The sequence below is a fragment of the Colletes latitarsis genome, chromosome 14 (assembly GCF_051014445.1).
Source record: "Colletes latitarsis isolate SP2378_abdomen chromosome 14, iyColLati1, whole genome shotgun sequence".
Taxonomy (NCBI): domain Eukaryota; kingdom Metazoa; phylum Arthropoda; class Insecta; order Hymenoptera; family Colletidae; genus Colletes; species Colletes latitarsis.
In genome coordinates this window covers 21,590,657-22,596,835 of record NC_135147.1, presented here as the reverse complement: position 1 = coordinate 22,596,835, position 1,006,179 = coordinate 21,590,657, and the positions used below count along the sequence as shown (strand labels likewise).

At 39.9% G+C, this 1,006,179-nt stretch overlaps 13 protein-coding genes across 30 annotated transcripts; 7 read left to right on the top strand and 6 right to left on the bottom strand.

Moving 5' to 3' along the window:
* The first annotated feature begins 1,720 nt into the window (after positions 1–1,720).
* On the top strand, positions 1,721–10,289 carry LOC143349665 (tyrosine-protein kinase receptor torso-like). Its single transcript, XM_076781074.1, has 18 exons — positions 1,721–1,825; positions 3,597–3,642; positions 4,041–4,183; positions 4,373–4,499; positions 4,571–4,678; positions 4,812–4,882; positions 5,021–5,186; positions 5,308–5,471; positions 5,612–5,741; positions 5,975–6,111; positions 6,266–6,500; positions 6,708–6,880; positions 7,163–7,259; positions 7,362–7,427; positions 7,556–7,629; positions 7,941–8,155; positions 8,341–8,478; positions 9,960–10,289. Exons 1-18 carry the CDS (start codon positions 1,721–1,723, stop codon positions 10,129–10,131), a joined length of 2,367 nt encoding a protein of 788 aa, XP_076637189.1. The 3' UTR covers positions 10,132–10,289.
* Rme-8 (receptor mediated endocytosis 8) lies at positions 10,179–23,215 on the bottom strand. Of its 3 annotated transcripts, XM_076781597.1 has the most exons (19): positions 23,083–23,202; positions 22,817–22,895; positions 21,916–22,183; positions 20,439–21,284; positions 19,332–19,775; positions 18,544–18,954; positions 17,889–18,454; positions 16,835–17,750; positions 16,193–16,549; positions 15,915–16,106; positions 15,327–15,839; positions 14,583–15,161; positions 14,050–14,479; positions 13,690–13,972; positions 13,394–13,607; positions 13,096–13,281; positions 12,876–13,016; positions 12,488–12,728; positions 10,179–12,413 (listed from the first exon to the last, which is right to left on the bottom strand). In XM_076781597.1, exons 2-19 carry the CDS (start codon positions 22,882–22,884, stop codon positions 12,298–12,300), a joined length of 6,771 nt encoding a protein of 2,256 aa, XP_076637712.1. In that variant the 5' UTR covers positions 22,885–22,895; positions 23,083–23,202; the 3' UTR covers positions 10,179–12,297. The 3 variants fall into 3 exon arrangements, with proteins under 3 accessions (XP_076637712.1, XP_076637711.1, XP_076637713.1); XM_076781596.1 differs by having other exon boundaries at positions 22,817–23,215; XM_076781598.1 differs by having other exon boundaries at positions 19,332–19,700; positions 22,817–23,215.
* A 19-nt stretch (positions 23,216–23,234) lies between these two features.
* Positions 23,235–56,711, top strand: LOC143349940 (angiogenic factor with G patch and FHA domains 1). Of its 8 annotated transcripts, none has more exons than XM_076781618.1 (9): positions 23,235–23,374; positions 24,023–24,220; positions 24,295–24,537; positions 24,617–24,775; positions 24,959–25,118; positions 25,406–25,566; positions 25,852–26,294; positions 26,503–26,602; positions 56,526–56,711. In XM_076781618.1, the coding sequence occupies exons 2-9, from the start codon at positions 24,038–24,040 to the stop codon at positions 56,547–56,549; spliced, it is 1,473 nt and encodes a 490-aa protein (XP_076637733.1). In that variant the 5' UTR covers positions 23,235–23,374; positions 24,023–24,037; the 3' UTR covers positions 56,550–56,711. The 8 variants fall into 8 exon arrangements, with proteins under 8 accessions (XP_076637733.1, XP_076637728.1, XP_076637730.1 ...); XM_076781613.1 differs by lacking the exon at positions 56,526–56,711 and adding an exon at positions 54,107–55,481 and having other exon boundaries at positions 24,617–24,766; XM_076781615.1 differs by lacking the exons at positions 24,959–25,118; positions 56,526–56,711 and adding exons at positions 24,838–24,913; positions 54,107–55,481 and having other exon boundaries at positions 24,617–24,766.
* Positions 56,712–120,072: 63,361 nt separating this feature from the next.
* LOC143349826 (follistatin-A-like) lies at positions 120,073–185,147 on the top strand. The gene is made up of 7 exons (XM_076781392.1): positions 120,073–120,856; positions 121,285–121,646; positions 152,144–152,332; positions 153,421–153,639; positions 155,685–155,921; positions 179,671–179,967; positions 184,606–185,147. The coding sequence occupies exons 2-7, from the start codon at positions 121,412–121,414 to the stop codon at positions 184,728–184,730; spliced, it is 1,302 nt and encodes a 433-aa protein (XP_076637507.1). The 5' UTR covers positions 120,073–120,856; positions 121,285–121,411; the 3' UTR covers positions 184,731–185,147.
* Positions 185,148–196,057: 10,910 nt separating this feature from the next.
* On the top strand, positions 196,058–197,601 carry LOC143349825 (putative GPI-anchor transamidase). Its single transcript, XM_076781391.1, has 4 exons — positions 196,058–196,320; positions 196,392–196,997; positions 197,077–197,187; positions 197,258–197,601. The coding sequence occupies exons 1-4, from the start codon at positions 196,264–196,266 to the stop codon at positions 197,411–197,413; spliced, it is 930 nt and encodes a 309-aa protein (XP_076637506.1). The 5' UTR covers positions 196,058–196,263; the 3' UTR covers positions 197,414–197,601.
* Positions 197,602–217,140: 19,539 nt separating this feature from the next.
* On the bottom strand, positions 217,141–756,406 carry LOC143349937 (uncharacterized). Of its 7 annotated transcripts, none has more exons than XM_076781601.1 (19): positions 756,380–756,406; positions 756,203–756,303; positions 591,172–591,234; positions 491,784–492,042; positions 447,833–447,970; positions 374,910–375,019; positions 359,139–359,257; positions 344,840–345,143; positions 303,098–303,400; positions 247,652–247,933; positions 237,810–237,924; positions 228,819–229,090; positions 226,731–227,009; positions 223,405–224,926; positions 222,874–222,977; positions 222,131–222,511; positions 221,896–221,979; positions 220,490–220,656; positions 217,141–218,136 (listed from the first exon to the last, which is right to left on the bottom strand). In XM_076781601.1, the coding sequence occupies exons 2-19, from the start codon at positions 756,212–756,214 to the stop codon at positions 217,767–217,769; spliced, it is 4,884 nt and encodes a 1,627-aa protein (XP_076637716.1). In that variant the 5' UTR covers positions 756,215–756,303; positions 756,380–756,406; the 3' UTR covers positions 217,141–217,766. The 7 variants fall into 7 exon arrangements, with proteins under 7 accessions (XP_076637716.1, XP_076637717.1, XP_076637721.1 ...); XM_076781602.1 differs by having other exon boundaries at positions 228,819–229,087; XM_076781606.1 differs by lacking the exons at positions 756,203–756,303; positions 756,380–756,406 and adding exons at positions 524,692–524,760; positions 627,480–628,179.
* Positions 685,644–688,254, top strand: LOC143349942 (uncharacterized). The gene is made up of 4 exons (XM_076781620.1): positions 685,644–685,938; positions 686,104–686,203; positions 687,238–687,492; positions 687,936–688,254. The coding sequence occupies exons 1-4, from the start codon at positions 685,731–685,733 to the stop codon at positions 688,237–688,239; spliced, it is 867 nt and encodes a 288-aa protein (XP_076637735.1). The 5' UTR covers positions 685,644–685,730; the 3' UTR covers positions 688,240–688,254.
* A 123,114-nt stretch (positions 756,407–879,520) lies between the features above and the next one.
* On the top strand, positions 879,521–902,047 carry Atl (atlastin GTPase). 3 transcript variants are annotated; one of them, XM_076781610.1, is made up of 8 exons: positions 879,521–879,827; positions 892,403–892,480; positions 897,323–897,573; positions 897,635–898,414; positions 898,495–898,716; positions 898,808–899,022; positions 899,101–899,167; positions 900,889–902,047. In XM_076781610.1, exons 1-8 carry the CDS (start codon positions 879,773–879,775, stop codon positions 901,018–901,020), a joined length of 1,800 nt encoding a protein of 599 aa, XP_076637725.1. In that variant the 5' UTR covers positions 879,521–879,772; the 3' UTR covers positions 901,021–902,047. The 3 variants fall into 3 exon arrangements, with proteins under 3 accessions (XP_076637725.1, XP_076637724.1, XP_076637726.1); XM_076781609.1 differs by lacking the exon at positions 879,521–879,827 and adding an exon at positions 891,168–891,523; XM_076781611.1 differs by lacking the exon at positions 879,521–879,827 and adding an exon at positions 892,294–892,317.
* A 1,945-nt stretch (positions 902,048–903,992) lies between these two features.
* Positions 903,993–905,114, bottom strand: LOC143349943 (peptidyl-prolyl cis-trans isomerase FKBP4). The gene is made up of 2 exons (XM_076781621.1): positions 904,981–905,114; positions 903,993–904,901 (listed from the first exon to the last, which is right to left on the bottom strand). The coding sequence occupies exon 2, from the start codon at positions 904,877–904,879 to the stop codon at positions 904,016–904,018; it is 864 nt and encodes a 287-aa protein (XP_076637736.1). The 5' UTR covers positions 904,880–904,901; positions 904,981–905,114; the 3' UTR covers positions 903,993–904,015.
* Positions 905,115–905,744: 630 nt separating this feature from the next.
* Positions 905,745–907,469, bottom strand: LOC143349762 (retinol dehydrogenase 13). Its single transcript, XM_076781264.1, has 6 exons — positions 907,257–907,469; positions 906,918–907,083; positions 906,687–906,795; positions 906,262–906,576; positions 905,961–906,168; positions 905,745–905,897 (listed from the first exon to the last, which is right to left on the bottom strand). Exons 1-6 carry the CDS (start codon positions 907,331–907,333, stop codon positions 905,795–905,797), a joined length of 978 nt encoding a protein of 325 aa, XP_076637379.1. The 5' UTR covers positions 907,334–907,469; the 3' UTR covers positions 905,745–905,794.
* A 769-nt stretch (positions 907,470–908,238) lies between these two features.
* Positions 908,239–910,091, top strand: LOC143349964 (regulator of microtubule dynamics protein 1). Its single transcript, XM_076781651.1, has 4 exons — positions 908,239–908,562; positions 908,774–908,968; positions 909,032–909,280; positions 909,394–910,091. The coding sequence occupies exons 1-4, from the start codon at positions 908,473–908,475 to the stop codon at positions 909,751–909,753; spliced, it is 894 nt and encodes a 297-aa protein (XP_076637766.1). The 5' UTR covers positions 908,239–908,472; the 3' UTR covers positions 909,754–910,091.
* Positions 910,092–910,238: 147 nt separating this feature from the next.
* LOC143349965 (uncharacterized) lies at positions 910,239–911,236 on the bottom strand. Its single transcript, XM_076781652.1, has 2 exons — positions 911,143–911,236; positions 910,239–910,638 (listed from the first exon to the last, which is right to left on the bottom strand). The coding sequence occupies exon 2, from the start codon at positions 910,618–910,620 to the stop codon at positions 910,288–910,290; it is 333 nt and encodes a 110-aa protein (XP_076637767.1). The 5' UTR covers positions 910,621–910,638; positions 911,143–911,236; the 3' UTR covers positions 910,239–910,287.
* Positions 911,237–911,320: 84 nt separating this feature from the next.
* Positions 911,321–1,003,321, bottom strand: LOC143349963 (protein Wnt-7b). Its single transcript, XM_076781650.1, has 8 exons — positions 1,001,721–1,003,321; positions 952,196–952,416; positions 917,777–917,891; positions 916,762–916,833; positions 916,518–916,609; positions 914,296–914,471; positions 913,745–914,060; positions 911,321–913,185 (listed from the first exon to the last, which is right to left on the bottom strand). The coding sequence occupies exons 1-8, from the start codon at positions 1,001,795–1,001,797 to the stop codon at positions 913,034–913,036; spliced, it is 1,221 nt and encodes a 406-aa protein (XP_076637765.1). The 5' UTR covers positions 1,001,798–1,003,321; the 3' UTR covers positions 911,321–913,033.
* Between the last annotated feature and the right edge of the window lie 2,858 nt (positions 1,003,322–1,006,179).

Sequence of the window (1,006,179 nt, the reverse complement as noted above, 5' to 3'; positions counted from 1 at the left end):
TGACCGGAGACCCAAGGAAGATGGATGGAATTCAAGTTCCATCGATCTCCCTTTCACATTCTTAGATTATTAAACTAAGAACATAGAAGGAATCAAAGTTCCTTCGATCTCCTCGTTTAATTCTGCCAAGCAATTATTTTATCGAAGAAAACGAGGGAAGATTGCAGCAGAAGTGCAGTAGATCTCTAACTTAGGATGTCTGATAAAAAGAGAGTACCTGAGACAAGGTCGACTTCTGCTGGGGGCTACGTGTTTCCGCGGGAAGTACCATTTTCCGCGAATCAAATTACCGGTAGAAAGTATTTGACGAGATATTAATATATACAATAATTTTTTGTGACTGGGATTCAACACAGGCTGAAACGGCTCTACTTGATTATTAGAAATAGATTTGCTCATTATATAACACGAATACACACAATTTTATTAGTGTTGCGAAACATGAACATTAATTACGTTTACTTTCAAGATAGCGTTACGAATAATATGTTGTAACTTGTTATGACTTTTTAGACTACTTTTAGAACCGCGAACGATGAACATTTTTTGTATTTCCTTTCTAGGTAGTGTCGTGGATAAGTGCTTATCGTGGTTTGCATTATGTTAACTTCTCGATCTCGAGTTAACTTCTCGTTGATTTAATTGTAAGAGATTTTGTTCTAGCGTAGGAGTTCGAACGTAGATTTTAGAAACGATCTTACTGGGATTAGTTTTACTCGTGCTCAAAAGTACGTTAACATATTTTGAACGATAGCGAACGGACGGGACCGAACGACGAATTTTGAATAATGTATGCCACAGACTGAAAAAGAAGAAATATTTACATCGCTTCTTCAGAATTTCGTTCACTACTTTGATTACAATGTAAAAAATAATTTTAAATTTTAAATGATATCGTTAAATGTTGGCGATAATACATGTTTTCTGGAGACTCGGGGTCAAAATTTTAAATAACGAAAATAACAAATTTCACCCGCCATACAACCGCCAAAATCGCGAAAGTTCGGGGCTCGGTATACTCGGGGTTAAGACTGAAGTTGTTTGTCTTATATACACTAAGTCGGTGTTACAATAAATATAGGTATTGGATAGAGTATGTAAATGTTAAATGCCAAATTCAAATTAGGTTAACAGCCTGAAAGCGAACGGTGCAATGCATCTATATAAGAAATACAAGCATAAAAACCGAAGTCGATTCCAATGTTAAAAAGGCTGAAATAAATATATACTGTGTCTATAAAAACATCATAAATGCAATTATTCCAAGTAAAGAAACCATTGTGTAAATCGGTATTTTCTAAAACATGCGTCTTTCTATCGGCCACGATCAAACATAAAACATGGACGAAAGAATGGTCGAGGCGGAGTCAGCTCAGTCTGTGGTGTCCTTCCTTTTCTTACACACCATGGACGACATATAGTAGGGGACACGATCGTAGTCACCGAAAGTTGCGATCGAGAGTACTTCGGTTTCAGTAAATTGATTGTGACCAACAAGAACATAAAACTGACCTCGACGCGTTCCGCGGATTTAATTTCGAATTGCTGTTAGGCTGTAGTGATCGATCTGTAGTTATTAATTAACGAAACTTAAAGCGTTATTACTTCGCCGAATTTAATTATAAATTGTCATTGTTGAGTCGTTAAAATATCGTTTCGAGGCAAGAAACGTTTGAAAATTTATCAGTGAATTTATACACGTAGAAGTGGAATCGCAGTGATGCATGCGATATACCAATTTCTGTTGATCTGCGTAGTATTTAGCAGCGTGTTCTCTGTACAAGACACCTCGCTGCTGATCGACTGTTTGACGGCCTGTTTAGACGTGAGTACAAGAATACGCTAATAGACACAAATTTGCAATGCGAATATTCCACGTGGTTGAAGCTCGTTTAAGTAAACAGAAACGCGTTACCGAATATACGTCCGAAAACTGTCATAAAATAAAATTTTATTCGCTGAGTCGTGAAGTAGTGTTCGATGTGCCTTTTACAAATGTATTATAAAAACGAAATTCAAAAATTCTCATCGCGTACTGTGTTATCCGGGATACCCCCAATTCTTATATCGTGCTATACGAAAGATATTTGTACGCGTATAAAGTTAAAATATTAACGAAACTTTATGTTGAAGAATCTGTAAGAATCCCTGTTTGTAATTTAATAGTAACTTGCTCGAAAACGACGGCGTATTTCCTTGTCCTTCGGGTTTGATCTCAGAATAATTGGAAGATCCATAATGTGTTTGGAACGCATTACAAATTGTAGCAACGGACGATCAGATTTTCCTGCTTTCGAATACGTTTAACATAAATAAATGTATCAAATCGCAGCTAGCATTCCTCGAAGGCAATAAAGAGCGACAAAATCTTCGAATTTAGCAAGGTTTTCGTCAGATTTGTTGTATTCCACGGTTTTCCACGGTTATTTTAACTAAACGAAGTAAAAACGATGTAGGTATATTGAAAAGTAACCCTGATAAAATTAGATCGTCGATTTTGATATTGTAGATGATTTACTGCTTTCTACCTATACCATGAGATCTATAAATAAACGAATATATTACCGTACTCTTACCTCGACATCTATACAAGGTGTTGTAAGAATTCTTTTTTCATTTTTACACGCGTTTTACATCTTCGTATCGCAACATCGGGTATTCTTCTAAACATCGCTGGCCTTGTTGGAATTATTTACACTGTACTTGTCACAATAAAACACTATTGCTTCTTTTAATATTATAAAGCAATAGTAAATTATACCTGTGTATAAATAACAGATTTTCACAGACTCGCTTGCTTTGACGAATATATCTCATAGAAAATCAGTTTTGTTCCATTGCTATTTAAATAATAACAAAGTTTTCGAAGCGCGAAAGAAATAGTACGATTTACGATACGATAGTTAAGAAACAAAAGAATAATCTTACTCTTTACAATACATTTCAGAAAGGGGTTGACTATGACTTTTTTATTGCTTACAAAATAAAATTAATTTCAAATTGTTCTTATTTATATGAACATCTGTAGCTTCTATAGACAGATGCATCGTGAATGTCTTTTCAGACCTCGAAACTGGCAGGGTAGGTATAGAAGTAAAATTTCAGAATTTGATTTAAATTCTAAATGGTCACGATAAGCTGTGCGGTATACGGTTTGCATAATCTTGTCTTTGACTTTCACAAGGAATTATGAAATTGTTTTCGGTAGTCTTCTTCCGAAAGTCTTTGTATATTTGCAATTGTTATTTGCGCTACCTTCACGGATTTTTCATACAAATAACAGGTACTTTTCTTCAACAGGATTATAGGCGAGGAAAGATGATTTTGTAGTTATTTTTACTTTGAATTTCTCCTTCATGGTATTGGTAATATCTTTTGGAAGAGTTACGATATTGTTCCAAAATAAATTTTAATTGCATTATTTGGTAAACCAAGTGTTATGCAATTTGAAATTAAGTACGATCCAACGCGACTTTATTTTAAATACTTATTTGCTTCAACTTCTTACAAATCGCATACAAATTTAAGAATAGATTTTCACAGAAGATATAAATGGTAAATGTAATGTACAATAATGTTGTATATGATTTTTCCAGGAAGTGTGCCAAGATGCCTGCAACGATCACGTACACGAAATCGGTCGTAGGTTTAAATTTTTCACTAAATTAACAAAGTTTCGCAGAAATTAATATCGTTCTTTTGTACGAAAGAAACTATTAAACTGTGAAAGAAAAACTTAATTAAAAGAATTTCTTTGTTACGCGTGCAATTGAATATGTAAAACTTGCCTAACGTGTCTAACCATTTTTCTTTATTTCTACTTATTTTGGAGATCTTAGACGATGAACATAGTATGGTATTGTCTGTCTTCCGTTGCTGTGAGGGTTTTCTAATGAGTTAGAACCAGTTGAAACAAATATAATAATAACGTGTCGATATCGATGCTTACAAATATAATTGCGCGCATATTGATTCATTTAGTCATCTCTACTGTCATAAAAATGTCGAGGAATTTTCATAAAACAAACTTTCGTTAATAGTTTATTCACAGGTGGATGAAGATACCGTAGCTAATACGAGTCTTCAGTGTAGTAGTGACAATTTTATGATAATCAAGTTCAATTCTGGAAAGTATATCATCGAACAGAGAACTTCCGAATATCCTTGGAACTTTACGAAAGTGGTGAATAATATTTAATTTTTTATTACGACGTTCGTGAATTATCTTCTGAGATTTTATTTCTCAGCAAATAACTTTTAAAAATTATTGTACGAAGAATGAAAATTTCTTTTATATTTATTACTCGAAGTGCAAGTATACAGCTTGAATGTATTAAATACAATAGAGTCGTACAGTAGATATATTTTGCAGAGAAATGGTGATGTAGCAACATTTACAAATTTGAGCGTAGGTACCGATTACCAATTTCGGTTCTATAAAATAACGAAGGATGGAATTTCGCGTCCGGAAACGTCGAGTTCGTTTTCGACGTATCCAGGTGATCCACTTATTGCGAGTAATCATTTTTAAGCTACCTATCTCTAACTATATTCTATACACTTTTTTCAGCCGATTACGTGCCGTTACCCGTGAAAAATATATCATTGTTTAAAATAGAAGCGGAGACGGAAAATAAGTGTTCTCTACGAACAGATTTCACTTTTGAACCAGCAGAAGGTAATAACAGCGCGTTTGCGAATAACGAGATAGATCACGTATGCATTTTTATGCATTTTGAATTATACTTTTCTGTAAAAATTAGACATGTCTTTCTTTTTTTACATCGCCAAAGCTTATGTGACAATTTTAGATCGCAGTTGCAATTACAACATTTTAGTTTGGTCTGGAGAACACGATTTGGTCAACTATGATTTGAAAATGGTAATAATACTTATCATTAGCATAATTTTATTTTAACGAATAGAGCATTTAAAAGAAATTGCCTTATGACAACTTTGCTAGGAATAATTTAATTCTAGTTGTGAAAATGTTAATCGAATCACACTGATTGGTTCGCAGATTACGGATTTTCGGTTCGAACTAAAGCAATTATCGTTTAGTCGACAAGTCAGAATAACGATGTTTTCGGTTAACAGTGATAATACTAGAATGAGTACTGACAGATCAATGACCATGTACACACCGACTTGTTTAAACTATTATAACAACGATTTAACCATTTGCAGTGAGTATGTAAATAATTATTATTTCAAATGATGGAATTACTAATTGGTAAGAACGTAATATTTTTGTTAAAATTTGTAAACGTATTTAGCTATTTTAATACGAGTTTATATGCATTTTAGACCCGGAAGATGTAAAAGGATTGCAAGCGACGCACGTTTACCGTTATGGAGAGTTGTACGATCTTAACGTTAGCTGGGATAAGCCTGAAAAAAATCCGGACAATTACACAATACACGTCGATTTAGGAACGCAATACGAACCTCTAATTGAAGTCGTACCTGGCGTGAGCAAAATCGTTTAATTCTGATATGCTTACAATTAGTCTTTGTGTTTGACCAAAATTTGCTAATATACTACCAACCGTTATAGTTCACTGATCGTGATGTTTCAATTATAACAAACGGATGGTTGTATTTTTTACAGTATAAAACCCAGACATCCTTTTTAAAGGTGAAATTAGGATTCCAGTATGAAGTGAGTATTGTTGCTGATTCGTTGGGAGGAACAAGCTATCCATCAACGATCATCAATAATCTCAGCGATGAACACACAGGTTCATGACTTTAACATAATATTTTTAGTATTTTAGTAAAATAATACAAACACTATGTATAAATAAAAACGTTTTTTAAAAAATATCTGAACTTTCTAAGGAAAGATTTTATAGTGTAGTGTAACAACTGGTGAAAAAGTGAATGTAGCATGCATAATTATAATTGCGATTTATAGTACGACAATAATGGTAACTGTATTTCGAATTATGATTCAACACTATTTTGATTGCAGCTATAAGCACTTTCTATCCTGTGCTTATCGTCGGAGTAATTATGTTGTTCACAATTATGGTATTAGTTGGTACGGTTTATTTGCAATGCTATAAACAAAAAAAGAGGCATTTTTCAATAGAAACTAAGCCGTTCGAAGTGAGTGTAAAATACAATTTGTTACAAATACTTCTTGGATATTGATTACCATAATTAAAAAATTAGAAAATAGAATTAAAAAGAAAACAATAATTTTCACGAAAATAATGCTGCCCCGTGCGATTACAGGATCTAGATTAAAATATTTTTGCAGAGTCTCAACTCAAAGGATTCACCCAAAGAAACTATCACAAAATTGCTGGACAAAGATTACACGACTGACATTATTATGACAAATTATCCGTTTATACACGATAAATTCGAATTGCGTTCAAAATTGTTAAAACTCTATGGTGTTCTTGGTAGCGGAGCTTATGGAATTGTGAAACTAGGCTCCTTGAGTGATGAATTTGGAAACGTCAACAACGTGGCAGTTAAAATGCTCAAAGGTGAAATGAACAGAATGATCTGTTTTGTAGTATAACACTAGGTGTTATGCTATTAGTATGTATAATACTAGATTTTAAAAGTTTTTATAGAAAATTAATGTTCTTTAAACTGACGATTTTTTCATTCTATAAATTTTGTATAATACAGTTACTTTATTGTACTTTGAAAATTGTGTATTAAAGAGTAAACTGAATCTTGCATCATAGATAACCCAAGCGCAGAAGATGAACAAAATTTCTATAAAGAAATAAAGATCATGAAAATTGCCGGTCAACATCCAAATATAGTATCGTTGATCGGTTGTTGTGTTTTGTATAACAAACCAGTGCTGGTAGTGGAATATTGTTGCAAAGGAGATCTACAAACCTATTTAAGGACAGTGAGTATCGTAATGTTATGTTTCGTTTGCAAATATTTTAGCATAATTATCTTTACTATAATGTAAATCAAAATTGAGTAAAAATGTCGTTAATAAATTTCTATTAGATGTAATGTCTTATTTTGTTCGTTTGTTTAACAGGTAACAATATTTTCATATTACATTAAAATATTGAGGCGAAACGATATGTACCTATTGCAGTAATAAGAACATTGTTTTTTTAATCAATTCTACGAGATCCTTATAAGATAACTTTTAAGTGTAATTATAATGAATTTTCAGATCTGGCAAAATATGGTAAACGTTGCCATTAATCATAGAGAACGGTTCAAACGTGACGCAGATTCATTCACTATCGGTAACAGTGAACATTATACGAGTAAATCCGATATTTATTATTTGGCAATCAATAAATTACTTAATATGATAAACTAAGAAATATCTGTTTGAATATAATTTTATCTGTTTTTGTGTCAACTAGATGGAAAAGAACGAAATAATCAAAACATTAATGTAATCGCGAATCGTTTATATGATATTCAAGAAGGTAATTAACATTTATACAATGTGTCTCGCGAACTTTGTCCACTTAAATATCTTGATTATTAATAAAAAGAATACTAATATTTCAATCCATCGTTCATTCTTGTAATCATGCTTTTTGGTCTGTTGTAGATGTAGCACAATGTACGGAAACTGTTACAGTAAACGACTTATTAAACTTTACAAGGCAAATCACTATAGGAATGGTAAAAAATATATTCTTTTACATCTAGTTTATTAACTGTCGAAATCTCCTTGAAGTTACTTTCTTAGCAGCTAAAACACTGAAAAATATGATCTTGAAAAAAATGAATTGAAAATTTTTCCAATTATAAAAAGGAACAGATATTTTTATGCCTCAATCTGAATTTTGAAATGTAAATTCTGCTCGCTTCGTTTCATTAAAATATAGCTACTCCGATGTTAATTATTGTATGTTCATGGGTTTAATTTATTAAAACCAGAAATTTTTAAAAATTGTAGGGTTTCTTCAATATTTTTTGTTTCTGGTTGTCAGGAATTCCTGTCTTCAAATCGAATAATTCATCGTGATTTGGCAGCACGTAACATATTAGTATGTGAGGACGGAGTTGTAAAAATTTCAGACTTTGGCCTCAGCCGTGCTGTTTACCAAGAAAATTTGTACAGAAAAAAAGGACACGGCAAGTTACCTCTGCGGTGGATGGCAATCGAAGCATTAACACATCAACTTTACTCAACTTATAGTGACGTGTAAATTATTTTTATAGACTTTGTTGAATTAAAATCATAGAATATTTTATTCTTTATTTCGATTGAAATTTGCTCTGACAAATCATGTGTAAGTGCTTGTTAAAGTCACATTAGCAATTTGAATGGGCAATTGTTTGGACTGCAGATATGTTTCTTTTTTGTAATATAGTTACTCTTTTCTCCAGGTGGTCTTTCGGTATTTTATTGTGGGAAATTGTAACCATGGGTGCTGTTCCATACCCTGGTATTCCAAATAACGCAATTTTGGGACTTTTGAAATCCGGTTATAGGATGGAACGACCGCCAAGCTGTGGCGTAGAGTTGTGAGTTAAATACATATTTAGATTTATACAGGGTGTTCGGTCACCCTTGGGAAAAATTTTAATGGGAGATTCTAGAGGCCAAAATAAGACGAAAATCAAGAATACCAATTTGTTGATGGAGGCTTCGTTAAAAAGGTATTAACAATTAAATTAAAAAATTTCAAATCGATTTGGAAAAATTATTTTCGGTTGCGGGGGTTAATTACAATCATTTTGGATGAATACACATATCCCCGAAATCCTACCCTCCTTCGAGAAAAAAATTCGGGTAGGTGGTGAAATTTCTCGGCGAAAAAAAAATTTTTCAAATCGTTCTAAAAAAATTATTTTTAGATGCAGGTGTCAATTACAATAATTTTTGGTGAATAGATATACTCCCGAAATCCTACTCAGTTTCGAGAAAAAAATTCGAGAAGGTGTGAAATTTTTCGGCGGAAAAAAAAATTTCAAATCGTCTTGGAAAAATTATTTTTAGTTGCACGGGTCAATTGCAAGTATTTTTGGTCAACAGACATACCCCCGAAATCCTACTCAGTTTCGAGAAAAAAATTCCTTACCGAAAATCTAATTTCTGGCCAGAAATATCTGTCCGAATTTTCATGCGTATCTTTAAAACATCATAACTTCTGAACGGATTGGACGATTTTAATGTTTAAAAAAGCAAACTACGCGTATTTTGACGGAGAATATGTATAAATCACAAAAATATTCGAAAAGTTGGTCCTTGACCCCGCAAAATGAGAAAAACCCCATAAAAATGGTCCAATTTTCAAACAGCCATAACTCCTACAATTGTGAATATATTTCAATGAAACTTTTTTCTGAAGTAGAGCTCATGGATACCTACAAAAAAATATTAGACAACTTTTCTATAGGGTGTCAAATAAAATTACTAAAAATGAAAAACGAATTTTTAAGAAAAATCGACAATGGGGGTAGTAGGGTAGGTGCCTAAATTTTTCGGCGAAATTGAAAAGTTTCAAATCGTTCTGGAAAAATTATTTTCGGTTGCGGGGGTCAATTATAATCATTTTCGGTGAATAGACATACTCCCGAAATCTTACTCACTTCCGAGAAAAAAATTCAGTATTGGCGGAACTTTAAACGTTAATAACTTCTTAACGAAGCCACCATCAACAAATTGGTATTCTTGATTTTCGTCTTATTTTGGCCTCTAGAATCTCCCATTAAAATTTTTTCCAGGCTGTATACCAATAGGAGAGAAATCACAAGAATGATTTGTTAAATATATTTCAACTTTGTTTTAAAATTTAAGAATAAAATATTTCTTAACACGTTGACTTTTAGCGAGTCCTGCGCGTCCTGGCAACCATTATAATAATTTATTTTTTTTCAAATTATCTCAAAATACCTCTAAAAGAGTTGCTTAGAATTTACAATTGCAAACATTGCTCACCCGTTATTAACATGACAGTGAACGTGTTAAAAGATATTCGATCTGACATAACAATTCTTTCCAGATATAACATTATGTTGTCTTGCTGGACTGCACGACCTCAGAGTAGACCTACGTTAACTCAATTAAAACAAAGCGTGGATAAAATACTTTCCAATTATTCAGATAATAAATACCTGAACATCCAAGAAATTATTCACGATGATCAGTATCATAGTCGTGTGTTTGAAATCTAATGTTCATAGGTACAGGGACATCAATATAAATACGAACATCGTACCATGTGCAAAATCGTTTATTTTCTAATTATACGTACAATAATCTGTGGTATAACTTCTTTTATATATATATATGTGTGTATATACAATATCTTACTCTCGATCTTAAGAACTCAGGCGGAAATACATAAAAATAACTAAGGCTGTCTCGTATTTGTTCTCGATTACTTCATTGACAGTAACAATATTACACACAACACACCGGTACCATGCCGATTGTTTTTTTCCTTTCTATTACTTCTCCATTCCATGACTGATCAATTTTTTTTTTCTGATTAATTGCTCAACGTTTTTTATTCTCGAAGTAATTCGATCGACGAATCGAGCGCACGTGAACGAATAAAAATCATATTCACGCGAATTCCTGTGACCTAAGTCGGAAATTAAGGGGTCCTAAGAGGAACTCGGTTGTCCGTTTTTTATTAGAATTGTAAATATAGAAATTTATATGGTGCGTTCAACAGACACGTACGTTTACCGTCACGAAAGGAACTGTCGATGTTCTTTCTTTAATGCGCCTGGACCGCTCGACTCCTCGATCCAGAGTAGCAAAAGTGTATTACAATTGATGGATGGCAAGTGCAACGCAAGTGCGTGTTTCGTATCCTAAGTTCTACGTATGTTCAACATCATGGAATCGATCGCTCCATTAAAATACTAAAAACTGATATGAGAAAGAGGAACTCTCTACCCATGGAATCTATTCCATTCGATAGATCCTCGTTCAATATCACCGAGAAGATTTATCATTTTTTCGGTCTTAACCATTAATGAACAACAAAATACCCTTATAATACATAAACATTTTAAGAAACAAAAAAAAAAGTAATAGAAAACATATACTGTACGGAAATAACGACTAAACATCACGTTTAATGTATACATTCGATTTTTCAGTTGCGATTACGTACATATGTTTTTACAATCGATTAATTCATCAGCAGGCATCCAATATACACTCGTAAATTCTTAGTTTCCTTACAAAATTCGTTGGAAAAATAACTAGCATGAAATCACTATAAAAAAGCAACAGCAAATCGATTTTATATTATAAAATTTCGTATTTCTGAATATATGAAAAAACAGAGTCTTTATTTTTTTGTTTATATTAGACCTAAAAAGTGAAAGCATCTTGCAGTATCAAAAAATGCTATTAACACCTGAAAGTATATTATTAAATGACGTATACTATAATGCTTTTATGCAATGGCGATGGTAATAATATTTCGGTGACATATGGGACTCAGAACATTTGAAATTTGGACCAAATAGGTACTGTTTTCATTTATAGGTATTTAAAATACATATAATACAATCTTTAAAAATCTTGCAAGGAGTACTAATCACACTTGAATACAGCAATAATGATAAATATTGCATACATTATTCCTCTGTTTACTAAGAATGTGAGTTTCTGAAAACATGTTTCCTTTGCAATAAAAATAATTTATACATGTATTTTCTACAATATTCTCTTCAAAATTCATATGCTATCACAGAGAAAATTGTTACACTACGTATAAATTTTTGTATAATACGTATATTATTTTTCTCGTATTTTTAATTTCAACAAGCTGCAAATGTTTCTTCAGATTTTCAAAGGACCCATGTTTTTTCTTCACATTATTACTTTGATGGATGAATCTAACCTCTTGTATGATATTAACGAATTCTCTAAACAACGTAAATTCTGTTTTGTAATAAATATGAAAACTTGTGTTACAAGATTTGCTAAATACAAACTAAAATTTTTCTTTACAAAACTTTAGTTTCGACAAGAAAAATTCTTTTTAAAGAAATTTTTCTAGAAAAATTTATTTAATAATAGACTTTCATTGAATACTATCTTTTGCCACACGCTAACACCGCTGTAAAGAATGATATTACTTACGTAATTATATAATTTGCCTATACAGCATAATAAAGAGTATCATTATATATATATCATAATAATTTTAATATAAATGTAAATTTAACAAAAACATTATTCGATTGATAAATTCCTTATTTTAAGGAGCCGAAAATCACAGGCAATGTAGTCTTTATATCGGTAGGATCTACCGATAGGAATTTCAGGATTAGTATTTTTACTGCCCCTCGTTTTTACTTGCAATGCTACCTATATCAGATACTATCATTCCTGTTAATTAAAGTATCTTCTTTGTCAACTGGTGGTGGGCCAGTGGTTAGAGTGCTACTTGGACCAGCCGTTAAATAACCAGCAGACACCGGTGTCCCAGCTATGTAATGCACAATTTATGTTTAAATATTTTACATACAATAGCACGTTCGATATATTATATGCATATCTTACCAGTAAGATAACCAGAATTGTTAGTATTAGAAATGAACAGATCATGTCGCTGATCTTTGTATTCTGCCCACACACTTGACTTTTCCAGTATAGCATTTACTTTTTCCCCTAACAACAAACTTCTAGTCATAGCTTTCAAAGCTTTAACTATTTGAGCTTTGGTTGTTGCCGGATTTTCAATAATATCTAATCGTCCGTCCAATATATTCAATAGATAAGGTACCATTTCAGCATCCAAAGCCTAGATCATATAGTCCGAAATAAGGGCAATACATTTACCTTTACTACAGCTAACTCTCGATTACCGTGTTGATAAATTAATTTCGCGGAGTAATCGCATTTCCGATTAATTTACAAAATCACAAAAAAGGACAATATGATAACTCACCTGTTTTATAAGTCTATCTTCATTAGTCGAAAATAATCTATTTAACGTTTCGCACGCTATCGCTATCATATCACGCCTAGATTGCATAGCATGTTTTAATGGGCTTATACATTCCGTTTGACAAATTGACGATATACAAGTCTGAAAGAAGTGATACAGTTTGCATAAATTTTAGCAGATATTATCAGATATTTGATATAAAGAATGTTGTTGAACTTACTTCGCTCGTTGCTAATTGATGAAGTATTAATATTGCAGTTTTATATACAGATGGTTGATTATTTTGCATTGCCATTTGTCGGCAAAGTCTAGGTATATGGCCTAATGATGGAACTTGGTCTGCTAAACTTGGTTGTGCTTGAAGTAGACATACTAGTGCTTGAGTTGTTAATTCTAACATATCCGGCTATTTAATAAAACATTATAAAATAAGATTTCAATTTGAAAACGATTAAATACTATTGAAAAGTAGACATATTTCTTATTTGTGACAAATTAAATACCAATCTTACACTTACATCAGTTTTTTCCTTGGACATAAATGTTAACGTTGTATCCAGAAGTTCGCTTAAAAATTCTTTAGGTTTCCTCAAAGCCCATGCAGGACTGGCTATAAATAATCTGAGATATACACCGCCCACTACAGGTTCATTTGTTGCGATATCAATATTACTTTGAGTATCAGGTAACTTCAATATTGCATTCGGATTTCTCCTCTGCAATGCATAATATCTAGAAAAAATTATGCACTGCTGTAAAACCAATAAAATATGTGGAATAGTGTTGGTGATATTTTAAAATAACGTTTACATACTCCTCTTTTAATTCAGCCACAATCCTAGAAGCTCTAGCTTTGGCATTGTCGTCCCAAATTAATTCAGGATTTTCATGTTTTGTTTCAAACATATGTACACACTGTTTAGGAGCATCACGTATCGCTTCGCTAAATAATCTAGGTAAAAATTTAGATAAATCCAATTTCACTTTTGGCCCAGCTAACTTGTCAGATGACATTTTACCAAGCATTTCTGCAGCAGCCTCGCGTATTTGAGTATTATTCGAATTACAAAATAGATCGAGAACGTACACAACAGCTCCTATAAATGCACATAACTTTTGTTGTAAGGAGATAATACACAATAAGCAAGCGATCGTAAAATTTATATTCACGTACCTTTAGACAGTGCATCTTTGACGATTTTTGTCGAGCTCATTAGAGCATATAAAGTTTCTAGTATAAGAAGCTGACTCTCCTTTAAAGTATTTAAAACCAATAACAAATGTACTATAACTTCATTTGCTGCAATATCATCCACACATTCTTGATTTTTTGTAACATTGTTAATTACTTCAAGTGCGCTTTTTTGAATTAACTTGAAATTGTTGCAACTTAAAAGTCCAAATAATAATCTAAAATGTCCTATACATTGTAATTCTATTCCCGGATTATTTTTAATCACATTTCTTAACGCTTCTAGAGACATAGCAATATGATCTAATTTTTCTTGATCTTTTTTAACTAGCGCTACATTTCCCACTGATGTTAAGTATTCCCACGATCCAGATAAAAAGTCAAGTAAGTTGATTGTAAAACTTTTAGGATTCTGTAATATATTAATTTTTTAAAGTATAAATATATGTTTCTTTTCATTAACAAGATGTACATTTAAACGCAGTACTTTTTTTAAGGAAAAGAAAATACATTACCTCTATGGGAAATACAGGTTGTTCATTGTATATTTTTACAAATATCTCTCCAATAATAAGTTCATCAGCGTGAACGCTGTACTTAAAGTCACTAAAATCGTGCTCAAAACTGTCACTGCCATTTAATCTTTCTTGCCGTTTAGCTTCCAAATATTCATTCAATTCTGCTCTCGTCCCATTATCCCAAATTAAATATGGATTTGAGCAATTTGAGTTTAGGATTTTCAATATCTCCTCCGGTTTATTTTTCGCAAGTTGACGGGCAAGATAAGGCGTTAATAAACTTTCTAGGGCAGCAACTGTGACAGGATTGATAGGTGTTTCGTTTTCTTCAGTCATGTAACCGCCTAATCTAACACAAGCTCGAACTGCTAATTTAGCTAAATTATTGGCCACTTCTTGACGATTTTCATCCTGATTTCTTTCAACGCCACCTTCTTCCAATGTATAATCATAATTAAACATAAACAGCAATAAATGCCATAAAGCTCCAGATTGTAACAATTGCATTTGCAACACGCTGTCCGTAGCAAGAGAAGAAATACATTCTGTGGTCACTGAGCATAACTTTGTTAAATGCTGTAAAAAGGGTAGTTTAATATGTACTTGTAATGTTTCATTAATTCAAAATTTTTTAGTGACTTAAAGATTTACATAATTTTAATAATAATAGAAATATGTATAAGTCAATTTAATTTGAAATATTAAATTAAAATTAAATTCATATTAAATATAATAACTAACCTTGAAATGTAATATTCTACAAAGATCTTTAACTAATTGTGGTAGTTCAATAATTCTGTCTTTACAACCTCTAAACGATCCAGCAACTGAGAAACACCTAGTAATATGCATGCAGACTTGTACTGCTACATCACCATGCTTACTAGATTTATTTAAAACGGAAACACATCGTGTATAAGCCTCTAACAGAATATCTAATCCCCCTTCTCTGCGAAGCTCCTCTGCATTCAAAGCAGAACAGTGTACTGTATGATATGCAAGTTCGCTAGCAGCAGCTAGTAGTGGTGCGGATTTTGAAAATAATTGTTCGTCATCCGTTTCTAATTTGATTGTTTTGATTAATTGCGGATATCCTGCATATTTATAAGGTTGAAGTTCATCGGAATATCTATGAAAAAGAATGCTTTGTGTTCTTAAGATGAGCACTATATTATCAGGGTTTGGACCGTCGGTAGACCAACAACTTCGACTACACAAAAATTCATATGCTTGATTGACAGCCTCAAATTTATCCTATAAATAAAATTATATTTCCGTGAGATATACATTTCAATTTTTTATATTAATAGGAATTATACAATAACTTACTCTGCCTTGTGGATTTTTATCAGGATGATACATTTGTGCAAGCTTATAATAAGATTTTCTAACTTCAGCTTCATTGTGTTGCTTTCCACTAGCCAAGTGGAGGACTTTATAGGCTTCATCCACTGTCATCAGTGGTGGTTTTTTCTCTACTTCTTTTTTCCATGTGTCTAGTACGTCTTTTAATAACCGCACCTAAATATTACATGTTACTATGTCAAATGTGTTTTAGAAATTTATAGAGATATATTTCGAAGTATATTCGTTTCTTATTGACTCACAGGTTCAGGAATAGGCCATTGTGGAAATCTTACAGTATCGCAAAGGTGCCGCAAATAAAATATTTGACAGAATAATTCCTTTTCTAATTGTGGATACCTTATTGCAGGTATAGCAATATATTGATACCTAGCCATAGTATGACTTCTTAATTTTGGAGAGAAATCTGCGATATGTGTTGCTATTTTTTCAATAAGCATTCTTCTCATCTCGGCATTCCAAATAGCTTCGGGCGTATCGAAATCTCCGAGAAATATTTGCGCAAATTTCTCCGCGCCGTGATTTTCTAAATAACTAACCATTGCATCGGGTAAAAGTTGCCCAAGAATACTTCGCTGCATAATATCGGGAGTTACATTCTACAAAAAATTGTATCATAGAAAATCAATCCAATAAAAAATAGTTGAGCGAGCGTAGTTTAATATATGTTTATATTCGTCTTTTTTATACTATCATATTATTTTTTGTTTTTATTTAAGTAGTATAACAAAACTTATTGTACTGAAGAAGATCGAAAACACAAATGATCGAAACGTTCACGTGAAATTTAGTATTGTGCTTTTATATATGTATCAAAAAAAGTTACATGATAACACTGTTTTATTTCGTAAGTGATAGAAATGTGTGTTTTCGAGCATACTTACATCATCGCTTCTAAAAGCTTGTTTTGTGTGTGTTGTTTGTAAAAATCTTGCTACTGGTAAAACATTAGAACCAGTATACATTAATATGAAGTAGAAGACACCAGTAAGATAAATTTTTGAAACATCTGCATTATCCCGCATTATTTCACATAATAAAGTAGCTACTTTCTCAACTAAAACTGGGTCGAAAGTTAATAAAAGTTGAACAATATGAGGTAGGCACTGAAGATCAGATAACAACCGCTTCATTCGCGGTAGGGGTCTGATTACCGCGTCATCAACATCCCTACTTGGAAAATATTCGCACATTTTGATTAAAATATTTAGAATTAAAGTTGCCAATTCACTTTCATTTATTACTGATACTCCTTTCGCAACTAACGTCCATTTTAATTGTGGAACTTGTGAAACCATACGCCATCCATCTAATCCTGGTGCCCAAACTTTTGTTTTGTATGAAATTTGATTTGTCTGATACAGCTCTTTTAAATCTTTCAAGCTTATAGGTCCTTTTCGTTGATCTCCATCATTATAGTACCATTCTTTCTCCATAACTTGTTGCTGCTGTGGTCCTGCTTCTATCACATTAGTTTGTGTAGGTACAACTGCTCGAGATGTATGTAAATGAGCTAATGTCAACAGATCCACTAATGCGCGCACTCCATTTTGATCCATTATATCCTTCACATTCCTTCTGTGTAATATGAGTTTATTTATAAACATGACTAGTCTATCACGTTCCATTCTGTCCGTACAACGTTCCAGCATTCCTACAATATATTTTGTGTCCGAAAATGGACCAATATCTTCGTAATATCGATCATATACTATAGTCATTGCTTGCAAGCAAAGGCACTTCATTTCAACTTTTGTTGTTAATATGAATCTATGGTACAAGTCGTTAAAAAATTCATACCTATGATGAAAGTAATAATTCGTTACTTAACATGCACAAAATAATATTAGAGATAAATTGAACAAGTAAAAGTAGCACTATAATTATTTACAGAACGTTTTATTATACTAGAAAAGAAATTAAAATTGTAACACATACGATTTTCTTATGGGACTGTCTGGACTATCTTTTTCCAACAAAAGCCTTAAGTAATAATCGCCAATCTTCACTTCATCTGACAGGCACTGATACTGTACTTCAAATTCCCTATGGTTCCAGGCAATTAGAGTTCCACCTGCTAAATCTTTATCAGAACTGAATGCACGAATCTCGTTTTCAAGTGCTGTTTTCAATTCCTCTCGTGTTTTATGGTTCCAAATTAAATTCGGCAGTGAATGATCCTGATTGAATTTATAATAAAACAAATTCCAGTTTGCTTCTGATTTGATTCTCTCTCTGCGTTTTCTTAATACTATTGGACGTTCTTTAATTTTCTCTTTACGCTCAATGCCAATTCTGGCTCCCCAATGCTGAAGAGCATGCTCAACATGTTTTTCAACCATACGCATTTGGCGTTCGATAGCAATCCACTGTGGACTTTTTTTGTTTTTCGATGCATGATCTATTGCTATCTTTAAATTGTCACGATTATTTAATCTTTCTTTTTCAAGAAATGAATCGGGGACTTTTTCGTCAGAGTCTAAGTAATTTAATAAACCAACAGGCTGTACAAATGCACAATGAATACAAACTTAGATATTTTCATTTTTGTAATTAAATGAAAATAATATAACTTCAGTCAATAATAATTTACCATGATCCTTTTCAATAGACCCATAGCTGTAGGATGTCCTGTAACCCAAAGTCCTACGAGATGTCTACACAACTGTCTATGTGTTAACAGTCTACCATCAGTACCAAGAGTAAAAAGACTATTTAACAGGTGTCTTGGCAAAGCTCCCTCAGCAAGTGCAAGTTCTTGCATTTTTGCTGCAATCTCTGCTGCACCCTCTTCAATAATTGCCCTCATTATCAAGCCAGCACCTTTAACAATAGCTAGTGATGGATGCTGGAATAATTTAAAAAGTGACCTGCCTCTTGCAGCAACCATTTCTAAAAGGTTGTCGAAATGTTTACCATCAGTTGTTTCACTGTATGGTACACATAGAGCAAAAGTCAAAAGGTCAAGCATGGCAGAAACTACCAGAGCACCTGTACTATGATTCTGAAATATTAAAAAAAATATAATAGTATTGTTTTACAGATAGGTAAACAGTTATTTAAAAATATTAACCCTCCGACAGGCGCGCTTTTTATCGTAAGACGAGCGCCTTTTTTCGTAGTCCGCACACGCGGCGTTAATATTATGAAATTTTAACTTTTGGGTCAAATAAATAGAAAAACCTTCAAATGAGGAATAGGAAAAGGTCCGAAGTCGATCCGATAACGGTGAAAAAATTTTTGGCGGAAGATTAAGTCGCGGAACTAAGTTGTGTACTCTGTACACGGGCGCGCCCGCCGGAGGGCAAATTAATATGATTAATCTATACAAAAAAGTACTTCCAAAAAGAAAAACGACAAATGTAGGATTTTAACACTTACAATATGGTTAATCCACATATCAAGTAAACTTTCCAAGAATTTATTACTGCTGAGAAGACTACTTTTATTTAACTGTTCTTGTCTTAAATCACAATCATCGTGCATTGGCTGCATAAGGGCACAAATACAATCTATAGCAGCTTGTGTTATACCACAATTTTGCCTATTTAAAGCTTTTACAACTTTGTGTCCAATAGCTTCCCTGAATCCAGGAAGAGTTGTAAATGCAGTGAAACCAATTTTACTAGCAACCAATCTTCTTATAGCATGGAATTGTACTTCTATTTCACTGTTTGTTTCCAAATCTTTACTGACCAATGTATATAAAGCTCCAAGAATAAGTTTATCTTTATTTTCAGTAAAAAGACCCTGCAAGTAGTTATTCACTGTATGAACTATTTGCAGTTGCATTCTAGTTACAGTCCATTCAAGCGGTATAACATCCTGGACAAAAAGAGAAAATATACGTGTAGTTTGTTGTGCAATCTATTTATTAATATAAATAGTTATAATCTACTTTTAAATTGAATAATTCTCGAGAATACTATATGAAAAGAGTAATAATGAAATAATCTTTAAAGATGAAGTATATTATGAAAAACGCTTTATTAGAAATCATTTTGTACATGTAGTATAGATTTAACTTTTTCATCATTTATTAGATCATAATTGAATTTGATTAGCATGTTTAATAAATATATTTATGTCAATTTTTGTGAATCATCACCGCTTCAATGTACTGTACCAATATACACATTCATATAAGAACAAATACAAGGTTTTAACACTACATGTAACATACATACGTACATATATGTATAGCATTAAATACAGTAGTGCCCACTTAAGTGTCCGCGATCAGGACCAGCCGTGGTTGTTTAAGTGGGCATGGTTACTTCTCAAAATTCAACGGAAATAAGGAAAGAGAATAAGTGTGAGTGAGATACAATAGCTGGCACCCGAAACCATATATACAATGTATCGATAACGATCGGCGTCAAGTTACGCTCGACACGCTCGACGTTCGAAGCCGCTTGGCTTCCAAGAATTGATGGAGATAACCGCGGACACTTAAGTGGGCGCTACTGTACATTTAATTAATCTTACATCTTGGGTCACAGAATAATTCAGACCGCTATAGGGAATATTTGCATTAAATCTTTCCAAAATTTCAGCAAAAGTACGTCCAGTGGGTGTTTGCTGAAGAAATTTAAGATGAGATGTTTCAACTTCTTCATCAACAGGTAAATTCAGAGGTCCAAGTCTTTTTCCTCTATTTACAGGATACATTCTGACATGAACATCTCTGTTACCAGATGCTCTAACACCATCCAATAAAGATGCTAATAAGGAATCTCTATCTGTTGCAGTGTAACTGCGTGTTTGACCATTAAGGTATTGTATAGTAAATAGTTGTGGATTTTCGTTATCGCGGACCAAAGCAAATATATCTGATAAAGGTCTAAGAGTACAAACATTATATGTCTGAGGATCTCTCTCCAATAAACAAGTATCCGAAAGACAAAGAGTTCTTCTCTGAGGATCTATGTGCCTAGATGAGTATTTATGAACAGTGAATTCTGATACACTTGTTATATGTTCATCTCCACTAAACTTGCCCAATCTTTGAGCAACGAAATCGTCTAGTTTGATTGGTTCTTTCAAAACTTTTATGCTGATACCTAAATTGTTCATAGCTGATTCAAGCAGCTTTTTCTTAATTTCTTCCATATGTTGGGAAGCAAATAGGTGTAAACGTCCAAATCCACCGCACACAATTACAAATCCATTAGGATAATCTTTCATTGTAGCAATCCCTTCAAAATCTTTATAACAATAACTGGCTAATACCATGTTAGTTGCCGGATCTAATTGGTCAAGACTATATGGTGTCACTTCTAATACAACTGGTAATCTTGTATCAGACCAATGATGCTTGTAAGCTTGATACCTCTATTAAAGAAAAAAATATTATAATTTAATTATAATAAAATAATAATATTAAATTACTTAATAAATTAAAATCATAATATTCGTTCAATAATTTATTTCGAAGTAACTATTTAACCGTTTGAGTCCCGTTTTCGCACTCTTCAGATTTCACGTCGAAAAAACCCAGCGCATTTCAACAATGCGCGCGATGAAGCGCGCTCAACTTTTCAGATGCATGTCGCATTGCTACTTTTTTGTATATAAATAATTCAAGTAATACATTATGTACTTCGTTCTTATCTATCATAAATTAATAGTATATATATATATATACGTATTTCATAAAATAATAAGTTACAAATTAAAAATATAATAATAATAGCAAACATAGATTAAGACAAGCGCTATCGCGCCGCTTGGATCTTTCCGCATTTCATTCAGAAAGCGCTATTGCGCTGTTCGGCTTTTTTCGATCGTGTTTTTTTTAAAGACTTCTCGTACTCAAACGGTTAAACTTTATTCAATTGCAATGCTATACAGAACATTTTAATCAAGACATTACTGGCCATATGGCTAGGCTGATAACAACCTAGATTGAGTTTCAATTCTAAGCTTATCAGTATAAACATATCACAAAGAGTATATAACTCACCAAAATTTCTTTGGGTTTCTCAACAAATTGATTCCTATATTTAAGTGCCTCAGTTAATAAATGAACTCTATATTCTGAACTAAATTTCATATTGTCAACTTTACGTTCTTTGCGCATTGTAATACTAAATTCATGAGAACCCAATTGATTTCTGTTTATTGGCTGTACACTTATGAAATCAGAATATTCCCATCTGTTTGTGACATCTAATGTGGTGGGATTGTATGTTGTTATACCCATGGATCCGATCGAAAAAATACGTTTATACCTATATTATAAGAGATAAATATTACTTTTCTTTAATATTGATATCACAGAACAAGATTAATATTCTATAAAATATTTAGGATACAGTAATAATTTATGATAAATAACATGTACTTTATGAATGCTCAGAAATATTTTAATCTATATAATAAGGATACTTATTAAACAGAAAATTTAAAGTGACAAGAAATCATAAAAATTATTTTCAATATATTAAACTGCATTGTAGTTTTATGATGATTTATTTAATATTAAAATACATTGAGAATAGATTAGTAATATTATTCATAATATTGATGCTAACATCTTTTCATTAGAATACAAATATATGAAAGTTTTGATTAACTGTTTCTTATTATATTGTTATAGTATCGATAATAATTTAATTATATTGTTAATTATTTTATTTCTCAAGTTAAATCTTGCAGAAATTAAACATGTATATATGTGCATCTTATAACAATGATGTTGTTTTATTTTATAAATAGTTTAACAGAAAATTCCAAACCATGTGTAACTACATATGCAATTCCATTGTTTGTAATAGAGTTAATTACAAATTGTTAACACTGATTCATACAAAATCAACGAAACTTTCAACGCAACACGAAGATTAAAAGAAACGCGCACTTACTTCCCCTTCCACGAGTGTTTGGTGACAAGAAAACACGCCACATCCTGGTTACCCTTTATCGGCATCATTGTAACATGTCCTGACAATAGAACGCACGTATTATCTCGAATAATGCCTTAACAAAACACTGATTACTGTCCGTAAAAGACAAGTAACGTAGGAAGGACATTCGCATACAAATTGAAAAAGAATTATACGAAAGTCATTTTTGAAACCGTTGATACGAGAAATATCTAATATTTTTGAATCACGTGCACAATATTTACTTTTGTCTTACAAATGAATGATATTTAGGCACTGTTTGATCGCGTTTTACCCAACAAACGTCATTTTCAACGGCTCCATCAGACTGGAAGCGGCCATGATGCTTGGGGGTGTTAACTAACAGCTGTTTCCAGATGTCAGTGCAGTCGGTGTAGGAAACTTCACTTATTTACGTACATACGAAATATACGCTCCTGTTTTTCCCGCTCGTGTTATTGTACTATCTATGTAATCGTTTTCTACATTAACCATTCACAACACAGGGGATACGAATTTCAAAGAACAGCGTAAAAGGTACAAATTCATAGTGTAAAAAGAATTGCATAAGTAGAACGATTGGTTACTTATTATTAATAAATTAACACTATACTATGAATTGTAAGCTTTGTGACGACATTTATTCATTCAATGTAATCATTTAATTTTTGTGTCATGCTGTGAATGAAAGTATTTGTGTCAGATACAGTAATTCGGGCGTAAATTCAACAGATTTTGGTTTGGTTACTGAATTTTAAAGTCTGGGTTAGGTCTAGGTTACCCTACTGAGGTACCTTATCATGTAATGCATCAATATTATTTACTTAATTTGTACTCCATTTACTTTTATTTATAAGATTGGAAGTACATTATTCGTGCTTACAATTTGAATTACAACGTTATAAATTATATTTAGGTATTAGTAATTTAAAATATTCGTATTATGTTGAGGTTATATAAGAGACATCCGATAGTTTTGTTTACGAATGAATGAAAATATTATAAAACTTCGTACGTTTTATTACGTCATATGTTTTCATCGTACAAGAAAATTTTCAATTGATTTTCCGACAAATTTATTAGTTAGAAATTTTAAAATTAAAGAAAACTTTAAGATTTAAATAATATACGAAGTATGCGTGAAATATGAAATTTTGTGTGTTATAAGTATCTTATTATCTTCAGTGTATGAGGTGAAAAATGATAGATTATAATGAACCTAGTGAAAGTGATGAAGGAGAAATAAAATCAGATTTTGAAGAAGATTTTCAAGAAGAACTATGTAATGTTCCTCATGTTTTGAGATTTATTCAAAGAATGCGTGAACATATTAAAAAGCAAAATAAAAAAATTGCTAAATTAAGGAGCAAACTTAATGAACATGTAAGGATTACATTTTTTCAATGTATTTTGCATGTTTAATTCTAGATTTTGATGTATACTCACATTAATTACAGAGGAATCAGAAATTATTAAAAAATAAAACATTAATTGATTATGGAACCCAAACAAACCCTTTAGAATATGAGAAAGAGACACACCTCTTACACAATTGGAACACTAATAATGATAAAACATCAGCCAGTATTGTAGACCAAGTTAAAGAAGCAGCTGAATCTGCTCTGTTGCAAACTGGTTTTGTTTATGAGGAGACTTCAGGTCTATATTATGATTATAACAGTGGATATTATTATGATGCTGTAAGTATTTATGACACAGCTACTTTATAATGTTATTCAACCAATGATATTTAAATATTATTTAAAAAATATACTTTAGAAACAAGGTTTATATTATGATGGCAACTCAGGTACATATTATTATTACGATGAAACCAGTGGAACGTATCAGTTCCATAGTCAAGCACAAGTAGCTGTAACCGAAGCATCCACGGACTTTCAAAGCAAGAAGGAGCAGAAAACTAGAAAGGCAAATAAGGTTGAGATTTATTGTCATCTATAATATATTGACAGATCATAGATGAAAATTTTGGGTTTCAGGTTTTGGATGACATACATGAGTTAATAAACGGCCTTTCAAATATATCAATTGAAAAATACAGGCATCAAGCTTTAGGTAATTATCCTATGCTTTTAATATGCACACATGTCTCTCTTGTAGGATGAGGGGAAAAAACGCAAACTTGCAAAAAGAGAAGAACATTTGGAAGATAACGAACTTGAGGAGGGTGAATGTTCAAGCAACGATAATGACAGCAATTCTAATGACATTACTCCAGAATTATGTACTAGTAGTGACAGTGACCACGAAGAAGATCAAGGTTTATTTTTAATTTGTTTTTTCAAATGTCACTTGCTGTAAGAGTGGAGGCTTTATTTCATTGATTGACATGTTCACATAACCTAAAACAGCAATTTTTAATATTTTTTTTCAATATTTTATTAAAAGTGCCGTTTTTATCCATAATTAGATAAAAATTATATACACATTGAATGTATTATATATAACAATACAAGTATGCGTTTGCAAGTAATATTTGATACATGCTATGAAATTGCGAGCATTAGTTAGTATATGATCATACCATTAGTATTTTTTTTATTTCAGACTTAGCAAAAGTGTATCCACCGTGCATGAGAATCATCGTTAAAGAAACTAATTTGCCGAAATTAAAAGTTGGAAGTCTTTTCCTCGTTGCATATACAGGTGGCTCAATCGGTCGGGAAGGTGATCATTCAGTAGTTATACCCGATATAAACGTTAGTAAAGTAAGTAGTCAGGAATGCGTATACAGTAGTGCCCACTTAAGTGACCACGCTTGGGACCGGTCGCGGTCACTTATGTGGGCATGATTACTTCTCCATATATACAATGTATTGATAACGACCGGTGTCAAGTTACGCTCGATGTTCGAAGCCGCTTGGCTTTCAAGAATTGGTGGGAATAACCTTGGACACTTATATGGGCAAAAATGCGGTCACTTAAGTGGGCACTACTGTGATTATTAAACAGAATTTTATACAATGTAATGTGTGTTGCATTTTTTGTTTCAGCATCATGCTCGATTTTCATACGATGAGGATAAAAAAGTTTATCAAATCATAGATTTAGGATCGAGAAATGGTACGTTTTTGAACGGTAAAAGACTGTCTGTAGCTAAACAAGAATCCGATCTTCACGAAGTTTTGCACGGCTCAATTATACAAGTTGGAAGTACCAAACTATTGTGCCATATTCATAATGGAAACGAAACTTGTGGTCATTGCGAGCCTGGACTCGTTCAACATAACAGTATTATGGAAGAAAACAAAACTTCTAAGAAAGACCTTTACAAACAAGAATTGAGACGATTGAAGCACAAATTTGGGGTGGAAAAGGACAACATTGCGACTGCGAGCCAACTAGCATCGGGATATCAAGACAGAGCCCAAAACAGAAGACATTTTGTCGGTTCTTCGAATCATCACGCTAAAACCCATCAAAGTTCAACGGACGTGTAAGTATTACAAATTTTACGTTCTCAAAATTTTTAGAAGTATGCTACAGTATTTGTGTTACATCATTTGAATAATAGTTTTAAGTAAATAATGAATATCAATAAACTAATTACAATAGTAATAAAAAAAAAGTTTTTTACTTCCCTATCTATAAAATTTTAGTTTATAGCAATTCAAAATTTTTAATCATTCGTGTTTCATTCATAGATCTATTGCAAAAGACAACAGAGGATTCAAGCTCCTATTGAAGATGGGTTGGAATGAGGGTCAATCACTGGGAAAGGAAGGAAATGGCAGAACTGAACCTGTAAGTCTTTGATTCTTTATTTATTTCTAGTGTATTTTACAATGCGTATATGTATGGTTAATTGAACTAATATATACTATGACAGTAGTTGTACGCGTTTACACGAATATGATTTTTACTTTATTATATGTACGAGTATTCGACGTTTTACCGCATTATAATATCTCCGTAAAGAATAGAAAACGGAAAATTACTACTGATGAATCACAAATAGAGTCAGAAGTAGAAAAAAGTTAAGTAAACTTTTATACTGAGTCGGAAAGCTTTGATACCCAGTTAGAAATAAGAATGGTGATATGCTGAAAGATTACACGTAACTTTTGCGTAACTTCTTCTCAAGATATAAATTTTTAAAGTTGATGTGCTGTCGGCATTAGCGCTACTCGATCTACACCGCGGCGAGGTTGCGTGATTGGACTTTGTACATCATAATGGCCCTGAAAAGAGTCGATCGTGTGAGCGTCACAGTACTGATAAGCACCTTAAGATAGATCGAAACGCTTCGAAATAGAGTGTTTTCAAACATTACGGGAGCGAAACAGTTTTGTTTGCGAACCTTTTTGTATCTTCGCGTAGAAGATATACAACTTGTCCCAGATGCTGTAACATCACCCTGCGCATTATCTTGATACTTTATTGTATTTATAGATATTAATATACCGTGTTACATTTAAAGATCAATCGATCGAAAAAGTTTATGTCTTTCATTTGTCGGTCAATATAAAAAGACTGTTCGCAGGATCGCCAGATCAAATCCCATGAAATTTTCAACGAGGTAAACATTTTGCTTTTAGACGATTAGAAATTGTTTGATCTAATATTTGTCGTGGTATTTATTTTTGTAGGTCCTAATGAAAGGTCCCGTCACCCGTGTCGGGTGACGCGGGCAAATGCGACGATTAAAAATAAAAAGATACGTCGGGGATGACTTTGCGCCTTGCGAAAGAATTTGATCTCGAAGCGAAGGACTAGTGTACCGAAACGTCGACGAAGGACCCTCGAAGAATTACGGTTTCCTTGCGTAAAAGCACTGACCCAATTAGCAATCTTTTTGTTCGTGCGCGACGGACGCGTTCGTGCAGACTGTCGATTAGACTCGGGGGTCTCGTGTGTCTCGTCCCGGCGTAGCCGCGCGAGATCCACGGGTGACGTCAAGCGGCAATTGCGTGCACGGGACGTTCCTCGTTTCACGTTTTGCCGTGACTGGTCGCCGCGGAAGCTCGGTGACAGCGCGTGTGTCCAATGCAAAAGGTGCATACAAACGCGGCTGTGGCTGTGGCGGCGGCGCTCGGCCACTCATTAGCCGGACGGTCGCGCCGCTGCAATTCGCAATCCAGACTGGTTCGCCTTTTTCGCGCCGCTCTAAAAAACTTCCCGCTGCTCTCACCCCCTCTTGCTCCTCCTCCTCCTCCTCCCTCCGCCGTTGGGGTTTTCTCTTTTGCTCCTAGCCACCCTCCGACTGACCCGTCGGTTTCGCACGCACGCACACACGTGCACGTGGAAAAGCCAGACGGCACAAGCTGCTCTCTCTGGGTCCTGGGCTGCTTACCCGTCCGGCCACATCGCATTTCGACGGCGACGAAACGAGCGCCGACGGCACGAGCAGAGCATTCGTATGATAACGAGCGTAACTCTGCGAGACATGAAACGGAATAACGGGACGTGGAGAGGGGGGAGGGGGGACGATCCGGGGGCAGGAGAAACGAAAACGGGAGCAGCGTGTAGAGCCGAGCGAGAGAGGGAGGGAGAGGTGCCCCGGGGTAATGAATGCAAATGTATTGAAATCCAAATCATTATTTTGTCTAGACGCATCGTATGCTCTATTGCACGCTCCGAGCTCAAGGAGGGGGCATACGAGTCGCGGGGGTGGATTAAAGGACTGGGGGAAAGGGGACCCCGTTGTTTTCTCTCGTCTCTGTGTACCTTGAAGCGCGGCTGCTAATTTGCCTTGTACCTTTATCCCTGTGATGTCCGACGATATCTTCTTTTTTGTCTTTTTTTTTTCTCCCCGACAAATTTGTCTGCGACACCCCCTGCGTCGCAGTCCTTGTCATCGCAGACGTTGGGTCTTTTTACTGCGTGATTTTAGCTGTCGCGCCTAAACTCCTTCGTTTGGACTTTAGACAGAGACGCTGCTAACGACTTTCTATAAGGTATCTATACTTTATCGAACAGGTGCCAATTAGTGATTGTAATACCGGTAAATTGGAAAAATAGCCTTTCAGTTTTACGGGTATTCCGCTTTATATTTTTTCGTGTAAGTAATATCATCGTTCATATCTGAATCTCCATCGTTTGTCAAGATAGTGTTATTTGGAGTTAGTTGCATAAAAATTGTATTTGTTTATAAAATGAGATTACATTTTTTAGAATAAAATACAGATCAATGCTCAAAAAGATAAAATAGAGAAACTAATTAAGAAACATCGAATATTTAATTTTGATTTTCTAAACAAACGAGGCTCTGTATGGAGAAAAAAATATTACACGTATTCCGCTTGTCTTCTCGTAAAGAAACACTTCCCTTTCAATTATACAATGAATTACGCTTCACCCCGGATACGTTTATGATCCGTAAAATTGCTTCTACTGCATTTCAACACACTTGCCTAGCATTGAAGGCGGAAAACTCCGACCCATGAGAATACTAATTATTTCGCACACGTTAACACAAGAATACCATTTCTAAAGATTGATTTATGCTATCCGTTCAGACACAAAGTAGCATCGGAATGGTTCCGTTCAGACTAAAGACGCTGATTGTACTGTCAGTTCACATCCGACATAAGATCCTGTGTAGAATAGTTATTATCGTTTGATAATATTTTCCCATTTGTTTTTATTTTAATTTCATCAGTTTCTTTGAACAGTCTAACAACGCGTATTAAAAATAGTTAAACTTTACACACATGCAGCTCCGAAACTACTAGTGCTTTATCCATAATTGAGCCACCATTAGAAGCGTCAAAGCCTCCCCTTTAAAGCGGTTTTTGGTTTATGTCGATACGACTTTCCGTTTTCGAGATATCGTAATTTATATAAAGGGGTAATTTTTTTAATTTGACTATCTCTGTCTCCGTCTGACGCGTCGCGTCGGACCTCTCTCTTGCACGTGAGTCGAGACAGTCACGTGACCAGGAAGTCGTAGTATTTCCAAGAATTTACTACGCACTGTTTACTATTTACACGCGCGATTATTGACCACGCGCCGCTTTTAACAATGAAACGTAAACAAACGCTTCGAACCCTTATATCTCCGGAACTAACCACGCGATCGACTTGAAATAAAAATTGTCACATCTGTGGAACTAATTATGCTACTGACTTGTATGAACACTCGTTTTAAAGGGCACTTCTCTACAATAAGAATAACTGTAATATATTCAAGTTTAAAGATGCGACTGCATTCTTTTAGAATTAATTATTATTGTATCGCACGCATGGTCGGGTACTTTTACTCGATGTTAATTTCGTCGTTTTTCTGTTCGTGTTATTCGAATAATATACAGTCGACGGTAGTAGTTGAAGGGAATAAAAATTACGATCGAGCCAACGAATATTTACTATTAGTCGAATCTTTTTTTTTTGTAGCTAGTCGATAATAAAAGCGTTCAACTCGTGTCGAAGCACTCAAATAAATGAACCTGCCGAGATTTCATTCGGTCAGATAGAACACGCACCACCTACACCTGTTAACGGCACCTTCATACCACACGCGACAATTTTATACTTTATCGCATCCTCGTGGTTTACTGGCAATCGCCATTCGAGAGCTTTACAATGTCTGGTTTACGGACTCGAACCGAGCGCAAGTTCTCTCTCTCTCTCTATTTCTCTTCGAGCAATAACCCCTTTTCGTTTTCTTCCGTATCCAGGTTTTCACCCCTCGATTGCGAGCGTGTTTCTAGTTTACGATCTATGCATCCGCGACGCGTAAATTGTAAAAGCCAAAGGTCGATGTAAAATTGGAATAGCTGCGATGTAAAACGATTCAGCGGCCAGGGAAGCTCGAATAAATCAATCTCACAATTTTACATAACGATCGAATCGGGAAAATTATAATTCGCGAATAACGAATAAAAATGTTAGATTCGTTCGTGATTTAGTTTTTGGTTCACTCTCCAAAAAAGTTGTAGTCTCGTAACATCGTCAGGGATATTTGAAACTGTACAGAATTAAAGAAATATTTTAAATAAATCTTGGAGAGAATTAAATTTTACATAAAAAAGATTAATTATAATTATTATCTTCGATTAAAATAGTAGCTCAGTGATTTGTCGGAAAGTATAGTGATATATTCGTCTCTGCTAATTAGGATTTTCGTCGTACACAACCGTTACCAAACTTGATCGTTACTTCGAACATCTCAGTTTCTTTTTCGCATTGCGTACGTACGACATTGCTTATAAATAATGCAATAATGTTACAATTTATTTCGAACAGTAAAGTTTACGCGGCTCGTAACGTCGATCGTTAAACAATTGTGGTCGAAGTGCAATCGATGCATTGGTTACAGTGCGCTTCCATGTAAGGCGCTCTTAAACTGCATCCGGAAACTGCAACAATTTCATTTTATGGACTTTCTCGTCTATCACCGACTGTTGCGAGCCATTTCACGGATACAGTGTAAACGTTTACGGCAGTACCTTTTACGATTTACATTCATTTCCATATTGCATCTGCTTGCCCTTTACAGTTCGCCGGGGAAAAACACGACTGATTAATGACGTAATAAATAATCGAACGCGGCTCCTCGAGGGAACGAGGATTCGTCGTGTTTCCATAAAACGTTCTTTTTTCGAAAGAAAATCAGAAGTATTTCAACGAGGTGTTTTAGATATTTCTCGGAATTAATCAGAATTATAAGTAATTATAATTTCTTTCGCAAACTCTACAAAAGTAACAAATTTAATTCTCGCGAAAATCAACCCTGTCGAAACAGATATTTCTCCCCATCCGTTACCAACAACTTTCTAAGCGTGAATCAAAGATTTAGATCGTTCATAATGGCGTTCCGGCTGCAACTGTGTCGCTGATTAATTATATTTCCTGTCTGCGAGCGCACGGGTCGAAATCAGTTAAGCGAATTCCGACTCTCAAACTGAGCACGTCCAATCTGAATATTTTTCAATCTTAACGGCGCGCTACGTCCAGATATTTATCGTAATGCGTTATAGTTGGGCGGATAATCTTATTCAGAGTCCTTTAATTCTTGTAGCTATTTAGTTTCACATCCACACAATTACAAAGTAATATTAGCAAGAAAGCTAAACTTTTATTTACTTATCGGCTTAACACGTTCACTGTCCATGATCCGTATACGGGTCATAGCGCCATGCTCTTGGATAGGCCGCTAAGAGGCCGGACAGTGAACGTGTTTCAACAATTTGTGAAAAAAAAACTGGCTGATCATTTTTGTACCGATTTTCTCAAAATGGCGCCGATTACGATCGTAGGCAAAAGTTTGCCTGCGTTCGCGCATCGAGAACAGTTCCAAGGTATTCCCGAAAGGCTGAACCTTCGGTCAGCGAGATTTAATTCGCGCCACGTCCAATGGCCGTTGAAAAAAGTAGAGTCGAATAAAAGTGAATCGTAGGTCTTGACTCGCGACTCCGCCGGGGCCTCCTGTTTGTCCGCCAAAAACCTGTTGCTGGCGTCCTCCTCTCCTGCACGTTCGGCCTCTCCGCGCCTTCTATTCATCCGGCGGTACCCCTTTTCTTTTGGCGAAAGCAAAAATAGTGATAAGGGAAGAAAAAGACAGGCGGGGAATGCCGGGAGTACGCGAGCGCCGAACGGAGACGGGAAAGGTCGTAACGGAGGGGAAAAAGAACGGGCGGGGGAGTGAAAAGGGAGCGAAACGGGCAGCGTGTGTGCAAGAGTGGTGGAAACGAGGTGGGTGGGGGAACGGGTGGTGGCAGGGTTCCAAGCGGAAGTTGTACACGAAGTGTACGTGTGTAGTCCTGCCGCAGGTGGTACGATGGAACGCAAGGTCGTTTCGATATTATGTAATGCAGAGAGGCAAGAGTGTGCAAGGATACGCCGAGGATCGGCTCGACCTCCCTCGGTTGCCCCGGAGGGGCCCCCATTGTCTTTGGAATTCGGGGCAACGTTGGTAGATCGTCATCAAAAATCGAGAAAAAAACTCTCGTCTCGGGAATGTCGAGGATATTAGCCTCGTCCCGCTCGTGGATTTTCTTTGCTTGTTGCGTCGCGTTCGATTGTTTATCCGAGGGGGGGATTAAACGCTCGCGACGCCGGAGTCGCGATCCGGACATCGAACGATCCTCGTCGCGATATTCCCGCAGCTCTTACCGGATCAAATGATTTATCGTACGATAAGTAACGCGATTATCGTTAATAGTAGTGATGGAAATCATGTCGAATGATTACTATCGATACCAACCCCGTAAATTATAAGGTAGTGTCCAAGAGTTCACATACACTCGCGTCTATAAGTCACCCGGGGAACACTTGCTCATTTCGAGCAATAAATCATTTTTAGAGGCGTCGTTTTATTTTATTATACTCACGATGTCAAGGCCCGGATGTAGAATTAACGGAAGGGGAAGATCCCTTAGTGGTTGACACTTAAGACTTTTTTAAATAAGCGTTTCGTGCATCTGAAAAAAATCTGCAAAAAATGACCCCGACTAAGGGAACTTTACTCACATACATAGAATGTATGTTCAAGTACAATGCTAAAAGCTTTTCGCTAAATTGTAATTTTATCTATTTTAAAATTTACAATTCTATACTAACGATGCCAAGAATTTCTAACAGACCGATACCATGTTGTAAAGTCGTCGAAATAACTGGCAAATGCTTTTAGTTAATTTCTCATGAGACGATGTTCGTAAGATTACTATAGACGTTGTTAATACTATCGACAGTACGACAACTAAACATGTGCTTGTTGCATACCTGAAAATTTGTAGACAGTAATGTGCTCGGATGAATTATAAATATCTCTCTCTTTGTGTTATACCACGTTTTACAACCGAAAAGAAGAGAATCCTCTACGAAAAAAACAAATCGAAAATCAAGGTTAAAATTTTGTCATTTGAGGCTTCGTTTTTGAGATACCTGAATTTGAAAATTACGAGTTGTTCTGGCGCGTCTGTCCACTACTCACTGTTTCTACTTACGTTAAATTCCAAGTCGTACTCCATTGCATGCGTACGCAACGAATCCTCGGAACGAAAAAATTTTATTTCTCATTTTCGATTTGTTTTTTCACGTAGAATCGCCTCCCTCCTCGGTTATACAATACATTGTTCGTGATTAGTTACCCAGCAACAAGAACTTCTCAAACTGGTGAACGTTGCGACTAAACTGTGTTTCAACGCAACGATGAAACATTAATTATATAATAAATATCTAAAAGAACAAAGTTTCGCAAAGATCACTGCACCGAAGTTAAGAGCGGTCTTTATTTATTTTGTCTTCGATCGAGAATCGTAGTATAAACGAGCCAAGTTAATAATCTAAGTATTCCCCCCGAAGCTCCGAAATAAACGTTTCAAGCTGGTCGTGCCATCGATAGTAAAGATTTCTCTGCGCAGCGGTTTGCATACAGCGGTAAGAGATTACCTGTTCGGCTTCTACGTCGCTGAACATTTTTAGGCAATCAGTTTTATCGGGTTTCGAGAGGGGGGGACGTCTACGATCCGTGAATCGCTTCCACGCTAGTTTGTACGGCGTCGTGTCTATCGTGTTTTCGCATCGAGGACGCCCCATTGGAGTAAATACTCCGTCCACGCGTGTCCACGTGGTGCGTGATGCATGTTTCGCCGTGGATATTCCCGTCGTTGGGATCGTCGTCGCCGTCGGTCGCGGTTGAACGGCACAAAGTTATGCGAAAAATTCCCAATCTTTATCTACGATCTTCGTTCGTTGCTTATGCTGGTTTATGCAGATATGCCGATTCTTGCCGGTTCTGATCGACCTGTCTCCACACGGGGCACACACAGCGCCGTGTACTCCTCGTCTCCATGCTCCTGAGGTTTCTGTAGAGGTCTCCGACGTTCTTGGGAAAGATATCCCCCGTGCCTGTTCACGCTCGTTCGCTCCTGGAAATTCTCGTTCACGCATTCGGACACTTTCATTACGTTGGTTAATAACCCTTGGACGTTGCTCGATGGTTGGATAAATCAGCGGATTATAAGTCACAATCGTGCGCAATTAATACATCAGCCGCGATAGAGTAAAAACATCGGAGGTATAATGTTATTATCGGTAATGGCAAAGATCACCGGCGATAAATCGCGATCGTGTTCCGGTAATGCAGTAACTCATCGGTTGCGTTTCTGTTGCATTCCCCTGCACCTATCGAGCTACGCTGTTTAACCCTTTAAAGCGGCTGCGGTTCCGTAGCAAGTAGTGAATGAGATTATGTTACGCCAGTCGGCTTCAACGAGTTTATTTTATGGGATTGTTGACATGCTTATAAGCCACGTCAAACTCGGTTTTGCTCGAGGGTCAATTTGCGCTTTGCTATCGCGTCGCGGGACGCAGATGCGCGCTTAGTTTACAGTCAACATTACTTCAAAGGCCATTTTTCAGCCGTACCAAGACTATTCGTTACGTCGTTATAGCCTCGTGCACGACTCGAAGGAAAACAATCATTTTTACATGTATAAGCAATACTACTTTATATTTCCTCTCTCACGGCCCTGCGAAGATTCTCGCGGATACACATTTTATCTAATAACATTTTCTTACGTACTATATCGTACAATTTTCTTTTCTTACATATATTTACGTGGGACCCACGGTAAGCCTCGAGTAACCCACGATTAGTGTCTCGTGATAACTTCCAAGCGACCCATGGTAAACTGCATGTGACCTACGATAAATTACGGATCGACCCACGTACGCAAATTTCTGGAATTTTGTGTCTTTGTGCACGAATCGAGAACCTATTTTTTTATTGCAACGATTATAAAAGTGACACGTTAATGAGGAAAAGTGAACGATACCTAGAAAAAAAACATTAAATTGGCCATTACTGGCGGCGAAAAACGATTTTGAAATTTTATTTCGTGACGTAGCTTGGAAGATGTCTACATAAACCACCGATCACTTAGCGAAATTTATACGTTAATGCGTGTCTACTCGGAAATTATGAAAATTGCAGGATGAAATTTTTAACGCTGTTCCATAACTTCATTTTCATACACTTCCATCGATAAAGTTAATCAGTACCACTTTTAACGGGTTCATAATTACATTTTTTGTACATGCGATTCCTGGTCGTGCAGCGTACCATATATTTACAGCATTCTTTGTGTAAACTGGTTTCCTTTATTTTAGATCGTTAACGTTAAGTACGCGGTTATTACTCTTTTTATGCATGATTTGTCGTGATTATAAATTAAAATCCGATAGTAATATGTTACGATCGTTACACCGACCCAGTACTTCTTTACAAGGGATTATTTCAAGTTAATTTAAAATGAATTACACGCGAAAGTTTCTTCGAATATATAATTTATTTCTGCATGATTTAATTTGTTGCAGAAAATTACTGACGTGCATCGCGAACTGACGTTTTCATGAGTCGAGTCTTCTATTATATTTTTGCCATTTTTTTTTTGTCTGCAAATGATGTGATTTTTCTTAGAAACTTCAATTTATTCACGACCGTATATCTACTTTCTCCAGTAAGAAATTGTTGCATGTTAAAATCTATATACAAAGAAAAATGTAAAGCTGCGGCAGATGAATCTACGATATTTCGAATTTATTACTTTAGCTACGACAGAGTAATAATTATAGTAGAATAATAACGCAGAGAATATTAGTAATACAAAAAAAAATGAATATAAAATATGATAGTAAATTCTAGATAATTTTTTTTTCGACTTTAATACGACAGAAGAAGTGAAATATCGACGAAGTGTTAGTGTCAGTGTGAATTTGGAAGAATTTGACGAAAAAGGTCCCAGTTGAACACAAATCCAACTGCTACGTTTGAGAATTAAGTTTAAGAAACCTTGGAACGATGTGTAAATTATGAATTATGAAGATAACTACTGTTGAAATTGTCTGAGGAGGATCTTTACCGAGCAGTCACTCTTTTCTTTTGTCGAGTTACATAGCACCACGTCATTTTTAGATGGAATTATGACGGGAGATGAGAATTGAATATTATGTCATAATATAAGCGTAGGCGATAGTGGCTACTGAAAGAAACTGAAGATCGAAGAGTTGACATATATAATTCTGAAATATTATTTAAACGAACCAGAACCAAGAAAAATGTCGAACAGGAATTAAAAAATCCTAACAGAAGTTCTTAAAGTCAATGAGATGGAATGAAATATAGGCAACGTGAAATTATAGTACTTGATGACTGGAATAATTCTTATTAGAATTGATGCTTCGAACAACCCTGTCGGAGATCTGAAAAATGATTTAAGTTAACAAAAGTAACCCTGTCGGAAGTTTGCAAAAATTTTTTAAATAGAAAGCATGGACGATGTCGATGGAAGCAACGAATGTAATTTCTGTGAAACTAAAAAAAGGGGATTCGTAGAAGAGAAGTATTGACGAATTTAATTTAATAGGTAGGTGGTAGAATTAGTGATTGTATCTTCTGGAGATACAAAAGGATATTGAAATTATGTAAAAAACGTGCAAGAAAAAAAGAATGGATGGAAAAGTACGGCTGGATCAATACCGTTGGTATTGTACTTAGGTTTTTATGATTTCATTATGGCGAACAGATCTAACTAGTAGCCAGACTCTGCTCAGACACAAGTCACCCTCGGTATGCAGGCCTACATACGCGTGGATACGCGCGAAGTCGAGCGTACGGGTTTTTAATCTGCACACTCATTGCGTGTTGACTTAAGCATACACGAGGCAATGACATCATCGGAATCAGTTTTCCGCTAAACGATCGCTGATCGAGCGAAAGCAGAATTTATGTCGTAACGTATGAACTACCTACGTTCGTGCGTAATTGTTATTATTACATGTTAAATGAGACGAAAAAGTGACTTGCGCGATTACAAAAATGTTTGAATATGCAAATTATGCAAACACTACGAACGTGGAATATTAATTAGCATCGATCGCGATGCAATCTAAAATCTAATCAAATTTAATAACATTCTATAAACGAGCGCGTATTGCAAATACTTCGATGATAGTGATCCGAAACTATTATTAAACTACACAGTTTTCATTTTCAATTAAATGTTTATGCTCCTCGTAGTTGTTGGATAATCAACGAGTCTGACGAATAAATAATTATAATACAGAGACCGAAATATTCGCTGATTAGTTAAATATTAAATGAGAAAAACTTCGTGTTTTGTGTTGGAAAGCAAAGCAATAAAAGTTCTTTGCGATTGCTTCGGTTGGAGAATTTATATAACTGTTTGAGTCGTTTATTTTCGGGACGGTTTTAAGCGTTTAATTAGTTCTAATTGCTAGATAAATAGAGAACTAATAATATTGTACCGCCATCAATGTTTGGAAACATTAAGTAGAAACAGCGAGTGATGGACAGACACGTTAACAAAATTAGATTCAATCGCACGTGTATTTCACGAATTGAAGGGCTTAGAAGATGAATGTGCATGTAATATCATAAATATTCTTTCATAAAATATTTAATTTTACATTGTTTTATCACTACATAAAAAAATACTGAGACGATGAATATAATTTCTCTAAGCAGTGAAATATGTACTAGTTAAACACGTGCGTTATTTTTCTACGTTCTCCAGCGGACGTATTTTTGCGCCGTTTTTTTATAACGTCGAACAAAATTCATTAAGTGTCGTGGAGTATTTGTATTTTCTAAATGCAAGTTTTACAGCTTCAAAATAATTACGTATCTTGCAGAAGTGTTATCGATATTACTTAGGGGAAAGTTGGGTTATATGGTCCGTGTTGATAAATAGTTAAAATTAATATAACAACGTCATCTATTTTCGCATGTGTTTTCAACGTTGCTACGATATTATGTTATGCAGTCCACTTTCATATTGGAAAGCCCAACAGTCGATTTATTACTAGGTAAAATCTAATTTTGAAGAGTTCAATGTTGCAATTAGTAAGGTTATAACTCATAAAAAAAATCATTAAGCTTAGTAAAATTACGCGACAAAAACTTAAACAATATTTCATCTTCGTTATCGACATTCTCCAGCCAAATTAATTAGATTCAAAGTATGTTGTTCGAAGAGGGAGAGGCAAAGCGCCATGAAAATATACTAGAAGAAACGATTTTACGTATTTTAATCTATGAACTTAGGATAAGCGTACAGGTGCAAGCCCCGCGAAGTGAAAGTTTTTTACAGTAATACATGCATCGCTGTCAGAAATTAATAAGTATACAAGGCGGGGCAATTAAGGCAGGTAACCTGGATAACTCGTTTATTTTTAAAGATAGCAAATAGATTTTGTGGCAGAAGTTGTCTTATTTTATGAGTAATAGTCGACGTGACATATACAGGGTGTTCGGCCACCCCTGGGAAAAATTTTAATACAGGATTTTAGAGGCCAAAATAAGACGAAAATCAAGAATACCAATTTGTTGATGGAGGCTTCGTTAAAAAGTTATTAACAATTAAATTCAAAAATTTCAAATCGTTCTGGAAAAATTATTTTCGGTTGCGAGGGTCAATTATAATCATTTTCGGTGAATACACATACCTCCGAAATCCTATCTACTTTCGAGAAAAAAAATCGGGTAGGTGCTGAAATTTTTCGACGAAAAAAAAATTTTTCAAATCGTTCTAAAAAAATTATTTTTAGATGCAAGTGTCAATTACAATAATTTTTGGTGAATAGACATACCCCCAAATTCCTACTCAGTTTCGAGAAAAAAATTCCTTACCGAAAATATCATTTCTGGCCAGAAATGTCTGCCTGAATTTTCATGCGAATCTTTAAAACGTCATAACTTCTGAACGGATTGAACGATTTTAATGTTTAAAAAAGCAAACTACGCGTATTTTGATGGAGGATATATACAAATCGCAAAAATATTCGAAAAGTTGGTCCTTGACCCCGCAAAATGAGAAAACCCCCATAAAAGTGGGCTAATTTTCTGCTATTTCAAAGAAAACTGTGGTCAAGTTCGAATAACAGAAGTCTGAAAAAGTCGTATCGAACGAAATGCAAGCAGTACTGGCGTTAGAGCAGTCTTCTATTCTGTAGTTAGACGACGTTCGAAGCCAGGAGAAACAGTAAACCTGTACTTACCTCTTGTGTTTTGTTATCATACTCGATGTACTCTTTCTCTCGATTTCTATTAACGATTCGTTTATTTTTTCGAAAACGCGAAAATTATATATTGAAATACGATTTCTTAGAGAACCGTGCTTCAACGAGGATAAGGAACGATACCGCGTAGCGCATCCGGGTAAATTGCGTCCCGACGTCGACGTCGAAAATTTTCAAAGTCACTGACAAGGCATTCTTTGGTCTCCCCGGGGCGAGTTCTTCCGCCGTTCTCTTTTTCTTTCTCGCAATACGGGCTAATTCTCTGGGGCAGCGTGCACGTCAGTCTGCTTCACCGACGCGGTGGGTTCGAGCGTGGGCGGGTCTAGAGGGGGTGGGGAACGGTCTGTCCTCCTTTGCGCGTTGTTTTGTAACGCGACGAGAGAATGCCAGGAAGGACTGACTGAGTGAATGGAGAACGCATAGGATTTATGGTACGCTAACGGATTGGGAGGGAACGAAACGAGAAAGACCGTGGGGCGGGGGTGGTGGTGGGGTGGGAGGGGGACGAAAAAGGGGCAAGAGAGGAGGCACATGCGAGGACGTGGAAGGCGAAAGAGAGGAAGAGAGGAAGGAAAAAGGGAAAAGAGCGAAGTTGTAGCGGTGCGTTTCGTAAGGGGCGCGGGAGGCAACAGGTGGGAACCCACTGTCACAAATAAATCCAACACAAACGTCTCTGCCGTCTAGACGCCGATCCGCTGACTAACCATGGGTACCAGATTACGGCGCGCGCTTACTTTCTCTCTCCCACCCTGTTCCTTTTCCTTTCTCTGCGCGTCTTTGTTTATTTTTTGTTTTTTTTTATTTTTGTTTTTTTTTTAACCCCGACAACGACGCGGCAGTAGGCGGCCGAGAGAGTCGGGGGATGACGGTGGATGAACGGGGCCGAGCATACGCGGAATAACGATACCAGGGAGGAGAGGGAGCGTGAGAAAGATAAGAAAGCTGGCCAGATAGGGGAGGAGTGAAACGCCTCGTCCACACGACGGCATCAGAGATCGGTGCAGGCGTCGTTGCACACGCTTTCGAGCGTAAATGCACTCGCACGCAACGCGCTGGTGTGGAGATACACTCGCCACGGAAAGTATTAGGTCGTTCCTGGCGTTCGTCGTTCAGGCTGACCTGGATAAAACTCGTACCTCCGGGATAAACGAAATTTATTGGTTCAGGGATACCCAAAATTTTTAATCATAAACTTTGGCCCCGCTTGGGGCAAAATGAGGGTGGTTCACTGTGCATTTAAGGCTTTCGGTATAAAGATGTCTCAAATATGGGAAATTAATTTTTTAAATTTACCAATCTAGCTAAAGGATCAAGGGAATATGTAACATAATTATCTTTGGTTAACGTGGAATAGGAATTATAGGATCTTAAGAGGGTATACTTTATCGTAATCGGTCAAAAAAGTCGATAAAACATTTTAATCGCTGAAACTCGTTGTCGAAGCGTCAATCTCTCCGTAATAAACTGTCAGGGTTTTCGTGAATTCTTATCTTTTGTTTTTAGGGGGGAAAAATTACTCCAGCGTCTTTAATTTTTGTTTCACGAGTATAATTTTTTGTTTTGTTTACAAAATATTCATCATATTCCACCATTGCGGCGAGTGTATCTGTAATTATATCGCAGCAGAACTTTGTAGCCAATTATAAGGTCTGATCAGAATGTTCCGGGACTCCTTTTATAAACCATTTATTAACCATTTATTATTAATGGTATCGATAATTACATTCGATCACCTTCAAAGTAATCTTCTGACCGTATGCACCTTTGAAATCTTTTTTTCCAATCTTCGAAAGCTTCGTAATAAGCAGATGCCGAAATAAAGTTTAACCCTTTCTGCATTTTTGTTCCATTATCGCTGTCTCGTCTCCGGTTATGATCGATTATGAGAAATGTTCGTTTCTTTCGATGCCTTGAACTCCGCTTAAAAACGTGATTTAACTTAAACTTTTATCGTTTTTGATATTTCAAGATTCATCAAAATATTTTGAGATTAATAACATTCAATAACGAAGTTTTCTTGAAATATCATATTACGATAATTGTTTTTAATGTATGGAGAAATTCAAGGACTAGTATGAGTTTTTTTTAACGTAGAAGTAATTAAAAACAATTTTGCGAAAAGTTCCCTTAGACAAGACAAGTTGAGTAATTTGTGTTTGGGACAATGTGATATACAAAATTGATTATAGTGATCTGATATACAATTCCTCGGTCCAAAAAGCACGCTAGGTCCAAATAAAATAATAACAATACTTGTTAAATTAGTTTTTAACAGTTGTTTTGAGTTGGATATTTTTCTTGTGTCGTGAAAAAATGAAATTTTTTAAACGGGGGTATATCATGAAGGTATATCATGCTATTGTCTTTATCATGTCAACATACTTTTAGCAGCGAGTGTACTATACGAAGGTATAAAGAATGCCCCTCCAGTGATATTCATAATGCGAGATACATCCGTCTTTTCGCCCATAAAGTGCGTTTTCACGATAGTAACGCTATTAATCATTAATTTATGACACAAATAATGATGATAAATGCTCGTTTTAAAAAACAATATAGCTAGTTATTGCATAATCGAGCATAGCTTACCGTAAACGTTTCAACCATCGATTTATGGTTTCCTTCGTTATACAACGTTATCGATAAAAGTCAATCGAAAACAAAAATAAGAATATACTTCTTTCAAAGTTATCACATTAAAAATTGCTCGTTTCGTCTAATAACTAACAAATAATTTGACAAAATAGCCATACAAGCATAGTTTAGTCCCGGGCCATCTTTGGTACCAATTCAAACTTGGGCTCGAAACGTTTATAATTAACAAACTTGAACTATGCTTGCATTTGTTGAGCATCGGTGTAAGAAATCTTGTACAATAGTGAAATTTTCAAAAAATTCTGATCACTGAATCGGATATTCCATCCAGGAGCCATCCCTCGAAATTCCCCAGTGTACGTGAATCGTTCAGCATGCGGGTGCATCGTCGGGTTGGCCAATCGTTGGTCTGCGCCGTGTTGCACAGTGTTACAGATTGGCTGTTTACTCGGCAAACCTTTTCCAACCCCTCCCCGGTTTTCCACAGCTGGGGATACCCGCATATCCGTTCGGTCGCGAAACGGCGCAAATAATCGGACGTTTTTTTGGCTTTTGTTTGGCGCTGGCGATTCTTTCGGTTACCCGTGTACCTTTCAACACCTGCTATACGGATGCTGTTTGGTCGGGGACGTTGGTTTCGCACTTAATTGCTGACGCTGCCAAACACTGTTAATTTATAGAATTCGCGTACGTACCGTTTGACACCTGCTACGAATGCTGTTTAACCGGGATGGTGGATTTCACAGTTAATTAGTAGACCCAAATACTGTTGATCCATTTAATTCGTGTACGTACGTACAATTTTTCGTAGTTGTGTAAATATCTCTTATTACTATGTTTAAGTACTAAATCCATTATGCAGACTCCTAACAATAAAGAACGAACGTCTCAATGATCCAAACATCTGTGATGTGTTTATAAAAATCATTTTGTTTACGTTGCGAGGCAATGCTCTTTGAAACGTGTGCGCCTTCAAAGTCTGAACTTGTTACTCAATCTACTAGAACCAAGACTAAGCAGCATTAATAGTGGAACGTTGTAAAGTGTCTACCGTCTTGCTTAGAATCAAGAATTTTTAGTACGTTTGATAAATTCGACATTATTTTTAATATTACACCTTTGGTAATTGCTTCCCAACTGTTAAATTACACTCACGTTACTCGACTGTCACCCCCATATGGGTTAAGATTAGTTGTTAAAGAAAATAAATCCAGATAAGACCAGTTCACAAAAATAAGTCTTACGACAAATCGTGGTTAGTTTCCCAATTGTTTAAAAACAAGGTTCGTGGACAATTTGAGGGGTTTGTTGCGACAGTCATACGCGTTAAGCGATACCACTGTGGTCTAGTCGAGATCGAAGGGGTCGAACGGTATCTTTCTATTCAAAGAAAAGAATAATTCAAGGACCAAAGAGGTCAATAAGTAACCGTAATGTTAGCAAGGAACGTGGCATGGCGTTTAAAAAAGGAAAGATGGTCAGCGATGGAAAAAGTATATCCCTGTAAAATGGCGATCCGGCCAGCAACGACGACGCAGAACAGGATAAAGCCGGGCAAAAAGTAACGTGGCGGAGATTAGCGAAAAATGCCGATGTAAAAAAGGAATAATAGACGCCGAGGCTGGTGCGTCGAGTCCCAGAACGGGTCCGCCATACTACGATACCCCAGGGAGACACGTAGAGACGGAACGAAATTAACCGGAGCTCAGCCAGGAGGAACCGGACGCGAGCGCATAATGCTGTGCACACAGGAGGGCCGTACACGTGCGCGTATTAACCACGTCGTCGGTTTAACAGTCCGTCCCAACTGTGTGTACACCCACACCAGTCGGTGTGTGCGCGTGTTTTACGCGCGTCTGTGGGCGTACGTGTGCGCGTTGTACGTCCGTATGTCGACTGTCCGTAACGTTAGCTGGCTAGGAATCCAGCCAGGAGCGGTCGATCGGTCTAGACGAGGTGTGCGTATACGTCTGCCACGGCACACATTGTCCGAACAATCGGCCAGACCCGGGCATACAAATATGTACAACGAGAGATCTATTAATTACAACCAGCGCCAGCCGGCTCTGACTCGTATCGACGAGCGTGAACCGGCCGCGACCGGTGGAACGGGAACGGACGTAACGAGACAGAAAGAACATCGCTTGCGCGGGTGGCCATTAATGCGCATGATTGAAGGTTCCTTTGGCTCCTTTGATGAAATAATTGATGAAATGATTAAACGACGCGTAGCCTAGGCCAATTAAGTGCGTTTCAGCGGACGGTTACGTTCGCGTAGGATCGAACCGAAGTATTATTTAATTTACCGGGTCCGAGAATGTTGGCCAACTCGGCGCGTACGGAAGGTTAATTGGTGAAGTCGGTGGTAGCAACGGTTTCGTTACGTTCACGTTTTGGTACGCGGAATCGATTCGACGACGTTAATCGAGGGGAAACAACGCGTTCAAACGGCGCACGGAGTCCGGCTCGAATTAGCGGAGCCGGGAATCCACGGTTCGTCCGGATTTTCCCTCATCCGGATCAAACACGGTCCCATTAAACCCCGGATATGAGTTTCCCACCGGCGCGCGCGAGATCCATCGTGTTTAACGAGCCACTGTACGAATCAAGTACGTTGCGGTGTTTTACCGTCGATGAGTAAAGGTCCACGGAGGTACAGAGTAAACGTTTTGAGAAAGGGGGATCAACCGTGGAAAGATCGAGCCACACGTTGATCACCAGAATTGGCAAATCTGTCTTTACTAGTATTTTAACACTTTAATTTAATATTTTTCTATTTACATTGCAATTAATCCTGATCTTCCAACGTTGCAAACTCAACTAAAAAAAAGAATGCATAACAATTGTACATCTTTGTACTATCTTACGGTACTTAAAAATTCCGTATCCGACGATCTGTACATTTATTAAATATCGGAAGGAAGAAGGATTCGTGTCTTTTTAATTAGAAATATACACAATTTAGATCCCTTGCAATAATTTTGATTCTCAAAGAGGAATAAGATAAACGTATAGCGCGAAACGCGAAAGTAGAGGCTCCAAGATCTCCTTTGTTTTTCGATATTCGTACGGGTTTAGGCCGTTACTCGGGTAATCGGTCTTGCCATGAACGTCCTTAGCTCCTTAGCGCAGGCTGCGATAAAACGACGACGCTCGACGGTGTTCCGGCTCGGTCGCGATCAATCAGTTCGTAAATTTAAAAAGGGGCTGCCCCCTTCACCCCCTCGGGGGCGTCGGGACAGCTCTCCTGTCGCCGCGATTATTCCCCGGCTAGATACGTTATTGAAACGCCGTCTCGTCGGAGGTGCATATCCTGGCGGTGGTCGAAGTAGAACCGACGTATCGCCCACGCGCACCACACGTGATAGGTCGGTCCTCCTATCGTCGCCAGACGGCTTCCGTCTGGGTAAACACACCGACGTACCGAGCAGAGCCTGGCTGGCAGGGCTTACCGACTACGTAGGGACATCCATCACAGGATTATCGCGCGACCGTGCTCGCGCGCGGTCAGGACGCGCGGCATCTCTGTGTGTCTGGCTCTCCATAAAGCCGCCAAAGCGTGCATGTGCAGGCCACACGTAAGACCCTGCGTCTGCCCGGTTGTCTGTACGTTGGCGCGCCAATGAATCGGCGGCGTACGCGTACGCATTAAACTCGCCTGGAATTGACCGATAAAGTGGTTGAAGAGCAGTTTAAAGAGACAGGGAAAGGACAAGAAAGAGAAATCGAGAGAGGCGACGGTGAAGCGTACGCGAGAGAGCGATACGATCATCCGACAAGGGACCAGGTACCAAAGGAAGACGAAACGGAACCGGAAGAACCCGAACACGAACACGGAGAACAGGAACATCTTTTTTATTTCATAATTTTGAAATTTTGAAATTTGCGATCAATCTCACGTACGATTGATACGTCACATAATTTCAAATTTGTCAAATTTGATATATACCAATCGCGAACTTTCGAAATGAAGTTTCGAATCGCAAACGAGGGGAAGACGAGCAAAAAAAGAGTATCGAGAAAGCGAAGAAACGACGAAGAGGTGAAAAAAGAATATGCAGGAGGTAACAGGGCAGGGACATAGCAGAAACGTCGCGTCGAGTTTGGTCAGGATGCGCGGCATCTCTGTGTCTGGTCTCCGTGAAGCCGCCAAAGCGTGCATGTGCAAGACTGCGTCTGCCTATTTGTCTAATGCTCGTCTCGAACGGATACGCGCGCGCGTGTAGTCTGTGAACGAGACACGCGAACGATCAACAGCGACTGACAACGATTTGTTACCCTCGTTCAGCGAATGTTTAGTTTAATCCAACGGTAATCGTTATTTTGCTGTGTTTAATGGATCATAGCTGTTAGAGCTTCGTTTCTGTCTCGAACGAGCGGAAAGACTTCCTAAAAATTAAAGATAGGATAGGAAAACAATACTCACCACAGACGAGGTATACGAGTAGACCTTACATCCAATGTATTTTTTCGACCAATTTTTCTGGGGCTCTAGAGTTCCATTAATACGCATTGTTTGAATTTTGGATCATTAAAATCCTTCGATCCGTCCAGAACTTACGATTTTTTAAAGATACGCATGAAATTACAGTAGAATATTCCTGGTCACTGGTCAGACATTATATTTTTGGTAAAGAATTTTTTCTGGAAAGTGCACAGGATTTCGGGGGTATGTCTATTCACCAAAAATAATTTCTTCAGGATGATTTGAAATTTTTTAATGTAATTTTTTAATAACTTCTTAACGGAGGTTCAATCAAGAAATTGATATTCTCTCTTCAAACGGCTGTAACTTCGTAAATATTACGAATTAAAACAAATCTTGTTGCACGCATATTTTCAACGACATATACTTTAATGAAGTATAACAAAAAAAAAGCGTTTTTTTTAAATTGTAGACAAGAATACTCCCTTAAGGACTCGAATATGAAAAGTAAATAATAACAGCGCGATAGAGGAGAAACATGATTCCGTTTTTGTGGGTTCGTTGCGATAGTAAGGATAGAATTCCATTACTTGGAGCGCTTTCGTGGCCAGTAAATAAACGTTAACGCGGCAGCATACATTAACGCGCGCACACCTTGAAGCGACACGAGACTGGCGGTGACGAGGACGAAGGTACCTGCACCTTAGTTTATCTAGTTTAGTCTAGCAAGTCCAGAGTCTATAGACGGCCAAACACTAATTAATTCTGTGCAAACATGCCGCGGCTCGGCGAACAAGAGATCGTTGGCTCCGATGGCTGCGCGAGAACCTTCCTCCAAGAGTCGAGGAGATTCATGGAGTTTCGAGCGTTTCATTTCGGGCCTGTTTGGAGTATTTGCCAGGGAAAACATTGACCGAAAGTAATTGGCCCACATTTTCCGAGCGTGAAACTTCTGGTCTCGTAGCTTTAAGTAATTTCGGAGCACGTATTACGAGCACCGCCAGCTTAAATTCACGGCGCCCGGAGCGCAAAGTCTGTTTCGTGGACACGGTATCTCTTCGAAGCTAACGTCGAATGAATAATTACGCAGAAATTATGTTTTAACAGCTACGATCGAGAGAAATATTGATTTCGTTGTAAATTATATTTTACATTTAATTTCATGTGGTCTTAACGGAAGTTTAGAAAGAAACGTTTCGCGGTTTAATAAGAATAATTGCAAACATCCGGAGATCATTGCCCCTTTCAATGAACGAATCAACACGTAAGAGGAATGATTTTTAAAGAGCTTTTTATTACCGATGACACAACTACGCCTCCAGAATTTAAACTCCGCGAGCACAATCGTGTTTCCCATAAATTACGAAATTCGTTTCGTACTGATACTCCCATGTTTTTACCGTGAGCACCCAAAAGGTCATTTTCATCAAATTGCCAATTCAGCAGTTGTAATTTATCGATGTTAATTAACGAGTCACCGTCGATCTCGCAATATTATAGTTTGAGTAAATGCTAATAATGAACGACGATATATGTACACGAGCCTTGGTTACACCATCATGATTCTTTATTATCTGGTGTTTCGGCTACATCGGTTAGCCTCTCTTCTTCTTTTTCTCCTCTGTTCCACAGCGAGCAGGAATAAACGCTAATGTGTGCGTAACAACGTTTCAAGTTGAGGTTTAATCGATGTGGCCGGAAAGTTGGATAATAAGGAACCGTTATGGTCTAACTAAGGATCAACTTTTATACAAGGCTTTACTTTATAAATCCACCTTTGAAAAACATTTGTTCTTTATATGGATCAATTGAAATTATTCCTTAATAAACTCGATCATTCGCGTACTTGCACGCCTTCGTTTTAATACATTCCAGGAAAGCCAACTTCAATCAAAATAATAAATTTAAAATTGCTGTTGTTTTTATTTTTCATAATATTTTATTATCGAAAGTGGTATAAGTCGATTTGTTAATTGTCAACAATTTTTAACGTTTGCCAATATTTTTAAGTCGATCCAAAATGCGAACCCCCAAATGTTTTAAAGTATAAAAAAAAAATGGACTTACATTACCAGAAGATTCTAAAATTCTAAAAAATTTTGTTACCGCGAGCGGTTGATCCATATATTGGAGTGAAGAATCCCTTTCTGGGTGCTTCGGTAGTGGGGGAAATTAGAAAATAAAGAAAATATAAAATGCTTGAAATTGTTCCGAGAAGTGATTTGACACGGAACCACGATCCTCGCGTGAAATACCGTGTTTCGTGGGAGAAACGTGTCGGTGGAGGAGCGTCAGGACGGGAAAAGCGATGACGGACGGAGGCGTCGAAGGAATAAGCGGGAAAATCGCGCGAGACAGAGGAAGCGCGACGTTTATTTCGCCGGGTACGTCGACGGCGGTGGCAGACATAGTGGCGACGTTGTAAACGAGCAAAGTTTCAAACCCAATATGCTGTCTCCGGGCTCACCGGAGCCCATATTCAACCTGTTAAGGTGCGGTGCACGTGCGTCCGCGCATCGCTTCCCGGCATGCCAGACAGGCAAACCGGGACAAACTTTCGAACTGGCACAGACCGTCTGGCACCCTACCACCTACCGTCGCGGCGAACCCGCGAATTCTCAATATGTTATTGTACCACGGCACCGTTTTATCTGGATGCCGACGACCGGCATCGAACGACCGACTGCGGCGTCTGGGGGAGGCTCTCTCGACCCGGGAATTTCATTCCTCTATCGAACAATCCGAAAGTTCAATAGGTGCACACGTGCACCGGGGGAGACACACTGGGCCAGAATTCATTCGCGACAAAAACAATCGATCTCGAGTGAGAATCAAGGTAAGCGGAAGGTGTATCTTCCAACTTGTCAACGCTTACTACCCTTAATAGGATCGGTTGCCCTAATATGGAATACTTTTTTTTATACACGTGTTTCACTTGCTTGTAGAATTTTTGTAAAAGCTTAAATAGTATGAATTTATAGGAAATTTTATGCTCTTTTGACTGGTAACAGCCAAGTTTAGGAAATGTTTACTTTTTTTACCGAGGTCCTCATTTTCCATTTTATAATATAATAATATATAATAATATTTTTATTAATAGCATCACTGTAATGGGAGCTTTGTATAATAATTCGTATTTCTTATATTTTGGCATATTAAGTGCATTCTGTACTTTTTTGAGAATTAAAATTTCCCATAAATGCAACAGTCTATATATCGTTTGTAAGATAACAACAATTAAGGAGTTTTATAAGTTCTATAATTTTGGGACAATTTCTACATTACAAAGAACACGTTTTAATAACTTTTTGACTGTTCAGAAAAAAATGAGATCGTAGTAAATACAACTTTGAAAATCCAAATTTATGCATACTTGACCATTGAAAGTCAGGATCTAATGTTAAGAAGTACACGTCTATCGGGACTAAATGGACTTGGAAGGGTCGGAGAGAAACGAAATCGGAATATGAAAGAAACGAGAGAACAATAGGATGCAAATATGAAATAGGTACGAGGTCGTAGACACTGCAGTCGCCGGCGACCAGTTTACATCGTCTAATTGGTAATCACGGTGCATTGCCTCGGCTTGCCCGTGTCGTTCATCCATGCAGCTTGACCTATTTGCCTATTTTCCACCTTTTTAGCTCCCGCCTTGGCATCGAACATCGGTTTTCACCTTTTCTCGCCGGCGGTTTGACGGTTTATTGTTCGTTTTATGACCACTTTCGCGACCCCGGAGTGGCGTGCTTTTGCACAGTCCACGCCCCCTAAGCGCGAATAAGACTTTTAGTCCGCGATCGTTTCGTACCTGAGAATGTATTACCGTTGCCAACAAGTTACCTGCATATCATTTAATTTAAACTTTTTCTTTTTTTACTAAGGCCGAGGAGAAACTAGTAAATTTGTACTAATATTCTTATTTAGCGATTGAAGAGCTCGTAGAATCACTCGATATTCTTTTGTCAATAAAATTGCGAAGTGACAATTATGTCAGACTTCGAAATCCCGGTTTATTCAGTGGAATTAAATTATTTATAACCTAGTGGCTAATGTTACCGCGACCTGGCTCGAATTTAGAAAGCAGAAAATTTTGTTATAAAACAAGCACGATATCTGGGTCGCAACATTCGAGTGGCCATTGATCAGACGCGATGGAAATAATTCAATGATCGGAGGTTCCTCGGTCGACTTCGACGTCTGTGTTTCGCATTATGAAGCTCCATCGGTTCAGCCATCGATTTATATCTGTCTGCATCGTATATAAGATAACAAGTAGGTACGCTGCGCGATCGTCTCACAGACACTTTTAATCCGTTTTTAATAAGTAATCCGGGGTATCATTGTCTCGACCATCTGTCCATCGCGAGCAGCTGTGATAAGTTTAGACCCCGACGGTCGATGGCCCACGTACCGTCTCTTTAAAAGATTGGATCAAGCCAATCAATGTTTGCAAACCTCTATTAGACGCAATGGAGCGCATTCCGATCGGAGGTGGATGGACTAAATATATCACTGACTGCGTTTTGTTCTCTCGACGAACAGCATTTTTACGAGAAACAAACCACGCTTTTCTATGACTCGAGAAAATTTCATAGTTTCTTGAAGAGACTTTGGAAAAGTTATAAAAATTATTACAAGTAATTTAAAAATTTTTTAATTGCTAATCAACGATCGAACCGGTTTGAATTTTTCCACTAAACGATGAACTGTGAGTTCTATTGGTGATTCATCGTGGTACGATAACTTAAAAATGTAAGATAAATTGTTTTTCGTAATGTTTCGTATTCGAAAACAATGCTGTTTGAAAATGTCTCGCACACGTGTGCGATCGAGTACGATTTGGCTCTCGCGTCTGTTCATTACTCGCTGTTTCTACTTATACTGTCATTCAACTCGAACACTATAACGCGCAACCTGCTTCGTAGTTTTTATTCTCTCTTTTCGACTTGTTTTCTCACGATAAACCACCCCCTCGTCAGTTGTACTACGAATAACGTAACGCCCTGTACGTTTCACTATGAACAGTCGAACATCGTGGCATCTCTATCGACAGCGCAATATTAATAATTGTACGTGTGGCAAAAAAAAAAAAATATCGTCTCCGAGTGGAAACAAGTTTCGACATACCTGTTGTATAACAATCGACCCCCGGTTGTACCGCAAATATTCCAACTTCGTCGAAATGGCGTTTCGTATGCAGCAACCTAGTAATTCTATTCGAGATAACGTTCCGTCCGGGAGATTAATCATTTTCGTGACATAAATCGGGTAAAATATATTCGCGAGGTCCGTTCGGCCAGCGGAGGAAGAGAGAGAGAGGGTAGATAGAAGAAAACAGACGAGCGAGCGCCAGTTATAATATATACAAGTGGTCTAGACAGCCCAGACGGATGCATCATCATCGCCATCATCGTCGAGCGAGAAAGCGAAACTCGAGTCGAGCCGTTTTGCTCCTGAACGTCTCGCGAGCTCGTCAATCGGGTAACGAGCGCTCATTTTACGCGCACGATAACGCGTCTGTCGCTCGATCATGATCCGTTCTCGTCTTTCTTCCTCGGCTGCTCTCTTTCGTCGATCCTCCGCCCCATTGTTCCTTCTTCTTACGCCGGGAAGAAGCGCGACCGACGAAAGACGCAGCCACCAACAGCCTTTCGGCGACCAGGCGCCATTGCGTTTCACGATCGAAAACAATATTATCCGCGGTTTGCACGTAGATCGTTCGAAACGCTCGCGAACCATACAATATTTTTCCTTCGTCGGATTTACACTTAACAAATTAAAAAAAGAAAAACTATTATAAATATCGACGACAAATAATCCCGGTTATTCTTAAGTTTAAAAATTAAAAGTAATTTCGGTCGAATCGTAGGAAGCGCTGGTCGTTGCACGTATTAGAACTACGTTTATTATTATATATCGTCGGTTTCTTAGCTTTCTGTTTCTTTAATGCGCTGTTCCTGCAGTCTGACGAATTCAACGTAGGCAAAAGTAAGAACACTTGGCTCAATTAAGGCCTGAAAACTATTCGCAGTGTTGCATTCTGCAGCCACTTAAAAATTTCAAAGGAGGCTCTCTCAAGGCGTAAAAAGCGAGCAAAGGACCGTTATAAAGCGTATCTCAAGATTTTCTGAGGCGCTCGACCCTCTGCCAGTCGAGAAAAATTTCTGATAACATTTAACGGGTTATATATTGAATCACATAGACGTTTTTGCAATTTTCGTTTCTTAATTTTCGCGACTTTTTAACAATTCAACCGAATAATTACTATTCAAGAAAGACATCGATTCAATATTTAAAACATCGAGAATTTAATACTGTGCGGAAATGTTTTGGTCGCGTTTATCAATTACATCCAACGAACGCCCGTAGTCGGTCACCGCACACGATGTTTTGATCACCTTCTCATTAATTGCAAATTGAATTTGATTTGATCTTGATTTCTTCGACGCGAAAATTATTTATTTAAAGTATCATTAAATCCTGAAGCCTGTTTTTAACGTTAAAAGTGATCGTATAATACGCTGTAAGATGTATATTCTGGTGTTAGTGTTTTATTTATTAATTTTAATTCGTGGTCGCGTACGAGGCGTATAATAAAAGTACCTTTCTCGAGGCGTCTATCTCCAGCTAGATCGGGACCTTGTTTTCGCGTTCCCGCACGAAATCCTTTCCTCTTGTTTCCTTTTTACGCTCTTTCCATTCTCTCCTTTTCGTCTTTTTCCCTTTCAACCAAGTAAGTCAAGTGTCGACGACGGCCAGATAGGGCCTCATTTACAAGCCAGACGGGGGAGGCCACTTGGCCCAAATACGCCCGGGAGAGGGTATTCTGCCCAGTGGATGCGACTCAAAACTTAAAATAACCCTCTCCCGATAAGAGCGGCCGCCGAATAACGTTTCGCTTCCTCGTCCGACCTGCGCCATGTTTCTTGCATTCATTTCGCCCGGTGACGTCGAAGAATCGATCGGAACACAAACAATACGATTAAATCGAACAAACAGGATTCGCGTTTATAATTTAAACGAGGACGGTATTTTTCTTTTTTAATTTAAAATAATTTTTTTCTTTTTTACACGCGTATTTCCATGCCTCTTTCCTTCTTTCTTTTTAGATGGGCGTTTTATACTCGAGGAGCGATTCATTAGTGGATTTTTGAACGCGAAAGATGTTTATTCGCAGCGAATAAAATGAAAATTTAAAAATAACTCGATAAAGTTCGCGTTTGTTTGTGCTTCTGTTTCAGATATCGGTGACGAATAATCCCAGCAAAACCGGTCTCGGAGCACCAAGCGAATTTCCTACGATCGAAGTATATTCTACGACGGAAAAGAAGCAAGCGCTGTGGCGAAAGACTCAGCAGCGTTATAAAGAAATAACCGATCAAACGCAATAATCACTCCGTGAACGTGCGTTACGTTACGTTTCGTTAAAAATGATACTCACGAATGCTGGTAATCAGGGAACGATCGTTATGAGTTTTTAATTGATAAGAATGTTATTTATTCCGATCGTCGATCGTGCGTTCGGAACGAGTCGTTGAATTAGTACAAAGTGATACAAGCATAGTTAAGAATAATTAAGAAAACTTGACGTTTTAACAGAAAGGGAAACAACACGTGTATAATAGGATTTTAATTTGATAATATCGACACGTTTCACACTATTTACAATTGAACAATACTTCAAACACGTTTGTTGACTGACTAGATTCGTGTCTATGTTACGAATAAATTTCTTGTACATTCGTGGCTCCCCAAACACACGTCAATATTTTTGCAACAAGGAATCTGTGTTTCTTGTACGATGTAGAAATTGTGCAAGTCCATAATTGTTAAATTTTAATTATATATAAACCGATGTTAGGAATTTATCCAATTCCGAGGCATACAGAATAATTTCTTTCCATGTATTTTCTTAAAAATTAAAATTATTGTGGAATTCCAATAATTGAAAGCACAATATTGTTTTGAAACGGCTTTTCAAGTTTTATTATTTATTTTGACTGATGATCGAACGATGTACGATTTTAATGAAATCAGTTATTGGAAAATTATACGAGTATAAAATTTTTTAACGTAGATCTAAAAAAAAAAAAACTAAAGCAGATCTAGAGTGACTCTTTGACTTGTGTGATGAAAAGATGTTTGAGAACTGTAGTTCTCAGTAATAAAATTAACTTAAATTAATTTCGTTTGGTGGTATTTACTATAAGGATCGATAACATGAAGGTAATTAAATTTTTCACTTTTTCTGATTTGCTTCCCTTTTCGAGGGTTTAAATGTAGCTATTAAATTTTGATTAGGCTATGCGATATCGAGACTCGTATGAAAATATACTTGCATGCTTACTGTAACATGTAAAATAACGCTTTAGATATAAATTTGACTGTTTTATTCCTTCCTCCGGCGAAACATTATAAACTTGGCAATTTATAAGGTGAAAAGCAACCTTTTAGTATGAAAACGAACTGTAGAATTATTTGTACAGGAAGTGCCTGTACAACCGCTATACAAGTTTCCTTAAAAAGGAAAATCATGGAATTCTGTAATTGTAAATTTATATTTATGTAATAAGTTATATAATTAAAACCTCAAACAAATATTTTGAATCCTGTAAAAAAAATAGATTAAATAATTTTCATCTAATAGAAGAAATAATTTTGTTTTATTTAAAACTCTATACGTTGTGCAGAACATTTAAGATTCTGATTAATACAGTCTTTATCAACCGCAGCTCGCCTCTTTGTGCAGTCTTGCATTAAATAAAAAATAATTAACGAAGAATCTGTTTGAAAAAAACATCCCCGTATCTCCAATAGCTCTCAAGATGGCATTAAAGGGGCGAACGTTACGAGGGTGGTTTCGCCCTTTAAACTCGAGTTTCCTCGGCGAAAAAGAAATACGAGTTCCTTATATTTGGCTGCTCCGCAAACCCGCAAAGTTTCGTCAAAAATTGGCGACGGACACTTCGCGGATGTTCCTTCGCGAGTGTCTCGTCTGGAGTAGGTCTAAACCGTTCGTAGCTGACGTTCTGGTCGAAGTGGCCTGGAAATCACGAGAAATGTCGTGGCTCCGCGGCGCCATAAAAATAATGAAGATCGAGCAACGCTGGAAGTAGTTTATTATGAAAACCGCACGATGTGCCGAAGGAGTTAAGGGCTTGGCCTAAACTTACGGCTCGCTTCGTACACTTGGCGAGGTCTTTGCACCGTGAAGTTTGCTTTATAAATATCGTCGGTGCACCACAGGAGTGTCTAGAGAAACGAACCGTGGTCTTGGATGAAACGAACTGGTCTAGCTCTTTGCCTCAATCGCAACAAACTTCGTCCTCGTTTTCGATTATTTTCCAATCGACCCGGAGACTCTCGTCGAATGATAACCAGAAAGCGCGTTGTCGGTTGCACGATCGGACTTATACCTCGTGTGTGTGTGTGTGTGTGTGAGCTTGCTATACTTCAAACATCGAAGAGATCAATATACACGTGTATCTGGGTTAGTGAACAAATAAAGCGATGGAAGTTTTATTGAAAAAGAGAGATCATAGTATAAAAGGTATATTACTGATCAAGTAAGTACTGTATAAATATTGGCAGTATTCTCGTAAAAAAAAGCTACCCGGGAGTTTTTACTTAATCTAATATTTTTATATTTGTTTGTTTCAGGTAAACCATATGGGGAAGTGGTGAGTGTCCTTAGTTTCGACCTACTAGTGGACTCAATCGGTCGTGTACTTGTGAGAAATCGTGGTTCTCTACTGGCGAGTGTGAGAAGCGTCACCATAGTCTAATCAGCGTCAACGTCAGAGATTTCAACGATGGGTTTAAATTGGTTGGACGTTTTTGCATACCTTAATACGTATACATTAACTATACTAAGCAACAAATTGATTTACTTGTGTTGTTTGTCTGAAAAAGATTCTCGAAAGTGCATCTGTTTTTCAGGCCATTGCTGTGTCGTCTCTTATTTAACATCAAAACGAAGATAAGTGTTCCATAATTTATCTCACAGTAAGTGACATTATTACATTGTATTTTCTATAATACTATTCTTTCATGTGTTTCTTTAATTTGCATTTATTCCTAAGCATTTTATCCTAAGCCGAAACAGTTGAATAATAAATCTTCGTTCCGAAACGAACCATATTGGATTAAATTACCATATAATAAATCCTGTTGGTAGTCTAGAGTGTAAAAAACGGTAAAAATTATCATTTGTCGCGGTGATAATCTCAAACAGAGTGTAGGCTAAGGGCAGGATAAAATTTTTTAACGTGTCAATACCAAATCACCCAACTTGTCCACGAAAACAAAACTTTGTTTCTAGACAATTTGAAACTAGCATACCCACAATTTTTCGTACAAATATTTTTATTCTAAAATAAAATGTATACCTCCTTCGCGTCTAAATCGCCGTTTTCGAACACGCGCAGGACTCGCGGGCACGAAAACACCGACGTTCATGCATCTGGAAAAGCGAGTTCGCAATTAGCGGCGAAGTGTTTCTCGGAAATAAAGCGGTCCTGGGCCTGTCGGTAAAATATACCCGTCATACTATTCCCGGGTAATCTCGAGACGGCACCCGTGGTCTCCTAATCTTGCGTAAGAGACTTTCATGCGCTCGATAAATTCACTCCTAGTCCTACTAGCTGATCCTTCGTCCCGATAACGGGACAGGACGTTCCCGTGTTCCCGCGAAACTGTTTGTCAGAGAGAAGATACCCGGGGACGAAACTGACCGGGTTCGATGATTAAAGCGGCCAATCCATTTCTTTGCTTGTCACCGCCGTGTTTCCTGCCACGTGTCTTCGTGTTTTACGACGCTCGTACCCGCGGTTAAGCCCGTTTACGAGCTCCGCTGTGAAAACGGCGGACATACGTCGGCGCGTTCATTAATTCCGACCAGCGAGAGACCGTCGCGCGAGCATACGCGCAATTAAGAGCAACTTCGCGACAGCTGATCAAAGCCTGGAATCGGGCTCAGCATCTTCCGAGGGGCTGGCGATATTGCCCCCCGGGACAGATTCGAGCTGATTATATTCCCAACGAAAAAGTTATCGATACGAAAATTCAGAATCTGTGTGTTTGTGATTTCCTTACGACTCCTGCTGTCTTCGTTGGATCGCGATGATAGTTTTTTTAGTTGTTCTTTACGCTTCCATGGAAAGCATAGACCACTTGATTCACAAAAATACGAGCTACGATTTTTGTTATTTCAATACGAAAAACTTTGTAATAATTTGGGAACTTGAACTTATGGTCAGTACTCTCTGTGATGAAACGCCCAAATTTATAGCGAAATATTTCCTGTTCTTGGCGCTAGATAGGAAAGTTATGAAACATTGCGTGTACTTTTTGACATTTTAATAAAATAATATAATTTGGTGGTCTATTGTCTTTCGATTCTTGATTCGAAATGTCAAAGCGTACGAAGTAGCGCAATCGCAAGATAAAAAATAATTTATTACAATTTATGAGTTACAGATACCTAATAAAACCCATGTTCTTAATACGACGACGCGTAATATCCTTCTAAGCAAGTGCTAAAATTTATCGTTCATAAATTGAATTAGTCCTTAAATGCGTGTAGAAAGATATACTGCAATTGCAGCATCACGCAATTAACAATTAGCAGAGAACTATTTTATTTATTATATTCGTAGAAGTTGAGTTCTAAAAATTCTGTTAATTCACCAATATCGAATTAGTTTGTTTCATCGATTTCAAACATTTTTCTCAGCAAAAGTAGCATTTTCTTCTCTAAGCATGCACGTTCGATTAGAAAATCCACTGGATGTTTTGCTTAAATTTTCACTCTGTATTCAGAGTAATCGTTTCTTTCGGATCGTACGGTCGCGATACGGGTTTCTTAAACACTTGCAATTTTTAAACAAATATATATTATGCTTTGATTCGTGTTCGCATATCTTAATCCTGATCTGGGATATCGATTTCCTTCGGCGTAAGCCAAAGGAATGTTTTCAGTTCAGAGATACGGAGCCGCAAAGATACAGGATTCCACGGACCCTTGTGCGACTGGTGCGATAAACAAAAGTAGAGACGATCATTAAGAACAACTAATTATATATTTCTAACATACTTTTTTCATTAAAATCTACTAGTATGATACGTACATCCACCGAGTCATTACATTAGTTATTTAAACGTGTAGTGTCAATAATTTTCTAATTGGACCCGTCCGGCAGGCTTTTCTCACTGTTCTTATTTACTTGCAAATTGCTCGACTACGATATCAATACGATTATTACCTACACTAATCATAAGCTTCGTTTCAGTTTAATATTTCATATGGAAAATTTTTCTTTCGTTCCAAAGAAATGAAATTACGAAACTGGTACTAGTCAAAGCAAGCAAGACAATAATTAAGCATTTACAAATACGGTAGACAAGATTGTAATCTTCCTTGATGAGTTAATTAAAGCGAACTAAAATTGCTTTCACGCTGAATTAGTCGCGACTCTCTCGACTATAAATAAGAAAAATAAATTCACTATTTTCGAGATACTACGTTGCTTTGAATAATAAAATACATGAAAGTCATTGGTGATTAAATGACATTCAAGTTAAATTGGTTTTTCTTTTATTATGACAAAAATATTCGAACAGTGGTACGTCATAATTAATTATGTAAAAAATGTGGTATTTTTGGAACTCGTCGTTGGTGCAATCCCTTAACCAAATAAACAGAAACGCCTTGTAAATCTTCAAATTTCGTACGTCTCTCTACTTAATTACAAAATGACGAATCGCTTTAATGTCAATTTAATTGGACGACTTTCACGCATTTCTTGAACGCTGAAACTCCGAATCATAACGAGAACAATTTTACGAAAGATAATTCTCTGCTCGCATGTTCGAGTAATTTCACGTAGTTGCAAGATCAAGTTTCTTCGAATGCAAGCAAATTACCGTGATAATTAGATACACGGCAGTAAACACGAATTGTTTCGCGAAACGATGTTTCTACGGAAGATAATTTGAGAAACTGGACTCGATCGTATTTCTCCCGGTTGCATGTACGGCTCTCCTCTTCCGGTTATTCATGATTCATAGGTGCGAACAAGGATATGTTGCAAGTTTATGACCGCCAAGATAATTACGCGTGACAGACGCGAAGAAATCGAGTTTCATGTTTTCGCGGAATTAAATTTCGACTTTGACGAGAATATATCTCGTTCGGTTCGAGAGAATATTCCGCGCGTATTGAAACCAGTTCGGTGTCTGCGATCGCGTGGGTATTTCAGTCGGCGTTTAACGTTCTAGCAAAACAATAAGAAACAGCTACGATAAAAATAAATTAAAAAATCAGGTTAGAACAAAGATATCTTTGTTCGATTGTTGAAGTGATATCGGAGTAATATCGGAATTGTAAGTAATATTTAGTAAAAAGTATGTAATAAAAATAAGTACAGAGTCAGGTCGGAGTAAAAATGTCTTTATTCGATTTAATTTCCGCAGATCAATAAAGAGTTATGGAGAAATTATAAACACATAGATTTTGAATTTTATATCGATTATCTGACTCGAGAGTTAACTTTAAGACTATTGTTAATCGGACATTAAATCCATACTGTGTGAAATTAGCTTGGAGCAGTAGTCGTCGAGGGAAAGTTTTTCACGCGTTGAGCATAAATTTTTGCTGGTTGCTCATAGGTATTCATCGCATGTCACGTAGTAATCAACTGATCAACTAAGCCCTAGGGTAAATTGTCCATTATATATATCTACTTAGTTATGAATTATTGTCCGGTTACAACACCTGGGTGTGTCTACCTGATGTAACTAATGCAACCTTACATCAACGACGTTATGGTTACAGCATTTTGAAACTGTGTTTACGTTTAATGTTCAATTTGAACAGTGCTTTAGTGTTTGCAACAATAAATATATCAACTATTAGAAATATTGTATTCCATTGCTACTAATTATGTGACGTTTCATATAAGAAAGTAGTACACTTTGCATTTATATGAAACTCAAAATCTGTGTGTTTGTGAGTTCTTTGTAACTTCTACTATCTTCATCCAAACTACACGAAGTTTAACTATCGTTCGTTTAACACAAACTAAAGAAATAAAGAAAAGGTGTTCTTTAGTTCTTCCTTTGTACGTTGTTATATTTTGCAAAGATTTTTTACTACAAAGAGAGACCTGTAATGTTTATAAATCTAATCTGTAACTAGCATTTTACCCTATAGACACGCAGAGAATACGGCGAGCAATTTTGTCGAGCATCTATAGAAGCCAATAACCATCAACGAGTTAAATATAGCAACGCGGAAGTAACTACTGAAATTGCAAATGTATATGTATATGATAAAATTTTCCAACGATGTAACGAGGCGATGTCGTTCCAAGATTGCAACATGCCAATATTATAGTTATCGTCTCTTTTAATTAAAGTTACATTGATCGTTTAGAGTCTTAGATATTTTTGATATTTTTATCAGAAAATGCAATTTACTAAAATTTGTTTTAACATTATTTACAATTTGAAAGTAGTCATGGTATCTTTCGAAACACTCTTAATTTGATTTATCCTTAACCGATTTTCACTTTTCCAGTTTGTTTCATAGTTTCCTCAAAGAAAAGCGATTTAACCTTGGCGCAAAACTTTCAGGGCGACCCAACGACGTGTATCCGTCATTCTGGCATGCGAGATCGTTTCGAATTGATCGGACCGCGCGTAAGTAACGATCTAATAGGCGAATTTAATTAATATAATAAATATTTCGAGTGTAATTTCAGGCCCGACACGTGTTTCCACGATTCCACGAACGTAGAGGACATTTCAGACCGCGAAGTTAGGCTGGGGATCTGCCTCTGGCGTAAGAAGGTAAGCCCCGGGAATCAGCTTCTGAGCTCGCAGAAGCGTAGACGACTGAATTACCGCCGCCTGTGAATCATTCTCGGATTTGCTCGACGGCTGTATTAATCGGCGTCCCGTTCGTGCGTGGCTGTCGTCGTCCAACCCTGTCCTTTTCTCTCTTCCTGCCCCCTTGTGTCGTTTCTTTCCCCAAAGAAACTCACGCTCGCGAATTTACGAGGTGCACCACGGCCCACAAATCTACGGTAATAACCGTGCGTACGCGTCGCGCGCGTATATCCATCAGCCGCTCGATATGCTGTCTTGATAAGTTGATACTTGGCGCAGCAGGGACCGCTTGATGCTCGTGCTGTGGTTATCCTGGCGACACGGGGGCCTTTTCCCCGAATTCCCATTGCGCGAACGCGTTTCCAAGCATCGGCCAAACGCGCCTCGACACGCGAATCTTTTTTACAGAATAATTGGCAAAAACGAACTCGAGTACATTATAATATTAAATCGAAATAAATATCAGGAATTACTTCTTGTTGCTTCGGTGCACATTCGGTAAGCACATCTACGATTACGATATTAAAACTATAACCACGTCTGCGTGGAAACTGTCCATTACGACATTGCATGACTATCGTATCGTTTCTGTACACCACATATTCGATTTGATAAATTTCTAATTTGTTCGTCAAGTTGGAGTTTATTATTTCGTGTCTTGACCTCATCAACAGAAACTAAACATTTCTTTAATCTTAATGAGAGCTGATGTCGATTGTCAATAGAACATTATCGAATATAATATTTTCTTGAACGAACATTGCTAATGCACTGTAGTATGTCTTGCTATAGTTGAAATTACCTCGAGCATGTACGGTCGCGTTAAATTTACGAGCACGCGTCTGTGAATTATTTTAAACCGTTCCCGTCCGCATACTGCTCCGAAAAGGGTATTATCCAGTTTCTTATTCCCGCAGGAACGTTGGCGGATAATTAAAATATTGATAAATGTCGTGAGTCGCGAAAAAAAGAATGCAATTCGTGGGATCGTTACTTTGCGCTAGCTGTCGCAACAGCCTTCGAGTGGCCGTACGTTACAAGATCGTTTGTACCATCTATCCTGTAATTTTTCAATTATCGGAAAATATGTGGTGCGCGTTGACGGATACGCGGCCCGTTTCGAACGTGTTGCGCAAAATTTGATTATCAGCCTGCGCGTTTTTCATTAGCGGGAAATAAGGTATTGTTTCAAACGGAGTGATTTATTTTGCTCCAGATAACGATCGAACCGCCGTGTACCTCGCGCATAATGTCTAACGCAGTACCCGTAATTTGTGAGCGTACCGGTAAACGCGAGAATATTATTAGATGCCTCATAATAGCACGTCTCATAGAATAATGTGAATTAAGCCACGTTGCCGCCTGGCTGTTTTCAGGTGGAAAAATCGCGAGGATAATGTTAGTCCATCCATTAGACAATTTCTGTGGTCTGTTTTTATTAACGCGAGATCGCGAACCATACCAACGTAAGCGTAATTTTATTCTTCGCGCGTGTTCCCATCGTGAAAGACTACGAACGATAATTTAGCGTGAAACTCGGAGCGCTCGCTTATCGTTAAGACGCTTATTAATTAAGGAAAATTTCATTTTCATTTTTCGCTAGTGAATATAATAGGTAACTATATACTGTTATAATATTCATATTTATAGTATATATTATCTCCAAAATATTTCTCAGTCGACAAACAATTTTATATTCCTGGAATCATCAAATTTCAGTATTATAAAACGCGTCGTTTGAAGTATCGTGTACCATTGAGCGAGCATGAATTAACCGAGAATAGAAACTGTGATGCAAAGCCGAAATATTTATGGCACTTTGTTTATCATCCGTCTCGTTCTTGTGATTCGAAAATTACGCGAACCATCCATTCGCGTTTCTCGGTACGAAGTCGTAAATTCGCTCGAAAATAAAACCGAGACCAATTATTCGACGACAAAAAAATATCTTTATGAAACGATTTCTCGAAACGTATTAACGATGATGAATATGAGCGGCCTTTTTCTCTTTCTTCAACGGGTTCGAAATGTTCCTCATTAAACACGGAATCACGATCTGTTGCATTGTTTCAAAGCACCCTCTAATTGGGCACGACTCCATATTTCGATTTTCTTACCGTGTGACAATATTTTCTATTCGAGTTTCGACTATAAATAATAATTATCGGATTAGACATTAATAGCATATTTGCACGACGATTTTTAGAGATTAATTTCTTGTGCACTTCGTGTCAGAGTATACTGTAAATAGTAACCTGCACGACTAATAAAACGAGAAATGAATATGCATCGTGTTTTTAAATGAGCTTTTTGTTTTTCTGTTGCAAGTTTAGTGTTCTACCACTAGAGTTCTTTAAAATTTACGGTTTGAGACCCTAAACTCTAGAGAGCTCTGTCAGGTAAACTTAAGTCTAGAGTACTTGGTTGAGAAGCGTATAAGAGCAATTTCACGACGTAAAGCAGAAAATCTTGTATATTCTACTCTTTTCAGACGTGCCCTCGGGTATCATTTTTCTTTGGGATGAAAAATTTATAAAACACTTCAGCCGCTCTTATTAAAAATTACAAATCTATAATTATAGGTTTACAAGCGTACAATATTTTTTTTGATCGAATCGAAAATAGTTTTATTTGAAGTACATCTTCGTATAGGAATGAAATTTTGTAAATTTAGATTATATATTTGTTAAGAGTGTTTTACTTATTTAGTCTGACACTAAAAGTTAGTAATAATATTTCTGAAACACCGTGTATATTATGGATTTATTGCTATCCATTAGCGACATAAGCGCGGGCCAGTTTAGTATCAAGTGTGGCGGTGTGTGCTAGTTATTAATGAAGAAGTGGACTTAAAATAGCCTATAATGCTTAGTTTAGTTTTACGTTAGGCCATTTCTATTTCTGGTACCTCGTGTGTTCTAACAATAAAACTATTGCGGTTGAACATTAACGATCATTAACATAATTTTTAACGCGTATAATTCGAAAATTCGTGTTCTTGAAGCGTTCCACTTGCAAAATTCTCAATTCCGACTCGACATTTTCAAGTTCTTGCACATTTTTATCTTGCAGTAGGATCGTTCTCGTACTTAACTAACAAACTGATAACTATATTTCATTGAAAATACCCACACTCACAGTTTCATGTCTCTCGTACTACTTACGGTCCCAGGTTCAGGTAACAGGATCAATTAAATCTAAGAAAGTGACTCGCATTACTTACAAGCGGAACAACCTGTATCGCCATTATTTAGTTTTTACCGAAGTCTAATTAGAATGTAAATACACCACTAAACAGTGTTGGTATCTGCACGTGTCCGGAAAGTTGAATCGTCGGATAGATAACAAGACAAAAATTTTTAGGAGATTTGTCAATTTAAATGATTCGTCTAATGCATTACCAATGAACATGCAATATAACAGCTATTACACGATCGAACGGAGCACTCGAGATAGTTGATCGCTTCGCTGCATAACCATTACTATTGATAAAGTATTCTGTGAATTACAAGCATTGGATGCAAATAAAGGGCTTAACGATGGTGTTTTATATGCAACTTTTTATTTATTTACTAATTAAACTAATATCTTAAACCTTCCATCTGGCGGACATCTCCCCTCGAGTTCGAGATCTCCGCCATCTTGGTCAAATAGATAGTAAAGAAATGGATTTGGGCGATCGTGTCGCGTCGTGTGACTCTCCCCTAAATAGATTTTGGCCACGTTTTCGGGGATTTTGTCCCCAGCGTGGATCGTTAGCGTCCGGGGCACACGCCACGAATCGGAACGAACGCGCGCCACCGGTCGGAAGAGTTACGCCCGAACGCGAGACGTGATCCACTTAAACGGGGCCCCCTTTGCCCCTTTTTCAATGGGGTCCGTAATTCACGACGCAAGGAGTACGTCCAAGGATTCCGCGGGAGAGCGAACCGCGTCGAACGGAAATAAGAAGCGAAAAGGAACGAACGGGGGGTTCGGCGCGGCAACAGGGTAGGGATATCGAGGGGGGGGGGAGATACAGATAGAGAGAAAGAGAGACGGAAAGAAATTCACGCGGGGAGAAAAAAAAGATAAGCCCCGGCCACGCATACAGAAAGAGAGTGAAAGGCGCGTGGTTGCATCGGTGCATCTGCCGATAGAAGTATTTTTGGTGCCCCGGCCCCGGAAAGGAGAGAAAAAGGACACGCGAGAGGCCGGAGCGCACCGCGTCGCGTCTCAGGAATCTTCGAAAACGTCACTGACTAATTTTCGGGACGGTTGTTCCACCGTTCCCCTCCCCCTCTCGGTCCCTCTTCCCCCCCCTCGCCACCAGCCATCCCTCTCTGTCCTGACCCCTTTCTCCACACCCCCTCCTACACACGGTCAGTCCGTCTCCGTTGCTCTTGCCGCGATAAAAAGTCAATTTTATACCGGTGGGCACCTGAAGCTAATAGCGTCTACCCGCGGGCCACGTCCCGAGCGAAACGGCACGAAACTATTTTTCGACGGCCGTTCACGAACTTTATGAGCCTTATAAACATGGCACCACGCAACCAGCGCCGCAGGAGCAGGACCGACGATTGGGGTGGAGGGGGTGGGGGAGGGGTGGAGGAGATCCTGAGGAGCCGCGTGACCGACGATTCACGGCCAAAGGGGCATATCTTGTCGAGGACGAGTGAGTCACGGGGACGACCGTCCCCGACGCGATTCCTACGTTCAAATAGAAATCGTAGTTTTCGAGGAATTCCGTCTCCTCCGGGGACGACGTTCTTTATTTCTGCTTTTTATTTATCGTTCTCGCGTGCTTCTTATTTTCCACGGTTCTCGTCCCTTTGTCTCTTGTTCCGCGGTGTTTAGACCCATCGAAACTCGCCAAGATTGTTAAGTGGATATATTAGGTTGCTACGCGAGTTTCTACGCGGTCAGTTCTTGCTGGCTACGAAGTAATAAATTTGAAGGGCGACCGTACCCCAATAATCGACCGATTAAGGGGAAACAAAACTCTCTGCCTCCCCCACTCGGCCGCAATTAATTGAAACTTTTTATTTTTTTTACTTTCGCCTCCGCAACGTCTCGTTTTTACTTGGTAGTTATTTAAAGACCATTCTGACTTTTGTCATTCGAATTGTATAAACTACCGATCTTCTAATAATTCGGTACATTAATAATGTTAGTGTATCGTACGTATGGACCAAAAAATAGTTCTTCCCCTAATACTAGCGTCGCCAACGGAGGAACGAAGAAACAGAACTGGTATATTTGCGCAGGAGGTATAGGGTATATCAGATACTGCGCAGGTATAGTGATTCTATTTCATCGTTTCTTCGTTTATGGCGCTAGTAGCACCGGAACAATTATTTTAGGTCCACTGTACATACTTTCATCGGTGGTGTTTAGATTAGTTTCCTGATTATCCAATAATATATGATTCTTAAGATACTTGTCCACAGTTTCTAGTCTGTAAATAACAACAATAAGGGTGTAAAGAAAATTCTATATGCAAGTTTCGCCAAAATATATCTAAACAAATTATTAATCCCTAACTGGTATCGAGTATTCGCTTACACTTACCAAGTACTTCTACGTCTATGGGCCCAACTTATACGTTTTCATTACTTATTTTTTGTATTATAGAAAGTTTTGTCATCGAACTATATGAAAAGTAAAGATTATTCAAAATAATCATAATAATAAAGTAGGACAATTCATCTGGGTTTCAATACTCAGCACTACGTGCGCGTACAAAAATTTAGAACTATTAAATTAAAGCACCAAACACGACTCTTCCGGAAGAAAAATATTTTTTGAATATTCTAAAATATTATCAGATAAATTTTGTACAATTTTCGCGAGATCGATTATTTCGATACTTTCGTTGCGATTGGTACTCGTGCGAGAATTCCACGTCGAATATCGATCGAGATCGCTCGGTAGAAACGATAGTAATCGCACGGGGGGCTCCGTTCGAGAGCAATGCAATTCGATGCGTCACGATTGTTTCGAGTGTCTCGATCAAAACGCGCGTTCGTATTTTCGAGCCTCTCCAAAGCGACCGGCGTGTAACTATAGCTTTGTACGAGGCAATGAAGGAGTTTCTAAGAAACAAAAAATAAAAAGTTAAAAAAGAATATATACAGCATGGAGTGGGAGAGGAAGGGGAAAGGGAGAACGAGAGAGACTCCGTGAAGTCACCTGCGTACACGTTCGTAGCAGGTACTCAAATTGCATGGCAACAGCACTCGCTCAATCACTTTCTCCCCTCTCTTTCTTTTCCTTTCCTCTTGTGGCGTACCTGTCCTTTTCTCCATCTCGTAAATTCTCCCCTCGAAAGGTTTCGCGGTACGTGCAGATGCGCGCCTACTCGTGAAATCAGTCAAGGTCCTCCTGCCAACGACGAGAAGAAAGCGCCCCTAACCATTCAGGGACGTATGTAAGGGGGATGCTTCCGGACTTTGAATTTACAGAAATCACATCGCGACGCGCGATCGTTCGTCGCGGATTAACCTGTTTCCGGATCGCGTAACACCGCAGGAATTCCTTCATTGCGGTATTTTACACATGAGAACGGGGTCTCAACGTTTTTTAATAGGATATTTATATCATATTGTCTCGATACACGTGCATCGTGACGCATAGAGAGCGCGTGAAAGTCAAGTTTGGTGTTTTGAGATATCATATATTTTTTTAAATGTGTTAATCATTGCTTTAAGAGATACTTTAATTAAAATTTTGCAAAATGGTACTTGTACAATCAAAGCGTAGAGATTCAAACTTTAGTATAGAATTGGATCAAGAACAAATCAGAATGTTCGCTCGTGGACGGAATAAAAAAAATGGATAGAGACAGATAAATATGTATGTTTGAAGTGCAATAAAACTTTATTTTCTTTCGTGTCAAACATATTGCATAGGATTGGAGATCTTATCGATCGACCTTCGTATTAATATTTTTTATTCGATCTGAAAATGGCCGGTTTCTAGAGCGTATCTCGGCCCATAAACGTTTGAGAAGCCCTGTTTTCAGTCATTTATCTGCGAATAATACATTATGCTTTTAAAATATCCCCATAAAAAAAAAGTCCAAGGGATTGAAACGAGGGGATCGAAGGAGCCACGCAACTGGTCCGCCACGTCCAATCCACCTTTGACCGAACACCGTGTTTAAATGCTCTCTCGCATTACGCACAAAACGAGCCGGAGCTGGAGATGATGCATGTACCACATCGATAATCTTTCAGCGAAAGGTATATCTTCCAAGAATCGAGGTAATGCATTCACAAAGAAATTCAGATAAGCATCGCTTGAAAGCCGATTTGCTGGCATTACGGGCCCAACGGGACGATCTTCCGTATTGCCCATTCAGGCATTTAACAAAAATAACCGTCGGTGGTTTGCGCGAACAATCGCAGCTTCGTGGGTCTTTTAAGTTGAACAGTTTAGGGCGAAGAAATTGAGTCTTTTATATTTTTATATTTCTGTGCGCCGCTCCTTATTTTAGTTGTATCAAAAAAAAATCCAAATCAAATTTTAAAAAATCAAAAGAATGAGAAATAATTACTTTCACATGTTTGCAAGATTCATAGATCAGTCCGAACTTTGAACTCGAATACGTTTCGCTAAAAATTAGTTAATTTAAGGTAAAAGTCGTCGGTTTGAGAATGGTAAACGCCTACAGTTCGTCGAAAATCCCATCGAGGCGGAATTAATCAACGGGGTCAATCCTCTTAAAGGATTATCGGGCTTGGATGGAGCGAGGGTGCAAAAGCAACCGATTAATCGATTATCGAAGACAATAGCGTGGAAGGGCCGGGTGGCAGTTTCTTCGATTTCTAGGCGAAAGACAGCGAGAGACGCGCTAATGAAGTCAGCTCGGTCCCACATCCATCCTGGGCGTACGTTACACGCCGCGTTGGGAGTTCGTTTCCGTGCCCGGAAATGCATAATTGAAAGGCGAGGAGAGCATTGTAAATAACCGCACTAATTGTTTCTAGCCTCGCCAATTTCCTGCCTTCTTGCGCGTCCGTTCCCCTTCTTCGCGTTTCGCCTGCCCGTGTGCTCCTCTTTCGTCTTCGCCATTCTTTTTTTTTTCTTCCTCGAGGTTCTTTTCGCCATGCTGAAGCCACCTCACGACGCTCGTTCGCCGGTGTCTCTTTCCCCCGGCGCGTCCGCTGTCATCGTTCGGACGATTCTTTGCTCGATACTCGCCCAGGGGTAGAAATTTCCACGGTAGAACCTGTCGTCACCCTTACGCCAGAACCATAAACGCGCGATTCAAATTCCATTTAAATTTCTTGAATTTTAATTTCTATATAAGGGCACGCAAAAGATTCTGCACGTTGTCTTGTTCTCTTATATAAGTCGTTAAGATGCATCCTCGTTTGAATAATCCCCGTTCGATTGCGAAAAGCAATTAAGAGAAACGTGCATTTTATTGTATTTTTTGTCAAGCCAGTGGAACACGTTCGCGCGTTTTGGTCGTTAAATTCAACGACACCCAGTCTATTACCATATCGAATCGATAGCGTTTTCATCCTTGAAATTTGGTCCCAGAAACGGGATCCCTTAATTGTCCACGAGCTGCTAAGTCCCGGCCACATAATAATGCCATCTCCCGAAACTGAACACAATAATTTACCGCAACGATCCCGAGCAACGCGTCGCGACAGGGGCTTCAGATTATTCGAATTTTATTGTGGCGAGTCTAAAGGCAATTGGAGAATGATTCCCATCACTACTTAGAAGGGTCAAGTTGGTGATAACAAATGGCCCTCGTTTGTCCCCTGTCAGCCATTCTTCGGCCCCCTTTTACTACGTGGCCCGGACGTCGTCTGGCCTTGATGCCTCTTCTAGTCGAGAATGGAGAAGGCAGAGAATCGAGTTTCTCGTTTTTCCCTGTTTTTCTAAAACATCCCAGTCGACTGGCAATCACGACTCGATTTATTTCGACGGTTTCGTCTTCCTTAAGATTTCGACACGGAACTCCTCGCCGCTCTTCGATCGACGTGTCTATTACTCCGGCAGTTTAACGATCGAAACAGTTTAAAATCATCGTAACGTATTTTAATAATTTCTTTTGAATATTATTTATGTATTCGTAGCCGATGAAAATTTGTAACCGAAGAAAATTTGCATTTTCCGGTTACATTTTATCGAAACGCGTTAAGAAGTTAATTTTATCCCACCGTTCCAGCCAGTTTTTACGCGTGTCCGGATTCGTGAGAAACGCAATTATTAAAGTTTCCTACGATATTATACGGACACTTCGCCGGATGTCTAAGTTCGCGAAAAACTGTCGATGTAATTATAATATAAGGATTCCCGTCTCTGGAAAACATCGATCGTTTTTAAAACACCCAGCCGCCTATTCGTGGATGTCCGTTAATCAGCGGACTGAATCGTCCGCGAGTGTGTTAACGTCACGAGGAAGTGCAATGACAAGATGTTATTACTAAGTAAACGCGAAAACGGAAATCAACGATCATGGTGTTGTTGCATTGGTATCAAGCAGCGAGGCGCGTTTTTACGATCGATAAACAGTGTAATTGTGACTGGTTGTCTGACAATTAATGGCGAGACTTCGTGTTGGAGGATAAAAAAAAAAAAAATTCGTATCGTTTCCTGCGATTCCGAAGCAGTTTCTTCTGGGAAACGACGATACAGGGCGACGCAAATGTCATAAACGATTGTCTGTTCCTGAAAAATAAATCTTATGCGCGTTCGCGAGCTCGTGTATATTTTCCGTATTTAAATAAAAAAATACAATATCACGTATTGTTTGGGTTTTTCAAATCACACCGTGTAAAATTTATACGTGAACGAAAACAGACGACTACTTTTCGATCAGCCTATAAAACACAAAGTTCTGCACAAGATCGACAGTTGAACGATATTCTCAGAAATTTAAGTTCGCGTATGAAAACTAGTTTTTAAAGTAGCTAATGTTAATGTGTCCGATCATTCCTGTCACTTCCTGAATTGCTGATTTTTCCAACCTCGGTCATTTTTCTGCGGATGTCATTGGTCGTAATACTGGGCCATTATCTGGTACCAGCATCTACAATGTTGCGGATATGTAACCATTTATTCGAGTTATAGTAAATTGCTTGTGATAGTGATCTCTTTTCTTTTGAAAAAAAACAGTATGCAAAGTGAAAGTAACTGTAACGTATAAAGTTTTCTAACTAAACAATTTCATTCAATTTTCTTCTACGTTGTTTGGAACATGGGTGGATGAATTTTAGTTCGCGATTCGTTTACTTCCTCTTACTTATTTATTATTTATAATCTTAAAAAACTTGAAGAATTTGGTTTTCAACGGAGCCTGGCTAGTTGCTATTTAAAGTGAGATTTCAATCTCTCGCTGTGTATCCACACTACTTAAAAATGACTACTGTTTCCCATCAAGCTATTACAATAAGATTCCAATCTTTCGTTTGTTGTGTATTTATATTACTAACAAACGACTTTATTTTTTAGGTATTTACATCGAACACCTATTCTGTGGATTCATTGCATCAGGACCTATCATCACGATCCTATGTACCTTCCAATTTGTTTCGTCCAACGAAATTGATTTACATAAGAAAACGACTGCCTTGAGAAGACAATATACCAGGTCTCTAAACTCAGATCATCCGATTTGTTGTAGTTTACCCTAGTGAATGAAGTAAATTGTATCTTTAATATTAATATTCAACATTTGTCAAATGTGACATCCTATCAAGCTATTACAATAAGATTCCAATCTTTCGTTTGCTGAGTATATTATTAACAAATGACTTTACTTTTCAGGTTTTTACTTTTAGAATTTATAGAACGAATGTTACCATTGCCATGATCAAGCCTACCAGAGGTAACAATCGACAATTCAATAGTGTCTCCCTCGATAACGTTCATTATTAGCTCTTTGTGTACTTCTTCCCCATTTTAACACCGTTTTCCACGTTTTCGAGGAAGGTATTGTTTCATGCACGAACGTTTAATGATTCGAGGAGTCGATGAGGATGATTTGGCGAACGATATCGAGGGACAGCCGCGTACCGCGTTTTCCATTCGTTTCGTGGAGGGAAATCGATTTACATGCGAAAACGAGTGCCCCGGAGAAGACAACGTGCTTGGTCGCGGTCAGCAAACCGGATGGCGATCGCGGCGTGCCCGTTAGCTCGCGTCGAACGACGGTAGTACCAACAAAGCGGCCAGTTCTGGCTGAATAATAACGCGGCGCTGGCCTCCGGTTTACGTTTGTCCAGCGTTTGCGCGGCTCTAATGGACGATCGCGGCTGTGCCCCCGCGTACGGCCGGGCGACGTAAGCCCGGGTACGTAAGCCTAACATAATTGAAGGCTAGGAATGCGGACGCACGCATGAAGTAGCAGCCGGGCAGACAGAGCGCACAGGGGGATATATACGCTTTTGCCGTGTACCGCGTGCGTACCACGAGAACACGGACAACATTAATGCGCATGTCCCTGTTGCAGGCGAGCGTGCGTAGGCCGCGCGCACACGTTAATTAACAATACAAAAACAAGTGGTGCCCGATGCTGGCTGAATCGCCGTCGCCGACGTCGCCGCGAGCTTACTCTTTATTTTTCGTCGAAGGGAGGAAACGAAGCCGATTTCGCGTTTTCCCTCGGTTTTTTCATTCCCTGGCCCTCCTTCAACTCCTTCGCGCGTTCCTTTTCCGAAGAATCGTTTAACCAAATTTAACGAAATTTGGTATATTCTTGATGACATCATCATTTCAAACAATTATAGAAATCATAGTGTGGCGCTGCTTTGCTGCGGTTAGGAACTCGTGAGATTCGTAGGAGGACAGAAAAGGAAAGGAGGGGGCGCGTTTCGTCCAGGCCTGCTAGTAGACTTATCAGCAAGGCTTTCTAGCAGGCCCTGCCTTAGACGGCCTGGGTATTGGGAAATCGGTCGAGGAATGTATAGCAATCGAGGGGTCGGTCGAGCGCTTGTGAGAGCGCGGCCCCTCTGGTGACGAGCATGGGAGGCGACACCACACATAGCAGTTTCTTTTTCTAATCGAGAGCTAATTAAAGATATTTTTACAAACATAATTCATTTTCATCAAATTTTGTTGATAATCTAAAGTCAGTAATGTTTCTTTTCCCTCATGAAAAATTAATCGCCGCCACTGATGTCGCCACAAGCTTACTCTTTATTTATCCTCGAAGGGAGGAAACGAATCCGATCTCGCGTTTCCTCCAACCCCTTCGCGCGTTCCTTTTTCTTTTTCCCCTCCTCCAAGACCATCTTGGCAGCCAACGTCGAAGACGCGTCCCTTGCTTGCGCGCCGCGTATATGAATCTCGACCGCAATTAAGTTGGCTAGTCGGTATTAATTAGCGGGAGTAATTGACGATGCCAAAGGATATAGTTGTCGGTGTGAAATGAGTGGGTCGATGATAAGCGGAATGAGACACCCGTGGACGTTTATTTTCTCCTTTTTTTTGTCGCTCCGTCCTTCTCGCTCGTACGCGGACGGCGCGTCCGTTTGAAGTCGGCGAATGTGATCGCGATACGTTTATATGGACATCGGTATCAATTAACGTTCGCTGGAGGTATTAATTAGCATTAGCGGACGACTGTGTCGCGGAATGCGTACCTGTGGATGTATAGACGCGTATTGATTGTCGCTTCCTTTCAGACGGAACATGCCGTACGAGTGCCTCGTCGAATGGTTTTCCCAGAGTTTAAAATTATGCGTTTTGTTGCTTCTTTTTAACGCGTTCACTGCCAAGCCTAATTTTTAGATTATTGGGAATTACCGTAGATCTGTTTTCTTTAACATTTAAGCTTGGGAATTAATTTGTTTAGTTCCTCCAATTCCTATAGTGTCATTATTATCGTTGCCATCAAAATACGATATTTATTTTGTATATACTGTATTAAATATTCCCACAATAGTTCTGTTTCTCGAAATAAAATAATTTTATTGTTAACGATTTATTAGTTAAATGAATTTTCTGCACTCGTACGGCGCAATATCATACATTTAAGTTAAATGCATCTTATCGAGAGTATTTGAATATTCTGGTCCGATTACGAAGAAATTAAAGAATTTTTGGAAGTTTATGAGATAAAAAATATTTGAGACTTTGCACTGTCGTTGATACGCATTTTATGAGTGTATTTTATCGTGGAAAAATACGAAATTTTTGGTTCTTTTGGTTTTTGTTGAAAGTGTAAACAATGTCGCCAAGTTTTTTTGGGGGGATCCTCTTGAAATAGAAATGTGGATACCTCCGGGTTATTTTCTGTCCACCGACGCAATAATGGATGTTTTTTACGATACTCGAGGATCAGTGACCCTGTACACGTGGGATCTAAGTATTCTGTTTTGATGTACCAAATGTTTATACAGCTATATTCTGATGTATATTTTTTACATATGTTTTATTATTTTCGTTAAACGTTATGTATTTTTCTACCGTTCGTAGTATTAGCTACTCTGTTATTTTGAAAAAGTCCTCATATAAACTTCTCAAATCAATATATTAAATATTATTATTTCAGTAAAAAGTGAATTTCCAAACAGATACAAATTTAGAATTTTACTAAAATACAATGATTTTTAACAGAACGAATAATACGTATGTATATTTAATAGTCTGTTGACGACCAGTTACGGTTAATAGCTTGAAAAATGTGATTTGGTACACCGCCAACAAGCATAGCAATATTCCTGACATTCTGGCAAGCTTCGACTCCGGTCCACGACAATAAGATATATTTTCAAAATCGCTCTATTTTTAATCTAATTTATTCGAACGTTCTCGCACAGATCTCGCGAATATTCCAAACGTGACAACAACTTTCATTCACGAAGTACAAATTCGATCGATAATTAGAAACGAAAACTTGAAAATTATACTTGATAAAATGGTAATACATTTTTCTACCAAATTTTCTGAGTTTCAGAGCAAGTATTCTCGAATTTCATTCATAATTTTTTATACAGTCAAATATTCCTATTTTTAAAGACGAAACAGAGACAAAAATTGTTCGTGTCACAGTTTCTAATAATTTGGTCCATCTGGAATCAGAGTGTCTATCAGTGCGCGTCGACCACGGAGACGGGATATTGACGTTTGAGCAAACGGTAAGCTGTCGTCCGTCACGTGTGCGTGTTTTGTTTGTCAGATTTGGAGCGTAGTAGGAGCCACGAGTGTCGTTAAGACGTTAACTTCGCTGATCGAACGAGAAACGATGCTTTACGCGTGTCACAGCCGTTGGCAAAACAGGAAGAACCACTTGTCATAGATTGGGCAGCCCTTTCGAAGACACGCGTGGCCCTAGTCTGGCTAACAGCCGCGCAACCTACTTACTGACAAGCACCTTCGCTGCTAAGGACACGTGTACGATCAGCCACGTGGACGGTCCGTGTGAACTAGCTGGTCGTCACACCAGTGGAACAACAGGAAGAAATGTCAGTTCTAATAAAGAGATTTATATTGAAACGAATGAAACGGTGACCCGTCCGTGAAGAGGTCGCGAGAGGTGAAAGGACGCGCGTTCCCTTGAATCAGCTCCCGGAGAGATTTCGACGAGGAAAATGTTGATTTACTTGTCTTTTTAGACCGTAAATCGATATTAGCGAATATTAAAATAGCTGATAAAACGTTCACATATTCTTGTGAAATTTTATCGACTATATTTTTATGAAATTTAGAAAATTATTGATTACTGATTCCTGTGTAAAAACGTGTAAAAAAGGACTGGATAAAATGGAGAAACTAACGTAAAAAAGCGTATGTGTTTTGGTAATTAAAACGAGTTTCATTAATGAAAAATTAAATAAACATAGGGAAATGCAGTGTAATAAATAAATAAATTATATTTTGGAGCTTTTTTCTGTTGTTCTGTCGTACAATTGCATGCTTCCACTAGTCAATTCTCTGCTCGTTTCAATCGATGTTGACCCTAGAGTGACTTCTACCGAGTTTGACTTCTGGGGTCATTGACTTCGAACCATCCTTGAATTTATTTTTATCTAACCTCAATTGGATAATTGTATAGTATATATGTTTGTAAGTTGAGACTAAATAGATAGATTCTTATTCTTTCTAACATACGTTTTAGTTATTTGACAAAAGACACGTTTATTCATCTTAAGAATATTCATTTATTTATTTATTGCCTGTCGATGATTCCTGAACTATTCAATTCAAGCTTTATACAAATTCTTTGGCCTTCAATGTACTAATTTAGTAACATTTTCCTCTTGCAGATCTTCTACCGTCGAAAGCAAATGATACAAGATGGTCGAGACGCTCCGTATAATTACAAAAATTAAACCCACAAAGTCCATCGAAATAAACGACAAAGAACGCGTGTAAGTAACGTTGCACATTTTTCTTGTCCAAAGTATGTACTTATTACAAGGATCGCAATAATTTACGCCGCAATCATATTTCGTATGTTAACGGAAAAATTGTTTTTCCTTTTTCATCGTATAATTATGCAGATAATTTCCCCGATGTTTCCTCTTAGCCTACAAAGCTCGAAACTCTTATTATTCGACCGTTATTTAGAAAAAGATCGCCGATCTCTATAATAGATCGTTTATCGTATAATCCGACCGTGGTCGTAATTACAAGGAGAATAATTGTGGCAGCGAAAGAGTTCCATGCCGCCGATTAGGCGACTCTAAAGCAGAACCGAAAGGATTCCGATCAACGATTAAAGAAAGCGTCGGTAGCTCGGGCAGTAATTCTTCCATGAAAGAGCTCCTCGCGATCAATCGCGGCTGATCGAGCCTGACGGGATTTTAATGCGTTCCAGTGGGACTAGATTGCAACCCGTGATTTATAATTGCTAGACGAAACAGTTCCTCGGGAAACGGAGAATTAAGCCATCCGGGTAACGCTTATTGCCATAAATGTTGCGCCCGATCTATCGTTAAATCGGTTTTATAGACATTGTTATATCTCTCGATCTCGGCTTTTTCTTCGCTCAGACGTTTCTACAAATCTTTTTACAAACTTTCGACCTAACAAAAGGCTTGCTCGTTGCTCCAACAACATTCTTAAAATAAAAAAATAAAAAAAGCTTCTTATAATTATCATACGATTTTCACTGTTGGGATGTTCTTCGTTTCGATCTTTAAAATGGCAGTTCCAGTTGCGTACGAAATTATTAAAATTTTTAAAAGAATCTAAGACTCCCTTTCGCGAAGTTAGAATACCCCAAAACGTTGAATGCGCGGTAATTATGTAAATAGTAAACATTTCGCCGTGCAACGATCGACGTTTTGATAATCGTTCGCGTTCTTGCGACTGTTTCGCCCCCTCCTACGTGTCTTCCGTTGCACGTATCCGATCGCCGGGTCGTGCAGAACCGTTGCAATCAGAGCTGGATACGCGGAGCACAATCGATGTTCCGGTAACGCGAAGAATGCGAACCCGATCGAGGCGCGATCAAAATCCCTTCGTACGGCCACGTGTAATATCAGTTAGTTGTGTCTTTTGCGCTCGTCGAGAGACAAAACACGCGTATAGGTGTGCGCGTGTAACGCGTCCGCGGCCACAAGTGGCACCGAGAGCGGCGGCGCCTGGCCTCCGCAACAACACGCAACGCGATAAGCAGATTAATGCATCGCGATGGGGAACGGAAGGTGTTGCGCCCCGAGGCGACGAAGAAGTTGCGAGCATAAGTACTCCGTTTACGAGTACCGTCGGATTTATGGCGGTCTTCCGCGAGCGATCCCTTTTTCACCGAAGCGTTGGCACTTTTCTTTCGACCGGCCACCGATACGGGTGGAATCGCCGAATAGTAATTAAATAATCGCGGAAAATTATTTCCGAACCTGTTTTTCGCAATACATCAAGTTCTCGCTTCGTCGCGGATGTGCATCGGTGCTGTTTCCCGGCCGTGCTTTGATAAATAGCGTTGGAAAGTGGTTTCCACGCCATCGCTAACGACCATCGACTCACGAGACCTGTTTCTCCGGGTCGTTTCGAATTACAATTAGCCCGGTCGAACTGTACTTCAAACGTGCACAAATTCATTTCCCATATATAAAAAATATGTACGAATATTACGCTACGGGGAATGGCGATTTTACTAAAATTTATTTTTTCAAATTCGTTGTTTTTATCAACCACTTTTCCTCTCGTTTGAAAAATAATAATGACAACACAGGTTTTCGGGCAGCAGGACAGGGATAAATTTTAGCACACGAGCCTCAAAATTGCTGGTTATGTGATTACACAACTACAAACGTTTTCGTGTGTTTGTTGTTTCTTTAAGTAAATTCTGTTCAAGAAAAATATGCATAGACAGGCATAAGATATTAATCATCCACAACGTTGCAATCGTATGTTGCTCGGTACCTACGTATTAACTTATCGTCGCACCTTTCACTGAAATCAACCTCCCTATTTTTAATAGTCAGTCCAGTGACAGCTACAATGAATCCAAATTATTCCAGTTCTTGCTTTCTACGAATTTGTCTCGGAATAAATGATACCGTAAACTTCGTCGACGTCTCGGAGTAGCCTGCACTGCGTGTTCTCCTTTACATAACTCGAAAAGTAGATATCGTCTAACGTAAACTTTCCTTGTCTTCGGTTTAATCGTAGTATTTCCGGGATAAATGCGAAACTTTGATGCCAGAACGGTCTTCGTGGGATTTTTGTGATCGCGATGAGACTAAATACGAGACAAATTGGGTCATGTTTACTTATTAATATCGACTAAAAAAAGGCATTTCTTCCGTAAAAGAAGTAACCAAAAATTAAAAACACGTTATTCTATTATACTTGCAATCGATAGAATGGTTTTATAATAATTTCAACGCGTCCAGTAAGCGTGTATTTTTTCACAAATGTCACATGACTCGAGGAAGCGAATAACCAATATGGCCGCCACGTTTTTTCGTCAGTATACAGAATACCGAATGAGAAACTCATTTTCTCGAGATACTCTAACATAAACAATCGTCGATTTAGCACAAATGGTGATTCTAAGTGGTCCATGGTGAAAGATATTCGCGAAACGTCCCAAGAGAATCCCGTTTCACGGTCGACGTAACGAAAACATCGACGGGTGGTGAACCTGGCGAGCATCGCGCGTCTTTCCGTTAGTTCGGATGCCCGTTGTTCTTAATTAGGAAGGTTCCCCTTTGGTCTACCGAACCGAAATATCGCGTGCACCTACGATATATTTTTGTCCTCCGGTGGGGGGCAGGATCGCCCGAAGCGGGACCGTGGCTCGACTTTCTGGAACTCGTCTCATTGAGTATACCTATTTATAGGCACGACACGGAGAACGGTGATTTGACCGGCGTCCAACTGAATGAATGGTTACGTATCTGCTGGTTGGAATTATTTCACGCCATCGATCATTGCGCTTTCCCGTTCTGAGAACAGGAAAGCATTCAGGTACAAGACGGACGAAGGGCACCGTTTGCATTTATAATGCATCGGGACGAAAAGTGAGAGGGGATGAGGCCGTGGCTCTTCCTTTTTCGCGCGGTTGAATGGACGACATTGGCATCGACGGGATTCCGGTTACGCCGGACCCGATTATCCGGAATCGATCTTGGGAATCTTATTGATCTCAAGGTCGCCCAAGCTTCGTTCCAACAGAATTTTCAAAGGCAACGCGATCTTCGATTTGGTCGTTCATTTATCCGAATATGCAACGTGAAATATTTAGATGTTTTTGAAGCAACGACGACTCGTGAAAAATCAAAGCAATGAAATATTATTGTAGCTTTACGGTAACTAGAAAAATGACAACTTTGACTAAAAACTACAGCCACGACAGATAGATACGTAGAAATTTTACTTTTGTACCCTGATTTTATTGTTAATTATTTCGAGAACGACGTAACAAATTTTTAACGATTTTTAACAGGAAACGATAGCATTGTTTGTTTCTGATGCGAAAAATGTTCATTTTTCGACATCCTCTTTCCAAGTTCAAAGTTATTCGGTACCTTAACAAAATCAACGAACGAAGAAGGCCCCCCCACTCGGGGGTCCAAAGTCGAGGCCTCGTTAGCTTCGTGGCGGATCCGCCTCTGCTCGAATACCATTTTTTATGCAAATTTGAAAACTATCTTTTACGAGCTCGGGTTAATTTATCATTAGAACGAGGATCGCGCGGCTCGATTCTTTCGGTGTCGTTTGTTCCAAGCGCGTATTGCCGTGACGATGTACGCGATCGTCTTGGTGTTTTTCTCATAGATGCACGTGACGCGGGTCGATTAGTTCGACCCGCGATTTGAAGAATTTCCTAGAGCGTTAGCGTGCCACGTGTTTTGTAAGGACTGTGCACGTCGGGCATCCGGCACGGAAATTTCTACGAAGTCATTATTATTGCATTAGCCGACGACCGGGCACCGATTTGAATTACATATAAGTTTGCAAATTGGAGGAACGGATAATTACGGTGCTCACCGTTGCCCTACGCGATCGTCGTCGTTGTCGTCTTTGTTATTATAATTTAATACGGAGCCTCGTGGCTGTCCACCAACAATTTTACAAACCGATCCGCTTTGACCACGTTTGCAAATCGTTTCGACAGCTCTCTCCGCGTTCTCGATCGACCTCGATCGACGGATTTCCGCGCATCGCGATCGAGCCGCGTTTCAACGACAAGAGCGGCTTGTACTTCAACCGGGGCGAACAGGCGTCGAGGATACTTCTGCCGCGAGACGTTCAAGGATCTTCGTGTTCTTCTTCGTACGCTTTTAAAGGGCGGTGGCAGATGAGAAAATGATGATACGTTTCGTAAATTAACCATGAATTAATCATAAAGCCGTGTAATTTATACTGCTGTTCCCATAACCACCGTTTGCCTGGTATTTTTCATAGAACGGTCTTCATGTTTCGGACGAATGTAACGCGGTTTAAACACAGGGTAGCGAATCGGCGACCCGTGGCTGCGTGCACTCTTCGTCGAAACCGATAAAAAGAAGTGTTGATGAATGACCCATTCGAAAACGAACAGTTAATCACAATTTTCTCGAACCGTTTCTAATATTCTCTTCGCATCGAGGGAAGAAAGACATTTTGTCTTCACTCTCCCTGTTTTTTGCTTTTATTTTCGTTTATATATTCGTAGTGGCCTTGACCCTTTCTTTAAAACGGGGCCTGGAGGGGCAACCACCCCTTCTCCAGTAGCCACAAAGACTTAAAAAAATATATTCAATCGCTTAGTCTGGGTATCCGATGAATGCATCGATAAATAAATTATAAAGATATTTTAAATCGTGCGGGAAAAGGTGCAAAAATATATTTTACCCCACCTAACAGGATTAAAGGTGAATATACTGATAATGATAATTTATTGCACGAGTAATCCCATTTGAGTATGCGTATAATACCCAGTACAGAAAAATAAAGCAAAAATTACAAAGAAAGTATAATGTAGTCGAGAAAGTGAATACAAGGATTCGGAAAATTGCAGAAACATACTTTATTTTCAATCGAAGTTCCCTTTAATTTCACAACATTATAACTCGACCAAACTGAACCGCAAAAAGAGAAACATTTTATCCGTTTATAAAGGGTCGAAATATAAATCCAACTTTGTTATCCCCACTTTCTATCGGTACCACGAACTTTTCGACCACCCCTTCGTGTTTCGAAGAGGTTAAGAGGATCCGTGGATATTGGAAGGACGTTTGTAAAAGGGTTGTCCGCAGGTTTACCGATTCTGTTGTCGCGTTGTAACACCCTCCCCGTACCAGTCCAGTTACTCGCCGCGAGGGGTGTAATCCTGATGCGTCTAACAGGTTCGGAGGACAGAGCGTAGGATACCGCAGGACACGTCGGTTGTATCGAGAGTGAGCCGGCGAGCATCTCGCACGCACTCGCCGGCCATTAACGTGTACGTGGCATCGTGTACACACAACGCTACATTTGTGGCCGCGCTGGATTACACGCACACGCCGATCGTTCGTAGCCCCGTCTAGACAGTCGTCAGACGTATTATTGGGCTCGCGTAACTCTATGCTACATAGCTATCGCGTTACACACGTATGTTCGCGGTCGCGCTCGCTCGTGCGCCCGCGCGCCTCTCAGCGTTTGCCTACGTACGCTATGTACGCGTCGTCGCGCCTACAGCACCATTCACGAACGATTCTTGCCCCTGGTTCGTCGACGAGTATCCGTAGAAAACGATAATGTTTGCCTGAAGCAGCATTCTTGGAATTAAATACCAATTAAGTTGCATTTTTGTTGCAAAAATTTACGACCAGACTCTATTTACTCGTTTACTCTATTTACAATCTTCCACCAAACATCGTCGAACTTCTCTACATCAAGTTTGAGCAACAAACTAAATTCATATTCCAATGACATTATACAGGGTGTTCGGCCACCCCTGGGAAAAAGATTCTAGAGGTCAAAATAAGACGAAAATCAAGAATACTAATTTGTTGATGGAGGCTTCGTTAAAATGTTATTAACGTTTAAAGTTCCGTCCGTAATGAATTTTTTACTCGAAAGTGGGTAGGATTTCAGGGGTATGTCTATTCACCAAAAATGATTGTAATTGACCCCCGCAACCGAAAATAATTTTTCCAGTACGATTTGAAATTTTTTTTTTTCGTTGAAAAATTTAGGCACCTACCCCCTGTCGATTTTTCTTAAAAATTCGTTTTTCATTTGTGATAATTTTATTTGACGCCCTACAGAAAAGTTGTCTAATACTTTTTTGTAGGTACCCATGAGCTCTACTTCAGAAAAAAGTTTCATTGAAATATATTCACAATTGTAGGAGTTATGGTTGTTTGAAAATTGGACCATTTTTATGGGGTTTTTCTTATTTTGCGGGGTCAAGGACCAACTTTTCGAATATTTTTACAATTTATACATATTCTCCACTAAAATACACGTAGTTTGCTTTTTTAAACATTAAAATCGTCCAATCCGTTCAGAAGTTACGACGTTTTAAAGATTTGCATGAAATTTCGGGGAACGATTTCTGGCCAGAAATGATATTTTTGGTAAGGAATTTTTTTCTCGAAACTGAGTAGGATTTCGGGGGTATGTATAATAACCAAAAATGTTTGTAATTGACCCCTGTAACTAAATATAATTTTTTTAGTATGATTTGAAATTTTTTAATTTTGTCGAAAAATTTCACACATTCTCGAATTTTTTTCTCGAAAATGGGTGAGATTTCGATGGTATGTCTAATGACCAAAAATGATTCTAATTGACCCCCGTAACCGAAAATAATTTTTCCAGAACGATTTGAAAGTTTTGAATTTAATTGTTAATAACTTTTTAACGAATCCTCCATCAACAAATTGGTATTCTTGATTTTCGTCTTATTTTGGCCTCTAGAATCTCCCATTAAAATTTTTCCCAGGGGTAGCCGAACACCCTGTATGTATTATCAAGTACAGACTCTATTTACTCATTTACTCGAATCTTGGTAGACGTTTCAAAGATTACACGTTGCCAATTTCTACCAATCTTTCATCAAGGCTCGACCAACAAATTTCGTACGTAACATTTGTGAAAATCGTATAAAAATCTTCCTGGAGTCATTTTTATATATTGAACTATGAACTTTCCCCAAGTTGGGTTTGACGACGCGTGGAAACGTTGAGATAGCGAACGCTTGAGGGAATGAAAGTTGAGACGTTTAGGTCTCTGCGAAACGTCGATGAATTTCTGAATTTTCGAATTCAATTTTCCTGACATGGACAGAGGACGAGACAGGGGGTGGGGGGTCACGTCGATGCAGGATACACAATTCGTGGTGCACGTGGGCAGTGTCACATGACACGCGCACGCACACGCGTGTGGGGAAGACGCATCGGGCCGATTTAGCGAGGCAATCGCGCCGGCTGGTAATTAGCGACGGTTATGTCAGCTGAAACTCGTCCAGGCTCGCTACTCTAACTACAATACCGTTCACGAATAGTGTCCCACGCGAACGAGCATCGTGTAATTGGCTCTGACGCGACCAGGCTTCGAGTTCGTTCTGAAATCTTAAAAATTGCATACGAAATTAAATACAGTAATTCGCAAAATCGATCACACGATAGTATAGTTTCTAGCATTCCAGGTAATATTTAAACGAAACCATTCAAATTGTTTGTTTGCGTCTGATTAGAGTGCGTTTGACAGTGTTTGGTGTAGGTTTTATTTGTCGAATAGTTAGAAGGATGACTTTAAAGGACCTCGTAAACATTTTAAAAGGATTCTGCTTGGTATACCAAATCGTGGCTCCAATTTGAATTAATTTCTTAATAGTCAAAATGCGACCGGACTGTCTTTGATACGCATTTTTCCGTAGAAAAAGATGTCGATGACTCGATTATGGTGGAGGAGTGATTCGAAGTAGGTGGACTGGTAAAAGAACGAAGAAAAGTAGGAAATTAGTTGTAAAGGAAGACTGTAAGAAAGCATTCAAGCAACACGCCATGCCATTAGACCACCGCTTAATAGGTAGAAATGTTACTATGCAGGAAGATAACGACCTTAAGCACTGGTCTAAATTGTGTAAAGGTTTCTTGTTGCAAAAAGAAACGGATGGAGTTCTGAGGAAAATGACATAGCCAGGATAGTCACCGGAACACAATTGTGTTTTTGCGAGAAGACCTCGGTTGAAGCATCATTGCACTGTCCAACATCGAAAGCATACCTTCGGCAATTATTACAGTAATTGTGGAACGATACAAAATTAGAGACAGTCGACAAATTCATTGTCAAAACGTCAGATACAAAATTACTTTATTTGTGACTAATTTTCTTATGATCCACGGTAAATTGCAAATGACCTACAACAAATTGGAACTGATAAATAAGTTTTTAATTATATTTTCATAAACCAATTCTTCCTATTATTCGATTCAATTACAATATTAATATACATTTTCTTCATTTTACAATTTAATATTTCTTAATATTCGTACGACCCATCATTTAAGAAATATCAATTCACACACACACACCCTGTAATTTTGCTTACGGTTATAAGCAAAAGAATTTACATTCACGCTGTTTCGCGAGGAACTACGTTTCAATTTATTACTTCGTAATTAAAATTCTCCTCTCGCGTTACCTTAACAGAGAAAAGGATCAAACTACAAATTGAAAACGAAAATGTCTCTCGAGCTAATGATTATTCTGCGCGAACACTCTTACTCGCAGAAAAGGAAAAGCTCTGCATCAGCGAATATATTGAAAACCACAATATTTTTATTTACAACAAAGAAAAGAAAAAAGAGCGAATTTACACTTTGCAACCACGTATGCGCATAAATACATAATAATGACATACATATATGGAGCACCTAAGACTCGAAGATTCAGTCTGGCTGGGCGACGTAGGGCGTTCTGCATACAGGGTGGCTCGTTTACGTCGATCCGGGCGAATATTATGGAAATTATTGGCGATAGAAAAATCAACTTTAGATAGTTTATTGCTAAGTGGAAATGTTTCGTCGGATCATCAACATCGTATATTGCAATCGTATCATGCGCGATTTTTTACGTTACACCGTATCCTCGGAAACGTTGCAGCGTAATTACTTCCAAGGGAAGATGTAAAAGTCGATAATCCTTTTATGAGAACTGATCAAGCTCGGTATCCCGTTCGATAGATTATCTTGGATACATTTTGACCAAGGCTAAGAACGAAACGAGCCGCGTTATCGGAATACAAAAACGTTAAAATGAGTTCAAAGTATCGTGCATTTACGCAACTTAACGTTATCTTTTACTATTAATCTCGCCTCGCATAAATCATTCGCGATCGGCCAGGGCCTAATCAATTAAATCTGCCGTGCGCGTCGATCGGATCGTCTTTTTTTCCATATGTTTTTCGGTGTTCGATGCGTACGCGGCATCGATGCTACGCGGGTTCAGATTCGCGCAGATAAATCGATTGAAAACGCATGATCTACGGCCACGTGTTATTTCACGTGCTTATTCCAATCATTCGTTCAATTATCGATGATAGATCTGCGCGTGTTACGTTGTAAATTACGCCGCGACGGAGCTTCGTTATAGCAATACGATCGAACGATATTTTTTACTCGCGTAAATTATTTTCGATAGGAACGGTTAGGGGGTGCATGCAGATTTCGAGACGAAAGCTCTAATTTTATCGTTTAAAAGAAACTTAAATTTCTTTGCAAATGCGATGGCGCCTTCAAAAATTGTTTTCCAGCAACGGTGCAAAATAGTAATTTTATTTCTACGAGAATTCAGATTTTTTATGATATTGAATATTGAAGTTTGCAAGAGAGAAGGCACCATAAGCACCGTTCCATAATTAATCGCCTCGCGTCGACTTCCATTGATTTTCAGCATCGCCGTGAACCGATTTCGAGGCGTGTCGATTTACTCGGAATCAATTTCTGTGGGGCGGCGAATCAATTACGCATTGTGACGTTCGATTCTCGAGAAAAAATTCAGGCGTTTTGATTCTTTTGCGGGATTCGTAGCCGGACGCGCGCGATTTCTGCGCGGATTTAATTAAAATTTATGACAACACGACGCGACGACGCCCATAGCTGGATTGTAATCGTTTATCAAAATCCCTGGGTTGATTGCAGGCCTCTTCTCTAACGATTTCCTTAAATCATTGCGGGGATACTTTCTTAAAACGAACGCGATTAGGGTACTTAAAACGAACGATGTACTCGGACAGAGAAAATTACTCGGACTGCTTAGCGATTGTCGGAGCGGAACAAAGAGCGTTTGAGAAAGTTTGCTATCGTTCTCTTTGGTTTGGAACTTTTCGACGAAGTATTTTTAAATAACTCGCGTTTGTCGAAGTTTGAAGGGAAGGATGGTTGTACTAATCACGAGTGAAATTGTCTCTGAAATTTTAAACATACATAGAAAAGTTGATCTTCTGAAAGTATGAAACATTTTTAAGTTGTTCTACTTCTACCATTTTGAGAAAGTACAAGCTTCGATAATGTTGGTTTTAATTTAGAAATTTAATTAATTATCGATCATTCGATTCTATACTCTATGTATAGACGGATAGACGTATTTTCAAGAACAAAACGTTGTCGAAAGGAGAATTTAAATAACGTAGAAGTACTGCAAGTGTTAGGCTGCATCATTTAATATGAATATGTAAGCGTGTATATAACACATTTGATCGATCATTAATACTTGTAACAAACATATTTTTGGTAGTTATAAAATAAAAAATGTATAGTTTCGTTTTATTGCAGCGGTTAACCGTGATTGTGTACGAATCCTTTGATTGGCGTAACACGAATTAGCGTAACACGGCATTCTTTGGGAACACAACTATCATGTTATACGGCGGATACCTGTATTTTACTAGCACGAACATTAATTCTTACCATAGTAATTAATCAAATTGCTTATTAAGATAATATCGTGGTACATAAATCACGATAATATTACGTATGTATCTTGCTGAAATCAGAAACAAAACGAGTTCGTACTAAAGGCCGTTAATTTGATAAATAATTCAACTTCTTATCGCATGACATCCAATACGCGGCACATGTGACTATTTTATTTTATTTCACGAGCGTCGCCATTCACAGAAAACTAAGCGCGCTCGAACGTATACGAGAAATACACAAATAATTTTAATTACATGCTTATTCTGGCTTGATGTCTCGTTTAAAATTATGCAGTGATCGCAATAAATGATAAATACGCAGTAAATTCGTTCGTGTGTAAAGACGTTGAGTCACTATCAATCATTTTTATCGCTATGTTTAGACTTCTCGTTACAGGGTGCTAAAATACTTAGGTAAGAAATATCATTAGAATCGTTTCAATGTGCTATTTCTACGTACGTCTTAAAAAGTCTTTCTATATTTATATATTATTTTTAGTGAAATACTAAATGTGTATTCATAGCTTGAGGAAACAGTTATCAGATGGTACAAAACGCAAGTAGAAAGTAGACCGACGGAACTATTAACTTTGTAGAAAATATGTAATTTAGTAGCAATGGAAGATTGGGAAAGTAGATAGACCAAGAGAACCATTCAAATTACGTTTTCTAATGCAATTGCTATTTCTGAATAAAACGATATACAATAAATTTTACTATTTTCCAGTCTCTATGCAGGCTCTTAGAATTCTTGAGAATTTTGGAGGCGCAATTGTGTTCCTATAGCCATGCCCGACATTTTTTTAAATAGAATACGACATAAAAATTCGCGCGTTCATAAACGAACGATTAATTATTTGCGGACTGAAATAAGCAAAACATTGATGCTCGATACGAAGGACGATGGCGCCCGGGTCCTCTTCGATACTTGAGACCTTGTGTTTACGTTAGCGCGGTAACGAAACGAACACGACTCAGAGGATGTATTTCTCGACAGACCTAACTCAGTCCTCTAAACGTCGAGTCGTATTCTGGGTCCTGTTCAAAATTATATCGTTGTTATTTGCACGTGTTATAACGTTTTGCAATTATTCCATAACATTACGGTGTCTAAGACGAAAGAACGTCAGAAAATAAAGAAGTTCTTCACGAGCTGATAGTGAAAATAATAGTGACAGTGAAAACCCAGAACCAGAAGGTTATCAAAGTGACGAATATCATATTGAAGAATTTCGAAACTCTAACAGACAATAGACATCAGTAAAAATAATCAATTACATATAATTTGCCGTCGTCCGAGTGTTGACCAAATTAAAAACAAGTTTACAAAATTTTAATTCTCTCGATTCGCATTTGTAATATTCCCAAACACGATCGAATCGCGAACAAACGATCGTAACCACGATACTTGAATCGAAAGTGTAAACAAAACAGAATTAGTTATATTTGGTCAACAATATTAAGAACGTTTGTTTGGATACTCGTTACTTGGAAGCTTGCTAACATCCTCCGATCGGAGCGCGTAGAAATTGCCTGGCAGAAAGAAGAAAAACGCGACCGTGTATCTGCGCATAAACGAAATCCCGGAAAAGCAGGAAAAAAGAAGGATCTGGCGATACACGAGAAGCGGTATACGCCTACTTCCTCCCGGGATAATCCACGGCCTCTAGGATTGTATCAGGGTCCAACGGTAGTGAAAAAGGAACGAACCGCGAAACCAGTTCGCAGAATGAACCATGGTGGTTCTTCTTCTCACGTTACCGGATAGTCGATGGCTAGTCGTAGATAGTAATCGTAATTACACAACCGCGGACGCGGTCGAGTCGAGGCATAAACGCGGCGTCCCTTTTCGTTTCATTCAACGTCCCCCTTGTTTCTCTTGCTTTCTCTTACTCTACCCCGCCCTCGCGATGTTCCTTTTCCCCTGCATTCATTCAATATCCCCTTTTCTCCCCCTTTCCTCCTCGTCTTCGTTTCGCCTACCACTGTCTCTTGATTTCTTTTTCTCCATCCTGTACCTTTTCTTCGCTTAGAAGAAACGCGTCTTCGCGTGTCTTCGCTACTATTGGCCGGGTTCCTCTCGCATGTTCTAACTCGCGTATTTATCCGCGGCTTCTTCGTGCAAATTGCGCTTCCGCCGTCCAAGAAACGACACGGTACGATCGAGAAAACCTCGCGGGGCAACATTGTTCGTGATCATTAGCATTTAACAGTTTCCCAAGATTTATATCGATCTCGAATTTTCATAAATACGTCAATATTTTGGTCGTCTATGAGCACTGTTCTCCACCTCGACTGTAAAATTATCGTAATATTGTCTCTTATACACTAATTACTCGTATGATAAATAAATAAATAAATATTTGTTCGAAATAAATTTACTACGAAACTACGTTCATGTAAATCCGGGGACAAGCAATTTATATATACTGACATTTTTTTAACGGACAAAAATAGAGAATTTAGAGGCCTACAAAATACACTCCAACAATCTTCCGTTAATAAATAGTACAGTTAAGTATTCTGAAGGGTGGAGAAATATAATATAATGGAAGGAGACTCCAATAACATTAAAATTAAAATATCTCCTAAACAAAAAATATCAAGGTGCATCAACTGACGCCATAAAAAATATATGATTCGATACAGAAAAGTGTTGATGGCCTTCGTATGTTCTCCACACGACCACCCACGAGAAAACTAGCATCGTCAAAATGTACCCCTCTCGAAATCAATTCTCCGTGTATTTTGAATAAAATTTAAAATTGAATAGAATTTCGTAAACATAGATTTTCGAAGGCTGAAGACTAGTCAAATTTTTAAGAGAATCCCGAGAACATTGGGCAAAGAATTCGTACTTCTGGCTATTACCAACTGGCTAAGAGACTCGTCGAGGACTCGCGCGACAAACGCTCGCGAGACGCGACGAAACGCCAGTTTCGTCGAATTTAATGTCTGTCGTCCGGCCGGAAGATGCTTTCACGAGGTTTCGCGTAAAGCGTTGTTCAAAAACTGAAAGCCACTAAGGTCCGCTTCGGCGGGACAATGGACCTTTTCCTTCTCGTTCTCTCTTGGCCAGCGGCCGAAGGTTTTTTTCAGCACCCTAGTGGTCAATTTCCCACTCAGACGGAATCATTAGTCTACGGCCACCGGCACCGGGGTGCTCTCGCACTCCCTGGCGAGAGAAGTACACTCGATGAGCGCGCCCAGAACCGACCGCACGCTAAAAACCAAACTCGCAATCAGAGATCAGGAAGGGCGATATCCTGCCGCGTATATACGATCCTTGTAGCCGGGCTCTGCCCCTCCCAACCATTGGGGGACGATCGGGTTAAGTATTTTTCTGTCGCGCGAGCACTCTTTGTTTTCCCGTTTCGTGCGCGTACTCTTGGCTGGCTCGATCGCGAACACGAAAACGCGACGTGGAACCCAACTCAGTCATTTCTTTTTAAATACATTACGTTAACAGTCACGAGACGAGACAGTGTCTATTCTAGTATTTAGAGGCCGCCATACAATGTGAAAATGTCAATTTTATTTTATTTGAGGAAGAAATTTTAAGTTACTTCTTGAAAAATCCACCCTGAAAGTATCCTAACCCATTTCAAAGAGTGCTGTACGATCGATATAGCTATTAATGTTGTTAAATAAAAATGATGATTAAAACATTGTCCTATCTTCGAGGGTTAACATTTCCAAAGTATTTAATATGGGATCATACAATTATAAGTAGAACTTCTCTGTACCAAAAATTGAAAAATCGAAGGGTGGTGCATAATTTACGAAAGGACGTGGAAAATTATAGTAAAAGAAAGAGATTGGGATCAAGAAAACAACGCAAGAAGGAACGATTAGAATTTGTCAAACAACGAGTAGATAGGAAAAAGAATTTTCCGTCTATCTCTGATTATGACAATCTTTATTTTGACAGAGTAACCAGTCGTTTCTCTTGATATTCGCGCGAAGGAACGAGAATCCACGATTCTCAATTTTCTCGCCTAGACAAAGCAACGGGTCTCCGGTATCAGGGTGTTTCGTTCGGAAAAATGTAATAATTTATACGTCTCGGAAGCAGCGACGGCATTATGCTCGTGTAAACCGGTGTCCATACGGTTCACCGCGGAAAATCATATTTATTGTGACAACGTTTGCATTGTTATCGAAGAGACCATTCATTACATCTGGCGGGACTATGATTAATGGCCGGCGCGAAGATAAAATGTAGGTAATTGGGGTCCTAAGTTCAGCGCACGGCGTGGTGATGAATAGTAGAATTCACCGTAATTTATAGTCAGCTAACACCGTATCCGCACAATAACCACGACCGTGAAATAATGAGCGAGATCTAGCCTGGCGGATGCTCGACGGAGCCGCGAAAAATCGGTTGCATCGGCCTGGCGTGGTTGTTTTAAATACAGATTGGCCTTCGTAACAAATGACGACCGGCCAGTGCGTGAAACATAAACAAGTCGTAAATCACACGGAGTCCCGGAGCCAAGTGTTATTTGCCCTTTCGTCCAGGGAAGAATCTACGGGTACGGCCATTGTAAAATTTCGAGGGATGCGCTTTGTGCTTTCTATTAATCCCGTGGTAGACAATCGGTCCGTGATAGGAATCGTAACGAATCGTATTCTGATCGTAGAATGTATTCGTTTGGTTCCTAGTCCTGGGCAGGGATTCTCAACGGGGGTCGTAAGGCCTCGCCGCCCCAATTGGCCACGCAGTGGTGTACCTAAAATTCGCCCAACACCTTCGAGAACACAAAACATTCTTAACGCGAGAGGAAATTCTGTTAAGAAACTTTTGACGTTCTCGTAAAAACATTTAAGAACGCACGAGGATCTCGAACATATTTATAAGCTCGACAACCAGGGTACACTTTCGCGTTAAGAAAGTTGTAACTGGGTTTATCGTAAATAGATGCACGGGGACATTTTACAAGTAAATTATACAGAACAGAATTTACTTAAATCCTTTCGTACGTTCAGTTTCTCCAGTAAGTTTCTCTCGAAGTTGTCAATGTCGCTATTCGTCTTTCGTCGATTTCATTCGAAGTTCTGTATCCACGTAGCTAATTTCTATCTGCTATCCTATGACACGTAGCAGAGCGTAAGTAGCACGGCAAAGATTGACGACGTGGTTCGAATTTCCAAGTCCAATCAACGAAAGTCTCCGCTTCGACCTATTTGAAAATCGAAACGAAAATCGGAGTCCCAAAAAAGAGCAATGTAAAATTGGGAAAGTAGAAAGACCAAGAGAAACATTAAAATTAGATTTCCTAATGCAATTTCTATTCCTGAATAAAACGATATACAATAAATTTGACTGTTTTCCAGTCTCTACTGTCTTAGAATACTTGAGAAACCTGGTTATCGAGACCTAGTAATCGAAAAATGAAAAGTATATTGTTCGCTGCCCGGTTACGTAAAGTGCTCGTCCCCCCGTTTGGGTTCGTGCTCTGTTAGATCGTTGCTCCGCGGTGTTTTCGCGAATCCATCGATCCGCGGTCGCAGACTACGGAGACCACGGCCGAGGACACGTCTCTCGAAGGATCCTACGTATGCGCATCGTTAGAGCCAGGCTGTCAAGTTGCGCAGGTGGCCACGGCGGACGTGGATAGATGGGCCACGGCGTGGGCAGCAACGACCATGGCCCCTGGAGGCAGTCGGTCTCTCCCTCGCGCCGCCGTCCCTGTTCCTGGCTCGTTCCCTCCTCCTTCGCCTTTTCCAACGGCTCCTCCGACTACCACGTTGGCCGCCTTCTCTTCTGGCGAACTCGAAAAGGCCATTCCACCGTGCGAGTCGGAGCCCCGGAAGACTCACTCCCGGCACACGTCAGTCACTTGGGTCACCGTCGTCCCTCGTTCGCTTGCATACTCTTCTCTCCGGCTAACTCGCGCGCCTCCTGCGCTCGAATCACCTGCACGCACGCGTCCAACTCGCCTCGACGCGCACACACGCGCGCGGAAGTAAGAAAGTAACGAGGTCGAATTCGAGTAAAAATATCCCTGGACGTGCACGGTACCGCAAGAGGTCGCGAAAGGTGGTATTGGAGTCTAATGTAGACCCTGCTACTAGTAATCACCCGGCTGGGATCGCGTGTTCGTTTCGTACGCGTTAGGCCTGTCCGACCGTATCACCGTTTTTCCGAGGATCTTGCCAAGTGGTGTAATTGAACGCCATGCATCATTGTCTCGCTTTAGTTTGCGTCGAGATACGAAGAACATTCCCCGGGGGAAACGGTTCCGTGTTGCAGGGGATGGGAGCAGTCTTGGGGCTGAACGAGGACGAGAATAATTTCCCTTGAAATTTTAATTTTCCTAAACGTATTCGTCTTACTTTCATCGGTGAAAATAATTGTTAGAATCGTCGTTTGTTTCATATTTATCACGCAGAATTTTGTTTTTAATTTACACTCGAATTGTAAGCCAAACAAATTCCAAATAGCTGTCTTTGTATATTGGACACGGTGGATACTGTTCAAAGTTGGAAAGTTGTCAACGCTAGCCATCTTACCAGCTCTGTATTAAAATCTATAAAAAAGAAAAGAACACGTAATAATTTTGTGCTCAACGTGCATAAGCTGCACTGACCGTTTAGTTTCTACCACTACTAATAATTATTATTCGTTCTACTTATTGCAACACTAGAATATTTAAGTAGCAATACTTTTTCGACGACGTATCAGAATTTAATGATCGTTGGTCAAATATTCTGGCCCCCCTTTTGGAACGTTTCAAACGAAAGCGACGAAAGAGTACTCTTAAGGTGGTATACGGTACCGGAGTTCGAAAATAGAAGTAATGCAACTGTGGTGGCGAAAAATGTGTGTCAAGCGTGTGCCCGGGAACGCCATTAGCGTAAGTCAGGGCTACTTAAAAAATTTCTGGGGAACTACGGTCTCGCGCAGAGACGAGCAAAATAAAATCCGAAATTCCCAGTAACGAGTAAAAAATAAGCATTGGTTGCGAGTAGAAAGATTGGACAAACCTAAACTTAACGCAGGTGGATAATTAATAAAAATAAAATATTATACATCGAACAACGTGAAAACTAATCGATACTCGAGGGTTCATTACTCGACGCTGACTTCGTAAATTATATCGAGCTTCACACTATTTCTATCTATTCCAGTATATTTATTTATTCGTGGAATTAAATACCCATTAGTACAGAAAGAGATACAAGTATACAAAATAGTTACATAACAAAGATAAACAGAAAATTGAATGTTATGTAGTATGAGACTGAATAGTTACAAGGAGATACCAAGTGAAGATATTGTACAGAAGATGTAACAAATTATAATTGCAAACAAAGTTACTATAACAACAAGGGATGTATACTTAATTTTTTGCAAAAAAAAGCACGTATTAACGGACAGGTAACGTCAAATCTGACGATCGAGTACCGAAGTCTCGTTTTCAGGATGCGGGATCGCAAGAAACGCAGTTGAAATCTATTTCGTCGGAACGAGACGAGTTTCTTGCACGGCTCCGGGTACGACGCCGCTGAAAAACCCGATCGTTCGGAAAGCCCCGGCGTTTGCGCGGAGCTAATTAAGCCAGACCACGCAAACGATCAGCCGCGACGGCGACGAGTCAAGAAGATTAACGGAGGCCTTCCACTCTCTCTTTCTGTCGGCGCGCGCGAGTATCACCCCCGACACAGAGGGTGGCTGACAAACAGACAAACCGTAGGCGGTCGAAGCGGCGTAGGCAAGGAAGTGCATGCAGACGAGCACGCAGCCAGCCAGTCAGGACATATCGAGAACATCCACGGGAGCAGGGAACGGGAGAAGCCAGGGGTCCACCCGCGCTTGAAACAGGGTAGAAACAATGAAGATTTGAAGGGTTGACTCGGGCGGGGGGATCAAAGGTTGAACGAAGGGGTGCACGATTTCAACAGCCCCACTGAGTGGCTATTAGGCACCCCCAAGCCAAGCAAGAGCAATTTGCTATAATCATTACCATTCAGGATCTCCCAGCCGAGAGGGTCCCCGTTTCTCCGTGCGTCTCGTGCCCTCCTTGACGAAGAAACCCGTGGCTTATAACGCTGCCGTCCTCAATGCCGGAGTAATATCTGGCCAGCATTGCGCGCTCCCACTGGGAAACGTACTCTCTCTGCGGTGAAACGCTACATAGTCTTCGTTTTAACTACTTCTCGCTGGTAAACGCTATGACGTGTCGCCGCGAGAATTCGAATATCGCTCCCCGTTCTCCTCGTTTCCGTTTCAAAATTCAGACACGGGCAAACGGAAGGCTCTCTCGTCTCGTTGTCTTTTGCATCTTCGTTTTTTATAGTCTTCCTTTAGAAATAGACTCCAAACGTTTCATAGTTAAGGCATTCTCATTAAGATCTAGTATCTTCCACTATGAAACGTCGATTGGACAGATTTTTGTTGCATAAGATAGATTTATTACGGTCACTGCGAGAAGAGGACGCGACGAACTTCGAGAACTTTATTTATTTATTTTAATCGATAACTCCTGTTCGCAAAGTCTAACCCCGGCTTCCGTCGACTACTTCTAGTCATCAGATTTCGATAGTTTAAAAGAAGAACAGAAAACGTGTGAAATTTATTAGCCCACCGGTGAAGTCACGTATACGTAAGTGCGGCCGTCAGAAACTTGGATGAATTTTGTTTGCCAGCCCGGTTAATACAAATTTCGAAGCACGCTTGGAAAACAACGATAATACCAAAACGAACGAAAACAATCATCGGAGGCTACGAATTGAAAGATGAACAAAGCTGTGCCCGGACCACTTACTTCTCCAGAAGGACGTCTTTGACGCCTAACTTCTGGTAGACTCGGCCGCGCGGATCGGAATTGAGTTCGCGGGAAAGAAAATGAAAGGGAAAGGGGCGAGGAAAGGGTAAAAGGAAGCGTGAGAAAACGAGAGGAGGCAGATAAAGAGGGTGGCGGCGCAGCCACGGCGATGGAGTCGAAGACGTGAAGGGAGGGAGCGAGAGGATGCATGAATGTGCTAGCAAGAACAATTGATGAAAAACGGTGCGAGAGTGGTTGGGTTTCTTGGAAAGTCTCTCCGCGAGAGGCACGCTGCAGAATGAAGGGAGGCAGGTGCATCGCGGGTGCAGCTGGAGGCTGCATGCACCGTCGTTGCAAGATACTCTGACGTCCTCTTCTCCTCTTCTTATGCCTCGCCTCGCCTCGCCCCCTGCCTCCGGCTCCTCACCTTGATCCCTACCCCTCGTTCCGTCAGGGGCAAACCGCCGAGACAAAGCGGATCCAGGAAAATATCGCACCGGGGGGAGGGAGTGGGGGGACAGCCTGCAGGGATTTTCAACAGAACCGGGGGCCTGACCCTGGAACGGAAACGTTTTCGATTCCTGGGATTTTACGGACTGCTCCCGTCGACGATCTCGCCGATTTCGGAAATTTTTCTGAACTGGTTTCTGGTTTCGGCCCGCCACTGATCCTTTCACGGACGATTCGAACCGTCGCGATGCATTTCGAGTGTACGCAATGCCGTAATTTTCGAAACTTTACATACAAAATAGAATCTCGAGACCTTCGTGAGAACGAAATATATTTAGTCGAAAAGAAAAAAAAGTTGGAAGAACTCGGGGACCACTCTAGTAAGCTATAAAATTAACCCTTTGCTTAATTCCTTGACGTACGATTTAATTCGAAATAATTTTATAAACGCATTCAATTTCGTTTAAATTTATTCGTGCAAGGAATGGCCACGGAAAAGAATAGATTTGTTTGACAAGTATCTCGTGAATGTAAAAATGTATCGATTTTTACTCTAATCGTACCACTTGATAACGAATCATACTACGATGTGATTCTTAGTCACTTATGAGAATCATGGAAACATAACACCTATTAGTCTTTGTACATTTTGTAAATCTGATTTGTACCCGAGCTATTAAGAAATAACTTTTCAATTTTACGAACACGATTCGCACGATTTTTAAACGTATCTTCCGTTTCCTGTATTTTTGCGTAAAAAGAGAATAACATCGTGGACTTTTTGATATTTTTTTTTAACATGGCCCGATGGGTTTCGGATGGCCGACGACTGCGACTGTTTACCTCGAAGCGATTCAGAAAATTTCGTAGGTAATTCGAGACGGAAGAGAGAGAAAAAGAGGGGGTCCCGGGTCGTTTCGAATTCGTCGGAGGAACGAATCGGTATCGGCGGGGCAGGTTACGCTGGGAACACGCGAGAGAGACCGGTGTGTGCGTTCTAAGGGGAAGCAATCAAGGCTGGTCGGCTACCTGGCGCAGTCACGGTTACAAAACACGGCCGAGTCGGGGACGTTTATCGCCGTCCTAAAGGTGAATTCACTCGGTGACGTCGCGCGACCGGACCCCAAGAACTCCGGTGAGTCTAGACTGCTAGCAGACGTGGCAAAACAACGATATACAACACGGTGAGGCCCCTGGTGCTCGCCGCCCGGTACCGTGATTGGCTGCCTTTACACGAACGACCAGATACCTTGCTACCCGCCGGGCTCATCATGGCTAAAGAGGGAGGACGAGGTGGATGGGGAGAGGGGGAGGGCAGGTAGTCTATTATCATATACGTTCGCCAGACCAGGGATGCGTGGTAACAGCGAGAATCAATTACGCAATCGTCATTGAATGATGAATCCTTCGTTTCGAGCCTTTTGGCTACCTGTCTGTGCGACGGTGGCCGATCCCTGTCGAGAAGCGCCGCTACCGTTGCGAAAAATTGCTCGACGAACTTTACAAATGACCCTTCGGGACAGACTTTGCGCTGTACGATTTCGGTTTTTTATCGTTTTCGTCGTTTAACCATCGCTTGTACCTTTTGTTCTTGTCGAGACGTTATTTAGACAATTATGTATGTCGATTTTCGCCATCGAAACGAAAATTTATGGAATAATTTTCGAGTCAGGACAGTATTTGCAAGTTTTTCTGCGTTTTATGGAGGGATATATTTTTATCAGCTTCCTTTATTTATGCATCTCAAAGCATATTATTTGTATGCTTGGAAAATGTTATTCGATGAATAATTTTACTAATCAGATGGAAAGTCGAAACATTTACAAGTAAAAATTGACACAAAAGTACGTTTGGAATATTATGGAAAAAACGCTGTACCAACAAATTATTGAAACTTAATTATTTAGTAAATACTGCATTGCGACGTTCGTACGGTCGATGTTTTCAAAAATCACTTCGTAAATGTTCGTATCGATGAACTTTACGCGTTTATGAAACTTGTACATACTGACGTGAAAGAAAAGTATTTTGACCTATTACATTCTTATCTGTCTGCTCTTTCACGATTGCGTCTTTTATATTCTTCTCGTCACGTTTTATTATTCTATTCTGAACTCGTGCTTTCTCAATCGCGGGTGGTTTCATTTATTATTACAAATGTGGCTCGTGATCTTTCCTCTCTCTTTCAAATATTTCGAAAATAGTTTTCCTAAAAATCTACGAAGCCAATTTTGATACGTTAAATTTATATTGCGCGTAAATAATACAACAGACACACTTTTCGAAACGAGCTTGTCGTCGTAGACAAGACGTTAGCCAATATTAAAAATAATTATATAAATAATAAAGAAGACGTCAATTCGAATTTGCAGAACGTTTAAATATTACTGCTTAGCAACTCGCCTTGAATTAGATTGCTGTACCGATACGAACATATATCCAAATTAAAAGAAAAGCACCATTTTAAAATATGTTAAATCAATGTTCGTAGACCAAAACCCCAGTTGGGGTAATTTTCCTGTAAGAGAATCCGAGGGACTCGAATCGACGATTGTCGGAGTGTTAACAATTTCATCGATTGTTTCTCCGCGTGAAAATTGACACTGTAGTAAATGACACGGTCGCGTCGAGCGTCGAGGGTAACGATTTAAATATTCCCGCGCCGAACTATGGGAATAGCGGCGAAGTATGTAATACGAATAACAAGTGGAGTCCGCGGCTGGCAGATCCTATCGTCATCCGGTAGATAGCCGTGCAATGCAAATAAACGTGCAGTAAAGTTCCTCCAGGAATGCCCTTGACTTACATCAGATGCCAGGACGAGTTCACAGGGCCAACGGAAAGGGGAAGGATGGGCAGCATTGATTTTAAGCTAACGTGACATTGGATCTGATACGTGAAATTACGAAGGCTCGCTCTTATGCATAATGCATACCGCGCAAAGGGTAGAGGAAAGAAGAAGCGCAACAACGGCCGGAAGCATCCGAAGACAAAGAAGAAGAAGAAGAAAGTGGACACGAAAAAGAAACGTCGGGAAGAAAGATGAAAAGGAAGAAGACGAGGAAGAAGTAATAGTAACGACCCACCTTCCTCGGTATTCCGTGGTTTTCTTCTTTTCCTTCTTCGCGATTCTTCTTTTCGCGTTCTTCTTCTTGTTCGCCGAATTTATGGCACGATAGAATCACTGGGGCTCCTCTTTACACAGCCGCAGAAATGTTCGCCGTGCACGTTCCCTGGCCTCCTTCTCTTCCACTGGCGGACGGTAACATGTAAATAAGGAACACAGAGACTCTCGTAGTAAAGTTCGAAGTAGAGAACAAGACCGCGCTAACAAGTCGTTTCGAGGGAATGTTTAAGGCACGGACGATACGACCGGCGAAATATTAAATAACAATCCTCGTATGAGACTTGGGGATGTTATACCATCGCCCAAGGGAATCGAAAAGACGTCGAATAAGGTTTTGAGAAAATTATTAAACGGTTCTAATTCTGCCTATTGGCGGTAGAGACTATTCTTTATTCAATTTATTTATAAAATTTTGGTTCTTAAGAAACTAGAACCGAATATTGTGAATTTCTTACACCTTGTGCCTTAATAATTTACTGCTTCGTAACTTCGTTTTGGAAAATGGGAATAATTGCATTGGTGAAAGGGAGATTAACACCCTCTTGAACGGTCAAGATATCCAATCGTCTTGATATTATTAAAATTATTCAAATATTACATACGTATTTGTTTCCACAAACTAAAAGAAATTTTTTAATTTGACGATTCTGTTTCAAAAAGTACATTTATCGAGCTCCCTCGATCGATACCTCGTTTCTGAGTGGATCGTTTAAGATTTGTATCCAGAGGGTTGAAATATATAAAATTGATCGTGGAACGGTCGAAACGGTAAACATTAACGATCGATCGAGCGAAAGCAACGACCGCGCCCGATGATCATTTAAAGCCGATATTTCCCCCAAAGGGTTCCACAACGTAGTAAGGCCTCTCACGAAGGAACACTGTCCGACGGTGTTTGTTCCCATTCCTGAGTTTATGTCTGCACGATGCGCCTCTCTTTCTCTACACACGGTCACATCAGTAAGGTTAAGAGATTTACGTTGCACACGTGCACCAACAGTATCCGCAATGCACGTTCTCGTGCATCCCGCGTAACGAGACAACAAAACTCTTTATAAGGCACGGAATGCCGTTTTAATTTTTCACGTGGCGAAGGGGACGCAATATTCTACGTCGTGTTAAGAATATGATATTAGAGTTAAGCGACCGCCGGGTTAATATCGCGGATGCACGTGCGTTATATTAATAAACGTTACGAGGGCGGGCGTTGTAATCGTATAAACCGCGAACCGTCGACTTTTCGTGAGCGATAAAATTATTTTTCTTCGACGAAACGTCGACCACGGAGGGTGAGCACCACGCTGCTCGAAGGGAAATTATCTGGATCGCTTGGATAAAAAGACTCGTTCAACCCTTAATCGTCGATTTTAATTTTTTATCATCTTTTTTGTCTTCGTTATTTAGAAAGATATTTAATATTTCAGTTTCTTTCTCTCGCATTCTTTATCATTATATTTCTCATTTTAGATTTGTTTATTCTCGATCGTCAAAATTGCTCGAAGAAACTGTAATATTGGATTGTAACGAGAATGAGACAGTATTACGATAAATTAAACTTAAAAGCAGCAAAGTTAATACAGTTCAGTGTTTCAGAAACGTATATACGAATGTTTTATTTCTTTCTAAACTTTATTAAATATTAGAACGTGTAATTGTAAATTTCCTTTGTCTCGTGAAACGTTAAAAAAAGCAATGTACATGGTATTAGTCTAAAATTTAAAAGCGTTTGTTTTGTTGGGTCGAAAAGATACGTGGCCGAACGCAAAATATAGCACCGAAAATTATGGGATGATTTTTCATAAAAAAGTGAATCGATAATAAAGAATAAATTTTTGTTGTTGGGGGCTTCCTTTCCGACGAAATTAATTTCGAAAGTTTCTGGGGTACGCGCGCAATTTAGTACGACTTGGCGAGCATGTCTGACTATTACTGGTTATTTCTACTTGCGGTGATCTTCGTAAGCATCGATGATGATTCCGTATTACCAGTTTTTTATCAATTATTTTTTAACTGGTTAGAACCAGCTTAATCATGGACAATGTTTACAATCTCAATATTAAAATATTAAACCATATAATAGATGCAAAAGTCAGTGAACTTGCTGTTCTCCTTAGGAATTAATTTCTGTCGATCTTAATATTTTTCTTTGGATCTTTTATCTATTTTTATTCTATTTTCTCGTGTTTTCTGTTTAAATTTTTTACTATTAGAAGCGAGACAATTTGAAACGTTCGTAAATAATATGAACAGAATTTTGCAACATTTTTTATATAGATATAAGACTTACTAGAAAAAATATGCACGAGTTGGATCTTCTCTCTGCACATATTATTGGAGAACAGACAATATCATTTAGTACGAAGTTAATTCAAAGTGAATTAATTCTGAATAATTTGTGACAGAATTTCTGATCTATCCTCTGACGTAAGAGTGTGAGGAAAAGGTTGATGTACTACAGCCGGAAATCATGAGATATTATTGACACGCGTGTATCGTAAATATTCTGTGCGTTCCCCAGATTTTCATTGAAACAATTATTTACCAAAACTCGGACAATTTTTCTTAACATTTAAAGCTATCGATGACGAGTACTCTATTGCATATCACAAGTGTTCAATGTTACTTTTCATTCGCGATCCATCATTTGCGATTTAAGGAAACAAACGCCCGAGAGGTTTTGCAGCGCCGATAACCGGTTAAAAATATGCGGGAATTTGGAATTTTTCATAGCTTACGCAAGCATTTACATCACGAGCGAGTTAACATTGCCGCGGAGAATTACATGCTACGTAAGCCTTGTCTCGAAACCTATCAACGATTCGATTATACGATAAAAAAGAAAATAACGAACAAGAAAGAGACAAAGAGAAAACGTATAAAATGTTCAACGTGAAATTATTTCCAACTAAGTACCGAATAACACGAATAGCTGTCTACTTTGCCATTCATCGATACTACTCCACTATAGTATTTCCGATTCAGAGGGTCGAAAACAAATTATAAATGGATACAAGTCGTTTAAAATGAACTTAAGGATCCAATTATTTAAATTATTTAAACTGTGTCAGTTATAGAAAATTTTTTAATTTTTTAATACAGCGCGTGCAAGGTGTTTCGTAATATGTAACAATGAAAATAGTTCGCACAAACGCGTGCCCTATTTGGCCATGTTTCCGAGTTGCAGCCATTTTTGTGCTCTACTAACGCATAGTTGCTTACCTTTATAGGAAGTGCTCGAAATGGCCACCTTTAGCTTGAACGCAAGCCTGCGGTCGTTCTTCTATAGAGTTTCTCAATCTTTCAACAATTTCAGGTATCCCTAGAATCTGTAACGCAACCTTGTTACATACGCCAACTAAGCGTTTCAAAACTGGCCACGCGCGTGGAATGAACAATCCTTTACGAGCAGTTCTAAAAGTAAAAATTCTGCAAATTTAATTGGAATATAGTTCATAACGTAGACACACAATCCTTCAAAGAAATCGTAGGATCAAAAATTTGCTAGAATTTAAACCAAAGACCTCATTTCTCATTTTGTAGAGCGATGTTTTCATCCCGTTTGGCGAGTTATGATCGAACGAATCAAGACTCTCAACGTCGATTTAATTAATATTTACGAAGGTTGGTCCGAGGAACGTTGATGAAAGGTTAGGAGCCGCGTCTTGTACGAGAGAAAAATTGGTAGAAGCGAAAAAAAATGGGCCACGGTGGGGAATAGGTTGGGAAACACTGCTCCGGTCCACAATACCCTCTTCCGTTCGCTCGGTGTTTTCCAATTCCACGCGTTTAACAGCCGCGAAAAGAGCGCTTTCGCGCGGCTATGATTCCCCCCGCAGCGTTGGCGAAATAGAAAAAGAAAAACGTTGAAGTGTCGAATATAGTTATTCGAATCGGTCTCGGGCTCGAGCGTTATTCGCATATGGCTAGCCGTAGTCCCCTCGGGGATCATGTAATTACGCAACGCTATTGCCAGCACGGTAGCATAATGTTCGCCCCGGGCTACTCACGAGTCTCAGCACAGATTTGCCGATTATTCGCCGACAATTCCGTGTGCAGAGAACGCTGCCGTGTACTCGCATAAGTATATACGCAGTATACAGTGTGTCTCGAGAACTCTATACGCTTAAATAACACGACTATTTCGAACGACCCGAGAAAACGTTGCTCGCAGAAAGGTAACACAAATGGCATTCTTGCAAGTGGAAACGCAAAGGAGGTTCATTTTGGTTTTTTAAACGGAACATCCAATTTTTTCTGCTCGATTTTGACAGACTGGTGTATTCCAAGTACAAAAATACTGAGGTACGTTTCTCCTGAGACCTACCGTTTCTGAGATATTCGACTGTTTTCGCGAAGTTCAAAATGTTGGCTATCCGCAGCGCTGCAACGTTGTGGTCTTTGAACTGTCGCGTTTCTTACACCATTTATTACTGAGAGTATCTACTGTAACCTTGTAATTTGACCACATTTTTCAATGCTTCTTGCAAGAAAAAATTTTCATCGAGTGTACTGCTCACACTTACCACCGTAACAATCGAGATATTTAAGCGGACTGAGTTCGCGGGACACACTGTACGTGTCCGGCCGCGATCGAAGGTAATCGAATGCGCCGAAATACGACGCTGTACGACAAGTAGACGATCCTATTGGTCGCGAACGGAATTAAAATTAATCCTCGTCGCACTACAGCGTGAATTATTCCACGCGGACAGTCGATCCTTCGATCATTCTCGTGTAACGCGCGAAACGTCCGCTGCCAGACAGCACCGTTCGCGTGCAAAAGGTGTATTACTCGCTCGGAGCGTCGAATCAACGACCGAGAGATAGCTTTCGACCAGCAATAGTTTTTAACCCTCGCGTATAGATTTTGCAGATCCGTCGTTTCAATTTTGCTTGATGTCTTCCGGTTTGGTATGTTCAGAACGTTGTTATTAATTGTAATTCAATGTTTTCGGTCGTCACAAAAGTATTTGAACGTACAAATAAGTCTTGACTTGTTCGATATTAATATCTGGTTAATCCTTTGGCATCAATAACGTGTCTCAGCCATATTTCTGCTATTTTGTTTTTTAACATTTCCTTGAACGTTATGTCATAATTTCTGAGTTTCCTTCCAATTTCAGCCCATAGATGTTCTATGGGATTTATGTCAGGACTCTGCGGAGGAGTTTGTAGTGTAAATATGAGTTCGCTAGCAGGTCCAGGACGAAACGCTCTCCTTTCCTATTCTACCACCCTGTTATCTCGCTTATAATTCCTCCATCTATCAGAAGCACAGCGCCACAAGTGAAAAATACCGAATCACAATCTTAGACGTAAACAAAAGACTTCACCATCCATCAAATTAATTTCTCTGTTCGACTATCAGGATACAGAGAAGATCTCATCCAATACTCGAGTCCACCAATCGTCACTAACAATAATTCCAATTCTCCTCGAAATCGTCCCGAACGTAGACTTTCATCCCCACGAGGCGATCGGAGCTACGGTACATGTTCGTAACCCTTGCATCAAGCTAGGTTTAAAGACCCAATGGCAGCGTTTCGAACCGGGATACCGACTCGCGCCCCCTTTCTTTGACCAACATTCCGCAACAACAAGGTAGCGGAACGATCGCCAAGGATAATGACGCCAGTTGCAATTTCTCCGAGCAACCCTGTCATTTCCCCTCAACATTATTGCAAAATCCGTTCCCCGGGGTCTGTAATCAATCGAAATGGAACCGCAGAAATCACCCGGGGTATTTCATTCGCAAGGAAATCAACCTCCCCTCCGTCTGCCTCCCTCCCCTCATTCTACCCTTTTAGTTGTAATTTGAATCGCGATTATTATTCGAAGAGGGCAGAGAAACATGGTTGAAACGACGCGCGCGATCGCACGGCAAGAATCTAGCCCAGGCTCTCACGGTGTCGGCCCCGGAAGTGACGGGGACGCGCGAGCGCACCGGAAGCAGCGGTCGCTAAGAACGCTCGGCTCGCCAGCCTCGCTCGGGTCTAGGCAACTTCCTAGACTTTATTGCTCTTGCACGAACTGGTACAGGACCGTGTGCATGCTGCAGCTGCACCTTTTCCTCTCTCGTCCTTTCCTCCCCCTTCCTCCTCCTCCTCCCTCTCTACCAGCCCCCTCTCCATGGCCACCCCCTGGTCCCGCGCCCCGCCCATCGTCGCGGACCCGGAGAGCGGCAACGGTGCACTCGCGGCGCGCGATTGCGGCCGATGCATTTCGATGCCCTTCGAATGTCTTTGCCACGAGGGGAAAAGCCGAGGTATTTGCCGCGGATTCAATTCAACGATATCTCGTTTCAAGACCCGCGCCTTGGCTGCCACAGCCGATTCTACGGGAGGATTGTTCGTGCTCGCGCGAAAAACCTTTGCGCGTCTTTTGATACGACCTCGGCTGAGCTGAGGGCTGATCGAGGCTGAAAAGCGCGCGAAAAATCGTTTGTTCGAACACCACTTCCGTCGGACATTTTGGTACGGGTAGGATTTTTAGAAACGCGTTTGGCCATTTTAACCCCTTACCATGCAACGAGTCTAACGAGTTTTTGATGTCAAGTTTCACAATTATGAGGCTACTCGTCAAGTTTTGTAAATTAAAATCAACACATTTTTACATTCACGAGGTATTCGTAAAAGAAATCTACTCTTTTTCGTGACTATTCCTTGCACGAACTTCTTATTTCTTTCTGAACTTTATTAAATGTTATTCTGAATCGCTTGAAGAAAAAGACTCGTTCAACTTTAATTTTTAAAGATATTTAATATTTTAGTTTCTTTCTCTCACTTTCTTTATCATTATACTTCTCATTTTAGATTTGTTTATCTCGATCGTTAAAATTGCTCGAAGGGCAATTAAATGGGACAGTGTTACGATAGAAACAATAAAAAAATGAAACTTAAAAGTAACAAAATTAATACAGTACCGTGTTTCAAAAACGTATACACATGCACGAATGTTTCATTTCTTTCTAAACTTTATGAAATATTAGAACGTGTGATTGGAAGTTTACATTGTCTCGTAACACGTTTAAAAAAAGCAGCGTATTTGTTAATAGAATTAATGAAATGGAAGCTTCGATGAGTCTCAACCCCTAAATATAATAATTCGTGTCTTACTTTAAGTACTTCTTATATTTTTGCATATTAAGTGCATTCTGCAGTTTTTTTAGAATTAAAATTTCCCATAAATGCATAAATATCCGGTTGTATTCGATATTAAGTTTCAGCGATTAGTTTCGCTTTTCTATCGACAATGGCGACGAGTATGACAGCTGAGAAACGACGAGATGAAATTCTCGCGTTAAAAATGCCTTCGACTCGGGGACGTCAGCTCGCTTACGGAACACGTTTGCCAGAAGATTGTCCAAAAATACCTGTTCGTAACCCTCTGGCGACAAAAATGAAAAGAAAAAGCACAACAAGAAATCTCGCGCGAACCGTAAACGTTACGATCAACGAAACGATAAACATAACGGCATGGTGCACACCCACTGAGCTTCTGGACCCATAAAAATACCGATCGTTCGTTTTTTATTCTCCTGGGCCTCTGTCTTTTTTATCAGGCTTCCAGGAGAGCTCGCCGCGTCTCAAGAATCGTCGCCGTTGTCGTCGCGTGATCTCTTCGCTTTGGTCGATTCGATCTTCTCGGCTCGTCTGCATTTTGCGCCTGCACCATCACCATCGACGCTAGTATCGTACGATTACAAATTTCGTGAGTGCTTTATAAAATTTTTTATTACTTCCCGAGAAGCGAATAGATTTTTGAAATAGGTAATCGTAAATAAATATTTTTATTTCTTCGATCGATACAGAATACTGCTCAAATATGTATTTTAAAACTGATACAGATTAAACTGTGAGAGAATATGTAATATACATTGTTTAATGTATGCAAATTAGAAACACGGAAAGGTCCTCGAACTATGTACATTGGTTGCATTAACGTTTAAGTCGATTTTCTAATTTCTTTTGCCTATTGTGAAAACGTGAATGAAACGTTTGGTAGAAAATCTGAAGAAAAGAGCTAAGAAACAAAAGTTGGCAACGTTGTTACAGAACTGTTCTGATATTATTTTTAAACGCTCCAAATTTTCGCGCTTTCAATGGTCGAAACTTGCGACGAAGAGTATTATAGTTAAAACGTTTAATGAAAAATAGTAAATTTAAAGAAAATCAAAGCTTTGAGTCAAAAATATTAAAAGTAACATTTATTTAAACCTCAAGCCACTATGGTTCTTCGACTCTCGAGAGATAATCGGTGGGAATAAAATTTCTATAAAATTACGGCGGTCTGTGGCTAACAACTTTCGTGTCGAATCGTGGTAAAAGGAAAAAGAATCGAGCTAAAAAATTTTATTCCCAAGATTAGACGTAGAAGAAAATAAATTTAGATAAGATTCCTGAATTTTAACGAGGCTGTAAAACTAAGCTAGTTTTCCAGTGGTTTAAAAAGAAAGTTGGTGGACAATTCGAGGGGTTTGGCGTGGTATTCGGGGCCGTGGTCGCGTTACCTTATATGTTCACGTCTATCGAGAGTCTCGAAAATCAATTTCACCTTGATTCGTCGCCGTTCTAACCTTTCTTCTGGGTACGCCTAAATCGTCGTCCCACCGTGGCTCCGCGTCGCACGCCCGTTTCGTCGGTCTCGTTCCATCGAGTTTTTCCAGTTTCGTGCAGATTGACAGACCGGCTGGCTACCATATAGAGTATCTAGCCAGACGGTGCCAGGTATGAATGGAGCGCCGGTTGCTGTCGCATCAGCCCCGAGAACTCTCGCTCGACGGCACCGAGTCGCAAGAAACGTGGCCGCAAGAACGCGCCGAGGGAATCCAATAAACACGAAACGTGTACTTCGCGTATACGAAGGATCATTTTCCGTGACAACGGGTCCTTGCTCCAACAGACCTTCGAATACTCCTTTTCATTACGATCCTCTCCTCGCAAAATTCGACTTTCAATTCTTCAATTCCTCGCGTGTTATTTGAAAATTAAAACGAAGGGTCCATTTTTCATAACAACGTATCCTTGTTCGAACAGACCTTCAAATACTCCTTTTTATTACGATAAAATTCGAGAAACTGCATCCAGATCGTAGAGAGAACGTATCAATTTTTCATTTTCTCGTGTATTATTTAAACTAATATTTCAAGCAACGAAATTGTTATATTCTTTAGAGGCTGTACAAGATAGCAGCATTTACCGATAATAAAATATGTTCCATACAGTTTTTTAGACCATTTTTGAGAATGATATCACGTGTATTTTTTATTGTTGTTTTATCGTCGATGACCATATTATTCCGATGGAATATTGCAGTCTTTGAACCGCTGCGTCACGCTCACATATCATAATTTCTGGATTGATTTCAGCACGCGTTGCACACGATCCTCCGCGTCATGTTTTCCGACGTTGTTGGTCTTCTTTTGTACGCAATAACTTTCAATACTTCCAAACAGAAACAATCGAGGTACTTTAAGTCAGACAAACAAGCTGCTTCAAATAAAATTTTCCAAATCTTTCTCTATCATAATACCTCTTATGTCTAAATTTGATCTGTGTCGTAAATGGATTCCATATAACAGAATCCTCTTTCTTATGAACTTGGAAGAAAACGAGATTTTAAAATGTGACTTGCTCCAAATAAAATTTTTCAAAATCTTTTTCGATTACAATACCTCCCCATAAATTGGAAAAATGTCTTCGGAAAGGGACAGATTTTATTCGAGTACCAGAATTTGAAACTCCTCTTTCTTATGGGCTTCGAACAAAGGTTCGATAAATGTGACTTGCTCCAAATTAAACTTTTCAAAATCTTCCTCGATTACAATACCTCTCTATAAATTGGAAAGATGTCTACGAGAAGCGACAGATTTTATTCGAGTGTGAAAATTTGCCCAGTGTTATTGGTTCCATATAAGAGAATCCTTTCTCCTGAACTTGGAAGAAAACGAGATTTTAAAATGTGACTTGCTCCAAATAAAATTTTCCAAAATCTTTCTCCAGGGACAAAATGTGATGGAACATCGTTAACGGAATAAAATTTTGCCCCACTCGTGGTCAGAGAGTGTTGGTTCAGCGGAGCCTGTCTCTCGCCTAATGCCTTGGTGGCGATCCCGTGCGACTGTCGGTCGCGGCCGAACGCTCTCCTCTTCGGCGCTGGTTTTCCTCCTCCTCGTCCCTTCCGGCGTGCCAGCCGTTCGTCCATCCGTCCGTCCGTCTGCCTCAGATTCAGTCGCTGAACAGTGAATCACGTCCATTGACTGGACGCCGGCCAGACGGACTGGGCCCGACCATATACAGACTAGATTCACTCGCGTAGCATCGGTCGCGCGAGAAGTCGATGCTCTCTCTTGAAAAAGGAGAAGGATGCACGGTGGCTCTATAGCCGCTTCCTGTCTCTATGGAAGCTATGCCATTTGCGAGGTATAATGGGCCGTCGATCGTCCGGACGCCGGTCATACAGGTGTTCGATCATACGGATCCGTGTTCGAATTCCTTTTTGGGTTACTCGTAATGACCATCGAGCGGAGCTTCCTTTTCGCCGCGTTAATCTCATCGCGAGTACATTGCAATCCACGCGAGACTTTATCGTTACTCCTTCATGGATAAATAGTTCGTTTTTGATCTCCGTTCAATCTTTCACCGTCGATCTCTCAGGTAACAAAACTACCAAACTGGTCTAAATTACTCATTCGTAATTACTAGCGATTTGTAAAAATTGCCACAAATTTATTCCACTGGATTTTTGCAAATTTACAAATTACATACGTTTCTTCAAAGATCTATCAATTTCTTTGATACAAATAAATACACGATAATTGTCGGTGGTTCCAGCGTTAATCGGTCGAAGCAAGTTTATATTTAAAATTATTTTTGCGTAGATATTTTATTTTCTAGAGTTTTTTGAGCAATATTGTTATACGTAGTTTATTTATTTCGTCGTTATAAACATAACCGAAATATGAATCTTATCAAGTTTAGGAAATATACACTTGCAATATTATTTTTGTTTCGCGAGAAAATATGGAACGATGTTAGAAAATAAAGTACAAGTCGTCCCTTATTTTCTACAATAAATAGTTGATCTATACCAGTATTTTAAGTCGTGAAATTTAATTTTGTATAAGGAAGGTGTATCGAGTAAACTAAATATACCCAACGAAAAAGAGAAACACGGATCTAGGGAACGAAGAAAGTTTCTACGGAGGGTGAAATAAATTCCAAACGGCGTAACGATACTCCGCTCGGTCGAATATCGTTTTTCTTGCGCGAGTAAACAGCAACAAGGTCCGAGAAACATTAGAGACACCTCTTATTTTACGATCGACGTCTCCCGCGTGTAACACTTTCTCCTCTTTCTAAGAAGCGGGGCGATAAAAGAAGAGCGCGCCGCACGAATGGCACCGAGGGCAGGAATAATTGGAGAATCAAGCGAGCAACGGGGATACAGCGTCGCGAAGGGTACGATCGTTCGTGTAATTCGAACCTTACGTCCTCCGAGATGCTCGTGGCACTGATCGATGCACCGTGATATACAGGGTGCCGCGAAAACTGCGGCGCAATCGGAACCTGGCCAAGACTGAATCGCAATTTTAGAAATAATTGAGATGAAAACACTTGCAGCGTCTGTCTTATTGACGAGTGGATATCAAAATAATCGGAAACTCTAAAATTTGCAAATTTACTCAACGAAAGAATTACATTTATTTCTATGAGTAGACAAAAAGTTATCAACAATTAATAGAAATTTGAAAATAAATAGACATTGTGTCAAAGCTCGAAGTTTGGAATCCACACTGGCTCACTGAGCTCGAAGCCTGATTGCACGAATATTTTTATTAGCATATAATAAAATCGAACCTTGTAAGAAATAAAATACAACGATCTTTATTACTGGGTAAACAATTTGAAAATGTCAACATTTTAATGAAAAGCTGCAGTACAAAATTCCAAGATATGGAACGACCTGATAGTTGAGGTACCAATTGTGGATAATTGAAGAAGAGTGGTTCCTTGATCCAAGAAAAAAAATTATATTTATTTGTTGTGAGTAGGAAAAAGAAATTGCTATTTTACGCGTAACTATAATTGCGATTTCCAACGTGGTTATAATAATTTGCAGCTCGATCGAGGGACGACAAACAAACAGGACGAAGTTCGTTGCACCGGTACTGGACGTGGCCGAAGAAGAGCGAAGACGAGAGAGACGATTCGGATTTCCTCGTATCCGAGTAGTTGAAACCTAACTGGCTTCATTGAAGCGTATCAGAATCGCGTGCCGTAAAACCGGGGATGCACAAAGGAAAAGAGATTGCCAGAACGAGGCTAGGCCGCTGCATCCGGTCGCACAGCTGACCTTGACTTGCACGTTCTATTCTTCAACGATCGACAGTGACCACCGAACGTATCGGCTATCTAGATACCCGCCACCTGTCGTGATTCTATCGAGCCGAGGATCGACCACAACCGCGGACGATCTATTCTCTTCAGCTTCCTCCCCTTCGTTCGCTTTTTATCCCTAGGACCGCTGGAGAACATGCACCTCCGCCACGTCGGACGTTTCCGTCGCCCGGTAAATTTTTCACGCCATCGAGCGAATAAATCGATACGCCGACGGGTCCCTTCCGTTTGCATTATCGCGGTTTATATCGATTTGTTACGACACCACGCTGCGTGTACTCGTTGGTTGTTACAGGATGCGATCCGCGATCAAGTAGCCTTTTTATTCCGTTCCCAATCGAACACGGAAACGTCCTCTGGACTCGGGTCCTTTTGGACCCAAATTGTTTCCTTCCAGAGTCGCGAACCCTTCTGATTTTTTAAAAGATTGATCTACTAAGGCGAAATGATAAAATTCGGATTCGTGACGTGTATTTATAGAATTGGTAATTTCGTCCAGTCGTTGACCGTACTTTCCGTTTCTATTTTCTCGGGCCCATTTGGACCCAAAGTGTTTCCTTCCAGAGTCGCGAAGCCTTGATTTCTGCTTTTTTAAAAAATTGATCAACTAACGCGAAATGATAAAATTCGTATTCGTGATCGAGAAGTGTATTTATAAAATTGGTAATTTCGTCCAGTCGCTGACCGTAGTTTCCGTTTCAGAGTCTATTTTCCAAGAAAGTCAGAGACGAGAGAAGGTAGTCGTCCCAGATTTCGAAAATCTTGGATACGGTTAGTCTATATTGAAAAGTTGGAGACTTTTTGCCAGGCATTGGTACAGAAGACACGATGTTACGCGCCTTGCGCAGTGGAACGTATCAGGCGTGACTGGAGAGCTCTTCCGAGCGCTCGTCGAGGCGTTTGACTCCTGTTCCAAGGGTCGAGCGATTGAATTCTGCTTCCCTTTCGAAACATTCTTTTTCCAACGTGCTTTAATCCCTTTAAAAAAGTCTGCGAACGAATTTATCCCGCGGTACTTAGTCCTCTTTATTTTCCAATCGAATTAAGAGTTCACTTGAATTATTTTACATTTCAAAACAGTTGCTGCAATAGTTACTCGTTTTCTACAGATAAGCAAGGATTCTATTTCAGTTTTAAATTCGATTTAATGTTTGTGTTTTCCCTGTTATTTTGAATAATGGAAAATTCGACCCCAATAATTTTAAAAAGACGTTTACATTTTTCAAAACTCAGGTCCACTCGTCTACTTTGAGAGTTTAATGCAACGTGAAATAAAAATGAGTTGGTTCTCGAGTCTACCGGTGTCTGTATTACGTCTGCCCAATTCGCGCGTAAAACGAATTACGAAATCGAGAAATCTAGCGTGAACTAAAAAAAGGTGAGCGTCTAGACGGTAGAACGTAAAGGAAGGATTGTTTGCTTTTTCAGTGACGCATTCTTGTGAAAGAATGCACGTGAATGAGAGGAGGAAGATCGAACGAGTGGAAAAAGGATGCGGGAACGAAGGAGACAGAATCGTTTTGAGATTTCTTGAGTTTCGCAATAAAAGACAGATCGACGTTGGAAGAAGTTCGGTTCGGCTCGCGAGAATTTCATTGCACGGTACATTAAAATAATGGGTTCGTTCAACTGTGTTTACCTTCCGTGCAACTTTGTCGTAACGTCTTTCGGTTTATCTTGGCTTTATGTACGGACGCCCTTTAGACGCAATTTCAAATTGAAAGGAAAGTGGCCTCGTCGGTTTCAGAACTTTGCTACGAAAGTACTTTCGGTTAATAATTACCTTATAAACATTGTATCGCTTGAAAAACATCCAACCTATTTTTGCAATTTTTTGTTAGCTTAGGCTCTTCTAGATTTGCCACTGCACGCGTTCTCAATTATTCAACGATCAAAATTCGATTTAATTCATCGATTTTCCTAAACAATACTTGAAAGAAAAAAAATTTATCACCACCCAGAAATCGTTTTCTTCGTAACCTAAATTCTGAACACGCAAAATTGATCGAACGTGTCACGCGATAGTTCTCGATCGCCGTTAACTACATCTAAAATACACAACCAATTAGTTACATGTCGGTATGAAAAAAGGATGTAAATAAGCGAATGAAATTATTTTGTTCGAGTATTCGATCGTACTAAAAGAAATCGTATTCTAAGAAAACTTGGAACGATATTACTTTCAGATCGATTTCGCGAGTGTACGACATAAAAAAGCAAAATGATATTGTGGAATAATCGTTGAGTATTCTTGGTATTCATTTCTTATGGTCTGTAATTGATACCTTATAGGGCTTGTAATATTGTAAAATAAAAATATAAGCAATAATAATAGCAGCTGGATGGGTGCAAAGATTACGAAAAGAACTTTTTACGTTTTGGTTCGTACGAAACTCTCGAGAAATATTTATGTATTTTGTTGATTATAAGGTTCTTTTTCATTATTTTTTTAATGTTAATAAATACTCTTGGAGTATCTGTACAGCTCGTAGCTGTAGCTCATTTTCTCTTTTCAAATTATTTGCATAACAAAAGGAAAATGGTAGCAAGAATTATAAGACCTAATTTTCAAATTCAAAGTTTTAAAAGTCTGGGAAATTAGAGAATCGTTGATTTGCAACGCATCAAAAAATTATGTCCCCATTCGCTACGACATTTTCGATAAATTTTTAACAAGCAACGACCTCGAGTGAAAGCCTCCCCAAGGCGATGACCTTGCCAACGCATCCTAAAATGATTAAAATCGGTGGATGGCCCGTTATTCCACGCGGATCGTCGAAAACTACCCCTCTCGCGACGCGCGAGCGTTTATTCGCCATCCAAAATGGCCCTCTGTCTCTTCGTCGTCGACGAAGCGGGTTAAGGCAGACGCGGCGAAAGGAAACGGAGAACGGAAGGAAGGAAGGAAGGAAGGAAGGGTGTAGGAACGTGTAGTGGGGGTTCTGGTTGTACCGTTTGAAGGGGATGCGCTGCAAGAAGCGCGTGGTAGGTCCAGCTGCGAAGGTATCGTCACGTGGCCAAGGGGGCGGTACCGTTTTCTCGGCCGCCCGGTATAAAAGAGAGACGTAGCACCGGTGCATCCACCAATTACTATTGCACTTTGCCACCGGGACGGAGGCAAGGTCGGTGCACAACCCTCTCGACTCGAATTCGACGCCTGTCCGCGCGTGTCACGATCGGTCATCTTCCCGCTTCTCGGTTCATCTTCGAAGCTCCTCTGCGTCCTCCGCGTTCACTCGCGGTTTCCAATGATCGACCGGAGTTTGCCCTTTGCGCGCGTGTGATCGTCGACATCCTTCAGATCCTCGAAAATACGTTCCGGGGGTAATGTACGTCTCGATCGAGCGTCGATACACGATCCCGTAAAGAAATCGCGTCTCGTCTGCCTCGTAAAACTTATTTCCCAACGACACACCTCGGTTTTAAGGGCCCTCGGTAAGCGTTAACCCTTCGCTGGAAAGGGCGAGGTGAGACGAGAAAGGGGGAGGGCACTGTAACTTGGATTTTCTGTTCACTCTCTGCTATTTCGTTTCGAGTTTCTTGTGAATTCGAGGCTACCTTTTTCTCCTACCTCGCAACATTAACCCTACAGTGTGGAATTTTAAGAAATATTACTACGATTGGAACAATTTTTCATTTTGCAATCATTCTTGGTTCGTTTGCACGCATGATTCAAGTATTTCTTAACGTAGTCTCAGTGACCGAGAGTTTCAAGTGAACGATAAAACGTTTTTGGTTGGTCTTTCGGTTCTAATATAACTGTTGGAATACCTGACTAGTATCATCACGAAAAATACTATAAAGTTTTACGATACATAAACATTCTTTGGCTCGTTGTAACCTTTTTGGACCGAGACTATGTTAAAATATATTTCCATCAATTTTTGGTTCAGACAAATGTTAATTCAAGTACGCATCACAGTGTATTTAAGAAAAGTTGAGAAATACGAATCACTGCTCGTTAAAAACTGTGCACTATTATGCATTGAAGGATTAATTGGGTCAGGACAATTTTTATATATTTTGAAGCAATATTTAAACAACCTTTTCCGGATGTTTCGTCGTTAACCAATCGAACTAAAACTAGTGCCGGAGTAGTAATGAAGAGGGATGTATATTACTGAGAAGCTAAATCAAAAGACCAGACGATTCTTTGTTAAAATATTATTTATTAAGCTCAATATATACAAAAATTATTTTCATTCTCACGAAACAAGCTTGCACACGAATTATTAATTGCTTCGTTACTCTCGTTCAGTTTTAATCATTTTTATCTTCATTGTCGACCAATTTATTTATCTGAAAACGTTGCACAAATTAATTCTCGTTAGTCTAAACTCCTTTGACAACTGTTATTCAATTACTTTAATTCATAAAGCGAATATTAAAGTAAAACAATTTCTAGGCCCAGCTGCATTAAATACTATAAAGATACTCTTATATAAATCGAACAAAAATACGTTTCGAAGCCACTTTTTCAATGCTTTTTACAAACGTTCGTTTAAAAAATGTCTTCGTCGACGAGCAAAGAATTATTTGATTCGAACTATTTCGAAGCACGACGAAATAAAATTTAAGGTCGATTCATTATTTGACTCGAAACGAGGTTTTTCATTTTTAACGCGACGACACGATCGAAATCAACAATGGAGACGAGACGCCCGCGAAACGAAGACGGATTCGAAAAACGATCCGGTGTGCGCCGAGAACTTCGCGAGACTTGCTTGCAATTTTTGCACGAGGTCGGATCCTGTTCGCAGGCTACAAAGTTCGACGATAAAAATAGTAATGACCGTCGTTAAAACCGTTATACGAGTCAAAATGTAAGAAGGCAAACCGATCGCGAAACGACGAAACGTGAAAATAAAAGAACGGATCGAAAGAAGTGAAAGGAGAGACGACAAGATCGTACGATTTTGATCGTTCCTCCATTGTTCCCTCGAATATCGCTAAATATTCTGCATTTTCACCGCGTTTCGATGAAACTGGAGAAGAAATCGTTTCCAAAAATTCGTCGTGGCACGCGATAAAAATAATCGTCCGATTTCTCGTACGGTAAAGGTTGTACAGAAGTGTAAAATACAAAGTTATAATAATTGACCATACGTAAACATAGTGCAGATGTAAGTGTTTGTACAATTTTGACAAGCTCCATAAGTTTCGTGAGTTACAAAATTTGTTGTTTCTCACTCGTAATGAGGAAATCGGCCAATTATTTTCGTCGCTGCGTTTCTTCTTTGTCGTTCTTCTCGCGAAAAACCTCTCGCGACGTATGCATCGGAAACAAACGGCGAACGGCTCTCTATAAATACCGTGGAATCGGGCAAAAAATATTCCGGATGGCCGCGAGTGAACCGATCGTTCGACTCTTCGTCTTCGTCCAGCGGAAATAAATTGTACCGGAAGTAAACGGTGCGGATATCGCGGACGTCTCCGAAGCCCCGGGGCCCTGACAAAGGGGGTGCGTTCGCAAAAAAAAAAAAAAAAAACGGAAGGAAGAAAAACCTGGAGGGCAAGAAAGAAAGAGAAAGGAGAGATCGTTCGTTGCTCTGAAACTGGTCCCCTCCGCTTCCTTCGACGCGTGGAAAATTTTTTTATAGACGCGTTAGAAAAAATGTGTCGAGATCGAAATTAATTCGTACGGTTAAACGTCGTGAATTTGAATAATATAGCGGGGGGAAAATATTACCTGGATGGAGTAATCGTGAGACGAACGAAGGATGAAAAAGTGGAAGAAGAGTTTATTGCTTGCTGTGGGACTGGTTTTTCCTAGATCCCTCGATCCATCGGAAAACTCGTGGCCGAATTATTAAATTTAACACGATTTTATAGACACGTTGGAGAAAATGTGTCGAGGAAATGCAATGAATTTGTGAAATATAGTGGAGTAATATATCATGGGAATGATTCAAGGGGTTGATCGCGAGACCAACGAAGGAGGAAAAATCGTGAGAGTGAGACGGAAAGGAAATGAGAGAGATCGTTTATTGCTTGCTCTGAGACTGGTTCCCTTAATCCCTCGGTGATGTTAATTTTTACGATACGTGTGAAAATTTAATAAGGTAATATAGTATTTTGATGGCATATGGGGCTGATTGTAGGATCGAAAATCGTAAAAATTAAAGAAATTAAATAAATTAGAAGGACAAGAAGAAGCTATTTAATACAGAAAATTGAACAAGTGCTTCTACCAGGTTACAAAATCATTTTAAATGGGAAAGACAGAATTTTGTCATTGTTTCTCAAAGGAGATCATAAACTTAGCAAGGATAATCGAATAGGAATACATAAGAATCCATACTGTCGTTTTAAAGGAAACTAATAATATATGAAAATAATTAAATATCAAATAAGAAAAACACAGAATACAATAATTACTCCAACCAAAGAAAAACAGAATTGTATAGCTAGTTCCATCGATATCCTCCATAACGATATCTATCAAAGGTCCAAAAGGTGAAGATGAAACGTTTAATGCAACTAGTTGAAAAAGCCTAGTTCATACTATGATTTTAAAAAACGTACAAAAATGACTAAATATCGAATGAGAAGAAATGAATAACAATCATATCCAAAAAAAGAAAGGCAGATTGTTGTTATTCCTTCAATTGATAGTTATGCTTCAAAATAATAAAACAGGCTCTTCTGTCAGTTCATACAATATTTCAAACAAGGATTACAACATGCAAAAATAATTAAACACAAAAATTGAAAGAGAAAGAAAGTCAGAACGTCGTCGTTACTCCTCCAGACACCACAGCTCCGAAGCAACAATCAACCGTGAACGAGCGAAACGCGAGAAAACGTGTAACGCGGTCAACGAGGGAAGCCCTATCGGTTCGCGTGATCGTTCCTAGCGGCCGAATACGTGAAAAAATAACGCGCAACAATTACTTAAGAGAGGCCCGGTCGGAGAGACGGAAAAGAAGTCCGTGGCGAGCGAGACGTCAGAAGGAAAGCGTAGGAGGAGCATCGTGCGGAAAGTCGAAAGAACGCGCGTGTAGCACGAGGAGGAAGGAAGGAAGGCGGCCCGGGGCCGGTGAAGGGCAGGAGGACGCAAGAAGTACGAGGAGGAAGGAGTGGTGGTAGTAGTAGGAGGAGGAGGTGGCGGCGGAGGAGAAGGAGACGAAACATGCATGCATGCATGCATGCATGAGACAGGCAGGCGGACAAACAGGCAGACATAGAGGCAGGCAAGGCATAGAGAGGCGTACAGGCAGATAGGCGAGCCGCAGCCGCAGCCGCAGCCGCGATCGCGCGCGAGGAAGAAGGGAAGTGGGGACAACATAACACAGCGCGGCCGCGTGTGCACACCGCTTTTGCAGAGCTTCGCTCGGCACACAGGGAGACGTTCCGCCTTGTACTGCTGCCGCTGCTGCTGCTGCTGCTGTTGCTGCTGCTGCTGCTGCTGCTGCTGCTGCTAGCCTGCTAGCTGGCTGCTGCTGCTGCTGCCGTTGCTGCCTGCCGACTGTCGACTGCTACTCTCAGTCTGTCGGGCGGCCTCGTGCGCGCTTGGTTTCCCCATCGACACGAATCCGCGCGCCACCGAAACTACCCGCGTAGTTCGAGAGAGACGGGCCGCCTGTGCGTAGTTGCCCCGTTCGCGAGACCGTAGCGATCGGCTACGGCGAACGAGCGGCGGAGTCCGTCACTCGTTGGCGAACGATCGACGAGGATCGAGTGCGTGAGGCAGGTCGAGAGCACGGTGTTGCTCACCGTGTTACGCAGGGGCCCCGGTCGATTTCGCCATCGTCCACGTGTCTGACCGAGGAACCCGACGGACGACGATCGCGATGATGCTGGTACGCGGGTGGTGCGTCGCTGTGCCGTGCGTCGGTCGATCGTGACGGGGACGATCGGGTCCGCGGACTGGAGGACGCGTGCCTTCCCGGAGACAGCATCGAGAAAGTACGGTCGTTGGACGGTGACAGGACGCTCGACCGTTCGCCCGGAACGAGAACGAGAACGCCACGGTCTCTCTACAGGTGTTTCGAATCGATTCTCGCACGGCCACGAGGGGCCCTCCTTTGCCCGTGCAAATCCTCGTGGATGGTGTGATATGTTCAGTGAGTTTCCAAACCCCGGGCACGTGATCTTTCTCTCTCTCTCTCTCTGTCTCGTACCCCCCGGGTCTCGCGACGCCCCCCACGGTACGTGGAAAATTGAACGATATAGCGAAGAGCACGGTCGATAGGTGTGTTAGATGTTGCCGCGAGGTCGAAGCGCGACGATCGTTCCGCGTAGCGGGTGTCTCGGTCGACGGGTCACGGCGCGTCAAGCGCGGGATTTCTAGGCCTCTCGTTGGCAGCCGGTCGCGTGACTTTTCCTCGTTGAAATGCTAACCATCCTACGGTGGATTCTGTCGTGTTGTCGCGTGGCGTCGTGCCCCGTGCCTCGTGAACAATCCGATTGAAAACGCTAATTCAATCGTTTCGATAGACGATTAAGATCCATCAGTTTTGGATCGAGCGCGTGAACGATCGAACGTTTTCAGCGTGCGGTGGTGTAAATGACGAGGCTGGCGGAAGGACGTCTGGCGGACGGATACGTGGTAAATCGAGGGTGATCTCGGGGAAAAAACTGTCGTTAACGGGGTAGCGGGAATCGATCGGAGGAGGCAGATGAGATGCGAAGCACGAGGACTACGCGCCGCGGAGCTGGCGGGAACGAAGAAGGCGGAAGTTAAGAAGCCAAAGCTGCCGAAGGAGGGAGCGGGAACGGCGGAGGGTCAAGGGGGCACCTGGCGGGGGTCGCCTGAGATGACGACCCTGCGACGGGGTATCGTGACACCCCGATACAACACCTACGTCCTGGTCTCGCTGATCGGACTATTGCTTCAGACGCAGTCCGCGACGGGTGAGTGATTTTACGTTTCATTGCAATCTATCATGATCGACGACAGGGCTCCTGAATCAAGCTAACCCGCCGGTTCTTAACCTTTTCAACCCTCCAACGCGAGGCTGATCGTTCGATCTGTCATACTCTGTGTCACGTTCTAACGATTCATTTCACGTTCGTATAATTTGCATGTTTACTTATTTTTTGACGATAGACTTCCTGGTGGTCCATTAAATTTCAGATTTCGAACTTTACTTGTCAATGTTATTTATTAACGATTTACATGGAATTTTAACCCTTAAAGGGGGAGACTCGTGTAAAATGGTAAAACGAGATATTTGATCATTTTTCTACAGCAAAGGCTTACGTTTATTACGTTCTATTGAAATTTGGACGAAATAATAAATGTTAATCCTTATGTCGACGGCGTTGATCGGCGTGCAGTCTGGCATTTTTTTCTTTTGATCTAGAATAAAAAATCGAACGTCATTTTATTCATAATAGTACTATGCGTCGTATGGACTAACATCCTCCTTGAGGATGATTCTTGCAATAAATTTCATAGTTTAAATAATTATTATTATTAACATAGTTTAAATAATTATCATTATAAAGGATGTTAGTTCGTATGACGCGTAGTACTATTATGAACAAAATATCGTTCGATTTTGTATTCTAGATCAAAGACTATACGCCGATCAATACCGTTGACATAAGGAATAACATTTATTATTTCATCCAAAGTCGATGAAACGTAACGAAAAAGGAATATTTGTATCTTGAAATGTTAAAGAATATATATGGAAAGTTTCAACAAACCCTTATGCTGTAAAAAAATTATAAACTATCAATTCTCGTTTTATAAGTCTTCACCATTAAATGGACTCATAATCTCAACTGTATTATTATACTTAATGCTGATTTTTACTAAATTGATAATCAACCAATTGTATAATTCATACATTAAAATTTTGATTTTGGGACGAATTATGCTCGATCGTATACGCCATATCACGTATGCTCCGTTTGCTATATACAATTCAAATTCGTACGTATTATTAATAAAGTTACGTACGAAATTGGGTTTCGACCCATTTATTTACGAAATAAACGAACGGAGTAAACATTATTCGTTCGTTTCGACGGTTAACGGGTCGAGGCACAGTTTTGCGCACAATTTATAATAACGGGTACAAATTTTAATTGGACATAGCGGAAAGAAATTCGTGTGAGTCTAGCTGAATTACCATGATTTTATACGGGATTATAATTTATAACCAATTACAGAAGCATGTTCCTCCAGAGAAACGGTCTTATTTCATATTGTAGATAATTATTTTAACGCATAATGCAATCAGGAAGTTTTTTAAAGAACAGTTAATTATGTGAAACGGCCAGAAATATTTCGTTACTTTCTTTTTTGCTTCTATTTTTCTACACATTTATCTGTTAATTTATTTAACGGTACGGTTCCGTGCTAAAAATTATCGAGAATTTTTTAGAAGTAGAATTGTGTTTTTATTGCACTTGGATGGTTGTTTTTTAGACATCGAATCAATTTCCAAGTCTGTTTAAGTCCTTTCGAAAGGTAAACTTACCATTTTATAACTTCATTATAAAATATAAATAATATTTATTATCAGTATAGTATACGATCAAGTTATTTTGCTGTTAGAATACGACACGATGAATCACATAGATGCGATTAATTTTTGTGAAAACAAAATTTAATACGTACAACTTCATTTGTAGAAGAATATATTACAAGGGAGAAAATAATTGAGCGAGTTTACCAAGAAGATAAACTAATTATATGTCGGACGAAGCACAGTAACACCCTGCTTAACGCTCAGAATACATTTCATTGGAGCGCTAAGCAGCGTCATTTTAACGTTACATAAATAGGAATAGGTGAAAATACAAACATATTTATAGGTGATGTTGCTAAGTTTAAAGAAGCATCCACATTATTGTATCGTTCATCCGCGTCTTACCATCTTGACGCTTATAATTTGATACTCGGGGAAAATTTATTTAATTATTGTGAAGGTCTGGATCATTCGTGTGGAATATTAGGTTGTAATAACGAGGTTTTAACTTTATATCGATATTTATTAAATTTCTATAGATATTAGGAGAACTATTATGAGAATTTATTTACGAAACTATTTCAAAATTAATCCTTAATAACTGTCTGCTATCGGACATTTAAAATTTTAATTAAGAAAACAATGTCAATGTCGATTTACTAAGATCGTTTGTAATATAAATTCTTGGGATCATAAATGTGTCACGGTTGTTTGAAAATTGAAACATTATACGTAACGACTGCCTGTACTTTTCATTTTTTTTCGCCCGAAAAGGCTTTCGTTATTAAACTTTTACCTTAATAGTAATCGTCGGATCACAAAGGCCATCGCGAATTACATTTTTTTATTAAGAATAACCGCGCTCGAACTGACGGCGTTTAATGTTGCAATTAATTTCGTACTAGCACCGAAATCTTTAATAAACGTCGCGTAACAATCGTGTTTATTTATCGATACACTTTAAAGCACTTTACGCCGCGTAGTTTTATCAAACATAGTATCTGTTCTCTGGTATGGATTTATATACGCGAAACACGTTTATCAGGATTATTAATCAAACTCCTGTAATTAATATCGAGCATATCTGTAATTTGTCTTTCGCGTCGTGAGTTATTTCAACACGTTCCTACAATTATTTTTAACACAAATTTTCATGCTCACGGAATGACTGTATTCCGGCGTAAAATTTATGCAGTGCTTTCCTCATAAATAATGTATTACTCGAAGACTTTGCAGTAAGTAGATAGTTTCAAAACGACCACGGTATTTTTTTTTATCGATCCGTGACTATCATTATCGGAACTCTTTATTGGGATACAAAAAGAAAAGCATAGTATTTTCAATTTATTTTAAGAAAACATATACACATTGTACATTTTGTAAAGAACCAATTTTAGAGCTTTCCTCTGTTCATTTATATTCTTATAGTAGATAGTTTAGCTTCCACTCTATTTTCTATTTTCTCACATTATACAATTTTTGTATTATAATTCTTTATTCTCCCAGGCTGAAGATAGCTCGAAGTAAAGTTCAAACGTTCGTTCGAATTAAATTGAATTGAATATTTAATTCTAACTAGAGACTAAAAATAATGGCCAAATATTATTATTGGGTTGTACTATATTCCTTTTTAACAAAGTAGTTTTTAATATAACTCCCATTATTATTTATAAGTATTCTTCTTTAAAGGCAATTGGTTAATTTCGCCCAAATAGAATTTTCAAAATTAGAATACATTTATACCTGTCACCGAACTTTCACATTTATGACAGGTAGAGATTTTAAATTTACAGAGAAATTAATTTAAAAATAAATTCGAAAATTATTTATCTTTCGATTCGCTTAGAAACTGTGTCGATCGTACGATCCTTGTGTTTCCCACGCGCGTTGGAAGCAATAAAGAGGCGAAAAAGGTGTTAAAAACTTTTCCATTCGTTGCAATTCTAGTGTTGCGTGGATGATCGTTGCCCGAGAAGCAACAATAGTTTTTAATGTCCAAACTGGCGTCGACGTAACGCGAATCAAGGTGTGTTTCGATTGTTACCGAAGTGTAATTCTCGTTACGCAAGCAACGAGAAGAATCGATCGGCTAAACTGTTTATTTGTCGTATTTAGAGTAAAGTGTGTCATTCGTTCGAGACCACTGTAAACGATATTCGACTGCAGTTTGTGTGTTCAAGTGATTGAATATGCCAACCGTCCGCCTTGATTTTATTCCCTCATTTACAAGTTTCCGTTTAAAACGTAACAGGTAGAAGAGAGTACTTATTTTTGTTCACTTCGTTTATTTTAGCGACTGACTGCTCGCCAGTTGCGAAGAACAGCAGGCGAGGAGTTACGTCGAACATTTATACGAACGAGAAATAGTATAAAATGATCGCTTGTGCAGTTTAGGCTCTTTCAAACCAATACTGAAATTAACAAAAACGAATACATTACGATACGTTTCGACGCGACGCTTTCATTTCAATAAATAGTTATTTGTACACATTTTCATGAATATATTAATCAAAACACTGGAAGTTACAGAACTCATAAATATCATCTGTTAACAGTTTGTGCATCTTACTTAAAAAGAAGTTCATTTTTAAAATGTTTTACAGTAGAAAAATTTATAACACCTTAGTTATTATGACTATTTAAAGAACCTCGATTGTTGCAAGAAATTGGGCCTGAAAATTCTTGCAACAAGCGAGGTTCTATCGTACGTATAATTCATACACTGAAATTTTGATTTTTATTCACGGCACAAGTTGTCCACACAACTTTGCTTGGAACATAATTCATACAAGAGTAATAAATTTTTGGTTTCAAAGGCGTTTATTTGCATGGGGGCTCGTTAGTAGTAAAATAGTACAATTAAACCATAATCAAAACGGTGTTCTCGTACTTGTAACAGAGGATAATTCTTACATCACGAGTTATTCTATATCTGGCCCCATATTCTCATGAATATTAATTCAGCATAATATTAACATCAACAAACTGGTTTCCATTGGAACGTAAAAAAATTAACTTCACTGGACGATTATCATTCTACACTTCGACTTTACCGAAGCGCGATCGCAAACGTGTTAAATGTCTTTACTTTGCAATACGTCGCGTTCTTATTATTTATTTTGCACAAAATTTCAAAACGGTCAATGTCAATTCTTTATATTCCTTCGCGTTACGCAAACCGATTATTTTTTCACATTATTCTAAACGTATAAAATTTATTGCGTCCGATAATTGCATTGTTTCTAATCTTATCGTACACCAATAGTTGGGACAAGCTGTAGTTTTCTTTTAAGATAAGATACACAAAAAAAAAATACAGAGCCATCTGTTCTGTCATCTGTTGATGACATAATTTTTTTTTTACCACATAACGGTGCAAGTGCAACATGCATTTACACTTGTTTTTTTTTTCATATCGAAGTGTGCATTTCTTGTTACATAAATCGATTCGTCTCATCGTTTCGCGTATAAAAGTGTTGGGGCATGAACATTGAAAATGCAATACATTATAAAATATTTCGTAGTTTATGTTAGAATATTACTCTATCCGAACGGGCACTCAAACGTTCCGTCATCAACGTTTAAAATATTTTATTAGACGCCAGTTTACAGTTATCGTTACGTTCTTAAGTTATGCAGCAATTATACAATTAATTTTAATTTTAGTCTTCGTGTTGTCAGTTGAAACAGAATATTCAAAGTACTCGATCACGATTGTCCATTTTTGTTTCGCTTTATAAATGTACGAAACATGTCAACTTTCTTAAAAAATCGATTTATGTAAAAACCGTTCCACCAGATAAAAAGGATATTTTATTAAAATATGAATTAGTTGGACATCAACTTCTTGTTTATAAATCTTTTTAGATCTTGCACATTATACATTATTTATGTGTACGTTCGAGAACAATTTTAAAATAAATATACGCGTTAGTGAACTCTAGGATGTTTCTTTCAGGGTTCTCTATTTAAACAATAATTTATAGATACGTAACTGTCAAAAGTGACTTTTAACATTCTCGAAGAATGCGATTAGAATTCCAAGTGCATAGTTCATGATAAATTACTGGATCAAATTCGATTCTAATCGCGTCAATTGCATTTAATCACCTTTAAGAGATCGTGTAATTCTGATTTCGTGTATTACTAAATTTTTATAGCTAAATTCTATGTTACCAATTCTCTTAAAATTGAATAATTTGTTTACCTTTACTCTGAGCCCATCTTGACCCATGGAAACTGTTTACTTTAGAATCGCAGCGTTTTTACTACAATAATAGTACTACATGGACTTGTGAAAGTAAACGATAACAATAAATAGAGAATTTACAAATACGATAATACAGAAACTCAGGAAATAATACAGGAATTAAGGAAATTCATATATGGGTCAATATGGACCCGCAGTCCGTCGCGTTAATGCGATCAAACGGTATCAGAATCAGTTTCTTTTAGAATCGTAATGTTTCAGCTTTCATCGAGTAACAATACGAAATTTAGATTTGGGTCAAAATGGACCCGTGGGGGTTAATATCGCGAAAGACGGTACAAAAATTTGCTCGGAATTTTTCTGTGCATTCCGAGGTGTTTCGTTGACAAAAATAACTGCTCTTTTCGTTCGATGTGTACGCGTTCCTCGACGTTTATCGGTCGCGTGTAACACGAGCAAAGCGTGTCGCAACGCACGGCGTCTCCGGCGAGACGGCGTCGACGAGATGCAGCGAACAATCACGAACGGTGATCGGCCAATTATCGTCGCGGTGCCAATGAAATTAGTCACGTTGATACCGTGGATTAGCCGTGAAAATGCATCGCGCGGCGATCGTCGGTCGCCTTCGGACAGGCGATAAAGTGCGAATTAATTCAACGCTAATTCCACGTCTGTCGGCGGCGGAACGCCGCGGGGAAAACGCGATACGAACGAATGGCTCTCTAAAACTTCATTAGCGCGTTCGGGGGATTCCGAGTAGTCTCGCGATTATTCGAACAATTTAATATTCGAATTTTTTCCCTTCGTAATTCCCTCTTTATTTAACGACTTTGTCGAATAAAAACGGAAATGAGAAATGCACGCAGAAGAAGCGTACGAGGGTGGACGAGCAAGATTTTAGCGAACGAATAATTTTTCATAGGTGTTCGAACACTTGAGTATATTAATATTTGAATATCCCCTAAAACGGTGAAAATGTAAGGAAGAATTTTTGAAATCGAAATTTTAACTTTGAAATCCGTCGTGTTGCCGTTCGTATCGTCAATATTAACGATTTCTATTTTTTAATTTACTAATAGACCGCACGAACGTACGCAAATCTTCGGAAAAATTTATAACTCTAAGAGCAAGTTGTTCCATTTAAACGAATAAATTGTCGATCACGACGAGACAATCGTTCGTCGAATCCGCGATCTCGTTCTCCAAGTTAACCCTTTACGCCTCGGTTCACGTAACTAGAGCGCTGATAACGATCTTGGCGCCTAATTCAAATGTATGACACGCACTTATTGATCCCAGATCGACTTCTGGCAAGTTCGCCTTGTGATATCGTTTGTTACTCCTATTGCGACTAAATTTTATCAAGTTAAAATCGTATTGTTTAAATTAGATGAATCGAGGCTACGAAAACAAAAACAAACCCCATCTAAGTCAAACATACTTTTCATAGCTTCTTTACAACTAATATCGCTATATGGAGCTAATTTTGTACGTAAAAGTCAAGCTGTTTAAGAATCAAGTTATTTTAGTTCTCGTGGCCTCAATTTGTAATAGGTACGAGAGAAAAATAATAAAGTTAAACGTCCAAATAATCGATCTTTTCGTTTAAATTAGATGGAATAAAAAATCGACTCTTGGACTGAAAGAAAGAATTTTGTAATGCATCGGTGACGAAGGTGTCGTAATTTTCTAATTGCTCCAAACCATTAAAAATTGCTTCCCTGCGGGAGAGAAACATTGATTTAGACCTTTCGTCGTCCGACTTTCACCTTGCCCGTGCAATGGTGCACTTTTTAAACGTAAGATGATTCAAGAATAATGACGACGTCAAACGTGCACGCGGGAAGTTTTTTGCATGAGAAGAACCAGCATGGTATCGTCGTAGAATCCAATTGCTTTCAAAACGATGGTAGAAGACCATACATCATCGTACTTGAAATTATTTTCTTCTTACGGTTATGTCGTAACAAATAAAAAACAAACTAAGCCACCCTTGGTCGTAAGAATAATCTATTTCTTTTGCGATTTACCGATTCTAACAAAATTATTAAATTTTATTTACCGCGAATGCGACAGTTCTCATCATTTTCGATGATCAAACTAATCTAATTTATAATACTGTTTACATTCTGATATTTCAGTAGAGCGAGATATTTTATGTTTTCTAAAACTTTCTGCGACCCCACGGAATTTTAACGCGACCCTCGAAGGGATCGTATAGCTTAGGAAGCTTTACGGTAGAGAACTCTTCGCTATGATTTTTCTAGAGGCTCTCGACTTATTGTTGGACGCTGCTACCAGGTGGAAACAATCTCCTACACTCGGAGTCTCTAGATCAAATTCAATAGCGAGAGAAATCTTAAAGAATCTTGACTAGGACGAAATCGTACTACGATCTATTTACGAACTACCTTCGATTCTACGCAAGAAAACAATAAAAAATGTTCATACGAACATGGGTCCTATTTAACCTTGTTTTTTAATTATGAGGATAAAGACGAGGATAGTTGAATTAATTCCACTCAACTATTATTTGAATCTTGTATTTGAATGACTAGGTGTCAGTATATTGAAATAAGTGTGTCTAGTCGACAAATGACAGATATGCATTTTTAGTATGTGTTTATTATTATAAATAATTTCGTGAGAAACAGAGAGGGTGAGACAGCCAGTAGACCTCAGATTTATGTTTAGACGCAAGGAGGCCATTTTGAACACCTATTGCGAAAGTTAATAGGTACTATGAGTTCAAGAAGAAATTCGATGTAATTTTGCGAATTTTACTTTGACATTTTAGGGGGTCATTCTTAAAACCCCAAACATTGAAAAGTGATTTCGTCACAGTGGTTTCTTAAATTAAATGAATATAAACACGAAACACAAGCCCGTGCAACGAAATTGCAAGGGGTTCGAAACTCACAATCGCAAGAACCAGAGGCGTTCGAAGGGTCGAGGAGCAAACAATTCATAAATTAACGAACGAAAGTTTGTAGACGATATTTTCTGGGATACCCTAACGTCACAACCGTTAGGGGAACGTCGGCGTTCCGGAGGGAACGAGAGGGGGGAAAGCGCCGTTAAAGAAGAAAAAGGGACGCGAAGGAAAGCGGAGAGGGCCGGCTACCTATAAAGGCACAACCTTGCGAGAAGGTTTCGGGGTATCGCTGGTCGAGAGCGGGTTTTGGCCCGAATCTCCGGCGTCTTGACGAGGCCGATCGTTCCGCAGGGGGTTGCAGAAGCTGACACGGACGCAGGAAGGCTACTTGTAAGTAAAAGAGACGCGGCCGCGCGCCGTGGGGAAGAGCGAACGAAAGAGGAATCGAAGTGATCCGAGACAGGGGGAGACGCGGGAGAAAGAAGTCTGGAGAGGGGGAGGGGAGGAAGGAGGAGAAGAGGGGAAGGTAGAAGGGAGAGAAAAGGGTAGGGGGAGAAAGCCTTGTGTAATGGAGGAACCAGTTTGCGGGTCAGTGCTCCGCATCAGCGAGTGAAGCTTCAGCCTGTAGACGCGAGGACGATGCCACCGGGCGAAAGAAGGACGGCGACGGGGGCAGAGGGACCCTCTAGGTCCTCCGCCAAGGGAGATGAGGGAGGAACGCGAAGGGCCAGCAGACGGAGGGGGCCAGAAAGGCCTGGGCGAGTCGTGAAGCCGCTCGCTCGTCGCGCGGAGCGTTAGGGCCAGCCTGACCGGCGCGAGGGAGAGTCCACGCTTGGCGCCATTTTCCCAACAGGGAAACGAATATACCAACCAGCCAGGAGGAACTTTACGCCCTCGCGAACCCCACGGGGAGACCCTCACGCGGAGAGAAGGAGGCTCTTTTCGTCGAAGATGGTTCGGGATCTGAGACGACACCCGGGGATCCTCAGACTCTGGGGCTGCCGGAAGATGCATCGTCGCGTTTTAGGGATTTTCTTGCTTGAAAGTGTTCCACCAGTGACCATTCGCATCGTTGATATTCGCGTTCGAAGCTTTCGAGCACTTCTCTGTTTCTTAGTCTGGTCTTATTGGGCTTTGAAACGTTTCGATCCGAGTTTGATTGGTGGGCTGAATTTATTAACCCCTCACGAGTCACGAGTTCTTGATGTCCAGTTTCACAATTATAGGCTATAAGTCATCGAGTTTTACAAATTAAAATTAACACATTTTTACATTGTCGAGGTATTCGTAAAACAAATCTATTCTTTTTTGTGGCCATTCTTTGTACGAACAAATTTGAACGAAATTAAATAGTATACGTTTGAAAAATTATTTGGAATTAAATCGACCGTCAAGGGGTTAATAATTCGAGAATGTCGAATTGTAGATCACTGACTACCGAACGTAGAGCAACGAGGAGGTCCTCTTTAGAGCGATAGAAGTATCCTTAAAACCATAACTACCAAAGCAGTCAAAATAAACCATTCGTAAAATTTACTTGACAGAGTTTTTGAAAATTTACCGTAATTTTCTACAAAATAATGAATAAACACTTATTTCCATTGCATTGTACTGGGTGAATTTAACTCTTTCACTCAAAAAGTTGTTTGGTATAAAGAGGGGGAACTATTAATTTTTTGCTATATTCTTTTTTTATCAAATTCTTCTGTATACGAACGTATAGAGTTTTCAACAGAAATTTCAAGAAGTCTTTTACTATGACTCCTCGGGTGCATTAAAAGGACACTTTCTTACGAAACGCCAGTAAACGCTTGCGGTATAATGGTTCGCTCGGGACCCATCTGTGGTGAGGCCTCGTTTCATTACGACTACAGAAATTCATTTCTATGCAATGTAAATAATTGCACGTACTTTCTCGTCTTTATTTACATTTGATGAGAGGTTTTGGCGGACCATAAATTCTCGAGTGCGACGCGTACGACAACCGGTAAGGCAGAAAGGAATTAATACCTCGAAAAAATTTAATTCGCCGCATAAATCGAATATCTCACGTTAACTATAACTGTTACTTTCCAAGGTTTCAAGTCTTCGCTGGTCGGTTCCAAGTTCGTGAAGTTTGAAATATTACTGTGATTAGGGGGAACATTTTTCAATGGAAATTTTCGAATAACGATCAGTTATACAGGAGTAGATTCTACACATGAAAACAATAAAAAAAGTTCATATAAACATACGTTTTATTCGACTTTGTTTTCGAGTTATGGCAAGTTTCTTCTTTAACACACTGTATTTACACACCTTCGCAACAAATGTTCGAAATGAACTCCTTGCATCTGAACACAGGCCTGGAGACGTTTTATCATCGACTGTTACCCTTTCCATTTGTCCTGGAATTGTTTGAATTTCAAGCCTCGTACAAACCCGTCACATAAATGCATCTCAGCCATTTCATTATACGTGAAACTTTCCATTTTAAGTAACCTAGTATTCACAAGTAACACTGCTCTCCAATAATTCGTACGTTAGACAAAGAGAAAATGTTTACAGAATGCAAAGTTGAAGCAGATACTGAGCTCTATTTGCAAACAGTCAGACAAGCATACATAACTCATTAATATAGTTAAAAATAATTATAGCAACATACAATTCGTCATAGCTCGAAAACAAGGCCGAACAGGACGTATGTTTATACGAACTTTTTCTATTGTTTTCGTGTATGGAATCTAGTTCTAAATTCGAGTTCGTATGAGTTCCACGGCGAAGGTGTTCTAAGTCGTGAATCGTTGGAAGGGTTACGGCCCCGGGACGGTTACGATGAAGCAATTACAGCACAATTATCGGTGGTACGATCGTTGTAACACGTCGGGAACAGCCCCGTGGGCGTTATTGGGAACGCGGATCGGCCGAGACTCCGCGTTTCGTCTAAACTCCTTTAACGCGCGACGGCGTTAAACCGTCCGTGCATCGGCCGCATCGTTGCACCGATGCATTTACACGTCGTAAATATTTCTCGGGCCCCGGTGTTCGCGTGTATAATGTCAATTTTATTGATCGGCCAGCGCACGAGCGGGTCGCGGCCACTATCGTAACGCATTAAAATTCGCTAAGCTTTCGTGTGCCTCGCATTACTCGAGCCGACGTGTAACGTTAGATGCTTACGGAATATAATCCCGGTTCGATATTTTTAGTTAAAACGTCGGGCTTGCGTAACGCCACGGCGTTTCTTCGTCCTTTTTCCCCCGTTCGCCATTCTTTCTCGACGATTTTTCTCCCCCGGAATAGCCGCGCGAAACGCATCGGTACTCGTTTGGTCCTTTCGTTCTTCGATAATCAATGGCTACGCAATCCCTTATACTGGCCAATTTTAAATTGAACATTGGCATTTTTTAAGATATTAAATGTTAACTCGTTATAAATGTTTATACTGAATCGAGCATAAATTACGTGATATCTCGTTTTTGTTTACAATGGACTTACACCACTTTCAAAATAAACAATCGATTATTTTCCTCGGTGAAAGTAATTCAATAATATTTCCTGTGCACAGGGCGCGATATTTAAACCCCGTAGAAAGAGATTTAGGGAACCATAAGTACCGATTCGATGTTTTCAGTCGAATCGTCGTTTCTTCGCGGGGACGTTTCTCTTCTTTGTCTCTTTTCTTTCCTTCATTCCACCGACCACGGGTGTTTCGCTCTCTTACGAAAGTTAGACAGGAGGCTCGTATTATCGTTCCCGCTCGCGAAACGATAAATCACTCGCAATATCTCGGGCGGGAAAGGAAAAAGCGAATCCGAGACGGCCAGGGTATACGCGCTCTTGCGAATATTCGTTGAAACCAGTCGCGCGTTGCGTGTAAAACGCGACCGGATCGTTGGAATCGGGATCAATTATATCGGTGCGCCGGTACAATATCAGGAAATCGAATCGATCGATCGCGAAAAAATCGCGGATACGTCGTGCGTCGGAACGCGTTACGTAAAATTATCCCGCCGCGGTCTCGGAACGAATCGACAGCGATCGTGCTCGGTGAATCCGATCTAGAGGATTCACGGAGACTGTTTAACGAATTTCCGTTCGAATATAATTTTCAAATATTTAGGATACCAAGACAATTTTCCCCCCGTTTCGACAATCTTGGGAAATACTGTTCGACTAGTTTATACACGAAACGTAATCCAAATTATTCCAGATAAATTTAAAATTATTTCTTTGGTTCGCGTGCGAAATAGGTGGTATAACCGACGAGGGACGATTCTTCGTATAAAAATGAATCGATAACGTAGAATGACATTTTTCTATACGAATCTTCGTGTCCAAGAAAATTGAGTTTGAAAGTTCGCGGAGTATGCGCGCTATATGGCTGACGCGTCTGCCCATAACTCGTTATTTCTACTTGAGTTGGGGCTCGTAAATATCGACGGTGGTATTATAATACACGTTTTGTCTGTGTTACTGTCTTCTAACCCGTTGGGGTCTAGTCGAAAGAAATGACAGCGTACTAGTGCCGGTGTTCAGAAAATAGCTAGTAGAAATAGTCAGTAATGGACAGACACGCTAGGCAAGTCGTACTCGATCGCGAACATGTATCCCAGGAATCTTAAAAATCGTGTTGAAATACTGCATTTTGGTAACAGGAATAACGTATGTACTATTAGTTTTGTAAATAATCAATATAAATAAAATGTTTCTCACCAAGAAATTTCAAAAATATATTCGTATATCAGTTAACGATGTTTTTGCGAATTTCCACGCGCGTGTGCTAATGTGAAAATGATATGCAAAGCATATGTAGAATGCATTTCACAAACTAACATAACGATATTCGTATTTTGCATAAGTGCATATATTCCGTATGCATTTAGCATACGTTTTTCATTTTCATCGATGCATGAAATCCAAAGTCCAGTGATCGGAACTAGTTCTAATATATGACGAAAAATTCGAATGGGGTGTTATTCAAAGTTACAGGAAAAGAGAGAATTCTTCGAACTTTCGTGCGAATATTGCTACAATTTGGTTAGTGTTAGCTTTGGAAAAATAACGAATAAAAAAAATTCCATAATACAGCATAGCGATAATGCGAAAAAAAATTTGTGGATCATCGAAGTAGTGGGGGATGATCATTTAAAAATACCGGGACGACGTTGATGGAACAATACTCGCGCGATGGAATGCTTGGCGGTGCGTCGAAAACGGTTCGAAGCAAGGCTGACAGCAAGAAGACCAAAACTACTTGGCGATCGGTGAAAACAGAGAATTCCCTTCAAGGATAATGACATGGCCGATAAAACAATAACGAGAGCCGGGGCAACGGCGGCGATCGGGGAGCGGCGATCACGGAGGCAGCATTTCTCAAAGTTGCGGACCACCACATTTTAATGAACACCGACTGGTTCTATCCAGCGCGCATACAGACGTATCGGATTAGCACTTTGACTCGGAGGCCTTTAATATGTGAAGCGTAGCAAAAACAGACCGACATGCACGGCCGAAGGCGCAGTCTGCGGTGATGATGAGGTTGCGATAAAACACTCGAGTTATGCGCGCGCGTGCGGTTAGTTTCAAGTTCCAACAACGAGAGTGATTACTCGAAAACCCAAGCACGATAAAACCGACGCTGTATCGCGAGCGGAGTCGGAGGTAACGGCCGGTTGTTGAGAACGCTAGGTTCCCCTTTGGTTTGCCGGTCGCCGATGGGAAAACGGGATAGGCGTAAAATAGGCTGGGGTTGCTCTGCGTTCGACAATCGGTGCCCAGAACGTAAACACCGTGCCAGATAAAACGTGGCCAACCTCAAAACAACCATTTTTCTTTTTATTTCTCAATACTTTATCAATTCGTTTCGATTTATTTATCTATTTTACCGAATAGTTCTATCCTTATACTTCAGCCTATACAGGGTGTTCGGTCACCCCTGGGAAAAATTTTAATAGAGGATTCTACAGGCCAAAATAAGACGAAAATCAAAAATACCAATTTGTTGATGGAGGCTTCGTTAAAAAGTTATTAAAAATTAAATTCAAAAATTTCAAATCGTTCTGGAAAAATTATTTTCGGTTACGGGGGTCAATTAGAATCATTTTTGGTCATTAGACATACCATCGAAATCTCACCCACTTTCGAGAAAAAAATTCGAGAATGTGTGAAATTTTTCGACAAAATTAAAAAATTTCAAATCATACTAAAAAAATTATATTTAGTTACAGGGGTCAAGTACAAGCATTTTTGGTTATTATACATACCCCCGGAATCCTACGCATTTTCGAGAAAAAAATTCAGTACGGTCGGAACCTTAAACGTTAATAACTGTTTAACGAAGCCTTCATCAACAAATTGGTATTCTTGATTTTCGTTTTATTTTGGCCTCTAGAATCCTCCATTAAAATTTTTCTCAGGGGTGGCCGAACACCCTGTATATTGACTTCAGTGGCCATCTTGTATCTTCTTGAAATTCTTCCGATCAGTTGCTTCCTTTTTGCCATTTTCGTTTTTATTTTTCCAATACTTTATCAATTCGTTTCGATCTATTTATCTATTTTACCGTATAGTTTTCCCCCGTCTGAAATTTTTAATTCTGCTTTCACACTCTCTGTGAAATACCAGGATTTTCCATGTATTCGAAGGAAATTGTTTTTCTCTTTCCTATATTTAACCGTCTGTCGTTCTTTGCATAAAATCGAGAGAAAGATTACTAAATTTTTTTTCTGACGTCATTGTCGGTTGAAAAATTTGTATTAGTTGTAACCTAATCAAAGTTTCAATTTATTACTTATAAGGTGTCCCAAAAAACGTTGAAACGAATCGTTGAGTCATGGTTACTTTATTATTTGTGTTTCTGTTTTATAAACTACAAATTATTTTTCGCTTAAACGAGTTCTATATTTAGACGCGTCTTTCGTTTCGCACTAAAATCGGTTTTATGCAAAACAATGCATTTTTTTAACATTTCTATATTTGATGTTGTTTCGCCTGTTATCTCATGAATATTTATTTACTTAGTCAATGATCGAATATCATCCACAACTGGTTTTTATTTGACACGGTCGTGTGCATTAATTCTTATGTAGGCGCTCGTATAACGTGTCATATTTTCTAATATTCTCGAAATTGCAAATATTCCGGAATTTGTCGAAAGTATCAAGAATTCTGGAGATTGGATTTTGAAATTTCACGCAGACTCGAATAAAGTGCACTAAGCAAAGTAATAATTTACTTGCTTCTTTTAATTTAGAATTTTATGCTATCATGATTTTTCACTCAAAAGAAATGTCTGTAGAAGCTTACAGGTGTATTGTTTGTTTTTAGTACACGTTGAAATTAAAAAACAAATTTTCTTTCATTATTTATTCCTATTTAATAGAGTAGATAAACATCAATTTGGAGGAAAAGGGACAATAATTCGTTACATAATGCGTTAATATGAAAGAGTGAAATTTACAAAGAAGCAAGTTCACGTAGAAGCTTTATTTCCATAAATATCGAAGGGCGCTCGAAACTTTTGAGCTGCAGTGTATATTCTCTTGTATTATACGGTGCAAGAACCAGGCATCTCCTGGAGATACCTCACTCCTGCAGTACTCCCCATCGAGTGTCTCCTTGATTGTGGCGTATGTCACTTACGGTGAGAGGGAGGTGCCTGGTTTTTTTGCAGAGAATTTGCAACACGACGGTGAAGGTATCTCTATGCGCTCGCAAACGCGGCCAAATTAATGCAAACACGCAAGGAAAATCGACGCGTATTTTTAATATTTCATTTTTCATGACTTAATTACATTATCGAACTCACTCAAAATTTAAGATCGTGTCCGTAGACCATATAGTTACGTTTCTATTTAAAAAAAACCCCATTTCTCACGATTATATTTATTCGAATTACATTGGACGATACGGATAAACACCGGAATCTTGCTAATTATTAAAATATAGAATCCAATCTCGATCACCGTTTTTTTTGCACGCTTGTTTTACCACGCCGCTATTATGAAGATAATCTAAAGTTAGAGGAGCACGCGAAATAACAGAGCACAATATTAATTATAAACGTATTACGCGTACAGAAACGTGGCCGTGGTGGATGTCGAAATGCCCCGCGATGCCAATTAAACGTTAAAAGATTAATGATGCTAAATCCAAGCGCAGTTTTCGTTGCGACCAATAACACACTATAGTCATTATTTCTATTCATTTGCCCGTGACATTACAATTTCTTTGCTAAATAACATTGCATCGAAGATTCATCTTCGACGCTGACACCGATTAACGGTAAACCTTTGATAATCTGAACGAGCTTCGATCTGATCTCGAGTTTTCTGCGCCGGATGTTGCGCTCGTCGGGATTACTGCGACGGAGATTGCATCACATTTCTCAGCGACGATAAACAAGTCATTTTACGTTGTTAATTAACTGCATCAATTCTCCGTTCCCGATCGTGATATCATAATATCGCGACTTTTTCTTCGATTGCTGTTCCATTTATTCTTAATTCGCATTAAAGAGAACTCAACGAAGAACGAGGACGTTGATTAGAGCCTTCAAATGGTATTCTAATAGATAGCGGATCCAGTCAGTTGAATCCGGCTAACTTCCTGTGCTCGATTTCCCTGGTTAAACACAAGTTTATTTTAAGTATATTGTACTTGGTATATTAATAGATCCACTTATTTTATATTTTTAATAAATTTAAATACCAGGTATCGTTCAGGTAATTATGTATCGCGTTAGATTACGGAAATTATTAATCCAGTTATGGGTTGGTTGTGCAGGGATATTTCTGGGCAGGAAAAAACATTGTCGGATCGTTCAAGCCAGACGATTCTGTGTAAAAATATAACAGATGAATTTAGCTTCTTGATACTTCATTTTGTAAATTTATCTTAAAACAACCATAGACCTTGATACTCTCTCATAAATAATATAGACGTGTTCTTTAATTCTTTGTTTATAAAATATAGAAACTCAAAATAAAATTTTACAATAGTTTCAATTTGCTTCAGTTGAGAATTTTGTAACGTTATAATTAACGATTGATGTTTTTAAATTTATACAATGGAGGCTGGAAGAATATTATTGTTTAGAGTTCAGTTGAAGATTAATTCGTTATCGAATTTAATTTCTGAATCGAATCAAACCTCATACTTGCTTTGGCCAACATGAAACATAAATGCCCTTTGAATGATAGAAAACGAAACATATTTATCGCGAATAGCGTCAGGAAACAATTCTTTGCAAGATGTATTTGATTCTGTTTTTATCAGATTTTAAATTGCTCCCCAACGGAGCCAGACAGAGTACGCAGTAAACGTAGTAACTGTCAAGTCAACAACCCAACGAAACAGAGAAGAAAAGAGCAGGTTCCCGCCACCCTTGACTTAACGTCAACAACGAAGCTCCCCAAAGAGACTACTTATAATACTTAAGCACGCACAAATAGTAAAAGCTTGAAACTGAAACTAAGAATAGGGTAGCTCCGTGTAATACGGCTACAGTTGAGCTCAGCTTTCCAGATTATAAAGATAGGGACACGACATTTCTATTTACATATTATAAATAATTTTCATACAATTTAATTTGCATAAGTATCCACGGTGAATAGAAATACTGTGGCTGTGGACACTGACAAAAGTTTATTAGCATTACTGTGAACAGGAGAGGATAAAATATACGCATTTTTAATGGCTACGGTCACACTCGACGGGGAAAACAATATTTTTCGCACGTCCTGTCGCGATAGCCGTACGATTAGCGGCCGTTTTAAATTACGTGCGAAGTAGACAATAATATAACGAAAACACTAAAAACGTGACACGTCGCGAAGTGAGAACGTTTAACGCCTTTGCGATCGTGACGTCGACGAAATCGAAGTAAATATAGAACGATAATCGTTCGGCGAAGCTAATTTTCCTACATTCCGACAGAAACCAGTTCGTTAATGTTAATATTATGCTGAATTAATATTCATGAGAATATGGGGCTACATATAGAATTGCTCGTGGCGTAAGAATTATCCTTTGTTGATAGTTCGAGAACACCGTTCCGATCGAACGCCAGTCGTATCTAATATTTTCGTATGCAGAAATATGGAAAGAAACGTCGTGTTCTATCTGGAGAAAAGAAAAATGTGCATTCCATTGCACCGATCAACAAATTTATGCTATCGAAAGACAGCATAACTCTCTTCTTCTCATCAATATATCCGTCGTGGAATTCTGTCAATTAGATTCCTCTCCGATTGTAAAATTTCCCATAAATGTTTTTCTGATTTTGGACATCGCTGTCTATCCAAGCGATCCCATAATTTCTCTATGAGGTTCAAGTCGGGAGATTAGGGTGGTCATTCCATTATTTTGAACGGCAGTGTACATTTAACATTTTTAAATAAACTTCAAAATCAACAGTCACGCACAACAGTTATTTTCTGTTCTCGTAACAGTTTCGAGTCCTTTCAACCCCGTGATGGGGTTGATTTTTAACGTCGGGCCTCGAAAAACGGGCGGGCCCAAAGCGGGGAGCCGTCGACGCGTGGCAATTGCCGTTTCCCCGTCGCCGATATCGCGTAACGAAAATCTTTCCAGCCGCCGCGTCATCGCGATCGAGCGTCAGAGCGTAACGGGCGTAAAAGCGTATCCCCGCGAGCATTTTCCGGGGTAGCGATCTCGCCTGTGCGCCGATGAAACAACACGGGAGGAGTATCGCGGGATCGGGCGACAGCAGGTGGTAAAAAGATCGGTACCCGGTCGAGCAAACGCTGCGCAGGCATTCGCGACGTGCCGTAGGGAGGCGAGTTCTTGCCTCGCCAAGACGGGCACGCGGTTAGTCATCAAGGCCCAGAGATTGTTCCCGCGGACGGCGACCCGACCGGTTGACCAAAACCACAAGCTTCTCCTCCCCCTTCCTTTGCTCCGTTCGTTGTACGCTCAACGTGCTCTCCTTCTTATTATCCCTTTTCCTACTGTTTTGCTTTGCCAAGCTTGTCTCTCTCTTTCTCTCCCCCACCCCGTACAACCCTCTTCTCGCTTGCTCTATCTCTCTCTTGCTCTTTCCCGTTGACCAGCATTTCCCTCCACGTGGTAGTAGTCGCGGTCGACTCCGTCTCCAATGCCCTGCGTCCGGTCTCGACCGAGATCGGGTGGTAATCTTAGAAAGTCAACTGGGTATCAGGTATTGATGGCAACACTGTTGAACACACGTCCGTGCCCTCGGCGTCGACGTGCCCCCTCCCCGTCGAGCACCAGGTTTCCCGCCATTCGAACACCGTCGACTTTTTCGAGTCATTTATCTATTTCGTGGCAGAGGGTGGCTTTTCCGGGGTCATCCTGAGGCTCTCTTGAATAGTTTTGCAATTAATCCCTTAAGCGTTCACAGTTATTCTTGTAGGTTACATAACAATGTATTATGAAATTATTCTTACCCCTCATGAACCGTCAGATCGATTCTGGAAAAGCATATTTCTGTTGCTGACTTGTGCAGCTTCCTGTTTTGAGAGTCTAGTAGTGGACTAGCGACTAGTCGATGGAGCACTTGCGAGAGAGACGATAGCGTAGCCCTCTGGCGGCGAGCGCGGAACCTATCGTCAGAGCGTTAAGGGGTTGACCATTACACTTGGGTCATTTCTGACGTAAGGTAGATCTTCGAGACGTTTGGCATAGTTTCTTTAATACTGTGAAAACAGGTTACGTTCGACGCTATCTGCGAGATTTATACGATAATATAACGTTATTGCTTCTTACATAACCTCTGTTTCCATACATTTTTGGCACCGATGACGAAAGTGCCTCGGTTTGAAGAGCGAAGAGAAACGAATGTTATAAAACTATACGATTTTTAACACTGTTCGCTGTTTAATTTTATTTATTTCTTAAACTAAAGTGCCAGACAACTAATTATTACGAATGCTTTTATTTAAATTTACTCGTCATCGATGTCGACTTGAAATATTCGACAATTCAATAGCATATTTATCATATACATCGTTTTCTTGATCTGAAAAGGCAAATAAATATCATTTAACCGTAGCCAACTGCAACTTTTTACTTTTGCAAAGCAGTAAAGAACGATATAGAGGAGGAGGACGCAGTAAATCCTTTATTTCGGGGCACAGCACGGTCGATCTGCCTCCGTCGTGAGTTCATTTCGCCAAGGGACGGTTATCAAGTCGTAATTGTTGAAAGAGAGTCATCTGCGAGAAGGGTGGTTGGACCGAGAGCGTAGGAGCGCAGGGGCCACGAACTCGAGTGGAAAACAGTTGAAAGACAACGGGGCGAGGGAGTCGAAGGAACATTGGTGAACGCGAACATTCGTTCATTGTACGCATCCAGATCACTGGTTCGCTTTAGATTACGCGAAAACTAAGTAACATCTTATTTCAATTAACACGAAAGCGTGATATCACCGAGGACAATCTTTGGCCTAGATCTTAACAGCACGAGTTCTCAGAACTGTTCGTAGTTTGACCATTTAGGTGAATCTGTAGTCGTAACAAACTTCTTTAGAGACTCATCTTTGGAAAATCGAATTACATTTCTTAATAATTTTAACGTAACGATATTCAAGATAACTAAAAGCGGTGGAGCAGTGCTTTCTTCTCGTTTGGGTAACGACGAACAATTACCACTTTCCCGCGAGGATCATTAATGTACGTTAATACTTAACGACCCTGCGGATGCATTTGCGTCGCGTCAGCGAAAAACGCATTGAAACGAATGGCATTTATATCGACAAAAGGTCCTTTATTCCGACCGGAATCGTGTTTCTTTAAAGTTGAAATTCAACGTCGCGGGGAACTCGCAGCGAGCCGGGATAAGATTTCCTCCGCAGCGAGGGAGAGAATGTTAAACGTCGATCTTTCTATGCAAAACACTTCGGCGCATTCATAACGATAGAGTTTACGAGAGAATAGAAAGCCGCGCTTTCGAACAATTCGTCTTTAGAAAACGCATTCCGAAGCCATCAAGATATTCGTGGCGGGCCTTTTGTTCGATGTAACGGTACAACGTGCCAGACAAATGCCCAACGAACTGTGAGACACCTTGTATATTTAACTCGTTCGTGCGTTTAGGAAAGCCGCGCTTCCTGAAAAGTATAATGATCGCCGCGCGATCGGAACAGAGATAAGTGTCTTCCGGTGTTATCCCGTACAATGGGAAGACCTAAATGTGTGAACGTGGCGCAGAGAACAATGAAACGCGGACTTTTGTATGTGGGCAAGCGCATACAAACGGCCATCGTAACGCGCGTGAAATTGCAACGTACTTCACAGTTTGTGGACCCTGGAAAACAACCGTTTTCGTGGGACTTTCGCACAGCTTTGTCCTATCTTCGATGATAGGGGATAAACTCGTCAAGGTTAATAATAAATTCGCCTCTCACAGCGTAACTGTACGATAAATTCAACTATAGGACATTGGCATCACCAAGGTCTATCCTTTGAGATCTTTTACTCGATCACCAAAACAATATTTTCGTCGTTTCACAAAAATCATTTAATCGTTCAAACAATCTGATCGATTATGTCGAATAACATCTGGTCGAGACAATTTTCCATACAATAAATTCAACTGTACGACGTTGTAATTACTAAGGTGTATCCTATGAGATCGACCGCCATTTTTCAGGAATTTTTCCTCGTCCATCAAAACAATATTTTTAATGTTTCGCAAAAATACATTTATTTTTCGAATGCTCAAGTCCAACAATACCAAACCCAAACTAAGAAACGCGAAAAGTCAGAAATAAATGTCTCTATTGCTCTAATAGACTGCACTGTACGCGATAGATGACGATCAAAAACAATATAGAGTTTCAACATATATTTCTTTCCACCAAAAAATGGAAATCAGAAGTTTGTTAAGAGATTGTTTAGAAAATTCGCGGGTTTCGAAGCGCAGGGGAATGCACCGAAGCCAGCGCAGCGAAATGTGCACACCAGGAACGGATAGGCGCTTTAATCGGCAGCTTGTATCTCGCATACCGACGTGCCTGTGCAGGCTAGAGGCCTAGAGTCTGGAACCCCGAGTCTAGACCCATAAGTCTTCCACGATTTTTCCTAGTGGATCGCATTATCCTCCTGTTTACGATAAAACTGCCTGACAGGCACGGTGCTCAACCGACCGAATCTTCCATTTTGCGAAAATCTTCTTCCTCTTCGTTTCGCGGAACGAAAGGTGCTCGCTAAACGCTAGAACGGTTTATGCCGGGGGCTTAAACGACGTCGATTTGTCTGCATCTCGAGATCCAACGTAAGAACGATGGTCGAAGAATGTCATAAAAATTCATTGTGCTCGAAGACTCGAAGGATGCTGCTTGAAATATTAGACGGCCGTGTTATTTTCCACCGTGGACGTGCGATCGCGAATACTTCCGCGTATCGATGTTTTGATATTAATTTAGTTTACGTTATATTTCCACGAACGAAATGGGTCGTTGGTATTCGCAGTCTCGCGCTCCTATTTTCTCTAGCGTTCGCGAACCTTGCATTCGCTCCCATCTCCTTTAAGCGACTTAAAGCGAGGGTTTCGCGCGGCGATAAATACCAATTCGAGTAGTGATAACGCGTAGTTCGACCTTGACAATCGTTTCGATTCGAAAGAGTTATAGAGAAAGATCACAAAAAAAAGAAATTATTTTCATAGTCCAAGATGTCAATGATTAGCAACGATCAGTGCGAAGGGAGTTTGCTTTTGGCAAGAATAAGAAACGAAATCGAAAACTACCCTTAAATGGATTCTCAATCTCAACTGAATTATTTTACTTAATGTTGATTTTTACCAAATTGGTAATCAACTATCCTTTAAAGCATTTAAAAATTAATTATATTGACATATATTAAATAATTATTAGTTCAAACTTGCAGAGATGAAGACGATGGTCATGTTCGATTTATTGCCCCCAAGGCTAACAACGCGTTAAAACAAGCGACGCAACAGGTCCAGCACTTCGATCATCGTTTCGATTCCAGATAAAATCGTCTAGTTCGGGGGATATGTGGACGTCGCGAAAAGTGGTTTCCTCGATCCCGGGAACGAAAGTACGTGACATTAAAGAAAGGGGCCACAACGGTGACCCGACGAGCGCGAGTTGCGGGCTGCCGCGAAAAATACTCTCTCTAGGTCCGGCTAAGGGGGGGATGACGTAAGCAAGAGAAGCGGAAGGACTCGAGAGTGAAAGAAGACTTGGCTCAAAGTTTCGTTCATCTGGGCCAAAGCTCGCAAATAACAAACTCTAGACGATGCAGAGTCGTCGGTTCGGAGTACAGTGGGCTTGGTGGCTCTCCGCGAACTGCGAGAGGGGGCGAACAACCAGCCCGTCGGGCGGGGGAGTGGGGGCGACGGAGTGCATTACGCGAAGGGAAGGACGAGGAAAACGGGGGGATAGATGGAGAGAAAGAGAGAGAGAGGGAGAGGAAGAAGGGCGTAACTGGGCCAAACGATGGCTGTGTCGCGGTCTAGACACGCCGCGGCTGAGAATTAATGCTCCGTGTTTGCCAGACTTTCCTTTTCGCTCCGTAACAAGCTGCCGCAGTTCCGCCATTATACGTCCGTAATCCGTGACGTCCGACGCCCCTCAGGATTACTAATTATAATTCTCCCTCCTCTCGAATTTTATCGGGGAACAGGGCCGCGCGAAACGAACGCGTGCACTATTCCGGGCCAGGATCTCTTTCGGTTACGCGGGTATGAAACGCGAACGTCACCGAGCGTCCGAAGTTTGCACGTGATTCTATAATTTTAACCCTTTGCACTCCGAATTATATTTCAACGTTAACTAAAAAATAGGGCAATTCGAACGAATAGAGGAATAAACAAGTTCGATTAAATATCTGTCTTATTTACACTGTTTTATAATTTTCAAGTGTATGATATCTCTTTGGTTTGATTTTGAAAAAATGTCGAGTGGGATAAAGGAGCTCCTGAGATGAAAACTGATGTCACATTCGACATAGGAGTGCAAAGGATTAATTTTAATATTCCTGTTTAAACTACTCGCGAATTATTTTACTATGAATTAATATTCGCGGAAAGCGACAGTGTAAATTGCACGGATTTCAACGTCAACTTTGACGAGCGTTTTTTAAATAATCCAATGTTAAAGTCTCTCGCATGGTAGTAGCCGATAGATCGGAGATACGCGGTTCGTGTGGTTACGATCGTATCGATTATTATGTAAGGTGGATACACACGAGCAATAAGATCAATGCGTAATAAGAACCATCGCCGATAATTTCTATCGCGAAAAATTTTATGCTAGAATCTTCTGACACAGTGTCCACTCGTGACATCTACGATTGTGATTGTTCAATCTTGCGTGCATCACGAAAGTCCCTCATTTTGAAAAATATAATTTTTTAAAAATATCCATCGTTTCAATTTATTTCGTTGCAATATATACGTGAATTTTAATAATCGTAATTTATCGACAATACGTACCACCCTTCGATTTTTGTCGAACCCAGTACAATATCTTTCGTGCCGACTTAAACTAGCATGTATCTCTAACAAATTTTCTTTTTAGCATTTTTTAACGTTGGAATAGGTTGACAACATATTTTGCTCGTCGATTATCACCGATAAAATTTGTCTGTCGGTGAGAAATCCGAAGGTACTCGATTCGATAGAGATCGTGGGTGGAGCAAAGGCATCTCGGTCGTTCTTTGACCGATATAAAAATAGGCACCACTTGATTTTCGTGTGTGTGAAAGGCATTTCGCTCGGCATTAAGGGAGGTCAGTGGCAAAGGCGAGCTGTGAAATGAGGGTGGCCTCTTCTGAGAATTGTCACAGAAGTCTTTCGCTGGTATCTCTTCGACACATTGCTCTTTATCTGCTCCTAATTAATTCCTCGATCTTTCATTAGACAAAACAACACTCCCTTTTTACACATCACGTTCTCAAGAATTTAGAGAATTGAACTTTATCGAAATAAAGTTGTTCGTACAATTTTAATCTTTGGAATTAAAAAGCATTTTATTAATATTTACCTAAACTTAATAAATGAATAGAACGTAAATATTCAAAGTACACTGTATCGATTGATTATAAAACTATTTCTATTTTTACGCGTGACACTAACTGTTCGAATGAAAACCGTGCTGGATTTGAAAAGATCTGCTGCTATTTTAGCCAGCAACGTCATGCTTCTATCGGCTCATTCTTCTTACGGTTAACGAGATCTAGCCAAAGTTAAATTTTTGGATAGAACATGAACTTCTTCACCTGTGCTGTGAAAGCTAAGACGTCTAACTCGAAGACATATATTTGGCCTCTGTTCAAATCGTTCTACCGGCACGAAGACTCCGCGTTGCAACAGCTTCACAGCTAATTCATGGTTCAAAGTTGCTTAACAAAAAATACATAAATAACATAAAAGATAACTTTGTCTGTCTAATTATTCTATCAGATATTTTTTACTCAGAAATCAAGCATTGTAAAATAATTTCTGATTCTGTTACAATTAAAATAATATAAGCATCGTTTTGTGTAATAACATTGAATTATTGAAGGGTACGTAGTTATTCGCGAGTTTGACTATTAAATGGAAGGAAACTGAAGGAGAGTGGGCAGAATTCAATCCACTCGGTAGTTTCATACAATTAAACATCGTAATTTAACTCCGACGCATGCTTTATGGCTCGGGAATCTCGAATTTCGCTCTGTGCGGTAAAAAATTATAAGCGAAAGTCGCTCGTCGGAAAACGCAGTATAGACTCGCTTCAGTTATACGTTTGCTTCGCCAGCAATGCATATCCACTCAACTATAAGAAAACAACCTAACAAATTCTTTAAATTCTACCATAGATTATTTATTTCAATCATTGACTTTTCTAGAAACTATGCAAGTATGTCGAAGAATTTAAGTATAATATAAACCATGATAACTCTTTTACTTTTTTATTTTCTTAACTTTGTAATTTTCTAACAAGGTCTTCAGGTCACCTATTTTATCGAAACTTTGTGCTCACAAACATATAGTTTGTTATTGAATATTAAACTCAATGGTTATTGAAATATAATTACAGCTTCACCATTTGAGAAGAAAATTCTCCAATTTCCGTCTTTGTCATTTGGCCAAGCTCGTCGCAAATAAATTGTCTTCGTTCGATTTACTTCACCACTTGGGCGTTTGTTTATATTTTCTGGTGTTCATTTTTTAAGTTTATCTATCTAATCAACGAATAAAAAAGTATACAAATCTCGTGAGACTCGTAGAAACGTATATTGCAAAGGGCTTTGATCGCCAAGTCGAAAATTGTCGAATTTCCGGGCATTGTCCTTCGTCGAAGTTGGGTGAAAAGCCATCGGACGAGGCAGCGCGTACAGAGGGACGGCATCCTAGTCACGAGTTAACGGGAGTCTCGATCGGCAGACGGGAATCGATTCCGCGGCGCGTCTCGTCCCCATCGGCGAGACGTGCAACGTCCTTTGCGCGCGGTCCGCTCGAAGGACGAGGATCGAAGGAAGGAACGCGTCTGACACGTGCTGAACGGTCCCTCCGCTCGGGGCCCGATCGACGGGGTACCGAGAAACGAATAAATGCGCTTAGTCGTTGCACCGCCCAGCAGCGAGCCGCTTCTCGTCCATCTTGACGCGGAGAAAAAAAAACCAAAGACGGAGAAATCGAAAGGGGGGGAGAGAGAGAGAAAGGAAGAGGGTGAACGCGCGAAATACGAAGAAATCGAAAAAAGGAACGGACGAAGGCAGCGCTGCCAGGAAGAGGCGCGCAGAAAAAGGAACAAACGGATAGAAAAAGAGGAAAAGGTGGTCTCGAGGAAGAGCAGACGAGGAAGGACGAACGTTGGAAAGGTGGACACGGGGTAGAGAGAGAGACAAAGCTCGATGGAAGGGTTGGAGGAGGGAGGCAAAAAGGGCCACGGACGTAGTTACGTGCAGTTCGTTGCCAGACACGCTGGCCAAGCTTACGAGGAGCCACGGAGAACCGGCGGTTTCCGATTGCATTATCGCGCGGTGATTAATCGGTGCCCGAGGTGTTCCATTGTCTCTCAGGGACGTCTCGATTCTGGTTCCTCCGGCGTGTCCTGGAGTTTTTACGCCGTCGCGCAAAACCTCACCACCGGTCTCTACCTCTTTCGATCAGCCACCTACCTTTCTCTCTGCACCACCTTAAGGAACCCGTCTCGCGAAATGCCCACGTGCGCGCCGGAAGTCGTATCTTTCGACTCCTGGCCCGATCGTTCGTGCAGAGGGTGCTCGAGACACGGAGATTTTTTAACCCTTTGCACCCGTATGTATATTTGAAAAGGCTGCAAAGGGTTAAATGTCCTTCGAATCAGGAAAATTCAATTTGATTTCAAGGTTTTAAGAAACAAATTACGATTTTGCTCCTGGGAGACTCTCTTCAATTATCGTCTCGTTACGTGGACCAGCGTTCTTAATAAACGCGCACCAGATCTTAATCGACGTAACGATCGACGGTTAATCGTTAGTTGCCATACATGCTTGACGAATGAATTAGCGGCCAATCGCTCGCGACGATTGACGATTGACACGCGCATTAATGGTTCATTGTTCGTGAGCACTGACAATTAGAACAATCGTTACTCGCTAGCGTTCATCGTTGATATTTTTTTTCGCAATAACTGCTCCAGCTGCGATTCTTCACCGTGTGACTGCATAGTAAATTATACCTTGTTAAATATCTGAAATTTAGTCGATAACCACAGAAAAACATAATAAAATTATTTTAAAAAGTATGAGGAATGTTTTGAACTTGTTTACTGTTAAAAATAAAATATCAATTACTGTTCCCACTAACGACAGAATTATTTTTCGTCACTCTTTTATATTGTTTTCATCGACTCCGGAGAGACATTTTCGATTCTTTAACCAACGCTTGCCGCAACAACGAATCGGTCGGAGAATGTTTTATTTAACGTATACTTGCAATCGCGACCGGCGTTATTAAGTAATCCACTGGGACATTCCTTTATAACAACCGTTCAATGACGTTTATTATTACAGCCTCTTGCGGCCATAATCGCTTTATAAACGCGTTTTAAACACGCGCCTTTGTTACCGACGTCTGAGTTGCTCTTTAGCCGCAGTCAAAGAAAATATAAGGAAAGTAACCAGTGATCGCCTGCACTGATCTGTTGATATACGAGCACCACGCTTCAAATACAATCGACATTCCTGTACTTGTACGCGTATTGTACCCTCTAAAGCTCCTTTTGTCAGCGTGATTCATTTCCTATCCTGTTATTAAATTTTCTTGCCGCGTTCAGCCGACACTCGACGTTCGTGCTCGATGAAAAATGTAAACTCAAACTCTTTCCATGCAATGATTCTGTACTTTAAAAATTGTACCTCGAAAATTTCGTTAAATGCACATTCCCCAATGTTTATCTATTTTATTTTATTAATATATTATTAAAGTGGACAAATATCCCTTTACTATTGCACTACCATCGCGTATTCGTCGGGTTTTTTCAGACCAACGTAAACGTACGGTCGCACGTCGTGGTGTATTTTCTATGCAACGCATGCGAGCGCTATTTAAATACACACAATCGAAAGTGGAAGTAATTAGTACGTTCGCTGGCGAGTCTCATTGTGGCGCAGACGTTAGCATACCCGCTAGCTCGTCGTCTTCGAGGAATTTTACCCTAGTCGATGGAGAGTTCGGCAAACAATGTCGACTATTCCTAACTTGTAGCCAGGAATTGGACGAGGTCCGTGTGTGCTGATCACACAAGCCAAAGTACTTGCACACGGAGTTCACGCGGGACGGGTTTCCTTTACGAATTCATAGCGCAGAAAAGTACTTTACTTTTCCGTTTCTCGCGACTCGAGACCGCAAACCAAACCTCATCCCGTCGTTGACGTAGCTCGAAAATGTTTATCGTTTCAATGTTACCTCCATCATTTAATATTCTCTTATTTAGGCGATCGAATCGTGTTCATTGCATTGCTGTCGCCAACGTTCCTTTTGCAATGTTATGACACGCTCGTTAAGCTTTCTAACGAATGTCCCTCGATTTCGCGCGGTCTTCGTTCCAGTTTTTTTTTTTTAACGCGCACGTTTAGTCTTCCGTAGACGGCGTTAATTAAAAGTCCTTACAAGAATTTTCCTCGCAACGCGTCTCATTAATACGACGTTCCGGGAATACTAATACCACCGACTATCATCCATTAAAAAAGAGACGCGTGCACGCGGTCGTACGTTACACATGGAGCATAGTTATGGCTGTGATTACGCGTGCCACGGAAAAAAAGAAACAATCTCGGGGACGAATACTGACGGTTCTCGGGGCCCTCAAGGTCCCCTGCGTCCGTACGCTGGAATTTTACGCTGCGATTTTTGTGAAAGTACGCCTCACGGTGCATCCGTTGCACTCGTGCACCGTGATTGATATCTGCAACGTGACGTTTTTATTCCCAAAGAAATTGCGAAACTCCACCGTCGTGTAATTCTGTATTTTTAAACGTCCCCCTTTCTTTTCCTTAAATAGAATGCAGTTTCGACTTTGTATAACAATCTCTTTTCTTTACATTTGTTAAAAGGTTGATTAGAATTGCTCTGTTAGATTACAAATAATTTATTGGAAACATGGAACAATAATATAATATTTGCAAAGAAACGTACCCCATTCGATGGCATATAAGCGGGGAATACTATAGCAGTTTCTTGTATTTATGTGTTAGCTAGCATCAAAACGTTAAAACAAGATTGTAATATTCAATAATTATTGTATACTGGAGCAATGAAAAATGTGATGTAGGAACGTGTGCAAACGAACGTACCCCACTCGATGGCATATAAGCGGGGAATACTATAGCAGTTTCTTGTATTTACGTCTAACATTTTTCTTTTTACGGATATGTTACAGGCGGCATGTGCTGGTCTTCTATCAGCAACGGTCGCTGCAAGGAATTGTTGTCGCGACAAGTGACAAAGGAAAATTGTTGCGCGTCGAACGCAGCTGCAGCGACCGCGTACTCCGAGGAAGACCTCGATAGCGGGAAAATCTTCTTCTGGGGCGTACTCGGAGGAGGTGTGCAGTGCCGTCCTTGCAGAGGTAATCGATCAAATTCATGCGAGGACACCTACGTTCTTACGTTTTAAATCGTTCTTCTTGGATTATTCAATTGAATTTTCTCAGAGAACTAGATTTTCGAACGTATTATCAAAACTTATTATCGTTAACTTATTCGTTAACGCGTTGATTAAAACGAGATACGAAGAATATGAATTCTGAAATTGTTATTAGACCACGGAATCGTTTCTTTCCTCGTCTTTTTTGTGTGTTTCGTTGCGCACAGGCGGGCAGCAATCAGATTGATTCACTGTTTTATTGACGTACACGACCGTTTTACAAATTTCTCCCCGTTTATTCGTATTCCAGAGAGTGCAGTAACAGTTTCGCATAACGAACTATTTAGGAGAAGGATTGTTAGATTCCAAGAACGCAGAAGAGTTCCAGAAACTAATTGAATATGTTATCGTCACTGAAACTGTGAATTGTTTACATGTTATTTTAGTAGCCATTTCGCGCCTTTTCGAGACAAACAGTACGTTTTACGAATTACGAATATTTATTTCTGCCAGTATGTAATGAAAACCACTTAATTTTCAATATTACACGTTTCACAATTACTTCAATATTTTACGAAATATATAGTACTGCATGTTAGTAATTTATTTTCATGACTGTTTATAGTAAACAGTCTATGTAAAAAACAAGAAATAAGTGTGTGATTTCTTTAGTTTAAGACATTTTTAACATTTTAGAGTTTCTTCGGACATTCACGTTGATCCAATTGCAGGAGTAAAAAGATTGTCTTTAGTAAACTAAATAAATTATTGTTAATATCTTCCAGTTGCATAAAAATCTAATACCATTTAGAGTGTTTGGTAGAAAGTGAGGATCCACAATGATTACAATCGATTACCCCAGTCCATACACTAACCCTCCATCTTCATTCGAAGCGTTCTTCTAGTATTATAAAACGATTTTCCCCTAATCAGTAATGTGAACTAAAGATTGTTGTCCCGTTTCAAGCCATAGAATTTATTTCCAAAATATCCAACCGTTCGAATAGTTCTAGAGTTTCGATGCATCGTTGTCGTCGTTTTTAGAGTAATGTCGATGGTATTTCTCGACAGAAAGCTGCGCAGAGGTGAGGTGCGAGGAGGGGAAGAAGTGCGTGGTGCGCAGGGGAAGGCCAAGGTGCGTGTGCAACCCCGAGTGCAAGGCGCCAAGAGGGGGTGGTCCGGTTTGCGGGACCGACGGGAAGAGTTACAAAAATCTGTGCAGGCTGAAGAAACGCGCCTGCAAGAAGGGAAGCCACGAGCTTGCGGTCGCCTATAAGGGCCACTGCCAAAGTGAGTATGTATGAACGAGATAGAATCATTATCACGACCGCAATTGCAATTGAATCGCCGACGAGTGGGCCATTTCGGATTGATTGCACTTCGGGGAATCCGAAGAAGCGTCGCGAGGGAATTAACCCAAGACTGGTTAGACGATTGCCTGTCCCGCGAAACAGAGGGATGACGTGAGCTGGACGCGGAACAAATTAAACGCTAGATCAACTCGTTACCGGGGACCGTCAGCTGCGAAATTAATTCGAAAAGAATACTGATCTGCTGGACGATTCTGGAAACTGGGGCAAACCGCGGCTCTATTCTGAATAGAAATGGAAAGAATCGTTGATGGGCCAGGCAGTAGCTAAATATTGGTGCAAATTGTACGAAATACGACGAGTCAAATGAATAGCAAGTTAAACTTGACATCTTCTAAAATAGATGCTTTAAAGTTATTTAAGGTTCCACGCCTTGACCGCCTGGCTTTTTCTTTATTCAATCGTTAACGTGGAGATTCAAAGTAGTTTCTTCTTCATAATTGCTACACAACTTGAAAATGTAAGGAGAGTAATATTTAAGTGGTCGTAATATGTCTGACACCTGCTGGAATAAACTTCCTATTCGTTTAGACGATAACTTTGGTTTGTTCCAGTATCTAGACTCACGAGTTTTAGGTTCTCATTACCATTTTACCAGTCGAGGGTTAAATTCTTTTTATTTTTTGGTGAAATTTAAAATTGTCTAATTATACAGATATAGTGCCTTGTTAGTGTTTGCTCTTCTCTTAAGAAAACAGCAATGCAAAGTGCATTCGCGCGTAGTGAAAATCCACGATGGAATTCTCGAAAGCATTCAAATGCAAATATTATTTTAAGTACACATAATTTCTGTCTCACTATTTTCCTACCGAAAAAGTGCATAGCATTGCAGAAATGATGAGATTATGTAATTAAAAATTATCACGAGTGAAGTAACTTGTAAATTCGCTTGATTGTTTGACGCTTCTGAATGTTAGAGCTTTTCGTTTATACGAAGTATAAACTATTCCCAAACTCGGTAGAAAATAATTACCAAACTTTTCCCTTTGTAAATTGTTATAAATAATAATATTTCTATCTAATTCTTCTAGTCCGTTCTTACACGAACAAACTAAATGCACACGAATGCCGCACAAACGCTCGATCGCTTCCGACTGTTCTAGCAGTTCGTTCCTTCCCCAAATCTCGTCAAAACGTTTCTTTCAATCGATACAAATATGTTTATTAATATTTATATTGGAATAAAACATAAATCAATTAATTTACAATATCGGTATAAAATTGGGACCTTTACGTATCGTTTAATTTGATTAGTTGTGCGTGCAATAGAGCACGACTTGTAATTCAGCGTAAGTAGAAACAGTGGGTAGTGGGCAGACATACCAGACTCTTAGTCGATCGCGCGCGCATCCGACGAATCTTCAAACTCAATTATCTCGAAAACAAAGTCTCCAATGAAAAAATTTCATTCCTCATTTTTGATTTGCTTTTTCAAAATTTGTTTAGTGAAATGCAATCAATTTTTCGTACTTGAGTCACGATACGTAAATTGCTACTGAATGATGAAACAGTCTCTGTTATTTCTATATACTGGGACAATATTTCTCTTAATTTATTCTTCTATTTACCGTTTGAATTTAATTTGCCCAAATACCAAAGAAAATTTACATTTATTTTTAATTTCTCATATATTCTTTAAACACAAATAAATATATATGTATTAGAAGATCGTATCAAAAGAATTGCTCTCCATTTTCGTCTCGATTTTGCACGATGAATGACTCGCTTTCTAATAGCATCGATCCATCGGACGAATGATTTGAATATCCTTAAAAAATTTGCGAACGTCCCGTTGGATTCCTCGGGGAAGGGACGAGCGTGGCGACCGGAAGCGCGCGATGTCGTGGTGAAAATCGAACGCAAACGCAAAAAAAAAAGACACACACAAGAAGGAGAGGGAAGGCGTCGCATCTATCACGGGGGCGGTTTACGACTGTGCGTAATAACGTGTAAAGTGTCGAGCAGGTTCGTGCGCACGGGTCCGGTGCGGCCAAGGCCGGAGCTGCCTGTTGGACCAGAACCTGAGCCCGCACTGCGTGAAGTGCGCCCGCAGGTGCCCACAGCCGCCCCCGCAACAGCGAGCCGCCGCACGCCCCGTTTGCGGGGCCGACGGAAACACCTACAAGAGTGCCTGCCACCTGCGACTTGCCGCCTGCCGCGCAGGTCGCGCCATTCCCGTCGCCTATAAGGGCCACTGCAAACGTGAGTTCTCCTTTTACTCTTGCTTTCTTTCCTCGTCTTTGCTTTGTCCCCCTCCCCGCGCTCCCTTTCCCCTCCTCGTGCTCTCTTTCTTTCTCTTTCTTACGTTTTCCCTCAGCCCCTTTTGACTTTACGAGCCGTTGTTCCCCTGCCTCGGTCTTCCTCTTCCCCGTTCTGCCCCTTCTCTAGCCACTGTTTGCCTTTCCTTGGGTTTCTCTTTGGCCTCTCTTTAGCCTCTCTTTGCATTCTCCTTAGCTGTTTTTTAGTCGGTTTTTCAGCGCAGCGGTGCACAACTCGCGACGCCGTAACCCCGGTCGAATAAACCCGCGGAGAAATCGTAAATATCGAGCCCCGTGGGCCGTTGAGTTGCTGATACCGGGATTGTGTTTCGACGCGCGTGTTTGTGTGTCTGTGCGTGCGTACGTTTGCGGGGGAGGGGAGTTGCAGTCGGTCCTCGTTTCGAAGGATCCGCGAGGTAGGGGTGGAAAAGACGGAAAGGAGCGTCCGTTGATTGATCGACGACCGACGTTTCGACGCTTTTTCTTCGTGTTCGGAATTTTTACGCGCTTTTCTTTATGTGACATCGGGGTCCGGGGACGTATTTCTAATCTCGACACGTTCGACGCCGCGTCGGTCAACCGGTGACCGTCAATGAACTTTTTCATTTGCCTCACGTCGCCCAATGGCGAACGTCGTTGTTGATTTTTATTCAAATATTTATAACGCGCGAACGTTGGCAGAAACGAACTACCGAACGATTATTTTTATTGTCATCGATGGAAGAAGCAAAGTCTGTTTGTTTGCGTGCAATCTTTTGTAAAGAAGCAAGTTATTCGTTACTAGACAAAACCAGCTGTGTTTGTTTTCAAAAAACAATTTTAAGCGTGTCAAATGATTCTAGCAACTCGTCACAAATTACAGCATGGAATAGTTTACGTAAACGTTTTATTTTAATTATTTTCTGTATTCTATTCTCTGTCTTCGCACAATTTTTAAACCGTTAGTCCCTCGTAGAGAAGTCCACGTTTTTCCAACGCATTTTGTGCTTTCTTTCGAAGGCACTACCTGTTGCTCCTCGCGTGGAAGAGCGATTAAACGAAAACGGGTGGAAAATATAGGGTGCCTTTTGTGAAGATAGAATCGGTGAATACAGAGCTCCGACGTGTAAAACAAAAGCACTTCGATCTAACAAACCCGTCAGATTAAAAAATAAACGTTTCGTCGATCGATGCAAATTAATTATCTATTTAAAAGTTTTCAAAAATTTGCCTTTTTCGCCTCGTGTTTATCGCAGAGAATTCACGGATGAAGTACACCAGAATTATTTTTATTAATTGTTTTTAACGCGAACAGAAAGGATTGCAGTTTCGATGGAGAAAGGAGGTCGAAAGTTTACTCGCGGTAAACATTTCGTGAAACCGTGGATTTTGTTATTCCCTGCGGACTTTCTTGTTTGGGCATAACTCCGCGCGGTGACTTTATGGCACCTGTCAGAAGAATTCGGCACTGTGCAAACCAGACAACAATAAGGTACATTCCGATGCAAAACAGCAACAGTCTGGCTACTCGCCTGCTCACCAATGAAGTGAACTTTCCCTCTCCACCTTCCCTTTTTTTATTCTTTTCCCTCGACTACGTCCTTCACCCTTTCCTGTTCGCCTTTCTTCCATCGTGCTTCTTTTTCTCGCAGTCGAGCAACGAAGGAAACGCTATCGAAACAAATTCGACAACGATACGCACGGTTTACTTTGAAAAAATACTCGACATTAACCATATTTTGAAACAAATCTTCGCTGGTACAGTCAGAGACAAAAATGAGTCTGTGCCCCATAACAGTGAATACAGCGAAGATTAACACGAACTAATATTATCTATTACACATGTTTTAATTTTTAATTATAATCGACAAGAACTCGTGAAACTCATTTCGAGTAACTGAAACTTCAGGGACGTAGCAATTTCACGAATCTTCGTCTTCCGCGAATGAAGAATGAGACCTTCCTTCTCGGAAAATACATTCCGCCGCATTCTTTTCTGCCAGTTCCTAGCCCGTTGATGCTTCGACCGTTGCATTATCCTTTTTCCAGGGATAACAGATCTCGGTCGTGCACATATTCCGCGAACAGCCTTGTGCCTCTTTCGAACTCGCTTTCGTGGTCTTTGCCTTTTCCAGGCGTTCTGCGCCTCCGTTGCCTGCAAACGATCTCGTTGCTTTCCTATCGAGGGAAATATCGTAAAACTCCGCGGAAGAAAACGAGGGACAATCGTAAAACAGTTTGTCCACGGTCCGTGACAACAAAGTTACGCGCAAGAGTCTGTCAGCTTCGCGAGGTGTATACGCGCCTAAATAATTAGCAAAGTTCGCTTTTGTACGCAAACCCCTTTTGGATCGTAAGACGGTGCCCCAGGGGGTGGCGGCACCTACTTTAGAAGACACTGGATGCGATAGGCGGGTATAGAGTCTCGCGAAAATCCGTTAATTGGCCGGCCGTCTGGGCGTCTGCAGACGGAGAAACAAACAAACAGACGGGCACGACGTAGCTAATAAGCTGTCCTCGCGAGTTTTTAGGCGCGGCCGCGCTCGACGGTGTATCGCAGAATGCACGATTTTCGTCGGTACTCCACGCCCGGTGTCCGACATTGCGTGGATTCAAGAAGAAAGGGAGAGAAAGAAACAAAAGCGAAGGACCAAAAAAAGACACATCAGGAGGCAATCACAAGATCGTTCCAGGAAGTTCATCGACCGAGACGCGATCAGCCTGGGCTGTGAGGGAGAGCAAAACATTATAAAAAGAAGTAAGACAGACAGAGCGAGGGACAGACGATGGAAGGAAAGAGTCCGGGAGGGGGTGAGAACGGGGGGGCGAAGAGGGGAGGGAGAAAGAAGTGTCGTTTTCTGCGTATTCCCTCGGAGAAGTCGTAATAAAGCCTGTAACTTTGAGCGCAAGATCCGCGATTGCCGGAGTGGTTGGCAGTTTCTTCTCCAATATGGCGTCAATATCCCCTCGAAAAACGGTCACGCGATCCCGTTCCAATCGTTTCGCCCGATAATTATCCGTGATGTCTCTAACTCGACTGTTACGGGCTCTAGAATTTTCGTGGAGCAACTACGACACGGATCGATCGTTCGACTCCTTCGATTCTTATTCCCACGAGACTCTGGAAATTTTTACAGCAGTGTTTCCCAAAGTGGGTTCCATGAAATAATTTTGGGGTTCCGCGAGACAAGTTGTGATATAACATTAAAATAAGATTAGCTGCAATATTTTCATAGAAACGCATTAAAATATTAACAAACCATTAAATTAAACTATTAGACAAATTTCTTAAGGGTTCCACAAGAAAAGAAGTTTGGGAAACCCTGTTTTACTTGGAAACTGATCGTTTTCTCGATTAGCAATTTTGCAGTCGTCGTACAATGTATCGAAGCAGTGTATAAACATTGAATCAAAAACTCGTTAGGGCAATCAGCGCGAAAAAGTAAAAGGAAAACGGCGCGAGCATGTAACGAGTATATAACTCGAGGCCGTTTGAGGATAATCCGCGGTTTCGTCGTTGATTTATGGCGCGTGGAATGCCAAGGACGTGTAAGCCACGTTTTTCCTGTAATATCGGGTCACTCTATATTTAATGTCGTTCCTTATCTCGTTTACAGAAACAAACACGTCTCGTTTATGTTGCAACTCCTCGTGAATATTTTAAGTACGCGTTATTTTTTGAGACACTGGTCTGTTAACCCTAATTCTCGATACGACGGAAACTTTTTAGGCTCGAGAACTTCAGATTTCGGTTTTATTTTACTCGATACAAAATAATTTATGTTGCATTTGTGGACTTTATTCTCGATCTAATGTAACATTCTCTTGTATTACTTTCGTTGGAGAGGCTTGATAATTAACATGTGTGCTTTATTATAGCTCACACCTGATGCATGCTAAATTTAGTAGCCCACGTATATAAGATATGGAACGTGGTTTCTATTACATACTAATATATGGACAAACTGCTGTTTCGCTTATTGATTTTAGATTAGCCATTAACATTGTATATTATAATAATTAGAATTTCTAAATATTCTTCACCAAATTACGCGTTCTTTGCCTTTTCAAACATTAAAATCTTCCAATTCATTCGCGAGTTATAATGTTTCAAACATACGCATGAAATTTCAGGGAAACATTCCTGGTCACTGGTCAGACATTATATTTTCGATAAGGAATTTTTTTTCTCGAAAATGCGTAGGATTTCGGGGGTATGATTATTAACCAAAAATGCTTGTACTTGACCCCTGTAACTAAATATAATTTTTTTAGTATGATTTGAAATTTTTTAATTTCGTCGAAAAATTTCACACCTTCTCGAATTTTTTTCTCGAATGTGGGTAAGATTTCAGGGGTATGTTTATTGACCAAAAATGATTGTAATTGATCCCCACAACCGAAAATAATTTTTTCAGAATGATTTAAAATTTTTCATTTTCGCCGAAAAATTTGGACACCCTACCCCCTATCGATTTTTCTTAAATATTCGTTTTTCATTTCTAATAATTTTATTTTACGCCCTACAGAAAAGTTGTCTAATACTTTTTTGTAGGTACCCATGAGCTCTACTTCAGAAAAAAGTTTCATTGAAATATATTCACTATCGTAGGAGTTATAGCTGTTTGAAAATTGGACCATTTTTATGGGGTTTTTCTCATTTTGCGGGGTCAAGGACCAACTTTTCGAACATTTTTGTGATTTGTATATATTGCCCATCAAAATACGCGTAGTTTGTTTTTTTAAACATCAAAATCGTCCAATCCGTTCAGAAGTTATGACGTTTTAAAGATTCACATGAAAATTCGGGCAGACATTTCTGGCCAGAAATTATATTTTCAGTAAGAAATTTTTTTCTCGAAAATGCGTAGGATTTCGGGGGTATGTATAATAACCAAAAATGCTTGTAATTGACCCCTGAAACTAAATATAATTTTTTTAGTATGATTTGAAATTTTTTAATTTCGTCGAAGAATGTATCCACCTACTGAATTTTTGTCTCGAAAGCGGATAGGATTTCGAGGGTACGCGTGTCCACCAAAAATTATTGTAATTAATCCCCGCAGCTAGAAATAATTTTTACGCGACAAATAATTACCGAATTTCGTCCGTCAGCGATTTCCTCGCGGCTAACCAACGTTCTCTTGAACGACGCCGCGACGGTCTAATTACCGTCGGTCTTCCGGTTCGTTCGCCGGTCGCACGATAGTCCTTCCGGCGGCGGAAGCGGCACGGACGCGAAACTAGTAGCCACGCGTGCATAGTTATCGCGAAATAATAGGAGTCGTCGAGGCGCGGAAAAGGGTTGACACGCGCGCGCGTGCACGCGAGCGTGCGCGTCGCTGCGCTCGAACGTGTGTTAGGGCGTGTCCTTGTGGCGTCCTTGCCCTCCGGTCGTTCACCGTACGCACGTACGGGCGGACGCACGCACGCACGCACGCACGCACGCTGCAGAACGCGCCCACGCAACGCGTGCACGTTTGGAACCCGGTACACGCGGTCTTTTACGTTTACGACACTTACGGGCCCTCACCCTCCCCCTCTCCTCCGAGCCGCTTCGACTAAAAATAACTCCCGGCCCGAGGAATTCGGCGTGCATCGATCAGCATTTCGCCGCCGTCCTCGCGAAAATCTAATGGAATTTTATCGGACGGCCTTGGCGGGGAAATGGCCCTGGAAAACTTGGCCCACCCTCTGTCTTTGCTTTTCCTAACAATTTTACATTTTTCCCCCTAATTTTAATATTTTTCGAAACGAAGGGATTACCTTCTTACAGGTATTTAAAGTTTGTGATCCGTGGACTCGATCAGTTGTCATTTATTAGCGCAAATATAAAATAGAGCTAGACGACGTCGTAACAATATTTTGGTATTGATATCAAGCGAAATCGGAGTGATTTAATTTACAATTTTATTTTTTTTCGTCGAAAATACTGATATTTTTCTATACGAGTAGTCCAAAAATGCAAGTAGTATTTATTAGTATAATCAGGCCTGCTAGGTCGATCGTCATGCGCTATTTGGTAGACTTTTCGTTTTCGTTTAGGATTACACTGCACTCGACCTGTCCCAGAGAAATTACATTTGCAACTTCAAACGTGTCAAAGATAAATATCCAACTCCGACAAATACGTAAAATAATATTTTCTCTTCGTTTGTACACGCTGGGCGAAATCAGAATTTTCAAGCATACGAGTATCATAAAATCAGAAATCCAAAGTTTTTTGATCAATTAACTTCTTGATTACCCCGATCTCTAAAAAATTGCTCGGTCGGTGGAATGTAAATAATCTCGTTAAAATTTTTATAGGGAATTTATTTTATAAGAAATTACAAACAAATGGGCCGTATAACTTGATGATCGAAACGTGGTAATAAATTTTTATTGATGCTCAGGAGTTACTCGGTAGTACCAAAGAAGAAATACGATATGGAAAAAGATTTTCATAGAAAATCTGAATTCATAGTCTTCAGTTTGTCCAATGGTTCCACATACTCTGCCTCTCCTGTCCTTTGAACAATGTCCTGTGAGAGGATCCTTATTGCATCGATACACGATGCCCACTTCTGATGATCCTTTTAAATAGCCAAGAATACGTTTGCTTCTGCTTGTGGCAATCGTTGAAGTAGTCTCAGCGTCTTCATCGCGATGTGATACCTGTGGTTTTTGACCAACGGTGTAGAGATTGGTTTACAGTTGGTCCTTTGGAACCATTCGAGGATTTCCTCTTCAAGGAATATCTCTTTCAGTAAATGAAGTGTCCGTTTTTCTATTGACGAAACTATGTATACTGCGACTAACACCGGACCAATAAAGTCTCAAGACATTTACGAGAGGTTGCACAAAGAATTAATTAAATTCTTTCGGGAGAAATCGCTTTCTCTAGAGTTGCCACTCGTATTTTAAAACGTCAACGTGGATCATAGAAGCGTATAAATCGGCGTGAGATTGGAAAGTTTTGTTTAGAAGCGCGACAAAAACGATTGTTTGAGTTTCGTGGATCCGCTGAGAGAGGTATCGAAATTTCAAGGGGTGATTGCAATGTTCCGAGAACGTGAATAAGCAGAATTACATGAGAAGTTTAATCTGCTATGACGTAACTTGTTTTGCGGATTTTTCTCTAGAAAAAGATATGACTAACATATATCGTGACTAATCTTCCGTGGGTGGAAGGTGAGAATTTAAGAAACAAACGTATTTAAATTCGCAAATTTCCTATTTTTAAAGCCGCGCAACAAATTCTTAGAAGATCGAGGAGATCCTTTCGAACTCATTGCTCGTATCGAAATAAAATGTTCACAAATTCGATAGGTGTGATTAATTTAGAGTCAAGCCCTTTTGATAGTTTTTGATTGATTAAATTTTGTACTCGTTCGATGCAAAAGATTATTCGAAGAAAGCTACTGGTTAAACTAAATTAAATAAATTATACGATCCGAGTAATGTGATATGAAATGAAAAGTCACAAAAATGCAGACTATATATTTATATAATTTTCTTCGACTAAAAATTCATAATGGGGAGTATTCATTGCACGAAATAAGTGATATGCATGTCTGTTATCTTCGATAGAAGCCTGTGGATCGGCATTTTTTTTTTAACGCGTGTGACATGGTTCGGAAAGACCTTTATTACGATACCATTAAATATTTTTAAAGTTCTCAATGTAACTTTCAATTTCTTTAAGTGCATCCCCGCAGTTACTTTTGTTTATCGTTTAGCAGGCATCGGGGTATATTTAAGGAGCTTAATAAACAAAATTATTTCCATCAGACGTAACAAGATGTTAACAGTCTTGTACTATTTTCTGAGTAACACGTATGATTATCGAGGGAATAGTGTGTATCATCGGTGCCAGTAACGAGGAAAAACTGGAAATGCTTCTCACTTATGGAGAAGGCAAGTATAATGCTGTAATAACAGCTCTGCGTCGAACAATTTCCTGATAAAAATCATCTGTCCCGCCGCAACACCTTCGATCGGTTAGTTAAATCTTTTTTGAAAACCGGTAATGCAGAATACTTGACAGACGACATTTTGAACACAAACTGGAAATCAGTGTGCTCGATATGTAACATTAAAGATTTTCTACACTACTACTTAGTTCGTGCAAATTCACTTTTCTTGTACAAACGTTTGGTCATTTTTTTTTTTCTTTCAAACGAGAAAGAAATTCGCGTCTCGATATTCGTGCGAAATTTTTATTCGCGTCTCGATATTCGTGCGAAAGCGTACCCTGTCGGAACGTAATTTGCGGTAATTTAGTATAAAACGATCCCCAGTAATTTTGGTGCTTCACGGTTTTATATGTCGGAGCATCGTTTTATTTTGATAGGTCTAAGCAAGGAAATCTTGTATGGCCGGTTCTAGTTCTTGAAATAGCTACGTGATCTTGTCTGTTCGCATTCTATTTAGTATTTAAGCCTTTTGATTTCTTTGTGCAGAGTTATATTTCTGTCTCGAAAACAGACGAGTTTCGCTCGAATACTCTGATGAAGTGAAGGTTATCTGCCACGAACTGTGTCAATTCATACTATCATTATTACGGTTTTAGTGATTTCTTCTCATCTTTTTGCATTTTCCGAGTCTGCCAATTTTTATTCAATTCTTTCGAGTGGTTTTTCCTGTGATCAATCGTGCAATTTTCGTCCATCACTACTTATTTTATTTATCATAATACGCGTTTGTAAGGTAAATAGGAAACGTAACGATAGCTCGATAAAGCCTGAAAGCTCGACTTCTCACGTTCGTGTATTTTATTTCTCGAATCATTCCTATGCCATCGACGATCAGAGGAAGACCAGGCGCGTCCAGCGTTTCGAGAACCGCGGCGTTCGATCGATTCGCGAATTACAAGGGATCTAGACGGCTTCTTAAGTTACAAACGGGTCGGAAACTTATTTTCATTCCCCGTTTCGATAACACGCCGCGGTCTTTCCGATTTCGGCGACCCGCTCGCGGGCCAGCGTTGCCGCGATGGAACGTTACGACCATCTAAATCGGGAGCTCGCGGAACAACAAACTACATACTCCCATCCCGTTTCGTGCCGCGATGGTTTAACGCGCGACGATTCGACGAATCCTCGAGATCGAGACGGAAAAGAAAACGCGATCCCCTCTGGCGCGCGATGGACCCGACGATCGCTAGAATTCGAAACGAAACTCGCGGACGCCGGATCCAAGTTGAACTTTGCGCGGATCTTTGCGCCACAAACAGAAAAAAAACAATTAGTACCGTTCCATATATACAAGACACCATGCATATGTGCGTGCTTGCAGGTAAATGGCATTTAAAGTAAAAAACAGAGAAAGATTTCTAATTTGTGATTTTAAATAGATACAGGTTTCTAATCTGTATAACCACCTTCTGTGGATCCGCTGCAACTTCGATCCCCTATAGAAAATAATGTTTTAACCATGTTTACGATTTTGCGAATATATAAATTAACCACGTTTCTAAAGCTAGAAACAAATCGAACGTTGGTGACTATAGATCAATTTCTGTTTGGAATATCGTGCCAAAAATTGTCGAGCTTCTCTGGCAATGAATAGTACGAATTCATCAAAGTCCCATTTCCATCGGTGCTGATCTTGAAACATTTTGTACCCAATATCTTCCATGCTCGACGTTGGTTGCCAAGTCGATACAATTTACATCTACTTCAAAGAAGCCTCTGCTACCGTCGATTGTAACGTTCTACCGACTAAGTTGCATTCTGTCGACCTAACATTATCTACTTTGTTGCATGTAAATTGTCAAAATTAACAACTCGTTCCGTAAACCCGTTGCAGTGGCCTCCTTAACGTTCGCGTCTCGCTTCTTTGGCATTGAAAATTGAAAGCATAGTGCAAAGTAAAATCACGAGCAAAGTTTAGACGTTGAAGAAAATGAATCTAACGAGGCTGCGGAAATGAATTTCACGACGTTATAATATAGTTCGAAGCATATTCGATTTCCTGGAGGAACATTTCGCGAGATTGACTTTTGACTGTCGTTTGGACCGTGGTGGAAGGATGTGGGGGGTGTCCCGAAATTTGGGAAAACTGTTCCGGGCAGGAGACGAGCCATCTTTCATCTCCCGATGCCGTCTCGGGCGGACTTGATCTTTTATTCTCGAAACGACTTCCGTGATCCGGCTTGGCGGAGACAAAAGGCGACTCTATCGCCGGGATGCAAACAACACAGAGAGTCGAGCGGTCCGTTTCGCGATTCTATCTGCAGAACCATTCCGCCTTCTTCTCCATCCTCCTCCTCGTCTTCCTTCACCTCGTCTTCGACGCGACTCACCTCTACTTCGGGGGAACAGGTGGGTCGCACGAGGTCAGACGTTTACCCGTCTGAGAAGAGGGTAGAGAGGAGACCGGTAAATGCAAAGAAGGTTGAGTACCTCGCACGAGAAGGCCTCGTGGCACGACTGCACGAGGTATGCCATACGTACCGTCTTTTTCGACTGTCCGCCGGAGTGAGCGAGACGACGATACGCGGACGGAGAAAGAAAACGTCGACGACCGGGGAACCAGAAGGGAGTCCTCTATATATGCAGGGAGGAAAAAGAAGGAAGAGAAATATGGGGGAGACGGTCGGACGAGGAGGAACGAGAAGACGATGGCGAACGAGAGGAAGACGGAGGGCCACGTGAACGAGAGAGAAATAAGGTTTATCCGAGATTCCGCGCGCGAGAGATTTTGCAGAAGGCCTTTCGCGAAAGGTGGATGCGCCACGCACCCCGCTCGTTTCGATAGGGAAAATATGGATTACGCCGTAGAATCCGGAAACGAAACCGATTTATTTTCCGCGGTTGGGCGAGATAGCAAACGCTGGGAGCAGCTTGCTTATCGGAACGCAAAGTTACGATGGCCGGCGAGATTCAAACGTTAAAATAGAAATCTTTACGCGGCTGATAATGGACGAACGAGAAACGCTTGTTTTGCTCTTCGATTACTGCGCGGACCGATAAATACCCACGCGTGTAATTTGCTTCGGATTAAGAGCAACGAGAAACGCGGTGGAATTAAAAACAATAAAAAGACTGCGCGAACAAGACGTTTGTAAAATAGCCCCGACGTGCTTGAAGTTGATTTCAAATGTTACGAACGCTTCCACGAAGTATATCGTATAACACATTGTCGATTTTTTTGATAGTAAACATCGTGAGATCGTTTCAGGACCCAGAGGCCCAAGAGACACCCAATCTTATATTTAAGTTTACTACGAGTTTGAAATCACCGCCTCTCAATTTTAATACCGTTCAACGTAAACTGTAGAACATGGAGTTAACTTGCCAAATACATCGAGGCAATTTTATGTTATCATCGCTGTATAAATAAAGTAAATCTAAGATGATCAGGCAGGTAATAATCGAGCGAATTCAAGGCTCAGGATCCAATTTCTCGCTCGGAGGCCAAGCAATTGGGTCCGACGCGACCGATCCATTTACCATAGAACCGTTCATCCTAATAATGTCTAGCTTCCCGGCTGAAACAAGGTGGAGCATCATCGCGCACGAACCTCGGCCAGGCTTCACCGAGTTAACTCTTGCCCAGTGATTCCGTACAAGATTGTACCGAGATGTTCCTGTTAATCTCGCAGACAGGATGAAAGGTTGTATTCTTAACAACAATTTCTGCACGCGAGTCGGTACAAGATCGCTGTTGATGCCTCGAGCGAGCAACGCTACGGGGATACTGTTACGCGATAGAAAATGCTGTAAACTAGAAATCACGATTGTATCGAGCACGCGTGCACGTAGAGGATGGCTGATTATCCCGATATTAATTATCCAGGCACCGGGGATTGTCCGTGGTATCGATTATACGGGAATTGGATTTCTTGATTGTCGGTTATCCGGACACTCGGTGAACTGGAAACCTTGCAATTTAAGAATTTCGATTGAGCAATCGGGCACGTGTGCTGAAATTGTCATTTTCCTCGATTCAGGATTCTGAATTTATCCTTGCTTTCTACGTATTAAATTCTTACGCGCCGCTACGTTTATAGCGACTTTATTCGATGCACTACGTGACTTCGATTATGTATGCATGAATAAAATGTATTACGTACGCTGACTGAATATCTCGGATGTGGTGTTCTGCGCAAGGAACGTGACGATGATTGATAGCTTCATAAAATAAACAATCGTCGATTTTTTTATTCGAGACAAGAACACACCTTTCAGGTTATGCCTCTTTAAAATATCTGATTTTCTTGAAGAAAAATACGCGAGTCGGAACGATAAATTTTCTACAATTTCTAGAATTTTATGTCATAAACATGTCGTCAACTTGTTCTCAATCTTCCCTAAATTCCAAGAGTCTTACAGCATCAAAACGAGCGTGATTCGTAAGTTGAACGTATCTATCCCTCCCAACCGTGGAGCGACGTTCATCTTACGAATCATCGCTATGCCTGGCGAGGCGAGTCGCACCCGTTTCTTACGACAGAGACAAATGTTGAACGTTTCGCGAAATTTTTCGAGCTGCGAGGCTAAATGCAAATTCCCAACTTCTGCCTATCAAAGCCATTGTTGCTTCGTGAGCCTGACGTGCTCCTGGTGCCTCTCAAACGTCAAGAGCCTCCAGCTGAAACGTCAAACCGCTTCGTCGTGGCAGCTCCGGAGGCCCTTTTCGAAACTCTCTGTTTTCCTCGTCGAAAAGTCTTCGAGGCCTTTCTCGTCGGGAACCACTGTGCTCGTTGGCGCGGTGTCTGGTCACCGGCGAGCGGCGTGGCGTCAGTGCCAAACTCTTCTCTTTTTGCGGGACTTGTGCAAGATTTGCCGTCTCCGTTCCACCTTTCGTGCCCGCTGTTTTACCCGTCAGGTTGTTTTATTCCGTTTCTACTTTATTCCACCGTCTTCGTACGGTGTTCCTCGCAACCATATCAACGTTCGCGTCCGCGTCTCGACATCGCCATTCACCGGCGCATGCCTCCGGTTGAATGCTCTGTTCTTGTAGCCAGTGAGTCGAGCCTCCTCCTTTGCCCACGTTTTCTACCCTGTTCAGCCGCTGTGCGGTCTGCTCTTCGGATAGAGGCACAATCTTTTTCCCCGTCAGGCGTCCGCTCAACAATGTGGTACCGTCAAAGCGAGGGTCCACTTAAAATTGTCCTCCACCTTCCTCCGACACTGCTTTAAGCTTTTGACATATTAATTAGACGATTGTACGACAACGAGGGCGCAAAAACTCGATAATTTTTCGAGTTATTCGCGTTTAAAATTGAGATTTAAGGTGAACATCTCTCCGTAGATAGGAATGTTCAACTTACGAATCATTACTGTAGTACTGCGAATCCGGGCCACTAAGTTTCCCCGTGAAAATCTAAATGCGTGTGTCCCCTGTTTGTGACCCGTTTGACCCTATTTCCAAATTACAGCCACGTTTGTGCTCCAGTAATTCTTAATCGCAAACGCGAGCTGGCGTAACTGATTTCGCTAAACTGTACACAGTGTTTGGTAACTCCTTTTTATTGAGGGGATATTAAAAGGTCAGTCTCATGTCAATTTCTTGAGTAATCAATTGAATGATCTATTGGAAGAAGACCCAGTTGATGTTGTGCGTCGTATATGGTTTATGCATGACGGTACAGGACGGTAGCTGGACAGTTCTTGAACGAACGATTTTCTAACTGATGGATAAGTCGCGCAGAACGCATTGCCAAATCCAAATTGGATTTTTATTCTTTCGGGATTACTTAAAATCTTTATTCAACGCCCATTGCTAGCGTTGAAATATCTCGACGACGCATGTGGGAAGCTTGTCAATGAATTCCGCGAGGTACGTGGGATATTTTAAAGATCGCAGTAAACGGAACGGGGTACTCGAGCCAGCGCACCTGGACGATTCGTTTATGTTCAAAGATAGGAACGAATATTTAGGGCAGAAGCGTCAAGGACACCTCAAGGTCAATTACAATTTTTGCTTTACTTGGCTGTGAGAAAAATAGATTTCGAAATTCACAATTTGAAGGGTTGGAAATGATCATTGCGTGGTTACTAGTGATCAACACTAACTCTTTTTCTTGCACAAACTTGGGTTAAAACTCGGACAATTACCAACCCTTAAGGTACTTCAATGGCTCTATCTTGCCTCCAAGTACCGATCCTTAAAATGAGCTCGTGATTCGTAAGTTGAACGCGCCAACCCCGGGTCGATGTTCATTTTACGAATCATTGCTGGTTTGCTCGTAAGGATCGTTTCTCTTGGGTCTTTCTTTCCGAAGGGAGTCTTCTTTTTATCCGACAACGAGGGATCGTTTCTGGGACACGAATTACCCAGGTTGGCTTCGCGAATTTACTGTTGTAACGTCGACTGTTCTGGTTGGCCCCTCGCCGCACCCTTTCTCTTCGACCTTCCTCCTCGTCGTTCGTCCTCGTGCTGCTCAATACTGTAAACAACCGGCAAAGAGAACCTTTGCCCGTATGCAAACCGTGCACGTCGGTCCGTGACTGCGTTTTACATATCGTGGTGGTAACGGGCCGATGGGAGCTGCACTCGACCGCGTCTACCGCGAAATCGTCGAGGCCCTGGCGATTTCTAGAGCCTACGAACGCGGACGCGAGACCACGGTATCCGCAATGCTTGCGAGAGAACCGCCGTCGTTCTTGAATATTCCGATCGGGTAACTGTACACGCGCCTCCCTTTTCCGCAGAGCAGGAAAATTACGAGTAAAGGCGTGTAAACTCACTGCGTGCGCTCTCCAACGACCATCGGGCGACCGGAGTCCGATCACGAATGGGATCCTCCTCCGTGCTACGATCGTGCATAATCTAACTCAAGTAATGGTCTTTCCGATTTTCGAGTCCTTTTACACGTCCTAATATCGTCACATTTTGCGAGGATTCATTCGCAAATCCAGTCGAATTACAATTTTGAAATCGTTGGGAGTTCGCGCCATCTTGGAATTAAATGTAAAAGATTTTTAGTGTCTACTGTCTATGTATTTCGATCGATTCTTGTCTAAAAGATAAAGTTTGCACGGTAAGGAGCTAAGTTTAATAACGATGCATTGAATTAAGAGTATGATAATGCAAACGTCGTGTGGCAATATTAATCGAGTCCTTTCTGCAAACATTCCAATCCACAGCTGCTGTTACGGCACAATTCCGATGCAGTTTTCTTGTTCTTTTGAATAATTACGATGTTATTTACGTTTTCGATGCTCCATATAGATTAGACTCGCTACACAATTATTCATAGGAAAGGTTGAATTCATTCATTCAAACAATTAGAAACAACTCAGCTTGGGTCGCAGCAAGTATTTCTTTGTTTTTAAATCATTTTTAACGTAAGAACACATTTAATAGTCTCGTGTTTATTGTTCTTTTAATATTTTAGTTAAGTATCTGTTCTTATTAAAAGAAAGAAATGTTTTTTGATAGTCTAAATGTGAAAAGTATAAACAAGGGGCATTATAAACGTACAGTTACTATTGAAATTATATGTTATGGAGTGTACTTAAGTCGAGACTTAAAAACGTACAAAATGAACAGAATGAAACAAGTGGCAGAAACAGTATGTGATTATAAAACCAAGGAAGATCACGTTCCGCACGCACACTGTGCATATCTTCACTCATTGTAAGTAAATTGATGCATACAAAATTAAAAAGATCTTGTTGTTTTGCCCCGGAAGTGCTCCGCCTTAAGCAATTATTACGTATTCGAGAATCTCCTTTTAATATACGAAATAAAACGCACAGAAAGATTTTACATGAAAGGAGCCTCAAAGTGGGATAATTTTCGTATTGCGTGCGCCATTTGGCTCGTTTTTTGCGAATGCTTTATTCAATATTTCGTACCATAATTTGTAACCTTTTATCTTTACTGTCCATAAATTTTCTCGAATATTTATACGCCTCAAAATACGTACAAATTTTATTTTTCAAATTATACGATATTTTTCGCGAAACGTTTCGAGCAATTTTGTTTCGGTGTTTAATTACGGTTCGTGAAGAACATAAAATTTTACTTTATTCTTCGCACATCGACAATTAACGATGGCAAAAATATTACATTCTTTTAAGCAAGGATAAAATAAATGTTAACAAATTGGATTGATCGTCTATAATATTCGAAATAATATAAGAAATTATCAGTCAATTCTCGTCATCAACAAAAATGTGTATTGTGACTATCTTGCCACCTGTTGCCATAATTAAATATTTACTAATTGCAATTCTAAAAATAAAACGAATTGCAGAAATGCAACGACCAGTTTCCATAAACTGTATTTTAAACCAATGTCTGAACGTTTACACTTCGAGATTAAAAGCGTTGCAACCATTACACCACAATTAAGAACATCGTAAATCTGGCTCAAGAGTAACTCCGGACGTCGATAAGACCGTAATTGAAGATAAGTCGATTCCCGTAAACGGGAAAAGGTCGAAGATTAAAGTCGTAGGCGAGACAGGCAATTGGCAGAAAATTAACAATCGCGCCAATAAAAATACGTTTCTCGTCGTGTAAATACACGCACGATTTTTGGTTCTCGTGTTTTCTCGTGAAATTCCATCGGGTAAATCGCTGGTGGACGTCGAAGGACGCTAGAAACGAAACGCGACGAAGAGAATGTCCCCCCTTTTTGTCTTTGGTTCGTTATTCCATATTTTTACATAGAAATATCGATTAAAAAAATTCATAAATAAATTAGAACGAATAAAATATTTCTTTCGCGGTTTGCACCCTGTTAATCCCTTCCCGTACTTGAACGAGTCTGACTCGCGATGAAGGTTTTGGCCCAAACGTAAACATCACGAGCCAGGCTCGCGGACAGCGAATGACGATCGTGATTGAGTTTTAGTTCCTATCAGTACGCCGCAAGGGTTGGTCTGTTTAAGGCACTCGTGCTAACGGTGGTGTTCGAAAACGCTGTCTTCGCGAGAAGACAGTTCGCCAGGCGCCAAAAATGGCCACTTTTCGAGCATCGTCCTTTCAGCGAGTCGTCGGGGGCCACTCGTGCCGGGTCGAAAGGCAAAAACTCTCCTCCTCTCGAGTCGGTACAAAGAAAAAGGGTACGGGACAACCGAGAGGAACGGGTACACACCGAAGGACAGGGAAGTAAATAAGTAAATAAACCAGCCGGCTTAGCGAGGAGGTGTCGCGATGCAAATAATCGTCTCTCTCGAGGATTCGAGGCGCGAAAGTGCACGGTGTCTGTAAATATGCACACGGTGATATGCGCCGCGGAACACGTACGAGCTTTTCCCGGCCCCTCTCGTTTCGCCTCCCCCCGTCCAACCGCGGTCCGAATTCTTTAATATTCACGGACCTCTCGTGCGCGCGGTGCCATCTTCTCTCGCCAGCACGGGGCGTTAAGTAATTTGCTTATTTCTTTTTACTCGCTGCTAATAGCTCCGACACACATCGCCGCGGTTTTCTCGCGCGTCGATGCCGCCAGCGCGCACGGTTTTTGCACGCTTCGCTTCTGTCACGATGACGCAAGGGACATTGTCCGTCTGCAACGCGCGTCGATAAATTACGACCAACCGGATAATGGCCCGCCGGCGAAATACGTTTCTGTCGGACGCGGCGAATAGAACCACCGTTCGGTAACAGCCGCTTTCGAGCGACAAATTCGGGACTGCTAGGCGTCCAAACGTACCATAAAAGAATGTACCATTTATCGGAACTAAAGAGTGTCCCCAGACTCGCGTAAGATTTGAATTTTGTGCCATTTGTGCGGTAATCTGTTGACAATGGAAGGAAAAAGACAGCGTAATAAACAAAGTATTTCGAGAACAAATATAACGTAGGTACAAGAAGTAAGAGAGAGTTCTTATTCTAGATCGTCGATTGCAGGGCTAAAAAACTGGTTCCCGCTGACGCGTCCATTTAATGCCGTTACTAATTAATTATATCTGGTCTTTAAGAGAGAACCCTAGCCGTAGATCCGAGCAACGGTTCTATCCACTGCTTTGTTACGACTGGTAAAACGAGTTCCGAAAAGGATGTGCTTTGATCTTCGCCACGTTTCCTTTAGACCATCAATAACGGCATCTCATTAATTACAATCGACGCGCGCGTCCGTACGGAGTGTTTCAAGGTGCACGAGGTCGCTCGATTTATCACTTATCCGGGTTAATTATGTGACAGACCTATCGATATATTTTTTAACGTCGTGCTTCTGATATAATTCCCCTGTGTAACTTTCGATAAACAGTCGTGTTCTAAAACGATGTAAAACTTACTAATTAAAAATGAATATTTAGAAAAATACTTGATTAGTTGTAATAAAAAATCTTGATGAATACTCAAATTCATTAGTAAATATTGATAATACAGATTTGAATTCTTCTATAAAACTAAATTTATATTGTTATTTAATAAAGAAGCCTTTCTCTTATGAATTGAATGAACCTTTGGCCAAGTTAAAAATTAAAAATATTTAAAGTATCTAGCGAAACGTAACTCGTGAATTAAATTCCAAGTTCGAAACTCGAACGCAATTACGCGATTAGATAATAATGGCGCGAGTATTTCGCAGCGCTCGATTTCCATTCTTTTTCACCGAGACGGATTAATGCGAATGCACGTAAAAAAAAAAGAGGGCACCAATGGTTTTGCAAAGGGATGAAAGAATTTAGGTTACAAGGAGTTAATGCCGCGAGAATGCTTTTTGCTCGAGTGGTTTTGCAGAATACGATTTTAACCCTCGAGCATGCGCACTGTTTTAAATCATACGCGCTGCCCGCGTAGGCGTGTAAAGCGCACCACCGTAAATTACGCTTAATTTATGGAGTAAAACAAATAAATTTTGCCCGAAAGAATTCGTTTGGTAAGAGGCTATTACTTCTTCTTTAATTTACCCGCTTAATATTCATTGTCACTTGTTTCTTCGTGCTTCCTGGGAGTTTTTTTTTTATTAATTTTATGTTTCCATCGTCGCGAGTAATGAATTGTTGTGATCGTGTGCTATTTATAACTTGTTGGAACAACGCCGAGCAGAAATACATTAAGGAAATCCAGATTAACATAGTCATTGTAATTCAAATCACGTCGATGCGTTCGATACATCGGTGCATTCGTTCGAGCGTTAATAATCGAAACGTCATGAATATTTAAAAGACATTGGTTTTGGTGCTGGAAAATTTGATCAAATTCAACGTGTAAATAAAAGAATTAACAGAATAGTTTTTAATTAAGTGACTAAAATTTGAAATTTCGTAATACTTGAAGAACTATTTTCCAAAGACAAAAGATTATTCGAGAAATTAAATGAATAAGATATGACTCGATAGCGTACAGTACGCGTTGCACCATATCTGGAATAAATAAGTGCTCGAATAAGACAATGAAATGCTCGAAAGACTGAGCGTAATTCTCTTTAACGAGCACGTGCCTTACGAACATATGCCCAGTCGTAAACCACAACGCTTATACGTATACGTAATGGCTAGCTGCGTGCATTCCATCTTGCGTGACCCCCGTCAAACATATGAATCATAAATCATAGCCGTGTTACATCGCGGATTTGCAAACAGACCGTGCACGTCGAAGACGTCTTTCGTTCTTCTAAAATTTACGGCTCTATTGAAGCGTTACGTGTGACGTGTTGCAGTATTTACTTACTTGTTAGACGGGAAATCAATGTGATGTATTTGACGAACTCGTGACCGAGACTCGTGGATCGCGTTTGTCGTGGACAGAATTTGACTAATCGCTGGATAATAAATGATTTCATCAAAATTACATTCCATAGTTTCACTTTGATATCTAATAATAGTCGAAATCGTAAGTGTAATTATGTAATATTCAATTTCTATTAATCATTGATTATTATCGTGGAAAATAAATAAACTATCATTCCTCATATTTTACGAACGATAAGCAATTCTCTTTAACTCTGTTATTATAAAAGAATTTAAAAAGGTTTGTTGGAATTTTCATATCTGTACCAAGTGAAGATAATCCGATATAATTTTAAAATCACATTGCTTTTTCTATCTACAAGTGCAAATTTCTATCTCGAGTAAGTTACGAAATACAGAACGGCTTGGGAAGAAAGATTGAAATGATTAAGAATCGTACAGTAGTGAGAAAAGTATGTCTGAAACGTTCGATTCACAAATCAATCACCTCAGAATGATCTACGGCTTTCTGTTCTGGTAACACGAGTGACTCGTACAGTGTGTCGAATAAGTATGCTGTCAAATGTATATATTGTATTAATGAAGTCGATCATACGAAAAGAATTTATACGAACCCATGTCAGGAAATGTTTTATTCATAAGTTGTATGGTAATGTTTGATATTAAAACGCAACGTTCAAATTAGTGATGGGTGTTCCAACGTTGTTCCTTCTGTAAAAGACACGATCTTACATTCGTCGAATAACGGTTAAGCCCCGTCGTATTTATAATAATAAATTTGTTGTTCCTGAATCGACGATGTAAGCTGTCAATTATAACCGTGTAATAAAACATTTTACGACCGCGCGTTCGTGTATTTTACTGGAACAGAATGATTAATTTAGTCTATGAAATGGAATCTTGTCTATGATAAAAGACTAAAGCGACTTCAAAGCTTAAATACTTTTCCCTCGCTGTAAAATCGTTTACATATTGATAAATATTGAAATATTGACTTTAATCTTCTTTACTGAAATCCTCATTGCGAGTCCCAATTCGAGACTTGTGTTAATCTACGTGCAATGAAAAGAAATAAAATACTTTTGGTGATTACTTACTCCAAGAATTGCACGTCTTAATTTGTTATCTTATAAAAGAGTCTACAGTAAATAACTATAAATACGCTTGATGAACTTCCTCGTTTTTTTTACGTCTGCGTCATTACATAATACAAATATCGTGAATGATTCGTCTTAAATGTCCAACGCGAGGGATTGCTGCAATTTATCGTATCATTTGATACGTAATGACTAACAAACAGAATGTAATGTTATGCAACGCTGTGTACGAGGGTCATTGGTCATTCAACCTAGTGTAGCATTGATACAATATAGTTGCTGATTGGACTACGGAAACATGCAAGCTGACATGATTACCTTGGTATCTATGTAGCGTGTGAAAGTACACGTGTTCCACGATACTCGGCGAAAGTATTAATTTAAAGGTGCAGCTTTAACGATAGCACTCTTTGCATAATATATATGCTACTAGAAACGATAAATTATAACAGTTTGCTACTAAACAATTGCCTTAAAAAATTGGGAACTTCAAGATCCCAACAGGAAATTAAAAAATGTTATTATTCGAAGCTTCAGAGAAAAATGAATGACATTTCCTACTTTGGAGTTTGAAAATATCTCGAACGAACGATAGGAAAGAAATTATTAGAATAGAAATGTGTGCAAATTTGAACGCTGGTCTAAACATCTTAACGTAAGAGAAAGCTGTGTAATCTTCTATTTATACTCGAATGAAGATAGAACTTTCTTTGCACACACGTGTGTAATTTACACGTCAGCAAAATGTTTGTCAAATTGTACAATAGATAATGGCTATTTGCTTAAATATTTCATATAAAATTTAAAAAACTGCTATTTGGTAATTCGATTTCATATAACTTGTACATCGACACAAATTTAATCGGGTTTATGTAATATTATACGCGTAAACAATAATTCGAGAGATGGCGAAAATTTGACAAAGGATATCTTCGATCCATATCTACGCGCAATCTTCTAACAAAGATGTAACGCTGTATTCTCATTAGTATAATGCTCTCCATACTACAATTTGCGTAATGTGTCTTAATAAATTCAATTGCTCCGGCTAAGCAGATGTCTCTCGGTGTGTAATAACGTAACGCTAGTCCGTATAACAAGCAGTGAGATCAAGCATCGAGCGGTCTTCCATATTATAAAAGTACGTGCGTAGTCTAAGCATCGTGTCTAACAACAGGGATCGCATTACGGAGCGTGAATCACTTAATATTAATCTAGTAGAGCCGCGTAGCGCGACGAACATAGACTACAACTACAACCGCTAAGTACCCTAGCGCAGACTTACGCCCGCCATTATGCGTATCGGACATCCAGCCAACAAACAAATATACCTTTGACGATGCTCGATAAACTAAAAACGTGTCGTTAAACGTTTAACCGTGGCGCATGGTGCACGAATCGTTTACAAAACGAAAGCTCGACGCTTTGACGGTTGCGCGTTTCGCGCGAAAGCATCCAAACAGTTCGCGCCAGCGCGAGACGTTTAAACTCCATTTTACGATTTAGATCCGTGCTTGTAAAATTTAATAATACATAAACGGGGGTCGTACGAGCTTATGTATTCAGGGTCAGGATTCACTCTTCGCTCTATTTTCCTCAAATAAATTTTCTAAAATTAGGTGCTTCATCAAAGGACACGTTACACGGCATATTGCTGGGGGGGATCAAGAGCATCAATTTGAAAAACATTTAAACGAGACTTTTAGAATGAATTTTTTTTTAAGGATACGTTACACGACATTTTGCTGGGGGGACCAAGAGCGACAATTTAAAAAATGTTTAAACAAGGCTTTCTGTCGATTGTTTTTTTTATTTGAAATTAATTTTTCTTTTTCATTTTAAGGACACGTCTGTCCCGGGCTTGTCAGTGGTAATTCGTACGAGATATCCGGATAATGGAGTTCGCACCGTGAATGAAACTTGAAAATAGACGTCACTCGTTTGGCAGAGAGTATCAATATTCGTGCGGTTACTTCATTCTCCCATTGAAGGCTACGTGAAGTCGGTACGAGAAACGCGAAGTCAGGTTCGCTCGGTGTACCAGACGCGCCGCAGTAAGTCTGAATGAATTAGCCTCACCGCGGAAAAACGAGCGCGAAGCGTCACGAATGTAAATTCATCGTCTGCGTGGCATCGCGAGGAACGCGTGCGTTATATAATAACGAATGGTAATGAAAGGCAGCGACTATACGACGGGTAGAAGGCTACTGTGACGAGGCAGAAACGAAGAGACAGGTTCAATCGTCGAATTAGACGCGCTCTATCTTCGTCCGCTCGGTAGTTTCGTACGGTGACTCGTTCGCAGACGCGATTACTGCAATAATATGTCGTTACACCTACTTGGGTCAATGGCCCACTTCTCACGGAGGGGGCAGGGATCGCGTAATGTATTGCTCATTTTTCATTCGGCCAGTACGCGACCCGATGAAACGTTACGCAATTCGTGCTACGGTCATCCACGCGGGGATAAATAATCAACGGCGGTTACAAACCGAACAGAAATTCACGCACCCCTATTTCAAGACAGTTTCCTTCAATTTTAGAACGAAGTGTCATTCACGAAGGAACGTCGAATGCGATCTACGAACGATGGTCCCTCGAGAAATTCCGCTACGATATTCTTTAGAGAATGATAAATAGAGACATCATTTGTAAATTTGGTTCATTTACATAAGTGTGATGTATCTTTCCAGGAATACTTAATACATCAATGAACGTCGGACGTAAAATTATACAAGATTCATAGTTAAACGATGCTAATTGCTTCGCGAAAAATTACAAAATAACAGTCCTCGATTGCCATCGAAATAATTTTAGAATATAATGCAGTTTGAACTGTGGGCAATATTACAATTTCTTATTTACCTATCTGCTCAAATAAAATGTTAAATCCTTAACGACGAGAGAAAACTCTTACTGAGAAACCCAGCTCTGAAGTAGACGCGTGTGTAAAATGGAAGGATCGTCGAAAGGATGATTCGATCGTACGAAGCAGGTGTTAACCACGTGGAATCGATTTTTTTCTTTATAGAGAACGCAGACTGTACTACGATTCGTTGTCGCGAGGGGCAGACGTGTCTGTCGGAGATGAAGTCGGGCCGACCACGTTGCGTGACCTGTACCTATCGTTGTCCCCGGAAGCGGGAGCGCGTCCGGAATCGGACACACCGTGATCGAGATCCATCGGCGACCATGTTGTGCGCCACCAACAATATCACCTATCCCAGTTGGTGTCACATCGTCAAGGACGCCTGCGTTACCGGCTTTGTCCTCGAGACGCGACACGCCGGCCCCTGCAACGCCTACGACACCTCTCCTCTTTACATCGGTAAGTCCTCGACACGCGATTACCTAGATACTCTCGTAGTCAATGAATGCTGTTCGTTGTCGGCGAAACTGCTTGAATAAATAAGGTGCATAAGTTCGACCATTCGCTTATCGAACGAATCCCATCCTCCCTCGGCCGCTAGCGATCTCGTTTTCAGGCTAAAAATCGCCAGGAAATTTTATTTCTTGGAATTAGCCTCGACCAACATAGCGAAAAAAAAATATTAAGATAAAGGAATAATATTTAGTAATCCTTGTTTCGATCAGGGGGTCAACTTTGACTCCATGCTCGGAAATGGCCACGATATTTAGGAATATTTAAGAGGTAATCCTTTGCAAAGCTTCCATTTCATTTGCATAAAACTTGTACTCGATCGATCCTAAAGTCAAAGAGTAGGAATGTTTACGATAAATCGCATAATGCAAATTATTTTCACGAATGTTTTATAAACGAAGATATTATTTTATGTGTTTTTAACGAGAGTAAAACTATATGGGAAGCATCCATTTCATATGGATAGACGTGAGAAATATTGCTCTGTACTATAAAGTTTATACCTGCGCGTGAAGTATTCTAGAGATAGATTCAGGACTCGAGAGCGACAAAAAATATTTAGATAAACATGTCAGATATAATCCTGTTTGGAAGTTGCAGCCTCTCAAACAAGTCCTGTTCTATGCTTCGACAATTCGTCTAGGAAACGAAGATAGTCTTTGGATCTTATTTATCTATGGGATGCGACAGCTCGTGCAGGATTTTACTGATCTTTGAACAGTTTCCTCGTTGTAAAGATCTTTGTCTCTTATAATATCTGCGTTGGAATACTTTCGACGCTATCATCTGCGTTCAAACTAAAAGTCGTGATATATTTAACCATTGAAATAACGCGTATGCAAAATATTTTCAACATATCAAACCCCTCAAATTGGAAACTGGCATATCCGCAATTTGTCATTGATTCGTACGGCCTCGTTAAAATTAAAAATTCCTATCTGGATTTATATAAAAATCAATTTTTAAGCACCATTTTCAATTACAAAATAGTAAATTCAATAAAAAACGATAGTATCGCAATGTATGTATCTTCGCGAATATTTCAAGCTATAATAACCCATCGTTTATAGATATTAGTCTTTTTATTTTTGTCGTTTAGTCGTTTTGTCGTTTATTATCGTTTATAAACCTCGTCTGAGAAAAGAGTCTGACCGTTTTCGATAGCAAACCCAACGTTCACCCCCCGGAACAGTAACAGCGTGTCGGTCGACGCTTCCATTTCGATCCGATCTCGCGTTTAGCACGGAATCGACGACGTTCGTGGGTCCGCAGAGCGTTTCCCATACGGTGATAAAGCGGAATACGCCGTCTGGTCATTTATCTTTTTCTTTCGGAGGCGTGGACCATTCATGGAGCCGTCCGCGGAGCGAGCGATCGTCGTAATCCAGCGTGGAATTCGCCTTGTTCGAGTCGCCTCTGAGAATATACGCGCCCACGCGCTCGCTTGTCTCGACCGTTAAACACAGTCAATCGCGAAAACTCGCCGGAGAACTAGCCGTGGAATTCTAGAGTTCCGCTTGCGGGTCGTTTCTCGCCGCGTACAATCTCATTTCTCATACGCTTCCTACCATTGTCGCGTTTCGACGGCCATGGGAACGCCCGGGGACTTAACGAATTTGCTGAAACGCGTCGCGTACCACTCGCCACGTTCCCCCAGGCGTTATCCCGCGGACGCCATCGAGCGTTTTATACCAGTTGGACACCCGGCTGGACGAGGGTAGAAGCATGCTCGCGAATACGCTACCGCGCGTAAATACTTGCACGCTTCGCTCACAAACGTGTGACAAATTTTCTCTTTTTTAATTTTGGCCAACGTATTGTTCAGTGTTTTCGTACGATCTTTACTTGAAATAATTTCGTGATTGTTTCGTACATAAGTGGGTGTCCCGACCATACACTGACTGTGGAAAGATTAAGAAGCGAATTTGTCGAGCCAATCCAGTACATTCCTCCTCTTTAAGGTTTGAAAAAACATCTTTGTACTTTGATTTATTTATTCTGTATCTGTATTAAAAACTATCGAGAACGAAGAAGCGCGTACTTCGTTTGATACTTGAAGAAAAGGGGTAAATATTTTTGAAAAATTAAATAGAATTCTCCGATACAAGAATAGAATAATTTTAGGGAGTGTTTCATCGCATTAAAAAAATATAGATCCGCATGCTAAGACTTTCTTTTCTCCGGCTCTGCGCGTTTGTATAGACGTAGAAACCTGTTGCACGTCGCGCAGAAATAAGAAGCTTTATGCATCGATTTATAGCACTCTAAATTAACCATTTTCCTACTAAGTTTACAGTCCCCGTAGATCTCAACGTATACAACGCGAATAGAATTTATGGAAACCGCTAGAGCGTTTTACTTGCCACGTATATTTACGCTAACAACGGAACTATGCTAATTTTTACTGTTTTGACACGAAAAATTTATTCAGGCTGTCTCTAGAAAATTTTCGATGAAACGTACGATATATTCTGCATATATTTCCGATAACCGTCTCCTCGAACAATAATACGCAGAATGCGTGCCTTTCTCTGAATTATAATGGGTTCGAACGCGATCGAACGCGAGATCCTTTTATGCTGCAAAGCGCGCGTGTATCGTAATTACATCAGGAAACGATACAATGACAGTTCACTGTTACGCAAATTATAAAAGAGATTGTAACACGTTCCCGAACAGAAGCTTTTGAATAGTTTTATTGTCTATACGCAGTAAACCATAAAGACAGAGTAACGGTGCAACGTTTGCGTTTGCGCTAAACCCGTGTACAGATAAATTGAATTCTGCAACGCGCATTTAATGTTATCATTTATATTCAAGACGCGCGATATAAGTTCTTTCGATAATAAATAATATATTACACGGACGGCATTTATAATCTCCCGCGATAAAATTAAGAAACACGTGTATTACGGTTTACACGAACAGATATTAATAATTTTCTTACTCCCTCTTTATCACTGCAAATTGAAAACTCGATCATCATCTTGTAAGTACTAATAGGCGCGTTTAAAACACGACGAAATTAAAATCGAGAAGAAAAACAAATTGGTAAGTTCATAATTTATAATTTTAAACGTGTATATTGTGTACTACTATAATATTAAATTACATGTGTACAGTAGAACCTGAACGTTCAGCAACGAGACAAATTCGAAATTGAATTATGAAGAATAAATCTGTTTAAAGTAGTCCTGAAAAATAAATATTGAATCTCAAGCGTCACTCGATTTTCAATTAAGATAAAAGCATCAGTAGTGAGCACTATTAAGGAAATTTCTCTTCACGTAAAGTACTATGTTTCCTTTGCTTCTTGTTACTTCTTGACTAGTTGTCTTATATTCATAAATTAGAGTTTGTTTCACGAATGATTTTCTCCCCGAATGATAATAGAAAAATCCGTGTACTATTTTTTCCTCACGTTATAACACGAGAAGATAGAGTATTTCATGGCGTATGCGCAAACAGTATCTTTTTACGGGTGATGGAGAATCTGGTTGGCGCTCACTCCAGTCACGTTTCAACGTCCTAATTTATTTACGCGCGCGTTGTGACTACAAATCTAACCCTCATCAGCGCAAAGTAAAGAAATATCCTCCGAGAACATACAGTAATTCACAGAGCACGCGTATACAAGAAAAGAACGCGTATTTTCTCAAAAGGAGAAATTAAGACCGCGAAATTATTAACTTTGTGATCTATGAATGGCTTCCGAGCTCGAGTTTCAACGAGATTCATGAAATCTCGCCCGGTTTTCTGCGACTCTCGTCAACGACGACATGTTGACTAACCAGATCATGCATTTCTATCCTTTATTTCCACGCACTAATTGTAATTATCGTATCTAAATTGTAATTATTCAACTTCATTTGCAATTCCAATCGAGTAACTCATTCGTATACTTACTTTTCAGATACGATTAAATGGTTTCGGTGGTAAATATTTAATCAGTTAATTATTGTAAATAGGAACGCGGGGTCCTCGAGGATTTTTAAATTAAACTGTATCAACGTAGACTGAGATGCTACCCTTCGGAATAATAATTTATATTTAAAAAAAAACGAAGACGAATAATATCTTACAAGAAGGGGGTTGAAACGACTGAACTGCACGACACGACACTTAGCAATATTAAGTTGCAATTTACTTTCCCGTGCACCGACCATTGAATTTCCGGAGTTCGTTCTACGATTTCCTAGCATCCACATAACAGGTTATTCTGGGTACCAGGCGTGCCAGCTAGAATGTTAATAATGAAATTAATGAAACGAATTAAACGCTTCGATGGCCGGGTCACTATCTAAATCGAGCGCACTTATCTTGGTCGCGGGAGAGGGGTGGTGGGAGGGGCCAAGAAATTAAAATAATCAAGTTGACAGGGTTCGTTATTTTATCGAATCGTGCGCTGGTCGACGGAGGCAAACACGATTCGCGTTCGCCACTCTTCGCGACCATCGAGAGCAAGATAGGATCGCGTTCGCGGTCGATTCGCAGATCGAAGCGATGCGATCGCCGAAGAAACTCGAAAGTTACCGTACCGCGGGTTGATTTAATAACGATCCCTCGGTTGTCCGTTTGTTCCAGAGGAGGACAACACATCGAGCAACTATGGCGTCGATCTGGCGGACGAGGACGCGAGATTCGAGGACGCCGAATCGGAGTCCTTATCGTACAACGGCCAGACGCATCGTTCCCTGGCGTTATCGTAGCGCGCGATCGATCGAGATCGGTCGATCCACCTCGCTGCAAGATAAGTCGTAGATCTTTCTATGTCTCACTTCTCTCTCTCTGTCTATGTATCGACTGTTTAGGGGAATCCACGAAGCGTCTCGCGATTTTCGAGCCAGAATTATCGAACACGCGAGACTTCTGGGGGATCTTGAGGACAAAGAACGACGCAAAACCGGACACGTCGCGCTTCCTACAGCGGGATGCATTTCGAAAGGCACGGCCATTAATTCTCGATACGGGATAAGCTAGATTAAGGGCGGATCAGTATTCTTTTCTCCGTTCGCGGAGGAACTGAGCGTGGAAAGCTGGGCGAATCGAGACGAATCTACGCTTTCGCGGTCGCAGATCGCGTTTATTGGACCCTGGAGCCACTGGGTGTCTATTTATTATTAACGTTTCACTTGGAGTAACGATTCTTATAAACGAAGCGTGAAAAAAACGTTCGTCAGAAAGATTAAGAAGACTCGTTAAAAGAATATTTAACAAAACAAAATAAATTGCAGTGGCTCGATCACCTCGACATCTGAATATGCGTTGTCGGTGTTCCGTTAGGCGAACCGTTCGATCGCGAAAGCGTCGATATCGTCGCATGGACGCGGTTCGCGATCTTCGAGGGACTTTGAAGTTAGTTGTTCTGTGGCGTAGCGATGTACTTGTTATCACTCGACGAGCGTAGATCGGACACATTGAATCTTAGAGCCCAAAGAACATAGGACGCGTGTAAACCGTTTGCGGCAACACTCGCAGAATTAATCACGATCGCGTTTATTATACGGTGCATAGGCGAGTTTTTTTTTGAAAATTCAACGGACGTCGCACGACTGTTTAGCGTGATCGTCAGCCTGATTCTGGTAACGTGACCGTGACACGAGTACAGAGCCAGGAGTTTGCTCGAGAAACAACGAGATTCCAGCCCGTCGAAGAATTGTAAAACGAGAATGCTTGATCACTGATTCTTCGGGGGTTTGCTTGTTTATTTATTTTTAAAGTTTCTCAGCCAGCTGGAATCCGGGAGTTCTCTTCCTCTTGGAGCGTCCGGTACCGTCCAGGATAATTTCTAAAGGTAATTTCACACGAAAAGAACTCGTTTACGTAGACCTCGACCTTCCACGAGTTTGAGAAATTTACATTTTTACGTCACTCGTTCAGTAAGAAAAGGACGAAAGTCTCGTAGAATGCAAGCTAACTTCGAGAACACAAGTTTCGTACGATAGAAATTCATTTCTTTACGGTTAATAAGTTTTCCACAGCATATTCGTTTCGAGACTGGAGAGAATGAAAGACAACATTTTTCAAGATTCAGTTTCTTAAATTGCTTCACTTTTAAATAAATCGTAACGCACGAATTCCTTAAACATATTTATTGAAAGCCACGCAAGAACGAACGAAGAATTATTTATTTATTTTGGGAGTAATGTGAACGAATTATAAAAACATTTCTTTTCTAAAGACAGTTCGATTCTCTTACGTTGGGTTAGTAACGAAGGTAACGAGGTTTAATGGCGTTGACGTAAACAATCGGTGAAGCATTTTGTACGGAATGCTTTTTTGGAAGAAAATGAGTGAATTTGTTATCAAGTAATCGTCACGCGAGGCCGTCGTATTTGAGAAAAATAGCGACTAATTTTGTGCGAGTCAGTATTTATTATTCAGCGTTGCGTGATGGAGTCACGTAGATTCACGATCAACGAATAAGCTGAAACTCGATTAACCCGTCTGAATGCAATTTTTCAGGCATCAATATTTATGCACGTGTGTAAAGTATTCCGAAACTATTAAAGCGTTGTATTCTACTCGTAAAACTGTTTGAGTTAAGAAAATGAAGGAAGCCATCTTCTTTTTGTTTCACGGATTCGACTCGAGAGAAAAAAACTAAATAAACGTTCGATCGCGAAGCTTCAAAAAGATCGTACACGTTGAATAATTTATCGATACGTCGCGAACAGGTTGAGTGAGTCGATTCGTCAACGCGTTGCAGATTTGCAGTATTTCTTCCTTAACGGTGTCGAAGATTTAAAAGACGCGAGCGTGATTACCATATCAAATTTGAGATACGCGATCGAATACGAGAAACCGTTATCGATGGATCGGTACTCGCGTTCGGTGTCGATAATTTTTCATTTCCATCAGTATTTTTTTTTTTTTTTTTTTTTTTTTTACCGCGTATTTCTGTGGTTGTGCGTTGTGAAAACTATGGTGAAATTGTTTTTTCCTTTCCTTTCATATTTTATCGCATTTTTACACAGACGACACAAAATTGTCGCTACAATTCGACTTTAAGTTTTAAGGAAACGTTATCGTGTAATAAATTATTAGAACGTCGTGTGTTCATTAATTTAATCGCTTAGCATTAACGATCGATGATTGATATTAGAGTTAACGAGTTTCACAGCTCCTTTGAAATAATTTTCGTTAAGTTTTTGAGTAATCGTCGGCGTAAAACTTGATCGGTAAAACGGGCTAACGGTACGCGACACTTATTAAATAACAATCGGAATTTCACGAACGTACGCTCAATGTCTTTCACCGGCAATAACGTGTCTGGGGGAACTTTATCTGCACGAAGGGAAATATTTTATACTTAGGAATGACGCTTAACGATCGCGGGCAAAGTTATACATTCTTAAACGCGCGCAAAATATTAGACAGTCTATATCTTCGATATTAGTCTGAAAGAATTTTGATCGTTACAGTGCCTCCAGTCTGGCGCCAGTAGAATTCACATAATATTCGTACTTAATTTATTTTAGTTTTACGGCCAGCGTTAAGAGCTCCACTTATTCGCGCGCATTTTATCGACCGCAGTCACGTATCTATCATTTTTCTTCTTTGGCAATCATATTTTGTCGACGTTCTACGCGTGTCATTTCTCGCTACGCAGTTACGATGCAGGTTCGTTAAGAAGAGATCGCTTTGCAAATGAAACACCGAGAGTACGAGTAATTTATCGGGAAATGATAGACCGGACGCCGCCAGTTGTGCCGCGAAGTATACTTTATTCCCATTATTAATCTTCGACGATTCCATTAAAATCTGCGGGTAGTAATATCTTTATTAATTAAAATAAAAGTTTTATTTGGAGTTCAAGTTCCTCGTGCATTTGGGAAATACTTCGTTCGACAAATTTTTCTGTATGATTATTTTGATTACTGAATTTTTTAAATTGAAGCGATCGTGACAGGAGTGTTAGGCAATGTTCAATGCAGATTGGAAAATTTATCGAGGCTCGATCTGGAATTATATACATATATATAAAGGGTGTTCGGCCACCCCTGGGAAAAATTTTAATGGAAGATTCTGGAGGCCAAAATAAGACGAAAATCAAGAATACCAATTTGTTGATTGAGGCTCCGTTAAAAAGTTATTAACGTTCGAAGTTCCGTCTGTAGAAGGGCAATTTGTCCATCTACTCGAATTTTTTTCTCGAAAATGGTTAGGATTTCGAAGGTATGTCTATTCACCAAAAATGATTGTAATCGACCCCTGCAACTGAAAATAATTTTTTTAGAACGATTCGAAATGTTTTAATTTTGTCGAAAAATTTCACATCTTCTCGAATTTTTTTCTAGAAAGTGGGTAGGATTTCGGGGGTATGTCTATTGACCAAAAATGATTGAAATTGACCCCCCTAGATAAAAATATTATTTTTAGAACGATTTGAAATTTTTCATTTTGGTCAAAAAATTTAGGCACCTACCCCCTGTCGATTTTTCTTAAAAATTCGTTTTTCATTTCTAATAATTTTGTTTGACGCCCTACAGAAAAGTTGTCTAACACTTTTTTGTAGGTACCCACGAGCTCTACTTCAGAAAAAAGTTTCATTGAAATATATTCACAATTGTAGGAGTTATAGCTGTTTGAAAATTGGACCATTTTTATGGGGTTTTTCTCATTTTGCGGGGTCAAGGACCAACTTTTCGAATATTTTTGCGATTTGTATATATTCTCCATCAAAATACGCGTAGTTTGCTTTTTTAAACATTAAAATCGTCCAATCCGTTCAGAAGTTATGACGTTTTAAAGATTCTTAGGAAAATTCGGGCAGACATTTCTGGCCAGAAATGATATTTTCGGTAAGGAATTTTTTTCTCGAAACTGAGTAGGATTTCGGGGGTATGTATAATGACCAAAAATGCTTGTAATTGACCCCTGTAACTAAATATAATTTTTTTAGTATGATTTGAAATTTTTTAATTTTGTCGAAAAATTTCACACCTTCTCGAATTTTTTTCTCGAAAGTGGGTAGAATTTCGATGGCATGTCTAATGACCAAAAATGATTCTACTTGACCCCCGCAACCGAAAATAATTTTTCCAGAACGATTTGAAATTTTTGAATTTAATTGTTAATAACTTTTTAACGAAGCCTCCATCGACAAATTGGTATTCTTGATTTTCGTCTTATTTTGGCCTCCAGATTCCCCCATTAAAATTTTTCCCAGGGTTGGCCGAACACCTTGTATATCTTTCTCGTAAAATGATCCATCTTTCGACGAGATGCCAGATTCTATTAAAATCCGCGAAGAGTAATATCATTATTAATTAAAATTAAAATTTTGCTTGCAATTCAATTGCCTCGTGCACTGGGAAAATACTTTGTTCGACGAATTCTTCTCTATAATTATTTTGATTATTGAATTTTAAAAATTCCATCATTTTTTAAATTGAAACGATGGTGACAGGAGTGTCAGGCGACGTTCGATGCAGATTCGAAAATTTATCGAGGCTCGATCTGGAATTCTATACGTATATATATCTTTCTCGTAAAATGACCCATCTTTCGACGAGATGCCAGAGGAATTCTAAACTCTCGTTTTTTCTGTTCGCCGTCCACAATTTTTATCCGTTTCTTTCCTCGGGGGACCATGAGACTACGATTTTGCGGAATGCAAACTTCTCATGGCTGCCATCCTCGCGAAACAATTAACGTTCCTGACAGGCACAAAAGTGTTCCAAGAAAACGGGCAGACGTCGCGACACCCAGCATTGCAAAAATACAAGATTGGAATTACTTCGCAGCGGCGTAAAACCGTAACTGCGAAAAGGCAAAAAGTCGCTTTTTAATTCGCCACGATCCGTTCGTTCGCGACGACCAAATTACACGACGTGACATTTTTATTTTCTAGAATCGGGAAGATTTATAACGCGTCTCGAACGAACCGCAAGCGATCTCTTCCGTCGACAATAACGAATCGCGAAGGAACAATCGTAACACGTAAGATTTACAATTGAGTTGGGTGAATTTTTATTCTCGCGGGTAGCCCGTTAATTCTTTTTATTTTCTATTTTTTTTTTCTTTTTTTTTTTTTTATTTACGCTTGAATATTATCTTCTCGAGAGACGCAATCAAATCAATTATTTATTCGTTACTTTTTATCTGTTTCGTTGTTTTAAGTGAAGTTAGATTTTATTTTAAATGTATTCTAGCGAGTCGAAAAGTAGACGTTTGTTATTTACAAGAAGAAAAGTAAAAAAAATATTGAAAATTAAATATATACGCGAATTATGTTAAAATGTATGTAATTTTCAAATTATATGTACGGTAGTCGTGTAGCTTATAAGTTGTTTCGATTATAAACGCGTAGGATGGGGCCGTGATTCGTGGAACAAATTGATCGAGAACTTTTCGAGAAATGGGCTTGATCGTGTCTTGACGGGAACTATATGACGTATTAATTCTGCTTGTGTTCATAAAAATAAAGTGTTTATTTTATCACTTTTTCCTTTACTTGTTAATTTTGTGCTTGTTCTATTCTCGTACGTCCTTTCTATTCTATTTTCCGGTTTTCTGTATATAAATTCCTTATACATAAATTCTTTTGCAATCTCCTCGCGCAGAACCACTCTCCATTCATTCAGCTAAGTCCATTCGAGACTTTATTGTTGCACGAATTGCTAAAAATATCAGCGGATTTTTGGAATTCCAGAAACGAGAACTAATTTCAATATTCTTTCAAACTTTAATTCTCGGAATTTTACGTTATTTATTTTCGATCGAAAATCGTTTTTATCGTCTGCATACACTTTTGACCAAACGATGGCCGTTTTGTCCTCTATGCCACTCGTCTATACGAATAATTATGGTAAAAAAACTAATCCCACGTACCATGAAACAGTGTTCTACCATCGAACAAGATAATAGAAGTTACAGAAGCAGAAACGAAAATAACGAGTCGTATCAAGACACGGTCCAGTCTTCGCGAAATCTAAAATTCGATTTTCTCGAAAACGGAGCCACGCACGAAGAATTCGCAGCTTCCACGATTTCGCCACGAATCCCGCGGCAGCTTGCAAAACGACGCGCGGTACGTTCAAGGAACGATACGAAAGTTACTTGAATTGTTACAGTTTATAGGAACGAAACCCAACTCGAATCCAATCCATATATTATAGATATTTATTTTTCATTTTCGCGCGGCGACGTGCAGAGCGATACACAACGATCAGCCGCGATAAATTCATGCTCATTTCGACATTTATGCACTCGTACGGTCCAGTATTCGATATTTCTACCTATACAACATTGTCTCGTGCATTCTTTTCATCTATTCCGTGACTATAATCCGAACTAGACGCTTTAGTCGGTCGTATCTCGAGGAAATCTGACTGTCATCGTTCGGGGACGGGGCGCGTTCGCGATCGGGAAAACGCGACGGTGCCGAAAAAAAAAAAAAAATAAAAGAAAAATAAACGAAATAGAGAACAGGAATTCGCTTAGGAGCAAAAGGAAAAGAAAAAAGCGTACAGCTATAAACGGTCAAATTCATTTAGATGGAAATGCAATTGTATGCGATAATATAGTTCCTGTATTATACATAACATATATAAATTTAATATAAATTATTATATAGTAGCTTTATATTACTAATAGTAGTACGTTATTGCGAACCAAAAATTACACGTGTCACGCATTGATATCTATCGTAATTGATGTCGATTCAAGGTGTATAATCCGAGCGTTTTGGAGGTTCACTCGAGGATATTTAATTGAACGTCGAGGACGACTGAACGAGGGGGGAGAAAAGAAAATGAAAAACGTCAGATAGTGTCGATAAGGGACAATAAAGAAAACCTAGAAGATAATTATGTACGCGCTCCTTGTTTTTTTTCTCTTTTATCGGAGCTAAACGGGAATAATGGCGAAAGAGAAACGGAGACGAAGAAAATCGATGGGAATTGAGCGAAAATTCCATTCGCACGAGCGATTTCTTCGCTCCCACGTTCTGGGTACTTCGAATTTTATACCTTTGGAATGGATATTAATTAATTTATAAACCTCATCGTTTATTTTATCTGATACGTACTCGAGCTTTATCTCGTCTATTGGCGATCGAGAGAAGGATAGTTGATTTTATTTAAATTCCTGATCACCTCCGTGCATCGACGACCGGAGGAAGGACAGCGGATCTTTCACGATTTCGAACGTTTAATAAAACGTCAAATTTTTTTTAGCGAAGAGCGTAAAGTTTGTTGACGATTTGCGATAAGTGAAGACGAAAGGACTGATCGGTGATTTAACGACATTAGTGCCAATTGTAGTCACGTATATAATATGTAGGTCCAGTAATTTCAATTATTGGTGTAAATTAAACACTCGAATCCTTCGCTAAAAACGTCGTGCTCATTTTTTAAATATATTTCTACGCGTAAACGTACGTTGTTGTGTACTGTGCACAATATGAATACCATTTTATTCGTAATAACAGTAATGATATGGGGTTATTATTATATATTTAACTCGACAGACATTAAGAGAAATGTGTCGAACGATAAAACGTCTATCAATGGTTCTAAATAAAACTGCAGGATGTGGTAGAATTCGTGGTATAACAGGAAATAAAATTCAAACGTGCAACAATTTTGTATTGATTCCCAAGTTCACCGATAAATTCAATAATTTATTCCAATGTTTCGGTCGCCTGATACGGAACAATGGGAACTTTGTAAATAAAAACCGCAATTTATTTTGGGTCTTCGCACACAAAGACTCGGGCTTTCTCGTTACGTTGCAAATAAAAAGTATCTTTTCTAAATTAAATCGTAACATAAAGTTTCGCACGAGAATTCAAGTAAATTTCTAAAAGAACTCTCGCGCAACTTTGTTGTAATCTAATTCATTCCAAAGGAAACGTAGTATGTAATACATTTCTGAAAGTGTCCAATTATTTCTCATTCACCCTGTAGAATTTGTTCCCACGCTAGTTTTCTACAATTTCTGTCTTCAAATATTCAATTTAATTCTAAGTTATCGTAGACATTGTACATAATTTTGAAAAGAAACCAACAGCAATAAATATTTAATTTGAATGTTGAGATCTTTTCTCTTCTAAAGGAGCGTACTTTGAACTGAAACGTTGGATTAAATTATTTATATAAATATTAACTAAAAATCGGAATAATTACGCCGCCTATTATATAAACATATTAATTGATACTACTGAAGAAAATATACGTGGAGTGTCTCAGAACGATTATAATAATTATTTTATAAACAATTCGCGTATTCTTAAATCGTTATATTTTCATATTGCGTGCACGATTTTCGAATATTGTAATTTTGTATCTTTATCGTTGTCTTGTATTCATCATAATGTAAACATTATTTATTTTCTTTTAATATCATTTTAAGTTAGATAACAATTGAACGAAATTTTATATTTGATTCTTTACTCTCGCTTAACTTATTTAAGTAAGTGTACGCGATTAAATTATGACGTTAGTATTTATCAAGACTGTATTCTCAGTTAATTTATTTTAATACTCATTTCGACATTTGTACTATTTCCATAAACTGCGTGTCGAACAAGATAAAAAAAAAGTATGCTTTTCAAATATCTAAAGAGTACGTGCACGTGTGCAATGAATGCAAACCTTAATTGGAGAAAAATGCACCAATTAAACGAATGTAAACGAAGACAATGTCTTTTGTTTGAGAATTTAAAAAAAAAAGAAACATAAATGGGACTTCATTTTTGTGGTTAACACAATGGCTACAGGATAATTTAAATTTGTAAATTTATAGTATAGTGTTATCGCAAATTTGTGTTTACGTATGCGAAGTTCGAAAAAACTTTGATCGTAATATGTTGGATATTACGTCACAGATGGCATGATATAAAATATGTTCACGATAATACAATAAATGTAGCGCGATGCGTTGAACTTGTGATATAATGTAGAAACAAAGTAGAAATACAATAATGGCGAGTTACTACGATACAAAAATTCTTCTAATGTGCACGTTAATTTGCAGTACACGCTTGTAATTAATTGTGGTCTTAGATACGTCCGAAAATACTAACAATTATAACAATAATAAACTCTTGCATCCATTAAAAATCTATATACTAAATGTAATTTACAGAAAATACAATCTAAGCATTTTAACAACCAAGCAGAAATAAATTTATGAAAATTGTGAAAACTCACTGAACAGACAACTTCACAATGAGAAAAAGAATTCCCTCTAATTGTAAGTAGTTAAATAATATTCTAAATAACGGAAATTACTCTCAATTTCCCTTGCTCGTACGTATTTTTATTAAATTAAATTTCTAATACCATTAAAGCTGATCACGACGTTCAAAACATCGCAAGATGATGTAAGCTAAATGTAAACTTCTGGGTGGTTCCAAAAAAGAAAAACGAAACACAGAAATAAAACATCAAAATATTCCTATTGCTTTTCTTGCCACTCTTTACTATTTTTCTTCGTGAAAATTGATTCTTGGAAACACGTATGAGTATTAGAAAATGTGAAAACTAAGAAATGGGAATTCTTTGAAACGCGAACACCCTGATGTATGCAGTGGCGGATTGAAGATTGTATTTCAATCTCAGAATTTTAATCCCATTAAACGACAAATGTTGAACAATCATGGAAACTGTAACATTTCTATTTATAATTATATATTATGATATACAATTTTTAAGCGTGGGACTCTCGAATTTTTCTTCCCTTTGTTTAAGTTGTTCTAGATCCGCCACTGGATGTATGCACTGATATCCTTTCGTCTCTGCGATTGTAGCTTAAGTTCAAGGATTTACGCCATTTTCCACGATACGTATCCGACATACTGCACGACTCGTGTAAACGTTCGTACATTTACACAGCGACAGAGCGATGTAAACGCAAGAGAAGGAAAATCCGTGTAAATTAAGTGTCTCGTTAGCTTCCAAGGAACTGTAACGTTAAGTTATCGATCGACTGGAGTAAAGAGGATCGAGAAACGTAGAATAGATCGAGCAGGACGTTTAAGAGATAGAATCCGTGCACGTCGAAGTACCTACATTAAAATAATTGACACACGAATCATTGTAAAGGGTAATACAGTCGGGACGCCGTTTCTGCGAGAGACATTAAATTAATTGATCGCAAAACAGGATAGCCTATAATCTTTAATTAATTTCTAAGTTTCAAGAATGCTTTATCTAGGCGGTAACGAGATGGATTAACTTATAAATAAATGAATAAATTTATATGTATACATATTATATGTATTTGCAAGACGCGTGTCTTGTTGTATGTATATATACATATGTGTCTGTATGTGTGTATGTGGATGTATATACATACATATACATATATATCAGTAGCAACCTACTTTCAAGACTGTGGAACATCATAGGTGTATAAATGTTTAAATAAATTATTATAACGTGGCAATCAATCGTCGACGTGATTATTCCCACACCTCTCCCTCAATCTATGGAAAATATTATGCACAGCGATCTGAAGATAATAGTACAAGATTTTATAGCAAAGTAACAAAATTTAATAACATTCGACCTAAATAAAATGATCGAAAGTAGAGTAATAAATTCTATTTCTTATCGATATCAAGCTTGCATACAAGCGGAGGTACATCATTTTGAAACGAGATTTTAAAAATAGCACCTGATTTAATTAGTAACTGATTACATCTAAGAATTGAAAATATTACGAGTTACGAATTATAAATGTAAATTCTTTTCCGTACAGATTAATGTAGCATTACTAATTGTATTATTATGCAACGTAATATTCTTTATTGCTATCAAAACTATCACTGACATCGATGCGAATTCCAAGCACAAATACTGATTTAAAAATAGAAATTCAAACAGAGATCGTCATAAAAACAACTCATTAACGTTTTATGCAATAGTATTATTTTATCGCATGCGTTTTATACTTACATTATGAATGTATTCTATACTTAAATTTGAACTTAAATTTATCAAAAAATGGTGGCAGCACCTATCGATTCGATTGCATAGACATCTAACATACGTTGCTGCACCTTCTACGGTTGCATCATACGTGATATGTTCGTCGATACAGTTTGTAAACAATATATAAGAAAGTCGTGACAATAAATAATTTTATAATGAATAATGAAGGGAACGTTTTTAGATAAAATGATGAAAATAGTATTTTAAATTAAAAAATTTCATTTCTGTAGTTTATTGTCGAATGTAGCGAGCAGTAATACACTTTATACTAATTCATGCAATACGTAAATATATCGTAATGTATTTAATACTTTTTATTACTTTGTGCGTCTGCCAGATAAATTACGCTTTGGAGGTTTGTATAATCGAGTCCGTAAGATTGATCAAATGTTTAATCATGTACTGATAAGAACCTAACCTTTGCAGATGCCGGAAAAATTTGGAAAGACTGGTCATTCAAACAACTGGGCAGTGTTAGTTGATACCTCGCGGTTTTGGTTCAACTATCGACACGTTGCGAATGTATTATCGATATATCGCAGCGTTAAACGCTTGGGAATACCAGATTCGCAAATTATTCTGATGATAGCAGACGACATGGCATGCAATCCGAGAAACCCTAGGCCAGCCACTGTGTTCAATAATGTCAAGCAACATATTAACGTTTATGGAGATGACGTAGAAGTAGATTATAGAGGCTACGAAGTTACGGTAGAAAATTTTGTGAGATTGTTAACTGGAAGGTTAATGCCGGAAACACCAAGATCTAAGAAACTACTGACAGACGAAGGGTCTAACATTCTGATTTACCTTACCGGTCATGGTGGGAATGGATTCTTGAAGTTCCAAGACTCAGAGGAAATCACTAGTCAAGAACTTGGAGATGCACTGGAACAAATGTGGCAGAAACGAAGATACCATGAAATTTTATTCATAGTCGACACTTGCCAAGCAAGTTCAATGTATCAGAAGTTTTATTCTCCGAATATCTTGGCAGTTGCATCTAGTCTGGTGGGAGAAGATTCACTTTCTGTACGTAACAATACTAGTTTTATGTTTTGCCATTCATAGCTTTTAGTTATACAATATAAATATTAATTACTTCTTACAGCATCACTTGGATCCTTCTATCGGCGTTTATATTATAGATCGGTACACATATCATGTATTGAATTTTCTAGAGAACGTAGAACCTTCTAGTACCAAAACTTTAGGAGAATTTGTAAGTTCTTTGAATAAAAATTCTTGGTTTAAATGAAATTTATTATACTAATAAGTGTTCTGTATTCCAGCTCAAAGTATGTCCAAAGCATTATTGCTTATCGACAGTCGGAGTAAGAAAGGATTTATTCAGAAGGGATCCTGATAAAGTACCAGTCACAGATTTCTTTGGGTCGTTGAGGCCTGTAGAATTAACCACAAGTATAATGATCATTAAGCCTCGTTAGGTATAGATAAAATAAAACCGGCAGGAGAATATTTTTAAGCTGCACAATTTTCCGATATATCGCATTTACATACTGTCTAGAAATAAGTAATAAATTGTATAAAAGAAATTCATACTACCATTATTTTAAGAATATTTAAATAAATACATTAATACAGTACATAAAAATGATTAATATTAATAAGAGAACATATTTCCCAACTCGTCGTGATTAGTTCTTACTATGAATACGCGGGAACCCGAATCGGAAATTGTTGAGCGCGGAATCGGACACACCGTTTCCAAAGTAGCGCTCAAATTTACGATAGGAAAAAACCCCATCGAAGCAAACTCACATCTGCGAGACAGAACACGAGAATTCCTTACAAAAAATAATTCATTGTAAGTTGTAGCGGCCGCCCACCAAGCCAAGGTACATTTAAATTTTCCTACAGGTTTCATTCACTCGCTTCGCTGGCCTTTGCTGACCGCTGCTGACCACTCCTGATACTTCTGACAACGTATAATGATTACTACGAGCAACTGCCAGCCACTCCCAGCCTGTGCTGGCTTCTGCTGGCCTCTGCTGACCATCGCTTATATTTCTGCCAAAGTGTAACGATTACTACTGACTTCGGGCAGCCTCTGCTGGCCTCCACTGACCGCTGCTGGCGACACTTGATACTTCTGACAACGTGTAACGATTACGACTAGCTACGGCCACCCTATCCTAGCTTCTGCTGGCCTCTGCTGACCGCTACTGACCACTCCTGTTACTTCTGACAATGTATAACGATTACTACTGATTTCTGCCTGCCTCCGCTGGGCTCTGCTGACCGCTGCTGACCACTTCTGATACTTCTGACAACGTATAATGATTACTACGAGCAACTGCCAGCCTCTCCCAGCCTGTGCTGGTTTCTGCTGGCCTCTGCTGACCATCGCTTATATTTCTGCTAACCTACAACGACTACTACTGACTTCTGTCTGCATCCGCTGGACTCTGCTGACCGCTGCTGACCACTCCTGTTACTTCTGACAACGTATAACGATTACAACTTGCTACTGTCAGCCTCTCCCAACCTCTGCTGACCTCTGCTGACCACCCCTGATGCTTCTGGCAACGTATAACGATTACAACTTGCTACTGCTTGCCCCTGCTGGTCTCTGCATGCTCCTGCATCCCTCTGCTGACCTCTACTGGCCCCTGCTGACCACGCTGACCTTTGTTAACAACTTCTAACATGATGTACATGTATTAAAACTTTGTATAATGTAAATCTATGACAATAAATGATATAATTTCAAAGAATTCTATGTGTTCTCATCACTTCTACCTTTCTTTTCCTCTCCCCATTGTTCCCTTAGTTATAAGAAACCGTTTCTCTACTTAAAACTGGAATTCCAAAGTGCCCGGAGCGTTTTCTGAAATGCCGGTGACCTTGACCCACTTTCGAAACTGGGTCAAGGCCAAATCCTGATTCCCAAAGCGCCCGGAATTTTTCTAAGATTCGATGGCCTTGACCTACTTTCGAAATTGGGTCAAGGCCATCCGGATTTTCAAGTCGGCCGGAAGATTTCTGAAATTTCGAATGGCCTTGACCCACTTTCGAAATTGGGTCAAGGCCATCCGGATTTTCGAAGCGGCCGGAATTTTTCTGAGATTCGAATGGCCTTGACCTACTTTCGAAATTGGGTCAAGGCCATCCGGATTTCCAAGTCGGCCGGAAGATTTCTGAAATTTCGAATGGCCTTGACCCACTTTCGAAATTGGGTCAAGGCCATCCGGATTTCCAAACCGCCCAGAATTTTTCTAAGATTCGAATGGCCTTGACCCACTTTCGAAATTGGGTCAAGGCCATCCGGATTTTCGAAGCGCCCGGAATTTTTCTAAGATTCGAATGGCCTTGACCCACTTTCGAAACTGGGTCAAGGTCAAGGTCAAATTCGGATTTCCAAAGTTTCCGGAACATTTCTAAAATGCTGGAGAACTTGCGAAGAAGGTGGTACGCATCTTATAGGTAAGAGAATGATTTGGAGAGGAAAAGGACGGTAAAAAATGATGAGAACACATTGAATACTTTGAAATTATATCATTTATTGTCATAGATTTACATTATACAGAACTTTAATACATATAAACATATTATATTATATTACATCATGTCACAAGTTGTCAGCAACGGTCAGCAGTGGTCAGCGATGGTTAGCTGACGTCGGGAGATGTTGGCAGAGGCCAGCTTAGGTCGGGAGATGCTGGCAGAGGTCAGCAGAGACTGGCAGTAGCCGGTAGTAATCGTTGTACGTTGCCAGAAATATAAGCGGTGGTCAGCAGCGGTCAGCAAAGGCCAACGGAGGCCAGTAGAGGCCTGCAGAGTCATGTAGAGACCAGCAGGGACAAGCAGTAACAAGTAGTAATCGTTATACGCTGTCAGAAGCATCAGGGGTGGTCAGCGGTAGTCAGGCAGAAGTCAGTAGTAATCGTTATACGTTGTCTGAGGTATCAGGAGTGGTCAGCAGCGGTCAGCAGAGGCCATCGGAGGTTTGGAGAGGCTGGTAGTAGCTGGTCGTAGTCGTTATGCGTTGTCAGAAATATAATCGGTGGTCAGCAGAGGCCATCAGAGACTTCGAGAGGCTGGCAGTAGCTGGTCGTAGTCGTTATGCGTTGTCAGAAACATAAGCGGTTGTCAGCTGTGGTCAGCAGGGGCCAGGAAAGGCAGGCAGAGACACGTACTTGGTGGCAGAGGTCAGCAGGGGCTGGGAGAGGCTGGCAGTAGCCAGTAGTAATGGTTATACATTGCTGGATATATCAGAAGTGATATCTGAAATAATATACGTATGTACGTTAATAGATAAGAATAATAAAAAAAAAATTTCTTTTATTTCATGAATTAAAATATGATGAGGGGGTCTTAAAACGTGTATTCCCGTAAGATAAATTTCACAAACTTTTATTTTCATTATGGTACTTTGCTTATGTGGGCCTACATAGGTCGGAAAGTAATAATGCCTGGGCAGTCGAGATTCCAAATCAGTTGTTCAAGGGCGAGAAGGCAAATGTGAGCCTTCCACGAGAAAAAGAGGACATGTGTCAGTTTGCCTTGGTCGAGTTCGAATTCATTCAATTGCAGAAAATTTTATTACTCTAAGTACGCTTATACTATACCATCAGCATTCTATTGTTTATCTGGTCTAATGTGTAACACAATTATCAATATCTGCGACAATCCTGAATACGTGCAATGCCGACCAAATACCTGTCAAACGTTTAAGATGAATACTTTGGGCGCTGTGCAAAATTTTCAAGTAAAATATTTTCATTGATTCAGTAACTTATTTAAGAAATACGTCATCAGTCGGTAAGTATATGTTTCTTTCTATTATATACAAGAAACAGAATATATTCGAAGTGAGAATTACAAATAAAATTCAAAATTGTACGGGGGACAAAAAATCATTTCTTTCGCGTACAAATTGATAAATGATCAAAGTATGTACGAAAATAATATTCTCAAGATCGGTACTCGTGCAATCGATTGAACGCACAAGGGTTACAATGAATCATGATTTTATTTGTTATATAATAATATCTACAATAAAAATACCACATCGTTTGAAAAACAATTTTCGTTACAATTATACAGTAATTTTATATAATAATATAATATTTAGTTTTTCGTTCCAAATAAGATGTAGCGATGAACATACACCTCGCACCGGGGAGTGAGAAAATACATTTTTTTTTTGTTGCAAATTCCACATTGATTTCTTCACTCAGAGTTACCTTTTTTCCATTTTTTTTTTTTTGATTTTTTTTTTGTTTTTTTGATTTTTTTTTATAGTTTTTTACTTCATTTGCAATACGCAACGGGCACATTCGAAACGACGCCTGGCACCGCCGTCGCGTTTCCCGTCATCGCGCACTCTTCGCTCTTTAGTACCCGAGAAGAAAAAGTTTCCCTATCCGCCCGGGGGGGTGGTTAGGTGCGAGGGATTCGTTTCGAGTGTCTCGTTCTTTTCTTTCATTATTTTTTGTTTGTTTGTTTTTACATATTACGCGTCGCGCGCGCACCGTCTTCCATTTTTGCTTCTCCTCGTCGGTGAGATAATATAGAAATATTGGACTAGAGCGATCCAACGTTTTCCTATCTCTTCCTCGTAACGCGAGCCCTCGCTCGCCTAATTTTAACTACACTTAGTTAATAGTACCGTAATATCATCTCAATATATATATCATTGTATTAGTTGTCATAATATATAGAAAATACATATAACAATTATTTAAATGACTCACAATCAATCATTTTGTTAGAATGTACATATATGTGTATACACACGCGCACGATATGTATACATATATAAATACACGCATACACACATGTATACACACATATATTTATATATTTATATTAATCGGTGTGTGTTAATTTTACATGATATTTTTTTTTTTTTTATACACTCGTCGTACAGAGGGAGGAAAAGGATGGCAAGGATTCTGTGACGGGGGTCGTTGGAATATTCTGAGGGGGGGGCGCAGGGAACAAATAGACCTCTCATACATTTACATTGTCTTTGTCGTACTATTATTTTTAAAGTGAAACCTCTCGGGACTTAGTCGATATCTTACAAACGTTTCTCATTTTTTTGCTTTTTGTCTATCTTGTACTGTTGTACGTATCCTCGCTTTAACGAACTATCGTTTCGTCGTATCGTTTCGGACCGGCACGGAGCAGATGGGGCGTTGTCTCCCGGTTTCGTCTCAACCCTTTAAAAACGTAATCGTTTAGTTTCTCACAAGCTCCGAACACCGGGCGCGTTTCACCCGTTCTCCCACTTCGTTTTCGTTTCCGACTTCCTCGTTAACGGGACATATAAACATTTATCGTGTATATTCAATATATTTATATATCTATATATATATGTATATCTGTATATATATATATAGAAGGTTCTTCTCTGCATTCTCTCGGGCGATCCTGCTCCCTAACTTTTACGTTGAGGTTTCCAACCACGGCCGCTTCGATCTCGGTTTTTTTTTTTGGCTGGCGAGCAACGTCGAACCGTTTTCGCGCGGTTCGCGGGAAAGGCGGTCGAACGGAGTCGAATGTCGACGATCTCTGTGCAATATTGTTCACGCGTAGATCGTAACGATCCGCCCGTAGAAACTGTACTCGGCGGGAACGTTCGATCGATGGGGGATAGACGAGGATCGAAGGACTACTTCGAGCACGGAAATTTTACAGGGGAACCGTAAAAAATGCTTTCAATCGATCGGAATCGGTCGTACGAAGCATCGTGATGTTTCGACGTTTTTCCCCGGGGGCTACGAAAGCTTGCGAAAGGACGAAAGGTCCTCCTTCGTACGGTCTCTAGTAATGCGTCGGTTAAAACCTTCCCAAAACATTATTTATAGTTTCTTTTTTTTTTTTCTCTCGCCTTATTATCCGTATTGAGCAGAAAGGTATTGCTGTGCGGTTGCTCGTCAAGAAAAATTCTGTCTTTTGATATGTCTCTTTCTCCCTCTGATTCTCTCTCACTCGATTCATCTATCTGTGCTCGATTCTTCGACCGTTCCTCGGAGCCTCCGCTTCGATCTTTCGAAACTCAACGGGTTGTTCCACGAGATCTCGCGATCCTAGCGATTCTCCGCCTATCGCGAATGTGTTTCCAAATATTTTGTACACCCTCGCTTCGAACGGTCGAGAACCACTGTTTTTTTTTTTTTTTGCAGGAAACACGTACGATAGGACTGGACATCGCGTCGCTAGATCTACGATTTTGCTCTCGAAGGGTCGTCGATAAAGTACGACAAGGCGACTAAAAACATCGATCCAAGTTTACAAACGTTCCTCTCTCGTCGTAAAAGTACAGATGGACAGCTTTGACATTTATGCTCGGTATGTACAACGGGTGATAGCGGATGAGTGTATAATTAATTTAACGCACCGGTTATCGTAAGAAAATACGTGTCCAGCCCTACGAGTAGTTCGATTAGCAGAGGAATTTCGATATTTTCCTTTTCTGTGCCGTTGAAATCACCAGAGACGAAGGTGTCCGGTCGCGAACGACCCCGGTTTGTCCAGATTGTTCGCGAAGCATAGCAGTGGTCGAATATTCTACGTTCCCATGCTCGAATGAAAGACTCGAAATTTTGATCTGCGGTTTTTGATTCCACTGACTCGCCACCGGTATTCAAAATTCATTTCAACGCTCCGTTTCACGATCAGCGAATACGAATCGGGCGTGTTTTCTGCCAGCTACGTTCGATCAACATCGTTCCTTAACCCTCTATCGCATAAATTATACCTCACCTTTCAGAAAAGAAATTCCTTCATGGGTTATAGAAGTTAATATTGAAATTGTACAATAAGCGTTCGAACCGGCAAAGTTTGTAAAACCTTCCTAATTTCACGAGGATTGTTTTTACCGAGTTTTCGATAGATTTATGCAATAAAGGGTTAACACTGTCGCTTACAACAACGCTTAAATAGTACACAAAAAGTTATTTACGGAACCATCGCCACAGCAGACGCCATTATCGCTGAACGTCCTAGGGACCGACGTTCGCTTCTAGATCAGTGTATTTTGATTTACAGCTTCAGCCACGGTTATTTCGTTTACTGCGTAATATAATACCGATTTCGATTATTATCGTAAATAGTAGCTAGCGCGCGAGGAATGCACTCGAGAGCCCGCGTCATCGATGATCAATGATAAAATCGGAACACACATCGAATGCAACAGGGCTGGCCGTTTTCTAATCGTATCTTCGGCCGTGTTTTGACGAATCGGTCGCCATTTTGATTGTCAATTTTGATTCTCCGATCGACGACTTCCGAGACTAGTGATAGGACCAATCCATTGACATTACCGATACGTATCAATTCTCAATCATTATGTTGAGACGTCTAACAGATATCTACATAACTTCTCATTAGTATTAGTTATACTCGTTGAGATATACTCGTTGAGATATACTCGTTGACATTTTTTGTAGAGTGAATTTTAGCACGAATCCCTTGTTTCGATTAAAGTTTCAGGGAACAATTACAGATTGAAACGATTGCTATAAAATTAAATACGAAATAGATGGAAATATACTATATTGAATAGTTATGTTTCTTCGTGTGTCGTTCAAATTTAAAAAATACAGCAAAAGCAACGACTAGAACTTCATTAGATTCCATCTCTACCCTACTAATTATGACGTTCGTGTGACCTATCGAACGTTACAATTTATTTATATATTTCTAATAGGTCGTGAATGCAATTATAAAATTTCGTGCAATTGATAGGTACCGATACAATCAGTCGCGTGTCTCGATAAGTCTCAAAATTGTTTAAGACGTTCCATACGGGGGCCATGAATATAATAATTTATTTCACGATGAAACGTAACTCCTACTTATCGCGTAATGCGACAGGTTGTACAATAACCACAAATCAATTATTATTTGAACGATAATTATACAACTTGTCGACGAACAAGTCAACAAGCCTGGAAAATCGTGTCGACGATAATTGTATGAATAAACGTGAAAAAAATTTGCACGAGAATTAATTGAAAATTGCGAAAAATTGTTACATCTGTTTATCGAAAGCGAACGTATCGAAACGCGTCCAAGTCCCATCGCTAGATCAACTCTCGAGGACAATTGTACGTTCCGCGCTGCACCTGTTCCTTAAAGTATTCTAAATCGCGTCTGGGGGCTGCCGCGGGATCCAGCGTGGATGTCAAGAGGGGTTCGGGGATCGAGGGATCGATCAGGGTTTGTTTCTTCACGCACTCCAAGACAACACATATAAAATTCAAATTCTTTATACAGAATATTATTGCATACTACACGTTCGCCATTTCGGGCCCGGGGGCACCTCATTTTCTCGCTCAGAAGCATCAAGCGTGCACGGGGACGCGTGAAAGAGGAACGAGAGGGTTGTCGGGGGCATCGTTCCGACGAATAGGAGGAGGGAACGACGCGTCCGCGCGTTTCGAGTCGCGATTCTTTTGATTCCAAGCGCTGTTTGATTACGGAGCTTCGATCGTTCGAGAGATCGGGGCCGATGATTTTGATTACGACGATTTTTGGCACGTGTATTTATTGTTAAGCGTTTCAGTCGGAGATTTTTACGGGCCAGCACCCTGTTAGCTTCTGTTGATTTTGTCCGTTTTGATTTCGACAGCTGTCTCGAGTGATCTAAAGAAAATCGCCTGAACGTAAAGTTCGACTCGTCGATCGCCATCGGTTCGCAATACAGGAGTAAGATCGCCACGCGATAGCTATTCGTGATCAGTTTACGTTGGATCGTTTAAAAAAATTCTAATCGCTAAATCCGAATTCACAGGACTTCTCGCGGATCCGTAAGTCTGCTCGGTTGATCGTTTCGATCAAATCGAAATCTGCACGCGAAGCGGCCGGTGACTATTCGTTAGTTACGTCGTTGCGTCCCTCTCTCACGTTTCATCCAGTTACTCGTGGTTACGATCAAGCCAGTGTCTGCAAGAGATTTTTTTTAAAGAGGAAGAAGAAAACTCTCCGCAAGATCAACGCAATACGAACGGATACGAGGATCGACGGCTTAATTGTTATCCGAGTCGTATGAATTTGGACATTCTCTGTCGATTTCTTAAACTTCCGAGTTCCCGTTTCGTCGTTCGCGCCTCGTATCCGCTTCTACACCGTCTAGAAGTGTTAAGAAAAGATCGCGTGAGGAGCTAAAATGTGATCCGGGGCGCAATATACTTGGGCACCTTACGAATTAATACTTTCCATACTTCATTCGTACACAGAGACAGGACACTCGCGTATTTAAGGACTAGCTAATAGAGGATTGTCTGCTTAAGGGATTTTCTCATCCGATTCAATGCATCCATGAGGCAGCGTGTCGACCCGTGATCGCGCCGTCCGAACGTTTCGTTCTGTAAACGAATTAATTATACCGGGCGTCATGAATGCAGAGCTCCCTCGGCCACGACACTTTTCCTATCTACCGAGATCTACTATGTACATCAATTCCTTTTAGACATAGCTAATGTTTCATTCTGTATAGTTAAAAGATACATTAAGTGTAAAATCGCCGGAAAGAAACGACGCGCGTATGTGTGTGTATGTGTGTGTGTGAGGGTGTATGTGTGTGTTGCTGCTTTATATACTTTTTTTTTTTTCTCCTTTTTCACGCTTTACAATTACACACGTCAGCGTACACGCATACACGAAGACACATTCGCATCCCCACTGTTCTACCACTTTTTGTTTTGCCACCTATCGCAACACCAAACGATTCCCGCTACAAATGAAAACGAACCCTTTCGCTACGGGGTTCGGGATCTGGGGCCCGGCAGGAGCGATCAATCTGTCGTTAATCGTTAACAACAATTCGATAATCGTCGAATTCGAGCCTTCACCTTTCCGCCTTTGTGGAAATTGTACGCGACACCTCGCTTCTGACCACTTTCGTAATCACTGCTGCACGGAGTTGTGAAAGATCGGCCTTTGAGAATCCGATTTTTCGTCTGTAAAATCTGTCTCTATAAATTATTAGCATTTTTTGAGAATTCTGGTCGCTAAATTTGAATTTCATTCGGGGGCAATCTTTCCAACCCGCCAGTGTAGACTGCGGATTTTACTTATGGTACCAGTAGTTGATACTTGGCGAACACAAGATTTTTAAAATAAGTTTACAACGGTCCGAGTCGTCTGTTAGGAACTAAATATTCCGCGGGGCTAGCTAACCTAAAGGTTTCCTTAAAAGTACCTAATCATATTTGACTACCTTCGTCGTTTTAAAAATATTGCTATCTCGTTTTTGTATTATCGTTTTAAAAGTGCGAACGTCGGTTCTTCGCATTTTTAAACTCACAAGACTCGTTGCTCTTATGCTAGAGATTGTACAATAGATAAGCAGGCGAATTTTCCGTGCAGATATTGTAAAATTTTGATAATAATCATTGTGTATAACAACGTTGATTCGTAATAGTTGATGCAGGAAAATGGCAGTCGAGTGACAGGCGTGTTGCCTGATTTTCTGATTTTTGGCACGCAGAAAATATGGAACAGTGACAGTATAATAATCTTTCATCGCTAATAACTAAACTATGAATTTTTTAAATTATACGAGATAAAAGTTTATTGGATCTCTTAAATGTTCGGTAGGTATCGTGTACTAAAACATTTCTGGGCTTTCGCGGAAAATTCGATATAATAAATATGCGATGAACAGTTGGCACACGATTCTATAAATTTGACGAGACAATGAATGGAATAAAGTTTTGCGACAATGTTTTCTTAAATAGTCAACTACTGGTGCATTCATCGTAGTATAACATGGAAAACGTATGCAATATGTATATAGAATATATTTTATAAATAATTATAGTAATATTAATATTTCATTCTGAATAGGTACACATATTTCGGATACGTTTGGTATATGATTTTCACAATCGTGTTTCACGCGTCGAAGAAACATAAAATCCGCAGTCTAGTGATAACGTAATAACACGCGATAGACCGTTCAACGCCAAGGAAAATCCTGATTGCTGTCGGGACAAAATAAATTGGCTGCTCAAGGTTGCATAGATGGTTTTCTGCCTAGTTTTGAGGATAAAAAGAATTCATATTTGAAAAAATTCTTGCCTAATAATTTTCTAAACACAAATTTCAAACGTCATTCAACCTTTAGAACTCAAAATTAAGCAGACCCTTAAAAATCTGTTATAAAAAGAATTATGCATCATATTTTATTTACTCAAAATACTAAATCCCATAGAAGGTTAAAATATTATTTCAATAATCGATAACCAATAAAATTTATTTCTGATGTGCGTTTAATCGAACGATTAAATTTTTGTTCGTCCAGATTCAGGTGAAAAATCTGTACGCGAAAGTAAGAATTTTCTAGTTTAATTAGGAAACGACCCCGAGCAGTCAATCGATCTTTTCCTACCATAATCGATCAGGGCAATCAAAGCCGTGGGAGGTTAGCGAGGCTTCGAGTATCCTTCGTCGCTAATGCGATACTGTGCGAGTCACTTCATGGATTGAATGTAGGAATAAAACATTGGAGTATAGTGTACGTGGTGTTTGGTTAGTAGTGGACATATCTCAGAGGGTGAATTCATCTAAAATAATAAAAAAAAAGCTCTATTCGATTTAGCGAACGAGTCACAGTTTCTACGGTTTCATTTCCATGGGAGCCATCTTTGGATTTGAGTTCGTTGGTTACAGTTAATTACAGACGAATTTTTAGGCAATATCGATACCAACTTTTGCTCTGCGTTTCAGTGAGTTGAATTCACCCTCGAGTTTATGCAGAACGAAACGTCTAGTAGATTCGTTTTAAAAAGGAATGTGCGGTTGCTTCGAATGGAAGTGCAAAATCGATCGAGTCGAAGGATCGGTGTATTAAAAGTTAAAAAAAAAAAAGTCCAATAGATTTAAACGGATCGGTTTCAGAATAAATTTCTCGTGAAACAATAAACGCATAAATTAGTAGTTAAAATAACTCGGTATAAATATTCAAAACTGATATAGGAATATAATCACAGCACACTATTTTCGCTTCCAGGCCGACCTTGTACTGCGCTTTTCTTAGTTTAACGTCTAGAATTCTTCGATCTTCCTATACTTTCAGTTTCTTCCACGCTAACGCGAAGTTCGTTCTATCGTACAGAATTGATTACATCGAAACGCAGGGTGAACGCGTTGCAGAGATAACGGTGCCCCGTTAATACGATTCCAGGCGTAACGAGGGTCGATATTTTTCGCGGTTAAGCGGGATTTTTTTCTCGGGAAGATTGGATTATCCTAGTTAAGAGATAAATTCACGGAATGGAAGAAGGGATGGAAGAGGCGTGGGTGCACAATGGCCGTGCCAATGTGCTTTGGCACATCGTTGTACTCCGTCAGGACTCTCGGTTTACACCAGAAAAAAGAAAACATCGCGAAAGCGTAGACGACTGTGCGCTTAAATAAATTTGTCTACGTTCTTGAAATAACGCTTTTCGTGAACAATACGTCTCTGTATTATCGAAAGCCACTGCATTTTTCTTGATTTCTTTACGGGGCACCCGTTAGGCCTGCCAACGCTACGATGCTTAAAATGAAACGCTCGACAAACAGATAGACGTTCAGAACAATTAATGGAAGAAAAGAAATTCCTTTCCCACCGAAGAACACGCTTCATTTTCCCTCGAACCGACATCAAAAAGAGCTTCGATCTCGCGTTTCTTTCCTCGTCTCTCTGTCTCTCTCTCTCTCTCTTTTTTTTCTCTCTTTCTCACTTCCTCTAATATCGTAGTTAAAAGTCAACGATTAGTTACCAGAACACAAGGCACTTGGCTTACACATCATACATATTTTTTTTCTGTTATTCGCTTGCTTTTGGTATAGCTCGGTGTTGGGATAGCTTGCGCAAGACGCTCCGCACTCGCGAGACGCGAACTACGTTTGGGTGGAATTTTGTTGTCCATTTTGTAACCGCTATTCCGAAATTATGTGCGTATAGGCTGTGTGGCGTATATTCGCTGTATGCCGTACGGACAACAAAATCCTTTGCGATTTTGTGAAACGAAAGTTGGCGGTTGCAACAAAAATAAACGTATTTTGCATTCGTATTTCTAGAGTTGGAAAATTTTTAAACAAGCAAACGCACGATTTCGAAACTCTTACGTTTCTTCCGCGCTGATTACATCAATTAAATCGTTAGTATCGCGTCTCGTCGTTGATTGCAGGATGCCTTGCAGCGTATGATGGAAATAACACGCAGCAATCACTCACAATATCAATAGAAGAAAATAGTCATATGTATATATATATATTTATATAATATATATCGCCGCACATTTATATATATATACTATGTATGCAATACAGTGATCATATATACAGCGTGTACGCATATATTTATTTGTATACACGCTGTATGCGTTACCACTGTATAAGCTGTATATATATAATATATTTATTTCATATATCCAGTATTCATCATATATATTTATATATCCATTTATAAACGACAGTTAGATTATACATTACATCTGAGTATTAAAACATCTCTCTCCGTTTCACGTTGCTCTTTATTCCCCGCGACAAATTCATGGTTTTACGCTGAACACTATTCCGTGCAAACGCGAGCCAGGGTTTCCGGTAGTTCTGTTTCGTAACGCGATCGAAATGGACAGACGCCCGGATCCCGACGATCCAGGGGAAAAAAATCGTAAAGGTTAGTCGATCGAACCGTGAAACTATCGCTAACGTGAACGTTTCGTTTCCATCGACAATCCGTCTCGAAAAATCGAACCGACGCTCTGACGATACTTTCGCGAACAACGAATCGATGGCTATCGTTTTGAGTGGATCGAACACTGATGATCGCCGATGGGAAGATCGAGGACCATTACAGTGGTTCGATGCATCGAATATCGAAGTCGGTGATCGAAAACTCGACCAACGACGGACGATAGTTTCGCGAAGAACGGATCGATGCTTCGATAATCGACGGTCGAATGCTCGGCTAACGCCTGATCGGACGATCGATCGACACCTTGACGCATTGATCGATAATCGACGATCCCCTCTCGCGAGTCGCGGCGTTAAGTCTCCATTCTTTTAAAGTTCTCCCCCCCTTCGTTCCTCTCGCCGCGTATCGAAGTCCTGTCGTTCGCGATTCCGAAGCGTGAGCTTTTCTCTATCCTCGACGAACAACGTCGTTCCCTACTCCTTGCACCTATTCAGCTCCCACATACGTAAATATATATATATACGTGTACTTATGTACATATATACATATATTCCCACCTATCTATGTAATAATAATGCAGCACTCTCGCGCCCAATATGTATATATGTATATATTAAATAAAATCGTGTGTACGCAATATAATGTATAATCACTAGTCCAATGTATATTAGTATCGCCTTTCGAACGTAATACTGATGCACAGACGCTCGTCGTCCCGGCTAAGCCGATCATCGTCGCCATTTTCCTGTTCTTCCGCCTTTCTCCTCTCCCTTCGTCGATCCTTTCGTTTCGTTTCGTTGCTTTCGCCGGACCTCGAGCTCTTTGATTCTCTCCGGTCGTACTCGAGATCGCGCGATCACATTCGCCTACCATTACAAGCCATACACGCGACGATCTGTCTTTAAATGACGACAATTGCATAAATTATTCTACGAAAAATCGGTCGCGTCCGTGGCCCCCGTCACTGCCATCGCGAAGGAACGCTCCACCGTCGACGACTTTGCGAAAACGACGAAAAGTAAACGATTAAATATGGCTACCGACTACACGAAGATCGAGATATTTACGAGGCCGTGTAATCGAACCGGATCCAGCGTTCCTTCGCCCACGGCGTACGGAAGCGTTACGAGAAACGTGTCCGCGCGATTCGAGGATCGACCTTTGTGCCGTCTTCGTCGATCGAAGACCAATATGGCGGAGTCGCTCGTTTTCAGGGGGGGGGTTTCGAGGCCTCCAGTTTTTTGGGGTCTTTCGTCAGTTCTCGTTCCTCTCCTCGTCGAACGGGGAGAGGATCGACGTAACTAGGCTATCGATTAGGCTCCTGCGTTTCGTTTTGGCGACTCGGTACCACATCGCGCTTCAAATTGACTGAACTGTGTTAAATATATAGAAACGCGCGCCGCGCGGTTGCCTGGCGCGAATCGAACTAGAGAATTCAATCTCCGGTAGTGCCTTTGGATCTAGAGTAACGTTTATTCCCGTTTTCGAGCGACGATCGGGGCCCCGATCTGCTAAAAATCGCCACCGAATCGCCGATACTCGTCGTTCGACGCCGGGATTATCGCGAAGGAAAGATCGATCGAACATCGCGTAACTTAGGATCGATCTTTCGGTCGTCTCGCGAGGCAATGGCGCGACCCGCGGTTTTCCGGGCTCCTTAAATCGGGAACCTCGGCCAGCTGTAGTTGGCGCGCACGTGTCTAAACACAATTAATAATATATTGTCCATATTGCTTATGGCACCAACTTTTGAGCGATATCATTGCACGTGTGTCGAGAAAATGGGGATCCATGGGGTTTCAAGAGGGGGGCTCGTTTGATTTGCTCGTCGAAACCGGTGCTCCTAACCGCTGTTGAGCAAGACAATAAGAATCGGGACAGGTTCCAAAGGGCTAGTACGCGACGAGGATTACTAACGTACGACTACGCTTACAGGTAAGAACTATAATAGTTGAGCAGAGAAGTGGAAAAAACAACGACAGTGCGGACAGTGCGTCCCCACCGATATTGCTACCGAGCACACACGTTTCCTCTTTCACTCTATTCATTAATTATTGCGACGAACCGCGCGATAGAAAATGTCCGTGTCACATGAATACTCCTGCACCGTGGCCAAACGAGGCGTGAGAATCGATAGAACGAAGGATCATCGAGGGGCAATGAAACTCGGGATACGGCGATTAAGACAGATACGAAGGATATCCAAAACGTTTTTTTGTGCGAACGAGGCCGAAGGGTTCCAAATCGTTCGCGTTCTCTATCACTTTCGCGTGTTTCGAATCGAATCGGATCTAGTTCTCATGTGAAACGCGACATTACGTATCCGTGGCTCCCCTACAGCTGACCATGCTTCGATACATTAAAAACACTATTAACAATACAATTATTTCTTGTTTCGTTCTCGTAGTAAAAGTTAATTAGAGAATAGTATAACATCAAATAGAAGAGTATAAAGAACCATGCTTGGCGTATAGAGATAGACATTAAAGTAGGTAATAGGTAAGAGGACAATAGATTACGATATCGATAATCCATAATAACTTTTTCACTTCATTTTTTTTTTTTTTCTAAGAGTAATTCCTCGCATAAACGTTGATGATCATTTAGTAGACTTTTTTTCTCTTTAATACAGTATTTTGAGCACATTCCTCAGGTGTATAACCACGCTACACTTTCTTCACCGAGTTGTACCAATATATCCCATAATTTTTGTCCGTACCATTGCTCCCATTGGCGAACGATTATCAAGACATTTACCAACGTACGAGTTATGGGCGCGTGTACCAATTAAACAGAATATCGCGAATCGACTAGATGCAATCGATAAATAATTTTAGAAGGAAGCAGTGTATTTTGAGGAGAGCAACTACATTTTGGACAATGATTGACAAATAATATCGCGTGAGTAGCTTTCGTACGTTTTCTATCGAAATTAAATAATACTCGCTGGAAATATAGTTTTTTTTTCCCCCCGGATGAAATCAAGCACGCAGAACGAGACAACTTAATCGTAAAAATTTTGTCGATCGACGTGGACCGTGAAACTTGTACTAGGTAAACGTGCATTCCAGTTTGACTGTTAGCTTCGTCTCCATTCACACGATGTTAGCTTCAATGACTCGAATCAAATGGCAGTACAATATCGGTACAACTCACTAGTTGATGGCACGGGTCCGCCTATGTACAAATATGTAATACCATATACCACATACCATTTAAATACATCACATATTTATCATTTTTTTTTTTTTTTGTTATATATATATTCTCCATACAGATATACTCTTTTCTGTGACGTGGAGGGACTCGTTTGTACAATTCATGCATATCTTCGTTACTGTTTCATTGCTTCGTTTTGTCGTACCTTCCCTTAAGCTCTGAGCAATCAGCCTCCAGGGCGCACCTGGCGCGTTCGCGTTGCCCCAAATCCAGAGTGCCACGAGACCTTCCTCTTTCCCGGAACAGGAACGAAAAGAAACGCTTCGAGCACGCGGCCTCGTCCAAAAAACGAAAGCCAATCGTTAGCACTGCAATCCTCTCGCGCTATTTTCGGTGAAACGTAAACTCAATAACGCGCATTTCGTTCAACTAAATCGCGCCAACGATCAAAATTATACCTAGAATTTCGTATCGTCTGGATTCGACGACAACCGTAACGCCTCGACGCTTCGCTCGTTCCTCTCTTTCGTATTATTTTCCTCGTTATCACTAACTACGCCGTTTCCTTCGAATCACTAAGTCCGATTAAGAGTTAGATTACATACAATAATAATTATATTTAGTAGAAACTTAGTTTCCGTAACAAGTGTATTGTCTTAAATGATATGTCTGCTAATTTTGTTGCATTCTCGACTTGCGCGCCGAACGCCGTGTTTTTTTTTTTGGGATTCATATAACGGTTCCGCGCCCTTAAATGAACTTATTTTTAAGTCTCGACCGTCTAGGATCTTATTTAATAGTTAATATAGATTTCTAGGGGAGCCGCGCGTTCGTTGATCGCGCGCTGGAGGCTGTCGCTCAGTGTTCACAAAATCGCGTGTTCTTCTATGGTCACAAAGAAGTATTTCCACGGGGCCGTAAATATCTATGTTTAATTGAAAAATTAATTCGAGTCGATGTCTCGTCGAATGCAAACGTAACGTTCTCGTTTCCTCTCGTGGTATATGCGAAATAAATTGTCCCCGTTCGTTCCCTGCGCGTATTTCTTTCCCTTTCTCATCGATAGATAAAACGGTGCCCTTGGTCATACTCGTCTTTACGATCTTTAAAGTTCTTGCCTGTAAATGAAAGAATATCGCGAAAATGTTCGTGTGGCCGGAACGTTTTGTTGTTTAAATCGCATTACATTTTTGTAAATCGGGGCTTCGGAGGGGAAAGTGTGGGGGGCAGGAAGTGGTGAAACGTCGAAACACAAGACACACATAAAGACAGACGATTCTCGGAGTTTTTATAAACGAACGGACCTCCTCGAATGCCGAACGTCGACGGTAGTTAATCGTTCCCTTTCGCTCAATAAATTGTCTGTTGCAGAACTTTCGACATTCGCTCGCGAACGTAGTCTTTATCTCGCTGACTAAAACAAGTGGAAGATTTAAAGCCATCCATTACGTGTTTTAAAACTTGGCAGATTCTTTAAAGCATCCTCAGTCACTTGCGTTTTACACGTGAAAAGTTTAAAAAGTTAAAATGTATATTCGTGATTTATTCTTTAATTAGGTAAAAGTTAATAAGAAGAAGAGTGTTAACAATAACAATAGCTTTAAGGTAGAATTAGAGCAACCACGATAGACGACACTCTTGAACGACAAATTTAAACTCGAACAACGCTCGTACAAACCGCGAAACGTCGTTCGAAATCGTATCGACGCATCTTCCTTTTATCGTGAGCCTCGAAATTTTTTTTCCGAAACGATGTTCCTATATATAAAAAAAAAAAATAAAAAATAACAGAAACGTGGTGGAATTTGTCCACTGAATCGAATTTCCACGTACGAACTTAAACAGACGCGTTCTAAATTCCTCCGTCAAATAAACTTTAATCTTCTTCGTACTTTAATGAAAAAAAAAGAAACAAAATAAAACAACGTACCTTTGGCAGATTGAAATGGAAATTTCAACGCGAGAATTTCAAACACAGCAAACACAAATAACAATTCAAGGCACCTTACATACAGGAACATCATTGCCTCTTTGGAGAAAACTGAAAAGCAACAGAATCGAATGTCTCGCGATCCGCCATTGTTCCTCCAAGAGTTTCGCCATGTAGTCCCTAGTAAGGTAGAAAATCAAGCCAAGTATATATATTTTGTTTCTATATAGATCCCTCCTAAAACAACCTAAAACCTAGCCTACGTATTTTGCGTTAAAATTCATTTTGAATTGTACATACAGACACTGATGTTAAATATGTACAGACATGTACACCCATTATGTACATATAGAGCCGCGATCTAATGATCCGTTAGACGAATAATAATAATTATTATTTTTTTCTTTTTCATTAATAAACGTTTCTCTACTCTGTGTCTGTGTTCGGTGCACGTATGTATAATGTACTCATGGCTGTATGTATAATCACTTATGTTACATTCGGCCATCGACGAAGCTCTCGATCGTCACCGAAGCGAAACTTGAACAACTTGTCTCCTTCTAGAGAACTATTTCATCCTAAGCTACGAATTCATTTTCAATTACATCGATCTGTTTATACATATGTATAATGTGCATATATACACACAAATATATATAGTATATTTATATATATATTTATATATATATATATTAAAATTTATTCAGACGAATATAGTTAATATATTAAGTAACAGAGGTAACAAAATCAGGGAGGTTCAACAAATCTACGAACGCCTTTCCGATAAGAATCGCACACTTACCGCGATTCAAATACGCTAATGATATTTAAACTAAATAAAACTAGAGCGAACGTGCAACAAGTCGTGCCCCGTGATCGCGGGATATGCCCGCGAACCGCGTTCGCGCTTCCTGTTTCCGCGTTTCGAGAACCACCCCTACTTCCGAATTCGAATCTAACAAAGTTACACTCCCCCTCACGTGAACAAAAACAAAAAAAAAATGTCCCGCCCGGGAAGCGCGACGTCGTTTTCGCGAGCCGATCGCCGCTCGAGGATATAAATGAAAAATAGAGAACAAAGAAAGAACAATCGAAAACGTTTGAAAAGAATGATAAAGAGGCAACAGGTAACAGTAATGTCTTGTGGCACAATCTGGGAACATCTCGCGTGCGAATAGCAATTAGGTACATCGAAAACCGCGATTATCGTTTAACGTTACAGCACTCGTCGTAGGTAAAATTTCCATTTCACATTTAAATTGTCAGCCCCCCCCCCCCCTACCCAACCCCCGTCACACTGTTGTCGACGCGTCGACTAAACGCGTCCTGTGTGCTCTCGGGTCCTCCGCTCTTCTAGGCCATTTTTCTTCGTCGATGACGGGCGGTTATCCACCCCCCCCATCCCTCCCACGCGTCACGTGAAACCGTTAAATGAAAAGAAAGACGGAAAGCTTGCACGTTCGTTAATTAATTCGTCGGTTGGACGCGATTAGGGACTTCCGGTACCCTGTCTCCTCGTCGAACGGGGGCTTCGACTACGGAATCGGGTTCTCCTCGATCCTGGACGAACACGCCCGAGGTAATTGATCCTCGTTTCGTCGCGCACTGTCCCTACGATAAAGGTCGCCTACCCTCGTTCGGATCGGCGCCTAGAATCGCGTACGGTTTCTTTTTAATCATCCTTTTTTTTTTTTTTATAACTTAGTTATGGCTGGCCTGGCCGTAGAACTCGCGATCCGTCGCGCGGTTCGAGCCCATAGCGCGTACAAGAGGTATATCTCGTTTTGGAACTATCTATTCGTGGAAGCGTTCGCGTCGCTTTCGTCGAACGCTCGCCGCGCCAAGCGCCTCGGTGATCGAGGCATCGGACGACGCCTCCACGCGGGGTATCGTGCTCGACGATCCATCGACGATCGCGGTTGTATAAGTGCCTGCCTATATAGTTCGCGCGACCGTAATACTTTTTTCATTTTTTTCTTTTTCTTTTCCTATCGTACCGTTACAGCCTTCGTTAAGGTAACTTAAGTTTAACCGGTTGGGCGTTGTCCTATGGTGGCCTGAGCCGCGTCGGGTTGTGCCATAAATGCGCGGTGCTCTGAGCGCCTGGGTCGCCGTTGCTTGGAGGCAGTGGCTGCTGATTGGCGAAGTCCGTCGCCTGCGGCGAAACGCTGCTCGACTGTTGCGACTGCAACTGTTGTTGTTGTTGCTGCTGCTGCTGTTGCTGTTGTTGTTGTTGTTGTTGTTGTTGTTGTTGTGGTTGCTGACGTTGTTGCTGGCTGGACTGCTGCTGGGACTGTTGAGCTTTGGATTGCTGCTGCTGGACAGGCCGTTTAGATTCCTGACCCGTTGAATCGGGCGAGGGCACTGGCCTGTGAGATTTCATGTGCGCGCTTCTGCTTTTCACTTTGTTGAAAACTCTGCAAGACAGACCGAACGACGAGGTTAGACGAACGGTTGTCGGCTGATCGATGGGGTGGATCGGGGAGAAATGATGCTTTGGTGGGAGTCGACGATGCTTCCTACGGAAGGGTTGTTCTATTTTTTCATGTTTGTCGTGTACAGTTGGAAATGGCTTGGAGAATGTTTGGGCGATTTTTGTATTTACAACGAGCTAAATAGTGACGGATCATGCGAATGGTATACTGTGACGTTGATCGTTGATTGCATGTGCGGTATCGTTTATCTTGACGTGTTGGAAATATATTACACAACGATTCGAGAGATAGTTTAGAGAAAGATGCAATATAGAGACGAAGCGAAATAAGTAAATGAAATTTGGAAATAAAATTAATCAACAACGATGCAAACCAAATACGTTAACTATCGTAATGAAATGAAATTATAAAGTATTTGTTCCTTGAAAATACACCATTGATACTTGTTCCATGATGCACACATAAATAATGATGAATATCGTTGATTTGATATAGTCCTATCCTACAACGTGTCATTTTTAGCGATATTCTAATAATGCATCGATCAAGGGATGATTTCAAAACGTAATATTATTCGTTGTTACGTGGAGTATGAAAATATGATGTACAAGGTGATTTCTCGTAAAAAAATATGAAAAAAATTTAGAACTTTTGGGGCTCAGTTTTCGAGAAAAACTAGTTTGAAAATTCAGACACAAATAAACACTTCTGCATGATGAAACGGTTACGAAGAATGTGATGCAACATTTACGATATTTCCTGGAAAAGTATAGAAAGATTCGCAATACACAATATACAGAATAGTTCCGTTCTTTGAAAATATATCCAACTTGCTGCCACGGTATACTGTCCAGATGTTACGTCGACGAATAGTTGGCCAGCAGCGATTCAGCAGCAGCTCAGCAGCAAGTAGGATGCAAGCATCGCCATGAGTTATTTTGTAAAGGTATGTTTGTAGTACAGAGTGTTAATAAACATCAGGGATACCGTTGCAATTAACGTTTTTGGGCGTCGAAAGAACGGACTTTGAACGTGTGTACGATAATCTAGGCTAGGATGAAAGTTTCTCAAGAAAGAAATTTATGTAATACAGGGAGACATTTACTCTAGTTTCACAGAATAATGAGATAGTAGAGATATAAAATATTTCTTGCAGGAAAGGGTTATTTTTCTGAAAACCTAAGATTACCTCTAAAAACTATACATTCGAGCTCCAAGCTATACAGGGTGTTCGGCCACCCCTGAGAAAAATTTAGTGGGAGATTCTAGAGGTCAAAATAAGACGAAAAAATTTCAAACCGTTCACGGAAAAATTATTTTCGGTTGCGGGGGTCAATTACAATCATTTTTGGTGAACAGACATACCCCCGAAATCCTACGCATTTTCGAGAAAAAAATTCATTACTGAAAATATAATGTCCGACCAGACGTACATCTATTCCCCTTAAAGTCGGCGAAATTAAAAAATTTCAAATCGTTCTAAAAAAATTATTTTCAGTTGCAGGGGTCAATCACAATCATTTTTGGTGAACAGACATACCCCCGAAATCCTACGCATTTTCGAGAAAAAAATTCATTACTGAAAATATAATGTCCGACCAGATGTACATCTATTCCCCTTAAAGTCGGTGAAATTAAAAAATTTCAAATCGTTCTAAAAAAATTATTTTCAGTTGCAGGGGTCAATCACAATCATTTTTGGTGAACAGACATACCCCCGAAATCCTACGCATTTTCGAGAAAAAAATTCTCTACCAAAAATATACTGTGTAGCTAGAAATGTGTCCATAACTTTTTAACGAAGCCTCAATCAACAAATTAGTATCCTTGATTTTCGTCTTATTTTGGCCTCTAGAATCTCCCATTAAAATTTTTCCCAGGGGTGGTCGAACACCCTGTGTACAGTGTATCTCACGAACTCCGTCCATTAAAATATTTTGAAAATCGTTAAATATCGAGAAATGTTTGAAAGGAAAAGTCAAATGTTTCTTTCTTAAGTGCATAGGGGACATATAAAGGCCATTAATGTCTCTTTTTAAATGTAAAATGGTTCCGAGTATTCTGCCAGACATTTGGGTGCAGCGAACTCGTTTAAGGAACGTAACCCTGATATTTATTAACAGCCAGCATATGTGACCAAAGTCTGACGTCTACGACGGGCACTGGTTCGCTACGTGGTCCCAAGACCGTATGCAGGAAGGCTTTTCTTTCTCTCTAGAAGCGAGGTGTCTATATGTGTCGATACTTGCCGCTCGTCGCCATTAAAGGCGCGTGTGTCAGTGGCCGGCCCATCGTTTATCGAATGGATAATTTAGATTAGAGATTGGAGACTTACTTCCCGCAAATCTTGCAGGGGTAGTGAAGTGGGGTGGGCACGGGTAGTTGTTGCTCAGAACTAGTGTGAGTTTGTGAGTTGGTGTTGACTGTGGCGTGGCCGGTATTGCCGGTTTGGGCGGTTTGGGTGCTTCCGGCCATCGTTACTGTTACACTTCCGCTAAAGCTCTGACAACACAAAGAAACACAAAGCAAAAATAAACAACACAAACAAACAACAACGACGACAGATAAGTAAACGCAGTGGTCACGCACAACGCACAACACGCTCGGTCCTTGTGATAGAAAGCGTGAAGAAACGACAGGTCAACAACAAATCACATGCGACACTTAAACGTTCACACGTATGTACGCATGTAAAGTGGTTTTTCAGACGCGTAGCGCGCACGATGACGCTGGAAAGCCTGGGATCGTTCCAAAGTACCTCGCGTTTTATTGGATATAAATAAACTTCGCAGGTGAAATCTATTGAAAGAAACAAAGAATATCTAGGAAGTAATATTTCAAAGATATCCCGCGAATTTGCGGGTCAATAATTCTTGTACGGATGTATGTGTTGTGATCGATGCATGCCAACGTCTATGGCGTAGCAAAATCAATTGTGTGCCCACTATTCATTCGGTTGCCCCCACCTCTTCGTCCCTTATCTCGCGTTCTCTTGAACAGAAAGCGTAAACCTATAGGAATCCTGCAGTGGCCAATAGACTTTTTGTTGTGACTACAATAGACCTTGCAATGGGCATGTTTTATTATGGATCATTCCAGTCTCGAATATCTTTGAAATTATTAGCTTCACACCACATTTGTTAATGCACCTTTGTTTCTTTCAATTAATCCCATCAACCCTTACTATTTTTATCAATATTCTTTATGATAAAAAGTTGACCTACTTTCGAGATTCGATTTATATATTCTTTGAAAGTATTTGATAGGAATATTATTCCAGTAACGTAATAAATTATCGTTACAGGCTATATCGATGTTGCCAGTTAATTTTACGATCCCAAACTTTTGAGCTGTAGTGTAGGCCGAGTACGAACCCACTTGCTTTCAATCGATTAGAATAGTTAATAGCTTAGGAATATGTAATGGGCAGATAGTTTTGCAACGAGTTCGGGGGGAGGCTTCGTACTCGGTGTGCGTCCATAAGTAGTTAGAACGTATGCACGGTGAAAAGTACAGAAAAGTACTCGAGTAGTCTCGATAATTATCTAGAGAGTAACTATGCTTCAGTTTGAAAGAATATCAAAATGTTACAAGTTATATCGAGTAACTAATAAACGTTATTTTATCATCCTAACGGTGAAATTGCAGTTCTGTTATCGTTTAATTAAATATTGTTTCGTAAGTCGTATAAGTAAAGCTTGTAGGTAGAGTACGCAGAGTGTTGCAAACATTGGTACTCACATCTGGGCAGTCGTATGCGAATAATCTCAGCTCCCCGTCGCTGGTGGTCAGAGTAGCCGAGTTTTCTCTCTCGTTCGTCTGTAACTGAGCAACGAATAAACCGTTAAACATCCACAAAGCATATTTTAATTCGAATATTTTTCCAGCCATGGTCGACACAGTTGAAACAAATTCAACCGATTACTCGAGGCCGTATTCCAACTTTCGACGCGGGAAGTTTTATTATCACACTCACCAGAGTACGATGGAGGATCGATTTGTCTTCACCGAAGTCCATCTCCGTCACGGATGCGATAGCATCTCGAAGTTCCCTCGTGTCCTTGCAATCTTTGCTTTCTGTCTTAATCTTTGGTTTTCCATGACGGACACGCAGTCTCTTGTACTCGTCCGGGCAGAGCCTCTTCCATAGGTAATAGAATTGCACGCACTGTTTCGCGGTTTTGCCACTCACGTCGCGCGAGATCGCGGAGAAGTCCTTGTTGTACTTGAGAAGACCTTGATAGAACACGTCCATCTCCTGCGACGTCCACCTGTCCGATTCCTGGCACTCGTAACTGAGCAGCGGATGTTCCACTGGCAGCATGGGCGTTGGTCTCATCAGCTTCAGCATCGCTTCCTGAAAAAATAAACGACAACGTCATTCGCTGTAAATAATACGTTGTATCACTATGTATGTAAATTGCCCTATATAGAGAATTTGAGGGCAGAGAAATATCGATAGTCCTATTATTCAGAGAGTTCTTTATACGATGAGTATTAATTTTAAAAATTAGCCGTAAACGCTAAGAAATATACTGTGCGTCTGCGAGAAGTTGACTAGCGAAAGGAACGTGGGTCTGATTGGTTCACCACTCTACTTTAGAGTTTGGCGATTGGTCGAAACGGTGATGACGTCATCAGTAGCCAACTTCTAACGGATGCACAGTACCCTTGGAAAAGAGGATCAGAATAAAAGCGATTAAGTCGAAAGATTCTTACATGAATGTTTCCTCTGCACATGTGCAGCAGATGCAACGCGTACTCTTTGTTCCTCCCTCCGCCTGGCACCGCAGCGCAGCATGCAAATTGCAAATACATCTCCACTGCAAAGAAAAATTTGTCGTTTCAAATGCACCGAAGTCGTTTCCACTTATTTCTAGGTAACGATGAAAATTCGTAAAGTGCGTTATCTCTAGGACGACTTCTATCGAGTTTCGCTCGCGCGGGTCATTTGAGAATACAGCAAACCATTGATCTGATCGACGATTACAAATGAAAACAAGCAGAAGTAGTCCCAGAGTCAAGTCACTTGGCAATTATAATATGATATTACAGTTGATAAGCTGTTTAAGGCTTCCGGGTATAAGCGGCCTTCTGAAAGGGTGTTTTGATGTATCGCCAGCATTGCAGCTAGCTTCGTCAGAGTTCTGATGACGTACTGACACTGACACCTAACCCGGATCGTCAAAGCCTCAAATATCTTATGACATTGCATCGTACGGACGACGTTTAGGAAAAATGAACACTTACGTTCGCTGTCGGTCAGCACGTTATTTATACCAGGATCCCAGAGCAAGTGATCAGCCTCGGGTTCTCCCTTTCCTCTGTCCCCGTCGCTGCCCACCGGCGGTATCGTCGCCTGGTACCTCGTCCCGATGTTGATCCTGGGCGGTGGTCCGTCGTTTCCCTGTGAGTCGTCCGAGCTGAAGTCGGAGTCTCTCTCATACTGATGCAACCTGGCGTACAATCCGGGCCCAGGACGTGACGGGTCCAAAATCGGCGGTGGCGTGTAGCTGCTGTCCCAGTGTCGATCGCAGGCCTTCCTCAGCCTCGACGGGTACGAAAGTGACGCGCTGGCGTAGAGGCTGCCGTCCATTCGTGGCCTTTTCCTACAGTGTCGTACAGGGCTACCGGTTGGTATGCTGCTGGGATTGAGGAACACGTCCTCGTCCAGGAGTTCCTCCTTGATCTGCTCCACCGGGATCGGCAGGCTGGACGTCTTCTGTCTCATGTTACCGTTCTTGGCCGTGTTGGTCTGTATGAGAAACTTGGCGGGGTTGACCACCTGCTGCTGGTTGAACTGTCCAGCGTTGTACTGGTGGTTCGTCTGCACGTTCAGGCCGAGGTTCACGGTGACGGGCTCCACCTTGGGCGTCGCCAGGCGCATCTCCTTCTTGAAGGTCAACGCCGGGCTCAGCGAACCGGTCTGAACGAGGACGTTCGTCTTCTGCAGCCCCGCGGTCTGTATCAGCTTGAACTCGCCATTGTTGTCGACGACGATCCCGGCCAGGCTGCCGTTCCCCAGGCCGAAGTCCACCAGGTTCTGGCTGGTGATGAACTTGTACGACTGGAACTCGAACCGTCTGCGGCTGGCCGTGGTGAAGTCCTTCGGCGTAGACGAGAGCAACGGGTCCTCCGAGTTCGGCATCATCTGGCTCTGCAGAGCGTGGTGAGGCGACACGGGGAAACTGGTGCCCGTGAAGGACACTGGTCCTGGCGACGAGACGGAGGACGGCGGCAGGGAGGACAACGGCGACGGTGCCGGTGTCGCCGACAAAGGGCTTGGCAGTGGCGAGTGAGGGTTGGGCGAACCCGATCCGTAGAGGTCGGCGTCAGCGTCGGATTCCCCTGGCAACACTTCGCTGAGAGCCTCCTCCACCGCTGCCGCGGAGGACATGGTGGACGTGTAGAAGGCCGCGGAGAGAGGCGACGAGACCTGTCTCACGCTCTCCGGGTCCTCTTGCGGACTCAGCAACGGCAGACTTCCGGTCAGGAGGCCCTCTTGGCTGGCTGGCGGCGTCGGATATGTGAAACTTGGACTGTCGTGTCTGGTCAGAGGCGACGGCAGCGGGGACTGGGTGGGCAGGGTGTGCGGACTTTCCGTGTATTGTGCGCCGTATGTACTGAACTCGGCCAACGAGTCGGGCAACGGCGAGTTCACCAACGCCTGGAGGTCCGGGTTCACGGTGTGCTGAGACGAGTATCGTTCCTCCAGTGTGATGTCCTGCAGTTGTTCGGTGGTTTGCTCCTGGAGCAAGCTCGCTGTCTGAAACTGAGCGGCAACCGGGGTCTTTGGATCATTCAGTTTTAATAAAATAATTCATTTCTCTGAATATCTGATACAATTATAGCGTGTTTGCCAAGATATAAGGCTCTCTACACTCTTAGATGTGTCTTTGTAACGTTAATATTTATCTGGAATCTTTCTAACGAACGATTGCAAAATATTATTTTATACGAAACAATGGAATAAGTCCATCTCAATGGTTGTTTCACTCCAAAATTTAAACATCCTTCAATTTTTCTATACAGACATTTTATAACAGGTTTCTGAGCTCGTAGAAGTGTTTTTGTAACTTTAATATGTGGCTGGATTTTGTAAAAAATAATATAAACTGAGTTTGTTTTCCAATAATACGATGTTTTTCTTCTTTTTTTTTTATATTTTAGGATTAACCGAATAACGGAGTTTTTCGACGCGTAACAGTGGGATGGTAGAAGCGTGCCCTTCGCGTTAAATTCCATCGGGGCGATATCGATTCGTCGTCGAATCGTACCCGTGAAAAATTGAATTTGCGGAAAAGGCGGATGGATTTTGCTGAAAAGTTCGCGGAACGAAGGCGTTTCGTGATCCAACGGTAGGAGATGCAGGCATTAGGGTGGAATCTCTGGTATCCGTGGGTCAGACATTAACGAGACTACTCGACGACGAGAGGTTCGAGTCGAGAGCAGGAGGGCGGCGGGGGTGGCGGGGAGGATGCAAGATATCTCTGGCGGATAGGGTAGGGAAGAGGTGGAGGGTCCCCGGTGCTTTTCAAATGGCACAAAGTAGCATTGCAAGCATCGTTGGTGCAGTCGGTGCCAACTACTTAAATAATTCGTCTTATTAAATTTCTGCGTCGAGGGGGTCGGCGAGGCCGTGACGTAATTGAAACTAAAGCGTTTTCAGCGCTCGACGTGGAACGAATAATGAGACGCCGGGGCTAATTAGACCGTCAAAGGATCGCGAGATATTGTGTCTTAACATGACCGCCGAAAATGCAAATGCCTTCCCTCCTTTTCCATCCTTTCTTAACCCTCGCCCTTTGTCAACCGGGACGCCGGTTCCCGGATAAAGTTGTAAATTAGGAGTTCGCGTGGACGGGTACCGTGAAAAGAAACGAAGCCTCTAGACGATTCGTGGACAGTTCCCTTGCAACGCGTCTCGAATCAATACGTTAACTCTTTTTAATCTCCTTCATTTATGAAAAGTATTACTCATTGGTTCGAATTTTAATTATTCGTCTATCATTACCATTATTACTCCAAATGCCATTTGAAATTTTCTATATTCACTTATGACAACGAATTCTTATTGTATAGAGTTCCTCATGAGACTATTCTAATATCAATACCACCATTATTAAATTTAAATTATAGACATTTATACATTTTCGTAGAGAAAAGAATACTTTTTTATTCTTAGAAGTCACATCACAAAATTACAATTGACATTGCTAGTTGCTCATATTAATAAAGACTCTCGGAGTGCAAAGGGTTCAAAATAGGGAGCAATATCTACAAAATCATTTTGATACGCAGAAACCATAAAAGAATTATTTAAGAATCGATGCACACACGAAGATACAAGATTAAGTTCTTTTATTTCTTCCACAGCCCCAGTGAGTAAATTGAAATTAGATACCACGTTTCAGAGACGCATTTCTATTTTTGCTATTCACGATTCCTAGCGGAGAAGTAACGTTGCAGATAGGGTACTGGCTTTGTAGATTCGCCAATCACTGTCGCCTACATTAAGGGGTCATACCGAGCGTGCAAGATGAAATCAATAAACTTGGAGATAGGCAATGTCTCACCTGTAGAGAGTCCAATTGAGTAGCGTGAAGCAGAACGCTGTCAGGAACTGCGGTGACCTGCTGGAACACTTCGTCTTGAAGGCTTGGACTAAAGTACCCGCCGTCCTCGGAGTAACCTGTCATCGAGAAACTGTCTGTGACTGCGGGTTGAGATTGAGGCTGGTTATTTTGCTGCTGTTGTTGCTGATTGGTCGCCGATTGAACCGACGTCTGGTACGTCAAGTGCAATCTCTGCCCGGGATCGGATGTCGTCCTCTTCACAGCCATTTTAGTAGTGCCCTGAAAAAGTTTCCAGTTCGTTTCTTTATTCCGAGGAACTCTACTTTCAACAAAATACTTTCAGACCAACGAACATTGATTAAATAACTATTAAAAATACCATATTAGTCTCTAAAACCGATACATAAGAATAAACGAACCTATACTTCTTTATTATTCAGAACGAATAATAAAGGCTTCGTTAAAAAGTTATTAATAATTAAATTAAAAAATTTCAAATCGTTCTGGAAAAATTATTTTCGGGTGCGGGGGTCAATTACAATCATTTTTTATGAATACACATATCCCCGAAATCCTGCCCCCCTTCGAGAAAAAAATTCGGGTAGGTGGTGAAATTTTTCGGCGAAAAAAAAATTTTTCAAATCGTTCTAAAAAAATTATTTTCGATTGCAAGGGTCGATTATAATCATTTTTGGTGAATAGACATACCCTCGAAATCCTAACCACTTTCGAGAAAAAAATTCATTACCGAAAATTTCATGTCTGACCATAGCGTCGATATGTTTCACTGAAATTTCATGCGTATCTTTAAAGCATCATAACTTCTGAACGGATAGGACGATTTTAATGTTTAAAAAAGCAAACTACGCGTATTTTGATGGAGAATATGTACAAATCGCAAAGATATTCGAAAAGTTGGTTCTTGACCCCGCAAAATGAGAAAAACGCCATAAAAATGGTCCAATTTTCAAACAGCCATAACTCCTACAATTGTGAATATATTTCAATGAAACTTTTTTCTGAAGTAGAGTTCATGGGTACCTACAAAAAAGTATTAGACAACTTTTCTGTAGGACCTCAAACAAAATTACTAAAAATCAAAAATGAATTTTTAAGGAAAATCGACAGGGGGTAGGTGCCTAAATTTTTCGGCGAAATTGAAAAGTTTCAAATCGTTCTGAAAAAATTATTTCCAGTTGCAGGGGTCGATTACAATCACTTTTGGTTAATAAACATACCCCCGAAATCCTACCCACTTTCGAGAAAAAAATTCAGTACTGGCGGAACTTTAAACGTTAATAACTTGTTAACAAAGCCACCATCAACAAATTGGTATTCTTAATTTTCATCTTATTTTGGCCTCTAGAATCTCTCATTAAAATTTTTCCCATGGGTGGCCGAACACCCTGTATGCGATCAGGTACTTCGTACAACACGAAATACGAAAAAAATTACAAATATAAAATCTTTCTTTATTGTGGAAAAATCAAAATTCCAATTTATCCGTATTTTGTACAAGGATGTGTAGTTTCTTTGTACAAATGGAGAAAAAAAAATCATTAATATCCAACGAGAAAAATAAAAAAATGTGCTATTTTTTAACATATTGTTTAAACAAATAAAAGTTTTGCAAATCTCTTTACACCATCAAATTCGCCGTTTAAAAACATAAATCTCATCCATTCGAAGCACACCCCTATCTCTAATAGTTTCCGAGATATTCAACAATGTTTTCAACCCCCAACTTTGAGGGCTGATTTCAACCCCTTAAAGTGAATATTATCAGCTACAAAAAAATACGTGTCTAATAGATTTATGAGAAGTCCCTTGTAAGATCGATTTAACACTAGATTTACGGGCATTGATCGCACCGTATATTTATTGATACCATTCATGTTGACGATTGCTTTAAAATACGACTTTTCTTTTAATTAGAATATATATTCGTGCCATTGCATCAATTGAATTCAACGTAAGTTGTTAAAAACTAATATTTACGCGTTACCCCTAGTGTTAATCATTTACGAAACGATGCATAAACGCGAAGATGGAGGGCTGAATTTTTTAGAGTTGTCGAGAAAAAGTTACCTTCAAAATCATGTCGGCCAGCGCCTGCGCCTGTGCCTGGGTCTGTGCTTCCTGCAGTTGTTTCTGCACGGTCGCATGCCCTCCAACGGTGACGTTCGGTTGTCGGAAATGTTCGCCATCCGAGAGTCTGCGGACCTTCTCTGCGGAGGCCAATGGCGGCGGTGCTGGTACCGCGAAGTTCGTTTTTCCAACGACCTGCGACCCGCTGTCTGCCTGCGTGGTGAACACAGTGGCGTTTGTGCGTGGCTGTTGATTCGTGCTCGTATCTGCTGCTGAAATAAAATACAGAATACACTTGAAACATTACCGATCAAAATCACCGACGATTTTTAAAACGACAACAATCTTGGCGAAAAATCATATCTTATCCTCTCACATTGTATTTCTTTGTATTTCTTCCCGTACCATCATTTAACTCGACGAATTCGTCAACGCGCAGTAAACAGACCATACTGATGCTAAACTGCTGTGTAACAGAGGTTATAAGGATCGTGACCGACTCTTGTGGCGTACTGATAGGAACTAAAACTCAATCACGATCGTCATTTGCTGTCCTCGAGCCTGGCTCGTGGTGTTTACGTTTGGACCGACTTTCTGTTCGCGAGTTTGGCTCGTAATATTTATGTTCGGGCCAAAATCTTTGTCACGAGTCAGACTCGTTAAAGCACGGGAAGGGGTTAATTAATATTCTTAAAATACAGTTTTTCAAATTTATGAAAATGCTATTATGCACATCCACATTATGTTTTCGTAACCATTTATACACGTTCTAATTACCGTTGCATATTATCTTATGTTTTTAACACTAGGTGTACGGTACGCGTCAATTTGACGCATTCAGATTCTAAACTTAACGTTATAGGACTCATAAATATTATTTGTTAGCAATTTATGTTGAATTGAATTGATGTAACGATATGGATGTATACCCTAATTAAAAGAAAAAACTGCATTTCAATGCAACTGTCAACGTAGCGAATTATAATAAAAATATGCGCAACGAGTGTCCGTAAACCTAGTGTTAAGAGAGTCCAATAGCACGACGATGAAAGTATTATTACTTGTCGTGACGAAGGAAAGATAATACAAATTATTTCAGCGATAACGTTCAGAAGATAACCACCTTCACGATATAACTGTCGAATTCAATAATGACAAAATACCTACCGGAATGCAAATATTAATTTTCCCTGGTCGAACGTTAATACCGTAAGTAAGGTCGAGCGATTGATTAAACCCCTCCGTTATCATTAAACAATATTTCGATAAATTTCAATCCGAATAGGTACACCGAACTATTTATTTAGCTTCGTCCACCCACAGTTTCGTTTCCACGTAACTTTTGAATTTTGTTCGTCGATAAAACGGCGCATGCTCACCGCGATAAAATATTCCTTTAATAACAGACAAATAAAGGATTACACGTTGTTATACAGAACAATGATTTTTAAATAAACTTCAGAGTTCTCGTTCTGCAACTGAAATCTGTTAAAAACATCGTCGAGTTGAGAAAGTATTAATTGCAACGAAACCCCGTCCACGACTATTTTTAATACCAGTAGTACAGTGAGATAAATTTCTTAAACTTCGAAGACAATTTTACATTTATTTATTTACGATGAAATCATTTCAATTTTAGCTTTATTTATTAGTGATTTCTAAAAGTGGTTGGTACGATTTCATTGTTGAAATTTTTCTGTCAGAGATACAGTCTGCATCAATGCAAACGATTCGATTCGTAAAATGGCGAAACGGATTGCAAATATAGTGCATGCGAATTTAGGGACGAAGGGACCTTCTGTTGTCCAGTTCCGGAGGATCTCGATCGTCCTTCCGTCGGCGGTAGACGCGACTGGTTGGCCATTTTGAACCGTGCATCCCGCCTCGCGGCCCTTCCTCCCTTTCAGACCCTTTCCGCGCGACTAATTGGAGGGAAGAAACGGGAGCCGGATGAAAAGAGAGGGATCGGTAAATGCAGTAATGCGATTCGTCCTTTCCGACTCGTCCCGTACGTATTGGCCTCTATTATGACGTTAATATGCATTAATCGTATTGCTGGTTAAGCGAACGTCCTGGAACGTTCCGAGTTTATGGGAAATAAATTACGATGACTGCGAGGAGCTTCTTAGCGAACCTCGGTTTCCCCTGTTCGTTTGTGCGTCCCTTAATCCCTTCATTCACGATCGTACGAACCGGAACGAGAATAATCTTTCGTCGGAGCGAAAGGTTTTAATCGTGCCACTCGTAATAAGATGTTAGTAATCGTTTGGAGAAAATTCTTTCGTCCAGAGAACCGCAATTAATACACGAAACGATGGGACGAAATCATTCTTGGCGTTTTGTGGTCAAGGTACACCAAAATTTACGTATTTTATTTTCCATACCCACTTAGTAATCGTTTGGAGAAAATTCTTTCGTCCAGAGAACCGCAATTAATACATGAAACGATGGGACGAAATCATTCTTGGCTTTTTGTGGTCAAGGTACAATCAAAATTTACGTATTTTGTTTCCTGTTTCCACTAGAGTTTCTTACCTTATAATTTTGAGGGGGTCACATCCGTTTACGACGGATTTTTGCATTCAACTAGGTTGTTAATTATTGCTATTTTATATCAGTTTGTTTTTCTTCATTTCTATTCGTGAAAAGAATCACGAGCAGACCGTACTTCGACCGTACTAAAAGGAAATATAGAACAATCAGTGGAATGTATCAATGAGTGATCAGACGGGGGACAAAGTTTTTCTTTTCTACATAAATAATTTTCTGAAAGTATAATATAATAGTATAATAACGTCTTTCAATAAAATTCCGTAAGTGAAAACAAACTTCCTTGTTTTAAATAAGAAATCAGTAGAACGTGGGCATATATGGTCAGACGAGATAGAATCGATAATAAAACGCTGCAGAAAAGGAGCGCAAATAATAAAACTCGACATTTGGAGATGCTCTTTTTCTTATATATTAAAAATGTTAATAAATTAACGTATGAACAAACTCTTACGTAAAACTTGTGCAATGAAAGATGAAATTTTAAAGTAAAGATGTGACTACAAACGAATTGATATTGTTTATAATAATACCGCCCTTTGAATGGATTTTATAGTAAACGAGAGTAATGAACGAACGAAAATAAAACGCGATGGCTGTCGAGCGAGGTTAAGGGTTGAAATAAACTCTGTTCGCGCGGCGTAAGTTATTATCTTGGTATTCGAGTAAAAGAGACGAATGGTTTCATCAATATTTCCGGCCGCGTTCAAGATTGACGTTTAGTGCATCCGCGAAGAGACAGTATTGGCCGGTGAAAAATATATTTCGCGGGGCGAACCATCGTTTACGCCGGCAGCGGAACCCCGACAGATATAAATGCGTGCATATCCTGGCAGGTTGCTGGGCGCAAGAAGGAAATGGAATCCCGTCGAGTGTGCAGCTGTATCGCAACGAAACTTTTCTACGACGATTTCATGAATATCTGGCCCCGTAGCTGGCTTCCGGCCCGAGCCCCAGCCCCCCCCCCCCAGCCCCCCCGACCTTTCTCGTCTTTTTCTCCCTTTGCGTCATATTATACTGATCGTCGTCCGGCGTTCCAAGCGTTTTTACTCGTCGTCAGTCCGGCTCTGCGCCGCGCCGCTAATAAATCAACCGAAAGAAATTAATATCCGCCTCGAAGCGACCGAACTCGCTCGACCATCGCCTGTACGGAGGTAAATTGAAATCGTTGCGGACGCTTTTATTCCGGAATGGAAATAGAAATCGTGGCAAAGCGTACGATTGATTCCGACGTAATTTCTCGTACGTAATCCCGTCAGCCTTCCGGCGAACGCTACTTTCGTTTTAAGCTCACGATGTACAAATCCACTCGTCGTCCCTCCAAAATTTGTTAAAAGTCCACCAGAAACTTTCCTTCTACGCCCCTTTGGGGACTCGACAATTTTCAGAATTTTTATAATACTACGAAACGAATAAAAATGGAAATAAAAAATTTGAACCACTCGTCCTTCGTCCAAAATTTGTTAAAAGACTATCAGAAACTTTCCTTCTCCGCCCTTTTGGGGGCTCAAAAATTTTCAGAATTATTGTAATGGATACTACGAAAGGAATCAAAATGGGAATAAAAAATTTGAACCATTGTCTCGTCTAATTCGATAGGTTGGTTTTGTCGTCGTTGAAAAATACATGTTCAGGCGCGTATGGGGACAATTACAGTACCCGATTAACGAATCGATACCTGCCATCGAATCGCCGCAATTCGCGGAGCGTTCGACGAAACCCTGTTGCATTTTTCACCCGGCACTTTCGTGCATAACTTTACGCAGAGACCGCAAATCCATTTGACGAGAGCACATTTTGCACAGTCGCGTAACGACGTAAATCCGCGCAGGCGAAACCGCCGGGGATTTTTGCAAATTGCCAATCATTGATCGCGGTAAAGCAGATTGTCCCCGACGAAGTGGACGCGAGCCTGTCTCCGTGTTGTTTCCGCTTCGCGTGGCAATCGCGGTGGTTCACGTCAGGTTAAGGGCTTCCTAATAAAAGGAGCGATACGTTTATTAACGGTCGATCTACAAATAGAAAGAAAGACACCAGAGCCAAACAACAACTCTCTGTTAACGAGCAATATCATTCGAATGACTGAAAATGTTAGACAAACGTAAATAAAAGCAATGGAGGTTACTACGTTTCAATTGATTAACTGTTTCATAATTCAATTATTACCTAAATGCAGTTACGGGTTAATAAAAATTAAATTTTGTTGGGAAACGCTCGAATAAAAATGGCAACGAGCAGTTCGTAAACTTTTAAATGATTTATGCTCGATTGCCAAGGAAAGACATTTTAAAACTATTTAAGTTTGCTTTCGAAGACTGCTTTCGATGAGATACGAGTACAAATTGTAACTATCGTACGTTTTATTAGCAAATACGCGAGAGACGGTTTGAACTATTTTTATGGGACGTATTCTTCACCAGTTTACCGAACTTTCCGCGACGATCAGCAGATAACCGCGATATTTTACTGGTCCTTTATAACCAGTGCCGTCATCTTATCGTATTTTTCGTTGAATTGCACCGATGCACCCGGCATCGAGTTATGCATCGTCAGCGATAGCTCGTATTCCGCGCGGCTGCACGGTAAATTCCGAACGAATCGCCGATTCTTCTTCGAAAATTATCGTATCACTCTTTGGCATCGGAATCTGAAATAATTTGTCAGCGTCGCGCGGGCAGCTCGCGAACGTTTCGACATTCGTTTAAATTTCAACGGCACGCTCGATTCGAAATAAAACAGAAATTAAAATGAATTTTAAATTCACCGCGACCGATAAAATTAAATTGGGATTATAATCTACGCAAATTATGAGCGTTCATTACAGAATTTATTACACTCGCGGAAATTACCAATGGCCGTTGCACGGGAAACCCAATTCAGAATATTTGCATAAATTATTTATTTCTAATTAACGAACGAAATCACTGTTCGGAATTTATAATAATATACTCGATAAATTTATTATATTACTGTACTAATGATGTTAAATTTACAATTATTTCTACTACCGCGAAATCGTGGTTTTTACATTTTATTTACTTGGTGAATATATGGCTGGCGTTTTCAGTATTATTAACTAAGTACTTCGATAGAGCGTTTGAATTATCGCAAACGTGTATTAAGAATTATAGCTTGCCTAGGAAAAATAGCAAATTAAATGATAGACGATTAATAATATAAGATATAAAATTATTCAAATCGAAACGCGTAACTGTACGTTTATTGCACTTTCAGAAAGAATTCTCTAATACCGTTGATCAAACCGATAGATGGGTTAAACGAAGTTGTAATTGCAGATGTTGGAACGTTTTTTGCGAGCTATCGCGTGTGAAACTGATCGAACGAGGAATCGAACGTGCGCGTGGGTTGTTATTTTTTTGTGAATCGACCGATCGCTGCAAAACGCGACCGCAAAACGAGAGATCGATCGATAAATAATTTACTGGGATCGTTTATCGGGCGCGACTCGATTGCTGACGACGCATGGCGTCGCTTGTGCGTCGCGCTCCCCCCGTCGTCGACGCGTCGATGCAATTAGAGGAGGATTTTCGGTCGAGTTGCCCGTCGACGATGGCAAACGTTCGATATTTTTTAGCGAAACTCTCAGGAGAAACGCGAGCTGAAAGCTGTGACGACTGTTGATGTGCAAATCGCTAGTAACGGATTGAAATAGAATTCGCGACATCGCGAAATCACCGATTGTCAGAAACGATTCGCGAAAATTTATACATTGATACAACACGTTTACAAAATTTATCAATACTATTAGAATGTTTTATTTTATTTTTGTATAATCTATTTGCATAAATCTCACGAACATTCTTTCAAAGTACATATTCTCAATTTTTTCGAATCATAGAATCCTTCTTGACCCTTTTGCTTCCTCCAAAATACATTCAATCACAAGTACGTTTTCTTGTGAATTAGATCCTAGTTTCTACAGGGCAATTAGAACGTTTTATTCTATTTTTGTATAATCCATTGGCATAAATCTCACGAACATTCTTTCAAAGTACATATTCTCAATTTTTTCGAATCGTGGAATCGTTCTCGACCCTTTTGCTTCCTCCAAAATACATTCGATCGCAAGTACGTATCCTCGTGGGTCTTTCGTTCTAATTGTTACGTACAACGAGGACCAAAAAACCGAAATTCCGCAGTCTCCGGTGAGGACAAACATCGATAAAAGCAGAAACGGACCCAGCCGTCGACGACGAATTCCAGCGGGAACAAAACCGCGCCGGATGTCGGGCGTTAATTCCGACAGATTAATTCCAATATGGTGGGACCGGTCTCCGCGAAGAATCCCCGCGAAAGGAGCAATGGTTTCGTCCCCCGGCGCACTTGGCAGCGGTCGACGGCGAAATAGCGCATAAATCGCTAACGACGCACACTTTGTTACAAAAGCGCGGCTTCTGGCCCCTTCCCCACCCGTCGAGCCCCCCCCCCCCCGTTGGCCCACCCTCGCTCCACCGTGCCGCGAGACTTGATTTATGGTTCCAACGTGGACAATGCGAGAAATATTCTGGCGTGCTCGCTTCGTAAATCACGATTCTTCGGCAGTCCATAGAGCGCGGAGGAGCGATTCCTACGCCGGTCGGAATATCACGCGAGCTTCTGGCAAATGTACACGCTTCGAGGGATGGATAGACGACGAAATGGTAGGAGAAAGGGGTAGAGAGAGAATGAGAAAGCGGAGAGATATGGTCGAATTGTGATACGTCGCGGTGCGCATAAATCATCGGAATCGAGCTAGCGAGTTTTGTGTTCTCAGCGTCGCCCATCGAATTAATATTTCTACGCGGAAACGATCTTCCTCGGGCGTATCGTTAACCTTGGAAAGGCGGGGGGGGATTCTTGAAAATTTTTAGGGGCAACTATTTACTTTTTCATTAAGAAAAGCTCAGGTTATCGTTTGAACGAGGAGTTATAGTATACCAGCAGAAGACTGAAATATTTTTCCAACGTATAGACTTGGTTTTGACATTTTTATTGGAAGAGAAAAATAAAGAATGATTCGTTAAGTAATTGTATTGTTTCGAGTAAAACGTGGCGACCAATTGGCGCGCTCTAAGTCGCGTTAACTATTTCAAAGCGAATTTATAGAGTACTGAGACAGGTATCCAGTTGTCGCGCGGTTTCTGTGTAAGCAGATATTACGTCCGACTCCCGAATACATCTGAGCCAAAGTTAATGTAAGCTGACAGTTAATATAACTCGGTTCGCTCCTTATGATTATAGTTTGCAAAATGTATGAGGGTAAAAGATAGACACAGAGAACGCGCGAGGGAGAACCGAGGAGAGAGACGACCGAATCGAGATACGTTCTAGGGTACATAAATCATCGAAATTCTATTCTCATTCTACGGCTCTGCGAACTTCTATGTTCGTTACCGTTATATCAATGCCATTATTCAGCAGCTGATACGAGTACCAGTCAGGGGGAAAAAGGAGAAATGAATTTCAATATTTTTATCCGTTTCTGATCGACCTATTGTGAAACGCGCGATTTTCGTTCGACGATCAACGTGGCTTCGATAAATATTTAAACGTTTCGATCGAAGATTTCATACTAAATTACTTGTTAAATTCTTCATTTTTAATAATTTAAATAAGAAAGTTTCTACTGTCTCAGAACGGCCCAACAATGCGTATTAAAAATAGTCAAACTTTAGACGCGTGCAGTTCCGAAACTACTAGTGTTCTATCCATTATTGAGCCACTGTTAGAAGCGGTAAAGCTTCCTCTTTGAAATGGTTTTTGGTTTTTGTCGATCCGACTTTCCGTTCTCGAGATATCGTAATTTAAATGAAAGTGTAATTTTTAAGATTCCACTCTCCGCCTTAGAAACGCCTATTATTGCGTATTAAAAATAATAAAACTTTAAACGCGCGCAGTTCCGAAACTACTAGCGTTTTATTAATAATCGAACCACTGTTAGCAGCGGCAAAGCCTCCTCTTTAAAATGGCTTTTGAATTTTGTCGATCGGACTTTCCGTTTTCGAGATATCGTAATTTATGTAAAAGGTAATTTTTCTTAATTCGACTATCGCTGTCTTCGTCTGACGCGTCGTGTCGTACCTCCTTGTCGCACGTTGACCCACTGACCGAGTGACCGAGTGACGTCACGTTTACTACTTACTACGGTCACGTGCGGTCAACGACCTTGACAAGGCCGTAGTAAACAAACGCTTCGGACTGAAATTAAAATCGCCATATCTCCGGAACTAATAAAGCTATCGACTCGCACGAACGCTCATTTTAAAGGGCATTTCATCCCCTATCCGATGAGCATATCACCTACTATAATTTTTGCTATCTTCTATGTTTATTTTAAAATTAACTTTGACTCTACATACCCAAAAAAGTTTTAGCGATTCCTATCGATTATATGACCGGTGTGGTATGAAGAAGAGTAGGTTTAGCGTTAATAAAACTTACCAGTAGTCCTCTTTTGGATAATTTTTTCCTCGATAAGTGCTCTGACGCTGACAGACGCGGTTTGCAAGGGCGGCCCGACCACCTCTTTCTTCTCGCTTTTCTTATTCTCGGCATCCTGAAACAATCAAAAGCGAAGCACGTTAACGACGCTAATAGATTCCTTTTGAGAGAACTTCTTGGAAATTTAATGCTTCTAAAGTCCACCGCAAAATCGTTCGATGGACTTTCGAGTTAATTACAGTGTCCTATTTCTTTTTAAGACGCGAAACTCGAATTAAAATTACGAGCTCTTGAAACGTATTAACTTTAAAGAGACCTTCGGTCAGGGACAGTGCTACCACTAATACTGATTTTTGAGACTCGCGGTTTCGTATAAATAAATTAGAATCATTTTAAGACTAACTTTGACACAAACGGTACATGAAAATTGCCCAAAGATAATAACAATCTGGCAGAGTCTCTACTTTTTGGCGTTGAATATTGCAATTTTAATCGAAACAGTGGCTCCTATTTCTCGGAATGGTGCATATTTCAATTCCCTCGTTTCACATTTAATACTGCAATTTCAGAAAGAGAAACGTCAAGTGCATTAGACCCCGCGATCAGATTCCCTTTAATGCAGTAAAGGTTTCTATTAAGAATTGTTGAAAGATGTACGCTGAAAAGTACCGGGAATATTGTTTGATGGCCACAAAAGGATATGAACATAGCGGGCCAGGCGCGTCTCGAGCTTTTGTCGTCAAGTACCCAGCATCTCGAGACTCTCGTTAAGTAAGAATCTTGGTCAGACATCGAGGACAAAGCTTGGGTTGCGCAACAGAGGGACCTGCTTGACCCCGTCTAAAATTCACGGAGTCGTCCAGGATCTAATTTTATGGGTCTGCTTGCCGAAAGATCGATTAGAACGTCGCGCTCGAACGCACCGGGGGAGATTCAAGAGAGTGGAAAACCAGAAAAGTAGCATCAAGAGGGACGAGGAGAGAAATGGTACTGGAACGAGACAGGAGAGATCAGATACTTCAGCTAGGATTATGGAGAAGGGAAGAAGATGAGGATGACTGATGAAGGAGGACTGGCCGGAGAAAAAGAAACGATAAGACACTCAAATGTAGAAGATTAGTGGCAAACAGCTGATCGCATAATTAACAAGTTCACAATTTAATTCGAGATCCTTCATTTCTCTTTAAAATTCAGCAATTTATTTCGCGAATTTCAGCTGTTTTTACGGAATTTTAAGGCTCCACTATATCACCTGATAAAGATAATATTTCTAGATAGGTATAACTTCTACGAAAGTTGCATATTAGAGTTAATGTTACCGACTTTGAATTCAAGATTTCGTATACTTATTCTGTAAATTTTCTTCTCTTGCACACAGAAGATACTCCAAGTGTCATATTTTCCTGCAAAACTGTACCTTATTTCTATTTTCTATGGGCACTGATTACGCAGTAAGTTGATCATGCCTCGTAGCACCCCATTGGAAACGACTTGTCCGTTTCGTGGCACGAATCGTCGTCCCCGGGGTTGTAGTTCGATCGGACCCCGTGCAGATTAGTGGTCCCGATGAAACGAAGGGTTAATTGTCCCAGGGCTTCGGACGCGGCGGTAATTAGCATGCGTCCACGTCGTACGAACGATATATCTTCGTCCCATTTCGCGGATCCCCTTCGAGAAACTATGCATCACCGTTCGCCGGGGTGATACGCGCCGCTCGACGTCGTCATCTTGATCGAACCTTAATGGCCAGAGCGCCGGGGTCCCCGGTAATCGCTGATCGTCATCGTGCTCCTCAATTTCCTATCCGCTACTTCGATATGTAGCCGCGTAGAACGTCTGTACGTACGCGTATATATATCACCCTCTCACGAAATTGAACTCTGTCTTTGACGTGGCGTACCGCGCTCGGTTCATGAATATTGATCGGCGACCGTTAATGCGCGAAATTGATTGCGGAACGCTCGCCCGCTCCGACTCATCAATTCGATCCGTGTCGATTCCAGCCCCGAACCAGCCCAGTCTCTCCTCCCCCCAACGCCCGTAACGCCAACTATTTTTTTTCTCTCCCGATTTTAATTGTGAGGCCTCGATTCCACCCCCCTCCAACACGTGTACGCGGAAATTTTTTTTTTTCTTTTTTTTTTTTTTTATTTACCCGTTGCTTTTCTTTCTCGCTATTTATCCTGCCGATCGTCGATCGTTCCGACGGCGAAAGGGCGGGAAAGTAGATCACGGAACGCGATGCGTATTAGAGGCGAAACGCTCGTTTGTTTCGCGGGATTGCAGCTTCTGTAATTAAGCGCACCGCCGGGACCGTTTAATCAACGGATCGATGGAATTTCTATGCGAGTTTAACGCGCCAGTTTCGGTCAGAAAAGTGCGTTCTCGATCTAACGCATACGTACAGTTGTTCCCCAAATTTTCTAAATACAACCTTCGCCGATACTACTTTCGAAATGGTAGTATGATACGTTGTAACTGATCTGTGCACGGATCGTAACATAAACAGGCTTGGCAAGCGAATTCGAAACTGCGGAAGATTGATTACGAGAATCCCGCTAGTTTTCATACACGGAAATCTGTCATTTCATTTACGTTGATTTCGAATCAATCATTTCGTCCTGTTTTCGTCGTGTCTGTAATGTTACGCGACTCGGGGAATAAATGTAAAAAATTTAGCTTCGCAATGATCGCAAATATTCGGATGGGGAGGAGGTTTAAAAATGAAAACGAACGTCGTGAGAATTTTGTAAATTTCTAAATAAATAATTATCCCGATTAAATGAAATTAAATCCACGGTGCTCGCGTTTCGTTTGAAATTTTACTTCGCGTGTAAACTATTTACAGAGCGGCGCCCCGAGGTATTTCAAAGTTCGCGTTTTCGTCGTTCTATTTCGAAAACTAGTGATAAATTCAAATGTTCGTTTTCACGGAACTGGCCCCGGGCAATATTAGACTGAAAGCCCTGATACCGTCTACCGAGCAACTGTCTAAAATTCCACGCAACTTCTCCTATCTCCTGTTTCATGTTGTAACTGCGCCACGAGAATTACCATTACAAACTTTGACTAGAATTCCTGAAAAATACATTCCAACGTAATATAACCTCTTACGGTTTAACATAGAATCTACATACACGTAATATCTTTTCCAATTTGCAACCGTGCATTACAATCGTTTTAGTTCGATACTACTCGCTGTTGAAGGAACAAAATAGCAGAGACATTCTTTAAATTCAACCACCATTTTAAAAAAATGTTTGCAATTGACGTTAAGATAAATTCAGGAAATCTATGTTCGATCAATAGAGATATTAATTGTACCATAATACCAAGATTGTCGAATTAATAAATTTATTGTGCCCAAATAAAGAATAAAGAAAATATACCAAACGTGGAATAAGCTACCGCCGTTTTCATTCAATTCCGCGGTATTTATCTTCTAAACGCGAAACGACCCAATTCTATTTATCCGAGGATTAAGGTTTAATCGGTTCCACCGGCGCAAGAACGCCACGTTTTCAGCAAACGAGCGCGTTAAAAATATTCGCCGCGGCTGGATCCGGTCCGGCGAGCATTTTTGTATTACTTGAAACGCCAACGAATCCCTTAATCCCTTTCCCCGCGTAACGTGAACCAACAGAACCTTAAACCGCTCTCGTCCGCCGGAACAATTTCTGCCCAGAGGATTCAGACGCAGCTGTCAATTTCACCGACATGTTCCTCCAACCGAGTTATTCGATATTCGAAAGGCCCAACAATACCAATTTCTCCTCGTTTCTTCCACTGAGACCTCGAGGACAATTGGATTAGCGAAAATTAACTTACTATTTTTCGGATTTTAGCAACAGAACATTTTCGCGTTGTTTCCATTTCGAACCATTAAAATCCTTCAGTTCGTCTAGAAGTTACGATTTATTATATTCCTAGTAAAGAATTTTTTTCTCGAAAGTGGGTAAGATTTCGAGGGTATGTTTGTTCACCAAAAATGATTGTAATTGATCCCCACAACTGAAAATAATTTTTTTAGAACGATTTGAAATTTTTCAATTTCGCCGAAAAATTTAGGCACCTTTTCTAATTTTTTTCTCGAAAGTGAGTAGGAATTCGGAGGTATGTTTATTCACCAAAAATGATTGTAATTGACCCCCACAACTGAAAATAATTTTTTTAGGACGATTTGAAATTTTTCTATTTCGCCGAAATATTTAGGCACCTACCCTTTGTCGATTTTTCTTAAAAATTCGTTTTCCATTTTTAGTAATTTTGTTTGACGCCCTACAGAAAAGTTGTGTAATACTTTTTTGTAGGTATCCATGGGCTCTACTTCAGAAAAAAGTTTGATTCAAATATATTCACTATTATAGGAGTTATAGCTGTTTTAAAATTGGACCATTTTTATGGGGTTTTTCTAACATTACGGGGTCAAGGAACAACCTTTCGAATATTTTTGCGATTTGTACATATTCTCCATCAAAATACGCGTAGTTTGCTTTTTTAAACATTAAAATCGGCCAATCCGTTCAGAAGTTATGATATTTTAAAGATTCGCATGAAATATCGGGCAAACATTTCTGACCAGAAATTATATTTTTGGTAAGGAATTTTTTTCTCGAAAGTAGTTAGGATTTCGGGGGTATGTCTATTGACCAAAAATGATTGTAGTGGAGCCTCACAACTGAAAATAATTTTTTTAGAACGATTTGAAAATCTTTAATTTTGCCGAAAAATTTAAGGGGAATAGGCGTACATATGGTCAGACATCACATTTTCAGGAATGAATTTTTTTCTCGAAAACGCGTAGGAATTCGAAGGTATGCGTATCGACTAAAAATGATTGTAATTGACCCCCCTAGCTAAAAATAATTTCTTTAGAACGATTTGAAATTTTTTTTTTCAACTTCCATCCATTTTTCTTAAAACTTCATATTTGATTTTTAATAAATTTGTTTGATACTCTACGGAAATGTTGTGTAATACTTTTTTGTAGATATCGTTAAGCTCTACTTCAGAAATAAATTTCAGTGAAATACATTCAGTATTGTAGGAGTTACGCTAGGACAAGTCTTCAAAATGGGCATTTCGTCAACATTGGACGATCAACAAAGTTACAAGTTCCGAAGTTCGGAGCAAATCTTGAAACAAGTTGTCCGTGTTTTCGATGCAAACACGCGCGTGCCGCGGTTGGCCTAGTTCGTTAGACTTTATCGTGGCCGGCGAATTCTCCAGAAGCGTTCTCGAGGCTCTTCGGGTGTCCGACGTAGAAATCGATGGACGCAACTCACGCGGCAGCCGAGCCAACACGCGTGCAGGCGTCCCTGTAACAGGGTCGGGGCGCAAATGGGTGTATTCAGGAGCCGGGGCAGAAATCCGAATGCACTCACCAGCCCCATTCTCCGCCGTGAACCGTGAACGTTCACGTGTCCCTGAACGCGCGGACTTCTAATGCACGCGATCGCGAACAGGTATGGCGAACATAAAGGCAACCCGCTGCGGGCATGAATATGAATGTGTACACAGATCAGAATGAATGGATCTGGACGCAGTCGCATGAACGGAAGGCTGGACGTGAAACCGGATACGGTGGGATGCGTGGCGGACGCGACAGAGACCGACGGCGGAGGCACCCGCTGAAAACTCCACCCGACGCTGAAAACCCCCGGCCTGTAACCAGTTCAGATTCAATCTACATAATGGAGAAAGCTCGAGACAATGTTTGCACGGGCCTCTCTCATCGCTCCCAATCTTTCCGTCTCCGGTCCGCCGCGGATTGCCAGGAGGGGGAGGGATCCGGTGGAACCAAAGAGCTTGTTAATGGGTTCATTTGGATTCGATCATCGCCTTACCTTTCCATCTGCCCTCCCACACCCCCCTCCTACCGTTCGAAGCTTTCCCTCTCGTCGAGTCTTTACTCATTTACTCGTCCCCAGTCTTTGCTTTATCGACTCGCCTCCCGACTCCTGTTCCCTGTGCACCCCCGATTGGCGACGCGAAGCCAACGGGAAAGGTGGACGATCGAGAGGTGAAATTGTCGGTGATCGTGATTGGGGGTAACGTCGTGAGACGGATTAATCGCGTGTTTTCGAACCCGGAACGCTGCCTGGAAACGTTACTCGACAAGTTTATGGTCGCGAGTTGCCCAAAACTGACCCGCTTCCTACAATTTCTGCGTTTCGAACCTTCTGCGAGAAAGAAATTGGCGTCTGAGAATTTTTATGTCCACTTGTTTACGGAAATGAGATGTAATTATGGTGATAGTATCGTCCGGAGGAAATTAGAGGACGAATTTAGGTTATACTAGATTCTATTTAGCTAGTTCTTTCTGGATATTGCTGTTTCTGGGGAATAATTCTAGGAATATGTGATAATTCGTGTTAAATTAGATAATTCTATGTTGAATTAGATTCGAATTTAATTTAAATTATTTTATCAGTATAAATGGTATCAGTCAATGAGATTTGGTATCAAGACCTAGTAACTATATTTTAAACAAAAGGATCCTGGTCATAATATTGTATATCTCCTGAGGAATGACTCTAGGAATATGTAATAATTCGTGTTAGATTAGATAATTCTGTGTTGAATTAGATTCGAATTTAATTTAAATTATTTTATCAGTATAAATGGTATCAGTCAATGAGATTTGGTATCGAGACCTAGTAGCTTTATTTTGAACAAAAGGTTAGTTATAATATTGTATATTCCCTGAGGAATAACTCTAGGAATATGTGATAATTCGTGTTAGATTAGATAATTCTACGTTGAATTAGATTCGAATTTAATTTAAATTATTTTATCACTCTAAATGGTATCAGTCAATGAGATTTGATATCAAGACCTAGTAGCTCTATTTTAAACAAAAGGATAGTAGTCATAATATTCTACAAGAAATTTATTTGGTCGTCCATAACTCAAAAAAGGACATTTGTTAGTCACTTTAGTAGATTCCTCGAGTATTTACATATATTTCTGAAGCAGTGTGTCCGAACGAGCTGCAACTGTAATGTTGCATTAGGTCGTAGAGGTCTTTCGAGTACAAGTATCATCACGGGTCAGACTTGGGGTTAGTTTAGCTAGAAAACGTGGATGCTAAGGTGATGAAAGGGTCATAAAGCTCGGATAACGCGGTGGTCATAGGTATTGGTTTACGAGGAGTTCGGATGACAGAGGGCAGATGAGAAACTACGTATTTAGGGTGGATATATTACATTCTAGCAAATGTGGTGCGTTGATAAATTAATATCGAAAGGTCAACGGGGCATGCGAATTTAATGAGAGTGTTACAGAAGCTTGTACATAGATCTACGTCTACCATCCATGTATATTATATGCATATTATACATATTCTATCCATGTAGACGGTTGTTTCCGTGAGTGGGCTTTGAAGGGTTCCGATATTATGTTCTTTGATGTTCCGGCAATATTCTACGCGTGTTCTACGAGCCATTCCGGATGTTCTATCATCGCGGTGCGGATTTGTATCTTATATTAACGTTGACGTTACCGATATTATTTTTGTACGAGGCAACTGATGTCTTATCGATCAATTTCTGCGTAGCGGAGATGGATCAGTCGGTAGACAATTGATGGATGAGCTTCTTACGACTATGTTTATTTATGTATGGGGAAAGGAGCTTCTATTTTCTTATTCTCGTATTAATCTGAAACTCTGGAACATTAGTCCCCGCACAGTTGCGTTTAAAAACGTTTAACCCTAGAATTCGATATTTCAGTTTACGTAAAATGTCTTTCAACGTAAATAGATAAGTTTACTGGTATTCCAGAATTAAGAATCGTAAGCTCAAAATTCCAATCAAGCCTCGATGTCGTAGCATCGAAACGTTCGGGTAAATTGACATCTGTACCCTGTGATCCCGAAACATGTCCACCCAATTCCGAAACAGATCGTAAATAAGTGGGACGCGCTAAAACTGGAAAGAAACACCGTGGAGGGATCGATGGATATTCGATCCGCGTCGCGTTATCCGCGGCCACGCAAATTCAGTTATCGTTCCATCGAGGACTGCGAACGTTTCTGGGCCGTCGTTCAATCTCGCTGCTATCGTGATCGTGCGCGGAGGGAGGGGGGGTTGGAACGGGCGAAACTTTTCCCGGAGCGAATCTCTTTCAGCACTTTCCTATAAACGACACGCCGTTCGTTAAGACATTTTTAATCAGCGAGGGGCGGAGAGCTCCCGGGCGGAAGCCGAAGGGGGATGAAAAAAGACGGCAGAATCGCTGATCTTCCTATTCCAACTGACTGTAACAGCCAGACTCTTTCTTGACCTTATTAAGAGCCTCTCTGTTTGGACTTTCCACTCACGGGGGACGAGGAAACCGGGAAAAGATCTCTTCAGGCCTGGACCGAGGATATCTGGCGCCCTAGGGCTAGATTTCTTCATAACGTATTGATTAATAATGCACTTATTGGACTGGACACGTACAGATGAAAGAAATTAAAAAAATTCAATGATTAAATCAGGGTCCTTCCAAATGCATTGTTCGAGAAGCTAAATTCTATATTGCAATGCTCAATTGATAATAAATTTTTTAACATTCCTGTCCATTTTTATAATCAGTAGCTGTTAGATTGCAGATTCTGTTTGCAGGGTCAGAATAAATTAGCTTAGTGTCGTAACTATTAAAGGTAATAGAATTTTTCTTGTGTCTCTAAAAGAGGGGTGCGTCGTTGAGGCTCCCGGGCCAGTGTTTCACCCCTGAGGACAGAGATCCTTTTCCTTTTTCGTGAAATCGCCGGTTGATTACATTTCAGGGGCGAGATTTTCACGAAATCACGGCTTGATTACACGATCGCTCGCTGCGAGTTTCTGGGATTGCGAATTCATATGGTAATGCCGCTGAATCTTGCACGGTATATGCCCTTTGGTAAACTTTATGAAATTCTTCTCGAGAATTCAATTCTACGGTTGAAATGCAGTTTGTACTGTGTCCCGCGGAAGAGGTAAGCAAAGCTGGATTCCGTATAATTTTCATCTCCGAGACCGTCTCGCGGAGCAATCGATGAGCAGATGCGCATGCAAGAAACGCGTGACCGTTTCCATTTACCATTTACGAATGGTAACGCTTGGGAATTATTGTACTGCACGATTACTTTCACGGGGAAAGAAGCGGTTCACAAACCAGTTGCAGAAGAATGTTATTAAATAAACGTAAACTATTATATTGGTCGACGATCCGTCACGGAAGGCTATAAATAAATAAAAGGCGGCCTTCGATAACACACAGCATAATTTATCATGCATCGTCGCGAAGGGGATGGTTCACGACATCGAATTATTCTCGAATTAAAATATCAAATTTTCCGCATTTCGTTTTTTCTCATATATTACAGATCACTGCGAAATTTATTCCATTTAAAAATCGTAAATCGTTCCCGCCGTATGGCGGGTTGATTGGATTAATCATGTAAAGTCGATCAGGGAATTCGTCAATTTCTGCATGCTACTTTGGGCATTTTAATTAATTATCCGCGCAGTAATGAGAATTTTGAAATAGGACATTTACCAAAATCTGCTCGGATCCGTTTAAAGGGTATCTGTAAATTTTAATATCTCCGCGCTATGCAGTTTTCGATCGATACTAATGCATACATCTATTCAGTTTTATTATTAGTATTGATATTTCTATCTTTCCATATTTATTGCTAATTATTACTTTGCCTTGAGTCAAAAGATTGGACCAAAGCATTTCACAAGAATGGTGCTTCATCAAGAAAGAAATGTATAATGGAATTCAAGCTTTTTCAATAATTTGTTTGATGTAACCAGGATGATGTAATTTGGAATGAAATATTTTTAAAAATTTGGCGACAAAGAACCTACCTTCTTGAAGTAACCACCATGGAGTCGCATGTGGCCATTGAGGGCTGGTATATTTTTGAATTTTCGATGGCACAAATTGCACTCGACTGGTTTTGGTTCAGTCTGCGACTTGTTTGCTGTAACAGTGCCAGGGGATGCCGAATTTCCCGGCGATGGACTACTTTTCCCTACGTTTCCGCTTCCTGGCGAATTAGCTTGTGGTTGTTGTTGTTGGTGTTGCTGTTGGGGTTGCTGCTGTTGTTGCTGCTGCTGCACCTGTTGCTGAGCCTGCTGTTGTTGTTGCTGAAATCATCAAAAGACGACTCGATTATCATCTTTTCATTAACTCGGCGACAGAAGTATCCGTGGATCCTACTTTTCACATTATTTTATTATATTTTTTCATTTTACTATTATTTATTCGTAAATTAAATAAAATAGGAAACATTTAAGAGATCGTGCAAATTTACTTGCGTAAAATTGAAGATTCCAAGACGTTTGTTATTGCATTTTGACTTTACAGTATACAACGATTACTTTACAGTATACATAGTTGGTATTATTGCTAGTTTAACTTTTGCAAATGTATCTTCGAAGATAAATGTACCACGAGACGTAAGATTTAATTCTATTTAATCAATTTCAAGTGTGCCTTAAGACACGTTCGCCGTAAAATTAAATATTCGATTACAGGTTCCCCGATTGTTCGTTTTCGCCCCAACCGCGACGAAGTCCGACGAATTCTTTATGTTCCGCCTTCGGGAAAGATCGAAAGGGTAAGTTTCAGGAGAAGAAAGGATAACTTATAGTGGCTCTCTATCTGGAACTCTGGTTCTCACGCTTTATCTTACTCTTATCTTTTCGGTTCGAAAGTACGAACGTTTGAACTTTCTGTAGAAGGAATATATTTCACTTTGTTCATTCACCGATCGCTTAAATCTCTCCTCGAGCTTTCACGGACCTAAAATCTACACTGGTACATTAACCATTGCAAAAATTCTACGCGAATACACGATGGAGGTTTCGTTGAAACACGATTTACAAAAGTAAAATTTTGATTTCAGACAATTGTAAGCTACATAACTTCTTAAAATTCACAAATTCCATCCGAATTTATCTCCCTCGACATCTTAACTCGAGAATTAATTTTTCTAGCATCACAATGGTAAAACTGTTAAAATAACGAAATTGACCCGTTGAAGGTTCACTTTTGGTTCGACTTGAGCGTTTTAATTTGACTGGCGGATCCTCGCTATGGCCGTGACAGCAAAAAAATTGAAATCCTCCGAGTCGTGACGGTTCCATCGCGCGTAAACGCGTGCTGTTCGAGAATTTATCGCGCAACGTAATAAAAATTCTAATAAAAGCGTTCGTTTCTTTCACCCGTTTCTACGTTTCGCACCGCTGGCCGTTCTCCCGGGATAAACCTGAAACGATGCGTGATAATAATATGGTTACGCGTAGAACGCGGAATTCCTTCTGGCCCCTGGTTAAGTCCTCTCGAGAGCCGAGCCATTCCTCTTCCGGGTTGCTTCGAGCCGCGCGGAAACTCTGAAACTTCGCGTTAACAGGAGAATGGGGAAGAGGGAGGGAATAGCTAAGTACAGATCGAGAACGATGCACCTTGTTACGCGGCATAACGTTTCGTAATTTTCGTCTGCCTCCGCCTCGAGGCTGGGGGAACGAAATAATTCCCAGCTACGCTTTGTTCCAATTTTTCTCTATGCTGCAATACGGACGATGTATGTTAACGTCAGACCAATGGCGGGAATTTATTAAATTTATTTTATATTTGCATTTGCAATAGTTGAGAATTTATAAAAACTTTTTTTAATCGTTTAAAAGTTCAGAAATGCGTACGCCTCCACGTAGAATGCCCAGGATTCTCGTCATAATTTTTTATTCGACGAAAGGAACAGAGTTTAATAAAATTTCATTTTACATTTTCGATTTATTTTCTCAGGTAAAACACAGAGTATTCAGCCACCCCTGGGGAAAATTGTAATGGGAGATTCTAGAGGCCAAAATAGGATGAAAATCAAGAATACTAATTTGTTGATGGAGGCTTCGTTAAAAAGTTATTAACGTTTAAAGTTCCGCCAGTACTGAATTTTTTTCTCGACAACGCGTAGAAATTCGGGGGTATGTCTATTGACCGAAAATGATTGTAATTGACCCCCACAACTGAAAATAATTTTTTTAGAACGATTTGAAATTTTTCAATTTCGCCGAAAAATTTCACCACATATTCTAATTTTTTTTTCGAAAACGCGTAGAAATTCGAGGGTATGTGTATTGACCAAAAATGATTGTAATTGACTCCTGCAACTGAAAATAATTTTTTTAGAACGATTTGAAAATCTTTAATTTCGCCGAAAAATTTAAGAGGAATAGATGTACGTATGGCCAGACATTACGTTTTCAGTAATGAATTTTTTTCTCGAAAGTGGTTAGGATTTCGGGGGTATGTCTATTAACCAAACGTGATTGTAACTGACCCCCGCAATCAAAAATAATTTTTTCAGAATGATTTGAAATTTTTTTATTTAATTTTTTAATAACTTTTTAACGAAGCCTTAGTCAAGAAATTGATATTCTTGATTTTCGTCTCATTTTGACCTCTGGAATCTCTCATTAAAATTTTTCCCAGGGGTGGCCAAACACCCTGTATAAGACCTTCTGATTTTAAAATCGAAAGGTTAGTTTGGTCAACGAGTGTTACAAATTCTTATTTATTTATTACAATTTCGTTAACCGTCGAATTTACGCGACTAGTTTTTGTAGATTTCTTATTTTTTAGATTCAGATAGGCACAGTATCCAATTCAGAATAATTACCAAGAGAAATCGCCCAAAAGATTGCGACGGAAGATGAAGATGAATATATAAATTTCTACGGTAACCGTAAACGATGTTCCCGTAGCATCCCCTTCGTTTTGAAAGATAAAAACAGAATAGACGCGTCAGAACCGAGACAAATATGCTGGTCCAGGAAATCGAATCGAACGCGTCGCCGGTCACGAGTCGCTGCTGGCTCGTTGATATTCCTCCGACGATTTCGATACTTCAATAAATCATCGAACATCAAGTCCTCCCTTGCTTCGTCTGTATCCACCAGGAGGTCGAAGGGCGACGTCGAGGAGAGAAAGTCGTGACCCGGCCGAACTTCCTCGACAAGGTTCTCGTTACGTAGTCAAGTCCTCGCGGCGAAATTGCGCGCTCCAGTTTTCATTCAGCCTGCAAATCGTTCGTCCGCGCCAGTGACTCTTAACTACCGCCCGGCGAACGTTTCACGAACGATTTGAATAATTTTTACGCCGACGTGAACGCGTTCGCGATCGTTGCAACTTACGAAAGCATTAATTAAAATCGATGCTTGGAAAAACGTGACGTCCGTTCTCAAACGATTTGCTTCCAAGCTCGTTATCAAAATGTATCGTGTTTCGATGTGTCAAAATGCTCCTATCAAATTTTATTTATTTCCCGTCGTTCCAATAGCTGAACCTAGTCGTACGGGACACCCTGTAGAGAGTTAAGAACCACTGGTCGTCGGTTCTCCGGAATCGTTGCGGCTCTCTCGCCAGGAGAATCGAAGCTTCGCTCGAGAGGGACGCTCGATTTCCAACGTGCAGCCGCACGTGCGTTCTACGTGAGACGCATGCGATCGCAGCCTGGCCCGCGTTTACGGGAAAGAGTTCCGGAGAGCTTTTCTTTCGGGTCACATCTCGTCTTCGAGTAGCAACCTTCCGTGAATATCGCCGGGGCTGGCGGCTCGACGACCGGCATCGTGCGAGTCCCGCTCTTTTGTCGCTTAAGAGAACGTACTTCCGGTGAGTGGCTTCCGAGTCAACGCGGGATAAAAGGGGGTACGAGTACCCGGTGAAAGAAACACCGTCGTGGAGGAGCACGGAGAGGGCTCTTTACGAGGGGCTGATCGCTTGGTTAATTAATCGGGACGGAATCACGCAACATGGTTCACGGCGATCAAAGATTGCCCCGTCAGGGGCTCCGATAAAGCGTTTTTCCTTTTCGCGGCGACACTTTCCGCGAAACCGAGTCACAGACGCTAACGATTTTTCGTACGAGACGCGCCTGAAACGTTGAATTTTACTTTATTTAACCCTTAAGTGGGCTCTCAATCTCAACTGAATTACATAATGTTCATTTTTACCAAATTAGTAAATGGAAATCAATTTTCCTTTAAAGCATTTACAAAATAATGAACTAATGAAGGATTATGTAAATTTTTGAATAATTACATTGACATATATTAAACAATTGTAAGAGATGACAATATAGAACAGAATATTTATTGTTTCCATAGACTGATGTATTCACGCTCCAAATTCCGGTTGATTTATTTCTTGTCTCGTTACTTTTATTCCCTTGAATTTATCTCGAGCTATTTTATTATTTTAATAAGAACAAATGGTCAATTATCGTTAAAAACTAATGCATAATATATCGTTGACGATTATCACCGCTTAAAAAAAAAATACCACTCGATAAATTAAGAATTACTCCCAGTAAGTAGATAACACTCATATTAGTCAGACTCGCGTCTGACTATTCGCGCGCTCCTACTACTTAAAGATATCTCACCTTCGCTGAGAACGTCACTGTTCGCGAATGAAATTTAGCAGCTGCGTGAGGCCCTTCGAAATTCTCTCGTTTTCGCCAATTGGCGTTCCGACTTCTAATGGATTAATTAATTAAAGGAAAATTACAATATTATCTCAATTTTGTTAAAGAGCGAAGCGAACTTGCACGATAATAGTGTTTATCGTTATTTCCTTCGGTATTTCGATTCGCCAGACCGACCTTTCGTGCCGAGAGCAATCTATTCGATTATCGTCCTCCTTTTGCTTCATCAAATACATAATCCAGTCGATCGACGATAATGGCGGATCGTTTGTAGCGGCGGTGCATTGCGGGGCACGAGCGAGTTTAATTTAAGACACGACTGTCGGAGCGCCGCGACGATAAAATCCGTTTAATTCGTGCAGGTCGAACGATTATATCCTCCGCGTTTCTCTTCCCCGTTGTTCCAACAATCTGCCGCGATAAAATAACGCTCGAGTATCGATCTTGAGGCGGACGAGTCTCGAAACAATTATTGTTTGCTGTTTCCTCGATGCCATTAATCGTGCACGACGGTGCAGTTTCTGTTTGATTGTTCGTCTCATTCAGAGTCCTTAGTAATATTTTATTACGAATAAAACAGACAATTATCGAAGTAAGAAAAATTATAGTATCTCATTTTAACAATATACCTGTCAAATCGAAGCACTCGTGAATCGTGTTAATATAATAATTTCGTAAAATTATCAGCCACAGAGGTGTATTTATAGCTGGATTATTAATCCACGTTCTAATACCGAAGTTCACGCAAGATATAGTCAAATTGAAACTGGTAAAGTGAGGTTTCAACTACAAATTACGACGTTGCATTTAGAATCTGACCTTTCCCGTTATTCGTTTGTATATGCATTTTGTCATAGACAAAACGTTGTGTACGCAAACCAGATCTGCATTCGCTACGTAATCGATTACATCGCGCGAGCTATGCGGGAGCAAACAACAGCATTTGCACATTTACACTCGCCGTTATCGTTGAGTTAGCTTTTAAAGGCAGAATATTATCATCCATTGAACCGTAGGATCGTGTACGAACTCCAGAACGTTTGAACCTTTAATTACACTGTGCCCACGCATCGGTACTTCGAACGTTTTCGTATCGTCGAATATACCATACCGGAAAACGAAACACTGAATTTAGAAACTGAACTCTCGCGTTGCCAGCTTTTATATCTGTTTCGACCGTAAACAAGGCTCGTCGGTGTTTGCAAAAAGATTTTTATCCGCTGTTTAATCGACACTGCGAACTCTGCGGGAGCAAATAGCAGCACTTGCACATTTTACGCTCGCCATTAGCGTTGACTCAGCCGTTCCGTTTCGAGGGACGTAATCGTCCGCCAACGCCGTCGAGAAAAACGTCACCTTCTCGTCATTTCCGTTGCGAACGACTCGACCCGTTAAAGCACCGAATTACGAGACGTTTCCGGATGAACCGTCCACGAAACAAAAGAGAATTCGGATGTTTCTCGTCCCTCGACGGGCTTGATGCGAACCTAAATGCGTCGAAAGGCGTCGGGAACGACTGTCGGGAGGTTGATGCGTTGCAGAAGAATTAAGAGAGACCGTTGGCCAGATAAACGAAAATTTCTGCTACGAACATAATAACTTGTTCGATAAATAATCCTTTTTAATATACGTAACGATTTACTACGAGTTCATAGAGTGTTAAGTCGCTTTGTTTACTTTCTTTCAGTTGTTCAGAGTAAACAAGATGAGCTTGATAATGTATTAATAAATATTATAGAATTAGTTTAATTATTTGTTAACGATGTTTCGACTGTATGGTTCTATTTGGAGTAATGTAATCTTCAGAATAATTATAAAGAAAAAATAGTTATTCTTCGTGAAACTGTTTAAGATAATTGTTGAAACAATAATAGGCGAATATCGTATATGTGAGAATAACAAATTTCAGTGAGGAAAAAAGGGGTGAAACGAACACGAGGACAGAAAGGGTAGAGCTGAGTCGAGTAAAGATTTTCTGAGAACAAGGGATGGGGGAAGAATCCCAGTGTTAGAAACAGTGAATTGCTCATGAGGGTCGCTACAGGATTGGACCACTATCTTGGCTGTTTCTGGCATGTATAATTAAATTAGAACAATACTGGCATAACTTCTACTGCCCGTTTATTCCTCCTGTTACCCTTGTGCTACCAGTTCACCACTTCCTAAATGCTACTAGTTCAGAAATTCCTTTTATCCCTTTCTTTCCCTATTTGCTCTCTCATTCTGTACTTCTCTGATTGTTAAAGATGAAATGCTAATTTTGGAAAACGGAATATTTTTCAGGATACTTCTCAATCCTATTCATCAATTAAATCGATTTCTACTTCGAGTCTTATTTAACAGTTCAAAGAGTCTACAGGGAGTTCGGCCACCCTTGGGAAAAATTTTAATGGGAGATTCTGGAGGCCAAAATAAGACGAAAATCAAGAATACCAATTTGTTGATGGTGGCTTCGTTAAGAAGTTATTAACCTTTAAAGTTCCGCCAGTACTGAATTTTTTTTCTCGAAAGTGGGTAGGATTTCGGGGGTATGTCTGTTCACCAAAAATGATTGTAATCGACCCCTGCAACTGGAAATAATTTTTTCAGAACGATTTGAAACTTTTCGTTTTCGTCGAAAAATTTAGGCACCTACCCCCTTGTCGATTTTTCTTAAAAATTCCTTTTTCATTTTTAGTAATTTTGTTTGACGTCCTACAGAAAAATTGTCTAATACTTTTTTGTAGGTATCCATGGGCTCTACTTCAGAAAAAAGTTTCATTGAAATATATTCACTATTATAGGAGTTATGGTCGTTTGAAAATTGGACCATTTTTATGGGGTTTTTGTCATTTTGCGGAGTCAAGGATCAAATTTTCGAATATTTTTATAATTGTTACATATTCTACACTAAAATACGCGTCGTTTGGCTTTTTAAACATTAAAATCGGCCAATCCGTTCAGAAGTTATGGTGTTTTAAAGATTCGCATGAAATTTACGGGAAGCATTCCTTGTCTCAAATTATATTTTCGGTAAGGAATTTTTTTCTCGAAAATGGTTCGGATTTCGAGGGTATGTCTGTTGACCAAAAATGATTATAATCGACCCTTGCAATCGAAAATAATTTTTTTAGAACGATTCGAAAAATTTTTTTTTCGCCGAAAAATTTCACCACCTATTCTAATTTTTTTTTCGAAAATGCGTAGAAATTCGAGGGTATCTGTATTGACCAAAAATTATTGTAATTGACTCCTGCAACTGAAAATAATTTTTTTAGAACGATTTGAAATGTTTTAATTTCGCCGAAAAATTTAAGTGGAATAGGTGTATGTATGGTCAGACATTACATTTTCAGTAATGAATTTTTTTCTCGAAAGTGGGTAGGATTTCGGGGGTATGTCTATTAACCAAAAGTGATTGTAACTGACCCCCGCAACCAAAAATAATTTTTTCAGAATGATTTGAAATTTTTTTATTTAACTTTTTAATAACTTTTTAACGAAGCCTTAGTCAAGAAATTGATATTCTTGATTTTCGTCTCATTTTGACCTCTGGAATCTCTCATTAAAATTTTTCCCAGGGGTGGCCAAACACCCTGTATATTTTTTATAGGTACTCATTCTCGACGAAATAAAAACTTCGAAAGAAAGATCCTTGATTTTCCAGTACTTAAACATACTCCGTTTTCTCATCCAGAAGTTAATACTTTAAAGAAATATTTCAGAGACCATCCAACGTTATTTCAGAGCGATCGTTCAAGTATTCCGTCCTTGGACAAAAAATCTCTCGCAAGAACATTTTTCACGAAAGTGAAAAGTCGGGTGGAGGTTGCCTCCATCGCGCAGAATATTCTTCGAAGGCGTTATCGGATCAATAAACCAACTTATTCCGAATTCCATTCGAGCAGCGATCGACACCTCCGGGAACAGAAGCGCGAGATGCAAATCCACATTAATCCCACAGAGTACGAACTTGCGATATTTCACGGCTAAAACTCGCGCGAAACAATTCGAACGCTCGTAACATTTGAGCATGTCAGAATTTAACCTTTCTCGGAAGATAGATTTTGGAGGCTCGACAAGTTTTTAGAAAGGGTGTCTATGAAAATTTTGTCAAGCTTCGATGGGAAGCCACGATCGACGTTAAGCTTGGCCCGAGCGAAGGGGTTGTCCACTCAGCGAGGCTTCCATATTACTTTTTCAATTATACACCTGGCCATTAGGGCAATCCGGTGGCTGGTACGCGTTAGGGTCTATTAAAAGGGCTATCGCGTCGATACGAGGTGCGTTAGCCGCTTCGTTGCACGGAAAAATGGCAGCCTCGATAAAATTGCTGCGGCTTATATATGCATAATATACACTCCACCCCCGCGGGTGGCCCCACCCGCAAGAAAAAGCTGCCTGTCAGTAGAGGCGTCCCGGGTCTCGTAAACGAACTGCCTTCAACGGCGCCCTAAAGAGCTTCGACGGCCAGGACAGCCCTGGAAATTTAATCGTCGCGTCAAAAATAGCTTCGTTAAATTATTTTGTTGCGTTAAGTACGATGAGGCTGACGATGCTATCGATATCAGCTAATGTTCTTAATTCACCATTTTGTTCGTGTTGGATAACAATTTTATTACATTTGTTCGTTTCAAGCTACTGCTTTATTATAAATTTTGTAATATAAAATCAAAATTTTTGAAGGTGAACGCGTTTGAAATCAAACAAGGTCTGGCAGAAAATTAATGATCAATGAAAAAATGAATTATCGAGAGAATCCCACTATTTTGAACGATCGTTTTCGTACGAAGCTACTGTCAAACGAAAATTCTAAATTTTGTTAATATTTAGGTAAAATTCACGACATACGATACGAGTTACATTTGAATAAATTAGTCTCCATTTCACATTCGTCAAGTGTGTAATTCAATTAGTGTAACAAATACTTTTGCAAGCTTCTGTTCCAACTGTTCGTTGCTGGACAACGATCGACCCGGATAGGAATCCTTGGAAAATATGGCAGCGCAAGTAAACAGCAAATGGGAAAACTGTTACGATGGACGTTACTTAGCGACACGTGTTTCGACCACATTACGACGTAATTATAGGCGCGCAGAACATTGTCCCATTGCGGTAGTTAACTGAATTATGACCATAGACGCAACAGCTGCCACGATCGTTCCCCGCTGTCTAAGTTTCTGCATCTTCCGGGCGAACCATCCAGCGAATTAATTTCGTTCCTTAGAGTCTTCGGGGCCAAGTGGATGGCGTCTTACATCGACACGTTCCTGTACACGAATTTATATACTCGACGTCGGGTAGGATGGCGGCGTCGAATAGGCAGGAATGGCGGCACCAGTAATGGAAACAGAATGGGATAATTCCGCGAACCGCGGACGGACGCGGTAATTGCGAATAATTGCATTGTCTTCGAGTCGTTCGCTCGAGTCCCTCTGTCTCCCCCTCCGACTATCCTCTCGTCCCTACGGTGTTGGTCCGTTCCTCTCGCGGTCTCGGTGAATTGCTTCGGTACGAATTGAGAGTCGGTTGGTGGAAACTCTCATACCGATTAGGATATCTCGTCCCTCCGTTCCGCCTCTTTCTGTCCAGTTGGCACGGGGGGTCCGGTACCCGCGACGGTCTCTCGACGATTTCGGAATTACGTTCGACCGAGGAGACACACGAATGGCTACCGAATTTTATCTCACTGGATATTATTCGTTTTTCAAACGCCAAACGTAACTTCGGAGTCACCGAATGTTATTCAAAATCTGTGGGTCTGCGATTCGAAGAATACGAACCTTTTAGTTCGTCTTTTGTTGGCAAATATAGTCTATATAATTTCTAGAATTGTTGTATCAAATAATATTGTTCGACTCAATCGTGGATGATTAATATTTCATTAAAATTTCACTGAATAATATTTAAAATCTGTGGGGTTGTGATTTCCCTGAGACTGCTATTTTGTACAATTTTTTTAGTTCGTTTTATATTGGAAAATACAGCCTACATAATTTCTAGAATTGTTGTATCAAATAATATTGTTTAACTCAATCGTGGATGATTAATATTTCATTAAAATTTCACTGAATACTATTTAGAATCTGTGGGTTTGTGATTTCCCTGAGACTGCTATTTTGTACAATTTTTTTAATTCATCTACAGGCTACATAAATTCTAGAAATAATTAATCTTGCATCAAATAATATTATTTCACTTAATCGTGGAGGATTCCTATTTCATTGAAATATTATTCACCGACGGTAACCGAGGAAAAATGTTTTCTATTGGGAGATAAAATAAAATGTATGGAATATTCACCAATTTTTAAAATTATTTAAAAACTAATAACGCTTGTGTAAAAATTCGATGGTTGGTGGAATGTATGGCCTCTGCAGAAACCTTTCGGTGAAACTGGTCGAAACGAAGGTACTATATTAAAGGTAAAATTTATGAATAAAAAAAATATAGTACCTATAAAAATTTGCACGGATCTGGTTTGGCCCTGTGTTGAACCATGATACGGTTCGACGTATGATATTCGAAATTTGTTTTCACTACCTACTGTTTCGATACTAGGAAATATTACTCTGACTATATTAGTGTAATATTCCGTGACGTTCGTAATGAAACGCTTGCAACGACATTTAATGGATTTTTAATGAAAGGTACACGGTTTGCACATGAAACATCGCTCCAGAATTTGAAACGTACGCCCATATATTACTCGATGTCTGTCACGCGTTCAAGTTTAATCAGTAAAAACGCATCGTCCTATAATTTACTCTAACGTAAACTTGATTGTGTTAATAAAGAATTTTAGAGTGCGTTTCTTTACTGAAACTTAGATACAAGTTTCAGAAAACTTGTATATAGCCTACCAGAGTATAAATAAACATATCCACAAGTTTTCAAAACCGAAAATCACACGTCACCAAACGTTTGAGGCTCCAAATTAGACAAACTGCTCTTCCAATAGCCTCAAGTACTCAATTGATTTTCATCCAATTATAGAAACTCTTGAGTATGGCACCGCTCTGTTTCCTCACTCTTCTCTAATTCACTACTACGTTCGTGCGAATGCTTGGCAATTCACTGGTCCTAATTCTAGACGAGAAGATGGATGCAATCTAATTCCATCTACCCTCTTACTTGAGTAGTTCAAGTTGACGATTGTAGGATGCATCCAAAGGAGATCGATGGACTTTGATTGCATGAATCTACTTCCAGTACAAGTTGTCGATTGTAGAATTCACGTAAAGGGAGATCCATTAAACTTGACTCTATCTATCCTCTCTCTATGACCCACTGCTAACGACTATCTCGTCGCGATAAGCTCTGGTAATTGGTATTGTTATAGAATATTTACAAGATAAATTTTATTCCTCATGCACGGTCGAAACAACCATATAAAATACGAATATTTTACGTGACACGATCACAGACGAGATTTCTTTTTAATTTATTCGACACATAAAATGAACTTGCACCAGTTTGAAAAACAACGTCACAATTCATAAGAAACTCTCTCTTAATTTACAGTAAATCATCGTTACGGTGTACACGAGTGAAAGTAACTAGTACATATATATTTGACGTTTCTGTAAAATCGAAAAAAAAGAACATGAGAAATCAGGACCGCCAGAAAAATTGATCGCCACGCCGCGGTTAACGAGATTCTAATTTGCAACACGGTGTCAAGCTACGATAACACGACGGACGTAAACGTTAATAATTCCACGGATGCGTTGTCCCGGTCTGTGTGTCGCGCAGCAGCCGTCGTTTGTTGCTTTATCTCCGTATTTTACGTCGACTTCGCAACGAGTGCACTTCAACGACGAGAGCCGACACGTCGATGGAGCTTGAGCCCGTGTTGATATAACTCGCGGAACGAGAGCAGGAACGAAAGGAAAAGTGGAGCATTAAAAAGTCAAACAAGCATCGCATCCGGCTAATTACCATTCCTTTCTCGTTGTGTCTGTTTACGGAATAATTAGCGGCTCGTCCAGGAAAATGGTGACTCGCGGTACTCCCGACGCGCGTTTCGACTAGCAAACGATCGCGAAATCGAGACTCCTCGTTCTGTGGGACGTATTTCCGTCGAGCATATACGTTCCAGATTTTGAAAATTCGACGAGAGGAATTATAGGATAAAATATTACGAGCAAAGGATATCTCAAATAAAATTATTTAAGAATTTCTCTTTAAAAATACCTTGTATGACTTGAAAGAAGAATTTAATTTTAAGTATCTTTAGATCTAAAGAAGTATAAGTTTAGAATGGATTAAGAGTTTTGAGGAGAGATTGCATTGTAAGAAAAGTTTTTTTTAGAATTGATAGAGTGAAGTATACGTCATCGAACAACGTAAAATTCGTTAAAGATTGCTAGGATCTTGATTCCGATGTCCAGGATCGTAAAATAGCCTGTGCAAATGGCGCTGAAAGGCTCCCTGTTCGAGCGACATAAAATTATGTCGTTAATAGCGACTTGGACGATTCTAGTTTTCATGTTCCCGCGGGCGACTTGCTGCGTCACGATCTTCCAGCTCGTTGAAATTATTATCTCGCGAAACGTAAGAGGCTGAGCCAACGGGCAGAGGCTCCGACGTAACGTAAATCGCGTCCAGATGAACGACGAACACCGTCCCGACGCCGATAACGAGCGTGTCTGTGGAAATCCAGGAAAGTCGTGAAAGTCTGTCGAGAACGGGAAATTCAGTTACGATCCATTCTTATCTTCCGTTTTACCCCTCCGCGGATGCAACTCGACAAAAGGCGTCCCTTGCCTCGACAAATGCTTCCCTCTCTGTTGGAAAGAAACAACTCGCTTCGCGTAGAATTTAATATTTTACACGGCAACTTGATCTAACATGATTGGGCGAAAAAACGACCGCGAGATATAAAAATTAAATAAATTTATCGTAATAACGAAAAGAGAAGTACTTGGATCATGCATATTTCTAGTTTGTACTTTCTAGTTTTATATTTAGTGTTTTTAGATATACAATGTTTATCGTGTTTAAGTGATTACCTTTTCATGCAAAAGAGAGCAGGTTTGAATAAAATTTTTGTATATGGAAAAGCTTAATTACTGTGAAAACTGTCAATTTCTGTCAAAGGTGCTCGAAATATATGTTTCAGTCATATTTTTAAATCGGTATGATTTGCAAAATATGCGGAAAAAATTTAATAAAACGTTGCACAAATGCACCGTAAATTGAAAAGCGGAATCATGACTGGAACCTCGAAAAGTAGATGAATAAATGATCTGGTACATTCACGAACACTTTTTTCCTACGAAATATTTGACTAATACGTTTTATTCCGGGAAAGGATTCGTCAAATATTAAATCTATGATCGAGGTTTATAGAATATTCCTAGAATATTTATGAATACTAAGGATTTTAATATTTACGAATAAAATCGAGAATCAGAAATGTTACTATTATTGTACAGGAACGACGTTCTTATTAGAATTTGAGTCAGCAAATAATTAAAGCAACAATACCGCGGTAAAAAGTATGTTTTATGTAAATAGAAAATATGTAGCAAAGATGAAAGGAGAGAATCTTCAATGTCCACTATGTAGGAAGGCGTATTAAAAATAGTCAAACTTTAGACGCATGCAGTACTGAACGTACTAGTGTTCTATCTATAATTAAGACACTGTTAGAAGCGGTAAAGCTTCCTCTTTAAAATGGTTTTTGGTTTTTGGCGATCCGACTTTCCGTTGTGGAGATATCGTAATTTATATAAAGGGGTAATTTTTTTAATTTGACTATCTCTGTCTCCGTCTGACGCGTCGCGTCGTACCTCTCTTTCTCGTACGTGACTCGTGACCGAGTGGCCGAGTGACCTAGTTTCTCCGAGTCACGTGCCGGTCAACGACCTTGACGAGGCCGTAGTAAGAAAGTAAACAAATGCTTATATCCCCAAAACTAGCCACCGCATCGACTTGAAATTAAAATCGCCATATCTCCGGAACTAATAAAGCTATCGACTCGTACAAACGCTCATTTTAAAGGGCATTTCATCCCCTATCCGATGAGTACATAAACTATTATTATTTATGCTGTCTTCTATGTTTATTTTAACATTTACTTTGACTCTACATACCCAAAACAATTCTAGTAATTCCTATCGATTATATGACTGATGTGTGTGATTTCATTTAATTGAAAATATTTGCTTAGTTACTGGCCAGCATTTTTTTCGCAATTAACGATTTCCTCTGGCGAAAATAATGTTACTGTTTGCTCGAAAAAGTTTGATAACGCCTGCCAAGCGTATCGAGGAAACTAATTTCGTAAAGAGCGGTTGAAATATATTTAAATGCATCATCGGACGGGTCCGGTTGCTGCACGAGGCTGACTATTCGAGTTTAATACCACTAGAGAGGCGAAGAAATGCTCGGACGCTCTTAGCAAAGAACGGGAACAAAGCGGTCGGATATATCTCTTGATCCACCGTGACATCATGATTCATCGTGCTGGTCAAGGAGACGGAGAGCACTCGGAACGTTAACTGCAGAAGTAAACACGAGCTCCGCGAACGTTATCGGTCCACGGTGACAAATCCACCGGCAGACACACGGATCTCCTTTTCCCAGGGCGCTGCTCGAGACACGACACGGGTATTCCTGTAGTTCGGGGCTGCACATAAATTCCTCGAACACATGGCGCCTGAGCTTATGAACAATAACCACGGGCGGCTTCTCCACCTCCGCGGTCGTCGACGTTGATGCCAGCGGCACGTTAGCCGACCTCCTAGTCAGTAATTACGCCAGACCCATAAACATTCGGCTCACGGTTCAATCTCGCCCGGAAGACAAGGGACACAAGTGCCAGGCGTGGCTCCCTGGCACATGCCTCTACGCGACCGCGCTGTCGGATCATCTGCATAACGTTTTCTGCATCGCAGAACCGGCTACGTCGATTTAAACCGGCTTATTACGCCCGCGATGCACGCCATGGCCTCTCAACGATCCACCGGAACGATTCGACCCTTTCGAAATGTGCTTCGAAGAGCTCAGCTTTTTCTTCACCGTACAGTAATGCTCGCTTTGTTGATTCGATTCTGCCCCGGACAGATGCAACGGAACGATCCCCCGCCACTCGATTCTGTCTATTGTTATTACAAAATATTCGATGACATTTACTTTGTACAAAACTAAAACAAATTATCGCTCTATGTAATATATTTTAAATTCGTCGTATATTATTAAAATGGAGATATGGAATGTTTGTAGTCGATGGAACGAATACAAGTTGTGTATTTAAACTTAAAGGTTTGGGAAATTTTCTAAGTCTATGTTTTTCACTTGGGAGTCGTGTGCAGATTTGTATAAAACGAGAGCCATAGAATCACGCCGTGTGACCGGGAAGAAGGAATTCGCGAAATCCGAATGCAATGTTCAGATACGTGGCTCAAGTTCGCCTGGTCTCTTAGCTCCAAATCGCGTTACGCCGACGATAAATATGCCAGCGTCATAAATATTCGGTCCACGATTTAATCTTGCCGACGAGGCAGGCGTGCCAAACGTGGCCTGGTAGCAGATGTCCCTTATTTGACCGAGCACCGAGATCATCTACGTAATGTCCCTGGCAGAAGTAAACGATTCTGAGATTAGGTCAGGAGTTCTCCCGAACCTGCTGCTCCGTTTTCGTAATGCTCTGCAGCGCGATGTCACGTGCAGCGTGTTCTTTAAATTACCGATTGTCTCATAGATCTTCTCCATGGAGCCGTCGGTGTACTCTAAGAACTATGTGCCTACCCGAAACTCCCATAAATTTCCATTGTTCCCGCTTCAACTTCCAATTCAGCGATTTAATTCGACGTCTCAGACATCGGTGCAGTTGTAAATTTTCGTACGAGGAGCAAACGTGATATATGGAACTCTGATTTCTTTCCTCGCGTACCCATAGTTTAGCGTACTTCCTGCGACAAAGGTTGTCAAACAAAAACTACGACGAATGATTACAATTACGAACGAAACATGAAATATAAAATAATCGGCGACAAAGTAAATTTGGGTGAATAGATATTTATATACCGTCTTTCAAAATTGAAAGGATTAAAATTTATTATTGCAGACTCGCAAGGAAGGTGGGGATCACGATTTTGATGAAATTTTATAGCACGTTAAATCAGTATAAATTATTTATATATTAATATATTCATCGAGAAACAAATAATCAAATAATATCTACACTTCTATTGAATTAGGAGCATCCGAATGCATTTGTTTTCATTGCATTTTACTTAAATAAAATTTTGTTTACAAAATATTTGCAGGCCACTTGAACGAAAGTTCTATAATCCGGTATACCTAAAACGACCAGGGACGTTAGCGTAACTCGTTAATTGAACGATGCACAAAATTCTAACCAGCCCGGACGATCAACGCAGCTGCATTTCGCATGCAATTGTGCAACGGTGGATGCGTTACACCGTTTTAATGGAACAGTACACGCTGGTACACGACCAGCCGGAAAGGGATCGTTCAATTTAGCCTGAATCTTCGTGCCTTCGAATGGACGACGATCCGAGGTCTCTCGACCGGAGGCTAGAAGGACCAGCCTCTTTGTTTCGCGTCTCGAGCTCCGGTTTAACGTCTGCGCGTAAACTGAATAACGTGTCTAATTACACGCTGCGAAAGCCACCCTTATGGCTTATGGCTATGGCACACGTGAGCACGACCCCGTTCTTTTCCGACACAGACGTTTCGTTGGTCGTTGGGAACATTCCGCGCGCCTTTTAAGACCGTTTAAAAGAACATCGAGCAACCCTTTCCTCCCCTGTAGCGAATATTCCAGCGTTTCTAGGCGGATAGAGCGACTCACGGTTCTTGAGGAGGATTATTTCCTTGAGGATTAATGTTTTAACGAGCTCTCGCGTAGTCTACGCTCGCGTCTTTCGCTATACATTCATTTATAATCGCATTAACCAGCGATGTTTATCAGAGACTTGTCTTACGCTCCAATTTATTTAATATCAACTCTGTATTATTGCGAAACATCTGTTCGAACACCTTTCTCGTTCTGTTTTTAATCAACGAAGAGAATTGAAAACTAATTTTCGAATCATTACTCGAGAAGAAATTTCGAAATTAATTATCGCGCGAAACGAAGTTCTAATCCTGGTAACGCGTTGTAACAATTCTGTAGCGAGTTTATCGAGTTGTGAATCTAAATTCGTAATACTGTGATGTTGAACGGTACGCTGTATTACAAAGTAATTAAGTGCAACGGCTTAGTCGATGAGTTAGCCGATTATTAAATGTATGTATCCACGGGCTTTGTAGAGTTATGTATTCTATGTAGAATTGTTGTATTAACAGTTTACCCCAAGCACTGGGCAAAGATGGACCACGAGAATTGTTCATAATACGTTTCAACAATCTTTCGTATGTTTATACTCCGTTTATCTACGATTGAGATTAGTTTGACGTTAAAATTTCAATTTTCTTTGACTTTTTTCTCATTAGAAATTCCTAGACCTACGTTGCATTTATTAAAAATATCGCTGGAAATATTCTACTGCAGATTCAATACCTTTTCCATATTTATACTCCGTTTATCTACGATTGAGATTAGTTTGACGTTAAAATTTCAATTTACTTTGACTTTTTTCTAATCAGAAATTCCTAGACCAACGTTTTCTATATTTACACTCCATTTATCTACGATTGAGATTAGTTTGACGTTAAAATTTCAATTTTCTTTGACTTTTTTCTAATTAGAAATTCCTAGACCTACGTTGCATTTATTAAAAATGTTGCTGGGAATATTCTACTGCAGACTCGATACCTTTTCTCTCAACAATATCGATTTAAAGATTAGTGTAACGAACGAAAATGTTTTTTTTTTCTCGTTCGAGATTTTTATCTAGATAAGAGTTTTGCTCGTTTCTGGTCTCGCGACAGCGCACCGTCGACTGTAAATAATGGCGGGTATCGACGAAACGCGCGAAAAGTTTCGCTGGCGTTCGAATATCGCGCGGTATATAAAACGGATCGCTGCGCTCGAATTCTTCCCCGAGCTGCTCGATTTATAGAGTCCTATTTTGACGAGGGAAATACACGCACAAAAGAATCGCTCCGCGAATATTTGATATACACGAAAAATACTCGACCCGGCGCGGAGGCCACGGAAAAAATGTAATTTCGCAGAAAGGTTTCTCCTTTCAGCGGTCCTTTGAGTGCGAGCTGGAAAATGGCAGATGCTTCCCCCGTGCAACGGGTCGCGGAAAGTAATTTCGACGTATTAATAAAATTTTTAGATCTATCGCTGTGTAACAAGGGATTCGTAAAATATTCGGAATTTGCTTCGTGCGGACGGATAAATTTAAATAATGGAAGATTCTCACGAATCCGAAACGTACGATAAGTTACGATACGTAATTCAATTGTGATTTAAAAAATATTTTGTAAAACAGAAGCATCAGATTTGGACGTATTGAGATCGTCTGATAATAAATAAACACGAGACCAGAATAGTTGTCTTTCTTAGAAATACAGATACAATCAAGAACTTTTTAATTTTCTAATATCAAGCACTGGTATAAATTATCGATTCAATATATTTTTATTAAGTCGTTGAAAGAATTTATATTGGACAACTGCTTTTCAAATTAAATAGAGGACAGATAAATTTGAAAGAAGTCAACCAGCGTCATATTTCTGTTGAAATATAATTAAAAATTAGAAACCGTGGCTGTGATATTCGTCGAGGAAGTATAGCGTGTCGCCAACGTCACTGAGGCAGGATAGTTTCGCGAACCAGCGCGAATTCCGTACCAGTTTCCTGAATTCTTTGCTTCGTCAAACATTCCAGCAGAACGAGCCAGCCAATAGGCGACATAATATCCGAAATCACTGTCGGATCGGTCGATGTTTGACACAACTAGCAATGAATAGCGACAGGAAACTAGGCGATAACTTGCTAATGAGGAACATATATCACTTTTCCGATAGTGCAACGAACGCACATCGTTGGTGTTGAATGGTTCGAATTGCAATCTGGAAATGCTGAATCGTCTCTGCGAAGCAATGTACTGTGAACCGCCCGGTAAATCACAACACAGTCTTGGCGTGGAAGTTAGTTGTCGAGCAAGCGTGTTTGACGAGTAATGGATAACATTAATCTACGCCGAGAAATATCGGTTACTTTCGCGTTTGTATCGGCTGGGAATCTTTAACATTTCGATTACGCGGCGTTTTCGATGCTCCATCCGACGGAACGCGTACGATTCGATGCAGAGAACCCGGGCAATTAGAACCTGAAAAGTCGAATAATTTTTCCCCCACTCGATGGACTTTCAATCGTTATATTCGAATCGTTAGCTCAAATTCAAGTGTACCTAATCACGATGCTGACATCGACTCGTTTAATTGCATTAATATTATTTTCCACAGTTTGGTGAGAACGTTATGATTCGTATACAGTTTTTGGCGCTTCGATAATTCGCGTAAATTAAAAACGAATCACGTGAAAACGCATTTAGAAACAATATGTGTCGTCGACGACAGACCGGGGATACTAAGACTGATTCTCTTCGTTCGGGGGCGACGAATAACCCAGAATTTACACAGAAATAAATGTCAAATACAATGGCGACGTTGTATCGCGTGCAACATCTTGATATTCGCGACGCAGGAATCTTAACTAGCAGGCCGTTCGGACGCGACCACAATAAACTGACGAAATTCCGTAATAACGTGTGCCGTTCGCGCAGATAAATCTAAATCAAGAATAGAACAGAGACGGGGCCGGGTACCGTAAAACTCGTCGCGATGCATAAATTGAATCGCGGCCAGTAATAAAGACACCGGTCCATAAGACGCGATTTACAAGTTGACGTATACGGCGTCTAGACTCGTTGTGTTGGGGAAATTAAAACTACGGTCGAAGTGTCTGGTAAACGCGACGGTATGGGCGACGATCTTTACGACAGGTGTAGCCATTTTGTCGCTTCCGAAACGTTAATTCCTTATAATATCCATCGTGGAGGGACGTACACACAAACAGGAAACCCTCTAAACGACGTTTGGAAAAGAAAATCTTATTAAATTTAATTCGTACGATACTAATCATGTTGTATTTTGTTCCTACTTTTGTAAATTTATGAGAAAACTTCGACAAAGATTCGTTTCTCGTATTTCACTCGCAATCATGTTTAGGAAAATTTATACAGTCCAGAAATTTTCATCTTCAGATTTAAGCTAACAATGACAATTTAATTGCACACTATACTGGTGATTCGATGTAAATTTTAAAAAGCTTATTTCTTGGAAATTTAGCTTTTGAGACTGATTTAGTTTTGATATTGGAGGGTTTCGAATAAATTAAAAACGAGACTTGTCAACAGTCAAAATATCAGTTCTAGCAATTCTAGCAGGGACGAATACATGTAAAAATGCTGGAATCATTCTACAAAAAGTGGAAAATTTCGATTAACGCTAGCAAAACTGAAACAATAGTCTTTACAAGAAAACGTATAGGTACAAAAATCAAAATATGCAATAATGATATAGAAATAAAACAATCAGTAAAATATTTAAGTGTAACAATGGACTCAAAGCTAACATATACACTACATGCAAAGGCAATAATTAAAAAACTGGTATACACCACGTTGATTAGACCCATACTATTATTCTGTAAATAAACAATCTTAAAAGAGAGATTCTCGTCCGATCTACTGTTCATATTATACTCTCTCTATCGATTTTGTAATTGGACTTCACTTAGTATCAAAAGAATTCCATATTAAAATTAAAATACTAAAAAATTAATATGAAATTAATTTCGAAGAATACTTAAAAAAAAAAACCAAGTTCGTAAATAGAAGTAACACGGTCTAACAAACAAAATTTGGTAAAACTAAACACAGAAGGAATTCGTAAGAAACGAAAGTGTAACCGTACGTGTTTCCAGTAATCGAAAGTATCCACCCCAGGAAACCATATTAGATATTTAATTATGCTGTACCAAAAACTATGTTAACCCAGCAAGTGGGCCAACAAAACGATTCCCCAAACCGCGAGCTAGTATCGCAGTCACGTCCCCCGACCGGGGTGGTTTTGCATCGAGCGTTTTTCAGGACTGTTGCCCGGGGAGGAAAGTAGCAAAAGGAACTTTTTCAATTCGATACCAAACACCTCGGGAGCATTGAATTCGCGAACAGAGATCCATCGGTGGAGTTCAATTTACAAGTATGGCGTACGTGCCGCGTCGAGACCACCCGACAAAGACGGGAACGCGAGCGCGGTAATACAAAGCGACAGTTACCCTTCGCGTTTTACCCCCTCATTTTGTAGCCGTGGCCGGATCGATCCGTACGCGATCTCGACAAACGAGAAAATCCGATGAAAACCGCGGGGTACATCGAAAGCCTCCCACGCGCGGCGCGGCCAGGACGCAGAGACGTCATTGTTCCAAAGCAGGCCTTTTGTCGGTGAACGAATTACTACCGCTGTTTATCCCTCCGCCCCTCCGCCTCGCGTTTTCCCCTGTTTCCTTTCTTCCCGCCCTCTCCCGTGACACGCTGCATCCATCGCGAAACATCAACCTGTCTACCCTTATCACCCCTACCTTTTTCCTTTTTCCGACCTTCCCGCGCTCCACGCGCGTGCTCGTTAGTCTGCCTCGCTTTCTTCGCCGCCTACCAATCACTCTGCCTTTCGTTCCCCCTCCCCCCCCCTCTCGAACCGTTCCCCGGTTCGTTTTATCGTCCCTCTTCAACTCTACTTTTCATGATTTTATTTGATTTCTTCTTCTAGGCGTCGTCCCCCCCCCCCCCCTCGCCCCCCCCACTCTCGAGTTTTTTCTAAGCGTTTCGTACACGAGTTCGCTTAATTGCTTTGGTTCGGTTTCCTCTTTGTTTTCAACGATTGTTTCGTTACGTTCTTCTATTTTTCCGAGCTGGATCCTCCCTCTTCTCGGTCGTTTTAATCTCTCGTTCCCGTTTCGAAGATCTCCTTCCACCCGCGCCTAATCCCTTTTCTTCTCGAGTTCCTCCGCGATAGAGGCACGACCTCCCCGTTATTGCATCGAGATTATTTAAATAATTATTGGAAATGCTTCAACCACACATATACAGGGTGTTCGGCCACCCCTGGGAAAAATTTTAATGGGAGATTCTGGAGGCCAAAATAAGACGAAAATCAAGAATACCAATTTGTTGATGGTGGCTTCGTTAAACAGTTATTAACGTTTAAAGTTCCGCCAGTACTGAATTTTTTTCCTCGAAAGTGGGTAGGATTTCGGGGGTATGTTTGTTCACCAAAAATGATTATAATTGACCCCCGCAACCGAAAATAATTTTTCCAGAACGATTTGAAACTTTTCAATTTCGCTGAAAAATTTAAGCACCTACACCCTGTCGATTTTTCTTAAAAATTACTTTTTCATTTTTAGTAATTTTGTTTGACGACCTACAGAAAAGTTGTCTAATACTTTTTTGTAGGTACCCATGGGCTCTATTTCAGAAAAAAGTTTCATTGAAATATATTCACAATTGTAGGAGTTACGGCTCTTTGAAAATTGGACCATTTTTATGGGGTTTTTCTCATTTTGCGGGGTCAAGGACCAACTTTTCGAATATTTTTGCGATTTGTACATATTCTACACTAAAATACGCGTAGTTTGCTTTTTTAAACATTAAAATCGTCCAATCCGTTCAAAAGTTATGACGTTTTAAAGATACGCATTAAATTTCAGTGAAACATATCGACGCTATGGTCAGACATGAAATTTTCAGTAATGAATTTTTTTCTCGAAACTGAGTAGGATTTCGGGGGTATGTCTGTTGACCAAAAATGCTTGCAATTGACCCCTGTAACTAAAAATAATTTTTCCAAGACGATTTGAAATTTTTGAATTTAATTGTTAATAACTTTTTAACGAAGCCTCCCTCAACAAATTGGTATTCTTGATTTTCGTCCTATTTTGGCGTCTAGAATCTCCCATTACAATTTTTCCCAGGGGTGGCCGAACACCCTGTACATGTTTGCAGTTTTATACGAAATGACCACAGCTAGTCAACCAGTATAATAATGAAACTGTAACAGTAATATAGCAGGACCTATCAATTGGAGACAAAAATACTTATCCACTGCAAACGCCAGATTTCATGAAGTTTTTCACAAAAGAAATTAACGTATTAATCACGATAAATATGAGTGACAGCGAGATTTTTTCTATGGTATAGAATACAGAACCAACGGATGCACAGTAATCTAATTATTGGTTTATGATGGCTATGTTGATGTACCGTTTGATATAGTTCGGTGCCAACGTCCGATTCATCGGGTTATCGAGTGGTGTTTGAGCTTAATGGCATTAATATTCAAGCTGGCATTAGTGTTTACATTAGTCCATTAGGTCTCCCGCGAGCAGTTTTCGTTAGGATGTTGATCGAACGTTTTTCAATCCCATTACGAAGAACAATATTTTCGTTTGGCGGAGCTCGGTGAATTCTGGTGACTCGATTTCCTAAAGAATTTCTGTGGTACAGAAAACCTGTGTAAATAACAGGTTTAGAATGGCTATAGAATGTTTTTTGTTCTTTTTAAATGCAAGAACTTGGTCGATCAACGAGTCTGATTCGACACGAGTTCTTCATGTCAAGTTTCACAATCATTAATCGTATTCGTGATAACAAATCTATTCTTCTTCGTGACCATTGTACGAATAAATTTAACACTAGAACTACCGACAATACTAATCTATTTATTTGTACCAAAGAAACTAAAATGACAGATACGTGGAAAAATATATAACCCACTGAAAATAAGTGATAAAGTGAATTCTCAAAAATTCAGTCGAATTTTCACCAGTTGCATTAGAAATTAGAACCATTTTGACTGTTTCTATCGCTCTAGTGTTGAATGAGATTAAATAGTATGCGTTTGAAAAATAATTTCGTATTGGAACAAAGGTATCGTTGAATGTAGCAACGACTGTTGCTGGAATTCGAGCATTTTTCGAATCCCATCGATCGTTTCGCGCGCTCCTTCGCCGCGCAAAGCGTTCGTTTTACGAATCTCGGGCAACGCGGCCATTCGCGTGGATACAGGGGCTTACAGACGCCGCCGCAATTCTCCCTGGCAGTTTAACGATCACGAGCATTTCGGGGCCCCCCCTAGGAAAGCCCCGGTCCGCTTTTTCCCGCGCCGCCTGACGAGTCGTAAATCCGACGGAGCGAGATAGCGGGGGAGGGGCTGGGCGCTCGTTCGCCCCTGGAATACCATAGAGAGCATAATTTCGCGCATACGACGCGCGTAACTCACCCGCGTATCTGTACGACGCCCGATGTACGTCGCGAGCGCGTCTTTATTAGGGCTCTTTGTTCGAATTTTTACGATTGTCGATGCTCGCGGAGCAGATGGGAACCGGCGATAGCGACACGGCCCTGGGAAAATTTCTAACGATAAGCGAAAATGTTACGCGATCATCTCGAGAACGACGACGGAGGAATAGTTCATTCGTTCGACAACGAATAAAATTTTCTATATATTTTGTACGATCGATTTAATTACGAATCGTTCTACGGATATTTCATTTTTGTGAGATCTCGTGAAATAATATATTATAGATTCTTTGCAGTTATTTTTAAATTACGTGTTGTGATCTATGCGCTGACGAGAAGGAAATAAATTTTAGTTTGAAAATGTCAAGGGTGTACGAAGTAATTCTACGATTAACACGTTGACTGCCAAACTGTAAAATTTATTGCGTACCAAAACCTTGATTTTAGACAATTGTAAACTACGTAACTTAAAATCTGTCTTAGCACTTATTTTCGTGGCCTAATTAAAATTCATGAATTCCATTCAAATTTATTTCTTTTAACATTTTAACCTGAGAATTAATTGTCTTAGTTCTATAGTAAACAATTCTGTCACCCATGTATGGATGGCAGTCAAAGTGTTAAAGTTTTTTTATTTGAGTAACGCGTGGAGAGGTGTTCCTTTTTTATTTGTCGTTTGAAATTTTTATGGAAGAATTTCGCCTGTATTTGGGCTGGGAATAACCATCGAATCTTGGACGCAGAAATATTGGATTTCTCGTGATAGAGAGCGATGGTTTGGGTGTTCGGAAAATATTGCAGGAAGCTGTTGCTTCCGCTGGGTGTTCCGTGCAACTGGGTGGTGTTGCATATTTAAAATGGCTGTAGTTAACCCCCACCCTGTGTCGGCGCTGGAGGCTGCCTCCACTAATAACGATTCTTTTTTATTAAAAAAATCGATGTACATGGAAATTCACGTTGGTCGATTGTAAAATTGATAAATGAAAATATGTTTGTTTCTACTGAAAGAACAGAGAAAGATACGTAATAATTTTTTTGGGTCCTTTTAGACCCATATCTACTATTTTACTACATTCATATATTTAATTTCTTGATCTATAATACTATAGAATATTTCTTTTACCCACTTGTTGGAAGACACGATCCCAATTTTTTCCAAAATATTTTCGAGTTTTATTAAAAGAATTTTACAAGACTCTTACTCTCGAACCTTCAAGAATTGTTTCCAATATTTAAAAATTGAAAATTTCGCCTCAGAAAATATAAAAATTTTATAATTTATATTTCATTCATTTTTAATTCAGTTCGTATTACTGTAAATTAAATTTGAACCGACACAGAGTTTGCAACGAATACCAAAAACATTTTAGAAACTAGGGGAAAAGAAGGGTCTAAAAAGACCCACCAATCGCTCCAGCGAGGTTTAAACGTAACTTAGTGGCCCCGATCGGTCGATCCAAATCAAAACTGGTTCCCCAGAGTCGTGAATCTTTCCGAAAGACCGTCCGTCGCCAGGAACCACGGTTCTAAATCATGTCCGTGATAGTTCCCGCCGCGATGTTTCCGATTATTCCGACGTAACGTGATTTTCTCGTCGGCGAATCGGCGATCGCCTAATTGGATAACCTGGCAAGCCCGCCAAAATCACGACAGCGTTCAACGCGTACGCGTAATCCCAACGAGCAAGGACAAGTTCGAATCTTCGTGTCAGAAATTCGCGACAAACGGCAGGATCGTGGGAGGGAATTCCGTCGGTTCGTTCGTTGCTGGCGTTCTCTGACGGGAATCGTAACTTCGCGGATGACATCGAACGCGATAGAGGCCGCAACAGCGAGGTACACAGCCCCGAACGACCATAGGGGATAACGGAAGCATAATTTGGACCAGGTAGCGTATAAGTCTGCCAGTAGCTATCTGTCAGATAAAGGTACGCCTGGTTGCATTTCCCTCGACATCGGATACTGAACTCAGCCTCCGGAGTCTCGTGGCTCTATAATCGCGATTCGTTCCCTTTACCCGTAGTTATACGGGGCTTCCAGGCGTTCCCATTATATCCATAATACATATCCGTCCAGATAGCAATATTTCAAAGGGGACGTTATTGTTTCAGCGACGCTCGCACGGAATTATTGGGTTAATGAAAACTTAATAGCGATCTCTGTTGCCCGCGGAAAAGATGCACATAATGAACTCGGATTAATCGTATGATACGACCTTACGCAAACCACAAAATATTTTATTTTCTATTCTGTTGTGTATCTTTCGTGAAACGTCTTTTGGGGACACTCGTCGTGATCCTTTGGGAAGCTCTACCATAACTCGTTCGTTTCGTCACTGAAACGCACTCTATTTGAAACGGGAAAATAAACGATCGAGTTTTTTAAAAATAAGTTCGAAGTGATAGATAATGAGAAGTGATTCTAATTCTTAGAAAAATTTATGTTGCATAGATAGTTGATTTAACACTCAAATTAAAAGGAAAATTAAATTTTGTTTTTAGAATTTGTCATGGAATTTATTTACACGGACTCGTTAAAATTCAAGGGCCCTACCTAGCTTTATTTTCTTTTACATCTAATTTTGAGAATTAATTTTTTTAACTCCTCGGTGAAAACTCGTGTCACCCATATGTGGGTGGCAGTCAATGTGTTAATTTGTGATTCGATACGATTTAAAAAATTTGTAATGTTGTATTTGCAAAGAATTTAACCACAAAGTATTTTATTTTCTATTCTGTTGTGCATCTTTCGCGAAACGTCTTTTGTAGGCACTTCCATAGCTCTCTATTTAAAATGGGAAAATAAAAGGTCGGATTTTTCAAAAATATGTTCGAAGTGATGGATACCTAATTCTTAGAAAAGTTTATGTTACGCAGATAGTTGCTTTAAATTGTGATTCGATACGATTTAAAAAATTTGTAATTTCGTATTTGCGTAGAATTTGACCGACTGGTTAGGGGTTAAATAATTTGGCGACTGTATCGTAACATAATCGATCCACCCATCTGCGTGTTCATCTATCTATGCCCCGTTTCCGTATTTTGCTTATTCGTTCGGCTCGATACGCGGTTGTTCGTGCCCGGCGGATGCATCGAATGAACATTTACAAAATTGTTCGCGCTCACGTTCACAAACGTTGCAACATCGAGTTTGATTAATTCGCGTCTGGCGAGTGGCCTGTCCGATAAGGAATATATATGGTAGATCTCGAAAACCGTTTCCAGTATTTCATAAGACGTACTGCTACCCGTGATAAATGATCTTTCAGATTTCGGAGCAGCCTTTTCAGTTATCAAGAATTCTTGGTAGGTTTCTCAAAGTAAAATCCGTTGGAAATATTCCGATCGTATTTTCATTCTATGGACGTTGTAACACGCGCCAAACAAAATGTTATTTAATCCCATAAATGCTCGATGAGTGCACCTTGAATTAAATTGAGAGCTATTAAATGTATATTTCGAGTTCATATATTGTTACTTAATAACATCGAAATACCAAACTTAGAAATAGTTTGGAGTTATATAGTTGAAATATAAATATACGTTTTACTATTCATTCATGCAATAGTGTTAGTATTTCAAAGAACATCATTCCACCAAAATTGTTCTTCAATAAACTGTGTTTACTTTATACTAGATTTTCCTAGATCTTTCTTTCACTTCTGTAAATTACACAAGGTGACGATTCACTTTTCTCACATCAATTTTCACTTTTTATTATCTTTAGAAAATAATTTCTATTTTGCCCTAAAAATGTGTTGTCTCTGTAATAAAAATATCACGGTTTCATGTACTAATAAAGGGGTTTCACTCAGCTTGTTACTCAGATCAAATACACAGAAAAAAGTCCATATAAACTCATGCTTTATCAAAAAGACAAGCTTTCAATTATGATTCTTCGTGGCAGTTATAATTGCAACAGTTCGTAAAATTAGTGACTACGAACTCATTCAAATACATAGAAAAAAGTCCATATAAACTCATGCTTTACAAAAAGACAAGCTTTTAAAAATATTTATGATTCATCGTGGCATAATTGTAACGATTCGTTGAATTAGTGACTACGAACTCATTCAAATACATAGAAAAAAGTCCATATAAACTCATGCTTTACAAAAAGACAAGCTTTTAAAAATATTTATGATTCATCGTGGCATAATTGTAACGATTCGTAGAATTAGTGACTACGAACTCATTCAAATATTCCATCTGTATCGGAAATAATAGTAAATACATTTTGAATAAAAGTCAATCTCCTTCTATTGCATTTTTATAATATATCTTTTCAATAAAGAATAAGTTTATACGAATATTCCTCATTCATTTAATCTCAGTAACAAATAGTATAAGTTTGCACGTCCTGTATTTCAGAGTCTCAAATTAACACGAATATTTATTCACCGCAATTAAAAGTCAATCTTTTTCTATTCTATTTTTATAATGTATCCTTCCAATAAAGAATAAGTTTATACGAATATTCCTCATTCGTTTGACCTCAGTAACAAGTAGTATAAGTTTGCACATCCTGTATTTCAGAGTCCCAAATTAACACGAATATTTATTCCCTACAATTGAAAGTCAATCTTTTTCTATTGTATTTTTATAATATATCCTTCCAATAAAGAATAAGTTTATACGAATATTCCTCATTCGTTTGACCTCAGTAACAAGTAGTATAAGTTTGCACGTCCTGTATTTCCGAATCCCGAATTAACACGAATATTTGTTCGATTGTTGCTCGATTCCAACAAAATCCCCGAATTAATTCCATTTAACGTAGTCCAGGACGTCGACGCCGGGACGTCCAACGGTCGAATACAAGAAAACACGGTCTAACAAATCGTACGCGACAAGGCGAGTCGGAGCATTATTTACCTGTAACGAGAACCGATACAGATAATCCGGTGGATACTGTTGCGTATACTGATGATAGACATGATGCTGATGGGGCTGCTGATTGTACTGTTGGCCTTGCTGCGGCTGATACTGCTGCTGGTATTGCTGTTCCAGATGCGCGCAATGATGATGATGATGATGATACCAGGCATGATTATAACCATCCATATCACAACGAAGTCACGTTTACGGTCCACGGCCTTAGGCGTACGATCGACGCGAGGTGAAAAAGGGACGCGGCCGCGAACGGCAAACATATCAATCACCTGCCAATAGGGCTTGGACGTTCGATCGTCGTATTCCGAATTCTCTTTCGCGCGGAATCCCCGACATCTCGACGCGGACCAACGTATCTGTCTATTGTTTGGAGCTTCCTTTGTCCCGCTTGACGAATGGTTCGACGAATCGAGGAGAAAAATTATTGCTATCGGCGCCGATAGCTTGCCGAGGGTAGCGACAAAAACAGGGAGAAAAGGGAGAACAAACACCGGGTGAGGTCTTGTTCTACCGGGTGGGCGAAGTTCGACGAATTTTCGCGAATTTCTTTGGGAGTTTCGCGGCTGTTTCGTATTAAAGATACACTGTTCCCCGAATCGACTCGAAACGTCGCGAAGACTGTTCCAAACACGATCGTTGTTCGCAGTTTTGGTTCGCTGGTCGATAGCCGCACTGAAACTGAGCAACTGGTGTCACGATCGTGTCCCCGATTACCGCGGTACACGGGGCCACGAAGAAACTTGGCTCTCGCAACTTCGCTACTTGCACTTCCGGCGGATCTCGTATTGCACTCTAGATGATGATTGCGGGCCAACTAACTGGTCGCTCGAAATCGCCGAAATCGCGACACGTAGCCGGGCTCATTGCTACTTTTCCCCACTCTGTCGACCCCCACGGACATATTATTGTCCGTCCCTCCGCAAGGATCGTCTTCCTTCCGTTTCATTTTTCGCTCTCAGGAAGCGCAGGACCGGTCAGCGGCCCAGTTCTCGTTCCTGCTGGGGGTCTTTGGGAAAGGACCGCACCAGGAAGAGAAGGGGTTGACGATATACCTAGCGCGTCGGAATTTCTCTTTGAATCGAAAACCTGACGAGACTCTTCCCGATGGCCGCGAACAGTCCTTTTCTCGTTTTATTTTTCTCGCCAAAGGGAACGGGACCGATCGTCGGTGAAAAATTTATTCGGTTCGGTACGGCTCGCCTCTGGCGAGGGTTCGCTTTGAAGATGACCGCCGGGGAAAATTCGTTTGAAATTTCGTCGAGCTTAACGACGCGGATCCGACCGAAATAGTATTTGTAAACGCTAATTTGTTCCCCCCCTCGACTTTATGGGAATTTATCTCGTTCTTCGAATTCGATTAATGTATAATAATTTTAGGAAGCGAAAACGGACGTGAGTTTATTATACTTTGCTGAATACCTTTTGACATGGATTTTTAGCTTTCGTATCGCGGAATATGTGCACGCACTGAGCAAATCAATCCAATTCGTTTAGCAAATTTTTCAACTTTCCGCAGATGCTCGCGAAGCGTCGATTTTGACATTCAGGGGCCCCAATATGAGGAAATTGCAGAAATTTTTGTTGAAACCATTTAAAGATATTCGTGGAAATAAATATTCCAAGGGGGGAAAATTATACTTTAATATGTTGACTGCCAGTTTAAAACCTTAAAATTGTTTACGAAAACTTTGATTTTAGACAATTGTAAACTACATAACTTAAAACTTGTCGTAGTATTTACTTTCGTAACCTCACTAAAATTATGAAGCCTATTAAAATTTATTTTCTTTAACATTTCAATTTGAGAATTAATTGTTTTAGTTCCACTGTTAAAAGTTCTGTTACCTATAATATGTGTGACGTGGTAGTCAAAGTGTTAAAATATAATTTGCTGAATACGAAGAAAGATAGCACGACGATTAAATGAATATTTTTGGGGGTGCAGAAATTTTTGTTGAAGTCATTTACAAATATACATGGTGAAAATAAATATTCCAAGGGGGGAGGGGGAAATTGTAAATAGTAGTCGAAGTATAAGATCAGAAAGGACCTAGAATCTTATTATTGTAATCTACTGCAATATTGAAGAATAAAAAACTTGATAAACTGAAATTAATACCACTCAAATAAGAATAGTAATTCAATCCAGAAAATCGGGAACTTTCGACCGACACCATCGACTCGAATTTATTATTTTCGCTGAATTTCTGTTCGAAGCTGATTTAAAATGGCGATCAACGCATTACAAACAGTGACCGTAAAAATACGTAACGATTACACGTTTCTAACGTGAGCACTCGTTTCGTTTTATCGCGCGTTGATAATCATTGCCACGAATTAATTCTAGTCGTGGTCCATTACAGGACTGTAATTGCAACGCCACGATTGCCATTACCACCCATTTAGATTACATCACACGCAATTAAAACGATTCGGATAGGAATATCCTAATTAACCTCGTCAACGGTATCCATCAGGAATCTCGCGTGCGTACGTAGTGCGATGGAAACTGGCTTTTCCTTCTTCTCGTTAAACGCAAACTTGATATCTCATGATTAATTGACGATTAGCGATATATCGTGAAAGGGCCAGCGGTGCAATTATAATTGCACGGTATAATAATAATCTAAACCAAACTGATATTTGGCTACGTTCATGTTTTGCTTATACCCGAGAGCAGATAGTGTTTCGGGTTTAATCGAAGCCTGGAAGTCAAAATTTCGAATTACTATTCTCCATTTTACACAAAAAAATAAAATCTTGAATTATTCCACTAATATTCAATAACCCAAAACCCCCAATAGCAAATAGTTTTTCGGGTTTAATTGAAGCCTGCTGCTTGGGAATCAAAATTTCGAACTTCTGTTCTTTATTTTAGACAAAAAAATATTTAAAGAAACCGAATAAAATCTTGAATTATTCCACTAATATTCAATAACCCAAAACTTCCAATAGCAAATAGTTTTTCGGGTTTAATCGAAGCCTGCTGCTTGGGAATCAAAATTTCGAACTTCTGTTCTTTATTTGACACAAAAATATATTTAAAGTAATCGAATAAAATCTTGAATTATTCCACTAATATTCAATAACCCAAAACTCCCAATAGCAAATAGTTTTTTGGGTTTAATTGAAGCCTGCTGCTTGGGAATCAAAATTTCGAATTTCTGTTCTTTATTTTACACAAAAAAATATTTAAAGAAACCGAATAAAATCTTGAATTATTCCACTAATATTCAATAACTCAAAATTCCCAATGCTCCCTTCATCTCCTATATCTTTCAATTCAAAAAGTCTTGCGTAAGTACACAGAGAAAATAAAACGAGTAACCACGTTTGATCCTCTTGTACAAAAAAGGTCGAAGACAATCTTCCGTGCCTCGAGGGCGATTTCGAGCGGAAAAGCTTCGAACGAAAAAATTGTACACACACGTTTTTCCCTTATTTTTTTCTTTTTATACGTAGAATTACTCCCTTTGTGCCGCGATTTTCCAACCGCCGGTCCCCCCCGGTCGCCCGTCGACCGAAATATAATTCGAATCGACGAGATCGTGTAACGCGCTTACAAATTTGTCCACCGAAAATCCTGAAACCGTCCGTCGGATTTCAGCTGTTTTCAACTACTTAGTCGGTGGCCAGCGGATAGCAGAAACTCGACGCTTAATGTTCCGCGCGCGGCGCAGTTATTAAAGAGGATTACAACCTTTAATAATCTCGCTTTCGCAAAAATTTCGCTCGCGCGCTTAAATTACTTTTACAGAACGGACCGACCCATTCCAGCTTTCATTGTTTAGCCGGCCATTCGTTTCTGCCTCGTGTAACGCTTCGCGAAAATGGAAGCTCGTTACCGCGGCTCGTCCATTGTTCCCCCGTACCGCTGGAAAGAGCTCGTTCGAACGCACACCGAAATTCGGTTCGTCTCGAATTTTTTCTCCTTTACGCGGAATCCCATCCGACACTTGTCGCCGCGCGGCCAGCGACGTTTCGCAGGGTGTCGTGGGCCGTGCATTATTAGATTTACCCGTCCGTGCCTCGCGAAAAGGGGTTGGACGAACCGGGAACACCCCTTCTACCCCCTTGGCTCGAACAAGCACCTTTTCAGCAGCGATCCCCCGGGGGATTCGTTCTGTTGCGCCCTGTCTAACCTGTTTGCGCCACTAGCAAAGAACGCGAGAGAAAAATCGGGAGGATTTTAAAAGCGATCGGGGCGTTCGGGACGACGGGAATCTGGACCGGAAAATTTCTCTAACTATGCTTCGAGTTTAGTACGAATGACAAAAAGTTAATTCTTCGCGGTTCGAGGACGAATTGCAAGTTTTAATTTTGCTATAAATTTTATAATATTTCAGATTGAAACAAATATGGGACAAGTATTCGAGTGATATTAACGAAGAAGATGCCAAAAAGTAATCGATAGAATTTTACTGTTTGAGTTACGTTTCTCTTATAGCGTAATGAATGAATTTACTCGAGAGGGTCCAAGCAGCGAATCGAAACGTTTAAACAATAAAGAAGCTGAGCCGTGCTGGTACAGCTGACGATCATTTGTTTGCTCTATTCGAAGCAGGCAAACCTCGTTTCATTTTCCAGGTGAATTTTCATTCAAACTCCGCCTGGTTGCAGACAAAAAAGTTTATTTTTGCCGATAGCACGCGAACCACGGAACACGCTCGTTCAAACTCATCGACGTCGTTGCGAAACTTCTGAAAATTATTAAAAAGGGGAAACGCGGTACGAATAACGTACGTACGTTTGCTATCCCGTAACGATCCGCATAATAAACCCAAGCATAATTACGACCGTCCCTCGTTTCCCTTTTGTGCGGTCGGTCGAACCGCAGCGATTCGAGGCTGAAGCGAAAAAATGAGCGGAACAGACGCTAGCGTCGATAACATCATTTAAAAAAATTGACGTCAGTACGCCTCGACCTAGTTTTCCCTCGATTCTTTCGTCGGTGGTGGATAGCGTGGTTGTAAAAGTCCGACTGGGATAACACGATTGTAAGTTACACACGCTGGAAATACGACGGTACGTTCAATGGGACGAGTACAGGCTTGCGTGTGTGCGTTTGCGTGTGTGTGATATGGTTGAAATCGAAAAAAAAGGGAAGAGATGGAGAGTCAAGCAGAGAGAGATGCAAACTCGACGAGAAGGGAGAGGAAAAGGGTTATACTGTGGCGGGTGAAAGGGAGGAGAAAGTGAAAAGAGGAGAAAAATTGACAGAAAATAAAGAAAAGAAAATTACTGGTATAGTTAGAAAGAAATTTTTTAATAATACTTTCTTGACGCACACGACGCGTCAGTTAACTTTTATGATCAGCTTTTTGTAAAAGCACGTTGTAAAGAAAATAACTATACTTCTTTTCAGTGTAGAAATCATTGTCCAGTCCCACGAAACTGTATTAACGTGTATTAAAAATAATAAAACTTTAAACACGCGTAGTTCCGACACTACTAGTGTTTTATCAAAAATTGAACCACTGTTAGAAGCGGTGAAGCTTCCTCTTTAAAATGGTTTTTGGTTTTTGTCGATGGGACTTTCCGTTTTTGAGATATCATAATTTATATAAAAGCGCAATTTTTGAAATTCCGCTCGCCGTCTTACGAGAGCCCATTAAAGCGTATTAAAAATACTAAAACTTTAGACGCGTGTAGTTCCGACATTACTAGTGTTTTATCAAAAATTGAACCACTGTTAGAAGCGGTGAAGCTTCTCCTTTAAAGTGGTTTTTGGTTTTTGTCGATCGGACTTTTCGTTTTCGAGATATCGTAATTTATGTAAAAGGGTATTTTTCTTAATTCGACTATCTCTGTCTTCGTCTGACGCGTCGCGTCGTACCTCCTTGTCGCGCGTGAGTCGAGACAGTCCCGTGACCAGGAAGTAGTAGTATTTCCAAGAATTTACTACGCACTGTTTACTACTGTCGCGCGCGTGAATTCATTGATATCAATGAAACGTAAACAAACGCTCGGACGCTCGTATCTCCGAAACTAGCCACCGCATCGACTTGAAATTAAAATCCTCATATCTCCGGGACTAATTACGCTATCGACTCGCACAAACGCTCATTTTAAAGGGCATTTCATCCCCTATCCGATGAGCATATCACCTACTATAATTTTAGCTGTCTTCTATGTTTATTTTGCAATTTACTTTGACGCGATCGACTTAAAACTAAAATCTTCATATCTCCGGAACTAATTACGCTATCGACTCGCACAAACGCTCATTTTAAAGGGCATTTCATCCCCTATCCGATGAGTGCATAAACTATTATTATTTATGCTGTCTTCTATGTTTATTTTCAAATTAACTTTGACTTCACATACCCAAAAAAGTTTCAGCACTTCCTATCGATTATACAACAGATGTACAATAAAATTAGATTATAAATTTTGTATTTAATTGAAAATGAGTTTAAATTTGTATACAGGCTGTATCATTACTAGCCACTATGTTTCATAACTATGGAAGAATACAAATATTAAATATAAGTGTGTTTGAACTGTGTATGCTAATTTATAATATTCAGGCAAAGAGGATACAGATCGAAATACAATCAAGCATTAAACAAACAAAAAGAGGAAACAGGGAGTATGTGGAGGCAGGGAAACGAGTTGAACAGTGGTCGTGATATGGGTTACGCTTCGCACACGCGAGCATTTCGTCGACAAAAATTCAGGGATGCGAACGTCGAAAAACTCAGAGTATTCCACGCGAATAAAAAGTACGAGGCTCTTGAATGTCCAACGAATTTCAGATCCAGCGGATTGAACAGCGTCGATGCACGATTTTTTTTTCGTGCTCCTTCAATCATCGTGATTCGAAGAGGTCCGCGTGTACATGGTTGGAAAAAGCCATAGTGGACACTGCTCGATGAAACGAGCTTCTTTTCCAGCCCCGCGAGACTTTGAACGGTTTCCAAGATAAACTCAGAAGTTTGAAGAAGACTGTATTATATTTTAGTGAAAGAGAACATCGAAATTTATAATAATTCTTAAACTCGGAGCTTCGAAATTACGATATTTTAAAATACTAGAACCAATGAAAAAAATACTGTGTAACAATACTATATGAAAGTGAGTTATTTGCCAGGTTTCCAGCTCTTTTCAAAATAAGAAGAATAATCGGCTTCAAATAATAACCAACTGAAAATACTGGATCCCTCGATCGTAGGATATATTTCAGGGTATTTTTATACTGGACAGAATTCTTATTCTGCTATTTCGTCTTGACAAGAAATTCTCTTTGCGTTTTCCGTTTCGTTTTCTCCCTGTCGCGTTTTATATTTTTACATCTCCCGAGAAAAATTCCTTTCCAAACATTCAGAAGCCGTACGTATCGTTCCAGAATGGATTTTCCAGTTCCAGAGTTCCCGGACGAACGTGAAATGTAATCTTCCGCGAGATCGTGTTACGGTTATAATTAACAATATTCATTTTGCATATAAATATTAATTTGTACTAGAATTTTAATAAATACGGTACACGTACTATAATTCTGATAATAAAAAGAATTTTAAGTAACCAAATTTGCAGAAAATCAGTCGAAAGCTCTTTCCCTTCCTCTCTATTCGTTTCACTGTAAAATAACTTACGTATTTTCATAATACACACGGGACGGATTCACATTTAAAAACTGTGAAATAGCAACATGTTATTTTCCGCGAGACAATTTAACATTTACGGTATATTTTATAAAAGTACTTCTAAATCCCACGAAACGAATTCGTTCGCTAAGTTCTCTTTGCAGTTGCGTAATGCGAGTTACGTTTGAGGATCGAAAACAGTTCCAAGGCAAAACATCTAACTGTAAAGTATATTTCTTTTCGTGAACGGTTGAAATATAATACAGGGTGATATGTTAAGAAACGTTTCGAATTTCCCAGGTGTAACAGGAATAAAATCTGCCCGAGTCTGCTTCAAAATAATCCCCTTAAGGAGCAATACACTGATGGAGGATGGTCTTCCTGTTCCTCGAACCGGAGGTTTTCATCCTTCAGAGCATCCGCTCGGTCGATCATAGTCTTTTCAATGTTTCCAACCCCGTACAAATGGTGCTTTGGCTTTTTGCTTTTGGATCGTGCTCAAAAACCAGTGTTTCGACAAAAATCGAACCGTTTCGAAAGCGAATTAAAAGACCGATACACAAAGCGGTACAGTTTGCCTTTTGTTCCTCGGCGAGAATTTTTCTTACAAATTCCGCGTCCTTGCTTAACAAAGCCTGACAAATTTCACTCTCTCAAATTGTGCACAAAATTTGACGGCATAATAATAATTCCAACATTCAAAGCGTTCTGTAATCATCGTTTTTATTTGCTCCTCCACAAGCTATGCCTCGAGGATCTTATTAAAGTTGTTGAACTCCGCAATCGAGTTCACCGTGAATCTCTTTCGTTCCTTCTGAAGTTAATCGAAACTCAATCATCGCTTTCCATCGATCGACGTCATGGTGCATTGTGCGTCGAGTCCAACGATTCTTCAAAAGCCGCGAAATTCTTCCCGGAATATTTCAACCGCGGGTTAATAACGCGACGACGAGCGTTACAGTAATTCGTCGACGGGAACGACGCGCTAGCGAGAAGATTAAAGGATCTCCGCGCGCGTACGTATAAATTCGAAATGGAGATAATTACGATACCAGTCCGTATAACGAGTCCATAAAGCGCCGCTTGGAATTGGTTAAATTTATCGATCGTATCCCGGCGATACGCGGTCGCTTTTTATCTGCCCGATCCCCTGGTAATTCCATTTCCCCACGAATATACACCGACGCGACGAGCGTTCGCACGATGGCGTGTTGCAATCGACGTTGTTTTTGGCCCGCTGTCGAAGAAAATTCGTCCCTTTGTTCCCCTTTTTCAAACGACGCCCCAAGTCGTACCCATCAGCTGCTATAAATATTAACAACTCGAATCATATTTGGCTTCTAATCACGGGAATATATCGTAAATTTCAATGAAGACGAATCTTTAACCAATACGCACTCTGACGCGAGAAATTAAAAATTACAATGGTTGAAAAGGATGATAATAAAATGTTAAAAATTATTTTCGTGGGATCAGTTTGGCACTGGCGACTCTGACACTTTTACGAATCTGTGAATAATCGTTTTCGAGCCAATTCATCGCAGTTTTTGCAGCGTGTTTTAGCCACGAATATCTCAAAGTTGTATCTGCATAATGAATTGCTCTTTTTCCGATCGAACTACGATCACTGGAGTGGCGATGAGCTTACACGAACGCGCTATTGTACGCAGTAATTAAAAAGTGCTCAAGCATTCCCCTGTACTTACAACGTCGAGGAACGGTATTAACGCGAATGTTGCCCACCGGCGAGTAAAGATTAGAAATTTACGAGGCCGTTATAATTTTATTGGCAATACGGTCCGCGCTCATTACTCTATCCGACGTTCTCGCTAGCAACAGAAACAGTGAAGCGTTTCGACTGGAATTAGTAACCTTCGTCTCGCTAACTGCATTAGCTTCTATATATTTAACAAAGAACGAAAATTTCTCCAGGAATCTAGGTTTACATTGTTAAAAAATATAACGTCAAAATAAGGTTACATCCGCCCGATTTGCAGCCCGACGTTATCCATTACAAAATTCGCCAATTCCTGCAAGTGTGCCCTTCGCGAGCTAATTAACGTCACCGGTTCCGTTTCCAATTACTCTCCATCAGTTTCAAGATCGCGTTCGATCCCGTAGTTAGTCGGTAATTGTCAATTCCAGGTATGATTGACGGTCTTGGATGGCACGCGAGGTTTCGCGCCATTTCCAATCCTCGTCGAGGATGTTGAATCGCGCCCGGGCGATTCTTACAACGAGTCGACACTCGTGAAAGACGCCCTCTCGTCGTTTCGCTCGCTCTGTCGTTCGAGTATCCCGCGGAATCGATACGTCCGCGTTCCCGTTATCCAATATTCGCATTCTCCGTCGACCCGACAAAAATGGCAGGCTTCAAAGTCGGAGGCACTTCGTCATCGTGGCAACGAAACCTCCCCGGAGGCCTTCTATATTCCGCCATCGTCTCTGAAAGCTCCCATCCCCCCTCCCCTCGTTGTTTCCCCTGCAAATGCTAACCCTGGTTCCTCCGGTTCTCGATCCTCTCGCCTCGTATTTATGTTCTTGAGAGCAACCTGCCAATTAGTTCCTACCCTCGGCCGGGGGTTCTGTTATGCACACTTTGAACAACTAGAGACACGGCTGGTACTTGCAATTGGATACCAGTATTCACTTTCAAGAGTATTCTCGACGTGCTTTGTAGCCCACGTGCGACCCACCACCCCCCCTCCACTCACTTTGTTCCTCGTCCGCTCACGCTCTCTTCCCAATTATGTATCCGTCTCCGATGATCGTTTTCTCTTCGGCTATGCAACTCTGGCGGACCGTCCCCAAGAAATCGAATCCGCCTTCGAGTTTCTCGCGAAGCTACGGAACGATTCCCCCTTTGGATTCGTAATTGGTGGAGAGACAATAGGGGAGAGGATTTTATTTCGAGGGGAAGGGAGAAAGGTGTCCACGAATTACCAAGTAAAGACCCACTGACGAAATCCCACACTCCTATTTCTGTACTATTATGGTCAATTTTTTTTCATGGTTTATTTTCAAAGTAGTCTTTTTACTGTTTTAAAGACCATTGACGAAATCCCACACTCATGTTCGTGCACTATTATGGTCAATTTTTTTCATTCATCTCTACCAAATGTCGTTGTTTATTAACACTGGGTTACTTCTAATTCTCAAAGTTGTTTTTTCTGTTTTAATATTAACAGTCAAGTAATACCATGTAAAGATCATTGACGAAATCCCACACTCGTATTCGTACACTCTATTATGGTCAATTTTTTTCATTCATCTCTACCAAATGTTGTTGTTTATTAACACTGGGTTATTTTTATTCTCAAAGTTTTTACTGTTTCAATATTAACAGTCAAGTAATACCCAATTATAAAATCGATAGATTAATAATAAACAGTATAACAAATATATAATTACGTGTTTTTCCCCCTCAAGCGGTCACCCATCCTAAATTACTGTATTTGACTGCGCTAAATGCAGCTGCACTTCGCTGATCACACGAGACTCCGCGTTTCCAACGTGCCACGACCATTGACAATTATTATTTTTAATTTAAGCTCTCAAGTATGTCAATGTACGAACCAATGGATTTGTGAAAGTAATTTTTTTCCATTTACTGAAAAGAATTACCATTTAGGGTAGAATGAATCGTGTGCTCCAAAGATTTAAAATATGTGCACAGAGTACTTGTTTGAATTAACACTTCGCGAGCGTTTGTTACGTTTGTTAATGAATTTTATGGTTCCTTATCGTTTCCTAGCGACGGCTGGACTCGCGATTGACCGGGGATCGACGAAGTTCGAAGAAGAAATAATGGCTTTCGAGAGCACACAACGCTCGAATGCGTAATGGAAAAGGAACAATGGAAATGAGCTTCACAGACGAAATCGAGAAGTTCACTTTATTCCCACATGAAATACGCTCACGTTTGTGAACTGATTTGAATCTCTCTTTTTTCTCTCTCTCCCTCCCCCCCCCCCCTATATCAGCGTTAATCGATTGCCTCCTATTCTTCTCCAGAGCGGTATTTTCAGATTACGATGTCGCCAGGATTTTGCTCGTAAAAATCTACTAACTTTGTATTCCAAATATTCCTAAAAACGATGGTTTATTTTCTAAAGAAATAGCAATACTTTTAAATTAAATGATTTTCAATATACGAGTATCAATATATTTGTGAAGTATCATATGTGTATTCTGTTTGATATTATTCGATATCAGATTATAATTTACGGACTGCTATCGATAGTATTAATTCGATACCATTCCCATCACTAGTGTTTACATCAAATATTCGTGGCTTTGATGATAGCAACATTTCATTAACTGGAATATTATCACTACTAGATTATCTAACCACTGGACATTTTTCAACTGTTATTTTCGACAGAAACAACGCAAATAGTTAATCAGAAGATAAATGATATTGAAACGAAAATATTCTAAATACTAGTTCGACTTCTCTGGAATATTTTGCAGGATTTTTACATCTTCGAAGTAAATATATTTGTCTTTAATATATTTGTTCTCAGTGGTCTGGTTTACTAATACCTTCAGAGAATTACTCGCACTAAAAGTGGCAAATTAAATAGAATTCTGTACTTTCATACAGAGAATTGAATCTCGACATTTCGTAGCCTAGAAAATATGCATACTTCAAAATACGCCCATCATGTTATATTCAACAGGTCACTACCATGTGCTCTGCATGTTCGTTCAAGAACATCTGTGAATAATTTACATCTAACTACTACCTTGCCAACAAGAACCATACGTTTGTGACCTTTCAATAAATTCTTTTGATCACTTTAACAAAGTGCAATTTTATGTTTTTATTCAAAACTTATCTCATCGCTCTTTTCTCTGAAAGCTACATATTTTTATGATTTATTAACATTCATTTCAATTATTCTCTAGAAAAATGGAACACTTTAGCCCAAATCAAAGTGTACGACAAATTTGTAAATACGCATCCAATTTTTAATTCTATGTGTTAGAAATAAATTATTGTAATAATTTGTAATTTTTTATCCAATTTTCTTGTGACGATAAAACACCGGATAACTTGTTTACGGGCGATTATGTTTTGTTTAAAAATTTATTTCACCGTCGACAGGATGTAAAACGCGTATTTCGCGAGGCAAATCGGCTCTGCTAGGCATCCGGTTCGCGACGATCGATCCTGTTCAGACGACGACGTAAAAGCGTGCAGGACGATGCCGAAGACGAGGCTGGAACAGGAAGTTTATATAGCGTGCGGGATTATGGCGGCGGGTAGTAGCAGGATTCTTGCAATAACTCGCCGCGGCTTGGCACGGTATTGCAAACAAACACGGCGGCGAATTGAACGGAGGCGCGCCAAGTATTTTCCAATTACATCTTCCATTAACGATCATTCCTCCTGTACACGGTTCCCTCCTCGAACGATCGATCGAAGAAGCGCGGCCGCCGAGGCTGGCTTCTTTGCCGGCCCACGATCCTCCACGCGGTCCAGAAATTAATTAGCCAACACGTTCACCAACCAACGTTAAATACGATTCGTACTTTATTTGACTTAGAACTTCATGGTGCAATCTTTAGACATCGAGTCCTCAAGTATTTCAAAATTCTGAATTTTAAAAACATTCTGTTTTGGTGTTTTTGGTAGAAAGAGTAGATTATTTAGAGATCGAGCAATACATAGTGTTAATATCGCTCGATATTGGAAAATAAAAACGATTATCTTTGTACATGGAATGGTGAGTATAATGTACAAATTATACTGCCTCTATTGCGTTTATGACCGTGTAGAATTATTTGTAACTGTCTTTGGAACTTGTGAAATTTAAAAATATTCTGTCTAGGTGTTTTTTAAATTCAGTATGTTTACGAGGAAATGGTAGAAAGAGTAGATTATTCAGAGATCGAGCAATACATAGTATATAGTTGCTCGATATTGGAAAATGAAAACGATTTTGTGCATGGAATGGCGAGTATAATATAGAAATTATCGTGTAAAATCAATAGTAGTATTATAGTGTTTGTTAGAATGTGTAGAGATTAATAACTTTTCTACTATCGAACGATGAAAAGAATATCTGTTCCCGTCACAAAGGAACGTATACATTTATTTTTCATACGTTTTACGCGAACTGTAGCTTTTATTTTCGCGCCGGCGATTATATTGCTTTTTTCGAAAAAAAATTTCATTCGAACCATTTAAATAAAAACTGTTGGAACAGTTCGATAACTGTTTCGATTCGTGGTATAAATGGATTTTCCTTAAAACAAAGCCTCGAAAAAGTGTTATTCTATATTTTCGGTTTATTTTCACGCGCGAAATCAGCTTTATTGATGTTCTGCCATGATTTCGGACCACGTATGGTAAAGTTGTATCGCGAACGTCGTTGGGTAGAGGTCTATAAATAGTAACGAAAATACTTCTGAAAATAGTCCAGTGATCATTAGTGTTGCGCTAAATTCGACACGGATAAAGCAAACTGAAACGTTTGCCAAGAATTAACAAATCGACTACCAGTTCCCTGTTTAGGGATATCGACATTTTCTCAAATTCTAGCGTAACGAATATTCGAATAGCCGGTCACCGGTGACCATCGCGTTGAACATCAAAACACACACGAGGTCCTTCTCCTACTAAAAGAGCAATCACGTGGCACAGTTCCCATTCCGTACCCCAAAAAATTCAAATCGTCTCGCCGACAGGAAGTAAAACCGATCGTTCCCTTTAAATAACCCACTCCTAGTGTTATGCATACGAGTAACGTCACAAGGGCGAAAGGGGTGGCTTACCCCCAGCGACGAGGAAGACAGCAAAGTTGTACCTGGCCCCGAAAACTCCTTCGTGGTACCCAGACGTACCCTCCACAACGTATCTTCTCACAGTTTAGATCTGGTCAGACTGGTGTCACGTGCACCCTTGGACGAAAGAATTTCTCTGCTCTTCCACCCCTGAGAAGACCCCCAGTGAATCGCGACGGACCCCCAGCGAGTTCTGCTCCGTCCTTTTCCCTCCAACGATAGAAACGACCCCCCGTCGACCAATGAACGCCTCGTCTGTTGGTCGGTCCAGGAAAAATCCTCGTTTCCGACCAATGGCGCGGCGACGTTCGTCTCCAGCGATCCTCCTCGGTCCGTTGGAAGATCGGGTGGCCTTGAAAAATCGCAAGCGTTCCTCCTATCCGATTTTTATTAACGCCGTCGAACTCGAAAATCAAGACCAGCAGCTGGCCCCGTTGGCCACGCTTCGCGCCTTTTCCACTTTCGTTTCATTTTTTTTTTTTTTCTCTCTTTTATTCTCGACGTCTCTTGATCGCGGTACGTTGGACGCTTTAAAGAGACGGCCTAGCTTCCTGTTCGGTCAGCGCGTTCCTCCTTCCGCGATATATCCTCGCGGCGATTTAAATTTTAAACCGAAACGAACATGCTAATGGCCTTCGCCCCGTTCCTTTTCTGGGTCACGGAAGGACCGTTAGTATTCCAGCCCTGGGCGTCTCCGTCGGCGAACACGTACCCTCCGTTTTTCGTTTCTTACGCTACTTCTTGGCCGGAGCTACGCCGCGTGAATTCGCTACCAGCCGCGGAACTTACACCGCGGGGAATAATTGCGATTGACGCGAACGGAGTACGTTCTCAAGTTTTCGTTCGACCTGCTTTCTCCAGCTTTCCCGGAATAAATTAAGTTTACTGGCTTCTTGCTTTGCCGTTTGTTTACACCGAAATTTCATAGAGCTACTCACACTATAAATGAAAAAATTTTTGTCTTAGATCATTGTAAAATATGTGTACATACGTAACCTAATGTCTCGATTATTTTAGTAACATTGTTAAAGTTCACAAATCCTATTCAAATTTATTTCCCTCTCTAGAATAAGTAACTATTCTTAAAACTATCTTCTAAGTAGCATTAGGACTAAATTGTAGTCCTACTTATAAGATAGCCCTCTGTATATATTTACAATTATTTGTTGCCACAATAAACGTTCATTACAAAAATAAAAAAACAGCGTTGGAGATGTTGGCCCTCATACGATCACGTTCAGCTGCATTGAAAAACACGTATCGTTGATTTCTATCCTATTTAATCTTGTTACATCTCTTTATCAGTTTTGTAATTAACTATTACTAGTCCATTAATATTAAAAAACCAAAACAGAAGACGCTTCGTAAATAGAAGTATAACACAGCGTAACAAATGAAAAAAAGAAATTTGTGGTTTATCGTTTGCAACGTTTGTAATTTGCCAAATGATCAGGTCCACGGTTGTTTAACGCCGTTTGCGGACGCGTTTCATTTCCGGGGGGGAGGGTGGTCCAGGTCGCGAAAGACGAACGGAACACAATCCGTTTCGTTTAATCGCGTCGCGCGAGCAGCGTGACGGTGACGGAAAACCGGAGAGACGAGAAAGAGAGACGGGTAAATTGAGAGCGCACTTGAGTTTACCGGGCGGCAAATGGGCTGGTATATGTTCGCACGGTAATGGGAAAGGCAACAGATGCGAACGGTGGCAGTTTCGCGATGAAACTATCGTGTCGTATAAAAGGGCGAGAGGCTGGCAGAGGTTAGCCTGCAACCAACGACACGGACTTACGATAGTGCAAACGACCGAGACACGCCGGAAAACGGCACCTATTCTCTTTCTGTTCCCCACGCGTGACACGCGGGGGGTCCGTGCAACGTGTGCGTTCCAGCGAGAACGTAACGACCAACCGTAATTCTTATTCGCGCTGCTTTGCCCGTGTTTCGTTTACGCGGTCGCAGAGAACCGGGGTTCCCAACACGCGGGAGAAGCATTCTACGCGCGTTTGTTTTCTCAGATTGGCCGGCTGCCCATTCGACGATTTAAAAGAGAATCGAACGATTCCACGATGGATGGACTTCGGTACCGAATGTACTATTTGGATACTATTTAGGCCGGGGGTGGGGGATTCCTCGCGAGATGATGTACTTTCTTCTAGGTATATCGTTTTTTAATTCATGGAAAAATAAAGTCGATGACTTTTTAGAAACAAGATACAATATTTCTTTCTTATATTCTCAGAAATGTACCAGAAAATATTCTGCACTATTTTTGGCAAGCCAACGTGTTTAGTTTCTTAAGTGAAAGAATCTGTAAGAGAATTTTGTTCCAAATTGAAAAAGTGAAGAATGGAATTTTTTAATTTATGAAAAAATATAGTCGATGACTTTTTAGAAACAAGATACAATATTCCTTTCTTATATTCTCAGAAATGTACGAGAAAATATTCTGCGCCATTTTTGGTAACGTGTTTAGTTTTCTAAGTGAAAGAATCTTGTAAAAGAATTTTGTTCCAAATGGAATTTTTCTGTGAAAATCAGTTGATACGAAGTATTTCAAATTGAGAATATTTTAAAAGATTTACGACATTTCTAGTTATTAAAGTTTATAACGCAAGTTCTGTTACATTTTATTTATTTCTGAAGTTTTGAAATGGCACGTCGCGTCGTTCAAATAATATTAATGAATTTACACGGTCTCGTTCCATTAAAATAATGTCTGCTCAATAATTTTCAAAACTAAATACACGGCTGCGCCAAACGTAGATGATTCGAGTAATCTATACAGATGTTACGCTGTTGAGTCTAGCAAAGTTTAACATGGACAAATTGCTATCGTAATCCATACCTCATTTCGACCATGAGCTTTGGCGTTATTCCAATTTCGGTTCGAAATTACGTTTCGCTCTACTTAAATATGCGAATTCGATCCATTTCGATCACTGGAAAAGGATTCGAATTTCCATTCCTCTTTCGATAACGAACTTTAGAACAATTTTTACATTCGTTCTAATATTAAGAAATATTCAATTTGAAACAATTTTAATTATACAGGGTGTTCAGCCAACTCTGGGAAAAATTTGAATGGGAGATTCTAGAGAATATCAATTTGTTGATTGAGGCTTCGTTAAAAAGTTATTATCGTTTAAAGTTCCATACCGACAAATTTCTCGACAAAATTAAGAAATTTCAAATCATTCTGAAAAAATTATTTTCAGTTGCAGGGATCAATTACAATCATTTTTAGTGAAGAGACATACCTTCGAAATCCTATGCACTTTCGAGAAAAAAATTCGTGTAGGTGGACAAATTTTATTAATAGTTCTTAGCAATAATTTTGTTACGACGATTTCCTTAGAATTTTTATTTCGTCCTTGGTCCCTTCATTAGATCGTATTAATTTAATCCATACTCTCGTTGCAAACTCTATCTTACAGCCTCTCAGGTAAAATAACGTCGTCGATTCGTTCTTCGAGTTTATTCGATCTCCTCAGACACCGTTCCCCGTTGTCTTCGGACCACAATTATTTATTATTATTATGGGGGCTCTATTTACAAGCGAAACTTTCTGCAACCTCTGACCCATCCTCGACAACGGCAGAGCAGAGTGCATACATATTAATGCGACCGAACCAACGCGAAACTACCAGCTCCTCTCTCGTGCTATCCTCTGACCATTCCACCCCTTTTACGCTCTTCCGGTTTCCCTTCAACGTCGCCTTTCCTGCTAATAGTCTCATCTGCTAACGTCGATGATCTCGCGACGCTGGTGACTCGTAATTTTCAATTTTTTTTATATAAAGAAGATCTCTAAAGCGTGAAAACCATGATATCTCGCCTGTTAAAGCATCGATCCTCTTTAGGGCAATACAAGCATCCTTACAATTCATAAAAAATGAAAAAATAAATTGTTGTAATCGGACAAAATGTATTGTGGGATTTTTTAAACTTCAAAAATGGTTTCAATACAAAAGAAAAAATAATATAGAATGTCGATCGGATAACAGGAAAACGTGCTTCATAGGTTTGCTCGTGAAATTTCAAAGGCTTTGGAGCGCGTTTCACCATTATCCAGTTTAAATTTTACATGGATCGAAGTTTTATGAATTGAAATTATTTCAGAAGATGACAAATTTTACGTTACAAATAAGAACCTTAAAGGATTAACTGACAGTCTGTAATCTCTAATAAATAATCTACAAATTACTTGCTTTTAGAGAAAAATAGAACAAGAATTATTTAGTACGACTATCGAATGTTTGTACAATAATTATAGAATGGAGTTGTACAATCTATCAAGCAATAAATTGTCTATAGCTTCTAACGAGTACTATTGACACGTCAAAGACGAAACAACAAAATTTGGAAAGACATTTACGTTTCTAAAATCTACAAAAGAATTTTAGAAACATTTTTTCTTGCAATCTATGTCAGACCTGCCCCAAACGCCACCCTCTTTGTTACCGTCACTGAATTTCTGTCGCAGTCTCTGTTTATGGCAGACCATAGGCATAACCCCGGTCCCAGACTACCAGGCATTAAACCTAACATCCATGGACCAACGTTGTAGCGAGTTGGTCGAACGTCTACACGCAAGTGCCCGCTCGAAGTGGTCGTCGTTCGAGACTTGTAACTGTTATTGCCGTGCATCGATTGGAAATCTACAGCCTCAGGGCTCCGCCGTTCAAACGATCTCGCATGAATGGGCATAGTTTTTAATAAACCGTTCCATCAAAGAATTCTATCTCTATAATAAAATCCCCGAGTTATTTGTCCGTTCCCTCAGCAGTTTTATTTAAAAAATTTTTAAAATGGTCAGATACGATACAAAAAATCCCATGCTATCTTAAAATATCACATTTATCAGGAATTATGCAAAAGCAAAATTTGTATCAGGTGTCACCAACGATAGAGTTTGCATTTACTTAGCTATTATCAAGATTATAAAATAGAAAAATCGTGTTTTCTGCATTTCAATGAAATTTTATCGTATAAAAATAGAAAAATAATTTTTTTGAAATTCTATTTATATTTGTAACGATTGCCTGCATTTTTAATCGATCTGTCACATCGACGAGGGATCGTATGATCGTACGAAACGATTTAAGACGATCGAGGAACGCGTCTCCTTTTCTTTGTGACGCGAGCTAGCCACCGGCGGAATAATTTTCGAACGACTGCTCCTCGCCCTGGTTCTTTATTAATATTCCACGACGTCCAGGAGTTAGGTTCGCAGCTGTGCGCGTCGCGATTGAAAAGAGTCAGGGCAGGTGCTTTTGGAATCTGAATGGGGGAAAGGTGGCGGGACCGGGTTACTCGTGATTGCAAATCCTTTCTGATTCGATCTCGTTTCCTCCTCTCCTCGCCTTCGCGGGTCATTGTACCCGAAATTGTGTCAGGAAATCGGCACCTCGTGCGGGTATTGCGCAAATTTAGAAAATTCTCACCCTGGATCCTCGAAGTCGAGTCCATTGTAATTTGAGTGCAACGTGCACGAGTGTTGGTTATCTTTCGAAACGTGATTCCAGGTTATTCGAGTCCATACGGAACAGAGAAAAATCCAAAAAGCGAATCCAAGCTCTTGTTTACAGTCGAAAACACGAAATTCCTTAGGCGTACGATAATTTTTTTCAATTAAATTACAACGACGGGAAAGAAAAATTTAGCGAGTTCCCGTTATTTTCGTTGATACGCGAGTCGGTGAATATTTTTAAACCGAGTCGCTACTCTCGAAAATGCTTTCGAGCACATCGAGCATTTTCTTTGAAATCGAATCGATTCGTTGCACGCGTACAACAATAATCGACCGCGTTAGCGGTTTAAATATCGCGCTGAAGTAACAGGATCCGACGGGGTTTATGTTCGCGCACCACTGAATTTGTACTTTTACATTTTACGAGAATATAAAAAAGGCGTGATTACGTTTGGGAGAATACATCATCCTTGTGTCACATTGTCGCCTCGAAAGCAACGCGACGCTGAACTCGTTATTTACGAGAAAACGCAAGGGAAACATTAGTCGTAAAAGCATTCGTGCAAATCCTATAATAAAATAGAACACTATAGATTTATTGTTGCGTCACGTTTCGAGGGATATTCCCCCCTTTTTGTGCTATATTAATACTGATTTAACAAAAATTTATTATTCAAAAATTAAATCAGAAAACACGACACTGTCTATAATTTTGATTCTTTTCTTAAATTATCGTCGAGTTTACTTAACGAAACACTTTTGTTTCAATGTTCCCTTTATATAATATTAAATTCGTGTAAAAGCATTCGTGTAAACTCTATAATAAAATAGAACACTATGGATTTATTGTTGCGTCACGTTTCGAGGGATATTTCCCCCTTTTTGTGCTATATTAATACTGATTTAACAAAAATTTATTATTCAAAAATTAAATCAGAAAACACGATACTGTCTATAATTTTGATTCTTTTCTTAAATTATCGTCGAGTTTACTTACCGAAATATTTCGTTTCAGTGTTCCCTTTAGATAATATCAACCAGTTCCCGTGCCCTTTAGCTCGACGAAATCCAGGCACAAACGATAGGCGTCGACGCGAGGTAAACAGACCAGACTGATGCTAAACTGTTTCGTAACAGAGATTATAAGAATCGTGACCAACTCTTGTGGCGTCCTGGTAGGAACTGAAACTCGATCACGATCGTTTGCTGTCCTCGTGCCAGGCTCGTGATGTTTACGTTTGGGCCAAAATTTCCATCGCGAGTCGGACTCGTTCAAGTACGGGAAGAGGTGAAATTCGTGTCAAGCTTCCAGACGTGAATTCGTTCGATAATTTCTAAGTTGAAAGAACTACCAAACGTTCGAAGTTCGATGGATCGGATCGTGGGGTGGAGAGCATCTGGGGAGATTTCATTTTTATCTCGCGTTATCGAGATCCGATTCGAGATTCGAAACGCATACCGGGACCGGACGTGATTTAAAGAGGAGCGTGTTATAATAAAAAGGAGAATGCTGGCAAAGATATCGACGGCACGGAGCGAAACGCGCGCGCGGATTTGTCGTTGACACGCCGCTTGAATGGGGCCTCGGTTAAACCGAGCGTGTAAAGCTCGAACCGTTGCGTGACTGCAGCGACTATTATACCGGCGGTGGAACGCGCGCGGAGAGCAGCCCCGAATACCGATGCGTTCGCCCCCTCCCCCCCTCTGTAGCATGCCGCCAAACCCCCCTTGAAAAGCACTATTCGTGGCGGAAAGTCCGGTTGCCAGAACGGTAACTAAGAACACGTCGTTACCTTCGCAATTTGCGGCCGTCGGTTTCTCGTGTTTACTCTTTCACTTTCCCCTACCGTGGCTGGCCTAATGTTTTAGGCCAGTCGCCTACGGTCGACGCCGCGACCGAGCACGGCTATTTCCGGCGGAATTGGAGCGGCCGATTGGTCCGCGTGTTTTTCCAATTAAGGAAAACGACGGAAACATTCGCAAGGAAACCATCTACGTTTAATCGACGAAATTTACAGCGTTCGGTTTATTTTCCATATCGAATTTTCTTAATTTCAGAGTGTCTTTCGAATACTGGGTGAGTTCGAGCAATTAAATAATAAAATTGCAGGTTCGTGATACGTGTTTAGTTAGGTTAGATCGATTCTGCGCACCGATATCGCGCATCCGCGGTGGCGCCATCTAGCGTATAACCCACGCAACTAGACCCACTCTGATGCAAATACAAAAATCTATATCGAACTTTTTGTTTCTTTAAAAAACTGTATCAAATTCGTTCGAAGCAAGAAATTAATCGAAAGCCGTCCTCGGCATAATCTGATTTTCCATGGGACGTAAAATACGACAAGGACAGTCTCCCGTGGATAGAAATATAGCTAAACGTTCGACAGGTTAAATGATTTATCCTCGAGAGACGTTGGTCAGCTTTTGATCCGGTCGAAGATCGCGGAATGAAATAACGCTCGAACGGACTCCAGGCGCGTTGATTATTTCTCCCGTGGACGAAACCGCCCCCGAAAGTCCCAGAGAATCCATTCGTTCACGAATTCCTGGCCAATTACTGACGGTTCCTGGGACTGCGTCGCAGCCGCAGTTCGTCTTCGTGGGGTAACGACGATTCCAACGATTTCTTCAACCCCTCCGCCGTCACCCCGCCGCGCCGGTTCTATCGGCAAAGATCTCATACATATTAATGGCGATTCGATCGATTTCAGGCTGTGCTCGCTTCTTGCTCTGTTTAGGGACACCGACGTTTCGGCGCATAAGCCCTTCCACCGCCCACAATGGTTATTATGCCATTAACGTAATGAAGTTAGGCGGTGGTAAAGTTCCGACGGTCGGGCGCCGGGTCATTCGAGATACGAAGAACGTGATAAAATAGGGGATGGCCCATAGTATTCAGACAGCGATCCTTGCATATGTTTGTTGGTTAATTGTTCATCGTTCGATGCTCGTGCGACGACTTAATGAGAAACTAGAGACATAGAGAATCTTGCCACGCGAAATTTTCTCCTGATAACGAATTTTACTTCCGGGGGTGGTTTCAGTTTCTTTATAAATCGTTCTTTCAAATTTTCTATACAAATTACCGATCTTATAATTTATCTTCTGTTTAAAAGCTTTTGGTAATCTTTCCATTTGAATTCATTTAGGGGTAGTTTTAATTCATTTGGAACTTGGAACAACCGTCAACGAGGCTTTTATAAAAATCTATGTTCCTTTTAAGGGTGGTTTTCTGGTTTTCTTCTTGAGTTAGCATTAATTTGCTCTGCATTTTTCAATACGACGGGAGCAATTGTAACATCGAACAAGCATTTTATAAAAGCAACGCAATATATTTGGAATTTTTCATAGGAATTACTATTTCATCTAGTAATGGTATTTATGCATGCGTCGTTTTGCAATATCTCGAACAAACTGTTTCGTAACAGCAACGCAATATCCGTGCAACTTCATATCGGAATTACTATTTTGTCTAGCAGCAATTTCAATTCATTTTTTATTTTACAATATTGCAAACATTTCCTATGCAGGCTGCAATATTTTTCGGAGCTTTCCGAAAGTTTTAATTCGTTTTCCAGGTACGAGGGTAAATTTTTTATACGATCGATTCAATGTTTTCGCAACCATTCTGCAAGAATAAATGTTTCATCCTTCGGTGGTGTTCATTTTTTACTAGATGCTATAGCAAACAATTTTGTTTCGAACGGTATCTAAACAAAAATCACACGTCACGTACAGAATTCTCGAATAATTATGTTTCTTTTAAACAGAGTTTTAATTTCCTATTAACCTGAAATAAATACCAGAGGAAAATCAACCATTTTCTTAATTATTCAACCAAAGTGGATTTTTGTGAAATTCCCACACCACCGTTTCCCCGTATAATTTTAAAATTCAATACGCGTCACTAGAATTATCAAATTTAACGAGTTTCATGTTCAGCGAAAGCTTACTGAAAATTGAATTTTATATCGGCACGTTCGTAGAATAAAAATGATAAATGTCGAAATATTTGAAACCGGTGCAACGAATAAACAAATACAACACTTCATACGTTATTAAAATCACTCCCGAGTACTCTAATCAATCTATAGCGACGGAAGTTACATTTTATATTTTTTTAATTTTAAATTTCATCCCTTGCGTTCGCATTTTCGACAGAAATAATGTTTTTTAATGCAAAAATACACAATATGTAATATTGTAACGCGAATGCTGTAATATTAAAGGCCAAGTATAAACAGAATGAAAGAGAATTTTACGTTGACGTTCGATAATGCACTGCGTCTATTGTTTATTGCTCCTGCGCATAGATTGAAGCCAACGGTAAACAATTTGTCTCTTGGGTGGACTGAGCAACTACTATTAAGTCGATTAAGTCGACATACGAGGCGTGTGGTTGATATGTTTAGGTGGTTGGGAACTGAACTCCTTGTGGCAACAACGTCAGTGTTTGCCGATTGTATTTCTTGTATCAACAATTCGGGAACGTACGTCAGGGACCACAACTGCTTTTATTGCACAGGAGACCGAACTACCACACGTACAAAATCCCTCAAGCAATTTTTCTACTTTATTACAAGCGTTCAATTAAAAGCAACCTCCGCAATTCTCAGTGATATACCGGTCAGAAGGAATTTAAAGAAATTTGCTCTCATTTCGTGGCAATAATTCAAAGAATTTTTTTACGTAACAGAAATAAAAATGAAAAATTTATATTTTGTCGGTAGAGTAATAACAAGAAAATATCACATTCAATTCTTAATCTATTAATAACTGAATAAATTTCCTTTTATTTTCTTTTAATTGACCCACCCATGCAGAAGGAAATTTTTTATTTTTTTATTTCTACTATTATGTATTGTTATTGTAGCCTGTATCGATGTCGAAGAATAAATATTGTTCACATAATTACTGACAACACCCTCTAACATCCCCTAATGGTGGTTCGCAAATAATCGTGACGCGAGTTTGTCGCACAAATCGTAGCGTTCCAGTTTAGAAAGCGGAATAACAGATTAATTGTCACGACTGTCCGAAGGGGGAGCTAATGCAAATTGGCAAATTATTGCGACTGACGCCTAAAAGGAGCGCCGAAGCGAATTAGGGTGAGTAAACGCGGTTGAGTCCATAATTTAAGAGAACACGATTCACCGCCACTTTAACGGGTTACCACTGATCAATTGTAACGATGTAATATATCATTGGACACTGCGCCGCGTACTGTCTCATTAAAACGCTTACGTGACCGACACGAAATAGTGCAAACGATGCATCCACTCCGCCATACCACAATGTTCAGTGATTATTAAGTAATGGCCACTGACATATTTCTTACGAGAGGGTATCGCGACATTCGGGTCACCGATTTGGCTCAAAATCTGCATAGTTAGCGCTCACGATGTACAGGCTGAATCATGAAACGTGGACGCGTCTCGTGGTGTGACTAGACTCCTAATCGAAAATTACTAAGAATGAATATGTTCTACTATATAAAATTTAATATCTTTTATCGACATAAATTCTTACTGGGGAAATTCAAGCGATTATATAATCAAATTACATGCGTGTGGTACATATTTAGTTAGGTTAGATTGATTCTGCGCATCGATGTCGCGCAGCTGCAGTAGCGTCATCTAACGTTTAACCCTTGCAACTAAAAGTTTGTCGATAAAAGGCGCCTTTGAAAATGAATACGATTCGATGTACGCGTGTATTTAATTAATTAAATTAGAAAATATCTAGAAAATCGATAGGTATCAAACTTCAACAGTACCAACTATGCGATCAAAAACAGACGACTCACCTGCACGTGACTCCACACTTTAGGCTTTGGGCTCGATCTCGCGTTGCTGGTTGCATTCGAACTTCCAGAATTGTTGGACACGCTGCTGGACGATGTTGTGGACTTGATGGACGGTTTTTGCGTTTTTTGAATCTGAGCTGTGACTGTCGTTGACGAACTACTGCGTTGCTGTTGTTGCTGTTGCGCGGATGTTTGCTGCTGTTGTTGTTGCTGCTGCTGTTGCGTTTGTTGCATGATCTGCTGAATGAGCTCCAGCTGCTGTTTCGTGAGGCCATCGTTACTGGCGCCAGGAGAAGTGGCACTCTGTAACAAACAATTTGGTAAACGAAATTAATATAATGTACATCGAAGGTATTTACGACAGCGTTATATTTTGTAACACTAACACGAATTTGTCCACAATCCTTCTCAGCACAGTGACAAGTAAACGAATTTTGTTAACCCTAATAAAAAATAATGATAATCTTACGTTTTTTCATATATCCCACCATTTAATAACTACACAAAACACATGAGTCGATTACTAAAATGATTTATTTAAGGCTATCAAATTGTCTTCTTTACATTTATACGAACTATTATTTTCATAAAAAGATTAAACGTCTCATTTCGCGTTGTTGGTGTACTCAAACAATTACTACATTTTCCTACGATTCTTTCTATCGCGTAGGGGTGGCAATTAAGGGGGGAACTTCGATAAAAATAAAAATCTGCTCGCCTGTAGGACGCGTTCCGGCGTTCGAAAAAGTCGCGCGAACTTCCATGCACGGTGTTCTTTCGTAATTCAAAAAATGGCAGAAATATTTCAGGCAATAAATTTAGCCCGGGACGTGTCCGGTGCATAAAACAAAAATGGTAGAATCGTGGACAATAAAAAAAAGGGCAATATAGGCGGACAAAAAGAGGGGTAAAAAAGGGGCATGATGCGCGCGCAGGCGCGTGTACACGGAATAATGGTGGACGCCGGCGATGGGTTGTCCCGGACGATCGTTTTTCAACGACACTAACGAAAAAGAATGTAGACGCGCGTGCACGATCCACGGGACACGACGAATGCAAGTCATAACAAAGGGACAGGACGCGGACCGGATTTCACGATTTTTAATTAAGAGACGCTCTCATTGGATTACCGCGAGCACGCCTGGTCTGCCCATTCACGTCATCGTTTCCCGGCTCTTTCTGGATTCGGTTTCCAGCATCGTTCGGCCGTGATCGCGGAAAGACCGACCATCGAATGCCTCTGCTCCGATAGAAACGATTTGGTTATTACGAATGACATCGCGACGATAAAATCTCGGCTCAACCGGCGGAACACGCCAGCGATATACGAGACAATGAGTCTCAAAAATCATACAGGGTGTTCGGCCACCCCTGGGAAAAATTTTAATGGGAGATTCTAGAGGCCAAAATAAGACGAATATCAAGAATATCAATTTCTTGACTAAGGCTTCGTTAAAAAGTTATTAACGTTTGAAGTTCCGCCCGTACTGAATTTTTTTCTAGAAAGTGGGTAGGATTTTGGGGGTAGGTCTATTCACCAAAAATTATTGCAATTGACCCCTGCAACCGAAAATAATTTTTCCAGAACGATTTGAAATTTTTCAATTTCGTCGAAAAATTTAGGCACCTACCCCCTGTCGATTTTTCGTAAAAATTCGTTTTTCATTTTTACTAATTTTGTTTGACATCCTACAGAAAAGTTGTCTAATACTTTTTTGTAGGTACCCATGGGCTCTACTTCAGAAAAAAGTTTCATTGAAATATATTCACTATTGTAGGAGTTATGGTCGTTTGAATATTGGATCATTTTTATGGGGTTTTTCTCATTTTGCAAGGTCAAGGACCAACTTTTCGAATATTTTTACGATTCTTACATATTCTATACTAAAATACGCGTAGTTTGCTTTTTTAAACATTAAAATCGTCCAATCCGTTCAGAAGTTATGATGCTTTAAAGATACGCATGAAATTTCAGTGAAACATATCGACGCTATGGTCAGACATGCAATTTTCGGTAATGAATTTTTTTCTCGAAACTGAGTAGGATTTCGGGGGTATGTCTGTTGACCAAAAATGCTTGCAATTGACCCCTGCAACTAAAAATAATTTTTCCAAGACGATTCGAAAGTCTTTTTTTTCACCCAAAACTTTCAATACCTACTCGAATTTTTTTCTTGAAAGTGGGTAGGATTTCAGAAGTATGTGTATTCACCAAAAATGATTGTAATCGACTCTTGCAACCGAAAATAATTTTTCCTGAACGATTTTAAATTTTTGAATTTAATTGTTAATAACTTTTTATTTTGGCCTCTAGAATTCCCCATTAAAATTTTTCCCACGGGTGACCGAACACCCTGTATATTCAAAATCATATACAGTGTCGAATAAAAATTTGAAAATTAAGCTTTCGAAATCCATTCTATGATTATGAACACCATTCATTACGAACGAACAAATACAAACGTTCAAAAACCATACATTCGACTATCGATAGCGTCGAATGAAAATTTGAGAATTAATTAAGCTTTCAAAATCCATTCCATGATTAAGAATAATACCATTCATTACGAACGAACAAACACAAACGTTCGAAAAAGATTGTTTAAGTTTAAGAAATTTATATGTGGTAAAAAAGTTATTTCGATTGAGCAAATATCTCGTAAAATAACAGAATAATATCAACGAAATGCTACATAGTTTTAAAGTTGGATCGATTGTATCGACATTCGACGGTCAAATGTTTAGCTACGTTTGATCGAACGATTTTTTTGGGATTACCGTGTTTGGCCTCATTTTTCGGGATGACCCAATTTATTAAAATCATCCGATGAACGTTGAAGGAAAAAGCTGACACGAAATAATTGCACCGCGGAGCCACCCGGTAATCACTTTTACACGCATACAACGAATTCACGTACGAATTGAGGTATTCAGAGGGGTTTCCAGCATGCGACGCGAATTGGACCGTCGATTAAAATTGGATTTGTTAATTAGTGCAGGGTGTGTGGCGGCGGTCGTTCCCGATTCGACTCATACCTTATTAAACCTTCATTTCGTAATTCCCACGCTGGCGTTTGTCATTGTAGTAATCAGTAGCCAGTTGTTTTCTAGCCGCGATACCGTGCAACGCGCATACCACATTTTTGCCACTTTCCAACGAACGAAGTTTAGACAAAGTGTCACAATGATCGAACATAAAAATATTAAGTTGAACGATACGTAAATCCTTGGACATCTGTACTCGAATCTAGGCCTGATCATGAAACGCTATTAATTTATTGGTGCAACACAGACTACATCAAACATTCGCAAACACAACTCCTTCTATTATAGTCCATTAAAACAAAACGATTAAATAAAAGGAGATATTCAACGTGTCAAAGCTCAAACATGTTCAAACTAGGGTTAGAACGATATGGAATATACGCATTTATTATTTAACCCGTTCAGAGACGTATTATTTCGTTGGAAATAGACTGATGTACTCAAATTAGCGCGTAGCTTTCAAAATTTTAGCGGTCACGATGTTTGAAACGGTTTGGAAACTAGAAGCGCGCGTCGCGAATTGGTTAAACGAACTTGCCTATTTCGAACTGAAATCAGAACCGACTTACACCGCATGCAGAGTGCTATCCAAACATCTGTGATTCGATCTGCTCGCGAAAGAAGAGATTTTACGGGCAATGTTCCGCTGCAATGCTACCCAAAAACCTGTACGTCTGCGAAATCTGAAAGAACACACTCGACCTAATATTTCATGCGCCCACATTCATCCGTTTTAATTCCTTCTCCCTCGTGGCGCGGAATTTTTTTTGAAACGCGATCAAAATTCATACGATCGATACATTAACATCCAGGACACGAATATAATTAATTAGTTATTTATTCTTCTTCACAGACTACTTCTTTAAACTCGTTAAAAGATACCTTTGGGTCTTTAAAGAGCAACACGACCTTCGAAGAAAATTTTCTGAAACCTTTGACAAAGATTTGGTCAATAGAATCATTCTCTACAACTTGTCTTTACTTAAATATATACTAAACTTAATACGGTGGTATTAAACTGCTCAGGAAAGAATTAATTTAATTTCATCAGTTTCATTCAAAATAACTGAGTCCGTTTCATATAACGAGATGCAAACATCTGGAAATTTCCTCCTTCGAAATACCGATGTAACTCGATTACACGGTAATTACTGATTCATTAGATTCAAATACCCCAACATTACCTTCAAACTATTTTCAAGGTATGTTTGTTCAACGGTAAAAAAATGTTAATTCGCTGAATCTATTTTACTCCGGAAAGTTCCAGAGATCCACCCGTTTAATTATACAGAACTTTTGCATTTTTTCACATTTAATTTCACGAAAAACTTTAACAAAGTAAACCGCGGTTGTAAATTTAATTTTTTCTTTTTCCAGTGTAGGCTGAGAAATTTGCATTTGCAATAACAAACCTGTGCCGTGCAAAAGGCGTTCTATTTTAATCGACCCACGTTGAAATTACTAGCGTCGTAAATCCATTAAAATATTTTACGTATAGGACGTTTTTAAAAAATCTTTATAATATACATTCTGCAACAGGGTAATTATCCTATTCTGAAATATTTTTAAACTTTTATTCTGAGTTCTACTTTGTGTTAGTACAATTTTACACTGAAAAACAGTTTATAAAATCTTTCAGCATTATTGTTTTTATAGGACAAATTCTTTTAAATACTGTAACACAGTATTTTAAATACTATAAATTACGAACTTGTTCTAACGTAATATCGTGACTTTAGAAAAGACAAGACGAATAATCTGCATTAGTAGAGGTCACTTAAACAGATCTAATGTGAATCGATTAAAATTAGAACAGCGAAAGCTCGCATAATCTAACGTCATTAATCATTTAGTTTCGAACAGCGATCGAATTTCTAAGCTATCGTTCTTCCCACTTTTCTACGTATTCGAGGTCCAGCCTGTCATGCACGGTTACAAAGTAGCGACTATTCGTAATCATAACAAAATGGCTCCAGTCACGGTTCACGAAGAGAGCGCATTTATAACCTACCAGCTCACGGATGTTCGTTCTTCAAAACGTCTCCGAAAGTTTGGTGTTATCTCTCGTTGAACGAACGAGCTTCCCTGACAAATCGTCGCTTCCGACGATGGGAGAACCGTCGAGGAGTAATCCGGGACTCACTTTCATCCTTTTGCTACTTTCTTCATCCAATTCCTGTTCTGCATCCCACTTTATACTTTCCTTTTCCCTTGCACTAATTATTCAGAAATATCCGGGACATTTTCGCTGCGAATAACTCGCGTCGAAACGCGCACAGAATGTTTTTTAAACCTTAATTGAAAAATAGAACTGGACGAAATATCACTCAGGATTTATAACATAATATAATACTTCGCGGTTACTCTTATTTCTCTTTCAATTACTTTGCTCATTCGTAACAGAAACTATACAAAACAATGATGGACTAAGAAGTCTTCTAATTTCAATATTTTGAACTCTCAATTTTTGACACACGAGACAATATATATTTAAATGATAATACATAAGATAAAACTTCGTAGTTATTCTTAATTCTTTCTCACTTACTTTGTTCATTCATACTAGAAACTATACAAACCAATGATGGACTAAGAAGTCTTCTAATTTCAATATTTTGAACTGTCAATAAGATAGAGAGTTCATCTGACTCTCCACCAATTTTTCGAATGTTTTCAACGACCAACGAATCGCTTTATTTTGCTCCCTCCATCTCTCACGTCGTATCCACGATCGTTCGTCATCTGCTTTTCTCGCAGGCGACCCACTTTTCCCGACGCCATCTTCCTACTCGCGTTTACGATACTTTTACGTCTACGTTCTATTATTTATATGCACACGTAAGAGCGTGAACCGCGGCGAACGTGCACGCCCACTAATAAATTCATACGGATGCTCGAGGTTTTGGTAAAAGTGCGCTGCAAAATTTACGACGCTCGACATTCCTTGTTTTAATCGCTGCAGCTTCGATCGCAACAAAGCACATATACGAAAGCATATCGTTCCATTAAAGAAACAATTGCAACATAGAAAACATCGTTGCTCCTATCTGAAATATTCTTTCTATTTTAAAAAGATTGAAACTTTCTTCCCGTGCAAACGAACGTTTAAAAGAGTATCACGAATACGCGATTAACAGATTGTCACGAACTCCCCCGCAACGCGCTGCATCCTGTTTGAATAAGGGAACACGATATCCCGAGTATAATGCAAAGTTTCTCGCGGTTCCAGGAGCACGAAACGATCGAAGGAACTGCGCGAGATGAGAAATGGAAGTTTGGAAATGTATTTCAGCGTGAGTGACGCGTATGTTATTGTCGGGAGACCGGCGAACGAGCATCCGGCGTGCAGGTAAACGAGCAAAAAGAACAGATACGCGCCGGAAGATGACTGCGGGTGCGCGTTAGCGGGTTGAAAAAAAATGTTTCCCCGACAAAATTTCTGTACCCGCGACCAGGAGACACTGACGTGCCCGGTAATAGCATTGTCAGTGACTGAAAAATGAAATTCCACGCGAGAGCAAAAACGACGCTAACGCGCTTTGGGCCGATGTTTCGTCGAGCAAATTTCGTTGCCGGTAATTTTGAAAAATTAGGTCGCCAGGCTCGAGGGGTCGCGCGTACTTGGAACTACGAAAGTCGAAAGTTCGGTGATTAAGGACGCCGAAGTTCGAGCGTTCTATCGCTGGGAGCTTAAAGAAATTAATTTATTAAACTTCATCTCTGCGAGATTGGAGGGTTTCGGGGCTGTTTAGATTTTCGTGAATTTACGATTCGTAATATCCAAGAAAATAACGAGGCTTGTTTTCGTAAGGGACGTCGAAGATCGGAAATTTTCGGAAGTCGCCTCTCGTTGTCAGGTCTTTGTTCCATTTCGCTGTCGTTCTTGCGTAAACATGTTCCGCGAGCGTACATGGCGGCATGAAAGGAAAGAGGGCAGCCGGGAAAGTTACCCTTAAGTGCGTCACTTTTCGCGGAAGAGTCTTGTCGTCGTTCTCGCGAAAAAGGAGAGGGGCCATCCAGTCGCGGAGAAAACGCGAGGCGGAAGTTTCCGAAATGAAAATTGACGGCGAACGGGGAAAATATGTGGCCACGGTGAGCACGCCTTAACACCTGTCTTCGTCGGCCTCCGGGTGGGGGGTGGTGCACGCTTAAACGAATTAAAACTACCCCAACGCCGGGACTACCTTTCTCCTCCGCCTGGAAGCTAAACTTGTCCGTCTACGTGGGTCCGTATTGAAGTTTTTTTTATATCCGTCCGAGATAATCTGGCTTAATTAATTTAATTCCGGGAGAAGAAACGCCCGCCGGGGTTCTCTCCCACCCCTTCTCCATCCGCCTGATCCTCCGTCTGCTGGCACGAAACTATGGCAACCAGTTCGTTAACGAACGTTTTATTATGCGAGGCTCTCTTTCTTCTGGCCTTCCAGAAGACGTCGAACTCGCCACCGATGGGAGTTTGGATTCCATCTCCGTTGCATCGAATCTGCGTCTTGTAATTGGGTGATTTGCGTCTAGATCGCTTTCGGATTTGCGCCGTGCGTGAGCTCATTCTCCATTGATGACTGGGAAATTTTTACGCCCATTTTATCATACAATTTTACTCGTATTCGTACAATGGTGATTTGTTATAAATGAGAAGTAACTTTTGTCTTTGTTATGAATATTCCCCTTTTTCCCCATTTATTTCTATCAAATGTTATTTATTATAGTATAACTCGTATTCGTACAATGGTGATTTGCTATAAATGAGAAGTAACTTTTGTCTTTATTATGAATATTCCCCTTTTTCCCTATTTATTTCTATCAAATGTTATTTATTATAGTATAACTCGTATTCGTGCAATGGTGATTTGCTATAAATGAGAAGTTTGTTTTTCTTATGGAATTCTTTTTTATCAAATATTGTTGCTTCTGTATTTATAAAGTAGTTTTTTTGTTTTTCTTTGTTTTAACATTAAGGGGCATGTAATACTCAATTACAAACTCGATAGAGATACAAACAATGTAAACAGTATATAAAATCAACAATACATGGTGTTTTTTCTCCAGAGCGGTCACCCATCCCAAAGTACTGGGTTTGACCGCGCCCCATGCAGCTGAACGTGGATGATCGAACGAGAGCCAACGTCACCAATGTACCACGACTACTCACAAATTCTGTTTTTAATTTATTCATATACAAAATCTTCTACATCTCAATGCACGAAAAAAAGAAACAACGCCTTTTTCTATTCATAGCGAATCACCATTACAGCGTGCAAACACAAGTGGGAGTAACTGTACATCAAAAACTGCACTATTCAATAATGAAATCGTGGAACGTGTAAATTTGAAATTCAAAATCGTATTTCCTTTGATCAATTTTTCTCTTAAATTATAGAAAAGAGATTGGAGCATCCCGTAAGATTCTCGTAAAGATTTAAACGAGGTATAGAAACCTAAACGCGAACCGATAAACGCGTTTAGACTTTTGCGATAACAATTTCGAATTAACGTCGTTCGCGCGACTGGTGGAAGTAATCCCGGGTCTCGTTCTTGAAAAGTTCCTCTCGTAAAGTGGTAACGGTCCGAGGACAGCTATGGAGGGACAAGTAAAAATGGCGTGTACCTCCGCGGAACGTTTAATACCGCAGCTTATCGATTCCAGAAACTACCGTCGGGGCATCGTTTCGCTACACAAATCGTCGAGTTTCCACGGAAATCGGCGAACGGGCAAGTTCGTTTGTTGGCTCGTTCGCGAAACTTTTCCCGGAAGTTCCGCGGATGCGGTCGCGGCTACCTTTCCGTCTCTTGGTTTTTCCTTTTTCAGCCCCCCCCCCCTGTCCACCCTCCAGGCCCAGATCGATGGAGGGACCCCGGAACGATTCTACTCTTTTTAACGCGCAACCCGAGCCACCGGTAAGACTGACAGAACTTCGAGGAAGCGGCTTTCGAAGCAACCACGCAGATTAGCTCGGGGTAATTTGTTTCTGTCGGCTCGATTTTGCCTCTTAGGAACGTTCCTTCGGCTGGAAACGCTGGTAATTGATTTATCTATAATGGGGTAGGCTTCTCGCGATAGAAGCGATTCGGTGTTCTTGAATAATTGTTTCTTCCTGGCGGTGATTACTGGGAACAGACGAGCCGCTGGAGTCTGTCTCTTTCAACTTTCGATACGCCATTTTACTAACCCTTTGCACTTCTATGTCGGGCGCAGCTTTTATCTCAGCTCCTTTGTCGAGTTCTACTCGACATTTTTTCAAACTCAAATCAATTTATGTCGCGAAAGGAAACCAGGATTGCATCCTGGAAATTGTTTCAAGAGATATGAATTTGTTTGTTCCTCTATTTTTTAGTTAACGTTAAAAACGATATATTAAAGACAATTTCTGTGCACACCATTTAATTTACGATCTACACAGGAAAGCATTGTAGTCGAGACAAAATTACGAAAATACTTCTAAGACACTTTGATCGTGTTATGATTATTAAAAAATTAATTTTTTTCGAGTAAACGACTCCTATATGCAAGTTATATATTTTCTAGAATCGTTAGAATGTTCAATTTCTCTTGAATTGTAATCCCTCGTGATTTTCTGGTTTTCCAAGCTATATAGTTGTAAATTGTCTAAAATTATTGTTGTACTGATTCTACAATCTCCATATTTTTTCTCTGGTCAAAATTTCGTGGACATCGATCATCCTCGGAGGGCTTTAAAGATCTCTTTGTGATGTGTGAGGTGCCAAAGGCTGGCGCGATTAAGTTCGAAACTGATTATACGGACATCGTGAGTGCATTTCATGAATAACTTACAACGAAACCAGCGGAACACCCTGTACACTCGGTGCAACAGGGCGAGCTATGTTCGATCGACTGTCACAGGTCTAATTGCAATATCATCGGGGGGGTTGGCATTCGACGCTGGTATTAAAGTGGAATTCCGTTTCGATTGGCTACGGTGTCGAGGTGACGGTTATAGATATACAGGGTGGTCCGTTGTTGGCTGCGAATTTTCGCGACGAGATAAACCCGACAGACAAAATTTAACCAACGTTTGACCATTTCACAAAATTCAGGCGACGCTTCTAATTTTCTGAAGACTCTTTCATAAAAGACATTTCATTTTAATGTCAATCTTCTTCCAAGAAAATTTAAAAAAACTACACAAATAGATGTATCAGTATACGAAACTTAAATTTTAATGAAACAAGAAACATATTAGACTATCTTTGAAAACGAATTTTTAATTCCGTACTAAACTTGGTTCATGGTTTTTTAGAGTAAATAGAACATCGTATATTAGTCGAAAAATTAAAATATTATGTCTCAAATATGGCAAACAATATATTACAACATTCCACACACATTGCCACATCTATCATAAACTCCTGACTGAAAAATTAAGAAATACAATGATCGAAAGAAGAATTAAATTATAGACACAATTATTACGTCAAAGTTAGCATTTTCTATGGAAAACTCTCTTTAAGCTGTAATAACAGCGAAAGGTGGATCAATTTCATGCTAAACGTTTGATTAGTCCAATTAATATTGCTATCAACTAATATTAAATATACAGTATACTTTTGTGACCTACGGATATGCTACCAAATCTAATAAATTCTCTCCAACCCGGATATGAATTATTTGATTTCAATTACATTTTTACATGTTATTCTTACATAGTCCCCATACTCGATATACAGGGTGTTCAGCCACCACTGGGAAAAATTTTAATGGGAATTCTAGATGCCAAAATAAGACGAAAATCAAGAATACCAATTTGTTGATGGAGGCCTCGTTAAAAAGTTTCAAATCGTTCTGGAAAAATTATTTTCGGTTCCGGGGATCAATTACAATCATTTTTGGTCAACAGACATACCCTCAAAATCCTAATCACTTTCTAGAAAAAAATTCGAGAAGGTGTGAAATTTTTGGGTAAAAAAAAAGACTTTCGAATCGTCTTGGAAAAATTATCTTTAGTTGCAGGGGTCAATTGCAAGCATTTTTGGTCAACAGACATACCCCCGAAATCCTACTCAGTTTCGAGAAAAAAATTCATTACTGAAAATTGTATGTCTGACCATAGCGTCGATATGTTTCACTGAAATTTCATGCGTATCTTTAAAACATCATAACTTCTGAACGGATTGGACGATTTTAATGTTTAAAAAAACAAACTACGCGTATTTTGTTGGGCAATATGTACAAATCGCAAAAATATTCGAAAAGTTGGTCCTTGCCCCCTCAAAATGAGAAAAACCCCATAAAAATAGTCCAATTTTCAAACAGCCGTAACTCCTACAATTGTGAATATATTTCAATGAAACTTTTTTCTGAAGTAGAGCTCATGGGTACCTACAAAAAAGTATTAGACAACTTTTCTATAGAGCGTCAAACAAAAGTACTAAAAATGAAAAACGAATTTTTAAGAAAAATCGACAGGGTGTAGGTGCCTAAATTTTTCGACGAAAAAAAAAAGTTTCAAATCATTCTGAAAAAATTATTTTCAGTTGCGAGGGTCAATTACAATCATTTTTGTTCAATAGACATACTCCCGAAATCTTGTGCATTTTCGAGAAAAAAATTCAGTACGGTCGGAACTTTAAACGTTAATAACTGTTTAACGAAGCCTCAATCAACAAATTGGTATTCTTGATTTTCGTCTTATTTTGGCCTCTAGAATCCCTCATTAAAATTTTTCCCCGGGGTGGTCGAATACCCTGCATGCGACAGTTTAAAAATATTTACTATATTGTACACAGTTTGTGTAAATTTCAAGTAGAAATACGAAACGAATTTTATAAATCTCCCGTGAATTTCTAAAAACGTTAACAACGTTTTCTTCCACGCGAGGTAGGATTCTGACGCGAACAAAGTGGCAGGTTCGTCGGACGAAATTACAATTACCGCGACGCGGAAATTCCGACGCATCAGTGCCGCAATCAGGAACGACGGAGCCCCCGGTTTTCCAACACGCGAACGGAAACAAAGGAGCAACGTCATCAGCGGGGGGTGAAAAAAAAGTATTCGCAGACCGCGAAACGTGACGAACAATGAAAAATACATTAAACGAAACTGGTCGTCGGGGATGTCTTTGTGGCCGGGGATACATCGAGGAACTGCGTGCAAATTCCGCGTATCCGGCTCCTCTACGAGGCTTCCCTCGTCGACAGGTGAAATTCAAAAGCACGAAAACCTGATAAGATCTCGACCTGGTTACGTTACGTACGCATCGCGTTCCCTAAAGCACTCGAAACGGAAGATTTCCCCGGCTGTGAATGCGTGCTCGAAACCCGGTTTCGGTTTCCCCCTTTAACCCAAATTATTATCCGGGGGGGGAAAAGATTTCTAACGAGATATCGGGGAAAAGAACAAAACCTTAGGCAAATTTAAAAAAATACAAAGAAAATTTGAACTCTAAGTTACATTTTTATCGTCGAGATATTCTGTATTTCGATCGTAAATAACGACACAGGCGGGATTTTCCAATTTTTCGCTCGAATTCGCGAGAAAGTTCGCGACGCAAGGAAACGAACGAGATCCGAATCCGTCACGTGGCAGAAGTTATCCATCGAGACTCGAACCGCCCAAAGCTGAGAAGCAAATTTCGCGTCGCGCCCCCCCCGTTCCGGGCAGGTGGAATTCGAAAGTACGAAAACTCGATAAGGTCTGCGATTACACACCGAGTCGCCCGAAATTCACGGGACTTGGAGCTTTGTGGCTCGCTTGTGTTCTCCGGGGACAAAATCCACGGTCGAAAGCGCGCTGCACTTTTTTCGATAACCGCCCCTTTGTACGGCACGATCCACGGAACGCGACGTTTGCTTCGTTCGAAAGTCGAAATCGTTTCTATCTCGGCGACCTTCCGAGGGAATCTTGAAAAACGCGGACGTGCTTCCGCGCGTAAGCTTCTTTACGTGAAAATAAATCGCGCGCCGCGAAACTGGGGCGAACTGTATCGCGGATACGCGACGAAAAAGGGCGACAAGGGAGAATTTACTAGCTTTCGATACACGCGTTTCGTCGATCGTACTTGGTACTGATTGCTCTTACAGACGTATTCTTAAATTATTTATAATTATATCGACAGCTACGGCATGCAAAGCCTTCATTTTATATTCTGAGATATTTATGAAAACGTTTATACGAGATCACAAAATTGTATTTAGATTCAGAGCTGTTTTAATTCGCTATTTTTTATTATAACGATCAAAAGTAATGGTTGAAACGTAGAATTTGTATATTTAATGTGCACTGCTGTTTTAGATATTTTAGAAAATTCTGAGCAGAGTAAGAAGTATTCCTTTATTTAAGCAATAAGTTTCTGAGAACATTCAACAATTATATATTCGACGAGGCGCTCGGTTCTCTTAACGTTACGCAGCAGACTTTAAATTGCAAAGTGCACTCAAGATTGTAGACCAAGAGCAACATCGGTGGTCTTCTTTTTCCTGTTTTAGACTAGTAAATACCCTCGAAGATCGAACCCATCGGTTGAACGTTGGATATCCCGTTCTATCGTACACGATGCGAAACTGGGTTACTCAAACAGAGTACTACTAGACGCGATAAAAGGTAAATCTTATTTCTGAAAGCAAAAATATTATTTCAAGATTCCGACCGAACTGCTATTTTTAGGATCGATATAAGTTTTAGAACCGACGAGACTTTCAACTTCGTACGAAATATTTTTCCTCGTCTTTAGTCCGGGCCCTTACACGATCACTCTCGGGGCATGAATTCTATCGTAAAATAAAAAAAATATTAAATCGTTTATCAATTTACGTATGTACTAAATTTCACAATTTTAATTTTTATACAATCACGTTTCAAGCCTTATTTATAAGTTCTTTAAAGATTGATAGTTGTTTCGGAGAAAATACTATTTATTTATTAATTTCAGAGGAGTTTGCAATTGTTCTGATTTAGTTTTTCATTTGACTGTTTCCATTCTAAAGCATGGAATGCGTAGAAAAGGAAATGGTAAAAGTGCACGCTAATTCAGTCCCTTTTACAATACTTAATTACGGATTTGTCGTGTTTTGTTTTGCAAAGATTCAGAGTTTACAATAGAACGAACACGGATAATACATTATAGAGTCAGCCGCGGAGATGGAATTTAATCCATTGCTAATTCAAAACAAGAATTAGAAACACAAATCCGTGACATTACCATGATTATGGTAACGTAATACGATGATACGATTGTGGTCTATAAATACGCAACGAAACACACCACTTCCCTATATTCTGTTTCACAAAACACGTCACATGACGTGAATAGTTTATGGAGTTAACAATAAACCATCACATTACTGATTTTAGAATTAATATTACAACGCAAAGATTAAAAGAAATTGTGTAAAGTACTTTATCTCATGTTCTTTAAATCCCTGTATTTTTAGAAGCAACGATTATACAGTTTTGATAAAAATTTAATAAAAATCAAATATAAATTAGTTTCTTTTTTTCATTGTACGAATATTAACTCGTGAATGATACGAACTTCTTCTGGTTTTCAGAGGAATAAATTCGTATCTTGTCTTAAAAAATTAATCAAAATATTAGTTATCGTTGTAAGTGATAATGACACTTTCTATGCATATCAGTAATTATTTATTGTTCTGAAAACTAAAAAAGAAGTCTATTGCTCTTCTATATCTTGTCGATACTGTGTTAAGAAATATCATTTATAGACAATATGGAGGAACTTTATTGTACGATCTTCTATTAAAAATAATTTCTAGGTTATATCACATTCCTGGACAGATTCCCGGAGAAATTCTTCAGAGATTCCAATAAAAAACTTTAAGAACCATCGTCGGACGCGCCTTGGTTCATCCCAAATGAAGTAACACGACACAGCTTCAGAGTTGCTTTAACGAAAGAAAAAACCAAAAGATTCAATATAACATATCTTCTACTAAGCGTAGAAGTTCCAATTATATTATTACGAAACTTATTGCCTAAGACAGATGGTAAATTACTGTCAAAAAAGAGAATCTAAAAATTAATTTATCACCTAAAGAAAACTCGAGACCAAAGGTTGAAACGTAGATCTAAGAAAAATCTCCCATACTGTCCAATAAATGATTTCGAAAGCACTCTTCTATCAGAGATACGGTGCAAGAGGAGCAGACAAATTTCCGTGCACGTTCATCGTTGAACCGAACAATTCCGTTGGAACGGTTAATTGATGTACAACGACGGAGACAAAACAATCGACACCGGCGTAACAAAATGCAGGAGGAAAAACACTAATCGAATAGCACCGACGTAGACGTAACAAACAGAATAAACCCGCTCGTAGAATGGACTGGTGAAATCGCAGTAACGGACCCACTCTTCTCTTCCATTTCGTAGTTAAAAATAAAAAAGGGGGGACGGGGGGGAAAAAAAGGAGCGCGCGAATTTGCAAGAGGCACCCGGTGCTCCGCATTCGATGTAATTTCGATGTTTTGGTAGGAAAAAGGGAGGCGGGGAAATGCACGGGGGAACGTGGGTACGCTTTTTTAAAATTCCGCTATCAACGTCAGCGAATCGAATCGCGCTCCGATCCCGTTTCGTTTTTCGAGCCACGTTGGGGGAAAAAAAGAAAATTGTTTGTGTTTGTTCGACGGCTTCTCGCGGTCAGCGGTCTGCACAATCAAAACCGAAACGCGCTTCGACTTTTCCTTTTCTCTACCGAAAATACTCTGCACTTTAGCTTTTCCAGCGAGGAAAGTTTTCGTTCCGCGAGTATCTCGCAACCGTCAAATATTTTAATAGCGTTGCTTTTTCGCGCGACGCGGCTCGTTTTGCATTCGGTTTCGCGTCAGAAACGTTTTTAATGTAACATTCTTGTGGTGGTTACTGTCTCCGTAAAGTGGATGTTTCGAAAAATGTAACTGAAAATTTTTAGCTTGCGGAATTTATATAATTTGTACTTTCAAGCAAAAACTCTTTAAAAAAAAATACCAGTGATTTTTCCCAATTTTCTTGCAATTTCGAGGACGATTTAAATGCAAAATATCGCTTTGCTACTTTTAACTCGCGCTTTGAGAATCCGAGAGAACGTAAATTCAACGATATGTTGCAAACTGTCGCGTTTTATTAATCTTCTACTTTTCTGAGCGCCACGGAACGAAGTACAATGCTTCTCGAGTGAATTAAGAGAACCGTAGTCGGTGTTTTACGAAAGTCAGAACAGTTTAACAATCGCGACTGATGCACGACACACTTGCGCATAATTCCAGGTTGGTGAATGGGCAGCCGCGCGTGCATTTCCCGGATTATTCCGTAGAAGCATTTACACTAATCGCCATTCCTAGGTAGTTTGCAAATTTCATCGCAGAATACCATAATTGGACGAATGAGGCACCTGGTTATACGGATATAGACAGACGCGCCGAAATAGTTGCCCGACCACAAGTTGAAACAAATTATGTTAGGATACCAATAGTCTTCCTTGCATTCCAATTTCTACAAATTCCTAGTGAATTTATTGCTTGGATGTACTGCAGGATACACAAGACGCTTCAAGTTTCCAACTTTACCTTCTAACTTTCGCGACTCAAATAATTCTATAACCGATTCGCGTGTATATTATTTAATACACGAATAATTTTATTCCCACATGTAACTTTTATTTCTCACTTCATATTCCTCTGTCTTTAAGTTAATATTGAAGAGGACTATAACGAATTAGGCAAAAGTGTTTTGTATTTTTCTTTATTAAAGACTAAATTTATTAGATTATACTTTTATACAGGGTGTTCGGCTATTCCTGAGAAAAATTTTAACAGGGGACTCTGGAGGACAAAATAGAACGAAAATCAAGAATACCAATTTGTTGATAGAGGCTTCGTTAAAAAGTTATTAACGTTTAAAGTTCCGAACGTACTGAATTTTTTTCTCGAAAATGCACGAGATTTCGGGGGTATGTCCATTCACCAAAAATGATTGTAATTGACCCCTGCATCCAAAAATAATTTTTTTAGAACGATTTGAAATTTTTTAATTTTGTCGAAAAATTTCACATCCTCTGGAATTTATTTCTAGAAAATGGGTAGGATTTCAGGGGTATGTCTATTCACTAAAAATGATTTTTCCAAAACGATTTGAATTTTTTTAATTTAATTTTTTAATACCTTTTTAACGAAGCCTTAGTCAAGAAATTGATATTCTTGATTTTCGTCTTATTTTAGCTTCTAGAATCTCCCATTATAATTCTTCCCAGGGGTGGCTGACCACCCTGTATAGAAGCTCAACGCTTTCATTAAATGACTGCTTTTTTTTAAGATATTATTTTTTAACGTTGAAGTTTTATCTTCAATCATCGATTCCGTGAATAAACGAACGACGCTCGAAACGATTTGCTCGGTGCAAAGCGTAAATCATATGAAACAATTTGTCGATGACAAGGACCGTAGGTCGCGTAAACAATAACTAGCTGAATAAACGGTGAAATAAAATAGGGAAAGAACGACCTTTGACAGTTAACAAACGTGACAAACAGAATAAACAAACGTTAAATCTGAACGTCATCGTCAAACGCTGTTCTCTTTTTCTCTCGACAAAGTCTGGTATACATTCCCAAACCGAGGATAGAATATTCACCATTCGAGATATGTCGACGGCTTCCATTAACCGAGCGCAGCTGTAACCACAGTAAAAGATCATAAATAGACCAATGGGGGTACAGAACGCGTTACAGAATCGAATCCAAAGATAACCTTCGGTCTTTTACGGACCGTGTCGCGAAATAATGCTTTAAAAGGGGCCAAAATAAAAAGGCAAACGCAGACTTGGAAAAGTAGGGTATGAAATAATTATGGCCGAAGAATACGAACCCATAGTCTCGTTTTCGACGACTTTAACGACCCGTACAGGAACGACAATTGTAAAAAGATTTTTATTATTACGGCACAGTTAAACGCGGTAATACTCTCGAGCGACGAATGTTACTCTCTCAGCGTGATTTCATTGCCTCGTACATATTAAAATTTTTACGCTAACATCATTGATCAACTGGTAAGGACTATTTTTAATTTTACGTATTTGAGACTTTATTAATCATCGCTTATTGTAGATTAAATATTATCTATTCTCTTCGACCAAAACAGTATTACATCGACGTATTGAAATATTTCATCTCGTATTCGTAACTCTCAGGTATTTTATTCGTTCTCATTTACTCCGAGAAATCTGTATTAATATCGTGATCGCGTTTATATCAACGACACGCGTTTCAGTTTCGAAATTATTGTCGAAGTCAATGCGATTAACGCGTATCAATAGCGTTAGCAAATGGAGAATCATTTCGGTGAAGTTTGCAGGAGCTTAATAGCGCCACTTGGCGCCTAAACTCCCCGCCCCCCCGTCCGGCAACCCCTTTGCCAAGCAGTATATCTCGTTGATTGGCGTTCGCGGGGCGAGTCGCGACCGTTTCCGATTCCATCTCTCGCTTTTCGTTTCACTGGAGCGTTTCACGCGAGGCGGGGCACCCCGACGGGCCGATTTCGACGCGGATCTCACGCGTGCACGCGTGCACTACGTGTTCAGGGGGGGCACGCCCCCGCGCGTCCAGATTCCGATCTTCAATTAGCCCTATATCAAGCCGGCCGCCTGTCCGTGATTTAAATACGACCCCCCCCCCCCCCCCTGTTCCAACGAAACGCGCGAATTCGACGCGCGAAATTTACGACCGGTTTTTCCACGCGTCCCGGTATATCTTCGCGGATCGACAAATGGCTGCGTCGCGGCCCTGTAAATTCATAAAAGCCACACGAAAGCGCCTATAAGTTTCCGAAAATTCCAATTCTCGTTCGCAGTTGCTCGTCGCGATTAAACGAGGCATAACAGTGGAACTTTAACTGGAAAAATTTTAATAATTCGCCGAGAAAGGAAATACAAATTGCTGACCATTTCACGTCGCGTTGGAACGAAACGTGCACACTGTTTCCGCAGGTTTACTATACTTTTTCATAGACTGGACGATTTAAATGACGGATAGGCGTTCCAGAAATTGAACTGGTGTTATCTATCTCCGGTAGTTCGCTCGTCTGCCGCGGTTAAAGTGGGAACTTCGTTAATATAGATTCTCACTAACGAATATATACGTAACCGCTACGCACGCCTCGCCAATCATCAGTGTTTTCGTTCGATGTTGCCTTTCCTATGGAGATTCTACTCAAACGGATTAAATAAACCGAAGGTTCTACCGAATACAAACAATAAGTGTATACATTTACCGGAGTATCGTATTTTTATTGGAATTGGGTTGTGCATACACTCGCTAGCGAGTGACTGCAATAACGATGTTTCGACCTCGACTGGTAACACTGTTGCTCAAAGGTGCAACATCGTTATATCTAAGTATCACGAATATTTCAATATTTCTAAAAGACTAATATTTAAAAGGTTAGCGACCTCTGGACGACATTTCTTTCCCTTAAAATTACATACGTTACACGTCGTGAGTTCCCTTTGATTAATTTATACATATAATCTTCGGTTAATTTACGGAGCGATTCGCTTTAACAGAGTTACTTTATAAAATCGCTCGAACGTTCTGTTCGCGTGCATAGAACGTGCCGTTTTAACAACTTCCTGTTTACATTGTAATTACGGTATGTAAATGAATCTGAAATAAATCTGATCGCGAATTATCATATGCAAATACAAAAGCGAGAGAAAATACGGATACGATTCATCGAATTGCTCGCGAAAAACATGACGATCGCGTGACACCGAATAAATTACTTTTCTTTTATGCGTTCGCGCGAAACCCAACACTCCCACGAATCACAATCGCCGTTACCACACTCGATCAATTTCAATCTCGCCCTATTACTCGACGATTTTTTCCATTTTCCGAACCTTTTCGAAGATCGTTATTTTAGGCAATCGATTACCTTGTCACATTTTCAGCATTCGGCGTTGGGGACTCAATGTTCCTTGAACGAATCAATTACGGGCAATTATTAATGAAAATCGAGGCAGTATTCGTTGGCTATTTATTTCCACAAAGAAACCACTTTCTAATACAGCAATTTTACATGCTTTCACGAGAGGGATTCTCGCGATTTGCGTACCAGCAGGTCCATGGTACATTTTATGCGCTCGCATAACGATCGCGCGGCTCGTGAACTGTTTGCGCAGGCTTTCAGATTCCGATCTCCAATTAGCTGTTATATCAAGCGAACGCATTCAACCGAGCCTCTGATCGCGAGGTATTCCTGAATAAGCTAAATAAAGCTAAACGAACAGCGGTTACGTTCGCGAAAAGCGTGCCACGCGCAACGTCACGTAAAAATACTCCGCGGAAAGAGTTTCGATTACATCCGCGATCTCTTAACGGGACAAAGAGCATTCTCCTTTTTCATCCTTTGACGACGTCAATTCAGAAATTCTCTTTTTGTTCGCGACGGCTCGTTTGCTCGGCCGGTATTGTTTGAAAAATCGTATCACGTCCAATGGGCGAGTCTCTACCGTGTGCGCGCGTACACGCTCCCGCGTCATTGTCAATTAATTCGTTCTTTGTGAACTAACCGTTCTTTGTTCGTTCCTGCGTGCCCCCAAACTCGCTGACTCCCCTTTTGACCGTCTGCAATCGTTAATAAATTTTAAGAAGACTCGTGCCGATTAATGCTGATATTTCTTTCGCTTGGACACTAATATTTTCTGAAGATTAAATCGATATGCGTAAATTGAACGCTTTTGCTTCGTACCAACGATGCAACCGGGGTTACTAGAAGTATCCATTTGGTGGTCGAAGGGAGGACGCGAAAGGTAACACGCAAACGACAGCTCGAGCTTCTGCAATAAACACAGGTGTTTATGTTATGACCGTTTTACGACATCTGAGTGCAATGAGGGTAAGTTGGATGGACCCAGCATGCGATAATTGATAATTTGAAACGTTAAGAATCAAAACCTTCTCGTCGAAAATCATTATTTCAAGGGAATATTGTTTGTGTTTCAATAACCCCATGTTTGAATCTGACTCGTCACAATTTTGAATGTTAAGAGACTACTCACGAATTGAGTTTTATACAGGGTGTTCGACCACCCCTAGGAAATATAATGGGAAATTCTAGAAGCCATAATAAGACAAAAATCAAGAATAGTAATTTGTTAATTGAGGCTTTGTGAAATTTGCCCCCTACTCGAATTTTTTTCTCGAAAATGAGTAGGATTTCGGGGGTGTGTCTATTCACCAAAAATGATTGTAATTGACCCCCACAATCGAAAATAATTTTTTTAGAATGATTTGAAACTTTTCAATTTCGCATAAAAATTTAAGCACCTACCCCCTGTCAATTTTTCTTAAAACTTCGTTTTTCATTTATAGTAATTTTGTTTAACGCCCTACAGAAAAGTTGTCTAATACTTTTTTGTAGCTACCCATGAGTTCTACTTACAGATTAAATTTCAATGAGATACACCTACTATTGTAGGAGTTATGGCCGTTTGAAAATTGAACCACTTTTATGTGGTTTTTGTCATTTTACGGGGTCAAGGAACAACTTTTCGAATATTTTTGCAATTTCTACATATTCTCCATTAAAATACGCGTTGTTTGCTTTTTTAAACATTAAAATCCTTCAATCCGTTCAGAAGTTATGATGTTTTAAAGATACGCATGAAATTTCAGTGAAACATATCGACGCTATGGTCAGACATGAAATCTTCGGTAATGAATTTTTTTCTCGAAACTGAGTAGGATTTCGGGGGTATGTCTGTTGACCAAAAATGCTTGGAATTAACCCCTGCAACTAAAAATAATTTTTCCAAAACGATTCGAAAGTCTTTTTTTTCACCCAAAACTTTCAGCACTTACTCGAATTTTTTTCTCGAAAATGGTTAGGATTTCGAGGGTAAGTCTATTGACCAAAAATGACTGTAACTGACCCCTGCAGCTGAAAATAATTTTTCCACAATGCTTTGAAATTTTTTAATAACTTTTTAACGAAGCCTCAATCAAGAAATCGATATTCTTGCTTTTCGTCTTATTTTGGCCTCTAGAATCTCTCATTAAAATAAAATAGTATACGTCTAAAAAATTATTTGGAGTTAAATCGTACGTCAAGGGGTTAATTAGGAAGAAACGAACTGTATTAGAACTTTCAGAATGATACGTGTTCTTCTATCGAACAATAGATTTTTCAAAATAAGTTAGGGTCGAAATTTCTTTTCGTTCTAGCCGATTCCACCACAATTTCTGGCGTTAGGAGTGGCCACACTGTCTACACAAAGGACCCAACTTGGCCATCGCGTCGACCCGAGATTTCGATCTCTAATTAGCTGTATATCAAATGAACGCGCTCGCCCGAATCCACTCTGGCATTCAGCTACGAGAGCAGGGAACGTTACCAGCGTGCTCTAACGTTTCTGTTCCGTTCTAACGTTTGTTTTACCTTCCTCTCTCTCTCTCCCTCTAACGTCCCTTTATAAGTTCGCGCCCTACCGATCGCGAAGTACCAACGGTTCTTGCGCTCTTTCCTCTATTGCTTTTCCACCGCGCGCGCGTTTGCGTTAATATCGCTGGCGCATTAATGTGTGTTGGTTTTGCGCCGTATGAATATGTATGCGTCGACGTTGCGTAGGATTTATGCACCGGCGGCGCAGCATCGGTCTCTTTCGATCCACCCCCCCCGACTCGTCCTCCGCCCCTGCCATTCCCATATTTGTCTATACCGGCGCCTGTCTTTGTCGGTTTGCCTGTCTCCGTGCATCGGGAACGCTCAATCCCTTTCCAACGTCGCTTCTCGCGTTCCTACATCTTCGTCCAATACCGGCGACGGTGCCAGTATCTGCGCGGAATCGTGACTTTGATTTGTAACTCGCCCGTGCTGCAATCAGCGAACCGACCAATAGATGGACGGATGATGCATCGACGTCCCGAGATCGTCGGATGATTAACAGTTTTCGAGGGGAGGAGGAACGCGATTCGTGTCTCCCCCCCACGTTCGGAACAGTCGATACTGGATCGCGAAGAAGACATTTGTAATTAACACTCCGAACACTGTCGCCAAAACCAGGGATTCTCAACGCCAGTCGCATGAAAATGTCTATCATAGGAATGGATTTTAAAATTAAACGTTATTCGAGAGTTCGACTGTTATCGTTGTTAAAATCACCGACATACTTTGGAATAATATTTCCTATGGACAGAATTCAATATAATAAACCATTACCCATTAATAATGTGAAAAGAGCGAATAATCATGACAAGGCTACCTGATTGTTACCTAATGAAAAAAACTGAACTACCAACCTGTAACCTATCAATCATCTATTATTGTATAAATGTAGAAGATACGTCCAAAGACGAAAATACGAGATAACATCACCTGTAGCCTCGATGACACAGAAAATACCCTGAAATATCTAAAAGAAACCAACATCTACCACAAAATACAAAATGTATAATCACACCAAAAGAGAACCCAGCACCAAGTCGTCGCTAATGGCGTGAAACACGAATTGAAAAGAAAAATATCGTGGGAATCAGAAGCGCTCGAATTAGTAAAAATAAATCCAACCGAAGATATCCACGTGACGTTTCGATTATTAAATTTTCACGCGCAGTTAGGTACGCGATTTCAGCATCAGACGAACCGGAAACGCGCGTAATAGGAGCACGGTAATAATAATTCCGAGTCGAAAGACAAAGCTCCCCGACGTCGCGTCTCAGGGATAAACGTCGTAAGGTAGCTGGCAAGTTTTCATTACAATTCCCGGGCTCGCGGGATTTTCGTTGTTACAAAAGTACATGCGCTTGTCAGCTTCCCCGGGTGTTCACGGCGGCGAAACACAACGGTGAACCCCCGTTGCTACAACATACGGGCAAGAATCGCGCGGCTAAGGATCAGGGATATTGTGTCTGTACACTGCACGAAGCCCCGGCGTTGTATCTTCTAGGAATAGGGTTGTTACGTTAGCCGTGTACTCGATAAATGGTAAACAGTTCCGTGTTCACGATGCGCGACTATGCACGTGTAAACGAATAAACGATCCGCGCGTCGATGTCTTTCGAAATACGCCGCGTAAACTCGCGTGGCGATATCGATAAGGTAATTTGTAAAACTAATATCGCGGGAGGACAGAGCGTCGATATTTTACGCACGCTGGGGAACAAAAATTATTTCTCTAACGAATTACGAGAACCGAGGAGCGCGGATTTTTAGTCATTCGAGCATCGGAAACTCGTAAAAAGTATATTTAACGCTAAACCTACCACGAACGGTCAAACGATTTATATTTTTTTGTAAAACACCGGACAAAATATGCAAATAAGGAATATGTAGCAAGGATGAATTTTAGAAGCGTGCAGTTTCGAAGCTACCAGTGTTTTATGCATAACTGAGCCACTGCTGGAAGGAGCAAGGCCTCCCCTTTGAAATGGGTTTTGTTTTATGTCGATCCGACTTTCCGTTTTTGAGATATCGTAATTTATGTAAAAGATAATTTTTAGAATTCCGCTCTCTACCTTAGAAAAGGCTATTAACGCGTATTAAAAATACTAAAACTTTGGACGCGTGTAGTTCCGAAACTACTAGTGTTTTATTAATAATTATACCACTGTTGGCAGCGGTGAAGCTTCCCCTTTAAAATGGTTTTTGGTTTTTGTCGATCGGACTTTCCGTTTCGGAGATATCGCAATTTATGTAAAAGGTAATTTTTCTTAATTCGACTATCGCTGTCTTCGTCTGGCGCGTCGCGTCGTACCTCCTTGTCGCGCGTGAGTCGAGACAGTCCCGTGACCAGGAAGTAGTAGTATTTCCAAGAATTTACTACGCACTGTTTACTACTGTCGCGCGCGTGAATTCATTGATATCAATGAAACGTAAACAAACGCTCGGACGCTCGTATCTCCGAAACTAGCCACCGCATCGACTTGAAATTAAAATCCTCATATCTCCGGAACTAATTACGCTATCGACTCGCACAAACGCTCATTTTAAAGGGCATTTCATCCCCTATCCGATGAGCATATCACCTACTATAATTTTAGCTGTCTTCTATGTTTATTTTGCAATTTACTTTGACGCGATCGACTTAAAACTAAAATCTTCATATCTCCGGAACTAATTACGCTATCGACTCGCACAAACGCTCATTTTAAAGGGCATTTCATCCTCTACCTAATCATCATATCGCCTACTATAATTTTTGCTGTCTTCTATGTTTATTTTGCAATTTTCTTTGACTCTATGCACCCAAAGAAGTTTTAGCAATTCTTATCGATTAAAACTCGATTATAAATTATTTATTTAATTAAAAACGAATCAAAATTTGTATGCAAGGTGTGTCATTACTCTCCATTACCAGTACCAAGAATTTCTAAAATTGCCAGTTAAATTTGTAATCGAGATATCTATTTTATTTTTACCAAATATACTAAAAGAATTACACAGACAATTTTGACAAACCTTTCGATCGAATACTGGCATCAGAAATCGTTTTAACGTTCGCTCATTATGGGCCACGTAACGAAGTTTCGACGCTCGAAGGGGAAAAACGACTCGCGGAAATATTTTGCCATGCAATGGCCGACGAACGTCGTTCGCATTGCGATCGCTTCGATTTTTCCTTTATCGAGATAGACGGTGAGAGCAGCAGAGGCCCTTGGAGCCACTTCCGGTAGGACGGTGCCTCTTCTTGTTATCCACGCCCGTCGAGAGATATCACAAAAAGCTAATCGGGTTCGTGCCGAGCTTTAATCAAACGGCTGCAGTAGCTGCGCACAGCAGAATCTCGCTTCGCATTGGCTTTATCTTTGACCGAAGCACCGCAAAAGTCGTGTATCCCTTTCGAGCTGCGGAACTAATCGAGTTTCTCAAGCATCCCAACGGACAAAGTGCCCGATGAGAGCTTTAATCTAAAGTGCTCGTATACGTGTGTGTACACGCGCGAGTTTCCGTACGAATAAATGTTTGTGCCTCCGCTTAGAAACGATTTCAGTTACATATAAAAAAAATTATTTTACACAGGCTCACATTGTTTGCTCAATTATTCTTTAAATATTTCTTTTATTTTTCCCTTTTCAAAGTAAATTAAATTTTGCGAAAAATACGTCGTCGACCAAACGCAACTGCTGGCAAAATCGAGCTAGGGGACAGTTTTCTAAAACGATCGAAATTACTTCTGACCAGCATATGCTTTTTGGTTCAACGAAATGAGAGAATATAGTGTGAGACAGACTGCAATAACTGACAAGGAAAGACGTCCTCGTTAAGAATTAAATTTTGAAAGAAAAGGAATTACCCAGAAAATTGTACGCGTATCTCGATACGAATTTTCCAAACCAAACAAGAGTTCGGTGAATTATGAACCGAAGTGCACGTCTCGAAACGCTCTTCTCCGAATTCGAGAAGGCCGAACAAGCAATTCACGGTGTCGAATGAATGGCCAATTCGAGTATTTCGCGAAACTAGCGACTTCGTGCACATGCCCCCATAGATGTTTCAACAGGAAGAAGTGGAGACAAGTACGTCAGAATTTTCAACCTGCGAATCGGCTCTCCATCGAGATCGAGTCGGTCGATTCAACGATAGCGTCGATTCAACCGACTTCCATCCGCGTTTTCGCTCGATGCGTCAAAGGGTGCCTATAAATTTTTTTTTTTTTTTTTCACCGTCGAATTATTCTCCTTCACCGAATGCCGGCGGAACGGACGATGCCAATTTGCCTGGGAATTTACTTTGCACGGAACAAAAAGGCACCCTCTTTCAGCCGTACTCCGCGCGGATAAGAGAATACGGACGTTCCATAAAAATCGTACGTGAACTCCCATGGAATCGATGGACTCCCCTCGTTCGAGTGGGTACTTCGTTTTAAAAGCTCCGCGGAGCGAAATTAGAACACGTCGACTCCGGTAGAGACCGAAACGGAAATCTCGTTGCTCGTTCGATTCGAAGCGCGGATTATTATAGTCTCGCGTCGTTGGTCTCCGTTTTGCCGCCCTACCTTCTTCTTCCTCTTACACCCGAATCCTATTTCATTTACCTTCACCCTTCTGCAAGGGAACCTGCTGAAATCTCCGCGGAATAATTTAACAATCGATGAGCTCTATCCGGGGAATATGAGCCCGCGTTAGGAGGGTGTCTTCTTTTTTTCCGTGTCAGCTGTTGATGTCAGAAAACCGAGTTTTAAATTGGACGAACAGCGCAACTCCAGACCCCGTTTCGTCTTTCAATTTCTTCCCAAAGAATTTGTATCCTGCTTTCGTCGTCAGATCGCGGAATTAACTTTCCTCCAACATTTCTTGGCGATGCCAACTTTTATTCTTTGTCGTTTATTAAACTGTGCAACTGAATATCGTTTTTAACTACACCGAAACACTTCTGGTTTTCTTTCGCATCAATATTTGTATCGTTAAATTTTGTGCCATAGCTTTGAGTCGCTCACGAATTTCAAGGTGTCTCTTATATTTTTGTATGGCCACTTCTTAATCAGGACATTATAGTTTTCTCTACACCGAAACCTTGTTTATTGCAATTTACGACCATCGATCGTGCACGAGTCTAACGTTAATCTCGGCTGTGATTTTTGTGGAACATCGTTAATAGATAATGTAGAATTTAATGCTTTTTCCCCGCTTTAATTAGTCCGGTTACGCTGACACGTCGAAAGGGGGGGGATGGAAATTCGTTGGAGTTACATCGTCGATGTTTCGCGAATGCGCGACGACGGGATATGGAAATACGCTGCCGGTGAAATTTCATTTCGTTATCCTTTCGGCTACCCCCGGCGTATTAACATAAATTTCCATTGTCGCGCGTTATTTATGACTGGATGCCGCTTTTGGCGTTGTCGATTTATTTCCATATCGGCCGATACCGGTTTAATAAATTTCGCCAGAGCTCGTTTTCCCTAAACATCCGCATCGGGGACGGCCGGCAAAAGGGAATCGAAACTGTTCTCTTTGATAATGAACGATCTATTTACGCCGCGACGGCAACAAAAGGACGCTTTTGTAATAACATTTGCGCCCCGTCCCGGAAGTGTCTGCAGACGTGCCCCGCGGCCGGCGCATCGTCGCGTCCGTTTGTTCTACATTCCGAGAGAAATTCTGCAACGATGATTAACCGTTGATTCATCGACGCGTTACGGACAATGGTGAATTAGGCTCGATTTTGGAATTATAATTTCCGGATCGATACGAACGCGCGACATTCATTATACCACGCATTGCTCGGGGACAAACGTTCCCCAGCAGCGAAATTGGTTTAATATTTATGCGCGTTCAGTCTCGTATTAAACGTCGCGCAAAGCGAATAGAAAATAAAAAAGAAATCCCAGAGAAAACTTTGATACGAAATACAGAGGAATTATTAGAATAAAATTTCAAGTTGTTCTTTACATTCTAATGGAAAGTATAGGCTACTAAATTTAGAGAGAAATGATTCTTCGTATCCTGGATACGTAATGGTCGAAATCTTAAATTATACTAGGATGGTTGAATAACGAAACGCAGCACTTTGACGCGCCGCGCAATTATTTCTCTTTCGGGTACAGGACGAAAGGTGGAAAACGAATTTTCCGGGTGCCACTATTCAAATTTCCAATTTTCAATTTCAGCTCGACGAGAACAGGGAGGGCGGCGGGAATTTTCAGAGAAAATATGATGATTCGCGTCATCTTCAATCGCGTAAAAAGCACCCAGGTCTGCATAAATTCCACAAACGTCGCCAGGATTCCGGCCCGATTATTTTTGGCCCGTTATTCCGAAAGCTAATAGAACGCGAATAAAATCTCCCTTCCGAGGCGAAGGTCGCGCACGCGCCGTGGAAAATTTCATTTCACAGCCCGTCCGACTCGAGCGAGTATTATCGTAAATTTCCACCCCCCCCCCCACACGGTCGCGTATCACCTGCGATCCACCATTGCTCATCTTCGTCGTTCCTTGCTCCCTTTTGTCTCCGACGCGCGTCCTCGCGGAAACATTTCTTTCCCGCGGACCGATAAATCAACGCGGCCCATACGACACGCTGGTCATCAATAACTACGGTGCTTAGGCTTTTTCTTGGTAGCCCCCGACGACGGAATATCGAAAGCCTGCCAAGAGGTGGCGGTTACCACCCACTGTCGAGCCTGTTTCTCTATTTTCCTCGACTCGAATCGCGTCGATCCACTTTTTATTTCAACCCACTTTTCTTTCGACGCGTTGCTAACCCTTCGTGGACTTGGAAAATAAATTCTCCTAAGAAACATCGCAAATTCTACCGTCCAAAATTGAGATTATCTAATAATAGTCAATTATAAAAATACACTCGAATAGAGGTGAAATAAAAATTCTGGTACCTGCTTAACTAGTTACTTTGGATGCATTTTTCAACAAATTATGCAATTTCACTACTTTCAAATTAAGAACCAAGTTATCGTAAATTTTATTACTAAAAATCAAGATTATTTTGTCTAATAATAGACAAATATAAAAATTCACTCGAATGAAAGTCAAGCAAAAATTCTGGTAACTGCATAACTAGTTACTTTGGATACATTTCTCAAAAAATCGTGCATTTTTACTGTTTTCAAATTAAGAACCAAATTATCGTAAATTTTATTACTAAAAATCAAGATCAGTTTGTTTAATAACCGACAAATATAAAAATTGACTTGAATGAAAGCCAAACGAAGATTCTGGTATCTCCACAAGTTCCTTTGGATGCATTTTTCAGAGAATCGTGTAATTTCGCTGTTTTTACGAGCTTATTGCCCCTGTTTCTCTGGACGCGAATGGTCCGGGACTCCTTTCTCGTTCTTCTTTCGCTCCGTTTGGCAGCCGTGCGCGTGTTGTTCCACGCCCTCGAGTAACTGCGCGCGAAGATGTGTGCGCGACCTCGAAAAACTTGCGAACCGGTGCAGTTTAATGATCCGGAACAACGTTGCACCCGGTGGCAGTGGCTCGTTTATTTTTCACGAGCCAGCGAAAAGCGATGCGGATGAAAGCACGGGGCCGGGAAATCAGCGCTCGTTTTGTTTTTGCGCGAAAGTTCGAAGCGAAACTCGTGTAACACGGTCCGTGTGACTTTCAGCCACGTCCGTCTGTGTTCGAGCTTTCGTGGTTGGACTTTTCACGAAATAATTGCGGAATATTTTCGTTCCGATCTTTGTTCGTCCAGTTTCTGCAACGTGGCTGCAATCGACGTTCGATTCGAGGTCAAAGTTCGTTATAATCGACAATGTAACATACAGGTTTGTTTAAAAATAGTTTTGAACTAATTTGGGACTGTCACTCTTACTTTCGATTCTAATTCTTCATAAAATAATTAATGTAACGTTATAAATTACAGAGTATCGAAGTATTGTATCTGAAGTCTGGGTTTACTTTCGACACGATAGGTAAACAGTTCCACTCGTGGGTCAGAAACGACCCAGCCTCCAGTTCTATCACTTTTTATTAACCCTTCGATGTACGATTTAATTCCGAATAATCTTTCAAATATACATTATAGTATTACAGTATTTTCAAATATACTATTTAATTTTGTTTAACCCTTCAGTGTTAAAATTTTTGTAATCCTCCATTATTTTATTATTTTTTAAATGCTTTAAAGGAAAGTTGATTTCCATTTACCAGTTTGGTAAAATAATCTAGTTAAGATTGAGAGTCCACTTAAAGGCTAAACTCGCGAATGTAAAAATGATTTTAATACATAAAACTCGATGAAAAGCATCTGGCCTCACGATTATGAAACTCGACGATCGATTAATGTTGATTTTTAACTAGTTTCGCGTCCAGAAAGGGAACAAGCGAAAAATGTACAGTTTGCTCGAGGATCCTCAATAAATCTATAGCTATGTCGACGGTATTATAACTCCCCCTATTTATTTCACTTCCCCGATCACCTTCGAGCCGTAATCTCTGAAACGAACGACGCTCGGACGATTGCATGCAGCATCCCCGAGAGGAGAACCGTCGCGGTATAATATTGTTAGACTTCCGAAGGAACCGAAGAGCCTCTCACAGAACGAACCCGTCCGAATTGTCGCTAATCGGATACACTTTCCGATGGGGGGAGGGGATCCGTCCCGACCGATATCGAGCCACTTGCTACCTTTCCCAAAGCTCCTGCGGGGAAGTACGTCAATTTCCGTTCGCGATGGCGATTCGTCGAAATTCCGCGCGTTTAGAAACCCCGTTGCTCGACAGTCGCCCTCCCTCCCCTACCGGAAGTTCATCGCCTGCCTCCGTTTTCTCCTTCGTTTATCTTGCCCGGCGTATCGTTCGCGAGTGTCTTCCGATACTGTAGATATTTTCAGACGTAACACGCCCCGGAGTTTATAACGGATAAGACGGATCAACCGTTACGAGAAACCGTGGGAGGGTTAATGTTTTCCTAGGCCACGACGATACGAGAATTCCGCGCGTCGGAGTTATTAAATTATTCCCTGGCCTTCTTTACCTCCGCCTCCAACTCGATTACGAGACATACTTAGTCATGGCTGGGATCGACTAAATAAATAAAATAGGAATCGAAAAATCTTGTCTGTAGGGCGATTTTGAAGGGTTAATTCAGTCTGTTTTGGAGGAACATTATTCATTATTGTGGAAATGGAAATGGAAATATTGGAGGAATGTTTCGAGTAAATCTATTGGAAAGATTGACCGAGGTGTTTGGAACAGTGAGTTTAGAATGTGACATTTTCTCGGGATTTTTTCAAAAAAGAAACTATAAAACTTGTGTATCGGTTGTAGTACACGTATTTACTAACGTTTAAAGTATACAAATTATTTCTGTAAGATAATAACAATTACGCGAACTGTGTCTGGTTAAAAAAAGTATTCTAAAGAAAAAGTGTCTCGCTGATGTGCATGATTCCGACCGTTCCTCAAAGAATCAAAATGGCACCTTGTTTTGTAAAAGTATGACTATGACGTGAAGCATCAGAAATTAAAAATGACGGCACTTTGGAGTTAGAATACTGTCAACGACATATACTCTAAAGTGTAATAAAAAAACATTGATTGTTCTTGAATTCTAGACAAGAATAGCCCCTTAATTCAGAAAACGATATAGAAAACTGATTGCACGCGAATTAAGTAAACCGACACCTTCCAATGCCAAAGAGACGCCGTCGTGGCTCTTTCCTCGTTGTAACTATCAGCGTTAATCGTTCGCGGGAAAGACAGTCTTCGAAGAACTGCATTAAAAGATCCGAGAGCCGGTGGAAATGCGAGTTAACGCGACGGAAGGACCGAGGGAGCGTCTCCTTCCCGGGTCGCAATAGAGACGACTGCTCCGTCGAGTTCTCCCGGAGTTTTCATTAAAATCAGCGAGGCACGATTCTCTCGCAGCGGGGCTCCTCCGACGCTTAAAAGTTCGTTCCGTCGGACGGTAGACGATAATTACTGTGGCAATCGTCCGTTTCGATCGGCTGACGAAAAAACGAGGATAGAGATCAGTCGACCGGGCGAGGGGGAGGCTCGAGGAGAGAGCTTTCCCGCGCGGAGGCCATTACGCGGTAAGTCCGTTAAGATGGCGGCGCTGAGATACGATATATCCCGGGACGAAACGACTATTTCGCCTTGGAAATCGGAGGGAATTCGATGACGAGGACCGCGGGAATTACGAGGGGATTAATCGACAACGTCGACGCCAACCGGTCCGTGATTATGCGACGCAAAGAAGTTGTGCGCTTCTTCGTCCGGTCAGGTGTCCTCGAATTCCCGCGGAGAACTCGCCTGAACCCTTTGTGCCCGCAAGACTGAATTCCGACGGGCATTTGGATCTCTTTTGAGGGGACCAGACAGTCAGAAAATCGTTTTCTTTATTTTTGTTTTCGGAAATTAAATGCCAAAGTTTCGTGACGTTGTGGTGAAAAATAAGGAGTGACGAAAGGTTCGAAATTATTTGGATAGCTATAAACATAAACCAGCATATCCCGATGATTTAATTTTATCCATTTATGAAGACTCGAGCAATGGAAAGCTACACGAACACCTTGCTTTCGACCAAAGAAACGCCACGCATGAAAATTATCGTATAATTCTACAAATATTCGACTGTAATCTATTCCAAGGAACCCGACATTTCAGTATTTTTACTTCGACACGGGAGCAAGAGAGTTCTTCGAACCCTTGCTGCTTTCCCATCGACATTCAAGTGCATTTCGAAACGCTTTTTGCGCCGAAAGAGGACGCGAGACAGTTATCTTCGCGGACAGGTGTCTTCGCGGAAAACGGCGCTCTCTGCGATCAACGTATCTCTTTTGTCATCGAAATATGAATGGAACGAGAGCGTTTATCTCTGCAGTTGGAATACCTTAAAGAACCAACACAGAACGCTGTCTCGGCTGAAACGTTATTTGACGTTATTTACGTCTAAATGTGAATCGTTTAAATGGCCAGACGTCGGGAGTAAATTAATATTCCCGTTAAAAATATCGTTAAACGGTTTACTGAAATTTTCACCGCACGTTGGATACGTTCGTGGGAGTCTCGCGAGCATCCATGGTTCCTCGAGCGTCCCGTGGCCGACGTAGTTGATCCTGTAATTACTCCGAGCGCCGCACAAAAGACGAGCCCGATTGCGCGTTAACTTCGAGCGGGGGGGACCATGAATTCCATCCAGCGATTGACTCCGGTGCCAGGATCGCAATGTCCGCTCACGGGTGAATCCCGTGAAAGGATACGCGTGCAGAGAACGCTGGCCAACCAGCTGCGAGCCCAAACACGGTCGAACGTAATTTGCAAACTTCGAGTCGCTTCGGACCGGAGCACTCCGGGGCCACGGTTCCGATTTCGATCGAAGGGGGATTCTAAAGCCGTCGGGCACACACCCACGCTCCGCAGGAACGCACACAGAGAGGATACGTGCGCGTCCACCGGCTCTCGTTCGACCCAGTTTACGATGTCTACTTGCTAAGAAGATAATTCCCAGCCAACTGTATGCGGAACGAATCACCGGAACGTTGATCACGATCGTCGGGGTGCTGTTGGCAGTACGCTTTGAGGGATACGTCTAGTTTGGAACCGTGCAAATTTGGCGACGTGTGTGCCATTTTCTTTTCCAGGGGAAACCGTCGATCTCAATCTTGGGACGGAGAGATATAAATGCACATCGATTAAAATTACACTCGTTTATCAATTGGGCGCACGTACATGGAACGGGAATTTAAAACGCGATTCTGGGTGCAAAAAGAGACGAAAATCATTAGAGTAACATAGTTGTATTCGAGTGGTAGGTGTTAGGGGGTTATTAATTGTTCGAAAATGTGAAAAACAGAGATTTAATGTTTTCTTTAATATTCACGAATCACGAATATATACCAGAGTAACCAAAAAGGTACAAGATTTCATGGAACTACATTTAGTGGTCTTGTTTTGATGCACCATATGTAATTAGAAAATTATTTTTACTCTAAGAAAGGAAATATGAAAAAGAATGGCAGAGAAAATAATTATATGAAAGACAAGCTATGGATAATAAAAATTAAGGAAACGATGGTTGTCTATTTTTAAAATATTAACCCTTTGCCATACAACGAGGAGTCTGACTCGTTACAAATTCTTATATTTACTTAATACATATTTACTTTCACGAGGTATTCGTAAGTCAAATGTATTCTTTATCGTGGCCATTTCTTCTACGAACAAATTCTGACTTTATTCAGAATAGAAGAAGGCTTTATTAATAAATTTTTGGAATGAATTTGTGTAATGAAAACCTGAGAACGATTCTACTTATATAGATATTTTACTTATTGACACTAACAGCGTAAGAGAGAAATTCTTCGATTGACAAAAAGGGAATAAAGGTAAGTGAAAAAATACTCGTTCGTTGATAGACACTTAGCTAATGAGTATTCAGCGACGTTTGCAGAGGCGTATTTACGTGTCCGCCGTACGTAGTTCAATTCTATGACGCGGCCGTGATTCGCAAACTCGAATGAATTTCCATGAGAACGCGACCGTGTTATATGAAATTCCAGGACTCTTTGTCAATATTACCGCCGGTGAAAGAGCCGGATGCCTCAAGTTTAATATGATTAAAATCGAGTCCGAAGCGCACGGGTCCGCGATAAAACGCACGAAGCACGGGAAAAATATTTTCAACGGCAGAGGCACCAAGTGTCGATGGAATTTCAGTTTCAGTAATTAGTTAGAATCGAACGAATCGCGGGAATTCCGCAAATTGTCCTTAATCATGGACGGACGGAGAATTCGTGTACGCACGAAGTCGATGTCATCCTTAATTTTGCAAATAAATCCCGATGAATGGGAGCAGCGATGCGTTCTCGTATATTGTTCCGCCGCGATCTCTAATCCTAATTCGAGACGAGAGGGAAAATTGCGAATTAATATTCGTTGACACAAACTTAAACTTAATAGAACGTTCTCCACCACGTACGGGTCGATTTATTAATGCAACATTCTTTGGGAAGAAAATGTACATCGTAAAATAGCTCAACGAAATAAGTGTAATGAACAAACAAATCACGAAGAAAAAGAAGAATAATCCTGTTACAAACAATATATAATTTATATACTAATATTATATACTATTATATACTTGGAAACGAATATTTTCTATATAATTTTATTCTATATTCGTTATAGTCTGAGCCAGTAACCATCCAAACAGAAATTTGAAAAATTGTCATCGATTTGAGAAATTGCCAAATTACGGGGCCAGCAAAGAAGCAACCACGGTGCAAGCAACGCGTTTCTAACGTCGCATCCTGACGGTGCAACGCCTCTTTATTGTGCACCTTGGCCCTGGCTGCTTTTGTCGAGCGTGCACGCTTCCGCGAGCAAGAAAGTGATTTTCTGCCGCGATAACCGTGATTTCTAAGACACGCCGTCTTTACGACGCAATCAGAGGCCCCGGTTGAACGACCGACAAACGCCTTTTGATGTCGAATTACTTCGACATTCCCTCCCCTACCGTCCCATTCTTCCACCACTTTCGAGCGACGAGCGCCCCGTCACCTGTGTGGCACATATTACGCTCGTGCGTCACTCCCACGCACTCGAGACTGCAAATTATTCACCAAATCTCATATAGCTGTTCCCCAACCAGAGCTATCGAGTCGATGAAAGAGTTCTCTTGCAATGATTCTTAAAATGAACACCTCTATTCCTCAACGATATCACCGCGCACATCTGTTGGTGTCGAATTTCACTTCCACTGTACGAAAAATGAACGTGCTAACCCAAACGGTGTTCATTTTACGAATCATTAATCGATGACTTCAAAAATTGTACAAAAAAGCTTTGACAGGGGGCTCAGTTTGATGTTATTCTTTTGTAGGACTGTGTTTTTAACTATGTTAGTGTTTTATGGTAATATACGAGCGCAGTAGCGTTCCAGTCGTTGGGAACTTTGGCACCCAAAAGAATTTGAACCGAATAGAAATTTTCGAGATCGCTAGCCACGAATACTCTATTATTTTCTGTTATTTTTGTGCTCTCGCGAAGTATAACGCACTAAATACCGCCGTAAAAACATTCCTTTCATTTTACGTGTTTCGCGTGTGACAACGCTCGCCCCCGAAATTAGTCGCAGTTAATATTCCCCCGGGAGACTTTTAATAAGGACAGTTTAACGTTTTTACGTCGGTACATTCACGGTGCATAAAACCGACCTTTTTCTTGGCGCCCGAGTGCTGTGTTTAAAGGGCAACCTTTCCAGCTACGGGTAGTATTTTTCTACTTCGCGCGTCGGTCGTTCAGCATTCGTACCTGCCATTATGCTTCAACAAATAAAAACGGACTTTTTGGAAGTTTCAAATAAAAAACTCACTGTACGTGTTCGTGGTTCCAAATCCAGTGAAAAAGCGGAACAGAGGCGAAAGGTGGCAGAATAGCGTTTGCGTAATTTCAAACGTTAGTTGAACTCTCGTACGAACTTCTGAGTTGGGATAAACAATCGTGAGCGTGATATAAATTTGTTTTCTATTCGTTATTTTTATCGCTCCGACCACAACGTAAACCTACATAAAATTATATGTGATTGATTTAGTTTGTTAGAGTTTCGAAATTCTTTAATATGATATTCGTCACTTTGAGAATGTTCATTATTACCTTCGCTATCAGCTCGTGAAGAACTTCTTTATTTTCTGACGGTTCTTTCGTCGTAGACACCGTAATATTGTGGAATAATTGCGAAACGTTGTAACACGTTCAAATAACGACGATCTAAATTTGGACAGGGACTACGACTCGACATTTAGAGGTCTCGCGGAATACTGTCGACAATAACATCCTCTGAGCCGTGTTTGTTTCGTTATCGCGAGAAGCGAACGTTTACGTCTAGAGTGGGGATCCAGTGTTAATAGAAAGAGTACGATCACTGTCTACGTCCTTGTAAAACGTAAATAAAGTTGTATCTTGGATACTATCGATTCCATCGAAAATTTCTGTCGAACATAAAAGTTTCCAAATTCGATTTTTAACAATTCTTATTACACACATTTTCGTTGTAAAAGTAACGGTAAGCGAGATTCTAGAGGTCAAAATAAGACGAAAATCAAGGATACTAATTTGTTGATTGAGGCTTCGTTAAAAAGTTATAGAAACAATTCCGGCCACACAGTATATTTTCGGTGAAGAATTTTTTTCTCGAAAATGCGTAGGATTTCGAGGGTATGTCTATTCACCAAAAATGATTGTAATTGATCCCTGTAACCAAAAATAATTTTTTCAGGAGGATTTGAAATTTTTTAATTTCGCTGAAAAATTTCACCATCTATTCTAATTTTTTTCTCGAAAACGCGTAGAAATTCGGGGGTATATGTATTGACCAAAAATGATTGTAATTGACTCCTGCAACTGCAAATAATTTTTTTAGAACAATCAACAAATTGATATTCTTGATTTTCGTCTTATTTTGGCTTCTAGAATCTCCCATTAAAATTTTTCCCAGGTCTGGTCGAACACGTGTAAATGAAAACCATTGTAATAATTTTAAAAGTATTTCGTTAATATCTCAGAAACTAAGTTCAATCCCCTATAACATGCAAGGTAAAATTTGCTTAATACGACGCCCCTAACAACACATTTTAATTTTATTGAAATCGGTAGTGAGTTATTCTACAATTGTGGCAACTCCCGAAAACGGTGTAACGTTATAACGATCGCGCAGCTGATCGCGAAAAGCTCGATCATCGGTTCACGGTTCAAAGGTTCGGGGGACGGTACGCTGAAATATCATAAATCACGAAGTCGTTGCGTCTGAGAAGTTTTCATAGTCGGTTGGTTCGATCGGTTGCCCCTGCCCAACTATCGTCCCTCCGGTTCCCACCCCCCACCCCCTCTTTCCCCGTCTCATTCTCATTACGAAGTTCCCGGTCATCAAATTTTATTAGCCCCCGCTTCAAGGGTTCGCCTTACTTCTAACTCAATATCGTAGATTTGTAGTCTCGGTTTAACTACCCTCGCTTCATCCTCGTCCCGGTTCCCTTCGTTTCCCCGATCTCCGTCTCCCTTCCACCCTCACACGCGTTCGTACGCGTTCACCTTCCCGCCCCCGCTGTCTGTCCCTCGCCTTCCTTTTCTTTTCTTTGAGTTTTCTCCTCTCGAACCCCAGATGCAAGCGCGGCGAGCACCCGGAGCTCGAGAGACTTTGAAAGCAGCAATAATTCCGTGCTCCACAGCCGAGAACTAATTTCCACCAGGCCTGGGAAACCAGTCCCGACGATCAACGGGGAGGGTGGTTGATCCGACCTTCTCCGCCCCCGCGATTCCTTGCGTTCCGTCTTCCGCTCGCGCCGTTTCGTCGTCCGACAATGGCCAGGCACGCTGTACCGTCGTCGATGGTCGCAGCCAATGAAGATCGATCCTGGCGGATCCGGTTGGTCGATTCCGCGAAAAGACGGGGGCGGAGGAACCCCGTTACGACAAAGTCGCGGTATTTCTGGGTGCAACCACCGACTCGATGACGAATATTGCGGTTCACGGTCGGTTTACCGCTTCGTTTCCACGCCACGGAGATACTGGTGATGTCAATTTCGATCCGATAATTGCTGGTTGTCGATGAACCACGTGCTGGACGTGGACACGCGAGAGAATCCTCGGGGGAGTGTTATTTTATCGAAACTTTAGCGGTTTGGAATATTACTTATTTAATTTAGATAAACGTCTCTCAGATTGACACTTTGATTGTCAAGTCAGACATGTATGACAGGACTTTTCTCTATGGAACTGGAACAATTCTAAAGAAATGTTAAAGTTGGATAGGATTTAACGAGATTACAAAATACTAAGTTGAATTTTATCTATTGTAGTTTATGATTGTCTAAAGTCAAAGTTTTGGTCTCGTAAGAAATTGCACGATTTTGGTGAATCTTTCTCTAGAACAATTAATTCTCAAGTGGAAATGTTAAATTTGAATAGGATGTAATGAGGTTACGAAAATAATTACTATGTCGGATTTTATGTTTTGTAGTTTATGATTGTCTAAAATCAAAGTTTTGGTCTCGTAAGAAATTGCACGATTTTAACTTCTGTTTTAAAACGTTGATTAATTTCAATCTCGTACATCGAGGAAAGAATCTTTCCTAAAAAATTTCGAATTTAACGAAATATTATATCCATTACGATTTATTACACTTCGTACGGTTCGACAGAATAATAACTATCGAAAGAAGAATCGATAGAACGGAATATAACCACAGGAGGATGTTGTCCAAGAATATTTACCACAAGAACAATATCCTAGAGCGATCGTAAAGACCCTTGGAAGCTTCGAACTATTTTATTCGTAAACACGATTTTCGCAAACGTTTAAACGGAGAAGAGAATCGACGATATCGATAAGAGAATTTAATTACGACATTGTTATGTAACCGTGTTATTTCGCAGAACACGTTCGCGATGCAATGCAAACAAATTAGGGCGTGCAATTGTCAAGAATGCGGTAATGCAGCAGCCTCGACGAACAGTGTTGATATTACGGACCATTATTAACACAGTAGAAACAGGCCGTATTAGTCAGCCATCGTTTCCAGTAGTACACACTAGCGATGTCTACCAACAGTAGACGGTGTTAGCAAATAATCAGCCAGCAGTAGCATTAGTAAGAGTTTGTTGAAACCAGTCAGCAGTAGCTACAGATCATACGTCGTCGACAGTATTAAATATCACGTATTATACGATAGCTGTGTAGCTACAACATTGCGCGTAAGTAGAGAGTGGAGACCGAAGGTGTCACGTTGCACGCATTATACCGATGTACAACGATGAAACGCGAGTAATCGTGAGTAACGATGTTTAATCAGCCCTAATACGAAGAAAAATTGTCGCTTCATCCGAGTTAATAATAAAACGAGGAAACGTTGGAATCGTCAGACTTTTCAGAATGAGAAATAATTGCTCGCGAGCCCAGGAATTTAACATTTAATATTCCCAAAAGCGTATAAATCGTATAAATTCAAAATTTTCAAAAACCACTCCCTAAAAAGAAAAGAGTTTCGGAAGAAAATGAAGGGAGCTACGAAACAAGTTCGATCAACAGAAACATAATCTTACACTAGCCCCAATTTCTCGATGATTAACCACTGCAAGCGGATCAATCGCGTTCGAAACGACGTTACTTAAGAATTGCTAGCAATAACCGTAGTACTGAAAGTACCGGACCGCGGGAACAAGTATAATTCCCAGAATCCTGCCATCGAGCCGGTTCGATCCGGAACACGACAAATTGAACACTGCGAATGACGTATAAAAATTAATGAGGGCGCAGTTAGAGGTCGCGCAACATACTCGGCGATCGTCAAAGATTCACGTAATCCTCTTACGTCGTTGGATCTTCAGATCCGCGTTGACTCATCCGGCAGGTTGTGCTGTAAGCCTTTAAACCTATCTCAGACGAACCAATATCAGGGCAATTTCGAGAAAACGGTGTCACGACATATCGACTGAACCGTGGCAAGCTTTTGGATCAAATTACTCCTGGCGGATCTCCTGGCAGCGACTTGGTGTTTTGCGAACGAGAAAATCTCCTTCGTTCGGTCCCCGATACCCGACAATTAGAAAAATGCAACTTTTAAATTTTAATATAAATTGGATTGTGAGAAGGAATTAATTAAACGTACGTAATACAATAGAGACTGATTTAGAGATACAGATAATGCACATAAAGGTAAGATGTGAGCTACGAAAGAAATGGTACTCGTGAATAATTAAATGTTACGCTTTGTAAATTGGAATGAAATAATTATTCGTATGACGCAACTGATCAACAATTTATGTTACGGTAATTAAATAAATATAGCAGCCTCCGTTTAAGATACATTTATTTTATTATCGCAACATGAATTATTCATAAATTGCGTCACACGAGTAACCATCGTATTTTATTTATTGTTTTATTTTGAATCTAATCCCGTACGTTCCTCTTTACTTATTGCTCTTGATAACTTCAGACATCATCTGATCATCAAAATCATTGCATTACCATCGTGAAATATATCTCATTCATGTTACATATATTTAATTAATATTCATCGTGAAAAAGAAGAAAAATTCAAAGGGGACGAGCTCTTTTACCATGAATACTGCCATTTTTCGAAATACTTTCTAAGAGGTCACTGAACCCTACAAAATTATCAGCAATTTTATTCTACCTTACTGTTGACCAAAGTAAAATAGCGTGGGTCACAAACGACCCAGACTCGATAAAAGCCTTTCATGACGAGTCAGAGGCCCCTTTCGCGTGCTCTTCGACGCCTACGAAGAAGGAAACTAACAATAGGTAAGAAAAAACGACGTGATTTACCTTTTGCTGCTGCGTCTGCGTGGGTTCCGTGGCGAGCAGTTGCTTCAGGGCCGGATGTCCGTGGCCATTCGGCGTCGATGTTGCGCCAGGCGTGCTGGGAGTGCTGGGATTGCTTCCTGGCGTGTTCGGAGTATGAGGACCGGTCGTGGGACTGCTAGGACTAACGCTTTCGTTCACCTTGCTGCCGGCATGATGGTTTTCCGTGTGCCTTCTGAGACTCCTCGCGTCGCAATACGACTTGCCGCATCCTTCCGCTTTGCATTCGTACGGCTTCTTGTTTCGATGCGTCAGCATGTGGCCGTTCCTGGAACACGAAAGTCGTCTAATAAGAACGGAGAGACCATTTACATCTCGAAACTTTGGTTCAATAAATACCACTCTAATCGTCGAAATTAGAGAAAATATTGTCGTGTAAATCTTTCGAATTAATTTGAGACTAGTGAAATTGTAGAGCTATTGGTCGTGTGATCGAATTAAACGATATTTAACTGTAGAATATTCAGTCTTTATTCGCAACGACGATTTTTGTAACATAAGACGGTTAGGAAATTGAACAGAGACCGCTATAGTATTTGAGATAGCATCGAATTTGTCTGAGAAGCCAATTATAGAGAAATTATTTGTAAGCAGACCCACAAAATGTCCAACGTCAGGATAAACTCTAAACGGTGAAGGTTCAACAAGGATACTGCAGCGTTTTCGAATTTATGCCATGTTTTCGTCCTCCAGGAACGTTTCCCCAATGTTTGGCCGTATCTTTCGCCTACACCCTGAATATCCCGGAAATCCCGAACAACGACAAACACGTTTCGTCGTCCTATCTTACATCTAAGCTCCGTCCCTCGCGCGACAACCTTACGGCCGTTTCCACGGCTAAAGACTCCTCTCTTCACCCCATTTGCTCGATATCCGGGTGTAATGCCATCGACGGGGGCGATACGTACGTTTAACGCGACCCGTGGACCTATTTCGAGCATCCTCGAACAAGTACAGAGCGCGATGGCGTCGAAAGAAGGCGAGCTTAATGTCGAGGCGGACGAAAGAATACGCTAGAGCAACAAGTTGGCCCACGAAATTCCGTTTCTCGTGGGCTTCTGGGTACAAAACTGTCGCGATTACTTCTTTCTCTCGATTGGTTAATGTTTTGAAACACTTTTGGAAGCTCCACGCGTGCTAATTTTATTTCTGTAACAAGAAATTTCTTCTTATTTTGCAAGCAATTTATAGTTATTCTCGTATCGGTACAATGTATAATGGTGATACACTATAAATGGAAGGAATCTTATTTATTTTTACCAAATGTTGTTTTCATTAGACACTGTTACTTCTATTTACGAAGTAGTTTTTTTTTATATTAATATTCAATTATGAATCTAGTAGATAGGTTATTAAATACGGGTTTTGTAGGGGATGCTGCACTTCGCTGCACGAGAACCTTTTCTTTTCAACAACGATTTATTAGCAATATACAGGATATTCGGCCAACCCTGGGAAAAATTTTAATAGAGGATTCTAGAGGTCAAAATAAGACGAAAATCAAGAATACCAATTTGTTGATGGAGGCTTCGTTAATGAGTTATTAACAATTAAATTCAAAAATTTCAAATCGTTCTAGAAAAATTATTTTTGGTTGCAAGAATCGATTACAATCATTTTTGGTGAATACAAATACTTCCGAAATCCTACTCACTTTCGAGAAAAAAATTCGAGTATGTGCTGAAAATTTTGGGTCAAAAAAAAGACTTTCAAATCGTCTTGGAAAAATTATTTTTAGTTGCAGGGGTCAAGTGTAAGCATTTTTGGTCATTAGACATACCCGCGAAATCCTACTCAGTTTCGAGAAAAAAATTCATTACCGAAAATTGCACGTCTGACCATAGCGTCGATATGTTTCACTGAAATTTCATGCGTATCTTTAAAACATCATAACTTCTGAACGGATTGGACGATTTTTATGTTTAAAAAAGCAAACTACGCGTATTTTGATGGAGAATATATACAAATCACAAAAATATTCGAAAAGTTGATCCTTGACCCCGCAAAATGAGAAAAACCCCATAAAAATGGTCCAATTTTCAAACAGCCATAACTCCTACGATTGTGAATATATTTCAATGAAACTTTTTTCTGAAGTAGAGCTCATGGGTACCTGCAAAAAAGTATTAGACAACTTTTCTATAGGGCGTCAAACAAAATCACTAAAAATGAAAAACGAATTTTTAAGAAAAATTGACAGGGGGTAGGTGCCTAAATTTTTCGGCGAAATTGAAAAATTTCAAATCGTTCTAAAAAAATTATTTTCAGTTGCAAGCGCCAATTACAATCATTTTTAGTGAAGAGACATACCCACGAATTCCTACGCACTTTCGAGAAAAAAATTCGTGTAGATGGACAAATTTGATTTAGAATTTTGTTAATAACTGTTTAACGAAGCCTCAATCAACAAATTGGTATTCTTGATTTTCGTCTTATTTTGGCCTCTAACACCCTGTATTTGCAGTTATACATGTGTAACCTTATACAGTCTTTTCGCATATCTGATGTTTGAAAATCCCTGCCTCTGTTTGTAGTCCTAGCTTTCATTTTGGAACAGTATGGACATAGTATCCATTTTTCTTTTGAAGTTATCATAGTGTGATGTCTAAAGATATATATTTTCTATCGAAGAGATACTTTGCTTACAGGGAAAAGTGTATTAAAAAACCTATTTTTGGACACGAGAACCAATTCAACATGACATGACCCTTGACAAGTGTTTTTTTCAATTTAAACCCTTAAATATCTCAATGTATGAAACCATGAATACACAAGAGTAATTTTACCTTCGTTCAGTGAAGTGAATTACCATTGTGGGAGTAATCTATCCTTGATAGTTTCCAATATATTTCGAAATATTTCACTTTCTTCGTTTCTTAGAGCCAAACGCCAAATGGAAATTAAATTCAATAAAAAATGGAAACTTCCGTATTATCGAAATATAAAAGTCGACGACTGGTAAGTAAATTTCCTGACCACAGAAAGCAAGCGTGGAGATTCCTAGTCCGAGATTCGAGACGCAGTATTTTTCGAGTCATCGATTCCAGAGAAGGCATTTGAATGCGTTCGCGAGACGGTCTTTGGAACAGGCTGGAATAAAAGTGCGAGGACGGTCGTAAACGTTCGTCAAGCGTGGCCGAGTTAACTATTATCGCGGGCTGCGTGCCATTTTCACGACATTCTCACGAAACGCCCATCGAGACAGGAAAAAGAAGAGGAAAGAGGCCACGGAACGGGGAGCGGAAAGTGCAACAAGTTGGCGATGCGGTCTAACCGACGAATAAGAAGGGTAGCTTTATTGCTCTTAAGAAGTGTCTGATACGTTGATCTTCCCGTGGCCCACGCCGTAATTGCATTAATCCGGCAATGAGTTACACGGTGGAAACGACATCGTTAAGCGCGAAACGCCGCGGTCTATAGTCGTAACTATAATCGAGATACGAGATTCAACGCGGATAAAACGGGCCGTAAGCGACTCTGTAAATTGTTGATCCGTAAGACAAACAGGAAACATTATTCGTAGATCGTTGAACCGATAACTATTTCTGCTTTCGATCGCGTCAGAATCGTGTTTATACGAGAAAATCAGCATCTAAATAAACGAATTAAAATACAGGAAAATGGAGCTAATTTACATACGTTTACAGTTGGGTAAAATTTAGAAATCGTTACCCAATTGCATCGAGTTTGGTACCCGTCTAATTGCACTTACATTTCACGAGATATTAGAAGAAACAAATACAGTAGAGGAAACCAGAAGAGGTCGAGTATTAAATATGGTATTCCAACATTCCTCACGATTCACCGAGTCACTAAAGTAATTTTCACGGTTCGAACGGAGAAGCATATTAAAAAATACACAGTCCGTCGATGAAAACCATCGCATTAACGTATTCCGGTTTCCCTCCGTGAAACTTCCTCTTGCAACCGACGACTACCCTTCCTCTCGTATTCTGAAACTTTAACGAGGTCTCGAACATTGTCCACGTCCGTATCTTCCTGGAAGGAAGGGATTCTCCTGTGAATCGCACTAAGAAGTAGCCCGGAGTGCAGCGCGGAGGACATCGTATCCAGTAAATTTTCCAGCAGCCGTGGGAGGGAGAGGGGCGAGCTCCTCTATCGGACCAAGTTTTATAGTCTATCGATATACGAACGAATTCCCTTAAATTCTATCCCGAGGCGAAGTTCGAGTCGAGCGGGGAGAAGGTAGGGGGGTAGACAGGGTTTAATTTGTAAAAGCTAATTCGTTCAACTTTTAACGTATATCCTTTCTGGTCTGACGTCCTTGCGGGAGATCGTTCCGAGGATCGATCGAACCACCCGCGAGTCGCACTTCCGACGTTAAAAGGCGAAAAAAAAGAGACCGAGTGCTTTCAAGGGAGTCTGGGATAAAGCGTCTGATTTATTTCGTAATTTGCCTTCGAGTAATAACAGTCGATGGGTAATTTGAATAAGTAACTGCCGCGATTTACAGGGGGGCGGTTAGAACTCGCTGATTTTCGCGAACGATGCGCCATTACCGATTCTAATAGAGGCTAGGTTTCGTAATGGCGTCTTAGGTACTCTGAATTTATTTTATTTCATTTGTATATGCAACTTGTCAGTCGTTAAATGTGTATCGTGAAATTTGAAAGAAATTCTATCGAATACAATTTGTCTGAAATTTGTATTCAAGAAAAATTTATACTAAGAACGTTCGACTGTGTTACGAAGAATGCAACAGCAATTTAGAGTTTGTCATCGTACGACGTGTTTCCGTCCAAGATTTTTCATCGATTAACTTTGTGCGATCTTCGAGTGTTATGATAAAGAACGCCAACGACGGAAAGCATACTTCGATAATGTCTTCCGTTTCGCTCGCTCTTTCTCTTTGAATCCGCAACAAAGCGTTTTTAACGCAGCGAGGGGTTGGGGGGTAGGAAAATGGCACAAAGACCGTATTGAAGACGTCGAAGCGAGAAAAGAAAGCTTCGTTGTTGAAAGAGAAACAAAGGAACGAGGATATCTCGGTTCCTTTTTTTCTTTTAATGGCGATGCATCCTTTAAAGAACTGCTCTAAATATACGTTTCTGAAATGGAATCGATCCCCGGGTCTGATAACGGTTTTAAACAAACGCTAGCTTCGTAGAAAGATCTTTTCTAACACGAAGATTTGGATCGATGGATAGAAAATCGCGTCAGAAATTTGAAGGTTCGAAGATGCACTTTGCATGCGAAACGAGAAGAAAAGACCCGGGAGGAATTTATAATTTTACTTACAAATTTTTATCCAACGTTTTTATGCTTTTAAGCGTATTAATAATAATTCGATTTTGGATCTTTGTGCAAATTCATATTTTTATTAATCCTTTGCATTCGGAGACTTTTCTCTAAACACCCACTACTAACTCAAGTACACTTTCTTACGAAATGGATAGTAAATACCCCAAGCAAACATATCTTCTTTTACACTCTTAGCTATTTTGTTCTATATATTCTTTAAAACAATGATATCGTGGTGTTTCATTAGAGGGTACATCCAAATTATTTGCTGGATGTTCCTTCAGAGGGGACAGTTAATGAAACGAGAGCTTCGTAAAGGGTTGTCTCAGCCCCTAAATACACTAAGTGCATTCCGCAGTTTTTTGGGAATTAAAAATCCCCCATAAACGAATCTCGATTTTCTGAGTTTCGAGGAACGATTGAATCGTGAATTTCGCAGTTGTACCGTAGGTTTTAGAATATTTTCCGCGCTGAACGTCTCTGCCCGATCTCTACTCGTAGCCGTCAAAGTCCAAGATTAAATTCTCACCAATTATCAACTCTCCATTAATTTCCCCGGTCGCAGTCGGTCGTTGCGAAAGGAGAGTCTCCGAGGCCGTTCGCTCCGCTCTATTTTCTTTCATTTCACGGGGTCAGAGCATCCTTAATGCGAGGCGGACGAGAAGAAAGCCCAGGAACAAAGAGGGTATCGGCGATATCGAGGTGGGAAAGCAAGCCCTCTTTACAAGCGAAAGACCGAAGAAACGACGAAGCTCCCCCGCTGGCTGCATCGCCAACGACTCTTTCTGAATCCTGCTCCCCCCTACACCCCTCCACCCCTGTCCCGAAGTTGTCGCAAATCCCTTTTGGACCAAGAGACGACGACCACCCTCCATCCTCCTACACCTCTTTCTCTCTCTTTCTGTGTGTATATATATATATATATATAGCTTGGCTCTCGAAGAGCCCTCGAAGAGAATATCTCTCGAGGTATAAGCGCTTCCTTTCGTCCTTCCTTATTTCGAGGAGCAGCGTCGCCCGTTCGAGCTCGGGGGAGGAAAGGGACTACGTGGATTTACTTCGATAACAGAGATACGCCGAGGAACTTACAATGGCGGACCCGGGAACCGGTGCAAGAAAAGGGGTGAAGGCTAAGGGACGGGGACCAGGGATCGACTCGCTGCCGGACCCGTGCAGTCTCCTCTTTCCCCTGGCTCCTTCGCTGAATCGGAACAGGATGTTGCGCTTCGGGCGTCTTTTTTTTAAATTTCAATTAAACCACCCCCCGTTACGCCCTCCTTCGAATCGCTGACGCATCCCGTTCGTGACTGCGTATTAATTCGCTCGACCTCCGTCCAGACCCAAGACGTCGAATTTAGTTTGAAAAATGCCCCATCGAGAGCTACTACAAACGTGCACATTTAGAAACGTGAAAAAAGAGTTCTGAGAAACGTACATATTCAACTTTGTTTTCGAGTTATATCATAGACTGTCTTATCCTTTTTATTATTCAATGAATTTCAAATATACAACTCGTCGTAGCTAGAAAATAAGGTCGAATAGAACGTATGTTTACGCGAACTTTTTTTATCGTTTTCGATTGGTTCGTCGCGAGTAAATTTACATTAAAAAGTTACCTAATGAAAGAGTCGTACGGTTGTCTGGTTAATTTGTCCGTCAAAGGGCAGCGGCGCGGCAGCGAATGTTCGAGGGAATAAAAAAAATGTGCAAAGGATAATAATTGCGGCGACTCGGCTTACCGGCGAGAAAGGAAGTGTCCTTCGAACGTTGTCGTTCTTTCTTGTTATTTTTTTTTTTTTTTATTTCTTTTCTTTTTTTCGTACTTTCTTTTGTCTGCTTAATTACTCCTGCGTGGAACAACGAATTCCGCGCAAATTCTACGTGGCGTCCGCGAAATAAGAGGCTTTCGAGAGATAACGGGAAACAGGTTAAGTACTCCGGGACTTTTTCTTTCCACTTCGGGTGTATCGTTGCCCGCGGTTCAACCGGGGAAGCCTGTTTCGAATTCTTTCTCTTTTTATTTTTGATAATAGAACCGAGCAAAAATTCGCGGGAAACTGTGTCGCTCGCTGAGAATAGAAATGAAACGAATCGGGAGGCGAAACAGCGACCCTCGACCTGTTAACGAAAATAAAGAAATCATCTCTTCATTGTGTAAACTAATTTTCGCTCGGTTCGGTGTTTCCATGTTCGTTCCGCGATAGAGGGAATTATAATATTCGAGAACGCGCATCGAATAAAAATTTATCGTCGATTAGAGTTAACAGTCGAGGTAGTAATTTAATCTGAAGTGTCCCTTTTCAACATTACTAACGACGTTTGCTTTCATGCATTTAAATAATAGAGAGTAATTGGCATGAAAGGCTTTGTAAAACAATAAGCACGAAAAAAATACCGGGAAATCAAACATTAATTGAACGGTAACCCTCGAGTAATAATCCAATAATACGAAATGGGAATTTAATTGTTTCTCGTAAAAAACAAAAATATCCGACAGTTATAGAAACGCGTTACGTGATGGAAAACTTCACCCATATTATATAATGGCGAGGAAAAGCGAAGGGCGGATTCGATATCAGAAAATATCGATGGTAGTTGTAATTCGACACTTATTACTTCGTACAAATAGAATTAAATTACGTTCGATCACCGGGCGTTACATTTATTTCCCGATCAACCGTCAAACTTCCCACGATCGATGGATCATTGCCTTAATCATATTTGTCTGAAGGAACCTATCGTAACAATTTTCCTGTTGCTCGGTATTCCAGTTCCATTGAAACGTCATGAATGGTTTCAATGGCAACGAGGGGGTATAAATGGATTAATCACGTTACTCTTTGCACGTTCCTTTAAAAATAGATACGTCAACACAATAGTGATCTGCCTCGAACAGGATAAGAAAAAGTGATCGTAACTTTCTATTCAAGCCTAGTCAATTACGCAAATATCAATGGGAGGAAAATTCCTGGTCAAGGAGCTTTCTAATAAACGTTTCTGCAAATCTCGTTGTATAAGAAAATTAAATTAATTTCTCCTCTACTCAGATAAAGAACAAAGTTAATTAAATTCTTGCTTTTCGTCTGGTATTGGTTATTTTTAAAATAATTGCCCAACCGTGGGTAAACACTCCGTATAGCTTACAAGAAATCTGACGGAAAGTGGTTCGAAAATCGTCTCGTCTCTCAATCAGTCTTCTTTCTTTATATAACAGCGTCTCTTATAATCTTGTCGTTCGAAGAAAATTCTTTGCTAAATACTTAAAAGGTAAGGGACTTCAAAGAAGTATTTCAGAGACGACAGTTATTACATTCGTTACATAAAACATTCTCTGAAAAGGCAGCCAACTATGCCGTGAGATGCAATTTTTTTCCCTTTGGCGAACTGAACTTATGAGAATTTTCAGCCCCGCGAGCACAAATTACACTTCATGCAGAATTTACAGTAAGAATCTCAAAGACTAATTATTCGTTGCTTTCGGTGCGTAATGGGCTGCAATGAGCGTAAAAGTGGCATTTATATTAATTAAATGCAACTCCCCGCGTGTATTAAATTCAATAACACTCGACGTGCACGAGTCGGAATACTTTTTAACAAATTACCCGGACGTAAATTTTGAACAGTGTTTCTGCATTTCCATTCAAAGCTTCCCGAATGATCCCGTTACTTAGATCGTTGGAACATAATTTACCATAATAGAGTTACACAAATTTAAATGGAAAACACAGGGATTACGAACACTTCCATAAATTGTAAGGCAAAATTTAATGTGAACCCAAATAACCGCGTTATTATATTTGCTAATTAATTTCTACGGTCAGCGATGAGCTTGTCGGCGGGAATAGAATCCGAAACGCTATCGTCGAGTTTACCTTTCCGCTATTTTTAAGCTGAAATTGCGAGCTCGCGATACAGTGGTGAAGTTTAAAAGGATTCGCGGAGAAAACACAATTCTTTACGACTTCGGTCCGCAGTACATACAGAGTTAGGTACTTAAGTCCCGTCTTTTCGAGGTATCCGAGGTTAAAAGGATTTCAATAAAAACAGGAAACAGGCCAAGGACTTTTTCGCTGATCGGATAAAGTCGTCCACATCGTTTACTCGAATCCCGGCATATGCTTTCTTGAGAACGAGTTTCCAAGTAACCGACCAAGAAATTTTATGGACACAAGCCAAATGGAATACTCCCTCGAACAAAGGGGCAATGTTTCTAAGTACGCCGTTCCTTCGATCCGACTAAACAAAATATCAACAATATCGTCGAAATCTTGTACCTGCTGCTTATAACATATTTAAATTGCTTCTATAATACTAGGAATAATTTAAACTTCTCTAGAAAATAATTTTGCGTTCTCTGCAAAACTAATAATACCGGTTAGAAACAAATATTTATAGGCTATAGTAACGAACGATTTTCTATTCAATTTTCGTTTGAAAGTTCGAAGGGCTTCTCGTCGATGAAGGGAAGATCCAGCAGCGAAAGGAAATTGAAAAGGAACAATCGACGGGACATTGAATTTGAAAAAAGGCTCGAAGAAGCCAGAGATGAAACAAAAGTAATTCCTGACGGTGTTCGTCAGCTAGCATCGAACATAGTGTCGGTGGACCCCATCGACTGAAATACGTATGTACATAAAACGAAAGCGACGTCGAAGAAAGGTCGAGGAAAAGAGAAATACTGTTCGAGTCGAATCCATTGCACGTAGCAAAGGGAACGAAGCACAGAAGAGGATTGCGACGATTTCGATGCGAGTACAAAGACAAATTTTCGATCGAAGAATCACCGACGAGAAACAGTAATTGTCCCTGGAATTAGTATGTCATTAAATTAATATCCTTTCTCGAAAATACGTTAATTCCATTCGTACAGTTATTCCTACAACTCGATATTTAAATTTGAGTTACACGATAAATTGATACGTCTGAATATTACCGCGGATGATTCTCGAATCGGTAATATATAATTTACGTTTTATTTCAGTAGTAACGCTGTAATAATCCTCTTAGAAAATTGTTGAATAATACGTACGTAAGGATTATGTATTAAAACGGCAACTCCAATCCCTCGAATGATTTTAAGCTTTCAATATTTTATGAACAGATTACGCCGGATTACGACCACAGTTACAAGTTTGCAGACTCACGTCGGTTCATTCTGTCAGCTTAGAATTCGAAGCCTTCGAAATTTTGCCTGATTGAACATTTTCCAGTTTCGATCGTTTCGAAAATAAGCTCGGAAGCTTGTTGAAACCTGAGCCGCGTTGACGTTTCCTCTGATTTATAATCGCATTAGAATACGATTCGCGGAGACCAATCATCTCTACGAGCATTGCTCGAGCTGCAATCACCGTTTTCTGTTTTCTATTTTACGAGTTTTCATTCACCACTCTACAATACCGCGCACTTAGGCTTCTTTAATGCTTTTCTTCGTCTACTCTCGCGATGAAACGTATATTATGCGTTTAGCGATCCAGGCGAGGAAGTACGGTTCCGTGGAATTCGCAGAAAGGAGTTTCGTTTCGTTCCTATTTATGGTATCGCTTTCTTTCGTTATATTCAAGAATTCTAAGAAAATGTGCGCAAAATTATTAGACTTCGTTGGTGAAATAATTTTAAAACTTCACGAAACACGCGAAAGATCGAGTACGATTAACGCGTCTGACCAATATCAGTTATTTCTACTTGCACCAGTATTTGTATAATTTCTAGCACTGATCTAGGTGTGTAATACTATTCTTTACGTTGTATGAATCTAGTAACTGATCACGATTAATTAGAACACAATACTATACCGCTGGGAACCCTCAAAAACAAAATTATAAGTAGTAATGAGGAATAATGGTCGGACATATCTTCGAGTACAATTTTCTCAGGAACAGAACCTCGTACGAGAAAATTCTATTCTACATTCTCGACTTGTTTTTACACGAAGAGCTTGCTATTATTCGGTTATACCAGAAATTTTAGCCCTTCTCGTACTTGTCAGAAGAATTCTTTTTTCCTGAAACTTGTCACACTCATTTCTGACTAACTAATCTCCTTCATTTAATTAAGTGTTTTTCTGTTCTATACTATTTCTTGTATCACTAATCCTCAAAAATATTCATAATTTTTTAACCGTCATTCGTAATGTAATCTCTATTATGTTTTCTTTACAAGATATTCCATTTTCCAGTGATCCTGCACCAGCAACGTTGCATGAAATATATTTTTATACATCCGTGGATATCTTTTCTCGTACAAATCGTCGTAATCAGTTACTTACGATTTAATGACAGGCCAAGGGACACCAATTCCTCGCGATATCAACGAGAGTCTGAGGAAACATTCAACGAATCGCAAGTAATACCGCGACACGGGATCGAACGTGACACAGGCGGTACGAAACTGTGGCAGAAAGGAAAACTGCTGTCCGTTCGAAACGTAGCCGAGGATACGTGGCGAATTCCGAATAGAAGGGAAGGAGGATTTGTAGATCCGTCTTCGCAAGAAATACAAAGTCTAACCTTTCGGCCTGGCCAACAATCCTTGGCCAAGGCTACCAGAAGCAACCATCGCTGGCCACTATTGATTCCCTCTTATTCCTTTTCCCGTTCCCGAGAAGAATTGAATTTTCGTTTCTCGCTGGTCACTCCGCGATTCTGCCGCCCCCGCTCCTCTATTTTCACGCTCACGTTTTTTCTTGCCCTTCGTTCTCCTCTGGCCTTACTCATCCCTTTGATTGCCCCGACCGTACGGAACCGCGTTCGTTTATTTTCGGAGAGTTTCGCAAGAACACTCGGAAAATGAACATTAATCAATATGAACGAATAAAGTAACAGGTTGTAAACTTCTTAAATTCTTTATTGTCGCTTCATACGTGTATGGGTGACAGGGTCTTTCCACTTTGTAGTTGAAACATCAAAGGAAATAAAATAAGCGCTGAGACTGTCTAAAATGAAAGTTTAAGTCGAATAAAGTTTCGTTGCGATCTAATGAAATATTTATCTGAATAAATACAAAAGCAAGTTAAATACAGTGTTGCAGTACTTTTGTATGTTTAAACGAGCAACAGGGTTGAAAGATTGGCTGAGAAATGGGCTTCCAAATGAACTAAAAATCACACTGCACGATTTCATGAGTCCTACCTATCATGTGGCGATCCTTAGAAAATTCCAAACGACTCATCGACGAGTAAAATTGAAAAATTCATAAAACGTTACGACGAAAGATGAAGGGTACACGGATACGAAATTGTTTACCGTATAAATTGACTCTGAGAGACTCGAGAGCACCGTACAAAGAACGCTTCATTTTTATTCCACGCGAGACGAAGAAGACATTTTCTGGATGGAAATAGCATCATTTTGACTTACACGTCCGGGAACACAATGAAAAGAAATGAACGTGCGAAAATTGCGCAAACTGTAAAGAGGAAACCCCTGTGAAGTGTTTCATCCCTTCGGAGTGAATTTCCGCGAGGGAAAAGAAACTACTTCTTACGTCTTCGAACGTGGTCTACGTTTTCACGAGGACTCGTCAGAATAGGAATTTTCGTGCTGGGAAAACCTTGTCAGACACGTCGATCCGGGAAACATCCACGGAGCCATCGTAAACCTTTCCACCTTCTTTTCTCCACCTTTCATCGTCCCTTCCCGCGTCACGAATTACGGGTTTCAGCGCGAATTCGACGTACAAATGGGAACGAAACTAACGAAACTTCACAGACTCGTAAAGCAGCTCAAGATATTAGACGCGTATTTTGTTCTCGGTACGACGAGACGATTTCATGGAGGGGGGGAGTCTGATATCCTCTTCTAACGCGCCTTCGGTGCAATTTATTTCTAGGATGTAAGTGGAACATGCAGAACCGTAGGATTACGCGTTGGAAGCGAACGTCGTATTATTTGAAGCCGGAATCTATACTTAAACTCGCTCGGCTCGGGAGTATTTATCGTTATGGCGACAAATGATTTTCTTCGGTCGTTCCGTGCAAAGTAAACGCGACGATTAAAACAAGGGAACGCGATCGAAACGACGAAATTCTTTTAACGCGTCTCCAGCGTGCTTTACGAAGCGAATGAGACCGATAATTATTCGGAAAATTTCAAATCTTTAACTGATAAACAATTTCGATGGCTAAAATTGTACGTACTATTTTTATAGTTTTGTAGCATCTAGATTAAATCTGCTATGTATAGGATAAATGGTCATATCTTTTAAAAAATTTCTCGAAAAACTGTGTTCCCATTAAAAATTACACGAAATACTAGAAAATATTTCAGTTGATATTATAGCCTTGCACCGGGTCTGTCGGATCAAAAATTCAATATACACGAAACTTCATATTTACTGGATTATAAAACACTGGAAATAGAACGAAATTTTATAATTTTAAATGGATCAGAGATTCAATACCAAAGAGATTTAAATCGTGATATTTTAAATTACCTTTATGTATCTTTCAAAAAATCGATGTTATTCCATGGACGAAAGTAAATAGCTTTTAATCGTTTTTAATTTGCTAAAGCTCCCCTTTGCACTGCCTATGGTTACTAAACGTGCTTTAAAAAGCCAGCAAAGTAATACAAATATTCGCGAAATGGAATTTCAACACGTTGCAAGGATTTCTAGTACCTCTAATCTAGAAAAACTGTGTATCCTTATAAAATTACATTTTTTAACTATCAACAGCCATATTAATCATACTCTACATACAATTCTGCAAATGTGTTTTCCTTTCCTATAATTACCAGGGAGTTATTAGATTCTGAACAGCCATAGATCAAATACTCGAGGACTTCTCTTGATCCAAGTATATTCAAAGTACGTTTTCACTCGTATCTTTGTTTTCGTCTACTCTAGGAATTATTCCGCGATCGAAAGCAGTCGAGTTCTCGGTCGTAGGGGCGTAAAAGAGTAAACGGGCTGTTTTCGTTAATCGCAGACGGCAATGGAAACACGACAGGTTACGCTAATCCACGCGGAAAAGAGGGGGTTGGAATCACGCATCTATACTCACAAGTGGTCCTGCCGCTTGAACGCCTTGCCGCACATCGTGCACACGTATTTCCTCTCGTCGCTGTGCGTCAGCTTGTGCTTCGTGAGCGCCGATGCGTTGTTGAACACCTTCCCGCAGACCTGCGACAGAAACCGTGCACCGTGTCAGCGCATCTTTGCAACGACGCCCCCCCGTAACAGTTGGCTTATTTCCGTAATCAGCCAACGGCGCTGACAATTTCACGAAAGGAACACGAATTTTCCAAGTTCGTATCTTTTCTAGCGATCCACCTAGCCGGAGCATCTTAAACATCTTGCTTGTTTAAAATTTTTTCCATCCCGAATGTTAAGAATAACTGACAATCACGCTGATAAGGTAGTACGCGATCTACGTTAATATGTATGCAGGTAAACAGACGCGTGACATCTATTGTCTTGAGACAAATATACCTACTATGTATGTACGAGGCCAAAATAAGACGGAAATCAAGAATACCAATTTGTCGATGGAGGCTTCGTTAAACAGTTATTAAAAATTAAATTCAAAAATTTCAAATCGTTTTGGAAAAATTATTTTCGGTTACGGGGGTCAATTACAATCACTTTTAATGAATACACATATCTCCGAAATCCTACCCTCCTTCGAGAACAAAATTCGGGTAGGTGGTGTTTTTCAGCGAAAAAAAAAATTTTTCAAATCGTTCTAAAAAAATTATTTCCGATTGCAAGGGTCGATTATAATCATTTTTGATGAATAGATATACCTCCGAAATCCTACCCAGTTTCGAGAAAAAAATTCGAGAAGGTGTGAAATTTTTCGACAAAATTAAAAAATTTCAAATCGTTCTAAAAAAATTATTTTTGATTGCAGGGACCAATTATAATCATTTTTGGTCAATAGAGATACCCACGAAATCTTAACCATTTTCGAGAAAAAAATTCCTTACCGTAAATATAATTTTAGACCAGAAATTCTTCCCATAAATTTCATGGGTATCTTTAAAACATCATAACTTCTGAACGGATTGGACGATTTTAATGTTCAAAAAGCCAAACGCCGCGTATTTTAGTGTAGAATATGTAACAATTATAAAAATATTCGAAAAGTTGGTCCTTGACCCCGCAAAATAAGAAAAACCCCATAAAAATGGTCCAATTTTCAAACAGCCATAACTCCTACAATTGTGAATATATTTCAATGAAACTCTTTTCTGAAGTAGAGCTCATGGGTACCTACAAAAAAGTATTAAGCAACTTTTCTATAGGGCGTCAAACAAAATTACTAAAAATAAAAAACGAATTTTTACGAAAAATCGACAGGGGGGGTAGGGTGCCTAAATTTTTCGGTGAAAAAAAAAATTTCAAATCGTTTTGAAAAAATTATTTTTAGCTAGGGGGGTCAATTACAATCATTTTTGGTCATTAGACATACCCTCGAAATCTTACGCACTTTCGAGAAAAAAATTCATTACCGAAAATTTCATGTCTGACCATAGCGCCGATATGTTTCACTGAAATTTCATGCGTATCTTTAAAACATCATAACTTCTGAACGGATTGGACGATTTTAATGTTCAAAAAGCCAAACGCCGCGTATTTTAGTGTAGAATATGTAACAATTACAAAAATATTCGAAAAGTTGATCCTTGACCCCGCAAAATGAGACAAACCCCATAAAAATGGTCCAATTTTCAAACAGCCATAACTCCTACAATTGTGAATATATTTCAACGAAACTTTTTTCTGATGTAGAGCCCATAGGTACCTACAAAAAAGTATTAAACAACTTTTCTGTAGGGCGTCAAACAAAATTACTAAAAATCGGAAACGAATTTTTAAGAAAAATCGACAGGGGATAGGTGCCTAAATTTTTCGGTGAAAAAAAAAAAATTTTAAATCGTTTTGAAAAAATTATTTTTAGCTAGGGGGGTCAATTACAATCATTTTTGGTCATTAGACATACCCTCGAAATCTTACCCACTTTTGAGAAAAAAATTCAGTATTGGCGGAATTTTAATTTTCGTATTCGTATTTTAAGTATTCTTCATTTTCGTCTTATTTTGGCCTCTAGAATCTCCCATTAAATTTTTTCCCAGGGGTGACCGATCACCCTGTATAAATATGTACCGTGAGGAATATTCCAGAAGAAAAATGTGATAAAGTAATTTGTAATAATCTATTAGTGATCCAAAATAAAACCCTAATATAAAATTAACACCGAAAAGGTGACGATTTTAATAAATGTATCGACGAAAATATTTTTCAGACCAAGGACAGAAATATTTGGAAACAGCGTAGACGTGGAATTCGTTTAAATCGCGTTGCATAGGATTTAAAGATTTTTCGATTTCGTAATCCGCGAGGCGCGTTCGATTCAATCGCTGGGCCCCGGTTATTGGAACGAACCGGATCGCGCTACCCCCGTCTAACGAGTAACGAAATTACTGTTCACAATCGCGGACAAACTAAGTGTAACGGCTTCGAATCGGGTCCCGCGATTTTAATACACGATAATCGGCGCGTGTTTCGCGCGAATGTTCGCAATTCTCCGCGGCTGGGCAAACGTTTCCGCACGGTTCATTGCGAGCCCCGCGAAACGGAACGGGCCGGACACAGTTTTCAATTACCGCGCGCAGCCATCGTAAAACCAGACGGACACGGGTTTACGACGGACATTAGAACGTCGATAAAGATACCATTGCACCACGGTGAACTGTGTGCTTCGACGGTGGTACGCGTTACCATCGATTACGATCGTCCGTTTCGAAAGTCTGTGTTATCGCAGACCTTTTGACGACAACCGACTTCGGGACCATGAATTTCCCCGGCTGCAGGGACCAGACGTATTATTTTTAACAGCGTCGCGGGGGAGGAAACTCCGTTTAACGCTCGGGCTAAAGATAATATACAAATTCTTGCGGGCGCAGCTTCTTCGAATCGAGCGTTACTCGATACGTCTGTGATGATATTCGTCTGGATCGTTCGGTTTCTACCAAAACACCTACAGCAATTTAACCCTTGGCGTTTCGAAATTGGGACGATCGATGTTTATTACTGACGGTGTCAAAGACGAGTTCAAACACGTAAAAGTGCGTTTCATTTCTAATTTATTCGTTCGTAGAATGTAAAATGAGTTTTACCATTGAAAAGTGTGTGACAGAAATCTTAATTTCGCGAGAAATACAATAATAGGATGTCAGTTTAAAATTTCTCTCAACATCGTGCCGAACGTAGAACAAATTAAACTTTATTCCTCGTACAATTATTTCCATTTTAAACTTTAATTCGTGAAAAAACGAACGTAGTCAGCGAAACAGCTGAATCGCGGGAGGAAACGAGAGGGTAATAGAAACGAATGTTGGTATTAAACCGTACGCGATGAAGAATCTACGTCATTACACGCAACACTCATTAAATTTAACGACACGCTATGGTTTGTTCCCGGGCGAAAAGAATACGAAACAATTTACGTATTGTCTTCGCACATCATTATATTAAAAAACGAGCACGAACTTATGAACCGAACGGATTACTTTTATACGCAACTACTCCGTTAAAAACTGCACTAATTAGTGTACTGAAATCTAAAGGAATCCAACGAGCGAGAACGAAACGCAACGAGGCACGTTGGCAACGCCACGAGACAGAGGATCTAAAACCATTCAATTTCGCCTGGTAACGTTTCCTTTCATCTCCAGAGGGTTTCCAAAGCCACGTTCCCCTGCCCAATTGCGAGGGACAGACCGTAGAATTCTTTGAAACCGAAGAACACAGTTCGATGTACAAAGACGACGACAGCCGCCTCTCGTCTGCGAAATTTCTAATTACGCGAGACGCTGCTATGGCATTTCACGTGTTAACAACAGCCACGTCGAAGACGCGGGTCGAGGGGTGTTGGAGATGGTATGCCTGTTAAGTATGTGGAATTGGGTTTATTACTCGCTCGGGGGCGTGTACTATTTCAGGAACTATTTCAGGAACCTGAAAGCCGAGAGCCCTCGCGCGCACGAACGTTGTTCCATTTCAAAGTCCAAGGACCACGCAAGAATAGTCGGAATTGGTGTTGAATTTGCCGTCGCTAAATATCGCGCGAAATTCCCTGGGATCGAACACGGGAAAGTACTTGGGGACGATTCTGATAAATTTCCCCCTTACACGCTGCGTTTCTTCGCCATCGAACGTTTCAGAAACTCAAATACTTTCGCTATTTGTGTGTTATTATACATAGAAAATTCTGTTATCGTTGGTGAGTACTTGGGGTATTTTCTTTAACATTACTTTGGGTTCGAATATACAACAGTTACTCCCACTCGTATTCGTACACTGTAACATTTTTTATAAATGAATATTTATTTTTATCAAATGTTATTTATTACACTATGTTTCTTCCGCATTTATAAAGTACTTTTTTCTCTGTTTTTTAATGTTAACGGAAAAGCAATACCTAATTGCAAACCCGATAGAGAGATATAATAATATCAAATACCTCTTGTACGTATTTTTTCCCCCAAACGGTAACCCATCCTGCACTGTACGCGGCCCAATGCAGCTGAACGTCAGCGATCAGACGGGAATTTGTGTATTCAACGTGCCACGAGTAGCTGCACTTGAATAGTATTATTTCTACAATAATATATGCAACAATATTTTTTTTTTTGACTCAGAAAATTTCAATAATATATAGAAACGTTCATAAATTATATACTGGGTGTTTAGTCTGCAAGAATTTTACAACACTTGGAAAAAAGAGAATTACGAGAATAATTATTTAGATGATAGATTCTCCAAACTCCAGAATTGCACGTGTGCATATAAAGATGTTCGATAATAATAAAGTAATAATAATAAAGATATGTCGATCCGAAGGATGAGGAGGGGGTTTCGAGTCGAAATTAATTTCCAATGCAGCTGTTGCCAGCACGTGGCGACGCGGACAAGAGAAAAGTTCGTCTCCACTTTTCGTTTCACTGTTATTTCCATCCCAATTCGATGCCTCGTACGCGAACGCGCTTCGATCGGGGCTGACTTCGACGACGCGAATGAAGTTGCGCCAGCTCGTCCGCGGAAATTTCCCTCGCCTCGAACGAACTTTCCTCCCCTTACTTGTCCACCCTCCAGCCGGAAACTTCCGTTTTCCTAATGGCGGGAGAAGAAAGGATAAACCGTCGAATCAGCGATCGCTGATACTTCAGCCGTGAAATTTACCGATTTTCCGCGAACGAGTAGCACCGTGAACCCGCGCAGAATTTCAATACTCGGATGAAATATTAGGGTCGCTTGGAAAATATCGCGCGATCGAGTCGCTTTGCAAAGGAGCGCCCTCAATTTTTGTTTTCCACCATTACGAGCAGAGGCACAGTTTTAAATTTCGTAATGTGAAACCGTTTTTTTTTTTCACGAATTAATATATTTTTCGTAGAATAAAGTTTCACAAAAAATCGCAGAGATTTCCTTCGCTATGTTATACTTTAATTTTTTTATCCACGTAAACATCTCACGATTCAACAGTTTAAAGCAGCACTGGTCAACGAAACTCCACGAGTTTATACGGAATTATGTTTTAAGAACGGTTATTACGCTTCCACTTTAAACAAACGAACCCGTGAGTGCATAAACTTGCATCCCCTTATCAAAAACACGAGTTTATTATTCGAGATAAAACTAAACTACGTCTCGTTATGGAAGAAGTATAACGCACGTTTCTTTCCCACCCTTCTGCTCACTCTTCCTGTCACAGCACTGGAATCTAGGTTAATCGGCAGAAAAGTTAACCGCGATCCGTACTATCGGGCTTTTAATCTTAATTAAAGAACTGCTTGTCAGATCTTTTGTATCGTAATTAAAAAAGTAAGTTCTGATGTATACCTTTCATTTTTTTTTTTTTTTTTTTAACGAAACTCGATCTGATACGTATGCGCCGCGAAGTCGGCGTAATGTCGGTGACCTAATTAAGATGAATGAAGAAGTTCATTTGCAAGTTTCCACATTATGATAAAATACGACAAAGTTCAGTCTGTAACTTTAAGCGAGGGGCGTTAATTACTGTCACTTTGTTGTAAGGGAGCATTGTGGACCGGAAATTCCTGTAACTTCTGACGAATTTGAGTAATTATATTCATGCACGAAAATCGAATTGTAACTCACGATAAATTATCTAAAACTCTCTGTCTTTTAGGTGACTATGATAGTTCAAAATTTGCTCTTGAAAATCATAGAGAAGTGTTTACTTTTATTTCCAATTCATCAGTAAATTCAATCAACGTTGATTTCTGGATTTCATATTTAATTTTTAAAACAACGCCAAGATATCGTAAGATCGATCACCAGAGTCGATCGAAATCGTCGAACGTCGAGGGACAGGGATAGCAGGGGGGTAGAAAATCGTACTTCTGGCTTCTAAGCAGAAAATCTAATTTGCGTAGCTTAACTCGTAAGGAGCTCCAGATGTACGGACTCGAACACACGGGAGTTTCAATTTACGAGACGAGGTCCAGATGGAAGGGCGGTGAGGGGTGGAACGAGGGATGCACGAGAGCAAGAAGAACGGGAGATGTTTCAACCGGGGTCCCTGGTCCTACCATCCCTTAGCCATCATCTTCGTGCCAAAACCCGTATCTTCCAGCCCCGTTAACGGTCCTTCCTCGAGAGCTAAACAAACATCATTACTCCTGGCCTTTCTGGATCCCTCTGCCGCCACCAGCAGCAACCACCCCCGCCACCCTGAGCACCACCGTGTCTGCAGCAGCCTTCCCGTGTCCGCGCTGCCGAACCCGCCAATGTACACCGACCAAACGCCGCTCCTGAATACGTAATCCGTCGGTGGTAACACTGATACTTCGTTAAGGGGGAACCTTCGGGACTGGGCTGCGGGAAGGGCGCAACGGTAGAGAGGGAAGAAGGGCCGAGAGCGCGAAGGGACGGAGTCGATGGATGAAGTTAGACGATGGTACGAGGAGAACCGGCGATTCGTGGTCTGAGAGCGTCTGCTGGTCGATTCGGTTAACGTTTGTTCTCGCCACCCGCGTTCCTCTCGCTCCAGGGAGACGAGGAAACGGAGGTTAGACGACGCCGTGGGATTTATGGGCGTTAAGTACACTCACGATGGAACGTACGCTGGTTAAAAGTCTTGGAGAACGCTTAGAGAATCCGTGAATCTGAAAAATATACAGTTATTTTCGTACACTATAAATGAAGGGAAATTTGATCCCGGCGGAGGGGTTATAATAATATGAATAGTAAAGAAATCTAATAATACGGGTTTTTTCTCTCTTTATGCTGCACCTCGATGAGAACCTTTTCTTTTTTTCTTCTTCAATAACGATTTATTAATAACATATTTACAGTTGTACGTGTATAGACTTAACCCACGTCAACCTTCTACAGTCTTTTCGTATATGTGATGTTTGAAAGTCCCTCTCTTTGTGGATCTACTTTGGATTTTGAAACAGTATAGACATAGTATCTATTTTTCTTTTGAAGTTATCACAAAAATATTTATTTTCTATTGAAGGGGTATCTATTGAAGGAATCTCTGGACGAGAATCAATTTTTTCAACGTGACCCACTCGTTGACAAGTTTTGTTTGCAATTTAAACCCTCACATGAAACATGGGAACGATTTTTTCTTGGTTTAGCGAAGTGAATTACCATTATAACGTACGAATACGAGTGGGGGTAACTGTGAGTCCGTTTACTAGCACGAACGCTTGCATGAAGCAACGCAATATGGTCTAATCAAACCGTATGGAGGGTATTCGGCTACCCCTGGGAGAAAATTCATGGGGTGATTTTAGACACCGCCGGGGGAGGACGAAAATTAAAACGGAATTGCAATCGAGCCTTTGTTTTGCAATCATAATCGTTCGAAAAACCGGTAAAATTTGCAAGAGACCAATTTTTCAATTTTTGAATCGCTCTACGCTTGAATACAGTTAAGGAAAAATTGAATTTTACAAATAACTTAAGGACTTAATGTACTTTGAGAATACAGAGAAAAACTCCTAAACCACCTATAATTTACTTAAAATGGCCTTCTCAGTTCCGTGTAAGAAAAGTTGTGAGTTGAGTCAGTGATTGATCGTTGCACGGATCGTGTCTAACGAAATTTTTGCTGCTTGAACGATGCTTTTTCTCAAGGGCTCCAAATTGGCATGCCTTTTCTTGCAAGCCTTCTGTGCAAGAGCATCCCAGAGCTTGTAGTTCAATAAGCTTAACTCGCGGCAACCACAAAGTCAGCTTCAATTTTAACGAATGATGTCGTTACAACTGTCTACATAATTACCAAAAATTCTGACAAAATCTTGTCAAATGCAATCAGCACACACGTAAAATAACTGAACCGTATTATAAATTTTCTATTGCATAGTATCAATTGTCGCTGGCATATTATTAAAAAGAATTCGTATCCACGAATGTTCCACCATTCAAATAACAATCTCAGTTGTTACAACTGTCTACATAATTACCCAAAAATCTTGTTCCAATATAAATGAAATTAGCACACTCGCAACATAACTGAACCGTATTATAAATTTTCTATCGCACGATATCAATTGCCCTTTCCATATTATTAAAAAAAATTCGTATCGACGAATCCTCCGCCATTCAAATAACAAGCAACGTCTACCACACCGTTGCGACATCCGTTCGATACCGTAACACGATTTTTCCAACAATATCGACGAACCAGTACTTTTAACTCCTCGAATTCCGTGAACCGAGCTCCGCAGCCTCGTCGAGCTACTCGAGCCCCGCCGCAGTTACGAAATTCGTACCAGCGGCGCGCTCTCGAATTCGACGGACTTCATTTTTCGTCAAAATGTCGAGCGTTTATAAAACCGCCGCTCGATCGGGCAGAAATAACCGTTCCGCCCCCTCTCCGCGATCCGTCGTTTCCCTTTCGACCGAATCAACGCGGTCGCCTCGATATTCAGCGGCCCCAAAAAACCCTTCAGGCGCCGTCGTTGTAAAACGTAGCTCGCGATCAGAGACGAAATGAAACGAAAGAAAAAAGAACAAAATAAAGGATCGGAACGATACGACCTCAAACATCCACGTTCCGCGAGGGAACGAAACGAGAGTTTATTTCGTTAATCCAGCCACCCTATTCGCCGAGGGGGTCGGTTGATTCGCGTTTGAAGCGCGGTGCCAGCCGGTTAAACGTTTGTTCCGATTAACCACGTTCGTCTCGACGAGCGTCCCTCGAAGGGACCAGACGCGGAGGGGACGAACGTCTCCGCACGACGAGGAGAGGGAAACGAAATTTGTTGCTTCCGGGCAGGCAAAGTCCTTTAAAGAAGTGCATCTTATTACCAGCAGCTGGGAGACGAGAAACTCGCGCCCCCGTAAATAATGAGGGACCGGCTCGGGTGTGCGTCGACGCTGAGAGATACAAAAGTGAGCCGCCGCGACGACGGCGCGGAATATTATTCGCGACTCGAGACGTCGACGCGGAAAAAGGGAGGGAGGGGGCGGGAGAGGGCGGTTGCGCGAACGGAATATACATCGGCGTGGAAAAGGAGACGGATGTCGCGTCGCTACTTGAAGCTCTCATTGTCAGCGAATGACAATTGCGTAAAGTCACTCGTTTGCTTCGAACCCGAGGGGGGAGGAGGGGTAGGGAGAAGCTCCAAGTTTGTTCTCAATGGAGAATTATGGAATTACCGGGCTGAACGGGAATCGATACCGAGGAAATTGTTCCGCGACGAGCGTACGCGTTCCACCCTCCCACGCGGAATGAAAACTCGTTCATTATTTTATTTAAATATTGTTACGAAACTGTTTCTTGCGTGTGCTTTCGATCGCCCTTTAAATGGTTCGTTATTAAAAGGATTAGGTGCGATAGTGATTCGTAAAATGAACACGTGATTCGTTAATTGAACGTTCATATCCCTTCCAACTATCCACCCTTCGAGATTCAACTGTTATCTCAAATTGTTATTAGAAGTGTACTCTACGGTTCGTTAATGATTCGCAAAATGAGCACGTTGATTCGCAAATTGAACATTTCTATCCTTTTTAACTTTCTCCCTTTCGAGATTCGAGGATATAAAACTGATTCTTGCGTATGCGTTCGTATTTTAAATGATTCGTTATTAAAAGTGTGCTCTATGGTTTGCTAATGATTCTTAAAACGAACATATGATTCGTAAATTGAATATTTTTACTCTTCCCAACTCTCCTCCCTCCGAGACTCAACGAATTTTTAAGAATCGTTACTGTAGTATGAATGTTTCACCACCAATACACAAGATAGACCATTTCAATGTGAAAAACTACTCCCTAGGACAAACTTCTTCCTTTCAAGACTTAATTTAAGCATCTCCGATATTTTCATTGCTTTCTCCATCTTCATAAAACAATTTAAGTCCAAAACAGTGATTCTAAACATTCCTAAAAATGCCAACGACAACGCGAACGCAATATTTCTCGCTTATTGTATCCTTTAACTACCACCACGACTAAACTTCTATAAAACGCAAACTGTTTGAAACACCACCGACGATAAATTCGGATCTACGGTTCCATCGATCAATCGATAGCCCCGAGCTGGGCATCTCACGTTCGGGCTGATCTTAAATGTTCGACGATCTCCAGAACCGAGCCAGCGTCGATACAAACGGTATCCAGCCGGCTAATTAATTAACTTAACGACCTCCACGGTCCGCGCGGAGCGCTTTAACGTCCTATAACTCGAAACGAAGATCGTCCATGGTCGCTAAAAGCACGCGTCGCTGCGCGATTATCCGTTGATCGTCGACGAACGTTCCTGGAAGAGTTTCGATTCCGCATCCTCGATTCGCGAGAGAATAATCGCAAGACGGGGTCAACGACTCTCGAAACCCTTCTCTGATATTATCGGATTCAGTAGGGGGAGGCGGTCGTTCTAAGTGCATAGGTGTGTGCAACGCGAAGAACCGGAGAAAAGAGGCGAAACCAGAAAGAGGGTCTTGCAGACTGGCGAGAGGCAGGAGAAGGAATGCCATCAGATTTCGTTCGGTTCAATCAGTTTACCACCATTGTGCTCTGTGTTCCTCGCTTTCAGATTATCGAGAATCGACCACCGACACCTCACCCCTCCCACCGTTCGAAAGGATCGATGCAATCGCTCGAATTATCTTGAACGTTCCTTGCCTGTGATCTCTGTGTACTCCCTGTGCGGGATCCGCTACATTGTCTTGCGACAATGGACGCAAGGAAACGTTGGTATCGCGCGACGAAAATTTATATGATTCCCCGTCGATGCGCGGGTAATTGCACAATCGTAACGTTCTTACGAGATGACTGGGAGATCTTCAATAACGAACCGTCGTTGGTTTCTTAACACCCTCGATACTCTGATGAATATTTAAATAGGTTAAACTATCGACAGAGTCAGTGTCACGAATATTATTCCAGAGGAAACAATTATATTGCAAAATTTATCCACTATCACGAGTAACCAGAATGGTAAACTAATTTTCAGAAGGATCAAATTTTGTAATAGGTCCCAAAGAATAGAAGTCATTTGTATCGACATACGAAGAATTTTGTGCACTTTCTGATAGTAAAGGGAGTGTTTTATTATCTTTTTCTTTCGAACAATATAATTGGGTGGTAAAAATTTCACAATGAGACGTTAGGTCGAGAAAAGGAGGAAAGGAGTATCGTGGTAGCGAAATATGCCTGCGCGGACGAAATATCTCGTCGATTAAAAGTATCAGGAACTCGACGGGAGGGTCGATAATTTAACGGATAAATAAGGGCAGCGAACGACTCGGGAAGTTTTCATGATCCCTGTGTAACGAGTAACTATTAATTTCCCGTAAAATTACGGACGGTCGTCGTCTCAACGACCGGAAGCCACTTCTCGAAGGCTGCCCTCCTTCGCGGATCCTGCCGATATCTGAGCTATAATCGAGCCGTGGAGGATGAGCTTAATTCGTCGCTAACTCGATACATCGATGGGCTTGTCAACAAGTCGGGCAGCCCGTCATTTAATTACGTAACAAGGCGGATCATAATTCGCGGCTCTTCGTTTCTATCCTAGAAGGAGTGGAAGGAGGTTCGAAAGCGTGACCTTTGACCTGAACGGCTACGATACGCCCTCAGAAACATTACATTCGCAAGAAATGTGCTTTGACAATTTTACATACAAAATTTTTCACGTTTACACTTTGTAATTAGAGAACAATAGAAAATCGTATCCTATTATTAAGTGAAGCACAGGCCCAACATAATTTCTTGACCACATTAATACTGTTCGATAGTTGCATTTCGGTCTAACCAGAGACAGCGTGAGAATTTATAATAATTGTTAAATATTCTAGTGATTTAGATTCCTCCGTATCTTATTGAATATTTATGATATCAAAGATATTTTAAATATTTATGCTTGATACTTTCAAAAGTGTACAAAAATGGGGGGAAAATTATCGAATGAACTCGTCTTAAATGTTACTGGCGAAGACAGAAATCACGCGTCTTAAATAATCGTCGATGCTACTCCACGCGTTGGTTGGTTACCCGAACGAAGAGATATTGCGTTGGTGTGTTGCTCTACGAGGCGCCGTGTTCCTCGTGGCCGCTCGAGGATCGCTCTATCTGAATATTCAATAGCCTTTTCGCGTTACACACTGCCTTCGATGTTGGTGCAACGGTCGTACGTGTGTACACGCGCCTACGGAACGTCGTCGACCACTACGCCGTTGCAAGCACGGTTGCATAAACAGCCCACTGTCCACAGCAGCGTCGCTTTGGCCTCGCCGTGCCACCATTTTCCCCCTATGTGGGTCACGCGTGAATTTAAGACACGCCTATGTGCGTCGATAATCCAAAGAATCTAATTGTCGTCAAAGAAAACAATTCCGGAGTCCCTCGAAACGAAGTTGGACTTTACTAATAGCGAATGAGTCATGAAAACATTAATTACGTAAATAAAACCATGTTTATTTCCATATTTACCATAAAATTTCGGGAAAACGGAGATGCTTATTTGACTATTTTACGTAAATAAATCCACGTCTCAATTTACCGCGGTGCTGTGTACACAACCTTTACATTTGCAAATGTTCAAAACATCGACTGTCGATACGTTAACCGAAGTTTCGATATTTTCTGAGTGCACAATCGTGTAATACATTTTCCCAACATTTTGCAGACTTCAAATATTAACAATGGTCTGCGAGAAAAATGCTAGTTAAATTTAATTGCCAATCAAGGGAACAGTTTTTCAGAACTGACGTTTCACGTACAAAACTTCCAAACAATTCATCCAAAATTCTAATCCAGATTCAAGGATTCATACTTTCTTTGAGGAGCGATAAGAACTATTAAAAAAATGTATACAATTTCTATGAAATGCGAAACTCTGAAATTTTTGTAATCTGCAAGTTCTATCGCTTTGATGCTTCAAGATGCGTCATTTTACAAAATAATGTAAAAATAAATGTTCAAGAAGAAAGATGTACAGAGCGTTTGAAAGTAAGATTAAGGAACTTCTATGAGATGTAATCCTAGCCAAATAGGTAAGAAATCTTTAAATCCTCGAATAGAAACGTTCAATGATATGTAACGAAACGCGCGTAACAGAAGTTTGTTCAATTAACTCGAGAAATGATTTGTGCCTAGAAAACGCCATGTAATTACTGTGATCCTGAAATCTCGTTTGAACACGTTTGCCGCGAATCTCTTACTTCAAAGAGATAAAATTAAATGCTTTGAGTGACCTGGCTACGTTTGAAAACTATATAGGTGATGTTATTCGCGTCGCGCTCAGCAAACAAAATTTAATTATTAACGTTCAGAGAAATTTACCGCGATGCAAATTTACTGAAACTGGACTAATATAATCATTCTGATATTTGTTCCGAAGTCGTGTGCTTTGAACTAATTACGTAACTTTTAATAATACGGAAAACCCAGGGGATACGCTAGTAACGATTACAACAGCATAATTATATTCGAACGAATTTAGTTTCATCGAGCAGAGCAGGAAGGGTATTGTACTTGCTCGATGGTTATGCTTACAAAGAAATATTTGTACGATCGATGAATACTATGTATGAATAGTAACTCTGTAATTGAAATATAATTAATTGCATCCTCCTCGTGTTTATAACAGTAACATTCGAAATTCATTAATTAGTTACAATTGTTATTTTAGATATGTGTCTAAGAGGAATGTTAAAATATAGTGTTCAGTGTCAGTTTATTATTGTTGAAAACTCAACAGAAAATCGCAGGTCCGAAAGGGTGGAAGAGAAGATGTCGACCATTAATCAGTATCATCTGGAGCAAATAATATTCGCGTCCTCATCGATCGAAGTCAGGAACAATAGGCAGAACTCGATAGGTGAGAAATCTCGTTCACATATTTCTCCCGACTCTGATCGCCAATTGGCAGTCTCGAATCGGAGCAAAACCGACTAACGAAGCGAAGGATACGCCAGTAAACGTCCTTGAACGTTTGGCCCAATTGCACGGCGATTACGAAGATAAATCTTTGGTCACGAAATGCCATAATTATATTACGCGGTCGATGAATGAATGCAAAAAAGAGAACGGGCCAGAGAATCGCAACGAATAACGAATTACCAATAATTTATCGTCCTCCAAATGGTCGAAGGAACGAGACAATTTTTCCCCTCTTTGTTCGAATCTTTTCTGCTTGAATCAAAAGGTATTCAGGATCCCTTACGATAGTAAAATAATTGCTTTCGTTAGAGTTTTCTACGAAAAAAATTCCACTTTGTTAACGATTTAAAAACGAGCCTCGCTGAATAGAAATTCACATCGAATCTTAACAATTCCCTCCGCGTGACACGTGTGACAGACTGTAAATACAAAGACAGAAGCGAAGCGAGAAAAATATAACGACAGCGGAGTAAAAAGTGAACATCGAAAGAACGACGGAAGACGGTCGAACAAAAGCGGTATGGCGGACGTAACAAGAACGACGAAGACGGAGTCGCCAAAGGACAACAATCGGGGGGGAAAAACGTGAAACGAGAGTACGGGAGAGCCGCGAGTTCGGTAAGCTGGTGTAAATTTTGTGGACTTGTGGTTTCCAAGCACACTCCGCCGGTTACATCGATCGGATCTAACTTGATCGTCCGAGGGTCCCTAATGAACTGTTTCTCCGTTCTCCGCGATTGCACTGAAAACTCTCTTTGTGGCGGGACGAGCGACGAGTTAATACAATTTGTCAAACGAACGTCATCGGGGACGTGGCTCGGACCGAGCGCTGATTGAACTCTGACATTAAAGCGTGTTTCGAGGCCTGGGCTTTCTTATCTCTCGGCTATACGCGAGCACCGTTTGAAAGGACCGACGACAATGGACCTTCGTGCCGTAGACATTGAAAGCGAACAATGAACACAGTTTTAACTTCGTGGCATCGAGTCAACTCCAATTCAATAGAGAGTGATTTTGCCGCGACGGTTAACCGAATAACAAACGCTGCTTCCAAGTAAGTAAGCTGGTGAATTATTTATCATCACGCCAAGGATTAAGAGTTTTTAAATTATTTTAGACACTGTCCACGAGCGACAAATTTTTCTAGTTATATTTTACGTTTAAATATCGACTATGTACTGTGCGTACGCGAGAAGTTGGCGAGAAGGGGGAGTGTACTTCACTTGCCCCGCCTCCGTCCCCCACTTCGTGTCGTCTCGACCAATAGAGACCCGCGTTCCTTTCGCTAGCCGTCTTCTCGCGAATGCACAATACTATGCACCCTATGCAGGTACTGCACTTTGTGGCAAGATTAAAACGATTCGAACGGAAAGATGGATACGTTGGATAACATTCTAACCTGGCATTGCTGTGGTCCCTGTCTGTTGGGCGACGAAGCCTTCGGTCTTGGTTTCTTCACGCCCAACTTTCCAGGATCTCCTCCACCAGGTCTCGACTCCTCGCTGCTACCTGAAACCAAAGGATAGACCCGGTGAGGTGCAAGGTCGTTTGCTTTTCGTCACGCTTCGCTACCGGTCTACGACAAATCGAACATCCTGATAAATCGAGACACGTCCCGACGAGAGAACCACGGGCTCGCGGAAGAAACTCGTTTTCCTGTTACGTCCAACGGGGATGAAACCATTACCTACACCGATCCGAGGCTTCGGCGATCCTCGATCGACGACTTTTTACGACGCCTTGCGAGATTTCGCCCAGAAGCCCTCACACGCGCGCCGGTTTCTTCGTTCGATCGTCCGCTAGGAAGGAAGCGAGTTTCATCGCCCCCCCTCCCCGACTTATGGAAGATTGATCGCCCGCCGTGTCTCTTTTTGCGCTCGATACAGGATACACTTAATGGCCGATTGGCCCGTCGTCAACATCGATCGAGGCCTCGACGAAGAAATGATCGAGAGACGACTCCTCTGCTCGTCGCTGTGCATCGCTACGGGACGCGTGATTTATAGATGAAAACGTCAAACTCGTTTCGAACTTGCAAGAATCCACGTTCGTCACGCCGTTTTGTCGTTAATTTTTTACCTTCGAGCACTCTGGAAATACCGAGTACTTTGTGCCCCCTGTGTTGTTATTATTTTAAAATAATTTTGAACAAATTCGATATCGTGTGAATGTACTCTGTACGAGAATATAAATATTCCATGCATCGATCACTCAAAAAAATTATTTGAAATACATTTTAATTTCTCTTTTAGTTTCAACGTCGATAACGTAAGGTTTAATTCCGCGCACCTCCGGCGCAGATCTACGCGTAACGACGATCTGTACGGTTTCCCTCGCAACAGCATTGTTTTCTTCGGCGATAATAACGCGATTCGGCTGAAAAGGGTCGCCGGAACGACAGAGTTTGCACGAAGGATGGAAAGCGCGGAGCAAAGTCCCCCGAGCCCGTATGGACATTTTCAATTATGGCGAACACATCACAAAGAACAAAATGGAGAGACCCTCCCTGACCGGAGATTGTGCTCGGCAAGGCTCATTTCCGGCCAAGGAGCGACCGGTGCTCCTCCACGATTTACTTTCAACGTTCAAGGAGATACGTTCCTCGTCCCCCTCCCTCTCAAAACCCTCCTGCTTCGCCGTTGAATCGTTGTTACCGTCTAAAGCAACACCTGCTACCATCTTTCTCCGTATCTGGCCCAGCTTCCTCTTTCATCCTTGTTTCATGGCGTATCTAATTAATGATTGTTTCAGGAGCCCTGTTGTTGGTTCCCGAGTCCTAGGAGGCTCGTCGTGCTTTACTTTCGCGCAGCGCGGGCCCCGAACGAGAAATTGCCTCGTTTAAGATTTAATTATTACGCCACCCTCGTCCCTGGTTGCGCGGGAAGACGAATACGTCTTCAGCTATTCGCGTAGACGTTCTTTTCGCATCCGGAAGAAGGATTCGAGACTACCGGGACTCGAAATGAAACGAGCAAAGGAATATAATTGAAGAGGACGATGATAAAGGTTAATTGTTAAATTGAGGAGGCAGTAGGAGCTTCATTTTCCACGAGACTCTGCGAGTATCGTGTTACGAGAAGAAATTCGACAAAGACGAATCAAAAAAAATAAAATTTAAAACCGATTAATTCTACAATTATAAATAATACGATGCGTACAAGTACACAGCAATGGCGGCTTTAAAAATCGTTCGATTTTCGTTTGAAATGAAAACTTTGCCGTATATTTTTCGCTCGCTTTTTCACGAGCTGTTTTCAGATAGCATCGGGACCTTCGTTACGACTCGTGTAATTTTAAATATTTCCGCTGGAAAAACATACGGTAACCGAGCTCTATTGGCGTAAATGGAATTAGAATTTTATTTACGCGATCCAAAGCTACCGAAGCGTCGGGTGGCTGTTTGAGTTTCGCGAAAGAAGCCGAGTTTACCGAAGCCCTGATAAAAAGGAAAATTTTATAGTGGGCAAACTGGCCGGAGTACACGGGACCTCTTCTGTTATTCTTTTTCCTCGAAGTGCTGAACTTCTGGCTACCGTCCGGAAATAAAGTGACGCGGTAGTAGACAGAAAAGTTTCACTTCATCAACGTCAATGTAATACCGACGGCGAACGTTTTTGGCGAGAACTTACTTCGACGATACTTTGTCCGTTTCACTTTTTCGCGTTTCTTTCCCGGTTTTCTTTTTTTATATTCACAAATTTATTTCGAACACAAACAGGATAATATCCTAGGATAACGTACCTAGCAAACACCGAAAATCCACTCTCGAGAATATTTTTTACTCGGAATTAAAGTACCGTCATCGTGCAAACGGAGATCGTAACAAACGGTGCATCTAAATTTCTCTCCATTTATATCGAATACAGATAGCTCGTTTTAGCGTACATCGAATCTCCCATTTGTACTAGAGGATACTTTATACGACTCTATATAACATTCATTGCGACACTGTTGTACATTTTCAAGCTAACAACTTTCATCCAAATAACTCGATTTAACAAAAATCTGGTTCCTATACCTTCACAGAGTGTCTGACCACTGTGCAAATTATTTGAAAGATTGGACTTCTTACATAGAAAAATCTGCGTAATGGCGCGTCCTTGTCGACGGTCGTATTTTTCCAAATCATTTGTCGAGGGGTCGATGTTTACACGTTTTTCGATATCGATAAATCAACCGAATAAAAGGGGTGCCGCGCGGCACGTTTCCGTTAAATGCGAGTAATTTAGAACGTGAATGGAAAATACGCGTTTTTCCAGCCCTTCCCGATCATTTTATCGCGCCGTTAAAAGTTTAATGCGACCGTACGATGCATTTTAATGAACTGTTCGCGTTCGTCGCTGGGGGAGCGGTTAATTGGTAACACTGTTCGACCGCGTCGACGGCGGTATATTTGCGATCGGCTGACGTTGTTTAGTCGGATTGTATTTCGTTCGCGTCCCTTCGGGGGGGGGGGGGAAACCGATGGCTCTCTGCGTCTCAGAAAGCGAACCGTCACTCCTCGGGGCTACTATGCATAATTGCATCGCTAATTCTACTAGACAAACACACGATTTCGTGGCCGCGCGGTACACTTAACAGCCCACAGAGGACGCACCAATTATACGACAGTTCAAAAACCGTTTAATATTCATACCGCCGCGCGACTCGGCGATATTGCGACTGGGACGCGAAGAAATATCGCGAGATTCGCGCCATACATTTTAACTCGATTATCGTTGCAAATTATGTACGACGATAAATGCGGATCGCGCCATTTTCTGGCACATTTTTCATTTCGATAATCCTGTCGTTTCTAAATTATCGCAGGGAAAAGTATTCGTTGGCATTTTAAAATCGTTCGATAATTTTCACTGCTTTTTACCTTGTAAGCTTTTTCTGATCGAAAATTTTCAAACCACTGTTTTCGACACTTTGAGAAGGTTCGAAGATTGGTTTGTACCATTTGTATTGCAATAAGTAATTAATATACTTCACGAAAATCGAGAGTCTTAGAGCTCGAATAGCTGCAATCGTTGGCTTAAGCAAATCGTTATTGGGTTGCAACAATAACAACGGAACCTCGATAATTGCGTGCAAACCTCGTTTGTTGCGGCGCGTTGACACGTCAAAGGGACGGTCACTTAGCAAGAACTGGAATTGGGAGGATAGTTCGAGACAAAAGCAAATTATTGACAAGAGTTATCAATGCAGTTGTACGAGTCTTTGTGTTCGATGAAATGTTTAGCCCAGTTTTCTTGGGAATATCGATTCCATTATAGTAACGGTGTATTTATAGTAATTCTGTGCCCACAGAAAATAATCCTTCCACGTTTAATAAGTAATTAATATTCTTTGTTGTGCTTTCCATGCACGCAAATAGAGTGTAATCCTATCTCGTGTAATCCCGTATACTCTGTATTGCTATTATGTTACATCTAGCAGCGTTGTTATCTTGGATACGTATTTATAACGAAGCGTAGGATGATCCGAAACTTTAGTCTCTTCAAAATTTCAACGGTGATGTGGGTTATAATTGGTACTCTGAAACTCGTTTCGTCGATATACATTAATTGAAATAATTACAGTTGCTGTACGTTACAGTACCCGGAACTTTGGAAGCTTCGTTGTAATGTACAAGTTACAAATTTGGAAATGTTAATATTAGATAGAGGAATAAATAATTATCTGTTTCGAGTAGCAAGTAAACTTTCTCTTTGAGAAAATAAAGTATTCTATAGATTGTGATGAAGGATACACATCAACGAACATCCAACCATAAGTAATCAATTTACTTTTCTGAAGAGAGATTTCTGCAGAAAGTTGAAACATTAGATTAAAAAAGTCCTATCAAATTCAATCGATTAATTTATATAGAATAACGCTGTAATTGGATTTGTTTAATTTTTTGAAACACGTTTCTAAAGAGTGTATGCTAACAGAAAGAAGATATAAAACAAGGACCAAATTTGAATGACATCAGGGAATCGGAATAACCCGGAGTCAGATGCTCGAAGGTTAATTTTAAGCATTGTCCTTGGCATTCTATCCACTTTGGAGGACTACTCGCTAAGGTTAGTCCCCGGATCTCGACCCTGGAACAGTCAAGCAAACAATAGAAACCGTTCACAAAGAAAGACCCAAGAGAAAATGGACTTCAATTAAATATACTTGGCTCAAGAAGAGTCCTCGAGTATTTGACGTTTTATGATTCGAAAAGATGAGAAGTTGTTCAGAGACAAGAGAGGCATATTATTGAAATTTCGCGGAGTAATAGTCCATTATATTTACCTTGGCAAGAGATTGTTAACCCTTTGCGCTCGTATTCGTATTTGAGCAGGCTACCGATCAACTCGGAATTTTTTTTCATATGCAATCAAAATGAAAACATTTTAACTTGTCGGTTCAGTAGAGAAAATTAGAGAAATGCACAAATTTAATCTGCATCTCACCCCCTCTTGAACAGTGAAAATCTATATAATACGTGTATGTAAATTCTGGTTTTTCAAAATATTTAAAAAATAAATAAAACTAACTTCTAAATTGGAAGAGGCTTCAGTATATTTTTTATTACCATCCTTTATGAATATACGAAATGTAGTTCCAATATTCCCCTCGAAAACACAATCTCGTATTACAATCTTTTACTTTTCTTTGTCAATTTAGCCAGGAAAAAAGAGGAAAAATCTTTTATCTTTTATTTATCTATTCTATTCTGTATATACATATACATTTAAGCAGAAACTAAAAGAAAACATTGTATCAAGGGTCCCTAGAATGAAATACGAATGTAACCATAAATATAATAATAAAATGTAGGAAGGCGACTGTATGGCGATATACTAGTGCAAAGAGTTAATATAAATTAAAATTAACATCTCACCATTTAAACGACACTGTTTCTCAAATCACTCTTTCCCCCCACGCATCTACGATCGATCGCCAAGGTTGATGCTCACTTTAAAAATCACAGTCGTTGCATAACCCCGTTACCATGATCGAGTTTACGTTGCAACAGTCCTTACATTCCTCGTTGGTTCCTACGACTAACGAGGTGTACCGCGTCGATCGAAATCAATCGCGAATTCGCGAAACTTTCGACGTTCGCCGGAGTTCGAAACGAAATATAATTCGATCCTGGACGAACGAGGGGGGGGTTGGAGGTGGGTTCGCGATGGTGAAAATTCCGCGGTGACGAGACCGAATAGGCGACTCCGGTCGGTCGAGTAACTCGCGAGGCGCGGCGCTCGTTTATCAAATTCGCCCGGTATGCGTCGCATCAAAGACAGACCCGTTGATTTATTAAATTGCGGCGGGACGGGATCGCGACTGTGCCCGCGGATAGAGGAATCCGTTAAAGGCGAATTCGACGACGGGCGCTGTTTGACGTCGCGACAGAGAGACGTCGCGGACGACGCCGACGGGGATACGCCCGGGGACAAAATTATTAAAGTTCCGTGTAGATACACATTTATCTTCCGCCGATGTTTGCGCCGCTGAGACGAGTATACGGACTTCCGGTAAATACGCCCCCTCCCCCTGCCCCTGCCCCTTCCGACCCCTCCCCGTCCGTCGAAGCTGATGAAAAGCGACTTGTTTACCTCGTCGTTGCGCCGTCGACTTCCGGAAGCTCGACGAAAAAAGTTTCACCGGGACGAACCGAGGGAAGCGGAAAAGCCGCGTGTACTTAAGGCCAGCTTCGACGAGGAATCTTTTATTTCAAGGGAGGAAAGTTTCGGCCGCGACGAGACGCCATTCGCTCTCCAAGGATGGCTATTCGAAAAACTCGATCGTTTCGACCGTGTACTGTGCGCGGCTGGAATATCGGCGCTTGGATCGTCACTGTACCACTGACGTGGTGTACGAATACACCTTGCACCTTATGCACTTTCGTGGCCTAATCTGACTGCCCCGCCACTTACACATACTAATGAATAGGTATTTTGAACGAGTTATGGCGCTTTTGGGGATTCGAGGAAGAAGTAGCTGATTCTAATGCTCTCCTAGAATAGTGAATGTATTTCACTGAAATTTATTTATAAATGCTCATGGGCATGAAAAAGTATTAAACAATGTTTCTATATAGTGTCAAAGAAATTTATTAAAAATCACAAACGAATTTTTGAGAAAAATCGACAGGGGGTAGGTGCCCAAATTTTTCGACGAAAAAAAATATTTCAGATCGTTCTAAAAAAATTATTTGCAGTTGCAGGAGTCAATTACAATCATCTTTGGTTAATACATATATCTTCGAATTTCTACGCGTTTTCGAGAAAAAAATTAGAATAGGTGGAGAAATTTTTCGGTGAAATTAAAAAATTTCAGATCATTCTAAAAAAATTATTTTTAGTTGTAGGGGTCAATCATAATCATTTTTGGTCAATAGACATACCCTCAAAATCCTAACCATTTTCGAGAAAAAAATTCCTCACCAAAAATATCATTTCTGGTCAGAAATGTTACCCCGAAATTTCGTGCGTATCTTTAAAACGTCATAACTTCTGAACGGATTGGACGATTTTAATGTTTAAAAAAACAAACTACGCGTATTTTGATGAAGAATATGTACAAATCGCAAAAATATTCGAAAAGTTGGTCGTTGACCCCGCAAAATGAGAAAAACCCCATAAAAATGGTCCAATTTTCAAACAGCCATAACTCCTACAATTGTGAATATATTTCAATGAAACTTTTTTCTGAAGTAGAGCTCATGGGTACCTACAAAAAAGTATTAGACAATTTTTCTATAGAGCGTCAAACAAAATGACTAAAAATAAAAAACGAATTTTTAAGAAAAATCGACAGGGGGTAGGTGCCTAAATTTTTCAGCGAAAAAAAAATATTTCAAATCGTCCTAAAAAAATTATGTTTAGTTGCGGGGGTCCATTACAATTATTTTTTGTGAATACACATACCCCCGAAATTCTGCTCACTTTCGAGAAAAAAATTCGAGTAGGTGTTAAAATTTTCGATGAAATTAAAAAATTTCAGATCGTTCTGAAAAAATTATTTTTAGTTGCAGGGGTCAATTATAATCATTTTTGGTCAATAGATATACTACCGAAATCCTACGTACTTTCGAGAAAAAAATTCTTTACCGAAAATGTCTGACCATCCATTGATACGTTCCACTGAAATTTCATACATATGTTTAAAACATAACTTCTGAACGGATTTGAGCATTTTAATTTTTCAAAAGGCAAACGATGCGTATTTTAACGCGTAAAGTGAGAAAAAAATATAACAAATTCTTTGTTCTATAAACCACAAATGATTGACGAGCTAAAAAAACAAAATTATAGCTGCTATTAATGAAATAGAACCCCAATTATGTAATAGTGTAATAGAAAATTGGGTAAAACGAATCGAGCTCGTGAATAAAAGTCGAGGGAGTCATTTTAATGACATTGTGTTTCACGATTAATGTTACGAAGTGGACTTTATATTAAAATAAAGAAACCTAAAATATCTCAAATAGTTTGTGTTTTATTTCAATTTAAAGATGTGACGTCCAATTTGGACAACCCTATATAAATTCTATACAATTTTAAGATATTCACATTTCATTAATGCTTGATAAAGTTGCAGGAAGTTTCCATAATGTCTGCCATCGGAATAGACGCAATATTGAAATTTGATAATAAACGACTCACGTGAATATTCTATTTCCGGCAGTGTAATTGAAACTCGTATCGTAATAATTATATTCCGCAATATCTTCCAATATGATTCCAGCCCACAGAAGGGCTCGTGCTAAACTTCGCTGGCTTTCACAGTAAATGAAAATCATATTAATTTTCTCTTGCGCTGCTCAACGTATACTTATGGCTTTGAAACGTCGAAAATAATTAACGAAGAATACTGAATCACTTGCAATGCGAATAGAGTGTTCGGTTACTATTCTCAATGATACGTACAAAAATAATCGTTAAATTTATGGCTAAATACGACTTTGAAATATCACCAGTATATTAATTTCTGTGACTTTTTATTCTGCATGATTTTCGATGTTGAAACTTTTGGGAAAGGAAGATATTTAGATTTCTTATGTAAGTTACTGTGTAACAAATAAACTACAGTTTAATAAAATATCTTCTATGATAATAAAGATATTTAGGCGATCTGTTACTTGCAATTCACCTTATGTAAGGTCAAAGGTTTGGTAGTTGAAACGCTTCAATTACTTTAAAGTTTAAAATAAATTTCAAACGTTTTAGACTTCCAGCATGTGTAATCGAAGCTGTTACAATATTTACAATTCACAAGTTCTCGATACTGTCCGCGATTCTGTAATTCTATACTTCCATAATCCTGCGATTCTATAATCCTACGCTTCAGCGATTCTATGATTCAACGATTTTACGGTTCTGCGATTCCGCCATTCTATAAGACTGGAATTCTGTACTTCGGTGGGTCCGTACTTCTGTAATTTTATAGTTTAGTAGGTTTGTGATTCCGTAATTTTATTATCCTTGTTTGCATTTCATATTGTAACCCAGTTTAATAAATAATTCGATTTCTTCCAAGATAAGCCTGCCTCGTTACGACCAAAATTTCATACCGTATCTTTAAAAAATAACTCTTAACGATTCCTATGATATTAAAAAATATGTTCACGGTATTTCAATGGATTTTATTGAAATATTTCAAAATTCCTTTCTATTCGTTTTATATGTACTGTTCGACGCACAGAAAAATTCCCACGAACCATATAGCATTTTCAAGATAAGTCTGCGTTGCAACTAACCTGGTGTAACATTTTTTAAATTTGATACTTTATCTTTAAAAAATAAAATACTTCAAAATTTCTTTTTATTCGTTTTATATGTACTGTTTGACGCACAGAAAAATTCCCACGAGTCACGCAAGATATTCGTAAGAAATAATTTTCTCCCAAGCAGAATGTTACGATCGACTCGGGTTGTTTGCAAAAAGGTACACCCGATGCCACAACGTTTGATGCCGTTCGACGAACGACGCTGGAATCGGGGGAAGCAAGTGTTCGCGCGAGATCACACGCTAAAGTATTCCTGAAATCGTCGCATTAATGCGAAACTCTCTCAGGAGGACTGTTAGAATAGCGCAGTGCCACGTGCACAGAGGATCGCACGTGCGGCACCGCCGCGATAGCGCGATGCAATTATGCACACTCGTCGTCGCAGTCGTCGTCGTCGTCGTCGTCGTGACGCTACGCGTTCCCAGAGGCGGCTGGTTCGGGAATAAGGGCGAAACTCCGCGGCCTGGGGGGGTGCACGAAAGGCGAATACGATCGTGACGAGGTCGCGCACCACCACCGACTCGGTTAAGTACACTTTATTAAGCATGCCGTCTGCGCGTTGCAGCATCCACTTACGCGGTAAATGGAATTACAAACGCATCCCGACGCTCGTGGATTTCCCGGTTGCGGCTGACACCTTCAGCGCCGCGAGTTACGCGTACACACGTTAAATCAACGATCGGGGAGGCGTTATGTTTGCGCGACTCTACGCAGGCCTCGAGGTTTGGGAGCGCGACTTCAACGGAACCCGGGTTCGACAGGTTTGCCAAACGGTTTCGCGAATCCATACCAGGGTTGGAATATATGGTAATTCTTCACTCTCCTTTTCGAAGCAACAATTCGTAATGAAACGACTGATGAGCTTCTTTTAAAGAGGACTGTAGGTATTTTAAATTTGTATAATGTAATGGGTACCTTAAAAATATGCGTGATATTGTTTTATCGTTGTTGAAACACAGGCGACGGGGATTTTCAGAATTTTTGTGAACCGTGAGACGATTGATTATTCGTTTGCCAAATAACTAGCAGCCAGAGGGCTACGCTCTTAACTTTCTCACAAGTGCTCGACCGTTCACTCATGTTTATATAGAGGGTGTTCGGACACTCCTGGCAAAAATTTTAATGGGAGATTCTAGAGGCCAAAATAAGACGAAAATCAAGAATACCAATTTGTTGATGGAGGCTTCGTTAAAAAGTTATTACCAATTAAATTCAAAAATTTTAAATCGTTCTGGAAAAATTATTTTTAGTTGCAGGGGTCAATTGCAAGCATTTTTGGTCAGTAGACATACTTTCGAAATCCTACCCACTTTCGAGAAAAAAATTCGAGTACGTGCTGAAAGTTTTGGGTGAAAAAAAAAGATTTTCGAATCGTCTTGGAAAAATTATTTTTAGTTGCAGGGGTCAATTGCAAGCATTTTTGGTCAACAGACATACCCCCGAAATCCTACTCAGTTTCGAGAAAAAAATTCGAGAAGGTGTGAAATTTTTCGAAAAAATTAAAAAATTTCAAATCGTTCTAAAAAAATTATTTTTGATTGCAGGGACCAATTATAATAATTTTTGGTCAATAGAGATACCCTCGAAATCCTAACCACTTTCGAGAAAAAAATTCATTACCGAAAATTTCATGTCTGACCATAGCGTAGATATGTTTCACTGAATTTTCATGCGAATTTTTAAAACATCATAACTTCTGAACGGATTGGACGATTTTAATGTTTAAAAAAGCAAACTACGCGTATTTTGATGGGCAATATGTACAAATCGCAAAAATATTCGAAAAGTTGGTCCTTGACCCCGCAAAATGAGAAAAACCCCATAAAAATGCTCCAATTTTCAAACAGCCATAACTCCTATAATTGTGAATATATTTCATTGAAACTTTTTTCTGAAGTAGAGCCCATGGGTACCTACAAAAAAGTATTAGACAACTTTTCTGTAGGGCGTCAAACAAAATTACTAAAAATGAAAAACAAATTTTTAAAGAAAATCGACAGGGGGTTAGTGCCTAAATTTTTCGACGAAAAAAAAAATTTTTAATTAATTCTGAAAAAATTATTGTCGGTTGCGGGGGTCAATTACAATCATTTTTGGTGAATAGATATACCCCAAAATCCTACCCACTTTCTAGAAAAAAATTCGAGAAGGTGTAAAATTTTTCGACGGAAAAAAAAAAATTTCAAATCGTTTTGGAAAAATTATTTTCGGTTGCAGGGGTCAATTACAATCATTTTTGGTGAATAAACATACCCCCGAAATCTTGCGCATTTTCGAGAAAAAAATTCAATACAGTCGGAACTTTAAACGTTAATAACTGTTGAACGAAGCCTTTATCAACAAATTGGTATTCTTGATTTTCGTCTTATTTTGGCCTCTAGAATCCCCCATTAAAATTTTTCCCAGGGGTGTTGTTCATTTCTTCGTACAGTAGCAAGCTGCCACAATTGTATTAGGTAACAGAAGAAGAGTAAAATACTAGAATTCATCCAAAAACAGTTATTTAGGTCTCTCGAGATTTTCAAACGCTAGTGTATGTTCAACTATTAAATCGATTGTATTTGTATATAAATAAAATGAATAAGGTTAGCATACACAATGTGTTATGGGTATATGACAAACTATATTCTCTTCCAACTGTATAGTGATAGTACGAGTTAAACAAATATCATATTAACTGCTTCAGAATTCAGAATGCAAACAAAATAGTACACCTCGATAACTCAGAAAAGATACCTGAGCATAATGGGGATGGAATTCTCAGCTAAAAAAATACTGTCTCTTCGTGTCGCTGTCTCTATTGCACAAACGTACAGAAATTCGAGGAATAAAGCACAACGAGAAACCGAATATTCAATGGGGACTTTACATTTCTGATCTAATTACGGCCACCTGTCTGGTAATAATAATAACTCCGGCTGGTGTCACAATTATTTCCCCCTCCTCTGGCCGGTAGTCGTCTTTGTCCACCATCGAGCGTCACGCGTCATTAGGTCGTTCGCTAAAGAAAAGTGAGGCTTTAATTAAAGGAAAGAGGGCCCGGCAAAAAGGCCAACAGACACCGCGAAAGTCGTAAAGGACCGCTTTTCTGTTGCAGGCCGTGCTGGTCTTAATTATCCGGCTCTTCGGGCACTTTACAAGCTATGCAAAACATCGTCCACGCTGCGGTATGCGCAACAATTTTTCACTAGTTCTGCCGCATTAAGCCGCGACCTGCAAAAATGTTGGAACCACCGGAATGCGTATCCCCCCGCCTCCTCCCCCCGGTCTGATCCCTGTACCGTGGTCAGAATAAAGTACGCATGGGAAATAATTGTCGTGGTTCCGCCGCGTTCTTCGCAGGAACCTCATTCGTCGCAGAACTTTGTTCGTAAATTCCCGCGTCAGAGGTAACCTCGACGAAATAGCTAACATCAACGAGCCTAATCTTTCTTTCTCCGTGGATGCGGATGGCCCCGAGCTTCGGGAATATTCTCAACGATTCACGCGATAAAATTTGACGACGTTGCTCTTAATATCAATACATTGCAACCTAACCCTATGGCGGTAAGCAAAATCAGAGTTGAAAAGGAATCATAAAAAATAAGTACTACGTCAAACGTTAAAAAATAAAATTTTGGTTCAATAGAGATTTATAGAGGTTTAGTCAGCCAGTTAGTAATCCATGACGTTTCAAAATGCAATTATTTTTAGCAAATTATTAACATAAATCCATTGCGAACTGCGACTAGACACGTCGATAAAATTTCCGCCAACGCGATCGAAGTTTGTAAAATAAAATAACTCTCGCGTCGAAAAAAAAATACTTACGTGTTGCTCGTTCTAATTAAAAAACCGAAAGAACTTTTCGAGAAATTATTCGATGGAATTCGCGGTCGAATGCTTCGTTGTTTGGAAAAGAAAAACGTGTCGAATAGTTTTTAATTCTCCGGAAATTTATTCCGGAATGTTTCTGGCGAAAGAAATATTCTGTCGCTGAACGAAATACGCCTCGAGTCGAGGATCGACGGAATCGTTTGGAATTAATTAATTGTTGCTTCGAAGATGGAGGACGTTTTGCACGTGCACGATAAGAGCCTGGCAGAGACGAAGATATTCGTAGCGAATAGATAATTTTGGCTAGTAATTACCAGCCGCTGATAATTCCTTGATTGGTAACGGGTATTAGAGGTAGAATCTAATTATCTGGCATTATCGTTAAATCTGATCACTGATGGACAGTGGTCTCCTGCAGTGGTCTGGCCTTGCCATGTTAAATCCCCGAAGCCAAAATCGATTTCAGCGCTGACGTAGGCAGCCGGGCAACATTTTCAACGGGGGTATTCAAACGTTCAGTTATTTATAGATTTTCGTACACTGCTTTCGAAAAGGTCATTGATAACACCGCCCAGTGGGATAAAGAGACAAAGACTCCTTTCATTTCTAAACCGAGAGAGCAAAAAGTAACAACGTTTGGTTATTATTAAAGTAACACGAGATCGTTGCTTGTAGGCCACTGTAAACATCCCTTTTGAAAATGTATCCTACGTTATCTGACCATTATCTCTAACTTTGTTTCATTTCTGAATGTTCTACTTTGTTGTTGCGCAAATTAAACAAGGATTACGAATCCGTACGAAGGAATTAGTTCGGTGGAGAATATTATGAACTGGAATTCACTGAACAACCCGTTTGAGTCTGACCAATAATCTCTCAATCCCCTAAGAGAACTAGTCGAATCTAAAATAAAGTCTTCCTTGGGAATTTTAAAACTTTTAAACAAGTTTAAAACCGAGTTTTAAGACGAACACCGTATTAAAATTATGTTATATAGAAAATAAATAACAATTAGTGGTAATCGAGGTACAGATAGCTCAAATATTAGAACACAGATACATTGAAAACACATTCGTAACGTAGTTAAGCAAATACACCGCGTTTGTTATACAACATTGTGTCACAACGAATTTTTACAACACGAGCTATTTATCATTGCAGCGCGCGTATTTCGATCGAAAGGTTACGATATTAATTCATTGTAAGAGTATCGGTACATCGTGAGAATGGATCGACCTGTATTCATTTGCCACTCTGTACAGCAACAGATTTTAAGCCGTAATATTTCACCGACAAACATTCGAATCTATAAATATCAAGCTTTCCAAATATCGTTGGTATTTACACTGCTCGGATTTGCTCGATGCACGAACGATGAAAACAGTTAACGTTCAATGATATGTCAAATTATTACAGAAACATCTTTTACTCTCGTACGAATTAATGTTTTTTCAACGATCGTCGTTATATTTTGAAGAGAAAATACATTTAAATAGTATTTTGCACCGCACATTCGTTTACATCGAAATTTAAATCGTTACAGAATTTTAATACTAGAACTGCCGACAAATATAGTGCACTTATACCAAAGAAATTAAAACGATAGATACGTGAAAAAATATATAATGCAATGGAAATAAGCATTTATTCATTCTCTCATAGAAAATTACAGTAAATTTTCAAAAATTCAGTCGAATAAATTTTGTACAAATTTTATTAGAAATTACAGTCATTTTGACTGTTTTGGTAGTTCTAGTGTTAATAATACATCGACTCCAAATTATGCAAAATTATTTCCTGTCGTATGCGCTAAATATACCAGAAAATTTTGCAAATATTTTAAAATATAAATGGGTCAAGCAGCGTCGAGAAATATGCGACACTTTTTGTCAATATGAATTATTGAATCGATAAATCACCGATCGAGTTTGGCCAAATATTCTGATACTAGCTTGACCTGTAATATTAGGCAGTATTTTGTAATTGACTATTACACGTTGCATGTTTCCAACGTTCCTTGCACCTGCAAAGTAAGGTTTACGATCGAGTACACACCCACCAGAACACGTAAGAATTTTCACTCGCAGCATCCAAGCGTCAAACTCTAAATGGATCCATATTATAACTGTAATTCCTATCGTGGAAAAATTCTAACAGAAATGTATCCTAATGACCGTGCTCGTAGTACATCGGAGGTTGCATGTTTCTCGACGACTCGGGGAACGTAGCATCGATCGTCTCAGAGCCCGAGCGCATCCAACGACTCCATTCACGATGCATCTATGCAATTAAACGTACAAAAAGACACGTGCACGGAAGAGGCTCTTGCGACCGTGAATGAATGTGCCGGTACACATGTGCGCGGTTCGAGTGCAGAGTATAAACACGCGTACTCTCCTGAAGTGGGCCATCATTCCGTGCTGCGGATGCACACACACCCACCCACACACACCAGTGCCGCAATACGTGACGCAATAAACACGGGGATACGGTTCCCCGCGCGGACGCTGAGAATCCTGCGCGCGATATGCATTCCGAGATCGCGGGAAGAATCTTGCCATTTCGATGCATTAACGTGTTCTCAGCCGAGATAATCCAGGCAAGCAGGGGGAAAAACATCGTGGGACATCTGATACACCTTCGATTGTGTTATTTTTTGAATCGTCATCGAACTGATCCGACTGGGGAAATCTGGAAATATTCTATCACCTAAAAACACTTCAGTATCAAGACCACAGCAAGTTAGGTTCCAACTGCCTTCGACGAAAGTTAGCTTACAACCCCCACGTTGTCCATACTCTTACAATAAACAAGTAACAATTTATCCCATTACGTGCGTAACACTGTTTCGTTATATTAATTTATGCCACGGTGCTACTACTGTATTATCGACGATATCTTACGTGAAAATGTTTTGTTATACCGCAAACAGACTGGGATGCAACATTAAACCATCCCTAAAGGACAACCTGAAGGATGACAAATCTATCCAAAACTTGCTGAAGTACCTCAAAAAATCCAAACTGTACAACAAGCTGTAAACTTTTCCTGAGTCGCTGATAACCCATGGGCGGTTGATGCGACTATAAATAAATAAATAAAAAAAAAATGTTTTCTATCGGTGAATTGCACCAGAAATATTTAACCTTCTCGATGAAATAGTTTCTCTTCCCCCACGTGAACAGCATCGGTCCAGAAGAAAGGAATCTGCATTTCACGGAGTAGAATAAAACGTCGGGGAAGCGGCGTCTTTGAACTATGCGTTAACGATGAAATTTAAAACTCTCCAGACATTTCCATTCAGGTACGCTGGTCTTTGTGACCGAAGCGCGAAAAAGTATTTCCCCGTGTGTTCCTGTATTTACTCGCGGCAACCTTTTTTTTGCCCCTCCCGGTAGCTGACCGTTTACTTTTAAAGCGTACCGGGGTTCCTTTTATAAAGGGGTACTTATATTTTTAATTCCCCTTTACGTTTCAACTTTTCCACCCCCCCCTGTCCCTTTTATTGCCCCGGCCAGGCTTCCGCGTTTAATTTTTAATCCGTTGACCGGCTGATTCCGAAACACCGAGGACAGAAAATTTCAAAGTTTCCCGCTCGAAACTTCACCGGTTCGTTTTTTTTTTCTTTCACGGTACAATAAACGAGATTGCCTCGCAAGAAAACCTGCCACGCGTAGAGAAAAAGAAAAATAAAAGGGCCGGAACGTTACACTTTTACGCGTACAAATTGTTCTTCCAGCCGGAAATAGTTGGATAATAAATGCCTAAATATGTGACTTTATCACGGTTTAACGGTTCGAGTGCAAACGAAGTATTTTTTTTCTCTGTGTTTTCCCTTGACACGTACACGTGCACCTACGAGACCGGATTAATCATTCTTCGCCCTGTCGTAACGAGCACTTTGGTATCAAGATCTTAACACCTCGTATAACTCTCCGTTGGCATCTATGTACATGGCGTTATTGCATCAGAGACACAATCTCGAGTGCTCAGTTATTAACAACTGCCAGGATGGATATCTTACATTATGAATTACTTCTCCAGTAATAGTCCCCATTCGAAAAAAAAACTGGGAACATTACAACCCAAGATTTATTTCCTTTCCGCGTCTCGAATAGATCGTTGGTTCGCAATTGTGCCCTCGAAAAGGTTACCTGCGCTACCGATCGCACGCAAGCTCGCGTAGATGTCGACGAACCACGCGTTTCCACGGAACGAAAGAATGGGTACCTCATCGCGTTAAAAACACGGGCTCGAAATGCACCTGGGAAGCTTTCTTCTCCACCTGTGCGCGTAACGGTAGAAGTATTAACCCCTTTCTTAACAAAACAATACCGTCCCGTCGCGAGGCAGAGTGCAACCAGACCAACAATGAGCTCTGCTTGCACGGCAATATCCCCGTTGCATCGACGTTACGGAGATTAAACCAGCACACAAACGACGACGTGTGCAGACGAGAAGCTCCGACGGAACGGTAACATAAATTTTATGGCACGAGGGGGGGGAGGCTGGGGAGGATAACCTGGACCACGAGATACTGAATCGGTTTCGTAGACGCCAGCCAAACAGAGACGTTCGCGTCAGCTGAGGAAGAAACACGCCCGCTGGAGATTTTACGGGGACGATATGCTACGGTTCGATCGACCCTCTGGCTGCCCAGCCAAGTCGTTAAATCGTTGTTAAAAGAACGTGCAAACGAGGAAAGGATCTCTCCCCGTGGAAAATCGGGCCCGGATCGATGCCAGCGCGTAAACAGAGCTCGCGAAGCTGGCCGATGTAACTTCGTGAACTCGTTTCGTTCTCGTTTCGTTCGAGATGCTTTGGCAGACCGAGGGTTCGATTAACTGGAAGCTTCTTTGGTTATATTTTTAACGGTTCGCGATATCTGACTGATAAACCGTGGATAGCGCGCGTCTGGCTACGCTCGTCTGTATCTACTTAGATGGATATTCGTAAAGTGTACGTTAATTTGTAAACAGATGAGACGATTGCGTTATTTTGCAAAACGAGATGAGAATCGGGAATGAAAGTGCGTTCGAGGTTTTGTTTTTGAGTCAGCGAATGCTGGAAATATGGTTTTATTTATTTTTTTTTTATTAGAGAAGGTAACTCTTTTGTGCAAAATTTAGTTTCAAGATTTATTTAAAATATATTCTTGAGCGATTATAACGTAAAAATAAACAATACGTTTTATAATAAAGAATTGCATTTGACAGATCAGGAAAGCATGGAATTAATCATTGTTCTACGTTATATAATACTGTACTACAATTTGAACGAAAATCCTTCTATTTAGACGCTACAAATTTGAAGAATTTTTCTACATCGTACGTGTATATTTTATATTCATCGTTGTATGTCTCGTACCGAAATTATGGAACAGAAAGCCGAATTTTCTCCATTCCATCCCGTTGCTAAAATAAATACGACGAAATCGCTATCGGAGTATCTGCTATAGATCGTGCACAATGTTTAAAAAAGAATTGCATTTTCCGTGGACTTTTCGATAACCCGTGGGCAATGGAAATGTATTTTTAGATCTTATTTTTACTTTTATTGGACGGCGCAAACCTTCCTGTTTTGGCGGAATGTATTCAAAATAAACAGCGATTTGAAATTGAATCGGAGCAAATAAACGTTGTGTTGTTTGTTCGAATGAAAAAGATTCTTTATATAAAGCGTCGATCGATAGTCACGCGGTAGAAGCAAACTGTAATACCGTAAAAACACAAAGAAATGGTAAATAAAAAGTTGAATAATTATTACAGACTCGATTGTAGCTGATGAACAATTTTCAGAATTAATAATATTACGCAACTGAATTATTAAATTTAATGTTTACATATGTGGATAATAAACACTCTCCTCTTAGTTCATTTTCATCGAAATAAAATAACAATTTTTCCATGCTAAATATTTCGTATAGTTTTCAATATTTCTTTACATTTCATACGTATTTTAATCTTCTTACGCCTGTATTAATTCGAATACAGTATTTCAAACTGTATCCTGGATGAACTTCTTTCAAGGCTCGTTTAATCCTTTATATTCTAGGAATCGAAATGTTCTATCTCGAACTGGGAACGTGTCGCCATCTGGCGTTCAACCAGGGGAGCGAACAGACCGAAACTCTGACGAGTCGTTCAATAATAAAAGTTTAAATTGTTATAGTCTTTAGTATACATGCATGAATATGTAACGTTTGGATTGGTGATGATTTTCTGATGAAAACGAGTCCAAACAAGATCTCGTTAGATCTATTTTTAATTAATTACGATTCAAATCACTTGTGAATTATGAAAATACATCTCCCAAATCACTGAATTATTTTTTAATCGATTTATATATCAGTGTTGAAATACGATAGCCATTTTAGCTGTCTAGTTTGAATTCAAGGAATTTAGAGAATTTACAACTATTGTTTCGTGTATAATGTGTCAAAGTCTAAACAGAAATTTCTTTTAATACAAAATATGGAAATTCTATGTCCCTGCTTACAATATCGAGAAAAACATGGACCTTTTGCTGTCTTGACACAAGCAAATTTAAAATTTAAATTTAATTAAAAATGTTTCTGTAATACCTAGAAACAAAATTAATCTAGTTTAGATTAGAATTTACACTTGTTCCGAGAATGGCAGCAAATTGAGGGTCGAAAGGCGAACGTGAGCTTTTATTAAAAATTGAACTCTTTTGTTTTATCGTACATTTATAAACCCATTGGTAAATTAAAATTTAATTCATGAATATTTGAAACTGCTTTTTCAGATGAAATAAAAAAAATTATTTTAACAATGCGTTTCATTTTACTAACGTGATTTTATCCGAATAAAGTAGTAACGGAGTTCTCTCGAAGTAAAATAATCGCAATGAAATAGCGTTCTCATATTCTACATGATCATAAATTATGCTCTGAATAAGAGAAATGGAAAATATTAATTCAGAAAGGATAGACAAAAGCTTCTTCCTAAGGTGAAGGTTATTAATTGTTTTCTTAATTGGTTCGGAGCAGTATATTTGCGCGCGAGACGTCCGAAGTTGCAATTAATCAAACAGTTGATAAATTCTTCGGGCTCTTAATCTTTAGAACTGACGGGGCAAAAGAACAATGAAGCGAAACTCGTAAGAAAAATTAAGATTCCACGATCACTGCCATTTATCGGCCTTTATAGCTTTAAATGTGACTCGGTGTTTTTATCAAGCTTATCACATTCCATTAAGAGACTTAACAGTGCAGAATCCATTCAAGAATCCATGCTCGCTTTTAACTAATACGACTCGTAAGTATTTCGAAGTAATCAACAATCTCATAAAATTAGTTGCGTTATTTTATTATTAATATTTTATCACCGACAGTATGCATTTTTTCCTCTATTTTTGTATGATAAATTTTAATTAAAAATTCTGGAAATTATAAGATATAATGTCTGTGTAGTTAGTACGTAATGAGAGTGGCTTTCCGTTTCTATAATTTGAGCTTCTATAATAATAATAATAATAACAATAATAATAATACGTCATTGTTGCACCAGAATTGTGTATAATAGGAACAGAGGGAATAATGTAGAATGTACGAATGGAGATAAATACAGAGTTACGTTGGAAAGGTAAGATACTGTAACATGCTGCTATCAACTTAACTAATTATATCGATTCCAGGAATATTCATTAGTCCCTAGTTTCTCTCGTTCGACGGGTAAATTTCGTTAATTCAGGAAACCGGGCTGAAGCCAGCCTTTCTCACAAAGACTCCTATCTTGACTTAATCCGCGTTTCGTCGCTAATTAAAGTAATTAACACAACGGGACAATACGCGGCACGGTATGGCCTTTTGTTCCGTGTAAGCTTTGATCACGAATTTCGCTTTGTAGAATCAAACTGGCAATTGTGTTCGACGTTCAGCATTCAATTTAACGTTCCCATTTTTAGCTGCATTCCACGCGATGTAGTTTTCGATAAGTTCTTCTGTGGCAATTTCGCTCGACGTTCCGTTCTTCAGCGACTGCCATTCCGATTTCTCAGTGCTGCATTTTGTTTAAATTCGAGTCGAATCGTACAAAGAGTAAATAAATTTCAAACGAAAAATTGAATGCAAAGATGTATTTAATGAAACCCTGTTACGCAGACTGGTTTAAGTAGAGACGAAGTTAATACTGAAATTAGAATAGTATTTATAATTGATTCTTCGAATAAAAATTACGAGTGTTAGTTTGACGCAAGGTTATACTATTATTTTTCAATATTTACTTTAGAAGAAAATCATTGGTTCAAGTTCTAATTTACCTACAAATTTACATTAGAATTCGTTTATTAACCCTTTGCCTAGTTCTTGATGTCTTCTTGAAGGCTACTTAATCGTCAAGTCTTATACGTCAAGTTCGTACTGAATTTTTTTCTCGAAAATGAGCAAGATTTCGAGGGTATGTCTAATGACCAAAAATGATTGCAATTGATCCCCCTAGCTAAAAATAATTTTTTCAAAACGATCCGAAATTTTTTTTTTCGCCGAAAAATTTGGCCACCTAACCCCCGTCGATTTTTCTTAAAAATTCCTTTTTCATTTTTAGTGATTTTGTTTGACGCCCTATACAAAAGTTGTCTAATACATTTTTGTAGATACCTATGAGCTCTACTTTAGAAAAAAGTTTCATTGAAATACATTCACAATTGTAGGAGTTATGGCTATTTGAAAATTGGACCATTTTTATGGGGGTTTTCTCATTTCGCGGGGTCAAGGACCAACTTTTCGAATATTTTTATAATTGCTACATATTCTACATTAAAATACGCGGCGGTTGGCTTTTTGAAAATTAAAATCGTCCAATCCGTTCAGAAGTTATGATGTTTTAGAGATACGCATGAAATTTCAGTGAAACATATCGACGCTATGGTCAGACATGAAATTTTCGGTAATGAATTTTTTTCTCGAAACTGAGTAGGATTTCGGGGGTATGTCTGTTGACCAAAAATGCTTGCAATTGACCCCCGCAACCGAAAATAATTTTTCCAGAACGATTTGAAATTTTTGAATTTAATTGTTTTTTAACGAAGCCTCCATCAACAAATTGGTATTCTTGATTTTCGTCTTATTTTGGCCTCTAGAGTCCCTCATTAAAATTTTTCTCAGGGTTGGCCGAACACCCCTGGGAGGGGTGTATTAAAATCAACACATTTTCACATTCACGAGGTAGTCATAAAGCAAATCTTTTTGTGGTTATTCTTTCTAAGAAACAAAATAAAATAGTATAGGTTTGACGAATAATTTGAAATTAAAATAAGTCCAACTCCTCAAAAAGAAACATTGCTATCCCCCAGTCTTTCCATTTCCGCGAGAAAGCATCGTCCATCATTTCGTGCACGTTTGCAAAAAAAAAAAGAAGAGTCCCCCGCGCCTTGGCAAGCACATTCCCATCGTGGCATTTCAAACACGCATTCGTCTCCATTCGCATCGTCGTCGTTCTGCCTCCGCGAGCGACGATACGGGGTGGTTCGCGAGCCACCCTCCCCGTCGAAGCCGCCGTTCCCCAGTGTATTCCGAATCGAAACGGCACAGGCGAACGAAGAAGACGCGGAACAGGGGGGGAGGGGGGGACGAAGGAGAGAAAAAAGAGAACGCGAAAATCGAGAGGAAGAAAGAAAAATCGAGCAGGGGAGAAAGGGGGGAAGAAATAAAGCGGCGGCAGCGCCGCGATACCGGCGGCCAATAACGCGCGGACCATCCCCGCCGTTAAAATCGCTTAAACCATCCCCTCCGCGGGGCTAGATTTATCGCAAAAGGGCTTAAAAAAAGGAGAACTGCGACGGAGGGAGCGGCGAACGAAGGACGACGATATATTCGTCGGGCAGAGCCCTCCTCGCGGGGGGTGGCTTTGTGAGCGCGCAGCGAAAGAACGCCAGAAGAGGAGAATCGGCGCGGAGGGGGCGAGAAAGAGGAGGTGGACGAAGAAAATTGTGGGAGGGAACGGTGTGTTTCGTGTAGCAGGATAACACAGGGGCGTAGGAGCGAGAGGGAAACGGCAGCAACCACCCCAATTTATAATATTTATCGCCGGTAGCCGATAATGGAATTTCGCCTGGCGCGTTTATGCGCGTATATATACGGCCTTGGCCGGCCCCTCTTAAATCCCGAATCGGGACGTATGGCCGGCTTCCACACCCTCTGGTAATATTACTCGTAAATACGCGGACCGGGTAGATATATTTTTTTTTTTTTTGCTTCCTTCGCGCCCCTCTGCCCCGGTACACCGATGTCCGTTCGATGAAAACCAGGTCGGGGTTGTTCTTTTTCTACAAACGTTCGGAAATCGTCGGGATTCTTCAACAATTTTTTTTGGGGGCAGATTTCGTCTCGATAGGCATCCCTCGGACAGTTTTCCTGAGGGAGGTTGGCGTTTCATTGGGGGTTATTAAGATGTTAGGCTACAGGAAGACTCGAGAGCTTTGTATCTTTCGTCGTTTGCACTCGATTGGTGACATGATACATACCATAGCTCGATTCAAGCTTCATTTATAATATAAATTGAGTTTAGGAATTCAGGAAAATAAAATTTTAATTATTTATACATTTTTATGGGAAGGAGAATTTTAGTTTTAGAAGCAATGTCACTAAATTGCAATTGGTATTGCTAGTTCGTATCGATAAGGATTTTTGGTGTGGAAAGGGTTGATTGCGAAAGTGAAGATGGATAGTTGTAAGAAAATGTCCTCGATCATTACTGAATGATAGTACTTGATTTCATGGATAATATGGATAGACATATTACTTATTAAAAATCGATGAAATTATTTTATTACTTATCCTGTCTCATAAATTACATAAGACATAAAATTGAGGGAATTTTGCAATAAGTACACGTATCACTGTTCTTGCAATCTTCAATTAAAAATATGAATGAACATATTTCTTATTTAAAATCGACGAAATTATTGTATTACTTATACTGTCTCATAAATTACATAAGACATAAAATTGGGGGGATTTTGCAATGAGTTCACATACCACTGTCCTTGCATTTTCATTTTAGAATATGAATAGACATATTGCTTACTAAGAATCGATAAAATTACATTTATTGCCTCTGCTATTTTAGAATTTATATTAAATATACAGAAAAATAGAGAGAATTTTGCAATAAATACACGTACCCCTGCTCCTCTATTTTTAATTTAAAATCTGAATGAACATATACCTTCAAAAATAGCTGAAATTACTTTACTACCTACACAGTCCTACAAATTATATTAAATATTTGGGTTATGGGAAAAAAAGTTTGTTCTCTGAGAATCGAGCAAATATACAGAAAAATAGAGAGAATTTTGCAATAAATACACGTATTTCTACCCCTCTATTTTTTATTTAAAATATGAATGAATATATTCCTCACAAAAAATTACTTTACTACCTAACCTATCTTACAAATTATATTAAATATTTGGGTTATGGGGGAAAAAGTTTGTTCTCTGAGAATCGAGCAAATATACAGAAAAATAGAGAGAATTTTGCAATAAATACACGTGCCCCTGTCCTTGCAATTTTCAATTTAAAATATAAATGAACATATTCCTCGCAAAAAATCGCTGAAATTTACTACCTACACAGTCTTCCAAATTATATTAAATATTTGGTTTATGGGAAAGAAAAATTTGTTCTCTGAGAATCGAGTAAGTATACAGAAAAACAAAGAGAATTTTCAAATAAATACACGTACCCCTGTCCTTGCAATTTTCAATTAAAAATATGAATGAACATATTCCCCACAAAAAATCGCTGAAATTACTTTACTACCTACACAGTCTTACAAATTACATTAAACATATCGTTCATCGAGAAGAGAAGTAAGCAGACCGAGAATCGATCGGAAGCTACGATCAATTAGATCGAAGGGCATGCAAGTTCCAACTCTTCCGATTCTGTGCACCGACGAGCGTCCAGTGTCCCATATTCGTCGCGCGTTTCCGGAACAAACAGTCCCCGGTGCGCGACCTCTTTGCCAGTGATCCTCGTTAATGATTAAAAAGGGGATCAACGGGCTCGAATCGAAATCGACGAACGGAAATCTCGCAATTTCGCGTCGCGTCGAGGTAGCTGCGGGGCCTCGAAGCCGAGCTCGCGCGTCAATATTTGTGACAAAATTGAAAAGGGTTAATTAGCGAACCGGGGACGCTCTGACGTGTCCAGTTTGCGGCGTGGATTTGCGCGTGCTGCTCCGTGAGTTTGCGTCGGACTGGGGGGGGGTTGGGAGGGCGGCTACGTGTCGCAAATAGACACGTAGATCGCGTTACATTGTCGGGGTCAGAATTTATAACGGGACGCATTATCCGCGCGGGCATAAACACGCGCGCGCGTGTGTAGTTTGCGGCTGAACGTTTCGCATCGGGACAAACCCGATGGATGATACGCGGGCGAAACGTATTTACGAGCGGCTCGTTACGCTCTGTCGACCTGCTTTCCGTTTCGTTCCGCCACGAATCGATAAGATTTCTTTTTACCAACGATTATTCACCACCCCCTCGCTATTTCCCATTCGACGAACGCTTAACTTACGCTCGATGTCAGTACAAATATTTTTTTTAATAAAATTCTGTGTAAAAACGTGTAGTTTCTTACTCTAAAAATAAGAAAATAATAATTGTTATGGTTTACGTTTGCTTTGTCTGGCGTTTCGAAATGCACTCAATTTAATTTTTAGTCGTAAAATGGAGTCAAGTAATAGGTGACTTTGACCACTTTGAATATATTCGTAATGTTTAGAAATGCAAAATTATTTAAAAAGACGGAGGATTGTTGGAGATTTCAAGATCGTTTCTATTTTTTAAAATGACATATTTCTTTTGCCCCTAGTAAAATAGCGGATGTTTAGACGGTTTTAACGGCACAGTACAAGGTCATACGAAGATAAATGGAGGAATAAAACGATTTTTACGTCACAGGAGGTGCTCGAAATGTTGTCCGTTCGCATCAGCGCAACATAAAAAGATCGCTCTGTTCGTTTCGCGTCTAAACTTACTGCTTTTATCGTCGCCGACAGATGTTTGGGATTTTATAGCGTTACCGCAACCGAAACAATGGTTACAGGGTTGACAATGCAAAGAAATTTGAAGCACACGATTCTCGAAAATTCGAAAAATAATCACATCGATAGAATAAATTCAACTCATCGACGATCGAGCCTCTTACACAATTTACAAATAATAAACTACTAACATGTTATAATACAATCACTATTACGTAATACAAACTCGAGACTGTACCACGAGTCTCGAGTCTGACTTATTATAAGTTCTTGTCATCAAGTCTTATATATTAAAATCAACACGTTTTTATATTTACGAAATATTCATAAAACAAATCTATTCTTCTTCGTGGTCATTGTACGAACGAGCAAAATTAAATAGTATAGGTTTGACAAATTATTTGAAATTAAATCCTACGTCAAGAGGGTTAATAACGATTACACAAAGTTTCTTTGGATGAATCGTTTCTGATTCTGACTTCCATTAAAATCAACAAATTTTTACATTTACAAAGTATTCACAAAACAAATCTATTCTTCTTCGTCTATTAATTCGATTCATTCCTTCCATGAACAAATTTCAACAAAATTAAATCGTATGTCAAGGGGTTAATAACGATGGGTTTAGGTCTGGGTTAGGTTAAAATTAAATAGTATAGATTTGCCAAATTATTTGAAATTAAATCATACGTCAAGAGGGTTAATAACAATAGGTTTACAAAAAGTGCAATACTAATTCCCGGGAATGAATCGTTTCTGAGTCTGACTTCGATGAAAATCAACAAATTTTTACATTTACAAAGTATTCACAAAACAAATCTATTCTTCTTCGTCTATCAATTCTATTCATTCCTTCCATGAACAAATTTGAACAAAATTAAATCGTATGTCAAGGGGTTAATAACGATGGGTTTAGGTCTGGGTTACGTTAAAATTAAATAGTATAGATTTGCCAAATTATTTGAAATTAAATCATACGGGAGGGTTAATAATGATTTACAAAAAGTGCAACACTAACTCCCGCGGTTGAATCGTTTCTGGTGGCGCGGGGGAGTCTTAATTACCGATTTTCGAGCATAAATCCGAAGTCTAGCCGAAATCACGCTGAAGGCGCCTATTAACCGTTGAATACCTCCCGGTATTCACTTTACCCGAGGACTGTTCGAGATTCTTGCAAGCTGCCGCGTGGATGTTTGAGCGCGTTGGTGGTCGCGTGTACATACACCGTCACACGGTCGAGTCGCGACAGAGAAGGGGAGGACGGGGGAGGCAGCTAGTCAAGGCGAATTTCTCGATAACCCAAGTTATTAACTCATAAAGGCCGAGTTAAGGCAGGGTTAGGGGACGAAGCATCCTCCGCTATTATCGCGAATTTACATACCCGGGAGCAAGGGCGACGGAGATGAAGACACAACCGTGCCCCGACCCTTCGCCCCGGCCCGCCCCCGCGTCCATCCTTCGTCCCCCTTCGTCGGCAATAAAAGCTCGCGACCCCCCCCCCCCCCCCGAGTATAATGGTTTAATGTAGACGCCGTCACCGCGAGACAGAGCACCGACGAAGTTGAAAATCTGGACGGTTGATTAATGACGCCCGGCGAGCGACGATAATTTCGTCGTCGGGACGGTGAATGATCCGCGTCGGACCTCGGGCGAGCTACAAACTTTCGTTTCGAGACGACGGATCTGATTATTAAATCGATACTCTCTTTTTCTGCGAACGAGGACAACATTTGTTCGATTAACACGTTCACTGTCAAACTGAAACCGTGCAATCTTTTGGAAGATTAAAATTTTTATTTTAAACTATTCCAAACTGCGTAAAAATTCACAAATCCTATACAAAATTTCCCTCGACATCTCAACTTGAGAATTAATTTTTTTAGTTTCACAGTGGAGAATTCTGTCGCCTGTATATGGGTGACGTGGCAGTCACAGTGTTAATCTGAATCATGCGTTTGATTTGCAGGGTGATTCCATAAATTTCGAGAAGAAAATATCGTGTTAAGTGTGTCCAGAGGTACATATATCACTTATTTTTTGTGTAATAAAATGTACATTTTAGCATCTTGCCAAGAAGTTTGCAATCGACGGAAGTGATTCGTAACGAAATTCGCGATCGACATGGACGTTCCGTGGCTCTTAAGCGTGCAGAAGCATTTCACTTTCGAAACAATTACGTCAAGGAACTGAAGTTTTAACAACACTTTTCTCCCCGCGGTCGTTACAGATCCGAAGTAACGTCGGTACGCTCGCGTAAACAAGTACACTTTACGGCTTAGGTTTAAGATGGAAGTTTTTAACGACCGTCAGTGGACTCCTAACTGGATTGCGTTAACGCTTTCAGGTGTCCATTGTTATGAGTTAATGGATCCCGCGGAATACACGAGAGATTCGAATGCATTACTTAGATCGCGACTAGGAATTCTCGTTGGACCGAAATGAGGCGAAGATCTTCGAACTGGAGTGAAGATAATTGCCTTTGTAAACTCCGGTTCGTTGAACCGAAATTAGTTATTGCTTAATTAGGTATTACTAATGCCAGAACGTATATTTAACAGGAAGAACGAAATGCTGTCGAATTAATTTATTCGAGAAACTTTCAATTTTCTCTATTTCTTGTGGCTCTAAATTTTGGTGTAAACAGAGATCTTTCGTATAGAAATAAATAAAAGAAGAAAATAATTTTCTAATCGTCCATAGAATATTAAAAATTACTGGGGGAACTAATCTGGTGTAATTTTGGAGCTGATTTTAAGTGCAATTCGAAATTAAATTAAAAACGAGATCGAAATAATACCACCTTCGTTCTAAATTGTTTGCATAGAATGTTTTACTATGGAAGGGCATAAACCACAAGACCATGCTCTATTTGTATAATAGAACCTTCTGATAATAGAGCATTCGAGCAGCCGAATGTTCAGATAACAGAAGCTTGGATAATGGACGCTCTGAATTACAATTTTCCTTGAGGTAGTAATGTTTGTCCACCGAAAACGGACGCAAATATTTAATCTATGGGTGTTTTTAGTATTTTAAAATGCAATTGGTACTCGGAACTCGAACGTTTACCAACGATAAAATGATTAAATATCGTTTTAATGCAGTTCAAGCATCATTCAATAATGAAAATAGTAATTAAAGTTAATAAACCCCAAGTCTCACAGCATAAGAGTAATTCCTTATAAATTTTACTTAGAAATTAAAATAAAACTTCCTAGTTGCACTCTGTAAAAGGATCTATTTTTCAAGTAAGAATAGCAGAAGGCTTCAACAACGATTCCGTGTATTGTTGATAGGGAATAATTATCGAAACCTGTTTCAATTTTATTTAAATCACCGTGGCTCGCGATTTTATCGCGCGCGTCGATCATCCCCGGCGCGCACCTAATTTCCCGCGAAGAAAACGTAATGGAAAAATGGCGGGGATAAGAAGAAAAAGAATTACCAGCACAATAAGACGACCAGCGACAGCACAATCAGAATAAAGACAAAGAGCGTACCAGATAAGGGAAAAGGGAACAAGGGACGGAACGGGAGCGCGATAAAGGGTGAGCAAGTCCGTCGAGATGTGAAATGGGTTTAATTAATCTCCGCCTAATTGTGTCAGAGACCTGAGATTTCCAGGGACGTATTAATTTATGCCGCCAAATTATGCAGCCCCAGCAGGTGAACGCTTCTGCCATTTCTCTCCTCTGCTTCAGGACTTCTCGAGATTCGTGCTGTAATTGCATTGGTTGCGGAGTGGCGCGGAATGCTCAAATTATTCAGACTCCAACGCGTCTTTTTTTCGTGTCCATGCGTTCAGTTTTCCGGGTACGCGAGTATTCCCCGATCAAAGAGCATTGAAGCGTTTTGATCAGACGCTGGAAATAATTTACAATACACGAATCAAATATCTGAATAACTCTGACGCCATTCATGGCAAGACGAGACTAACATGAATGGGAAATGCCTCCGAAAGGGGATCCATGGAAATATAACGAAGCTTCCAATTCCGGGGGGCCCCCCAGGACCTCCTCGTTCGTCAATTTTTTAGTCGCGTTCAAATAATTTGAAATTTTAACAAAAACCTTTGAGACTTTAGAAAATCTACATTTCTTCTTACTAGTTTCTAAATGAAATTGTGTTTCTCAATTTTCTTTCTTTTATTTAAATTGCTCAATATTCGAGATTTATAACCTTCTTTGAATAAATTAGACCTATTCAAAGGTTGACAGTGCTTTAAGTTTGCCCGTGATCGAGACACGAAGAAAAATTATCGCTTCTTTGTGTTTCATTAGCCATGCACAATACGCTCTCGAACTAAGTATCCCGTATAATGGACCGTCGACAACAATTTCAAGTCGATGCTTCTTAAACGTATCGATGATCAATAATTCTCTTTGCGGCGGTAATGCCTAATACCCGTGGCTTCTTGTCGCGAAACTTTGCCTCGAATTCAAAAAGGAGAGATCCCTCTAGCCGATTTACAAGTTAATAACCGGGCAACTTTGCGAAAAATTTCAAGCCCGCGCCCCCGATGGCTCGTTACGTTCCTATCCCTGGGGAGGAGTAATGCGAAACAGGGAGGAAACATCGCGCAGAGGAAGAAATATCAGTTTCAGATTAACCCTTGGACGACCGGGATCCACCAGGAACCCCTCATTATTTCGTTAATAACTCGTTGACTTAATCGAATTAATATTTACCAGTCGAGGTAGCCCTTTCTTACAACCCTCTTAATTCCCTGCTTGTGGTTACAAACGTTTCCACCTTATGACAGCTCGAAAAATTAAGTAGCATTAATTTTACATCAGGGAATTCTTGGAAAAGTTAAAACTACCAAATACCTGTATGCTATCATTAGACTGCGAATCTTTATGCAACTTTATAGAATTTGTGAAATGGGAGCTTTGTAGAGGGATGTCTCAACCCCTAAATTTCTTTTATTTTTGCACATTAAGTGCATTTAAAGCAAAGAGACTCGAACGGAAATACATTTTGTGACACAGGGGATTCCTAAACAAACTGTGTCGTACTTTCAGATTTTTGCATATTTTGTTTAGAAACTTGAAATCGAAGTCGAACAGTTAGGGATTCGAAACGACGATAAGGACTGACCTTCCTGTTTTCCCTACAATATCGAAACATTAGTTCCCTCGTGAATATCTCACGTCCCCTATACCGGGAGGAGAAATAAAACGGGCCGCAGGTGCGTCTAGAATAAAGGTGCCTCTTAAAATGGCTCTGCACGGCCGCACGATCGACGAAGCTGGAGTTACGTGTCGATTTGCCGTTGCCCGTGCGAGTAAACTTGTGCTCTTATCATGGACGAGTGTGCAGCCAAGAGATAGCAACCGGCACGTCAAAGAGAATAAGCGATCGATACTCGATGGCCCCTTTGTCGAGGGATTAGCTCGCGGCTTCTACGCGCAGGAAGGGCGGCCAAAAGGGAGGAAGACGAGAGCCCACAAAGACAGGACAAGAGGAATCCTTACGTCGTTTCTCCTAAGAACACGAGCTGCTGCTGCCCGAACAACGCATCGCACGATCGTCGTTAAAATTGCCTTTCAACGAGCAAATATGGCGCTGCTACCACCGTGTTCCTCTTTTGGAACTCTCGATGCATTTTAAAGGGTTGCAAACGATAATTAATCAGTCTACTTAACGTTTAGTATTATTGTACTTTCTTTGTAGTATTTCCTCGTTCTGAAACTCATCTATATATGTCTGAAGTTAACAAATATTCGATCTACAGAGATTTCTAATATTTTAAAATACAATTGGTACTAGGAACTCGAACATTTAATTGATCATAACTAGTCAAAGACTACTTAACGAGCTGTAGTAATTAGAATGTTATTTTAATTTCTTTGTAGCATTTACTCGTTCTGAAACTCGTCTACACATGTCTGAAGTTAACAAATATTCGATCTACAGAGGTTTCTAATATTTTAAGTTACAATTGGTACTGGGAACTCGAACATTTAATTCATGATAACTAGTCAAAGTTTACTTAACGTTCAGTATTATTTTACTTTCTTTGTAGCATTTACTCGTCCTGAAACTCGTCTATATATATCCAAATTTAACGTTCCATCGAATTTTCCTCCATTTTTCTAAAATTTCCTCCACTCTACAAGTCAAATCTTTCGATCTCGTCACATTCTTCGACTAAACGCTTTAACGTTCCATACATTCTTTTACATAAATTTTCTACTAACCCTTTCGATCCAATACCTATCATTTTCTCCCGTATTTTTATATCCAGCATTAGCTGTTATTTTCTATTATCTCTTTCCCTGTCTACGAAGATAATCTGTCGAATATTACGTCTTGACCTTTCAATCCATTTGCAATATACATGCTTTAATATTCTACGAATCTATTTTTATTCTATTTTAGAAAATACTTGCATTCTATTTTATCTTTCTAAACACTTTTCCAACCAACATATATTTACTATTAAATTTATCAAGACATGGTCTCGTATTAAACACAGAGGATTCTCAAGTTCTAGGTCGCGTTAAATACTGATACCAAATACCTTTCAATATTAATTCCCAAACTACCGAAGCGATAATTTTCGGTTCCACCGTTTTGGACCCGTGCATCAGAAACGACCGGGTCGCGAAAAATAATTTTAAACCACATTTTGTCGCGTCGACGAAAGTTTTAGACGATCGCGCGCCAAGCACCGGCGAAATTAATGTCTTCCCGAAGCGTTATTCGTTAAAAGGCCATCGCGGGGGCGAAGTTGCTTCGTTGCACGGAACGCAAAGTTCGAAGTACGTCACGAAGACTACGGTGCCCGGGACTGTTCCCAGGCAGTCACGAAGTCCGCGTAACCGAGAGAATTCCGAGCGTAGAATCGTTCCAAAGTTCAAAGTATTTACACCGGGAGTTCGAAACGCGTTTAATTGCAAAAACTGATGCTCGCCAGTTCCAACGTCCGCGCTAGAACGTCGGTCCCGATCCGTACGGTATATTTATAGTCGCCGGGCGTTTCGTTTCTGCAGTTTCGTAACACCGTCGTCGAAATCAATTCCAGCGATTTTACAGTAACGCCCTGGCAACATGCAAACCGGTCACGCGAGCATCCAGAAGGGAACGAAGTTCACCCAGCGACGCGACGTTCCGTTATTACGCGATGAAGGCACTTGCAGTTAAATGGAATGGAGGAATTGTATCTCGCGTTGTTCCTTTATTTCCTTGTTCTCCTTTCGCGGGAGTCTCGCTGAACCGTAAGTCCCTTCCCTTTACTTTTGCCTTTCAAGCAACGTGTCTTGTTCCCGACATTACTATTTAAAATGAGCTCCCGTTACACGGAACAGTATCCCGTAAGTTTTACCATTTCTCAGGGAAACAATCTACCCGAAGGTACGTTTTTAATATCACCTCGACTTTGGTGATTATTTATCTACGGGTTTGTACAACCTTCGATATAATACAGTTGCATAATATGTGTAAAAGTCTCATTAATTGCGTATGTTATGTTATTACCTAACCCAGACCTAAACTGGTTAGTTTGGACAAGGATACGATTGATACAATTATTGTATGTATAATGTCGTTTAAATGTTCGAGTAATTTTTGCTGGAGCATTGAATTTAATTAATTGTAAAATTTACATTTAATGATTTCATAAGTATACAGCATATCGTATATAGTTCTACATTGTTCGAGCGTAAGAAACCCTAAATTTCTTGAAAATGTCGTGGGAAATGGTGTTGGAAATATTATATTACGAGTAACTAGTATTTTTACGTGAAATTTACAGCGTGTCTATATTAAAATGAACCAACGTTCGTCCAAAAATTCCATTTGCCATTTCATTTTAGATCCGGCGGTACCGACGTTTCGCGCCATTTCGAAAATACATTTATTTCGTTCTGTCGAGCCGACTCCGCGCTCGAGGGTTATAACTCGAAGATGAAAGCGGACGATACAGGATTGAAAAGAAACGGGAATCCCCCCGACATAATTCCCAGAAATGGAAAGAGCTCTTATTGACCACGAAAAAGAGACGAGGTTAGGCTGACACATGGACACGCGTTACCTTTACACTGACCGACGTCCTCTTTTTGTCCCCGCTTTCATTTCACAGATGGATCGCGGGGGTCTCGCGTTTTGTATTCGCTTCCCATCGATCCGTTTCCAATGATTCGAAACATCTTTTTCTGTAAACTCCACCGCCTTTAAACGACGTTACTTAACACCGTGTAGCGTAAAAATATACACCAAAATATCGCTCGTACTTTGCGAGCAAAAAATTATTTCACTGACGAATAATAAAAATGGATACAGCTTTTTCTTACAGTAGAAATTTATTCCTTCGTGAAAGCGATCAAAGTATCGATTCTTGTACGATTTTTCGATTTGTGGACATTTCGAAGCTCAATTTATATAAATTTCGAACTGCGTGTCTGACCACGTTTGTCTGAATCTACTTATAGATATATTCATGAAATATTCTTTCGTTACTATAAAGGGTGTTCGGCCACCCCTGGGAAAAATTTTAATAGGAGATTCTAGAGGCCAAAATAAGACGAAAATCAAGAATACTAATTTATTGTTGGAGGTTTCGTTAAAAAGCTATTAACAAGTAAATTCAAAAATTTCAAATCGTTCTGGAAAAATTATTTTCGGTTGTGGGGGTGAATTACAATCATTTTTGGTGAATACACATACCCCTAAAATCCTACCCACTTTCGAGAAAAAAATTCGAGAAGGTGTGAAATTTTTAGACGAAATTAAAAAATTTCAAATCATACTAAAAAAATTATATTTAGTTACAGGGGGCAATTACAATCATATTTGGTCATTATACATACCCCCGAAATCCTACTCAGTTTCGAGAAAAAAATTCCTAACTAAAAATATCATTTCTGGCCAGAAATGTTACCCCGAAATTTCGTGCGTATCTTTAAAACGTCATAACTTCTGAACGGATTGGACGATTTTAATGTTTAAAAAAGCAAACTACGCGCATTTTAGTGTAGAATATATACAAATCGTAAAAATATTCGAAAAGTTGGTCCTTGACCCCGCAAAATGAGAAAAACCTCATAAAAGTGGTCCAATTTTCAAACGACCATAACTCTTACAATTGTGAATATATTTCAATGAAACTTTTTTCCGAAGTAGAGCCCATGGGTACCTACAAAAAAGTATTAGGCAACTTTTCTATAGGGCGTCAAATAAAATTACTAAAAACGAAAAAGGAATTTTTAAGAAAAATCGACAGGGGGTAGGTGCCTAAATTTTTCGGCGATAATGAAAAGTTTCAAATCGTTCTAAAAAAATTATTTTCTGTTGTGAAGGTCAATTACAATCATTTTTGGTCATTAGACATATCCCCAAATTCCTACTCACTTTCTAGAAAAATATTCAGTACGAGCGGAACTTTAAACGTTAATAACTTTTTAACGAAGCCTCAATCAAGAAATTAGTATTCTTGATTTTCGTCTTATTTTGACCTCTAAAACCTCCTATTATAATTTTTCCCAGGGGTGGCCGAACACCCTGTATAAACAGCTATGTTACAGGTCATTTTAAACGTCAAAGTAACATGAAATTGAATTCGATGCTCTGTTTTTCAATACTGGAAAATATGCGAAAAAATAAATAAAATTTTATCAATTTTGTAATTATTAAAGATAGAGAAGTTCATTCTACGAAAATTTATACAGATTTTGGAATCGGAATATGAAACTTGATTTAAATACAATGTACCATCAAAATACACATTCAAAAAAGATATATTTGTTTAATAATTTCCTGGTGTCAAGTTTTCGAAGATTGTTCACCTATAGTTAGGTACCCTTTATGTAAACGATCGCGATCGAAGCACACAATTAATTCTTTTTACTTGCGTTAATACAATGTGGGCATTTCCATCTGTTTTCTTTTACGCATGCACGAAGAACGTATCGTGGCGATTCGCAGCGCTCTCGAGTCTATTTCAAACAAATCAACGGGTCTCCATCGGCCATAAAGATCGTTTGTCCGTTATTAACTCAGCAAACACAGAGTATCACGGAAGACCAATATTTCACGATGAAAATACTCTCCCGTATGTCGATCGTATCCGTTCGGAGTTTGCTTTCCGCGCTCGATCCTTCATCGACAATGTGTATTTACACCCCCGTTCCATTCGGAATCAGTATGTAACGTTTCACTTACACTGGCCGTAAGGTCTTAAAGTATCACGAACACCGACGCAACGAGGAACAAAGGCAACTTCTCGTTGTATATAACCGTGCACTGATCGCTCGAAGAACAGACGCTGGACGCTCGTGGAACTTTCTACTAATTTTAGACGTATACGCCGTAAAATACGAAACGACTCTCAGAAATTTTCGACAGAACGTCGAAGGTTACCGTTTATTCCCAAGGTTTTGTATCCCCCCCTCTGTTCGCTAGTCAATCGAAGCGACAGGAACGCGCGTTGCTCGCGCAAAACTCCCAATTACAGTTAGAGAAGTCGCTCGTCTGTCATGCACGCGTGCAACGTGTGTGCGTGTGTGCACGTTCAACGATCCACCGACGAGCCCGAAACGCGGAGCCGGTCGATCATTTTCGGCTGGAGAAGTTCGAGCACCCTCGCAGTTTCGAGAGCTGGATTAACGAGTTTCCTCAAAGCGGTTCCCGACGCACAGAGGCGAAGGGTGGGCGAGGGGAGGGCCGGGTACGAGCACTGTCAGAGATTCCGGGGAATGACAAAGTCTCGAGACGATCGTTAAATCCATCCGTAACTCGAGGAACTGGTCGCTTTGACTGATGGGAGACGCCGCGGTTAGAACAAATCACTCTCGCCGCTAATGCTTTAGACCAGTCGTGAGCAACCCTACACCGCGCGCGAAAGACTTCGATTAATCAACTCTACGGACAACCTTAGGCTTCGGATTAAAGAAAATTCCCCTTCCCTTTCCCGTGAAATTACGAATTTCAAGATGGTCGGCGATGATCGAAGTATCCGGATCGTACGCTCACGCTTTCTTCGACGCGAAATGACGAAGCAGAGTCCGTTTCGGGGTCTCGAAAGGGTTAAACGCGGGGACGGACGTTCGTCGAATCACGTGCTATCGCTGGCCACCGCAGTAAAGTCTGAAACTTGCAACTCGCGTTCAGCCCGCACTCGGCCATCCTGGAACTACTTCGCCCCGGGAACTACTCCACTTTATTACCGCGCTCCAGTTCGCGTGTTCACGGCTTTACACGGTGCTCGTCCTCCGTTTCTATCCGGAACTTTCGAACGCTCGCTTCCCCAAGATTTCCAACTAATGTCTAATTTATCATCCCTCGGCCGCCTCGCGAGCCCGCGGCTGAGGAGCCTCGATAAAAGGAGCCTAATGAATACGCCGTCTCGCGAACCCTACCCGACGCCTATTACCACTTGTTGCTACCAGACGACGCGAATGCCCGTTTAGGCGCGAGGACCCGCGATAATTCCTACCTGGGGCCCGGCGTCTTACCCCGCGACGATTCTTCTGACCGTCTCTGGCCGACGTCCAAGCACCGCTTGTTACACTACGGGCAATTACACGTATTGTTACCTTGGCAGGAATCGTCGAGTATTTTTGGATAATTAATCCCGACCGTAGGAGGCGTGGGTGACGCGTGGATCAGTCGCTCGGGTTGCGTCATGCTTCCCAGAAACGTTTCACGACGCGCCAAATCGGGCACAGAGATTACACGAAGCGCAGAAACGATTCTTAGGAGGGTAGTGAACGTTGCAAACACCAATTATTAAGTTTTTTTAAGTCAATGTTACATCTAACGCTGTTTATTTTTGCAGTTTACTTAACTATCCTTAGGGAATGCAAAATAAATTTATTAAAAATTAATATTGACTTTTTATATTGTGTATTAACATTGGCGTAGGTGATTGCAGCTCTCAAGATTGACTAAATAAAAAAAAATCAGAATGAGTTTTATTTGCTTGGTTTCCTGTTAACGCCTGAACCAAAGTAATTAATTTATGTTGAAAATTGGCAAAATGGTGAAAGATTAAATTAAAAATTGCAAAACTTTGTCATTTGTTCCGCAACTTTTTAATAAAAGAATATGTTAAACTCATTATAAAAATATAATTTTGATTCAGGCGAGAACTATTAGTATGTGGAACAACGTGTATTTAATTTGAAATTATTTTTCAAACGTTTTATGAGTAACTCATGAATGTAAAAATCTGTTGACTTTAATATACAGAGTGAGTCATTTAACTCCTTCAACCATTTGCAGTACAATAACGAGCCTTTTGGCCGTTGGTTTTTCATGCCAAGTTTCACAACAACGAAGCTACACTCGTAATGAACTCTAATATATTAAAAATAGTACATTATTACGTTCGCAAAATATTAGTAAAAGAGGTATGTTCTATTTTGCGAAAATTTGCACGTACGAATAAATTTAACAAAATGAAATAGTATACGTTTAAAAAATTGTTATTAAATAGTACGTCAAGGGGTTAAACGAAGGAGAATATTTTTTTATTTGTATATATACAGGGTGTTCGGCCAGCCCTGGGAAAAATTTTAATGGGAGATTCTAGAAGCCAAAATAAGAGAAAAATCAAGAATACCAATTTCTTGATTGAGACTTCATTAAAAAGTTATTAAAATATTAAATTAAAAAATTTCAAATCATTCTGAAAAAATTATTTTCAGTTACGGGGATTAATTACAATCATTTTTGGTCAATAGACATACTCTCGAAATCCTACGCACTTTCGGAAAAAAAATTCAGCAAGTGCAGAAATGATCGGCAAAATTAAATAATTTCCAATCATACTAAAAAAATTATTTTTAGTTACGGGGATTAATTACAATCATTTTTGGACAATAGACATACTCTCGAAATCCTACGCACTTTCTAGAAAAAAATTTGAGAAGGTCTGAAATTTTTGGGTGAAAAAAAAAGACTTTCGAATCGTGTTGGAAAAATTATTTTTAGTTGCAGGGATCAATTGCAAGCATTTTTGGTCAATAGACATACCCCCGAAATCCTACTCAGTTTCGAGAAAAAAATTCCTTACCGAAATTATAATTTCTGGCCAGAAATGTCTGCCCGAATTTTCATGCGAATCTTTAAAACGTCATAACTTCTGAACGGATTGGACGATTTTAATGTTTAAAAAGCCAAACGCCGCGTATTTTAGTGTAGAATATGTAGAAATTATAAAAATATTCGAAAAGTTGATCCTTGACACCGCAAAATGAGAAAAACTTCATAAAAATGGTCCAATTTTCAAACAGCCATAACTCCTACAATTGTGAATATATTTCAATGAAACTTTTTTCTGAACTAAAGCTCATGAGTACCTACAAAAAAGTATTAGACAACTTTTCTGTAGGGCGTCAAATAAAATTATCAAAAATGAAAAACGAATTTTTAAGAAAAATCGACAGGGTGCCTAAATTTTTCGCCGAAAAAAAAAAATTTCAAATCGTTCTAAAAAAATTATTTTCTGTTGCGAGGGTCAATTACAATCATTTTTGGTCAATAAACATACCCTCGAAATCCTACCCATTTTCTAGAAAAAAATTCAGTACGGGCGGAACTTTAAACATTAATAACTTTTTCACGAAGCCTCCATCAATAAATTAGTATTCTTGATTTTCGTCTTATTTTTTCCTCTAGAATCTCCCATTAAAATTTTTCCCAGGGTTGGCCGAACACCCTGTATACGTACGTATCAATGAAGACTCAGAGTGCATTTGTGAATTTCGGTAACAAAAAGGCCAGTATTCTTTTTATTTTAATTTGCTTTCTCCTTCTCAATCAATCCCAATAAAAGACCAGATTTTTATACCTATACTTCTGAACAAAATTCTCTTTCAGAACTGTTCACATTCCCTATTGAACAGAGACTGTCCTCATCATATTTATTTATTCTCAGCTGGCTTTATAATCTAAACAATAGGACAACGATCGAAAGGAGAAACGAGTTAGAATTTCTCACAATTTCACCACGGTGTGCACCAATAAACATCGATTCCGGGCATCGTAGTGCAGTTGGGGTCCGATCTGTAAGATCGTATGTCACGGAGGATCTTTCACGGTCGGTTCGAACCGGAAATGGTTTTTCCCGCTCCTCCCTTGATCCATCGTCGGGTAAGTCAAGAGAGACAGAGGAAGGGAGCGGATAACCGTGGAGAATCGCGACAGCACACCGAAGAAGAGCGCCCGTGTCTGTGTGTGCACGTACGTATCAGACCAGGCGCCTCTGCACTTGGCGTGAAAGGCTGTTAGCATAGGAATGGTTCACCCTCGAGTGGAGTGGTCCATTGTCGGGTCAGCCGTTCGTAGAAGTGCCACCGGCCTCCAAGTGTCGTATATACCCAGAAAGAACACCTAGCCCACCCCGTATCGAGAGAACGGGACAACAATGGACGGAGCGCGGTCCCAAGCGCCTGCTAGATTCTCGTTGTTGCACAACCGTCTCTACCCCATTGTCCTGGCTGTTTGCGCTTTGCAGAGCCCGCTCGACGACGCTCCGACCCGCTCCTGGCCCGCCTACGCGCTTCTTTCAACGGTCTGCCGCGAAATGATTATCCTCCGAGGTTTAGAAATCGCCATTAGGGAATCCTATTTTCCTGCGCCTACACGGGCCAAGGGTGCGTAACGTTGTCACGGTCTGAATAAACCTTGAGCAGTTAAGCTTCGAAAAATCTGTCCTTGTTTTGAAGGAGGAGAAATAAAATTGATGCACGGGAATACTGAACCGATTTTTACTACCCTTTCATCGTCCCTGCTGACCCGATTAACAGCATTTGCACGCTAATGAATATACAGTGGGGCTTGAGTTTTTCTTTCATAAAAATTTCCTCGTTCGAAAATCCGGTTCGCGATTTATAATTAAATTACGAGTCTCGATGTATATTCTATTTGTGTGTGTTGAAAAATAGATAAACGATGAAATTCACTAGCTTAATTTCCACACTGAAATATTACGTAACGCATAATCTTTGCCTATTTGTGCGTTGTGTATTATTTATCTGCATTGTTCTCTCGACAGTAAAAGTATCATTTCACTCGTATAATAAATAAATAAAAGATGAAATCTACACACTAAAATATTACGTCGTTCTTCTACCCACCTCCAAACAAAAGTAACGCATAATCTTTGCCCAGAAACTCCTTTTCTCCTGATCCGTGCAACGATCGAAATGGCTGACATTGTAAACCCCGTGACAAACGACAGAACGAGAAAGTATTCGGGGGATGGGGGGCGAGAAAACGAACTAATTATCGTTTATTCGTCAGCGACGGTGCGACAGAACTTCCATCAGCGAGGAGCAAGAGTAAACGAAACACGTATTAATTAGCCAAACCCCGCTGAACGCGGGTCAAAGAATATAAACGAGAGCCTCCGCCGTAGTTTCGACGATGAAATGGTTTTTCCGGTTCGCGACAGGCACTGAGAAACACGCGCTAAGTGGCCAGATGTCTATCACGCCTCAAGGCTGGTGCAGCGTCAACGTTGCGTGAAGCTAGCTCGCTCGAACTCGCGCGTTTATCTTCGCTCCGAGCGAGAATTCTTCCTGGTGCATAATAAACTGCTCTGCCGCCAACCCCCCCTTCCTCTATGCATCCTCTTACCGTAGTTGTTTTCGGTCTTTTTCCGCCGTGTCGTAAACACGACAGATAAAACAATAAAATTATGGAGCGGAGCCAAGCGAAACCGCTCGCGACGTTCTCGCTCCTCAGAGATTCTCCAACGGCCTCGAGGCCTCGCTTGCACTTGTTTGCACCGATAACAAACGAAAGCAATAAATAATTTTTGATATGAAAATCTACAGACAGAAATTTCTAACTTAGTAATCGTAAAAATTTTCCGGGATTTCGACGTCGACGAATCACACGTTTTTTGTTAGTTGACCATTTGATGTACGATTTCATTGTGAAGCCAAAATAAGACGAAAATCAAGAATACTAATTTGTTGATTGAGGTTTCGTTAAAAAGTTATTAAAAAATTAAGTTAAAATATTTCAAATCGTTCTGGAAAAATTATTTTCGGTTCCGGGGGTCAATTACAATCATTTTTTGTCATTAAACATACCCTCGAAATCCTACCCATTTTCGAGAAAAAAATTCGAGAAGGTGTGAAATTTTTTGACAAAATTAAAAAATTTCAAATCGTTCTAAAAAAATTATTTTTAGTTGCAGGGGTCAATTGCAAGCATTTTTGGTCAACAGACATACACCCGAAATCCTACTCAGTTTCGAGAAAAAAATTCATTACCGAAAATTGCATGTCTGACCATAGCGTCGATATGTTTCACTGAAATTTAATGCGTATCTTTAAAGCATCATAACTTCTGAACGGATTGGACGATTTTAATGTTTAAAAAAGCAAACTACGCGTATTTTAGTATAGAATATGTAAGAATCGTAAAAATATTCGAAAAGTTGGTCCTTGACCCCGCAAAATGACAAAAACCCCATAAAAATGGTCCAATTTTCAAACAGCCATAACTCTTACAATTGTGAATATATTTCAATGAAACTTTTTTCTGAAATAGAGCTCATGGGTACCTACAAAAAAGTATTAGACAACTTTTCTGTAGGGCGTCAAACAAAATTATTAGAAATGAAAAACGAATTTTTAAGAAAAATCGACAGGGGGTAGGTGCCTAAATTTTTTGACCAAAATGAAAAATTTCAAATCGTTCTAAAAAAAATATTTTTATCTAGGGGGGTCAATTTCAATCATTTTTGGTCAATAGACATACCCTCGAAATCCTACCCCCTTTCTAGAAAAAAATTCGAGAAGATGTGAAATTTTTCGACAAAATTAAAACATTTTGAATCGTTCTAAAAAAATTATTTTCAGTTGCAGGGGTCGATTATAATCATTTTTGATCATGAAACATACCCACGACATCCTACGAACTTTCGAGAAAAAAATTCTTTTCCGAAAATATACTGTGTGGAAATGTTTCTATAACCTTTTAACGAAGCCTCAATCAACAAATTAGTATCCTTGATTTTCGTCATATTTTGGCCTCTAAAATGTCCCATTAAAATTTTTCCCGCGATTGATCGAACACCCTGTATATATGCTTACGAAAATAACAGATTTGTTTTAGAAATATCTTGTGAACATTGAAATGTGTTGATTTTAATATATCTCGTGACGAAGGTTTCTTTTAACACATTATCGTTCCCTTGTACAAATTCCTCCGGAATCTTATTCCTAAACGCTTCAGTCACACTCTCCCGAAAACTCGCACCTACAATATACCGAGTAACTTTGGGTTGAACTTGCTGCACAAGTGTTCCGAACAGTGAATGGAACTGAGTTTATGACACGGCGGAGACTGCTTCGCGACTGTTGAATTTACCAAGCTTGAAAGCAATTACCGGTTTACGATTCGGGGGAGTCCAAACGTTAATCGTCGCGTTTTCTCGAATTTGGTGCAAACTTCACTCTAGTCAACGTACCATCGTCGCGTCTTCGGAGTCAACAGACTTTAATTTTGCTCGCGTATATTCAAGACGATCGAAAACCTCTTTAAAAATATGTTCACTGTGCACGTGTGTCTCCTACAAACTCGATTCCCAAAGATCGTCGTGGCTTTGCTAAGCGTCACAGTGCGCGTGTTTGATCAGCATGGTACACAGAACCGCTTAGGTCGTTAGAGTACACGGAACGTCTTAGGCCACCGTACTACGGGGAACGAATTACCAATTCATAGTAACCAAATCAACCGAAACTTTCGGTCTAAGCCTGTTAAACAGTAATTCTAACGCTGTACAAAGTTATATTCGCGTATTAATATTTTATGGATCCTCCTGTATAAACTGTAATAACAGTACTAAACTGTAACCCTTGAAAACAATACCTTATTTCACGATACTTTACACGAGTATCTTAAATTTGTAAAATGTGTAAAAAATACTTTGATTAATATAGATATATCGCGAGGATCATCCAACATTTCTCCATCGCGTGTTTACAATAAAAATGTAATCGAACGCTCGGTAAAAGAAGGTCACATCGCGAGGTAACGTTCTCAAACAGCGTGACCCGTTTGAAAAGTAAATCGAACGTCGACTGTGAATCGCACGCGCCTTCGTCTTAGTCGTTTTTCCGGAACAAGCCCGTATCAGCTATCGACAAGTGCGGCTCGTCGTCTTCGATAGAACTAGCCTATCGATCACTTTGTCTGCCCTATCGTCGTGTTCTACTACTGCGAGCGCTCACTACCGTCACTCCTATCGCGACTGCTATCTTTCCCGGTGCCACCGTTGCTATAACCATTGCAGACAGATACCGTCCTGGCTCGTATGTCACTATTACCAACGCCATTTCTCTTTTTGATTCTCCTTGCACCTACGCGTCCCCTCTCAGGGTCTATCGGCCGGCCAGACAAACCGGGAAATAGTGTTTTTCCGGGCGCGGACAGATGAACACGAACAGATCAAAGTGCTATCGACGGATGTAATGTAGTGTGTAACGAGAGAAAGACGGACAGACAAAGAGTCAGAAAGGGCATACTTTCGCGAGGGAACTTGTACACCGTCGGTTGCGCTTTTTAAAAAGCACGATGGAAAACGTTCCCGTGGAAAAACGTTCGATTGTTAGCCCAGTTTTGCTTATTCCCGCGCAAAGGTAGAATTTTTAATTAATCGTGCGTCGCACAAAGAGCGCAAACGTTACTCGTAACCCCGTGCGATATTAAATTTAATTTTTTCGCTACGCGTCCACGGGGATTTCATTCTTCTCGCTCGTCGAAGGAAAATTTAATATTCCCGCGAACACGTTGCTTTCGATTCAAATGTACGATAAATAGAAGACAACCCTTACGATCGTGGGATTTTTTCGAGATCTTAAAAAATATTCTATTAATTTTCGTAGGAAACATTCTCGCTGTTTTACGAAACAGTAATTGTTCGACAGTGGCGCGATTGAAAAGAATGTTCTGAATAAACAACGCGTGTCGCCGGCGACGTTAAACATTTGCCAAGATCGCGACACAACGCGAAAATTAATTACGAGCGGGTCGCGAAAAGGCATTAAGATTTCTATGGACAAATAGAGGCCTGGGGAAAGAAGGGAAACTTCCAGCTAGCAAGAATATCTTCCCGGAATTTTTCGTGGTTCCCGGCGAGAGAGGGAAGCGTTAAAATGGACTCGCGCGCTCGCCTTTTTATTCGCGCGAGAAATTCGTTTGCGTATGCAGAAACGAGGGCGTCGTTCGCGGTCCCCGCGGTGTTTGAGGACGAAATATTAATTATAACTTTCTTTATTAAAGAGGCGTGAAGTTAACGACGATGTTTGAGTTTATTGCGACAGCGACTGGGAGACGATTCACTCGACCGATTCTCGACGATGGATTTCATCGTCGCGGCGAATTTACGGGCGAACCCGACAGCCGTGCACGCAATAAATCAAACTAAATAGACCAGAAACTGACGGAAGAGTCGAGGAACCGCCAAGGTACGACCACGAGTATCGTTCAAATTCGAGAAACTCATAAAGAAATATTTTAGAAACCTTCTTACGAAGTTAGACTTTAAATCACTGTTGTAGATTTCGGAAATTCTAATATCGAAGTGACCCTACGGATGATAAAATATAATATTACTCGAACTACGTATAGGGATTAAAAATTTTACACGTATTGTGCTTCTGTTTGAATCGAAAGAGTATTTTTTTTTAAATTAATACGGCTTTACGAGAATTATAAAATGTATGAATTGAGTATCGGGAGAGTACGAGGATTAAAATACAACGTATGTTATTTTTGTACGTTCAAATATCGATCGGAAAATCACTTCACGCAGGCCACGCGTTATCCACGAAACGTCGACGCGACTAATCTCATTATCATAGCCTCTGCCGCGTTCTGAATTGTAAATTACCAGCGGGGGTGAAGTTTAATTAATATAAGGCGGCCCCGATCACTCCTGCGCCCAAGTTCTGAAGAATCTTAAACCCTGAGCCGTGTTTACAAATCCGCACGATGATATTTAAAGCCAACAAAAGATCTATGAGATTTCCTGGGAAATTTCATTTATGCGAATACTCTCAGACTCTGAAAAAATTGTTGCAATTTGCGTGAATGACGTTTAGAACCGATTGGGAATAATGTGAGTCCTGTTGGAATTAGCGACACTCATATTACTAAATAAAAAGAAATCAAAATATATAAAACTTTTGCCAATTACAACCACCTAAGATTAAGCGGAAGAATCGATGGCTAAGACCTGTTAAAGTCTTCTTTATTTCCAATGTAAATAAAACAAAGGATCCGACTACTTAATAAATTCACGAAACTCTTTCTTTCGGAAAAGTCCCTCGTAAGCATCCAAGCATCGTAAACCCAGTCATGGAATGGTCCTGCCTCTATCGTGCCATCAATCGAGCTATTTATACCAATCCTCAGCGCCCTAAGTCTAATCTTTGACAGGGACTACCGCCCACGTCGACGCGAGACGAGCCCATCAGGAAATGGACTCTTTTCGGGGCAGAAAGAGCTTGCTTAACGTGACACATAAATTCCGGGAGCCGGTTAGCACACAATACCCATAGTCTATGGAAGAGTTTACGACAAGCAATAAACTCGTAACGCCTATAGATTCTGCAAACAGTAGGAGTTTCGCAATAGGATCTTTCTCCGCTATACGGATGACGAGATAACGCTGACTGTTCTGTCGCAAAGACAAAAATAGAAGAACGCAAAGGATCCAGAAAATCCTGGAGGATGACGAAACTCTCGTGGCCCCATTAACACCTTTGCATTCGCGACAAATCTCTGTTATTCGTTTCCTTTCATTTTTGTCGCGTCAGAACTTCACTTTATGCTGCTCATTTTATCCTCTCTCTATACTTGCTTTCTAATTCTATATTCTTCGTCCCTTTCTTTTTGTAATTTACCGATTACGAGATTAATTCATAACAAAAAAAAACAAGTTTATTCTAGTGGGAGAAGAAACGGATTGTTTCAATGTAGAACAGTAGCTGAAATTAAATTACCGCTTCGTTTTTACTCGAACCAGTACCTCCTATACCTACCAATACCTATCAATAAAAAAATATCCAACAAAACGTTGGGTGACGTATGAAAAATACAGAAGGACGGAAATAAACATGTTATATTTGCCAATATTGCAACGTCAAGCTGTGGAAAATGAATATTAACGAGGAAAAGGAAATAATAACATTTTTCATGTTGCGGAGCCCCATCAGCTATGTTTGTCGATCAATTTTAAACAACTATGAAAACTTTCATACGTATCGTTTATAACACAGAAAATGATTCGTAAATTGAACACACCTCTCGACGATAGCGTCTGATGGCGTCGAATTTCGCTTTCGTTGTACGATAAATGAACACGCTAAACTCCCGGGGGGTATGTTCATTTTACGAATCGTTGGACGTCCGTGTCGTGTGCGGCACGCGATCGCGAAAAACGTGACGCGTCGACTGGTAATTGAGTCACGCGAATCGCTGTGAATTGATTAAGTTCCCCGTTTACGTTCTCTTTGTCTCGCGCCTTTCGTTCTCTTCCTTTCCACGTGGCCGTGGAAAAGAGGATTCTCTCTTTTCGTCCTCCGACCCACGCTGTCTCCGCGAATCTACGTGACATTTTCATTAACCCGCTACAGAGAAAGCTCGTAGAACCGTACCTCGAAAGAGGGACAAAAGACTAGGAGACAGAGAGAGAAAGAGAGAGGTTAACGGCGGGGAGAGAAAAAAGAAAACCGCGCGTTATAATTAAATACGCTTTCCCGGAAATTCATATTTATACTCGAATCCATTATATACGCGGGAGCCTCCGCGATTTTCTCTTACTCCCTCTCTTTCTTTAGATTTTCACGCTGCTATTCGCAGTCAGTGTCCGACGATGTCTTCGTCCGTCAGCGTTCTCTCTTTCCCTCTGTGTCTGCTGGCTCTATTCACGAGCACGGTGCAACTGGAACGCGCGGAAAGCGAAACGCTGTCACCGGGGCTCCTTTAAAATTAACCATATACCGTTTATATCCCGTAACGCGTCGCGTAACGACCGTCTAAATGGCCGGCTGAAAGACAGACCTGTTGAAACACGGTCGTGGACGCTCCGACGGTTGGACCACTTGGCATCGTTGTTGCTTGTTTGGGGAAATTAACCCTTTCGTTCCTAATATAACCGTATGGTCGCGCATTTAGAATTATTGGACTAAACGTTACCGTCATCTTCATTCCCGTGAAATGTAATCGTGGCTTTTTGCGAATGACACCAGTTTACTCCTTTTATGATACGTTTAACATGTGCATTAACTCCAGCTTTAGATATTTAAAATAAGTCTTTCATGTAGTTCTTTTTACATAATTAAATAAATTCGTTCCTTTTATCTAAATAATAATACGAACAAAATATGATATATAATTGATATAAAACATTTCCAGACACGAAACGAATAAAAGAAAGTTATACTATATTAAAAAACTGTTCTAGATTGTGGGGCCTTCGAAAGGAAATCTACTATTATACGTGAATAATAACTTGTTTAAATTCTATTAAGTTTGTTTCTATTCAGGACACAGAATCTTGACGTTTAGTAGCAGCCACGTGGTTTTGTTTATGCGAAGTTCTGCGAGTAGAACGAACTATAGAAGAACTTGGATGTAGAATTTCAAATTAGACGTCGCAGAAAGGGGAGGAAATCCGGTCGTACGGAATGTTTACTCGTTGCCAGAGAAGTTGCATTTTGCAACGTAGACACACGTTACTGTTAGGAGCACATTAAATTCTTCCTTTCACAAACTACAATTCCTATTATGTATTTTGACTCGTCTGTGATATCAAAGCCAATTTGCAGCAACCTTTCGTTAAGCATAATTACAATAGCAGGAACGTACAATGGGTTATCTTTTGAAGGCTTTCATAAAACGTATTGAAACTATATAATTTTTTGGTAGAATGAAAATTCACCGAACGAGATTCATTCAAATATATTTCAATCCTGTTCGAGTAATTGAATTCGATGAAAAAAAATTGCGAATTTGAGAATTCGTGTAACGAAGCCTGCACGCTAATTGGAAATTGAAACCTTACAATAACCAGTATAGAAATGTCAAGAATTAAATTTCACCGAGGGAAATACGGATGTTAATCGATCGTAACCTTTATTCAAATCACAGACCAGCAAATAAAATATAGTATGTTAAAATAAATTATATTTCACTCCCTAACTGTGTATTTTCCAAAGATTCTTCAAACAATAATATATTTATATTTCTCCTTCTACAGAGTCAACAAATTCGTTTTCGATTTCTAACAAATGACTTTATTTTTCAATTTGGATAGAACAACTATTATCGTTCAGTCAATTTTCCAATCCACTGGACGGCCAAAATTGATCCAAGAAGCTAACAAATAAATTACTTTGCTAAATTTCTTTCTTGAAGTCATCAGAGTGAATTAAATAGAAATTAAATAAGAATACATAGCTCTGATTCTATTGTATTAAAACGTTCACTGCCAAGCGAAAACCGTGAAATTTTCTGCAAGACTGAAATTTCAATTTTAAACCATTATAAACTGCATAAAATTTGTTTCGATACATATTTTTGTAAGTTTGTTAAAATTCACAAATCCCATCCTTTATTTCCCTCAACATCTCAACTGGAGAATTAATTTTTCTAGTTTCACAGTGGAAAATCTGTGTTAAAAGACATAATTTCCAACAATTACCCAATGTTACTAATTCTAGAGCAAACTAATTTCACACTTGCAACGTCAAAGATAGTTTTCGAATAAAAAATATAAAAAATCAGATTCGATGAACGTCCCTTTCTTTGTGAGAGTTTCTCAAAACGTTCGACATTATTTTACGCATTTCCTTTCGCGTTTGGATTTTATTTGTCTATGTCCGGTCCGCGGTGGTCGAATCTATTTTGTAAAAACTCTGCTTTGACCGTTTCCATGACGCGTCACGAATTCCTCAATTCCCGTTCGCCAGTGGCGAGAGGCCGTTCCGCGGAAACGCCGGCTGAAAATTTAAATTGCACTTTCGTTCCGTTCCCATTCAGCTCGCGCGAGCGACGCGCCGAGAGCGACGCGGCGCGCACCGGTCCGCGTTTCATTAAATACGCGCCACTTCGCCGCGCATATTATATTTCCCCTCATTTAATCGGCCGCGTACGTCTAATTGGAAAAAATTATTCCATTCGGTCGGTCGCCATGTTCGATACGACGGGACTAATAAAAATTCATCGTCGCATGCGTGCGCTTTGCTAAATTGCCGGCTGCCCTCTTCCGCCCCAGCCGCCTCTCGCGCGTTCCCATCCCCCTCTGGAGCCGCGATCAGGCGCGAGGGATGCACGCTACGCGACGACCAGTCTGCGTGGGAGGAAACGGGGAGGCAACGGACACGGAAAGCATATTTTTGCAAATTAAAAAAATTATCGTTTCGAGGGACTAGTGTTATTTCGCGTTCGACACTCATGGAATAATAGTTCCAACAGTTTGTTCGTAAAATAATTATTGAACAAAATGCAATTCCATGGGTGCTGAATACCTGCTAAATAAATACGACAGAGTTTCGACCCAAGTATGTAGTTTCACAAAACGAAAATGCTGTTCTTATCTCGACGATTTTCTGCTAATCTCAGAGGGTAGTACTGACCTTTGCAAGGGAGGGTACTGCACCGATGGATACAAATTTTCATTGAAAATACATGCATGCAATGCTTATTCTCAACAATGAGATCTAAGAAGATCCGGAAGTCCTAAACTTTGGAGACAATCATTACAATTCGAATGTCAGGTAAATATTCTTTTTCTTTTTAAATAATTTCTATGAACGTATACTTGCGTTTGAGTTAATTTTGGTTAATTAACGGAGGTCTCGCTGTGTTTCTATATTGTAATTCTGATCTCGAGACGCGTTTGTTGTTCGAGATTTTTATTACGATCGGAATTTCGGCCGTTTTCGCGGGCGAAGAATGCTCTGGAAACGCTCCTGGCGCGATACACGCCCCGGCGTCAACCCTCCGTGATGCGGAACGCGTCGCGGTGCATAATAGAAACTGTGGCTGTCATGGAGAAAGCCGGAATAGGAGGCTCGTCCGTGGTCGAATTGCAGCCGTCGGCCAGACCCGCGCCCGTCTCGATCAATTTACTTCTCGCTCGCGGCTGCATATCAATGCATCGTGCATCCGTCACTGGCGAAATCGTCCAGCGAAATGCCGCGTAATTAGGTATTCCTCCCGATGCTTGTCTCGCGGGAACGTCCCCGCTTCCGATTTAAATCCTATTAATACGTTCAGCGTCTGCACCGAAGGGGACGTCCAGCGACCATTTTGCTCCATGGATCATCGTGTTCCGTGAAAATAAGGGTTTTGGTCCTTTTCGAATCGCGTGAATACATCATTTTTTCGAGGATATTAAAAATAGTCAAACTTGAGATACGTTTTATTAATAATTGAACAATTGTTAGAAGCGGTGAAGTTTCCTTTTTAAAATGGTGTTTGGTTTTTGGCGATCCGACTACCCGTTTTTGAGATATCGTAATTTAAATGAAAGTGTAATTTTTTAAATTCCACTCTCTGTCTTCTAGAACTCTATTAACATTTTGACTACAATGTCACTCATATATGGGTGATAGGATTTACCATTATGATGCTAGAAAAATTAATTCTCAAGTTAAGACGTCGAGGGAAATAAATTTGGATAGAATTTGTGAATTTTAACAAGGTTACGAAAATAAGTATCGAAACACATTTTAGGTTATCTAGTTTACAATGGTCTAAAATCAAAATTTTACTTTTGCAGAATATTATACGGTTTTGATCTGGCAGTGAACGTGTTAACGCGTATTAAAAATAATAAAAATTTAAACACGTGCAGTTCCGAAACTACTAGCGTTTTATTAATAATTGAACAACTGTTAGGAGCGGTGAAGCTTCCTTTTTGAAATGGCTTTTGGTTTTTGGCGATCCGACTACCCGTTTTTGAGATATCGTAATTTATATAAAAGGTAATTTTTAAAATTCCACTCGCCGTCTTACGAGAGCCCATTAACGCGTATTAAAAATACTAAAACTTTCGATGCGTGCAATTCCGAAACTACTACTACTATATCAATAAATAAACCACTGTTAGAAGCGGTGAAGCTTCCTCTTTGAAATGGCTTTTGGTTTTTGGCGATCCGACTACCCGTTTTTGAGATATCGTAATTTATATAAAAGGTAATTTTTAAAATTCCACTCTCCGTCTTACCGAAGCCCATTAACGCGTATTAACAATACTAAAACTTTCGATGCGTGCAATTCCGAAACTACTACTACTATATCAATAAATAAACCACTGTTAGAAGCGGTGAAGCTTCCTCTTTAAAGTGGTTTTTGGTTTTTGGCGATCCGACTACCCGTTTTTGAGATATCGTCGTGTAAAGAAAAGTGTAATTTTTAAAATTCCACTCTCCGTCTTACCGAAGCCTATTAATGCGTATTAAAACTAATAAAACTTTGGACACATACAGTTGCGAAACTACTAGTGTTTTTGCAATAATTGATCAACTGTTAGGAGCGGTGAAGCTTCCTCTTTAAAGTGGTTTTTGGTTTTTGTCGATCCGACTACCCGTTTTTGAGATATCGTCGTGTAAAGAAAAGTGTATTTTTTTATCTCTGTCTTCGTCTGACGCGTCGCGTTGGACCTCCTTGTCGCGCGTGAGTCGAGACAGTCGCGTGACCAGGAAGCGTAGTATTTCCAAGAATTTACTACGCACTGTCTACTATCTACGCGCGCGGGGGATGAATGAACTCGCGCGAGCGCAACGAAATGTAAACAAAGCTTCGGACGCTTCTATCTCCGAAACTAGCCACCGCATCGACTTGAAACTAAAATCGCTATATCTCCGGAACTAATAAAGCTATCGACTCTCACAAACGCTCATTTTAAAGGGCATTTCATCCCCTATCTAATGATCATATCACCTACTATAATTTTTGCTATCTTCTATGTTTATTTTGACATTTACTTTGACTCTATGCACACAAAGAAGTTTCAACAATTCCTATCGATTATACGACTGTATTAAACGAGTTTAAATTTGTATACAGAGTGTGTCATCACTAGCCACTATGTTTCTTAACTATATTTCTTCTACATATCAACTATTATTATTTATGCTATCTTCTACGTTTATTTTGAAATTTACTTTGACTGTACGGACCCAAAGAAGTTTCAGCTGTTCCTATCGATTATACGACTGGAGTACGACAAACCTGCATTATAAATTGTTCGTTTAACTAAAAATAAATTTACATTCAACAATGAGAATTAGAAAAGAGCTTTCCCAACAGGAGAAGGAATATTCTGTAATGGAATCCTCTTTGTTAGGATAATAGAAAGTTCACATAGGAATGTATTCGAACAACGAAGGTTCTACGTATGTAGGTGCAAACCATGGAAAAACTCCCCGTAAAAGCGCCTTATTATTTCTCGAAACAAACGTACAGTCCATCTAAATGTTATTAGGAAGCCCAAGCTAAAATTACGAACGAAAACACCGGCGTCCGGTTGACAAGGGAAACCGATATTTTCCGCGTAATTTCGCGCCGCGAGTCCAACGAAAATGATAAATCTTTAAAGTTTGTTTCAGTGGTCCATTAATCCCGCGGATACTTCGGGCGCAGGGAAACGCGGGTTAAAATTCGCCGGCGATATTTTCCTCCGGGAGAATGCAAGGCCGCGAACAATCGCTCCCATTTTGCTCGAGAAAAATTAGTGGTACACCGTAACTCCCACAATTTGTCTCGCGCAGACATTCCGCGTGATTGTTCCGCGGTAGTCGCGGCGAAACGAGCGTCGTTACCGTATCGTTTCGCGGAGATGCTCCACCCATCCATAGAACCGCTCATTTCCCAGAAACTTTGCCGTAGACTTCCGCGCGCGGGGGTACGAAGGAAGCCATCGTCGTTTTCGTTATCCTAGCTCCCTCCCCCCTACACCCACCCACGCTTCCAGCGAAGAAACCGCCGAGAAAACGGCGCGCGGCCTAACGTCTCGCGTCTTCGGCTCGATTTCACGGGCAACGAATGGAACTTACTCAGCGAATAGAACGGATAGACGGGGATAAAGTTCAATTAGAAAAAGAACCCCGGGGTATTACCAACGAATTTATTGCAGATTACCAGCATCGAGTATCGGGGGATCTTACTGTCCGCTTGAAAATTTCAAACGCGAGTTCCTTTTTTCGAATCCCGTATTTTCTACGGCGAACTTTGTCAACCGATCGTTGTTGATAACGAAGGGATTGGAATACGAATACTCAGAGACACTCTGATCTAGAAATGCAAAGAAAATGTGTGGTTCATTGCATTTTTAAAAATCTTAAATAGCTGCGTGTATTTTCTACGCTAAACTTTGTCAACCGATCATTGTTACTGTTAATGAAGGGGTTGGAATACAAACTAAGATTCAATCTAAAAGATTTTTGTATCGACGTCGAATGTCAGAGATATTACCATCTAGAAATGGAGGGAAAATGTGTGGTCCATTGCATTTTTAAAAATCTGTTATAGTTTCGCAGTTACTCGTTTAATTCGAAAGGATATTCGTTTTTTTTTTCTTTTTTTTTTGCGTGGAACGGAAAATCATTTCCGATTCCCGATATTTTAAACTCTGTTTATTTAGTCAGTTTTCTCTTTCGACGTTATAAAATCATATTTGCGTCCGTACTAAAAACATCCAATTATTTTCAGTGTTGAACTTTCCAAGAATTATTTACATGCGATACAATATTTAACAATACGAAACCGGAAGCTTCACAATTAACAATTCCATTTCCAATGCTTCCATAATGCTGCTGTTTATTTTACCTTTCGCCGATCGAGCGAGAATGAAATAATAAATTTAATCTCTCGCTGACTGTATAGAGCGATAATATATAATGTAAAAGTATACAAAGACGTTGGAATAACATTAACCAACGGAAACCTTTTATATTCAAAGTAACAAATACGATGAGTCGTGTAAACACCTTATTTTAAGGGGAGAATGATTAAAACTAACATTTGAGTTTGGCGATATTAAAATAATTTAGAAAATTAATGAAACTGTCAAAGACAATTATCTAGACATCGAAAACTCTTGTTAACTTTTGTATCGTGGCAATAAATTTTCGTTTATCTTTAAGACGAGTGTAACAAACTTCCAAAATGTATGTTACTAGTTGCAAACTGAAATGCAATTCAAGATACTATGTTTCAAGGTTTCTCAGTAACAGAAACATAGAATAAACTACTCTATTCAGCATCAACTTCCAAAAAAGGATTTTTTTTTTTTATTTCTTTCATTTTTCGAATGCCCAATCGTGACGTCTAGCACACGCAAACGTTCCACGTGTCAGTTTCGCAGTACCGGAAACATCTTCTCCGACTCCCACGTAAATTCGCGTACGTAAACACTATCTAGCTCCCCTGCTATTGCAAATTGCCATCCGTACGTTTTTATTCGGCTATTCTCTCCCCGTGGCCGTTCCACGCTCTCTCAGCCTAATCGGCGCGAGCCGTTCCAAGGCAACGTTACGTTTCTGGATTAAATTTCTACGGGGTGCTTTCCGACCGAGTGCCGTTTCTCTCGCGATCACGCACATCGACCTGCTCCCACAAGCCTCGTCCTACCACTCTGCCTTTCACGAGGGAGAAACCAGCTAAATTCCGTACCCTTTGCCACGTTCTTTTTCCTCAAACTTTATTACACAAGTTTCAAATTCATTCGTAAACAAAGCTATCGTTCGCGAATTAGAATCGAGAAATTTTCTCTATTTATTTTAGTGAAACATTCGATGCTCTGAACAAACCTAAGTGTTAAGTCTTATTCACTATTTCACGTAAAAGGTACGATTGTTAATCAAACGAGAGCAAATCGAATTTCTATTTTCAACGTTGTGTCAACCTGTCACGAATTATAAAATGAGAAAACCGAGGTTCACGCGTCAACAGTGACCGTAGTTCAGTCGTTAAAGAGGCGGCAAAGATTTAAAAAAGGATCTACGATGTTCCTTCACGGATCCACGCGTAAAGAGAGCCAGCTGGGCGTCACTTATTTGAATACTCCGCCACTTTCGGAGCGGAAGCAATGTAGTGGCAATTCGCATGGCTTTGAGCATCGTCGGATGGCTGCCACTCGCTTTTGCCACGATTATTAAAATGCACTTCATCCTGCTTCATCCCTCCCTTCCCCTCTCTCTGGCTCTGTACCCACGCCCTCGTGGGCTCTGCTCTTTCTTGTCCTCGGTTACGCCGCTACTTTTCCTTTGCTCGGCCTCTTCACCCTTCCGTCGCTTCCGTTTTTCCTCTTCCTTTCTTTCACCTATTTACTCGTTACGCCGCGCCGAGGGAACGAAAGATGGGAGGCCACGTGCTTGCACGCGACGCGTGGATGGAACAGAGAGGAGAAAACTACTCTCTGCACTTTCCGCGAGCTTTCCACCGCCCCTCCTTCTTACATTGTAAAGGACACCCGCAATTTAAATTGGTCCCCGCGATGAAGCGAGGGTTTTCACCAGGGTTTGCCCCGGAACGATCAAAGAAAGGCCTTTCCGTATTGATTAACTCTGCGGTCTCCGAGTATTTGTCCCGAAAAACTGGCCAAAAGTTGATTTTATCAATTTCACGAATGAAAATAGCAAAAATGTTTTATCAGTAATCGCACGAATTGTTTTTGTACGATTGAATTGTCTTGTCTATGATTGCTTTGCATTCTGATAATTTCAAATAGATTTTAATTGTTTAAGTAACGTTGCATTACGAGCTGTCACGCATCCACGACGACGAATTGAAATTAGAGTTAATGCGTTACAAATATATAATAGCGAACGTGTGTTAAGCACGAGTTAGTAAATCGTACTGATACGATTTGAATCACGATAGCTTCACAATATCGATTTAATCTTCGTAATAACTGCAATAAGTACGTTGAATTAATATTAAAAATTCGACGATCATTCAGTTGAAATTATAATTAAACCATAATACATTACGTATCAATTTCCATCGCTTATAACCTTCAGTTTATTTTAGTTATAAGAGTTAATGAAATCTGCTTAGGACAATGATAGAAACACTTACCCCCGTCACTCAGCAAGAATTATTAGCACTCTACGAATTGACGTGTACGTACCTGCAACAAAATTGGAAGCCACGATTAATGAATATAAAAGTACAATGTATTGGACGTGAAAAAATATTTCTATGACTCAATGAATATCTTATCATACGAGAAATTTAATAAAAAGCCAAAGTAACAGAGTTTGTTTCTTTAAATTAAACAAATATTTATATTTTATATTTTAACTTGAACATGTGATATAAAAAAAGTCTACATTTTATTCAATATTCATCAGCAACAAACATACAGGTAACGTGAAAACATAATTCAAATACGTATTTATTTTTGGCGTGCTCTTCATCATTTGCTCTTCAAATTTCCATTCGTTGTAAAATAGAATCATCGTAATCATAGTAATGATATATATATATATATTCACATCAATAAATTCCAGCCAGATGGAAAATACTTTCTGAATTAACAGAGACAACGCGCAATAAAGTACATTAAAATCGGAAGCGCGTATCGGCGAGTATTATTTTTAACAATGAAATTTATCTTTCAATGGTGCGTTATTTTTCGTATCATTTTTTTGTTTGAATAACGAGAAGCATTGTACTACTTCGACGCGAAACGATGTAATTTGAAATGTACCGAAAACGAGTGCTTTAAAAAAAAAAAAAAAAAAAAAAAAAAACCAACAACTCTTTCACAGCAAATACGCTTCGTAAAAAAAAACTATGAAATTTTATTAACGCACGTACGCGAAAGTTTAAAAACGACGCGAACGTTTACGAAAACCTAGAACGAAATTGAAACAACAACGCCAGGTTTTCAGTTCCGTGACTTTAAACAATAGACGTAATTGCGGAAAACCATCGAGCATGATTTTTCCTAGCTTAGAAATCACGATCGGAGTTAATAAATGTCACGTGACCGACGGAAGACCAATACGACGAGCAGACCCGCGAACAACGATCATAGAAACGCGACTATATGCATGTACTCCAAAGTATTCGATATCCAATAACTCGCTTCATAATTACAAATCGATACTGTGAAACTCTCGGTCCGTTCACGTATAAAGACTTCCTTTATTACGGATTTACTCGTTCCAGGATATTTTACTAGAAAAATTTAATTCGAAAACCTGATCAAGTATAGGAAGGGAAGCATAAAATTGCTAACAAACCATTAATTAATTAAATATTATAATAATTCTGGGTTTTCGTAAGCATTATTTTATTTTAAACTTTGCGAAATTCTTTTCCTCTTAGGTAACACAATTGTAAAATTTTATACTTGATAAGAAACAAAAAAAAAAACATTTTAGGGAGCACGACAAAAATTTAGAATACTTTTATCGATGGTAGTATTAGACTTTCTTGAAGAATATTTGTTGAATGAAGACAATCAAATTGTTTTTAAAAACGTTATGAATTCAAGATTAATTTCAGATTGAGTCTACACTGAGAGAGCAAAATATTTAAAATTGGAATTTGCTTTCCATTAGAAAGAGCAAATTAATCGATGATCATCGTTTTTGTAATCGTTACGATATTTTTATTCGTTTATTCCCTAAGGAGACCGAACAACCGCGCCCAGTTTCGTCGAGAATAATTCAGACAGAGCTCTGATTTATTCGTACGAGATCTGAGAGTGCATGCGATCGCAAAAACAGCTTAAAAACTCAGCCACCGCGAGCACATCATCCGCTTTGCTTTGTCGAGCATATTCCATGTACAAAGGCATCGACGATCCGCGGTCTATGCAGCCATCAGACATGCATCCCGGCGATTTCCACGATCTCCATCGTCGTTATTAAATTTACGATAGATCCTGGTTACCAAAGATCACCCTCGAAAACTTCGACGAACATCGAGGATATTGGGAAATTGGGGATGAAGAAGCTCGCCATAAAGGAAAATCGTACATCAAAAAGTGCACTTTTCCATGAAACAGAGACAACAGATATTGTTGTCATCACTAAAATAGGTAAAGTTTCAAAAGACAAGACAAAGGAAAAGACAATTCATAGATAATACTGTATTGAATTCTGATATTTTTGACATAGAATGCAAAAATATAGGAATTAATGTTCCCTTCTTACAATTTTAAAAGATTTAGAGATGAAATCTCATTGTGTAGAACAAAAATATGATGCATGAAATATTCTCGACTTTAATCAGAAGATTTACCCGACCAAAAACTCTTCATAATGGTCAGAACGTGATGGTTAATGTCATTATTTACATTTTCTTTGAGTTCTTTTTACGGACTGAACTTTTAATAACCGGTTAAAGCAGAAAATTGTTAAAGTGAAATAAAGAAATATTTCTATTTCACTAACCACTGGTATAATGTACTTACTTCTTGTTTAATATTCTTGAACAACGTCTAAAATCGTTGTCGAAGCAGCAGCAGTAAAATTTCACCAACAAGACCCGGACTCGCTCGCAACCTTCGACTGTGTTTACGCGACTGACAAACAGAAACTAAGAAACCGAGGTGCCCCCACCCATGTTTAAGCTGAATACGTCTATGAACCAATGAAAGAAGGGACCCTGAATTGGAACGCAGGTAGCAACAGAGAAACGTTTCCAGAATTCCAAAACAATGTCATCGACAAGGTTCTCACTATTTACGAACCATATTGTAATGAGTTTTTATTTCCAGACGGTTCTTGACTCCTGTTTCATCATTTTCTTCAAACTCTGCGATTTGTCATACTGTATTCTACAATCGTTACAGAATTTTACAAATCACTCCTTTAAAATAAATTTCTGCAAACTCGAACCTCATTTTTATTTGTCTGCCAATTCAATAGTTACAATTTATTGAAAAGAAATTACCACTGTATTTCAATCGAATAATTAAACGTTTTTAAATATCGCTACAGATAGAAACATGTGTTTTAGCAAAATTCTCTATGTTACTTCTAAAAATATCCAATCTTGCAATATATCTTTACACAAGTTCTTCCAGTTTGAAAACCATGTTTAAAGTTTAACTATTACTCATTTGTCGAAGGATGCTCCACGAAATTTTTCATAACCTCGATTCTTGTACAAGTTGAATAAAATTTTGGAACATTTCAGAAACTCTAAACAAAATCAATTTTTGTACATTGGTTTCCTAAAATCGAATCTCGTACGAGGATGATCGATGAGAATTTCGTCAGATTTTGGGAGCCAGATGCAAATGAACGATTCAAAATATTAATGGTATGTTTTGATCATCCAATACACTTTGATATCCTTATCAGAAAATCTGTTTGAAAACCATGGTGTTTAAAGTTTAACTATTCACTAGATTGGTTTCCTAAAATCGAATCTTGTACGAGGATGATCGATGAGAATTTCGTCAGGTTTTGGGAGCCAGATGAAAATGAACGACTAAAAATGTTGATGGTATGTTTTGATCATCCAATACACTTTGATATCCTTATCAGAAAATCCGTGTGTCGCGCACGTGTTGCGTCTCACACGCACACATCCGCAACACCTGCGCCTGTGGACGACTCCGCTGGATGTCGAGACGGTGAAATCGTATTACTAGTGCATTGTGGGAGCTGAATAGCCCGCATTAGAGCCAACGAGGTTGTACCATCGACCTCTCTCGGTCCCTCTCGCACTTTCTCCACTCTCTCCGTATCATTACGTCGACATCACCTCCTACCTCTTCAGCCTTCTCCAGCGTTCCTTCCGTTCCCTTGGCCTCCGCATTCCAACACCTCCAGCTCCCTTGTCCTCCGACGAGCATTCTACGACGCTGTTTACGGACCAGAAGCGAGATAGGAAGTGCCAGGGGTCGGGGAATTCCGGAAGTTTATGGATTACGAGGCGAATTAACGCCCGGGGCCCGCTGCAAGCGAACGCGACACACGGAAAACAAACTACCAACAATGATTCTTAAAATGAACACTCCTTCGGGGCTTGGCGTGCTCAACTTTCGTACAGCGGAAGCGAAATTCGACACCAGCTGATACGCACAACGATATCGTGGAGGGGGAAATATGTTCAATTTACGAATCACGTCTGGGGGATCATTTTAGGAATCATTATCCGGGTTCAGATACTTTCTACTAAGCATCCTAACCGTTGAATCAACGTTGAATATCTCAGATTTCAGATTTGAGCTTATGAAAGATACGTTTCTGACCACTGTGATGTGTTAAGGCTCGATTCGTGTTATTACACCTCGAAAATAGTTGTATATAATAAGATATCCAGATTTAATACGAAAATTTTGTAACTGTAAGTTTGTAAATATTATTTTCGATAAAGAATGGAGTTTTTTCTTCGACGCTAGTTTGAAATAATTTCTCATGAACCCTTCTACAAACCTATACCAAACTTAACTTAAATCTGAAACTATATTTCGTATCAGTTGTTTAGAATATCGTCCCAGAAAACGTACTTCCAAGCGAGGGATGGAATCGAATATAAGAACCCTCGCGTTGAAAAAGAGAAAAGAATATTAGGGACTGGCAGTAGGACGTAATGCATTAACCGAACGATCGTGTAAACCGTGGAGCAGGTTTCCAACGACACCGCCTTGAATTCGAAATGGCGCCAACGGATACCTAATTGTTAAACGCGCGACAGGGACGGTCTGAAACTCCTCTTCGACGGCTCAGCGCGACGTATTCATTCCCCGGGCCGGTTGTTCGAAGTTCATCTATTAGGGACGAGAGACGAGGGCGAGCACGAACGCGAAAACCGAACTCCTCTGGAACGGTCTCTCCATTTGTCGCAACAATTTCACCAGAGGCACCGGGCGTCGCGACAGCTGCGTCGACGCCGAACGATCTCGTCCTCTCATTACGTTCGAGCTTTTACGAGCGTCGACGAGAGGGTACGCTGAGTGGTAGTTCGAGAGATTGGATAAGGAATCCATAAGTTCCGACGTAATCCCGATGCGTTTGAAAGCGCGGAGTCTCGGAGGACTTGCCGGCAAAGTGATTTCTCTTCGCCCGTTGGACGCGAAGGGGGATGAAAAAGCGAGGAGGAGACCAGCCACGAACGAAACGAGACAGCCGTGGTGAAAAAGCGGTCACGAGTTTCCCAGCGATAGATATGGCCGACCAGACTCCTTTTCTCTCTCTCCTCCACGGCTATATCAACGAATCATTCGATTTTAATCGAATCAAACAATTTATAATCGAACACCACCCCCGTAACGCGCTATACAATTTCGTTTTTCTTTCTTGCAATTGTTTCTTTTAAAAAATTGAAACCTATTAGCTTCAGGATGAATTTTTACGAGACTTACTTTGCATTCCAATCATTTATTTTTCCATAAATTAATTTCGCTACAGCATCGAGCGTCGTTATAGAAAAAATATACAAAGTACGTTTAATCGTGGTCGTTATCGCGTTTACGAGGCTCCGATAAAATCGGTTGGTAACGCGACAGGAATATCTGGGTCGCCATGCGCGCGTCATCGACGCTGCAACCGGAAGTGACGCCATTATCGCGCGAAAAATGATTGGAACGATGGGTTGGCGTGTTCCCGCCACCGCGAAACGGCTGTTCCCTACGACGGATTCCCCGGACATTTATCGCGAACGGGACGTCGAAATTTTTCTCGTCGAATCGGGGGAATTTCCGGGAAAATGAGCTTTCGGTTTAATCACGGCTCAGTATTGACGCTGATGCGCGGGACAAACACGCCTCGCGCGGAAGACAGCGGTTTATTGACACCCCCCCCCCCTCCACCCAACCCCCTTTCGAACTGACGTGACAGTGTCAATTTTAGCACATTTTGTGGGGTTTCGTGTCAGCTGAGCCTGATCGCGACTATTTGTCGATACGTTCCACCTGGACGTAAAATATTTGACTGGAACGTACCGTGCCCGTTTGTTTACAGGCTGATTCATATATAGTGAGTTTCGAAACCTCAGTCCGTGACAGTAAATTTCTGCAATTTAGTAAAAGTACAAACTACAGGTTTCTTTCGCGTCTACGTATTAAGGAATCCAATTTCTTTTGTATATAAAAATATACAGGATGTTCGACCACACCTGGAAAAAAGTTTAATGGGAGACTCTAGAGGTCAAGATAAGACGAAAATCAAGAATATCAATTCGTTGATTGAGGCTTCGCTAAAAAGTTATTAACAATTAAATTCAAAAATTTCAAATCGTTCTGAAAAAATTATTTTCGGTTGCGAGGGTCAATTACAATCATTTTTGGTGAATAGACATACCTCCGAAATCCTATGCATTTTCGAGAAAAAAATTCATTACTGAAAATATAATGTCTGACCATACGTTGATATGTTTCCCTGAAAATTGAAAAGTTTCAAATCATTCTGAAAAAATTATTTTCGGTTTCGGGGGTCAATTTCAATCATTTTTGGTGAACACACATATCCCCAAAATCCTACGTACTTTCGAGAAAAAAATTCTTTACCGAAAATATACTGTGTGGAAATGTTTCTATAACTTTTTACTTTTAAAGTTTTTCTTTTTTTGTCTTAATTTCTGAAACAATTATACAGCAAATGATAAGAATTGCTACCATTAAATTGAATATGCATTACAGGACAAAGACAGGAGAGGATGATATTTATTTTACTTTTAGAATAGAGAAACGTAAAATAATAAACACCGTACACGCCTGGAAAGAATTGTAAGCGCGAAAGAAATGTTTTCGCGTAATTTTTGATCGCGAAGCGTTAGGTGAAATTCTAGCCGAGAGATAAAAATGGAGGCGAAAGCTCCACCACTTTGGAAAATACCCGAGATTCGAAACATCCATTCTCGCGGATGCTCCAGTTTCAAAGCGAAACAAGCTGAACAATGAAAAATCATGCAACGATAAAAACTGTCGTCTTATCTTGAGAATAAAGCACGAGTGTTGACGCAACGCTCTTACGCCGAGCATCTGTATCTTTGACATTTAGATCTCGTTTCCATTGTCGACGATAAACAATACACGCGCTACGAGGGTATGCATATTTTGCAGGAAATGACCCGGAAGCCTCGAATACGTATTATATTCTTCTTTCCGTCGAAACGTGGTACAATATTTATTACCGTGAAGTTAGTCATGAGAATAATAAAACAAAATTTTAATTCCGGTTTTTAGAAAGTCGTTGCAATCGAATTAATCAGTTATTCGAGGCACGTAACGTCCTGCAGAGACGTAAAGAACAAAAGCTCAAGAATTTTTAATTTCTCACGTACTCCTTGGAACCTCAAAAGTATACATGTTCACAGGAAAAAGGGTATTTTCTCTTACACTCGGTTTTATCGCATTGTTTACTTGTCAGGACACGAACAGAATGTAAAGACATTGCATCCAGACGAGGGGCTTACTATTCATAAAATACATCGAATTGGCTCCTGATGTAATGCGCGGGGGAAGAGTCGGAAGTCGCGTCGTAAAAAGTTGGCACGAGTTTATCTTGGGCCACGGAAAGCCAAGGAGAAGATATTTACGATTCCATCAAAGTACCTCGCCTCGCCACCAGATATATCGTTGCCCCAGGAACAGATTAATTAATTTTCTGCTAAGTCAGCGATAACGATATATTTATACGTGTACAAGTTACGTCGCGTTGAGAAATGCTTTTAAAAATGAAATATTGCATGAATTCTCTATTCTTTTCTGTGCTTCCCCCGATATAAATAACAGCGTTTTCGATACGAGAGAATTTACTTTCCGAAATTCACTTGTCAGCACCAGTCACACTCGTGTCTCCGAATTAAAAGAGACCGCCAGTCCTGCAATAAGGTAGCCAACGTTTCGCGCGAATTACGGCAACAGCACACGCTATAGGATCAATCATATCGAGCAATAAACCGACGGGTGAAACGATCGCACAGCAGCCCCCGTAAAGCTTCAATGCGCTACATGCGTTCGCGATTGGGTTACGTGGAATGTTTACGACACCCCCGTAATTGATCCCTCGCCCATCGTCTCGAAACTCGACTTGGCCCCGTTGTAACAAGGCGGGAACAACGTCTGGGAGCGCGAAATACCTTTCGAAATTGGGGTGGCTCGGTAATTGTTGCTAACAGCGACCCAGAAGTTTATTAGGGCGGATGCAAGCAAAAATCAACGGTAACGAGCCGCAATACAGACGCTTCGCGAAATTTTGTCGGAGGAAACGGCGAACAAGATTTGAAATTTCACGTGTAATTTAATAAATTAGTAACAAGTACAATTTAACTGTTCATATTTGCAAGCTGAGTATTTTTAAAACCGATGATAATGGTAAATATGATACAAAGAATTTTATTGGGGAAGAAAAGTTGCAAATAAGTTCGGTATCTATAATGTACGATGTAAAGAAAATGAAATTTATGAATGCTTGCAGTAAGTAAAAAAAAAATTCTTTTTAAGTAGAACGAGTGATGAATGGTCAGACACGTGAAATTTTCAGACTCGATAAGCCTCGAATAAAAAACTGTCATTTCTCTGGTTGTACCGTGCTTGAAACATGGCTCGTTAAATTGTAAATTGTATTTTGTTGCTTCCTCGAGATTAAATGATCGTTTGGATCGAACGTCGCGTCGTGTCGCGTGAATTTCATTTAACCGTTCGTTTAAGATCGCGTACGGAATCCATCGACGAGGCAGCCTGCCAAAGTGTAACTTCTCTCTATAGGTGGATACCTGAAAATAATAGATCCGAGGCTGCGCGCCAACGAGAATCCCCGCGAACTTAATATCGAGGCTGAAAGGGTGAACAATAGAAAAATCAATCGGCTGCGAGGAGATATTGAGACGCGTCTCGCTGGAAGTTCCATTAAAACCGCCGCTCCTGAAACTGACACCTTGAAAAGAGGGCGTCGTTGCAGTTTCGAGCGCAGAGGCGGCTAGGAAAACAACGAAGCAGAACCGTGGCTGAATCGTACCCCCCGACGCGAACCTAGGGTGGAAATTCCCCGTCGAGCGGAACGAAGTCGCGTGGAAAAGCCAGTTAACGGAAATAACAATCCTTTTTCGCGTTTCGTACCATCAAAATTCGCGAAAATGTCGATCCTTTCTTAAATTCAATATTTCCAGAATATATTTCCCCTTTAGATCTGCAATCATCGAACTGGCCCTCTCTTGCACGTTTCGTTGGGAAATACACCAGCCATTTTTATTAAACAACACTGCTTTACATTTTACGATTTCTTTATGTACGAAGAATAAAATCATACAATGTTTTTGAGCAAATTTATTTTGACTCATTTGCTAGTCTAAAATGATCCTATATATAAAAATTTATACAAACATGTAATATAAATTTTCTGAGTGCACTTTACTTATCATTGTTGCCAATTCAATTCGATTCAATCATTTTTACATCATACATTGCGCCCACGATAACTTTCGAGTGACCCACGACGACTTTTGAGTGCCCCACGAGTTATATTGGGCATTGCAAGTATTTCTAACCATGTCGAGAGGCTTCTTTCCAGAATAATGATCCAATATTTCGTTATATATCCAAAAATATTTCGTTTTTAATTTTAAAAGAGCGAATAATAATTCTTTTTTTATCTCCTTTATATCGGTAAATTGCAAGCGTGGAACCAACGTGGAAGTGATGTTATTCCGCAGAATATGATTAATAGAGCCATTAAAGCTTATCGGTGGCGCTTAAAACGATGCAACGATGTCGAAGGAAATGTGCATAGCCTAAAGCTATAAACGGTCGTTGAAAAATGACCAGTGTTTTGCGTTACGCGATACAACGATCATGCTGAATTCTAGCTAGCGAATTACAAATTTCATCCACTCCGCTTAAATGTATTTGCTCTAAAGCGTTTGTTCGATAAATCAAACAACGATGAAGAAATCAATGGAAGTTCTATGTCGCTGGCTACCGGATACTTGGCCGAGGAATTTGTAGATTGTTTAAGAAGGGCTCGGATAACTATGTACTTATTTTACAATTCTGTTACTCCCTTTCGATGGCGTACTTGACGGTCTCCCCAAACAGATAAAGGAAACATGATCCAAAGTACAGGAAGAATGACAAACACAGCTCTGTAAATATAGAAGTGTACAGAAGAATTCTAAAGTAAAAATGTGAAACTCTAGCTAATCTGATTCGAACCAAAAGTTGCATTATTGGCAATAAACTTGTTTTAAATATCAAAACACTTTCCCGTAGAAATTTATATTCTCACTGTTGAATATACCGTCACGCGACAGTACACAAATTGCCACAGGTTGAAACCAGAAATGAAGTCTTTTTCGGGAACAAGCGGATCGCGCGCCAAAAGACAAAGTGGTTCGAGCGGAAAAAAAAAAGAGAAAAATGGGTAAAGGTAAACGAGAGAGTCCTAAATACGATCCTTTGCCTCGAGTATTTCGTAGTGGTGGAAAAGTGGTCACTTTGTCTCCCTCTCTCTCTTTCTCTCGGGCTTTTTTTTCTTCGCGGAAAGTTTCCGCTGTAAAGGCGACGGAGGAACGATACCTCAGCGCGAGTAATTGCTTCGACAGAAGAATGCAATATTCCTCTGTCTACAACGATTCCCGTATTTTTTCTTCCAACTGAGTTTCTCTCCCACCCCTCGGGCGACGTCCGCGTGCCAGTCTGATGTCTTATTACGAGTTGCCTGGCGTTTCGTAGAATTTAATACGGTACACGACGGAATACTTTTACCGTCTGGCTGTTTGGCGAAGCATTTTCACGGACTCGTTTAATGAATCTTGAAGGACGCCAGACGAGGCTCGATTCAAACCGACTTCGAGCGATCGGATTTTTGCAGAGTTGGAGCACCGTGAAAGTTTGTTCCCCCGTTTCGCCACGAATTTTAGGAAATCAGTTATCCGCCCGACGATTACGCCGGAACCGCCATTATGCGAACTTTGCTTATCCAAAACGTTCCATCGGATGATTGTGCCCCGCAATAACTCATCGAGAAAAACTATTGTTCGAGTTCCACCACCGACATTCGATTTTCAAAACACGTGGACAGATCGAACGAAAACAACCATCGAGATATTAATCGTACGACGAGAGCTATTTCAAAATAATTTACAAATTATATAGGAATTCGAAAGATAGAAAAGGCAGAAGTAAATAGATGCTTCTTGGAAATTTATCGAAAGCAGTTGCCTCGTTTTGTCTTTTTCATTACAACCGTAAACAAATAAAGCAAGTGCTTTATCGGGAACGTTCTATTATTCGTACGGGGAAAAAGTTCTTCCGCAACGGTGAAAATTACGGGACGCGACAGAATAATCTCGTGCTCGTCACTCGCCGAATTCGCGGTGCGTGACTGCACGTGAAAATCAAAATATACTTTTTCTCACATCGGCAAACACGTCGGTGTACGTTTGCATGTTTCGCAGTTTATACGTGGCTCGTTTGAATTGCAAGTCAAATAAAAATCAGTCCGGATGGATATTACCATAACATCGTTTTTATTTACTCCGTCGATGTAATTCCGCGAATTAATATTCCGGAACCGCGACGAACGCGTCATAAAAATGGCCAGAGACGCTCCCCGACGACGAAATAAACCTGTAGAAAAAATCGCGTTCATCGTTCGACAACATTTTCATTCACGCGTAAAACAACCGCGAAGGACTCCGAATAACCGGTATTTTAGGCAGAAAGAATTCTTGGAAATCGAAACATCTTTTTAACGATCGAATAAAATCGAATAAAACCGTTTCAAAATTGTATGCCAAATTTTATACCTGCTTGGATCGTTCGTAACTGAAAAATTCTCGACAGAAGTTATCGTCGTTCTCGCTTAGTCGGGCGTTTGTGACGCCTCGACTTCCTCGCGGAACACGCGTGTCTCGTTCGAGCTGCCCGTGAAAAGTCTCGCGGCGTAAACGAGCAAGAGATCGATAGAACGGTGGAGAAATACCATCGACATCGCCGCCCTTCCTCGTAATTTTCCCGAGTCAAACGTCCCGACTCGGCTAACCCTGACACGAGACTCGACGCGACGATGGTTCGACCGTCGCGTACCAGGTAATATGCAAATGACACATCGTCATGACGAAATTTATTCATAGACGCGCAGCGCGCGCGCGCGCGACCGCCCGCAGCTGCGGCTTCGAACTTCCCCCGCCGGTCCCGAGTTCCGTGGAATTGTTGTAACGAACTTACGCCCGCGCAAAAGTTACGCCTTACGGCGATCCTCGCGCCTCAACTTTCCACGCGGCTCATCGAAAGTCGATTTCGTTCGCTCTAGGTCATCCTCTATTCCTATCCACTCGGTTTACGCGCATTTTATCGTGGGGCACTAAAAAATCATCGTGGGTCACCCCAAAGTCGTCGTGGGCCACCCAAAAGTCGTCGTGGGTCATCAAAAAGTCGTCGTGGGCCATCAAAAAGTCGTCGTGGGCCACCCAAAAGTCGTCGTGGGCCATTATAAACTTGTCGTGGGTCACATAAAACTCGTCGTGGGCCGCTCGAAAGTTATCGTGGGGCAGACGCAATGTATCATGCCTAGATACATTGAATTAAGAACGTAAAAATGATTGAATCGAATTGAAATGGCAACAATGACAAGTAAAGTGCACTCAGACAATTAGAATTGAGTAGATATTAAAGAATATCTCTGATTTAATGATTTTTCTTTGCCCTTTGGAATCCTGTTCCATCCACTTTTTTTCATATCAACGATGAACCCGCCACATTGTATCATTCTCAAGAAAGTTTGAGAAGTTTCGCAGTTCCCACTTTCAGCGACGTTGCATACTGAACACCTGGGCAGTAAAATGCTTATAGCTGCGTTATTTTTACGGCTTTTAATAAAATTCTTTAGTGGCGCGTTTTTAGGGCCCTAAGCAGTAAGAACACGGAGAAAACATCGATTTTTCGAAAACGCTGAACTAGAATACCCATTCAAGGCAGACATAACGAGACACAAAAGCAAGATTCAATGGGGAACACTCCGAAGAAACAACGAAGAGAATTATTCATGAAGCGAACAGTTGACACTTAGCCACCATAAACCTTATACACTTTCATGAGGACGGTATAGCGGCATAAAAGATGCGTTTAGAGTCGTGGGAAGGAAATAACTGTAACGTGTCGACCATGTAGCAGACACTTTTCAGAATTTGTTTTGAATTTAAAAAGGGAAAAGCGAATTAATCTCCAAAACAGACTTCGTTACTTTATATGTTTTATAATACACCATATACGGGTAATATGAACTTTCACTGATGAGCTAAAAAAATTATTTCTCAAGATTAGGACACCTAAATTTTAACGAGGCTGTAAAAATAATTTCCACGACAAATTGTGGATATACTAGTTTCCATAGACAATTTGAGGGACTTGATCTGGCGGTCAACGTGTTAAAAAAGGAAACAATTTCCAATCAAAGACCGATGAACCTATCATCTAGTCCACCGGTGTATATTATACATTTTCTCTTATACTAACAGCAACGAAATAAAAAATCTCTTGTAAAGAATTCTAATGTCCGGAATGTCCGATAGGTATCGAGTAAAAATGTTCGCGTAATGAATCGCTGTCGGGCGAATCGAGCCAGTCACCTGTGGATCATTAGCCCAGTTACCCTTGTACTTTTCTTCTCCCTGAAACCCTCGTTTTCTCGAGGAAGCAACCCCAGAGACACGCGACGGCAATTAGGATGTCCGTGTATCGGGTAAAAACATATCGAGTACGAGGTTTCGACACAGCCAACCGAACAACACACTTTTGGCATCGTGCACGGCCACGCGGACGTTGGCTCGCCCCTTGAAATCCGATATTTTTTTGGCCAGAACGCTCGTTTGCTACGGTACGCGTGTGAATCACGAGTCAAGGGGATGAAAGGTTGCGCGACGATGGCTGCATTCTATCGCAATTACGCATCCCGTTGGAAGGCCCTCATCGTATTTCCGTTACGCGTAAATACTTGTTACGATAACGGTCATTACTACGTCGTAAAATGCAACGTAAAAACGTCTCGATTGTTTTCGATCGATTTACGCCCGGATACGAACGCAACGTTTGCTCCTTGCGACTACGACTCGTCCTTGCCCCGATAAGTTGTACAAAGCCAACCGTTCGATTTCCTATCGATCGTATTTTCTACACGGTTTGCATCCGCAAAGCCGATTAGCTCTCGTTGATTGTATATCCAAATTTCGACAGCTCATTTAACCGGCTTAATTGAAATCGTGTTAGTCTTGTTAAATAGAGGTTAACAGACTATCAAAGCAAACGAAATTTCGTGAAATAATCATTGTCAGTGACGTCGAAAACATTTAATAGAATCGTTACAAATTAATTTATCCGGGTAATTTACTTACCGGTTGTATCATTTTAATAAACAAACTAGTAATGTATATACTACAAATTTGGACGCGCGCGGTCCCGAAGTTACTAGTGATTTCTCCCCTTTAAATTGGTTTTTGTTTTACGTTGATTCGACTTTTCGTTTCGGAGATATTAAATATAAGAATCAAATTGAATTTTGAGTAGAATCAATCTACAGATATTGCTGTCTCTTGCAATATTTTGTTTCTCTTATAAAAAAACTTCGAATAATTTAAATTTAGTATTTTATTTCCGTATATAAAGCATACGTTCTCTAATATTATTTCGTAAGAATGAAAGGTACGATTAAGATGTTCGAGTCTCGGTCGAAGCATCAAGTTGTAGCACTCGTTTCTAGAAAGGCGGCTTGATTACCGTGCAGGCTGTCCGCGGGAAACAATGCGGACATTTTATAGTCGGTGTACAACTGGAACAGTCCCCTTGTACTTGCAGGAAACAATAGGTATTATATACAGAAGCATACGCACGGAAATGGCCTCCCCCGACATGTTCGAACTAGTTGTAACTCGCCGTTCAACTGCGCCTGTTGACGAGCCGCGCAACAATTACATTAATGCATTGTCCTTGGTTCCTTTGCCTAACGACTCTAAACGATCGACATCCTCTGCCCTTTCGCCCAATTAAGTTAAAAGCAGTTCGGAATGGCGCGGATTAAAACGCGCGACTTCGAGTTCCCATCGCGATTCGCGGATAACTGATTTGCTCGGGATAAATTTAATAGACGAAATGGACACCTCGCGCACAAAGGAACCGAAGCCCGTTTGACGTGCTCCGTTGCTTTCCAGTTCGTTACAATAATGGACAAATTAGAATTTCCTATTCGTTTCGAGACGATGGATACGAAACCTCGAAATCTTCGAGTGGTCGGAACAGATACATTTGTTAAAATTACATAAAAAGCACACGTCTGACTAGTAAACGATAATTCTACTTAATCACAGTGGACCGACATTGTTATTTTAATGGTAACAGGGAATCGTGTGATGCGTGGAATTTAATTGAAATTTAATGAAATATAATTTTTACTTTACCAAAGTTAGATACTTATCGATTTAATGAAATACCATTAACTTCTGTGTTACCGAGAATTATCGATTCAGAGTTATGCATTGTACAATTAATTAATGAATATTATCTTACGGTATAATATTTCTGTTGCGCAATGTCCATTAATTAGTTTCCTGCATTCGCGTTTATAACTGGTTATTTAACAATGATAATTTATATTTAACGACTACAGTCTATTTCGATAGTTTTCAACGTTATCTTGGATCATGTATATTGTCTCAGTATCGTTGCAACGGGCTTCCGTGTTATAAATGGTTTCAGAGATGTTTTTGTTCTTCCGCGAGCAAGTAGAAAGGGTCGAGTGATGGTCAGACGGGCCGGTAAGATCCGTATCCCTTAAAAATACAATTGAAAGTGGCACTCACCCGTATCGTTGTCTCCTGGAACACCAAGACTATCACTATTGTCATTGATGAAGGCCTCTGCCGTTGACGTGAAGGTCTGAGGTGATAGCGTGAGGTCCGGCCCGCTCTCACTATCGAACAACTCTAAAGTTCCATTGCCTGAAACCCGTGTAAAAAATTCACATTACTTTTGCGCAACCACGAAATGAAAAGTAATTTCTTACGAGCAATAATAATTTAAAATTACGTTTTTCCGCTTAACCCCTTAACGTTCATATCCGAGTCCGACTGCTTTGAAAAACGATATTTGTTTAATCCAATGGTTTAAGGGATGATAATAATTGTTTTCTTTCAAATTATACGTTGGATACAACATTGTAAGTAACAAAAATCGCATTTTTAGAAACAAATCCAATACAGAAAACTGATGATTCTTGGTTAACCAGAAAAATATGAACGTTAAGGGGTTAAAAGTGTTTTCGTGGTATTAATTTTATCGTACACTGTCGAGTAGTGTCCCTTTTGCAAAAAGAAGCATCTTCTCCTCGCGTGCACGAGAATTCCGGGAATCAATGCCGTGAAATGCAACGAGGTTAATGAATCAATGCGGAAAATTGCTCGTGGCGTGCGTTCGTGATCATTCTCTTTTCCTGAATACGTTCGCCACGCCCACGGGTTTATGGCCAGGCCACACGCAGAAGCAAAATCTTGTCCGTTGATTCATCCCGACGCTTCGACGACCTCGAGGCTGGCAAATGGTGCTAACGCAAAAACCACGGCGCGAAAATAATTGGCTTCGATCGCTACGATATGCTACATTCAACTTAAGAAGCAAAATTGCTCTATCACGCGAGTACACGGACTTATCAACGGTTTAAAAAATATTTTAAGGGCAATATTTATGCAACTATGTATTACGTACTGTGTGTTTTAACTAAATGTTTCACTGTGTTATTATTAATCTACCTATTATATGGAACGATTCACTCGTGTCTTTTATTAATAGTTTGACGCTATGTTTCTGTCAAAATTGATGTTCCTCTTCATTCGAAACTTTTGCACTATGTACTTTACAGTCTATTTTAATATAAACGGTAAAAATAATAGCTTCCAATGTTTATTAAGAATTTACTTTCTCTGACAAACAACTCCAAAAGCGAAATGACATTTCTGTAAAATTGATACTTCTATTTGTATTCAATAATGAAACTGAAAATAAATGTCAGAAGAAGCTGGTTTCTCAGAAACTAATGAAAATATTCCCTTCGAATTTAACAAGAAATATTTCGATAACGACTGACGGGTGAAAAATTATTTAAAAAATCACTCTCGATATGTTTCTTTCCAGGAAAGCAGAAATAGAATCGAAACTACCATAAATAGAGGAAAGAGACGTTTCTAGCATGGCTCGTGAGTAGTTCAGGAAGTTCATCGATCATTTCCATCGGCGGTAGCGGCACGCGGGCGAAGTTGTGTAGCGGGTTAAAGAGTTAAACGAGAACTCCTCAGGTACGAGAGGAGTGTCGCTTTCGCATATTTCCACGGCGCACTGACAACAACGCTGAAGCACTCTCAGAAGAACTAGCAACCGGTGGAGGATCTCTCGAGACCTTAGGTGGCCTTCGCGATCCGAGGACAACTGCTGCCAAGTGGTACCAAACTTTGGCTGTGGATTTTAGGTTACAAAGCCCCTAAGCGTTAAGCGACCTTAACTCCGTTTCTGCTCGACGGACCCTCGTCGCGACCGTTTCCGTTCACTCGATTATACCGAGACGTAGACGACCACGATTCTACGACAGATCTGTCACCGAGCCACGGTAACGAGAAAAATGATCGATAGCGCGATTCCAACTGTCGGGATCAATTACGAAAAACAGTGCTGGCTTGGCCATCGAGGAACTCTCGCCCGCTGATTCGTCGTTAATTCTATCGTCTAGATCTTGCAAGTGAGGGCACAAAATTCTCAAAATAATAGGGAATATACAGGGTGTTCGGTCACCCCTGGGAAAAATTTTAATAGAGGATTCCAGAGGCCAAAATAAAACGAAAATCAAGAATACCAATATGTTGAGGGAGCCTTCGTTAAAAAGATATTAACAATTAAATTCAAAAATTTCAAATCGTGCTGGAAAAATTATTTTCGGTTGCGGGGGTCAATTACAATCATTTTTGGTCAATAAACATACCCTCGAAATCCTAACCACTTTCGAGAAAAAAATTCAAGTGTTGAAAGTTTTGGGTGAAAAAAAGACTTTCGAATCGTCTTGGAAAAATTATTTTTAGTTGCAGGGGTCAATTGCAAGCATTTTTGGTCAACAGATATACCCCCGAAATCCTACTCAGTTTCGAGAAAAAAATTCATTACCGAAAATTGCATGTCTGACCATAGCGTCGATATGTTTCACTGAAATTTCATGCGTATCTTTAAAACATCATAACTTCTGAACGGATTGGACGATTTTAATGTTTAAAAAAGCAAACTACGCGTATTTTGATGGAGAATATGTATAAATCGCAAAAATATTCGAAAAGTTGGTCCTTGACCCTGCAAAATGAGAAAAACCCTATAAAAATGGTCCAATTTTCAAACAGCCATAACTCCTACAATTGTGAATATATTTCAATGAAACTTTTTTTTGAAGTAGAGCCCATTGGTACCTACAAAAAAGTATTAGACAACTTTTCTGTAGGGCGTCAAACAAAATTACTAAAAATGAAAAAGGAATTTTTAAGAGAAATCGACAGGGGGTAGGTGCCTAAATTTTTCGACGAAAAAAAAAAATTTCAAATCGTTCTAAAAAAATTATTTTCTGTTGCGAGGGTCAATTACAACCATTTTTGGTCAATAGACATACCCCGGAAATCCTACCTACTTGCTAGAAAAAAATTCGAGAAGGTGTGGAATTTTTCGACGGAAAAAAAAAAATTTCAAATCGTTCTAAAAAAATTATTTTCTGTTGCGAGGGTCATTTACAATCATTTTTGGTGAATAGAGATACCCCCGAAATCTTGCGCATTTTCGAGAAAAAAATTCAGTACTGGCGAAACTTTAAACGTTAATAACTTTTTAACGAAGCTTCTATCAACAAATTGATATTCTTGATTTTCTTCTTATTTTGGCCTCAAGAATCCCCTAATAAAATTTTTCCTAGGGGTGTCCGAACACTCTGTATACGTCGTAAATCATTAGAAAATTTTCATTATCGATATTCATCTTCACGTTGTATAAATGAAATGTTGTCTTTAATCGATGCGAAAAATGTCATAAAAAATGCAAACGTGAGTTGGTTGCCTGGGATACCAGAATATTTGGAAAAAGAAATATACGAAAAGAAAAGAACGGAATAAAAAGGGTTTCCGGGCGACAAAGACGTGTGTTATGAAAGTTAAATAACAGTTTTCGTTGATTAGTCTTTGTTTGAATAAAGTTACTTCGAGGTAATAGTTAAACATTTTAAATAAAACCTGAAAGGAATGGCCCACGAGTAATTACCGATGAAGTCGTTTTTCCAACATATATAACAATAGTAAAAAACACATTTTTCTTTATCATTAATCACTCAATTATAACTCATTTTCTCCGAGAAATATACGCGAAACGAAAATTGCACCGACAAGGCAAGCTCAAGAATAAAATAGGTTGCGAATAATTGTTAACGTCGTACGGAAGCGAATAGTTATAACTGGGTCGATCGATGAACATGGCCTTGAACTTTACCACGCAAGGAACGTCCACGGAGCGTCCGAGGTCAATTTTGATGAAGCCTTGTGTACTCTCGGAACAATCAAAAGCAGAGGATGTCGCTGTTGGCGAAGGATGTCCCAAACGATTGAAAATTCGCCGTGAGCATTCTCAAGAACGAAAGATGACTGCTACGGACTTGAAATTCGATAATTTCCTCGCCAAGGCCACCGGGAGCCATAAATTAAGACGGAAGTCACTCTGAAACTCAACCTGCTTTCCTTCGGATAATTTCCATCCCTTTGCCCTGATTCCCACTCGCATTTTCGATCCCTTAAACTTCGCTAAAACCCTAACTACTATTCTTTATAACTTCAATTTCTCTGGCAATCAAGAGCTCGGTAATAATTCTAATAAAATTTGCTAATACTCAAAGACGTTAGATTTATACAGTAGCTCACGAAAGTAAACGCATCCAATCTAGATCATTAACAAACAGAACGTACATGCTAGGTTTAAGTTTTCAAAGATTGTAAGTAAAGTCACGAGTCTCGAGAATGCATACGTAAAATTACAAACACATCTGAAGACACATACAGAATTTAATGAATAAAATGTAAACATTACATTTCGAGACATTGTGTGGTTCATACAGATTTCGTAGAGTATAATCTTTTAGTAATTGTAATGTGAACGTAAATAAATACTGAAGTTGCATAATAAAAATAAATCTATATACTGTATATATTATGTTTATTGTGAAACTACTTTTAAATTCGTTGCTAAAATAAACTGATTTAGTTTGTGACCAGAAGTGCCATTTTTGCCATTTTTTATAAATCAAATTCAGAGCATTTGTTTCTTATATTTACCTTCTGGAAACCTCTTGCAAGGAATACTTGGATAACGGAAGAGACCGTAGGTACCATTTTGTTGTACCTCGACATTGACCGTGCACACTAATCGCGCAGGAGTGTTCGCGTTAATTCAAAGCGATGGTATGCACCTCGTCCCGAATTAACATATTCCAGATTATCCGGCCCGCGTTCGCGTTGCTGGCCGTTGAGTTAGTTAAATATGTAAATATAAGCGGTCCAGGTACACCGGACGTTCTCCCCAGTTACGAGATCGATGAATCACACCCGCGCGAGCCGGACACGCGCACACGGAACTCGCCGTAAGGATCTGCGATAGATCCCTCGAGGGGACGGTTCGTAAGAGAATTTATGCCCGTAAAATAAATTTTATTATTTCGAAAACCAAAACGTAAACATACTGGCTCGGACAGAGCTCGCGAAACATTTCTAATAAATAAAGAATTTACGAAAGTTCCACTAGAAATCGTTAAATTTTCCATCGAACAAAACTGCTTCCTTTCGACCCGTTCGGATAAATCACACGATTCACGATATTCGAAAGAAAGAGAGCAGAGAGAGCATGCGATCACGGTCAAGAAATACGAGATTAAAGTTCCGAGCCAGGAAGTTATTAACAAACGCGAGCGTGTTATCTGGCGGCAACGAGAAAGGGGTAAAAAGACCACGGTGAGAACAAGAGCGTACGAAGACAAGGGGTTGATCACCGTCGTCCGGAATCGGGGGCAGAGAGACGGGGGCGAAGAAAAAGAAGGAGGAGACGGTGGAAGGAAGCGAACGCGCAACCGAGTTTATTCAGCGCGCGAATGAAGCTCAGATATTAATTTTCCCGATGTATATGGATGAGTTCCGACTGGGCCACGTTGCGTGGGCGAGGGGGTGGACGAGGGCAGGGGAGGGGCACAACGAGAGGAAGAAGCGGAGAAGCGAGCAGAAGCACCCGGTAGCCAGGATGGCGATGATGGTGGCGGCGGCGGTGGTGGTGGACCCAGGTCGGAGGAAAGTACATAGATGTACCGGCGGGAGGTGCTCGTAGAGAATGGCGAAGGGTGGTTAAATTGCTATCGATCCCCCGAGCTTCGCAAATATCGTTTACCTTAGCCATGCAACCCTTCTAAAATCCCATCCGCGCTCTCAGCGCTGCCATCGGTGCATTACGCGATCCGCGTTTCTCGATTCGACCACGATTACGTTCCACCGTGCCGCCGGGGGCGGTTTCGCGTCAAGTTAACGCCGTCGGAAGTTGTGTTTTGAAAAGGGCTGCGCTCGAAAACAGCCATTTTTACCACCCGCCACGGGGAGAACCAAACGCGGCGAACTCTGGATGAAATATCGTACTAAATGAATTTATCACGCTGATTTGTGTACACTCGTGCATTTGTTACGTATTTTCTGGCGAAGTATATTTTTTAAGAAGATTTAAAACTGGAGGCAAACTTGATATCTGCACCCTCGATTTGAATTTTATGTAGGTCGATTACAAACACATTGGCACAAAATTATAAGCGAGTATTGATATTTGTGTTTATCTTGTTTATTTAATTATGCCTATACATAAACTGACGAAGCATCAGTCTCATTAAAATTAAAGGCGAATAATATTTTTTAGAGCCAAACTTGATACCTACACTCTCGATTAGAATGATTTTATAATTATTTGATAATTTTATAGAGGACGATTATAAACACTTTGGCACAAAATTCTAAGCAAATATTGACATTTGTGTTTATCTTTGTTATTTAATTATACCTGAACGTGAACCTAAATAGAACATAAATAGAAGGTTCGGTGCACAATAGTAAGTGAATCGATTTGGTGGAACAGTGAAACTAATTAATAATTTGATTACTAAGATTCGACAAAATTCTCCGGAAATTCATTAGTTTGATAAATTCCACGCAGCGTCAATACCAAGCTTGTATCGACAAGCAAAGGCGACATTTGGTAACGAGAAATTCAACATAGTAAGTAAATCGATTATTGTGACATGTTGTATGTGACATGCCTGTTAATGATATTAATTAGATAGACTGTGTACCTTTTCAAGGCACCAAACATCGTGAAAATACACGGGAATTTTCGTATTTTCTAATGAAACATACACTATTACCTGTTAGCTATTAACGAATCTAAAATTTTTACTCGTAATTTGCGAATAAAATTTGACTCTGTGAAATGGTTAAACCAGTTCTGAGGATTCTAGTTAGGATAGTTGAATGTAGGTAGATTCCACAGATTGGAATTACGTCAAAGACAGGGTTTACCGGATACACTGAATCCTTGATCTACTAAACCCTTCAGTACTGGGGAACATCTACTATTCTACAGCGACGCATTGACCGACTTATGTCACTATCAACGGCAACAGTAAATTTGATTTACGTTGAACATACAGTGGAACTGTCTACGAACGCACGAAAAGACGTTTCCACTCTTAAGTATTGAAGTCCTCACCAGAAACAATATATATTATATGATTCATACAAAATTAAAAGGAAATTTAGTAATGAGCTTTAATTTACTAAAATAAGAACAAAGTGATCTGGGTATATAAATTATCAGTATAGAATATTTTCTGCATATTTTCTAAAAACTTTGAGAAACACTGTTATACAATACAATTATCAGTCATAAATAAAAACAATCTTGAACATATAACCGTGCTATGAACGACCGTAAATGTTTAAAAAACGAACGTACGAAGAGGAACGTTTTAACATGTGCGTCGAGTTCACTCTCCACCAAATGAAGCACTCGACGAACGAAAATAGGTATTTACGGGGCCCGGACGAGATTCGTCTGCCCCCCAGCGTCCCCTGCCCGACGGAGTACGTGGAAATTCCGAGGAGAGGGCAAACAAAAATTTTAATCAAATTGAAATTAATGGTGGTAGGCGTGCTCGAACTGTTACGCTCTCCGAAAACATTTTCGAAACCGCTTTCGAGTGCACCTACGCGATCGATCGCTTCCAATATTCGAGCCTCGAAAATTTTGTTTACCTTTCGGCAGCTGCGCTGTCAGGATTCTGTCCTGTCAGATATGTGTTATCAGTCGGATAAAAGCTCGAACTCTATGTGCTGACAATTACGACCGACGGTATCCGTTCTTTTTTTTTTTTTTTTTTGCAGTTCGACGATTCGACAGTGTAAACTGTTTTCAATTTCCTCGCGCACGGTAAATTTATCTTCGCCGCCAGCAGCGCGAGGGCTGCACTAACAGTCAATTGGAGCTCTGTTAATATTGACAATCGCCCTGTCACGTGGAATTATACAACTCTTTATCCGATCGTACGTAGACGCGGGATCGTTGATCGACGCAATTTTTCATTAACTTTCATTAGTTCGTAGCCTATCTTTTTTTTCGGTTCCCGCAAAATAATCCCCGTAGTTATGATCGCGACGCGGCGAAATAATATTTGCGCTGTCTGGAGTTTTTTTTAGCAACCCCGTCGAACGCGCCGGGCGATATTGAACGTTCGAATTTACCGAAGGATATTGCGTATCGATCGGTTAAACGACACGAGGCGATTAAAATTAATGGATCGCGTGCGGGATAACTCGTTTCGATCGATACGCGCGGTCAATGCGCGTTTTGGATCAAACAACCCTCGAATAATTATACGAAGGGACTGTCGAAAACTTTTTGCGCCTACAGTTGTGTGATAAATCGTCGAAATGTTTATGTATCGGGTTCAAGCACCTCGTCGCTTGGCAAATAATTAAGGTAAACGCACTGATAATTGACAAAGTGCCAGTAGTTGACACTTCGCGAAGTGAATCTTAAAAATAACTTCCCCTGCAGCGATATTTTGAGCCCAGTCTGTCGTGAATTGAACTTTTTATGGGGCTAACTAATCCACATTCTTGAAAACACGTAATTATATCTTTATGTATATTTTTATTCAAAATTAGAAGTGGAAACGTTTCGAATAAATTGTAATTTAGACACTTTTCAACTTTTCGATTTTAGTGACGATAAGAATATACAGGGTGTTCGATCAACCCTGGGAATAATTTTAATGGGGGATTCTAGAGGCCAAAATAAGACGAAAATCAAGAATACCAATTTGTTCATAGTGGCTTCGTTAAAAAGTTATTAACGTTTAAAGTTCCGCCAGTAATGAATTTTTTTCTCGAAAGTGGGTAGGATTTCGGGGGTATGTCTATTCACCAAAAATGATTGTAATTGACGCCCACAGCTAACAATATTTTTTTCAGAACGATTTGAAATATTTTACTTTCGTCGAAAAATTTCACACTTTCTCGAATTTTTTTCTCGAAAGTGGGTAGGATTTCGGGGGTATGTCTATTTACCAAAAGTAATTGTAATTGACCCCCGCAATCGCAAATAATTTTTCCAGAACGATCTGAAATTTTTTTTTTTCGTCGAAAAATTTAGGCACCTAATTAGATTTTCACTAATGAATTTTTTTCTCGGAAATACGTAAGATTTCGGGGGTATGTCTATTCACAAAAAATGACTGTAATTGACCCCCGCAACCGAAAATAATTTTTCTAGAACGATTTGAAATTTTTGAATTTAATTGTTAATTTTTAACGAAGCCTCCATCAAGAAATTGGTATTCTTGATTTTCGTCTTATTTTGGCCTCTAGAATCCCCCGTTAAAATTTTTCCCCGTATGTTTTAAGAGACACAAGCTGATTTTGCAATCATTCGTTACCACAATAAACGTTACAAAGATTGATCGAATCATCGAAGGAATCGTCAGAAATATTTTACGAATTTTTCGCGAGCCTGATGCTTGAGCTCTTGTAAATCCACCTTTGCGATGATAACAAACCAAACCGTATCGCCGTGTACCGGAGTTCTACAACCCAGATTCGAATCTCCCAGTAAACCGAATGGGGCGTGAAAATAAATACCAGCTACACACATAAATACGCGCGTATCGTCGACATTGCCCGCGTCATCCAACACAACGCTCGACGTTACAATATTCCGAATCGATATACTCGAAACAGTTTGCAATTTCACGCGAACGCGATTACGAATAATTTCGCCCGTAATTTTGAGTAAATTCGTTTTTGGAATCGTATTAACGTTCGATTAACAAATTTAAAATCGCAAAGAGGACGGATAACCGTGCCGGTTATTCAAACCAGCGATCGATGGCCTCGACGAGTGACCGCGTATCGAATAACTTCGTTGGTCAAATTTTAAAGTCCTGTATCTCGTTTAACCGGCGCGTCTATAAAGCGGCGAAAATAAACGCGCACGCGAAATGCTTGTAAAACAAACAAAATATACGGAACGGTAGTACACAATTTACATTGCTGTTTTGTTTGGCCGTTACATAGAGACCCCGGAACGTTGACCGGCGAAAGATATTCAGAATCACGCAGGCACCACGGTCGATTCAGGATTTTGCGAAAAATATCGTGTTTCAGCGCTCGGTAAACATGGCTTCCGGCGATTCTACGGCGAACGTAAATAGCGTAAACGTTTTGGTTTATCAAACAGTAAGGATAGAATTGCTCTTCCGTGAAACACCGACCGGCCTCTCCTATTCTTGCGATATTCCTACCGGAAAACCTCCGTCTAACAATGAGCTGTTCACCTCTTCCAACTATACAAACAAAGTATTGCGTCTGAATATTTTCTAAAATATTGTTCGCATCGAACGATCTTGTCGGAATTGAAATGGTACATTTATTTTTAATTTTTTACATTATCAATTCTTCTTAAATAAATTGCACCTAACAAGTGCAATTAGAGAAAAGTTTAGTAGGTTTAGGTCACTCAGGTAAGTTCAAGTACGTCACCGATTATTGCACATGAAAGGTGTGAAGCAGATTTCAAAATTATCCATTTTTCCACAAACAGTAGCAGATCAAGAGAAAACAAAAAAGTATGATACAACATTTTCGTACAACGTCAAACGAATTTATTAACAATCAAATACGAATTTTTAAGAAAAATCGACAAGAGACAAGTGTTGAAATTTTTCGGCGAAATTGAAAAGTTTCAAATCATTCTGGAAAAATTATTTTTAGTTGCAGGGGTCAATTACAATCATTTTTGGTCATTAGACATACCCCCGAATTCCTACGTACTTTCGAGAAAAACATTCCTCACCAAAAATATAATTTCTGGTCAGAAATGTTACTCCGAAATTTCATGCGAATCTTTAAAACGTCATAACTTCTGAACGGATTAGACGATTTTAATGTTTAAAAAAGCAAACAACGCGTATTTTGATGGAGAATATGTAGAAATCGTAAAAATATTCGAAAAGTTGATCCTTGACTCCGAAAAATAAGAAAAACCCCATAAAATTGGTCCAATTTTCAAACGTCCATAATTCCTACAATCGTGAATATATTTCAATGAAACTTTTTTCTAACGTAGAGCTCATGGGTACCTACAAAAAAGTATTAGACAACTTTTCTATAGGGCGTCAAACAAAATGACTAAAAATCAAAAACGAATTTTTAAGAAAAATCGGCAGGGGGTAGGTGCCTAAATATTTCGGCGAAAATGAAAAGTTTCAAATCATTCTGGAAAAATTATTTTTAGTTGCAGGGGTCAATAACAATCATTTTTGGTCAATGGACATACCCCCGAAATCCTAACCATTTTCGAGAAAAAAATTCCTCACTGAAAATTTAATGTCTGACCATAGCGTTGATGTGTTTCACTGAAATTTTATGCATATCTTTAAAACATCATAACTCCTGAACGGATTGAGCGATTTTAATGTTTAAAAAAGCAAACTACGCGTATTTTGATGGAGAATATGTAGCAATTATAAAAATATTCGATAAGTTGGTCCTTGACCCCGCAAAATGAGAAAAACCCCATAAAAATGGTCCAATTTTCAAACAGCTATAACTTCTCCAATAGTGAATGAATTTCAACGAAATTTAGTATGAAAGTAGAGCTCATGGATACCTGCAAAAAAATACTAAACAACATTTCCATACAACGTCAAACAAATTTATTAAAAATCAAATACGATTTAAAAAAAAAAATCGACAAGAGGCTGAAATTTTTCGACGAAAAAAAATTTCGAATCGTTCTAGAAAAATTATTCTGGATTGCAGGGGTCAATTGCAATCATTTTTGGCGAAGACACGTATCCCAGAAATGCAAAGAGATCCGAATCTCAGGCGTCCAACATTTCTCGACGGAAACGATCTTCCATAGCGACGAAAACAATGCACGCAGCCGGTGCAGGGTGTTTCCGGTTGAAGGTCGATTTCTTCGGGCGAACGGTATGCAAATTGTATTAAGTGTCCGCTCGCCGTACACTGTATCACGGTCGCTCGAGTGGCATTACGAAACTTAAGCCGTAGCGTCGCGAATGTCGCGAGCTGCGGATGGCATCCGCCCTTTGTGCGCCGTAAGCCAGGCCCATTATCTCGGCCACCCTGGAACTTAAACTCGAGGCCCACCTTCGCCGACCCCGTCGCCACCTTTGCCGCGTCCCTGCGAATCCACCCGAGGAATCCTCCACCGCTATTTCGTTGATCCTCCGAGTGGCCTTTGTTCGCGGACGTCTGCTCGGGAAATATTTCTCCGCGGCTCGGGGCATGAATAATTAAACGACTCGAAATGAAAGAAGTCGAGAGAGACATCCTTCGTGACAAAGTTTCGAATTCAGAGACAATCTTCAACTACCACTCCTTTTTACCGAAATAACTTTCAACCGTAACTGCACCATGTACACTGGAGGCGTCAATAGTAACACGGGGCGATTGCAACAAATCTTGAATATACAATACAATACATCCATGGGTTAACAATACAGTTGCTCAATGAACAAACATGTTCAACGAAATGACTTCTCGACGCCGTAAAGCAGTAGTTTCTTAGTGAATTAAAATTGTGATATTACTGAAGTACTTCTTTCTCTTAATCATTAGTCTCGTCATTTCGAATGAAATATCGATCGTTAATTAGCACTTTTAAACGTATTGTTGGTGGAAATTTGTAATATGGAGCAGATATGGAGAAAAATTTATTCGAAAGTCAAAGTGTTACTATTGGCCCCAACAAAAGACCAATTAATTTTTGGTCGAAGGGGAGAGGAGACAAATTTTTTCCTAGTTTTTCCAGATTGATGGGGGAGAAAAGAAGCGTGCAGATAATTCGAGGAAATATGTTGGACCCCATACTCGCAGGAGTAATCGCGCCATCAGCCGGGTATGACAGGTGATCGAATGGTGGCACCCTGACGGTGTCGGCATTAGTTACCAGGACGATCCTGGCGTGCATAAAGACGGTCTAATCGGCGCAGATGAGACGGGGCGGGGGTAATTACGCTCGCGGCCCAATAATCATGCCATTATAATTAATGCGTTGCAATTAAGGCGGCGATATAGGACGACCGACAATCGAGCCGTGATTGCCGATTAAACGTTTTCGCAGCGAGGCGACGCGTTTATCGGCGCGATGCGCCTCGCTCGCTCGTTACACGGCCACTGTGGTGGAAATAAAAATTACACGCCGGACTATGCCACTCGATCCTCGACCGACAGACAAAAATTGAGGGCCCTCCTCGCCCGTCGACCAGCGTTTCGCTGCTCCCTACTTCCAAAAACAAAGAAAAACGCAAATACCAGTAGATCATTCGATAAGAAATCTGGTACTATGTCGAAACCTTGATACTGTTATGGAAATCTTGTTTGCAATGTGAGTAACTTTCGTAAACACGAATGGAATTCCATTTTCGTGTCAATCAGAATTTAAGTAGTGGATGAAATATCTATTTAATTCAATTTTCTAAAAATTACGTTGAAGAACGTATTCTTTCAGAGACAACGGTTACCAATAATGGTAACATTTTCAGATTGATTTTCTGTAAATGTAATATAACGTAACTTGACAAATGTTCTATTAGGGCTTTCTGCTCTCGAAGTCAGCGGGATCGAATATAGCGTATTACGATCCGAGTAACTTGGTTAATTAATGAATCCAGCAAACAGATCCCGACCGAAGAGATAAAGTCTTTAAAACGTTGGTAAGTAACGCGCGAAAAAACGAGAACGGAAAATAAATTGGATTACAAGGTTCTCGACGAACGGCTCGCGACAAAGAACGGTACAAAGGAGACTGAAGGTAAATAATAGAGCTCCGAAAAAAAAGGAGGGAAAATGAAACGAAATACCGGGGAACACGAGAAGGGCGAGCGCCATGTACCGCGTACGTTTAAACAGGGGGGAACGAACGTGTGCGGAGCGAGGCGGACAGAGAAAAAGAATAACGGTAACGAACTTCGTGCAATAAGAATCGCAAGTAACGGGCTCGCCGGGTATTATTTCGGTAGCGAAGTCAATTTGCAATCAGCGGTGCAGCCGTTCTCTCCTCGTTTCCGACGGAACGAGTATAGTCCGTATTTACTATAATGCGATAAGAGGCGAGCGGTATCGTACATTTAAATGAGACTGGCCCGCATTTTCCCGTCCCGGTCCCTTCCTCGGCCACTCTCCTCTTTTTATTTTATTATCGTCCCCCCCACCCTCGTAGTTGCTATTTCTTAATCCGACGCTACCTCGCCGACTTCTTTCGATAAAAATGACGCCGTCAGCCGTAAGTTTGCGAATCGTTAAGCTCTCGCGGAGACACGAAGCAATTTCTTAACCGTTTGTGCCATTCGTGTGAACAGAGAAAGGAACTTGCGTCGTTGGTCGTCATTTTTAATTGATATCTGTTAGCGCAGTAAACTCTATTTTACACTATTTCACTGTTATCGTTACGGGGAATAATGCAAATGTCTTTGAATTGTTCGTTAACTCGAAAATGACACCAACATTGAGAATATTTTCAATTACAGTGAATTCTCGATGATGTATACTCATACGTGTACTCTTTCTACTTGATTTAAATAAGAAACTTGAACTGACGATGTGTTATTATGTATTTGATATGTTTAAGTAATATTATATTAACATAAACTTCTGTTTTTGATTATCAACCGGTAAATATGTAGTAAAAATACTTTATATGAACATTTTATAACAGTAAGCACTGTAATAAAGATTTTCATACCTCCACAGTCTACTAATTTCATTAAAAATCATGTAGTGTATTATTAAAAATTGATTAATTCTGCTCGAGCAATTTTTAACATTTAGTACTTAAATCATAATATATATAATACAGTCGTAAATAATATTATATCAACGAATGAAAGTTTCAATTATTATAATAGAATTAATGAAATGGAAGCTTCGTAGAGGGTTGTTTGAGCCCTTAAATACAATAATTTGTATCTTGTAGTATTTCTTATATTTCTGCACGTTGAGTGAACTCTGTAGCTCTTTGAAAATTCAAATTTTCCATAAATGCAGAAATATCCAGTCTAATTGTTAGTAATCGAGTCATTGAGTATACAACCACCAAGTCAGAAATATGAATTGAAATTAAATACTGAGTTAGATAGCAAAATTCACGACTCCTTGTCGTTGCAGGGAACTGTCGAATTTTGCTGATGCTCCCTATTTTCACGGAACTGACAAAAGACTCCGAAACAATCGCTACGAAGGGTGTGCAGGAGCTAATTAGAGTTAGAGAAGCGTGTAGAACGCAGAAGCAGCTTCGAGTCACGGATCAAGCCTTTATCGTTGAGCAACGAGGCCGACAAAGGGAGGACAGTAAGGGATGCGTGCTCCCTAAGAGCTTGAGTGGTCAATTTGTCTGAGGTCACTCATCCGTTTTCCCCAAATAACAACGCAGCCAGAAGATCCCCGTGCTCAACGAATCGGATAACACCGGGAAGATATTCCTCCAGAATTTATGAAAGACAAATCCACGCATAATATGACCGCGATATTAATTTACTATGTACCCCTCGATCATTTTCATGGAATTCTCGGGGAATGCGACAACGATTTTATTTAATAATTGCTGAAATTAATAAAAAACCATACTTCTTCCTGGGAATTGTTGGAAATATTATGTTAGTTACTTATTCGTGAGACGAAGCTTTTTACTCGTAAATGGACGCTTTCTGGGAAGAAAAAGTGGCTTTTTTTACAGGATTTGAAAATTGAAAGTGTAATATGTAAATGTTTTAAGCCATTTTTCATTTTAGCATAGACTATAAACTTCCAAGAAGTAGAAGAAGAAGTTTAAATTGTATCGACGGTGGTTTTAACTTATAGAAATCGAAACTATTTTAACCCCTAAGTGGATTATTGTATATGTCAATGTAATTATTTGAAAATTTATGTAATCCTCCATTAGTTGATTATTTTTCAAATGCTTCAAAGGGAAGTTGATTTCCATTTACCAATTTGGTAAAAAATTAAGTTAAGATTGAGAGTTCACTTAAGGGTTAATTGAGAACGCTCGCCTCAACCATCGTTACTTATAGCTCAAAGTGGCGTAAAGTGTACGACATAAATAACCTCTTAGAACGCAGATACCTTTCTACAGTTTAAATCGAGCATTTGCTTCCTTTTGGCCAAAAACTATCCCCTCATTTAACTTTCTTCGATCGTACTTGACCAATTCTAAAGGTTCACGTTTCATTGCTCGTGAAGGCGAGCTCACCGAAACAATTTTTCCCAACAAGCATATTATCCTACCAGTCCCGGACGATAAAGCACGGATACAAGACCGATACAGGTTCAGAAGATCGTCGGGTCTTAATGTCTCTTTCGAACAAAACAATTCTTCCGTGAGAGGGCTAATAAACCGGACTGGTAAACCGTCGGGGCACCCGTGTCTATCGATTTGCTGATAAAAGTACTGTTTGGGCTTCGGTGGAGTCGACCAGACTTACGACACAGATCGCGTTTTTGTCAAGGCCAGCATGGACAAAGTTAGAATTTCGTTAACAGAACACGTGCTTGGATTCGTACACCTGGGCCTCCCTTGTTCATAGTTAGTTTTACACGCGGGCCCAGGGTTGCCAAACGTAGCACCCTCCACCTTGGACGCTAAGCTACCCCCATATCGTTGCACCCCCGCCACGGAAACTCTTGGTGGACGGGGGTGCAAAAGGTCATCGCCTTGGAAAAACGGCGAAACGCTTCGTTTTTGACTTTCAAACTCTTGGGTTTTAGCATAGAACCAAACCACTTCGTCTTTGACCGTTTGTTGAGTTTTAATAAATATAGAAAACCAATTCGCCTCGTCAGTCCCCTGAAAAGGGGTGGTCCTTCGAGCTCAGTTTTAGTCGTCACACCACGTGCAATCTTTCGATATCCGAACGAGCCCGTCTCAACCACGGATTAAACAAGTACCAAGCACCAGGGTAATCAAAGCCCCCCTCCCAGAACGAAATAAGCCAATAATTCTCGCACAGAGCTCGACGGGAGAGCGCGTTTGACTAGACCGCAGCCGACAAACGAGCCTCCCGCGATCGCGAAAATTACACCGTCGGCCGTCGCTCGAGTTTCTCGTTCTCGGTGTTTTTTCGTCGCGGCAGCGTCTTCCAAATAACGGGTCCCGTTCGTTGCAAAAACCCGGGACCCGGGACCCGGGATCTTCTCATTATGGCATCGTAAAAACGCAATTTCGTTCGTTTCGCGCTCGCACACGAGGGGTGGTCTTTCTCTCGGGCCAACAGCTGCGAGGAACGATGTTCCGCGGCCCTGCTATACCTATGGATGGAACATTAATTAAATCGGCTGGCTGATGGCCGAGCGGCGCAGAAGAGAGGGGGGCAACGAAACGCGGGGGTCGGAGGGTCGGAACCGCACGGCATCCCTTTGACAGCAGTCCGCTTCTATCGCAAATTAAAGTCCCGTCCGCGCGTGGGCGGACGAAAATAATTTCGCGCGTATAAGTTTCGCACATTGCAGCCCTCTGTGCATGATTCCCGGCGTTAATCCGTTCCCCCGGCATACCTCGGCGAATTATCATTCTTTGACGGATTCCTGCCGGCCCTGTCGATACGCCCCCGCGCGACCAGCCACGCGAAAACACCCGACGATCGCTGCTTTTCGTCGCGTTAACGATTATTTTGCGAATTTACCGATAACCCCCGCGGCCCTCGTTTCTGCAAAGTTGATTTATCGTCGATCCGGGATCCAGGGACGCGAACAGGGCTCTCGCGATAGCGTCGACCTATTAAGTTTTGTATCGTAATGGGTGTTTTTCTTTTTTATTCTAGTCGTATTAAATTACTTTTACTGCTTTACTGTGAATTCTATGGCGGAATTTCTACTGTAAAACAAGTTTTTTTATGTTCTCTTTCTATGTATTTTTTTGTAGAGAAATTAAATTAGAAAAGTGCAGTTTTGCATTTTTTAAGGAGGATTTTAGTTCATACGACGCCGTAGTACTATTATGAACAAAATGTCGTTCGATTTTTTATTCTAGATCAAACGAACAAAATGCTAGACTGCATATAAGGAATAACATTTATTATTTCACCCAAAGTCGATAAAATGTAACGAAAAAAAATATATGTATCTTGAAATGTTAAAGAATATACGTGGAAAGTAAACCCTTGTGCTGTAAAAAAATTGTCAAATATCACTTCTCGTTTTGCCATTTTACACGAGTCTCCTCCCTTAACGTTGATCAGATCGATAACATTTCTTTTTAATTCAAACCCTTAAATATCTCAATCCAACAATTTTTACTTAAGATCGAAGAAGGTGAACTACTAACAAATAATCGTTGATAGAGTTCCACCGTCGATTCGAAATTCGTAGGAAACGATCAAACTCAAAATTGCTCCCTCGATCGAAATAAAATGTTCTACCAACTCGCGGGAGGTTGGTGTCTTCAGAAGAGAGTTTTTCTACGGAAAATTAGTAATCGTCGATGCAATGGTATCCCTTTCCCAGTCGACGGACCCTCCAGAATTCTCGATTCGAGCCCCGGTCCAGGGCAGTTTGTGCTTTTTTGCGTGTGTCGTGGCCGGACTCTCGGTCGTCCGCAACCCTGGTCGCCCCGGCACACTTAATCAACTCTCGTTACGGTCTAATGGCTTAATACCGTGGGTGGCTTTGTCCAGGCGCCAGCGGGATTTCTCGCCTGTAGGCTAATTCGAATTTAAACCCCGCCACTTGTCTGCTTCACGGCACTCTTCGCCGAGAGTTACGCGGCCGTAGTTTTCGTAAACGCTCCCGAGGCTGAACCGCTCCTGTAACTCTTGTTACCGTACCTTCAATTACGGACTATAACTTTCCGTTGACCGGCAAAATCACGCTTTTAGCTGAATGCGTCCATTACGTCGTAACGCGGAACGAGTTTAGCTCCACGGGCTTGAAGTATTCGCCGTGGAAAGTTCCGCCCCCGAACCGGCCACGGGAAATCCTTCCCTCGGCTTCGAACGCTCCTGAGGGATCGGACGCGCCAGGATTGTTTCGTGCTTTTAAGGGTTGACGTTACGGTGAATTTATTGCGTTCGGAATTCAAATGCAATAAGAAAATCAATTATGCTGGCCAGCATCGATTCCCTACAGATTCCACGTTGAACAACCAAAATTACCATTAATCATGAATTTATTCGGATTTCGTGAGACCTCGAAGGACTCAAAGTCGAGTAAAATATTATTTCAAATGGTTCTGGGTTAGGTTTTGAGCTTTTAAGGGTTGACGGTGAATTTATTGCGTTCGGGACTCAAATGCAATAAGAAAATCAATTATGCTGGGCTGCACCCGACTCCTCCCAAATTTCACGTTGAACAACTAAAATTACCGTTAATCATGAATTTATTCAGATTTCGTGAGACCTCGAAGAACTCAGAGTCGAGTAAGATATTATTTTAAATGGTTCGAATTAAGAAAAGCTGTGAGATTTCACGTTGAACGATTAAAATTACTATTAATCATGAATTTATTCGGATTTTGTGAGACCTCGAAGAACTCAAAGTCGAGTAAAATATTATTTCAAATGGTTCTGGGTTAGGTTTTGAGCTTTTAAGGGTTGACATATCGGTGAATTTATTGCGATCGGGACTCAAATGCAATAAGAAAATCAATTATGCTGGACTGCACCCGACTCCCCCCAAATTTCACGTTGAACGATTAAAATTACCATTAATCAGGAATTTATTCAGATTTCGTGAGATCTCGAAGGACTCAGAGTCGAGTAAGATATTATTTTAAATGGTTCGAATTGAGAAAAGCTGTGAGATTTCACGTTGAATGATTAAAATTACTATTAATCATGAATTTATTCGGATTTTGTGAGATTTCGAAGAACTCATTGTCGAGTAACATATTATTTCAAATGGTTCGAATTAAGAAAAGCTATCGGATTTCGATTGTTTTTACAATTTTGTTCGTAAATATTTTAAATTACTAAGTGATTTCGTTTCTATGTAAAATGAATGAAGATTTTGTACAAAAATGTTGGAAAATAAAATTCTGGCTTTTTTATCTTTCGCGAACGTACGATAACGATAGCATCGATTATTGCACAAAAGCTCATCGCAATATGGAGAGGTGAAGTGATCGATGAGCATGCGTTCACGATTGTTTCTAACGAGTTCCTGGAAGATAGAGATTTTAACGGAATAAGAGAAATATTAGCGTCGAGTATAAATTCTGCGATCCCGGATACTTCAGAGGAATCCGGGAACTAAGGTAAAAGTTAAATTCATTCGAGAAATCCACTTTTCTTTGGTTTTGAACTAACAATGGATTCAGAAACTTTGAAAAATTGATGGAAACTCTGCGAAAGTGCTTTTCACTTTTGCAGAAGTATCCGTTTCAGACGCAATCGACCGTTTCATATGACTTTTAACCTGGTTTCGCTTAATGCAAAAGTTTACAGTACGTGGAATTAATTCCCCTGCCTCGAGACTCGTGTTCTTTCGACAATAATATCCATTGTATTGCGAAAAAAGAATCGTATTGCACGTCAACTGACCATACCATAACAAAGTTAAATTTGATTGTTTTAATGCAAACCCTGAACAATCGCCACAATGTTAAAATTACTCGAAAGCAAAACGATATTTCAAAAAATTCAAGACAGAACTTTGATCCAGCGTTGATCTTGCCCAACACATAAACCGAGCCAAACACACATATGCAATCTCCTTCGCGAATAGACTCACCACTACCAATGTTATTTGGATTCATCAACCTAAGCAGATCAAGGATTATATGTAATTAATGTCTGATTGATGTGATAATCTGAGCACGGGTTCACACCTGCGGGGAGGAAGCGACGGGGACGCTGGACTCTAAGCGAGGATTTTAGCGTAAATGGAACCAATCATCGACAGATCGATATCATCAAAAATATTCTCAAACGTCCTCCTTTTGGCTCCACATTCTTCCAGAAAATGTTATAAAAATTAGAAGAATGGAAGCAAGATCTCTGGACGAAAAGAGAAGAATGTATGCAGAGAAAAACAAGTTTCTAGTTCACCTAACGTAGTTTATAAGCTTATCTCAGATGATCTAGTAACTGACGATCAGATTAAAATCTGGACTATTTCTCTATGTATTTCATTCTATATACTCTCCTATAGTATTCTTTATATATCCTTTATATTATTTCATTATATCCACATATATTTCTATCCAACAGTTATTTCTGTATTTACTCATTACTATTCCGTGTACATATTACATTGTACTAAAACACGATAATATCTATTATTTAATTATAGTTTTACTGTTCGTTAGTAAAAAAGAATGTTAATATTCCTATAAACTTTTGAACCAAGCGTGAATGAATTAAAAATATCTTAAAATTTGACTTTTGTTCCTCAATTCCCCTCAGCTCGAGTATCGGTGTCTACGATGGCGCGCCAATATCGCGCGCGAACTTTGGGAAAATATGTATCGCGGCTCATCTGTTTTGGCCGTTGGGCATGCAGGCAACGTGTGAGCCCGTAGTCGACGCGCACACTTGGACAACGCCGATTACATCGACGAGCCCCGGGTTATAACCGGTCTCGAACCGGTCTCGCGGGACGAGCGACAAATACGGGACGAGAGGGTGCGTCGACGTTGAAACGGCCCCTACTCCCCCGCCATTTTGGCCCCCACGACGAAATCGTTCGCACGTCTTCGGGCGTGTTTGTGTTGCTCGTGCGGGCTCCTATCTCGAATGCTGTACCATCAAAGCGAAACACGCGAATCTGCATACGCGCGACCGTTTTGGCGAACACCGAACAGGCCAGGGGGAGGGTGTATTGCAACGCAAGAGGATGCAGAACCGTTTGTTGCAGTTTGATGGACGATTCTGCACCTACGGACGCTGCGGGCACGTTAGAGATGCATCATTCGAAGCGTTCGACCGAGAGAAATGACGATCTTCTCATTCAAATCGATTTTTTTTCATTCTGAAACGAGATTTTCAGTGTTGAAAATTGTACGTAACTTTGCTGTGGAATATTTCAGCTGTAATTTCGTCCAGGATTCATCGCGCTATTTTGGTACCATTTACTATTTCGGTTAAGCTCCTGAAATGTTTTAAGTTGTCGATATTTGTTCAAATTGTTGTGTGAAGTTTAGAAACTGTGTAGATACTGTAGAAACTGTGTCGAGTAGCTTTTATGAGGGCTGACTAGAATTCTTTAATTTACTTAGAACAGAGTTTCAAATGATTTTTTATCAAATCTTAACGACCCATCGATCATAAAAAAATATCATTTGATATTATACAGGGTGTTCGGCCACCCCTGGGAAAAATTTTAATGGGGGATTCTAGAGGCCAAAATAAAACGCAAATCAAGAATACCAATTTGTTGATGAAGGCCTCGTTAAACAGTTATTAACGTTTAAAGTTCCGACCGTACTGAATTTTTTTCTCGAAAATGCGCAAGATTTTGGGGGTATGTCTATTCACCGAAAATGATTGCAATTGACCCTCGCAACAGAAAATAATTATTTTAGAACGATTTGAAATTTTTTTTTTTCGTCGAAAAATTTAGGCACCTACCCCCTGTCGATTTTTCTTAAAAATTCATTTTTAATTTTTAGTACTTTTGTATGACGCCCTACAGAAAAGTTGTCTAATACTTTTTTATAGGTATCTACGAACTCTATCTCCCCCTAAAATTTCAATGAAATATATTCACTATTGTAAGAGTTATGGACGTTTGAAAATTGGACCATTTTTATGGGGTTTTTCTCATTTTGCGGAGTCAAGGACCAACTTTCCAAATATTTTTGCGATTTGTACATATTCTCCATTAAAATACACGTAGTTTGCTTTTTTAAACATTAAAATCGTCCAATCCGTTCAGAAGTTATGATGTTTTAAAGATTCGCATGAAAATTCAGTGAAACATATCGATGGTATGGTCAGACATTATATTTTCGGAAAAGAATTTTTTTCTCGAAAGTGCGTAGGATTTCGGGGGTATGTGTAATGACCAAAAATGGTTGTAATTGACCCTCGCAGCCGAAAATAATTTTTCCAGAACGATTTGAAATTTTTGAATTTAATTGTTAATAACTTTTTAACGAAGCCTCCATCAACAAATTGGTATTCTTGATTTTCGTCTTATTTTGGCCTCTAGAATCCCACATTAAAATTTGTCCCAGGGGTGGCCGTATACCCTGTATAATTATGCACTTTCAGACTCGCATATTTATATGTTTATATGTCATTTTCTTGCGAATGTTATGAAATGTTTTAAGTTATCAACATTTGTTCAAACTCTTGTGTGAAGTTTAGTAGCTTTCATAAGGGCTGACTAGAATTCTTTAATTTATTTAAAACAGTGTTTCAAATGATTTTTGATCAAATCTTAACGACCCATCGATCATAAAAAAAATATCATTTAAGAAGGTGCGATATCATATAATTATACACTTCCAGACATGCATATTTATATGTTTATGTGCCATTTTCTTACAAACGCACTATCAAAATTCTATCGTAGCATGTGGATATCCCATGGACGAGCAAAGAACCGTGAAACGTTACAAACATCGCATTTACGTTTATGAGTTTGTATTAAACAAGTTTACGAGAACCGTTTCGCAGAAGTTTAGTGCCCTTGTTGGTAGAAATATTGCCCAGATGCACATCTCGTTTTATCCATACGGAACTTAACGTTGAATAAGTCAGTCCTCAACTAGCGACCAATTATCAAACTGACCATCGTCGAAAGATCGCAAGAACTATTATAAACCGATCCCTTCGTGCTTCCACGCCACAACAGTGAAAACACAAAAAAAATCAGAGATAGAAAATGTATTTATAGGTTAAATAAGTACACCACGAATACACAATCCGTTACACTGAATCAATATAAAAAAAGAATTATTACCATAACACTAAGACCGGATATACCGTACTCGCCAACGAAGTCGGATACAGAAAATGTTTACGCGAACTTTCTCCATTCTTGCGCTGAATCCTCATATATTATATTACACTCTGGAAGCCATTTTTTCTTGTCGAGCACAGAACGAAGCAAACTAACGTACGATAAAAGCGAAATACCAGAAACAACGCGTAAGGAACGCGCCGAAGCAAAGTTTAGAAACGAACGAGCGAAGGAATTATCGTCACGTGAGTAGATTAAAAATGAAATATCGATTTCTGCTCGATCGAATATTCAATCTCCTCGGCGAGCGCGTCTGCCGGAGCTCGTTACCCTCTCCCCCCTTCCGCGCGTTATTTATAATTTATATCAATTTTCCTACGCGCAGTCCCACGCCGAAATCAATCAATTATTTTCGCCGCGCCGCGAAACGAATTCCCAACGTGCGACGGAACAACACGGCGAAATCAATAATTCGTCGTTGGTACGCGCGTCCGGGAATTATATGGACGGTATTACGCCGGGATACACATGTTTTGTTTCGATGTAATTAACGGGCGCGTTGTGCTCGGCCGCGCGGCCAGCCAGTCGATTCCTTTGAATGACTGACGGACGTTCAGGCTGACGTTGAATCGGGAGGGATTGAAGGAAAAGGGACGGGAGGCCGGTCCAACGGGCGAAAAGGGTCCTTTTTACACGCAGCTTGTTATTTTCGGATTAATCTGCTGGCTGCGCGGTGGAATTCGAAAGAGAGTGAGAGAGAGAAAGCGGCACAGAAAAGGGAAGAATTTGTTTCGGCGCGATGCGAAACAGGTCGAAGCGGAAAGGAGAAAGGGGGGGGCCAACGGGGAGGGAAACACGGATTCAGCCGTGTGTATAAACTTTAATTTACGGCGTGATGCCCAGAAAAATGTTTCGAGCTAATTTCGCGTCTGGCCCCCTCCCCCTCGCCGCCCCTTGCTTATCCCGGCCGAATCTGCTCCATGCGATTACACATTTTTTTTTTTTTTTCACTCCGCCAAATAAGACGACGGAACGTCGCGACGCTTCACGGATCTTTTTCTCTTTTCTCATCGCGAGCCAGACCAGAGATTAATTCTGGAATATCGTGCTCTGAACTGTTCGAACATTCTCCGCGACAGAAAGAATGCGATCGGCGGTATCGATCACGAGACATTACGCCGCGTGAATTTTCCTACGGCGGGATACGCTAAATCTTTATTTCCCCGCGATAAAACGTCGAAATTTTTTCCCCGAGATTTACGAGCCATAATGTCCAGGGAGCGCGGGGGAGTCGAGGTAAAAAATTTTTGAAATAAATTAAACGCGCCTCTCGGGATTTATGTTCCCAGTCCTTACTTTTACGAGACCAGAAGAGTTTCTGTTAATAAAGATCGATATTTTAAACGGAACGTCGATAGCTCGCGAGATACAATCGTGTCGAACGAGGCGCCCGACGACTGGTTGTTTTTCAACTTCTGCGTGTCTAAATTCGGTGATAGACTATCGAAAGAATGCGCCGATTCCTCGGTTGACGTCATCCACGAGGAGGAATTTACGCTCGAGTTGACACGTCCGCTCGAAACGTAACAAAACGCTAGTATTTCTCTTCTGTGTAACGTTAATACGCTTGGAACGCGGCTATTTATAACGCTCGACGGAATTATGCGTAGCTTCGCGCGTATGATTAAAGATTGTCAAACAGTGGGGCACGATAAACATACTTGCCAGCGTCCTCCAACGACCAGTCTAGCTTCTTCGAGTGAATTTATTTGGACATGCCAGTAATTTGCTCAGACTATTGTGTAAAAACTAGAAATACTCGATGGTCAGACGGTGTACTTCCTATTTTGTAGCAAAAATTATTTTTAGTTGCTGGGATCAATTACAATTATTTTTGGTCATTAGACATACCCCCGAATTCCCACCCACTTTCGAGAAAAAAATTCCTCACCAAAAATATAATTTCTGACCAAAAATGTTTGCCCGAAATTTCACGCGAATCTTTAAAACATCATAACTCCTGAACGGATTGGACGATTTTAATGTTTAAAAAAGCAAACTACGCGTATTTAGATGGAGAATATGTAGAAATCGTAAAAATATTCGAAAAGTTGATCCTTGACTCCGAAAAATAAGGAAAACCCCATAAAAATGGTCCAATTTTCAAACAGCCATAACTCCTACAATAGTGAATATATTTCATTGAAACTTTTTTCTGAAGTAGGGCTCATGGGTACCTTCAAAAAAGTATTAGACAACTTTTCTGTAGGGCGTCATACAAAATTACTAAAAATGAAAAATGAATTTTTAAGACAAATCGACAGGGAGTAGGTGCTTAAATTTTTCGACGAAAAAAAAAATTTTTAATTAATTCTAAAAAAATTATTTTCGGTTCCGGCTGTCAATTGCAATCATTTTTGGTGAATAGACATACCCCCGAAATACTACGCACTTTCGAGAAAAAAATTCGAGTAGGTGGATAAATTTGTCGAAAAAATTAAAAAATTTCAAATCGTCCTGGAAAAAATATTTTTGGTTGCAAGGGTCAATTACAATTATTTTTTATGAATACACATACCCCCGAAATCCTACGTACTTTCTAGAAAAAAATTCTTTACCGAAAATATACTGCGTGGAAATGTTTCTATAACTCTTTAACGAAGCCTCAATCAACAAATTAGTATCCTTGATTTTCGTCTTATTTTGGCCTCTAGAATCTCCCACTAAAATTTTTCCCACGGATGACCAAACACCCTATGTATAAATATATAATAGTATTCCATATTACGAGCACTATGAGCCTAAAACGAAAAATGAGGACCTCAATAAAAAAAGTAAACATTTCCTAAACCGTTATTATATTCAATATTTGACCATTACCATAATATTTAAGTGTTTATAAAAATTCTGCAAGCAAGTAAAACATGTATATAAAAAAATTATTCTATTACATTTTACAAAAATTAATTTCTTCGTTACCATCAATTTTAAAACACATTATAAGTTTCAAGTGCCAGTCATTACCACCACGACAGTCAAGGTGCTAAGGAAGCAAGTTTCTTCGAACAGAGGCGAACGAGAATGTCCGAGATCAAGGTAGAGATCGCTTGTTCGCCAATTTATCCGTAACGAAAGTGACCTTTCAAGCGCGACACCAGGTAGGAGAAACCGCAGCACCACTCGCGAGTAACGATTCACGATCGGTGCTGCTGTATTTCGGATCCTCGACTCGCGAACAATGGCTGGACACCGTGCATTCTCCTTGAATACGCCGGGTTTAATTTCATGTAAACTCGTTCCCGGCGAGTTGCGATTTATTGCCCGATAAATCTTGAAGACTACGGGCGCCGCTTCAAGTACGCCGGAATTAGAAACAGAACTGCAGCTATTGTTTGCTCGAGAAATCGCATTACGACGGAACTTCCACGACTTTTCATTCGTTAACTGATCACCTTTTGTAATTTGCCGTGCGTAATCCACGGCTGAAAGAATTTTTAAACCCTCCCGCCATCCGTGACGAGATTAATTGCCCTCGATAAAGGGCCCTCTGTATTAACAGAATTGCCGCGTTAAGTGTTCCGCGTAAGATTATCTTCAATTACGTAATTGTTTGGCCAACTGTACCCGGAAGATCTCTGTTCGCCGGCGAAAATAAAATGATGCTGCCTTCACGAGCAATTTTCAAATACTGCGAAGGAAAGAATATTTTATTTAGAGAACGATCAACGTTGAATAGGAAATGTGTACAGCAGTGTTCGCTACGGCAGAATTAGGAGAATTAAATGGCAAACAAAGCAGTGCACAGTAATTCGTGCAATTAGTTACTGTTCTAAATTTACCCGAACAAATCTGAGTTTCATTATACGGCACTGATTAGCGTGGAATATTAATGCATCGAAGAGATCGACATTGTTTGCTAATCAATTTAAATCTACCGAATTGCCTCGCGACGCGTAAACATGCACGATCGCCTTAATCGATCGCAAAAATCCCGATCCTCTGCTAATCGTCGTTTCGACAAATAATTCATTAGCAGGATACCCTTTAATTGGTATTAACACTCCAACGTTCGCGAATGTTTCGACCGCGATTCGAGTGCTTCCAACGTTCCGGGGGGGGTTTGCTCTTTGACGAGCACGGGACCAAAAATTCGACGAAATAAACGGCGACGCGATCGAGACGCAAACGGAAGGCTGAAAGGGTGTTTTTCGGTGTTAGCTGGAGGAGCGACCGCGCCACCGATAGGCTGTCCGCCCTTTGATCTTTTCCCAGTTGACCTGGAACTGAACGATTCGTGCTAAAAGCTATCCTCGAGCATAAAGTACGTCGTCTTTATCTGCTCGGGCCAAGCTGAGCGTCGACACAGGCACACGCATCCACCGTTAAATTGCGAGCTTTGTCGGCCCTTTATTATTTTCGACGTAGCACGGGGAGCCACATTTGTGGCGCATGCACGGGCAAATCGATCGAATGCGCGCAGCGCACCGGGGATCGGTAATGGTAAATCCACCGGTCCGCTTTCGAGGGTTACAGAACACTCCTTTAATTCGTGAAATACAAGAACCGACCACTAGACGCGTTTATAATCTTTGCAACTGTTTTATTAGACGTTTGGTTTCACTATTAGACTATTGAAATTTATTTTCTTCGATATGAGAATTGAGAATTAACTTTTTTAGTGATCAGTCGATGCGTTGAAATTAATAAAACATTTTTTAAATTATCTTGTCGAGGCAGAATATTAAACTATGACGAAAATAATTTTGCAGATTAATCGACTAGGATTTGGGGGAAAATTGGAAGGACCACTAGACGCGTTTATAGTCTTTGTGACTGTTTTATTAGACGATTCGTTCCACCATTGCACTATTGAGATTTATTTTCTTCGATATGAGAATTGAGAATTAACTTTTTTAGTGATCAGTCCATGCGTTGAAATTAATAAGGCATTTTTTAAATTATCTTGTCGAGGCAGAATATTAAACTATGACGAAAATAATTTTGCAGATTAATCGACTAGGATTTGGGGGAAAATTGGAAGGACCACTAGACGCGTTTATAGTCTTTGTGACTGTTTTATTAGACGATTCGTTCCACCATTGCACTATTGAGATTTATTTTCTTCGATATGAGAATTGAGAATTAACTTTTTTAGTGATCAGTCGATGCGTTGAAATTAATAAAAGATTTTTAAAATTATCTTGTCGAGGCAGAATATTAAACTATGACGAAAATAATTTTGCAGATTAATCGACTAGGATTTGGGGGAAAATTGGAAGGACCACTAGACGCGTTTATAGTCTTTGTGACTGTTTTATTAGACGATTCGTTCCACCATTGCATTATTGAGATTTATTTTCTTCGATATGAGAATTGAGAATTAACTTTTTTAGTGATCAGTCGATGCGTTGAAATTAATGAAACATTTTTAAAATTATCTTGTCGAGGCAGAATATTAAGCTATGATAAAAATAATTTTACAAACTAAGATTTGGGGAAGAATTGAAAACTGCAATTGAAAATGAAGGTCCTCGTAAATATTTAAGTATGAGTAATTTCCCATAAAACCAGGAATTAGTTTCTTAAAAATGGGAGCCTCTCGAGGCACCTTTGAGAGATTCAAAAACGATTGGTTTCACTATTGCACTATTAAGATTTATTTTCTTTGACATTTCACTTTATGAATTAACTTTCTTAGCGACATAAAACATTTTAAAAATTATCTTGTCGAGGTAATATCTTACAGAAGAAACGTCTAAGATTTGGGGAACAATTGAAAAAACTGCAATTGAGGATGAATGTCCTCGTAAATATTTAAGTATGAGTAGTTTTCCATGAAACCAGGAATTATTTTGAAAACGAGAGCCTCTCGAGGTGGTCTTTGAGAGATTTAAAAACTGCGATCGCGAGCAACGAGTTCTATGAAAATTTATTCCGAACGCGGTATGCACACCCACGCAGAGCCGCGAGCGAAACACGCGGGAGGGTTGGTCACCGTTAACGGGGTGTAGCTGGCATGAAGTCAAACAGCGTTCATAATTTACGAAGGTTCGTCTGTGGCCATGGCGGGGAAGCGCCACCGTTTGCCGCGTAGTCGAGTATCACAATAATTTTGTCGGGCACACCGAGCGTTTCTATCCTCTCGCAAAACCCACCCCCGCGTCGTGTCATCCGGTCACCGTCTCCGTTATCCAATCTATCTCCATCTACTAATTTCACTGGGTTTTATTCTGGCTTGAAATTTTTGTGGAGTACACAAAACAGTTTTACAATATTATAAAATTGCCCCAAATAAGCCTAATTGCTCACCTAACTATAAAACATTTAAGGTTTGTAATTTTTAAACCGATAGATAAGTTCGTTTCATGGAAATTTTGAATTTTGAACAAAGTATCTCCAATGTCTGACTTTATTTTAAACTCGTACAATAATCGTAAAATATTATATTCATTTTTGTACGCGTTTTTAATTTTAATGGAAGCTCAGTGAACGGGACGATTGTTTTTAAAAGCTTGTACCCCTCGTAAACAGATCCACGATAAAGGTAGAGTAAACAACGATACTGTTTCGTCCCGTCAACCGAATTCAAAGTCAACATATTTCCATTAAGACAATACGAAAACGCACGTATCAAATTACTCGACTGTGTCCGTTCGATTAAAAAAACTAACACGATGCGGTAATGCCTCTAACGAACAACGGCGTACGAAATTTAATGATTCGACAATTTTTCGTACGCAACCGTTTCCCCAATAAATCGAGTTCGTTTGGTGTGTTTAAAAATTTCATTCTCGCGAGCAAACATTTGCTATTTTAGTAGGTCAAATTTTATAACGTTTATCTTTCGCTTTAAATCCGTCTTTATCCCTTTCATAACGGCAGCTATTTTACGACGTACCTTTATAGGTTAATTCGAACAATATATAATACTGGAAAGAAATTAGATCTTCATCTAACGATAACAGTTTTATTACTATGAAATTACGACTCATAGCGTGGATATGGCGCATACGTACGGTACACGACAGTATAGTTATATTACTGCAATAATAAATACCGTCTATTAATTCGAGGATTAGTACTCTTTTTTGCCCATTTCCAGTTCAACTAACGACACGTCTTGTAAATGCACTCGGAAACTATTCGATACATAAATAATCGCTAGCATTTCGAATTTATAACGTATCGAAGTAATAAGATATTTAACGTTGTGGTTTCAATATTACAGCATCGCGTATGAGATGCAAAGTTTATTCTATTTCTCAAGTACCCTCACTTTATACAAGCACGCGAGTCAAAACAGAGAATTCTTATGAAACAAGCAAGGCAAGACTATTGATTATTAATTTTGAGAGTAGGTCAAAAATTTTATGGCGAATCCCAAACACAGAATCGTTATTGTTGTAGTGTTCGGCTACTCCTAGAAAAAATTTTAATGGAAGATTCTGGAGGCCAAAATAAGACGAAAATCAAGAATATTAATTCCTTGATTGAGGTTTCGCAAAAAAGTTATTAAAAAATTAAATTAAAAAATCTCGAATCGTCCTGGAAAAATTATTTTCGGTTGTGGGAGTCAATTACAATCACTTTTGGTGAATACACATACCCCCGAAATCCTACGCATTTTTGAGAAAAAAATTCATTACTGAAAATATAATGTCTGACCATAACTGTCTGTTACCCTGAAAATTGAAAAGTTTCCAATCATTCTGAAAAAATATATTCAGTTGCAGGGGTTAATTATAATCATTTTTGGTGAATACATATACCCCTGAAATCCTACCCACTTTCGAGAAAAAAATTCTTTACCGAAAATCTAATGTGAGTCCAGAACTAACTGCTTCCTTGAAATTTCAGAATATCAGAATATCACAGACAAAAAAAAAAACAATATTTCCACCATCTCTCCCAAAGCTATTCAGACACAAAAAATCGTTAACACTGAAACAAAGGAACCAAATAAATTTCCCAAACCACCGAATCGTATTCGACAAATATAAAACATTATATATTTTAATACACAAAACTCAAACGTAAATCAATATACATAAACGACATAAAGGAAACAGAGTATCAGTATTATTTTAAAAACAGTACCACGATCCAACACCCAATCTATTATTGCAAAAATCGGAATATCACCAGCCAAAAAGAAACAAAGGAAGCGTCGAACGATCCTTTCAGAGGACACGTCGTTCAAGGATGTCGCGACGAGATCGTTGTTCGACTATTGCTTGCTCTCCACGAGAGAGCTGTTCGATTAAAAGGAACAAGACCGTCCAATCTACGTCGTCAGGTCGCGGGACACTGTCCAAACGTGATCCCGACGAAGGCGGGGAGTCCGCGACAGCGGGGGCGAGAAAAAGGAGCTTCCGTGCTTTTACCCAGGCGTTTAGAAACGTGTCAGCGACAACGAGATCGCGCGTACGTTGAATAGCTTTAACGAAGCGAGTGGCGCGCTTTCTCGCACGTGTTCGCTAAGCTCGTGGGGGTCTCTCGCTTAAATCTCCAGCGTCGACGTTCCCTGGGCTGCTCCTACGATTTCCTACGACCGATAGCCAACGGGGAACGCGAACAGTGCACGTGCAGCGCGCCTTGGACCGCGCGGATGGCGGAAACTTCGTCCTACGCGCGCTGCCACGGCTGCTACGTGTCCTTTAACTCCCTCTTACATACGTGACGCGGGGATAACGGCTACAGGAATTCCGTGAGCGTCTCCTGGTGCCTGCCGGGTCGTGTGTGCACACGGGATTAAGATTCGATCAGTGATTACAGTTCGAAGAAAAAGTACGGCGTTTCCCCCGGAGCCGACCTATTAACCGTTATCTCGAGGCAGATAAGGGGAACGAGAGATACGGATAACGAGCACCGGCTCGAAATTTCAGATAAGCCCCTCGAATTACGACGGTCTCGCCCTGGGTCTTTTAATGCTGTGGCCGTGTAATACGAGTTCGACCGTTTTATCGACCACCCCGTCGTGCACAGAAGTGTATCGATTTTGGGAGAACTTATGGATGGAGATCGTCGCTGGGTGCTTCAAGGTTGCACGAACAAGCAGTAGTCCCTCGATTTAAGACCGAACTCTGCCCCCGTTACTGTGGCTTTCCATCGAATGGTAGAGAAACGTAGTTTTAGGAAATTATAGCGAATGTTTTTTGGGTAACTTGTCGAAAACATTGAGTTTTGTTTGTGAAATAATTTAGAACTTATGTTATAAGGACCGTTGGTGCTTTTGTGTAATAGTTAAACTTAGGTGCGTGAAAAGTTATTTGGAAATTTGAAACGTAATATTGAAAATGCACTTCTGTTTATTGTATGTTTTAAAATTTTGTAATATAGAATTACATGATTCTGGGACCAAAATAAATATAAAAACGATTCTACTGAACTTAATTAGCAAACTGGAACGAACACAGGAGAGGGTGTATGGTCATTAGCAAATGTAATTGTTTTACAAACTAACGAGCATTTAAAGCAGCATTCGCTGATGGAACAAGTGGAGGTATACAATTGCAAGTACATAATTGTACGTAATCAGTGAAACAGCCATATTCACCGTGGCATAATATACGACAGCTGGGTACAACTATCGTTTCAATTCATAGTGTCAACAGACACGGCAAATTATTTGTCTAAATATGTGTAACTGTCGACGAGATCTATGTTTTGATTAGGGAATTGCAAAATGATTATCGAATGAAGGAATAGGTAAACTGAAACGAAATTTGAAATTGAAGATGTTTTGAATTACAAAATTAATACGTACTGTTATGAAATCTCGATGCCGTGGAGAATTTTTATTAAAAAATAATCTACTATACGAATACCCCAAAGAAACGTAACAAAATGCTCCGCGTAGAACCAGCTGACGAAACGTAAATTTCATTTCTGTAATTTCAGAGTAAATTGGGGAAAACGAAAGTGTATTTTCTGAATTTCTCACCGGACCAGCGGAAACTTAGAGCCATATTAACTATGTGGTTTTACATTTTTCTTCCGCGGGCGAATGCCACGAAAAACGCAGCTCGAAGGTACGAATATTCACGTGAGCACTGCACGAGCAAAAATTATCGTTAGGGAAAATATTAAGATTCTAGGTCGCGAAACACAATTCTAAATTTTAATAAAAAGAAAGGGGGAAACTCAATTTGAAAATTTCCTTTCATGGCTGCGGAATAGATACATATATGTGCATAATTTGTTTCGGGTCAACCATGGACCCCACTACACTTTGCACGGGGCTAGCTTTGAAGCGACGACGTTCTCTGTGCGGGAAGCTTTGATCCCTACTCAGTGTCAAATTGTAGCAAATGTTGTCAATAAATAACACTTGATTTGCTACGGAAATGGGCTGTGTCGCGAACTCACGCTAGACGGTGGCACAGAAGTGCCTCTTCGTAGACGACGATCATTAGAGACTTTCTCAAACGCAAGATACTTTTTGAGAAAATATAGAGAACCATTGAAAATTGAGTCATGCTATATGCATCTCAATGTTTTATTAATATATTAGATGATTGATTACAAAATTTGTGATTCTTAATGTTAATATTGTTATCTTAAACGAAGACTAGAGAATACACACGAGTGTCGGTGTTCAAAATTTCAGAGTACCTTTTTTAAAAGACATTATTCACATTTAGAAGGATGAAACAATACTAAATTATTAAACTGTACATTTTAAATATGTTTCAGAATAATGATCATGAACTATCTATTATGCATACTAAATTTTACTATTATCAAAATTTTTCTACAACGAAACCTTCACAACAATGATTCTTAACACGACCACTGTCCGGTTTCTCAGTGGCGTATCCAATAGCACGGTGATATGGCCCATATACGGGCTCTGGACAGTGAACGTGTTAGAATGAAAAGGGTTGGCACGTTTTCGTTGGCGAATTCGACTCCAGCAGACGTTTACGCACAGTTTATACACAGCGATATTCATTTTAAGAATCATACGTGGACCAAAGTGACCCATCGTTAGAGTTCAAAGATCAAAAAAATGCTTCCGAATCCGTAAAAAACTATTAAATTACACACAAAGGGCACAGCGTTTCACGTAATCAAGGAACCAAATTTTAATCCAATTTGGTAAACCCGTTTTCGAAAAAATTCTGCCTCCGTGGGGACGAAGAAAAAAAATGGGGATCGTTCTCTCACCTTCGCGACCGCTATCTACCTGAAAGGACAGCCGAGCAAGGAAAGGACGATTGTCCCGAGCAGGAAAACGGCTGAAACTTCTGCATGTTCGGCTGGCAGCAGTTTAAGTTTCCGCAGGGCCGAAGTTATAACGAGAATTGCTCTGCCCGCAAAGTTTTCCGCCCGAGTCTCGCGAGTGTACACACCCCCTCCAGCCCCTCGTTTTTCTCCGCCACTCACCGGCTGGGTACCCGGCGTGTGTGCACCACCCCCTAAAACACCCCCCTCTGTGTGGCCCTTTTCTCTTACTCCGGACTAGTATTCGCGTGGCGCATGCTCCGCGAGAATTGTTTGCGTGCAGAGCCCCGGTGTTCGTCGTGTAAACCACGAGCACCGCAGACATTTTTTTCCAATGGTATATCCACCCCCCCCCCCCCTCCCCCAGCCACCCACCCCCGAAGCCCTCGTTCTCGCCCAACCCCTTTCTCAGCCGGTCGCAGGTATTCGCGCGGCGAGAATAAAACGCTGGCATATTTCAGACTTATTGCCCCGCGCGACGAGTATTCCCGGCCGCCTTTATTGCGCCTAGTTTCATTCTTTTCCGGTTTATGGCATTACCACGCGGCAGCTGGCATTACACGCGTTCCGACGTTCCCGGCGTACGCGTGATTTTAGCGCCCGGGTCTCGCTAACGATGCCTTTGCGGCAAAATTGAAAGTGTCACGTAGAACCCTCCAAAAGGAGCTTTCGGAATTTTTTACTGCTACAGTATCGACAACAGCCCTTTGAAACTTTGCGTATTTAGTAACGCGTTCCCAGAGAACTGTGTACTATTTTCACCCGGAACATTTATTTATCCAAGGAACATGTTATTCGCAGTTATTCGCGAGTATCTTCCGACGTATCGCTTTAAAACTATTTAAACGAAAGTATATTTTGTATACTCAATCTTAAATAAGGTTTACCAATTTATAATTAAATTATTGTAAGTTTCAGTATCAAGTTATTTGCGTTGGGATAGCTTCCAATATGTCGCCTTAAAACTATTTCGCTCGAAGAGAATTATTTAAACGGAAGTATATTTTGTGATGCAGAATTAGCGATATATTCAAGTGTTCCAAATTTAAGACTACTCACTTTATATTTAAATTATGTCTCAGTATCAATTTTATTTTGTTCTATGTGTATTTTTGCATTACAGGGTGTTTGGCCACCCCTAGGAAAAATTTTATGAAGGCTTCGTTAAACAGTTAGTTACGTTTAAAGTTCCGACCGTACTGAATTTTTTTCTCGAAACTGCGCAAGATTTCGGGGGTATGTCTGTTCACCAAAAATGATTGTAATTGACCCCCGCAACCGAAAATAATTTTTTCAGAATGAATTCAAAATTTTTGTTTTCGTCGAAAAATTTAGGCACCTACTCCTTGTCGATTTTACTTAAAAATTCATTTTTCATTTTTAATAATTTTGTTTGACATTCTACAGAAAAGTTGTCTAATACTTTTTTGTAGGTATCTATGAGCTCTACTTCAGAAAAAAGTTTCATTGAAATATATTCACAATTGTAAGAGTTATGGCTGTTTGAAAATTGGACCATTTTTATGGCGTTTTTCTCATTTTGCGGGGTCAAGGACCAATTACTCGAATATTTTTGCGATTTGTATATATTCTCCATCAAAATACGCGTAGTTTGCTTTTTTAAACATTAAAATCGTCCAATCCGTTCAGAAGTTATGACGTTTTAAAGATTTGCATGAAATTTCAGTGAAACATATCGACGCTATGGTCAGACATGAAATTTTCGGTAATGAATTTTTTTCTCGAAACTGAGTAGGATTTCGGGGGTATGTCTGTTGACCAAAAATGCTTGCAATTGACCCCTGCAACTAAAAATAATTTTTCCAAGACGATTCGAAAGTCTTTTTTTTCACCCAAAACTTTCAGCACTTACTCGAATTTTTTTCTCGAAAGTGGATAGGATTTCGGAAGTATGTGTATTCACCAAAAACGATTGTAATTGGCCCCCGCAACCGAAAATAATTTTTCCGGAACGATTTGAAATTTTTGAATTTAATTGTTAATAACTTTTTAACGAAGCCTCTATCAACATATTGGTATTCTTGATTTTCGTCTTATTTTGGCCTCTAGAATCCTCTATTAAAATTTTTCCCAGGGGTTGCCGAACACCCTGTATGTATATCGTTTATCTGCAAGCACTGATCTCTACCTCAACAGGAAAAATGTATAATAAATAACTAATCAACGACACAATTTCTATAGAATTTCTATAAAGTTTCAATGCAGAATTGCTTGTTTGGTTCCCTGAAAAGGTCCTTCGAAAAGGTATTGGTCGTGGAAGTGTCTTCGGATATCGATCCGAAAGAAGAAATTCAACTACGGATAATTAACAGAAAGTAAGCTCGTCGAGTTCGAGAGTTTGGTTGGTTCAATGTTGGACAGAGTTCTAGTAGTTTGGGTGCCTCGGTTACGAAGTTCGAAAGCTCGATAGCTGAGTTTTTAAATTCATCGGATTCAGAAAACGTTATGCACAACCTCGGTATTAATTTCACCGACCATTCTTGAAGAATCCTTTGGGAAGATCTACCAAAAATATGGTAAAACGGTCCACAGTGTAACTTTCATTTTCCACTACATCTGCTTTTATTAAATTCAGTTCGTATGGTTTTCTATGACAGAATCACGAAGCAAATATTTCTTAAATTTTACAGTTGTTTCGAGAATGAGCCTTTCCGCCCCTTAATTTCTCAACGTAGAGATTCAACTCGCCTCTGAGCAAATTTCGAAACAACAGCTGCGTCGAAACGCCGCCATTTTTTACGCCATCGAGGCAAAATCCTGCCGCGAATAATATTCGTTCGGATATGACGGATCTCGCACGCCATTTCCCTAACAGTAATGGAATATCATCGCGCAGCGAATAACGCGTTAAATCAAACCGGCACGTAATTATCGTCGCAGAATACCAATCAATTATTTCCGAGCCGCGTTATAAATGTTTAAAGTAATACGCGACTAATGAATTCGCGTAATTATGGTCCGCGTCTGATTGAAATATATTTGAGTATTTACCTTGCTGTTCAAACGTTAATGAAATTAATTTGAGAGACGTAATCCGCTGTTCCGCGCCCCGACCGCGACGCAATGAATTTACGGTTGTTTTCATTATTCTTCCAAAGAGTTTACATAAACGCATGATTGTTCGGGGCGAAACGCGACTGGACGCCGATTTCCGGGGGTCTCGTGGAAATTTCGAATTCCGAAAACGCCGCGCGCGCGACCAGAATCGCGCCAAAATTTCCAATTTTTGGGGACTGAAAACCTACGACTTTCCTCGCGTCTGACTGGCTGGCCATAAACGTACACTTACTACTGCTCTTAGTATTAAAAATATCGATAGTTGTTCATTGCTACTAATATATTTACATTTAAGACTTTATACAAAGACTAAGGTTTCGTTCATTATCTATTTTTCTACTTCATATTTCCTAGCATTGTTGCTTTACAAGCAATGACTCAAATTATAACGATCGAATAAAGAGATAAGGACAGTCCATTTGAAAAACAAATTAATCTTTCTATTTTTATTTATTTTAATATTCAACCTTCTAGCAAGTAGTTTGTACTTGATCTTTTCGTGAGAGTTTTAAAATATACTCTCTCGTGTTAAGGTTGGCCTGTTTCGAATTTCCGATCGAGAGAAATAAACGTCGCGTTTTCACTTCAGAAATCAGTCGAGCAATTTTTACACTTCGTTTCCGAGTCTCCTCTCGTTTCGAGTTGGCTGACCATGAATGCACCTGGACTACTATCGCTCGATGTTTGACTACCGCCCATCAAGGATTGCTGTTTCGTCTCTCTTTATATCGTCGTTTACGTCAATGATTATGGAAGAGGCTTGAATCAGTAACTTTTAATATTTATCTCATTACATATCAGTATAATGTAGATTGATATAGAATAAGCGACTAATTACTTAACAACACACACGAAAACAATAAATTCACGTTGCAAATAATTACTTGCCAAAACAGGATACAATTTCATAACAGTGTAAGTTAAAGTTGCACAAAGACAGTATAAATATTCCACTTTTTTCAGTTTCGTATTAAATTTCTTTTCAATTCTTAAAGAATACAAAATCTTTTACGAAGGAACTTCCCCAATGTTGATTTGGGAAGAAACCGAGCGTTTCGCGAACAGCACTGCCTACGAAACCGGGCAAAGTACGTCCATTTTCACATTTTCCAGGAAAACAACACGCAGAAACGAGTTCGAGCCCTGTCGGAACTGTTCAATGGAGAAGCCCGGGTCACCGAAAACGGCGAACTGGTTAAAACTTTCAGCGGGCCTTCACCGGCCATCTGGTCGCCAGAACCAGATCCTTCGCTGCTGAGAAAAAGGATTCGAAAACGATCGAACGTTAACTTCCGGACGATTTGTCAGAGCCACGAAGGCGGCTCGTTCTCGCACATGCAGCGATAAATCCCGGATTTTCATAAGTTTTCATCCCCGACGTGCTCGGCCAGGGTCGAACCGTGGCATCGATTCCACGAATACAGTGTGTCCGAGTAAGAAGAGGCGTGAAAGTGTAAAACAAATCTGTTTCTACTCGCGTTAAAATCCTTTCGAAAACGAGAGATCTTCTAGTCCCACGCTTCTACGTACTTTTACCGAATAACAGTGTGTGTTTACAAGTAAAAATAATACTAAAGTGTTACATAACAAAAGATTCGCGAATGCTTTGTTAAGAAGTTATGATAAAAATATGAAACGCGATGTAAACAATGTTGAATATACCTACGTTTCCATTTCAAAATGATGCCTTTGTTGAGACACTTTTGACATGGACGTACTATTGAGTTTATTGTTGATTTTTGCAATTAATCATCAAATAAACTTCTCTTTTCAGAGTATCACATTTTCACAACGAAACTAAAATTACGTTCGTAGTACAGTGCACGATTTCCCATTATAGAGACTTACCATTACGAGAACAATAAACGTATCCTAATTTACATTTTTATGTGACTTAACATGGACACTACATCGCCCTGTATTAAACTGAGAGAAACAGAGTTATCATATCTTTCACAGTTCATATTTTCGTTGTAACTTCTTAACAAAGCATTTATAGATTTGTTATTATACAACATTTTAGTCTTAGTTGCTTCAACAGTTTTCTACGAAGAATATAAGTCTGTCTACGCGTAAAACGCTGACGGAATGGACGTGCATCGCGATTGTTTGGTTTTGTAAAGTCTTATTCGATAAATCGAGATCGGGATCCGCGACGGTGGCCAAAAATTACTTTCGTCCAGCAGTGGGCGAAGAAGGAGGAGAAAGAAAGAGCGAGATTTATCGAAGCCGCGGCTTGTTACCGGGGCTTTACGCTTCCGGCGAGTGGGGGGCGTGGGCGCCTCGAGAGCCACGATAAAGGTGCTAGCAATTGATTAAGAGGGTCGTTTGTGCCAAGGAAATGCTACTTCAAACGCGACCCCGAACCGAGCCGCTTTTCAGGCCTCTTCTATCCCGTCGCTTTGATTCTTTTGTGCCCCGTCTGGCGTCAAAACTTTCGCGATAATCTGCTCGCTGGGGAGCGGTTGAACGCTCACAGGAGTGGGAATCGCCCAGGTATGGATTTAGCATTTCATACCGGTAATCTGGGATGTTTGTGAGATGCTTTACGGCACCGACGATCCCCGGGCCCCTCTTTCACGCTCCGATGGTCCACAGGCCGAACGCTACCTGTTTGAACGCCAACCGCCAGAGGAAACCATCGTACGAATTTTTCTGAATAATTGAATAACTTCTCGCGTTACCACTGTGCAAGCACCGACGAACGTCGATTATTCGAATACTCTCCTTTCTTCCTACCTCCAGCGCGAGCTTCACAATTTCTGCACGATAGTTACGAGCGTAAAATGATTATTGCTTCCGGTGTCGTCTTGTTTAGAATTACGAATGGCGCAAGAAATGGTAAACAGTGAATACAAGTGTCTCGATTTAAAAATGAGAGCTACCATTTCACTCGAAGACAATTATTTTAACGAATGTATAGTTTGTGATGTAGATATATTCAAATGTTCTAGATTTAAGACCACTCAATTTATAATTAAACTGTTAGTATTGGTATCAATTTCATTTTGTTCCTCGACAGAAAAAATGTATAGCGACACAATTTCTGTCGAATTTCTAATAAAGTTTCGATTGCCTGAAAAGGTTCTATCATACAGTAATTTGTTTATAATACTTGTAAATCTCACAACGTATTGCATTTTTGCACCGATCGTCGACCAGTGGGAACTTTCCTCGAATAAACGAAGCACGAATTCCGCGATGCCTGGAGAGACGCTCGAAAAACGAGGAAACTTTATATTCCCGCGCTTAAAACGATTTATCGAGATCAACATCCAACAGCCAACGAAAGTAGACGTTTAGCTTCGATGGAAATGCACGAAACCGAAGCAATCTGGAAGCTCCGAGAAACCGATACGATAGATGTTACGCCTCCATTTCTTTCCTGAATTAATCGTTAATGCAATCGATTCTGGACGGAAACGTCGAACGAGGATGGTCGATTGGATCGTTACCGGAAAAGCACTCGTTGTTCGTTCGTGTTTTCAAATCGAGGGTTTTAACGTATTTCGTTCGTAAGATTTCGCGAATAATCGTGAGCGTTTTGGTCCTCGATTTCGGTTACGTTATTCCGAAAATCCTTGAAATCTTTGAAATAGCATGCTATGAAATTTCCCGATTAAATTCATGGGCCTAGAAACGCGTTGAATGATACATTTTAAATAATTTCGAATTGCTGAAGAATTAAATTCGTAGTTGTTTGACTAGAACCTTTTGCCTACAAAATATGAAAGTTCGTTTATTTGAAATTTCTGTAGGTTTTCGTGAATAATTGGAGGTTTTAAGAGCTTAATTCCTGGTTTAACGTAACGCAGGATAAATAAAATTCTGTAGGTAACTGGATCCAGGATCTTCACGGGAGCTTAACGCAATCTTCGATTCCGCACACTCCTGAGCTCCGCGACAACGTTAATTTACGCCCCGTTTCCATCGTCGCCGATAAAACGAAATAAATGGCCGGCTTATCAGCGAAAAATACTTCCTGTAAAAGTATCCGCGATAATGCAGAGCAGGGATCAGCGTATTTCAGTAAAATAATTCTGTATTAGGCCACGCATGCGGCGGCTAATCTAGCCGTAGCCACGCGCGCGGACTTCGAAAACGAGGAAATTAATTGCGATCCCAAAAATACGAGGGGACGATCCCCATTATAATAAATTCAGGGTTAAGTTTCGCGGAGGCTGTGACCCCGATAAAATTTATGCCCCGTATAAGCCAATTATTTATCGTCCCGGCGGTTTCGTGACTTCGGATTCGTCGACCGCGAAACTCTTTTTTAATTTGATTGCGCGAGTCTGGTCGAAACCCCCTCCAATTACGATCGAAACTTTCCAAATGATAATAATAATTTAAGCAATGTTATATATCAATATATCAACGAACCGAAACGAGTTGTTCCTTGAAAGTGAAATATAATTCTTTGTTCTTAATAATTTCGACGAATAAATTTGCCTGCTCGAGTCTGATCGAAACCCCCTCCAATTACGATCGAGACTTTCCAAATGATAATAATAATTTAAGCAATGTTATATATCAATACATCAACGAACCGAAACGAGTTTTTTCTTAAAAGTGAAATACGTAACGAAATATTATCACCGAGAAACATGAAGTTTATAATTCTTTGTTCTTAATAATCTCGACGAATAAAGGAATTTCGTAAGACAAAGTGTTTATTTCAGAAACACAGAGGCAAAGTTTCGGCTGAGAGTGACAGCCCTGTTCGAGCAAAAGAATTAATTAAAATCCAAAACAATGCGGTAAGTGGAGTCGTTAATTTTGTGGAGCAGAAGCATTTTTTGCAATGGTTAAACGTTGTTAGTTTTATAATACGCGAACGAAAAAATATAAAAAGGAGATCTAATTTGCGGACCAGTAGGTTCGAAACGTCAAAATTTAAAACACGGTGTTTATAATCGACAAAATAATGAAGAAAATTATTTTATTAAATAATCGAGAGTTTGCTATTATTATTCAAAGTGGCATTTTAGCTTTATTTCACGCGGGGAATAATTTATGTGAAGTTTGAAAGAAACTGAATCGAAAATTGATATTCAATTTTTGCACGTCTCAGGTAGCAGATTATTAGGATTGCTATCGTTAATGTATTTTCGCTATGGAATTTGTGGAAAGCCATACTAAAATGTACGAGAATTTCAAACAGCATACTAATTTTGCCGGTAAAAGCTCTATACTCCATAGTTGGAGGATTTAAGTGGATTTACTGCTTGTTGAAACAAGTTCTTCACGCACAGTATTAAAATTTGTATATTACACGTGTTACGTTCGTTGCAAAATTTCGTTCAATACTATTACAAACCAGATACGTTTCTTGCGAGACACCTGGCTGAAAATAATTATACATAACTATAAATACTGATTGATCCAAATACGCACAGAAAAAGAAACAAGGTTTCTTCAGTGATAAAGTAATTATTTTCACCCGTCATTTTCGAGAAACTCCACAACCAAAACAAAAAGATGCTCCTCGGCGATATACAAAATTTGAAAATTGTCTTTTCGCGTCAGCAGTAATATTGGTCGAGCAAAACAAAGCCAGTTTAAATGCGATTTTTTAAACAAGAAGCTATAACTCTTGCAATTTTTAATATTTTTCCATGAAAAAAATACTGTACATGCTTATAAGATGAATAAATATATCTACAAAGTCTCAGTACAAAACAGCCTACCTATCATTAGAAAAAAAATCACAAAAAGGGCCGTGAAATTGGCAGTCTAGACAGCAATACCTCCTTAATTCGCGTAGAGGAGGCCCTCGTACAAAAACTTTCCATGTTAGTAGCAGTAACCGAAATCGTCTCGAGCAACTGGACTTCCCCAGGACCCGTGCAGAGATTCGCCCATTCGGGGCGTTCAATTTCATTCCGCGGTCGAGCCACGGCCCGCCAAAGTAAAGACGAAGTAACACCTTTGTAGGACTTACCTGTGCCAGCCGCCCCTAGCCTCAGAACTGCATCGCCTTGAAGGGAGATGGAGAGGGTGGCGGTATCCTCGAGGCGTGCAAGAACTTCTTCGGGAATGTCCTCGGGTTCGCGGAGGCGGAGGGTGACTTCACCTCCGCCTCCGCCACCCTGACCACCCCCACCCCCGGGACTCGTCGACGCCGAGTACATGAACACAGATCCGTACCCATGTAATGACTGCAGCGGCAGCCTGACGCCGCCCACTTCCCCGACCGGACCCTGAAAAACGACCAAAAACCCATTGAAAATCAGTCCTCGATTTTTTAAAATTATAAAACAACTCAATGTCAATATCGTATTCCTATTATTATATACGATTGCAAAATTGCAGTCGAACTTTAAGGGTCAGTTTTGACCCGTGAGGAATACCGAGATTTCAAGTTTAAAAACTCGGAGAAATTACTCTCAATTGTCTCGTCACATTTTTAGAGTCACTTAAAGAGTGAATTAACGTGATTACAAAAATCCTTAAGTACTTCGAGCAACGATTGGAACGATGTTTCACAGAAAAAGATTCCATCTCTAGAGGAATAATTTATTTAACAATTCCCCCATTCTAATTATACTGAATCTACGTATAATACTAGCAACTGGAACTGTCAGTTTCCTGTGTAAACGTCACGTGTCAGTATCTGCGGGTTTAGCGCCCGAGCAATTTGGATGTTCGTGGTGCGTTAGTTTAAGGAGGTCAAGCTATCCTGGAACCACTATGTCGTCACAGGAATCGAACTTTGTTTTGAATTATAGAAACGAAACAAACTCGGAAACTAGTAGTTTTCAAAAATAACATTCCTTTGTAGGTTCCTATCATTGTGAGACAAGAATGACTGTGGATTTTCGCGCTGCTTTAACGCGACACGAGAAACTTGTGTTTCCTTTTCGGCTCGATTTACAACTAGGTTTGGAAACAGAGACGTTCGGGATACCGTTCCGACCCATGAAACGTGTAATATGAAATTTTAAGAGGTCAGTTTTCTCTCGACGGGTCGCCGTATTCCCCGGGGAGGAACGTCGTCCCTTTTTGTCACGCGACTCGTTGGGTTTTCATTTCTTGCTGCGCGTTGCGTATCGCCGTCGAACGATCCTTTACGAGCAGAAATTTTTTGCCAATTTCACCGTCCATGCAAATTTCAATTCGCGAACGTCAATATTTGCTGAATCGCGTCGAAAAAGGATTTCGATGTACCGGTACTCGATTCGCCGTCAAACGCTCTGGCCCCCCCTAAAAACGGTATTACCCAGCGTTAAAATAAAGGGCCGACGTGCTCTTCGTCGAGGAAAGCGAAAGAAAGGGCAATATATAAGCTGCTACGACGATAACTTCGATAAATTTGATCATTTGTTTATTTATTCGTAAACTAGAAGCTGCAAACTAGAAACTCTGATTCGTCGAAAATGCATACGAGATGTATAACTAATTTTTAATTAAAAAAAATAAAATTATTATTTTGTGCATTGGTTATTTGGCTAAAGTTTTAAAAATTCGATATTTATTGGCTTTCAAAGAGACCCTTCATACTAATGGATAAACCAATTTAATTCAAGGTTCTTACGTTGTGAATGTTGTGAATTATTTTTCGAAATTACATTAGGTACAATTGATGCATTCAGTGTTAAAGAAATTAAATTAGTAACAGGGTTTTTCTGAATTTTTCATACAGTCATTTGAAATTTGTAATACGAAGGAAATATTGACGAATAAAATTGCTATTTGTACGAAAAACACCGTTGAAAATACAATGTTAGGTCGTTCTATCTAATAACAAACATGCTAATGAATTACAAACATGGTGTGAATTACCACTATTATTGGAGAAATTATTTCTCATGTATTAGAAATGATTAACTGGACCGACAAATAGGAAATTTAGTACACTGATGCACGTATTGCTATACTCGATGAAGGTGCCTCGCGTGACCATAATTTTCGATTATGAATTAATTAGTAATTTTGATGTGTACAAACATCGACTGTCAAAATTATATCAGTATCCAACAGGTATTCATGCAACTTTCACATTCTGAAATGGTGACAGTTGGAACACCAAAAAATATTCAATTATTAATTTGATGCTATGATATATCATTCTTATTATGTAAATACTATGCATGTTCAGCTTAAATACAAAACATAACAACAATTATTTAATCCATCAGTGTTGTAAATTGTGTTTTGAAAAATTTAATTACACTATTTAAAATAATGGCATATTTATTTCCCATGCTTGTTAATCTTAACACCAAACCTACCACGACCAGTCAAATGACCATTTTTACAATTTCGTTTAGAATTTCTGACATAAACAGGTAAATAATAAATAAGAAATATACAATAGCAAAGATGAAAGGAGAGAATCCTCTGTTTCCACTGTCTCACAGCGCGTATTAAAAATACTAAAACTTTAGATGCGTGTAGTTCCCAAACTACCAGTGTTTTATTAATAATTGAACCACTATTGGCAACGGTGAACCTTCCTCTTTAAAATGGCTTTTCGTTTTTGTCGATCAGACTTTCCGTTTTCGAGATATCGTAATTTATATAAAAGGAAATTTTTATAATTCCACTCGCCGTCTTACGAGAGCCCATTAACGCGTATTAAAAATACTAAAACTTTCGATGCGTACAGTTCCGAAACTACTAGTACTATATCAATAAATAAACCACTGTTAGAAGCGGTGAAGCTTCCTCTTTAAAATGGCTTTTGGTTTTTGTCGATCGGACTTTCCGTTTCGGAGATATCGTAATTTATGTAAAAGGTAATTTTTCTTAATTCGACTATCGCTGTCTTCGTTTGTTGCGTCACGCCGGACCTCTCTTTCTCGTACGTGTCTCGTGACCGAGTGACCGAGTGACCTAGTTTCTCCGAGTCACGTGCTGGTCAACGACCTTGACAAGGCCGTTGTAAATAAACGCTTTGGACCCTTCTATCTCCGAAACTAGCCACCGCATCGACTTGAAACTAAAATCGCTATATCTCCGGAACTAATAAAGCTATCGACTCACACAAACGCTCATTTTAAAGGGCATTTCATCCTCTATCCAATGACTCTACCAGATACTACAATTTTTACTGTCTTCTATGTTTATTTTGCAATTTTCTTTGATTCTATGCACCCAAAGAAGTTTCACCGATAAAACTGGATAGTAAATTGTTTATTTAATTGAAAATAAATTTAAATTTGTACACAAGATGCGTAATTACCAGCCAGCATAAATAATGTATTTCTCTGGACCTAACTACGGTATCGACTCGAAACAAAATTCGTTCTCAAAGACGTTGTAAAATACGAGTCCGCATTTTTATTCCAATGCATTTATCTTCCCCAATATTCTTCGACAAAGTTTCAGCTGTCGCGTACGGTTGAAACTGTATAAAGTGGACCGAATTCGACGACGTTCCCCTATTTAATAACGGAGAACCGTGTCCGCGATAAGGAAGCCGTAAATAAAAAAACCGTCAAACGAAAGGGAGCCGTGTAAAATGCAAGCAGCGGTCGTAAAACATACGCGAGCGGTAAAAGTGGCCCGTAAAAAGGTCTGGTAAGAGGTCGCTAGCTCGCGAGACACGTCGGCGTGTTTATCGGTCCTCTTTCAGGCGCCCTGGGAGCACCGTGGATTTATCTGAGCGGGATTTTCGCCCTTGACCGAGCTCGTGGCCGCTTGTATCGGGACCCACATCGATGTCCCACGACGTGCTACCGAGTTGCCAGAGATTCTACGGAAATCCATTACCGGTAATCGCCTGGTCTGTCTAAAGGAAGCGCGGGACTTCCGAGTTTCCCCGAGTGAAAGTCAAATTGGAAACTTACTTTCCCCGGTATACGCGAGTTCGATTTAACTTTGGACGAACGGGACTTGCGACGCTAACATTATGTACAACGTGAACGCCAAGACTAGGACCTTCTCTAACCTTTAACTCTAATCTCCAGCACGTTGCATGTTTCTATTTCGTACACGTTAAAGTAAACAGTCGTCAAGCATTGTAGATTGCATTCACAATTTTTTATTATATTATTGTTGAACCTTTTCCCCCTTATAGTAAAAGATAATGGACAATTTTTACATTTAATTAATATGTATGAGAAATTATCATACTCTTCCAACGAATAAACCATATCATTTTCGGAATACATGGGGCATTATAAATTCCCTATAATTAAACATTCTTTCTCGGGGCAACCATTATTTGTTGACTACTCTTAGGTGTTCTATCAGCCTGCGTTAGTATAAATTAATTATTTCTCGGTTGTACGTTTATGCTCGAAAGAGAATTCAGAATAACCAGGAAGATGTTCGCTTAGCATACACGGAAAAGCATATTGCGAATCAATGCAGTAAAATCTTAATTTAGCGAATTAATTGGGGTTAGGGTGCACTCGTGAAATCCAAATGTTTGTAAAATAATGCCTAAAATATATCTTTCAATGCCTTTCATTCACTTTTTTAGAAGTATCATTTAGTCGATTATCTTTTGTATTTATTTCAATGTTTGTAACATAAAGAATGCTTTTAAGTGATGTTCATAAGAAAGATCCATCTTCTCGCCCATAACTTACGTTTTCATGACAGGAACCACTATTAATCATCGGCTCGCGTGATACGAAATCTTGGCTTACTACGAGATAATGTTTCTCAACATTGTTGATCCTTAAATTCGAATCAAAGAGGTCTTTAAGAAATTATCGAATTTTAAAACAACGCTGGGAAGAACAAGACTTTCATTAAATTGGGAACTCAAAAGTAATTGTCACCATTTCTATACGTCGTTCGCAAAAATACTCGTCAAACCATAGAAACAACGACGAAGTAAAAAATTCCGTTCTTCCACGTCGTCTGGGTAAAATAACCAGGAGAAAGTCGAAAATAACCGCAAGATCCAGCATTTTCAGGGCATCGATCAGCAGTCTTCGATTCGGTATCTCCAACAAACCAGCCAACGACCTCCGATTATTTACGACGCTCGAAATTCAAGTAACAGTCGAACGTTTCCGTTCCACGGAATGTACCGGAGATGGTTTCCCGCGTTGTCAGCGCGATAAGACAGCTTTACGAGCGTGTTGACGGGAGTTTGAAAAGTGCACGAGCCACCAAGTATCATGAAATACGGAACCACGATGCATGGCTGACAAGGAGATGCCAGGCCCGTCTCTTCCCAGAACAAACAACCGGAAATGTGGCCATAACAATGCGGATACGCAGCCAGCGCGCCTCTGTGTACCCGTTTCCGATGCACAGGACCATCGATATAGCGAGGGCACACTGGCGCAACACAGATTTCCTGAGCTCTAACGTAAATACGGGACAGGATTCCAACGTTTCGTCCCCCACAAAATCGATTTCGTCTGTTTGCTAAATTACTGGAGACTCCGTGAACGTTCTGGGGGACACTACGAGACGAAAAAATAGTAAATAAACTCAACGAACGTTAAAATTTCGTACGGTCGCACCAGCGAGCCAATATTTATCGACAGACATTATTTATGAATATAAATAAAATTATTTCATATATAATTTGTTGGCTTCTAGAATCCTCTATTAAAATTTTTCCCAGGAGTGGCCGAACACCCTGTATATAGTATATGAAATAATTGTGGTACTTCTAAATTTGTTGAATTCTCAAAGTCAAAAGTACGGTCACTTGATAAGAATGCAATTTTATTAGAAATACCACGTTCGTATTTTTGTACTTTTAAATTTGTTGAATTCTCAAAGTGAAAAGTACGGTCACTTGTTTAGAATGCAATTTTATGAGAAATGCCACGAATAAGAGATTCGAGGAGAAAGGAACAAAGAAACGGAATTTCGCGAACAACGATCGAAGAAAAACCTTGTTGAAACCGTAATCAAACTCTCGGCGGCGCGGAAAACTCCCTCTGATAATTTCTCCATGCATAGTAATACGCAACGAAGAATTTGAATAATCCACTTTCACGCTATTTTCCTGTCTGATAAGTCATTAAGCTGCCGGACGAGGAGCAGGGCGAAACTTAACGCGGCCCGTGGAGCAATCTGCTTTGTTCGCGGCGTTTCGCTAAACGACGGACGAACGGACGCGAGAAAATACTTGCACGCGGCAAAGAACGGAGACCCTCCGGGAAGGAAGAGGAATCAGAGGGAGAAAGTTAGATAGGGACGGGAGCCGTGGGTGTTGTTACGCGATCTCGCTTTGTGTATTCGACGCGCACCGAATCGCTCGTCGCTGGAAAATTTACGGTCTTCCGGGCTCTGGGCTACCGGCGAACAAACGCTGGCACATCGTCGTCGTTTTCGTCGGTCCGCGCTCTCCCGCGTCCGCCCGGTCGGCGTCCACAATTTCCCCGTATTACGGTAATATTCGCTTTAATGACTCCCGACCGAACGACGGAGGCTAACAATGGGGACAGCCCTTCGCAGGGATGCTCGTCCTCGACCGTCGATTTTCCACCGAGGGCCTTTTTCCCGCGTTAATTTCGCCCGACGAGCAGATTTCGATTCACCAAGAGAACCTGAACGGACCGTATCACCGGATTATTATGGTCCCAGTCGAAGAACCATCCCTCCATTTTTTCAGGAAAATTCCTCTGTATCTGTATTTACGAATTTCACATTGCTAGAGTGTGCCTGATATTAAATAGAGCCACTACATTTATTCTTATCAAATTATTAAATCATATTCTGGTTACTTCTACTTACGAAGTAGTCTTTTCTTTTTTTTATCACAAAATCGACAGAGTTATGAAATAATATAAACAGTATATACAAATCACAATGAATACGTGTTTTCCCCCCCACGAAGTGGTCACACATCCTAAAGTACTGTACACCGCTTAATGTTGATCAAATGAGAAGCGATGTTTCCAACATTACGTGACCATCGATTTCTTTTTAATTCAAACCCTTAAAACCTTTTTTTTCCATTTATCAACGAGTCCAACAAGTTTTACTCTGCCCCAAAGTCGGCCAAATTTTACGACGTTGCAGAACAAGCAAACGCGAAACGTAATTCGCAAAGCCTGCGCCTCGATTTTCCGAAATTCGTACATCCATCGAACGCACAAAGAGGGAAGGGGACAAAAGTAAAGGGAGAAAAAATAGGGTAAAAGGGGTATCGTTTCTCATCGGCGGAAGCTTAATAGAGAGGATGTCGGGATGGAGGGGACGCGAAGAGGATCGCGGAGACGAAACGCGGAGCGGGATCGAACCTGGGCGGTAGGACATTTTTCAAACTGTATAAAACACGGAGGCGCACGGGGACGCGGAAAAAAGGCGACGGGGGACGCGCGTCGGCGCGCATAAATGTTCCCGGGCGATGAATTATTGCCGCGAAATGGCCGTATCCAGTTTGTAACGCGTACGAGCCGGCCGCGCTTGCTGGACACATTGTTTACAAAGTATCTGACCACCGTCATGACGCGACACGCGCCCGTGTTCCCTCATTTTTCTGACGCGCGTAAAGTGCGTTTTGTCGTTGCGCCCGGGTCCATTAAGCCTGCACAGAGAGTGCAACGCGCCCCCACCCCCGGCGTACGCGGTGAAAAAAGATACACGACCCACGTGATTTCCTCGCGCGCGCGACATTTATATTTTTGCGGCGAACGACGCGCCAACTTTGCCGAATTTCGAGCCGCGGAAATTCCGTGCGAAAATGTAAATGCGAGGGGACGATTTAAAGGGACGATGGAACAGTCGAAAATGCTGCAAACGTTGTCGCGGAACGCGGTAACATTTTTGTACGTTTCGAATTTTACTGCTTTCGAAAATTGTTAATCTGACATTTTTAGAAAATTATGAAAATTAGAAATTTGGTCTAACAGTGAATGTGTCGAGGGTTAAGAAATATACAGGAAAGGAAGCTCCAGAATCCTGAGATGTATATTGAGATAAAGCCGCCATTTTGGAGAACGTTAGAGTAACATGGAAAACTAACGTGTATTTAGAAATTACTCTGTGAATTTTATTTCACGTTTTTCGCGAATTTTCCAATATGTATAAGGAATTAATATTCGTAAGTAGAAACGTCGATCGATAGTCAGACTCTTGAAAATTTTTAATCGCTATAAATCGATCATCATACCCTTCTGTACACTAGATATTTTCCTTGCATATTTTCTAACCTTTGACTGATATACATTATATCCAAAAATTGACATTCACAACTAGCATCCCTGGCCAAAATGCTAATTATTCTTTTCAAAAGTACTGTATTCCATATCATTTAAAATTATCAGTGCAATCGATACAACGTTGCTATGCTCAAATTTATTTCAAAACCCATACCATAACCGAAACTTAGTTCCTGAATTACCGGATACTCGACGAATCGCGCGTAATTTAAGGGATTCGGGATTGTATGAACGGCTATCGTTCCGCACGATTTCCAGTCGATTAATTGGCCGGCACTTGTAAGAATTTCAATCCCGACGAGTGCACGCTGAAAAAACACAGCTCGCGACGATCGAATTTTCCGAGCCCGCGAAAGACGACACCCGCGAGTAATGAAATCGAGACGCGTTTAGTTGCTATCGATACACAGACGTCACAAATTGATTCTGTTGTGTCAATCCATCGAACGAAATGATTACAAATGGTTCAAGACTGACCGACACGCGTAATTGCTGTATCGATACGTATCAGTTACATCAAAGATGCTTGTTTACGATTCCCAAAGAAAACAAAACAAGGAACGGTGTTGCTTTCAACGAGAACCAAGTAAAAAGAAATACCTCTCAAATTTATAATTGTATCGCTTGTTCAATATTCATATTTCAAACGTAAAGTATAATTTCTTGAGTTTGCAAAGTATTATTCGAAAGTTAATTGTTTTCATAATGCTTAATTTAACATATAATATGACAGGATTTTTCACTTTGAAACTAAAACAATTAATTCTCAAGATGTTGAGGGAAATAAATTTCGATAAAATTTATGAATTTTAGCAAGGTTATAAATATAAGTACTGGGACAAATTTTAAGTTAATATTTCATCTTGCAGGATATTGTTTTGATCTGAACTACCACAGAAAAATTTCGATGATACTCGATGTTTGAATCGTATCAGTGACAGGATAAGTACCAGGAAGTCTCTTTTATTAATTCCAGTGACTACTTATTCGATAACTCGATGCAATGGTTGGAAATTAATGAGTGTGTCGTTGGGCTGGTCGCATCAGTAGCAGCGTTACACTGTTTTTCGATGGTTGCATAAGCGTAACATCCCGCGGGATATGGTTCCACTGTCAGCGTAAACGAAACGTCCGTACAAACATTCGCGGGGATGAATTATACTTGCGAAACAGCCGCGTTCGAATTGCAACGACACCGCAGCCGAGAATTTCGTGTACGCGTTTTGTTCAGCAGCTTTTCGCCCGCGCTGGACACTTGTGAACACTGATGCGATTTTTTTTCCGCGCGAAATTGCTGCTGTCGCTATTTGCAACGCGACGACACGCTGGATGGACGTCGACGAATCGTAAATACGAATATTCGTTCTATTATCGGTCGAAAATTTTCTCGTAAACGACTGGTGTAAGGAAGAAACACAAAAAGAAAGGGTTCACTATTTTTGAGAAGAATACGACAACTCGAGTCGATTATAAAAATTTAACATTATATTTCATCTTTCGAATAGCTTCGAACAATGATGTGATACAAGATTGTCCATATTTAATTCCATAAGATGTTTATTGAATATTAATTTCCAACGCAAAGAATTATTTCGCCATTTCGTTGGATGGACATCGACGAATCGTAAATACGAATATTCGTTCTATTATCGGTTGAAAATTTTCTCGTAAACGACTGGTGTAAGAAAGAAACACAAAAAGAAAGGTTTCACTATTTTTGAGAAGAATACGATAGCTCGAGTCGATTATAAAAATTTAACATTATATTTCATCTTTCGAATAGCTTCGAACAATGATGTGATACAAGATTGTCCATATTTAATTCCATAAGATGTTTATTGAATATTAATTTCCAACGAAAAGAATTATTTCGCCATTTCGGAGGACGTTCGCGTAATTACCATGAAATTAAATGAAATCGCTACCCTTAGCGCAACGACTACAGAGACAGATAAAAGTTCCGCGGAATCGATTGAAAGATTTGTCCAGTATCGCGCGTCCTTTTCCCTTGCACCCCTTCCTGGCAAATCGTCGTCCCTTCCTGTCGCCCTCTCCCTTGCTGCTCGAACGAAGATCGCGTAATTACAATGGTTCTACTCCCTTTTACCGGTCTGCAACCCCTCGAGCGATTTTACTCATTACAGCAGTAAGAATCCAGTATCCTTTCTATGTTTTTCTTTCATTCCCTCCATCGATTGTCTCCCTCCTCTATAGATGGGTGTCTTGGTGTGTGTCTGAGACGCTCGTTTAAATGTTGCGAGTTCTAATTTATTTGATAAGAAGCTTTCAATATTTTAACGGAAAATCGTTTTCAATTTTCTCTCTCGCGCGTGAGATATTAATATAAAAATGAAGAATAAATTTAAAGTAGAAATTAAAACTTCGAATCTTCAGAGAACCGTATGCATTTCGATAAACATAAAAGATAATCGAAGGGACCAAATAATTTCCACTTCCTAAAGGATTACATATTTTAATATTTCTCCTCCAAAAATAACTCCCTCGAAACGAAACTCGTCAGCAACGTTCGAATATCCGAGTCTCGAAATGTCCAATTACGTTAAAAAGGCTTCTATTCGAAACGAGTGTTTGTCGTTTCGATCGACGTGTCGGTACTTTCAATTATCGCCCAACAATTGCGTTCGACCCATTACCGTAATCTTTTACCAAAGTATCGGCAAGAACGAATCTTTTTCCCGCGCGTTTTCGGCCCCGTTGATAAAAACCTCGTTCGACGTCGTTAATCGTCGAAACGTTACGGCTCCGACAGCGAATTAATTAAATTGTACAAATATTTCAGCGTTTAATCATCATACGTCGATAATTGAGCGGAGTCATTTACACGTTGGACGGAAGTTCGATGGGTCCGACGAATCGACTAGCCGTCGGCGATTCGCCAGTAGGTCCGCGCGCGAAGATATTTAGCGCGCATAATTCGAACAGATTTTTACCGTCGATGATCATCGAACGTCCGGGAATTAATTGTGTTCGGCGTTACGTTTCGCCCGCTGATGTACACGTATATTCCCCCCCCCCTCTCCCCCTCGTTTTGTAATTAACGATACACACGCAACACGGGCCCGATCCGATATTAACCGTATCTTTTCCCCCTCCCTCCCTCCCGACCCCTCTCGCGCGTTTTGTACGAGAGTTCTCTAATTGCGATATCGTGAAAAGCAACGCCCGGAGCGGTATTACGTGAAATTAAATCATGTGGCCAGGGTTTCGCCGCCGGAACATTTCACGATCGATAACGTGCGTTCCGAATAAACGAGAATGAAATATTCATGCGGCCCGCTAGAACGAAACACCGCATCGTCCCTGTGAACGCCGGGGAATTAGCGACTTCAAAGGCGCCATTCTCTGTTTTCTGTTCGTTTACAGCGGCTGCTGACGCGCGAAAGTTTGATTCGAATTACGGGGGGGAACCCGCCCGATAATTGTACTCTTTCCTTCTTTCCGGTACGTTTTTCTACGGTGAGGATTCTAATCTTCTGTAAATTAATTTCATGGAACACGTATATTTTCGAATAAAGGAGAGATTCTAGAGGCTAAAATAAGACGAATATCAAGAATACAGATTTGTTGATTGAGACCTCGCTAAAGCGTTATTAATGTTTAAAGTTCAAATTTTTCGGTGGAAAAAAAAATTTTCAAATCGTTCTGGAAAAATTATTTTTAGTTACAGCGGTCAATTGCAAGCATTTTTGGTCAATAGACATACCCTCGAAATCCTAACCATTTTCGAGAAAAAAATTCCTTACCGAAAATATAATTTCTGGCCAGAAATGTTACTCCAGAATTTCGTGCGTATCTTTAAAACGTCATAACTTTTGAATGGATTGGACGATTTTAATGTTTAAAAAAGCAAACTACGCGTATTTTGATGGAGAATATGTATAAATCGTAAAAATATTCGAAAAGTTGTATCTTGACTCCGAAAAACAAGAAAAACCCCAAAAAAGTGGTCCAATTTTCAAACGTCCATAACTCTTACACTAGTGAATATATTTCAATGAAACTTTTTTCTGAAGTAGAGCTCATGGGTACCTACAAAAAAGTATTAGACAACTTTTCTGTACAGCGTCAACCAAATTAGTTACACATGAAAAACTAATTTTTAAGAAGAATCGACAAGGGGGTAGGTGCCTAAATTTTTCGACGAAAAAAAATTTTTTCAAATCGTTCTCGAAAAATTATTTTCAGTTGCAGGGGTCAATTACAATCATTTTTGGCGAATAGACGTACCCTCGAAATCCTACGGATTTTCGAGAAAAAAATTCGAGTCGGTGTGAAATTTTTCGACAAAATTAAAAAGTTTCAAATCATTCTAAAAAAATTATGTTTGGCTGCAGGGGTAACTTATAATCATTTTTGGTCATTACACATACCCCCGAAATCCTACGCACTTTCGAGAAAAAAATTCCTTACCGAAAATCTAATGTCTGACCATAGCGTCGATATGTTTCACTGAAATTTCATGCGTATCTTTAAAACATCGTAACTTCTGGACGGATTGGACGATTTTAATGTTTAAAAAAGCAAACTACGCGTATTTTGGTAAAGAATATGTAGAAATCGCAAAAATATTCGAAAAGTTGTTCCCTAACACCCTAAAATGAGAAAAACCCCATAAAAGTGGTCCAATTTTCAAACGATCATAACTCTTACAATAGTGAATATATTTAATTGAAATTTTAGGGGGTGGTAGAGTTCGTAGATACCTGCAAAAAAGTACTAAACAACTTTTTCGTAGAGCGTTAAGTAAATTTATTAAAAATCAAAAACGAATTTTTAAGTGAAAATCGACAGGGGGTAGGTGCTGAGATTTTTCGACGAAAATACAAAATATCAAATCATTCTGAAAAAATTATTTTTGGTTCGGGGAGTCAATTACAATCATTTTTGGTGAATAAACATACCTCCGAAATCCTACTTACTTTCGAGAAAAAAATTCATTACCGAAAATATAATGTCTGATCAGAGATCTGTAATTATATTCCTCGTTTTTATCACTCCCTATGTAGATATATTCCAATTATTCGGCATATAAAATTTTTATGGGAGACTCTAGAGGCCAAAATAAGACGAAAATGTTTAAGTTTTTCGATCATCATTCGTTACTATTATGATTAAACTGTGTTTATACTCATTTCCCCAAAAACTTAACAACCCCGTAATACGAAGCTCCAGTTTCAAATAGCAAAGAGAACATTAGAGAGATTTTACACTCCCAGAATTTTTCAGATCCATTTTATTCATTCGCTTCGTCGCGTGTAAATTTTAATTCGAATGCAAAAAGTGGTCCAGATTTTCGTCACGTTCGGAAATTCCGAATTCCAGAACGAGGAACGATATTTCCTGACAAAATTTCACCAGCAACGAAATAAATTTCCCGCGCCGATAGCGTCGAACAAAGTTTTCAGGACAAAGATTTCGATCGTTCGTAACCAAAAGCATTTCAAGCCCGCGAGAGTAATTATTATACCGCGAGTTTATTTTATTTTCGTTATAACGGTTACGGGGCTGCGGAGGCCGTTCGTTCGGTATATGGAAACGTACTTTTACTGCGTACGTCGATGAATGCGACGGCAGCGGACGCATAAAAGCTCGCGTTACACAGGTGGCTGGTTCGTATCGTGTCCTCGTTATCAAACAGCATCGGTTCGGGGCGGCGTACCCCGACAGGCGAGTTTCCCCCGCCCGCGTCCCGAGCTTAGCGCGGATAAGCAGTAAAGAGGGCAGTTATAGCGAGCGCGGGGCCGCGACCACGTCGGCCGTTTGTTTTTATTAAAAGTTATTATCCGCCGTGTAAAAAGTTCAATGCTCGGACCCCGCTAACATTTTTAAACCGCCATTGTGCCCGAAACGCTTTTTGCCGCGTTACAGGGGAGGGCCGCGGATGCGCAATTACCGGGAATGACTCTGCGAATTGGTTGTTTCGACGGAATAACGTATCTGCATGAAATTACGATTCGCCGGTTTCCCGGGGCTCCAGCGCCACCGATCTTTGTAACGCGGTTTACCCCTCTGCTCGATGGAGAACGAGAGAAAAATGAAATTTTCTTCCCCCTCCCTCGTGGACACTCGGTTCGACGATAAATAAAATAAAACGCGGTCGAACGAAGTTATCGCGAGGCTCGATCTTGATTTTTTTTGTAAACGAAACAAGAGGGAACAATTTAACCATTTTTTTCAGACGGGACGATTATTCAATTGCTTTGAAAATTATAAGAAAGTTAATTAATCTTTGCGTAGAAATTGAATTTTGTGCGTTTTATAGCTCCTGCTTTCGATTTCGAGTCACGAATATTTTAAACGTTATTAACTATGTAATTAGTCAGTAGTGAGAGAGAAGTTATGCCATTTTAGACGCTGTTTAGCCACACTGTTCGATAGAGGAGGGAAAAATGAAATTTTCTTCCCCCTCCTTCGTGGACACTCGGTTCGACGATAAATAAAATAAAAAGCGGTCGAACGAAGTTATCGCGAGGCTCGATCTTGATTTTTTTTTGTAAACGAAACAAGAGGGAACAATTTAACCATTTTTTTCAGACGAGACGATTATTCAATTGCTTTGAAAATTATAAGAAAGTTAATTAATCTTTGCGTAGAAATTGAATTTTGTGCGTTTTATAGCTCCTGCTTTCAATTTCGAGTCACGAATATTTTAAACGTTATTAACTATGTAATTAGTCAGTAGTGAGAGAAAAGTTATGCCATTTTAGACGCTGTTTAGCCACACTGTTCGATAGAGGAGGGAAAAATGAAATTTTCTTCCCCCTCCTTCGTGGATACTCGGTTCGACGATAAATAAAATAAAACGCGGTCGAACGAAGTTATCACGAGGCTCCATCTTGATATAAAGATCTAGTCGCTATGTTGTTAATAATAATTAAGAGTAAGCTTTGAAAATTTCACCTAGTAAGAATATTAATCCTCCAAATTAATCCTTGTGTAGTTTATAATTGCCCTTCTTAATTTCGAATTGCGAATATTGTAAACGCTATTGACCATGTAATTAGTCTGAGATAGAAGTTATGCCATTTTAAACGCAGAAAATATCTAAAAGAGTAAGACTGTTCACAGATGCTTATTTCGAGAAACTGTATAACATAAGGTATCAAGAAGTTATCTTATCTAATAAATATACATCCCTATTGGTAGTAGGAGATATTTAAGAAAACAGAGAAATGGAAAATTTTATTTCAAAAGCCAACGAACTCGTGGATTGCAAAACGTGTCGAAGACTACGTGTTTCATCCCGAGTTTCTCGCCGATCGAACGATCGATACGACGTCAAATCTTGCCGATGAACAATATTACAGATCTCCGGGTAATTCCTGCACGTCACGGTCGAGTAACAAGGCAATAAGTAAAAATGAAACACGCATATTGCGTCGCCATCGGCGAAGTGCTTCGCTAAATGTAACTCGCTTGTTCCGTCAAGCTCGTTCCCTAGACGAAGATTGATGAAAAACGGAATTATTAAACTTACTACTCGCTGTTTCTTTGCACGAAATCTGCATTTAATTCCAACGTTACTGGCAAACGGAACCCATCGTTTCGTTACTTCATCCCCTCGGTACGTAACAGTTTTCATTAATTTGATCCTTGCGATTCCACGTGAAGTCTACTTTTGCAGACAATTTATATATAAACGTTTATATTAATATACAACGGTTACAACGGGATCAGAAAACGGGAAGAATGTTTGAAAAGCACGGTACCTGGAATCGCTGAAAATACTTTGGTAGAAGGAAAAACTATTTACGTAGTAAACAGTGCGTACCGGCGCAAAGTTTGAAGAGGACCGACATATTATTACGGTCGAGAACGTTCCATTAAATATGCTTGTTACGAGTAGACTTTCGACAAAGTTTTTCTCATAGACAAACAAGCAATCGAGCCCTTATTTGACTCAACCCTCCCGCTGCGTCCATTTTATTCTATTTTCCGGGAATTATTTGCTATTCACGCGTCCACGAATAGATTGATCAACCAATTAATTTTTTCCACGAAATACCAGTGCACAGAAATCCCGTAAAATATGCTTTGACAGAATATTTTAGTCTAAAGAAATTTAGTCTAAAATTGTTATGTTTTATATATTCCTGTTAAAGTAATGGAAAGTGTACTATATTTGAAAAATTACAAAAAGCTGATTTATTCTTGTTCCAAATCGGAATAAAGGGGTGTTTTTAGTAAACAAATTATACAAATATTGCGCTGAGAATAGAAATGCTTTAAGTTGTAACAGTAATTTAGTAATGCATAGGATGTTCCTTATTTTCAAAAATTTCAATTAGTCGATTTTTCATACTTATTAGATTTTCTCGTGTTGTATCTTGTATCTCGTTCCACGCTGAGAAAGCTACCTTTTTGGTTCCCCATATTGCTCTAAGAAAAGCTAGAATTTTAGCAATTTTTGTCCACTTAAACAACTTCCACGTGGTACCATTAACCAAATTAATATTACCACACTAGACAACATTTGAATTTTCTCTAGTTCCTTTTTTCGGAATAAATATAATTCAACTGTTTTAAAGGAAACATTGCTAACGTGATCTAAAATATGGTACATTCTGTTTCCTCGAAATATAAAATTGAGAATATTTAGGTGGTTTTATAGTTACGATATGCAGTGTAGAAAAATAAAAATTTATTTAACCCCGTTGCGGGTATTTTGGTTACCGCGTCTTGGCTCGATCGTTTCAGTTCCGTCGGTGGGCGAACTAAATTAATTAATTAATTAATCTCGAGAGCGTCGAAGCGCGTGTGAGGGGGAGGGGGTCAACGGTGCCTGTTGAATTCCCGGCGGCGACAAAAGTTGGCCGTTAACGCGAGTGAAAAATCGCGCGGAACGGGCAAACGACGCCGCGAAATAATTCAGCAAAGCCTCTCGGCGGAAGACGGAGCCGCGTCAGGAACAGCGACGGAACTTTAACCGCGAATTATAGACGCGACTTTTCTCTCCGGGAGACCTATGAAAGTGGAGAGAAACGAGCCCCGGCCTGTCTTTCGCGGCTGCTCCGGGTAAAAAGTTGTCTGGCTTCTATCGGGGTAACGTCCTGGCCGCATATAATAAAACGGGTCGCCTTTCACGGAAACGCTCCTCGCCCTCGAGCGCTTTTCTTTCATTTCTGACGTAATTACGCGAAGCGCCGCAAGAAAAGGAAGGAAACTGCAAAAGGGCACCCGAGGAGAATGGGACGACGCGGAGACGGAGGGAAAACGCGCCGCGGAATATTCCGCGACCAAGGTGGCTGGTACCTTCCAGCCAGTCGCGACCTACTACTTTCGTTTTCTCAATAAACTGGCCGCGCCAACTTCGACAGAACTCGCCGATGCTGGGCTGTTTCCCTTTCCTCTCACTCTCTCGTTCCCTCTCTGACTCTTTCTATGGAAATAACAGCTGGTTTTGCTCTCCCAACTGTTTGCACAAACCCTGTATCCTCTCCTTGCTAAGGCAAAGATGACACGATTGTGAAACAGACGCAGTTTAAAAATATAATTTGGAATTTATCTATAGAAGGGAACAGACTTGTATGCAAATTACACTTGCATTGATAAATGGATTTTCGAAACATTTTTTGGTAAGTGGAACAAATATTACAAATTAAAAATATAATTTGGAATGTACGTATAGAAGAGAACAGACTTGTATGAAAATTAGACTTGCATTGACAAGAGGATTTTGGAAACATTTTTTGATAAGTGGAACAAATATTACAAATTAAAAATATAATGTATGTGTAGAACAGAACAAAGTTTACTTGTATAAAAATTAGAATGGCATTGACAAGAGGATTTTGGAAACATTTTTTGATAAGTGAAACAAATGTTATAAATTAAAAATATAATTTGGAATTTATCTATAGAAGAGAACAGACTTGTATGAAAATTAGACTTGCATTGATAAGAGGATTTTGGAAACATTTTTTGGTAAGTGGAACAAATATTACAAATTAAAAATATAATGTATGTGTAGAAGAGAACAGAGTTTACCTGTGTAAAAATTAGAATATAATTATATATAGTATATAATTAGACAACAAACATTTTTTGGCCACTTCTAGTTGATACGAGCAGCCCTTTTAACCAATTTTAATTACACGAAGAGAAAATCAGTTAACTATTATAAATACCTGTGACGGGAATTTTCTTTGTAAAAGTAGTTACGAACTCGAGTTATTCTTGACTTACCTGAAATAAATAAAAGAAGAATTGAGTTAGTAACGAAGAATAGGAATATTTTATCTTCGATTAAATTCTCGTAAATTTAATTGCTCGCAAATTTTCACACAGAAATCTAGGAAACAGATTTCCCTAACCTCGTATGGTACTTTCACACGGACCAACGGTGCCCATCGTTTGATTAACACAATCAGAATATTTTAAACTGTTCCTAATGAAGAAAGCTCAGGATTACGATTCCGGATTAGCTAAGTTCGATTTACGAGACTCCAAAATTTTGGAAGCCGATAAAAGCGACCGTGAAGTCGTCGTGCTCCGCACTGCGATCCCAGAGGCCATAAGTTCAAAGTTTCCTAAGTGTAGAGGAGTCGCTAGAGATTTAAAGATTCTCCCGCTAGACCCCGAAATCTTCAAACCTCTTGGTCATTCGAAACCCTCCTAACTTCTCAGGACTTGGTGATCCGGCTACTTCGCGGAATCCTCTTAGACCAATACGTGTTGACATTATTCACGAGTCCGCCATGGTCGCTACGGGAACCCAAAATTCTAGTGTCTGGTCTTACGATTAATTTATTCTGGGGAGCGTGAAAGGTCAGTCCTGAAGTAACGGGGTTAGTAATGAGGGGGATGCGAATAGCCGTAGGGTAAATTTGCTTATTGTTGGTCCGGGACTCACACGACTGGAATGTCTAATATAATACAATTCGAGATAATGATAGTAATACGTCTCTATTAGGGATAAAAGACTGTATCCTTAATAAAGACGTATATAACATACGAGAACCTAAAGAATTAGAATAGATATATCTAAAACTAAAATTGAGTATTACATAGATACTAAAGTGAAAAGGAAAAGAGTAAAAGAAAGCAGAAATGAAATTAGGAGTAAGGAAACAAATAGCATTTTTAAACAAAGTTAAGACGATAAATTCCTGATGTTTTCAGACAATAAATTATAGCAATATGTATGTATATAAATTCGTAATAATTGCTTCGATCACGCAAAATATCGATGGCGTCGAAAAGGCCTGCTTGTCCACGGTTTTAGGATCACAGGTGCCACAAGTTTACGATGCTCGAAGTTTTATATATTCCAGTCAATTTATATTCATAGTTACAATTTTCTTCTAAATGTAGGGAACGTAAAATGAAATTTTATAACCCCTGTATATGCACGGCTGTGTGTGAATGGCACGTGTTTGGAACAGAACGAACAGGATCGAGTGGATGGAGGACTATAGCAATGCATTTGGAACATTAGTTTCTTGTGGACACCCCCAATAAAGAAAACATATTACTTTTTAATTATATGTTAAAACTGTTTCCTAAGAAACTGTGTTTATGTATTCAAAATATTCGCTTAATTTTACTATATTTTGCTCTATATTCGATAAACTATAACGTAATGAACAGCAATTAAAAATTAAAGTGGCAATTACAACACAAAAATAGTCACGATGAAATTTAACGAATTCTCGTGGGACTTATGTACTACTATTTGATAAGAAACTGATTTTTCTATTATTGAATTTTTATTGACTGTCAAATAAAATCATTTCAGAAGCTTTGTTTTTGAAATTAATTGGGCACGCGTGTCACAAAATACGACTGACATCAGCGCAAGTAGAAACAATGATATATGATCAGACGCGCCGAACAAGTAGTATTTAATCGTTCAAGTGTTTAAATTATCTCGAGAACGAAGCATTGTATGAAAAAACAATATTCGAAATTTTCCACTTGTTTTTTACCCTCTTTCGGATTGTATATTTATATCTTTATTTTATACTAAACACATATCTTCGAAGCTTGTACAATATTACATTAATTCAAGTAATATAATTCGTTGTAATATAATTCCGTAATTATTACCGTAAAAGCCTAATGCACGAACGAGAAATGGTAATCAATTTCACGGAAATTTCGCTCTGCATGTACGCGCAGCGAGCACTTTAACGACGAAAAATACAATTCCCCTCAGAGCAGTTGGTCATGATTCCCTCTTTCATATTTTCTCGGCTACCCCCGAATGGACGCATTCTTTTGATAAACGTCTCGAAACGAAGCGTGCTGGCAGCCAGGTGCGCTCTACCTCGCGATTACCTGCGCGCGCGATGATTAAACAGCGACGAGGAGACGCTTTTCCCTTAAGGAGGAAAAATTACAAGGAGGACGAGATTTCTCGCCCCCTGTGGCCGCCGTGTAATCAGCATTCGACGTAATAACGCTCTCAGCCGCTTACACGCCCCCTATCACCGCTGTATTTAGTACCCTCGATATTCCAACTGCATTATAATAATCTGTTTCACTCGTGGAATCTACGTTCACGAGAAAATGCTAGCCTTCATAAATATAAACAGTGGGGTAACTTCTTTGAGACGATATTGGCCACTTCAATGTTTTCAATTTAACCCCTTTTGACTTGCAATTTAATTCCAAATAATTTTTCCAACATATACTATTTAATTTTGTTTAAATTTGTTTGTGGCCTCATAATTGTGAATCTTAACATCAAGAACTTGTGATGAGTCAGATATGGCAGAATTGTCATTATATGGCAAGTGGTTAATTATTTTTGTCAATAGGCAAGTATATTTAAATTTTATTTGCACTCAATTGTTCTCTATTTCAGTGAACTTTTGCATAATATTCTTGGAAGAGGAAGTCACATAGCGTGATTAATTTGAAATCGAGATGAACCCTCCCTCGAATGGATATTAAAACTCTGGGCGATCGAAGGGGAAATTATAAGTATCATTTTGCATTTGCGATAGAAGAGTATCGTATTTCTTGCACAACCATAACGGAACGAGCGCAGGGAGCCCCGCGAGATCCAGCGGAACGTATCAACACGTCGGTCTCCGCAGACTTTCAAAGTCGTTTCCGCGAAACCAAAAGTTCGCGCGAGGGAAACTCGCGAGCACGATTCCAACTTGTTTTTTCTTGAAAAATCTCCATGCATCCGATCTCGTCACGATTTTCGTCCCACCCTATGAATAACAACGCGAGGGTCTCGTCGGCTAGCGACCCTCGTATATTACGAGACGCAGGCACGTGTTACATCCCCGTGCGAGCCCATCGCTCATAAAGCTTCTAGCGTCGCGACGACGCAACGCTCAGGCGACGCCTACGAGCATTTTGTCGTTCGCCAAACAGTGTCGCCAACGTTTGGGACGAACCGTTCGTCTTGCGCGTCCCAGATGATGCTGGGGGACCGATCTTTCCTTTTTTTTTGTCGGTTATTGCGTTTCCCCGTAAAGAGAATTTGACAGGTCGCTGAGAATTTGATGATATTGGACCGACGATAATGGATATTACCAAGGATAACCGTTCGAAATTTAATTTTCCAACGCTCGAGAATATTGAAACCTAAACAAATACAATTTTTATTATTGAAATAAAAAAAAATTGGATCAAGTTGTAATTGGTTATTAACGAGGACAATTTCTTTTAGTGTCTATGCAATATTGAACTATTTTTCCTAAAATTGTGTTCGAACGATCTTCGATGTTTGGTAGAATTTGCAAAAAGCCTCAGGGCCACGTATTCTTATTTCCATTATATTATTATTTGTAAAAAAATGTAGAAAGAAATTTTCTTTCCAGTAATTATTCTCCTCAAAAGTGGTGGTATTATTTGCGTAGTTGAAATGTTTTCACGCGCCGTTTTATTTTCCTGACAGGCACGCAGCAATAGAGAACTGAAACGACTTGCAATTCTTAAGTTGTTTAGGTCAGTGTTTCTATTTTAAACCGTAAAGTAAACTAATATCGCTATCCTCGTGCGTATCTTTGGAAGATGTAATCGTAGGCGTGAATATAAGCAGCCTAAGAATTTGTAATCTCGATTTTTAGTGTGTATATATATATACGTGTATTATTAGATACGTAATGATTCGGTACAGTCGTTAAATAAACAGGAAATAACACGCGATTGATGGGAATTTAACGTACACGCCTGTGTACAAGATTTTATACGGAGAAATAAATTGGGATTAGAACGTCACAAGTTACGAAGATGGCTGGAGTAAGAGGGTGCATTTATGCGAGAACACGCGTTCTATTAAAGTGTACAACGCGGATGTCCATGAAATCCCGGTCGAACTTTCGTGAAGATAATCGAACGAGTATCGAATTTCGCTGTGAAAGATTTCGTATGTACACGAATTGGACAATGCTTAACATTTTCTTACGTATAAACAGAAATAAATTAAACGCAAAAAATATGACTGAGAAAAGAAATATTTAAAAATAATTACTCCCCGTCGAAAATACAATTACAAAATTTACAAGAAATACTACGATGTCTTGAGCAGCTGTTTTGGTGTAAAGTGTACACCGAGAGATGGGTCGAGAATGACCCAACGACCCCAAGGATTAAAGATTTAAGGGTTCTGTTATTCAAGGACGCAGAGAACCGAATGGAAAATTATTTTCGTGAGACATTTCACGGGGAAGAAGAAGCACGCAACAAAATGACGAAGAAATTTTTTAAAATAATTACTCCCCGTCGAAAATACAATTACAAAATTTACAAGAAATACTACGATGTCTTGAGCAGCTGTTTTGGTGTAAAGTGTATACCGAGAGATGGGTCGAGAATGACCCAACAACCCCAAGGATTAAAGATTTAAGGGATCTGTTATTCAGGGACGCAGAGAACCGAATGGAAAATTATTTTCGCGAGACATTTCACGGGGAAGAGGTACAGTGGAAGTGGTCGTGGCGACGAGGGAGGGAAATAAAAGTGAAGAACGAGGACGTCGGGTAGTGTTAGGCGCAGACCGCGCTCCGGAGAAATTGGGCCCCGATGAAGCAATCTATCATATCCATACGTTCCTTCAAGAAAAGGGATATGGATGGGAGCGAACGCACGATGGAAGAAACACGTGGAAATTGAGTTACACCGTCCGACACGCGACGCGAAACACTTTTTTAATGGACGAGCCCTGTCAACTGCATTCCGTCTCTTGGCGTCGTGCAGGGAAACGACCGTGTAAATTGTTTTCTTTTCGTATAAAATATGTAACGGGGTGAAATTCGTTCCGCGCCGCGTGCATTGTAATTTGAATATTCATTATAAGTATCAAACAACCCTTACCAAGTGGTTTTTGATAAGGTTTAACTATGGTAAACGGTCCCATTACCGGCCGTGTGTCTTTTTATTAACGCGTGATAAAAGGTACCGAGAGAGTGAATTTTTAAAACGCTGCAAAAGTTTACGAGAAAATTATGTCGGCCAATTTACGTTCGTCGTTCCCTCCGCGGATTACGAGTTCTCCACTTCTTCGATTGGGAAACTATCTTTCGACTGTTAATTGCATTATTAAAAAATAGTTTACGAAAGGATTTATGTTTCAAACGCGAGAAATAATATTCATAAAGGAACTGTCCATAGTGCAACGCTACGTAGGCGAATGTAAAAATACCGGGTGCCTGAAAAATTTTGAAATTTCAAATAAACGAGATGCACGAGTACGACCTGCTTGTGCGTACGAGCGTGCACGAGTAACATGACTGCCATGCGAGCAAAACTCGTAAAACGAAAAACAGAGGGATCGTGGAAAGCCGCGAGGAGGCGAAAACCTAGATTCGGATTATAATATTTACTAACGATAAACGTAACTGTCTGGTAATAATTTCTAGGATCGCATCTCTTAAAAGCGAAGTGCTCGAAACAGAGTGCAACGCTATTTTATGTAATTTATGATTCGAGTTTCGTTTTGACAGGAGAAGTGACAGGCATTCAAATGAAAACAAAGACGTCTCGTAGTTGTCAAGGCAAGAATCCCGTTGCAACACGATGCAATCCACAAAAGAGTGATTTACGCGTAGAGACCCTGTCACAAAGTTATAGTATCAACTCGGTAACTTTCCACTTATTCGTACTGTTTACATCCGCGTTAATGCAGCCCGAGGAAGCAGAAATTGAGTTGCACCTCGGTATTATCGAGCATCTTTAATAATACTGTAATTAATTGGCTAGCTTCTATGGCGTAAATTACTTGCCAGAAGTTTGTAATCTCTTGCTAAACAAGCATCCACGTAAGCCCTAAATACCTCGCAACACGAATACGAACACGTATTTCTATCTGAAAGAAATTGGATCGCGACGACCTTCGGAAGCTTTTATTAAAATTACGGACAATTCGTTGCTCTGAACTTGGAATATCACGATGCAGTTATTCCAATGTTTATCGTGAAGGACTCTTGTCTAAAAACTAAAGGAATTAATTCTCCAGGCAAGCGAATCTGAATCTCATGAATGTTCAATTGGTTGAAAACACAAGGTTGACCTCGAGAGTTTCACGGATTCGCGTTAGAAACGAGTCGTTAATTTTTAAGGCTCGCCCCACATCGTCGCGTTAATATTCGATGCTCGAGAACGTATTTCCTTCGAGACGAGGATCGAGATGGAATACAAAGTAATGGCTGGGCAAGATTTTCCTTGGCCTCTCGTCAATATTTTCCACCGACGTGGACAAACGTGGACCGTCCCTTTATTCCCCCGGCGACGCTCGAGTTTCTAAAGAACAACAGCCCCCGATTCGACGAGGTGCGAATACCAAATTTCACCGAGTTCAATTCCTATTGTTGCGTCCATAGAAGGGAAGAGAGAAGGAGAGTTCGAGGCAGAAGTTCTCATGTCGCGACAACAACAAACGGGGTACCTTTTTTCCCCCTCTCTTCGGGTTAGTTCCATCCCCTTCTTGCTTCTTTTTATCGGCGTTGAAGTTTAACGGGGCCACGAATTTCTTCTGTTCGCCGTTGGATCGCGGCCAAACGGGTTTCGTATTTCCTACGCCGCGTCACGGTGACCGCGTCTTCTGTTTGTGTCTTCGCTGCTCGAAGAAAGGTTAACGCGGAAGGAACCCGGGGAGAACTCGGGGCTGCTTGAAAATTCAGCGACCGCGCGCCGGGTATCGGTAATTTATGGGTTCGACGCGAACCCGACGACCGGGAATATTTCAACGATATCAATTTTTTTCGTTTGCAAATAAATTGCAGAAAAGAAAACGAACCCTTTCAACTTTACGTGGACTTTAGAACCTCTTTCTTTCGCCCTTATTGTTTAATATCTCAACCTATTCGTGTCGATGTCTTAGTCAACGTGTTTACTAAAAATTTCGCAGATTTTTAATCACTTTTTGTAGGTCCAAAAAGCTAAGGGGATTCCTGTGAAATTTCGTATTTGAATTCTTAAGGAGATTGGTAGAATCATTTAGTTCTGGATGAGGTCGATATGAAGGAAAAACTGCATGCTTTGTCATACAATCTCAATATTTTTTTTGTTTGGAAATAAATGAACCCGTTCAACTTTATGTGGAGTTTAGAACCTCTTTCTTTCGCCCTTATTGTTTAATATCTCAACCTATTCGTGTCGATGTCTTAGTCAACGTGTTTACTAAAAATTTCGCAGATTTTTAATCACTTTTTGTAGGTCCAAAAAGCTAAGGGGATTCCTGTGAAATTTCGTATTTGAATTCTTAAGGAGATTGGTAGAATCATTTAGTTCTGGATGAGGTCGATATGAAGGAAAAACTGCATGCTTTGTCATACAATCTCAATATTTTTTTTGTTTGGAAATAAATGAACCCGTTCAACTTTATGTGGAGTTTAGAACCTCTTTCTTTCGCCCTTATTGTTTAATATCTCAACCTATTCGTGTCGATGTCTTAGTCAACGTGTTTACTAAAAATTTCGCAGATTTTTAATCACTTTTTGTAGGTCCAAAAAGCTAAGGGGATTCCTGTGAAACTTCGTATTTGAGTTCTTAAGGAGATTGGTAGAATCATTTAGGTCTGGATGAGGTCGATATGAAGGAAAAACTGCATGTTTTGTCATACAATCTCAATATTTTTTTTGTTTGGAAATAAATGAACCCGTTCAACTTTATGTGGAGTTTAGAACCTCTTTCTTTCGCCCTTGTTGTTTAATATCTCAACCTATTCGTGTCGATGTCTTAGTCAACGTGTTTACTAAAAATTTCGCAGATTTTTAATCACTTTTTGTAGGTCCAAAAAGCTAAGGGGATTCTTGTGAAACTTCGTATTTGAGTTCTTAAGAAAATTGGTAGAATCATTTAGTTCTGGATGAGGTCCATATGAAGGAAAAGCTGCATGTTTTGTCATACAAACTCAATATTTTTTTTGTTTGGAAATAAATTAACCCGTTCAACTTTACGTGGAGTTTAGAACCTCTTTCTTTCGCCCTTATTGTTTAATATCTCAACCTATTCGTGTCGATGTCTTAGTCAACGTGTTTACTAAAAATTTCGCAGATTTTTAATGATCTTTTGTAGGTCTAAAAAGCTAAATGAATTCCTGTGAAATTTCGTATTTGAGTTCTTAAGAAAATTGGTAGAATCATTTAGTTCTGGATGAGATAGATATGAAGGAAAAACTGCATGCTTTGTCATACAAACTCAATATTTTTTTTGTTTGGAAATAAATGAACCCTTTCAACTTTACGTGGACTTTAGAACCTCTTTCTTTCGCCCTTATTGTTCAATATCTCAACCTATTCATGTTGTTTTAATAAAATTTAGTGGTGCAATGATAATAAAAATAAAAGGAATTCAATGGACGAAATTCGTGACGTAGATCGCAGAGAATGATCGACGTGGAATGATCCATGGATTAGGAGGAACAGGTCGTTGTTTCAGTCAACACATTCACTAAACATTCTCTAATAGAATTGATTACAAATTTAGTGGTGCAATCACAATAAAAGTAAAGAGAATTCAATGTTTGCGACGTGGATCGCAGAGAATGATCCACACGGCGTGGAATGACCTCTGAAAAAGGAGGAACAGGACGTTGTCTTAGTCAACGCGTTCACTAAAAATTCTCTAATCAAAGATAATAAAAATTCATTGCAAATTCAGTACTGCAATGATAATAAAAATAAAAAAAATTGCATGTTCGTGACGTAGATCACCGAAAATGATCCACACGGCGTGAAATGACCTCTGAAAAAGGAGGAACAGGAAATTGTCTTAGTGAACACGTTCACTAAAAATTCTCTAATAGAATTGATTGCAAATTTAGTGGTGCAATCACAATAAAAGTAAAGAGAATTCAATGTTCTAGACGTGGATCGCAGTGATCGACAGGGGCGTGGAATGACCCCTGGAAAAGTAGGAACCGGACGTTGTTTCAGCGCGTTGCTACGAGGCTGAAAAGTTTCGAGGTCTCGAGGTTTCCGTGGCGGCCAGCCGAGCGTTATAATTTCGCGCCCCGTGAAAGGAAAACGCCGCGGATAATTATCGGTAACTGCTAACTGGTAAAGTTTCAAGCAGGGAAAGCAACGCTGCCCCCTTCCCCTCCTCCTATTTCTCTCTTCGAGCCGTGCTCCGCGCGCGGCTTCGCGTAAATTAAGTATAGCGCTGCAATTTATAGCGGCGATATAATACGCCTTGTTTGCCGTTCGGCCATTATTAGCCGGCGCCCCGATTCGCAGCTCGTTCGAGTGGGTCTTCCTCGAGAGAGCTCGTGCGTTCATAATGTTTCCCTCTCGTCGAGCTTCTCCGAAAATGCATGTTAGTTTAATAGACAGGATCGAGCGGCTGGTTGCCGTACCGATGGTGAAAATCGGGGAAATCGAAACGAAACGGGACGCGAAAAAATTCTGTTCCCCGGCTCCCCGATAATTGGCGATCGACGCTTCCCCGTTAATCGGAACCGTTTCGTTTCCGACGGGATGTTTCCCGAGGAATTTTAACTTCGAACGATATTATAACAGTTAGTCACTCGTCTGCACGGTGTATTCGATATCGTGCAAAAAATGTTACTTTGTTAAAAATAAAGAGTTCCAAGTTTTAGTCAAGAACGTTCGAAGTCGATTTTCTTGATGGCTAGAAGGAATATTTATTGCAATATTATAGTCCTCGCTCATGTTTGTACCAGGAATTTGTTCAGAATTCATTGGGAAAATACGAATGAAAAGTACTAGAAACACTCGTAAGTGATTGAGACGTAATGATCGACAGGGGTTTTGTATCATGTGCTTCAATTAGTTATAGTGTAGCAAGATTCGGGGGAAAACAAATAATAACATACCACGATTAATACTCGCGAATATCCACGCAAGTAGAACGAGAAATAATGGTCAGACGTGCCCCTCAATAAGAAGTATTTAAAATTGACTTTCTTGAAAACCAAGCCCCAATAGAAGAAAGTCTATTGCAATACTTAGATTTACACTTGCACAAGGAGTTATCCTATCTATGAATTTCACAATAAAAATATATATTACTCGGATACGCTTTATTAACCCTCTGCAAGTTTAAACTAATAATTATTTAATATATGTCAATGTAACTATTCGAAAATCTATGTAATCCTCCATTAATTCATCATTTTTTAAATGCTTCAAGGGAAAGTTAATTTCCATTTACCAGTTTGGTAAGAATCAACATTAAGTAAAATAATTCAGTTGAGATTGAGAGTCCTCTTAAGGGTTAAGAGATCCTATAACACCTAAAAATACATATCATCCACATTTGACTGTAAACTATCGACTAGTAACCGTTTTTTAACGCAATTATTTCATAATGGATGCAAGAAATAAACGAATAATAGCAACGTAGGACCCAATTAAGACGCGTGGGCGTGATTAATAGTTCCGTGGAATCTATAACGAGACGAGCGAAACAATTTCGGGGCGCAGAGGGTATGAATTCTACCTAACCAAGCATTCATCAAGAACGCCCATGGAATAATGCCCCCCGCTAATGCCGCCTAACGATCCCGGCGACAGACTTCGGAACCTGGCAATCGCTAATCGACAGCTAATTACAAGGCTCGCCCGGCAATCGTTTTCCCGATGAAGGAAAGGAAATCCGTATAATTTCCGCGCTCGTCGAGCCAACAATGGATGGTACACAGGAGGTAGCGATTTCTCTTTTGCCTCGTCAAGGGGGTGGGGGGGAGGGAAAAAACCGCAGCCGTCCTACGGCGGTCCTGTTTTCTCGCATAGGCGAACGCAACGAACCGCAATAACGTTTAGCCGATATTCAATCGAACCGGACTCCTCGTCTGTTCCCGCCGTCCTACTTCTATTTTTACTATGGGTTTCTCCTTTTTTTTCGCCTCGACCGGTCCTCCTTTTTGTTTCGTTCCACGGGCAAGAATACACAAAGCCCGCGATCGCGTCCTTTTCCGCGTTTCGTTTCCGCGCCACGCAATCGCGCTTAATTTTAATCGAATCGTCGCCGCCGAATTCCCTCGATTTCACAGTATTGTTCTAGGAGAGACACTCGTCTTCCTCTAAACCGTAATTGTTATTATTCATTTATTAACAGGAACGAACCTTTTATTACAAAAGATGTGAGGAACTACAAATGTGGATTTTAGATAGTCAAACATTATACCTTATGAAATTGTAGCAAATAATTCATTTAGAATGCACTGCAAGGAGAATTTTAGACTTTCTAATGATTGTTCAGTTATATCAGTTTTAGTATGTACAAAGTTTGCATGACTTAGGCAATTCTGAGATCCAAACGTTGTGCGGTAACTTTCAGAATAAAATACAAAGGAAACAATTGAGCAATTGTTTTGTATTTGTTAGCTCCAGGAGCATTTTTATTATCTGTTGTATTGTCGAATCAAAGTTAAAATTGCAACGAAAATGAAACGACCAAAAATCTAACGTCATAATTGCAACGCGAAAAATTAGAAGTGTCAAAGCGGAATTTCACAAATACGTAAGGTAACTGGATTTTCTGGAAAATTTATTAGCCCCAGGAGCTATTCTATTATCATAAAACAATTTTAATATACGTTTCAAAACATTTTCTTTCGTATAAACAGAAATAAACTAAGCACAAAAACAAATGACGAAAAAAAGAAATTTTTTAAGATAACTATTCCCCGTCGAAAATACGACTTACAAAATATACAACAAATATAAATAAATATTTTGGTGTAAAGTGTACATCGATCGTATCATCGAATGAAAGTTTAGATTGCAACGAAGGTGAGATGGCCCAAAGCCTAACGTCGACATTGCATCTCGAAAAATTAAAGGCGTCGAGACGTCGTCGCGGAATATCAGAAATTTCACATGCGTTGATAAAATTTCTATATTATTGCGTTGTCGTTCGGTCGTCGCGAGAGTAAATAAGAGAGAGTGGATAACACGCGATCCTTAGGCCGCTCACAATGGGAAGAGTTGGTAAATTGCCTTGTATCTGCGCGACGTCGGTTTAACGAGGGGAAATGAAGAACGGCGGAGACGCATAATTTTACGGAGGGGCTAATCCGCAGGCCGTAGTTTCGATAACGTTGCTTCCGGGGACGGCTCCATCCCTTCCCCCAGCCCCTGGGACTGGCGGTAAATTTTGTAGCTGACAAAGCCACGGCGCTTCGTTCCGCTTCCGGCGCGAATATCGCTCGAACCCGCGTAATTAGAGCCCGCCTCCCCCGCGCTCGATCCTATCGGCGAGGGTTTTAATCGGCCGCGCTAAAGGCTCGCTTATTAATTACAATTCGTTAACAGTGGGGGAGGGGGCTCGTAGTTTTTACCCAACACTTTTCGAGTTAACGCTTTTCAAAGTAAGAATGTACAAGGGCGTAGCGATGCCCCTTTCTACCGAACGTTACGAGAACGTAGATTTTTTTTTTCGTTGCAGAGAGTACCCAAAGAAGCACGTTTGAATGCAAATTTAATCTCACTGCATGTTTACAAATTAAATTCGTTGAGTAAGTCTTATTTTTAAAAGCCAACGTTTGTAGATTTTTCGGATGCAAGCAGCTTCGAAATTATAACGTTACATATACAGAGTGTTTGGCCACCCCAGGGGAAAATTTTAATGGGGGATTCTAGAGGCCAAAATAAGGCGGAAATCAAGAATACTAATTTGTTGATGGAGGCTTCGTTAAAAAGTTATTAACGTTTAAAATTCCGCCAGTACTGAATTTTTTTTCTCGAAAGTGGGTAGGATTTCGGGGGTATGTCTATTCACCAAAAATACTTGTAATCGACACCAGCAAATAAAAATAATTTTTTTAAAACGATTTGAAATGTTTTAATTTCGCCGAAAAATTTGTCCACATTCCTGAATTTTTTTCTCGAAACTGCGTAGGATTTCGGGGGTATGTCTATTCACCAAAAATGATTGTAATTGACCCCCCTAGCTAAAAATAATTTTTTCAGACCGATTTGAAATTTTTCATTTTCGCCGAAAAAATTAGGCATCTACCCCCTGTCGATTTTTCTTAAAAATTCCTTTTTCATTTTTAGTAATTTTATTTGACGCCCTACAGAAAAGTTGTCCAATAGTTTTTTGTAGGTACCCATGAGCTCTATTTCAGAAAAAAGTTTCATTGAAATATATTCACAATTGTAGGAGTTATGGCTGTTTGAAAATTGGACCATTTTTATGGGGTTTCTCTCATTTTGCGGGGTCAAGGACCAACTTTTTGAATATTTTTGCGATTTGTACATATTCTCCATCAAAATACGCGTAGTTTGCTTTTTTAAACATTAAAATCGGCCAATCCGTTCAGAAGTTATGGTGTTTTAAATATACGCATAAAATTTCAGTGAAACATATCAACGCTATGGTCAGACATGAAATTTTCGGTAATGAATTTTTTTCTCGAAACTGAGTAGGATTTCGGGGGTATGTCTGTTGACCAAAAATGGTTGTAATTGACCCCTACAACTAAAAATATTTTTTTTAGAACGATTTGAAATTTTTTTTTTCGTCGAAAAATTTGAGCACCTATCCAAATTTTTTTCTCGAAAATGCGTAGGATTTCGGGGATATGTCTATTCACCAAAAATGCTTATAATTGACCCCCGCAACCAAACATAATTTTTTCAGAATGATCTGAAATTTTTTAATAACTTTTTAACGAAGCCTCAATCAATAAATTGGTATTCTTGATTTTCCTCTTATTTTGGCCTCTAGAATCTCCCATTAAAATTTTTTCCAGGGTTGGTCGAACACCCTGTATGTTTGTGCCTACGTGTTTCTAGGTGTATATGCGGAGTATCGATCGTCCATAAATCATCGATTTCACTCACCACAAAGACACATGCACGTGCGCATCCCAATAATCGATGACAAGATGTAATAGCTAAATGTATCACCGTTGGAATCGTAATATTCGAACACTCGAGTGACAGAGTTTCGTTCGTGACGTTCAAATACGTGTAAAACAGTCGAATAATCCCCCGGCCTGATCGATGGCAAAGATATTATTCTACGAAATGAACGATAAAAGAGATTGAACAATATGAAAAATGCATTACTTACAATGAGGAGCAGCAGCGAGTTTGTGCATTTGTGGGGGGGATGATCGTGGCTATAGTGCGTGATTAGGTAACGAACGTGTCTAATTAAAAGAGTGTAAAGAAAAGATAATTACGAGGCTATAGCTAGCAGAACGACCAGACAAAAGTTTTACTAACAGATTGTAAAGTGAAAACGGTTATACGGTACTATTATTTATCGTTAGTTATTTACATTATATTTAATATACGTCGTAATTAAAATTATCCGAATCTTTCGATACCCTAATCCAAGACCGATTAAAGTAAATGTTGCTAAGAATACCTTCTACAGTTTCCTTATTAGGCACTCTTCACCTTCATTCAGACTGGACAAACAAGAAGACACTCGGAACTGCAACCAAAACAAGTTAATGCTTCTTTAACCCCTTCGCTGTTTAATAAACTGACGATATATAGTTAAATGTTTCAGTCAAGAGTTTTTATTTACATTTTCGTGTATCGTTACGTGCTCTTTTAATAAACGTTGTCCAAATTCCGAAGAATGGAAAACACAAAGTATCGTTACATAGTCTTGATATTACTGGCTTTTCTCAACCTTCGTTCATCGATAATTAACAGGATGAACCATTCAATTCGACTATTATTATTATTGAATTAATCAAAAAACTTAATAATTTCCCCCCTTTGGTTGACTTGGTTCAGAAAATCCTTTAAAGCGAGAACATTTGATATCCTGTATTTTCCCTCCACTTTCTCAAATCATTTAACAGATCCTTCGACTTCGACATGATCTTGATCATGAAATTATAATATTCGATATAAAAGGAACAATTAATCGCAAAGATCTTCCAAACCATGTCATTCGCAATAAACAAATTTTAATTGATCGAGCCATATAGCTCACCTTTATATTTATAAACAGCCTTCTCGTTAAGTTTAACAGCCCCGTAATTTCTTAAAGATTATCCACGCTCGTTTCCCCCGAGTAAAATGATAATTCAACGGAAACACGGCTGTTCCCCGTTTCCATTCTACAAACGGACTTTACAGAATTCGTTTTCGTATCTATAATACGTTCCACCGTTCTTTCAAGCTGGGTAAATACGTTTTCGATTCACTTTGTCGATACCCGCTCCTGCTCCTGCGACGTTGCATTATGCAAACTAAGTGATTACAGACTAAACAGTTCGGTGCGTCCCAGCTCGGCCGTACATCGTACGGATTAAACGCTTTGGTACTTACCACGCTACGTCGCCAGCGTACGTCGCGTGGGCTTAACAGCGAAAGAGTTAAAGAGCCGAAAGAAACCGAATTTCCATCTAGAACCAATCCCTGGGAACGAATCCAACGAAACGGATTCAACGGGTGACTGTTAATTACCCTGAATTCTTTCTATCGAACAAGGTCAACCGAAACCTCCTCGAAGGAGCATACTTTATCGCGACAGGGAGCTTTGTCATTATTCTACAAACAACAGGAAAGAAGCAATCGAATTGAAACTGAATATTAACGACGATTTTTCTATACGAGGGGTGATTTTAATGATATCAGGAATTCCTTCGAGATGTGTATACTAAAAATGTGATAAGTATTTTTGTAATTGATATATTGAAATTTTCAAGAGTTACATGTGGATAATTATTATTGTGTTATTGGAGAAATTAGTAGGAAAACACACACTTGTAAAACGAGAAGACTCGTTGGTAATCGTTAACTTTCGTCTTCGTAACTATCTCTGTCGTATGGACATTGAAAATTCATCAAAATCGCCAGCTGCACTCCTTCATTTGCAATTGAATAACATCGAGCAAGTGGTGATAATAAACAATATGTCGCCTATCTACCTTGATCAATTCTTGAAACACAATAAGCCTGTCTTTTCTACGTTTCGCGTAACTGAAATTGCTCGCGTTCTTCCTACTGTGCGCCCGCGAGAAGTTGACTACTGACTGGAATGCGGGTCTGATTGGTCCCCCACTCTGGTTCGGAGACGACAAGAGTGGGGATGGGCGGAGCAAGCGAAGCACACTCCCCTGCCCCCTGTGCCCTCCCACTAGCCAACATCCCACGAACGAGCAGTACATCGACTGTTTTCTCCGCAGAAATCCCGACAGCAAACGAATTCCCACGGTGATCGATGCCGCTATTGCTCAGCATTCAATTGACCCCGCGAAATCCGGTAATATATTTAGAAGGGGGACGCGTCGCGGCGATATTTCAACGGTTGCCTCGTGTCTGGATTTTCCGCGTTCGCGAAAAGCGAGAGACGACGTCGGCCATTGGGAACAGAATCGTCGGAGAGGTCGAAGGGTAAGAGAGACGGAGCGAACCGCATAAAGTACGCTAAATTCCTCGTACTTACGGTTGGTTAAATATGCAGCGGAATATCAGAGCGTGGCCGCGATGACCATATCCTTCGTAATATAGTGCGATACTTGCAAGGTATCCCGCATAACTCGAACCGGGCCACCGGCAGGACGAAACGCCCAGGCCGAAATAATATTCCTCGGCCATAATTTCGTGACGCTCGCGCGCACGGCTCCGGGGCGTATTTCACCGGGCACGGGATACACCGGTATCCATAATGCATCCAGAAGATGTAACTTCGCCAACGCCGGCACCGATATAACGCATCGTCGATGCTAAAGGGGAACCGGACGTTTCGAACGAACCGTTAATGTTTCAGACGTGGACAAAGAAAAAAGAAATTTCCACGCAATCGTCGACAACGTTTATCTCTGCGTATTATTACTGAAATGGTCGTCAAATATTAGGGCAAACTTAGTTTTTGATGGAAGCTTCGAACTAATTTCTCTCCACTTATTCATTTTCCAATCAATACAGAAAAAGTTTCGCAGATTTTTAATGTTTTTCTGTGCACCCAAAAGGCCAAATGAATTCCTGTGGAACTTCGTATTTGAGTTCTTAAGAAGATTGATGGAATCAGTTCTAGATGAAGTCGATACGAAGGAAAAATTGCATGTTTTTATGCATAGAACAAGACTATGTTTCGAACCCCAACCATTGTATAAATACTAATTTTATTACCAAAGTGATCATGTACAAACTCGTTTCTACGTTCTAAATCGTGTGACACTTTCTATATAAATTCTTATTCCACTTTTCATTGACTCGAGCTAGGTCCACATCTACCATCTTTGTTGATATTAGTAATACACGTTGTCACACAGTCTCAGACTAATTAATCTGCTCCTCTATATAAGTTAAGGCTTCATAATTCACAAAAAAAGAAATATTTGATCGCCTCGCGACGAAAAGGTTACAATAATCGCGCGTCGAAAGCGAAGATATAGCGTCGAGCGTAAATTACACAGTTATTCCATTTCACCCTCGTTTCCTTCGAACGACGACTTGTTCGTAATGCGGTCATCGACGACATAAAACGATCACGACGCTCCTCGATCATCGTTCGCGGAACCGTGAAACAGAAATAAAAAAGTATTCCTCTCGATTTTAACGGAAGTCGCGATAAGCGTCGAGCCAAAAATTTTTGCTTCGAACTTTACGACGCGACAATCGTGGTTGTGCAACCGGCGGTTACGCAACCGGCGTTTCGTTTGCAAAAACAACCGAATTCCACGGAGCTTGGCAGGATGAACCACGCGCGTCTGGTAAGCGAAATATTTTCGATTCGTCGACGCTCGAGCTGAGCCGAGCTACGAAAAGAAAATATCGAACGACCATGACCGAGGCGCGTCGCTGCTCGAAAAAGTCGTACGACCATTTTCATGGACGACTCTGTACAGGCAATGTTTATTTTCCGACCTCCGTCAAACGTTAATCAAATCATCGGTTAATTCGCCTAATGTATGTACATTTGATTCGCGCTGTTTGCAGAGAACTAGCAACGCGTTAAATGGATCTCCCGAAATTAACAGGAAACATTTTTACCGGACGTAAAGTACAGTTTCAACGCTATGAAATGTTCATACTGCTTCGGGGCTTGTCTGCGTATTTTTGTTTAAATATTCGTATCGAATAAAATTACAGGCTAAACGTTCTCTATCTGTAGCCTAGTTTGCGAACCACTACGATTTCAATAGAGTTTTGAAATAAGACGAGACACAGAAGTAGTGCAAAGACTGCTTCCAAACTTCGAACAGCGATTCTTAAACATTGAAGCGCATCTTTAGAACTTATAGAATCCCCACGTTAATAAACATATATCAACGTCTGATGCAAGGTTTGCTCGGTTACTTCGCGACCTTCTACTTGGCTCTTAATGTGTCTCTTTTATTTTTTATCAAATTGAAAAAGAATAATTTCCAAGAAAGATCCAGGATAGAACAGAAGATAGGATCTCTTCTCATTAAATTTAATTTCTCATGCTCTTCAAATTTCTTCAAATGTATTATAATTCGCAATGCCGTGTCATTGTCAGTTACATGAAAGAACAGAATCTCGTGGAGAAACAATAATGATCTTTTACGCTGTCGATGACGACTCCCATCGAAATAAGGGTCGCGAATTCAAAGTTCGTATTACCAGTGACAAAAATTCAGGTCCAACGAAAATTTGCAAATGGGCCGAAATATGTCAGAGACCGGAACCAAGGTACAAACGGACCGCAAACACGCGTGGGCGGTTTCTGCAGCTCGATTGCATTCACGAATGAATTTCTCAGGACAGTAGGTGTTCATGACACAAGGACGAAGGATTGCGACCGGCTCCAACGACTCCGCGGGTCTACGTGTCCGGGTACGTACGGAAATAATTGTTGCATATTTAATGAGGCGTAAGGTAACAGGGTCACGCCGGCGTGGCACCAATTTCCTCGCGGAAAATTTACCATTTTCGCAGTGGCCCCGTAGAACCGTGAACAAGGGTTGCTTCGAAGCGTCACGAAACGACCGGGAACGACTACGTGCCTGGCTACGTACGGAAATAATTGTTGCATATTTAATGAGACGGAAGGCGACAGGATCAACGGCCGCCTCTTTCCAACGTTCTCTCCAGACCTTCGTCGAACGTGGAGCGGTCCAGCTCGATCTTCGCCGGGAAATGGATCAATTTTCGTGGACCTCGGGACGCTAAGGGAAAATTCACGCATCGTCGCTGGCCCTTAATGTCTTATACAAGAAACCATCTGACAACGAAGGACTGCATGCGCGGTAAATTTTGACAATATTATAAAAAAGACAAATTTGTATTTGTTTGCTACATTTTTACTCGATTTTCGTTGCATTCTTGTATAATAAATTGTAACGTTTCAAATAGAAAAACTAAAGTGAACTTTTGGACAGTGAATTGCAGTATGAGATAGCACTTATAATTTTAATATTTATGGAAATCAAATGTATACGACTGATTTTAACGACACGAGCACGGGGAATGGGTACAATATTAATATTTTCACATTTCTGTCTGAATTTCTATTTATCTGCCACGTTTTAAAATATATCGCAAGTAATTCCATTTTTACTCGATCTTTGTTACACTCTTGTATAATAAATTGTAACGTTTGAAATAGAAAAACTGAAGTGAACTTTTGGACAGTGAATTGCAGTATGAGATAGCACTTATAATTTTAATATTTATGGAAATCAAATGTATACGACTGATTTTAACGACACGAGCACGGGGAATGTGTACAATATTAATATTTTCACATTTCTGTCTAAATTTCTGTTTATCTGGCACGTTTTAAAATATATCGCAAGTAATTGCATTTCTACTCGAGCTTTGTTACACTCTTGTATAATAAATTGTAACGTTTGAAATAGAAAAACTAAAGTGTACTTTTGGACAGTGAATTGCAGTATGAGATAGCACTTATAATTTTAATATTTATGGAAATCAAATGTATACGACTGATTTTAACGACACGAGCACGAGGAATGTGTACAATATTAATATTTCCACATTTCTGTCGGAACGATTACTCGAGGATTTCTCCATCGAACATTTGGGTAATTATTTCCGTGGCGCATAGCTCTGTAGCTTCTTCGTTTATCATTCTAACTAAGCATTAGGAATAACATTACCATTCTTATTACCGACATTAATATTCCTATCGTACTTTCGCCACTACTCGATATTAAATATTACCATAATAGAAATTGAGTTTCCATGATAATTCCGAGCCAAAATTGCAACTCTACCTTTTCAACTCGCTGAATGCTGATCAAGCGAACGCAATATTCCCCCGTCATTACGCGAGGATAAAACAATTAAAGGAATCATAATTAATGGCCCCAGCAATCAGCCCCGTATCGCGAGTAAGCGTAATGCTCTCATTGTCCGAAACAAAAGCACTTGGCTGGACTTTTGTGCGTGAATTAGGAGCAACAATTGCATAAAAGTAGGAAAACGATCGACGAAGGGAGGGGGAGGAACCGGCCATTTTCAGGGAATTTAATTTCGAAAATAATTGTTGCGCATTTAATGAGGCACAGGGTAATAGGGTGACCCTCTTGCCACGCCAAGCCACCCCTCGGTGCGTTTTATAAGCACCTTAAGTTAAACTTCTTTTTCTTCTTCCTTCTTTCCTCCCTTCGCCTTTCCTTTTATTAGCTTCATTCTCTCTCGTGTAACTCGCGCACATTGCGCCCGCGCGTGCGACCTCCCTGGTAATTAATTTAGTTTTGCAATTTCTCCCGCCGAAGGAACGCCGCCGTTCTGTAATTTACGTTCGTTCCGCCTGCCTGTCTTCCTCCTGGCTTTGCTTTGACTTTGTACACCGAGAGAAGTCGTCTCCGGTTTGTTTACCTGCATGCTTCCGTTGAATTTATCGATCGAGAGCTTGGCAAATATGACGTCGACGCGTTCGAAAACCTTCCCCGGAATTATTTGCGTCACTTTCGTCGACTGAAACGGCGTCGTCGACGGTTCTGAAACGTGCTCGAGGCTTCACGATATGCGAACAATCCAGAAAGAATAATCAAGTTCATTTATCTTGAGTATAATAATAACGTTGGGGCGTTTAGACTTTCTCGAACGTCCCTGCGACACGAGAACAGAGCAGTACTCACTTGCACGGCTGAAGAACTCGAGGCAGCCGGGAATTGTAATATTCGGGTATCGCAAAACGCGACAACCCGACTCTGAAATATGTCCCTAGCGTCCTGGTGCAGCAAAAAGTCAATATCTCAAACCGTTGACCTACAACCACCAAAGCCTCGCCAACAGTGTTTCGGACTCGATGTCCTGATGCAACAAGAAACAAACGTCTCGACCAGCTGACGTGCAACGTTAGCGTTACGCAACAGTAATATCAAATTTCGTCGATAATCAGACGCGATTCGAATGAACATTTCGAAGACAAGCAAAATAAAACGCAGCTGAACATCGAACTCTTGTACTAGGAAAATCCGAATTTATTTATTTATACGATTACAGTTACATGTTTATGTTCACTTTCAATACAGTAACTTGTATCGTTTATAAAACAATTTGAAAACGTTTTATAAACGATACGAGTTCTATGAAAAATGAACATAAACATGTAACTGTAATGGTAACTTGCGATCAATTTTCTGGGAATAAAGTAGTCGTCTCGTTTGAAAATCGTGGGGAAAAAAGGGTTTGAAATATTCCACTATCCGTAGCCTCAAATTTCAACAGTGTACAGTTGATAATAAATATGTAACTGAAATCGTAATTCACGATCGGTTTTCTAGAAATAAGGTAGTCGTGTCCTTTGAGAATGGTGGAAAAAAGGAAGTGTTCGAAATATCCAGTTATCCGTAGCCTCAAATTTCATCAGTGTACAGAGGTGCACGGGCAGCTTCTGCGTGGGTGGAACGAGGCTCGTGGAGGGATAAAGAGGGACGAAGAGGAGACCAAACGAACGGACGTCGCATGGGCTGCCAGCCTGAAACCCGGTGCCGTGGGTGGGGGTCAAGTGGCAAATATTAGTACGAAAACTGGCGTTGCCGAGCTTGCGAGAGCTTGGCGACGAAAGCTGCTTAAACGTTCCCTTCCTTCGCCTCCGTTGAACCAGCTCCGCCCGTCCAAAAACCCCTCGTTTCTCTGTTACCTACACACCGAGGAAACCAGTGAGCCCTGCAGCCCTCCGAGCTCTCCAACACAATTCCGCCTCGGCGAAGTTACCGTGCGCCTTCCACTCGGTGGTTAAAGCTCCAACAACGGATCCGTTCTGCGCGCGGTAGCGAACGAGAGAGACGACCTACGGAAACGCGGGAAGAAGAAAGACGGAGGTAGAATTGTAGAAGCGATGCTGGGGGGATACCGGCAGCCGTAGTAGGATTCGCTGGTAACGACAATAATAGTGGTAGTATATTCCTTTTGAGGGTGGGGTGAGAGCACAGGGCGGAAGAAGGCTTTCCCGTTCCCGGTAAGTTCGCCAGTTTTTCGAATTTCGATCTGATTATTTGGAACCGTATTTTCAAGCTCTCTGCGCGACGCTTTGCGTGGGATTTTGGTACGACAGTAATTTGTTACATTGCTTTTTCGTTTGGGGGATGGTTGGAGGAAATGTAACTCGGGGGTTCTTTGAATAATTTTTTTTTGTTGCGATATTTACGGCGAGCATTTTACGTTTGAATCGTACGATTGATCAAAGAAAATTATACGTATTTTAAAGTAATTTTTGCGCGTGAAAAGTAACATTTAGTATGTTTTTGTTAAGAATGATTTGGACGAAGTCTGATTTGTAACGGAGACTCTAATTGCTGAGTCGTTTCAGGCAAGTATGAATTAAGAATGAATTTTATTTATTTCGTGCACTTTTATTAATCTGTTCAGGAAGGTTTTATTACTCCTTCCGGTAAATTCTTCAATTTATTTACGCTCCATATGTAATTATATATGTTCGCATATTTATTACTGTATCTGTACGATGATTCGATGACACTTTGTGTCTTACAGTCCTACAACCAGTCCAATAATATGTGCTGAAAGTACTAAAACTTTAGACGCGTGCAGCTCCGAAACTACTAGTGCTTTATTAATAATTGAACCACTGTTGGCAGCGGTGAAGCTTCTCCTTTAAAACGGTTTTTGGTTTTTGTCGATCGGACTTTCCGTTTTCGAGATATCGTAATTTATATAAAAGGTAATTTTTAAAATTCCACTCGCCGTCTTACGAGAACCGATTAACGCGTATTAAAAATACTAAAACTTTAGATGCGTGCAGTTCCGAAACTACTAGTGCTTTATTAATAATTGAACCACAGTTAGGGGCGGTGAACCTTCCTCTTTAAAATGGCTTTTGGTTTTTGTCGATCGGACTTCCCGTTTTCGAGATATCGTAATTTATATAAAAGGTAATTTTTAAAATTCCACTCGCCGTCTTACGAGAACCGATTAACGCGTATTAAAAATACTAAAACTTTAGATGCGTGCAGTTCCGAAACTACTAGTGTTTTATTAATAATTGAACCACTGTTAGGGGCGGTGAACCTTCCTCTTTAAAATGGCTTTTGGTTTTTGTCGATCGGACTTCCCGTTTTCGAGATATCGTAATTTATGTAAAAGATAATTTTTCTTAATTCGACTCTCTCTGTCTTCGTCTAGCGCGTCGGGCCTCTCGCTCGCTCGTGAGTCGTGCTGACCTACCCTACGAACGTGACTGTCGTGACCTAGTTCCGCGTAGTGTTTCCACGAATTTACTACGCGCTACTATCTACGCGCGCGCGGTCATTCACTTCGCGTCAATGAAACGTAAACAAACGCTACGGACACTCATATCTCCGAAACTAGCCACCGCATCGACTTGAAATTAAAATCGCTATATCTCCGGAACTAATAAAGCTATCGACTCTCACAAACGCTCATTTTAAAGGGCATTTCATCCTCTATCCGATGACTATACCAGATACTACAATTTTTACTGTCTTCTATGTTTATTTTGCAATTTTCTTTGACTCTATACACCCAAAAAAGTTTTATCAATTCCTATCGATTGCACAACCGATGTACGATAAACTCTGAATCATAGATTATTTATTTACTTGAAAATGAGTTTATATTTCTATACAGAATGAGGTCCTTCAAAACACTTTTCATTCATAATACGAGACTTAGAAGTCAAGATTATTGTCTTCCAACATTTTTATGATTACGTTCCGTGGAAAACAACGCATTGATATTTAACCCTAATAATAGTTTAATACGTGTCAACGTAGTTATTTGAAAATTTACATAATCCTCCATTAGTTCATTATTTTTTAAATACTTTAAAGGAAAATTGATTTCCACTTTCCACATTAGTAAAAATCAACATTAAGTGAAATAATTCACTCGAGATTGAGAGTCCACTTAAGGATTAACGCGTACAATTACATCGACCGACTCGATTCCGGCAGACAATTTTTACCGCGTCTGTAATAGGGAAAACTGGATCGAAAGAACGCTGTCCAATGAATAGCCCAAGAGAATCGGTCCCGCTGTCTTTTCCTCGGCTGTAACCCTCCTTCCCTGGTCGTTTGCTTGGTGTATATGCGGGTCTACGGGCACGTTTGGATTCATTAAACAGACCACGATGAAGCTCTTTCCATGAACACGTGTGCGAGGCGTTCTCATTATATTCGATTACACAAGCTCGCGTACACTTGCGCTACAGGCAATTCACGGGCTAATGCGAACTAATTACCAGTCGACCGGAAGTTAAAAAGTGTGGACAAGCCACCGCCGGCATCCGCTTATGCTGCCTCCATCTGCTTTCTGGTCCGCCCGGACAATTCCCAGGGAATGAAAGTTTGCTGCTGCGGTTACCGTACATTTAGCTTCCTCCGCTATTGCTGTTTCATCGTACGCCCGGCCGTTTTAATTCTTGAACGAGTCCCGACAACGGGGAACGTCAACATCGAACACTTACGCCCCTAAAAAGTTCCGGATCAGCCACTGCTTAATGAAAAACCAGTCGATTTATTTTCTAGCGTGCTTGCTCACACTGTTCGACTGGTCAGTTATTATAAACACGGCTAACGTAATTCAATCTATTCCCAAATATCCAAATATTTTGGCAAGTGCATCCTGAGTTTGTACACACGACTATCAATCTCAATTATTTGTCTTCTCATCTTCTCGACATTCTACCGAACTTTACCAGTGTTGTACGCACTGTATCTCATATCATACGCAATTAATGAGACTTCTAGACATATCATGCAACTGTGTTATATCAAATACCAACGAACAAAACAATGTAAACTGGACTGTCTCAACGGAACCAGGATAGAAAGAAACTTGTAGACTAGTTAAGAAGAGAACCGAGAAAGAACGAAACGAGATCCAGTCTGCTGGCAAGAAAAAAATTCGAAACCGTGTCCGTTCGCCGATCGACTCGATCAAATTTCGCTTCGCGGATACGCGCGTGCATCAACATTTCCGCGGCTAATACGAAATAATTACTGGCCAAGCAAAAGGGGGAAAATACGGACGAGCCTCGGGGCGGAATCCGCTTATTCCGTTTCCAGCTAGCTTTTCCGGGTTAGCTCGTCTCCCGGACAAATCCCGCGGAATAAAAGTTTGCCGTCGTGGCCGTTCCCCGTGCGCCGGATCCTCCGTTTCCATCGCTATTTTAATGCCATCTTCCGCACACCCACCATGCGACCGCCAGCCTGCGTTTTAATCCTCCGTATAATATTTACAAAGCGAAACTGCTCGCGGTACGCTGGTCGACGGACGCGACTAAACACGGAATCCGATGCGCTGAATGCATCGTATTCGTCAGAGTGTGCATAAGCTGGTCGACGTTCCGTGCATTTCGCCAAGGTTTTACTCGTTATACGCACGGGATCATGGTTTTAGCCAGGACGGAACAGCGGTTACTCCGGAATATTTTTAAACAATCAAACATTTTCTAGCGCCCGCGTGTCTCGAACACTCGACGAAATATATTCCAAGGGTCGTTGTACGGTTCGTTCGTTGTCGAGCCGAAATTAACAGTCGACGACGGGTCGCCTTCGACCCAAATTCCTAGCAACTTTGACTTTTCGATGGGGTTTCGAACTGGTAGACTTATGAGATATTTCATTTTAGTGTTATGGGTTCCCTCCTCTTGTGTGTCTTAAATGTAGCTCGTTTTAACTCTTTCCACTCCAATGGCGTCGCCATGCATCACAACTAGATTTAAGAGTTATCTGTCACAAGCCTAATTAACGAAGCAAATGAAGAAATTTTTAATTACAAATGTATATAAATCTCTGTGGGGGAATTTTAATTGCATAATCACAAAATTGCATTTAAGTTACTTTTATTAAAATTAGTTCTTGGAGTGCAAAGGATTGAAATAAAATTTCATGTTATTGATTAGTTGAAGAAGTAGATAAACCAAGCTGATGAATGGACAGTCGATTATTTTAACGTGAAATTACAAAGAAAAAGACAAGCAATGGAATGAAAATCGATACTTAATTTAAGGAGAGAAATTTCTACTCGTGAAAATTACCTAATTCTGTGGTAAGAGAGAAAATAGAGCGATCGATCTGCTCGATAAAATAAAAATTCTAATTAATTTTAATAACATTCTCTACTCAACCCAGTAACTATCCCTATACTAATTTATTATTTATCTCCCACGAGCAAGAATTGACATCGATTCTTAGAAATCTGACCAACGTTGACGCTGACTTTGGCTAATCGCAAGTTTCCGAGCTTAATTACGATACTCGAAACGCTAATATCGAAAGTTACTTAACGAATCGTACAGCCGCTCAGGGATCGACGATTTCGCGCGTTCCACATTTTTGTCGCTGCCTTCCGAATCCCTTTCGCCGTTGAAAGGGAAGAGGAGCATCGAATCGTCTCATCAGCGTCTGCAGTTTGTACACGTCAACGTTAAAGAGCCCTGAATGGCTCGCTTCAGTCGAGAAACCTACAGCCAGCGGGGCCAGCAGATGCGTTTCTGGTGGCGTGCACTTAAACTCGAGTCCGAGTGCATCCAGAGAATCAGAGTCGTTAGACAGTCGCTGGTATATAGTGGCTGGGGCATTCTTTTTGCCCCGTTGCTATTTCCGTCGGCGGTCCGCCAGGGGACAGCTTTTAAAAATGCAGCTTAATGACCTCGTCGCCGGAGAAAACACCGCTGTCCCCCCCGGCGTTCGCGTTTAAGCTTCCGTGTTCGTTAATGCAAACTGATACAGCGAACGATACCGAATTAACGACCGTCGTTACGGCTTTTAACGCGATACTTTGGCTGCTCCGTCGAAACGGACCTTAAACGTTCCACGAACCTCTCTGGCATCTCCAACGCGAGAAACGGAAGTCGATTTTTCTGAAACCTCCTCGAAGAGGGGGCAAGAAATTTCTTGGAACTCTTCGTTATTAAAATAAATCTCTTCACGGATTGAAATTTTCTTGCTGAAAACGGAAAGACACCGTGGAAGATCCCAAGGTTAACCCTTTGCTATGTTTACTCTCAGCCACCACAGCAAAGAGTCATACTGATCTTATGTTGTACTGAGTTGTCGAGCTTCAAAGATACACAGAATTCGAAATAATATTTCATAAATTTTGTTTAATACTTTGACTGTGAGACCAAAACTTTGATTTTAGACAATTGTAAACTAGATAACTTAAAACTTGTCATAGTTCATATGAAGCCTATTCAACTTTATTTTCTTTTAAAATTTCAATATGAGAATTAATTGTTTTAGTTCCACTGTTATAAGTTCTGTCACCCATATATGAGTGACGTGGCAGTCAAAGTGCTAAGTGTAATTAGAAACATGCTTCTTAAAATATTTAAAAACCCATAAGTGTACCGTGAAATTATAAGTAGCGATGACGAATTTTATTTTGACTCCTAAAGCTTAATAGCAAATTACGCAAAGATTGTTCCATGTGTTCAAACCAAAAAATTAAAGGTGAAGAACTATAAAATATAAAAATATCATCGCGTTACGTATATCTAAAGTTTAAAAAAGTATAAATTTTGTTTTCCCCCCATAATCTTCCATATCGTTCAATTTTCGTGCAACGAACCATCACGACACCCAAGTACAAACTTAACACGATCGTAAAGGGTTAATTTCGATTTCGATTCCCGTGAAAAATCGCGAGTACTGGTTATTCGTCCGGTTTCCCAACGTCTGCGTGTGGCAAGCATTTCCAAGTTGACCCCGACGAAAGAAAAGACGTAGCGGAGAGCTCGCGAGCTGGAAGCATAACTTTTTCATTTCCCAGCGTCTTCCGGTTCCAGTCGAGCCGAGGGGGGTCGTGTCACGTTTCCCTCCCGCGTGGAATATCTTTTGTACGTGAGCCTCTTGAATAAACATGCGGTCGACGGTGTGCGCGCGCGCCAAGGGCGAGAAAGGAAATAGAGCCGCCGTTAAGGCCGCGCGGATGAAGAAGCGTGGGCGAGGAGGACGGGGGCCTGGTTACGAGCAAACGATGAAAAATGCCAGCGCGCCGCTTACCAAGGCCCGGGAGACAAAAGGACGTTGATGATAAGAAACCTGCAAATATTTTCAACTTAATTACCAGCTATTACGCGACGCTCGAGGACTGGCCAGGCCTGGAACATTCTGGGGCTGCGAATTAAAATGCTACCGGGCCCATTTCGCGATAAAAACTCCAAGGATGCGAAGATACATTCAAATATTGTCATACGCGTATGTATTACAATGTTTTGCTTGGGAATTTATTTACTTTATTATGTATTTTCCAGAATTTTTTGGCTACGAGCTGACTCTTATCGATGATATAGGTTGATAGATTGTCAATTGATAGATGTTCCTATTCCTATATTAATGCAATAAGTCGATGAAAACAAAAATAAATACCGGAGTATAGGAAAGAAAGTTAGCTGTAAGTAGAACTAGGAAATATATTCTTGGACACAAAGTTTTATAAGTTTGTAATGTTATACGATGTAGAAGAAACAGATAAGTGTCTAGGCACTCAAATAAAGCAAAACTAAAACTAAAACTATTTCTAGGTACCACGATGGTCTAATAAACAAATGTTTCCCATCGAAGTTAATCAGTATTGTACTGACAAGAAATTGCAGTTGCTTAAATTTAAAAACAAATTGATTTTCGATAAAAAATTGAGATGACTGATATTTTTAAATAGAACTAAGTTTTGTATATTACATACGTTCATGGTACATAGATTATTTAGCGAGTAATTGAAATTAATATTTACATTTGTGTTGAACTAAAGTATACATAACGAAAACCTTAGTTGATTGTCGAGGGACAAAAATAAGTGGACAAATGATAAAATATAAAATCAATATCTAGTATAACCACCCTCTGCAACAATTGCTTTTAAACATCGTGAAATACTATTTATCAGATTTTCAATGTAACTTTTATCAATATTTTCAAAAGCCAATCATAAATATTTGAACCTTTTCCCTCCAAAATTATTCAAGAAAAGAGAACATGCATTTCTTTCCCACTACTATTGTCCGTGCAATTGATCTTGAGTTTCGTTCTTCGAAACTCGTTTCTGCGTCACGATGAACACGAACGGAAGTAAGCTGTCCCCGAAACGGTAGACGACGTTGCCTCCTTTCGCTAAACGCGCCTCCACGGTCCCGAGACCGCGCATATAACGGGGGAATACTGTACGGAGCCATTCTGGCATCGAGGCGAACAAAACGAGAAGAAGACGCGCATAAACACGGCCGTTCCTGTGCGCTCCCGTCAAGCTGGCGTGTCGGTGGAGGACGTCAACCGAGCACGACGCTGCCTTATCTGTCCCCGAGGGAGGCGTATCTCGTAAAGTCGCGTCGCGTACGACGTTTCGTGCAACCTGTCCCGGAGATCCGGGCGTCGCAGCGCGCCGCGGTGACCGGAGGCCCGCAGAGCGGAGTACTTTGCCGCCACGGAGTTAAATATTCCCACGTGAAAATGCTCCGTCCTGTGTAAAGAGATGCCGCCGGCCAAGCGGCAAGGGGTAGAAGGAAGGTGACTGATGCGAGAGTGTGACTAATGCAGCGTCCCCGAGGACTACGACCTAACCCACCTACCCGGTGACTTCGACCTCCTCTGGCAACCTACGCTTTAAACCTCCGTTTACGCCCCTACCCCCTTGGTTCCCTGGAACCGTTCTCCGTGTTTCTCCGTTTCTCTCACCTTGCCCCCTCGCCCTGGCCGCGCACAATCCATCAAATGGCCCGTTAAATATGAATGATCGCGCCCCGCGCGAGCAAGAAACTGCTCGGTGCTCTCCACGAGCATCCTGTCGTCGGCCTCCAACGCGATGAATTAACGAAACCCAAGGACGAGGGTCCTCGCTAATGGGGCGTTCGCTGGGATTCGTTCGCGTACGATCGAAACGACGCGGTTTCGCTATCCCCTAACTCTGTTAGCGCGATGTTCCCTCAACATGGAAGTTGAGAAACGCGTGGGTCATCGTCCGCACGACGGTGTGCAAAAACGTACGAAACGCGGACGAAATGTAGCAAAATGGAGACTTGTATTGAATATTTCCGCCGCGTTGTAGGTTCTTTGAATATTAATTTATGTGCAAAAGACGTGATTCTGTGTAAAAGGATTGTGTGCTTGGTGTGTTTCAAATTTGTTTATGTACAATTTTATTCCAAATACAATTCTCTTCGTTAAATCCTACAATGGCATGTTTCAAAGTAACGAATATTGTTTATACGAGTTGCTATATCATCAGTTAATAGTTCAAGGTCCAAGTAATCAGAAAAATTAACGAAAACACCTAAGTGCAAACTTGTGTTGAATCACAGTTTTATGTCAACTTTTATCGATTCAGATGATTTGGAATGTACTGAGAATTTATTGAGTCTACCTTTTTTTTATTGGAAATGGTACTTCTGTGATTGTATAATGAGATAATAGCATTAGTATTACTTTCCTGATCCTGTTTAAGGGCATGCAACATTACTTCAGAGATAGATTCTATACAAGAAAACAATAACAAATAAACATGTGTCCTGTTTGATCTTGTTTTCAAGCTATAGCGAGTTCTGCGTTGGAATAATTCTCTCTGAAGTTGAGAATAGTCGAACTAATTCCATTCAACTACTTCTGAATTGAATCTGTGAATACGTAAACATTAGAATACTAGGTGTCTGATTATTAACCCCTTGCCATGTATTGTCGTGTCTGACTCGTAACAAGTTCTTGATGTCAAGTTTCACAATTATGAGGCCACTCACTCGTCATCGAGTCTTATAAATTAAAATCAACACATTTTTACATACTGGATATTCGTAGAACAAATCTATTTCTTTTCGTACGCGAACAAATTTAAACAACATCAAATAGTAAACGTTGGAAAGATTATTTGGAATTAAATCGTAAGTCGAGCGGTTAAAATACAAGTTTGTCTCGTCAACAAATGGCAGATCCTTGAGTATAGACTTATTATTATAAATAATGCCTTGACAAACTCCAGGTTCATGTTTAGATGCAAATAGGTAATTTTGAACACCTGCTGCGAAGGTAAATAGATGTGTTCAAGAAGAAACTCGCTATAACTTGAAAACAAGGTCAATGTTCGCACGAACTTTTGTTATTATTCTTTAATCTTGCGTCCATGAAAAGAAAGATTCCAATGGACTCGTTCGTAGAATCTTTTAGTAAAATTACGTGAAAAGTTACGTTGTAGACGTACCTTAGGATGTCCTCCGAATCTGGTTTATCCATATGATTTTCGCGTAGGAAACACAATACCTCGAGGGTCTCGGGACAGGCGACAGCAAACTCAAAGTTCGAACGCAGTGGGTGCCAACAGCAGCTTACACCGGCAGCGAAACGCGATTTCGGTGTTTTCGAGGGACAATACGAGGAACAAGGAAAATATATACGGGGCGGATTTTCTAGCGACGAGTGTAAAAACATCGCGGCCGAGTAAACGTCTGGCCCGGAGCCAGAGAGGATGTCCTGTTCCTCTTTGTTGCTCGGTGGCGCGCGCGCACGGACGCCGCCGGCGCTGCAAAAGTTAATTTGCGTAATGGCGTGTTTAAAATACGCGGTTCGGTCGTACGTCATCGCGGGAACGACACGAATTTTCCGCGATGCGGTCTGCGGGTCGTCGACCCCTCGACGACGACTATTGATCAAATTGTTTCGCGATTTCTGAAGGCTGCACGAGACTCCATATTAAGTACGCGAGATAAAACACAGAGATTAGAAGATCGTAGTATCTATTGCGATGGCTCGCGTTAACACTGTCTTCGGATACTGTAAACGTTCTCCTTCGACTCGATATAAAGTCTGAGATCGGGCTTTCGACGGGGATAAATAATTCAAATTCGAACGACGCGGTGTTTCATTAAGTAGGGATTTGGATCGCGTTATACGCTGCCATTCGCACAAAGAGAGTCGCGGCGATATGCAGCCGGGCGTTTCAAGAACGATCAGAAATACATTTGAAGGCGAAGTTTAAGAAGAGTGCTAACTTAAAGATTTTTCTCGCGGAAGCGTTCCGCGTATTCCATGAAAGTGGAATCTATTGCAGGCTCTCGGGAAGAAATTATCTTAAAACGTTACCAAATTAAGGCACTCGTCTTCAACCAGATGTATAATACGATATAGATCTTTCAGAAAGTGTGATTTTATTCAATTCTTTTTAGAAGAAATTGACTACCAATGAGGTCTACGATGCATATAGATTTAAAAGAAATAAGTGACTCGGAGCAATTAACGTCTAAATAGTGAATAGTATTGAAATTTTAATACGTAATTGCGCACTACCTTTCTTTTTGTCTATTATAAGGACTTTTATAGTTTATGTTATCGATACACGATGGCCATAGAAATTAATATTGCTCGGTTCGGGGAGAAGTCCCAAACATACTGCAATATTCGTGTAATGGTAACATCGTAATTCAGCACTGGGCATAGAGTACATTTCAATTACACGTAGGCATTGGCGGTGTTATGAAATTGTCGATGGTTAATGATGTGATACATTTAATCTGTTCGCTGCAGAACACGTTTGCGAAATATGGAGAATACCAAACCAGCCCCAAAATTAGATTCGCTCGTGTTCGAATAAAACGAATATTCCTTCGTTACATTTTAAAGAATCGACAATAAAAATACCGTTAAATTTTTAAAATATTAAAATTCTCGGTTTCGAATCAACTCGAAGTTAATTAACTAGATTTAAACAACGGTGTGAAAACTTCCGCGCCGGCAAATTGAAGTTCGCTAACTTGGCAAATTGATTCTGAATGGGGCACCGACAAAAAAAACACGTTGGCCAACGAAACAATGTGCAAATGCTCGACGTACGCTGGACCCAACAGCAATCGTCCGTAAACTTTTTTAATTTGCTGTTTCTAGCACCGATGACCGCACGTTCTCGTTTTCGAGTAATCTACCCAATCTATAAATAAAATATAAACTCGAAAAACACATCGACTCGAAGGACAGAACGAGACAAAAACAGTAAACTAAAAAACCGATAAGATCCATGGTGGAAAAAAGAAATTGAAATCGATTCGACGGCCCTAAGAACCACACGCGCGACTTTGCAATTTAACGGGTAGCCGAACACAGACACGAGTATACAAATATGCGTTTTTGGGTGTACACAGTCTGGTTAAGTTTCGAGATAGGTGGTTCGAGAATCACTATAAATGGTAATGGAGAGCAGTGTTCACCTTGGCTCCGCCTTTCGAGAAACGAAAGGGTGGCGAAGAAGACAAGAAGGGTCGATGTAAGAAGAAGACAAGGAACGGGTGGAACAGGGTGGGTTGAAAATGTAATATTTCTTCTTTGTGCAGCGTAAATAATAGCGTCCTATACCCGCGTTAGTATTCTTTCATCCGCTGTTTCATTCTCCTGATCTAATGTTTATTAAATAATCTGCATTATTAGGTAGACTATCAGACAATCGATGCCTTTTAATTCTGTTTAAAATACGTCATTGTTCATTGAGATATTAATTAAACCCTTTTCATACACAGTTTGATGACGTATGATCTATCGTTTCCTATTAGTCGATCATTTAATTCTATTTAAAATACGTCACTGTTCATTGAGAAATTAATTAAACTCTTTTCATACATAGTTTGAAGACGTTTGGATATGTTTGATGACGTATGATCTATCGTTTCCTATTAAACGATCGACACCAATTAGTTCTGTTTAAAAGACGTCATTGTTCATTGAGAAAATAATTAAACTCTTTTCATACATAGTTTGAAGACGTTTGAATACGTTTGATGACGTATGATCTATAGTTTCCCATGATATTCGTAGAGAATCACAGCAAATTCTTTCGAAGTACGATTTTGTGTACAAAATACTCCCATTATCCATCCACAAACCTGTACAGGGTTGAAACATTTTCCATCAGATTATCACGCTACTCGCAACGAGTTTGATCCCATCGCTATTTAGTCGTGCGCTCGCATTAAAACGATTTTCCCTAATCCCAGCTCTCACGTTTCCCCTATGATTTTCCATCAATAATGCGCTGCACCCCCTCGTTGTCGTCGCGAACCTCTCCCTTTCGAAAACCTACCACTTCCACAGACGTCGAGACACATGGATGTCAAACACGCCACGGGATGCGAACCTCCACCTTTCTCGAAGCTTTTCCCTTCCCCGTCGTTTTCAGCAATCCGCGAGCTTCCCATCACGGTGCAACTACCCCTAAATATTCCGTGCTAACGATATATATATATATATATCTTCGAGAGCGTGCGAGAAACGACAGATGCTACTAATTGTTTCCAACAAAAATTTCACGCCGTTGCCTCCGGAATCGAATACCAATTTCAATCTACACGAATAACATTACTCGTAACCTCCGTAATTGCACAATTGTTTTTTTATTTAATATCTATTACTTCGATTAAATCGAACGCTCTACAACAAGATGCCCAGAACAATTTGACCAGTCGAAAAATGCAACAGTAGCGTTGAAGGAAAAGTGACTTTGGTGTACTATGAATCGATAAGACTTTACAGACACAACAGAAAGTTTGTTTTACTATTATTACTTTTCAAAATTCTTCGAGATTGAACGTCGTCATTTTTTTTAAATTTAATATCTACTGCATCGATTTCGATTAAATCAAATGCTGGACAACAAGATGCTCAAAAGAGTCTGACCACTCGAAAAATGCACAGTGAAAAAAGTGACTTTGGTGTACTGTAAACCAACGATACTTTACAGACGCAACGAAAAAGTTTGCAAAATGTTTTTTACACTATTATTACCTTCCGAGACTCTTCGAGATCGAACGTCGTCGTTACCGCGGTACGAGACACAGTCGAAATTTGAAAATACCCGACAAGATGCGGCGAGAGGAGTTCAGGGGGTCGAATTGCAATGGGAAATAACTTCGTTATTAAAGGAACAAGCCCGCGAGATACAGTTCGCGAGGGTGAGAGGCTCTGCACGGACGACGTCGTGCCTCGACGTGTGTGCGTGGGCGACGTAGACGCGAGACTGCGGATCCTCCGCGTGCACCGCCATTGGGAATTAGTTCCGCGGAACTGTTTCCGCGAGAAGCTGTAAAACTCGCGGGGGACGGGGCGCTCGGCGGTGCTAGGATGGAAGTTTCCCCGCAACGAAAGGAGTTTTCGAGGATTCGGAACTCACTCTTCTCGTTAATAACGGAACGGGCGCCCCCGGTGCTCGTTGTCGCCTCAAGGGCAAAGCATGATGAATGCGAAATGCGCATTATACGGATACGCGAACGAAACTAGACGCGAAGACGAAACAGGGGAATCGCGACGTTCGCCAGAAACGGGCGGAAGTAACCGTTCCACTCGTTGGTTGATTCTTTATCATTTCGATTTGGTCTCAAGAGGACTAAGAGGACACTCCCCCCCCACCCCCGGGGATTTTGAAAAGTTTTCACACGGATGATTGTTAGTTCTCGATATTGAACCATGGTATCTAGGAATAACTCGTAAAATGAGATGTGACTCACCCAACTTGGGGGATCCCCCTCAGATTACATCCCTCTTGGTTTAAGAAAAGTATTTCTAGTATTTTTAAATCACACTTTTATAAGTCTTGTGCACTGTCGCTATAAAGTCGGAATTTTTAATTTAAATTTCGCTTCGTCAATTAGACCAGCAACGGAACTTCATAATCCTGTCCATACAATAGGATCCAATAGCTGTGATTCGGAATATAATCAAATGTTGATTATTAAAATTGGTTCCCAGTTATTTGGGCTTCGACACCAATAGATGCTATATTCAAAGCACTGTTCGCGATCCGAGAGCTTTGACAAATTGGTAAAATTCATTTCGTTCAGGAGTTATTAGATCTGTTCGTGATACGTCATCTGAACGTCGAACGACAGTTCTTTGATATGGGAAAGCTTTATCAGTGGAATGCTATTCAGAGTTTATTGAAATATTCCAAACCGATGTAAACGAAGTACACTGTTCGACATTGTAAAATTAATGTTTACGAATATGTACGTAGGCGAGTAAAATATTAGCCAAGTTTCAGGTACATTTTATAATTAACGAATCAGACATTCTCGATGAGATCGAAATTACAATTTTTATGTTATTTTGATTAAAGAATTGAGAGCACTTATGGATCACGGAATTAAAATATAACTTTTCCAAATTACACGAGAGTAATTACAAGGATCATGAAATTTAATGTCAACGAATATGTTACGTTTATGAGAAACGAACGTAGAAAGGTGAATAAAAATCGAAGCGATCTGGCACGAGAATTCCCTCATTGCGTTATGCCATAATATGCTGCGATATATGTTACGAAATAAGGGTCGCGATAGTGGAAAGCAGCCATGTTTCGAGCACAACATCCTCGAAACGGTACTGTTTCGCAGTCTCTAGAATCGCGACGTCGTTAGTCACCCTTTACAGTCGACGAAGGGAGTTGATGGAGCGAATCTCGTTGCTGCTCTAAGATGCTTCGCGCTTTATCTTTTCGCACGATTTGACAAAAAGCATTTGCTACGGTAGATTCGCTAAAATAAAGCCAACCAGACGCGAACACGAGCCCCGAGCGCATCCTGCTGTCGTTTTGTTATCTAATGACTTTCCTATGGATCCTTCACGTTTCCTCACTTCCCTCATTTGTTCGGATAACGCTGAATTGTTGCTTCCAACGTTGGATGCTTCGAGCAGACATTTATTTAGAATTCCCTGAACAGTTGTATAATACACCACTTCTCCATTAAAGACCTTATCGAGAGTTGAGATTATTTTTTAACTCTCGAAATATACAATAAATTTCATTTGTTATTTCACTTGTTATCAACGAATGTTTCATGGTGTAAAATTATTAGCCAAAACGTGTCAATGGTCGAGAAATTTAAAACTAAATATGACTTTCTTATTTTCACGAAACGTTCGATCATTTTCACTGCTTGACGCTGCGATTTATTTTTCGTGAAAATGAAAAATTATTACGTTAAATGTACTCCCTCAGCTCCTAACGCGATAAGTGCCGAAGGTTACGTGATTTAGATTTCGCGTCAACGTGTCGAACGAAAATATACGCACTCGACGGAAAATATCGTGGCTGCTTGATGGAAACATTGCGACCCTTTCGGTGTCGACCATTAGCATATATTTACGTCGCAGTGGCAATAATTCTCAGGACCCGTTGGTGAATTACGAAACCTATTTATCGCGTTTTCCAATAAAATATTGCCCATCGGAGCGTCGCAGCCCGTTCATGATTCAATTGTTACCTCACTTGATACGCGACAGAGAAAAAGAATACTGAAAGATTTCGTGTTCGACTGATAAAATGTTTACTGTCAGAAGCTTTCGTTTGCGCAGTTATACGCGAAGTTTAGATAAATTTAGATTAATACATTTCCACAAAATTTGCGTTGACATCATTAATAAGAATTTATTTGTCTTATTCGAAATTATACAGGGTGTTCGGCCACCCCTGGGAAAAATTTTAATGGGGGATTCTAGAGGCCAAAATAAGACGAAAATCAAGAATACCAATTTGTTGATGAAGGCTTCGTTAAACAGTTATTAACGTTTAAAGTTCCGACCGTACTGAATTTTTTTCTCGAAAATGCGCAAGATTTCGGGGGTATGTCTATTCACCAAAAATGATTGTAATTGACCCCTCTAGCAAAAAATAATTTTTTCAGACCGATTTGAAACTTTTCATTTTCGCCGAAAAATTTAGGCACCTACCCCCTGTCGATTTTTCTTAAAAATTCGTTTTTCATTTTTAGTAATTTTGTTTGACGCCCTACAGAAAAGTTGTCTAATACTTTTTTGTAGGTACCCATGGGCTCTACTTCAGAAAAAAGTTTCATTGAAATATATTCACAATTGTAGGAGTTATGGCTGATTGAAAATTGGACCATTTTTATGGGGTTTCTCTCATTTTGCGGGGTCAAGGACCAACTTTTCGAATATTTTTGCGATTTGTATATATTATCCATCAAAATACGCGTAGTTTGCTTTTTTAAACATTAAAATCGTCCAATCCGTTCAGAAGTTATGACGTTTTAAAGATTTGCATGAAATTTCAGTGAAACATATCAACGCTATGGTCAGACATGAAATTTTCGGTAATGAATTTTTTTCTCGAAACTGAATAGGATTTCGGGGGTATGTCTGTTGACCAAAAATGCTTGCAATTGACCCTTGCAACTAAAAATAATTTTTCCAAGATGATTCGAAAGTCTTTTTTTTCACCCAAAACTTTCAGCACTTACTCGAATTTTTTTCTGGAAAGTGGATAGGATTTCGGAATTATATGTATTCACCAAAAATGATTGTAATTGATCCCCGCAACCGAAAATAATTTTTCCAGAACGATTTGAAATTTTTGAATTTAATTGTTAATAACTTTTTAACGAAGCCTCCATCAACATATTGGTATTCTTGATTTTCGTCTTATTTTGGCCTCTAGAATCCTCTTAAAATTTTTCCCAGGGGTGGGTGAACACCCTGTACACTCTACAGAATTTTTTAGAAGACTAGTCCAAACAAGAAAATTTAAATCCACTGGAAAAAGTATTGAACAGCAATAAATGATAATATAATATACGTTCTGCGACACACAATACTACAAAAGCGACGATACAACAACTTTGCGGACGATATAACCAATCGTCTCAAGAAAATAAAGTTTCAAGTCCAATCGACTATTAAGTACAAAATACTCGTACTTCCATCGAGACGGAATAGTCGATACTTCTCGTCCACTTCAGCAGATCTGATTTATTTATTTCTACAAGAAGAATTTCTTCGAAGTAATAAACTAGCCGAGTGCATTTCATTGTAAAAAAGTTCCAAGAAATTGACGAACAGTCTTGCAAAACAGAAAACGACGAAGAGTTTCCGTCCCTTTCAAGATAGTATTCCGTAAATTCTTTAATTACATCGTCACTATTTTCATGAAATCTTATTCAGTGCTATTCTCAATAATAATTAATTTTTAAGCTGTTCTGCTAAATGCTGAACAATTTACGAAATACAGTATTCCCTCGATAACTGATCGCAAATTAGGTCTGATCTTTTTCAAACACGAAGAAGAAATAGAACTTTTGTTTCAGAAATCGCGTCTCGTTAAACAGAAATAATTACAGAGACTTTGGTTCTCTGAACGAGGACAAAATTCGGTCAATAAGCGAGGAACTACTGCAGTCAACGATAAAAGTACGTTTTATACTCGTTCCAAGCAAGTCTGACGATTGTAGCTCTCTAATAATCTCGCGACCCGAGTCCCTCGAAAGTTCCGACAATGGAGATGATCGAGAACTTGTTATAAGGATCGCGTAATTGTTTCTTAACAGAGTCAGCCGCAAAAGCCAGAGTCCCCGTTGAAAACTGTTAGCTTAATCAAAAAGAAGAAAAAAAAGAAAAAGAATCTAAAAGGCAAACACTCCGAAAGTTTCGATCCGTTGAAAAGGACTATTAAGTACACAGCTTTTAAGTTCAGTGAAGTGTAATTAAATCTAAAAGAGACTGCGTTTAGTTTTAGCAAAAGGTTACAGAAATTTATCGAGTTCTCGAAAAGTTGTGCAAGCCCCCAAGTCGCTCAGAGAACTTAATTACCACTCTTCTATATACACTGCACAAAATTAGTTATTTCGGTTAAATTCGCGTTAAGTTCGAGCGTGCTTCAACGAAAGCATATTTTATTTTACAGAACGATCCGTTTCTTGAATTCTTCGTCATTGATATTTAGGTTCTTTTTACGTGATATAGATTATATAGGATTCTTATTTCGAGGGATGCAAATGTTTTCTACAAGGGTAATTTATGTAAGCAAGCTCGAGAACTGTTGGACAATATTCTTGTTACAATTTCAAACCATTTATTGTAATTTGAAGGTGAATGCTTCCCAAAATTGTAGGAAAATTTCAAAATATCTGGAAAGTAATATCCGGTTGGAAAATCTCGATTTAGCGACGAGTTAACACTTTGACAAGATTTTCCACTCTAAAACTAGAAAAATTAATTCTCAAGTTGAGATGTCGAAAATTTGGATAGGATTTGCAAATTCTAGCAAACTTGAAAAAATAAATACCGAAACAAATGTTAAGTTATGCAGTTCGTGATGGTTTAAAATCAAAATTTTAGCAGAAAATTGCACGGTCTGGCAATGAACGTGTTAAAGTGGTTACGCGATTCTCGCGTCGTAATTTGCGCCCGTAACGGGGGCACATTATGCAACGAGAGGCTCGAGTCGCGAGACATGGGGGTTTAGAGGAGCGAACCGGTCCGCTTCGTATCATAAACTCACGATCAGTTCCATTCAACGTCCCAGACGCCAAGTTCAATCGTGGACAACGACAGAAACTAACGACGCGTCCTTCGAGATGGCGATAGCCTTCCGAGCACGTCGCCGACATCCCGACGGGGGCATAATCTAAAACTTCCATTGACTGGTTGTCAAGACGCGGAAATCGAAGCAGAAGTCGAGAACAAGTTGGCGGTGTGGCGTATCGCGCCGGTAAAACGGCTCCGGAAACACGGACGGAGATGAGCATGGCGGGCTGCATACGCGACCCGACTTTCCCGCGAATAAATTCCTCGTACGTGTCCCGAATATCGCGACGAACGGAATCTCTCTTGGTTCCGGTTCCTGCTGGAGGTGAGAGACCAAGGAGGGGACGAGGGGATCCCCGTCGGAACGAATTTCGGGTCAGAAAGGGGCGCCCCGGCTTTTCTTGTCGGCCGCGCGACGATACCGAAGCGCTTCCTCGTTTTCCTTTCGTGTCCGGGACCTGACGGGAATATTATAATCGCGAATCGCCCGACCAGGAAGAAACTTCGGACGCCGGGCTTGCTTTCTTCGGACGTGCACTGGCGAGGGGGACGAAGGGAAATCGGGGAAACAGTCGTTGGAAAATTTTCAAAGGAGATTTACAGGCGCGGCGAATCGTCGCCTCTGCAGATGGCGAGATCGCGACGGCAAGTGAATTTCAAGGGACGCGTTAGATCGGATCGATAGTTTTGTATGTTTTAAAAAATACTGGATGGCGAATATTGGTCGAGCAAGTATAGATTTAAGTGGTAGTTTAATTGTCCATGCAACTGGTTATTAACAATTGAGCCTTTGGGTTACAAACGTAGGAAAGATGTTTCAAAATCAACTTCAATGTGTTTTGCTTATTAACTACGGATGTTTATTCAATGTATCTTTTCAGCCCATTTTTCTGGGGGCTTTAGAGTTCTATTAATACGCATTGTTTGCATTTTGAATCATTAAGATCGTTCGATCCGTTCACAAATTATGATGTTCTAAATATACGCATGGAATTTCAGGAAAACATATCAACGCTATGGTCAGACATTAGATTTTCGGTAAGGAATTTTTTTCTCGAAACTGGTTAGGATTTCGAGGGTATGTCTATTGACCAAAAGTGGTTGTAATTGACCCCCACAGCGAAAAATAATTTTTTTATAATGATTTGAAATTTTTTAATTTAATTTTTTAATAACTTCTTAACGAAGCCTCGATCAAGAAATTGATATTCTTAATTCTCGTCTTATTTTGGCCTCTAGAATCTTCCATTAAAATTATTCCCAGGAGTGTCCAAACACCCTGTATATGTTTATTACATCTATCATAAAATTGACGCTATTAATTCAACGTTTCAATTGGATAGTCATGGTAGAAATAACAACACAGCTATTATACATATCCTGTTTACCTATCACTATTATTACAAGAAAAATTAAGGCAAAAGAGTTAAATGTCTAACCCTGTATAAGACTTTATGACCAGGAGTTAAATAATTTTCCATTTCCAAATTCAAAGAACTACAATAAGCGAGACTCGATCGATGCGACCGTGTACGGATTCAAGCAGTTCGCCGCCGACGTCAGAAGCGCCCCGAGAGCCGGTTCTCGTGATTTCAGAGCCGTCATCGCTACAAATACCGTGTCGTTGATTTTCTCGGAACACAAGCAGTAGAAGGGCTCGGTTCGTTGCGGCTCCTCCGTATATTTCTTATTTCTCTTACACGTCTAGGCCGGGTAAAACCGACCTCGTACCTTGGCAAAGTAAATAGAGCGTATTTCTTCTGGAAATGACAGGAAATTCAATAATCCTCGCAACGAGAGGTGAAACAGCGGGGGAAAACGAAGAAGGCTGCGAAAGGAAGGAAAAACCGTCCAAGAAAAAACAGCAACGAAGGAGCATGGGAGGGGAAAGGGAGCGTTAAAATCGACTGTGCGAAACCGGAACGCGTTCGCGGAAGAAAAAAGACAGGATATTCAGATCCCGAGGATATTGGTAGCCCTGCGCGAGCGACGCGCGTGCACGTAAGGCGCTATCGCGTGCAGCAGGTGCACGGATTACGAGGCTTTGCGGCCTCGTGGAACCCAGTCGCGCTTAGAAATAGCGGTACAGCGATAAAAAGCGCCCCCGAAGTGGCCGCCGAGATATAATAAACATAAAGCTAGGCTGCAAACTTCGATGCGTTTCTTCGATTCCGCTTTTTATCAAGCGAAGGATTTCGCGTAGTTGTAACTTCAGGGATGGAGGGAATAAAAGTAACGCGATCTTCGCGATTCAGGGGCTACGAGGGAAGCATAGATTCCGCTAGAAGCTCGACTGTGTGTCTCTTGGAGAAGACCTTTGCAATTTTCCTCCCGCGATATTCTTTATGCATGTTCACATTTTTCAGCCTGACTTTCCAAAAATGGTCAATTTTCTCTATTGAATTTGTTTCTAGCCTACGTGACCATGTATTTTTTGTTAGTTAGAATGTCGTATGGGCTTTGTATTGTATAAACGTAGAATGCAAGGGAAAACAATTATTTTAACGTCACAGATGATGGGATTAAACAGAAATGGTTCCTGAAGACATATTTATCGCTATCTGAATCTGACTCAGGCATCAGCGTTAGTTTCTCGCTACTTTCTAATATGATATTTGTATTGTTCAAAAAAATATGTATCGACTTCGTCTAAAGGATCGACAAAATTTAAATGAAGCTTGATATTTAAGTCCCATGAATAACGTTGATAAAAGATTAATTTCAACCTGTAGAATGCAATTTGTTTAATACTATTTCATACTAGTTCTCTTAGAAGATATTTTAATGCAAACTATTGCAGAGTACAGATATCAATGTTACAACTATAATTGAATTTCTTTTTCCGGGAATCGCTAAAAGATAAAGTTTACAGGAATGCAACCGTTCCATAGATCTTAAGCAAAGTGCAAAATTCGTTCAGGGATTGCAGAAATGTTCGTCCACGAGTTGAGCTTTCAACCCCGTGTGTACCAAGGTTTAGCATGGATGCCATTCGCCATGCAAACGATGAATAGAACGCGTTACGTAAGAGCTGGCTAAAAAATGACTCGTTGCAACTATTATGCAAAACGATCGCACAGAGGGGATCCGTGGCACACGCGATGGTGGCTGCATTTATTAAACCGTGACCGTAGTCAGCCTCCCGGCGTTTTCATCGAAGACTGCTACGGGTCTCCGGTTACATCAAAGTCAATACGCGGCGCCCGAACACCGACGTCGCTAATCGATATCTCAATCTCGCATCTTTTCTTCCCTCGGCGGGGCTCCTTTGCGCCCGCCACGACGAATTCTATAATACCTCGGCAGATCAGACCCTCGTTCTTACACAGAGCGGGCTCTGGTTCGGCAGCGATCGCTAATAAAGCGGCCGTGCCTCGCGAGCGTTGCAAAGGCAGGAAATCGCACGTTCTCTGCTTCGGCGCGAGCCAGAAAGGGCGACTGTCACCGACGGCACCGAGAGCAAAGGAAGAGCTTTAGAGGGGGATGGGGGGAGGTGGTGGAAAGCGCGAAGGGCGACGAGGAGGAAAAGGATTTCCCTTTTTCTCGAGGCAATCCCAGATAGAGCGGTCGGAAAGAGTGGAAATATCGACGCGGATGGAGGACGAAAGAAGAGGGACTCGCTCGATTGAATATTTTTACATGTATGAGATTTTTATTCCCGCGATGCGATTGGCCGGGCCGAGCTTCATCCTTTGTCTCCTCTTTTTTTTCCCCTCCTTCCCCTCCCCCTTTGTCACGCCCCACCCACGCGTCGAGACGAGGCGAGAACGACGAGCGAAGGAGTTCTTGCTCTCGACACGGGCGAAGGGGGACGCGAAGCTATGCCTGGAAGGTAAACCTTCGTCGATTTACGCCTCGATCGTCGCTACATCGAGACATCGAGACCGTTTTGTTTTTTACACGATGCTCGCACCCCGACGATGGATGCCTTCGGGCCTCGACGGCGACGCGAATTGCGAGCGACGGATACGCGTTCGCCGGGCCTCTCGACGAATACGGAACGGCTTGGGGATTTTAAACGATCCTGCTACTCTCCTCTTCGGGTAATTTAGAAACCTTAACCGTCCTTTCGCCGGTTGATAGATTCGATTTCCCGCGTGGAACGCACCGAGCGAATTTTTTTACTGTTTTATTTCGCAATTTTCTAGACCATAACGACTCCTCTTTGCTTAGGAGTTTGCATCTTGAAAGAACAATCGGTGTTCTGGAACGGATTTATACGAGCTCTTCTCTTCGAGTAATTTAAAAGTCTCAATATTAAATCCACCATATATAATGTTATTTTAATGGTATTTAAATTCGCGACTTTTCTTATTGTATGCGTGGAATGATTTTTTCGATATTCACTTCTACGATTATTGTTTGCTTTTTTAAATAATATTTTTGGTATAAAATTTTACTATCTTTCTATCCATCCCAGAACAGTCTAACAACGCGTATTAAAAATAATACAACTTTACGTGCGTGCAGTTCCGAAACTACTAGTGTTTTATTAATAATTCAACCACTGTTGGCAGCGGTGAAGCTTCCTCTTTGAAATGGCTTTTGGTTTTTGGCGATCCGACTTTCCGTTTTCGAGATATCGTAATTTATGTAAAGAGGTATTTTTTATATTCCACTGTCCACGCTCTCGTCGCCTTAGAAACGTGTATTAATGCGTATTAAAAATACTAAAACTTTGGATGCGTGCAGTTCCGAAACTACTAGTACTATATCAATAAATAAACCACTATTAGAAGCGGTGAAGCTTCCTCTTTAAAATGGCTTTTGGTTTTTGTCGATCGGACTTTCCGTTTCGGAGATATCGTAATTTATGTAAAAGGTAATTTTTCTTAATTCGACTATCGCTGTCTTCGTCTGACGCGTCGCGTCGGACCTCCTTGTCGCACGTTGACCCACTGACCGAGTGACCGAGTGACGTCACGTTTACTACTTACTACGGTCACGTGCGGTCAACGACCTTGACAAGGCCGTAGTAAACAAACGCTACGGACACTCGTATCTCCGAAACAAGCCACCGCATCGACTTGAAATTAAAATCGCTATATCTCCGGAACTAATAAAGCTATCGACTCGCACAAACGCTCATTTTAAAGGGCATTTCATCCTCTATCCAATGACTATACCAGATACTACAATTTTTATTGTCTTCTATGTTTATTTTGCAATTTTCTTTGACTCTATGCAACCAAAAAAGTTCTATCAATTCCTATCGATTGCACAATCGGTGTACGATAAACTCTAAATCATAGATTATTTATTTACTTGAAAATGAATTTATATTTCTATACAGAATGTGTATACATTCCTACGCTCCGTTTCGAGGTCCTTCAAAACACTTTTCATTCATAATACGAGACTTACAAGTCAAGATTATTGTGTTCCAAAGAAGTTTCAATAATTCTTGTCAATTACACAACCGGTGTGCGGTAAACTCTGAATCATAGGTTGTTTATTTACTCGAAAATGAGTTTCAATTTATATGCAGGATGTTTTGTACACCGAAACGACAGACGTTTTCAACATTTGGCTCGGTGTTTCGGCGGAGCGCGTTGGATGTAACGAAGAAATTCTAAAGTGTTTTTCTCAAATAGGAGCATCTCTGTGGCGCCGCCGCAAAACGTTCGCGTTTGAATCCCGGCCTCGAAAACTGAAGTCAGACGGAACATCGGATAAACAAGCCCGACGAATGCAAACTATTCCCCAGCGAAAAACTGCCGCGCCAGGCGAAACCGCGAAGTCAGACGTACGCGACGAACCTCAAAGGTACAACGATGGCGAATCTTTGGGCGGCATTTCCAACAATCGCTGCTCGGGTGGCACACGAGCATCGAAAATAGACCCGTGGCCTACAATTGTCGTCCGCGAAAACGAAATTCTTGCGCGGCTAAGCTAAACACGTGCACCAAAAATTATTGATTCTCGTCGGGCAATTTGCTACGTGGCTCGGAGGCAACGCGTAATTCTACAAATTTGCTTCGACTACGAACGAAATGTAATCTCGGCGATTGAAATTACATTTCCCCCCGGTCAACGTGTGCTTTTCAGTTTACCGTTCCACCGTCGATGGAATATAAATAGAAATTTACGTGAAATCGAAAAAAAAAAAAAATTTACCCACAATTTCATAAACAATGGGTTCTATATGCGACGTCGAGAGGTGTATTTTATTCAATTTCGAGCAAAAATCGTTCCGTTATTCCGGCTAAATATATCTGTTACGGCGAATCATGAATCGATTCGATAAATTAACGTACAGCGGAGTCATGGTTCCCATCGAGTATCAAATATAAACTATCCCTCTAACGGTGCATTATTAATCTCCAATTAATTTTTGTTTATTCACAAATATAAACGTGAACTTCTTGAAATTTCTATCGGTTCCTTTGTTCGGTATTTAAAGCTGTCCAGAAAAGTGCAACACTTTCCGCAGGTCGTTCCATGAACGTGAACGTTCCATGCCAGACAAATCGTTCCTCCGCTCTCCGTCCTGACGATACAATGGAAGAACCATCGTCCGTTGCCAACCGATGAAAAAAGCCCCCGTTCGATCGTTTCCCTTAAATCACTATCAAAAAAGCACGTAGCCGTTCAAACAAGAAAGGAAACGCCAGGCGACCGTGCCAGGGCTCGAGCGCGCGATTTAATAAAATAAAACGACCCAGTCCGCTTAAAGAGAGGGTCCATCCAGATTTTACAGCGCTTTTGTGCAACTGCGACACGCGGTACACGTACCAAAGGTATCAAAGACTCTACGTAGGTGCACGGCAAGTAAAAGGCAAAAGCAACAACGTTTCGCCCCTAGCACGGATTACATTCACGTTTCGCCCGTAAGAACGGATTTTCGTGCTGCAAGTGGAACGAGTGAACGGTCGTCGGGCCTTCCGTGTCCCTCTTTTACTCGTAACTTTATCGTAACCGTTGGAAGGGGAAGCCATTTGTCCACGTCGACGGCGTTCTGATCTTCTCAGAATCGCGCATGCAGCGCTGAGACAATCGGGCATGAACGTCTGCGTTTTCCAATGGTTCCCCAACGCTTGGTGTTTTTACAAACCGAACTTCGCGTCCCTATAATGCCAAACTATCGAATAAATCACGCGTTTCTACGTGGGCACGGAAAACTCAGCAATTCTTCAGTGACTTTTCACTATTTTTACATTCTTCGTTTCAGACCTAGGCATTCAAATGCTTGGCAAATTTATACTGATTATCCGAAATAAGGTACACTCCGGAGAAGTGACTTCGATTATATTTAAATATGTGGAAGCTACGAATTTTTATGATTTATTCTATTATTCGATATTTCAACTTGGGCGTTTATGAGCATTAATATCGACGCAATATAATTTCTTTCGACCAGTTCAAACTAATTAGAAGACGAAAGAGATAATGTCCTACCAAAGGTAACGTTTAAGAACACCGGTGCAAGTAGAAATAACCAGCAATGGTCGGACACGTTCCAGCCGTACTTGTTCGCCCGCGTATATTAAAAAATTCTATTCGTGTTCTGAAAATAACCCACAACACGGTTCCTCTCAAATTTTATATTTATTTTTATCGTCTCAAAGATCATTCACGTAAATACTGAGTATCGTTGCCTTTATTACTATTATTATTCATTTATTAACGGGAATAAACCCTTTGGTACGAAAGATGTAATATGTAAGAAACTACAAATTTAACAAAATAATTTACAACACGTTACAAGATTAATTTTATACTTTCTAATGATTGTACAATTATACCAAATTTTAGTGTGTACAGAATTTGACAACATCTACACAATTCTGAGATCCAAACGTTGAAAGTGATTTTAAATTTAGAGGTATATATGATTCCGCGCACGTAACGTGTTCATTCCAGCAGAACATCGAAAGGATTTTACATTTCGATCTAAACATCAGAAAGTTTAGTCTTTATAGGATTTGGTGATGTTGAAACGTTTTTCAAAACGGAAACGAAGAGGTCTGGTACGTGGTGTGTGGAACGTAATTATAAATCGCAAATTCGAGCTGTCGTCGTCGGAATTGCCACGCAAGTTTGATCGCTTCGAACGATTCTCGGGACGGCATTGCACAATTCACGGGCTCGTAATCGAATTAAAGGATTCCCGGGGCGCGGAGGCTCCAGCCCGTTGGTATAAATTTGGCAAGACTACGGGTGCCGAACGAGGGAAGTACAATTCCTTGTAGCCGCGTGTCTGGTTACGAGCAAAGCGTTGTCAGGCGTCTCGGACTACGGCCGCTAAATCAATTTGTCCGTCGTTGGACGCCGTGTTTCTCTTGGATCCGTTCGCGGAGGCGACCGCGTTCCGTCGACCGCGATCGGTTCGGTTTTGATGTCGCCCGAACTGGCGCGCGGTTTACGAGGAAAAAGCAAACGCATCCATTTGGCTGGACGTCATCGTCGTGGACGACACCGAGGATAAGAAGAGTTACGTCGCGGTGTGGTAATCGGGCGTCGCGTACCCCGGTGCCAAGAATTGAGTCATCTTCGAATCCATGACCCCACTCTCGAGACACCTTCTCGACTCGCGGCCGTGTGTCCCGCCTTCTTCGGCCGGAATCTGGTCCATTGGAACGCGTAAACAAACGCTGGGGTGAAGAACACGGATCGACGATATCGTTTCTGACCCCCTTTTTAGGGGGTGAAAGGAATGATAAACGTTGGAGAAACCGTGTGCTTTCTTTTGCAATATTAAGCGTAGGTGTCGTGGGCTCGTATAGATTTCACTTGATTCTATTGTAGAATGATTTGAGGGATGTAAGTGAGATACAGAATACGAAAGTTCCAAATTTAGTAAAAGAAACTTTTAATAATACCGAGAGTGGGAAGAATATTCTCAACTTCGTCCATAGGAACAAATTTTTCTACGAATCTATTTAAATCACTGATAAATAATCTAGGTTGCAAATGGCCTTGTCGATGTGACGTTAAGCTTTCAATTAAAAAGAAATTTTAATAGGAGATTTTAGAGGTCAAAATAAGACGAAAATCAAGTGTATCAATTTGTTGATGGAGGCTTCGTCAAAAAGTTATTAGCAATTAAATTCGAAAATTTTAAATCATTCTGAAAAAATTATTCTTGGATGCGGGGGACAATTACAATCATTTTTGGTGAATACACATACCCCTGAAATCCTACCCACTTTCAAGAAAAAAATTCGAGTAGGTACTAAAATTTTTAGACGAAAAAAAAATTTTTCACATCGTTCTAAAAAAATTATTTTCGGTTGCAGGGGTCAATTGCAAGCATTTTTGGTCAACAGACATAACCCGGAAATCCTACTCAGTTTCGAGAAAAAAATTCCTTACCGAAAATCTAATGTGAGGCCAGAAATGCTTCCCTGAAATTTGATGCGAATCTTTAAAACACCATAATTTCTGAACGGATGGAACGATTTTGATGTTTAAAAAAGCAAATTACGCGTATTTTGGTGGAGAATATGTATAAATCGTAAAAATATTCGAAAACTTGGTCCTTGACCCTGCAAAATGAGAAAAACTCCATAAAAATGGTCCAATTTTCAAACAGCCATAACTCCTACAATTGTGAATATATTTCCATGAAACTTTTTTCTCAAGTAGAGCTCATAGGTACCTACAAAAAAGTATTACACAACTTTTCTGTGGGGTGTCAAACAAAATTATTAAAAACGAAAAAGGAATTTTTAAGAAAAATCGACGGGGGGTAGGTGCCTAAATTTTTCGACGAAAATGAAAAGTTTCAAATCGGTCTGAAAAAATTATTTTTAGCTAGGGGGGTCAATTACAATCATTTTCGGTGAATAGACATACCCCCGAAATCCTACGCAGTTTCGAGAAAAAAATTCAGGAATGTGGACAAATTTTTCGGCGAAATTAAAACATTTCAAATCGTTTTAAAAAAATTATTTTTATTTGCTGGGGTCGATTATAAGTATTTTTGGTCATTACACATAACCCTGAAATCCTACGAATTTTCGAGAAAAAAATTCAGTATTGTCGGAACTTTAAATGTTAATAACTTCTTAATGAAGCCTCCATCATCAAATTAGTATTCTTGATTTTCGTTTTATTTTAACCTCTAGAACACCCTGCATAGTACATTATGTACACTATTATATGCTATTACTTGCTCCATTTTTGAGACATTATAAGGGTTTAAATTGAAAAGAAAACTTGCCAACAATCGCACTACGTTTGAAACATCGGTTCTTGTATGATTAACCAAAAAAGCTTCGGGTACGAGGATTAATATTAACAAAAAGAAGTACTTTTTAAATAGAAGATAAAATACAGTGTAACAAAAATATCTGGTACAAATAAATGGAAAAAATTCACAAAAAACAAGTTCCTTTTCATTTATAGCGAATCCCCTTATCACATAGATCACATCTTGTACGTTCGTCTGTAATAATTTACCGAAATGAAACGTTCTACTTCAACCAATCGAGGGTAAAAAAATGTTGGGGAAATGGAAGAGATTTGGAAAAGTTCCTAGACACGGTTCGATTTCGAATCGATTTTCGTTCGATACGCAAAGCTGTGTACACGTAGACGAGAGAAAAGAGTCTCGTAGGAAATAGACTGCGTACGATATCGAACGCGTATTAATAGCGCGTAAATTGACCGGTCGGTCGCGGAACGTCCGCAAAACTGTTCCCCGGGCAGAAACGTAATAAAAACGTAATTACCTTTGACGGGGAGCCGGCGTAACGGCGCATTGTTTTTCTCCATTTTACGTCGCCCCGGTGAAAGGCGTATCGATTGGAGTTTAATTACGAAAAGGTGAAATATGGAAAAAAGTCGCGGTCCGAGGCGTGTCGTTTGTATCGCGGGGACCGCGGCCGGTGACAAATTGCAATGGTCGCGCGGGTAAAATGCTGGCGGTGCCATTTCGTTCGCGATCGAGTGGCTTCATCTTGCGCCTATTAATAAAACCCACGCGTTCGAATTTCATCTATTCCGCGGGACTTTCGCGCGCGAACAGCCGAACGTCGATATTTCCGTGACGTTCGAAACATCCGTACGCCATTTTCGCGTTTTTCCACTAAAAAAAATCAATATCTCGCGCTGGCAACAATTACGAAATTTGTAATTCTCCGTTCTTAAAATGTAAGCTACTGGAGTTTGAAGCGATAGTTTAACCAAATGAGCGATTCGTGGGCGTTTTATTTCAACTGACCGTCGAGAGGTTCTACGAATCCCCGAATGCGTACGCTTCGAGGGAAGAAAATTTCATTTTCGAACCTTCGTTTACCGTCGGGGAGGAAATTATGAATTAAATCAACACGGTGAGCACACGGAACTCCGAGAGACGGTTTCGAACCCCCTCGTATAAAATCGTTCGTGCGTCGGCGGTGTGTTCCGGGTATCGCGGAGCAGACGATGCAGAGGTGTCGAATTACCACTTCGAATTTCGATATAGGTCTCGCTTGGGGATACGACAAAGAGAAGAAGAGAGACAGGGAGAATTGATTGAGTGAGTCCCTGACCGGTCGAAGCGCACGGCAACGTAACTTAATAATCTTCGAACAAACACGGCTTCATCATTAATTATCGCCGGGAATCCGGGTTTAAAACTGTTGGGAAGCTACGCGATATCGGCCGATACTGTGTGCCGTGCAAATACACTCGGCAAATATGGGATATTCGCGAATCGAGCGCCGGCCGTTCCTATGCCCGGCTCGAAATCATAGATAAAGCTTCTACGTTCAATTAAACGTAATTTACCTGGCCGCCTGTATCGAATTCCGGGAATCGATTCGGCTAAAAACTTGCACCAAGTTCGTGCCAAACCTGTTCCAGGTGCTTGTAAATTCCGAAGAGCCGGTGAAAATGCTAATCCGGCCGTTTCTAAACCACGTTTCCACGTACAGGGACGAACAAACGAACACGATGCATTATTTCGACAAATTTGTCAGGAATAACGCGTAAAAAGTTCATCGATATTCCCACACAGTTGCACGACGGAAGGGTAAAAAGTTGCGAATAGGGGACAATTTGTCAACAGCTCCGACCATCGACCGGAATATTTACCAAAACCACTCGCTAAATGCTTTGAAAAAAGCCTCGAAAGCGTCTCACGCTGAAAAAAGTAAAGTTATAAACGACGGCGGGGGCTATTATTATTCAGCCACGTTGATACTCCCCCGTGCAAGACGAGTCTAATGCCTGGCAGCGTAGTTGGAAACGCTTCTCGCGAGAATTTTCGAGCGGAAGAACGCGTCGACGTGCTCCGCTCGCAGGCATAGAGTTTAACGACACCCCGGAGGGTGGTTTTCGAGCGCGTACACCACCCTTACACGACGAGCGCGACAAGGGAACGAGGGACGGACGACGCGGCGCTTGGAAGGGGTAACTAACCGAGATGAAGCACGGACAAAGGGAAGAAGGTAAACGAAGAGACACAGATTAACGGACAAATTGGTTATCTATCGGCCGCAACGCCGTCGCGTTTTTCCCCCGTCGTGATCCTAACGGACGCCATTAACACCCCTTGAGGGGTTACGGGGGTCACGCTGAAAAATCGTCGTCTGGAAATCTTTCGTGGACCCGCAATTTCGATAAATCTATCGCCATTATGTGGTTCTGTTGAATTCTAGTAAGAAATTTTTTTGGGTTGGGTTGAAGTTGTGGCTTTGGGGCTGGGGGGAAACAAGGAAACAGTATTTTATAAGTTTTCCACCTTTGAAAACTATTTTCAACTCTCAGATGAATGAAACTTGTTTTTCAAGTGCATTGACACTGATGTTACTTTTATTTAGGAAGTAGTTTTCTTCATTTTTTAAGTATTAACAGGCAAATAATAGTCAACTACAAAACCGGTAGGAAGATATAATGAACAGTATACATATCAATTTTTTTACAGCATGAGGGGTTTGATGAAACTTTTCGTCACTTTCCACGTATATTCTTTAACATTTCAAGATATAAATATTTTTTTATCGACTTTAAATGACATAATAAATGTTATTCCATATGTCGATGACGCGCAGTCTAACATTTGTTTCCTTTGATCTAGAAAAAAACATCGAACGACATTTACAATACTAATTGTTTAGGCTACGTTTATTGCATTTTTGTGTTTAGAGTCGTGCATCTTCGACAATTTTGCATTTTTTAAGGAGGATTTTACAATTATGAACAAAATGTTCGATTTTTAAACCAGACGATCCGATTCTCATATCGCAATCAAAGTTATATTTTGATTAATAGAATTAATGTAATGGGAGCTTTGTAGAGGGTTGTCTCAACCCCTAAATATAACAATTCGTATCTTACTGCAAGTATTTCTTATATTTTTGCAAATTAAGTGCACTTTGTAGTTTTTTATAAATTTAAAATTTCTCGTCTAACGATAGATTATACCTAGCAATAGACAATGAATATAGGATTATCCAAACTGTGCGACAACGTGTACAAATTCCTGAAAATTATTATAAACATTCAACTTCTCTTCGAGCTTGCATTAACGTTACGAACTTTATATTAAAATAAAGAAACCTAAAATATCTCAAATAATTTGTGTTCTATTTCAATCTAAATACATGACACTCAATTTGAATAACCCTTTGTTACAAAAGAAGTCGGTTTAAAAATCTGTAAAAGCTTGCAACCCCGTAAAGGGCAACGTCCAGCGTAAAAACAAGACCCCCGCGCGTATCGTTGGCGGAATTTCTGTCGGACTTTTCAGCGATCCGGCTCGATTGGAAAACGACGAGTCCCAAGGGGTCCCGTGGACACAACGAGGGACACCGTGTCCCCGTTAATTATGCGTCGGGCGATAACGACGACGCTTCACCCCGGACCGCGGTCCGCGCGCACTTCCCCGTTGATGTAACGGGCAGAATAAATTTGAATAAACTTTTGGACGCGGTTCAAAAATAGACACTGATTTATGTCTCGGCCGGCATATTATTACGAGGCGAGTGGCGCGCAACTCGACCGGCCCGCGAGACAATTTCACGCCGATGCCAATTCCGTCGACGCCGGACGACGTGAAATCGCACTTAATAATGTCCCGCCGCGACAAAGACGAACTTGAGGACGAGCGTGCCGGCAGCCGCGAAAAATTTTCAAGGCAGATTTACGCGCGCCTCACCGAGCATGATTTACGTGCCGGTTAACGCTGATCGATTCGTTCTCGGAAGCCATGGGCGTCGGGGCATTATGCGAACGAAACTTTTATTTCGACAAACACGGCCAACGGAACGCGATCCACGACGATTTTTCATCCCCTCGCCTGTCCCTACACTTCTTCAACCCTTTGACCTCCTAAGCCTATAGGAAATCGGTATGGATCGGGTTCGATCTATGACGACATTCTGTGCTGGAAGATCCGGTGAATTAGAAGATTGCTTTATTTTTGTGTAAACAGATCTGTGCTGGTATGGTCCTGTTTCTAAAGTTTAATAATAATCACTAGACTGTGGATGTTTATGCAATTATGGGAAATTTTAATTCTCAAAGAAGTGCAGAATCTACGAATTATTATATTTAGGGGTTGAGACAACCCTCTACAAAGCTCCCAATTTCATTAATTCCATTTAAAGTCTAATGACCACTTCTTCATTTCTCTGTTGTTATTACGATACTTCTCCAGTACAAATTCTAACACAATTCAACGAATTTATCGTTTCCCGGACCACCCATCCCGAAGTAAATACCAAAATTCAAAGCAGTGACAAATAACTTGAAACACGAATTTGTCTACGAGTTAAATGGGAGTATGATGTATTAAATACGTCCGTGGAAATAAATTTCGCACAATTCACGACGAGCGAAACGTAATTAATAGGAGGGTTCATTTTTTCTGCGCGTTCAAATTTTGAACGCGTCACATTCGTACCGTTCATCGTATACGACACGAGCTTTTGACAATCATTAAATAAAAACGGGACCGCGATAAAGCGAAACTGTGATCTATGCACGGTGATAAATTCGACGATACGCATCAATTTGGCTCAAGTGATTGCGACGGTCACCACCGTAATTTTAACCATGAAAATGTAAATTGTTTGAAAATATTTGTTGTACATTCTGTGACGTGAAAGACTCGAGCTCTTTTACTAAAACAACGCGGCTCGAAACAATTAGTTGATGGTCGTATAATCGCTAAAATACTGAAACAACCATACGAGAACATTTAAAGTATCGAACGTTTTTTAATATACCAATAAATATAAGACTCATTGCTATCTTCCCGAGTCTTTAATTACTTATTCTGCAATCTGAATTCTGATATTTATAAAATCAAATTTAAGTTTGTGATCCGTTAACTATATTGTCCAATGTATGTTTTCGTTTCTCCCGATGGAAAGTTTTCCACCAACATTCAAAGTACACAATCCGATGAAACAATATCACACAGTCAAGTGGTATAGCCGATGGTTATGCCGAATTACTTAAACCCTCTTCACCACCCATTCAACGCAAAGTATTCCCCCGTTCGGTTCCATTAAAAGTCCCTCCGCAACCTTCTCTTCGCCATTCGACTCTCTCCATGTAAAATCGATTCAACACTTCCCTTTGTTTCATCTTCAGATGGAGTTTTCAAACGCCTAGAAGAAAAGTTCACGTTTCGAAGCATCTGTTTACCTAACCAGACACTTTACCGTTCGACAAAACTTTCTTCGCTGAAATAAATGGCCCCCCATCTTGGAAAACCGAAGACCCTTGCTGGAATTCCAGTTTATCGATCAGAATTTTTGGAACAGTATGTTTCATTATTGGTCAGGATCTCGTGTCGCATAAATTACGATTGATAATAATATTAATTATACTATGCACGCACGAGAGTTTCTTTGTCGAATGAATAAGGAATTATTCGATTTCAATATTTTCAATTTAATTCTTTTCACTCAATGTTAGATTCTTTTTTAACGTTGAACTTTTACAATACATTTCTTTCTTTCTTCTGTTAATTTATCGATTCGTTTTATTATTCTGCATATAAAAGTATCGAGGTACGATTATTGGAAAACGTTTCGTTCTAAAAAGTTGAATCAAAATTTCTTATTACATTTTCAAGTTGTGTAAACTTTACTACAATATACCTCCCATGAAATTAAACAACTGCCTCAGACATTCCTTTCCATTTTTAGAAACAAACGAGTTTTCCAGGTGACCTGTCTCAACTTCCACACCCTATGTGAATGTTTGTTTTTGTATAGTATAATAAAGACGTTATTATTACATTGCTGAACAAAGGAATACAATCATTTCGTTTTAGGCATTTTCATTACTCTTAATTAAAACTACAGATCTTTACTCTTTCACTATTATATAAACACACATGCAGAATAATTCTATAAAATCCGACAAAATAATTATTGTATACTTTAAAAGTATACTTTCAGTCACGAAAAACAATTTGTACCTAATTATCCTATAAATAAATGTCGATAAAATTACTTTCTCCTTCCTCAAAAACTGCAAATTACAAACTTAAAAACCACGTTGCACTACGCTGTTTTTTCCTACGTAAACCTGTACATACATAGAATGACTCTATATTTATTTTAAGAAAATATCTTAGCACTTTGACAGCCAATCATTCATATATTGGTGACTATTCACTATGGAATTGAAATAATTAATACTCAAATTGAAATGTTGAAAGAAATAAAGAATAGAATTCATGAATTTTGGTGACGTTATATTTATGAAACACAGATTAAACAGTATTTCCATCATTTATGTTATTAATTGCAATAAAGTAACGAAACTGCTTTTAAATATTTATTTTCATAGTACTGTTATAGTTTATTTCCTAAATATCAAATTCCTTAGATTTTAAGGGGTTGGTATATTTACGATACGCCCTGTATTATTACCAGATGCTTAATAAATAAAAAAAAATTCTTCGAGTATTAAAGGAAAGGTTCGAACGTAATCGTTCGTGTATCTTCGAGACTGTTTCCAGCCAAGATCGTGGATCTATCGCGGCCAGTGAAAATTCATGCGGGATCCGTCGCGTTATCCGCGGAAAGTCGGCGTGTACAAATGCGGGCGTGGAAACGTGATACGCGTGCACGCGTGTGGGCGAAACGGTCGAACGTTAGCGTCGCTTCCCCTCCGCCGACGACATTTTCCCCGCGGCGCTCGACGCCGCGGCGTGCATCGACTGCCATCCAGCGACGAGACCGTGGTGGACGCCGGGCGTCGAATAAATTTGCATCCGCCGGGATTTCAATTCGCCTCGGTCGCCACTAATTCGAACGATAATGCGAGTTCGAGCGTACCGTGCGGCTGCGACCCGCGGCCGTGACGAAGGACGAAGGACGAGGACCGGACGACGACGGACGTCGCCGCGCTGCGACCGCCAGGGCGTATGCAAATCCCTGATTACAAATTAAAATTGTCCCTTCGGGGACGCGGTAGAAGAGGGGATGGCTGACGAGGGTCCGGAGAAGGACGTCGTGGCAGGGGTTATTTCATTTTGGAAAATTTAAATTCAAATCCGGCTGGAGTCGCGCGCCTGCGCTGCATGTGCGCGCGCAACGTACGTCGTGAAATCGTAATAGAGTATGCAAAATGCAGAATGCAAATGCAGCGCGACGTTCACGAAAATGAGCGAGCAACGAGAGAAAAACGCACACGGTGTGCATGGGAATTCGGTATCGGTGGCTAGAGACCGACTCATTTGTGGGAAAAACAAATCCAAAGTGGGGGAGGGGATAAATTCTTGAAAATTTTGAGTGTCTTGTTATTGTTTGTTTAGGGAATACAATATTGCTTTGCGTAGTGTCAGGCTTGAGGCCCAATTGTGACATTATGAGAGATGTAGATGAAATTTGTGCAATGGCGAGAAGCAACAGTATTTGACAGTATTCAATCGTTCGCCATGAAATCGCAATATTTCTCGAAAACGAGCCCCCGGAAAATAAAATTTCATTTTATATTGTCGGTTAATCTTCTCGTAAAGAATAACTGTTTCATAATCCCACAGCAACACGAATCATTGCAAGGACCAACGGAAGTGGAAATATCGAGTAATGGAAAAGGACGAGTCGATACAGTCAAACCTAATTGAGTGTGTATGTAACGAATTTAAAAAGTCGATTTTCTAAAAAAACGAGACCCCGGTGCAACAAAATTTTATTATACGATTTCGATTTATATTTCAATCGAACAATGGCTCTCTGATAATACCTCTCAATTACAAATCTTCACAACACACTGGTACAAGTAGAAATAACGAGTATTGGTCAGACTTGCTAGCACAAACGTGCTCCACGAATTTTCAAAACTGATTCTCTCGAAAACGAATCGTTTCACGGGAAAAATTTATTGCACGTTTTCCGTGTACATTTTCACGGAGAATAATTCTCCGTTGATACCACGACGCGTCAATATGTAGAATCACCAACACAGAAATAATTATTCCTAACGAATGATAAGCCTCTTATCTAAAATTTTATTCCGCAGTATAGATTTATTTTCTCACGAAAAATTCTCTGCCCACCAGCGGTACATTCTGCGGGACACCCTGTACACATTCCGGGTGAAATATGCGTCGCGTTTTCGTTTCGATTTCTGGTATTTTTTTTTTTTTTTTATTCTGACCTTTTTGTTTTGTCATCTTCGTTTTATCTGTACGCGCGTTTGTATATTTTTTGACAGCCGGACGTGCGCGAGCGTCAGATTTCGTGCGCGGCCTGATAACCGAAAATGTAATCTAGATTTCATTACCATAAACTCAACCCCCCCTCTCCACCCAGTATACTACTGTTCGTGCGCTGCTCTTTACGAGAGAGATTCTATCATTTGCGCGGTAATGCAACCGCAAAGTCCGGATAATACCAAGGTTTTTTCTCTTTCTCGTTTCCCTTTTTTCCCCCCTCTGTTCTTTTTTTTTTACAGACGAACGAAATAAAGGATTTTAATGCTAATACCGGAACGTTACAGGAACGTGAGTCGCGCGAAAATATGGTTGGAACGAATTAATTCCACGGAGGACGAATAACTCTTGTTCAGGGGACGAAATAATCCTTTCGAATTCGGTCGGAAATCCGTGGCATTTTGCGAGCGCGTTGAATAATTTCGTTAGAGCAATGTAAACAACTGGTGCAACCAATGCGTCGGGTAAAAATCGCGTTAACGTTGCGTTGAGGACAGAAAATTTCTAACGAACTCTGCTGTTGTCTTGAAAGTATTATTAATATCTTAAGAAGCGGTTCAGGGAAACTTGTAAACACATTATTATCGAGCTCACAGCGTTTCGTGAAATTGTTATTCCATGATCGTTCGATTGACTATTTTAGAAGACATTCCATGAAACTAATATTATTCTTCGTAGACTGCGAATGAGTCAAGTTTCGACTATAGAACAAGAAGAGGAAACTTTCAAGAGAGTCAAGAGAAAATAATCAAATTGACAGAGAGTTCATAAATACTTAGTTCTAACGTCGTATTTCAAACAAATATAGTGTTCCCCGGTTTCATTTATTTGTCATTCGAATGTGTTCTATGAATTGTTAATTATTTTGTTAATTCTATAGAATACTACTGTCAATTGTCAATGAATAAATAAATTATTAAGAGAGTGTTAGAAAGAGATACGGACTCCGAACCGTTAATTTCAAACAACAGTCGCATCTAAAAGTACTCTTTTAAGCCTGGATTGAACCGCTGGTATGTCATTCTCGTTGATTTCAGCGGGATCAAAGCATTCTAAGCTAAGAAGCAGCACACTTTTTGGAGCCATTAAGCTAAGAGCAACGGACAAGGGGCAAGAAGAAAACAGGAAACGTAAACGCGAAGCACGATGTACGTTATATCTCGTTTCGCGTGTCGTCCCCGAGAGAAAGCTTGGAGATTAAGCAACGACTAGACCTCCTGCCATGGAACTTTGCACATTCCGAGTTTAGTTTCGTGTACGACACACGAGAAATTGCTGTTTCGGTCTTTATATCGACGCGATAAGGAACAGTATTTCGACGATCTTCAAATACAGAAAGGAATATAGCTGTCCCTAACTCTTGCAAGTTTTTAATACGTGAAGTATTTGAGTTCATGTAACTATACATCTTTGTGAAATATATTGATTATTTTTACATAAAATTGTGTTCATGTTCATTTAATTTAACATCACTTGATCCTCTCTACATTGATTCTCACCATTCGCACTGCCTATTTTACAATTTTACTATTATCATTTACCTTCGTGATATTCTTTTTTTCACCGATAGCAGGAGGGATAACAACCCCATCCCTTTCGGTGTCAGACTCATACACCCATTTAATGGGCGATTCTAGAGGCTAAAATAAGACGAAAATCAAGAATACCAATTTGTTGAAGGCGTCGTTAAGAAGTTATTAAAGTTCCGTTCGTATTGAATTTTTTTCTCGAAAATGCGCAGGATTTCGGAAGTATGTCTATTCACCAAAAACGATTGTAATTGATCCTAGCAACCGAAAATAATTTTTCCAGAACGATTTGAAATTTTCTTTTTCGTCGAAAAATTCAAGCACCTACTCGAATTTTTTTCTCAAAAGTGCGTAGGAATTCGGAGGTATGTCTATTCACCAAAAACGGTTGTAATTGATCCCTGCAACCGAAAATAATTTTTCCAGAATGATTTGAAACTGTTCAATTTTTAGGGTAACAGACAGTTATGGTCAGACATTATATTTTCAGTAATGAATTTTTTTCTCGAAAATGAGTAGGATTTCGGGAGTATGTCTATTCATAAAAAATGATTGTAATTGACCCCTGCAAATAAAAATAATTTTTCCAGAATGATTTCAAATTTTTTAATTTAATGTTTTACTAACTTTTTAACGAAACCTCAATCGAGAAATTGATATTCTTGATTTTCATCTTATGTTGGCCTCTAGAATCTCCTGTATACCTTAATTTGACAAACCTAAAAGAAGAGTCTAATCGTGTCACCTAAAATCATATTAACACGTTCACTAACAGGGCCTCAGGATAAAATTGACCGAACCAGGCATTAATCATTTTAGCGTACCAATTATTAATTTTATGAACCAACCTTTGTATATCTATTTATAATTGTTTTTTGGCGCAAGAAACGTTCGTTACAAAAAAATTCCTACAACCAGCGCAGACGAATCTGACACGTCGACGTAACAAACGATGGCCACGATAGAATGTGGGGGAGTAGGAACGAAAAGGAGAATCGTATGGAAGAACTTGGAACCATATGGGAAGGCCGGGAGGGGCAACGTGATTCCACCTGCCCGCCCACGTTTCAGCAAATGGATATTACCAAGCCGAGGACTTATGTCCCACCCGAGAGAGAGAGAAGTCGTTCGTTTACAAGGAAGAGGATGGTCACGAAAGAAGAAACGACGCCAAGGGGGGATGGTCGGTGCCCGGAAACAGAAGAGACGAGAAGACGTGTGTGTAGGGTCGAGGAAGAGGCGGCGAGGTTAATGGAGCGGAAACGAATTTAAAAAGGCCGAGAGTTCCGAGCGTGTTTCGCGTAACGCGTTCCCCGGGTCGGCGTGTGTGTGCGCAAGCGAGGAATACGCGAAACTGCGGATGCACGTGCCCCGTAACCCTAGACGGCCGGGCACGGCGACCATATATTTACGGAGCCTACGCGAAATAAACAAGCCAGAGACCCCGGTGCGGGCTCGGGCCGTTATCTCGCGAACGCGGTCGTGCGTTACGGGCGCCGCCTTATTTTCTTTCCGAGTCGTTGCGATCGTTACAACGACGAGAGCCCGATCCCGTATCCGTAAGCGTCGCTTTCCTGCGACCGATATGCAGTTTCGGAGATTAATCGACACCCGCCCGGGGGGGGGGGGGGGGGCGTATCGCGATAGCTGCCCCCGGGGGCCTTTGACGAACGAGCCGGGGAAACTTTGACGCCGTCCATCGAGCAGTTGGAAAGAAATCGTCCCGTGATTTCGATTAGCCAAACGATCGCGAAAATATCGGTGTCGTGGACGATACAGCGCCCCGCGCTCTGCAGAGGGTTCGAAAACTGGCAATTTAGACGAGAAAAAGTTCAATCTTTGACTTTTAATATTATTTTACTTTTGGTGTCATTGATCTTTGACGGTATAGTAGAGGCATTTTTGTTATTACAGCAACAAAAGTAGTGAAAGTAGAATAAATAGTTTAGCTGAATTATTCTTTTCGAAGCTTTTGAAGACCAGGGTGTTTAAAAATAAATTTTGAAATAATTTACTGTTTCTTAAAAAAATCTTAAAATTTGATTTTTGTCCCTCAATTCTCCTCAGTTCGACACACTGTGCAACGTGTTAAAGATTGAACAGCTAAAGTAGATACGACAGTAGCGTAAAAGCCAAACGAAGTCGTATATGTGAATTTTGTTTTTTTATTGCCCCTCGTGTTTCATCGATCACGTCAAAGGGAAGTACTTAAATCACTCTCAGATTTCGTACTTAAATCACGCTGCAATTTTCGTTTACAATTACGAATAAATGCACTCTACATTTATACATTACACGTTTAATTGCTACTATAATCCCGCAACGACGACGGTTTCCGTGGCATGATGTTTCTCATTAACGAAACACAAAAAGTCCCAATTGAAATGCACCGAATTGGAAATTCACACCGATCCTGTAATTCGAAACAAATCTGTCCTCGTATCGGGCTCGTCAAATTATAAATTACAATCTGTTTGCGGCGCACGATTGGAAAGCGTGCACAGACGCGACCCCGCAATCAGAGATTCCATTGAGATACAAAATTGCGGTTCGATGCGAGTTGAAGTATGCTTCGATCATGTAAATACACCTCGAACCATTTCCTTTTCGAATGCTTCAATGTTTCGTGGAAGTCGGTCGAGTGCGATTCCGTTTTATTTGCTCTGACGAAATTCCAGTACGCGACAACAATGCTCCGGCGCCGCTATTTGCGCTTCGCGTTTTTAACAACATTTCGAATGCCTGTCTTCCTCTGCGATCCCGATGCTCGATCGTGATTGCTCCTGACCTTCGACCACTTACGGAACTGAAAATATCGCGGGACGAAAACCGTCGAAAATGGCGGAAATGGTCCGCGGGAATCGATGAAATTTTATTCGTCGTCCTTTTATTTTCGTTCGGTGGCTCGCGAAGCAAACGCGACGCAAACTACACTGAAATAATTAAGCTAATATTATACTGAAAAACTATAAAAGTTATCTATCGAAATAAGTGAAAAAAAATCATCTTACGATCGAAATTGAAATGCCTCGATAAAAAAAAGTTTCAGAATTAAACGTCTAATGTTCCAGCGAGTGAATCTTTCACGAATACTCAAACAACGTATCGCGAAGAGAAACATAATCGCGAGACAAATGATTCTTATTTTTTCGTCGTTAGAGAGACAGAAATGGCAAGAAAGGAAAGTCTTTGTACGGAAGAAAAAGAAAAATTGAGATCGCGGAAGCAGAGCATCGCAGAGTGAAACTCGTCGAAACGTTCTCTCGTCGGCATCAGGGTTCGATAACGAAAGGATTTTTCTGGTCGAATAAAAAAGCCATTACACGCTTCCGATTGGACAGAGGATACGTAAATGATGCATAGAGATGCCCTCTGGCCAATCCGTGCAATAAAGGACGCCTATGGGAAAACTACCGATGGATTACGCTATCATTTTTTCCATCGTTGTTCCCACTGTTTCGCGCGTATGCTAAAATTCGACTAGGAGCGCATGGAATTAGAAGAAACGAGACCTTTTTTCGAGCGGAAGCACGCGTAAAGCTATTAACGAGCAGTTCTGGATAGCCATTTCCACTATGAGCATAGAAAAGTAGGAAAGGGGCTTTCAGTATCCATCCACGGGCGGATATTGATCAGAATTTATTACGGAGGAAGGTTTTCTCGCTTAGCATATCGTATATTCACGTAAAAGCAGCTTTTATATAGGAAAATGCACGATCTTTGCACGACTACAAATTACGAGAACCTAAAAATATAGAAATCTGTTAAGGTATCATGGTGGGCGTCGAATTTTTCGATCGTGGACATACACATTTAATTTCTTTTATATTAATTACTTTAAGAATCATAAGGAAATAATCCTAACAAATTTATTAATTGTAATGAAGTAAAAGTAAAAATTTATTGGTGAAATAAACTTGAAACTACCCTGGGCAATGAAACCTCGATACTGTTAAAAGAATCTTATTTGGACTCAAGTTCATAACTTATTTCTATTTGTCCTTCATTTGGAGTTACTAAAAATCTATTACTATTAACCAAGGTGATTCTGTCTTTTGTACAGAACATTTTTGCAAACTATTCTACATCTATTCGAACGAATATAAAAGTCCTATTATTCCAAGGATCTTCGATCTCCACAAAAATGTAAAGGAAATGAATAGCCACTTTTACGTTCGCGTCTAGGTCCTTTGGTCCTTTGCAGAGAACAGCGGAATCGCTAGGAGCTCGGTGGGCGACAGTCGAATAAAAATTCGCGACGAGGCCTCGTGAAACGATACTGTTATTAGTTTCAGGGATATTAGAGCATTCGAAACGTTTTCGAGGACAATGCGACCCGGGAAGTGGATCGACGAGGAAGGGAAGTTCCATCGACGCGATAAAGGGCGTCGTAGCCGCATAGAAAGAGGCTCTTCGAGAGAAAAAGGGCTGATCGGTGACCACCTGGAATGGAGTCGAGGGAACAACGTCGAGAGCCCCGGGATGAGCAAGAACGACGTTACGCGGTAAAAAGGACCCGGAATGTGAATTGGAAGAGGAGGGATGGTTGTTTTGGCGAAGGTTATTTTCCGGATGGACGACCTCGTCTACTCCGCTATACATCGGGGAGAAATCTACCTCTCTTGTTTAAGGAGACGTTTTTTCCTTCGCTGCAGGGTTACCGCTTCGGTACTTGACTTCCCTGGACATTTATTAGACAAACATTCGCCCACGGTCGTCCTGCTCCGCGATTTTTTACCCTCAAACAGGACTGTTATTTAATACCGTAGGATCTTAACCGAATTTATAAGACACCTCGAGTTTAAACGTTATTTCGTACAACTTTCAGACGCCTTCTAGAGCTCCAACCCAACGAACGAACGTGAAATAAATTCGAAACCACTTGTTTCCAAAACACAGACAGTCGTATGCTTTTGTAATGAATTTGCCAGTCATATTATAAATAAAATGGAAATTAAATACTATGCAGAGAAAATACAAAATTCTACTATCTTTTTGCGAGGAATTGAGGGTGTACTCTCGACAAATGAACTACTTTAAAAAAAAAGCAGACACACTCAAATACTATTTTCTGTTCCCCAGTTCCTCCGAAAGGCAAACAGCAAAACTTTTACCGCCACGAAACCACGAATCTCTTTAGATCCCTTTCTTGCCGTTCCGCTATCCCCACCTCGATCTTTTCCTAGACCGAATCAAGTTTGCTCTCCCAGAAACAGTTGCACAGGAGAACAGTGAACCATACATTCGTCGAGTCCGGCGAACAATCATACCGCAACGCGAGTTCCAAACTAAACCGAAGAACCCAGACGTCCCGGAGCTTCCTGCTCGAACAGCGTCGTTCGCGTGCACCGATTTGTCTTCCGGATTTAAGCGCGGAGGGGGATATAAATCGACCCCGGCTGATCCCCGAGGAAAAACGTCAAAACTACGGCCACGAAGGAGGAAATTAGGGTCGTTAGGACGCCGCGGTCCAGTTTCCACGGGGATCCGACCAACGAGCTTTTTGCATGACCGCTCGCCAGGATCGAGGAAGCGGGATCCCGACGTCGTGAGATCGGCTGGATCGTCCGCAGGAAAAGTTCACGTGCTCCGCGAAACTAATAACGACTCGTATCACGGAACAGGATCATGCTGGAGAAGCAATTTCTTAATACGATTCTGCCCAACTTTAACTCTGAAAATAGTCGTCCATTTGTTTGCCAATCCTATGTTTATCAGAGCAATGAAAGATAGTATTAGCTAACAAAATTCTCCCTTCGTACCATTCGAAATCTTCTTTTTCACCGAACATCGTTTAACAGGAGATTAGAACCGATGTTAGGTGCCAGGAGTCGTACAGATGTGTTTTGATTACAAGATACGAGCATTTTGGGACGAGAAAGAAGGGTCTCGCGATCGTGAGATCGGCTAGATCGTCCGTAGGAAGAAGTTCACGTGCCACGGGAACCTAATAACGACTCGTAACACGAACGTAGGAGATCCCACGCGTCGCTCGCGGGGAAAGTTGAGGATATAGAGCCCTCGTCGAGACGTTTCATCATCCGCGGGTCGAGCTCGAGCTGCTCCATTAATGTGTCGTTCGAAGTTGCGTTGCGCAGACGATACGTAATGCGGCGCAACGATATCGCGGAACGCGTTGAGACACCGTGCACGTGAATAATGTTATTTGCCGAGAAAACATTAAGCGCAACGCGATCCGGCGAACGACGATCGTGCATTAGGAACGAAACGTGGAATTACTTTTACGACGATGAGCAATAAAGACGGATGTCACTTTCGTGCGGTGGAGAAGTTCCACGTGCACTCTTGAAAAGACATATCGAACACAACACTCAATTCTTCAAGTAAAGTATCGTGATCGAATCAAATTTTGACCGTAGTACGTGTTTTAAGGCCCCCTGATTACGTTCTGAAATTTTTTTTGAATGCACGTATGTATGTATAGTTCGACTAAGCGAAAGTAAGGTCTGGGTAGAGCAGTTCCATAAATTTCAATGAATCTTACAATTTTTAAGAGGCATATTGAACACAAAACTTGATTCCTTAATTTTAAGAAAGGAAAAAAGTTTTTTTAAATATAAGTATGTATGTATAGTTCGATTAAGCAAGAGTAAGGTCTGGGTTTTTTTTTAAGGGCAGCCTTTTGATAGAGTAATTTTTCAGGGGTTCTAAAGGAGTCGGTATGTTTGTCTGCGAAACGAGACATTTTCAAAGACTGTGGTTGAGAAGTATTTCAAGTTCAAGTACAAGATAGCCAAGAAGTACGAGTTTTCTATTGCTGGTAACCACTTTATATTGGATCGAGGGGTAAAGAAACTTTAACTAAACCTGAGATGGGCAATTGAGGTTTTCGCCAGACCGTCGACAAGTCACAGCTGCCAATTAATGTGACAGAAGAACGTGACGAGTGGAGAGCAATCGCGAGACTGCACTAACCGCACCCGCTGATTTACGTATGAGCATTTGGAACCTCGTTCTTGCTTGACCGAACAATACATCAAAGCATATGTTTCTTTAATACGCTTATATCTAAACGACTGAATGGATTTCAATAAAACTTTGCATTTCTTTGGTAGAAATCGGTCAATATGCCTCATATAAAATAAATTTTAACAGTAAATTAACCAACCACTAAGTAAACGTCACTTTCGAAAGATAAAAATATTACTAGTTCACTCTAAACTATTTTCTCAAATAACAAATCATCTGATCATATTCTATGCAAAAAACTAATAAAGTAACGATCACTTCCACGTATAAAAACGTCGAAATCGGCCTGTGGTTGAAAAATAATTTACTGCAAAGCTTCCCAGAGGGGAACAGTTCCGAACGGCGAACTTTTTGCACGATCAGCTTTGAATATTAATACAATACTCAAGTATAAGTCTGGAATAGAGTTACACATTAAAGTTTCGGTGGTATCAGCGTTGTAAAGACTACATTGGACGAAACAGGAGTCTAATTAGTAAATCAAGTTTCCGGGCGCGAAGCTGCGTCGCACGTGCTGACGCCGATGCTGCTTCTAACAATAAATCACGGATTCACTTTCCCGCGCCATCTAATGGCAACAATTGTCCGAAATAACGCGATTGCACGGCCCCGGGGGCGATGATTTATTATTAGTCGATGCGTCAGGGCATTCCATTAGGAGCGTCAGCGAGCGCGGAAACTCTTACCGTCTGAAACGACGACTGCACAAACAATTAAGAGGGAAGCGATCGCCGGATAATAATCGTAAACGCACGATGGCCAGCCTTGGAACAGACGGACAGCGTAGACGCGGACGTGAGTTTAATTTCCCTTGGCCCACGCCGCCCGTATATTTTCGTACCAGTTTTCACGACGGCGCGCCTTCGAGCCGAAGACGCGTTAATCACCGACAGTAGATCTACGTTTTACCCAGTCGCGATCCAATCGAAAAACTACCAAACCAATCCTTACATTTCAAATGTTGCATTCGAACGTTCCAAATTTTCTTGCTACGAAATTCTTGTATTTTAATTTTCTTCTTTCAAAAATTCAATGACACTCACGGTCTATGGAGCATCTCAAATTTCTGAACATTATACTTCGATTCTAAAGAAGATCATAATAGAACACTGATGATTGAATGAAAATCGAAAAGTGAAACGCAAAGCAACCCCAATGTAAGGGACTGTATAATAATTGTAATGAATGTGTTCGAGCCACGTTGTTCTTTAAAAATTGACACCGATGATGGGATTAAATCAAAGTGAAGGAATGTAGGTAATTGTTACGTGACTTCAGAGTTTCGCGGGGTTATGAGGGGTTGAATTTCGTTCCTCGTTGGAAGCACCGCCATCGAAACCGTTAATCTTCAACGAAAATCCGTTGGCCACGAAAACCTCTGAAACAAGGCGTTCGTTCGCCCACGAACATAAGAGAACCCGCACAGCTGGCGAGTAACCCGGTGGTAAAAATCAGCCAACGAGGAGATTAATTCAATCGCGAGGAACTATCGCGAGAAATTAAATTTCGTGTTGCGTGACTTCCGTGACGTTCCCATTTCACGGAAAGCAAACACGGATACCGACGTATTTAGCACGACACCGACGAAATTGATCGAGGCTGCAACGATTTCCCCGGTTTGCATTAACCCCTGGTTAACCTCATCGAGGACCATTTTGTTTCCAACGAACAGAAACTCTGAGAACGTTCTTATTTAAAAATATTATACGCGAGTAGTGGACGATTTTAATTTCGATACAAAATATACTGCTTCTTAATTCACTGCAATAATAAAAAAAAAGGAGATGCATAAAATGATATTCAACACTTATCGAAACTGACTTTGTCGTTTTTAAATTTGTTTTCGTGAACTGTTAAAGAATATGATTTGGTAGACTAAGAAGATATATTATTCCAAATGCTGAAGTTAAAGAAAGTAGCAGCTTCTGATTTCGCTAATCTTTTTATTAAGAAATAAATTGTAGAGAGGCTTTTTGCACTCGTTAAATCGACAGCGAAATAATTAAGATGCATCTCGATGGAAGTTCCCGCATTAGCGACGACAGATGGAAAAGAAAACTAGGCGTCGACCCACGGGTACGTTTCTCTGAGCAAGCACGAAGTGTACGAGTCTGTCTTTAAATACACGCGTGTCTATATTTTCTTCAATCTTTCGGAAGTGTTAACAGCGCACAGCTGTTGACGGCAGCGCGGAAGCCTGCCCTTGTAAACGTCGTTCCGAGCAAGTGAACGTTCCGGGACGCGTAACAAGGAATTTTACAAACAAGATCCTAGAAACTAGGCTACTGTACGTAAAAAAAAGAATATTGGAAAATAGAATCGTTTCTATATTACTTGTATCGAGTTACGTTTGAGGAATATCTAGACTCGTTTGACTGGACTGACTCAAAAAATAAAATTTCCTTATTTCTAAAAGAATTTGAAGGAATATGGGTCTAGAAAGGCTTTATTGGGGAGATATTTAGAAAATTGGTGTAACGATGGTTTGAAGATGTTTGAAGTGGTTTGATAAACGTTCTATAGGCATTTAAAGTGGTTCAATAGACGTTCTATAAATATTCGAAGTGGAATAGATATTCCACGTTTGATATGGTTGGAACGGATGTCTTAGAGAAGGACGATGGACATTCTAGAGACGTTCAAAATGGTTCTACAGATTTTTAGAAACGATTAAAATAATTCAAAAGATATTCCAGAGACGTTGGATGTCCTACAGACGTTCGAAGCTGTTCATAAAACGTTCTATATGCATTTAAAGTGGTTCAACAGGCGCTCTATAGATATTTAAAGTGGTTCGATAGATATTCCAGCGATGTTTGAGACGGTTTGAAGTCTCGAAGACGTTCCAAATGGTTCGATACACGTTCTTTCGTAACAAATCTAACGACAGAAAATACGCGGTTATGCAATACGTACTCCCCTCTCGCGTTCCAGAACCTGTTCCTCTATTCTAATTCGCAGAGAAAATACTCCGATGGTTGGCCTAAAGACGAACGTCTCGTTAGCACCGCATAGCATAGTTCGAAATTAATGGTGAAAATGTTAATTTCAAACAGAACGACAAAGACCAAAATAACCGACGAAATTGTAATTACCTACAACAGACTGTCCCCGGTGGCAACATGCAATTAATTACGTTCAGCCGTGCGAACTATTCTTCGTGGATCGAAAATACGCGTCGCGGCTAATTCGAATTCCTAAGCGGAGACACGCAAAGTTGCGACGTTCAATGGTAGCGGACAACCGTGTATCGCACGATTGATATCCAACCGGAGACAATTCGCGATTAAATTCGTAAACGCGTATATTTTCGACCCGTTGGCTTCCGTAACTCGCTCCGCCCACTATCCGCTCGCTACACCTGTTAAGGGAACCGGATTCATTAATCAACAAGACGGCCCCGAGGCGTTCTTTATTCGCGTTATTTTTAGCGGGCTCGCATCCATCGCGAAAACCGCGCGAAACCTTTCGATGCCCCCGCCGTCTTTTTGTCCACCGTTATCCTTCGCTTTCGTATATACAATCGATTTCCCGGCTCGCGAAAAACGCCCGACAATGGAACACGAGTATCGCCTTCGCAGAATGCAAAGTGCCCGGGGCCATAAATAACCGCCGACATTATTTATGAAAACCGCGGGGACAATCGTACGACCGGGATCCGGGGCCATTCTTCCGCGAGAATAAAAAAAGAAAAATAAATGAAAATTGTAAATTGCAGTAACCGTGATACGGCAGTAAATTTCGGCCCGCTGTTACCGGGGAGAAAAAAAATAAATAACGCCGAGAAATAATTGCAGAAAATGTTTAGTTTAAAAAAAAAAAAAGAAACGACGTAATTTACACGATAAATCTGACGTTACAAAAGGCTATCGCGGACAACGACGAAACTCGTAGCCTTCCGGCGACGGAGCGACGGTATTTTTAAAATAGACTTTATCGCGGCTGCTTCATTTGTTGCATGAATGTTTAGTGCACAGTTCGCGGGAAATATATAATTCTGATCGTACGAGACGGAATGTAGGTCGCTGATTCCCGGTGGGTCCCATTAAATATAAATATTAATTTAAAGCTAGAAATTCCTTTTAAAATATGCATCACAAGCGTCGCGAAAAATGACCGTTTTCCGAAAGTGGGTCTCGACCCATAAAAGTTTAGGAAACCCTGGAATATTTAATTGAACCCGGAAAGCTTTTAAAAAAGAAGAAAATTTATTTTATTTATTCGAAATCTATTTTACGTTTTAAATGCGAGTTACATTTTTTCTCAAAGAGCTGTCTGTACCAAGATTTACATACATTATGTTATAATTCGCTACAAATGGAAAACAAATTTTTCTTTATGAATTGAGCAGTTTTTGAAACTCCATTGTTTTATGCACGGAGATATTTAAGGGTTTAAATTTGGATAAACTAACAATATAACTTGCCAAGGGTCGTTAGAAACGTTGGAAATAACATATTAAAAAAATAGCACAAAAATTCTACGAGAACCTATCAAGTAGTGAAAACACATTTATAAAAAAATGTAGTCTGCATAAAGCCTAATAACAAACCAATCAACTGGAAGCATAAATTGCCTCATCAAGCACTGCCGATTTTCGTAGAATAATTAGATATAAACAACACAAAATCTCTCAGGGTGTACGTCCACCCTTAGGAAAAATTGTAACGAGAGATTCTAGAGGCCAAAATGGGACGAAAATCAAGAATACCAATTTGTTGATGGAGGCTTTGTTAAAAAGTTATTAACGTTTAAAGTTCCGCCCCTACTGAATTTTTTTCTCGAAAATGCGCAGGATTTCGGGGGTATGTCTATTCACCAAAAATGATTGTAATTGACCCCCGTAACCGAAAATAATTTTTCCAGAACGATTTGAAATTTTTCAATTTCGAAAAATTTCAGGGGAATCGTCATTCATAGTCAGACATTGTATTTTCGGTAAAGAATTTTTTCCTCGTAAATGCGTAGGATTTCGGGAGTATGTCTGTAGACCAAAAATGATTGCAATTGACCCCCGCAACCAAAAATAATTTTTTCAGACTGATTTGAAATTTTTTAATTTAATTTTTGTATAACTTTTTAACGAAGCCTCAGTCAAGAAATTGATATTCTTGATTTTCGTCTTATTTTGGCCTCTAGAATCTCCCATTAAAATTTCAACATGTGAACAAGCAAGTAATTATATTTAAAGCGAATCTACTCGTAAGCAGGTTTTCTAATAAACTAGTTTTCTGCAGACTGCGAACAAATACTTTTGTAATATCCGTACTGTCATTAGTTTTGATATAATAAACAAGCAATGTTTATTATTCGATATAGTGTATATCGAAGGCCCCCGGAATCTAGCTCGACAGATTTCCAAAAAATAATTGTTCTCGAATACGCAATTCGTTAAATGCAATTCCCAACATTATTCGCCAAGACGTGGCGCCGCAGAAACCCATCGGTTCCCGAGCGTTTTCGCTTTCAGCGGTACGCGAACACGATTACCCGTCACGTTTCCCGTACTTAACCCTACGAACCAAATCTAATTCCGTTCTATTCCGTCGTCCAGCACGGCACGCCGTATAACAAAGCCGACGGCATTAGCCAGCTGCTTCCGTACCATCGAAGAAATAAATCTCGCGGCCAGAATCGGATACCCGGGCGAAGAATCGGCCCCGAGTTCTCCCTTCTCCGTCTCTCCTCTTCCCCCAGACGACGGGTGCAGTTCATTTCGCGTGCCTCCCGCTTTCTCCGTGAGTTCGACGTGCGAGATAATATAGGGGACGGGGAATAAAGAGAGAGAACACGGAGACCGAAAATGAACAAGAAGAACGGAAAAGGACCCCGAAGAAGGGATAGAAGAAGCGTCTCACCTCCGGAAGAGGATCGCAGCACCTGGGGTCCATCTCCAGGGACGTCGTAACCGCTTCTGGACGGAACGGGTGTCGATTTATAGAACTACCGGGGAATCTATCGCTATCTATAAAATGTACACCGGGGTTATCCCGATCGATTTATGCGCAAATTCGTCGCGAAAATCCCGGAAAAATGGCCTTTGGAAAATATTGGACTCTAAAATTTGACGAAGGGAAAGTTGGTAGGTGAAGTATATTAGTTTACTATCGGATCACTCGTACGAGAGAACTGGACATCCGATTGCTTGGGGAATTTTCTTTGACCTTTGAGAACCTCTGAAAATTTTAGATGAATTTTGACAAAATTTCACGAAAAAATGCTGGAATTTTAATTCCCATTCCGGAGAATGATACACAGGATTCCTTGCGTGAGAAATATCGTCGATATCTAACTCGATTTTAACCTCCTCCACGGGTATAATTCAGATTGAGCGTTTCTGTATGCAAAAATTATTCGAAAAAAATTCGTATACTACCTTTTACGTCATGTTCAAAAGATCACCGTTTCTATCGTCATCAAATTCACCCTGTATATCCAGCGAAGAGACGATTTTAGGATGCAAGTTCAAGGAGGTAGCAAAATCTCTTACTATCAAGAGCATCGAAATCTAACTCGACTCTAACCTCCTCCACGGGTTATAATTCAGATTGAGCGTTTCTGTATGCAAAAATTATTCGATAAAAGTTTCCACCATACTCAAAAAATCAACGTTTCTATCGATATACAATTCACCCTGCACAAAAGAGACGATTTTAGAATGGAAGTTCAAAGAGCTTCCAAATCTCTTATTACAAATATGTATTTGCGGCGCTCTTAAACGTGCTCTCAAACTGGGGAACAAAGGGACGCGTATAATTAAGAGCAAGTTACGACGGTGACACCGTCGACTCTGAATAATTTACGAGACTATTATAAGCGATTTTTCTTGGAACCGTCGTATTGTCGCAGCGTTACGCACAGTTTGCTCGCCTCTTGCGAGCCGCTCGTTCCGCGATAGGCTTCAGGCTTTTCGTCCGCGAGCTCGTAAAACTGGCCAGTGCTCTCGGAAGGTGGGAAAAAAGGCGAGGAAGACGACGGGATCGAAACGCGTCACGTAACGCCCGTCCTCGTCATCTCGAAAACTGCAAACGTGACGACCCTCGTGACTTGGAAAACGTGCGAGTAAATATTTAGCCGGTCGCCGCGGCACGTGGCGTTCTCTACTAATTTCTTCTCCACCTCGTGCCTTACTCGTTCCGTATTTTTCTGAGCCCCCGGGTTCTATTTACCGGAAAATATTTTTCCACGAAACAACGCTAAGGGACACGCGTACTTGCTTCGCGAAAAAACTCTCGACCTCACGAGTAGCTTACAACTTCTCTGAATCATTACGATAGAGATGCGTAATAAGGATCGAAGACTGACTAAATTGTTATTTGGATAGCAGAGGAGAAGATAAACCACTGTTTCGGTGCATAATTCGTTGAATAAAAATTAAAATTCCTGTTGTGGAACGAAATACACAATGTCGTAATAAATAAATGAAAATTTGATGGATGGAATAAATATTGTAAATAAGTTATAATCTGGGAGCCTTGCAAAAATGCAACTCCCAATGTTATGGTCTGATCTCATAAACGTTCACAGCTCGCAAAGAGAAAGTAAAAGTAAGTAAAACATTAGCTTGAGCATAAAAATATAGAGGGCGTTCGGCCACCCCTGGGAAAAATTTTAATAGAGGATTCTAGAGACAAAAATAAGACGAAAATCAAGAATACCAAATTGTTAATAGAGGCTTCGTTAAAAAGTTATTAAAAATTAAATTCAAAAATTTCAAATCGTTATGGAAAAATTATTTTCGGTTGCGAGGGTCAATTACAATCATTTTTGGTGAATAGACATACCCCCGAAATCCTACCCACTTTCTAGAAAAAAATTCGAGAAGGTGTGAAATTTTTCAACGAAAAAAAAAAATTTCAAATCGTCTTGGAAAAATTATTTTTAATTGTAGGGGTCAATTGCAAGTATTTTTGGTCAATAGACATACCCCCGAAATCCTACTCAGTTTCGAGAAAAAAATTCCTTACCGAAAATATAATTTTTAGCCAGAAATGTCTGCCCGAATTTTCATGCGAATCTTTAAAACGTCATAACTTCTGAACGGATAGGACGATTTTAATGTTTAAAAAAGCAAACTACGCGTATTTTGATGGAGAATATGTATAAATCGTAAAAATATTCGAAAAGTTGGTCCTTGACCACGCAAAATGAGAAAAACCCCATAAAAATGGTCCAATTTTCAAACAGCCATAACTCCTACAATTGTGAATATATTTCAATGAAACTTTTTTCTGAAGTAGAGCTCATGGGTACCTACAAAAAAGTATTAAGCAACTTTTCTGTAGGGCGTCAAACAAAATTACTAAAAATGAAAAACGAATTTTTAAGAAAAATCGACAGGGGGTAGGTGCCTAAATTTTTCGACGAAAAAGAAATATTTCAAAACGTTCTGGAAAAATTATTTTCAGTTGCAGGGGTCAATTGCAAGTATTTTTGGTCAACAGACATACCCCCGAAATCCTACGCATTTTCGAGAAAAAAATTCAGTATGAGCGGAACTTTAAACGTTAATAACTGTTTAACGAAGCCTTCATCAACAAATTGGTATTCTTGATTTTCGTCTTATTTTGGCCTCTAGAATCCCCCATTAAAATTTTTTCCAGGAGTGGCCGAACACCCTGTATAGTTTTGCACGTGAAGATTAAATTGATCAAATCACACGTATTTTATTGAAGTATTGTTATCCAAATATAACCCGGAATCATGCAGATATCTTTACAAATATTGAATTATAATAATACTGATGCTTTACTCGGTGACATTTCTGATTGCTCGTAACGCAGAACTTCGTAGTGTCGAGTTATAGTTGCTTTTTTGGGTCCATAACGAGTGGACCCGACGCGACAGCATGTGTGCATCGCAAATGCATCTTAACAAAGCTCAGTGATGCCATGGAATCAGCTTGCGTAACGAGCATGCACGATGCACGCCACGCCGGCTGACCCACATGAGGGGTCTTTATTTAAACTGGTTTCCTCCTCAGCGTTCTTTAGTACCGTCTTTCGGCTACAATTTCATTAAAAGAGGCATTCGATTCGACTGTCGCGTATCGCTTCATTTAATTTCAGATTCTCGAACGTACAAGCGAGAGAAAAAGTAAGAAAAAAACGAATCTAACTGAAAAGAATTGTTCGATTTTTCTATATTTTTTTGTTTTCTTGAACTCATAGGATTGCAACGCAGTAGAGATACTCACGAATTTCACGTTGCAAAATTAAAATATAATTTTGAATCTAGGAAAAGCTTGTTATTAGACACAGTATGCTACACATTGGCCGGTGTCCAATTCTGTCAATGAGTAATAAGTCTTTTCATCCCCAATTTAGAGAACTGTTTGTTTTTAGACTCAATAACGGTTTCGAATCTAGTTTCCACGTTCCGTTCGGTTAATCGGATTTCCTTTGAGAAAGTTGTTCGAACCACCAAATGGATAATAATTTTTGACGAATAGGACCGGTCTTGCGAGTAACTTTGGTTTGTTTGAATTGAATGTTTACGATTACTCCTTCAGAAATTGTCTCGACCGTAATTTTAAAACAAAGATTCAAACGTAACACGAAACTTACAACTTGTGTACAAGCCGTCGCCTAAAATATGGCTCCCGAAGTGCATGCACTTGCTCACCCGTTCCACGCAAGAGTGTTTCAACTATTAAAACGGTATTTAGACCAACTGTGCTACCGGTGTATTTCTAAACGTTCGTGTAGCTATTAAACAATGGTAGTTTTCTGGTACGTGGAATGGACAAACCCACCGTAATTTGCACTGGGGAAAAAGCCATTAAGTAAAACTAAGGACCAACCACGTAAAACTCACATACTCGATTTGTCATGCAACAGATGAGTTACAATTCTGTGTATTATCGTTGACTAAATTAAACGAATTGTAACGATATAGTTTCTGAAGAACATAATTAGAATAGTAATCAGGGACAGATGTTGTTTCTTTGCAATAAACTATAAATTTGATATTAGAAAGTGGTGAATATTATTATAAGATGGTATACGATGTCGGTTGATGTTAACGTCTAATTCAGTAGCTAACGGACAATGTAATTCAAATTCTGTGTATTATCATTGACTAAATCAAACAAATTTTAATGATATTGTTTCTGAAGAATATAATTAAGATAGTATTTTATTCGTAAACTACAATATCTTTGATCAGGGACAGATGTTTCTTCCAACCTACAATATATTATAAATTTGATATTAGAAAGTGACGAATATTATTATAGGATAGTATGCGATGTCAGTAGCTAGCAGACAATGTAATTACTTAATCTATACATTTGACGATTGTTTGCTTGCTTAAGGCCGTAAGAACAGCCTTTGTCCAAACAAATCAGACACCGTGTCCGTTTATATCGAATTATAATTGAAAATATTCTCAATGGCGAAAAGTTCTGGACGTTCGTTACGTGCCTCCAACGAGACGAAATTTAAAATTAACTCACCCACCTCAAGGTTCGAAGATTTCGTCTGAAATGTTTCCGTAACACGTCCAATATGTTTGTAACACTCGTCGTGTTTCTGTATCGGAAAGCATCGAGCATCTCGTTCGCACAATTTTAAACTTCCGCAGCGGGAATGAACACGTGCACGCGTTTCGGCTGTAATTACAATACTGAGGAACAGAAACTAAGAGTCAGAGAATCCCCTTCCACCACCCTTGGTAAGCCCGAGCACGTCTACGAACCGATGAATAACAGTTCACGGCGATTCGAGAGCCACGTAATACTACAGAAACGTTTCCAAGAATGCAATTAGTCCCCGATGTCTGTCCAACGTTCAGTAAACAATTTTTTTCGCGGATTCCTATCTTCGATTCCTACCTGAGACCCTACAGAACAGGCCTACAATCATCGTTAACTTCAACCAATTTTCGTACGGGCAATATCTTAGAAAACTTTCCTTTAAATATTTCGATATTTTAATATGTAATTTTTGTCTCGAACTCGAGGACTTTTTTAATCGAACATATTTATTTATACGTTTCGATCGTTTGAGTTACTTTAACAAATTTCCTTAAGTTTTGAGTGCACTGTGAACTAACGAAATGTCATCAAAACTGAAATTTCTCAATTTTCGAAAAAGCTACTTAAACGAAATGTTTCATTCCCATTACTAAAAATCTATTATTGACTATCAGAAACTTCGATACTGTAGAATAGTCGTTTCCTACGTTCGCCAGCAGAGGGCTATGCTTTCTCGCAAGTACTCGATCAATCATTAACTGAGTCGTTTTAAAGTAACGACTGATTAATTAACTAATGTCTACCATCTTTCCACCCTCTTTCGTGCTCGAAACTGTCGTCGAATCTGAATCCGGAAGATCGAACCCGCGTTTTCTTCCAGAGAAAGGAGTCCACGGCAGAACAAACTCACGGAGACGGTTACTGGTGAACCGAATTCCATGAAACGCGGCAAACGAAGAGGAAGAATCGAGAGGAAAATGAAAGAGTTTTGGTAAGAGGGGGATGATGGTTCAGGAGAAGCCAGCTCGAGAGGTCCAACGGAATTCCCGCGCGTGCCTTCGTCTCGATGGACACAAATTCCAAGATCTCTCGGTGGAAAAAGTCCGCGGTACCGGCGCGTGTAAACCTTCAAATACGTCGTGTCGCTCTATAGACCGTTCCCACGAGGTGTGCCACCTACGTTTCCCCGAGCCATGGCTCATTTCCATATCGCGAGGCCTGGAGACTTCTCTGTCTGGCAAACGGGTGGAATTTCTATGGCTCGAGGTGCACGGAGTACCCAACCCCGCCATAAATTCCGTTTAAAAGTATTTAACCACGGCGAAAACGCGTCGGAGAACCATCGTTATTCTTCACAAAAGATAAATAGTGGTGTTCCACGGGACTGATCACGGTTTACGGATAATTTATAAGCATTCGCGAGCATTTATGTATCTTTATAAGGGGTCGAAACTAGGTCTAAAGTCTCTATCGAAAAAATGTACCCGAAAGAAGTAATGGAACTCCCAAATAGGACTCTCGTCCAAAGACTTGGGGTTTTTTTGAGAAAACTTTCCTTCTGCTTTGAAAGAAAAAGCAACTCGAGAGTAATTTGGGAAACAATGTCTCTCCTTAGAGTCCATTTCGGTCGAAAACTGTCGCTTTGGTTGCCTAAATTTGAATCCGCTTGATTACGAACTTGTGGTCCCGGGCTTGGAGAACTTTGCAGTCCTGCGATACTCGTGAAATAAGTGATTCTAGTCGTTTCGTTTAGTTTTATCGCGTCCTAATGGCACATTTCCGAATTTTAACGATGCAAGTACGTAGCAGCAATCGGTAGAAAAAGTGAACACCTCCGTTTCAATTTCTACAACCCCATCGGTTTAATTGCTAAAAATATGCGTCGCTGTGTTTACTCGACGATATGATCAATGCGTAGTTCCCGAGAAAGGATATACACGGTCATGTTAGCGACATTGCTGAGTTATTAATGGACGGAATGGGGGAGACGGACGTAGTATGTGCCTTTTACGAGAAGCGATTAGTTGCATATTTCATGAAACACAGTTCGAAGGGGATGGACGCATTATCGTCACTCTTTTTCATGATAGCGTGCCAAGTATGAAGAAGTATATTGAATCAATATTTGAATGTAGGAGTAGTTTGTTGTAAAGCAAACATTATTAACGCGTATCTTTTAGCAAAAGTCAGCATTGTCGAACAATAACTGTTTTATTAATTCTCGTACAAAAATATGCGAATCAATATCTTCCCCGTTGTAGAAAAAATTTAGTATTTCTTGGACGAACATTTGGAAATAACATTTAATTGTTGAAGTTGTCGTTTCTTAATATGGAAACGAAATAAAATTTGAATGCAAAATTTCTTCGATACGAAGCGAACACTAAAGCAATTTTTTATTAGCGAAACATATAGTGGATAATTTTTGAAACTAATTTAATTAAGCGTTAAATTAGTTTTAAATTAATTCGAAATGTTACAGGGAAAAAGTAACTCTGTCAATTTTGCTTATTAGGGAGCCAAAATAGAAGGAATTGCAATTAACAGGCGACATAGTTTTGCCTTAATAGTTACATACCGAGTTGATGGCTGTCATGCTGCTAATTCGACCTGGACCTGTGTCCACTAGCCCGTTGTCACTCTACAACAAAAAAGAAAAAAATTGGTTAATGTGAGAAACAGCAGTGCTATTAACGAAATTCATCGTCGATTACAATTTGCATTTTGACGATCCACGATGCATTTAACGGTCGTTTCCCTGAAAAATTCACCGCGATACGACGCGCAAAAATCGACGAATCGTAGACGAGAAAGTGCGCCACAATTAATTGAATATATCAGGGTCCAAACGTTTCTCAATTTTTTGCGCTCTTCGGTTGCGAAACGATCTGAAAGAGAGAATGAAAAGGAGGGAAAGAAAAAGTGAAAGGGTGCCACGAAAAACTTTTTGCACCGGCAATTCTCAAGAACGAAAGTAAATGCAGGGTAACGCGAGTGCACTCAGCGACGGGCATATGATTTTTTTTTAATCGCCGCCGGTCGCAATTAAAATTTCGTCTCGTCGAAAATGTTTCTTATTCGGTCCTTCAGACCGCCTCGTTAAATCGGGATATTAATTAAGCGCCGCTGACGTCACTGGAATACCATGGAAACTTTTCCAGTTACAGGGAAAACATCGATGTCGCCGGGTAATTCGTCCGGGAAAAATCTGAGAATTTTCTACCGTACTAATAATTTCATACTAGAAAGGAATATATTGCCTTTCTGTTTATTCATCCGGAAATCAATTTCGATCGTATATTTCGACTTGAAATAAAAATTGGGAGATTGCGATCTTCGAACTTATTCTCGTTATAAATACCTTCGTGGAAGTACTAAAATACATTGTTTCAACTTTCAAACAGGGTTCAACAGACTCTGCGTCGGGGACCTCTGACCAACAGGTCCTCGTATCCTGGACACAATAATCGAAAATAGACCACTGAAGGAACATTTACATTTTGATCGAAAATAAAAGAATAAAAATATTCACGAGAAAAGGACAAAGCTCTGAGAAAATTCACACGTGGGAGGTCGAGGACCTCTGACCCATCGTTGGTCCCAACAGGTCCTCGTATCCTGGACACAATAAGATCGAAAATAGACCGTTAAAAGAACACTTACATTTTGATCGAAAATAAAAGAATAAAAATATTCACGAGTAAAGGGAAAAGCTCGTCGTTGGTCCCAACATCCCTGTATCCTGGGCACGATAATACAACAAATTAACGTGAAGAACACCGTTTACATTTCGATCGATACCATCAAAAATTGAAAAAAGAATGGGCGAGCTCGACTAACGGTTAAAGTCAAAGGTTAGCGAAGAATCGTTCCATTCGGCGGTCGAAGTTCCTATCTCAGTAGTAACGGACGAGGCTAATAAAACCTTCCGCGCGGCCACGGATTCCCGAAGCAACGAACGACCCCGTGTCGGAACGTCGGTTCGGTCGATCTCGAGGAACGGGGGTTCGTCGGGGTCACGCGAAAACCGGTCAGGATTATCGAGATGGAAATTCTGTGCTCGCAGCACGACGGAAACGACGCTCGTAGTCGCTCCCAGGAATCACCGAAGCGTACCTCGGGGACGTGGCTGGGACGGAGGTCGGAATGGAAGCACCGCGAAGAAGAAATAGTACAAAGGCGACGACGGCATCGGCCACGGAACCGAGGCGAAAGAGCCTCGGTGCAAATGTCGTTCTGAACTTTGATCGTAAAACAGCGGCGGGTTTCTCCCGGGGTTGGTGGAACGTCCGTCTTGAACGTCTGCCAGATCGGTTATGCTCGAATAAATTTACGTGTCAAACTCCGCGCGAACCTACAGTATCCCCCCCAAGCGTTTTCCTCCCTTTTAGGCCTCGTTTTCAGGCTGGACAGGGGGTTGGTCCGAGAAAAAATTCACAAGTGATGGAGGAGCGAAAACGTACTCGTATCGGCTTATTTGTATATATTCGATAAGCACTCGATGAAACGGATGAGGAACAAAATTTTTCCCATTCGAGTTGCTCCGACGCGTCTATTCAACACTCGCTGTTTCTACTTACGTCGAAGTCCATGTCGTTTGGGCTGAATTTTCAAAATTTCCTCAGAAACGAAGCCACGAATGAAAAAGTTCCATTCTCTATTATCAATTTGTCCCTTAGAAAGTAATGAATTTGCAATATTGCCCCTTTCAAACCCGCGTTTTATACCCTTCTAGATCTTGTTTGCAGGCTGGACAGAGGATTGGTCGAGGAAGAATTTATTATTAGGAATTGGAACACCAAGGAAGTCAAAATATAAGAAAGTAAAACATAACAAAGTAGTATGTTATGAGACATAAAATTGACAGTATGTTTGAATGATTACTCCAACAAAATATGAGGTTCAGTTTGGAAGCTTCTGTTAGTAATTAACGATTTTGGAACTCTCTGTAGATAACATTTTAAGCAACGTCTCTTATAGTACCTTTCTTCTGTATCGATTCGCAGTTTCTGATTGAGAAGAAGATAGGTTTGATGGGATTCTGCCTCGAGTTCGAAACGTCGAATCGATAGACTGAGGTAATCACGGCACCCTCGTAAAATGGGGGTTGAATGGACGTTACCAGCTTCGACTATTTCACGAACCTTTCTTAACAGTCCAGAGAATTAAATCATTTGAAAAATCTTAGGGACCATGTTAATTTTAATAACGAGTAACAACTGATTCTAAAATCTAATTAACGATCCAGCAAAATTTCCAGGTCGAATTATCATAGACTTAAATTTAACAACAATCGTAGGTTGAGAAACGTCGTAAAACTTGACAACGATCGGAGTCGAAAGGCTCTCGTCGACGGTGATTTAAAATTCGTCGAACGACGATGATCAATCAATAGCACTCGGAAGTCTATAACGTATAAGGAACCAGCCTGGAAACTGCGGCGTGATATTAATTGAAATCTAGCAAAGTCGATCAACGCGTCAGCCATTAAGCCACTCGAAATGAACTGCTGTCCAAGTTTCAGTCTATTTTCAGTACGGAAATTTATTAACTTTCTCGGCGAGACGGGGTTTCTTACCGTTGCAGCCACGGCTTGGGAGAACATTAGGGAAGATAGATGGTGTGAAACCAGCAGTACAGAAAAATTAAGTGCGCGCAGAAACGTTACCGAGCTAAACGATTCAAAGACATGCTTTACGACGATGCCAGAAGTTGGCAAGAATCGGAAACCTTGAAAGATTCGGAACTGGGTTGTATTTTGTTTTCCTGCCGGAAGTCGCCCACCACCCCGGAAGTGCTCTCGCTCACGTTAATGTCCCTGTTTGCTTCGCCTGATACTTTCTGAAATACAGGGCTCTCAAGCGAAATGCACCTTCCATTTTTCACATCGTAAAACGCAACTTGCGCGAGAACTTTCTATTATTAATCGCTCTTTCGTTAAATCAGCTAATTGATTAGCAATTTTTTTATTCGATGATGGTTGTAAAGATCAAAATGAATTGGTGGACAACGTATTTTAGAAGGAAGTAAATTATATATTTTGTGTTTTTTTTTTCTTAAAGACGTCAAATAAAATAAATATTGAGAAGTAGATATCAATGCTTATTTGTTGTTAGCAGGTGTAAGTTTATATAATTTTATAAAAATAAATTTACTGGATTGTGTTTTGAGGGATTAAACGAGAAACAAATGTTTGAAGATCGTTGGTGGCTTCTGACATTAATTAATTTACATAGTCATCGAAATAGCGAGAATAACGTGACGGAGTTTACGCACGAAATACGATATAAATTTCCGTCGCTGGCTGGCGTCCTCTCTGTTTTCTATTAAGCGATCGTTGCGCAATTCTGATCGTCCTTGTTTTAAATGCAGCCATTGTTATGAGAAAACTGGCTCGAAAGCACTCTTTTGGCTAAACGAGAATTAACGGTCGAAGCAGTAAAACACTCGGATGATTTAAAGATGTCGTCCGCGAGGGTCTTCGGGTACAAAGATAGAGAACCCGGCTAGGAATTAAACCGAAACGATGGTACGTCATAAAAGAAATTATTACTCGCGGTAATTTATGGCGTGACACCGTACAGGATCGACCACTTTTCGTCAGTGAAGCTACCAAGGGGCATAAAACCGTCTCGAAGCGAGTCAGGAATTTACGAGAGCCAATTATCGACCTGCACTGACCTATTTACTCGCGAAATCGTCGAACGTTCCACGACGCAATAAATCCCGTAATCTCGAACGATATCGCGACACAGTCGCGATCTTTGTCGGTGAATCACAGACGCGATAAAACTACCACTCGCGCGAGGTGTTTCCTTATGAATTTTCAGCGACTCGAAACGCTGGTAATTTTCCTTTTGAAATTAACGTCGAGACCAAGATCGATGCTGCGATTGTTCCTAAACCCTCCAGCTATTGGGGTAACTGATACATTTCAAACATATTTCATTCTATCTTGGATGATAATCGAACGTGTAATTTTCTGAAAGTAGAAAATGTAATCAGATGTTCTCTTTCGAGGACCCTTAAGAAAGAAATTAAATTGGAAAATAGTTTCAGTCGAGCGATGTGCTATGAGTCACCGAAGGAACTCGGATTTCGAAAGAAATTTATAACACGTTTAATTGAACAAGGAAAGCGTGTCCCAATTTGATTACGTGCAACCACGACAGTAGATTGCGCAAGTACCATTAACGCGGTATGTAAATTTTTTCGCTATCCTGCTGCTCAAGTTGAATTTAAGCGTGACAGCCGTATCGACGAGACAATGAAATTTATAGATCGCAAAGGCAACGCCGCGATCGCGTGTAACAACCGAGAATAAAATAAAACGAGTCACGTCAATCATAATCGTTACTCGGCATAAAATTTTAACGCCGACGTTGGAAGATAAATTTCGTGCGGCAATTGATGAAAATTAAACAAGCTGTGTCTCGATTAGATATCAGCATCCCATCCAACCTTGTTATTAATACAACACATTATTTTAAATAACGTTTCGATCACTCAGTCATTCGAAATACAAAGTCACGAATCAATAAAAATATACATTATCAAACGGAGCACATTATTTCCGATCATAACATACATCGATAAAATTCATTCAAAATGAAAGAATCTCTTTAGTAAAGCAATTGATTAAATTGTTAATTCAATAGGCTTTCAAAATATTATTATGTACTTAGTAATATGTAACAAGGTTTTTAAGACTTTTACAAACAATCTTTACATATATATTGTAATATACGTTAAATGTTGAAATGAATAATTTCTGTGATTTGTTGTTAACCCCGTTTCAAGCTCCCCTAAATCTGCCATCGAACGACCTTAGACAGCAGTCCTTTCAACTTGTTACAATGCCTCGTGCATCGTTCGTCGTTTGCAACAGCGATACTTCAATATTAAGGAGACTTCGAGGATGATTTAAATAATTCCTTGAGAAGCTCGACCTGCATGTATCCCGAAAGGTCGGAGTTCTTCAATTTATAGAAGGAACGTCGGGAACGGCTTAGCGTCTTTTTGCCCTTCTGCGTTTTAGTCCCCCCTATTTCGACCTTCCTTTCGTTCGTATCTCTTTCTCCGCTACATTTCTCTGTGTTCCATCCAGTTGTAGTTCGTCTTTCATTCTCTTTATCGCTTCCCGGGTCTCGTCGAATCAAAGAGCACAGTCGTAAAAATGGTGATTCATGCTCAACGACGGGTCACCGTATCGATAAGGTAAATCAAATTACGATTCTAGCGCTACGAAGAGACGGTTCGCGCGTCTGACCAAGAAAATATTTGCTACTGTACCAATCAGGATTGTTGTCGATTTTTTTAGCTTTCGTGGACTACTTCGTTTCGTTTGGAAATCCTTTCTTCCTTTACGATTATGTTAAAATTGCTTCGGAGGGGCACGTATGTATTGTACGGTCAGATTTCAGTAATTAGAAAAAAATGTATTTTGTAATTTAATCGATGAGTAGATGTAATGAAATCAGAAAAAATGAAAATGCTACTTAGTAAACAACTTAGTAGAATTTAATATTGGGTACTTCGAATTATAGATCTTATGATTTAAATTGATTTATAATAAATCGTTAAACTTACTAATTCTTCCCCATTTTAAAATGTAAAAAATAAAAGATGATGTAAAGTTCATGTTTATTGTGTGTTTGAAATGTACGAAATACATGATTTAGAGTTGTCGTATGACTTCACGAAATAAAATTAGACGAGAATACAAATAGTCGAGAACAATAATAGATGCGTGACGCATAGCTTAATTTTGTTTACTGTTTGTAAACAACAGTTCTGTTGAGAATTTTTTATAACGTACAGATGAATATAGTACAGCAGGATAATAAAGAACATAGAAAGATCTTTTTGAAAAAGATATATAAAATACATAGTTATTTAAATTTGAATCTGTTGTACGTTAATTTTAACCGATCATAGACATACCAAGCCTTCCAAAAAACAATCGATTTTTCACCATTAAACTTCCAGACAATATCGAAGACTAAAATTTTAAAAAATCGCAAGATTCAAAACTTTGCGTATATAAAATTGAGTTTATAGAATCGAGAAACTTCTGAAAAATTAAGCACGCTTTTTGTCAGGTTGAACCAACCGAACAAATTGACACGTTCTAAAAAAAAGTAGCGTGCCAAATTATTATTAGCAGTGAATGCCCGAGAAGAATGGGCTTCTGTAGCTCAGTTGAAAATACAAATTATTCAAACTCTAAAAACGACTGTGACTCAGAAACTAGGTCAGATACGATATCTTCGTATTATATTACATTTCTCTCCGTGAAAGTCACATATATTGCAGCCATATGCTTTATAAAACACTCATAGACAGCATAGATCTTTCCTAAATTCGAAATTCGAAATCTCTAATCTTCCCATTGAAGAGTATCTAATCTCTCATCTCTCATATTTATTTAAACTTATCAAAGCTACTTCGCGTAAAAAAATCTTCACCGTCCCTGATCACTAACAAAAATCGTGAAATAATTTCAGTCATTTGCTCAAGAAACCGGAAACGCTCCCTCAAAGTTCGTCGAAGTCTCTGTCGAGAGTTTTCGTTACATCGACGCTAACGAAAAGAATCGAGTGCGTTAAAAGTATGATGGGTGATTGATGGCCGACCGATCGTCAGTGGAAACGAACGCACGCAGCCCCAGCGATAATTCACCGACTTACTCCTGCTTCGAGACACTCTCGACGCCCGTTTAGGGGTGTTAAAAATAGGGAACGACGGAGATTAGACGACCCGAGAGTTGTCAGACACTGGCGACATCGAGTAACAAGAGGGCACCGAGAAGACCAAGATAAAAAAGTCTTCCTCGTGTTTCCTCCATCCTTCCAGCCCCTCTCTGACAACGTCAACGACGTTTTTTAACGCATAATTAAGCAGCCCCGCGTCATTCGTCACGGACGTTTTACCGGATTTTAGCTCGAACTTACCGTTCGAAGGAACGCTTGAATTTTTCCCAAGGTGTACCACAGAGGAATGGAAATCCAGGCCTGAATAATTCCTGTTGTTGGGAGAGGAGACACGGAGGACGAGATTCACGGTTGTAGACATCGCTGGGAGAAAGAGAGACCAGTCTCGGAAGGAACAGTGTTGTGTCGGACGTTTTAGTCAGACTTCGGAGGCCTGTGACTAACAAGGAAAGTTCCCAACCTGACCCCCTCCGGTATTAACCTAGTTTTGCAGCACGGTAGATCACAGGTCTTTGTGGCTATGGGACCTGATAGTGGTAGGAGGATTATAGTAGTCCTTTCTGGGTCTAACAACTGTCGGAGTATATTTTTCTTGCATCCCTTCGACTACTTCCGGCGGTATATAACGTAGACATTAGATTGAAATCGCGCTAGAATGAAAAACCCAAAGTTCCAACTGATATTTATCTGCTATATCTATCGATCTTGCGAGGAGGTTACAACATCGTTCGAAAATTTAATTACGAATATATACTTTCAGTCGTAGCGCTTGCACATTATTTTAGTTATTATACAAGCATGTCACTTGGATGTTCCTGATATTTTGATCTTTCTTTCAGCCCACAATAGGTTTCATTCGTGATTTATCCTTATGGACGACTAGTATATCCTCTTGAATTGTATATCAGTTTTCCTGGTGGACGGGTCAAATAATCTAGGATAATAAACACGCCTGTTTGCGAGTCGGTTCAATATTTACGGCGGACCGATGAGTCAGAAAATACGCGCGCACGAGAGATCCAAGCTGAACGGAAGAGGAACAGAGAAACGCGACGTCGAACCGGATATCGACTTAGACGGCGATTAAGATCGTCGTGGAATTTGATCCATTTCATTGGGCGAGACTCCGAGTGATCGATGGGCTCGCAAGGTTATCGCGAATCGATACTTCAATGTCCTCGAAGGTACAGAGTAGACGTAGGTCATAGTGACGAGAATAACCTTGAGGATACTCTGGTCAGAAGGATCAAAGTATCACCTATTTAACTCTCCATCGAGGAAATAAAAGAAGAAAATTTAATTTTCAAAATTAAATGGCTGAATGTGCAGGGTTATTAGATGCCTCTAAACATAATTTATTCGCGCGATTATATTTAGAAGAACCTTGAAACCATCTTGCTTGAACTTGGGAATTTCTGTGATACCAGCGATCGTTTATTTTTTATTGTTATTACGGGAAAGTTTCTGAGAACTTTTTACGAAACTTTTCCTTGTTAACAATTTTCAGTGGGAGAAGTATGTGCAGCGAGCGGCCTATTTATCTTGGTACACACACGACCGTGCGTACGAACGAACAGTAACATGTGAATTAGGACTGACTGGCATGAAACAGACAGTAGAAATGTTATGCATTAGTCAGCCAGAGCTGTAATTGCGTCACGCGTATAGATAAACTTCCCACATTTCAAGGTGTAAGAATTCGTACGGAAGACTCGGTTGTTTTTCACGAGGAAAGAAGTATTTCTGGAATTGTTTACCACAATATCCGGTGTTTAAATCGATAGAAAAATATTTGTTAAATAATCGCGAAGTTTAACGTAACTACTTCCACAAAACAAGCGAATAAAGTACACAATTTACGGTACTTTATTTTACTCGATGCTAGATTAACGCACTCAATTTTGTAATTATGGAGTTTTGCAATAGGACATTACCCTATTATTAACTTTTACGGCAGGCTGATTCAACCGAGGATGACTAAACGTTGGATATAGCGAGAGATATAAATATATTAGAATAAAATGACGAAACCTAAACAGATGAACAAGTTATGACAAGACTGATTGTTTTATTACGAGGCCACGTTTGATTTTATAACCGATACAACTGATTATTTTTATAGATTCATTCGGTCAAATATTTCAGTAAATATGTACAGAGTTAATAAATATAAAATTTAGTGTATAAATTGGCTACTCTTTTCACTGCTGTCGTAAAATTTCTCCTCGTAACACCAACTTTATGAGAAACTATTCACTGAATTGGTATTGATGGGCAGACAGCCGTAGTGTGTGCGTTGACTATGAAAGGGATTAATAAACCCAATTTTCAAACGACCATTACTCCTACAATAGAGAATATATTTCAATGAAATTTTTTTTTGAAATAGTGCTCATGGGTATCTACAAAAACGTATCAGACAACTTTTCTGTAGAGTGTCAAACAAAATGACTAAAAATGTAGAACGAATTTTTAAGAAAAATCGACAGGTGCCTAAATTTTTCAGCGAAAAAAAATATTTCAAATCATTCTAGAAAAATTATCTTCGGTTGTGGGGATCAATAACAATCATTTTTGGTGAATACACATACTTTCGAGAAAAAAATTATTTACCAAAAATCTAATGTCTGACCATGAATAACGATTCCCCTGAAATTTTTCGAAATTGAACAATTTTATATCGTTCTAGAAAAATTATTTTCGATTATGGGGGTCAATTGCAATCATTTTTGGTGAACAGACATACCCCCGAAATCCTGCGCATTTTCGAGAAAAAAATTCAGTACAAGCGGAACTTTAAACGTTACTAACTCTATAACGAAGCCTCCATCAACAAATTGGTACTCTTGATTTTCGTCTTATTTTGGTATTTTCTACAGTTAAATATTGTTGTTTAATTCAATCATACAACCCATAGCCCTACAATTCCAATAATCTCAAATTGAACTTAAGAGTTACCACGGTCGATTGATTTAATAATTTCGTGCAAATCAAACCTTGGTTTAAGTTTCGTAAAAATTGTTGATCGGTCCTGGTGCGTGCAATCTCGATCGAAACGAGCATCAGGCGCGGCCGACACGCTTGCCCGATGGAAGCACGCGGCCAACGAACAATGAATGACGAAAGACGAGAACTGAACGCGCGAGAAGCATTCTCGAAACGACGCTGTTGCCCAGACACGCGTATTGTCATGCTAATAGCGGCCGTATAGAGTCATCGATCATCGCTGCTTTGCCTAGCACGCCTCCGTTCGAGTTCCGCCGCCTCCTTCGTTGCTCTTTTTACTCTCTTCATTGTCCTTTCAAACATTTTCCTACCCCGGTCTCCCTTTGTCCGGGCATTTTGCCCGGCGGTGTTTCCTTAATAACGTAACCCGACGCACACACGGACGGGCGGCTTTTAAGCACCGCGTAATCACGCAGTCGTTTCAGCGACGTCCTCCGCGGCGCACGAGACTCCCAGACACGTGGGTTGTTAACGTCAGAGCTTCGAAAAAAAAGCACAGGCAGGGAAGATCAGAGGCGAAGATTCAATTACGAATTAACCGTCGTACCGCTTTTCCCTTGCAACTTCGCGGAATACAACGATTCGTAAAATGATGAGGTGTAGTTGGGAGGAGTTCATTTTAACACTTTGACTCCCACGTCATCCGTATATGGGTGACAGAACTAAAGCAATTAATTCTCAAGTTGAAATGTTAAAAAAAATAAATTTAAATAGGCTTCATAAATATTAGCAGTTTACAATTGTCTGAAATCAAAATATTGGCCTCGTGAACGATTTTACGGTTTCAGCCTGGCAGTGAATGTATTAGGAATCATTACTGTAGGAGTTAATTTCTGCGTATTTGAAAGTTTTATATTTCGAGAAAGATGTATATTACTCAATGATTCGTTTGATTTTTCGAGTTTGTAATATACCCAGATTTATCTATGCTTTTTTGGTGACGAAAGAGTTACCAGATGTCTACAACGAATAATAGGAATAATGAATGATAAATCGAAAAGCAAGAGGAAACTACTAGTCGAGTGTAAGCTAGTTGATGCTGGACGAAAAGCAAAACAGTTTTGAAAGAACGTATACTTTGAAAGGAGATTTATGTTTCCAAGAAACGCTCCGAGATATCGTATCAAGTAACATTTTCGAGCTCGAGAGCTTATTCGAATGCCAGAATCTGTTCGCTAATGGACAGCTTTCAAAGTTTACAACCCGAAAAGGATATATTTCCGGACGCGTGTTTATATGACCCGTTTTCATCCTTACGGTCAGTAGAATACTCGCCTGAAGTTTGCTCATTTATAGTTAGTTGCGCAAGTTTACAAACATCCGTCTAACGTACTATGAAAAGCCAACATCAGAATCGTACGTTACAGGATTATTTACGTTCGTAACGACGAGGCAACATAATATTTGTATTAATATACAGCGTGTCTCGCGAATTCTTTAAACTCAAGCATCTTCAAAACTATTCACGATACTAAAAAGTGCAATTATCTGTTGAATATTTATTTGCTAAATAAATACGACAGAGTTTCGACCCAAGTATGCATTTAATTAATGTAGTTTTACTAAACGAAAATGCTGTTCTTAGCTTGAGAGTCGGGGGAAAAAAACAAGACGCTCAGGGGGTGCAATAAACGAGTGTTCTCAGGTAATAGTGACCTTTGCAAGGGGAATACATGCATGCAATGTGATTCTCAACAGAATCGTATGTAGTTAATCGTTTCTTATTTACTGATGGGGTAAACGTTAAACAATAATGACGTCAAATTCGAATTTCTCGCGGTAATTTGTTCCCAAAATACGTGATCCAGAAAATGACTCATTTTATCAGTCAACAAACCAGAACCTGGCTTTAAGCAGAGCCTGGGAGCGTTCGTAAATTGCCACGGGCGGTCTTGATTTGTCGTTTAACACACCACCAATTTCTTGGCAAATTTTGCGGTCGCGCGGCGGTACGTATAGCTCGTACGTCATGTTTTTTCCGTTTCCTCGAGGGTCGTGGGTTCCCACGGCGAGCGACAACGGCGTTGCTCGCGAATTTATTTCCACGCGACGCGACTCGGCCGACGGAAAAACGGAAACAGCGAGGCAGAAGGGAAACGCGAGACGACGAATAGGAAACTGGTTGCCATTGTCGGCCATAATGCGTCCCCGATGCTCAGCGAAACAACAATTACGCGTGTTCGATAATCCCAAACTTCGCCACGGTGCAATTAAACATCCGTTAAGAATTGATTCGAACGCATAATGTATTTATTTCGTCGCTCGAATATACGAGGCAGACTGTGTTTTTTGGGTGAAATTAAAGATACTTTAAAATAGACGCGTCGAACTCATTTCGAATTGCAAATTCGAGTTTCCTCTTCGAAAGAAGTGGTAAATAATTATATTTAGGTGACTATATTTAAAACCATGTTAAATTGAAGAAAATAGTTGTAGTATAGGAAAAACGGGAAATTGGAACGCGTGACATTGACGATCGGAATAGAACGACAGAAATGATCCATGACTTGTGTCGCAACGACCAGTTAAAGATTCCCAGCGGTGAATCTTCGAAATCCCGTGTGTTTGCTTCGATGCGTGTCACACTAGGCGGAAATTTCATTAGGCGTCACGGTGACGTGCAGAATGAAATTTCTGCTAATAATTGTCGAACGAAAATGTTCTACAAAGTCCTTAAATTCCTGCCAGGGCACGATAATGCCGTGTAATTAAATAACGAAATTTTCCGCGTTCCGGTCCGCTTTACTACGAAATTCCGTCAATAATCATTCGTTGATCGAAACAACAAATTCCCCCGGCGAGTACGAACCGTACGGATTAATTCGCGCGACCGTGCAAAGAACACAATGAGCGAAAAAAAAATGAAATAAAAAATAAAAGAAAACAAATGATCGATTGAAACGCTCCCCGTTCGGGTATTAATTTTTCAGCGACGTACACGCTCGACGATAATACCGACGCTTAATTAAATTAAGTATCTCCTGTGTGGAATTATTCGCTCGGAATGGAAAAATAGTCTGGAAATTCGCTCGGAATCGTGACACACAAGCGTACTGTCAAACGAGACGCATACATCGCGCAACGTCAAACGCACCAGGGAACATGGCGAATTTTCAACGGGGTTCGCGATGAAACTGTGCATAAATTTAAATTACAAAAAAAAATGTTCGAAAACGTTTAGTAAATAAAGATCGTATCGTTTGGAAACAATTTTTTATTACTGATTCACACAGACTGTCAAAAACAATTTATTTATCTGTAGCTTAGTTTCGATCCTAACAGTTTATCATCGGTTTATCTCAATCGTTTTAAAGAGCAGCTCGCTCAGAGTTTCAATATGAAACGAAGCAATACAATTGCATTTGATATATTCCTTTTATAGATATTCGCATCAGGGCCAAAAATAGACATTTTATAATTACAGAACCAACTTTGCAAGGGATAAATTTGAATTCTATAAATCGTTAGTGGGATACGTAGGGACGATCGTCGATTTTTCAACGTGTAATCGTAAGAATTACGAGAAACGGATGAGAAAATCGAAATGACGAGAGTTTAAAGTAAGAAATTTCGCAAACGTCGCAGTGGACGGGAGTTGAACTTCGTTTCGCGGAAAACGCAACGACCATCGTAAACGTCCATGCCAATGGAGGCTCAGTTTTCGAGACTACTATGACGCACCCCGCGCGTCATTCGTCGAAACGACGAAACGGTTCCACACCTGCTCGGTCTATAACTCGAAGACGTTCGTTTACATTCCAACGTCTCTGCGAGAGCAATATTTTTACAAAGTCTAGAACATGCGCCTCAGCGGATCTTACTGGCATGTTGCAGACTTCGCGCGTCTATAAATCTATTAATAAAACGACAGAGATTCGTTAATTGAATGGAGCGAAGCGCGAACGAAGTGTTCATTATATTCGAAAATATGGAATCGTCTCGCTGAAAATTACAACAGATGGTTCGTAATGATAGGCGTTTGCAAGTTGAGAGTCGCGAGACCCTCGTTGGGTCCTTTTGGACCCAATCATCGGTCGTTCCACATTCGTTTCTTGCAATTTTAATTCTTCTTCTATTTCTAATGCACTTCAGGACTGATTAAATTTCATAGTATTGATATTATTACAGATTAGTAAACTGCAGACTTGACTAGAAAATATATTTAACACATTGACTTTTGATAAAGCAAACGTCTCAAATTGTCCACGAAAAGGAAACTATGTTTTCCAAACGATTGGAAACTACAGTCCTATCTGGATTTATTTTCTTTATCTCGAGAATTAATTTATTTAGCTCCCTCGTGCTTGTTTTCCCGTATGTAAAATAAACAATCGCCGCTATAGCTAACGCGTTAGTAGTTAAAAGTAGAAAAGGTGGGTTGTCGTTTTATTTCGAAGCGTCGATCTTTCCAGGGAAGAGACGAACGAAAATTGGTCGATTGCCGTGATTCGTGTCGATCAGGCGCGTTTAACGTCGCGGGTAAATCGTGAAAATGGAGCGATCCGTGGTTCCACGGCTGGCGAAACTTGAACGAGGTCAAGAAGAGGCAGTAACGTCGTCAGTGCTCGCCACGTATCCTCGTGATAACTGCGCGATAGAATGTTCTCTTAAATTTCCCAGGTGGATCCGAGTGTACTTGCTTTCGCGACGTCTTTATACGGTTTCCAACGAATACCCGTGCGCCTTGTGTCGGCCCATTCAGCCATTCCGCGAGAAGCTACGTCCTTCGAGAATAAGCGAATATCGAGGATGTCGCGGGAAAGTGGCTGCCTCGTCGCACGGAATGTCATTTTTCATACGTGGAACGTCGCGCGTTGGATTTTCCTGCCGTAGTCGCGGCTGGGAAAAAGGAACGTTTTCCGCGGGAAAAATGAAACGACGTCGTGATTGCGGAACCATCGCGTTTCAACGTTTAATTCCGATGCAAAACGAGAGCAACGGGTCCCCGCAGAAGCTCGTTCGAGACGATGTGCTCCCAACGGAACCGATCATCCGCGTTAGAAATAGATCGAAAACGGACGATCCTTATTTTCGAGAAGATCGAGTATAAGACTATATAACTCCTTTTAATTCAATTTTCATTTCACCACCTTTTCGTTTAAAAAGTTTCGTTCCTCGCGATTTGTTGCTGAAAATAACACAGTCGTAACGTTCGAATGTGTTTCTTTATCCGTGTATATTAATCCTTGGTTTCGATTTATAATTTACAAGCATTAATTAACGAATTGTTTAAATAACTTCTCGACAAAATCCAGCGTCCACGGAACGACGTCCGCTCCGGCCGAGCCGCGTCATTAATCACTCGTTGCGAAATCAGAAATCCGTATCAACAGCGAAACTTCACAACTTCGCCGATTAATCCCGATCAGCCATTCGCGCGAATGAAATAAAATGAACGGGGGGGAAAAAATGAAGCATGGCCATCGAAAGCTCTGTACAGATTCTGCGTGAAAGCGAATAATGGAATTTGGAAATTTTTGAAAATAAATGCAACGTGCACTTGGATTTATTTTTTATGTCGTACTGTTCACTTTTTTTTAAATAAATCGATTCTCTTTGTCCTTTCGATGGCTCGATCTTCGTGTTAAAATTGTATTCGCCACAGTCGAAATTTTGTACGAATCTACAAATACTGATCAGACTTGAATATCCAAGTAATTAAATTTAATAAACTTTGCTACCGAGCTTCTGGTACGTTTATTTTCTTGTGTCTATTACAAGGGCTACGCAAAAGTAACCCATAACCAGCTAACAGATCCACCTAATTGTGAAACATGCCAACCCAACTCGTGGTTGAGCATACTGATTGAATGCTGGAAGTATGAGGAACAGAGGTCCATTCTCAGACCGATCCCAAGCATGCAGGAATTACTAACCACACCGAGGAGCTACGAGAGGGTTACTGAATTCCTCAGAAGTATTAAATTATTAAATAAGCTCCAGCAGGGCTGGGAATAATCGTCGAAGACTGTCGGCAGTAAATATATAAGATACACATACCAGTAACTAATTATGTACCAGTAACTTAATTTCTTCAGGAAATTAAGAATAGAATTATTTGTTATTTATCTCACTGAAATTTAATGTTTTTCTGATGTTCATACAAGTGCATCATTTGTATACTAGAAAACAGTCTGAGGATGTATTCAGTTATTATAATGGTGATTCACTACAAATGAAACAAAACTTGTTCCTTGTTAATTGAGTTGTCTTCGAACGTTGTATACGAATATATTAGAAACAGAACTTGTGCAGAACTTCAGCTGCATTGTCGCTTACATATTCACGTATTATTAATTTGTTGTGCTGATTATATTATTATACCTTCTGTATCATTAAAAAAAAAAATACTTCGTAAATAAAAGTAACAAGTAACAAGTTTCTTTTTATTTAGAGTACCATTATAATGTACGAATACGAGTGGGAGTAACCGTACATACGATAAATTAAAAATTTACACATTGTCCAGCTTTCCCAAACTATCACGAGGAACAAGAAGCGAAAAAAGGAAGGTGAAGAGATAATAAAAGGTCGAAATTAAACGAATGACGAGCAAAGAAAAAAAAAGATAAAATATAGGGAAACGAGTGCTCGGCGTAACACGCATTATCGATCCCGTGGCGACTCTCGTTCGTCGCTCGCGTCACGCCTCGTTATTAGTTTCGACGGTATCCAGAGACGCGTCCGGGGTGGCAGTTCGCGGCCGGTTAACGGCGGCAAAAAGCACGGCGTGACACTCGTGGCAAAACGAAAACAAAAATGCCCGGACAAGAAGAAGAAAAATAATGAAGCGTGTCGAGTACGCGGGGAAGCAGAAGCGAAGCGTCCGCACAAGAGGGAAGAGAGGGGGGGGGGGGCGAGAGTGGTGACTCCCGGTGGTATTTATATAGAGGCTGGAGTGTCGCCAAAATGCTAGAACCGACCCTATCTATCGTCAAAAACACGGCACACCTCTTCCCCCACTCCTCTGTCCTACCTCTCTCGATCCTTCACGCGTCTCTTATCCGACGTTCCTCCGCCCCCAACCTCCTCCCCAGCGCCGAACGAAGAAGGAGGCGACAGCCAAGAGCGCTCGACACCATCCACACCCATAGGGATAGCCGAGATATCCAGACGGCAGTTTTCGCGGGATTCTCGTCTCGAACTACTCTAGCAGCTTTATTTGTCAACCACTTTCCGTCCGTGGAACTCGCCATTCGAAATTAAAGACCTCCGGCGGGCGTTGACGAAGGTCATCCTGCATCTCTTAATATCGTTGCTGACATCCGCCATGAGCGCCCACCGCTTCTCTGTGCTACTTTGTACGAGCATCCGTGATTCACTGAATAAAACGAACGACCGACAACCAACGCCTAATTGATGGGCCCCGATTTTAACGAAACTTGGCACACGGATGGTGCTTCGAGTAATGTCGGACTCGCGCTTGTTTTTATCGATAGATATTTACGTCCAACCGGTTAAAACTGTTCCCCGTACGGGGTTAAATAGTTTAAAAAAAAATTAGTAAGTCATAACTATTCAATTTTCATATGTTTCTGTTAAAATAATGAAAAGCAAAATGTACCATGTTTGAAATTTTGTTAAGAAACGATATTCTGCCAAGGAAGGATAAATTGTATAGAAAAAGGAAGAATTACAGAAAGTGGAATAACGGGGTATTCTTGAGAACGATTCAATCTACGTGCAATATGACGTATTTTCACATTACTTTCGTGGAAGACTAAAATTTTGCCTTTCTCTTGCTCGCTTAAATAACTTCCAAGTGGTATTCTTAACCAAAATTAATATTATCACACTCCAAAATAACATTCGAATGCTTGGTTCTATAGTTATAAAACAGTAACGAATCAGTTTTCTGTAGTTCATTTTTTGCAGAATAAATATAATTCAACTGTTTTTAAGAAAACATAGATTGCTAGATCTCAAATATTCCATTTCTTTTGAAATGAAAATTTTAGGGTGGTTTTATAGTTACGACATGCAGTGTATTACGATAATTTAAAAATCGTTTAGCGACGATCGTTAGAATTAAATGGAAGCAATGGATATTTATATTTATATTTATTGAATATTTCAGAAACTAATTGATGGCACAATATGTTTAATATAAAAACTGCTAAGCAATTGCTGATGGAATAAGAACGTTACTAAATAATAAATGACACCAGATACAACGTACTTCCCTTCATCGATGGATATTTATGTCCGAGAGATTTCAAAAATTAATAGTACGACATGTTTAATATAAATAACAGCCGAATAAAAATTCCCAAAGAGTACCGAACACGTTCTATGCTACTTTGTAGAAGGCAAATGTAATTCGCTGATTAAAACAAATGGCCGGCAAGGAACGCCTAATTGATGATCTCCGATTTTAATGAAACTTGGCACACAGGCGGACCCGTTGCAAAATATTACACGCATATTTCTTTTCGTGGATTGATATTTACGTTCGAGGGGTGAAAATTGTTTCCAATTTCGCGGATTAAATACCTGTTAAGTTAAATGTTTGGAAAATTAATGGAGACAGAAGAACATAGTGAATACGAAAAATATTTGATTTGTGATCAAAAGGAGCTATATAAAAATTTTACTCGTTCACACTGTAGATAAAGTCTACTCAAATCTCCGAAGATAATTTTCAATCCTCGAAATATAGTATTTCTGGAGTATTCGTAATTCTATATCTGATCCTACCTATTTTCGAATATTTTTAAATAGAATACACAATCTTGTGTCAATTTTTAGTTCCTGGGACCCAAACAGAAAAGTCAAAACTCCGCGGGAGATTCATAAATTACTAAATACAAGAAGTTATTTATCTCCACGTGAAATAAGTATCGAAAACTTATAAAATATAATCACAATAAATTATTATGATAAATACCTGTGGTGGTAACGTTCTTAGAAAATTAGTTACGAATTCGCAAACGATATGTTCTCGTGACTTACCTGAAACAGAAAGGAAAAATCAAATTAGCAACGAAGAATAACACGATAAGAATTGTCTAAAAGCAAATTAGACGATACGAATAGGGATCGATGGACGTAATAAAACTTCTACGCGCGAGTCACCTAATCCAGACCTGTTCGAATAATTACATCGTGTTAAGAAAATAAAGGAAGCCGTAAAACAAGATTTATGGATGTATGTGTGCTGGAAACATCGGCTCGAATCGTAGTTTTATTAGAAGAGCAAAAATTCAAAAGTATTCGACTTCGGTGCACTTAATAGATTTTTCACTGTACAATCCTCGATTATAGATTTTTAAAAATATTACAAGGTATTTCGTAGCATAAGTGAATTTCAATAATCCTATTTTCTCTCTAACATGCTTTACTCGCAAAGCAATAATTAGCAAAAGACGATCCAGGTTCGAAATCCCGTAATACGTCGTAAAACGAATGCAAAGAAGTAATCACGATCGAGCACCGGCATCCCGTATCTTAAAATATCGCGTTTACGACGTGCAATTTATAAAGGTTCGCATAAAAAATCTTGAAACACTCGTGAAATCACGTAGAGGATACTTAGGCGAACATCAACGCGATTCACGGTATTGGTACTTTAATAAATATCCGTGGTAAAATCTAAAATATCGAACGCGAACCGTATTAAGTTACAGGCTGCGTGCTAAATATAACAGAGCCAGGAAGCTGAGTTTCTCACATAGTTCAATGTTTCCATGGCGCTTGATTTAGTGCGGCCTGTCCCACTAAAACACGCTGAAACGTACTTTCGTCGCGTATTTCCCCCCCTGTACAGAGGGAAGAGTAAACAAGCAGAAATTGTCAAAGTTTTACGACAGAAGCATTAAGCAATGAAACGCAAGAGCAACGTTTCTGGTTACCGATCGCGGTGCCTCGTAAATCCACGGCGACTCGTATCAAAAGGCAGCACCCGGGGGCCTTCAAAGAAAAGTCTTTAGAGGGTTATTTTTAGAGGGAAAGAATATCGGGGAATCCGTTCGTAGCATTCCGACCGTAAGAATCTACACGATGCACCAGATATCCACCGTTGACCACGAGGATTTCGAGGCAATGACGATTCCATCGGACGGCTCTCCCCGGCCGGTTATCGAGAAAGGTTTTAAAGGCGAACGACCCCGAACGACGATCGGCGTAGTCAACATCCGCCGATTTTATCGGCCCCTTCGCGTTTCCTTGATAATCCGCGCCGTTGCCCGAGGCGATCCGTTCGCTCTCTGATTTTTAGACGTCTGTGCTCCCCGATACGAAAACGCCGGGAAGAGCTCGCGAGATCGATCGAAAAGAGATACGTTTCGCTTTCCAATTCCCCGCGCAGGAACAACAAGCTCGATACGCCGTTGAATCCGAGCCGATCCTTGCGGGGGAGGCGAAATTTTCAAGCGCGACGCACGATATTGTTTACGGGGGATCGGACGAATTTTCTTTACGCGATCCACGTTCATTTCTTTGGTCTACGAGTGCCTCAAGAGTTCCAAATTCCTCCAACGCGATATTTTCTTTTCCAAATTCGAGCCTTACCTCGCACACGGTGTGCAAAAACGTCCGAAACCGCGGACAAAATTAAGCAAAATTGCATTATTCGAAGTAACGAATATTGTTCGTATGAGTTGCTGTATCATTAGTTAATAGTTCAAGGTACAAGGAATCGTAAAAATTAATAAGGAAACCGAAGCACAAACTTGCTGAATCATAGTTTTATGTCAATTTTTATCGATTCAAATGATTTGAAAAGTAATGAGAATTTATTGAGCCTGCCTTTAATGTGTACACTTTAGAACACTTTTTTATAACGCTTTGTTATACTATTAGTACATATTAAAAAATGTCTGTATATGTAAATGTAAATACTCTTTATACATTCAATTCATACATCAATTATACATTCAAGCAAATAAACTATGAATATTATAGCTTTAGTTCTTCAATATACTGTTTGTTTCTCAATTGTATTATGTTGTACAATGATATCTTATTAGTAACAATTTAAAAAATTCATTATTTCATATTGAAAATATTTCTTATTGATGAACGGTTAATTTAAACATTAATTTGACATTAGATTTGTAATCAGTGACTCCAAACCCCTAATGTACTAATTTTGGTATGAATCAAAGATCGATTTCATATTTTGTCTACGGTTTGGCCATTTTTGCACTATTATATTTCTTAGTGTAGATTTGTTTAATTCAGGAATTTCCTCGAGTGATTTTATGGTGTATTTTTCTCTCGAACAGAGAAGAAGTCCTGCGTTATATTGCAATAGTGAATTTTGAGACGATCTCGATTATTCAAATAGAAGAAGAAGTGGAAACATTACGATTAATTGCAAAGAACAAATAACAGTATTGCTTCTAAAGTTTTCTTTAAATTTGGTCAAATAATTAATAGTCTCTAATCTAAATAATTACTCGAATAACACCGAAGAAATCAGGGAATGTTTTACACCCCAATCCAAAATTAGAAACTTTTTTTTTTTGAGAACCACTACGAGGAGCAAATGTTCACTACTCGATTTCGATTGTATAACCGAAACAGAATCTCAACGTTGCTGGTTTATTTACACAGGAAGTGTAAACACTCTACTAGAAGAGCTACTAGAATCGCAAAACTTAAAAATATCCTAAGCGTTCGAGTATTATTGTAACGCGGAAACCAGTCGTTTAGTTGAGAATCTACGATAAAACACAATTATAACAAGATTGATTATATTTTTGTTATTTATAATAAATACTTGAACGCAATACGGAGAAGCTAGGGGAATAATGTAATAAATTGCGAAGATATAAATTAATAGAATCGAAGCTTTATAGTTATCAAAGTCTTGTCAATCTTCGAAATTCACTATTACTCCTGAAGTCTCGTTTCGACCCTTCGCCACACAATATCGAGTCAAACTCGTATCATGAATCAAACATAAATACGAGTCACATTTACACTAAAATTGCACACTATCAATTACCATTAAATGTTTCCCAAAGGGATTAATTTTAGACGATTCTTCACAACGATTCCTGTTGGCTAATGAGCGAACGTCCACCGAAGAATTTACGAGTTTCTATAAATTACAAATGCCTCCGACTTCGCGAAAGACACGAAGCTATCAAAGTTTTACATCCGACCAACGGATTTAACCTACTTTTCACGGGGAGACACGGTGATATAGTAGCTGGAAACGAAAGCATTATCGTGTCCTTCGAAAGAATTATGAACGTTGCAAAGATAACAATGGGAAAGACAAACCAGAGCGAAATCTTTGTTCGTGGGCTTTTTCTTCGCGAAGTTGAATCGAGGATGAACTTTCTCGAAATTTCTATCGCGCGTACAGCGAACTTCGTTTAATTTCGCGCGTTCCCCACGGCAGAGGCCACGTTTGCGAAAATGTTCACAGCCACCGTCTACGACGCGACGCTAAACGCGCACGAGGAAACACGAATGGGCTCTGATACGCTTCTGCTCGCGAAATTGTTCGTCCGTGCGTGTTTCCACGCGATCTTCGCCGGGAGAAGCGTTTGCAAACGTTTGCGAACATTTGGGAGCGCCAGTCGAATACGGAGTCTCGAGTTCGATTAAAAACCGACAAGCAGCGTAGGTTTTACGAGCACGGGACGATTCAAGAAACTGGGACAAACCGTAGCCCTTTGATACAGCAATTTCGCGAAGAGAAATCGTAACCTTCCTGAAACTACTTTGTAAGCCGAAAATTATTTTAAAGTCGTGTCGTTACAATTCTCTCCAAACGCTGTTCGTCGATACTAAATCGAATGGAAGTCAAGTTCAGGAAAAATAAATCAAGTTCAGATAGTCGTTCAATAATGTCGCCAGCTGGGTCAATCGATTGTAAGGTTGCCAAAATTGGATCGAGACTTTTTTAAATTGCAATATTTCCAACGTGTCGTTCTGTATTTGTTAGAAGATACGAAGAAAAAATAAATTTTAGCACCCATTTCTTTCGAGAAATAGAAAATAATACGTTCGAAAACGAGAAAATTTGTATTATAAATGAATTTAAAGGAACATAAATTTCTATTCTTTCTGAATCTCAATAACGTGAAAAATAGATACTAATTATATAATTTAAATATGTTAAAATCTTCAAAATACGATTATGTTGCACAGCAAATAAACTGTTGCACCATCGAATACGAGAATCGATGTAATATCGTAGCAACGTTGAAAACACAATCGACAAACGAAGTTATTGTACTAATTTCAACTATTCGTCAACGGGATCCAATTTAGGCAACGGTCCAAATACGGCAATCTTCTCCTAATTGGCGCGAACATTCTGCCGCAATGTTAATCCAACGATAAGCAATTGGGGGCGCAAGTTCGGGGTAAATTTAATATTTGCCGCTCGTCGGGGGATTTCGTTCGTTTTTCGAACTCGAGGAACGTTCGATCGTAATCGAATAATTGTCTTCAACGAGCGAACCGCAGAAGTGTGTTCAACAGATTTCGTTATTGCGCTGGCTCGTTTGTACGAACGAGGTCAATGGAACAGGTATGCCTTTTATCTCATAACTCGGTGGATCCAGATCAAAACGATGCACACTGTCTATTTTTGCTGTATCCGAAATGCTCTAACCTGTAACTCCACTCTCTGAAATACGAATATATCGACGAGCACTTAACACTTAACTTCCTCGTGTGAAATATATTTTTCGATTTTTGTACTTCAAACCATCGTCATTTACAGTGAAAGTTAATTCCAAAATTGTCTCAACCGAGTTGCAAAGAGTGACCGTAGTTTTCGTTACTTGAGAATTACCGATCCGTAATTATTATTTCTTGAAAATGTTTTTCGCTTGCTCGAAATTTTCCCAATTCGAGAAACGAAACGCCATTATGTTCTCGGTATTTCAAACTGTTGTTATTTCTAAAATGTTCTCAACCGAGTTGCGAAGATTGTACTCTGTCGACAAAGAGTGACCGTAGTTTTAGTTACTTGAAAATTACCAATTCGTAATTATTGTTTCTTGGAAATGTTTTCCCTGTTCGATATCGACTTCACCTGTTCGAAATTTTCCCAATTCGAGAAACGAACCGCCACTATAGCGTCATAACTGTACCGAAGTTGGTTTCCGCCCCGACCGTTCTCACGCTGCGAAGATTCTTCATTAGCTCGGCGAATTTCTATGATATTATTTCAGTCGAACGAACGGTATCCGGCAAGAATTCTCGGGTTTAAGTAGCTCCAGCTAGTACAGGCGTAAGGACGTCGTGAAAACTTCCGAGTAGCTTGTGCTATAGCAAGCAATTAAGAGGATCATTAAAGCGAAGATATCGCGCGCGCTTTAAAGCGATCGTCAACCGGGCGATGCGATAACCGTAAAAGAATACGACGAGGGGCATTAGCAGGAAGAAACCTCGTCATTTTGCACGCACGATCAACCGCCGACGATTGAGAGGAAAGTGGAAGACCGACGTTATTATTGTTCGCCTAGACGCGAAACTCTTAAGCGACGGAATCGTTTCGCGCGCCTCTATTTCCGCGTGGAATTGTTGCCTCGGGACCACGGGCATCCACTCAACGTCTTTAACTATTCCGTGGCCTAATGTTTGCGTACGTTCGCTTTGCACAACGCATGGAAACGTGAAATTAAAAATTATCGACCAGGCGCTTCGGAACATAGCTACCAAACAGACATCGACAAATACCTTACAACGAAACAACGTAATTTATTTTCAACTAGCTTTCGTTTGCCACTTATTACTGTAATAATCAATCATACCAATAATAACAAATAATGAAACAGAAATAGTTTATACACGCGTCGAACGAATCCACGATAAGGTGTCGACTGTATTCACTTGTTCGTAATCGAATGCAGGGACGGTCTAAAAAAAATTCTGTGAATTCGTTTCGTTCGCAGGATGTTCGTTGTCAATTTTAGATTCATAGTTTTTCCATAGTTGCATACCGAGTACACCCTTTTTGGCCGTAATCCGATGAATTCGGATGCAAGGCATTTTATTATTTCTTTTTCCCGTGGCTCGCGATACACGGAATCGGTGGATCCAGTCGCATGTACATTTCAAATCGAAACCACGAAAAAGAACGTAGCCACGCGCGTGACATACGGCTGTCACGTGCGCCGAACGTCATAGCGAAGCGCATCGGGGCCAATTTATTTTTGTACCATTTATAAGTTATAAATTGTACCAATTTATATATTAAGATATTTCTGTACCATTTGATGCATACTTGATAATCGTGTTGATCGATAACGGTGTTGCTACAAATGTTCCTCTCTAATTAATTTTAATGGCCTAGCTCTCGATTTCATCGAGCTTTCAGTCTAATCATTGTCACCAGCGTGGTAAGAATACGCAATTATACTGGATATATTTTATTTTTGTTAGACTCGCAAGAAACACAGAATATATATTCTCGAATGAAAACTTCGCAAAAGATTTTCGTATTCCAGAAGTCTCGTTTCTGTTCAGAACCGTACCAAAAAAGAGCAGAAGACTTTTCCAAAGTTTGATCGAATATTTAAAGGGCCTCCCGAACTTCCTTCGCTTCGCGTTTGCCTCGTTTCTATTCTCGCGTTCGGTGCGATGCACAATGGATTAAAAAATAATGTACACAACAATTGCCTAGGTGTGTTACCGAAGTTTAATTCCAGTTCACGCGCGTGAAATGCCTTTGCTGGATAGATATAGGACGTGCACTGTGTAATAACTCATTCAGTAGATAAGGTCTGCGATGCACAGACGTGCAGAGTAAGACATTAGCGGATAACTGCTACAACGCGAGGGGCAAGTAGAATAAGACAACCGCGACAGACAGAAGAACGACGCTACACCGTTCGAAAAGCTTTTTTCGCGTGGAGAAATGTAACCTTGCGTTCGTTTACTCCATGAATTAACCGTTCGTCGTTAATCTCGAATTATCCGAGGAATGAAAATCGTTAATAGCGCTGCTCGATAATTTATATCGACAATTTCTAGATAGAAAGATGCACGTTTCGATCTATTCGAACGAGGTAATATCGTCAAAGAGAAAGGGAAATATGAAAGTCGAAGAGATGCTACAGGTTATCGCGAGAACGAAAAGACATTTCCGACGAGAAAGCACTATCATCGTATTCCGCGCTCTTCGATTATTCAAAAAGGATCTTTCTACCGAGAAGAGTCGTCTATTTCATGTTTGAAACGCGAAAGTAGCTTCGATATTAACAAATTAAAGAGACGACCAAAATTTCAATAGCGAAATTTTCTGAACAATATTGAAAATCGTCTCTATGAGGATACACAAATTTACAAATCTAGATATCACTTTTTTATATTTTCTATTATTAAGCTAACGCGATGCGTCACCACCGAGACAAAGCGCGCTCGTGAAATATAAAATTGCACAAATACCAAGCTTACTAATCAACCTAAAACTGCCCACCAACGGTGTCTCAAGGTCCTCGTGGACTGCCAACAAAACTGCACATGCGAAACAATGCGTTGCAGCCAATACGAACGATGCGACACATTCACGTTATAAATTACCGCAGAATGTGTCACTGAGAAGCGACGAAATCTGGAGCATCCATCAGACGAACGATCTCGAATATTCGCTTGAAAAATCGTCCCACCGTGGAAGAAACTGATTGTCTTTATTTATCACTTGTCACGCCGATGAGTAATCGGTATATACAATATTAACACGTGTAATAACAATAGTAAAAGAAAATAACATTATAGGGATAAGAACCGATGACAATGTCATTTATTAAGCAAACTTGCTTCGGTAAGAAAATATATTTTATGATTATTACTAGACTGCGGATTTTTATGCATTTATATGAAATTTTCAAAAAGCTATCAAATGCACTTAATATAAAAAAATATAATAAATACTTAAAGTAAGATACGAATTATAATATTTAGGGGTTGAGACAACCCTCTACAAAGCTCCCATTTCACTAATTCACTATATATTTTCATAAAGATCCGCAATCTAATTATTACATATAGCTGTTTTAGCGTTGTTCACGTTTCCTTTTAACGATGACTATAAAACGGTATCTTCTTTTAATTTTTTGAGAACATTTTGCTTGATTTTACTGCATATATTTAAGAATTCGTGTAACTTGCTTTACGATATTTCAAAAGTGGTAAGTTTTTCTAGATTACATCTCTTAGCCAGCCTATTTTTGTTAAAACGTGGATCGTAGCGTATCCCCAATGTAAACAAAATCCCTAACGCTGAGGGAAAAATGATTCGAGATCGCCATTGGGAACGCCTGAACGTCATGGACGGAGGGACGATATATATCCAGTTGGCTCTTTTATTCCGTTCTTTCCGTGTTTATATTCAGACAGCGCCAGATTTCTCGCCCGTGGCGAGTCCGTAACGAGTTCTGTCGATTCCCACTCGCGGCCGAATATTGAAATACGAGTCAAAGGGACGCGGAAATATTTATCGCGAACGGAAACGAGTAGCAAATAAAAAAAAAAAAAAAAAGAAAAACAAAAATAACAGGAAACGCGGCGAGCAAGCTGGCGGAAAAGCTCCGCTAATCCGGAAGCTCTAACCCATGCAGCCGGAGATGAATCGCGAGTTAGACTCCCGATATAATGGAAGAAAAAAACATCGAGGGATAAGCTGTATTCTGTTTTTCCATCCCCTTGCATTCGTATAACGTTCTATCGGCGGATGTATCCGGATTTGAAATTACTTCCGCCCGCGCCATCTTTCTTACGAAATCATTATGTCATCGAGCCTAGAACGCGACCAAATCACTGCTAAATATTTATTATTTGCAATTAAAGCAATCGAGACAAATAAATGTAAAAATAAGAAAGGAATCGAAGAGATTCTGCGATTTGGACCTAAACAATTATTTAAAAAAAGCAGCGAACGTCGAGGAGACGCAACAGGTTATCAAGAAACAATAAGATATTTCCGACGAGGCTTCCCTCCCAGCTCGATTATTCATAAAGATTCCTCCTAACAATTCACGAAGTACACTGCGTGGAATGTAACTCAGAGACAAAATAGAATGGACTATAAACGGTATTACATAAATAGAAAACGGGGTTTGAATAATAAGGAAACTTCGGTGCGTCGCGCGATTTATTGGAACGGAATGAACGAAGGATCCTATTATTCGAAGAAAAAGATAACCTTCTTCCATGATGGAAAGAATTTTTAATAAAAATTAGCAAACTGACGCTACGCGAAGAAGCGTTTATATCGACGATGACCGCGTAGTATGCGTGCTCGATAGCGATAATTCGCTCATAACGCGCGAAAATCCAACGAGATTACTTGAATTTCCTATTTAGTATCAAGAGAATGGAGTGCGTGTTACGTTCAATGCTCGAAAATTGCGAACGAGAGTGTATGTTTGTATCGCTTTATCCTTATCGCGTTGCTTCAATTGCAACGCTCAAATAAACGCCAATACGTTATTAGGGTGCATAAGCTGCCGCGAATAATAAAATCGAAATACAGAGGGAACCTTTCGATTCCAGATCTCGATGCATCGACAATGCGATCCTAAGAATAAATCAACAGGGACACTTTTATAGAGACGTTTATTTTTAGGAGAAATTTAAATGGAATTAAATACATCAACATTACAATTTATTCGATTAGTTGGTATTTATGATTCCTATTTCAAGAAAACGAGTTTAAAATACTTTATTGCTAAGAATCACAGAGATCAACGTGCACATCTAGATTCTTATAAAAACGTAAAGTAGCGGATTTTGTTTATTTCAAGCAATTTTTATCTATCTTGAGACTGTTTTGCATCGTGTGTACATTAGGACAGATAATTTGCAGCTTCTCAAGACTCGTGGATCTGCAAAGTTTGGGCCAAAACGAGATTTATTTGGAAAATACAATTTCGAGACATTTATGTAACCGTTAAGGGGTTAATGTACGGGCGACCAGAAGGATCCATCGTGTATCTTCTGCGCGCGATCGATCAGTCCCGATTACGCGATTCGACGCGTGCATATGGCCGCCGTAGGGGCGGAAATTCTCCGTAAATATTCGGCGACGTTTCGATTCGTTTCGACGCGGTGACTGCACACGGACGCTCGAGTGGCCGCAGCTAATGCCCGTCAATCAGAAACGGCACGTAGTAGCCGCAATAAATAAAAGTGTTCGCTCGCCCCCACCCCCGAATCGTGTGTATATTTACCGGCGACTATTTTAAAGCGCCACGCGCGTAAATGCGCGCCGACGACGAGGAAGTCGGTGACGCGCCCCGTGAATGAAGAATGCAACGAATACCGAGACCGCGATTGCGACACCGTATCTCGTAATATTCCGTAATATTACGGTGTCTCGTGGAATACAACGCGTTTCCAAAACTGTTCGTTCATCGAGCCACGAACGCGAGAAACATTTTCAAAACGCGACGATCCACGGTTTTCTGTCGCGTCGAGAACTTGGAAATAAGTAAAATTTAGATTTAATAATAGGGTCAGTTGCCCTAATATGGAACACGGCAATATTAAAGAATCATAAATGGTTCAAACGTATTCTATGTAGAAATTCCTAATGCTGAAAACTGCATAAGGAACCTCTGTTGCTCGAATTAGAGGATTCAACAAATAACAAATTATGTTTTTTTATAAATAAAGAATTATGAATCGTGCGTTGCTTATTTCCCTATATCATACTCTCTCTCTCTCTGAAAATACTATTCCATATTATGAGCACTATAAGCCTGATATGGAAAATGTAAACATTTCCTAAATCGTTCTTATATTGAAAATTTGACTGTTACCAATCAAAGGAACATAAAATTTCCTATAAATTGATATTATTTAAGTTTTCATAAATGTTCTGCAAGCAAGTGAAACGTGTGTACGAAGAAAAGTATTCCATATTAAGGCAACTGACCCTAAACAAAAATATCAAAACAGTCCAACAGTGTATATTATCGTTCACAATGGAAAGCGTTCCCTTTCTATGCAATTACGTTTAAATACATTGTATTTGCATACATGTAAGGGAATTCATAACGTAAATTCGTCAGATATTGGTTGGAAGTTATTTCTAAAAACGGAGAATATTATAATAAATACGAAATTCTGAAAAGTGCACACGAATTTTAATTCCTATTCGCTCCAATAGCCACAGTCTGTCGAAAATAATTAATAGTTCGTTCGATTACGTGCCAGAAGCCAATACAATTTTTCCCCCCATGCCGTACGAAGCTTGCATTACAATACTATTGTCCGGGCCGGCAATTTTTGTCCACCGGTGGAAAGCTCATGTTCGAAAATTCATTTCCACCGAAGAATACAATGTCAATTGAAACACGTGCACGCATACAGTTTCGTTACGGAATCGAATTTTCGTTGTTACGCTATTCTAGAGCTACTAAAAAATTCGCGTGGTTCTCTACGCCGCGGGGTGCGAGAAGAAAACACTTTTGTTTTTCGTAGACTAATAATACGAAAACGATAAATCTTAGATACTTTCGATCCATACTCGATTAACGTACGATTCGTTTCACTACTGGCTATTTAATTTATTCAAACGGGAAATAAATATTCTACTGAAATTCCCATCGAGACGCTAGTAATGGATATTCTAACCATGATAAATATTAGATACTTTCGATCCATACTCGATTAACGTACGATTCGTTTCACTGCTGGCTATTTAATTTATTCAAACGGAAAATAAATATTCTACTGAAATTCCCATCGAGACGCTAGTAATGGATAATCTAACCATGATAAATATTAGATACTTTCGATCCATACTCGATTAACGTACGATCCGTTTCACTGCTGGCTATTTAATTTATTCAAACGGGAAATAAATATTCTACTGAAATTCCCATCGAGACGCTAGTAATGGATAATCTAACCATGATAAATATTAGATACTTTCGATCCATACTCGATTAACGTACGATTCGTTTCACTGCTGGCTATTTAATTTATTCAAACGGGAAATAAATATTCTACTGAAATCCCCATCGAGACGCTAGTAATGGATAATCTAACCATGATAAATATTAGATACTTTCGATCCATACTCGATTAACGTACGATTCGTTTCACTGCTGGCTATTTAATTTATTCAAACGGAAAATAAATATTCTACTGAAATTCCCATTGAGACGATAGTAATGGATAATCTAACCATGATAAATATTAGATACTTTCGATCCATACTCGATTAACGTACGATTCGTTTCACTACTGGCTATTTAATTTATTCAAACGGAAAATAAATATTCTACTGAAATCCCCATCGAGACGCTAGTAATGGATAATCTAACCATGATAAATATTAGATACTTTCGATCCATACTCGATTAACGTACGATTCGTTTCACTACTGGCTATTTAATTTATTCAAACGGAAAATAAATATTCTACTGAAATCCCCATCGAGATGCTAGTAATGGATATTCTAACCATGATAAATATTAGATACTTTCGATCCATACTCGATTAACGTACGATTCGTTTCACTGCTGGCTATTTAATTTATTCAAACGGAAAATAAATATTCTACTGGAATTCCCATCGAGACGCTAGTAATGGATAAAATTTAATTTAATTTTTTAAAATGAACCGCGACGATATCGATGTTTATCGATAATGTTATCGTCGATGGTGGTTGAAAGATTCACTCTCGGATTCGAGTAACGGTCGTTCATCGCTCAGTCCCCGGTGCCAGGCGTCCTCCTTTCATTTATTTCTCTCTGGTGGACTCGTGGGACAAACCGTGACGACCCGGTGCTCGAACGCGAAAACGAGAATGGCGAGCATCACGAAAACCGTCGTCGGTTGGTAGCGTCGCGACGCGTGGACGTCGTCGGGATACCGCGGCTCGAGGTAACCTTTAATTAAAATCTTTCGATCCGGGGGTACGATCTCCGGTCGTCCGAAATGAGGCGAAACGACGCGAACGGCTGTACAGAAACGCGCGAGTAACGTCTCATTAGGCGCAGATTGACCTAATTACGAAAGGAAACGTCTGGCGCACTCGAGAGTCGCATCTCGTCCGCAGTTGGTGCGTTGCCTGCCTTTCTGTGTAAAATTGGAAATCGTTCTCTATTTATAGCGCTTTTCCGATAGGGTCACCGAAGCCGGACAAATATGGAACAATGTACGAGAGCAACAGGGAGCACGATACGCGAGCAAGCGTTCCGCTCTTTTTTTCCACAGTTATTGTTTCTTTCCTCTACCGTTCACTTTGTCGACGAGAAAAACTGCTAAACGGTTCGATGCGACGATCGCGAAAAAATTTACCAAACCGTCGAGTCGACGATTTTAATCAAACTTAACGGATCCGCGGAACGTCGAACGATAATCCTGTATTTTTGCTTCGACGAAAAGAAAACCACGATGGACGAAACTTACGCCGAGTATTTTATATAAAACTAGGAAGGATTTCGATAGTTAAGAAGTTTCTTTGGTAAAAATATTTGTAACGTTTGGTATAATCCGGTACTACCACGGATTATGTTTAAGTGCTTCGAATATTCTGTTTTTCTCGACTCGAAAATACTGATATTTTAGTACGCTTTGGTGAACATAATGGAGTAAATATGAAATTCTGTTTCAAACTTGAAACAGCGAACCTCTAAACGCTCGAAACGTGGAGAGTTTATGGCGATAATTGCACGTCCCGTGTACAAGTGTTTAAGTGATATGGACGCTTCAACAGACGAATAGACAATCGTGGAAAATCTACGGAAAATTCTCGTTTCAACATTATAATAACTACAAAAGTTTGAAGAACCAGAAAATCTGTGTTTGATTAGTTCCGTAGACATTAACACCCGAGAAAAATTTCGCGTAGAACACGAACAATATCATTAAAGCGTGTAGGAAGGGTTAAACCGAACGTGTATAAATCTCTGTACGTACAACGTTGAGATTATCATAGTTAATTGGGCATCCTTCAGCATGTCGATAAGTATTAAGCGGTACGTTAACAGCCCTTCTAGTAAAAACTCTAATCTCAAGTTTCCTGAACGCCTGTCCAGTGTAACGCGTATTAGAATTTGCATCGTCTACTTTGCAAATGGCGTTGGAGACACGTACATACAACATGTCTTTCCTGTATCAGACATATAATTACGTACGAGCTGTTCCTCTATATGATTAGTGTTTTAAAATTGAAATTCGCCAAGATTGAATTTAAAGTGTGTATTATGCCGTTGAATAGTAAATACATAGCATAGTAACTGGCATTGTCTTGCATTATTATTATTATTTACGACTCGCGCGTGTGCGTTCCGTGAATGAAAGAAGGTAAACAGTTGAAATGAATTTATCGGATATTTTCGAAACCGACAGGCTGCATTCACTTTCCAATTAGTAGCTTTATTCATAATGTTATGCATAATTTTCAATACAGTCGACAAGCGTATGAATTATTACTCCTTTTTTGTGTATTGTATGTTGTAAGAGATAATTGATGAAGACCGGACCATTGGGGTTTCTGGAACTAGTCGGTAATTAGAAGATGTTGATCCTAATCACTAACGTGTCTAGAAACGGCACCTAACCTTCACTATGCTCAGGTCGACGCGTTGATCTATTAATTATTCGTTTACACGAGTCTAACTTCATTTTACTATGTCTCAATCGCTTTTCCTTTCGTCTTTGTATTCCCACATTTTGGTAAACTCTTAATATTATTAAATACACAAGCAGTAAATTCATGTATTATTTAGAATAAGTGCTCATATATATAAAAATATTATTCAATATTGGATATATCATCGTTTACACCGAATAAAACTTAAATCCCAAAGTCCAAATATTGGAAATAACAATATCCTTGCACTGACTATTTTCTTAATTATTTTAATTCTATTTTCTCTTAATATTACTTCTGAACAATTATTATATTCAATATTATTAATGTACAAGGATTAAGATACGGGTTTTAAAAGAAATAAATAATCTTCCTTCGCTGCTTCGTTATCTATTACCAATAACAGTGTTAAAACAATTTTTTCCGACTTTCTAGAGTAAATTTTTAGTTAAGAATTTAAATATATATACTCGAAAAGCATTTCGATCCAAATTTTGAATGTTCATAAGCAATGTTAAATTTCAAGCATCGAAACAATTGTCTGGTGATCGATTTACTGAAAATTCTAAATTCCAAATTACATATACCTCGTAATCTCAAGCTTCTAAAAAGGATCCAAAAAGTAGAAACAAAAGAATAAGGTTAGTAACATCGATGGATTTTCACTGTTTTCCACAATGTCCACCAATTCTGGTCGAGTTGCTAGAACCTTGACTTCGCATCGATCCCGAAAAATCACGAGTCGCCGGGAACGTTTCGCGGAACGAAATTTTACTGTCTTGTTTATGTTCGCGGGCGCGTAAACAGTAAATCGAAATCGAACGACCAAGGCCAGCGTTCATGGAGTTGCTTTTATTCATGGACAGTTTCGCGATACTGCTTCGTTCTCGTTGGAAAACAACGGTCAGTTTCGTTGTCGGTGTGTCGAGATACCGGCCGTCCTATTAATTACTTTCCATTTATTGGACCTGTTCAACGACTCCTCGTTCGACGTCGACTTTCCAGAATATGAAAGCAATTTGGTACTTCCACTGGGAACGATCAAATCAACCTTTCCCCTAACTCATACGCTCGATGAATTTTTTCTCAACGCGTCTGAAATGACTGCCAAGACGCGGGACATATTCTACCGAATAATGACTAATCACTATTCCACTATAAATATTTTCTGTACTTCGATTGACGCATTTAAGGTTTCCACTGCGTAACAGTGGTTTCATTTTAATGCGTCAAAAATATCTAACGCAAGAGTTGTCTGGCTTGGACGGTCATATTCTACCGAACAATTGTTAAATAATTGTTCCTCTTGCTTGGATTAATGTATTTAATCTTTTCAATGTACTAACACGTGTCGTAGAGAAATTAGTAAAAATATCTCATCATAATAGTTGGTTGACTGGGACGGTTATATTTTACTGAATATTCTTATCGTTAGATAATTGTTCCTCTCTTTCTAAAAGAAATTTGTCAAGAAGGATGTGACTAAAGTGATGCTTGTAACTGAAGATATAAAATATTGAATATCTCATTCTTCTATTCTGTATTTTATATTTACATCCACAAGTGTAGCTTATTATATAGCTGACCAAAAGAACGTTTTATTTTCTTATTTCTCTTCGACATTATTTACCTTCTCGAAAACATAATACGAAATAAACAATGATCTCTCAGAGTTGACAATAAACGTTTCATAATCTTGAATATCTCGGTACAAGGGGAGTAATATTACCTTAGAAAAAAACGATTGTTGTGCTTAGTGTAATCTTTGAATATCTCATTCTTCTATTCCGTATTTTACATTTACTTCCACAAGTATAGCTTATTATATAGCTGACCAAAAGAACGTTTTATTTTCTTATTTCTCTTCGATATTATTTACCGTTTCGAAAACATAATACGAAATAAACATTGATCTCTCAGAGTTGACAATAAACGTTTCATAATCTTGAATATCTCGGTACAAGTGGAATAATATCACCTTAGAAAAAGACGATTGTGTAACCTTACCAATCACGTGTCACTAAGCTAACAACTTTCTTGTCAACGACTACAAACAAGTCTTCGCCTGGCACTAACAATTCATTACCGTTCGCGTCGTCCATTTTCTATCACTCATCGGCCACACTAGGAAAACAACGCGAAGATACGCAGATAAGTCGAAGGATGGACGAGCAGATCGACGCCATCGATAGTCACTTTTAACACGGCGATAATTAAACACGAATAATTGTCGAGCGTCGCTGGAAACAGTTAGGTTAACTTTCGAGGAGCAACCAGTTTATCCAGCATCTGTCATCGGGGCAAGGTATTACGCTATGCCCACTTTCCAAGCATAACGGCGTCGAACGATAACACGATCGATCACTGTCCAACGCGCGATCGACGATAACGTTGATCGATTCCGAGGACGGCCTGGCCGCTTCGAAAAAGAAAAAAGAAAACGCGTCGCGAGCACCGAACGCGCAAACACCGTCGAAAAAGAGGGTCGCGGGGTCCCAGGGAAAAAAGCAGCCAAGTCCATAAATCGTGTAATTAGCGTGCACGCGTCCCGCTGAAATCCGCGACGGGGGCGCGATTGCGCGCGTAAATCACGCGTCGCGTCGCTGCCGCGTTCATTTGGCGCGTAAAAAGGCTGTATCGCGTTACCTTGTCAGCGAAATCGTCCGGTGTCCCGCCAACCAGCCGTAACAACAACTTTCTCACATTTTCGACCCTCGTCAAGCTCTCGTTCTCCCGCTGGGGCACAACCACACAATTCTCCGTCGCGTGTTTAGCACGCGATCGCACGACACTTCACCACGGAGAGGCCAAACAGGAGGGAAAAAAAAACTAACGCGACCGAAACGGTAACCGTGCCGGCGAATGTGCCTCCTCCCCCCTTCGTTCCGCTGGCGGACACTGTCTTCCTTTCTCGTCTCACAGTCGCGTGCTAACGCGCCTCGTTATGGCGCAACGTTCGCCGCGACGCGACCATCCCCATTACTCCTCCGCCACGCGAAAAAATGTAAACGCGAAAGAAACGAATAACCTTGATCACCACTCGCGATCGTCACTTGGCCACCGCGGAACGCGTACACGGAACACGGAACACGGAACACGAACGCGAACGCGAACACGAACACGAGCACGAGCGTGGGTCGCAGCCGTTCGATCGTCGTGATACAGCGATCGATTCCGCGTGACAGGACACAACGACGATCGCGACGAGTGAAACGCGCGCGACGACGACGACGACGACGACGACGACGACGACGACTAGGACGACGACGGCGGCGGCCGGTTCGCGAGGACCTCTTCCGCCGCACGATTCATGACCACCGACGGAGAGCACGTCGCTCTCGTAGCGACGACTGCGCCACTGCGCGGCATCGCGTCGAAACGAGCCAGCGACGGTGGCGCGAGAGGGAAACGGAAGGTCGGCGAGAGAGCGAAGAAGGGGGATGCCGGCGAAGGGAAGGAGATAGATAGATCGGTGCGCGTGCAACGTAGTAATAGCAGCCACCGCGCGTATAGTGTACGTGTGCACCACGCGCTTGCGTGCGGACCGTGTGTACGCGCGTGGACTCGCGTTCGAGGAGGGGGAAAAGAGAAAAGGTTAGGTTGGAGGGCGAGAGCGCGGACGCGAACGACGAAGACGTAACCGAAACTGACGGGCTGCGCTCGCTGACTTCGGACCGTCGTAACAACGAATCGCGCCACGGACAGATGGATGGACACGGTGGGACGGATTTTCGTTCGGCGGTGAGTTTTAGTTGTTCGTCGCGTTGTGCAGCGGCGCTCGCTGCCTCGGGACGCCCACCACCTGTGGTGCTCACCCTCCCCCTACCTGCCACCCCCCCACCCGCGACGGATCACCCTCCGCGCACACGCGTTCGGATAGCTTCTCCCCTCTTTCCCCCTTTCGATGACCGAGGAACAAAATTTTTAAGCTCGTCGTCGCCTCGTCCGTTGCCAAATACTCGCGAATCGCGCGCTCCACGTGGCGATGCCATTCGACGAACCGTTCGACGTCCTTGACAGTTTACTGTTTTTCAGATAAGATGCTGGCCTCCTGGCCCAGGTGTTAGGTTTCCTATTGAAAATTAAGTACAAGAATTTATCTCATTTACTGGTCTTCTATTCTGATGGAGAGAGATGCTATATTTTTCTGCGTATATTCCCTCGTAAGTTTCGGGTTTCTGTTTATACAAAGATGCAATAGGACCTCGCATAAACACAAGAGAGATGTCAATCTCCAACGTCTCAGTTTTTTAGCTCTCGGTTTTCTGTTCGACTGCAGTTCAGTTCTCTCGTAAAAGTCATAGTGTAAAGGTGTCTCTTCCAAAGCGTATAAAATAAAGTTACTATTATTCAAAAATAAAATCTGAGTATTTTATTTAATAAACCCATTTCTAATACTAGTAACTCTATAGAAGACCCGGGGGGTGGGGGACCATACGTGCTGAATATCGCACGAGTGAGGTAGTTGCCTCGAAAAGCCGAATGTAGGACGATTTTAAAAACTTGACGCAAACTACATTTTTGCTGCCTGAGGAACATTGTATCGTTTTTTCATTTGTGCACTCACAAACTACTATGCCTCGTCGAACGTTAAGAGATTTTATGGCACACGTTTCTACCTTAAAGGGGGTCTTCTATTGTAAACCGCCAAAACACTCGATATTTTGTTTCGCATTTTCTTAAGGGATATAGTTTTAGAAATATATGTGCAAAAGCATATAACATCAAACTCCTAAAATTAACGAAGGTATACATATTACTCGGTCGAGCTATGCCTGTTTAACACGTTGACTGCCAAACCAAAACCGTAAAATTTGTTAACGAGACCAAAACAATTGCAAACTACATAAATTAAAATTTGTCTTAGCACTTATTTCCGTAACCTAGCTAAAATTCATGAATCCTATTAAAATTTATTAACGCTTCATCTTGATAATTAATTTTTTTTGTTCTGTAGTGGAAATGTTAATTGTCAACGCGAGCGCGGAATGTCGTTACGCGGTGCGTGAACGTTTCCCACAATGTATCATCTGTTTGTTTTGTTTTTTCACCAATGTTGCCCGAAGTTACGATTTTAATATACAGCCAGCTATTGCTTCACCTGTCTTCGATGTTTCTTTGCGCTCGCGTAATATCCCTCGTGAACGGAACAGACATTAACGCTGCGCTCACGTCACGCCGCCGTGTCTGTGCACGTATGTCTGTTTTCACTGTTGCTTCTCCCGTGGCATTCTGAAACTCGACCTACTTACTTCGAATCGTCGTTGCTTGGAAAGCAAATAATACCAATTTAACGTCGTTCCTTATGAAATCGTTGACCCCTGCCCCCTGTTCGTTAATATAATGCTGATTTTATTCAAATGATTATGAAAATAATGTTACTTTTATTCAGCATGAAAAAAATAATTGAGAGTACAAGATTGTACTTTTTATTCGTAATAAAAAAAATTATTATCATAACTTGTTATACATTCATTCATAAATTAGAATCTATTAATGGAGTTTTTTAATCGACATCTAGAGTAACTATATCTAAAATTATTTTGTTATACGCTAAGAAAATTTTCCCAACTTTAGGGGCAATAATACTCGGAATTTTCTAATCGGTCAGAATTACGATTGCCAAACATTTATTCACGCGATCTGTGACACGTATACTCCACTATTCTCGAATAAATGAGTTTTCATAGATGGAATCTTTTTGCATGAACCACTTACAAAAGAGTAAATAAAATAAGGAATAATTATATTGTTGTGTCTCCATCCGCATAACCAGATAATAGTTGTTTATAGTATAACCTCTGTTACAGATTATGTTAGGTCACATATACAATTAATTGTTCTTTTCTTCTCAAAAAGCGTTTTTAAAAATTCTACATTTGACTTTCTCTTATCTATAAAAACAAAATCGACTCTTTAGTTATTACTTCGAAATAACTACTTGCTCAAAGTTTGATTTAAAACAAACCACATAGTGTTGTCTGGAAGTACAATGTATATTACGTTACATAAAAAAATGCATTTGAAGTTTTCAGTTGGCAACAGTCGCGCCATAAACTTTGTTCGTCAAGGTGTTGCAACTAAGTAAAGTTATCTACAGTTTACCAATAGATAATCCATACTTACGGTTATGGAAAGTTTACCGTGCTGTGCCGTATTGTATTGGCAGATATAGTTTCGTTTAGGGACGTAACGATACAATATTCCCCGCGGCGACGTTATTTCTAAAACCACGATACCCCTAATTACTACTGGAAACCGCTTTCGTGAAATGTACCTCCATTATTTTACGGTTTCAGAAACACATTTCCAAGATTCCTGACGTTACAAAAATGCTAAAAATAAAAACTATGCAGACGACACACCAAAATTTCCATTTAAGGGTCAAAGAGTCCTATGTTCGAAACTCGAGTCAACGCGTTGAGCTAGAAAGGTGCACGACGCTATGAAATTTATTTCCTAACGGCCAATATCGCTATTCCAAAGAAAAGAAGCAAAGCGAGGCGGAAGGATCTATTTCTGATCGGCCACCGACGTGTCGATAGAAAAGACACGAGTAGACGATACCTAAGCGCATTAGCCGACAAAATTACGGCTGTGAATCGATGTAATGGCGCCACTTTGAGTCGTCTTTTTCTCCATCGAAACCAGTTACTTGTTTTACGCTTTATTTGAAGCCAGGTTTCGAAAATTCAAAATGACTCCATATGGTGGAGCACATATTTTAAAAAACGTTTTAATTCCTGTGAATTAGATCTAGGGGGTGCCAGAGTCTCTCACAGAATTAGACAATAACTATTATTAGTATGATTAAATTAGCAGGTCAATCCTATGCAATATCGTGAATTGCACAAGTATTATTGGAGGAAGTTCCACCTGAACATTTCAATCGAGCAGTCAGAAGTCAAATTATTTTTGGGACCACTTAAATACTTTTGTCTATTTAACACCCACTTCCAGCGTGCTCTCTTAACTGAAAACGCTCTCTTAACTCTTAGTGGTCTCCTTGTTTTCTTATTGTGATGCATAACGACTATCCTCGCTTGTTCGGCCTATCCAAAACGCGTGTTCTTACTATTCTCGTAAATTCGACCACATTACTCCATTGTTCTAAGACTCAAGCTGGCTAAATATACGACAGAGATAGATTCTTCGTCGGACCCTTGCCTCGTGGTCCTCTATTTATTTGTTTAATTTACACACCTTCGCTCTTCCAATCACCATATTCATTTCTTTGTTTTATTATTTCTTATTTTACTATATTATGTTTACATTAGATCGTATAATCCACGCTATTGGTTCTCGTTAAGCCAACAACTTACATTTGGGGACTAGGAGAGCGTCAAAAGTGGTGTCAGACGTTCCCCATATGGCCATCTTCTGGCCACTTTCAAATTGTCCAATCACTATACATAATAATAAATCTGTGTCCAACTTTTTTTGGGATTTCCAACTATCGTGCATTGATTCTATATTCGCGAACCTCCCGTCGACGCGCTATGGCGCCACGATTCGCGGGCGACACAGTATTTTTAGAAAGAATACTGGAAAGCAAACGGAACCGGTTGTTCGTAAAGTGTTAGGTTTTCGACGGCCGCTGACGCCGTGCATTCGAACTCTTAATAGATCTGTAAATACTTGCCAGCGCATCGTTGAAAATGATTTACGGGCTCGCGTCGAAATAACTTGTATCGGACGGGTTGTTCTTCTTTTTTTTTTTCTCGCGGCCATCGCGAGGATCGGCGAAACTGAATTAAATTTATAATTTATGCCGCGTCACGGGCTCCGAACGTCTACGATAATCGAGAAGTGTACCAGTCGCTCGTAAAGTTCGCGTCTTTATGCGAGAGAATCGCATATCGCGACTTGTGATTGATCATGTACAGGTGCGCGAGCTAACAAGCCGAACTTCGCTGTGAATTATATTTACGCGCAAAATGTAACATTCGAAACGCTCCTCGTCGTGGAAGAATAACACTGTTTCGAACAAATTGACCGTGGGCGTAAAATGTACCTACATACATTGGTGTAAAAATGAAGCTTGGACAGTCGTTAATTAAATATTTGGTTATCAGAATCTGGACAAACTATTTCTCGTTACATTTTTCTATGGACGATCAAAATTAAAAATCAGTCTACTGGATGTGAATATGTACTGTAAAAGTAATGGTGGCAAAAAAATAACTTCAGACGATAGACAAGAAAGCGTAGACTGTATCTAATTAAACGTATACCTGACAATTATCGAAGATCGAAATCCCATACGAAACGGTATGTTTACACTAAATGTCTTGTACGTGACTTTACTTGCAATCTTATTTTGAAAATTTGAACCTAACGTGTGTATTCTATTTGTTAACGATGTAGATTGGAAGTGTTCCAATACTTTCGCTCTAGTTTTACGGGAGAGATCGCTTTCTATCCGATCGTGGGATGATTTGGGGAACACCCTGTACAACTTGTTTTACGATACAAAGTCCTAGGTTGGAAGCTGACGGATTAAAACTTCGTACGCCTCGCGTCTGGCGACGTCATCTTAATCACCGTGATTGCGACGCGTTCGCCAGCACGTAACGCAAACACCAACGAAACGTTCGGACAACCTATAAAAGCTCGTATTTCTAATTAATTCTCGAACGTTAAACTTATCTTGCTCGTGGAAGATACTTAAAGAATTTTTAACAGCGTCGAATAAACTGCGCGTTCCTCACTATTTACTCGGTCGCATTTTAGTCTTTCCAAGTACGGTAATAAATCTTCTCAAGGCAGTATAACCCGGCTATATGTACTTTCTTTCCTTTAGCCGAGATTCTCCGAGGGCTTGGATTTAATTAAAATATTCTATGCGCTTCTTATGCCGACATGAAGTACGCGAACGCTGTATTCTTTCAAGCGCAATATTCATTTTGCGAAACACTGGCGGGTAAAAACGACGCTTCCTTCTAACATATGACTGAATCAATAAGACTTATATTAAAAACGTTGAAGAAGAGGAAGACGGATGTCGATAAATGAGCCTTTTAAACGTGCCCGGGATTAATACTCTGCATCGGGAATCTGAATATTAATTGCGGTTTAATGAGTAAAGCGAGAAATCAATGCTGCCGGACGTATTTTTCTTTTCGCCGCTCTGCACTCTCCTCCTATCCAATATTTATTAGTCTCCATTCCTTTTATAACGTCTGTGAGTTACAATTTTTTTTGTATCTTTACCCATTTCACGTATAATATGAAACCAGTGATATTGTGCTAAAAAAAGGAATATTTCGCGAGACGTATCCCATTATTACGTAATAAATATTTCACTACCACGCTGAATTCTAATTTTCATTAAATTATTGACATCAAGGTAATTTACTGATATCAAAATAGTATCAGAGGTATTCGAACGCGCTCGTGATAGCAGAAAGTGAGCATACTTGATGTAAATTTGTAAACAAACTCGTTCGTGTTATTCCTCCCGAAAGATGACAAGAGTCGAAGCGTTAATAAAAATCTGCGTGGCCCGTGGTTTCCTCCGCGTTACAATTAGTTCGCACAGATAGGATCCCCTACTTTTTCCAGAGCGTACAGAGGCGTTATCGAGACTGATAATCGAGCGGAGGATCGCATAGAACCCCGCCGGAGCAACGAATCGATCAAATGGGCAATGTACCGAACGGATCGCGATGGAAACTCGGATATCGCGATCCGACGTCATCGCGTGCAAATCCGTAGCCGCGTTAAATGGCGAAACGAGCGGAATTCGCACGGCCGCGCGCATATTTATTTCTAGAGAAACGTCATAACGACGGGATCCCGTCACGAAATTTCTGGCGAGCACTCAACGAACGGGACCGGGTACATTTCTGGCATCGAATCGACACGATCGTCTACCATCCCACCCCGTCCATTCCGCGGATAAAGTAGCGTTTCATTCATCACGGATCATTTTGTTAAGCCCCGCGTGGATTACGCCACGGGCATTCACACGTATCGCCGCGGCGCGGAACGTTCACGAAATCCATTCGAATATCGTACAACAGAACCGAAAAAGAGTTTACCGAGCCATTACCAGAAATTTTCGCTGACGTACGTCGGTAGATTTCGCGAAATCGCTGCTACCGCCGAGCGACCGTGCACGGGGCGCTGTTAATCGCCGCGTTCCCTCGTTATCCCCTGAAATATGGTGTTAATATTAGCTAGTTAAAGCGCGGGGGCGTGTTGAACACGCTCGAAATTGAACTTTGCGAGCACCGGGAACGTCGAACCGCGATGTATTGGACCCTTTGAACGCGAACGCGCAACAACGGTTACAAGGATGCCGCTAACGATGATCGGAGAGAGGTATAACGTATCGATAAATTACAGTTTATAACAACGTCGAATAAAGTATACCTGGAGGAATATCTACGTTGATAAGTGCCACGATCGTATACTAATTGGAATAATAGCTACAAACGCCCCTTAAACGTCTGGATTATCAATTTTCTTTCGAGGGACGATTCCCCCTCTTTTGATGTTTGAGAACAATATGCAGATCCTAAAAAGAATAGATAAATTCTCTGGACGTAGGTGGATTTCGTAATTTTATTTACCTGATAGTACCTGAAACTCATGCGTTATTTTTATTACACTCACAATTATTCCTAAATTAAATGTTACAAAATAATATTCTTTTAGTAATGAATGTTAAATGATACTGTAAAAAAATGCGTCAAGTTTCGTAAAATTGAGACAAAGTACGCAGTAATCTTCGTTTCGCGGTTCACGCGCACTTGAGCGAGCATCATGGTCCATTGTTTCGAATGGAGTAACTTAATGCGTCATCTACGAGTTGATGACACAGTGCGGATTAGTCTAATTTGAGTTGCTCCGCGCTGCAGCCGTTCCTACGAAGAAAACTTTGCGTTAAACGGAGATCATGGCGACGCGTATTATTCCGCGTATATCGCGTGTACAAGATATTCCGCCAAGCCCGTAACAACCACGCGCAAACGGTGGTCCCCCCGGAAGCCAAACTATAGCAGTTTCGCAAACGAGCATTTTCTGAAAAGATTTTCGCTCTCTGACTCCTCGCAGCTAAATACGAGCACACCGCCGTGTGGAACACCAGTACCCATTTTCGCTTTTTAAATGCAAGTTAGATTAAGGACAGGCAAAACTGCGTGGAAGCGAACAGCCTCGACGTTTTTAATGTTGCACTAATTTTCATAGCGAATTACGCCACTTTGGCGTCATACAAACGGAACGTATTCGCGTATCCAAGCTTTGAATATTTTTTATATTATATTTCGAGTGAAAACCGGTTTCGTTTGCTTTCCAACGCTGAGAGATAACAAGATGTTTATTCTGATACGAAATGTAAAACTTAAATGTTGATTTAAAAAAGAAAGGAATAGAAAATATATTAAATAGTCAGATCGGTCCCCCAAAACCTTCAGAATTTAGTGAACGTTTCTGGACCCTCGAGCATCCCAGGGTGAACATTCTCGATGATAATAACTTTAAAAAAAATATCGTTTCAAGTCGACAGTCGAGGGGGGAGAGAGTTTACGAATATTTCTGGGACTCGTTGTATTTCGACCACGTTTGGGGGAATTTTTATCTCGCTGGACGTCGTCCGGCGACAGCGTCCGCGGAAGTCTCCGGTTCTCGAAATTTCCGAGGCACGGCGTTAATTCTCGAACAGGCCAATAGTACGGGCGAACGTGGAAACGAGAAAAAATAGCTGACAGATAGTCGACTGAATGGTGTTACCGGTGGCGTGGCCCGTAGATAACTGCGAGCGGCCGTGGAATTTCGGTTTTGACGGACAGGTCTGTTATTACTGTCATTCCGGTCTCCCTCGTGCTTCTGCTACGTTAATCCTTTCGTCATCGTGTCCCGCTTTGCGTCGCCGTCCATCGAACTGTTTTAATGAGATGCCCTGTGTGCGCAGCCCGAACTTGCTCCCGGTTCGCAAATGGAATTTTTAATCTGACCCCCCCCCTGCGCCACGTTCATTTTTCTTTTTTTTTGTCGGTGGTCAACGTTCCGCATTGGCCTTCTGGTAATTGCTCGAAGCTTCAATCAGTCGTTGACGCGCTCCTCGTGAAACTGACTGTCAATGCTAACGCGGGTTCCTCCTCTGCGTACGTTATTTTTAGACGAATCGTCTTCGACGCGAATAGTACGACGTATGATCCACCAGCCACCGCGCGTTTTCAACATAACTAGGTTTTTAATTATTCCTTTACTACGTTTGCCACTAATGTACCCGTACGATAAATTATAAAAAGTGACGGAAAACTTGCGTTTAGTAATCCAGGAATAGTAGAGTCGTTAATTTTGAAAAAGGGGAGAAAAATTTTCCGCGATACTTTAATTATACTCTGAATTTTCTCCGGGTAAAGAGGAAAATATTTATCGAGCGTATTCGCCGTCATATTATAAGAGAAGGTAGTCGCCATTTAAAAATCACGGAGGAACTCATGCAGGTTGCCCTCTGAGACACATAAATTACCTGTCAACGACATTACGGAGACTTGGAGGTAATCGGAACGGACGCTCCTATCTTAAGAAAAGGCAAGTTCATCAAGATAGCTCCCCTAACATGTTATCCTTTACCATTTATTTTATTATTATTCCTCCCCTTGCTTCTTTCGTCGTTGCACCTATTGTTGATACTACTGAAATCACATTGAACGTCTTTTGTGATCTTATTAATAAAGTATTCTCGTAAACACAATGTTACAAAATATTCAAAATCTTTCTTTCCCAAAAATAATGTAAACGCAGAAAATTGATATACACTGCTCTTTCGATCGTAAGAAATTGTAGTAATTTCTTCTGTTTCATTTTTATTCTAATTAGAATAGTTTTCGATAAAATCTAAAAGCTAGTAATATCACTCTCTATGTTATTTAATTACAATTTTCTGTGAAACTAAGATATACTCGTAAGTTTCGGACGTTTTAGAATATTTTTAGATAAGAACAAAATATTGAAAAATATTCTAAGGAAATATATCCTCGTCTTGCAGACGTTTACATCCCCATTTGCTGTTTAAAACAGACGAAGACTTTTTTCAAATTAGAATAACTTTCAAAAAAAAAATCGTAGAGGCTAGAAACAGAGTGGAACCAAGTGGGAACAAAGTCAGCGAAGACAGAAAGGATTGGTCGCGTCGGAAGGCATCAGCCCTGGCACCATCGAGACTACCCGCGCCAGATAACTTTTCCTTGGGAGTGTCATTTTCCAATTAACACTTGATGAAGGACTATCCGTGGCTCTGGAGGGAAGGGAGACCCTTATATACACGCTAGCCCAGCCAGCCAGAAGTAATTGGGTTATATCGCGCGAGGATTTATTGCGCGAAGAATACAGGAGGGATTCTGATTCCACGCCAGTCCGCAGACGGCGTGGCTCTCTTCTCGCGGGGATTCGCGGCGGTGCAAATCGAATTAAAATTCCGTAGCATCGTTAGGGCCCCCGTGCAAGACCTCCGAGGCAACGTCAGGGGGTAAGAATATACCTACCAGCATTCCGCGTGCTTGCGTGACTACGAGAGTTTCAGGGTCGTTCCGAACGCCAGGGGCTCCGTAGGGGCTGAATTGCTCTTTCTTCTCCGCGACGCGTTGCCTTCGTGCTCCGACGCTACTTAGCCGGTCAAAAATCCGTGGCCCGCGCGGCGATTTTAAACGAAACCCCCGAGAAGAGGACCCCCTCGTCGTCGTTGTCGATTCCCGACTCGCTGGAATTTAATATTCGTCGAAAATCGTCGACACTCATGTTTAAAAATAATTCGTTTTTCCAGAATACAATACAGAACGATACAAATATAATTTTTATTATATTCATTCGTATTTGGGGTATTCGTAGACGAGAAAAATGGAATTTCTTTATGCTTTGTCATTTGGATAATTTCTAAAAGAAAAATCGACAGGGTAGGTGCATTCGGCGAAAATAAAAAGTTTTAAATCGCTCTGAAAAAATTATTTTTGGTTGCGGGGATCAATTACAATTATTTTTTATAAATACACATACCCCGAAATTCTGTTCATTTTCGAGAAAAAAATTCGAGAAGGTATGAAATTTTTCGACGGAAAAAAAAAATTTCAAATCGTCTTGGAAAAATTATTTTTAGTTGCAGGGGTCAATTGCAAGTATTTTTGGTCAACAGACATACCCCCGAAATCCTACTCAGTTTCGAGAAAAAAATTCCTTACCGAAAGTATAATTTCTGGCCAGAAATGTCTGCCCGAATTTTCATGCGAATCTTTAAAACGTTATAACTTCTGAACGGATTGGACGATTTTAATGTTTAAAAAAGCAAACTACGCGTATTTTGGTGGAGAATATGTATAAATCGTAAAAATATTCGAAAAGCTGGTCCTTGACCCCGGAAAATGAGAAAAACCCCATAAAAATGATCCAATTTTCAAACAGCCATAACTCCTACAATAGTGAATATATTTCAATGAAACTTTTTTCTGAAGTAGAGCTCATGGGTACCTACAAAAAAGTATTACACAACTTTTCTGTAGGGCGTCAAACAAAATTACTATAACTGAGAAAGTCATTTTTAAGAAAAATCGACAGGGGGTAGGTGCCTAAATTTTTCGACGAAAAAAAAAAATTTCAAATCGTTCTAAAAAAATTATTTTCGGTTGCGGGGGTCAATTGCAATCATTTTTGGCGAATAGACATACCCCCGAAATCCTACGCACTTTCGAGAAAAAAAATTCTTTACCGAAAATATATGATACCAGGAATGTTTCTGTAATTTAATTTTCTGTCTCATTTCCTCTCGTGTTCGTTTCTGTAACCTGTTGATAATATTACAAGTGACACGTAATGAGGCTCTAGAGCCCCAGAAAAAGGGGCTGAAAAAATATATTGGATGTATAATATAAGTAGTCTACTCGTATACCTCGCCCGTGGTAAAACTAACCAGATGTCTCGTTTACCGAACTTTTCCCATCGATTTGTAACGTATTACCTACGAACCTTCGAGGACCAGAAGCTCAGCGAATCTGGAAAACGTTCAAGGCGCTGTATCTGCTTCGACACCGATGGTAAATTTGCAGTGAAATATGCAATACGTAAGAGACATATCACCAAAATTCATGAAACGAAGAACCGTATTATTTCGCACGTAAATTCTTTAGATAAGAAAGAAAGAAGACTCGCCAACGGTGCAGCTACCAAAACACGATTTTGACAATGAATGTTCCATGGTAACTCGTTCGAGCAGCGAAGGAACTTGAATAAAATCACTATTAGCGTTTTTGCGCCGCTTTGGTAACGAACACGTCACGCGAACGATCGAACTTCGTCCCGTTACAGCGATCTGCTCAGGGAACAGCGATCCATCAGTCCACCGCGAATTAAATTTCCGAGCAATATGTACCCATCAGAGCCGGGGGATCAAATCGAAATTCCCCAAGCGCAAGGACGTTCCAGAGACACATTTCGCGTCGAGGTATCGAGGAGCACCCCTCTCGTCGATCGATCGACCGTCGCGGAGTCGTTTCTTCCAGAAAGTCCCAAAGTTCCGTGCCCGTTTCAGGGACGCGGGACGACGGAGGGACGGGGGAGGAAGAGGAGGACCGGAATCGAATGTTTGTTTTTCGTCGAAGGAGGACATCCTCCGGGCATCCCGCGACCCTCCCACGGACGGGTATACTCGCAGCTAAGAAGGATCGATTCGTCCAAGGGCAACGGCTATCCGTTAACGGGACGGAATAGCCTCGAGGGAGAGATCCTGAAGCGTACAGACCGAGCTCACGGCGCGGCACGGCGTCTCGCGTGCCAACTCAGCCCCCAAATTAATGCCTGTCCCTCGCAGTAACTTATCCGCCGACCCGGTATATTATGGCCCGCGATCGCCGTTCGCTGACGAATGGCCGACTATTTTCCTCCGTTGCGCTTTCGCTATTTCTCCGTGGCTCGTCGTTCCGTAAACTGGCCTCTAAACTCTTTTCTCTGCGTACACATTTTTCTCTTTTCACCTGTCCTTTAACTGGGCCTGCACTAGAAACGTTGACTGGCATCTGAATGGTCCTAGTTGAACATGGGGAGACAGGGGTTAATAGTGACACATTGACTTTGAAATAACTCAAAAAGTATTACATTTAGAATAAAAATTATTGTATGAAAATATTACTTCATTGTATTGTATGCCAAGTAATACTCAAGTGATTAATAAAAAATGGGAGACAGAGAAAGTGTTACCGTCTCTTACCCTGGGGATAAACGTTTCTATTTAGTCCTCGCAAACGATAGGTACAATGTCTAGTTATTATTGAATGTACTCTGTTTTTCAATATAGTAAACGAACAAAGTTTAACTACCAATCTTAAGCAAGCTTATATTTTTACATATGTTTTGAGTTATGAAACTCGGGATGAAATTAATATTTTAGAGAAACGATGAAAATATTAAAGAAAGTAATATAGTAGTAACAAAAACAGAATAGGTGTGGACAATAGTGAATTTCGAACGTACGAAATATTCGGTAGTTTTATATTCAGAGGACATAACTATCTTCATTTCGAAGTGTCGTGATAAAAGTAATATCGCTGCCATAGTTTCGAAAGACGAACGATACTGAAGCACCATTACTGGCAGTTATCTCAAACGTCGTCGAGCAAATTCATTTTCCGACTTGAAACGTACTCTGGAGCCGCGCGTTTAGAAACAATTTAGGAAAGTTATCGGCTGTTGAACCAAGGCAATCGACGTTCCTTCCGTCTAGTTAACGTCCGTCTAGCATAACAATAGATCACACGAGCGGGTATAGATATTACGGTCTACGTTTGCTGACTTTGACAAATAGCTATTTTCAAGTCTACGCAAGAAGAGCTAAGTACCATCCTGGAATTACGTTCTAAACGACCAGGTAGTTTCACATAAAACACGAACATAATAGAAATCTCAAAGAACGAATACCTACTCTTCGTTCCCATTCCTGTCCAGTAAAGTGTCAAAAATATCACCAATTCAAATTGTGCTTGACATTTCAGTCGAGCGAGGGAAGTGCAGCGTATTTGAAATTATCTTGACAATACCGGAGAATTTAGAAAACATATACGTAAGTGAATACGAAGAAAATTGATAAAATTACACTAGCAAAATGTACTTTTGATCTAATAGGATCAGTCGCCCTAATTTGACCTAGATGACCAATTCTTTATCTCGTAATTCTTTTCATATTATTTAAAAAACTTTATTAAAAGGAAAGAATAATCAACGAAAACTGATAAGAGTGACTCCAGGAGTTTCAACACAGTCGTAATATCCCAAAAGACAACCATGAAGATGCACTTACTTTCATATATATATTAATATATTAATATATTAATAGTATTCCATATTACGAGTACTACGAGCCTAATATAGAAACTGAGGAGCTCAGTAAAAAACGTAAACATTTCCTAAACCGTCATTATATTTTAAATTTGACTTATCAGTCAAAAGAGCATAAAATTTTCTATAAATTCCTAATATTCACGTTTTTATAAAAGTTCTGCAAGCAAGTGGCACACGTGTATAAAAAGAAGTATTCCATACTAGGGCGACTGACCTTAATAATTTCACTCAAAGCGATTCTCAGTTTGGAAGGCAAACTCTGAGATTAGGATGGATATCGTGGATGAAGGAACTTATGTTGGCGCGGGTGAGCTAATTCGCTTGGTAAACGGGACGAAATCGTTCCAGGTCGCGGACGTAGTTTTCATCGCGCGTTAACGCCGCTCGTTTTTTTCCCCCCCTCGGTGGTTTAGGGTTGTTGCGATAGGTCCCGGTGCATCCGTAACCGCGTCTGCATTCCTTGGCCGTCTGCCCAAAGCCGGCTTTTCTATTCGTCGAATACCTAATTCACCGGTGGCCGCGTGCTCTGCCGGCGTGGAAGCGTTTCAGAGACGCGCACCGCACCGCTAACCTTCTTTTCTTAAACTGTGTACGAAACACGAGAAAAGAAACCAACCCCGCCGCGCCGTAATCCGACCTGACCTGCGCCTCCGACGCGTGTAACGACCCCGCGTGTAAACTCGGTACGCATTTAGATTTTTACGAGCACGCTGTGACTCGCCAGTCGATCCGTTTCACGAATTTTCCACGTCAAATCGCGGCCAATTAGAGGACGATCCAAAATGGCTCGAAAGGCAAACGAGACTACTACTTTCCTGGTTCGAGTACAACGTTACTATCGAAAGGCTATAATAATTTGTAAGCATCGTAGGTCGTAGGGTTTGTGAATTTTCCGAATAGCGTCGTTATCTTTGATTTTTCATCGAGAGCAGCGAAAAGTTTTGCAAAATAAGCGACGATATCGACAGAATAAGACGGGCGTAACATATGATACTTTTTGAAAATATTTTGCTGCGTGTAATAATTCTGGAAACTTTACAATCGCTGGTAATTCGTAATATTCCTAGGCGGAAATTACTTGGAGCCTCGCATGAAAATAAATTCTCGAAGCGCAAAGGGGCAATTAGATCCGGCGTTTCGTCTAGATCGAAATCGCTGGGAACTGTTTAGCGACCGGTCAGCGCCTTTCCGATCGCTTTGTGCCGCTTTCGGATCATCGACGGCCACTTCTGGTCCGTTCCAGAAAGCGGCGTCGCTTTGCAGCTCGGTAATTAACTTCCCCGTGCAAACGAATCGCGTCCGGCTGCGTGGCGATAACGGCGCGGCCCGCTTCTGCAAACGCGGACGAAGTCGATTGGCCTAATCGTAATTTCGCCGGGACGAACGGCCCCTGCAGGACCAATAATCGTTTCACGGTCACTGTAACCGTGGAAATTGCTTCGCAGGTTAACCGTAATTACGATCGTTCGTTATACGCGAATCACGCGGCCGCCTGTCCCCCTCCCCCTCCCTTCTGGTCTGTCATTAACGGCGCTCACGTAAGAATAAATGACGCTGCCAACGACACACGACGCTTTCATTTGATCTCACTTTTCGACGCCGGCGCCACCCGCGAGCGACCTCTGCGGTCGCGATTTACTTCTCGCTTAACGCAATGGTGGACGCCAGTGATCGGCGTTTCGAACCTACAACGTGTCTTTTAAATGCTTAAAATAAAAGAGACGTGATAGTTTTTAATAATAGTATGCTTTTTAATGATAGTACATCGTACGCTGACATACTTTACGCAAGAAAAGAGTGTCATCTGTCTCGTAGTAACTCTTCTTTGAAGGACTCGAAGGAATGATGACTGTCTACTGACTCATTTATACTAATTTAGATTTTCCTGTTGGCTTTCGTGTCTGTTTTTCTTGCCGTTTAATCGTCTCGAGGAACGAGAGGAATTTTAGATTTCAAATATATTGTAATTTTTTTACTAATGTTATGGGGAATACTATAGAATAATTAGTAAACTAAGCTAGTGAATATTTATTACAAAAATTCTTTGTAAAAGTGTGTCCCTTTTAGGGAGTATTTTCATGTCAAATTTTGTAAAAATAACAGTAGGTGTGTATCGAACTCAATTTCTATGACTAAATTAACACATTCTTGACCGGTGACGAGTTAACTCGTGTTTTCATGTCTTTGTTCATTCTGTTTAGAATTCTGTGTAAAATTGCCGACCAACAAAGTGTTAATAAGGGGAGTAAAATAAGAGGGACAACAATCATTATCTGTACACAAATTTAAACTCATTTTCAATTAAATAAATAATGTATAATCCAGTGTTTATCGTGCCTCGGTGTAGTATATAATCAACAGGAATTGCTGAGACTCCTTTAGATATACAGTGTCGTATTAGATTTGAAAATAAATATAGAAGACAGTATAAATTGTAACTTGAAAATGAGGTGAAATAGAACCCACGTTTTTACGAACTTTTCTTACTGTTTTCTTGTGTAGAATCTTTGAATATTCGGTGACGATTATTTGACAGTTAATTAAGGGGAGGATTCTAGTACAGTATAACATAGATTACTACAAGAACTCCGGGATGAAAATCTTGCAATTATCGAGGAACCAATCCAATGAGTGGCAGTTCCACACAGTCTACACCCACTACTAATTTCAATCTTACTTGTTGCTTAGCGACCATCCTCTATACTTGTCGGTACCATGCAATAAGCAAGGCTCTCATGCAATAATCGAGGTTCCACTGTATATAGCAGAATGTCGATTATTCGAACTAATAGGGTGACAAACTGCGATAATCGGTTTTCGGATAATCGTTCCAGGAAATCCAACGTTGCATCTATTTAATGAAACAATAGGGAACGAAATAGTTTCGAAACATGCATACGTAAGTACATGTAATATAAAAAAACAAATCAGTAATGCTCGATGAATATTCGCTTTCAAGCTTGAATATATAACGCATCTTGGCATACCACCGCTTTGTTTTTGCAACACCCATTGTACATTGAATTAATTTATTGCTTTTTACTAGTTTTCGTCCAAAATTCTAATAATTTCTAAACGATAACGTTATAACACACTTCTGTGATTTCTAAAAACTACTCGTTTACTAGTCAATTTTCTATTAACATACTTTTACGGTGACTCGCGTATACTCAAACATAAACACGAAAAGCGAATAATAACCTTGCGATTTCGTGTCACTATGACTGTTGTTGATTGTTTGAATCTGTTTCTGAGCGACCCTCCGTGTCATCTGTAAGAGTCTCAGCACATTCCTCGTTAATTTCATATTTTCTGATTGGCGGTTCATCCTCGATAGTGGGGGATGCATTTGTATACCATTGGTACATGTACCGTTGGTACATTTCGTGGGTGTGACAAATTCTTGGCGCTGCGCGTTGAAGAAGAAACACGTTGGTTCTCTGTTCTACGAAACGAGTGCTATTCTAGGGTTCTTGGAAAACGGCCTGAAAAATAATTACCGAATTGTTCTATTGTTACAGCGTCATCGTGCGAGGCGAGCAGCTGTCCAAGAATACGAGGTTAAAACGATTCGCGGATAGTAAACCTAACTCGAGGTCTTCGCCTACTTCGTTTCTGTCGTAACATCTTTGGATCTGTTAAAAGGAATATTCTTGCGCGAAGGAAACGAGGCAAAACGCGTTTTGCTTGATGCCCAGGGGCGAATCGTGCAGTACGAAGGCCGTTTCGCCTCCCACGATTCCTCCCTCTCGCGTTAAACAGGAAGCTGTTTTCGGATCCTTGACCGCCAGCTTCTTTGATCATCGTGAACTCGAAAACTAAACATTTTTTACTTATGTTATTCAGTCTGTGTCTCCACGTTGAAAAATCAGCGCCGTGTAAAATATAAAGTTGAAGCAAGTATAATTTCAATTAATTATTTGTCATGTATAATTTAATAATTTTTGCAACGAGTCGTTTCAGCATACTTTTTTTCATGAAATACAACTCATCACCTTTCACTTTCATCTCTTATCAAAAAAAAGATATGATTGAATGAAAAGTCTGCAAGAATGTTTCATTTTATCTTTCACTTTTTGACAAATGTCTTTACTGTATTAACACCTCTTATTGTTAAATCTTTGGCATATCGATTTGAAATAAGCAACTGTAGATGCAGTGGGTCTCTCACGGACCCAGTTGTGTGTCCCTACGTAGGTATTTGAGGGTGCTCGAGGGTTAACTTCTCGAAGATCCCTCGTCTGTCCAGGAGGAGGTCGGTGTTCGCGTAATTAGAAATATTATTTTCTCCCATTCCGTTTCTGTTCTTCGTTCACCGGTTGACCGCGTAAACGCGGGCAGGCTCGCTCATTGTTCCATCGGGACGCGTAATCCGCGTATTTTCGGAACGCCTGCCCTCCCCGTCTTTCGCGGCGAAAAGCGACACGGCCGCGTCACGACGTGTGCCACGATGCCACACAAATTGCGCTCGACTATTTGCATCGTGACCCACTTACCTCGAGATACGTTCCCGTTATTCGCGCTGGCGCTTCCTATGCAACGGCCGCGGAAAAAGCGCGGTCAGGCCACGGCGATTCTTCTTTCCCTTTGTTTCATTCTCGTCTCTCCGGTCTCTTTCTTTTTTTTCTACCCCCACTGAAGCCCTTTCTTCGGACTCGCCGTCAAAAGCAGGGAATTTTTACGCGAGCAATTATTTCACGGACGCCGGAGATTGTAAATTACGAGAGATTTTTCGGCCTTTCACCCCCTCCTGCAATTAATTTCGTTACCTCGTGGCCGCGGGGATGATGTATTTCGGAGCGATTAGGCACGGGTAATGCGCGATAATTAATGCCCGATGACTCGAGCCGCGTGGGTCGGAGAAAAATGCTTCGTTTCGGACCGTAAATATTTGTCGCGGACGATATTTACGATGAACGAGGATCGATCGGGTTAACGGAATCCGCGATGATACTATTTCTGGATTACTCGCTTTTAGGGGGTTGCAAAAATATTTGAATCGTGTTTTAAAGACTGCTCGAAGTCGACTTTCTGAATTGATGTGGAATTAATTTGGAAAATTAATGGATATTAATTTAAAGATATTTACTGGCTCAGAAAAATTACAACACCGTCTTTACAATACTGAAGCCAACGCCTTCTAGTCTATCCAAAACACAGAGAGAATGAATTCGATAAGATGTAAGTTTTTTATTCCAAGATACAATATAATTTTTCGTTTGTTGAAATATCGGTGCTCCCCCTCCCCCCCAGGAGACGACAGATCACGATTTGAGAACTGGTGCATTAAGGTGTCGCGTCGAATCGGTTCGAAGAGCCATAAATCCGCAAACTAGGCCAAACGTCGATTCCTAATCGCCTCCCCGCTAATCCGCATTCTTCGCGCGTTAGTCGCCGATGCAGCTTGCCCTCCCTGGGCGTTATTGGCCCTGTTCTAACTCCAATTTACGCCCAAATAGAGTCACCTGCGCACCCCACGCCCTCCCCCTTGAGAAACTTGCCCACCTAGAACCATTCCGGACACTCTGGTACCAGTTTGCATCGTGGATGTACGTACGCGTGCTCGGACCAGCCCCGAAAAGCCCGCGCCCCACCATTTATCCGCGCCGCAGCCGAGGGTTGTGCATAATAGAAGAGGCAGAGGAGGGTGGCTAAAGGCGAACCAGAGGCGATGGGGTATGACCGAGCCACGGGCACGCGATAGTAATGGCCAAGTTACGCCATTGTGCGAAGTTTGGTTGCAACGGCGTCGCGCTGCGTGCAAATGCGGGCCCTGGCCGCGAAGCATTCCACGATGGAAGGGGGTGATCGAGAGTGTCGCGTTGCAAACCCCTTTTGGCGAATGCATTTGCTATAACGTAGAGAAAAATCTGAGGTATAAAGAAAACAAACGACTGCGAACTTGCTTACACTGGGTCTCGATATTACCCAATCAAACGTACGATAGAATCTAATTGCTGCTACATCACTTTTGAGGTATAAAACAAAAGAAACATCGACAAACATACGTAAACTGGATCTCAATATCAATTCAAGTTTTCGTAAAATTGTTTCAAATGTTAAATGTTAAGAAGGTTAAGTAACAAAGCAATGACCAACAAACATAAGTACACAATATGTCAATAACCCCTTCATAAAATTCAACGAAGAAATTAAATTGTATCAATGAATTTCTGTTTCTGTTAAATTGAATCAAACGTTCATGAAATTTGGTGGCTGATATCTTGTATATAGAGGGCTGGATGTCATTCAATTTGAAATAAAAATTTAATAAAATCTGTTTTATTTTATCGATACCCATGTGTGTATGTTTGTTATCGTCTGTTTTCTTCGAATCTTAGATTGTTCTTGACGTTACAGCAAATGCGTTCGTCGAAAAGTCTTCTTTGATACATTACTTATTTTCCAAAGGCGTTCAATTAATTATTAACTGATAATACCAAAAGCAGTTTGACTGTACCCATCATTTTCAGCGAAGGATAGGTGTTCTCTTTAATTAGAGCTCGTTGCCCTAAAAGACTTCCTCTGGAAACACAGTCTTTCCGTCGCTGCTAGTTGCTCCTCTTATGCTTAATGAAGTCAAACTCTCTGTCAAAGCTCGAAGCTTTTGACTGACTGTTGAAGACTCGCTCAAGATTAAGCGGAGACCTGCTGAAGACTTAGCGAAGACTAACTGACTATCTCTATCAAACCCTTAATCTAAGCTCGGCTTCTCCTACCAAGCTGTCGCGCTTAAACTCAGTTCAAAATGGGAGGATTTAACTACTTCAATGAAACTAACAGAATTCCTTAGACGTACGGTTTCCCCAAATATTCCAAAACTCCCTTCAGCCTGTAACACTAGACGCTCAGTTACAGTTTATACGCGAGCGTTACACGAATTAATCTTTCTTAAATTTCAACTTTATAAGTCCCACCCGGTGGTAACAGATCGAGGTTTAAAAGTTGATATTCCCGACTGTTTCATTTTTATTGCCCTTCGAAACGACTGGATTGCTACTATCACAATTCGTTTTTAACACTTTGGCTGCCAGACCAAAACTGTACACTTTTTAAATTTATTTTCTTCGACATCTCAACTTAAGAAGTAATTATTTTAGTACCATAGTGAGTAGTCCTGTCACCCATATATGGATGATGTGGCTGTCGGAGTGTTAAAATATTTTCTTAATATAAATCTAGAGTCGTTCTATGTAGTTAGAAACGAGCAGCGAACACGTGCAGAAAGGTACATAATCTAAACAAAAAAATAGCAAAAGACGACGCGTCCAGTTTTACCAACGCTGTCCAGGCTAGAGCGAAACGAAAAAAGGTTTAGGAAAGGGGTAGCCCAGCGGGTTGGCTGCGGAGAGACGAGGAAGACACCCCGACGGTAAAAGCAGGAGGGATAGCGCAGCGCGACCGGAACCGGAAGCTGGTGCAGGCGCCACCGGAAATGACCTCGTAATTCTCCCTTCCAACTCCTCTTCACCTAGTGCGCCGCTGTTCCTCCACCCACGCCTTTCCCCTTCCAACCCCCGTTTCGTCCATCCAGCCATCAACCCTGAATTATAGGCTGCCTCTAAACCCTTTTGTCTGCGCTTTTCCTGTCGTGGATTCGAGACCCGCGACCCCTACCCGCCCCGGCTCGTGATTTTCGGTCCGCTTTTGTTTTGCTTACTGGAACGCCTGTCTTCTCCCCGCCTGCGCCTCGACCCTCGTGACTCGTCCCCCTGTCCGCCTGTTCCCCGTCCCCTTTTCACGAAGAAAGCGTGGCTTTATTGTTACGCAAACGGCGCCTCGTCCTCTTCGTTCTTGCGTGCTTCCAGCGACGATCGAGGCTACGCTCAAATCGTCTAACCCCGTAGCCAAGACGAGCCTTTCGCCACGCTTCTGCGGCTCTCGAACGCAAACAATGGACTCTCGGAAAGAAAGACTCGAGAGAAACAGTCCACACGATCAAATATACTCGAGTCGCGAAGAACTCTCGAGCATCTGATCCCCCGTGAGTCGAAGAAGATGAGAAGGCAGCCTAATAACCCCCATTGGGGGCGGTGTTGGGGACAGAATACTGTTTGCGACGATTCCAGGCGACAGAATCAACGATAAATAAAAAATAATGAAAAATAAAACGGGTCAACCTAGTTCTGAACTATAAACCCAGCAAGGACAAGCGCATATTTCTGTTGAGATCGAAGGATAGGAAAAGTACCGATGTCACGATTATCATAAGTTTGTATTTTTAGACCGCGTTATTTCTGACTGTAAGGAATGTGCCAGGATTGAAGACACGTTATATGTAGTAATGACGTGAAGTTAAATTATATTTTAGTCCCTGTTCGCCGATTTTACGTCGTGCTTCGTTTTCACTATGCACTCGAGCAAGATTTCGAATCTACCAATACCAAATTCACACCGGTGAATAAACTGTTTGTAACTTTTATTCCCTAAAGTAACCAAAGACTAATTAAAAAGTTACTCGTATTGTGAACAAGTACCTAAGATCGAATGTGAACATTTGCCAAAGGAATATATTATCTGTAAAAATATCGTGGCTCGATACTTTTTCACCACCATACAAACGTTTCAATTGTCTCGATCTCGTTTTTACGACCAAGATGCAGACATTGGATCGAAAGTGTACGTATCGAGAGGACTCGGAGCGACGCCCAGAGAAATTTGTATGAAATAAACTTGGCAGACAACGCGTTTAAGGGACACGCATCGGTAAAACTGTCGGACTGACGGTTCGTCTAATCGCTCGAATTGGTTCGGCGCGATGTCGGTGTTCGCCTGTCACATCAAAGGAACTGTACCCGCGCACGCATACGCCGCGTGTGAACGTAGTGGTGCACCTCTGTCACTCGCATCCGCTTCGTTCACCCTCGTCCTTACAGTTGGAAGGTGTTAAAATAAACGGGACAGTGGCCTCGAGAAGAACAAAAAGCACAATACTCCGATTATTTTTGAATCGCGAAAATAGTTAAGATTTGTTGAGGGTCGTCGAGTAAATTTCGTAAACCTACCGAAAACGTGCAACTTTCCTTTATTTTCATTAAGTTCTAAGATCGATGATCGCCATCGTTCTTAGGATGCAGCGGGACGATTTTTCGCGGCTGTTTCGCCACAGTTCATTGTTGCTCGCGCATCGAGACGAGTATGCGGCGAAGAATGGACGGAAAGGTGAGAATAACGGGCTCCCACGAAACGTCTCTTGAAAATACTTGAAGCGTTCTTTTATTCGAGAACGCGAGAGCCGCGTCGCCCCACTTACCGAATCCGAAGAACAATACGCACTGGCGGTTCGTTGTGCGCGGGTGCGCTTAGTTCGTCTCCGAGGACACTTTACGGAGATAATGTAAAGTGGAGCGTGGCCTTGGGAGCACCGAGATGTTACACTAATCGTTAAGCAACGCGACGAGGACAGCGAAGACACCATAACGACTCGATCGAAGTTACTTTGTCGTTTGGTACTTCGATACGTACGCAAATATTTCCCATTTCATGGATTCGTCGAAGACAAAGGAGGAATCAAACTATTACGCGAGGTATTCGATGATAAACAACAACGTCTCCGGGTCTGAACCATCTTCTTACGTTATTAAATTCCCAGTATTTATCGCATAATTGTTCCATTGACTAATTACCAGCCGCGTCCGGGCGTCGTCGCGCTTCAATTATCCCAGCAAATTACTAATCACTCGCGATCGTTCGCACCTGCATTGACCGCGTTCAATCGACTCGAAATCGGAACTCCAAGGAGAATTCCGAGAATTCGCGGCGTTCGTCGGCCGATTCCATGGATTTTCAGCGTCCTAGACACGACGGGTCACGGGAAATCCTTTTTCGAAAATACACCGACACTGATCGACTTAATTATTATTACATAAGACAGTTTCACTGTTTTATTGTCGAGAGTCAATCGTTGTTGCGGGGACAGTTCTCGTGCTCGCCGACGGAGGGCTATGTTCGATCTGTACGCTCTCTCGCAAGTGCTCGATCGACTATCGAATATCGACAGGATTTTCCAGTGTGAAGCAAGAAAAATTAATTCTCAAGTTAAGATGTCGAGAGAAATTTTGTATAGGATTTGTGAATTGTAGCCAATTTACAAAAACAAGTATCGAAACAAATGTTAGGTTACGCGGTTCACGATGGTCTAAAATCAAGATTTTAGTCTCCTCATCTGGCAGTGAACGTGTTAAAGCGTTAAAAATGGTTCGAGCGACATAAACACTGTCCATGTTACTAAATTCAAAGAAACGTTTCCAGCGATAGTATGTACGGCGTTCTGAATTCTAACTGGAAAAGAACGACGTTGAAAAATGTCGCAGACAACTTGACTTCGTCGAATATAAATATTTGATTTCGCCGAGTCTGGCGGTAGTTTGCGGAACGCTGATCCACGCGCGAAAGAGGAACGTCCCGCGTGGAAAGACGCGCGCGGAAGCCGTTTGGAAAAAGAAACGAGAATTAATTTCCGTTAATTGCTACGAACTGAAGTTTGCTGAAAGCGTTTTATCGAATTGAAAGCCTTTCAACTTCGCTCTTTGCGGAGCTTACCGAGATGAAATGCCGAATAGACAGGGCCTCCCCTCTCCGCCCCCCCCCCCCCCCGGGGCGGGTACGCGCTCGCGATGTCTATGCACGCCGGGAAAACGTAAGAGGGAAAGAGGAGTAACAGCAGGCGGAGAGTGAGCTAAACGCCGGCAATTCGGAGCACTCTGTTCCCTGATTGCATTTAATTACACGTGCCTGGACCTACGGTCCACTGCAATTGCTACATTGTACGCCGGGGCAGCTAAGCTTCCTAGAGGCACTCGTCGTCCGGGCGGTGCGAGCGCCGATAGATAGCTTGACACGATGCCCTGGCGCTTCGCTGGAAGCGCGCCTAACTTCGATGCAGGCCATCCAACATTCCGGAAGCCCCCCCCCACCAGGCCGGGAACGTATCTCTCTGTGTCGCGTACAGTACGTCCAACGGTTCTTAACCCTTTGCGATCCTACGCCGACATCGTATTTCGTTCCACTCGGCCCTAATCTGCGCGACAACCGGGGTCAATTATGGACACTCACTGAAAAAGCAATATACACGTGCTAGACTTTTCAATGATACACGCTAAAATTACTTTACTGCACACTAGTTGGAACAATTTTGGAATATGGCTCGCTAATCTGGTCCCCTTACTACGATACTTGGCTGCTTATCATAGTGGTGATCCTAGATATTCTCATAATTACGATTACGTTCTAACCAAATTAAATTTTACCACGCTTGAACATCTCAGAAAAATAGCTGACTTATTCTTTGTTAACAGGGTACTTAATGGTCTGATCTCCTGTCCGAATATCATTGAAATGTTTAGATGTTCCTTTTAGAATATTACGTTGTCCTGAATTATTTCACATAGAACATCATCGAACACTTAATTTCGTTCGCTAAAAAATCCTCTCTGCGTGACTTTCAATTTTATTAAACTTAACACTAGAACTACCGAGAAGTCAAGATAACCCATTTGTAGTTTTTGATAAAAAATTTTTGGAAATGTAGTTTTCTATGAAAGAACAAATAGACATTTATTTCCATTGCATTATAGTAATAAATAATTAATTAAATTCGGGGTCACCGTTGACCCATGCCTACGAGCTCGATGAGACTATCTTTATATCCAAATATTTACAGAGAATTATCGAGAAAATAGCATAACAAGTATTTATTATGTAATTGAATGAAAATTTACTCATTTCATTCCCAATTATAATCGAGTGAATAGAGTTCAAACTCGAACTCGAACTCCGATGCACTATTTAAGCGGTGTTCGGAACATTTATGCGTGCCACGATCTCATTTATGCATACAACTGGACATCGTGCGAGCCTGAAAGCCTAATCCAGAAATACCGTAGACCAACTTTCTTCGAGTACCCGTGGTCCGCTATTCGCGCTATATTCCAGGTATTCACCGGCGAAGCTTTATCGTCGCGGAGGCGAAAAAGGGAATTCCGATCGATGAGCGCCGAGATAGGAAATCGCTGGTGAATGCGGAGGAACTTTCAGGAAATATACGAGACGCGAACTTTTCGAGGATTCGACGAGCGGTATAACAATTGGAACACATTCTATAGCAATCTAATTAAGCTTCCGGCGAAGTTTCCCCCGAGTCTTAATACGATGGCGTTCAGGACGTAGTCGCGTCGTCCTGTTCGGCCCGCGAGTGTATTAATATTATCAAGACCACGGTAATTTAACCGAAATTCTAGTTATTTTCGACACGGTGTAAGCTTCTTACGAAAATCGATACGCTTCGTCCGTTTCAAATTTTACGATCAAATTCCCTGAACGTGAACTTCAAAGAGACGGTGGCGCAAAGTATTCGCCAAATTGTTTTTCGCGCGGAAAATTAAACCTCTGCGAGGATTTCATTCGTTCACGTACTTGTTGCATTGAATGTCATAAAAATACTTCGTGAAAAATAAAATTTTTTCAATTGTAACATACTGTGCAAGTTAAATACTAGGAAGTGAAAATATCGTATAGAGAAAACATTTTGTGAATCAAGTTTTTTTAAATATTCCGGAACGTATTGTTGAATTTTTGCGAAACATACCTCGAAATATTTGTGTTACGTCGAAACGGAGTATCAGAAAAAATTGGAGCGCAGAATAATATTTTCACTTTAACTTACTCATTTAATTACTCTCTGTTTCGACGCAACTACGCTTCGACTTCCCTTGCAAATTTCGCCGGCGGAAGGTTATAATTCCGTATTCAGCGAATAGTTACGAGTATTTTTATAGCGTCGAAAAAACCAGTGTACTCGAGAGAGTAATGAAAATACAGGAAATTATAACTCGAATAAAACTAGGTCACGTAGAATGCGAGCGTGCATGCTTTTACCGCTTATGTTCGCTCACGTGAGACGCGAGCATGAAATTAAAGGGATTAAAATATGTAATTCATGTACGTCCTTTAAAAAGGCTTTATGTGTGCTGGTATCGTTCGATGCGTTATTCTGCCAGAGGGACGGAACAATGCTAAATTTCAAAATAATTTATTTCATCGTTCTACGTTCCTGAAATCGTTTAAGCTTCTTCAAACTTTGCCAACAAAACCAGCCGATAATAATTTCTTTGTCCACGCAGTCGATTGAAATTTGTGTTCCTATTTAACTACCTATTTGATTATTTCGATTCCTCGGCTAGTTCCTGATCGTCTCTCGATCGTTTCAGGCTCGATCTTGCGGGTACACGTCCGATTCCAAAACGTGTCGCGAGTTAATCCGAGATTCGCTGCCCCGAAAAAGACGTAGCCCCGTCGAAGAATTCCTAATTAATTCCACCGGTTAATTGGACGGAAATGAAGATTAAAAAGTTCACCGGGTTCGCTAACAAGAGACAAAGTGGAAAAGAAATAGGCGAGGGGCGGCGGCGGAGGATCGCGGAGTTCGGAGTGCAACCGAGGAAAGAACACCGGAACGGAGGCGACGACGTTGAAGGGTCGCCCGTTAGTTTCGAAGGTAAATTGGCAATTTAACAAATTTGCAAAGTTCCCGCGGGTAACTTCGGTGTTCCGGGGGAGGTTGCTCTAAGAGTGTAGAATATAAATACATACAGACGTATTTGCACGCGCGTGCAGGTCGAAACCGTTCGAACTCCGCCCGTGAAACTAATACGGTTCGCTCGCCGATATTCGATTTGTTTGCGGTGCGTCGGTCTAATCGATGACGCCCGTTCCCCGACAAATTAATACCAGAAGTGAAATGACGTTCTTGTTGGAGACAGCGAGAGTTTAAATGGTCGAATCCGATCCGTGGTCGAATTGCGCCAACATGCCGAAACAATGGCACTTTGTTACCATTGTGACTCTCGAGGGTGTGGTGTTTCTTTAATTAGAAATACACTATTTCGACGCGCTGTGAGATTTTAAACTGGGACGTTGTAAAAGATGTTACGTTAAAGAAAACACTGTGTTATAATTTGTTATCAGAATAATAATTTTAGGAATCCTTCTAAGTACAGAGGTGGTAGGATCTCTTTTACTGATTTTGATTAATAAGTAAAAGAAACAAAAAGCCAGTGTTGGATAACGCCTCGTAGGAATTGATAAAAGAATACCTAAAATGGAAACATTTGTTACACATAATACCGTGCCACTATCATTCCACAAATTGTAGCTCAACCCAATACTTTCTTGTATTACAGATAGGCGAGAAACAGATGTATAATTATTCCTGCAAAAACGCGTAATAATATTTTTCCATAGGAAGTGTTGTTCACGAGAAAATTTATCGTAGAAATTCATCGGACGCGCCAGCAACTTCTTACGACCGAGTTATTGCGTCTGACTAATTCTCGTCATTTCTACTTGTATTTGTATTTCAAAACATTGATCGTAATATTTACCTGCATTTCATTGATACTATCTTCTTATAACCACTCAGAGTCAGTGAAAATCAGGTGATATAGTGCTCTATTACCATTAAAAATCAATATAAGTAGAAACAGCGAGCAATGGACAGACACGTTCAACCACGAAGCCTCGTATGAAAAATACATTTCTACATTTTCTCCATAGTTTTACACGCATAATCAGCCTTTCTCATGAATTTCTACCCCATACGTAAATATGTATCGATTGGACGAGAAAGTGCGTTCGATCTTTTATTTGAAACATAAAAATTGAACCGTTTGTGAACTAACGAGAGGTTGAACACGGTTGGATTAGGTCGCGAGTACACGATAAAACGATCGACAAGTTCCTTTGCTCGCTTTTTGGAAAATAGATTGCGTAACGATGGGGAACGCCATTCGTCCTGGAATTATACAGTAAGATGTGTACGTTCGCTGGAGAAGCGGAAGATTAACGCGACCCTAGATATCCGGTTGCACAAAGAGAATGCGACCGCCGTCGAAATTCACCGCGGCTCTAGCGTGTTTGCGAGTAATCGCGTTGACGTTTAATTTGCTGCCCTCCAGGCTAATTCGTCGTCTTGCCTTGGTGCTTTGTCATCCAACCACGGGATGACCCTATCCTTCGATCGAGGAACATCTACGACTGGAACGGGACTCGACTATTTTTCTATGCGACAACCAAGACGAAGAATTCAATTATTAAACCCTTAATTACGAGTCTGACTCATCACAAGTTCTCCATGTCAAGTTTCAGAATTGTAAAGCTACACACTCATCATCAAGTCTTGTAAATTAAAATCAACACATTTTCACGAGGTGTTCGTAAAACAAATCTATTCTTTTTCGTGATCATTCCTTGTACGAACATACAAAATTAAACAGTATACGTTTAAAAAAATTATTTTGAATTAAATCGTACGGCCAGGGGTTAAGTGACGATCGACTGTAGTTCTTAGTTTCAGGTTGCAACACTACGATAAACTTGATCGAACGCATTTAATAATGTAAACATTTTTGACAGACAGAGGAAACTAATTTTTAAGTCGAGTTGAACGAAATTTTGGCCTCTTAATATCGCAAATATTAATACTTACTATGTTAAAAATGAAAGGCACACGTGTACGATAGTATCTCCAGAAAAAGTAGACATCGTGAACCTTTATGGACTCGAAAAACATTCGAAAAATCGAAAACCATTATTGCAACGTGGTCAGAGGGAACCCCGTCGCCCGTTCAAATTCATAAATTCGCCTAGCCGCCGTTTCGAACGTTCGATAAAATTTCCATCCGTACTGCGTAGAATTTAAACGAAAATAAATTCCGCGATATCACATTTTTCTATTGTAATTCATACGCGACGGTCATCGATAAATTTCGAATAACACTTTACATTGGTGACGGGCATCGTAAACTAATCAAACCGGGTTGCCAGTATCGATCACACGCGGATAGCACGCGGAATCGTAAAACAACGTGTGTATATATACACGTGTACGAGCGAAACTTGAATTTCATGATGATTTTTATAGATCTGATGTCAAAATGTGGCGAACAAATACCTAAAAAAGAAGCGTTCCGCTTTCATTGCTCCAGTGAAACTGACAAAAGTTACTGCATCGATCTGTTGCTACGGTTCGTGTAAAAATAACAAATTATATGAAGCATTGGTGTCTCGTGGAGGCGTTGAAAAAACTGACGTACTATGAAATAATTTCCTACGATTTTACAATTATAGGAATATCTATAATTGAAATTATTTCTGAGATTGTACAATTTTTTTTACGTGTTACGATCAGAGAATTTTTTCTACCTTGAAATAAAAATCGACTGGAAGACAAGGAAATTATGTCTGGAAAGTTTTAAAAACTCACTCTTGTAAGAAACATCACATACAGGAGTATGTTTTACATCATATTGGGTCCATGATTCGATGTTCCAAGGTACTTATTACGTGAGTCTGAATAAAAATAATTTTTTGTCAATATTTGAACGAATTTCTATTATTTAAAGAAACGTCTAAACGTCTGAGAACTAAACAATGCGTTTCTGTATAGAAAGCATTGTCGGAACGTTCATAAAAATTACAAAATTTTGATTCCCCGTGGTAGAAAAGTGAAAATCATTTCTGTTCGCCTGATTTACTTGTGAGGCCAAGCAAACTCCATTGGTGCAATCATGGTATAATCTTGAGCAAGAGTTACCTACGGATTAAGAAGAGCACGACCCAATTTTATTCGAACCTTAAACGCGCTTCTATCCGCCTTCGTGATTTATCTATTGTGTCATTAGTTCGGCGCAATAAAGTACGTTAACGATCAAATAATTGTTACATATAGTTGTAGAAGAAATGTGCACTGTTTCATCGGCAATGAACCGTACGGTGCGTCGAGATTGCCCCGGCGTAATTGTAGTTTCGACCGAGAGAAACCACGGACGCTCCGGCGCAGCTGCTTCGCATAAGTCTTTCGGGAAGAATAATATCTTGGCTGGTGCAAGCGTTCGGCCTGTGCCTCCACGGAAAGATGCGCAGCTCGCCTTAATAGCTCGCAGCGTGCACGCAGAATTCACGTTCAACAACGAGCGCATCGCTCAGACTATTATTTCGTTCTGGTATTCCAACGACCAACAGGAAAATTTATATCGCGAACTGAACTCGATACTAGACGAAATACCACTGCCTCCAAGTCGAACGTCCAAGCAATTTCAAATGTTCTAACAACAATCGTTCCATCTCCTTCAAATACAACTGTTTAATTCGTTTCTATTTCACATATTTGAGAAAATTTTATTCCCCAAAAAAGATATTTGTCTACAACTGCTAAATGGCAAATTTATGAATATTATATTTTCATTCAAGGAAATTTCTAGGTTTTACACCGATAGATTGAACGATTGAGAGATTATCGTAATAGAAACAGCTTTAAGACCGACGTTTAAAATCAGTGGACTTCGACGTTCATTTCGAAATCGATGACACGTACGTATTAAAAGTAATGAAGAGAGCTTTTAAATAGTCATCGAGTCAGAGAGTGGTTCTACGTTCTCTGTAGTAACTATAAAATTCCGAGTTTACGACTGCACTGTATAGCACGCGTAGTCAATCAATGGGTTAGGCTATACAGGGTGTTCGGCCACCCCTGGGAAAAATTTTAATAGGTGATTCTAGAGGCCAAAATAAGACGAAAATCAAGAATACCAATTTGTTGATGAAGGCTTTGTTAAACAGTTATTAACGTTTAAAGTTCCGACCGTACTGAATTTTTTTCTCGAAAATGCGCAAGATTTCGGGGGTATGTCTATTCACCAAAAATGATTGTAATCGACCCCAGCAAATAAAAATAATTTTTTTAAAACGATTTGAAATGTTTTAATTTCGCCGAAAAATTTGTCCACATTCCTGAATTTTTTTCTCGAAAATGCGCAAGATTTCAGGGGTATGTCTATTCACCAAAAATGATTGTAATTGACCCCCGCAACCGAAAATAATTTTTACAGAATGAATTAAAAATTTTTTTTTTCGTCGAAAAATTTAGGCACCTACCCCCTGTCGATTTTTCTAAAAAATTCCTTTTTCATTTTTAGTAATTTTGTTTGACACCCTACAGAAAAGTTGTCTAATACTTTTTTGTAGGTATCCATGAGCTCTACTTCAGAAAAAAGTTTCATTGAAATATATTCACAATTGTAGAAGTTATGGGTGTTTGAAAATTGGACCATTTTTATTGGGTTTTTCTCTTTTTGCGGGCTCAAGTATCAACTTTTCGGATATTTTTGCGGTTTGTACATATTCTCCATCAAAATACGCGTAGTTTGCTTTTTTAAACATTAAAATCGTCCAATCCGTTCAGAAGTTATGACGTTTTAAAGATTCGCATGAAAATTCGGGCAGACATTTCTGGCCAGAAATTATATTTTCGGTAATGAATTTTTTTCTCGAAACTGAGTAGGATTTCGGGGGTATGTCTGTTGACCAAAAATGCTTGCAATTGACCCCTGCAACTAAGAATAATTTTTCCAAGACGATTCGAAAGTCTTTTTTTTTACCCAAAACTTTCAGCACTTACTCGAATTTCTTTCTCGAAACTGGGTAGGATTTCGGTATGTCTATTCACCAAAAATGATTGTAATTGACTCCTGCAACCGAAAATAATTTTTCCAGAATGATTTGAAATTTTTGAATTTAATTGTTAATAACTTTTTAACGAAGCCTCCATCAACAAATTGGTATTCTTGATCTTCGTCTTATTTTGGCCTCTAGAATCCTCTATTAAAATTTTTCCCAGGGGTGGCCGAACACCCTGTATATTCAAAACATAAAACCATCAGAATATCTCAGAAATAGAAGCTGCATCTTCGATGATCGTTTTCTAATCGAGAAGAACGAACAAAAATTGTCATGTGTTTCTGATATCGTTGATTACACAATAAACAATAAAATCACAAAGACTTTTACAGCACGAGTACGTCGAACGAATCAGTCAAATACAACTAAAACACAATATTGAAAACTGGCTTAATTAATCTGTATCTTCTATTCAAATTTCTACAAACGTTTCGAAATATATTGAATTCGAAAAGCATGGGACAAATCTAAAATTTCCACCTCGCTGTCCTTGAATAAAATTTTCCCTTTGCTGGGCCGAAACGTGCAGCGAGGAACGTTTTCGTGAAATTAATTAAAAAAATCCACGCATGTCGTTTGCCCTCCCGCGGGAGAAAAGGGGAGGCTGGGGGTGCGAGAAGAGATAGAAGGAAGAGCTACTTCTCGACCGTATCGTTCCTCCCGGCTCCCTTTCTCTCTTTCTTTCTCACTTTCTCTCTCTCTCTCTCTGGTGGCTTCTTTCTGTACTCTTTCCTTCAAACGAGACCGATCGTCCCGAGAGGAACGGAAATCCTTAATTGAAAGCGTCCTCGAGCGAGGGCAACTTTTATAATTCCCCGGTCGATGATTAAAATTAAAAGTCCGGCCGTGTCAGAGGCAGGAAATCGCTGGGCTGGAAAAAGCGAAACGAAAAGAAAATCAGAGCGAGAATCTATCGTTCCTCCGTCGTCGAACAAAGCAGTGGGGGAACGGGAGAGAGGCTGCCTCCACACTTTCGCCCTTCCGCCATTTCCTTTCCAGTGACCTCTTTAGCAACGGGCACGGTTGTCGAAAGTAATTAGTACTCGCACGCGTCGTGGAAAGATGAAATCGTTGCGTCCAGTTCGAGACACGCAGCTTCGAATGCTCGAGGAGCCGCGTCCTACTAGAATTACGTAATCCGGGTGGCGACTTCAAAGAGAAACTGCACATTAAAATGAAACGGGTTACCTCCAGAGGAACGACAGTTGCGTAAAAGATAAAAACCAACGAATTAATAACGAAGCTAGCGCGCCTGGAACGTGTCTTTTTAACGCTAGAAAAATAATATCTCAAGATTCTTAAATTTCAAAGCCTTTTTGGCCTTTGAACGATATCGTTGTCGTTCGACATCGAGAACTAAAAAGTGTTCGATCGTTAAAATCGGACTTCGATTCGTGCGAAATTAATTTAACACGTTGACTGCCAGTGTAAAATCCTAAAATTGTTTACAAGACCAAAACTTTGATTTTAATCAATTATACGCAACTTAAAAGTTGTCCCAGTAGTTACTTTCGTAACCTCGTTAAAATTTATTTTCTTTAACATTTCAAATTGAGAATTAATTGTTTTAGTTCCACTGTTAAAAGTTCTGTCATTCATATATGGGTGACGTGGCAGTCAAAGTGTTAACGTTCCTTGTCTCTTCTAAAATTTTGATCCTTCGAGCGTGCGTATGTGAAAGTACCGTACGAAAATTTATTTCGTACGAATCGAACGCGACGAGATCTCGTGAATCCCGCGATCCGTAGCGCGAGTTCGGTGCCTCGCGATTCTTGGCGCGCAAATCATTTATATTCCCGACAATAGGTCGACGTAATAAATCGACGGGAAAGACGATCGTTCGCGTATCCACGGCGTTCTCTAACGTTCGCAGATTTATCTCTTGGAACGTTATTCGGAATAAATTACGATAAGCTTGGGACCGTTTTGATACGCGCCATAGAGAACGCCCCCGCCTGTATACCTGGGCGTTTCATGTTAATCTCGCGATATTTCTCGAGGAAATCAAGCCAAACGGAGGCTTTAGTACGAAGAGACGCGAGATAAGCTTTTGATAGGTACCGCGTATCTAAGTGAGTGCATAGCTAGCGCCGGCCAGATCGTTGGAAATAAACGTGCAATAAATAGGAAGGAAGATGCTCCCGTTTCGTGAAAGGGATGGAGACGTCGGGAGAGCACTCCAGCGGGTTCCGATTTCGCGCAAAACTCGCCCGGATGAAATTCAGAGGCCCGTTTGAAAATCGTCGTTCACTTTTACGTCCGGACGAACCGCCAACGCGAAAACGGAAGGAACCCTGGCTTTCCAATTAGCGAGATCGGAAAGGTCATTTTAATATGTCAAAAGAATGCAATAATTGCTTAATACGTGTTCGAGAATAACGTCGAGCCTGCATAAGAGATTTTTATTTATTTTTTTGATGCAATTTCAACCTCCAATGGAAATTATTCTGAGAGGTAATTTAGTCTATAAATGTCTGAAGTCTTAAATATAGAAACTCTAGATGCTGTTTAAAGTATTTAAAATGCCAAAAATATAGATGCAATGTGAAAAATCTGGACGTCAAGTAAAAATTAAATTTGATTGTACCAACCGATAGTGTATCATGTTTATAAAGAACACATTTATCTATCGCGTTGAAACAAAACCTACTTGGCAGTCTGGTCCACCCACCCTTACGCGAGTTTCAAATTTCCAGGGAGTCGGTCTAGTTACCATATCGTTATCTCGGTAACCCCAGCAGATTGTCATTCGAATGCAAGCAAGGGTAACTTCCAGGGTGGTCAAAGTTCTCCCGATGCATCTGGCTGGCCGCCTGAAGACCCGAAGACATCCATCTCCCTTGACAATCACTTTTTGCATCCCAAGCTACATTCCCATCCAGCCGGTTCTCTTCCCTGCGGTCTCTTCCCTTCTCCACGATTTGGTCGCGTTTCATAATTTATCATCGGTCGATTAATTTATGCCAAGGTTCCCCCCTCTGTCTTCGTAACCTCGTCATCGGAACTAAATTCTGGTTAACTTCCGATGTAATGATGAAAATAGAAAATCTTTAGTTTCCACTATCTTAAAACAGTTTAATAATGCGTATTAAAAATACTAAAACTATGAACGCGTGCAGTTTTGAAGCTAATAGCGTTTTACCAATAATTGAGCCACTGTTGAAAGCGGCAAAACTTCCTCTTTGAAATGGTTTTTGGATTTTGGCGATTAGACTTTTCATTTTTGAGATATCGTCGTGTAAAGAAAAGTGTATTTTTATAATTTCCACTATCTCTGTCTCCGTCTGTCGGGCCTCTCTCTGGCATGTGAGTCGTGAGTGACAAGGTCATTCACCTCGCGTGACGTCAACAATGAAACGTAAACAAAATCTTTGAACCCTTATATCTCCGGAACTAATAACGTTATCGACTTGTTCGAACGCTCGTTTTAAAGGGCATTTCATCCTCTATCCGAAGCATATATCACTTATTATCATTTATGCTGTCTTATATATTTATTTGGAAATTTACTTTCATGCTACACACCCAAAGAAGTTTCAATCATTCCTATCGATTATACGACTGGTGTGCGATAAAACTGAATTATAAATTGTGTGTTTAATGGAATATGAATTTAAATTTGTATACAGGATGATGTACAGTCCATCGATAAAAGGGGAATTTCGCGTGACAGAATCGAGACTTGAGAGACTGCCGGGGTTAATGACAGGAAGAGGATCCAATGGCTAGCTGATATTTCGTAAAAGAGCGCGTGCATTTGCGGTATTGGAACGTGACGAATGTGGCCGCGCACGGGACGTTAATGTTGGCGTCTATAGGCTCGGTCAGCGTGCGGCTTTCGCGCTATTGTGTCGATGGTAAGTAGTTTCAAAAGCCTGGACAGAGAGGATGCTGTGATTTTCGTGTCACCGCGACCACCAAAGCCGGGCAAATTTTATTCACGACCAACGAATAGGAATTTTAGATCGATTCGCGACTTCGATTACGTTATTTACTGATTAACAAAATGTAATTATCCAAATAATTTCAAGCGTCCTAGATTTCTTTCGAATTTGCTCTAAACAGTATTTTCAACCTCGCAATCTTTATCCGTGACAATTATTTCGTTCTCGAACGAATCCGATGGCCACGGAAAGCCTGTTCTTCATCCCCGCGTTAAGTCCAATGCCAGCCATCGCGCGAACGCTAAAAGCCGCGTGCATCGCGAGCGAAAACAATTTGGAAATCCGCGTCCAGTGTCAGGTCGTTTCGGTAAATTTAAAGGGGCAGTTACCGCCGGGACAAGACTGCAATTTGAAGTGCAATCGGCTAAACTCCGCACTTAGATCGTGCTGGGTCCGGTGTTTGTCGATCCCAGGCAACGCGAAACGGTATCCCAGCTATTAGTTTGTTTACGTCGACGGAGTCCGATATAATGGCCACGCTGGGTAAACGACGCCATTGTACACTGGAGATCCCCAGAGAACTCTGGACGAAATTCAAATTTAGAGATTAGAATTTTTGCAGAAGCTTAACATCGATGGTTGCTTCGAGGATGCGTGGCTTGGGTTTAGTATTCGTTCAGAGGCTTCAGAATTCAGTCAGGGTCTGCCATTTTGACACAGATTTCTGTTCTGAGTAATACAGAAATAAGGTTTTTTCGTTCACATGTGATTAAAAATTACTTGTCGAACGCGTCTCTCTATAGTCGCTATTTCTACTTGTTTTGTTGTTCTTTGTTGTTGAAACAACTAATTCAGTAATGATTCGTAAAATGAACTCTAGAGACGATTCGTAAGTCGTATTCTACGAATATTAAAAATACCTATAATTAGTTTGCTGGTATATAAAATTACTTGTCGAACGCGTCTCTTTATAATCGTTATTTCTACTTGTTTTGTTGTTCATTGATGTTGAAACAACTAATACAGTAATGATTCGTAAAATGAACTCTAGAGACGATTCTTAAGTTGTATTCTACGAATATTAAGAATACCTATAACTAGTTTGCTGGTATATAAAATTACTTGTCGAACGCGTCTCTTTATAATCGTTATTTCTACTTGTTTTGTTGTTCATTGATGTTGAAACAACTAATACAGTAATGATTCGTAAAATGAACTCTAGAGACGATTCTTAAGTTGTATTCTACGAATATTAAGAATACCTATAACTAGTTTGCTGGTATATAAAATTACTTGTCGAACGCGTCTCTTTATAATCGTTATTTCTACTTGTTTTGTTGTTGAAACAACTAATACAGTAATGATTCGTAAAATGAACTCTAGAGACGATTCGTAAATTGTATTCTACGAATATTAAGAATACCTATAATTAGTTTGCTGGTATATAAAATTACTTGTCGAACGCGTCTCTCTATAGTCGCTATTTCTACTTGTTTTGTTGTTCTTTGTTGTTGAAACAACTAATTCAGTAATGATTCGTAAAATGAACTCTAGAGACGATTCGTAAGTCGTATTCTACGAATATTAAAGATACCTATAATTAGTTTGCTCGTATATAATCAGTACAAATTAAGAATTTCGATGGCTCGTTCTTCAAGTAAATGTCGTTTCTATAATATTAAGACGTTAATTTGGTACACAGTTGCAATTCGAGTGATTCGAGCGTTCGACGCTCGCGCGTTAAATCGATCGACGAACGATTGCGGATATCGCGGCCGTTTGAATCTCCGGTTCGACGAAAATTATTTAAAAGCGTAACCTGATACGGTTAGAAGGAAAACGGAGCATAACAACGGGCACAGAGACGCTCGTGTCGGAAAATTCGGCAGTGAAAGAGAATTTGTACAAAGCGAGCGGCGCGCAAAGGGGTTCTTTGAAATTTATTCGTAAAATTAATACGTCGACGCGTATCAAATTGATACATTGTAATTTCGCGCCTTTTCAAGCAACAAGTCGTAGCGGTGATTGGTAAAAGCTTTGCGTCGAACGCGGACCGATACAATTGCTTTTAAAGTATAATCAAAGCTCCGAAATTGCACCCCGATAAAATTCGCATGACGAGGCACGAACGGTCGGCCCCGAATTTTCGAACCACTTCAATCCTGTTAGGCTGCAAACACACTGTAAAAGGATAATGGCGTGAGTAGCGACGCGTGTGACCAAATAAATGCGCGCGCCTCTGCTCGAGTGTGTGCAATACGTGTGATTATCGACGCGTTCGGTTAAATCACGGTGTAAAAAAAATGCCACGAATAACTCGTACGGTTCACAGTATTCCTACGAAATAATGAATCGTCTATTCGCCGGTTAGAACGAACGGCGAACACGTTGGATTCCGCGGTCATCAAATATTTTGTATTTTATATTCATTCGTGCTGAACGAACCATGAATATTAAATTAGATATTGAATATTATATTGTGAAGCATTAAGTATTCATGAAATTTCTACAGTACGTTGTTCGTAGTTTTCTAAACTTACGAGGATAGAGAGTACTTTGTACTCGGAATTTGATTAATATCTTTATTTCACTGGGAGAATTAAAAATAGGAACTTTAAAGGTTAGATTAATCTTTAGAAATGTTTGTGAATTTGTGAATTGAAATTTGAAATTTTTGTTGACACAAAGCAAGAGACGATGAAAATCCAAGCAAGACAATTGTATTATTTTCTTCGAGCAAAGTTTAGTAATGAGGGCGTTCATTAAATAAGGCAAGCGGTATATTTAACCTCTTCAAGGATATTGGCACACATACACGTGCACGTTTAGCATTTAAGTTATTCGTGTATAGTTTAAGACGATACGGAGTTCCCGAAAGCGAATTCAATTTCGACAATAATCTAGAGATTTGGCTTGACGAGCAACATCCACAATGACCGCTCGACGACGTCTACCTCTTTCAACCTTCAGACATCGCGTCTATGTTAGGCATGTACACTACTAAATATTTCCGTGCTGAATCAAGTTTCTGGCACCGGTTTCAAAACAGTTACTCGAAATACATCGGATCCTCTTAATTTATGCCGAAACTAGTCGGGTTACATTAAATTACAGCGAAGCTGCCCAGTATTTACGGAGACAAGATAAATGTTGCAAAACTGAGACTTCGAAACGAGATCCTTTTAATCGGACTTAATTAAACCCTGCATTCTTGCGTTTTATCGATTTTAATCATCGACATTTACGTGTGTTTTACTTAATATTAATTTCCATCGAGAGATACGACTTTATATAAAAAATCTTGTCTTATAATAAATTTGTACAAATCTTGATGGTTGTTAAAGTAAATATAGCGGCGATTTGTTTCCTAAAATAGAAGTGAACAGTGAAAGATTAGTTATACTTCGTTACTGCAAATATTCAATTAATTGATCGATATGAAATATTGTTTTCATCATTGTATAAAATAACCAGACTTTGTTGCTGTTTTAATCGGTGTCCTTGCCTACTGAAAGCTTCGTGTTCACCGTGGAGCACGTATATACACATCGGTTGACCCGAGCGCATGCGTTTTCCTGTTGAAAGTTTGAAAAACGAATCGATATATGAGTACCCTGCCTCGCGAAACGATCACTTTCCCAAAAACACACGATTATTTTTTCGAGTGTGTTCTGCGCGCTGTTCGATCTACGCGGTTTCCCGAAACGTGATTTTTCAGATTATGACACACAATTTACAATTTACGATCCGATATTTATTCCGGAGTGGATTTGAAAACTGAGGCTGAATATCGGTGGGAAAAATACGTCACCTTCCATGATAAAAATATTCGATACAGATCGATATTATACATTCTAATACGAGGTACTATATTTTGAGAAACATCAATAATTGGGATAACTAATAAATTGAAAACATTGATGTCAAAGAAGGAGAAAAATATCAGACTACAGAATGAACACAGAAAACAAGAAACTAGTATCTGGTAAGAAAATGTAACTAAACGTAAACGCTGATTATGTATATCGTCAATTCATCCATTTTTCTAAAAATTTGTTCTATGTAATCTTTTAATATTGCCCATTGAGTTTCGTATATATTTATAATATATTTGAGAACCTGTGAGAAATGTACTTAGGATACCATGGTAGACGTTTTGTATCTACAAAATTATTTTCCAATCATTGCATCAATCTGAGATCCTCGTATCGATCAGGGTTTCTGATTGTAAATGTTCCATTATCATCGCCAGCCATTGTGAGCCTTTCAAGGGCAACAGAACTTTGCTCTAACGCGAAACGCAGTGCTCCCCTAATCGGAACAAACGACTGCATCGGTCTCGCCCGAGCAAATCCGCGAGTCACTCCAGTCCTCGATCCCATTAGCACCGGTACCAGGCCAAGCGTGTACACGCTCTATCGCAAACGGCGAGAACAAAATGGCAGACGACCGATACAATTACTCTTCGAACATAATTCAAATCGAAACCGCGATAAAACCAACGCCCGTTCGTATTTTCGAATCGCTCTAAATACTCTTTTGCGATGCTTTAGTACACTCGCGATCGAGTACGACATAGCTAACGTGTCTGACCATTGCTTACTTTTTCTACTAGTACTGGTATTCTTCGTGGTACTACCAATTCTTGTCGATCTCTTTTGTTCTTGAAAATAAAATTTCCAAGTATTCGTTTGCGTACAGATTAGCAGTAAATAGGACCTACGAAGCAATTCATCTCAAAATTTTGGCCACTCTCGTCGAAAAATTCTATACGATAATATTTCACCGGTTATCCGTATAAGTTTTCCTTTACCTGAAAGTACTTTGAAAGTGTAATGAAGCTTGATACGTATAAAGGAGGGCATCGAAAGCTTCGCAGGTAAATTCAGTAAATATATTCATGTGCTTAATGGGCGTTCGTCTTTGAAAGTAAAGCGTACGAGTTAATTTATTAACGCGTCGCAACCTTGAAACACAGTTACGAAGCAAACGCATTGTCAAAAGAATACTGAATTTACGGAATGTCTCCCCGCCCTAAAATCCCACGGCTACTCGCGACAATTTGCTCGTGTTTTGAGTTTCGCCGGGCACAAAGGCGAGCAACGAAATTCAATAAGTCTCGAAACACTTTTCGCGTTCGTTCAAAGGGGGGTTCGGTTTTTATCGTGGAAAAAAATTTTTAACGCGAAAATCGAGTTCCCCGGGGCCGAAAGAACCCCTCGAGCCACTGTTTTCGTAACGAAAAATGACGGAAGCGTCGGCGTGACGATTTTTTTCTCGCGTTTTTCAGCATTCCGGTACCACTGCGCGCGCTGAAATTCGAAGTTTGAAAGACGAATCGATACATGGAGAGGCTGCGTTACCGTAGCGAAGGGCACACCGTTTTACTACGACCCAATGGGACCGCGCACGTTTTCCCTACACCCCCGCCAACCGCCCCCTCGAACGTTTCTATCCTTCCGTTCAACCCTTCCACCGTTCGCCCTTCTTTCCCCCGTCGTCCTACCCCACCACGTTTCTCTCTCGCACCCTCGTTGCTTCCACCCTCCACGTCGCTTCGTCCTACGTTCGAGGTTCTCACCCTGTCGCGCTCCCTTTCACAATCAAACTCTCCATACCTCCCTTTCTTTCTCTCTCGCAACTTGACAAACCACACGCTCGACGTAGCACAGAAAACTGTCTCGTTGCTCTCGACAACGTCCAATTAACGTAATTCCGAACGATAGGCGCATCGATCAGCCCCGGAACGACCTTCCATCCTGGCGCACTTTCCCTCGTGAATCTCCAAAACCCTGCCCAAAACCGTTACCACGAACCCCCAAATACCATTACAAATACACTGCAAGCACCGAACCGACCAAGTTCTATGGCCAATCCTTCTTTCAGTTTGTTCTTAGCGTTTGTGCATTTATTCGAGTTTAATATACGCGCAACAATTATCGAATCTTTCTGGATTTGCTCCATTTTACACCACGTTTCAGCGTAGGAGTATTTGCCTCGCTGGATACTGTTGCAATGTCAAGACTGATTGCGTTCGTCGTGCAGAGATCACGTAGCAGCACGCTAGTTGCAATTTTGGAACACTGTAGAGAAACCGCTAAAACCGTTCGTCGTCGTGGAATTTATGGGGGTCGAATTTCTCAACAAGTTGACATTTTTATATATTTTTGTTGCACGAGAATGAGGTATACGTTGCACCAGACGCGAAGAATTCTTAATAAAATTAATTTTAATTACGAAACATTGAAACTCATATACACATCGGTCGGTCAGATAAATATTTCAGAAAAAGCAATTCCTACATAACTTCAACCCCTTGAGAAGTGATTCGAAATAATTTTTCAAACGTGTACCATTTCTTAATTGATTACGAGAAAGAATAAATTTGTTTTACGAATATCTCGTGAACGTAAAAATGTGTTGGTTTTAATATTGTATAAGACTTGACGATGAGTAATCTCATGATTGTGAAACTTGACATCAAGAATTTATGACGAGTGAATAACTCGTATCTAAAAATTACTTCCTCCATTTTGTTCGAATTTACTGAATCGAAGAATCTTTATTTCAAAACATTTGTATCTTCCGCGAGAGAAGATTCTGATCGAACGTTGGAAAAATTACATCCGATTTTCGCTTGGATCGTCTTTCTAGGATCGTTGCTGGCGATCTACGCGGATCGAGACGCGCGCGCGTATCGGGGTCGCGGCCACGACGGATCCGTTAACACCGATTTCGCGGTAACGAGCAAAAACGTTTTCTGGAAATTAATTAATCGGGAAACGCGCGCGACGCTCGTCGCCGAGCCGAGGCTGTTCGCGCTCGTCGCGGTTAATTAAGTTCGAGTCGTTCTGGCTTTGTTCCCGTCGGGTTACCGCGGTGAATCAGCGCGATGGATCGGCCCCGCTGGCCGCGATCGCGCGCTCGAAACGTTACGGAGTTTGTTACAACGCTCCGGGAATGCACCGAATCGCGGAAGCGTTCCAACGATTACTAAAATTAGCACTGATAACTTACGTTCAAAAACTCATTACCGAGCGTTAAGTATCGTGTAACTAGGTACTGTCAACGTTGTTTCAATTTTTGGATAAAACAAAGGATGCAGGGATGGGATAGATCATTTGTCATTTTAGGAACAAGTGCAATTTTATGATTTTGTAAAAATTGTTGAGGTGGACGTTTCGTGTTATTGGGTATTAGTATATTGGTAAACACGTACTGTCAACGTTGTTTCAATTTTTGGATAAAATACGCGATGCAAAGATGGTATAAATCATTTGTCATTTTAGGAACAGGTGCAATTTTATGATTTTGTAAAAATCGTTGAGGTGGACGTTTCGTGTTATTGGGTATTAGTATATCGGTAAACATGTATTGTCAACGTTGTTTCAATTTTTGGATAAAATACGCGATGCAAAGATGGTATAAATCATTTGTCATTTTAGGTACAGGTGCAATTTTATGATTTTCTGAGAATCTGAGAGTGTTAGTATATCGATGCATCGAGGTTTCTTCTCAGAATTAGGGTTTCATTTTTAATTTTACTATTTTCTTGGACTTCATATTGCAAAACCCTTCGCTCGTTTAAACCCTCGAAGCCTGTTTCGTAGCTGGTATTTCTGTAAATCGAATAACTTATATTTTTCGTTCCAATTTAAAGTGCTTCATTTATTTGGAAAACTAGAGGGCTAGAAAATTTAGCAAAATTACAACTTCGAGATCTATAACAAGAGAGAAATATGGTGATATGATGAATTCACTAAGCGTAAAGAAGTGAAATTAAAGTACGAATAATTTTATCACGATATAATTGAAATTATTTCTTAGTAACCTCAACTATTCGCATACTTGTAAAAAATACATTTCAGAAAAGCCAGCTTAAACGCGCAGGACATCCAACTAAACATTTCGAAAATTTTGAAATAGCCGACGGATTCCATTATACTTGATAATAAACCAGACTAATATTAAACAGCGTAAATTTCCAACATCGATCGATTAACGCTTCGTTATTGAAATAAAAATTTCTGTTCCATCAGCATTATGAGAGCCCAGTAAATTCTCTCGCTAAAATTCTCATCGATAAATAGTTAAAAATACAAACGTTGGCCTTAAAGACCATCGCGAGCGTACGTGCGGGGGCGGATTGGCCCCGTGCGCGCGACGCAATTAACGTCTCGGAGTTAATTAATAGGCACGCCACGCGGAAAGGAGCCCGTAGCCATATCCAAAGGCACTGCAGCAGACATTAGGCAAACGAACGTAAACTCGCGCAACCCCTGTCGCGTCTCGTAGACTGATACAGTTACAGTGCACGTACGAGGACCGACAGTGGGTGGGGGGTTGGATGGACTGTCGGAGAAAGAGATGGGCCCCCGTAATCACCGACGCGTCACTCTCGGGGACGCGATGTTAAATGTAAAATTGGCCTCGTTAATTTCACTCCGCGGCGAATACAATCCCACCGGCTCGTTAGGAGGAAACTAATTAGACCTCGAGGTCCCGGGTTCGTCTTTACCGTGAGTATGTGGAACGGTTATCTTTGAGGCGGCTCCAGGCAACGGGGAATATCTTGGAGCATCGTACACAAATAATATTATTCAATGGGGAACCTCCGTTGCTTGTCGGTTACGCAAACGTTGGTTAAACTGCGTACGTAGACGAGCACGCTACAACGCGAACGATGTTTTTTGGCGTTGAGGGTCGTAGCGTGCGTTCGAAGACCGTACGTTCACCGTCCTTGGATAAAATTATTCGCGAGCCTCCACCGGGGAAAATGGTTTTCCCCTGTACCTCGCCATTTCGCTCCGCTCGCGGAGGAAATAGCGAAACGCGAGCGTTGCGTTTCAGCGTAAACAATGTTTTGCTTACGTTGGTATCTGCTGAATATTTTAAATTAATCTATTCGTTAATTTCAGAAAAAAAAATTCAATGTATTCTCGTCGTAAAACAAAATTAATACGATCGTGAGTCTTGGAATTTCTCGTCTAAAATAACCCTTTGAGTTTGAACAACTCGAATAAAAATTGTTTCTCGCGATCCATGAAATATTCTATCAATTTTTCGATAAATCTGACGGAAGAGCGAGCAAACCCCAACTACGGGGGATCGCGGAATAATTATACGCTTGAAATCTTAATTTGCCATCGAGACTTCTTCCGTGAAGCTTAAAAGTGATTCGTAATTGCGTAATTACGTCGTTAATATCGCCATGACTCACGGTTCCACACCCAGCCTATGACACCGCGATAATGTGTCACGCACGTAGCAGATTTCCACGTGCTCCTATATAAATTTTACAAACGACCGCTTAGCGAACGGGACGAGGGACGAGAAGGCGAATCGTTAGAAGATACGGGAAAGTGCTACTTCGTGATCGTCTGAATGGTGCTCGCGAACGTATAAAGTTAAATACAAAATTAGCCTCATTAATGCTTACACGAAAGAACCGAGGACTTCCTCCCTCGTTAGTGTGGAACTAATTAGACGACTTCCAAGGACGAGGTCTGACGGATGTCTTTGCACATCCGATAACATGTTTCGCAAGAACTAGAATCTATATTTTCATGCATTCTTCGCCTCTAATATCGATAGCTGATAGAACTGCAAAACGAAAATGATTGCTCGAACGCGAACAATATTTGAAGTGGAAACTAAACAACCTACAATTTGTTATGGAACTTATTTCTGTAATCTCGTTGAAATCTTATACACATTGATTAATTTCTAACGAAGCAAGAATTGGTAAAATGAGAATTTTTTCCACAATTTAATAGACTTTCTAATTAATTATTCACATCGAAAATTATCATAGAACGAGACTTCGTAAAGCGAGAACAACAAATCGTGTCCGTTTGGTTAAAAATTTAATTCCGGAAGAATAAAAAAGGGAAGAAGCTTTATGTAAAAGTTAGAAAAGACATCAAAACACTGAAGGAGATCACCGAAGGTGAACATTCCCGGTCCTAATCGTTTGAAGACGCTTCGTGAAGGGTGAACATTACGCGTCGCTTGGTCGACCCGTCGTTTTCTATTCGTCGTCGAAGCAACCGGAGTCCGGGCCCGCTCGAGAGTCGAGGCACCGTCGTGATTTAGAAAAATCGCGTAATTGGCGTCAAAGGGATCCGATAACACGGGCCTGGAACCTTGCCAGCAGGTACAGAGAGTGGGAGGAGTGGGAGCACTCAGAAAAGACCCGAAAGGGAAAGGGTTTCGGAGGATAAAGGAAAAGAAGGGACGCGAAACGGATCGTTTCCGGTGAGATGGGGACGACAGCTCATCGAATCGTTATTCTCGATTGTCCCCAAATACCGTCCGCGACACTTAATTAAACGCAATAGTATTTTTGTCAATATTACCTTGAACAGAACATCAAACTAATGTATTCTATTCTTGACCAATTTATTACTTTATACACAATTCTTTGTCACGTCTTTCTGTGATAGGAGATTCGTGTTATTATAAATAGGAATAAATAAATCCTCGACTCTCCCTTTTCACCTGGAACGTCTAAATTACTCAATATCATCGACAATTTTACAAGTCCACTTATTTTGTTTCATTTACTATGCATCTTCAGTTCTCACTATTTTAGAACTGTCTAACAATGCGTATTAAAAGTATTAAAACTTTAGACGCGTGCAGTTTTGAAAGTACTACTGTTTTATTAATAATTGAGCCACTGTTGGCGGCGGTGAAGTTTCCCCTTTAAAACGATTTTTGGTTTTTGTCGATCGCACTTCCCGTTTTCGAGATATCGTAATTTATGTAAAAGATAATTTTTTAAATTCCGCTCTCTGCCTTAGAAAAGGCTATTAACGCGTGTTAAAAATACTAAAACTTTGGACGCGTGCAGTTTTAAAAGTACTAGTGTTTTATGAATAATTGAGCCACTGTTGGCGGCGGTGAAGCTTCCCCTTTAAAACGGTTTTTGGTTTTTGTCGATCGGAGTTTCCGTTTTCGAGATATCGTAATTTATGTAAAAGATAATTTTTTAAATTCCGCTCTCTGCCTTAGAAAAGGCTATTAACGCGTGTTAAAAATACTAAAACTTTGGACGCGTGCAGTTCTGAAACTACTAGTGTTTTATTAATAATTAAGCCACTGTTGGCGGCGGTGAAGCTTCCCCTTTAAAACGGTTTTTGGTTTTTGTCGATCGGACTACCCGTTTTCGAGATATCGTAATTTATGTAAAAGGGTATTTTTCTTAATTTGACTATCGCTGTCTCCGTCTGACGCGTCGCGTCGTGCTTCCTTGTCGCGCGTGAGTCGAGACAGTCACGTGACTAGGAAGTCGTAGTATTTCCAAGAATTTACTACGCACTGTCTACTATCTACGCGCGCGGGGGATGAATGAACTCGCGCGAGCGCAACAAAATGTAAACAAAGCTTCGGACGCTTATATCTCCGAAACTAGCCACCGCATCGACTTGAAACTAAAATCCTCATATCTCCGGAACTAATTAGGCTATCGACTCGCACAAACGCTCATTTTAAAGGGCATTTCATCCCCTATCCAATGACTATACCAACTACTATAATTTATGCTGTCTTCTATGTTTATTTTCACATTTACTTTGACTCTATGCACCCAAAGAAGTTTCAGCGATAAAACTCGATAATAAATTATTTATCTGATTGAAAGTGAATTTAAATTTGTAGACAGGATGTTTGTATAATTACTAGCCAGCACTTTTTCGTAAATAATTAGTTTCTCCGGAACTAACTTCAAACAACTTCAAACAATCTTCTATCCGATGAAAATTGAAACATTTCTACGTGGTTTGTACATTTTCTGTATGAAGTCAAAGTACTAAATATGCACATTTATAATAAAACTATTGTATATTTTTGTACAGATCTTTTAAAAGCACGTAAATTAAGATATCTTACAAATAAACGTCAAAACACAACATTCTATATATATAATGCAAATATTAGTCCTTGCCTCGTAAAAGAGAAAAAGTAAGACTGGTCATTTGACCTGTCATGGTAGAAATGGGTATACGTGAAGTGTCGGTAGGTTTACAGTTAAATAGGGCCTCCTATTGTGGTAAAATAGAATATATTAATTTGAGTTTGAGTCCAGAGTAATATCGAAAAAGTACTGTTACGTTTATTCGAGTGTCGCGGTGTGTGGACCGTACAACTGCAAGCGGCGATAAGAAGCGTTCCATCTGATGACGGTTGAATCGTTATTGTCACGGCGCTGCGCGAGGCTATTTATACGAGAAGGGTGCTTTCCCGAACGGAACGGCTCGTGTGCCAGCCCCGAAAATGGGGTCGAATGGACGCAACGACGACCGGGCACAAAAGGGAAGCCCGATAACGGGCAGAAAATATAAATCTCGCCGCGTCGGAATCGCGGCATGAAAATTCGATGAGAGCGTACGGACACAGACGGCCCAGAGAGCCGCGTGGACAGGTGTGTGCATGTGCACGTAGACGCGCGTGCACCGCGAAACGTGCGTCGGGAAAACTGCAGCCGACCGATTTTTCAGCGGAGGTGTCTGCCGCTGGAATCGACGAGTCGCCATTATCGTTGAGTTTTATTCGCGGCATCGGCTCTCGAGGTTCCTTTGAGATTGCTCGTGATAACGTTCCAAACTATTTGACTCTCGAAACTTTGCATTCTTCTTCGATACTACGGTTGCAAACGTAGATCAACTACCCTAGATCCTTTAGTTATTGCAAATTACTTTAACGAAAGGTCCTACCAATCGTATACAGTTCGACCTTACAGATTTGTATTCATGATTTTGGCCTGTAAAATCTTCCATTAAAATTGTATATGCCGGATAATTGTATCTACATATGCAGTGATAAAAAGAAGGAATTTAATCACAGATCTCTGGCCACGTATTATATTTGCGGAAAAGAATTTTTTTCTCAAAAGTGCGTAAGATTTCAGGGCTGTGTGTATCCACCAAAAATAATTGTCATTGATTCTCGCGATGAAAAATAATTTTTTTAGAACGATTTGAAATTTTTAAATTTTGTTGAAAAATTTGTCCACCTTCCTGAATTTTTTTCTCGAAAGTGAGTAGGATTTCGGGGGTATGACCGTCGATCAAACATGATTGTAATTGACCCCCGCAACTGAAAATAATTTTTTCAAAACGATTTGAAATTTTTTTTTTCGTCGCAAAATTTGACCACCTTCTATTATAGTTATTCGAATAACCGGATGCCGGATAGTCTGAACACTACTGTATCAGATTTCTTCATTCTCCGATAAACCATTCCTGGGATATAAAGCGATACAGAGATCGACATTCGTCTATATTTGCATTTTTAAAATTGCATTTATAAAATTTTTCCCAAGGTTGGCCGGACATCCTGTATATGGTTGTCGTTGCAGTTAATGACAATTAAATTCTAAAATTACCTTTGGAAAAATCTGGAAAAGATTAATTTCTTCTCATCCACCGACAGAGCAAGACTACTTTGCTTTTGGAAACTATTTTCCATCCTCGAAACTAGTTCGCCGTATCCGCGCCATCTCCTTCGCGACGCGTAAAAATAATTTTTCACGCCCGGACCTGCCCCACTGTTCTGTCCTCCGTACAATTTGCACACCCACTCGAGCAATCACCGCGGACAATTTTCCCTCTTTCCTTTTTCCAGCCGCCCCCTCGCCTCCCGGTTACATCGTGAATAAAACCGCCCTCCCTTCTCCCGTACCTCTCTCGCGACTCGTCCTCTCCCTTCGCGCGTAGCTCGTGCCGCTGCGAATGCGCCAAGATAAACTGCGAACTCTGAAATTCGGTGCACTCGCGACCGCCCCTTTGTATTTTCACCCTCCTGGCTGGCTGTTTGCGCGTCCGTGCAGCCGAAGAAGGAGGAACAGGAAGAAGGAGAACGGTGAATACACATCACGAAGCCAGAATCGCGGAAACAGAGTGCACGGTAATTACACCGTTTACGCGAGCTTTCGACTAGGGAACGCTCTCCGCAGTTGGAACGGTCCCCGAGTGAAATTGGGCGAAATCGTTTGATCTTTCGTCGATCGTTCTGTTACAGGTCGGATGGCTTCCCCTTCGCGCCACCCGGAAGCTTTTATTTGTTGTTATTAAACGTTCGGCACGTCTGCTGTACTCTGGAAACATTAAGAATTTTTTAAGAGACACGGTGACTTCAAATCTCGATTCCACTCTGTTATATTCTATGTACAGGGTTATCCAAAATAGACTGCAGGAAGTTTTTAAAAACTATTTTGAATTTTATTGATTTTTTTATTTGTCAAGTATCGTCTATGACAATTATATGTAAATCACGACGCGATATATGATAGGTATTTTTTATTGTTTAACAGGCTCTTTGATCGTATCTCCATTGTTAAAATTGTCTATCATTGTAGGTTAGAAATAAAAGAAAGTGACAGATATTTTCATTCAACATCGTAAAGGTACTTTTGGATAACTCTGTATGAAGGAAATATAAAAAAAACGTGTATTTGTATTCATCAATTATCTAAATATCATATTTATCAGCAATTGTTTGTAACATCGTACATGTGTATTCCTTCCTAAAAGAATGTAATCTATCGATGCAGACATTACTGTAAATCACGTCGCAGAGCAATCTCCATTGAAGATTGAGACTGCGTTAAAATAAAAAATAAGCAAAGTTACGCACGACAGTTTTACAAGGTTTCTCAAAAATATGAATATCAAATTTTCGCAAGACTGTGCTTCTGAAAAATAAAGTTACGTAAAAAAATTCGCAAAGAATCGAAACGTTCACGCGACTAGAACGACGCGTTATTAATCGTCAAGATCGAGAATTAAAAAGGGAAATATGATGATTGGTCTCGAAGCATCAGGCTGTCTCGAGTCGCGATTATTTATCAATTACCTAATGCGCCTTTAAATCCTGTCGTTTCGCGCCGTACTCTGACCGACGAGCGTCGAATACCGACGCGCATCATTCTTATCGCATCTTCCACTTTTACGAACATTTCTCGCCGCTGGTAGGAAACATCGCGCGGCTTAAAGCCGAAGTTTATAACTTCTTTCTCCTCTTCGTCGGGATTTAAATTGCAAACGCCATTATCCGCTTCGTAAAAATCTGTCTTAGTCCCCTCCTCCGATGTTCGTCGTTCAAATTCGTTCGTTCGGCCCACGAGATAAATACCGAGTGATTCGCGAACAGAATAAATAAAAATTCGTTTCGCCAAGCTCGTTCGTCCCTAATTTCGTTCGCGACGAAGGTACCATGTAAATTAAAATTCCCAAAGGTTTCGTGCAACGTTAGACCTCCTTAAGAAGAAATAACATTTTTTTGGAAACCTGAAGCTCTTTCGAAAGATCGTAGAATTTTCGTTTTAATAAAATTTAAAGGATCCACCTCTAATAGCAAAGTTTATTCGTTACTATTATCTCTGAAGAATAATTGAAACATTGAAAAACACCTACCACGATTTACTTTTAGCGAGAATTAAACGAAAAGGAAGAGATGGGGGACGGTACAACGTACGATTAATCGTTCCAGCTTCAATTGCTCGTTAATTCCGCTGGCTCTTCGTCCCGAGACGTTCGAGGCACCGAATTATGAAGTTAAAATCAACAGGAGCCCTCTTGGCTCCGGCAAGACCAAAGGAAGATTACAGGTAACCGTGCACCGTCCAATTTGCTTCAAGCGAGGCGCAACGATGTTACAAGCGAAAAAGTTTCCCCGCTATACGTTCATCTTTTTGATTGTCTCCCCTCGAACCTCCATCGTTCTACTGCCCCCTTACTTCATCCCCCTGGAACGCAGTTGTTACCGGACGAGGGCCGGAAATACGTCCGCGGCTACGCTGCCCTCGAAAGTTTTTATCGCACGGCTTAAGCACGGGTTTACAACTTCTTCTTCATCTTCCTCCTCCTACGAGGGTTTTGCCCCGCGCTAACTCCGAGCACGAAATCGTAAACTCGCGAATCAGATTCCTCGGATCTCGATAGCGGCGCGGAAGTCGTCCCGGAATAATCGAAAGACTTGTTAGAGCAGCGCTCAACTTCCACGGAGGAGCTTTTGTATCTTGCGTAGGGCGAATCGTAAATTGTTGAACGCTTCTTCGAGAGATCGATGGCTCTCTTACGTTCTCACGTTCGTACGATACATACGTTAGCTACGATTCGTCGTGACCCGAATTGGTTCTGCAAAGTGCTTCGTATTTTCACCCGTATGATGCATTCTCGTTTTTAGAAAATTTTAATCGTTGAGTTTGAAGCGTTTTGCTATATGAAAGCAATGATATTAGATAGAGAAACTAGAAAACAGGTTATGCTATTTTGTAAAATAGTAAGATACGAATATTAAATAAGTTGTAACTTTCTATATTTATTCTATCGTCACTGAACCCTTCATTGATAGTTGGATGTTTCTGCAAACAGTTCCGGATAATCCTAAGTTCAACACGTCCGAAATCGTCCACCCTTGCGTGAGACGAAAAATAAAATAAACAATCATACACGAGACCCACGTCAGTCACCCTCGTAAAGTTATGTTCCACCCTAATAACAGGAAGGAAGTAAAGAACCGAGTTTGCTATAGTTTGTCAAAGAATTAGAGGGGGTGAATAGTATCCTATCCATCTACGTAAGTCTGAACTCGGTTTTTATGAATCTCCGTAAGTTTATGGAGCAAAAAATAAGAGACTCTTTTGGCTAAAAAGTCTCAAATTCAACCCTCAAGCGAAAACGTACGTATATTTATATTCACCACGTTTCTTACACTTAGTGTTTGTTGATTTGTTTGAAAAATAGTCAGTCTGTTATTTTGAGAACTATCGGAGGTAACAAACTATTTAGACAAATGTTTTTCATTTACATCTTTTCAGAGTGGAATACCCAATGTGAAGCACACGTGATCGTTAAAACGTTAATCTGCTCTCAACAAAGGTTTCAACGTCTATTCTTTGGTGTACTCAGAGTCTTTCCCCCTAGATTAACTTCTAAAGAGAGTAGAATATCCAAATGTGAAACACGATCATCGGTTAAAAAGTTAATCTGCCTTCAACGATCCATTCTTTGGAGTACTCGCGGACACCCTGTTCGCTTCTATTCGTATTGTATTCGCTTCAAAGTGATCCACGAGGAAAGAATTATTTCGCTCCGTTTCCAAATGTGAAACGCGTAATCCCGCGGGGGGTGGGCTTCGAACAGATTCAATTTAAAGGTGTCGAAATTAACGAGCTACTTAACTGGACAGGCTACCCGGTCGACGGAAACTTTTTAATCAAAACGCGAAACCGGAGCCGGTGTTCCAGAGCGGTCGTTACCCTTTTTTTTTTTTTTTACTTTTCAACCAGCCCTTTGTGCACCGGCTACAACGTCGCTGCAGTTTCACATGATGCCCCCTAACGAAGGCTCAATAAAAGGATGTTTACGGGTAAGCCCGGATCAAAGGCGAGCGAGCTAACGCGATTAACGAAAAGCCCGCGCAAACCCCCGGTTTCGGAGGATCTCCGACCGATGAACAAAGCCATTACAAACGTACGACTGTTATCTTCGTGAGGCACACCCTTGCGACACGCTGGACCTGCGCGAACGACCATAACCCGTGTATGCGTGCGTGCACGTTGCAGAGACTTAGCCCGTAGAAGTTCAGCCCTTGGCGCGCACCGGTGTGACCCTCCAGCTTTAATGTCTGCCGGCTGATTATAATCTCGTCAACGAGTTATGCCATTAGAAGCAGGCTACGCCATAATGCCGCCATCCACCCCCATCGCTATCCAGCTCGTCCTTATCCGTTTCCGTCGGCCCCGGAACTCCTCCAGCTAGATAGCGTTGTTCTTCCCCGCTTCTTCGTCGGTTGTAACGCCGACTGGAAACGTAGTTACGGCCAATTACGTGATTAAAGCGCGATTCGTTTGACGACGACGACGCATCTTCGAGCGGTGGCCTGATTACGCGCGTACCACGGACGAGTTTCCCTTTGAAGCTTATTCTCGAGCTCGTTGTTTATTACGCGTTCGCGTAATACTTTCTTCTGAGCGCTATAGCCGCGATACAAGTCTCTGGAATAATACGATCTTGGACCAGACGGACAAGAATTGAGAGAAAACGTACTCGAATGCGATGGTGCATCGATGATAGAAAGAATGTCGAGAGGGCTAGTAATTCTGGGGTTAAGTCTCCTCGTGGTGGAATGGCCAGGGGGTAGATTATGGTGCTTATGATCTATGGATCGGGTGGTTTAAGGTCAGAGAGCCCAGGTACACTCGACGTCCAAGCATACTCGTAAGGGGAGCATCCGGCAATGGAAATCGCTTTTGAAATGGCAGGCACAAGTTGTAGTACATAGTATCAAAAACCCCTAAAGGGTTTCTTCAAAATGGGCCTTCGTTTTTGAGATATTTTGGTTTAAAGCTTTGTACACACCTAGTAAATGAATTATTTAACACTCTAAAAGAACGAGTTTGTAGGTAAGTCTGGAGGTAGTACGTTTTTTAACTTTTTTGCAATGACATACACCTAACGAGAAATTTTGTTCTCTGTGTTACAATTAATATTGATGTCACGTAGGATTAACATTAAATGCAAAAATAAATAAAATATTTTTTCTTTTAAAAATTAAAGAGAAGAAAAAAATTGCAACAATTTTCACTGTCGGAAGTGTGTGTGGCTCGTATTGCAATTGTAATCGTAAATAGTATCGTAAATAATCGCAAATATCAAACATCATAATATATTTAATATAATATAATTCCCCGTTAAGGAAGGATTTCTTACAAGAGGAAACCGCGAACCAGTGCGACCAGATTTTTATTTGTTATTTACAGGCGTAGAAGAAAGTACCCATGACAACGTCAGAGCGTAGCAAAGAGCACTTGTCCTCCGTTTTCGAGAAATAAATTCTTAAACATGGGAATATTTCAAATGCTGAATTTCAACCACGTAAATGGAACTCTTGTCATCAAAGCGACGCAGCAAAGGTAGTAGCATATTCGTTTCTGGGATTGCTTTTTGCATTTTTATCCCGGATTCGAACCTCCGTATCCACGATTCTGTTTTCGCCCTTTTTGTTCGTCCTTTCGTTAAAACCGTACGCACGCAATATTCGAATCTTCTTTATCGAGGAAATGTTACAAAATTGAGAAAAATCGATGATAAATTTTCTCCGAATATATTTTACGGACCGAGGTTTCGTGTAATTATATTCGTTATTGTGGAAGGGTCGTCTCGTTCGCATTTAAAAAGAAATTATGGTCCGCGCGTTAGGTTTACGACACGTACAAAATATACTAACACAATCACGACAAGGTCGACGTCCATGTTATTGGGTCGCATCCTCGGGGCACTTACAACGGAAGTTACCCAGGTGTTAAATTAGTTTTTTAGAAAAGTGACAGGCGGAAGTTATGGCATTCTTCCTCCTAATAACGGAAATGAGTGTCACTCGCACGGAAAATTTGATATCGACCACGAAAATAGCGTCAGAGGCAACAACTATAACTTTAATATCAGAAATCAGTTCTATTCGAATACTAAACAGAACGATTACGCCATAAAACTGTTCGTTGTGACGGGTAATTGTACATTCGTAAAACAACCAGTTCCTTAAAAAGAAACGAACGGACTAGAATATCGATATGTTAAAACCACGGAACCAAACAAAAGAAAAATCATAAAAGCTATTATTTTACACTTTGAAGTCGTTCCTTTCCTCGTAAATAAGTGTGGCGTTGCTAGCAATATTTAAACAACTCTGCCTCGATCTCGCCCCGCTGCGTTATTATTATAACTAAAATTCCCAGCTTTCGCTAATCGTCTTTGACGCGGATAGAAAATTCCTAATCCCGTTCGCAGCAACGTTTACAATTTACATGCGCGCCCAGTGCTTCGCTAAGAAGATTAACCGACGTATTCCACTTCAACCTAACAGCTTCGCATGCGTAGGGAACATCATTCTAATACGTCCACTTTGTTGGTACGAAAAATGTACACACATTACTCTACCAAACTATTTGCACACTACGACCCGTTCCCTCCAAAGTTGGAATGTTCTTTAGTGGAAAGACATATTTCTATTAATACAGTGACACGTATTACACAAAACGATCCAACGCCAATTTGATTAAATATTTAATTGTAAGCAGACTTTCTATTGCAAATTTAAATACAGTTACACCCAACGCACAGAATTTGGGTTGGATTAAATATGCAATTAAAAAACTCGCATAAACGATGCCCGAGAGGTGGTACGGTCCCTAGAGTTTGCGTTCCCATTATAAAATCCACCCGAACGTTTGTTAGAAAATTAGTATAACGTTTACTCGCGTCGTAAATCTTCTCATCAACCGAGGAAATAACCCTCTCGTCATTAAGTTGCCACGAGAGCTGCGGGACAACGTGATTAAAATTCATCGTCGCTCGTATCGTCCCAGCACGATCGTCGCGTTACGCGATTCCCAGCAACACGTCACAAAAGAAGATTAATGGCGTCGCGGCTGAGACGCTCTTAATTCAATCGCGAAGGACGAGAATTTTAAACGCGTCCTCCTTTCTGTTCCGCCGTAGTTGTCGTGGATCGCGCCGGAAGTCGAAAGACGCGAGCACCGTCAGCGGGGCGGAAAAGCAGGGTAGTCAAAGGAAGATTCACGACCAGAAGGGCGAAGGAGGGACCGCTCATTTCGGTTAATGACACCACTTTCGAGATGTCCCCGAGGAGCAGCATTCCCGGTTTATGTAATTTTTCGCAACTTTGATGATTAGAGCCATCCCAAGGGTTCGTACTTCGTACATTCCAGCGACAACTTTTAGTACCGAGCGAGTATCTACTCCAGCGAAAGGAATTTCTTCGTCGAGATACGTATGTACATGGCTACTGTACGAATGCAGATAGCCTTAAACCTTCGCTAAACTCTTTTCTGTATAACGAGACAACAATAGAAAATGATTAGATAGAATTGTATAAGAAATGTAACAGAAAAGAAATAATTTAAATAAATTCATGAAGATAGGAGTTCCATACCGTTGAAATTTTGTTTCAAAATTTATTTTAAATATGGGCGATTTCGAACGTAAACACCTTGTTAGCCATGTGTATATAGGTATTAATTATTAAATAACGACACACTTCAAGCACTCGTTTCCAAGTGGCTAAACAAAGTGAAGGCGATCGAGAAGAAAAATGATTAGATGACGTTCCATTGTCTCCCTGACGTCCTAACGGTTTGCTAATGGTAGTTACTTTCGAACTTTCTCGTGACGAAATGTCGAAAACTAGGAGAGTCTCGAGGCAAAGTCAGTACGGTATCGACGAGACGGAACTGATCAAAGTTATAAAAATGTATCCTTCGTTATACAATCCTAATTTGCAAACCGAGGAGGCGGAGTTCACGGTGGAAAGCCATTGGGAAGAAATTTCTGATAAATTAAATGCACCAGGTGAGGATCATCTTTGTACACTGTTAATCTTTATATTATTGGAAATTATAATTTTAGCAATCTTAAATAATTTATGGATTAGATGGTTTTCTGAGTTGATTATAGGTTTACGATATATTAACGAAGAAAACATTCTTTTCTTTTACGTTTTAATTTCGATTACAGTGGACGTGTTGAAGAAAAAGTGGCAAAAAATCAAGGATTCTTATGGAAGGAGGAGAAGCTTGAGGTCCGTGCAAGATCTTAACTTCCTTCCATTGTCTACGTGAGTACGAATGATCGATACATTCAGAATTGACACCTATGCAGTTTATTTTTTTATAAACAGTTTTGTATCATCAAATTTTTCAGCTGTCTCACTGTATATTGATTTGTGCTATATCAGAGGTTTCCTTCCTTAATATTTAATAACACACGTAACTGAAACAAAATTTCGATTCTTGATTTCAACATTTGCTAAAAAAGAATGAACTCTATTCGCCTGGAAAGTCAAATTTTCTGTCATTATAGAGTTTTATTAAGAAAACTATAGATAACAATTTCTATCGAGTAGTGTAAAATACAACTATTAATAACGATTGAATTGGCGACGATACGACAAAAATTACTTCTCTTACCGGAACGAAACATCGATATTAAATCGCTTCGAGAAAATCCAGCCTCACTATTTATAACATTCACATCTGGCATCACAATGTACGCTTTCAGTAACCAACGCGCGTTTAACGTAAAAAAATAAACCACGATTGTAAACTCTAACGAGAAATAGGTACGGTCGAAAACTCAACACGGAAGTCAATACTAACAATCTTTCGACAGATTTAACACAGTTTGCCCGATTCTTTTCTAGGCGCCATTCTAAGTTCCTTTATTTTGACTAAAAATTAATTATTAAAACGGTGTTTATCAAATTTAATCTTCCCCTCAGAGCGAAATTTAATTATTCTTCTGTTTTCGAAGAAATTATATTTGCTTAAAAATAGCGCAATTTCTTTAAATTGCAGAATCGATATACCCATAGAAAACGATTTTTCGAGCCCGTGAATAATTTTAAATTTATAAATTTGCAATTCGTCAGTAGTCTGTGACTGTACTTGCGTAGCGCGTTTCTCCGTCTGGCGACATATTTCAAAATCGCCCGTCCGCGATCCGTGTCGACCCCAAAAATACGATTCTGATCGCCGTCGTTCGACCAAAAGCGCTAAACATAGTTCGTCGCGAGCGTGTTTGCGTAACGTCGGGGATATCTTCGTTTCGTTTTCGCGATTAACCGGCAGCTGAACGAGAATCCGCTCATAGGTTGGACGCGTCGAACTACAACAGCTGCGCGAGCAGCGACTGCAGCTCGCCGAAAGAAGGCAGAAAACGGTCAGTGAGATCGGTATCTCAGCTATCAACGGCCTCAGAGACCGAGGGCACCGCTTCAATGGCGTCCAGTATCATTGCTCGATCGAAGCAGAGCAACTCGAAACCGAAAACCAGGATGAGTTTGTCTAGGCAGAAGGACACCGGTTCGGCCAACGAGACCAAATCGGTCGACAGTAATGTTCGCGGGTATGCAACACTCTTGATCGGACCTGACTATAGCAATGATACGTAAAATGAACCTGATGATTCGTTGGTTGAACATTTATGCCCTCCTCGGAGCCAGTGAGGCGTGAAAGACGACACGAAATACGATACGTTGCACGAAAGATGAACGTGCCAAGTTCATTTTAAGAATCGTTACTATAGTTCACACTGGGCGACTATTCTATTTCCTACACGAACGTTTGTAAGAGAATTATTTTTTTAAATTAATCGTCATTGAAACAGGGAAATAAAGTACGATGAACACTAAATCTGTTTTGTATAACCTAATGCTTGAACAGGGAATGAAAATTTTTGACATTTCTTTATAATTACTCTTTGAAATTTTAGAGTATCCTTTTATTTTCTGGTTGAACATTCGGTTTGTTCAAAGCGTGTTTCATGAATTAAAAAATGTTCACCGAAAGGTTTCAGGAGATGTCGTCCATCGGAGAAGATTCCAGACCAGCGTTGTCCGAGTCTTTCTCCCAAAGTTCGAAGGAAAATCGTCAAAATGACGCGAACACGCCGTCGAGACGGCTGTCAGACGCCTCGAGCGGCAAGAGCAAGGCGAAAAAGCACAACACGGCCGATTCCACGCGAGCATTCTTCGAAAGCATGGCGATGACAGTTTCGACGTTTCCGCAACATATCCAGGCGACGTTAAAGATTCGAATTTGCAATCTCGTCGGCGACGCCGAGTACGGGTTAACGATTCCGAAACCCTGTTAAAAATCATCGATCCTCGCTTATAGTTCACGCTTTATTATCAGCATTTAAACTAGATGGATCATTGTTTGAGTTTCGTATTTCGTTTCCTACTTGCATAAATTTCATCGATAACGATGTTTACGTACTTATTTTTGTATTCGTTAATGTGGTCTCAATGAGGTAACTTAACACGTTGACTGTCATGGTGGTCACTGATGGTCTTTTATAATAATTTAATTAACGAATAAATTCTAACTCTTCTATACTTTCAATAGGATTTGTATAGAACAACAAGTACTCGATATAGTAAAAAGATATTCGTAAGAAAAACTAATGTTTGACAGTCAACGGATTAAGATTCCTATAATCGTTAGCTGTGTTTTTCCAAGATCATCGTTTTAAGTATTCTATTAACTGTTACTATTGTAAAGCATGAATATGCATTATAACGTGAGAATTTGTTCTCTTTAGGTTAATACTCTGTTCTGTGTGTTACAATGCTTGTAATTTTGAATTTGTACTTTAGTTCATAAAATAAATAACTATATCTATCAAAGATGAAGTACTAGTTTTTTAGGCTTGGGCAATATATTTCATTCTGGACAGTGTGTATGCACTTTTCTTGATCCGATGTATTTCAATTTTTTTATTAGAAGGTATATGACAATATAAATTAAATATAGCTAATATATTGACACCACATAGTTTGTTAACTTATGAATTAGCTAAAAAGCAAGAACTCTGGCACACTAGCTCGCCTTATTAAATAGTATATTTGATAAAATAACACTCGAATGTCTTTAAAATATATAAATTTGACGTGGAGCACATTTCATGTTCGGTTCTGTATTTAACAACTTCTCGAAACCACAAGGAACAGAGAAGCTGAATGGAAAACCAAAGTACCTTAACCTTCATCCGAATCAAGATTTTGTAAAAGTAGATCCCGCAGAGATGACTCAAGCAACGACCTTAACTAGAGTGGAAATTGCTATGAATCGAGGTTTGGATACTCTTGGTGCTTTTCTGGATGTTCAGTCTGCCTTTGATAACATTGACTGTGATCTACTACCTCAGAAGCTGGAAAATGCAAGTTGTACCGGCAGTATAATGAAACTCATTAAACATCTGGCTTTTCAAAGGAATATCTTTGCCATCGCAGGGTCTGTAGAACATGTTTTGAGAACGAAGAGGAACGATCCCCCGCAAAGGGGAGCCCTAAGTCCGCTACATTGCGATTTTTATGTAGCTTAAATAATCGATTCCGTAAAACTGTTCTAGACAATTTCTAGAAAAGACTATCTCAGAAAAAATTATATTTATTCATTTTAATAACGGCTACCTATTACCAAACATAACTAAAATTACTATTGAGATATTCACCATAAAATAAACACGTCAAGACTTTCGATAATTAACTTCTTAAGCCCCATGGAATTTCTTTCCATCCCTCGTAACGTTCAATACTATTTCTAATACTCACATTATAATTTAAAAAACGCCAAGAACTCGAGAGACTCGACGCACTGATTTTACATCCAAAGATCGATCCTAAGCTGTGATTGTATAGAATAAATGTGACTAAACACAACTAAAATTACTATTGAGAAATTTACCATAAAATAAACACGTCAAAACTTTCGACAATTAACTTCTTAAGCCCCATGGAATTTCTTTCCATCCCTCGTAACGTTCAATAATATTTCTAACTCTCACATTATAATTTAAAAAACACCAAGAACTCGAAGTGCTCGAAGCATTGATTTTATAGATATTATTTACATCCAAAGATCCCGATTTCGAGGGACAATTAAGCCGAGTTTTCGAGCGACGCATCGCCCCGACGGAATAGCTACTCGAAAACGGCGCAGCAAAGCAGAGCAGCGGGGCAGCTGGCAGCAATAAAAGGGCGGAATGCGGGCGCAAGATTTCATTTTGAAAAGTAGGCTGCGAATTTCAGCAAGCGGGCGCTTTCTTGTTATTTCTGTATAAGGATAACCCGGACACGTTCGCCCTGGCAGCCGGAGGCCAAATGGTTCGTGAGCTAAATTAAAAGCACGAATTGCTGGAGGGGTATGGGGAGAGGGGGCCAAGCTTCCTTCTTTGATCCATCGACCGACGGGGGCCGACGGTTCTGTGTACGTGACGTTATTACGAAAATCTGCCGCCTCCTCTGTCGCGGAAAACGCAAAATCGAAGCCCGATACTTCGATACAGAGACGGGTCTGGGTTAGTTGCGCACGCACGCCGCCTCGCGTGCCCCACGTTACGCGATGACGTTCCGATTTTGATTGATTTTCGCGCGGGGCACAAGCGACCGAAAGCGCCAGCGCACGCATCGTCGACTCCGCGAAAAGTTGCGTCGCGACGCACACACTCTGCAAAAACGCCCGAAACCGCGGACAAAACCAAGCAAAATTGCATATACGAGTTGCAATATCATTAGTTAATTCAAGGTACAAGAAATCAGAAAAATTAACGAGGAAACCCGAGTACAAACTTGTTGAATCGTAGTTTTATGTCAACTTTTATCGACTCAAATGATTTGGAAGGCAATTGAGAATTTATTGAGTCTGCCTGTAATGTGTACACTTTGGTACACTTTTTTTTATTGAAAATGGTACTTCTGTGATTGTACAATGAGATAATAGCAGTAGTATTACTTTTCTGATCCTGTTTAAGAATATGCAGTGCAGAAACACGGGTACACACGCTGGTTTTGCATGGAAATGATTTCTGAATATGTCTACATTAATATTAAAAAAGAAAATCTTGTAGAAGAGAAAGAATTTATTACGCTCGCGATTTTTTCATCTATACTGGATCACCATTGCAGTGTTCGAATACGAGCGGGAGAGTAACTGCAAGTAGAAAAAAGTCTGCTATCGTTATTGGAAATTTTGGATTCGCACTCACTATGATGACTATAACGAGCAAGCACGATACATATTTTCACGTCTACATAAACTTGCAACACATTTTTCCTATATCTCTCCTACAAAGCAATCGCAACGCGGTAAGGAAATGTTAAAGAACGATTTAAAATTACCATCGAATTTTAAGAACGTTTGGATTTCGTTAGCAATCAATTTCCAAGTATTTAAGATGTTTTTAGAAGTCGATTAGATTGATTAAGTTACGATGGGAGCTGCTTCTTTTCCTACTTTACTTTCTTCGCTACTGAAAAGTGCACTACAATCCTTACAATCCTTTTCACCTTTTTATTTTCTCTTTCAAAGACACTTGTTTGCCCAAGTCGAGAGGCAAGGAAAAGTATTTCAAGAGTAAGAAAAATATTTTTAGGGCAAGAAACGAAGGGAGAGGAAAGAAAGAGCGGCCAAAGACAAACGGAGAGGCTAGAAAAGGAAAAAAGTGAGAAAACAGAGACGAAGAAGATGATATCGAACGAAACTGGACCGAAAAAATTACAATTTCAAAAGACGAAAAATATTAAACAATATTTTATTGGTCAAAGCTCTCATGCTGTTTAAAAACAACTCGTTTCGATTGTTATTCTCTACAGGACCCGTGAATTCTTCTACGAAACTAAAATTTATTTTCCTTAATATCTTACGTTCAGAATTAATTATTTTAACGAGAAACTAATGCTTGTTACTCTCACGAAGTAGTAAAATATCAAATCGATGTAATCTTTTCGTCAGACGCTTGTGCGTCTTTTCAAATCCCCAGTATTGGCGTATCGATAAACATTGCAGAGGCAAATACATCGTCAACGAGTTTTGAAACGTTACCACATCTGACAGTGTCCAACGCACAGTGTCAGCGTGTTCTGGAGACGTCTTTTCAGCCGTTTCCAGGAAGAAACGTTTCCGTGCAGCCTAAACAACGGGGATCGAACAAATATCCAGCGAACGAACAGCAATGTCGTCAGCATATTGTAGACGCGGTACCTGCTTCTTTGATCCCGTTTGTTTAAAGTAACCAAAGCATCGCTTGTCATTGCTAGTTGCGTGCGTCCGGTTTCAAAGTGGCCACTGCTCCGTTCTCGTTGTTTTCTCAGTGTCCACTTACACGAGATGGCTCGCCGATCGCTTTCAAACGAAATATTACCAGACCGGAGCAAACGATCCGTTAGTACACGATACTTTCCGTGTACCACCCCCTGAGCCCCCCCCTCTGTCGAATTTACTGACTGGTGCTATCGCGAAATTTGTAACGCGGACGAATATAACGAATAATTTCTTTTTGAATCGTAAAACTCTGGGGGTGGGTCAGGATCAACTCTTCTTTTTGCTTCTGGAGCAAAGCAAACGACAGACATTTAATTTTAAAAAATATTCCTACAAACTTTTGTTTACTAGAAAATTTGAACGAACACTTGGCGATACGATCGAATTGGCCAGAGACGATTCAGATTTTTATTTAGATATTTTAAATTACAGAATTGCTGTATGTTGGAGTTATTGGTTATGTATAATTCGAATAGTATTCTGTTTCTGTACATAGAGAATCTTCCAAACATTTATTTCTGCAAATCTTTACTCTAGGCACACATTGTTTAAATTATCTTTAAAATTTCGATGACAGAAAAAATATGCAAACAGGGAGAAAATTTTACTGCTCCAAAATGTATTTACATAGTATGTAAATTACGTATCGTTCGATATTGACTCGAGTTGGGAAACCAAATATTAGTAATTTCTTGTTTGTGTATAAACATATGTTTAATGAAATACTTTTAAAAAATGATTCCAATCCTATTACAGCCTCCGCGCGACTTCGTAACGCGGCTAAATATAGCGGGTTGCAAATTTCCTACAACTTTTCTCCTCCCCCCACCATCCGGTGTCAAATTGTGTACTTCCGAACGAAAATGTAGGGCATAAAACTTTGAAGTGGGTCAGGCAGCCGAGTTAACTTCTAACGTTTGCTTTCGAACCAGCGTTATTGCAAAAAATCTTAAATAAATAAAATTATACGTACATTCTTTCTCGACCAATTTAATTTCAAAACGAATCACGAATCGCGAACGTTGCAAAAAATTTGGAAATCAGAATAGACTGAACAGAACCGTACTGCTCGCTGCGCTGTTGTTTGTTGGAGAGCGCGCGACTTTTCGCGCAATTCTTGCGCAATCGGGGAAGCGCCAAGGCGTTGTTCCGATTTCCTGTTGCTTCGGAGCCGTCTTCGCGCTCGATGTTTCGAATGTGCTCGCCGTGCCAGCTAATTACGGGGACGAGAAGAAAATCCGCCCGCTTCGTGGACATTAAATTTCGCGGCGTCCGCATTCCACGAATTGCGTAAGACGAAAAGCGCCCGAACGAATTCGTCCGGAGCATTAATCACATCGCTCTCCGCCCGAGTGGACATTTAACTTGTATGACGGACAGGACTCGGCCACGAAAAATTGCAAATTCCTGGCGAAAGGCGAAACGAGACGCGAGCCACGGTATAAATTACGGCGCTCTTTAATGCGTCGCCTACCAAACTCGGTCCGAACGACACGCGAAAACCTCCGGTCGCCCGAGTTTTTACAGCTGTCCGAATATTCGAAATGCAGAGGCGAGAGTAATTTGGCACGATTCGTCAAAATATTTTGTTACTACGAATTCCTGGTCACTCAAATGTATTTAATTTACAGCGATCTATGCGCGCGACAGTCATGGGATTATCGTTTTGGTTCTATTCTCTTCTAAAATGAAACTTAGTTTGGTATATTAACGCTAGATTTACGGATGTTGATTATACAGGGTGTTCGACCACTCCTGGGGAAAAATTTAATGAGTAATTCTAGAGGCCAAAATAAGACGAAAATTAAGAATACTAATTTGTTGATGGAGGCTTCGTTAAAAAGTTATTAACAATTAAATTCAAAAATTTCAAATCGTTCTGGAAAAATTATTTTCGGTTGCGGGGGTCAATTACAATCATTTTTGGTGAATACCCATACCCCCGAAATCTTAGTCACTTTCGAGAAAAAAATTCGAGTGAGTGCTGAAAATTTTGGGTGAAAAAAAAGACTTGCGAATCGTCTTGGAAAAATTATTTTTAGTTGCAAGGGTCAATTGCAAGCATTTTTGGTCAATAGACATACCCCCGAAATCCTACTCAGTTTCGAGAAAAAAATTCATTACCGAAAATATAGTTTCTGGCCAGAAATGTCTCCCTGAATTTTCATGCGAATCTTTAAAACGTCATAACTTCTGAACGGATTGGGCGATTTTAATGTTCAAAAAGCCAAACGACGCGTATTTTAGTGGAGAACATGTACAAATCGCAAAGATATTCGAAAAATTAGTCCTTGACCCCGCAAAATGAGAAAAACTCCATAAAAATGGTCCAATTTTCAAACTGCCATAACTCCTACAATTGTGAATATATTTCAATGAAACTTTTTTCTCAAGTAGAGCCCATAAGTACCTACAAAAAAGTATTAGACAACTTTTCTATAGGGCGTCAAACAAAAGTACTGAAAATGAAAAACGAATTTTTAAGAAAAATCGACAGGGGGTAGGTGCCTAAATTTTTCGACGAAAAAAAAAATTTCAAATCGTTCTAAAAAAAATACTCTTGGTTGCGGGGGTCAATTATAATCATTTTTGGTGAATATACATACCTCCGAAATTCTGTTCATTTTCGAGAAAAAAATTCGAGAAGGTGTGAAATTTTTCGACGGAAAAAAAAAATTTCAAATCGTTCTGAAAAAAATATTGTTAGCTGTGGGGGTTAATTACAATCACTTTTGGTGAATAGACATACCCCTGAAATTCTGCGCATTTTCGAGAAAAAAATTCAGTACGGGCAGAACATTAAACGTTAATAACTTTTTAACGAAGCCTCCATCAACAAATTGGTATTCTTGATTTTCGTCTTATTTTGGCCTCTAGAATCCCCTATTAAAATTCTTCTCAGGGGTGGCCGAACACCCTGTATACCTATTTTTACTGAAGTGAGTCAATTTGACTTATACAACAAAATTCAAGTTGTTTGCAAACAAAAATAGTTCCAAATCAATTTAAATGAAAGATTTATTATTAAAAATTTCATCGAAAACATTTTTCACATATACACTCTGTTTTTAAGACACGTTTCAATCGTTGTTACGATGTGAAAGTCGTTGCAATTAAAAAAAAATCGTGTTTCTATACTTAATGTAAAAACGAGTGTTCCTGAAGGAACAGTAGCTTGGTGATCGCCCAGGAAATAAAATTCTAAGTAAAAAAGTTCCACCGTACATACGTTAGAGAATGTTTCCTTAGGAAATTATTGCCAAAAAACTTTACGCGTCGTACTTTTTACCCGGAAGGTTGAAAAAAAAATTGTAATGGATGAAACTCAGAGACATTCTTCCCTCGCGACTGCGATGATTTATCGCGGAAGTTGCGCGAACCGTTTTCGAACTACTGGCGGACATTTTTGTTGCCCCGCTACGACATTTTCTACTATTTTTACGTTCGATTGTACGCCTCCACTCTGACCGTCGTTTATCCTTCCACTGAATTTCATTTTTTAATTTTCGCAATTAAAGTTAATTAGATCGTCGACAAAATTATTTATTATTTTACGGAATTCTTCCTCGCTATGTGAGATATTCAAAACATCGAATAAACTTTCTTCCCATATTTATTTACTTTTGCAGATACTCACGATCATTTGGAAAGTTGAAATTTCTTTATGCATCTCTGTAACTTCCAAAGTATGTCCAAAAAAATTTTATATGAAACAGTTGCATGGTTTGAAAGGGTTAATATATATTAATATGGAAGAATATCAAACTCTGAGTAACGAAGTGTCGATCTATATCAGCCCTGAACCTAACAACCCTTAATAAAATCAGAAGATTAACTACAAAATTATTTTTTGCAAACTTCGTGACAACTGTGAAGAAGTGTACTAGCAAGTAATTTATATTCGTTTCAAATTCGTTGAAATTTCCTTCAAATAATTTTTCACCTTTATATATTATACAAGTATAAACAACTATAATTTCCAAAGTATGTGGTGCCAAAAAAATTTTGTGTAAAACAGTTGTATAGTTTGAAGGGGTTAATATATTTTAATATGGAAGAATATCAAACTCTGATTAACGAAGTGTCGATCTATATCAGCCCTGAACCTAACAACCCTTAATAAAATCAGGAGATTCATTGCAGAATAATTTTTTGCAAACTTCGTGATAACTCTAAAGAAGCGTACTAACCAGTAATTTGCATTCGTTCCAAATTCGTTGAAATTTCTTTCAAATAATTGTTCACCCTTACATATTATACAAGTATAAACAACTATAATTTCCAAAGTATGCGTTGCCAAAAAAAATTTATTATGAAACAGTTGTATAGTTTGAAAGGGTCAATATATTTTAATATGGAAGAATATCAAACTCTGATTAACGAAGTGTCGATCTATGTCAGCCCTGAACCTAACAACCCTTAATAAAATCAGGAGATTCACTGCAAAATTATTTTTTGCAAACTTCGTGATAACTCTGAAGAAGCGTACTAACCAGTAATTTGCATTCGTTCCAAATTATTAAGATTCGAGAACGACGTTGCTATAATGGAGTCCTCGTATGAAAGAGCATAATAATAAAGCGTCGGTACGAGGGAGGAAACTACGTTCCCGCGAGGATCGCGTACCTCTGCCAGAAATACGTAGACGCCGGGCAAACAGGAAGTCACCGCCATCGAGGATTAACAAAACCGCCGACGATAAAGGCTCTCGTTATCGTCGCGCGACCAATAAACACTCGCTTAGAGGACAATAAAATCCAGCCAGCGACGCATCGCCGGGCGATCGCGTATCTCGAGCGTCCCCGCGTACCTTTTTAACTGGCGTCCGGGTGGATTCTTTCGAGCAGTCCGCCGCGCTGGATTATCCCCGGTTTCGCGGGGGATGCCAGTGGAACTGCCATTAAAATTCACGCGAGTGGTCGCGTACGTGGCGTGATAGCTGGCTGCCCAAAGGGAGATATTTATCATTCGGGGCCATCGCGACCGCGGGGGGTGGGAAAAGTATCGTCGACCGTGCGAAGCCGTAAAGAAAGTGTCCTACCTTGAGGCGAAGAACGTACAGGATCTCCTCATTTTCCCGTGGGTCACTAATGTTTCGCGGTTTGGCGTTCCAACTGCGCCACGAACCGCGGATGGCTCGTTATCGTCGACGTTCGACGGTTCGGGACACCTCCGAGAGAACATCTGTCGTACACTTCGTGGAAGAAACCCCCGACGGTGCACGAACTCACGTTGAACTTTCACCCTGGAACCAGCACTTTCGTCGACACACCGCGGCTCGCGAGAATTGTGAGAATTGAAAATTCGAGTCTGACGATTGTCGAGGGATATATCAACCCTTTCGCTGCAAACGACGCGTAGATGGTCCGACGGCGTGCTCCCTTAAAGTCCCATTCGGTTGTGGACAGCGAAAGGGTTAAGACCAGCTTCGAACGAGCGTCCGAAGACGGTCGTTTCCGCGCGGACCGAGCGACCTCGCATCGTAGTCACGGACTCCTCGTGATCGCGGGCACAACGCGGATCGCACACGTGGCTTAAACGGACCGATCGACTGGCCCGAGTTCACGGCGACTGGCATAATCACTTTCACTAGGCGTCGTTCCGCTCGTCCAGGATCCCCGAGCGCAGCCAGGCCTCCTCGAGGCGCGCGGTACCATCTCGCGTTCGATCGCCGGCTCGATCGCGCCTCGATCGCCGCGAACACGACGCATCCGGCACACGCGAAGGCACTCGAACACCACCGGCGATCGCGATTCGGACCGGTCCCTTTGCTCGATACGCGACAACAACCTGTTAATCGCGTCGTATTACGGCGCGCGCGTGTAAGAAAACGACGACGATCTACGCGCTCCGATCGATCCCACGTCGCTGGATCCCGCGGCGTGGTCGCGTCGGTGTCGCGCGCGAGTTCTTCCGGTGTCCACGCATTCCAATTGTCGAGGTTCCGGCCGGAAGGACGCCTGAGGTGGGATTGACGGCGGTCGCGGGTGACGGGACTGCTCGCGATCGCAGCGATCCCGTTGACGGCGTCGACTGCTCCCGACGCTGACGGCGGCGTTGATAGCGACGGAGACGATGGTAATGGTAGTGGTCGGCGGTAGGTACGGTGGCTGGTGGTCGGTCGGTCGGTCGGTGCAGGTGGCGGCGGCGGATGGATGTGCCAGAGTGCGGGCTTACGACGGAATGAGAGGAAAGCTCGGCTTAGGAGCGCTACAGCGTGGCATTGGCGACTCCACGATGAGCGAGAGAGTTGCGCGTTATCGACCCATCCGCGACGCTATATTCAACCGCCAGCACACGCTCTCGGCTTCGGGACGTACTCCACGCGACGCACATCCGAAAACCGGCGCGTACGCGACGCACCAGCGTGCAAAAACCTTCGATACCGCAGACAACACGAAGCAAAATAGCATTTGTCAAAGTAAACAGTATTCTTTATACGCGTTATTATCATTAGTTGATAGTTCGAAGGAGGAATCGAAGAAATTAACGAGAAAACCTGAGTATAAACTTGTTGAATCATGGTTTTATGTCAACTTTCGTTGACTCAAATGATTTGAAAGGCAATGAGAATTTATTGAGTCTGCTTGTAATGTGTACACTTTGGAACACTTTTTTTGGTTGAAAAAGCTGCGTCGCGACGTCCGAAACCGCGGGCAACACGAAGCAAAATAGCATTTGTCAAAGTAACCAGTATTCTTTATACGAATTATTATCATTAGTTGATAGTTCGAAGGAGGAATCGAAGAAATTAATGAGAAACCCTGAGTACATAGTTGTTGAATCATGGTTTTATGTCAACTTTCGTTGACTCAAATGATTTGGAAGGCAATGAGAATTTATTGAGTCTGCTTGTAATGTGTACACTTTGGAACACTTTTTTTGGTTGAAAAAGCTGCGTCGCGACGTCCGAAACCGCGGGCAACACGAAGCAAAATAGCATTTGTCAAAGTAAACAGTATTCTTTATACGAATTATTATCATTAGTTGATAGTTCGAAGGAGGAATCGAAGAAATTAATGAGAAACCCTGAGTACATACTTGTTGAATCATGGTTTTATGTCAACTTTCGTTGACTCAAATGATTTGGAAGGCAATGAGAATTTATTGAGTCTGCTTGTAATGTGTACACTTTGGAACACTTTTTTTGGTTGAAAAAGCTGCGTCGCGACGTCCGAAACCGCGGGCAACACGAAGCAAAATAGCATTTGACAAAGTAAACAGTATTCTTTATACGCGTTATTATCATTAGTTGATAGTTCGAAGGAGGACTCGTAGAAATTAACGAGAAAACCTGAGTATAAACTTGTTGAATCATGGTTTTATGTCAACTTTCGTTGACTCAAATGATTTGGAAGGCAATGAGAATTTATTGAGTCTGCTTGTAATGTGCACACTTTGGAACACTTTTTTTGATTGAATTAGCTGCGTCGCGACGTCCGAAACCGCGGGCAACACGAAGCAAAATAGCATTTGTCAAAGTAAACAGTATTCTTTATACGAATTATTATCATTAGTTGATAGTTCGAAGGAGGAATCGAAGAAATTAACGAGAAACCCTGAGTACATACTTGTTGAATCATGGTTTTATGTCAACTTTCGTTGACTCAAATGATTTGGAAGGCAATGAGAATTTATTGAGTCTGCCTGTAATGTGTACACTTTAGTACACCTTTTTTTTTATTGAAAATGGTACTTTTGTGATCGTATAATAAGAGAATAGTATTAGTATTGCTTTATTTCTCTCTCTTTTCTAGACTTGTTTAGTTGGTACTCGATTAGTAAGAATAAATTCGAAAAATAATAAAGAAATTAACAACTGGGTTCCCCGTGGCCTCTCAAAACATTATCACACGTCTGATAATTTGTGCCTGGTTGCTTTCAAGATTTTTAAATTGATTTGAGCCCCCCTAAAAAATCGAACCGTCTAATTTGACAGTCCACAAGCCACGTTTTTGGGCACGATTAAATTAGGAAAATGACCCGTTCAAGAATAGAAAGAGCCGTGTAGTTTGTTAAATTAACCATAGAAATTACAATTCTGTTTAGATCGGACCACGCACAATGTCGGGGACAATTTTGATCGCGTCGTGACTGAACGCTGCGATAGTTGTAACGACGAGAGAATGCCAACATTCTTGGCAATGAAAGAAATTTCCATAAAAGATCCATTTTTGAAATGGTGCACATTTAGAACAAAGAGAACGACGCCATTAACTTTCAGTTAGACGCTAAGGAATTAAATAGTACGTGCAATAGCATCATTTACGGTCCTTTCTCTCAATAGGGCCGCTTTCCCTGATTTACGCGCGAACGTTATACCAATTCTTAGGCAGATAACGACGAAGCCCACGATTTAGAATCGACTGTCCCGATAGTGCCCGAAAAATGCTGAGAAATATTTGAGAAACGTGTACGTACATACTTAATGTTGTCGATCTACTTCGATGTCTTCTTCAGAATAATATATGTAGGTTATCTACAAAAGAAAGAGGATATAATATAATACTATGAATTATGCAAAGATGTATAATCTACAGCGAAAATAAAATATAGAAAAAAACGCGAGTAAAGAGGTAGACGAATAAATAACTGCGTAACGTTATTTTCAGTGTAAATTCAGACAAGATTTAAAATGGCCACTGGGCCTCCTAATCGATTGAACAAAATTGTAATGTCTTAAATACACGTGAATTATAACCTTTATTGTCTAGTATCTCGTAAATAGTCTTCTAGTGTCTAATCGAATGGTCAAACGAGGATCAACTATTTCCCGATTTTCTATTTATCTACGAAGTATTGTTCAGATGTCAGAATCTTTATATCTCGATATAGTAAAGAGCAACATAGGGAAACTTTGACTACCCTAGGGCATCCTAACAGCGACTTCTGTCTTTCCAAGTCGGTCAGAGACGGGAAATCTGATAACGATAAATGCTAGGAATTTTGATATTGCCTGCAGCCGAGTAATACTACTAAATAATAATCATTGCATTGTCAAATTTGGCAAATATTTAAAGTTTGTTTCTTTTCTATAGGGTCAGTAAAATTCTTTGCTCTGCGTCTAGCAAAAAACCTTAACAGATTTGAGAATTATAGAGCAAAAGAAGCAACCTATTGTTATAGGGAATAAATAGAAGGAATGTTTAATTTTAACTGTCGAGTATCATTGATAATTCTAAACGATCGAACTGTAAGACAACACTTTGAAGGGACGTTGGAACACTTAACATAACAAGAATTGGTCGCGCTGGAGTGTTCCAGGGTTGTTCAATGAATCGCCGGTATGTGGTCATCAAAGGACATCCGTGCAACACGGTTCGCGTAACTGTGGGGGTGAATCGTGTCATTTACACCGACAACCTCTTCCGTCCCTTCTTTTCATCCCACGTATCTCGCGCGAACTCCAAAAGCAATCAGAGGACCCCATTTGAGGGCACGGAACGCGAGTTTAGCTCGTATCGTCGTCGCGTGTCAGCTCGCCTAAGCTCTGATAGTGACGCAACGTGTCACAAGCGAGAACAGAGCCGAAATGTTACGAACTATGCGCACGTCGTTCCATTGTAGGCATTGTTAACCGAAATACCGAACAGGATTAGCAATTATTTTAATAAAACGCTTTGTCTCTAATTCATTTCGTCATTTGGCTGTTTAAAGTACTCAAAAGATTCTCAGAATTTGTTCGAATAAAATATAGCATCTAATTTCACATTATTTTTTTTAAGTGATTATTATATTCGAAAGTGATTTCATTGTATCTAGCAATTTACACAAGAAAATCACTTCGTGCTAGATACAATTAAATCATTTTCGAATAATTTTTCATTTCAGTTGAGTCACTTGAAACAAATAATTTGAAATTAGATACTTCGTTGAGGACACCTGTTATTATATTTGAACGAATTAACTTTTATTCTGATCACAAGAAATTGTTAAGCTTAGTGTCTGGGAATCTTTTGAGTTATTTTACAGAAGAAAATAACTTCGTAAATAAAAGTGTTTGAATTATTTAATAGAAAAGAATCGTGGAGCCTCGATAGCAACATCGTCAAACCTAGGAATTCCGGAACAATATTAAGAAGGGAATATAGAAATTGTCCCCCCTTTTTATTGGCCAGCACATAAATCGACGTACACAGGATTTTTACTGTCGTAACAGGTGTTGTCAAATCGCACGGAGAGTTTCACATTTCGCGCGAACAAAAGATCGACTCTATTTTCGCTTTTTATTCGTTATGGCGTTAAGATTGCGGCAGTAAAATGTTTAAGTCGAAAATCGAAGAATCGATAAAGCAACGGAAGTTTGAAGAAGACGTTCTGCAACAGACCGTCGCAAACGGGTGGTTACTGAAACTTCGAAGACGTTTTTTCCTTCTCCGGGTTTAAAATTTTCAAGCTTACCGAACCGACAGCGCAAAAAATGATAAAACTTTGAAATTGAAGTTTTAATAGCTTGTAGAAAATATATCTGCCACAGATATTTTTTCTTTTTAAATGTAACGCTTCAACATTCCTGTTCGCGGTTGAAAAACTTGACAAAATTGGAATAAGGATGCACTATACGAGAAAAAGGATAAATTGAGACGAAATTATATGAAATTGAAATATTTCATGCGCTATGGATCATCGTAATCTACGCGCTATTTATGCAACAGTACACACACGGAGGTAGCCAAACGTTCAGTAAGCGAGAGAATGATATATGCACGATACGATATCGAGATGGTACAAATCAATTACAAGTGTTGGCATCTAGGGGTTAATATTTGGTTGTGGCGGATGATTTTAGAGTTTGTGCCGTAAAGGGCCTAAATTAATGCTCGGAACGTTTGTTAAATAAATAAGCCACGCTTGTTTGATCGGTATGCGCTTTAATATTTGTTTCGAAACGCCGTAAATCCTTTCGTTAATTAATTTCACTGTGTATTCGATGTACACAAACGTGCCCAAAACTATAGACTAATGCGACTCGTGATCGAATTTAGGTTCCTGTCGACGCGGTCACGGTGTAACGAAACCATCGTGAGTAATTTTAAGTGTCATCAAAGGTTGCCTCAACTTTTGAATCTTGGATCGATCAGCTTCCATAGTCTATTTTTTCTCTTTAGGTGACGTTGAGTTCGATAAACGACTGCTTATTAAAATTTTAGGTACGACGCGAACCACGACCGCTTTCTAGCACCCTTCGTTCCGTACTCGTTTGCCACCAAACGAGTTACGCGCGAGTTTGCGCGCGGCGCGTAACTTTTCAATGAAATTTTCACACGGTCCAAGGCACTTCGACGGAGTAGAAGTCCCCCGTCGACGGAATCGCGGCCGGACATCGAGGCGCGCGTTTAAATTGTATCGACAGTCCCCGTGTGGATTCCAGCGACGATTTTACGCGCGAGAACGAACAATTCTCGGCGAGCCCGAAGCGCGGAATGCGCGTACCAGCGCACGCGAGAACAACGCTACCGTCGAAATTAAATTTGTCGGTCGGGATTACTGCGCGTCCCCGGTTTTAATTACATTTAATTATTTGCAGCGATTCGCGTTTTTCCCGCCGCCCCTCCTTTCACCTCGCGTTCCACTCGACTTTCAGAAACAAAGAAGCATCGATTATTTATCAAAATTCAACAAAAGAAACACGATTTTTTAACTAGAGCTCGAGACATTTTTTTACGACACCTGGCAGAAAGTTTTCGATCATACACATTAATATTTTTTATGATTCTATAATGGAACTATATACAGGGTGCTCGGCCACTCTTGGGAAAAATTTTAATGGGAGATTTTAGAGGCCAAAATAAGATGAAGATCAAGAATATCAATTTCTTGACTGAGGTTTCATTAAAAAATTATTAAAAAATTAAATTAAAAAATTTCAAATCATTCTGAAAAAATTATTTTCGGTTGCAGGGGTAAATTACAATCATTTTTGGTCATTACACATACCCCCAAAATCCTACCCACTTTCCAGAAAAAAATTCGAGTAAGTACTGAAATTTGTAGACGAAATTAAAAAATTTCAAATCATACTAAAAAAATTATATTTAGTTAGAGGGGTCAATTACAAGCATTTTTGGTGAATATACATACCCCCGAAATCCTACGCATTTTCGAGAAAAAAATTCCTTACCGAAAATCTAATGTGAGGCCAGAAATGCTTCCCTGAAATTTGATGCGAATCTTTAAAATACCATAACTTCTGAACGGATTGAACGATTTTGATGTTTAAAAAAGCAAATTACGCGTATTTTGGTGGAGAATATGTACAAATCGCAAAAATATTCGAAAAGTTGGTCCTTGACCCCGCAAAATGAGAAAAACCCCATAAAAATGGTCCAATTTTCAAACAGCCATAACTCCTATAATAGTGAATATATTTCAATGAAACTTTTTTCTGAAGTAGAGCCCATAGGTACCTACAAAAAAGTATTAAACAACTTTTCTGTAGGGCGTCAAACAAAAGTACTAAAAATGAAAAACGAATTTTTAAGAAAAATCAACAGGGGGTTGCTGCCTCAATTTTTCGACGAAAAAAAAATTTTTCAAATCGTCCTAAAAAAATTATTTTCAGTTGTAAGGGTCAATTACAGTAATTTTTGGTAAATAGACCTACCCTCAAAATCCTGCCCACTTTCTAGAAAAAAATGTAGTACTTTAGTAGTTAGTAGTTTTAACGAAGCCTCCATCAACAAATTAGTATTCTTGATTTTCGTCTTATTTTGGCCCTCAGAATTTTGCATTAAAATTGTTCCCAGGGGTGGCCGAACACCCTGTATAATTAAGACCGATGGGAAATGGAGGACAGTTTTGTAGGAAGTAATTAATTACGAAATAATACAGACTTTCATTTATTTTCAAAGACAACGTAGAAGGAAAACAAAATCATACTGTCAGGAGTTGTAATATGCAGTGTAAGAAAGGGAAAATTAACCCTTTTAAGAAAACATCGAATTAAAATTAAGCAAGCGTCTCCATTTAAAATCTATTTTAAAAAAAATCTCTAGATATGTAATATCGATACGAATCGAATCTTTTGGAATTCGACTTGTAATTATTTTCAGAATAAGGTGTCGACTCTCTGACGATCGCGTTTGATTCGCCGCTCGGTGGTTCGTAATTTAAGCAACGTTCTCGCGATCTGTATGAAAACGATGAAAATGCAACGTCGAGAGGCAAAGAAAAGCAGGCGTGAAACGAATATACGAAACGTAATTCGTCGCCAATTCCGCGGCTTTGTGCGGCCCGATCTCCAGAGCAGAGGAATTGAAAAGCGACCAGCCGTTTCTTCGTTCGATTCGTTAAACGGTGAAATTTATTTCTTCCCCGTTAATCGACTTTAGTCTGACGTCCGGCGTTCCTCTCGCGCCGCTTGCATAATGGATGAACGAAAGTGACGCGTGAATTCTGAGAGGGGGGGCGGCCAAAGCCGCGAATTCACGGTATTTTTCTTTATTTCTCTTTTTTCGACGTGTTTCTTCTTGCTCGAACAAAGGCCAAAGTCTGCGCTCGATTCGAGAGGAAGGGCTTCGCGATTGAAATTGATTTTAAACGGGCGTTCGAGCTCGAATTGATTTCGATGAACAATGCACGCTTACGTTTCTTTAAAACGCAGATTAATAAACCGCTGAATATTTGTAACGCTTCGAATAACGTTACTTGTCGTTAGAAATGCCACGAAACGTACCGTGAAACAGTTTTTGTTTACAGAATCGAGTTGTATTAAAGAAAATCGTTATTAAATATTGTGTAAAAACAGTTCGATGAAAATAGAAATTCTCGATGTGGGAAACAACTACTGTGAACGTTTCTCAAATAAGCATTTGTCAGTTTTTAAACAAGATGTCTATCCTTGACGTTACAAAATTAATAATGAAACGAACAAGGAGAAATTCTTCGAAAATAATTTCGTACGAAATTTAAAATCTGTGCCTCTGTAATTTCTATTATTTTAATTTTGGCTATACCCAAGGAAAATGTTCAAAAATTGCACTGGCTCTCAAGAAAATAGAAATTCTCGAAACAACTATTGTGGACGTTTCTCAAATAAGCATTTGTCAGTTTTTGAACAAGGTGTCTATCCTTGACGTTACAAAATTAATAATGAAACGAACAAGGAGAAATTCTTCGAAAATAATTTCGTACGAAATTTAAAATCTGTGCCTCTGTAATTTCTATTATTTTAATTTTGGCTATACCCAAGGAAAATGTTCAAAAATTGCACTGGCTCTCAAGAAAATAGAAATTCTCGAAGCAACTATTGTGGACATTTCTCAAATAAGCATTTGTCAGTTTTTGAACAAGGTGTCTATTCTTGACGTTACAAAATTAATAATGAAACGAACAATGAGAAATTCTTCGACAATAATTTCGTACGAAATTTAAAATCTGTGCCTCTGTAATTTCTATTATTTTAATTTTGGCTATACCCAAGGAAAATGTTCAAAAATTGCACTGGCTCTCAAGAAAATAGAAATTCTCGAAACAACTATTGTGGATGTTTCTCAAATAAGCATTTGTCAGTTTTTAAACAAGATGTCTATCCTTGACGTTACAAAATTAATAATAAAACGAACAAGGAGAAATTCTTCGAAAATAATTTCGTACGAAATTTAAAATCTGTGCCTCTGTAATTTCTATTATTTTAATTTTGGCTATACCCCAGGAAAATGTTCAAAAATTGCACTGGCTCTCAAGAAAATAGAAATTCTCGAAGCAACTATTGTGGACGTTTCTCAAATAAGCATTTGTCAGTTTTTGAACAAGGTGTCTATCCTTGACGTTACAAAATTAATAATGAAACGAACAAGGAGAAATTCTTCGACAATAATTTCGTACGAAATTTAAAATCTGTGCCTCTGTAATTTCTATTATTTTAATTTTGGCTACGACCAAGGAAAATGTTCAAAAATTGCACTGGCTCTCAAGAAAATAGAAATTCTCGAAGCAACTATTGTGGACGTTTCTCAAATAAGCATTTGTCAGTTTTTGAACAAGGTGTCTATTCTTGACGTTACAAAATTAATAATGAAACGAACAAGGAGAAATTCTTCGACGATAATTTCGTACGAAATTTAAAATCTGTGCCTCTGTAATTTCTATTATTTTAATTTTGGCTACGACCAAGGAAAATGTTCAAAAATTGCACTGGCTCTCAAGAAAATAGAAATTCTCGAAACAACTATTGTGGACGTTTCTCAAATAAGCATTTGTCAGTTTTTAAACAAGATGTCTACCCTTGATGTTACAAAATTAATAATAAAACGAACAAGGAGAAATTCTTCGAAAATAATTTCGTACGAAATTTAAAATCTGTGCCTCTGTAATTTCTATTATTTTAATTTTGGCTATACCCAAGGAAAATGTTCAAAAATTGCACTGGCTCTCAAGAAAATAGAAATTCTCGAAACAGCTATTGTGGACGTTTCTCAAATAAGCATTTGTCAGTTTTTAAACAAGATGTCTATCCTTGACGTTACAAAATTAATAATGAAACGAACAAGGAGAAATTCTTCGACAATAATTTCGTACGAAATTTAAAATCTGTGCCTCTGTAATTTCTATTATTTTAATTTTGGCTATACCCAAGGAAAATGTTCAAAAATTGCACTGGCTCTCAAGAAAATAGAAATTCTCGAAACAACTATTGTGGACGTTTCTCAAATAAGCATTTGTCAGTTTTTAAACAAGGTGTCTATTCTTGACGTTACAAAATTAATAATGAAACGAACAAGGAGAAATTCTTCGACAATAATTTCGTACGAAATTTAAAATCTGTGCCTCTGTAATTTCTATTATTTTAATTTTGGCTATACCCAAGGAAAATGTTCAAAAATTGCACTGGCTCTCAAGAAAATAGAAATTCTCGAAACAACTATTGTGGACGTTTCTCAAATAAGCATTTGTCAGTTTTTAAACAAGATGTCTATCCTTGACGTTACAAAATTAATAATGAAACGAACAAGGAGAAATTCTTCGACAATAATTTCGTACGAAATTTAAAATCTGTGCCTCTGTAATTTCTATTATTTTAATTTTGGCCACGACCAAGGAAAATGTTTAATGAAAATCTCAGGCTGGACATAGAGGGCACGCTAGTAGCGAAATATTCCTCGATTGAAAGCTGTGGGAAGTATTCGAATGGCGAGGAGACCGTGTACGTGTGCATTACGCTTCAGGTGGTTTTACGACTTTCAAGTCTATGGTTTTACGGCTGGCTGCAATGGCAGTGTACCGGCATTGTGTCCCGATCGTCCGAAGCGCACAAAGGTGGTGGGTCACCGATAATCGGGAAAGCTTCGACGGAAATGGACGGAAAGAAATGAAGAACGGGGCCGAAAAGTCCGGTAGGAAGGTCTTCTGCCCCCCGATCAAAACGTAATCGTCAATCGAAACGTGAATGCACGCGCATAGAATAGACTTCAATGGACTTTTCTAACGACGGAAAAATGGACGCGCTCGCGTTTGATCCTCGAGTATCGCGGTTCCACTAAGCTTATGCGGCTCGTATTTTATCGAACTTCGTGCAACGCATGCGGAAATACGCGAGTAAAAAGTAAAATGATCCGTGCATCCGAATAAAAACCAAAGTAAAATCTCAACGATACAAATTATTTGTATATTTCAGATTTCTGGGCGGCAATTTATTCTCGACTGTTTTTCTCGCCATTGATCGTGCAACATACCCATTTATTACAAATATTATACAAAAGAAACCTAACCAAAAACAAATGGATGTCTCATCAAATGTGTAATAATATTTAATTTCAGTCGATACTAAATATCCACGGTTGAATAAGGTAAAATATCTATGAAAAATAGTTAACGATTTTTGTGTCGAAGGCGGATAAAATTGTAGTCGAACGACGAAACGTTCCGCGTTTGGAATTAGGAACGGAGGCGAACGAACGAAGACAGAGGTATATAATTAATCATTTTCGTGCAAAACCTATCCAAAACGATAACGTCGCGGGACGAAAAACGCGACACAGGTGCGAACGGGGTAGAAACAGCGGTGGTGGCCGACAACGATATTGACACAAGCTTCAGTTTAATTTCTCCACTGGCAAACATTGGTTTTCCAGCCGCACGGAGTTGCGTGCGTCCCCCTGTCTTTCTCCACCGACGCTCATCGACACCACCGTCCAAAGAATCGAATGCAACCGGAATGAAATACGCAAGCTTCCGGCCAACAAATTTGTTCGTCGCTCCGTCGGCCGTTATAATTATCTTGAGTGCGAACAGCGAAAAGAAAACCTACAAAATCATTTTTTTACAACTAAATTTTGCGACAGAAATAGTGATACAGTCATAGATTTCATCGCGAATATTCCAAGCAAATTTTTGTAAAAACTAACCACCGTAGAGAGTACTATATTATATTTAAATGTAATTATTTTCAAAAATGCTCTTTAAGGATATAAAATTCATATGGGAGGGGATGCATCGTGTGAAAATGCATCGAAAACGTGAAACAAAATTTGTTCGTACGAAGCTTCGTTTTCGAGAAAATCGACTTTGAGTTTTCTCGGTGCGCGCACATAGTTGACCAAAACTACTGAATCTGATCATTCCTCGTTAATTCTACTTGTGTTGGGGTTTCTAGTAGCGTGGAAAAATCTATTTTCCATCGATCTGAGTATCTCATAACTGTTCACGATCAGTTAAAGCAGGTAATGAGTTGCCATATTTAAAAAACACAGAAACAAGTAGAAATACCTGATAATGGTCAGACGCGTCATTCGAAACATTCAAAATCAATTTCCTTGAGAATGAAGCCTCGTATCGAAAACTTTTATTCCACATTTTCGACTTATTTTTAAGCAAAGAATTTTTATTCATGCTTTAAATTCCAAACTCTTACAATTTTTGTTAATTTTCGAATTTTAGCGTCAGCGCCAGAGTAAACGTCACTCAATTTCTTCTGTAAATTAATCTCATCGTAGTTCTGTAAGGTTCTCCATTAATTCTAGCTATTTTAAAAATACTGTTAATATATTTTTACCTGTGATTTCCCTTTTCGTTTCATCATTTTTACTACAAACAATGACTATGGTTCCATCTATCATTTAACGATCGTTTGGAGTATTTGAAAATTAATCTTTCTAGTTTTAATAACCTCTGGTGACAAGATTCGATATTTTCTGATAAAATTTTCTTTTATATTTCGATCTTGGAAGCAAACATGGCCGTTAAAACGCCGGAGTTAACTGATTTCCAGAGACGTTAAGCTGTCCGTGGTTCTCTGGTCCCTAATTTGCCGCGACAGCGGGCTGAAAAAATAATCGCGCGGTCCGCTAACCAGGATACGTTTAAAAGTTCGTCCGACACACACGTTTTATCGTTGGCGCGGCATTATTCACGCGGTTGTGACCGCACAACGGCGGCGGTCCGCGGTTAACGTAACCATTCCTCTTCGAGTGCGTTTGTCCATCCGGGCGAGCACGAAAAAATATTCACCGTGTCTTGCAACAAATACGCGCGCTTGTAGATCGTTCGCGCGAAACCTTCGCCGTAGGGGCAAAAAAAAAAAACCGGTAACGACCGAACGTCCAGCGGGGCTGAAATACGCCCACAAGCTAGGCGAATTTATTTATCAGCCGCTCGCGTATCGTTACGATATTTCAAAATGCCCGTGCAACGAGCACGCCGACGGCCAGCTTCCGGGTAACCGTGCCCTCGTATTTGCCGATAACGATCGCCGCTGTATCGTGTATTATTAATTAATGCGCCGCCCCCATGGTTTTCACCGACGCTGAAACCAGTAAGCGCTCCACAGTCGCGAAAAGGGCGATACTTCGTCGCAACGACGAACCAAAAATCGCTAAATCTCCTTGCCTGTGCATTTAGGGGGAATACAGTTTTGGAAATGTACGAAAGTTGTATAATATCACGATACACTGGGTAAAAAATTCATCGAAATGGGACAAATTTTGTTTTGTAACTCTTCGAGGACTACGGTTTTAATACGATACCATTTTCCCAAAGTATGACCGAATTTGAATTTTACTAAACGCCAAATAACTTTGAAACTAATATTTTGTAAGAAAAAATTGGTGTGGATTGGAGATGGAGTGCATTAAACAAGAAGAGTTACAGTTATATTTCGACGGTTTCTTTTTTGTTGAAATTGTCCTCGTGCGTTAGTTTTTTCGTAATTTTAGGACCAAGAAAATTTGTATTTTTATAAGTCAAAAAGAACCCGCACCTCAGGTCGAAATGTTCCTGTTATTAAACTGTTGCGAATTGTAGGTTCTTTATATATTGTTTACACACGACAAGCAATACATCGATTATACATTCGAGATAAATTTAATTAAATAAATGGTATTTGCTAGCATACTTTGTTACTGGATAAATTTGTTCGAAATTTCAACAGTATATCTATATAATGTACACTGCGACTAATTTGTAGCAATAAATAAATTTTATGAAAGGTATAAAACCAATAGGCGAAGGGTTTCCTTGTTTCTATTATTATATTACCATTGGGACGTAAAAATATTTGTTTTAATTCATCGTACAAAAACTATCACGGAATTGTATTATAAATGGTCTAAAGAGCTTCACAGAATACATTGCAACTATTTAACAACACAGACACAATTCGTAAAGAAAATTATTGAAATAGAAAGATAGGTCTATAATCGAAATAATATATTACTTACAGAAAATGAATAATTTACAACCTCGAACGGACGCGTCCACTCCTCAATTAAATGATTTCCAAGAATTAATTAAAACGTTGAAAACGTTTCTATAACTCGTTCACGTTCGATCGACCAACACTTTCAAGGACAACGTCAGTATCGCAAATTATAGTTTTCGCAACAATGCATTCAATGTTGGTTATCCATTTACTAATCAAATTTTCAGAGAACGTAATTTGACATATTTGATAACGTTCATTAACGGTCGCCGCAATTTTAAGCTTCGGTATAATTAACGGGACGTTCATCGATACGTAACTAATTATTTAAAATTATCCAGTGTAAATGAAGCTGTTTCCAAACAAATTTATCATAAATTCCCGATTTATATGATCCGAATATCGAACGTTGGCCGTTACTCGACTCCCTAAAAAACCAAAAAAAAAAAAAAACAACTTTAAAAGAAGGAACAATCGATACCATTGATTGCCCGTTGTGTGCAACTGCAATGGCGTTTTAATTAACACTGTGCAGTAACGAACTATGCGATTAGCGACTACCACTATCCTCGTTCGTTCAACGAATGGAGAACGCGGGTCGAATAAACCAGCAACTTTTAGGCCGGTCGACAAGCAGTATCGTCGATTTTCTATTTTAAAGCCCGTCTACGCGGCCATTGTTTCGCGTCGTCTGTGTTTATTAACATTTCGACCGGGTGTCGATCACTTTGCCTGTCCACAAAGCATCGTTCCGCCAATTTGTGGCCAAACAATGCGACCGGGTAACATTATCCCGGCAGAAAACAACGAAACCGAAAGATATAATTAACGGGAACTTCTGATTTAACGCGCGTTGCTTTAAACTAACCCTGCACGCCATTGATACTACCGGAACGATTTGCAATCAATACATTTGACGCGACTTTAATGATTGTTATTATTTCTATTATTTCTACCGTCATTGTCACTGTTTCCGTTAATTAAATTTCAGCAATTTAAAACGTATCAAATTCGAGTTGTAATTTAATTCATTGTCCGCGTAATTGTCGCGTTTAGTAGCTGAAATAGAACGGTTAACGAACTCCTAGAAACAAATTTCCGTGGTTTCTCTACTTGGAATTTAAACAGATACAAATAAAATAGAATTATTATTTCAGCAAGTAGCTCGCAATTTCCAATAGTCGCATAAAAAGACACCTGTCTTAACATTAGAGTTTCAATTTTGGTGATTTAGTGAAACCCAAAAATTGGAAAGATTCTTGTCTCGCGCGACAGTGGCTGTTCTATGGGGTGGAATTTTAAGAAATTCATCGAAGTTATGGAATCGATGGATAATTATGGAAGCATAGAAGGCTCGTGCAATAATTATAGTTTTCAAACGGATAAAGGAAAACGACCATTCGACGAGGAAGGTGCACGTGCTAAGTCGACTCGTCTTGTTCCTCGTAATTCCAAGAAGCCGTATCGACTGGTCCGACTCCGTTGTCGCATCGTCGACGATGACGGCAGCTTCTTCTATTTTCGATCGGCGAGTTGCATAACCAGACTCGCCGAAGAGAAATAGAAACGGAGTGGGAATAGAACCGGCCGATGAGTACGCTTGCACGTTTCGCGACGAGTACGTTCGCCTTTTGCCGCGTTCTAGTGCTCCACATGGAGCGCTGATCGTGTCTCCAGAACGCTCTCGATCGTAGCAAATTGCTTCCGAACGAAAGTCGAAAGTCGTCGACAACCACATAGAAACTCCCCCCACCGCGAATGTCTATTTAACGCAAAATAATTAAATCGTATAATAATAAGTCCAAACATAATGTACAAATATTTCTTTTAATCGCTGTATTAATTAAACTAGAAGACGATTTATTTTTTAATTACGATATTATATGGGCATTGATATTGAGATCGCAAAGGATACGATGAAATTAAAAGCGTGACAGGAGTTCTGGCTCTCGCCAGCAGAGGGCGACGCTCAACCTGTCTCTCTCGCAAGCACTCAAGTCTGATTCTATAAACACACTATTCTTTCCTTTTCTTCCTACAACAGCAATATTTGAACACTTTATTTCTACCCTTAAGTGGACTCTCAATCTCATTATTTTACTTAATGTTGACTTTTACCAAGTTAGTAAATGGATACTTTCCTTTAAAGAATTTAAAAAATAATGAACTAATGGTGGATTGCATAAATTTTCAAATAATTGACATTTGAGGGTTAAAATCGAGTATCAGAAAGCTCTCCAAAAAGTCAACAGAGGATCGAAGCAGGAAGAGCGTTGGAAAAGGCACCTTTGAGTAAACTTCAGAGTCATTTACGGAAACAAAACTCCATTTTGGTGGAATTATATCCACATTGGTAGCTTCTATGATCCATCCACGTATTCGCAAGTTGGCGAGAATTCGAATTTCGGGCAGAAGCGATACCTTCGACGAAGTTCTAAAATTCTAGACGACGTAGCCGGAAGTTCGCCCGTCGAACGATTAACTGTCGGGCGTTTCTTCGCAACGGGGCGTCGAATTTTGATCTCAAACGCGCAACGAACGTTTCGTAACGCGAGTTCGCGCGCTCTTTGCATAATGCAACCGCGCCGTAGCAAAGGCAATAAGGTTCGAGGCTCCGACGTTGATCAAAAGACAGCATCTTTACCGGGAGCGAGCCCCGTAGCATACACGTTATCGCGTACAGAAATAACGTCGACGATGCTATTACATCCGTCGGATGGGACGCGCGGAAGCGTGGGGCGGAGGGGGTGGAAACACAACGTGCACGCAGGAAACGCGACGGCGTAATCGAATTTCGTGCGATACTTTTGAACGACGCGTAATTTTTTTTTCTCTCTCTCTCATTTTTCTCTTTCTTTTTTTTTTTTTGTTTCGCCGCAACAACGCGCCGACGCTCGAAACCGATGGCTCGAATAACCAATTCCTTCGTCGACAGCCACGGGCGGCGGCGTTGATCGTCGGAAGGACGCGAAGATTTATCGTGACGTGGATCGAAACGGAAATCGAGTGATGTACGAGGCGAAACGGGAAATTGTAGCAGCTTTTTGGGAAAGTTTGATCGCGTCGTTCCTCTCGAATCTTTACATTCACTTAGACGTCGGTTCGACGTTTCGAGCGTACCTCGATATAGGAAACGCTAAACACCGAGAGTCGAGATTTATTTCAGCTTTATTCCGCGACTGGAATTCTACGTTTCGAAAAGAAACTGTATATTTTTTGTGTCGTTCGAATCCAACGTACCTTAAACATCCCTTGAAAATCATGAAACACGAAAGAGTATTTGCAAAATATTTGCTAATCAGGGAGTTGGGAGGACCGAGATTTATTTCAGGAAATAAATAAATAAAGAAATTATATATTTGTTGTATCGTTCGAAACCATCCAAGGTACCTTAAACAGCCCTTGAAAATCATACTAAAACACGGAAGAGTATTTGCAAAATATTTGCTAATCAGGGAGTTGTGAAGACCGAGATTTATTTCAGGAAATAAATAAATAAAGGAGTTATATATTTCACGCTGAAACACAGAAGAGTATTTGCAAAATATTTCCTAATTAGAGGGTGCACTTTCGCGTCGTAGAGTCTCCACGTGATTATTAGCAACTGAATATATTACCATTTCGTTTTCAAAGACGAACTTCAACTGCCATCGTACGGATATTTGAAAAGGTCCGTCGGTGAATGCAGCTTTTTATCCGCGAAAAAAGTACTTTTGGCATTGGCCGGGAGCATTCCGTTTCATTAGGTCGTTTTCTCTTATCGAACTACGCTCGATCAGCCAATTTACGACTTTGTAGGCTGCACAGCTATTTTACTGCACGATTCTGGAGCACGTGAGCTTCCTCTCATAATTGTACACCGGTGTAAGTGCGCTACTTTGAATACGAGGCGAAATTTCGTATTGGATGCGAGCATAGAGGCCGAAACGCCGTGCTTAAAAGGGAAAGCATTATAGCAGAATAGCGCCGGCGGACGAGAAATCGGCAATATTTTTATCGCGGGACTTACGAGAGACCGATATTTAAACGATGCAGGTACCTCGCGCGAGCATATAGTCGTCGTATATTATTTTTAACGCGAATAGTATACTTTTCTCAGCACAGTTTTACGAAAAATACTGTACGTACGTAATACATGTTTATAATCCGATCGAATGACTATCATAAATTTTTATTCAATTCGTTTCTCGAACACGAACATTGTATAAAGGCGCAGACAACATTTTGCAGCGTAATGGCTGCCTTGAATTCTTTGCTTGAAAAATTGGCGAGTATGAAAACGAGGTGTTTTAAAATAAACTCCACCTCGTTTCATTTTTCTTGGAAGAGGAATATCCTTGACACGAATTAATTATTCCTCGAGTTAGAGAAACATTTCTATACATTATGTAATAGAAGATTACCTTCCATCGCTTCTCCATTAACACGAACACAAACTCTTGTTAATTTATAAGAAAGCAAGGATCTATATATCGAATTCTTTACGCAAGGCTTCGGTACTCTGAGACGAAGTTTCAAACGAGAATCAGTTTCGATTAAAAGTCCGGAAGTTGTTGTTTCGAAACGCCATGAAGCCCGTTCCGAAATTAGTATGCTGCACTTGAGTTTTCTTCCAAACCAGTAAATCTGGTCATTAGCCAGGTACATTTCAACCGTAGATAGATTAACCTATTTTTATCTGTACGGATACTCGTGTTCCGAGAGTGTGCTTCAGCCTCTTGTATAAAATCTGTTTGGAGTATATTACGTACGAGATGTGCAATAGTACGTAACTCGTACTCTTGCATGATCTTGCCTTTCCATCGAAAAACGAAGGAAATTCTCTTCTTCGTCCACCACGTAACAGAACAAGAAATACACGTGCACTCCAAATTTAGAAATTGAATTCGTTCAAACAATTTACCAATATGTGGACGAACAATAGCTATTTAGTTATTTTATCTAAACTCAATTTTAGGTTGTTACTATTTATCAGTTCAAGTATAATCTTCTATTTTATGGATGATATATTTCATGGTTCTATATTTATTACAGAAGATCTATTTTCATCCTTGACATTTATCTTTCATTTCTATTGATACATCTTTATCAAAAATTTATGTTATATGCAATCAGGTGAAATCATTATTATCATATCATTCGAAACTTTTTAATAACTTTTTAACGAAGCCTCAATCAACAAATTGGTATTCTTTATTTTCGTCTTATTTTGGCCTCTAGAATCTCCTTTTTCTCAGAGGTAGCTGAACACTCTGTATAATTTGGAAACTGGAACAAACACTTCTCTCTTCTGGAAACTGATTATATTTTTAGTTTCGAATTCTAAACTTTGTAGGTTGTCGAATATTCTTCTTACCTATTTTATCAATAATATTACAGAACGACCGACCATTTTGCATAGTTATTATTTAATCCTGACCGAAGTCATCAAGGACGAAGACGCGGACAAGAATTTCCAGGTCGATCGGGGCAACGTGTAACGCGCTCGAAGCTCGCGTGAACGCCGCGTTATAAATCAACCACTATGAACCATTAGAGCAGCCATAATTCGTCGATATCTCGAGGACCGGCAGCTTATTATATCCTGCATATATAATTTCGTCGAAGTGCGAGCGTCCGTCTGCCGGGTAGACGCGCGTTACACGTTGCGCCGTTTCGACCGATGAATGGATCGACGCGATTGATTAGGGAACGATCGATCCTGCGGTGATCGATGACCACGGACGAGTTACCCGAGCCATCGATATGTCATGGTTGCGCGTATCTCGCCCGTGTAATTGGATTTAAAGATACGGAGCCGCGATAAACCTGACGAATGCCCGAACCGACGCGGACCAACGATTTGAAAATATTATTTGCGACCCGATGCCTAGAAATCCCGTTCCCGTGGACTATTTCTGGTGAAACGGGATTCAACGCGGATCCTGCGGGTCCCTGATAACTGTCGTTTCAAATATTTAGTGGCCAGAGACCTGGGCCCTTCGGGATCGACGACCGATCGCGGGAAACTCGAAACGTTGGACCTGGTCCAGCTTTCGGTAACGATACCTTCCTTGGAAGGTTTCGGAAGTCTTCGATCCTATACTCTGCTTCATCCTCGAGTATAAATAGAAAAATATCTTGTCGATTTTGGCTGAGTACTGAATAAATTAAATACATCGTAATTTTACGAAACCCTTTAAAAAGAAAAGAATTACGCGAGATAAACGAGAGCTATTTTTCAATATTTTTTAACAGAAATTTTAGAAGATATACTTCAGAGCATATATAGTTACTCTGTGAATCCATTATTTTATAGATTGAGATATTTAAGAGTTTAAAAGAAATGTAGCACTTGTCGATGGTCGGTAAAAACAAGATTTTTTAATATACTTTTTCCGTAAGCAAAGATATTCTTTCAATAGAAAATGTATACTTTTAGACATCACACTGTGATAACTTTAAAAGAAAAATAGACACTATATGTGTACTGTTCCAAAATGAAAAGTAGAGCCACAAAGATTTTCAAACATCACATACGCGAAAAGATAACTGGACTATTAATATTAGGGGGAAAAATGTTAAAATAAGAATCACCCCATTATGGTGTACGAATACGCGTAAATGTATATGCGCTGAAAAGAATATCCTAAGAGCAATAAAAACAACATCCGTTAAAAGTAAATAGAAAAATTCACAAAAAACAAGTTTCCTTTCATTTGTAGCGAATCACCATACCGTATGAACAGGAGTGGGAGTGCGTAGGAACAGCAACCGGGTGGCAAATTGCGAGCGCGACAGAACGCGCGCCGCGTCATCGAACAGTCAGCGCGTATTCATTCCGCGCCACGGGCAATAATCGATAACCGGATGGAAGAACCGGATAGATTGTCAGATATCGACGATGAACATCAAAAGGTAAAACGATCAAAGTCACATTTGCGGCGGTTGTCGTCGTTTTGTCAGGGGTGGACGGGGGGGGTAGCGGGCGTGGGCGGGGCCTGGGGGAGTGGAAAACGGTCGTTGTCGAAACGTTGCTTATCGCAAATGAACTTTTGATCGTCCTTCCGGCGGGCGCAAAACGCGTAAACAATTCGTCCGTTATCGGGGTTTGCGTAGACGCTTAAACGTTAATGACGCGCGGCGGCCAGCGACGGAATTCGAACGAAAATTCGCTTCCGATTTCGCAGCGGCGAGGTCGAACAGCGTTCCTCTTTCGAACGCAACAAGTAAAAAGCCATTTCGAAACAGCCCTTTCAACGGCGCCCGGAAACCCAGAAAGTACGCGGGGAAACGTTCTTTGCGTTCGTATGTTTGACGGAAGATGCGATGAATCGAGTCGAGAGTGGTTTTAAACGGTACATTTGCGTCTTCGAGGTTCGGTTGAAGCTTTGATGTGTGGATGTGCGAGCAACGAAGGGGAACAATGGTATTGTTTTTGAAACGGTGGGGCTTTGTAGTAAATGCAGTTCGCGATTTTGTTCCGTAGGTTTGATATTGTTGATTTTGAAACAGGGAGGCTTTGTAATAAATGCAGTTCTCGATTTTGTTCTTTTGATATTGTTGAGTTTGAGTTTGAGCATCTTCTTCAATAAAATATCTCGAGAACTAATAATTTTTTGCTATAATAAAGAATGCAATTGTTAATTGTATCTTACTGTTGAATTTGAAAAAATCTAACGTCCTACAAATGTAGTGTTCTTCGAGCGATTTACCTTTCTCCTTTGGCATTTTTTCGTTAATACATTAATAACGGAGTTATGACCTGAAACAATTGCATGGACCACCCTGTACATAGAAAACAGTACTCGACCGAGTACTTGTGAGAAAGCTAGGTTGAGCGTAGACCTCTGCTGGCGAATTTCAAAACTATCGCCACACAATATCGCGAGATACCTCGTCCACAGATATAAAGGGGATGAATACTATTTGTAAAATGCCATTATATTATTTAATAATTCCAGAAATCCTTCTTGACACGAACAGAGAACAATGTCGCGAACAATTTGTCCGGTCGAGTCACGGAAATTAACATAGTAAGCTAAAGCTGAACGAAACATTCCACCCTCGAAGGGTCTCCCAGCTACGTAAATACGCTGCCAGCGAGCGTGCCCTAGTTTTTCTCGTTTTTACAAATGCTCGAAGTCGACGTTTCGTTCTCGTTAGCAGGAATCGAACCGCGTTCCTCGCCGATGCGTGCTGAATTAATGCAGATGCGTGGAGACGGTGCATAAATTTTTCCCGAAGGTGGCCCGGAACGAAAAACGATCGGACGAAATTGAATGAACGTCCCCGCCCCGGGCTCCTTTTCGATGTCGTTTCTAGCGGAGATGAAATATAAAATGCGAACCCGCGAGTTTAAAATAAAGTCGCCCGAGAGCGTGCTTTTAGAAGCAAATGCCCGAATTACGAATTCCCGCTTTCATCCTCTATTTCACGTCTGATATAATCTTGCTCGCGCGTCTCCTTTTTCGAGCACCAATTTGAACGTGCAGCCCCATGTAAATTTAATAAACGAACGTAACGCGTTTTACGAATTAAAATGCGCGCAATTTTAACCTCCCCCTCCGGGTAGGTCCACCCTCGTGGCGCTCATAGGATGGACGTTCGCCAAATAATTCCATTCGAAAACTAAACGTAGGAACGAGTTCTCTTATTATTCTTCGTCCGCTAAGATAAATTCTTCCCATTGAAAACGGGTCTCGTACGACCAGAAGCGTAGACAGGACGATGACGAAACGATCCATTCGCATTAGTAGATTTCCTTTCGAGAAATACACCCTCTCGTTTTCCCCGGGTGGCAGCATTCTTCTCGAAGCGTTTCGACGTCGTCGAACACCACGAGTATCGTCCCTCCGCGATCGAGAATCCACGGAATCCTGCTTCGATAACGCACCGGGGTAACAGAAGAGGCAAGAAGTCGTTCAGCGCGGAACGGAAGGAATCGTCATCCCCCTTTCGAGCACGCAACGCTATTCACGTCGTACTCCCTCTCGAACGGACTCTTCAAAGTTTAATATAATGGCTAATATCATCGGAGATCCGCACAATGCAAACAATTTGAACCTGCGTCTCTCTCTGGCCGGGGCGACCGACCCGTACCCCAGAAACCAGCGACACGAGGGGGGTTGGAAGAGGGGATGGCACGCGATAAGACGGCCAATGAACAGAAAATAGCGTACTCGCGGAGGAAACTGAGGACCTGGACGACTAAATACGACGGACATCGGTAATCGATAGTCCACAATGGCTCGCAGAAAACGCACCCCGACGACGTCGAATCCGCTGGCCTCGTGGACGTCGACGACGTTGATTTATAACAGCGAATGGGCGTTTCGAGGTTTAAACTACGACGAACGGCCTTTGGGAATCACCGGTTATTTTCATGTTTATTTTCACCCTACTCGAAGAGGGAAACTAACAAGGGGGAATTCCGGCAGTGGAAATCGCTTTTGAAACTTATAGTACATACCTAGTATCAGAGAACTCTAAAGGGTTTAAAGGGTTAACTGCTGAAAAACATAAATTTTTAATGTAGAAAATAGAAGCACGGTAATAAAATAGCATTATGTGGTCCCATATATTTTTGTGTATTCGTCATTATGAGGTGAATCCTGTATTCATTGTTCATATCGCCGCTATGAACACTAGTCAAACAATTGTTAGAATAACGGCAATCTCCTTGAAACATCGTTTTTGCAAACTCAGTGCGAAACCAAGTCGATCTATTAATTTTCTCATTGTCAAACGAGGAGATTTTAATTACTAGAAAAGTTTCTTAAGTTATTTTTAATTGCGTTAAAAATAATTCCAATGTTTGTTTCGTAATATTCTTCTATACTTTGAGCAATAATTCATACAAAACTCGCATGCTCCTTACTACGCGAGATGGCAATGCTGACTTGGACCGTGCGATCGAACCTAGTTGCCCATCGAACCGACTACTTATCTAATTAAGGATGGATGATCGATTGCTTCACTATTTAAAGCCTGAATGCTTCTAGGGTCGGCTGACTATTACCGACACCTGAGTGCTCACGACTCTTCCCGATTGTCCCTGACCAACTGTATGAAATTTACGTTTCCACGACCAATCCGACGCGCGAAGGACCCCGAGCGTTTACTCCTGAAATTCGAAGAGTCATTAATTCGTTCTCGATTCAATTCGTGCACGCGCAAACATCGAGTTTCACTTTTAATTGGCGCCGTAACAACGTTGCCGGTCGCATCTAACGTTACCAGGTTCCGAACAATCAGCATTTATAATTAGAAACGTTTGTCCATTATTCATGAAAAGCTGATGGATCTGCCCGTCATCGTGCCCGTTCGCGAATTCGACGATCAACCCCTGCCGCGCTTCCTCTTCATCGGATGATTGTTCGCCGGGCAACGCCGAATAAACAAATACGCCGCCCATCCCACGGGTTAACTTAACGGCACCAAAAACTGCTCGACATTTTGACGTTCCATTATGCAAGTCGGATAATGAACGCTTCATAAACTGTACCGACGAATGCTGCCATTAATAAAACTTAGACGTCGAAAAACCGGACAACAGCGCGGAACGTGAAAATGACAAATTTCGACACGATCAAAATTCCGTCCCTTTGACGACGACATTCAACGCGTGTTTTTAACGATCGAGAACTACGATCGAAATGCTTGGGAAAATGAGTAAAAAAAATACAGAATAAAATTTGGCTCGATGGATTTGGTGTTCGTTCTTATTGAGAGCATTTCTTCATTGATTCCAGAATTAATTGTTCGTTTTCGTAGCGTCAATGGGATGAAATATTATTTATCGAGTTATTTCTCTAACTGCAAATTTCTTGAAAAAATATTCAGTATGAAACACATTATTATAGAGTCAGTTGCCCTAATATGGAATACGTGTCTAATTGGGAACACCACAATATTAAAATTGCAAAACTTCAACAAAAAATTTCCCATAAATTCATAATATTTGAGTTCTTATAAAAGTTCTCCAAGCAAGTGAAACATGTGTATAAAAAAAGTATTACATATTAGGGCAAATGACCCTACAATTCTAATACAAAATTAGAAACGATACGAGCGAGGTGACGAACTCGATTGAAAACATAATGAAACTCGTCAGTTTTTTAGAGGGCTTTGAAAAGTAATCTAAAATAAGAATGTATAAAAATAAAATGAAATATAAAATTTGACTTTGATTTTTGAGTGCTTGAATAGGACTAACGCCTTGCTTGATAAAATGAATACTGCAATTTTGTATGGAAATATAAAATTTGGAAATAATCCTGCAGTTTCACGTTTTGAGAGGATGTGAGAAAGAAAGGATGAACTTTTTCTCGTTAAAATAGATCGAATAGAAAGAAAAAGTGTCCGGTCGATGGCAGAGAAATTGGTTTCGAAAGAAAGTTGCCTTTATTAGCGGTCAGCGGGTCGGGAATAGATCTTTTCTGGTATTATTTTCCGTAACTAGGTTAATTCGTCTTCGAGCTCGTTTTCTCGTTGCCTCGTCCCGTCGAACGGAAGAGCCAGGTTTCCTGCAGGTGCGCCATCGTCCTCGATGCCAGGAATATATTATCCACGCTTTAATTGTACTTTTATCGTCCGGACGCCGGGCTTCGATAAATCTCGCCCGCTGGCCGGAATTCGCGTTGGACGAGCACCCCGATGGCTTCTATTTTTGCTGAATAACGCTTGACAAGAACTTCTTTAATCAGACGATCGTCCAAGCGTATTTCATAAAATCATTTCAGTTTGCACGATGCCGGAAAACGGGGCGAAAAAAAGGAAACGCCAGTCTTGGTAATTGTTTAGCTTCAACGAAACAATTTTCCTTTCCTTTAATAAATATCTTTTCTCGTTGAAACAAATATAATTCGATCGAAAATTCATTTCCAAAAAGTTTACATAATTCGAAACGATCGATCTCCATGGATCGTTCAATTAACCCTTTGCACTCCACTGGCATCGCTATGGCGATAACCTAATACGTATCGTAGCCCAATTCAAGTTTCAATTTATCGTAACACAAATTGGATTTAGGAAATCAAATTTGAATTATAGGTATTTATACATTTCTGGGGGAATAAGTATATTTCTTAACCTTTAGAAGTCGAATTAAATAATAAAGATTCTTGGATTGCAAAGGGTTAACCACTTGACGTACGATTTAATTTCAAATAATTTGTCAAACGTATATACTGTTCAATTCTGTTTAAATTTGTTCTGTGTTTTTGTTAAAATCAAAAGAATATTATTTTGCGAATACCTCATGAATATAAAAGTGTGTTAATTTTGATATATAAGACTTGATAATGAGTGAGTTGCCTCATGATTGTGAAAGTCGGCATCAAGAGCTTGCAGCGAGTTAGGGTTGAAAGGGTTAAAAGAAAAAATTATTTTTACCGCGCGATAGTTGTTATATTCGACAATATTAATGCTGGAAGCCTCGAGTAACAAATTGCCTGGTCCATCGGTCGGATCGGATGCCAGCGCGATTCGCTTTGCGTATTTGAATAAATAAAAGGAACGAAGAGGATATGGCAATTTCCGTTCGCGAGCGCAAACAATTTGCGATATATCAGCAGCGTCTACCGGGGCCAGTTAAACATTATCGCCAATAAAGCATGCTTTGCGCCGAGCAAACTCTCGCTTCTAGTTTCCATTCGGATTAACGGGGGATTAAAAGTGAAAATAACGCTCGGGCCTCTTTAACACTAAACGTCACAGCCGAACGGTCGACGCGGAGGCTGGCGAGAGCGTATCGCGCGAATTACCGTCGCTCCCGTACGAATCGCGTTAAATTTTAATGCTTAATATATTAATTGAGCAATTAAATGGAAATCTCCCCGCTTCCGCGATCGTGGCCACCTTTATGCCAGGGATTTTACAACGCTATTAAGTGGTTCGACGCGATTCGACAAAACGCTTCGCGCGCAACATATGGACGAATCAATTAATGAATTCCAACGATGAATCCTTTTCAGCTAGTTTTCTATTTAAATTTTGGAAATCGATATTTTAGAAATATTTTAAATTACTGTATCTCTAGTACCTGAGTCAATTTGGCATAAAGTTCGACAAAGTCGTTCGAACAGTTTTGTTTAATTTTAAACTGAAAATAGAGCGGGGAATAAAATTATTAGGGCGTCGTGGTCCGTAGGTCGAATAATTCTAATCGTTACTCTAAGCACGGGTGTAGTGGTTCGTGCGCGCGATACGCACCGGTGACGCAAAATTTAATGCGTTATTGATTGCCAGGGAGGTTGGTATACGGTGGCGGATAACGAGTCCTGGAAAAATAAAAATTCAATACACCCTCGTTAGGTGGGCAGAGGCGCGATTACGAGAGGATCGGACCCCGGTAACGCCATATTTGCATACGAAAATTATCCCGTTGAATTTCTCACCTTCGTTAAAACTGGAAGAAGAGAGAAATAAGAGGGGTAAACGGCGCGAGAAATTGAAAATGAAAGAGCCGCGCTATTTGCACGATAAAATTGCAACGCAAGGGGTTGCGAACGAACGGAGACGGCCGAACGTCGACGAGGAAATTTTCGACGGACTTTCGCTCCGTTCGTTTCCTTCGTTTTGTCGTTATTACGACGCTGTTTCGCGACGGCGTTTAAGTACAAAAATAGAGTGTATTCGGCGGAGTGTTGGAAATTCCAAAGAAAAATAAAAGACGGTCTGCTCTTGACTCGTGCATCTCGATAATGTTTCAAATGGCCACACTGGGGGAATATCCATTGTCAGATATTATTATTAAACCGATCGTATTTGGACGTATAATGCATTTAGTAATTATATAAATCCAGTGTCTCGAAAGCTTCAAACGAAATCCGTACATTTCTGTGTTTTTAATTTTTCACGCTTAGAATTTGGAATCGAAAAATCGAAAAAAATTCTGGAACACGTGTCTCGATGACCACAATGCAACAGATTTTTTACGTAATTTTCGTACTCGATTAAATACGGGAAATAGGCACAAACTTTATAACTACCCTTACGAACAAGATAGAGGGTTTCTGATGCCCTATCGATGAATACATCGTATATCAAATTTGGTTCACGTTTGACTCCCTTATTTGACTACACCCTTTGTAAAAAAGTAGCAAGTGTCGACGATTAATTAACTGTTTCAAAAACGATGATTGTTGTTAACCATAGATAAACATTTGCAGACTCGTATGTTGAAATTTGTTTTATTAAATGTTCGAAATTCCCAGGTATTTGCGAAAATGGATTCGTTCGCCGATATTATTTTGATTATTTGAATACATTATCGAAATTACTGTTTTATCCCCATATCTGTTTATCGAAACAACAACCAAATTATCGTATTAAGTGTATTCAAAATTTAATTTTGAATTTCTAATTCTAGTATCTTTGTTCGCCTCAAATAATCGATCTTGGACAAATAAATAATTCTATTATTCGAAGATTTCCCTAACGGAGCAAGCTTTCTATTTGTTCAGATAATAGAGAAACTCGAATCTAAATTATTAGTTCGAGTAACATAGCTTCTATTCCAGTCTTTGATTCTGCATAATCTGCGTATAAGTTATTCAGAACACGACCTAAATTTTTTAGAAATAACTTCAGTCGAGGAGGGTTAAATTGCCCTAAACGTCGAGTTCGCGAAAACTTTGAAAAAGGAAACCGTGTTCGTTAATGTGGATAAAAATCTGCTTCCAAAGTTGAATTTACCACGCGCACAATAGCGTAGCGCGTTTATGCGACAGTCTTTTTCAAAGAACAGCCCCTACCTCGACGCCATAAAAACGTCACTGCGCATGAATAATTTACGCTGGCCGACATTCTTCACAAGTAACGCCGATTATTAACAGCGGCGTAACGATATTGTCCGCGATAAAATCCAGACACTAGCATAGGTGCGCCGAGTATGTTATACGACGATACATTTTTTATGCAGCCCGTCTGGAAAAGGCGCTATAATCCAGGGAAAAGTTCGGATAACGTATGTACCTCGCAATATCGCCGAGAAAGTTCGCTCGTTCGTTGCCGAAGAACCGAAAAATATGCTTCCATTTCGGAGGCCACTTAATCTCGAACGAGGTGGCCACTGCAGGCCAGATGCTCGCGACGCGAAATGTCCTCCTACGATAATGTTCCCCGCAAAACTACCCCTTGTCTTCGATAGTTGCAACCCTCCGCGTTGCAGTCGAGTCGTAATTAATCAGCCACTCGACGCGTTTCATCTCGTGGAAGTAGTTTCAATTTTTAAATTATACGAAAACGGAAATCTAGTTTCACGGTCACTTCGTTCCTGAAATGCAATTACGTGGTCGTATTTAGCGAAATGATTCCGCGTTCGAAATAATGAAGTCGGGAGACGACGGTGTTATGAAAATATCCCGAAACTTTTCGACGCGTGAAATTATGAATTTCTTTGCGTTGGAACGCTGAAACGACGATTCAAAGGAACGAGAGATTCCGTGATACATGCTTAATTGCTATTTTGAATATCGAACGTATTTATAACGGGATTCGAAGCATCCCTAAAAGTCGAGTGAGTATTTAGATAGGTCGATAAACGTTTATTCGTCGTAGATACGACAACGTTTGTTACATCCAAATGCATTTTTATCGTCGAATAACGTTGCGGGAAATAGAAGATTCAATTTTATTCCGAGTAGTTATTCCTTATCATTTCCTCAGGGGCTGATATCTCGCGAGATTCCGGTTGGCCGGTGGGTTATGCAGCTAGTTACCCTGGAGAGGGTTGTAACATAAATATTAGTAATCCAATAAAACCGCAACGTCGTAAAGAACGTTGTTGTATCGCATCATCGTCAATTTTTGGCTCGAGTAAAATCTTTATTGCATTAAGAATCTCCTTTCTATCGCAAACTGCTCCCCCAAGTCCCCCGTGTCTCTGCAGTATTATTCGATTTCCATAAATTCAGATCTTAGACTCCGACAGTCACTACGGGGCTCTTGAATATTCCAATTTACCACGAGTAGCGCGCACAGACACATCGACAGAACTCTAAGCACTTGAGGCTACGTACCGAGCATCGTCCATCGATTGACTATCGTGTTTTTTTCCTCCCCCCCTCATAGTTTTGTTCTCCCAATACCGTGAGCGTCGCGACGCGGAGGATATCGAGCACGTACGTGTGTGCTGGTAGCCGGACAACGTCGTACCAATCCTCGGGAAAGGCTGGATATGGGTACATAAGATTGAAAATCCTCCTCGAATTGTGCTCCGACCGCCATTGTTGCTGGCTCGGACCGACGGAGGACAATGAAATTCTGAAAAATGCGGAAAAAAAACCCGCGACTAATACGCGACTTCGCTGAAAGGAGCAAGTTTTACCGTTCTCCCCTGTCCGTTTACCTTCCTCTGGCAATTACACCTATATCCCTCGAATATACGAGCATACCGGTGAACAGATAAAGTTAAACGCGCTCTGGAAAACTGTCTTCGCGGTCCTTGCGACGACAAACGCTACGATTTACGAATTCGCCAAAAATTGAATTTTCGGGAATCCCCGCCTTTAAACTACAGGCGACGTTACGAAAGTCCTGGGGGAAGCTAAAGTTTTTAATTATTTTGTGGTAAGTCTTGTAAAATTTGAAATTAGTTGGGCGATATCTTTGGTAGTTTCTAAATTTATTGTCAAAGACCCCCTAACAGAGAAGAGATTCCCTAATATTACTTGACCTAGATTCTATTATGTTTTAATTATTTTGTGGTGAGTCTTGTAAAATTGGAAATTAGTTGGGTGGTATTTTTGGTAGTTTCTTTTAGTCAAGATGTAAAATAATTTATTGTGAAGGGTGTGAAAAATGTTCTAACCTAATATTACTTAATCTAGATTCCATTATGTTTTAATTATTTCGTGGTAAGTCTTGTAACATTCGAAATTATTAGTTGGGGTGATATTTTTGATAGATTATTTTATTCAAGACGTAAAATAATGGTTTCTAAATTTATTTTGAAAGATCCCCTAACAGAGAAAAGATTTTCTAACCTAATATTACTTGACCTAGACTCCATTATTTATCAATTATTTTGTGCCAAGTTTTATAAAATTCGAAATTAATAGAGTGGTATTTTTGGTAGTTTCTTTTCATCAAGATCTAAAATAATGTTTTCTAAGTTTATTCCCTTACCAGATAAGAGGTTCCCTGCATTCCTGAATAATGTTTAAATACTGGCAAATATTCGGACACAATTTGAATTTAATACGCAATAAATGCGTTACGTTTAATCGCTCCCAAGATCTCTGGCCTCGAGTACACAGAATAATTTATTCAAAGTATATGGTTAAAGTTTGAAGTGAATATCATCAAGGATTATGGGGGTATAGAAAGTTATGCAAATTACTTCAAACAGAGTAACGATGGATCGTACGGTCGACAGTTTTCGTCGCAGAGTGGGTGTACGACACTTTAATTTAACACATTAGCCAAACTGATTTCGTAAAATTTATCCTCGGGGATGGGGGAACGCTTTAAGATATCTCACTGTATTCTCTGGTTCGACCCCGAAGCACGCGTATTCATAAAATTTTCCATTTATCGCAAAATAATTGCAATCCATTGGGATCGATTGACCCAGATGTGTCTGAATTGCTTTCATTGGCTTCGTGTTGATACAGTGAATTAAAGTGGGAGTTTATATAAATCCTCTTTTTAATTTATTATGACAAGCTGGTAAATGAATAAATTTCCCAGGCAAATGCCATACAATATTTTGAATAAATCACTGTAACCGATGGACCACCACAGTCACTGCTATCCAGGTATGTATTCTAATCTAATAATAAAACTGGGTCGTGGAACCTATTGTACTGGGTCACTTTATCCATTCAAATTTTTTACTGAGTTATCTTTCCCGTAATCCAATTTTTAAAAAAGTGGAAAAAATTGTAAATGCCCAACTATCCATTACGTTTCATACGTGTCAATTATTTTTTACATTCTAACGTTAGAAAAAAATTAACAATTGAACATTTTCCAACGTCCTATCGTCGCTAAATCCAGTCAATTGTCTGTGTGGTGCCCATACACGAATTCACGCATCCTCCCCGCCACGTGGGGCACGTTCGTCCCTATCACCGACCACGAATGACGTAAATTCGCGATCCACAGTGATTTTCGAGAAAATTTCGCCGAGTGGCGGTATAACAATGGCCGTATACCTTCCTCCGTGAAAGTTCCAGCAGTTCGGGGGATCGAAAAGAAAGTGGACGACGGTGGGCGTCAGCTAGCGGAGGGAGGGGGGAGGAGCGAAATTCAATCTTCCGGTTAAAGAAAAGTTAAAGCGGCTATCGGCTTATCGGGAAGTTGCCGCGTGTGCGCCACCGCGCTGAAACGGATTTCTCTCTCCCCTCCCCCGCCGCCTCAGAAAATATTTAATTCCCTCTCGGGAGGAGGGGGTTGAAGCACGACCGTAAATTACCAGGGTTAGGCCAATCTCTGCAACTTTGACGCGGCCGGTGGGAGCGTTTCGCTGCACCAGGTACGCGGTCGATGCCGCCCAAACGAGCCTCGATCGGTCGTTGATCATGCCGCAACGATTAAGGGCCGCGCTAATGAACGCTAATGAAATCTGCTTGTCTCAGCTCGGTCTGCGCCATGCCGTTACACGGCGTCGATTTGGGACCATCGGAGTCGAGACGAAACGTGTTGCGTCGCGGAATCTTCGATGCAACGATGATTTCTATCTCTTGGGGGTCCCTTCTGAATCCAACGTATCAATAGATCGTATATAATTTTGTGTGAATTGTCTACACAGTTCGATGGGGGTCGCGAGAAATTTTGAGATATATGACTAATCTGAATTGTGGATAATAATTACGAGAAATGGTGGAATAAATCATTTTGAGCTGCTCAAAAAATGTCGAGGGAAATACGAAACATTGGACAGTGACCTTTGAACCGAGATAAGGGTCTCCACTTCGCTGGTAAGGTACCTAGTACGGAACTGGAAGGTGGAATGCGTGAACATGGACAATAAGTACGAGAAATGATGGAATAGATCATTTTGAACTGGTCAAAGAATGTTAAGGGAAATACGATACATTGAACAGTGACCTTTGAACCGAGACAAAGGTTTCTACTTCGCTGATGAGGGAACAGGAAGGTGGAATGCGTGAACATAGGTAATGATTACGAGAAATGATGGAATAGATCATTTTGAACTGCTCAAAAAGTGTCGAGGGAAATACGAAACATTGAACAGTGACCTTTGAACCGAGACAAAGGTTTCCACTTCGCTGATAAGGTAACTAGTACGGAACAGGAAGGTGGAATGCGTGAACATGAACAATAAGTACGAGAAATGATGGAATAGATCATTTTGAACTGTTCAACAAATGTCGAAAGAAATACGAAACATTGAACAATGACCTTTGAACCGAGATAAGGGTCTCCACTTCGCTGGTAAGGTAACTAGTACGGGACAGGAAGGTGGAATGTGTGAACATGGATAATAATTACGAGAAATGATGGAATAGATCATTTTGAACTGCTCAAAAAATGTCGAGGGAAATACGAAACATTGAACAGTGACTTTTGAACCGAGACAAAGGTTTCCACTTCGCTGATAAGGTAACTAGTACGGAACAGGAAGGTGGAATGCGTGAACGCGCGTAGACGAAGCGAGTAACCGGCGACGACATATGAATGATACATGAACGAGCTTCTGGATCCTCTCGCGTCCCATTACCGCCAGTAAATCGTACTCGGGAAAATCTACGAACGGGAATAGTCGGTCGAGTTTGCATAACGTCCGCGAAGAACGCCGCCGAAAATGTTGGAAAATGATCTCGTTACTTGCTCGAGGACCCTCCGAATGGCTCTTTGGTATTAACCTTTTGCGCTCGAAGATAAACCTGACGTGAAATTCGCGATCAGTCACGGATTATATTCCGGAGGTAAAATAAACAATCGCTCCGGAGCCTGGAATGATAAAAATACCACGTTTGTTTGTATTACCGATGAGACGAGTACGATTTTTATGGAACAATCAATCACTACTTTATTTAACTTCGTTTGGTATCGGAATATTTTCAATCTCAACTCCAACGATATTTAAGGGCTGTAATTTTCAAAATATTTGCAAATTTTTTCGTCTACTGCGACTTTAAACACTGTTTTAAATAAAAACGTGTGAGAAGAATAAAGATTTCACACGTTCACTCCCAGATCAAATATAATATTCTGCAAAAGTAAAATGTTGATTTTAGACTATTGTAAGCTACATAATCTAAAATTTGATTTGGTACTTATTTTTGTAACCTTGCTAAAATTCACAAATTCTATTCAAATTTATTTCTCTCAGCACCTAAACTTGAGAATTAATTTTTCTAGTATCATAAATCCTGTCATCCATATATGTATCTGTTATTTCAAATATCTTACAAGGTCGATGATGCAAACCTGGTCTCGTATTACGCGTCACCAATAACGTTCAACATTCGTCCAACTGACGTTTGTACGAAAAGGTAATCACCCAGCTTTTGTTCAAATCCGGAATCATTTTTTTCAATGCACGGCAGAATCGACGTACGAATCGCTAAAATCAATCATTAATTAGCCCTCGAACGCAACAGTTTCATGTAACGATAACAAGTAATGAAGAATAATAGCTCTCGTAATCGGCTGCATTGAATTCACTCGTTCCAGCGGCAGCGTGGCTGCGCAAATGCTGGAAAACTCGCGACCAGTGCGTTCCGCGGAAACAATAGACCATCGGTAAGTATGCCAGGCTGCAATTTACCATCCGATACGCGATATAAATTTCCCCTACGAATCCGTCGATAATTCTTAACCCGTCTTCTGCTCGAGCAGCGTCACGAAATATATTTGCTGTATCAGCAACCGGTTAAAATCGCCTCTAGAACAATTTTCCTCGCCAAACGATCACAGGAATCCTCTCCATCGTCGTTCAATATTTGATATCTCGAACCTCGATTGAGCTACAGGACGAGTTGCAAGAATTTACGACTTGTGGGGGATGAATTTAGTCTTTAAGCGAGGGAATATTGTACTTGGATCTTTCCCTCTATCAAGATATACATTCCAACCGTAAGTACTGGCTAACACGATCGAAAAAGAAAGTTAGGAACGGTAACAGATGATATACAACACGACAGGTGAAGAATTCAGTCATTAAGCGAGGGAATATTGTATGTGAATCTTTTTCTGAATCAAAATATAAAATCCAATCGTATCCACTGGCTATCACGATCGAAAAAGAAGACCTGGAACGGTAACAGATAATAGACAACACGTCAGGGGAAGGATTCAGTCATGAAGCGAGGGAATATTATACAGGGATTGTTTTTGTCTATCAAAATATAAATTCCAACCGTATCCACAGGCTAACACCATGGAAATAGAAGACCAGAGACGGTCACAAATAATAGACAGCACACCAGGGGTAGAATTTAGTCACGAATCGAGGGAATATTGTACAAGGATTTTTTTCTCTGTCAAAATATGAATGTCCAGCCGTAGCCACTGGCAGACACGATCAAAAACGAGAACTTGGTACAGTAGTAACAGATAATAGATAACACGCCAGGTGAATAGGGTCGCGTCGATGGCCCGTGTGGCGGCCATTTAAAAACTCTGTTCGTTTTACGAGTTGGCCCGGTTGTCGCGACCGATTCGATGGGGCTTATGCAAATTGCTTATTATATGACCGCGCGGTGTATCGCGTAGATTTTATTACGGTTGCATTGAGGGCCGAGAAAAGAGAGGCAACGGTGGGTGGGAGGTCGGACAAGGGCTGAAGAGCAGAAAGGAAGGAGGGGGCAGCACTCTAATTGGTATGTAAATCGCGTCTCCCTCGCGTTCGTGGTTCGTACGCGAGAGCACGCATACACGGGACGGGCACGCCGCTTATCGTTTATGCGTGCTCGTACTCGTTGGCTTTACCATACATTATCCCCTCGCTGATATCGGTCTAAATCAAGCGGCTTTCCGTGCTATCGATTTTCGAATCGAGTGCGCCCCGCCGCCCTTCTCTCCCATCGCGCGTTCGAACGACCCATCGAAAGTGATTTTAACCCATTTCGATCAATATTGTACGAGCCCGGCCTCGCTCTTTTCCGCGCGTTCATTTTGTTTCGGGCCGAGCGAATGCGTTGTGACCAAACACGGGACAATGAAAGGGTAATTTTTTGATGATTCTCTTTTTTTAGACGAATTGCAACGTTCCGCGATCCACGAGAACGACGTTTATCGGTCGCGAAACGGTGTCTTTGTGCGTGGATCAGCTTTCACGAAACTAGTACCAGAAAAATCGCTATCATTTCGCGTCCACTTACGTCCAGATATTTAATTCTGGATCACACTTCAACTATGGACTTAACCCTTACATCCTGTTATATAATTCGAAATCAAAAAATATATGGCCTGTGTATAATATTTTATGTTTATATACAGGGTGTTCGGCCACCCCTGGGAAAAATTTTAATAGGGGATTCTAGAGGCCAAAATAAGACGAAAATCAAGAATACCAATTTGTTGATGAAGGCTTTATTAAACAGTTATTAACGTTTAAAGTTTTGACTGTACAGAATTTTTTTCTCGAAAATGCGCAAGATTTCGGGGGTATGTCTATTCACCAAAAATGATTGTAATTGACCCTCGCATCCGAAAATAATTTTTTTAGAATTAATTAAAAATTTTTTTTTTCGCCGAAAAATTTAGGCACCTACCCCCTGTCGATTTTTCTTAAAAACTACTTTTTCATTTTTAGTCATTTTGTTTGACGCCCTACAGAAAAGTTGCCTAATACTTTTTTGTAGGTACCCATGAGCTCTACTTCAGGAAAAAGTTTCATTGAAATATATTCACAATTGTAGGAGTTATGGCTGTTTGAAAATTTGACCACTTTTATGGGGTTTTTCTCACTTTACGGGGTTAAGGACCAACTTTTCGAATATTTTTGCGATTTGTACATATTCTCCATCAAAAGACGCGTAGTTTGCTTTTTTGAACATTAAAATCGTCCAATCCGTTCAGAAGTTATGACGTTTTAAAGATACGCATGAAATTTCAGTGATACATATCGACGGTATGGTCAGACATTATATTTTCGGTAATGAATTTTTTTCTCGAAAGTGCGTAGGATTTCGGGGGTATGTCTATTCACAAAAAATGCTTGTAATTGACCCTTGTAACTAAAAATAATTTTTTTAGAACGATTTGAAATTTTTTAATTTTGTCGAAAAAGTCCACATATTCGAATTTTTTTCTCGAAAACACGTAGGATTTCGTGGGTATATCTATTCACCAAAAATAATTGTAATTGACTCCCGCATCCGAAAATAATTTTTCCAGAACGATTTGAAATTTTTGAATTTAATTGTTAATAACTTTTTAACGAAGCCTCCATCAACAAATTGGTATTCTTGATTTTCGTCTTACTTTGGCCTCTGGAATCCTCTATTAAAATTTTTCCTTGGGGTGGCCGAACACCCTATATAGCTTCCTTGGATAAATAAATGAATTTAAACTATAAATAATAACATTTTAATTATTTCCATGATTCTTATAAGTGACTGAGAGTTACATCGTGGTATAGGTTAGGTATAATCTATTAAATCGCAAGACGCCGCTTGTTGAACCGAGTTTGAGCAAGATGATTGATGTTTGCAGTTGAAAATAAATGTAAAGACATCATTTTTCATACGTTCTTCCCTAACCTACGATTTATAAATTTCATCTTCGTTCGTTTAAAGCCCCATGTCCTGTTTTACAGATCGCGTTTCTGCAAATTACCCTCTACTTTCCATTGGAACGTAAATAGTAATTAATGTACTATTTATATCGCATTATACAATATACTCCAATTTGGTACGGTAAACGTCGGTTGCCAATTTCCGTGAAAATTCGCAAAGAGAAGTCGGTTTGTCGAGGATGAGAGCAGACGGTTTCTAAATTCCCTAACCCGCTGTAAGTAAAGTTCTCGTGTTAGCGAGTACGTTTGCCAGCGACATGTTGTTTTGAAGTTTACTCGCGTTTATGACTTAATAGGAGCGCGGAAGACGATCCGACTGCGGCAATAAACTAAGTTTGAAACGGAAGGATAGTTAAATGAGTCTATACCGGGCGAATCGCGGAATTCTGGCGTCTTATTTTTCGTACGATAAAGTCAAGTAAAAGGCAGCATATAAAATCGAACCACTCCACTGCAATAAATGTGCTAAACATTTTTCGTTCGAAGTAATCATTTCTAAAAAGACTCTCGATCAAATAAACGATTCATAGAAGTCGGTTTTATTGTCAATTGTCACGAAATGTTCGTTCGCCGGCGAGGACCGCGCTCCCTCGACCATCCACCCTTATTCTCGACTGGTTCGACGTAGCAACGAAGGTGAGACACCTTTCTGCATATTTCCACGCGAGAGGCATCCGAGGGAGCAACGACGAATGCTCACCAGGAGTCCACGCTCCAAGGAAGCGACGCGGTGAGACATAATCAAAAGTTGCCATGGCTACACCGGATCCCGTGTCACGGTGTGGCCTTGGGCCACAGGTTGAATATCAGGACGGGAGACCGAGCAAACAACCCCTACCACGGTCGTCGATAACACAAGAACGTCTTTCAATTACGAGCACCCCGTCGACGCGATCTCCCGTCTAAAGTCTCCTGCGAGAGTTTGAAATCATACGCAGACGAGACGTATACAAGGCCATCTGCTAAAACACGCAAATTCTGCGTTTCCGTCGACGAGCAGAGACACAACGAAATATTCGACGCGAAAATTAATGCTCGATGAAACTTTCCAGCAATTTTATTCGTGTAAACGAGGTCCCCATCGAAGAGTACAGAGGGTGTTCCGCATTTTTACGTACACACTTCAGCAGTGTGTTCCACAAGTAAAAATAAGACTAATGTGTTATATAATAAAAAATCCATAAATGCTTTGTTAACAAGCAAATTTACTAAAATTTTGTTTAAAGAGAGCAACTGTTAGTTGAAGTATGGAAAAATGTTTTTAACGTAGAATTATGCGAATAATTTGAAGATTTCTTTATCAGAGTTCAATTTCTATCATTCACCTTGAATGCTGAAGTATTCTTTCTTCGATGATAACTTTTTGTTATAAAATTTTGAACTGATGTTCAAGTTTCAGTAAATTGCAAAGAAACTCGCGATATCGAATGCTTATAAAAGATTGATTTTACTTTATTGTAAATCATATTTTTAATATAACTTCTTAACAAAGCATTTATGGATTGTTTGTTATATAACATTTTAATCTTAGTTTTACTTGTAGAACACATGTAGTTTGTTAAACTGTCGCCAGGAACCAGCACAGACACTGTTATAATATTAAAAGATGCGCAAGGAAAAGCAGCCATCTGTGCGTCCATACCATAAAAAAGAATAAATAAATCCTCGACTCTCCCCTTTTACCTGGAACTTCTAAATTATTCAATATCATCGACAACTTTCGAAGTTCGCTTAATGTTACCCAACACTTTCGAAACTTTCGGTCGAACATAAAAGATGCTTGTTTTTCGTACGAATTGACTGAACCGTAAACATTTCGACCAGAACGCGTTAAAATTCTACGAAAACTCGAGCAAAAGTAAAAAACTCTTGCTTTTATCGTGTTATATTGTATTATATATACAAATATATCAATTCCCTTTGCATAAAATATTTCAATGAAACCACAGAAATCACAAGAAAGTATATCACATGCTAAAATAAGCTTATAACATGCATCGAAAGTGAACAACTTACAAACCTCTAGTCTTCGACAATAAAAATATACTTCTTTAATTTCTATGATCAAATTTTACGAAGTTGGCCTGGGTTAGGTATATTTCTATCGAACACACAAATTGTATGTAACTCGACGTGGATTCGACTGGTACGAAATACACGGTCTAATTCGACACTGAACCCCAAAGGGCTTGTTGAAGCTGACGCGAAAGGTCGAGTCAATTACGTACGGTTAATTCGGTGGGAACTTTATTTTGCAGAACGCATCGAGTACGCTGCCCCGTTTAAAATACGTGGCGGGACGTCTGCGCGCGAAAGAGGAAGCGGCGTCAAAAAAGAATAACGCGAAAAGTTCCCTGGTTCCTGGCACGTATCTCTTTTCTAGCGGACTTTGCATCCAATTTCGCTGGTACCTTTGCGGCTCCAACGGTAGTTTGCAACGACGAGGACAGGTCCATCTTCAACGATGTCCCGAGTACTTGTACGCTTCGCTTGTCACGTCGGAGCCAGCGAGAAATAATGGATCGCGCGGCGTGTCGGGTCGAGGAAACCCGATTGGAAATTCGAATACATCGCGAGTCGCGTTTCTAAAACACGACCGTTTCCCGTCGACGTTCAGCTAAGAAGACTTGCATTTGTCAGAAATAAATTTCGTGTTTCTGTCGGCCGACAGAGGCTCGAGTCTGAACCCGAGGCTACTTGTTGAATTTTACTGTGCTCGAATAGTCGAGCCTCGCGGAGAATTTAGATTTTGAATTTTATGGATCCGAAAGACCTTGGAGTTGGGATTGTCTTTCAACCTCTGTTGCGTGGAAGAATTCATAATCTTAATAATAATATAAAATTAGTTGAGGACAAAATAGATATTGATAAAATGAACGAATCGATAGGATAGCTTGTTTTTTTTGGAAACATTAGCCACAGAATTCGAACGTTACAGTTAATTTTGGAAATGAGTTTCATTAAATGTCAAGATAGCAACGCAATTAATTAACGAACTGATACGAGCAAATTAAACAACATTTATTATGAACTGAATTGTTTTCTCTTCTCAGAATTTAAATTTATTAACTTAAATTGCTGGTACATCGTACGCTTCACGTATGAATTTATTATAGATGGCGTGATTTTCCTGTGATATCCTTGATTACACAATTTCCTGTCTCTATATTACAATTAATGCTGAACATTTTCCACGCTACGTAGCCAGTGTGTCTCTATTAAATATCATTTTCTACAAAGCATAATTAACTCGTGTCTCAATTTTTATGGCTCCACCACAGAATGGCTTTTGAATTCTATATTTCGTGCAATTTGTAAGTTATAGAAATACGTCGAGATTCTTTTGTTGCATGCTTTTTAATTTTATGTCTCCGACGCTTTATAATAATACTAGAATAGAATTCGTCGTTCATTTTGATAACATTGAATAATTTAATATCAGACTTGATACGAAAAAGTATTTTGATGTATAAAATCAATTCCTAAAATATTTACCGCCGCTGGACAAACAACCAGTACATAATCGTTATGTAAATTAACAGTAAACAGTAACAGTAATTTTTAAAATTCAACTATCTCTTTCTTCCCGTCTGAAAAAAGCCTATTAATGCGTATTAAAAATAATAAAACTTTAAACATGTATAGTTCCAAAACTACTAGTGTTTATCCATAATTAAACCACTGTTGGCAGCGGTGGAGCTTCCCCTTTGAAATGATTTTTGGTTTCTGGCGATCCGACTTTCCGTTTTTGAGATATCGTAATTTAAATGAAAGTGTAATTTTTAAAATTCCACTCGCCGCCTTACCGAGAGCCTATTAACGCGTATTAAAAATACTAAAACTTTAGACGCGTGCAGTTCCGAAACTACTAGGGTTTTGTTAATAATTATACCACTGTTGGCAGCGGTGAAGCTTCCCCTTTAAAATGGTTTTTGGTTTTTGTCGATCGGACTTTCCGTTTTTGAGATATCGTAATTTATGTAAAAGGTAATTTTTCTTAATTCGACTATCGCTGTCTTCGTCTGACGCGTCGCGCCGGACCTCTCTTTCTCGTACGTGTCTCGTGACCGAGTGGCCGAGTGACCTAGTTACTACGAGTCACGTGCCGGTCAACGACCTTGACAAGGCCGTTGTAAACAAACGCTTCCGGACCCTCATATCTCCGAAACTAGCCACCGCATCGATTTGAAACTAAAATCGCCATATCTCCGGAACTAATAAAGCTATCGACTCGTACAAACGCTCATTTTAAAGGGCATTTCATCCTCTATCCAACGAATATACCAGCTACTATAATTTTTGATCCCTTCAATGTTTAATTTCATATTTACTTTGACACTATGCACTCAAAGAAATTTCAGCACTTCCTATCGATCATACGACTGGTGTGCGATAAAACTGGATCATAAATTGTTTATTTAATTAAAGATGAATATAAATTTGTATGCAGGATGTTTGCATAATTATTAGTCAGCGTGGTAGGCATGGTTATACATGAAATCTCGATAGGTTTAGCGTTAAATTCTAACTACATGGAATTCTTATTTCGAGCATATTATTTTTAGCCTGTCTTCGGAATTTCAGAGTGCGTCGTCCCCGGCTAATTTTCGTTGCCCTCCGATATTTGTTCGTCGGTTAATCGCGCGTGCTTCAAGACGCTGGCACGGCACAATCAACGAAATCAGGCGGCAACGACAGAGACAAGAATAAGAAGAGGAAGACGAAAAAAAGGGAGAAACGTGTCGTTAATTATCCGTCGGAACGACCAGTCGAGAAATCAAGGGAATCCCGAGCTCGTATTAGCGCGGCACCAACAGGCAGCCAGCAAACGAAATTTGTTTGCCAGCGCAGCGGCGTGAATTTCGCCCCGTTGTTCCAACGGATGGATCCAATGAGATTCCAAGAAGATTAAAAAGTTGTCAACTGCTCTTTCTACCCTTCGTTCCCTCCCCCTCTCCCTCATTTTCCTCTTACTATCGCGCCACCGCCGTCGCTGGGAAACTTTGCTAGTTAGAATTTCGCGCGGTACGTTCCGAAAGGAAATCACCCTCTGTCGTTGGCGAAGCAAAGAAAAGCCCGGGAAAGCTACACGGTTTATCAAGTAGTAAAGCTGCTTGCCACGCGAAGCTTTACTCCTTTTTCTTCCGAACTCGGAGCCATGTGTCTTGACGCGTCGGCGAAGAGAATCACGCAGGCCGTGCTTCGAAATGTTTCGAAGAATTAAGAAGCTTTATGTCTCGTGTCTAGAGCAGGAAGGAAAAAATCGTAGATATGAACGTTCGATTAGAAATTAGTTTCTTCCTTGAAGGTGTCGCTTCTGCCGGTTAACTATCGTTTCACGGACGCAGATGTCAATAATTCAGCTATAAAATTACCAACGATTCGACATCTTTACGAGGATAATTGGTATTCGTATTTTTCTTAAATAAAACAAGATTGCAAACAGGATTGGAGAAGAACATAAAAGATGCTTTACGAGCAGTTGCAAGTGGAAACCATTAGCACGAGCACCGCCGAGATTTAACGCTCGACGAATTACGCTAAGTCGTAATACCAGTTTAACCACGGAAGAACTACGTAAAATATTAAAAATCTAAACTTCGCGTTTGAAATCAGTCATATTTCCAGTTATTAAAATTGAACGCGGTTCGAACATATTGTCGTTCGTGTTCTTCCGCAAATTTCCTATCTTTTTTTCTATAGATCGATTATCGACGATGTTTTGCACGCGATCGCTAAATAATTCGTTTAATTAATTTTACTAAAAGAGCTGCACACTATCCGTCGCCACGGTACATATTTCAGACGTCCCTCGTCTTCCGTCCCCATGATTACTCGACCGAGTTAAACTTCCAACAATAGGTCATTACGTACTACTAATCGCAAGAAGAGGAAACAATGGTTCAATTATGTAAAAGCTGCATAGCGTTCGGCAAACGGATGCCAGAATTCACTTCGCCGAGTCGCGAGTTTCGAAATAGAATATGATTGCGTTTCACATGACGCGAACTAGAATTGCAAAGGACTTCGGCTCCTTTGAAGATGCGTAGCGCCTCCGACGTTCTATTCGAGACATGCAGCTTCCGATGAAGACGCACCGTCAAAGACGTCACGCGAACCCGACGTCCTCTCCTTCCACGACTCCTCTCCCGATCGATATGGGCCGCTTTAAGTTCGTTTAAATCGCATAATCCCGAACACGCTCGCGTTTAGTTCGAATCGAGTTTAAAGCGTTCCCTCCGAGTTTCGGTATGCCCGGAAATAGAAACTCGCGCTCGACTACGTTTACGCGCCACGATTAACCATAAGTCATACAATTAACGATACGCCATAACGTCTATGCGTCTTTGAGTAATTCAATCCAATATCGTTCAATGGGGACCGTACTCGTCTAACGTTTTGTGCAAACGTTAACGCAAGTAGAAATATCGTGTAACGATCAGACGTATTGTGTACCATAATTTTCTCGAAAGTGGAGGACGTGGACGAAATTTCTCTAAACTTTAAAACAATTATATGTAGATTCTTGTATAGGTTTTAATCTCTTTTTTTTAAATGAAGTGTTTCAAAAATGATACACCATGCAGTATAAACATAAATAATATCGTTTAATTGCTAAGAAAAAAGTAAGTTTACTTACTAATTATTATGAAATAGAGAAAGACAGCTTGAATTCTTTTTTAAACATAGGTAAATATTACATTTAGAATTTGGCAATGTCTTCCTGAATCTGTTCTGAGCTGTTCATGACCAAGCTTGTCTTATTTTTTTCTTTTCTTTTCATACTTTGTTTGAATGGAAAACTTTCACTACGGTTAATACTTTAATTAAGAGTTAAAGGCTGCGTTTCATTTTTGAGACACTGTGCATTTAAAGGTTAATATGTAAAATCAGCTGCTTGTACAAATTATTGTAGTTTCTAAAAATGAGGAAAATCGTATCTGAACAAGAATTTTAAAGCATCATATTGGTGTAAAATATTGTACGTTTCTGTAAAAAAACACTTGAATATATAAAATAAAATTGCATCGTTACGTTTTTGTAAACTACATAGACGTGAAACTGAGTCTATTTCTTTAAAATGTTGAATTTTTTCTCCATCCACTTTCTATTGCTCAGTTCCTCGACGCTAGAATTGGATAACTTCGCTTTAGAAACACTAATGTCCGCAAGTATACTCTTGAAAACTGCAAAATGAGTTCGACCGGGTTGCCTGGCCGATCCCGGGGTCCGAGTCGAGAAGAAACTCCGCCCACGCGGTTCGCCTCCCGTTGAAAAAGTTCCCGCGCGAAAAAAGTCCGTTCGAGCGGCGGGGGAGGGACGGCGAGGGAGCGGGGGAGGGATTTCTCGGGTATACGCGCGCAGCGTAGCGCGACGAAGTCCGCGCCGAACACTAATTAACCTCTTCGGACTTGAATTTTTCTCTCCGACTAAAAAAAAAAAGGAAAAATAAAAATTCTTTACGCCTCCCAAGTTATTCGGAGCTCGATACGTACGAATGAATTAAAAAATTAGAACGATCGACGACGTTACTATGTCCAAAACAACTTTGCAACGTCCGTTTCAATTCCTCTAAAATATTTCCCGATTAGGGCGTATTCAACCCTTAAATGTACGATTTTTTAATTTTGATCGAAAAAAATCTATTATATGTAGATTATTATATAGGTTTATGCAAAAATATTCATTCAGAATATAATAGGATTATCGTATCATTTTTTAAACAGATGTGTCAAGTAAAAAACCGGTACAATATCAACGTATTTTAGTAAAAAAACAGTTGTCCATCTATAAAATATCTTTTCAGAAGGAATAAATCTCCAACAAATTTAATTTGATCGTCACTCTTAACTTTCACGAACTTCTTTCGCCACGCCAAAACAATTCGTCAATCTAAATGTCATATTGAAAAGCGGATTTACTTTTTTTTTTCATACTTCGTTTGAATGGACCAAGGTAATATGGCATACAGCCAAAAGTAAAACTTTCACTTTCACCAAAGCAAAACGTTCTCGTATCCATACAACCAATTCGACTGCCTTCGAAGGCCACATACAAACGCCAATCACGTTTAACTAAATTTAAGTATCGATTAAAGCCAAAATATTTGTATTTATTCAACGTCAAGTAACATGAACTAATAATAAAAACTTTCCAATGATTTACAAAATATTTATAGAAATTACAGAAATATCGATTAAAATTCTTTTATAACAAAATGTTTTCCAAACAAGTAAAAGTGAATTTGCTAATATTGCATGGGACAATGGAAGGGCTGCGTCCGTAGGTCCGAACGGACCCAAGCACCGTCCCCGTATAACGGGTGGGTGGAAAAGCAGCGAGGTCGAATCGCGAAATGATCAGCGAAGCAAAGCGTCAGGAAAGAAAGAGGGTCCTCGGTGTACAGGTCGACGAGTCGTTCGTGTCCCGGGTAGAGAAATAATCGCGAGCACCGAAGGCCTGGGCGTTTTGCGTGGGCTTTGGGGTGCGCAGCACGCGCGGAGCGGTCGCGAGAGTTACTTTGTAGCCTGTTCGAGGAGAGCGGGCCGATGGCGTCGCCGTCGAGCTACCGAGCGCTCCGCCGCGTCGTGATTGTAATATAGGTCAACGTTTACACAGCTGCTTTAAGCTGGATTTACTGAAGAGCTTTCGCCCGTGCCATGCCAACCGGAGCAAACTGGGACGGCAAATACATTTTTCCTTTTCTCTTTCCCCTCCATTTCACCCCCTGATACATGTGGGAGGTGGTATTCGGGGGTAGTGTCTTTTTTAAATCAACAAAATCAGCGAAAAACTTTGTGTTCCACGAGCAGAAACTTTTTGAAACCGAGTATCCCCTAAAGTTTTATTTGATAAATGAAAAAATTGGAATTTGGAGTCGTGGAAGGCGGTATTCGGGGGTAGTGTTGTTTTGAAAATCGACAAAATCAGCGAAAAACTATGTGTGCCACGAGCAGAAACTTTTTGAAACACAGTATCCCCTAAAGTTTTATTTGATAAATGAGAAAATTGGAATTTGGAGTCGTGGGAGGTGGCATTCGGGGACAGTGCCTTTTTTAAATCAACAAAATCAGCGAAAAACTTTGTGTTCCACGAGCAGAAACTTTTTGAAACCGAGTATCCCCTAAAGTTTTATTCGATAAATGAAAAAATTGGAATTTGGAGTCGTGGGAGGCGGTATTCGGGGGTAGTGTTTCTTTGAAAATCGACAAAATCAGCGAAAAACTTTGTGTTCCACGAGCAGAAACTTTTTGAAACCGAGTATCCCCTAAAGTTTTATTTGATAAATGAAAAAATTGGAATTTGGAATCCGAGAGATGAGTAAGACGTTAAGAACGAGGATTCTGTATGTATGGGAGCACCAAATTCGAAAATATTGACTATGCAAGCTTATCTCTTAGCCACAGGTGCAGGGGAAAAGCCTCTGAAAAATAAGAACATAGTGCATTGCAAAGTATTATTAACCTAATTTCTATTCGAGTATGCGGCCATTCCATTATCGATGAATGTGTTTCAGAAGTTTGAAACTATTATGAGGAAATCCTAGATAACCAATTATAGGAACAAGTTGTGTAAAACATTTAAACCGTACGAGCTTCGTGAGATTAGCGAGACATTAGTGAGGAACTTATGGCACGCGCGATGGCCATACACGAAACTAAGTTATTCCTCGTGAAACGATAGTATTTCAGATCAACACGATACAATGGAACTTTCGTTATTCGAACCATTAGGTAGACTGTTCTCCTTTTCAATATAAATACCTGCAAAATTCTTAATTCTAAATAAAAGAGTCGCAGCTTCTTGAATGTATCATGCCACTTTGATAAAATTCTATCTAATACTATCGAATACGGACGTAACTTAAAAATCTACAAGGAGTATATATACTTTAATCACATTTAAAGTAAATATAAATAAAGGAGTTGCAGCTTCTTGAATATATCATATCACTTTGATAAAATTCTATCCAATACTGATAGAACTATCGAATACGTAACTTAAAAATCTTGAAGGAGTACCTATACTTTCATCACATTTAAAATAAATATAAAAAAATTATTAGGCCAAGAAGTGGATACTAAAATGATACGAAAAATATTCCAGCCAAATTTCGTTTGATTTAAGGGTATCTATCGTTTCGAATTCATCGACTTGAATAAACTAAGGCACCGAATGAGCAACGTGTTTACAATACTTGCATCTAGTATTAAGTAATATCAATTTAATTAGATAAACATTCACGGAACTATCGGTTACAGATAACGGTATTGTTTCGGTAAATATTTACACCTGTTTACATTAACAAACTACACTTAATGAATTATAAATACGCAGCACAATTGACACGGTAAACATCGGTTAATTCTCCTGCGTCCTGCGGTAGCATATTGCCCGACAAATCCCGGACTATTTCACTTCTCATTTTGGTTTGTCCACCTAACCACACAACAAGTTAGATACGTCTAACTTAAAACCATCGAAATTTCACGTGCACGCAATGATAATTATAAATAACGAAGAAAACAAAAATAAAAACGGTAATGGAACGAAATATTTCACAGTGTATCGATCAAAATTTAACTCCATCGGAGAAACGTAATAAATACATCATCTATTATTCGAGTAAAATATTCTCGAAAAACGATGCAGTGATGCTTAAAAAAATCAAAATTAAAATATCTAGCTATCATGCATTGTCACAAATTCGTGGACGATTTACTGCAAAAATATATTCAATATTTGTTATAGAAAACAGTAACGAGTAACAGTAATAAAATTTCATACACTGTTTCGTTTCTTCCTTGTTTCCTGCTCGCGTTATTAATTAACGAACAGTTTTTTCTCATTAACGCGCGTACTCAAACTTTCGTAGCGTTAATTCGCAAACGATACACATTTTCGAAACAGTCGCGCACTTACGTTTCCCGCTTAAAGAAGCTCGTACGGTACGTGTAATTGCTTTTGCTGTCAATACCAACAACGTAACGTATAAACCTCGATACGTACAACGCGAGCAGGTCGAGTGTTCTTACTCCACGGAGGCAATAGTAACGTTAAACTAGTAGAAACAGCGTTGACACAGGAGCCCTTCGTGGACGTGAAATTCAATGTCCTCCGTGTCGACTGTAATTTTATTGCAGTCGATCGACTCGACTCGTTAGACGCTACGTCGCCGAATGGACTGTTCAGCGAACTCGTACCAAGCAACGAACGATTTTAGTGCGTTTGGAGAACTCGGAAAATCTCTAAAAATTTCAACAACCGTGGTTTTCGTTACATATTTCGAATATAACAGAAATATCAGAAGGTTCAACGACCATTTGGCGAGTTATTAAAGTTTTTAGAACGTTTTCAGTTCGAATAAGACTTACTCGAGGAAGCAATTCAGAAAGGATTTGTCAGACGATACTCGACCTCTGGAGACTTAGGTATTAATCAGCATCTGTTGCATTCGAAGCACAGTTTCGAAGAAAAATGTACTTGGAATTCGCCTTTACCGAGTTCAAATGTTTTTGATTATCAAAAAGTCAAATGTAACGATAAAAAAAAACTACGTTCAATTGGCGAACGATTAAATGAATTAAACAATTGTTAAAGTCTGCGTTTGTTTTGAAATTCGACCGTGATCTGTGACAATTACGAGCAGGGGGAGGGGAGAGGAAATTAATTGTAAAAAAGTCGCAACACTCCGTAAATTTAATTTTTCCCTTCCTTTGTGCGCCGTTTGTAATAACGCGCGGGAGAAGGACGTTTCTTTGGAAAACAGGATAACAAAGGCGTGACGTACACGATAAACAACGGCCGCGCTGAACAAGAACAATTTCATTTCATGCACTGTAAATAGAACGCGCGGCCGGGGGTTGAGGCGGGGACCGGGGGGTATCGCGTGTCAAAGAATATTCATTTAGTTCTCCTTGCGAAATTACTTCCGAGTGCGCGCATAAAAAATACCACGCACGGAGTCGAGCGGAGGCGCGCGCAAAGAAAAATGGTACAACTGTACCAGTGCTTCGTTTTACTCCTCCTCTGTTATCTGCACTCCGAGGGTTGAGTGGTAAAAGGGAGGAGACACTTAAAGGATTTACGGGTCTGAGAACTCTGGACCGCTCGTTGGATTGACTCGAAAGTACGAACTTGAAACTGAGCCCAACCCCAGGAGGGAAACACAGAATCGCGATCAAAATCATCGGAATTACGCGAACCTGACGTATCACTCCATTTACAAAACCTTCGAAGTAAAAGAGAATAGAGATTATTCAAAGTAACCATTACGAACTGTTGAGAATCGAAGAAACATTTCTTTTAGTGCCATTTAACATGGTTTTAGACAATCATTGATATCTGAGATTGAATATTTATTTTTTTAACAAACTTTGAGCATAATACATCGATAAATAAAATACAAATTTAAAATTTGACCATCAGAATCAAATATTTAGATTCTCGACGAACGAGTTATTTTGAAAACGAAAGAAAATTCAATGGATGATTGGCTATTACGAATCAGTTTGACTAGTTCTTTTAGTATCATTTAACATGTTTTCAGGCAATTATTGATATCTAAGATTGAATATTTATTTTTTTTTGAGTGTAAAAAAAGTTTGAACATAATATATCGATAAATAAAGCACAAAATTTAAAATTTGATCAGAATCAAATATTTAGATTCTCGACGAACGAGTTATTTTGAAAACGAAAGAAGATCCAACGGACGGTTGGCTATTACGAATCAGTTTGACTAGCGTTCGCGATATCAGCGTTTGTGTTATTGGTATTGTTACGAGGACGAGCACAAATCAGTATTCCTCCTACGCTATCAGTGGCAGACCATTCCCCAAGAGGACGAATCGTCCTCGTAGAACGAAAGAACTCGATCGAAAATGATAACCGAATGGGTCAACAAAATCAGGACGAAAACCAAGAGATTTGGAGAGTTTCCAATTCTAAGGACGCTTCGCGAAACGAGTCAATTTCCACGCTGGAAATTATTGTAGGCCGACGGTGAAAGAAGTTACGTAGCCACTTAATTAATCAATGCACTTTGAAGTATTACGCGCAAATAACGATCGGTAGCCATAAAGTGAGGTCGAGCAAAGAAAAAGAGGTCGACGTTTTTTTTTTTTTCAGTACCCCGACAGCAAAAGAAGTTACTTCGTTACTTGCCTCGGTTACGTGAAAGCAGCTCGTGTGTGAGTGCCCCTACCCCCCTGGTTTTTCTCCAATTTTCTATTCTTGATCAGAAAAAATGTACATACAGGAAATCCACGGGGGCTGAAAACATCCTCTCTGGAGTTTTTTCTCCGATCAATTCACGCAAATTGCATGCAGGCCAGAGATCGACGAGTCTCGTTCGACCAACGTTTCGAAGCTAAATAAACGATGTTTAAAAACACAGTTCGTGTATTATATATTTATAATTAATTTGATAAGTCGTTAGAGACAAAAATTCGCCGGTGAAAGGTAGCATCGAGGGTTCCTGGAAATTAATACTTTAAATTTAATCAAAGATTTACTTCACTTGGAACTTTCTCGTACTTCTATATTTTGAATATAGAACGAATTCCTGAAGTGTATAACTTCGCCAATATTCGACGCGAAAAAATGAAATTAAATATTCATCGCGATCGAGTAATTGCTAAGTAAAGAATTCAATACATTAAAGATTACGGTAACGCTCTTCAGCTTTCTCATTTTCTGTTTTAATGATTTTATTTTACGAAAGTCTGACGTTACGAGACAAAGCTATTAAAGATCTCGCGGTATTAAAATCCAGTAGAAGAGAACGAAACTGTTTGATAATGGGTGGACATTTTATAACGAAAAATTCGAAAGTTTGCACTGCAATCTAGGCGCTTATCAAAGTACCAACAATAGATACAAATAGGGTAGCAAACAGTGCCAAGTCCAAGCACCAAGAATTTATGAAATTAAAACAGTGCATTGATCTACTGAAGGTAATAATTGTAAAATTGAAATATATAATTTTCAACTAATTTTAAATATTAACACTAGAAACCATGGTAATATTATTGTCTGCAATATCGTTAAAATTACTTTAAAAAAAAATACACAAGGAAAATGAAATGCAATGGAAACTTTTTTACATTTTCTCTGGCAGAATGAATCGATTGAAAAATTATTTGCGTGTGCCCGTGTGTACCTTGTTGTGTATCGCTCATTGTATTTCGCGCGAAACAAGAAAGGTCGAAGGGTAGAAGGTGGAAGGTTGGCAGAGGGTCGATAGAAGGGTGAAAACCTGGTACTTAGAGGAAGGCATCCGGCAGGAGCGCAGCTGAATGCTAAACACGGCTAGTCGGTTACGTGTGGTTGCAGTTTGGCTTCTTAATGAAAACCAGCGGCATGGAAACGTCAGGTTTGGTTTACCTTGAAATTGGAAGCAAGACTCCGGCAAGACAGACGTTACCGACACGAGGAGCGACTGGGATGGAGGATTCCGTCGATGGATTCTGCTAGCCTAATTTCCGGCACTTTAAACCGTCGGTTAACGTAGCTTTCTGTATCCTTCGTTGCAATTATTGAGCTACGAAATCAATGGTACTGTAACTTTGCTTCCGTCGTTTTGCTTTACGACGTCGTAATCGCGAAGAATAGGAAAGGAAACGGTGTTGCAACTGCACTTCGTTCCATTCGTCGACATTCAAAGCGATCGAGCGTAAGTTTATACTTATTTAATCCAATCGATCGATACTTTGTAATTTCACAATATCAGAACGAACAACAATTTTTATCGTACACTAAACGGGGTATTTCCTTTACCGTTTTAATTGAAAATTTAATACGATACAAGGGAAACTAACCTGTTATTTTTTGACACTGCAATTTGCACTTTCTTTGTGTCGCTTATTTCTTTGTTGTTACTTCGTTTTGTTTCTTCTACGTTTACTGTTTCAGTATCGTTAAATTATCGTTAAAAAAGCAGATACGAAAACTCGTTTCCAGGTTCGTCGCGATACCATGGAATTATGACGTATCGATAGAGGAGATAGGTTTGCGAAGAACGTTAAAAATTTGCTGTATAATTTTATGACAGAGTAATATAAACTTTTCGAGTACAAAGCTCGACACAGTGTTTGAAAGTTCGAAAGAATAAAACGAGACGAAGACCCAATTTTCTTGAAAGTAATCGAATCTTACTTTAAGGCGGACGCGTCTGACCAATGGTTGATACATACTACTGATTTCGACTGTTCCATGAGTTTCATTAGATTTTATAGCGGTATATCTGCAATTTTACGCTATATTTTATTGTTTTATTTTATATTGAAATTATACTAAGCATTAAAGATGATTAGTATGTCAGAATCTGGTATGTAAAAATCAAGTAACAAAGGAACACGTAATAAATTATTTCTACAGCTGCTAATTTTGACACTGTTTTAATTTGTGTTCGATGAAATGTAATGGGTACGAAAAGAGAATTAATTATAATTATATTCAATAACTCCGAATTTTGTACGAAGGGTGTTCGTTTGGAAATTTTGCATCTAGATATCTAACAAAACGACGCATTTTGAGGAAGAATATCGAACTCGAAATTTATTCATTTTTAAGGATGGAGCGTAGCTGTCTTATTTACTTTGTATTTATTGACAGTTATGAAGATTGGTTAAAAATTCTACACATAATATGACGTATTTCTTCCACTTATAAGCAATCTTCATTTCATATATTTAACCATACCTTTGACCACCAGAAATAAAACAATTAATTCTCAAGTTGAAATTACTTTACGAAAAATAACTACCAAGACAAATTTCAAACTTTCATTTTACGATGGTCCAAAAAATCATAGTTTGATCTCTCAGAAAAAAATTACCTTGCCCAGTCGACCCGTGAAACAAATATTTTCTATCCATTCGACGCGCGAGTGAAAAAGTGGGATATCCGGGTCGAAATCTTTGCATATATCCGAGCACCGTCGTTCCTCCCCTTCCCCGCGGAGTGGCTTCGAACTTCGTACATCGCAATACCCCATTGAAATGCTAATGCCCGACGGAACAATCAGCCGCGTCCTCGAACGAAATTCTAACATTCTGCGAAGACAAAGACGGTCGTCAGCGACCTCGGTCGCGGTGTTCCACTCCGGTAGATTTCGGGCGGCGCAGGTGCGTGTCGCGTGTTATCGACCAGCGATAAACGGCCGGCCAATACATCGATGGAACGCGGTGGTCGGCGTAGGGGTAAGTCGGGCAACGACGGCGGGTGGCGCGGCTGCGGCCGCCAACGATCAAAATGGATGTTCGTGCCGATAGCGCGGCCCTCCGTTTCCTAGCCGCCCAATTAGATCCCTCGGTGCACGGCAGCCTCCCTCCGAACACGCTCGCCGGCGCATTTCTCTGACCGGGCAGCTACGTACCGCGATTCAGGGGCGATTAACGTTGCTCGGATCCGTCGAGAAGGGGACAAGCAGGGCGAGACGGACGTCGATTAAACCAATAACTATTAATCGACGGGGCACCGCACATTCAGCAAAATCTACAGGGCCCACCCCTTCGCATACCTGACCCTGCAGTTTGCGGATACGCGCTCCAGAGACTCGCGGCGCCCACAAAGACGAGCCCAAGGGGTGAAACACGAATTTTTTTATCGCGAATATAGCTGGACAGTGTAGACTTTCACACGATTGGGGGGTGAAATCACTTCGATTCTGATCTACTGGCAAACGGGTATAAAACTTTGAATCATTGGTCGCCATATTGATATGCCTGACAAGACGAGTCCAAAGGGTGAAACACGAATTCTTTTGTCACGAATATAGCTGGACAGTGTCGACTTTCACACGATTGGGGGGTGGAACCACTTCGATTCTGATCTACTGGCAAACGGATGTGGAACTTTTAATCATTGACTACCATATTGGTATATCTGACAAGACGAGTCCAAGGGATGAAATACGAATTTTTTTATCGCAAATATACCTGGACAGTGTCGACTTTCACACGATTGGGGGATAGAACCACTTCGATTCCGATCTACTGATAAACAGTTATAAATCTTTGGATCATTGGTCGCCATATTGGTACCCCAGTGTTATACAAGATACAAAGTCGACGCGTTGAAATTATTGAAATTGTTCGATGAATAATACGAAGACTTCGGCCAACAGGATTTACTATTCTGTGGGAAAATTCAAATGCAGTTCACTCGCGAGGTACAAGGGGTGGAAAAATAAGTCGAAAACGCGAGTGCAAAAGTTATCGCCCTCTGCAGCCGCTCCTTACTTTGTAATTTCTCTGGCGTTCGTCGGCCATGGCGTTCCCCCCCATTAAACTCCCCTTTCGTGCGCGAACGGATACGTGGCTGATTCCGCTTTATGCTCGACGGGATTACGAAGAGAGGCGCATCGTACGCGGAAGAGGAGAGCGCGATGCATATTTGTTAATACGTTAATTCTGCAAATGCGAGCCTGTCGGTGCAAAGATTACACATTAATGCCTGGATTTCAGGTTTTATACGTTACAGAGTAATTATCGGTGATGCTCAATAAATTGCGGAATAATCGTGGCACGCTGGCGAACGTCCAAAACATATTCTGGTAATCGAAGGTTATTCGTTTCTCTACATTCAAACAAGTTATTGTTTCTTAATATTTCACCGAAACTGAAATCCATAAAAGCATCGATGCATCGTCATTGACTACAATTTTAAATTTAGTGAACAGAACTCTAACTTAATATAAATATTGCTGTTGAAATGCAATAAAATACAATCAATATATCATTGACCTACGCATCGACCTGCCAATCGTCGTTTATTTGTTTTTATTTAACAGTATTGTGAACCCGCCTTCGTTTTTTCAATGAATAAACTGTATGTATATTATTACAAAAATTCCACATTCTTTATTCCAAAATCCTACAACAGCAAATGTGCAATTCCAATATTTCTTTCTTATACAAAGTACTTTCTGTTTCAAAGTAGTTCAAATGGTATTTCAAGGTATAATATGTAAACAAAATTGCATACATTTAAACATTACAATTCACAGAAAACAGTAGTTTGTATCAACAAAGGAAAGATCGAATGATCATGTCTAACATTTCTATACCCTGAAAGTAAGAAAAATTTTCCATTAAAATAAACGCGTGCTGAAACTGACCTATCCCAAGGGGCAATCGTAATAATTGCGACTCTTCGGGGAAACCGGAGACGCCGAAAAACTCGAGCGGCGTCAGGTAGGATCGCAATAAAGGCAAAAAGAAGGAAGTCGAGAGTTTGGCAGGTTATCAAGAACGACGCAGGCAACGTTCGACCCTTACCAGTCGCGCTCCTTAAACTGGCGCACGTAATTCGAGTACACGGGGCGCGTTTCTCCCTTTTGACCCATCTAGCCGAGGCTTGCGTGTATTGGAGAGCCAGAGCCGGCCAAACTGGAGATATACGAGGAACGAATATCCGGAAGGGGCGGTCTGAAACTCTGGACTCTGTCCGAGCGATCGTTGGGCGGGGGCAAAGTTCCTCTCTTCCTCTGCACACGTGCACGCTGACAAACAGTCCTTCCACCAGGACTTCGTGACGCGGCACGAGGTATAAACTGATCGCGGAGGTGCCTGGATTAGGGTAAGCAATGTTTTTCACGAGGGTAAGCAACAACGATTGGCAGGGGAGACCAATGGGTGGCGTGTTTTGACACGATATCGAAAAAATTGCTTTGAAAGTTTCATTCTTCGGTAAAAATTATCAAAACAGCCCTGGGATCCATGTGAGAAAAAAAATAACTTGATAGTTTTGGAAATATAAGTAATTAACCCTTCGTTGCACAGTGTTGTGTATGAATCCATCGTTCAAAATGATCTCCTTAACGAACACAAATTTTTTACGAATTCTTCCAATGTATTTGGTAACATTTTTCTGACAAACACCAGTATTATGGAATTTATGGAATCACGAAATCGAAAGTACCAAATGAATGCATCTCTTACAAATGTATGCAGATATTTTGTGAAAATGAATTATTGATTTCATTGTGAATGAACTCTGAGGATATTTTGATGGCAATGAAAACAATTGGAAGAACAGATCGGGAACAAGAGAATGATTGACGTATTTTGACCACGAAGTCATTTAACAAAGCAGTTGTTATTATATTAAATATGTATTGATTAATTTTTAGGGGACGTATCTTGTATAATGAATCTGTAATTTTAAGTTTACTGAACTCAGGATTCGTAATCAACGACGACGAGCGTTCATGCAACACCTTTCGATAAGGGCGTCGCTTAAGAGATCGTTCGAAATTGACTTAAGCAGATCGCTACGTTTGTTCCATCAACTATTTGTTCCTGCGAACAGACGGTTCGTACGAACACGCAATCACTGTCACAATAGAATTACGTTATAGTCGGCTCGAAGAACGAATCGATCTGGGAGACCTTCCAACACTCATCCCATTAGGGAATACTTCCATCACTCTGTTAGGTGACGACTGGTGATTTGATCAAGCAATCGTAAGTGGTATCGACACCTGATTAACACTTTCCCCCGCGAAGACATAGCAATCTTTCCCTGAGTCGTTGCTGGTAACCATTATCTTTCATTGTCAACATTTCAAGCACACGATTATTATTTCGTGTCGTAAAATATTTTAGAAGTCACGAAAAAAAATTCTCGTTACAACCGTACAAATATAGAGGGTGTCCCGTAGAATGTGGGACCCACTTCAGGGATAGATTCTACACAAAAAGCAATAACAAAAATTCATATAAACATATATTCTACTTAGCCCCATTTTAAAGTTATAGCGAGTTCTGGGTTGGAGTAATTCTTTTGAAAGGTGAGAATTAGACTGATTTCATTCAGCAATCAGTATTTGACATTCGATCTTGTATTTTAATTCTGTAAATACTTCCTATGAACATTAGAGTACAATGTATCAGATTATTGAAATATATCGTGTGTAAAAATGGGAACTTTGTCTAGTCAATAAATAGCAATCATGATGAATATGAACCATGAGTATGGGTTTATTATTATAAATTATATCTTGACAAATAGAGAGGTTAAGACAGACAATTGTAAGACGTCTCGAGACTTACGTTTAGATGCAAGAAGATCACTTTGAACACTTATTGTGAAGGTAAATAGATGCAATGTTCTCAAAAAGAAATTTGAAATTTTCTATTGTCTTTTTGTGTCCCACATGCTACGGAACACCCTGTATTTATCTCGTCTCGTTTAACGAATGCCTCGTTTCTAAATAGTGCCCAACAAAAATTACAAAAATTGCTACGTATTATTTACAGAAATAGTTTCGAACATAACTGCTGCTGAACACTTCGGATTTTTCACGAATTACGAGCGAACCGACCGCAAAAGAAGAAACGCGAAAGTGACGAGGACAGAGGACACCAGAAACGGGATCCCCGGTCACGTCGCTGGTTGCCAAACGACGAATTTGATCTTCAGACGCGTCTCTGTAAAATCACGAGGCAAGAAAAGTCTGACGAGGGTTAGGGGACGACCGAAATAAACGAACGCCCGCTACCGGAAACAGAAGACACGCGAGATTCCACGCTAACGAAACTAATTTCATTGTCGTCCAGTTATTAAGATCAAGACGAGAGAGCCCGTAGACGGACAGGCTGTTGGTATAGTGTTGCATAAGGAGCAACGAAGCGTCTCTGGCTAACAATGTTTTAACGTCAATTTACTTACCGCAGCTGCCATGGGGAGACGAGGGGCGGCTCGGACGGCGGGATCAGAGGTTTCGCTAAGCGAGCCATAGCCAACCGGAATCTGTGCTGCCTCTTGACATTCTGCAACAGAAATCGTCCGGCATCGTATTTCGATATCAACTTCGCTACACTCGAATATACAACGATTCCAATTCACCGGCAACTTTGCCAGATTTTATTCCTGAAAAGAGACACGAGCCCAACAAGCGTCTTAAAACCTTAGAAATTTGTAATAAGATAAACACAAAAATGTTTTACATCTGTTGTAATATGTTATTTGCTACGATAACAAAAAATACGTAAGGAACGATTTATTTTGTTCAAAGGAATTCATTTTATTGGAAACGATTTAAAAGAGACTCGAAAATTTTGGAGAACATTTAAATGTTATCGTCCCTTTTTTGACACTTAGTTTTCAATATTACTACTGAAATTAATATTACTAACAATCGTGCGAATCAACACGTATTAATGGGAAAATATTGATAAGTTTCGACCAAATACGTAAGGAACAATTTATTTTATTGGAAACGATTTAAAAGAGACTCGAAAATCTTGAAAAACATTTAAATGCTAATATTATCGTCCCTTTTTCGACAATTAGTCTCTGATATTACTACTGAAATTAATATTACCTACAACCGTGCGAACCAACACGAATCAATGGGAAAATATTGATAAATTCCGACCAAAGAATGATTTACAGTCGGTGCATTAATAAATCGCGACATTAAATTTCAATTTCGTACGACAATTTATTTCGTAAACGCGCACGTGCCCGAAAATGACCCGTTTAATCACCGAACAAACCAGAACGCGGCCTTAAATTACCGAAACATCGTTTTCATCAAGGACGAATGTTTTTGAAAATTAAAGCGGACCCAACCCGCGGGGGCGGGTATTACATGGGCGTCGCCTGGCGTACGGGGAATCAATTTTGAAAATTCGGCCGACGAACGAAACGCGGAGCAATCCGGGGCGGCCCGCGAAGGGGGAACAAGTTGAAAGGTAATCGTAAACTAATTGGAACTAAATTCCCCCGGCGTAATTACGCGTTTTAATTTGAAGCCTCGCAAAAGTGCTCTCTTCCTGGGATCGTGCACGCTGCTCGAGGGGGGCTGCTACCCACCGCCCCTTCGTTTCTCACGCGTTTTAAGAGGGGCTGTATTTTAAGCTACCTAGTAATTAAAAGAATTACGTCTTCATTCGGCCAGGTAGCAGACGGCTACATCCCCCTTGGAAGAATGACGACGAAAATAGATCCTGAATTTCGTCATTCTTTCGTCGATGCTTTAATTGCGCCGATTCTGCAAAAATTTCTTTCCAAAATTACGAAGTTCGCTGTAAGGCAACGCATGGATACGATTGTTAGCGGAAAAAGATGCGGGATTAAATGCAGATCGTCCACTTCGGAAACTCGTGACGCACGAGAGACGTTGGCGAATAAGCTGAAGTTCTACCTGCTCCGCCAAAACTTGATACGCCGTTCACGACCAATCAAACTTTGAGCTCTGGTAATCCCGAAGCCAAATATTCCACTTGTATGTTACGGTTATGGGTGGGGACCGTGCGTTTTCTTAGCCACGACCACGCTAATCCTCAAGTTCTTACCAATTTGTCTCGTGGTATGTTTGAAACTCGATTTCCATAGAGAAACAGAGAATAACAAGGCAATAGAAATATTCAATGCATACGTATATATTTATATTCTTCGTCTATCGTTATCGTTCATCTCTAAAAGCTTATTTAGTGGTTGTAGGGTCAGTTGCCCTGATATGGAACACCGCAATAAACAATATTAAACAGTTCTAGTAAATTCGATATATTATGCTATTCTATATTAGGCACATATAGTATTCCACATTACGAGCACTATGAACCTAATATGAAAAATGAGAACCTCAGGAAAAAAGTAACCATTCCCTAAACCGTTATAATATTTTAAATTTGACTGTCATCAGTCAAAGGAGCATACAATTTTTTATAAATTCATAATATTTAAGTTCTGTAAGCAAGTAAAACATGTGACCCTAGTATTTATTAAAAAATTTATTCAGCATTTTTTTAAGCATCGAGATAAGGCAAATCTATACTATTTCCACAAGTCGTATCAACAGTATTTGCATTTTCTCCAAAAAGGCATTCATATCAAACAGGTTTAATACGAGAGGAATTTGGAGCTCTTTCTTTAACTCGAAAATAATCTTCCTTGTAATTTTTTACCTGAACCCTGCAAAGGTAAGTTTTTAAGTAGCAAACGAGGGAATCTTTCGTCGTTAAAAAATTAATTTTGACGTTCCCATTAAAAAAGTTCGACTCGACTTATTACAGATTCAGACCCTATTAAGTACTCTGCTATAGAACACAATTTATTAATGGCTCTTTGGAATTTTTCGCGGGAAACCGTGAAATATTTTCGTATCAAGTTCGAAGAATATCCACAATTTCTCCCCATACAGAAATGTTCAATATTTTTCGAGCAATCAATTTTGCATTTTTTAAGGAGAATTTTAGTTCATACGACTCATGGTTCTATTATGAACAAACTGACGTTTGTTATTTTAAATCACAGGAAAAAAATGCTAGACTGCACACCGATGAACACCACAAGGAATAACATTTATTATTTCATTAAAAATCGACAAAATTTAACGGGGAAAATAATTGTTGAATCTAGAAATGTTCAAGAATATACATAAAAAGTGGCGAAAAGTTCAAGCTCTTGTGCCATAAAAAAATTGTCAAATATCCCCCCTTGAGAGGGAGGCCAGTCAACTACCTGGGATCTTCCTGTAACTAAAATTGCACGAATCCACCCACTTTCACCGAACATCACCGATCGCGTGGGCGTTGTATTTCCTCCGACGCGCGCGTCCCCGGTCATCATTATCGCTCGTCCGGCAGTCGGTGATTGAAACGACACAGCATTATTTTCCGCGCCCGTTTCGCGCCATCGACAATCGTTCGACCCCGTCGAAGCACTCGAGGACGGTCAATCGACTGTGGCGGGTTCGATTTCGAGTGCCAGGGGCTTCGTGTGTTCTGCTTCTTCCCCGCTGGATCCACGGGGCCCCACACGCTTCGTCTCTCTTTCCCCGGTCGCGTCCGCGCGCCGGTTACATGCATATGCAAATTTATTCCACCGGTCGCATTAGTGTGGGTGTGTGTCGCGGTGGCCGGCCGACCGTGGCCGTGTACGCGCGTACACGCGAAGCTTTCTCGTCCGCGTTGTCGGTGCAGCGGAGAGGGTCATAAATTAAATGATGTAAATGCTCTGTCCACCCTCTGTCGCAGCTAGCAGAGACGACACACAACTTCCCTCTCTCTTCCCAACCCTGGACAACCCCCGAGTGACCCCGACGATCTCCGCACGCGCTAACCCCTGCCTGAATCCAGACCCCTTCTCGCTGATTATAATTATCGGGGCGTACCCTGCGGCTCGTCTCGCATGGATGAAGAGGAAAGATAATGCGTCCGAACGGAGTGCCATTGATTCCGCCCGCGCCTAACTGCCGTCGAATTGCCCTAAGTGTTCGCGTCGTATCGACCTTTACAGCCGATTCTTGCTACCGACCGGAGTGCATTGTTAGGGGGGGGGTCGACCCCCGGAAATGCTGATCGACGCTGGTCAGATACCCGCTGGGGGGCTACGTGTTGGTCTTACGAACAAAGTCTCGGATAAAATTTGACAGGAAGATCTCTGCTGTGCACGTTTGGAAAGATGATTGACGGGGAGTCGGAGGGGCCCAATCCCCCCTCCTTTGATGCTCTAATTACCAGTCGCCCCTTGGGGACACGTTCTAACATAGAAATGAGTCTGGGTTTGGTAGATAGTGAACTTGTAACTGCTTATTGTTGATGGTTTAGGCCTGGGCCTACTAAGTGCAGTCTCAGGGTATAATTTCATTATTAATGCATTTAAGAATGAATTTGAAGAGTTCTACATCTGTAAGAATAATTAAGAACTACGAGGGAATGAATCTATGCAACAAAAAATATGCATTTCCATTTAAAGAAAGGATGCAATTCTTAATTGCACACGTTGAATTTGAAAGAAATCTAAGATCATTTGAAATTTTTTTGTAAATGCATTGATAACGAAGTTATAACCTGAAACAATTGCATGGATCATCCTGTATATACGATTGGGTGGTCGTTCGAGTACTTGTGAGAGAGGCAAGAGCATAGTCCTCTGGTGGCGAATGTGGCAACTGGTCTAAGTCGAATTTACGCTTTCTTGCTTTCACAAACGTCCATAAAACATGTTGTGAGAACAAAGTATCAGTTATACTGTTAAATTAAACAAGCAGAATGGTTTTATAAATTTATTTAAGCAGTTAAAAGTACCTTCCCTGACAATTATCTAACTTTGTTTAAAGTTACAAGTATTATAACTCGTATTTTGTAACTTTGAATATAAATCGTCAATCGAAGGCCTAATATGTAAATTGTTTTCGTTACAAAAAGCATCTAGTTTTCGAAATACCTGAAACAACAAATTTTGGGAACCAAAATGCTCCTGGAATTTTTGAAGTTGTAGTTTGTAATTTCATGGACGATTAAAAGAAGAGAAAATAATAAATAATTCCTGAAAAACAGATATTTCGAAGCCCGTACGCGATTCTTTTTCTCTTTTCGAAGCTAACGTTTGGTTCCCAGAGGGTCGAACGAGGAGAACGTCGATGTTGAGTAATGTATTCGATAAAATTCGGTAGTATGCAAATCTGAAAAGCTTTCCACGGATCTGACGAATTCGACAGTGTCCCAATCCACTCTGCGACCGTGCCACCCTTCTTTTCATTTCGATATCCGATTCGCCGGGAATAACTTGCATCAACCTTTACTCAATACTCGCTACAAATTGCTCGTTTTCTTTGCCGTATTCACGGCACTTCTTCCATAATCCCGATGCTACCTAAATGCAATGCCGTCGCTGCACTTGCGCCCGTTAACATCCATAAGCTTCGTGCAATTCATAAGATTTAACGAATAGAAATATTACTTGCAAACGCGATAAAATTTCAATAACACTTTTGCATATAACTCTGCACGAAAGAAAATATCTTACATTGATTAATCTAGTCCTTGAGCGAACTGAAAAATTAGAAATGTATTTATTGAAAATAATGCAGAAACACAAAAAAGAAATGTATACAAAAATCCTGCGTGTTTGAAAATTATATCGATGAATATGACATACGACGGAATTTATTTTAACAATAGCTTGAATATAAATGTCAACAAAGTGAATATTGCTACAGCTTTACAAATGAATGTCATTTTGGTGGAAAATGTAGTGGCAGGTAGAACGCAGTTGCTAAATTTTCATTTTTCATGTTTTAATTTCGCACTCGACTCGTTGAAAATATCGATTAACGTTGGAAGTTTGACGTTTGCAGAACCAATCAAGGGACCTTTTTTTAAACCAGAAATATTTATAGACTCCTATGCAAATTTCTCTTTCGTTTTTCTTTTATAGAAATTTTAAGATTATAAACTTCCTGTCGTCAGATGTTTCTCGTGAAACATTCTACGATATTTAAGTACTTACTCAGATATAAAACAAACGATTTGAAAAACTGTTGGGCAAGAGAGAATTTCTGAGAAGCTTACTGCTCGAAGATATCAATAAGGAAATCGTTAAAATGATCACCGAAAGCAAAGTGTTAATAGACGAATCCACTCCAAGGCATAAAATAACGATTCCGGTTTCCTACAGGAAAAATAATTTCCTCGCGAAATCCTGTACTCCAACGTCTTACATAAATACGCGTCGCGAAAGAATCCTCATTGTTGTCTCGTTCCTATCCGTTGGACACGTCTCTCGTTTCTTCCGTGGACATTCCACTGGCCTTTACAACCTCTCGGAACTCCAATCGCGCGATTAAATTACATTTCGCGAGGAAGACGTACCGCAGCTTGGCGGTTTACAACGAAACGAATTTACCTTGTCTTTTACATTCGCTAAGCTTGTTCCATCGCGAGGGCTTAATTAAACAACTCGATTCGTTCGTGCGTTCCAACAGCGGCGTGTATTCATCTTGCAAAAGGACGAACACGCTCGGGACGAACATATTAAATTCCTTCGAAATTATTACTCATCTTAAAACTGCTACGCGTTATTTAAAGCAAGACGATGCGACGTGGATGACCAGCACGAATCAAGAAACGACCCCTTTTCGACCTCTTCTCGCAAATTAAACCTTCTGGGTGTCGTCGGAGAGGTCTCATTAGCATTCCATCGCCGCGAAGGAGGAGCGGAAAGAAAGAGGCGAACGACGTCGGCGCAAGGGTTAAATCAATTCGCGGGTAACAATAAAATTCGCCGCGGTGTCGAATTTTAAAATTCAATTGGCCCGTTCGCGACGCGACCGAGAAGCTGCGAGGAAGGGTGAACCGTCGCGAAAGCCGGGGGATTTGGCGCGGGGAAATATTTCCCGCCATTGGCATGCGCCCCGCGATTACCAGTATATTTCAAAAGACCGGTACAAATTGTTCCTGGCGGCGTATCCGTGTCTCCTTGAGCGTTTTAAATTCCGAACGCGCGATCCACGCGGGGTCCCGCCGCGATCTAGGATTTTGATTCTCGCCGTTCTCGAGGCCGCTTAGCGCGAACCAATACGAGGTCGGGGTATCCGCGGGTGTACGCGGGGTCGGACGTGTACGGGGTCACGAGTCGAACTACACCGCCCCCGAGACTCCCTTTCGATCATCGTTTGCCCGGCTGCTTCTCTTTTTCTCGTCGCTCCCGTGTGTACTTACGTGATCGAATACGCAAGCAGCCGACTTTCTGCTTCTTTTACCACGAATTCCTCGATTCCACGCCGGTCCCGACGCCCCCTCCGCCGCCCACGGTAGATCCGGATGGAAATCCGGATAGAATTCAAGTTATTTGCAGGGGATATTTTAGCCCCGACGACGCGGGAGTAACATCTCGATCTTGTGCCTCTCGTCTGCTCGTCGTTTCGCTACCGATTGGATTTCCCAGCTACTTCCGTCGAACGACGCTAATAACGACGCTCCGGGATCCAGAAACGTCCACGGGACGCGTCAATCGTGGTATTGTTAACGCTGAACCTATCGCGATCGGTCAAACGATCGTTTTTTAAATTTCGTTTGGAATTTCTGACATGCAATGGTATTTCAGAGACATTTAACTTCACGACTTTTCTTATAGTACACGTACTGTATGAATTTGTTAATATTCTTTACGTGTTTTGCGAGGAAAATATGTAGTCTGTGTTGCCTAATACGATCGGTTTAACGATTTATATTTTGTTGTATCTCCTATCCGTCTTAAAACAGTCTAACAAAGCGTATTGAAAATAGTCAAAGTTTATACGCGTGCAGTTCCAAAAGTACTAATGTTTTATCAATAATTGAGCCACTGTTAGAAGAGGTAAAGCTTCCTCTTTGAAGTGGTTTTTGGATTATGTCGATATGACTTTCCGTTTTGGAGATATCGTAATTTATATGAAGAGGTAATTTTTTAATTTCCACTGTCGACCTCTCTCTCGCGCGTGCATTGTGCTGACCTACCCCAAGATACTACGAGCACGTGAGGTCAATGACCTCGCGACGTCATCAATGAAAAGTAAACAAAAACTTTGAAGCCTCATATCTCCGGAACCAATAACGCTATCGACTTGTACGAACGCTCGTTTTAAAGGGCATTTCATCCCCTATCCAACGAGCATAACTACATTTATAATTTATGCTGACTTCTATGTTTATTTTCACATTAACTTTGACACTATACACCCAAAGAAGTTTCAGCAATTCCTATCGACAATACGACTGACGTGCGATAAAACTGGATTATTGTTGTATTCCTTTCTTTGTTTGTTTACAACTTCTAACGCTCTTCGTGGAATAAATCTACACTGTCTTTTTGTGAAAAATTATCGTCTCGTATTAAGTACGGTAAACAATGAATATTTTACTGCAAATGGGTCGTGACACAACTGTTGGAAGCTCAACCGTATCGATTCGAAGGTGGGAGCGTAATGTTCTAGGATTGGTGTACAGAGATAGATAGATAGATCGTTTATTACATGCTCTGGGACAGAGTCCCCTAAGAGTATTTAGCCATAATACATCGTATACGCGAGAAAAATCGATGACATATATACACGTGGTAGAACATACGCTGCACAAGACAATTAGGGGGCCACGTATCGTCGTATAGTTTCTGAAAATGTTTTTATGGAGAAGCACGTGTACTATGTAAACAATAAATTCTTTTCCTCAGAGTTCGAGTCTGGAATCTTCTTAGCAAACACTTAACGTTTTGGCAAAATAATTTTATCTCCTTACTCATTTGTATTTTTTATTAAATATACTAACTTATAATTTGAACTAAACCACGCAATATATCACAATCGAACGATTGAGAGTCAAGGAGTTTCTGCTGAATTAAAGATGATGGAAATTCGAATCGAGTAAAGTTCGAGGCCAAGATTTTTCATACTATCCGTCAGACGAACAGCAACATTGTCGAACGCAAAACAAACCGAAGGCAGCCGTTCGAGGCGTGGCGAGCCAACAATAAGGAGAGAGGATTTAGAAGGATTTAACTTTAAGCCATGCGAGGGAGACCAATTTGAAATTCTAACTATGTTTAGTTCGTGTTCATGAATGGCAGTATGAATACTGGAGATGTCAATAGACTGCAAAATTTGCATGTCCTCGGCGTGTATATGCGCATAAGCACGGGAGGATTCACAAACGCGAAGATCTTCGACAACTGTGCCAAATAGAAATGGCTCTAATAGAGACCCTTACGATATTCTACGTCTAATTGAACGAACAAGTGGGAACTAAGGAGTATCCACAATGGTCAGAGCCCGTGTGTGCGCGATTAGTTAGGCACGAACGTAATCACGAGCCAGCGGATGACTATAAGTCAATGACCGAGGACAACCAACCAATTTTCACGAAATTTCGCGCGCATATAAAGTGGGCATATTTGAAGGGAATTCAGAACCCCATCCGGGCGGAGAATTGTCTAAATTCATGACCCATTTCCCTCCATTTCGAAGCAATTTTAATTAAATTATAGCTAAGCTACGAATAAATCAAATACACCTTTCTTTTACGAACCCTTTTAAAAAAAACGTGACATATATAAGCAGGCTGTAAAAATTTTACATAAATCCATTTCTTCGTTCATTGAGATATTTAAAGATTTTAATTAAAAACAATACTTGTCAACGTAGATGCCTGTTTCTTGGTCAGGGCTGTTTACGTTTGTTAAATCGGTTTCTATCCCAATCGCGTTTCAAAGGAGGTAACTCGCGCTCGTGTAAGCGTCGAAGATTCGCGCGCGTGTGACATGGAAACACGTCGGGTGTCGGCGTGGTTCGAAGAGGAGAAACAGGAACCGGCGCGCGAGTCCGATTGAAGGAACGAGGGTTACATCGGCGAGATGCAGCTTCAATATTGATATGCCGGATTGGCTGGTGCCCGGCGGCGTACGGCTGAGATCAGAGAGCCGGAGAGATCCAGGCGGCGGAGGCTGGCTTACAAAGCACGCAAAGGATCGAGTGAAATTGGGCGAGATATTATTGAACACGCTCGCCCTCGACGAATGGGAAGGGAAAAGGACTGGTTGCGTTTCGATGCAGTTCAGTGGCGTCTGAGAACGACCGAGTGCTAATTCCCGTCCACGAAGAATTTAGCTGCAGCTCGCTGGATGAGAACACGAGTAACTGCACACGTTCGAGCAAAGTGTCTCGAATAACGCTTTCGACGCTCGTTGACGGTATGTAAAAAAAGTTTGAAATATACCTTAACATTGCCTGAATAAAGGTATACATTTAGTATTATTTAGGGAAGATTCTACGAAAATGAAATTCTATCTGGTGTTTTCTTTTCGAGATAATTGAACTCGAACGTTCATTGTGCAAGCGTGCAACTGGAGACTGTCGGATCATTATTTACTATTTCTACTTACGCCAAGTAGACACACAGTGTTCGAAAACGCGAAAAAGTCCAATTTTTGACCATCTCTAATCATTATACTTGAGTAGTAGGTGTCATTAAGTATGTAAATCTTTGAGGATCTTCATTTGAAACATTATTTATCTCAAGATTATTTTTTTCTATGAAATTCAATATTTCTATTCTACCCTTCTAGGAAATAATAATATTACAATGATTTTATTTTGTACTGTACGAATCTTGCAAAGGAAAGTACACACAGTAATGAGATATTCTGTACATCCGGAACATTATAAATGAAATTTAATCGCGTCGAAATATCCGACTGTTTATGTTTCGACTTCCTTGCCCTCGTCAGAGACTAAAATTGATATTAAGTAAAAGAATAATGTCGTTAAAAAGGTACAACGAATTTTATTCCATAAAATGACAGAAAACTAGGGTTGTGAATCGGGCCACAAGAATTAACATATTTATTTCGATTTTATAAAAGCGTTATGTAGCTTCAGAAAATTATACCTGTGTCTTAAGTAAAAGAATAACGTCGTTAAAAAGGTACAACGAATTTCATACTATAAAATGACAGAAAACAGGGGTTGTGGATCAAGCCACAAGAATTAACATATTTATTTCGATTTTATACGAGCGTTACGTAGCTCCAGAAAATTATACCTGTGTCTTAAGTAAAAGAATAACGTCGTTAAAAAGGTACAACGAATTTCATACTATAAGATGACAGAAAACAGGGGTTGTGGATCGGGCCACAACAATTAACACACATACGTATTTTGATTTCATACGTCGCTTTAGATAATTGTACCCGTGTCTTAATCTGAATTATTCAAAAAAATATAAGTATCGTTCAGCGTAGAAGCGCAAGAATGTGCATTGACAATGGCGCGTGGTACGTGGCTAGAAGTGTCTCTAGCAACCTGGCACTCTATTATCATCCGTGACGGCGTCATAAGACGAGAAGTCAGCGAGAGGCAGAGAGATAATGCCGAAGGGAGTAAGTCGTAGTTTACACGTGAAATCCAACCCGTATGCCGACGTAATCGAAATGAGACGGGAACCCCCATGTACCCCATGGACAGGATTGATGGACAGCCGGCGGTCCGTGACGTGACCACCTGACATTCTTGTCCGATCGGGCTGACATGCCCCAGGGATCATGCATGCGAGTTTCGTGCTCACGTAGCAAAACGTCTACTCCGATTTTCCGCCACCTACCCTGCCGCAGATCCGAATCTGCGGGGCTGAAATTGCGTCTAACGGCCCACGGCTAACGGCGCCACGAGGTAGCCGCGCCAAGATCTCGGCAGCGTCTTCTTAATTGTAATTAGAATTTTCGGTAATTCAGAAAGGCGAGCAACTTCGACGATTGTAGCGGACCCGCCGGTAACGTTATTGGGAAAGTTCGTCCTACGTATCGATTCCTCTATTTACGGCTTAATACTCGATCGTTCGTTAAGTACTTGTTAAGTACTTGTCCCGGCGCAGTTACAACCATGATGGCCGCAGTTTCCCTGGAACTATGTTACGTTCGTGCACGGGGCTACGCGTTAGCGACACGCGACGATTTTACGCGTTAGATATACGGGGTACGTGGACGTATTTTCAAGAAACAGTTTGAAACCTTTCGAATTTTTGCCAAAGAATAATACGAAGATTGGAATTATAGAAAATAGTGAAGGACTCTGACTCGTCACAAGTTCTTGGTGTCTATTCGATCGTCGTCGAGTCATTTTTACATTCATGTTCGTAAAACGAATTTGATCTTTTTCGTGGCCATTCCTTGTACGAACAAATTTAAATAAAATTAAATAGTATGGGTTTGAAAAATTATTTGGAGTTAAATTGTACGTTAATTGATATTTACACGAAGGCAGTCGTCGTTTGTTCGACGAATTTAATTTTTTTAATTTAAAATACAGGGTAAGTCATTTAACTCTTTCACCTTCGTTTTCCTTGTGAACTACATGTGTAAAAAAATGCTTCCAACGAAAGTTGTTTGGTATAAAGGAGAGCATACACGGCAATAATTAAGTTAGGAAATCAAGACAATTGGTATAGCAGTGTTCGGATTATCCGGCACCCGGTTATTCGAATAACTATAATAGAAGGTGGAAAAATTTTTCGGTGAAATTAAAAAATTTCAGATCGTTCTAAAAAAATTATTTTTGATTGTAGGGGTCAATCACAATCATTTTTGGTCAATAGACATACCCTCGAAATCCTAACCATTTTCGAGAAAAAAATTCCTTACCGAAAATCTAATTTCAGGCCAGAAATGTTACTCCAAAATTTCATGCATAGCTTTAAAACGTCATAACATCTGAACGGATTGGACGATTTTAATGTTTAAAAAAGCAAACTACGCGTATTTTGATGGAGAATATGTACAAATTGCAAAAATATTCGAAAAGTTGGTCCTTGACCCCGCAAAATGGGAAAAACCCCATAAAAATGGTCCAATTTTCAAACAGCCATAACTCCTACAATTGTGAATATATTTTAATGAAACTTTTTTCTGAAGTAGAGCTCATGGGTACCTACAAAAAAGTATTAGACAACATTCCTGTAGGGCGTCAAACAAAATTACTAAAAATGGAAAACTAATTTTTAAGGAAAATCGACAGGGGGTAGGTGCCTAAATTTTTCGGCAAAAAAAAAAATTTTAAATCTTTCTAAAAAAATTATTTTCGGTTTTGGGGGTCAATTGCAATCATTTTTTATGAATAGATATACCCCCGAAATCCTACGCGTTTTTGAGAAAAAAATTCGAATAGGTGGACAAATTTTTCGACAAAATTAAAAAATTTCAAATCGTCCTAAAAAAATTATATTTAGTTACAGGGGTCAATTACAAGCATTTTATGTGAGTAGACATAACCCCGTATTCCTACGCACTTTCGAGAAAAAAATTCTTTACCGAAAATGTAATGTCTGACCATAGCGTTGATATGTATCACTGAAATTTCATGCGTATCTTTAAAACGTCATAACTTCTGAACGGATTGGACGATTTTAATGTTTAAAAAGGCAAATAACGCGTATTTTAGTAGGGAATATGTAAAAATTCTAACAATATTGAAAAAATTGTTCCTTGACCCCGTAAAAATGAGAAAACCCCCATAAAAGTGATCCAACTTTCAAATGACCATAACTCCTACAATAGTGAACGTATTTCAATGAAATTTTGGGGAGAAGTAGAGCTCATGGGTACCTACAAAAAAGTACTAAACAACTTTTCCGTAGCATGTTAAACAAATGTATTAAAAATAAAAAATGGATTTTTAAGAAGAATCGACAGGGGGTAGGTGCCTAAATTTTTCGACGAAGAAAAATATTTTAAATCATTCTGAAAAAAATATTTTCAGTTGCAGGGGTTAATTCCAATCATTTTTTACGAATAGACATACCCCCGAAATCCTACGCACTTTCGAGAAAAAAATTCCTTACCGAAAATATAATGTGAGGCCAGGAATGGTTCCCTGAAATTTGATGCGTATCTTCAAAATGTCATAACTTCTGAACGGATTGAAGGATTTTAATGTTTCAAAAAGCAAACAACGCATATTTTGATGAAGAATATTTAAAAATACTATGAATATTCGAAAACTTATTGCTTAACCCTATAAAGTCAGAAAACTCCCATGTGTACTCTACTTACTGACGCGTCGACAACCTTACAGTTTTCTAAGTGAGAACCACTCACAGAAGCAGTTGTTCGCAGATTGCCGTTCTACAAGCGAAACTTTAAACGTTAATAACATTGTAATGAAGCCTCAATCGAAAATGTTTTCGAGTTGGTCGAACACTCTGCATATTTAATATTCGTCTGTAGGAACTGTTCCCTATCGCGACTCTATAATCGTAATATTTTCTCCCGTACGCGATTTCTACTCATGTAATAAATAAACAAATAACGTCTTGGGCCTCCCGGACGAATTGCTGTTTTCCTACGCGGCGTGCCACGGTTTTTGCAGTCGAGGGAGCCCAGGAAAGACGGGTGCCCCTCTGCTCGTTCGCACGTGCCGTGCAATTTTCCCATACCGCGAGAAGTATGCGGCCGTGCACGAGGCCAGACGGCGTCAGACGGCGTGATTTCACTCGCGAGGCGGCTCGAAACGCGGACGATACTTTCGTCACGGGTCCGGGCGTTCCGTTTACACGGAAATGCACGCGTGGGCGAGCGCGTAGCGCGCGTCGGGAATCAGCAAACCGTGCGGAATGTCGGGCGACGGGAACGTCACGCGCAGCGAGCGAAATCGAGGCCGCGCCTCGCGAAATCGAAATCGAACCCGAACGCGAACACGGTTTTCGACGCCCAGCATTCCGCGACTCGACGAAACACGCCCATCGGTTAAATGCGCCCTCCCACGCACCCCCTGAAATTACTTCATCCTTCGATCAGAAATATTTCAACGTGAATTTTTTTTTTTTTTTTTTGCCACGCGTATTAATTTTCCGTTCCGTCGGTATTTCGAAGCATTTTTTTTTCTAACGATGGGAACACGCGAAACATCGACGCTCGGTAGGGTAGTTCGATTGTCGTTGTCTTCGCGATTGTAAGTATCTGCGATAATTTTTATTCTTGTTTGTGGAGGACGGAGAATAGATTTTGGGAGTGAGTTGTATAATTTATGGCGCGAGCGAACAATACGCGTACCGATACGCTATGTTTAACGCGGAACGTTTGAACGAATATTTTATTTGTTGCTGGCTATAATGATGTTACTGGTTAAAGCACGATCGGGTCAATAATTAAATACCTGACTATTAATTACAGAAATATTTGAATTTAGCCCACCGATGTGACCGCCGGAATAACGTAATATACGGAAAATGCTTTGGAGATAGATCGGGAATTTATAAACATTAAAATGGGACGTAAATTAGATTAATGGCTATTTTAAAAAAGTAGAATCTATTTGGGTCTTTGCGTCCGTGACATTATATTGGAATATTCGTAATATAATTAGATGTTTAATAATAAAACAGTCTTTGCCTTATTCGGGTATTATACTAATATTTCCATTTAATTAGCTCTCTGGCAAAGGAGCAATTTGCCTGCCTTTCAGAGTGTTCCATGCAATACTTTAAACGCGATTAAGAAGATAGAAACTCATTAGTTTATTCTTGGTGTTTACAAGTGTAGTCAATGGAATAGAAAGTCTGTTGATGAAGCTCAATTGAGAGTTGAATCATTCACTATAGCAACAGGCTTTCAGTTCCATTGACTATTCCCTTAAACGTGGTTTTCTCATTTACATGTTATTCAAGCTATTGTGTCAGGTATTTCAAGAATTTAACCAATACACTTCGAATTTTGCTATTATTAAACGAGTCACATTCTTAGAATATTCAATCATAACACTGTACGTTTTCCTTTAGCAATGCAAATTTGTCAATAACATTCTTTTGTCATAAAAATGGATTCAGGTTTCCCAGAATTCCATACAAACTATAATTTAACTTCAATCGATACGTTCTTCTCGTCACCTTACGCTTCGAACGTTCTAAAACCTGGTTCAATAAACAACAAAATCGTATTCAATTTTTAAACCGTGAAAGTGAATTTTTTTAACTTTTATCTTAGATTCCCACTAAATAGAATCTCAATTGGAAGTTGAAAAAATCAAGAAAATCACTTGCAAGGAAACAGGAGTAAACCAAATTCAAAACAGTCGTCTCTATAATTTATAATTATATTATTAATGCATTCCGTGGTTGCACTTCACATGTATGGCAATTTATCTTAATTACTACTGTATTGCAAGGAAAAAGAAAAAAGAGAACAGGATTAAGGGGAATGTGGCACAGTCTGACCATGATGGCGTCTGACCCAATACTATTTGCACGACAAATCTCTTTCCCCGAACAATATTTTCAATAACATTCCTCATACCAAAACATACAAAACCTCTAATTTATAATAATCAGTCTATCGACCTAAGTTTGTAATTTGGCTCAGTTTTATTTTTTCTATCATTATTGCTCGTCTCATAAAATATCGTTTGCGTCTGTTTTTGACTATTACGAATACGATCGAAGAAAGAACCCCTAATTATCGCCTGAAAAATGCTCCGAGTTGTTCACGAGCGTATCGTTAATCAAACCTGTATTTCCCGTTTCAGATGTTACACTTGCGGAAGCGAATTTAACGTTACCGCCGCTTATAGCTCCATTTACGTACAAACACGCGTAAGTGCTTGTACGTGCGTATCCGCAGATGTGACCTCCGTCCCAACGGAATTCTAGAGATGGTCAATGTATATTCACGAATATATACGCAGCGTATGAACGGACATGCATCTGTGAAACCGGGCGCGAGTGTTTACTCTGTTCGATGCAACCCATGCGTTAGAAACAGTTTACAGAGGAAAAATTAATATAGGTACGATCGATACAAGCTGGCTGTCCTTTACTCTCAGATGAACGAGCCCGTTCGCTCGCGAACGTGAAATTCGAAAATTTTTCAATTTCAACCGACAAAATGGGAAAATTTAATAGCCCACGACCGTATATACCAGCGAATAGAAAAACATAATTTACGAAAAATCAAACTATTAATTCACAATTAATTCACTTGCTTATTCTAATAATTAATTTTGCAAATTTCAAATCACTCGATTATTAAAAATTGCACATTTCATCGCGTGCATCAAGAACGAAACAAACTTATATTGTTACCAAATAAGAAAACTATGGTTCCCTAGAGATTTTAGAAACCGATATTTGTATTAATTATTATACTACTCGTTAGAGGAATGGTTCGACTAGGTCAGAATTTTACCTTGCTTTATTTGCGTTGTCAGAATCCAACGTGTATTTGTTCGATCCTTTACAGCATTTTTCCTGTTCGTACAAAATTCAAAAACTAACTGTCAGTCGAACTAACAACCCCTGAAGCTGGATATCCTATACGAAGCCATAATAATGAATCCAACGAGCAGAGCAGAACGAAACAAGGGTTGAAAAGGAATTTATGTTCCCAGAAAAATGCAGAAGGTTATTCAATTGATATTTTTTATCTATTTACTTGTCCAAGAACTGGTCCAGAGGATTAAAATTCTTTAAATTTTATCATTTCCAAAATGGTAATATTAGATTTTACTAACAATATACATTATTTTCTTCCAACTACATATTTCGACAAAACAGGCTATTAATATGCGTTTAATTTTACTGTCATATCTTGCACGTTCAGGAACTTTACTCGTTAACTAAAACAACATATCCTTATTGCTTTTCGATCAAACGGTTCTGGATTAGATATGGGTTAGATCTGGGTCATCACGGTCGCCATTACAGATATGGCCACGTGTTCTCAATATTCGTGAGCAAAATGTATAATTTGTAGTAACGTGTGCAATATTAGCCACGCCCTAGTCAAACAATTCACTTTTACACTCAATATTTATATTGAGATTGATGCATAAATTTTCAAAAAACTACAAAATGCACTTAATGCAAAGATACAAATTACTGTACTCAGAGGTTGAGACGACCCTCTACAAAGCTCCTATTAATTCAACTAATGAAAATATAAATTTGCACAAAGATCTATCGACAACTATTAAGCTTGTCAGGGAATTTTTGCGCCCACCAATTTGGCTGTCCCAAATTTTTTCGTCCCGTTTTATTCGTCGATAATACATTGCACGTTCCCGGGGAATTCTTCGATTAGAACAGACATATTTGTTCAACGACGAAGGACTTTGGGCGTTAAGGGATTCAGAGTTGTTTTAGCCGATAACTAATTAGCAATACCCATTGGAGACTACCGCGTACTTTACGCCCGGAGTTACGAAGGGCAGCGTATCATGGATCCATGGCAATGCGTCATCGAGCGGCCAAACACCCCCGTCGCCCACTCGAATCCACCATTTCCATCCGTGGGTCGACACAACACACCGAGCGCGTACAATTCGTCCCTGCCGTCTGCTGTCAACGTAATTACACGTACGGGGACCATTAGACCAACGCGCGACGCTTACAAACGACTCAAACCACCTACGAAATCGTCACTTTGTTCCGCAGTTAAATCATACTAAACTCGAACCAACGGCCGTGCGGATGCATCGGCCACGCGCTTCTGCCTTGTTCCAATTCCCGTGCTATGCAGACGATACCGTTCGTCATTAATCCTCCGCTATGAACAGAATCGACAAACATTCGCGAAAGGAAATGAGGTATTACCTCGCGATCGGAAATTGGTTAGGTGTCCTCCGTCGCGACGATGTGCAAAAACGTCCGTAACGAATATTGCTTATACCAGTTGCTACGCCATTAGTTAATAGTTCAAGAGGAATCATAAAAATTAACGAGAAACATACAAACTATGAAGATAAAAATACCTAGTTCCATTTAAAAATATAGCAGTGAGTTTTTTATCCAAAATCAATTTGTTTTTAAATTTAAGCAATTGTAATTTCTTGTCGGTTAAATACTGATTCGATAGGAAACATGTTTTTGTCAGACTTTCAAAAGGAATTGAAAGATTATGGCTAGTTCGTGCCTCACTTTGTATATTAAAAAATATCTATAATGTGAATGTGTCTTTTACATATGCATTAAACAATACCTGTTCTACATTGTTATGGTTTAAGCAAATAAACTATGAATATTATAGCTTTAGCTTTTCAATATACTGTTTGTCTCTCCATTGTATCATGTTGTGCAATATTATCTTAAACTATTAATAACAAATTAAAGAATTCGGTTAATTCAAACACTGATTTGACATTTTTCGCCACGATAAATTTTACAATAATTCCTTGTCATAATTATTATAGAATCTTAATCTTCAAACAAGGTTCACAATATTCAAACATATTTTTAATTTTACTATATAATTTACTATATAATATTTTTAATTTCACTATATAATTTTACTATAATTATAATTTTACTATATCTTATAATAAATTAATATACATTCAATTGTCATTGATCAGATGAAAATCAAATAATTTTATTCTATTATTAAGGAATGAGAAAAATGCTTGAAATAACAAGTTTTAATATACCAAAATTCTCTATAGTTATTTTAAAAAAAAAATGCAAGTTTCGTCGACGCAATGATTTCATATTCCAACGACTACGACACTCTTGAAAGCTATTAATTCGTCGATGAAGACGTAACGAGCAACGAGTTACGCGTGCACGATTCCTGGAGCAATCGAAAGTATCGATACGGCCGAACAATCCATTTCCACGGCGTGAAATACTTCCTGTGTTTCAATGCAAGCGGCTGGAGATGAATTTACCGATCAACGGCTGAAAGTTTATACAGCGGGTTGCGCCTGACAGAAACATTTTCTAAGAGCGGTTCTCGTGAATTTCCTGAAAATGGGTTTCCCGTCCGGTTGCACGAAAGTATTATGTGCGCTGCGAGTATATTATTCACTACGCTATCGCGTTACGAGAGAGAAACTTTCTACGGTTAAGAAGCCAGATAACCTTCGATAATAAGATGTTTATGAAGTCTAGAATTTTTAAATATCACTTATCTATTCAGCAGGTAGACTTTGATCTCTACGAGTTTTTGTATTCGCGCGAGCCGAAGTAAATTGCGACGAAAAACAGTTCTGCAGGAGAAATTTTAGTCAGAATCGCATCGAACGGGTACTACGTGATATTTCAGACATGTTCACAGCGATTACCAACATTGGCCACGTTAATAGACACAATTTACATTATTGGTCCGCTGAAAATCCTCATTAAATACGAACGGTAGTGGTTCCGTATCGAAGGGCTTTAAACGCTTGGCGTAGAATCATCGATAATGTAATTATCGGATCACGCTTCTTTGATGATTCTTTAGCAGGTTATTGCAATTTTTCGTTCGATCTTGTCGCAAACAAATCGAGGAAATTAAATTTAAAATTTATATTCAAATTCGAAAGAAATTCAAAACTAAACTATGCATTCTAAGAATAGACACTAAAGAATATTAATAATGACGCAGGAAAAAAGGGGAGGAAGTTCGAGTGGAATTAAATAATATTAAAGATTGGTTATTTAAAGCGTATCGAGTGAATTTTTTTCAAATAAATTGCAGCTTTCGTGTTTTTAGAAAACGTACTATCAGGACTGTCAGATAACGTATCTGATAAAAAATCAATAATAATGTTTCAAGAAGACGAGGCTCCGCCACATTTTGCCCGAAATACACGTTCGCTTCAAAATAGGAAATTTAATAATAGGTGGATAGGATGTGGTGGGTCTGGTTCACGGTCTCGTTCGTCTAATCTCTTTCCTCTGGATTTCCTTCTTTGGGGATTTATTAATCATAAAGTTACAATTAACATCCTAACAACGTCGAAACGCACGAGGAAGAGCACTCGAGCAACGTATAATACCGTAAGCGCAAAAACACTGATAATCCAAAATAATATAGAAAGAAAAATTGGTAAATGTTCGAAAGTAAATAAATACGCTTAAAGAAAAACAGAGAAAATATGTTGACTGAGGGCAGAGCGTTAACAGCAAGATCTATGCCAAGATGGCGTCGCGTGAAACGCATCCATGTTGGCCGATCGGTGCCAAAAATTTCATATCGCCAATAAAATGCTTAAGGGGACGGCCAAAAAATGGGCGTTGTTTCAGAATTTTTTCGAACGGATATAAAAACATACAAAAAATAAAATAATTTAAGTTTTATTCGTCACGGTGAATGTCAAGATTGAATCCGACACGAAGACAAAGTATACATGAATTAAAACTAAGTTTAATTTAAAATCAGAAACAGGCAAAGTTTGGGCTAGCTCGCGGGAACTCCGGTTCGCGTTTCTTCAACGGAAAAAGTATAAAAAAATTCCAAACACATTTTTCGCGTAGGTTTCATAATTGGTTTGATACGTTAGAAACTTAATATTGAATTTAAACTTGTTCCTGATGTTTTCTGTCACGACTCTTCCATTTTTGCTCGCGATAAAACTGTTTGGCGGATATTTTACCATAGCTGGCTAAATAGTTCCTTCGGTTTCCTCGTTTCTTTGGTCACGTGAAGTTGGTCCCGCTTAGAGTATCCGAGCTCGGAGTATCAAACTTTTCGGAATCTTCGCTCACAGCGAGAGTGTCTCGATGGTCGGCTGCAGATGTACCTAACTGCGCTACGGGGCGTATTCATTATCGGGCCGCCGGAACCCAGGTTGCTGAGACGATTAAACAGGGAATGGGAGGATCCTCCAATGATTGGCTACACGGGGCCGATTCAATGTCTACGGTTCTATCGGTCTATCACTCTCTCCCGGCATATTCGGCCTGCAACCGTGTTCCCATCTCCGCTACTCTATTTTATACCCTGCATCCCAACGCGCGTTGCACGATCGTTCGACTACGAACGAGCACGTTTCAAAACTGGGAGCATCCTTCGGGTAGAACCGGAGCACATCGCGGCTCTTTTTCGTGCAACCCCTTACGAACGCGATAATTGGAAAGGACGTAGAGTGCAACGACCTTTGTAACGGGTCAGGCAAACATCAACGCGCGATTCGTTGTATACAGAATACTCGATAATGCGCGATAGCTACTTGAATGTAACGAATAAAGTTCTTATTTAAGTTTGTTTTTCAATTACAACCATTTCTGTGCTTTGAGAATTTTTAATCACTGTGAGATTCTATGTATTTTCTTTTTTTTAAATTGGAAACACTGGCTCAATCAAATGATTCTGTTGGACCGTTTGTAAACAACATGATAATTCCTTGTTTCCTTAGAATTTCGTGATATCATTAGACTCGAAGGTTGTGCATTTTTTTAAATAATTTTTTAAGCATTTCTGGTATTTTTTCAATTGGAAATTCTCGAGAAAGATGCACAAAAAGTCACTCGTCCGTGTCGATCCTAAATGATTCTATTTGACCGTTTGTAAACAACATTTGATAATTCCTTGTTTTTTTAGAATTTTGTGACACCTACTTAAATGTAACGAATAAAGTTCTTTCTTAACCTTGTTTTTCAATTACACCCATTTACGTGCTTTAAGAATTTCTAATCACTGTGAGATTTTTTCAATTGGAAATTCTCGAGAAATGATTCTATTGGACCGTTTGTAAACAACATTTGACAAGTCCTTGTTTTCTTAAAATTTTGTGATATCATTAAACTCGAAGCTTGCTTGGAAGTGAGAAGAATGAAAAGCATATTGATTGAAAGATTTACAGAATAGAAATTGCTCTCCCGTTTGCATAGAAACTAACTGTGGCTCCGTTTAATAACAAAACTGGTTTCACCGCAACGCGATACCAAGGTTCAGACACTAGTTGAATTGAAAGATGATTCCTAATTAAGGGCAAAGCTTCGCGAAAAGCCTATCCGATGCAGCAGCCTGGCAGTTTGGTCTAGGCAGCGCCGGTTGGAACGCGAAACCTATCGTGCATTGAGAACAGATAATCCGGCGCAATTCGACCAAAATGTATCCACACGTCACGAGGAATGCAATTACAGATTGACGTCAGTCAGGTGCTTCTGAAGCGTGTTCATCGTGTCTGGGATTTATAACCGACAGCAAAACGGATTGATCGAGTATCCGTCGATCCTTAGAAACCGAAATCAATTACGAAACGCAGAAAGAAACATCCTCGAGATCCGAATCGAAGGACAACGACGTACAAGATCGGGCAGAAACTCCGTTCGTACACGAAAGTGAAAGTTATTAACCCTTAAGTATCTTGAAATGTTGAAGAATATATATGGAAAGTGGTGAAAAGTTTCATCAAACCCTTATGCTGTAAAAAAATTGTCAAATATCACTTCACAGTTTACTCCTTTAAATGGACTCTCAATCCCAACTGAATTATTTTACTTATTGTTGTTTTTACCAAATAGGTAAATGGAGACTAATGGAGAATTGCATAAATTTTCAAATGATTACATTAACAAATACTGCGTGTCATAAATATAAAACCACCCTTAAATTTTTTATCCCAGTGTGTTCATCAGACCAGAATCCAATATAAACTAAGAATTGAAATTCTTGAAAATAAGGGAGTTCCTGCACGTTACTAAATTATTGTTGTAACTTAATTCAATTGTATTCTCAGCGCAATATTTGTATAATTATAAGAATACCCAGTTATTCCGGTTTTATAGTTATGAAACAAGATTAAATCAGCTTTCTATAATTTTTCAAATATGGCACACTGTGCCGTTCGTTATTTCAACAGCAACATATAAAAATAGAAAATTTTACAGTGGTTTTATAGTTTATTATTAGTTTAAACTTGCGGAGCGTCGCAGCAGCCCCAACAATCCACTTAAGGGTTAAACGACAAAAGTTACACGCGCGAAAAGATCGCTTTAAAGGTACAGTAAAAATGATTTTTGTCCCTAAATAATTTTAAGGACGTCGAAGCAAAGGTCCGCGGGCATCGTTAATCTCGAAAATGGCGGAGAAGTCACGTCCGTATCGTAAACCTAATTCTCGTCGCAGCCCTTAACGCGTGACGTCGTGTCTAGGGCGGTAAACCGATTACAGGTCGCGTTTTTTTTTTCCTTTTTTTTCCAAGAACTTACGGTCTGTATACACGTGCGCGTCGACGCGTCAAATGCAGCATTGTTCACACAATGAAAACTGTTGGTGACTTATAGTTCAGCGCGGAACGTTGCCTTCGCTTAAGCCAGCGCAGTCGTACGTACACACGAGTTTGTGCATTGCATAAATCCTGTCTCGATGATATACGACCGCGAGGCTTCCAACTATTTGCCGGACCAGTCTAGCTTGGCACTCACGCGCGTGTAATATACACGATGACTTTCGTACGTCGAGGTTCCGTTTTCGGTTCCCGACTCACGAGATTCTAATTTCATACTGCGTGATGTTTTTCCATAAACCAAATTTCGCGTGCAAACGCAACGTTGAATCTGATCAGCCGTAATACCATGGCAAATTATTTTGATTTAGTTAACTGAGATTACAAGGCTCATTGGTGGGTGATGCGATCAAAGTTCTATGTTTCATAAAATAATTTCTCCTTTAAATCTGAAAATTCTATATTTGAATCTATATTTGAATCACCAAATCTTAGATCGAAATGCGCGTATATGAGTACCATAAAAATTTACTCACAGTTGAAATCTGATCAAATTTGTACGAGAGTAACGATTAAATAGAATTTAAAATAAATGCGGATCATTCTAAAGGCCCAATTAATAAATCCTAATAATAGGGTCAGTTGTCCTAATATGGAATACGTTCATAATTTGGAACGTCTCGATATTAAAGAATCGTGATTTTGCCATTTATTGACGATGAATACAATTGAGTACGATTGTCGAGTACTAGTGGAATTTATGTACTTCCAATGATAATATTTCCTCGTAAAAACATGAAAATGGGACCATATTTGAAGCACACCCTTCTAGTTGGATTCAGATGGATATCTTTACTGATCGATTTAAACATTTTGTAAAATACGTTAAGCCTCCCAAAAATGATCCAGATCCTATTCCATATTAGACACATATAGTATTCCATATTACGAGCACTGTGAGCCTAATATCGAAAATGAGAACCTCAGTAAAAAAAATGAACATTTTCTGAACTGTTATTATATTTAAAATTTGACTATTATCAGTCAAAAGAGCATAAAACTTCCTATAAATTCATAATATTTAAGTTCTGTAAGCACAATTGTATTCCACATTAGGACAACTGGCCCAACTATTAAACGAAACGCGTAAAGTTCTAGAGTTTAAAGTTCAAACGAAACGTAAGAGTATTCGAGGCCGAGTATAAAGTGAAAGAGCACACCTTGTCGGTCGAATGCTTGTCCAACGAATAAATAAACCGCAAACTACGGCGACACCTTGATCCATTTCTTTAAAGATTTGTACGCGAGAGTGGCTCTCTGTTCGCAACAATGGCGCTCATTAAATGGTAGTAAACGAAAAAGGGATCCGTCGAAGCGAACGGGGCACACCTAAATAGCAGCAAACGATGAAACAGTAGCTCGTCAATGGAAGTTTGATTTTCTCGGCGCCCGTATTGGCTGCGAGCGGTAAAAAATTGACGTTCGTCGGGGGCCACGGGAAAGGCAAGAACGACGGGAAAAGCAAGAGGCTCCGAGGGATGTTAACGACAGACGAAAGTCCAAACCGAAACGAAACGATCCCCCGTCTATTCCTTCCCCGTTGCAGCCCGTTTTTTCCGTCTGGCAGCCGTTTTCTTCCTCCTCCTGACGATCGAGCCTCGTTAACTTCGCTCTCTTCGTCCGGCTCGACGGGACTTTCGTAACCGTGGGACCATTTACATGTAAATGCCTCTTACCAACGAACGTTTCCTCGAGCCTTTTCCAGCATCGGTATCAACCGACGGTATCTCCCGCCTTTTTTCTTTATACTTCGAACCCTCTCCATCCCCCGTCCCGCCGGGTACCAAGCAGTTTCTCTTTTTCGAGCATTCGCTTACAAAAGCTTCGGTAATTAAGTAGATATCGCGCACCGTGGACGTTCCTGAGGGGGGAACCGGGGATCCGGAGCTCGGAAAAGAGGGAGCAACGCCTACAAAAGTGATCTCCGGCAGGAACAATCGCTTCAATCAAGATGTAAGGCTTGTTCGATTCTGGACGATATCGAGGGCGACAAAGTCAACGTTCAGGTCCATGGAATCGACTGGAAGATCTTCCGTGCTTTGAAATTCTTTTTTTATTGGCTACCATAGTAGAATGAGGGAAATATGTTAACTTATTTATCAGAAAAATTTTGAAATCGCGAATGGTACAGTGTAAAACGTAATAAGTTGAATGAATATTGATATGGGCATGGTTGTCAAAGTGTGTAGTACACGAATTCCCGGATTCGTTTGAATTTTTGTATTATTGTAGGATGATCTTCGATTCTTGATTCAGGGGGCAGAAATATACATATAATGCAAACGTAGAAAAAATTTATATGAACGTGGATATTTCAATAGCTTTTCGAGTACGATTCTCTGTTCTAATTTCAACACTCTCTATTTTATTTCCTATTTTTATAATATTTATATTAATACAGATATACAGAGTGTTCGGCCACCCCTGGGAAAAATTTTAATGGGAGATTTTAGAGGCCAAAATAAGACGGAAATCAAGAATACTAATTTGTTGATGGAGGCTTCGTTAAAAAATTATTAATGTTTAAAGCTTCGCCTGTATTGAATTTTTTTTTAGAAAGTGGGTAGGAATTTGAGGGTATGTCTATTCACCAAAAATGATTGTAATTGACCCCCGCAACCGAAAATAATTTTTCTAGAACGATTTCAAATTTTTTAATTTTGTCGAGAAATTTCACACTTTCTCGAATTTTTTTCTCCAAAGTGGGTAGGAATTTGTGGGTATGTCTGTTCACCAAAAATGATTGCAATTGACCCCCGCAACCGAAAATAATTTTTCCAGAACGTTCTGAAATCTTTTTTTTTTGCTGAAAAAAGGCACCTACACCTCGTCGATTTTTCTTAAAAATTCGTTTTTAATTTTTAATAATTTTGTTTGACATCCTACAGAAAAATTGTTTAATACTTTTTTGTAGGTGCTTATGGGCTCTACTTCTTCACAAAATTTCATTGAAATATGTTCACTACTGTAGGAGTTATGGCTGTTTGAAAATTGGATCACTTTTATGGGGGTTTTCACATTTTACGGGATCATGGAGCAACTTTTTAAATATTTTTAGAATTTCTATATATTCTCTACTAAAATACGCGTCGATTGCTTTTTTAAACATTAAAATCGTCCAATCCGTTCAGAAGTTATGACGTTTTAAAGATACGCATGAAATTTCAGTGATACATATCAACGCTATGGTCAGACATTATATTTTCGGTATAGAATTTTTTTCTCGAAAGTGCGTAGGATTTCGGGGTTATGTCTACTCACAAAAAATGCTTGTAATTGACCCCTGTAACTAAATATAATTTTTTTAGGACGATTTGAAATTTTTTAATTTTGTCGAAAAATTTGTCCACATATTCGAATTTTTTTCTCAAAAACGCGTAGGATTTCGGAGGTATATCTATTCACCAAAAATGATTGTAATTGACCCCCAAAACCGAAAATAATTTCTTCAGAAAGATTTAAAATTTTTGAATTTAATTGTTAATAACTTTTTAACGAAGCCGCCATCAATAGATTGGTATTCTTGATTTTCATCTTATTTTGGCCTCTAGAATCTCCCATTAAAATTTTTCCCAGAGGTGGCCGAACACCCTGTATATGAATATAGTCTTCCACATTACGAGCACTGTAAGCCTAATATAGAAAATGAGGACCTCAGTAATGAAAAAGTAAATATTTCCTATATCGTTATTACATATTAAATTTTACTGTCAGAAGGAGTCTTAAGGAATATTCCTAACATAGAGAACTCTTAAAAAGAGTGTTAAGCAGCACAAAATTTCCCACAAATTCGTAATATTCGAGTGCATAAAAAAAAGTATTCCATATTAGGGCACCTGACTCTACAAATTGAATTTCAAGCTTCGTCGATGGAGAAGATCGAGAGTGCGTTTCGAGAGTCGCCCATTTACGAGTGAAACGAATAAATAAATGAAAGAGGAGAAGCAACGGAGGCCCATTGTTCTGTAAGCAACTCTGACCCCGATAACCCGACTCGTTAATTAAATTCTGAAAAGTGGTAAGTCCGGGGCGTCGAGCGTGCCGGTTCCCGAAACCGGAAGCATCGCGAAAGAAGCGGCAGAAGCGTTGTTCGTTCGACAGATTCTATTAATCGCTGGCGCGAAGGTGGTTCGAGTGGGCGCAGCGACGATCGTAATAAATTTCGCGCGAGTGGCGTAGCGTGCGCGGAAAACGTGAGAGAAAAAGGCAACCGGCGGTCCGTTCGGGCGCACGTTCCCGTCGATATTGATGCCGGATTTATGAAGTCTTGCTGGGGTCACGTAGCCGTTGCGCTGTGCTCGCGTGGCCGGGCCCGCCCCCGCGTATAAGGTCCGAGCCGGTTCATTTTTCACCGGCCTGGCCGACCCCCAGGATCGTAGATCGTACGCCTCACGAAATCGGCCCAGCCACGATTACGCTACCTGCGCCGACGATAACACGTAAAACCTACGTTCTCCATCAGTGCCGCGAGATACGACCGGGGCAAATCGCGCACCAACGACGCCCAGCGCCGAGGAATTGCGAATGCCTATCGCGAAGTAGCTAGCAAGTGCGGTCGAATGTTCGTTCCGATACGTGCACCCCCCGAAATCCCGAAAAAAAATGCTAGAAAGAGCCACCAGCGCCCCGGAAAAAGAAACGACGAGGATTATTTATTTTACGGTGAAAATTACTCGATGAGAATTGTAAATAATATGGTTCGTGATGAGGTTAACGAGTCTTCTCTGAGTTGACTTTGAATCTACGTGTTTGGGAGTATGAATCTATGAGAAATTCAAGTTAGGGGTGCGAAAGTAGGGAATTTGGCCCCTTAAAATGGACCTAAGAAAAAGGAAAGAAACTTAATTTTATTGTAAGCTTCATAATATGTGCCAGCCTCTCAAAGCTCAACTTGAAATAATCTGGCTATAGAAGACACTTTCGAAGAGTAAGAATCGATCGACCATTGTAGCTGAAATAATCTTGTAGATATTTATACCTTGTTTTGTGAAGTTAGGATTGCAAAACTAAAAGATACAACCCTTAGAATGGCCCTAAGAAGAAAAAAGAAATTTAATTTTATTGTAAACTTCACAATATGGTCCTGTCTCTCAGAGCTCATCTTAAAATAATCTGACTATAGAAGACACTTTCGAAGAGTAAGAACCGATCGACCATTGTAGCTGAACTAATCTTATAGATACTTATACATTGTTTTGTGAAGTTAGAGATGCAAAATTAACAGATTCGACTCTTAAAATGACCCTAAGAAAAATTAATAACAATAATCTGACTGTACAAAACGCATTCAAAAAGTAAGGATTATAACTGAACTAATCTTTTTTAATTTTTATCTAATTTTTGACACTGAATTTAAGAATGAAAAAAACATTCTAGCCGAATTTTGATGATTCTGTTTTACTATCCATCCAAGATACTATTCCTAATATAATAATTGTGCAACGGTAATTAAAGATCAGAAGAACATTTTTGATAAGCTCGTCAGGATTACTGAGAATCATGGCAGCGGCACAATGACGAAAGTTGTTGTCTAATTACAAGTTCGATTTTGAGTCGAATCGCGGCCATTGTGGCTGCATCCTGACGCGAGACAAAGGCAGGGAAGCAGATCCTGGCAGACGTGTGCGAAATACGCGGACGGAATGGCAAATAACCGATATTTCAGAGCAGCATGAAACGCGAGCTCGGTAAACGGTTGTCTTTCGAGCTTCGTATTTGTTACGAACAACGACATCGACTTTCTGATACGTACGTGACTTCTTTGCTGTTTTCAAGAATTCCTGAGCACTTTCGTAACGGCAAATCGAGTTTACCCGTTTATGAGAACTGCACGTTATAACAGAGATTTGAACGTTCTACTTTTTGGTGATCAAGATTAAGAAAATGTTAAAATTTACGTAAGACCTGAATTTACGAAACTGTAAGGTGATTTAAACGCTTCTATTAGAAAGAAAGACTATAAATGCAAGTATTTTTCTCCAAATTTTCTAAATAAATATTTGTAATTTTCCCAATTCTGTAACAAGACAATATTGTAAGATCGATATTCGTTTGTCATTATAATTTTAATTAATTTTCAATAAAGTAATTCCACCTGAACGAGATCAATTAATATTCTATTTCTTCGTGAATATAAATAGTACTACGATCGATAAATAGATCAAATTTATTTTCTAAATTGACGCAGATATTCCGTTTGATCGTTTCATACGACATGCAAGACGTCGAAGGAAGGGAGAAATGAGATGTCAATTTGACTTATGTGAAACCGAATAAAGCACAGGCACGTGCACCTGTCTTCAGGTAAAACCTTATGAATGACAAATAACCAGCAGAGGTATTTGTTACCGCACTTGAATCCACGAGGAGCAATTCTGAGAAGGGACTGACGGCATTTTCGATTGACAAGAATATTTCCAGACATCGTCCCTTCTCTACATTTATTTCCTGCGCAAACTCCGTTCGATCCGAATTCGCCTTTTATTAAAAAACGACTCAGACAAAATGTTACGTACAATTATAATATAATTACTCTCTGATAAATATTGTACACATAAAAATTACGGTTACAAACGTTTAGAGAATCTAGTGCTCCATTCTTGTGCTTGATGTGAAAGGTTGAAATTTCAACGATGAAAAGTTTGGAGCATTCTTGTCAATTTAAAGTAACAAATCAGAAATTAGGTGTTCCGCGAGTTTCAATATATCTCGGAGATTCAAAAGCGAACGACGCGTGGAAAGATCGGGGGCATCTTTTAACGACCAAAGAACGGAGAAAATGTCGCATAGTTTAAGACGTTAGGAGGGTAAGGCAAAGAGCAATACGAGAGTAATTAAACTAATTACGACTTTCCGATGGCAGTTCCCAACGAGATGCCTTCTAGAACCGTACAACCGTATGAGATTCCACGGCACAAAGACATTCTCGGAGCAAATTAGTTGCTCTTTAACGTTCTCGTTGCCTTCAAATTATCATGAGTTCCAGACCAATCGCAAAGACTGTTTCCAGATTTTCATTAATTTCGTATAGTTGCTTACAGTTTAATTTCTAATTTTCTAGAACGACTCTAATGGGAGCGCGACACTTTGATCCTTTGTCGCCGGAAAGAGTTGAAAATCCAACGTTTCTTGGAAGGACTCTTATTTGAAAATATTTCAAATTACAAGCTTCTTTTGCGAGAATTCAAGATGATCAAGATGGTTCTTTCAAAAAGGAACGACGAAAAATGCAATTTATTTATTTATGATATTTTCGTGATCCAATCGTTCTTGTTTCCACAAAAAAAAAATATTCAAACGATAAAATATTTTGAAATTGCAGTTAGGTACTTCTGCCTATTAGTTTCGCAATTTCATTCATAGATTTTCCTTCTTTGTACCATTATACTATCAGTTCTTTTTCTGACTTACTTGTTTCTGACTTTTTCCAATTCATTTTGTATAAATTCGATAATAAATGAATTGCTACGCGAGTTTTGAACAATGTTTCTCTTAGATCAACTGTATATGAACCGAGTAATGTTTTATAAACATTATTAATACAACGGTTGCTCTTACAGTTCGAATACTTTTAAATCTAATAAAGGCATTTTAACTCGTATATGTGTTATTCGATTTCAAAATATTTACTATACTGCACGGTTTGTGTAAATTTTAACTAATATTTTCGCGAGCCTGTATAGTACATTTCCCCTCGAAAATTTCTTTAAATTGTCAAATCGATGATTTGCGATCGTTTCTGAAACCCGCCAAAGAAACTCGAATCAAATAGTCGACGCCCTTAAAATAGATTAATGTTAACACCCTCGTTCGCCCTTTCTATCGACGCGTCGACGAGTCCCGATGCGCGTCGATTCGAACGTAAGACACGAGGCGCGCGAGTTCCTTTTCAAGATGATTAAAAAACACGACGGGCCCTCTTTCGACTCCTCCGCTAACTCTGGCGCGCGCAGAGAAAAAAAAAAAGAAAAGAAGGAGAAAGATAATAAAAGAGGAAGGATACGGTGCCCTACCGCTCGCGGATTCAAGGGTGTCTGTGTCGTTCGCAGCGGCAGCGCGATCAGCCAGAAATCCGACACTCGATGAGAAAGCTCGAGGGGGATGACTTCGCTCGCTGGAAAAGTTTCTCCCCATTAAAGAGATGAGATTTCATCGAAGGTCCTCTCTGTATCTTGCTCCTCCCTCTTTCTCTGTCGCGGCCGTGTCCTTTCAACGTCCGCGTGCACCAGCCATCTTCCCCCCTCCTCGTACGCCTCTCCACGACCACCATTTTTTTTTAATACGCCTTTTTACCTGTCCCGCTTTTCATTTTGTCGACGAGAAAGCCGCGGGCGGGATTAAATACCCGCGTTAATCCGATTCGCTGTAAATGTTTTCGAGCGACTCACCCCCTCGCCCCCTATCTCTCTCTTTCAACCATCCCAGGGGTTCCCAATCGGGCAACATTACCCACTGCCCGGTTATTGTTTACTCGACGAGTGCACGACCCATCCAGGATCAGGCAAATTTTATTCACAGATAACAAATTTTTATTCGCAAATTGGAACGATAGTTTTTCTGTACTTTCTAATATTTTGCAATCTCTTCCCCAATATCGCAGGATCTCAAAGATGCAGGAGCCTGGTCCCGAGTTTGTGCCTGATTCTTGGCATTTGTTAACTATTTATTTGCATTTCAATCGTCTGCTTTCGATAGCTTCAACAGGGAAGAAAGAAGAAAATTAAAGAACATTGTTTGGTAGTTGGATTATCACACGTCCCATGCTAATATATCGACGTTTTACCAAATAATTTTAGTTCTTTTCACAAGATGATACGTCTTAATGTCTCTGAGATAACCAATAGCAATATTGACGACGGTTAAATGTCAAAGTAATAACCCTCATAGAGGGTTAAAGCAATTTCGAACGACACCCCAATACAACTATACTGTAAATATTATAAGAATTTCTTAAGTTTAAACCGTGGTAATTCTAAGTGCGCCCAGCCAATTAGGTCGCCGAACAGCTGCGGTTGGGCTCCGTGACGGTACGGTAAAGACGTTAAAAAGTAATAAATAAATAAAACGCGTCACCGGGGGTGAAAGTTGTATCGCGTAATGAAAAAAGTTGGGAAACACTGAGGCAGCCTCTTCGTGCTTTTGACTCGACGGAGCTTTTCCCGCGGACACGTTTCATACGTGTCGCACACGGCCAGCTCGAATGTGTACGCTGCATGCCTGAGCTGGTTGAACGCCGTGGGGGATGGTTGCTCGATAACGTCGTCGTGACGGAGGCAAGGGGTAAGGTTGCGTCTCCTCTCCTATATATCATTACTTTCTCGGCCTCGTAATCTCGGTCGCCGCGCTAAATTTATTCATGGTCCGGATAACCGTGTTAAGGTGTATTTTACCTACTGGAGCGGCGCTGTTTTCTTGGATCGCGTGATACCTTTTTTCGAGAATCCCCGTCGGACCAGTTCGCATAACTTCGCTCGCAGCCCGTTTCAAGACGCATTCTCAAATTTTTCGAAAATAGAAACTTTTTCGAAACTTACTACGAATTATAAAAATTAATATTTTGTAACCACTAAAGCTCTGAAATGGAACCAATGTCACTGTAATTTTAATATCATTACCAGTACGAAGTATAAATTAAATTGGATTATTCTCTGGTCCATTCTTTCTAGAGTAAATTGAAAATCAAAATTGATTATTCGTGCGGAATTACAGTCTGTTAACATTCATGCTTGCGATAAAATTCTTCAACCACTGAAATTTGCATCTACCATCGACCGGAACGAAAGGGCAAAATTATAGGAATGTTTAAAGCTGCCGGATCCATCGTGTTATTAAATAAATTTTACTGGACGACGCCGGGGAGTCTTTCCGTAAATTAAGTAAATATCCACGGAGCACGATAAACATTCAAATCGCTTCTCCTTGAAAAGATTCGAAACGGTCCCGCTGCACTCTCGTCGAATTATCCCCGACGACACGGTACCTACTGCTTTGAGATTAAAGTTCCGTGTAGACGTACTCACCGTGTAGCAAACTCCTGATGACGTCGCTGCATCCAATTCGCGTCGAAGACAATTCCTGAAACAGACACGCATCCATACAGCGAGATGAAACATTAACCGAGTTCCTGGGAATTGAAACAACGCCGCGCGACGAATCGTAACCTAAGGGGGAACATGAAAATTCGGTAAAAAGATTTAACGCGAAACAACAATCCCTTCCGACGAAAACATACGTTTCTGCGTCGAAGTATATAATAATAATAACATCTTCCTTTTTCACTTTTACAAAGCAACGTAATTTTTGCATTATATAAATAGAAAGTTGTGTTTTGATTTTTATTTGTAAGATATACTCCTCTTTTATGTTAAACAATTTTTTAATTTACATCGGATAGAGAGATAAAACGCAATTGAAAACGAATTTTGTTTCAAGTCAATATCGTAGTTAGTTCTAGGCAAAACAATTATTAATTATGCAAACACCCTGTATACAAATTTAAATTCAGTTTCAATTAAATAAACAATTTATGATCCAGTTTTATCGCACACCAGTCATATGATCGATAGGATGTGCTGAAACTTCTTTGGGTATATAGTGTCAAGGTAAATGTGAAAATAAATATAGAAGACAGAATAAATTATAGTAGTTGGTGTAGTCATTGGATAGGGGATGAGATGCCCTTTAAAATGAGCGTTTGTGCGAGTCGATAGCGTAATTAGTTCCGGAGATATGAGGATTTTAGTTTCAAGTCGATGCGGTGGCTAGTTTCGGAGATAGAAGCGTCCGAAGCTTTGTTTACATTTCGTTGCGCTCGCGCGAGTTCATTCATCCCCCGCGCGCGTAGATAGTAGACAGTGCGTAGTAAATTCTTGGAAATACTACGACTTCCGCGTCACGCGACTGTCTCGACTCACGCGCGACAAGGAAGCACGACGCGACGCGTCAGACGGAGACAGACATAGTCAAATTAAGAAAAATACCCTTTTACATAAATTACGATATCTCGAAAACGGGAAGTCCGATCGACAAAAACCAAAAACCGTTTTAAAGGGGAAGCTTCACCGCCGCCAACAATGGCTCAATTATTAACAAAACACTAGTAGTTTCAGAACTACACGCGTCCAAAGTTTTAGTATTTTTAATACGTATTAATAGCCTTTTCTAAGGCAGAGAGCGGAATTTAAAAAATTATCTTTTACATAAATTACGATATCTCGAAAACGGGAAGTCCGATCGACAAAAACCAAAAACCGTTTTAAAGGAGAAGCTTCACCGCCGCCAACAATGGCTCAATTATTAACAAAACACTAGTAGTTTCAGAACTACACGCGTCCAAAGTTTTAGTATTTTTAATACGCATTAATAGCCTTTTCTAAGGCAGAGAGCGGAATTTAAAAAATTATCTTTTACATAAATTACGATATCTCGAAAACGGGAAGTCCGATCGACAAAAACCAAAAACCGTTTTAAAGGAGAAGCTTCACCGCCGCCAACAATGGCTCAATTATTAACAAAACACTAGTAGTTTCAGAACTACACGCGTCCAAAGTTTTAGTATTTTTAATACGCATTAATAGCCTTTTCTAAGGCAGAGAGCGGAATTTAAAAAATTATCTTTTACATAAATTACGATATCTCGAAAACGGGAAGTCCGATCGACAAAAACCAAAAACCGTTTTATAGGGGAAGCTTCACCGCCGCCAACAGTGGTTCAATTATTAATAAAACACTAGTAGTTTCAGAACTGCACGCGTCCAAAGTTTTAGTATTTTTAATACGCATTAATAGCCTTTTCTAAGGCAGTGGAAACTGAAGATTCTCTCCTTTCGTCTTTGCTATACATATATTTCCTATTTACATCGAAAGTTAACCAGAATTTGATACCAAATTTTGTCCAGTTTTTTTTACAAAAAAATATAAATCATTCAACCGGTCATATGACCGGGTAGGCAAGACAAATTACATATTTTCCCCAGAAAATAAACAATAAGAATAGAAGAGAATATTGTAAAATTCATTGTAGGTATATTAGAAGAAAAATCGTGAAGTTAAATGGCGCTAAAATAATATTGTTTGTTAGAAATTCTAAACGAAATTTTAAAAACGGTCATTTGACCGATCACGATAGGTTTACTGTTAAATTACATTCTAGATATATTAAATTATTTTTCCAAGTCCCATCGATAACTAAATAACCCACAATCGCGTTTCTAAAAAAAGAAAATTCGCGAATTATCAAGATTGAATGCTAAAGAAAATAAATCTAGATAGGACTGTAATTTTAACGAGGCTGTAAAAATAAGTTCAATGACAAATCGTGAGTACGCTGAATTCTAATTACTTAGAAACACGAAGTTTCGTTTTCGTGAACCATTTGAGAGGTCCAGAATTTAAGAATTGGCAACTAGCTTGTACATAGTTTCATTTTCTATATGTTTAATGTCTTTTAGAAAGTGTCATGGTTAATTTTGATGGATTGCTGTATTGCAGTCCCCAACAAAGTATTATCGTTCGTTCAAGAACGTATGTATTTGCTCTAAGCTAGCTTCGAATACCATCGTCGAGCATGGTACAAACACGCTTTCTGATTTCCACGATACACGCAATCCTCGTTGCTACAGTTCGTTCTATACACTGACTGAACAAGCTCGCATGGAAGCAATCGGGCTCGCGCGGGACAAGCAACGTCAAGCGGAATGCTCCGGCGCAACGTACATGTATTATTCAAGCTGACACTTGCGCAACGCTTAGCGACGTTGGATCCCCGTCGGACAAAAATGGGTTCGCGAGAAACAAAAATACGGAAGGACGAGGATCCACGACGTCGTCCAGAAAAGGGAGAAGAACCTTTGGGCGGCCAGGATAAAACGGACAGATAGCGACGACTACGACAATGACGCCCGCTGATGCTGAAGGAGGAAATGTTATTTCTTTGGGGCGGTAAGTGACAGCTCGAAAGACGTTCGAAGATACTCGTGCCAGAATATCGCAGCGACGGCTAGACGAATCCGTTGAACGCCAACGAACGAAAGTTGGACAAAAAGAAAGGACCAGCTACGAAACGAGTCGCGGGAAATTATGTTGTTTCCGGGCTAAAGCGGAAATGGACGCTAGTCGATCTCTCCTGGCCACGTTCGCGAGCAAGGGAAACACGATCGATGGTAAATTATTGTACTCGATCTAACGTTTGGAATATTTATTTTTCTTAACGTTTCACACTGGGTCAAACAACTTTTCTGCGTTCATAGACTTCGTCTGTTATCAACAGTGCATTAGTTATGGAAGTATACACGTTTTGGGATGGATTGATATTTCTTTGTTCGAGTTACGTGGCAAGGTAAACACGATCGATGGTATGTTATTGTACTCGATCTAACGTTCGGAATATTTATTTTTCTTAAAGTTTCACACTGGGTCAAGCAATTCTTCTACGTCTATAGTCTACGTCTGTTATTAACAGTGCATTAGTTATGGAATTATCATATTCTGTATACACGTTTTGAGATGGATTGATATTTCTTTGTTCGAGTTACGTGGTAAGGAAAACACGATCGATGGTATGTTATTGTACTCGATCTAACGTTTGGAATATTTATTTTTCTTAAAGTTTCACACTGGGTCAAGCAATTCTTCTGCGTCCATAGACTTCGTCTATTGTTATCAATGCATTAATTATGGGATTATTATTCTGTAGTGTTCGATGCTTGTATTACGTATCAAGTTGCAAACTCAAAGTAGTGCAGGGGAAAATTTTCTTCCTCTTTCGAATCAGGACAACTTGAAAGACGGAGAAACGTTGCAGGAACTGAACCGTGTAATTTATCTCTAGCTAACTCGGCTTTGTGTACATTGGAGACAAGAGTAAGGAACAGTGAGGGCGTGTAAGGGACAGGATTCATGCGAGTAGGTCCAGGAAGTGGAAGGGATAACTACATAACAACCCGAAGGATACGAAACAAGATACAGCTATAGAGAAACACTGGTTCAAAATACAATTTTATCTCTGCGCCAAGTAAACAGAATTTCCTACTTTCAGTTAACCCTCCGTTGCAAGAATTTTGCTTCATCTGGGAAGGAATTATTTCCGTGTGACTAGGATATTTATAAATTGATTCACAGCTAAATTTTCAGAATTATTAGATATCACTGGAAGAAAAAAACACATAAATCTTCGTTGAACAGGGCTTTTCTTGAGGTACATTTGTACAATAAAGTAAAATTTATCAAACTTCATAGAGGCCAACGATATTGTTTTATGTCCACTTTGAAGGCACTTTTTCTAACACTTTCATCAACAAACTTTCAAGCTACTATTTATACGGAAAAATTCCTATAACTTGGCAAGATATGTATAAATAAAGGGGTATCCAGTTTTTTTTTTCCGAGATTCCAAATTCCTAAAAGAGACGATGCAAATGAGAAAAGTGTTTCTGTTGGTCGCTCTAAATTATTTCGTCCAAAAGGAAAAATACCAATTTAATGAATCAATTTAACCAGTTTTCTGAATACCAGGGACACACGTAGAGACATGTAAAATTCGCGAAGCAGCGTAGATTCGAAGAGAAGGCTGCAGCCAGCTCCGAACGGAGAGGGGAGGAAAAAACAACACCGCGCAGATTTATGCGGTCGTTATCGTCAGTGAAACGCGTGGACATCGATGAACAAAGAAAAGAAAAATGACCGTCCATCGATTCCTATCGAATTACCCGTTCGAGCGATTCCGTCGTGTAAAAAATACTTTTATTCGGTAGGAACGATCGTTCGTACCGATTATTGCGCTCTTCCGCGCGAAGAGTAATGCTCCCCTGGCAGCGGGCATCGTTTGCTTCGCGCCGGACCTCTAAACCGTGCCGGCAGGAAAAATGGCGAAACTACCGGCTGGTTGAAAGAACGAGGGAAAAAGGGAAAGAGAAAGAGGGAGGCGGTGGGTATAAAGTAAGAGGAGCGGAAGCATTAGTGGTATTGCCATACTATTACTCGCGCCCCTCTTAATAGCCCGCCCATTAAAGATAATGAACGTAAATTATGCGTAACGGAGCACGGTTAAAAAGGTTGCCTCTATCTACCGCAAAAGGCACAGCCGTTCTAAATTGACTGTACGACTGGACGGTTCCGCATGGCGGGACACGCGCCGCGGAAGAAGTAGATCGGAATGAAGAATTTATTGTCACGCCAAACCTGGTTGCGCGCGATTGTCGGGAAAGAATTAATGCCCGCGAAACTACGACGCCAACGTTACGCCGCAAGAATATATCGGGGTCGCTTGCAAATCCCCCCGCCATGTGTTTTCTATTTTACGCGTGCGAGTTTTAGGGGAGAAATACCTCGACATCTTTAAAAAAATCGAAAAATACCTTTGAACCTTCAAAAATATGGTATAAACTGTTTTAAAGCGAAATTCGAAGTGTTATGAAAGTTGTAGCCAGTAAACGTGACTCTAACAGTTGTAAAAAGTGAATGTATCGGCCATGTCGAAAAGAGAATGGGTTCGGGACTCCGAAATATTAAAAAAGAAATAAAAACTTGGTGGGAGAGGTGAAAGTAAATTAACGAACTGACTACGTATTACGTATTACGATTAGCAATTTGAAGGAATATTAATAGCGTTGCATATCTTTTCAACAAACGAAAAAATCCTGAAAGACGCCTCATTTTCGAGCGTTTAAAGGTATACCTTCCCTTAAAAAACGTTTCGTTCGAGAATTAGCTTTTTACCTCGACTTTGGTCGCATATAATGGGCGACGGTTTGGAAAATTCGTTTTTTCGTATCTTAGAATTGGGAAACTTTCAATGTAAATAAAAATTCTAAAAATTCACTTCTCGAACGTTCTCTGCAAATCGAATTCTACGAGTAATAATATGAGTATCATTGGGGAGTGCAAACGGTGTAGAATAGAATGCACTTAGTAGAAAATCTGTGTTACGAAAGATAATTAAAGTTTCACCCCTCTAAGGAAAGAATGTTAAGAATAGTAATTCAAGGACCCCCTTCATCGCCTTTCTATTCAATTAGAAATAGTTAAATAATAGAATTAATTTTCAAAAGTACTGCTACAGGCAATGAGTGACACGAGATCAAGCCAACTACAAGATCTTTGAATTATAATTAAATCCTAAGGGATGAAGAATCGTGCGAGCACCAAACACCTTTATATTTAGAGTGCTGCTCTAGTAGGACTTGTTTGAAGTCTTTTTAATTAAAATTCTGATTAGATTTAACGGCCGCGCGAAAACTGATTAACACCGACAAAAGAGTTTGATCGAAGGCGAGGAATGCACCCATTGATCGAATATTGAAATTTAATTCGACGGAACGGTGTGTCGCGGTATAAAAAAACCTATAAGCAGAAAGCGTCTAAAACGTCGCTAGAATGGGCGTTTAGAATGAAATTCGCATTTTCGATCGTTGGAAAAATCACCGGTACGACGTCTCGAAATTGCAAAAAGTTTGCAACTTCGCGTACGTCACGAAGAAAACCGAAACATTGATAACGCTTCTTCTCTCGCTGTGCACTTTTTTCCACCCGGGTGGAAGTACATAAAACGAGATGAGCAAACATACAATGGAGCAATCAAAGAATAAATTGGGGCTCGCGACAAAGCTGCTCTCGCTCTGTCTGCGAGCGTAAAACCACGTATGCCCAGATGTACAGCCGTGAAAAATTTGTCCTCGCGAGGCAACAACGTTTCGAACAACACATTTTCCTCCGCATTTGCCGATATAACTCAAGGAAATCTGGCACGGACGTGAGGCGAATATATCCTCCCACGTAGACGTGAAAATCAGTATATTATACACGCCTCTGCTCTCCTCTCTCTCTCTCTCTCTGTCGTCGATTTCGCGCGCGATCTTCGAGAAAACGTTCTGCTTTTCGTGTACCTTTCGAGTTACGGGGCGCAGCAGACTGCATTCTACGTACCATTCTCATCGTGGGAGCGATTTTTGCCAGTAGCAAGCAGAATCTTTCGCTGGGAGTCTTTTTACAACTACTCGGGGATTTTGCAACCCTACTGGGGAACCTTCCAACGAAACGAACCATTAAAAGACGTATTAAACGTTGCAATGTTAGGTACTTGGCGACAATAATTGCTCGAGGCTTGTGGCACCTTTCGAGAACAACCCCCTTGAGGGATGAAAAGAAATTAGTAATTAAATTGCTCTAACTCCCTTGTCCTGTATCGAACTTCTTGCTTGGTTCAAATAAAACAGAAACTTTTTCGAAACTGCAATCTTTCAGATGATGTAAATAAGAAATCGATGTTTATTTCTGTTTCAATTATAAATTGCAGTGATGATAAAAAGATGAGGAGAACAGAAACTTGTTTTTAATGAATTGTTTCCATTTATTTTCACCAATTATTGTTTTTATTGCCACTGTGATGTTTCTATTTGCGAAGTTATTTTTCTCGTTTTGTTCTTTTATATTAATGAGCAAGTAATGATTACAAAACCGATAGACATATAATGTAAGCAAGAGTAGTGTTATTATTGAAATAATACATTTTAATGGGCAATGCCCTTTTTATAAACTTATACAGATAAAACTGAATAGAAAATATTGAAATAGTACGAGATTTATAAATATATACAGACAAGTAAATATGAAATATTCCGAAGTACTGTACAAAGTAACATAATTGTAAAAGAATACAGCAAAAACTGAATAGAAAATATTGAAATAGTACGAGGTTTAAAAATATATACAGACAAGTAAATATAAAATATTCCAAAGTACTGTACAAAGTAACATAATTGTAAAAGAATACAGAAAAAACTGAATAGAAAATATTGAAATAGTACGAGGTTTAAAAATATATACAGACAAGTAAATATAAAATATTCCAAAGTACTGTACAAAGTAACATAATTGTAAAAGAATACAGAAAAAACTGAATAGAAAATATTGAAATAGTATGAGATTTAGAAATATAGTACAGACAAGTAAAATATTCCACAGTACTGTACAAAGTAACATAATTCTAAAAGAATACAGCAAAAACTGAATAGAAAATATTGAAATAGTACGAGGTTTAAAAATATATACAGACAAATAAATATAAAATATTTCAAAGTATTGTATAAAGTAACATAATTGTAAAAGAATACAGCAAAAACTGAATAGAAAATATTGAAATAGTACAAGATTTAGAAATATAGTACAGACAAGTAAAATATCCCAAAGTACTGTACAAAGTAACATAATTGTAAAAAAGTACAGCAAAAAATTGAATAAGAAATATTGAAATAGTACGAGATTTAGAAATATATACAGACAAGTAAATATGAAATATTCCAAAGTACTGTACAAAGTAACATAATTGTAAAAGAATACAGCAAAAACTGAATAGAAAATATTGAAATAGTACGAGGTTTAAAAATATATACAGACAAGTAAATATAAAATATTCCAAAGTACTGTACAAAGTAACATAATTGTAAAAGAATACAGAAAAAACTGAATAGAAAATATTGAAATAGTATGAGATTTAGAAATATAGTACAGACAAGTAAAATATTCCACAGTACTGTACAAAGTAACATAATTCTAAAAGAATACAGCAAAAACTGAATAGAAAATATTGAAATAGTATGAGATTTAGAAATATAGTACAGACAAGTAAAATATTCCACAGTACTGTACAAAGTAACATAATTCTAAAAGAATACAGCAAAAACTGAATAGAAAATATTGAAATAGTACGAGGTTTAAAAATATATACAGACAAGTAAATATGAAATATTCCAAAGTACTGTACAAAGTAACATAATTGTAAAAGAATACAGCAAAAACTGAATAGAAAATATTGAAATAGTATGAGGTTTAAAAATATATACAGACAAGTAAATATAAAATATTCCAAAGTACTGTATAAAGTAACATAATTGTAAAAGAATACAGCAAAAACTGAATAGAAAATATTGAAATAGTACAAGATTTAGAAATATAGTACAGACAAGTAAAATATCCCAAAGTACTGTACAAAGTAACATAATTGTAAAAAAGTACAGCAAAAAATTGAATAAGAAATATTGAAATAGTACGAGATTTAGAAATATATACAGACAAGTAAATATAAAATATTCCAAAGTTCTGTACAAAGTAACCATGAACTCTTGAATATCTCGATGTATGAAAAAATGGACTCGTACGAAAAAGAGCACAGCTCAGTTTACAAGGAACAAGCTCTTTTTAAATAATAGGGAATCACCTTTATACCGAAGTGAACACGTATCGTGAGATTTGCCCGCTCGTGTTTAGAAACGTCGGAATTCGGCGAACAATAGGTCGGTTTGGAACAAGTCGAGTGCGCGTGTCACCGAGGTTACGATTCCCGACGATCAAAGATCTTTAAAGGCTCGCGGAGTATAATAGAGTTTGCGAATCGCTGTCGCGTAACGATGCAAAACGCGGCTTGTTCCGAAAGCTAATATTATTAGTAGCACAATAGAGTCTCGATTATCGTACTCGGCCGTAGTCGCTTGCAAAAGGAATGCCACGGAATAAAGTTTACCCTTTGACGTGCTCCCACCATGCGAGCATCGACTGAATGGAGAGTTACCGAAGCATACGCGCGTTATGAACTTTAATGTGGTATGCAGGGGATATTACTTATTGCAGAAAGATCGTTCGGCGCTTTCAACGGCGAAACGGTTTCGTTTAGTGATAAAACGACGAAGCTACGGGAAACGAAATCGATCGCGGCTTGATTTCAAATGCGTATTCCGCGGGGAAATACTTATCGAGACGAATACAAAACGCATCGTGTAAAATCAAGTCTCAGCGATAACCACTTCTTCGAGCTTCTTTCAAAACGTCAAAAGATAATTGAATCTCCGTTTTAAATTTCATGTATCTCTTCATACTTTATTATTTTTAAGCCTGCAATGGGAGAAATATAGCGAGAAACACACCGATTAAGATATTATCTCAACGTTAAAAATGTTTCTCTTTTAATTTCGTTTTGGACTCCGCGTAAAGATTGTTGTTTATCAAGAGATACGCTTTTTATTACTTTCAGCAGCCCAAGAAACATGGCCCAGGTCCAATTAGTTTCCATCGGGGCCAGCTGTAACGAGCAACAGCGCCATAAAATTATCACCGAACGTCCATTGGCCAACATTTCGCTGTTATTTTCTACAGCCAGGATCATCGAACCCTATTAAACGAATGTCCTTTTCACCGAGCCAGTGTTGCAACGTTCTTCCCGCTGTCTCTTATACATATTCAACGTCATCATTTCTACCGTGGCAAATGGCTTTCGCGGAATGGCGGCGCAAAACCTTCCGCAACGGCTTCCCATTGCACGTTTTCGTGCGTTTTCCTTCGCGAGATAATTGACAGGCCACCGAGGTCTCGTCGTACAGCTCGAATCCACCATAGAGAGTCGATATTAATATTTATTCACAGAAACGTCTCGTCGACTTTGTCTAAAGAGTTGTTATCAGCAACAAAAACTTGAATTTCACGAAAGAATTTAACGCAATTCTTTTAACGTGATTATTTAAACTGACAAAACACATCCATCATCGTGTTAAAAAATGTAATAAAGAACTATAATTATTCTACTCGCCTGCGTCATAAAGTTGCTCGTTACCATTTTTGTCGATCGTTATTCAACGTGGACAACCGACTGGAATCGAGGTCAGTGACGCACGATTTTTGTTCATTAACATGTTCGTTTATTATGTCCCTGTTTTGTAATTTTTCTTTCGTTCGAACGTCCCAGATTATACGAAGTCGTAAAAAGTTCCACTTCGATGACCCGAATGGCTTTCGTTCGGTAAAATCGAAATTGAAATTATTTCCATGTGCAAAATCATATTTTCAAAAACACGAATCGGCAAAACAGAACTCTGGACGTGATAATGCAGTCATCCGTAATAATAAATCCACCAAAGCTTCAAGAGGTAAAAATCGATGCACTTAAGAGGTCAGTAATATCCCCGGGCAAGAACCTTATCGAAAATATGTGGGGAATTATGGCCAGGACTGTTTGCGATAACGGTAAGCAATATACATGTGCAAAAGTGTTGGAATTGGCCACTCGGGACGCCTGGGAACGCAAACGTCGCTCGAGAAACATTGAAAAAGTTAATTAACTCGGCGTCGTATCGAATGAAAAATATTTAAAAAAGGAACAGCCATATTATTGATTACAAAGCATTCAATAATACTTTATGGATGAGAACTAGAGTGGGTGTACAAATTTAGCTAAATACGTTAAAACTGGACTTGAAATATCTTCTATTCACATTTATTCGATGATTAGAAAATAGAAGTGTGATCTTGAGGTCTTTGAAACGCCTTTGTTTACGAAGAAGACACTTGCACAAAGCTATGCATGGAACAAATTGCACTTTTGTTTATATTTTACCGTCTCAATCTTGAGGGAGGGCCTGTATGGGGCTGAAAATAATTAATATTCGCTAATATTTCGCAAATAGTCGATGGATGCACACCACCTGACGACGTCAGACGCGCGTTTAGAGGTCTTAGCTGAGAGCTGGCTTCGCTTCTTTAGCGTGACGCGGGCCCATTACCATTTAGATACGTGGCTCGCTCAGCCCTAGGCAGGAATTCCAATTCGAGGCTAGCTCGAAGTAAATTACACGCGGAACGTTTAACGTCCTACGATATTTCACAATTGGCTGCGATGCAGCGGGAATGGCTCTGTCAATTCGAGACGTCGAGTCGCGTTAACTGGGCGCGGACCGACTCTTTACAATTGCGAACGATTTATGGAATACGCCGCGTATTGTGCGGAGTGTCGCGCCCAACTTGCCCACCTTGAATATCTCGATCGTTCTTTACGATGGAACGGATATCAGAAAACATTGTTTGCTCGGGAGAGGCAAATATCCCAACAACGAGAAAAATGCTTCCCAACGTCATCCTTTTTGGTAGGATTTTATTCCCGTTTCAAATTCAATGATTCATAGCTGCTTCGTCTCTAAAATGTCACCATAAATGATTTTAAACATTTTTTCAGATGTGTATCCAAGGATTATTGACACTAGTAATACTTCCTAACATCATCCTTTTTGCTAAGATTTTTTTGTCATTTCAAATTCAATGATTTATAGTAGCTTCATCTTTGCACGACGTTCAATAAAACGAGAAGAGAAATTATTGAAGACTGTGTATTTTAAAAAAATGTTTACGTTCGTTTATCGCCTCTAAAATGTCACCATAAATGATTTTAAACATTTTTTCTAGTAAAAATCTAAAACAATATTCTAGAACCGCCTTAATATTTCTTATCGACTTATGACCATGATTTATGACTTTTTCTTTCCTTTTAGTACCATGTATAGAAAAATGTATCCCAATTATGAATCTTTTTCATTTTTTTGACTTAGCAAATAAAACAATTGGAATTATGGAAGCCATTAAAACACCAAGCTCTGTACTGCCTCTAATTTTGACTATTTCTCGTTGTAAAAATTTGTAAATATTACTGAAAGAATAATAAATATTTAACACCGATGTAAGAAGTTGCATAGTTTCTTCATGAAAAAAAAATACCAAAGAGAACAAAAAAAACGCGTTTCACGGTAGAAGACCTCGTCAAGAACTTGCAAAGCCACGTTTCTCAAAGACAATCGATCGAGTGCGATCGATGAGAAGCGTTTGCGTTTCTTTTCGCGAACAATAGGTAATGTCTGGCGGTGTAATTGATCCAGTAATCGTTCGGAGGAGCCCGCGAGGGTTTCGTTCGATCGTTCGACAGAAGTCCGGAATACGAAACGAGGCGCTTTGCATTTCCATCGCGGCATCGGCGTCGAAAGTGACGTTTAAAACAGCAGAGGCGGCGAGAGGAGATCCTTTCGGGGGCGCCTTAAACAATCTTGTCTTCGGCCGCGGAGAGGGCGAGGAAGCGTCAAACGACGGGAATAAATTCGACTGGCTGCGTTTAAAGAGCGATCGGCTGCTATACAGCGGATCACCTCGTCCATAAACATTAGATAACGGAAATACGGAATGGAACGAGGGGGGGAGAACACCGAGGAGCAGATAAAGAAGACCGAGAGTTCGCGCTTGCAAAGGAAAGGGACCAGTAATAGGCGCGTCCGCGAGAAATATCGACGAGGGGCGGAATTCCGGAGATCTTATCGCTCCTTAACCTTTGCTCCTTACTTACTTTCGTCCTGGCAACGGAAGAGAGGCTTCACGATCTTATCGGGGCCCTTCGAGAATCCGGCTTAATCCGCGAATCGCTTGTTAGGATTGCAAAAACCGACGCCACGACTCGATGCAACGGGGAGGCGTGTAATTTTCGCTTCGATTGCCAAAGATGCATCGAGCAATATACAACGGATAATATACGACTTCTTCTTGCAACCATAATTCTACGTACGCGCGTTAGGGCAACTGATACAGTAACGCAAATTATTATTTATCGAGACGATTCGAGTCAGTACTATTAATACCTTTATACTTTTAGAAATATGAGGTTAATTTCGTGCAGACACTACCAATCGACTTACTTTATTTTACAGTAACACAAATTATTATTTATCGAGACGATTCGAGAGTCAGTCGGTTCTGGCGATTAAAGTCAGTACTATTAATATCTTTATACTTTTAGAAATATGAGGTTAATTTCGTGCAGACACTACCAGTCGACTTGTTTTGTTTTTTCGTAAATAAATTTTTATTCTTTTAGAGAAATCCTTGTGGACGTCAACGTTGTAAAATTGCGCGATGTAGAAACTCTTTTCAGTTTCTGTGGAATATTTTGCATTCACTTAACTTGAATACTATCGCATCTTTCACACACAGATACTATGTTACTAATTTGCAAGTATCGTCGTGAGTCTGTTATTTAATATCTTCGTCCACAGCTTGACCAGAAGAGTTTTCAGCGTCTATACAATTTTCCGCCCACGCTGTGCTCGCTATACCGATGAAAATCCCTAAATATTGGGATTTTCGCGAGGCGGAGGTATTGAAACGCTCGAAGCGTCGCTGGATCCAGCCGAAAAGATTAGGAAAATCACGTCCCTGGCAACGACCCCTACTTAGCCGTCAGCAAGAAAGTTAGATAGCCCGGGCGGGCGCGCGAGTAAATAACAAGCAAGAAGAGATATAGTTGCACGTTGAAGACCGTAATTAAAATCGGCTGGTATTTACTCGTGGGTAATGAAGGGGTGAACATACAGTTTGTCTCCGTATTTACCCACTAGCTCACGATTTGCTCATAGGTAGACGCAGCGGGGGCGTAGAATGCGAACAACGCGATACCGTCTGCCACCGGATCGTCGCCATTCGCGTATCGTCCAGCGAACCATGGAAATTCGATTTCACACTAAACGGTCAAAACCTTGCGGTACCGGATGTTCTTCTCCATCGAAAAGTATTTCTAAGGAATTTATTCCAACATTATTATCATTTACTTACGATACTTCTACGATACGAAAAATCTCGTTTTAAATTGAGCTAGCACAAGAAATCGAGCTTCTTCATGGCACGAACTAAAACGGTGATTTTAAAGATTTCAACTTTATAGATTAAAAGTTACTATCATTTACTTGCAATACTATTATACCGTAAATCTCTTCATTTTAAATTAGCATAAGAAATTGGAGAATTTTTTAAATTGAAACGGTGGTTTCAGAGACAGATTTCAACAGGTTTCTACTTTATACTGATCATCAGTGCTGTATAGATTAAAAGAAAACGTAAAATCCGTGAGGATAAAAAGATTTCCAGGATCTCGGTCTCTTTTTTAAGTCGATCCACTCGCCTGGAAAATCCAATCTCGAGAAAGTCCCTGATTCCCACGATCGACGAATTTAACGCAGGAAAAATGGCGCGTCCTTTAAAATTCTGGCGGAAGACAAACGCTACGCTACGTTCCTGCGCTTTGTCGGGCGCGACAAATTTGTATGCTCATTATCGACCGTCGCGTTTGTCCCCTCCTGCGTCTTGGCGGCGTTTTCCATCGAGATTTTCATGCGATTGTCCTATTGAAAGCGATAGGGGCGCGCAAAATCGGCAATACAAGATTTATCGAGCCGCTTACGCGAGCGGTGGCCACCCTCTCGAAGGGGAGACGAGCCACGAGGAAAAATAACACCAGCCCTTTCGGTATCAATTTCGCTCGACGATAAGGGATCAGGTAAATCGCGCTTATTTCGTCTCGGGGTTACGGTAAATCCTGCACGTGCGTGCCGCTGGAGCGTACACGGCACTTGTGCACGCACGCATGAACGCCCGGGATGGAGCCGAGCGGAAATGAATGCCGCAATTAGGATTCAAAGGAATTACGTTCCGAGAAATTGTAATCGTGGCCACGCGCGCGAGAACGCGACTCCGCCGTCGGGTTTATAATTATGCGTTACGCCCGTCACGACTTTAACGATCGAACGATTCTTATCGGTCGCAGACGACGCAGGATCGAGTTAAAAGAAGATTAAGGAATCCAGGCGCAAAAACGTCCGAAACGCGGACAAAATTAAGCAAAATTGTATTTTTCGAAATAACGAATACTGTTTATATGAGTTGCTATATCGTTAGTTAATAGTTAGAGAGGAATCATAAAAATTAAGGAGAAAACCTAAGTACAAACTTGTTGAATCATAGTTTTATGTCAACTTTTATCAATTCAAATGATTTGGAAGGTAATGAGAATTTATTGAGTCTTTAATGTATACATTTTTTTATTGAAAGTGGTACTTCTGTGATTGTATGACGAGATAATAACATTAGTATTGCTTTACTGATCCTGTTCAAGAATATGCAGAGCTTAAAAATTACAAAAATCGGTTCGACTAACTTTCATTCTTATGAAAAACAGAAACACGGTTACACACGCTGGTTCTGCATGGAAATGATTTCTGTATATGTCTTTTCTTTTATTTAGTGTGTCAAATCCTAAAGTTGAATTAATGTATGCTATTAATAAAGCATTGTAATGCATCATCGAATAATCACACTATGAAGTTAAAAATACCTAGTTCCAGTTAAAAATATAACAATTTCCTTTTAAATTTCAACAACTGTAATTTCTTATCGGTTAAATACTGATTAACTTCGATAGGAAAGTCTAAGACTGAGTTTCTCAATATTTCTCTTCAATTTTATTATTTAAAATTTCAAGAATTATTAATCGTACGTTACGAAATATTTTATTGGTCGTTCGAAATTTTTAATCGAAATTAGAATATCGTCGATCCGTGTCCCGCAACGTGTTCGAGTCCCTTTCTTTTTATTCTGTCGTCTTTAATATCCGGCTGCCATCGGCATTTACCGTCAAACGGTACGGATCCCGGGATCGTCTGCCATTTTCTTACATTATAGGACACGCAAAGTGCTAACGGGGATAGCCTTTAATGCAAATCGGCTTAAAGTGTTCGCCGCAATTGGCGAGCCTGGACGAGGGATGCGAAATAATTAAAGTGTACGTTCCTCCTACATTTTGCACTTTTAATTCTTGGTACACGTTTCGCAGCACATTTGCATCCGTTAAAAAGCCGGCCAAGCTTTTTTCTCGTGTCTAGCAAGGGCACGGTTGTAATTTTCAGAAGCGTACAGTATCACGTTCCCGTAATTTCCTGCGGAGCAAAGTTCACGGAAAGGATGACCCGTGCGATATTCTGTCTAACTTTTCTCGGTCCCTATTTCCTGCATCTTCTTTTTCGTTCGCGTTAGAAATTCGCTTGTATCGCGCGCGCGGAGTATAATATTTTCATATTCGCGTCCGTATGACCATCGAAATAATTTCTCTTCTCAGTTAATTGCAAAAACAGTCGAACTTAAAATACGATATACTGTTACTTTAATTTAAATTCGAATTTAAAATACGAAATACGTTTATTGTAATTTAAATTCGAATTTAGAATTTTGAACAGGAGAAAGACTTCTCTTCTCAGTTAATTGCAAAACCAATCCAACTTAAAATAGAAAACACTTTTATTGTAATTTAAATTCGAATTTAGAATTTTTAGCAGGAGGAGGACTTTTAGAAAACGGGAAAAAAGCAGTTTACAGTTTGAGAGATTAAAAAACACATAATGAGTTCCGGAGTCGAAGGGGAACAACGTATTCCGAGCGAACGGAATTCGAGCAACCGCGGCCAAATTCAACACGTTTAACGAAGATCCGGAATTGGCTCGTAAGAAGACAATTGGACATCGGCCATTCCGTTGAGCGACAGCGCAGATGCGGCAAAAAGACGCACGGTTACGCCCTGCGTACATCACTTCGAGAATAATAGTTACAGACAGCGCTACGCTCGTCGCGAGTACTCTTCTAGGAAATTCAGCCAGCATAGAAACTAGCACAATGTCCGGAATAGCCAGTTTACAACGTCGTTACTCTAACAATTGTTTAAGTTTTGCAAAGTCAGTTGTTATTGTCTATGCGTCTGCCACGCTTCATCCTCGATAGTTGCGTTCCGATCCAACTGGCATCGAGTTACACAGAAGAAGACCAGTGGCATTTTCTCAAAAATGTACCTCTAAGACTTCTTTCTCTTCGTTATAAATTTTCAGTTGCGTTGAAGAAGCGTATTCGAAACGACACATTTTTATCGTGTGCAAATTGCAAACAGCTGTACCAGATTTACGACGACAGGAATTTTGATTTGCAACCTTTTTTACGGCCGTACGGTTGGCAACGCTTTCGTTCGATATACTTCTTCGACAGACGTGTTCTATTTCCAACACTCAAAACTTGATCTTTTGTCAATTTCAATATTGTCGTGGGGGTTCCCGGGGGGACAAATTTTATTGACAAATGTTTTTTCGACAGGTGTCAGCGTTCGTATATTAAGAATTGACGTGCACGAGAGATCAACAGTGAAAATCATTTTCAGCTTCTTGCAATTAAATGGTTGGCTACCTTTGTTGTGTTAGAAATGGTTCGATCCGGTCATTTTAATAAAGCTGATTTTTAAGGAAATATTTATGACTTGAAAGTTTAGTATCAACCGGTATACATTGATCTTACCAACAGCTGATTCGTAAACAAAGCATTGAGTAAGAGGGCATGTGTTATCGACTGTGTAATGTGTATTTAATTAAAAAGTAAAATATCTTCTAAACTAATGAGTTTTGGATATAAGTAGGTTAGTACTTTTCTGTAAACAATTTCGAGGTACATCGATGCACTAAACAATATTCTTACGTTTTCTACGCGTCCAATGATAAATCTAGATGGCGATATATGGCGATCCAGCCTGTACATTAGGGTGGTCCTTAGCTACAGGGATCAAAATTTTTTTTTCAGCATTTGAATCGAAGTTTTGAAATTATAACGATTACGCATTAGAATCGAATGTACTTGTGTCGTCTTATTCTAAATTTATTAACCGATATTCTTTGGTGAAATTACAATTCCTTTAGAGTAAAATAATAACATTACGTATGATCTCCAATACTATCACTCAATTTATTATTAAACATCGTATATAACACGGGATAAAAAATATAATTTCACTAAAAAATATTAGTCAACAACTTTGGTATAAGATGATACAAGTACATTCGATTCTAACGCGAAATCATAAAGATTAAAAAATTCTAATTTAAATGTGGCACGTGTTCCTGTTGTCTAATCTCGCTGAAATTTTGCACAGAATTGTTTACACCAAGTGCGTCAAAGATTAATCGAAAGTCGAAAAATAAGAATCACCCTACCGTACATGCGAAAGAAGAGGGAGCGAAAAACGACGAGTTGGGAGGAATAAAAAATTGTTTTTTTTTTCAAAAATTGGAGGAGAAGCAAACGCGTAGACTCTTGGTGGATGTAACCGTGGACCGTACGAGCGATAGACGCAATAAAATTGCGATCGAACGTCGCGTCAGGTGGCCGGGCGAGCGTTATTCCCGTTTACCGTATAAAAGAAGGCGAGCGTGAAATCGGCAAACAAGTTTTCCCAGTTTTTCGCGGCGCGGTTAGCCCAGGCTCGTTCGATAAACGCGGCGCTATCCGCTCGAGGATTCGCGCCGATGAAATTCCGGGCCGAAGCTATTATCGGGAAGCACTCGTTTTAAAATATACCCCCGGCGTGCGGCATTTGCAATTCTGACGAGGAGCCCGCGAGTTTGCAATTCGTTTGGGGAGGACGACCGGTGTAGGCGAGCCCCGCGTAGCCCGGCCAACCAACTTGCCCGAGCGTGCAGCGACCGAGTGCTCGCGTAAACACGCTCGTGTACCGATCCTCTGTGCACCAAGAACCAAGAGGGACCGCGTCCAAACGACTGTCCAACGTGACTTGGTGTCCCGTGGTGGTTCACCGTCCTCCTGGAAACGTTACTTACGTACGAACGAACCGGCAAATTATCGAACCGAAGCTCGATTTACATCGAGATAGCCGCCGGCTCCTTCGCCAAGGATCCGACTGTAACGTCGTTTGAGAAGGGGAGGGGAGAGGAGACTACTTGCAACACTTTTCCACTTCAAAGCTGTGGCTCACTAAATCGAAAATACCGGTTCCAAATACTCCTGAACATTTCACGAGACTCTCTTTAAACATACAAATTTCTAGATTGCAAGTTGAGACTCGATACGAAATTAACCCTTTAGGGGGAGAGACTCGTGTAAAATGGTAATACAAGAAGTTTTATCTTTCATATTAACTCGAGCAATCGAATGTGGAGATTATGAAAATTGAACGAAATTATGAACTACACTGTTTTACTCAATCTTCTGCAATTTTATATAGGGTGTTCGGTCAACCCTGGGAAAAAATTTAATGGGAGATTCTAGAGGCTAAAATAAGAAGAAAATCATGGATAGTAATTTGTTGATTGAGGCTTCGTTAAAAAGTTATAGAAACATTTCCGGCTACAGAGTATATTTTCGGTTTCGAATTTTTTTCTCGAAAGTACGTAGGATTTCGGGGGTATGTCTAATGACCAAAAATTATTGTAATTGACCCCGGCAACCGAAAATATTTTTTTTATAGTGATTTAAAAGTTTTTAATTTCGACGAAAAATTTGTTCACTTGCTGAATTTTTTTCTCGAAAGTGGATACGATTTCGGGGGTATGTCTATTTACCAAACATGATTGTAAGTGACCCCCACAATCGAAAATAATTTTTTTAGAAAGATTTGAAATTTTTTTTTTTCGTCGAAAAATTTAGGCACCTACCCCCTGTCGATTTTCCTTCAAAATTAGTTTTTCATTTTTAGTAATTTTATTTGACGCCCTACAGAAAAGTTGTCTAATACTTTTTTGTAGGTACCCATGGGCTCTACTTCAGAAAAAAGTTTCATTCAAATATATTCACTATTGTAGGAGTTATAGTCGTTTGAAAATTTGACCACTTTTATGGGGTTTTTCTCACTTTACGGGGTTAAGGAGTAACTTTTCGAACATTTTTGCGATTTGTATATATTCTCTATCAAAATACGCGTAGTTTGCTTTTTTAAACATTAAAATCCTCCAATCCGTTCAGGAGTTATGATGTTTCAAAGATTCACATGAAAATTCAGTGAAACATGTCAACGGTATGGTCAGACATTATATTTTCGGTAATGAATTTTTTTCTCGAAAATGCGTAGGATTTCGAGGGTATGTCTAATGACCAAAAATGATTGTAATTGACCTCCACAACCAAAAATAATTTTTCCAGAACGAGTTGAAAATTTTTATTTTTGAAGAAAAATTTGTCCACCTACTCGAATTTTTTTCTCGAAAGTGCGTAGGATTTCGGGGAGGAAACACCCAAACATAACAATAAGATAGGATAGAGCGTAAGAATGAAACGAAAAAGGGAAGGATGTAGATGAACATGAGTGAGAAATGTAAAAATATGAGAAACGTAAAAAAATATATAAACCGGACAATATGAAAATTGAAACCGACTCACATATTAAAGATCGACCACCTATTTCCAAAGAATATTGCTGTAAATGAAGTTTTTGTTGCTCGCAATAGAGAGATACGAAACGCGAGAAATGTCTCGGACAGCGAGGAGACTCTAAACAACCTCCTGGCGATGACTTCTCACGTTGTTTGTCACGCTTGCGATGAATCAGTCTTTTCTCCGCGAATTATAACGTTGAATGTTTATACACTCCTGACGAGAGACCCTCCACGCGACTCGTCAAAGTGGTACCGTTAATTTTAATGAAGAAGTACGACCCCTTCAAAGGCTGGCCTCGCTTTACTTAGCCAACGTAACTCTTTTTTCGTAACCCCGTCGTTCCTGTTCTTCCGTGCGTCGCTCTGTGTACACCGGGGTGTGAACGAGGCCCGAATTTTCTCGTTTCCTACGGCTCCTTTCCACGGTTCCTTTCCTCTCGACGTCAAAATGCCCGAAATTGGACGACGGCCAGAAACGACTGGCCACCACCCCTGAAAAGCCCGTCTCTCGTTCCTCCTTTTTCTATTCCCAGTTTCTGTCTTCCCAAACTCCCCCTCTCTACTCCTTTCTTCCCTCCTTTGTCCTCGACTATCAATTTATCCCCGCATTCTGGCCTTCTACCTTCTCCCACTTATTCTTTTTCCGAGCTTCCGTTTCGCCGCTACGAGCAGCCAACCGCAGATAAATTATTGTTTACACTGTCTAACGCGCCGTTTCGCTAGCTTGGTTATCGTTTGTTGCTCGTAATATTTAGGTGTCGAGGCACGGTTAAAAAAACAGGGATGCACGGTGTCACGGCTAGTTTCGACGAACAATAATAAATTGTACTGTGCCCAGCAAAAATCTCGAACCATCTATGGTAACAAAGGTGTTTAGATGTTATTTTCTGTATGTCGTATAGTTTGTATCTTTATCTGATTTACAAATGTTTGAGATAAAACGACAGTAAACCCTTTGTGGCAGATACTTTCTTTATTTCTGTCCTCCTCGAAGCCTGAAATCGTTTCTCAACGCTTTTCATAATTTTATCATCACGTTTTAAACGTTTTAGGATTTAGGTTGAACGCTCCTAATACTATACGATTCTTAAATATTAGAAAAACAACGTTGAATATTGTTCAAGCAAAGAATTAACGCAAATTGCTCCTTTGCTGGAACACCTCCCTCAATTGCCTCGCGTGCAATTTATTGCACAAAACTTTTACGAAACGTTAAATAATTTTCGAATATAATTTTTCCCGGCGCGTGAACTTTTCCACCGCCACTTTATTAACCTATTCGTGCGTTGATAAACACGTAAACTTACTTGAACTGGACTTCAAGCAATATGAAACTCAGTTACATTAATGCTGTATGGGGGAGAAAAAAGATCGAGCAGAGCTTTTTTTTTCAAACAAGAATAAAAATTTGTGCGCCTAGGATAAAGGGCTGATGTAAATTTAAGGGGCGGTGCATCGCGGTACGGCCTTTTTTCAGTGAACCGACGGGCCACGTTAAAATTTATACGACACACGTTTTCATCCGAGAATATCGAACAATCTCTGACACGAGCCAGCCGCCCGTTCTTTTTTGTTCGGCGACACTTTATTTTCGATAGAAAATTTAATACCGATGCCGGTGACGCGCGAGCAACGAAGCAAATTTTTAATTATAACGTCGAAATCACCGAGATAATATTAAATACGTAGCGTACGCCGTTTCGAGCGATCATCGTAGAAACATTAATTTAGAATCTCGATCGAACGACATTGTCCCAACTACGATATAATTAACTATGAAATTCTACGGGAAAATAGTACGTCGAAATTTCGTTTCGAGCAAACTTTTCGCGACACTCGCAGCTACCCTGTAAATGGCGGTGTACTTTTATGCGGTGCAAACATGAAAAATTAAATACAAACGCTTTTACTGCGTGCGATCGATAGAGCTGACACGCTTTTACGAGAGAAATGACGTAAATCAGAAAATAATACGTTACTAAATTGCGACAAAAGTGTCGAAACGCGCGAAATTGTTACGCTTTTCGCGGGATAAAATCTCGGTACCGGTGCACGTTTGAAAAAATATTTTCGCTAATAAAGAAAGTCACCGGTAACAGTCCATTATAAAAAATATTTTGCGATAATTTTGAAACGAGTATAAAGAAGTCACCTTACCCTCACAAACCTTACCCTTTTCTTTGAATTTTGATATTTCGATACTAGGAAAATTTCAGGGTTAGAAAAAGTTACATTTCGTCGTGTATAAAAATTTTTAATATAATTCACTCGTCGACGAGACAAGGATAAAGCATTCCCGGGGTCGAATTGGGTTTTAACGCGGCATTTTTCATCTCCGGATCGACAATCTCGCAGGCGTTGGAGTCTAGCGCGTACGCGACAAGGATTTTACGAAACGAAAGGAGGATTTGTCGCGGCGCAAAGCTCGAGAAACACACGCGGAAAATGGTGGATCGGTATGAAAATACAAAAGGCTGCACGCGGATGGCTAGGTTGTCGCAGATGAGACGAGAAACGCAATGCATTTCAATAAAATTCCCCATATATATTCGAGATCGACTAAGGGGTTTATGCGAAAGCGACTCCAACGAAAGGTGCAGCGCACCGGAATATTGAGTCGGGCTTACGACGTAAAAGTACCCCGTTTTCCGTTTTCGCGGCTCCGCTCGATCGTACCGACGATCCCGATACATATGAAAAGACATTCGCGCCACGGAGAAATACGCGTCCGAAAAGTAAAACGTTCCCGCGACTCGCTGCCGCGGAAAATAGAATTCCCGATACGTCAAACGCACAAAACAGTGCATCGTTCATCGATCTTTCCTCCATTCGCCGTTCTCCTTCAGCCTATTATCCCTCGGTGCACGAACTTCGGCTAAGAATCTGTTCGAGAACGATATGAATTATTTCTTCCCCACGCGTGGAATCTCAAAGCATTCGCTTCGGTTCCTTCTACGCCTTCCAAATTCGCAAAGAAATCGTTTCGACCGTTCAAATTGCCCCCTTTGTTGCAAAAGATTAGAACCCTGTCTGTTATAAAAATTGGATTAATTACAAAATTTGCTGTTTTCGAGTTAGACTAAGGAAACCACTTTGAGAAGTTCAACAAATGGGACAGCAAACATAAAGAAATCGTCATGAAACGCTACACTGTGCAACAATGTGTACAAATTGTTGAAAATTAATGAGCTTTGCGATACCTGATTTCTCGAAGAGGAGAAATCAACTGGCCCCCAAGATTACGCGATCTAACTCTTTTTTAGAAAGTAAAATTTATGTCAATAAACCACGAACGATTGACGAATTAAAAAACAATATTATAGCTACCATTAATGAAACCTAACCCCAATTATGTTCTCGTGAAAAAAACCGAGTGTTCTACAATTAATGTTATGAAGTGGACTTTATATTAAAATAAAGAAACCTGAAATATTTTGTGTTTTATTTCAATTCAAAGATGTGACACTCAGTTTGAATAACTATTTATTTGGGAGCCCCGATTTCCAACACAATCATAAAACCTCGAACCACAATGTTTACTCTTCTAAATTTCACTGTACATCAAACAAGTCCATTTAATTTTTCATTTCGTCTTCTGTATACTCATGCACTAAGTGTTTCAGCATCAAATGTAAACAATTCGATTTGTTCGAACATTGACTGTTCTAAGAAAATCTCTGTTCCAAGAGTGCTTGAATACTACCGCGCGATTGATCGAGAAAATTCTGCGCGTGGAAACAAACTACAGCCTTTAACAACGAAGTTGCGGGAAAAGACAGTCTCTGTGTATCGTGTGCTCGACTCTCGCGTGGAGGAGCTCTTACAGCCTTTATAGATAACACCTGTTACCTTGACTCGGGCTTCGTATGCCCCTGGCTCTCTCGCCCCGTTTCAATTCGACGGTCCTCTAACTGCTCGAGCATCGCTTTTACATATCGCGCCGCCATCCGCGTCTCAGAAGACGCTGCAACCATTCTTTCGCGGATGTCGCCTGGCGCATATCGTTACAAATTCGAGTCAGACGTTTTATTAAAAACGTTGTCCGTACACAGAGTTTCATTACTGGTTGCCAGAATCGTGTGAACTGAAATTTGGGACCAGGTTCCACGCCACGTTGCTTCGAATTTATTCTATCGTACGCTTTGTTTTCATATTAAACGTAGAAACGAGAATAGGATGCTTTCTGTAAGTTGTAATCTTATTTTAAGGCTTGAACGGAATAAAGTTTCTTGGCAATTCTAGATTCTACCATGTAGGGACCGTGGAAAAATGATTACGAACCGTTGATTTCGATGCTGTATTCGAAACGCGAAACCTCGAACTTCTACGGCCAGTGTAAACGAAATTACCGAGCTCGCCGATGTTCCATGAATGAGAGGCTCGTTGAGAATTAGATCTTTGTATCTTCGTGAATTATCGAGGTTATCGGGCACGCATCGACCGCGAAAGATAGCAAAGCGCGATCGTACGTACGCGTCGCGTTCAAATTGCTTAATAATAAAGAAAAAAAAAATAGAAGATTGTTGAAAAGTATTTGACGAATAATTTTTAATTAACACGAAGTAAAACAGTACAGTAGAAAAAGAGAAATAATGAAAATGGAATGTAGGAGATCAAACCAATATTCGGGAATAATAGTATGTTTCATAATGTATGTCTTTGTTGATAATCGTACTTATTACTTTCGAACACAATTTTGTTGCACAGTTTATAAAACTTACAGCCCCTAGAGAATGTCGCTAGGTAGTCGAGTACTTAATTTGGTTTTCACAAGTTTTATTAAGCAATCGACGCAGACGTCTTCCGATAAAAAGATAATTGCCTTTTATTGGTTTCTCGCAGCAATCTGTACACAATTCCAGTTTGCCGATAAAACGAATATGGTAACGATCATATTTACGATCCTCTTCGGTTCTTAATTAACAATCTTAACTCTCCTTTAACCGATACGAACGTTAAAGTCGTGTAAAGATAAGAAAACCATGGCAATTAAAGGCAGACGCGCTTTGGATTTTTGGTCGAAGTTGCCATACGCGAGTTCCCCGGGCGCATGTGCCTTCGATTACTTTGACTCGTTGGTCTGTGCGCGACTTTTTGCGACTAATTTATTATTCCCTGTATAAAGCTACGCGCTGTTACGACGCGAATGAAACTTTCATGCCGCCAAAGGGACGAATTTCCCGGAGCACGCGAAAAGAGGGGGGAAAAAAACGTTTGAAACGTATCGCAACGACCAAGCTTAATTTTATCGAGTTCCAACTACGACGAAACATAATATCAAACGTCGGAATACAGTGAACCCCCGACTTACGCGGTTAATCGTTACGGAGCTTTCGAGATAAATCGAATGCTAAAAGAATTAATTTTCTTCGAGTTTCGAAACAGAAATTTTTAACGTGATTATTTCGATGTGGGTAAATACGATCATAAAAATAATATCATTTCGCAAGAGAACTATGAAAACAAATGCGGTGGGCGACACTCGTCGATTTAAAATTCTCTTCGCTACCAACGATGGTTTAACCGATTGTGTTTTCTACCAAACGATATGTACAGTTATTTATTACTCTCGTTAGTAGTTTCACCGAGTTTCCGTTCAGGTTCTTTGTACAAGTCTCGTATAAAGATTCTTTTCCTACCGTGTTATTAACGTTTCCCTATTTCTTGGGATTCGTAACGCGTTTTCCTACCCCGTTACAATTTCTCCAATTTCTTTCCAATTGTTCCCCCGATCGATCTGTTTCTCGTTGAATTCTCGCCCACTTCTATCGTGTTTTTATCTATCCTCCCCGGTGGCTGTTGCTCCGAATTCGCTGCCATTCTTCTCTCGACGGAGTCGGAGTTCGAGGTCGGATATCGATTTGCCGCGTTGGCACCCTCGAATCCTCGTAAAGTCTCATACTTCATACGCATCGTCGAGAAATTGAAAGATATCGCGTCCCTGCTCAAAGAGGACTGCCGTGATACGTTTCCCGGAAAATCGAAAGCAGCATCGGTACGGCAATTCGCGATTAATCGTGTGTCGAACCTCCCCGCGACACGACATCATCCATACTCGTACCAAATAATGTTTATTCAACGTTCGATACAGGTTTGAGTGTCCCCGTTTAATTCTATTATTTTCTAATTTCCAGTCTATCTATGCAGTATATTTTATTCCAATTTATTTAGAGCTTAATGCCACGGTAGATCGTTTAAACGACAAAGAGTTGGCCGCTCCGATAAGAAACAAAAGGCACAAAAAAAGAAATGTGTCAACCGTGATAAAGCTGAAAATTCGTGTTTGAAAAACAACGCTGAAGGACAGAATCTAAATACCTCGATCTAGGTTTCTCCTTCATCGTCGAGATAAATTGCCTTTTTGCACGAACGGGTGAACTTAGCTGGAACGTGACCGCGATTCCCGAGCGCAGGAGCACAGAGAAGTTACAATTTAGGAGAGAAAAGGCGAAAGGTGGGGGAAAATGGAGTAACAAAAGAATTCCGTCGATAGGAAGAGCCCGATAGGAAAATGGAATTTCCTATTAAGTGCTATGCATACGAATTTCCATGAATCCGGATCCGAGATAATCAACACTTAAGAAGCAAATGAAACAGCGTGGAATAAAGAGAGTATCTTTTATTCCGGGGCGTCTATTCGAGCCGCAAGAAACGAAGATTCGAAATTGCACGGGATCGAGCGAATCGATATTTTTGCAATTCAGTCTTTTGTGTTAAATACCTCAGCAATTTCTGTATATTGATTTATATTCTGTATATTGATAGCTTCCACTGTCTCAGAACGGTTTAACAATGCGTACTAAAAATAGTGAAACTTTACACACATGCAGTTCCGAAAGTATTAGTGTTTTATCAATAATTGAATCATTGTTAGATGCGGAAAGGCCTCCCCTTTAAAATGGTTTTTGGTTTATGTCGATTCGACTTTCCGTTTTGGAGATATCGTAAGTTAAATGAAAGCATAATTTCTAAGATTCCACACTCCGTCTTACAAAAGTCTATTAAAAGCACTAAAACTTTAGATTCGTGCAATTTCGAAACTACTAGTGTTTTATCAATAATTGAACCATTGTTGGAAGCGGTAAAGCTTTCCCTTTGAAATGGTTTTTGGTTTTTGCCGATCCGACTTTCCGTTTTTGAGATATCGTAATTTAAATGAAAGTGTAATTTTTTAAATTCCACTCGCCGCCTTACAAAAGCATATTAACGCGTATTGAAAATAATAAAACTTTAAACACATGCAGTTCCGAAACTACTAGTGTTTTAGCAATAATTGAGCCACTGTTAGAAGCGGTGAAGCTTCCTCTTTAAAATGGTTTTTGGTTTTTGGCGATCCGACTTTTCGTTTTTGAGATATCGTCGTGTAAAGAAAAGTGTATTTTTTTAATTTCCACTATCTCTGTCTCCGTCTGACGCGTCGCGTCGGACCTCCTTGTCGCACGTGAGTCGAGACAGTCGCGTGACGCGGAAGTCGTAGTATTTCCAAGAATTTACTACGCACTGTTTACTACAGTTGCGCGCGCGAGTTCATTGACTGAATGAACGTAAACAAACGCTTCGGACCTTCGTATCTCCGAAACTAGCTACCGCATCGACTTGAAACTAAAATCGCTATATCTCCGGAACTAATGAAGCTATCGACTCGCACAAACGCTCATTTTAAAGGGCTTTTTACCCTCTATTCGATGAGTATATCATCTATTATTTTTGATGCTGTCTTCTATGTTTATTTTGCAATTTACTTTGACTCTATGCACCCAAAGAAGTTTTACCAATTCCTACTGACTATACGAACGGTGTGCGATAAAACTAGACTATAAATTGTTTATTTTACTTAACGTTGATTTTTACCAGATTAGTAAATGGGAATCAACTCTCCCTTAAAGTATTTAAAAAATAATGGACTGATAGAAGGTTACATAAATTTTCAAGTAATTACATTAACAAGGGTTAATTGAAAATGAATTTAAATTTGTACACAGGATGTTTGCGTAATTACTAGCCTTCTTTGGAAGTAACTACGATATCGAATTGAAACAAAATTCTTTATATTAATAAAATTAGTTTCATCTTCCGTCTGATGAAAATTAAAGAATTGCCACCTAGTTTGTAATTTTTCTGTGCGAAGTTAAAATACTAAGTATGCGCGTTTAGACTAAAATCGTCGAATACTCTCGTACAGATTTTTAAAATGCACGCTTCAAGAAAAGATACGCGACATAAAAGAGATATCTTACGAATGAACTTCAAAACACAACATTCTATGCGTACAATGCAAACATTGAAAGTACGTTGCCTCGTAAAAGAGAAAAGGGAAAACTGGTCGTTCGGCCGGCCACGGTACGAATAAAACTTCATTTGTGTAACCAGTTCCGAGAACAAAGTCTCGCTCGAAGCTCTCCGGCGAAGAGTTGGCTGATTCGGTTGCAAGAAGCGAGGCAATGCCCGTACAAAGAAACGCCAGGCTTGTTTTAAAGAGTTTTCGGGCATCGTTTAAAGAAATTCTAAAAAATTTCTCAATTCTTAGCGTGCCTGGAGGCAAAATCCCTCGAGGAAAAGGACGCCGTAAAAGCAGTTCGTTGCCGGTTGAGTGAAAAAAAAAAAAAGAAAAATAAATAAAACGGGCAACCGAAAACCGCCAATTCCGTGCGCCGGCCGTGTTCCCCCGTTCATCCTGAGGATAAATCGCCTCTCTCTGCGAACTTGGTTCGAGCTGGCGCGCGGGATCTTCGGGGGCTGGAAGGAGAAAGAAGTCGCAGTTTCCGGAAGGAAAAGGACCCAGCCCCGAAGACCGTGCGGGCGCATTACGGGAAAAACCGTAGCGGGGGCGGATTCGCATACCTTCCACCGACTGCAAATAAAGGCTCGCTTCCCGCTTCCTTCGGCCGTTATCTCAGGCGTATAATCTAAAGCAGGCCGTAAAAGCGTCTATACGAATCCTGGCGTTCCATCCGCGCCGGGACTTGGCCTGTAGAACGGTCCAGGCGAATACGTGTTTGGTGTGGTTATGTTCCAAAGCGAATACGCGGATCGTTTCTATGCCCCGGCTGCTCCGCAATTACGGAACCAAGCGGCGGATAAGCGATTTTTCGCGGCAGATAAAACGCCGAATAATCGATGCTCCTCGAGGAGGTATCGATCTCGCGTCCTTAAGTAAAACCGAAACGTTTACCGCTTCCCGTTTAGAATCGTTACGTTTATCGTCGACCAGTCTCTCGGAGTGCCAATAATCGTATTTTAGGTGGCGTTGGGAAACAGTCGGATACGATAACTGTTTTCGCCCGGAACCGCGCGACTTCGAGCGTGATGAAACGAGCACGGTTTGATAACCTCGCGTTGCCCGTTGCGAGATACGAACGTTTCGAAAAATTCGAACATGTGTTCGAGAATGTCTCCGCACGGTGACGCGTTTGGATTTTAACTGCACGTGTCCGAGATAAATAGTTATACTTTAGACGAAAACGAAGGGATCGTTTATTAACGCGTCGAATAAAATTATACAAAATTTTAATTTGGGAGAAATCAGATGTTTTGAGATTGAGCTGATAACATTTGATAGGACCTTGCACAAATATATTGTATTTCTATATGGGGATTATTGTATATATTTCCTCGAATTTTACGAGGAAACAGAAGGCAAATTCTAAATTTAAGATGAAAATTTTAAACCCATTTTCTGTGTATATATCAATGTAATTATTTGAATATTTATGTAATCCTCCATTAGTTAATTATTTTTTAAATGCTTTGAGGGAAAGTTGATTTCCATTTATCTTTGATTAAGATTGAGAGTCCACTTAAGGGTTAAAATCGTGCTCGAAAGCCAAAATGGAATGAGTTTCAAAATATTGTGGATATAATTGAAAGGTCCTCGAGAACTTTGGAACTATCTTTGGGTCGTATTGTATCGCAAGAGAGCAGCGACCGTAGAAAAATTCAACTTGCGAGCTATCTGGATAGAATTTCTGTCGGTCGGGGGATATAAATCTATGGATATCGTGCAAGCAACGCGCGTATCTATTTCCGACGTCGGTGCGTGCTCCTAAACTCGAGGCGGGTTCCGCGTGCAGTCGTGCTCGCGTATATTCGCAACATATGCGACGCCCGTGGAAACCGCCGCGGATATTCGGTCCACGTAGGAAACCTCTACTTAACTATCCATTAAATACGAGCAGCCGCCATCCGGTGTACGGCCCCCGTGGCAGCGGAGACCAAATCCACGGTAATCTAGGGAAAATTTCATGGCCCGGTAAAAACCAACGTACTCGCGTGTAACGATCAATACCGCACGTACGCGCGTAAAACTCTCCTCTGACCGGCCGCAAGGGAGCGACATTCGCCGAAACCAGGGACGCAATACGTCTGAAACTGGTCGTAAAGGGACGCCGCGTTGTCGGAAACGCGTCTGCGATTCGGACACACGGCCCAAGCAACGATCCATCGTTTGCATTCGCGAATTATCTTAAGAATTCGGCTCCTTCCGGGCGAGACAGACGCTCTTAAAAGGGAAACCACTGTGACGGATTGAAAAAATCGAAATTTTGTTTTTTATCTCTTTTCAATACCTGAAGGTTTTAAGAATGGCCCCCTAATTATTCGTATTTTTCCAGGTAAAATAAGATTCAACCTCGAACAGTAAAATATCGCTTAAGGGGGGAAAGCACTGATGGATTGAAAAAATCGAAATTTTTTTTTCTTTATCTCTTTTCAATGCCTGGGGGTTTTAAGAATGACCCTCTAAAATATTAATATAAAATTCGCAAAAATGACAAAGTTCTAGTAATAAAAAAATGGATTTTTTTGTTGGCATCTATTGAAGTTTGGAACCTTCACAATATATCTACAAAACTATTTTACTAAATTCGTAAAAATAACGAAATTACAGAGACTTGGAGTGGACAGTACTCAGCGTCTAATAATGACACCAGAAACTCTAAAGGGATTTTTTCAAAATTGATATCACAAGTTCCAATGGACCAATTCTTTATAAATTCCTAAAGTGCAACGAAAGTCGAAAAGTTCGAAAGCCATAAGCCTAAAAGCGACTGGTATGATCTCGTTGGTCAAGTTAAACAGTGACAAAGAGACGTTCTCACGCGCGTCCATTATATTCGCATAAAGGATTCCGTCCGGGCGTTCCCATTATCTCGTGAAAATACGACTCTCTTTGGGGAAAAAAGGTCACGATCATTTATACCGCGATTTAATACCAGATTAACGAGGCAATTTGCGTCAAAGGAAGCAGGGTCGTTTAATCGGCGGAGACGGCTAATTTGTCATCGACATCGATACCCATCTACTCGTAATTTCGTACCGGATAATTCGCGTGGGCTCGTAGATCGTGCGAGCCCGTTTTCCCTCGCTCGTCAACGATCTATAAAAACTAATAGATCTCATCTCCGACGTTTTCCAACGGCTGACGGGGCAGTCGCCTCGTTTCCGGTATGGCTTTTCGGTACGGTAATTAGAGCGAAATATTTTTAACATTCTCATTAGCGTTCATTGTTTTAATTGATAATTAACGCGTGTAATTAGCTTCGTTTCTACAATGCGCTTCCTTCGTGCTCGCAATGTATTGCTCGTTACATGTTTACGGAAAATTAATTAGCGCCGATACATTTATCACGTGATCAAAACGTAATAAATTTAAAAGGCCTTTGCCCCGTTTCCGTGTTAACCATTATCGATATTATCTATACATCGTACCTAAATAATTCTAATTAATTCACTGCGCGATACATGCTGAATGCTATCTTCTCGAGCGATTCTGAACGCTTACAATGCGGTCGAATTAATTCTGCGTGCGCTGACACACTTCTCGCGCTGATACCATACCCTACATGTTTGGTGTCTTCGGTATCATTTTCATTATTCCAAAAGTCCCACTAATGCTTTTTTTTAATCACAGCTTCAAAATTTTATGCGATCAACATTTGGTAAATTCTTTTAACACATGTCTTATGCGACAGTCAATATTTTATTAATCGATTACCAAATCTTTCCGTCAATTTTTCATACACTTTAGCAGCAAATTGATTAGCGTGTACTACAAGTTCCTCTATGCGTTTAACCGCATATTTGTTTATCTCTATATTATCGTTTCTAAGATACCACAATGCAATTTCGATACATTGTCTTTTGCTGTGCCTGGTACCAGGTGACTTCGTATTAAAAAATACGAACAGTCTGATGATTAGAAAAACAAATTATTCTATTAATATTCTATGTAACGTCGATCCTTCGCAATCGAGGTTAAACAAATCCGAAACGCGAACGCTGAACACGAGATTCCGCAATCGGGCAGGGGAAATCTGTCCTCCGCGGCGAGCGTCGTCAAACGAAACGCGCCAAGATAAATTCCTTTCATTCTAATTACCGGTCGGGCTGGAAAACGCGGGGGAGCAAGGCGCGGCCCCGAACGGTTCATCCATCTTTTTGACATTCTCGCGAGCGTCCGCTCCTCGAAGGGAAAATTTTCCTGGGAGCAGGAAAGAGCGGCCGGGGCTGTAATCGATCGACATGGTCGCCCACATCTGGGTCGCGACTTTTTCTCTAATTACTTGCGGCTTTGAGAGTGGTAGTAGCAGCCAACCAGGCCGCAGCAGCGATGCAACTTTTCTACACGCCGGGGCCAGCAGCCCTCCGTCGTCCAACCCCCCCGTCGCCCTCACTTCGTTTCTTTCTCTCCGTCTCTCTTTCGCTCTTTTTTTTCTCACAAATCAAAGTTGAACTCGTCGTCGCAGCGAGCACGCCCAGCGGTGATCAAAATCAAGGATCAAAGGTCGCCGCTTTCTTCCTATTTCGCGAAGCAAGAAGTCCGTTAGTCGGCTAATTAATTATCGTTCGTCTGTCCCCCCCATCCCCTCCCACCGGCACCGAAGCATTCCCCCGTCCCCGACCAGCGTCGCGTTTCCTCGCTTCCGCGCGGATATCGAAAAGAGTTCTGTAACGAGCGGGCTCGTCTTCTTTGAACGCCCCGGCATCCGGCGTGTATATACGCGCCCCGGCACGGTAATCACCCCGTGATTGCCTTCCCCGGGGTGAAAATCTTTCAGGGATCTTTCTATCCGCGACGTCGACGACGTCTCGACGGCGAAACCGTTTTTTCGGGATCAATTACGCGGATTCGCAGTAGTAGCAATTACTTCGCGAGCCGTCCGATGATGGACGCGATCGTGATTTCGCGAAAATCTCTCGCTCCTCTCGTAGCTGTCTCCGCAACGATCCCCCCCGTCCACCCCCCACGTCCAACGGGCTCCTTTTCCTCGGCTCGGCCTTTTTTCCTCGCTAATTGCATCCGGTCTTTGAAGCTAAGTTTGCGAACCGACGCTCCCCGGTCGCCGATGGGGATGAAAGAACGACCAAGCGGGGTCGCGACGAGGGGAAACGCGCAAAGGTGACGGCGGATAGGTAGATAGGCGAGTAAAGAGATAGATGAATGAACGAGGATCCCCGGAGATGGTAGTTGGGAACGGAGAGAGAGATCGAAGTCGAAGCTACCAGAGAAATTTGTGTTAAGAATCGGGACGAAAGAACGACTCGTAATGGCAACGCCTGTGTACGCATTGTTATTAACATGGTTGATCGCGACTGCAATTACATATGGAACGACACTTCCACATGCACGACGCATTAACCACGAACGGAACGAAAATGCATCTGTACTGAGTTTGTAAGAAATTGGCTAGCAGGGGGAATTGCACTTTTCTTGTTCCACCCATCACCACTTTCGTCGTTTTGACCATTGGCGACAATATTAGAATGGGGAACCAGTTAGATCCGCGTTCCTTTCGCTAGTCAACCTATGCACCAATATAGTGTGTCCTTTACATTTTGTGAAAATAAATAACTTTGTAATTTCAAATACCTTATAAGCTAACGAAACTCCATATTCAGGGATCAGAGATGAATTCTAACTCGAAACTAAGGTCCAATCAAACGTATGTATGTTTATATGAACTTTTTTTTATTGTTTTCACGCGTAGATTCTAGTCTTGAAGTCCCACTTAAAAATAATCATTTCTCGAAAAACACAGATTCTAATCTCAGATACGAAGTCCAGTAAAAGTAAATATTAAAATAGTGAAACCTGAAATCTGATAGCCAGATTCTAGAAATTGCGCCGTCGAAGAAAAATGAGATCGAAACATTCAAAATTGAGGCGTATTTAAACGTATGCTCGCTCTGGACCGTATTATCCCTCGATCGGGAAGTAAAAATGTACGGAAACAAACGGATTGCGCGAAACGTGGAAGAAGAGGTCGCAGAGAGCGAGAGAGGACGGGAATCGATTGGACGTAACGGTCGGGCGGAAACGCCAAAGTATATTGGCACAATCAGTCCGCGGCACGTTACTACTTGTCGAACTGATTCTAACCCAAGAGCGAACGTGTGTACGCAGGCACATACAACCGATATGTATTCCGCAATAAGTTGAATTCCGTGGATTCGTCGCGTCGCGGCCGACGGAATTAACGTGATTAAAAATGGCGGTCGCATCTCCAGCGGCTCGGGGTTAAATGCCTGTGGTTTCGAAACGTCCCCGAACCGAAATCCAGCTGGATTACAGAGATCACCGGTTCGTCGGGAGCTCTTGATTCACGAGCAATTCTATTAAGATTAAGGGATACATCGGTGAATAATCTTATCCGCGGTCTTCCAGCATTCCTTGGCCGAGAATCGTCATGGCTCGTTACTATTACGAGGGGATTTATTATTATACCGTCGAAGGCGAACGTCCTTATCCCCGTGGATCAAAGATGGGGAAACGGTTGCATTTTCAACGAGAAGAATACAGGGTGTCCAATGGTATTTTGGGATTTTATTGTTTTCGACGGAGTTAAGAATTTTGAGAAGATTCGTTACGTTGGAGAACACGTCTCAGACGAGATCGGGAATTGCGTTTGCATTTCGTGCAAATGACTGCAATATTTATCTTCCCTCTCGTGTCTCGCGTCTTTAAGATCCAAGTTGAGTGGTCGTAGCCATGTAAAAACGTACGGGACCAGAATATACTGCAGCAAGGCCGTGTTGATCGTGAATATAGCAGGATGAGCAAGGATAAGAGCCTATTTTTCCAGCGTAAAGATAAACCTGCGCGTGTAGGTAAATCAATTTCCTGTCACGCAGACGGTCTTCCTAAAGAAACAGTAAGTCGTCGAGCTTTTTAAAAATGTTTTCCCAAGCCAATTTCCTTCCGGCGATGAAAAACTCCGCGGCTACAATATTAATACCACATCGAAAATGTCAACTTTACCATTTAATATTTAATAGCTCCCTTGATTATCGTTGCTGGTTAATATCAAGGTACAGTGATCATTGTTAAAATGAACACGTGATTCGTGAGTTGAACGATCCCCCCTTGAAGCCAGTGGAACCATCATCACTGATCTCAACACTCTTCATTCAGTCACCTTTTTTCTTCGATAAAGGCAAATGTACCATTCAAATTCATTCTCATTTCGTGAATATTGCATGCAGGAACAAACCTTCGTTCTTCGCGAATAATTGGGGATACGGTCGGCGACGGAGGTACGTTTAAAACAAGGATTCGGGGGGGAGGGAAAAGGCTGAGTTTCGATTTTATTGCACGCGATAACCCGTAGTGGCGGTGCGAGAGTGCGTCTGTCAGGTACGTCGAAAACGCGATGGTTATCGATGGTCTCTCGATGCTCGAATCCTGCCGAACGAGTACACGCGACGCGGAAACGCGACCGCGTGTACCATCGGAGGCAACGCGAAGGATTGGTTATCGTGAATCGTGACAGTGCGTTGTCCCGAACAGCGACACGACCAGCGAGAGCCGCACGACACACGCACCCACGCGTCCAAGGGTGGTCGGTCGTGTGTATACTCGATCGTCTCAACGACGCATTGTTCGACGTAGGCACAGAGTTACGCGTGACCAGTCCACGCGTGATAACACGACATTCATACTCGGCGAGCCACTATTATGCTATTTGCCCCGGTCGCAGATCCAACGGTGCCGGGTTACAGCCAGTCGATGATGTCCATCGATTTCACGGTGTTTGCGAAAACGCTGACGACCGCGTATCGAGCTCGCGAATTCGACTCGAGTGCCGACTAACGATGAAACCGACCATTTTTAAAGGTTCAACATCTCCCGCATGATCTGTCATTCGCGGAACATCTCAAAGATATAATCTCTCGTGACTCTTTAGATCTTTAGGTCTTAATCGTAAAATCGTTAGACTTTTCAATGATACGAACACACAAGACAAATATACGAAACGTTTTTTTGTCAGACTATCGAAAGGGGCTGAAAAATCGTGGAGACTAGTTTGTGCCTCACACTGTATATAAATTTTGATTTTTTAAAATATTTAAAAAATAAATAAAACGAACTTCTAAATTGGAATACTAAAGGCTAAAATAATGCTGTATAAAATATGAGGCTTCAGTATATATTTTATTACCAGCCTTTATGAATGTATGAAATATAGTTCCAATATTCCCCTCGAAAACACAATTTTGTATTACAATTGTACTTTTTTTATAAACAAATGCCCCCGCGAACAAGATGAATTAACCAGTACAAAAGATGAAAAATCTTTTATCTATTATTCATTTATTTTATTTTATATATACACACAACAAGGTAAAACGTATAATGTCGCCTGTACGACATACGAGTGCAAAGTATTTTATTTGTTAAAAGAGTACCCTAAACAGACAATACCTTTCACTTTATTCCTCCCCAGTCCGATCAATACAAGAAACACCAAAACACTGATGCATTGACTCCTATCAGAAGCGGGTCAAAAGCGACCCGGACGTTTTAGGGGCTCGTCGAGCCACGGATGGAAGTGCCCGATCGGAGTCTAACGAGGAGTTAGAAAACGGAAAGGACGACGATCGAAGCAGCGCCGGAAAAAGGAGCGCGGACCGGCGGAAAACAATTAATCGCTGGAAAATACTCTTCACGTCACTCGACGCTGGCCAGCAGAGTTACACGCATATGTGCTTGCGGTGGGTACCAGCCAGTGCTGTAGGGGGTTGAAGGGACGAGAGGGACGATGTACCGGACAATGGAAGAGCTAACAATGCCCAGCATGGGGCGAGTGCCGAGACAATGCACCGTGGTTGGTTGCTCCCCGCCGCGATCCCTAAATCAACGTTCAACATATACAATAATAAAACGGCGACGCGTAGACCCGGGGCTTTAATGAATTGCGATTTTCTTTCGACGCCGTGGCTCTCGTTGCTTTTCACCTCTCGCTCGACGGCGGGCGAAAACGTCTTTTGACAGTGTCAAAGGCACGCGAGCATCGCGCGAAACGATCGCCCCCGATAATTGCGAACGACGACGAAAGAAACATTCGCCGCGACTTTCGCCCACGCGTGCGTTACCGAGGGAACGAAAGATTGATCAAAGGAACTTAACGACTGCTCGCGAACAGTCTTGGTGGAAAATCGTTCGTGGAAACGTAAATCTATCGGTGGGGAACCCGAATTTTCCACTAAGCACGACGACAGTTCCTATTTTATCCAAGATACTACAATTAACGGGTACATTAATTACTGTTGTACGTCGACATCGGTCGAGGTGTCAAATAGACAGAAAAGAAAGAAAACTCCTTAGTATCTTATTCTATCCAAAACTATATGAATTATTGATTAAACGGTCCAGTCAGAATCAACCCCCTCGAACTTGGAATTTAAAATTGATTCAACTAATTATATTATCAAAGCTGTTTTCGACAGATTTAAAATGTACGAAATATATTAGGAAACATTGTTGCATAACTTCGTAAGCGTCTACACGCACGCATACGCAAATAAATATTATCTATATCTATACTATTATGTGGAATAGTTCGTTTCGATGTTTGTATGTTTGTGCACGATAAACTCGAGAACGACTGGGCCGATTTAGATAAAACTTTCGCTGCGAGATAGCTTATCCTCCCAGTTTCAAAAGGCACTATTACTCTACCGTAACTAGAACCGTAGTAGTAAACGCAAATGTCTACGTTTCTTCTTATTTCACCATTTCGAAACGAAAACATCGCGCGGGCTGTGGGCAAAAGTTAGTACATTATGCAATTATTCACGTTGATGTACAACGATACTTGTACAGTGGGCGCTGAGAATAAAACCATGAACGTTAAAACATTTTGCCAAAATGATAAATATATACGTTAGATAACAATGGTGATTATACCCAAACTTTGATTCAGTTTAACTCTGAGCATTGAATTCCAGAATTCTGTTCAATTACATTTATGAAAGTATATTGGGAAATCTAAATAATCAATTCGAAAAGCAAGATTTCGAGATAAACTTAACCGCCTACGGTTACACGATATTTATTATCTGGAGCCTTTATATCTGCATTCTGAAGCTATTTTTGGTCCCAAATTACAAACATTTTACGATGGACGTAAATATATTGCAACGAAACTTTCTTTTTTTTTTTTTAAATAACTACAGCACAAAAGAAGCTGTCGAGCTGAAATTGATTTTACAAATCGTTACAGGAATATTGAACGAATAAGAGTATGGATTTTCCGATTTCATTATTCTCCCAAAGGGCCAGGAAAACTATATTTTTTTTATATTCGCTACATGCGCCACTAAATTCAATGTCAAAAATGACGTAAAAATAGCAACTTTCCAAACTTTGCAACATATTTGCAACACAGTGAACTCCATCGCTCTGTTACACTTCGATCGTTTAATTTGGGTTCCGTACAAACGCAAAAGTTCGCGCAAAAAGATCCGTAGATCCGCAGAACTAATCACTGGTCCGGTCCAACGCGATCGACGGCACGGACACGATATCGATCGAGAGATAACTTATATACACCATCGAGGATTTGCTTCTCCGCGAATAGACGTTCTACGGGATTAATTCGCGGAACATAATCGTGTTACAACACCGTCGAAACGTAAATGCTTAGTTACAAGAGCTTAACCGGTTGATTGAGGTAGACTGGCAATAGGCTTTGACTAGTTTCGTGTGTGCGTCGGTTGGCAACAGTGAGCAATGTCGGATGCAATTTCATCTGCGACGGAAAAGTGATTGCTTTTACGTCTTGAATATCCTCCAACGCGAAATAACTAACGACCCCTTTTTACGCACGTGACCGAACCATGTTACCAGCGTCGCGATTTTACTTCACGGAAACGCGATTGACACCATTCAATCGAGAATAAATTAATTGCTCCGTAAAACGACGATTCAAATCGACTTCTTACAATTAATTGTTTTCCTCAGTAAAAGAATTCGATCTTACGTATTTTCAATTTTAAGATTACTGTATTTTAACACATTAACTGCCATATATGGGTGATATGATTCTTTATTGAGGAGGTAAAACAATTAATTTTTAAGATTAGATGTCAAAGACTTTTAACGAGTTTGTAAAAATAAATTCAGTAACAAATTATGGATACGCCAGTTTCCAGTTGTCTAAAAGCAAAGTTTCGTTTTCGTGGACAATTTGAGGGGTTTGGTCTGCCAGTCAACGTGTTGATAAGGTAAAATAGAAATCTGAGAATATTCATTGCATGCATGTATTTTTAATGAAAATTTGTATCCATTGGTACAGTCCCCTTCCTTGCAAAGGTTAGTTCTAAGAAAATCGACAGGCTAAGAACAGCATTTTCATTTTGTAAAACTACATTAATTAAATACATACTTAGGTTGAAACTCTGTTGTATTTATTTAGCAAATAAATATTCAACAATTCCATACCAGAAGATTCGAGTGAATTATTCCTAATAAAAATTGCAGTGCATTTTATTCGAGTCTCAGCGCTTCCTATCGTAAAAATCAAACAATTTCAATTTGTCTGAACGTCGAAAAATAAACTTTAGCCCCACCTTGTCCCCAATAACCTAGAAAGATAACATTCTATAACCAGGCCAAGACCACGCGTGTATTATTAAAACTAGTAAAAGTCCACTGTGACTAAAATAAGTTTCTACTTTTCCACGCCTGAAGCAACGTTGTCCTAAAACGTCGATTTCAGTGCAATCGTTAAAGAGTCAAGCCAGGTGAGCCAGAGGAGGCCAGGTGAACCACCTTCGATACACACCCTCCGAGAGTTAAAAGGGCCAAGGAAGAGTACGTACGCGGCGATAGCGAAAACACGAAAAGGAGGTGGACGAGAGGATCGAAGGGTCGTAGTGTAGCGTGGTAGCAGTAAAGTCGGCCGCGAAGTCAGACTAGAACACCGGAGAGGCAGAGTTTCGCTCTCCTATCGCGGGTCGAACAGTACCTACCATCCAGGTACTCGCTTAAGCCCGTCTTACAAGGAACGGCGAGATAGAAAGAAGGGAAAATGAAGGGGGGGATGGGTGGCGAGATACAGAGAACCGTAGGAATAAAGCTCGCGAGTCAGAGGGAGAAAGAGAGATTCGAGGTGGTAGACGGCTACAAAAAGATAGAACGCAAAACATCCGGAGAACTACGTGGCGCCTCCCACAAGTTTCGTCCTATTCCCGGCGTTCCTTTTTCAACGGTGCCCCGATGCCTTTACTCCCAGCGCCCGGAGTCGTCGACGCTGGGAACTTTTCAGGAATCTATATATGTGCCCCCTTTGAAACGTACGTACGCGCGCGGCCGGAGCCCGCGGGAGAATAAGACTGGATTGGCTTCGTGGAAAGGATTTCGTGGAATTCGAATTAGAAACGAAATGTCGCGAGGGCTTCCAGCCACGGGCTTCCGGGCCGCTATTGACTCTATCGGGAGCCAGAGAACCGAGGGAAACAGCAACCTGACGGGGGCGAACGGGGGGAAACCTTTGGGGAAATGGAGTGACGTGGCGGGAATATTAATGCCCCCGCGTTATGGCGTTCCGCGAGACGAGCAAATTACCGTAATACGACGTAACGTTGCTGCAGTCTGTACCCGCGTGACAAATAGAATCCCTGCTACTTCTCTTTTCTTCCGCCCTCGTTCGAGTTCTCGATTTTACTCGACGCTCGCGCGCGAGGCGCGCACGCTCGTTTTCCTTCCGCGAAAGGAAAAGTCTGTAACCGCCGGTGCTTTTAGCGCCGCTGACGTCTACGTGCCGCGCCATTTTCACCGCGGTAAGAAAACGCGCGAAAGAAATATTTTCAACCCCTCTTCGACGTCTCTAAAAGGGCTGAAAAGCACCGCGCGGAATTCAAGGTTCGCGATAATTTCAGCGCGTTTCGAGCACGGCATTAATTGCGGGGAATATAAAGGGAGAGAAGTCGCTCGAATGTGGGACAAATTTTTGCGATTTCTTTCCCTCCTTTCATATTTTTAAACGCACCTTGGAACTCGAGATGATATTCAAAAATGAAACGTCCCATTGAGTCGACGCGACTCGTGTGTCTTTTAATCGAATTTCTCCTCCGTGACATAAAAAGTTTCCTTTCCAGTCGATCACGCTGAACGGTACCGGGAAAATAAATTAACCGCGAAAACTATTACGTCCAGTTTTTCGTGGCATCTTGGGAGTCCCAATCGACGCGAGAACGGAGGAAAAATCGAGGTCGAAAAACCCATTCGCTTCGTATTTTCTTCCCGATGCTACGTCGACGGTCCATGGAATAATTTTCACTTTCAAAGAACCGAACGAAACGCTTTCGAAAAGGAGATACGTACGCGAATTTCCACGGAAACGGCCAGAATATTCCACGCTAATTATGTACTACTTTTCCGATATCGAATATTCCGACTACTCGTCGGACAAACAAGACCTTTAATTAACCATATTGCGAACGTCAAATAATTATAACTGATCGATCGATATTTCGCCATTTGATTAACGCACGGTTAATTAAATTTCGGAGCTTTGATTATTGCGCAACCGAGAGCCTGGCGACTGTTCGCGAAAAAGATAAGCACGCGCTAGTATTTGTCGTATCGTTGTCGTTACGAGAGATACTCGTTAACCAACGAGAACACTGTACGTCGTTGTATAATGAATGGGGGATGCTTCTGAAGAGTCGTGAATGACGCCTGGTACGACGTCGTGCACGCTTCCAAGTGGAACGCTTCACGGCGAATATCGTATCACGACGTAAACAAAGAAAGATGCTGGAGCACGGGCCACAGGTGTCCTCGTGGATACAACCAATACAGCATTTCGCATTCGTGGTCGTCGAGTGGTTCGCGAGACAAAGCGAACGATCGAGGAGCTACGAAACGGGAAGCGAGGAAAGAAAAGGAAGAGGAACTCCTACAACTTTTTCGTAGGCTGATCCATCGATTCTTTGCCTCGCGTTACCGCGTCTTTTCCCGTACGTGGGATTAATTCCAACTAATCAGAGACTCAAACTAGGGTAACAAAGAGTAAGTTGTGTAAATTGTAAGTTGATTACGATTTCTATATAAGTGTAAAAAAATAAATATTCGGAATAATAATATTCTGTGATATATAATCGTAGAAGTGCAATAGAGTCTCGCTTTTTTATCGGTTTCCAGTTTTCCAGTAGAAATATCAAAAATTATTCCGACGAGTAATATTCTAAACGAACATTTTTGACGCTTTAAAACTTCGCAACATAAATAAAATAGCTCTTGAAGCTTCGCGGCGTCAAGCTTCATCAGAGTAAACTTCGTAATGGCTTATAAACTTGGAAAAGTGTGCAGTCAACTTAATTGGATCTTCAATTAAGTTGACTGCATACTAAAGATAGAACAGTACTCGTAGAAACCTCGTATGTTGGAACATCACAAGTTTGGGTAAATATACGACAGAAATTTTTGTTCCTTTCGACTCCAGAATGAAGTATAAACAATAGAGAAAGTAATTTATGTAATATTAACGCGACTCGCGTCGATCGTTTAATCTCTTTCGGCATTATTCTTCGTTTTACGTGTTTATTTAAACGTTCGTTAAAATTTTATGAATTCTCATTCGCGTTCGCTGAATTTATTCAAGACACGCGATATTCTACTTGCTCATTCGTACGCGTAAAACGTTGCACGTCACTCGTGCTAGTGCAATTACACGACGTTACATTAGAAGTTACTACGTTCTGGAGTAATATGTAAGTGCGACATCATACGCGTAGACTGGCATAATCTTCGAGGTAGTCGGTAAAACGAGCGAAGATTTATGGACTCGATAGATGTTCTATAAAGATATATGCATTTCTACTCCATAAATTTCGAGGAAATTCTCAAGGATTAAGTCGTACAAGGAGTCGGAGAATGTATGTCTCGAAAATCTTGGGGAAAAAGAAGCAAAGCCAAAATAATACATTTAATCGTATCACATATAATTTAAGAAATTATACCGGTTGAAAATTGAGTGCAATTGTATAATAAATTACATTGGTTCGCAAACATTCGATCTTGGAGACTAGAATCTGAAAAACGAGCGTGTAAGGAGACTCGAATACGTTTAAAACGAAGATCAATGAAGAGTCATGGCGGAAGCTAACCGAGGAACAACGATTCAAGGTCTTGTAGGAGATTTAGGAGTAGCCACTACGTTAATTTCTCGACACATGACCGCAATAAAGAAGACGAACAAATTGGACAAGTGGATACCACCGCTAATTGACGGATGATCAACAACCGAGGCGGATGGAGTTTGTTTTTAGAGACAACCTCGACACCCGCGACTAAAAATTGTTATCGTACGACGATCAAACAGCCAGATCTTCCCACTCTCGAGAAAATGATTTTCCTCGACAGAGTCGATAACTGGGATTTTCAGTGTCCAACGTGCGCGATTTGCGAGTTCTAAATCTACTTTCAGCGTTCGTTCGACAACGATAATTGCGGCCACGTTTCCCCCGCTAATGAACCGATACGGATCGCCATTTTTACAAGTGTCAGTGCAATAGTGTGCCGCGGTATTAACTTGTCCCGTGACATTTTACGAGCACTTCGCCGCTTTCAACGGTCGGTTGAACGCTAGTGGCCGTCGACGACGAGATTATAAAAGTGAAGTTCCGCGCGGAAAACATTCGACGCAGCTGCGTAGCCGTAATGAAACGCGCGGAGGGAGACGCGGAACGCTGGGTCGATGCGACAGCAAGATTTAGAGACGTGACACATGTAAAATCCCGACCGCAGACAGAAATTTTCCAGCGAATTCTCTCCAATTTCCCCGCGATATCCTGCGTCGTTGGTTTCTGTCGACGGGAGGGGAGGGGAAGGGAACCGAAAGCTTATGGAGCCAGCGTGCCTACCCACGAATTTCGGTAGCGAGCGGGACGCTATCCCCCATTGTTTGACTTGTTGGGCTAGTAATAATACAAGTTAAACCTCGGTATAACAAACCTCCGTACGGAATTCGCCGAAGCTTCGCGCGCCAGTCGAGCGCGCTGACAATGTCTGTCTCGTTCGCGAACCTGTTTCGCCGATTGTGAATTCATTGCCTCCGTGATTCGGAGTTAATGAGAGAGGGCCGACCGTATCAAACTATGCCTCTGTTCCAAGTTCACGGCGGATCGTCGAAAGCGTGCACCTTGAACGCGTCCGTCGGTGTCGTTTCCGCGCTAATTACGGAAATTAAACGCCCCGGACTATTTACGAACGAGCGTTCGTATTTAACGCAGGGCCTCGAGACACGCGCGAACAACCTTCTAGTAATATTTTGCGCGCTATTTAAAAAGCACAGTGACTCGTTAAAAGAGATATAACGAAATATTATATCGATATTAACGACGCTTTCGAGGGGACCAGGCAGCCAGAAAATCGATATCTTTTTAAATTTTGTTTTTCGAAAGTAATGCTATTCAGAAATTAAATGGCAGAGTTTCATGGCGCTGTGGTGAAAAATAAGAATTTGAAGACTCGAGCAATGGAAAACTACTTGAAAGATGTATTGGTGTCTATACACAGAATGCAAAAGAATAAACAATTTGGATTTATTTAAGATTTATATTCCTATATATTTTAAGCTACCAAAACATCGTGTAAAAGGAAAATTATTTATACCTAATCGTGTTTTTTTAAAGAGGCTCAATCTGACTGTCTGGTCCCCTTAATCCCCCCCTCATTTTTGCTACTGTGACGCGTTTACGTGGAATTCTATTTCTTGGTACCAAATCATTTTTTAATGCACTCGAAATACCCTGCGATATGCAGTAGAAGTGTGGGACTTTTTCGTTTTTGAATCGAGTTTAAAAACTGTTGGAGTACAGTGTGTTTGCTCATTACTCGTATTACCACCCGCGTTGGTGTTTTAACTAGTTCAAATATGGCGATAACGAAGGGAAAGGCGAACGCGAGTAGTAATATCGAGCAATAGTCAGACGCCAGTAGCCAAATCGCGTTCAATCGCACTTTCGATGTACTTTTTCATGAAAAAACACCTATCAAGGTCGACTGTAACCAAATCAGTCTTATAATTTACCTACGATCGTGTGTAACGTGTAAAATAAACACGAAAGAACACCTACGACGCGCAAAGCGCACAATGCATGGATATTATTGCACTTTTTTATACGTAAAAATTAATTATGATCGCCGACGCGAACGAACGCCCTTTAATAATTCTAACAGCAAACTTTGATACGCGTTCCCGTTCGATACGTGTTCCCGAAGCGACGCCAAGCGACGTCGAATTTACGGTGAGCAGAAAGGATAACCGGTAATACGGATAGAGACGGATGTAGCTTGTTAGGAGATGAATGAAAGTTGTCAAGACGGTCCAATTAATGTCAACTCTTCAAGCCGAGTTTACAGTAGCTTACAACCAGTCCTAACTACCCCCCAACCACACTCGAGCATTATAAGCTTTTACCACATTTTAGTAAAATTCCAATCTCCGTGCTTTTCTCGTCCCGTATCCACACCCCTTCTTCAACTAGTTTCTTTTTCTTTTTCGCTTCCTGGCGTTCGACTTTCTGGCAGCTGTGCATGGACCAATTAGCGCCATCAATCGACGAATGTCATCGAAACGAAATTAAAATTTACTTTTTACCGATACGTATGCTGTGAAGCTTTTTGGAATTGCAGTGACAATTTTGTTTTATTTTATTACACTTTATCTCTATCTATTACTGTTTTGATATTCCCAAATGCAAGTAGAAATAACGATGTATGGTCAAACGCGGACCTGAAAAATCAAGATCGAATTTCTCGAAAACGAAGCCTCGCGCGAAAAATGTTTATGCCACATTTTGTATTTGCCTTTTAGCGTAGAATCATCTCCAACACCCACTACTTCCAAGTATTGCAAAGTACTCTATATAAAATCATATTCAAAGCAAAGGTTGATATCCGAAAACGCAGAACGAAACGAGCCTACGTTCAGTGAGGCTTTTCGAGAGAAATTGATTTTAAAATACTTTCCAAACGTTCCGAGATGCGTCGAAATTTCACGGAGAGAATGTTTCCCCCGGAGACACGTATTAACGCGTGTTGAACAGCGTGTATTCGCCGTGGCGTTTACGAACGTGTCCCCGATAAAACTCGAAAGCGTACGGGGGGCGGACTCGCGTCGAGCTTTATAAAGAAGGGAAAAGACCGTTATTAAGAACACGCTTTGTGTTATCCTCTGCACTCGGGAAGGAAGAGCCACTCCTTTATCGGCGAAACTTCTTACACGCTGGACAGAAACCGTCGCGGACAAAGGATAATGCGAAAGTAACTTCGTCACGGCGTGCGGTAACTTCCTGAAGCGGTCGCGGACAACTTTAGCCCGACGGTTCGAATAATATTATTTTTTCGCCGCCACCGTCGCGGGATTACGTTAAAGTAGCTGGCCCGTCCGAGGGTTTTGCGATAGGTTACCCCGACCGTGCCACTGTCAGCTGGAGAACCTCGCACGGTACTGTAATTTGTGACTACATAAATATCGACGACGGTGAAAATCGCGCGACTATAATCTCTGCGCCAACAAAGTTCTTCTGCCGGCTTGCTAATCGTGCCACGGCAAATCCCCGCTTATATGTCACTCGCGACGATGTCAGTCCCGTCACTGTATCGTTTATTCAGCGTTAACCACTCGCACAGCCTCAAACCAACAAGCTTCATTCGCTATTCGAAGACTAAAATCGAAGACGCTGCAAGAACGATGCTACTCCACTTTTGACTATTTTTTAGCTATAGTTATTCTTTGGTTTCTTATGAACCTTGCTTCTATTTATACGAAGTAGTTATTTGCTTTCGTGATTGAAAAGAAATATAGTATTCGTGCACTATAATGGTGATTCGATATAAACGAAAAAAAACTACATTATGCATAGTTCAGCAAAAAGCAACCATTTGTTGCATGCTTCGAACGTAGATCCAGATTTAAAAAATTTGCTACGAATAGAAATAAAAACTTATCGAATAACCACTAGTTATTGTGTGGGAATTTGTAACTAATAAAAATGTAATTTCATCCTTTTACATTTGACAATGCACAGTATTTTTATACACATATTTTTTGTAGAACCAAACCTTGAAATATCTAATCTCTGACTTTGAATTGACAACCATATGCCAACTTCAGCCAGTCACAGCCAATGTCAGTTACGAATGTAAATTTTCTGTAGTTTTACAAGTTAAACTGTCAACTACGCTAATTTAACGTTGGGTCACTATTTTGCAAGAATATCACCGTTTACTTAATGATCCATGTCAACTGATTCGTAATAATCAATTTATATACGTAATCAACTATATAAATAATATTGCAAAGGATTTCATTATATTAAAACTAGTAAAGTAATGTAAAATATCAACGATAAACGAATGATTTCGAGTGTAGCTATGACGAACGATAGTCGACTGGGAGATTTTGACTCTACTGCGTTAAAGTTTATATTTATATACCCTCTGTGTAGCTTTTAGTTCGTCTTCTAGGATGGCATTAACAGGGACGAAAAGGAAGGAGAGTTAACAACTTTAAAACTGGTAAAATCCGCGCCCTCCCAGGCCTCCAGGTCCATAAACTTAAGTGGCCAAGTATTTCAATGCCTGAAGTACTGTCTTCAAGGGAAAGTGTGTAGGTCTGATAAACAGACATCTTAAGACGTGGGCTCCCCCAAAAGATTGTTGGAATTATTCCGTCCAAGGACGAAACACTAATTGCACGACGGAATTTCAGCATCAGCACGTGGACTTCCTTCGCGAAGTGGTTGAAACAAGCAAATAAAATTCAGTCACGGAAACGATTTATGTTTCCTAATTGTTCAAATAAAATTGAAAAGCGTTTGTTGTTCCGTACGTGCCATCGATAACGAGCATAATGATTTATCAGACAATCCAGAGCATCGTTAAACCAAAATTATATCATTCAAAATATAGTTTACAAGAACGTACTATAAATGAATGTAGGTGATACGACGTATCATAAAAATAAATCTGGGACGAGTTTGCAAATTTCGCTGAAGTAACTTGACAGTAAATGTGTTAAAAGATGATAAGAGACGACAAATTGTTACTGAAAAATCGAGAGGAACGTAAATTTGTAGTAATAAACAGCTCGGTAAGACCAGAACGAGAAGCGTTGGCTGGTTTGAAAATCATTCCGACATCGGGTCACGCTTTACATCGTGCTCGAGAATCCGACGGAGATAGTCGCCGGAGAGATTTGATAGGAATGATATTGGCAGCAAACAAGATCCTCTGCGAGAAATCGTTTTTCACGAATAAGAAGGGCTTTTATGGCCTTGCTGAGTCAGGCAGGGCGCATAAACGAGATGGGCGGTACCTGGCAGCCAAATATACTACCTTCCTCCCTTAAATCCTGTACCGACTCAAGGAGAAGGAGAACCGAGAGGAGAGACGCTCGTTCATGTCCAATCTACGCGTGTACGTGTTAAAGCACCTATACAACGGTCGAAACAACCCCACAGACGTGTACAGGCTTCGCCAAAATACGATCGCTAATCAACGAGACCGACATTTCCGGGCATAGTTTCCGGTGGTGCTCGAATAACGTCTCGAAAAGAGCATCGATCCGTATGTAAGCCAACGATCCACGAAATAACTTCGACTACCGAACCAACAAATATTAGGGTATCCCGGGAAATGTTGCCCACTTCGAAGGTTTACTTTATTAAGTTGCAACTACGTACGATCTTCTGTTATCCGCGTTAACAGTACAAAAGAATTTAATAAAAGAATTTTCTTTTCTGGTATCGATCGTTGAACCGCGGATTTTATTTATTCATCGAGTATATGAATATGGAAAACATGTACAGAACGTATTGAAGATCGGTGCACTTATGCAGAGTAAAATATTAATATTATTGATTTATAAAATATTTATCTACGTACGTTTTGTGTGCGTTCTGAATATTAATATAAAATCGTCCGTGTCGTTCGTTTGCGAATTATCGGTGCAGAAAAAATGATACGGCATCGAACGATGATATTATAATGTTTGTACTGCTGTGAAACATTTTATTATATCAATTTGATGTTTCAATATGATATTCTTACAAAGTAATGAAGACTCGAAGCATTCAAACTCGTTTTAAAATTAAGATTTGTTCGCTTTAATAATAATGCGTGACAGTATCTTTTAGTTGGTTTAGTTTAGTTTATTCGTTTAGTTGTAAATAAATTTAAACAGATCCCCGTATGCTCTTTTATGAAATGGAAAATTGGCACATACACTCGTAAAAAGTACATGTGAGGAGATAAAACGATTCTCGACCATGGCCGTCATTCATCTTCAAACCGATGTCACCGTCGTTAAATTTTTCCGCCAGAATCGTGAAGTATGAAGTTTCGCGAGTCCCTTGCCCTCGACTTCAGATATTTTTCTGGTCCGTTCAGTAGCATCGTAGTCTTGTTTCCGGTAATGGCGCAAAAGCACCGAAACTTCGACTTTTTTCCGGCTCATTCGAAGAAGCAACGAAACGAAAGTAACTCAAACAAAAGAAGGACGAACTTTCGTAATCAACTAAGAGTTTTCCAACAATGTATCAATGTATACAGTTCATTCTGACTAAACGGTTTCAAAATAATAGGAAATACACCCCCTAGAAATTATATACTTTAAACATTCTCTAGTTTTGCAATTATAATTAAAAAGAACGATTGTCACGTTTAATTTAGACTTGAAAATATTTGACGACGACTACATTTTTTAACGCGACAACACGCCTTCCAATTTGCGATAACACGGTCGTTGTTTCGGAGAAAACATCGACCAACGACAAACAAAGAATGCCCTGCATGTCACGGCATAAAATATGAAAATTCTTATTAAAAATTTTAATGAAATTCGCTTAAAACCTGTCACGCGATAGAAATTAAATACTGGACAAATTTCAACGCTCGTCGCGTCTAGCTTTGTCGCGCATTAATTCGATTCGATATTATAATATCCCGGTGAACGTGAAAAACAATTTATATTTTAACGGTAACGCGTGTCCTTAAAACTCTTCTCGACCGATTTATGCCCGGACACGTCCTTTTTCGACCTACCGGTGCATTATTAATTGATTAAACGAGGGTAGTTTCGGTTAGGTTCGTTACCATCAAAGAACGTCGCGTCCCGCGAAGCTCTTTCCTAATGCACACGTGCTCTCGCTTCTCTATTATACATTCTTTTCCATTATGCAAATTCCCAACTATTATGCAAATTCCTGGGCTCTTCTTTGGCGCCCGTGCAAGAAAGATATGTATTTAAACGTAGAACCGCGCGACGGTGTCACCGAACTCCGGGGGCGTCTTCGACGACGTTTCGCAATGACGAGAGAAAGGGGAAAAGGGAATACAAGAGGGTAAAAAAGAATTTCCTCGCGTTCGCCCGGTGAAAGGGATAAATTGCCTCGAGAGTATTCCGTCGCGAGGCAAAGATTGAAGGGCGAAACGAGATAAAAGGCGCGAAAAGGAACCATCGATATTAATCCGTCGACGCGGAACTTGTCGCTTAAAAACTCCGCCGGCCGGGCGAATATCGTTCCATTTTTAATGAACATCCACGGAGACTAGCCCGTGAAACGAATTTCGAGGCATGAAAACCTTTTAAAAAAGTTATTACCGCGAAGGCAAGGTCTCGTAATCCGCGACGCTGGAATAGGAGATCGCCGTTGAAAGATTCAGCGCGACTACTCGCGACTTCGCCCCGTCTTCTCTCCCCTTCGACGACATTCCCTTATTTCCACCGGAGGGGGTTCCGACCGTTTTCCCCGTTTTCTTTCCGTCCTTGTTTCTTTTTTCTCTTTTCTTCTATTTTTGTTATTGTTTAATCGAGCACAGACCCGTCGATTCCACTTGCGTGTACCAACCAACGTGTCGCGGTGAAAGAATTTATCGGTCCACCGCGATGGCCGCAACTAAATTTGCATTCACGGTTGGCCAGATAAATGCGGTGCCACCGCCGCTTTTGTTAGCCGACGGAATAATATAGGCGAGCGCGTGTATGCATATGGACCGCGCGTGCGTACGACCCCCGCCCACGCGTGCAACTTTTACGTGTATAATATACATCCACGGAAGCGCGTGTGTTTCCACCTGTATAGTTGGCCCCCAAACTACTGGATGATTGACCAGTGCTGGGAGAACAATAGGCTGTCGCGCAACGCCGCTGAAATACTGGTCGAACGAGGCCACGCGAAGGGGGGCAGAAAAAAAAAAAAAAAGAAAATCGTTCGACGAGATCGTGGTTTTGTTGCGATAAAAATACGGAAAGAAACGAGGAACGGAAGCGCGACGCGTAACATCCGAGTCGAGTTTGGTTGTTATTTTATGAAAAATTGTTCAACGGTGATATTTTCTTTATGGAAAGAAAAAACAAGCTTCGACGTTTATTTTCGAGGCGTACAGACGACTATTGAAAATATAAATTGCAATATTATAGGCCAGTGATGCATAATTGCAGAGTTATTCTTGTAAGTAGAGGGAGTTACCCTAAAACAGAACAGCGATATCTTTGAAGTGTGAAGCGCTATGCGATCGTTATTTCGGATAAACAATAGTAGGGATAGAATAAACAATCAAGCTTCGCCGTGTTCTACTTGCACGTACACAGCTAAAAAATTCAATTAATTGTTGCGTCTAATTAGAAGCTAGTGTATCGTACAAATTATTAACTACTATACCTCTCAATTTTTGCAATGAAAAAACGCGTGAGTGGTATTATTATAACGCTTTCGGTAAGTACTTTTTTAATTACCTTCGCAGTTTGTATATACAGGGTGTTCGACCACCCCTGGGAAAAATTTTAATGGGAGATTCTAGAGGCCAAAATAAGACGAAAATCAAGAATACGAATTTGTTGATAGAGGCTTCGTTAAAAAGTTATTAACGTTTAAAGTTCCGCCAATACTGAATTTTTTTCTCGAAAGTGGGTAGGATTTCGGGGGTATGTCTGTTGACCAAAAATACTTGCAATTGACCCCTGCAACCGAAAATAATTTTTTCAGAACAATTTGAAACTTTTCAATTTCACCGAAAAATTTAGGCACCTACCCCCTGTCGATTTTTCTTAAAAATTCGTTTTTCATTTTTAGTCATTTTGTTTGATGCCCTACAGAAAAGTTGTCTAATACTTTTTTGTAGGTACCCATGAGCTCTACTTCAGAAAAAAGTTTCATTGAAATATATTCACAATTGTAGGAGTTATGGCTGTTTGAAAATTGGACCAATTTTATGGAGTTTTTCTCATTTTGCAGGGTCAAGGACCAACTTTTCGAATATTTTTGCGATCTGTATATATCCTCCATCAAAATACGCGTAGTTTGCTTTTTTAAACATTAAAATCGTCCAATCCGTTCAGAAGTTATGACGTTTTAAAGATTCGCATGAAAATTCGGGCAGACAATTCTGGCCAGAAATTATATTTTCAGTAAGGAATTTTTTTCTCGAAAATGGTTAGGAATTCGAGGGTATGTCTATTGACCAAAAATTATTATAATTGGTCCCTGCAATCAAAAATAATTTTTTTAGAACGATTTGAAAAAATTTTTTTTTCGCCGAGAAATTTCACCACCTACCCGAATATTTTTCTCGAAGGAGGGTAGGATTTCGGGGATATGTGTATTCATAAAAAATAATTGTAATTGACCCCCGCAACCAAACATAATTTTTTCAGAATGATTTGAAATTTTTTAATTTAATTTTTTAATAACTTTTTAACGAAGCCTCAATCAAGAAATTGGTATTCTTGATTTTCGTCTTATTTTGGCCTCGAGAATCTCCCATTAAAATTTTTCGCAGGGGTGACCGAACACCCTGTATAATGCACTGGTTTCTATAAATACCAAAGTTTAACCAAAGTTTCAGTTAACTATTATAACAATATTACTTGTTTTGTTGCTTTATACTGATTTCTAACATTGTTCAATTATAAATAAAACAATATCGAAGGCATAAAATATTATATTCTTTTAATGATTTAAAAGAAACCTTAAGTGTCCGGTACTAGGGGAACTCCCCTTACTTGATTTCACCCCTTTCGACGCAACGATTCCATGTGTTTTTCACCAACGTTCCTGAGTTTCCTCGACGAGGTCCACTTTTCGTCGGATTAATGCCACGGAGAGGTGCATCCGGGTATCACGAACACCGATGCACCGGGTCTCCGTGCATGCACAAGAATTCGCCGGGCGTGAAATTCCAGCAAGACGACGCTGACATCCCCCTCGCGTTAAGGCTACGTCTCCCCTATCTAAGAAATCTCTGCCTCTACTTAGCATTTATCTCCGGAATTAGGTTAGCTACGAGGCCCCTCCCACGCCCGTTTTTCTCAGCTACGAGACTTTCGAGTCACCGGTTGGGGACCACCGTGCCCGACACAAGTGAATTTCAACGAGACCCATCGTATAATTTTCGAGTCTTTCGGTTTCTCCGCCGGAACAATGACTCTCTTTAACGACGATAAAATAGACCGTGTTGAAAGTTGAAAACGAAAAATTGTCGTTAACGTCGCGCGAGCTACGGGGAGGAAATATATTTAGGCGTAGGAAGACTCTTTGTGCCTTCATGAACTTTTTTTCTCACTTACTTTTCAACGCAAAATTTATTCCGCTTAGACTGTGGCGAAAATTACCATCCCTGTACAAATATAATCAAAAAGTGATTCGATGCGACGAAATTGTGGTTGCAAGAACGAGAATAGTATGATAGTCTATCGTAATGTTTGTTGTTTACATAGAAAAAGTAAAAAGTATATCTCAAGTCGATTAAAATATATGTGCTTGTTAGTCGTACGTTGCTAAATGTAAATTCGTATAAAAAACCACGCCCAACAAGTGGAACGAATAACATAAAACGTAGCTGCGCGTTGTCGAAAGGAAATTACATCTACTCGAATGAAATATTAATTTCTGTCCGTTGTTGGTAAAGCTCGCATCCTTCTTATGAATATACAAAAGTAGGACGTGGAGCAAAGGAAGAAACTAATTTCTCGTTTAATTAAAAGAAAAGTGAACGAGTCGTCGCGACAGTCCTTCAGTTTACAAGATAATAAAACAGAAGAATTTTCCTTCTTTCCCGGGGTATTTTCAGGTAACGCAAAATTGTCGTCAATTTCTGCTTTGCCGAGCAAACTTTACTCCAACTTACAGCGAAAATTACCATCGCTGTATAAGCACAAAATAGACCCGCGAAATATCGCCATTTCTTCACCCCTTACGGAAGAAGGAATATTGAATTTACCAAGCATAAAATAGAGAAACTGACGTCCCTCTTTTCTGCGTCATACGTCGCATATTCATTTCCAAAATGTCTTAAATCCAACAAGAAGCTGACTTTTAGTATCACAATTAATTACAAAAATATGGGGCGTACGATGAGAACAAATGATTACTTTCAACTGTTAATCTAGTAAATTTATAATTCACAAAAGTGATGTCAAAATGAATTCGTTTCGACTCGTTGAGAGGTTTTGAAAGAATCTCTTCGACGGTCGAACGAATCTCTGGAACGCGACTTCGTTTTACAAACGCAATTAATTAGAAACTCAACAGGTAAACGTCACCGCGCGATACTAGTTGAATCCCCCTCGAGATCGCTCGGAAAAATTGCATCGCTTCCGGCGCAACGGTCATCATGCTCTTCGTATTAGAAAACTGCAAGGAAGCCGGGTTGCGACCCCGAGAATTTGCACTGTCGTGCTTATACTAAGTACCTCGTTCGAGTAACCAACTACGTGAAAACTACGCTTATGCCGAAGAAGGAGAAAGACAGGAGGGGGAGGAAATAGAATGAAAGTACGTACGGGGGCTCCTTGTACCCACGGGGCCAAAGTTTAATCTCGTAAACGTATAAAAAGTTTAGCGAGCTACGCTGCTAGATAATATTACGCGGTCGGAAGTTAGAATAAAGACGATGCAAATTGAAGAGGTCGAGGCCGAACAGGGTAGTCAAGATGAATTCCTAAGCCGAAGGAAGCCCGAACGCCCGATAAAGATTAACGAACAATCTTGTCGCGCGAACGTGGTTGTTCTTTATCGATTTTCCTTACTCTTTTAATAGTTGCTGATAAGGAATTTCTCTAAGGTTTTCCCGGAAACTAGCCTGACGTGCAATGTGGTCCGTATCACCGCTTCTTGCTTCGAGACGATGCAAGAAAGATGGAAGATGGAATCCTGAAAATCGCGGTTTCTAAATTCGCCACGGTTTACCCGAGATTTATTCTGGGATTAAATTCGACGAAAGAATAGCTGCGATATTTTCTTTTTAAGTTCTAACGAAATAATAATGAAACCTTGGAATCAATATAATAAAAAAATAGATAATTTTAATCTCCATTAAGGATGTTTGACTTATACATTTTTAAACGAACTTTCAATATGCGTAGCTAATTTTATCTTTGTTTACTTTTAAATATTTTATTCTAAACGCTGATCGATCGACTGATAAACTGCATAACAACGATCAAAAAGTTGAGACTCGTAAAAACGCGAGTGTTAGAGAAGGTAATACAACACGTTCGTCGTTTGCATAAGAATGTCAATGCAAACTTACACATCGAGCAACCGACTTCGACATTGGTCACAGCTGTTTCCTCCCCTCCGAAGCGAACCGAGAGGAGCATCGCATCTAGTGTCGGCTGTAGTTTATGCCTTTACATTAACATAGAAAATACGAATCGTCCCAAGTTTTCTTCGCCGCACCCCTGGAGTACGTTAACAGTTATAGTATCGTTTTCTTGCGGCAATAAAAGCAGCAAATTTTACCGTTTAGCTCGTAACCGTAACCTGTTCCCCTATTCTCCGGCTGCTGTAGATTTCTATACCGTCGCGCAGAAGAGTAGAGACAAAGGAAGTGTCGGAAGTCTCGAAGCATCCGGCACGACAATACACAGTTTCCTGCCGTTTCCGTGGACTTCTGAATTGGCCCGTGGATACCAACGTAAAGAGCAACGGCGCGAAATGAGACAACAAGCCTCGCGATCCTCTACACGCCACGCGTAAACAGATGCAAAGTGGTACAAAAATATTTCCGTGCAGTTTCGAAACCTTTGCCCCAGGATTTCCGACCCTTGGCCCGAGCGAGCTAACACCTTGCACAGACAAATTTATATTTTTGTTCTTAAATCTAGTTAACAGTTTTTGCAATATCACTTATTGGAAAAAGGTAATGCAAAAAATTGTATGACAACTAAAGAGATACAGGGTGTTCGGCCATCCCTGGGAAAAATTTTAATGGAAGATTCTAGAGGTCAAAATAAGTCGAAAATCAAGAATATCAATTTCTTGATTGAGGCTTCGTTAAAAAGTTATTAAAAAATTAAATTAAAAAATTTCAAATCATTCTAAAAAAATTATGTTTGGTTGCGGGGGTCAATTACAATCATTTTTGGTCATTAGACATACCTTCGAAATCCTACGCATTTTCGAGAAAAAAATTCTTTACCGAAAATATAATGTCTGACCATACCTTTGACATGTTTCACTGAAATTTCATGCGAATCTTTGAAACATCATAACTTCTGAACGGATTGGAGGATTTTAATGTTTAAAAAAGCAAACTACGCGTATTTTGATAGAGAATATATACAAATCGCAAAAATATTCGAAAAGTTACTCCTTAACCCCGTAAAGTGAGAAAAACCCCATAAAAGTGGTCAAATTTTCAAACGACCACAACTCCTACAATAGTGAATATATTTGAATGAAACTTTTTTCTTGAGTAGAGCTCATAGGTGCCTACAAAAAAGTATTAGACAAAATTTCCGTAGGACGTCAAACAGATTTATCAAAAATGAGAAATGAAAATTAAGAAAAATCGATAAGGGGTAGGTGTCTAAATTTTTCGGCGAAAAAAAAAATTTCAAATCGTTCTGAAAAAATTATTTGTAGTTGCAAGGGTCAATTTCAATCATTTTTTGTCAATAGACATACCCCCGAAATCCTACGCAGTTTCGAGAAAAAAATTCAATACGAGCGGAACTTTAAAAGTCAATAACTTTTTAACGAAGCCTCAATCAAGAAATTGATATTCTTGATTTTCATTTTATTTTAGCCTCTAGAATCACCCATTAAAATTTTTTCCAGGGATGGCCGAACACCCTGTATAATTTTGTCTACTCGACATTGTAGGTAGCGTCGAGATAAATTCAACCTAATATATCGAAGTGGACAAAAAGAGGGCGAGAACGTTTTCTACACACGTTTGACAGTAAAGTAATGATCAAGACAATCAATTTCTGACTCGTTATAGTGTCACAAGACGTTAATAACAACGACCGTAGGCAACGGTAAACTTGGAACATCTTCTATCCAGCAACCCCTTTTCCTTTCATCTTATATAGGAATAACGACGAACCAGTCGAGTTTAATGTCTATCTAACTTTAATATCACGAACCGTCATTTACCTTCCTCGTTAATGATTCACCCATTAAGACCAATTCTCGACAAAGAGGCAGCAGAAACTTCAAAGCGCGGGGTCAGACAACGCGGGGAGCAATGATTACGCAAAAACTAACGTTCTTAAGCTTCTTTCTTTGTTCTTTGATCTCGAATTCAAATTCGGGTTCGTCACGACTGAATCTCTGTTTAGACTAACGAGTCAGACTTGACTCGTAACAATGATACTATTAAAGGTAAATAAAAACTTAATGCAATAGGTACGATAGTGAATGTTACGATAGAACAGTGATTAGAAAGGGCATCTAGCTTGTTCCAATTTCTAGAATCACCCTTGTACGTTGCAGCAGCTACCAAACTTTTTAAAAACACGAGTTGAAAGCGGAAAGTTTTAAAAAATAGCACCGTCGCGCGAGGACAAAAATTTACATTATTAAAGTATTGTTCCCACCTTGAGATTCGATATTTTCTTGGGTTAATTTTCTGTCCACGCTTGGAGATTGGAGTTTGTCCCGGTTTCTAGAACCACCCTCTTTAAAACTTTTCAGGCACGAATTAAAAATCGCACGTTAGATTTTCTAATATATCAATTGAAATAGAATATTGCAATTTCATTCCACAGTTTTTGAAATCCTCGACCAAACTTTATCGCGGTAGGTCGCTGATTGCACAAAGGAAAAAATATGGAATTCGTGCAGTTACGCTACCTCCCCGATGAATCAGGACGTTCGAAAATAGCACGTCGGAGAAAATGTCCGAGGAGGATACTTCGTGAATGATGAGCTTCGCAACGTCACCTTTTGGATCGGTGAATATCCTCAGAAAAGCTTAGAGTATTCAGAATTATGTAACAGTCGCTCAAGATTGAAAACTTGTAGACGAACAACTGACTTTCCATGAGAAAGCAGTTTGAAATATTCTTTAATGAAAAACTTCGGGGAATTGATATTCTGAAGCATTGATGTTTGCGAGCTCTGCAGAAAGATGGATGTAATTTTAGTTACTTAGGTATGGGTGGAGAGGAAACATAACAGAATACGTGTATTGTAAAATAATTCAATGATTAGATTGAATTATTCATTGGCTGACCAAAAAGTGTTCTGAATACTTACAAACCGTTAAATGCATATCTCTTTAAACAGATATTATATTGAAAAAAATTGCGTAATATTTGTACATTTGTGTATTTGTCTGTGACAAAAGGAAAATTTCTAGTCGATGATAGTCCAACGAAAATTAATTTTGACAAATAATATGAAACAGCAAACTAGTATAGGAAGAACTGTAAATGTATCGCTAACCAAGTTGATATAGAATTCTGCAAGCAGTGCCTTCGCGTGGAGGAAACTTAGTTTACTTTTATAAGCCTGTTACATACTGTGGAGTCGATACACCCCTACACGGGCACGACGAAACTTTGGATATCTTTATCAGCCTTTTGAAAAGTTTCGACGAGAAATATACCGTGCTCGAAACTAAATTATCCGGTACGCCTATTAAAGGAACGACTGATCAGAATCTATCTGAAATAGTTAAATCAAAATGAAATTTGAACAGTATTGATTTCTATATCGATCACACAAATTTTGATTATAGTTTATAAAGGCTCGTGTGCTTGATAAGAGCTAAAAATTATAGCCTGAACGTTGCAGAAAGAGTAACTCTTTTATCGAGATGTTTTTACTACAATATGTTTTTTGTTGATTTAATTAACTTTATGGACGCGTTATTTATGAATGACACGACTATAATACCAGAGTTTTCAAACTATTCCCGACAAAAATAATGAGTTCCAGAGTTTGGAACTTCAAAAATGAAAAGGTTATAAAATTGAATTTCCTTTTATTTTGAAAGTTCAAAAACTCATTAGTAAATTCGTCGTTCTAAAACCATTCTTCTTGATTGTTCGATCGATCCTTTCAATTTCCGCGAAAGGAATAATTTACAAAATAGAAATTTTCGAGTACTATCCGTGGAAAACTGCCACTTAGGTTCTAATTCTCGTACACGAGTAGGTTTTTTATTTACGTCGCGAGCGTTGTAACGCGTCGTTTCAAATAAATCGTTTCGGCGATCGTGCCGGTGACAATTTCGAAAGATTTTCCAGAAAGCTGGCGAACGATAAGCGACGGGACGATAAGAATTTTTGCCCCGAAGAGCCGCGTCGAGCTCTATCTCGCGAAGCATTTAGCTCGGTAAAAAGTTGGAGGGAAAAATAGAATGAGATAAAGGACGGTAAAAGAACAGGAAAGGGAACGCCGCGAGTCGATAAGAAATCACGATGCGGGCACTCAACCCGAATATTTCTGCGTTTGCATGCAATTTTCAAACTGTACCGCGCAAACGAAAGCCTGGAATGGATTTACGATTCGATTTAACACGTACACGCTTCGGCGATATTGCGCTCGCGAAAAGGCTGCCCGGGTCAAATTTGCAAACATTAACGCTGACAAGAAATTAATTTAGGTCGAGAACGCGCTCGATTAGTTCCCCCCCTTCCCCCACGTGACGTTATCCAATCATTTCCACTGCAGTGTCATAGATACAATTTCAATCTAATTAGCGAATGAATATTATGATACGATAGACTATCGGCTACGTGTTATTTTTGTGTCGATAATTGTCACGACCATTGTTTCCCTGGTATCGTGCACAGATAATTAATTAATTCGCCTGGACTCGACGATCTCGATTTCATAGTGGAAAGCGTCGCGATACGATTAACGAATTGGTGGAAAATGTACTGTAAAAATTGTGACGGATTGTTAATTTTACAGAGATCAATGGGTCGTGATCCCCAAGTAGATCGTAAAAGATTTTCTTGCACACATTTAAAAAGAAACATTATTCATTACTAGTAATTTCTTTACTCAGGAAGACACGATTTTCATCCTTTAAATATATTTTTTATAACTCGTTCGCTTCCTTCTTTTGTTTTGAAAAATAAATATATATTTGAACACTTTGCATTTAAGGTCATGATCAATTTCTTCGCCTTACTTTTATTCGTTTTGTTTCAACGCTGTCCGGGATAAAAACGAGGTATTAAAACAAAGTAATCAATAATCATCGAAAGCTATTACGATATAACGACACGCAAGTACGTATCGAGTATTAGAATCTCATTGAAGGGAATAGGTACTTAACGAGTCTTTGTTCCGTTCGTATGCGTGACAGCTTTGGTTACTTATACACCAATCGAATCATGTACTAGAAACGCCACGGGTTTACGGTTAACTTTGATGTCAGATACTGCTAGTATACGCGAACATAATACTGAGAGCATGGTAACCGGAAATAGATCTCGTCAATACCTTTGTCACGATTAATCTGCGATTGAACCGAAATGTGATACAGTGGTTCGACGACCCTTAGGGTTCAGTGTAACACAAGTAAAAATTCGCTTCGTTTTTTCTCTTCTGGATTACGTAAAAATGCGAGAAAATTAACACCATGAAATCCAACTTTGTATTATTTGCACAAATAATTTATTTATTGTGCATTAACTACAATAAAAACAGTTATTAGTGCACGATCGCTGCTCAAAATTCTTGTCTGTATATTGTTGGCAAATATTTTTATTAAATCGACGAATATGTTTTGTTATTTTAACAAACACGGTTTCCTAGACTCCTCTATATGTTTTCAATAGGACTTATGTCTGCGGAACGTGTCAGCCTTAAAGTTTGGATGCTGTCTTCCTTAAGTTATGTTTACGTAACTGCACTGTCATGGAAGGGAGCGTTATCTTGTTGAAATTCTAATACCACCGTGGTCTTGCATATCGGAAAGCAAGTGTACTATCAATACATCGCGTTAGTGTTCGCTATTAATTTTTGTAAAAACGTAACTGGGTAAATTTTAGATATTACATCGAGAAAAGCTTCTTTTTATTTCCATAGATATTTCAACCAACAGAAAGATGTTAAAAAATGGCTCACGTCGAACCCTCAAGAATGAAACACAAGGCTTAGGCGAGTTCGATCGCTGTCACATTCACATGTTTGGACTCATTTTTAACTTTCCCCATCGACTTTCTGGAAAACTACCGGGATGCACGAATTTTTCATTCTTAGAACGGTCATTTTTTCACGTACCCCTTTTCCAACGAGAAACGGTGCCCGGTTATCGAGGGGTCAAACACGTGGCGGTTAATTAGAGCCGATTTACCGAAAAAGGGACCCCTGTAGCCCTGTTAGAAATCCCTTTTCAGAAAGCTCCTCAATTACAAACCCATTCCGCGACGCGGCGTAATCTCTCCCGCAAAAATCGTCCCCCGTAAAAACGCGGCATCGCGGCCAGGCTTTACATGCTAACGTACGAACAAAGGACAGAAAGAAACAAAGGGGGAAGGATTTTCGGGTAACGGAACCGCGAATAAAAGTCGGCGATAGCGGCGGCGAAAGAATGGCGAACCGGGTAGAACCGGACGAAGAAAACCGGAGGAGGCGAAAAGAGGAAGAAGAAAAACTAGCGACGGTACGACGGGGAGGGGGAGGGAGAAAAAGAAGAGACGGGCGGCGGGGTGGTGGCCAGGGGTGGACGAATAAAAGGAGAAGAAAAGTGGGAAGAGTTTCTTCCGCGCGGGATCGATCCGCGAAACTTTCTGGCTCCGTAACGATCGCAGGTGGCCCTGTATTCAACGTAGGTGCGCGGGTCAAGTCGTAGGAGAGAGCGCGACCAAAAGGAAACGGAACCGAGAGGAAAAACGAACGAGCAGAGCGGAGGGAACCGGCGGGGTAACGAGGAATTGGAGTCCGCGAAAACTTGACCGTACCGAAAAATTGGACGGCTTGTTCCGAACGCTTACGAGTTCTGGACGTGTACGGATTACGGAAATCTTCGTTCGTGCGAACGCGCCCACGCTTCTACCCCCGTAGACGCGTGTACCAGCACGACCGACGAACGTCGAACCGGGGGATCAATGAAAGGAGCACGAGAAGTGCGCTAAATTGACGACGACAAGGTGGGAAACGGAACTAGAAACGCTCGTTTTTCACGCGAGAGCGCAAATTCTGAGACTCGACGAGGACTGAAAATACGAGTCTCGGTACTTGGAATATTTCGAGACAACGAAGTTTTAGTCGAACGATTTAAGTCGAGCTGGACTCGATGTAGAATCTTTTAACAGTACTTAGTGTTCACTATTGAGACAAGGACAGGTCGATTTGTGTTTATGTTGCGTAACAACGTTTAAGGATTGAAGGATATGTGTTCATGTAAGAATTACGTAGAACAATTTATTTGTATTCCAGGATGCGTACTTATGATTAAGATTCAGGGTTTCAACTAAAGTTGTACCTTCTAGCAGTATTGCGAGTATACGATTGGGACGAGGTCAGGTCGAGTTGTGTTTACACTGTTGGCTCGTGTCGTTTGGTTAGTAACAATGTTTAGACTAGCAAAAATTACGCAGAACAATTTGTATATATTGCAGGACACTTACGAGTTTTGAAGATGGAAGATTTCAACTCGAGTCGTACCTATCTTCTGAATAGTATTGCGAGTATACGATTGGGACGAGGTCAGGTCGAGTTGTGTTTACACTGTTGGTTCGTGTCGTTTGGTTAGTAACAACGTATAGACTAGCAAAAATTACGCAGAACAATTTGTATATATTGCAAGATACTTACGAATCTTGAAGATGGAAGATTTCAACTATAGTAGTACCTATCTTCTAATAGTATTGCGAGTGTACGATTGGGACGAGGTCAGGTCGAGTTGTGTTTACACTGTTGATTCGTGTCGTTTGGTTAGTAACAACGTATAGACTAGCAAAAATTACGCAGAACAATTTGTATATATTGCAAGATACTTACGAATCTTGAAGATGGAAGATTTCAACTACAGTAGTACCTATCTTCTAATAGTATTGCGAGTATACGATTGGGACGAGGTCAGGTCGAGTTGTGTTTACACTGTTGGTTCGTGTCGTTTGGTTAGTAACAACGTTTAGACTAGTAAGAATCACACAGAACAATTTCTATATATCAGGATATGTACTTACGAGTCCTGAAGACGCAGAAAACTTAGGAATCACAAGGCTGACGACACGAGATCCAAGGGTATACGCGTAAACTTTCCTTTTCGGACCCGACGACCGATATCACTAACGAAATCCAACGTCGAGACGCGACGACCGATGATACTGACGAGGCCCAAAGGTATGTAACGTGAACTTTCGGGACCCCAACCGATCCAACCCGATATTCCCCGACGTAACTCGAACCGATCCAACCCGATATTCCTCGACGCGACGCGAACAGAGCACTTTGAATCCCAGAAAGAGCAGAAACTCGAACTAAGAAAAAGGGAGAGAACAGAATATTTCAAAGTAGCAAGAACGATTTCGGCCTTGGCAATCGATCCATGTCGCGTGACGCGAAGTTGAACGTAGAGAGGAGTTTGTTTATTTGACAAAGAAATCGAACAGAGCGAAATTGTTCTGTAAACATTTTGAGAGCAAGTACGGAAAATCGTTCGGGGAAAACAAATCACGCAAAGATTCTCCCTGAGAACGTTGCAACGGTGACGTTAATCCGGATATCCAGGATACATACTCCGATACGACTAGAATGGCGGTAGAAGGCGGCAGCTTAACCGGTAAGCTCGAGAGATCGACTAGTTCTCCGAATCGCGGAGACGCGACGCGACATCAGCCTCGCGCAGATTCCAGACATGACGAGTGTCAAATGATCGGAAACTCTAATCAGGAACTGAGCAATCAATTATCGTAATGCGTGTCGGCAAAGCGTTTAAGCGAGGCTTAGATCGGTGCGTGCAATCGGCATCTCGAAAATCCACGGAGGAAATTGTGCACGATTCAGCGGGAATCTTGCAAGGCCGGAGAAACGCAACTCCTCTCGTTAGCCGTTTACTGTCTGGCAAGTAGAATTTATGCGGTCGATGCCTATAGCTACAGTCACATGTAACTCCCAAGAACTATGCTAGCAACAACTTTTGTTAGATTATCGTTCTTATTAAAACGCAGAAAGACAATTCATGAAAATTTCTGAAAACGTCAATGAATTATTTTGTTCCATTTTTATTCCAGATACGTATGAAAAGTTCGATTCGTTTTTGAGAAATTCTTACGTAAGAGGAAAATCCAAATTTATATTATATTTAGTAATATTTATAGTAACACTTATCATACTGCATCGTACTGTAATGGTATCTAAACGACTGATGGTAACACATTCTACTTTATCGTGAAGTTTTTAAATATTTATACAAAACTCAAAATCAATTGATGTGGATATACAGATTTGAAAATCTAGACGACAGTTTTTGTAGTATAATATTTACAATAATTTTTAATTTGCATTTGGGAGGATAAAAATGTTGAATCGATATCATAAAAATTGAACTGACTCGCATCGTTTTCGTTCAAATGGTAACTAACACTCTGCCAACTATCCTAAACTCGTTACTGTACTTTGCATTAAGAACCCAACGCTCAGTAAACATTATACGAACCACCGTTTCGAGTAAACCGGCGTTAAAGTTTCTGAGATCAGTATTAAAGTACAAAGACATCTATGTATAAGAATATTTGCACACCATTTACAAATCACAACTATTAAAACTTGAATCATTAAGAAAATGTAAAAGCATCGTTTCTTTGTTTCAAAACTGGGGAGATCCCTCGAGAAATAAAATTGAATTAGAAGAGCGGCGTTGTTGTTCCCAACTAGCGAAGAACAAGACATCGACGGAGAAAAGCTAGCCTAATTCCCGGAACAACTGTACCATCGATAACGGTTCCGTGAAATAATAGAAATACTGCGGTTCTGTCGTTTACCAGAGGACGAAACAAAAAGAACTCGACGCTGAAGAAGTAACCAAGTAGGAAGGAGAGACGGGAAACAAAGGGAGGACAGACCAACGAACGAGTGGTCGACGAACGTAGAATCCAAAGAAAGTGAATCCCGTCTAAGCCATCCTGCTTTCTCCTCGTTTGCTTCCTCCGCCACCTCCCCCTGGCTCGTGTGGTCAGGAGTTTTTCTTCTTTCACTGATCAGACACTCCCCCTCTCTGTTTAGCCTTTTTTCTCTGAGAGTCGGTTGCGAGGTTCGCTTTTCGTGTCCCGAACCACCACAAATCCGTACTCCGTCCGGCTACAAGACGAGCCTTTCTCTCCTCACCTCGCCTTTTCACCCTCCTACCTACACGTAGAGCCTTTTACCACGTGCCCTGCTCCTTACGCACCCTTCTCGACCTTTCTCCTCCGTCCAAACCCCCCCAACGACGACGAAGCTCGTCGACGTACGTACATGGGTGCACGGGACGAGGATTATGGAAGTTTTCACTGCGAAGGTAAAGTTGTCGGGGTAAAGCTTAAAGTCCCACCCTACTTTCCTTCCCTTTTCTTTCCCCATTCCCCTTTCAGATGTCGCGGACGCGACGGAAAAGGAGAACTCGGCTGGAACCCACCAAGGCAAGGTTCAACTACGCGAATCCATTATTCCCTTTAGATTTTAGCCCCCTCCCGGCGAATGCGACGCGCACATAAACCGACGCTCGCATCCACTACGTGCGTGATTACGTATAAACCGGTGTATACGACGACACATGTACTGGGTGTGTTCGAACGCGTGGCCCTGCGTTTCGAAGGGTTCAAAAATATTCGTACGAACGTGTAAAAAACTTTGGCGCGAAGCTCGAAGATAAGCAATGGAATCCATACAGCGATATTCTAGTTGCGCTAACGATAAAAGTCTTAAATATCCTCGAATCGTCGTACGACTTGCGTCCAGTTCTCGTACAGGGTTTATTTTCCAGAGTTTTCTTCGATATTGAACTCAGAGGTACGCTCGTTATCTTTCAAGCAGAAGTGATCGTTTCGAAAACTTCTCAAACCTATGAACGTCTCTAGCAGATTCGCTGGCATTATTTCCTTTCCTATACTCGAATAGAAGAGTAGAGTGTACCTTGAAAGAGGAATTTTAAAGCAACGTGCCTCCTTTAAAACACGCAAACTTTTTTGACTCGATGTCAAGGCACTCGAAGATACATAGAACATGCCATGTTGATACGTAAAATAAAAACCACGACTACGTTTATAATTACAGGCACAAACGAAAGTGGGAACGTCGATTCTTTTGGAAACGAAGCCCCGGAGGAAAAAATGTGATTCTTGTTTTTCGACCTGTTGTAAAATCATCCACGAGCCACCCTGTATATAAAATATCTGTCGCAGACAGGAAACCGGCTAAGACACGTTTTTATTCTACCGCGGTTTCCCAGATTTCCCCTGTTCCGCCATTCTAATCGTGCCTTCCTTTCTTACCCTTTGGCTTGCCTTCTAGCATAATGATCCTCTTACCGTACGCCTTCGCTACCTCACATTCATCCCCCTCGACCTAGTACTCAGCGACCTTACAGGTCGACGATAGCGCGTCTAGGGCGCAACCTGCGCCAGCGAAAACGACGAGAATTATGGAAGTTTCCCTGCTGCTGACGTAAAGCTTGAATCCCCAGCCCTGCGCCCCTCCCCCCCTTCTCCTCCCCCGTCCAGAGTTTCTCTCGTTTCGTCCTGCAATAGCACCGACCGCCGCGAAAAGCTCCGGCTGGTTGAAACTACGCAGATTCATTATTCTCTTTGGATTTTTGCTCTTTTCGCGAAGTGCGTTCTATTTACGGAGTCGGATCCGACAATACGGTCGTTACGCGCAATGTTAACCGTGGAGAATGCAACAAGCTTCGGTGCCCACGAGTGAGTTGCTAATAAAGCTTTCTATCCGTTTTAATACCGAGCGTAATGAGTTGAAAATTATAACATCGCGACGAGAGTCGTTATCTTGTAAATTATTGTCGTAACTGTTGGTCGAGAATGGCGAAACGCAACGAGATGGAACACAAGCTCGTGGGAAGAGTCAATGATGGGTTTTTATTAAAATTTTTCGTAAAAAATTATTACAAATCTGTACAGATCGAAAGTTTCGTGGTTCCGGGGGGATGCTGGGCGAAATCCCGCGCGCAAAATATCTCGTTCGCGTGGTCATGCGCGCCTCGAGCACGACCCCTTTTCATTTTAAGTGCTTCAAGTGTCTTCCGCGTCACTTGTTGCAGCGGAGTGAATATCAAAACGTTTATCTGCGTGGAGCAGGAAGTAGTGGAGCGTTTGAAGCGTCGAGGGGTCTAGGTTCGAGATAAACAAAATCGATTCTCTTCGTGATTTTTCTTATCGACGTTCCTGTAAATATTCCGCTGGATATCGAAGTATTAACAATAGTATAGAACTTCGAATTGAATAGTGAATACTAAAAATAATACTTTCTGCTGACCGAATCTCCCATTCAACTTGTTCAAAATATGTATTAATGCAAAAGTTTGTTTAGTACATTGTTTCTTGAAAATGAATTTTGTTTGAAGTCGATACTGTAGTTAGTTCCAAAGAAAAGAATTATTTACGAAAAAATGCTAGCTAGTAATTACACAAATATCCTGTATATGAATTAAAATTTATTTTCAGTTAAATAAACAATTTATAATTTAATTTTATCGCTGAAACTTCCTTGGGTACATAGCGTTAAAGTAAATTGCAAAATAAATATAGAAGACAGCATCAAAAATAATAGATGATATACTCATCGAATAGAGGGTAAAAAGCCCTTTAAAATGAGCGTTTGTGCGAGTCGATAGCTTTATTAGTTCCGGAGATATAGCGATTTTAGTTTCAAGTCGATGCGGTGGCTAGTTTCGGAGATAGCAAGATCCGAAGCGTTTGTTTACGTTTCATTGAGATGAATGAACTCGCGCGCGTGACAGTAGTAGACAGTGCGTAGTAAATTCTTGGAAATACTACGCCGAAACTAGGTCACGAGAGTCACGTCTCACGAGCGACAAGGAGGTACGACGCGACGCGTCAGACGGAGACAGCGATAGTCAAATTAAGAAAAATACCCTTTTACATAAATTACCATATCTCGAAAACGGAAAGTCCGATCGACGAAAACCAAAAACCGTTTTAAAGGGGAAGCTTCACCGCTGCCAACAGTGGCTCAATTATAAATAAAACACTAGTAGTTTCGGAACTGCACGCGTCTAAAGTTTTAGTATTTTTAATACGCGTTAATAGCCTTTTCTAACGCGGGGAAGCGAGAGACAGCGAAATTTTAAAAATTACCTTTTACATAAATTACGATATCTCGAAAACGGAAAGTCCGATCGACAAAAACCAAAAACCACTTTAAAGGGGAGGCTTTGCCGCTTCTAACGATGGCTCAATTATAAATAAAACACTAGTAGTTACGGAACTACATGCGTGTAAAGTTTAACTATTTTTAATACGCGTTGTTAAACTGTTCTACGACAGATTCTCTCCTTTCATATTTGCTGTATATTTCTTATTTGCATCGAAAGCTAACCAGAATTTGATACCAAATTTTGTCCGGTTTTTTAGGAAAAAATATAAATCATTTAATCAGTCATTTTATCGGTCGTAGTAGATTTAGTGCTAAAAAACTTTAACATTTGGCTTCAACGAAATGGCAGAAAGCGTCATAATATTATTCAGCTTTTCGCCTTCCTTCAGCTTCGTAATTGAAAAACCTTGTTCGTAAATGAAAGTGCTGCTGAATATACTTGTGGGGAAATATGCATTATGTAGAATATTTGGATAAGAGTTGAAAGTTACATTTTGAATATTCAAATTACGAACAAAGTAAATTAAACCTTTGGAAATCAGTTACTTCTAATTGCAGTTTTGTGAAAGAAGTGTTAGAAAACACGACCACGCTATCCTTTAGATGTAGATGTAAATGTTTGAAGAAGCCAATTTATTAATTTTACAATATATATGATTGTATAGTTAGTAAGGTTTAATAAAATACCAAAAATCAATTAATCATACTATATTGCTGATGTATGAACTAATATGAACTTTCAACTCTCGAAATGTGTCAAAGATTTTTTTTTTATATCGTATTTTATTAACACTCGTCAATTGCAAAGTCGCATACACAAAAACAAACAGAATCGTACACGTGTAAACAAATGTAACAAATGGGAAAAGTGTCGTTGGACGAACCATGCCATAGTAGAGTGCATACGTACTCGAAGAATTTTCAAACTCTATTTTCTCGTAAACGAAGCCTCGTATGAAACAATTTTATTTCGAATTTTTCCCCTTTTCGCTCGAACTACGATTCTCGCCACACCCTTCATTTTTATTGACGCGTATGAATATCTATCGGTACTCTTCTTTTAAAAAACTGTTTTATATTTTCAAGTGACCCTACTATTAAGTACCATTTTCTATATATGCGCGTCAATACATTAAAATACCTACATCTTCGTCAAACGTTCGAATTAAAAAATTCCCCGTTAAAAGCAGGCTCGTAATACTTTAAAGTACACATAAATGTTTCGAGCCTCGAATTGTAAACGAGCCCGTGAATAAACGATCGATCCGATCGACGCAATTCGCGAAACAGATTTTAAAATAGTTTATCCCGAGGCTCTTCGTAGAAAAAAAGAAATAAACGAATGTAATTTGTACATCGACGAAGAGTACACCGAGTGCAAAGTGAGTCGCGGTGGCGAGGTAAAAAAGATAACGCTTCTTTAACCAGCATTACAGTGGCCGAAGAATAAAAGAAGCGGACGGCTTCGGGTGACGAATTGTCATGAGTTTCGAATGGTAGAAAGAGGTAACAAAGAAGAGTACGACGCGAAAGAAAGTAGAAACGAAAAAGAAGCGACGGTAGCGGAAAGAATACCGGGAATGCTGCGGGAGGAGAAAATTGTATACTTTTTAGGTTAATCGTAGCTCGGTAAACGAGCCATCGAGGCGCTTCTCGCTTATAAAAAAAAGAGCCCTCCATCTTCTCTCTCCGCCCGCTTCGTCATACTGTCTTATCCTGAGGGATTAATTTCTCGAGGTTTATGTACGTCGCTGCCGGAGGGATCGCACCAGGTAAATCCTTCGCCGTGAAACGTATTTCAAGGAGAAAAATACGACCCGGAAGAATCGGACAAGTCCGGCTCCTTTTTTTCCTCCCCCCCTTCTTCTCTTTTTCATTTTAAATCATCATCCGTGCCTCGGAGCCACGATGTCGGAGGGGATTATTTCGTATACACGTAGATAGCATGCCGAAATTACGAGATAGCGAATTTACACGGAAGCAATTATTCGTACGAGTCAAATTTTGACAACTCCAATTTATTTCTGTAATTAAGAACGACCTGCACAGTGTCGCCGAATTTCGACGCGTTATCACGCTACTTCGCGTAATATTAATCCAGCGGTTACAATCTCGATCAAATATTTGCAAACGGGCGAATATTATCTGCAAACATTTCGTCGGTCGATTGAATCGTTCTTAATAAACAACGAACGATCGGTGACAACTAGAGTTGCCTTTGGTAACGAAATGTTAATATTGGAAATTCTCTGTAACAACGAACAATACGAGTTACACGGTATTAAGAGTATGCACGCTCTCTTTAAACAGCGAACGAGCCATTTACCATTTTACCCCCCCCCCCCCCCCAACCGGGCGATCCATCGATCCGCGAAATCGTGGCGCGACAATGCGCGTAAAATAGAAGAAATAGATTGTAAATTTCGTTTAATGCGCGCTCTTTACCGTTACACTTTGAAATACAGGAAACGAACGGTAATAATTATTATTTAATATCTAGTCCCGGTAAATAAATTACCATGCCGTGCCCGATTACCGTAAGTAATTGCCGTTAATTTGCATGGAAAATAATACTCAAACAAACACTTTATAGCACTATTGCATTCGGCGGCGTACTTTATCGCGGGAATAACAATAATTACTGAAACGTGGGCGCGTCCGTACATTCTGAGAAAGCAAAAATTCGTGGAATATCGTATAATGATATTCATTAACCCTTTGCACTCATATCTATATAAACAAAATCTATAACCGGAGAATGTAAAAAAAAGATATGTTTACTTGGCTATTTACTATCTATTTCGTAAGAAAGTGTGTTTGAGTTAGTAGTAGGTCCAAATGCAAAGGATTGAATATTAAAAGCATCGAAAGTGTTTAAAATAAATTGATTTAATTTGTACATTGCGCACAAGATCTTGCACGAAGATTCTACGCGAAACAATCTTCGGATTCATAATCGATCGAGCGAGGAAACCGCGAGAACTGCCGTTGGTAAGCGAAAAAACGAACGATACGAGGGGGTTAAAAAATAGGCAAATACGCGAGAAACGACCAGGGGGTCCCGTCCCACCGGAATAAGCCGCGTCGATATTGAGTTATTCGGCAAAGGTGGATCCTTCGTTTTCCAGAAGCTCGACTGGCATCGGCACACTTGCCTCCGCCTACGTACCCAGGCCGTCGAGCAAATGAATATTAGTGGCACCCCGGAGACGGAATTAATAACAATCGGCCGCCGTCGCCCCCTCCTCGCCGGTGGCCGCAGACAAAACACACACCCCAGCGAAAACAACTGAAATTTATACTCGGCAACTAGTCCGTTCGACCGGTGAAATCGTCTGGAAATACGAAACTAAGCTTCTCCCGACTGCGCGCGAAATCGTACCGGCGAATAGAAAACGATATTTCTCTGGTATCGGTTATCTAATTTTCCGTGAACCCCGAATGGGCGTGCAGCCAACCACAGGGTCTTTTGATAGATATCTAATGTATTTTCGCTATCTTCATCTCCGTCGAATATCTTCGTAACGCGTCGCCCACACCTGCCTGACGATTTTACTTACGGTTCGATCCGCGACAAATCGACTATTATACTCGATGCAAGGGGCCTTCGTCGAATAGAAACACGGTACGCGACGCACGGTGTTCGAAAACGGCGATTTAGACGCGAAAAATTCTATTTCAAAGTGCACAGATCGTTGAAATCACGTTTAAAAACTGCGAACATTAATTTTGCTTAACAATTTTTATATTATTTTATGTTAAATGAAAATTGAATTATTTAATTAAAAGAAAAACGAAATGTATTCACTGCTTCATGACATTTTTAATTATATAATGTATGTAAATAATAAAGAAAATAATAGAAAATAGGAATAATAAGAATAAGATTCGCTAACCTGAAAGTTATATTATTAAGAAATAATATATTCCAAAATAAAGTGTGTACCTTCCTGTGCAGGAAACAAAATGACCCATTCGTAATTTCTAATACAAATTCTAAAAAATTTACCGTAATTTTTCATAAGAGAATGAATAAACACTTATTTCACGTATCTATCGTTTTAATTCCTTTGGTACAAATAAATCCACAACCAGTTCTAGTGCTAATAAAGCGAAATAAAGTTTAGACCGTGAACGTATCGTGTCAATGCCACGCAAGGATATAATTATCCGTTGAAATAATTAAAAAAGAAACCTCGTGCCGGTTTGCTCCAACCAGACGCATCTGCTTATCAAAACGAAGCAATTAGGCGGAAGGAAGAAACGAACGTCGTTGTCTGGCGCTGTTTATAACTTAAAAGCTACTTTATCGGAACGCTAAACATCGAAGCACACAAGCAGATGTAACAAAGGGCTGTCGTGACTCGTAAAACTTTTATGCTGCAAACTTACTTCTTTTTCTGCTGCTCGCCCCCCCATTTACCTCCCCGAGATACCGTTGTATTTGCATCTTCGTCGTTTTATGGCTGTTCGATTATTAAAGCAGCATTGCCTTGCTTTTTAGCAGAAGTATCCAGACTCGCCGAAAACCGTGTTAAGATGCTAGTGCTAAATCGTAAAACGCTATATGTCTCCGAAGGCTTTTCACCGACGTGTAAAACATTTACGTATCGCACGGTACGCGATAAGAGCGTTTTTACGAATTACGAACGAATAACGAACGGTAATAAAAATCCTAGAATACGACAATAGCAATAGACTCTACGCGAAGAATGTTATTTTCCGTTCAAAAATTTTTACATGAATTGTAAATGGAATTTAAATATGAAAATAATTCGTACACGTTTACGATAAAAATGTGTGGTTTCCAAATCAACATCGGTTGCTCTAAAAATGTTTCGACCCTGAGCTGTGTGTAGCATAAACGATGCTGTCGAATTTAGGCAACGATGAATCCATGTGCCAAAGCATACACGCGCGGGGGAAAACACACGCAAACACACACACACAGGGAAAGGGTGTTACGATGCACGCGAGGCCCCGAAGCTTTTGTATCAAAAGCACAGAGTGAATGATCCGGGAATAATGAGGAAGTCGTGGAGGAGAAAATGAGAGCTGGTCGAAAAGGTGAACGCCGACTGGCGTCTTCCGCTTTCAAATCCATCGAGTCATTATCACACTTCGTCGATCGATGGTTCGATCCGTTCTGCGACCTACTTTTTTCCTCGTGGCTACCGTTGCTTTCGTAGATTACTCGCGTTATTGCATAAAAGCTTCGAGGGTCGCGTACTCATTCCGCGAGTCGTAAACCTTTTTACTTTCGTATCAAGCGCAGCAAAACCGAATGTCTCCCTCCCGCAGAAATTGAAAATGGAAACATCTTGCGGCCGATGAGAAATCTATTTACCGACCTCATCCGTGTTCATCCCGGAAAGCCGTTATTACATCTTTACTTCGAAAATAAACTGATAAGAGTCGTGGTCCTCTGGCAACAATCCTGCTCGTGCTAAAAATCGATATCGTAAAAATAACGTTCTTAAACACGGTATTTCTGGTACTGAAATTTGTCACCGATAAAAAACAAATGACTTATTTATTAGTTACGACTTCCGATGCTACTGTGAGGAAGAGTTGCCAAAATCGTGCCGCTTAAGATCTTTTACCGAATAATGGTTTCCTTGCTTGCTGAAGGTTTTTGACCATTTTGCATTAAGAAACTGGATAAATATCGAAATTAATTTTTGGTTCCTTGTTAGGATAAATCGTAGAGTAGAAATTACTACTTTCCATTTAATCTTATCAAGGATTCAGAATTTGTTCTAAACTGGGACAGGTTGATTTCAATTACGCCAATGCGTGGTCGACAGGCCACTTTCATTCTTGTTATTTGCTATTACACAATATATTAATTAATTTATAATTATAAGTCGATAAGCGTTATAAAGAAATCTTAATTAATTGCATAAAATGCTATAAAACGACAAGTCATTGCTGCTACGCATCCGTGACGTCGGATTTAAATAAGAACTAGAAGTGTTATATAAATAATACGATAAACTAGATGAGTGTCACATAATCTGTGATAAGCTAGATGCTTGCCAGGGACCGTGTTAAGCATGCGTTCGTAAACTGTATTTGCATGATTTAAGAAACTTTGTAGCAACACGATTTAAAAATCATAACTTTCTTAATTTCACTTTTATAAAAACGCAAACATACAGAATAAAACTGCGCTGTTATACTTTTATAAATGTATACGTTTTTTGTCGAACCTGAGTCTGCAAAATTGTACGTAAATAAAATTCAACTCTTCTAGTTAAAAGAATTTTTCCATCGAGAGAGAAAGACAGTTGTGGAAGTGTTATTTTACGAAGCTTCAAAAAGGTAGTGCTTTCGTTTAAAAAATCGAATTTGCTTTCCGTAAATGAACAGTTTCAAGCGTAGACTATTTAATTTGTGACGAACTTAAAAATTGAAGCAGAGAACCTTCCGTGATAGTGTGTCTATAGACGTAACTAGAATAATACTTCTATCTTTACCAATTCTTTTTTCTCTGCTCGAGCAAACAGCGAATTTTCCTCGAGAAGAGTCAAATTCTTCTTTAAAACGGTACCAAAATTTTCTAATTATCCTACTTCGTTCCATAGAGGTCTGGCAGCTATGAAAACTCTGGTCTTTCAAGCTACCTCAATATCACGCGCAGATATCCTTCTATTTTAAGAATATTTTTACGTCATAACAAACATGGTCGATTATATTTATTTGGAATAAATTCCTGGCAAGTGTTTATTTTCCAGCCTAAAAAAAAGTCTACCACCTCGACTGGGTTATCCAATGCAAAAAGCAAGAACACAGCGATAAAGTGTCCAACTTTCTCGATTATCGACGCTCTAATCTTCAGCCAGCTAAAATATTTCATTGGAACACCGGGACATTACTGTTTCATCATACAGAAAATGCACGTTTCGCATGTTGCTATCCGACAGACTATTTCATCTCCTTTTCGCTTAGCTGTTCGGACCCGATAGCCTTCGAGCGTGCTTCGTACGGCGGGTTTTCGTAACGCAGGCTCGATCTATATACATACAGACAACGCTTGAACAGGTTTATTAACATGATTGATGGAGCGTATCTAAACGAGGTACGGAGTCAGCAGAATAAAGATCGCGAAACCGCGAACGCCCCCGTGCGCGCGAAACTTTCGCGACTTTCACATTCGCCTTGCATTTTTTTTTCTTGCTTTTTTTTTCTTTCGTTCCCTCCCCGTGTGCACGCGATCCTAGCTGAATCACTTTCAGAATCAGCGCTTGCACGTTTACGCGTTACGTTAAAGTATTATACTTTCACGGGCGTCATTCAGGAAACCTCTTTACTTATTCAAAGGAGTTCCCTCGCAGGTATTTACGACAATGGATGCAGGGGAATTCACGCTAGTGCTTTACGGCTCGCGTAGCTTCTTCAAAAGGGAGAAAAATAGAAGTGGCGGGGAATCCGTTTCACCTAGTGATGAACGAATAAGAAGCACAGCTGCGTACTTTTCTTAAAAATTCGAATGAAATACGATATGAGGTGTCACATAGAATTGGGGAAGAACCATGGAAAGCTGACCGCGAAGAAATCATAATTTCGATCATATTCTATATTTGTGTGCCTCTGCATCTCCAATTACTAATAAAAATTATTTAAGTAATAGTTTTTTCTATCTTTAACAATCCCTTTAGGATGATGCTTAATAAAAAGATTGATGAAAACGATATTCGCATGTTTGCTTAACGACGAGACTATGCTAATGTTTGAGTACTTAGAAAATACCGCTTGGAAAACTTTCATCGGATTGGAAACTCTGGCGGAAATTACCGATGGTCATGAAAGTGTTGATTGCATGAATTTTAAGAGATGTTTGAAGTCGAGTAAAAAAATATTTTTCGAGTAAAAAAATAGTTTGAGAATCCATACGCTACATTGGAGATAATTTGATTTTCATCTTTACTGTCGCAGCTATAACTTCAATTCGTGGCTAATGAAACGGAAGCTAACCGGTATTGCGTCGAGTCTAATCGTCCCGAATTGCACGGATGATTTTCTTATCTAGTTTCCCAAACTATTTACGTATTATGCTCAATGGCCGTTGTCGATGTTCCTCGTTCACAGTGGCAAGACAAATACCGTTTACAGTGAAATTATTCTCAATTCGAGTTTGGAACTTAACCAGCGTTTGCGTATTAATCATGAATTCATTGGGATGTTGCATTCTAGTTTGGCTTACACGTTGCAGATTCCCGTAATCGTATTACGTTTAACGCACTGTTAAACTTACTTCACACTTCGGGGAATTGCAGTGTACTTTGAGAAACCGTATCAATGATACGGTAACTTCGTCAAACAAAAAGCTGGAACGAGACGCTTGAGAAAAACGATACGACGCGGCCGTTGCGGCGCTTCCCCTGGAATGCAATTATCTCGCTCACGGCGCTACTGAAATAAGAAAAGATAGCGTACAAATGTTCGCGGGTTACGTAGATAAAAATAATTGGAAGAAGCAGTTTTGCATTGAAATCGCGTTGGAATTTCGGCGCCCGCTCTGAGAAAAAAAAAGGTAAGCGAATCGCGATTAAATACAAAGAGAATTAATTTCGATACTCGTAGCATCACCCTATCGTCAGAGATATATTAATAACAAGGCATTTTGCCTGTAAATTCTTCTACGAATGAAAATACATTTTTACTCGAACTCTCTATAACAATATCTTTGCCAAATTTCTTCCCTTGCCAAGATTGCATACGGCGATTGCAAACGACAGAGACGGTTTGCCAAACAGGACCACCCATTCACGCTTCAACGAACATGCTTCCGACGTATATTATAGGAGTTGGTGTCTTTTTCTTTAAATATCTTCATTCCCGCCAAAGTAAACACCTCGTTATTATATTACAAATTTTGAGTCACGATTGGTACTAAAAACGTCAGTTGAGAAATTGTCTTGTTATTCGTAAATGAAATCGTGTGATCCAGACGAGAAAGAACAAGACGCGATGTTTAATTCAATGCCGTTGATCGTCGCCGCGGAATGTAAAAAGTGGCGCCATTTCTTCCGGAAGAGTTAACGCGCAAAAGGGATCTGGTTGGGTAAATAAAAAGCGAAAGAACGAGGAACGAGGAGCTGAAAAAGGGGATAAAAATCGGCGCTGTTCGAAAGATTCTTAATAGATATTACGGTAAATTACGGGTCAACACGGATGCAAAAACGGAAATCAAGAGAACAAGCCATTCCATCAACACCGGCTGATATATAACGGCGCGAAACTCAAATTAAATATCTCATAATGCCGGGCTCACGTGTTCTAGTATAGGTGGGGCTCATCTGTACGTGTATTTGGCCGCACTCGAGTCTCCTGGCTGCTCGCCAAACTTTGCAGACACGCCAGATTTAATGCCTAAAAAGGATCGTAAATTTATCTCATCGCGCATTCGTCCCACATTTGGCTCCAAATTCGCGAAATAAATAGAATTTTCAAGGTTTATGGCGACCCGTGAAAGTCTTATAAATCTCGTCGCCCCGGCATCGTCTTCGTTACGGCGAATTTCTTCAAACCTTATCCGGGTATTCGCGTTTAGAGTCCCTTGAATGAAATGCTGGGGCCGGATCGTGATATTTTACGCAGAAATTCACGGCCATCTACGCCTCCCCCGAAAGATCTACGCGAATTACGGAGGAAGGAATAAACCGAGTCAAGAGTGAAATAAAACATTTGGAGCCATCGACGATAGATTTCTTTAGAAACGATGTTCTTTTTCTAGAAATTGTTATTAAGGGTGCGCCATCGATCAGTTCCAAGTTTAAAAGCGCAGCACCGTTCGATGGTACGAATATACATAATAGTTTTAAAAAATTGCTCGTGTTACGGTACACACGGGCGAAGGAGAAGAAAGTATTGACCATTTTTTACAGCGGCGACATTAATCGCACCCCAAGGCGACCACTTTTCGTTGTTATTACGCCCCTGAGAAATTAACCATTCGAGAGCGATAGCACGAAGTGCAACGCGTTTTATTATGATTCATAACGGTCACCCGTTGGACTGATCCAGTATCCTTGAAATATCGCGTACACGTGCATGAGCAACGTGCACGTCGATCTTCAATGTTCATAAGGTAACGCATAGAAAATACGTGTTTCTTGAAAAATCTGTGCGCCATTTACTTCGATTGCAGGCAATTTCGTTCCTTCGAAATCGCCGCCTTATCGAAAATTGAAACCCAAGAATATCAAAATATGCAAATCGCCCAAAATCGAACAGAAACTCGTTCTGGACTGTGTTACTGTGATCTAAAAATAGAAACTGTCTCTTGTAAAGAAACTAAACTAAGTGGAATTCCCTAAGAAGCTTTTTTATAACAAAATAAACTAACTTCATACCCAAAACATTTAAGATACAAATTTTCAATTGCTCTTGGAACGACCGTTTTCTTTCATTTCTAAATACGCGACTGGGTATCGTAAACCTCTGAAACGAGAACGTTGAAGCCTTACTACCTTGCATTGCGAGCCTTGCTAACAAGAAATACCGGTAATCGTATAAAACTATTCGTCCCAACGACCCAAACCGCGAACACGAAACAACTTGATGCGCTAACGAGTAAGCCGTTCGTACAATGATAAAGTCTCTGCCACAGTTTTAACGATTCATCGAGTTTTGGTCTCCGAATAGGTGCACAGTCGCGTTCAATAATCCCAGTACGTACGCCAGAAATTCCCCAAAGATGCAATGAACATCGAGTATACGGGGCCAAGCTACTTGAACAAGCTCGAACAGATCGCATTGAATTCGAAATGGGAAAAGCTGTGCCCCGATGCGCGCGACTACGCTCCGAATTCAATTTCGATTATTTAATACCGTGAAAACTCGGTGAATAACCAACGGCAGGAATAAGGGAACACCGTGCAAACGGTACAACGACAATCGCATTGGCAGCTACAAGCCTTTTTGATCGAGTTTACAATTACGCGTCAGCCGTCCCACGTGGCGCATTATCGGAGCTTATAACGTATTGCCACGTATCGGCCGTTAACGCCGCGCTGGAGTCCGTTCATTAATAATAGAAACGTTATTAACGACCAGTCGTACCGGAAATATTGTCAGTAATTAGTACGCGGCCCGTGTTTTCGCGCGAATCACACTTTTTCACTGCGATCGGGGTAATCAATGGAAACTGCGCACAATACGTTTGTACTTCAAAGCGGTTTTATTTAAAGGATTATATCCCCATAGAGCCGGTAAAAGCTCACGTTTTTTACGTGAAAATTATTCACGCGTGGAAGCTCTGATAATTTCAGATCGAAACATTTTCGTTATTTTGGTAAGCATTCAGTGTATTGTCCTGAAAAGTGGTATTCAAAGTATTGGTAATGTTATAGGACTTCGTTTTGAAGATCATTTTCCAATCAAAGGGAAAAGCTTTGATCTATGTACAGTAAGGAGTACAATTACCAAGGCTAAAGGTTTATGGACGAAATATTAAATGTACCAAGATCTGAAATGTTTGCTAAAAATTAATTACGGTGCAACACCGACTACACGAAAGCAAATGTTAAATTTGTTTTGAAAGCCCAAAAGATTGTAGATAATACTAAGTATTTTGTTTCTTTTAGATTCTACATGCAAATATTGAATAAAAAATTATTTTTGTTAAAATGTCGCATGTGTATTCAGTTTTGCTGCTTACTGTAACTGCACGTGGCTCAATTTTTCTAAGGATAAGTCGAAAACATTTTTCAGGACAAATCGTTGAAATATCGAACAATGTATACTTAAGACCAGTTCATTAAAGCTAACAATAATTGAAAATTCGTACAATTATCGAAACAATAACGTAACGCCGTGTTTTTATCTCATCGAGGATCGACAGTTGCGCAAATGTAATTTCTACGGAGGGCAATACGTTCGCTGAATCAACTATATCGCGGTGGCTCGATCAAACAATTTACATTTCAATTAAACGGTTTTCATTCGAGGGAAAACGAATCGAGGCGGGCCAAAAGTGTAGGGTTGCCGAAAACGTGTCTACCCGTGAACGTTTAAATCGACCTGGACACATAGTAGACGCGAAATTATCAACCGCGCGTTATTAATTACAGTCGTGTAACGGCGGAGGAGGGAGGGAGGAAGAATGAGTCGCGCGAACGAGCTACTAATTACGATTTTCGATCTGCCAGAAGTGAACGATAAAAAGAAAACAAGCGCGTACTAAAAGAGTAGAGAGAAGGAGGGAGCACACAGAATGTGGGTAACCAATTTCGCGAAACAAATTTTAATTGCAATTACTTCGACGCTATCGCCGGCAAAGCGTGAATCTCTCTCGTTGCATTGTTCGGAGGTACACGTTGAAACACGGTGCGCCTCCTGGGAAAAAGGTGTCCACCCGATAATCAACGGGAACCGCCATTATTTATTGCACGTTCGTCGACATCGACTTGCACAAAAATCGAGTTCGAAACGTATCGCGTAAAGGTCAGCCCCTCCCCCGGGCAGTCGTACGGATTCATTCATGATTATCCACGGTCCACGAGCGTTTCAAGGTTCATAGTTCGCGCGGGAATGTAACGTACAGCTCAAAAATGTAAATAACCTCGAGTCTCGGAAATGCAATCTTTGAAACAGACGTCACATTTTATTTTATAATACCATTGCGTTAAAAGTATTAAGTCTAATCGATGCAAGGAAAAGAATCGATCGAATCTAGTTTTGAATTAAGTATCCAAGCCATCGATGAATACTGTGTCCCTGAATCTAGTATTTGGAAATGGCTGCCCTCTACATTTATGACAATGATGGTGATTTACGTGCTCTACGTGCCTGAACGATACAAGGATATATATTCCCCAAGATACACATTCTAGAGGATGACGCACGATCTCTGTGCATTTCTCTTTGCGTTTGAGAAGAGTATCCCTGAACTTTCTAAGCAAACCGTTTAAACAAATTTTATGAAAACAGAAAAGCGTAGTATCTTTCATTATCTAAAAGAGAAAGGAAGGCTGTTTTCCTATTGTATGTATCAGATCGTGGATGCGTATTTAAAATGAGATAGCACCGATCTCTATTGTTCTCCGACAATAGAAAACACCAGACGTAGAAAGCTTCTTAAATGCAAACGTGACCCTGGACAAGATAAGTTAAGTTGCGTTCTCGTATGTACATTGTACGAGTAATTCCAACATGAAAACCCATATTATACGCACTGATTGCAGACGAAAGAAGTGTTTGATTGGGTACTCGCATCGAATACTTCTTGAATCGCGTGGCGTGACGCATTACTCTACATCCTGAAATACCTTATTTCCAAAATAAGTTGAACCTGCAGTCTGTCGCGTGAGACAAACGGACCGGGAATAATTAATACGCCGAGGCAACTTCATGAATAAAAATGAGCCACGGTTCGTTAGACGCGACATTAATACGTTCGCGCGAAAACGTTCATTGCTGCGCAAACCTAGGTATTATTGCTTTCTGTAATTTCGTGGTGTTTTAAGTAAAAACGCAAGCTCGTTCTTGGACGCGCCTCCGCGATAACCACATCATACGGCCGCGATAACAATGCGTTCTGTAACGGACCTACCGTTGTAATTAGATTCGAACCGAGGAAAACGATAAGTGGACAGAAATTGCGAAACGTTCGAGTATGCATTTCTATAGGTTTATGCAAATATAAACGCTCCTGAGTACGTACGATCGCGTTCGTGCGACGCTTTGCTTTCCATTTGCCCGACAGTACATGGCACCTAACGGTTTCCTTCAAAAAATCTTCGTTCCTTTTGCAAACACGGTGCAACGCCTGAGAATTATTTGGTTAAACGGAACAAATATTTTACGAACGGCGTATCATTTATTTCAAAGTCGTGTTTCCCAAGGTTTTAAAGTCACGGATTCCTGTTTAATCTAAGTACAGACTTTTCATGTTTGGTGTAGCCGATATCGAGAAGAATTCAAAGATCTATTATACAGGGTGTTCGGTCACCCCTGGGAAAAACTTTAATAGAGGATTCTAGAGGCCAAAATAAGACGAAAATCAAGAATACCAATTTGTTGATGGAGGCTTCGTTAAAAAGTTAGTAACAATTAAATTCAAAAATTTCAAATCGTTCTGCAAAAATTATTTTCGGTTGCGGGGGTAAATTTCAATCATTTTTGGTGAATAGACATACCCCCAAAATCCTACCCACTTTCTAGAAAAAAATTCGAGAAGGTGTGAAATTTTTCGACGGAAAAAAAAATTTTCAAATCGTTTTGGAAAAATTATTTTCGGTTGCGGGAGTCAATTACAAGCATTTTTGGTCAACAGACATACCCCCGAAATCCTACTCAGTTTTGAGAAAAAAATTCCTTACCGAAAATATAATTTCTGGCCAGAAATGTCAGCCCGAATTTTCATGCGAATCTTTAAAACGTCATAACTTCTGAACGGATTGGACGATTTTAATGTTTAAAAAAGCAAACTACGCGTATTTTGATGGAGAATATATACAAATCGCAAAAATATTCGAAAAGTTGGTCCTTGACCCCACAAAATAAGAAAAACCCCATACAATTGGTCCAATTTTCAAACAGCCATAACTCCTACAATTGTGAATATATTTCAATGAAACTTTTTTCTGAAGTAGAGCCCATGGGTACCTACAAAAAAGTATTAGACAACTTTTCTGTAGGACGTCAAACAAAATTACTACAAATGAAAAACGAATTTTTAAGAAAAATCGACAGGGGGTAGGTGCCTAAATTTTTCGATGAAAAAAAAAATTTTTAATAAGTTCTAAAAAAATTATTTTCAGTTGCGGGGGTCAATTACAATCATTTTTGGTCAATAGACATAGCCCCGAAATCCTTCGCACTTTCGAGAAAAAAATTCAGTACGGTCGGAACTTTAAACGTTAATAACTATTTAACGAAGCCTTCATCAACAAATTGGTATTCTTGATTTTGGTCTTATTTTGGCCTCTAGAACCCCCTATTAAAATTTTTCTCATGTGTGGCCGAACACTCTGTGTATTATAAGAGAATACGTTAATGTTCACGATGGAAACTGGATGAATAAATAGATGACAAGTAAAACTAACATACAGCGATTAATGAATTAACAAACATCCTTGAGAAACTGTTCGTTTATTTCATCTCGTCAAGTTATGTGTAATTAGATGCGAAAATTACCTAAGAAATGCAATTTCTTAAACGTAGTTATTTTTTTAAAAAAATAGTGCAGTCATTGTGCGACATCAATACATGTATATACAGATAATAAATAACTAATACTGTAATCCAACTCCCTTTAAAGGAAAGTAGGTTACGCTTTACGCTTACACGTGAATGAAGAGTTCAAGAATATCTGATGTTATGTAACTTGTGAGATATTTAAAGGTAACCAAACGTCGATAAAGAGTAAAAGCGATTTGCTTGAACAACAGCGTAAATGTGTGCAATTTAATTTTATATTAGAACACAGTATAATTAATTATACATAATGTATGATACACGGTTATTAATCATAATAATTATCCAGTGTAATAGTAGACGAAGCCGCGAAGGAATTAATTATATTCTCGTATGCTGGAATACATTATGAAAAATAAATATTGAAATCGATAAAGCCTGTGTACCATGAATTCGTAAAAGCTGTTTGTTTTCTAAATATTTTTGGGCGTACTTTAAATAGATCGCCAGTATTTAATAGGTCGATAAGTTAATAAATATTTTCCTACTGCAACACCGCAATGTCGATATCCTTATACATATCGCGGTATCGTAACATCGATATATCGACATCGTCTGCACACGATATCTTGATATCGACATATCAATATCGTTATCGAGCATTATACCGATGTCACTATATCGAGCGTCCAATCTATTTTGATACGTTCCACAAAACCTCGTCTTCGTTACGACTTTGAAATAAGAATAATTAATACTTTTCCACGTACTGCGAGTCGCGTGTAATTCGCAAACTGGAGACAGAGCGGTGGACTTGGCAAGAAAACTAGATTTACGATGCGTTTCCTTGAATCCCCTGATGTTCCGCGCGCGAGTAATAATAATGAAAAGTTACATAACAGAACCGGAAAGCTTGAGGAAGAAAGGGAAAGAGAAACGGTTAGTGATGAGGGTTCGTGACTGCATACGAGCTCCTATAGGTAACACTGACGCGTCGGAAAACCCAGCAAGAGATTGATGACCCCGTAAGTGAAAGGACCGAACCGGTGAAAAACGAGACACCGCGAGAATTCCTTCTCCAAGTCTGGCAAATAAGAAGAAAATACCCTAGCGTCCCGAAAAAAACGTGGCAGAGTACTTAAGCGCAGGGATAATTACGGGCCGCTGATTTTAAGCACACCTATATTTTGCACTGCCAATTCTGGTTACGCACAGAAACCTGATGTCCTTTTAAATTAATTTCCCTTCGCGTGAATGCATTGCTCCAAATGATTACAAAATCACGGTAATTAATACAAGGTTATAGTTGATTTAACTATTCTAATAATTTAATGATTCTATGAGAATATACAGAATGACCTAGTAGAAATGGGTGATTTTTCATGTAAATAAAATTATTTTGTGCGACCCTCCGTTATCGACGAAAACAATTTTGTAAATCTGAAAGATACGATGTATATGACTAATTGTAAGTCTCCGGCAGAGCTCTGTGTGACGCATCGTGACATTTAAAAAATTGTAATTCAAGTTTTAATTACAGAATGAACACACCGTGAATTACAGTACACGCACAATGTAAACACACAAAATGTATTAATAAAAATTTAACTGTTTACACTGTTCGTAAACATTTATTCGTAAATTAATTTCGTACGATGCAGTGTGCCAAATGAATTTAATTAATCACATCGACAATTATGAAATGTCGTTCGTTGCTACACCGTGTCGTGACAAGGTACTCGCGCGTATTAGTGAATGCAATTCGCGCCACGTGACAATTAAATCGTCTTGAATTTCACGGTTGCTCTAGCAAACATTACACAAAAGCATCAGTCACACACGTCTGTAAAAATAAACTGAAAACAACAAGATTTTCATAAAAGTAGTTTACAAAACAACATTGATCCTAATACGTAAGATCTAAGCAACAGTTTGTTTAACCTCTACTGGTATTGACAAAATGCGTGTACAAACACTTGGCGTAAATAAAACACAATTACTCACCGAGTTAAGTACGTCTCGCCAGGAACTGCAAACAAATCCCACATTCCGAGCCAGGCAGGTTCAGCGATCGTTTGATGTTACATAATTTTCTAATCTCAAAGCACGATAAAACCGGGTGAAAAAGTAAAATGACACGTTACGACGCGCGAGGGAAAAGCGGTCGACCGCGTTTCACCGTGAATCTCGGTCGAACTTCGCGATCTCGTTCTCGCGACCGAAAACGATATAATCGCGTTTGCACAGTACAGACATCGAGAGGGAAAATGACCGCGACGCGAAACAGGACCAATAATACGCGAAGGGCCTTTTAAAAGGAGCGAAAGAACGTTAAAGAAACCGAAGCCTGCTTAAAGATTTAAATGCCACGGCAGCTGAGCCTAGAAGGGTGTACCGTTGTGTGCGTCGTGCGTGAAAGTAGTTGCCCCTCGGTCGTTCCGATTTAAAGAGCCCGGTATAGAATATAGTTCCACTCGCGTTTCACCCGTGCACGGAATGCAACATCACACGCGTTGACACGCTTCGAACATATCACACGGTTAACACCGATATCTCACGCACGACCCCGTTTGGCGTCTGTGTGCACCGACGGTTCCCAGACGCCGACGAATTCGACGCGCCGCTATCAAAAGAAACGAAAACAGAAAGTTGACAGGCCGGGTATGCAGCTGGCACGCAGCTGATGCACGGCACTCGGCGAACACAGGCTCGTGACACCTGACGTCACGACGACAATGCACGGACACGTTCCATGCGTGTCAGCCAGCCGAAAAACGCGTGGGTGACGTTCCCCTTAATGACGGGAAGAAATCAAACGGCCCGATCGAAAGGCACCAATGTTACGCCACTGTGTTGCGCTGGAACGGCACGATAGTGTTTCGTTTCCCTCCCTTCCTCTCTCTCCCTCTCGTCCACCGTTCTGACATTTGTTTACTAGCCCGTGCTCGACCACTCTACGCTGGTTCGCGCGTAATTGTCAATGCGCACGTACGTTCTGTCAAGCTGCATCGTCGCACGGAACGGCTGTCAGCTTACAAGGACGATTCGTTCGACGGATCGAAGCATTCGATCACCGGCAAAACAGACCCTTTAATTCGCGTACGAAACAAACCACCGCGCACAGCATCCACATTCCACCATAGGGAATCTGCGACCGCGCAACCGCCGGGATCAAATCACATCCGCCGGCGAAAGTAGTGCCGCGCTCCGCCGAAACCGCGAATCAGATGAACGGCTAAGGGACGGCTGCGCGCCCCGTTACCGAACTAGTTTACAACGGGCGTTTGATACGCGTTCCAAGTACTTGATTTCTAACAAAATTGTGGTGCAAATAATCGTATATCAAGTTGGTACGATACGTCCGGAGATGCCGTATCGAGCCAAAATAGTACGCGTATTAAACGCCTTTGCAGCGCCGTAAACATTCCTGTACTTTCAAAACAGCTGATTTAAGGTTAGGTTGCCTTTGTTCTGTTGTACCTTCCGACAGGGTCACGTAGGTCTCTACGGTTTACGAAATTCAATAAAATATTTCATAAAATTACTTTATTCGTATCTCACTATTATTTTTAATGCTTGTTATAAACACGAACGAATTAAATATTTACTACGTGCAATAGTTTATTTAACGAAAAGAAAACTATGGTAAACAAAACCACGTGATTACAAAAACATCTTATTGGTCCACTGTATCTCCAATCAGGAGTGTATTAAAAGTCCGACGCTTAGTAGGTCGATAAATATAATTTAAATATACTTTTATTTGTACGACCGTATTTAATATCTTTATATATTTTCTTTTATCAATTCTTTCATTACAGAATTGTTATTATTATAGATAAATAATACCTTGTATAACTAATACTGAATTTGGATCTATTTGGGGCCCAGTACCTTTCTGTTTCGGCCCTGTCCTAAGTCACATGCTTTTGTTTACCCTATTTTCTTCTCGCTGAGATCCGACTACGTTTACATCTTATGATAGTAATACTTATAACAAACGTGTCAAGTTTATCAAAATTATGCAAAAATACAATTACTTACAATCGTTCGTTAAAAATTTCGACTTTCGGCACTGGACGATCACATCGTGCAGCGATCCCAGTGGCAGAGATGCCAATTGCCCAATATGAATAGTTTATGCACGTTCAGTATAGTGAAAACTCTTATCCAAAGGGTTAATAACATCTGCTTATATAGTTCTAAAAAAAAAACACGTGTGTCTTCATTCCACTTTTGCCATTGTTTATACGACATAATTATATGACATATTTTATTGACTTTGATAAACTATAGGAGCTTATATAACTTTGTTACGAAATATAAGAGAAACTAAAAATGGGAACATAACCTTAATTCAGTTGTTTTTAACGTACACGAGTGTTTACAGCGTTGCAAAAGCATTTAATACGGATATTATTTTAGTTCGATTTTCATATCGAGCGTCCGACACGGATTAAATATTTTGTACATGTATCAAACTCTCGAAATAATAACTAATTCACTAACAAACAAGAAATCGAATCTTCGTTTCTAACGTATTTTATTGAGAAACTCGAAATAATTCAATAATATGCTCCTTGTGTCATTAATATTAATACAACCTGTGTTGAAATATCTCTAATGGTCATTAACGCGTTTTTTCTTTTATTCTATGACAAGTAAAGGTTGATTTTGAACAATTCTATTCCCATTATTAAAGCTGGAAAAATTATGGACTATTTGTTTACTCATCATAGATACTGTATTGTGAAGTATTTTTTAATACATGGTGTAGACGTTTAAACGTTAAAAAACTGTTTGCAATTAGTGAAATTTGTAATACAAATACGAAAATTTACCGTCACAATAAAACAAAACTGTGAGCAAGTCTTTTATAAAAATTGATAATTATGACCCCTTGGAGGACTATTTTTAAAAAAAGACATCAATATGAGATGTGTATCTAATCTAATCGATTATCAATTTGAGATTTTAAAAGTGCTGAGATTGTAACGGACAATGAGAGGGAAAGGTACTCTGTGAGAAGGTATTACCGTTGCTTCCCACGGTAACTGATTCACTTTCGTTACTATTATTCTTTATATTTACATTCAATTAACGTCCCACTATCAAACAATCGCGTGAGTGTCGCGAGTAAGTAAAAGTCAGCGACGAAGTTCGTTTTAACCTACGTAGTGAAACAGTTGCACGCAGTTACGGAAGTGGCGTCATTCGTATCCCAATATGGCGGACACTGAACAGCGTAAACAGAGTGACGAATACAGGAGCTCGTATGTGGGTAAGTACTGTTATTATTTTTTAATATTTTTCGACAGTACAAAAGGTAAAAGTACATAGAATAACTGTGATATTGGATAATGTGTCTAATAATCGCCGGAATGTAATGTGAACATCGAGTGCCAGCTGTAACCCCACACCGTTATGCTTTCTGCGTTTTTTTTGACGTTTTGTTCGCGGTTCGAGTGGAATTTCGATACAATGGAACAATAGCTAACGTTCGATATTAATTTGGTATGATTCCAACCACGTGGTGATTCGCCATGAGTTACAATAAAAATATAGTTAGCAAGGGAGTGTTGCCAGGTGTATTTGAACTCACCGTTAAAAAAATCCGTGTTTATAACTTGATGAATCATATCGTGTACGCATCATTAACGGGCATATTATTCCATAATTGACACTCAGAGAGCTTATATATGTGGCAAAAGTGCAAAGATTAATGAAAGTGCTATGTAACGTTCGTGATCGTAGAGGTTAGATCACAGCTGTAAACAGTTTTTTGCAGTGGTATATGACTTTTTAATTTCTAACATCAGTGACGTTGTAAAGTATAAAGAACGTAATAGGCTGCTATGCATTCGTAATTATGTCTAGTAACACAATATTCTGTCAAAGGAGGATGACGTAGCTTCGAAGCATGGCACGTAAGTGCTACCGCCTTGTGGCAAAACTTCGAACTTCACTCCTGAAAACGAGGGAACTTCAAATTATGTCAATGAGTAACACGTTCGTCCTTGATTCTTATTATTCAATAAGATTAGTCATTGTTCGGTTTGTTACAGCTTCGAGCGTACTACTAAGTTGTTTGAACAAATCAGACTATTAAATAAGATTCTGATGCGTACAAAATAATACGATAAATTGTTTTAAAACTACATTATCCAATATCAATTTCGAATAATTCTGTAATATTATTTGTTACAATTTAAACTCTATTCTCTTTCATTAATTATTCCTTATTTTCTTATTTGTTTTATTACTATAAATTCGTGATTATGTAAATCTCATTCAAATTTGATATTTATCTGTATTTTATGTTTTTATCTTCATTGTTGGTAATGATATTTATTTTTATGGATTATAGGTGTTTTAATTTACGATATACAAACGGTGAAAGGAGAATTTACAAAATTACTTGTTGCAACAGGTGTATTATGATACACGCTACTCGGTCGTAACAAAAGCGGAAAAGTATGGGATTCTATTATTTGTGTAAAAAAGAGAAAGTAACAAAGTATACCTAATTATGAAAGAATATAGTAATGGAACTTCCGGGGTATAGAAATATATACTTCAATTTCAATTATCGTGAGAAAATATACCTACTTATGCTTTAAATAAATGATGTACAGAAAATATTGTACTAGACACATTTCTACTGTACACAAGTTTAAAAACACATAAAATCTCTTAATTAAAATTATTAAAACAAAAAATGAATTACAGTATATATAAATTTTCTAGTGATTTCTACAAAATGCATCTCTGCAAATTTTTTACGTGCTGTTTGCAACTTTTTACACTCTTTCGACTGGAATTTGTTCTGGTTGCGTTTTTAGAATTTTTCGTAAACGTTCCTCTTAAAACAATTTTTCTCTCAAGTTCATCCCGCGACAGCCTGATGTATTGCAATGCTTTATCACGGCTTATTTGTTTTTATTCCTAAATACACGCTTTTGTTCTTTGGCGTCCGGCGGACCTCTACGAATCGTTTTTGTGCGCCCAAGAAAAACATTGTAAAAGCAACTTTCGAATATTAAGAAATACACGAGAAAGGCGAACGTAAGGAATTGATCCCAAACTTATAGTATACATAAATATGTGATCACGTTTGGCCGTTTGTAAGAATATTGTAAAATCCAAGAAATTCATGCCTTGCTTCGTTTAAGATAATGGCCAAGAACGACGATACGTTTCGCGAGGAAGTTATAATATTATTTCGCGTTAAATGAAATCCGTGACAATAAAACAGGTGGGAAAGGCAGACCGGAGTTTTAAAGCGATTCAATGCTCCACTGTACAGCATTGCACGTGATATTTGGGATTGGAAATGAGACCCGCATATTGGCATACCTATTCAACTCGATACAGCGCGTGTTTCATTGAATACTATCGATAGGTTTACGTGCCACATCCAATGAAAACGAGTCGTCTCGTTTTCCCGATAGTTCGCCTTATTCCTTTCCGAAGCGGGAACAATGGCCGTCAACAAATTTCCTAAGCAATGCCCTACGAACAATTAATTAATCGCGAACTGCATAATTATCTGTTACGTTTAAACGAGTAAGAAACAGAGAAAGAAACACATACAGTTATCTTGGCACTTGTTTACTGCAATTGCTTCTGTATATTTATCGTCTTCTAAGATTTCAAATTGAAGTTGATTCAAATGTAAAGTAAAGTTATTAACAGTAGAGCTCGTGGATGAAATGGAAAAGACAAATCTGGTTGTCTTGATCTATTAACGTTTAATATATTTATTAGAGTACTACGCGTCATAGACAAAACTGTCCATTGCAATAAATTTACAAATCGTTTGATGAATTTTCCGTAACTCGAGAGCTTCGAGGATGTTTGCTTATGTCGTAAGAAAACCCCAAGTCAGCGACTTTTCGCGAAAGTCACGGTGCACCTTAGGGTTTAGTTGAATGATAATTATGTCGATTGAAGACGACGCGAGATAATGAATGAGAACCATGTCAGTTGGCAACGAGGACTTTGTGAATCCGTCTGTTGCAATCCAATAAGACTGATACCAAGAGTTTCGACTCTCGAGCGTAACAATACACGTGGAGACCTATGCACACGTGTTCCACATAGCGATAGACCCCGTCCAATTCGCTTCATCGTTCGCGTATTTCCGTACCTCGTTAATTAAACTCGCATTATTCAGTCAGATGGAGTCGAAGACAATTCACGGTGCGCTCGTTAATTGTGATCCGCCTGAAAACTCGGATTTCGTGTTGATTCCGCGAGATTCCCGCGCCCGTGGGTCAACGAATCCCCGACTATGGTTAGCTACGCGGAATCACGATCGGTCTATAAACGATAACGTTCAACTTTCACGCTTCAAGCAGTACACGCGAGTCGTGAAATAAAAGCGCGCTGGTCGATACACGTGGATAGCGATGGAATTCCGGAATTCGAAGCCTTAAACTCTTGATAGTCTCGACGATACCAATACTACCAAGCAAATCCTTCAAAATCTGAGGTTGCTCTTTTAACTCGTTAGAAAAGGTTTCAATTATCTTGTTTACGTTGTCAGAGAATAGGTAGAAATCGATGCAAAATGCAATTTCTCGAGTCGTGAATTCCTTCGAACCACAGTCACGGTCATTCTTTAGACAAGTATATTTTTCTTACATTCCTTCCGCGTAACATATCGAGATAGTTCGAGGTCAGTCGTAAAACGTAAGCACGATCGCGCGGCGATGACCAAACGTATTGTTGAACAAAGTATGGCGCGCCTATCCAATAAGAAGAAAGACCAATGATGTCTTTCTTTTTTCCACGCCTAACGGTGATATTGCAATTGACGTTCCGCTTTGCAACTCTCTCGATTTTAATATTTCTGTTTGTTGGAAAAAGCGGGAACGCGAAATTCGTCGGGATTTTTTTTTTTTTACCCAGTTAATTGCACGCCTTTCACTTTACTTTCTTCAACGTTGAGACCTTTTTAACTGTCCGCGTTCCCGAGGAAAAAGTTGCGCCCGTTTCGAGCGTCCGTAAAGCTCTCCGGGTGTTACGAACGTAACGGGTACGAGCATTTTTCGCGTACAGGAGTACGCCCAGTGATTTCTTTTCCGCGCGAGTTCTTCGCTGCATCATTAACCGATTTCTAGGCTCGAAAACTAGGCTCGAGAAGCCCGGGGGAATCGTCCACGCCCGTGTTCGAGGAACACCCTCTGGTTGTTGCAAAACTCGTAATTGAGCTATGCGCGTAGCACAAACTTCGTGAATCGCAGTTAGTTCCAGCGTATGACGACAGAAATATAAATAACCTGCACAACGCGGTAACCGAGATTGATGATAGTTCAGGTGCCTGAAGAAGACATCATTAGCGATGGGAAGCATCGTGATAGATATGTGTAGATTTGTGTTTGAAATTGATACTCTTCTATCGAAATATTCTCCATTTACGATCGTTCTTTCGTACAATTACATCGGCATCGATGGTCTGCTGAAGAATATCACTATCCTCTATATAAGATTATCTCTATTATCATTATCATCGTTTCATTGACTATCGGTTCAAAGTCTACATTATTCTAAATTTCTCTTATTGGAACAGTAATTTCCTATTAATTTAGACAGCACAGAAACTCCGTCGTGTTTATGTCAACGAGAATATTTTACTAATATCAGTGACAACTTACTTCGATGCCTGCCTAATATCTCAACACTATACTTGGGAATTAATCTACCTATCGGTATTAATATGTCATTAGATTAATCCCATCTCTAAGTATAATAATCCTGACTGGAGCTCTAGAATATTATCGACATATTGTTGATCCTATTACCAGATATAATAATCCTAAATTGATCGCTGGGATATATTATTGTCCTCTTACTTGTTTTTCTAAATTCCTCGTTTGCTAATAATGCAACAAATTGCTTGTTTAATCGAAACGTGCAACGTAAATAAAGAATAGTATGAAGAAGTATTCGACCATTGATCGAAAACGAATAAAGTTTATATTCGTAAAATGCATTCCATACTCTTTGAATATTCTATCCTTTGGTGCACGTTTGCATTTTACATATTCTAAATACAACGAATAATATAATATAATAACATAATAATAATATAATAACAGAGCCTGTCTGTATGCACACGGTACTTGTAAAATCCAGACAGAAATTACAGCTGCTTTCCAATGTGGGTCATACAGGTTCTGAGACAATAAAAGAGGAGTGGAATATTGTTGTTCGGTTGCACAATCTCGTGTAAATGGTTGATAGAAATTTCTCGCTAAGTAAACAGACCGAGATTTACTGTTCGAAGCATTATTGATAAAGTTAAATCGCGGTGAAACAGTGCAAGATAAAAGGCGATCTGAACGCGTCCGTGAACGATTAACTAATACGATCGGTCGGGTGATTAAAAAAATTCCCGTCTAAGTGCGGAACAAATTATTGCGGAGCGCAGGAACAGCGGCGAATAAATGTTTTTTTGCCAGTGCCGTGCGTAATTGCCTACAAAGTAGCGAATATCACGGTACAGTTGCTCGCAAAAAGTATTTCATGAGCAAAGCTAATCGTCGGAAGCGATTAAAATTCGTAAGACAACGCGCTAGCACGCCAATACAATATTAGAACACGGCCATATTTACTGGAGAAAGCAAATTAGAAATACTCCAAAAAACACGATGGAAAATATGAAGTACAGTGCATATCGATATCCTAAACAAGCTTTCTAATACAACTAAAATGAAAATTAGTTACAATTTTGTATTTTATGTATCGCGTCAAAGTATTTGAAGACAGCTTCACAATCATTAATCCTAATAAAAAATAAATAATTTCTTTTAATGCATTTGTGCCTCTATAAATATATCGTATCTGCATATTTTGTTATATATTTCGTTAGAATACTCTCATGTACAAGTACGTGAACGTTTATAGTAAACTATTGTTGTTCACGCTACGTTTAATTAATTTGTTTGGCCCCATAGTTGCTCTTCTCTACGACTGTTTCTCGTTGATGTTGCTCGTCACGGCCCCGAGCCACCATTTTTTCTTTTCCGCAGTAAACCTTATTTGTCATAAAACATTTAGCCTTCTGGGCGCCGAATGGCGTATAAGAGAGGGGTTGTTTCTTAAATAAATATCTCTGTGAAAGCACGTCGTAACCCCGCGCGTCGTGGGTCTGATCGTTAACTCTCCGGTTTTACAACTCGCGTTAACTGTACCGATCTGAAACCTCTGTTGGCGCAGCCAGTGACGCTGACGTCGCTTTTGATTGCATTTCTTCGGCCGTGGCTGCTCGTAAATCGGTAGAGTTCGCGTAAAGACGAACGTGGAAAAACAACCGATAGCGGAGTAATGCAAATAACGAGGAGCTGTGGGAAAGCTAGTCGACCGTTCTAAGAAAACAGAGGGCTACTGCTTTTCGCGTTAATTTCAACAACCATATCTTGGTCTCCTCGAAGGTAACGTTTTACATTTCATATTTTGGGAAAACAAATCAAGAACAGTTCTGCTAGGCTGGCGCGCACGATCGTGATTTTAAAGCAATAATATTGGCTACAAACAATCGCTATACTACTGGTTTAGACACGAAGTTTATCTATTGGCGAAAACAACGGTAGATAATTACAGTTATTAAAAATAAGCATTCAACCCTCGTAAACAGAGACGATAATCGACCTCATACATTGTCAGAGAAGCAACGTTGAAACTTACCATTCCCTCAAATGTTTATAAACCAAAAAGGAGACCATCGAGTCTAAAAATTCAGATTTAAAAAAGAAAATGTTTATACCCTAAATAAATTCAGAAATTATTTTGATTAATTCGTTTTCTAGAAACGAATACTTCTAATTTTTCTTCGTAAAATCCGACGTTCTACGTTCCTATCAAACTAGTACAAAACGGTTCTTAAGAACAATGATCGATGCAAATGTCACGTTACATAATTTACACTATAATCATCTATGTAATCATTTATGCAGTCACTTTTGAGTCAAGGTTAACGACCCATTATGCAAGACTAGTCGACATCATGAACACTCTTGAAGATACGAATGACTGACACGTTCAAGATCGAACCTTTTTAGTGCTTATTACGAATCGTGGCAGCACTAGACACGGACCAACGAAACGAGTCACAATTGTTTAAGTGGCTGTAAACAGATAGCCTACTTGAACGGTACTGCGGCTAGAGATCAGCGGATGCCGTTCAGGGACGAATTCGAGGCGGTCTTTTACCGAGGGTTCGTCGTTTAAACGATTTCTACCAGTTCTATACTTCCGCTCCCTCGAGTACAGATTGAATAAAAATATCATTACAAATGTATTATTAATGAATTGAATTTGAAATGAAAAAAAATTTAGTGCGATACGATGAAGTACCCTCGATAAAAATCCGCTTCGAATTCGTCCCTGAACGACACCCGCTAATCTGTAACCGCAACACCGTCCAAGTATCTGTTTACTGCCACCTTAAACAGTTGTAGTCTCGTTGGCCCGAGTATAGATCCGTATCGAGATCACCTTATCGCGTGTCTGTGATCTTGCATGACCATGGGTGTTATATTATGAGATAATGAACTAATTTTTAAAGTGGCTATCGCCGTAAATTAATAATAACGTGTCAATTGAAGGTACGAAGTTTATCTTGATATTTTCTTAACGTCTTCACGCATGAAACAATAGTTTTCACTGTACGTCTTCGAGAAGAAAACTGTACTTTTTTTATACGTCTCAGAAGTTTGACAACAAACGTACAGATAGCTTTTCAGGAATCAAAAATTGGTTAATACTTCTAGAATTTCCATATTTCCAAGTGTAAATGCATATCCGTAACCTTTGCCCGGTTCGCCATATTTGTCGATAGAGATTTTACACTATCGTAACGTAGCAGTCACGTAATTAATTACCTAAAGTAACAATTTCTGTTTTTTGAATTGGAGTCGCATTAAGATCCATCCAAAGTTAAATTCTTTTGTGCAAATTATTTTTAAAAAGTTCTGTTGTCGCTGCCTCTATTCCTCGGAGGAAATTGTACGAGTTTCCTCGATGTTCCATTATTAAATTTGGTTCCAAATGATAAAATTATTATCATAAGTTCGGTACCTCCTCTTTCGTGAAATTTCACATTTGCGCATCTCCGAAATCTTCTTAGGTAGGCTTTGATCCGAGTTTCGCGACTAAATTAGGATCGCACGTGCTCGTTTCTGCCTACCTGTGCACGCGGAAACACGTGTCATATCGTCGTGTGTGCAAATGTATGCAAAAAGCAACGCGAAACGAGTCAGAGGTCAAGAACGTTCAAGGTTCGAACAATACATCTACGATGCACGAACGTACGTTTAACAATAAATTTACTTAAAATATTATTTTAAGACGGTTTTCTTCCTTTTGTCGTCCCAAAGTCCAATCTCTCGATTCAAATAACCCAACGAAATTAACAGACATTTATTGCGTACAAATGACTCTTCAAAACATTTATTCTAATCTCGTTTCCTCTTCCTCCTAGTATTTTAAGTTCTTGTTTACCGTGACATCATCAATTGTGTCGTACGTTAATGTCGCTCGCGGCGTTACGAAACGAACGATAAAAGATAAAAGTTATTTCATTCGTAAACTTCAATAGCACCGTGTAAAAAAAGATTACCGATACGTAACTATCTGTTCGGTAAATATTTTTATTGATAAATTCTGTTTTGTTGCTATCTGTCTGACGCTTTCTCTTTAAACGAACCCGTGATATAATTATTCCTGCTTTATTCGGAAATATTGTTTTCGTTTGACGTTTAGATTACGCAATTCTGTGGGAACGGAAAGAGTTGGAATCTACCGTCTTCGTCGCTATTCTCTTCCTTCTCTTTCGAATCTGTGACTGTGAATTAATTCTCACTTCGCGTCGATACGTATTAATCATTTTATTTGATGACGTCAACTCTTCTTTAACGAGAATCAAACAAGTCTTGTGCAACGGAACAACGTTGAAACGAACGCTCCTCCCCAAATGTTTGATTTTCCTTTTACACGCGACCAAACGGACGCAAAAATAACCAACGGAAGTTAAAAATAGTCTTTACTAGACTGCAAACTTCCACATACGATGGGAACTGACGCTACCGGTTACCAAGCAGCCACTAATATCTGTTCATCGCAGTATCATGCCAACAATCAACCTCTTCGAGGACGTAGTAATTCAATGAATCGACCGAACTATAATTTGCAGAATAATATCATTTGCAAACGGTGTCGTTTCTAAACTCCGTATTTACGCAGATTTCGTTTTTTTTTTTCTTTGACGTACGAACAAGGTTTGACAAACACAAACAACTTCAAAATCAAAATTTGCAATGTAATTCATATATGAAAACGTTTGTTCGCAAATATACGAGCTTGGTTCAATGTTGATGGAACGATTTGCCAATACTCGATCTAAACGATCCATTAAAGTGTTACTTTTTCTATTTTTATTTAATATTCAAGGCGGACTACTTGGAGAAAAAATTACACAACACTGAATTATCCCCTGAGGAAACGCTTAGATTGAATGATTTTCAGTAATCGTTTTGTTTATATAAGTTGATGTTTCTTTTTTATAGACTGTCTATTGAGTTATTATTATTATATATTATTCCTCGTAGAATACTCTTCGATAATGATGAAAATTAATTTCGATCGTAACAATTTGATATAGAATATACATGTTCGCACATAGTAATGGCCACCGTGGAAACTCGTTGCGCTAACAATAGGTAGAAAACGCGAGATAACTTAAAAGTTCGAAAGTGCGAGCATCATATAATCAGTAAAAATGTAAATACGATATCGGGAAAGCTACGATTACTTGCACAAAAAATATGCATTAGAAATCTTCAGAACATTCTTGGTATTAAAAAAATTAGAGGTTTTGGTACGAAAGTATGCAATTTATAGAAACTTAGAAATGAGGAAAAGTCATTTCTTTAGTATGTATTGTTGATGTATATTTCATTGTCGTTGTTCCTTGATTATCTTATTATCTGCGTTATATCATTGTCATTATTCATTGTATTATCTTATCTTATTGCTGTCTTTGGTATTAGTATTATATTTCTTGACACGTAGAATAATCAATGTATAATCGTGTAATAATCGAACGAGTTGAATTTTAATTGTCCAAACTCTTCATAAATGGACTACTTTAGAAATTGTGTGAAGATTCTTAAGCAACACCATTTATTTAGGAACACTATGCAATCTGTTTCATGAAGTTAATAACCAGGTTATACCAATATAGTAAAGCTTCGATTAATCCGGTAAAACAGGGCTAAAAATTCCTGCGGTAATCCAGGTTCGTGCAATAGTCGAGGTGACCAATTTAACTACACAATATATCTCCACTACTGCCAATTACTTCCACTTACATCTTCATTTGTTGTTAGGTGGTCATCCCTTCCTCTCGTCGACTGCACTCTCGACCAATCGTCGAGGTTCTACGGTATCATTAAGATTTTATGGAATCTCGACAAATTTTTTATTTCCAAATAATAAATTTTGTTAGCGAAATTACTCGTTAAAAGAAATGATTTTTTACTTTATTTAAATGTAAGAGTTAGCTACAATATGGAATACTGTACTCGTTTGCTAAACAAAGCCACAAACGTGTAAAACTATGAGCGCCAGATATGCATTAGAAAATACAAGGCATGTTTAATACTGATAAGCAGTACACTTTACTAAAATTACAGTAAAAATGATAATCAGAACGCATAGCATTTCCATCCAATTTTTACTTATTTATATATATTAAAACAGCACCGTCGATATTGTTATATTTATATTCAAACATGTTTTATTACTTTTTATCACAAGATACTCTACACAAAAAATTGCAACGAACCAATGGATTGACCCAGGATATTAATCTTATTTATAGTATATTTCCAAAATATTCATTCTAATATTCTTCCTCTAAACCTTTCTTTTTAATCAACGTATAACATCGTAATAATCTCAAATAAGGATTCACTAAAAATATTATCTATTACGTATTTTGTATAATTACACAATGCATTCAGGTTCCATCTTAAAACAGAAATTGATAAATACAAAATACTTCCCCCTAAATTTTAAGTATTTCTTTTTTAAATTCTAAACTATTTTTACTGCTTAATCTAGGTCAGGTATATTACTTATTACGTATTTTGTATAATTACAAAATGCATTCCGATACCACCTTAAAACCAAAAGTGATAGAGACGAAATTGATAAATACAAAATACTTCCCCCTGAATTTCAGTATTTCTTTTTTAAATTCTAAACTATTTTTACTGCTTAATCTAGGTCAGGTATATTACTTATTACGTATTTTGTATAATTACAAAATGCATTCAGGTACCATCTTAAAACCAAAAGTGATAGAGACGAAATTGATAAATACAAAATACTTCCCCCTGAATTTTGAGTATTTCTTTTTTAAATTCTAAACTATTTTTATCGATTGGTGGGCTTAATGTAAGGTAAAAATATACCGTTCGATGGGAATAGTAATTACCGGGCAAACGATAAGGAATATCGTGCCATATGAGGCCTGTCGCAGTACAAGGTGACACGCCACCAACCGTGTTACCCAGGTTTCACCGGTATTTCTTGATTGTGGGATGCTGCCAACTTGCGAAGTCCGCCGCTGACCACGGCCCATCGGCTGGCCACCACCACCAGGATATTTCTAGTCGGTTCTCTCGCGACTTAGTACTCGATCGTTTGTGCGCGGAGCATCTATGCGTGGCGTGCCGTCTCGTTTGCCCGTTTTCTCGTTTTGCCCATACGTTCGTGTTCCCTTTTGGTGCGTGTCGGGTACCCGCGACGAATGCGAGTGAACAAAGATGAGCGAGAAGAGAAAGATAACGTCGAGTCGGAAACGACCCGAGGAACCGGTAACCAGGTCAAGGGAACCGACCAGGCCGCCGAGGATGAGGACCCAACCGACTCGCGATAATGAGACCGGCCATCAGAAAGTGAACCGCGGTGCGCTGAAAATACGCTTGTGGCAACAAAAAAAAAAAAATATTATCGCGCAAACATCGAGGATCAGACACGATCGATCCCAACGATTCGATCGTAAAAACGAACTGGTTCGTTACCAGAAACGTAACAGAGTCGTCATAATGGAATTCGTCGGTTCTAACGTGGAATCTCGAATTACGATTGTGACGTAAAGTGACCACTTAATTATAAGACCTAGTAGAGCTTTAGCTACGATCGAACTCGAGGGGTTTCGGTCCCAAAGGGAAATTGGCTTACTACCAGAAACTCGGGAACGCAACAGATTCTGCAATAACAGAGTCGGTGATAGACCTCAAAATACGACCGTGACGTAAAATCGCTCAAACGCGAGATACGTTCGATAGAATACGAAGATTCGATCGCGATGACGGTTTTGGCTTATTACCAGAAACTTACTATTGCCGGGAACGGTTTCTCGCGATAGTCGAAGCGAAATGTTTCGAAATGCAACGTTTATGCGCGAGATCGCGAGCAGGGAGTCGAAGTTACGAAGGAAACTTATCGAAAACGCAACGTCTACGCGATAATTTATCCGCGAATAATTGATTCGTAATGGAAAGCTTCGTAATGCAACGGGGATAAGACGCCGGGGCATTTAAGCACAGGCTGAAGTAGAAAGTTTAAGTCGCGAAGAATATTGGCTTATTACCAGAAGCCCCAAAGTAATAATTTTCACCGCGTAACTCGCATGATGGAATCTTATACTGCACGTTTTATAATTCGAATGGGTTTTATGCCCGAGTTTTAATTCATTTGTATGCGTCTGTTCGCGAAAATCGAAATAAATCGAATGTGAGAAAACGTATGTGGCTAAATGTGCGTTCAAAAATTTGCTTTCAGCCGAGAAAGTTTCGATGACGACCCTCGACGAGAACGTGAACCGTGTACCACGGGTGTATACAACAAACGAACCAGTGGGTGAGTTTTTTATCCTCGGCAACCAACGATTATTATTTCCTTCCTCGATGCTTTCTTCGTTGTTATACTTTACTGTTTTAATTCTGGCTTTGGAGCACAAGTCACGTTCTTATTTTTCGATAATCCTATATTTGCCTCATTTGCCTTTTACTTTTTCCCGACCTTCGCATGATTTTTATTCGCACGCAAAAGCAATACGATCCCAGACACATGGACGCGCGACTAACGAAAAGAATCGCGATTTTTAATTATAATATAATTCAATGTTGCTTACGCTCGATGTAGATTGAACCAGTTTTGTACCAACGTCTCGAGTCTACACTGTGGAGCAAAAAAGTTGAAGCGTCACGGACGCACGTATGGCGCGAGGCCTCCAATTGGTAGAATGACATTGGTGACGCTGCATCTTACCAATTGGGAGTCGCGCATCGCTCGAGACAACTTTTTTACTCGTCGTTGTATATGGCACACTGCACGTAGAATCCTGTTTCTGAATATACACGGTGCCCGATACTTCAAGAGGTGATTCTGCACGCTAAAATAAAACGAAAATCAGGATTTATTAGGAAATGTTGTTCATTGAGAAATTAGGTTTTAAGACTCCCAGATCACGTTTTGACCGTTGACTCTTTCTTGTTAATTTTACAAAAATTTCTATTTAATTTACGCGAATACGGCTCCTTTCATAAAGCAAAGTGAGATGTGTTTTGAAAATAATCTCCATTTTTCAACACGTTTTAAAAATGCACAAACTACATCCTTGTCTCTTTTCTAATGGACAAACGTTACTCTGTTGAAACTTTGTAGACACGCTATGTTTACTAATAACGGTATACTCAATCAATGTAATGAACACACATGGTTTAGAGAAACCCCTCATTGTAGAAAAGATGCTAATGGTCCTCTAACAGTGTAGTTTGGTGTGGCATATTTGATAAATGGATTGTTGAACCTCATTTTTTTAACGAAACCTTGACCAGGCAAAAGAACCGCAACCTTTTAGAATTCGACTATCCAGTTCTTTTGCACGTTATTCCGTTATCTGCGCGGCAAAGATTAAAATACTTTCGACAGGACGGTGCTCAGGCACACGATTCTTGAGTTGCTACAAGTTATTTAAATAGAATTTACGAAGGCAGTCGGATTGGTCCACGAGGTCCAATTTTATGGTCACAAAAATGTCAAGTAACGTAACGAAGAGATTGAAAAATTTGTATTGTAACGTGAATATACAGGGTGTTCGGCCACCCCTGGAAAAAATTTTAATGGGGGATTCTAGAGGCCAAAATAAGACGAAAATCAAGAATACCAATTTGTTGATGGTAGCTTCGTTAAGAAGTTATTAACGTTTAAAGTTCCGCCAATACTGAATTTTTTTTTCGAAAATGCGCAGGATTTCGAGGGTATGTCTATTCACCAAAAATGATTGTACTTGACCCCCGCAGCCGAAAATAATTTTTTTAGAACGATTTGAAATTTTTTAATTTCATCGAAAAATTTAGGCACCTACCCCCTGTCGATTTTTCTAAAAAATTACTTTTTCATTTGTGGTAATTTTGTTTGACGCCCTACAGAAAAGTTGTCTAATACTTTTTTGTAGGTACCCATGGGCTCTACTTCAGAAAAAAGTTTCATTGAAATATATTCACAATTGTAGGAGTTATGGCTGTTTGAAAATTGGACCAATTTTATGGGGTTTTTCTTATTTTGCGGGGTCAAGGACCAACTTTTCGAATATTTTTGCGATTTGTATATATCCTCCATCAAAATACGCGTAGTTTGCTTTTTTAAACATTAAAATCGTCCAATCCGTTCAGAAGTTATGACGTTTTAAAGATTTGCATGAAAATTCGGGCAGACATTTCTGGCTAGAAATGATATTTTCGGTGAGGAATTTTTTTCTCGAAACTGAGTAGGATTTTGGGGGTATGTGTAATGACCAAAAATGATTGTACTTGACCCCCGCAATCGAAAATAATTTTTTTAGAATGATTTGAAATTTTTTAATTTTGTCGAAAAATTTCTCACCTTCTCGAATTTTTTTCTCGAAAATGCGCAGGATTTCGAGGGTATATCTATTCACCAAAAATGATTGTAATTGACCCCCGCAACCGAAAATAATTTTTCCGTGAATGATTTGAAATTTTTTTATTTAATTTTTTAATAACTTTTTAACGAAGCCTCAATCAACAAATTGATATTCTTGATTTTCGTCTTATTTTGACCTCTAGAATCTCCCATTAAAATTTTTCCCAGGGTTGGTCGAACACCCTGTATAGAAGAATTGACGTAAGTTGAATCACGTGATTAATAGGAAGAGATTTTGAACCCAAATTTTAGTGGAAAAATTGTTATTTTAAGACGAAACGAATTTTAGTAACCTCTTTAACCGTTTTGCCTCGTCGCGTTGACATAATTTTTCACGCTATCGAGCGAAACAATTACCATATATTAATTTATGTTCGACGTTATTGATTTGAATTCGAGGTACGTTCGAAATAATTTCGACATAAAATATCTGCAACAAAAGCGTGATTAATTTCTCGCCGTATCAAGTAATGAACTTTATTGAATTTCCTTATCGACCAATGGCGTACTATACACCGTATTTTCTGCTTTCGCGGAAATTCGAAAGCCCGCCCCCCGTATTCAGCGATATATATTCTTACTGCCCCAATTGCATCAGAGTATTTCCTTCTTTCCAATTCAGCCCGCTAACGTTTCGGTTAATTAAATTCTCGTATTTCGTTTTTCTCGCTGGCTGCCGCGCGTCTCGTTCCAGATGAGAAATTCGACGCCCTGTATTTACGAGTTTAATGCGCTAATGATTCGTGTAAATGCGAGATTGCAAGGCACCGATGTGGCTGGATGGCAGACGGTGTGTATTTTGTCGACGACGACGACGGTGACGAGGAAACCCGGCGTAAAAGCTGAAGACGGAAGCGAAGAGAGGAGGTAGAATTAGTGTTCGCGCGAGTATAATTGGCCGTTCGCTTGCAATAAGTAATCGCTCAGGGGCTCCTTCGGAGACGTTTCGTCACGTTAGATTGAAACGCTCCAGCTCGTTTAAGTTCCTTGTAGTTGACGTTGGGACTTGCCTCGGTCTGCTCGTCGCTTTAAATACGATCCTGAGCGATAGCTTCGCGGAATATCAAAGAGTCCGGGTCAGAAATCGCGTCGGCCGTTTCTGCGCGAACGCGTGGCTTCGATGGACACAATGTCGGGCAAAAAGAAAATTTCTTTCGCGCAAGGAGGCGTATTAATCCTTTGGAAACGGAGCCCTTTTAACGCTTTGACTGCCTCGTCACCCGTACGCCGCCGTGCTTAATTATTCCAGCGACTCGGTGTCAACGCTGCAACCATACCAGAGGCTCGACAAAAAAAATGTCCCTGAACGGAATTCAAATTTAGCGATCAAAAAATATTATAACAATATAAATTCAATGGCCACAATTCCATCAGCCTCTAGACTATGAAGAAATATACTATAGACCTTAAATACAAGCTGTTTAACATTTGACTCTAATAAAGTTGTAGGAAATTGCCTGATAGTAATTACGTTTTCATCTCGAAACTAGTTTCTGGTTTTATTTTCATTCATATTAATAATTGGAAATTCTTGATTGCGAATGTAAATGCCACTGAATATGCTTGCAAGAGAAAATGCGTTATTTGAATAAAAGTTTGTTACACTTTTGTAAAATATTATTCCAATTCCAATAATAATTACACGTACTTTTTTTGTACAGATTTTTTGAACTTGTTTTTAACATTGTTTCGCGAACCCGGATAGACTCGTTAAAAGGATCGGACTTTGCGCATCTATCTATTAAATCGTTTTTATTCGTTTGTAATTACCAGTGTCTATTATAATGAGAGCTGAAGTTGCTATTAACATAAGTTACTGGTTTCTTCACAGTTTTCTTTGCTTACAATTTAGTTCACACGTGTCTCTGAGTGGTTAAATAAGGCAGATTATTAATTATTTAACACGTTCGTTATCGACGTTCTGTTTAAACGGTCATAGTCCACGCGACGTTTATAGCAATCTAGTTTAACGTGGTCTATATTGATATCTATGCACAAGTAAGATGCATTAAGTGGGCTAATTTAATATTTGTGATAATGAACCACCTCTTAAAGTTTCTTCACTCCTATATCCTATACATGTACCGTGTACTTGGAAGGTAATCGTATAAACAGCCGTACACGTATGGATCTAATGGTAATTTAATCCGCATAGCAATTGCACGCGTGTTATAGAAACAGAAAGGAAACAAACGATGTGAGATTTCCACGTACTTTATCGTTTAACGGCACTTGCGTACCATGGAAACCGTATTTGAAAACGAAAGTGGTACGGGACCCTTGAAACTTACAAACTATGCAACAATTATGTATTACTCCACTTCCTATGCTGAAATTGTATCCCAACTATGCACGTATTTCTTTAATACTAACTAATGAGACAATAGAAAATGTAAACAATATTAAAATACAACTAAAAGGTACCTCGAATACGAGGACTGCATGATTTCTGAATACAAATTGTGTTCTTTTGGAAATTTAGATATACTGATACTGGTGCAAACACACCACGCTTCTTTTCTCGAGTGACATAATTTATTTTTTGCCACACTCTTTCGCATGTTTAGGAAATAATACTATTGTAAAGTCTCTGTGATTATCTAACAATAATGCGAATGTTTTACTGTAATTTTGTGTAGAAACTGATAAAACCAAACTTTTTTGTTAGCTACTGTTTGTTAATGTGAATCCTGTTTGCTGTACAAGTGTTACGCGATTAAATGGATATATTTTTTCCATTATGAACCTCGTTAGACTTAGGCTGGCAAGAAAGAATAGAGCGAGTCTCCGCAAATAGTCAAGAGACATCGGACCAAGGAAGACCCATACCAGTTGTGCTTGCTCATCCAGATCACTCCTTCGAATTAAATGAAGAAGCCTTGGCAGAAATTCTTCTCCAACCTAATATCAAAGATCGGAGTGTTGTTGTTGTTTCAGTAGCAGGAGCTTTTAGGAAAGGCAAAAGCTTCCTGCTTGATTTTTTCCTTCGTTATATGAATTATCAGGTACGTTCTCAACGAACATCGAGTTTATCTGGGAAACTAATTGTATAATTAATGATAATAGTATAAGAACAACAACAAAACGGACTTCTGGTTGGGAAAAGAAGACGAACCTCTGAATGGCTTTTCGTGGAAAGGAGGCTCCGAGAGAGACACAACGGGAATTTTAATGTGGTCAGAGGTTTTCCCTGGCGTTTTATCAACCGGCGAAAAAGTTGCTGTGATTTTAATGGATACACAAGGTGCTTTTGATAGTCAATCCACTGTTAGGGATTGTGCAACTGTGTTTGCTCTAAGCACAATGTTGTCATCCGTACAAATTTATAATCTATCACAAAATATCCAAGAGGATGATCTCCAGCATTTGCAACTTTTTACCGAATACGGTAGGCTGGCATTAGAGAACTCCGGAAGTACGCCATTCCAAAAGTTGCAATTCTTAGTGAGAGATTGGAGTTACCCATACGAGGCAGACTATGGCGCAAATGGCGGAAAAAAGATATTACAAAGGAGATTAGAAATTTCCGATAGACAACACCCGGAATTGCAAAGTCTGAGAAAGCATATAAAATCTTGCTTCTCGGAGATATCTTGTTTCCTTATGCCACATCCAGGCCTCAATATTGCCACCAATCCCAACTTCGATGGTAGATTGTCAGAAATCCAACCTGAATTTAAGAATCAACTTAAGGAACTGATACCTATGTTGCTGGCCCCAGAAAATTTAGTTACAAAAAAAATTAATGGCCAAGTTGTGAAAGCAAAAGATCTGTTGGAATACTTTAAGAGTTACATGAAAATTTATAAAGGAGACGAGCTCCCTGAACCTAAAAGTATGTTAGTGGTAAGTTTTTACTCTTCGATTATATATCTTATTAATCTTATTTTAACTTGATATTTTGTATATACGTTATTTACTTTCAGGCAACAGCAGAAGCAAATAATTTAACTGCGGTGGCAGAGGCTAAGGATGTTTATTTACGATCGATGGAACTTGTTTGCGGGGGGACAAAACCATTTTTAGCAACTGCACGTTTAGAAACAGAACACTTGCGTTCTGTGGATAAAGCTATTAATCTTTTTCAAAATAAAAGAAAAATGGGAGGGGATGAGTTCAGTCAGACATACATGGACAAATTAATGAAGGTAAGAATGAATTGAAGTTATATTATTATAATTTTGCAATATCATAAACAGAATTCTGTATATTAAATACTTAATTTCTTATTTATTATAGGATATGGATAAAGCTTTCACTCAATTCAAGGCGCACAATGAAAGCAAAAATATTTTCAAAGCAGCACGAACTCCCGCAGTGTTTTTCGTAATTGCTGCCACAATGTACTTTTCATCTGGAATATTTGGTTTTACTGGTTTATACCCACTAGCGAACATTTGTAATCTTATTGTCAGTATTTGTATAATGACTCTTATTTTGTGGACATACATAAGGTATGTAACAATTTTTCACACGAAAACTCCATTTTCCTTTGACATTGTTTCATTATATAATTGTTTTCGTTCGTGCAGGTACAGTGGTAATTTCAGACCGTTTGGCGCAATACTAGATGAGGTGGCAAATATTTTATGGGATAATGTAAGTAATGTATACTTGACTATTTAGATACACAATTTAGAGATTTGTACTTTTTGATAAGATTGTCCTGTTTATTGTATATGTTGAGTGTATGTTGAAAATAATGCATTGGTAAAAGAGCGTAAAGTATCAGTAGTCACGAGAACAACTAACCGTTTTATATTTAACATGTGAAACTTTAATAAAGCCCTAAGGTTTCTCCAGTTTTTATATATACTAAACATCAAAGCATAATATACAATTTACTGAATATTCTTTGAATAGAAATTTGTGTGAATATTTTTTATAGTTTTGATATTTCGAATCCGCGAGTGGCAAATTTTTACGATTTTTATTGAGACGGAATCCCGAAAATGCCTGGGATTCCTGAAGATATTCGAGAGATAGTTCGGGAGGATTCACAAAAATAGTTGTTATTTCCTTGATGTATTATTTTCTTTCCATCTTGTATTTTTGTTCCATTGTATAAACTGTACAAACGAGTGAGTAAATTTGATGAGCTCGGAAACATATTAAAAATTGAAACCTTGAATCAGTGATATGCGGCGATTAAAACTCTCGAGCTTCTGATGCTTGAGATGAGTCGGGAAGAATTTATTCAAGCCGGCTCCGGACTCCCAAATATCTTCAAGAATTCCGGACATTTTCGGAATCTCGGCCCGATCCTGTGAAAAATTCGCGTCCCATCCCAACCCGGAATTTTTGTGATCTCGCACACTCCTGATTATCAATGCTAAAAGACCGATATTTTACTTTACTACAGCATTATATCCTGTATATAATAATTTCGAAATGTAAATGCATTCTATAATAACACGTTGAGTATCGAGCAAATTTTTCATGTCTTTTCATTCACGCCGAACGCTACTAAATTTCTAGATTATCCACAAGATTTATTCGAGTTATTATGTAACTAGAAACGTTCAATACTTCGATAGTGCACTTATATTAATGTTATTTAGAAGTTCAATCGCCGATACGATTAGAACGAAAAGACATCATATCGGTGTTCGCACTCAACTTGTTAATACTCATCATTTTGCCACACATAATTCATACCTACCATTTTTTATTTCTACAGGTCTGGAATACATGTACTATATTTCTACTTACTGTAGTATACTGCTATTATATTAGCATTTAAAATATATATATATTTTTACTTTTTTTTTTAAGAAGAGGAAAAAGAAAAGAAGTGTCTTCTCTCAATAGAATATTTATGTTTTTTACGAAACAGATTTTTCTATTTTTATAATTATTTAATCATTTTATTATTTACACTCCGTTATTTTGGATACCTTGCATTTTAATTATATCAGTTTGGATTTTAATATTATTTTCTTTTCTTTCTTTCTCTCTTTTTTCTTTCCTTTTTTTTTGTATCTTAATTTTCATGATAAGCAGAATGCTAATAGGAAGAAGTATCCAAGAGGTATGGCATTTGCTTATAGTTAATATAAAAGTAACTAATATTCGTTTCATATGCATCTCAAGAATTAGGAAAAACTATTATTGTGTCATAAATAACACATTTTGTTGAACTAGTTTTAAAAATAATCTAATTGTATTTTTACCTGAATGTTCTACTTTTCGTATTCAGATTTCATATACTATCTTACACCTACAGGGTTAAAAACCATAATAATTTATTTAGACATTAGTAATATTCTTATACGAATCAGTATTAATGTTAGAAATATATTATTTTTGTTTTTCTCTAGTTCATGAAGCCACTCTACCAACAATTTGTGGAGAAGTCAGTTTCTGTTGCAGTGGCTCAAGCTGCTGAAATAGCTTCAAATACAACAATGAATGCCACTGTTACTGCTAATGGCAAGGCTAAGCTAACATAACATTCATTCCCTTCATAACTCAATTTCTAGAGTCCATTAAAACATACATCAATGTATTAAAATCGAGTAAGTGACATAACAAAATTTCATAGTTTTGATCATTCAATATGAGGCCATAAATAACTATTTGTTTCTTAAGTCACAATAAGAAACACTGCGTTGACTATATTAATCCGAAGCGACTGTGAATGTATATACAGTATATTTTGATTATAATTCCATATTAGATTGTTGAAAATCATGGTTATTAGTATTGTTTATGATCATTAATATTATACTACTAGAGAAATAAAAAATTCCACAATTACTGGTAAACGATATTACAATTTGAAGAAAAACTATTATTTTTGGGTTGTTACTGTTTATAATTAGCTTTAATTTTTTTTTTTTTGTATTAAAATAAATTTTAAAAAAGAAAACCATTTCGAAAAAATATAAGTACTTTTATATGTTTTGATATCATCAAATACATATATAACATAACTTGTTACTTAGATTGAAAACAAAAAGTACTTAAGTGCATTTTAATGTCACAAAGAGTAACATATAAAAATATTTTTAAACAAAAATTTGAACAATACGCACTTTGTACATTTATGCATTATTCTATATATGAACAAACAAGTTCAATTATGTCTGTGCCAGGTTTATTCTATATCACTTACTATTGTATTGAATAATTTTTTAATAAATTAAAATGTAAATACTTCTCAGTGTTCTTCACATTTATCGAATTCTAAACAAAATTCACAATATATGTACCTATGTTTAATTAAATATAAACATATACCATGTAGTTTAGTCTATATTTTCGTTGATCGCGTCTAAAAAATGGGCAACAACAGTCTAATATAGATATATTGCTTTAATTTTAATATCTTATGGACCGCAAATAATAAACAAAAAAGTCTAGATACTCTTTCGAATAGCACCCACGACCGATCGACATGAAATTTGAAAATGAGGGAAGAGCAGACAAAAGTATATTAAATTTCTATACCTCTTTGAAATTAAAATTTAAAAACAGAGAATTTCTAAACGATACAAAAAAATAATAGATTTTAATTGTTTAAAATTTCACGTATCAGTTATTGACGAAAATCGTATCGAATATATTAAATGAAACATTCAAAAACATACATAGGTGGTTCATAAGATGAAATTTATTGCCAGTATGGTGTTGACCTCTTCCCGTGCCATTTAGCTGGACGAAATCCGGACCCAGACTAATGCTAAACTGCTTTGTGACAGAGATTATGAGAATCATAACCAACTCTCGTGGCGTACTGATAGGAACTAAACTCAATCACGATCGCCATTTGCTGTCCGCGAGTCTGGCTCGTGGTGTTCATGTTTGGGCCAAAATCTTCACCACGAGTCAGACTCGTTCAAGTACGGAAAGGGGTTAATAGTGCTCAAATTTGCATATTAAGTGTGGCAGATTTTGTTCTCATTAAACAGAGAATATCATTTTTGTTAAGAAAGATATTATTTTCCTTTGAATAGATATTGCAGACAAAGCAAAGTTAATCATTTCTATTAATTTTTATTTGCATGACTGCCAAATTACATGAATACAATGAAGAATGTTTGTTAAAACACGTAGTTAGTTTTGATAAAGTAACTAATTGTGAAAATATATTAAAATCAGAGGTTATCGGAATCCCGAAAGTTTCGAGTAGGGACGGGACAGGAGTTCCTAGAATGTTCGAAACAAATTATTCTAAATTTCTAAAATTATAAGAGGTAAAGTGAAAATAATATATCAAGGAAATAACAAGTATAAAATTCTTTATTTCAAATTTTTGTGAAATCTCCCAAGCTATCTTCCGAATATATTCGGGAATCCTGGGCATTTTTAGGATCTCGTCCCGTCGCGAATATCAAGATCCCGCACAACCTTGATTAAAATTGAATTATCTTGCCAAACAAATATTAATATATGTTATATTTAATTTTTATAATATCTTTGATAATAATTGTTAATTTATAATCGAAGTAATATTCATTTTTGAGTACATGTTATACACCATCATCTTTAAACTGGATTAATAAATGCATCTTGAAACTTGTTACACGTATACATGTTTTAATACCATGTAAACAATAGAAGATTTCATATTTTACATTTTAATAATAAAATGGGAGTAACACAATTTTACGGTGGTGGTTAAAATAAAGAAACATTGTTTATTAATTATTTTTCAATTTGTTAATGGTCATTTTTACTTTAATTCGAAGAAAAAAAAAAGATATATTAACCGATAGATACGGAATTTCACATATTGGTAAAAGTGTCATTACCAATATTTAGAACTTCTTTGATTTAAACCATATATTAATTAAAATTGACTTGTGGAACATCAATATCTCATTTAAATATAAGAAACGAAAAAAAAATTAACTATTCTCTCATTGTTATTTAAACGTATGTTGCTCAATCAATTTTATAATGCAATTGCAATTGAAAGAATGGAGATAATTTACTCTACTAGCATGCAATGTAACTTCCAATAAATATTTGTTTTGCGTATAATAATAAAATGATAATTTTAATGAATCATAAACCAAGAAGAAAATAAATATACAAAAATAAATTTTGAGACATTTCATTAATAAATTTGATTGTGAGTTCTACCAGAAAATAGTATCAGGTTGATGAAACATAGTCCATTGACAAATAATGTAATGTTATTAGTTGCTATAAACATTTATATATTTGTCATGTTCACAAAACATATTTTAAGCACGTTTTTGTAATAACAATATTGTAATAATAATAATATTAATAATAATAATAATAATAATAATAATGTGAATAAACATAGTTTTAAGGTTGCATATTGCAACAGATTTTCTTAGTTGTAATTTTAAAATGACTTAGTCCAATTGTAGTGTTAATTATTGTGGATAAAAATAAATGCATATTTTTCTATTTACAAAATACAAATGTATTCCATTCTTTCATCACAGATAAGTACAACAATATTGTATTTCATGTTTTAAACATTCTTTTTATCATATTTACAATTTTTTTATTTGTCTCTATTAATTTTGCATTGTAAAATGAAAATTGTGCTTGTGCAGCACGATTTTGAGGATCTAATGTAACAACAGTTTTTAAATCATTGACAGCACTGTCATAATCTTTTAAATTCCCATGTGCTATCCCCCTCCTGTACAATGCTTTAATATTATTACATTCTTTACTCAAAATTTTATTACACAAGGAAATTGTCAATTCATAATTCTGACGATTTAATTGACATCCAGCAATGTTGTTATATAATATAAGCCTCAAATTATTAATGTCATTTTCTAATTTTGTATCCAATTCTAAATCAGGTATTGGCTCCAAAGTTATAAGTATTTTGCAAGCTTTAGTAAACTTATGAAATGCATCTACCCACCTAGATTCTTCAAATAAACAAACACCAGTTTCTTTATATTTCAATGCTATTAAATATTTTTCTTGTGGTGTCCATTCCCAAATTGGCTTATATGGTTGCATTTTAATTAATGTTATTTCAAAGTTGATAAATATAGGTTGATCAAGAAATGATATAGATAATGTAACTAAACTTTTTTCATGGACCATCATCATTTCAATAGCCCGTTCGACTAAGCAATCTATTTCACAATTTGCGTCGCCTATTATTAATGTTTTTTTACCTGTTCCATCTAAAATGTCCAAATGCAATGTTTCTTTCAACTGTTCTAGAGATGTATTTTCAACACGTATGTTTTCAATGAGAACCTCGCAACTGGCACGTTCCGTCGGTTTTTTAGAAAACTCACAAGATTTTATTATATCTTTCTTTACACGTTTATCTGCTGATTCCCACGTTTTAGGCATCATATTGTATATTAATCAATTTTCCCTATACAAAATAATGCCTATTAATTTATCAATTATTTATAATCTATTAACGTTAGATTATTAAATAATGCATTACGTACAAAGTATATATTCAATTGTAATGTATATGAATAAATACGTGTATACTTCTCATGCAAATAATTCTAAGAAAGTATAAACAATAATCATCTGTTAAGCACTTTGAACATCCGTTGTCATCTAACCTTAACTTTGCATTTACTGCAAATACTAGAGTCTAGAAAGTGTATTAAAACGCATGCGCGCGCATCCGTACGTTTCATTATCTCTTTTGACTCGTATAGTTTGAATTCGTGACCGTTACACGTACGAATTTAGTGCCATAGAGTGTATTAATTGAATAGTTTTTAAAGTAATTTATTGTGATTTTCTGTTATTTAAAAGTAGAACAGTGCGAAAGAAACATAAAAATGCAATGTGTTCCAATAGACATTCAGCAGAAAAGGATGAAGAACTTGAAATTTCGTAAGTATATAATTATTTTCTATTTCATTTTACATTGTATTTAAAAATTTTATGATATGTTTTCAAACGAAGAAGGTTTTTTGTACATCTATTAATTTCTTTTCGATATTTAACTAAGTAGGCATTTCTTCTACAACTTTGAGTAATTTTTGTTCCTTGAACTCGATATTAGTTAATAAAAATGAATACATAACATACAAATATATTTTTCAATGCTCTATTTATGCGTTTGGTTTCATAAAAATTAGTAATTGGGTGATAGTCTTTGTAACATGATTTATATTCACTTTATTAATGATATCACTGTACATTTTTAAATTAAAGGTAAAAGAAACATTTATCATTATTTTATTATATTAAATAATTGTATTACATTCAAATTAAATTATACATGATTTAATTGTACATAATTTATACATAATTCAATTTAGTCCACTTTTCACTAACTGCCCACAGCCATTTTGCAATTTGGTCATCCTTTGCTTCAGCAGAAACATCTGTGATTTTGTAGTTGCTGCAATAAAAACAGCATTGAAATAATTATCCATTGTTTTTAATCAACTATATTAAAACTTACTTCAAATAAGCACCAGTTACATTGTTCAAAGATGGATCTATTGCAGTATAAATAACAACTTGTGCCCCTTTTTTAGGCGGTTTAACGAACAACCATGTTAAAGGTTTTACAAAGATACGAGTAATGAAATGTTTATAAACTGTCATATGTCGTACTATTTCTGTATTGACTGTACCAGGATGCACTGCATTTACTGTAACACCAGTTCCTAGATAATAGAGTAAAAAATAATAATGAAATCAAAATTATTCAAGTATAAAAATTCTATTTATTCTATTTATTAGAAACAACTATTGTGTACCTTCTAGTCTCTTTGCTAGTTCTTTTGTAAATAGGACATTAGCTAATTTACTTTGAGCATATGCATCACTTGGATTGTACTTTTCTTCGCTATTTAAATCTTTCAATTTTATTTTACCACGTTTATGTGCAATACTTGAAACATTTACAATTCTCGATGGTGCAGAATTTTTTAAAACATCCAATAACAAATTTGTTAGCAAGAAGTGTCCTATATGGTTGACTCCAAGTTGCATTTCAATTCCTTCCTTAGTGTAGCTTTTAGGACATCTCATTATACCTGCATTGTTTATAAGAATATGCAATCGCGAATGCTCTAAAATTAAAAAAAATTTTGTTAGATTAAGATTTGTAATTAATTCTAAGCATATAACAAAAATACATAATTTTGCAATAATGAATTTAACATAAAATATTATTACATACCTTTTTTGAATTGGTTTACAAAATTTCTAATACTTTCTTGAGATGCTAAGTCACATTTTCTACAATAGACATATTTGTTCCTAGTCTCTGTTACTATTTCATGGCGTGTCTAAAGAAGAGAAAAACTTTTAAATAAAATGATTAGAACATTACATAAATTTAGAAGCATGGAAAATACTTAATATTGTCATGAATTCTACATTCTATATGAAATAATAATAGTATAAATACTGTTTCACATTTGTTCATATCTCTGCATGCCATAATGACTTTGGCCTTCCTTCTAGCTAAATCAAAAGCTATTTCTTTACCAATACCAGTATTTGATCCTGTTACAATAGCAATTTTATCATTTAATTCGTCTTTATTATCATACCCAGCACCAGTAAGGTAATCCCTACAAATAATAATATACATGAATATAACTTAATGTTTACCATTGCTTTTATACATAAAAAATGATAAATTATGTGCTGTTATTATATATCTGTTGTTGGATTTTTCATTAATATGTAATCTACCTAAAGAAAAACCTGAAATCATTGGTTTATGTCACAAAAATATAATTACTTCAATAAATAGCAACCACCCACAGTAGTTAGGGCTACTGAATAATGATAGAGAGGTTTAGCTATAGACATACGCATTTTTGTAATTATGATACAGTCACGGCTAGAATTATTTATAATTATTTCATAAAAAACGTTATTAAAACACCCCACAAGTTTATTTTATTTTGTATAACCTAGTACAGACTGCATATAGTGCACATTCCATGTGCGTTTTGAAATATATACATTAAAGCTTAATTTACATGAACTCTGTCATAGAATACATATACTACAGATTTTGTATAAATGTATTTATTAACAATTCATCTTGTTTTTTTGTACATACAAGCACATAGTACTCAATGCATTTTATTATATGAAAATAAAATAAATGCATTTAAATTATATGAAAATTATTCACAGATATGTGAATCGATATTATAATTCATTTGTATTAAATCAAATATGTATATAATCTTCATATTTGGACTAATTCTAAATATAAATTACATGTACTTTCAACAAGAAATAAATATAAATTTAATAGAAATTATATAAATTACTAGTTATGTATAATAATTATAGTTTTGCAATGAAAAAGACAATATGACAAAATATATGTAAAACAAAGTAATATAAATGATGTATTTATTAACGCTATATGCATTGCATATTGGATCTATGATACAGTCTTAAACGAAGACAATAGACCAATGAGATTTTATTGTAAACTATGTGAATTGTTTCTAAAAATTTTCTTTCTTGCTGGATTTGTCAAAGATTCGTTAATAAATAACTATTATTGAAACTAATTTACTGTAATATTATCAATTAATAGCGATGTTTAACTCAAAGTAGGGTAATAATAAAAGCATATACAATTTCTATGTTTGTATTTAAAAAATGAATATCTTATTATTAATTCTAATATATCGTTTCTTCTATTTAGTTAATCAAATATTTTCATTAATTTCACGGTAATATACATACGGATTCATAATTAATACATCAAATAGAAAATATCGATATAACATATCAGTAGACTTTAGTTGATTGAGGATTGAGTAAAATTTAATGCTAAGTATGGAAGTAGTGTTTCTCGTGTGATGTGGAGTTTAAGCGTTTAGTTATAAAAATAAATTACAATAATTTAACAGCGATTTATTATTCAAATTTAAATTTGTTATATGTTATATTAGCTTTTTTGTACTTTTTTTTAAATATTTTGACCTAAAATGTTGGTACAGAAAGTTTTACGATTTACAAAAAATACGAAAGTATTGCAAAGATCATTTTTCCATAGGAGTTCTCAGTTCTCACAAAAGGTTTGAGGTTATAAATATGTGGAACTATTTACTTTGTCCATATTTCCAGCATACCATAATGTTTTCAAAGTTCATTTTATATAGAAGTTACTTTTCATTCCATAATTTCTAACCTTTTCACAAAGAACATTTAAATATAAACCTAGTATTAATTGCCTGCAAGAAGTAATATTAATATACAGAAAGATATTTAATCAGTTTTTATTGGTAGATCAATAATCGTTGTGCATTTGCTACAAAATTATGTACTGGAACTTCGCTTGCTACTATGGGTATATGGGGCTTTACCAAAAAAAAAAGTGAAAATGAATCGGTTACTGCAAAAGAAGTTCTAATAGCAAAGTCTGATGCACTGTTTGACCAAGGACAATATAAAGAATTATATGATCTTTTGTCAAATTATAGAGTAAATATAATTTTTATTACATACATATATGTAGGATTTAGAAGTTATAACAGATTTTTGTAGGATAGTGGAGATGTTGAAATTATGTGGCGTATAAGTAGAGCATTATATAAAATGTCTAAAGATGCTAGTGATATAGAAGAAAAAAAAATGATTTATGAAGCATATGACATATTATCTAATGCTTTGAAAATAAAAGAGGATCATTGGGCTGTACATAAATGGATGTCAGTCATTCTTGACATTAAATGCAATTATGAAGGCACAAGAATACGAATAACTCAGTTACACAATGTCAAGAAACATATGCTGGTATGTCATAGTATATGTGTGTTCAAATATTGTTCTATTTACATAACTCTATTTAATATTATACTATAAAACAAATTATTTATAAATTTGTATACATATGTATGATATTACAGAGAGCAATAGAACTCAATCCGAATGATGCAACAACCATGTACATGTTAGGTACATGGTGTTATCATATTTCTTGTTTATCATGGCAACAAAGAAAAATGTCATCTATAATATTTGGAGAACCACCAAGCTCATCATTTGATGAAGCTGTGACATACTTTGAAAAAGCAGAGAAACTTGATCCATATTTCTATAGCTATAATTTATTAATGCTGGGGAAAACTTATTTAAAATTAAATCAGAAGGAAGAAGCTTTAAAGTATTTAAAAATGGCATCTGAATATCCAGTAAAAAATGATGATGACCACAGTGCTAAACAAGAGGCAGAATCTCTGTTAAGAAAGATAGGAAACAAAAAGTAACTGCTACATGCCTGGCAAAAATAATTACTAATTATCATTGCTAAGTATTTTTACTAATAACTGAAATAGTGGTTAAGGATACACAATAAATGTAACAATGCAATTCTTGTATGGTAATGTTTTATTTCCATACCATTCATGTTTTCTATGTAAATGACAAGAAAATGAATATTAAATAATGCACTATTACGCACAAAAAAACTACATACAAGCATGACAATTATATAGAAATATTACTAACAATGTCATTATAATAGTCTTTCAAGACTTTAAGAATACTGTGACTGTACCATGTATTTAAAAATATTTTGTATAAAATATATGTTTACATTTTTATAGTTATTTTAAATACTATAATGCTTAAAAATAAAAAAAAATCGTATTAAACACAAATGCCATTCTGCTTAGTTCTACAATCGTTCAAGAAAAGTACTTCGTCGCGTATACAATTTGCATTAATATAATTAGATATTCGTAGCAATATCGCAGTATTTACAATTGTACAGTATAATTTCTAAATTAAACCAATTTCCCTTATCGATCGATTTCTTCCTCTTCGTCCATTTGTATTATTTGACGATGGTCTTTGTAACTGTCGGATCGACGAAATCTTGCCTGTAATTGTCTTTCGGGAATTCTATAAAGTTGCTGTTGCGTGCGAATCTGCCAGACCATCGACTGATTTCTTCCCATTTGAGTCAGAATTACGTCCCGATGGGCGATAAAGTGGCTCCTGTGTCTACCACACGGGCAAAAGCAGTAGAGCAAAACGTGATTCGATGGTAATGGTATCACCGGCGTTGGTTCAATTCGAAATTCAGTGGGTCCATACTGACAAGGATTCCAAATCGAATTTATTCTCGACATATTATCAGAGTACACGATCTGTAAAAAGGAAATAAATTTTAAATAAAAACGTTTATTATCGTCATCGTAAGGCTCAAAGTAAAAAATAGCGACGCTATAACAAATAAGAGAAAAGATTCGCCATATTTATTCGATTGAACAATCGCCTGATATAACATCATTCTATCGTATTCGTTATTCGAGATTTGTATCTGTAACGTAATCTTTCACATTATTAAATGCACCGAATATTCGTCGCTGTTTATTCGAAATAAATTTAAACAGATAATAAATACGACAAATAATATGTAACTTTTACGACACTAGTTGAAAAATATAAACACGAGTGTCCCCAAATTATTCTATAAAACAATATCTCACATAATTTATTCGTTTCTTTCAGAAATTACAATGTTCTATTAAACTAATATCGAAGAAATGATTTAATGAAATAGTTTACGTTCGTGTTAGTGCGATGTAAAAGTTAAGTTTAGATACTATCGTTGAATTGTTAATAAAAACGTTGTAATAATGTACACTTACTCTGTGCTCGAATGTAATTTCAACGTTAGTTGTAAGGTCAGAGACGTACACCTCGAAACGCACTGCTCCACGTTTGCACCGAAAATGACAATTTCGTGGTAAATGATTACCTTATATAGTCACCGGTCAGTCACATTGTCGTTTTTGACGAGTTGGTCATTGTTTGTTTCAGGACACTCTGTGTGAACCGCATACCTGCCCCTTCATTTGACGAAAGGTCCCGTAGTTTCCCTATCACGATCCAACTACCTGGCTTATGCTCGTAGAGGGTACAACCTTTCGTCTCGATAATATTATTGCCACGAACACAGGCCAATTTATGCGATGTTCGTCACGGATTTTCTCAGTCGTCGTTCTTACAGTCACCAGTAAGGACACGAATCGAAAATCGTAACGGGAACGAAAAATAACAACGCTCTCGTGGAAAAATGCAGTTTCGTTTATTAGTCGCCGAAGAAAGCCAAGTAAGTACATCGCTCACGTTTATGATTTACGGTCGCGTTTTTAATAAATAATAATTTACATGCTACTTCTACGAAACATGGAAAGCCTGTATATACCACTGGGTTATTAAAGTGACCGATCTGAAGTGGTAATTATACGCGTAGATATAAGTTCATTAACGTTAGAGGTATTTTAATGAGCTACACGAAGTATTTTCTCTAAATGTAGTCGAACGAATATGAAGAATTTATACATATATTCGTATCGATAAATGAAACGACACGTCGATTGCTGCGTCTTATAATTATATTCGTATTTAATTACATTTTGTGTTGTTTCAACACGATACGATTGTTGCTTCAACTATTAGAGAAGGTAAGTCGCAAGCAACGTTTCGCTTTGAGTATTTTCTTGCACGGGGACGGTTTAGAAGGGTTCGAGTTCGAGGACGAGGGCGAGGATGATGAATCAATCGTTCCTCGGGAAAGATATAGGAAGCGTGAAGAGTATACTGCTTAAGATTATTAGTGAGTCACGGATATGGTACATTTTATGTACGAATATCTATACGGAATGTTGAATAAAAATATTGAATAATTATTTGAGTATGTAATCTAATTGATTGAGCGTATGGATGTGACGAAAGGTAGTGGAATGAAAATGGTAAACGTAACTATCGGAATAACTTAGAATTCCATTTTCGCTCCACAATCGTTTTCATAATCAACGGATGAAGTCGAAATCTCTCTTTTTTTTAATTGCATCAGGAAACTCGTTTAAATTTCTCATAATTTCTAAATACAGTTTTTAAAATCCTCAAGTTCCTACCAGAGACGGGCAATATTCTTATCCAGAAAAAATTTCGAACAACGAAATAATTGACGAGCAACTTTGTGATCGTTACTCGTTGAATAAATATTAGGCTTTTAATTATAAAGTGAAATTACGGTTCACGTTGCACAAATAAAGACTCGACCCAATAAATGAAATAATACATCGTTTTTATTCGAATAAAATGTTGCCCATCACTGGTTCTCCTCTCTTGCAGCCACCCTCCTTTAAAACATGCAGTTTAGATTCGAACGTCTTAATTCACGTTTACTCGTTTCACGGGCTAAATATCGTTTATAAACTTACGTACTAGGAGCATCGTTCTCTACGTTAAATAACAAAAACTTTACAAAGCTCGGTGAGGACTCGTGCGTTTGGGTCGCCACAGGTGTACAGGGTCGATTTGATTCAAGCACAAAACGAACGCTCTATGAACTATCGTTATTAGGCGCGTTAACTTTACATAAATTTTTCCACATGGTCGATGTTAAATTATTTTTAGCCGTCTGGCACAAAATTCTCGAATCCGTGGATAGTAGCGAGTCCTTTGTGGGCGGTTACCGTCCAGCAAATATTTACATCACTGCGTGCCGAAATTGCAAAAATGTTCGAACGTTTATTTGCACGTGTACTCTTCTGTACGTTCGGTGCAGGTTTCACAATGCACACGGCAGCACCAATGAAATTTGCATCTGCACTGCCACGTTCTTGTAAATTGATGCGTGTTGTAGCCACGACCGCAGCACATTAAATCGCATCCGTCAGTTCCTGAAAAATAATCGTACAGCGAATTATGCACGATAAAAGAGCAAGGTTTTATAGAATGATACGATTAAAATTTTGTGCCACGAACAAAGTCATTTTATTATATTATTTTTAATCCTTGGTACAAATTTTAATGAGGGATTCTAGAGGCCAAAATAAGACGAAAATCAAGAATATCAATTTGTTGATTGAGGCTTCGTTAAAAAGTTATTAATAAAATTTATCCACCAACACGAATTTTTTTTTCGAAAGTGCGTAGGATTTCGAGAGTATGCGTATTCAACAAAAATGATTGTAATTGACCCCCACAAATAAAAATAATTTTTTCAGAATGTGTACAGTGGTATGAATCATAGTTTAGGGATAATAGAGAGAACGTGCATTTGGTAGAGTAATATTTACACTAGGTGCTTAGTTTATAAAGGCTGAGTCATTAGAATATTTGAATACCTTTCCTTTCAAAAGTAAATGTGGTTCTTTTTACTTAAGAATGTTTTATAGTGTTCTTTGGCGCCAGGACACAAACTTTAGCTAGTCCTCTATTTTATTTAGTTTTTCTTACCTCTGCTAGTACGATTACAATATCTGCCCTGCGTTCCCAGGCTGCCCTGAGCCAGGTCCGGCTCGCAGTAATTTGGGGAAGGTTGCAGAAAAACCAGCTCGCTTCTCTTTGGAATTCTTTTCTGACCTATGCCCAATCCGCCACTGGATTTCGTTCTCTTCAACACCAAGTGCGGCCGTCTCGGTTTGGTGGCTTTCTTTGGGGGTTGTCGATCGTGTCGGGACTTTCCAACGTCGTTCGGTTTCCCTTGGGTTTTCGCGTCGTTGCCCAAAATCGGCACCATTTCCGCCGACGTAGAGTGCAACGTGTCCAAACTCTGCGTGTTACAGGAACGAAATTAAATAAATAACACCGTGCATTATCTACTGATAAAAAACAAATATAGAAGACCAAGCCTTGGAAAAATTTTCACGATAGCAATGTTATTTATTTTAACGTAATTAACGTTTTCCAAAAGAGGTAATCTCGAGCGATAAGAGTGCACAATATTGCAATTTTCAGCTATTATCGGTTGCATTCGAACAACGTTGAGTTAATTTCACGGACATTACCTGCATTGTAGGCGGTGGCGGTGGCGTGATGGCCACGACAGGTCGGGCTCTGTAATATTTTTTCATCAGGGCGTCGCCGATCTGACGAAAACTGGGTAAAGTTCGCCAGCAGGTTCTCACGGTGCACGAACCGGACACGCCATGGCATTTGCATTCCGTTTGCAACAGGGCTTTAACTATCTGCAAAGTAACAATGCTCAAGCGTTATCCAGGAGGAAATCGAACCGTGTAATTTCGATTCTTTGCATTCTATATTAGACACACAACCGTGACATTTGGAATTACACGTCGCGTTTCAGAAACCATTACAGTCGGTAATGATGCAAATGATCGTCGCGTTTGCGCAATTCTTTCAGGGAATATTTTCTAACTTCTATAAACATTATTCAAATGTTGAACTCAAGTTTCACACGCGTACGTTTATCGTTCAGAAATTTAATAGCGTTTGAATACTTTCGCGCGCCCGCGTATGTGAAATAACATTTCGTCCAATTCGACGATCGATTCGGTGCAACTGAAATAATCCTGCCGCGGTTTCGTCGTCTTCTCGCTGATTGCCCGTCCATCGACGGCGCGTTGCGAACCAGAAAACTGGTTTACATTTCGAATTATCGAGAGAAAGAGACAGGGGGAGCAAAAGAGACGCGGAGGCTGAAAAAATCGTCGGGGCATAAAGTATGCGGCGCGGCGAGGCGATCGACGTTGAAAATAAATCGTTAGCCGTAGCATCTATATGCGCAACAGATCATACAACCACGATATATGCACGTTTTTATTGCCGAACCGATAATAAAGCCCATCGAAGAAGACGAAAGCTCGACAAACTTTCCCCAATTAAGCCGCCGATGTTCGCGTACACTACCTGCGGCGTAATCCTTTCTCGTAAACGTTTCATTTTCGACCGTTTCCACCACCCCCACTTCGGAATCGCGAGTTTACATTAACCACGAATTTGAAGAAATTAATTTCAGACCCGGGAAAACGTCGTTTCTCGTGTGACATTTAGGATTTACAGTTCTCCAGTCCCATTTTTGTTAGATGAAAACATAAATTTATTTCTCGATACATCAGATACTCAGCGATAATTTCCTCCCGAAATTTTTAGTATTTCCCTGCTTTAAACATTTCAATGAAATAGTCGTTATCTGATTTACGACGCAATTCGTGGAAATCAAAAGCGAAACGAGGCTGTTAGAATGGGGAAATACATCGTGGCACTTCAAATGCAATTTTCTACCTGATCGTTTAAAGATTTACACGATTCGTCATCGTTGTGACAAAATAAAATTCTGGCAGTTCGTTTCTCAAAAGGTATTATATTGTTCGGGGATAATTCTTAAGTCTTAGCGCGTTAATTACTTCTGTTGCAACCCCTGTCGTTATTGATTACTCAAGGTCCCTGCCTTTGTTCGTAACATCGTAATTACGCAATGATTAGGTTTGTTGTTTTTAGACTTCTTGTATAACAGGTATACCTGTTTTACTGAAAGCAACAAAAAAACTCGTTTCTAGGAATACTTTTATTGAAGTACTATTTATTTAGATTAAAGTTATAAAAATGGTAATTTTATGGGGGAAAACTGGGTATCTTTTTCTTTTTCCTAATTCAGTTATACGGTGTCTTTCAGGTTCTTGAACATTTAAAGTAGGTTTACAGCCGAGACGGTCGTATATTACGTTTTAGTATTTTATATATTTATAGCATAATATAGTGAGTTTATAACATAGCAACGAAAAAATCTTTGGACTCGACAAAGAGGTCAAGCGTGTGTACATTGGAGTTGGGCAAACTTTTATTCGAATAATAAATAACCAATAAAACCACCATATAGCAATTTATTTGTGACAGTAATTCGACCGTAAAGTTATATTTTTATCGTTGTTCGGAATGTTTATTTAAATAAATACAAGCTAAGCGACAGCCACATTGTTCGATTTTTCTTTGCGAATATTTCCAATATTTTTCAATCAGTTTCAGTCTGTTTCAAGCATGTGTTTATTTGTAGTTAGTCGATACATACGTTTGTTTAACTGCGATACTGAATATTTCACGTAGAATGTTTTAACTTAGGATAACGGTTAGCCTGATATCGTTTATGCTGATATTGTCGAAGCAATTAGAGAATCGTACGCGAGAATTGCGAATAATATTTTACGTGTTGCTAAATCGTACTTGGAAGTTCGTGTTTCAGATTTTACGAAATATGAATAATTCATGTTACTTGCCTTTCTTCCAGCTTTATTATTATGAAGGTTCATCAGACTCCTTGCGTCGCCCTCGACCTCCCTCGCGTCCAGAAACCTACGCGCGAACCTAACATTAAATTATAATATTAAAATTCATGCGTGTATAACATCTGTCGTGACGTGCAGCGTCATGGAGGTTTTACACGCACGTTGACACGTGCAAAGGGAGCCGCGGCGAACTGACGACGAATTCATTAAGAATCACGCTAATTGTCTTACCTCATTCCGTAGGTAACGTCGGCGCTGCAACCACCCCATTCCCAGCCATTCGGTGGTAATTCCTTTCGTGTTCTGCGAAACGACAAATCAACGCCGGTGAGTTAGTAAATTGTTAAAAATATTCAGTGAAACAATGCTCGTACATCGATACGACAAACTCATTTTTGATATAAACTTCGATTCTATATTCGAGTCATAATTTAAACTAAAATGTAATTATTTGAAACTTAAATTTACAAACGAAAGTAAAACAGGTAGATCTGGGCAAAAATTGTGAATATTTCCTTTTCTTCTTTCAATTTTGTAAGTAGTTTGTCGACGTCAGATCGAATTTGTTTTACTCTTTTCTTTTTTACGATACAGTAATTTAATTTAACACCATTACTTATGAAAGTAATTTGACTTGTATTTAATTCTATTAACGCTAGAACTACCAATAATTATGGTGTATTTATTTGTACCAAAGAAATTAAAACGATAATACAATGGAAATAAATGTTTACTAATTCTCTTATAGAAAACCACGGTAAATTTTTTACAATTTTGATTAGAAATTACCAATCATATTGACCACTTCCGGTATTTCTAGCGTTAAAAGATTTAAATTATTCATGTGTATAACTTATATTACGATTAAAGGTGAGTCAAGTTAATTTAATATTTGAAATCATTGTAAACAGTACGGCATATGTTACTATTCGTCTACGAGAAGACGAGTATGTAGATAATCATACATTGGGAAGGAAAGTAGTGGTCGGCGAGATGACGGTGATTTAAAGGTAACCTGCGAACGACGACGTTATTGTCTCAAAGTCTCGTAAAAGTTAAGAGAATACCAGTTGGGCCAGCTGGAACGCTTAAACCCACTTCTCCGCGGTGTACGAGCATAATTTCTCTCGGTTCCCCAGGACCCAGGTGCACCAGTTACGGGTTAAGAACACCGTGTACATCACGTTATCGGTAACGAGTACTTAACCGGCGCGAATAAAATACAAAGGCAAAGAGAACAGTTTACCTTACGGTAGGTTCGCAACCGCAGGCGGTGATGTTGCCCCTGCTGCAAGCTGCGGTCACGGCGTACGTTACACCCGCTGAACTTATTGCGTACGTGAAAGCTGCTTCCCTGCTTCCTGAAATAGATCAGTGAGAAATTTCCTGTTAGTTCTGGCGTCGGAGCAGGTCTGTCCAGTTTGCGCGGTAGGTAGGGAACGTGTATAGGGATTTCAGGCTACGAGAAACGAGCCTCGAGTATGCGACAGACGGGGTTGCGGTTTACCAAACTCCCAAGGACAACGCAGTTTCAGCTATTTTGCCAAAGAAAACGACCGTTCTGTCGCGCACAGCACCTGGGTGCATTCTTCTTCTTAAAACGTTTGCTAACAGTCTTCGTCGCTTCGATACTCCGTCGCGACACTTTCAGGATTAGCTTTTATTTTCTGTTGCTCGAATTTGCAACTTTGCAAATCGAAGAACTAGTAACCGAATTTGTAGTTTGCAAGAAACTTCGTATCTAACTTTCGTATTCCTATTTTAAGATCTGATTAAATTTCGAACCAAATCGGTCCCATAATGATGGTTACAAACACAATTTTTTAGTTCGTTCGATAAATCATTTATATAGATTCTAAAAAATATATATATATCAAAATTAGCCATGCAATTTCTCGTGTACGTAAATTTTAGAGTCAATATATCGTTTTGTTTCTAATTATTATCTTTAAATTTGTGTTCTGAGAATGGTATTGCTGCTCGAAGTCCGATTTCCCTCCGATTTCGCGTACACGCGACACATTTTGATCCGCGTCTCGTACGAACCGATCTACTTCGTTTCGCCGACAAGCATGATACATCAACCGTTGCAAACCCACACTGGTCCCCCCCCCCCCCCCCCCCACCCGGGCGTTTCCGTCACACTAATTTACAACCATCCGACACACGTAGACTCGCGTAAAGCGCGAGCACAATTAATTACCCGCGCAGCTCTTTCAGCTCGTTTGCCATGCTGAGTGAGTTACCGCGCGTTCCTTTCTTCTCGATGTTGCTTTTTTCACCGGCTCGGTCGTCGTTCCAACCACCTACGCGATACTGTCCCGCGTCCAAGTTGATTTCGCGTTCGCCTGGCAGCCATCAGCCTCGTCGGCCGGCTTTAATTCGAACGTCAGGATCGCCTTTTACACGGACGCCTAATTATCGCGCGCAATAAAACTCGAAAACCCATACGCTAGGCCCGCGGGCACGATTACACGCTTTGACAGTGCAATTTTCACGGCCGATAGAATCTTATCGTCGGTCCCGATCTACGGGTCCTCTCGAAACGCTCTTTCGATTTCCGCACCGTCGATCTTACGATCAACATCGCGCGCGCGTAGAAAATCGAATTACAGTGTTTCGAAACTTTTAAATCGAGGACATCGTTGGTTTTTGCCACCAAAAGCTTGTAAATTAATTTATAAAATTCTTAAGGAACCCAATAATTCGATAGGAATTAACATACATCGGTCCTGAAGGTGAAATCTAACCCTATTGTTAGCTTGAAGAATATTGTAACATTGTGTTGAATAAAACTTGTGTCCTTATCGTCAGTCACCCTTATCAGGGGGCAAATTGCTCTTAATCGGCATAAAGTTAACAATTTTATCAATTCTTTTATACGCTTAACCCTTGCTATGACTGAATAATAACAGAAACATCCAACAAAGAGATATAATATGAACTTTGTGCAATGGTTTCACCCCCTAAATATGAACATAAATATGAAAATAAAATACGTGTCATGTATTTCGAAGCAACCGTGGACGGACATTTAAAAGCATTTCCCCGTAGTGTTTTTAAAAGCGTTGGATAAATCAGGTGCGACATCGTAATCGTCGGCAAAGACGCAACGTATCTTGAGTTCGATTCGCGCGTCATCGACTGGGCAAGGAGCAACGAGATTGAAAAGACCCGGTTAACTGTAATTACATCGAATCTTCCTACACGCGGTTGCACGATAATACAGCCCGAGCCGATGTTTGTTATGCCCACGGTTATAATTCATAGTTACCGACACGCGTTCGTTCGGAGCGCATATTGTGAAAGTAAATATACCTACGTGCGCTTTCGCGAGTCATTCGATTTCATTTTTCCCGTTATCCGCGATCGTGATCGAGCACGATCCGCGTCGCAATTATCTCCAGATCGGCGCGAAACATTCGTCCTCCTGAATTTAACATCGTTACGCTCGATAGATTTTAATTATAAAACACCACCGACGTTCCTAGCCAAAATCAACAAAGAAAATATGTCGACTGTTTTTTCGAAATTACGAATCCGAAATCAAACAATTATAGTGTTGTAAAAACGAACTTATCCTTTTGCCGCGGACCGTAATGGCGATCAATTTTTTCGCGACACCGCCGTGTCGAGCACCGTATTTTTAAATATGTATTTAAGAAAGGAAACGGTGATTTTTATTACGTAACTGTGCTCGAGCACTAAATTACAGCGTACGTCGTGTTCGAGGTATTCTCGCGAAGCATAAAGTTTACCGTGAATTTTAAATTTAATGATCACGTTGGGGGAACGAAGCGCACGAAATTGTGTCGAGCTGATTGATTTTTACGAAAGCTTGATGAATTAATTGTGAAACGAACGACTATGTAGCTCAGTGATTTTCGAAGCTTCTGAAAATTATCCGTTAAATAAAAATCCCCTTTCTTAATCGCTCCAAATAATAGCTCGAACATTTTTTTAAAATTCCTTTACCGCGTTATAAATCTTGCTCTTCCACGGTTCGAATTACAGCGATTTTCATACACGCCCACCGCGCGGCTGCGCAGATACCAATTATTTGCAACTGGACATTGTTTATCTGCAGTTCGTCGTTCTGCAAGCTAACAGCTTCGACTCTGTTGCGAGTTTTGCACGTTGGAATTTATCGCCTCAGCGTTACTTTGAATTTCACTAACGGAATTTATGGACGAGACTATGTGCGCTTACGTTCTCGATAATAGCTTTTGTTTCCCCGGATGGAACGTCGAAACGACCAGGCTGCGGGACAAAACGTATCGTCGATTGAGCTGAACGCGCTACGCTTTGGATTTTTCTAATTTCCCTCCGTTAATTAAATCGTGGCTGTCACGGTTTTACCTGCACGCGCGAAGAACGACGCGCGAACGCAACAAGATACGCCGGGAACTAGATAAAGTGCATCGCGTGCAGCTGCCTACACGCGCGATGCAGCCCTTTATGCTCTTTTATCGTCGGTGATCGGTCTCTTCGGCGCGGATGCATCATCTTCGTCTCGCGGTCGAACGTCCGGAAAAAGAAAACGAGCGCGTTTCACGCCCGGGCGCCATGATCGCTCGGGCAGCACGTAGCCACGGTTTATAACGCAGCCCGAGATCGGTATCTCTCCGCGATCGACTCGTTGATTTATAAGACGCCAGCGCGAAGATCGGTATCTGCCGCTCGTTCCCGCGTGTCCCGATGCATCCAATTTATGTAGCACGCGACATCCTTGAGTACGAAACGATCGGGAAGAAGGGACCCCGTTGCTCGATGTTTGCATCCGCGAACAACGCTCTCCTTTCTTGACCCTCCCTTTTGTTGTGACAAAACACGATTCGGTGGTAACGAGGGTTACCGGTCCACTTTATACGACCCAACGACGCTTTTGCAAGCGTAATGATTCCAAATGGATTTTATCGGGAGTCGTCCAGAAACCACTGCGACGACTGAAAATAAAGGCACTTTTCAAGAATTTTTTCGGGGGTAACTTTAAAACTTTTTCTAGTAAGTGTTTAATGTTTTCGAAAGTACGTTTCTTGAATTGGGTTTTGTAAAAATTTGGTGTACAAATATTAATTATTATAGGCATGATAAGAACCAGTGAGTGGCTTTCAAAAATTTGTTGAAAACGGGTGGACGTGTAATTTTTCACTGCAAATTCTAAAACAAGAAACCATGTAATTTTTTAAATCTATAAGACAGTAGCTTCAGTTGCACATAAGGAGATAACAAAATTTCGATTTGTTCAAGTCGTCACAGTGGTTTCACCCCTTAAAAAGGAGAAAAAAGCTTCGTTTCTGATAGATAGAAATGTCTACCTTACACTACCATTTTCACAATACTTTATGTATTTGAGACTCCGATTAAATAAGACACAGATTAATAAGAATAAGAAAAAATGAATTTTTTTACAAAAGTAACGTATTAAGGAAGAATTTCCGTTATTTTAGAAACATTTACTATCGATACCTTGGACTTTCACGCGTAATTTATTGCAACGTATACATTTACCAGTATGAATTTTGTGGTAGTTCGTATTGGATGTCGCGTTGAAAGCAAAGTGATTCGACAAATTAAATTGCCGCGTTCCGCGTGATATTTGCATTTACATCGATAATGTACTTTTAAAGAGAAATTCAAATATAAATACCGTTCGGTAGTTTCGTCATAACGCCGACCATCTTTTCGCAAACAAGCTTTTTCTCATCGAACGAACTCAAAAATTACACGAAGGGATTAAAATTTGGAAAAATAAAGAAGGAAACACTTCAACCGCGCCACGCATTTTTACTCTTTCGTTTCTTTCCTTTTCTGCATTAGCATATACACGCATTGAAGTCTCCAGCAGCCCAACGAGTTAATGTTAGATTTACCGCCATTCGTTGCACATATTTTTATTGCACTTGCATTGACAGTTAAAATACAGTTTTTCTGTTAATTAGAATATACATTCGTATCGTTACATCAATAGAATTGCTAACAAATAATATTTATCAGTTCTCTAACGTCAAATTTAGAATCTGAAACCGTAAACCTAGCGTTATTAAAATTTAATACGAGAAACGCACCGTAAATGAAACGAAAACGTGGTATTTTTCTGACCTTGCGTGGTCAGATTCCATACGTAAATTGTTTTACGATGTTTTGTCGCTGTCACGTAGCTCGGTTTTCCTTTTATTGCCGCACACAGCAAAGATATTAAGGATATAATCGAGGAGGACCCGTCCGAGCAATAATTGCCATCTTTCCCCGGCAATAAAACTACCGTTGTCGCCTTGAAGGGTTGTTCAACGGAGCGTTCCTCCGATTTAGCGAACAAACAGGTCATTTTTTCGCGTTGCGGACGGTCGATTGTACGCGCGTAGACGCGGAGGACAGTTAGGCGGGCACATCGATCACAGGGCTGATGAATTTATGTCGAGCGTTTATGTCAAAAGACGGCAGCGCGTACATCTATTTAGTGTCGGAAGACGGTAACGGGGAAATTTATCGTTTCGTCGGCGTACGCGGCGTCGGCGGCCTCTCAATGGGCGGAGAAAAGAGAGGTGGCCTTTCCATAAATTCATTTCAGCTGTAAATTGTGAACGCACCAAATGAGTACCGCTTCCATATTTGGCTGTGACTCATGGCGATTCCGAAGGGTAGACCTCAATCTATTTGTATAGTGCGTTATACAAGACTGTGTGCATGTCGCGTTGCGCGTGTGTCTACTTACAAACGTCTTGAAAATATTATAGATCGCGTGGCCCGAACGAAGCCTCCACCGAGCGCGACATGAAATACTGTGCCGCCGAAAGAGTTCGTGCGTTCCATTTTTTTTTTTTCTTGGACTCTTTGAACCCGACTTCGTGCTGCGTTTTCTTTTATAATTTTAAAGATTAAATTCCTTACGGAAATCTCTCTTGTCGTTTCAAATCGTTGATTACTCGTTTTAATAAAATAATTATCCTCGTCGACGTTTTGCTAAATAAATTTTGGGACACAGCAAACTTGCAATGGTTCGTTTAATATGTACGACTTTGGTTCCTCGACTGTAATCGATGTAACGTCGTTCTAAATCGGCCCATAAGCGGTAAGTAGTCGGTTGCAGCAATAAACCACGTAAGACTGAAAAAGGAGAGGCTCGTAGTCGCAATCAATCGACGGACCCGGACAACTTTTAATTTATATCATCGCGTTTTAAGCGACTACCGTAATGGGCCTAGGAAATTTATAAGCGGCAGCATCCTACGCGTGGGCGATTGTTTACGGTGATTGCGTGCCACGAGCTTAAATTTAATAACGAATTCGATTTCGTCACGGCATCGTTCGACTACCGCGTGCTCGTGTCGACTTAACGAGTTCGTTAATGAGGGAGCGTTAATCGCGAGTTATTAATCTGTATTTCTGACGAACGATATCAGATTTACAACGTTTATACTGATATATACAAAATTCGTTGATTAGTGTATTTCTCTAAAACAATATATCCTACAAAATTTTGGGAAAGGACGTTTTAAAAAAGCTTCAAAAGTTTCCTTCTAATGTTTCATATTTCTAGACCTTAGAAAGACATCGACTTATCATTTGGCGAACTCAGCAGTCTCCGCGAATACTGTTATTTACATTCTTGTTAAATTCCGTACTTAAGGTTTTGAAGGAACTCGTGTTATCGTCGAAAGGACTCCATATTTCAATACTTTGTGCTACAAGATGTTGGCAAATGGATCTACTTTCACACGATCCATAGTCGCGGTAGACGTAACGCACACTTACGTCGGCTTACCGATGATTTACGTCGTCGCCAGAGCGTTAGTTTATTATCCCTCGGGTTCGCGTACGTTCGATAATAGCGAAATCTCTCCAACCGGAAGACAACTTGGTCCGCGGCGTGATTTTGTTTAACCTCGTTTCACACTTGCGGCGGTAAAAGACTAAAACGTCGATTATAAGAAACTCAATCATCGAAAGAAACGAGTCAAGCTAATAAAATACGAATTCGAAATCGCACGCTGTCCCTTGTATCGCGACATACACTAAATTCTGTTTTTACGCGAGTAAAACACTCCGCTCCACGCATCGAAGTCTCCAACAACACTCCGGTCCACGCATTAAAGTCTCCAACATTCCGCTCCACCTACAAAACCTTTAATATTTCAGTTGTTTTTGAAGATACAAAAAATTAATAAGAATGAAAATTACTCAGTTTAAAACGAAGAATATCCCACTATGAAAATAAAAATTTTCTCAAAATTGCTTTTCCGTATTTTCGAGGCTGATACATTTTTCTTTGATACAATTTCACATTCTTTGTACTACAACACATTGACTGCCACATATCTACATAACGTAACTTTCTACAATGGAGCTAAAGAAATTAATCCCCAAAATTAGACGTCGAAAGTAATTATTCTCGAATTCCCGGATGTCGTTTGCCTGCATTGGTATTGAACGTGTTAACCGAGGAGCAATTAAACCATATTAACCCGTACGTTTACGGAGCGTACGTATGCAGTTTCACGCACACGCGACGGAGAAACGTCTTCGTTCGATCGAATCGAATTCTCGTGGAAACCAGTCTCGAGCGATTCGCGCCTTAAACGTCGATCGTTCGCGGAGTGGTGCGCGACGTTTCGCGTCCGGCGGACGAGAATTCGGCACGATTGAGCTGCAAAAGCGAGTATACACGCTAATTAGCTGTCTGCTAATTAGCGGGGCGCGATATACGAGCCATTCGAAACGCCAGCGGCGGTAAAACTGGAATGATACGGGCCTGACAAGCGCTAAATCTCGCGTCCCGCGTCCACTCGAAACGTCCAGCCGCCGGTGCTATGACGTTGATAGCAGTATTTCAAACGGTGATGCGTCACACTTCCACCTACAACAACATTGTTCGTGGCCGGCGATGCGCTAGCGGGACGTTATTATTATGCCCTTGCGATTTTATGCCTCGCGAGCGATCTTATTAAAGGTAACGAGCACGATCGTATCGCGTCGCGCAATAAAATACCACGGCCTTCTCGAATCTCTCCTCTCGACGTTTTCGCCCCGCGTCCTCCTTGCCCCAGGAGGGCAAAGGTTGGCTGGGATTTCTAGTTAGGGGTCGTAACTTAGGACTAAATGCTCGTCGAACAAGATTCGGGCATGCAAAGGTGGGTCTAAGACCGTATAACTAAGAAGAAACACGAATAAAACGAATCATATTATATTCGACGTGCATTTGTTTTCAAAGTTAATTTTACAGGAATTCGGAGAAAAATCTGTTTTAACTTTGTTAACGAATACCTTAGTGGCGGATAGTTTCGCTTGGTCCAAGATTTTTCACGCCCAGATTACTAATGATCGTTGCTATTCGTTTCTGTTGCTAGTGACCAACGAATCGCAAATGGGCATACGATCCATCAAGTTTCTCTCGCTTAATTTGTTACGGCAATGCTTTGCAATGATTCACGTGGCCAAGTTTATGTGAATGATTTGTAATGCTAGATGTGGGATATTTCTTATTAAATAGCGTTTAGATTTCATCGTTGTTAACCACAACCAACTCACCAGGACGTCGGAAAGACAAATTTAATATTTATTTCAATAAATGATGGAATTCTTACTTATGGTCCATTTTCAGTACCATTTTTTGGAAAAGTCTGTAAACATTATTCACCGGAGAATATCGCAGTCGTTAGAAATTATTTAATAAATCATTACGAGTCATTAGAAAGGAAGAAAGTATTACAGTTATTAGAAACGATTCACGTAATAAATCTTTGTTTTTGTATCGCTCTCGCGACCATAAGGAATTATTACTTTTCTTACCATACGGTTTTAAATAATTAGAAACGATTTTCGTGATTTCTAATTTTCTTTCGATTTATATATTCGTTATTTCTAAGTGCAGGAAAGTCGAAATCTAGAAAGACATTGTGAAATTACGTCTAAAATTAAATAGGATAAATCTATTTGATCGTTCTTGTCAAGAACAAATTAAAATGCTTTTCTAAATTGTACTTTGACGTTAAGCACGTAGTTTGTGCTTCTTACACTTACTGAGGACTGCTATTATTGTGTCGAAGTATGTGTGTTTCACTATGCATGACGTTGGATCGTTATCACGTGTCAAATTGTCACAACAGCATAGCATTTATCTACTCTGAGGTTAACCCAAAGTGCTCAACAGACAATACTCCGATAAGCCGGCTTTCCTCGTAACGGATTCGATAAACCGAACCGCAAGAAAACATAAAACTGACAATCGGCTTTTTAAAAACCCTTTATACTCAGAACGAACATTCATACAGGAGATTTTTTGGTAATGAGAGCAACACAAACATTCAAGCATTTTAAATGTATATTATAACGAATATTTTAATGTTAAAATTCTACAAAATTATATAGGGTGTTCGGCCACCTCTGGGAAAAATTTTAATGGGCGATTCTAGAGGCCAAAATAAGACGAAAATCAAGAATACCAATTTGTTGATGGAAGCTTCGTTAAAAAGATATTAACAATTAAATTAAAAAATTTCAAATCGTTCTAAAAAAATTATTTTTAGTTGCAGGGGTCAATTGCAAGTATTTTTGGTCAACAGACATACCCCCGAAATCCTACTCAGTTTCGAGAAAAAAATTCCTTACTGAAAATATAATTTCTGGCCAGAAATGTCTGCCCGAATTTTTATGCGAATCTTTAAAACGTCATAACTTCTGAATGGATTGGACGATTTTAATGTTTAAAAAAGCAAACTACGCGTATTTTGATGGAGGATATATACAAATCGCAAAAATATTCGAAAAGTTGGTCCTTGACCCCGCAAAATAAGAAAAACCCCATAAAATTGGTCCAATTTTCAAACAGCCATAACTCCTACAATTGTGAATATATTTCAATGAAACTTTTTTCTGAAGTAGAGCCCATGGGTACCTACAAAAAAGTATTAGACAACTTTTCTGTAGGGCGTCAAACAAAATTACTACAAATGAAAAAGGAATTTTTAAGAAAAATCGACAAGGGGGTGCCTAAATTTTCCGACGAAAAAAAAAATTTCAAATCTTTCTAAAAAAATTATTTTCGGCTGCGGGAGTCAAGTACAATCATTTTTGGTGAATAGACATACCCTCAAAATCCTGCGCATTTTCGAGAAAAAAATTCGAGAAGGTGAGAAATTTTTCGACAAAATTAAAAAATTTCATATCGTTCTAAAAAAATTATTTTCGGTTGCGGGGGTCAAGTACAATCATTTTTGGTGAATAGACATACCCTCGAAATCCTACCCAGTTTCGAGAAAAAAATTCCTTACCGAAAATATAATTTCTGGCCAGAAATGTCTGCCCGAATTTTCATCCGAATCTTTAAAACGTCATAACTTCTGAACGGATTGGACGATTTTAATGTTTAAAAAAGCAAACTACGCGTATTTTGATGGAGAATATATACAAATCGCAAAAATATTCGAAAAGTTGGTCCTTGACCCCGCAAAATGAGAAAAACCCCATAAAAATGGTCCAATTTTCAAACAGCCGTAACTCTTACAATTGTGAATATATTTCAATGAAACTTTTTTCTGAAGTAGAGCTCATAGGTACCTACAAAAAAGTATTAGACAACTTTTCTGTAGGGCGTCAAATAAAATTACTAAAAATGAAAATGGAATTTTTAAGAAAAATCGACAGGGGGTAGGTGCCTAAATTTTCCGACGAAAAAAAAAAATTTCAAATTGTTCTAAAAAAAATATTTCTATCTAGGGGGGTCAATTTTAATCATTTTTGGTTAATAGACATACCCCCGAAATCCTATCCACTTTCGAGAAAAAAATTCGAGTAACTGCTGAAAGTTTTGGGTGAAAGAAAAGACTTTCGAATCGTTCTGGAAAAATTATTTTTAGTTGCAGTGGTCAATTGCAAGCATTTTTGGTCAACAGACATACCCCCGAAATCCTACTCAGTTTCGAGAAAAAAATTCAGTATTGGCGGAACTTTAAACGTTAATAACTTCTTAACGAAGCTACCATCAACAAATTGGTATTCTTGATTTTCGTCTTATTTTGGTCTCTAGAATCTTCCATTAAAATTTTTCTCAGGGGTGGCCGAACACCCTGTATATGAGAGATATAAAATAATTTGGAAAGGAAAGATTTAGTTATATGTAAGAGATAAAATTAATGTAAAGAAAAGAAACAAAGTACTTATAGATACAAGTACTTCTTCATAAAAAAGTCTTCATGTCATAGTCATATTTTTCTTCGTATGGGAAAACACATAAAAATCCCAAACTTGAATATTCTCGTGCAGAATATGAATGAAGATCCTTAGGACACCTTCCTTCTCAGTTTTTTGTTTTCCATTAACAGTGGGTATATACAGAAACCAGTTCTCCATGAATAGCGCGAGAGGAATAATTTTTTGTCTGCAAGACTTTTATAACAGCACTCGTCTCAATTTTGGAAGCATTTATAGCTCTATATTTAATCTACAGTAATATAAAAGCTTATTATACATCAACAAGAATGTACTCTTTTTAGTAAACAAATTATCACGAACGGGTAATTTACTTATTGGCCTATTCGCGTAGTTTAGAAGAACGTAAACAATTTTTCCTCGTCGAAAAGGATTTCCGTCGAATCATTTGCTTCTCAGAAACGATTCTAAAAGCCGTTCCCAGGGAGTGACTTGCAAAACGTGCGACCTGTCGCTATCCACAGTTAGTCATTAGCCATTTCTTCGTCAGGTTAGTCGAGTGACTCACCGGTGTTCCGAATTTGAAATTAATTCTGTTCGTCTGCACGCGAACATTGGGCCTTCAGTCATTAACACGAAAGGCATCGTGGTAACGCGGAGCAGTATTTTCTTGTGTAGCCTAACACGGCAAAAAGTCCACGCCATTATCGCCTCAGAAGTGGCTCGTAACGAAACTCAATTACGCGCTCACATCGCGCATGCGATGGGAATTCGCGGGTCATTTGTTGCATCGTGAGATACTGACTCTCCTGTCGTGAACATAGAGACGTGATATTTAGGCGATAGGGTAGACGAATATATTATGTAAATCCTAATTTGTTCACGTGAAAGCATTAACTCAAGAAAAATGAAAAAGTAAATTGAGACTACTCGTTCTTTTAGTACAGATATACCAATGATTAGAGAAACGAAAAAATAAAATTTGACGCTTTAATGTCTATTTTTTAGGAATATTTTAGGATTAACAATTGTGTGTATTGTTTAACGACTTTTTCCAAACATTTCTAATTCTCTTAGATTTTACGATAAAATATATGCACATAATATTTTGAAATCCTTTCCTATTAAAAACAGACTTTTCAAAAGGTATATATTTATTGTCGAACAGACATTAATTTCAACGTATTCGTTTCGACCAATTGTTTAGGCCCTTTTCAGGACTTGTCTACATAATAATAAAGAAAAATTTATTAAATATGTGATGAACAACTTGATAGGTATAGCCATTGTTAACGTAACGATGCAGATAATTATAGACTTTGTATTCTATTTTCACTGATCCATTCAAATCGCGGCTGATCCGAGCATCCTTCGAGGATAAATTTAAGACCCTCGTGTAGGTTAGCATTAAGCTGACCAGAACTCTTTCATCGTCGTTTAGTCTAAGAACAAGGCGAGCTAATGAAGCCTTTTGTACTTAATATCTATATATCGACTCGTATTCTGCCGATCGAATTGCAAAAATATCTCATTCTAAGATACGTGGTACGAAGTCTGAACTTAACGGGGGAACGGGATTTTCATTAGCATAATCGTCAAGCTATTCTTTCTCGAATTGATTCTTTTAATGGTATACGCGCGAAACTTCTGGGCTTAATCGATGAGTTATTAAACATTACAATATTTGAATTGTTTTCAAGCATTTCTATACACGGTAAAACAATTGGAAAATGATTTCAATGCGATTACTTTGATACACATTATGTATTACGTATCGTGAATTATAAAATTTATGTTTTTCTTTTTTTTTACATAATGTAACCCTTTGTCGAGTAACTGATCAACGAGAAGGAACGTTTTCAGCATCGAACTTTCCACGATATCGAACTATTATGCGCGCCATTTAATAGTGTTCTCTACCGCAAACCGGTCCCGTAATTCTATATGTTTGTTGGATAGCCTTTTCTTAGATCGTACTCGATATTCTTGATGAAATTCAATATTCCGTATAATCGATAGATGTCAATACAATTTACATTTCCCCTTTGCACCGCACTTTCAATTCTAGCTTTGCATAGAGTCGTGCAGCTCGTGCCAATAATTCGCTCCAATTTACTGCCACTTTGATAACAGCGAGCCAGTGCCACGCATGCTTTCCTATTGACACTGTTGTTCAATGGAACCGATGACAGCTCTAATAAGGTAGAATCGTAATCGACTTCATTAAAGAGCATTCAAATGTTATAACAACCTGGAAGGTGTGCATTTGAATAGATAACATCGTGTTGACATCTGTATAATGACCTTTGTGAAATGTCAGCATAATGTGAAGCGTTCGTGCTTGTTCTTAAACATGCTCAGAGTGTTAATAAAGTGTAGGATAGTTTTCTTTCCAATCGATTTTACGTATTAGCATAAGAAACGTTTCGACAAACTCTATTGCTTCAATAGATTTCACATTGTCGTGTGCTCGACAGTGAAACAGGTATACGAATGTACAAACATTGTTGGACGTTTAACGTAACCATCGTTTGCTTTCGAAAAGTTATGAAAATTCATTGTAGCCTCTGCAAGATTAATATTTAATGTAATATAAAATTCTGACTTTGCATGAATAGTAAATGTTTCGATCGAATTATAAAATAATGTCGATAATTGCTCGTTTGTCGAATAACCGGTAAATAAATTAATAACACGGTCGTACGAGCAAAGTTTAACTTTATTAAACACGTGTAATGCTACGTCGTCTACATTGTTTCCGGATTAAACGATAGATCACTTTGTGCCGTACCATGTGGGCATAGATCGACTCGAGTGGTTGAATATTCTAATGAACTTGCTCATTACCATCCTTAGATAAGTTCGATCAACAAGGAACACTATGGCTAGACACAGCCCACTATACTTAAACATACTTTAACAATGAACTAAATTCAATACGCATTCGTGGGTTAGTGTTTCGAGATATTTATTCTTCATTGTTCCTCGCTCTCACATATGTTGCTCCAGTTACCCATTTTCAATAAAAATTTAGAAACTTATTTATCCGCAGAAAGTTGCACGTTACGCTCAATTGCATCAAATAAAATGATTATAATATTAAAGAACAGTCCTCGCTGCAGGATTTGATTTTTTCGCGTGGAAAAAAGCTAAAGCTTGTTTCTGGGATCACTCTGTGCATGGAACACATTCGCACGTAATCGTATATTTTAATCAGTTGCATAGATATTACTCGTTTAAGTTATCTAGTCTTTCCGCTCGCCAAATCGAACGAATCGGTTGCAAAATAAATTGCAACTCGGCGAAGTAGCGCTGGAAATTTCCTGACGTAGGAAGCACGCATGGACAGCTTCAAACTTCTCGCGGTTTTATCTACGATCGATTCGATGGAAATCTTTCTTTCGATTCGTTTTTCTTCGCGTGTATTCTTTTTTACATTTGTTTTTTTTTCCTCGTACAGGACACATGCTCTGTAACGGATACTTTGTAAAGCGAGATCGCGGACAGCTATGAATTGAAACTGATTCTTGTAAGGCGAGTTGAGTGGCTTGTCTTGAGGCCGAATCCAGCGTGTGGGTGCCGCGGTAAGATGGAAATTTATTGTCGAACATTCGTTCTCGCGAATGGGCCAGAATAAAGTTGCAAGCAGAAATATTACGTGGCTTGAACTTGGCGCAATCAGCGCGTTTCTAGTTTCATCGAGCTGCGGGGCAAAATGTCAACACCCAATAACGAGAATGCTTGGACGGGCAGAGAATTTGTTTTTCCTCGAAGCCTCGCATAATTAATGTTCGCAACAACGATTTTCGAGCACGTCTCGTCGTCCGTGAAAATTGTGGGTGTTGAAAATTACGGTTGGTTATATCTCGCGCTTCAGAAATTCATTTTACAATCGCTCATTTTACAACAAACAACAGGCAAAGCCAAAATTGTTTTCGTTCGATCGTAAAATTTCATTTCTCACAATTGTTTCTGATTTTATTTTACTGTGTTTCGAAAGTTAGAATTCGGGCGGGGAAATTCAATAAAATACGAAAGAAAAAATTTCGTTGAAATCTTCAGGGTAGCGTTCGTAAATTTTTTCCAGTTTGTCGTTTCTTAGATATTATCTCCTTGGAGCGATTTTCGAGGGGTTTTCGCGAGCTATGACGAGCGTGTGGGTGCCGAAAAAACGAGGGAAGCTTAGATACGCCGCGTCGTGGACAGGGAAAGAGTGGAACGGGTCGTTGAAACCCGAGGTTATCTCGGTGAACAGGCATGTCCTGCCACCACGCACCAATGTTTCCGTCTTGTACTCTCTCGTGTCCGACAAGATCTTTATTTTGCCGTGAGAAAAATTTATCTGCGCGCGGCAACACCTGGCATCACCTCCCGCAATGGCTGGTACGAGGCTTCCCCCCGTTGTTTCTTTCTTTCCTACGTCTGGCGCGAGGTTGAAAGTTCATTCGCGCCTCGTCGTCCCGAACGAGAGCCCTTTAGTGGTCCGCGACGTTTGTCACAGATCATTCGACCGACACCCACGCGGTTGAATCGATGGCAGATCCATTGAGTCGACGCGCGAGCCGTAACGAACGAACTTGTGTTCCTCGTCTTGATTTCTGTCCGTTGGCGTGCCGCCATTTTTCACGCGACCAAACGTTTCGTTCGATGGGGATGTTGCAGAGTATGCAAGACGTATTGTAACGCGACAGAATAACGATTAACGATTGTCGTTTTGATTGCAATCTTAATGCAATCGATAGAAAAAATATTTTTTCGATAGATTTGTATTTCTATACGATCGACGTTACGATCATCTTTATACGGTCCGACACAATGTTCGTTCGTTCGTTTCGAATACAAAGTTCGTACGTTCTCGGTTCTTACCCTAAGGGCAATCGGTCTCTCTCTTTCTCTCTCATTCTCTCTCGTATTTAAAGCACGTAGTTATTCATATGTAAATGCACTGTGTCTTTCGCCATCGTTAAACTTCGAATTAATGCACGACTTTGATTCACAAGTATCCGGCAGCAGGTCGTTAAATACGATGCATATTAATAGCTTACCGCTTCGATACGCGTTAATGTGTGATGCAAACAGAAACATGAATCAGAGTAATAAACGCGGTGAAAAACGAGGAACGAGCACACCGTATATAAAGGCGTACGTGTACGATTGCTGAAAGCTTAAGGTAATATCAATAATACGCGGTGTTGTATACTTTGGATCGTTAGTTTCACGGCGAAGGTGCATCGACGCAGAGTATGCTTCTTGTCCTTTTGGGCAGACGTTCCGCGCCATTGACCACGCGTTTTCATCATTGAGTAATGATAGTTATCTATGGGATAATGGGTCTACGCGATAGCATCTTCTGGAAGAACAAAGGCGAACGTAAGGGCAATCAAGATGGCTTCGATAAGAGTAATTCTAACGTTTATGCAAAGTACTGGACGTAGAAGTCCAACGAATAATAACGTATCGATGATAATTCATAAACGTGACCAATTGGCCGTATCTCATTTGCAGAGCTTACTTCGTATAAATCACATTTAATTTGAAATATGTTTGGTCGTTCTGTATTGGAAAGGAATAAATATAGAAGCGTGTCTTATTAACTACAAGTTTATAATTTGTATTAGAATATTATATTAAAATTTCCTGCAGTCAATGTTAATACTAGCGGTCACGATTTTATTACGATTCAACGTTTACATTAAATACAGTTGATTGTTTAAGCGTTAATACGGCCATTAAAGATCTGTAAAAATGTAAATTTTATAAATTTCAATCGTAAATATCAAAAGTATGAACGTATTTTATATGAACATTATTCTTTATAGCTGTAATAGCGAAGTTAATCGTGATTCAAAGTAGTATTCGCCAATAAATATTAATTAGAATTGTCGTCTTTCTAACATTCGACGCGACATAATGATTTACAAGTTGTTAAAGATCGTTGGAGAAAGCGAAATAAATTACATGAATGATCTAAGGATATCTAAGATCAATTAAGTTTCCAAACGCGGTTCGACGATCTCACCGACCGAATCTAAATGCAAAAGTGTTCGTCGATGGAAGGGTATGCGTAAAAAGCAACGGTCGTTGAATGCGAAGTATAATGTCGATAACAACGTGGGTGTGAGTACTCCTGGAGTTCGGTTTTTCAATGGCGCGAAAGTAATGCGTACGAGGACGTGTTTTGTGCGTCTGACGAAGCGACAAAGAGCGCGCGGGCCTTCGAGATGGACGAGCGAAGGGACGACTTTTACGGTCGCGTGGCATTCTTCAGCGATCGACCACTGCCGGCCCCCATCGGTTCAATGAATAATCATTGTTCAATCATCGTAAATGCCGAACGACGATTGCCTCCGGGACCGCTCGAACCGAAGATCGGAAACCAATCGTATGCATTGCAGCTTGTGGCCAGCTACAATTGTAATTTATAGTATACTGACACTCCGGGTATACTACCTGCTGTACCGTTTTTAGCCCCCATGAAATGGAACTCTGGCCACTTTTACCCGCTAATTTTAATCGATCGGTAGCAATAGTTATTTTTTAAAATGCAATATCACTTTTTCCTGCAAACCTTTTTCAAAATTTTTTATCTCAAGGATTATTTTATATCATTCGTATAAACTGTTTACTGATTTCAATACTCTTTCAATTCTAACGAGTTAAAGGATTTCCAGAATAAAGTAAACAGCTTTTCTTATTATCTTATTTGGACTATCATACTTTGTGCGCGTTAACAAATTCACGTACGATTATCCACACTATTCCCGGGGCTTGCATAACGCTCGAGATTAAATCGTACGCGCGGCAAAACAAAACCGTGGCGAACACGACTCGGCGCAATTAGCGCCAATCGAGAGTCACGAATGGGTCGGGACTTAACGAAAAACTTGTTATTCCAAGGGGCCATAAATAATTTTTTACGCCCCTAATGAGGACCACCGAAGCTCGGAACGCGTTCACAATCAACACGTTTATTCGAGTTTAACGAATTGCACTGAGGCCGGGTTCTCGGTTTCCGTTTCTGATCGGGCAACAAAAATTCTCGTTGTTCGGGAAAAATCTGATAAACCGCGAACGGGTATTCGTATTTCGGCCGGGCAGATTGAATTCCATCAGATACCGAGACAATTAACCAATTACTATAATTAAGACACACGCCTCCATTTAGCATTTGTTCGATCCGGGGTCGGTCGTTGAATTTGCATTCGAATCTACTTCGGGCCTCGGTCGCCCGTTCTTTTTCTGCGTGGCATCGTCCCTTAACGATCTGGGAGGTTGAATTGATTTTTCTCTTAACTGATCCGGCCTCCGAAACAAACACCGGTTCGCGTTCGAGTACCTTTTATTCGTTGGTTAACATTCGGGATGCCCTTTGCTTAAACGAAGTAAAGAGTCAAAGGCTTTTATTGAGAGTTTCGAGCAGAAGGGTCAATTTCAATCTCGAATATTCGAGAGAACTGGTCCTCGTATATACAGTAACAAATTAAAGAAAATGTATAGGGAATTTAGCTGGTAATAACAAATTATATTCACTTTATATTAAGTATGTGACCCAAAAGCACATCTATGAAATTAGTGCATGTAATTACAAGTGGCACGTTAAACAAAAATTAAAATTCGAACTATAGAATAAAATACTTATAAACGAATGGAATAAATATAGTGTCAGCGCTAAGTAGCGAAAAAAGAAAGTCGAGACTCGTCGATCGGTGTGTTCTTTCTTTACAACGTCGTTCGAGGGTGTCTCGACAGATTATAAATCTGCTTTGGAAATACACGAGTCGAACGGTACGTTTGTCTTCCCAGGTTTCGTTTCTGTCTTCTGTGAGCCGAAGTCACAGTGTCGCAATCGAAACGCGTACATTACGCGTCGCGTTACGTAAAACAATCCCGTTTCATTATTTAGAATGAAGCGTTCGTGTTTGCATCGAAGTTGGTGGAATCGTGGACGTGGCATGCGACAAGTGCAATAAATTGATCGCGCAGCTGACAACTTCTAATTACGGCACGGGTCACGGAATTAATTTACATTATTATCGCAGACGGTCGATGCACTCCCGACGATTCTCGACTACGATCGTAAAGTCTCCCACATTTTTGCAAATTGCGAAGACGCAGCCTCTTATCGATCGTTCTTTCTCCCCTCGAGTTTTGAAATGTAAATACGAGACGTTATGGAATTTTTAAGGACATTCACAGCGAATTTTTCGATGCAACTTACATCTTGAGATGTATTAAGGAACAGTAGAAGCTGGATTATTGCAAAAAAATCGGGGTAATTTGAAAGACACCTAATCTCGTGGTTGGAGGCTACGAGCGAGGGTTTTATGCCGCAATGTAAAATATGTTAGGTATTTACTCTACTTTCTCCTAATATCAAAAAATGTAGCAAGTACATTTCACGCGTCGCTGGTAAAAAAAATAACACAAGAACGATTAAAATAAAAGTAACAGTGATGGACAAATTATGTAGTTCAGTGTGTCAGATCATTTGCAACGTACGACCAGCGAATCTTTGAGAAAAATATAAATAACGATAGTTGGCGTTTTATCGCCATTGACGACTGCTAAACGCCAGTTTAGAGTTTATAGCGGCCTCTCTCTCTGTCTCTCGAAAAATAAATAAGAAGGAAACGCATTCGAGGTGCATTAGCATAGTCATAACTCACGGTACGCCTATCAGTCACTCGACTGTCGCACACGAGCGCGCGTAATAAATCGCGTAATTGGTCATAGATCCGTTGAGGTAGGCCGGGGACCGCGTTCTCGAGGTGCCTCGTTCTCGTGGCAGGTGCGTCAGACGGTGGAATATTAAATGATACAGTCCGAGAGGGGTCTGTATGCGGCGCGTAATACGATTAACAGCATCACCGTAGGATCCCTTGTAGCCACGCTGTCGCGTCGACGGGGGGTCGCCTAGCATTAGATCCATGATCTACGGCCGGTGCTCGTTTACAGCGTTCGTTACGTTGCCTTTTATGATTTACGGCTCCTCGGACGCGTTTAACAGGCGGCGGTGGTTACACAGTCGTGCGTAAGCGTGCCCATTAGGCATCCGTGTCTCGACAACGCGTTCCCTCCCGACGCTTTTCGTCGCGAGGCCTTTTATCATGCCCCACTGAAAGTTCCGCCATATATTTTTAATCTAGGTCGTCGACATCTTCGTAATCCTACGCCATTTTGAACGCCAAATTGGACCAGCATTTTTCAGTTTGTTCAAATTTGAATATTCTATGGTCTTTTGGGGAGCTCGACGACTTAAAATAAAAGCAATATTCAAGAATTTTTTGGAAGTAATTTTGAAACTTTTTCTAATGAATGTTTGATGTTTTCAAAAGTACATTGAACTAGTTCTTGTGAAAATTTCGTACAAAAATATTAATTATTATAGACATAATAGAAATCGGCATGAAAGGCTTCTAAGACATAAGACAGTAGTTTCAGTTGCACGTAGGGATTTATAAAAATAATAATTTTGAACTTTCTCAAAAAATTTGGAATACCACTTTGAAAAATATATTACCGTGTGGTCCCTAATCGAAAAACGCAAGAACTTAGTGCGGTGCTTGGTAGCAGGAAGGGAGAGAACGCGGAGAGTCGTCTCCGCAGCCGCCATGCGACCTTTTCCTCCATCGTCAGATACGCATCTGACGATACGTCCGGAATTTCTTTATTCCACGTCCTCCACGGTTCCCCGGTTTCTTTTCTTCGTCGAATCTCAGGCGTACTCTTACCGCGGCCTTCGATATCGACAGCACCGATTTCGCGATTGCAATATGTCAGCTCGTAACGATCGTTTAAACTTCTGTCCAGCGACGCGCGGGATATCTCACCATCTCGCGACTCGCATACTTGTATAGGTCATGTTGGAAACCGTTCGAACGGTTCGACCTTTTCTAGCGACTGGTTCCAATCGTTTTTGCGGCCTTCTTTCATCGAAACGCGAAGGATCGTCGAAACTCTTTTCGTTGCAACAACTTTCCCTCTCGTGTCGACGACTTTTGTCTCGTTCCTTTCAAGTTTCGAATTTGATCCGTATCGTCCAGTCATAGATCGTTTACGATCCCTTCGATACCAAATTTCGCTAGTCGGTTCGCTTCGAACAGTTCATCAGGGAAGAGCACGAATCGTGACAATAACCAAAATGTTCACCATTGGGTAAATAGTCAAGTGTTTTTATAGACTCGTAAGCAATCGTAAAGTCCTAAATTCACAATCCAAATAGCAACTTCTAACACGGAGCAGTATTTACCAGTCCTCCTGTCGCGCTATATTCTACCAAACGACTGTTCCTGCTTCCTTATATCGTTTCACCCACTTGTTCGCGAGCGATTTTGATCTGTTGACATATCGGAGCAACCGGTTCTCTCGGAATCGCCGATCATTCTTTCCGAAGAATGTCGTCTTCTAGAAAAGGCATAAGGACACACCGAGACTCGCTCTATAACGCGCCGTGGACCGAGCTTCCCTCCGTGCAACGCGTCCGCAGCTATCTTGATAACAGAATTCAAACGAAAGTTATGCTGGTCACGCTCTTCCTTGACAGACTGTATCGTCGTTTACGTCCCACAGCACTGATTCTTAATCTTTTTAAGCTCACGATCCAACAGGACATTCCTAATCTATCTGAATTCATGGCATAGTTCGAAGGCTAGAAAACCGGTCCGTTTAATCCTACACAGCTGTAGTAACAACGTTAAAACCTATAGAAAATAAAAACTTTGGTCATCGAACGATTGGGTCAGAGGTTTCAGTCAACCATTGTAATTAGAGTTTGCCCAACTCTGCGTTAAAATACCTAGGGAGTAGAGTTTTTAAACTTTTCTGATAACTGGATCAGCGGATATATTTATTTGTTTATTTTACGGGCAATGAACCCATTGATTTACACCTAATTGTTCATAGTGATAAAGAAAAAGGAGAGATTGTTAATCTGACCTCTGAAATTCTCGAAAGATTAAAAAAATCAACAGATGCAGAATATCTGAGAGTATCTGAATTTAGGAAACGAGATACATACATTATGAGATGAGATATATTTGGAGCTCATATAAACAATATTCGTTACTTTGAAAAATGTCATTTTGCTTAATTTTGTCCGCGTTTCGGACGTTTTTAACCATCGTGCGACGTTACGTATGGAGTGACCTAATAAATCAATCCAGCGACAGTTGCAACGGTACAGCCACAAAAAGAGAAACCTCTCCGGTGGCTGGGTGGGACGAACACTTTCCTGAATCGCACTTATCGGCCTCGTCGATGAGTGGTTACATCTTAATAAGGAGGGCAGGAACAAGCGGCGCGAATTCATCGCCTCGGTCGGTTATTATTAATGGCCCCGGTCTTGTTAGCGATTTTCGCAGGGGCACTTGGCTGCCACGGGGAAGGGGATGAGGGCAGATACGCCAGTGATATATTAATTTATTAACTAGTTTATTTATACGGCTTAAAGAGACCCGTCTACGCGAATGGCACGAGGGGCCCCGTGGGGATTCGACCGGCCGGGCCCCGACCATAACTCAATCCATGGATCTCGAGAGTCCCCGTTGGCAGTTTTCTACGCTGAACTACTGCCCGGCTGCGTCGATCCTATCTCCGCGGTTGCACGCGCTCCGGCCAGCCTCCGACGGCAGGTCAGCCAATCGTCGGGGCCAGATTCCATCCAATAATGCCGATCCGGCGACTTGTAAATCGAAATTTGTCTCCGGGGCTCTCGTTCCCCGACTTATCGTCGACGGGCCATTAGAGATTCCCGCGACTGACCGCCACAATGTGTACACATTGCGGTTTCCTTCGCTCCTATCCGTGCACGACAGGCCGAATCCGATTCAAGCAATTGCTGTTATTACGATTGCGATCGGAGTCATTAGGGTCAGCCTCGAGGAATAAGTTGCAGGTGTAACGTCCTCTGCATAATCGCGTTCCGCGATCCGTACCTTCGATCGGAGCTGTTCGATCCTCGATTTCGGAAAATGGCGTAGGAAATTCTCGTTTAGATTAAAACGCGAGAGTGGTTAGAGTTATATCGATTACAGAGTATTTCGGAGCAACAGTTTTATGTATATTGTTTACGATACTCGCGAGACTGTGAAAATCATTATTGTGAGGAGTAATATAAACGTAATCGTAAATCTCACTTTTGTCGACAAAACAGAGCATGTAATCGACTGCCATCTGATGAAACACGCTTCGTACAGTTTTCTAATTTTAAACCTTAACAATATTGCTTACGATATTCGTGATACTGCGAAAATCATTATTGCCAAAAAAATGGCATCGCGAAACAAAGAGGCAATTCTTGTTTCAATTAAATTTAAACTCAACTCTTACTCTCATACTTTTGTTTAATTGTACATTAAAATATATTAGACACGTTTATCTAGACAGCTACAGAATTTGAACGATCAAAAAATCGATTTTTTGCGCACGATATTTGGACATCGAGGCTGCCAGTCGAGGTTACCCGCGTGACTTGTTTCTCGACGTTTGTCCGCGAGTGTCACCGTCTTAAAACGTCATCGATCTTAATGTAATGATGTAGTACAATCCGAGAGCAAGCGCGTGGACGAAAAATTCCGTCCGCGAGATCGGAAACGAACTCGTCTTCGTCAAGGCCGCTTTAATCGAAAGCTCGGTGCTCCGGACGAGGAGGCTGCCGAAGGTGCGTCTCGATCGAGGCACGATGTAATTCAGAATTCCTGGTCGTTTCCCAGTTGCTCGTACGAGATCGCGTCGCTCTGACTGATTCGAAGAAGTTCAGGCATCGCCGTTGACCGAGGATAATTGTATCGTGCGACCGTGCAGGACGATCCGTCTCTGTCGACTTTATCTTACCGCTAATTTGTTCGATTGGTTGACCGAGGCGGGGACCAACGGGAATTGCGGATAACTACGGATGATCCGACTCCGGGATTAAATCGTGTCTCGAAGCCGGGTGGAAATTTATTCGAATAATAGACGACGGTGCAAAACTCGTTGGCACCGATTTATTCGCAACATTTATTCGGATAATTAACCCTTTTGCAGGTCACGTTCACCCTTTGATAAAACAGTATCAGTGTTTTCTTGGACTCCAAAAGAAACTACCACAAGGATGTTATCAGTTATGTCGTGGTTTTTAAATTATAATACTTTTACTGTTCTTGACGTTGGAAAGTTCTTTAGAAACCTAATGTTCTAATGTTCGTCGTTAAAATTGAAACGATCACATTGAATAATAATAAAATTGATAACTGTTCAAAATAGAAAATCACCTATTTATCTTTCCTTCCTTCTCTTCAGCTAGAAACAAGGTTCTATAGAGGAATTTTAGAGATTGGGAACAGTTTTTGAAGTCCATTTCAACATTAACATGTATAGAAATTGTCCGTACCATATATTTGCAAAAATTTTCTGTGTGTTTTATGTTATTTTTTAAATACTGTGTAAAACGGGCTTGTAATCGACTAAAATAGAAATATGAAAGAAATCACAATGTATGAATTTAAAAATAGCATAGAATAACCAATACTAGAACATGCATTGTAACGTCAGAATTTCAGATTGGGAATCGAACGTGAAATAAATTTGTTGCGTCGAAAGTTTGCTGGTTCCTCCATGCTAGTTTCTTGTGCAGTCCGAGGATACTTGTTATTTATCGATACACGTTTCATCGGATCATCCAACCCAGAAGTAAATCCTCCCGTATCTGTAGCTCGCGAATGTAACTAGACTAGAGATGATAGCCGACGCGTACGCGCAGGTACCACCGCCGCGACTAAGAATTTATAGTCGCCGGGGAAAATTACCATCGCTGGCGTCTAAACCCAGGGCTCTACGGTTCCCCCGGGACCGATATTTATTCGAAGGTAAATTATGATCCGGTCTCCGTTTAGATAACCACGGGGATGAATTTAGAACGGCTCAGATAACCGAACCGTTCATAAATATCCCCGACGCTTTTACCCCCTGGTTTCTAGACTCGTTCCTTACCTTTTCGCTTCGAGAAATTCGGATTAATTAGGCTGCTTAATGGCGGCTCGGGCGTCCGACAATTAGGGACTGTTCGGCTGGGAAAGATCGACCGGATTGCGGATTTCGATCGTCGTATGGCGACTCTATAGGGGCTTGAGCCATCTTAGTACGTCGTTAAGTTTCGAGATTTTATAATCAGGATGAAAGTAATTGTCGTCGACGTTCAGATTCAACGATTAAGATTAACTTTACTGTCACGGCGTGGTTATTGCTTTATTTGAGTAACTATATTATTGAGTCGATCATAAACATTTTGGGGAATTCCAAGTGACTTACACCTCCCTTGTCTTATCTTATAGAATTCAACAGTCCACGCAGTATATTTATCATACGATGTAGTGAGAGTTCCAGAATAATAATTGTAGCAGAACATTTTAGAATTGATAGAGATAAAGCATTCTGGGAATTCACCCTCGTGGAGCCATCGTTTGTCACCGAAACGCATGCTGGAATTTAAAAATTAGAGAGACGTCGTCCAACGATTAAGAATTAAAAATAGGGAAGAAAAGGTTGAATGAAAACGTTAAAAGGCCCCAAGCTGCGAGACGAAATTTAGATACTTCGGCGAACTAATGATCGCGAAACGTATAAATTCGTGCGTCCACGTGGCACGAGAATTCCATTCGCATGGTATCTCGTTAAACAGGGTGAAAAAGAAAGAGGTCGTCTCGAGAGGACTTCTCTCATTATACGTGTTCCGATATTCGCCCGATGTCCGTTGTTGGAGTTTTCTCGAACCGGTCGAGGCGCTCGTCCGACACGCGAATAATCCCACACGCGTGCAACCCGATATCTGATCGATTCGAACGCGAGTTATCACCCGGCGAATATAACCGAGTCAAAACCCTCCCGCTGATAACAATTGAAGGATCCTTTCTCCCCTCGATCGCGCAAAGAACATCCTCGAACCCCCTCTCGATTTTTAATAAATTTCGCTGGTTCATAATGTGATCAAAAGCAAAATAAACTTCTAATATTATAGAGCGACCCTTTTCATATAGTCAATTTTGGAAAGCCCTGTTCCGAAGGGTGGTTTCATCCCTTACTAATTGAGTCACCGTACAAAAGCAACGTAATCTGAGAATCTGGAGAGTTTCATTAAACCGAGAGGACCGTCACGGATCTTGTCGATGGAAAGATGATCGACCAGCGGGCACTTTTCTTGGCGACTGGAAATACGGTTCGCCCCCTTTTCCGTCGGTACCGGTTTTCTTCTTCATCGATGCTCGACCCACTCGATATTGCTATCGTCGACTCGTGTAATTTAATCCGCGAAGCGCTTCAGCAGATTACTGGAACTCGGAAATTTTCATAATCGACGTCGTCATCTTGGATAGCTCTGAGCAACGCTCGTGCTGTCAACATTCCCCGATCGTACGGGCGTTACTTTTTCCAATAAGTCCGGCTCTGTCGATTAAACAGCGGATACGGATGATTTTTTGATCGCCCTTTTGTACGAACGTCAAAGATTATTCGAAATTTCCGCTCTGCTTCTCGCCGGCGATGTCGCGTTCTTTGCGTGTAATGGGATAACACTTTGAGTTAATTATCGTAATTACGCTGAAAGGCAATCAGCGTTACAATATTTAATTGGACGGCTGAAGCTTATGGGAACCGATATGTACAACTGCTTACAAGTTTCTAGCCGCTAATATCGCAGGGTGGCCTAGGATTCATTCCTCGTACATTTTCTGTTTCGTACGATATGTAGCATTTAACCCTTTGCCCTCCGGAATTATATTTCAATTTTCTTACCAGCAGCTCCCAATACTTTTAAGTGTTTTAATAGGGCAATTTAAACGAATAGAGAAGCAAACAAATTCAGTTAAATATCTGTTTTATTTACACTGTTATATTTTGTAATTTTCAAGTGTGTGATATCTCTTTGGTTTGGACTTGAAAAAATGTCGAGTTCATGAGTATTAAAATAAATACACGTTATTGATAACTAATATAGCAAGAAAAAGGATGTTTTTGTTATTCTTTTTTTAAATATACGTTTCAAGGACCGTCTTGTGTGGAAGGCAGCGCAGAAACAAGTATATCTTTAACTCTTTCCGCGTGCAATAATGAAAGAAAAAGAAAATGAATAAAATACGTTGCTCGCGAAACGTTTATGAAGATTGCGCTGAAATGCGTGCGAGCACTTCCATCGGAGCTCCTCGACGCTCGATTCGCTGAACACAAAAACCTATCACGGAGCGTTGAATTCGCGTTCCCACTCAGGCGTCATGAAGTCATCGCAGTGAACGTCTCCGTCCGAGGAAAGTAGGGTATCCAAAGCTTGATTTACGTCGGTAATCCTCTCGGAGCGTTCACTCACGATTCAGTTACAATCCGTTCAAATATCATCCGATGCTCTTCAAACGCGCGCGAGGCGTCCGCGCTGCTAAACCGTTCAATAACGCTCGAAAGCGATCGTAAACGGCGTCGCGAGCGTGTCGTTGCTCGGTCGCCGTGGTAAATCAAGGCGAGAACGACCGTGTAAAACCTCTCGATCGCGCTATTTCGCCGGTTTCAACACACAATATCGATCCCGTTTGTACACGGACTAATGAGAGACGAGGGTGGGAGGGGGAGGAGAATGCGTCGAACGCATCAGAGACACAGGTAGACGTATTTAGGTAGGTGTTCCGAGGCACGAATGCGCCGGGTGTGGGCCAGTCCAGTTATTTCCGACGGATAAGGTGGGACCCGACCGAGAAAAGGGGGTGAGAAGGTAGGAAGGCTTTCCATTGGGTTCAGCAGAAATTGATAAGACGCCACATTAACTCGCAACGTCCTCGTTGACGTTATCCGAGACAGAGAGGATACGCTCGCTGTCCTGACAAGAAAACGCCAGTGCACCTTTTTCTCTGTTTCTCTCGTCTTCCTCATCCCCCTCCACCCCGTGGTTCCCCTTGTCCGTTACCGCCCTTTTTTATCTGCCCCGCCGCTGTGCGGTCCGGATTACTTTGTCGCGCGCGGAATAAAATTAGCACCTCGCCGGACCGTATGTACGCGGATTTATAGGCTGCGATAATCCCGATATTATCGTCGGATAACCGCTGAAACGAGATATTCGCGCAATTTTTACGTTTGCCGCCACGGAACCGAGGGACAAGTGCATCGACGTGCACGCGCTCAGATCCTGTCTTCGTGATAACGTTCGACGTTAACGGATTCATTTTCTTCGTCGATTCGGTGTTTTCAGGGTAATCGACCGTGACGGTGTCGTTACGATTCGTGTAATCTCATGCGAGTTTTTAAATTTGGAAGAAATCAGATGTTTTACCATGTCTAGTGAAATTGAGTGTAACTGATAGCATTTGACAAAAACATTTGTAAACTAATACAGTTGAGCTTGAGAGTCCACTTAATGATATTTTTAACCGGGAAAGAACCGAGGGATTCTTTTTTATCTATCGAGACACCAGTGCCCCGAACACTCGATCGAACCAATCGATCCACCCTGTGAGCTAGCCACGAATCGAAAAGAATCGTCGTTCCGTATTCACAGAGTCGGTCCGCGTCGATAAATCCCCGCAAGGATCGACTTCCAAATACGCTGTCGGGCGTAAGTAGGCAGCCAGTCAAAACGACGATCGAGGAAAAAGAAATACAGCCGGAATATAAAAATAACGACACATCATTAGAGCGAGTTGACCAGGAGGATTCCACGAGGAGTCTTTTTGTGCGACCCTTTCCACCGGAGAGAGCCATTCTGCCTCAGTCTCGCTGAAGATATTCCTGGAACTCGTCGATCTTCTTAACATCGACCGACGACGAAAGTCCGTGCCGGTTTCCGTAATTAAGAGTACGGCCCCCGCCGATTGAATTAATAATAGATAATATTCCGTGGATAGAGAGTGGTCCGTGTAATGGATCTCTTAATTATGTCGTTTTGTTTCGACGATTAAGGGACGAGAGGGAGGGGGACATCCGCCCACGACGATTCTTCCGAAATCGACGTCGCGCTCGCGTGAGGAATCCTAATTTATGAAAATATATTCACCGCGGATCGTCGAGTGGGCTGTCGTGCTTTCGATTAATTTTACGCGCCGTTAACTCGCCACGACGATGGAGTATATCTACTCGAATCGACCGTTTCGCTGATGCGATTATTTACAATCACGATCGCATCGTTCTTCCCAATTCGACGCAATCGTTTCGTTCGCCGATCGTATTGAATTTAGAGGACCGATACGGTTCTTAATTTCATACCAGTGTTTTCGTGAACGCCAGCTGCGTGGCCATTTTGTACTTAATCGTGGCCATTTTGAAATTCATACAGGGGTAGTAGCGTTTAGCGGTAGTTACGTTTATTTGTTCACGAAGGTAATCTTCACACGGTTATTTATCTATGGTTTCTTTAGACAAATGTAAATCTTTAAATTTAGTGTTACATTTATCAGGAATATACTTGAGTATTAGATACAACAATTCATCGCTGATTTATTAGTACTAAATTATAGCTGGATTATTCTTTTTGGTAAATATTTTATAAACAGTAAGGCTACAAGCTTATCTCGACTGGAGAAGCTAGAGAATCTTCTTAAAATTCGTTGGTATTTCGAGCACAAGAATTCTACGAACGCAATGGCGCGCAAAAATGTGCAAATTCTTCGGTACGCTCGCGTCGTTCCGCATTTTAACGAGTTATGAATCCCGCTGGTCCGCGGCACCGCACGGTAAACGTTTATTAAAACGAGTCGTTCCCGTTTATCGTAAAGGCCATTGGTATTGATAAGATACGAAATCAAGAGGGGAAGAACGGGCGTTTTATCGAGATACCATTTTCGGAAAATGAAAAGGAGAAATAGAACACATCGTGGAAAGAGATCGAGGAACTGGAAAGAACAGAGCAAAGGAGGAGAAACGGTTTAAAGTCGAGCCGATAAACGAGACGAAACGAAAATAGCAGCTGCAGGGAGGAAGTCGCGCGAGAAATAAGAAGGCCAGGAATTAATGCGCAAAAAAATATAAATAACGCGCGCTCATAAGGCGGAGGGGCGGTCGGTTGCTAACTTAATTAGTGAAATTAACGGGGCCGCTCAACATGTTGGAGCTAAGTGCGGCAATATACGCTTAAGATATTTCCCGGCTCTTAAAACGCTCACATTATGCGCTCGATATAATCCGTGCACGCTGGAGCGCGCGATCTTGAATTAAACGCGCGATTAACACGTTTCGCGAAAACCACGATGCGCGCTTGAACTTGTAAGCCTACGCCGGCGTTGAAGTCTCCGGGGAACAGCGTCTGGTCGTTAGATTACGCGACGAGGTACGGACGGAGGCGTGCAAAGGCCTCAAAACTTTACTATTCTCAAAAATCTTTACGTTCTCGAGAATCCCAAAACACGCTAAAAATTTTGAGAATGTTCAAAATCTTGAGATTTGAGAGCTCAGTTGGTTAAAACAAATATATGTTAGGGGGTTCGACAGCATAATTTGTATTTTATTAAAAGTTTCATCGGTGCAAGCTATGGAAAAATAGTAAATAGTAATATTTCTTTAACTTTTTATAGTACCATGTACATTTATCGATAGCACAAGCGTTTATTTTTTGTGTAAATAACTGGAAACTTAAAAATTTGTATGTCCTATTTTCATTTCACTACTTTCTATGCTTGAATCTGACTGTAGTAGTAAATAGTATTTTCTCATGATTTAAACACTAAATGAAATAGTATTTACTTATGTAAATATTTCAATTTTTACTATTTTAATGCCCTGCACCGGTGATGGTATTAATTTGGTTGTTTCTATGAAATCAATTAATACGTTTCGAGTGATTCGCGATCGCGACGAGGATAAAAATGGCTTCCATCACGCGAATGTTTGATTAATCCAGTGTTTTCGAGATCAACCCCGAGGAACGCGAGTACTTTTATCCGGGTGGCTCGGAGTCACACGCCACGTGACAAATTACCAGCGATTCCTCGAGCATCGTAAATCAAGCGACGTTTGGGTAAATTTTGCATTCTCGATTTTTCCCACGTTGAGGCTTAATCCCTTCCCGCGTTAATCATGAGAAATCGCGGTGCGTGCGTCCGCCAGTTTCCTATAACGCTACCGCGAGACACACGATCAATGGCGAGTTCCCGTGGCCCCGTGGTCCGCGCTTATGGTTTTTAACGTCGAGATGACAAATACGCCGTATTTAGCGATATTTATGCGAGCGGATCACGTCAGCTTCCGCTGACTGGACTCCCGGATTATCTTGTCCCTGAGATATATCGCTTTCGCCATTTGTCGCTGCGTAACCTGCCGTAACGTCCTGTCGCGTAATATTAAGTTACTTCCAGCTACGCTCGGAAATTAAGAGAGGTACTTACAGGGTGTCGAGAAAAGAGACGTTCAGAATGCAGAGAGCGTTTAAAAGTCCACTCTGTCACACAGAAATGCTACTTCCACGCTTTACTAATTCGAGCTATTTATTTTTACCTTCACAGCTGTTCTAATGTTCTAACAGAGGGGATATCTCGAGTCCAAAAATGAAAGAAAAATCGTTTATAATCTAGATTCTAGCCTCTGTTTTGCTTTGTCTCAATGGCTTATCAGAAAATCGTTTGGTAAATAGGTTCGAAGCCAACTATTGTGCTTATAATGTTTTCATACAAAAGTTGCAACGTGGAATGTTTAAGCAAATGCAATGTGCAAACGAAGAATATGAATCGCTTGCATTTTCGTTTAGAAACGGAGCTCAGTCCCAGTTTCCACAATCACTGCTACACGGGACCAATTTTTGGAGCACGTTATACCTTGTCAGAGTTAATCTTATCGGCGATTATCGGTTCGCGAAAACAGTGGCACGAAGAAACGACGAAAAATTCGCCGATGAAAATGTCCCGAAGCTCCAAATTAAGGGGGGGACCAGCGCGTAATGGCGTCCCGTGACGGTTCGGTTCCCCGAACGTAGGCGTTTTTTCTTGGCCGGAATCGCGGACATTTTTACGAGGATTAGGCGTTCGCGGAGGAAGAAGATAGAGGCACGGTGGCGCGGTAGCGGATTTTATCGTGGTGGAAATCGACGAAACGGGCGCTGCTATGTGGTAGCAGGCTTTCTACACCCACAAGCGTGCACGCGTATGCGTTAGATGCGGGTCCGGTTTCTCGTGTTACCGTTTCGTGATGCTGCCGGCTGCCCGGCAGCCGCATAATACGCGTATAACTTATGCTCGGGGCGCAGAAGGGACGTCGCAACCTTGTGTAAGAGGTCTCTGATGTGTTCGCGAAAAAAATAGCGAAAAACGTGAGCCCGGGAACGTCGGTACCTGCCCACGCACCGTCTTCACAAATTTCGTGCGTGCGGACACGTGAGAACGGTTTCGCTTTCTGTATCTTATTCGCTAACAAGGGAAGGATACGAATGGGACCAGAGCTTTTTAGCCGAATTCGGGCTTAAAATGTAGAGCATCGTTGATCGAAATCGGATCCCAGAATACGGTCGACCAGAATTTAATAACGTTAAAGAAATTAAGGATCGATAGAAATCTGGAAACCAATTTTCTATTGCATTCGGATCAAGGGAACTCGTTGGTCACTCTGTAAATGGCAAATTCTTTTGTTTAAACCACTCTTGTGTCCTCTTAGCGTTATACTCGTATTCTCTTTTTAACGCTGATTCATCTCAAATCAATTATCTCAACGGGTCAGATCGGCTCGACGAGTCATCGTTCCTTCAAAACGATGGAAACAAATTACAATTGCATTCGAAAGAGAAAAATACACATTGCCGCGCGTTCTCGATAAAGAATTTCGAGTTTACACCGCAGGATGTGTGGCTTTGTAATTTATCTTCGTTTCAAAATGGGCACAGCGGGATGCAAAGCAAAGATATCGTAACCGACAAGCGAGAAACGTTGATTTAACATGCGGAAAGTTATTTCATTATCGTTGCTCCGATGTCACATTAAAGCAACCCCTTTATTTGGTATTTGATCCGATTTAAATTTCATGAGAATATAGTTCCACGTGGCTAGTAAATGTACAATAGATCCGAGGCCGTGAAAATATTCAAGATTATCCGGGTACAGTATCGTTGAAAAGTTTCAGAATTATTTAGTACGGTGCTACAAAATTAAAGAAATATAAACACGTGACGTACCACATAGTTATTAAAATGAATAGCTGTTTTCATTCCATAGGTTATAAGAATAGATTATAAAAAGATGCTATAAATTAGCGTGACTCTTAAATTCATATATCTATTATCTACATTTTTGTTGTAAAACAATAATATACTTTTCAATTTCATTATTAGCATTTATCAATTTATTTTAGAAGCTATACATAATTTGAGTTATAGAGGGTTAAGAATTTGTTTTCAATCTAGCCACAGGATTATACGAGATCTACACTCAATCGTAATAATTCTGAGATCCAAACGTTTGGTTTCCAGAGACTTAAATCACTCGATATTGGGATCGTATTAATAACTGCTGGATTAACGGCCAGTGGCTAGAAAGGGTCCCACGATAGAATGTAAATTAGTAGGTCCTCGATAAAGCTTGGAAATCCATAATGAAAAGACCATTAATACGATACAGGCACAGCTGTCTAATAAAATACGGATCTGACTCAACAGCCATTTATCTTATTTAATTTTATAACATGTCTGCAAACACATATATACGCTATGTAAATAGTTTCAGTCGTGGTTGTAGTTTATCAAGTGCAAAGGTGTTTAGTTAGCAGCATTAAATCGAACGTTTAAGCTCCGTTTAATCGCGTTTCGTCCAAACTGTTTCGAAATTTATACATATGAACGCAAATGAATGGAAAAAGGAGTTTTAATGAATCAGAATTGTTTCATTAAGAATGGAGTGTCTATTTACTATGTCTACAATTAGTAATTCTTTTGACTTAAAAGTGTTTCCTTGTAGAGTCGTTGAAAACAATATGTAACTATTTCTATTTTCAAACTTTTTCAAAAACTAACGAAATAAATTACATCAAATATAGTGCAGACATTATTGGAGGTCGTTGCTCCTTTCTCATTTATTAAGTTTCGAACCTCGAAATTTTGGAATCATACTCGTGTCATCGATCAATAATAATACGCCTGTTAAGTTTTTCGAACCCCCACCAGACTGTTGTCTCTGTGGCACCGTTGCAAACATGTATAATTTTAAAAGCTCGCGTAGATATTCCGTTCACTGTACTTGAAATATAAAATCAATGCACGGTCGAGTACGACGGTCTTTCGCATAATTTTTGCCCCCTTGTTCGGTTATTTCTCGGTATATTCGATTCGAACCGAGCACATCCGTAACACTAATTTATACAGCATCCTGCGCCGCGTAGCCCACATTTACACGTCGCGTAGCACGGCCCCCGGGAGGCATCGGCTGCATCTGCGCTCGCGAGCACGAAATACCGAAGTCTTTTGAATCCATTACCGCGTACACGCCGACTGGCCTTTTACAGAACGCTGAGAGCGCTTCTCCGTACGGCGTGGCACTGTTAAAACGGCCCGGGAGCATAATAAATAGCGGTCTTGCCGCGGTGACAGGACAATCCTTACCTACTACGACCACGTGGCCGAAGACCTGATCGTTGGCCACGTGGGAACAGTTCCACCGGTGATGTCTGAACTGATGTCGGCACTCGCGAAGTCCGAGCTCCGCGCCCTCGCCCACCGCAGGCATCGCGTGCGGCGCTTTTCTGCACTGCTCCCGTTGACTCTTCGCCAGACCGGGAATACGCCCGCAGACAGCCGCCCCGACCACCACCGCTCCGACCACCCTGCAACCAAGCCGATTTACCGTGTGCGTCTTTATTGTCAAACGAATTTTTTGGGCCTCCTTTCGCGCAGGGAAGAACAATGCGCCCCGTCGGTGAACGCCATCCTCCGGAGTACGATCCTCCGGTGGACACAGTGGCGATACACTACCGTGCATCCGCGAGAAGTTGACTAGCGAAAGGAATGCGGGTCCTATTGGTGCCCCACTCTAGGTTAAATAGGCGGAGCAAGTCGAAGTACACTCCCCCTCACTTGGCAACTTCTCGCGGACGCACAGTACAAGTTTCAGTATTTGTTTTACGCTGCAGCAATATACAGTTCCGGACTAAATGACAGGACGTGGGATGTTTTTGAACGTTTCAGACACTCAATTTTAGACACTCTATACGTTAGTAATGCCCTTAGAGGTGAGCATAATTAATCTCAAGTTTGTATCTCATGCAGAAAGAGATCTTCTATTAGCTCTATTAGCTTGAGTTACTATTTTCACTGAAAAAAGAACAATGTTTGAGTCGTTGACAAATGGGCAGAGGTAGTCTTATGGTATGAGCCAATATTGATTATCACAACAAAACTGATATCAACTTTTTATCAGGCCGTGTTTTATAATAAATATTTTATCACAAATTTTCACGTAGAAAAAATAATTTCTCAACATTTTTGGAAACCTTCTGGAAGCGCGATTACGCAATATTCGACGCGTGTTTCGAATATTATACCTTCGTGGAAAGGTTACAAGCATCAGGTATAATTTTTCTCAATTTCAACGCGCCTCTATACGAAACGTCGAACGCGATAATCGATGTATCGCCGTACGGTAAAAAATACTCGATATATCTCGTTCTATGAGCTTCCCCCGAACGTTAAATCAATTTCGTATAAATTATCGTCCACGATGGCGGTTTCGAGAAGATCCACGGGAACAAGGTACCGTTTAGCGTCCGGTAACATTGAGAGATCCAGAAACGACGACCGGTAGTGGGCCTACCTGATCGTACGACGAATTAAATCTCGATAAATTCGAACGTGTGAAAGTACGGAACGAGCGTGTCGACGAGGGGAGTCAGCGGCGCGGTCGATCCTCATTAGCATTTTAAGTTCCTTCGTTTCGTTGTCGTCGTATTAATTCGATTCCGGTGGTACGTTATACTTCGCCGTGTACGCGACGTTGTCCGCGGCAAGAAATTAACGACGCTTCGATCTTTTTATCCCACGACCTGGTCGAGTCTCTTTCTCTCTGTGCCTCTTCGCTGCAACGAGCCGCGGAAACTCGCTGATCCTCCATCAGGGATACTTCGACAATTACTGTCCGGACATGATTCATCGAGCTGCCGTGGAAAAAGACTTCTTGAAAAATGTGAAAGCACGCCGGTTTTTGATGCGACTGTTGGACGTTACGTTGGCACTTTACGCTTTCGCGACCGATGATGTACAGCGGTTCGCGAAAGGTTGCAGAAGTATCACCTTTTTAACACCCGTTTTGGCGCAGGAAATATTGCTGCTCGTGAAGAGAACCTTTCTTGATTCTACCTCTGATCGTTTTTATCGATGTACCTTTTTTTATATTGATGGGTGAACTGTAGAAAGAGATACACAGTTGTTTGGAAGATTTTGTTAAAGACGGAGCTGTTGACGAGAGATAAAAAATCTCGAGATTAGATGTCGAAGAAAATAAATCTAGATATCCCTATTGAATTTTAACACTAAAAACAAATTTTCGTGAATAATTTGAGGGGTTTAGAAAATATTACCTTCCTATTAAGTTCCGATGCTTGAACGTCTTTAATTGCTACGCAACGATTAATATATCGTTCCACGAATTTTCTTATTGATGCACGGCTTTCAATATTATACGCTGATAAATAAAACCTGTCTTGCTCGTTTACTTGCCACGGGTATGGCAGACAAGTAATGGCCCTGAATTAAGGTAAATATTCGCAACATGAACATACGAGTCTCGTATAAATCGAAATCTGAATCTCGAAGCGTATTTGACTCGAAAAGCTTGTACGCTTTAATCTTGTTGCACTTTTTTAAATCATTACACAGTTGATTACAGATAATATTAATCACTTATAATTTTTGAGAAGCGGAGGTAACATTTTAACCAATATAAATGTATTTCGATTGGTCTCGATAGAACTAAGCAATGATACAAGGAATGTGGTCCAAATTAAAACTTGTTTAATCGAATAAAAATTTAAAGAAACGAAGTTGATATCTCCATTGGTTTCTGAAAAAATGGGTTTAATAGAGACATGTTTCTATAACTAGCAATTTATCTATATTTCGACAAACAGGCCTGTACAAATTTTGACGAAACGTTACGTAAGTTTAGTAAGAGGATTAATTTCGAGATTATTTCCGTGAAAGCTCGCAGCAGTGACTGTCACAGTTTTAGGGTGCACGATGATCCGCTTACGGTGAACTCAATCTAATCTAATTTAACCGATCGTCGAACCGACTTGTATCGCTTTGTATTATATAATCCACGATCGGACGCGCGTTTCGTATTAAAAGTTTCATGCCCATCCGTCATCCCGATCCTTATTTCGACATCTTCACGAGCAACCTGCGGGACGCGATCACGGCATACTAAAAACGATTACCTGCCGACAACCTGAAACGTGATACTCTCAACCTCCTACTGGTCCATTGCGTAATTTACATCCCATAAGTCAACCTCCTCGTAGCGGTAACAGCGTTTCCAGAAACCGTGCGGATACACGCGAACAACTCCCACTTATTTTGTTCGCTTTTCGCTCGTGAGATCCACCCGTCAGCGATGTTCCGAATTTATTTAACGACGAACGACACGTAAAAGAACACAAAACGAAATTGCAGGCTTTAAAGTTCCTTGCTGCGACGGCTGGGAGTGGTTGTCGAGATCTTCCGAACCGAGAGCAATTAAAATACTAGATATACAGGTCTCCATCGAATGAGATCACTCGAGTATCTTATTTACCGTTGCACCAAAAAATTTCGCTATTCAAAGGGGCACGCGTGAACGATAAAATTCACAAATTTTCATTTTAGTCATAGAATATTTCTTTACCATGAGACTTTCGTGATTAACACTAGAACTACTGACAATTACAGTGTATTTATTTGTACCAAAGAAATTAAAACGATAGATACGTCAAGAAATCTATAACACTCTTATAGAAAATTACGGTAAATTGTCAAAAATTCAATCGAGTAAATTTTTTGCAATGGATCATTTCGGCTGCTTTGGTAGTTTCAGTGTTAAGTCGAGGAAATTTTATTCATCGATAACCCCGTCCCCCTGCTTTTGCCATCCTTCGAATCCACTCAAACGGTTTCAAACTTCCCAGAACATTTACCATCCCCGGTTTCCCTCGACGTCGGTTAATTTTTTCAATTTATTCTCACGCGATGCACGCTTATTGGCGTTTCTGTTCGGAAGGAGCGGCATTATTAACCGTTGCAACGCCGCGGAGGCTTAATTAAAGAGCGCGAGTCGAACGATGCACGACGTCGAGACGCGTTTGCGGAAACACACGACGCCGGGACGTCTTCACCTGGACGCGCGATTATGTCTTCCCGTTCGCGGAACGAAAATCACGAAACGGTCCCTTCGTTCATTGCCGCCCATCGCGTCAACGTCTTCCTCGTTTATACGAGAGGGACGGACCCTCCGGGCGATTTCACTCGGCTCGTTTTCGCACGGCACGCGGCCGCCGTCCTGGCAGCTTCTCACGTTCATCAGGACACCTTGTAGATCGTCCCACGTGGTGAGTTTCGGCCACCGAGCCCGCGCGATGCATTCCAATGCAAATAACTCTTCTGCCCCGGGGACGCGACGCGTAATCGTCGCAATTTCATGCTTCTCAGAAATCCAGGCCTTCCCCGTACCCCCTGTGCGTTCCATCCTCGTTGTTCTGCGGTTTCTTCCCCGTTCCTGGCCTCCCCCGAACCTCCGGGTTTCCATATTTGCTCCACGAACCACCCCCGAGCGAGCAACGCGACGATAACCAGGTTCGTCGATTATTTACAATCTGTTCGATAAGAGCGTGAATGCGATATTTTCGAAACTTGATACCTAATGAAAAGGAAATTATTAGTTTAAACACTCGTAGTTTCCTTCGAGGGTAGATTGGACCCATTATTAAACAAAAGCGTATTGGATTTTTAAATATACTTGCGATTTGTACACGATCTTTTTTGAAGCAAATTATTTTTTTCTGATTTATCGCGTCCAAATTGATATCAGACTGTAGGACTGTTTTTCTGGATCGGACGAACCATCGCCGCCAGCCGTGTTTCAATTTGACCGATCTATGGATCCTGATCGTCCAGGATGATGGATGGACTAGGCGATTTGGTTTTAATGCTCGATTGGGGTGAATTTAATTTGTAGTCTCCTCTGGCAGGCTAAGTGCTTGTTTCGTTTGTGATATATTTCTAGCTCTAACGTTAAAAATTATTCGAGGGTAATTTGTAACAAAAATTTTATTCTACGTTTTCGATTAATTTTTGTATACAGAATTGATCTCTTCTCAGTCGTTTGCTATTATTTGTACAAAATATTAGCACACCTGTAACTTCAATTTTTGTAAAATTGTAAAACTATTTTAAAAACAGAAAAATGTTTTATTTTAATGAATTTCTTCTCAGTCGTTTGCTATTATTTGCGTAAATAAAATAACCAAGATGAATGGAACTCGATGGTTTTCGACGACTAAGGTATAGCTGTAAGTAGTCCGTTGGAAAATTATTAAATCGAAGCGTACGCGAGTATAACAGCGTGAAAAGTTGATAGCATTTGTCCCGTATAGTTAATTTCACGTCCATTACGTCATTCGTTATCCCTAATTAGAGACGCTTAATGTTACGACGCCCTTAGGGCACGTCTCGAACGAGCGAGTCGTGCTGATACTAATTATTCATTTGTCTTACTTGCGCACCGAGTAATTACAGTCTGCTCTAACGCAATTACTCGGTGCAACCTGGAAGCTATCTTGGAATCGTTTTAACACCAGTAAATTTCTGCGCGAGGAAATTGTACATCATGTTGATACACTTTTCAATTAGAATTTTATAAAGTATCTCTCGAAGGCAAAACAAGCGAACGAAGCGATATCGATCAGGCGCACAATTGCTTCGCCGGAAATAAATCGATCGTTGAAATATTAATCTGAACTCTGATATTTAAAAATTGATAAAATAGCAGAATTATATATTCTACACTTTGTAAAGAACCAGTTTCTCCTTGCTCTCCTTTTTTACACCAAAAGAATTTCGTGAATTCTAAAAATTAGATAGAAACACAGTGCAGCGTAGTGCACATAGTCATTAAATATGGAAAAGAGATATAACGATTAACTTTCTTCCTACCTAAATACGAAATGCATGTTTATACTTTTACCTCGCATGTTCCTATAATGAGTATCTTTCGACGTTAAACGATACTCAGTTTATTACAACAAACGTTTTATAACAAATTTATAATACTTTATACATCGTGGTATAGCATTAGAAAGCGACTAGATTACACGAGACATGTAATTCGTTATTTGGCGTTTTCTCTATTTCTGTTTCGCTTCCAAGTACTGTTCCATCTCGCGATTATCGTTATTTTCTTCTTATTATCGTTTTTACATTTCAACGCGTCACGTAAGTACTTAAATAAAAATACGTAACACACTTGTACGCCAGAAATGCAAAGAACGTGTTCACAGGGCACGAATTTATTAAATAAATGATTTGGGTGGTAGATTTGAAAAATATCTGAGCGTCGAGGGGTTAAAGAACTTTGCATGCTAGGATTTTATCGCGTCCCTTGGCGAGTTTGCCGAGGAAACAGGATTCTACGCGTACAGATACCGCGACTTGTGACACAGATTTTGCATCTCGCGACGCTGGTCGAGTTCTCTTTTAGAGAATCTTGTGCCGCTGTTCCGCTCTTAGTATGCCGAACAGGTAACCGAGAACAACGGGCCTCTCGTGCATGTGCTCGGCAGCAATACATACGTAGCCATTAGCGCGTAATGTATAACATTACGCCCTCCTCATACAGAGGTTAATGGTGCGCTATTTGCAACAGGCCGCTTCACCACCGTAGGCCACCGTCTTTTTAAGCCGCTGTCGCGACGATTCTCAACAACCCCTAATCTCTACCAAGCGTCTTTTTTTTACCATTAATACTTCAAACGCGTAACGTGAAAGTTCTCCGAATCCGTCTATTTTTAAGAAAGTTAACGATCTTGCTTGCAATAGCAGAGTGGATATAGATCTTTATAGTCGCGACTGTCAATCGCACGACAAAATTATTAACACTGGTCGAAATAAAAATTCGAAAAAATTTACTCGACTGGATTCTTGAAAATATACCGCAGCTTTCTAGAAGAGAGGGAATAATCATTTATTTTCATCGCGTTATAAATTTCTTCGAGTGTCTATCGTTCCAATTTCTTTGGTACAAATAAACACGCCGTAACTGTCGGCAGTTCTAGTGTTATATCACGGTAAACGATGCTGAAGAAATGGTTACGACGACATAATTTTAATCGTAGACAGAAAAATTCTCAACTGTCGACAACCGACCAAAATTTGTAAATCGTGCTTCGACGTGTATTTCGCAATTACGAAGGTTGGTGAGAGAATATTTGCATTTAGAGTTATAAACGATATAAAGGCATCGAATCGACTGCTACGCCCAAGATAATCAATCTTTCTTTCCCGGAATCGCAATAAGAGATACTTTGATCGTAACTCGAAGCAACAGAGTGGTAGGAAAAATTGGTAAATCACGGGAAATTATCGGGTTGCCGCGCGCTGCTTTGCATAATATCCTCTTTACAGGCTACTGTTAAAATACCTTTCGCGGTATCGTATCTTATTCTCGAAAGTCCGGCGCGATTCGACGCACCTTCGCGCTCGCGATAGATCATTATTCGATTTTCCACGTTCCGGTCGCCGACAGCGGCGCTCACAGCAGAACCGCTTCCACGGATATTTTATATGGATCGACTGAACACAGGTGGTCCCGCAATAATGTTTATTATCGGCGGGCATAATGTCGTTTCGAGAATTTCTGGTTTCCGTTCAGGTGCTGTTTCGCGAACGCCTCCTCGACCCTCTTCGTCTCCTATGGTCACGCTCGGCTACTTCCGCTTCCCCGTGCTTTGGTAAGCCCCAAGGGCTTTAATCTTTACTGACAAGAGACTTGAGGTTCTTGATCCGGGTAGACTACGGGTTCTTCGCTAGTAGGAAGAACGTAATTGCTCGTGACACAGTTCCGCGCGACGCTGATCGGATTTTGTTTTTGTAAATTGGTTACGGAACACTTCTTGGGAGGATTTCTTACCACGAGATTCGTCCAAGCGACTGCTCGCGTGTTTTTATTTTTAAACTGTAATTGGTTGCCATCGATGATTAGAATTTATAGGTAGATAACTATCTAACAATAATTTCAGTTCTTTTAAACGAGCATTCCTCATTTTGAGACATTTCGATGATTTTCGATACATTCTAGTATAAAAAATTAGTATGACTGTCGAATCGATTTTTGTAGAATCGTAAAATTGAACTATCGTTCCTCTGAATATATTTAAACTTTCATATTTCCGTTTTAAAAACAGGAAAACGTTCTATTTTAATTAACACATCCAATAGTCAGAAACGTAGTATCGAGCGTCTTTTGTTTCTCAGTATTTTTATATATATTGTATCTTCACAATCGATATTTTTGATATTCCAAGTCGCTATAGATAAGTCTTTGGAAGTTCCTAAAACGCTGCGTGACTGCTGCATAACGCATCAGTTACTATAGAGAGCATTAACGGGACGCATCGTGGCAGTATCCGCGTATCACTTTAGGGATTTATGTCAACCGAAACGAATTCGCTTTTCAATGACGAGGCTCGCTGTGACTTCATCCGAAAAAGTTTTATTTGAAGGCCATTACAATTTCCTGACACCCGTTTAAGCGTTTAATATGAGTAACACGGATCAACCGTACGGAAGATTTAAAAAAAGCGGACTTGTAATCTTCCATGTCTGATTCTGATCCTATTAAATGTAATTTTGGCTCGCTGCTGAACATCCATGGAATTCCTGACTCCCCCTTTTATCACGTGTCGAAAAAGAGAAACGAGAATATAAAATTTAAATATTTCAACTTGATTTATAAAATTTTAGTCTCTATTATTTACTTTATTAAATTGTATAGAAACGAGCGTATTTATTACATTAATAAATTCGTAAATGCTGTCGATTGATTTCAATAAGAATTTCTCGATCTCTATCTTTTAATTATTGATCGATCGACAACTCCTTCGACCGTGTCGTTGGAATCGATATCCGAGTTCCACTATGTCCGACAAAAACTTGATGACGAAGAGCAACTCATTGAGCAGGGACTACTGTATAATTTCATCCGAAGAACGACTCCCCGTAGATCATTACATTTCTCTAACGAGTACCAGTTAGCGACTGTTCGGAGACGCGTGTCCATAGATCAAAATGAAACGAGGAACAAAAAGAAAAAGGAAACGTGTACGTAGTCTCCAAATGTAATTACGATCTTCGATTGAAAGTAATAAATTCAATGGCGGTCAACATGCTAGAACTTCTTTTCGTTACCGTTTTTTCTACACAAATCCATATGTATAAACATTCGAGTTATAATGAAGCAATTATTATTAACCCTAGAGAGACCACTTAAGTTTTCCATATTTTATGTTCAAAATACGTTTACAAACTTTAAGATTTTCTGACCCTTTTTTAGTCTTTCTAGGGTTAAGAGACCAACGCGACGAGCTGTTCAAAGAAAGCAGAAACGCTTTAGAAAATTCTCTGACGGGAAACCGTGTGCTTACGAGATCACAATGATCCATATAATCGACAATAATTATAATAAGCATGTACGGTGCACGGTACCAACCCCTGGGGGCCACCCCTGGGCTCTTCTGTTCACACCAGTCTGTCTTTCTGTACCTCCTTACTTATCCTATTTACGCACTTAACCCGCTTTACTTAACGCAAGCTATTGAATTCCTTCAAATAAGGAAAGCTAATTTAAATATATATCGTATTAAGATCGCCCGATGGGGGCTTTATGATCGCAAATTACAACGAATCACAGCCAAAGTAAGCGCTTAATGGGGGTTTAACTCTAATAACGATGTACCTTGGCAAAGAGAAGAAATCGTCGTCCAGCACTGTGGTACCGTTTATCGTAAACTCTGTACCCGTACCTTCGAGGCACGAAGGGTAAAGTTTCCCAGTTTAAACTTGACCACGAACTGCATTTTGTTGTTATTATCGCGATCACGAGCCAACGAGATACACAAATTGTCACAATTAGTAATTTAAAATCGTTGGTCGCTAACTAGCATTTTTCTATTTAGAGGACATTTAGAAAAACATTTTTTTTACTGCTATTAAGATTTATTTGAATATCAGTTGTTTTTTTACGTAATTTTACCACATTTAGATGTAAATTCAAAAGAGGGTAAATATAATGGTTCGTGAATTAAATAAAATAAGAAAACTAAATAAAATGCATAGAATATCCTGTAATTTCTACAAAGCCTTTATAGGACTGATTGCAATATTGATTTTCCGTGAAACGTCTTAATCATTTACCAAACAAGCACTAGGCCTCGTACCCGGAAGTCTCGATTATTAATGGTACGGCGGAGGAGCAGTCACCTTCGCGTCATGGACTATTACTATAAAATCAGGCAGATTATCATCGTTAACCACCTATTCACATGCATATCCTGCTTACCAAAGGTTAACCGTTTGCGTCAGAATTATTAGGGTTAGCGTTCACTATACTACCACCGTTACATCGTGGTCTATTACTATTTACATGTCTTCCTTATTGGATGATTGGCCGTGACGATTATTACCGAAGATAATCCCGAATGTATTCGCTGTTCTGTGTCTGTGACAACAAAGATACAAAATGATTCGTGACACTTATGATTCTTGTGCAAGTAAACAAAATCAAAAGAAATATTTTACCGATCCGTACAATGTCCTAGAATTTAATAAATTTAATATCTCTGACAACTACTAAAAGATTGCACCTTTGAGTTTTATAGAATCATTTCTATATAGAAATATTTTTTCTGACAACAATTGATTTTCATAAGCGTATTCCACGGGTAGACACTCCATTTTCAGAGAGGTTTGTTCGAATCTGCGTCGATTGCAAGTAACATCGCAAGAAACGCCGAGGCAGTAAACGTGGAATCAGGTGTGTTCTCTCGGCGACTTTCTTTCGATGATATCTCGATAGTCAGTGCCGGGTGACACTGCGGGAATTCTGCTATGGATCCAAGTACACAATGTTGCTTGGTAACTGTACAATCTTGCGAGAAAGTATTTGCATGGTAACATGTGCAAGAACGAGAGATTGAATCTCGTTGCATCCAAGAATGCAAGGATCGCGTCTCCCTTTTTCTCCTCTTAGTTTCCATTCTTTGACGAATCGTTTCTGCGAAGCTATACCTCGGCGAAGTATGCACACGTTGCATCGATAGTACGGTTAATCCATTATTGAAATCAATTATGGAAAATTGCATCCTTTTCTAGAACAAGCACCGTACGAGTCGTTTAATATTAGAAAACAAAATACCTCTGGTTTTACAGTTTTTAAGAAAATAAAGGATATCGTTTATAATTACCGGAAAGCATTCGATGATCGAGTACATATTAATTACCATTACAGTCACAGTCTCTTATTATCGATTACTCTTATCTAACATTTCCAGGAAATTATAATATTTCCGTGACGCTTATTCGTAAATAATACGCCTGGCGAATATTTATGAACGTCGATTTAAACGCGAAATTGTATAATAATGACACCGTGTAATGTTAGATAACGTATCGAGCTAGCAGCACTTTAAATTTCATTGCCTTGGCAAAGTTAGATAACGATTTGTCCCTTGGCTTGCCCTCGTAATTCGAAGACACAGCAAGGTGTATTTACGCTGGAGAAAGATGGAGAGACCAGTAGCGACTCTGTTAATTATAGCATTCGATACACCCATGCCAATGATTCAGTGCCTCGATATAATCTTACCAACGGGTCAGATATGTAATGGCACTCGTATCGCTCTCGGTCGTTGTTTCGATCATTTTTCCGCCGTTTAATGAAACGTTTAATTAAAGGGTCGCGTAACGGTGCATCAACTAAGAATAAGAACATCGAGTTACCAACAATTATCGAACCGAAGGACTCGCGAGAAATCTAAAATTTGGTACGAATTAGAAAAGTTAACTTCCATTTTCTTACGATTTCATTTTTGTTATAAACGAAGAATAACTATCGCGGTACAAAACGTATTTCGATGAAATTAGAAACGATTTAAAAAAGGTTTTAGAGACTCAGGTTAAAAATATTGTTACTGTGTTCATTTACTGAATATAGTTTCTGTTATATCCATAGTCAAGATCCTTTCGATTGAAATAATTATCCTCGAACAATGATTTATGATGAAACACGTACACCATTTATCCCCACCCCCCTAAAAAGAAAAACTATTGGACGATAAATCAAATCCGAACGTGGCACGGTAATCTTATCTCCCTACACCGATGTTTAATGATTCTTTATCCGACCTCCTAAGTGACACTCGGTGACAGAAAAATGAATCCTCGTGAATATCATTAAACGTTGGCGCGATTTCCGTGGCCGTTGCATGCACACGTGAACACACACGTGCGTCACATAGCGAGCAGAAGGCTCAGCAGTTACACGTATCTCGGAACCGAGATCGCGAGTCGTGAATCTACGGACTAGATAAGGGGATGATGCATAGCTTCGTTGTTAGAACACCGGCCAGGTTCCCTCGACGACGATGACGAAATACTCCGCGAAGGAAACGGTAACGCGCAATTTACGAGAAGGTTTTTGCATTCCATCCTCTCGAATCGACCCTCGCCACGAGATCGCGTTTAAAAATCATACGTATTTTCGCAATTCTTCGCGAACGACACGATGGATGAAACTTCTATAAGAACACTGCTATTTCGAATAAGAATGGCAAGAATTTTTATTTTTAAAAAACTGTTTTATTTCTATACCAAACAAAATATTACAATTTGGCACAGTCTGGTAGAAATCGCTTATTGCGAATACTCGACTTTTATTTTACAGTTTAATTATTCATTGTTATCAAAACAGATTAAAAACAAGAATTCATTGACCATCATTTTTCCAGGCATTTTCGCTGATTTATTCAAAAAATGTTTTGTATAAAAATAAGCTTTTCATTGGCAATACAATATGATGAATATACATAGATGAATGTCAATATTTCTACGCGTCGATAATATAAATTGTTCGATATAATTTCACCAAGTGGCCAATAAATTTATGGACTTTGATATGGGTATTGCCTAATACGAATTGTCTTTCAGCTCGAGTACCCTTCCAACGCCAGGCGAAAGTCCGAATCTAAAGAATTGATTGATACACTGCAATTTGAAGGGGTAGGGCTATGTTTACGTATGCTTATTTCGTATCAGAAGTTTGCACAGTGAAATACGCAGAGACTTATGAAACACTTCGTGTTGTATTTATGTTGCAATTATCGAGACACTTCATAAGCCTCGACTGCGCAAACTTGTAATACGAAATAAGCACGTGTAAACATAGCCAGCCCTACCCCTTCAAATCGCAGGATATCCATCAATTTATTACAGTCAGACTTTCGCCAGCCGTCGAGAGGAATTCGTGCGTAATCGTCCATATTTTTCAATCGAAAACAAACTGGAAGACATTTCGCGTTAGACAGTGCCAAGTTTTTTAAAGTTAGCGATCAAGAACATGTTACACAGGCTATTGTGAATATCGACGGTTGAATTTTTCTTCAACCTTGTGCTATTTACAGATACAATTTATCACCTGTGGAATAGTCGTCCGTTTTATTTGAAATCGAATAGTTTAGTTTTAAAGTGCAGTTTAGCGTCACTTTCAATGTGTTTATTTCTGATCTTCAGAAACTTTCGGTGAAATTAAAAAATTTGAAATCATTCTAAAAAAATTATTTTTAGCTACAGGGGTCAATTACAATCATTTTTGGTCTATAGACACACCCCCGAAATCCTACGCACTTACGAGGAAAAAATTCTTTACCGAAAATACAATGTCTGACCATGAATGACGATTCCCCTGAAATTCGGCGAAATTGAAAACTTTCAAATCATTCTGGAAAAATTATTTTCAGTTACAGGGGTCAACTATGATCATTTTTGGTCAATAGACATACCCTCGAAATCCTACGCACTTTCGAAAAAAAAATTCTTTTGAAAGTTCTTTATTTATCAAAATCAGAACTTTACGATTCTAAAATAAACAGTTTCCATGAACGAGTTTTATTTTGCAAGAATGTATTACATCTTTAGAATAAATTCTACCATAAACTTCGTCGATTATAAATATGATAATGAATACTTTGTATCCGTATAATATAAATAATCTTCATAAATAGCTCTGAACTTTACCAAACTTCCTATGGTCGTCGTTAATTATTTTCAAGCACGAACAAGTCCACGTTAATATTTACAATTAGATAAAAAGAATACGAATATTCTTGGCGGGGAAAACAGTTGATCGTTGAACGACGATCGTTAGCGTTGATTTAGACGGAATTCAAATTTATAAAAAGGGTTCGCGCCTTCGGTCGGTGCATCAATTTGTAAAGGAGCTCTCGCGCGGCCGCGTCGGCAGCATAATTACGGTTCCAGAGATAAATTTAGCCGGCAATAAATTTGCAAGTGATAAATTCTTGACAGCGTTCGAGTCCTTCTGAATCGCCCTGTATCGCCTAACATAAACACTTTGGCGATATCTCTGGTCGCATAAAAATCCTGACCACGTTCGCGAGCATCGACGCACCTGTTGCTTCAATTACGTCACCTCTTCTCTCCTCGGTTCTCCGGTAATCCGTGCCACGTCCGTGGACTCGGCCAACAAGAAGCGAAGGGAAGCACTCGCGAGACTCATTGTTCCCGGGTCCCCCCGGTATAAAAATACGTCGTCCAAGATATACAACGTACAGGTGTACCAGGCATTAACTGGTGCGCCAGGTATTCCGACTATCCGACCGTAACGCCGTCGGTGAATTTACTGTCCGGAGAGGCTCTTATCTCGCGTTACTTTATTATCGTTTATCGTCGCGCTCGATTTCCTTTCTCAAGCATCGTCTTAACCCCTCGACGACCGCATTCTACCACCCCAAACTTCCTCCTGCGTTCCCCAAACCTGTGTCACATTCGTACTCATATCTGATTATGCTTTGTTTACCCTTGGTGAAAAGTGAAAACGATGATTTTCTCCAAAAATATTTGTTGAAGAACTAGATTCATATCTACTGATATTGCAAACAAGATGTCTGAGTTAGAATATCATTGATCAGAACATTTTACTCAGCACGTAGCGCTTTCTAGTTTGAAGTGCAAGTTCAATTTAAGTATCATTAATGCTAAGGTTTTACTGCACAATTTATTTATTTAATTATATATATGTTTTATTTTCAACAAATTAACAGGTGATTATGTCTTGTTAAACTAGGAAAAGTCCACTGTGAGTGGAATACCTTTTCTCCATCCTAAACAACATCACGACCGAAACCACAATGAATTCGAAAGAAGCCTCCTACGTCAAATTTCATTTTCCACGTGGCATGATTTCTCGTAGAAAGGTTGAAAAGCGGTCCCGTTTCCGAACCAACGATCCCTGATGGATCTTCCTCGTTGCTTTCTTCTGTCCTGTAGTTATTATCCGCCGTCGGAATCTTCGAGACGGTTTTCCCGATCGTGTCGCGTCGCGACAACGAGAAAATTCGGCCCTCGAGTCTGCCTTTCGGAGATTTTAACTCGACAGCCCGTGGCGAATGGGTTTCGGGCGCTCGATACACCGTGACTAATCTTGAAGAAGGTGTCCGTGGACGTTCTTGGGATAGGTCCCGACCGGGTGTCTCGGTCGTACCGTGCCAAACCTCACAATGCACCCTACCGCGATTATATTCGAGGCTCCTTTCGCTCTGGTTGCGATGACTCCTTTCGGATTCGATACGCCCATTTTCGTCCGCGCCGGTGGATTAAAACGCGCCACGTACGCATACGCGGCCGTTTACTGGGCCAAATCGACGCCCCGAAACTCTATCCAGTAACAATGTAATCCCGGTACCCCTTTTTCCGTCGAGTCATCGACGATTCATCGATAATCGATTCTCGCCTGTGGGGTCCGGTTATCCGATGCGTGACACGCTCGATTCTTTTCGATCGGCTCGATCGACGGGGCAATTGTTTTTCTTTCGTTCTTTTTGCGTGATGTGTTATTGATCTTGAATCCCATTGTGGGAACGCTCTCGATGTCGCGTGTCGTTCGACTGTCGGATCTATGGATCTCTTAGTTCTTAATCCTCCCCGAACATGCGAACTTCCGGCGAAGCACTCTCGGACAATATAAAGTAAAATATCGTTTATTCGTGCGTTATCATCGGGCCTGAACAAGATAGATTATTCATTTATTTATTTTATTTAAGGTCTTATTAAGTTACATATACTTTAAAAAACTGATAAGTTTTATTACTTTTTCGGTGGAGTCTTTGCACTTTGGTCAAGGGGTTAAAAGAAAATAACAAACTATTACCAAAGAAAGCACTGTCAGGAATAACAAGACAAAACATAATCGTAAATCTCAATATTGATTATAAATCAGTCTATAATATACATTTCTTGTTGAAAATAAAAAAAAAAACCACAACAAGCACGATAGTTGAGAGCAACATAAAAAAATTCGCAAGAAATATTCTTCAGGATGTTATTGTGGTTTCGAACGATAAAATAGAGAATCGAAGGTGGAAATTGTAATCCAAATCGAGGGGACCAGTTGCGTGGGGAGCGGTGATCGAAAAAGGGCTCGAATTTAGCGCCATATTTAGGCTCTGGTAATGGCGTACGGGGACATAGGAAAGGGGGATTCAATAAACCGCGCCATAAATACGGGAATTAGATACGAAGTGATACAGTTTGCGCGCGTGCAAGGTACCTGCTGGGCTGCTCACTAAATAACGCCGCCTCGGTGGGAAACAGGACGGCCCACGTACGTACGCGCACGCACGGGGACCACTTAGTAAGTCCTTAATCCTTATCTATGCGTATCGCGCATATGCAATGCAAAGTGGACACGCATATTGACCGGCCGAGAGAGGGATCAGTCGACTTATCGGGCCGAGATAAATGCTGCTTTGCGTGGATCGACGCGACGCCGGGTCTCCGGTCGAAAAACCACGTGCTTTCCGACACGCTCGTTGCACCGGGAATGCTTTGGAACCTTTCGGGCCTTTCTTCGGGTCGCGTTTAATTTCCACCAAGAGATCTCTACCGACGCGCGATCGCGTGGGCGGTTTCGCGATCGTCGTGTGCGATCGTCGCTTTATGGGCCGGCTAAGCTAGGACTTATTCGATTGTGGGTGTCAGGAACGTCCATCGAAAGCACCGTTTCGTCGTTGCTCCTGTCGCTAATTGAACGTTTCTGAAACGCTACGTACCTTCCTAGCTACACACGCGCACCCATTATTGCAGATAATGAAAATCGATTTCTTTAACGCTAGAACTACCGACAATTAGAGTATATTTATTTGTGTTAAAGGAATTGAATCGATGGACACGTGAAGCGTTTATTCATTTTCTCATAGAAAATTCAGTCGAGTAAATTTTGTACAATTTTTATTGGAAATGGGTCATTTCGACTGCTTTGGTAGTTCCAGTATTGACGATTCTGAAAATCGTAGGAGACGACATAAGGGCAGAAGAAGCAAATAAAGTAAAACTTGCATTAAATGATATTGCAAGACTTGCTCGAATATCAAAATTCAAAAGAATATTTAAATATTTTTAAACGTATCATGAAACGATAAATGTGAGGAGTGAGGAGTGAGAAAGCAAGTATCGTTTGGTGAATCTGTTTGTGACTCCCAATTAGAAGAATGTAAATTACGTGGAAAGAGCAAAGAGGAGTTTAAAGTTTATTGTGCGGATAGAGCTCCATGTTTCTCCCGTTACCAATCCGCAACCAGTTCGTGCTTATTGCGATCGAATAAATTAATCGCTCGAAAGAAATGCGATTTAAAGCGTACGAGCCTCGCACGACATTGCTCTTCTTTCCCTTCCTGATAGCACTCAATTTTCCGCGTGTTTCGTAATTAAAGTTTTTCGATGGACAGCGTAGCAGTTCGGTCGATCCAACTTGCTCGTTATTCGTCGAGTAAATTCTAATTAAAATGCCGTGTATCAGGTCTCGGGTACAGATTCTACCGACGCTACGGAGGAATACGCTTTTCAAGTACAGGGTGGCACGCTTTTATCAACACGATTCTTCCCGACGCGTTTCGATCCCATGTCAATACGCAAAATGACTCGTCCTCTTAACATTAACGATATTTTACTAGGTTTCAATTGTTAAACTTTTATTTTAGCGTGATTCTTAGACATTATTAAGGTTATTGAGGATGTCAGTGAAACAGTGAGACTTCTAAAAAAATAATGACCATTAATAGTCATTGAAATTTCCAATCGTGCCTATTTTGGTGCAAGGAATCGTACACTAGTAATTATAGATAAACTGTATGTTGTACTATTAATTTAAAACCACACTTGATATACACCATGGGTTATGGAAAGTTAAAAATGAATGAAAATGATCTAATGACCTATCCACGACGTAACTCGTCTCAATGTAAATAAATAAAGAATCGAAAAATTACTAGAATCAATAGATCAGTACAAGCAACCCATTAACTAGTCTCCATCGACTTATTACGAGTGATCTCGTAAATTGTATTCGTAGAAACTGTAACCTCTTCCTCGACCAGCGTTCGCGACAATATCCTCCACCCTGTATGCAACCGTGCGCGACACTTCGATTAAGAATTTCCAATCAACAACAGCCCGTCGAACTCGCAATTAGTCTGAACCGGCGAATGTCGATGGGGGCCAGACGGCGATGTAAATTAGTACGTTGCGAGCCCTGGCATCGCATGGCAACGCGTGGTACGCCACGGGGACACCCCACGTGCGTGTACGCGAACGATATAATAATAAAAAAACGAAAGGAAGAAAAAGAAAAATCAGATTAATCATCGACAAGTCGCGGTTGGGCGCAACGCGCGCGTTCGCGAGGGAAAAATGCGTTTTATTGTATCGTGACAGAATCGACGTCTCCCGATCCTCCTCGTCCTTTGCACCGGATGGAAAGAATTCGCCATCGACAGGTTAATTTAATTCGTATTCAATGCTAATGGAAGGTGAGGTGCTCGTGATTCTTCGTAAGCGTCGACCTACGCGATCCACGCACGTCTTCCTCTTCCCAGATTCCAGCCTAGAGGAAACGCCATTTCCTTCCACGAGTTTCGAGGTACCACCCCCCACGACCCTCTAAGGGATACTTTGTTTAAACACTCGAGTGGTTGTCGCTACAATATTTCACTGCTTCTCAAAAATAGAAAGAAAATAAAACGAACGCCACAAAAATTGTAAATACGTCGAAAACTGAGCTACCTATTGCTATGATAGGAATAGGTGGAGTTAAACCAAACGGTCAGCTGAAAGTTTTGTAAGAATTTTTGGATGGTCCTCTCGGAAGAAGCGTTTCGAGGGTCTTCCGCGTTATTGGAAATAATTTAGATCGGGTTAAGCGATACGAAGAATCGCGTTGCTATTTGATTTATAATTCCGTGTGTTCGTCGGATGAACGAGAGTGGCCCGACCGAGGGAAATGAAAGAAACTTGTTTAACGTCCGCGTTACGATCTCCGGACAAATTTCGACCACGAGCTACAGAGTTATTGCGGGGCGGAACGGTTTTGTTCAGGGTCTCGAAGGGACCGACGTTTATACACGGCCGACGCTAATTAAAAGGATCCAACGGCGGACCTCGAGCGAAAGATAAGATCGGCGTTGACGCGACGAAAAGGAAACTCCGTCGATTCCGCTCGCTTTCACGACGGCAGGTGAGACATTTTGCACCGGGTTCGGTGCATTTCGAAGATTCGTTCGGCTTCGGGGTTATCGGGGACGGAGGAGATCCTGACGGACGATAGAAATAATTTGGCGGGGCTAATTGGCCAAACACTGGTCGCGTAATTCGTCGCGCCGGTGTAACGACACCTTCGAATAAGCTCTGTTCGAAATAAATTTAAATTCGTAGATACTGACCAGAGATGGGCAAAATTTTAGCAACGTTTTCGTGACACTTCTTCGAACAGTTAAATTTTTGTCTAAAAAGTGCACATAACATGGTCAGTTTGTAATTTAATTCAATACGATTCCTACAATTAATTAGTTTTCATATTACTTGTTGAAAATGAAACATATACAATTAAAATAATACATTGTGCAGTAAAACATCAACAGTAAGTGTAAATATTTCAAGCTTCCTGCTTGTGCTGTATAACTTTGGCGTTAGTAAACGATAATTTTACTAAAAGTATGTGTACAACTATGGATATTCTTTCGTCAAATTAGAAGAATAATTTTTTTTAATTTTAATTTTAATTCGAAAGTACTAAGATTACCATAACTTACGGAAAGAATGACAAAGAACAACAATCGCGAATTAGATGAAAGCTCAGGACATTAGTAAGGATCTCGCAGGCTCGTGTACGAAAATAGTTAAAAAAAAAAGGGAGAGAGAGAGACGAGAAAAAGAAAAAAAGAATTAGACTTTCAAATACGTCCCTGTTCGCCGTGGACCACCTTCGTACATTCGCATAATCGTGCGCCGCAGAAAGCGAGCAGAAAACCGCGGTGGATGACGAATGTTTCGATGACCAGGCCGCTGCCGAAAATTAGCATAATTCCCGTGTTAACATTTAACCCGGTCGACCCCGAAATTTCGAAATTGGACGAGCTCTCGTGCGTGGGAATCCGTGTTGGCCATTCTACGAGATGAAGAATACCTTTTGCGCCCAGATAATATCGCGAATTTATGCGAACCGCTTCCTTTGCCTCGGGACCAGTTATGGTCCCTGTTCGCTCGTGGAACCGTCAGCTTCACCTGTTCGTGGCTTTTCACTTCTTTCGAGGCGTTTTTAGATGCTTCTCTCGTGGCACTGTGCCTGTATGGACGCCTCATTGTTCCACCTATTTTTGCTCCTCAAAAGAATTTCGTTCCCCAAGAAGCGAGTTTCACGTCGACGAATCTCTGTACGAAACTATGGTGGAACCTTGGTTATTATCGTGGAAAATTTATTAGAATGTTCCATCATACTCTTTTTCTATCAAAACATTCTTAATAGAAATCTAACTATTTAAGAATCGATCGACCTCATCGATTTTAGTTCATTTTTCTTTGAAATATTCAGTCAACTCCAGCTTCTATGTTAAATTACATGTAAAAATATAATTACTAAGACTCAACTCGTTAATAATAATTTTTAATACAAATAGAAAGAATCAATAGATTAGGCTGAATTAATATCGTTACCACTAGAATATAATTACCACTAGTATAATGCAAAAAGAATAAGTGTTTATTCAATTTTGTACAAGTTTTATTAGAAATTACGAATGGATCATTTTGACTGTTTTGGTGGTTCCAGTGTTAACATGGAATAAGTGTAGGTGTTGCATAATAAAATAATTACTAAATATGATTTGAAGAAACACTTTATGGATTGATAAAGATTCTATAAACTACCGTATTTAAATATTCCTGTTCTGCAAAAGACTCGATAAAATGGCGTCGAAACTTTTTCTTCCAAAACATCAATCTCGCGAAGCGCTACTTTCATGTGTCTCGTAATCCTCTGATTACTGACAAAGAATTTCGCGCCTGGACTAAAGTGGCCCGCAAAGACACCCCGAAAGGGACTCCCGGGGATTAAATAATTTACAGGTCGGCTCAAGCGTCGCGTTCGAGCGGAGATCGGGGGCGTGGCCGACATTATTGTACGCGCGATTTTCGACGTAAATTCCCAAGACCCGTTCACTAATCCACGAAATTATATTTCAGCTATGACGCCGGCTCGGCTCTGATAAAGCTCGTCTCGTATTTTTGGCGATTAACCCTCTTTCGTCCAGTTGATGCTAAGTTATGAATTTCCGGCGAACGCTCGCTGCCCGTCGTCTCCCACACCGCGAGTGGGAGTGGCGTGCGTCTTTTGTAGATTTCTCTATTCCAGGCATCGAGAACCGATTCTGGTTCCGATCGTGATTAGCAATCGGCTTTGAGGGACGCGTGGGCCAGCGAGTTTGACGCGAACGCGGAGCCCATTTATTTTTCCTCCATCTTTGTTTTTCTTCGTGTCTCGAACTTGTCGCGCCTATTAATATGCTCGATGATGTCGAACGTTTCGCGACGCTATGTAATTTTATTACTAAACTTACAATTTTCATTACAATAATACAAAGAAATCGTTAGTCCGTCGATTTAAATTAATATAATTGATATTAACCTCTTCCTGTACTTTAACGAGTCTGACTCGTGATGAAGGTTTTGGCCCAAACGTAAACATCACGAGCCAGGCTCGCGGACAACAAATGACGATCGTAATTGAGTTTCAGTTCCTATCAGTACGCCACAAGAGTCGGTCACGATCCTTGTAACCTCTGTTACACAGCAATTTAACATCAGTCTGGTCTGTTTACCGCGCGTTGAAGCCTACCGTTTGGGCCCGGATTTCGTCGAGGTAAATACCACGCGAAGAGGTTAACCTGTGCACCTAATAGTGAAACTGTGTAAGACTAATATTTGAAAAATATCGGATTTAAAAGCTTGGGTGTCAGCAAGAAACGTTTAAGAAGCGTACAAAGTATCTTGATTTTCGCAACTCTGTCCTTCGTCGCGAGTTACAGTGCACTTTGGGCAATCGAGCGAAGTAAAACTGTCGATAGTAGGCGGAGGAACCAAGAGAGGTGTCAAAGCAGTAAAAAAGTGTAGGCACGAAAGGCCAGCGACGAGAGAAAGATGGGAATCGCAGAAAAAAAGACGGTAAGTCCTTCGAATGGTAAAAAGGCGCAGCAAGTGCGTCCCCCCACCCTACGTGGATAGGCGTTCCTTTCGATGTACATAGTGGGGGTGGGTGGGTGGCGAGCAGGAGGGGTGAACAGCGATTCAATTTATGCCCCGACAATGCGGCTTTGTCTCGCCAAATTATCATACATGAACCTACATGCATAATCCCGTGGCGGCCCATTATCATATCATAGACGCGCATTAAAGTACCGGTTCCCTCCCCTCCTCCCACCCGGTATTAACGCGCGAGGCGCCTGTGTTTATGCGAACGGGAAAAGAACATCGCCTTCGCCGATTAAACGCCTCGACGGGGACGATTTCGCGGATCGTCTGGCTCGATGTCTACCAGCTGCCATATTCCCAAATCGAGACTATCATAACAGAAATTTAGGCGAGCTCGCCTCGTTAGAACCAGAGTCCACAAGTTCTTGATGTCAAATTTCACAATCATAAGGCTACTCACTTGTCATCGAGCAGATATATTAAAACGCATTTTTACATTCACGGGGTATTCGTAATACAAATTCTTTTTTGTGGAAATTAAATAGTATACGTTTGAAAAATTATTTGAAATTAAATCGTACGTCAAGGGGTTGAGCGAAAACATGGTTCGAATACCAGAGTTCCGTGAAATCTTATGATTTATTTTGATAACTTCCATCGAATGTAAAAATAGTGAAAATTAATGTTTACTACTACTCTAGAGTTCTCAGAGCTTAAAGACACACGCTTAATCACTCGGTACGATTCTATTTATTCAACTTGGACAGGTGATTGATCAATTGGACGTCTCGATCTTAAACGATCGACAAAGTGACTTGGTCTATGAAGTTGTTGCTTCAAGTTCTATTTACGTCTATTAAATTGAGTAATAAGTTCGTTTCACGGTGCGGTATGCAATTCTTGGAATTCGTAAGTGATTGCTTATACTGTATAGAAAATACAAACACTTGTTTATTAATTTTCAAAATTTATTCAAGTCAAAAATATATGTGAAAATGTAAACATGATATACGAAAAAATTCATATCACCATTTGAGTGTAAAAAATTTTTAAGATATTGGAAATTCTTCTGTTTATATTCTCCAAATATTTATAAAATATAACAATGTTTCCACAGAATCGTTTATTACAAAGGTTGTCGAATATCTTTTACAAGATCATTCGTTTAAAGGAAGAAGTTCAAGCAGAATTAAAAAGAATAAAAGTGAACTATTTTATCCCCAGTAAAAATCAATCGGTGATTTAGCTTTCTGTCTCCCGTCGATTTTCAACACAGCGAGGCAACCGCAATTTTTCATATCGCGTTTTCACCGTGGCTATTTCCAAATCCCCGCATTAACCCATTTCTGTCGTTCTTTTAATTACGCTGTCGTTTGCGTTTCTTCGAAGGGAAAAAGAGAAGGGAACCGAACGCGAGCGTAGGAGATCATTCATCATCCCGAGCGTTGCCACATACGCTGGAACGCAGAAACATAATGTTAACAAGTTGCACTTTAATCTTTCATTACGTTCCACGCACGCCATCGAGCGTCCCCTTCGCAACGCATTAACTTCTCGTCACTGGGAAACAAAATGCGCACGACAGGACCGAGGTAAATTTCTATTAAAGAACAGCGTCGGGTCAAGATAATTACGAGCATCGGCGGCGTGCAAACAAGATAAGTTACAAGCCTGCCGGTCGATCTCGATCGATCAATCATAACCCATCGTGAAATGCCGCGGAAAGTATGCGATCATTAATTCTACGCTCGAGGGGGGCAGGGCAGGGGCTCGTGAAACGTAAAGGGAGGCTGGGCGAAGAGAAATCGTCGCATTAAGCAACAAAATAACGTTGAACGACTTCGAGGCTCGATGGATTAAGTAACTGCATAATATTTCACGAGGTTCGTAATTTTTATAAATCGCGTTAGCACCGTAGACTGCCGCGTTGTCCATATATTTTATAACACATGCCTTCACCGAGGGAGCTAAACAAATTAAAAAGAATTAATTTGAATAGGAATCGCGAAGTTATGAAAATAAATACTACGACGAATTTTGAGGAATGTAATTTTTAACAGCCAGAGGCTTCGTAGAAGGTTTCTTGTTAATTGTATTTATAATTTAACTAGGTATCGTGCGTGATAACGTGTACTAGCTTGGTAGTTGAATTACGTAGTTGCATCCTAGAACAATGGCCTGCAATGCCAATATTTCACTGATCTCGTTGTATTTCCTCTATTTCACAATAGAGAAAGCGATTTTGACTGCTTAATGGGTGAACTGCGATGGGCATTTAATTTTAATTGGAGTCGCTTACTAAATTGAGACGCTACCACGCATTGAAATCACCCTAGAAGCGTATATTTAGTTGCTACGTTTATGGTTTTATTATACAGAAACTATTCGAATTGTCGAGCTGGGATTTTTCACTGTGCAATTTACGATTCGTTGGAGATTTCGACATGTTAGATTTACTGTTTTACAAACTGGCAGACATAAATAATTTTCCTCGGAAATGTAGAAACACCGTTACGAAGTTAATAAATCATTTGAGAGGTGTACTCAGAGCGTTGGAACATTGCAATTTTTACGATGCAATAATTTCTATGTAATTCTACAGAGTCTTAGTTTTGGGTGATATTCCCAAATTAGTAATTTGAGAATAGTTAGTAATGAAGTATTTTATAACTTAATAATACACAAAATGAAGTTAAATTTACATCTCTGTACGATTGGAATTAACTAAAATTCAACTTGTATGTATTTTATAAAATTGAATAAGCACTGTAATCTTTCGGAAGTAGTTTATAAAAAATTTCCAACGTGAAAGTAAGTAAATCGCATTATAAAACATGGGTATTACATTTTCTTTAGCCTGTCGCGATAGGTGCAATTTTACTTGTTTCCCCTTTTCTTGCCTACAACAGTTACTAACAACAGACTACACAGTTCCGTTCCAGCCAGCCACTTACGTCTCATAATGTTCCAAGTTAATAGTCAGATCAGTCGCAATAAATTTGCATTAACTCCTTTCCCCCGCATTATCCACGTGCTCCTCCCTTCGATGATAAAGCTAAGTTATTAGCGAGAACACGCTCGCACCTCGAATGGCAACGTTGATTCATGGCGGTTCATTTCGTAAAAACAGCCTGCAAACGCAATAGGCAGTAAACTCTCGGCTAATCCGTCGATACCTGCCAAACGTCACGTTTTTGACAACATTTCCGAAGAAACTACAGATTAAAACTTAAAGTTGCGACAATGTTTCTCGTTATAAAAAACGGAAAGGTCGTTTTACAGCTTGCATAATGTATCTTCTTTACTTATTATAATTTGCATCGTAGACGAAAGATTAGAATACGTCAAACCAATGTCCAGAAATTTATAATTCAGAAATTGCAATGAAAGTTCAGGATGAAGAAACATATGTATAAAGTTTCTCTGAATATTTACTACGATCGCCGTGTGAATTAATAAAATTGAAATTAGAATCCTAACAAAAACTTGCCTCTAAAACACGCCTGCCAACGTAACGGAGTATCTGCTTGTAATTATCTGTTTTCGAGTGGATACTTTGTATTCGACGACTGGTCTATTAATTTCACCGACGACGCTCGAAGATAAACTCATCGTAACGTCGCCGAATGTCCGTAAATTAGCGACTTCCGCGGAAACGTTCGCCATCGTGGCGGGCGCGGCGTGTAATTTCCATTATGCAAATGAAAACACTGGCGAAACGGACGGCGCGAGGTTAAACCGATCTTCGACGATGATCAACATCGTGGGTGGCCGGCGGCGGATCTACCAGTAGCCGAAGAGTCAATGCTACCAAGTGTCTTTCTCTCCACTGTCTCACCTCCCGTTGCCCGTACGCGTTCCCCCCGTGGCTGACAGACGAACGAACATAACAGACGGACGAACAGACAACCCGGCCGGCCTACGTGCGTGTAATTATCCTGTCAATGCGTCGGATTTTCAAGCCTCTTGTCGTCTTCACGCGATACGCCCCGCTTCGATTGAGAAATCTCCACCGCTGTCGACGAATCGCCTCGCGGAGAAGAGGGACTTTCGTGAATTTCGCGCAGCACGCGATCCGAAAATATGCAAATCGAGACGCGATTTTGATCCGAGGCTCCATTCCGGATTCGATCATTACCTCGTGTAATTAATTCCGCCGAACGGACGACAGCCTCCAGGTGTGGGTCGAGGATCTTGCTCATTTAGTTTTCTGTTACGAATCCACGTCCTCAGAGGGGTGAGACAAAAGCACCCTTTGCGACAAGAGTATTTTTGAGACTAATTATAATGTGGGATTTCAAGTACATTCTTCCTTGAATAATTTCACAGATATCGTTATTATTTCAGAATTTTTAGAAGCTATACAAGCATATTTATTGCGTGTAATTGATGTAAAGTATATTTCGTTTGGTATAAATTACGAAGTAATTACACCTTTTGTGGCAGAGTATTTTTGAGACTAATTATAATATGGGATTTCGAGCAAATACTGCCTTGAATAATTTCACAGAAATCGTTATTATTTCACAATTTGTAGAAGCTACAAAAGCATGTTCGTGCAATTGATAAAAAGTGTATTTCGTTTGGTGTAAATTCTCATCGCGAGGAAGTGTGAGGAAATGCAGAGTCGTTATTGAGATCATGGCGAGAAGGAGTTCGATGAACGACTCGATAAATTACTGTGCTAAGAGCGTGCAATTGTCTGCGATGGAGTACATGATAAGTGATCACGCGAAGACACGAAGAGGCATCTTATCGTTCTTACCTCCTCCTCGAATAGAGTAATTACATTGTGCAATTAAGAGTCGCAAGGGGACCACGCGCGACGTTACGTACCGATTTTAATGGAACTTCGTGGGCAGATGCAGATGCAAGTAAAACGATGGCAATGTTGAGCAAAATGTAATCCGATTAACGATTATCGTACAATATTGTATTCTATATATTTTGATTGATTCGAGAGGTTAATAATAATAGTTACGTATATAATCATTAATCACGAAACGATTCTATTGATTACAATTTAACGTGCCGAAGAAAGCCAAAAAGGGGGTTAGTGAAAGTTGAAATAATGTTTCATTAAATTATTACAAATTACCGATTTATGATCGGAGATTGGAAATATAGTTTATGATTAATGATTGATCCCAATGGTAATTAATTGATTGATTATCGCGACGATCATGGATGACTTTTATTCATCAATTACTGTCCAACTCTGGACGATAAGCACAAGTTCCGTTTTCGTCCTTTTTTACACACGTATAATTTGTTGAAGCATCAGGAACAAAAAGATGTTTCTTTAAATTTTCTGTAACAATTTCAAAGCAATTCTTTCAAAGTAGGTCCTAGAAAAGCATCCACTATTAACACTAGAACCACCGATAATTATGGTATATTTATTTGTACGAAAGAAATTAAAACGATAGATGCTTGAAGAAATGTACAATGCAATAGAAATAAATGTTCATTCGTTCTTTTCTAGAAAACTGTGGTAAATTTTCAAAAATCCAATCGAATGTTACAATTTTTGTTAGAAATTACGAATGGATCATTTTGATCACTTTGGTAGTTCCAGTGTTAAAGATCGTTTTACAATTAAAAGTAACTGAAAGTTTTTCCAGAGCCACGAACTCCGACACATCTATCAAATCTGCATTTCTACGTAACCTTATCTCTTATCGTGGCCGATTATCGGCGTCGATCGACGCTAGCACAGAAGCGGTACAAGAAACGCGCCGACACGCGTCTCCTGGCTTCTATACCTGGTGCTTTCACTTTCTCCTCCTGATCTTTCACCCGCCCACGCGTCGACGCTCGTCTCTAAGGATAATAAAGGACAGATCGAGCACCGATTCGAATCGGTATAATTTACTGAATAACGTCTGTGCCCGTTAATGGCAGCACCTTTGATTTAAGGGTTTTTTAAACTAGACGGTTTAACTCAGTCAATTTTCATTCGATTTACTCAAAATTTTGTACGGCGATTCCTAATACCATCCTCTTCAGTTGCACGTACGGAATTTTCGATCGAATAATTACTTCCTACACGTTGCTAAAAGAAATATTGACTTTCTCACAGATTTTTAAGATCTTTCCTTCAAAGTTTCACCATTTTATAATAAATTATTATTTTTGTAAATACCTACGTGAAAGTGAAGCCACTGTCTTATAGTTTACGAAAATTACATGATTTCTTGTTTTAGAATTTGCAATGAAAAATTACACCGTTGCCCGTTTACAACAAATTTTTGGAGGCCTCTCACACCTTCCTATTATATCTATAATAATTAATATTTTTGTACGAAATTTTTATTAGAAGTAATTTAAGAAATGTACTTTATAAAATATTCGACATTTATTAGAAAAAGTTTCAAAGTTGCCCCCCAAAATATTCTTGAATATTGCTTTTATATTCAGTTGTCACAGTGGTTTTCCCCTTAATCTCGCCGCTATTGCGAACAATCGGTGGCGTACTCGCTTCAAATACAATCAGGACGACTCGTGCTACCGTGGCTTATTCGCTTGTCGCGCGTATTATGCTACCGGCGCATTCGTCATCGAACCAATCTTAATAAATAATCGGTATTATCGGGGTCCATGGCCTGGCAGTTCCGATCGCCCAGTTCGTAGAACACGCCGGAATAAATCTGGCCCTCCAGTGTCCGTCGATCGTGCCAGGGCAGAAATAGACTGCTTAAGACATCGATGGTGTTCGGACAATAATAGACGGCGATACGTTTATCCATCAGGTACCACTCTGTTACGCGGCTCGTTCGTGGGACGACGATAAAAAACGTTAAGTAGGTTCTCTACGGCGACGGCATTCTTATACGAGGCAGCGTTTCGACGTTATTTTCACGCATGCTTGCTCGAAAACGCAAGGTGATCGAGGGAAATATGTTTGTACTGGACCAATCGGTCGAATATTTAGCTGAACATTTAAATTGAACGCTTCTATCCTCAACTTGGGGGAACTCCAAGGCTCAATTCTGTGTATAAACATCTGTTGGTGTTCAAATTCGCCTTCATTGAACGAAAAACGAGCGACGTTCATTTTAAGAATCATTGCAAAGGATTAATTGACTATAGTGAAGTAATCTATTAGACATTTTATGCCAAAGTATATCGAATAGGGCCCACTAATGGGCATCAAAGATGGAGGTAGGGTGCCACTTTTCCTATGCAAAGAATGAAATTAACTGTACACCATTGACAAATTAGTCTTTATTTTGAACGCAGACATTCTATTACTAACTAAAAATTATTTATACCTAACGTAAGAAGAGTTATTATTCGTTTACATTTCTGAAAATTGCCAAAATTACATAGCGTTTTATCCTTCGTCGCGGAGTGTAATCTATATTTAAATTCTCAGCGTTCGTTGTTTTTGAAAATATTCCAAAATGTATTCAGCCAATTTTGCGCCGATAAAAATGTCCGCGGCTCCATATTTACGGTCGAGCGCATCATTTCTCGGCTTGAAACGCGCGCCATTTAACTCGGAAACGTGTAAAGGTCGAGCTCGAAAGGACGATAAATCGAGGAAACGACGTTCGAATAGGCTATCGGTGGAAGTCGTGCTCTGAAACGCTTCTGGTGCTTCTAAAGTGCAAAACGAGACGCGAAACACGCGTTCGTGTCCGCTCAGAGCCGTGTAAATGATGCGCAGCACGAAAGCCCTCGCGCAGGTGAAGCGACGAACTACCCCAGGCGCGATATAAATTGGTAACGTATTCTTATCGACCGGAACGAAACTATCGCAGTAAATATTAAAGCGTTGAACGTATGATTAGGACATCGTGTTATTTTATCTGTAAGTAAATGCAACGACAGGAGAGACAAACGACCTCTCCCCGGGAGACGTTAAACTATATCTTCATTGTACGCTTCGTGATACGAGATGTCTAAAACGACATTCCAAATACCTTTTTTCCGTTTCGATGTTCGACAAACAGGAACGTTCGTTTCTGCAGGAACGTAGAATCTTTTTACTAGAATTCTGTTCTAGGATCTGACAATTATTTTGGTATTTTCAATAGAATATGATTAAGACAAAATCAGGCCCAATTTGTGTGTTATGGAGAGTTGAATGTAATTATTTAAAAGCTGAGACAATTCGTTCTGTTCACAAGAAAAATAGATTGTCCAAGAAAAACTTATTTTTCGTGTTAAATATATTATTGTAAATTGGGCCTGTGTTACACGTATTTTAAAATATAAGTAAAAATAGCTAAATCGTCCATGGACCCGTTATAACGAAATATCAGAAACGTTTCTGGATCGCGAAGGGTCAAATCGATCGAACGGTCCCAATTTAATTGGGAACAAATTATCTAAGTATGCAAAGGCCCCCCGTGCTAAACTGATCAGGAATCGGGGTCCCTCGTCGGTGATTTACAGAGAAGGTATCGTCGTCGAAAAAATATGCGAAAAAGGCAGAACGCCTAGAGAGGCCCACGCGCGGACTTCGGTTCGCTGTTTCCCCGCCTCTGGCCCAATCCTTCGAAGGCGGTCGATCAGAAACTTTGGAAAACCGGGTCAGTTCGTCGGGAACACGTGTATCGAGGCGAAACACCGAGGCTCTCGTGTACGGGTGGCGCGAAGCGTGAGAAGAGAGGCCCAAGGGAACACGGAACTATTCGAGGCGCGACATAAATTCGGGGCCAGGATCCCGGGGTCGATCTGGCTCTCCACGCGGTAGGCCAAACCCACGAAAGCCCCGTGTACCTACTCGCGAACATCGACGACTCCACGCCCTATAAATACGCATAAATATTCCCATAAATCCCGTGTACCGTCGCATTACACGCGTTCGCGAAAGGCCCCGAAGATTGCGGGCCCGCGCGGACCCCGAACGAAAAGAGAGAACGATAGTCGTGGAGGGGGGAGGAAGGGGAGGACGAACGAAGCAGCAATGGTTCACCGAGCTGCGCGAAGCGTGTATATCATATATGGAATAAATTACGCTTAACGTACGTACTCGACAACTCGGCTCGGATTTATACACTCACGGCTTTCTGTGTATTCCGATGTAATCGAGCATTTAGTGCGCAATTCATGGGACTCATTGATCGGTATTCAAACGACGCGTATAAAATTTGCATTTTTATAAGGGCCCGCGCTTTAACTTCCCGAGATGGACCGAGCCGAACGATCGTTCGCCTTCTTTTCTTTCTTTTCTTCTTTCGTTTTTACTTTGTCTTCGTCCGCTCTTCTTCTTCGATAGAACAATGCGCCGCGTCGTGGACTCGTACGATGCAAATTATAGCGTGCACCGGACGCGAGGAGGGGAGGACGAAGATCGCGGTGTTATTAGGAAAGAGGTGTTGTTTCGTAAACCGTTGCGCAGATTTGCGGAAAATTACTTTCATTAACGTTGATCGAGCATAAGCGTAGGTTCCTGGCATAGCTGCAAATTAGCTTCGAAACCCAGTTGAATTCGACCATGTTTCCATCCCGTAAAATCGACAGTCCGTTACCCAATAATTTCTCGTTTGGATTTAAAAAAAAAATTCACCAGTAAATCAACGGTCGAAACGTCTGTTACAGAACAAGCTGCTCTCGTTTATGCAATTATTAGCCGCGACGTGAGTATCGATCGAAAAAAAAGTAAAATCGAAAAAACCAGTTTCTCGCTCCGCTCGGCTATCGGAGGGTTAATCCCTTTTTTGCGTTGCTCCAATATTTAGCAAACGAAAGATACGTCTTTCAGGTTTATCGGGGCACGGCGAGTGTATATTAGTCGGCTCGAAAAACGCGAAGTGACAAATTCATCGGTCCAGTTCTCCTCCGTTCGAACGTAAGGTGCAAAATTATCTCTTCCGATCGCGCGTTCCGGCACTTACAGCCCCCTCAGCTCTCCTACACGATTTTCCACCGGTTCGTTCTATTTATTTATCTCCAACCGGTTCCCTGTTGTTCTCCAGGTATCAGGTTGACGCGCAGGTATCGCTCGACTTCCACGTTTTCCTGGCGACGCGCATTGTCACGGGTAAAAATCGTATTTTCGGGCCTCGCGGGGCCTTTAACGAGCTGATCGTTATCAGGACGCACAGAGTTATTCGCGTGAGTCATTTCAACCGGAACCGTCGGTCGACGTGTCCTTCTGCGCCTCGTTCTCGTGAAACGTTACGCGAATTAATAACCATCACTGAACGAACGACACTGTGCCCCGTGTTGCGCGATTAATTTCACAGAACGCACTATTGCATGAGTAATTCGCAGGAATATTTCCCAAGTTAAGCGTTGCTCAACCCGGTTGCTAAACGAACGTCTTTTAAATACGAACAAAATTTATTGTAAAATTCCACGCCACTAACGTCCGTTTCGGCCTTGGACTGGGACCTCTTCGGTGAAAGTTGAAAAATTAACTATGCAACGTCTAAGCTCTTCGTGATAATCTAAATCAATTGCACGTACCATGGATAAATAGAAATTTGAAATCAACCAGCATCTTCAAAGCAATCTTTTCATTTGTGCTATGTAATGCAAAGAATTAAAGATATAAAAATATTATTAAAAAGGCACTGAAACGTTTGTTGTAACTCGATTTAAAATAAAACGCGAAGTAAAAGGTTTTCGGAATAAATTAAGCGTACACAAATACAGAGACACATTTAAATCTCTCCAAGGAGAAAATATATTGATTTGCTCCAGAAATAGCAAGATACTCGGTATCGAATATTTAACGCGTTTCTCGAACGAAACCATCCGCCGCCCATTAAAACTTTGAACGTGCCAATAAATAATTTCTCGATATCTCGTTGCATTTAAAAGACGTGATTTTGCAATATACTACGCGGTTCATTCTATGCTTTACCAAACACGTGTTTTCGATACACGTTGAGGTCACTGTCAATAATGATTAATTCCGTTCTGGCGGAAGTTTAATCTCGAGGAATACGAGTACATTTACTTTACACAGCGATAAAACAAAATTGCAATTTGCGCGATAAGGCGAACGCAACGTTCCGAAGTAGAAGCAGAACGTGGCCCAAGAAAGATACCAGAAGTCGCGTCTCGTTACGCGTTTAACTTCAATTTCCTTTTGGAACAGTATTTCTCAAACTTTATTCTCAACATATTTGCTCGAAATTATTTAATCATTTTTCTAATAACGATCGTTAAATTAATTCTATACCAGATTATTTCCAAATATAAGGATTTCAGAACTCGATAGAAACTGTATATATAATTAATCAAAATCTAGTGTACTATGAATCGAAAGTTCAGTAATATTTAACAGGAATTTGTCATGGTTTCTACGATTTATATTCACAGTACATCATCGCTATCATGTATTCTATCGTCCTATAAAAGATCCTTAAAATCGAAATCGAGGGTCCTCGGTTCTCTTCAGATTGAGAAACTCTGCTGTAAAAGTTAACGACGAAATAATCGGTCCTGTAAATCATCGGTCGTGCCTCCCAGCTCGTAACACGCGTTTATCCGTTTCGCGAGTATAAACCTCGTCATCATTAAGCATAATTAAACGCTATCGTTCCGTGACTTCGATACCGGGATGACAGAAAATGGAACATTTACGCGCGGCAAAAAGGTTACACGTCGACCGGATCGCGGTTAGATCGTTGTGGCCGGGGAGAGATCATCGTAGGCGAAGTTCGAGGATTTTTCGCGCCGCTATCGGGACCGAGTCCGCCAGCCAGATATCACAGGTGTCGCTAATTACCGCGATAACACCTTCCACTTTGCCTATCGGCGAAATTAAGCGTTCGATGTTTCTTTTCCGGTAGCACGGGCAGATTTAATGCGGACGGCGGATACAAGACGGCTTCCAAGTATGTTTTATCTGCCGTTGAAATTTTATTTCGCGCGAGTTACGAAGAGCAGATTGCGTGTAACTTGGCGCAGGTGTTGACGTTTCTCGATAATGCGAAAGCAACGATTCTGATTTGTCGGTGGAAGGGACGCGATCTGGTTCCTGCACGATTCTTTTTTTTTTTTTATTTACGGGAGTTAAACCTATACAAATATTTTCGTAAACGTATCGATTACAGTATTTATGGTGTACGGCGTTAATGTAATTTATGTATGCAACGAACGAGATACCATTTCATTTCTTTTTTTCGTTGAGAAAAGTCTAGAAAATATTTATTTTTAAATTTAAATAATCTCTCAAATGACTCGCAAAAGTAGTTCTTGGTTTAATAATTTATTATGGTCGAACTCCGATAATTCGCTATTTTAAATTCCTATTTTTTATTTCATTTCAAATAAAATATGCTGAAGCAAAAACTATAATAATGTGATTCTAAATCCTTACAAGAAAAGGTTCAATTTCTTTCCTAATAATACGCCCCTTCAGCCTTCAAATTTATAATCGAGCCCATAACACTAGAGCATTAAGAAACATGTAATAAATTGAAAGGAAGCAATTTAGTCGTGATTCGTTAGGATTGTAAAACACGTAGATTATTACTATAATCGTAGACAATACGATTAAATGTCTTGTTTCGAGTGACGAAACCCTAAGAAATCACGAGTGCCATTATCGTAAATACTCGTAGAATCCTCCAACAATAGAATCATCAAAATTCTGAATGGCCTCGAGTCCACGGAGACACCGTGGAGAAATATTCGATTGCCCGGGCAATGAGGCTCGTTTGTTATCGTGCAGGAGGTGTGTACATATCGGGCCACAAATTACCATTATTTTATGGATGATGGGGAAATAGAAGCGTTTGTTCGTAGAACGGAGAGCTCGTTAACTCAGGTATCTTTAGGATCTGATCTTCGGTCAGGCAATGCTGAAAATATCTTTGTAGGAAGGTCCTGACGTGAGGAGAGGTGGCGAAAATTTCAACCCTGGCGCCTGAAGATTTATTGAACGGCTTCCCCATTCAGGGCCTTTCCGTGTGTTCGGTGCACGAACGTCCCGATTGTGTGTTCGTGAGACCGAACGACGGAGGATCAACCACCCGGTGAGAACGGTGGAAAACAAAAACGCTCAAACCGAACGAGGATGAAAACTAATACTAATGCTCGAGTGAATTTTTACCGACGAGTGACAACTGTGACACGTCCGTGACTACCCTGTTACACTCGCTGACAAATGTCGATTTCTTTCTTCGTCCTTTTTATCAACCGAACACGTATCACTCGAGGACGCTGGAATTTCGTCGAAGAAGAGCGATCGGATATTTCGTGGCACGCGAGCGTCGCATAAAGAGTTGAAATGTATATCTATCTTATGAGCCTTGTAGAAATTTGTATGAACAACCACCCTCTAGTCAAAAGACAGGAACAAAAATGGCCTACAGATCTATTTTCAACATCTCCGTAACATCAAATTTCATAACGTTATTTAATAATTTACTGTATTAAAGTACTGATTATATTTTCCTGATTGCAAAAATCACCTTTGTTCATAAAAATAACGTGTACTGTTTATAATTAATCCTTCAGGCTCCCTAAAGTCACACGTTGGCTCACACGCGACTCTTACTACTGATTTCGAATCTTATTATTTTTCGTGCGACTGTTGTCTTAGGAGTTTCTTTTTTATAACAACAATTACTAGGCTCTGTTCACATATTATCGAAAGCAATCTGGTTGCATGCAGGGCCATATCTAGATAATTCGACGCCCAAAACAGAAATTGTCTTTTTAAGAATGTAGTTCTAAAATTCAAGAAAAGAAATTTTTACGATGCTTTAATAGACTAATATGGAGCAGTAATGGACGAAGCCAAAAGTTTGAATACTTAATAACGCAAAGACGTACGAAATAACCTAATACTTATTGCTGGTTACAGTAAATTAGATAAGGCGGTTAGTTAGCGATTACGTTTCTCGACGATCGTTCGATCCTTCGCGAACAGGACGTTGTCGTAATGGACGACGATAATTATAATACGAGCAAAGATTATAGTGATTACATAGACGCTCGGGCATTCTTTAGTCGGGACAGTAATTGAGATAAGCGCGTACATAGCTCCGTGCAAACGGCTAGAGCAGTTTGAATATATTAGGTCGACTTTTGTCACCTGCTTGTCGACGCGTCTTTTCTCGAGAGGAGAGATTTTTCGCTTGGATGTGTACGCTCCACGACTTCTTTTCAAATATAAATTCATTCATCGCCGAGACAGGTTTTGTTCCAAAGCATTCGCATAATTTGCTGCGAATGTGCAATCGAACGAGAAAGATTCGCGTGGCTGATGAAGTGCCAACCATTCGAACGAGCCTCGTGAATTTCTCAGAAGTTATTAAGAAAGTATTATGTGACACGAATGTTGATACAGAGTATGAATTCCTTAACAACACTGTCCGAGTTTCTTTTGTAACTTGTCTTCTTAAAATCATGCTATATTCTCTGTGGAGCTTATCTATAAATAATTTATTACACTTTGCAATTTGTATACATTTTATTTACTTTTTGGTAATTCGGGTACATTGTTCATCGAAGACGCGATAAATGAAATTTTATACTTCTTGATAATTGAGCGATTTTCGCTGGAAATATGCTCTGCACACTTTACATCGGACTTTTAAAATAACCAACGATAAAGGTTGGGCGTGCACGTAATAAATGTTGCGTATCATCATCAAATTTAACCGCTGGTTTTTTAACCATAATAATGTTCCATTATTACTCGCAAACGATATTGCGTTTTCAATAAAATCTAAGTATAATCGTGCGATGCTATTGGGGTGGGCTTAATAATAGTGTTGAGAATTTATCTTATGTTTCAGTCCGTTTAATTACGAACCAATTAGTAACATCGACAAACTTTTTATTTTTCTATTTATACAAAGAAAACCTTAAGGGTTGTGGGAACTTTTCATAAATCTAGAGTCTAGAAATACACTGTGCATCATATCTATGAAACTACCTTAAAATTTTCAATTTTATACATATTCTTGTTGAAATTTGAAGAAACAGAATATACCATATTTGAAATTCTTGAGAATAAGGGAGCTCTTACACATTACTAAATTATTGTTATAGCTTAATAATTTGTTTAATAAGAAACCCCGTTATTTCAGGTTGTGTAGTTACGAAACAAGAATAAATCCTTCAAATTATCCTTCTTTGGCAGAATATCATTTCCTACCACAATTTCAAATATGGTACACTTTGTTTTTCATTATTTTAACAGGAACGTATAAAAATTGAAAATTTTAGTTTAATAGTTAGGGCACGCAGTGTAGGTATTAAGAGTCTGCAGACCAAAACCGGAGAGGTGGCAGCCTGAACCGTGTCTCAGATTGGGATTTTTTTTGTATCCGGTAACCCCTGCTTCACTCTGTCGTCGCGTATCTCTTCTCGTTCGATAACTATACGTACCCGTGGTCGTCTATCTTATCCGGTTCCCCCTTGCAACCATGAATCGCGGGGACGCAATAACTCGCGAATCGTCACGTCGACGCAGATACCATTCGTTAACGTCCGCACGCGAGGTCCAGCTAATAAAGACATAGATCATGATGGCGCGAACAGGAGGAATCGCCAGCACCCGCCGTTCGGCGACGATGATCCTCAGATACGAGACCGTAAATTGCTACAAGCTCTTGTCCGCGCTTATAACGCCAGGCGAGTGGACGCGATGATTCGCGTTTAATCGCTTCGTGTCGCACACCGATATGCTTTCGAACGCGCGGCTCTCGGGGCACTGAGATACAACGTAACCGAAGAGTCGCTTACCTTGAAGCAAAGAAGCGTCGAATTGTTCTTTTCGATCAACCCCCTCCCCCCTCCCGATATACGTTGATATTTATTTATTTATTTGACGGGAACGTGCGACGTTTCCAATAAAAACACAAATACGAATTTCAATTTTCCCAGGTGCGCGCTCGCGAGCGTATATACACTCCGTGACAAAACTATTCGACGCATTATTTTATTCTTTTCTGGGACTATCTTAACCCTTAAGTGGACTCTCAATCTTAATTGAATTATTTTACTTAATGTTAATTCTTATCAAATTGGTAAATGGAAATTAACTTTACTTTAAAGCATTTAAAAAATAACTACATTGACATATATTAAACAATACATCCACTTGAGGGTTAATTAATTCATATGAGGGTACGCGTTTGGAAGAATCCAAATACCTATTGTACAAAGTTGGAAAGTCGACACCTGATTGGGTGTAGTATAAGATCCTCTCTGTGGATCTACTTTTGGTAAACAATAAGTCAAACTTATTCTTATCGATCGTACAGAGCCTAAAAGGGAGTTGCAATTCGAGTGCCAACTTTCCAACTCTGCACAGTACATCTTCTTACGATACCACCTTACGTTGTAGCTTTTTTGGTACAGTTAAGTTCATCTTGTAGTGTTTGGTTTTATATTTATTTATTTCAGACTTCACGGGACTAGATTTCATCGTAGATCTCACCCTTTGCACAACAGATACACGCTGAACGCAAATTGAAGTATAATGGCGCTATTCAAACAGAATGGAAAAATGTAAATATTAACTCGTATCTGCATAAAGTAATAAAACACTGTCAAGTTACCACAATGACAGGAACGACAGTCCCATCGAAAAAGAATGCAATGTATTGTACAATGTATTATATGTCGGCACACCCTCCTTGCCGCCAGCATTCGTAATACAAACATGACAGTTCTTAAATGTCATACATTTCATAGTTGCATCGCTAATTTGTTTGTGTGAAAAGAGGTTTACAAAGATTAAGTCAAAAACATATACATATTTGCAATCGATTTACCCCTATTAAATGTAATTATGTCTCGTGAGAAAGGATTTCATTTTTGCCATTTTCTCAAAAATAATATTTATATTACTGACTAATAAATTCGTAATTTAACAAGCGTAATTCAGAAATACTACATCCATACTTCTTGTTGAGACTATATACGTAATTTTATTTACGTGAAATTATTAAAAGCTAAAAATCAAATGACAAGAACAATTTTCTACCCGACAGTTTATTCGTAATCAAGGCACAAGCACACTTTATGGGAAGTGAAAATAAATTGCTGATAAAAACGAGAGGCGTACACGATATCCCACTATACTATTTTAGGGTTAATAAGATGAGGTAGTAGCTTGAACGTGACGAAGCTAATGACGAGGATGAGATCAGCCGATTAGACTATCGCCTAGACCAGCGTTTCTCAAACTGGGGTCCACGGACCCCTGGGGGGCCTGTAAACATATTGGCAGGGGTCCTCGGGCTATCAGAAGAAAAAAACCCGTATTATATGGTAGAATGAGAAAAATGCTTCTCGAAATACTTTATCCTTACCAAGAGAGACATTTATTTAAAGTTATTCCAAACAAATGTTTCCTTTGATACTTTTTTCTGTCACTAAAAAGTGATAAAATATTTAACACTTTGATTACCACATTATCCATATATGGATGACAAGACTTTTTACATTGGAACTAAAACAATTAAATCTCAAGCTGAAATGTTAAAGAAAATAAATTTGAATAGGATTCATGAATTTTAACAATTAATGACAATTGTCTAAAATCACAGTTTTGGTCCAACAGTCAACGCGTTAAGGTGACCAAGTTGGGTAAGATCGAGATTAATTCCCCTGCAATACCAATCCTGCCCCCCAAAGTTATAGTTCAGCGATAATCGTCGCGAGACAATCGTAAAACTCGAATCACCGAACAAAAGGAAGAGAGTTTTAGAAGTTTTAGGGTTCCACGATCAATTATCCCCGAATGGGGCCACGAGTGGCCAGCTTCTTCTGCGCGTTTGCTCAATTTGAATCGCGAAAACGCGGGGCATACCCGGGGCATCTTTCATGCCCCGTCGTCCACGGAGCAGTTCCCGAGGCACTTAGAGATATTTTAATGGCGCTTTGTGCCCAGTGTCTCTTCCTCTCCGTCTCGAAAAGGGTTCCTTTATTCGACGACCGCGATTCGTTTCGCCCTTTGTGTCTCTCTCTTTCTCTTTCACTCTCCCCCTGGCCAGTTACTCCCCGCGTTTTCCCTCCTGCTTCGTCCTTTGCCTCTCCTCCTCTCATTATACTTCTTTCGGGCGACGTCTCCTGACCACTGGTTATTTTAATTGGATCTTCGCCGAAGCTTTTTTCGCCGGTTCTACCTTTCTTTTCGTTCGCATCGCGTGGTCGCCGCCCTTTCCCTTCCCCTTTTCGTATCCTCCAGTTCCACGGATACCACGGCGTGTCGGTTTTTGTGCGCGGCGCGACGTCGTCTGCGGGGATCTTTGCCGGAGACCGCGGCGGCGGCGACGACACGCGGAATTCAATATACTCTTTGGAACACCTCAAGGACCCCGGGGTCCCTCGCGAGGCTTTGTTCTTATCCACCGTCGCGACCATTTTATTCGATGATTCGCGACTTCGTGCCCCGAGATATACGCGCGGCTCGTTTATGGAGCCACCCCCTGCCCCTTGTTTCCTGGGCGGCCATACCGGAGCTCCTGACAAGGGCAAAGTCACCAAGGGACGCAGATTTCGATTAAATTCATTTAAGAATTCTTCATCTACGAAATCTTTGAGTACAACGTTAGTTGAACGTGTAAATTTTGTATGAAGGGACAAAATTAAAGTTCCCTTAAAATTGGTACGAATTTACTCGCGAAATCTTAAAGATTCGAAAAAAAAACATTCGAGTAGGCGCCTTGATTTTTCTGTGAAAAAAAAAATTTCAAATCGTTCTAAAAAAATTATTTTTGGTTACAGGGGTCGATTACAATCATTTTTGGTGAATAGACATACCCCCGAAATCCTAACCATTTTCGAGAAAAAAATTCCTTACCGAAAATATAATCTGAGGCCTGAAATGTCTGCCCGAATTTTCATGCGAATCTTTAAAACGTCATAACTCCTGAACGGATTGGACGATTTTGATGTTTAAAAAAGCAAACTACGCGTATTTTGACGGAGAATATGTACAAATCGCAAAAATATTCGAAAAGTTGTGCCTTGACCCCGAAAAATGAGAAAAACCCCATAAAAATGGTCCAATTTTCAAACAACCATAACTCCTACAATTGTGAATATATTTCAATGAAACTTTTTTTTGAAGTAGAGCCCATGGGTACCTACAAAAAAGTATTAGACAACTTTTCTGTAGGGCGTCAAACAAATTTATTAAAAATGAAAAACGAATTTTTAAGAAAAATCGACAGGGTGCCTAAATTTTTCGACAAAAATGAAAAATTTCAAATCATTCTAAAAAAATTATTTTCGACTGCGGAGGTCAAGTACAATCATTTTTGGTGAATAGATATACCCTCGAAATCCTGCGCATTTTTGAAAAAAAAATTCGAGAAGGTGAGAAATTCTTCGACAAAATTAAAACATTTCTAATCGTTCTAAAAAAATTATTTTCAATTGCAGGGGTCGATTACAATCATTTTTGGTGAATAGACATACCCCCGAAATCCTAACCATTTTCGAGAAAAAAATTCCTTACCGAAAATATAATTTCTGGCCAGAAATGTAACCCGGAAATTTCATGCGAATCTTTAAAACGTCATAACTCCTGAACGGATTGGACGATTTTGATGTTTAAAAAAGCAAACTACGCGTATTTTGACGGAGAATATGTACAAATCGCAAAAATATTCGAAAAGTTGTGCCTTGACCCCGAAAAATGAGAAAAACCTCATAAAAATGGTCCAATTTTCAAACAACCATAACTCCTACAATTGTGAATATATTTCAATGAAACTTTTTTCTGAAGTAGAGCCCATGGGTACCTACAAAAAAGTATTAGACAACTTTTCTGTAGGGCGTCAAACAAAATTACTACAAATGAAAAACGAATTTTTAAGAAAAATCGACAGGGGGTAGGTGCCTAAATTTTTCGACAAAAATGAAAAATTTCAAATCGTTCTAAAAAAAATATTTTTATCTAGGGAGGTCAATTTCAATCATTTTTGGTCAATAGACATGCCCCCGAAATCCAATCCATTTCCGAGAAAAAAATTCTTTACCGAAAATATACTGTATGGCCGGAAATGTTTCTACAACTTTTTAACGAAATCTCAATCGACAAATTAGTATCCTTAATTTTCATCTTATTTTGGCCTCTGGCATCTCCCATTAAAATTTTTCCCAGGGGTAGCCGAACATCCTATATATGAATAATTCACTGCTGCCTTTGCACAAACATTTAGGTTCCACCCACGATTGCACGTTGGAAATATAAAAGTAATTTTAAAATAAATTTCTGCTGTCCCAAATTCAACGAGGACGTTTCCTCTCGTAGAAAAAAATGGCCGTTTTGGGCTGTCGGTTTCAGAACGGTGAGGTTTTAACAAAAATTTCGTTCATTGTATTTATGATACGCACTGTACTTTCTTTCGTGTTTCTGAAAGCACGGATCGGGGTGCATTGCAGCGGAACACGGTCGAACGAGAGGCCGATTCGATGTCGTGGCGGCTGGTGAGGGACCCGGCGTTAAATTAAGATCCGACGGTGTAAAGTAAGCCCGACTCGGCCCCCCTGCCGCGAAGAGTAGTAATACCATTCAGTGAGTTCGGTTCGGTAGTAGAGTTCGTGTCTTCATCGTCTATGGCGGACGCTTATTGGAAGACCGCCGAGCCGCGCGATCGGTCGATTCTCGGCGAAGAAATTTGCAAAAGGACAGCCCCTGCTGTAACGCTACCGTAGGGGGGGATTCGTACGAAAAGTATCGTGGCTATAAAGCTTCCTTTAGTGCCCAACGGCGTCAGTGTTACCTGCTCCTTTTGCCGTGGACTCATTAGCGAGTATCATCCAGGGATCGTTTACACAAGGTGTAAAAGTTATCTTCTTACTCTTTCCAAAAGGTTAAATACTATATTATAGAGGTAACAATTTTCCAATAATACCATTTAGAATATTAATTCGTTTTTTACAATTCATCCCTGAAGGGGTTAATACTGTCAGGAGTAACAAGACAAAACATAATCATAAATTTCACTTCTGATGATAAAACAAAGTAACCGACTGCCACCTGCTGGATCACCTATTGATTATAGATAATACAGTTAATTAGTTTCCACTCTACTGATTGATAATTTTTCTAAATTAAAAATCTTCTTTCATCCTTCCAGAGGTGAACGCCCTGTGTCGGGGGAAGCGTTTAGCAAATCAGACGATGTTATTTTCGTTTTCCGTTCGTTTAAAGTTACAATTACGCGTCTCGAGTTACGGTTGCAATTACACGAATATTACTTCGTATAAATTGCGAGGCGTTTCGCGTGTTTCTTTTCGTGCAATTTGTCACGGCGTAACGGTTACAACCAAAGCGCGATTTTTAAGCGTCGTCGCGTTTAATAAATTCGCGGCTTGATTAAGCTCGTACCTTTCTCGGCGCGAGGTAACGCGAAATTTTCATTTGAATCTTAATTAATCCCATTCACATCGATCGCATAAATATTGATTACACCACGGAGAAAGTACGATGCGTGAGTAATGTCGCACCGTACGTTCTCCAGGATTAATTTCTCGTTTTCTTTCCAACGTCGATACGGTGGAAACGCCGTGACATCCTCTCTGTGGCCGTGCGGTCGGTCCTGAAACAGTAAACCTGCCCGCAAAACTTTCGTGCGGTGCTCCATGAAAGCCACGCGAATTCAAAGGCCCGCGGTAATAAAAATCTCACGGCGCTAATTAAACGATTATTTCTCTCGAATGGCCTACCAAGGCATCCCTTTAATATAACACATCGATTTTTATAAATTTTTCTCGATACTAACCACTTTGCTTTCTTTGTTACAGGTAATCTCGACGTCGGTCTGAGGAACACCCATCACTTTTTGTAAGGTATTTCAATATTTTTTGTTTTGAACATACTTGAGATTAATTGTTTTTGTTATGAATTACTTCGTCGACTCTGGCGGACAAAATTTCTATAAGAGACGTTTGCTACTGATAAAGTCAATTTTGTTATTTGTCACATTCATTTTATTATATTATCAAAACACTTGCCTTTAGTTTTCATTCGATACAATAATGTTCTTATAAAAGTAACGTCCACTGTATGGCCAGACAACATAGGTCAAACGGAACAACGTGGACAGGATCGTTTTAGACGAGACTATTTAACAAACGAATGACTTTTCCACTCTCGTTACCACTTTGCCCGCACACTATTAAGAACCATAATTTAGGTCACAGTTCTGTTAACTACCCCGAGTTTCACTCAATTTGGATCCTTATTAATGGGCCCTTGAACAGCCATGGATTATGATCGATCGTCAGAAGCTCGGTATACTATTATTTCTCGAATTCTTCTCTAGTCCCTCGTTAATTCGAAGGATTTACGAAGAGCCATAACGCTCATAATCGTCGGTTATCGTGACCCAAGAATGCTACAGGAATTTCTGAAACGCTTTCTTTGTATCATTCAACTGAAATTGATTGGACGTGGCATTGATAGATAATGACAGTAAATAAAAAAATAAATATCAGTAGTGATTTCTTCTATAAACACTATCATAACTGGGTGACGAGTTGACGCGAAAAAATAAAATAGTAAAAAGATCGTACACCGTTGTGGAATTCAATTTTTCATCGAGCAGCCTCAAGTGTGATCGTAACAGCGTGGCAGAACATGTCCTCGAAGACAAAATGACGGTTTATTTTCGTATCGCGTTCCGCATCGTGACAGGTCGCAGCCCCAAGATGGTCGACAGTGTCAATCGATGATAAATCGATGTACACGCCGACACTTTTCAAGCATGTGTAACATCTTGTTAGAGCACATCTGTAGATGCTAAGATGGACGACGTCGTTTCGAGCAACAAAACTGAAATTCTTGAAAAGCGCGCCCAAATCTTGACATCGAGTCTGATCAATACGAAACTCGTTCACTTGCTCTGCATTGCACAGTTAAATGCCTGGAATTATTTTTCTGCAATTTTGTGGTCCCTAAAAAGAGAAACGGAACGATCCAATGCCTTTAAAAAGTCCTTATTCCGAGCAACTGCCTCAGTTTTCACGTAGACTCAGCACTGGTGAATGGTGCAATGCGAATTGCAAACAGAAAATTGAATTGAATGGTTCTATGATCCAATATCTTTAAGAAGTCCTTATTCCGAGCAACTGCCTAGGTTTTCACCTAGGTCCAGCACTGGTGAATGGTACAATGGGAGACTCAAGGTTGCAAACAGAAAATTGAATCGGGAAAAATTGAATCTGACAAGAAACACGCAATGTTGCCTGACAGCAACGGCCAAGTGATGCGAGGTTAACGAAGCCCCGGTAACAAGACGCTCGTAAAATCGTGGCGTACCTTCTCGGGGCGTCCGCGAAATAATTAAATTCGACCGGCGTGGCGGCCGGTGCGTTATGTAAAAATTTCATTTCACCGTGAGTTGTAATTAGAGCCGAGCGTCAGCCTCTCCCCCGTAGATACTGACCGATCGCCGCCATTACGTAAACGCGCGCGAAATTACAATGACAGTATTTCATCCTCGCCGCGGCGAGCTGTCGGAGGTAATGATAATTACTTCTCTTAATAATTTAATAGCCTGCGTCGTAATAATCGCGTCTCGACTCGCGTGAGTTTGGGAGCCGGTTTCCACGAGCGCCTCGGCTGTCGGGAAAACATGCAAAAATTCGCGCAGGCGTTTCTATCTTGATCTAATTGCGGCCGTGATAAAATTGAAACCCGACTCAAAGTGCCGATTTTCTGCAAGATACACGACGCGTCGATCTGCACCTGTGGTTTAACGCCGTGTTTCTCAACATTTTTCATCTCGCGTTCCCCGTACGAGCGTTATCTCCACACCTCTCCTGATTACTATTGGTAAAAATTGTTTATTTACGAGCTGCAACCATCATTTTTGCGCCCTTAACCCTTTGTGCATAAATTGCGAGCTAAATTCCAGGGAATAAAAATTTATTTTATTCGTAAATACGTAATTTTACTCTTAGCTGCCCTTAGCATCTGCTTTGTTTCTAAATAATGAGAATGATAATAAAACTGTGGTTTAAAAAATATTGTGGATTTTGCGTGCAGTCCAGAAAGAATGCCGCCTTGTTAATGCACGCGTGGTCGCTGCCAGACACGTGTAAACATCGAAAGGATGCACCGAAGGGGGTCGTAATTTACTGCACGATTTTCAAGGAGCTGTCTAAATTTATCATACGCAAGAACATTGGGCCGTGCATCAAATTTCATTGCATGGCTATGGAAGTTTGACAAGGTGTGACGGGCTTCCAGCACGCGTCGACGCGATGCTGTGGCCCCACATGCGTATGCCTCCCGGTGCATTCTTTCTTCGATCCAACCCCTTCGTCCACTTTAATGCGTTTATCACGTTAGGCGCGGCAATAACGGTCTTAAAACTTGCGACTGAGAATCGCAATTTTGACCAACGAGTACCAATGGTACTTTTAATTTATTATTTTCGGAATCCCTCGAAGAATCTTCACGTCAAACACGTGGTCTTGTCGCGTATTGCATGTAAAGAAAACGTTTGGAAAATAAAGATTAACTAGTCCATATCCTTCTTCAATTTTGAAAATAATATTGCACCAAATTTTGATGTTTTCGTAAGAACTGTCTATCTTACCTTTTAAGTGGACTATCAATCTCAACTGAATCATTTCACTTAATGTTGATTTTTACCAAATTAGCAAATAGAAATCAATTTTCCTTTAAAGCCTTTAAAAAATAACAAACTAACGGAGGATTGTATAAATTTTCGCGTCAGAGGAAAATGCTCAAGGTACCTATGGCATTTTATATTTTGAAAATTCTTTTCAATCATACACGTGTTATGTTTGCGTTACGTGTATTATGTCGTTGGTTTGCGCAATAAAGACGTTAAATAAATAAATAAATGAAACGTGTGCATACACGACAGTGTAACGACTGGTCTTGGGACGAGTGGAATATTGCCTTTAAAATATTGTCGACTGCCAGAAAATAATTATATACCAGCGGCACACGTCACGGGTAACAAAGTGAAAAATGGCCCCCGCGTCACGGAGTCTGACATGCACATTACACGAACAAAAAATCTCCAAAGAAATGTTGTATTGTTTCTATATATATAGTTTCAGAAAACAACAAAAATTTTGTCTCGAGACGGAACGTTCCAACCCCGTGGCGTAACCCTGTAGCGAATCGGTCGATTTTTTTACAACAGCCTTCGAGGATAGGTCGTTTATCTTTATCTCGGGTCGAATCTACCGGTGAAGTGCGAACGATTGAGTCTCCGCGACGAAACCAAATCTCGATCGAGGTGGTCCCTTCTTTTTGGATCCCTCGAGGCCAACGCGATCGCCTCGCTTCGTTGGGCCCCGTTGCGTGCCGGCGGTCGCTCTCTTTTCCTATTCGGGGTCGTCTTCTTTTACAAAAGGGGGCGCGTCTTTGTGAATATTGTTACCCGACAACACGGAAAGCTACTTTATAGAAGATCTACGCGACCCCTCTGGCATCGACGAGATAGAAGTACGCGTCACGAGGGTAACACGAACCCCGTGATGATAAAGTCGCGATCTTTTCGACTGTGCCCTCACGTGCACGGTGACAGGGGTTGGTTTCGATTACCTGGATGCAAATGAATGAGCTGTCAACAAATGCTAATGCTCCCGGCGGTGGTTCCTCGTTCGTGGAACGCCGGGTTACGGTTAGCGATCGTTAAAGAACTGTTTCCGTGGGTTTTTACGGAACGCGAACTTGAACATAAATAAGCTATTATTGGTCCAGATTGAGTTTCGATCGGTGACCGTTGTTGGATACTTTACTGGCTCGTTTTAAGTTATACAACCAGTCGCATAGAGTTTTCGATCGGACGCGCGATAACGGGAAGCTGAGCGAAAGTAATTGTATCTTTGAGGTACGAAACGCTATTGTAACGGGTCTTCCGATAAGAGCGATCGAAAACTATAAAAGATAATCGAGTACTCGTTGTTTTACTTTTAAATGGCGACGATTGCGTTTGGTGGAGCGAATACGATAAACTTTCAAATATATTATTGTTGATATTAACAGGGATTCATCCTTTAAATACACAAATAAAAAACAAATTTGAAATGATGCGCTTGTAGTGCTCGTCGCGGCAGTTAAACTTAATTCAGTTAATCGTATACTTTGCAGTTTACCGCTCTAGGTAATTTAAATATGAACGATAATAACGATCCACAGAACAAATTTAACAAATTATCGTGGCAGTTTACAAATACGATAATGCGATTAATTGGATCACAAGAGCAGTAATGAGATAAAAGTCTCGTATCGTAAAATACAGGTGGCCTTCCAAATGGAACATAAAATATAATTAATTTCAAATGGGGTGCATACTTGGCCAGGTAATTTATTATTCTAAATAAGAATAAGGTTAACTACCACTCTACGTTTCTCGAGAGTTTTTAAATTGAGCACAAGTGATATACAACATCGGTAATAAAAGTATGCTGAAAAAGAACGTACAAATAACGAGGCACTTTTCAGTGAATAGCATAAATGCTCGCTATCTTTCGCAACAGCTATAAAATGCAAGTGGAAAAAAATTAAATTAGTAGAATTGTGGTATTTGTAGAAACTCAGACAAATTCATTCATAAAATTTAAGAATTGCCCTCCATTAAAAATAAATAAAATTCTTCATAATAGTAGTGTTCTTATGCTATTGTTCATAGCATACGTAATTACAACTTTCGTTGTAGGGCTTATCGGGCACCTCGGTTATTAAATAAACATATGTTTAAATCGGTAATAAACACTTTTTAACGATAGAAGATACTCGATTGCACGCAGATTGTTCCAGGTTTAAATAGTCAAATTTTGTTAGGATATTGTATGTTCATAAATAAGAGACCAGTGTTATATAGATCGTTTATAGTCTTCATAAAAAGTTATAATAAAAATACGAAGTACTACGGAAACAGTAACAAATTTACATTGACTGATAATAAATTAAAATAATAATGTCAATTATAATGAATCTATTCCCACATTATATCAAAATAACTGCGAGATACTCTTCATATTCCATATTTTTATCATAGCTTATCGCTAAATCTTTAACACTAGAACTACCAAAGTGGCCAAAATGACCTATTCATAGTTTCTAATAAAAATGGTAGAAAACTCAACTGGATTTTCGCAAATTTACCGTAATTTTCTATAAGAAAATGAATATTTACTTCCATTGTATTATAAATTTCTTCTCGTATCTATCGTTTTAATTTCTTTGGTACAAATAAATACACCATAATCGTCGATAGTTCTAGCGTTAAACGACCCACGTTTATGTAACATTTACGCCCACAGAATAAATCTACAAAGTTTGCCCGTTGAAACCTGGAACACCCAGTACACGAGGGTCAACGAGAAACATTATAAGGTCCCACAACCGCGAACAAAGATGTCTTACCTCGTTTGCCGTGGTCCCTGGATCTGCCCAAGAATCAGAAGGGCTATCGCGGTTGCCGCGATGTCACCACGACGCATCTCTTACATCACAATCCCCTTGTTTATTGAATTCATAAAACGGATGTGCACGCGACGAGTTTCACGCTTCCGCAGTCAAGCCGACCGGACGTCGCGTCGGAAGTTCGTCGTTTCAGTGGCACGGGATGCGTTTCACGGTCCTCGAGCAATGCAACGGACGATTTCTCGCACGGTTCTCTCCCCCTGTCACTCGTAATCACAACACTGTTTCCGATTCTAGTCTGTCACGGGGACTCTGGAAACGACGTCGGTCATCCTCGTCGCGAGGGCTCGTTCTCGATCGTTCGAAACGCTGAATCGCGGTTTCCTTTCGCGAGGCGTTCTCGTCCAAGTCGAAACAAAGACGCGCGAAGGAGTCAAAACTGCAAGGCCAACATTTGGAAACTGTAAAGTGTTTGCTCCGCTTAACTGGTCCGGCGAGTGTTTGCGATCGCCAAATACTCGAAACCCCGGCTCCGTCGGCGGTGACTAAGCGGTAAGGAGCGTCCAGTCGGTTGATGTGTCTATACGTTCTCGAGCACATCGCCTCGAGTGGCCATCGCGTGCCCGAAACCGTTCGTTAATTCCTCTTCCGTCGACGTAGCTCTCGCGTTGCTCGCGATTTCAACGTGGGACCCAGAAACGACGCGCTCATCCGTGCGTCGTCGGCAAATAGACGCTAATTAAAAAGACGATCGCGATGATCGACGCCCAGTTGCGCTCCGCGGCGGAGCTTCTCCGCCGATCGACGATACGGCTCACGCGACGTTATTATTGAATCGGCGCGGTGCTCACGCGAGGATGCTGCCTTATCGTACCGGCGTGGCCGCTGCTAACGATTACGTGGCGAGGATTTATCGATCGGCTCATCATCGCCGGCGTTAAAAGTCCGGCGATCGCGGCGTCAAGATCGCGGGATCAACGGCGAGACCGTGATCGATCGCTCGTTCGCAGTCACGAGAAGTAAGCGTTCCTGCGCGCGGGCCGCGTTCTTTTTCTCTTTCCATCGGTGCTCCTCGTCGAAGCCAACTTAACGAAGAGGAATTCCTTTTCACCGGTCAACCCCTCCCGGGGCGTGCTACCGGTTCTTATTGTCCCATTCCGCCTTTATTATTCCCTTTTGTCAGTTTTTTCGAACGTTTGTAGCCGGTACGCGAGCGCGCGCCTCGCGCTTTTCAGACGGCGCGGGAACCACGGGCTTTTTATTCCGGGGCTGAAATTTGTATGCCGCTTCCGACGAACGTTACCAGCTGGCTGGGCCCGTTCTCCTGCCCTCGGCCTTCGAGGCGATCGACGCAGATTATCGCCCCCGGTGTAATTAAAATTTCATGATCGATTTCCCCTGCCTCGCTACGGACAGGTGCAGAGGGTTGTCTCGTAGTCCTGGCATCACCGATCTCGCGAAAATGTACTCGGTGAATCGGATCGAGTATCCTTGGAACGAACGATGGCTCCAAGGAGCGCGCCGGAACTAGAGCAGAGGGTAACTGTGCAAGGTGCGCGACGTAACTCGGTGTTCAAGGTAACGCGACCACCACCAGCGACACGGAGTGACAACCACCACCACCAACAGTCGGGCACCGGGGACCGTCACCGGGAGAGGTAGGAGAGCACTGGCACCTCCGAGGGGTTAGGGCAGTCCGACGTGAACACCGCGGTGCACATGGGAATTTGAACGAGCGGGCAGAAAGTAAAGCGCGTTCGGTCGAGAGGAGGGCCCGCGATGGACTGGCCTCGCCAACCCAAGTCCTCCTACCTTTGGGATCAGGTCCCAGCCTCTACGATGTTACCTCTACGATCCTACCTCGCCTCGGTTCTCTTTCTCTCTCTCTTCCTCCGCCTCCCTTCTTTCTCCATCTTGCTTGGTTTCCCCCCCGGGTTCCCACCTTTCTTGGTTTCTTTTCGTCTTCCTCCGGCCACGTCCGGCTTTCTCTGTTCCTTGCTCCTCCGGGAGCTCTCTTACTTTCTTCTCCTCCCTGGAAACACTCTCTCGCGCGATCTCCTTCGCTCGTTCTCTCCCCGCGTACGCGTTTCGCGGCCGTTTCAGGCCCCCGTACCCTCGCTTTGCTTTAGTTTCAGAGTTACCTGTTGCCCGTTGCCCCCGAGAACCCCGTGCGTCGTACATCTATATTCGACGGACCGCGTCATGGATCCGCGGTTAAGCGTCAATTTCGCTCTTGCTACCGTCTGAACGGCGTCTGTCGCCCTCGCGGATCCTCCAGGTATTACAGTTTCCGCCCGTCACGCGGTGTCGTCTTTCTTGCGGTCGTTCCTTCCATCGTAAGAACGGTGGCAGGCGGCTTTTCTAACGTTTCGCCGTCTGACGTAACGATTTAAACGACTGACTTTCATCTAGATATCCGTAGTTTTACTATAAAGATAAACATGCTGGGAGATTTTTAACCCCTTCGGCTGAACATTGCGTTTCGTTTCATTTGACGAGCCTCCGTCGAATCAATTTAACCCTCCATGGGCCGAATTTTTACTTTGATATTTTAAGTTGTGGTGCTGTCAACTATCATTAACCCTTGTTACAATGTTTTCTTTTAATTTCTGCTTAAATGTGTGTGTATATATATAAATAAATTAAAGATAAAAGATTTTTCTTCTTTTGTCCTGGCTAATTGGTTTTGTACGAGTTTCGTTAGACAATTCTACTTAAAATGATGCAACCTGTTCTCAAATGACTAAAATAAAGAAAAGCACTGTCATACAAGTTTAACTCGGATTGTCTTCAGGCATTAAACAGTTCGAGTTATACATATACGTAATACGTAGTCAAGAAAAGTCGACATTAAAATTGTAAAAATTGTATTTTTTTAAGTTTTTCGATAACATAAAATGTTAATCCTGTTTCAACCTAGATTAACGCGGAATTAGAAAAATCATGTTGAACGCGTACAGTTCGAAAAAGAGTTTGAGAAGTTTTGAGAATTCGTGCATGCACGTATCGTATTGGAAAGTGTACGAAGTTGTTCGTGTACAATTCCGGTGCTATTAAAAGAATGATGTAAGAAATGATTCAGATAAATTCTGCGAAGTGTTACAAGGTATTCATTCCCCCATACGTCATGTTGTCGCGAGAATGGAACATCGAGCATGAATGAGTTATAATTCATTGTGTTAGAATCGATGAATTTCTATACGTTGTTCCTTTCCGTGTTCTGAACAATTTTTAGTTCCAATGGAAATTCGTTCGAAATGAAAGTAACAATATTGCGATTCAAACGTTTCCTTTGTTTTGTGCAATAGTGTTTATCTCATCCAGAACAAAATTTCAAACGAAAAAAAGTTCAATTATATTCGTCTGATACAGGAAAATTTATCGATAGTAAAACTATATGGTGCCACTTGAAAAAATTAAAAATGAGATTAGTTATCGAAGAAATAGTATTCTGGCAATTTTTAATATTGCACTTTGTTGTCACTTAAGTGTTGATTTATAGAAATGTCTAAAATGGCAACTGTTAAAATTGAAACTAAATTAAACTCGTGTTACTATCGATTTCCTTTCACATTTCGTGCCTTTGTCCCATTTTAACTATACATTTCCTTTTTGAGTTATGTCGAACGCATTAATTTCGTCCTGTTTCGGAATTCCGTGAGACCCGTTTGAAAAATTCGCGGCAAACGTAAGGTTTAATCATTGAAACAATACCGCGGTTATGTACGCATAAACAATGCGGTTTCGCAGTCACACGTTATTCAGATAGGAAACAAATACAATGTCGAATGAATCAGTAGCCCAGCATTGAAATTACGCGGTGCGCCATGCTCGACTCCATTTATCTTCGCGCACGTCTACGTTTGCACACTACGTCGTAGAGTTATAGTGTAAAATGCAAATATATAGCGTACCGCTTTAGATCGCGTATCGGCTATTTATTACTTATTTTACTTTACGCTGTCCTATACAGAATGCCGGAACTTATTAATCTTAACAGATGTCTTTATTCAAGATGTAATATCGTGAATTTGCAATTCGATACTTTTTCGAACACGTACCACGCTATTGTGTCGTAGATATCGTTTAAAAACGCTGATTAAAGTGTTCGAAAAATACAAAAATTTACGACTTCGGGAATATCACTTTTGCAATCGGTTTGAGAATTCACCGATTTCATACGTGATTGTTTTTGGGTTTGGGCTTAAATTCTGTATCAAGTTTTAACACTAAAACTACCGACAATTGTAGTATATTTACTTGTACCACAGAAATTAAAAGGATAGATACATGAAGAAATGCATGGTGCAATGGAAATAAAGGTTTATTCATTCTCTTCCAGAAAAGTACGGTAAATATGCAAAAATTCCAGTCGAGTAAAATGGGTCATTTTCACCAATCGGTAGTTCTAGTGTTAAAATTGTATCAACTAAACAATAATTACGGTAAGCATTAATTA

Bases quoted from the DNA above. Each gene is read 5' to 3' on its own strand.
- LOC143349665 (XM_076781074.1), top strand. From the start codon at position 1,721: ATGCATGCGATATACCAATTTCTGTTGATCTGCGTAGTATTTAGCAGC. The intron at 4,679-4,811 runs GTAATAACAGCG...TGACAATTTTAG, and splicing joins CACTTTTGAACCAGCAGAAG to ATCGCAGTTGCAATTACAAC. The intron at 5,472-5,611 runs GTGAGCAAAATC...TATTTTTTACAG, and splicing joins TAATTGAAGTCGTACCTGGC to TATAAAACCCAGACATCCTT.
- Rme-8 (XM_076781596.1), bottom strand. From the start codon at position 22,884: ATGATGCCGATAAAGGGTAACCAGGATGTGGCGTGTTTTCTTGTCACC. The intron at 14,480-14,582 runs GTAATGTATTTT...AATATATTACAG, and splicing joins AACCTGTATTTCCCATAGAG to AATCCTAAAAGTTTTACAAT. The intron at 13,608-13,689 runs GTATGTAAACGT...AATTTTTTCTAG, and splicing joins GTGGCTGAATTAAAAGAGGA to ATATTATGCATTGCAGAGGA.
- LOC143349940 (XM_076781612.1), top strand. From the start codon at position 24,038: ATGATAGATTATAATGAACCTAGTGAAAGTGATGAAGGAGAAATAAAA. The intron at 24,221-24,294 runs GTAAGGATTACA...CATTAATTACAG, and splicing joins GGAGCAAACTTAATGAACAT to AGGAATCAGAAATTATTAAA. The intron at 25,567-25,851 runs GTAAGTAGTCAG...TTTTTGTTTCAG, and splicing joins CCGATATAAACGTTAGTAAA to CATCATGCTCGATTTTCATA.
- LOC143349826 (XM_076781392.1), top strand. From the start codon at position 121,412: ATGAGATGCGAAGCACGAGGACTACGCGCCGCGGAGCTGGCGGGAACG. The intron at 121,647-152,143 runs GTGAGTGATTTT...GATATGTTACAG, and splicing joins TCAGACGCAGTCCGCGACGG to GCGGCATGTGCTGGTCTTCT. The intron at 179,968-184,605 runs GTAAGTCCTCGA...CGTTTGTTCCAG, and splicing joins CACCTCTCCTCTTTACATCG to AGGAGGACAACACATCGAGC.
- LOC143349825 (XM_076781391.1), top strand. From the start codon at position 196,264: ATGTATTTAATACTTTTTATTACTTTGTGCGTCTGCCAGATAAATTAC. The intron at 196,321-196,391 runs GTTTGTATAATC...TAACCTTTGCAG, and splicing joins AGATAAATTACGCTTTGGAG to ATGCCGGAAAAATTTGGAAA. The intron at 196,998-197,076 runs GTACGTAACAAT...TACTTCTTACAG, and splicing joins TGGGAGAAGATTCACTTTCT to CATCACTTGGATCCTTCTAT.
- LOC143349942 (XM_076781620.1), top strand. From the start codon at position 685,731: ATGGTAGTTACTTTCGAACTTTCTCGTGACGAAATGTCGAAAACTAGG. The intron at 685,939-686,103 runs GTGAGGATCATC...TTTCGATTACAG, and splicing joins TGATAAATTAAATGCACCAG to TGGACGTGTTGAAGAAAAAG. The intron at 686,204-687,237 runs GTGAGTACGAAT...ATCCGCTCATAG, and splicing joins AACTTCCTTCCATTGTCTAC to GTTGGACGCGTCGAACTACA.
- LOC143349937 (XM_076781601.1), bottom strand. The intron at 359,258-374,909 runs GTTAGAATGTTA...TTTCTGTCGCAG, and splicing joins AGGGACCACAGCAATGCCAG to GTCTGCGGGAAGGTGTTCAA. The intron at 303,401-344,839 runs GTAAATCACGTC...TGTTTGTTACAG, and splicing joins CGCAGACGCAGCAGCAAAAG to AGTGCCACTTCTCCTGGCGC.
- Atl (XM_076781609.1), top strand. From the start codon at position 891,382: ATGAGCGAGAAGAGAAAGATAACGTCGAGTCGGAAACGACCCGAGGAA. The intron at 898,415-898,494 runs GTAAGTTTTTAC...ATTTACTTTCAG, and splicing joins AACCTAAAAGTATGTTAGTG to GCAACAGCAGAAGCAAATAA. The intron at 899,168-900,888 runs GTAAGTAATGTA...GTTTTTCTCTAG, and splicing joins CAAATATTTTATGGGATAAT to TTCATGAAGCCACTCTACCA.
- LOC143349943 (XM_076781621.1), bottom strand. From the start codon at position 904,879: ATGATGCCTAAAACGTGGGAATCAGCAGATAAACGTGTAAAGAAAGAT.
- LOC143349762 (XM_076781264.1), bottom strand. From the start codon at position 907,333: ATGCGTATGTCTATAGCTAAACCTCTCTATCATTATTCAGTAGCCCTA. The intron at 906,796-906,917 runs GTATTTATACTA...TCTCTTCTTTAG, and splicing joins ATATGAACAAATGTGAAACA to ACACGCCATGAAATAGTAAC. The intron at 906,169-906,261 runs GTACACAATAGT...TCTATTATCTAG, and splicing joins ACTAGCAAAGAGACTAGAAG to GAACTGGTGTTACAGTAAAT.
- LOC143349964 (XM_076781651.1), top strand. From the start codon at position 908,473: ATGTTGGTACAGAAAGTTTTACGATTTACAAAAAATACGAAAGTATTG. The intron at 908,969-909,031 runs GTAAATATAATT...AGATTTTTGTAG, and splicing joins ATCTTTTGTCAAATTATAGA to GATAGTGGAGATGTTGAAAT. The intron at 909,281-909,393 runs GTATGTCATAGT...ATGATATTACAG, and splicing joins ATGTCAAGAAACATATGCTG to AGAGCAATAGAACTCAATCC.
- LOC143349965 (XM_076781652.1), bottom strand. From the start codon at position 910,620: ATGTCGAGAATAAATTCGATTTGGAATCCTTGTCAGTATGGACCCACT.
- LOC143349963 (XM_076781650.1), bottom strand. From the start codon at position 1,001,797: ATGCGTCGTGGTGACATCGCGGCAACCGCGATAGCCCTTCTGATTCTT. The intron at 952,417-1,001,720 runs GTAAGACATCTT...GCTTGGTTGCAG, and splicing joins CAGGGACCACGGCAAACGAG to GGTGGTCGGAGCGGTGGTGG. The intron at 916,610-916,761 runs GTAAGACAATTA...ATTTAATGTTAG, and splicing joins GACGTTACCTACGGAATGAG to GTTCGCGCGTAGGTTTCTGG.